At 39.3% G+C, this 951,196-nt stretch overlaps 16 protein-coding genes, 2 long non-coding RNA genes and 2 pseudogenes across 49 annotated transcripts; 10 read left to right on the forward strand and 10 right to left on the reverse strand.

Moving 5' to 3' along the window:
• Positions 1–745: 745 nt before the first annotated feature.
• Positions 746–99,154, reverse strand: CTDSPL2 (CTD small phosphatase like 2). Of its 10 annotated transcripts, none has more exons than XM_072625558.1 (16): positions 99,018–99,122; positions 96,036–96,099; positions 94,225–94,352; positions 52,199–52,318; positions 48,179–48,388; positions 38,566–38,704; positions 35,573–35,722; positions 28,088–28,303; positions 23,347–23,425; positions 22,947–23,058; positions 20,659–20,745; positions 10,355–10,417; positions 10,172–10,251; positions 5,283–5,409; positions 3,759–3,854; positions 746–2,861 (listed from the first exon to the last, which is right to left on the reverse strand). In XM_072625558.1, the coding sequence occupies exons 5-16, from the start codon at positions 48,362–48,364 to the stop codon at positions 2,796–2,798; spliced, it is 1,401 nt and encodes a 466-aa protein (XP_072481659.1). In that variant the 5' UTR covers positions 48,365–48,388; positions 52,199–52,318; positions 94,225–94,352; positions 96,036–96,099; positions 99,018–99,122; the 3' UTR covers positions 746–2,795. The 10 variants fall into 10 exon arrangements, 9 of the variants coding, with proteins under 9 accessions (XP_072481659.1, XP_072481661.1, XP_072481665.1 ...); XM_072625560.1 differs by lacking the exon at positions 99,018–99,122 and adding an exon at positions 98,677–98,761; XM_072625564.1 differs by lacking the exon at positions 94,225–94,352 and having other exon boundaries at positions 35,573–35,719.
• Positions 56,173–61,195, forward strand: LOC140514669 (heat shock cognate 71 kDa protein pseudogene; annotated as a pseudogene).
• A 16,321-nt stretch (positions 99,155–115,475) lies between the features above and the next one.
• GOLM2 (golgi membrane protein 2) lies at positions 115,476–195,703 on the reverse strand. 2 transcript variants are annotated; one of them, XM_072625565.1, is made up of 10 exons: positions 195,031–195,703; positions 177,125–177,179; positions 168,084–168,186; positions 163,340–163,430; positions 160,202–160,346; positions 159,528–159,608; positions 141,323–141,421; positions 138,943–139,119; positions 125,263–125,430; positions 115,476–119,850 (listed from the first exon to the last, which is right to left on the reverse strand). In XM_072625565.1, the coding sequence occupies exons 1-10, from the start codon at positions 195,355–195,357 to the stop codon at positions 119,780–119,782; spliced, it is 1,317 nt and encodes a 438-aa protein (XP_072481666.1). In that variant the 5' UTR covers positions 195,358–195,703; the 3' UTR covers positions 115,476–119,779. The 2 variants fall into 2 exon arrangements, with proteins under 2 accessions (XP_072481666.1, XP_072481667.1); XM_072625566.1 differs by lacking the exon at positions 125,263–125,430.
• Positions 195,704–195,806: 103 nt separating this feature from the next.
• Positions 195,807–204,582, forward strand: LOC140514670 (uncharacterized). The gene is made up of 3 exons (XM_072625142.1): positions 195,807–195,896; positions 195,939–198,023; positions 202,941–204,582. The coding sequence occupies exons 1-2, from the start codon at positions 195,807–195,809 to the stop codon at positions 197,673–197,675; spliced, it is 1,827 nt and encodes a 608-aa protein (XP_072481243.1). The 3' UTR covers positions 197,676–198,023; positions 202,941–204,582.
• LOC140514671 (eukaryotic translation initiation factor 3 subunit H pseudogene) lies at positions 201,753–204,582 on the forward strand (annotated as a pseudogene).
• An 89,962-nt stretch (positions 204,583–294,544) lies between these two features.
• On the forward strand, positions 294,545–657,565 carry FRMD5 (FERM domain containing 5). 5 transcript variants are annotated; one of them, XM_072623631.1, is made up of 16 exons: positions 294,545–294,969; positions 579,237–579,341; positions 588,107–588,149; positions 588,386–588,464; positions 607,422–607,519; positions 610,678–610,801; positions 618,307–618,394; positions 626,127–626,215; positions 630,481–630,544; positions 630,986–631,077; positions 639,724–639,798; positions 640,852–640,920; positions 642,587–642,693; positions 654,150–654,493; positions 655,404–655,460; positions 655,804–657,565. In XM_072623631.1, exons 1-15 carry the CDS (start codon positions 294,868–294,870, stop codon positions 655,416–655,418), a joined length of 1,494 nt encoding a protein of 497 aa, XP_072479732.1. In that variant the 5' UTR covers positions 294,545–294,867; the 3' UTR covers positions 655,419–655,460; positions 655,804–657,565. The 5 variants fall into 5 exon arrangements, with proteins under 5 accessions (XP_072479732.1, XP_072479731.1, XP_072479733.1 ...); XM_072623630.1 differs by having other exon boundaries at positions 655,404–657,565; XM_072623632.1 differs by lacking the exon at positions 655,404–655,460.
• LOC140513726 (uncharacterized) lies at positions 630,963–648,874 on the reverse strand. Its single transcript, XR_011970292.1, has 4 exons — positions 648,650–648,874; positions 636,316–636,490; positions 635,606–635,753; positions 630,963–632,637 (listed from the first exon to the last, which is right to left on the reverse strand). It is a non-coding gene; the product is annotated as an uncharacterized lncRNA (long non-coding RNA).
• A 930-nt stretch (positions 657,566–658,495) lies between the features above and the next one.
• WDR76 (WD repeat domain 76) lies at positions 658,496–715,578 on the reverse strand. Of its 3 annotated transcripts, none has more exons than XM_072623626.1 (13): positions 715,380–715,578; positions 709,986–710,360; positions 707,741–707,833; positions 705,805–705,860; positions 693,874–694,000; positions 691,589–691,690; positions 691,446–691,486; positions 691,220–691,373; positions 682,046–682,204; positions 679,909–680,126; positions 663,576–663,728; positions 660,270–660,323; positions 658,496–659,053 (listed from the first exon to the last, which is right to left on the reverse strand). In XM_072623626.1, exons 2-13 carry the CDS (start codon positions 710,229–710,231, stop codon positions 658,801–658,803), a joined length of 1,656 nt encoding a protein of 551 aa, XP_072479727.1. In that variant the 5' UTR covers positions 710,232–710,360; positions 715,380–715,578; the 3' UTR covers positions 658,496–658,800. The 3 variants fall into 3 exon arrangements, with proteins under 3 accessions (XP_072479727.1, XP_072479728.1, XP_072479726.1); XM_072623627.1 differs by having other exon boundaries at positions 715,165–715,481; XM_072623625.1 differs by lacking the exon at positions 715,380–715,578 and adding an exon at positions 710,802–711,412.
• Positions 715,556–724,233, forward strand: MFAP1 (microfibril associated protein 1). Its single transcript, XM_072623638.1, has 9 exons — positions 715,556–715,806; positions 719,228–719,447; positions 720,249–720,378; positions 720,465–720,652; positions 721,131–721,239; positions 721,344–721,504; positions 722,736–722,895; positions 723,330–723,419; positions 723,513–724,233. Exons 1-9 carry the CDS (start codon positions 715,728–715,730, stop codon positions 723,693–723,695), a joined length of 1,320 nt encoding a protein of 439 aa, XP_072479739.1. The 5' UTR covers positions 715,556–715,727; the 3' UTR covers positions 723,696–724,233.
• Positions 724,234–724,809: 576 nt separating this feature from the next.
• Positions 724,810–726,129, reverse strand: HYPK (huntingtin interacting protein K). Its single transcript, XM_072623639.1, has 4 exons — positions 725,841–726,129; positions 725,656–725,711; positions 725,216–725,267; positions 724,810–724,968 (listed from the first exon to the last, which is right to left on the reverse strand). The coding sequence occupies exons 1-4, from the start codon at positions 726,000–726,002 to the stop codon at positions 724,873–724,875; spliced, it is 366 nt and encodes a 121-aa protein (XP_072479740.1). The 5' UTR covers positions 726,003–726,129; the 3' UTR covers positions 724,810–724,872.
• A 45-nt stretch (positions 726,130–726,174) lies between these two features.
• On the forward strand, positions 726,175–732,283 carry SERINC4 (serine incorporator 4). 2 transcript variants are annotated; one of them, XM_072623636.1, is made up of 13 exons: positions 726,175–726,542; positions 726,782–726,893; positions 727,431–727,601; positions 727,837–728,015; positions 728,387–728,466; positions 728,585–728,678; positions 728,945–729,156; positions 729,412–729,507; positions 729,629–729,755; positions 730,178–730,250; positions 730,409–730,457; positions 730,546–730,675; positions 730,851–732,283. In XM_072623636.1, the coding sequence occupies exons 2-13, from the start codon at positions 726,789–726,791 to the stop codon at positions 731,047–731,049; spliced, it is 1,515 nt and encodes a 504-aa protein (XP_072479737.1). In that variant the 5' UTR covers positions 726,175–726,542; positions 726,782–726,788; the 3' UTR covers positions 731,050–732,283. The 2 variants fall into 2 exon arrangements, with proteins under 2 accessions (XP_072479737.1, XP_072479738.1); XM_072623637.1 differs by having other exon boundaries at positions 726,176–726,542; positions 727,431–727,605.
• SERF2 (small EDRK-rich factor 2) lies at positions 731,946–733,576 on the reverse strand. Its single transcript, XM_072623640.1, has 3 exons — positions 733,333–733,576; positions 732,752–732,860; positions 731,946–732,282 (listed from the first exon to the last, which is right to left on the reverse strand). The coding sequence occupies exons 1-3, from the start codon at positions 733,337–733,339 to the stop codon at positions 732,219–732,221; spliced, it is 180 nt and encodes a 59-aa protein (XP_072479741.1). The 5' UTR covers positions 733,340–733,576; the 3' UTR covers positions 731,946–732,218.
• A 2,291-nt stretch (positions 733,577–735,867) lies between these two features.
• LOC140513727 (uncharacterized) lies at positions 735,868–741,470 on the reverse strand. Its single transcript, XR_011970293.1, has 3 exons — positions 740,838–741,470; positions 737,054–737,242; positions 735,868–736,816 (listed from the first exon to the last, which is right to left on the reverse strand). It is a non-coding gene; the product is annotated as an uncharacterized lncRNA (long non-coding RNA).
• A 500-nt stretch (positions 741,471–741,970) lies between these two features.
• Positions 741,971–745,736, forward strand: ELL3 (elongation factor for RNA polymerase II 3). The gene is made up of 11 exons (XM_072623641.1): positions 741,971–742,112; positions 742,435–742,470; positions 742,913–743,025; positions 743,123–743,312; positions 743,423–743,505; positions 743,657–743,729; positions 744,236–744,398; positions 744,480–744,522; positions 744,641–744,812; positions 744,989–745,033; positions 745,116–745,736. Exons 1-11 carry the CDS (start codon positions 741,981–741,983, stop codon positions 745,221–745,223), a joined length of 1,158 nt encoding a protein of 385 aa, XP_072479742.1. The 5' UTR covers positions 741,971–741,980; the 3' UTR covers positions 745,224–745,736.
• PDIA3 (protein disulfide isomerase family A member 3) lies at positions 743,061–766,637 on the reverse strand. The gene is made up of 13 exons (XM_072623635.1): positions 766,188–766,637; positions 759,247–759,325; positions 757,907–758,024; positions 756,483–756,590; positions 754,495–754,624; positions 752,057–752,173; positions 751,441–751,566; positions 750,356–750,538; positions 749,644–749,752; positions 748,958–749,083; positions 748,309–748,388; positions 747,805–747,862; positions 743,061–746,934 (listed from the first exon to the last, which is right to left on the reverse strand). Exons 1-13 carry the CDS (start codon positions 766,361–766,363, stop codon positions 746,824–746,826), a joined length of 1,521 nt encoding a protein of 506 aa, XP_072479736.1. The 5' UTR covers positions 766,364–766,637; the 3' UTR covers positions 743,061–746,823.
• Positions 766,638–766,776: 139 nt separating this feature from the next.
• Positions 766,777–786,662, forward strand: CATSPER2 (cation channel sperm associated 2). Of its 2 annotated transcripts, none has more exons than XM_072623633.1 (14): positions 766,777–766,912; positions 769,497–769,601; positions 769,741–769,900; positions 770,430–770,600; positions 770,840–770,908; positions 781,179–781,351; positions 781,672–781,827; positions 782,093–782,217; positions 783,705–783,883; positions 784,127–784,226; positions 784,583–784,630; positions 785,075–785,193; positions 785,402–785,587; positions 786,514–786,662. In XM_072623633.1, exons 2-14 carry the CDS (start codon positions 769,596–769,598, stop codon positions 786,543–786,545), a joined length of 1,524 nt encoding a protein of 507 aa, XP_072479734.1. In that variant the 5' UTR covers positions 766,777–766,912; positions 769,497–769,595; the 3' UTR covers positions 786,546–786,662. The 2 variants fall into 2 exon arrangements, with proteins under 2 accessions (XP_072479734.1, XP_072479735.1); XM_072623634.1 differs by lacking the exon at positions 766,777–766,912 and adding an exon at positions 766,925–767,014.
• An 18,193-nt stretch (positions 786,663–804,855) lies between these two features.
• On the forward strand, positions 804,856–821,169 carry STRC (stereocilin). 4 transcript variants are annotated; one of them, XM_072624765.1, is made up of 29 exons: positions 804,856–804,969; positions 805,303–806,085; positions 806,178–806,202; positions 806,753–808,007; positions 809,388–809,450; positions 809,624–809,734; positions 809,923–810,089; positions 810,610–810,796; positions 811,094–811,209; positions 812,290–812,422; positions 812,812–812,994; positions 813,329–813,367; positions 813,500–813,667; positions 813,820–813,885; positions 814,365–814,490; positions 814,778–814,836; positions 815,272–815,395; positions 815,521–815,633; positions 816,896–817,031; positions 817,421–817,617; positions 817,813–817,903; positions 818,130–818,286; positions 818,761–818,930; positions 819,122–819,277; positions 819,683–819,825; positions 820,003–820,151; positions 820,364–820,461; positions 820,566–820,713; positions 820,938–821,169. In XM_072624765.1, exons 1-29 carry the CDS (start codon positions 804,909–804,911, stop codon positions 821,024–821,026), a joined length of 5,313 nt encoding a protein of 1,770 aa, XP_072480866.1. In that variant the 5' UTR covers positions 804,856–804,908; the 3' UTR covers positions 821,027–821,169. The 4 variants fall into 4 exon arrangements, with proteins under 4 accessions (XP_072480866.1, XP_072480864.1, XP_072480863.1 ...); XM_072624763.1 differs by lacking the exon at positions 804,856–804,969 and having other exon boundaries at positions 805,391–806,085; positions 813,329–813,667; positions 817,520–817,617; XM_072624764.1 differs by lacking the exons at positions 804,856–804,969; positions 813,500–813,667 and having other exon boundaries at positions 805,392–806,085.
• A 151-nt stretch (positions 821,170–821,320) lies between these two features.
• On the reverse strand, positions 821,321–826,970 carry LOC140514427 (creatine kinase U-type, mitochondrial). The gene is made up of 10 exons (XM_072624777.1): positions 826,697–826,970; positions 825,488–825,818; positions 824,648–824,846; positions 824,320–824,415; positions 823,671–823,892; positions 823,435–823,520; positions 823,190–823,313; positions 822,147–822,281; positions 821,828–821,953; positions 821,321–821,546 (listed from the first exon to the last, which is right to left on the reverse strand). Exons 2-10 carry the CDS (start codon positions 825,634–825,636, stop codon positions 821,430–821,432), a joined length of 1,254 nt encoding a protein of 417 aa, XP_072480878.1. The 5' UTR covers positions 825,637–825,818; positions 826,697–826,970; the 3' UTR covers positions 821,321–821,429.
• Positions 826,971–830,530: 3,560 nt separating this feature from the next.
• PPIP5K1 (diphosphoinositol pentakisphosphate kinase 1) lies at positions 830,531–874,567 on the forward strand. Of its 9 annotated transcripts, XM_072624775.1 has the most exons (31): positions 830,531–830,595; positions 836,786–836,960; positions 837,460–837,655; positions 838,017–838,107; positions 838,321–838,406; positions 838,674–838,828; positions 838,974–839,075; positions 839,704–839,865; positions 840,019–840,140; positions 840,311–840,412; positions 840,653–840,739; positions 840,846–840,921; positions 841,073–841,182; positions 841,282–841,364; positions 841,586–841,717; positions 841,898–842,019; positions 842,332–842,514; positions 843,565–843,706; positions 843,910–844,133; positions 844,470–844,597; positions 844,805–844,919; positions 845,105–845,212; positions 845,792–845,908; positions 846,034–846,198; positions 850,915–851,005; positions 854,000–854,125; positions 854,735–854,797; positions 858,402–858,584; positions 860,242–860,373; positions 860,650–860,763; positions 872,655–874,567. In XM_072624775.1, exons 2-31 carry the CDS (start codon positions 836,814–836,816, stop codon positions 873,461–873,463), a joined length of 4,473 nt encoding a protein of 1,490 aa, XP_072480876.1. In that variant the 5' UTR covers positions 830,531–830,595; positions 836,786–836,813; the 3' UTR covers positions 873,464–874,567. The 9 variants fall into 9 exon arrangements, with proteins under 9 accessions (XP_072480876.1, XP_072480872.1, XP_072480874.1 ...); XM_072624766.1 differs by lacking the exon at positions 858,402–858,584 and having other exon boundaries at positions 830,532–830,595; XM_072624767.1 differs by lacking the exons at positions 830,531–830,595; positions 858,402–858,584 and adding an exon at positions 831,497–833,716.
• A 926-nt stretch (positions 874,568–875,493) lies between these two features.
• MAP1A (microtubule associated protein 1A) lies at positions 875,494–897,172 on the reverse strand. 3 transcript variants are annotated; one of them, XM_072624730.1, is made up of 8 exons: positions 896,941–897,172; positions 896,020–896,121; positions 886,216–886,298; positions 885,816–885,956; positions 878,397–885,583; positions 877,780–878,300; positions 877,416–877,636; positions 875,494–877,195 (listed from the first exon to the last, which is right to left on the reverse strand). In XM_072624730.1, the coding sequence occupies exons 1-8, from the start codon at positions 897,170–897,172 to the stop codon at positions 877,040–877,042; spliced, it is 8,643 nt and encodes a 2,880-aa protein (XP_072480831.1). In that variant the 3' UTR covers positions 875,494–877,039. The 3 variants fall into 3 exon arrangements, with proteins under 3 accessions (XP_072480831.1, XP_072480830.1, XP_072480833.1); XM_072624729.1 differs by having other exon boundaries at positions 877,780–885,583; XM_072624732.1 differs by lacking the exons at positions 896,020–896,121; positions 896,941–897,172 and adding an exon at positions 890,210–890,290 and having other exon boundaries at positions 877,780–885,583.
• Positions 897,173–951,196: the final 54,024 nt, after the last annotated feature.

Consider the following 951,196-nt stretch of genomic DNA (forward strand, 5'->3'; position numbering starts at 1 on the left):
TATGCAAATTACACGGACAGAAATTAAAAATGCACGATGGGAGGAAAACCATTTTCTAACAAGGTTACAAAAAATTAAATTTGCCAAAAGTCTTTAAGTACATGGAAAAAGTATGTTAATACATATTTTAGAGCAGTATGTGATTATTACATTGCTAAGTATAAATAAAGTCTTTTTTCCTGAATTTATATTAGCTCAGGATATAAAATCTCAGGTATTCTGTTAAGTGTTAGACAAATTTAAATCTATAAAACGTCTGCTTTGGCTTTACTAAAAGTCAAGTAGTTATTGCTTTTTGAAAATGCTGCAAAGCAAAAACTGCAAAACTGTTAAACAGGCCAGAGAATTTTCCAAAGGCCCTTCCAAATTTCCTTTGAATCATTTATTCACAGTAACTCATTGTGTCTGATTCACAATATTAATAGTTAATAGTTTTCAAAGTATTTTCCTATTGTAGTACTGGACAACATAGTTGAGTTTTACCATGAATACAGGGGTGACTAATGAAAAATTCCTATTTTAAGTGCTTCAAAGTGCACAAGTTTAAGTTATTGTTTCCCTTTTGTTATGGGAAAGACCTTAGAGAAATCCTTCAATCAAAAATTACAAATATTTTCAGCAACTATAATGCATGCTAGTCAGTTTGGGCTTGAAAGTAGGGCTTTCTTTGATTGTGCTGTTTAAGAATAAAAAAGAGGAGAACAGGGAATATCACCAGGTTCACAATGTTGCGCAAGAGCATATATAAAGGTAATGTTATGTACATTTTATTTCAATAAAGACAGAAGACAAACAGCATAAAGATGCCCAGATGCCCTAAAGATAAATACATTTCAAAGATTCTCATTAAAATGAATCTGTAGTATCTTTTCTTGCAAGCAAAATACCTTTCTTTAAATACAAAAAAATCAGTATTCTGAATTGCAAATGCTTTTGCTTTTTTTGCAGAAAATCTGCCATGATTTTTTTTAATGAATAAAGATTTTCCACAAAACAGGCTTTTTCTACATGCTAAATTTTTTTAAACAGTTCAGTGACACAATGTGCTAACTACATACACAACAGATAATATAGTAAGAAAACACTCAACCTGATGAAAAGTTAAAATCTTCATTAATACAATGAAAATTGACATAACTCATGCCTTTAAAATCAAAAATACAAAAATTAAATGTTTTCCTAAAAAGATTTCCTTATTTTAAGGACTCATTTGAAAATGAAGCTGCATGTAATTTGTACAATAAAGTTGTACAAGTAAACAGGTAATATACATAAAAAATTAATTGACATACTTCTCAATTATCAGTTGTCCACCTTTAATTTCCAATACTGTACTTTCTTAACAAGCATACAAAATATCAAACTTCTCTTTAGAAAAAGTGCCGTTCTTTGACATCCTTTACACAAAAACAGTCTGAGCACATGGTATGTTAATGCAGTCGAGAGGCCAAGCATACTAATTTTACAAATTCTACCTTCCATAAAAAGCCTCCTGAAAAGGAGATTACACACCATTATAAAAATATCAACCTCTTATGGTAGCTGCATCAGAGAACCAAGGCCTGAAGACTCTTTCCATATAACATAGAAAACCACTATGACAGCATATGCACAGCACTGGTAGCATGGGGGTGCTCTGACCACAGGAGTGTGCAGAGCTCCTGTGAGGTACCAAGACTGTTACACGGGGTTCGAATGATTGTTACCAACAGCGTAACAGAGGTACTACCAGCCCATGCAAAACAACTGAAAATACTGAGCCACTGTGCAGAATACTTCATTCCTGGAGAAAACCAAAGGCAGTAGTAACTGAATTGCATCAAGCCCACTAGTTGACCAAACATATTCTCCTCAAAGACTTGTGTGCACAGCATAGTCTGAGGTATGACTTATCTAGCCATATGATGTGCCACTGCAAGATATTGTCATCTGGAATATATGCCATCACAATGGTTTAAATCTTTTGAATATTAGTCATTCATATATTCTTATCTACCAGTCTCTTGATTTTTGAAAAGATTTCAACTACAGTAGAATATTACAGAAACAAAATATAAATGCAGGTATTTCTAAATGAAACTTACATGGACTAAAACTAGAGAATATTTTTAAACAAATATACAGTATGCAGGCAGACAAAGCAGGAAAACGGCCATTCAATTGTATAATAAAAAACTAAAATTTGGCTATTTCCAGAAAACTATGAAGCGCCTCAACTAAAAGGAATGCATAATGAAATTCTATTCTAATACAGGTCAAAAATGTAAAAAGGTTATAAACCTTAACAGGAAAAATAAAACAACTTTTACTGGCCATTCCTGTTGAAATGAGAATCTTAAAGTAACAGAAAAGTGGCTACAAACCCACTTAGAGCACCAAACAGAGAGAAAATAAAAGTCCATTTTCATCTCTGTTATTATCATAAAATCCTGTGTTTCTACAGGTCAAACTGCTGGTGGCAGAAACAGAATTCTTTATAAACTGCAGATGTCCTGGACATAAAAAAAATTTCACTGGAGTTGCACTAGTTCTAAAGACTTTTCTGTTCTAGCCTACCTACTGTATGTATTCAATCTGAGATATATATATATATATATATATATATATATATGTATGTATATATATATAAAGTCTCTTTCTGTAACCCTTGATTATTGTTGGGCACCAAAGATAAGAAAAGCAAGACGGGGTACAAAAATGCAAAATTTCAACAGTAATGGCAATGTTTTTGATCTAGTCCATAAGGGTCCTGCATTTTCTCCCCCTTCAGTGATTTGAAAAAAAAATCTTCATGTTTAATCTGGGGGTAGCAAGTCATGCAAGCGAAATCTGTCTCTGATGTGAGGTCGAACATCTTCATTCTGCAAAAGAAAAAGAAGTACAGTTAGAAGGCACAGAATTTAAAAAAAAAATAAAGGTTTTCACATCTATTTTATATGTAAAATGAAAATGCCAAGTGGCCTTCCATCTTCTAATCATTTGTGCTTTGACATGTATAAGCAGCACTTTTGGTTTTCCTCCTCAACATTCATAAAAGGAATAAGTCAGCCATTATAAATGCCAAAGGTACCTGAGAAATGGAAATAAGGAATTCTATTTTTCATAGTTAAGTTTTCAAATGAATAAGTCTGTAGAAGAAACCCCAGTTTCAGAAATGTGCTCCTGAAAAGTATATGTAGAATCTATACAGAATTGTATGCAGTCGTGGGGAGGGAGGGAGGTAGTGGGGGGTGGGTGGGGAGGGATAAAATCGCAATTGTATGGCAGTGATTGTTAAACATTAAAAAAATAAAAAAATTAATAAAAAAAATAAAATTAAAAAAAAAAAAAAAAAAAGAAATGTGCTCCTGAATTACATAAAGTATCATTATGAATTTGGTTTCTATGCTAATAATCAAATTGCACACATCCCCTCCCCACCATGTTTATGAGGACAAAACTAAATTTTCTACTGAATGGTAGAAATTCTACAAATGATATGTAAAGTTTTATTTAGCATAACAAATCAATCTAGAATTTATTTTAAAGATAATAAGCACAATTCTCTTTTCATCCACAAGGCTTAAAAACAGCAATAAGCACTTTTAAGACTTTCCTCTAGCCACCATAAAATAGTTTTTCCTAATATAGAAATGGCCAGTTTTATTTTTAGAAAGTGGAGCAGCAATTTAAAAGTAGCATGTTAACAAAAGTTTGTTCCATTATTATTCAAGTACTAGATACAGGGGGAAAAAAGATGCATGATAGGATATACTCACCAGTTCTACAAGTTTCTCCAGAAAAGGAATCAATTTCAAGAGTTCATTGTCATTTTTATCCATGAACCAGCTCTCTATAGGGATTCCATTAGAAAGCTAAAATGACAAATACAATTCTATTATGTAATGTTGATGTATTGCATCACTTGAAAAAGCTCAAAGCAAACTAGATTTTAAAAGAACTATTCATACATACATTCACAGCAATCCTCTTAAAAGGGAAGAAAACATGAATTTATACCTGTCATCTGACATCATTAAATGCCTCAAACTATTAATAAAATGTTTATGCCTAATTTTTACTTTTCAGTACAGCTTCTACCTTGTGTACTTTATGCCTCAAACAAATGTGGTTCAATCAAATCTGTTCAATTATTTATAACTTAATGATTATAAATAATAAGATCACAAATATAAAGCTGGAAGGGACTTTGGAGGCCCCCAAATCCAATTCATTCATGTTACAGGTGAACCAAGAGTCCCAGGGAGGGCGTGACTTGTCCCATGTTACAAAGGAAGGATTTGAATTCACATCCTGATTTCAGAGCCAGTGTTTTTCCCACTGTATCGTTCTTCCTCCTAGATCTCCCCCAAATAAGAATGCACTCATTTAACAAATATTTGTATGTACCTACTATAGGGAAATGATTATTGTAAGTCTTGGTATATGGCATGAAGAAAAATTAGCAATTTAACCAAAAGTAATCAATAGTAAATCTTTGGAGAGATCCAAAGGTGACCCAAAAGGCACTTCACATAGGTAGGATACACAAAAATAGTGAAAAAACAAAGTTATTTTCATGTTACATTGTCAGCTCTCTAAAATGGGTTTTATAAGTAACATCTAGGCTTTCTAAGTCTATTGTGAACTATATGAGAAATGAATGTGGGCTGTCAAAAATCTTGGCTTAGGAGTCGAGGAAAGTAAGCAAAAGAAATTATATCTATGAGTGAAAATAAAATTCCATAACTTAATTATAATGGTGACAGTAAATGTAGGCATATATATCAGTGTCATAGGCATTTATGTATCATGAAGAGGAAAGTTTCAAAATATGCATTTAAATGGTTCCTTCTCTATCAAAGCTATGCTTCCAAGTAATATTAACAAAATTAAGACAGCTGGTTAGGACAATGTCCCCAAATGGCCAAATCAAGTAAATAGTCCAAAAGAATAATGTAAACCTTTTTAATCACTTCCAAAGATCGATGTTAAAGATGATCAAGTCAGCCAAAATAGTTGGCTGCTACATAAAGTTTACTTTTCTTAATTCCTTCCTTTTCCAATTCTTAACTTAGGGCTTTCTGAAAGCTAATTTTCCATGTCTTCAATATCAATTTAGTCTTTTAAGTTAATAAAGTTAAATATTGTGCACTGAACTAAAGTGAGAATTTCCAAACCATAAAATTTATGCCTTTCCTCTACTAATTGTCTTTTACTATAGGTAAATCTTCTTTCCCAATTTTTCAAGCACCCTTAAAAATAGATTCCCTCAATCTCAGTCTAGCAAGTTCTAAACCTACCTGGTAGGCAAAGGCTTGTGGTGAATTGTCAATTATGATAGTTTTTGAAAGATCTCTTCCAAGGATGTTTAAATCTTTTATGTAGTTTCCTTGTACACACACGCAATGTTCACGGAAAAGTCGGTGCCTAGATAGAAAATATGTAAACAGATATGTCAGCGAATCAAAGAAAGTACATAGACTGAAACATACATACATTTTAAAACCTTAATTCTTCTTTCCCATCTTAGGAAATCACCAAATATAAATATGGGCTTTTTCCTGTGGGCCATCTTTTTACCATCAAAATTCTAAGCAATTATTTAAACCTTATATCCAAATATTACCATGCCTTTAAGAATTTGGGTGTATCCCAAAATTTTTTAATGCTTAAAATAAAAAACAGGGATTAAAGAAACTCGGTAAATTGTTTTTGTAATTTATTTACCCAGGAAAGCTCAGCTCAGATGCAGCATCTGGTTGTCAGCGAGGTCCTGCTTTTTAATCAATTTTCCAGTTGGGATGACTGAGGCACAAGGAGGTCAAGTGACTTGCCCAAGGTCCCACAGTAAGTCAGTGGTTAGCCCCGCATTGGAACCCAGGATCCTCCTGGCTCCCAGTCCTTTGATCTAACCAGTAGAACACACTCCCTATCCCTGTACATGCCAGAATAGAAAATATAAGAAGGAATGTTTCTGTGTTGGCATTTTAAAAAAATGTCTTGTTTTGTTTCTTAAAGTTTTCCTTACAATTTAAGAAAAAGCGCTGAGGCCAAAACATTCCATCATTTCCACTTTCTTGCCCAATTCCCCTATTTCCTTTATTTTAGTATGAGTGTGTGTATGACTATTTGAAAAGCAGGGACAGAGCAAAAGGATGAATTTTGATTAAAGTATTAAAATCAAACTTTTTAAAACCAATATGCTGGATGCTAATTAACAATGAAAATGCCATAAGCATAACAAAATATTACAAATATACAAAGATTTTTTTATTTCTCTATATTTTTTCTTATGCTGTAGTTTCGCTCAAAGTGTTTTAACACATTAAGGTATTTATACGAGATTTTTGCAAAGTCTAAAAAACTCTGTAAGGTATTCTGTTCTACCTATTAACAGATGCTCTTTGGCTTCCTTGTGTCTTAATCCCATCATCACAGAACGGTTCAGGAGCCAGGACCTACTTATATTTTTAAACTTAAAACTTGAGTAAAGGGATATTTTCTACACTTCATGTCTCTTCTGTTTTATGAAAGAACTGCCAAACACAACAGAGACTGAAGGTCAAAACCAAGTCCTTTGCTTAGAGGTGCCCTGAGCATGCTCCAAAGGTTCCCATTATTCTTAGTATTTTTTTGCTTATCAACTCAAAAGCCTAGCGGGCTATTTTTCCCAACTTCAACAAATAACATTCATTGAATTCAACTTGTAATGGTATGATAAGCAAAAGGCAAAAACAAAATTCTAATCTTAATCTTTTAGACAAAAGCAGAGCTAGAACCCATGCCATTAAAAATATTTTTCTTTCCTTTGTCAAGGGAAAGATAGGGATAGAGAAATAGGAAAAGATTAAAAACTAATAGAGAAACCAGAAATACAAACATCAAAGACTAATCTTCAAAAGATATACTACAGCCAAAAATTAATAAATTTTAAAAATACTACATTTTGTGTGACTTCTGTTGGTCCTAAAGGAATACAGGTGAAAACCTCCTTTTGCAGAATGAAAAGAGTTAAGCCAACTTCTAGGATCTTCACAAATATTTTTTTTACATGGAATAAGTAGTATTTTCTTTAAATTTGCAATATAATATTCACATACTAGTAAAGTCAACTGTAAGGCTGGTCAAATTCTAACACAATTTGTGAACTCAATGCCAAAAGTAGTATCAATTATGTATATGTATCAATAAGGTATTGGATGAAAGTTTTTTTTTTTGAAGACTGCTGCAAATGTAAATGACAGGAGAACATCTAACATGGTAGACATTAAGTCATTCTGATGATTACTATCTTCGGAAGGTTTAAATATAATTTTGTTTTAAAAGAAGTCAGACAAGATAACCGTAGGAACTTTCTTAATACTCTAAATCTCTGATTTAATTTCTACAAATATATACAGATATTAGGAAAGGCACATGGGGGAAAAAAAGCAGGGTATATTTATGCAAATATTGTTGTTTCCCCTTTCCTAATAGCAGCAAATTCCCTCAAACAAAACAGAAGACAGTGCATACAATTGCATATTTATATGCAAGCTACTATAAATTATGCTTTTAAAAAAACTTTTTTCAGTGGGCTTGAGTGCCAAGAATTTAGTCCGAATTACTTCACTGGCCATTTAATTAAAAAAAACCCCAAAACTCTCCCTATGCCGGTTCAGGTATACTTTGTTTCATTGTGCTTCACAGATACTGCATTTTTTTTTTTTTACACATATTGAAGGTTTGTGGCAACCCTGAATCCAACAAGTCTATTGACACCATTTTCTCAATATCACATACCCACATTGTCTCTGTCACATTTTGGTAATTCTCAGTAAATATTTCAAACTTTTTCATTATTATTATATCCGTTATGGTAATCTGTGATCAGTGATCTTTGATGTTACTATTATCATTGTTTTGGGGTACCATGAGCCGTACCCATATAAGACAAGGAACTTAATTGATAAATGTTGCGTGTGTTCTGACTGCTCCACTGACTGGCCGTTTCCCCATCTCTCCCTTTTCTTGGGTCTCCCTGTTCCCTGAGGCACAACAATATTGAAAATAGGCCAATTAAAAATCCTACAATGGCTTCTAAGTGTTTAAGTGAAAGGAAGAGTCAATTGATACGGCAACCTTCGTTGTTGTCGTCTTATTTTAATAAACTGCCATGGTCACCTTTCAGCAACCACCACTGTGATCATTCTGCAGTTGTCAACATTGAGGCAAGATACCATACCGGCAAAAAGATTACAACTTGCTGAAGGTTCAGATGATGGTTAGCATTTTTTAGCAATAAAATATTTTTAAATTAACATATGTACATTTTTTTTAGATATACTATTGTACACTTAAAAGACTACAGTATAATGCAAACGTAACTCATGTATACTGAGAAACCAAAAAATTTCATGTAATTTACTTTACTGCAATATTCACTTTATGGCAGTGGTCTGAAATTGAACCCATAATATTTGAGGTATGCCTGTGTACATTCTCAATTAGAGACTAGAAAGTATTCTAGGAGTTTGTCTAGTCGTTGATATAGACTGACCATTCTCAATAGCAACTGCTAATTGTGTCCAGTGAGCATCATACTGAGATGAAATAACTTTTCAGAGAAAGTCTTTCAGAACACAACTAAATAAAATATCTTTAAGTCTATCAATGTACATAGTGTACCGAATGTGTTGAGAAGCTTTAATGGAGGTTATAATTTATACTGCTAATTTAATACTGGTTTTTCCAAGCTACCTACACAAATCGGTTCTAAGTTAATGAAAGAATAATAGCAAATGCTTTAAAAGTTAATTCAATGTTGATTATTTCAGTCTGATTAATATTAAGCTCCCAAAATGAGATAAAATGCTAGTACACTAAGATGTATTCTTTCAAAAGAAAGCAAAATATTATTAAACTTCAATGTATTTTTATGAAGAATAAATGACAAAGGGGCATATTGCTAGCCATCTTTGCTCCTGCAACTTCATGTTAAGGAGCTGAAGTTTATCCATTTCTAAATCAAGTAAAACTGCACATACAGGGGGTTCAAAGATCACAGAATCATAGGTTTGGAGCTATTTGGCACCACCCCCTTATTTCACAGAAGAGGAAACTGAGACCCAAGGAGGTTAAATGACTTGTCCAAGATTATATAAATAGTGTTAGAGGTGGGATTTGAATCTAGGTATTCTAATTCAGAGCCAATTCTTCTACCAATGTACCACCCTTTCTCCACACATAAGAAGGGCAAAACTAGTTCTTTAAGTTGATTCTCAAAGCAAAAAGCAGTACTACATAGTCTCAGAAAAACTAAGTTCACAGATTTTTATTTTGAAAAAAAAAATCCCTAAACTTGAACAACATTACAACACTGTTGCCTATACAAAAACTAAAGCTAAATATACTCAAGGGTGGATGTAACTTGCTAATAATGTCTTTTAATGGCTGAACATTTTGTTACTGAGTCTGGGATTTTCATACTAAGAAACTTTTAAATCTAACACTTGTAGAAATAGATATCCTGTAGCATAACTATCTTATTTTCAAAGGATAAAATATAACATAACTAACTTTGAAACTATTTCTAAATTGTGCCCAACACCCCTACCTAACACCTTGCACTTGCTGGTTCAGGAGAGAAGACAAAGACCTAAAGCATAATGATTTGTCTGTGACAAAAACATCAGTGACTGATAAAAACATTCTGGTATCACTGAATCAAACCATATCAAACTTGTAATCACTTAGTATTTCTTGTTAAAGGATAAATTTGATTCTGAAGAAGCAAAAAGATTAAATTTGATCTTTTCTGTCAAAGTCAACTTAATTTTACTTTAAGTATAAAAGATAATAGCATGCACTCAATATCTTAGAGACATGTAGTGAAAACATCATGCACAGAATGAAAAATTCTATCTCCTCCCCAACTCCCTTCTCCCAGAGAAATGGAATATACAAATGTCACAATAAATACAAACATTTTGTAGCCTGTAAAGAAAGTCTGTCTGGGATTATTACATTATCAGAGTTGCTTAAAGACTTTGAGGAATTAAGTAAATTGTTTTCATTCATTCCACAAATACAAATCTATAAATGTAGCCAACTTAAAGTGGCTATTAAAAATGAAATAGAATCAGACTTTTAATAGTAATTTCATAGATCAGTGTGACAGACATTTCCACTATTTTTTAATCAAATTTACCTGACCAGCTGCTTTTTAGGGTCTAGTATGTTCAGTAACTTGTCTGCATACACCTTCTTAGAAGCAGTAAAAAGAATGATCTACAAATTCAGGGGAAAAGAAGTAATCATTATACATGATCTAAATATGGGTATTATACTGAATAAAACAAAACAAAAACGTAATCGATTTAAGTATCTTTACCTCATAAATTTGAGACATACGTTCCAGGAATTCCCTGAAGAATGGTCTTAATCGCACATAAACCTAAGAGTAACACAAAGAAGGGTTTAAGTAGATGATTACAAAAAGAATGAAAACAACTCAGTTACAAGAATTGCTGCACTCTAGATCTAGTGTATTCAAGCTGTTAATAATTTCATAACAGAAGTAAACACTCATGTAACAAGTTGGAAAGTAACTGAATCCAAAATATATACCAAGTAAGCAAAGTTACTTTTGACAGGGTAACAATAGCTATAATGATTGTACTTTGAATGGTTAAAACAGTAGCAAACACTATAATCATATTTCAGTTGGAAAATAATTTAATGAACCATTTTAACTAAAAACTAGAAGTTTTCCCTCAGAGATTTTGATCCACCAATCAGCTCCATCTTCCAGCCAGGTAGTATCCATCCAACTATAAGAGACTCTGTGTGTTAACCACTAGCTGACCTGTCTCAATGACCTTCCTCAATAAATATTCAGTATTTCTTCTTGACAATTACTTGCTAATGATACTTTTATGTCTCCAGCTAAGTTGAGTCGATGAAATGGATGTCTAAACTGGTGGGTTTAAATAACCAAGAACATGTCAGAAATTATCACATTATTTTCCTAATATATGATTCAGAAGTGGCACCCATATTAACATTGCTGGATTACCTTCAGGCCAAGAAAAATATGTCAGTCACATATATCAGTACTCATAAGCCCATTACTGGCAATATTAAGGAAGGCTATGGGGTACTATACACAACTTCTTTTTTGTCTCTTTGCCCACATTAAAAATAGCGTAATTATATGGATATACAACATCCAAAAGTCACAGAAATACATCAAGTTTCTCCCCCTCCCCAAAGTATTTTTTCTAACACAGCTTTATGAAGGGGCATCATATGATTACTCCAAAATTTATCCATTCATTGACAATTCTTCCAGGCACTATAATTTCAAGAGTATCCTTCATCAATAGAGATTGTAACTCCTCTATAATGATTTTTGGGAGTTGTGACCAAAATAATTCAACACTCTATATCCAATCTGGCAATATGCCTTTTGGATTTACCAAATGTGAATCATTCTACTCACAAATTCTTCTAGGTTGGACATGCTAGAGCTTATATTCCACTGGCATAGTCTTTGAACACCTAGGATCACTTTCATAACACAGGTACAATGCAGAGGTATCTTTGCTAGTGCTGCAACAGAAATAAAGAAAGCCTTTCTAACCTAACTACGAACAGGCAAGATCCTAAAGGCCAGTTATTAGTAACAATAAAAAAACACAAAACTTTACATAGTACTAATTGTGTTAGATAAGAAAAACTGATAACTGCAAAGTCAATGAAAATATAAATGTTGAATACAGAATAAACTTCTCAATGTGTAAGATTTAGTATATGTAATAAATTCTTTCACAAATGAAAGACATTCTATATTTCCCCCAAAAAGGCGGAATATTTTTAATGGAAAGGATCTTTCAATTCCAAACTTCTCTTATCGCCTTGGCATCCACATGGTGACTACAAATATCCTATAGGGAGAGTAGTAAATAAATACTTGCTGAGTCAACAAATGAAATGGAACACCAAAGCTGAGAAGAGTTTTTGGGACAGCTGGTTATTTATACTTTGTAGTACACTAAATGTTTTATCTGAGAAATCTTAGAGTAGGTGCTGCACCAAATGCTGACCTAAGGTGATGACAAGGGCTTTGAGAGTAAACTGCCATTTCACAACTGTGGAAAGCTAAGTTGGAGGTTCTAAAAAACTACAGTGACCTATATTACTAAAATCCATGAAATTTAATGAGTGGAAGACTCCATTAGTACAACTGCTCCTCTGACCCAATAACTATAGATTGTCCATATTTATACTTTGAATATAAAGAAATATTTACTTCTTTCTAATCAGTCAAATAGGAGCCTCACACTGATTACCTTTTTTCCTTACTACTCTTCGTCTTCCCTTCTGTGCTTCAACCATCTATGCAAGCACAAAAATCCTAATATTTGGTCACTAGCTTTTGAATTTTAGTGTCATTTTTCTCTTACTTTATTGTCCAAAATACAACCGGAAAATTGGCTAAAGCTTTCAAGGCTAACAAGCTTAATCCTAATCCATATCTACTTCCCTTACTACTAACCCATGTTAGCACAGATCTTAAGAAACAAACCTAGCACACACTGCTGGCCACACAAATCAGAGTGCAGCTCGTTACTTTTACCCCCATACAATCTAGAGAGCAGGTTTAGAGTATTTTACCTGGATCTTCATCCCTACCTCCACCCCTCCCACATCGCCTTAGGTTTAGATATCCACAGTCTGGTCCAAGGACATATTCATCTTAAATATGTCAATATCCCATTCTTGATTGCCTATCAACAAATCAAGTTGTTGCTGATAATGCCTTATCACTATTAACTAAAGCATCCTTGCCCACCCCCTGCAACTTTATTATTTATATAAGGATGGACATAACTGAGGAAACATATGATCTATTTTCATCTACTTTAAGAAGAAAAAAGTACCACCCAAGACATAGGAGAAAAACAGTTTGATTCAAATAGTCTTTAACTAGAATTTTGGCAAATTGAAACCACTGTTCAATCTGTTCTAAGAAAACACCCTACAGTCAGTCAATTCAGTCAACTAGCATTTATTAAATGTTTACTATGGGCAAAGCATTGTGCTAACCCTCCAGGACAGTATGTTCTCTACCCAAGATCAATAACTCCAAAGTTTATGATTAAAATAATTTGTTCTGCTTCCCCTTCTCCCATTCTACTAACAAAATCATTTCATGAACCAAGAGCTTACTAGATAAATCCCTGGTTACGCATTGCCCATGTAGCCAATACTTTCAACTCACACTTCTCATTATACTTTCTCTGACAGTTAACAGAAAAGCCCCATAAAAGGTTTCCCTGTCCTGTCCCTGAGGATAAGCCATCTTTTGTATCTGGTCAAGAACAAACAGAAAAAACTTCTCAGCTTTACATCTGGATTAATATATTTTTTCATATTTTTTTATGTGTCTGGCTATACTGGCAGTAGATGGTGAACTACCTGAAGAGTGATAGATCCTCTATTAGCTATGCTTTCCACAGAGCTCAGAATTAAACTTAGAAATTATTGGACAAAATTTTGCTCAAAAAATTCTCAAATGGAATGTAGATATCTTATTTCACAGACTAAGCATTCAATTCTACGATATTAGCTTTGATCTTTTTATTTTATCTTAGATATGATCACTTATTATAGCTTCACTGTAGCTACCACATCTCTATAAAAGAGGAATCTTTGGCTAGCGTTCAGGTAATTAATCAACAAAGCTTTCTTTGAAGTGCCTACTGTGTCAGGCATTGCTCTGGATGATATAAAGTTAAAAAAAAAAACAAACCAACAAACCCAGCACTTGTTCTTGAGGAATTCATACGTCCCAACTAGTGACTTTTCAAATCTTTAAAAAATAAAGCTAATTTTTTGCAACTGTGCTGGCAAAGAGCCACAAACATCTGTCACATATTCCCTGTGCTTTGGTTATTAGAATATAACAGGATCAACTTTAAATTTGACACATTTTTTAAAACTGTATATATAGTATTTCTTAATTTAGGGCTTTTGTTTGTGGGTTATGGGGGGAGTGGAAGGGAAGGTTGTTAAAGAGTACTTTCTTATGAAAAGAGATGGGCTGTTGGCTAAGATGTAAGTTTACCACCCGCAGTTAGAAGCTTCATAACTTCAAGTTAAATGTCTTACATAAAGTAGATGAACAGGAAGTGAGGGAATTCTGTGTAAAGGAAGAGGTAAGCAAAAGGAAAAGTTGAGCTGCTGAGTGGGATGAAAGAAGATATTTAACCATGGAAATGTAGAACATAAGTCAGGAAAAGTACAGGAATAGAAAGAGGCTTAAAACAGCAGGGATTTAAAGTATGAGCACATACTTAGCGAGAGCAACAGAAAGATACGGAGATAAGGTAAGTATTACTGGTCATCACTGGATAAGAACAGGTTAAGGAAGGAATTTGGAAAGGGAGGCACCTGAGTTTACCTGACAATGTTTGAGAATTTAACCATTTAGTAAACTCTTATACTCATAAGTTGAGCTCAAAAGGAAAAACCATTCTGTTGTACTTATTTTAGGTCCATGCCTTCTACATGCCTCTTACACCTATAGTACTAATCTAGATTTGGTTTCTCTCACCTGCTTTTACCCTGAGCCTCAGCGGAGGCTCCTCTTTCTTCTCATCTGACCCTCTTTTTTCCTCATCAGTTCATACTCTAACTACTTAAAATTTACATCCCTTTGAAACCCTGATACCCTCTTCCAAATGGAATCGAGCTTATATCTCAGGATGGGAATTTAATTACAGTCCCAGCTTAGAAAGCCCACCAATTCCCACAGAAACTACTTCCTTCAAAATATTGTTATCCCCTCCCCAATAAAAACCAACACATGTAGAAAAACATGTCACATTTTATTAACAGCTAACACTATTAAGAAAGTTATTTTACATTAAAAAAACCACCAAAGACATTTTCATTAAACAGATTTGATTGCTAAATAGACAGGAATTTGTGAAAGCGCCTGTTAGGGCTTCATTTGTTGTGTTTACATTAGCAAAGGGGTATTAGTTATAAGTTGTCAACTGAGATATGGATGTAATATGGTTAGACAGAAATGACTGCTATCTATAAAGGTAAGTCATTAAACCTGATTTTTATGGATTTTAGTAAGAAGAGGTTGAGGTCTGTCCTGTTGACTTTAAACTCAAATTCATTAGTCTCTCTGACAATGGCAAGATTTTAAGCTGCATGGCTGCCAATGCCTGCTGAAGATTTAGCTCAAAGATAGCAATTTCTGTCACAGAAAAACTGTCAAGAAAACAACTTTTCAGGGCAAAATATTTCAAACAGTTATCAAGCTCAGCTGATGAGCCTAATAAACTCTACACAAAACAAAACAACCCTAATAGTTTTTCTATAAGGTTCAAATACCTTTTTCTTTTTTAAAGAAATAAAAACTAGCAACCATTGGGGAGATGAGGAAGAAGGAGATTTGACTTTAGTATGAGAAAAGCATTTGCATTCATCTAAGTGAAAATATACACAGTATGTTTCACATAAAGTGAAGTGAGTAGGATACTGAAACAGTACTGAAGTAATATGACTAATCTTATGTAGTCAGCTAAATAAGTACTGACATTAACTACTCACCTCAGGCACCTAAAAGTTAACTCAGAGGTGGACAGCTGGTATGAGTAAGAGGATTCCATACAGCTGAAGTAAACAGCCAAAATCATAAAAAGATAACCTAAGACTACTACACTAATGAGCTGGTTCTCTAACAACTTTCAGGTTTTGTAAAGTAGGTACATTTTTCGTAGAGCACAGGAATGTAGGCTGAATGACAGATGCCAGAACCAAACTCAAACCTTTGTCATATAAGACCATTCAGAAATTTTAATACAGTAGTTGGTTGGGGGCAGGAGGATGGGGATGGAGTATGGAAAACAGAAGACTAATCTATGGTATATAAATAAGCCAGGGAAAAAAATTCAAAGCTTGAATAAATTTGTAAATGAAAATTTTTTTGTGCTTATAAAGGTTAAATTGAAGTTTCATATATGAACCTAAATAATATAGAACAGAATAAAAAAAAGGATGTTTATCTTAGTGTATAGTTAACCACTAAGATTCCAAATATGCAAAACACTGAAGACCTAACATTTAAAAATTCTCTTTTATCTCTGAAAAGCAAACTGTGGGTTCTATTTTGACTTTAAAAAGATGTCTAGTGGCTTGACCTGAATTATTCATGCAAATAAATAATTATGAAACAGTTAACAAATACAGATGAAACAATTTCAACATCAATAGTTACTAGAGTAGACATAGGGAAAACTTATTTTCCCTTAGATTTATCTATTATTAACTAGAGAAAGTTTGTTCCACTGGAATATTATTCATTTCTTCCTTCATTTTTCATGGCTTGAAATGTAATTTTTGTGATGTGAATATTTGTTTACAAAATGCATCTAAGTCAACAAGCCAATTTTAGACTTTCATATTTCAATTAAAAAATGTAAACCATCAACAAAATGCCATTTAGTCAAAGTTAACTTAATTGGTGATCACAGAACTCAACAGATGCAGAAAAGTGCTTGTGTACTTCTTACACAACTCCTCAATCTAGGGTCTTTTTGGACTACTGGACATTCTCTTGAAGCAAAAACAAAACAAAACAACCAATCCTAATAGGAGTGATTACAGAGAAGAAATAAAGGCCAATCACTGTTTACTACTGTGATATCATAAAAATCATCCCAAGTTGTAAGATGCTCAAGAAGCAATAACTATAGTAAAGGACAAGAAGTTGAATCTTTTGCTGAGTGTGGCTCCCCGTCCCACCCTTACCCCAACTTTAATCCCAAAGTAATTTTTTCTACAAAATAGATGAGTGCAAGAATAAAAGCTTCCTCTTAGCAAATAGCTCCCTACTGGATCCTATCTCTCCTTGGATGTGCTTACCACAATCTGATTTCTGGACAGCTGACCCAAAGTTTGTTGGTTTTACTGTTCTTCAGAAAGCCACTGGCTAAAAGTCTCATTGGAGAACAGAGCCCCAAATCTCTGATGCCCCTGCCACACTTTACAGAATGAGAAGTTGGGCAACAACACAGCTAGCTTTGGTTGCACTGTGGTGGAACATATGAGGCATCTTCTTTTTGTCTTCAATTAGCCACATGATTGGACTAAGTAGCTGTAATACATCTTCATAAAACAGAGCTCCAGTTCTTGATGGAGAGAGAGGAAGGTCATTGAGGAGGTGGTTCAGCTCAAAAGCTGACTGAAAAATCTGTCTTTATATTCAATCAATCCTGCTTGTGGACAGAAGTCATCTTCTGGATGGAAGAGGGAGTGAGATGACCTAGAGTCTTGAATTGGTGGATCTGCAGGAACAGAAACTAAATACAGTGGAGACCTCTTAACCGAGTAACACCACGAGATGGATTTCCTGACAATGTGCCAATATAAGTTAAATATAAATATGTGCTTTGGAATTGAACATGCATTTCTGTTTTCCAGATACTGGATGCATTTATACAATTATGAATAAGCACATTTTCCAGTTACTAATTAGTTCATATACTTTCTGAAATAAAAAAAACAAAAACAAAAAACAAAAAAAAAAAGCCCCCGAATTTAAGAAAAAACAGGAAGACCCACACAAACAAAACACTGTACTTTTTTCCTTGGTGTGCTCCACACCCTAAGAAGAAAAATGTGGGTTTAATTCTGAATGATTTTTATTCTATACATAATTCTACACATTTGACTTAACAGAACAGAGCTGGCCCATAGTGCTGTCTGTAGCACATGTGTAGTATTTATATCTGAAAAGGACCACATAGGTCTCTTGCTCCCTGGGGGTAGAATTAAATAAAGACTGTTGAAAGTTAAAGATTTAAGATTTTCTTGGGTTGTTATTTGCTACTAAATACTACCTGCTACTCAACTCTAGTTAAAAAAAAAATACCTGAAACATACTCCTACTCATCTACCAGAAAAGAAAATGACATAGGTCAGGGTAACTATTAAATGTTAATAGCCACTTTAAGATTCTACTAGCAGTAGCAAGACTAGCTATGAAAAGACTAATGAAGTCCACCGGCTGGATGGCTACAGAACTATTCTTGTCTCTATTTTTTTATAAAAGCTCTGATGAAAATGTGTATTTTACTTTCTTTTGTTTTAGAAGCATGTCAACTTATTGCAATAATGTACGTAAACATAGAAAAAGATAGTATTTTAAATAGCCTCTTTTGGAGAAGAAGAGAAGGATAGAAAGTGAACGGATAAAGTTAAATACATGCCAAAATAGAACAAAGGGAAACTAATTTCAAATAGCACTTCATCTATAATACAGCTTTAAGAATCTTAATTCAGATGAAGAATTTAGTTATATTTCAATACTATTTTATTTTTTATTTCAAACAAGCTTCTGGTTTATATGCAAAGGTATACCCCTCAAATATAAAATTAACATTTTCCATGTTGCTTATTTCTAATGGGCCATACTGTATTAAAGTTGTTAAATATTTAAGTTATATCTTACCTAATAATGTGGTTTCTCCAAATTCTCCTAGATCATCTCAGACCCTTGTGTATATTTCTTCTTTGCCAGCAGATGGGGACAACACCACTGAAAGTTTAAAAGACATCATTCCCTGTTTAAAGGGAGCTTGCTGGTCTGAAAATTGTGGGGAACCCTAGCCCAAAGATTTCTCCAAACTGGTAACTAAAAAAACTAGATGTTTCAAAAGCAGAAGCATGACTACATCTAAACTATAAAAACCAAGAGAAGGTACAAAATGGTCACCATAAACATCCTCAAAATATTTCCAAAGGGGAACTCTACCCATGAAGTAGTAACTAAAAATAGTTAACATTCAAAGGCTAGCAACATATCTAAGTTTTTAAAGAATCAACTCTCTAACTCACCACTCCTTCATCAGGATAGAATATTTATTTTTTTCAAGTTTGAAAGCCTCTTATTATACACTCAATTCAGAAGGAAAAATCTCTTTAAGAATGTCTAAAAAAACAAACATCCTTAGGATTACACTGAAATAGGAGAGCAATTTTGAGATTTTTTTTCAGTCATTACCTATATGCACTGCCAGAATCATGTGCAAGATATGATACAATATCCATATTCACATGGAATAATCTGAACTTTATAACAAGGTGGGGGGGAGGGAGAAGAAAGTTAAAGCAGAAATGGTAAGAGGATAGAACAGACTTCAATTCAGATGTATGAAATATGGAAAAGAAATTGGGAGGAGGAGGGAGTAGAACTCCTCTACTTTCCCACGTTCACTATTTTACCACTAAAAACCACAGACCAAAAATTAAAACATTCTGGAAGTTCAAGATACAATGGAAAGCAACATTAACTCAAGTTTTTCAAATCAAGACCTTATTTCTTTATAAACCTAATAAAATCCTAAGTCAATCACAGAGAGAGAAAATTAAGCCACTCCAATGATATTTATGTCAACATTTCTCTTCTAGAAACATACTAACCAAAACCAATATCAACTGTTTCATCTACTTGTAAATTTAAAGAAATAGTTTCATTTTGCCAGATCAAACGATCATCCAGTTAAAAAAAACACAAAAAACAACCCTCAAAGGATCTGATAGTTCTCTTTACACACAACTTTATCTCTTCCCCATTTCATCAGTAATGAGCAATTCAAATTTAAAAAGTTGCCATAGCACCTAAGAGTTATTCTAATACTGAGTTCGAATAAAGTAGCACTTGAAGCAGTTGCTAAAATATATCCTGTGATCAAGATCACTCCACACTGTGAAAGTTCAGCAATTTCTGGACCAAAGTCTACTCAATTCAACCAACAAAGAATCCACTTGTGACTGAGTAAACAACCAATTAACCAACTCCTGATCATGTATTGTGTATAGATATCTATACCTTTTTTCCCCTCAGATTTTTAAAACTCTAAGCAGTCTTTCCCCTGCCATTTAGCATTGCACCTAGAGTACCTTTCCCTTTCCCTAGGCCATTAATTAGTGTATACTCAGGGAAGGCTAATCCATTTTAATATTATCAACTTATGGTGTGTTTTCAAAACGTATATGAATTTAATTTGGATTTCAAAACCAAATACATAAAACTGCTTTTTTCCTCACACCATCACTGATGCCTATCAGTAATACAGATGAGGTATATGTATCTATTTACAAAGCCTTATGCAAACCACTGACTATGAAATATAGAATTCTGTAATTAAAACAGCTAATTTAGATAACCACATATTCTAAAAACTACATCATAGCAGCATAAAAATATTGACCAACAAAAAATTAGTTTTCTTATATTCAGGGGATCAACAAAACGAAACAAATGAAACCAGGTGTGTTAACCTGGTAATTTTCTCTCAGGGGATCTATAATTTCAGTACTCCTGCCTCCACCTGCTGGCAAACAAGATTATAAAACTAAGCAAAGGACACTGGTAAAAAAAAGAATGTTAGCATTTTTCTCAACAAATTAATGGTTTTAATGTTACTATTTAGCAGTATTACTTTATTAGTAAAGTCTTTTAAAATTCTTGTGAAATCCAAGTCATTACACATAGTTGTATACAGATCAACACGTATATCTCTTAAGAATTGTAATAAAAGATCTCTTGGTTCAGTATATTGTCTAAAAGGTCAAAAATAAATTAATAATTTATAAATTTTTTCTAATTACCTGATAAATGACATCTTGGAAAAGGACTGGAAAAGTGAGTGCAGCATCCTCTAGTTCATTTAGACTACAGTGCACTAATGTTTCATCCTAAACAAAATAAAACACACATTGACTAAACCAAGGAAAACCTCAAATGAATTTTTTTACGATTTATTCTTTTCATTATCACCAAAACCCAGCATTTATTAAAGCACCCATCTATATGTAGAATTATTTAATTTATAATCCTTGGTTGGAGGGTTCAAAAGTTATTAATATATACTATCCAGCAATTCATGCCTGAAGTCTTTAAATATTGCTGTTGCAAGATCACTACTGCAAGAGTCTTAAATAAGTGGAAATCTTTTTCAACAGTAAACCACAAATAAATTCTAGACATGGAGGGAAAAAGGGGGAAAGAGTAATGGATAAAAAGTCAGAAGACCTGAGTTCTAGTCCTGGCTCTGCACTAAGTATTTAGCTGTGGAATCTTGGGTCAGTCTCCCCATCTTTAAAACAGCAGGAAAGGGGAAGAGTGAAAGGCATTAAACTAAATGTTAAAAAATCTCTTCCAATTCTACAAAAATCCTACTGGCTATGAAAAGTATAGACTCATAACAATTTTGGTTCTTAATTTCTTTCTGCTCACTAAGAGGAAAAAGGAAGGGTTAGGAAGCATTAATTTTAAGATATGAAAATTTTCTTTTTTTTTAGTTCAAGTCTGAATGATGAAAATAAGATTTTTTTCACTCCTAAGATGCCATAGGGCTTTTTTTTTTTTTAAACAGAGACAAAAATCATAGAGAAAATTCTTTAATGACCTAGGACTAAATGAATTCCAACACTAATGTCATCTCTTTGACTACACACTAGCTTAGTTGATATATGCTTGTTAATTTAAGATTAACTCTACAAAGCAAAATGTCAGGGGATTTGCTTAGGCTCTTAGCTTTCCCACTCCCCTAGAATCAAATCATGAATGAATCTTGTTGCTTTTTTAGCCACAACATATCTGAATTACATCCATTCTTCTCTATCACCTTCCACAAATAGAGTGAATTACTAAGCACAAATACCTTAATAAGCTAAAGTCTTCTCCCCACCACCTAAATAATATAGTTCAAAACATTGTAACAGCCAACTTTCTGTTAGGATAAATCCTCATCATTAAATCATCTTACAGCTTCTAGCTTCCAGGAAATCTTGAATGATTCCTGTCATTTTAAAACTCTCCATACCTTCTTAAGCCCTATCATTCCTAGCTCCCTATTTTATCTCAGCATTCTAGTCAAATAATTATTAATTGGCATATGTTAATTTTTCCAGCCATTGGACCTCCTCATTCTATCCCATTCTTTTTTTAACACAATTGCCTATAACAAATTCTATTTTACGTCTAATAACCTATCTTCAAAACCTTAAACCACTTGGATGCCTTTTGCAAGCCACTTTAGCCTGAGACATGGCAAAGGGAAGTAATAATGAAACTATTTGCCAAATTCTGAAATCCAGACTATTCTCACTAAAAAGAAAATAGAAAAAAAATGCTTTTCATATGTATGAAGTCTGCATGAGGGCTAAGGCATGTCTTTTCCATTATAGAGGGCATCAAACATGCTGTGACTTTTTAATAGTCAATAAAAGCCTTCTGTGTATGTATGTGTTTTCATATGTTTTACGCATAGATGGAAGGTGAATGTAATGACTTTATGAAGAAAAGATTTGATCAATAACAATAGTGTGTTCAGGCAACATAGTTGTGAGCTTTTTGAAGCTTTTCCTATTAAAAAAATTAAGTTTTTATTCATATTAAGAGAACATATAAAGTGTCAGTCATGGTAACGGGGTCATGTTCTGGGCCTCTATTATTAAATTCTTGGTAATACAAGTTTCCTGGCATTCAACACTACTTAAAAATAAGTATAGTGAGATGGGTATAATCTTACATAATGTGCTTTACTAAGGTAAGTTCTATATGGTTCTTGCAAGGAAAGATGATTCTCCCCAAAGAGAAGGAAATCTGTCATTTAAGAATTTTAGTTACAATGAAAAGAAAGAACTTAAAATTTGAGTTGATGGAGAAAACTGGATTCTAGGGATAGGATTAATGATAAGAGAGGAGAGAAGAAATAAATATATATCTGAAGTCAAGATACCTGCATTATGGAACATTTACATAAAAATGTTCAGTACAGTGATAATATACTTTATACAGACATATGCCTTATTTTGGGAAGTATTTTCACTTTAAGAATACCAAATCAATGATCCTTTCACTTTCTCTTCCTCTGTAGATTATATATACTCACCAAGTCTAGGACTAGGGAAAATTCTGGTGTACTTCTTGTTTTCAAAGGAAGAGCTGGCTTCCTATTTAGTTGTTCCTCTGTCAATGGGGGAACATGCTTGATAAAATAATAGCTACAAGAAAAAAGTTTACAAGAATTATATCAACATTCTATTTGTGCCCATTTTAAAACTGTTAATTTTAGTTAACAAATTAAATTTATATTTTTATCTACTTATATGTATAAGTATATATAATTTTATACAAATGTATACTTTTATACTTAACTGAAGTATATATTTTTTATACTTCTACTTAACTGAAATATATTAAAAATCTAAGAAGGAATACAAGCTGAAAGACAATTGACTCAGTAGATAGAGAAATAGCTTCAGTGTTTTAGTAAAATCACTTATACTTACGGATCAAATACTTCCCAATCTTCTTCATAGGTTGCTTCTGCATGGGCTGATGAATAACCACTATCTGGAGACACAGGTGCTAAAATTCAGTAAATTAAAACAAAACACTTTACTCAATGTTTAAAAGCTTTAAGAATGTAAGCTTTTTACTGCTTTGATACTTCTACATATAAAGTCCTGAAGCATTTTTAACTTGTAAGTTTTTAAGTATGAGAAACACTCTGTAAACATTTTAAAACAAATTAAATAGTATATTCTTATTTCAGATACCATGATATGATGAGAACAGTATTTAAAGACTAATCTGGCAGTAGTTCTTAGGATGCACTGGAGATCAAGTAGAGGGCCTGGGATCAAAGAGGGCCACCTGAGAGACTGTTCAAATCTGTAGTGATGACAGCCTGAATATAGACAGTAAAAACAGGAATAGGTAGGCAAGGACAGATAAAGGCCTTTCAAAGGAGGGCTGACAAGAGTTGGTATATAGTTTTTTTCTCTCCCCTTTTCTTCATAAGGTGGAAAGATGGACATGAAAATGAATAGTTTAATTTTGGACAAACTAACTGATAGTTCACAATATTAAATGTAAATTCACTGTTAAGAACAGAAACTACTCCACACCAGATGTATACTGCCTTACTTAGTTGTGTAAATAAACTTTAATTCAGTTGTGAGAAAGAAAATCATTAAGTATCAAGTTAGTCTTGCACCTGCATTAAGTCCAAAATCAAACAATCTCAAACCCAGAAAACTACATTAATTTTAAAAAATTATTTATTTTTAGTTTTCAACATTCACTTTTATAAGATTTTGAGTTCTAAATTTTTCCCCTTCCTCCCCCTCCCCAAGACAGCATGCAATCTGATATGTTTATGATTAAACGTAAGAGAACTACATTAATAAGTAATTGTCACTTGACAGTTTTGCAAGCATAATTTTGAGGATTTTGGAAGTCATTGGAGTCACTGGGTCCCTCTCACTGCATATGTCATAATTCTGATTACTTTAGTAACAACTATAGACATTTTAAAGTATAAGGTTATCTTCACCCAAGGGACACCATCTTGGAAGGCAGGTTTCCACTTGGAAACCAGCTTATCCCATTTCATCCTATAAGTGGAAGCCAAAGTTAAAATCCTGTCCCAAATTCAATAAAACTGCAGGAAGCCACCCACCACTTAAAACTTTGGGTCTGGTTCAGTCTTTAAGGTTTTGCATACTGTTTCCCTCCTCCCTACAGCAAGTAAAGTCCTTCAGCTTAATTCTGAACTCTCTGTACTCCTTTATCTAAACTCTTACAGTTCCTTTCCCAAGATGTGTATTCCTAACTAATTTCAATCCCATACCTCTCTCAAATCCCAATCATCTATCTTTTGTCCACCCTTACCACTGGAAGCCTATATTCTACCCCACTATAAAAGAAGCAATTCATCTTACACTCCTCATACAGAAACATGGGCTTTTCTATTACACCACATTCCTCGCTAATTTTCACACTGGCCACTGCTTCTCTCAATTTACTTCAAGTCTAAGAGGTATCAGCTTTGAAGCTCTACCACTATCAACTGATCACCTCCTCTTTTATCTGATAATACTTTCCCCCAATCCTTAACACCTAATCTACTTCCCTCTAGGACACTCATTTTCATTAAAGACTTCAGAATATGGCTTACCACCTTCACTGATCATCATCATTGACAACATAATGTTCATGCTGATAACCATTATGATTTTTTGGACTCTTAAAATTTCTGAATCTCCACAACTCTAAAGCAGAGGTGTGATCATAACTGGACCTATCACTTGGAACTGCTTAATCTCTAACATGTTCATCAGATCACAACCTCCTGTCCTTTCCATTTCTCTTGACCTCAGGTCTCTCAAATCTTAGTCTCCCAAGCCGTCCTTCAGACTAGGTTTCAACTCCTCTCCCTTTCTTTATGGCCTGACTGTAGTACAACTGGGCAGTTTTTTCCATTAATATACACCTTTCCCATGCCCATCTGCTGCTCTTGTCTTGCTAACTCCTTGTTCCATCATCGGGCTGTTCTCCATCAGTCTTGGTTAAGTGAATCATCTCCTTTCTTGTGGCTGCACGGAACACCATGCTCCACTAACCACTAGAGCTAACCACTAGAAGATGCCCTTGTTTTCCACTTCCAATCTTCTCTGGTTCTATCAATTATATTCTTTGTGGCATCTTCACTCTCTTCCTCTGCTGGTTCTTTCCATCAGCTTACTGCAATGTTAAGGTCAAGTAAACATCCCCTTGATCTTACTATCTAATTCAAGCTAATGTCCTCTCTTTGCCCTCCTTCACTTTCATGGCTAAATTTCTAATTTAATAGTTGGTGTAATCAACATTTGCTACCCTTTAATTCTTACTACTTATACAATCCCCATACAATCTGGTTTCCTGGACTGCCATTCTATTCAAAGTACTTGAATATGGTCATTAAATACAAACTCTAATGGTCTCTTCTCATTAAATGCAAAAACTAATGGGTTTCTTCTCATTCTTCATTATCCCTGATCTCTTCTTAGCACTTAAACATGCCAACTTCTTTCCTTCTCAATATTCTCTCCTTTTGGCTTTTTTTTTGGACATGGCTCTCTTTTAACTCTCTTTCTAAATCTCTCACCTATTATCTCACTTGGTTTCCTTCACTGATGTTCTGCATCTGCCAAGCACTCCTTAAGCTTCTGTGTTCTTCTCTAATAAACACTCTTCCTTGGCTTTTTCAGTTCCTATCTTTATAGGGATAACTCCAAAATCTTTTTCTCAACCAACCCTGAACTCTATGGTCTAACATTATGAACTACCTTTAACTCACCATACCTTAAGATGGGTTCAAATTTCATCTCTAATGCAAGACTAGAAGAGGTCTCTCCCATCTCCAGAGCTATGAGCCTATAACATCATCTTCTGAAAGCCTGTATTTCTTCCTAGATTACACATTTATGCTGATTGCACTAGTATTCTCCTCAAATTATTCCCTGACATTTTCTAACACTCAATCAATGGTCATACCTTGTCAGTTCTACCAATGCAATGTCTTTTGTACCTGGGCCCCCTCCTCTCCACTTCTATTATCACCACTGCCTTTCATGTACTTTGCTTGTATTAATGCAAGACACTCATAACTGAGTGTCTCTGTCTGTAGTCACTCTTTCTCCACATCACTCTTCACACTACCATCAAACTAATTTCCCTTAATGCACAAATCTGATCACATCTCTTGTCCTGCTAAAAAACCTTCAGTGTGTCTCCAGTGTCTAGACATAAAACAAACTCACTTGTATATCTGAAATCCTCCATGTTTGGGATCTAGTGAATTTTTCTAGCTTTATTGGTATTATTCCCCTTTGTGAACTCTAAGCTCCAGCCAAATTATATTACCCCATATTCCCCAGTTTATTCCAGTCTTTTTCTATGTCTCTGTAATTTCTTTTCCCCCATGCTTGAAATGGATTCTTTCTTCATGCCTTCTCTACCTGGTGATATACTTAAAGCTTCTTTAAGTCCCAGAACAGTAACTACTTCCTTCTAAAGTCTTTCCTGATTCCACAATTAGAAGTGATCCCACACTTCCTTCAATCACTCAGGTTAATTTATTTGACTTTCTTAAACACTCTGTATTCTTCTTGTCCCCCAAGAGTTTTATAAAATTTAAAGTTAGAAAGGTCTTTAGAGAAAATTTAGTTCAATCTCTTCATGTGGAAGCTAAGCACTAGAGAGGTTAAGTGACTTGACTAAGGTCAAAAGCTAAAATGATGGACACTCAAGATTTGAACTCAGGTCCTCTGACTCCAAACTTAGCACCTTTTCTAACTTTATCTCACTGCCTACTCTTAAATATTTTCTAAAATGAGTTTTGTATACAGGTCTCATTTCCTTACTAAAGGTCCTCAAAGGACATAGTGTCTATCATGATGTCTTGAACTAATAAACAAGAAAAGGAAATAAAGGAAGGACAAATAAATCTATACTAACAATGAAGAGGAATTTTATAATTATTTCTACACTGATCCTAGGAACCTAGAAAGAGAAATATTTTTTATAGACCTAAGGAAGGGTTGGGCATGTACTGATTCTAGCTATGCCGCTCTTGAATTACACTCCTTCCCTAACAGGGCCCATGGCAGTCTCCCAAACTCTGTAGGAAACATTTTTTCCCCTTCTATTTTTGAAGCATTGTCTATTACAACTCCTGTAGCCATGCAATCTGTATTCCTTAACGTCTCCATATTCCTGAAGCTACAGGAACCTAGCAGATAGGTCAAGGCCCTGAGAAGATTTATTAGTCTGGGGAAGGGCTTCTTTTCAATCTCAGAGTCTATTAGGGAAGCTTTATTTAGCAATTTAAAGTATATTTGAAAATGTGTGCACTCCAATAGGCTCAGGTTGGCACTATTGTTCATATACACAGAGTAATTTTAGGTGTTCACACATAGACAGAATATATCTGAAAGGTCAGAGTTATCAAAAAATTCTCAAAATAGTGCTTATGAAAATGTTTAATTAGCAGGGCTGATTTTTAAAACCAATTTTTAGCCATGTATTATCTCAGCTGATAAAAAGTTTTCTAGATTAGTTATAACATGACCTTGAAAGTAACAACTTAAAATCTCCTTTTTGAATAAATTTCACCAAATTTTTTGGAACAAAAAGTATATGCATTTACTTGTCTATTTTAAAGCTTATGTATAATTTACAGAATTATTTAAAGGCTGTCTTTACCTGTAAGAGGTGGTATATCACGATTAGTTGCTTCTTCCACTTCTTCTAAACCATTATTTATTGTAGGTCTTACTTGGACTGCTTGATTTGAATAAGCCGTTCCATTTGTGGATGTAGCTGTGCTGGTAGTGAGCTCATCTACCTGTTCCATATCAAGCTGCTTTACGATTTCTTCAGCTTCCACAGCTTGTCCGGGGGAATCTGATCCTGATGTTCCTGAAATTATGATTCAATAAACTAGAAATCATTATTTTTAAAATTAAATTATCTTAAAGGATTATAATCTTTCTGGAAAAAAGGGGCGGGAAAGGGGAAATGACACTGAAAAATTGTAAAATTTCATTATTTTTTATAATAGGTTTGATAAATTCTTTCTTCAAAGAAAGTTCAGTGTAATAGTTCAATGACTGAGCAATTTAAAAATATGTGTCAACAAAGAATCTTCAAGCAATTAAAGAATTTTTTATTGTTTTTTTTTTAAACTACAGTCATTTCCTAATTAATATTGCTCCCTTTCTGAATACAAACACCCTTGTAACAAAGAAAAGTGTTAAAATTGTTTAACTCATTTTCCGGACCAATATTGGTCATTATAATTAATTTGCATTTACCTACATGTTCATATTACTTTCACATACATTATAGTAGTCACTGCATATACTGTAAATACTTTAGAAGTACCCAGCAACATGGAAGAAAGTGAAACACAACAGAAATTAAAATAAATATAAATAAATTAATTTCTATTGACTCAATAAAGCAAATATAATATTTTAATCTGCTCAGTAACTCAATTAGATTGGCAAAATGATTTCCTCTTTTGAAATCTGTCACATTCTTTAACCACTGATATAATGGAAACTGGGATTTATATTTGTGAATACTTAATATCTCCTTATATATGTATCTATCATGTTAAACTTATCTATTCTGTCAAACTCCCTTTTGTGACATGTGTCACTTTGTCCACAACTGCTAACTGTATCCTCAGCTCTATTAGCTAAATAATGAATCCTTTCTCTGAGCTTTATCTTCCAAAGGCTTAAAAAACCCTTTAATCTTTGGTATGTATTTGATTGTCTGATATCTCCTATTTCAATTATCTATTTCTTTCTATTTTTACTCGGAACCAGATAATTTTAATGACAATTACTGTGGAATATGTTTTTAAGTCAGGACTTTGATTTATTTTTAATAAAACTGAATGACTTAAAAAATATGATATTGGGGATATGCTCGAAGTCATCGCAAAAATATCAGTAGTGAAACAAGGATGCCCATTATCACCAACATTATTCAATATTGTGTTAGAAATGACAGAAATAATAATAAGAGAAGAAAAAGAAATTGAAGGAATCAGAATGGGCACTGAGGTAATAAAATGACTTCTTTCCCCAAACAATATGATGTTATACTAGGAAAATCCTAGAGATTCAACAAAATGTTAGTTGAAACAATTGTTTTAGCAAATATCAAGATATAAAGCAAACCCATACAAATCATCAGCATTTCTATATGCTACCAACAATATTCCATTTAAGATAACTGTGGACTGTATATAAAATTCCTGGGAGTATACCTGCCAAGGCAAACCCCAGAAGTACATGAACATAATTATGCAACCCATGTTATATAAATAAAAGTCATATTTATATAACTGAAGAAATATTAATTTTTCAGATATGGGCAGAGCCAATGTAATAAAAATGACAATTCTACCTAATCTATTTATTCAATATCATCCCAACTAAATTACCAAAAAATTATTTTATTGAGCTAGAAAACAATTCATTTGGAAGAACAAAAGGTCAAGAGAATTAATGAAAATAAAATGTAAAGAAAGAAGATTTAACAGTGCTAGATCTTAAACTATACTATTAGTAATTATTAAAACTATCTGCTTCTGGATGAGAAACCGAAAGATGGATCAATGGAACAGAAGAGACACACAATACAAAGGAGTTAAGTGATTATAGCAACCTTGGGTTTGATAAATGTGAGAATTTAAGCTTTGAGGATAAGAACTCACTATTTGGTAAAAATTGTTAAGAAAACTGGAATGCAGTCTGGGAGAAACTGGGTAGAGACCAATATCTTACACTATTTAAAAAGCTAAGGTCAAAATAGATACTTGACTAGATATAAAGGGAGATATTATAAGAAAACTAGAAGAATATGGAACACATTACCTGTCAGACTTATGGACAGGAGAATTTAGGAACAAAAAGAGAGAAAATGCATTGTGAGATGCAAAAGGAACAATTTTTATTGCATTAAAGGTTTTGCACAAATAAAAATCAATGTAGGAAAGCTGAAAATTGGGGGAAAAATTTAGTTTCTCAGATAAAGGTCTCACATCTCAAATAAATAGAGAACTTTATCAAATTTACAAGAACATAAGACATTCGCCAATTGATAAATGGTCAAAGGGTATTTACAGGCAGTTTTTTGATGAAGAAATCAAACGTATAAATAGTCACACAAAATGCTCTAAATCACTGTTGATTAGAGAAATGTAAATTAAGACAACTTCGAGATACCATCTCACACCTATCAGATAGGCTAAAATTGTAGAAGGGAAAAATGATAAATATTTGAGGGGATGTGGAAAATTGGTACATTAATACGCTATCAGTGGAGGTGTGAACTGATCCAAACATTTTGGGATAGAATGATATCCAAAGAGTTATAAAACTGTACACACACTCTGACCCAGCAATACCACAACTGGGTGTGTTTCTCAAAGTGATCAGGGAAAAAGGAAAAGAGCTTATGTGTTCTAAAATATTTATAACAGCTGTCTTTGTGGTACTAAAGAACTGGACACTGAGGAGATGCCTATCAATTAGGGAATGGTTAGACAAGCTGTAGTACATGATTGTGATGGAATACTACTACTGCACTGTAAGAAATAATGACTGGCTGATTTTAGAAAACTATGGAAAGACTTGCACGAAATAATGAAAAGTAAAGTGAGTAGAACCAAGAAAATGTTGTATACAGTAAAGGCAATATTGCTTGAAGAATAATTGTGAATAACCAAGTTATTCTGAGAATTATAAATACTCAAATGAACTATTATAAAAGGCCTTATGAAGGAAGTTGTTATACCTTCAGAGAAAGAACTAATACAAAAGTGTACATAGTATAGTTTTAAATATATTTATAAATCTGCATCAAATGGTGGCTTTCTCTAGTGTGAAGTGAGGAAGGAAGAAGGAAGAGAGTTTAGAACTTAAAATTTAACAATAACAAAAAAAGAGAGAAAATGATGTAAAAAAAATGCTATCATTTAGAAATTTCACTAAGATGTGCCTTTAAAAATCAACTAACCAGCAAGTATCTATTAGGTGGCTGATACGTACCTAGCATTATGTAAGGCTCTATCAGGCAAATAAAGATATAGATATAACCCCTGCCTTCAAGAAGCATACCATTTAGGTTAAGAAACAAAATTAATATTAACTTCTTTACCATCTCATTTGGTGATCTTAGGTCCCAAGAGTTCAATCACCTCTATTCAGATGATTTCAAAATCAATATGTCCAACCCTAATCTCACTCTTAAGATCTACTCCTGCTTGCCGAGGGCCTTTTGGACATTTCAACATCAACATGCAAAACAGAAACCATTATCTTTCACCCCAAACCTCTCTTCTGATTATTGTGAGCACTATCATTTTCTTGGTCACTCAGGCTCACAACCTTAGTGTCTTACTCACATTCACCCCACACATCTTATCAGTTGCCAAATATTATTTCTACTTTCACAATAACTTGAATTTTCCCCCTCTCTCAGATCTTCATTGCCTCTTGCCTAAACTACTGTTTAGGATAAGCTAAATTATGATAATTGGTGCCCCCACTCCATTCAGGTGCCAAAGTAATTTTCCTAAAGGATGGAAATGACTATATCACCTACTACTCAATTCCAAGGTCAAGTAGGTTCCCTATTACTTTCAGCATCAAACAGAAAATCCTGCCATTTAAAGACCTTTATGACCCAGTATGCTTTTACCTTATCAGTTTTCTTCTACTTTATTCACTTTCACACACTGTACAAACCACACTGGCTTACTTGTTATGTTCATCTAATACTCCAACTCTGTACCTTTGTACTGGCTTTCCCTTTGTCCTTTCATATTGACTCTTAGGTTCCTGGTATTCCTTTAAGCTTCAGTTCAAATCCCACATCAGTAGGAGGCACTCCCTTCTCAGATTACCTGCCATCTACTGAATATATACTTTTTGAATAAACACAGTTAGAATGTGAGCTCCTTGAGGGGTCAGAATAATGTTTTTGTCTGATTCCCTAATGCTTATCACACTGCCTAATACACAGCAAATATTTAATAAATACTTACTGCCCAACAGATTGACATTACTAAAGATTATGAAATTCTAGAGAATAAAGAAGTTTTAGGGAATCAGGTACCATTTTCAAAAATCCTTCAAACTGAAAGGTATTCAGGACAGAAAGGAAGATTTGGGAAGTAAACAGTTGGTTAAGAAGATGATGGTACATCCATTAAATGGGAAGAAAATAAAGCAACAAAATTTAATGTTGGCAGGATTGCTGTGTTGTGCAGAAACAGGCACAGTCATTCATGGTTGGTGGAATTGCAAACTAACAATCTTTTTGACAAATAAGAATTACAATTAATTATACCTTCTACCCCAATAATTTCATTATTAGAAATATACCTTATGAGTGACAACCAAAAAAAAGATCTGTTTAAAGACTGTATGACTGATTTTAACAAGCATTTATTAAAAGCCTACTGTGTGCCAGGGATTGTGCTAAGCACTGGAAATACAAAGGAAGGGGAAAAAAGTTCCTTCTTTCAAGAAACTCACAAGCTAACTGGGGGAAACAACATGCAAACAACAATGTACCAAAAAAAAAGGAAATTCATTATTTCAGTGTAAATAGTTGACAAAGCAAATTCAACTGCTTGGAGGAAAAAGAAGAGGGTCGAACCTGTGATATCAACGGTACAGGAAACTTCTGGATGAGCAAATTCCCTCTACCAAAGCAGGTTGGCATTTTTCTTCCAAGAAGAAGCTAAGAACACTGAAAAGTTAAGTGACTTGCCCAGAGTCACACCTAGAGTATGTCAAAGGTGGGTCTTGAAATCAAAGTTTTTGTGGCCCCAAAAGTTACTCCCTATCCACTATGTAATACTGTCTCTTAATTGTTTACACAGGTGTTTAACAGTAAGTTTAATAATAATGTTAAAATAATAATTATGATATGGTCAAGTAGAGAAAGGTGAGAAAGATGTAAGAGAGTCCATCCCATGAGAATAAAGGGAAGGGAAACAATGCTGGGCACAGTAAAGACACATGGCTGACTGGATTAGAGGACAGACATTGGACACAGTAGATAAATGCTACATAAGTAGGTTGGTGGTCAGATTATCATTGCCAGCAACAAGAATCTGAGGACCAACCTTGAAAACAACAGAGTTGACTTTTATGCTGTAAGCAATAAGAAGCTGTTTCCAAAAATGACCTCTAAGGTCCTTTAAAATTCTCAATTATGTAATTCTATTAGTATTTTTGATTAGTGAAGTTTTACTGCATAGTCTAATGAAGTGAAAATTATTTTAAAATAAAGCATTAATAAAATATCTTTTTAAAGTGTAGAATAAAAGAGTAAAGAGGATACACAAATAGATCGCATTTGTCATTACCTTGTTAAACTTTTTACCATAGTTTACCAAGTTTACTAGCTGTCTGACCCTGGGCAAGTCACTTAACCTTAATTGTCCACCTCCTCCTCTCCCCACAAAACAAAAAAAATAAAAAATAAAAAAACATGCAACAAAAGTTTACTGTTCCTCATAAAATCCTTTTCCTCTTTGTATCTAGAAAACCAATCAAAACAAAAATAAATAATCCATCCTATCCTTACTCCATAACATTTTTGGATTGGGAAAGACTGCCTGTCTTCCTTTGGAAAGTTTTCTTTTTCTTTTCTTTTTTTTTTATTTCACTTTTAACATTTATTTTCACAACATTTTGGGTTACAAATTTTCTCCCCTTTTATCCCCTCCCCCCCCCAAACCCAAGCATTCTAACTGCCCCTGTGACCAATCTGCTCTCTCTTCTATCCTCCCTCTCTGCCCTTGTCTCCGTCTTCTCTTTTGTCCTGTAGGGCCAGATAGCTTTCTTTACCCCTTAACCTGTATTTATTTCCCAGTGGTAAGAACATTACATTTGATCCTAACACTTTGAGTTCCAACTTCTTTAGCTCCCTCCCTCCCCACCCCTTCCCTTTGGAAGGCAAGCAATTCAGTATAGGCCAAATCTGTGTAGTTTTGCAAAAGATTTCCATACTAGTTGTGTTGTATAGGACTAATTATATTTCCCTCCATCCTATCCTGACCCCCATTACTTCTATTCTCTTATGATCCTTTCCCTCCCCATGAGTGTCGACCTTGGATTGCGTTCTCCTCCCCATGCCCTCCCCTCCATCCTCCCCCTCACCCTGCTTGTGCCCCTGTCCCCCACTCTCCTGTATTATGAGATAGATTTTCCTATCAAGGAAAGTTTTCTTAATGCTGTACAAGTCAATTAAACTGCACAAATCTTCCATGTGTTTCTTCTTTGGGAAGACAACACTTTGTTGGACCCAAAGGATTGAATTATTTCTACTACAGAGAATCCACTAGTTTTCCACTTGTGTAACCAATGAGAATAATGCTCATGCAACAAACTGGTAATTAGAAATGCTTGCAGTATGGCAACATAGAAAATAAGATCTCTACCCTGCTAAAACTGTGTATGCCATGAACACACGTTTCTACAGTGTGTCCTCTGAATGTTTATGACACCTTTTACTACCATGCTCTACCTTACAGCAGTAGTATAGTGTAGTCTTATAGTGATCTCACTCTAGACTATGTTGTGTCAAAGGGAGGAGCAACACGTCATCCTTCTTCCTTCCTCTGTGATGCCCAACACAATGTCTTACACACAGTAGACATTCGTCACAAATCTATCCAGTGAATACACTGGGGTCAAATACACAGTATTTGTGTAAATAACAAACACAAAGTCAATGAAGCTAAAATGCTCCAACAGATACGTTAGCTTATCAATCTGGAAGTCGATACCAATAACACAGATTGTAACTATCCACGTACTGATCTGCCCTGTGCAGCTTTTATCTATGTCCTCTAATAAATTCACCTCAAGGGTCAGGTTAATGTGCTAAAGGACTTCCTTGATTTTGTGAAGATGCTACGTAGAGCACTATGGGTGTCTATCATGTTTCCTTCCCTCTCAACATAAGACCAGTCCACCTTTTCTTTCCATCATAAAATACTCTGATAACATCTTTTACTGCTCTTCCTATGCAATGTAAATCATAAAGCACGCAATTAAAAAAAACTCAAACATGTCTTAAAAGCATAAACTAGGAAAAACACTTAAAATATACACTTCCTTAACACACATATCTTTAACAGATGATACTTACCATTTTTATTTGCTGGTGAGAAAAAGTTGAAGACAGGAGAAAAAATGGTCCCCAACAATGTAGTCCTTGGAGGACTCCCAGTGGCAGGATTATCTTCTAGTTTTCCATTTTGTTTTACATGTTGATTTGTCATTTCATAACTACCAGCTTCTGAGAAAAAGAAAAAACAAAGATTCATAAAGTATGCTGAAAATAAAATGATGCCTTTCACAAATGTACCCTAAGTTACTCTTCTCTAAGATAATGCAGGCAGCATTTTGTATCTTGCATGTACCGAGTGATTTACAAGGTGTTTTCCTTATCAGGGAAGGCAGGAACTGCTTTTGCCTTTCTCTGTATCCCCAGCACTTACCCAATGCCTGGAACATCGTAAGAGCTTAATAAATGCTTGCTGAATATTAATAATTTTGGCAAGCAAGCAAACAAAAGCAAAAACAACCCAAATAATGAGACAATTTTTTCCATCACATATAAAGAATAAATATGATGCATGGGGTCTGATATTTGACAATTAAATCATTCATGTACACTTGAGGATTGTTTTGTAAAGGTTCCCTGCAAATCATTATTATAAAGAACAAAGATAATTAGCATGACTTATGAGGCAAAATGGACTGGATCACTAAGTTATAAATTAGCAGAAGTGTACAGATTTGGGCTGGAAAACTTAAGAATAAAGTACAATCAAGTTATGAAAGAACTCTTAAAGTGCTCATGATTAGGGCTCACTATCAGAAGGCTTTCAGGATTTTAATGGGCCCACTATGAGATAGAACTATATTCTTCTTTTCCACTAGTTTCCTCACCATTTTAGCTCTTTAACTGTTTTTTTCTTTTTCCTTTTCTTCTTCTGTGTCTTTCTCCTCTTTCCTTTATTCCCTCCCCTTCAGTTCCCACCAGTATTGATTTGTGAACTTTAAGATTCTATAAAATGTTACTATGATTATTGTATTTTTATAGCAAATCGTGGGGGGTAAATAACATATCTCTTAAGACAACAGGAGGGGCTTATGCACCTGTGGTCACTGTTTCCATGTGTTCTGCATAGAATGTCATCCTTTGTCTGTTATACAAATAACTGCACACTTGATAGAGGATAGCAGATATCTGTTGCATGAATACACATACATACATGTATATGAACAAGTTTTAGCCTCTACAAAAGTTTATGGATAACTTTTGGAATTCCTATTCAGCAGGTCATTAAATCATATCCAATAAATGAGATATTTGTCCAAGAAAACACAAAAGCAGCAGCAGTAAATATGATTGGACAGTGGTTCTCAAAATGTGGTGCAGTGACCCCTATCTGTCTCCAAGACTTTTCGTGGGGATCTGAGAGGCCAAAATTATTTTTATAATAACAATACTAAGATGTTTGAATGTCTAATAAAGCACATAATGATAAATATTACCTACATAAAAGCTCTGTGTGTGTTTGGGGGTAAGTTCTTAATAATTTTTAAGAGTGTAAAAGGTCCTGAGAACAAAAAAATTTGAGAAATGCTGTGACAGAGAATGGAGATATGAGAAAAGAAACCCTAAAGAGCTGAAGTTCCCTGGCTTGCCCAATTAAGTTATGCTATTAATGAAAGATTTACTTATTAAGTGAATCAAAAACCAAAAAAAAAAAAGCTAAAATGAGAATACTTCTCAAATTCAAACTAGAAATCTATGAAGCAGAATAAATAACAACAGCTGACATTCATATAATGCTTTTAAAAGTTTGTAAAATATTTATAAACAATCTCAATTGAGCCTTATGATATGAGAGGTAGGCAATACAGGTATTATCTACAGTTTACAGGTGAGAGAGTAACGAAAATTAAATGGCTTGCCCATGGCCACATAGTTTGATCAAAGGTTTCTTCCTAATCCAAGTCCAGTGTTCTGTCCTCTATACCAGTCTACCTTTCACATAATGAATGACAGATGAAATCTGAAGCATGTGAACAAGAATTAACGAAAATAAACTGGCAGTAGAAATTTTTATAAATTTGTCTTCCCTTTCTTTTCTAGTATCTTTACTAATGTTATACTGAATGATGCTTTAAAGCATGACTAAAAATGATCTGTGGGGAACCTTTTCAATTGTAAAACAAGAGAAGGAAGGGTAGCTGCACTAAACGTTTCCTTACATTTCTTTCAATGCTAAAATATTTTGATTCTGCAAACAACTCTAAAACACAAATTTTACCTCTGATTCAAGCAGCACTCATTGTTTCAGGAAATTAAAACTTTTTTAAGTAGTTAAAAATGTTGGTCTGAATACATTTTCACATAAATTAAAAGAAGTCACAAGTAGTTTTTCGAACATTATTCAATCAACTAATTTCAACAAGCATTTATTAAGTACAAACATTAAGGAAACAAAGTAAAAACTAAAAACAGTTCTTAACCTTCAAAGAGCTTATAGTGTTGCTGGGGGAAATGAAGGGATTCTAAGAATGGTCTGTGAGAGCTGGAAATTGTCTAAAACAACTAGATTAGAGATCAGCTAATATTTTTCTCTCATTTTAGAGATTAATCAATATCTACAGCCCCAAATCCAATGCAGTAGAGATTTTTTTAAACAGGAATGGTAATTTAATTATTAGGGAATACTCAATAAAATCTGTCTTCATGATCATAATTATCTTCTTCTATCAATATTCTTCTATGAAACAAAACAATAAATTCTTAAATGATTTCTCCTGTCCCTTTATACAATGTGGAAGTATGCTCAAATAGAGTTGCATATTTTATTCCCTCAAAATACTCAAAAAAGCAGGTGGAAAGCTTCCCATGATTCACTCCAATATTTGAATCTCAAACATCAATCAGGTTGCTTTTTTGTAAAGATATCAAGGAGGTATTAATCTAATCTTTATAGAAAGAAAGTTACTTATGATTATAACTCAGAAAGACCAAATATTTTGGACAAAGGAACAGAATCCCTTGAATTGTTGTCTTCTCTTACCACCCATAAATTAAATATACAAATATTAACAAACCTCCATTTACTTGACTTTTCCTTCTTACTCGAGATATCTGTTTATTGGGCTTTTCTCCTGTCCGAGGTGTTGATGTGATCAAGTTGTTATCTATATCACGTTCTATTCTACTCCTCTTTGAAGGATTTTCTCTCTCTTCCTTAAAAAGTAAAAGAAAAAAACCACAGAACTGAATGACACATTTCCTTCTTATAAGTTACATTAATTAGGATGTTAAATTAAAGTATAAATGAAATTATAAATCTCCTTTTCTGATTTTCACTTACAAAAGAATAAAAAGTGACAGGCAAAGGTAGAATTTTCTTAATTCTATTTATAAGATAAATGCAAAAAATGGTGATCTGGTGAGTATGTGAATTTAGGTCTATGTAGAGATGGATCTTTTACAACAAAGATCAAAGTCAGCAAGTTAGGGGAAAAATTAGAAGATGCAAAATGAATTTATAATTAAAGTTTATTGGATTCCCTTTCTTTTTCATACTATTCACTTGATATATTCCGGAGTTAAACCATTCTAACCAACTGTATCTGACAATGGAGGCATCATTCCATACCCATACATAGTCTCCTTTCTACTGAGAGAAGGATTATCTGTTCTCCCAAGATTTGTCACTGCAGTGAATTGAGTTTCACTGCTTTTTAATGGGTTTCAATTACATTACTGAAGTCACTGTGCATATTTTCTTCCATTTTATTTTCTTTACTCTTATCAGTTTATACAAAAGTTTTTCTGCGTTTCTTTGAACTTCTGAATTGTTCTTACGGTGCAATGTTATTCTCTTACATTAATATATCGTATTTTCTTTAACCATTCATTCCTCCTTAATCACTGGGTACCTACTATGTTTCCAGTTTTTTGCTACCACAAAAAGTACTACTATGAACATTTTAGTATATTACAAGACCTTTCACAATTTGGCCTCAACTTATTTGTCCAGCCTCACTGGATGTTACTATGATTCCAACACTGCAGTCTGGACAAACTGGCTTTTTCTCTGTTCTTCACATGACATCCCATCTCCCATCATCATGCATTTGCACTGGCCATCCTACATACCTAAAATACATTTTTCTCCTTACATCTGCCTCAGCTTTTTTGGGGAGAGGGCACTCCCTTTATTTATTTATTTTTAGTTTTCAATATTCATTTCCACAAGATTTTGTGTTCCAAATTTTCTTCCCATCTCTCCCCTCCCCCACTTCAAGACACTGTGCATTCTGATTACCCCTTCCCCCAATCTGCCCTCCCTTCCCTTACCCCATCTTCTCTATTTTCTTGTAGGGCAAGATCGATTTCTACACTCTATTATCTGTGTTTCTTATTTCCCAGTTGCATGTAAAAACAATGTTAGCATTCGTTTTTAAAACTCTGAGTTCCAACTTTTCTCCCTTCCTTCCTCCCCACCCATCCCCACTGAGAAGGCAAGCAATTCAATATATGTTATGCATGTATAGTTATGCAAAAGACTTCCATAATAGTCATGTTGTGAAAGACTAACTATATTTCCCTCCATCCTACCCTGCCCTCCCATTTATTCTATTCTCTCTTTTGACCTTGTCCCTCCCCAAAAGTGCTAACTTCTAATTACCCCCTCCTCCCATTTGCCCTCCCTTCTATCTCCGCCCCCCCCCTCCACTTATCTCTTTATCCCCTACTTTCCTGTAGTGTTAGATATTTTCAAAGCAAATTAAGTGTGCATGTTATTTCCTCCTTAAGGCAAATGTGATGAGAGCAGGCCTCACTTTCCCCTCTCACCTCTCCCCTTTTCCCCCTCCATTGAAAAAGCTTTTTTCTTCCTCTTTTATGAGAGATAATTTGCTCCATTCCATTTCTCCCTTTCTCCTCCCAATATATTCCTCTCTCACCCCTTAATTTTATTTTTTAGATATCATCCCTTCCTATTCAACTCAGCCTGTGCCCTCTGTCTGTATATATGAGTGTATAATCCCTCCAGCTACCCAAATACTGAGAAAAGTCTCAAGAGTTACAAATATTGTCTTTCCATGTAGGAATGTAAACAGTTCAACTTTAGTAAGTCCCCTATGATTTCTCTTGCCTGTTTACACTTTCATGCTTCTCTTGATTCATGTGTTTGAAAGACAGATTTTCTATTCAGCTCTGGTCTTTTTATCAAGAATGCTTGAAAGTCCTCTATTTCACTGAATGACCATTTTTCCCCCTGAAGTATTATACTCAGTTTTGCTGGGGAGGTGACTCTTGGTTTTAATTCTAGCTCCTTTGAAAGTCTTTTTTTCTTTAATAAAGTAGTTCAAGCATAACCATTCATGAAATACTTCCTGATCTCCCCAACGACTAGTGCCCTGCCTCTGAAATTACCTTGCATTCAAGTACTTTGTATATTTACATTCACTCACTCAATATTTACACTATATATAATTATGTACATACTTGCTGCCTACCCCATTAAAATGCAAGGTCTTCTCCAATGGGGCCTAATTCTTTTTACCTGCATCACCAGAGTCTAGGTGAGCACAGACAGGGAACTTACATGTTTCTTGGTAGACTGATTTCTTTCTCTCTTTTTTACTTCCTTGGGGACTACATCCAACATGCAATGAAAGCAACTCCCACTTGACTTACTCAAAAAGGGGAGACCAAAAAATGTCACAAGGACACATAAAAATGTACCAACATGGGTTATCACCAATTTCTTACTGAAGTTTAGCCAGTGTAACACTAGGTCAAAAAGTCCAGAAACAACCTTAGCAATCAAACACTTGATCTTCTTGCCGAGTTGTAAGATATGGGAAAGACCTGGGCATGGTCATAAGCAGCAAGGAAGGGTTTAGTCAACATAACAAGACTGAAAACAAGAGAATAAGATGAGGCAAGCTCTAGGAGACAGAGGGCAAGGGTTGAAGGGCTGTTCTTGACAAGAAGGACATCTTCTTTAGAGACTGGATCAAAAGAGAAGACTATAAATGAAGATACAGTCAGTCAACAAGTATTTATCAAGCACTTACTATGTGAGAGGCACTGTGCTAACCACAAGTAATACCAAGCAAAAAATAGCATCCATTATCAAAGAGTTCATATTCTAATCAGAGAAAACAACATGAAAACAACTAGGTACAAATAAGATATATGCAGGGTGAACTGGAAGTATTTTAAAGTGTGAAGCAGGGTAAATTAGATAGAGGATGGTGATAGCCTTGATTTTCTCAGTTAAGTAGAAATTGAAGTCATCTGCTAAAAGAAAGGGTTTGAGGGAAAAAAAAGGATTTCCATTACAGCAGCAAGGACCATGTAAGACTGTTGTTCAGTCTTTCAGTTGTATCTTTATGATCTCATGGGTCATAGTGTCCATGGGGTGTTTTTAGGAAAGATGCTGAGGTGGTTTGCTTTCCTTCTCCAGGGTTACATAGCTAGTAAGTGTCCGAGGCTGGATCTGAACTCAGGTCTTCCTGATGAGATTCAAAAATATGAATTTATAGGGGACCCAAAATTAGTATAAAGCAGCACAGAGTAGGAATGGAAGACACATGTGAGTGGTCCAGAGTTGAGGTTTGGCTGGGCAGGAATAGACAGGTATAGGACAATAGATAACTGAAGTTGTCAACTACAGATTCAATAGGAAAAAAAGCCAGAACAGAGGTGATAGAACAGTATATTATACTAACAAGGCTAGAGATGAGATGAAGACTGAATAACAAAAAGAGGACAGATAGCAATGACAGCAAATCAATGGTCTGAGAGTACTAGTAACAAAGAATACTGAATTCAAATGGTCTACTGGCTATTTGAAGGGACACTGTATGAAAGAAACTAACTATATGTAAGAAGGCAGAAAGGGATATTGTGTCTTCTGGAAAGAGGTTTCTATGAGAACAGGAAAGCAATCAACCAACAAACATTATTAATAAGCCTGTACCATGTGTCAGGCACTGTAGTAGATGTTGAGGATACAAGAACAATGAATAAAACAGTCTCCACTGGCAATAACTTTATCTTCTAATCAGAGAGATAGCAAACAAACATAAGAATACACATAACAGGAATAAACAATTCTTTACCCTACCTCACTAACTATGATGAAAATACAATATATATATACAAAGTAGTTAAACACAAGGTTGTTTGGGAAGGAAGTCAGTACTAGAAGTTGGGGAGATCAGGAAGGGCTTCATGCACAAGCTGGAAAGAATGTAAGATGAAGAGATGTAGAATGAAATGGAGTTTGTAAACAACAGTACTGAGGTTCCAGAGGATAAAGCAGAACGTAAAGGCAGATGAAGGCAAGGCTTACAAAGAGGCTATGAATAGCACAGGCATAACAGTCCAGGAAAGGTAGCAGGAAAAAAGGGTTTTTGTTTTCATTAATGGAGACTCAGTCATACAGATTTAACAAGTCTGAAATCTCATCCAAAGAAGGGATCTTAAGAGAGGAGAGAGAGGGAAGTATGGGAGGAGGTATAGAGGGGAGAGATGAATTGCCCAAGATCATGAGTAATGAAGAACTGAATCAAATTCAAACCCAAATCTTATGATTCCAACTGTTGTTGTTTAGTCACCTCCCTCCTCCCCCCGCCCTGAGGGTCATGTCTGACTCTTTGTGACCCTATTTGGGGTTTTCTTGGCAAAGACACTGGAATGGTGTGTACCCTTTTTTCTCTCACTCCTTTCCTTGATGAGGAAACTGAGGCAAACAGGGTTAAGTGAAAGTGGAATGGAAGGACTGGAAAGCACTATATATTAAAAAGATCTTTGAATAAGCATTTATTAAGTACCTAGTATATGTCAGACACTGTGCTAAGCAATGGGGATACATAAAAAGGAAAAAGATGGGTCTCTGCTCTCAACACAGAGAAGTGTGGTAGGAAATTTGGGGTAAAAATCAAAGGAGGTAGAAACAGAAATAAATATGCTAAAATAATATGCTATAGACTTACCACTACAGACTAGAATACAGGCTTGATAACAGAAGTATGGTGAAGTTAGGCCCAGATACCAGTTAGGTCTGTATTTCTCTATCTCTCTGAAATTTCTTGACTTACCAAAATGATAATTTCTCTCTTCCAAAAAAAGAAAAAAATTAAAGACATTCTTTCCCCAATAGGTAAGAAATGGTTGCTGGCATAGAAATGATGGGAAGCTTTGGAGAAAGTGACCACTTTTTATCTTAGAATTTGTGATAGAGAAAAGCCAGACATAATCTGACATGGCCTTAGATTGGGGAGAACAGATTTGCAAGGGAACAGAGAAAGGATAGATAAGAGCCTGTGTACTAACTATCTCAGAATTCAGAAAAGATGGCATGCTCAAGAATGAAACTGTGAGGACATACAGAACAGCAGTTCCAATGAAAAGGAAAAAGGGCAGCTGACTGAAGATATCTATATCCATAACTAGCCATACATGTTTGGGTGGGGGAGGGGCCAAGATTTAAAAAATATATGAACTAGAAGTTGGAGGCAAGGGCAGACAACAGTACAAATACAAAAACATGGTAGAGTACTTTAGGAATATTGTCAGGAAGGCACTAACCTACACATTGGATCAAAGTTGGGATTCCTAACATAATGAGTTAGTATAGGAATAAATATTGAAGTTTTACATCTATATTCAAAAAATTAACTTCATAAGTACAAAATGGGAAGAAATGGTGAGGTTCTGAAAAGGAGTTGGATATTTTAGCGGAATGTAAACACAATTAATCAATAGTATGATATGGACTAAAAGGAAGCTAATCTGGTCTTAGGCTATATACAGAGGTACAGTATCCAGAATGCTTAGTTCCTGGTATCATATTACAGGAAGGACACTTGATAACTAGGTAAACAGGGGCTCTGAGCTCATAGTATACAAAAATTGGTCAAAGACACCAGGCATGTTTAGTCTGGAGAAAAGAAGACTTAGGAAGAGACAAGATCGCTTTCTTCAAATATGTGAAGGGCTGACACTTGGAAAAAGGAATTAATTTTTTTCCAGTTGGTTCCAGGATACAGAACTAGGCACAATAGGAAGCTGCAAAACAGTAAAATTAGGTGTGAAATGTTCAAAGTAGTGAGAAAGTTTTCCTCACATAGAGGATTTTCTCTCATGGAAAGTCTTCAAGCAAAGGATGAACTTGTCAGATCTACTGTAGAGAAGATCCCTTTCCTGCTATAGATTGGAAAATATTGCCTCTCAAATTCCATTCAATTCTGAAATTTCATGATTTTGTCTAATATAAAAAAAGTTTTTGTTATTACAACAGGGAAAGAACTAAACAAACTACATTTTCAACTTTCAGGGATGTTTTATTTAGAAAACAAAGTCTTAGGACTATAATAAAAGAAATTTTGACAATCCAAGACTGTAGAAGCATGACATTTTAAAGTAAGCCAACATACATTTTAAAGTTGTCTTTTTATTCAGGGAAAAAGGCAAAGCCTAGTGTCTACTATGTAATAGATGTATGTATATTATATGCACCTTAATGTAGATGTAATAAAATAAATTATAATACAACTAATTATGAAGCAATTTAAAAGGAAATTTCTGAGAGACTTTCTGGTAACATCACACTAAAAGAATTAAATTTGGTAAAGTTATTCTAATTCAACACTAAGTCTATTCCTTTTAAAAGCACATTTTCTTTACATTCCTCCACACAACAACTCAGTTCTTTATAAACATGTCAATCTGTAAGAATTACTAGCTTTTGAAAAAAACAAAGAATAATAGAAGATACCTAGGATATGATGCCATCTACAGGCTTTTCCTAACACCTAGACAACTAAGCAGTGGAAAGAATGCAGGATTTTAAGTTACAGGCACTAGAGGTATGCGTGTATGTATGTATATATGTAGAACATGTATGTGTACACACATACACAAATATACACATACATATACAGAACACAAAGAAATGGGGGGGGAGGGGGAGGAGAAGCGAAGTACAGGGGGAACATCAGGGAATTCCTCAAATGCTTAGTTCTACCTCAAAAATGGCATGGCATGGACTCTCACAATTCCTCAAAACCAATTCTCACAGAATGTGGCTGAAAGTTCCTACATTTCCCCAACGCTCAGTTTTATCTTCCTGAATCCAAGGCCATAACAGATTCCTCTGCAGCTCAATAGCACACCTACAGCACCAAAGGCTGAGGCTTAACCTGCTGCAGCCCAGCTTCTGCTCAACAAAGAATGCAGAGGCTTGAAAATAACACTACTGGGAGATGGTCAGTTTGGTCCCTGGGCTGCTATGCTCCAGGAAACACCCCTGTGTTTTTCTCCAATACTTAAGGGGACTCTCTGCCCTTCCCCCATCCTCTACCAATCAGAAAATAGTTCTCTACCTCTGAGATAAAAAAAGAAAGAAAAGAAATTAAATCAAAATTCTGCAACTCAAAGCACTTTGGTAATTTAAGAAACTTAAAGGATAACTTACTTCTCTGTGCCCCTCCATCCCCCAATCCAAGCTGAAACATCAATAGAGGGAGAAAAAATTCAAATTTAAAATAAATGAAAAGAACTATCAATGGAAGGGATGCAGTACACACACACACACACACACACACACACACACACACACACACACACACACACACACACACACACACATATCTGTGAACAGATGCTGAAAGAGAACACAGCTAGTATGGGTTCATTAAGAACATGTCGTTATTTCCTTTTTTGCTCAGAATTACTAGAAAGCAAGTCAGGAGATACTACAAATACATAGCATCTTCATTTTACTACTGCATCTCCGAGTCCCCAATGTTATCTTTTTTGGAAAACTTAGGGAAATACCAACTGGATGATAGTACAGTTAGATGAGATTTTTAGGTTAATAACAGTATCCAAAATTCACCACTTAAGATCAGTGTCAACCTGGAGAGAGATTTCTAGCACACAACACTTTACTTGGTGCAGGTTCTGTTAAATGATTCTTGTTCACAAAGAAAAGATAAAAGCATTGAATCTCAGATGTGCAATTTAATAGGCTCAACAATGGGATAAAAGTTAATAAGGTGAAATTTAACAGGAATAAATGATGAAAAAAAATTACCAGAGTACAGGATGAAGAAAAAGCTCATCTTAATAGTGGTTTAATAACAATTAATGAAAAAAAGACTTTGAAACTTTAGCTGACTAAACTGCAGATCAATATGAGCTAGAGTATATCCAGGTCTCACCACTATTCCTAGTCAGTAAGTGGGGATACCTGGAACCTTCATCACTTCCAAACCAGGATAACTATCCTCTCTGCAGAGGACTTTTTCTCTCAGGTGGGTAATTAATCTTAGAGCCCTCTTCATTACAGGCATTTGACTTAAGGGCCGAAAAAATGTCTGACTTAATAAGTGAGGAAGTTTTCAACAGGTAAATACAAATAACTGATAGGGATGATTTCAGAAGAATATGGCTTACAAAGTCATTTACACAAAGATATACAGGTCAACGAAAGGGGTAGGTGAAAGGAAGAGTACACCTTACAACCTCATCCATCATCATGTCATATAATAAACACTAAAAGAGCTCAGAATGTTTAACTTGGAAAAGAGAAAACCAAAAGGGAATATAACAGCTGCACTTAAATATATGAATTGCTGTCATGTAAAATCTTAAATCTTAATTTCACTAAATCTGGAAGGTAGAACACCAGATGACATTTTTAAGAAAGTAGCTTTTCAATCTAGGTAAAGAGGTTTCTAAAAATTAGAGCTATTCAACAGAGGAAACAGGCTGTTTAATAAAGTAGTAATTTTTGTTATCACTGGGAAGCATTCAAGCATAGACATGAAATATATATTGTATGAAGCATTCCTTTAATTAGTTGGTAAACTGAGCTAACATCCTTTCCAATTTTAAAATCATACAATAATGCTATATAACAAGAACTTTGCACTTGGTCAAGTTGTTAAAATCTAACATAATAATGTCTGCCAACTTCTGGTCCACACTTAAAAGAGTTTTAATACTTTTTCCTTATCCCATATTGTTTGAAGCAGAAGGCCATCAGTGGCTAAATAAATCATACATAAGGCCCAATATTATAAAAAGTTCACAAAAAGCACATTTCCAAGTTCAGAAATCATGGAGCACTGGTCTAAGAATCAAAAGATCTCCTTAGTTCCAATTCTACCACTAAATAACTGAATAATCCTGAGCAAGTCATTTAACCTCTGTCTGTAAAATGAAAGCATTAGATTTCATCCTCTTTATGGCTTTCTCAGGTTCTTTAGTTTACACACACAGACCCAGACACACACAGAAAAACACACACACATATATGTATCTTGTTACAACAAAATCTACTTCTGCAAATGATTCTGTAAATTACTTCCTCCGTGTCTTTTTAATAAAATGGCTTCTCAGTATAACAGAAAAAATTCAATACACCTGAGATATTTATTTAAAAGACTATTTCACTTGAATTCCGATTAAGTATTTTAAACCTGATAGTCATTAAAATAAAATTCCATGACTGTGAAGGAAAAAAAAAATAATTCTTTAATTCATGCTATAAGGAGTTCTGATCTATAATACCATTAATAGTCAAGTATGTATTCAATACTATTGTCTAAAGCTGTGTAGTGTTACCCTGCTCCTATTTTCTGCATTTTTAAACCAAATACCCTTTTAAGTTAAGACCTGAAACCGTACCTTGGGTGTACTTCCTTTAATGAATTTTTTAATTGATGATAACAAGCCAGTTTCATTCTTCTGTGTTTTTTCTACTCCCGCAGGTAAACTGTCTTCGATCTCTGAATGTTTCCTCTTTGCCTTGACTGCACGTTGTGTATGAATTTGATTTGACTGCTGAGAAGCTTTTCGAGTTCTCAGCCTCATCTTTTATGGGTGCCACATGTAAAACTATAGAGGGGAAAAAAAAGAAAAGTACAGGTTATTAAAATTAATAACAATACTTGAAATTCACAGTAGTTAAATGGCATTAAAGCTGATTCAGGTCAAATTTTGATGCTAAAGGATATCACTGCAATGAAAATTCCAGTTCCCTATCACTTATTTCAAGCAATATGCAAATAGTAAAGCAAAAAAAATTATGACCACTCCTTGTGGTTTCAGTGTAAAGGTCGTTTGCTTCTAAAGGGTATTGACTATGCTTAACTCAGGCAACGCTACCACTTAAATTGGCATACTGTTAATATCTTAAAACATACTAAAACAAAAATAGGACACTATTAAGTATAGAATTTCTTTAAAACATATTGCTAGCAAAGATGGGATATAGTTAAGTAGGAGATAATCAGCTTGCTCTTCTGGCTATATTCTAGAGTCAAATCTATTATGCCTTAAGCATTAAAAATAATTTCTAGAACAGAGGTTTTTAACTTTCTTTGTGTCATGGACCCCTTTGGCAATCTGATGAGAATTATGGACCCCTATTCAGAATAATGCTTTTAAATGCATAGGATTTACAAAGGTAATAAGTTATATTTAAATAGTCAGCAAAGTATTTTTCTAAAAGTTCACAGGTCATAGGTTAAGAACCTCTGTGCTAGAGACCACTAGAAAAAAATCAGCAAAAAAAGTCTTGCATAGACTTAGAAGGGAGAAAGCATATAGTAGTTAGTCAAGCAGACCAGCTTAGTTGCCTCACAGGATAAATGTACATTAATAGCCAATTAGCACAACATCAGGCCCAGGACTATGTAATCATAGGACCAGAGATTCAGAACTGGAAGATACTTCAGAAAACTTCCTAAACCAATCTATCCTCATTTCACAGATGAGGAAACTACTTGCCCAAGATCACACAGGCAGTAAATATTAAAGACAGGATATGAACCCAGGTCTTCTGACTACAGGACTCCAGTGCTCATTCCACTATACCATGCTATATGTATGTCTTTCTCCAACTCCCTGGCTTGTAGTCTGTAAACTATAGAGGCTGTTTATTCTTTTTTTTTGAAATAAAACACAAAATTCAATGCTCTGACCTCCACTTCCCCAACCCAACTTCAGAGACTCCTAAACAGGTTTTTTTGGACTACTGAGATAACTAGGGGATGGGAAATTTGACTAATAATCTTAACCGAGTACCAAAGGAGAATAAATTGGCAAAGAATTAAGGTGCTCTGGCAACCTCTAGACTAGAAAGAAATAAAAAGTATTGAAACCCAAATATCAAAACAGATTGAGATGAAATTTTGGTTATATCTTCAGTTACTCTGTCTACAAAGAGGGTCAAAATGTGTGTCCCTCTATCAGGGTGACAAAAGGCCTTGGTCGTAACAAGTCTGTTCAGGTATTCAGAGGTAGTGGAATTGAGAGCAGAAGATAATCATCAATAAGGGGGAAATCCCTGGTCTGGCACATCAATGCTAGAGCTTGTAGCCAGACCAAAAGAACCTTTAGTATTTCCTTATTAGGATATATTGGGTGCTCAGGGAAAGCTCTGAGTACCCTGAAAAAACATCAGCCTAAGAAGACTTTAGCTGAGGACAGCAGCAAAGTTCCAAACACAACAGCAGGAATCACCCCACAATTTTTAGAACTCTTATGTGGAAGCAAGGCCAGTAGACTGTTGCTTTAAGAGGAGCTCATAAAAAATTCCCATGCGAAAATTCTTCATGTTGGAACTGTTACCCTGGGAAAAACTCCATCAGGGTTACTAAAATTTACTTCTTTGAGAATACATTACCTTTTCCTTTAACAAAAAACTTTCCATCTGAAACATTGTGGCCAATGACTTCACACAAGTGAAAAACTGATACCAGCCCACAAGGCTCTGCAGTGTTAAAGAGTTTCCAGGTTTCAGGGTGGAGGTTAGAGCCAAAGGAAACATGATGGCCTCTTTTCTTTTATAAAGTAACTAAGGCCCTTAGTACCAGGGGCATCTAGACTAACTTTGGGTTACACATATTGACAGATTTTGCTATATGGGGGAAGCAACAGTGGACTAGGAATCAAGAACCTTTGGTTTATTTAAGTTCCAGTTCTTTCATTATTTATTAGAACTCTAAATCACTTGCCTCAGTTTCCTCACCTGTAAAACGGTGAAACTACTACCTCTGAAGTAAGCAGAACAAGAAAGGATGGACTAATATGCTAAAAAGAGCTTTGAAAAGTGCAAAGCCTATGCAAGTAATCAGCACTTCATACAGACATATATACAATGCCAACTTAATACATCTGAGTTCCTGGGGCCAAAAAACCTTAACGAGGCTTGAGATTTCAATAAACCAACCAGGAAGTCAGAAAAGCAACAGTTCTGTTAATTATGCAAAATACAATTGCAGAAAATGAGAGGCTTCCATGTATATATTTTCATTTCAACTATTCCTCATAAGCCCCCAAAAATGCACATACAAAAATCTTTTCTAGATTACTATTCTTCTCTTATCTGGATCCCAGCCAGGTCCCAAATGATCAAATTATAAAACTGTTATAATCTCTCCACACACAGAAGCCATCGTTTCTTCTTTTCATTTGTCATTATCAGTTCCAAAAGGGATTTATGTAATTTAAAAATTTTTTTACACAGCTCTCTAGTTAGACTGTTAAATGTTGAACTACGATCCCCGGTAAGTTTCTTATTGGAGAGCTGGCTTATACAAATAAAAACTTTGCTTCAAGTAGGGTAGATTGTACTATTTTTTGTGTGATCATGGTGAATTTCTTCCTGATTCCCATTTCCTACCTACATTTCTAGTTTTTATTACATCATTATTTACTATTTTTATTAATTCCATATATACATACACATATATTTTTTATACTTTATTAATAAAGACCTAGACTCTATATCATGGCATGGAGGTGACATGGGTTTACTTATTTAAAAGATTTTCTTACAATAATGCCTACAAAAAAGATAATTTGTGCAACAAGGAATTTCGTAGTCTTCTGGGAAAAACTGGGTCACATATCAGCCATGCACTATAAGGGTCAAATTTTTTAAGCCCCTTCTAAGTACTGAGAAATCACTTCACTTAGCTGTCAAAGAGATGCTTAATTTTAGCACTCTTATTTGCACCCTCAGAAATAATTAGAAATGATGGCCATTATCTCAGCTAATTTTTTATGATACTCTAACTGGTTAGAACAGTCATCTTAGCTTCAAAATACATCATTCATTTAAAGTATTTCTCCAACTACAGGCCAGACTCTTAAATGTTATGTCTTTTAAAGAAAGTAAATATTTAGTTACATACTGTAAAGCAAAATCAATACGCCATGCTTAGGTTTTTTATGAAAGTCAGACTTAAGTGAAAAGGGTACTTATACTCACACTAACAGTAACTAAAGTAGTTTAAAATTTTTCTTAATTATGGTTAAAAATAATTTAGGACTAAGGTTATTTTGTTGCTGTTAAGGGATAGGGCACAGATTGTGACTTCATTGTGAGGAAACTCCTTCCAACATAGATCTGCAAATGCTATACAACTTATTATCTTAAGAGATCTGCCTGGAGCACTGATACATTAAATGACTTGGCCCCTGTCATGCAGATCATCTGTCTCAAAAGGACTTTACTCTAGATTTTTCTGAGTTCAAGGCTAGCTTTCTATCTATTACACCAGGCTGCCTCCCATAACAGCTTATTATTGCAGAAAAATACCCTGACAATCAAAGTTGTTTTAGGTAAATGTGTTTTGGGTGGCTATTATCCACCTAATACATGTGACAAAAATATTCCCCCAAATATCCATGATTAACCTGTTGAATTGGAGATGGTTCACCTCCCAATGACTTCACATGTATCTGCTTCAATCAGCTTTGGTAAATAAAATAACCAAGTCATCCCGCTCAGATTTCTGATGCAGCTGCAAGAGTAATCTGAAAAAATAGCAAAATAAGTCACTGCTTTAAAATATACAGTGTTTACTTCCTAAAATAAAATCCTAAATCTATCAATTGGTTACAAAGAATACATATTAAAATTACATAAAAGAGATTCTATTTTCTAATGAAAAAGCTGATAAATTGAATCTGCCCTTATGATTTTATGTCAACATAATTTAAATAAAATCCATCCTGGGTAGACCATACTTCAACTTTTAGAATAAACAAAGTAGTCAAAATACAAACTACAAACAAAGAACACGTACAGGTATATACAATCCATAAGTGTGAAAATATTACAAGTAATCCCCACTTTTCCATCTACGCAGTCTCCAGAACCAAAAAGTCTTATCTTATTTCTTGTCTTTGACCAGTTATTCCATGATTTCTATAGCAGTGATGGGATATCTTATTTTAAAATTTAAAACTCTAACATGTATCTCCAAATAATCAATGTTAAACACCCCCTGATGAAATAGTTTTCACTATCCTTCCCTATGCTACAAGCCTCAAGGATATGACTTACAAGGATATTTGAGGATAACAAAGAAATAAAGACAAAGAAAAGACAAGATTCAAGAAGGCCCACGGCCCTGCAAGTCCTCATATTTTGAAGCCTCCAAATTTTTAGGTCACTTTAAAGAAACAGGAATTTACATTCAAATAGCAATCTGTGATTTATCTAATTCTTTTATAATTTTTAAAAGAATGAATGGAATTTTGAATGAAGCTATAAGGATAGAATAATGATTCTGGAAAATCTATAAAGAAAATTTAACCTGGAGGAGGGAGGACTTAGAGGCCATTGTATCTCTTCAAATATTTAATGGGCTTTCATATAAGAGAAGAGATGAGATTTGTGCTTGCCTTGGGAGATTCAGAATTTCCTAAAAACAAAGAGCTGTTAAAAGAAGAATGGACTGCCTAATGGGGCAATGTGTTCTTTATCATCATTGCAGGTCTTCAAGGTGGGAGTCCACTTGTCAGGGATCCTGTGGTGCCTGGACCAGATGAACTCTGAAATCTCTTTCAAATCTGATTTTGTAGCTAGTTTACCAGATTGTCTTTTCTTATCCTTCAAAGGACCTACTAAAAATTTGAAAAAATAACTCCTGGTCTATTATGAACTGACTAAGTGATAATGACAATTCTCAAGAGGAAGCACACACTGTTAATAATTGAAAATTGTTCAACCTCACTAATAATCAAAGGGGTAGAAATTAAATGAACTGTGAGGCACTAAACCTGATTCTCATCAAACTGGCCAAAATAAAGAAAAGCAATAAGCCTTAGGGTTGAGGGAAAACAGGTACATTCGGCCATTATTGGTGGAATCTGAAACGAACAGCTTTTTTAGCTAGCAATTTAGCAGTGTAGCAAAAGTTAAAAAAAACCTCCAACATCCTTTGGCTCAGTAATCACACTATTGAGAATGTTACCTAAAGTGTTAGCAAAAGTAAGAAAAGAGTTCTCTGCTTAAAGATTTTCACAGCAATATAATTTTTACTTTCAAGACAGTAGAATCAATTTAAATGTCCAAAAGCTAGAAAATGTTTTAAAAAACTGCAAGACATTAATGAAAGCAATTAAGATAAGAGAAATAAAAAAATACTTATGAATAATGCAAAGCAGAAAAAGAACCAAATGAATAGTACATATGATCTATGAACATGAAATAAGAGAAATCAAGGAGAATAAATTGACAAAGATGCTAGAGATTGAGGCAGTAACAGATATTATGGCATTTTATGCACTGAAATTGGTATATAAATAACTACACAAAGAATGTTTAGCTTGACTGATGCTTAATATTTGCTTTAAAAATATAAGGGCTAGTTCAAATAGATTCTAAGAAATAAATGGAACTTCAAAGGTCATCTGGTCCCATAAGACTCAAGCATTTACCACTCCTCTTAGAAGTCTTCATCCCCTAGCCTACTCCTTATCATTTGTTAATATCAACTCCTCCTTTAATTTCCCTTGTACTAAAGTGCTTGAGGACATGTTGTATCACTTCAGTAGAAAGCAAGATCCTTGAGGGCAAGAAACTATTCCATGCTGTTTATACATCAGTGCCAAGCAAACTGTTTCACACATAGTGGGCATATACACGTTCATTAAACTGAATTCTTTGGAATCTCGACTACAATTATTTTAAGGCATATGCAAAAAATACTATTAAATTTTTATTAGCACTAGTACATAGCTGTAGATCAAATTTATCTTATAGTAGATTTGTGATCATGTGTCTGTACACATCATGTATGGTAAACGTGTATCATGCATTTATGCTCATTTTATAGGACTTGAAATAGTTTTAGTATTTTTATTAATTTTAGATACATATAGCTTTTGTTTTCTACTGAAGATCATGCTACCAAAAGCATAAACTCTGATAGGTGCTACTCGAGTCAAAAAGATGAAGTATGGATTCAACCTCACAAAGTATAGAAGTTTATTATCAGAAGGTTGGCTATGAAGTGAAGAATTATTTTAGTCAAAGCAACTCAAAAAGGCTATCATTTAAGATACTATAAAAGGCTATTACCTACACTGCTTGAAAAATAATTCTCATTTTATGATTAAAGTACTATTTTCACATCTCTGCTTGTTGTGACATCTTTTTGATCCACATCCATGCCTTATTTGATGTCAGTTTCTTGGTCAAGAATACAACTCACAATTATAACAATTCCTATGGGAAAATATGATCTGCTATAAAACATGGTTTATAGCAACATAATGCCACAAACAGTATGAACTGCCTACATATGGATAACTTATTTTTAGGTACCAGATTTATATAAGTATGACCTAGACTGGTATTAGTTTGCATTCACTTAGCACATATCAACTGTTAGTCCAAAATGGTAACGGATAACAGGAAGGAACTTGGCTGAGAATATCACTTGACATATATATATATATATATTTGACAAGGCAGAAAATGCACAGATAAATGACTTAGTTATATCCCTCATAATTCATATAGTTATCCAATAAAAATACATTTGGGGATAACATCTAAAAGGCTAAAGTTCCAAAGGAAGAACAGAGACAAGGCCCAAGTAATTAAGATTTAGCTGGGCACAATGGGGGAACAAAGCATTACTGCTGAACAGCACAGAACAAAGTGCCAGGGCAACTTCAAGCCATTTGAAGGATATAAGGAGGAATAAAATGAGGCCAAATTGCATGCTTAGTCTGGCTGTGGCATGGAGAACAGACTAAAGGGATGACAAGTGAGAAGTCTCTAAAAGATATGACTTCCCCATCACCGGAAGATTTCCAGGAGTACATGGCTTTCCACTTGTTAGAAATGCCATAGATACAGGTTGAACTAAACTTCATTCTAGTCAGTTAACAAGCATTTATTAAATGCTGTGGCACTGTGCTAAGTACACAAAACGGAGCAAAAGAGTCCCTCTTCTCAAGGAGCTCATAATCCAATGGGAAAGACAACAAAAAAACAAAAATGCACAAACAAGCTATATACAGGATAAATCAGAGGGAAGGCACTAAAATTAAGAGTAGTTAGAAAGGAATCTGAATGATAAAGAGATGAGGGAGAAGAGGGAGCTTACAACCAACAGCCTCAATTTTTTTCTGTAAAATATGAGGCAAAGCTGAGAGGGCAGGAGTAGGGGAATGGAGGTTGGGCGATGGGGTAGAGGATGAATAAATTGGTTTGGAAGAGCTGCTGTGGAGAATGGGATACTGAGCTGCTAAGGGAGGTATAGAAAGATTGCCAAGTAGTAGTGAGGATCCAGTTGAGGTTGTGTGATATGAATTTGTACTAGAATCAGTTAGAATGGTTGTGTGATTTTTCTCTACCTTCATTCCGCAGCATGCACAAAGGAGCAAAGGCGGTGGACGGCCTGGCTGGTTATAACTGGCAATATAAGATATTGAGTGATTTGATAGATGACAGTGTAGAACTCAACTGGCTCACCACAGAGTCAAGATGAGGAAATGCAGGGGTGACAGCCTTGCAAAGAACAGAAAGATCAAAGGATTGGAGGTGTTGGTGTAGATGAAGAGTAGGATTGGGCAAGGGAAAGGAGAGGGAGAAGTAGAAGATAATCAGATGTGGAAATTTCAGAGTTTTTGAACACAAAAGTGGTGCATGCATGGATGATAGAAAAAAATCAAAGCTATCTTTGTGTTTGAGTGAAAAAGGGTGGAGGAATAAGTCCTGGAAATTGAGTAAACTGAGGACCTGGGAGGTCAGGGTGCTTGAAGGAGTCAATATGTATGTTGAAGTCCCCTAGAATGATAGCAAGAGTTACAGAAGAAAGAAAAATTGTGAGCCAGGTACTGAATTCAATAAAAAGAAGAATATTGATGCTGGCGGAATTGGTCCAACCACTCTGGAGAATAATTTGGAACTATGCTCAAAGAACTACAAAACTGTGTATATACTTTGACCCAGCAATACTATTTATATTATATGTATATAATATACTACTTACATATGGTCTATATCCCAAAGAGATCAAAGAAAAAGGAAATTGGGGATATCAATTGGGGAATAGCAAGATGGAACAAGATGTGCTATACAATAGTGATGGAATATTATTGTGATATAAGAAATGAGGTCAAGGTTCCAGAAAAAAAAAACCCTAGGAAGATTTACATGAACTTATACAAAGTGAAACAAGCAGAACCTGGAGAACATTGTACACAGTAATTTTTTTTTCCTTTTTAAAAATTCTGAGTTCTCTCCCTCCCACCCCACATCTACCCCGTGAAAAGACAAGGTTCAAGTTTTATAGAACAAATCCTTTTATTAAGGGTATTTGTTCTGTGAAGTCTGGATTCAGTCAAAGGGCTGCACTTGAGAACCTAGAGGGCCACAGGTTCCCCACTCCTGCTTCAGATGTATAATGAGTATCATGTTGGGTGGGAAGGAGCAAGAGGGAGAGAATTTGGAACTCAAAATGAAAAAATCAATGTTAAAAAAAAAAATTCTGAGAGAATCAAGACAAGACAGTCCCACAGAAGATAGAAGTCAGTAAGTCAGAGAGGGCATGAATTGAAGCCTTTGGCTGTCTTCAGACATGCAGTGAGAAACAAAGTAGGCTGTTGTTAAAACTAGGCTATATTAAAGCAATCTTACAGATAAACATTTTCTAGCCCCAAATATTTTTTCCAGGTTTTAATGCTTAGGCAAAATAAAGTCAACATTATTTCTCCTGCTTCAAACAAATAAGTGAATGGCTACTTAAGGACTCTTAAATACTTAACTGCATGTAAGTGGAAGTACTTTGCTTTGCCTTAGAAGTTTTTAAAAGTCAATCAAGAAATGTTTAACAAGAGCTTTTTACAGCCAAGAGAGCACCACGCTGGGTGAGGATGATTCCCCAAAAGAAAGACAAGCTAGGGCACCAAGCACAGATTCCAGGGATTTAGGCCACTGTTCACTACCCTTTTCATACCTATAGAGGAAAGCTTCATTTCCATTAACCTGGATTTGGGGCAAATTCAATTCAATCAACATTAATTGCCTACTATGTGCCAGGCATTGTGCTAAGTACTGGGGATACAAATGTATATATATATATAAATGTGTGTGTGTGTATATATATATATAAAAACAGTCCCTACCCTGAAAAAGTTGGCCATACAATGGGGACAACACACAAAAGACAGCCAAAGAGAAGGTGGGGAGGAAAAAAGAAGAGATAAGAGGGAAGGGCAGGGTGGAAAGATCAAAGAAATCCAAAATGACTGAGTGCAACAGAAGTCAAAGAAGTCAATATGAGCGCTCCTAGGGAGGAAATGAGATGTTTGAAGAGATATCTCATCTGTCTTCTCTTCTTAACTGGAGGTTACTAGTTCATGGCTCCACCCTCCAAATCAGAGGCGCAGAGGGTACTGATGAGGTGTGAGCACCAAGGATGAGTTGAATCCTGATGAGATTTCTCAATGATGAGATTGGGGGTGGGGGGCATGATGGAGAGGTCAAAGAAACTGAATGCAGTTGGAGAAGCCAAAGAAGTTAGAAATGAGGAAGTGAGAAAATGTCTCTATCTCCCCTTCTTAAATAAAGGCTGAGGAGTTTATGGCTCCACCCTACAATTGGAGGGGCAAGTATAGTTCATCTGTCTCCCAAAACTACTTCAAAAAAGATCAAATAGAACACCAAACCAAGTAGTACTCAGAAAATTCAAAGAGAAACTACAATGAATCCTTTCTCTAGCTCTGGATAGGGTAACTAATTGCATGTACTCTGTGATCCAACAACACTGGCTTCCTTGAATAAGACATGGCATCTCTCAACTTCAGGTATTTTCAATGATGCTTCCCATGCCTGGAATTCTCTGACTTTTCATGTCTGTCTCCTGGTTTCTTCAAATTACAGCTAAAATCTTACCTTTTTCAAGAAGCCTTATTTTTACCCCCCCTTAATGAAGATATTAATTATGTCCGATTTATTCTGTATATATCTTGTCTGTGCATAGTTGTTTTCAGGTTGCCTCTCCTATTAGATTATGAGTCCCTTGAAAGAAGAGGTTGTCTTTTCCCTTTCTTTGTAACCCCAGCACTTACCACAATGCCTGGCACATAGCAGGTAGAAGGCACCTAATAAATATTTACTGACTTGTTTTGTAGAGGGGGGTTCAAACAAGAAGGCCCACACAAAGCCTATCAGCACAGAGAATGGGCTGAGGTCTGAGAAACTGTGTCCTGAGAAAAGGAGTATCCAGTCTCTGTACAAGGCAGAGGAACGGAGAAGTTGGTGGAAGCTGTATGTCTCTGGTCTTAGATCAGGGTTGCAGATTCAGCCCACAGAACCAGGCTGAAGCTGGCAGCTAAGTAATGATGGCAAGAAGGTCAGACTAAGGGAGTATACCTATAGTTCTGTTGATCTGAGCCTGCAGAGCCTTCCAGGGAGTAGACAGGGGATGAAGTCAACGGCAGTCTACTATAGCTCCCACTGGGAACAAACCTATAGTTCTTGTGTTGCCCACAGCCAAACGGGTCAAAAGCTTTCAAAGCTCAGACAGGGAAGTGAAAAGACTTTGACCTAGATCAGATTTGTAACACTAACAGCTTAATACAATACAAGAGGCACAAAACTTTACCCAAGTAACAGAACTGGAAATCACAACTGACAAAATATAAGTTAATGAATCAGAATAAAATAAAAAATGTGAAAAATTCAGAAGAAGAAAATATAAGATACCTCTCATATAAAAAAAAACAACTGATTTGGAAAACAGGTAAAGGAGAAGAATCCAGGAATTAGTGGACTATCTGAAAGACATGACAAAAAAAAAAGAGAGAGCTTAGTTATCATTTATGATGAAATCTTCCTAGTGATCTATTAGAACCAGAAGGCCAAGTAAAAATAGAATCCACCAGTCATTACCAGAAAGAAAATCCAAAATGGAAGCTTCAAGGAACATCACAGTTAAAACCCGGAGCTTCCAGGTCAAAGAAAAAGTGCTGCAAGCAGTCAGTCAGAAAGAAAGTTCAAATTCTAAGAAGTCACAGTTAGGATAATACAAGATTTAGCAACTACCACTATAAAGAAGAGAGCTTGGAATATGACACTCTAAAAGGCAAAAGATAAGAGTCATACAACCAAGAATAACTTGTGAAAAACCATGACCTTCAATGAAACAGAATGCTTAGATTTCTAAACATTCCTGATAGAAAGACCAGATAAGTATTAAGAAATATGAAGACAGGAATCAAGAAAAATATTAAAAAGTTGAATATATGTGTGCAATTTGAAAGGATCATAAGGGTCTACTCAGCACAGCAATAGCCCGTCTTGTTCCACAGTGGCCAGCCATGATCCTCAATGTTCCAGCAACAATGTCAAAGTTGGCATTGATTGTGGCATCACTTATTCCTCTGCAGGAGTCTTCCAACATGGGAAAGTAAAGATCACTGCTAGTGAACAAGGAAACAAGACTACCTCAAGCTACGTTGCCTTCACCAACACAGAACCTTTAATAAGTGATACTGCAAAGAATCCCACCAATGTAGTCCTTTATACCAACTGTCTGACTGGTTGCAGATCTGATGACACAGATACAGTCAGACATGAATGACTGGCTTTTCAGTGGTCAATGATGCAGGCAGGCCTAAGGTCTAAATGGAGTACAAAGGGGAGACCAAAAGTTTCTACCCATAAGAAGTATCTTCTGTGGTCTTGACCAAGATGAAAGACATTGCCAAAACTTATCTTAGGGAAAACTGTTGCATCACAGTACCAGCCTACTTCAATGATTCCCAACATCAGGCCACCAAAGATTCTGGAACCATTGTTGGTCTCCAAATCATGAATGAACCTGCTGCTATCGTTGCTAATGAAGCTAATGCTGCTGTTATTGCTTATGGCTTGGACAAGAAGACTGATGTTGAAAGAACCATGTATGTCTTTGACCTTGGAGGGGGTACTTTCGATATCTCTATTCTTATCACTAAAAGATGGTATCTCTGAAGTCAAGTTCACAGATGGGAACACCCACTTGAGTGGGGAGGACTCTGACAACCACACAGTCAACTATATCAAGTGAAAGCACAAGAAGGACATCAGTGAAAAGAAGAAAGCTGTCCATTATCTGCACGCTTCCTGCAAAGTTCAGTGCTGAGACTGACTTCTTCTATAAAGGTATTGACTTCTGTGCCCATTCTGAAGAGCTGAATGCTGACCACTTCCAGGGCATACTGGACCCTGTGGAAAAGGTCCTAATAGATGCCAAGTTAGATAAATCACAGATTCATGACACTGTCTTGATGAGTTCCACTTGGATCATCCAAATTGAGAAACTTCTGAAGAACTTCTTCAATGGCAAGGAACTCGTCAAGAGTTTCAATCCTGATGAGGTTGTTGCCTGTGGTGCAGCTATCTAGGCTGCCATCTTGTCTGGCAATAAATCTGAGAATGTGCAAGATTTGCTCCTCTAGGACATCACTCTTCTTTCCCTTGGAACTGAAACTGCTGGTGGAATTATGACAGCTCTGATCACATGTAATACCATCACACTTACCAAGCAGACACAGACCTTTACCACCACTGGTTTGCTTATTCATGTTTATAAAGGTGAGAGAGCACTGACAGTGGATAACAACCCGCTTGGCAAGTTAAAGCTCACAGGAATCCCCTGCCTTCAGAGGCATTCCCCAGACTGAACTCACATTTGACATTGATGCAAATGACATCCTCAATGTTTCTGCTGTACCTAAGAGCACAGAAGGGAGAATAAGATTATCAACACCAACCACAAACGTTGGCTGAGGAAAGAAGATATTGAGCCAATGATCTAGGAGGCTCAGAAATACAAAACTGAAGATGAGAAGCAGACAGAAAGTCTTCAAAGAATTCTCCTGAATCTTAGGCTTTCAATATGAAGGCTACCACAGAGGATGAGACCCCCAAGGCAAAACTGATGATTAAGACAAAAGAAGGATACTTGACAAATGTATTTAAATGAGCAACTGGCTGAAAAAGAACCAGAGTGTTGAGAAGGAAGAATGTGAGCATTAGCAGAAAAAACTGGAGGTCTGCATCCCTATCACCAGTAAGCATGCCAGCAGGCTCCCAAAGGGTGTCCCTCTGGAGTTGCTTTTTCTGGACCGACATTGAAGAGGCTGACTAAAGGCGCCAGAAGAAAGAACATTCCACACAGCTTTCCAAAAGCTGAAGGACTCAAATTTGTTAGCCAAGGCAGTAGCAGTTTAAAAGTAACATTTAAGCTACTATGTAAATCTGGGCATTCTAAATACCTGAATGTGTGCCAAGGGAGAGAAGTGAAGAACACTGCATTTTATTAGTAGAATAAGTAAACGAGTGAAAATGCAATTCTTGTCCAGGAGAACAAAATCTATTTAAAATTTGCACCAACAAACAAACAAACAAACAAATAAATAAATAATGAGAAAGAGAAAAGAAAGGACCATATAAAGTATTTATTGTTGTGCTTGTCCTTCATTCTCAAAGAGGACCATGACATCAAGATGATGACATGAGTTGCAGCTGACTTTGATTTGAGCGAGGAAGGGCTGTGCAAGGTCACCAACCTCACTTTCTTCTCCTGAGCCATCTGGATTCAGTGGCCTGATATTCATCAGGATGGCTAGAGATGGCCAGAGATGGCCCCAGGATGCAATGTGAAACCCTGGCCCTTTCAGGTTAAGGTACTATAATATTCTTACTTTGAGTGAGAAATATCCATTCAATATATATCCATTCATACTTCTTTAAGTAGGTGTTCAAGGGATGGTCCCTTTAATAAAAAAAAAAAAATCAAACTGGGAGGAGAGGACCCTCAGGGTTCCTGGGTAGAAGAGAAACAATTACTATAAAGTATTTATATTATAAATGGGAGAGAAGGAACAACTGTCCCCTCAAAATTCCAAAGTCGTTAAAGATTGAGGGGGTTAAATAAGACAGTGGGCGCCAAGGACCTTTTGTTAAGTCTTAACAATCTTAAAAGAAGAAAAGGGAAGGAGACTTAAAATCACATATAATTTTGATGAGAAAGGTTATATAAACAATAAGGAAGTGTGGGAGCACACGAGTTGAATCTTACCTTTATCTACACTGGTGAAAGGGGAATAGGACACGCACAGAATTTGGTGTAGAAATACATGCAACTCAACAAGCAAACAAGAGGGAACTGGCAGAGAGAAGAGGTAATAAAAGAGAAGGTAGAACCATAAAGGGTTAAGTCAAAAGCAAAACAAACTAGAAGATAGATTGTAATGAGGTTCAAAAGGAACTAGAATATCACTTTTAACTGGTGTCTAGACAAAGGGAAATGAGGAAAGGCAGAGGGGTGGAAGCAGACTACATAAAATTTCAATTACTAGAGCCTTGTACAATTTCTGATTCACCATCCTTTTCTTTTTTGTAAATAAATAAAGATCATAATTATAGCCGAATGAGACTTACCCACCCATAAATCAGAAACGGATTAAGAGAATGGGTCAGATGCAAGAATCCAGCAATATGCTGTTTTCAAGAAACATGCTTGAAACAAACATTTACACAGTAAAAAGGTTTGGAGCAGAATTCTTTATTATGCTTCTGCTCAACTATTAAAACAACAACATAATCTCAAGACCAAAGCAAAACTAGAAATAGTTAAAAGAGATAAATAAGGAAATTATATTATGTTTAAAGACACCACAGACAAAAAATTAACAGTAATAATATATATGCACCAAATGGAATAGCAGTTAAATACTTAGACTCAAAGTTAAATGAGTTATAGAGAAGTAAAAACTGTAATAGTCTGATTTACCTTAGCATATTCCTTTCAGACCCAGATAACTTAACCCCCCTCCCCTCCCAGGAGGGAAGGAAGGAAGAGAGGAAAAGGGGGGTGGGGGGGAAGAGATGAATAGAATTTTTTGAAAAGATATGATAGATTCCTGGAGATTAAGAAATAGGAAGAGAAAAGAGTTTACATATTTCGCAGCTATGCAAATTGTTTTTAACAAAAAATTGGCCATGTAGTATTAGTGTGCTCTGATTCTATCATGAAAATCTCACAAATGCAGAAATATTAAACACATGCTTTACTGAGATGATAAAAATTATATTCAGTAAAGAGCTACTGAAAAAACAATTTAAAAAACTGGTGAGTCAAAGAACAAATCACAGAGAAAACAATTTGATCAGAGAAAGTAACAATGAGAGAACATATCAACATTTGTGGATTGAGGCCAAAGTAGTTCTTAGTGAAGAATGTATAATTATAAACTCTTTCATCAATAAAGGAGCAAGGAAAGGTCAATGAATTGGATATATAATTAAAGATCAAAACTGAAATTATGAAAATCAAACAGGTTAGTAAAATTGAACGTTAAAAAAAAATATTACATCTACCACTCAATCAAAATCCTGGTAGTTGTTGTCTAAAGATCTTCAAGACATTCCCAACTCTTCCTCAATGAGTTCAGTACCTAGCTCACAATCTTTCTCTCCTCCCCAACTCTTGTCCACATGTTAAGGAACTTTGACATACATAATGATTCCCCCTCAAACACCCTAACCTCCCAGTTCCTTGACTTACTCATTTTCCATGACTTACTCTTCTACTCCACCTCAAACACAAAGATAGTCATATTTCTGATCTAAACGTACCACCCCCACATTCATGAATCCTGAAATTCTTTTATCTGATCACAATCCACTTGATTTCTACTTCTTCCTCTGCTTTCCTACTCTTATCTTCTACACCATGACCTCCTATCCTCTGATCCCTTCAGTTCTCTTCCAGGCAGGTCATCATCTCATGTACTAGTCACACTCTTTTCCCCATCTTGACCCCTTGGTGAACCAGTTCAATGCCACACTGCCCTTTCCTCTAGAGTCTTCCCTTCTTATATCACTGGTTGTGCCCTGCCAAAACTCAACCTTTCATCACTCCCACCATCTGTTGTCTTTGCTCCTACACAAGTGCTGCTGATTGAAGGTCAAAAAACAAAAACAAAAACAAAAAACCACATAGCAACCTGACTAGATACACTATAAATTTGTTATATAACCTGAAATGGGCCTTCACTGATGTTATGCAATCATTTTATACCTGCCTAATTAACTCACTATCCCATTCACCACATTTCATCCCTCAAACATCACATGGTCCCCCCCTCCACCTTAGCCATTCACTTATAGTTTCCTCTCTACCCCTTACCGCTTTCCAGCTCCTTATCTCACATCACTCAAATTCTGCAGTACTAAGTCTTCACTCATCTCACACAATGAGGTGGCATTTCTCTGTCAAAGTCAACACCTCTACATGCTCAAGTGATCTCATTCTATTCTATTTCCTCAGATTGCACCCTCTGTCATTTGTCTTCAATATTTCCCAGTCCATCAGCTGCTTCCCTCCTTCTTACAAACATGTTCCTATCTCACTCATCCTCAAAAAATTCTCCCCTGATCCACTCATCTCCATCTAGCTATTATTCTATATCTTTTCTCCTTTTCCTAGCTAACCTCCTTGAGAAGGCCTTCTATAGTTATTACTTCTAATTCTTCTCCTCCTACTCTCTGGTTTCTGACCTTATCATTCAACCAAAACTGTTCTTTCCAACATTAACAATGATTTTTAATTGTCAAACTCAAATGTTTTTTTCCCCCAATCCTTCATATTTGTAACATTTCCTAAATCTACCCCTTTCCTCTTCTCTGATGCTGCCACTATCCTGACCCAGTGCTTTATCTCCTATTGCAAGAACCTACTTGTAGGTATGCATGTCTCAAGTCTCTCCCCACTTCCATTCAATTACTAAAGTGAACTTCATAAAGCACAGATCTGACCATTTTACACATACCCTCAGCCATCATTCAAGCCTCATTCAATAAACTCCAATGGATCCTCCTAACACCATCAGGATCAAATCCAGGATCTTCTATTTGATATTCAAAGTCCCTTCATAACCTACCCCTCTCCCCCCACCTTTCCAGTCGTACACCTTCTACCTCTCTATTTAATCCTTCAAATCCAGAGATACTAGCCTCCTTGTTCTTCCTTCAACAAGACACTTGACCTTCCAACTGTGGACATTTTCACTGGCTCTCCCTCATGCCTAGAATCCTCTCCTTCTTCCTGGCTTTCTTCAAACCCAGCTAACGTACCACTTTATACAGGAAGCCTCTGTCAATTCCTCTTAATTCTTGTGTCTTTCCTTTGTTAATCATTTTCTGTTTAATTTCCATGTAGCCTGTTTGTATATAGTTATTGGTATACTGCGTCCTACATTAGACTGTGAACTCCTCTAGGGCAGGAGCTATATTTTCTTTGTTATCTTCTGTGCTTTTAGCACAGAGCCTGACATATAGTAGAGTAGGTGCTTAATAAATCTTAATTGACTGATGATAAATAAAATTAAAACATTTTGGGAGAAATAAACCATTAATTTGATTTTTTCAAAAGGAAAGCAAAAATCAAATTACCAATATCAAAAATAAAGAAGAACTGAAAACAAATAAAGGAAAATTATTAGAAACTATTTTGTTTAATTATATACCAACAAAACAATTAAATGAAGTGTAAGGTTATCTATATAAACATTAAAACGTCTAGATTAACCAAACAAGAAATGGAGAATTATGAATGTAATGGAATATTATTGTTCCATAAGAAGTAATAAACAGGATAGTTTCAGAAGACTTGTATAGCTTGGTGCAAAATGAAGTGAGCAGAGAAAAGAGAACAATTTAAGCAAGACTGAAACACTTTTAAGAACTCTGCTCAATGCAGCCAGCGATTATCTATGATTCCAGAGCAATGATGATGAAACATGTTGTATACTCCTAAAGGGGAGGTGGGACTCAAGCTACGAATGAGACAGGCATTTTTTTTAACATGGCCAATAAGGTAATTAATTTTGTTTGACTACAGATTTTTGCTGGGAAGGTATTGTTTTTATTTCTGTAACAATGGAGTTGTAAAAGGGAAAGAAAGTAAATTCGTGCCAATTAAAAAAAAGATCACAAGAGAGATTATAATCTAATTTGAGTGTTGGAGGTGGAAAGTGAGAAACTCACATACACAGCCATGATACAAATTAGATAGAGTAGCAGAGATTAGAGAAAGTGATCACGTGGGGGCATCAGAAGATGGAGACTGCTTTAATGGAAGAAGCAGCACTTCAGCTGGTCCTCGGAAGAGGAGAGGTTGTCAATACAAAAAGGATTTGGAAAATAGGAAATTTATTTTAGAAATAGGGGACGAAATGAGCAAGGCAAAGGAGACGCACATTTAACTGAGGGAATAGTTAGTTTAGTCCAAGAAGAGATTGTCTGGAAAGAAATAATAGCTAATTAAAGATTAGAAAGACAGGGTGGAGCCGGATTGTAAAGCACTTCAAATGTCAAGCTAAAAAAGTCTCTATATTATGAACAACTGAAAGCCTCTTTCAAGATTTTAAGCAAAGGGATGCTGTAGCAAGATCTATGTGTAAGGACAATGACTTTAAAAGTGGGGTAAACAAGATGGATTTTAAGGGTGGAAGAACTGGGAGGCTACTACAATATTCTAGGTAGAATCTCCAAAGTGGGTAAATGATCAAATGATCCAAATGGTCAAATGACAGGAGAAATTAGTTTAGTGTTACTTCTTTTCAAACTGTTAGCCACCATATGAAAGAAGCTACAAACTTCTTTTGCAGCAATGTAAAAATGAGAGAAATGCAAATCAAACAATTCTCACACACAGCAAACCAGAAAAAATGACAAAAGATAGACATAATCACTCCTGGAGAAACTCCACCAACATGAGCTGTAAATTGGTTGAACCATTCTGAAAAGCAATTTGGAAGGATGCTTTAAAAAAGTGACTACAGCGTCCATATCTTTTGACCCAGAGATACTACTGGAAAGCCTATAACCCCAAGGAAGTCAAAGACTGAAATAAAGACCCCGTATTTATAAAAATATTAATTACAGCACTATTTGTGGCAGTTAACAACCAGAAACAAAGCACATGTCACTGATTTGAAAAAGCTATACAAACTACGTTATATGAACGTAATGAAATATTATTGCATTGCAAAAAGTAACAAATATGAAGAATTCAGAGACATTTCCTGAAATGATGGCAAAATGAAGGAAGAAAAATGGTGAAATAACATATAAAATGACAACATAAGCATAAAGAACAACAAAACAAACTGAATCACTGTGTAATTACAGGACAAAGGTTGGTTCCAGAGAAGAACTGAAAAAATGCAACTCCTTCCTTCACTGAAGAAGATAAGATGATCAATATATGGGTATGGAAGCAAACAGATATTGTCAGGAACAATGCGTTGCTTGTTTTCTATGAACTGTTCTATTTTTTTTAACCTTTATTATAAAAAAAAGGCTCAAGGGGTAGAGAAGCGAAGAAGAACATATTCAGAAATAAATGTGATATAAAGACAAAAAGTAGCCATAAAAAACTAAAGAATAATAATAGTCCAAGTAGGAAGGAACCAAGTTGGTTGCTGTATGACTAAGCAGACATGATGGAAGGGGGAATACTAAGTGGAGAGAAAAAGATTGATTTAAAGGATATTGCACAGATAGAATTCACAGGACTGGGCAAGTGAATGGATATGGAGAATGAATGACATTCATTTAATGATGGCATTGCCATCTATACTGACAATAAATCAAAAAGATCTATGGGTCTTACCAGGTCTGCAGCTAGATCCTCCTATTTGTGTGTACCACCCCCTACAACAGAATGTGAGCTCCTTAAGAGCTGAGACTATTCTTAATTTTATGTTTGTATCCTTCCTGTTTGGCACACAGTAAGTACTTCTAAATGATTTATCATTTACTCTTTCATGAAAGAGAGAGAAGAGCTGAAGAATCTGAGGTTTTCTGCTTAGGTAATTTTTCATCAATTAGAACAGGGACAAAACAATAGACTATAATAACAATACTGTATAGGGAGTAAGCATCCTGAATTTAAAATTCAGTCTCTGAGATTTATTAACTGTTTAAACATTTGCAAATTACTTATCTATAGAAGAGGGATGCTACTACTTATAGTAAATCTTCCCAAAAGCTACTGTGTCACTCACATAAGGTAATATATCTAGAACAGATGCATCAAACTCAAATAGAAATAAATCCTTACCAGTGCATACTATCTCAGAAAACCCCACAAATTAATATTACCTATGTTATATTTTTATTTGTTTTGATGGAGTCCCATGCATTCAATACTTCTGATTTAAAGCGCTGCAAATTTTAAAATGCTATTAGATATCAGTAATTACTATTAAGTTTGGAGGAGGAAGGGTTTCTATAAATAATCCCCTTCATTCCCAATTCCTTACTCATACCTTTGAAAATCTTTTGAATTATCTTACTCTTTTGTAAAGACTTGTGTAAATTTTAATATATTCACACTGATACAAATTTTTCTTCTCTCTTGGTCTCTTGGCTTTACTAGAAATTAGTTAAAATATATCAAATGATGAACAAGCTGAACATTTAGATTTTTTAATATTCTAATAAAAATTCCATTCTCAAGATTTCAAAATATTTCCTCAAAGTACTTTTATACTTTATAAATATACTTTCACACTTCAAAACCTCATAAATGGTATACCTCAAATGATATCAAATGTACCAGCCTCGAGTTTACATGAGTTTTTTCTTTAATAACTAAGAGTCATCATAATGAAGACCAATTACTGTACTTTATTAAAATAAATACTGCCCTTTGGGTTGAGATCTGTAGGGCTGTCTAATACTAAACAGACTCAGATTATTCTGATTTTATGATTCTTGCATCTACTTTTACTAGTTTTCTGTCTCTGGCTACCAACTTCTTGTTCTTGCTGTTGTCACTACACCTGCCACTAGCAATCTGTCTTCATAATTTTCTAACTTGTTGATTTTAATCTCTTATAAACAGAAAGATCAGATAACCAAATTATTCCTATACCTAGGTCCCCAAGGGCTTTAGTATGTATAAGCATTTAAACATCTATATTGGCTTCTCAAAGGTTTTTTTACTTGTAAAACCTATTTTCTGGTTTTGGCTTTGTTCCACATAGCAGAAGTTGATCATTAAGTGACTTCCAAAGGAAAGAATATTTGTAAAAATATACATTTATTTTTGCCATATTTCTTCACTTGGACTGAAAGTAATTTGAGGGTAGCAAAGGTATCCTTGTCCTTGTTCTGTTTCCTTATACAAGATAGAGAGGAACAGAGTAATGGCCATTCAACACTAATTTATACAGAGTGAAACACAATGGATTTTGAATTACTCCCACATTTTATAGCTATGTAACTGTGAAAGTGACAACTTCTAAAAGTGTCATTTCCTTTCATTTGTACAATGGGGATAACATGCTACCTGTAAAATGGGGATAACACACTACCTATCTCATAGTATATAGTTTTAAGGAAAAAATACCACATAAAGGTGAATTATTACTGTTTCCCTTTCTACACATGAAGTCCTACTCCAATATCTCATAGCTGAATAACCTTGAATTTTTAAAAGTTATGCCAACAGACATAACAGGCAGGTTCTACTATATAGGTTCTGCTACTATATATAGTACTACATAGATTCTACTACTATAAATGCTTTAACTATTTTCACAGGAGTAATCTATTGTTTAAGGTGCAACCTCATTAATTATAGAGAAGCTTATCATCAGCAGTCTGGTCACTTTGTGAGGAATTCTTTGGCCATGTGAACCTATGACAAAAAGAATAATTCAAAAAGTGAAGCCCCTTTTTACTTCCATAGTGATGGTGGGGGACTGACATGAAAGAGTAAATGGTTTAGAGAATTTATAAACCCTATCTTAACTGTAAGTATTCTAAATTTAATATATTTTCTAGCCATCAGTGAATCAATGCCCTTTGGGAAGAAGTAAAGAACTTCAGTATCAACATTCACCTGATAAATGAAACCAGAAGACAAATGGAAACTGAAGCTAAATAAAGTTGTCACAATTTCTCCTTAAGAAGCAAGTAAAAATGTTAGCTTCTTCATGCACTGTAAGGCAACATAAACATGTCATGGGACAAGGTCTTCTTGTCTCTGTCTTTCAGTGCTCAAGATGAGCATCAGTTTTACAAAGTTATCACAAAGATAACTACAATTAATATACCAAAGTCTGTACCAGAATAGGAAAGCATAAAGAAAAAGTTATGAAGAATTCAAGATTCTCTACACTGTATTAACATATATTTGATATCTGGTAATTTCCATGTGAAGATGGACATAAAGGATGATGAAGGGAAAAAGGTTGGAAAATATGGCTCAGGTTTGAGAAATAAAAAAATGTCAAAGGTCTGTAAACCACAGTAGTATCTACTCAAATAGAAACAGATCCCAGTAGCGATATATTCACTTAGAAAGACAAAAATTAACTTTATCTCTGTTGTACTTACTGTATTTTTATTTATTTTACTAAACATCTCCCAATTACAGTTCAACCTGATTTGGGCAGCTCTTAGGAGTTCTGCAGCACACTTGGCGGCTTTGAGTTTGAAACCTCTGACACAGAATACTAAAAAGCCTTAAGTTTGTATATCATGAACACTATCTTTTAGAAGAAGGTTCTGAAAATGGTAGATACAAAATAAGAAAATGATCATCTTAATGGATATGAAGTAACTAGTCAATGATGTGGGAATGATTCAATTCAACAAATTTTTATTAAAATTCTACCATGTCTACTATGAGACAGGTACTATACCTGGTGCTGGGGATAGACAAAAGTCCTGCTCTCAAGTAGCATACATTCTGTTGGGGGAAACATTTTGTAGACAGGTAAGTGCATGCAAATTAATCAACACATTTATAAAGTGTCCTCTATGTTCCAGTTTATATTCTACTCTGTATATGTGAGAGGTTGGGCGGGCATGTCAATAAATCAGCATACCAGACACTGGATATACAATGAGAGAAATGAAATAGTTCTAGTTCTCAAAGAACTTGTATATGCGTATGTGTGTGTGGGGGGGAGGCTTCCCTACGGGGAGAATGAAGAGAAAAAGACAATTAGCAGAGGCAATTAAATACAGCATCACAGCTATCTGTCTGTATACAAACTAATATTCAACTAATTAGAACACAGTTTTCAAAAACTTTACACCAAATTATACAAATGAAAGTGTGAAGACTCTGCAAACTGCAACTACATGAACATAACCTCTTCAAATGAGTTGCTGATATGGAAAATTTGAAATGGAAACAATGAAATGGAATAAAAGGGAAAAGATGTTGACTTTGATGATCATTTCTTGCAAAAATTTAACCAATACAAGTCACCAAACTGAGAAAGTAACCAAACTACTTTAGCCAATAAACAATTGATCTCTTTGGAAAATAAGGTCAGTGCCATTTTAGAACACAAATTCATTTGTTCAAAATAAAACAAATCTGGATAAAGATGGGAGGTTACGAGTAGTACTTCAATGGAATGATGATATATCATCACTGGTGGTACATACTTCCTCCAGGTAATACATACTATACTGCAACTCATACATGTCTAACTGTTCTGTGTGTCTCTTGTCCATTTCCACGTAAATCCTCCCCAGAAGGAAAACTCAAAGGGCTGAGAGGCCTTCCTTTAGATTTTTTGGCACGTTTTGGATATCACTGGAGCACACACGTTATTCATTAGTTACCTTTCCCTCTAAATATATAATTAGCCCTGCCCCCTTCCCACTCCAATCACATAACAACATCCTTTACATGATTCTAATGCTCAAGTTGTCATGTGAAATCTCTTGCAATCTGCTCAAATCCATCCTATATCTCCCTATTGCCCTTATGGTGATTAACTTGAATTTTTCAGGTGATGATATGCTACAAATTATTTTTATTTTAAAAATGGGACTTCTTTATCTGGAGAATGGCTGAACAAATTGTGGTACATAAATATAACAGCATATTCCCTTGATGAAAAAGAAGTCAATATAAAGAACAAAGAGAAGTATGGAAGACATAAGAACTGGTGTCACAAGTAAGAAGAACCAGAAAAACCACACATGCAAAACAAAAACAAAAACAAAAACTGAAATTGAACATTGTGATTATAAAGACCAAGCCTGTTCCTGAAGAAGTGAGAAAAAGTATTTCCTGTCCTTCTTTGCAGAGGTGGAGAACACTGCAAATACTGCGTCATTCTTCTTTGTATTTACTATTTGGAGATGGCTCTTGGTGTAAGAGAAGGGGAGGAATGTATTTGCAAATGATGGTGACATAGAAAGAAGAGGGACTTAAAAGTGTTTTTTCTTTTTAAAAACAAACACAGACCTTTGTTTCAAGAAGTTTAGGATTACTGAAAACACTGAATAATTTCCCAAAGTCAATCCAGCTGGATATCCTGTTCAACTTTCAATTGTGCTTCATTGTTTACTTATTGGTCTGAAATTTAAATACTATTATTGTTTTTTACTTTTCTTTTTATCTCAGTACTTAACAAAGTGTCTGCACATAGTAGATACATAATAAATACTTGTTGATTTGACTAGATGGATTAGTGCTATGCAATTTCTATTCAACTGCATATTATCACCTTGATAATACACCTCTTGTTCCCCCTGTATGAATACTAAGGCTAAACTTTTTGTGGATTATGGACCTCATTTAGGAGGAACTGACTTGTTTTGACAGTTGTGGTGTAATGGATAAAGTACTAGACCTGGAGTCAAGAAGACCTGAGTTCAAATTCAGTCTCAACAAATTTACTAAAAATGTAACATTTAAGCTCCAGAGTCATCTGAATCCAGTGACCAGATACTCATCAAGATGACTGAAGATGACCCAAGATGAGGCACAATTGGGGTTAAGTGACTTGTCCAAGGTCACACAGCTAGTGAGTGTCACGTGTCCGAGGTGAGATTTGAACTCAGGTCCTCCTGACTCCTGCACTGGTGCTCTATCCACTGCACCACCTAGCTGCCCTTTTTCTACAACTATGACTAAAAGGAAGAGCACTGGACAGCAATAGCTTGAGGGGATGGTAGGGTGAAATGAAGGTTTTTTTTAAAGATAGGATAAATGTGGACAGGTCTGTAGATGGAAGGAAAGGAGCCCATAGAGACTGAAAACGGAAGGGGGAGAGGGATAAGCTGTGAAGGAGAAAGGATCAGGGACACAAATAGTGGAGTCTATCTTTGCAAGGAGAAAGCCCACCTTTTCCTTGGAGACTGAAACAGAGAATAGAGACTATAGCAGCCAAGGTCCCAAATACAAGAGCCTGATTACATGCCAAATAGTGACCCCAACAATGAGTGCTTATCAGTTTCTAGCAAGAGAAAATCATCATGACTGGAATGGTCAAGGGGTCTGAATGGAAAAGCCCTCCCTCCCTCCGAACAAAGTCAAGTGCAAGTCATGTCATCATTTTTTGATGGCATGATCTTCTTTGGCAATGAAGGACGAACACACACACACAACTTTTAAGCAAGACACAACCCCTGTATGCCTCAGTTTCCACATTTGTAAAATATCAACACCTATATTGCACGGTTGTTGTGAGGATAAAATGAAAGAATATTTACAAAGTGCTCTTCAAATCTTAAAGCACTAACATTATATGATGCGATTAGCACTGTCACCTGCAAGTGAAGGATCTTAAATCAATCAACCAACAAGAATTTATGAAGTGTCCAGTATTGTGCTGGGCACTGTGCTACAAGTACAAAAAAATGAAGCTTTCTTCTTGCAAAGAGCTTATACATATGTACAAATAAATATCTATGAGCTACATATACACAATATACATGTATTTATATATATACATATATACACATACGTATATATGTATATATATATATATATATATATATATATATACATAGAACACATTTATTTATTCTACGTATCACTTTTTCAACATCTTTCAAATATGCCCTCTTCTCTCCTCTACTTTGCCAGGTATAGGCTCTTATCACCTCACACCTGGATCTTTCCAACAGTCTGCTTGGTGGGTCTGTCTGCCAAGTCTCTCCCTACTCCAATTCACCCTACATTCAGGTACCCAAGTGATTTTCCTGAAGTGCAGATCTGCCCATGTCACTCTACCCAACTCAATAAACTTCAGTTGTTCCCTATTACCTCCAGGATGAAATACAAAATCCTGTGTATGACATTCAAAGCTCTTGATAACCAATTCTCTCCCTGAACTTTCTAGTTTTCTCACATCTTAGTTCTCTAGTCTACTACATACTCTGATACAGTGATGCTGGACTCCTTGCTATTCTACAATTTAAATACTCCATCTCTTGACTCCAGGTATTTTCTGCGGCTGTCCCCCCTGCATGGAATGCTCTCTCTTCGCTTCCGTTTCCTGGGTCCTCTGGTTTTCCTCATGTCTAAACTAAAATCTCATCTTCTACAGGAAGCCTTTCATAACCCCCTCTTCATTCTAGTACCTTCTCTCTCTTAATTACTACCTATTTATCATGTATACAGCTTGTTTGTACACCTTTGTTTTCTTGTTGTCTCCCCCATTAGATCACAACTCATTGAGGACAGATGCTGTTTTTTTCCCCTCCAGTTGTATCCTCAAGGTTTAGCATAGTGCCTGGCACGGGAAAGGTGCTTAATAAGTGTTTACTAATTGATACACTTAGCACTTAATAAGCACTTAACAAATGCCCACAGCAAACTGGCAAAAGTCAGTGTTGAAGGGATTAAAGAAAAGACAGGTGTGGTAATGCATTGCTGGTGGAGCTATGGAAAACAATCTGGAATTATACCAATAAAGCAACTAAAATGTTCGTGCCCCTTAACCCAGAGATTTCACTTACTGGCATACGCTGAAAGTAGGACAATTACAAAAAGATCCCACAAATACCAAAATATTAATAGCAACACTTTCTGAAGTAGCAAAGAACCAGAAACAAGGTAGATCCATTGATGGGGAAATGACTAAATGAGTTATAGTACAGGAAATGGAATGGAATGTTACTATATTATACTGCATTATAAGAAAAATAAATGATGACTATTGAAAAGCATGGAAAGATTGTATTTACATCATTTACATTTTTCATGAGCCACCAGAAATCCTTTCAAGGGCCACAGGTTATGCAGGCCTAACTTATACGAAACTCATGTGGAATAAAGTAAACAGAACCAGGAAAACAACATTCACTGTGACAACAATTATGTAAATGAAAAAAATCACAATAAGAAAAAAAGGCTGAACGTTTCTAAATTATACATACACTAGGTCAAAAAAGAGGAGAACTTTGGGACCATGGGTGTGGAACACTATATAACTTTGGCAGTGTTAAATTTCCTACTTTCCTTTTTTTTTTTTTTTGTAGTGTTATATTAGAAGGCTCTGTGGGGACAGGGGAAATGGAAGTGACACAAAAAATATTTTGATCAACAAAATTTTGTTAAAAGACAAGTTATTTTATTGTAGGTGTTTGCATTTAGTTGTTCTGAGTTATGTCCAATTCTTCACAACCCCATTTGGGGGTCCCAAAATTATTTTATACTAACTACAAAGAAAACATTTTAAAACTGCAAAATTTCTATTTAAGAGGTTCAACATTATCCAGTAGATTAATGTGGTTATTAAAGACAACTAACATTAAACAGGGCAGTGAGGTGGCACAGTGGATAGAGTGTTGGGGTTGGAGTCAGGAAGACTCATCTTCTTGAGTTCAGATCTGGCCTCAGACACTTGATTAGCTGTGTAACTCTGGGCAAGTCACTTCACCTTGTTTGCCTCAGTTTCCTCATCTGTAAAATAAGCTAGAGAAGCAAACAGCAAACTAATTTAGTATCTCTGCCAAGACCCAAGTGGGGTCATAAAGAATTGGACATCATTGAACCAAAAAAAAAAGATATTAAACAATTACATCACTTCAATATTCTGAAAGTATTTATACCCTTTTATTTACGAACACAAAATACTACTTTTACAAATTCTTTGTATGTTGTATGAATGACTGCTCTCAAACATTCAGAAGAGGCTGAAGGGGAATGATTATAGCTGTTAAAAACAATAATAGCCGGGGTGGCTTGTGACTCCCAAGGCTCACCTCTACCCAGAATTTTATCATCAAAGAAACCTTTTCAATGATTTAATAACCATCCCAAAAGGTAGAAAGCAATTACTTAGGGAATGTTAAGACCTTAGACTACTGCTTATTTGAAGTTTAATCTTCCCTTCATATTTCTAGATTCTAAAGAGAAAATGTGGGAGTGGAGCCAAGATGAAGGAGAAGCAGGACACTGTACAGAGAGCTACCCCTGTCCTCTCATCTCCCAAAATAACTCCTCTAAAGAGATACAGAAAACCCACCAGATCAAATCTTGATGGGGAAATCCAAAAAATGTCAAAATAAGTCACATGTCCAGCCCAAGTCAGCACAGGGAGACAGACAGGGCGGAAACTTTGTTTCTGGTTCTTTGTTACTAAAGTATTGCTATAAAACGTCTGTGGGGCCTTTGTACTATTGTCCCACTTTGATTACATGCCAAAAAGTGAAATTTCTGGGTTAAAAGGCAGGAACATTTTAGTCATTTTATCAGTATAATTCCAATTGTTTTCCAGAATGGTGGCTGGACCAATTCATAGCTCAACCAGCAATACATTACTGTTCCTGTCTTTCCATGATCCCTTCAACATTGACTTCTGTTGGTGTGAAAGTACCCCTGAGATTAGACTTTCAGTCAACAGTTCCTATGAAACATCCTCCTTCTATGTCCCACCTGTTCCTGGGAAAAGCTGTCCATCCTTTACCCTAACCAGTCCCTTAGCCTCTGCCTCTCCCAGGCTGTGGGGTCCTTTGTTCTGGAGTGCTTCACCACTAGTACCTTATTTTCCTCCTTGATAAAAATTTTCTGCTTTCAACTCAGTTTAGGATCCTCTGTATTTTGAAGGGTACATTTCCCCATTGATACCAGTGTGCTAGGTGTAAAGTCAGTTAACTGCCAAGCATTTATTAAGTGCTTACTGTGTGCTAAGTGTATAAATTAATCAATAAACATTTATTAAGCACCTACTATTATGTCAAGGTGCTGGGCAAAGAAAAAAAGGAAAAAGAAAACCTGGATGGTGTCAGGCCAGGTGGTCATGAAAGTATTTTACAGCAGAAGAGATCCCAGACACAAGAAGGTGACAGGCATCAAATAGCAGCTTTATTATCCACTACCAAATTTTTCTGAGTCCCAGATCCAGAGAAGAGGAAGGACTGAGAATGGGCCCTGTGAGGAGCATATTGAGAAAGGAGGAAACTCAGAAGCAAGTAGCAGAGGTGGGACTCAAGATCACAGGAGCACAGTGAGGACTCGGTTACAGCATCTAGCCTAGCCTGCAAAAAGCAAAAGAAAAAACAAACAAAAAAACCCCCAACAGTGCAGGAATCCCAAATTAAGGGGGCCAGGAGCCTACAGTTCTGTCACTATGAACCAACAAAGCTTTCCAGCTTGCTAACAGGGCAAAGTCCAGCAGTAATATAATGCTGCTCAGATTCAAATACAGGTAAGGAACTTAAAAGAGCTCAGACCAAGGAGGAAGCAATCAGACTTTGCCCTGGATCAAAACACTCTGAGAGCATTGAAAGTTTGCAGGTCCATACCTGTTCCTGAGACTTTGGAATAACACAATATTCTATACACTAAGAAAGCAGCAACAGAACTGGCTCAGATCTTCCCTCCAGAGATGCAGCAGAGCCCAGCCCTAACATCAAATCCGAAGCCAGAAAAAAGGCTGGAAAAATGAGCAAAGAATTCCACCATAAAGAGATATTATGGTGGCAGGGAAGCTCAAGACATATACCTAGAAGAGAATGACTCCAACATATCAACAAGCAAAGCCTCAGAGAAAAATACAGCTTGAGTACAACCTCAACTAGAATTACTAAAAGAGATGAAACAAGAATTAAAACAAACTCCCGGAAAATTAGAATGGACCAAATAGAAGTCAAGAACTCCTGATATATTAAAACAAAGTCAAAAGACAGAAAAAAAAAAAGAATACAGGTATCTTACAACAAAAACACTGACACAGAAAACCAAGGAAAAATAACAAAAATCATTGGGCTACTTGAACACCATGACTAAAATCAAGAGCTTACACATAATATTTCAAGAAATGTTAAAACTGCCCAAGATCTCTTAGAACCAGAGGCCAAAAGTGGAAACAGAATTCCCAAAATGAAAATCTCTGGAACATCATAGCCAAAATCCAGAGTTTCCAAGTCAAAAATACATATATTTCATAAGTAAACAAAAAGAAAGAATTCAAGTTCTGAGAAGTCAGGATCACACAATTCTATTGAAAAGCACAGAGCTTGGAATACAATATTCCAGGAGGAAAAGAATACATAGCATTATAGCCAAGAATAACTTACCAAGCAAAACTGATTATAAACTCAGGGGGATTAGGGGAAAAAAGGGACCTTTAATGACAAAGAGGAATTCCAAGCATTCCTAATGAAAAGATCAAAGCTAGAGAGAAACTTTTAAGTTCAAACACTGGAATGAAGAGAAACATAAAAAGGAAAACATATAAACATAGAAAGGTAAATATGAATGAACAATAATAAGGAACTAATTCCTTATTATTAATAAGGAACTAATATATCCTTATTAAGGATAAATTGCTTACACACAAATATAGTGAGATGATACATGTGTCCTGTCTGAACACTATCATTACTGAGGTTATAGAAGGAATCTAATTAGACAAGGCTTCGGAGTGGATCTATTATCCCTTGATGATCCTAAGAATGAAAAGAAAAAGGGAAGAGGAGAGGAAGGGAAAGAAAAGTTAGGGAAAATTTCTCATAGAATTAGGATGCAAAAGTAGACATCTATACAAACAAGGAAGAGAGGATAGAAGGGTGCAGCGTGGCTGATACTTAATCTCACTTTCATCTGAACAGTAAAAGGAGGGTGCGCTATATGCACACATGCATAAAGCTAGGTACAGAAATGCATATAAGGGATATAGGAAGGAAAGTGGAGAATAGTGGGGAAGGGGAATTCAAGGGAAGGCAGGTTAAGGGACGGATTATCCACCCCAAATGTTCACATGGACTATTTGTGCCCAATCTGTGGTAGAGCATTCTGAGCTCATATTGGTCTGATCAATCACAGTCGTACACACTAAACCTTCATTTTATCATGGTGATGTCATTTTGGTAGTTTTTGAGAATGAAGGACAACAAACAACAACAGTCCAAAGCAAAACAAACACTAATAACAAAGGATGGGCAAAAATATTTATAGCTTTCTTTTTTGAGATAGCAAAAAACAGGAATCTGAGGGAAGAGACCACAAATTGGAGAGTAGATGAACAAGTACATATAAATATAATGAAATATCATTATGCTGTAAAAAAATGATGGTTTCAGAGAAACCATCTACTAACCGATGTAGAGTGAAATTAATCGGGAGAAAAATTTATACAATGACAATATGGTAAAGACAATTTTAAAAGAAATTAATAACTTCTATCAGCATAATGGTCAACCGTGACTTCAGAGAACTAATGCTGAAACATGCTACCCATCTCCTGATAGACAGGTAAAAGATTCAAGAGAGCAAAATGAGACAAATTTTGGGGGGACATGACCAATGTGGAAATTTGTTTTGCTTAACTAAGTGTTTGTAATGAGTTTTCTTCTTAATTCCAACCAGGGGTAGGGATTTCAGTGTGGGAGAGTGAAAAGGCGGATTTTTGTTTATCAAAAAATATAAATAATACATAATTTAAAAAAGAAAATGCTTAAAGATCTCTACTCACAACATTTAAGCAATAACAAGGGAAAGAGACAGGGACTAAACCAATTATTTTATTGTTATAGGGAATTCCCAGAGGAAGAAATTCCCTGTACTAATTCATGTCAACCCCTTCTCTAGAATTTATAATCTAAAAGAACTGCCTCGATCAGTAAGAGTTTGACTTGCTTATTAGACAAGACAGTAGGTGTCAGATGCAGTACTTGAACCTAGGTTTTCCTGTTTTCCAGGTTGGTTCTCTATAAGACATGACAAAAAGCAATAAAAATCACATAAATCACAAAGTAAAAATAGATGCAGAAAAAGCTTTTTAACAAAATGGCAATATCCATTTATGTTTAAAACATTAAAAAGCATAGGATTAAATGGACGTTTTCTTAATATAGTAAAGAAAATGTATACAAAAGATCAGAAGATTCAGAGAGCAAACAAGACAAGCTCTGGAACTCTCTCCCTGCTCAAGTGAGTGTACTTAAAAACAACAACAAAAACAAACCTCCTACATAAAGAGGAGGCCCTGATTCATCTTGCACCAAAGCAAACACCTCTACATGGACACATACGATCCAATTTCATCCTGTTTTTTTCAAAAGACTACCCCATGTATCATCCTCACTCTTTTATTGATTTTTAATCTCTTCTAGTTTCTGTCTACTGGCTACTTCCCATGACAAACATGTCCCCTCAATCCTCAAAAAACTCTTCCTTGATCCACTCATCCCCCTCTAGCTATCATTCGATATCTCTCCTTTTTCTGGCTAAACTCCTGGAGAAGGCCCTCTATAATTATTGCCTCCACTTCCTCTCCTCTTATTCTCTGGCTGCTGACCTCATTACTGAACCAAACAGTTCTTTCCAACATTAACAATGATCTTTAATTGCCAAATTCAGTGGTCTTTTTCTCAGTCTTCGTCCTTCTTAACCTCTCTGCAGGCTTTGGCAGTATTTGGCACTCTTCCTCTGATACTTAATTCTTACTTGGTTCTTTTGGGGATCTCTTTCAGGAGGTGGTCAGTGGATTCTTTCCATTTCTATTTTACCCTCTGGTTCTAGGATATTGGGGTAGTTTTCCTTGATAATTTCTTGAAAGACAATGGGCTCTTATTTTTGATCATCACTTTCAGGTAATTTTTCAGGTCAGTTGATTTTCCAATAAGATATTCCACATTGTCTCCTATTTTTTCATTCTTTTGGTTTTGTTTGATAATTTCTTGATTTCTCATGGAGTCACTGGTTTCCACCTGCACCATTCTAATTTTTAAGGAATTATTTTCTTGAGTGAGCTTTTGGACTTACCTTTTCCATTTGGCTGATGCTGCTTTTTAAGGCATTCTTTTGCCATTTGGACTAGTGTAGTTTTTAAGGTGTTATTTTCTTCACTATTTTTTAGTACCTCCTTTAGCAAGCTGTTGACTCATTTTTCATGATTTTCTTGCATCACTCTCATTTCTCCTCCTAAATTTTCCTCTACTTCTCTTACTTGATTTTCAAAATCCTTTCTGAGCTCTTCCATGGCCTGAGACCAATTCAAATTTTTTTTGAAGGCTTTTGATACAGGAATTTTGACTTTCTTGTCTTCTTATGGTTGTATGTTTTCATCTTTCTTGTCACTATATATATAGTCTGAGTTTTTTCCGTTTGGTCATTTTCCCCAGTAAATTACTTGACTTTTTAACTCTTTGTTAAGGTAGGGCTCTGCTTCCAGTGTGGAGGGCATACTGTCCCAAACTTCAAGGTTTTTGTGTAGCTATCTTCAGAGATACTTCTAGGGACCTGTAAGTTTTCTGTTCTTCTAAGGTGGTATAATCTAAGGAGAGGTCAGGGGTTTTGTGCAGCTGTTTTCACAGAGACTTCTAGAGACCTTTCTTCTAAAGTGGTATGATCTAAGGAGAGGTGGTTACTTCTCTCCTGGCCTGTGCTCTGGTCAGTCAATGACCACAAACTCTCTTTTCTACCCTGGAACTGTGAGGAAAGTTCCTTCTCCACTGCTGCCACAAGCTCTGCTATTCCAGTGCTCCTCCATGCCCCAGGGCTACAACTCAGATCCACATATGGGCAAAGCAACAGAGTCCTGCCTCAGTGACCAGAAAGAGACTCCTGTAATCTCCTTCTAATTAGTTGTTAGATTCCCTTACCATCATCTGTGGGCTGACAGCTCTGGAAGCCACAGCTGCTGTCACCTCTGCCCTCTATGCCACAGCCTGGGGTGGGGGTAGGGGCTAGACTGCACTCTTCTCTCATCTGGGTGAGACAGACCTTTTCCACTGACCTTCTAAGTTGTCCTTGGCATTTATGGGTTGAGAAGTCTGATAATTGCCACAGCTCCCAGTGATTCAGTCCCCTGAGGCATGCTAGCAGTTTGCTGGGGCCTGTATGTGCCAGCATGACCATACCCCTCTCCCAACCTGTTGCAATAGACCTTTCCCGTAGACCACCCAGGTTGTCTTGGGTAGAAATTTGTTTCACTCTGTCTTTTTGTGGGTTCTGCTGCTCTAGAATTTATTTAGAGTCATTTTTTACAGGTATTTAGGGGGGTTTATGGGAGAGCTCAAGCAAGCCCCTGCTTTTACTCCACCATTTTAGCTCTACCCTCTCTTTTCTGGTTCTTCTCTTACCTATTTGACTGTTCCTTCTCAGTCCTACACAACTAGATTTTTCATCTAGGTCATACCTACTAATTGTGGGTATAACCCAAGGATCAGTCCTTGGTGCTGTTCTCTTCTCCTCCTACACCATTTTGCTCTGTGATCTCTCATTAGAGATCCTATGAATTCAATTGTCACTTCTATTTAGATGATGCTCAATCTCTATCTGGTCCTAAACGCCTGTTCTCCTATATCCAATTATCCATTAGACTTCTTGGATTGGATGTCTAGTAGTCATTTTAAACTCATCATACCCACAACTGGACACATCTTTCCCCCCAAACTCTCCTGTCTTCCAAACTTCCCTTTTAGAATCAAGGACTGTCCCAGTTCCACAGGCTCAAAATGTAGGTGTTATCTTTGACTTTTCACTCTCTCATCCCCATATTTAATCTGTTAATTTCATCTTTGTAACATCTCCTAAATATACTACCATCACTTTCGCTGATGCTGCAATCACCCTGACTCAGGGCCTCAAAACCTCATGCCTAGACTATTGCAATAACCTGCTAGTTGGTCTGCCTGCTCCAAGTCTCTCCCCACTTCCATTCAACTGTTGAGGTTTAGGGGTACTGGGTACCCTAAAATAGCGACATATGGGTCCTGTCCGAATGAATTCGACCCAAGCCTTCTTTTAGCCAAAGACAAGGTTTATCAGAAAATAGATAGAGGGTCGGCATGATTTTAAAATCTGACATATTGGCCAGCCTGAATCTGAACCACTGGCTAAACTCTTAAGGAATCTGAGCAATGGACAGACTCTTAAGGAATCTGAGCATTTGTGATGCTTATATTGACAAGCAGGTCAGACTGAATCTGAGCACCTTAATGGAAGTTAAGATGGATCCTATATACAGAAAAATGTGGGAACAGAGAAAAGGTCCAGATAGAGTTAAGGGAGTGGGGGGAAGTCTAGGAAGGGGCCAGGTGCAGACAAAGAAAGGGCTGATTGCCCCAGGTGAATGCCAGGGACCTGGACCACATGGGAAAGTCCAGGGGCTTTTCCTTTTGGGGGTTCAGATTCCATCACCATTACCACTACCAAACCGAATTTCATAAACTACAGACCTGACCATCCTACCTTCGAACCCCCATTCAGTAAATTCCAGGGGCTCCCATTACCTTCAGAATCAAATACAATCACGTCACTACTGATTTCCCTTGCCTCCTTCAAGATTCACTTCAAATTCTACCTTTTACAAGAAACTTTTGCCTCCCCTTCCCAACCTCCTAACTATTGCCTTCCCACTAAAATTACCTTTATCTTCCCTCTGAGAACATATTTAGCCTGTATCTCTTATACGTAGCTGTTTTCATATTGTCTCCCCCATTAGACCATGAGCTGGAGAGCTAAGAATGTTTTGTTTTTCTTTGTATCTCCAGTGCTTAGCACTGTCCTTGGCACATAATAGGTGCTAAAAAATGGTAATTGAATGACTAACAAGCTATAGGTAATGAGATTCACAGTCTCCTTTATGATCCATTTTTCTTCTTTTATTCTTCATATATGTAAATGTTTGTGTTTGTTGGTGTTTTCCTATTACTATGGAGGACTCCACTAATCTTCCTAGTCATGCAGGTTGGCAACCTCAATATCAGCTTCAATTACTCACCGACTCACTCCACATGTTATTTCTATCTCCATGACATCTCTCACGTATCTTGTCTTCTCTCTACTCACACAATCACTACCTTCATTCAGGAGGTCATCCCCTATCATTTGGACTACTGCAATAGCTTTCTATTTGGTCTTCCTGCCTCAGGTCTCTCAAGATTATTTTATAGACCCAAAATGACTATGCAAAGTATAGAGTTTCTCTTTTTCTGACAAGATTAACCTTTTCTTCTGCCAGCTACCCACTTGATTTAAATACATATTTTATATAAGACTTTTTTTGGGAGTAGCACTGGATCTATGGTTTAATCTGTATAGGGAATTCCTGAACTTGAAACCATTCACAGATAAAAACTATTAAGAAAACTGCTTGGGCAACTGGTTTCCAAAGTAGGACCCATGCACTGCCCCCTCTCATGGGCACAGCATGACACAGGGAAAGCAATCTAAGGGCAGTTGTCTCCAACACAATTACCTCTCCCTCCCCCCATTGTGAAGCAACACATTCCCACTGCCTGCTTTATAGTCCCACCACATACTTTTCCTTTCTAGAGAGACAGTGAGTTAAGATGGAAAAGTGAATGTGGAGGGGTTGTGATTTATATTGTAGATCATATTACATTATCTTCTACCCTCCAAATCTAAAAGTCTTCCCAACTCCCCTAATTCTTTCAAGGGTACCACTATCATTCCTATCTCCCAGGTTCTAAACACCATTATCTCTGACTCAATCACTCAACTGAAACTGCTTCCTTCAAAGTTACCAATAATCTTTTTTTATTGATAACTTTTATTTTCATAACTTAAATGTCTCCCTGCCTTTCCCTGTTAGCCATAACATGTAACAGAGAATATTTTAAAGGAAAAAAATAAAAGAAAAAAATCAATAAAAGTGACTGCTATACTGAAAAAAAAATCCAAAAACTAAAGATATATGCAATGTTTCACACTTGTAGACCACCTCCTACTTCTGCAAAGGACTGGGACATGTCTTCCTATAACTCTTCTTTGGAGTCATGTTTGTTCTTTGTAATTTTACAACATGCAGTTTTAAATTTTGTAGTAGTTTTTTCTTCCATTTACATTGTTTTAATAATTTTCTTAACTCAGTTTAACTGCATCAGTTATTTCATTTAAGTCTTTCCATACTTCTCTGTAGTCATCATATTCCATTATATTCATGCATCACAATTCATTTTGCAGTCTCCTAATTAATGGGCATCTACCTTATTTCCAGTTTGTTACTACAAAAAAAAAAAAAAAGGCCTTAAAAATTTTGTTATATGTGGAGACTTTCTTCTTATCGGGTCAATGTGGAATTTGAGTCAAGGAGTATGTACATTTTAGTCACTTTGTATTCGTAGTTCCAAATTCCCTCCCAAAAATAACTAAACTGTCAACTAGAGGAAATTTGATGGCCTTTTATCAGTCTTATTCAACTTCTCTGCATGATTTGACACTTTTGATCACCTTTTTCAGGCCCCTTCCCCCTCTGACTTCTCTGGACTGTTGAAAACCCTGTAAAATGTGTCTCTCACAAAAACTCCTATCTCCATACTTTTAAAACTTGGAAACAATTTTTAACCTATTTAAAAATCTTCCAAATAAAACATTTCAGTGGGTTTTGAATCCAGTTGTAAAAAATATAAAAATTCAAAATCCTCTGATTAGCTTTCAAAAAATTATTGGCATCAGGGAAGATGGAAATTTACTATCTGAATTTTACCAAAAATCTCTGGATAATGAGTGTATGGGAATGAAAAATGAGTGTCATAATTTAGAAAGCACAATAAATGACACATTTCTTCCTTTTGGATCTATGCACTGGATCTATCATTGTGGGATTTCTTTTTCAAGAACCATTAAAACCAAGTGTTATAATAAATAGCTTACAACCAACCTTTACAACCAGCCCTTTGAATCACTGCATCACAGTATTCTATTTTCTAAATTGAATAATAAAGATAATTAAGTATGTATATGTATATATAATATGTAAATAAACAAATATACACATATTGGGGTATATATTCAAAAAAGTTTGGAGACCACTGGCGTATGGCAGTGAGTACATGGTCACATCAGCTAGCAAGTGTCAAAGACAGGAACTTAAACCCTACTGCTGACTCCCATAAAAGAAATTAGAAGATTGATTACTTGTATTACAAAGATATTAACAATCAGATTCCTCAGCTGATATTCTTGACAACTTTACCAGAATTATCAAGCTTCTTAAATGTAATTACTCTATTTAGTTGATTGTGTAATTTCCTTTTGTTCTTAAATAAGTTCTATTTTATTGTTTCAATGACATTCAACTTTCATTATCTGTAGGCTCAAAGGCAGATGTGACTTAAAAATGACACACCTAGTACTACTCCATACAGGAACCCCTTTTATAATAATATCCACAAGCTGAGGACCACCCAGTTTTGACTTGAATAATTAACAATTGGTAACTTATTATCTTATACTGGTGAGTGTTTGTTGATCTGCAAAACTATTAAATTGTACACACCTTTTTCATCCAAGAAAACCAATACTGGGTTAATATCCTAAAAAGAGCAAAGAAAGAGGAAAAGGTCCTATATGTACAAAAATATTTATAAAAACTTTTTTTGTGCTAGCAAAATTAGAAAACTGAAAGGATGTCCATCAACTGGGGGAATTGCTGAACAAACTATTGTATATGAATATGATGGAATATTACTGTGCTACAAAAAATGATGAAGGAGATGGTTTCAGAAAAACCCTAAAAAGATTTGTATGAACTGATAAGAGGGAAATTAGAAAAATCTAGAAAACAATTTATACAATAACAACAAATATTGCAAAAACAAACAATTTTGAAAGACTTAACTCTGATCAACACAGTAACCAACCATAACTCCAGAAAATTCATGATGAAACATGCTACCCAGTCCTCAAAGGACTAGAAGAGATAGACTCAGAGTGCAAATCAAAGTATTTTTCTTTCTTTTCTTTCTACGGACCAGCTAATGCAGGATTTGTTTTGCATCACTATACATACATGTATAGGGCTTTGTTCTTCTGGTCTTCTCTATTGGTCAGGGTAGAGGAAAGAGAAAATTTAGAACTGAAAATAAAAACTGAATTTAAAAAAATACAAAATATAAAGTGAAAAGGTTAAACAAGGGAAAAAAATGTTTGCTGAACTGGGTAGCCTGTTCCTTTGTTTAATGACTATGCAGCAGAAAAAAGTTCTTTTAAATTAAGCTGAAACCCTCTGTTGATATTTATTAATAACTTATTTCTGAAAGCTGGTAAATTAAACATTTACTATTAAAATCTTCAAAAACTCAATTAAATCAACCAAGACTGCTCTTAAATCCAAAGGAGTTATAAAGAATATGCTACAATTAGAAATTTAAACAAACGTTCTGTGGCCTTATCCAAATCCATTTAGATTTACTGGAATTTAGAATTCCATATTACTTACGTCCTTTTTTTGAACACAAGACTCTATGCCACTTTTCAATACTAACATTTTAGTAAACCTAGTAAAAGAAAGGCTCAAGATTTCCTGATCACCTTAAAGCTGTGGGATACTATCCCACTGGGTATTATTACAAAGTGCTTTGTAAAAATAACTTTTAGTTTTTTACTTTAGTTGCTCATCTGCCCAAATTTGGAAAACTGAGCTCCAACCTCATCTTTTGAAAAAAACTCTGAAACAAAGTATCTATTTAACACCATTTCTCTGACAGAAGAGGACCCGTAAATGTAAATCGTTATACATTCACACTAAAATATATAATTATTTGGTAAACACAACTATTTCGAAGAAATGAGCAGTTAATGAATAGTTGCATGTACTTTTCTGAAAATTTAAATAATTGTTGATTCCAATATTGCAGCCAAACAAATTAAATTTGGTTCATTTCTACTAAGTAAGGAACTATGTATGTATGACATGTGAGAAACTGTATGGTGTGATGGGGACAAAAAAACAACAGTCTCAAAGAAGCTTATACTTTAATGGGAGAGAGAGTATCCTAGACATGGGAAAACAGGATGAAGAGATAAGATAAAGGTAGGAAATGGAGATAGGAGAGTGGCTAGTAGTTATGTTTGGCTGGGAGCACATCTATGCCTAAAAAGGAGAGTGAAGTAAAGCTTAAAAAGCAGTATTCCAGTAAGACTGCAGAAGACCTTAAATGCTAGTCTAATGAATTTCTATTTTATCCTGTGAATTGGTCATAGTAAGTCACTGAAATTAAGTTAGCAAGGGCATGACAGACTAACACATCAGGTAAATTATTCTGTCATCTATGTAAAAGATGCACTGAAGAGAGAGACTAGAGACATGTTGGGTAGTTAGTTGGCTATTACTGGACAGAGAGTGAAAGTAAGGCCTCCAAATTTAGCCACCTTCCCCAAAGATAGCAGGGCCCAGAGGGGTCTTATAGAAATATAAATAATTTCTGAATTGGAAAAGACTTCAGAATTTATCTAGTCCAAATGGTAGTGGAACAGAAATCTTCTTTACAGTATCTGGCTTACTTACTCTTGAAGTTCCTCCAGTGATGGGGGAATCCTCATTTCCTTCCTCAGACAGTCCATTACATTTTTTAATAGTTCCAACTGTTACAAAGTTTTTCTTTTCAACAAATTTAAATTTCGACAACTTCTCGTTACTCCTAGTTTTATCCTCTAGAACCAAACAAAACAAGTCCAAACCCTCTTCCATTTAGTGATCCTTCAAATATTTAGAGAGAGATGTCATCCCTTACATAGTCTCTTCTTTAGGTTCAAACATCATTTCTTCAACTGTCCCCAGTAGCCCATATTTTGTCTCTGCAACCATTTGTCAATGTCTTCCCTAAAGTGTGATGCCCCGGAGTGAAAACAATATTCTAGATATCATCTGACCAAAGCAAAATACCTCTAATATGTGCAGGTTGAACTGAAATGTTCACTGAATTTACAAGGAGGAAAGAGGAATAAGATTGCAAACTGGATACTCATTCAGTTACTTTATCCTACCAGTATGCATCCCCAAATTGAGCGATGCAGGAAAATCTGGCAGAGCAAGCAATAATTCTCACTATAACAAAATCCTATATGCTTGTAAGATTTCTTTAAACTTTTAAGCTTTCTCTTCTCACTCAGCTGTCTTACATGTAGACAACTGAAATGTAGAACAATGCTTGCAGTTTGCCTTATATCAACAGATATTATGCTTATAGTTATGAAACAACCACAAACTACACATATTTTGCTGTACAGAATAATCTGGATGTTGTATCAAAAAATGACACAGTAAAAAACCAAAAAACAACCACTTTCAATCGTAGGAACATAAATTTAGAGCTAGAAGGCCATCCAACCTCCTCACTTTACAGAGGACACTGAAAGTCAGAGAAGCCAAGTAATTTAAGTTTCAAACCAAAATCCTTAGACTCCATAACCAGCACCTTATCCACTGCACCATGCTGCCTCTCAAAGTTGCACAGGAATAGCCTAGTGCTCCTTACTTTCTTGATGGTCAGTGAAATAGTACCATCACACATAAGAAACAGAAATCAAAGTATTGTATACAAGATAAAAATCAGGAAAGTTATAGAAAGAAAATGAGAAAGATCAATTCATAACATGTTTACATAAACAAGTAAACTGAAAAAAAAAACACCAATGAGAAAGGATTTATCGTTAAATAAGTATTTACTGAATATCTTTCTTGAGGGAAGGCTGTTATATTAATAATTGAGAAAGGTTTACAAAGAAGTATGACACATTCTGCCAAACAAAAATTTAAAAATAATTCACAGACAAAAGGAGGCAGAATATTACAATAGAAGTAGTGCTGAATTTGTAGCAGAGAACCTGTGTTCAAATTTTGACTGTTGATTACTTTGTAATCTTGGGCAAGTCATCTTACCTCATGTACTTCATTTCCTGACCTGCAAAAGGACTACATGACCTCAAGGGACCTTTTCTTCCACTTCTATATCTATGGTCTTAAAGAATTCCTAGGCAAGGTTATACTTAAGTAAAAAGACAAAGGAAAAAGTTTAGTTACTGTTTTAAATAGTTCACATTTTCTAAAGCAGTATCTTATTGCTTATTTCATCTTTTCTTTTAATTTGGTATTTCACCTGGGTACCTTTCAAAAAAATTTATAAACTGAACAAACCATATGAAGCAGCTCTAGCTACTGTCTATACCACAGTCTACTCTTACTACCACTGCCCTCAGTCAAATGAGGAGGGAAGAGGCTTTCTTCATTCTCTTTCAATCTATAACTTAACAAAAGGCACATAGACAGAAATAGACATTATGTAATTTATTAGCCATCAATTCTACAAGCAGCATATATACCTTCTTCCAAATAAAAAGTATTTTTTTTAAAAGGTATCATTTTTGGTCATTAATTATTTTGAAATGTGCTTTTCTATATGCTAAATAGTAGCAAGAAGAAACATTCAGAAAGCACCCAAGCTAGAATCATAGCATTTCAGGGTTAGATTATTAACTAATATGATCAGAAACACTTGTAATGTCTGACTCTTCCCTCTCTACTGTGCCTTAGTTTCCTATATCTAAAATGAAGAGAGCTGGAATAGACTATCTTAAAAGCCTTAGAAGTGTCTTTCCAGCTTTAAAATATGATTTTCATTCAAATGAGATATTTTCATTTACTCACAACTTAAATGAGTTTAACCCAGCTCATAATGTGTGGGCTACTGGTTTACTGATGACTAAAGAGCTTTTCGAAAACAATATAGAAAATTTGGCATTAACCAATGTTACTTACCCACATGACAAAAATGACCTGGCTGTTCCATTTAGTCACAATAATTTACCCAGTTACTTAGTACTGGGCTCCTTCCCCCCAGTATTTCACTAACAAGTAATAGCTGAAATCTTAATAGGCCATTTTCAACTAGATATCTCAGGCACCTCAAATCTTTTCAAACCCTGACAACCCATCTCGCCTTCCGAACTTCCTCTCCCCCCAGCTTTTTGGTTAAGGGTAGTATTATCTTTACACTTATCCAAATTACCAACCTTGGAGTCATCCTCATCTTTTCATTCTCCCTGTCCACATATGAAGTCACTAGCTAAGTCTTGCTGAATTCACCACCACCACATCTCTTGCATCCCACTACATTTACCCAGCTACTAACCTGCTTGCGGCCCTTCACTTAACTGCCTTTCATCCTGGCTATCGCAATAGCCTTCTAATTGGACTCTTTGGATCCAACGTTTCCCCTCTCTAAGCCATTTTTCACATAGCTGCCAAAATGGTATTCTTAAAATACAGTATCTTTGTCACTTCCACACTCAAGAAGACTCAGTGACTTCCCATTACCTCTAGGTCAAACACAAACTCTTGTTTGGCAGGTGAAGTCCTTCACCATCCAGCTCCAGGCTTGACTGGCTTGCGTTCTTCTCTTATCTTTAAACAAATCTTGGGTATACTCTCTTCTTACTTCTTTGCCTCTTAGAATCCATCATTTCAAAGCTCATCTCAAAGCACTACCTCCTTCCTACATGAAGCCTTTCCTGATCTTTTCCAGTTCTTCATACTTTCCACTACTTCCTTATACTTTAGTCTGTATCTTTTTACATATATGTACAAGTTGTCTCTCTGATAACACTGTAAGCACCTTAAAAACTTTCCAACCTCTAGCAAAGTACCTGGTACAGAGTAAGTGCTTAGTCAATGTTTCTAGACTAACAGAAAAGTAGTATAATCTTACTGAAAATATCAAGGTAACAAAAATTCTTATTTCTAATGTTAATTTTCTAGCTCCAAGAAATAGGATCCTTCAGCTATGCATGCAGTTTTTTTTTTTTGCCTTATGCTTCAAAATAAATACTCATTAATAATTTGGAGCTTTTATAATCATAATTTCTAATCACATCTGCTAAATAAGAAGTTACATAAAAAAGGGCCTAAGTACAGGAAAATATATGCCAATACAAAGGGCAGTATTTTAGCAAGAATATAGAGACTTAAATTCTAAAGGGACTGGTAACTGGGGCTCTTTTTTTTCAATAAGCTGATATAAAATCTTAATATCACCATGCCACCTGTTGTCACAAACATAGACTTCCTATTCAAGTTGCTGAATTCAACAACTTTATATTTAAGTTTTTGAACATATATTTACAAATTTAGAACACTGACCCAACATATAAATTAACAAGAGTATTAAATATGTGAACTTACTTTCAATAAAATTATCACAAGAATAAGTATTTTCCTATTTAAATAGTTCTCAGCTAATTGTACCAAGAGGAAAAATGTGACTACTGGTACAAATTCACAGTTAATTAATGATCAACAAACATTAAGTACCTACTAAATCAACTGATAAACATTTATTAAGTGCCTACAATGTGTCAGGCTTGTGTTAAAGATCCACTATGTACTAGAATAAGCATGATTTTAGAGCATTAAGGTAAACTAAAGGGTAAATTATTTTTAAAAATTATAATTTTATAGAAAACTCTGTATCCAAAAATGATAGAATGCTGTTAAAGACCATGGAAGTGGAGAGAGCACTAAATTAGACGACCCAGGTTCAAATTGTATGTCATTCCCTTTGGGTCCTTGAGCAAGCCACATACCTTCTCTGGGCCACAGACTCCTAATCTTGAAAATAAGAGGACTGGACTGATGATTTCTAAGGACTAACTCTATGATCTTATGATTATAATAGGAAGCTACTTAAGGAAAAACAAGCAACAGATACTGATGAATAGTTTCCAATCAAAAATTCTTAAATCATTAAAGGTTGTAAAGCCTTACCTAAATTATTAACTGAATAGTTGAAATAATTTGCCACTACTCAGTCTAACATTAAACAGTAGAGGCTAGGAATACATACTCACTGCTGGCAAAACAAAGACTCAACCCTGACAAGAGTATAAAACTAAGTAGGGGAGATACCAGATGATGTTAAAAGACTGAGTAGAAATGAACTAGGTTTTAAGCAGTTGACATATGTAGCTATTTATACCAACTAGTCATAAATACTACATTTAATAATATTTTTTGTATACCAAAACCACGCTTGATATAAATAAATTTAATCGATATTCATAATTCAGAGACAGATGTAACTTTTTATTTAGAAGCTATATAGCCACTAACTTATCTTTAAAAAATATATTAGACTCATTTTGCAGCTAGCTTAGAAAACTGAATGATGATTTTATTTTATTTAACAAAGGTTATGAGGTTCTTGGAAAGTGAATTTCTAGTTCATTAGGATAATCATGGTGTGGGGTAGTAAGAGAAAATTAGCAACTATTACCAAAAACAAATATTAAACTGTTTTACTTAATTAACACAAGCTTATGGAGCTTGAATATTTTTTAGCCAAGAAAGAGCAACAATATTTTTAAAATATAAGGATTACTCAAAAAAGATGTATGAGAATTTACCTCCCTTCTTTGTAGAGATGGAAGGCCATGGGTATGGAAGACTACATACCACAACAGATTTGATTCATGTGGTAGTCAGTTTTACAGAAGTTCCTCTCCCCCCACTTTTATTAAAAAGGATGGCATCCCTGGAGTGAGGAGGAGGTGGGACAACAATGGAAAATGATTAGATGATTTAAAAAACTTAAAATAAAAATCTTTTAAAACAATTTGAATTCTTAGTTACAAAGCTGAAATGCTTTACAAGAGTAAATAAATTTAAGTAGATTACAAATAATAAACTTAAACTCCTGACTCCCTCAACTGAGTCTTAACCTTCTTTTTGACTAGGCATTAAAAAAAAAAAAGCAGTCCTGCTTTGTTCTTGGACTATTTAGAATAAGTTGGCTCAAAAGGATAAAAACCATTCTTTCTATATCCACAGAGCCTATTGGTGGATTTAATTTCTTTAATTTCTCATAAATCAAAAATGTTTAAGAGTAATCTCTCATAATTCAGTGTTGTTAAGTCTACTTAAAATCTCAGGAGCTAACATTTTTTAAATGGTCCACTAAACCTGCATCCCTGAAATTTATCACAGTTGATATTACAGAGAAATGATCAAATTATCTCTGAGGATTAATGGCATGTATACATACATATATACATAGCTCTCATTCCCTTCACCCAAGTCCCAAGGTGGGTGAAGGCATTATTATTGTCATCAAAATTATATAGTCTGAGGTTGTAAAGCTCTAATTTAAGCTTTTATTGTCTGAATTTTGGCTACCCAGAGAACATATCTTACATTTACAACTTAATGAACTAAGGACCCTGTTGTTTCGTCTAATTTGTTTTCATAGAACCACAAATATCTCTCATGTTCAGTTTTCTATGAAACCAAAAGAACACGTTGAAAATGTGGTGTTCCGTAGTCAGAGAAACAATGTGCCATAATGAGAACTGGCTTCAAAGCCTGAAAAAACCGAGTTCAAATCAGGTCTATTATATATATATGCTGGCAGGCCATGTGACCCTTTAATGCCCCTGTCTGTTGCTATATAAGACTATTTATTAGACTATAGTTGCAAAACAGGTGTTGATCTGCACTGGTAAAAGGAGTTTTCTCACTGGGATTTCCCCATACCAGTGAGAACATGTACAGATTGAAAAAATATCTCATCTAATAAAGTTTTCCTGGAATATATAATAATGACAATTAGACGGGGTGCATCTATATATTGTTAGAGAAAGTTTATATATCCTTAACATGCCTAGCATATGTAATCTATAGCCTGTAGTGATGTAAAATTAAAGATTATGTATGACTATTATCTCAAATATTATACAGCTAGGTTTCATCCCTATTTCACAATTCAATGTAATATATTAATGTTCAAAGCCCGCTTAACATGGACCTTTAAAATAATAATTTAAAGTAGTTTTTTAAAAAGAAAACAAATTTGTTTGTCTTGTATTAAGAAGAGTGTGTGTACACACGCACACATACATAGCACACATATGTATATATGAGAGAAAATCAAGAAAGGAAAATAAATTGGGTAGTAAAACCCTTTCAGCTCAGTGTATAATTTTTGGCTACAAAAATTGATATGCAAAGTTGCAACAGATAGCTTTAAGGACCAGCAGCAATATTAGGTCAAATGACTTATTTTTAAAACAACTTTCATCCTAGTTTTTAAATCTGGTTAAAAGGGTTTCATGCTGCCACCTAGCTAACAAGGGCCTTCCACTAGGTCACCCCACTCAAGTAAAATTCTATATCCCTTTTTCTGCACCTTTCCTACTTTTCTCTACTTTTAAAAACTTACCCTTTTCTCTTCAGTCCAAGTGCTTCAGGGGCCCTGTTGTTAGCTGCCAATTAATTTGACAAACCTGTGTTCAAATGAGTGCCAATAAACAGTAAATCAACACAAGGAGATAACCTGGAGGCCATGCATTAGCATAATAAGTGACCAATGATTAAAAAAAAAATAAAACAACCAACAACTTTAGGTCTACTGTAGGGCTTTGGTGCCCCTAAAATTGTACTTCATCCCTTGCTACTTACTCTGCCTACTTGCTTGGCTCTGGCTATTATAATTCAATCTAAATCATCCAACCATTTCACCTGAGGTTACTGATACCTGGCTTTTCCCCCTCTGTACCTTCCTATGGTAAATGTCAAGCAAGGGACAAACTAGAGCTGCCTCTGCACCTCCTATTACTTTCCCATCCTCAAATTACAAAGCATGTAGGAGACAACTCAGCAGATAACTGGCAAGCCATATTTTCTACCTTCCTAGAAGATTTAAGTAGATCACTGTTTGATGATAACTTTGAACCTATTTAGCAGGGAAAGTGTATTTTCCACTTTCAAATTTCTCAACTCATAACAGGAAAGTAAACATTCTGATAACTAGACAGTCGATGTCATGGTCCTCTTTGAGAACGAAGAACCAACACAAGAACAACCACCTCTCTCAAAAGATCACAATCCACTTCATAATTATCTCAAAAATTCTTTTCGTAATTCCATTGGTTACACAGCAGACAAATTACCTTAATTTAACCCGTCCTAATACCCAAGCTAGCCAGCCAGTCTTTTTTTGAACAGATACAAGTTTGTTTGGTTTTTAGACATTATTTCATCAATGTGTTTGGCACTGGTCTGGAGGAGGAAGTCATGAACATAAAATCAGAAACTTGAGAGTTCTAATGCCTTCAGCTCTGTTACAGACTGGCTACATGACCTTGGGAAAGTGACAACCAACAACCAAGCTAAAGCTCAATTTCTTCACTTACTGAATGAAGATATCTTAATCTTAATTAAATGCTCAAGAGTTTTGGAAGAAAAGTCACTACAAAGACCAGAACTGTCAAAGTACAGCAAAACAAATCAATCCTGTTTGTCTCTCTGAGTAACCCAACTGCTACAGAGACTGAGACCACTCAACTTTTATTCTCCCAAATAATAATGAAAGAAGTGATAAGGCCTCCTGTACGAAGACCACGAATATCTCAAAGACTATGAAATTCTCAAGAGTATCATTCTACAAGTTCATTCAGATACTTGTAAAACGAAATTAGATACATGAATGTCTTGAAAACTACCTAATGGGGCCACTCAAATCCAAAAGTAAAGTAAATGGAATACCATTCCCACACTAGGCAAATAACTCACTTCTTGGACACTCATTTGATCTTCTTTCTAAATAAACACTTCAAATTATTTAGCAAGTTGCATACATCCTTCCACTACTACAACCCTACAGTTTCTTAATAAGAATCTCAGTGTTTGGAAGGAGAAAATTGAGGTTCACTTTATTTTTAAACGACTCTCATGAACACAACATAAGCCTCAAGTTCTGCTAATGACTCACCATGTAACCTTGGGCAAACTTTAACTATGAAATAAGGATAATGATTTTTGCTATTTCCGATCTCTTAATAACATCCCTGTAAATGTGAAGGCCTCTGAAGTTTCAAAGATGGGCCAGATAACACATATGTTTTCATTTGTGTGCGTTGACCTGAACCTGACTTGAATAAAAAAGTGACTTTTGTTACTAATTTCAATGACTGTAATCAAAAATTAAAACACATCCCATCCCATATCTTGATTTTTAAAACTGCTACAAAAGGATAAAAATAGAAACTACGACTGGGACGTAAACCGGCCAGTAATGCCAAAGTCACAAAATGCCTTGTAACTTGTCTTTATGAAGAAAGTTACCTATTTATAGTAAAGGTGGTTTAATCTGCTATTTGTAGTGATAATAGTACAACTGCGAACTACCGATTTAAAATCCGGTAAGGCTTCTTTTGGGGGGGAGAGGGGAGGATAAGCTAAAGTGAGTGGAAAGACACGAGGGAAGAACACACATAACTGTTACAGGTAAGCTGACAGCCACACCAAGAAGCCCTCCATCGCTCAGGGCACTAACTTACACACGCCCCGATGGGCAGCCTGGGAGGCGTGGGGGCCCCCAAAGCATCTGCCTCGGGGGTGGCTAACTCTGCTCCAGCCCACTTCCTCTGAGAACACCCCGGCAGTTTGGACCAGGGTTCTAACAGGGCCCCTCTACCCATCACCCTTCCATGGTCCTCGGATCCAGAGAGGGAAGTCTATGGAGAAAAGCTGGTGGAGTTCAAGGACGCAGAGGTGAACCCCAACCCTGAGACTTCAGGCCAGAGGAGGGCGAATGTCACCACGCGTGGAGCCACAGCTCCCCCCCCCCCATTCCCACTACACGGAGCACTGGCAAACACTATTGGGCCTCTGGCGGGGGGAGGGAAAAAAAAGAACCTGATGGTGGGTCCAGCGGGCAAACGCCCGGTCCTGGGCACCTGGGACCCCCAGGGGAGGCCGCGGAGAGAACGCCCCCTAAAGCCCGATCCGCGGGAGGAACACGCACACGCTCTCGCCACAGCGGGCGGGCCGAGCTCGGCAGGACCCGCGTTCGGCCTCACCTCTCCGAGGCCTAGAAGCAGCAGGGCTGGGGCTCCGGGAGGCGAAGGGGCCCGCACGTTACACATGTCTCCCCGTCAGACAACAACACAGGCCGCAGCCCGGGGGACCGCAGCTGGCGGGAACCGAGCTTCCCTCCCCGATCCCCGGGGGAAGAGTCCAGAAGCCGGCGGCTCCACACCCCCGAGGCACGAGGCACGAACGCGCCAGCCCACCGAGGCTCCGGAGCCGCCGCAGGACCCGGGTGAGAGGGGGAGGAGACCCCGGCAGGAAGGGCCCTGGAAGAGGCGGAGGGCAGTGGCTGGGGGCGGCGGCGGCGGCCGTTCCCGGGGAGGGGGATTACCTGACTGTGACGGTAGAAAAGGGTCCTCGGACTCCGGCGGCGGTCCCGGCTGCGCACCGTGTGGGGTCTCTCCCGCTTCCCCCGCAGCAGCGGCAGCAGTAGCAACAGCAGCAGCAGCAGCAGCTCCCTCAGCCAGTCGCCATTTCCCGCCTACCGACCTGCTGCACCGCACGGACAGAGACCCGGATGGAGAGCGGCCTCTCCGCGCAGGCGCCTTGGCTTCCTCCTCCCCCTCCCGCCACAATTCCGCGAGGTGGGGGGAAGGGTCGGGAGAGGCCGTAGCAGCTGAGGAGACTCCGATTTCCGTGACGGGAATCAGGAGCTACTACCTCGGGAAGGAACCGGCCTAAGTTCCCGACGGCAGTTGGCCGGAGGGCCCTAGGACCTGGGGGAGCCGCGGGGGTACGGGATCGACGGCGGGCAGAGGGATATTTGTACGTTAGGGGCCTCCGTAGCCGGCTGGGTGGTGATCGCGGGGGGAGTAGGGAGTAGAGCGTTGGGGGCGAGGGGGCGGGGACCGGGAAGACGGTTTTTGCTCCCGCTGGTAACGGAACTGCTGGGGCGGGGAGGGGCGGAGAAGGAGAACGCGCCCTCGCCCTGGGGGCGGGGCTTAGGAGGACGTCGCGGGCCGTGGCCCAGCGGCTTCCGAGCCAGGCCTGGAGCCGGGAGGCGGGGCCGGAGCAGCCCCGCGGGGGTGGTGCGCGGCGCGCGGGCGGGCGCGGGGTCGGAGGCTCGGGGCGTGCGGGTTTGGCGCAGGCCGGCGGCCGCGGGCGCGGGCTCGGTGCGGGGCCGGCTTTGCGGCGGCCTCCGCGGCGTCATAATCGCTTTGGGGATTTCGGCGAAGCTGCCCTGCCCCCTTCCCGCCTCTGCCGGGGCTCAGCCGGGCGCGCCCCCAGCCTCGCCACCCCCTGCCCACGGGGTGCCCCGGAGTCCCAGGCTCGTGCACGTGTGCAGGTCGGAGCCGCTGTGCTGTACCCCGGAACGGCACGGGCGCCTCGCCTCTCTAGGGCCTGTGTGTAAAGTGAGGAGGGGCGTTCTGGGGCGCCCGCCACTGCATCTGGACCTCGCTACAACCACCCCCCCCCAGTCGGGCTAGGCCGAGGGGTCGGAGCCGCGCTCCCTCCTTGGCAGACCCGGTCAGCCTGTCCCTTCGAGCCTTCAAGGCTCGGACCGGAGCTGGCTGTTCACTCCAGGGTCCGGAGAGCGAATCCGGCGGAAAGATGTGTTCGGTACCGGACCTGGGTGGGCATCCTGGGGCTGACAGCGCCTTAGGCAGGCCCTTCCCTGCCCCCCTCCTGTCTTCCGTCTGTAAAAGGGGTGCCAGCAGGCCGGCTTGGGGAGGGAGGGGGAGAGTGTAACCCGTGCGAGTGATTGCTGAAAACTGAAAACGGTAAATAAAAAAATGGTTTTGCACGTCTTTTCGCTTCGGTGCCATCTCATGAACCCTTTTCTCACTTTCTGGGAAAAAAAGGTGCCAGTAGCCGTCGTGACAGTTCAGCAGGCGCATGCTTGGGTTGTCAGACGTTAATTTTTTATTTCATGCCCAGCTCTTTGTGACCCTGTTTGCGATTTCCTGGGCAAAGACCGCTGTTCCTGCTCCACCTGATTTTTACAGGTCACCCAAGGCCCGGGGTCTCCCAGCTAACACGTGTCTGAGGGGAGATTTGAACTCTGAAGCCTGAATCCCAGCCCAGGGCTCTACCCACTGCACCGCCTAGCTGCCCTGATAGGAGGTAAGCCCTTACTACAAGTACCAGTCACAAGTTTGCTAACTATGCCCTGGGGAGAAAACATCTGTAGCTTTGCTGGGAGTTGGTTGGAAGAGTTCCTTCATCAATTTAATTTGTTCTGGTAAGCCATTATTTTGTCTGTGCCTAAGGGATCAAAACTGATTGTTTATTGGATTTGGCTGGCACTCCAATTTGTAGCTGGAGCTGTGAGTTGTTAACCCATTACAAATGAATGAAGAAAGCATTTATTAAGCACTTAACTTTGTTTTAAGGGCCGGGGATTGGAAAAGAAAAGCAACACCAGTTCTTGCTGTCAGGGTGTTCACACTCGAAGTGGGGAGACGACACATATGGAAGTTTTTAGCTGTAAGTCAGAGGGGAAAGTCCTGAGGTTTTTAGGATGCAGCAGCAAAGCAGATGTTTCTTTAATGTCATTCTTAATGATAAAATTGTATAATTTTGGGCTGTTGAACTATTTGACAGTACCAAGGACTCTGGAAGCAAGAGCTCTTCTTTCTGGCTTCTCAATAGCTGTGGCTGGAGCGGTTGCCTGGATGCCATAGGTGTTTCTTCCCTGGCTTATGGTTGAGGGCACTGGGCTGAAAGAGATGCTATTCAAGACTTCTCTGTAGGAGCTGCTGCCTGAGGAAATGGCAGAAGAGCTGGGCTGGAAGCAGGACTGATGGGTGAGGGGTGCTGACAGTCTCAAGGCTTTTATGCCTAGGTGGCCCACTGGATAGAGTATGGACCTGGAATCAGGAAGACCTGAGTTCAAATCCAGTATCAGACACTTACTGTGTGAAGCTGTTGCTTGTAAAATGAGGATAATAATAGTCCCTACCTCCCAGGATGGTGGTGATAATCAAATGAGATAATATTTGTAAAGCACTTTTCAAACTGTTAAGTGCTGTAGGAATGCTTACTGTCATTATTTGCCTGAGGTTGGTAGATGAAAGGCAATTTGTAACTATGGGCAAAAAAGTACCTGAAATATCCATACCCATTGACCCAGATATTCTACTGTTAGGCATCTACCCCAAGGAGGTCAAGAGAGAAAGAAAAAGGCCCTCCATAATACCTGCCTTTCTGTCTTCCATTCATCCTCCCTGAGGGTCACCTGCTTTCCTGTCTGTGTCCATATCCAGCCCCCAGGTTCTAGCCAGGCACAGTGTTCCTCCTTCTGCTCTCTCATCTCTGTCCCTGACCCCCTACATGTCCTTGAACTGTGTGCACCCCCTTCAGTACACAGGCTCTCTTCCTGTCTTCCTACCTTTCCCGGTTCTTGGGCAAATTCTAATTATGTAAAAATTGCTTTATGTAGAGGTCTGCTGAACTTACGTAAAGTGAGTACTGTCCATATATGCTCTTTGGGGATAGGGCAGATGTAAATAGTAATTATTTGTTAATCAGTTAATTTGGTCAATGTAGTTAGCCAAGCAGTTAATTTTTTGAAAAATATAACAGCATTCAAATACCAGGCCATAACAGCAAGTGAACATAACGACTTTTCAGCAGGAGAAATGTTTATCTCCCTGTGTAGATTACTTACCACACACCATGTACAAACAAACAAAAAGAGAGTTTTCTCTGATTTCAGCTTGGCTGAAAGTTTTCAGTACAAATATGTTCCCTCTTTTTTTTTTTTTTAACGTGACTTCTTAGTAATTGATGAACCTTACTTTCCTATTCATGTTTGGACACGTATGTGAGGAGGAACAGGAAGGTCAGTTCGGCTGCACCTTGGCATGCCAGAGGGAGAATAATATACAAAAACGCTGTTAAGAGAGATGGGGGTCAGGTTTTGAAGGGCTTTAAATGCCAAACAGAAGAGTTTATATTTGATCCTTAAGTCAATAATGAGCTATTAAGTGGGGAGGTAGCTGGGGAGAGTGTGATATGGTCAGACCTGCACTTTAGAAAATACACTTTCCCAGGGATATGGAGAATGGACCAGAGTTGGGTGGGGAGACAGAAGACCAGTTAGGAGGCCATTGCAATAGTCCAGACAAGAGGCGAGTGGAGTAAAGGAGAGACAGCAAGATTCATCAGTTTGCTGATATAGATACATAGATTTAGTGAAAATGAGGAGTGGAGGATGACATGGAGATTGTAAAATACGAGATTGTAAAATATGACTGAAAGGATGGTAGATGATGGAATCAGAGCTGGAAGGGACCTTGCAGGGCATCTAGTCCAGCCCTTTATTTTATAAATGAAGAAACTGCAGCCCAGGAAAGTTAAATAGCATGTCCTCAATCATACAGGGAATATTTGTGGCGGGATTTGAACCCAAATTCACAGAATTCAAAGCTGATATTCTTTCCAATTTAATATGCTGCTGGTGCTGCCCTAACAAAAATATAGGTAAGTTCACACAGAAGAGGGAAGTGTTTTGGGGAAAAGATGTTGTAGGATCTGCAGCACATATAGAAATCTATCCATGACTACTCATCCCGTATGATTCTTTCCCATCAAAATAAAAATGGAGTTGGGGTGGTGCTCTTACCTGCCACCACTCCAAAGCAAAGCCTGTGCCACTAGATGATAGGGCTTGGGAGTGGGAAGGGGGAAGATCTATTGGAGAGGAACAAGTTTTTCCATGGCACAAGCTCAGCTACTGCAGTGGATGCCTGGGTCATAGAATATAATTGTCCTCAGGGCAGAATGGAGAAGGGTGAATTCCAGAACTCTTATGCAGTTTAGGAAGTGGGGAATGTTCCAGGGAGAATGGGTGAAGGGGTAGGTGTACTTGGGTTAGAGATAAACCCTACAACTGACTGTTAAAAAAGGGAGAATTGGTTAATTGTGTGCTCAACTCTTTGGTTTCATGCTGTAATCCCCTTTGGAAACATCCCACATTAGGGGATGGCTAAACAAATTTGTGATACATGAATATAATAAAATATGACTGTGTTTTAAGAAACAGTGAATATAAAGAAATCAGAGACTCCATGGGAAGATTGCACAGAAAGTGAACCAGAAAAACATGGACACAATGACAATAAAAATGGAAAGAACAACAAAGAGATGAAGCTGAATGCTGTGCAATTATAATTAATCTTGAAAAGGGAAAATTCACCTTCCCTTTTTTGCAGAGTTTTCAGCAGCTATGGACTTGGAATGCTGCATATAACTGTCAATTCAGTCAATGTATTGAAGTGATTTGTTTTCTACTTTCTTTTTAATTTTTGTTATTATGGATGGTGTCCTGGTTCAGTGAGATGGAGGGAGGATAAATTTGGAAATGAAAATCAAGTAATGAATCTACTGATATAGATAGGGAGCTCCCAGAGAAGGGACCCTACCACTACCACCACCAGTCAATGCAGGTTGGCACAATCTTTGCAGTTTATAATCTTAGAGACTTTCTGGAAGCATGAGAAATGAGGGTCACAACCACTCCTATATGCTCGAGACTGGACATTAATGCTAACTCTCTGTCTCTACTTTGCCATGATGACTCTTGTAAAAATATGTCACTTAAAATGTTTTTCAAGTTTCGTTTGTTGGGAATGAATCAGTTTACATTTATTCCTACTAAATATCATCTTATTAGATGTTCCATTAGCCATTTACCCTCCTTCAGGATGATCCAGATCCATTCATTTTAGCTCTTCGGATCTAATTATTCAACCAGTTCTGAATCAACCTAACAGTAGTATTAATTTCACATTTCTCCATCTTGTGCCCAAGGATAAAATGAGAAATCTTGCTAAAGCCCTTACCAAAATTCATTCAACAAATAAACATTTCTTAAATACCTGATGTGCCAGGCACTGTGCTAAACATTGCAGATGCAAATGCAAAAATGACTTCAAGTAGCTTCTTTTGGGGGAGATGTGTACATTCATAAGTAAATATAAAATGATCTAAGGTAATTTGGCAGTGAGAGGGCTAGGAGCAAAAGAGATCAGGAAAGATTTTATGGGAAAGTTGGCACTCAAACAGAACTTTGAAGGAGAGGAAGGAGGGGTTCTTAGAAGATGCAATACTTTCCAGGAATGACAGTCTGTGCTGAGGGACAGCAGCAGGAGATAAGTGCCATGTGTGGAGAACAGTAAGGCCAATTTGTCTGAAACATAGTGTGTGAAGGGGAGTAATTTATAATAAGACTGGAAAGGTAGGTTGGAGATGAATGATGAAGGGCTTTACATGGAGTGCTAAACGTTTCTACTTAAATGCTAAATGCTTGATGACTGATTTTATTTTAGAGACAATTGGAAACCACCAGAATTTATTAAGGAAGTAACAGGGTCACACTTGTCCTTTAAGAAAATCACTTTGTCAACTTTGTGGAGGATTGAAGAGAAGAGACTTGAGGAAGGAAGATCAATAGTCTAGGGAGGGCCCGAACTAGGATGGTGCTGTGGGATGTGAGGCATGTTATAGAGGTAATATCAACCAGACTTGTTGAGTAATTGGATGTGTATTGTGAGGCAGAGGAGTTGAAGATGACTTGGAGGTTTTCAACTTAGGTGACTAGAAAGATGGTGGTGACCGTTCAAAAAAAAGATTAGTTTTTGAACAGAGTAGGTTTTAGGGGAGAGGTAATTTGTTGGACATATATATTTTGAAATGCCTGTGGGATATCAATATGGAAATATCCAGTAGGCAGCTGGAGATGTAAGATTGGTGCTCCAGAGAGACTAGGGTTTTACATATGTGTGTGTGTGTGTATGTGTGTGTGTGTTCAGACAGAGATATATTTTAGAGAATTCATGCAAGGAAGGTACTCACATGGTGGTCAGAAGAAGCAATACAAGGATATTCTCTGAAGAACTTTGGAATTAATGGCGTGACATAGGAGATACTGACAAAGGACCACCCAGCATGGTGTGCCTTCATCAAAGAAGGCAGTGTGCTCTGTGAGTGAAGCATAATTGCAATAGCTCAAAAGAAATTTGAGATACACAAATTTAGAGACATCTCCACTCAGCCATAGTCAGACACACTGTACCTTGACTCCAACATAGTGATGTCTTTGGTCCTCTTTGAGAACAAAGGACAATCAACTGTGTGTGTGTGTGTGTGTATGTGTATATATATGTACACACATACACATATATACATATTTATATATATATTTACATCTGGAGCATAAAATTGATAATTAAACCCACGGGAGCTGATGAGATTACCAAGAAAGTTTACATCCAAGTTTAAGAACACTCATCAGTCTAGTAACCCTGACAAAATAGAAAGGGCAGTTAGTGTGGCATAGGTGTAGAACTCATGCTGTCTCCAACAGATTCATAGGGCAAAGCTCTGACATTAGAGATGAGGCTTTAAATGGTAACTTAGGAAAGAGACCCTTGAATGGTCTTTTTGCACAGGGCAAATTTACATGAGTTCACACTTTCTTCTGTGAAGAGGATCCTATAGTACATACCTCACCAGGGTGTTGTAAGGATCAAATGAAATAGTTATAAGAAGTGCTGTATTATCATACCATCAAATCATAAGAGATCATAGTGGGTAGTAAATCCAAAGAGTTTAGGCTGATGAGAACATAAAGCAGAATTGGATGAATGAACTTGGTTCTTCCTCCTCCTTCCATTTAAACGGTATCCCTATGATTCTGAGTTATACTGATTTTGAATAACATTAGGCTTATTATAAATGCTTATCTCTGCACCGTGTAGATGGATGGAACCAAACTCTGAGTTCTGAAAAAAAGTTCACTCTTTCTCTCATTCTTCATGTCAACCCTGATGTCAGTGTGAATCTTATTTTTAGGGGTATAGTGAAATAAAATGAATGGTCCATTAAATGTTAAATAATTTTGTGGTCTGTATCTATAATTCATACCTCTAGATCTTCTGACAAAGCATGTAGAAAGCATCTGGAACTGAGACTCACAGAATGATAGAATCTAAGAGTTGAGAGGGACCTCAGGGGTCTTTTTAGTCCATACCTGAGTAGGAATTCCTCTACAATGGCCCTAACAAGTGATCGATCATACAGCCTTTGCTTAGAGATCTTCAGTGAGGGGAAGCCCACTACCTCCTAGGGCAGCCTATTCTACTTTGGAATTAATTTAATTGTAAAAAAAGTTTTTCCTTATGTTCACACTAAAAACTTTCCAGCTTCCATCTTTGATCCCAGTTCTGTCCTTTGGGGCCAAACAGAACAAGTCTAGTGCCTCTTGCACATGACAGACTTTTAGGATATCTGTAGATGTTCATCATGTCTTTTCTAAGTGAGGCAGCATAGTATAATGGATGGAATGTTGGACTGGGAGTCAGAGGACCCGGGTCTGAATTCTGACTGGGCCACTTGTGTGACCTTAGACAAATCTTTAAACTCTAGGGTCCTCAGTTTCCTCATCTATAAAGCAAGGGGTTGGACTGAATGGTCTCTTAAGTTCCCTTCCAGCTCTAAACCTAAGATTAAATGACCTGCTCTTGATCCAGGCTGGCTCACAGTGATCATATTTACCTCCTAAATGTACATACACTATCCCTTTAATAATGTCAGAATTTTGCAAGGCATCCACATCAAGACTATGATGGAGTCTTAAGAATCCACTCTATTGCCTTTTGTGAAAATCAAGAATTTTCCTGTCACTAGACTTAAAGTACCTTTCCCATTCTTCAGTTTTTGATCATCAAGAGTATCAACAATTCCATTGGCCAGTTTTTTTAGTACCTTAGATGGCATTTGTCTGGATCCAATGACTTAAACTCGTTGAGGAAGGCTGTGGACTTTCTTAGGCAGTTAGGTGGCACAGTGGATAGAGCACTGGCCATGGAGTTCGAATCTGGCCTTAGACATTTACTAGATATGTAACCTTGGACAAGTCACTTAACCCTGTTTGCCTCAGTTTCCTCATCTGTAAAATGAGCTGGAGAAGGAAATGGCAAACCTCTCCAGTATCTTGGCCAAGAAAACCCTACATGGGGTCACAGAGAGTTGGATGCGACTGAAACAGGCATGGTCTTTTTTTTTTTTTTTTTTTTTGCTATTTCCTTACTTGTTTTGGGTTCAAGTTCTCATTAACCGTTTTTGTTCTGTCTTTCCTGGTGCTGAGATTCTTCTCCTTAGTAATAGAAACAAAATGATAATGTAATAGTCTAACCCTTTTTCATTCTTTATCATTGTCCAGTTCAGATTGAATAAGAGTGTTCTTTGATCTTTAATTTAGGGGCAGCTAGGTGGTGCATGAGGTGGTTGGGAAGTCAGGAATACCTGAGTTTAAATCTGCCCTCTGCCATTTATTAGTGGTGTGACCTTAGGCAAATCCATTAACCTTTGTCTGCCTCTCATTTCCTCAACTGTAAAATGGGGATAATAATAACACCTGCCTCCCAGGGTTGTTGTGAGGATAACATGAGATATTACTGAAGTGCTTAGCACAGTTCCTGGAACATAACAGGTGCTATATAAATGCTAGCTATTTTTATTATTAGCTATTATCTTGCTGCCACCATAATCCAATGACTACATCATTGTCCTTAATATTCATAAATAGCTTCAGCTTATGTTAAGCTTTGCTACTCAACACCATTCTTTCAAGACCATGCTGTTCTTTTGAATTCATCCTCCTTTTGCTTCCATCTCCATACATAATTTTTAAAATTTAAATTAATCACAAAGCTCAAAGTGTGTTCACATTAGTGTCTTTAGACAGCTCTCTCCCCCTTTTCTTTCACATTTGAATAAATTGTGTTTGACATTCATTCTTGAATACATCTTATCCCTCTTAGATTAATTTTCCCTATAGAATTCTAGGTCATGGAATTCTACCTGTTTTTTTTCTTTGAATTTTGCTCTCTCCAAATCTAAGGAACTTTCTCATTCCTTATCTGTCATGAATGAAGGACTGAAGTTTATTAATTGTAATCAAGTCATGTAGCTGGCAATTTGCCATGTCATAAAAAGCCAGGACTAGAACCCAGTTCTTCTGTATGCTCAATTTATTTCATCCAGTATTTGTTGAAATACCTTTTTTGTGCAAAAGATGGCATGAAGTGCTATGGAGAATCCAAAGAAGACACAATCCATTGCATTTTCATTATCAGTATGCTTTGCCTATACACATTGCCTATACACAAGGCATTCAAGATGTACCCCTGCTTTCTCTGAACTACCATTATGACTATAATCAATACAATTGTAATTTGATTACTAATTAAATTATATAGGTATTTTTTACTCCCCTACCATAGCATAATATAAATAATACTGACCTTCTAGTCAGAAGACTAAGTCCCATTTCTCCCATTTACTAATCATGTTACTCTTTGATTATTACATAAACCCTTAAGTACTTATCTTTAAAATGGGGGTGTTAACAGTGCCTTCTAATTATCAAATGAAATGATGTATACTGATTCAGGTTTGTCCTATAACTTATCTTCTTCCCAAGAGACATGATTCAGGAATTTGACTTTGTCCTAGAATTCTACTTCCTCATGGTCCAGAAGGCCTGGCCCTGGAATTCCCCCTCTTGCTTGGAACCCTTCTATTGTTCCAATGTTAGGCACATACTGTTATGTTTGGATAGATGTAACGGAGTTTTCCATTAATTCTAGCAGCTTCTTGGCTTGTCTTTCATAATGTGTCTTGACTACAGTCATATCCATGCCAGATAAGTATAAAATTGGGCAGTATTTTTTTCAAAAAGATTTCTGGTTTTTGCTTTGCAAGCTCTGGGGTTAAGAAGAACTTGGTTATACTATAAAGTAGATTTAGCTATATTCCTAGCCAAAATCCTGATTTGGATAGTTATTTAGAGTGAACTTTAGTGGGTAGATGACCTTAATATTGAAGCATACCTCAACTATTCTGCATTATTGCAGAATCTCATGAAGTACCTGCATTATTCTAATTTGCACTGCATATTTTCATTGAGCAGAAAGTATGAATTTGAATTCGAATAATGCCAACATCTGGGACCTGGCTATAAAGTTAAAGGCTTTTCAGGAATGCAGGATAGTATAAACACTTAACAAGGAACAAATAGGACATAACTAAGGGATAATGAGACTAGCCCAATTAATGGAGAGGGGATTATATGAGAGAATAGTATGAAATAAGACCAGATAGTTAATAATAGTTAAAAAAAGTTTTAAGGTTTACAAAGAGCTTTCCTCAAAACATCCCTATGAATGATGTAAATAGTATTTTCCCCATTCTTTCATTGGGAAAATTGATGCTCTCAGAGGTTAAATTACTTGCTTAGGGTCACATAGCTGGTAGCACTGCTAGGGCTTAAGTCTATGATGTGGGCTCTAATGCCAAACTTAATGTTAGGACAAATTTATTGAGGAACTTGAATGATAAACTGAGATTTTCACTTATACTCCGGTAGGCAGTAGGGAACCACTGTGGGGTTCAGGGCAGGGAGTGACATAAGATCAGTGTTTTAAAAAAGATTTATTGAACATCCTGCCCTGAAATCCTGTTCTAAAATCTACATTGGTTGTGGCACAGAGGATAACACAGATTCTCAAAGGCTTTGCCAACACAGCACAGACTGAGTCAAATTTTACCAAAAATAACAGTTTTCATTGATACAGCACTTTAAGGGTGGTAAAACACTTTCCTTACAACAAGCCTGTGTGGTAGGTGGGCTGGGAAGGCCACACAATCATTCACAGATTGGCATCTCTTTTTAAAGGACCAGTTTAGCGTAAAGAGGCTCATCACCAGAAGTTAGGCCAACAGGTAATACGTAGCTTTGGCTACAGCAACTTGAACAAACACTAACTAAAAGGTATAGAGTTTCAGTCTGTGTAAATGGAGGGGATATTCACACTGATGAAACAGTGGGGTCTTAAAATGTTTGAGGTATACATTTGGTAGAAGTGGTGTGGTGAAGGGGAGAATAAAGGGATGGGAATAAACACTTATTTAGTACCTCCTGTATACCAGGTGCTAAGCACTTTACAAATATTATCTCATACAGCTCTGTGAGAAAGGGGCTATTATTACCTCCACTTTGCAGCTGAGGACACTTAGGCAGGCAGAGGTTAAATGACTTGCTTAGGGTCATACAGCTAGAAAATGTCTGAGGCTAGATTTGAACCCAGATCTTCTAGACTCCAGGCCCAGCAGTCTTTCTACTATATCACTCAATAGGAAAAGCATTAAATGAGAAGGCAGATCTAGATTTTAGCCACTATCCATATTATACACTAGTTGTGTGACCTTGTAGAAGTGACGTGATCTGACTCTCAGTTGTTTCATCTATATAATGAGACTAATTTTGAGATCTAGAACAGATAATTTAGATAATATTTGTAAAGCAATTAGCATAGTGCCTGGCATATAGGAGATGCCATATAAATACTATGATTATTATTCCTTGAGGTTGTTATAGTTCTAAAATATGTGATTTTCTGTCTTAAGAATATGACTTGGATTTGAGTAGGCAGAGAATGTGGACAGGAAGGTCAAAAAAGCTATTATCTTAATAAAGGCAAGAGATGATAATTATGATTTGCACTTAGGGTAGTGGATGTACAATCAAAGAGAAAAGAATAAATGTGAGTGACATTAAAGAAAAAGAATCAATAGGACTTAGTCATAGATTGGTCACTGAAGTCAAAGGAGAGAAAGAAGTTAATTTTAACTTACAGGAAAGACCTGATTAAGTTAGGAATGGAAACTGGTTTGGAGGGAAAAAAAAATGAGTTCAAATTTTGATGTGTGGAATTTCAGACTGATCCAAGTGATAATTTCTAGTAGGTAGATGGAAATACAGATTTAGGTATTATTAGCATAGAGATAATATTTGAAACCATAAGAGTAATTAACCATAAGTAGATAGAAGGATAAAGTGACATATTGGAAATAGTTTTAGGTGTTACTAACAGATTTAGCATATTTGAGACTAAGCAAGATAAACTCTCTTAAGGAGTCTGTGTGGAGGAAGGAAAGCGGCATCCTAAAGCTTGTGCCTGGAGGAGCACAGTAGCTGAAGATGGAAGAAAAGATAAGACAAAAAAGCAGAAAAGAAAAGATTATATCTTTAAGGAGGCCACTTTCCAGAACTGAAAGATACAACCTGAGACTGCTCACAGGAAGCACATGGCTTACTGGAAGCAAGAATGATAAGCAAGGTTTGCCTTGACTTCCAGGATTACAGAATATTTTAGAGCTGGAAAGGATTCAGAGGGCTTTCAGTTCAATCTGTTTCTGAAGAGCCCCTTCCACCCATAGGTGAAGAGTCGTCATCAGCTTCTGCTTTGGAGACCCCTAGTGAGAAAAGAAACCAATACTTCCCAAGGTATCCCACTCTACTTCCCTACAGTTCTGTTAGGAAGCTTATCCTTTTATCAAGCCTGCACATTTCTTTGCAGCTTGCACCCATTGTATCTCATACTGCCAGCTTAGTGCTAAGCAAGATGAGTTTTATGGCGAAGGGATGGTGAACAGTTCAGTGGAGTTGTACCGTGGTACTAGGCCTAGAATCAGAACCTGAGTTCTAAGTTCAGACACTCATTGCTGCATGACCCTGGGCAAAACACTTAACCTGATTTTCCTCATTTATAAAATGGGAATAACAGCACCTATCTACCGGGATTGTTTTGAGGATCAAATGAGATAATTATAAAATGCTTAGCACAGTGCCTGGCACATAGGAAGAACTATATAATAGCTGTTATTACAAGATAATGACAGAAGAAAAATATGGGCTTTCCTATCCTATAAATTTTTCTAAATCGTATCCGTTAAGGTATTTCTCAAATTCATGAGAATTTCAAATTCACCTTCATGAAACCTTCCTCTATCATCTCAACCAGAAATGCCAACATTTATTGCCTCTACTTTTCATGAGGCACCCAATATTCACTACATTCTATTATTATTTATATATAGGTCTTATCCTCTTTACTTCCTAAAGGCCAGGGAGTGTATAACTTTATATTTTCTACAGCCCTTTGGACAGTACTTTGCTTATAGGAATTTAGAATATATCTTTTGAATGATAACTGTTAATGAGGAAGATGTTTTGTACATTTATATGTCTCGGAGGCATGTGACGAATTATGGAATACAAACATACTCTAATCAATGGTGGAATTGGGTAGGAGAGCATTAGGAACGAAGAGAAAATAGTACCTAGGTTATCAAATCCATTTTGGGGTAATTGTCCTAGAAGTAATGAGTCATCAAGTGCCAGAAGGAAGTGATAATATCAAGCTTTTTTGACTAGTCTTAGTATTTCATTTGGTATAAGAACTCACAGTGAGGAAAACCCCTTAGTCACAGTTTGATTAAACCCCCTTTATTTTAACTATTTGAGGAAGGACATCTAAATCTCTGTTCTAGGATTGATTTAAACAATTCTTAGCATCAAGTTTTAGTTGTTAGTTTCTTAACTCTCTCTTATTCTTTGCCCTATCACATTAGCACCAGGGGAAACCTTAAGCCTGAGGATTGATCATTTGAGTCAAGTTTTTTATCCCAGTCCCAAGGTTCTTTATGTTAGGGGCCCCTTCTTAACTTAGCTTCTCATCATTGCTCTCTTGCAGTAAAAAACAGCTATATCCTGAATAATGTCAGAGGCAGCTAGGTGTCACACCAGATAGAGTGCTGGATCAGGAGGCAGGAGAACCTCGTTCAAGTCGGGCCTTGGACCACTTACCTGCTGTGTGACTCTGGGCAAACCATGGAACTTCATTTGCCTTAGTTTCCACATCTGAAAAATGGGGATAATAATAGCACCTGCCTCCCAGAGTTGTGAAGATAAAATGAAATAATATTTGTAAAGCACTTTGCAAACCTTAAAGTGATATATAAATTCTAGCTATTTTTTCATACCCACAAAATCATGTAACCATTGAGTTGGAGGCACCTTTTTTAAGAAGACCCATATTAATGAAAATATTCATAATGCCATCTCTCTCATGACAGATTATTTTAATAAAACTTGTCCTACTCAACTCTACCCACGGCTAATCTCTGACGGACAGTGGTGGGTCCAGTGTTGCTACCCCATGTTAAGCAATCGAGTACTACCTAATTCAGTTCTGAGAGGCCAATCTTCCAACTATTGACATACAAGTAAACAAGTAATAGAAATTTTACTCTGTAAAACCTGAATGAGATATTAAAATACCTTATGAAGCATGTTCTTAACACAGCCCTACATAGTATCAAAAAGCTTTTGCTGTCCTTGTTTATACCATTTTCAAATTTTCCTCAATATTCCTTTCTCTTATAATGTGAATTTTGTTCTAGCTCATTTCCATGTTTGGCAGATGTGCCAACGGAGCATATAACACAGAGATCTTTAAAATTTTTCATACATTTCTACTCTTAACTTTCTAATCTTCTCCATTCTCATCTCTTCTGCCAAAAAAGTACATCAGAATTTTCAGTGTCATAAAAGCAAGATCATTGGCTTGTTTTACCCAGGTAAGGAAATAGAAATTGGCAGGTATAGGAAAGGGAGTCAGAGAAAGCATAACCTGCCAATAACAGAAAGTTGATGAAGGAACACTAGGAAACAAGAACAGTTATGACAGTATAATACAGAAAAGGCTGTACTAATGAGCTAGACTGTTGTTCATAGGGTCTCTAAGGATTCCACTTGTGGGTAATCCAAATGCCCTAATGGGCATTATCATCCCATCACAGCTCTGGTCAGGCACACACATATGTTGACTAGCTGTTTACTAAATTGCTGCACAGGGGAGTCTAGTCTACTCACAAATTCCACTTGTCAATTATATTTAAAGGGATATAAGTTTTGCACAATTATCACAGATACTTAAATTCGGGCAAGATCCTATAAAACTTGATTACAAAGACATGGCCCCTGCTCAGCAGAAATACACAATATGCTACTTTTACACAGTATAAATTAGATGAATATAGCCCAGGTGACACAAAACATTCAAATTTAGTTATTTTGTTCGTGTTTCCTCCTCATCTTTTTGGTTATTTCACATTTAACTTGAGAGGACTAGGTTAAAAGGAGGAAGTTAAAAGTAGGAAGAGAAAAAAGATGATAAAAGGCTGGGGCATAAAATAACAAAGATGTCTGCCTCAAAGGATTCCTTATGGGGGATAGTCCTTTAAAGCAGATGCTGGTGTCAAGAAGAGAGGCAGGCATGGGAAGAGGCATTTATTGAGAACCACTCACCCATCCAGATGCTTAGGACTACACTGAGGGTCCTAATGGAGTCATGGGATCATGGCAGGTGAGATAAAGAAAGGCAGGCAATAATTTACAAATCATTATTGCCATATTTTCCACATCAAGCTACTTTTACACACATTCTTTTCTACTGCACACAGACACATAAGTACCTTAAGTATTTTATTTTTGTTGTATGTTCTCAAGTGTGCTTTTTCTTATATGTGTATATCTACATCATCCATTTAAAACATGAGCTCTCAGAGGGCAGTTAACTTAAACTTGCTTTATACAGTACAATGTACGGTACATATTATGTATATAATGGTTTTTCAATGATGAAAATTCACTGAAATGTTTAACATTGACACAATGTTAGTATACAGCCTCTCTTTACTGAGCTGATTTCATAAGCATGCTTTCTCCTGGGGATGTTCTGTCCCTGTGTTCTAAAGGATGTTCAGGGTTGCCTAACTACAAAGTTCTAACTTAATCACATGACTATAAATGACATGAGAAAATAGGTATGAAATCTTAAGATGATTCATTTTTTTCTAGTAAAATTATTCAAGAGAGACAGTATAACAAAAGTAACCTACTGAAGTACAGATTAACTGCTCAAGTCCATTCCAAAAGTGAAAATTTGGTTATTTTATTTCTTTAAAAAAAAAAAAAAGGGTTGAAGGTATGATTGTTCACATTCTCCATTCTTCCATTTTCATCTTATACTCTGTATCCCTTGTTTTAAAATTCAGTATTCCATGACCTGAGCTGTTGGATACCTAGATACAATTTTTATAAATAACTTAGTAGCTTGCTGTCATAAGGGAAGTTCTGTGTATTGGTCCAACACATTTCTGTTTTCTCCATCCTCTCAAATAGGAATGCTGAGGAAGGGCTTGGCACTAGTCATCTTTAGCATCTCGTTACAACTAACAGTTTTACTAAGCACCTACTATCTATCTGCATAGTACTGAGTTGGGCACTGTAGGGGAAATAAGTGTAAGACATAGTTCCTGCCCCTGAGATGCTTAGAATGTAATGCTTGGGGAAATTAAGACATTTATGAGTGAAAAGTTGAAGGATACAAGGCAGTTTGTGATTAAGTGTTAAAATGGTACACTAAATACTATGAGATCTTAAAGGAGGGAAAAATCACAATGAATAGGAGTTTTAAAGAAAGGCTTAATGGAAACAGGAGAACTGAACTGGGCCCTTGAAGAACAAGATTTGGATAGGCATGGGGGTGAGGAAAGAGGATCTAAAGACAACATGAGCAAAGACACAAGACAGGAAATGAGCAAGGTGATTTTGAGTTGCTCAGTTTGACTGGAATGGAAGTTTGATTTGGGAAGTACTAGATCAATATAATGGAACCAATTGGAAAAAGTTTTAAATATCAGGCTAAGGAGGTTCCCTGTAAGATAAAGCCAAGGGAGGGTTTTGGGCAGGGGAGTAATATGATTTAAGTCATGTTTTAGGAAAATGAATATGGTGATGACATACAAAATGAAGTGGATAAGGGAGTAAACTCAAAATGAATAAGTTAAATTACAGTAGTGATTCAGGCGTGAGGTAATAAGGACCTGACGAGATTGGTAGCAAAAGGGAAGGGGCACATATGAAAAAAATGGACAGGACAGTAAAATAATTGTATACAGGAGGCAACAGAGTCAAATATGACTCCAAGGTTTCAAGCCTGTGTGCCTGGGAGAATAACAATAACTTTCATGTGTATAGCACTTTATTAGAAAGTACTTTCACATACATTATCTCATTTGATTCTCACTATAATCTGAGGTAGGTAGGAACTGAGGCTCTAAGAGGTCAAAATGATTTATTCAAGATTACTCAGCTGGAAAGTAACAAGAGTCCCAATTCCATGTCTTCTAATTCAAGGCAAGTACTTTTTGTACTATACCACATTGTCATCACAGCAATGGAAATAGGAAATTCAGGAAGGCAGCTGCAGTTCTTTTTTGAGAGGTGGTATGTGTGAATGGTTGGGGGGTGAAGATGAGTTTGGTCTTTCATATGTTGCGTTTGTGATACCAGTGAGGCATCCAAGGAAAATCACCATTGGTAGGTAGAACATCATGAGTGATGTGCAGAAAAGAGGCTAATGATGGAAATATAGATTTGGGGGCCACATATAGAGAGATGACAGCTGGAACTGTGGGGACAGAAGAAGTTTCTCTGAGGACAGGATATAGAAAGAAAAGCAGAAAAATAAGAATTGGGCAGTGGAGGTAATATTCTTGACTAGAGGATGAAAATTATTATGACAGTAAAATATGTTCTTTTCAAAGAGCTCTATCAACCCTCTATGAGAAGATACTCATATACCAATTTTTGTTTTAGAAATCTCTGAGCCTTACCTCTAAATATGCCATGGCAAATTTAGAAGGTAGTATGGAATGAAAAATTTGGGGAAGTATTGCACAGAAGAAGAACCAAAGAAAGGATTAAGTTCATAATATTTCATCATGATTAGCTTGATTATTCCAATATGCATTCATTCTTATTCTGAGAAAAAAAATGGAAAAATCCTGACCATGTCAAACTGCTTTAACTAATGTCCTTTAAGTAATGGGTTCAGCTAACTACTTTTATCTCTAAATTTTCAGTCTAAAGAGTAAAAATTAACTGTTATTCCAGTTTCTGATATTTAAAAATCTTTGCTTTCTTTTAGAAACATGTCCCTAAAACTATTGCTCATTTTCAGTGCCCTAATATAGCTGGATACGTATGGTCTTTTTTTTTTTTTTAAATACAACCACTGCAAGTTTATATTTGTTTTTATAGATATATTATTGAATTATACTGTAATATCACTAAAAAATTTCATACTGGCATTAGATTGTAGTTATTTGCTACCACGTATATATCATATATATAGTAATATATATCATATATATCAGAGTCAGCACCAATAAAATGAAACGTTTTTTTATTCATTCTTAATTTAGTAGGACCCAGAAAGTGGTGATTGAAATAGCAAAATTTCCATCAAATTAATGCATGTGGGGCACAAATATATAAAAAAATTAAATCTTAAGGCAGAAGTAACCATCACAAAACCAGCATTTCTAATAAAGTTTGTAGAATGTCAGTCTTAAGATATGTATGTGTTTTTACAGTATTAAGAAAAATTCTGTCAACTGGATCTAGATTTCTAGGGTTATAAAAATTTTAGGCTACTGGTAGAAATTTAACCGTGTAAATAAGTAATGACTACTATGATGCCCAAGTGATTAGTTTTAGGCCAAAGGAACTAAGGCAAATGTTTTAAAATTCTATAAGATTGTACAGTATTAGATACACAGTATTACTGGAAGTCTTTTCAACCTCCCCTGCCCCCACTGTCTCCTTAACAGAATTTAAATTGTTCTATGAATTCTCTCTCTCCACCGCAGGCTTTATCCTATTGGTGAAAAAGAAGCCAATCTTGGCATGGTACATTGCCTAAATTACAGCACCTTCTCCTGGTTACAAAATGATTCCCAAAACCTGTAACAGTTAATGAAATGAGTGATCCACTTATCTCTAATATTTGTGATTTAGACTTCAACCTGAGTACAGAAAGAGAAAAATATCTTTATGTTTATGTGCTATCAACAGTAGCCCTTCTGAATAGCAGTTAGGGTTAGCATTCTTAAATTCTCTTTTAAGTGAATAAAACTATTTCTGTAAAATTTAAAAGTGCTTTAAACCAGATTACAAAAATTACCTAACTTACAAATTCTAGTGAGATAGAAAACCAACAATGTCAAACAGGTCAAATGTCTTAAGATATCTGCATTTAAATTAATTTTGAGAAACTGAGATTTAAATATTTATGAGATAAATGGGTTTTTAACAATAACATTAAGTAATAGCAAATTATATATACCTTAGACTTCTCTAATATAAACTTTTAAACTATTTGTAATAAAACAGCTGTAGACTCACTATACTTCTATTAACAGTTTGGAGATTCATCAAAAATGTTTTAAAATTCCATGTATATTCATTCTGATGAAGTACAGGAAAATACTGCACTGTTGAGAATTCTCTAAAACTACTAGAGAATCTGTGAAATACTGATTTCAGGTTTTCTATGAAGCCAATTTAGTCCCACCCAGGATCTGGCATTTAAATCATTAACACTATTGCCAGTCTTAACTGGAGATATAAAAAGTCTGATCACTGTTGCCTACCATTAAATAGTACAGGTATTAAAAAGGTAAAAATACAGTCATGTGGGTTTTTCCCCCCAATTCAATTTCAATTTAATTTCCAATTTTTTCAGTTGATGAGATACAAACATCAAAAGAATGTGTTTCTAGGTTATCTCACCTTTTGAAAGTTTATCCTCAGAACACAAAAAAGCACCCTTGTAAAACAAAAGGGGTAGGGAGGTGATTTTTCATATGCTACTCTCCTATATTCCCCTTACACTTAAAGTGGAATCTAGGTGTCATTCTCCAAAAAACTTGAAATGAAGAGTAGAGGGATGGAGCAGAACATGTATTGAACCAATTTAGAATATATTTGTGCATAAAAGAAAGCTTTCTGCTTATTCTCACCATTCTGGATAATGCTATGTTCAACATATAAACTATATTACCACATTTCCAATTTACCAATTTAAGGAAACAATTCAAACTAAAATTTTGAAAAAGATACATTAGCTTGCTTTAAATGCAAAGATTACAGTTTTTGTTTGCTTTGTTTATTGGTTCAACTATAAAAGAACCAAAAACATCTCTGGGTTTCATAATACAGTATGCAAAAGTTCATATATACATATGTACATTTCTCTATTAAAGTTCTCTATTAAGTCTCCTCTAATTGTTTCTTTATGGGTGATTTTTAAAATAAAAGCCAAGAAATGATGAAGCAGAAATAATTTCATTTTACAGCAATTCAGTTTCTGCAGTTTTCCTCCAGTACAGAATTTACAGGACATCATTGAAGCGTTGCTTCCCATAGTCTGCAGGGTCCATTTGAAGTTCACGTTCTTCATCATCTGTAAGTGAAATGTTTACATATCAAAAATAAACTCTTAAAAAGCCCGCTGCAGAAGTTCATCTTAAACAATGTCTCAGAACTCTTCTTTCTCCTATGCTTAAGGAGAGCTGCCTCTGTTCAATGTTTTTTTAAAGATAGATATAAAATTTATATCACTTCCTTCCCCACAAAAAAATAGCAATGAGGTAAGACCATTGAGATATTTATGTCTTCCATTATGAGCTCATGGCCTTGATTTAATTTTTAAAATGTAGGTACTGATATTTTATGCCTGCATGTTTGCAACAGAAGCCATTTAAAAAATTTACATCTGAAACCTTTGGAGAATACACAGTTCTGGATAGGTAAGTTTTATAGTTAGTTGAAGATGTACTCTTTATACACCAAAACATCTTTTATTTTGACCATTTTGCATAGAAATCTTTTAAATGTCATTTCTCTGCTACACCTAACACAATTAAAATTTTTCTCATTGACATTATTAATTAATGACATGGTCATTATTATGATAAATATCAATCCCCATCATATGCAGCAATACAGTGATGCCCTCAGGTCCTAATGGAGGATTAGAGGGGTAGGATCATAAAAGTATGATTGGAAAGGACCATATAGGTCATCTAGCCCAATATTCTCAGTTTTATAGATGAATAAACTAAGGCATAGATAGGTCGGGTGATATGCTTGAAGCAGCAAAGCTAGGATCCAAACCCAAGTCTTCTGACTCTACCTCTGGTGCTGTTTCCCCTGCATCATGTATCATCCCCTGTAAATGTTACAGTATAACTACACAACCCGGAATTGAAATTTCTAAGAGCTATTGCTTTGCCCTGTCTATGATATCACCTATCCAAACTGAATGTAGACTAATGGTTATTACTTAAAGCAAAAGACATAGACAGACTTAATGGGATATACTAATATAGTTAAATGTCTATTCAAAAATATCATCGATATAGAATGGTACTTAAAGGAAAGAAAACAATTAGAAAGCTATCAGGACTTGACTGAAATATTTTGTAATGTCTCAATTCCCTATGCAGCACAAACTGAAATACCATTAAGTATGGGGTACCTTCAGGACCATGTTGGTAAATGTTGAAGAAATGGCTCTTTAAAAAAAAAGTACCTACAACACACTTTGAAGTTTAATCTGCATTATTAGCATTTTTTCCTGTACTGTCTTAAGTCTAGACAATCAACAAAACAGAAAATCAAGCCCTGACTTGTATTTGCAGATTCCCAAGGTATAAATGCTCACACTGAATATTTAACAACCAGAGTTAGCTTGAGCCTGTTCTCCAGCATTCCTTTGGCTACCTCCCATAAAATGGGGTCTACTAATCTCAATAACTAGGCAGATTTTCCAGGCTAACAACTCAGTGGTGTTCCTTCACTTTCCTTCTCTTAAGAATACAGGCCAACCTACATCACTGGACCTGCCTTCTGAAATTAACCAAATCTGGGCACCCTAGACATCTACTAGCTGTTTCTTCTCTTGTTTGGTTACTCTATTGTGGATGTCTCCATAGGGTCACTGATGGAAATTGTTTTGTTTTGTAAATCCTCAGTTTCAACTACAGTGTGTAAACATATATAGTGAATGAACTGAATAAAAAGAAATGGTACATCCAGTATTCAGTGTGAAAATCCATGGAAAATGTTCTAGGGCTGCGGGTTGTTAGTTTTAGGGCCATTCATTATGAGTTCTGTTCTAGAAATTGCTGTAATCACTTTCTAGGAAAGTAAATGAAATTGCATTTAGGACTCTTGAGATCACAGAAAAGTAAAGAACACAGTACATTAGGACAAATTATTTTTACTCTGTTGTAGTAAAGAAACAATGTGCAGACTGGGAAAATGTGCCTTAAACAAAATCAGATTTTCCAAGGAAATGCTTTTTGTTTGTTCTATGATTTAGAAACATCCAGTTTTTGAATGACTTATAAACAAACTGTCACCAGAGCCAATGCGAAAGCTTTAGCCCCTAAAGCCAAAGACCCCTGGAGAATCAGCTGTTGTAATTAGACCCCTCGGAGCTGGGAGCCAGGAGCTCTAGATTTGGTGCTGGCTTGGATGAGGGGAGCTCCATCTACAGGGGTTAGAGTGAGAGGAGGTGTACCCAGTAGTGGTTGTGGTGGTACCTCTGCTTATGGAAGCTGAATGAAGGTTCTGTTCCTACTACTGGTGGCTCCTACTATATCTTGGGTTAGAATCTGCAACTTTTAAAAAACAGAATCAGTTACTGATGATAATAATAGCTCATATTTATATAACGCTTTAAGGCACTATTATTATCCTCATTTTACAGATGAGAAAACTGAGGCATCTGGAAGGCTCTCACAGCTATTAAGTGTCTGATGCTACATCTGAACTCAGGTCTTCTTGACTTCAGGTCCAGTCCTCTATCCATTACATCATCTACCTGCCATAATGATGGTTAGATTCTAATGCAGTATTAATATTATAATTTAGCTACCTTATGGGACAAGTAAGTCTTTGTTAGAAACCTAAACATCATTTATAAAACAGCTTTTATGGGAAAATATATTAAGGAAACATAGGATGATATATTTAGAGTGGAAATGGAACTTAGGGTTTGCCTCGGCCAACCATATAACTTTACAGATACAGAAACTGAGGCCTAGAGGGGTTGAGTAACTTGCCCACGGTCACATGGGGAATAATAAGCATCAGACCCAAAGACTGCAATGTTCTATTAAACCACAGAAACATGAAAGATTTCCTATATATTTTTCTTCATAAAGTATGTCAGAAAAGCTACTAGAAACTAGAAGCCAGTTATTCTTTTGAAAAATCTGTTAATTTAGCTACACTATTGGATAAGTAGAATACAGGTTTATGTCATAACTTTGCATGCCTGTGTTGTAAATGGTTTGTGACCTTTGGCATGTATTGTGATCTAGAATATGTATACACATCTATAAGAATATGGGCCCTCTTTTCAACATTTATTATAACAAGTTCTAAGAAATTTGCACATATTTGTGTAATTCATAGCAAACCCACAGGAACTATCAACTTACCTACTCCTTTAACAGGGACTTTAGAAAGTTCATCAGTTACTAAAGAATGATTGTACCTAACAGTTATATGATAGCAAACGATCCCAGTGTTCCACAAACACTGCTTTGCTACCTTAAAAAACTCCGGAATTAGCAACTGTGCCTTTCTTTGGTGCTTTGTTACTTTTCTTAAAGGTCCAGAATACCTGCCCACCAAAAATTTGCCACAAATAGTCTAGTGTTAGTATACACAACCCTGATGCTTCTTCTTGAGTATTATTGGTACATTTAAGTTTAGTTCTAAAGTCAGGGGAACAGTGTTTTACTCCAGCTCTAAGAAAATAAAGTTCTATGTGATTAGAATAGTAAAAAGCTTTTTCTCCAACTGTTTTTCAATTCTAAATTAAATTGCCACTTAGGAGTACATGACCGACCATCTTATGCTATCTTCTGCCTAGTGTGATTTGAAGATTTTATTTCTGTTCATCATTACCCTCTTAAGGGGTAATATGAGAGGTCCTCTTAAAATGTAAATATCCCCCAAAATATAGTATTTTGAGTTACTAACATCTTATGTCAGTGAATTTTATAGCTATTATTATTTTCAGGTGACAGGACAGATAGATTTACATGAGAGCTGAGGTTCTGGATTGAGAAGGTACACTAAAAGAGAAGGGGAAAGGAGTACAGAAGGGGTCTATTTCTTAACTTTGTTTAGGGGCAGCCTTGCATGAGTGTACTATTAAGCTGAAAATTCATTCAAAACTGGGCTTCAGAAAGGTAGTACATTAAAAAAATGATTGTGAATTACAGATGCAACCAAGTAATGGGTCTAGACAAAGCTCCAGAATGATCTTATAGTTGGATGAAAAAAATATGAGAGCCCTTCAGGAAAAAAAAAAACAAAAACTAGAGACAGAATTAAATATAAACAAGTTAATAAAGCCAGAAGATAATGGGACATTCAACCAAACCACAGTTAGAAGCACAAAGGCTCAGTGAAAGAGGAAGATAGGTCAGGCAACAACATTTATTTGATGCTGGTTAGGGGAAGTAAGTGGACACTGAAGAGACAAATAAAAGGGAAAAAAAAGCTAATTCCTACCCTCTAGGAGTTTACAATCTAATTGGGCACACATGCAAGAAAAGTGCTTGACAATTACAAAACACAAGTAACTTCAAAATAATATGATGCAACCAAAATATAAAAAGGCTGAGGATAAAGAATAAAAATGATCAGTGGGATGAAGTTAGCCAAGGCAGCTTTTCTGGAGGAGATGGTAATAATAAAGATAGGTAGGTAGGTAGAAAGAAAGCTTTACTAATAGAAAAGAAGTTTATTCATACAGGGAGTCTTCATTTATGCCTCTTCATATAATTTTTAACAACCATTCATCCATCTTCTTTCTTAAAGACTCTAGTCTTGGAAAGCTATGGTAATAAACAAGTAAATGGCTTATGTGAAATTTGGTGGCTCAGACTTTTTTTTTCCTGTGAGTTGTGCAATACTTTTAAAACCAAATATATTTTCTATTAAATTTCACAGCACATTTTAAAGTTGAAACTTTAGTTACAGTAATGGCAGCAAGGGAGAAATCAAGAGCAAATTAAATTTAAAATCACAAAAGGATAATTTCCCATGCATCAATGTTGGGAGATACAAAGCAGGCCAGGCAAAATGGCAAAAAAGCTATCTTCCCTGAAATACATACAGTATTAGAGCATAGGAAAGGTGGCATGCTCACAAGCAGTTTCTGAACTTTCTCAGAAGTAACACTTAACAAGGAAAATCTGTTGAATCTGTGTATTACATCCCCCAGAATTGCTAATCTTAATGAACTGAAGTAAGACAATTTCAATTTTAATCCAAGGGAAATAAGCCAAAAATTCCCTTACTGTTTAACAACTGTGAACTAAATAGATCTTCAGTGGAGAAGGGACCCCATTCCTTTTGGTGCCAACCACCTTTGTAGCCCAAGGGTTAGCTGGGTATTATTTATAGGTAGGTTAGAAATGTTTTTTCAGCATTAAAAACCTCAAAAGAAGTTCTTTTTTTTGGTGGACTTGCCTTAATAAAGTCTAGAGGCATGTGGAAGAACATTAATTCCTATTTAAAACTTCTGATGATTTTAAATTTCCAAACTGTAACAAGATCATGAAGACATTTAAGATTACAAGTCAAAACAACAATTTTCTAAAAATTTCAGAATCCAAAACTACAGTGAAACATAAAAATTTTAAAACAAAAGCTAAACTGAAAAATTATATAAGCCTCCTTTGTATTAAGGCAGTTCTAAGAAATGGAAAAAAATTCTACACAAATTCAACTAGTAAGCCAGAGGTGGGTTTCACTGTCACAGTACGGAGGTCAGGCCCACGCTCACCTTGGACGTCTTCTTCTCCACCATCACCATCTTCTTCCTCATTGTAAGCCAGTTCAGCCTGCTTGTCTGCCTCATACTCACCTACGTTACCATCATCCCCATTATAATCCGCCAATTTAGAGCCATGCTGCGGATCAACAGGGGATTCATTTTCATCAAAGAACCGGCCTGTGAAGTAGGCAGAGGATTAAGTCAGAAGCAAAGAGAAAAGAAAGAAAGAAACCTACACAGAAAGCCAAGCAGAGAGCAGGCTAATGAATCCTGAGAACTTTAGGGTGCTGTTTAGGAAAAGACTTTTTTGTGAAGGCTATCCAAGATAAAAGTTAATAGGACTGCAACATTTAAAAATAACTCTTAAGAACTTCTCAGTTTTACTTAGTACTCAATTACTTGATACTTCTTTAAACAAAATACCACTAGTCATTTTCGACTCTGTAGGTTTTTCTTCAAAATTGGAGGTTTTTCTAGCAAGTACCGGGTTACTTTATCACTTTATAATAAAAACTAAAAATGTTTGTATTAAAAAATGGATATGACCATTATTTTGTGATTAGAGCAATATTCAGGCATTTCTGCTTTTCTATTGTTTTAGATAGTTTAAATTAGTCTAATTCTCAAAATGTACCTTTTTTTTGGTGCTTTAGACTAGGTTAGTTTGTTTGGAATCCTAGTAAAAACTGATGAATGGAATATAATGATCATATTCTTCATGTCTTTAGCAAAACATTTTGCATTCAGAAAGGAAAACAAAGTCTAGGTACTAAGATATATGTATACATATCGATCTTGTTCAGAAAAAGTATACACTTTGTGAATTACTGAGAGACAAGTGGAATTTTTTTTATTGAATATAATGAAAAATCCATTCAAGGAAGCTATTAAACTGGTAATAAAAATGCAGTTAATATTAGGCATATCAAAAAGGTATGACTAATTCATGAAGATAAAAAGGAATGGCATTTGAGATGGACATCAAATTACATTAGATAGTATTAAAATGATTTCTTAGACTAAACACCAATTAAAAGTACAGATGAGACTGATAATGAAAGAAAGTAACTTTTTAAAAGGGGAGTCTATCTGTGATGCAGTCTTTGTGTTTTCCTTCAAAATGCTTTCTGATTTATTTGGAAACTAAGCTTAAAATTTATTTCAATAAAGTTTTAAAGAAACAAGGTCATACAAGGTTGCAAAAAAAGGATAATTCATTATAAACTCATTTTTTGGCCAAACATACAGCTTATTTGCCAATATGAAAGTGAAACAAAAAAAAGTTTAATATAGTAAACTTACATCATGTAATTATTTGGGGCTATAAAAACTACATTTGGAGAGAGTAACAATGCACTAGGGCCAACATACATTGAAACTATTGCCAAGAAATTTTCTTAACAACTGCTTTGCTTGTGATAAAGGTAAAGCAGAAATAGAAAGAAATGGTGAGCTCTGGTTCATTTCACAGCTGGTTCATCAGCCCATTTGTATTTCTAATTATTGGATAAGGGAAGATAAAACTAGTGACAATAGTAGAGTTTTGTTTTGAAAGAAAAAAAGACAAAAAAAGAAAAAAGATATGAGAAGATGAAGTCAAGTTGGAGCTTCTCTTCCAAAAACAGATGATGCACAGAAATAGGGTGAATAAGTAACTAAACAAAAAGAGAATTAAGAAAAACGTCAAGATACAGACAGTCTACTTTTAGGAAATCCAGAAACTGTTTCTTAACAGCAGCAACACAATATTTTGGCAGTACTGACTGTTCCTTTCCCCAAAAGTTACATAAATGGTACAAATCCAAGCAGTAAAAGTGATAATTTTTCTAAAAAGAACCAACTATATATTTGTTTTCCCTTCAATATGAGATATTTAAAGATGTTAAGACAAAGTAAGCAATATTCTTAAATCCTATTATGGAATCAGAAATTCCCCATGTGCTTTAAGTATTAAATATAGTGGTACCTATATGCAGACAACTCTTTACACAATTTTGTTGTTAAAATTTGTCAGTTCCTCAAAGCACCCTGTAATTCTAAGAATGTCCAGGTTTATGAAAAGAAAGCTGAGAAAAGCATAAAGTCAAGTGACAGAATCACAAAATTGGGCTACATTAGTTAATATCACCAGAAACAGTATTTTAACTATAAAAGTGAGATGTCTTAGAAAACTTGAAAGCTGAGGTTTCAAATAAATACATTGACTTAATTAGCCTGAATTCATTCATAAAATGGATAACACTACTATTAAGGTGATTCTAATGGGTAATTTGAAAGCTAGCTTAAATATAGATGATAATATTTTAAAAGATGGTAACATAAAGGCCCTTTGTTAAGAACAAATTAGTGCTAAAATATATTCAAACTTTTCATTTTTGAACAACAGCATTACAATTTTGGTATTGTCTTAAAGGAAACTTATTCTATCATCCTAATTCCTGTTATTATCCCCAACAGGGATATTAAGCTTAAAATATTGTTTTGCTGAAATTAAGGACAGAGAATTGAGAACAAAGAAGTCTATAGTATTTTTCATTTAGTGATAATAATAATGGACATTTATTTGATGGCGCTTCTTAATGTTTACAAAAAGCTTTACGTAAAGTTTCTCATTTTAGCTTTAAAAAATCCTATGAGATAAGAATCACGGATATTACCCCTATTTTATAGATAAGGATACTGAGGACAGAAATGCTGAGTGACTTGCTCCTAGTCACAAAGCTGGTAATTGTTAGAGATAAGGTTTGAACACTAAGCTTCAGCTAATTTCAAATCCAGCACTGCTTCCTCTACACATAATCTACTCCTCAATTTCATCATATCACAATTATTCTCCCACCACAATTATATATATTGATCTACTTATATGAAATTTGTAATGAGAATTTACTAGAATCCCATATTTCTTATCACAATTATTCTCCCACCACAATTATATACACTGATCTACTTATATGAAATTTACAATGAGAATTTATTAGAGTCCCATATTTCTTAAGTAATGGTTGTGAATGGAAGGAGGTTCACTGAACAAGTAAGTCACTCAGCCCTTTCAAGTGACAGATAAACTGATGCTGCCTAGTCTTAGCCTATTATCTTACTTAATTTACAAGCTGGAGGTAGAATTCTTAACCTAACAAGATATAGAAATGATCATGACAGATAAAAATAATTTCAGTTATTTTAAAAGTTTTAGGTGAACAAATTCAATGCAGCTAGAAGAAAGAAAGTTGTTGATTTGGAAAAGTCTTTGTTGCAAATATAAAGGTCTCATATCCAAGATATGTAGGGAATTTATATAAATATACCAGAAAAGTCATTCCCCTATAAATAGGTTGTCAAAGGATATGAAGAGGAAATTTTCAAAAGAAGGAATGCAAACCATCAGCAACCATATGGATGCTCCAAATCATAAAAAAATTAAAATTGCAAATCAAAACACCTAAGATTTCACCTCATAACCATCATATTGACAAAAAATGACATAAGAGGGACCTAGATGATGTAACAACAAAAGATATAAAAAATTTGTTATTTTAAAAAACGTATCTGTAAAGCACTTTACACATATTATTTCATTTGATCCTTAAAACAACCCTATGATGTAGATACTATTTTTATCCCCATATTATAGATGAGGAAACTAAGGCTAAGATAGGTTAAAGGACATGCTCAGGGTCACACAGTTAGTAGTTAGTTGCCTGGGGTAGGATTCAAATTGTAGTGTTCCTGAATCTAACTCCAGCATTCTATTTACCATGCTACCTAGCTCTCACCCCACCTTCCCCCTTTTCCACGGAGGTAATGATATTGAAGAATTAACCAGAAATCTACCAAACAGTATGATTTGTCATATAGTTTCATCAGGACACCACAAATAAAGAAATTTCATCTAGATTCATTTTAAAATAGCCTTTTACGCATTATGAGTTTTTAGCACCATCAAAGAAACGTATTGATCTTAATTAATCTTATCAAACAACATATTTGTAAAGGAATATGGTATAAATCAAAACCTCAATTAAAACAAAACATGTAATCCTCATATGAGAAGATAAAGTAACTATCTCCCTTTTAATCGATGGCAAATAAACTAAACTCAAATTCCTCACTTAACTCTCGCAGAATAAAACTCACTGCCTGCCTGCTCAAGGATTTCCAGTGGTTCCCTATCATCAACAACATCAAATATAAATTCCTTTGCTTGGCAATCAAAACTTTTCATAACCTACTCCCTTCCTACCTTTCCAGTTTTCTCACACACGCTTCTCTTCCATGAACTTCATGTCCAGCCATATTAGTCTACTTGCAGTTTCCTCAAACACAACACTTCCATCTCTCATCTCTATATCACTGTGTTGGCTGCACAAGCAAGGAATCCTCTGGCCCTTCACCTCTGCCACTCAATTTCCCTGAGTTCCTTCAAAATTCAGCTCAGATCCACCTACTCCCAGAGGTCTTCCCTTGTTCCCCCAGCTGCTAATGCCTTTCTGTCTCCTACCTCCTTCTACCTACTCTGTATAGATTTTGAATGCATCTAAGTGGTTTACATGTTGTCTCCCACATTAGAATTAAGCTCCTTGAGGGGAAAGGACTGTTTTTGCCTTTGTATTCTCAGTATTTAGCATAGTGTCTGACATATAGTCAGAGCTTCATAAATGTTGCCTTGACTAATAACTTCGAACTGCCATTAGGTATATATTGGAAACTTGTAACAGAATAAAATACATCAAGCATGTACATTTGACACCTGCACCCCCACCCCCACCCCTAGATGCTATGATCCACAGAAGTAACTAAACACAGATCGATATGAGATAGTCAGAGGTCCTGCATTACAGTCTTCACTCTGCCTCTTACTGCCTGTATGAACTTGGGCAAGTCACTGAGCAGTTAGGCTATACCTCTAGCTACATTTCCTTCCAGCTGTGAATCTATGACGGTGTGACCTTATCTATCTTAAAGCACAGAACCCACAAAGACAACACGGCTTTAGTAAATTAGAATGATGAATACCATGAAAGTACGAGTAGGACAAAATCTACCATTCTCTTGATTAAACATAATTTAGTTTTTGTCTGACTTTGTGTGTGTCATTATTTAAAATATCAGAAATCTTGACATAGACATCTAGCTCAAATTAGGAGATGAAGTGTTGTTGATGGAAACACAGAACAGAAATACAGACAACCTTTGTTTAAAAAAAGAAAAAAGGATGATAACAAATTTATCATTACCAAATTTCTCAACCATAAAAAACTATATTAGCCTGGAAAAGGGAAAATAACATTTCAAAGAATATTTCAGTATCATAATGCTGACTAAATTTTTTAAAATCACTAAGGTGAATCATTCAGTGCTTTATTACTTGGGACATCTATGCTGTTTGATTTTCCAACTGTTCTGCTACAAAAATCTATTTTTAAAAAATTATGTCATTCTATTTACAGTATCACCACCATTTACTATAACCACAATAATGAGTTGTTCTCTGAAAGGGTATGCTAAAATTAAGTTTAGAGATAAAAATCTTTGTTGTAATGACCAATATGTCAAGTGAAATTTCATACATTAAACATAGTACGACACAGGATAACATCATCAAACTAAAGGGAAGTACTACTATGACACTAATGAAAATAAAAGGATTATAACAGATTTTTACTTTCTCCTACGTGACTAGATCTTTCTCAGACTCTAAAAGGGCAATATCATCCCAAATGTCAGTGTTAGTATCATTGTTGTATGCCTGTGAAACATGGAGAGTCTACCACTGTCATGCCAGGAAACTGAAGTGCTTCCATCTGAACTGTCTTAGGAAGATTCTGAAGAACACTTGGCAGGATAAGATACTAGACACCGAGGTCCTTACTCGAACTAAACTGCCAAGCATTCAAACTATGCTACAGAGAGCGCAACTTTGATGGGCTATTCATGTTGTTCAAATGCAAAATGTATGCTTGCTAAAAAGATTATTTTATGGAGAACTCACATGGGGCAGGCGATAACATGGTGGTCAGAAGAAGCAATACAAGGACACCCTTAAGGTCTATCTTAAGAACTGTGGATTTGATTGGGTGACATGGGAGACATTTGCACAGGACCACTCATCACTCACATCAAAGAAGGTGCTGTTCTCTATAAGCAAAGCAGAATTGAAACAGCACAAAGGATATGTAGCATGCGCACATTTGGAGTGTCAACCCCAAATGTTCACATGGACTATCAGTGCCCAATATGTGGTAGAGCATTCTAAGCTTGTATTGGTCTGATCAGCCACAGTTGGACACACTGAAACTTGACTTTGTCATGGTGATGTCATTTGGGTCCTCTTTGAGAACAAAGGAGAACAACCAAGTTAGTATCATACTTTTCAAATTAAAGGACACATCCCTCCTTTCTTTTAATAAGCAATGAACTGCTTTCATTTGGTAAATGTCTTTTGTTGAAGTGGAGAGAGGTGTTCTGTGGGTATTTGTAGGGAAACCTGTTGAGTCTCAAAATAAAATGTATTAAATATTTTTTAACAAGGAAAGTGGGATTATTCATGAATGAGAATTCAGAAATAAATCAAGCAGCTCAGTATGACCCTTGCTACACACTTCATCAGCCATGCATAGTTGCAGAATTGTTGTTAGCTGAATAAGCATGACGTCAAAAACACTCCAAATAGCAGCAACAACAGTAGCGAGGGTCGTTCCTATTGTCCAGGGATCTCTAGATTACTTTGATTGTGTACCTTATTAGAAAATAAATTTTTGAGCCCTCCCTGTATGTTATATATCTGCTTACTTGTAAGTTATATACATACACTGCTATACTAACAATTACTGTACATTATAAAACACAAAGCAGACATTTTAAAATGAGATAAAGATGAAATAATATTTGATTCTGAAGTCAAGAGAAGTCACTAGAGTTTATCAAGCAGGAAAGCGACATAGTCAGATCTGGGCTTCGGGAAAGTAACTTTGGGAATTGTGTGGGGGATGGGATGGGCTGCAATAGGAAGAGACCTGAGGCAGACAGACCAATGAGGAAGCTACTGCAGGGATCCAGGAGGGAGAGAGGTGAAGAGGACTTAAAAACTAGGTGGGTGGCTGTGTGAGTACAGAGAAGGGGAAAGTGTGAGAAATGTGTAGCTAGAACTGGCAAGAACCCTAGGGACCACACTAGAATGATGTGCTTAATGACCTTATATACTTTTACGTTTGGAATCATAATTGTTGTACTAGAGTCAACAGGAGTCTGCACCTCTGCTTTCATTAGTACTTAATACCAAACACGTGTGGATTTACAATGTTATCCAGGGGTGGGGAACCTGAAGCCTTAAGGCCACATATGGCCTTCTAGGTCCTCAAGTCCCCTTTGACTGAACCCAAACTTCATGGAACAAATCCCCTTAATAAAAGGATCTGTTCTGTCAAAAGGCTGCACCCAAGGACCTAGAAGTTTACATGTGGTCTCAGGGCTGCAGGTTCCTCACCCCTGTACATTGTCACTTGAATGAGGGGCATTAAGAGGCTTTATGTGTCCCATCAACAGCTTTTAAAAGGAAGAAAATGACACTCCCTCCTCATGATCAAATTCATCCTTCCTAGCTCCACTCACTTTTCCAACTCATCAGCATACTACGACCTCATTATTACATATCATTGACCTACTTCTAGATTCTCCAATGTAGTTTATTTTTGTTTTTCAACACCTCTTCTACCACTCTCCCTAATGAGCTAGTAGATGCTTTCAGCCTTTAACCCACCTACCTCATTAGCCTTTTGGCTGTACTGGACTTTGGCCATTAGCTGCTGCCTGCTTAATTAACACCTCTCTGGTATACTATACATCTCTTACCTCTATCAATCCTTCACTGTCTCTAACTGTTCAACTACTCCCCTTTCTCCCCTCTTCTAGGCAATTCTGGATTACTCTGACCCCTTCATTACAGTAACAGTGTTATAGTGGTGTCAGAGAAAGTTCTACCAACAGGTAAGCTCTAACTCACAGCAGGTCAGTGGCAGTTAATTACCCAGGTCACATCATATTTGCTCCAAATATCCTTTCTCTTCACTTAGAATTAGAGATCCAAAGCTGGAAACAGCCTCAGAGATCATCTAGTCTGGGTTTTTTTGTGCCATAGATGTGTCTGGGAGGATGGTGAAGCCTATAGACCTTTTTTCATAAATGTTTCCTGCCTACATTCATAACTGAAAGAAATGCTAAATTTCAGTTAGAGGTTAGTAAAAATAATGAAGCAATTTTTTTCTTCCTAATCCAGATTGACAAAACCCCTGAAATCTACCCATGATTCACCCTTGGGAAGGCAGTCTGTGGATCCTAGATTAAGAACTCCTGACTGTATTGACAATGCATTTTTTTGTTTTAGTATAATTAAGTGCAGCTGATTGAATTATGTGATTAAAGATCTTTCCCACCCATAAATGGGCCCAGGAAGATTTGTAGGAAGACCCACACCTTTTGTTAATGAGATACTGGGTCAGAGGTTCCTGCCCTCTGGCTCTAAAAAGTGTATAAAGACTCTGAGATGAGATTTCACTTTGGGGCTTAGTTTTTGGAAGATTTGTGTGCCAGATGAGACTCTGGGAAGCTGCTAAGCAGCCCCCTGGCTTTGGAAACCCAGATGTTGGTGCTTCTGTCTCTGGTAACAATGTATATATGTAACCGTCAGACAGCTGGATCTGTTTGTTGATCTGTGATGTGTTGTGCTTATGGTCAGATGGTTGGACCTGTCTGTTGATTTATAATTATATATATATATATATATATATATATATATATATATATATATATATATATATATATATATATATATATATATATATATATATATATATATATATATATATATATATATAAATAAATTGCTCATGGTCAGACAGCTGGAAGTCTGTTAGTCTTTATTTCTCTTCTTGTATTTTTCTCTATTGGTGAATGATATATGTGTGAGTAAAAGAGACTGTTAACCCCTCAAAAGTTACCTTTCCTTTTAGAAAAGAAGATCTAAGGACCTGTGATAGGCTTTCCCATGTATGTGGAATTCTTACTGTTACACTGATCTAATCAAACCTCTACATTTTGCAAATGAGATACCTGAGGTTCTGAAAGGTTAAGTGATTTGCCTATAGTTATGCAGAGGGTAAAGTAGCAGACCAGACACTCAAATCCAGATCTTATGAATCTTAATTTGGTTCTCTTCCTCTTAAAATAAAGCTGTTACGAGATGGAAATATCTTCCTTTTCAAGGACTCACCGTAAAGAGAATATAGTTTCTAATACACTATTTTTATTTTGAGCACCTGTTTGTATGTTATTTTTCATATAGCGAATGATTTCAAAATATTTATTGAATCCTTCAGTGGAAATTTCATTTACTTTTTCTGGCCACCCCTCCCAAGTCCAGCCCTCTAACAGGATGGAGTCCTGTTATTGCAAAAATCCTTCATCTTTCAAAAACAACCCAGGCTTTATATTTTATTACTTTAAAATCTGAAGAAGCAAACAACATCCTCAACAACATATTCTTCAGGGAAGGTTTCTAATTGTAGACCTGAATGAAAATTGGCCAAAACAACATTTTGCCCCAGGGAAAATGCCAGAAATGAGAATTTAAAGTAACACATAAAGAATTTATTTGTTGATTTGGAAATGATACAACAATAAAATTCTTCATATTGTGTTTCCATAAAATTAAAGTATTTGTTTATCTTGAGCAGATCTCTTTATTTCTTTAGGATGTCATAATCAATTGCCCTCAAATCTACTTGGACATTTAAAATGTGTGTGTTTGTGTGTGTGTGTGTGTGTGTGTGTGTATGTGTGTGTTGTCTACACTCATAATGGAAAGAAATGCTAAATTTCATTTAGAGGTTAGTGAAAATGAAGGTGTAATTTCCCCCTCCACTCCAAGATTTCAACATTCAGTTAGAAAATAGCAAAAGATGATGCATTTAGAACCCAGCTATATGGCATTTTAGAACTAGAGTGGGACTTCATATCTGGATTGATTGGGATCTATATTAATTAGACATTTGTTAAATTTGTCAAGCATCTATCGTTTCCTTAAAGCACTCAAAAACATAGATCACTAGCTACCTATAATTTGCAGCTTTAGAGGGATTTGAGACTTAGAGACTGTTAACAACATGCCTATAGTCACAAAGCTATTAAATGTCAGTGGGGAAATTTGAACAAAGATCTTTTTGATTCCAAATCGTGCACATTATTCACTAAACCATATTACCAGATAAACTATCGATACTGATTAATAAGTCAGATAAGTAAAGCCTAGCTGTATCTGTTTTTAAAACTCAAAGGGGAAATCAGAAGAGGATCTGATAAGGGTATCCCCAATTAGCTTAGGACATAAAGACCTGAGACTGATAACAAAACTGGAGGTAGGTGATATTGCCTGAATGAAAGCAAGCATTTATTAGTTAAAATGATATATGGATATGCTACCAGACATTTAATGTGGTGATCTCACAAAGTAAGTAATCAAAGGAACCCATGAGATTTATGGCTGAAAACCAATGGGTTTGGGAGTTGAGGAAGAAGAAGGTTACACAGGGAGATGCCTGAATGTAAATGGGTATAAGCAAAGTATTCAGCATCATGGAGAAGGGAAGAACTCTTCCCTCCTCAGGAACCCTTTATCATCTAGTTAAGATTTAACTAGAGATAATAGTTTGGTCTTTAAAAAAAATAAAAGAAGTAATCTATTTTCCACAGTTGGGGCAGGAATAACCCATTTCCCCAGAGGTACAGAACAGTGAACAAGTATTTCACCCCTACAGCAACATATGGAACAGGGAAGACAATACATTGACACTGGGGCATGAAATTTTCAAAGCCTAATTCTCCTTCCTCCACACCCCTTTTCTTTACAAGATTAGAGAAGTAAGATCATGAAAGGAGAGTGACACTGAACTTGCAGATAAGTAAGTTTTATAATTTAAAAAATTTTTAAAAAAATATTTTGTTTCTGTTCTCTTTTCCTTTGTGTTTACCATTCCTTAGTGTTTCCTTTGTGACCACTAAGGCTGAGTGAATTTTGGCTCTAGCGATTAGCAAAAGAACTAATGTTTAACTATTGTGAAATAAGGTAGGATCAAGGCAAGTTTAAGTGCCATATGCCTCTATTATAAAGTAGCAATAAATTAACACATTCAGAATTACTTGAGTCTGAGTAAGATTTTAGTATATGCAAATTTTTAGTGCTTTTTCTATGGACATAGCTAAATTATTAAAAACAATTTTGTTGTTCCTTAAGTCTACAAAAATAAAGACTTCCGCTCTTAAATTATCTTATAAGAAATTTTTTTTCACACATATAAAACAAGACCTGAATGGCTGATCCTTTAATTTATGAAAATACTCAAGTTTCTCACAAGACTTAAAATACTTTGAGATCGTAGTATAATCTTAAGAACAAAGAGATAAAAACCAGTTTATCTGAAATATTTCAAAACAAAATGTAGCTTATGCCTTTCAGTAACACTTTAGTCAAAGATGATAATTTAAAAATATTTGTATGTGTTATCTTTTCAAAAAGAGACAAAAAAGAAAAATGATGCTCATGGTTAACCAATCAAATATGCAACAAAGGCAACTCTCTATGACTCTGATTTGGCAGAGAAGGTATAATCTACTTTAGGAGAAGAAATGTCGTTACCAGAGAATTCCCTATACCAGTAAAATCAGAGGTCCAATTCCTAACCCCTGGTCACTAAAAAAACAAAACCATAAATCAATATGAAGACCGAAACAGGGTTTATTAAAAAGGATATATTTACAGAAAATAATAAAAAGAAACAAAATGAGATATTATATTTTCTTATCCAGTTACTATTTGTCTACCTAGAGGGTGACTCTGTTTTCCACTGAGTAAAACACGAAGATTTAAGGAAATGCTCTACGACATGGTAACTAATTATTTTTGTGTATAATTACTACGTACAATACTGAGAGACAAGGCAGAGCAGGCAACCATAAATACCTGGGGGTTAAGAGTGGGAAAGAGGAGGATCAAATAAGGGATATTTTTTAATACTACTTTTTATAAGTTCACATATTTGTAAAGACAAAATTCTGCTCTCCACAGTATATTAGGTATTTATTTTGTGACGTAAAGTTGTAAGTGTGAAGGTTCACGAGGAACTCACAAGTGCTCTGTTCCAGCTCTGATGAATGTATGTGCTTTTCACATAATATTTTGCAAAAACTAGCATGTATATTTTTAAAATACCAAGGAGAGAAATCTGTTGAAAAGAAGAGAAAATTAGAATAATTGCACAAGATAAGGATTTGAAATCTAGAAAAGTAATTATCACTAAGACAACAAACTCATAAAGGCTAATATTCCATAAAGACTGTTTTAAAATAAAATCCCAAGGACTTAAGTAAAGTCAACAAGCATTTATCAAGTGCTTACTATGGGAAGGAATGGCAGCTAGGTGAACAGAGTCAGGCCTGGAGTCAGAAAGACGCATCTTCCCAACTTCAAATCTGTCCTCAGACACTTAGTAGCTGTGTGACCCTGGGCAAGTCACTTAAACTTGTTTGCTTAAGTTTCTTCATCTGTAAAATGAGCTGGAGAAGGAAATGGCAAACCACTGCAGTGTCTTTGCCAAGAAAACCTCAAGTGGGATCACAAAGAATCAAACACCATAGAAACACCAAACACCAACAACCAAAGGGCAGGCCCTGTGCTAAGTGCTGGGGATGCAAAGAAAGGCAAAAACAGTCCTTGCCCTCATAGAGCTTACATTCTAATGGAAAAGACAACATACAAAAACAGCTATGTACATACAAGACATATCCAGGGTAAAATGAAGGCGATTTTAGAGGGAAGTCACTAGCACTGGAAAGAACTAGGAAAGGCTTCTTGCAGGAAGGAACATATGAGCTAAGTTAAAGGAAAATACAGAACTATATTTTCAAAGAATTCTTTAATTTTTTTACCTTTCAAGTAGGTACAAAAATTCACCATCTCACCAAAATTTGGCTCTCTTGACCTTAAGATACAGTTAAAATCACTGAAAGCAATATGAAAAAACTCATCTGAAATATGCAACAGTACCCTAGACTCTACTGACATTTCATCTTTTTCTGTTAAGTTTTACCATCTTTTCAGTTTACACCATTCTGAATACAGGAGGTAAAGCTTTTTCCCCAAATCTATCCTGAATAAAACTTGATGGCAGCCTGCATTTGATTTTTTTTCCGGCGCATACCTATATTTTTTTCCTTTCAAAGAGATCTCATTGTAGGGGCACAGACTATATTTGAAATAACATGATAAAGAGCTGGAAAGAACCTCAGTTACCATTTAATCTACCTCCCTTATTTTACAGGTAAGAAAAGTCAGGGTCAGAGAGGTTAAGTCACTTGTCCAAGGTCACACAGGTAGTAAGTGGCAGATCAGGGATCTGAATCCAGGTCCTCAGATTCTAAATCCAAAACTTTTTTTAAAAGTATTCCATGCAGCCTCCACATTAGAAGAGGCTGTATCCAAAGTGAAATACATAGCTCAGAGGAAGATCTTACTATGGATATTAAAATGCTACTTGCTGAAGATAACAATGAAGGCTAAAGCTTCGAATTTGTGAAGATATTAATTAATAAAGAAATGCACTTAAGAATGATAAATGATTGTAACAAATTGATTCTTACTGTGTTTCATCTTATGGAAGTCACCAGCTCTATCCTTTGAAGCCTGCTTTAATAAGTCTGTCTGAATTTTGTGTTCATTTTCATTCTCCAAGTTTGGGCCAGGAATTAAACGCTGTAGAGGATTGGGAGGGATCTGCTTCAAAGTGTCAGGGTTTCCATTGTGGCTAACATGCAAATCTGTAGCATAAAAACATCAGGTTAATTTTATATTTTGAAAAAGTCCACCATTTCACAACAACTAAATGATTCGGATTAAGAAAACTTGACCTCTTAAACTTGGGCACTAATGTGACTTTCTCCTCCTGGCCCTGTTCCTAGCTTCTGGACTTCATAACCATACTTCTTGCCTCATCCTGGAACTTCCTTGAGAGCTTTCAGTCCTGTGGCCTCTTGGTCCTGAAATATCCAACCGCTTCTGTGGTCTTTTCAACCTGGAACATCTGTCTGGTCTCCTAAGTGAATTACTGCTGGCCTTCACTCCCTTCCAGGCTGCCCATCTCCCACAACCACCCCCTTCAGCTATTTTGTGATTGTCTCCCCCATCAGAATGTTAGCTCTCAGAGGGCAAAGACTGTCTTTCTTTTTGCTTGTACTTATATCCTCAGTGCTTAGCACAGAACATAGTAAGGGCTAATAAATACTTTCCTTTCTTCCTTTTTACCATTTTATTATTTATTGCATTATCCCTAGCTATAAATATGCTTTCAGATATTCATTATTGGTATGCTGTTCATTACCAAGTGTACATCTATAGTACTGATTATCAAAATTCTCTCTAAAATCAAAAGACTAACATGGTAGAGTTATCTTTTTCCCTAAAAAATTTTCTATACCAACATCTAATTTTTAATTTACTCACTGCTGGCCACCCTTACTTGAGACATGACTTGGCCATGAAACTGAATAAACCTAACTGATCTACAAGAGAAGAGTCATATTCAATGCATATTAGAACCACACTCTAAGATGCTAATAGCACACAATAATAACAAACACGTGGGTGTGTGTGATATAGGTATGGTACCTCATATGGACATTCTGACTTTCTAAGTGGTTTCAAATAGATTACAATATTGTGCATAAAACAAATATGTTAAGCTCTTTCTAATAAAGTCTTTCAAAACTATGTGAAATGGTATTCATCAGTAATCAAGGCAAGGCTGTAAAAGCCCATTCATTAGTCACTTTCTAATGTTCTCATTCTTGGTAATTATCAGGGAGCAAAGATACTTTAGCACAGGGTTTCTTAATCTTTTTTTGTGTCATGGGCTCCTCTGCCAGTCGAGTGAAGCCTTGGTTGTTACCTATACTCATAACTGAAAGAAATTAAAAATTTCAATTAGGGGTTAGTAAAAACAAAGATGTAATCTTTTTTTCCCATCCAAATTCAGGGACTCCATGAAATTCAAGGAGTATATGGAGCCCAAGTTAAGGATTCACAAAAAAGAATGTGCAATAGACATGGGAAGAATGAATTAAAAGGTCATTATTTTTTTAAATACAATTTTAAGAGAGATTGTTATGTTTTTGGTGTTCTATATGAGCAAAAAGGGGGTGCACAAAGTATTTTATAAATCTATGACCATAAATATCTTTTATATTTTATTAGCATATAGTAATGGCCAGGATACTATACTAGGTTTAATTTTGAAAAATTACTTTAAATTAAAACATCATTATTCTCTGACTCATCCGTGATCAAACTTTCTTTGTTTCTTGAGATCCAGGAGTCTTTCAGCTAAGGCACCAGTAATGAGCAAAAGTATGTGTCACACAATCTGATGAAGTGGTACGGTAAGTGGTAAAGTAGATCGCCTTTCAAAACTGAATTTGACATGCTGAGTAAGTGTTTAGTCTTCTGATTTGCAAAACAAGCAAGGACACTCTTGTAGTAAAATACACTTTGAAAATAACCCAAGTGAATATAGGCGTTCTTCATGTCTTCATTCTTCTCTAAAATAGTGGTTCCAAATGAGTACAGAAGACAAACCTATTGTAAATGTATTACTATTTAGTCTAGTCAGGATATATTTAGTATTCAAGTAATTTTAACCCAATCTTCAGATTGGGTTCAGATTATGCTTCAAAATATAAAATAAAATTTACATTAACTGAAAAGGTAACCTAATGTGTTCAGTGCTAAAAATCAGAAAAATATATGTCCTTTATTTAAGAGAACAGCTTAAATGCCTTTAAGCTATCATGCCTTTAGCCAATATGCAATGAAAAATCCTAACAGAAGATGGGAAAATGTATATTACCTGACAGTGTGCTTTAAAAACTGCCTATATTTCCTAGTTCTCAAAAAAAAAAAAAAAAGCTGATTTCATTAGTTTCAAAACAGGTCATGAAATATAATTATAAGAGTAGAAGTTCATACCTGGTGCCATATTTGGGGGATGGGGCTCTCCAGTTGGAGAATGTACATTTTCTTGACGACTTTCATGCTGAGAAACTGAAATAAGGGGCTTCTTTAAAGCTAAAGAAAACAAATAGACAAAAACTTTATTTTTATCAAACAACTGGACATGTATCTACTGCAGAAGCATTATGTTCTCAGCATTATGTCATGAGGCGTGTTTTCATTTTTAAAATTTTTTGAAATTTGACAGATTTATTTTGATATAATAGGCACTTTCCAAAAAAACACTGAAATATCACATGCCCCCAAATACCTTCCCCTAAAGAATCCATCAAATGTTAACAGAAAAGGAGGCATGCATTTAATTCTGACAATACTACAGAGTATTTTCAGTACTATGGTACTATAATACTACAATGTAGTAAGCAGTACTATAGTACTACACTAATTATTTACTGAACTTTTGTTATTTCACCATGCTGACTTTATTTACGTTTTTGTACTTGTTATGTATACTTCTATTTGTCTTAATTTTACAGAGCTTACAGGTGAAACATTCGAAATTACAAAGACTTGGATATTCATGCACTCATTTATTATATCATCTGCCACACAGTAAAGTAATCAACAAAAGTAAGGGTTCAATCACAGTGTTCCCTAGAGATCAACGTGAACAATATAAGCTGAACTCAAAATCTAGAAGCTAACCAAGCGAGCTAAGAAAGCAGCACTCTCCTGTGTCCAGATTTTATATGAACCCTAAATATGAGTTACTTCTAAATGGGGATTTCATTTTTGAGGAAGAAAAAAATACAAACACAATGATAGGTTGATATTGCAACAGTGAAGTTTTATAATCCAGTATAATAAGGTCCAGTTAATAAGGTTTTGAGCATTGTGATAAGTGCTCAAATTCACCAGTAGGAAGATTCCGATTCATACAAAGTTCACTGTCCTCCTAAATGGAGGAACAGCAAAGATGGACAAGTTCTAACTACTATGACCTCTACCAGTGCAGGTCGGAAGCTGGAGGGGAATGATAGTGTACTTATGAAACTTTACAGATTACATAAAACTGAAACTAAAAAAGATGAAATCAAAGAAGATGAAATATAACAAGGAAAAATTTAGATTCAGATATTGTGGTTCAAAAATCAATTTCACAATTACAGGATCAGGGAGGAATGGCGAGAAAGTAGCTCATCTGAAAATATATAGTGGACTATAAATTTATTATGGACTATAGTGTGCCATGGCAGCCAAGAGTGATACTGCCATCTTAGGCTGCACTAATTTGAGTGCGTTACCTCTGAGACTACCCCACAACGTATCCTGTCTCCATCATATTTGTACACAATTGTTTTAATGTTGACTACTCTATTAAACAGCGAGCTCCTTGAGAACACAGATTGGTTAGTTTTTGCCTACCTTAGTATCCCCAACTGTTCTGTGAGGTGCCTGGAACATAGTAGGTACATAATAGTGAGCCTCCCTACTGGTCAGTCACTTACTAGTGACTGACACAATATTCAGAGAGTCCTGCTATACTCTGTTCTGGTCACATCACACTGGAATATCATATCCCAATATAACTTGGAAAATATCCAAAGGAAGGTACCCAGGACAGTGAAGTACCTCAAATTCACACATAGAAGAATCAATAGAAGGAATTAACCTGAATATACAGCTCCAAGTTTCTTTTGCATCCAACCTCTTCTCTCTCCTCAGATATTTTACTACCTTATACATTAGTTCAGGTAATCCATCACCTTACACCTCGTTTATTCCAACACTCAAATTGGGCTCCTATGTCAATTTTTTCATTATTCCAGTCCATCCTACATAATGCTGCCAAAATTATTTTCCTTAAATATAGATCTGACCATGTGACCAGGGAAATCTCTAGGGGCTTCCTAATGCAAGGGTAGAATAAAATACAAACTTTTTGTTTGTTTTTAAAAGTTCTAGACAATATACCCTCAACCTGTATCTTCAGACTTACTGAGTGTCATTCCCTAGGCACTCTGTGATCCAGGCAAATTTTCCATCCCTCTTCTGTACCTCCCGTAACGACATTCCATCTCCCACCTTTATGCTTTTGCCTGGCTGCCCAGAGTCTCATCCATCATGCAGGGAATTCAGCCCCTCCTCATCTCTGCCTCAGAGAATCCTCTCGTCAAGATGCTGCTCCAACACTAACCTAGATGTGAAGCTTTGCCCCTTTATCTGTTTCCCAAGTCAGTTGTTTTTCTTCTTCCATTCTCCAGACTGTTGACTTTGTTTTAATATTTCCTGCAGTCTCATGGAGTTGCTAGCTTCCACTTGGTTCATTCTAATTTTCAGGGAGTTGGTTGCTTGGGTAAGGTCTTATACTTCTTGTGCAACATTGTTCTCTTTCCAGTTCTTCCTTCCATAGCTCTCATTTCTTTTTCAGTTTTTTCCTCTAACACTCATCTCAATTGTAAATTTTTTTTTTTTTAGCTCTTGTTTCATCTCTTCTAAGAATTATAGTTGAATTTGTGGTAGTCTGAGCATGCAGGGGTATTCATGAGTGTTTGAGGCTTTCTTAGAGATATTTTAGAGTTCTTATTTTCTGCTGAGTTTATCTCTTGAATGTCTGTCACAATAATAGCTCTGTTTTTGTTACTCTTCTAGGTTGCTTCCTGACTTTGAACTTCTCATGCTAGGTATAGGCTCTGCACATTGCACAAGGAAATGTCTTGACTGGTCCTCTTACTGAATCCTTGGGGTAGTAAGACATGAAATACTTCAGGATGTCAGGGACAGCTCATATCAAAAATATGAAAGCTTTCAGTGCTCTCAGTGTCTTACACAAGGAAAAACTGGATTTCTGCCTACCTGGTCTGAGCTTTGCTAGCTCCTGACTTGGGTTTGGGTCTGAGCAACATGCTTGTGGCCTTGTCCTCTATTTGAGTTTCAGTAGATTGATATTGGAGACACTGCCAGCCTCCTGGGAAGCTCTGTTTGTTCAGAATGACACAACTGCAGGGTGCCCTTTGGTCTGGGATTACCTGCTCTATTGCAGGCTTCAGAGTAGGCCAGAGGCTGAACTTGAGATGCTGCTCTACTTTTACAGGTGAAGCCACACAAATGCTGCTTGCTTGTGAACTTGTTCCTTTTTTGGTACACAGCTTAGGGCATGCAACTGTTCCTCACCCTAGAATGCCACTCCTCAATATAGGTCCTTCTCAGTTAGCCCTGGATCCTATGACCAGGAACGAAGATGTGAGCAACAAGGCAGCCAGTATGCACAAGTTTAGCTCCCTCTATATTGGATCAAGGGTTTCTTCTTGCCCTCATGCACAACAACTTTCCAGGGGTTGGACCCCATTCCCAGTGTCCACAGACCTCTCTATCTCTCTCCTTATGCTGATCAGGGTTGGAAATATGACCCACTATTGTTTTTTTCCTGAATTTCCTGATCAGGACTTGGTCTGATGTATTTTCTTGATGCCTAGAAGATTTGTGGGGTTGACTTTGGTTGTACTGCTACTTTGTCATCTTGGTTCCACCGTTCTATATATCATTGTAAATGTATCTGTCTTCCTTATTAGAATGAGGAAGATCCTTACTTGTGAGTAGGACTTATTTCATTTAATGTACTTCTATCCCCAACACTTAGCACAGTGTCTGGTACATAGTGGGTATTGATCATTAACTTATCAACCACAGCAGCTACCCCAACACTAGGCTAGCCCCAACAAAAGAAATGCAACTTAATCTGACATTATGTGCACTCCTTCATGTCTGGAATCCATTTCTGAAATGAAGGGAGGAAACTGGATTCTCATATCTCTTCTTTTTTTCCCCAATGAAAACATTAAAAAGGCTGCAGTAACACTCACTTTGTTATTAGCACCCTAAACATAATGGGACCATTCATATGACCTACAGCTGATGTCTCCTATATGTGTTGTCTCCTTCACTAGAATGTGAACTTCTAGGGGCGGGTAGGTGGCACAGTGCATAGAAGAAGGAAAAGTTATATATTGATATGATCACATTTCTAATGCAAAGGTTCTTGGAATAGGATGTACAAATCTCTTCATGGATAGATTTCAGGGAGTCTATGAACTTAGCTGGGTAAAGAATTAGAGGGCCCTGATATCAGGAGGACCTGAGTTCAAATCTGGCCTCAGATACTTGGCACTAACTAGCTGTAGGACCCTGGGCAAGTCACTTAGCCCTGATTGCTTTACATTAATAAATAAATAAAAGTAGCAGACTCACTGTTCAGCACTGTGCTTTGTACATAGTAGGTGCTTAATAAATGCTTTTTCATTCATTCATGCATTGTTAGGAGCAAAGTTTGGACGCTGTAATTTCTTAGCATTTACTAAAATTTTTAAAGACTTTTCCAAAAACTAGACCTGTGATATCAGAAGGATTGCATGCACATAATAAGGTTGCTTACAAAATTATTAAGTGTAAAAAGCATCATTTGATAGCAGAAACATTAGTATAACCTAGAGCTCATGATATGCTCAAAGTGATGCTTAGCAAATAACAAGCAAGGCACTTTTGGGTTGTTCCACTTTCAGATAACATGGAGAGGAGAATTAGCAATATATCTGAAGGCTTTTTCAATATATTAATTGAGAAATTAAGATCTTCCTATTTTTTAGTGTAAGTAGATGAAGCTACAGATGAAGTTAAAACTTTGTTAACTTGTAAATGCCTGATGTCATGAATGATGTTAGGGAAGATTTCTTCCCTTCAAAACCTACTGATGCAATGCCACCATGATGACAGAGAAATTTTCAATATACTCAGCAGATTTTAAAAATTTAAATGATAGGGAGCACAGTCAAGATGGCAGTGTAAAGGCAGGGACTTCCTTGAGCTCTCCCCAAAAGTCCTCCAAATACCTGTAAAAAATGTCTCCCAACAAATTCTAGAGCTGAGGAACCCACAAAATGACAGAGTGAAACAAACTCCAGCACAAGACAACCTGGAAAGTCAACAAGAAGGGTCTATCACACCGGACAGGGAGCAGAGCACAGTTCAGCATTGGCCACACCAGCAAAGATGGGGCTGGAGCAGGACTCAGGGGATTGAATCATCGGCAGCTGTGGCAGTTTACACACTTCTCAACCCACAAATGCCAAAAAGATCAGTGGGGAAACTCTGTGAGACCTGAGTGAAAGAGGATCATATGGTCTGGCTGGGTCCAACCCCAGTGGTGGTGGTAGTGGCCAGTGGCAGCAGCAGTAGAATTAGCTCTGAGTGCACAGATAGTGGGGAATGGAGCGGCTGATACAAAATCCCTGAAGCCTGGGGCAATACACCCACCCCCCACCCCCGCTCCCACTGGAAGCAGAGTCCTACCTTGAAAAAGAGTTAGAAAGTCAAGTATTTGGCTGGGAAAATGAGTAAATATCATAAAAAAACTCAAGACTATAGAATCTTACTTTGGTGATGAAGAAGATCAAAATGTACGACCAGAAGACAATAAAGTTAAATCTCCAAATCAAAAGCCTCCAAGAAAAATATGAATTGGTCTCAGGTCATGGAAGAGCTCAAAAGGGATTTTGAAAATCAAGTAAGAGAAATAGAGGAAAAATTAGGAAGAGAAATGAGATGATGCAAGAAAATCAGGAAAAATGAGTCAACAGCTTGCTAAAAGAGACCCAAAAAAATACTGATGAAAATAGCACCTTAAAAAATAGACTACAATTGATAAATGGTCAAAGGATATGAATAGGCAATTTTCAAAGGAAGAAATTAAAGATATTTATAATCATATGAAAAAATGCTCTAAATCACTTTTGATTAGAGATGCAAATCAAAACAACTCCGAGGTACCACATCACACCTATCAGATTGGCTAACATGACAAAACAGGATGATGATAAATGTTGGAGAAGATGTGGGAGAGTTGGAACACTAATTCATTGTTGGTGGAGCTGTAAGCTCATCCAACCATTCTGGACAGCAATTTGGAACTATGCCCAAAGGGCTACAAAAATGTGCATACTCTTTGACCTAGCAATATTGGTTCTAGGACTGTATCCCCAAGAGATCATAAAAATGGGAAAGGGTCCCACATGTACAAAAATATTTATAGCAGCATTCTTTGTGGTGGCCAAAAACTAGAAATCAAGGGAATGCCCATCAATTGGGGAATGGCTGAATAAATTATGGTATATGAATGTAATGGAATACTATTGTGCCATAAGAAATGATGAACAAGAAGAATTCAGAGAGGCCTGGAAAGACTTATATGATCTGATGCTGAGCGAAAGGAACAGAACCAGGAGAACTTTGTACATAGCAACAAATACAGTGTGCGAGGACTTTTTCTGGTAGACTTAGAACTTCATTGCAATGTAAGGACTTAAAAAATTCCCAATGGTCTTTTAAGGCAAAATGCCTTCTACATCCAGAGAAAGAACTATAAATTCAATCACAGATTGTAGCAGATCATTTTCTTTTGTATTACATTTTGGTTTGTTATATGATTTCTCCCATTCATTTTAATTCTTCTATACAACATGACTATGGTGAAAATGTATTTAACAGGAATGTAAGTGCAGAACCTATATAAAATTGTATGCAGTCTCGGGGAGGGAGGGAGGAAGTGGGGAGAGGGAGGGGAAGGGAGGGAAAGAAAAAATCTAGGTTGTATGGTAATGAATGTGGAACACTGAAAATAAATTTTAAAAAAAGAATCACATGGTCTAAAGTAGGAGACAACATGAATGAATCAGTGAATCAAGCAAGCATGGATCAAACACTGTGCAAAGCACTGTGATAAGCACTGAAAAGACAAAGAGAAAAGCAGGAGAGCTCCTCCTCTCAAGGACTATACATTCTAATGTGGGAAGTTTATGAAAAGTTTTCAGCTGCAAGTCAGATGGGAAAGTCACACGGTACTTACAATGCAGTGGTCAAAGTAGATGTCAGTGTCTCTTCTTTAAAGTCATTTTGACTGATAAAATCATATCATTGTCTAATGTAGAACCATTTGATCAAGAATTCTGGCAAGAACTTTTCTCTCTGGCTCTTCAGCAGCTTTGACTGCAGCATCCGCAAGAGCAGGTTATCAGGCTGCGTCTCCATAGGTGCTGCTTCCCAGAATGATGAATGAACTGGGCTGGAAGCATTTCTCAGTTATGGATGACGAGGGTCCCCAGATGACAACAGATATTGTTTGAATCATTTGCACATATGAATACTGATAGGGTATGTGACTTTGATCTAAGTCTATAAGAGGATGGGAAAAGCTTGTAAATTGCTCAGATGTTTAGGCAGTAGGACTACACATCTGTAAGTAAGCAGAAAATCCTGCTAACGGTTATAGCTACTCAAAAAATAATGGTGATATTACTGATGGTTCCTGAGGCATGTCTGTGAACTGGTATCCTTTCAACCCTGGAGTTCCAAACACACAAAAAAGAGAACAGAGCCATCTATAGCCCAACTTCTCCCTTATCCCACCACCCTCAGGTGATATACCGATATACTAGTTAAATATTCCACTTTTGACCCATTTATGATCACATGCCAAGAAATATGATATTACTAAAGGATCAGAGATTTACAGGTAGAATGAACTTAGAGTCCATCTAGTCTAACTTCTTCATTCAACAGAAAAAAAAATTGAGGCTTAGAGCAATGAAGTGATTTGGCTGAAATCACGTAGGTAGTAAATGGCAAAGCTAGGTCAAACACAGGGTCCTAATGGTAAAAATGTAGTTCTCTTTTCACTGCATGGTGCTGCCTCCTTTAAAAGTCTGAATTATATAACAAATGTGTCATAAGATATTTGTATATTTTTTCATTATCATTTTCAAAATAATATCACTAAGATAAAGGGTATATACAGTTTAACAACTTGCAGATTATAGTCCTAAAACGTTTTCCACACTAGCTAGAAGAATTCAATTTTGTGGCAAATGTTATAAAGAAAAATGCTTATTTTGCATGAATTGAGTTCTACAGTGTGATCTCCTCGAAGAATATTTTAAATCTAAATTCACTGACTGATGTTTTTTATAATAGGCATTTGTAAATATGTCAAAGACCTGTGATTTTAATGGCATGGAAATTGCCTTCTCTGAATGCAGACCACAATATATTTTAAATTATGTCTCAGTTACCTGAGGCATAAGATTTTAAAAAAATACTTAATGCTATATATTGTTTTCGGACCTGTGATTTTATTGATGTAGAGAGATTCCCAATGAAGCAACTCCCTCTACCAATGCAGACTATCAACTTCCTCCATAATTTGCTGTCTTAGGGAGTTGCCTAGGGCTCTCAGAAGTTATATGGCTTGGCCATAATCACAAATATATCAGAAATGGACTATGAGCCTAGCCTGCAATGATGCTCTCCGCTTTACCACACTGTTTCTCCAAATTGTAACAAACCAATAGGATGGCATTTTAGTACTTTGTAGAGAATGCTAGACACGTACCACTATCCTTCTTTATAAGCACTCTGCTCTTTATAGAAAGAATCTTTACAACAGTGATTAACCAAATTATTTCTTTAAAAAAATCTACCACATTTTCTCTCCCTGGATTCCACTCCTCCCCCATCAAGAGAAGCATAAATAATATACCTTCCTTCTACATAACTTGGTTTTGTCACTGATAAGAACCAATATCCCCTTTTCAGTTATTCTAGTTTTAATCTTTGATTTTATGATGTGCCTTTCCACTCTCTACTCTCCTCCCCCTGGAGACTGCATGTACTTCAGTGGCTTCAACTCAGTTTAAATTTCTTTATCCCCAATAGACTGATTTCAAAATTTTGGCTACAAACACTTCATCTTAAAATCTATGCAGGGTTTTTTCTAAAGGTCACCACTAGGGGGAGTTTTAATCCATGCTGTGCATTTCATGACATCTCTAGAGTGGGCACTCACACCATATGAATGGCATTTTCAAATAACAAATTTTGCTAACATATATATTCCTAACTCCCAAGGATATCTAAAATAGCATCTAAGTAAGTCCTCTAGGGCTGTTAAGTATTACTGGAAGCAATCACAAAATTATACTGAGTGAGAAGATTCTAAATTCACGTTCTCTGGCCACAGGTATGACTTCTGCTTCTGAGCAAACCTTCTATTCAGCTCTTACAAAAATCCTTCAACAATCTCCAAAGCAACTGTTCCAAGTCTTTTTTTCTATTCTGAAATCCCCAGATCCACTGATGGTCCCTCCCACACCAAACAAATGACTTCTCTCGTTTTTTACCAACAAGTGTAAAGCCATACAACACTCATTTATGGAATGTCCTTCAAAACTTCTGAGACTACATGTAACCTTTCCTTCTCTATTTTTTTTTGGAAGAAAAAAGACTAACCTTCTTACCAAGACCATCAACTGGTTCTTCATCCCATATCCATAGGAGGTAGGGTAGATTGAATGTTGACCCTTGAAGCCAGAAGACCAACATTCCAATCTTCACTTCTACTTTACTATTTATATGGCTTGGAAGCAAGTCACTTCAGAGAGAAGTGATCTTTCTAAATGGTTTCTGAGGCTCTTTCCATAGCTCCAGATCTATGATCCTACCTCTCAAGTAATTGTACCCCCTTTAATCTTTCCTGCTACTGGCTTCTTTTTGTTTACAAAAATAGTCAGGTTTCCCCAATTTAAAATATTCCTTCCCTCAACTGTTTTACTCTGCTTGAGTTAAATCACATCTCTCTCCTCTCTTTGAGTGAAAGCTTTCTTGAAAAAATATTCACTTCTTAATAATCCCTTGCAATCTGGCTTCCATCTCCATCATTCTACTCAAACTGCTTACCTTCTAACTGCCAAATACAGTGACTTTTTTCCAGTCCACATCCTTTTTAAAACCTTATTTGCAGCAGGAATATCATCTTCTTCATAAGACTATTTCTCTGGCCTGTGGGACACTAGATACTCCTGGTTTTCCTGTTACCTCACAAATTATTCCTCTGCTCTCCTTAGAGGTCCTTCTTCCTTCTTTAGCACCCCTTTCCAAAAATTCTAAGCTTGTTCCCCCTAGGATCTGATTCTATGATCTGTACACTTCCCACTGTATTCTCTCCCAGCTAATTCCTGTACCTTCAACTAAATTTATATGTCCTTATCCTAAACTTTAGGCTCTGAGCTCTAGACCTGTATTTCCAACTGCTACCTGAATGTTCTGCCAACAGCTCAAATAAACATCTCAAAATCAGTCACTGTATTTACTTCAAATCTAGTTTTTTTCTAGGAGAAAATCTAGTTTTTCCCCATTCCTGTTAATGGAACCACTATTTTGCCAGTTACCTGTACCCCTCAATATTTCTTGAATTAGCTCCCTTCTTTCCATTACCATGCTACCACTCTCTCTAGTCTGTACCCTCATTACCACTCACCTTGCCTAGTCTCCCAACCAGCTTCTGTTCTTCCAGCCTTCCCATTAATCCATTTTCACACTACTGCCTGATTAATACCCCTAATACACAAATGTAATCAAGAAACTCCACTGTGCTCTAACCATGGTTGCATGCAATGTCTCCCTATTGACTATGAAGTAGAAACTCCTTAGCCTGACATTCAAAACCTTCCTATCTCTGCCTCCTAGCTTCCTTCAAGACCCAGTAAAATTCCTGCTTTCTACAGGAAGACTTTTCTGATCTTAATACCAGTGTCTTCCCTCTGATACAGCTTGTTTGTACATAGTTGTTTGCATATTGTCTCCCCCTCTAGACTGTTAGCTCCTTTTACTTTTCTTTGTTTACTCAGCACTTAGCATAATGCTTGGCACATAGTAAGCACTTAATGTTTATTGACCGGTTGATACTACTCTCTTTCATAAAACCTATATTAAAATAGACTAAGTAATCTTTCTAGAACTTACCCTATACTTTTTGCTTTCATGTCTCTGCATTTTTACTCCTTCAGTGCCCTCCTAGTACCTCACCTGCATGCATTCCTTTTGAAATCTACCTTTGTTCCATATTTTAAGTCCTGGCTCAGGTGTCAAGTGTTTTCTAAGAAGCCTTTATTTTTCCTTTCAGTTAGAAATGATTTTTCCTGAGAGCTCACATAGCATCCCATATTTCTCTTACATCCCTATCACATACTATTCTGCATTGCAGTTATTCTGTAATTATTAGTGACTGAAAAGATATCTTGTTCTAATTTGTAGCATAGCTAGCTATTTGTGAATAGGTGTTTAGGAATTTATAGGAATAGGAATTTAGTTTCTGTATCTCTCATCAGTATATAGTTGGCACTTAATAATAAATGCTTATTGAGTTAACTTGACTTGATGAATTAACATTTTGAACAGAAAAGTAGACTGATTTTAAGGGTCTTATAAAAATAGAGTGAATAGTTTCAAACCTACAAGGAAATTGGAAGCTCAGAAAATAGCAGATTCTGCCAATTATCGGAATATGCATGACATCCCTCAACTCTCTTAAGGCTGCAGTTTAAAATAGTCCAGATCTATTTTGTCACATCTTTTGTGGGACTGGCCCAAACTACAAAAGTAAGGTTGAGCTGGTTGAAGAAATCTTAAACAAATACTCTCTAATAAACAGTTGAGAAGTATGTCATGCATATCTACTTCTGAATTCTGAGTGAGACCCCAGGCTTGAACCATGGGGTCATAATTTTTAACCATTTTGGACTCTGCAAGTATACTATACTGCCAAGAACCTATATTCACTGTAGGACTATTAACTATTGTTGTTCATTCCCCCTCCAAGAGAGATAGAAGGAATACAGTTATCAGAAAAGGGAATAGTTTCTGGGCAGTAAGTTGCTTTATAACTCCATAAGACAAATAAATAGTATTTACATCTAAACTTTCTCTTTCTACAATATCTAAAAAACCACAAAAGAAATGAATTCAACTCAGGAACTCTATGAACACAATTACAAAGCACTTTTCACACAAATAACGTCAGATATAAACAACTGGAAAAATAGTAATTGCTCATTGGTAGGCTCAGCCAATATAATAAAGATGACAACTCTACCTAAATTAATCTACTTATTTAGAGCCATGCCAATCAAACTACCAAAAATTATTTTATAGAGCTAGAAAAAATCATAAAAATCACAACAAAAGGTTGAGAAATTCAAGGAAATTAATAAAAACAAATGTGAAGTAAGGGGGCCTAGCTGTATCAGATCTCAAGCTGTATTATAAAGCAGTAATCATCAAAACTATATGGTATTGGCTAACTGATAAACAGATTAGGTACACAAGACTCAATAGTAGTAAATGACCATTGTCTAGTGTTTGATAAACACAAAGACCCCTGCTTTGGGGGCACGAACTCATTACTTGACACAAACTTCTGGGAAAACTGGAAAACAGTATGGCAGAAACTAGGTATAGATTAACATCTTACATAATATACCAAGATGAGGGTACATGATTTAAATATGAAGGGTGATACCACAAACAAATTAGGAGAGCAAGGAATAGTTTATCTGTCAGATTCATGGAGAAGGGAAGAATGTATGATCAAACAAGATAGAGAGTATTACCAGATATAAAATGGACAATTTTGATTACATTAAATTAAAAAGTTTTGCACAAACAAAACCAATGCAACCAAGAATGGAAGGAAAGGAGAAAGCTGGGGAATAATTTCTATAGCAAGTGTCTTTGGTAAAGGCTTCATTTCTCAAATATGTTAGAGAACTGCTTTAAATTTACAAGAACATGTCATTACCCAACTGATAAATTGTCAAAGGATATGAACAGGCAATTTTCAGACAAAGAAATTAAAAAGCTATCTATAGTCATAAGGAAAAATGTTCTAAATCACTATTGATAAGAGAAATGAAAATGAAAACAACTCTAAGATACCATTTCCCATTTATCGAATTAGCTAATATGACAAAAAAGAAAAATAATAAATGTTAGAGGGGATGTGGGAAAATTGGGATACTAATGCACTGTTGGTGGAGTTGTGAACTGGTGGAACTATTCTGGAGAGCAATTTGGAACTTTGCCCAAAGGAATGTAAAACTATGCATATCCTTTGATATAGTAATACTTCTACTAGGTATGCATCCCAAAGAGATTTTAAAAAGGGGATAGGATCTATTTGTATAAAAATATCTATAGCAGCTCTTTTTGTAGTGGCAAAGAATTGGAAATTGAGAGGATCCTCATCAATTGGGGAATGGGTGAACAAGTTGTAGTATATGATTGTAATGGAATATTACTGTGCTATAGAAATGATAAGCAAGCTAATTTCAGAAAAACCAGGAAAGATTTATATGAACTGATGCACAGCAAAGTGAGCAGAACCAGGAGGATATTGTGTACAGTAATAATACTATAAGATTAACTGCGAATGACTTAGCTATTCTCAGTAATACTATGACCCAAGACAGATCCAAAGGGTTCATGATGAAAAATGCTAACCATCTCCAGAGAAATAACTGATGGAATCTGAATGCAGATCAAAGCATACTATTTTTCACTTTTTGTATTTTTTACTTTGGGTCTATGTCTTCTTTCACAATATGACTAATATAGTAATGTTTTGTGAGAGTGAATATGTACAGCCTGTATCAAATTGCTTACCATCTTAGGGAGGGGGGAGGTAAGAGAGGAAAAAAGAAAATTTGGAACTCAAAATTTTTTTAAAATGAATGTTAAAAATTGTCTATACATGTAAGTGGAGGAAAAATAAAATATTATTTTAAAAAAAGAAGAGTCTTTTGTTGTGGTAACAACTGGTAAAGATTCTCTGTAATCAATATATTCTCCCAAATTATTTTGAACTGTTATGTAGAATAGTGGGGATTCCTTCTCAATCTGAATACTGTACTACATCTCCTCTAGCACATTGGTAAATATTTTTAGTGAGCATATGTCTCCCTGTTTGATGCCTCACCTAATGTTTGTCATCAGAGGCTCATCAAACAACATTATTTCTGTTGTTTACAACTTCCAAAGGATCCTGAGTGATCTTGTCATATGAAAAGCATACCTTATGGTAAAAGAGCCTAAATGGTCATTTTTTGTTCTACTGAGTTGAATGCTTTTATGTTATCAAAAAACAATAAGTACAATGGGATCTTATATACTGTACATCTTTCAGTCAATTGTGAAATTGTAAAGATGTGGTTTTGGATATGGTTTGAAAAAAATCTGCTTTTCTCTACCAATATCATTAAGAATGCTTTCTGTGTATGTGTATGTATTAAAAACACCTTCATGCATTCATGACTACAAATATTTATTAAATGGTTATTTTGTGCCAGGTACTGTGCTAAGCACTAGGAATATAAACACCAAAAAGAGACAGTCTCTGCCTTCAGGGAGCTTACAATCATATGTGGGAAAAAAACCGCACAAATGGAAGCTGAAAAGCTGAAGGTAGGTGGGAGTACCTGACAAGGGGCATGATGGAGTCCAGTCCAAAGGAGTATAGCAAGTGGGAAAATCATAAAGATTTTGTACAAATGGAAGAAAAAGTACATATAGGCCAGAAACTATTTGTTTCCTTGATGACTTTTTTTGTTGTGCACTTAAGAACAATTTACCCACAAACAAAGAAATCCTCATTGGAACTAAAGCAAGTAGAAGCAAGTCGGGTGGCTGTTTACCAATTTTGCCATACTGAAATGACAGTCCATGGACTAAAAATGCTTGAAAGTCACCAGCATGACATAGTTTTTTAAATGTGGCCAAAGCAAAACTCATAATAACTCTCCTACTCTAATTTCACCTTTACTCTAACTCTGTGTGTCTTCTAAGGTTCTGCTGAAAATTTTTTGGCATACATGTAGATAAATTGCATTTAACAATAATATAGATGAATGATAGTATGCTGGTGAGAACTAATTTGAAAAATTTATGAATGTAACATAGACAATAAAATTTCAAATTAAAATCTAAGAATAGATTTTCTTATGGTCCACATAGAAATATAAAAGATTATAACAATAATATAAAACAACAATAATAAAAATATAATATAATAAACATAAAAATATCATGACATACTAATGATTTACACCAATATGACCCTTTTTAAATAGTAGGATTAGGCCCCTGGGAAAGTACTAGTATAAAAGCAAATGAATGAAAAGCATTTATTTAAGTGCTTTCTGCGTGCCAGGCACTACATTTAAGAGCTGAGGATACAAGTATTAAAAAGAAAACATAGTGATCATAAAAATGCGAAAAGACCCACATGGACAAAAATATTTATAGCAGTTCTTTTTGTGGTGGCAAAGAATTGGAAATTGAGGGGATGCTGATCAATTGGGGAATGGCTAAATAAGCTGTGGTTTATGAATGTAATGAAATACTATTATGCTATAAGAAATGATGAGCAGGGGGACTTCAGAAAAACCTGGAAAGACTTATATTAACTGATGCAGAGGGAAATGAGCAGAACCAGGAAAACATTGTACAAGTAACAGCTACATTGTGCAATGACTGACATTGATAGACCTTAGCCCTTCTTAGCAATGCAAGGATCTAAAATAACTCCAAAAGACTAAGGATGGAAAATGTTTTCCACATCCAGAGAAAGAGCTATGGAGTCTGAATGTAGATGGAAGCAAACTATTTGCTCTCTTTTTCTTTTGTTGTTTTGTTTTTTCTTCTTTCTCCTGATTTCTCATGGGACACCATTAGCTCTTTTTTACATCATGACTAGAGTGAAAATATGTTCAATATGAACGTATAAATAGAGCCATCTTGGAGAGGGAAGAGGATAAGGAGGCAGAGAAAATTCAAAACTCAAAATCTTATGAAAGTAAATGTTAAAAACTAAAAATTAATTATTTTAAAAAATAAAAAATAAAAGATAGTTTGTGGCCTGAAGGAGCTTACATTCTAAAAAGGGAAGATAAAAAAATATAAGTGAGTGAGGAGAAGGGAGGAGGGTCTTGTTCTGATGAGGTAGAAAAGATAATGGCAGACAATAGTGAGATGGCTTTATTATATAGTATATAAATAATTCATTATTTACATCACATGAATTAACTTTAGAACCTAACTGCTATGTAATGATATTTATTTTATAATAAATTTTATTGATGTCTCTCATTTTCATATCATGGTCATTTCTGTAAACATACATAGAGATACTCATATCAGAAATGAATTCTCTTTCATAACAATTAAAAATAGTCAAGCAGTTAGGTTCTAAAGTTAATTCATGCAATGTAAATAGCGTATAAATGAAATTACCTTTGAAAACTCCTTAAATTACAAATAAAGCATAATATCTTTAAACAGTTCTAGCTAGGAAGGGGTTAATGTTTCTTTTAAAAAAAGGTAGTCTATATCAGAGTGCATAGGAGTACAGGGAGCTCAAACATAAAAACAATGTAAATTATAGTTTTCAAACACCCACCTAAAGATAGCAAATAGAAGATGCAGAAACTAAGACTTCTACTCAAATAGCATAAAATAAAAACCAATAAAGACCTAGTTGGTTAGAAAACTGATGATGAAGGAAAACAATACTATTAAAAAGGTCTCACATATAAGTGTGATTACATTAAAGCAGGGGTTCTTATCTTTTTTTGTGTCATGGACCCTTTTGGCAGTCTGGTAAAGATGATATACCCTTTCTCAGAATAATGTTTTTAAATGCACAAAATAAAATACATAGGATTACAAGAGGAACTAATTATATAGAAATAAACATGTAATTCTTTTTCCATCATGAAATCTATCCATGAAGAGGTTTGTAAGTAAAGAACCTTTGCATCAGAAACATGATCATATCACTATATAACTGTTCCTCCCTCCTGCTTCACCATGAACCAACAGAAGATGCAAAGAAGCCAATGGGATTACAGCAAAGCCTCCGAGCTAATCAGGAATGCTAGGAAACCAAATTAAGGCTGCCATTCTCATTAACTCTACTTTCCTACTTCGGCTAAACACTTGGAGGCAGGAGAATGAAAGAGATCAAAGAAAGTTTCAGGGAGGGGGTAGCATTTGCAATGAGCCTACAAGGGTATTCTGTAAAGAAGGGAAATCATATACAGTAGCACAGATGTGGGAAAGCACTAGAATTATTCAGGCAACAGTGATTAATTAGTTCATTTCATCTGCAGCAAAGATTATATGAAAGGAGAAAAGATTGTAACCAGATATTTAGGAGCTTTACTAGGCTAAGGACTTTGGATTTCAGGTTGGTAAAGCAACAGATATCTACTCAAAGTTATTAAGGTGATGTGATCAAACCTTAAGAAAGTAAATCTGGCAACTAAGTATTGGATAGGATTACAGAAGGTTAATACTGAAGACAAGGAAACCAGTTAGACTAAAACAAGAAGTAATAAGGATTTGAACTGTATTAGTAACAAAAGGAATGGATATAAGAACCCTGACTTTATCACTATATTAGAGTACAATACAGTAATTGTTTACAAAATTATATCCCTGAAGCATCAAGAAAAAGTTAAATTAAGTTCTGTATATTCTTTTTACTAAGGCAGAAAAATATGCATTAGATTTTTAAAAATATTAAATAACAGTGTAAGTTCAGGAGTGGCAAGAAATAACCCTCAGTTGTCCAGGAAGTCAAACCACATTTCCAGACTACACTGGCTAATTACTGTTACTATATTATTACCATTAATAAAATGAAAAAAAATTATTTTCATATTATTACAGAAACATGCTATCTTCCAGCCAAGCTAGACCACATATCTTTGTTCTTATCCTACCCCTTTCCCTATTACCAAATCTGTATCTTTACACCACATCAATCAATTAAGTATTTTTTAACCCCTTCTAATATATTATATATTTATTATATATATGCATGTGTCTTTGATCATGCTGTCCCTCATATTAAAACATACTCCTTTCCCAACTCCACCTACTAAAATAAAGTTTCTCCCCATCTTCCTTCTAGATGCAGGTGCCATGTGGTCCATGAAGCTTTCCCTCAAACTCCCAGCTGAAAGTAAATTCAATTTCTCATAGTACTGTGACCAGAACTCTACCTTACACTTAGTCATATTTTGTCTTACATTAGTCACTTGTATATGTCTTATCCCCTCTAGACTATAAGCTCCTTGAGGACAGGGTGTACATCTTATTTTATCTTTATAATCTCAACATAGTATCTTTTACATAGAAAGTACTTAATATTTGATGAATCATATTTATGCTGTCCATCTCAAATTTGTGACCCTACAAGTTCTACCACCAAATAAAAACAGCAGAATCACCAAGAAAAGTTCATCTGTTAAGAACATGTCTTGTTATCCTTACTTACAAGTAGGAAGATCATCAGCTTTTGCAAGGTCATTCTCTTCTATTCCAGGCATGCCTGCATCACCAGCTCGTTTAATTTGTTCTGCCCAAGAAATGACAAAAATGTATTTCTGTATTTTGCCAAAATAAATTGAAAATATGTGGGGGAAAAGCAACATTCTCCATCAAATGAACAATTTTTATCTACTTTCTGATACTCTTTGTCAATGACTTGGTATTCTGAATCATCACTCCCTGAAACAAGAAAAGTTCTAAATCCTAAATCCATTTACTTTTCCCTGTCTATTTAACAAAAGAATAATTATTTACACCTTGGGGGGGGGGGTGGAAAAGGATATGATTTTGACATAATATTGAAAACTTTACAGGCAGAGTGGCATAGTGAAAAGAATAAAGCCATGAAGTCAGAACCATCTGGGTCCAAATTCAATTCTTCACATAAACTAGCTGTAACACCACTGGCAACATATATGTGTGTTAGTATGTATCACATACATATATATTCACACACATATACCTACATATCCACATACATACAAACAAACATAAACACACACAGATATGAAATTGATCACCAGAAATTGATCTGAGATAATTAAATTGACTTTATAAATCTGAAGGGAAGATTTACAAACAGGAAGAAAAAAACACACCATTAATATATTTTTAAAATACCTTTCCCATGTGGAACATGATTGCTTGAGGTTTTCTCATTCTTATCAGCACCATTCTCAACTTCACCTGGAATATTTTGGGGTACTTCCTGATCTTTTGTATCCAATTCAACTACATTATTCTGCTGAGTCTTTAGGGCCTCTTGCTGTTGAAAAATACAGATTTGGCAAAAGGAAATATTTTTAAATCCAAAATATTACCTACTTGTTTACTTCTTATACACCCAGAAACAATTAACCTTCCCTATATATGTGTGTATATGTATATATGTATCTATATCTATATGCCAACTTTTAAACCATATATATAAGAAAGTGTTACATGGGATACACTGCTTTATATTGGATGGGAGAGTCAGATCATGGCTTTGACACCTGTATGACCACAGATAAATCACAAAACTACTTAGCCTCTGTAAAATGTGTCTGTGTTGGGCATGTGGGGGAGAGGTGAGGAGAGGAATAATATTTAAACTACCTTCTGTTTAGGATTGTGAGGAAAATGTTCTGTAAACTTTAAAGCATTTATATAAAGGTGAATTATTGTTTAGGAAGTCACAAAAGAATAACAAAGTTACATTTTAAAGCTTCCAATTGCAATAAATGGTCTAAAATGTTAGGCTTACCCAGTTATCCAATTAAATATACTATTGAGAAAAATGTACTTACTTATATAGCTATTTTTGTAAAAAACTTTTTTTTAATGTATGTCCCATTACTGGAATTAAAAAGTAATGAGAAAAGAAACATTCTCTGCCATTGTTAATAGAAGCTAGAACAATGAGCACAGCTGTTCACCTACCATTACTATCTATATTACCACCTTGTGTTTTTGACAATAGTATCTATCAATTCCTAATAAATTCTAACCTTACATATATGTATATTTAGAGAGAGAAAGATGAATATGCACACACACACACATATACAGTTTGTTACTTTGTGATTTTCTATTACAATGCAACTTTAAATTGCACTAAGACTTTTGGGACATGTTAGGTATATGTATCTCCTTTCCTTATCTATATCTATAGATATCAGTATCCGAGGATAGTGTGGACTGAGGTACAAACATTTTCAGACAGAATACTTTACCTGGATTATAACCTGTTACATTTCTCATAATGGAATTGTGAATTTTTTGAAGAATTTTTCTTTCATTCTTTACTAAAATAGGTTTAAACACACAGAGCAATCAGAATTTATTAATAATTTTCCTTACAAGAGACACATTTATTTTTAATAGAAGGATGCCACCTTCTGTGCTGAATCCCTTTGCCAGACAGAGAATGATTTTATGGCAGCAGAATTTCAGATAAGGTTGACACCATTTTACCCTAAACAGCAGTTTGACAAGTTCTGTAGCTTGTTTCCACAAGGTAAATTTACTATAGGTAGGAACCTATTTATATATACATATGTATACACACATATATGTAATTATTACTATTATAAAGTCTAATTCTATAGAATGAAACCATTTCTAGGTTCCAGTTTTTTACTCCTAATGATCTATTAATTGCTTTCCTAACGAAGAACATATAATAAAGATAAATTCCATTCAATTTTTTTTCTACTCAAAAAAGTCAAAAGCAAATAAACACAGATATGTCTATCCACTAACAATCAGTATATTAACAAAGATCTTCCCTTATTACATGAACAATTCTGATGCTTCACTGTGGCATAGTCAGGACCTGGGCTATGCTAACAGAGTATATAATCTCTGGAAGGTTACAAGCTGAAAGGGCTTTGGGTGGGGTACCATACCAGCTAACTTGAGAGAGGTTTATCAACAGACTGACTACAAGAAGATGAAGTTTTTGGTCATAGTAACTCTTAAAACTTGTCAACCAGACCACAGGAGAAGAACTGGGATCTGCACAGGTGGAAGGAATACTCACCCTGATAAAATCACAGATTAGTTATTAATAAAAAGTCTCATTACCATAAGATTGGTGTTGATTTTTTTTTGAGCCACAGAAACTCATTAAATTGTCTTCCAAGACATGGAAGTTATTGGATCTACACTAATGAAGTAAGATCATACACAGATAGAAATCAAAGGTCCTTGTGGTACTGAAAAATATCAACTATCAAAGTATATATTGCTCTTCAGGTAAAGTATTTATGTATGATACTGGACCTGAATATAAAATATTAAATATTCTCAATAAAACTTAACATTTCCTGATCCCCCACCTCCGCTCCAATGCTACACTGGTAACTATGAAGGGGATGGAGAGGAAAGAGAGCTTAGTTATTTCTAAGCATCACTTCCTGAGGAATCAGGAATTTTTGGTAAGAAGACTGGTGACTATAATGAATCTTTAAATGAAAAGGATGACTAGATGACCTCTAAGATTGCTTTTATACTTAAAATTCTATGATTCTAATTTCCTATCTTGTGGTTACATTATTATCCTGACAAAGATTCAATGTCAAGGTAGGATACTTTTGTACTAGATAGAAAGAAAGGGTTTTAATATGATAAATTGTCTATTACCTGCAAAAGCCTCCAAAAAAATGCTCATCAGGTACTGGAGGTCAACCTCTAAGGTGAACAATTGTGCAACAAAATATCCTGGTACCCATGATTTTGCTGTATTCAGGTAGTGTTGAGCCAATCTACCATTCAAACATGTAACTCATCAAGCATTTATTAACCACTTTACCGTGTGTAAGATACTGATTTTAGGCACTGGGACACCTCAATGAACAAGTAAGGAATGGAAGAGAGGAGGGGAAGTTTTTCAAATGCCTGATCCAAACTCTAACCTTACCACCCTCTTTCCCCAAATTAACCAAACTGCTTCTAGTAGTTTTTGCTTAATTCTAAAATAATATGTGTGATGATTATTAAATACTGAACTATTCCTCAAATTAAAAAAAAGGCTTATAATGAGTAGAACATTATTCAACATATAATCTGTCAAAAACATCAAAGAAAAATATTTTTTAAAACTTACAAGGAAATTTAAGCTAAAAGTGAAATTTAAAACCTTTAGAAAACTTTAGCCATATAAACATTCAATCTACCCGGCAATTTAAGGTATCACTATAAAATTGATGTCTGATTTCCCAAATTTTAAACAAAGTAATATATTTCAATAAGAGAAAATACTTAGAAATGATTTACCTTTTGTTCTTGCAAAAACTGATCTGCTAACTTTTTAATATTTTCTTCATGCTGTGCTCTTAGTTCCTTGATCTGTTGCCCACACTGAAAACTAAAATGGAAACAATCATTCTTTCTTGTTACACTGACTTCCTCTCCAAGTTGCCTAAGAAGTGGGCACACATTTGAAAAGGTGTGTATGGTTCAGCATGGATATAGAAATGCAAAAAGCTAGTAGTCAGTAAGAAAAGTATTAGTTAACAAGTGACCAAAAAAGCAGACTTTAGAAAAGAGTGAAGTGTTTACTATCTACTACTATTATTTTTGTACTACACACAATTTCTACAAATAGCCTCATTTGCAAGAGAGAAAAAGATGGCAGCAAAAGAGATAAAATTACTACCACCATGAACTAGGACAGGATGGGAACCAATAGCAAGAGATTCAATAAGGATTTTTAGGAGGTATTTGTCTAAGAGTCAGTATATGCTTTCATTTTTAGCAAGCCTGGTAATCTGGAAAGGAAAATTTTTAAAAAGTTCAGATTTAAACAGAAGAATGGAGAGAGGAGGAAGGATGAGAAGAATGATCAGAAGGTAATATGAAGGGAAAATAAAATTGTTTTTACAGTGGTCTATCATCTAATGAGAAAATTCTTGCCTTCGTGGACTTGAGTCTGGGCTATATAGGTGTATATGTAAGGTGCATGTAAGGGCAAGAAGTCACAAGGCAAGAGTAAAATAAGATGGTTTAAATTCTACTTTGCCCACAACCACTGCTTTCTCCTTCTCTTATTATCTTACATGAACTAGCTTCCCTTTCAAAAAGGCATTTTTCCTTTTTTGTCTTTACCTTTGGTACTCCACAAAGTCCTACTCCAAAGCCTCATCTTGGCACAGGGATGACCCTGGGCTCTCCAAGGCTTTGCCAGTGGAATGCAAGCACTAGCAGGTTCTACAACAGTGTAAAAGCTATCTGAATGGTAGTGGCAGCTGACTCTTTGTTTTCTGAGCACCAGCCTATCTAAATCCATATCCTTATTACCTGAGGGTTGGTCAATTAGTGATGAACTCTTAGGCCATAACAACCTACAAAATAAAGAAAAACACAAAATGGCCTTCATGGTATTCTTCTATTTCTGAAATGATAGTGACAAAGCATCAAAAAGGAGGACAGAGGTTGAAATGTCCAAAAACATTAATTTAACTGTTGTGAGAAAATGTGAGATCCTTGTCTAGTGACTAACATGTGAATATGTTACTGGAGGTAATGAAACATACAAATCTTGATACTCTTACTAATACTACTAATCAAATCAATTTGTTAATTATATTTATTAAATACCTACTATATACCAAGGACTGTGCTAGTTGCTAGAGATGAAAATGAAGCAGTTCCTGCCCTCAAGAAATTTAAAACAAGGAGATTAAAGAAACTACAATGAAATGGGAAAAAATGGCTCTCCTTGGAAAGATGAGCGAGTACAGTAGATTTTATCTTATGTTCAAGGGCAACAGAAACCATCTTTTTCATGGGACATTTGATCATCTTGTTCACAATGAGCATTTACAAAAAGATTATAGAGATAATTGCAACTTATGCACCAACATCTGCTTCAGAGGATGAGGAAGTTGAGAGATTCTCTAAGAATTAGATAAAAACTTCCAAATTTAATCAACATATACTTTAATACAAAAGTGCATACTGAGGACAGTGAAAAATTTGTTGAAAAGATGGTTTATGAGTAAACAAAAGAGGCTAAAGGCTCACAGACTATACAAAAGTTCCATGCCTTCATGTCATGAATATATTTTTCAGACAAAGTCAAGAGTCACTGAACAAGGGAAATGACAAACAATACCATAAAAATACAAGTTGATTATATTCTGATAGAAAGAACATGACTGGTTACTGATGTGGCAGACACTTAATGAGCTGTCTATGTATCGTCAGACACCGGATTTAGTTGGGCAAAGATAAAAATCAATTCTTAACTAGAAGGATAAAAATGAGACGACATAGTATAGAAGTGAAACAACTCCAACCTGATGTATTTAAGCAAATTACAAGCACCAGAAAATAGGAAATGAATTTAAAAAACCAAATAGGCATCATTACAGGCTATCATTATTTCTAAAGAAGTTTAACTATTATAAATCACTTTTCCCAAAAGGAGATCAGAAAAGCCTAAAACTACCCCAGCCAGCATAAAATCCATCTCCTTACAACTCAGTGTGTGTTTGTCTTTTGTTGCTGAAGAAGACCATGCCATCAGAGAAATAATGATATGACTTGCACTTGACTTTGTTTTGAGGGAGGGAGGGCTGTGCAGGTCACCAGCCTCACTTCTCCTCCAGAGCCATCTGGATCCAGTGACCAGATATTCATCAGGATGACTGGAGGTGACTCAGGATGAGGCAGTCGGGGTTAAGTGACTTGCCCAACGTCACACAGCTAGTGAGTGTCAAGTGTCTGAGGTGAGATTTGAACTCAGGTCCTCCTGACTCCTGCACTGGTGTTCTATCCACTGCACCACCTACCTGCCCTTGCAACTCAGAGTAATATGGCAGTCAAGGGTAACTTGGCTCATATGTAACATCTTATAGAAGAAGATGGTCCAAATTATGAACAGTATCACCCCATAAAATTGCAAGGAGCAGTGGAAGAAACAAAAGTTTGCAGAAAGCTTGGCAAGAGACCCAAGTATGCCAGATCATCTCAGAAGCATCTATGAATGAAACTGAAAAGAAGACAACAAATAGACAAAAATTGGAAAAAAAAATCATTAAAAAATTCTAAAATAATTTCCTCCATCAATAACAAGAAAGTTATCATATTTGTACACTAACATTACATTACTGATGTACTAAAATGAGGAAACAGCTAAATGGTCCTAACCTTTTCTGATTTCCCTAAATGCTAGAGCCTCTGTTGGTTATCTCCAGTTCTTATCTTGTCTATGTATAGTTTGCATGTTGTCTCCTCCACAGACTGTAAACTTCTTGAGAGGAGTAACTGTCTTTTGCCTTTCTTTATATCTTCAGGACTTAGATTATTGTCTGGGACATAGAAAGTACTTTAAAAATGCTTACTGACTAAAGAAAAAAAGATGGAAAGAATAGCTAGATTAGATCAAGTATATACAAAGGAGGTCTATACTGGAGGCATCACAAATTTGAAGTTGTAGAAGAATCAATTCTCAAGCTATCTGAAAGAGGGAAGGGTGCTAAATACCTGGGGAAAAAAAAATCACAGAATGTATTATCTTTACAGAAAGGTGACTGATAAAATATTGATAATTGACCTCCATATATGCCTATATCCTCTTTTTGACAAAATTATTATGAAATTAATTCATATCTACACAGAAGGCATCCTGGGACAAATGTATGCAAAGGGACTAGAGAGTCCTCTATAAATGACATTAAATAGCAAGCCACATCTTTATAGTCACACAAATGACCGAAAGGTGTAGAAAACATAAGGTCCTACTACAAATGCTCTCTTCCAAAAAGGTTTCTCATATCCATGTATCAAAATCATACGATATTCTCTGGAAGTTGTAACAGTAAAACTATCTTTGTCCAACAACACTACAGTTATTAATATCAAGAAAGATACAAAATAGGACAAATATGTTTTCCCCAAAAGTATATATCACTGTCATGGAAGCTGTCCAGTGCACAATACAAGGGGAAGTGGGGTCCTCCATATATATACTTCCATTTGCAGATGGCACTGTACTAATTGCATCAAGCCCTGGAATAGAAATAGCTTTTAAATGAGATTTATAACCATTAAAAAGAACTTAATCTAACCATTCACAGAGGCAAAACTAAGCAAATAAAAGATTTCTATTGTTCACACTATAATATGTGGCTGGAGAGACAGCCTACAGAGCTACAAAATCTGTGTGTGTGTGTGCATGTGTGTGTGTGTATGGAGTATATATAAGTATACATGTATACATCTACACATAATATGAATAGATATGGGAAACTCTACAGTGCTTTATGGTTTTGGCTTATGAAATAATATTGTATCTGATGAATTCAAGTTGCAAGACACTCAAAGGTCAGTGGAAAGGTGCGCAGTAGGTGTGAGTAGTCTGGAGCTCAGAATCAATGAAGATTTGCATATGAGAAGTGGTGCAAAGGACATCATCAGAGAGATAAATTGCTGAAACAGAAGTGGGCTGGTCAGGTGATGGGAGTGAGGAACAGCTAACTGACAGCCTGCAGGCTCCAGTGGTAACCATGGGATGTCACAAATTCTACAAGAGGGCCACTGACTCTTGGGGTAAATGTATCTTGTAGGATATTTAAAGGAAGATATGAATGAGTCCCACAGGATGACTCTTGTGGATAGATTGAGATCTGTACCACTGAAGAAAATACTCACATTTTATTTGTTAGGCTTGCTAATGAGTTTTTCTGACACATAAAGACACACATGTCTTTTCTGAAGAATTTAGCATCTAAAAAGGAGTCTGTTAAAATTCTTATGCCTGTGCAATACAAGTTAAGACAGACAGATAGATCATAGATCCTATATGCTCAGTAAGAGGAACTAAGATTTCTAATGTGTTAAAATAGAAATGTGTCAAATATGGATTACAAAAGGACAAACAAAGCCAATGATGGGAGAGATCTGAAGGCAGAAATAGGTAGAGAAGTAGCAGAATGATGAGAACAGAAACTAAAAAGGGGGGTGTATTTAGGTTTCTAAATTAAGAAATGTGGACAAATACTTCAGACTTTCTTACCTTTCATACTCTAACCTCTTCCCAAAGTAAGTATTGTTCTTCTTGTAATCGTGAAGTTGATCCTCTTGTCGAAGGAATTCTTGACGAAGCTCAGCAAGTTGTTCTAACCCAAAAATAAATAAATAATAAAAGGAAAGTTCACGTTCTCTGATTCTTTCTACTAAAACATTCAACTAAGTTGTAAGCAGGCTTTCAAAATAAAATTACTGCACATTTCCAAATTAATTTAACCATACTCTTAAGGGTGATAAATATCATTAGCATGATACTCCAATTCTTATATATAAATGGATAATGAAATTTATTTTAAATTTGTGTAGCTTAGCAGTGTTTACGCATACCAAAAGTAATGAAGTCACATCTTATACTACGTAGATCAAAGATGCAACTGAAAGTATAGTACACATAGTTCCACTTTCCTCACCGATTCAATCATCTGTGATCTCATCAGCAGCTAGGTGGAACAGTAGAGATTACAAGACAGGAGTCTGAAAGGCCTGAGTTAAAATCCTACCACATACATTACTAGTTGTAGAATCCTGGACAGCTTGTTAAACCTCTTTCGGAATAAATTTCCTCTTGTGTATAATCAGGATAACAATAGCAACAACCTCACAGGGTTGTTGTGATGATCCAGTGAGGTAATATTTTATATAAAGTGCTATATAAATGTTAGCTACTGTTTTCAATGTCATTCTTATCATGAATATTCCTTCTCCATTCATCAGCAACATCTCTACATCTCTGCTGATTGCCTTTAGAGGCTGTTGTGGCAAAAAAAACCCAACAAAAAAACCACCTCACTACCACGCAGCCAACCAACCTCTTCTATAGAACTCTTATCTGTCCTTTAAATCTCAATTCAAATGCCACCTCTTCTAAAAAGATTTCCATCATCTTGCCCATTAGTAACAGCCTTCTCCTTCGGACCTCGTAAAGCACTTTGTTTTGCATCTTTCCAATTCACCTATCACATAGTGATTATAGTTACTTTTGTTTCTGTCTTTACCACCAGCACATTATAAATGCCATTAGGGCAGTACATATTTTACCTAAACTCCACCTTCCCCTAGTGCCTAAGTATAGTGAGATCTGCACATAGGAGGCAATTAAAAGTTTATAATTTAATTTATTCATAGAAACAGTAGTATGATTTAACAGTAGAAGCCATCTTAAAATACCCTACTTTGGGAACTACTATTAGGGATACTGTTCCCCTGGTTTCTTGATGAAGGAATTTAAGTACAGCATGGGAAAAGAGTAATTATCTCTATTATTTCATCAGATGACATATGATAGCAGCAATGAAACAAGAGAAAAATCCCTCACATTTTTTCTCAGGTTGTAAAAAGACAATCATGTTCCATGAATAAACTATGAAGAGTGAGCATACATATACATGCCTGACATTAAGATGTCAGACTGTGAATTAGAGAATCAGAGAAGTTTCTTTACTTGAAAGCTGAATCTAATGTAGGTAATAAAGCTAACAACAAACTCAAAATTAAACAATTTAATCAGACATATTTACCAAAATGCATAATTGTCAGGGTTTATCTGCTAAAAAACAAATGAGAATGTGATAGTTCACATAGAATAACTAATTAGGATAAGGTTAATTTTTACACAGCAATAACTAGACAAATTTTTTCTCTTTTCAGCTTTATTTTCAGGTATCTCTAGTTAGATCATTTCTGTGATTGTTTGCTTTTTAAATTATATTTAATTTTTTTCAATCAGCAAAAATCCATTTCTTTTCCCTCACATATCAACCCTACCTTCCCCACTGAGAACAAAACAAAAACAAAACCCTTTTTTGCAAACACATACAGTCAAGCAAAACAAATTTATGCATTGGCCACATCAAAAAAAAAAAAAAAATGAATGCCTGATTCTGGATTCTAAGTCTTTCACTTCTCTATCATGAGAAATGCAGTATGTTTCAGTATTAATACTCTGGAATTGTGGAGGATCATTGCATTCATCAGAATTCCTAATTCTTATAAAGTTGTCAATGTATAAATTGTTCTCCTGGTTCTGTTCACTTCACTCTACCTCAGTTCATACAAAATTTTTCAAGGTTTCCCTGAAACTGTGCCCTTTCTCATTTCTTAGAGCACAATAGCATTCCATCACATTTATATACCTTAACTTGTTCAGTCATTCCCTAACTAAAAGCACACTCTCAAATTCCTATTCTTTACTACCACACACACACACACACACACACACACACACACACAAATTTGCTATAAATATTTCTTAATATCCTTATTTATTTTGTTTTGCTTAGAACTATTATCCTCTTTAATCTACTCTCTCCTTCCTTCTCTCCTATTTCCCTGTTGAATGAAATGTACTTACGTACCCAATTCTGTTTATATGTATATTCTTTCCTCCTTTGATCAGCTGAGATGTCAACAACTCTTATTCTCTCCCCTCTCTTTCCTTCTTCATTGAATGCAGAGATGTCTACTTGTTCACTCTGATTTTCTGAGATAAATTTCCCTAACCTCTCTTTTCCCCTTCCTCAGGGTATTTCCATTTCCCTCTATTTCTATCCCTTTCTAAAGATAATCAAAATATAACAGAACCACTTCTGGGGCTTCTGTCTAATGAAACTCTTTCTATGACCCTGGATGATGAGAATGGTCAGAGAAGACACATTATCATCTCCCCATATCTGAATGTATGCAGTTTATACTTGTTTGGTCCTTTATCATTGTTCACTTGTGATTATCTTTTTATGTTTATGTTAACTTATGTGTTTGGACTTCAAGGTTTCTCTGTAGCTCTGGTCTTCTCACGGAGAATGCTTGGAAGTTTTTTATTTTGTTAAAGATTCATTTTTCTCCCCCTATAGCATTATACTCAGTTTTGCTGGGTAAGCTATTCATGGAGGCAAACCTGTATCTTTTGCCTTCTGGAATATAATATTCCAAGCTCTCCACTCCTTTATGCAGGTGGCTGCTAAATCATATCTGATCCTATGGCTCCTTACTACTTGAATTCTTTCTTTCTCACTGGTTATAGTATTTTTTCTTTGGCCTGGAAGCTCTGGATTTTGCTATAATGTTCCTAGGAGTTTTCATCTGGGATTTCTATCAGGAGATGATCAGTGGATTCTTTCTATTTCCACTTTGCTTTCTCGTTCTAAGAGAGCTGGACAGCATTCTATTTAGATTTCTTCAAAAGAATGTCTAGGGTCTTTTTTTTAATGGTCATGACTTTCAGATAGTCTAGTGATTCTCAATTTTTTTTCTCCTCGATCAATTTTTCCAGGTCAGTTGTTTTCGCTATGATACCTTACACTTTCATCTATTTTCTTCAATCTTTTGACTTTGTTTTAATATTTCTTCTTGTCTTGTGGAGTCATTGGCTTCTATTTGGTCCATTTTAATTTTCTGTTCTTTTTAAAATAAATTTTTATCATTTCTTTATGTTTAACATTTATTTAAAGAAAAACTTTTGAGTTCCAAATTTTTTACCTCTCTCATATCGCTTCCTATTGATACTGAAAGATATTTGGTAGAAAAGAGATTTAGACCAACATTTTATATTGGATACCACAATTACTTCCAAATTGAGATGAAATTTAAATATGAAATCCTATTAGAAATTAAAAGAAAACAGTTCACTGGAATCATGACTAGATTTCAAGTCAGAAAACCACTGAGAAGGCAAGAAATGTGGTATCAATTATGTATGTGAAATCATTTAAAACAGATTTCCATATTAGTCATGTTGCACAAGAGCAAGAAATACAAAGAAAATGAAAAAATTATGCTTCAATCTGTACTCACACTTCATCAGTTCTCTCTCTGGAGGTAGACAGCATTTTTCATCAGAAGTCCTTCAAAACTGACTTCAATCATTATATTATTCAGAAAAGCTAAGTCATTCACAGGTGATCATCATATAATGTTGCTGCTACCATATACAATATTCTCCTAGTTCTGCTCACTTCACTCTGCATTAATTCATATATGTCTTCTCCAAGTTTTTCTGAAACCATCCTGCTTGTTGTTTCTTATAGCCATTTCCCAACTGAGTGGCATCCCCTCTATTTCCAATTCTTTGGCACTACAAAAAACAGCTATAAATATTTTTTGTGCATTTAGGTCCTTTTCCTTTTTTTAAAATCTCTTTGGGATATAGACCTAGCAGTAGTATTGCTGAGTCAAAGAGTATGCAGAGTTTTATAGCTCTTTGGGCATAGTTCCAAATTGTTCTCCAGAATGGTTGGACAACTCCACTAACAGGGAATTAGTGTCCCAATCTTTCCATATCACTTCTAACATTTGTCATTTTCCTTTTCTCTCATGTTAGCCAATCAATAAGCATGAGGTGGTACCTCAGAGTTGCTTTACTTTGCAATTTTCTAATCCAAATGGAATTAAGAGTATTCCATTCTAATTTTCAAGGAGCTTGTTACTTAAGTAAGGTTTTGTATCTCCTGTGCCAGGCTATTACTTCTCCTTCCAATTCTTTCTTCCATATCTCTTTATTTCCCATTTTTTCCTCTAGTGTTCTCATTTCATTGATAAAAAACTGTTTTTTAAATTCTTTATTCATTTCTTCCAGGAATTCTGGATGGATTTTACGCAAGCTTTGTTTCTCTCTTTCATTTTCTGCCTATAGGTGTGTTGGAGTTATTTTCTTCTTCTGAATTTGTGTCTTAAGTGCCTTGTCAATATAATATCTTTCTGTAGTGGTATCTTTTTATTTGCTCATTTTTCCAACCTACATCCTTTCTATGTTAGAGGTGGGATCTGTGAACTTCCAGAAGGAAGATCTAGACTAGTCTTGTTGCTGTTTTCTTAGGGCATTGAATATAGTGTTATTCAACTGAAGGACAACTCAGGCTGAGACTTGCAAGCTTTCAGTACTCCCAAAGTCATCTTAAACAGCGAAATCTGACTGCTGTCTTCCTAGCCTCAGTTTTGCAAGTTCCTGATCTGGGTTTGAGTCTGAGCAACAACATACTGCTTCTGGACTCAGCTCCTATCAGCCAGCTGGGAAGTCCTGCTGGTTCTAAGTAACAATACTACACATTCCCCTTTGGTCTAGATTCCTGAGCTGGTTATTGTTCTGTTGGTGTCACAGTGGGCTAGAAGCTAGAACTGAGATACAACTTTCTACTACTGGAGTCTGAGTCATTATACTGCTACTTCTGCATCTGGCCTTCTCTTGATACACTGCCAGGGCCTGTGATCTGTTGCTATTCTGGAATATTACCCCTATACATGTAGGTCCCTTTCTAAGTGTGCCCTGGATTTGTGAGCAGGACCTGGGTAGTGACTGACACAGCTGACAGGTGGCACTTGTTCTCACACCCTTAAAAGGATTGTGGTGACTCAGTATGGGTCTGGGACCTTGTCTTACCCTGGTGCACAGCTTCTCCCTTGTGCTGAGGTGCTGTGTAGAGTGTGCCCCTGCCCAAAACCCTTTTCCAGTTTCTACAGACTTCTTTTTCTGTTTTTCTATGGTGACCTGGACTGGAAAAATAACTCACTATAATTTGTAAAAATTTCCCCTTCAGGATTAAGTTTGGAGCATTTTGGAGGTCTGTTTGGAGGAGTTTGGGGGTAGAGGCAGAGATAGCTGTATTGCTTCCTGCTACTTCACCATGTTGGCTCTTATATGATAGTCAGTCTTATTATATCAAGTCTCTCATCACAGAGATAGTTACAAATTGATAATCCCTTAATTTAAGTTTCAATTTTAAGTTCCTTATTTTAAGTCCCCTTTCCCCATCTATTGAGAAGACAAGAAAAAGAAAATTTATGGAGAAAGATCCACACTTCAAGAGCTCCTTAGGAACTAAGCCAAAGAGAGTCACTTTCAGTGAATGAAATGTTCAAACTGATCACTACCTTTTCAAATGTCATTTACTAGTTGTTTTAATAGGAGAAGGCAACAAGTTTAGTGGGAAAAAACCAAACAGACCTTGGAAACAGAATGAAGTTCCACGGAGAATCATATTTGAATAAAGCAAATTGAACTGAGATGGGACAACTGTAAACATGTAAACACAACCCTGAGAAGGAACTGCTTGTGAAGGAAAGAGGCCTCAGCTTTGGCCAGTTCTTTGTCTCCTCTCTCCTCCCCAACTCTGACCAGAGAAGGACTTTACCAGCTTTAAAAGGTCTGAAGGATGTTGGACCTTACCATCTTCCAATTGCCCCACTTCCGGAGGGAAGGTTTGGGTGGTCCTGTTGCTACCTTTTGGGGCATTGGGTGTTCAGTAACTCTAAGATCTCATAGACAGGCTGGGGACCTACAAGCTTTCAGTATTCCTAAATTGGTCTGATACAGGACTAAGTCTGATTGCTGCCCTCCTGGTCTCAGCTTTGCAATTTTGTAACTTGAGTCTGGATCGGAGCAAAAGTAGACTGTTCCTGGACCTTCATCCCCAATCAGCTAGCTGAAAAGTTTTGTTAATTCAGAGTCTCAAAACTTTAGTATCTATTTCAGTTTGGGATTCTGCCCTGGTTATTCCTTTGTAGTCTAGGCTAGATGCTAGAAATGAGACCCAACTCTGTGCTGCTGCTGGCTTCTGAACTTCTTCCTTTCTTGATATAATGCCCAGTGTCTCCCCACTTAGGATACCAACCTTGGCATAGATCATTTTATCAATCTACCCTGGATCTATGACCAGGAACTGAGCAGGGGCAACAAAGCTGTCAGTTCGTACCAATCTCCGTCAGTTTCCCAGTAGAGATCTGGGACCTCCTTTTCTGCTAGTGCACAGTCTCTCCCTTGGTGCTAGGGTACTCCACATGTGGTATAATTCTGACCCAACTCCATCCCCAGGGTCAGCAGACCTCCTTGTCTACCTGTTTCCTTAGACTGAGATGGGTTAGACAAGTGACTCACTGTAATTTTTTCTAGATTTCTCCATTAGGATTTGGTCTGGTGCATTTTTTAGATCTGTTCGGAAGAATTTTGTGGAAGGGGACTAGGCTGTATGAATTCCTACCACTCCACCATCTTGGCTACACCTCAATTGTACTATTTTTTTCTTTGGCCTACAAGCTCTGGACTTTGATTATAGTGTTCCTGGAAGCTTTCATTTTGGGGTTTCTCAGGACATGACCAAGAAACCACGGCAGTTTTCTTTCATGACTTCTTGAAATGTAGTGTTTAGGCTCTTCTTTTGGTCACGGCTTTTGGATAGTCCAGTGATTCTAATTACCTTTCTGATTTTCAAGTCATCTGTTTTTGCTATGATATACCTTTCACATTCATCTATTTTTTTCCTGTCTTTTGACTCCATCTGTAGTTATCATGAATGAGTTTCCTTTTGTAATTTATGGCTGGTTTTTATAAATATAAAGGCTAACAAATCTTGTGAACCTTCCTGAGATTTGTGAAATGGTGAGGTTTAATGAAATGAGCATTGGGTTTAGACAGGGTTCAAACGCCAGCTACACCTCTTACTGCTTGTATGGTTAGGGATGAGTTACTTTACCTCCTTGGAACAGTTCCCTCATATTGAAATGAAAAGGTTAGACCAGATGACCTCAATACCTCTTCTAGTTCTAAACCCATGAACCCAAGATCCAATGCAGAAACAAATGGAGATAAGATTCAATTTCTGATTTCAAGGAGTGTACTTCTGGAGGGATAGATATGTACATAACTAAAAAAAAGACAAACTACATTTTTTAAGTAGGAGGAGTACTAACAATTAAAAGAATAAAGAAAGGCTTCAGGCCTCACATAGGAGGTGGCCCCCAACATAAAATATGAAGAAGGTAGAGATGAGTGAGAGCATTTCAGACCTAGGGTATGCTTTGTACAAAAGCATGGAGGTAGGTGATGAATGTTGTAAAAAGAGAACAGTTGGTTTGACTGAGGATAATAACCCTTATCCAATGATTGGCAAACTCTCTCTTCTTCTACTCCAAGTCCCTCTCTAGGTAAAAGTTCCTTCCTCTCTGCTGATCAGGGAAAAAGAAAAAATCTTTGCAACAAATATCTCTGATGTGCATTTTACATACAAGTTATATAAAAGACTAACATAAATATAAGACCAAGAGCCATTCCTGAATAGAAAAGCGGTCAAAGGATATGTAAAAATAGTTCTCAAGAGAACTGCAAACTATTAACAGGATGCTCCAAATCACTAATAATAAGAGAAATGCAAATTAAAACAACTCTGAAGGTCTACCTAACACTCAGAAAACTGGCAAAGAAAAAAATTACAAAAGATGCAAAATGTCACTGTGGGAGTGACTGTGGAAAGAAAAGCATACTAACACATGTGATAGAGCTGTGAATTGGCCTAACAATACAAAGCAATTTAAAAATTATATTTTAAGAGTGATTAAGATCTCCATTTCCTTTGACCCTAAATTAAGGCCACTCACATCAGAAATGTGAATGAGGTTTTCCTGAACTCAAGGAATTTGCAAATGAAGAGATTTGACCAATTTCTCTTAACCATTTCAATCTTTTTATTTGGGGGCAAATGCCTCTCCAAATGAGTGACTGTATGGTATTTGAGAGTGGGAAAGGAAATTCACTGTACAAGACTTATCTATCCAGAGGAGACTGTATTTTTTCCCAGATAGCTGGCAAAAGAATTGGGATACTGTAGGTCTCCAAATCTATATTCAGATTGGGGCAATGAGAAAGGTAGGATGGACTGTGGAGTACCTGAACTAAAGAAAGTACCTGCTTGATGAAAGCATTAACCATTAATATAATGATATAATATTTGAATAAAATAAAAGTTATACTTGGCTAAATCATAAAAGTTAGCTCAGGCTGATCTGGTTAATAAAGTCTATGAGCAGATCATTCAGCTTAGTCTAAAAAGCCTCTGACATTTTCTAGTATTAAAACAATATTTATGGAAACATTTTAGGATACTGTGGAGTATGTATGAATACAGATATAGCTAGTTTTAAATCATATTATATATAAGGTTTCTGCTATTTATGTTAACAGATGGAACCCTCTGCTTCTTGGGCCCTAGTTTTAGACATTTAGTACCCATTTACTGATATTTACTCTATAGTGAAATTTCTTACCCTTCAAACGATGTATGTCTGCCATCTGATATGAGATGTTGTTCTGTAGTTTAACCTGAAAAGAAAGATTAAATTTTATTTTGTGACATAAAGCACGGCTCTCATATTCACTGTGGGTTTAATAACAAAAAGCAGGGCAGAAAGTTGTGATTCTGTAATTGCAAAATTTATTTTTGGTTTGCGTATAAAATGTTCCTTCTCATTTGGTATACAACACACAATACAGCCTAGTCTTTTGAAAGAGTACAAAGTGTGTGAAGAGTACTGTTCAATAATTTTTTTTAAAAAACCCAATGGGAGGCTATACTTCCTGACTCTGATAGGAAAGATTAATTTTGATAGGTAGTTATCACAATAAGATAGGTACAAAGATGTATTTAAGTTGCTCACATCTAAAAACAAACTAAGGATATTTAATATGTAATAAAATAACACCAGAAGACTCGAATGTGTACTTTTTGATGAACCAATTAATTTACAAATGGAAACAAAGCTTTAGGTAAACATGATCCCAATTCATAAGTAATAATAATATATAACCCATGGCCTAGAGCCTTCCAAAACTCTAAGTGCAAGAGAATTGGGGACTAAACCTCTAAAAGAGTAATTTTCTCTCTGGAATACTGCCCCCATTCAAAGTTACTCCAGGAAAACTTCCTAGTATACTCATGATATAACTCATTTCTGAGTTTCCGAGAATGTGAATAAAAAGGGTCCATCACCAATTCCTATGTATATACATAAATATATAGATATACATATTTACATATATATGTGTGAAAGCAGAGAACAACTTTTATTTCACAAAAAAATTAAGATGCAAAAGTCCACAGTGTTTTAAAAAACACACATAAAATGTTCAGTCCATCAACAATCTTCTCAGAACAGAATTGAACTTGGTGTTGCCTTTGAGGTAGTAACCCTTTGACATTCCAGTAAGTCCCAGAGCATCTCCTATAGTGCCCCCCAATTCCTAGTATCATCATGTGGTTTAGATCCCCCTAAAAGGTAAACATACTTTGGGGGCTGTTGAAAGCAATCTTCTTTTGTCTGGACCTGTACTAGACAATGGCCTTGCTCTCCAAGTAGGACGCTGCTTAATAACTACGTAAATGATCTTTTTCTTTCCCTAAGGAACAGGTTTCATTAGGAAAACTCTTTTTTTCCCACAGGCCAGATCCTGGAACTTTCTAACTTGGGCTAAGTGGGCATAAATATATATTCTTCCATTTATTTCTGCAGGAAGCCTCTCAGTGCCCTGGCTACAACCATCTCGAGCTGGGAAAGTCTAGTCCCAAGATTTCTTCTCTTAGTTTGTGTACAAGCACATGCAAATCTACCATGTACTTCTTGAGGAATCCTAGTGACGACCCAGCCAATGTTTTCTCTTTGGCTATGAATGTCCACTTCCAGATTACATCTCTGACTTGTGCTCAGAAGCTACAAGTGAGCACATGTAACATCAGAAGTTTCCTAGGTTTTCTTGGTAAGGCAAGAAAATTGTGGGCATGCCCATTTCCATGGGGAGATACTTCTTAAAATATCTCCAAACAAGATGTCTCCACCCAAATCTCACTGGGATAATTGGAGAGTTCATCACAAAAAGGATTCAATTCTCCTTACAATAACAATAGTTAGCATGTATACAGAACTTCATGTGACCCCTCACAACAACCATGAAGTATGTAATATATTTCCCCAATTTAATATATAAGGATTATATATAATATGTAATATATGTATTACTGTATATAATATATAAAGGATATTATATATATGAAATATTATATATATAATATATGTAAGGTCCAAAAAGGTTAATTGACTCATACCAGGTTATACAGCTAGGAAGTAGAAGAGCCAGAACTTGCAACTAGAGCCTCTGAATACAGATATAATGTTCTTTCCACCATCTTACAACTGCCTTTCTAAAAATAATTGTCTGTCCTTAAATTTCTTTCCTTAAATACAGATGTGCCACAGGATAAGGGAAATAGGATCACAGATTTAGAACTACAAGGGACCTCAGAAATCATTTAATCCAAATGCCTCATTTTTACAGATGAGGAAGCTGAGGCCTACAAATCTTAAATCACTTGCCCAAGGTTACATAGGAGGTAAGCAGAAGACAGGATTAGAACACGAGTCCTCTACCTCCAGATCCAGTGCTTTTTTCAGTGTGCCCATTAGTCTTGAAAGTCCAGGATTTAATCACAGAAAAGACACAAGGTATTAGATGTATGAATGTATGCATGAATTAGAATGTATGTATGAATGACATATAAAAGATGGCAGTTTAACTAAAATAGAGGATAGTGATAGAGAAACAGTAGAAGATAAAACTGGAAAGGTAGGCTGGAATTAGACTATATAGGACTTTGAATGATGGATAAGGATCTAGATGCTTCTCTAAAGGGTAATGAAAATTTCTGAGTAGGAGAGTGTGAAGCAGTATCTTGGGTAAGTTAATCCGGTGGTAGTATACTGTATGTATATCTGACCAGTGTCATTTGCTCTTCTCTCCCCCAAAATTCTTTTAAAAACTCTGTTTTAAAAACTCAATACATTAAAAATGCCACTTTTCTTTTTATACATTAAAAATGTTAGTTTTCCTTTTATCTGTTTCACCCACTTTTATATAGCACATTTTCTCTTCTGACAAATTCTTTTACATATATACGCATATATATGTATATTAGGCATTTCAGCTGCTCAATAGTCTTTACCTAGAATACAGATTCTCTAATCTTTTTTTCCCTTTTCTTTTAATAAAATTCTATAAACTCTGTCTCTTTAACTGTAGCTTGCCTCCTCTGTTCTCCCAATCATCTGATTTCAAAAATGTTTTACTCAGGTGAATTCTAAGACTAAATGTTACTGTATTTCCTCCTCCCAATTTTCTTGGACATATACTGTCTTTTCTACCTCTTTGAATAGGAATTTGTTATGTATAAACTTCATGCATATCTGCTTTGTCCTAGTTCTGTTTTGTGCTTCCTACTGATGTTTTCATCCTGAAATGTGTTAATTTCCATTTTGTAAATAACTCTCCCATAATATTTCTTTTAAAACTATTTTTATTGTTTCTCCTTTTTGTATTCTTGGGTTATAACAACCCAATAACAGAATTACAACCACTCTGTTGTTTTCTTCATAAGTTAATTTTTGGTACTTCCCACTCAATGTCCTCTTCTCAAGACAGTTGAAATCCCCTCTAATGCCATCCTTCTTATCAGATGCAGAAAAAGCACTATATAAAGGATTTTTTAACTTTCAAATTTCTTTTAGGGAATACACATATTTTCACATCTGATCTCCCCAACTCACCATCATAATTATGTCTTCTAAATCAGATGACACATTTTGAAAATCTATAATATATAATAAAAGTCTCACCCCTAGTTCTGGAAGGACAGCTACACTAATGTATTTTTGGTGGAGCTGCAAAGTGGTCCAAGTGTTCTGGAAAGCAATTTCAAATTATACAAAGAGGCTGATTTAAATGTCCAGACCCTTTGACCCAGAGATTCCACAGCTAGGTACATACTCAAAGAAGGTTAATGACAAAAAGAAAGATATCATATAAACAAAATGCTGATAACAGCACTTTTTGTCCAACAAAGTAAATGCCCATCAATTAGGGAATGGCTGAAGAAACTGTGGTATATGAATATGATAAAGTAATATTGTGGTATTTCAAAGAAATTTCAAGATATGATGAAGCACAGGAAGACTTATGTTAACTGATGCAGAGTACAAAAAGCAGAATCATGAAACAACAGACAAGACTACACAATGTAAATAGAAAGAACACAATAAAACAATCAAAACTAAATTCTGTGAAATGACAATAACCAGATGTGGTCTGAAGAGGAGATAAGAAAAGGCACCTTCTCTCCCCCCATCTTTGCAGAGGAGAAAGACTATAGGCATAGAACACTGTATGTAATGTTAAATATTTTTGATATGTTGGTTAGTTTTCATGAAGTTTTCCTCCCTCTCTTTTATTCTATGTTATAAAGAATTGCTCTAGGAGGAGAAGGAAATATTCACTGTGAAATGTAGATGATGTAAAAACAAAAGATAGCAATAAAAATCATTTTTAAAAAATCCCACCCCATTTGGGATGGAATACTAATCTTCTTTTAAGAATATTTTGCTAGGTTCTTCATGTGAGAAATTGCATTCTTCTTCAGTCCTTATACTAAAAACTATAGTTTTACTTATCTCATAGCCCCATAGGCTACACTACTCACTTTCTTCATCTTATGCTTGTAAGCTTTATAATTCTAATTAGTCCTTCAAGGTTTTCTTTGACCTCTCTTTTTTTCCCTCTTACTCCCTTAGTCTTGTCTCTTTCGACCTCTTATGCTAGATTCTATGTTATCTTCCTCCTGCTTCTTCCCAGATTTGGTTTCTATACATAATGAACTAGTTATTCTTGTTCTTCCCCTCCATTCATTTCTTTAGGATAATCTCTCTATTTCTTCCTTTCATTTTCTGTGATCTTTGTAATAGATCCATTTCTTTTGAGGCAAATATTCCCTCTTTCCCCTTTTAGTGACAAGCTAACTTCTCTCTAGTTTTATTTTGCTTCTAAGCCCCTCTGACATACCACTGTCTTTTGCTTCGGCAAGACCCATGGAAACCTATCTTCTCTATTTTCCTCTGGCTTCCTGACAGCCCATCTTATTGCCCTTATCTTATCTTATCTTATCTTTCTTAAGAGGCTTCCCTGAATAAATATGGACATCTGTTGCCCATTCTATTTTATTTTTTTCTCCATTGCTGAGCTGCTTGCATAAATATGTCCAGTAAAAACCACAAAGGTTACCTGTAATGCTCTTTTAACAAACATTATAGGGTCTGTGTTTCTGAAAAACTAGAATGATTTTATGAACTACATTTTTGTCTTGGATTAATACCCCTATATTCAACTGAATTCAATAATACCTGCCTAACAGGAGTTTACAATCTCTTGGAGGGAACAACTATACATAATAACAAACACAGTCTCCTTTAAGCAAGAAGAGAACCCAAATGACAAAGAAATCAAAGATGGTTTCACAAAAGGGGTTGCAACTGAGCTGAGGATTGAAGGAAAGATTCTAAGAGATTACAGTGGGAGACTGTATTCAAGGCATGGGATAGCCTGTGTGAAAACACAGAGGTAAGGAATGAAATATTAAGTAGGGGAACAATTGGTTGATATGTTTGCCTCCAACACAGTAGAATGCAAGAAAGGAAATAGAATGAAATAAGGCAGATAGAAAAAAAGGTAGGTTGGAGCAGATCATAGAAGCCTTTAAATGCCAGGCTAAGGAGTTTTTATTGTATCCTCGGGGCTGCAGTGAGTCACTAAAGTTTTGGGGTGTTTCTTTTTTAAGCAAGAAAGTGACATAATCAAACCTGTACCTTGGAAAGACTATTTTGTAAGCTTTCTGGAAGATGGGCAGGCGAGAGAGAAGCAGGAGACTGATGTTGTTCATCCTTCATTTTTGAAGAGGACAAAGACATCATGATGAGATGGATGATATCTTGACTTGTGAATGAATTAGGTTTAAATGAGGCAGAACTGCAAAAAGTCATCAGCCTCACTCTCTTTTCCAAAGTCATCAAAGTCCAGTGGCAGGATTAAAGTCAATAAAGGCAATGACCTGGGATGTAGTGGATGACCATGGTGTCTTCAATGTTTCCAAGCTCTAAGCACTCTACAATGCCTGCTTCTGCCACCTTTATGGCCATTGGTACAAACTGTTCTCATCCACACGTTTTGCCAGAAGAAGCCTTCACATGGTTGGGATAGACATAGCTGGGGTAGATGTGTTGGTTACCCTCAATCTGATTTAGCCCATCTGCCAAGATGGTTTTACTGGGGTGGCTGCTGTACATGCTGTAGATTCTTAGAGCTACAGGTAAAAGTTGGGTGACACCAAAGATGGATGAGTGGAAAGGGCTCAGCAAGCCCTCACACCAGAGGCTCTAGACATTCCAGAACACTCCATATACCCACTAATCAAGCTACCCTAATAGTCTAGATTAGAAGTGTTGACAGTTTGAATGAGGATGGCTGCTAGGTAGGGAAAGAGACCACTTTCAAATCTTGAACAGCTAGTGGGCAGCTAAGTGATGCAGAGGATAGAGTGCCAGGCCTGAAATCAGGAAGACTCATCTTCTGGAGTTCAAATCTGGCCTGAGATAGTTCCTAGCTGTGTGACCCTGGCCAAGTCATTTAATCCTGTTTGTCTCAGTTTCCTCATCTATAAAATGAGCAGGAGAAGGAAATGGCAAATCACTTCAGTATCTCTGCCAAGAAAACCCCAAATGGGGTCATGAAGCGTTGAACACAACTGAAACAAATCAATATCAACAAAAGCTCAAAACAACAGTTTTGAGCCAGTCACTTAAACTCCTTAAGTTTCTGTGAAATGAGGCATTTGACTAGATGACTTCTGAAGTCTTTTCAAGTTCTGGGGACTAGATAACTTCTGAGGTCTCTTCAAGTTCTGGAGCTACATTCCTGTTGTGGAGAGAATTAATGAGACTTGGCAACTGATCGAATACGAAGAATGAGGAAGAAAGGAGACACAAGGAAGACTAAGCTTATGAACCTGGGTGAATAAGAAGATAGTAATGCCCTCACAGAAAAAGTGTAGAGGAGAGAAAGATTTATTTTTCAGCTTAAAGCTCTCTTGATCAGATTCACTCACTCAATAGCCTCAGTCTTCTCAGCAAAGGAGGTAAAATCATCTGCTATAAGTGTGAGGGGATCAGTGTCTCATTTGAGACTGACCAGAAAAGTTCTGAAACAGTCACTATGAGGAATAAGGCAGTCAGTAAGAGTAGATAGAGGGGTTACTGGGCAGCAGTCAGGTTTCAGCTAACACTATGCACTATACATTTTTTAAAATCTTATTTTTAGTGACATTTTAAAAAATCACATTCATTTCTGAATATAGCTCTCCAGCCTACGGTACCCAGAGACCAGGTACACGTTGTTTGTTTGTTTTTTAAAAGGGGGAAAAAAGTAGTTCCAGTAAAACACATCAATCATGTCTGACAGTATATTCAATATTCCATACTCACAGCTCCCCTTTGTAAAAAGAAAATACTGTACATTTATGAAATTAATTTGACTTCTTGACTTTTTTGAATGAAGTTCTGCAGCTCAGAAGAAGATAAATCAGATGGTTAAATCTACCCCAGGGTTGAGGATCAGATCACGTTTTATCAATGATAGAAGAACGATGGCTTCTAAGATGATAGCAAGTGGACCCTGAAGTGACAGACAGCGCAGTCAGAGCTGGAAATGGAAGCTCGTGAAACCAGAAAAGGAGGGAAAACAACGGATAGCACAAATGAGAGAGTAGAAGAGGTACAATGATAGAAGAGGCGGTCAGGGTAGACTTTTTAAAAAATGTCTTTTTTATTGTGGACTTAATCATACATAAACACAAACATTTCAACATACAAAGAACATTGACAGCAGATAGAAATCATGGGCTTCTGTTAACTTGTTATTTTAAATTATATATTTTATAATTGTAGGATTTTATAATTTATATATTTTAATATTAAATATATATTTATACCTAAATTTAACAAAGTAGTAACAAAACTGCTCTGTTTGTGAAACGTGGCCAATATGAATACTGAAAAGTATACATGGAATATCACTACAATGGGATTCACAGGAAGTTTCTGAGGGATGGAGGCAAATGGTTTAGAAATACAGTGAGGGGTGAGAAGCAGCCAATCCTCCTAGTCTTGTCAATTAAGGGAAACTAGAAGACTGGCTTCTAGTACTGACAGTTGAGAGGTAAGTAGGAAAAATCAGATTTGTTTAAATGGAGGAAGTAGAAGGAATGTTGGTGAAAGAGTTCCTGGAAGTAAGAGAGTATGATGAGAACAGAGTGGGCATTTCCAGAGGATCTAGTGCCACAGGGCTAAGAGAAGGGCAAACCTAGCTGGAGTGGCCTGGAGGAGTAGAGCTGTTTTGAACAGGAATGAGAGTTCAGGAGAGACTGGTAGCTGTGGTCTCTCTCTCTCTCTTTTTTAGCGGGAAAGGGAAGATTTGCAAAGTGCTTTGCATATATTATTCAATAAGAGCCTCACAACAACTCTTAAAAGTGAAGACTCAGGCCTAGAAAGGTAGAGAGAGTTGACCACATGCACAAAGCTAGGAAAAATCAGAGCAAGTATCTGAATCCAGGTTTTTTGACTCCAGGTCTAGGTCTAAGACTCCACACAACAGGCCAGGGGAACCTAGATCCTCTGATTTCAGATCAGTAGCTCACACATTCCTGCCAAGAGCTATGAAGTATGTACAAAGGAAATGAGCAGATCTGGCTTAGGAAAGGGGAAAGGAGAGCCAAGTTCAGTAAAGGTAAGTAAATAAGGAAGCACTGGGGTAAATAAACATGATCTCATTTTCACAAATTTAAGAAATTATTATCTTATCATTATATGCAGGACAAATTGGCCTAAGAAAACAAAAATATTAACCTGCTGTCAGCAGGAGTCATTTGGATAGTCTTCTAAATGCAGTGGTGGAATTACCAACATGAGACACAAGAATTCTTGGTGTGTGTGTGTGTGTGTGTGTGTGTGTGTGTGTGTGTGTCACACACACAGACCAGACACAAAAAGACAGAGATACATGGAGAGAGATCAAGATAGAGAGAGAGAGGGAGAGAGAGAATGACAGAGAAAGAAGAGACAGAGAGACATGACAGAGCAGTGACAATGACACAGAGACAGAGACACCCCACTGTTTTCTTCCTCCAGGTCCCACTTCTGAAGTCTGGCAGCTTACCTCCTAAGGTTTAGTGTCATAAAGAAAAAGAAGGTATTGTATCAAATCTAAATTCATTTGTCATGATTTAAGGCTTTCCATTAACTAAATCCTACCTCTTCATGTGTTATTGAACCCATTCATAAATGACTAAATGAATTTAAAAATGTTTTAAAAATTCTATGTGCTGGACACTGAGGTAAGCACTAGGGATACAAATACAAAAAGGTAGTTCCTGCCCTCAAGAAGCTCATAACTTATAAAAGAAAGAACACATATGTTATGGTGGCAAGGAAAGGACCTTTTGGTCTGATAATACCTATGAATGGTAAGTTGTCCTTTCTAGAATCAACAGTACTGTTGCTGTGTCCAGACCAAGAGGTAGAAAAGGGTGGTGGGTGAGGAAGGGCAGGAATCAGAAGGCAAGGTGACATGGGACTGCTGGGTAAGATTTGAAGCACAGTTTGATCTATCTTGTGGCTGATCTAGGTAAGTGTGCACTTATTCAAGATAGATCATCCTCAGGATGGCACCTTTAACTTCTCCAAGGACTGACTGAATGGATTATGGAGGCCTAATGTATAGGGTACTAGTCCAGGGAAGGAAAGCAGAACAGATGCAATGGAAGGGAGGATAGAAAGATGAAATGTGAAGGAACATCGAGTAGTTTGGGACTGGGCAGGCACAGCAGGCTAGCCAAATTTGTGCTCTTTCAAGAGCAGTGAGAGTTCCAAAGCTGAGTAAATTAGCTTCATGGTCACTTAGTTGAGGTCAGGCTAATAAGAATTTTAATAATAATAACTAGGATTTATATATTACGTGAAGGTTTGCCAAATGTTTCATGAATATCATTTCATTTGATCCTCACAATAATCCTGAGAATTAGGTACTATTGTTATCCCCATTTTACAGATGAGGAAAAGAAGTCAAACAGAGACTAAGTGACTTGCCCAGGATCACACAGCTAGTAAGGGTCTGAGACAGAATGTGAACTCAAGTCTTCCTGATTCCAAGTCCAGTGCTCTAACCATAACTTTAAAGTTCCACATTACATCCATCCAACTAGCAAGGTTAAAAAAATAATAATAATGAGGAATTGGGCACTCAGTAACAGCCTTTACCAACTAGACTTCCAGACTTGGCCCAACTAATATAATCCTTTCAATGTCAGAACTCCCTTGCTCTCAAAGGTTCCAGAAAAGCAACAACATAAATGCTACAACCAGCTCATCAAAGATCCACTTTGATTAAATATGGGAAACATTAAGAATAAAAAGAATAGTTTGTTCAACATAAGGTCCGGAGAAGGTAAACACTAATAAAGAAAAATAGTAAGGTGCGTATGGGTTTAAGTTCCAAGTAAAATTTCGATCCCTTGGACCCCGTCCTAAAGATTGTCTATTTGTGTGTCTTTCCAAATTTCTCTTTCACTCTTTGTGGTGCCTTTAGTTTTCTCCCTCCCCCTTGAAGGTTTCATAGCCAATAAGAATGGCTCCTCTTATCCTGTCCCATTCATGGATAACACAACAGATTAAACTCTATCTCTTTATGTTCTTGGCATTTAAGCACCACAAAATCTTTGAATCCAAATTAATTAAGCTTCAATTGATATTGCATGTCAGTTGGTCTCATTCTATCATCTCCCAGCCAAGAAGAGTAGTAAGCTAAACATGGCTATTGAACTTAAGAATATCTTAAATGACTGAAAATTGCCCATTCTTAGATTCCTTACAAAGAGCTTTGAAGCAAAGTTATGAGTTAAAACTACTGTTTACCCAGCTGGTGCCCAAAGAAGCTAGAAGGTGAATCCTTAGGCACTGACTTAAAAGGGTCATAAACACAAAGAAGCTTGCCTGTGTATAGCAGAATAACTAACCTTAACTGCCACAATGTGTTTCATAACATTTGATCTTTGTAGTTCTATAAGTCTGTTCATAATGTAATGTTCATACTGTTCATAATAAGGATATATCTAATATTTGGGACTTTAAAAACTAAACTGCCAGACTCTCTCTACAAATATAAGCAAATGATATTGTGCTACCTCTGTATGAGGCCTTCCTTGGTTTCCCCACTGGCTAGTATTTTCCCCCAAGGTTATCTTGTATATGTCCTGAATGCATTTTATAAATACTTACATATGTGCATTTTGTGTTGTTCCTGCCCCCTCCTGTCCCTGCGGTTTTGAATTTAAGTTCCCTGAGTGTAAAGATTTTTTTCTTTGAATACTAAACACCTTACACAGTGACTGGAATATAGTATGAGGTTATTAAATGCTTGATGATTAACTGCTAGAGATTGTATACATTTATATATAACTGTACTGACAACTTGAAACCTTTACTCCTTAACATTAAAATCCTTGTGAAGTTCTCCTCCTACCCCCAACTCTATCTAGGTCAACATTCATAAGCAGAAATAGGAGAAAGCTCTAACTCCTTAAAGTAAAGGCTCTATTGTCCTTTCATCAAAAAAGGACAATTTCAGGGCTATTCTTTATGGCCTTGGTCAAGTTAGAGAAAAAAAAGGCTACTTAGGATACTTTGTTTTCTACTTATCCATGTAATTCTATTATTTCCCCTTATATACCTAAACTGGGAGCAGCTAAGTGGTGAAGTAGATAGAACACTGGCCTTGGAATCAGGAAGAATCATCTTCCTGAGTTCAAATCTGGCCTCAGACACTTACTAGCTGTGTGACCCAGGGCAAGTAACTTAACCCTATTTGCCTCAGTTCCTCATCTATAAAATGAGCTGGAGAAGGTAATAGCAAACTACTCCAGTATCTTTGCCAAGAAACCCCAAAAGGGGTCACAAAGAATCGGACACGACTGAACAACAACAAAAACTGAAACTGTGAGAAGGTCTCTTTTAGTTTCCAAAACTATAACAATGCCTGCGCAACGGAGGTCTTTTAAAAAAGTGAATCGATTTTATTTAAAACAATGAATATGACTGGTCTCCATTTTCCCACTAAAAGAAAAATATTTATAAAATAGGTCTAAAAAGAAAATCTATTGTTATACTTCCTACAGGAAACATACTAAATATAAAATATACATGTAGGTCAACTTAAATATAACTAGATTTTCTCTGCAGTAGGATTCCTCTGATACTGAAGGCTAATCTATGGCCAAAGGGTTTCTCACAATTGTATACATAAAGCCTCTCATTCCTGTGACGTCTGGTGTTTAATTAAAGGTTTCATCAATTTCTGAATTCTTACCCTCTTTCACTACACACAAAGATTTTCTCAAGGGTATGAACCTCCTTATATTTAATAAGGTAAGAGCTGTGATTGAAGACCCATCCACAAGGATTACATTTGAAGGTTTTCTCTCCAGTACAAACCTTATAAAGTACTATAATGGATGAGCACTGACTAAAAGTCTTTTCACAACAATGACATTTATAACATTTCTGTCCAGCAAGACTCCTCAGGTGAATAATATCTTATGGACTGCTTCTGAATGTTTTCCTATTTTTGTTTCATTTATAAGTGTTCTCACATGTATAGATTCTCTGATCTCTAAATAAAGTTTGTCTGCCCATGAGATGTATTTTTCTTTGTAGAGTTTAGTTCTTATAGATCAGGGGTGGCGAACCTGTAGCCTCAAGGCCACATGTGGCCCTTTAGGTCCTTAGTGGGGGACTTTTGACTGAGTCCAAGTTTTATAGAACAAATCCTTTCATTAAGGGGATTTGTTCTGTGAAGTTTGGATTCATTCAAAGGGCCACAAGAGGATCTAGAGGGCCACATGTAGCCTTGAGGCCACAGGCTCCCCATCCCTGCTATAAATAATACATTTATGCTTCCTAAGCAGAGATAAGAAAGATGAGTGATCTCATCCCATTCTGACTACCTCATTTGGCCAATCACTGCCCTAGAATCATTGGGAACTAGAAAATCAAATAATTGTAATGTACATTAATAGTAGCAACTTTTTTTTCTTTTAAAAAAGGGAAAACCTTATGTCACTGATGGTGTACCACCCAGGTGAGTTGACACCACTGTGGTCTTCTCCTCCACCCCATCTCATAACACAAGTGCTAATATCTTCTTTTCCTTCCCCCACCAATTGATATGAGACTGCAAACTTCTGTGGTGCTCAAATAACTAGTAAAAAGTTATCTCTAAAGTAATCTTCCTAAGGAATTACCATTGAATTTCCCTACCATCCATTAGAAGAGTTCCTGCATTTATGATCTCCAACTCCTTTCTCCCCACTGGTCAACCTGACATTACAAGCTTCTGTGGTCTTAGAGGTCTTGGTGGGAACCCCAATCAAGATGCAAAACTTAAAAGCATTCCACTTCATCTCCATTTATATGGAAGTCTGGAGATGTCTATAGCTATACAAAGAATATCCTTCAATAAAATTCATTAAGATTTTTAAGTTTTAGGCCAGCAATTTGCTTTTCTTCCACAGGTACAGCAATTAGTTTATCACAAAATGCCTGATTTAGAAGGAAGCTTCAATTAAATGTAGGAAGTAATGTTGAATACTTTTCAATGATTTTCTGCAAACCCTCAAAGTAATCCTATCTCACTTCCAGAAAGAAGTAAGGCAGCACTAAAACAATAGGTTGTTCTAGCATTTCAGCCAACCATTCTATATTCAAATTCTCAATCACAGTTTTTATATAACAAAGTCCTGACAAGTTATCAGAAAGGTGAAAACACAAATACATGGCTTTCCTACCATCTGAAGGGTCATTCAGATACCACTGAGCGCCAGCCCCCTTGACCAAAGGACTCTCTGTGAATAGGACCAAAGTAAAGTGACAAGAGAAAGAGAATAAGACATTGAAGCAAACAGGGAAAGTATAGTGCATAGCTGACTAAGGCATTGTGATTATTATTTGATATTAAAGATTGAGTACATATTAAATATCAGAATAAAAAACAACCTTTTGGAAGAAAATTTCTATTTGGACTTCAGGCAAATACGCTCTGTGAAAAACCCGTTTCATGTTGAGCTGCTAAATAAAATAGAAACTAATCAAATAAGAAATGTGACATTTCTACTTTCAAAGAAAGTATGATCTAGTTAGGGAAACAAGATAACACAAAAGTATGAGCATAATACAATATACAATCAAGCATTCTGGGGTGTTAAGTACAAAAGTTTGAAAAAGGATAAGATTACTGAGAATCAGAGTATCTAGGAAGTCACTGAACAGGTTCTTAAAGAAGATGATGGAGGAGAGTGATGGATACTGAGTTAGAGGTCCTCAGTCTGAATGCTGGCTCTGTCACCTGCTTTCTATATGACCTCATACTTTTCTGGGTCTCACTTCGTGCAGGATAGAATGGAAGGGGGAACAGACGGGAGATAAGGAGATCAATTACTGGGCTGTTGTAGTAATAACAGTTAGATTAAAAGGTTCGACTGGGGTGGTTGCATTAGGAACAAGGAGGAAAAATATAATAGATATTTCAAAAAATGGACAGGATTTGGTGACTTACTAGACAATGAATGAAAGGGACGAATCATATTATTCTCAGATACCTAGTAATGGTATCACTGACAGAGATGAAAAAGTGGAGAAATGGAAACAAATAAAGTGTGGGAAGATGACAATTTTTAAAGCAACACAGAATTTTAAGGTTGGAAGGAAATTTAGTTCAAACTTCTTATTTTACATTAAAAAAGACAAATCTCAGAGTTAATTTGCTTAAGGTCATATAGTTAAAATTAGTGGCAGTGCATTTTCTAGAATTCAGGTCTCATGTCTCCCCATTTAGTATTCTACTATTCCATACTGCAGGTATCTCTTAGCATTCTCACGTTTAACATTGGCCATTTTGGTTATGTGAGGGTTGGCTATTGATAATTAAATGGAAATTTTTGGAGATTTGTGGAGTACTATAGAAAATCACAGATGATGCAAATATGTAAAGAAAAGTTAAAAAAATTAGTAAATCATAAATGTGTAAATACTATATTTTATTAATCTTTTATCATTTACTACAATAATTATACACATATAGATTTATTACAAACAGTTAAATTTTGTTAAAAGTTTCAGTGCAATAAAGAACTATAAAGAACAATACAGAACACTCTCTTTAGGAACACCTCCTCTTTGTCTCTCTACCATCCAGACTAAATCATGTGATTTTTTTTCCCCCCACTGTGATCACTGTATCTTGCACATGGAAACTGGTGAAGCACCTGCTACAGCTACACCAGTGGCTATGATGACTCCACATGGTGTGTGAGATACTAATCTCTCTTGCATGGAAACTGCAACTTTTTTAGGGGTACAATATGTTGTTTTACTTGTTTGGTGTGTTAAATAAATATGATCAGAATTATTAAAAATAAAGATTTGGGAGGCCTAGAGTTATTCATAGTTTTCACATTTATGGGGGCCCTGTGCCCCTAGTGCCCCCTCCAAATATCTAGGGATGAGTGTATTTTGTTGAATTTGAAATATACTAAGACATTCAAGGTAAGAGACTGGAGCTGAAGATATTGATTCAAACTGTATACTAATGGGAAGCAGCTGAGTGGCACAGTAGATAGAATGCGAGGCCTGGAATCAGGAAGGTTCATCTTCCTGAGTTTAAATCTGACCTCAAACACTTACTAGCTATCTCACCTTGGGCAAGTCACTTAAACTTGTTTGCTTTAACTTCCTCATCTGTACAACGAGCTGGAGGAGGAAATGGCAAAGTGTTACAGTAGCTTTGCCAAGAAAACTCCAAATGGGGTCACAAGGAGTCAAGAACAGCTGAAAAACAACTGAAACAATAAATGTAACAATGAGTTTAATTTTGATTCCTGAAAAAATTCTACAACTTATTATTAAAATAGATGTTTGTAAGAATCCACCAAGGGAAGCAATAGATCACTAAGAACCAGCACAAGTTCATTAAGAACACATTATGCTAGACTAACTTCATTTCCTTTTTTTTTTGACATAATTATTAGACTAGTAGATTAGACGAATGTTTCACTGAATTTTAGTAAAGTGTAGGATGAAGTCTTATGGTAGCTTTATAGATTTAATAGAGTATAGGGTAGACTGAATTGCAGTTAGATGAATTTGCACTAGTACAATTTGGGCCTAAGGAATAATTAATGGATCAATGTCAATCTGAAAGGAGGTCTCTAAAGAATTTAAAGGAGGTCTCTAGGAAATTTGTCTTTGGCTCTGTTCAGTTCAGCATTTTTATCAATCACTTTTGATAAAAGCATAAATGATATGCTTCTTAAGTGCACAGATAAATACAAGGTGGAAGAGAGAGCCAGAATACTGGACAACAAATCTGAGGTTCAGATAGATTTCAGAAGGCCAATACAAGGGTCTGAATCAAATAGACTAAATTTCAAGTCCACACTGATTCCAAAAGAACAAGTGCATAAACTCAGAACAGGGGAGATGTGAGTAGATAAATGTACCAAGAAAACAGAGAAGAACAAATTGGAGAAGTGCTGAGTACACCTACTAGAAGACAAATGTCATTGAAGCAACAGAGGAGATAGTTTTAAGAAGCAAATGAAAAGTAATGGTATCAAATGCTCTAAAGAGATGAAGTAGAATGAAAATTAAGAGGTCTTTGAATTTGTTGAATTTCAGGAAGATGACATTGGTGACCTTCAAGAAAATAATTTTAGTAGAGTGGTAAGGACAGAATATACATTACTGGGGATTAAAATGAGAATGGAAGACAAGGAAGGAGAAGCAGTTGTTGTAAACCACAGGTTACAGGATTTTGGTAGGACAAAAACACAAAGTATGTAGGAAAAAAATGGAATAAAACTCCGAACAGAGGTAGAATGGCTTGCTTTTGAAAGAAGAGATAGTTCTTCCTTTGAGGTTGCAGAAAGCATGGTACAGTGGAAAGAACAATGGATTTGGAGTCATAATATAAGCCTGACCCTGATATTATATGTGGGATCTTAGAAAAGTCACCTCTCCTCTCTGGGTCTCAGTTACCTCCTCTGCTAAAATCAAAATAGTGGAACTGGAAGACATTTAAGATCTCTTCTCATTCAAAATATATGGTCCTATGATATAAACAGAGGTAAGTTTTCATGAAACAGGTGTATGAAGACATCAATCTTAATGTTACAAAAGGTCAAGTCCTGTGGTGAAGAGAAGGCTGGAAAATGGATGCTGGTCTAAAAAAAAGATTACATCTAGGAAAATGACATACCTAATAAGGTTTTGATGTAGCATCTCAGATATAATTTGTGGTTGGTAAAGGGTACATATAAATATCAAGGATGTACAAATTAAGGTGATTAGCCAAAAAGGAGCTCACAAAGAACATTTATTTCAGCTACGGATTTCTGTTACATGAAAACATAAAAATGAGTATATTTATAAAGTGGTTTTAAATATTTTAAATCCAAAGTTATCACTTTCTGCATAAAATATAAAACCTAGAGAACAGAGCAGAAATTATACTTTCCTTCCCCATTCTTCCCCAAAATCTCACTGAGAAACACTTTCATAAAATGTTAAGCTAGGTACTTATATCTTTATGTCCTACCCTCCATGAAAATTTAGTCACCAATCTGTAATATAACATAGGTTCTATGGATATGGAACAAATATGTCCAGATTATGTTGGCCTCTGATAAAATAAGTTGATTCCAAGAACAGATAACATTTGGAAATCACCAACATACAGTTCTGGGGAAATAATTATTGCTTAAAAGGATAAATCTTGTGCGGGCTGAGTCTGAAAAAGATGCAACTGGTTTTTTGTTTGCTTTTAAAAAAGAACTAAAGGAAACCTCTTTCGGGGTGCACAGGATAAGGATGGTAGCAGTGACAACCTCACCAAGTCCTGGCAGTCTCTAGATGGTGTGATGCTGCCACATAAGCCTGATGACTGCTATGCCAGCTCAGCAGCTGAGCCTGAAGAAAAAGGTGGGAGGGAGCGGGTCCCTCCCCATCCACAGGAGCCAAGCCCAAGAGGAACCACACTCACCTGGCACGGCCCAGAAGCGGCTAGGGGACGGAGGACGGGGGTGAGGAAGGAATGGCCCTTGAGGCGTGAGCGGGAGCACAGGGGAGCGCCGGGGGGCTGGCCGGCTAACAGCATCCCTTCCGCCGGGCCCGGAGTTGGGGGGGGGGGGGGTGGCCCTTACCTTGTCATCCTCGCACCTCTTGCCCTGGCCTTCCCTGGCCTGCAGCCGGCTGCTGAGGAGGCCGTAGTCGGCCTCCTTCTGGTCCATCTGCTTCTTGTGCGAGTCCACCAGCAGCAGGAGGTCCGAGTTGCGCTTTTCCAGGTGACTGCGGGCGACCTCGGTCCTCTGCACCTGGCTCTGCAGCTCCAGCATCTCTTCCTGGAGCAGGACGTGGCGGGAGGAGACCCTCAAGTAGTTGAAGGCGAGGATGGCGACCACCACCAGCAGCCCCAGCAGCACCAGGGAGGGCAGGCGGCCCGCCCGCCGGTTGGCTCCGAATCCCACCATCCTCCCGGCTCAGACGCCGGCGGGAAGCGGGCGGGGGCGGGCGGCTGGGCGAGGCGGCGGGCTGGGGGACAAAGGCGGCCGCAGGGCCGCAGCGCCTCGGTCGGAGCGCCGCCGCCCGGGGGACCTGGCCCTGGAGCCCCCAGGCAGGCGGTAGCAGCGAGAGCCGGAGCCGAGAGAAAGGGGCGGGGCCGCGAGGGCAGACCCGCCCCGCCCTCCTGCCCCGGGCCGCCTTCTCCCCCGCCTGCGGCGGAGCCTTCCCCCGGACTGGGGCTCGCCCCGGGAGGAGAACCGCCACGAGGCAGGCCCGGCCGGACGCCCGCGAGCACCTCACACCCCGACCCACCGAGCCCCGGCGGGTCCGAGCGCGAGCGGAGGGCGGGGACAGGGGAATCGGAAGGGGCGGGCTTTCCTCGGGCCCCGCCCAGTTGGACAGCTCCCGGCGATTGGGAATGGGGGGGCGCCTTTTCCCGGTTTCCGCCGACGCCCCTTTCTCGCGAGAGGGCGGGCGCTTCTCGTTGACCGCTCGGGAGCGCGGCGGGGTCGGCCTTGTGTGTGTGTGTGGCGCGGCGGCCTCGCGGTAGCGCTGGGTCGGGAGTGCAGCGAGGCTGGCTCCGGGCTTCTCCGCTCCCCGGCGTGGCTCCGCGGCCGGGGACCCCTCCTCTACTGGGGAGCCCTCCTCTCCCGGGGACCCCTCCTCTCCCTGGGGAGCCCTCCTCTCCTGGGGACCCCTCCTCTCCTGGGGACCCCTCCTCTCCTGGGGAGCCCTCCTCTACTGGGGACCCCTCCTCTCCTGGGGAGCCCTCCTCTCCTGGGGACCCCTCCTCTCCTGGGGAGCCCTCCTCTCCTGGGGACCCCTCCTCTCCCTGGGGACCCCTCCTCTCCTGGGGAGCCCTCCTCTCCTGGGGACCCCTCCTCTCCCTGGGGACCCCTCCTCTCCTGGGGACCTCTCCTCTCCTGGGGACCCCTCCTCTCCTGGGTACACCTCCTCTCCCGGGGAGCCCTCCTCTCCCTGGGGACCCCTCCTCTCCTGGGGAGCCCTCCTCTCCCTGGGGAGCCCTCCTCTACTGGGGACCCCTCCTCTCCTGGGTACACCTCCTCTCCTGGGGAGCCCTCCTCTCCTGGGTACACCTCCTCTCCCGGGGAGCCCTCCTCTCCCTGGGGACCCCTCCTCTCCTGGGGAGCCCTCCTCTCCTAGGTACACCTCCTCTCCTGGGGAGCCCTCCTCTCCTGGGGACCCCTCCTCTCCTGGGGAGCCCTCCTCTCCCGGGTACACCTCCTCTCCTGGGGACCCCTCCTCTCCCTGGGGACCCCTCCTCTCCTGGGGAGCCCTCCTCTCCCTGGGGAGCCCTCCTCTACTGGGGACCCCTCCTCTCCTGGGTACACCTCCTCTCCTGGGGAGCCCTCCTCTCCTAGGTACACCTCCTCTCCTGGGGAGCCCTCCTCTCCCTGGGGACCCCTCCTCTCCTGGGGAGCCCTCCTCTCCTGGGGACCCCTCCTCTCCCTGGGGACCCCTCCTCTCCTGGGGAGCCCTCCTCTCCCTGGGGAGCCCTCCTCTACTGGGGAGCCCTCCTCTCCTGGGTACACCTCCTCTCCTGGGGAGCCCTCCTCTCCTGGGGACCCCTCCTCTCCTGGGGAGCCCTCCTCTCCTGGGTACACCTCCTCTCCCGGGGAGCCCTCCTCTCCTGGGGACCCCTCCTCTCCTGGGGACCCCTCCTCTCCCTGGGGACCCCTCCTCTCCCGGGGAGCCCTCCTCTCCCGGGGACCCCTCCTCTCCTGGGGAGCCCTCCTCTCCTGGGGACCCCTCCTCTCCTGGGTACACCTCCTCTCCTGGGGAGCCCTCCTCTCCTGGGGAGCCCTCCTCTCCCTGGGGACCCCTCCTCTCCTGGGTACACCTCCTCTTCCTAGGGACCCCTCCTCTTCCTGGGGAGCCCTCCTCTCCCGGGGACCCCTCCTCTCCTGGGGAGCCCTCCTCTCCTGGGGACCCCTCCTCTCCTGGGTACACCTCCTCTCCTGGGGAGCCCTCCTCTCCTGGGGAGCCCTCCTCTCCCTGGGGACCCCTCCTCTCCTGGGTACACCTCCTCTTCCTAGGGACCCCTCCTCTTCCTGGGGAGCCCTCCTCTCCTGGGGAGCCTTCCTCTCCCTGGGGGCCCCTCCTCTCCCTGGGGAGCTCTCCTCTCCCAGGGAGCCCTCCTCTCCCTGGGCTCCTCGGGACGCAGCCGCACGTTCTCCGAGGTCTGTGCGTGGAACGAGACCGGGCCTGGGACGTGGCAGCGGCCGAGACGGAGCCTTCCCTGTTCTCCTGCTTCGCGTTTTTTTAGAAAAGAAACAAACACATTTTAAGAAGGGAAAGCTTGATTCTTAAGACCCTCCTAAAAAAAGAGGGGGAGGGGCAATGTGACGAAATAGTATTAATTATGAAATATTTTCAATCAACATCTCATTTTTGGTTGTTTTATACAATTTAACCTTTTTTTCAATCAATGAGATCATTTTTGGTGGTTTTACTTTTTTTTTCCATTGACGAAAAATCAGCCAACCTCTCCATGCCACCGCTCCCTCCCCCAATTTAGGAAGTAAGAAAAATTAAACACTCCTGTAACCAGAACGTGTGGTCCAGCAAAATAAGGTCCCAACCTGCGCTCTAGAATCTCTCACCTCTCTATTAGGTGAGTAGTATGTTTCCTAATGAAGCCTTTGAAATCCGTGGTTGGGTTTTGTGTTGATTAGAATTCTTAAATAATTCCAAGTGATACATCATTTAGATAAAAAAACAGAAAATAAAGTAGGCTAGACAGTCCTTGCCCTCAAGGAGCTTATATTCTAATAAGAAGACAGTACATAAATGGGAGCTGGAAAAGGGGTGAGGGTGGCCTTGAATCTAAGGTTCCAAGAAAATAAGTACAAGAGAATTGCATTCAGGATGGAGTGTGTTCCCATTTATTACACGTCTCATGTAGAAGTCTAGTGGGTTTACACTAATTGGGTTTAAACAAACATTCTAACCACAGTCTGGATTAAGCAGAAACAGAGGAGCAGATTGCTACTTATTAGCTAGCCTTAACTGTAGTGAGATAGAGAAAACTACCCAATTACTTTATCCTCACTGGATAATATAACCTAGCTCTTTCATCCTGGAACTGTGAATAAAAACCGTAAGTAGGTATAAGGTCTACTAGCATTAAAAGGTACTGAGCTACTTTGTTTCAAAATCTCACCCCTTCCCTACCTTTCCAGTCTTTTTATGCCCTTACTATCTACCACAAATTCTATTTCTCAACACTCGCTTAACTGGTAGCTCCTCACACTGGATGGTTTCTCTCCCAGTTCCCAGTGATCTGCACCCTCACCTCTGCTTCTCCATTTGCCTGGCTTCTTTCATGTTTCAGTGCAAGTCTCACCTTCTGGAGGCTGGTACTGTATCCCCCACCCCAAATGCTAAAACTTTACCTGCTCATGGTGCTTCACAGCTACTGTATATATCTTTTACATACTTAGTTATTTACATGTTGTCTCCCCAATTAGCATGTAACCTTAGGGTCAGAGACTGTTTTTTTTAACCTTTCTTTGTACCTGCAGTATTCTGGCACACAGTTAGACATAATAAATGCTTATTGACTAACTTTCAGAGTAAATGCTGAAGAGTTTATAAGGATCAATGCAGGACTGTCATGGTGAAAAGAAACCTATTGTTTTATTCTGTTTAACCTCAAAAGTCAGAAACAGAATCAACAGGGTGAAAGTGTCCCTGGTTATAGATAGATTTTTAGTGCCGTCTAAGGGAAAATTTAGAGTCACTCTATTAATTTCTTATAATTTCCCCTATATCCTATAGCAGATGGTTCAGTCTTCTACTTCATTGAGGAGATTAAAATTACCTAAAAGTGGAGGAGAGGCATGAAGAACTCCTTCAGCCTATTCCTCCATTCCTCATAACTTCTCAACTGTAGTATCCACTTCACTCATTCTCTCTGGTGATAGAAATAGGAAGCATTCCTATTTTTTCCCTTTCAGTAAGCTCTCCTCCTTTAAGATCCATACAATCCACTTCTTCCAGCCAATCTGAATCTTGTTGATGTTGCCTACAAACCTCCATGGCTCACAATCTTTCTCTTCCTCAACTCCTGCCCTCTTACTAGGGGACTTCAGCATATATATTGACACTCCCTAAGACATCCCAATCACTTACTTTCTTAATCTCCTCACTTACCATGACTTATTCCTCTAGTCCTCCACCTAAATCTCAGTCACACAGAAAGATAGTAATATCCTTGATCTTGCTGTCACCCTCAAATGCACTAAAACTCTGAAATCCCTTCGTCTGACCAAAATCTACTGGTTTTCATGTAGCCAGCATGATTCCAGAAGAGTGACCCAGAGTCTACTTGTGAGATAAGCATTCTTTACCCCCTTTGCCACCACTGCCAGAATCACTGCAGAAGTAGATTGGTCTACACAGGATTTAGGGTCATTTTATATTTTATTTTGCTTTGTGATTTGCAATAGCTAAAAAAAAAAACTTCATACCAACTAACCAACCTGTGTCTTCTATCTTAATCCAGGGTCTTCTCCATGTTATGATCATACACTGGAGTTGGATTTTGTGCTTGAGAATATATATGTATATATGTATGTATGTATATGTATGTATATACACATACATTTGTATACATATATAAACCTACCTACATATGTGTATATATATATATATATATATATATATATATATATATATATATACAAATATATGTACATATACAAATAATTAAGGCCTCTTCAGTTTTTTCAAATATTGGTATATTGGAAGTTTATTTTTCTCTCAATTATAGAATGCAAATTGGCATTAACCTGTAGAATGCCGAGGGGAAAAGCTGTAAGCACCATAATTCAAGGTCTTTGAGCCTCACTGCAGAGAACAACCCAAAACCATTCTCCTAGCATTGGCCCGGCAATTTAGAGGCAGAATTCCCCAGAAAGACTCAGGCTCATATGAATTGGCTACTAGCCTGCATATCTATAGAGTTTCAATTATTTCTTTTATCCCAAAACCAGATCTTATAAAAATATCTCCATTTTTCTCAATTCTAATTTCATAGATAAGTATTCTCCTGCACTCAGATGGTCCATAGTACCTGTGATTGTAGATAAACCCTGTAACTCCTTTGGTAGCTAACTGAGTAAACTGGGAAATATTCTCTCATCCCTTTCAACCAGTTACTGTACTCAAAGATCCTAGTGACTGGATTTGGAAGCAGAGGTAACAGATAATACTTTGCTCCTCACCAGTCACCATACTGGAACCATCCAAGTTTCCCTAACACACATCAGAGATGGAACTTTTCCTATAAAAAAGGAAGTCATTTGAGAACTATAACCCACCACCCCAGTCTACATCCTCAACACTTTAGTGTAAAGACTAGCTCATATAGGTGCTTAATAAAGCTTATTGAGTTAGGTGCAAATACGAAGGTCTACAGTATTAGTATCAAACTCATGTCTTCAACCTCTTATAAAAGAATATCCTTTAATAAATCTTTTTCTGGACACAAATTTTATGTGTGGGTTTTCTCCTTTTCCCTTTCCTTAATACAGATGCTGAGCATAATCATTCATTTGGAAAGGTCTTTGCTGACAAATGTAGGAAACATGTAGGGAGCTCCCAGTTGCAGTGGAGTAGTCCTGATTTACCCATGTGTCCAGGGCTACATAGCCAATATGTCAGAGGCAGGAATTAATCCTAGATCTTTCTGACTCTAAGGTCACTCCTTTGTCACTATACCATGTTGCCTTGCACATAGAAAGTACGTAATATTTTATTATATTAAATGCAAACTAAAAAAAAGCAAAAGTGGAGAAAATATTTGCACTATCCAGATTATGATACAGAGTTGAGTGGATGATGCATTAAATCAGTCTATTGGTATGTAGCTAGATAGATGATAGATAGATAGATAGATAGATAGATAGATAGATAGATAGATAGATAGATAGACAGATAGATACGTATTGGACAGATACGGGATAAAGTTGCAGAGGTAGAGGATGGAGGAGATCATGCTGGATGACATTTAAGAAATTACTTCTTTGCCCATCATTCCAAGCTATTTGTTGATCTAAAAGCTCCTTCTCTTTAACATTAATACTCTTCTGGTTATAATATAAGTAGTGTCTGTCAATCATGGAACATCATAGTTTCAGAAAAATCAAAAGGACTGTTGACCAAATTAACAAAGGAATGACCCTTAGTGGGTAGGAGCAGACTGCAACATATTACTGATGATGCGTTGCAATGGAAATTGGGGTGAAACATCACCAAAGAATTGTAGTGTCAGTCAACTAGTATTTATTAAGCACCTACTGTGTGCCAGGCATTGTGCTAAGTGATGGGGATACAAAGAATGGCAAAAGATAGTCCAGGTTTGCAAGGATCTTAGAGTCTAAGGGACTTGTAAATGAGATGGATTGGTCCCAAGAATGAGAGGCAGTAGTTAGACTAAAGACCACATTCAAGATATTAAAGAACCATAAGATAGCCTCCAGTGCATTGAATACATGTTAGTCTATGGAGAACTAACATTACACCACAAGTGAGAATTACATAGGATAGAGAAGGAGGAATTGTGATTTTTGGTCTACCAATATTGGTAAAATCTCAGATTCATCTTAGGAAATCCTTGCTCTTCATCTTATATATCAGTAAAGTAAATACTGACTATTTTGTAAATTAGTAAAGTAAATTAGTAAAGTAAAAACTGACTATTTTGGATTAAAATGTTATAAAATGAAGGAATACATAGGAATATGTAGTTGTATATTCTAGCATATGGCATATAGGAATAGTGTTTGAATATATCAACCTTGTTGAAAAAGTATTCTCAAATGAAATAATATATGTAAAGTGTATACAACTGTGAAGCGCTATGTAAATATTAGCTTTTAGTAGTGTAGTGGATAGAGCTCCAGCCTGGAGTCAAGACAACCTGAGTTCGAATCCAACCTTAGACACTTATTAGCTATATGACCCTAGGCAAGTTACTTAACCCTGTTCTCCTCAGTTCCTTCATCTGTAAAATGATCTGGAGAAGGAATTGGCAAACCATTTTAATATTTTTGCTAAGAAAGCTCCAAATGGGGTCACAAAGAGTCAGATTAGAATGCCTGAACAACAGCAACAAATTAGTACCTGATAAGAAGTATAAGAAATAATGTAATTAGCCCTCTACCAATGAAATTGACAAATAACACTTAATTGAATTAGATAAGATAAAATTCATTTGGAGGGGCAAAAGGTCAAGAATAATAAATTCATATATATGTGTGTGTATGTAGAGGTGGGAAGAATGCATCAAAGGATGGGGGGTGGGAAAATATTTGGAAATAAGGGTAATAAAAATTTTCAAAAAAGAAATAATGCAGTATGGTCTAGTGGAAAGAACGCTGGACCTGGAGTTGTTTTCTCAACTCTTACTTCTGTCACCTGCTAGTTGGGTAACCACGAGCACGTCCCTTTACCTATCTGAGCCTCATTTTTTCTCTTGTGTAAAATGAAGATGATAGTTTTTTCCTCTGGTCCTCCACTAAGATAGCATCCCGTAAAGAAGGTACCTGCTCTGGTTCCGCCAGTTCGACTTCTACAATTGGCGCATCCTCGGGCAAAGGAGAAGGCAAAGGCAGCTCAGGAGATTCGGTCGTGAAGCAAGTGCAGATCGATGGCCTGGTTATTTTGAAAATAATTAAACCAAGAAGAAGAACAGGGGAAAGAAGTTGTCCAGGGAGTACTTTTGGGTCTGGTGGTGGAAGATGGACTTGAAATCACCAATTACTTTTCCTTTCCCCAACACACAGAGGATGAAGCTGATTTTGATAAAGTCCAATATCAGATGGAAATGATATGCAGTCTTCGACACTTAAATATTGATCGTGTTCATGTTATGGTACCGGTCTACATGCTATGGCTCTTTTGTCACCCATGCTCTCCTGGATTCTCAATTCAGTTACCAACATACAATTGAAGAATCTGTAGTTCTCATTTATAATCCCATAAAAACTGCTCAAGGGCCTCTTTCATTGAAGGCATACAGGCTGATACCTAAACTGATGGAAGTTTGTAAAGAGAAAGATTTTTCTCCTGAAGCATTGAAAAAGGCAAATATCACCTTTGAGTATGTTTGAAGAAGTGCCGATTATAATTAAAAATTCACATCTGATCAACGTACTAATGTGAGAACTAGAAAAGAAATCAGCTGTGGCAGATAAACATGAATTGCTTAGTCTAGCCAGCAGTAATCATCTGGGGAAGAGCCTGCAATTATTGATGGACAGAGTGGATGAAATGAGCCAGGATGCTGTTACATATGACACCTGTATGAGAAACAGCAGTAAGCAGCAGCAACAGAAACCTCAGTACCAGCAAGGCTGTCAACAGGAGAATCTACAGCGCTAGAGCAGAGGGGAACCTCCTCTCCCTGAAGAGGACAAAGTTTCAAACTTCCTCAGCCTCCTGCTAGGATGGATTCACTCCTTATTTCAGGCCAGATTAATACTTGCTGCCAAAACATCAGAGTTCACTGCACAGAACTTGAGCAAACTCTTCATGGCTCAGGCTCTCCAAGAATACAACAACTAGAAAGAGAAAACCCATGACTTCTGGTCTGATAAATTGTTTCCAGATAAAGGTGCTGATACATACTCCAAGGGCACCTACAGGCAGCTCTTCCAAGAAATAGAATTTTCTTAATGAAAATGACAGTACTCATTTGATATCATTGACTCACTTTGGCAGTAAAATTGTTCTTATGAAAAAATAAAATTCATTTTTAATATTTAAAAAATGAAGATGATAATATCCATTGTACTTAAGCTCACAGATTATTGTGAGGATCACCTGGGATCATAATGTGTGGAAAGTACTTTGCAAATTTAAGGATTATATCAATCAAAGTACAAGAAATTAGGTGGAGTGTTTCTGGCAAGAAAAAGAGTAAATTGACGTATACTTGTTGTGTGACCAAGTAAGGAAGTTGTTAAACTCTCTGAGCTTCAGTTCACTCATTGTAAAATACTACTTGCTCTACATCTAATGTAAGATCATTGTGAGAAAATTGTCTTGTAAATCTTTAATTACTCTAGAAATATCATTTATTATTGTTTTTATGTATTCCTTCCATGTAAAAAGAGCCATCCCTAGGATAATTCAATTCAATGCAATAAACACATATTAAGCCGCTACTATGTGTCAGGCACCATGCTAAACAATGGACATATAAAAAGAAGCAAAAGACAGTCCAAACTTTCATGGAGTTTACAATCTAATGGGGGAGATAACATGCAAATAAATATATATACAAATCAAGCTATATACAGAATAAATAGGAAATAATTAAGAACAGGAAGGCACTGGGACTAAGAGGAGTTGAGAAAGACTTCCTGAAGAAGGTGGGATTTTAGTTGAGACTTAAAGAGGCTAGTAGTTGGAAGCTAGTAGTTGGAGGAGAGAAGGGAGGGTATTCCAGGCATGGGGGACAGCCAGAGAAAATACCCATAGCATTTTGTGTCTTGTTCATGAAACAGCCAGGAAGACCGTGTCCTGGATCAAAGAATACATGTTGGGGAATAAGATGTGTAAGAAGACGGGAGAGTATATAGTAAATTAGTGTAATTGCCCCAGATTACGTGATAGCAGGGAGGTAGAAAAGGGGGAAAGCATGCTGGGCAATGATGGGATAATGATGGGGGAAGAAGTGAATATGATGCTGTCGGATAATAAAAAAGGCCTGGGACTTCTATATGTATTTCACTTGTGATTCAGAAATGAAGCACTGAGTTTACAATGACAGGACTCATTCTTAGGAGCATCTTCAAAAATTTTTCATTGGTTTGTACCCTTACCTAGGGTGTCCCCTGGGAACAACAGAATTTGACTCATGTAGGTCTCCATATCAAAAAGCAAAGGTCCTTCATCTCCTATACAAACGCTTGAGTTAACAAACCATCAAGTATACCTCAGGTTTTATTTAACCCAACAAAAAATAAGAAATGACTTGCACCTGAGCCCATCAACAGTTGATATAATTCTCCTTCCTCTCCAATGAGCTTCCTCTCCTAGAGATATATAATACCCCAACTAATAATACTTGTCTGAGGCTGAGGGCTCTCCACAGGGGAAAAGATGTAGCACTAGAAAAGTGATCCCTTTCTTTTTATGAGCCTGGCCTGATCCTATATAATCCTTTAAGCTTATGCAATGAGGGGATTTGCACATACCTAGACTACCTAAGATGGCATCCTCCATGTGGAAGAAGCTGGGGCCCAACTTCCAGGAGAATGGAGGATAGGGATATGTGGAGATATTCTGTATTGGCTTATGGTGCTGTTAGCCAGAAAGGTCACTGTCTTGGAGATGACCAAATAAGCAGCTAGAATGGCTTTTCCTGCATTCAAGTTTGAAGGTAAAGAACTCCCTCAGTCACAGAAGGTGACACTATCCAATAAGCAGGGGAACCTAAAGGCTACCTCCTTTCCCATCCCTTTTAAACCTTGTAGCCCTAAGAAATAGGCTTGCATCTTTGGTCTTTTCATGGATGCTGTTCCATTTTATTTTTTAAAATAGTATTTTAGTTTTCCCCAGTTACATGTAAAGACAGTTTTTAACATTCATTTTTTAAATTCTTTGAGTTCCAAATTTTCTTTCTCTAGCCCTCACATCCCCTCTTCCTGAGACAGTAAGCAATTTGATATGGATTATATGTGTTCAATAATGCAAAATATATCGGCATATTAGTCATGTTGTAAAAGAAGACATAGACCCAGAGGAAAAAAAACATGAAAAAATACAGAGAGTGAAAAATAGTATGCTTCAATTTGCATTTAGACTCCATAAATTCTTTCTCTGGGTGTGGTTAGCAGTTTTGATCATGAGTCTTTTGGAATTGTCTTGGATCATTGTACTGCTGAAAAGAGCTAAGTCATTCACAGTTGATCATCATACAGTATTGCTGTTACTGTGTACAATGTTCTTCTGGTTCTGCCCACTTTACTTTTCATCAATTCCTAGAAATCTTTCTAGGTTTTTCTGAAATCAGCCTGCTCATCATTTCTTATATATTGTTCCATTTTAGTTGAAACAAGTAAAACATAGTCATGGGGATTTGGGAGACCAGGAATCCACCCTGGATATTGGAGTCAGCCTAGTGGGATATCCTGAATACCATGGAGTCAAGGCCACAAGCTCCGCAGAAGCTGGCTTTGCATTTGAATTTGGTTGGATTAATGCCATGTAGAAATTGAGGTAAACTTTGAACCTAATTTGCCTCTTCACTTGAGAGACTAATGGCCTGTGGTATTAGGGCAAATATTTGTATGTTTATTTTTGCTGTATCTTTGAAGTATAAATAATCCTTTATAAAAGCTAATCTTATATTTAGTGGTTAACTTGGGCTGTTATTGTAATGCATTTGTAATATTTTACTTAAATTTTTTTGTGTCAATGTTCATTAGGGACTATATTGTTATCATAGAGAATGGAAATGTGTATTCTTTCCTTATTATTGAAAAGAGCTTATGTATTATTAGAATTAGCTGTTCTTTCAATGTTTGATAGAATACACTTGTAAATCTATCTGGTCTGGGAGGTTTTTAATTTGGGAGTTCACTTATGACTTGTACAATTTTTTTAAATATATAATTTATTTCAGTTTTCAACATTCACTTTCACAAGAATTTGAATTCAAAACTTTTTTCCCATCTCTCCCCACCCCCACCCCAGGACACCATGCACCCCATCCACCCCTTCCTCTAGTCTGTCCTCTTTTCTATTACACCCCTCTTCTATCCCTCTCCCCTCTATTTTCCTTTGGGGCAAAATAGATTTCTATACCCTATTGCCTGTACGTCTTATTTTCCAGTTGCATGCTAAAACAATTTTTGACATTACTATTAAAGCTTTGAGTACTATATTCTCTCCCTTTCTCCCTCCCCACCCACCCTTGTTGAGAAAACAAGCAATTCAATGTAGGTCATACATGTGTAGCTGTGCAAAACACTTCCATAATAGTTATGTTGCAAAAGACTAACCACATTTCCCTCTGTCTTATCCTACCCTCCATTTATTTCGTTCTCTCCCTTGACCTATCCTCCCACAATAATGTTTGCTTCTGATTATCCCTTTCCCCAATTTGCTGTCCCTTTTCTTATCTTCCCTCTTCTATTCCCTTTCCCCCTGCCTTCTTGCAGGATAAAATAGATTTCCATATCCAACTGAGTGTGTGTTATTCCCTCTTTAAGCCAAATCCTGTGAGAGTAAGGCTCACTTATTTCCTTTCACCTTCCCCCTCTTCCCTTCCATTGTAAAAGCTCTTTTTTGTCTTTTCTATGTGAGATGATTTGCTATATTCTCCTTCTCCTTTCCTCTTACTCCTAGTACTTCCACTCAACAGTAAATTTTATGTTTTAAGTATTCTCTCTTCATACTTAAGTCACCTTATGCCCTCTGTCCGAGTATATGTATATATATATATATACACATACATACATGCACACATACACCTATGTACATATACATACACATATATGATATACACACACATACATACATACTCATACACACCTACATATATATATTCCTTCTAACTACCCTAATATTGAAAAAGGTCTCATGAGTTACAAATAAGATCTTTCCATGTAGGAATGTAAAGAGTTCAACTTTAATGAGTTCCTTAAGGCTTCTATTTCCTGTTTACCTTTTCATGTTTCTCTTGATTCCTGTATTTGAAAGTCAAATTTTCTATTCACCTTTGGTCTTTTCAGCAAGAATGCTTAGAAGCCCTCTCTTTCATTGAAATTCCATTTTTTTCTCTGAAGGATTATACTCAGTTTTTCTGGGTAGATGATTCTTGGTTTTAATCCTATCTCCTTTGACCTCTGGAATATCATATTCCAAGCCCTTCAGTCCCTTAGTGTAGAAGCTGCTAAATCCTGTGTTATCCTGATTGCATTTCCACAATACTTAAATTGTTTCTTTCTGGTTTCTTGTAATATTTTTTCCTTGACCTGGGAACTCTGGAATTTGACTACAATATTTCTAGGAGTTTTCCTTTTGGGATCTCTTTCAGGAGGTGATTGGTGAATTCTTTCCATTTCTATCATACCCTCTGGTTTTAGAATATCAGGGCAGTTTTCCTTGATAATTTCTTGAAAGATGTCTAGGCTCTTTTTTTGATCATGGTTTTCAGGTAGACCAATAATTTTTAAGTTATCTCTCCTGGATCTATTTTACAGGTCAGTTGTTTCACCAGTGAGATATTTCATATTGTTTTCTATTTTTTAATTCTTTTGTTTTTGTTTTATAATTTCTTGATTTCTCATAACATCATCAGCTTCCATCTGCTCCATTCTAATTTTTAAAGAACTATTTTCTTCGGTGAGCTTTTGAACCTCTTTTGCCATCTGAGTTAATCTATTTTTAAAGGTGTTATTTTCTTCAGCATTTTTTTGGGTCCCCTTTATCAAACGGCTGACTTGTTTTTTGTGATTTTCTTGCATTGTTCTCATTTCTCTTCCCATTTTTGCCTCCACCTCTCTTACCTGATTTTCAAAATCCTTTCTGAGTTCTTCCATGGCCTGAGACCATTGCATTTTTTGGACACTGGATGTAAAAGCCTTAACCTTGCTGTCTTCCTGTGATGGTACACTTTGCTCTTCCTCATTCTAAAGGATGGAAGAAAATACCTTTTCACCAAGAAAATAACCTTCTGTAGTCTTATTCTTCCTCCTTTTGGGACATTTTCTCTGCCAGTTATTTCACTTTTGAGTCCTTTGTCAAGTGAAGGGCATACTACCCTAGGCTTCAGAGGTTTGTGCAGCTGTTCTCTGAGATATTTCAAAGGACCTGTAAGTTCTCAGTTTCTCTAAGGTGACATAATCAAGAGAGAGGAATTTACTCCTTTCCTGGCCTGTGCTCTGGTCTGTCAGCAACCAAAAGCACTCTTTTCTGCCCTGGAACTGTGAGTAGGATTCCCTCTCCACTGCTACCATGAACTCCACCACACCACTGTCCCCCTCCCCCCTCACTCAGGACTGAGACCCAGATCAGCTCTCAATTCCCCCAGAGTCTTTAAGCTGAGGGCTACAAAAGTGGATGCTGCTGTGGCAGAGGCTGCTGCCACCCTGGCACCAGGGCTGGGGTAGGACCACATTCCCCTCTCCCCTAGGTGAAAGAGCTTTCTTACTGACATTTGAAGCTGTCTTTGTTGTTTGTGGGTCGTTTGTGGTACCACAGCAGGTACCCATGATTCAGCATCCTGAAGCCTACTCCAGTCCTGTCTCTGCCCCATGGGCAGCCCACACTGCATTTTTATTTCATTATGATTGGTAAGTGATGTGTTTAGAATTTCTACCTTTTTATATTTTTTGAAGAGGTCTTTATGCCCCAATATATGGTCAGTTTTTAAAAAGATCACATATACAATTGAAAATTATGTAAATTTCTCTTTAGTCTTATTAAGTAATCATCAGAAAACTATCATGTCTAATTTTTTAAAATTTCTATTTGGGTCCTTAAATTTTTCTTCATTGTATAAGACTGAAAAAGGTACATTAAGGTTTCCCACAATTATGGTTTTACTATCTATTTTTCACTCCAATTTGATCAACTTTCCCTTTAAGTATTTAAGTGCTATACTATTTAGTACATTTATAATTTGTATTGTTATTACTTTATCTATGTTATTTTTAAGAATATTGTCATTTTCCTGCTTGGTTTTTAAAAAATCATATCTGTTAAACTATAAGCTCCTTGAGAGTATAGGCTGTCTTTTTCCTTTCTTTTTATCCCCAGCATTTAGCACAGTGCCTGGCACATAATAGGAGCTTAAGAAATATTAGTATATTAGCAAAAATATCTACATTTATTATCATAGCTTACTTTGAAATCATGATTGTTGCTTCTGCTTTTTTAAGGTCAGCCAATGGATAATAGATTGTATCTGAAACCCTTATTTTAACTGTATGAAAATCTTTTTGTTTCAAATATTTTTCTTATAAGAAATAAATCAAATTCTGTTTTCTAATCTACTCTGATTTCTTCTGTTTTATATGTGAATTTTTCCATTTATGTTCAGGGTTATGATTGCTAAATGTATATTTCCTTCCACTTTATTCTCTTGTACTTTTTCCTCTTTTTGCTTCTGCCCCTCTCTTTACAAATAAGAAGTAGGAGGGAATTTGTCTGATACTTGTGATCTATAAATGAAAAGGCCTATCTCTTTTCTGTTCTAGCTTTTTCCTTCTTCTTTCCCCATTCCTGATTACAAGTTTTTATTCTTTTTTTTGTTACTTTTGTCCTCCCTTCTCTCCAACTTTCAAGTTTGTTTCTTATGACTATTATCTAACCTATCCTATATTCCCTCTCAGAACCTTCTTTCACCTTCCCTTGTCCCTATCCTTTCATATGAAAGTGAAGTTTGTGAGGTGCCCATTCTTGCTACCCCTCTCCATAATTAAATACTCTTCATTTTATACACCTTGGATTCAGATGACTGGAGAAAAAGTGAGACTGGTGACCTGCACAGCCCTCCCTCACTCAAAACAAAGTCAAGTGCAAGTCATGTCATTGTTTCTCTGATGGCATGGTCTTCTTCAGCAATGAAGGATGAACACAACAACAATTATGTGATAATAATTTTCCTTCCCATTCTTCCTCTTTTATTCTCCAGTATAATCTCCAATTCTTCTCATTTTTGTCTTCTCCTCAAACTATCATAACAAAACAAAACCACCTATAGATATACTGTCATTTTAGCTTTTCTCTAGGATCCCTAAAGATTTCTGAGAGGACATTTGTTTCTTATCTCCCTATTTAGATATAAACAAATTTAGATATAAACAATCCATCCTACATATTCCTTGTCAGTTAAACAAATATGTGTGCCTTTCTATCTTTCTCTTGACACCTGAGTTTCCATTTCAAAATGTTTACTTAGCCCTGGTGTTTTCAACACAAATGCTTGTCAGTTTTGTATTCCATTAAAGGTCCTTTCCCCCTATATGGTTATACTTAGTTTTACCAGACAAGTTATCCTTGAGTAAACTTTTATCTTTTGTACTTTGAAATAAAAGGCAAAATTTGCTTTTCAAGTTTGTATCTCTTTTAAAGTAACAGCTGCCAAGTCTTGTGTGATCTTTATGTGTGTGACTCCTTGATATTTATACTCTATTTTCAGCTGCTCATAGTATTTTTTCTTTGACATGGAAAATCTGAATTATTTTATCTATCACGTTTAGGAGTTCTAATTTTGGAGTTTCTTTCAGAAGGTGATCAGTAGTTTCTTTCTTTGTTAGCTTTGCTTATTGTGCTGGACAGTTTTTATTTATCATTTCTGGAAATATGGTATTCAAACTTCTTTTTTTGTCATGATTTTTGGAAAGTCTGATTATTCTCAGATTCTCACTCCTTGATATGATTTTTAGGCCAGTTGTCATTAATATAAATATTTCTTAAAGTTTCTTCTGTTTTTATACTTTTTAAATTTTGTTTAACATTTCTGGTTGTCTTATTGAGTTGTTTTTTATGACTCATTCTGATTTTCTGGGTTTTTAGTTTTTGGGGCAGGTTTTCTGTTCTTTGTTATAAGCTATCACTGCTCTTTGCTATTCTTTTACTCCTAGCTATTCCATTATGTATATCTTGTTTCATTTCTTCTAGGGACTCTTGTAATTCTTGTGATCAGGAACTTATTTCTTCCTGAGGCTTTACCAGGACTTTGTGTGGGGTGTGTGGGGTCTCTATATCCTCCTCAGAATGTACCCCGTTGGCATCTCTCAAACAAAGGGATTTCCTCATGACATTTTCTTTGGTTTGATCATTTCAGCAGTCTGAGGATCTAGGTTGGGGAGTCAGTATCTAGACTGTGAGTAAAACTCCACAACTGAATGGTATGAATAGGGCCTGCCTGGTCCTGAACATAGTGGTCAAGAGTAGGCTCCTCATTTAGGGGACTCTGGGACAACTCTGGTGCTAGTCTTTGCCTGAGGAACCACTCTTGCCCCCAGATCTCTAAAATAATTTAGGTTTTAAGCCTGGCATGGTCTTTGCCTAGGACTTTTCTTTTACCTCTGAACTTTGGATTTTAGTCAATGCTGAACCAACCTGTAGCTCCCTGTGGCTACTCTGTGTTCTGGACTCCTCCTGTCATGAACATCTGGAATACTCAGAGCTGTCCTTGGCCTAAAGCCTTTCTCCCATCACTGCACCTAGGTCTTCGCACCCAACTGCCAAGGCTATCTTGCCCTCTGTTTTCCATTTGTCCTGGGTTGTTTATTTCAGTCTCCACAGGAATCAGGGGTGGGGTAGGGTGGGGATGGGGTGTTTCTACAGATGATTCTTCTTATTTCTTTTCAGATTGGTATATTTCTAAGCCCTACACGAGTGTTTGCAGTGGATCTGGGCTCTTCTATATTCTGTCATGCTACCATTTCCTCACACCTTTTCTATTTTTCTTTTAGTTGTGATGAGGAGTGTGTTAGAGATAGCTTGAAGCAGCTCAAAAGAATGACAGCTAAATTTTCAGTCTGAGCATTTACACCTTGGAAATCTGTAGGATCTGAAAATTAGGCTTTGATCTACTTTTTAAAAAATTTCTAGACAAAATAAAGTGTTGGAGAAAATGTTAATAATGCAGATTAAACCTAAAAGTGTACTATGTGTAGAGAATTTTTTTCTATAGAAATAGTTGTTAAACATATACCAACATACCACTGGCCATAGCCCAATTCACTCATTTGTTCCTGCTCTTTTCTGTTTGTTAATGAAAGTGCTTAGTGTTTAGAGATAACATTTCTCCCAAGGACTGCTTTCACTGTACAAAGGTTTTGCAACATTGTCTCATTTTTGTCACTTTTTGAAATTAAATGATCTGTTTCTATGATTTGTTCTTTGACTCACTAATCCTTTAAGATTTAATTACTTACAATCCATTTATGTATTACTCCTTTCTTCAAAGACAATTTGTTTATTTCTTTGGTGAGACTTCCCATCACAGATTCAAATTTTTCTATTCTGTCCATTATTTTTGCTTTGCAGGTTATAAATTCTGCCCTCATAATTCTCCTTTCTCTTTTAAGCCACTCAGAAACACGTTGCAGTCCTTTATTCTTCTCAAGTCCAGTGGATCCTCTGTCTCATGTTTCTTTGTTTTACAGTATTAATTCACAAATACCTGAACTTTTTTTAAAGTGATCTGGAGGCCATATTTCCTTCTGCTGTTATAGTTTTCTTGTTGATTTATCCGCTTATGTTCATTCAATTTTCTTCTTCCTGAGTTCTTTGGTAATTTCAGTCTTTCCCACCCTTCCTCCCCCTTTATTTTCCCCTGTTACTTACTTTCTGACTCTTTCCTCTCTGGTTTCTCCAGGAGCGGGATCCTTCCATGTTGGGCAATTCATGTTCACCAGCTGAGAAGGGAGTGGAAAAAGAAAAGGGGTCTGATCAGCACCAGTTGTCTGTAATTGAAATGGTCTCTTCCTATTGTCTATACCTCCTTTTTCCACCAAGCCTAGACCCAGGGATATGGTTTTTACATATAATTTCTCTTTTTGATCCCTCCTTTATGATCAGACCTTCACAGCTAAAACTTGTTTTGCTTGTAGCTATTTCTTTCTGAATCTACTCTTTCTTTTATGTGCCTCCTCTCCCCTTTCCCAGTCTCTACCTGTTTCTCTGTTGAGTCTAATGTATTTCTATACCAAACTCTTTGTGTGTGTGTGTGTGTGTGTGTGTGTGTGTGTGTGTGTGTGTATGTGTTCATTCTCCTTTTGTCTGGTTCAGATAAGAACAAATTCATGCTGACTCACCCCACTTTTTATTTCATGTTTGTATATGCTTATATATGTTACTCCATTTATGTGAAATAGTGTTTTCCTCGTCCTGATTTAATCTCTTTCCTTTCTTAAAATCAACAAAATGGAAGAAATGTGTTTGCTTTATATAACCTCCTTTGTGACCTTTGAAGACATTAAAGTTCTAAAGGAACACGTTTCCTTTTACCTCATTGCAGTGTGTGCACTGTTCTCATCATTTTGTCCCCTTCTAATTGCTCAAATGTACAGTATTTACCTTTCTAGAATTGTCATGCCTCTTGTGTTTACATTTCAAAGGTTCTACAAACTAGACACCTTGCCCTTCCACCCCTACCCCATATTTATTTTATTTAACTCCTCTTATGGGTCTCAAAGACATAAAGATTTTGAGGGGACTCTTATTTCTCCTCCCATTACTAGAACGTAAGTCCTTTATAATTGTTTAGCCCCCCTCCAATTGTTCAAATGTACAGAACTTTTCTAGGTTTCTTTTGCCTCTTGTTTCTGCATTTCAGATTTTCAACTCAGCTCTAGTCTTTTTATAAGAATGCTTTGGTAATCCTGTATTTTATTAAAGGTCAGTTTTTCTCCCATGTAGGATTATACTCAGCTTTGCAGTGTAAATTATTCTGGGTTGAAAGCCTTCGTTCTTTGCTTTTATTTTTTTTTCCAAAGGCAATTGGTGGTGCAGTGGATAGAGAGACAAACCTGGGGCATGAAGACCTGAGTTCTAATCTAGCCTCACATACTTACTAGCTGTGTGATTCTAAGCAAGTCACTTAACTTTAGTTTCTTCATCTGTAAAATGGGGATAATAATAGCACCTACCTAACAGAGTTGTTGTAAGGATTGAATGGCATAAAATGTGTTTAAAAAGCACTTAGCACAGTTCTTGGCACATAGTAAGTGCTATTTAAATACTTATACCCTTCCCTTCTTTCCCCTTTTTTGCAATATTGTATTCTAAAATTTTCTCTCCTTTATGTAGCTGCTGCCAGAACCAGGAGAACGTGATACACAGTAACAGCCACAGTACGCGAAGACTGTTTTTGATAGACTAGTCCTTCACAACAATGCAAGGACCTAAAACATTTCCAAAGGACTCATGATGCAAAATGCCATCCACATTCAGAGAAAGAACTATGGAATTGGAACACAGAATGAAGCAGGCTATTTTCTCTTTTGTTACATTTGGCTTTATTTAGTTTTACTCATACTTTCTCTATTTGTTTGAATTCTTCTATACAACATGATTAAAGTGAAAATGTGTTTAATAAGAATGTACGTGTAGAGCCCATATAAGATTGTATGCTGTCTTGGAGAGAGAGGAGTGACAGAGGGGTAGAAAATTTAAAACTTATGGAAGTGATTGTTGAAAATCGAAAACAAATATAAAGTTTTTGGGAAAAAAGACAAAGGCAAGCCAAGATGAAAATAAATGATGTATGGTTGCTGCCAAGTCTTTTCTAATCTTAACTTTGGTTCCTTTGTACTCAAACTCTTTCTGGCTGCTTGGAACATTTTGTTCTTTGTCTTGGAGATACTGGATTTTGGCTATGATATTCCTACATATTTTTTAGTTTGGGGTTTCTTTCAGGAGGTAATTGATAGATTTTTTTCCTACTTTTACTTTGCCTTCTGGTTCTTATAGATCTGGGCAGTTTTCTTTTATAATTTCTTATAATTTTGCATCAATGCTTTTCTTAGCTCATGGTTTTCAGGGAGTTTGATAATCCTTACATTATCTCTCCTTGACATATTGCCAGTTGTTTGGGATAGTAAATACTTTACATTTCCTTCTAATTTTTTCAGTCTTTTGATTTCATTCTAATGTTTGTTGTAGTTTCAAGGATTCATTATTTCTGTTTTCTTCATTCTATTTTTTCAGGTTGTTCACTATTTGGGTAAGAGTTTCCACCTTCTGATCTAAACTATTTCTTCTCCTTAGCCATTTTTTCCTATCATCTGTCAATTTCATTTTAAAAAATCTCTTGCTTCTTTTCTTCCAGATATTCTTGGAGTCTTTATTGCCAAGCCATTTTTTTCCTTTGAAGCTCGCTTCTACTCCTGCTTGTTGTAGGATTATCTGCTTCTTCTGGATTTGCCTCTTGAGCTTCCCTTAACCTGTTTCATTTGTTCATTGTGTCTAATGTTTCTTTCTCTTTACTCATATTATCAACCTCAGTTGGGATTGAGATTTGGATTTTGTATTTTGCCAAGCTCCCTCCAGCACTACTGAATGAATCAGATAGATTTTTGTCTGGCCCTCTCTATAGTTTGGATTATATTGCCACTGTTGATATGGAAAGAGTGACTAGAATTAGGCCTCCTAATTCCCTCCTATACCTCAGTCCTTGACTTCTGTCTTAGTCTTCTGGTGATTTCCACTTCAAGTTCAGGCCTCATTTTATCTCTTTCTCCTTCTCTTTTCCCAGTTCTCAGAAGTTTTTTTCTGTCCACTGCTATGTTCCATATAAGCCACAGTGAGATGTCTGAAATCATGCTAGTCTTAGGCTCCTAAACAGCCCTCCTGGCATTGCTACTCAGGCATTTACTTGACCTTGTGTCCTCTTATGGCTCCTTGTGTTATGAGTAGCACATAGCATGGCCTCCTTATGGTAACCCTCTGGGGCTGGCTCTTTCCCTTGATTCTGTTCTGAAAAGTTAAGGCTGGTATCTGACTTTGGGTTCCTGATTTGGGAGCTGTCTGTGTCTTGTGGCACTCTTTGTCAGAGTATCAGCTAGCTCAGACCTGTTTGTAGGATTTCTTGTTGGCTCTCAAATGCTACTCATTTCTGCTACCTCCCCACTCACTCACTAGAGTTTGTTGTATTGTCCTGCTTCCACTTTTACTAAAGACGGTGCTAGCTTCCCCAGTTTGTTTTTTGTATCAGACTTTGCTCTCTTTTAACCTTCTTCTTGTGAAATTTTGAACTAGATGAAGTGGCTTACATCTGTTGCTTTTTTATAATTCTTTTAAAATCTTTCTGATGCCTTTTTCAGATATTTATTGAGGTTTCCAAGGGAAAACTGTTTCTCTATTACCTGTCATGTAGTCATCTTAACCAGAGCAAGTCACTTGATATTATGGAGTAGGGGAGTAACATGCTACACCTGCATTTTTTTCAGTGTAAAAAATATATAGTCATTTACTGTAATACTAATAACAAGTTAAGATTTAAATAGTGCTTACTATGTTCCAGGTACTGTGCTAAGCACTTTACAGTTATTATCTCATTTGATCCTTGAAACAGTCCTGGGAGGTAGGTCCTATTATCATCTCCATTTTATAGGTGAGGAACCTGAAGCACACAGAGGTTAAGTAACTTGTCCAGAATCACACAGCTAGTAAATGTCTTAAGCCAGACTTGAACATAGATCTTCCTGACTCCCAACCTAATTCTCTATTGTGCCACCTAGCTACTGAAACAATTAAAAAGCATTTATTAATGATTACTTTATATGCCAGGTTCTGAGGATACAAATACAAAAGTGAGATAATTCTCACTTTCAAGGAATGTACATTCTAAAAGAGTACAAAATATATGTGACAGTAGTCGTCATTTTTAGTCACAGGGATTATGAATGGAGCCATAGGGAAACAGATTGTCACCTTCCTTTCAGAGCAACAGTAAAATTAATTTTATTATTATTTCCATAATATGATGAGAGAATGTGAAGCCAGGTGGGGATGAAGAGAAGGAAGATGGAGGGTTGCCTGAAGTGGGTAGGTGTTAAATGTCCTGATGAATGTTTGAGTGGGATGTGAAGCATCATCTGGGGTCAGCTAGATGTAGTTGATGTCAATCTAGATCCACATCTCACCATAAATATAATGCGATATATCATCCTGAATTTCATAGACCCAGGAAAACAATCATCTACACCAGAGCCAGAATCTTTTTTCTATGAAAAAGATCTTGTATGAAGTGAGAGAATATGGACTAGGAAATCATTTTCTAAGAAGGGTTTGGGGGTAAGAGAGGACTGAGTCAACGTAACTTCCATACTATATGACATTTCACTATTTTAGGTACATACTGAACCATATATAAATGCATGAGAAGGATCCCAAGAGATTCCTCTGTATGATCTTCTTTTCCTACTTTTAGATTACACTTAATCTTGATAGACTCATATAATATAGAGTTATGTGGTAACATTAATGCCTCTTTTATTAAAAAGTGTATATTTTACTTCAGACTTGAGCCTATAATAACATATACCAGAATTAATATTTTAAAAACTGTAGTTGCAATAATGTCTGTTGTCCAGGAAAACTCTTTAGTGAGATCTATGAAATAAGTCATCTAGAGGACTTCTGCTAAATGACTAAGCTTAAAGGCCATGAGATCAGACTTTGGGCTCACTCTGTCCATTTTCCAAAGGTAATTGAGCATGAATGAGCTAGAGTGCCAGATCTTGAGAACATGAAGACTTGAGTTCAAATCCAGCCTCAGACACTTATTAGGAAATCACTTAACCCCTCTTTACCTCAGTTTCCTTATCTGTAAAATGGGGATAATAATAATATCACCTACTTCCCAGTGTTAGCTGTGAGGATCAAATGAGATGACTGTAAAGTGCTTATTAGCACAGTGCTTGACACATAGTAAGTGCTATATAAATGGTAGCTATTATTATTGCTGTTATTATTATTAAAGAATGAAAGCAACTATATAAAAATAATATAGGTTTAAAAATACCACCATTAAGCCTGACTTCAGCTTAAGATCATCTGCCCCAAACTTTCACCTGAACTACTGTCACAGCCTTCTAACTTACCTTCCTACCTCCAACACTTCTCTCTGACTTCGCTCTAATCCATCTTCTTTGCAATTACCAAAATAAACTTCATGCCTAGACATGATCGTATAGTAATTGTATGGCCAAAAACATTCAGCAGCTGCCTATTGACTTTAGTATAAAATGCAAACTTTTTAACCTGATATTTTAGGACCACCATAATTTGGCTGAAACCAACCTTTCCAACTTTATTGAATCCTCATTCCCCTTTATGCTGAATTATTTGCTTACTCTCCATCTCTTTGGATTCTTTTCTGCTTCTGTACATTCACACACTATCGTCTATGCTGGCATATTCTCTCTCTTCTCTAGAGGTTCAAATCTCTCCCTGACATAAAATCCCAGCCCTCGAACTGCCTGCTTCATCACACTGCCCTTGATCGTCTCAGGGAAAAGTGGTTTTCCTCTCATTCTTCTCTCTTTTCCTTCTTTCTTTCCTTCTCTCAGATTTTCCTTTCCTTTGCCCTTTTTTTAAAAGCATTTACTTCATACCAAACTTGTGTGTGATCATGTGACATATTTTTAGATTGCAAACTCCTGGAGTACAAGAAACTTACTTGCATCTTGCACCTTGTTGTGGTTCAGGAGACTTGTGAAACTTGTGAAACTTGAATTACCACCCTCACACTCCCATAATACAAACAGAGACTGGTATGAGGCAAAAAGTTAAAGTGAAGACGTGGGGCAGTTTGAGATAATTTTACCTCTCGTGGATTAATCTGGGACTCAGCTGTGGCTCCGTTGGGCAAGGAGGACATAGAATCAGCTCTAAGGCTCTGGCACAGAGCTCTGAAGACCCTAGAGAATTTCCAAGCTCTATGCTCTTAACCTCCTTGTTAGCAGTATTTTCTTGCTTTTACTTTCTTTGAACAGCTTTTTAACCACCTTAGGGAGTGCTTTTTCCTGGGGGTATGTGAATGTGTTTTGATTAAAGGCATTATGTTTTGTGGGACTTCACATGTATAATGGGTATCATATTGCTTGACTTTTCAATGAATGGGAAAGGGTAAGAACTTAAAACTCAAAATAAAAAATGAATTTTAAAAAATAAACAAACATGATTGATTAAAGATATTGTTTATTTGAACCCTCAATCTCTGAGTGATCCATTGTACCAGGATGTGCGATCCTGACCCAAATATATTCCCAACATCCCACACACTTGGTGCTTCATAAATGTGTAATTGAATTGGAGATTCTTTACAATCTTTGTTAGTTGAGGACTTAGGACCAATGAAGTCTTAGGCCTGCCAGATTACAAAGTGTATTCCGTTATTCAAGAGTCTTTAATGACTCTTTACTGCCTACAGCATAGAGTCTTGGCATCACAGGTGAAGTCCAAACAATTAAGTCTAACAGTCAAGGGCTACCATGATCTGAGCACATTTTACCTATCCAAATGTGATCTAAAAATAATGATGACGATAGCTAGCATTTATATAGTGTCTGCTATGTGCCAGGCTAAGCACTTTACAAACATCTCACTTGATTCTCACTACAATTTTCTGAGGAAGGTGCTATTATTATCCCCTTTTGACAGTTGAGGAAATTGAGATAAAAAAAGAGGTCAAATGACTTGTCAAAGTTACAGAGCTAAGAAGTGTGTGAGGTAGGATTTGTACTCAGGTCTTCCTGACTCCAGGCTCATAGCTCTCTATCAACTTGCCTCCTAGCTGTCTCTCTTATTGCTCCCCAACACAGATCCTGTTCTCCAGTTTCACTAATCTCTTCACATTCCCAGACACAGATTTTCAACTCCAAGAATTTGCTTGTACTCTTCTTCTAACCCAGAATGTCCTTCTCTTTCCTTTCTGACAAACTAAAACTTACCCAGACTTCACAACCAGATCAAATCTTCCCTCTCCTTCCCCCATAAGACTTTGATACTCCAGCCTACTTCCATCAGGTTCTGATATCTATAGCAATTATAGTCTGTTATTTTGTCATTGAATGGTTTGTTTGTGTGCCTGTCATTTTTCTCCAACTAGAAGGTAAGTCTAAAGGGCAGAGGTTATAGCTTTTAAAGAGAGAGACAGAGGTGGAGAAAGAGAGAAAGACAGAGAGAGACAGAGACAGAGAGATTTCATTGGCATAGGGAACTCCCAGGTGAGGAAATTTCCTCTAACAATATAGTTTAGCACCTTCTCTGCAATAGAATCTTAGAGAGTTGCCTAGCGCACTGAAAAATTAGATGATTTGTCTAGGTGTCACACAGTCAGTATATTCAGAAGCAGAGCTTTAACTCAGGTCTTCCTGGCTCCAAGGCCAGCTCTTTGTACATAGTAGATACTCAACAAGTATTTATTAAATTAATTGAATCCAGTGAATTGAAAAATCAGATTCTTGACCACTAATGAAAAATGGTTCTGCTTGTGCAATCTGAGGAAATATGTTTCTTGGGGCTGGCAAAAAAATCCAAGTTTTTGTTTCCTATACTGCAATTTTTTTTGCCCCTTTAGTGACCATCACTAGTAGATGTTGCTCTGCAGAATAACTAAATTAAAACCTGGTTCCACTTAATGTTGTGTACCTTTAAGTGGGGTCTGTCACCGTGTAACTTCCAAAACCTTCATTCTTCTTTTCCCTGTAATAGAATCCCTGCTACAGATCACAAGTTAGTATTATAATTAGGCTTCCAGTCTACAGTTATCTTCCTTTTATTCTGATACATGATATGTCTACTTATTTTATTTACATGCTGTTTCCCCCATTGGTATGTAAGCTCATTGAGGACAAGGACTGTTTTTGTATCCCTAGAATTTAGCACAGTATCTAGCATATAGTAAGCACTTAATAAATGCTTGTTGATTAATTGACTGATGATGAAGGACTAGAGTCCTTATGGACTGACTTTAGACAGGAGACATCATTAAATGGCATTAACTTTGTGTCATATAGAGTCCTTTAGACAGAGAGCATTTTTCTTCCTTAATATCAAAGTAGTTAAAGGCTTAAAAAAACCCCTACATGCTTTTTTCATATGTGTATATATATATATTCAAATATATATGTTAGTATCTTTAAAAAGATGACAGACTAATTTTATTTCTGTACTTCTGCTCACGGTCAGCATTTTAATTTGTTAGCATCTTAGAGAATCAGAGCATGGTGGCCTAGGGCTTTCCATTTAGACAGAAGTGAAAATTTTATAAAAGATATTAGTGTATGCAATGACTTTGAAATATCTGCTTTCCATCAGTCTCCCCTTTGTTTGTAAGCATATTTTTATCTTTCTTTATTTCTACATGCAGAATGTTCTCTGGCCTAGAATCTGAGAATTCTGATTGTTAAAAAATCTATAACAAAAATGATTGGCCTTTCAAAGCAGATCTAATAAATCCAGGACCCTAGGAAACCACCATCAATGAGAGACTTGAGGGGAAAAAAGGTTGAAAAGAGGCTTTATTTTGCCTTCTGATAGCTGATGTTTGGCTGGCCCTCTGCACTCTAGCACACACAGGAAGAGCCTTAAAATGTTAGGGTTTTTTTTTTTTTTCAAAGCAGAAAGGCTCCTATGAATGCTCCATTACAGGCTTATCACTGGAATAAACCAGAAGGCAGAACAAAACTGCAAAAGAAAAGAATGAATAGAACAGTGACATATGAAAATGTATCAGAGGAAACAGAGGGACCCAAAAAGAGACTTTGAAGTCTTCTGGGGCTTCAGAGGAGTTGGTGTGGGAAGGGACCAAAAAATGTCTCTCACCTCTCCTACCCCTCCCTCCCACATGCTATACTCCTCTATGGTTTATCCTGCTTATTATTCACCCAACTTTAGTCTCTGACACAGAGAAGAGGCAGAAGAGGGCTTGGAGTTCCCTCCTTTGTGAGAAGACATCTAAGTATAGTATAGCAGAGTTCAGGTGGCAAGATGAGACATATAAACATAAAGTATAAATTATATCCAAAGGGATGGTGTCTGATGAGGGAGGATGTCAGTGGAAAGAATTTTCCCAGTGAATTCAAAATTGATGGCAACTGAATCTAAAATATCTCTTTCAAAAAATAGTCCTCAGCATCACTAGTTAGAACTGTCAGGAAATAGGAGTGGTGGGAAGTTGTAGACTCCTGTTCTGCTATTGCTGTTTTGCATACCTGTAAATTGGGCCACCTGTGTTGTACCTATTCTTCTGTCCTGTCTTTGATCTTGCAAGTCCCCCAAAGGCCAAGAGAAAGATATAGGATGGAAGTAAACAAGCTGCAGCAGATTGCCAGCAAAGACTTGTAACCCTATGTGCTGTAAACGACATTATCAAGGATATATAGACCAAGAAAAGAGGTGACAGATGAATAACGTCCTGTTCTTGGTGGAGGAAGGACCCAGCTGATGAGATCAGAGCTTCATCGGAAGCCACCTACAAAGTTGAGGCTCTCACCAGCTCTCACCTAGGCTATTGTAATAATTGATTTGTCTGCCCTTTCCAATCTATCCTCCAGAAAGCTACCAAAATCATTTTTCTAAAGCTCAGATCTGACAATGTTACTCCTCCCATCAATAAACTCCAGGGTTACCTATTATCTCTAGGATCAAATGTAAACTTCTCCGTTTGGCATTTTAGGTTCTTCACAACCTGACCCCATCTTACCTTGCCAGCCTCACTGTCTGTTACTCCCCTTCAAATACTCCACAGTAAAACTAAATTGGCTTTCTGACTGGCCCCACTCATGATTCCCCATCTTTCATCTCTGTATTGTTTCCCAAGCTTAGAATGCAATCTCTCCTCACTTCTATCTCAGTGTGACATTCTACAAGTCTTTCCTGCTCTCCCGAACTGCTAATGCTTTCCTTCCTGAGGTCGCATTGTATCTGTTTTGCATATGTAGTGCATACTCCGAGGAAGCCTTCTCTCAATTATACAGACAGGCAGGCTAAGTTCCCTGAGCATATGGAGAAATATTTAAAGCTACTACATCCCCTCAAGGTGCTAAATTTAACCCTCAGAGGTTGGGAGGTGGTTTTCTAGTAAAGTCGGTTCTGTTCTAGTAGACATATGTATTCCTAAAAATCATCACCCTATGCAAAATAATACAATAAAAACCATAGGTAAAGGGCATAACACTCTAGCTACCGATGTTTCTTTTATTTTCATGGCATCATCTCTGATGGATTCCTTTATGTCTATTGTTTGGGAGATATGTGAGGAAAACTTTGGACAACCGAAAGAGAAACTGAGGCAGAGCTCTGAGCCAAAACATTTTATTAAAGGGACCTGATTCAATTAAACAGAACCCAGACTTTCCTCATGATCTGAGGTGTCCTCTCCTTCCAGGACCCTTATTTTTCATAGGCCCTGAAATCTAGACATTCAAGAGTGGCTATATCAAATACAAAATAATTCCATTGGTGGACATATGACACATAGGCTAAAATAAGCAAAACAATATATCAACAGGGTCACAGATTGGGCAAAGCAGGAAATATCTCCACTAACTAGGTGGTCACAAGATGGGTGGGCTACTCCTAAGGTTGGACAAGAGGAAATGGTACAGGCTATACATATGCTCCAAGAATATTTGGGGGAGAACTGGGGGACTTTCCATGCCATGACCCCACTCATGCTTGGTTGAGTTGTGAAATTTGAGCAAATCAGAATGCAGACACTCATGTCAACATACTCGCAATCTTGAGGTTGCACAACTAAGCTATATAGCTCATAAACAAGTAATAATGATTATATTAAAGCTTGAGACCTATCATAGGGTCTTCCTATTAGAATCTATATCTCTATGTAATTTATACAAAATATGGATTAAGAATAATTAGATGGCTTACTAAATATGTGTCACTAGATGAGAATAGTAAAATAATTTTTAATATTCATTATCCCTTATGAAATCATAATGAACTAATACTGATTAGAGTTTGACTAGGGGTCCTCAAGGAATCAGCTTTCTCAGATACCATGTTTTTTCTCTTGTTCTGAAAGGATAAAGATAGCTTTTGACCTCAAGGAGTTCATAATCTAATAGAACAGGGCAATTAGAAGTCTTTAGGATATTGAATTAGTGTTTTGTTTTAACACAGAAAAGTTGATTAATGTGAAAGAAGAGCAAAACACAATCTTGTGGGAAAACATGGTAAATTGAGGTAGTCGGTAGATGCTTGGGGTGTGTGTGTGCATTTTGTGTATTCTTTGTGAATCAGTTCTTTTGGATTCAGTTTTCTGCATTCACCTAGAGTTTCTTGTGGATGAAATTACACAAAAGCAGACTCAAAATTGACATTATGCTCAAAATGTTTCTTAACATATAAAATGTGTTGGAACAAATTCATATTTTCAAAACAAGAATTTTAGAAGACCTGACTACATTGGAGTTCATGAATCTCCAGCAATATGTTTTTTCCTTCTATAATTATCAGTTGATATCAATTAAATTAACTGTTAGGAAAAAAAGGATTGATAAGGTGACGTAATAACAACAGTTGGTATAAAATGTCCCCCAAAAGTCTGTTAACACATGGTTATGCTAGTATTACAGAGTCTAGGAGAAAGTGGTCTCATACTTAGAAGGCACATATGGCAAAGAAGTAATTCATTACTCCTGGAAGTCCCTTTGCTGTATTCTTCTTGGAGACAATTTGTACTAGCTGATTATTAAATTTTCAATGTGATTATTTATGTCTTGGAAATTGACAAATGCTTCAAATCAGAGCTTGATTTATTCTTTTGTTGATGATAGACTTAAGAAAGTGATGGAGAGAATGTTAATATTGCAAATTGAATTTTAAAATATGTCGTGCATGTAGTTTTTTCAAGAGAGTCCATTGTTAAACATTTACCAGCACTCTCCTGCTCTTAAGTCTAATGTAACTTTTCTTCTCAGCTCCTTGTAGAGACCTGAATCTTCCTTTCCTTTGGGTACCCATTTTATCCTTAGCTTATAATGTCAATACTGATACCATTTATTGCGATCTCCAAGAAACTGTTAGGATACCTAAGAAAAGTCCAAATATTATGGTCCTCTAAAGTTCCCTATGACCTTCTTCAGTCAAAGGAGGAAGGAAAGGAGAACAAGAGTGAGACTGGGGCATTTTCCTTCCCACCCCCAGGTAATTCTTTCTTAGAGACTTGCCTGACTGCTCAACTCACTTATTTGTTTGCTTGTTTTTCTGACAACAAGCCTAAATTTGTTTCTTTGCAAGTTCTATATATTGCTCCTATTACTTTATTCTGGGGCGAAACAGGAGTCCTTCCTCATAACAGACCTTCAAATACTTAATGATAACTATCATTTTCTGCCTGTCCCCTTTTTCCCCAGTCTTCTTTAAATATTCACTCTTCCTTCAACTCATGTTCATATATCATAAAGTCGGGGTTCCTCTCGATCTTCATTGCTTTCCTCTAGACATTTTCCAGTTTGTCACTGCCCTTTCTGAAGTGTTGTCTCTAGAACTGAACAACTTGCTAGATGTGTTCTGACCAAGGCAGAATATGGCAGAACTATCACCTCCTTATTTCTGGATGCTGTGATTCTTTTGATATAGTCTCATCTTGAATTAGATTTCTTGCATTAGATTTCAATAAATTAATCGTATGAAACCTGTAGTCCTTTAAAACCACCAGATTTCTTTCAGAACAGCTACTGTCTGGTCATGCATTCACCATCATGTATCTCTGAAATTAATTTTTGATTGAGTACAGGAGTTTAAGTTTATCCCTCATTCTCTGTCCTCTCCCATGCTCTACTCTTTTGACTCAGAAAAGATGACTTTCTTCCTTGTCAAAGTGCTCTGCCTTTGGCCTTCATCTTTTTCTGTCTATCAGTCAGCCCCCCTCTTCTCTGCATGTCTAATCATTCTCTGCCAACTGTTTCCTCCCCTCCCATGTCCAGGTCTCTGTATACCTAATATTTTCTCAGTTGACTGTGTTACTTTTTCTTTCTAGTTACAGTGTCTCTCCCTCCTTCCTTTCTCTTTCAGACTTAAATTCAATTCAATAAATATTTATTAAGCACCTATTATGTGCCAGATAGTGTGCTGTGTTGGGATACAAAAAGAGGCAAAAAGATATATGCTTCCATTTCCTCACTACCCACTTATTCCTTAACCTCATGAAATCTAGCTTTCAACTCTAAATTCAGTTATAACTTCTCAATGACCAAATCTAATAGCAATTTCTCAGTTCTCAGCTTCCCTTCTCCTTTGGATTCCATGACAATGGAATTTTCTCCTATCTATGTGGCCACCTCTTCTCTTTCTCGTTGCTGGTTATTCTTCCTCTTTCCATCTCTCATGTTAGTATGATGGAAAAAGCAATGACCCTGAGCCAATGAAGATGTGAAGTAGGCGTGGACTTTAGTCTTGGGAGAGAATACTGATGTTTCCAGCTGGATATGGTTGTAATTAGTCAATGAAACAATTACTGGTGTAATGTATGTCCTTATGATTTTGTAGATATAGAGATTAAGCTCAGGGAAGTGGTATTGTCATAAATTCATAGAAGAGACTCATAGCGTTAGACATGGAAATAGAGGTAAGCTGGAGTCAGCTCATAAAGGTTTTCTACAGCCAATTGTTAATTTTCATTGTGCACATTTGCTACAAATGAGGGTTTGATTTATTATTCTGTTGATTCTCTAAACTTATGAAATTAATGGAAAAAAATGTTAATAATGCAGGCTAATTTTAAAAATATATTGTGTTCCCTTTTTTTTTCTTAAAAGAGCCTGTTCTGTCAGTTACATAATTTTTTTTTAAAGATGACCCTGTTTCCACTGGTGCTCTTCCCCTCACCCCATCTCCCCTTCTCCTTTGCTACCCTTTCCTCTTTAAAGTTTCATTTATTTATTCATCTCTCTTGCTTTTATCTGATTACATATTTCTTACCCCTCTTTTATTCCTCTCATTTTAGTCAAACAGATTTCCCCCTTCATCTCCTCCCTTCAGCTAGTCTTATTCATCAGTTTTTTAATTTCATTTTTATATCCCTTTCCAAAAAGGATTTCTTTCATTCTCTTCATTATCCGTCTTCTCTTTCTGTTTATTCTAGACCGTCATTCACTGATTGATTATCCTGTAATCAATTCTAGGTTCTGTCCTCTAGGTACTTGCTGCCACTGCCTTGTAGGGCTTATCTCATGGATTCCCCTTTTCCATTGTTCCTGTCATAGGAAAAATATCTTTTTTGGGGGGGGGTTTGTGTGGAGGTTACTGCTACCAAATAAATTCCTCACAATGCAGAAATCATGGAAATAAAAACCTATGTCCAAGCATAGGTTTAGGAGGTAGAAAAATGGCATTGAACAAAAATTAGGATTCTAACAAGATTTTTAATAGACAAAAATTATATCAGATAGAGAAAAACTTTTTGACATATCAGTTTTGTACATCCTCTTAGGCCATACAAATTGAACAGGTTTAGTTAAACAATCATAATCTCTTACATACCCTAAGGGAACACCCTAATTTAACAGACTCTATAGGTAAAACTACTTTAGGAGAGTTCATAATGATTGAGAGATTTACATTTGTCAAAGATAATTACAGAATCAGGGGAGTCCTTACGTCAACAAAACAAGTCAAATTACTTTGGGAAGCCTTAACTCTCTTTTTGGCTTATTATCTGAGGAATATATGAGACCATAAGTAAATTTTCACATCCCATAGGACAGGTTTCAATCAACTCAATAACCTCCCAACTAGGAGAAAAGACTCTGATCCCCCAAATAATAAAAATTAATAAAAGGAAATTAAAAATCCTCATACTATGCCTCCCTCTCAGAATATTAACAATTATTTCAGGTGTCAGAGAGGACAGTGCCCCAGTGAACCACACACACACACACACACACACACACACACACACACACACATACACATACACACACATACACTGATCTATGCACTTTCTTGTTGACCTTTCCCCCTCCTACATTTACCTGGAAATGCCCTCCTTGTGTCCATACTCTTCCACTCCTCCAGTAGACAGCTACCCTAGGGGTTCCACCTCCTCTTGACCAAGACAAGTAAGACTTTCCAGGCACCAAATCCCCCAGGCTTCATCCAGTGTAAGGTTCTCATCTCCCTTCACTCATTAGATCACTCATCAGTAAATTCCTCTTCCACCTCCAAAGTAAGGACTCTTTCCTTCCCTGCTCTTTTCAATCTTTCCCCCCTCTCCCCCAACCACTTCTGTGTAGTTTCTTTTTTTCTGAGCCCGCAGAGGAGACATTCTGGTCATTGCTAGTCCTTAATTTGACCCTCTGCATCAATCACTCCTCTCTATTCACCCTACTTTTTTACCCTCTTTTATATATCCTCCCATGTTGTAATGTAGTCTCACTAAAGAAGCATTCACCTGTACTTCTGTCCATAATGGCTCCTGTCCACCTCTTCACTGCTATTTCTACCAGATTTCCATCTTCACTTCTGCCTCCTTGTATATATGTAGAGAGAATTTTCTTACTGGTCTTTTTGTTTTCCCTAAGTTGCTGTTGCTATCTGCATTTATTCATTCCTCTTGCATTTCTGTTATTGGGGTATTCAAGAAAAGAAAGATTTCTTCAGTTCTGGTTTTCTTTTCAAAAAATGTTTCAAACTCTTCTTCATTATTGAACATCCATTTTTGTCCTATATCGTCAAGCCCAGATTTGCAGGATACGTCATCCTGGGCTGCATCCTGAGCTCCAGTGTTCTTCAGAACTCATTATTGCATTCCCTCTTCCTTTTTCTTGTGGGTACAAGATAGTCTTATATTATTGGAATGTCCTTTCCTTTGTATTGGAAGGTCTTTCTCCTAAAGGCTTGCCAAACTTATTCTGAACTGTATTTTTAAATTCAGCTTGTGTCTTGAATTTTCAGCCTTAGGGTTTTTGTTTTGGTTGATTTTTGAAGGAGATTTGTGAATTCTTCCAATTAGAATTTCATTTTCTATGTTCAGAAGTTCTGGGCAGTTGTCCTCTATTGTTTCCTTCATTATGGTGCTAGTACTTTTTGTTCTGTTGTGTTCTTCTAGGAGATCTATGATCCTTATGTTGTCTCTATGTGTTCTGTTTTCAAGATCCTTATGTTTTGGAAGTGTAATGAGCATATTTTCTTTTAATTTTTTGTGTCTGTCTGGTTTTTTGTTCTTTCCTTCTATGTTGTCCTTTACTTTTATATATTTGCATTCTCAGTCTATGGCTTCTTTGGTAAGGCTTGCCGTTGCAGATTCAAGTTTTTCTATTCTGCTTATTATTTTTGCTGTTTTGACATAAATTCTGCTCTCATAATTCTCATTTCTCTTTTAAACCACTCAGGAACAGCATGTTGTGGTTTCTTGTTCTCCTCAAATTCCACAGGGTCCTCTCTGTCTCATCAGGCATTGGATCATTTTCCTTCATTTTGCTATATTTATTCATAAATGTTTGAACTTGTTCACTAGATCTGGAGACCATATCACTGCTTTTCTTGTTGATTTATTTGTTTATGTTCAAGGTCTTTGAGATTTCTTCATCCTGAAGTCTTTGGTATTTTCAGTCTCTATCCCTCCCCTTATTTTCCTTATCACTCATTTCCTGGCTCCTTCCCCTCTGATTATGGTTTCCTTAGGAGCTGGATCTCAAAGCATCTCAACCTGCTGTCATACTTATGAATTCACGGTTTACTAGGCTAGGTCTCTGCTCCAACTGACTTTTGGGTGGTCAGAACTGGTCCCATCTGGTTGCTGCGCTTTTCCATTCAGGTGTGGTGGAGTATTGCATAACTACCCACAGACAGGGTGTCCTATTCTGTCTGTTCCTTAATTCTTGGGCTTGACACCAGCAGTTCAGAGCCTGCTTTCCCTGGCACTAGTAGTCCAGAACTTGCTAGAACTACCAGTTTAGAGCTTTGTACTGCTGATGCTTCTAGATTATAGCCTATGGAAGGCTTTTGCTCCTAGAGGGCTGTGGCCAAGCTAGCTATTGAGGCCTGAGGAAACTTTTGCATCCTGGAGCTGGAGTGTCTACAGCTCTGGAAAAAGGCAAGGGTAAATGGAGTGCAGGGGTGGGTTTTGATGGGAGGTTGTGTTTTGTCCTTGGGTCAGCTAGTACACCCTCACTGCCAGTAGTATGGGAGCTGGGGGAGGGGTGCTGAGTGAGCTCAAGGTCAGTGAGAGTCAATTTTTGAGTTTGCAGTTTTTTCTGTTTGTTAGTTTATTTTTATCTTCTTTTGGATTCTAGTTTCCTAAACCATGAGTAAAGCTGAGGTTGCTTTGTCTTTGAAGCATGCTTTCTGTTTTGAAGAAGTTTGAGAGGTTGTGAGGAAAAAATATCTAGTCCACCATTTTGTTGTTCACATGATCCAGAAGTCCATACAGCCTATTGTTAAACATGTAATGTGTGTCACTTTCCATAATGCCTCCAACATGGACTATTTCTATCTTTTATTTACTAAACTTATGAGTGTGAATCTAAACCTCAAAGTTGCTTTAATTTCCATTTCTCTTATTATTAATGATTTGGAGTATTTTCATATAGTTGTGGGTTTTTTGGAAAATTTCATATCCTTTTAGTTGCGTACCCATTGGGAAATGGCTTGTGGTTACATATATAGATACATACATACATACATGTGTGTGTATATTTGCCTCAAAATCTAATATCCAAGATATATAAGAAATGAATGTGTGTATGTATGCATATGTGTGTATATATGTATGTGTATATATAGAAACCAATTCCACATATATGTGTACATACACACATATACATGCAAACACACACCAATTCCATATATATCTTATGAAAATAATTTTTTTTACCATTTCGTAGTTTCTTTTTTTATTCTAACTTTATTGAACTTCTTTTCTTGTTCAAAAACTTTTTCATAATATCATAGACTTAAAGCTGAAAGTGATTTGTAAGCTCATCCACCCTACTCCCCTCATTATATAGATGAGAAAATTGAAGCTCAAATAGGTTATTTCCTCAAGATCATATAACAATAAGTGTCAGAGTCAGGATCTAGGCCCAATCTTTCAACATCAAATCTATTTCTTTTTCTATTTTACTATACTGTGTAATCAAAGTTGTCTTTTTTATATTTTATGATCACCTCTATATCTTCTGTGGTTTATACCTTTTCCCTTAATCAAAATTGAAAAAGTCATCTCCTTCCATTCTCTAATTTTTTGATGTGATATTTAACTCTCATATCCAATTACTCAATGAATCAAAAAATATCTGATTAAGCTCTTATTATGTTCTAGGACTATAATATTATACATTGGGGATACTGAGACAAAAAGGTTAAAGAACTGGACCATATGGTAGTATATGGCATGAGATGTTAGTCAAACTTGTTTTTTTTGTCAGTCTGATTACAGTTTCCCCAGAAATTCTTCTTGGTTTTCTTCTTTTTTTTTAATCAAATTGACCAAAGGTTTATCAATTTTATTGGTTTTCTCATAAAACCAACTCTTAGTTTTATTTATTAGTTCAATAGTTTTCTTAATTTCAATTTTATTAATCTCTCCTTTGGTTTTCAGTATTTCTAATTTGGTATTTACTTGGGGATTTTCAATTTGTTCTTTTTCTAGCTTTTTCAGCTGCATGCCCAATTCATTGATCTCCTCTTTCTCTATTTTATTCATGTAGGCATCCAAAGACATAAAGCTTCCCCTAAGAACTGGTTTTTGCAGTATCCCATAAGATTTGGTATGTTGTCTCATTATTGTCATTCTCTTGAATGAAGTTATTGATTGTTTCCATAATTTGTTGTTTAACCTACTCATTCTTTAGGATTAGATTGTTTAGTTTCCAGTTAGTTTTTGGTTTATATTTCCATGGTCTTTGATTACATATAATTTTTATTGCACTATGATCTGAGAAGGATGCATTGACTATCTCTGCTTTTCTGCACTGGATTGTGAGGTTTTATGCCCTAGTACACGGTCAATTTTTGTATATGTGCCATATACTGCTGAGCAAAAGTTATATTCTTTTCTATCCCCATTCAAATTTCTCCAGAGACCTATCATTTCTAACTTATTCAGAGTTTTATTCACCTCCTTAACTTCTTTCTTGTTTATTTTGAGGTTAGATTTATCAAGTTCATAGAGGGGAAGGTTGAGGTCTCCCTCTAGTATGGTTTTGTTGTCCATTTCTTCCTGTAACTCCCTTAGCTTCTCCTCTAAGAATTTGGATGCTATACCATTTGGACCATATGTGTTTAGTAATGAAATTGCTTCATTGTCTATGGTGCCTTGTAGCAGGATATAGTTTCCTTCCTTATCTTTTTTGATTAGATCTATTTCTGCTTTTACTTTGTCTGAGATTAGGGTTGCCACCCCTGCTTTTTTTACATCAACTGAAGCACAAAATATTCTGCTCCAACCTTTTACCTTTACCCTGTGTGTATGTCTCCATTTCAAATGTGTTTCCTGTTAACAACATATTGTTGGATTATGAATTTTAATCCATTCTGCTATTCGTCTCTGTTTTACGGGAGAGTTCATCCCATTCACATTCACAGTTATGATTACTATCTGTGTCTTTCCATCCATCCCCTTTTCCCTCATTTATGCTTTTAGTTCTCCCTTCTCTTTTCCCCTCCACAACAGTTTTAATTTTTGACCACCACCTCCCTCAATCTTTTCTCCCTTCTTTCAGACCCCCTCCCTTTTAATCTCTTTTCCCTTACTATTTCTTCTCTCCCTTTTAGCTTCCCCTCCTTTTTTCTTTCCCCCTTCCCCTCCTACTCCCTATAGACCTAGTTGTATTTCTATAGTTAACTGAGTTTGTTGTACCCTCCTTGAATCCAATCAGATGGGAATACTTCTCAAACAATACTCATCTCCCTCCCCTCTTTCCCTCTAGTATAATATATTTTTGTGCCTCTTCCTGTGATGGAATTTATTTTTTTCTGCCTCTTCCTTTTCACATCTCTTGTTACAATCCCTTCTCACCCTTAAATCACATTTGTTATCATCATATCATTTAATTTATACACACTCCCTCTATCTATGTATATCCCTTTTATATTTCATAATAAATATACAATCCTCAAGATTAACAAGTACCATCTTCCCTTATAGGGATGTAAACAGTTTGCCCATATTGAGTAACAAGTTTTATTTTTCCCTTGTTTATCTTTTTATGCCTCTCTTGAGACCTGCGTTTGAAGATCGAATTTTCTATTGAACTCTGTCCTTTTCATCAGGAAGATCTGGAAATCCCTTATTTCATTGAATGTCCATCTCCTTGCCTGAAATATTATACTCAACTTTGCTGGTTAATTAATCCTTGGTTTTACTCCCAGCTCCTTTGCCTTATGGAATATCATATTCCAATTCCTTTGATATTTTAATGTAGAAGCTGCAAGGTCCTGTGTGATCTTGACTGAAACTCCTTGATATTTTAATTGTTTCTTTCTGGATGCCTACAGTATTTTCTCCTTCACTTGATAGTTCTGGAATTTGGAAATGATATTCCTTGATGTTTTTAGTTTAGGGTCCCTTTAAGGGGGTGAACTGTGGATTCTTTCAATAACTATTTTGCCCTCTGGATCTAGGACTTCTGGGCAATTTTGCTTGATGATTTCTTGAATGATATTGTCCAGGCTTTTTTTTTCATTATGGCTTTCTGATGGACCAATAATCCTTAGATTTTCTCTCCTGGATCTATTTTCCAGGTTAGTTGTTTTTCCAATTAGATATTTTACATTTTCTTCTATATTTTCAATCTTTAGATTCTGTTTGACTGATTCTTGATGTCACATAGAGTCATTAGCTTCTATTTGCCCAATTCTAATTTTTATCAAATTGTTTTCTTCAGTTAACTTTTGCATTTCCTTTTCTATCTGTCCAATTGTTCCTTTTAAGGAGTTATTTTCTCCAGTTAGGTTTTGTACTTCCTTTTCCATTTGTCCAATTGTCCTTTTAAATTCTTCTGTGATTTCTTTTCTTCATATTTTTAAAGTCATCGGTCAGTTTTTCTTCTATTCCTCTAATTTGGCTTTTAAAATTCTTCCTGAACTCTTCCAACAAGGCTCTTTGTGCTTCAGACCACTTCATATTCCCTTCTGAAGTTTCAGATGGGAATACAGTCTCAATGTTAACTTCTTTGTTATTTGTGTTTTGGTCCTTGTCCCCATAGAAAGATTCTATGGTCTTTTCTGCTTTGCTTCTTACTCATGATAATCACCCTTTTCCTGGTTTTTCAAGTAGATCTCTGTGTCTGGGGCACAGGGGGCTCTGTCTCATAGTTCTTGTGCCTAAAACTTGAGGCTTTGTGTGTTGTGACCTCTGGTTCTTTCAGCTAGAAGCTAAAATGCTGCAGCTTACCTGATGCTGAGCTGGCTGGTGTTAGAAAGCAGAGGCCAGGTGAGGTCTTTTTGGGTTTCCCTGCAGTTACCCTAGAGCTAGCTTGTTAAGTATGGGAGAGGGGTCATCTGGCCATAGGAGGTCTCTTATGCTGAGCTAGAGAATAGGCAAGCTCAGTGAGTGGTGAACCTCATCTGCGCCAGTGCCTTCCCAATTCCCCTGGGGTGTTGAGGTATGCCCAGGGTTCTGGTGTTGGCAGCTGTTGGCTTCACCCCTTTGGGGCTCAGGATCTTCCCTTGGTTTGTTGAGGTGGGGCTATCTGGGACAGCTGTGATCCTGCACTGGTTGCCTTTAGCCACAGCAAGAGGGACCCTCCTTAGCAATCTTTCTAGCCTCACAGGCTAAGAGTCTGTTTACCCCTTCAGCTACTCCCACTGTTCTGGGGTTTTTTCCAGGGAGATATTCTCTGGGCTCGTCAAGGTCAACAAGGGGAGGGAGATAGCAGTTACAAATCACTCCACCATCTTGGTTCCCAGCCAGAAATTCTTCTTGAATAGGGAGTCTTTCATTTCATAGTTTATATTCTTGGATTTATAGAAAACTAGATTGTAGTGTTCAATTCTTTCTAGGTGTTACCTATATAGTCTATTCCATCAACCAATTTTCTTATATTCTGCTGAGTAGAAACAGCATCTGGGCCATGACCAATCATCTTGACTTATTTCTTGCCACTGGACTCCAATGACTCTGGAGGAGAGAGTGAGGCCTCACTTAAATGCAATTCACCTGCAAGTCAAGACATCACCCTCTTGATGTCATTGGTTTTCTTGGATGTATACACAGATAAATACAAAGCATATAGAAAATAATTGGAGGGACAGGGATCAAGAGAGGCCTCACAGAAGGTAAGACTCTTGAGTTGAACTTTGAAGTGAACTACAAATCAGAAGAGGTAAAGCCTGGAAGGGAGAACATTCTAAGTATGGGAAATAATCATTGCAAAGGCATGGAAATGGAAGATGAAATGTCATGAATTGGGAATATCATATTAGTAGGTAGTTTGGCTAGAATATAAAAATCAGTCTAGAAAGATAGGCTGGAAACAGATTCTGAAGGTTTTTAAATGTCAAGCAGAGAAATTTACTTTATCTTAATGGAATATATTGGGAGGAAGGGAATAAATAAGGACAGGGTTTGAGGCAGAGAAGAAGAAATTTATTGAGGAGTGAAGAGGCTATATTTGTTCTAGGAAAGAGAAATACATCTTTTTTCAAAACAATGAGATGGACAATTACCTATTATTTTGAAAAGACAATACACTTATTCTCAACTTGTAGATTCTGAACTTGTATTGCTTTACCACCTATGGAAGGAGCAATGGACAGATATTTTACTCAGAACTAGGATAACAACTGGAAATGTCCTAGTTCTAGTCCTTCAGGACTAGAGTTAAAAATGCCTCCCTCTCCCCCATTCCTTTTTAGGTCATTGAGGACCAAGAGCCTAGCTAAAATCCCATAGAAGCTTATCCAACATAAGCCTGGCTCTCTGTAATGCATGGCATCTTGCCTGGACAATATAGGAGCAATTGGGATGGTAATTCTTCCTGGGTTTCTTAGAGGAGCTATTTTAAAACTTTTTATTTTTAACAAATTGAAAAAAAATCCTTCTCTAAACTTAAACCTTAGCTAACAAAAGTGTTGCATTTGAGGAGAATGCCCAACCTAATTACCTTTTCATTTCCTACCTGGCTGAACTCCTCTGGACTTAGTCATCTTGTCCTTTTACACTTCAATCTCCCTTCCAGCTTTCTTTCATGTATTATCTTCTACTATTAGACTGTAAGCTTCTTGAGGACAGGAACTGTCCTTCTTTATCTTTCTTTTTTTTTTTTTTGTATTACCAGAGCATACCACAAGGCCTAGAACATAGTAGGTATTTAATAAATATTTATTGGGGCTTGAGTTACTGGCAATAGATGCTAGACTTACCATAGTGGCAGGAACACTCACCCTTTCATTATTTCCTTTTTAAATCATGCTATTACCATTCTCCTCTCCCTCTTCTTCATCTAAGGCTAATCATCAATCACGTGGATATAAAAAGTGTTTCTTTGATCCTCCAGAAAACGGAAACATATCAGGCTGAGGGAGCAGTGTGCCATAATAGATCAATGTGCTGCCGTTGGAGTCAGGAAGACCTGATATCAAATTCTTCCTCTGACACTTGCTAGCTGTGTGGTTATAAACAAGTCACCTAACTTCTCTGAACTTTAGTTACTTCATCTCTAAAGTGGATATAATAATACTAGGTTGTTGTGAGGATCAAAGAAATTAATGCATGTAAAGTAATTTGTAAATTTTAAAGATTTATATAAATATTACTATAAATAATCACTCATAAATATTTCACCAACTCACTAACTGTTCTTTATGTCAAATCAAGACTACATGAGGGTCAACTTGGGGAGGTAGGACACAATGTCCTCCTGGTGTGGCATTTGAATTGGAACATGAACAAATATACAATGAAAGTTTAGGGGAAGTAGGTTCCAAGGATGGTTTGGAGTATCAAAAGTCCAAGGTGTTGAAACAGAAGATAGAGATTGGTTGCAGAAATGAAGTCTTTTATGTCACTTGTGTGCATTAGCCCCTCCAATCCTTCCTTCAAACCTATGCAAACGTGTCACTATAATCACGGGTAGAATTTGTCATTGAGTTGAGGGTTGAGTTAAGCCCCTCCTGACTCAAACATGTGAATAAGGAGATGGGCTTAGACACTTTAATAAAGACCATATCTATTAATGACATAATGGCTATGAATAAAATGATACACCTGACAACAGTGAGCCTCACTAGTTTAAAATAAGATCAGAACAGAGCCCAGTTTCATGTTTAATGATTGATCTGAAAGGCTAGCTTTACCTATTTTTAGGTAAAAAAATTCTTACTCACCTGCTACCTAATTTCATATTCAACCATCCTAATGTCTCTGAAATCTTGTCCTTTCACATTTCTGTGATTGGTGTACTGTTCAGATGTGTGTTGAGAAGCCTGTTATAGACAGCTGCATGTAGCCTAAGTATGTGGTTACTTTGCAGCTCATTAATGCTATGAAATCTGTGAACCTATTTATTTAGGCAACTTGGCAGGCATTCAGTTTCATCTTCAGTGCTATCTACACCTCCAAGTGCCTGTAAGCTTGGCTACATATGGCCTCTTACACTCACACACAGACACACATACATACACACATTCAGAAATGTCTTTCTCACACACAAAGAAGAAGCCCACAGCTCCCATTTGATCCATCTACCATCTGTCCCTTCTGATCTATCCCCACCATACAACTGAGCAAAATGCTCACTATTGTATACATTTCCCTCTTTAGTCCTGATTTCTTTATGCATGCAGGGATGGAAACAAAATGGGGGTGCAAAAAAGCAGCACGTTATTTTTCACCATATGATTTCCTTTTTTTTTCATTGACATAGCTGTAGTCAGTACACATGAGCGATTACAGAGATGTTCTTTTGTGAATACGTAGGATGAGAGGGGGATTCAGATCGAATAATTCAGAGGAATCATCTCAGGAGAGGAGAGTGGAGCTTCTGATAGCGACTGCTGTTACTGCAATCATGTGTCACTAGATGGCAAGAATATAAGTGCTGTGAGATTCATCTGCATATGTGAATTTTAATATTGGGCCAATGACTGACAAGAAAGGAGGAAACTAATCAGTTTTTATTGACTAGTCTTATATGATATGTTAATTTCATTTATGGGAATGCTAATGCTCATTTGGTCCTTTAAAATTAAAATATTTCTGTGTTCACAGGCAGCTTATTATTGTGTTAGTCCCTTATGGCCTAGGTTAATCTCTTGTTTTCCCTTCTACAATCACTTTCAGGGCTTCTCTCTTGAATAATTTAAATAACCAGAGCTAAGAAACTATTTTTTTCAGTTGCTCTACATTAGAGTAGTAGTATTTTCCAGAGAGGTATATTCCACTGTACAAAAATGGGAGGACTGTTAGTGTATTTTCATTTGCATGTGATTTGTATTAATTAATACAGTAATAAATTAATTGTGCCCATAATTGACCATAATCTAGTCTTAGGTACTTTTCAAGTCAAATTTTAATTATTCCTCTCCTGAAGGTTGTCAGTCTTCTTATATATAGGAAGTATAATAAAATAGGCAATTGTGTCATTGTATCTATTCAATCTCTGTATTCTCTTTTTAGGTAACTTTCAAGCTAAGTATTTATTACTGATCCACTGAAGGTTGGAATTTCTGCATTTCTTATTTCCTCTATGCCTATCATTGAAAAAGACATGTAAAATGGAATGTCAGAAGACTGAGGTGTTGCAAAAACCTAGCATTTGACCATGGGCTGCAGCATGGAGAATATTCTTATAAATCCTTTTTTTTCCCATTATAAATATGATAGCACTTAATGCTGGAATTTCTTGATGATGATTTTTTTTTTGTGGTGTGACAAAATTTACTGATGCCCAGAAGGCAAGGTATGGATAAGAGGGGAAGTTCTAAATGGAAGCTGAATTGTGGCAAGACAGATTATCTTAGTTAAGGAGGGATAGAGAAAGGAGGCAGGCTCCATTTTTCAGTAGATTGTTCCTTTTGTGTTTCCCCAGGGCTTCTTGGTCTTCTCAAAGTTCTTCAGGATGATATCACATAATACAGCATAAGTATTTCAGATCTCGATGACCATCAGTCTTGTCTCTCCATACTGTACTTCATCCAATTCATGAACCAGCTGTCGGTAGTCACCCACATGTGGCTGCTTTGCTGCTTTAGCCACTGTATCACCCCTGTCAGAGAAGTGCTTTGGGATCTGGGTTTGGAAGCCATTCACCTTAGTTCTGAGTGTAATCATCAGTCCTTCTCTTCTTGTTTCCAGCACTCTTCCTTCTCTTTTTCTTTGGCTGGGTCAGGGACAGGGATGTCCAGGAGGCCCTTTAGGACACTCAAATCAGTCTCATTTAGAGGTGGGTCTTTCAAGAACTCATCCAGCTTAAAACCTTCACCAGGAAATAGGTTCCACATAGCATCTCTGCCTGAGCACATAACTCCTTCCTGAACAAACTTACCTTAGCTTTGGGTCTGACACTGAAGGTTGCCATGGCAGGGGAGTTAAGGGGCCAGACCAAGAAGTGAGACAGGAGCAAGGGGGAAGGGCTTGATGATGATTTTAAACAAAAATTATATTATTTACACAATGATATATTCAAGATAGAACAAAGAATATCTACACCTGAAGGTTCCAAATGAATTATGCCCAAAATAAAACTATCTTTTCTCCTTTCCCCCTCTTCCTAACTTCCATTTTTCTGTGAGATGGCATCAATTAGTCAATTAACAAGCGTTTATTATGTGCCAGACACTGGGCTATGTGCTAGGGATGTAAAAAGAGACAGAAACAGTTCCTACCCTCAAGGAGTTTATATTCTAAAGAGAGACATCATGTAAATAAAGAGATAGAGCAATTAGTGTGAATAATGAATCCCTTGAAGTGGTCTCATTATTCAAAATTCTCACTGCATGTTTCCACTGAGCTGGAACCAATGACCATATTTCATATAATTATTACTTCAAACAGCATGATTTGGACCACTTCAGGTGATTTATTATTTGCACTGCAAATGCATATAGAGCAGATAGAAAGTAACGTTGAAGACTGGATATCTAGCAACAGAAGATAATCAGGAAAGGCCTAATGCAGAAGACATTTGAGCTGCATCTTGAAGGAAACCAGAGATTCTGAAAGACAGAGAGGGGAGGAGGAAGAACATTTCAGGCGTGGGAGACACCTAATACAATGGGACAGAGATGAGAGATAAAGTATGGGCTATGAAGAACACCGGTTAGCAATCATTCAGGTTTGAAACTTGGAAGTCATTCTTAAATTTCCCCTTTTATTCACCCCCATATTCAATCAATTGTCAAGTCTTGTAATTCTCCCTTTTCAACACTTTTCTCATCCATTCCCTTCAAACCACAGCCATTCTGGTCTAGGTCCTTATCACCTTCTTCTATCCCCCCACATCCTGACTGTTCTAGTGGCCTCTGAATTGGTCCCCCTAAAAGCAATTTCCTCTCTAAAGTTGATATAATCACAGAAATTAAAGCAGCATCTTAGAGATGAAAGGTAGTAATATATTAATATATTAACAAGTTGCTAACAATATATTAACAAGTTGTTAACACAGCCTTACTGTGAGGTTCTTCCTAGTGGAGACAGAGATACATTGGCTGAAGGAAAATTACTTCTACTCCTGGTCACCTTTTAAAAATTTTATTACATTTTTTTCAGTTAACAAGCATTTGTTTTCTCTCCCTCCCACCTCTCCTTCTCAAAAAAAGAAAGCCAAAATCTGTAATAAATATGCACAGTCAAGCAAAACAAATGAAATGTGTCTCACTCTGAGTATTTAGTCTATCACTTCTCGGTCTGGAAGTAGATAGTGCTCTTTGTCCTCAGTCCTTTGGAATCATAGTTGACCGTTGTATAGATCAGTGTTTTTAAGATTCTTCAAATGATATCAAAGAAAAAAGAAAAGAACGCATATGTACAAAATTATTTGTAGCAGTTCTTTTTTTTTTTTCTGGTGGTAAAGAACTGGAAACTAAGAAGGTGCCCAACAATTGGAGAATGACTAAACAAATTATGGTGTATCAATATACATGAATATGTATTTTGTATCATAAAAAATGACAAAAGAGACAGTTTCAGAGAAATCTGGGAAGACTCGTATAAACTGATGGTGAGCAAAGTGAACAAAACCGGAATCTTTTTTAAAAAATGGTTTGCTAACTCTGTAGGGAGTCAGACTCTGAGCAGTTTTGTGGAGTGTGACCCCCTAAATCTACATCTATACCAGAGGGCAGCAAATGGGGGAGGGAAATTCTTCTTTTCCTACCACCACTCTCCCTCCCCTCATCTGCCATGTTTGTAGATCTACTGACTATAGGAGAAACACATTCCCTAGATAGACTCGGATACAGAGAAGAGGTCAAGCTGAGCAGCACGTGGCAGGAAGCAGTCAGGAAATGAGATCTCTAGCAGCCAACAAGAGAACCAATAATGGATTCAAGAGAGAACTTGTCTAGTCCTTGCAATCAGGAGTCAGTCTTGCAGATCAAACCAGATGCTGGGAACCTACCTGAGTAACTCATCTAGCAGAGATGTTGCTTCCAGAGGAAGCAGCGATGAGGATTCTACAAGGAGAGAGAAGACATCAAAATCCCGTAGCATCAGAGGAATGAGTTGCCTTGGTTACATGTGATCCATACATATGTGTCTCACTATTATTGTACTTTAAATTCATACTCACTCTTCCATGGACACTATGTATTTTGGGGAGAGAGCACCACAGGCTTATGGAAGGAATATTTTTTAGCTATTATTCCTACAATACCATCTGAGGAAATGCTTTTGCTTTGAATTAATTGTTTCTGCTAGTTGACTGTTAAGGGGGAATTCCCCGGTGGGGGCTTGTAGACTTTAATTTTAGGAATTCGGACCCCCAATCTGCACCCTTGAATCTGACAGTAGTAGCTACTCTCTGGGGACTTAGTGTAAAGGAGCACCACATGTATGTATACTGTATTTATTTATCTGTGAACATGCATCCTCCTACCCATCCCCTATCCCTTAGAATACAAATTCTTAAAGGGCAGGAACTTTTGTCTATCTCTCCAATGCTTAGCATGGTGATTAGCACATAGTAAGTATTTAATAAATGCTTATTGATGGATAGACTGAATAGATAATTTTGAAATGGTATTAGTTAAGCACTTAGCTTAGTAAACACATAGCTTGTTTATTTTATTTTTATAGATCCATTCTCACAGAAAATTCAGGTATTAGATAGCACTAAGCATTTTTCATCTATCCGTTCAACATAAAATGCAACTCTTATCCCTGTAAAAGAAAATACGCCAGAATCAAATTATTCCACATCCTCCATTCCTGCACAAAGCCTTTGCGTATGTTACCAGGCCACCATGAATTGTTACATGTAAGCAAATCAGGTTGCAAAGTCTGAAAGTTTGCTCAGTGTAGTCATTTCATCCATCGTCAGTTAGCATTTTATGAGCGCCTGTTGTGTGTAGAGCACTATTCCTAGATGAAGAAACAGATGAAGTTCTTATTCTGAAATAGTTTAAAATCAATCTCCTAATTCCTGAACTTTAGTGTCCAAGATGAAAATGGCAACTATGAGATTCATTCCCTTCTCTCCACTAGTGCCACCGCCACCCTACCTCAGGTTCTTATAACCTCTTGCTCAGGTCATTGTTTAGCCATTTTTCAGTCATGTTTAACTCTTCATGACCCCATTTGGGGTTTTCTTGGCAAAGATACTGGAATGCTTTGCCATTTCTTTTTCCAGCTCATTTTACAGATGAGGAAACTGAGGCAAACAGGGTAAAGTGATTTGCCCAATAAGTGTCTTACCCAGATTTGAACTCAGGGAAATAAGTCTTCTTGGTTCTAGGACCAGCACACTCTCCACTGTGCCACCTAGCTGTCCAATAGATTTTATTGGTATTACTTAATTGTTCTCAGTTGTATCTGACTCTTTGTGACCCCTTTTGGAGTTTCCTTGGAAAAGATACTGGAATGGTTTGCCATTTTCTTCTCCAGCTCATTTTACAGATAAGGAAACTGAGACAGATAGGGTTAAGTGACTTGCCAAGGGTCATACAGCTAGTAAGTGTCTGAGTCTTCCTGACTTCAGGTCAAGTGCTCTATCCACTGAGCCATCTAGCTGCAATAGTCTCCTATTTGGTCTTCTTGTCTCATATCTTTCCCATTATAATAATCCCCCACACAGCTGCCAAAATAATATTGACCAAGTACAGGTCATAGGATCATAGATTTAGAGCTGGAAAGTAACTTAGAGACCAGCTATTCTTCATAAGGAGACTAAGGTCTAGAAAAGGTAAGGTTTTTTGTTTTTTTTTTTTAGCTTTTAACATTTATTTTCACAAAATTTTGGGTTACAAATTTTCTCCCCTTTTATCCCCCCCCCCAAACCCAAGCATTCTAATTGCCCCTGTCACCAATCTACTCTCTCTTCTATCCTCCCTCTCTGCCCTTGTCTCCATCTTCTCTTTTGTCCTGTAGGGCCAGATAGCTTTCTTGATCCCTTAACCTGTATTTCTTATTTCCCAGTGGTAAGAACATTACATTTGATCCTAACACTTTGAGTTCCAACTTCTTTAGCTCCTTCCCTCCCCACCCCTTCCCCTTGGAAGACAAGCAATTCAATATAGGCCAAATCTGTGTAGTTTTGCAAATGATTTCCATACTAGTTGTGTTGTATAGGACTAACTATATTTCCCTCCATCCTATCCTGTCCCCTATTACTTCTATTCTCTTATGATCCTTTCCCTCCCCATGAGTGTCGACCTCGGATTGCATTCTCCTCCCCATGCCCTCCCCTCCATCTTCCCCCCCACCCTGCTTGTGCCGCTGTCCCCCACTCTCCTGTATTATGAGATAGGTTTTCCTATCAAAATGAGTGTGCATTATATTCTTTCCTTTAGTGGAATGTGATGGGATAGACCTCATGTTTTTCTCTTGCCTCCCCTCTTTATCCCTCCACTAATAAGTCTTTTGCTTGCCTCTTTTATGAGAGATAATTTGCCCCATTCAACTTCTCCCTTTCTCCTCCCAATATTTCTCTCTCACTGCTTGATTTCATTTTTTTTTTAAGATATGATCCCATCCTCTTCAATTCACTCTGTGCACTCTGTCTCTATGTATGTGTGCGTGTGTGCATGTGTATGTGTGTACTCCCACCCAGTACCCAGATACTGAAATGTTTCAAGAGTTCCAAATATTGTCTTTCCATGTAGGAATGTAAACAGTTCAACTTTAGTAAGTCCCTTATGACTTCTCTTTGCTGTTCACCTTTTCATGGTTCTCTTCATTCTTGTGTTTGAAAGTCAAATTTTCTTTCCAGCTCTGGTCTTTTCATCAAGAAAATTTGAAAATCCTCTATTTCATTGAAAGACCATTTTTTCTCCTGAAGTATTATACTCAGTTTTGCTGGGTAGGTGATTCTTGGTTTTAGTCCTAGTTCCTTTGACTTCTGGAATATCCTATTCCATTCCCTTCGATCCCTTAATGTAGAGGGTGCTAGATCTTGTGTTATCCCGATTGTATTTCCACAATACTTGAATTGTTTCTTTCTAGCTGCTTGCAATATTTTCTCTTTCACCTGGGAATTCTGTAATTTGGCCACAATGTTCCTAGGAGTTTCTCTTTTTGGATCTCTTTCATGCGGTGTTCTGTGGATTCCTTGAATATTTATTTTGCCCTCTGGTTCTAGAATCTCAGGGCAGTTTTCTTGATAATTTCATGGAAGATGATGTCTAGGCTCTTCTTTTGATCATGGTTTTCAGGTAGTCCCAGAATTTTTACATTGTCTCTCCTGATTCTATTTTCCAGGTCAGTTGTTTTTCCAATAAGATATTTCACATTATCTTCCATTTTTCAAATCTTCACGCTATGTTCTGTGATATCTGTCTTTCTCATAAAGTCCTTAGCGTCCATCTGTACCATTCCAGTTTTGAAAGATCTATTTTCTTCAGTGAGCTTTTGAATCTCCTTTTCCATTTGGCTAATTCTGTTTTTGAAAGCATTCTTCTCCTCATTGGCCTTTTGAACCTCTTTTGCCAATTGAGTTAGGCTAGTTTTCAAGGTGTTAATTTCTTCAACGTTTTTTTGGTTCTCCTTTAGCAGGGAGCTGATCTGCTTTTCATGCTTTTCTTTCATCTCTCTCATTTCTCTTCCCAGTTTTTCCTCCACCTCTCTAACTTGATTTTCAAAATTCTTTTTGAGCTCTTCCATGGCCTGAGCCCATTGGGTGGGCTGGGACACAGAATCCTTGATTTCTGTGTCTTTGCCTGATGGTAAGCATTGTTCTTCCTCATCAGAAAGGAAGGGAGGAAGTGTCTTTTCTCCGAGAAAGTACCCTTCAATAGTTTTATTTCTTTTCCCTTTTCTTGGCATTCTCCCCAGCCAGTGGCTTGACCTCTGAATATTCTCCTCACACCCACCTCGCCTCCTGGTCCTCCCAGCCAGCGTTTGGGGACTGAGATTCAAATGCTGCTTCCCGCCTTAGGGCTTTTGGCGAGGGCAGGGCTGCTATTCAGTGTGAGAATTAAGTTCAGGTGGTCAGGTAGGGGCAGGGCCGCCTCTCAGGCTCTGTTCCGTCAGGGGGTTTATGCACAGACCTTCCACAATGGATCCAGGCTCCCGCCTGCTTGGGGAGCCCCTGTCTGCAGCCGCCTCTCAGCTTCTATCTCCTGGGGGGGCCCGAGCCATGGGGGCACCCCACTCCCCTCTCGACCCGCCAAAGAGACTCTCTCACTGACCGTCCTCACCTGTGGGTGGAGGGGCTTGTGCCGCCACTGGAGATCCCATCTCTAAAGCCTGCTCGGATCTGTACCTCTCGGAGCTGCGGCCGCCACAGGTCTGGGCTGGGCTGGGCTCCACGTCTGCAGCGCGACGGACCTTTTGCGAGAGGTTTGCAGTTCCCTCTGTGGGTGGAGGGACCTGCGTGGCCGCAGGAGATCCTGTCCCCGTAGCCCACTCGGATCTTTTCCTCATGGTGTCGCGGCCGCTGCAGGGCTGCACTCAGCTCCCAGTCCCGGCGCCCCGTCTGCAGCGGGAAGGACCCCCCGTGAGAGGTTTGCAGGTCTCTCTGGAACAGAAATCTCCCTCGCTCCAATATTCCGTGGCCTCTAGGTGCAGAATTCGCCGTAAGTTACTCCCCTCTAGCAGTTCTGTGGGTTGTGGGTTCGGAGCTATGTGTATGTGCGTCTTTCTACTCTGCCATCTTGGCTCCGCCCCCCCGAAAAGGTAAGGTTTTGCATAAAGCAACAGAGAGAACAGTATAGGTGAGATCTGAACTCATATCCTCTTACTTCAGAGTCAATATTTTTTCCATTGCATACTGATGATGTCATTTCCTTGCACAAAATCCTCTAGTAGTTCACTATTGCCTTTAGGTTAAAGTTAAAATTTCTCTACTTGTCATTTATGGTCCTTCATGATCTGACTCCAACCTCCTTTTCCAGGTTGTTTATACTTACTCCCCTTTATTCAAGTTTACTTTTCAGCCAAGCATGCCTACTTACTGTTCCTGGTATAACATTCTATTTCCTTTTCTTTGTCCCATGCCTGGAATGAACGCCCACCTCACTGTTGCCCCTTAGGATCCCTATAAAGTTAGCCACCTTCTGTATCATTTTAGTGTATCTCCTCCATGCCCCCACTAGGACTTTGTTATTTGCTGAATATGCATTTTGTATTTACTTGTGTGTACGCAGACACACACACACACACACACACACACACATACACACAGAGTTTCCACTGATAGAAAGTAAGCTCCTTGAGGGCAAAAATGGTTTCATTTTTATTTTTGTATCTCTAGATGCTGAGCTTGGCTTGGCATGTAGTAGGTTCTTAATAAATGCTCATTGACTGTGGATTCTTTCAAAACCAAGCTTGAAAATACAATATATTCAGGGACATATAATTCAGGAGACAAGTGGGAGATGGGAAAAGAGGGAATAAACTTAAAACCATGAGAACAATTGAAATGGCTTTATTTCCTTCATTTCCTCTCCTTCTCCTTCTTTATTTGCCTAGTATCTCATTTACTACCTCACATTCTCATTTTTTATATTGGCCCTATCTTACTCTATGCAGAGAACAGATTTCACACATATCTCAAGGCGTCAATGACACTCTCTTAAAGTTGTTCTTTTATACATTTTTTTCAAATCAATATATCCAAAATTGAAGTGATATATGTGTGTATATATATCCATACATATGGACATACATATATATATGTATATATATATATATACTATTTAATGTTTACAAAGAATACATAACGCACCTGGTATTGTACAGTAGAAGCAGGATGACTCAGTACCTATCCTCAAAATGCTTTATTTTTATATGAAAGAAAAGGCAAGCAGCCAGAGATATCTGGGCCAAACTAGTAAAGCCAATTAAAAGTCCATCTTTTGATTTCCTGGCCAAACTGTTTCCCCTCCACATCTTCTTCCCTCTGCCATCCCTCCTACATAAAGGGGTTGGTAGGACAATTATACCAGCTATGATGAAATAAGAATTGGCAACCTTCTCAGAATAACAATTTAGCAGTGATGCAGACTAGTCAGACTTGGCCTGTTCTTCCAGCAGAATTGGGGACATATTAACAGAAACAACCAGAGGTACTGTGGAATCCAGAAGACCTGACTACTAGATGTGGAAGAAATTATATCAGCTCAGATGTCCCTTTTATCTAGTTTTTCTGATGACTGACTCATTGATAGAATGAGTCTAAGTTGCTTGTTTATTCTTAAGTTTAAATGAATACATTGATGGCCAAGGATAAAGATGTCAGGGACTGACATTATTATTGATTTGTAGTTGGAAGGGACTTTAATTCATATCAGTGGATGGTCCTGAGAAGACCACGTCAACTCCAACTTAGACTTCATGTGTGTCATGGCAAATCTCAGATGAAGACAAAATGTCTGTTCAAAAGTATCTCTGTCATAAAGCATGCATATCCTCTCTATATCCTTTGATTCATATCAACAAATTGTAGTTAGATAAGTTCCCTAAGGATGAGCCATTTTTGTTTCCCTTGACCCTGTGATCCGACTTTAAGAAATAATAATGGGAGTAACATTAAAGGAGGGAATATAAATTGGAAAATAGGGTAAGGAGGAAATGAAAGCTGAGCTGATTTAGTCTGATTTATTTCTGATTGGGAAGAATCTTCACAGTGAGGATTCCAGCATGATCACATTTGGCTATGGTGAAGGTAGAGGGCTTCCATGCAGAGAAAGATAGCAGGGTGGGGAGACAGAAGGAGTCAGGAAGTAGACACCTAGTTCAGCTGGAATTGGGGTATTGGGGGACAGTAACAGATATCAGGAAGAAAAGTGGAGTGAAGATAGTAAAGGGGAGACCCAAAGAAAATGGCACAGATGGGAGAATGACTTGGCATCGTGCTTTTAAAACTTCTATATTTTGCCTTTTGATTCACAGAATGATAGAATCTTGGAGTTAGAAAGGAATCCCAAAGGTCATCCAATTCAACTGATACCTGATCTAGAAGAATACAAACTCTAATATACCCAACAAGTGGTTGTCAAGTCTTTACCAGAAGATATCTAGTGAAGGGGGGCTCATCCCTCTCTGAGGCAGCTCAATCCACTTTTGGAGAGTTCAAATAGTTAGGAAGCTTTTCTTTAATAAAGGGTGTTTCAAAAGTCTTAGAGCAGTTCTAAATTTAATGGCTTGTTACAATATGTGACAAATAATATGTATGTATACATGTATCTTTTTTGTACACAGTTATTTGCCTGTTGTTTCTATCATTAGACTGTGAACTCCTTGAGATCAGGAACTGGGTCCCCCCCCTTTTCTTTGTATCCCCAGTACTTAGCTTAATTAAAACCTTAAAGCTGCAATAAGATTTTTGGAATACCTCATAAATAACAGTAATAATAATAAGGAACATTTATATAGCACTCTCTGCCAAACACTGTGCTCAGTACTTTAATACTATTATCTCATTTGACCTTGGCAACAATCCTAGGATGTAGATACTTATTATTACCCCCATTTTGTAGATGAGGAAACAGAGTCAGAATTAAGACTAAGGACCTTGCCCAGGGTCTCACAACCAGTAAGTGTATGAGGCCAAATTTGAACTTGGGTCTTTCTAACTCCTGGCCCAGAACTCTGTCATCTAACTGCCATATAGATAGATAGATGTCCAGTCATTCAGTCATGTCTTACTCTTTGTGACCCCATGGATGATAGCACACTTATACTGTCCATAAGGTTTTCTTGGTAAAGATATTAGAGTGGTTTGCCATTTCCTTCTCTAGTGGATTAAGGCAAACAGAAGTTAAGTGATTTGCCCAGGGTCACACATGTAGTAAGCGTCTGAGGTCGGATTTGAACTCAGGACTTCCTGACTCTAGGTCTAGTCAAAGCTCTATCCTTTGAATCATCGAGCTGATATATATATGTATAATTATGTATATATAATATACTAATATAATCATTTAATATCATTTTTGGACTTCAATTAAGGGCCAGATCCTGAATTAATGAATCAGAAGAGCCTGGACCTAATAGCATCTTTGTTCTCTTAGTAAATTCAGAGAATATCTCTTCCAATGTCAACAAGGTCAGATGGGACTGACTTAAGAGCATTCTTTATGAGACCTTTAACCTGAGATGCTCTCTTGAATAATGGAAGTTTTTCTGTATCTTAATATTTTATGGACATATACTATGTTATGGCATGTTAATGGTAAACAAAACATAAATATCCTGAGTCTTAATTTCAATTGATACTTTGTCAACTCTCTTATTTTATTTACAACTTACTCTATTAAGAAAATTCCTTTCTCATGGTATAGTTAAACACATATAGAGACCATAAATCTGAGGGACATAGGCATCCTGGGATTCTCCTAAAACAGATTTAAGCCTGGTCATTCTTATATCAAACAGTCAGAACTTATGTTTTGGCTCCTTGTACAAGTTTGCTAGCTTAGACTAGCTTTAAGGGATTAAACTATATGGATTAACATATTGTCTAGCCTGTTTGCCTCCTCTAATCAAATTTTAAGATTGACAATACACACACACACACATACATATACATATATATATATACGCACAGATGTGTGTGCATGTATATGTATGGATGCGTGTAGACAGATACACATATTTATATACCCATAGATATATATCTATATTAATCTATGTATATCTATTTCTACATGGATATATAGACAGTTCTATCTCAATTCTGAGACATATATGACAATATATTGATCTAGACATAGAAATAGATAGATGGTAACAAATATGTCTATAGAAATATATTTGGAGATAGATTTGGATATGGAATTGTATATGTACACATACATACATGAATACACACATATATCTTGCCATATACATATGTATACATCTTGCTTTACAAATATGTAAATATAATTCTTGTTTTACATACATACATGTTTATGATATATAAAACATACTGATATATGTCTTTTTTGTAAATAGTTGTTTGCATGTTGTCTCCTCCATTAGACTGTAACTTCCTTGAGATAAGGAACAGTTTTTTTGTTTTGTTTTTCTTGCCTTTCTTTGTATCCATAGTATTTAGCACAGTACCTGGCAAATAGTAGGCATTTAATAAATGCTAGCTGATTGATTCCTTGACACCTAATTGAAATCTGCCTCTGCCTTATAACTAGCTCAGCCTTCTACAAGTAAAAAACAGAACCAGTTTAATCCCTTTCATCCATGGTAGCCCTTCAAATAGTTAAAGATGACTTTCATGACCACCACCTCCACTATCACCCCAGTCTCACCAAAGACTTCTCTTTTCCAAGCTAAACATATGCCAATGGCTCAACATTAGGAGTAGATATGGTTTTATCAATGAAAATGACATAAAGGAAAATATATATTATCACCTGCTTTGTCATTGTACCCTAAGGATCCCTGGGCATTTCCATTTGACTTGAAGCCATATCCTCCAGTTTATAGTATTTCACAGTATTAGAATGTAAGCTCTTTGAGACACAGAAATAAGCATGTCTTAAATGTCTACTAAGCCCTGGGGGAACAAGCTGAAAAGCAGACTAGTAGGCTGGGGAAGATGGCAAGTTGCCTAATATAGGAATGGGTGAAGCCATCAGAGAAGTCACAAAGTGGTGAAGTCTGATGGGAATGAGAAGCAGGTACTGTTTTGCTTTTCTGTTTGTATCCCAAGTACTTGGCACAGCACTTTGCACAAAATAAGCACTTATTAAGTATCCTTCTTCCTCCACCCCATCCTGCTTTCTCTATCTCTGTCTCTGTCTCTCTCTGTCTCTCTCTCTCTCTCTCTCTCTCTCTGTCTCTGTCTCTGTCTCTCTCTCTCTCTCTTTCTCTCTGTCTCTCTTCCTTTAATCATTTGGAGGCAGCATTGTATAATGAATAGAATGCTGGGCTTGGGGACAGGAAGATTTGTGTTCAAATCTTGACTCAGAAACCTACTAGCTGTGTGACCCTGCACAATTCAGCCTCTCTGAACCTTAACCCTTAAAGGCTCTTCCACTTCTAAAACTCTGATTCTGTTAATTCAATATTGTTAATTCTTTTATAGGAATCTCTTATAGGAAACTTGTTCAATATGGGATGTTAGATTACAAATGAAAATGGGGTGGAAACTGGGTTTTATAATTTTAGTTAGGCTTAATTTATCATTAGGAGATTATATGAATTATCCACAAAACATTGGATAGACTGTAACTAATACAGAGAGGAAGTCCCAGTTATGCCTACGTAGCACATGTTGAACTTGATGGTATTCTTTTGGTGAATTTCTAGACATGTCCACAGTTAACTGCTCAATTAAGGAAGAAATATAAGGAGTAACTTTTCTGTGTGAGTGATTTATATTTTCATACAGAATGCAATGAAACTTTTGTAAGGGATGATGGTAGGGAGAAAAAAATTTTAGCCACTTACGTAGTTTAGATTCCAGATAGAAGAACAAATAATTAGATTTTACTTCAACAGATTAAAAGACTATATTTTGAGTAAAAATATATTTGCACTGAGAAGTGTGTTAAATAAAAGCATTACATACAAATGGTCTGAGAATTCCCTGTTTGCAGGAGGCTACTCCCAAAGAAGTCTAGAGTATGATGTAGGTTTCATTGGCTGGTAACCTGTTTCCCTGAAAAAGAATGTGACCCTCAGATCTGGGTGCAAATAATTAGTTCTGACTGGGGTCTTGCTGAGACAAAGGGCGAGAGAAGACTTGATTTATGCCTTGCTCCCTCCACTTGATATTTGAGAAGATAAGTATTCTGCTACTTTTAAAAGAGTAGAATTGAGCTGGCTGACTTGCCAGCACTTCATTTGCCATCTAAATTAAGGATAGTAGTTCTCTGATGTTATTTTTAATGTGATTATTTCAAAGTCAATATTATTTAGAAACCACCCCGATACAGTGGATGGATGTCCTGGGTTGAAGAGGATAATTTCAGAAGTTGGAGAGGTGATCAATCTCTCCTGCTAATTCCTCAATTTTAGAGCAAATATCTTCTAAATGGACAGTTACATGGTGAGAGTTACCACCATGCTGCTAAAAGGCGAAAGTTAAGTCTTATTCATGACCTATTTTTTCAAGTGCAGCAGCTATTATCTCAGGGTAGACAGAATGGCCAGAACTGACTGGAAATAATTACATTTAAAATGGCCTTAGAAGAAGCTTTTTTATTTTTATTTTTAAATCTTAGAATAAGCTTCCTGCAAAAGTTATAAAAGGGTAAAAACTTTGAAGGTTTTTAGGTCAGCTAAGAGGTTACAATATTTATGATCTACTTAATATAATAATATATAATATGTGATATTACATAATGCTATTTGTATAATAATATATGTATATATAATATAATAGAATGATCAAATCTTCATGTGTATATAAAAAAGAAATACAAAATACTGAATACAAGTATTTCTATTTAGGAAGAATATTTCCCAAAATGGGAGTTTCTCTGTGTTCTAGGTTTATGAAGAAAATTCCAGGGGTTGGAGATCAGGCTCTCCTATCCATTCTCCAACATTTAGCAGCATAGCCTCTCTAAATTAATAGTTATTTGGGAATTATTACCTCCATACTACTAAAAGGTGAAAGCAAAACCCCTTCACAATTTACACATATTCCAACAAGGTTAATCAAAAAGCATGAGTTACTGTAGAAGAGTAGCATACACACACAATACACACACAAACATATACATATATGTATACACATATATATACATGCATATATTATATACATGCAATCTATGGATATGGATGGATGGATGTTGGAGCTGTCCAACTCTGCTAGTGACTAATAGGAACGGCCTGCTCCTCTCTCACTAATCTTTAGAGTACATTCCTTTATACTTGAGAATAAACAAGCTACTCCAGTTCACTTTATGAGTACACCAATCATGAATAAGCCAGATAAGAATCTGGGTTGGTACAAATTTCTTTGCTATCTAATGATGATACCTTATGTATTCACCAGTTACTCTGACTGTTCCTAGAGCAATGTCTTGTCTCATTAAATCTTATTCCTGTCTCTAATATAAAAAGTAATGATTGGACTTAATTTCAAATCCTAAAACATTTATTAAGGACCAAAAAACAAGAGGTTCTCAATAAAACAACAAATATTTGGTGTTGGAAGGATACGCCTCACACATTCAACAAACATTTATTAGGTATCTACTATGTACCAAGAATTATAAAGTACTAGCATCTAGGATAATGTCATTTTTCTTGATGATAGCTAGATGACACAATGGATAGAATCAGGAAGATCTGAGTTCAAAGTTGAACTCAGGCACTAACTGTGTGACCCAGGGTCAGTCACTTAACCTTTGTTTACTTCAGTTTCCTCAATTGTAAAATGAAGATAATAATAGCACTTATATCACAAGCTTGGTTGTGAGGATCAAATGAGATATTTGTAAAGTTCTTAGTACAATGCCCAGCACATATTAAGTTCTTAATAAATAAGATGTTGTAGGTGCTTGTTCTTTTCCCTTCTTGGATAGTCTGTAGTTGAGAATTCCCATGTATCCATCTTACCTGAACACAAAGTCAGCTTCACATGGGACAGAGTTTAAGATTAGGTCCTACATAATCCAGTGATGACTGGATGAACAGCTTAACTAGGTTGCCATGGACATGAGATTTTACAGTTTTTATGGAGTTCATGGCAGCACTTCAATTAACTAACCAATAAATCAATAGACAAACATTTATAAAGCATGTATTATGTTTCAGGCACTATGCTAGGTACTGAAAATGAAAGCATAAAGAATGAAGCAATCTCTACACAAAAAGAACTTACCTTCAAATGAAAGCTCTAATTGGTCTTTTCAAACACTGCAATCATCCTGCACTTGTAAAATATCCTTTTTGGAACAATGCTGATCAGTCACCTAAGTGAACTTCTAGTAGTTAGTCACTGACCAATCAAGCAGGAATGAGTTCCTTGGTGAAATTACTATACTGGACAAATTAGATAATTGAGTATTACAAGCATGGAAGCAATAGAATGTCATAAGCATTGAGTGTGTTGCTGACACAACTTACTTTACCCACACAACACAATCTCTCTCTTTTGTTTGAAGGAGGGGACCAAATCTCACTGATATTCATCATTTCACTCCTTGACTAGTGAAATACATAGATGGAGGAACTGAAAGTTCCCTCAGATAGTTTATATATATATATATGTATATATATATGTATATATACATATATATACATATATACATGTACATATATATTTCTTTATTAATTAATTAATTTTTAGTTTTCAACATTCACTTCAAAAAGATTTTGAGTTACAAATTTTCTCCCCATCTCCCCCCTCCGCCCATCCCAAAACAGTGTGCATTATGATGACCACTTCCCCCAATCTACCACCCCTTCTTTCACGCCCCTCCCTTCTCTCATCTCTTTCCCTTTTGTTTTCTTGTAGGGCAATAGATTTCTATACACTATTGCATACATGTCTTATTTCCCAGTTGCATGGAAAAGTAATTTTTGACATTCGTTTTTAAAACTTTGAGTTCCAACTTCTCTCCCTTCCTCCCTCCTCACCCATCCCCATGAGAAGGCAAGCAATTCAATATAGTTTATACATGTGTAGTCATGGAAAACACTTCTATAACAGTCATGTTGTGAAAGACTGTATTTCCCTCCATCCTATCCTGCCTCTATTTATTCTATTCTCTCTTTTGACTTTGTTACTCCTCAAAAGTATTTACTTCTAATTACTGCCACCTTCCATTTGCCCTCCCTTCTACCATCCCTCCACTCCACCCCTACTTATGCCCTTCCCCAATACTTTCCTGCAATGTAAAATAGATTTTCATACTAAATTGAATGTACGTTATTCCCTCTCTAAGCCAAATGCGATGAAAGTAAGTCTCACTCTGTCCTTCTCACCTTCCCCCTCTTTCCTGTCATTGAAAAAGCTTTTTTCTGCTCTTTTATATGAGAGATAATTTATGCCATTCTATTTCTCCCTTTCTCCTCTCAATATATTCCTCTCTCACCTCTTAATTATATTTTTTAGATACCATCCTTTCGTATTCAACTCACCCTGTGACCTATGTCTATATGTATATAATCCCTCCAACTACCCTATGTAATGGCAAGGACCCTGGCATACACAGGAGAGCCTGCTGTACAGGTTTTTAGATCTGTTTTCTAAAAGGAAAGTAACTCTTGAGAAGTCAACAATCACTTTAATCAAACACATAAACTAACAGAGAAAATACAGCAGAGAAATAAAGGCCAACAGACAGAGTTTCCAACTCTCTGACCATAAGCAATACATACATCACAGATCAACAGACAGATCCACCTCTCTGATCATTGCATACATATATAGTTACCAGAGAGAGAGAAGCACCAACATCTGAGTTTTCAAAACCAGGAGGCTCATTAATGGCTGCCCAGAATCTCGTCTGGCCAGATAAACACTTCCAATGAGTAAGCCCCTAAACAAAACCTCACCTCAGAGTATATGTACACTTTTCCATGAGAGAACATCACAAACTTTGAGAACCAGTACCTCATTAGAAATTAACAAATAGGCAGGCCCATTAATATAGGTGGGGAAGATCTTTAACTCTCATTAACATAATTGACTTTAAACCCTAATACTGAGAGAAATCTCAAGAGTTACAAATATTATCTTTCCATGTAGGAATATAAAGAGTTCAACTTTAGTAAGTCCCTTATGATTTCTCTTTCCTGTTTACCTTTTCATGCTTCTTTTGATTTCTTGTGTTTGAAAGTCAAATTTTCTATTCAGCTCTGGTCTTTTCATCAAGAATGCTTGAAAGTCCTCTATTTCATTGAATGATCACTTTTTCCCCCGAAGTTTTATACTCAGTTTTGCTGGGTAGGTGATTCTTGGTTTTAATCCTAGCTCATTTGACTTCTGGAATATCATATTTTAAGCCCTCTGGTCCCTTAATGTAGAAGCTGCTAGATCTTGTGTTTCCCTGATTGTATTTCCACAACACTTGAATTGCTTTATTTCTGGCTGCTTGCAATATTTTCTCCTTGACTTGGGGACTCTGGAATTGGACTACAATGTTCCTAGGAATTTTCCTTTTGAGATCTCTTTCAGGAGGTGATTGGTAGATTCTTTCAACATCTATTTTGCCCTCTGGTTCTAGATTATCAGGGCAGTTTTCCTTGATAATTTCTTGAAAGATGAAGTCTAAGCTCTTTTTTTGATCATGGCTTTCAGGTAGTCCAAAAAATTTTAAATTGTCTCTCCTGAATCTGTTTTCCAGATCAGTCATTTTTCCAATGAGATATTTCACATTGTCTGCTATTTTTTTCATTTCTTTGGTTTTGTTTTATAATTTCTTGATTTTTCATAAAGCCATTAGCTTCCATCTGCTCCATTCTAATCTTTAAGGAATTATTTTCTTCATTTGGACCTCCTTTTCCATTCAGCAAATTCTGCTTTTTAAGGCATTTTTCTCCACATTGGCTTTTTGGATCTCTGCTGCTATTTGGGTTAGTCTATTTTTAAGGTGTTGCTTTCTTCAGCATTTTTGAGGGTCCCCTTTAGCAAGCAATTAACTCAGTTTTCATTATTTTCTTGCATTGCTCTCACTTCTCTTCTCAATTTTTGCTCTTCTCTTACTTGATTTTCAAAATCTTTTTTGAGCTCTTCCTTGACCTAAGACCAATTCATATTTTTCTTGAAGTCTTTGGATGTCAGAGCTTTAACTTTATTGTTTTCTTCTATTTGTATATCTTGGTCTTCCTTGTAACCAAAGTAAGATCCTATAGTCTGAATGTTTTTCTGATTTTTTGCCCATTTTCCCAACCATTTACTTGACTTTTGAGCTCCTTCTCAAGGCAGTTCCCTGCTTTCAGTGGGGTTGGGAAGGTATAGTGTCAACCGCTTGAGCCTCCCACAATTTGTGGACCTACAGCTCCAGAAACAGCCTCTGGCACTGTCCCTGCTTTTGCTGCTGCTGTCACAGGCTCCTCCACCCCTTCCACTGCCCTGGGTTTGTGGCTGGACCATTCTACTCACTCACTCAGGTTCAACAGTTTTTTTCCACTTACCTTCCAATTTGTCCTAGGTGTTTTGGGATTGTGAAGTCCGGAAATACCACAAATGCAAGAGATTCAGTCCCTCTCAAGGCCTACTAAGGTCCCATCTGTGCCAGCACAGCCCACACTGGATTGTGCTCTGCTCCCAGCACAGCATGATAGACACTTCCCATTGACCTTCCAGGTTGTCTTGGGCTGGTGATTTGCTTCACTCTGTCATTCTGTGGGTTCTGCAGTTCCAGGATTTGTTTAGAGTCATTTTTACAGGTATTTGGCTGGGCTCTTAAACCAATCAATTGTTTCATGTTTGGTTCTAACTGTTGTTTGATGACCTGCATACAAGTTCCTCAGGAGACAAGTAAAATCACCTGGTATTCCCATCTCTTTGCAACATTTGGTTGTGATCCATACAGTCAGCGAAGTATAATTAAGGAAACAGAAATAGATGTTTTTCTGGAACTCCCTTGCTTTCTCCATAATCCAATGAATGTTGACAATTTGGTCTCTAGTTTCTCTGCCTCTTCAAAAACCAGCTGTACTTCTGATAATTCTCAGCTCACATATTGCTGAAGCCCAGCTTACTGAAACTTAAGCATAATCTTGCTGATGTATGAAATAAGTACAATTGTTCAGGAATTTGAATACTCTTTGGCATTGCCCTTTTTTAGTATTGGGACATAAACTGCTCTTTTTCAATCCAGTGGCCTCTGTTAAGTTTTTTGAATTTGCTGGCAAGTTGAATGCAGAACTTTAACAGTATCATATTTTAAGATTTTCAATAACTCAGATGAGTTGAAAAGGGAGAGTTGGACAGCTCTTGGTTAGAATGAATGTGTGGCAGGTCAGATCTTTGGAACTGAGCAAGGAAAATGGTAATACCACTGAAATGCAATTGCTTACTCTGGCTTTGATTTTTTAAAAAAATATTAATTTATTTATTTTTAGTTTTCAACATTTACTTCCTTAAGTTAAAAATTTTTTCTCTCTCCCTCCCCCCTGCCTCCCCAAGTGAGCCTGCAATCTAATATAGGCTTTACATATACATTCCTATTAAATAAGTAAATAAAAATAAATAAAATATTAAACATATTTTCACATTAGTCATAGAAAAATTATAACAAATGGGAGAAACCATGAGAAAGAAAAAACAAAGCAAAACAAAACAAAAAAAGAATATAGTCTGCTTCTCTCTGCATTCAGACTGTGTCCAATATTCTCCTGGTATCAGTTCATATAAATCTTTCCAAGTTTTCCTGTTCATCATTTCTTATAGCACAATAGTATTCCATTTCATTCATATACCACAAATTGTTCTGCCATTCCCCAATTGATGGGCATCCCTTCAAGTTCCAGTACTTGGCCACCATAAAGAGACCTGCTATAAATATTTTGTATTTTATGATCTCTTTAGGATACAGTCCTAGAAGTGGTTTTTCTGCATCAAAGGCTATGCACATTTTTATAGTGCTTTGAGCTTTGTTTCAAATTGTTCTCTAGAATGGTTGAATGAGCTCACAGCTCCACCAACAATTCATTAATGTTTCAACTTTTCCACATCTTCTCCAACATTTATTATCTTTCTGTTTTGTCATATTAGTCAATCTGATAGGTGTGAGGTGGTACCTCAGAGTTGTTTTGATTTGCATATCTCTAATCAATTGTGATTTAGAACATTTTTTCATATGACTATAGATAGCCTTAATTTCTTTCTCTGAAAACTGCCTATTCATACCCTTTGACCATTTATCAATTGGGGAATGACTTGTATTCTTGTAAATTTGACTCAGTTCTCTATACATTTTAGAAATGAGGTATTTAATAGAGATACTTACTAGTTGTAAAAATTCTTTCCCAGTTTTCAGCTTCCCTCCTAATCTTGGTTGCATTGGCTTTGTTTGTGTAAAAACTTATCAATTTAATGAAATCAAAATCATCCACTTTGCACTTCATATTGTTCTGTATCTCTTGTTTGCTTATAAATTCCTTTGTTCTCCATAGATATGACAGAAAAACTATTCCTTGCTTCCCTAATCTGTTTATAGTATAAGCCTTTATATATAAATTGTGCACCCATTTGGACTTTATTTTGGTATGCAGTGTCAGATATTGGTCTATGCCCAGTTTCTGCCATACTGCTTTTCAGTTTTTCCAGCAGTTTTTCTCAAATAGTGAATTCTTATCACAGAAGCTAGAGTCTTTGGGTTTATCAAGCAGTAGATTGCTATGATCATTGACTACTGTGTTTTGTGTACCTAACCTATTCCATTGATCCATTGCTCTGTTTCTTAGCCAGTACCAAGAGATTATGATGACTGCTGCTTTATAATACAATTTAAGGTCTGGTATGGTTTGGTCACCTTCCTTAACGTTTCTTTTCATTAATTCCTTTGCTATTCTGGACCTTTTGTTCTTCCTGATGAATTTTGATATTTTTTCTAGCCCTATAAAATAATTTTTGGTAGTTTGATTGATATGGCATTGAATAAATAAATTAATTTAGATAGAATTGTCATTTTTATTATATTAGCTCAGCCTACCCATGACCAACTGATGTTTTTTCCAAATATTTAGATCTGACTTTATTTGTGTGAAAAGTGTTTTATAATTGTGTTCATATAGTTCCTGGGTTTCTAGTCTTTGATTTGATATCAATAAATTACAGATATGTAAATTCTCTTAACATGAAGTGTGGCTCTTTCACTTGAATCTATAATCCAAATATAGGTAATAATTCCAGTGACGTTTCTTTTCCATATAAAATGAACAATGTCAAAGGATAGTGAAGGACCTTGAGTCCTTGTCAAGTGAGAATCACCTAAAGTTACTAGACATGTTTAGCTCAAGAAAAAGAGATTTAGGGGGTTAGAGAGTGGGAAAACATGTGATAGTTGACTTTAATATTTGAAGGGATATCATGTGGAGGAGAAATTAGATTTCTGTTTGACTCCAGAAGGAAGAACCAAGAGTAATGGTGGAAGTTGTGAAGAGGTCAGTTTAAGGTCATGTCAAGAAAAACTTCTTAATAATTAGAGCTGTAAAAAAGTGAAATGGATTGCTTTGAAAAATGGTGGATTCCCCTTCCTTGAAAGTTTTCAGGCAGAAGCTGGATGAATACTTGGAATACGAGAGTGGATATTCCTTTCAGGTATGTGTTAGACAAGATAGGTTGCCAAAGTCTCTTCCAATTCTCAAATTCTGTGATTGGTTTTTGATAAAACATGTAACCAGAAATCAAAACTGATTTACTTCACAATAGTCAGTCTTTCTTTCCATCAAGGATTCCATATCTCCATGAGTCAGAGAAACTGGGTTCAAATCCTGCCTTTTATGTTTACTCCTTGTGTGACTTTGGACAAGTTGCTTACCCTCTCTGGGCCTCTTTTTTCATCAGTAAAATGAATAGGTTCAAGTAAATGACCTCTGAGTTCCATTCAAACTCTAGTTCTATAACCTGATGAGTGGAATCATCTTTGCAGATGTTTTTGTACATCTTTTTTATGTTTCAACCTCAAAGTGGAATTCCTCGCCTGCCACGGTAATCAGACCAGGGTTGGGTAAACAGGCAATTTGAAGGGCACCTTTTCTAGCTCCCTTCCTCACACCAGGATGTGAGCAATGCGATCCTTAAAAAGCTGCTCAGACACCCAGGGGGCTGCCGAGTCCGACTGCTGCTTCCAGTGAGAAACAAGGTTGCCTGTGTGCAGGGTTGTGACTACAGCTCCCAGTGTGTCCTCACCTGCCACTTCATCACTTCCCTGTCAGCACAGAACTTTGAGGCATAATAGTAAAATGGTATGGGTGATGTCTTTTGATTTGTGAGTAAATTGGATTTAAGTGAGGCAAAGTTGTATGAAGTCATCAGCCTCACTCTCTTCTCCAGTGTCATCATAATCCAGTTGCAGGACAGAGTCAAGATTGACTGGCGATGGTTCAGGACTACAAGCCAAGACCAAAGTGGAAGGAGTGTTGGTACATGATTTCTGTTTGCAGATGATTATACACTCAATGCAGCCTCTGAAGTTGAGATGCAACAAAGTATGGATCAATTCTCTGCTGCCTGTGCTAATTTTGACCTAATAATTAACACCAAGAAAACATAGATGCTCCATCAGCCACCACCACACCATCCATACCACACCATCAGTTACAACAAATGGAGAACTTTTGAATGCTGTGGATAAGTTTGCTTACCTTGGTAGTGTACTTTCCAGGGATGTACACATTGACAATGAGGTTGACACATACATTACTAGAGCTAACTCAGCATTTGGGAGGCTCTGAAGAGAAGTTTGGAAGAGAAAAGGTATTAGACTGACTACCAAACTGAAGATCTACAGAACCATTGTACTGACCTCATTGTTATATGCCTGCCAGACATGGGCAGTTTACCAGTGCCATGCCAGGAAACAGAATCACTTCCATTTGAACTGTCTTAGGAAGATTATGAAGATCATTTGGCAGGATAAGGTACCCGGCACTGAGGTCCTTGCTCAAACTAAATTGCCAAGCATTCAAACTATGCTTCAGAGAGCGCAACTTTGATGGGCTGGCCACATTGTTGGAATGCAAAATGTATGCTTGCCAAAAGGACTATTTTGTGGAGAACTTGCATGGGGCAGGTGATCACATGGTGGTCAGTAGAAGTGATACAAGGACACTGTCAAGGTCTCTCTCAAGAACTTTGGATTTGATTGTGTGACTTGGGAGATACTGGCACAGGACCACTCAGCATGGCATGCCCACATCAGAAAGGGTGCTGTGTTCTATGAGCAAAGCAGAATTGAGACAGCACAAAGTAAGATGTGCAGATTTGGAGTGTCCACCCCAAATGTTCACATGAACTATCTGTGCCCAATTCGTGGTAGAGCATTCCGAGCTCATATTGGTCTGATCAGCCACAGTCAGACACACTGAAACTTGAGTTTATCATGGTGATGTCAGTTTGGTCCTCTTCGAGAAGGAAGGACAACAACCAACCAGTTCTATGACCTAATAAACTACCCCTTATTTCACCCCATACCGTCCAGAGTTTGAGAACTTTCAACACTCAGAGTTTTGAACCCCCATAGCCTGTAGATTGAAGATGAGAAGTCCATTTAATTGAGAATCAAAACTGAAGGAAGATATTGTAATTAGATCCTGTTTGTTTTCTTCTGTTTGGACTTGTTAAAATATGGTTAAGAGTAAATTAGACTGCACTATGACATTTCAGCACTAAGTGGAGCTAGATACCCTACTGCCTTATAACTAACAATCAGTCAAAGCTCTCAGAATCTATAAGCTCGATGGTCCCTGTTGTATTACAGACAGTGCTGGAGAACTATACAACATTAGCCAGGGCTTTTAGAATGCCTGAGCCTCAAAGGACAGGTGAATGCAATTTTTGTGTCTTCTCACATGACTTCTGGAATACACATAAAATAAAAGTGAACTAACCCAATTTTTCTGTCTCTATGTATGTCACCATTTCCAACACCTTTTTTGATGGGTGGGGAGAGGGAACTATCTGGAACTATGATCCTGAGTTCCTTCTATTTTATCTTCCCAATCTTTTTATCATAGTATAAGCTTCCACAGGGGCAGCTAGATGAGGCAGTGTGGAGCATCACTGGACCAAGGAATTAGGATAACTTGAGTTCAAATTTAGCCTCAGAGTTATTATTAGCTATGTGACCCTGGGCAAGTCATTTAACCCTGTTTGCCTCAGTTTCCTTATCTATAAATTGAGCTGGAGAAGGAAAAGGCAAACCACTACAATATCTTTGCCAAGAAAACCCCAAATGGGGTCACTAAGAGTCAGACACAATTAATCAACTAAATCACAACCACAAAAGTTTTTAGAGCCTTACTTTTATTTCATATTGGACCTTATGGGATCATATGTTGGGAGGACGGAAAATTGTACTTAATAAATCTCATTCTGATCAGAGCTGATTGAAGTTGGACCCACATAGAGAGAGCCGAGCTATGTGGGAAACTGACTGGTTTTTTGATTGCCTTTCTTAGTAACCAGATGTTTAGTTCAAAGAAAGTTTTGACTCAAGCTAAGATATCAGAAGCCATGGTAGGTTCAGCTTTGAAGTGAGAATGAGAAGAGATGCATGAACATCTCTGATAGACTGGTACAGAGCATTCTTGGAGGCATAGCTTAAACAGAGGAAAGTATTTAATCAATGATAATCCCTTTTTTCCTAAATTTAGTCATTTAAATGTCTGGGTAATTTCTTACTTCTTTCTAGCTCAGTTTCTATATCTGTTAAATGAGAATAGGAATGGTGATTCTCACCCATGCTTGATCTCTAAGGGACAGGAAGAGATTCCTGAGCTTAGAATACCACTGCACATTGGCTTATCTGTCAAGCAGGCAGGTAGGTGGTGAAGTAGATAGAGTGCCAGGCCTGAAGTAAGGAAGAGTCATCTTCCTGAGTTAAAAACTGTCCTCAGACACTTCCTAGCTGTATGACCTTGAGCAAGTCACTTAACCCTGTTTGCCTCAGTTTCTTCATCTGTAAAGAAGATCTGGAAAAGGAAATGGCAAAGTATTCCAGTGTCTTTGCCAAGAAAACCCCAAATGGGGTCATAAAGTCAGACATGAGTGAACAACAAAAAATGTGCCAGGAACTTAGCTAAGTGCTAGGGATATAAAAAAAAAAACACAATAAAATGGTCCGTTCCCTCATGGAACTCATAATCTAGGCTCTTAAAACAGAAGAATTACAAGACAGTGGAATGTAAACTCCTTGTGGATGTGGAGTAAATAATTTTTGTCTTTGTATCATCAGTGCCTAGTACAGAAACATAAATATTTGTTGAATTGAATTTTAGCTATGGATGTGTGTGACTAGGGAAAGGGAGAGAGTTTGTTGTGATAATGGTACTAGTGAATCAAGGTCAATCCTATCAATAAGTATCATTGAAGTACCCACATGGGGAAATATGCAGAAGATACCTCAAGGATTTGACAAACTAGTTAGGAAGATATGTGTTCATCCTTCATTGCCAAAGAAGACCATGTCATCAGAGAAATGATGACATGACTTGCACTTGACTTTGTTTTGAGTGAAGGAGGGCTGTGCAGGTCACCAGCCTCACTTCTCCTCCAGAGCCATCTGAGTCCAGTGACCAGATATTCATCAGGATGACTGGAGATGACCTAGGATGAGGCAATTGGGATTAAGTGACTTGCCCAAGGTCATACAGCTAGTGAGTGTCAAATATCTGAGGTGAGATTTGAACTCAGGTCCTCCTTACTCCTGCACTGGTGCTCTATCCACTGTACCACCTAGCTGCCCAGTTAGGAAGATAAGACATATCTAAATATAACAATAAAGAACAACCCACAACAGTATATAATAAGTGGTATAGGTTTTGTGTGCCCTAGAAAGGTTATTGAGATTTTAAAGTGAAGCTTAATAGGTCATAGGGTTTGGGAAGGTGTATATGGAAATATATCATCACTTGAGTTAAATATCAAAGCAGAAACCAATAATGATAGTGGTGTCAGTTGCTCAGGTTGTGTTTGGGAAGTAACTGGGGCTATATTGTCAGCGCATTTGAGGTCAGGGCAAAAGAATGAGAGGCAAGATTTGCTTGACCTTGACAAATCACTACCACCTCTTATCTCATTTCCCTTTTACTGCAAAACTCCTGAAATTTGCAGTTTATTCTTACCTCTTCTACTTCTTCTTTTCTAAAATTTAAAAAAAAAATACATAAAACCAATAATCACCATAAAATGACTAAATAAACATGTAAATAAGGAATAAAGTTATGATACTGTTAATATTTAACAATGTAAAACCAAATGAATTAACAGAAAAAAACCCCCAAATTTCCTATGTTCCCTTTATCTCAAGTCCTACTCCCTCTAGATTTGTATGTTTATGTGTATGTATGAAAGTTAGTCATGCATAGGTACATATATATTTAGATATACTCTTATGCATACATGTATATTTAGATAGATATAAATATATTGCTGTGCAGATGAATTCTAATATCTTCTCCAGCTCTGATCATTTGCTCCAGTCTTCATATTTCCAATTGCCTTTACAATGTCTCCATTTAAATGTCTCCCCCAACTTTTCCTTCTTTATCATTTTCACAGTCACCACCCTAGTTCCATAGTTATCCTCTCTAATCTAGACTATTTAAAGAATATCCTAAAAGATCTTCCTGCTTTCATGCTCTCTTCCCTCCAATCTGTCCTCATACCTCTGTTGGAGTCATTTTCCTTAAACATCATTTAGTGAATTTAATTTCCCTATTTAAAAACTTTCAGTGGTTTCCCCATTGCCTACATCATAAAATTCAAATTCCTTTGGCCAGCATTCAAGTCTCTTCACTATCTGACCCCCACCTACATTTTTAACTTTATCTCCCACTACTATTCTATATTAACCCTTCCCTCCATCCAATGCACACTATACATGGTATATTCACTCTCACCTCTGCACCATTGTTCATGTTCTCTCTCCTGCCTATCAAGACCTTTCCCTAAGCTTAAGTTCTACTTTCTTCATGAAACATCCTTTGAACATATCAGTTTGCTATGAGATCATATTCTGAACTTCTGTAACACTCATTGTTTGTATGATAAACATCATTTGGGACTTATCACTTGGTGTCTTGTGCTTCCATGTGTCTATCCTGTTTCCCCCACTAGACTATAAGGTCCTGGAGATTTACAGATTCTGTTGTCTAAGTCTGGAATTCTCTCCTTCTCAATGCCCGCTTTTTTTTTGTCTTTCCTGGTTCCCTTTAAGCTCTCAAATGAATCCTACCTTTCACAAGAAGCCTTTCCCAATTCTGCCTTAATGCTAGTGCCCTCCTCCTGTAATGATCTGCAATTTATCCTGTCTGTGTGTTGTTTGTGCATGGTTGTTTGGAATCTTGTCTCCCCTATTAGACTATCAACTCCTTGAGAGCACGAACTGAATTTTATTTGTTTTTGTTTGTATTCTTAGTCCTTAGCACAATTCCTGCATTTAGTATATGTTTCATAAATGCTTGTTTACTTGACTTATAGAATGCCTCTATATCCTTAGAATCAATCAGTCAGCAAGCATTCATTAAGTACTTACTATATGCCAGAACTGTGTTGGATTCTGATAATACAAATACAAAAGTGAACTACCCCCTATCCTCAAAGAATTTACCTTAGGAAGAGACAACACTTACAATGACTAGTAGCTAGAAAAGTGAGTTTTGTTTTGGGAAGTCACACAGATAGTGAATGGAGCCATAGGGTCATAAATTATCATTCCCTTTCTAGAAGCAATAGTGGTATTTATAGGATCTCAACAGTTGTTCCCAGAGGGAGAGAAAGCAGTGGAGAAAAGCAGGAGTGGGGTGCAGAGGAATGCAATGGCAAGACAGGAGGCAAAATACACATTCCAGGAAGGCATTCTGGTGGATGCCTAAATAGAATCTGAATCATGGACTAAAACTGGCTAGTTATAATGAATGAGGTGATTTTTGGCTTGTTTACCCAACAATCAGGACAGCTCAGCTCACTTCTAAAGTGGAATCTCAAAGTTAAGTGGATTAGCTCCATTGGGTTGAATGGAAGGGTCTTTGAAGATCCTTGTGTGAAAGTTCACTGCTTCTGGTTGGGATAAAGATAACAGCATTTCTTAGAAGCCTCTTCTGGGTAAGGCCATGGTTGGGTGATGTTCCAACAAGCCAAAATACTCTCCTCCTCTTTTCTGTCTCTCCAAATCTTAGCTACTCCTCAAAGACCTAAGTTGTACAATAAAGCCTTTCCATGTTAATCACCCCCACACACACAAACGATCTCTTTTTCTCTCTAAGTTATAGCATATATCACACTACTTAGCATGAGATTTTATACTACTGTGTAATCCTCTCTAATGAATTCAGAAGTGATACTCTTTGACTCCAAAACCAGACTGCAAAGTTGTTAAAGGGAGCAAACATATATTTCAGGGGCTAGCACAAAATTGTGTACGTGGTAGATTCTCAAAAAATTCTTCCTCTTGGTTGACTGTAGATGTGAAATGTAGAACTGTTTCTAATCTCATGCCAAGGCAAGATTCTAAATAATCCCAGCTCACTTTGCTGCATGCATTTTGTGCAGTCTTAGCCTAGATTAACTAATAGGTAAAAATGGATGTTATCTGTTTTGAGAGGGAAAAAGTGGTCAAGTAGTAGAATCTTAAGAAGTAGATGGAAGATCATTTACTTCAACCTCTTAATTTTGCAGATAAAAATGATAAGTCCCAGAAAGGGGAAATAACTTGCATATATGTGCATAGCTAGCTAGTGGCAGAGCAGGGAACAGAACCCTGGTCCCCTTACTCTCAGACTTGTGCTGTTTCCAATACACTATACTGCTTACAGCTTTCCCCTCATTTCATGTTATTTATTTGTCTTTGGTGCCCAAAGCAGGTTGCACATGAAGATGAGAAAAGCTATAAAATCAAGAATGATCTATAGCTTCTATTTGCTATGAAATTCTAATTCAACAAGGAAATAAACAACAGTCATTTCATTGACTCTAATGCTCACTAGCACTATGGACAGCTCATAGTATCTTTTGGAGCTGCTGAGTTAAACTGCTGCCTTTTTAGAATCTAGGAAATTCTAATAGGAAAGACAATGGAAGAGGGAGCTATCTAGTACAACACCTCACATAGAGTAATTTACTGATGAAAGTGGGCTATAATGAGAAGATGTAGTGGAAAGAATATATTATCCTGTCAGAAATCTAAGGTGCTGGATTCATCGTATTACACACCGAATGACTTCCTCAGTATGCTGTTGGAGGTGGGTAGGAGAACTCAGCTCTACCCTTTCCCATATAGAGAATTATTTTGGGGGTGAAGGTAGCAGTGGGAAAAATCCATTTTTTAATTGAGGGTAAGAAGAGGCAGAAAGAACCCAGTTCTTATCTCTCTGCCATCCAAGGCTTATTAAAGCAATTTATTTTCCATAAGAATATACCTCTGTATTTTCAAATGATTTGGGGGTTTTGACATTTGAGCTCATATTCTTCTTATTAGGTAACATTTGAGATACATGGACAACAGGCTCCGAGAAAAGAAAGTGTTTAAATACACCTCCACATAAGATTAAAATAATGAATTAGTGGAGGTCATCTCCTTTGGTTCTTCTGACTCCCATTATGTAAATGTAATTGTTGTACAACTGTGAACAAAAGCTTTGGCCTATGTTTCTGAAGCAGGTGGAATGAAAACTAAGCAGAAGGATTAAAATAATTCAAATATCATCTCTTTTCTTTTATATTCTTTTTTTCTCTTCCATGGGACTCCGTTTCTGTAGGGAAACATGGTCATAGTAGGCAGATATCTATGTTTTCTTATCCTAGTGAGATGGGGGTAGGGAAGATGGAAGAAGACAAGGACTGAGAAGGTAGAAGGAATAGCATTAGAAAAAAAAATTTCTGTACAGTTTTTGAAAATTATTTTTAAGGTTTCACTAAGCCTTCAATAAAATGTAATAAAAACAGGCAATATAAATTGCATGTCTCTCTGTTGTATACATTGGGAAGGCTTATAACACAACATCTACAGATTACTTTAAAGCACTTTTCATTCCTATAGCCCAGAGGTTATTTTTTGGAGTACTGACAAATATTCTGAAATTATTAATAAATACCTGGATAGTGTGCTGGAGGATAAATAGAATGGTACACCAGAAAAAAAAACACCTAACACTAGGCTAGCATCCAAAAGACCTGGGTTTTTACTAACATTTACTAGCTTTCTAACAACTGACAAGTCAGTTTACCAATCTGAGCCTCAGTTTCCTCATTTGAAAAATGGAGATAATGATAGCTGATATCTACATTACATCTACCTTACAAAGTTGTTGTGAGAAAAGCACTTTACAAACCTGAAAGTATTACATCATATATAAATGTGAGCTGTTATTACTGAACTACCTGGCGAAAACAGTATTTTTCTCAATTTAAAATACTAAATGATAATCATACAGTAACTCCTCAGACTGTAAGAAGTAGTTTGAAGAAATTAAAGAAGGCATTATAGAAACAGAAACCTCTATGGCATGGAATGGTTTACATGCTGACTGGAAAGATATTGATAGCATTTTAGAGTCCATCCAGCTCAGATTTTTAGACTTTCATGATCACATGGAAGGGAATTAGAATAGTTTGAAATTATGATTGGCTTCTTTTGGAATAGTAATATCTAGCATTTATATAGCGCTTTAAGGTTTGCAAAATGCTTTACAAATATTGTTTGATCTTCATAATAACCTTGGGAAGTAGTTGATATTGTCCCTATTTTACAGATGAGAGAACTGAGGCTGGCAGAGGTTAAGTGACTTTCCTAGGATCATGTAACTGCTACATGTCTGAGGAAGGATTTCAACTCATGTCTTCCTGACTGCATGCCTAGAACTCTATCCATTGTATCCCCTAGCTACCTTGTAGTAGAATAGGACCTGAAATAAAAAAAAAAAAAACAAGTAAGGAGTCTTTGCTAAGATCTTCTTTTCTAGGCTACGTCACAGAAGAGAGACTTGGAGCTTGATTTCTACATTTTCCCCAGGGTTCTTGATAAACATTTCTAGTCAGATTAATCATCTCTGAATTTCTGGGTATCTAAATCTGTTCTTCTACTGACTCTAATAGTAGGTGTTTAATTATTACTTATAAAATTGAACAATAACAAAAAGGGGAATTAGGGATAAGATTATGGAGCTTTCTTATAGGAAATATCAACCAGAAAATAAGCCTTGAACCCAATACTATGTTAGATAAGGAGTAAGATTCATGATTCTTTAAGATTCTTAAGGTAATTAAAATCTCGGTGGAAAAACAAGACATAAAGGGTATTCGATGTATAGTGGTTGATACATGTTGCAGAACAGCTTCTGATCTATACCAATAGAGGATGTTTTCACGCTAGGAATTCCATACACTCATGAAATTACAGTTCTTGACAAAAGAGAAAGATATTTTTCTAGAAATATCAATGTTTGTTGACTGATTAACTGACTGACCGCAAAGACATAGGTAATAGGAAAAAAAGCACTGAAAATACTTGAGAGTCCTTCTTTGGGCTATCTCGACAGATTTATGAGTCTTGATTTTTATTAGTCTGGGGAAAGCTATATATTCCTGAATAGCAACTGAAGTCTCTGTATTAGAAAATACTGCAACTCAAACTACCCATTTCAGCCTCATTTCCATGAGAAACTTCCCCATAAAGGTCACTTGTTAAGCTTTGTTGAAGATTATAGTTCTTTCAGCTGTAAAAGAAAGAGCTCATTCTTTCTCATTAGCTGGTGCCAGCATTAGATGATAATTCTCACAATTTTCAGATTTTTATAAAAACCTCCCCTCTACTCTGTTGTAGAAGCATAAAATTTGAAATATTTATTTCTGTAAGGTTAGAAAAATCAATCTAGATGGGATATTCAGTCTTCCTTTGTTAGAATGTTTTTATACATAAGTATCTCAAATTATTTTAAATGTGGATTCAGTTTTTATTTTTGCAGGGGTGTGTGTGTGTGTGTGTGTGTGTGTGTGTGTGTGTGTGTGTGTGTGTGTGTGTGTGTGTGTGTGTATGTGATGACAGGTAAAGACCAAAACAATTTCTTAAAAGTAATAGCCCTGAAGAGCAGCTGCTGCCTATGAAAAGAATATCTCTTTGTCTTTGGGTTTGTGACCACTGTCTTCTAGTTTAGTTTTCTAGTTTCTATGTTTCTAGCATAGTAATAACATAACAAAGAAAGAATATGAGATGCCATCAGAAGCTAGAAGTCAATTACCCAGGCACAGGGTCCAGGTAGGTGGATATGATGAGAAATTTTTCATTATTTCCTTACCAAAGGAATGAGCAAATAGTAGCCTTATAGAACATGAAAGCTTATCTTTTCTTTGGTAACAGACATTGAACAGATGACCAGCTTTCTTTGACCCCATCACATGAAGGAAAGAAAGCATTAGGGTTAATTAATTCATGTATATATAAGGTTAAAGTACATCAATCAATGTGACAATATACAGTGATTAGCTCCAGTGGTTGGCATATTTTTGAAGTGACTTAAACTTTTCTTTTTCTGCCCTTCAATCTCATTTCTCTCATATATTTTCTGTATTCTCTCTTATTCTTGGTTCAGACTCGATTCTGCCTCACAACAAAGGTGTTTTTAGTTTAATAACCCTCCCTCACCCCTAACACCAGCTTTCCATTCAGTCTTGCTTTTCCCCAAGTGTCCCGTGGTCCCAAATGACTTATTTTTCTTCTTACTTCCTGTGAAAATTCTCATTTCCTTTTTGAAATGGTACTCAATAAAGTAGTAGTAGAAAAGTAATCTGAAATTATACTGCGCATTTGAGCCTGGTTTTCACAAAGAATTTTGAATTTTAAAAAATACTTTTAAATGTAAATTAATCTATAATTGATAGGATGGGGCAGCTAGGTGGTGTAGTGGGTAGAGTGCTAGGCCTAGAGTCAGAAAGACTCTTCTTTCTGACTGCAAATCTGGCCTCAGACCCTTCCTAGCTGTGTGATCCTGGGCAAGTCACTTTATGCTGTTCTATCAGCAAGGACAGCAGCATACACAGGAGGGTACAAGTTCTTAGATCTGCTTTTCTTAAAGGAAAGCAACTTTTGAGAGGTCAACACTCTATTTTAATCAAGCGCATGTATCATCCACTTAGCTCAGGGGGAAAAGTCAGCACCCTGAACTTCAGAGAAAATATAAACAGAGAAATAAAGACCAATAGACAAGGCTTGCAACTGTCTCACTATAAGCAATACAAACAACACAGATCAACAGATAAAGCCAACTGTCTGACCATACAACATAGTTACCAGAGAGAGAAGCACCAACATCTGGCTTTTCAAAGCCAGGGGGCTCCTTAGTGGCTACCCAGAGTCTTGTCTGGCCAAATACTTCCAATGAGTAAGCCCCAAAACAAAACCTCACCTCAGAATATATACACACTTTTCAGAGCCAGATGGCATCATGACCCTTGAGAACCAGTGACTCATTAGAAATTAACAAAAGGTGTGGACCTTCCTATAAAACGAATATCCCCTAATCAAGTTTCCCTTAATGGGAAGGCCCATTAATGGGTGGGGAACATCTTTAACTCTCTTTAACATAATTAACATTGCACCTGTTTGCCTCAGTTTCCTCATCTGTAAAATAAGCTAGAAAAAGACATGGCAAACCACTCCAATATCTTTGTCAAGAAAACCCCAAATGGGATCATGAAGAGTTAGACATTATTGAAAATGACTGAGCAACTGAAATAATTGACAGGATTTCAAACTGCATAGAGGAGAGGAAAAGATTTCAATGAGTATGGTCACTTTTAGAATGTTATACTTTAAATGATGTCATATAGTCAAATAGCTCCCTTTGAGTAAAAAAGGTCCTATAATGTTCCATATCTCCTAAAATTAAGTTTTTACTTCCTGCTTATGTACTTGGCACCAACATTCACTGCTATGATTTTGAAGGATTTAGGACCTTGGAAAAAGGTGGGACTTATTAGATAGGGATGATAATTGTATTGACTGATAATGGGTTGCTGTGAATCTCTTTTTTGGCTAATAATATTTTTAAAATTTATTTATTTATTTTTAGTTTGCAACATTCATTTCCACAAGATTCTGAGTGGAAAATTTTCTCCCCATCTCTCCCCTCCCCCCACCCTAAGACATCATGCATTCTGATTACCCCTTCCACCAATCTTCCCTTCTTCTATCACACCTCTCCTTTCCCTTATCCCCATCTTCTCTCTTTTCTTGTAGGGCAAGATAGATTTCTATGCCCTATTACCTTGTATTTCTTATCTTCCAGCTGCATGCAAAACAATTCTCAACATTCATTCCTAAAACTTTGAGTTCCAATTTCTCTCCCTCCCTTCCCACCCAACCCCACTGAGAAGGCAAGCAATTCAGTATAGGCTATATATGTGTAGTTATGCAAAAGACTTCCAGAATAGTCATGTTGTGAAGGACTAACTATATTTCCCTCCATCCTATCCTGTCCCCCATTTATTCTATTGTCTCTTTGACCTTGTCCCTCCCCAAAAGTGTCTACTTCTAATTACTCCCTCCTCCCATTTGCCCTCCCTTCTATCATCTCCCCCACACTCCACTTATCCCCTTCTTCCCTACTTTCCTGTAGTGTATGATAGATTTTCATACCAAGTTGAGTGTGCATGTTATTCCCTCCTTAAGCCAAATGTGATGTGAGTGAGTAACCTTCACTTTTCCCCTCTCACCTTGCCCCTTTTCCCCTCCATTGGCAAAACATTTTCTTGCCTCTTTTATGAGAGATAATTTGCTCCATTACATTTCTCCTTTCAATTTATTCCTCTCTCACCCCTTGATTTTATTTTTTTAGATATCATCCCTTCCTATTCAACTCACCCTGTGCTCTCTGTCTATATATGTGTGCGAGCATGTCTGTGTGTGTGCATGCAATCCCTCCAACTGCCCAAATACTGAGAAAAGTTTCAAGAATTACAAATATTATCTTTCCAAGTAGGAATGTAAACAGTTCAACTTTAGTAAGTCCCTTATGACTTGTCTTTGCTGTTTACCTTTTCATGCTTCTCTTGATTCTTGTGTTTGAAAGTCAAATTTTCTATTCAGTTCTGGTCTTTTCATCAAGAATGCTTGAAAGTCTTCTGTTTCATTGAATGACCATTTTTTCTCCTGAAGTATTATACTCAGTTTTGCTAGGTAGATGATACTTTGTTTTAATCCTAGTTCCTTTGACTTCTGGAATATCATATTCCAAGTCCTTTGATCCCTTAATGTAGAAGTTGCTAGATCTTATGTTATCTTGATTGTATTTCCACAATACTCAAATTGTTTCTTTCTGGCTGCTTGCAATATTTTCTCCTTGACCTGGGAACTCTAGAATTTGGCTACAATATTTCTAGGAGTTTTTCTTTTCAGATCTCTTTCAGGAAGTGATTGATGAATTCTTTCAATATTTATTTTACCCTCTGGTTCTATAATATCAGGGAAGTGTGCCTTGGTAATTTTATGAAAGATGATGTCTAGGTTCTTTTTTTGATCATGGCTTTCAGATAGTCTCATAATTTTTAAATTGTCTCTCTTGGATCTGTTTTCCAGGTCAGTTGTTTTTCCAGTGAGATAGTTAACATTATCTTCCATTTTTTCATTCTTTTGGTTTTGTTTTGTAATTTCTTTGTTTCTCATGAAGTCATTAGCTTCATTTGCTCCATTGTAATTTTTAAAGAACTATTTTCTCCAGTGAGCTTTTGAACCTCCTTTTCCATTTGACCAATTCTGCTTTTTAAAGCATTCTTCTCCTCATTGGCTTTTTGGACCCCTTTTGCCATTTGAGTTAGCCTTTTCTTCAGCATTTTTGGGGTCTCCTTTAACAAGCTGTTGACTCACTTTTCATGATTTTCTTGCATCCTTCTCATTTTTCTTCCCAATTTTTCCTCTACCCCTCTTATTTGATTTTCAAAACCCTTTTTGAGCTCTTCCATAGACTGAGACCATTGCGTATTTATTTTGGAGGTTTTGGATGCAGAAGCCTTAACTCTGATGTCTTCCTCTGATGGCATGCATTGTTCTTCCTCATCTGAAAGGACAGAAGAAAAATACCTGTTTACCAAGAAAGTAACCTCCTATAGTCTTATTTTTTCCCCCTTTCTGGGCATTTTTCCAACCTGTCACTTGACTTTTGAGTCCTTTGTCAAGTGCAGGGTATACTCTAGGGATCTGTAAGTTCTCAGTTCCTCCAAGGTGGCACAATCAAGGGTAAGGAGTTTACTCCTTTTGTGGTCTGCGCTTTGGTCTGGGAGCAACCACAAGCTTTTCTGCCCAGAATCTACCAGTAGAATTCTCTCTCCAGAGCCTCCACCAACTCCACCATGCCAGTGCTCCTCCTCATCTCAGTACCACCACTCAGGGCTGAGATCCAGATCAGTAGCTTGATTCCCCCAGGGACTTTAGGCTGAGGGCTCCTAAAATGGACACTGCTTCCCCAGCAACCAGTGCCACCCTGGGGCCAGGGCCAGACCTCATTCTCTTCTCACCCAGGTGAAAGAGCTTTCTCACTGACCTTTGAAGCTGTCTTTGGTGTTTGTGGCTTGAGGAATCTGGGAACCATAGCTTCTTCCTGGGATTCCATGCCCTCAAGCCTGCTCCAGTCCTGTCCCTGCTTGCACCACACCACCAAGGCTAGGCTGCATTCTACTCTGAGCCTGGTGTGACAGACCTTTCTTGTTGGCCTTCCAGGGTATCTTGGGCTGGAAATCTCTTTCACTCTGTTGTTTTGTGACTTCTGCTGCTCTAGAATTTGTTTAGAGTCATTTTTTACAAGTATTATTGGGCTTTGAGGGGAGAGCTAGAGTAGGTCCGTCTTTCTACTCTGCAATCTTGGTTCTGCCCCCAGCTTCTGTGAATCTTTTTAATATTTTCTGCATTTTCTGTGAGGTAAAGATTCTAGGGACGCTAGGTGACACAGTGGATAGAGTGCTGGGCATGGAATCAGGAAAGCTCTGCTTCCTAAGCTCAAATCTGGCCTCATACACTTGCTAGCCATGTAACCCCTGGCAAGTCACTTAACCCTCTCTGCCTTAATTTCCTCATCTGTAAAATGAGCTGGCGAAGGAAATGGCAAACATTCTAGTAACTCTGCCAAGAAAACTTTTAAAAAAGAGTCAGACAGGACTAAAAAAATAATTGAACAACAAAGATTCCTGTATTCAATATATGCACTGTTACCTTGAATGATTGAATTGTATCTGGTGTCTGTTTTATTTACATCTTTGGAAACTTAGACAGACATAAGTTATATTCAGAGCTCTCATTCTGCAAAACAAGATCAAAACTTAGGGTCAAAGTAAGACTCTCATTACAGTAAAAGGAGGGAGAGGACTGAAGGGAAAGAAGAGGTAGAAAAGAGGTAGAGAAGTAGAGAGAGACAGATTCAAAGAGACAGGTATAGATAGATCAAAGTACCGGGTGAGGAAGACTTAGAATAGGTAGAGATACGGTGAGAGCATGTCAGTGAAAAGGGTCAAATCATCACTAAGTTGGGAATCAAGGTTATAGAAAGGAATAAAGAATAAGGGACTGTTAAGAGTCATTCTCAGGTCTCTGCTCTTAGACTGTTTAAAAGTATTGCAAAAGCTGGTATCCAAACTCTCAACTCAGTCTTAATCAATATGCTTCTTCACATCAATAAATTTACTTTAAAGCGATGGGAGCCCCATTAAGAATGCTCCCAACAGGCCTTTATATTATGTTAGTTTTCTCTGAGGTAGTACTGGGATAGAGTTGCACCTAGATTCAGGAAGCCTCCTCTTTCTGAGTTCAAATCTGGCCTCAGATACTTGCTTGCTTTGTGACCCTGGGCAAATCACTTAACCTTGTTTGCCTCAGTTTTCTCATCTGAAAAATGAGTTGGAGAAGGAAATGGCAAACCACTCCAGTATCTTTGCCAAAAAACAAAACCCAAATCCAAATGGGGTCATAAAGAGTAGGACACAACTGAAAGACAACTGGGCAATAACAGTGATCTCTAGGATAAAATAAAAGGGTAGGGATGTCTACATGATTTGAGTTGGGAAGTACAAGATTAGAGACTCTATCAGGCATGAAGTACAAAGGAATAAGATACCACAATGTCCTGTCTTGGGCCCCAGAGACTCTAGGTGTGATAAAAGCTTTTAGAACTTTTGCACTGTCTGGTCATGTATCTGATTGATGGAAGGCCAGCCCCTGGTGACACCTTAGTAGTGTGTGGGAAGTCTCTCACTTCTTAAATGTTAGATATTCAGGAGCCAGATAGGTTTACTAGCGACCCAGATTAGTGTAGTAATGCCTAGCCCTTTTTTCCCCAGGAGGAATAATTTTAAATTTTCCTAGAAGCCTGGGAATTACTGGTTTGGGGACAATGGCAGGGGGTTCAACAAAGAGCAAAATCCCTGATTAATTATGGGAAAAGGTAATACTACAGGCTATGCTTTGGTCCAGTGGGATTGTCAATACATCATAGAGATGGAGGAATGGTAGTAACAACTGGTTGAAGATACCAGGTGAGGCTTTGGGAGCTCTCAACTCTAAGAAGATCTTGACCTACTGATGTGAGGTTCCCAGAAAAGATCTGTTTTGAAACTCTACATGAATAGAGAAAAAGGGCCAAATAGCACCTACTATGTTCCAGGTATTATGTTAAACACTTTACAAATATTATCTCATTTGATCCTCACAGTAACTTTATGAGGTAGGTGTTATTTTATTATCCTCATTTTACAGTTGAGGCAACTGAGGCAGGTAGAGGTTAAGTGCCTTGCCCAAGGTCACATAACAGCCAGTAGAGGCCACCTTTGAACTCTTGTCTTCCTAACTCCAGACCTAATTCTCTATGTGCTGTGCTACCTAGCTGTCTCTGTAAAGAGCACAGGACCAAAAAGCAAATTAAAAAAAATTATACTCAGAGATCTTTATAATTTCTAAAACCTGAAACTAAGTTTTTAGCTAACTTTTCAAAATCTTTTCATAGAATCATAGATTTATATCTGTAAGAAACCTTTGGAGTTCATCAAATCCAACCCTCTCACTTTTTATAGGAAGAAAACAAGACATAAAATGATTTATCCAGAGTCAGAGGTAGTAAATGACTAAGGCAGGAATCTGACTGAGGTCTTCCTGTCTCCCAATCTGGCACTCTATCAAATGCCATGCTGGCTCACTGTTCTGCCAGACAATGAGGGTTTATGCATTTGATAGTAGTAAGAAAATGAAAGGGATGATACTAAATGCTATAGGTCATAAAATCGTCACTTTCCAGGAACATTATTTATTTTATGCTGACAGCATAAATTTCTATATCTTTGGAAACTTGGACATAAATTATATTCAGATCTCTAATACTGCAAAATGAGATCAAAAGCCTAGCGTCAAAGTAAGAGTCTCATTACAGTCAAAGGAGGGAGAAGACTGAAGGGAAGGGAAGAGGTAGAAAAGAGGTAGGAAAGGTGGATAGATTCAGAGAGACAGGTAGAGAGAGAACAGAGGACAGGTGGGGTTATTTTTGTTTGTGTTTTGTAGCCCCCTGACTAGTGTGAATATATGTCTGATTTAAATTGTAAATTCAATCAAGCAACAAAAAAACTATTAGGCACTTAACATGTGCCAATTACTATGCTAAATCCTGGGAATACAAAGTAAAAGTGAAAACAGTCTTTACCCTCAAGGAGCTTACATTCTAATGGGGGAGAAAATGTGTACACGTTAGGAATGCATAAGATAAATACAAAGTGGGTACAAGGTAAACTTAGAGAGGAAAGTGATAACAGCTGGGTGGGCTGGAAAAGGTTTTCTGTAAAAGGTGGTACTTGAAATGAATCTTAAAGGAATCCAGGGCTTCTAAGAGGTAGAGATGAGGAAGAAGAACAAACATTCCAGGAATGGGGCTGTAGGGGGGGCAGCCAACATAAAAGAAATGGAATTAGTGTGTCCCAAAGACCAGCAGGCATGGTAAACATGGCCAGTAAGCAGACCAATATGGCCAGACCAAAGAGTATCCAACATGCTGCTGGCCCAAATCAGACTAAAATGTAATTGGGAAATATTTAATAAAATAAATAAAAGAATACAGTAGAGCACAGAAAAACATTAATACATGGTTTTCTAAGTCAATATGTGGTCCAAAAGTGATCCCTATATACAGTTTAATGGCCCCCATTTCTATTTGAGTTTGACACCACTCCTGAAAGGTATATAGAGTAGGGTCTGTAAACAGACTAGAACAACAGGAAGGGGACAGGTTGTGAAGAGCTTTAAACACCAGACAAGTTTACGGTTGATCTTGAAGGTAACAGGGAGCCACTGAGATTGTCAAATAAGGAGGTGACATGGTCAGACCTATACTTTAGGAAGATCATTTTGGCAGCTTAGTGGAGGATGTATTGAAATAGGGAGAGGTGAGATAGGAAGACCAATTAGCAGGCTACTGCAATAGTCCAGGCAAGAGGTGATGAGGGACTAAAGTAAGGAGAGAGCTATGTGAGTAAAGAGAAAGGGACTGATTCAAGAGGTGAAGTAGAGATGGAGACAAGATTTGGTCATGGATTGGATATGTGAGATGAATGAGAGTGAGGAGTCACAGATGATACTGAAGTTTCAAACTTGGATGACTGGCAGGACAGTAGCATTCTGGACAGAAATAGAGGGTGGAGTCAAGAGAGGAAGCATTTTTTCCTAACTCATCCAGCATATCTCCTCTACATCAACCTAGAAAATATGCCAGACTAAATTCTGACGGTGAGTCTGACAGTGAGTTATTTTTTCCAGCCCAAGACAACTTAGTAAGATAGTCTGTAAGCACTGGTTTAGGAGCTGGCCAAGAGCATAGAGTGGGTGCAGGGACATGGAATGTTCCAGCACACAGGAATGGAAAGGGAGCTAGGAGAGTAGTAAGTCCCAAGGCAGAAAGAGATCCCAGGGGATCCCTGAAAGAACAAGGGGGCAGGAATGAATACCATGCCATTAACCACTTCGGGATCTCAGAGTCAGAAAGCAGAGAAGTGGTCACCTATAGGACCAAATTATGAATTCCAGAAGTTTAGCAGTATGATTCTGAGTATAGAAAGAGCGCGGCGACTCAGTTCTGACCTTTAGCCCAGTACATAAACCTATAGCGGAGTAACTAGGGCAGGAGACAAAAGGGAGTCCGAATTTCAGTTGCTCTGAACCTGCAGAACCTCTCAGTAGGCTAGTGATTAAGGCCAGCAGCAATTGGCTGAAACTCACCTATACACAAGCCAACAGATCTAACTTTCAGAGCATAGACCAGGGTGACAATAAACAGACTTCTTGCTGGGTCACACCACTTTAGAAACACTGAAAACTTGTAGTGCTCTCTCCCCACCTTCCCCCAAGACTGATCTGTGAAAGTATTAGAAGGACATAAAAAGTCAGAGGCTCAGGCCAGACAACAAGGGGTAAGAAATCAAAAATTTCAACACTTCATTTTATATTAGAGCAATTGTCAGTTTGTTCATTCATTAAGATTTGTGATTGTTAAATCCTTACTTTGCTTTCCATGTGTTAGGGATGTTAAAAGTGTTACTTGCAAAAAATCACTATCCTCAGGGATAAAATGCTACACATAGATCTAGTTCCAGTTCACATTTTCTGGGTTTGATGCCAAAATAAATTCTTTACATCATAAATAATGAAGTAGTGAGGTGTCTCAAACCTCAGACAGGAAATGTGAAACCCGGTCAAAGAGCTCAGTGAGGAACACACCTCCAGCCTGTGATGAACTCCTGGAGAGCCTTGGGATTTCTCAGGAAAAACAGTTCTTGTATATGTACAACATAAAAAGAACAAATTTCTTGGCAGCTAGACAGTGTAGAAAGTGGCAAGGAATACCCACAAAGTCCTTAACTACTGGTTGTGATCTCACCTTATTTCAACTGTGTGACCCCCTTCAGTGGAAGATAGGGAGGTACAGTGAGAGGAGACATTGGCAGGGACTTGTCTTACTCAGCTGTGGAGACAGGCCTCCAGCAACTTGGAGAGATTTTCCTGAAGATCAAAGACAATAGGTGGCCCCTAGAGTGTGCTGTCCCCATCTTGATTGCATTGGACTGAGACTCTTTCTATTCTTTGTAAAGACTAGACCTGATTCAGCCCAAGAGTCAGGAAAAAGAAAAGCTAGAATAAATCTGTAAGAGCTAAGCACTCTGAAAGTCAAAGACGCATTGCCTCCCCCAGAGAGAAGTGTGGCACAAAAACAGACACCCAGGAGCATCAGAAGGGACTGGCGGATAGTACAATTCACTTCTGTCTTATATGGGCTATTAACATTCCAGCCCCACAATCTGGTGATAAAAGGCTGAATTCACAAAGAGAAGACAGCAACAACCAATTCCTGGTATTTTATCCTTACAAATTCATGAATTGCAATTTCTTTTTTTATTGCATTTTATTTTTCAATTCACAAGTATTTATTTTCTATCTCTTACCCACCCTTCCTCATGTAACCACTGTAACAAGTATTCAATCAATTAACACAAATTCACCCATTATCCATGTCTGAAAATGCATATCTCATTCTGCATCTTAAATGCATTGCCTCTCAGGAGGTTGTTAGCATAGATTAGCACTCCGGAATCATAGTTAGTTATAGAATTGATCAGAAGTAATGTCTTTTTTTAAATAGCATTTTATTTTTTCCAATTACATGCAAAGACAAATTTTAAGAATGATTTTTTTAAAAATTTGAATTCTAAGTTTTCACCCTCTCTCTCTTTTCCTCTCCTTCCCAAGACGGTAAAAGATTTGATATAGGTCATATATGTACAATCATATAAAACATATTTCCATATTAGTCAATCATAAGTCTTGCAAAGTCATTTGTTTTTACGATGTTATTATATAAATCATTCTCCTGATTTTGCTTATTCATGAAGTGTGATTTCCGATTTGAAGGGCTTTACTTGGGAAACAATAAAAATAAAGGTTTGGGTTATTCTTAGAACCAACCATCACTACTTCCTATACAAGCTGCAATATAGAAACAGTGTCCATCTTAATAAAGAGTACTTTCTTAAAACTCCTAGTTGCTACTGAGTTTAAATAGCAGTTCAGCAAGGGTTGCTTTGGAAGGAGAATCTCTGGGCTCCAAGACAGATGAACATGGGACTTTCGTCTTCAAAAATGCAGCGAATTTAATCATTCTGCTCGTGTGTAAACGAAGGACCCTGGTCAGGCCTAAATGAGTTTAGGATGGGATCATCAGGGTTTAGTTGTATGGTTTGGTTTCCAATGATTTGCTCCTGGAGTTACTACTGGGAATGGACTTTTAACTAGTTGATTTTATTTTCAATGAGGGATTTGTTGGAGCCAACTTTGATTGGTTTGTTAATTGGATTGTTAATTTTCTTAGAGAAAATGGGCAAATGCTTCAAATCAGGGCTTAGTTTATTGTTTTGTTGATTGTCTAGATTTAAGAAAGTGATGGGAGGAATGATAATAATATGTATTACATTGAAAAGTGTGTTGTGTGCTTTAGCAGAGTTGGTTGTAAAACATCTACCAGCATACCCTTGGTCATAATTATAACATATTAAGTCAGAGGTTCCCAAACTTATTTGACCTACTGCCCACTTAAAAAAAAAATTACTTAGCGTCCCCCTGGAAGTCTTTAACTCTTTTACAGTTTTTTTTTTTAAATTTGTGTCATTTTAAAAAAAAAGAAAATTTTTAAAAATTGATGCATCTTAAATTTAAAAATTTATTATAAATTTGTGGGGGGGTTTTCTGCTTTGAGATTTTGACAGTGCAGTGTTGTGTCATGTAACCATATGTCATGTTGGAAACAGTAAAGTGGAAATACTATCTTGCTTAAAGTCAGAGTACTTGTCTTAGTATCTTTGTAAACAAGCCTGGGCAGTAGTTTCCTATCTGTAAAATGAGGGGCTTCGATTAGAAAAACTCTGAAATCACTTTTCTATCTAAGTCCTACAAACTCAAGAAGCAGAGGATATTTGCATTGCTTTTGTTTATTTGTTGGGTTATTATAAATGTGATAAAATGATATAGATGGATTCTCCGCATTGGGCTGGGATAACAGTTTTTTTTCCCCTCTTGGCTTGGAGGCAGAGTTAAGTGACTTACCCAGGTTCACACACTTAGTAAGTGTCTTAGGTCACATTTAAACTCGGGGCCTCTTGACTCCAAGGCCAGGGGAATATAAATAAATTTTATAGGAAGTCTCTGGCTTATCCAAGATGACAAATCACAACAGGAAAATTATCACCATTTAGTTGTTACATTTGGTCTGGCACAGAAATGAAAGAACTAAATGACCAAGGTTGTAACCTTGTAACTTGTAAACTTGTAACTTGTAAATCAGGAGGTTAGGAAGGGTACTGATTTAGACAAGCATAAAATCAGTGAGTTTGAAGGGATTTTAGAGATTATTTAGTTTAATTTCTTTATTTTACTGACAGCTCTCAGATATATGGAATGCCTTACCCAAAGTAAAAAAAAAAAAAAAATGAGTTAGTACCAGAGTTGGGATTAGAATCCCAGGTTTTCAGATTCTCATTGTCTCTGTAATGCAAATAAAACGCACCACCAGCTTCTAAAGGGTGTCCCAAAAGTTAGAGTGCAATTTAAAACTTTATTAGCTCTATGTTTAGAGCACCAATAATATCCACTTAAAGGCACTGAGCCTCAGCCTAGGATATAGGCCAAGTACAATGTAGATATTCATGTTTTTTTTTTGACAGAGATAACCAGATTAGACTTCCTGTGGTTGGACTGGCCAACATAACAGATGTAAAAAGCTTTGCAAGCAAGTGAATTAATTATCAGGAAGTGTTGAATGACATAAAATTTTAGCAGTAATGAGTATAAGCACATCTGCCAATATATACTATATAATCTAAAGAGCAACTATAGATTTCCACATGAGAAACCTTATGGTTATATTTTCTTTCTTATAACCTAATTAAACTGTGGTAATCTAGCCAGATTTAAAGGAGATATGAATAATAGTCCAATCTTGTTATTTTGAATGAGTTTCAAGAGCGGCTACATTTCTGGATAGAATAATCAGCTCCATCAGCCAGAGCTTCCATTTCTGGCCCCCTTTTGCCTTTACTTTAGACCCCTGACACCAATTATGTAAATTTACTCACACAGTGCCTGGTCGTTTATGTATTGTAATTTAAATGGAGGTGTCATATGTAGACAAAGGGAAATGCATTGTCCTTTTTAGAATTTAAAGTTGGAACTGATTCACTGGTTTTGTTCATGGCCAATTACTAGGCAGCTGGAAAAACAGCTGGATGGGTTTCTGAGCCTCAACAAAAAAACCTCAAGACTGAGTTTCAATGGTGGTTTTCTTCTGAATTCCATATTAGTGTTTTATAATACAAAACATACTTTGCTAGTAATTGGCTACTTTCCTGTTTATATTAGTAAGTATACTATGAAGAAGGAGCCAGCTTTCTGGGAATTGCTTGGTTTCCCTGATAAATGTTAGGGTCTGGGCCTTGAACAGGGTGTAGAACTACAAACTACAGTTTGGAATAGTGTTTCCAAATCTCACCACTACCCATCCTCTCAGAAATGAAAATCCATATTTTTTTTCAAGCTCTGACTGATGGAAATTATGCTACCCAATTTAGCATCTCTTTAAACCAGAGGTTCTTGATCCTTGGATAAATTTCAGGGGATCTATGAATTTGTACGAGAAAAAAATGTCTTTATTTTTAGTAACCCCTCCTTGGAATTTTTCACTTCTTTCAGTTATGAACATTAGGTAACAATCCTCAAAAAAGAGGCTCGTCCTTTAAATGAATTCATTGACTTTCTTTTATTAAATGAGTGAGCCAATGACTCAAAAGCAGAAAGCTTGGATCGCATGTTTATATGCAGGCAGTGCTATTGGGGAAAGGGCAGTACTCCTAGCCATGGGTTTACAGTATGGATGACAACCAGTGTTGGAGACATTAAATGACTTGATGGGTCATATGGCAATCAATCACAGAGGCAAGATTTGAACCAAGGTCTTCTTCAATCATGTCCTAGTAGTCTGTTCACTAGTCCATCCTGCCCACCACTCATAGACATCTAAGATGTGTTACCCTGTATGTGCTATCTCCTCCTAGAGTACAGGGATTCTGCTGCCTTATAGAAAACACTGCATGAAAGTCTAATTCTCATTCTGTCCAATTTGTCTACGTGCTGGTTGGAACATGGGGTATCATAACTCTTCTAATTAAACCATTGCAGGGTTAATTTTGGGGAAAGGGAGGAAAAATATTGCTATAGGGGAACCTATCAAATATTCTTCCTTAAGAAAGATTTGAAAAGGAGTTTCACCTTTCTTGAAATTTGCACATCACAGAGAGGGAATAAAAATGGGCATTCTTTAAATTATAAAACAATGAATGGTCTCTAAAAATCCTATCGTTGCTTTTCTGTACATCGATTTGGGATGTGCTAAAGATACTAGGTATATCTATATCTATCTATAGAAGGAGATGTATTTATATATCTCTATCTATATGTCACCAATTTGGGGATAGTGATTCTTCCTTGGAAACTAGATAATTCAGTATGATCATAGACCATAGGTTTTTATCTGGAAGAGGCCTTAGAGGTTACCCAGTCCAACTTTACCATTTTACAGTTAAGGAAACTATTTTCCATAGTAGAAATGAGTTACCTAAGGTAATACTACCTTAACGAATGAACATTGAAGGGGTCTTGGAAGAGACCTCTCTTCCTTTGTGCTCAAGAAACCTCTTTCCTGGAAGGCAGGAAGAAACTGTACTCACTTTTTTATTTGTAAATTTTATTGATGTTTTTGGTTTTTAGAACACCTTCATTTATGAATGTATCTGTACTCATCAAGTTATCCCTTATTATGGAGAAAAAAAAGAAATAGAAAAAAAGAGCACTTCAGCAAATTGAACACATTATCTGACAATATGATGTTCTACATTATGTCTACTGACCTCTTCAAAGAAAAGAGGAAAGTGACATGATTTCAAGAATATATTTAAATATAATTAATATTTAATGCAATAATATGCAAACATATTTAACGATGTAACTCAAACTATCATATTTGTGATAGAATGGACTGAGTTTTAGGATAACAACTGTCCTGGCCCAGGTAGTAGATTATTTGAACTTTACTGAGCCTCAGTTTTCTCTTCTCTAAGAGGAATTAATAATAATAAGTAACATTTATAGAGCACTTACTCTGTGCCAGCCACTATACTAAGCACTTGGCAATTATTCTCATTTAATTATTACAACAATCCTGGGAAGTAGGTACTGTTATTTTCCCTATTTTATATTTGAGGAAACAGGTTAAATGAGTTGCTGAGGGGTCACAGAGCCAGAAAACATCTGAGGCTGGATTTGAACTCAGATCTTCCCAACTAGAAGCCTATTATTCTATCCACTGAACTGTGGATAGAATTGTGCTTTACCAGGTTGTTGACAGGAGCAACTTGGGAAATATGTGTAAAGTACTTTGTAACCCTTAAAGCAACTTATAAATGTCAGCTTATGATGAGTATGGGGATAATGATGATTCTCTGAGTGATGGACTATAATTAAATGTCCAAGCTGTTCTTTGTTGTTCTACCAGACACCTTCAGCATTACTAATCATAAGATAAGTCTATTTCATTTTCTATTTTTGATTGTGATGAATAGAACTGCTTTTCAAACACTCTGTCTCTACCTCTGAGACAGAGAGAGAAAGGCGGGGCAAAGGGTGGTGTCAGAACTGACTCTTTCATGGATTATTTCCCTTACTTGGTCTAAATTATCCAAATAAATAAACATGAAGCCTAGTTAAGTCCATCCTAAAGTAGAGAAAAAAGGGGGATGGACTGCTCCATACTTTGGGAATGATGATAATGATTAGAGGAAAGTGAAGGAGGAGGCAAAAGGGAGAGAAGAAGAAATAAATCAGACTGTAATACTAAGATAGTCAGTTTACCAGTGGCCTCTGCTGTACTAACAAAATGTAGAGTCAATTTTCAGTCATTCAGAGAATAATTACCCAGTTTGTGGATCACTTAGACCTTTTGCTTCACTGTATTATTTCTACCACCTGTTTCTTGACTATTCATATTATGGTGTATTAGCAGCTTCTCCAGAGAATGGGCACTGGGAGCAAAAGGTGATGAAATTCAAACTACTTAGTTTTACAGTATATTTACAGTTATGGCTGAAAAGATGTCTGGTTAAGCAGAAGGCTAAGACTGTTGTTGGATAATATAACATTTTTGTTTTGGGCTAGCCAAGTGGTGCCCATTAGTAAGAAAACTGAGTTTCTACCTTTATTCCTTTCTTTCCTTGAATCTATGAAATAATCTTGGATTAGCAAATGTTTCAAACCTATTTTTTAGAGTTATAACTGAATTATGGAGTCAGTGTGGTGTAGTAGAGGATTATAGTCATGAAACCCTGGGTTCAAGTTTTGCCTTTAACATATACTAATTGTGTAACCATGGGAAGTCACTTAACCTTAGGCAAAAAAATTCTCAGGCAAATCTCAGAGTACAGGTGAGTGGTCCATTTACATCACTGGAGGGTATTTCCATATCATGAGTTTCTCTGCTCTAATGAAATCATGGGTCAGGTTCACCTCTACCTCACCAAAAGAAAAAACAGAACAGCTCTTTAATGCTAGGATGAAAAGTTGATAAATTCCCAGTTTTCTCATGCTTCTGAAGTAACCTGAAAAAATAGATGATGAAAACTTTGGGATAAGATTTGATTAAACAAATATTTGTTAAGCTGTTGACTGGGGAAATTACAAAGTTTAGATGTAGCTCCTACCTTCATTGGTCTGTCTGGGATTGGGGTGTGACATATAAATGAAGAGGTATAATACATTATCATACGAAGTAAATGATTTGGAAAGGAGCAAAACAAAATGCTAGAAGAGCATTTACTCTGAAAGAGTAGAAGTCATTACCAGCTAGTAGGATCTGGTAAAGAAGGAGGTCTGTGAGTGAGTAAAAGAGAGTCTAAGGTGAAGTTGAGTTCGGAATCTTGTAGATAAGGAAGACAAAAGATTAAGGATTTGCCTATGGGTTCAAGTATATAAAATTACAAGAATAATAGCTGGGGATCTCAATAAAGAAACTCTGTGTGTGTGCATGTGCGTGTGTGTGTGTGTGTGTGTGTGTGTGTGTGTATGCATGTATATGAGGGGAAGTGAAGATGTGGAGAGAGAGAATGCCAGTTACCCAGGCCTGAGGGTCAGATGCCTATTATAAATGTTAGAGATGATTCACTCATTCTGTATTGCTATCAGAATCCACTTTCCTCTGGAAAAGACATACATTGACTTCTCCGTATTCTGTGTGAAAAGTTAGTCATCTATTTCAAGGGAAAATGCTGCTGAAGCGTATTTGACCTTTGTATTGGGCAGTCCCTTTCCTATTTCAGCAATTACCTTAATAGAACAGGGAAGAATGAGGAGAAAACAAAATCGATCATTACTTTCTTTTAACCAACGATGAATGACAAATGCACAGGGTTGTATATAAAATCAATTCGAATTATTCTTTTGTGTTGTGTTGCTGCACAGTTTGGGGAGAGTTTTCCTTTCGTTTTTGTTGGTGGATTGGCTTAGATTTGTCCATTTTGTCACAATGAAATTTCTCAATAAAGTAAATAAATCAATCCCTTTTTGAGTAGCTCCCATTATTCTTGCCTCCGTAATTTCTCTCAGCCTCCTACTACAGAGGCATTGGTTTCATCTGTGATTATCTAATGGATAATCTTTCCATCCTCAGCTTTCCTCAAGAATTGTTAGGATGTGAGATAGTATAATTTGCTCTCTGAAATGTGGCTGTGTGAATTAATAAACTCTTCCTTCAGTTAGATGAGAATTCTACTATTTGTCTGGCATCCCCTATATTAAATGAGTGATGTCAAACGAGTATGGGTGCTATATTTATTCTTTGTGGATTGCAATATACTTCTTATCTTTTGTAACCAGTCAATCAACACACATTTTAAAACCCTACTATATGCCAGGTGCTGGGAATACAGTTATGCAAGTGAAACACTTCTTGCCTTTCAGGAGCTTATATTCTATTAGGGGTATTGTAACTTGTTCACAGATCAGTACTAATAAATTTATAGTGACTGGGTGGAGGGGAACACTAGCAACAGGAGTTAATAGCCATGGTGGCTGCCTTCAATGTCTGTCACAACCTTGCTTGTGGTTAACATCACCTTTTTATTGAAAGACAATGTCTAATCAACATGATAGATTTGTTAAAGGCCTTTCCCATACGGTTTCTCCTAGATTTATAACTGGAAGGGCTTTAGTCCAAACCCCTCATTTTACAGATGAGAAAAATGAGACTGAGATACTAAATGTTCAAGGTCACACAGTTGGCAGAGCCAAAACTCAAGACCAGTTCCTTGGATTCCAAATCGAGAATGGCTTTTTTACAGTACACCCTGATACCTCTAAAGGGAAGTATATATCACAGCATAGTTGAAAGAACACCGGCCTGGGTGTGAAATGACTCAGGTTCTGATCCTACCTGTTCCTGATAGGTGACCTTATGCAAATTTCTTAACCTCTTGACCTAAGATTTTTCATCTGTTAAAATAAGTGAGTTAGACTGGTTGACTTTCACTGTCTCTTCCAGGTAGAAATATGTGATCATTTTTTGATACTCCTTTGTAATGTTAATGGGATATAATATCTTCCCCTCCCCCCCATTAATCGGCTTCACTTGGAACCCATTAAGGGAAACTTGTTTGTAAGAAGGTTTTCACACCTTTTGCTAATATCTAATTAGGCACTAAATCAGGAGGGTTGTGATGCCTTCTGGCTCTGAGGAGTGTAAATATACTCTGAGTTGGTATTTTACTCTAGGGGTTTGCTTATGAGAAGGATCTTGTGATTCCCTGGTCAGGAGTCTGAGTGGCCATGTGTTCAGAGCTCCCCCACTGCTCAGATGAAAAGTCTCTCTCCATCTAGAGATATATGTAAAGTATATAGCAATATTGTTTTCATTCAGGCAGTAAAGCCTTGTCTGTTGGTCTTTATTTCTCTGCTTTTTATATTTTCTCTGAAGTTCAGGGTGCTGACTTTTCCCATGAACTAGCAAATATAATTTAAAAAAATTGTTGACCCCTTAAACAGCTATCTTTCCTACTGAAGCAGATCTAAAAATCTGTGCTAGCAGCCATCCTGAGTATGCCAAGGTGCTTGCTATTACATTCTTGTACCCAATTACCTTCCTTGAGTTTAATATACAGTGCTACCATAGGATCATAGGAGATGAGATGGGGCAGTTAGTTCCTGGACCCAATGCTTCTCTCAGGCTATTAGTTTTCTTTATTGCCATATGACATTTTTGACTCATTGAGAATTTAATGGTCAAAAATCTCTAGATCTTTTTTTTTCAGAGGAACTAACCTCACCTTCCCCATCCTTTACATGTGAAGCTGATTATTTGAACCTAAGGGGTAAGCCAGTGATGGAGGCAAAGGAGAGATCTAGAGAAAGGGCTGCAGAAATATTTGACAAAAGACTGTAGGAACATAGATAGGGGGATAAAGAAGGTCTTCATGAGAAGGGTAGTGCCAAAGCTGAATCTTACAGAAACATGAGGCTTCTGAAGGCAGAGATGGGAAAGTGAGTCAATGTTACTTATAAGACAGTCTGTAGGAATGCCTAGAAGCAAGTGATACAATGTCACATTCAGGCAATAGCTACCTTGACTGAAACATAGGGAAGCTTGCATGAAAGGGAATAAAATGAAATAAATCTGGAAAGGTAGGTTGGAGGTAAATTGTGGAAGATTTTAAAAGACATGCTAAGAAGATTGAATGATTCTGAGATGTCATGCCCGGCTATCTGGGAAGATGGTGGTACTATTGACAGAAACAGGAAAATTAGGTAGAGGGACTGGTTTAGGAGGAAAGCTTATAAAAAATTCTAGACTTGTTGAGTTGAGTTGTCAGAAAGACCTCTTGATGGATATATAGGCGGTTATGTGGTACAGAGTGTAGAATCGTGGACCTGGAGTCAGGAAGATGAGCGCAGATGTTTTCTCAGGCACTTACTGTGTGATCCTGGGCAAATCATTCAGTCTCTTTCTACTGCAGTTTCCTGATTTGTAAAATGGAGATAATAATAGTATCTACTTCCCAGAGTTGTTGTGAAAATTAAATGAAATAATATTTATAATATATTTTGCAAACCTTAACATGCTATACAAATGTTATATATACATCAAGCAGTTGGAAATGTGAAACTAGGAGCTCATGGGAGAGATTACAGCTGGGTACAGAAATCTGAGAATCATCTCTAAAGAAGTGATAATTGAACTCATGGGGAGCAAGTATATAGAGAGAATAATAATAATAAGTAACATTTTCATATTACTTAACTATGTTCGAGGAATTGTGCTAAGCACTTTACAATTATCTTATTTGATCATCACAACAATCCCCATTTTTGGTTAAATGCCTTGTTTATGGTCACACAGCTGATATGTGTCTGTGACAGGATTTGAACTCAGATCTTCCTGAGATTAGGCACTGGGCTATGCCACCTAGAGAAGAGAATAGGAGCTGGAACAAAATTTGGAGGGATGCCCATACATAGGAGCAGATAAAAGTCTGAGAAATAGTCAGAAACGTTGGAGGAGAACAAGGAAATTCTTTGGTGTCAGAGAAGACAAGAGAAGAGACTAGAAGAATGCTAAAGTTATCTTTTTTTGTTATCATGTTTAGCTATTTAATTAGTGTGATTTAATTCCGTTCAACCACCACTTACTAAATACCTCCTATTGTTCCCCTTTTTTGGAGGAATGAAAATCAAATGCTAAATCCCTAAGTATCTCTGGTAACAGTTCTAGATTGGCTGGGATATTAATCAGCAGAACTATTAGACTCATATCAATTGTTCCTCTTCAGAAAACAAAGGACCAACAACCATCTCCTATGTACAGAGTATTGTGCTAGGCACAATTTAGGAGAAAGATATGGTATATATGTATATATATATACACACACACACATATGTATGTGTTTTATATGTATATACACATATATAACAATAAGCATAATACAAAAATGAGACAATAGGGGCAAAGAGCTAAAATTAATTACTATTTGAAAGGATCAACAAATGCTTTATAGAAGGAATAGTATTTGAGTTAGACTTAAAAGGCTGATTAAGGAATTGAATGGGCAAGAGTGGGAAATATTTAAAGCATCTGGATATGTGAACAGAGGCACAAACGCTGGAAAGAATGGGTCTGGCTTGGGGTCTGGAGACAGTTTCTCTTGTTCCTCCTTTGTCCTCAAAGAGGGAGTAGGTTAGGGAAGAGATGTTGCATGAGACAAAGCAGGAAAGGTAAAGTGGCTTCAGATTGTGGATGATCTTGAATGCCAGATCAAATAGTGTCAACTTTTACCTGGTGGGCAGGAGTTATTAAAAGGTTTTGAGCAAAGGAGTGACTTAACCAGATTTCTGCATAGAACGATTAGTTTGCAATACATTAACCACTAGTCTGATAAACCACTAGTGGTTGTGTGAAAGGGAGGGAGTTGTTGGAGGGGAGGGAACAGATGGGTGGTGAAAGGGATGCGGAATAGAATTAGGAAAACCTGTACGTTAGATGTCCTCCTGAAATTAAAAAAAAAAAAATTAACATGGGGAGGGGGGGGGGCCGAATAGAAATTCCATAAAACTAGTGAAGCTTCTGTAAAATACTTAATGGTCTTTGGATTTTTCAGTTCATAAAGGACATGGACGAAGATTCTGTGTTCTGTACAGTCCCCAGGCAACTAGGATACCAGGCTTTGTTCAGAAGTATGAATGGATTAGAATCAGTTTTAAAGGTACGAGAAAAGGAAAGTATAGATAGTGTATATTCCTTGGACGATTTCCAAAAAAATTAAGGGCGGGGGCAGGGAGGCAGGAGGTTGTTTTAATAAAGGAGGTGCGAGGTTGGGCTGAGGATAAACCCTGATAAGGAGAGGTCCTCACAGACTTTGGCTGCTCTTGGTGAATGAACCAGCTACCCTTCAAACCGGAGAGGACAGGGAGGAGGGAGGGCCTGGCCCTTTAGGGGTATTAGGGTGCAGCCTCCCGGGCTGAGAGCAAAAGGCAGCAGGGATGCCTGCCCAATGCTAGTTTCGTGTTACGGGACTCAGGAAAGGGGCCAGACAGCAGTTCTGTAGCGGAGCCTGCATCTCCTGCAGATGAGCCTGGATCTCCTGCAGGTCAGGACAATGTAAGGTTGCTGAACCCAACCTGGTCCCTTTCTCCCGGCCCGGCGGGAGGGGCAACAGCGTTCTAAGAACAGCCAGGAGAAAAGCGCCTCTCGCTCGGGATGCCAGAGGGCCGGGCCTGCTCTCCTCGATCCCCAATCCTTTATTGTCATTGGTTCTGGGGTCTGTCTTTCACTCCCGGCACCCCGTCTTTATTAGCTCTCCCGCCCGCCACTCACTCTCGCCGCGCTGGCTCTCATTGGCTTCCTCACCACGAAGGCCCCGCCCCACGAGCTGAGCCCCGATCGAGGGGCGCTGAAAGGAGAGCGGGGCGCGGAGCAGAGCAGAGCAGAGCCGAGCAGCAGTCTCCGGGCTTGCTGGCGGGCGGCAGCGGCGGTGACAGAGGAGGAGGAAGAAAAGGAGGAGAGGACAGGAGAGGCAGCGCGGCCCGGCCGGAGTGATGGTGCAGGTGCCCGGGGCGGGCGCCGCGCTGCCCCATTGAGGGGCGCCTGCTCGGGTCCGGGGTCCGCAGCGCCACCGCCGCTGCCGCTGCCGCCGCCGCCGCCGCCGCCGCGTCGCTCCCGGGGGCGGGCTGGCTGGCGGACGGGCGGGAAGATGCTGAGCAGGTTGATGAGCGGCAGCAGCAGGAACCTGGAGCGCGAGTACAGCTGCACCGTGCGGCTCCTGGACGACAGCGAGTACACCTGCACCATCCAGGTCAGCAGCCCCAGCGCCCTCCGCCCTCGGCTCTCCGCCACCCTTCCCCCTGCAGCAGCGGCGGCCGTAGCTCCGGGGTAACTTGGCTCGGGGCCGCCCGCTTGCCGTCGCCTCCCTGGGCTTTGTCCGTGGACCGGCTGCGGCTTAGCTGGGGGGCTTTCCCGGAGGGGAGGGGGAGCCTCTCCCCAAGCATTCCTTCGCGGGAGCGGGACGCGATGCCCCCTTTCTTTCTCTTCTCCCCACTTTTGTCTTCCTAGGCTCTCCTGGATCGGGGCGGGCGATCCCCAAAGTACTGCAGACTCAGGTGCAGGCTCTTGTCCCAAGGACCCTCCCCAGTCCTTCTACCAGTTCCCCCTCCCCTGTTGGGTGCTGGAGAAACCCAGCCTTGCACTGTCCCTGCCACTCTGGGCGCACAAAAAGCCTTCCCGGAGAGGGAGCTGTCCCCTGGGCAGGGCACCCCTACTGAACGCACTCTTGGGGATAGGTCGGGAGGTGTTTGGCCCGGCCGCCCCGTCGGAGTTAAAGCCATGGGGCTGTAAGTCCATGGACACAGGGAGCAGACACTCAATCTCGGGGTAGCCGGCCGCGCTGATGCGCCTGCTGCTGGGATGGGACTCAGGAAGGACAGAAGGACTTGGGGGGGGGGGGGGCCTGCGCCGGAGCTGGCCGGCTTTTCTTTTTATATTTTTCTTTGATGGGAAGAATAATGGTATATGTCATATGTTTCAGCGTTTTGTGAGTCAGACTCGGACTGTAGGATGGAGCACAGCAGTCCATGCCGAGTGGCCTATTGAACAGAGAGACTCCCCTTTCAGACGTTTGTCAGCCCCTCACCCAATAACCCCCTACACACACATGTAGACCACCGCCATTCACTTCCAAAACGATGTGTTTAGCAGGTGTATGGATGTGGATTTGGAGGTGGGACGAAAGGAAGAGGTTGTAGATTGAGTGCAAGTCTCAGCTATTGGGGTGTGTGGGTGGGGGGCGCTTGGTAGAGAAATCAGCGACTTAAGAAAACAACAGCGCTGCACAGAATGAAAAGAATCCCTTCAGCGCCTGCTATATTACGATCCCGTGCTCTTCTGTTCCCTCCCTACTGCTGTGTGGTACGTCAGGAGTAGTAGTCCTTCCCAGGAATGCAGTAACAAGCCTTTCTCCTCCTTTAGTCAGGGATGAAAAACACTGGAAAACCCTCAGTGTTTAATTCATTAGGAATTCGCAGCTGGAAACTGCCTTTTTCTTCCCCTCCCTAGAAACAAATATAGCAGGAATCAGTGAAGTCTTACCTGATTCCTACAGCCCTAGTTGAAAAGACAGAAAGCTCTGGGTTCCAAGATGTGGCAGACGGAAACTGTTGGCACCAGCCCCAGTGGCTCTGGCCCTTCTCACACCCTCCCCTTCTGTATTGGGATGTAGCAGTGTGTGAAGGAGGGAGGCGATTATGATAGCTCTTTGCTGCCTTGGTTCTGGGTTCAGAGTGCTCATCTCTAATCTGTCTCTTTCCCTTTCCCCTTGATGTCAACATTGCTGTTAGGTGCTACAGAAGGTTCCTGAGGTTAGAGGGAAAAGTAGAAAAATCTATTTTTAAAGACACTGGAACACAGGCTGAGCAGAATTTGTGATAAGGCTAACCATCAAGTGAAAGCCCTACTGTATTTGATGTTGATCATTTGAGATGATGTATATTATTTCCTTTCAGAGTGATGAGTTACTTTACCTATAGGCTAGATTTACAAATTTTTTTTTAACACTTTGTGGAAGGAAAAAATGTGATTTATACACCCATACCATATGAAGTAGCTGGTTATGTGCCACCAAAGTACACGTTTCAAAGTATACATATTTTTGTTAGTTTTAAAGTTTAAAGCTTTTTGTAGAAGCATAATTTGGATAGTTCTAGGAACCTCTTACAGGAACTGTTGGAATGTGTTTTGAGGGTGGATTTCTGAGACGAGTCATTGTCACATTTTTTTTTCAGGGTAAAAGGTTTGGGACTGGTAACAGTTTTTTTTAGTTTTCACTGAAATAAACTGAAGAACCAGTGACATCATCAATCTAATAAAAATGGTTGGTTACCAAGCATTTTTAATGAATCAAGATAAGTTACTTGATTATTTTCTTTAATAGCTGGAACAATGTCAAGGGTTAGTGATTGGTTGACCTCATGTTAGAGGTATTGGTAGTTTTTGTGATCTACTTTGAGAAAGGAAATACAAATATTTAACTTTTAAGAATGCTGCTTATGATTAACTGCTGAGTGCATGCTTGCAACACTATGTTATACTAGTTGTATGTTCTGTTGTTCTTAACTGAAACTCGTCAAACTTGACATTGAAAATCCAGGCCTTTAAAAAACATAGGAAGATGGTATCACACAAACAGTTTTTGGTTCTAGCATAATTTTTGATTTACTTTTGTGATGTGAAAATTAGAGGGGGAAATATCAAACTAGCATATCATATGAAAGGAATATATTCCATGAACATGACTTGAGTGTTTGAAAATTATTTTTCCTTAGCAACTCTTTTCTTTCCTACAATATGATTTAATTTTGAATAGTATTTGGAAGCAATATGGAAAGGAATAGTGAAGCATTTGTTGTTGTGTAAGACCACTGATTCTCATCATATTTGGAATTGCAATTCTTTGATTTTGCAACATTGTATTTTTTTCCCTTAAAGTCCCATATAATTCTTGATATCTTCTTTAAAAACAGACATGAGTGTATATACAGGTAAGTATGTCTACATATAATGTGTATAAACTCTTAGAAAGTATACGATTGTGTATATGTATACACATTTACATGTGTGTTGTATATAAACTTCTCCAGGAAGTAAGAGCAGTAAATATGAATATATATACTATTTAATCTATATAGAGGGTGATCTATACACCTCTACCTGGCATCTTTTTGAGAATATGAAATTTAATGTAGAATATTATTGTAATCTTTTATATTGAAGTAGCTATACTGGACTAGTTACCTTAATCTGCCAATTTGTGAAATATTATAAAATCAACCCAAACATCTTTATATCTCCTAAATGAAGGTTGCTACAGTTATCACTCTTTTATAGACATGCTTTCATTACTTCTAATATGTAAGTGTATTTATAATCTATAAGAAAGGAAAGTATGCATTGTAGAACTGTAGTATAATCATTCTACTGTGAAGAGCATTGTTAATAGCTAGGGAATGCTGACTTGAATTTTGAAGGTCATTGCCTCATAAATGCAGATGTAATCCATATTTTTCACTGATCTGTTTTATTTGTGCAAGTTTATATTTACACACCATGTTTGCAACCTTGCCTGCCTATTTTATTGGGAAGAAAATACGGTTTATTAAACAGCTATGCATATCTCTGATTTTAATGAACTGCATAGAGACATTAAATGCAGTGCTTGAACATAATAAAGTAAAGTAGATTCTTAGCTATCTTTAAGAGTGGAATAGTTGATAATAAAATGCTGGGGAGGTGTATTAGAACATTTACAGTAGAAATGTAATTTAAGCAACCCTATAACTTCTGTCACTTCAAGTGTGAAATATTTCTTTTTATTTTAATGAGAATTCAAACTCACCTAGAAACTAACTTATTTTTTTTACCAGAAACATATTTAAACAACATTTTGTAAATTTAATTATTAATTTAGCACCTGAGAAAAATTAGCCTTTGTCGTGACTTGTGAAGGAACAGCTATTAATAGATACTGTACTCTTTACAGTTATTTAATGTGTATTTCCCCAAGTAATTAAAAAGATAAATTTATGAAACATTCTGTTATTTTTGGGAGAATATGTCAGCTGGCCTTAGGTCTACTTTAAGCTATTTATGAGATTTAATTTTAATTTTGAAGAGCTGACCTGGTTGACTCAAATTAAGGGTTTTCCCAATCCGAGATTTTTAGTTTGCTTTTGTTGGTCTCTTTAAGCCTTAACCATTACCCTTCATGTGATAAGTCTTTCCTTAGAATTTCCTCTTTACATTTGACTGTAAACAGGATTTTTATTTCATTAAGGAAAAGGAGTGTTAGGTTAATTTTATTCACAGAAAAGAACACAAAGAGATTGTATTTTAATGAATATTGATTTTTTTAAAAAAAGGCTTTTATCTTAAGAGCAATTAAGCTATCTTTGGAGCTCTGCTAAAAATAGCAGTCACTTAGAATACATATCCTTTTAGGAAACTAAAGTTTTTTGGAAGGTCTTAATTTTGGGGGCAGTTCTGTAACTGGTATAGTAAACAAATTACATTATAAATGAAAACAAATAATTCTCTTCATATGTAAGGTAAATTCTGGAGTACAACACTATGTTGTTGCTTTTAAAAAATATTCTTCATTTATGCATGAAGGAGAGGAAGCTGTGGAAAATGTGTAAATCTTTGTTTTTGCAAAGGCATTTGTATACATTTATACTTTTATAAATCTTTAGAACTAGTTTACTAGATAATACAATTGTGAACAAAATATGAAATGAAAATAGCATATACTTTTGCTCTTGTTTTATGTTAGTGGCCACATATGTTGTTTACCATTGTCTGATATACTATCAATGATGAAACAGATTTATTTGAAGCACATTTTAATATTTGAAGGATCTGTAATTTGATTGGTATGGATTCTCTTCCCACCAGAGCACATCATATTTCTTTTGTAATTTTGAAATCTTTTAGACTTGCTGCAGTTGAAAAATTCATTACCCTGTTGTGCCCAACTTGGTGATAGAACTGCTCGAAACTTAGCTAAGTTGGTACTCAATTTTGAATTTTCTTTTTCCTCAACATAAGTAAACCACCTCCAAAAAAAGGACAGGATTGCCCATGCCTTGACCACAGTCAATTCAGTAATGACTTCCATGCATTATAAACAGACCCTTCCTAATATCTGCTCCTTATAACCTCTTTGGGCCTGTAAAATGAAGGAGTTCAAGTTTCTGATAGCTTTAAATATATTGTTAATATTCTTAAAACATTCTTATAATGTCATTTAGTTGATTGCCCATTTATAAAATTTCCTATGGAGATAACTGCACCATATACAACATATAATTATAATGTATCACCTAAGATAGCATATTTCTAAAACTAATTAAGAGCTTTAATGGGGTATGATGGTACTTATCTGTGGTACTTCTCTAGAAGTTACCTCATGTTGACTTTCCATTGTAGGTTTGGTCACTTGGGTTTTTGGTCACTTGGATGGGCAACTTCTTTCATGAGTTTGAGGATTTTAAGGGTATTTTGTGGGAATCTACTCCTAAAAAATACAGCTTACAGGCCCCCAGTGATAGATTTAACTTTAATAGTCAGCCAGTAGACACAATTAGCTCAAAGTAAAGACATTTATTAAGAGGGCATGATTAGAATAATTGCTGTAGATTACAGGTTTGGGATTCCTTGAAACTACTCTCCTTCAAACAATTCCCAGTAGGAGAACACAGTTCCTACCTTTCTTTCTCTCTTCTCACTTGTCTCCTTAGTCTTTCCCTGAGGTTTACTGCCGGGATTGGGAGGGCAGTTTCTAACTTGAGGTGCTCTTTCCAACGAATAAATACACACTCCACCAGTGAGAAGAGAGTGGACACAAACTTAAGAGTATAGTGGTAATAAGGCACATGTGAGAAACACGTGTCTAGGACAACTGATGCCTCTGGTATGGCTCTTTGGAGTCTTCATCCTGCTCCTTTCTAGATATAGCATCTCTGTTTGGTGAGCCACTCAGTGGACTTTCTGTATATGCTACTTTTTTTAGCTCAGAATCTATAATCTATTCTCTTCTCTGCTACTAGAGGTCTTATTTCTTCAAGCTATTTTCTGCCAGTGGCAGTGTGGAACAGTGGAGAAGCCCTGGACTTGGAGTCACAAGATGGAGGTTCAAATCCCACCTTAGGCACTTGATTGTGTAACCATGGGCAAATAACTTAACTTCTTGTCTCAGCTTCCTCCTCTGTAAAATGAGAGATTTGGACTCAGTAGTCTAAAAGGTCTCTTCTGGATAAAAACTCATGATCCTCCCTGTGTCTTTGTTTCCACAGAGAGTGTCTATATTATTCCTACTGGATGGGCCTCACCTATCCCTCATTCCCTCTCAAACTTCTTTTAAGGACCACTCAGGCATGACTCATTTTTTTCCCTAACTAATGGCCAGGCTTCCTCTCTAATTCTACCAGAGAGAACTCCTTTATACTTTGTAAAAGAGTAGTAGAAAGTTAACTGGTATTTTACTTCCTTAAAGTATTAATACCTTATTACCTCTTTTTGTCAGTCCTTTTCTTTCTGTAATTACATCGACTGGCTGGGGAAGGTGGGAAGGGGAGCTAAATCCACCCTACATGTATTTTTTCTTGTTTTTTACTTATCTAGATACTGCTAGCCAAATAACTGTGTACCTTCTTTTCTTGCATAAAAACATTTGTATGTAATTGTTTTATTTGATAGAGTCTTAGGTGTTGCTGATAAAGTTCTTCAATTAACCTTTGTTGAACAAGAGTGTTAAAATGAATACTGGATTGAGAACCAGGAGTACTTGGACTTAGTAAGACCTGAGTAAGACATTAAATCTTTCTGGATCTTAGCTTCTTCAACTTTAAAATATGGATAATATGTGCTCTACCTGTTTTACAGGGATGATGCTAATATCAAATGAGATATAACAGCTCACTCTACAGCAGCTATCCTTTTTTTCTTCTCTAAAAGCTGAGCAGGGGCATTGGTCTAGGGGGGGACATAAAGTTACATACAGTGAAAGTCAGAGTAGAAATGATAATGGCATAGCTGCTTCCTAGGGCTGGCTGTTGATTCTACTAGCTTTGCTCTGGAGAAGTAAATGAAGTCAGTGGTCCTAAACACCGGAGATGAGGAAGCATCAACCCTCCTGAGCTGTGGTTTGAACAAGAAACCACATTCTTGGCTTCTGTGCCATGACTGAGACAAAGCTTTGTATCTAAGATTTCTGTTTTCACCTGATGATTGGTTCTGAGGGAAGTGTGAATTGAACTATGTTAACTATGTTGTTGCACTTCTTTGCCTGTTCAGGGAAGGAGTCAAACTATGTAGGTCTTAGAACTTCAAACAGACCTTCCAGCTGTTTGCTAGATGCTTTATCTGTTTTATTTTGCACTGTGTAACATGATTATTAAATGTCGTTTAATAACTGATTGATTCTATGTTGAATACAATGCCACATCCAGCATTCTGGCATGTAGCTAGTTTCCATGGGGAATTGATTTCATAATGCTAATGGCAAGTAACCAATGATGCTTGAAATGTAGTACAGTGAAAAGGAGGTGGGGTTAACCAGTGGATGGGGGCTCAGAGCTAAGTTTTAATTGGGTAGGTCCACAAAACCATATACCCCTATATGATAAGTGGGGCTACTCCATAGCGAGAGACAAAATTAAGGTGTCAAAGGTTTTGGACTATGGTAATCCTAGAGAGCATTGTACTTGGCTCTTCTACCTCATTTGGGCATGCACAGACTGCAGAATAAAAATGGACACCTCATTAGCACCATCTGGTGGCTGACTATCACTTTCTAAACCCAATTATGTAAATGTTATTATCAGTTTTAGAAAAAAGTGAATAGGGAAGATAATCTGGATTCAGAATCAGGATTACCTGGGTTCAGATGTCACTTCACATCTTTATCAGCTATATGACCTTGAGTAAATCATTTAATCTATCTAAGCCTTAGTTTCCTCATCTGTAAAATGACCTGGAGAAGGAAATGACAAGCCACTCCAGTATCTTTGCCAAGAAAACCCCAAATGGGGTCATGAAGAGTTAGGTATGACTGAAAATGACTGAACAGCAATAAAAAAGGCATCGCTACTGTATTAAGCAACTTAATTTATAATTCATTTCGTAGTTGTAATTATAATTATCTGTGGAATTTTTTCTTTGAAAATAGGTTTCTGCTGCTTGTTTTATACAACTATTTCAACTGAGATTTTAACTTGTGTGTATGCCAAAGGAGAGATTTAGTATATTTGACTCTATTGCCTTCCTAGTATGTCTACCACAATGTTATTTTCATCCTATATAGTATTTTAGAGCATTTGCTTGAAAAGAGGCATATGAATGTGAGGTAGTAATATAGTTCTGGGTGAGGGAGATAACAATGAAACCTTCAAATACATAACTCAGCAACTACTGGCAGCATATGTACGGTTCATTGGCAGAGACCTTACCATTGGAAGATAGATGGACCTGTTGCAAATAGGCTAATGAACCAATCTTACTTAAGTCATTTAGGAACTTTCAGAATAAATCAGTGTTAACAATTTTTTCTGGAAAGAAGACTTAATAAGAATAATCCATAAAACAAGTTCTATAACTTAACACTTGAGCTTAGCAGAGTAAATAAAAACAACACACACTTTGATACTTTAAGACTTTGAGAACTATTCTTTGATTAGTTTGAAAGATGGTTGAACTAGTTTCCACAAGCAAGGACATATTTAGTTTGTTCATCTATAATCAGAGCTAATGATTCTAATTGTCCTAGTTGTTTTTCTCCTTGAATCAGGTCCATCAAAGATAGATGTATTTATACATAAGCAGGTTTCAGAATAAATATGTATCAGTATTTATATACATATAGATGGAACAGCCCATATGCAGAAAAAGAAATCATTTCAATTCTAGTAATACAAATATGGTAAAGTAGAGGGCTTGAAATGAGATAGGGATAGGGAAGGCTTTAAAACAGGATACTAACTTGTGTTGTACAATTCTTTGTGCTGCTTCTAAGAATGTTTCCTAGAATAATGAATTTTAGAAAGATAAACAGGTTGACAAATAACATATCCTGTGTGTTACTATTGTCATTACATTATATCATGCCCAATGGAAATATTTATCCTATTACATGTGGCATAACAATGTTTTCAGCTCTTGTGATGTATTTGCTACGATTATGTGTCCTGTTATTATGTATTGCTTTAGTGTTGTGCACTTGCTGTAACTCTGATGTGTAGGCAAAACGTGTCTTTTGAGTTAGTGACATAAAAAGTGATTTGCATGCATGTGTATTCTTGAAAATAGAGTTCTGTACTATGTATGTACTAGGTGCATCCTGGCTCTGATGGAAATTTTTTCACTATACTCCTTTTGTGTCAATATCCTTATAAATACAAGATTTTATTGTTATGTTCCTGGAAATATTTTGGAATTTTGATGTTATACAGATCTCTGCACAGGATGTCTTTGTTCTAGAATTCAATAGGAATAAATTCTAGCACTTTGTAAAAAAGTTTTTTTCACAACCTTTTCACTCCTGTGTTTGTAATTCACACTTGGGTTTGTAAATACTATTTTCTACATTTCTGACAATGTATAGGTTTTTAATAATTCATTCTTAGGTTCAGGCATGATACTACAAAAGAATTCTGGGACTTGGCTTTGAAATTGGTGATCCTTCTTCTGTTTGCTAGTGTGTATTTGTCCAAATGAAGAGTTCTGATGAAATATTTTACTGTTCTAGATTTGTCAAAGACAATTTTAAAAGAAGACTTGTAGTGAGAAATTGTTTAGGGAAGTCACTTTCTGAAGAGTTAGCTACTTTTGCTAAAAGAATGGGGATTATCTTTTCCATATAGGAAACCAAATTGTAGTGCAATGTCTTCTGAAATCACTATGTTTGGTTTCCAGGCCAGGAAGGAAATGTGGCACAGCTGTCATTTGTTATAAATGATAATGCATTACAGAAGTAGGTGAAGGAATAAGCAGGAATTTGCCATAGGAGAACAGGCATTATATTTTCTTAACAGTTTTGTCAAGCGCTTGCAGTAGCTCATCAGTGTTGAAAGGGTAAAACTGAAACGTGTGTGTGTGTATATACACCTAGTTATATTTGTATATCATTAGATATAATTGTAATGGTCAAAAGAATTTTTTTTATTTAGGAAGGTTTTTTCAAAAAATATTCTTTTTAGTGTTTTTTTTTCCCAGAAATTATCGTACTGTTAAAATAGTTTTAAATGGTCAGTTCTAGGGTAACCTATAAAACTGAGTAAACAGTGCATGGTAATATTAAGTAGGATTTTATTAGACTATCTTAAATGGAAAAGCTCAGATTTTTATCTGATATAGGTAGCTAAAACTAATTTACGTGATTGAAGTGCATATATATGCTCTAATGAATTTTTCTCCCTCATGTTTGGCAGTAGTGGCCTGCCTTCTTCCTGCTTCAACCTATTAATCACTCTTCCAACCATTATTTTTGGTGGGATTTTGCCTTATGGACACATTTGGCCTCAATCAATTCCATATCTGTCAAAGTTATGATAAAGTAAGATTCTGGGATCAGCTTTTCTTTGAAATTTGTGAGCCTTCTGTTCAGCAGAAGTGGTAAGTTAATCAATTTTCAACTGCCCTGTAGTCACTAATTAATTAATTCTGCAAACATTTATTAAACATCTGCTCTGTGCTAGGCACATAGTAGAATGCAAAGAGAAAATAAAATACAAAGAGAAAAACAAACAATCCTTGCCTCGAGGGGAAAACTACATGCATACAGACAAGTAAATACAAAATAAGTAATTTCATTGGGGGAGTGTAGTCATAACTAGGAGGAATTAGGATAGGTCTTTGAAAAAAGGTGGTACTTGAGCTGGACCTTGAAGGAAGGAAGCTGGACATTCTGAGAGCAGGAGGTGAGGAGAGAATGCATTTTAGGAATGAGCAGCAGTCCATGCAAAGACTCGGAGATGTAATATCATGTAATAGGCCAGTTTTGCTGGAATGAAAGAGTAAGGCCAGTGAAGCTAAGTAATAGGCAATTGGACTGTAAAGGAAGTCTTTGAATGCCAAACAGGAATTTGTATTTTATCCTAGAGACAGGAGGGAAACCATTGGGTAAAGGAATGTGACACAATCAGACCTCCTACTTTATGGGGATGATCCAGCAAAAGAGACTGAGAAAGAGTTGTTAGACCGGGAGGAGGAAGACCAAGAGAGAAGAATCCTGAAAGTGCAGAGATAGGTATCCAAAAGAATGGGGTGGTCAGCTCTTCAGGGGAAATAGGTAATGAGCAGCATTGTATATTTGCATATGTGTGTGTACATATATATATATTTATATACATATATACAATATGAAAAAAAGAAGCTGATTTTTATTTGTCCGTTCAGTCATTTCAATCATGTCTGACTCTTCGTGACCCTACATGGGGTTTTCTTGACAAAGATATTGGAGTCATTTCTTTCTTCATCTCATTTTATAGATGAAGAAACTGAGGCAGAGAAGGTTAAGTGACTTGCCCAGTGTCACATGGCTAATAAGTGTCTGGGACTGGATTTGAATTCATAAAGATGAGTCTTCCTGATTTCCAAGCCCAGTGCTCTATCTATTATACTTAGTGAAAGTCATTAACCATTAGTTGCATGGTTAAAGTGTTAAGAACGTATCGTTGAAGTTTTCTTATATTCTGTTCCCTCTCTGCATGCATATTTCACTGACAAGCCCGTTCATTCCCATGACTTTAAGGAAAGACTTCTACATTGATGACTTCTCTCTATGGCTTCAGATCCCCTGCCCACTTCCACCATTCTGACTTACCTTAAGACTCTTATCAAAACCTACCTTCCGCAGGAGGCCTTTTCCAGCAATCTTCCCCAGCCTCAACCCAGATGCTAGTGGTTCTCCTCTCTGAGATTATCTTTTATTTACTCTGTAATATATTTTATATGTAGTTATGTTCTCCGTTAGAATGTGAACTCTGAAGACAGAGACTATTTTTGCCTTTCTTTGTACCCCTAGACATTAGCACAGTGCTTGGCATTTAATAAATATTCAGTGAATACTTGATTAATTGACTGATGTCCTACAGGTATCTCAAAGTCAACATGCCCCCAAACGAGCTTACTATCTTTCCTTGAAACTTTCTCCTTCTTCTGACTTAACAGCTGTGAATGGTACTGCCATTTACCCTGCCCTAGATGTTTGACTTTTTTGATTCTTTCTTCTTCCTCATCTCTAATATCCAGTCAGTTAAAAGTACTGTCAGGTTCATTTATGTGATATCTTTTGTATCTGTCTCCTTGTATTTGTTCACACTGCCACTATCCCAATAAAGGAAACTGCTCCCTTATTACCAGCAACTTGGACTATTGAAATAGCTTCCTAATTGGTTTTATCTGCTTCTCCTCTGCTTTTTCCCCTCTTCTAATCTATACTTACAGTGCTGCCAGCCTAATCTTCTTTATGCGTAGATCTAGTTATGCTGTTCCTTAGGAACTTTTGAGAAGGTTTGGGTTGTAACCTACTGAATAAAGTTCACACTCCTTATCCCAATGTCCTGGGCCCTCCACAATGTGATACCACCCTGCCTTTCCTGCCTTATCTCCTACTGCTTGTCTTCCATGTACCCAGGAGCTAAGAATTTTTAAATCATATTTTATTGTATTTTCAAGATGTGAAAAATACTCTTAACTCTCTGGTCATACAAAACAGGAGGCTGCTGGATTTGGCTATCAGGCCATATTTGCTGGCCTTCCCTGCTCTGTACCCTAGCCTAAATGGACCACTGACTTTCCTTTGTACAGATGCAATGCTTTTCCATCTCAGTGCTGCAGCTTATACTGTCCTCTGTAGTGACCTCTCACCTTGTCTCCAGCTTACTGAATGCATATCCATCCTTTCAAAATTGGTGTGGTGGTGACCTTGAATTCCTGAAAGCTGTTTCAACAGAGCACAAATTCTAACTGCTTTACTAAGCTGGAAGGGCTTCTAGATGACAGTGTTTGAAGGCTTAAACAAGCTTAGATACATGTGGAGTCTCATCACTGATAGCCTAACTACTGAGTGGTGAATTTTTTTGACATGAAATGGAAAAAATAATAATGATCCCTTTCCATTTCCTCAGTGAGAGAGGTGGTAAGGAAGCAAAGGTGCTAAAAATCATATAATTCTTAGTATTATCTGTTGGCCAGTGAGTTGAAACATCACTAGAAGAACTGTTCTACAACTATTCCGACATCCTTGATATAAATGAAATCAGAAGACATAAACTGAAGGATGGCTCATAATTTTCTTTGGGGAGATAAATAAAGGACTTGGGGTAACTGGTTTCATCATGGGCCCAAAGGCAACCTAGAAACATCATTTGTAAGACACTTAATCATCTTGCCTTATGGAACTAAAGTGTAGACAGATAGACCATCGTGAATATAATGACAGATTAGGAGCCAACATCTTTTGAAGTAGAGAATTTCCATGAATAACTTTAAAAGATCTTAAGAAAACAGTCAATATATACTTTAATTCTTGGTGACTGACGCACAGGTGGACCCAAAGGAGAATGGCAACATTTTTAGAAAATATAGTTTGGAATTAAGAAATGAGAAGCTAAAGCCTTGTGTAGACTACTTGGAAACTTCTTATCTATATACTGTGAATTTTTCTCTGAAGAGAAAGATGAAAAGTGTTATCTATGACAAATACCAATCAAAATTATAAACAAAGTTGATATCATTTCAATAGTTAGCAAATGGCTGGTTTCTGATGCAGGAGATACTAAATTAAGCACAGAGTTTGAGGAGGAAAAGCAAGCTGCATTGCATGTGGAAATGATGGAGCACTATAATTTACTTTAAATTGTTCATGGTCACAAAAGTCCATCTTATTAACATTTATATTCTGGTGAGGTTATATAGCTGCAAGTCACACAATACCACAGTTTTAGAAGAATAAAAATTCAAGTTGGTCCTAATGGTAATGAAAAGATTCTTGGTGGATCTAAGTAGGGTAAATGTCCCAGTGAAGTGACATGTGTTATTGGAAAAGCAAATGGTTCTACCATATAGTGAGGGATGATAGATAGACAACCCAAATGCTGCCCTGGTATCCATAAAATATTAAAAGAAGTAGAAGAAAGCCTCCAGCACATCGGGTAGATCCTTTGTGGAGTATTTATGGAAAGCCTTGGAAAAGAGTTGCAAAGTATTAGAAGGTATAGACAGGTTTGATCTATACACCAATGAGATAGTTGGATCCTATGGTTAATAAATCCATCAAAGTATCAAAAGAAGTTTCACCTCACATTTGTATCCTGTCCTCCATTCCGCACTTTTTTCCTTTTGGTCTCTGTAGTATTAGAATCTGAGTCTTAAAATGAATGAACCTGTTTCCTCCAGTGCAGAAAAATAGCAGTTAGAAATTCCTTAAACTCAGTCTCACCTCCACCCCAGCATATACATGATAACTAGTGAGAGAGGGATAAACAACCCTTTGCCTCTGGATTCTGGAGGAGGTAGCTATCTATGCGAGTTTTATCAGAAGGAATGAACGTAAGGTGACTTTGTTGGTCTCTCTCCAACTTCATAGAAACTGATATCGCTGATGTATCTAGACACTGAAGAAATCAATGCTTTCCACTTTATTGGTGAAAAGGTCAGTCTGCCCCCTCTGTATAAAGCAGCAATTTCAGTATTTCTCGTGAAAGTGGTCTTGGTCCTTTGTTCTCCCCAGAGGAGATAGGTAATGGTTGTTTTAGGTGTCTAAAACTCTGCCTCTGGCTACAGTTTCAATTTGTTTCCTTTCCATTTCATTTTCTTAAAGCTGGATATGTTAAATGGGGCTGAAATTAATGTGTTTATTTAGAGAACAGCCCTAACTAGAGATCAGTAACAGTTTACTCTGCCAGGAGAGTTGTTTGTGCATCTCCATTGGATCTATATCATTTTAATAGTTAACCTTTGGAGAGCAACTGCATGAAAATATACTGTACTCTATGGATTTTTTTTTTGTATATAAAAGAGCAAAGGCTAATTTTCAGAAAGTCACTAATTATTCTATATTAAAGTAGAGGAAAGGTAGCATGGTGCAATGGAAAGCATTCTGAATTTGAAGTTAGAGAGTTTGGGTTCAAATTTCATCTCTGCCATGTATTTCCTTTGTGTCTTGGGGCAAATTATTTCACTCCTCTTGGTCTCAGATTAGTCATCTACAAAACAAGAGGTTTGGACTAGATATTCTATGAGTTCCCTTCCAGCCATAGAATTGTGTTCCTAAATAAAAGTGTACGATGTTGTAGTAGTATTTCTTGACCTATGCCCATGCTAATTTTTACTTAAATAGCAAAAATTGTCTATATGTAGGTACATAAAATAATTTAAAACTACAGAATGTTTAAAACATGCATGAATTTACGAGGAAGTCAGATCAATTTTTAATTATGTCATAGCAGGTCGATATATCATTTTTAGGTATTTCTCAAGAAGAGGTAAGAAAAAAGACATGGAATTAAAGACATGAGACTTTCTGAGCTGTTTGAATTACTCACTGGAAATTTAATCATTCATATCTAGGAGGAAATCATATTATTTTGAACACTTGACAAAACCTGATTTCTAGAAATACTTTGAGGGAGCATTCGTTGGGTTCATTATATGTTTATAAGTATATTATTAAATAAGGCAGAGTTGCTAAATAAAACTTTGCAAAAACATAGTTTTAATTTTTAAACTGTAACTAAAGACTTATAGAGGGAAGCTCTTGATCAGTCCTGAAAAATTCATAGCCATTTCATTTGGGTTGTCATGATTTGAGCAATGATTTTGTCTGGAAATAGAAAGCTGTCTCTAAAATCATTCCAGTCTGGTTCATATAATATAGCTTTCATATTTTTCATGATTTATAAGTTAGCTATTTAAATCAATATGATTCTTAATCTTGCTACCAAATTCTTAGTGAGCCTTTGGACGTTATTATAATAAAAAAGAATGGACTGACTTATCTTTCTAAAGAAAAGGATGTGCTTTTTCCTAGTGACCCAAGGTAATTTTGAGTGGGTGAGTGTGAATGGTCTTGCTTCGATTGTGTGTGACATGATATGGTTATGCCTTTTTCACAGAGTAGTGTCAATAAGTTACTGCAAGTAAAGCATTCTCTGTCAGCCTATTGCAGCTACACTTTGCCTTACAAAAAGACAAGTTCCTGAAAATCTTTTTAGAAAACAAGTAATCTTTTAAATGTACTACAAGAACTCCCCTTCAGAATTTGTTTAAAGTTAGGTTACACTTGCAGCAAAAAACAGACAAAATATCTCCCCATCCTCTTTGGTGATAAATAACTCCCTCAAGAATGGCAGGACAATTGGATCTGGGTAAAACAGCTTGTCTTAATTATGGAGGGCAAGGAAGGAATTAGTCATTCTCAGAAGCTAATTTCAAATGAAATAAATTTTCTTTTATTTTGGATTTAAAATAAAAATTTTCATATAATGTTTAGCATTTATATAGAAGCTTATAAAGTATTTCTCTCATAAGAATTCAATAAAATAGATAACACAAGTATCATGAACATTTTTTATGAATGAGGTTGATGCACAAAGAAATTGGATGTCTTGTCTCTATAGTACCAGTAAGTGGTAGCACTTAAATATTATATACTTTGTGGGATTCAGAGAAATCATGGGTGAAATGTTGAGAAGGAAAGAGGAAAATTTTACTGGTGTATCTGGGATAAAGAGTCAAATCCAAATGAGTTGGGGTAGCCAACAATCCAATCTCCCTTGGCTATACACTTTCTTATGATAAACTGCAATTTGTAACTGTGAAAACAGCCACAGTGAAGAATACTAGACTTGTATTGTTTCAGTCACACTATCCTATTGATAAACCAAAGGAAAATTGTGTAATTCTTTACTTAGATAGTAGTATTTAAAAATACTCATCCCAATCCTTAATACTGTAACTTCAGGCTGTAATAGAGAGGGAAAAAATGCCAATCTTGACAGAAATAATCATAATAATACTATTATTACTAATAGCAAAAAAAAAAAGAAACAGTCCATGTATACAAAGATTGGGGAATAGCTGGATAAATTGTAATATATAAACATGATAGAATAATATAAATAATGGGACAAATATGAAGGATTGAAATATGAGAACATTTACAAAGTGTTTGGAAATAGAAAAATATGAAAAACAATATATAAATCAATTACAGTTATGACAATAGTAATAACAAAACTCAGAAACAGACATAGGAGAGCTCAGAACATAGAAGATAGGTTGTTTTTTATTTGTGTTGTTAAAATTAATACACACATTTAAAATCAAATGGTAATTAACAGGTTATTATTTAACATATAAAGTTTTTCCTATTTGCATGTTTGTATTGATAGCTATTAAGCTTAGAATAAATATGGTCTTATAACATTAATCGGGTGGCTTTAGTAGAAGGTGAGGGAATAGAATTTGTTAAAATTCATGCTTGAAAGAAAGGCATCGATATTTATTGCATTTTAAAGCAAAAAATTGGGAATCAAGATGGTTTGGGAAAATAATTTTACACTATGTGAAAAAGCTTTGGAATACTACTAATAATGGACCTTTGGATAGTGTTTTAAGGTCTTAAAAAGGCTTTACATATGTTATTTCATTTGATCTTCACAAAATCCTTTAAAATAGATACTAATGGTGGTATTATCCTCATTTTACAAATAAGGAAATTCAAATTCATTGAAGTGGCATGACTTGAGATGATATTTTGAATGGAGTTGCTGTGGACTATGACAACATACAACAGATGTTTTGTGTTGTTACAATCATGGACATTAGTTTCTGCCTCTGTCTTATTCAATAGTTGTAACACATTTCTTCTCTATGTTTTAAAATGGTATTGCTGTATATATTTATATATGTTCAACATGGCATATTATATATTTGATATATTATATATATTTAAAGTGGTATTACTACATACAATACACATTTCTTCCATATTGTACAAGTCACGTGTTTTATCCTTTTCAAGGGTCACATGTTTGGTAGTGTTTTTAGAAATGTGTACACATCTACATATTTACATCTGTAAATAGACATTTAATATTTTCAATTAACCAAAATCAGCCTTTCTTCTCTCCACCGCCTTTACCCATATTGAAAAAGAAAGAACAAACCTTGTAACAAATATGTGTAATCAAAGAAAACAAATTCCTGAATTGACCATGTTCAAAATGTGTGTCTGGTGTGTGTGTGTGTGTGTGTGTGTGTGTGTGTGTGTGTGTGTGTGTGTGTGTGAGAGAGAGAGAGAGAGAGAGAGAGAGAGAGAGAGAGAGAGAGAGAGAGTTTGCCTTCTGAATCTATTGCCTTTCTGTTAGGAGGTGGGTAGCATGTTTCATCATAAGTCCTTTGTTCTGATTGGTTGTTATATTGATCAGAGTTCTTAAATTTTTTATAGTTGTTTGTTTTTATATTCTACTTCTCCCTACATTATTAATTCATACAAGCTAGTCCATACAAGCCTTCCCATGTTTCTTTGAAACTGTCTCCTTCATCACTCCTTACACCAAATAATATTCCATCACAATCGTATACCATAACTTGGTCAGCCATTCCTCAATTGAGGAGTGTCTCCTCAGTTTCCAGTTCTTTGCTGCTACAAAAGAGCTGCTACAAAATTTTTGTACGTATGACTCTTCTTCCTCCTTCTTTCATCTCTTTATGTATGCATAGGTTAGGAACTTTGGAGGATAGTTCCAAATTACTTTCCAGAATGGCCTGACTAGTTCACAGCTCTACCATCAAAGCATTAATGTAACTATTTTCTCACAGTCCCGCCAGCAGTTGTCATTATCCTTTTTCTAAATCAGTTTTATGAATCCTATGGGTGTGGAATGGAACCTCAGAGCTGTTTTAATTTGCATTTTTCTAATTGTTAGTTATTTAAGACATTTTTCATATGGCTTTTGAAAACTTGGAATTCTACCTCTGAAAGCTGTACCTGTCTTTGTCAATTTATTAATTTGGGAATGGTTCTCATTTTTATAGATTTGAATCAGTTCCCTATATATCTTAGAAACGAGCCCTTAGAGAAACTTGTAGAGATTTCCTCCCTTTTACCTGTTTTTTTTATAGTTTTAGCTGCATTAGTTTTGTTTTTGCAAAACCTTTTTAATTTTATGTAATGAAAATTGTCCCTTTTACCTTCTTTGATACTCTATTTCTTGTTTCATCATGAACTCTTCCCCATGTACAGATCTGAAAAGTGGTTTCTTCATTGCTCCTCTAATTTGTTCATGTTACGCTTTATAAATATATGCAAAATTGCTTAAACTGCATCACTAGTATCTATTTACCACCTTAAAACTCACAAAAGACCTATTCCAATGCCTCATCTTGGCATGGAAATGGCCCTAAGCTTTCCAAAGCTATTGCAGTGAAGGAGAAACTCAAAGATCCCGTTAAGTTAGAGAAAGACTTTGATACTAGACCTGATGTTTATCATCTGAGGACTCATCTAGAGAAGCTCATTACCAGGTCTGGCCATAGGGTGATGAATTTTTCAGCTACATCATAGAAGAGTTGAAATCTCTATCAAGGGGGGAATCAATGCACACTGATGCATCACATTGATGCAATCACGGTTCCTTTAAATATTGAAATAAAAGTAATGAAATATATATTTCAGTGATATTCTAATTATACAATTATGTCATACTAACTATATATGCAGCAGGGATCATAAATCAGTCAATTTTAGTTGAAGGGTGGCAACTTCCGCCACCTTGTTCTTCCACATGCACTCAGAGACTTCACTATCAGCACCTCTGCAGATGATATAATACACGTAAAGCCCTTTGCAAACCTTAAAATGCTTTGGAAATGTGAAGGGAAGTGGTTTTGTTTTTTTCTGTCATCCTTTGTAATCTAAAGGTTTCAGAAGACATTAAAAATAGTTTCTCCTTACAAAAAGGTTGGGGTCCATTTCCCTAAAACAGTCTTGCATTAAAAGTCAGCTTTATTTGGTACTTGAAATCTAGGGAAGTAGAAAAGAATCTAGGTGCAAGATGGTACCTACTTAAAGGAGGTTAGAGGCCAGAGAGTACCTTTTGAAGGAGTTTAGTAAAAGGTGATTAGATCAATACAGAAAGCTTAGAATAGATTAAGAAAGAGAGGGAGCTGAAATGAAGATACTGTAATTGAGTGAGCAAATCTAAGAGTTGTTTAGGAGCTAGTAATAAACAGATTATTAAGTGCACAGGTGTTATTATACCCACCAGCTTCTATTGATTAAAATTAGAATTAGCTCAGCTGGGTTCTGTACAGCCTTAAAAGTGTTTATTATCCTTAGCCAATGGCAGTGATACCATTGAGCACAGGGAAAGAATAAACTGGACAGTTTGAAGGCCTGAGATATGGGGAGGATTAATTCAGGAAAAGATGAAATTATATTGATTTTAAAACAATGAGGAGGGAAGAGAATTGTTTAAAGTAAAAAAAAAAAACCTATGGCAGCAGATGGAGTTGTGATGGAACAACACTTACTTAGTCTTCTGGCCAGAAGAAGAGAAAATTCAGTGAGATACAGGGAAACAGAAATGGAAAGAAAGAGAAACTTTGAAATAACAAAAGCAAGTTTTCTGAATAAAAAGTAGTTATCCTAAAATATCTTGGGAAAGTGGTTATCTCAGGGTAAATGTTTTACTTTGGACCTTCTCCAGATAAAGTTAGTCAAAGCTGCAATTTTAATTCCATAAATTACATCAATAGTCAAAGTGCAGTTAAGGTAGCCTTGTGGTCCTGAAGGGTGCTGAAAGTATATTCTCAATTTATACGTTCAGTTTTTCCTCTAAAACTGGCTGTTAATTATTTTCCCATTGATTCTATTACAATTTTTAAGAAGTATTTCAAATGACCTATATGCAAAAAAATATTTACAGCAGCTATTTTCTGGTGGCAAAGAATTAGAAACTGAGGGGATACCCATTATTTGGGGAAAGGCTGAATAATTTATGGTATATGGTATATGTAAGTTATATATATATATGTTATGATGGAATCTATATGGAAATTATATATATAAGTTATGATGGAATACTATTATACAGTAAGGAATGATGAGCAGGATTCTCCCAGAAAAACCTGGAAGGACTTGCATAGACTGATGCAAAGTGAAATGTACCACGTGCAAAGCAACAGCAAAGTTTCAAGAAGGCTAACTGTGAATGACTTTACTATTCTCAGTAATACAATGATCCAAGACAACTCTGAAGGACTTATGATGAAAAATACTATCCATCCTCAGAGAAAGAACTGATAGTATCTGAATACAGATTGAAGCATACTTTTTCACTTTATTTTTATTGAGTTTTTTTGTCTGTTTTCTTTCACCATATGACTATTATGGATATATTTTGCATAACTCCACAAGTATAGCCTATATCAAATTGATTTGCTTTTTCAATGAGGGTGGGATTGAGAGGAAGAGAATTTGGAACTCAAAATTTTAAAAATGAATTGTTTTTACATGTTACTGGAGAAAAATAAAATCCTAAATAAATAGAAGCAAAAAAAAAAAAAAAAAGCATTTCCATGGAAATATGGGATCTAACATATCTACCCTAATAGAAGAATCTTAACGTCACCTCATATTTATCTTTCAGTATTTAAAAGATCTATAATCACATTGCTGTGATATTTTCCTCCAGCTAGGTGACCCAGTGGATGGAACTCTGAGCCTTGATCAGGAAAGCTTGAATTCAAATCCAGCCTGGCACTTAATAGAGCTATAATACTCTGGGGCAAGTCAGTTAGCTTCTGTTTGCCTCAGTTTCCTCAAACGGTAAATGAGGATATTAGTACCTATTGTGAGGATGAAAAGAGGTGATAGTTGTTAAGTGCTTCACATAGTACCTGGCACGTGGGTAGGCTCTTATATGCTTCTTAAATCCCTTCTCCCTCACCCACAAAAATAACAATTGATCTGTCACTTAAAAGAAAAAAAAGACAACCTATAATCTTTTTCTGCCTCTTGTATTTCTCAGTTATTTCTCACCTCCCTTCAGAATGAACCTCTCTTATGACAAAGAAAAACAAGCAAAATTATGTACTATAGGAATCTTATTTGTGGTGTATAGAATATTTCTTTCCCAGTAGTTCCCTACTTCACTATTATAAGAGAGGGACGAAAGTTTTGTTATTTCTTCTCCAGGACCTCCGTTGGTTTTCTCATTTCTTGGAATTCAATTTCCTTTTAGTACCTTTATAACTTGGTTAGGGGGTGATTGGTTATGAGAGATGATCTTTGAGTGTTACTATGTTTGGAAATTTCATCACCCTATGGCCAATCTAGAGAAAAGCTCCTGCAGTGTTTTTCTTTAGACTTTACTTAAAGCCCTTGAAGCTTTGTAGGACCTGCCAGACCTTTCGTTTGATTTACATAACTTTCAAGCGTCACTTCCATGCCAAGATAAGACACTGGAGTTGGACTTTTGTGGAGGTCATATTTGTCAGTCTGCAATTAATTATACAAACTTGCAAGAAGTTAGTCAAATGACAGATCATCTGTGTTATATTTCAAATAAATAAGTACTTTAGAAGTGGAAGGGATCTTAGATATGTCCTGCTCCAACCTTTCCATTTTATAGATGTAATATTTATGGCCATGTACATACCACACCGTGCACTACTTTGGACCACGTAACTTGTGGCTATCAAGTAGCATGAACAATCTGAATCAGTACGTAAACTGAATTCCCGAAGCCTACCGAAAAGCAAATTTCCCCTCGTGCTTAGTATGCTCTCCCTGGTCTCTGCCTCCTGGCTTCCTTCTATACTCAATCAACTTAAAATCATACCTTACGCAAAAGGTCTGTCTCACTCCCTCTCTTCTCCTTCATACTTAGGATTACCCTTCTCTTTCATGCTATTGCTTCCCTTCTGAGATGACTTACCGTATAGATATCTTGCGTGTACGTAGTTTTTTCATATTGTCTCCCCCATTAGAATGTGAACTTTTTTTTTCACATTTGTATAGCACCTTATTGTTACAAATCATCTAATACCTTATTTCATTTGATTCTTATAGCAGCTCTGTGAGAAGCGTAGTGCAGCTATCACCATCTCTATTTTATGAACAAAGGAAGTCCATTGGAAGAGGATAAGGACTAAGATTACACAGCTAGAAAGTAAAAGATCAGGATTAAACCCAGGTCATCAAATTCAGGGTGAAGGACCCTGCCAACTGTATCCTATTTCCCTTTCCTTAGATGAACACCACTCAAGGAGCCATTTTATTGCAAAAGATTTCAAATTTAGTCCTTTGTTGTGCATTTTAATGGGAAAAGAAACATTTATGTATTCTATAAAATATGTATGTATATATATATATGCAAGCCTGCCTTCTCTTACAACATACAGTTTCTTTGACATTGTTATTTATCTAGGCCCTGCTTGAACACCCACCATTACAGGGAGTTCTCTTCTTTTTCGGGCAAATTATCTCATTGTTGGACAGATTTTTCTTATATGGAACTATCATACTGTCATCTCCCCAACCATTCCTGTGTACCTCCTCCCCCCCATTCCTATTTATGCTTCATTCTAGTTGTTCTTTTCCAGACTCTCCAGTTTTCCTTCTTGTTTTTTCCTCCAAATTTATTTACTTATTTGTTTTCAATTTTCAACAATCACTTCCATAAGTTTGAAATTTTCTCCTCCTCCCTCTCCTTTCCCTCCCCAAGACAGCATGTGATCTTATATGGGCTCTACACATACATTCTTATTAAACACATTTTCACATTAGTCATATTGCATAGAAGAATTAAAACGAATGGGAAAATACATGAGTAAAACTAAATAAAATCAAACATAACAAAAGAGAAAATAGTTTGCTTCATTCTGCATTTCAGCTCCATAGTTCTTTCTCTGGATGTGGATGTTATTTTGCATCGTTAGTCCTTTGGAAATGTTTTAGGTCCTTGTATTTCTATGCAGGACTAAATCTATCAAAAACTGTCCTCGTACGCTGTGACTGTTACTATGTATGATGTTCTCCTGGCTCTGCTCACTTCACTCAGCATCAGTTCATATAAGTCTGTCCAGGTATTTCTGAAGTCTGCCTATTCTTCATTTCTTATAGCACAATAGTATTCCATTACATTCATATACCACAACTTGCTCAGTCATTCTACAATTGATGGACATTCCTTCGATTTCCAGTTCTTGGCCACCACAAAAAGAGCTGCTATAAATATTTTTGTCCATGTGGGTCCTTTCCCCATTTTTATGATCTCTTTGGGTTACCGCCTTAGAAGAGGTATTCCTGGGTCAAAGGGTACGCACATTTTTGTAGCCCTTTGGGTATAGTTCCAAATTGTTCTCCAGAAGGGTTGGATCAGCTCACAACTCCACCAGCAATGAATTAGTGTTCCAACTCTTCCACATCTTCTCCAACATTTATTATCTTCCGGTTTTGTCATATTAGCCAATCTGAGTTCTTTTGATTTGCATCTCTCTAATCAGTAGTGATTTAGAGCATTTTTATATGACTATAAGTAGCTTTCATTTCTTCTGGAATGTGAGCTTCTTATAGCAAGGGCTGTTTTTGCCATTCTTTGCATCCCCAGTGCTTAGCATAGTTCTTGGTAAATAGAAAACACTTTAAAAAATGCTTGTAGACTTGACTATGTTAATTATCCCTCAAAGATAGGGATATCAAGACACCAATCAAATGTCAGTCCTTTATTCATCAAGCATTTATTAAATGTTTACTGTGTCCCAGGCACTATACTAAGGGGTAGAGTTACAAAGAAAGTTACAAACTAAGGGGTGGGGTTACAAACACAGTCCCTGCCCTCAACAAGCCCACATTATAAAGGGGAAGAAAGCCTGCAAACAACTATGTACATACAAGATATATAGATATAGATATGAAAGGCACCAGCATTAAAGGATACTGGGGAAGGCTTTTTGCAGAGGATATGTCCAAGACTTGAAGTCAGGGAAACCAAGAGACATGACATGATCAGACTTACGTTTGAGGAAGATCACTTTGATAGCTCTTTGAAGAATAGTCCAACCTGAAAGCTATCTCAATAGTCTTACTGGTATGGTTGTTTGAGTGAATGGTCCACATAGCCATTCCATGCAGCTTCAAATGGCAGTGCTGAGGGGTTTCAAAGAACCCGCATTCTATATTTAGCAAGGGGGGTGATATTGACTGTCACTCAGAATATATGAAAACCAGGAAAGCTGTGAATCTGCCCCCACCTTGCACCTAGAATCTCCTGTCCCAGTCAGTGATTTTCACTTTCATAGTGCACAGGCATTCAACATGCTGTGGTGACATGATTTATTAGACATCATGGGAAATAAAAGGAAAATTAAGCTGTCTGCTTAACTGTCTTCCCAAACTCTAAGTTTACTCACCTTGTTCTTTGGGTAAATATATCACAGGGCCCAGAGCAGATTTTCAAAGCATACAGAACTCCAGAGTAGTTGACATAGGGATGTGTGTCTAGGACCCCAGTCTTTGAGTCTTGGAAGTATACCAAAGGGAAACTGGAATAAGAGTCATCTTATTTTCAACCAAATGCCAGTGCTATTTCCACTGGGTTCTATACCCTCATCTGCTACACTGATCTCCACCATGTGGATATCTAGGTGCTCTGGACTTTGAAAGTGCTAGGCAGGTACTTGGCTCCTTGTCCTATGGTCCTTGCCCATCAATAGACTGTTTTAGGCTCTGGCAGTCCCATTCCCCAAAATTGCTTGTTGACGTGGTGATGAGCAAGTCCAACTCTACCACCAGTCATTGAATGTCCCAGTTCTCCACATGGTAAACAGGAAGTCTCTCTCCAGGGCAAAGGGGAGGGAAATAGGGAATTCTGAGACTCGTGAAGATTTTTGTCACTTTTTGATGTCTCACAATTTTGCTTCTCTCTTCAAGAACTTCTGAAACTCTCATCTCAGAGATAAAACATCTGCTATGCACATTTTTACAAATGCATTTGTACTGAAATTTTCATTCATTTTGGGAGATTATGTAGAGTCCATAATGCTTGAATATTTATTCAGTCATACTTTGCTATTAGCTTTTTGACCTAGTAGAGCTCACAAGCTTCAAGGACCATATAGAAATATTTTTCAGAGTGAAGCCTGAAAGAGTCTAACAATAGAAGTATCACTAACCTTTTGAGTTCCATCACTTTCTTTTTTACTTAACTGGTGAATTTTATTTTCATATTTATCCAAACTCCAACAAAGTCTCAATGGAACCTCCTACAGTCCTTGAAAACAGTTAATTAAAACAGTATCTAAAGAGTGATTGAATAACAAGTTTGTTATTTTTCCTCAAAAAAAAAACCCAAAAAACCAATTGTTCATCTTTTCACTTGCTGGTGACAGAGGTTTCTAATCATTTACCTAATTAGCAGATTATTTCTCATATTAATTGAGCTAGCAAAAAGCAAAAGCAAAAAAAAACCTAATCAGTCTGAAAACGGCATTATTGCCCTGCTTTATTTAGTGTGGTTTTCCCTAAGTGAATACACATGAGATTTGTATTAATGAGAGAATTTTTTAATTTCCTTGACTGCCTCAGAGAGGGGAATAGGATAAGTACAAAGTGTTATCACTAGCACGTCAAAGACCAAACTCTCAAGAAAGAATTTTTAAAGGGGGTGGTAGAACAATTTAAAGTATACTATTTCTAGATTAAAGAATTTGTTAAACTTAAAATCATTGGAAGATACTGAACAAATTCAAATGCTACTTGCTTTCCTTTTAATCGATTTGTTATGTAGCATTTCGTAAGTGACTATGGAGTTGGGATGAGATCAAATAATACTTGGGAGACCTTGATTGGATCATTGAGCCTTGCTTCTGAAATATGAAATTTGGAAAATGAGAGAAGTGACTTTGAAAAGACAGACTTTGTGTCCAGTCAGGGGCGTATTGTATTCACGTGAATTATTGCTTTTGTAATATGAGTACGCTGGCCATGCTGTTACATCTTCCCTTCAGGGTTGTAAGGATACACTGAGGGGTTTGGGGTGAGTTTTTCTCCACTGCCATTGACTTATGTACCCATCAACTTTATTCCCACCCCCATTTGTGAGGGACATGTAACAAGTGTCTAGTTCCATTTAACCACTTAAGAATTCAGCTTTTACAAAGGAATATCTACTTCAAAGATAATAGCAAGAACAAACATACAAACATTCCCTTCCCCCTCTACCTCAACCTTTGGGAAAGTGGGTTCAGAACTTAGCTCAGTTCCTACACAGCATAAATTCTACTAAGTTCATATCCAGGTGTAGCTGGATAGCAGATGAACCTGAGTTTCAACTGGGCTAGGGTTCTGAGGGTTATTCCCAAAGTTTTCTCCTTGAGGTTTAGTTGTTCTGCTGGCTGCAGACTTGTCCTGTGGAATGCTGGGATGTCAAATACTGGAACATTTTTTCTAGTCTTCTGTATCTGTCTATAGAGAAAATTATATAAATAGAAGTAGTGAAAGCCACTTTTCTCTTTGGCAATGATGCGTGAATTTACATTCTTGATAAATTCAATATCACCTTGGTTAACCAGGATGATCTGAGAAGGAAGTATTCTGGATAACTTCATTTTTCCGGATTACTGGAAGATAATATTTTAAATAACAATATTCTTGTTTTAATTTTTTAATGAAAATATTTCTAAACTATATTTCTCTGCCTTAGTAAAGAGAGTACATTGAACCAGATTTATTCTTTTTCTTTGTGATTTAGGGGCATTATAAATAATTCTTGTGCTGTTAAGATATATGTATATATGTGTGTGTGTAGATAGATAGATAGATAGATAGATAGATAATGTGGACTTTTAGGTTGAATGCATACTGTTCTCAGGGCACATGCTAAGCTTTCTGGATTAAATACCATTTATCACTTTGATTCTTTTGTGATTTGCCATTTTCTCATAAAAGTAGAAAACAGAATATAAATAAACTGTCTGATCTCCAGGACAATGTAACATCTACCTTTTTGTAAAATTATTAAATCAAAGTTAGTTTATGTCATTCTTAATCATTGTCTTCATTGTCCTTTTTGCTGTTTATCAAGTGAAATCAAAAAGCATTTGTTAAGTTCCTAATATGTGTCAGGCACTGTACTAAATGCTAGGGATACAAAGAAAACCAAAATACAAAACAAAATGAATGAAATTCCAGACAATCTCATCTTTCAAGGAACTCAGAGTCTAAAGGAGGCTAGAAAGGTACTTAACAGTATCTCAAAACAATAATAATTACCTCATCCTTCCTTTCCAGTTTCAATATATTCTTACCTCCACTTGAATTTGCTTGTGGTTCTGAAAAATAGAGAAATATTATCTCATTTTAATCAAAATATTGTCACATGGTGAATTTTTAGGAGTTAAAAATTACAGAATCCATGGTTTGTTTTTTTGTTTGTAACCATAGGCACGAGTAGAATTTTGTAAATTCTTTTCCTTGAAGATAGAGCTTTTTAAGCCTTTTTCACTGACTTTTGCATTTGTTATAGCACTAGCTATTTGAGAGTAGTAGTTAATCAATTTTTAATGTAGATTGTTTTCTTCCCTCATTCAATGGCGAATGATGTACCATTGATATCTAGGACCTAAAGGAGTAAGAAACCCTCAGAAATAATCTCCAAGACCAACTTAGAAAAGAGGAATTGAGCCTCAGGAAGATGAAATGACTCGCCTAAAATCAGACAATTAGGATTTGAACTCTTCATCCCTTGTTTATTGTGCTACAGCATTCTAACTTTTTATTAGTTCCTGAAACATTCTTCTTAGTCTACACAACTAGATACTCCATGAATAGTACAGAGGAAGGAGGCATCAGGTTAGAATTTCCTTAGGATATTTATCCTAGGAGATTGATTATAACCCCTTAAACATTTTTATGGTATATGATTTTAAAACCCAGGTAAATTACTGTGAACCCTTCCCAAACTCCATGTGTATGCCTGCCTAAAATTAGAATGTGATATAAAAGCTTCTGACTTTAATTTATAAGGGATCACAGAGCTAAATGGTGTTTTATAATTGCCACAGTATCTAGATCATTTCATAACCCGTTTCACAGGCATATTGCATTATTTAACATTTTATCTAGAATTGCATTTTTTTTGCCATTAATTGTGCACAAATGGACCAAATTAAAACTTTAATTGTATGGGTTTAAATATCAAATCCTAGAAGTTTTAATTTTTTTATTTTCACATTTTAATTGCGTTCATCATAACAGATCAAATGTTCTCCTTGATGAGATCTAAGTCCTAGAGCAATATCTGAGAAATGACCTTGAAATGATAGGATTTCTATTTAATTTCTGTCCTTTGAAAATCCTGTAGAGCTTTACAAGGATATATTAGTAAATGTTCCTAACTCCCCAAGAAATGGATAATTAAGATTATTCCCATTATGACTATATGAAAATTGAAGCATAGTCCAAGCCTCCTATACTATTCTAACCCCAAATTAGAATTTATAGTCATCTATGTTTCATAATTTAGCCTAAGATAAGGGGACATATTTTAAACAAATCATCATTTTCATAGAATCTCAGTTGAAAGAGACCTGAAAGACCAAATTGTGAATTGTCTCTACAACAAACCTGACAAGTAGGTACTCAATTTTCACTTGAAGACTTCTAGTAAGGGGGAATCTACTACCTCTCACGACAGCCCAATGCACTTTGGGACAGCCCTATTTTGGAAACCAATTCTATTTTTACATAACTCAAACTTTTAGGAAGTTTTCCTATGAACTCCTCTTCAGCTCTTCCCCACCATTCCTGAGTCTGCTCTCTGGGACCAAGCAGAACAAATCTTCTCTTTCCTTTCATTTGACAGCTCTTCAGAATACCTAAGGAGAGTTATTTTGCCAACTCTCACCCCTTAAGTCTTCTCCAGCTCCTTGGCTCCTTCACCCGTTCCTTATATGGCATGGTTCCAAGTCTCCTTCCACCATTACCTTCCTCTGGATGTACTCCAGCTTGTTAATGGCATTCTTAAAATGTGACACTCAATATTCCATTACATTCTTGTACCACAGTTTGTTTAGTTATTCCCTGATCAATGGACATCTACTTTATCCTAGTTGTTTGCTAATACAAAAAGTGTTGCTATAAATATTTTGGTGTGTGAAATCTTTCTAATTTTTACCTGCTTGGCACATCTGTGTAGCAGGAAGATTTCTGGGTATGGGTACTTTAGTAACTTTTGTTTTGTTTTAGTGTGTTTCCAAATTGCTTTCCAGAATTGTTGGACTAGTTCATATCTTCACCAGCAGAGCCCTTGTGTACTTTGTGTCCTGCAGCCTCCTCATTTTTAACTATTTTCATTTTTTGTTATCTTTGTCACGTTGCTGAGAGTGAGGTACAAAGTATGTTTTGATTTTCATTTCTCTTATTGTTGATGATATGGAATAGTCTTTCATATGATTGTTAATATTTCACTGTTCTTTTGAAAATTGTTCATATCCTTTGACCATTTATACACTGGGACATAGTTTTTGGTCATATATAGTTGTGTTAACTCTATATTTAGAAGATCAAGCCCTTATTTTGATAAGAAATTATTTAACACAATTATATTTTATATCAAATCTACAACTTTCCTTCATAGTTGCTTTAATTTTTGTCCAGCTTTGATTTCTCTGTTGCTATTTCTAAGGACTATGCTGTTATTTTATATTTGTTTTTTGTTACCTACCCTCAACTCCATCTCATACATGTCATTTTAAAATCTGAATTGATTCTTAGGTATTTTGTTAAACCACCTCAATTCGTTTACGTAAGTTCCCCTTTTCTTTGTGGTGAGAAATCAATGATGAGAATGTTTCCAGCATTTTTGTTTTTAAGATCTTACTATCCCCTTCATGCCAACTTTTCTTTGAAAGATCCCAGGCCATGGGATCCTACTTATTTGTTTTTCATTTTGGAAGATGACCAGTGATATCATGGGGTGATGTCATAACTTGCACATGAATTTGATTTAAGTGAGTCAGAGTTGCACAAAGTTGTCAGCCTCACTCTCTCTTCCAGAGTTGTTGAAATTCAGTGACAAGACAGAAGTCAAGATGACTGGGGGCCCGGGATGCATCGGATGACCTTGGTGTTCTTGATGTCTGCCAAAACTCTAAGCACCCTATGGTGCCTGCTTCAGTCACCATCATTGCTGCTGGAAAAAAAAAATTGTTCTCATCTGTTCATTCCCCCAAGGGAAGTCTCACATACATGGGGTAGACATCCCCCTAATTCACTTACATGTTTGAGGTCTGCTGTCTTTTCTCTGAACTCTTTGCTTTTCCAAAGTCTATGGTATATATCAAGTCCAGTCTTCCTCATCTATTAATGAACATTGGGTTGGAATAGTTATTACTTCTTAAAGTTCACATTATTACCATTTCAACAATCAAGTTACTCCCTAATGTGTTTTCTCTACGGTTTGAAAGGTGAAATTGTCAGCAAGACAAATCAAAATATATCAGTTGTACTATAAGAAATGATGAGCAGGATGATATTAGACAAACCCAGAAAGACTCACATGAACTGATGCCAAGTGAAATGAGCAAAACTAGGAGCACATCGTCCATAGTCACAGTAATATTATAGTGCTGATCAACTGTGAAATACTAAACTACTTTGATCAAGTCAATGATCCAAGACAGTTCTATGATGAAGACCCATGATGAAGAATGCTTTCTACCTCCAGAGAGAGAACTGATCAAGTCTGAGTGCAAAATGAAGCATACTTTTATTTATTATTTGTTTTATTTGTTTTTCCTGTTTTGGTGTTGTGTTTGTGTGTTTCTTTTACAACATGGTTAATACTGAAATATGTTTTGCATGACTTCACATGTATGATTGATATAATGCTTGCCTTCTTATGGGGTAGGGGAGGGGCAGGCTGGAGGGAGAGAATCTAGAACATAAATTTAAAAAATTTTAATGTAATTGAAATATTTAGTGAAATAATTAAAAATATATTTAAAAAAATGCATCAGCTGCTTTCATTTGCCTTGAGAGAGATTTTCAGATACCCCTAACTACTTGAAGTTGCCCATAACTACTCTGTTCTGTCACTGTACCAGTTTTGTAATCCTTATCAGGAGCTGTTCATCCAAACCCTGCAACTTGTCATTGTGGTCTGGTAATCTTACACTGTATACAACTTCTGCATCGGTAGCACAGCAATAAGTCTTGCTTTATTCAGTTACTTACTAAATGATCATGTACACATCGCTTAATCTTGATGAACCTCAGTTTGTTAATTTGGAAAATAGGGCTATAATATGTTTCTCTGGTGCATACTAGGTGTGACCCTGAGCAAGTCACAGTGTCAAACATGGAGCCCCTGGACCGGTAACACTACTAATTATGTTAGTGTTAGTGAACCAGATTAAAATGCAATTGGGAATTCTTTAACAAAATAATTTTAAAATGCAATAAAATATGGATAACATTACACTTTAAAATTAAGTCAGTATACTGCCTGTATGGTTTAGTGGCCCCCTTTCCTATTTGAGTTTGATACTACTGCTCTAGGTATTTCTCTATAACTCTTAAGTTGCAGAGAAGGTGTAGGAAGTTTGGTCATTCAGGAGTTCATTATACCAATGAAATCTCAAGTTCTTGTCTTAATTCTGGTACTTATCTAATAGGGTTGTTGTGAGAATCAAGTGAAATAAAATGTAAAATGCTTTGCAAATCTTAAAATGCTCAATAAATGTCAGCTATTGTTATTGTGCCGGAAATCAGATTCTTCTGCATTCCTCCGTTAGGTTTGTGGATTTTCATGCAGGTAAAACAAATTTTCAGATATACATATTTCAGATACAGATTCAGGGTAATTCATTCCGATTATCCTGTTGCCTTCTCCACCTTGTTTATTCCTCTGAAATGAAGGATTACTCTTCATTGCCGTATCTGAAGCCCAAGTACACATGTTGCTGGCTGTGTAGTTAGAGTTTATTCTCAAGGAAAGGTAAGATGCTTTTCTCTGTCATGACTGCATTAAGATTCTTAACAGGGTTACTCTTCTCACCATATAGAGAAGGCATGCAAATGATTAGAGACCGTGAATGCAATTACTATTGAGAACACTTCATTAGCATGAGCCAAATGAAATGTTGACAGATGTCATCATCTATTTCTTCCCACTCCTGTTTTCTCACTTTCGTCTGACAGGGGAAAGTTATTCAGATCTCTGGTCCATTTTTATGTTGCTCCCTCAGCACAGTGCCCCTTTACAGGATAGCAAAACTGACAGGCCATAGTAGAAGCTGTATAGATCTCAGACTGAGCAAGAGGAATCTCTCTTCTGAACTTTCAGTCCTCCCTTGTTTATTATTGCCATCCTCACTAATATTGCATTTTTTGTTCATCCTTACTCCCTTCTTGCCAGTGTTGGCTCACTTCAGTTTCCTTGGTCCTTATTTGCTAATTTCATTTAAGTTTAAAAAGTGAAAGCTTAAGGAAAAATTCAGAAGAAATTTCTGATTTTGTAATTTTTTTTATAAAAAGAAAAGATAAGAATCTTATGCTTGAGGAGTTTTTTTTTAATCTTGTGAACATCTTCCTTAATAAAATAAGTTTTTGAAAGGCAAAATTTTTTATTCAGTTTAGTTTCAGTGTCTCTTTTAAAAATATTGTTACATTCCAAATTTCTTTCCTGTCTCAGATGTAATTTTAATAGTATTTTTATATTCCTAGTGTCAGGCACATATAACTTTTTGTTATTTATTTCTGATTTTATCTCATATTCTAAAAACGTGGTATGTCTGTCTTTCAGAATAATATAATTGGGTATAATAGTGGAAAATTAATCAACAAACATTTTTCAAGTATTCTTGGAGAAACTGTTCTAGGCCCAAAGTGATAGAAATATATCTTACAAGATTTTAGCCCTCAGTTTGCCTAATTTGAAGAGCAAGAAATATATGAAAGCAAAAACAGTGGCTTTTTAATGGGTCTTGTGTTTTCCTTGTATTTAATACTATTGTTGTTGTTACCAAATGGTAAAGAAATAGAGATAAGAACAGAATCTGTGTTAGGGATAAGGAACTCTTGACAAGGAAATTCCCTTAACCAATGTACCTCTGCACATTAGAGGATAGAAGGGTGACTCAAGGATAGAGTACTGCACCTGGAATCAGAAAGACAAGTTCAAATTTGACCTCAGACACTTACTAGTTTTGTGGTTCTAGGCAAGTCACTTAACTCTTGCCTAAAACTGGAGAAGGAAATGGCAAACCACTCCAATATCTTTGCCAACAAAACCCCATGGACACACAGTTGGTCCACACGGTCATAAAGAGATGGACATGACTGAACAACCTTTGCAAATTATAGTCTTATAGAGTTGCCTTAGAATACTTAGAAGTTGAATGACTTACCCACTTAGCCAGTATGTATCAGAAGCAAATGAACCTAGATCTTCCTGAATTCAAGAACAGCTCTCTATCCACTGTGTGATGTTGCTTTTTACATGATAGTAAATAAATGCCAAATGAATGGTAAATATATAAGGGCATTTTGGGAAGTTTGATGCTGTGTTTACTACTTGTTGCAAAATAAAGTGGTGTATTCTAAAACTTTTTAATTTTCTTTTAAATTCTTAGGCATTGAAGTAATTGCTTTCAGTTTTTGTTTTTAGTGTCCAAGTAGACAATGGCTTATACTTTTTTTTGCTTTTACATCAAAATCATTTCACCATAACAATTTTTCTACCCTCAATTGAATCCTCCTTTGTGACAGGAAAAAACTTTTAAGTAAAATTAATTAACACAGTAAATGATCTGATATAATATTCTGCATTCATAGCATCTACCTTCTACTGAGAGGAGAAAAGAATATGTCTTCATTGGTTCTCCAAGACTGGGATGGACCATTACTGTTAAAAAGAACTCATCAGGCTTTTGCTTTATTATTTCCCAACATAATTATATCAGTTTGTTGGATTTTATCATAGCCAGTGTTTTCCAGTGTTTCCAGGCTAAGTATTCTCCACCAGTGTTTGACTTTTGTAACCAATTCAATAACGAACTTGGAATAAAAATGGAGAGAATTTTTATCTGACTCAGTCATTCTCCTGTGAATCCAGAGATGGCTAACATCCAGAATGCTAAATCTTCCCTAAATCTTGGTAAAAACTATTTCCTCTCAAGGTTGGTGAAGTTGTAATTAGCTTCATAGTTATGCTTAGGGTAATTATATGATTGTAGCTTCCTCATTTTTTAAAATATGCAAGTATTTAGTAGTACGAACTTTGGACTTGACTTACATTTTGTAAATACTTTATCTGTTCCAGGTGTTATTTTTTCACTAAGATATAATTACTTCCTGAAATACTAGCATGAAGGGGTAGTGGAAAGGGAAACAGACTTGAGAAGACCTGAGTTTTAAGTCTTTGTGTATGATGACTTGTGTGATCCTAGGCAGTTAATTATTTTACCCTCTATGGGTCTCATCTCTAAAATGGCAGTTATTATACTACTTTGCATCTTAGAATGTTATGGTGAGGATCAAATGAGAAAGAACTTTGGAAAATATAAAACCCCATTTTAAAATATCATTAACCTCCTTCCACTTTTAACCTCCCAATCAGATAGCTCTTTTGCTGAATCCCTCAGATGGTGATCTGAGAGGAAGTGATAGCTTTCTTTATACCCAATCTTTTATCAACCTTGGATAAGTAAACCCAGAACTATCATGCATTTCTCTAATAACTTCTGAAAATGGAAAATGAAACCCAAATTATAGCTACTTATAACAGTGTAGAAAATCTACCGTACTTTCTGCATGTTAACATATGAAGTGATAGGGAGAGTAAAGCCTTACGGAAGCCTTCTAGATTTTTTTTTTTTTGGGGGGAGTTGAGATTATTTGAGAGCTGCTTCTCATGGTACAATGAATATGAAACAGTATTCCAAAGCAACCTTTGTAGAGTAAACTGAAGATTAGCATTTGGCAGAAGAGTTGACAGGATATTTTCTAAAGATTTCCTGTTATTATCTGTGTCATTTTGGCCAAATCATTTAACTTCCCTTGGGACTCATTTTCACCATCTATAAAATATATGCATTGGACCACATGGATCTTTGAGATCCCTTCTTTGAGATCCCTGTAAGTAGTTACATGGACTTAGAACTCTTCAGGAGAGTAGACAATCAACAAGTATTTACTGAGCACCTACTATGTAAGGCATTGTGGTGTATACTAGCAGATACAGGTATAAGGTGAACTTTTGGCCAAAAGGAAAAAAATCAAGAAAAAGTAAAAATAATGAAAACAGCATGCTTTGATCTGCATTCATACTTCATAGTTCTTTCTCTGGATGTAGATAGCATTTTCCATCGTGAGTCCTGTGGAATTTTTCTTGGATCATTGTATTACTGAGAAGAGCTAAGTCATTCATAGTTGATCATTGTATAATGTTGCTGTGTACAATATTCTCCTGGTTCTGCTCACTTTATTTTGCATCAGTTCATATAAATCGTTCCAGATTTTTCTGAAATCTGCCTGCTCATCATTTTCATAGTGCAGTGCTATTACATTACAATTCACATACCGCAACTACTTCAGCGATTTGATGGTCACCTCTTCAATTTCTAATACAAAGAGTATTTTTAAAGAGAAAAAAAGAAAAAAAGGAAGAAGAAAATCAGCATAACTGATTTTTAAAAAGTCTGAACACCTGTAAACCTCTGTAGTGGGACAGGGTGAGAATGTCTTCTCAAATTTCTTTGGAATCTGCGTTATGGTCTAGAGGCCACCCTGCAATTAACAACAACAATAATAATGTATTAACATTTATATAGCAGTTCTCAACACTTTGCAATTATTATCTCATTTTGTCCTCACAACAACCCTGGGAAGTAGGTACTATTATTATCCCACTTTTACAGATGAGGAAACTAAGGCAAAGGTCAGGTGACTTGTCCAGGGTCACAGCTAATAAATGTCTAGGGTCAGATTTGAACTCAGTTCTTGAACTCAGGCCCAGCCCTCTGTCCTCTGTACCACATAACTGCCCCATATTTAAGCAGATTCTAGTAGACAGTTCTGGAAGGTCCTTTCATGCTGGAAAAACTTTGAATTGAGTCCCAGTGATGGTTTGTATATCCAGCTTGGCAAAGTCTGGAGCTGCTTATCACCAAAGGATTGACTAATGGATAATAAATTTTTTTTAGCCCTGAGATGCCTAGCAAAGGACCAAACACTGTAAGGGCATCACATTCAGTTGGGGAATATATCGAATTGATCTGGGACTCCCCAGAGCAGCCCTTTCCCCCTTTGATGTGCCAAAAATGTTATTAAAACTGATATATTTAGTAGAGAAGAGTGACTGTAGCAACTGCTGGATTGTCTGAATTATAACTGCACTAATAGAATTAGAAAGAATTCTTTGAGAAGGGACTATTTTTGTCCTTTATCTCGCCAGTACTTAGCACAGTGCCTACCACAACCATAATTGCTCTTGATAAATGCTTGTTGACTGTCTGATCAAGTGATTTACCCAAGATGACTAGAGAAAGAGATCTGAAATGAGAAGGAACTTCAGAAATGATCTAGTCCAAGTGCCTCACTTTACTGACAAGAAAATTGAGACTTAAGGAGGTTGTGACTTGATAACAGTTATTTGTTGTCATTGAGTCATTTCTCCGACACATCTGACTTTTTGTGACCCTATTTGGGGTTTTCTTGGCCAAGATACTGGAATAGTTTGCCATTTTCTTTTCTAGTTTGTTTTACAGATGGGGAAACTGAGACAAATAGGGTTAAGTAACTTGTCCATGGTGACACTGCTAGGCTAAGGCTGGATTTGAACTCAGCTCTTGCTGTCTCCAGGCCCAGTGCTCTATCTACTTTGCACCACTTAGCTTTAGTGATAACAGTTATACCATATCATTAAATATAATGTTGGATTAACTTTGTTGAAAGTTCTATTTGGTTAGAACAGCAAATTCCATCGATGAGTGTTCAGACATGGTAGCTGATTGCTCGTGGAGTGTTGTTACCTGTTTGCAGCTTAAATTCAAGGATGACTGTAGGCAGAGGAGATTCTGATTGGGCAATTGAGATATTACACATCTTGCTAGGAAGGTGTATGCTACCAGCATTTAGAGTTGTCCCAAGTAAGGACATACACTCTTTCATGTAGAAGAAAAAAGAGAAGTAAAACAGGGTACCTGATTCTACTGACGAAAGAGTTTGCACTTTACTTACTGGAGATGCATTAATTCTTTCATGCCACTAGGGTACCATTTAGTAAATCACCTGCCTTTTTCAGCAAACTCTATGTATATGGCATCATAGGGCTTTTTAAAAGGAATTAATACAGTTCCAGATGGTGATCAGTTTGCTCCCTTTTAATCAGATAACGCCTAGTAGTAGCTTTTTATTCATTTGTACAAAGTGTATATATATATATATATATATATATATATATATATATATATATATATATATATATATATATATGATTTTTTGTATAACACTGCAGATCATCAAACAACGGGAAACACTGTTTACACGCAAAGACTTCCACAGACTGCTAAAAGCAAAGTATGAATAATAACAAAAACATGAATAATTGTTGCGAATGAAACACTATGCAAAAGTAGACATGGAAAGGCCTGTCCTACATTAAAACTCCAAGAATCCAGAAGACTTTGTATCAAAAAATATCTCTAGATTAGAAACTCAGCGGTTAAAGATAAATGCAAATTTTAACTTGACAAACTCTGACCCTCCGTTACTCCCCATTTCCCCATTTTCAACTAGAACTGTGTCTTAGGAAATTAGACTTGTTTTCTTTGATGTGCCACATGTTGGGACTTTCGGTGAAATGAGCCACCATGCCCTGTGACATCACTTTTTCATTTTGTTCTTACCGGTAAACTCCTTATTGAACGTATTGGTTCGTATCATCCCAACTGTGTGCCAGAGGTGTGTGCAGCACTTCCTTTCCAGAAGGAAAGGCTTAATAAAAGTCTGGCTACTGGTCTAAAAGAATTTGATGAAACCTTTTCTTCCTTTTTTTGTTAGGCATTCATGGAGATTGGTGTTTGAGGGTTGGTCTAGGAATCTAATTTTGGACGTTTATATTCTCTTATTTTTCATGATTTGTAGAGCAAGAGGAAGAGCCTGGACATGGCTAGAAGTATAGAGTACACGGAGAGATACATAAGGAATAGGGACAATACTTATTTTATAGACTAAAAATGTGGGATTATAGATTCAAAATAATTTGTCTGCAAGCTAGTTTTAGACAAAGTCTGTGCTTATACTTGGGAATGCTGCATATTTGCCAGGTTGTGAGGTAGAAAAGGAAGAAAGAAATATGTCTCTCATTATGCTATTGGATAGGAAACCAGAAACAAGAAGTTGGAATGAATCAAGGAGTTAGGTAGGGCTTGAGGGCACAGATGTCTCTTCTTTTTCCTTATGTTCAATTTTTCTATAAACAGCAAAATAGAGGAGAACAATTCTAAAAGGAAAGAGCTGCTACTACCTCTATCCGGGTAGCAATTCATGTCTCATTTCTGGTTATACTTCATTTTGGTGTGAGATAGTTGTGTTAATCTTGTATGTATTTTAAAAGTTAAAGAAATACAAGAAGATATCTGAAATTCCTAGAGTAAAATAAGATCTGGACGCCTGTCATCAGTGAGCCTTTGATTTTACATCAGATTAATGAAATAAAATTCTGACATGCCATTGAAATTTCAGCTTGGCCAGCTGTTGAACTGAAAAGGTCAATCTTCATCATTTCTTTACCCTGAGCAAACATATTTGCTGTGGTGGTTGAGAACATGAGATTAGAATCAAGCAATAAAAAAATTGCTCAGTAAAATGAATCAATTGTCTAATCAGGCATATGATTTGAATGTTGTTTGAAGGGTCCTTGAGTTTTCGTTTTTAAAAGACTTGAAATCAGGAATATGCGACTGATACAACATGACTCATGCAGATCTGATTGAAGTTCCCAGCATTTTTCCCCTCTTTCAGCTCCTGAATTGAGCTCTTTCATTTTCTCCTCTATTTTGGATTTTAGTGAAAGGAAGTGACAGTAATTTAAAATGAAATTAGATCGTACATTTGCATATTGTAGAGCTAGTGCCATTTTGGACTTACAGTTTATGATGTAAATTACTTAACAGTAGTTTTTCACACTGGATTCTGGGAGCTTACATTTCAACACTTACATTGACTTTCTGATATAAATTTGCCTATTCAGGACTCTTTGAATTTGCTGAGTGTCAAAATCTTGCCTTTATGTGTATGTCCTAATACAAACATTGGCCAAAACAGCCTGTTTATTTTTTTTGATAGCTTCTACTGAGATTTTTAGCTTAATTCATACATGGAGTAGATGAAGCTTTGGCTTCAAATATCATATGTAATATGTATATTATATATAATATATTATACATATTATGTATATGTTAATATAATTGTCCCTTTGCTCTGAAAATCCTGGTGTGAGACATTTAAAAACAAGGATACTTAAGGGTCCTTTTGTTGTTATGCTTAGCAGCTACTCTTACATTAAGTTTCTGGATTATCTGAATGGGCCAGATAATATAGTTTTCTGACTTAGTAAGCAAAGGTCTAAACCTATGTATTTTTGTAGAAGAAAATTCTTTTGAAGAAAGTAGCTTGACAGTGCTGCTCTCAGGACATCAGTAATATTGAAATGCATAAGGCCTTTTGTATAATCAAATGATACTCATTTACTAAGAAGTAACTCTGAAACCTCAGTATATATTACAGTGTGGAAATGCTACACATATTACAGCTGCAGAAATAAACTGTCTTGTGTATTTACACTTTTGAGCTCTTGACCAATAGAAAGGTTAAATTTTAAAGGTGAATCTACCTTAAGTGTTTTATGCTGATTTTTTTAAAAAGAACATTTTTATTTTAATATATTTTGTTAAATATTCCCCAATTACATTAGATTTTTTAACATTCGTTTTTAAAAATTTTGAGTTTCAAATTCTCGCCCTTCCTTTTAGCCCCCTCCCTCGAGAAGGCAAGCAATTTAATATCAATTATGTATGTGAAGTCATGCAAAATCTAGTTCTGTATTAGCAGTGTTGCAAAAGAAAACACACACAAACAAGAAAAATAGAGAAAGAGAAAAAATACACTTCAGTTTACCCTCAGAGTTCGTTAGTTTTCTCTCTGGAGGTGGATAGAATTTTTCATCATGGATCCCTAGAAATCGCCTTGGATCATTATTTTGATAAGAGTAGATAAGTCTTTCACAGTTCATCATTGTTACAATGTTGCTATTACTATACAGTGTTTTCCTGGTTCTTCTCACTTCACTTTGCATCAGTTCATATAAGACTTCTCAGGCTTTTCTGAAACTATCCATCTCAACATTTCTTACAATACAATATTAATCTGTCACAGCCACAACTTGTTCAACTACTAGTCCCCAATTGATGGATTTTTTCCTCATTTTCTAATTCTTTGCCACCACAAAGAGAACTGCTGTAAATATTTTTGTATAAATAAGTCCTTTTCCCTTTTCTTTGCCCTCTTTAGGGTACAAAATAATCTTCCAAAAAGCACAATTCTTTATAGAGTTATTTCACATCATTTTGTACAAAGACAAGGAGGCAGGAGATAAAGAAGCAATTTTGAAGAACATCAAATAGAGTTTGACTGGTAACTAGAATATTTGAAGAAAAATGATATTAAATAAGTCTATAAAACATAAGCTCAAGTCAGATTGTAAAGAGTTTGAAATCCCAGTATGAGGACTTTCTATTTATCTTAGGGGCAATAGGAATCCACTCAAGATTTTGAGTAAGGGTTGACTTAGTCGGAATTGTATGCTTGGAAGACTATTTTGGCAGCTGTATGAGAATGGATTGGAGGGAGGAGAGACTAGATGCAGAGGAAATAATTAGGTCATTGTAATAGATGAAGTGAGAATTAATGAGGGCCTAAACTAGGCTGGTAGTAGTAGTGTGGGTAGAGAGAATGGGACAGGTGCTAGACCTTTTGTGGAGGTAAAGTCTACAAAATTAAGCAGCTGATTGGATATGAAGGAAGGGACAAGGAAGAATCAAGGGTAACTCTGAGGTTGGAAGTCAATGGAAGAATTTCATCAACAGACAGAGGAAAGTAAGGAGTGACATGTTTAGCAGGGACTATGAAGAGTTCTGTTTTGGATTGTTATTTCATTTCTAACTTGATTCATTATCCTACTTTCTCTACTCTTGGAAAATTGCACTCTACTCCAGGAACCATCCTGGCCTTTGATAAGCCCACTTTAGCTTTAATCGGCTCATTTTCAAGTCTCCATAGCACTTCCCCAATATCTCCAGTGATGCATCCCAAATGTATTACCTCTTCCTTATCTCATTCTTTTCCAGCTCCCCTTTCTTTATATATTGTCTTCCCCCTTTAGAATGTAAAAATCTTGAGAGATCAAGGATTATCTTGCTTGCTTTTATTTGTTTCCCTAGTACTTTGCATTTAATCATGCTTTTATCTATCTACTGATATTTGTTGTAGTTTTGATTGTAATAGAATCTGACTGGCATTATTAAGCATTTGTGAGAATACTCTATACTTGTTAAATACTGAATATCAGGCAGATACACATTGTCTAATGAAAATGTAGTTCAGATAATCATGTATGGGCATGTACTTATGCATTGATACATCTTAACCTATATCAAGGAAAGAATTTTAAACTTTCCAGGAAAATTATGAGAAGTTAGATGTGCAATGGATAAAGTGCTGGGCATGAAGTCAAGAAGAGTCATCTTGGTGAGTTCAAATCTGACTTCAGACACTTACTAGCTGTTTGACCTTGGGTCAACCACTTAACCCTGTTTGCTTCAGTTTCCTAATCTGTAAAATGAGCCAGAGAAGGAAAGGGAAAATCACTCTAATAGCTTTACTGAGAAAACCTCAAATGTCACAAAAAGTCAGACACCCCTGACACAACCAAACAGCAGTAGTATTGATATATGTTAGCCCATTTCTCAGCAGTAAGATTTTGAAGGTGAAGAGAAACATCTTGATACTCAGTTTAAGTGAGTATGGTCTTAGGATCTTCCCGCTGCAATCATCTCCAATTTATCTTGAATGTATCTTATTTAGATATAGCTTGCATGTTGTCTTCACTGAGTTAGTTCCTTGAGAGCAGGGATGGCATTGGTGTTAGAAGTATTATTACTCTCCTACCACGTGTAAGTTTCTATGCTAGGCCACTGTTTGCCTCATTCCCGTACATTCCAGTTCATTATAAATTTTATATTTGAACCATTTCACCCAATTTAGATTATGCCATAATTTCCTGAATCTTTTGTATGCATGTCTCTGATATGCAAAATAAATACATTCTAGCAAATTTAGATATAGTCTGTAGAGAAATAAGTAGGTAAATAAATAGATAATGTCATGTCACTACTGAACTCTACTGAAGAAAAGGGAGTTGATTTAATGATTTAAAAAACCCTACTCATTCAATACCTACTCTTTGTAGAGCACTGTACTGGGCTGTGTGATAGCTGATTAACATGGTGGAACAATCACGGGGTATTGAGCTACAAGGGATGGCAGAGACCTTCTAGCCCAATCCTTTCATTTTACAGAGAATGAAGTTGAGACCTAATCAAATGTATTGCCTAGTCACATGGAAGTTGGACTTGAATCTATGGTCTCCAGCTCCAAATCCAGTGTTCTTTCTGCTCTCCCAGCTCTGCTTGGCAGAAGTGGTTTTAGACATCTATTGAGGTAACAGGAGGGGAGAGTAATATGAATGAAAAGCCAGGCAAATTTTGTGATGGGGAGATATTTTTATTTTAAAGAGTGTTGCTTTTCTCAGTGAAGTATAGTGTGATTTCATCATGCTAATGTAAGAAAGGAGTGGCAAGGGCAAAAAACCTTTAAGGAAAATTGCAGAGGTGTGGAGAGTAGGCCAGGGAATCTCTGAGATAAGACTGGGTTTTAGAGTTGAATGAATCAATTAGGTTATCACATTGTAGGTTATCACGTCAGTTTAGAATCATCTACCTTAGAAGAGTATGCCTTAGAGCAAGTGATGGTTTATAAAAGTCCAGAAATCCTATAGTTTCCACTTAATAATCAGACAAGAGATAATTCTTGGCAATCGTGTTTCCCAATGGAATATAATTGGATTGTCAGTACACAATCACTAAAAATAGTAATGAATGATGTGCTTCTTATTTTTAAATAAAACTCTAAATCCTGAGTGGTAACATTTTTAGGATTGACTTTCCATGAGTTGGAATCTTTTTCAGCTATATGTTACATGGAAATGAGTTCTACCCTAAAAATTTCTTTATTCTGAAGTTAGTAAACCATCTAAAGGCATTTTACCATTTCCTGCTGAAACAGCAGGACCTAGACCTAGAAGTTCTACCATAAAGGAGGCAAAGTTGATTTCATAGCTGTCACTGACTCTGGGTAGGGGGTTATCTTATCATTATCTCATTCAGAAAGGATAGGATAGGTAAAAGAAATGAGGGACAAAGTAGCATTAGTCATTAAGAAGATACATGAAGAATCAAGAAACTAGAGGAGGAATGTAGATGGAGAGAGATTTGAGTGAAAATCAGTACAGGCAGAAACAGAAACGATATTGTTATCAGTGTGCTGTGTCTATCTTAGAATTTATGGTAGAGAAGGTGAGGCAAGCTGGGAATAATTTGATATGAACCCTAAATTTTAGAAAGCATATTTTATTTTAGGAAAGAAAATACATAGAATTTCTTGGATGAAAATTCTAAAGGGAGATGTGACCCCAATAAGGATGAAAAGTTCTCAAGAATTAAAATATGAAGACACAAAGAGAAATAATTACAATGAGGAAGAAGAAGAGGAATCATCTAAAGAGACTTTTGTAGATTCCCAGTAAATTCACCAATCAAAGTAGACTTTAAAAAGACCTAAACAAAAGAGAGAAGCAATGGCAGGTAATGGAGGATAGATAGCAGGAGTATGGTGCTGCCTTGTAAAAACAATGTCAGGAGAATTAGATTGCAGAATAAGTTGAGACTGGTAAGGAATGCTAAGTACCCAATAGAGATTTGAGAGCTATATTGGGCAAAAGAGAAGGATCAAAGAATAGCTTATATGCTTGAGATGATAACACACAAAGGGAGAAAGCAGAGATGTTTAAACTCTTTCTTAAAAAAATGTTTTCTTTACCCAGGAGAATTATTTTTGAACTGGAATGAATGTTATGATATATGGGGTAGGAGATATATCCTGGAAATGACCAAGATGTTAACAGGAAAACTTAAATTTTAAAAATTAACTTATTTTTAAAAAACATTTCCACATAAGTCATGTAATTTTTTAATTTAAAAAATAAAAAGAAAACAATTGCTTTTTATTTTTTCTCTTTTTAAAAATGATTTAATATTTCATTCTCCCCAGTTACATGCAAAAACAATCTTTAACATTCGTTTAAAAAATTTTGAGTTCCAAATTCTCTCCTTCCTTTCCCAACCCCTCATTGAGAAGGCAAGTGATTTGATAGGTTATACATGTTAATCATGCAAAACTTATTTCCACTTTGTTGTGATCGTCCTTCATTGCTGAAGAAGACCACGCCATCAGAGAAATGATGACATGACTTGCACTTGACTTTGTTTTGAGTGGGGGAGGGCTGTGCAGGTCTCCAGCCTCACTTCTCCTCCAGAGCCATCTGAATCCAGTGACCAGGTATTCATCAGGGTGACTGGAGATGGCCCAGAATGCACTGGGAGACCTTGGGCCCTTTAGGCCAAGGTCTTAGCCAGGTACTCACTTAGGGTGAGGTAATGCCCATTCATTGAATAGGCCTCTTTAAGAAGCAGCTAAGGCTTTCCACTTTAGTCATGCTGTGAAAGAAAACACAGACCCCTTTCCAAAAAAATCTGAAGAAAGTAAAGAAAAAATATGCTTTGATCTGTATTCAGAGTCCATCAGTTCTTTCTTTGGAGATGGATAGCATTTTTCATCATAAGTCCTTTGGAATTGTCTTGCGTCAAACAATTGCTTCTTAAAAAGCAAGTTATAACACACACCTTATTTTATTTTTTGATAGTCACTAAACTTTCAAATCAGAGGAGTGCTTTAGTTTAACTAGAGTTTAGCAAAGTATTTAAATCTTTCATGATATTTTTGAATGAATGAAAAATATTGTGTTAACTACGTGCCAGACACTGCCAAACATTGGAATACAAATAAAAGTAAGCAAGACATCTCCTGCTCTTAAGAAGATTACATTCTAATGGGGAAGACAAAACATAAATAGGATTTAGAAAAGTGGGGGCCAACCAATGCAGCAGCATGGTTTGGAAGGGAAGTGGAGGACTGGTTGTGGGCAAGATAAGGCAAAAGCCTACCTATCACAGCCCAAGGTCTGAGGGCATAGAGGAAGACAGAAATGTAGGTGGCATGGAAAAATCAAATCAAGTTCAACAAACGTGTTAAGCACTTGCTGTGTGGCAGGCACTGTGCTAAGCACTGGAGATACAAAGAAAGGCAAAACAAAAATGGGAACAAAAAAAACCCAACCCCATTCCTGCTTTCAAGGAACTCATGGTCTAATGGTGAAGGCAGCATGCAAATGATATGTAAATAAGACATATGCAAGATAAATTGGAGATAATTGTAGGGAGAAGAGACCCTAAGACTGTAGAAATCGGGAAAGACTTCTTGCAGGTGGTATTTTAGCTGAGACTTAAGGAAACCAGGAAAGCCAGAAGATAGGGAAGAGGAAGGAGAGAGTTCCTGGCATATAGGAGACTAGCCAGTGAAAGATGAAGTCATGTTGATTGGAAAATAGTACACTTAGGTAGATTCACAATTGGTTGAATGGCTAGAGTCATTCTGTAGTCAAACTGTATCTAGAGTATTATGTTCCTCTCTGGGCACCACATTTTAGGAAGGGTATTGATAAGCGGAAGCTTATCTAGGAGAGTGGTAACCAGGTTGGTTAAGGATATTCAATTTATTCAATATGAAGATCAGTTAATGGAATCAAGGATATTTGGCATAGAGAACAGAAGGTTTGGAGTGAGGGATGGGAATGGATACATGACAGTTGTATTTACGTGTTTGTCATGTAGTAGAGTACTTGTTTGGTCTGGAATCTGAGACCAGAGACAGGAGTGATGTACGGAAGTTACGGTGACAAATTTAAGCTCGATAATGTGAGAGGAAAAAAAGCCTCTTAACAGTAAGAACTGTGCAAAGTGGAGTGGTCTGTTTTGGGAGATGGTGGTTACCCCTTGACTAGAGGTCTTAAGCAAGAGCTGCATCATTTCTTCTCTGGGTTGGCTTAGATGGCCTCTAAGATCCTTTGTAACTCTGAGATATTATCTTTTTAAGTAACACTTCATTTCAGAGAGATGAGTGTTCGGTTAGTCATCCAAATTAGTGGTATCGTAAATAATAACAGAAAAGGCAAAAGGGCTGTTTCCTCATTTACAGCCTTTTCTTTGTCTGTGATGCATAGCTGATTATTCAAGAAGCTGAGTTCCGAGTAGCCCTGCTTTTCTGACCTAACAAGTATTGCCAGGTCCTTTTTGTCAAGAAGAATGTGATTGCTGAATTTTATATACCCTCTGAGATACTGTCTTGGAAATATTTGATTTCAATTATGTTATCTTGAAAAGACAGTTTATGCCCACATTATGGTATCCAAATTGACAAACAAAACCATTTAGTCCATCAGTCCATACATATACATACATACATATATACATATATATATGTATTTATATGTATTATATATCTTAGACAGGTAATGGAGGTAGAAAGTGACCTGACTCAGAATTAAATAAGATATTTGAACTGGGTTGAATTTGAGAAATTGTGTTTTGCTTTCTGTCATCCTAAGCTACTCCTTATTTGTTGTTTCAGCACTGACGTTTTGGTAATGACAGATGTCTATGAACCTCAGGGCACTAAGAATCACAATTCTAAGGCAACCTAAAGGTCATTGGAAAGGTTTGTTTGATAATTTATGTGGTTCTTCAACCCTGCTGAAATGTACAGTATGAGATGTTAAGGATTTTTCTTGCATGTATAATATGATTATTTTTATTAATGTTAAGGACAACCCAAAGAATGTGAGATTTATTTAAAGGCAGCACTGAGGTGGGGGAGAGACAGAAGAAGGTGAACAGAGAGAGGATAACTGCTATTATGTGTATGTCTACACAAATGTATAAAGGATATGTATAAAGGATAGCTGATTGAAGTGACTGGGATAATAGATAACAGATGATAGAAGGTGGAACTTCCCAATTCTATTTTGCTTCTGTTTTCCTTGATAAATTCTAGAACTGGAAAGGATCTCAAAGATCACAGGATCATAGAGGTCGAAATTCGTCTATTCTATTCCCTACATTTTTTAGTTGATTTTTGAGACTGGGTCTCCATAGCTTGTCCAGATTGTAAGCATGGAAGCCACTCACTAGCCTGATCCCACTACTTATTGGCAGGAAGCTTTGACCTGCTCTGTTTCTGCCATGGACCCATTCATCTCTCTGGAGGCAGCTCTCTGGGCCTTACTCCCAAACTCCAGTGACCCAGCAGCCTCAGCCTCTGTGGTAGCAGAGGTGACAAGCTTGCTCCATGACTGGTCATTCTCTACATTTTTTACAGGTGAGGGAACTGAAGACATATCGACTAGTTAAGGAGAATGACCTATAGGTTAGGGGGACCAGACTGTTGTTGTTGTTGTATGTTTGTCCTTCATTCTCAAAGAAGACCATGACATCAAGGTGATGACATGACTTGCAGTTGACTTTGTTTTGAGTGAGGGAGGACTATGCAAGGTCACCAACCTCACTTTCTTCTCCTTTGCCACCTGGATCCAGTGGCCTGACGTTCATCAGGACCACTAGAGATGGTTCAGGACGCAATGTGAGACCCTGGCCCTTTTAGGCTAAGGGAGATACACCCATTCAAAGAATAGGCATCTTTAAGTTACTCAAGGAATGACCCCTTTGATCAAAAAAAATCAAACTGGGAGGGGAAGACCCTCAGGGTTCCTGGGTAAAAGAGAAACAATTACTATTTAGTTATTACATTCACTCTGTGCTGGGTGGGTGGTCATTTAAAGTCAAAGAATCTAAGCTCATGTTGTGATTCTTCTCTTTTATTGTCCATGGGACCTTGGCGGGGGGGGGGGGGGGGGGGGGGGGGGGGGGAGGGGGGAGGGGGAGGCGTGTCTCTTAATCTCTGTAGGCCTCAATTTCCTTATTTGTAAAATGAAGGGGTTGGTCTCTATTATCTCTGAGGACCCTTCCAGCTCTAAATCTATAATCCTAAGTAGAGGGTTTACAAAAATGGTCTCCTTGAAATACAATAAGTTCTATATCCATGAAGATCCATGAAGGTCTTTAACAGAGGCTAGTTGCTCCTTGTTATGAATCTTGCAGAGGGGAATCATCCTTCAAGTAGGATATTGGACTAGGTGACCTTTTAAGGTGTTCTGTCCAACTTCAAGATGCTATTTAGGAAGTTTACTGTCTCCGCTGAGCTGGCTTTTACAATTGCGTTTTACACTGTTTTGCCTAGTAATGCACGCTTTACAGATGATTCCTTAAATAGCAGAAATGGGTTACAGCTTTGGTCTCAGTACTGTCTATATGTAGGATTTACATTTACCTTTTTTGTGCTAATTGCCAGTCTCTCTACATAGCATATAGATAACATGCTTTTTGAGGCTAGGAGTGAACAGCATGTATATGTGGAACAACTTTCTCAAAGAGTAGAGCCAAATATTTTCCTTAGTTTCTGTATTTCTTACTGAATGTTTAGGCATAGACATAAAGAGAAGCAGGTAAAAGTGGATCTGCTAGGTACCACCAAGTCAATTTAGAAAACAGGGGAACTTTGGGATGTTTGAAAAGCTAGTATAATTTCAGATTGATAAAATATTTCTTAGTCTCTTTCTCTAATGGTCAGAATGTACTGGATGCACTATAGTTTATGCAGGTCTGGTGGAACTCTGAGTGCTTTTCCAAGTCTGCACTGTTTAATCTTTATCTCAATTTAGAACACGTACCTTTTTTTTTTTTTTTTTTTGCCAGATAGACAGATCTTGCCTGGTTGTAATTATGTTTACCTTCCCCCAGACTGATTCATCAAAGTGCAAAGTTTTGCACCAACATTTGCTTATCAGACTTTACACCCTGCACAACCCCTCATTTTCCATGTTTTTGCATTTCCCTTAGCCACCGATTTAAAGGAAAAATTTCAAGCTTTGTGCATGACGTTTTCCAACTTTGCTCAGCGTAACTAAGCACCACTATGTTAGTGGTGGTAAATTTCTTAAAATAAGGGGATCTGTTCAGTTTTAGTCTTTGTGTTATAATTAATTTAAGAAAATGACTTTTGAATGAATAAATACTTGAAATTCCAGACATAAACTCTTGTCAAAACATGATCAGGTATGTTCAAGTCAGGTTGACTAAGTACCAGAAAGAATGGAGCCACAAGAAGGATTCAGATGAGAGCTTGTCCCTGAGAGTTTCTAGGCTCCCACAAAAGACCTTTGATGGTTTCTTTTCTCCCCCCCTTAGTTGTTAATGATGATGATGATGATGATGATGATGATGATGATGATAGCAGCCAATACTTATATAGCACTTACTATATACCAGGCACTATGCCAAGTGCTTTACAATTATTATCTCATCCTCACAACAAGCCTGGGAGGTAGGTGCTATTATTATCCCCACTTTACAGATGAGGAACTTGAGGCAAATAGATGTTAAGTGACTTGCCCAAGGCCACACAGCTAGGTCTATAGAGTTAGAGCTGAAAGAGACCTCAGAAATCATCCAGTCTAATCCTCATGTTTTACAGATGAGAAATATGAGGCTTTTGGAGGCTGTCACTTATCACACAGGCAGTCTAGCATTAAGAGTAGGATTTGAAGCTGGGTCCTCTGGATCCATAATTGATGCTCTTTTGCTTCAACCATAGACTTCCTTCTCCTCTATGTTGAAAGTACTTTGTATTTCTTTATACGTGCTTTGTTATTGACTTATCCAAGTGCATATTGTATCCCCTGATAGTGAACTCCTTGAGGTGAGGGACTGTTGGATTTTCTTCTTTACTTAAGTGTCTGAAGCCAGATTTGAACTCATGAAGATGAGTCTTCCTGCCTCCAGGACCGACACTAGCCATCATGCCACCTAACTGTCCCATTCCAATCTGGAAAACTTCAAGCAAAACATATTCACTGCCTACTTCTCAGCTCAACTCTTGTCACCTTCTGTATGTATCCTATCTACCTTGTATTATTAGGTACCGCTGTTTTGTTACGTGGACATTCTGGGTGCTGAAAAAGTTGGAAAAAGGAATATTTCTATAAAAAATACTGATAACATCACCCTGAGAAGAAATAGACTCCCAATAAAAATGTTTGAAGAAAGATACTAGAGTTCTATGAGAACCTGAGGGAAAACTTTCCCTCAGATAAATGTACTGAGAAGAACTGTTTGAAGGTAAAGGACTGAATGTGTTAGACATGACTACAGGACATTGTGGTCCGTTAACTCATTTACATATGACTTTTCAGAGTTTTACAGTTATAACTTAAGCTATCACCAAGAAGTTATAAATCATATAACTAGGAACTATGGGACAATTATATAAAAACTGTTGAAGTCACATCAAAAAAGTAGATTTTTTGTTTCACATAATATAACATAACGGGTGGTTCTTACCAGGAAGCCCTCATTTAAGGCATTAAAAACTATAGGAGGGTGGCAGCTATGTGGTGCAGTAGATAGAGTACCAACCCTGGAGTCAGGAGGACCCAAGTTCAAATTTGGTCTTAGATACTTGACACTTAATAGTTGTGTGATGGGAAAGTCTCTTACCCTGATTGTTGTCCCCCCTACTCCCACCCAAGAAGCTATAGGAGGGGGAGAAGAATGACCTGATGAAGATCAAAGCAGGAAAGGATGGTGAATATAGGAAACATCAGGAATAGAAGTCACTTGGAAAATCTCATTAACCTAAACAGAATACAGGAGCTGAGTTTACAGTCATGCTCTGCAGCTGTTCTGTTGGGAGTTGTGCTGATTGGAAGAAAGACATTGCTTAGCTGAGAGCTGATTGATTGAAGAAAGCTTAGATGAGAGAGCAGCTTGAAGAGAGTAATTGCTGGAAACTTGAGAGGTAAGTAATAAGAAAAGCTCTTTGTAGAACTTAAAGTACTATAAGAATTAGTTATCAGTATTAGGATTATTATGCAAGGTAGTTAGAGAGTGTAGATGACACTTTCTAGATGTTTAGTAGTAAAGGAGAATGAAGAGAAAGATAGTAAGTTGGAGGGTATAAATAACGAGTTCAATTTTATATATTTTAAGTTTCAGGTACAAGAATGATGTCCAGCTGCTTGGTGGGAATACAGAACTCAGTACCTGTAATATATTTAATTATTATTTTATATTAAAGTATAATAAACAATATCCTAGTTTATTTATTAAGTTCCCTGAATTGACATATTCCTGCTCTTTTCAAACACTGCCATCATCTTGAAAATGACAAGAGAAGATTTTTATTGAATTTGCAAATAATATATCTCATTTATGCTCCTTTATACTACTTGGACATATGGCATTTGACTTTTGCCAAATGAAAACTTATAATGTAGGGGTATCTTTTGCCTGGTAAGATATAAGAGAACAGTATTCGCTTAAGACTTGCACTGAGGAAGTTTGGTAGATAGATGCAATGTATTTTTTCTATAATTTGAAGGTAATGAAAGACTGTGTTCCTTGAAAACTGTGATGAATTAATACGGGCAAAAGTGGAAAACACCATTGAACTATAAAATAAATCTTACTTTGCTCTTTCCTTTGTGTTTTTAAAAATATTTTACAGTAGTAGGCTTGGCAGTTCTGTACCTAGGGAAATAAAACTCTTGTCTAGAGTTTGCAGAATAAGATTAAATATTAACTATAGATCTTTCTGAAAGAGATTTTCACTTGAATTTCTACCTTGCATCATTTCGTTTTATTAAAATGTTATTTGCATTGTATAAAAGCAACACATTTCATACTTTAGTCCTGGCATGGTTTTGTCCATATAAAATTTTGCATGTACCAGTTTAATTCAGTAAGCCATTTTAGTCACCTCTTATTAGCCAAGACAAACAAAAATAAAGTAATTCTTTCCCTCAAGGAGCATACATTCTACCAGCAAGTATGACGTAGACAGATAACTATAATAATACAAGGGTAGGGAGTGATTGGGGGAAAGGAGAGGTCAGGCAAAGCATTTTAAGAATGTATAGGAAGGAAGATGACATTATTAGCTAGGAGCATCATGCAACACCTTGCTGAACCTTAAAGGATAATAAGGAATCTGAAAGACCAAGATGAGTAAGTAGTTAATTGAAGACTTGGGGGATGACATGAAAATATACAGAAGCTTAAGAGGTATGGTGATTTTGGAGACTAGCTAATAACCCATTTTTAAGCAATATAGAATGAGTAAAAGAGAATAATATTAAATAAGGTTGGAAAGGTATAGGAGGTCTTAAATACCAACTAAAGATTTTATAAATTAACTTGAAACCGACAGGGAACCACTCCAAGTTTTTTAAGGAGGGAGAATGACATGGTATCTTTTTTGTGCCTCAGGAAGATTATTTTTGGCACTGTATAAAGGATGAACCTTGCTCATACATTCCAGTATTCCAGGACTGAGGATCTCATTGATGTGTATATTCCTTCTAATCAGGCACATCATAACCCATCCATGCCTGTTTATCTTGAATAACTCTCACTCATGTCTTCTCATAAGTTTTCCAGTGTCAACCCAATCAATCAGTAAATACTTATTAAGTGCCTTTTATATGCCAGGCACTATGCTAATCACTGTGGATACAAAAAGAGGCAAAAGAAAGTTCCTGCTCTCAAGGAGCTTACAATTCAATGGGGGAAGCTAGAAGTTGGAGATGAGTAGGGAAAACATCCTAGGCATGGAGGGCAACCAGAGAAAAATGCTCAGAGCAGAGAGGTCAGTTTCAGTGAATTGAAGGGTATGGGGAGGATTAAGGTGTAAAAAAACTGGAAAGGTAGGAGGGGACTAAATTATGAAGGACTTTAAATGACAGAGGATTTTATGTTTGATCCTGGCGTTAATGGGAGCCACTGGAATTCACTGAATAGGAGAGTGACGCTGTCAGACCTGCACCTCCATAGCATTGCATATGTGACTCTCTTTTTTGTTCCTCATTACTATAAGTCAGGTCCTTGTTATCTCTTTGGCATATTAGATTAGGCTTATTACTGATCTCCCCTCTTAAATACAGCCTAGACAATCTGCCAATTTACTTATCTATTATATTCCTCATGAAGTCCACATTCCTTCATCTGGCATTTTAAGGCCCTCCAAAAATTGTCACTAACCTATTTTTGTAAAACATTATTTTATCTCATTATGACTCCCTTCCACACTTCAGCCAAACTGGACTACTCACCATTTCCCAGATGTGTCCAGTATTTTCCTGTTCCCGTACCTTCTGGCTATTTCTTTTGCTGGAATCCTGTTGAAACGTTACTGTTCTTTTATGATGTAGTTCAAATGCCACCTCTTCCATGAAACTTATAAGGAGAAGGAGGGAGTGTCGCATCAATTTTATGTGGTTTTTCTGCGATTTGAACGGTAGTATATTGTAAGAGTTCCTTTTCCACTTTCCTCTTTGTGCAGAGACAGGGGAGTCAGTGGTGAAATAGACTTTTGGATGGCCTGCCAATTGGCTTACAGTCAAATGACTTCCTAAATGCCTGAACGTGAGCCTGAAATTTTAGAACTGATGAATGAGCTCAATCCATAGTACCTAAGTAAGGAAATTGCAAATTGGCACAGAGCAGGGGTTCTTAACTTTTTTAGTGTCATGGACCTCTTTGGCAGACTGGTGAAATTTATGGATCCCTTCTCAAAATAATGCTTTTAAATGCATAGAGGTTTTTGGAACTCAAGATGTCTTTCTTGGGTTAAACCAAAGTAGAAATACTATCCTGACATGTATTGACTCCAGGCTTGAGGAATCATTTGGATACAAAAAGGCAGGCCAAGTGAAAGTTCAGCTAGACTGACATTAGCTTACTGGCATAAATTCCAGTGCCACTAGCACTTACTAGGTAGTTTTCTTTTACCTTTATACCCTGAGGATGTAGCATGGGCAAGGGAAAGGAACATCAACTCTAGAGTCAAAACCTACACCTGATGTTTATTACCTATGTTACTTTGGGTAGATCACTTAGCCTTCCTGGGTCTGCTTTTTTATCTGTAAAATAATGGATTTGGTTTAGGTGACCTTTGCATTTTCTTCCATTTCTATAGAATCCTCCAGATATTTCTATATGTTCTTCTTTACCTTGTGAGTAAACCCTAGAAAATTGACTCTTTTTTTTTTGCCTGGAGTATGTGGCCTTTGGTCCCTCTTGAGTTTTTGAAAGAACTGACATGAGCAAGTGATTGTGTAAGGAATGTCATTCTGTCAGGGGTATGAAGGATGGATTGTAGGAGGAAGAAAATAGAAGTGGGAAAATCTGTTAGGAACCCACTGTAATAGTCTAGATGGGCTATAATGAGGGATATTATGGAAGGGAAATAGTGAGAAGAGAATAGATCCAAGAGATTTTGCAAAGCTGGAACAAATAGAACTTGGTAATTGAATATAAGACCTGAGGGAGAAGGAAGAGTCAAAAATGAGCTCAACTTTGCAACTATGAGGACGAGGTGAATAGCAGCACCATAGAGATAAATAGTAAATTCAAAATGAGGAACAGGAGTAGAGTGAGAGATAATGACCTTGATTCTGGATATAGTGAATTAAAGGCACTTAGCCAGGGCAAGATGTCCTGCAGGAGATTCAAAATACAGGTCTAGATTTTCGAAAAAAGATTTTTATTAGGGACTAAAGGGAAGAAGGAAAATTAAAAAAAAAAGTTTTGAATTGAAGGCTTATAGAGTCTAGACATGTTATCCCAAAATGTTTTTAAACTTGTCATAGGGGGTCCACATAGCTTCCTAGGCCTAACTAGCTTTTAGGCCTTACATTACCAAGCCAACCTTACTGACATGGAGAGGTAAGTTTCTTCAAAGCACCCCTTGGGGCAAAAGGTAGAAATAAAGTTTATTCCTCTGGAAAAGTCCAGACACATGGCACTTTCCACCATCATTTAAACACAATTCCCCAATCTGTTGTTCACCTTCCTACCAAGTTTCAGGTCCTAGTGCTTGCAGGAATTAGTTCTTCACTGTGTTGCAAGACTGGATAAGATAGAGGTGACACGGCCCAGCTACTATTGGCTAACCATTTGGCCCAGTACATAGACTTATACTAGAAATGAATCATGGGGATGGCATCTTTGGAACTCAGCTAGGAAAGTCTTGGACTTCAAATAAGATGATCAGTTCTGTTCTATCTCTTGGTACCATTTGTAGGTGCTTTCTTAAATTTCTTTCCCTGTTTGGAGGCAGCAGGATGTTCTAACTTAAGTTTCCTCTTTAATACCATCAGGAGAATTCCAGGAATCTCTAAGGATTACTTTCACTTTTTGTTTACATTAAATAACATAATGCCTTTGAGGTATAAATGGGGGTGGGAGGAGAGGGACAATTAGAGAAATTGCTGACACAGGCTTATTCTGTCTCAAAACAGGGTTGTTGCTATGGTTCCACAGCCCCAGGGATGATGTCTGTGATTCCTTTGCTTATTACATTTTTTGAGGGGTAACGTTTTATGCAGTGGTGAGCCCCGGCTTACAGCAAATCAAAATTCTTAAGTCTTTAACTACTGTAATGTATGTTAGAGCTTACTAAAATTGGGGTGTGATATTGGAAAAAAGAATTCTTCCTATCAGATCCCTCTCTCTGCTCCAATTTTTAGTTGTTTCCTCATTTATTAACTACCTTGGAATCTATTGAACCTTAGTGCCGAGAGAGTAGAAGATGTGATAGTTTCAGGTTGAGGAAGAAGTATGACTACCTAGCACATTGTTCCATGTCCCTGAACTTGTAATTGGGTCGGGGCCACAGATCCCTCAGAGACCACTGTAGAGTAAGTTAAACTTCTGGTCTGGATTCCTTTAGCATTTGACACGTTAAAACAAAATTCAAAGCAGGATTGGACAGAAATTCTTAGGGAACAATTTTAGTGCTGAAAGCTATTAGCATTATTTATAGAAGAGCCTCAAACTTCCAATATGAAATCTTCAGCCATAGTCACAACATAATCTCTAGTTCTTAGCCACTGTTTTGAATAAGTGAATTAATGGGGAAAAGAAATTTAAGTGCTTACTATGTACCAAGCTGTATGTGTTTTGGTAATGTCATCTACCTCTCTAGAAAGGAGGAACTCTGTGCTACATTTCCCCTACATAAATTCAGATGCCCTACAGCAGATCATCCCACTCTTTGCTTTCCCCTAATTTCATTTGCTTCAACTTTCTTCTAGGCTTTCTTATTCAAGATCTAAAGAGTCAACCTTAAATTAGTTCAGTTTGCTTTCTGTCATTCTAAATGAAAAGGGACAAGTGACTGAAGGAATTTTTATGGTTGAAATGTTGTTCAGATTATGTCTTACAGCTCTTTTCCATTTTTGTATCATTACTCAATAAGAATCCATTTGCTTAAATAAGCACAGACCTTGAAATATCTTAAATAACTCAAGGTTGAATGCCACAGAACTTCTGAAGTGATGCTTAATTGTTTTTGCTTGACTTATCAACCAACCAGCTTCAAAGCTCCATTTCTTTTCATGATACCTTCTTTCCTTATTGCTTTAATAGCACATTTATACAGACATGAAAAATAATATGCATTTGGGGATAATTGGGTAGCATTTTCCTTTTAGAAATTTTCAAAGGTGATTGATATGATGCCACATTTATAAGGAAGAAATTTAATCTTCACCCTTGTATATGGTGGCCTAGTGGAAAGTGTGCTGAACCTGGAATCAGGAAGACCTGAGTTCAAATTCAGCCTCAGATATTTTCTAGCTGTATGACCCTGGTCAAGTCATTTAACCTCTGTTTGCCGATTTCCTCAACTGTAAAATGAGGATAACTATCTACATCTCAGGGTTGTGGGATATGTTTGTAAATGGGATAATGTTTGTAAAGAGCTTTTATGTACCTGGCACAAGTATTTAGTCCCTTCCCTTTACAACTACTGAAGAAAAATAGGAGGAAATGGAAAGGAATGAAGGGTGTAAATGAACTATTCCAATGCAGTCCTCTATTCCCTTACCTTATATTTGACATAGCTGTGCAAAAAATGTCATTCTGAAAGTTACATTGGTGTCTAGTATATATGTTTAACTAATGAACTTTACCAAAAAAATAAAAAAGGCAGAACCACGAATGAGAGAAATTTAGATATTCATGAATTGGAAAAATGGGAGGGTAGTCATTGAGAAAAATGAGAAATTAAACCAACTTTCTCTAGTGTCTAGAAACTCTAGTTTAGAACTTATAAATAAAGCACCTCCATAATTATTGGTATCAAATAGTCTCTGTGTCCCTGCCTATACATCTTGTGTCTTAGAAGTAATAAATTGTACCATCTACTGTACAGAGAGAGAGCTTTACCTTCTGAATTTAAAGTCTAAAGTGTCCAATGGGATCATAGTTGGAGAACGAGCAGGTATCTTGGAGCCCAAACTTCTCATCTTATTGATAAGAGCATTGAAGCCTTGGAAGGTTCCATAATGATCTCTAGGTCACACAGGTAGTGAGCTTCACTACTTGTCAGAGGCAAGAAGTAGCCTCAGACCTTCCAACTGCAGACTCATTCTTTTTCACACTGTACCCTAAAGCCTCCTTAGAATAGACAAGAATTTGCTGGCATATATACCAACATCTTTAAACATTGAACAGATTTTTAGAAAATCATACATTTACTTTATATAATAGCAGGAAGACTCTCTGATTGGTGTGTACTAGGACTCTACCTCCATTTGCTTGGGGGAAGATTTGGGGAAAGAGCTGGAGTTCCAAAACAATATGTATAATAGCAGGAAGGAAGTTTGAACTGAGTGTAGAAGGGTATTCCAATTATAGGATCCAGGTTGAAAAAGAACACAGAACTGGTAAGGTTGGCAGTACCCCAGGGTGCAACATGTACAAGAAACACTTTTTGATTTTTTAAAAAATCTACATTTTTAATGCCAAAAAATGGCATTTTGGCTACTCTACATGATGCATAAGTATTTTTATGACAAATCAAGTTACATGTATTTCAGTGAAGGTTAAAAACATCCAGTGGATAGTAACATGAGGGATTAAATGTGCACCTAATGTATCTTTCAGACATAACCTAGGACAAATTTTTTGCCCTATCAGAGGCAGAAGGAGAATGGTGATCTGGTGAGGGTGAACGGTGAATAAATTAACTTGAGTGGAAAAAAGGAGATACTCAGGAGAGTAAGGGTGGAAAAGAGAGGATAGAAATTGCATTAGACTTAACAAAGGCCTGAGAAACTGAAAATGAAAATATACTATGAAATAACTATAGAATCTAAAGGAAGAAAAGGTGAAAAGGAAAGAGAAAATTAATTTATTGTAATTTTGAAATCCTCTGCTGTTCCACAGTTGCTTTTAATTATAACACAGCTCCTTTCCTTGAGGAGTTTAGAGGATAAAGAAGCATAGACATCTATTGCATACACAGTCCATATAACAAAACCAAAGAACTATATACAATTAGATAAGCGTTATTTAAGGTTTTAAATATTTTTAGACTTGTTTATATATACTTCATTCTTAAATTCTCATTGACTAAAGTAATTTCTGTGCAGAAGGGAGAATATTACACTAATATTTGTGGAAATTGAGATCCCTAATTTTATTTTATGCCCTTGTCCCAGGTATTCAACTAGAATTTCAGAGTTGGCATTTAGATTTACTTTTCTTGAATCACCACACGGAGTTGTGTTCATTTTTAATGTGGTAACACATATCAGAGGAGTAGAGGGAGAAGGGGCTTAAAACTGATTGACATTTGGGATGAGGGTCAAAGAGGTGAATTTTAAATGAGTCTTTGAATAGATATGGTACATTTGTCCAAACAAAACCATTGAAAGAGCTGACCTGACTTACATTGGATTCTTAATACCATCTGATTGCAATTCCCTCGGAATTTCTTCAAGTGAAATGTAATTTATGGAACTCACTGATAAGTCCACTTATATATAAAAAAAGCTTTATATTGCTTGTAGATACACTGTGAGAAAAGGTCATGATGTCCTAGAATTTACTGGTTACCTTTGTGCCTTCCCTGCAGCTTATAAGTTGCAGCAATGTAGTAGAGATGCAATTTTAAATGACAGTAATAGGAGGATTTTCTATGGTGAGATTTGGGATGTGTGTTTAGTTCAGTGAACATTGAAATAGAAAATATGGTAGGAAAGAAGTCATTAAGATTTGTTCTATTTCTTTGACATTTTGTAGATGATTGAGGAGCATCATTTTACTCCACATTCTACCTTGTTTCTTTGGAAGCAAGAAAAGCATTGTTATTGAGCTCTGTGTCAAAGATCAAACTAATGAATATTCATAGGCTGCCTCCTTTTTTTTTCTTACAATTGAGAGTTTTCCTAATAGAAAGGCTATGGATGAATGTTCACTCTTAATTTTCAAGGCTTCAGGGCAAAATAATACAGGTGTAAGTTGTCAACTTAACAGTGACATTTGGGATAATACTAGAATAAATCATCAAACAATCAATTTACTATCACTTAGAACAGCTTAAGACACTACACGGAAACCATGACTTTGAGAAGAGCAACTGTTTCTGACCAATTTAATTTCCTTCTATGATAGAGTGACAGTCTTTGTAGACAAGGGGAAGAGCAATAGATGTAATCTATCTTGATTTCAGTATGAACTGTGATTCTCTCTTGTGTTGTTTTCTTTGACAATCTGGAAAAAATATAGTCTTGTCTAGTCTACAGCCTTTCCATGGGTAAAAGCATGGTTGAGTGAAAGGAGTAATTGGACAGCTATCCTAAGGCTTAGTTCTCATCCTGTCTTTGCTATTTATTAGTCATATGACCTCAGGAAAAAAATCCCAGCTTGTTGAGCCTTCCCTTTCTCACTTGTGTACTTTGCCTTGCCTATCGCAGAGAGTGATTGTGAGAACATGACATGATGTATGTAAAATGTGAAATATTGCATAAACGTAAAATATTTAATTTCACTCTAATAACAATATGCTATTGCAGACTTTTAATATTATTATTCTATTTATTTATTTCAAGAGGAGCTTTTCATAGAATCTCAAAGTTGGAAGGAACTTCAGGGACCCAAATCCCATCTTACCTGTAGTGGAATAGGAATCCTCTCTACCTCCCTCTACCCATAGTTTGAATAAGTGGTCCTCTAGCTTCTACTTGAAGGCCTCCTATGTCCTCAGGTATCCCCTTTCACTTATGGATAACTCTGATTGTTTGGATGTTCTATGGAACTGAAATTTCCCTCTGCAATTTTCACCCATTGTTCCTAGCTTCTCTCTCTGAAGCCAAAGAGACCAAATCTAATCCTGTTTCTGTATGACATCCTTTTAAATACTTGCAGATGGCTATCATGTTCCCCTTAAGGCTTCTCTTATCCAGGCTAAACACCCCTAGTTCTTTGACTTGTTCATGTATAGCATCGTCTTACATCATCACTTCACCTTTCTTCTCTCTGCATCTATTCCAACTTTTGATGGCCTTCCTTAAATGTTGTGCTCAGAACTGAACATGAGGTCTCACTAAGGCAGAGTGGAATAGAAATATCGCCTCCATCATTCCAATATTTTCTCCTAAAGGTAATACAGGTTGTGTTGCCTTTTTCCTTTTAAAAAGTGACTATAAACAATATTAAACCTGAGGAAAACCAGTTAAACTTACTTTACCATTATATTTAAATGATAATTATCTCATAATTTTTTCCACCTTTCCTCGTTGTCCTTATATTTGTTGATCTGGAAATTTATTTAGACCCATCTCACAACTTAATGTTCAGTCAATTCCAGACAGACTTATAGATTAAAAGAAAAATTATTTTAAAAAACTATGGATGAAAATGGAATAATGTATTTGTATCAATTATGGAAGTGAGACAAGGGAATCATTAGACACAAAATAGATGAACTTGATTACATTAAAATAAATTATTTCTGTACAATAAAAACAATATAATCAAAAGAAATGGAAAGGTGATAGAGTGGAGAAAATATTTAGGGTAAATATGACAGAGAAAAATTTGATATGTAAAAGGTGCTATAAATATTTAACTTGCAGAACATCATGGATAAATGAATGAGGGAATAGACAGTTTTCAGGAGTATAATACAAACTCCACTAGGGCAAAGACTGTTTTTCTGTTTTATTTTTATAACCTTAATAGTGCCCAACAGACACCTGATAACTACTTAAGAAATGTGTGTAGACTTGAATTGTAAAGAGAAAACACATATCTTTTAGTAATCACTTGGAAAAATGTTTAGTCTAATAATCAAAGAGATGCAAGCTAAAATAACTTTAATATATTACTTCATATTCATCAAAAAATCCCAGATATTGAAATATTTTGCCATTGGGGTTGTGGGGAAATATTGGCTATTCATTCATTGTTGGTAGAATTCCAAACTTTTAGACCCCTTAAAAAATTTTTTTCCAAATTAACAAAAATTAATTTTCTCTGCTTCCTACATCCCCAACTCCTCTTGGGAAAAACAAAAACAAAACACTTTAACAAATACGTTTAGTCAGGGAAAACAAATTCCTCCATTGATGTCCAAAAACATAGCTACTATTCCACATCTTCGTTCTATTTCTTCATCATTTCTTTGGTAGGAAAAAGGTAGCACAGTTTATCACTGGTTGATCATTGCATTGATCAGAGTTTTAGAATCGTTTTAGAGAACAATTTGGCAGCTCACAATAAAAATTTCAAAAATCATATACTCTGACTCAGTTGCATTGTTGGGATCCTTGACAATGCTGTATGTTTAAAAAAATTTTAAACTATTTGTTCTAAGATAACTGAGTAACATTAGTGTAGAGGTGGGATTGAAATTATTCACACCATTTAGCCCTGATACACTTATCAAGAAGGCTTAATATGGGACAACACTTGGGATTGACTGAGTCTTGGACATGCCCTGTAAGGTCTGTATAAAATCATCCATCTGGTTGGAAGTTGAGAGATAATATTGCTCATGCAGGAGAAGAAATAGAGCCATCCCTGAGAAGGAATCATGTAGGGATGAGCAGAGTCCTTTGGACTTCTCTCCTTTCTTTAACCAGAGGGGCTATCCTATGAGCTTTGAGGAGTTCAGAGAATTTTGGACTTCTAATCAGCATTGTCCCAGTGATAGCAGTGAATGATGGTGTCTGCATTGATAGGTGAAAACAAGCTGGAAGAGATTAAGGGAAGGAAGGTACAAGATCCTACGAAGATTCCAGCAGAAAAGCTATAGCACAACGAATGGAAACACTGTGAGGACTCCTCTACCCAGTAACCTTGACTTACCCTTTCACCACATGTGTTCTTGATGTTCAGCTCAATTTCCTCTGGACTTTATGTACTTAAAGAAGAATATCAGAAACTCTTTGGAGAATGTTTGTACCACTTGTTCTTACTACATCACCATAGTAAATATTCCTTTCTTGAAAACTAAGTTTGGCCAACTGATTTCACTGATATATGTTCGTCCTTTGCTGCTGAAGAAGACCATGCCATCAGAGAAATAATGGCATGACTTGCACTTGACTTTGTTTTGAGTGAGGGAGGGCTGTGCAGGTCACCAGCCTCACTTCTCCTCCAGAGCCTTCTGAATCCAGTGACCAGATATTCATCAGGATGACTGGCGATGACCCAGGATGAGGCAGTTGGGGTTAAGTGACTTGCCCAAGGTCACACAGATAGTGAGTGTCAAGTGTCTGAGGTGAGATTTGAACTCAGGTCCTCCTGACACCTGCACTGGTACTCTATCCACTGCACCACCTAGCTGCCCCAATTTCACTGATAATTATGACAGGAAGCACATCAGTGTGGGCTTGTGAAACATAACAATAAAATACATCCTCTCTCCGACTGCTTAGGGCAGAGGTGTTAAGAACTAGAATAAAATGTGATTAGGAAATATTTAACCAAGTTAACACACTTAAGAGCTGCTAGCACAGGTTCACTCTTGATTTGGTCAGACAGGAAAGACGCTAAGAAGGGGTTAATAATCTTGCTTTATTCTAGTCTAATTTTCTCAGAAGAGGATTGCTGATGACGGGAGCTCAAACTCCTACAGCGTCATTCCCTAATCACCCTTCTCACAGGGGCCGGTGAAAAGTGGGAGGAGGCAACCACCTCTAGGTCTAGAGGGGGTCAATCAAGACTGGCACAACTCTTGCTTCCCCTAAATCCTCTCAAGCCTCATTGGGGGCCAGTTGAGTCAAACACAGTTTCCCCCCAACCCTTGATGGAGGCCAATCAAGGCATGCACAGCATTCCAGCTTGTGCACTCAATCCTAAGGGTTTCCCCTAAGCCTCAATGGGGGCCAGTTGAAGCATACACAACACTTGTGCATTCAACCGGAAGGGTTTCCCATTCGCTCTCTAGTGATCACTTGTTTTATAAGCCAACAGACAAAGAAGGCATATTGCCAGCAACAGCCTCACAAGTTTACATCACCCCCTCCTTGTATCTCACTGCACAGCTGCAGTGGATGTTCATATTATTTGTGATTATATAACTATGCGCAAGTATGGTGGAGATGTTTTGAACCATAACCGTGAGAACTCATATCTAGTACCTGGGAACCAGAGATTGTTATAGCTGTGGATCCTGGGAAACTGAACTTTGAGAAATAATAATAAAAATTCACTTTACACACACTAAAATTCACCTTACATACAAAAGTAGAAGTACACTAAAACAGATCATATTATATTTTAAAACTAAGTCACTATGTAGCTAGCAAGGATCCTTACTACAGATTATTGGTCTCCATTTCTATTTGAGTTTGAAACCATTGCCTTAGGGTTACCCCAGGACCTTAAGAGGTGATGAAAAATCCACATTCTGGAGACCTGATTCATCTTTGTGAGTGGGAGTTAGGACAGTTGCTGCAGACAAGAGCATGAGTTACATTTGTAATTGAAAAAAGTCTGGGGTCAACTTAAATGTGCAAAAATGGGGAAAATTTTAAACTCGTTGTGGTCTATTAATGTGTTAGGATAATATGAAGCAATTAAGATAGATAATTATAAGGAATCACATTAACTTTTAGGAACAAGCATATAATAGAATGCCTAGAGTAAACTTTTCTCTCCTTCTACCCCACAAAAATATAGAATCAAAAGGACTGAGTAGTCACAAATAGAGAAGAAAAACCGAGGGGTTTATAATTAACTACACGGTTAAATAAGAGATATTAATGTCCACCTATTAAAAAAATCAGCATGGTTACTGGGCTGTATCAAAAGGAGGCTGATGTGCAACCACCAAAAAGTAATTCTTCCATGATCCTATCAAGATAGTCACAGACTTATCCAGGCAGAAATTTCTCATTGCTACTTCAAAAAGAGATGAAATTGGTTTAGAATTGTTTAAAGCAATTTACTATGATTGCTAGCCCTTATCTCTTTTCTGTAATCTGATTCAGATGTGCTGGCTTTGGAATCTGACCTCAGATCTTTTTGTCCCTGACGCTACTTCTCAGTTCCTTTGGTAACAACTATTTCTGGCTTTGATCTCTGTCTTCATCAGTCTATGATTCTTATATCTCTTCTTGATGCTAACCTTCCTCAGTATCTTTAAATGGTCATAGGAGCATAGATCCAGAGCTAAAAGGACCCCATAGACCACCTACTCCAACCCCTGTATTTTACAGATGAGGAAACTGAGGCCTAGGGAAATTAAGTCTAAGGTCACTGACACTGGTTGTTGCTCACTTGTTTGAGTCATGTCCAACTCTTCGTGGCCCCATTTGGGTTTTCTTGGTAAAAATAGTGGAGTGTTTTGTCATATCCTTCTCCAGCCCATTTTTACATGACATTTTACATTTACTTTTTTACATGACAAACAGGGTTTAGTGACTTGCCCAGGGTCACAGAGCTAGTAAGTGTCTGAGGCCAGATTCGAAGACAGGTTTTCCTGACCCCAGTCTTGGCACTCTATCATCTGTGCCACCTAGCTGTCCAACACACACTGGTAATGTCTTACTTCTTTAGATGATGTCCCTCTCCAGCCCTTTGGTATCATTTGCAGGGTCTCTACTGACCATGCCCTGATGACCAGCGCAGTTTCAGATATAGATCAACAGGTAGTATATACTGAACAGAATTTCAGGGTCTTTCACAGACCATTTCTGAATAATATCATGCCTGGACTCCAGAGATATGACTTAACATCCTCCGGCAGATAAGACATCCTGAGTAGAATCCTTCATGAGAATGTGTACCACATGCTGTAGGGCACATGAAAGCAGAAAAAGTCTGACATTTAGGAGTCTGTTACCAAGGCCGTCCAACTACCCTCTTTCTCTTTGTTGTCTTGCACACAAGACATTGTCTGCTCTAATGTAATAACAAGAAGCTAACATAGGCAGCTAGTTGTGGTAGAGAGTGGTCCATGACTCTGGGCTGGAGGCTGCAGCTGCTGCCTGCCTTCCCGATCGCGTCATTCCCCGGTACTCCGTGGGTTGCTTTGTGAACTTTGACTTTCTGGGAATTAGCTCCTCATCTGACCAACTTCTTGGTATGAGTGAGAAATCTCAGTGTTCATCTCAACAGCTTGTTCCTTGTCCTGCAAGCTTAGCTGTTGCCTACCTCTACCTGGCTCTTGACTCCCCTCCAGTGGCCACTCATAGAACTACCCCCCACCTCTATGCCATAGATGGCTTCTTTGTCTGCTGGAAGCAGTTCATTGCTGGGACCAAGATCTTGCTTGAACTTTACTGTATGTTATGTATATAAGTTCGCTGCTTTTCTGTGCACACTAAGGGGAGAAAATGGGATAAGGGTGGCCTATCTCTAGTAATTGGTAGCAGAGAAATGTAGTTTTGAAATCTTGGATCATAGGGTTAGAACTGGAAAGGGTCTTAGAGATGATTTGGTGCAACCCTGATGTTTTACAGATAAAGAAATGGATGACAAGAGAGGTAAATTGACTAAACCAAAGCCACAAAGATAGCAAATGATAGAGGTAGGGTTTTCCATGAGAATAGGGGTTTCATTGTTTCATTACCTAGTAGAATGCCTGGTACATGGTAGGCATGTATTAATTGACTGACATTTGAGATTCTTTGAAAACCTTCCGTTTTTGCTATTACAAGGACCTCCCTTCCTGTCTCACTGAAGACAGTTATGATTCTGGATCTAAGCTACTTCTATGCTCCATTCCCTTTCCAGTTTCAGGATGCCTTCTTCAATGTACCCTGCTAGCCTCCTGTTTTTCTTATAGAAGTATGAGTATTCCTGAAGCTCTAACCTATATACTTTTCTTTGAACTGGCCCAAAATGGATTTTCTTTCTCTTATTAAGTAGGTTACCTTATATGTTAATGAGAACATCTCCTTGATCAGCTTCTGTGAAACATTTGTGACAGAGCTGGAGGGTTTTTAAAGAACCCCAGAGGACAGATTACTAATAGATTTGGGGGCTCTATTAAGAGGCCATTGTAGTGGCTCCAACTTGGCTTACACTCTGAACTGAAATGAACTGTTGTGAATGTTTCTAGGAAGGATGAATGAGTATATGAGTATCCTGAGATACTCATTTGTCTAAGACCAGGAAAGAACTACACTGCCAACAACAGCAACTAATATTATATAACACTTGCTATGTACCTGACACTGTGCTGAGCACTTTATAATAACCTCATTTTATCCTTACAGCCACCCTTGGAGGCAAGTGCTATTATTCTTCCCATTTTATAAATGAAGAAACTGAGTCAAACAGGTAAAGTGACTTGCCTGGGGCGACCAAGCTAGTAAGTATATGAGGCCAGATTGAATTTAGGTCTTTATGACTCCAGGCCTGGCTTTCTATCTACTGTACCACCTTGCTGCAAAGAGACAAGAGATGTTCATGGTTTTCATTGCTAGGTAGAGTAATAGGGCTAGCTACCCCTTTGCTATATTTGGCATTTAAGGGCCTGCCTCATTTGATGCTAGGAAGGAGGAATCCCGGAATCATCAGTTCTTCCACCAATAGGCAATTAGAAGACGTTGTCATCACACAGTAGATCCCCTCATGGAAGGCATACGATATGCTCCCCAGAGTAGACTGAATCCAAATAGGGAATTCGCATGTGCAATGGATAATCCATGAAGAACAGAAAATCTGAAAATGTTCCCTTTGTTACATGTACAGCTAGGTTTAAGGGGAAAAGCGTGCTCAGCTCATAGTGATGGACCCACCTGTAGAATGTTCATCACCCTCCATAGTTCTACCTGAGTTTCAATATGTAACCTTTGAAATACAGTTCCCAGACTAATATTCATTTTGTGCTCAGATCTAGGTGGATTCCACTGTGACGGGTATTTCATTTATACCGATATGATTACTTGAGAACCAGTTTCCGTCTGTCCTAGGGAATTCCCATGGTGTTTGAGGCTATTGTTGACTGAAAGAGTATTAATTTCTAGCCCAGACCTACACAACTTGGCAGTCGGTCAGGGCCAAAATTAAAATTGGCTGACATTCTTTGGGTCACAGATAGGTTTTTAGGATCTTACTTTTCAAGTGAAAATATAATTAATGAATAAACTATTTTGCAAATAAGTCATATTTTAAAAAGGAAATTTCAATTAATATCAATTTTTATTTATCATGAAAACATACTGTAAAAAAAATTACTTGGCTAAGCGGTATGATTTTTAATACATTTTTCAGACTTTCTTATATTTTCTTATATTTCTTTACATTTAGTTAATGGGACATTTTACACTTCTTGTCAGCAATCAGTTTATCATACTCCAAAATCATGTTTGAAATTTATTTCTTTAGAAATCTGCAAACTTTTTCCAGTTCTGGGAGCCAAGATGGCGGAGTGATTGGTAACTGTTATCTCCCTCCCCTTGTTGACCTTGATGAGCCCAGAGAATATTTCCCCAGGAAAAACCCTGGAAAAGTGGGAGCTGCAGAAGGGGTAAACAGTCTCTTAGCCTGTGAGGCTAGGAAGATCTCTTGCTGTGTCTGAAGGGGACCAATACAGGACCAGAGCTGTCCCAGACAGCCTCACCTCAGCAAACTGAGAGAAGATCCTGAGCCCCAGGGGGGTGATGCCGGCAACCACCAACACCAGGACCCCGGGAGTGCCTCAGCACCCCAGGGGAATTGTGAAGACAGTAGTGCAGATGGGATCACCAACCACTGAGCCTGCCTATGCTTTAGCTCAGCAGAGGAGACCTCCTGTGGCTAGACCACTCCATCACCACACTTAACAAGCTAGTTCCAGGGTAACCACAGGGAAACCCAAAAAGACCTCACCTGGCCTCTGCTTTCCAACATCAGCCAGTTTAGCACCAGGTAAGCTGCAGCATTTTAGCTTCTAGCTGAAAGAACCAGAGACCACAACACACAAAGCCTCAAGTTTTAGGCACAAGAACTATGAGACAGAGCCCCCTGTGCCCCAGACACAGAGATCTACTTGAAAAACTAGGGAAAAGGGTGATTATCATGAGTAAGAAGCAAAGCAGAAAAGACCATAGAATCTTTCTATGGGGACAAGGACCAAAACACAAATACCAAAGACGTCAGCATTGAGACTGTACTCCCATCTGAAATTTCAGAAGGGAATATGAAGTGGTCCTAAGCACAAAGAGCCTTCTTGGAAGAGCTGAGGAAGGATTTTAAAAGCCAAATTAGAGAAATAAAAGAAAAACCGACCAATGATTTTAAAAATATGAAAAAAGAAATCACAGAAGAATTTAAAAGGACAATTGGACAAATGGAAAAGGAAGTACAAAACCTAACTGGAGAAAATGACTCCTTAAAAGGAACAATTGGACAGATGGAAAAGGAGATGCAGAAGTTAACTGAAGAAAACAATTTGATAAAAATTAGAATCAGGCAAGTAGAAGCTAATGAATCTATGTGACTTCAAGAATCAGTCAAACATAATCTAAAGATTGAAACAATAGAAGAAAATATAAAATATCTAACTGGAAAAACAACTGACCTGGAAAATAGATCCAGGAGAGGAAATCTAAGGATTATTGGTCTACCAGAAAACCATGATAAAAAAAGAGCCTGGATGGTATCATCTAAGAAATCATCAAGCAAAATTGCCCAGAAGTCCTAGATCCAGAGGGCAAAACAGTTATCGAAAGAATCCACAGTTCCCCTCCTGAAAGGGATCCCAAACTAGAAATCTGAAAACTAACTTTAGTATCCACTTCATTTTCTGAGTTTTATTTTAAAAAAAATGTTTATCACTGAGATTTTTCAACAATTTGGATGCTTTAATTTTGTTTTTTGTTGGTGTTCAATTTGCTTACATCAGGATGATTTGATTCAAAATGGTGGCAGAGACAGTATTCCTTCAGAACAGCTATTATTCCTATGCAGACAAGGCACAATATTTTGTCTCTCATGTAAGCAAACAAGTATCTATTTGTCCACTCCAGATTAAACATTCTACGTTCTGATTTAAACTTTTGTTTCTTTTTATCACCCATTTTACAAAGTCACACCCAAAACTTGAATATTATAATCAAAAAATCCCACAGCAACTTCTCACATATAAAGAAATTCTGAACTGAGTGTCTGACATTGGAGAGAGCATGAGTCATGTAACTTGGAGGACAGCTGCGCGGTGAGGAAGGGGCAGAAGCCCTCACATTGTTGCCACTCACTGCCTAGCAGGCATCAGCTATGTTGGCGCATGGCTGCACTCACTTTGTCCCTGTTCAGTGCCAGAAAGCAGCAAAAATATACAACTCTCGCTCCTCTCAGACTAGAGAGAGACTGACAATGTTTGGTTGCTGCGGATCGTATGACAAACAGGCAGTGGCAACCCATCTGCCAAGTTACATCATGGGCACAATAGTAACTAGTGGAAGGGGAGGGGTAAGTGGGGCATGGACTAAGCACCTGTTACTTCTTTACTTTCTTTTACATCCTCTACATTTTTTGTGGGCTGCCCAAAATCCTTTGGCGGGTTGCAAGTGCCCCATTGTTATGAGGTCTATCCATTGGTCCTTGCAACCTGGATTCTGTTTTTTTCTTCGCTCTTGCTAGAACTGCCTTAGATGTTGTTCTTAAATGTGTTAAGCCCTCAGAGCCAAGGTTAGACTTCCTCATAGAGGCAAACTCCTGCCATAATTTATCTAGTTTAAACATATTTCTCAAACATATGCCTCTTTTGACCCCACTGATATACAGAAGTTGATTAAAACTCTACAACTATAGGAGGAATAGATTAACAAGACTTGATACCTATTGTGGAACACTCTTCCACTGAAACAGGGACCATGTCCATCCATCAGACTCATATAGCTTCTGCCTATTTGTGCTGTTACAGGTATTTTTGTTATGTTTAGACATTGCTTAGTCTTTCCAGTAGACCCAGGAATTAACTAATAAGTTGAAGATGCTCATTCTAGCCATATCCTAATAATCTCAGGAACATTTTCTCTCACCTGCTTTCCATCATCAGTATCCAGAACCACAGCTGACCCTTAATGACCAGGTTGCTAATTATCTTGACTGTTCCCCCCAAAACAGGGATTTGGGGTATCTTTTATTTTTATTCTGAGTTTGATGAACACCAGAAAGAGGACATTTTTGTATACAAAATAGGATGGAGAAAAGATAAGGTGCGGAACTGCAAATCTTTATTCTGCTACAGCTTGTTTTTTTAAGTATGTAACAAATTAAGTGTTACTTTGTTACTTTCTGTCTTGCTTATCTGATTCCTTCTGAGTTTCTTTTCCCTTTTGTTCATTTCAAAAAAATTCTTAAAAAATAAAGTGAAATTCTCTAACAACCTTGCTTTGTCCTCCTCATGTTTTTAACACATACAAGGTAAAGTCTTTGCCATCTCCAACTCTAGCTATGTGACTATGTCATCAGTCTTGACTTCTGTTGATTCTGAATCTGCTAGACCTACTCAGGCTCTTTGCCTTTGCATGAAGCTGGACATCTGTGAGGCTAGCAGCTTGGCCCTTGTTCAGGAGGGAAATGAGTGGAAGACAGCATTCTGAACCAGATATGACTACTTTTAAATACATCATTATGTATTTTGGACTCTGTAATGCCCTGGCTGCTTCCCAGTGTTTTGTGAGCATTATGTTCCAAGACTTGTTGGACAGAAGCATCATTATTATATGGTTGGATGATATCCTTATATATTCCTATGACTCAGGACAACGCAGTGCCCTCGTCCAGATGGTCTTGGCCTGCTTCCAGTAATACCAACTCTTTGCTAAATCTGAGGAATATGGATTTGACTGGTTCTTGGGTTTTATGATCTACCCACAAAGTTTGGGGAGAGAACCCTTCAAAGTTAGTATAATTCGGCATTGTCTAGAAGAGCACAGCCACTAACCTCAAAGATTTCCAGCATTTCTTCAGGTTTACAGAGCATTTTGGAATCATCATTCCTCACATTTCTATTTTCAGTATCTCTTTCACCAGTTTATTCCTTTAAAAGAACCAGGTATTTTAGTGTCCCTCTATGGTCTAGATATCTTTAAGGAATGAAGTACCAGTTTACTTATACCCCATCCCAGAATACTTAGAGCTCAAGAAGTTTATGTGTAGGGAAAGACCTCAGATCTTGGAGTTAGGGCATTTTAACTCAGTTAAATACTGACCCAGTCATCTTTCAAATTGTATAGACTTCCCATTCAAAATTAACCCCACCAAGCAGAACTACTTGATCCAACCATTTTTGTTAGCTGCTGACCTATATTTTTCCTTTCTTTGAGAAAACCATTTATATTAGATGCCACCACTTCTTGTCCTCTCACTCTCTTCTAAACTCTATGCATTCTGGCTTCCAATCTAATCATTGAATTGAAACTACCGCTCAAAATGACCAATGATCTCCTATTTGCCAGGTCTTATGGCCATTTCTCAGTCAGCATTCTTTTTCACTTTTCTGCATTCTTTGACATTATTGATCATGATCTCCTCCTGGATACTCTCTCCTACTTAGTGGAATTTTTTAAAAAGATGAGTTCTCTTGTAATTTTCCTTCTATCTGAATGATTTCTCCTTAGATTCCACTGCTAGTTCTTCATTCACATACTGTTCACTGACCAGGGATGTATCCAGGACTCTGACCTCTTTTCTTTTTATTCTATACTATCTTGCTTGGTGATCTCATCAGCTCCCACGAGTTTAGCTATCATCATTATTCAGATAATTGCCAGAACTGTGTATCCAGCCTAATCTCTTTCCTGAGCCCCAGCCCTTCATCACCAACTGCCTCTTGCATATCTTGAATTGGATGCCTCATAGACCTCTCAAAACAGTGCTCATTGTATTTTTCCCCTCCTCTTTTCTGAATTTATTTCCTTATTATTGTCAAGGGCACTACCATTCTCCAGATCATCCATTTTTAACTTTTTGCTTACATTTACCCATATTCTGTCTCCTTTCCTCTGCCTCCTAGCTTTTCTGAATTTCTTCTGCAAGATTCAGCTCAAATATTACCTTCTGTGGGACACCTTTTCTATCCCTTCCCCAGTATCACTTGTACTGCTACTAATCTTTTCTTGCTAAGGTTGCCTTCCACTTACATTGTATATATTATGTATACATATGGTTACTTGCAAATTGTCTATTAGAATGTGAAGTCATGGACCATGCTTTTGTCTTTCTTTGTATCCCTGACACTTACCATAGTGCATGGCACAGTATAAATGCTTAATGAATACTTATTGTTGAGACTTTGCTACATTATGTGAGGTGACCTCCCCCTACCTAGCAGTGGATTCTAATTGGAAAACTGATTTATTGATCCAATTCCTGTTACTTGGCTTATTAGCCCTGTGGGCTATAGTAAGTGGCTGCATTCCACACTCAGGATATACTCTGGTTTTTAGTGATCTCTATTTCACCCTTTATATCCTTACTTGGCCCTCATTTTATACCTATCATTACAGTCAAAATTTATCCAAAGAGAGAATGAATGTCTATGTTGGAGTGCATTAGACCATTGCTTCTAACGGAGACAGAACTAGTATCTCATTGATTGAGAAGTATATGGCCCTAAATGTTGTATATAAGAGCCAGCCTCCCACATATGTGCCCCATAATTCTTTGCAGATTTCTACCAGCCTAGGTCTCTTTCTGTCTCTGGGAATGTCCCAAAGGGAAAGGATGGTGTCTGGACTCTCCCTGGTGAAAAGGGCTTTTAAAATATCCTTTTACTAACCAGTGGGTTTCTGATCCTACTTAGCAAAAATACAGTCACTTCAGCCAATATTAAAGTAATTTTCTATTACTGCTTACTCTGTTCCATTCCTTGTTATAAGATACTGATATGCCAGCTCTCTTGCCCTTGATCTGATCTTGACTCTGTTTCTGGTTTTGTCTACTCTAAGCTGACTTTGGATCTCTTTGGTAAATGTATCTGCTCTTGATTTTAATTTCATAATTCCTGAACCTGTGACCAATGAGCGTTCTCTGTAAGGCTCTTATCTCTTCCCTACTCCTCCCTTCAACTTGATATCTTAGTGTGGTCATTCATGTCCTCTTCCTCTGGATCACATCCCTGTGTTGTTCTCTATCTTCTAGGAATTATATCCTGACCTGGATTTCTTTACTAACTTGTGGAAGTGACCCTAGGCATTTTCCATCCTGGTACCTTATTCTCTGTCATGTAGTCAGCTGTTGTGCACCTGTCCCTGGCTTTCAACTGCCCTCCAGTGGCCACTTGTAGGACCACCTTATTATACTTACGGGTTTGTGTGTGTGTGTGTGTGTGTGTGTGTGTGTGTGTGTGATCTTTATTCTACCCTATATATTCTTACTCTGCCCTCCTTTTATCCCCATGATTACCCTAATCAGAATAGGGAAGACAGATTTCATTGTTGGATATGTTGAGAGAATTGGACTAAATTACTTTTAAGGGACCTTCCTGCAACTTCTAGATCTATGATCTATGATCCTGCAACTTCTGAGCCCCCCAAATTTTTTGCATCAAAGTCATAAAGCACTAAACAGAACTGCTTTGTAAAGTTATGGAAGTTTCTTTACTAGAGATCTTTAAGAAAATAATAGCTTTTCCTAATAGTATAAACATTCACCTACAGAGTTGCTCAGAAGACCAGACTAAATCAGGGTGCGTGGCCCCATTTATTTGCTATGAAAATGTAAAGAGGACTGAACTTTGTCAAAGATAGTCTTAGCATCTCTGTCATTTTCTTAAACTGAGACACTATAGGCCTGTCAGCCTATCTCCTTATTCTGTCTCTGATCAGTCCCCATGGACCCAAGGTCAAGCATGTTCAGTAGGCAATATCAAAAGGCAGAGAGTAAACTGCATTTTGTCCCTGGATTGGAATCCATCTTACGAGTTAATGCCACACCTTCCTACCATTCTGTTTATTCCTGTCTTAATTGACTTTCTTGTACCTGATAGCTTAACTATCTGGACCTAAAGTATCTTTTTAGACTCTTTCTAGTTTGCTGGAATTTGGGGATTAGCCCTTCATGATCAGCTTTAAGCTATGGCTATCTAAAGCTTGATGTGACATTTTGGAGGGACTATAATTTAACATTGTGGGCAAAAAATTTTTTTTTAGCAACATAATGTCAAATGGATAGAGCAGTGGGCTTGGAACTGGGATGACTCATCTTCCTGAATTCAAATCCAGCCTCAAATACTTACTAACTGTGTGACTCTGAGTAAGTCACTTCACCCCATTTGCCTTAGTTCCTCATCTATAAAATGAGCTGGAGAGGGAAACGGCACATCACTCCAGTAGCTTTGTCAAGAAAACCCCAAAATGGGGTCACAAAGAATTGGACATGACCGAAACAACAACAAAAAATGTCAAATGTTGTTCTTATACTATATTCCTCAGTATTGGTTGAAATGTAATAAAATGTCAATAAAAAGAAAGTGCCTCTGATTAATATTTTTGATGAATAGATTGAATTCTGGTAGGTAGGTCTTGGACTTTTTAACCTTCAGCTTTTACCCCAGCAACTCATATCTTGAATGACCTTCGGTATTTCTCAGTAATTCATTTGTTCCTGATTGTCGGATGGAAAGAGTAATGCTATTTACCTCACTCTGTGATCTCTTGCGAAGGTTAGTGAGCCATTCCTGAAGATGGGCACCATATAAATCTAAGAAATGATAATTCAAAGGTGCACTATCTTAAAAAAATAACTCTTAGAGGAAAGGACTTGTATAAATTCACCTCGCTGTCATCCACCACAATTGCTTCTTGGTATGAAATAGCAAGGTATATGGAAAGAGCACTTATCTGAAGGTGTCAGTAGACCTGAGTTTTAGATCTTGCTTTTTTGTTATTAATAAGCTATGTGATCTTGGAGAAGTCAGTTCACTTCCCTGGGGCTTACTTTGTTCCTCTATAAAAGGAGGATGTTAAGTGAGATGATATCTAAAGTCCTTTGCAATTCTAAAAATTTCATCAGTATTAAATTTTAAGGATGGTAATAATCAAAACTTAGCCATGTTATCCACTCCATATTCAATAACAATTTGATTTGTGTACATTTTAGAAATGCATCTGTTACTTAAGCCATGATACGCATGTGTGTCTAATAGCCAGTTCTGTTGATATTGAGTTGAATGGCATAAGGTTGGCAGTTATCTTGGTCATAATATGCATGGTCTTTGCACTGTTATGTACTATAGAAACAATGTATAAGTGAGATTTTTTTAAAACATCTGTTAGAATTGTGGGACAATTATATAATTTTATACAATGTTTTAGGATCATGAGATCATAAATTTAATCATAGAGGGACCCTAGAAACTATATATAGTGTAAACCCCTCCCCTTACTTTGAAGATGAGGAAACTGAGGACCTGAGAAGGTTAGTCTTTTTCATTGTCACACAAAGTAATTTATAGAGCTAGAATTCAGATTCAGGTCCACTGACTCACAATTTAACATTTTCTACCAGACTTACTTAACATTCTTTGACAAGTAAAAAATGGCTGCTAAAGTCAAGAATGAAAGATTGAAATGCATATCTAATGTGAAGAAATTCATCATTTTGTTTTTCTCATGGGAGTTATGTTTTTATCAAACCTGTAACCAAAGTTTAAAAATGGTGCAAAGTATTTATAAAGGTAACATCATAAATCATATTTATAGCTTTTTCATAAATGAGTTTATCTGGCTTAATTATGCACCCCTCCTATACAATGATTTTGGGGAGCGCATGAACAAGAGTTGCAGAAGATGAGCTGGTGTGAATGTAGTACAGTCTATGTCATTAAAAGGAACTCCAGGATTGGTGCATTTTTGCTTTACTCTTATCCCGTGATGCTCATCACCTCATGGTATATGCTAATGGGCATTGAGTTGAACTGATGGTTGTCCGGGAGAAGAAAAGAAATGGCCAAAAAATTGAGAAGAGGATCTATTAAATTTTATCCAATATAAAAAGCATGTTTCAAGAAGAGCATAGGACAATAGTAGTCTTTATAAATTAGTTCAAAAGGTAGGAATCCTTATGAAAAATAATATAACCCAAGATAATGCTCATCTTTGCAAGCAAAGATTAGACGTGGCCTCTGTCCTGTAGTTTGGGTCCTATGTGGAGATCATGGAAAACCTTTATAAAGATTTGAGGCAAGTTTTGGTGTTCACTTGCACAAATTTTTCTTTATATTTTCATTTTATGACAAGTAGGAAATTACTTGCATATCTGAGACTTCTTACTCTTAGCAACTTTCATTAGTGTTCAAATTTTTCTGTTGGTAAGATTAACCACCCACACTGTCACACATAACAATCGATAGTAAAATTAATTGTAATCTAGACTGACTTCAAATCTTACTTCTGTCCCTAATGAAAAATTTCTTAAATGATATGGCATATAGAGAAACCACTTTAAGCAAAGATACATGTGTATTTGTGAGAGAATGAGGGGAGACAGTTTTTTGTAAATGACTTTAAAGTGCTATTGTATTTTGGATAGTCTTTCAAGTTTCGTCTTTGGGGTTTCATAATGTTTTATCCGGGACAAGAAGAGCCAGACAGCTGTTCCATCCCTCAATTTTTTTCTTCTCCTAAGGTTGCATGGGGGAACCAACAACCCTACTTTTCTAATCCAAGGAAAGTCAGATGGGGATGAGAGGGATGAGAAAGGAGGTGATGGACAGATAACTGGATGGAGTTAGAAGAGAGAACACTCGACCAGTTCTTGCTCTACTCAACTTCTCTCATTTATAAGCAATTGACTGTTCCTTTACTCCTTGCCTGCCTTGGGAAAGACTAAGTTCTAGTACAGGAGATCTTCTGGTAACATATTGCTTGATTCAAGGAAGAAAAAGTATGTGTATGCGGGGGCGAGGAGTGGAAAGACATATTATAAGACATATTATACAGAGAAATATTTTGCTTAAAATTTGTGTCTGTACAAAATATGATAAATAGGTTTGGAAAATTACTGTGTGGGACTGCATGTAGACCAGTGAAGAAGCGTAGGTGAGAGATAATCGGAATCTGAAAAGCGGTTCTTTACGTAATCATTATCTAGAAGGTTCTGTACTTCCCTCTTGTTCTTCTCTTTCTCCCAGCCTCAGTGTGTACTCACCTCACTCCTTTTCTGATTAATACCCAGTATCTGCTCTGCCTGAGAATCTCCAAATTATTTCTTATTTATTTTGTATACATTACCTCTATGTATACATGTTGTCTCCCTTCATAGAAGATAAACTTTTTAAGATTAAGGACTATTTTACTTTTGTTTTTGTATCTTTCATAGCAGAGTGACTGGCTCATATTAAGTGCTTAATAAATGTTTGTTAATTGATAATAATAGCTGACACATTGCACATTAAGATTTGCAGAGCACTTTATATGTATTATCTCATTTTTATATATAGTAATGGATAATAATAATATAAATATTTTACATATATTTACATAAACATATTTACACATATTATTTCACCCTAGATATGGGCTAAAGATGATCCTGGGACTCCTTAGATAACACTGATTAAAACTATACCAGACTTTTATTTTTATCAATATGATAAAGGGGAAATGTAAGTATGAATAATAAGTCATGTTGATGTAACACTTTGATGTTTACAAATCACTTTTTCAATCAATGCCAACCCTGTGAAGTACAGGTGACTTAAATAAGGAAGCTATGTCTTGGGGAGTTTAAGTAGCTTTTGCAATATCATCCAACAAACTAGAATTCCAGCTGGAATTTGGTGACTGTCTGCCTTTATATGTGTCACTGGGGACAATCTAGCACTCACACAGCCCATCATCACTTTTTCCTAAAATACCTAGATAAAATAACTACTCAGAAGAGATTGGTTTAACAATCTATACAAGAAAAACTAAAAGGATGATAAATGCTTTGTGTCCAGATTATGCCATTAAGTTACGATGGCCAGTCCATTTAATTGGGGTGTGTGTGTGTGTGTGTGTGTGTGTGTGTGTGTGTGTGTGTGTGTGTAGACATACATATCTGGGACAGACATTGCAGATGGGTGGTATTGGGCCCAATATTGAATCAGAGGGAGAGAACTGACTGAGTTGCAGTTGGGAAATTGTATAATGTTTTTATGGCTTCCAAGCTGCTCCCTGGGGCAAAAATTCTTAGTTTTTCTTGTTGTTGTTAACAAAAATGTTCTTCCAATGATGCAATATGGTTGTATACCTCAGAACACCAAAGAATCAGTTACGGGTGATCTGGGGGTAATATAAAGGTGTGTACATGGGTAAGAAGACATAGATGGGATGGAATCTGCACTGACAGAATTTCTGTAACAATGAAAGACTCGAAGTAACTATATAATACCATATAATACCAAGGTTTATAAAGTGCCTTATAAATGTTATCTCATTTTATCTTCACAACCCTATGAGGTAGGGGCTTTTATTATCTTCATTTTACAGATGAGGAAACTGAGGTTGCAGAGTTTAAGTGCCCAAGGTTCTATACCTAAGCAAGTGCCTGAGGCCAGATCTGAACTCAAATCTTATTGACTTTAGATCTAGCATTATCCCATGTAGATGGAAAAGACAAATGTCTTAGTTTATTTTTTTAACTTCAGATAATTTGCACATTTTGAACCAAAATTCTTAGTTTAATATAAATTTAGCAGAATTTTGGAAATTCATCTTTGACATTCTTCTGTCCCATGCTGCCTTTTTATTGACAAATTTGAAGGCTTTTGAGGTAGTAGAGCTATTCACCTATTTGCTTCCTCAAATACTTATTCTGTTGGTGATGAACTACCTTTAATTTTTCTTTACCAATGTAAGGAGAATTCTCATAAATATAACTAAAAAGCAGAGTGACTTCCTAGAAAACTCTGTATTAGGAAAAAACGAAATACATATTCGTTGCAATTTAACTAAAAGGCCATAAGGTACTCAGCAGACCAATGCTTCTGTTGCTACACTTGCCTCCAATTTATCGAAGTCCCCATGTTCCCTTCTAATTTGGTGTTAGCTGGGAAGGATTACCAAGTTTGGTTAGAGTTATACTTAAAAATAAGAGTAAAGAGTCTCTGAGTAAGCACCTAAGGGACTCTCCTGTGAATCAAGTGCATGAACTTTATGTACTTTGGCATTTACTTTTTCTGTTCAAAGACTTTTTGTGCTGCCAGTTCTTGATTATAAATCAGAGTGTTGAGATTATCCAATGTGACCCACTAGATGAATGAGGTGGGGAAAGCATCGTGGTTTTAATGAAGAAAAGAAATGAGTAGATTGGAAACCAGCTCTTCCATTTCACTTCCTGGGTTTCCTTGGACAAATAATTTAATCTCTGGGCCTCAATTTACTCATCTGCAGTGTTCTTGCTGGCTTTAAATCTTGTGATCCCATAAAAGAGGAGATGAGGATAGTCTTTAATATGAATAATGTGTGTTGTGTGTGTATATACATATGCATATATGTATACACACATGCACATGTACACACATGTATTTATACTATGCTCTTTGAGAGAAGTATATTAATCCAGACATATGTAACATGTGCGTATCTGTGTATATATATTAAAACACATGTGTCTGGATTAACATAATGTTCTCAGAGAGCTTAAGACAAAAGAGTAACTTTCATTAAAAAGAAAGAGTACAGTTAAGCGCGCTATGTGGTAATGACTACAAAGGCAACAGAATTTCAGAAGAGTAATGAGGAAGCATGTCTCCTGCCTCTTGACAAAGAAGTGATGAATTCAAGGTGCAAAATGAGACATAATTTTTGATATGGCTAATGTGTCGATTTGTTTTGATTGAAAATACTTATTTTTCACAAGAGTTTTGTTTTTTCCCCATGTGGGGGAGAGACAGTGATAATAATGCCAAAGAGAAAATAAAAGAAAAGAGGATCACTGTAGCATTTAAAAGAAAATGCCTATAAGGTTGAATAGAAGGAATTTCAGAAGGAAGCACAGACAAACAGGACAGCTTTTAAAGTAGTATGTTTAATTTATTAAATCCTTAAAAGCAAGCTGAACATAAGAGATTCTCAGTTTCATCTGCAATCATCTTTCTGTTTTATTTTGCACATGGAAATGCTCATTTGGGGAAAGGTTACGTGCAGGATAAAAAATTTTTTTCAGAAGACATAATTAGGTTGGATTCAGAAAAGTACAAAATTATACACTTTTTGATACTTAAATCAGTTTTAGAAAATTATGTTCTTTCTTAAAGAAAGAAAACCATGTCTTTTTCCAAGTGACTTCCAAAGGTTAATGTCAAAATGTTGCTTACTAAAAAAGTTTATAGGAAAAGTACAGAGATTTTTTTTTGCTAGAAGGAAATGATTAAATCAAAACAGGTGAGATAAATAACTGGTTTTCATTCAAACATTGGGAAAAACTTGTGATTTCTATGTTGTAAATCAAGGATTTTAAAGCTTGAGGAGTTCATAAAGTAATGTAACTCAATTTTCTATTAGAATTCCAATTTTCTCTTTGTATTTAATTGTATTTAAAAGTATTTTTGAATAGAACAAGATCTAAATACAATTAGATAAATTCTATAAACTTAATATAATTTGAAATTGAGACCACTGCCCTATATCTTGCTTCAGAGTCATTTTTTTTTCCTTCTCCTTTAAGAAGAAATTTCATTGAGTTGCACTCTGCTCCCTTATCCTGGCACTGAGGTAACCCTATATTCTCAAAGGCTATGTAACAGTGGAGGTCAAACTCTGGTAGGTGATACATGGAGAGAACATTGGCTCTGGAGTCAAAGAACCCGAGTTCAAATCCAACTTTCAAAACTAAGTATTTGTGTGATATTGGGCAAATCACCCAAGCCACTAGATTACACTAGATGGCCTCTGAGGTTTCTTCTAGCTCTAGATATGTGATCCTTTGATCCTGTGATCTTATGTGAGACCCCATCAATCAGGAAAAATTTCAAGTATGCATCTGCAATAGATGTTTTCTAAGGACCAACCTAGCTGAATTTGTAGAGATTCATCACCAGAGGGTTAGCTATCAGTTGATACATTTTTTCTAACCATAACAATGTATTAAACCATCTACCAAAGCATAGAGGGGATGTTGGTGAAGGGAGTGGAGTACTCACTCATCTGAAATCACAGATGCTAAAAGTATACCTACAAGAAAATTGCGCATCTTTAAATTTTTCTCTTTGTGACTTGAATAATTATTCCTTAAACTATGAAGACATATATCAAAAAGCAGCATCTAAATTGTTAAAAAAAAATATTTTAAGTCAACCTGACTTGAACTGATGAGCTATAAAAAAATACGTCCAGTTATGTTCATCTCTGCTGTGATTGTGTTGGAAACATTTCAGTAAAGCAAAAAGGAAAAACTTCTCAGTTCTCTGTTGCTGATGTAAGAACACCTTGTCCTTTCTTCAAGAAGTTTACAGCACTTCCTAGGTATTATGGGAGCTTCATCACACATCTTTCAGAGGTGCTAAGTGATGCGGCTGATAGAATCCTTGTTATTTCATTGAATCTCATTGTAAGTAGTAAAGATCTTGAGTAGTCAACCTCAGAAAACCTAGCAATTTTAAAGTCCAAACCAATTGAATATCATTGAAGTGTTAATAAGGAACAATATGGAGATGCCCAAATTGGAAAACTAAAGGTCATGATTGCATAATTTTTAAAGATGCATATTTTGAATTTTTATAATATGTAAAAATGGACTTCAGTGTTCCTATTTTTTAAAATATCATCTTAAAATTCTTATAATTCCATGGAATGTTAAAACTACATCATTTGGATTCCATTCATGCAGTTTCCCTTCACTAAAGTTGATAGGGTTTTTTTTCCCTTTTATTGTATAAAATTTAAAAAGTTACTTTTAGACAATCGTGTAAAGCTCAGAGGAATGGAGAGCTAAGTAGCAGAGGGTGAGAACCCTACTGGGAAGGAGATAGGGAAGGGCAAAAAGAAAAATATGGAGGAAAACAAGGTTATCCAAAGAGCTGTTTTTATTACAAAATCAGGTATTATTTTCTTAAGAATTTACTTTCATTTATGGACCTCCATGGCTGCTCTCAATTTCTTGGTTGTGTTCTTCCATTTTGACTTTATTTTTTCCTCCTGCCCCAAACTGCACCTAGCATTTTTATTCCTTCTCTCTATTTTCTGCCCCATCCTTAGTAAGATCCCTCTGGCCAAGCCTGAAGAGCCTATATATGGCCACTACCATCTGTCTACTCCATACTTTCCTCTCTTTGTTCCCTCCCTAACGCTGTTACTCTCAGTTCTTTGCATATATTTAGACTTTGATGTTTAAAATGGAACAATGATCTCATAGAGATGGGTACTTCATCCACCAGTCTACATACTAGTACCTCTACAACATCTCACCTATGCATTTTTCTGTAAATCATCCATGTGGAGTTTACACAAAGCTTTAAAAAGCTTTTCTCTGCTCCTTTTCTATTTTGTGAATACTAGTTCAGGCCCTGGGCTGTCTATTCTTGTTTTCCATTCTCACACCTTCATTAAAACACATAGAAACTGCACAGTTAACTCACATTTCATCGTCAGTCCCCACTGATTCATTGACTTATTTAACTGACCACCCTTGGCTATTGTCAGTTGCTCCAGCTATTTAGCAAAGTGAAATTGACCAGTATTCTTTCTTAATCTTTTTTTTTCTTCCAACACAGACTTTCTACAACTAAAAGTTTCCTCTCTCTTTGGGTTGTTATTGGAAAGTTTAAATCTATTATCAACTTTCCTTTATGTCCATTTACTTAAGGATCCTCGGGAAAATACAATCAATCCTCAACATTCCTTTAATTTTACTGACTTCAAGCATTTGTGGGATTTTATCAGTTATCCCATCTTCATTTTCTTTTTGACATTCAAGGCTATGCTCAGTAAAGAAAAAATGAGAGGCACAATTTATGGAGTGGCTGCTATCCTACTAGATGATTCATTGGTCTTGTTTACCTTCCTGTTGTAATGTTTCTTTCTGTGTATTTGTTGCATATTTTCACTGTTTGCCTTTAAAACTCAAGTTTTGTGTTGCAATTATGCCCCCAGAGTGCAGTGCATGTCTTTTGGGCTCTAAATACAAGTGTGCCAAGTCAACGATGTGACTTAATGAGAAAATAAAGGTGTTAGATAAATGTAATGCTGCAATGTCTACGGCAACTGTTGGCCATGGGTTTGGTGTTAACAGATCAATGATTTGTTACACAGTACAATGCCTTCACACCACCATCTGACACAGAAGAATGTAAGCTTCAGGTTAAAAAAATGTTTTAGTTTTAAGAACTGCATTTGCTGTACAGTATTTATGGTACTGTATTTTATGGATTATTTCATGGTTATTGTGTTAAGAAAAGTGCATATTATCAGAATTAATGTTATGAAGAGTTGTATATGGATAAAGTATATTTTTATCAATCTCTAGTGAAATAGTTTTTGGAGGTTGCAGGATCCTAATCTCTATTTCCCACAGGTTCAATGTATCAACTTTCCCATTTTGAGGTGTTTTCTAGGAACATTGCTCCCCAAAAACGTTGAAGATTGACTGTATATTGTTTTCTTTCTTTGTGAAAGTAAAATTAAACCATAGTTCATTGACCCTAGTACTCAGCTTATCCACTTATTCTAAAAGGCAGCAATGATGATGCAGTTTCTTGTTAAAGCTAATGAACACCCGAGGTATTATGGATCCCTCTCTAACTAAATTTGGGAATCATAGAATCATAGGCGCCTAGACCCAAAAGGTACTTTAGAGTCATGACTAGAAATTCTTTTATTTGAGGTTGAAATAGCTAGATAGGTTGGGTTGAAAGGGAGGGATGGTTGTGGCATTGGTGCAATGGTTTATGAGTCTGGGCTGAGGGGTTGAATATGGAGGCTTAGAGAACAGTCCGGCTCAAGTACACAGGGAAAAAAGGTGGCTTATCCCATAGAAGTCACAGCCCTCATCCCTATGAGATGGTTTGTCCTTTGTTCTGAAAGACCCTGACATCAGGAAGACAATGCCATGACTTGCAGTTGAATTAGATTTAAGTGAGGGAGGCTGTGGAAGGCAAGTCCTGGAAGAGAGGTGCCACAGTGATGGGACACTGAGTAAGGCTTAGCCCTGGGGCAGTTGTACCTTACTACACTAGTATGGGCTAACAGAAGAGGTGAGGTAAGGCAACAATGGTCACTAGGGGAAGAAAGTTCCCTACCACCCCCAAAATTCACTGTTTGAGGCAAGGCCCCATTTGGCCTGTATGAAGTTTTATAGCTTTGCTTTTTAAAATTAAAAAAATTTAATTTTTCAAATTTTAAACTTAAATACAGAATGAGAAAAGAAAAAAATTGCCATGTACAAATAAGAGAGAATTTAATATAAAACAATAAATTTCCATTTCAAGAAAACCTATATAATAAATACTACACATTGTTTTCAAAGCTGCACAGCTTTTCTTTGCTTCTTTGTTGGTTTTCTTCTGTTCTCTGCTGGGTACTTTTTACTTCCCCCCCATTGTCCCCTAGTACCCTAAAGAAGATATATGTACATATCCATAGATATCTATAAACATACACATGTATACATTCAAACACATATTTCCTTCTATTTCTCTGAAGGTGGACTGCATCTTCCTAAGTCCAAATCTTTCCATGTTTTTCTAAATCAACCAGCTTGTCATTTCTTATACCAGAGCAATATTCCAACCCAATCACATCCTATCTAAGAGATTGTCTATGACAGTTTTTTCTTCAGTTTTCTCCCTTCCTTCTACTCTTGGCTACATAGGCTTTATTTATACAAGAAACTTTTAATTTAAAATAATTGAAATTGACCTTTTTATACTTCAACAATGCTCTTAAATGTAGTTTAAGGTCTGATACTGCTAAATCTCCTTCCTTTACATCTTTTCCCCCTGGTTTCTTTGAAGTTCCTGACCTTGTTTTCTTCCAAATGAACTTTCTTATTATTTTTTTCTAACTCAGTAAAAAAATTTTTTGGTAATTTAATTGGGATGACATTAAATAGATTAGTTAAATAAAATTATCATTTAAAAAATTATATTGGCTTTACTTACCTATGCACAATAAATATTACTTTAATTATTTAGATCTGAGTTTATTTGTTTAAAAAGTATTTTATGTTTATGTTCATATAGTTCCTGTGTCTGTTTTGGCATGTATACTCTCAGGTATTTTATACTATCTAGGTATTTTAAATGGTCTAAAACAATATTGAATAATATTGCTGACACATAATATAACTTCTCTGTTTTTTCACTTTTGATTTTAACTTTGTCTGAGATCATGATTACTGTCCTACATCCTTCCTTTTAGATCATTGACTTGAGTCTAAGAATCTGTAGATGGAAGCGGTGTATCTAGGAAGGAAGAAATGACTAGCAATGTCTATAACGGAACACTGAACTTGTCAGAAGACTAAATTTCAAGTCCTGGCAATATGACCTTGGGTAAATCATTTAATCTCTCTGAGCCTCAGTTTCTTCCTCTATAAAATTGGGATAGTAATACCTCTCCTACCTACCTCACTCTCTAGGTTGTTTTGAGAATCAAATGAAGTAATGTATAGAAAGCATTTTGAAACTATGTATTGTTATGAGAGGAGTTGTTGAATTTGGAGTAGATTAATTTAAACAGTTAAATTAAATGTCTTTTACAAGGAAATAGATGACAAAGCATGTAACCAAGCCTTTCATTATACTTTTATTTTATAACCATGTTTAACTCTAATTGTGTGGAAATTTATCCTACAAATGGGACATTTGTTTTTCTTAAATTTTGGTTTTTCAAGAAGATGTGGAATAGTTGACTGATAAGATAGACGACATGGCATATGGTGTTAATATGGAAGTTAAAAACAGTTACAGAAACAACTTCAGCACTGAAATACTGGAAAACACCAGGGAGGAGAGGTAAATGGCAGCAGACTTGATTATACAATGTGTTTAGTCATATCTGTTGTGTGAAACTACTCTGAAATTTGAGCAGAAGGGCCTTTTCTATGGAAGACAAACATTAAATATTATGTCCCTATTGTTAATGTTTAGTTTTAATTTCCTTCTTATTGGTACAAGTTGGAACTTTTGGCAGAACCCATTCTCTAACGACTGAACAAACTCCTGAAGTTCAATGTGTCAGGGTGACCAGCTCTGGTCTGGCTGATAGGCAAAGTGATCACTAACCCTGACCATGTTCCCAGGGCAATACTTACGTCAGGGCAAATAGCAGGAGAACAATACTGCCAATGTAGCAGGCACAAAGAGGCTTTTATTCCTCATTGAACATGCATGTCTTCTGGTCCTGGCATTTTCTTCCTTCAGACAATAGAAGGAATATCTTCTCTCCATTCATGCTGGAATTCCCTTCTGACCCTTTCTTGGTATCCCAGGGCAGGGGTACAGGCTAGACTTTTGTTTTGGAGTCATCTCTCTTTTTCTCCTCTCCCCTTTTTACCCTTATCAAGACCCCACAGTTTCAGAGCAAAAGGGAGTGATTATTAACTGTGTATGTACGTTATTTTGTCTTACAGGAATTCCCAATAAGCAGCTGAGAACAGAAACTGTCACTTTGTCCCGTAGGGTCATTGAGATGTTAAACTCAAGAAAATGAAGCAGGTGTAGGGCAACAATTCTTAACTGTTTTTGTATTATGTCCTCCTTTGACAGCTGGTGAAGCCTGTGGAGCCCTTCCCAGAATAATGTTTTTAAATACACAAAATAAAATACATCATAGGGTTATACAGGAAACCAATTATATTGAAATAAAGAATTTTTTTCCTATCCAAGTTCATGGACAACTCTTAAATCTATCTATGAATCTCAGGTTAAGAATATTTGTGTTCACTGTCCTGGTTAGTGAAATGAGCCCAGTAATATCTTAAATTCTTCTGTAGCCCCTGCTAAAGTGAGAGTCTGGCTCAGGTCAGTCCCCTGTTAGTTCATGTTTGATGTGGGAATAAAACGAGACACTCGTGTCATTCACCATTTAACAAAATGAGATGTTCTTAACCATAATATAAAAAGGATTTTCACTATAGATACTGCACAAATTATTTTACATGTGTGTGGTAGGGAGGATATGGTGACTTGTGTGCAGTCTTAGGAAATCTGCCAAGTCTGAAGGACCCCTACTCCATGTGGGTAGGCCTTTTCAGGTGACTTGGAATTCACATGTCTACTAGGAAGCTGTGCCAAAGGAGATCCAACTTGAGTTTTGGCCTCCTGGGCCAATCAAGTCCCAGGGACAGTTTTTTTCTGGGAAAAACTAGCCCAACACATGTTGTGGTCAGAGGAGAGAAAGCTGGTAGAAGCTGGTCCTATCACAGCCCCTCTATGCAGGACTGTAGCAAAAGGAAATTGATAAATAATTTTGGAGAGAGCCACTGGGGTGAGACCTTCAGATAAATCTGGTTGGTATCACACTGGTAAAACTTTTGACAAATTCAAGATATTAAATGGAGTATTAGAGGTATGGCAATATAATATAAGACAGCTACATGGTGCATTGGATAGAGCTCCAGGCCTGGAATCAGGAAGACCTGAGTTCAAAGGTAACCTCAGACACTTACTAGCTGTATGACTCCAGGCAAGTCACTTAACTCTGTTTGCCTCAGTTTCCTTATCTGTAAAATGAGCTAGAGGACAAAATGGCAAGCTAGTCCAGTATTTTTGCCAAGAAAACCCCAGATGGGGTCACGAGGAGTTGGACACAACTGAAACAACTCAACAACAACATTCACAAACAAAATGAAAACTTACTGTTAGGATTCATTTGAAAAGTTTGGATTACCATGTCAGATATCATTATAGAAGTTCTTGCTCAGGTATAGATCTGACTAGATAGCTTGTGAGGTCCCTTACAGCCCTGACATTCAGTGATTCTGTATTGTTAACCTCTTTGGCTGCTGGCTCCTTCTTGTTGTTGTTTCTCAGTTCTGTCTGACTTTCCATGATCCCTTCTGGAATTTTCTTGGCAAAGGTACTGGAGTGGTTTGCCATTTCCTTCTCCATCTCATTATACAGATGAGGGAACTGAAGCAAATAGGGTTAAGTGGGTTGCCCAAGGTCACAAAACTAGTAAGTGTCTGAGGCCAGAATTGACTACAGGAAGGAAAGTCTTACTCACTCCAGGCACTACACTCTATCCACTGTACCACCTAGCTACTCACTGACTACTTATCTCCCCTTAATAAATCATCCCTGTCCTGTATTTCCCCTTTCCTCAGATTTTCATCTATTCATTACTGATCTTGCCTTTGTAAAATTGCCTTGATTCTTGTTTGATTCTTTGTGTCATCTTCAGAGTTTGAATTCTGTGGTCCTGACATTACTGATCTGACCTAGAATGAACAGCAGTTTTTAATCTGAGGTTTGTGAAATTTTCAAAATATTATTTATTTATTTATTTTTAGATTTCGACATTCATTTCCACAAAATTTTGAGTTCCAATTTTTTTCCCCATCTCTCCCCTCCCCATCCCATAATACTTTGCATTCTGATTACCCCTTCCTTCAATGTATCCTCCCTTTTATCACACCCCATCCTTCCCTTATCCCTATCTTCTCTCTTTTCTTGTAGGGCAAGATAAATTTCTGTACCCCATTACCTGTATTTCTTATTTCCCAGTTACATGCAATAATAATTCTCAACATTCATTTCTAATACTTTGAATTCCCCCTTCTTTCCCTCCTTCCCTCCCTCCCTACCCATCCCCACTGAGAAGACAAGCAATTCAATACAGTCTATAAATGTGTTGTCTTGCAAAATATTTCCATAATAGTCAAGTTGTGTAAGACTAACTATATTGCCCTCCATCCTACACTGTCCCCCCCTTTTTTTCTATTCTCTCATTTGACCTTGTCCTTTCCCAAAAGTGTTTACTTCTTAGTTACTCCCTTCTCCCATTTGCCCTCCCTTCTATCATCCTCCTCACCCCACTTGTCCCCTTCTCCCCTACTTTCCTGTAGTGTAAGATAGATTTTCCTACAAAATTTAGTGAACATATTATTCCCTCTGTAAGCCATATGTAAAGAGAGTAAGCTTCACTTTTCCCTTCTCACCTCCTCCCTTTTCTCCTCCAGTGACCAAGATTTTTCTTATCTCTTTTATGAGTGATAGCCTGCCCCATTCCATTTCTCCCTTTCTCCTCTCAATATTTTCCTCTCTCACCCCTTAATTTTATTTTATCTTTTTTATGGATATCATGTCTTCTGATTCAACTCAACCTGTACTTTGTGTGTGTGTGTGTGTGTGTGTGTGTGTGTGTGTGTGTGTGTGTGTGTAATCCCTCCATCTACCCAAATACTGAGAAAAGTCTCAAGAGTTAAAAATATCTTTCCATGTAGGATGTAAACAGTTCAGCTTTAGAAAGTCCTTTATGATTTCTCTTTCCTGTTTACCTTTTCATGCTTCTCTTCATTCTTGTGTTTGAAAGTCAAATTTTCTATTCAGTTCTGGTCTTTTCATCATGAATGCTTGAAAGTCCTCTATATCATTGAATGAACATTTATTCCCTTGAAGTATTATACTCAGTTTTGCTGGGTAGGTGATTCTTGGTTTTAATTCCAGTTCCTTTGACTTCTGGAATATCCTATTCCAAGTCCTTCAATCCCTTAATGTAGAAGCTGCCAGATCCTGTGTTATCCTGATTGTATTTCCACAATACTTGAATTGTTTCTTTCTAGCTGCTTGCAATATTTTCTCCTTGACCTGGGAATTCTGAAATTTGGCCACAATACTCCTAGGAGTTTATCTGTTCAGGTCTCTTTCAGGAGGTGATTGGTGGATTCTTTCAATATTTATTTTGCCCTCTGATTCTAGAATATTAGGGCAGTTTTCCTTGATAATTTCATGAAAGATAATGCCTAGGCACTTTTTTTGATCATGGCTTTCAGATAGTCCTATAATTTTTAAATTGTCTCTCCTGGATCTATTTCCCAGGTCAATTGTTTTTCCAATGAGATGTTTCACATTATCTTCTATTTTTTCAATCTTTTGGTTTTGTTCTTCAACTTCTTGATTTATCTCATAGTCATTAGCTTCCCTGAACTCCAATTTCTCTTTTAAAGAACTATTTTGTTCAGTGAGCTTTTGAACCTTCTTTTCCATTTGGCTAATTCTGCTTTTTAAAGCCTCCTTCTCCTCATTGGCTTTTTTGGACCTCTTTTTCCAATTGAGTTAGCCTATTTTTAAAGGTGTTATTTTCCTCAGCATTTTTTGTTCTCCTTTAGCAAGCTGCTGACTCACTTTTCAAGCTCTTCTACAGCTTAAACCCAATTCATATTCATTTTGGAGGTACTGTAGGCAGAAGCCTTGACTTCCTCTGACAGTATTCCTTGTTCTTCCTTATCTGAAAGGATGGAAGGAGATACCTGTTCACCAAAAAAGTAACCTTCTATGGTCTTATTTTTTTTTCTCTTTTTTGGACATTTTCCCAGTCAGTTACTTGACTTCTGAATCCTTTGTCAAGAGGAGGGTCCTGGTGCTCCTCCTCCCCCTACTACCATGCTCAAGGCTGAGATTCAGATCAGCTGCTCAATTCCCCCAGGGGCTTTGGGTGGAGGCAAGCTGCCACTGAGGGTTGATATTCAGATCAGCTGCTCATTTCCCCTCAGGCTTTAAGCTTAGCTGTCTGGACAATGGACCCAGGCTGCTGCCACTGCTGCTGCCTCAGCTGCAGCTTCTGCCACTGCCTGGAGCCAGTGCTAGGGAGACCCCACTCCCCTCTCACCCAGCTGGGAAAGTCCTCCCACACTGACCTTTGGAGCTTTCTTTGTCACTTGTGGGTTGAGGGATCTGGGACCCTCCCTGCTGGGAATTCTGCCCTGGAGGTCTGTTCAGGTCCTGTTCTTCCCAGTGCCACATGACCAGGGCTGGGCTCTGCTCAGCATCCCATGGGATAGACCTTTCCTGTTGGCCTTCCAGGTTTCCTTTGGCTGGAAACCTCTTTCACTCTATTGTTCTGTGGTTTCTGCTGCTCTAGAATTTGTTGAGAGTCACTTTTTACAGGTATTTTGTGGGTTATGGGGGAAGTGCTAGAATATATGTGTCTTTCTACTCTTCCATCTTGGCTCTTCAGGTTTGTGAATTTTTTAAAAATTTTGATAACTGTATTATACTTTTGTAATCTCATATGTTTTATTTTATTCATTTAAAAATATTGCTCTGATAAGGGATCCATAGGCTTCACCAGACTGCCTGTCCACCTCTGGCTATAACAAATGAAAGTCTAAGAACCCCTGAACTAGACAAAGCAAACTGAAAGCCAAGCCTTCTTTACACAGATCTAAATACCTGGACTCTAGATAACCCTTTTGTTCCTTCCTAGAACCTGTTACCTAACTGTTAGAGATACAGGAAGGACATTACATTACATTTAAGGGTTCCCTGGTACCCTTAAGAGGAATTGGAGGATGTCTATTCTCTCTGCCTTGGCTCAAACTCCTACCTTTTATTTTAGGGATCCTCTGTTCCCCAGTTCCACTTAACCACTTAACATTCAGATTAGCTTTTACAAAGAAATATTTACTTCAAAGGTATAACAAGAAAAAAAAATACTGCCCCCCTCCAGTGGGGTAGGGAAAATAATGCCCTCTCTTGTATCATCTTAGTCTCAAGAGAGGAGAGGGGAATTAGGTTCACAGCTTAGCTTAGTTCCTATAAAGATCATGCACCCAACTAAATTCCAGGTCCAAAGCCTGGATTCTCAGAGGGCTGGCAGTAACATCCAGCCCAGAATCTTCCCTCCAAGGTCACCATATAACTCCAATCAAGGTCTAGAGATTCTACCCAGAACAAAGCCCCAAGAGCATTCCTTGGAGCCATGGAGCCTAAAAGAGGGGAGAGAAAGGTAGTTTTCCTCCCTGCCCAGCTCAGTTCATAGCACCTGGGCTGTGGATAAACAGGATCATCACCCACTCTGGATCCTGCTGGAAAGTGAGTGAGATAATCCCATCCTGGTAATTTTTAAAATGTAGCCTATTCTTGCACATAGCCAATTGGAAAAGATTGTTCCCATTCTCATGGTAGGGAAACACAGACTGTCTTCTAGGAGAGCAGGTCCCTGACATCTCTCATGTAGGTACCTCCATGTTAGGTCATTTGAGTATGCTCCAAAACCCTATTACATGCATTAATAGAATTAATGAATTATAGTAAAAATAACAGTGGTATTAATAACAGTAAAAAAGGAGATAGACAAAATTTATTATATAGGATTTTGTTCATTTTTATTGGGGAGCTAGAAATCTGTCTTGATCGGTTCAGTAGTAATGAACAAACTTGGAGAGAAATGGCTAGTACTGTAGACAGTGGTTTTCTTCTCTAGAAAATGACTAGTATCTCCATAGAGGACAGACAGAATTCATGTCCTAAAACTTCTGGTGAGTAGATTAACAGTGATACAAGACAAAGACTTCTGAAACCTGACATTCCCATAGGATTTACCACTTGCTCTTCCGGCCCCAAAGAGTGACTTAGCTGAAGCCACTGGGAGTTTGCATCATTGTCTCCTTGGCTAGTGTTGGTGATCTCTCTTATGTTTCTAAGGGCAGGCAGCTTTGCTTTTATTGGAAGGTAGAGCAGTCACATGGGAAATGTCCCACAATCAGACAGGATAAGTTGGATGAAAATACCTTGTTATGTTATGAAAGGAAGATTCATAATCATTTGGTGAATCTAGTATAAGTACTTTACCTAGAGACTGGAGTTTAGCTCTTTTGGGATCAACAGTCCTGCTATGTTTGCTGATCTTTACCCCTGAAACAAATATGTTTATTATCATTCTTTGTAGCTTATGATGTGAACATCTAAGATAATCATGCAAATTAGTTCTTGATCTCCATTTATTTGCATCTTTGAAACATTTTTCATCATTCTACTTAATTTATATGAACCACCAACTGTATATCTAGAAATTCCAAAATGAGTTAGCAAGAGGAAATATATATAGCAAATGAGAAATCCAATAAGCTAGTATTATGAATAACAATAACCATGGAAGGGGATAAGAGGGAAAGAAAACAAATGTTTTTCAATTAAAAAAATACTAAAAAGTAATTATACAATTTATTTTCATGTATGTCCTTTAAGTGTTTCCCTCACAATAGCCCTGAAAGTTTGGTGGTGTAAGCATCATCATTCCCATTTTACAGATGAAGAAACTGAGGCCTAAAGAGGTTAAGTAACTTGGCCATTTTCATGTGGCAAGGAAAGTTTCTAACTCCATTGTTAGCATTGTTATTATACTTGCTGTTCTAGGCAATATGCACAAGTGAACAAAATGTACATTTTGGGGGGGCATGTTATCGTCCTTTACTGTTTTTTTTGTTTCATTTTATTCCCCATATCTTTAAGGAAAATAACCTTAATTTGATTATAGTTTGGCATAGTGCGCACATTGCTTATTTATATTCAAGAAAAAACTGGGCTTAAAAAGTAGAGTGATAGATAGATGAGATCATGTAATCATACGACCAATTCCAAAATAAATTTCCACAGTGCTTTCAAATTGCATTGAGGACCAGTTTATTTCTGCCTCTTCTCTCCTGGTACAGGATTAGCTCTCTTGTCCAGGCTATTTAACATAATTAGTAGCAGTGATTCATAAACATTGGGATTCTTTCCATAAAATATCTTATTTAGGGGGAAGAGAGGAAAGAATCTTAGAGATCCAGTGCCATCTCTGGTTCCCTTTTGCCCCTGTTCCTGCATTTTGGGGGGATGTTACTTCCCCTTAATCTGCCTCTTTGGATTTATAATAAGTCCCCATTGTTCCAGGTGCCCTGATGGGAGAGGCACAGGATAATTAATCTAATGTTATGAACTTTGCAGAAAGGGTAAGAATTAATGAGATAGCAGTGGTGTTGACTACTGTAGGTTCAATTTGTTAACAACTTGTCTGCTAAATATTGCATTGTGCCTTGTGTGGTTTAAGCTTTATACTTCACTATTAACTGCCTTTATGCTGGCTTGAGTATCTTCTAAGTACTTTTGCTGTTCCATTATTGTGAACTCCATTGGGTGCTGGGTGAAAATTCTGAGATACAGGGATGTGAAGTAGTGATTAAGAAAGCATCAGACATTCTGGTCATGACTGGATTTCACTTTTTAGCATGTGGAGTTTGAAATTGCTTCTTTCATCGCCCCACCTTGTAAAATGAATGATAGTTGAATACACCCAAAGGTTGTATTACCATACAGTTAGAATCAGATTTTCTTCCATTTTCGATATTACTTGCAACATTTTAGTTATGGAAGCTAAGCAAAGAAGCTGCTTGACTTGTGTAACTAATTGTCATCTCAGGAGCCATACTTCAAGTTGTACGTATGTAGAGCTGCTTATATTGCTTGTGAGAGAGTTCACAGTATTGTTCAAATTATATCTCTAATGCCGAAAATACTTTCCTCGTAGGAAGCCTGAAATCACCTGGGGGTTATGCTATCTCTGGAAGGTAGAAAGCAAAAGTAATGACCTTTATATTTGGTTACTGGGGTACATTGGCAAGAAACAATCTTCATCTTTCTCCAGGGAGGTTAAGGAGCAAAATATTAAAGAAGAAAGAATTGCCTGATGATTTTTTGAGGCAAAAAAGAAATGAAACCTTCTGTTATTTCTTCCCTTTATCTGGATGGGGGAGGGCCCTACTTCATCTTATGTTTCTGTTTCTTCTTTTTCTAAGGTTTCTCTTTTTTCCTCAGGATTGGGCTTTGCATGTAGTTGAATGAATATGAGAGTTAATGTGTTTAAGAAAATACCCTGTAGATCTTAGAGGAGGTCAAGTCAGATGACATTAAAGGGTGGGAAGCCTGTATGGCCATCTAGGTCCTTGGGTGAAGCCTTTTGACAGAGTCCAAGTTTTATAGAACAAGTCCTTTTATTAAGGGGATTTGTTCCGTGAAATTTGGATTCCAAGGGACACACTTGAGGATGTAGAGGGCCACATGTGGCCTTGAGGCTGCAGGTTCCCTACTCCTGGTTAGATGATTACAGAAATTTAATCGGTCCTCTGTCAGTATTTCCTAGTATTTTCCCACATACTTGTTACCTTGCACACACCTGTAATACATTGGTGTATATGTTTGTGTCCCTTTGGCTTCCGTGCAGAAGTTCTTCAGCATAAGTAGTTGTTGATAATGGCATTATTTCTATCCTATGAATTTGTTGAATAGTCCTATTATATTTAGGTGTATAATCACTATGTTATTGCATTTGCTATTCTCTCTGTTGCTACTCTATTTATAGCAGTTATTTGCTATAAATAGAAAGAGGCTTGTTTTTAAAAAACAGAATGGTTTATTTTTTAAATATAATTTTCTTTTTCATATAATTTGGAAATTCATGTTAAATGTCATGTTAAAATGAAGTAGCTGTGTTTTCCTTCCTAATTTTAATGCCCCAATTATATGAAATGTATGATCTTCAAATGGGATTTATGAGCTTTAGATGGAGACTAGAAACCAAATTCAAAGACTGTCGGAAGCCAAAAATGGGGCAGATAGGCAGCCCTGGGGAAATCTGTGATTTACTGACATACCCAGAGTGTTTTCATTAGGCATCAAAGTGTTGCAACACACCAGTGTATTAGTAGTTGGGAATCCCTGACTTTTCATAGTAGGTCACAAGCTGAAGCATTTGGCAAGTTGCCATTGCCACCTTTTAGGTGGCATGGGTGCCACCCTCTCTGTTCCCTTTTCCTGCCCACAGCCTCCTTAAATAGTGAATGTTCCTTTTTCTCCTGTGAAGATTCTAATGACTGTCAGGCGGGTGAGTAGGCATGGGAGTTTGTGAACTTTCTAGCAAATGCATATCTTTCTTGGGACGTTTGAATCTAATAGCAGAAGTCAAATCCTAATGTTTGTTGATGTGTACTAACTATACTGAATTCTTCTTGCATCTCCAAATTCTTTGTCCTATAATTTTAAAAAGGTAACATTTTACATAATATACATGGAGTTCAAAAGTAGTTCTGCATCTCCTATCTCAGTAAGGGTCATTGAACTTTCTCTGGTTACTGGTGTAGTGAACAGAGGGGAAGATGATGAGGACACTGCTGATTAATGGATTTTTCCTCTTCCACCAGGCTAGTTGATGAAATTACAGTAAATAAGAAAGCTGGTTAGAAAGTCAGTGAGATGTTATGGGTTTTTTTTTCCCCCACTTATTAGTATTTTTCCCCAATTACATGTAAATATAGTTTTCAACATTCACTTTTGTAAGATTTTGAGTTTCAAACTTTTTCCTCTTTCTTCCCCTAGTCTTTCCCCAACACAACAAGCAATCTGATATAGGCTATACATGTAAAATCATATTAAACATATTTCCACATTAGTCATGTTGTGAAAGAAGAATCAGACCAAAAGGGAAAAACCATGAGAAAGAAAAAAAGGGAGAGAGAAAACAGTATGCTTTGATCTTCGTTCAGACTCCATAGTTCTTTCTCTTGATGTGGATAGCATTTTCCATCTTGAGTTGTTTGGAATTGTCTTAGATCATTGTATTGCTGAGAAGAGCTAAGTCTGTCAAAACTGGTCATGGCGCAAGGTTGCTGTTACTCTGTAAAATGTTCTGGTTCTGCTCACTTTGCTTTGCATCAGTTGATGTAAGTCTTTTCAGGTTTTTTCTGAAATCAGCCTGCTCATTTTCTTATAGCACAATAGTGTTCCATTACATTCAGAAACCACAACTTGTTTAGTCATTCCCCAATTGATGGGCATCCCTTCAATTTCTAGTTCTTGGCCACCACAAAAAAAGAGCTGCTATAAATACTTTTGTACATGTGGGTCTTTTTCCCTTTTTATGATCTCTTTGGGGTACAGACCTAGTAGTGGCATTGCTAAGTTAAAGGGTATGCATAGCTTTATAGCCCTTTGGGCATAGTTTCACATTGCTCTCCAGAATAGTTGGATTAGTTCACAACTCCATCAACGATGCATTGTTGTTCCAGTTGTTCCAATGCAAGTGTTTCCATTTTCCTCCATCTTCCCCAACATTTTCCTTTTTTTGTGCATGTTAGCCAATTTGATAGGTATGAGGTGGTACCTCAGAGTTGTTTTAATTTGCATTCCTCTAGTCAATAATGATTTAGAACATTTTTTCAAATGACTATAGATAGCTTTAATTTCTTCAAGATGTTATAGTCTTAAAGTGCAAAAATGTGTCTAAACCTCTTGGTAAGGTGTGAAGAAGTTCTCCAATTAAAATGGGCGTAATAAAAAGAAACTAGCTATTGTCTGGTGTAGGATCAGTCATGCCTCCATTGTGGTCCTTTAAAATTTGGGACATTCTATAAGGAGTTAGTTGAGGCAGGAGGTAGCTCTAGAAGTGTCACCTCTGGCATCAGAGAAGAAAGCCAGAAATGGGAGGACGATCACCTAGAGAGGACATTGTCCTTTTCCTTTTGGAGAAAGGAGGGGGGTTTCTTCTCCCCTCTCCGCCATCAGCATAGCCACCAATTAAGAGTTATAGTCCCTAGCAGGGAGCAGGGAATTGAGGCAGGTGAGGAATATGAGGTCTTTGATCAAAAAGAGAGCCTGCTTTGCCTAGCAGGAGTTGAGCTGCATAAAGATACAGGACCAAGGGAGCCTAGAAAAATGAGACAGCTGGAAGATACACTATGCCAAGGAGACTAGAATGTGAATGAAGAAAAAGGATATCAGGGCCTCACAGTGTCAGAAGTATGAATTTCTTGGATCATATGTATCCTCTATAAGTATAGACCATGTGTGAGTTCATTTTTCTCCTTGATGCTATGTAGTACTGGGAGAATGTGCCTCAGATTTGAGGGAGGGGAAGGGACTTCTTACAATTGTCTTCTCAGCAAATGCTTTCACTTTTAGATAATCATGTCTGCTTATTAATTATTAAAGGTTAAGCACTAATGGGAGTTTATGAGATATAGTTTCAGGAATACACATACCTCCATAGAATGCCATAAAGTAGTTGGCTCCTGCTCCTTCCCCTCCAAGACCCAACTTAAAAGTGTGATTTGGAGGAGATAACCTCAGAGGCAGTACATTACATGTGTAATGTAAAGAATTTTTAAAAATCAAACTTTTTCACAAAATAGTTTATCAGACTCATATCAGAATAAAACAGAAGAACAAAACTATTAAAGTACTTGCTGCATGGTAGATAACCCTCTTCATTTTAAAGAAGCTAAGTTCTAGAGAAGTTAAATAATATATAACTATAAGTGGATTATTGAATTGCCGGTATATTGATTACTGTCTTCAAATTCATTTAAATTCATTAAATATATGTCAAGTGCCTGCTTTGTGCAAGGCACTGCACTAGAGTAAGATCATAAAGATAAAAAGAAACAATCCCTGCCATTGTATTTGCCTCAGTAGAATATAACATTTAAACAAATAAATGAAAGGAATATAAGAATTTTGAAAGCAAAAATGCTTGTTACAGGGCTTTTGTTTTTCTTTTTCATTGTGGTGTGGGCAGGTAGAAGAGAGATTTTTTTTGTTAATTGAAAAAGGATGTAATTTTAAAAAAACAAAATACAGCCACAGGGATTTCTCATTATAAGAAAATTAAAGTTCAAATTTTGCTGTAATGTAATTAATCTGATAATAACAGATTTGGCAGATATTATACAAAGTTTAATGTCATTTTAGGGCCTGGAACCTGCTTAGCACTGCCTTTGATATAATCTGAAGTAGGGAGGATTAATGTTTAAAAACCAACCAAATAAACCCAGTCTAGCTTCCCTTTCGGTAGGGTAAGGAGTGATAACAGTCAGGCCATTTTGGGTACCTTTTTATCAGTGACTTGTATGAAAGCATGTTTATCATATCTGAAACAAAATTTGGAGAAATCATAATATATTGAATATTAAAACTGAAATATAAAAATATCTTAACAGGCTGGAATGAATATCCCAAATCTAATAAAAAAAATAATAGGGACAAATGTAAGACCTGCTTATTGGGTTCAGAAACTCAACAACAAAGGGATAGTGGTGCAGAATGAGGCTTGTGTGTCCAGACGCCAGGACCACCACAGCTGCAGGGTGTGAGCAGATACTGTTTCTTCAGCAGTTGTCTGACTGTTGCCAGATACTGTTTCTTCAACAATTGTCTGACTATGGAGAGCTCTCACACTTTCTGCTCCTATTTGTTACTGATCATTCTTTCTACCTCCATGTCCCTAGCCCCTAGCCTCCCTAATGACTCCTGTTTCCTGGTGACAAGTACCAGTTTCCTATGTTGGTAATATTGGATCTGCTCCCCTATTTCCCTCGATAGAAACTCCATGACAACAACCTGGCTTTGAACACAATCTAGCATCATTGAAACCCAGCTGTGTGCCTGCCCATTCCAACTGTCCCACAGTAACCTGTTTGCTCTTAAGACAAGAAGATTTACAACTCCACTTGCTGGACCACCCAGAATGAAGGGTTTTGTTGCCTGCCTTGAGATATTTATGGCATGAAGTAAGCCAGCATCATGGAAGTGCTGAGTTTCAGACCTATTTGGAGAACCTCCAAAGAGAAATGCCAGCATTTAGGACTTGATGGTTACAGAGTTTTTGTCAATAGCTAGAACACATTTTCCAATTCTCAGGTTGTTAAGGTCATTGGAGAAGGAATTTTGATCTTTGGGCCAGAACAGACTGTTCCTCAAAACCTTCCACACTGGTCAGGGTCAGGTGATAAAAGACAGACTTATGCTTGTTTGGTTTTTTGTTTTTAGTGGGTTTTTTTTTGTTTACCTGGAAAGGCAGTTCTATGGACAAACGGCATCTTTGATCAGAGAGAACTCCTGAATGAGAAAATTTTAGAATTTGATCCTTCAAGTCCCAGCTAAAATCATACCTTCTACAAGAAGTAAAAAGGCCTCGCTCCTATAAGGGGGTAGCTTTAGGAGTCAAAGACAAAGTCATTTCTTTTTTGAGTTTGTCAAAAAGACAGGGGAGTCAACATGGTATAATGGAAAGTGTTCTGAATTTGGAGTCAGAAGACCTGGGTTCAAATCTTGCTTTTGCTAGTTGAGACCTGAGTTACTTCTGACATGTTTCTTAACTTCTCTAGGCTCCATTTTCTGATCTGGAAAATGTAGTCTCTTAAAGTCACTTAGAACTCTAGCTCTGAATCTGTAATCCTGTGGTCAGGATAGTCTTGTCCAGATTGTAATAAATGGGCTGAGGATGAAGTGTCCCAAGATGCTAGAGCACAATATAAAGAAAGTCCTTGCTTATAGGCCTAGACTCCAAGATCCTTTCCACCCCCTAAATCTGAGATTCTGATGGTTAATAAAGATTTCGTAGGACTGCTCAGACCATTGATGGTCAATCAATTCCTAAGGAAAAAACGAAACAAGCATTTATTAAGTACCACTGTGTTCCAGGCTCTGTGCTAAGTTCTTTACAAATGTTATTACAAGCTTAATTTGATCCTCAAAACAACCAAGTACTATTACTATCCCCTATTCTGCAGTTCAGGAAACTGAGACAGACAGAAGTTAAGTGATTTGCCCAGGACTGCACAGTCAGTAAGTGTCTGAAATCAAATTGGAACTCAAGTCTTTCTTAATCCAGGCTCAGTGCTCTATCTCTTGTATCACCTAGCAGCCCCCTAATGACTAGAACTGCCTAAAAAGTAAAATAGGTTTGAGAGGTAGTGGGTTTTCTGTCATGTAATGTCTTTAAGCCAAGGCCAGATGACTACTCATCCAGCAATGTTGCTTCAGGGATTTGTGAGTCAGGAACTAGTTGGACTAGGTGGCTTCTGGGATTCCATTTTTAAGAAAATTATTAACCTCCACAAAACCATTACTCTTCTGAACTTCCCTGCATCTATCAAGGGCACTATGTGTGATTACACATATTTGCATCCTTGAAGCTATCCTTGGCTCTTCCTTTTCTCTCAAACCCCCACCTCCCATTTATCCAAATAGTTGCTAACACTGGTTGATTTTTATCTCCACTACATCTCTCTCTCTCATCCACCCCCTTTCTCTACTCAATCTGTTATTACCCTAAATCATCACTTTTTACTAAAACTATTATAGTAATCTCCAGATTGATTTCTCTGCTTCTAGTCTCTTCCCTCTCCATTCTATATTCTACACTGCTCCTAAATTAATCTCCTTAAGGCATAGGACTGACTATGCCTCTCCCTTGCTGGAATACTTTCAGTAACTCCCTATTGCCCCTGTGATAAAATGCACACTGCTCAGCTTGCCATTTCAGTCTCTCTGCAATCTGACTTCAGCTGACCTTTCCAGACTTTTTTTTTACTTTATTCCTCTTCATATTTTCTACATTACTGCCAAATTGGCTCACTAGTCATTCTCCAAAGATAATATTCCATTTCCACTCTCCATGTCTTTACAAAAGCTGTCGTGCCTGGAAAAGTGCTCCTTCCTTACCCCTACCTCTTGGAACCCTTCGTTTCTTCTCTGCTCAGCTCAGATGCCATCTCTTTTGGAAAACCTGTCCTGGCATCTCCCAGTGCAAGCGCTCTCTTCCTTCTCAAATTGCCTTGTGTTTTCTCACGTGATTAAGTGTTTTATTTCCCCCCCCTCCCCCCAAAAAATGTAAATTTCTTGAGGGCAGGAGCTGTTTTGTGTTCTCAGTGCAAAACACATTACCTTGCAAATAATAAGTACTTTATGTTTGTTCAATTAAATGGAAATGAATTCTGTAAATTTTGCTGAGACATCTGGAATGAAGAAAATTTTCCCTATTCCTAGGGTGGAGTGTGCTGCTATGACTTCGATTTCTTTATTCTAACTCCTTTCTTTCTGCTGGTTCTGATAGTGTGAATGCATCTTGTTTGCGAGGTTCCTGACCATTATTAGCAAGAAATGAACTTCTTAAAGGTTGAGGAGGCATTTAAAGGAAACCTCAATGTGTGTTTATGCCCTTGGAGCTCTGGTAATGAGTATCAAAAGAATGACATGATGAAGACCAGAGCTCCAGCAGTAGAGTTTGAAACATTTCTTGTTTTTAAAATGCTTTTCCTTTTCATTTTATATATGTAGGGACATATGGGAAAATGTAAAGAAAAGAAAAACTTGCCTAAGGTTTTAGAAGGCCAGGGTGGTCAGACCAAGGAAAGGAAAGAAAGGAAAGGGCAAACAACACTTGGATACATTTGGAGACTCAAAAGGAAAAAGTCTTCCTTCTTCCTTTCCCTTGCCCTTGTGTGATTTTCATTATAATGGAGGGGCAAATAGATTTCTGTAGGAATGTATCAGAGAGGTAGTGGAGCAGAATTTGAAATCAAGGGACCTAGGCTCAAATTTACACCTCTGCTAGTTATGTGTAACCTGAACAAGCTGTTTGACCTCTCCAGGTCTTGGTTTTCTCATTTATAAAATGAGGGGGTTGAACTGGATGGTTAACTATGATATGTGTTTTGAATGGAAGTCAATGGAAAAACAGAATTTGACATAAAAAAATTAGCTTTAGAATAAACTTCAGGAACCCATCGATTTTTAAGATAAGGGTTATATACATAAAACTAAGTAAGACAGAAGTGACCTGCCAGAGTCATGTAGCTAATAAGAATTTAAGAACAGATTTGAATTTAGGTCTTCTTAACTCCAGATGCAACCCTCTACCTACTGTACCACTTAGTTTCCTGATTCAGACTTCCAGAAGAATTTGAATGTCATGCATCCTTGCTAATTTTTATCATGAACAAGGATTTTTATACCCCAAATTGCAAAAGTAATAGTGTCAACTTTAAGCTTGATTCATTATTATCTTTTTAGACCTAGCACAAAATCAGTATGAAATGGTTTATAACTGTTTGTAGTTCACCTATCATTTAAAGCCTAGTCCAATTATAATTTCTTCATGAATAGAAATCTGTCAGCCTTCTACCTCTAATCCATAATAAGTTCTTTTTCCTATGACAGATTGCCTTTAATAACTCTATAACAGTGGTGTCAAATTGAAATAGAAACTAATGCCACTAAACTGGACATAAGGATGGGGGGAGGGGTACATAGTGACATAGAAAACCACATATTAGCATTACCTATATTCAATTGTATTTTTATTTATTTTGGTAAATATTTCCCAGTAACATTTTGATGTAGTTCCAGTGGCACCAGGGGTGAGTGTTTGGTACGCATGCTCTGTAGAATCCTAGGTTTGAAACAACTTGAAAATGACTCATTGTGACAATCCTTATACTACTATCTTGTGCCATTATTTACTGCACTATTTCAAGTGTTTCAACTTTTCATGTTGTTTATCTGTTCATATCTCAGTTCTGAGGTCAGGAATCAGACCATAGGCTCATAGGTACAGAGCCAGATTTGGATGGCACCCTATCTGTAATGCAAAGCTGCTTCTGTTCTTTGTATTTTCCTCATTCCTAGTCCTGGGCTGTGTTTATAGTAGGTGCTATATAAATATTTGTTCAGCAAATGAATAAAATGTGTCCAAAAAACAGAAATCCTTTCTGTAGTAAGTTTCTCGTTAATAACCATTGTCCTTTTTTTTTAAATTGTTTACTTACACCGTACTATATTTTTACTTTATTTTGACAGTTAAGGAATTGTGACCTTTTTAGGTCCTTGATTTATTTGAAATGAATGTGTTTACTGATAAAGTTTGAAATGATTTTTTTAAAGAGAGGATTTTTTCCATTTTCTCTTCCACTTGAACACACACGATGGTGAGTACTTCCCCCCCTAGTTGTTTAGTGTTATTTTAAGAATGCCGCACCAAATGACTGCAGTCATTAAATGAGAGTCTATGTAAACTCCAGCTGTTGGGTGAAGTCTGTGCATATGGAAATATTTCCTCTTGGCCATATTTTATTTCCATGGACAGCTCCATATTTAGACCAACTCATATTGCCCCGTGTGTGTTGGTCCCATGCTGTGGTGGAGGCACTATTTTCTCAGATTATTTGTATTTGTAGAAAATTTTTTAGAAGATTTGTAAACATAGTAAAATCTCATGAATTCAGATTAAACATAGAAGTGAAGGGAAATGATATATACTTTATAAACCCAGAAAGTATTACAGAATTATTATCAGTTGTTTTCTAGAAACAAAAATTAATACATTTAATTTTTCACTGATTTACTTTTTAAAGATTATATTCATGTTCATCTTATTTTTATCTTTATAATATTCCTATGGAATGATTAGGAGATTTATCATTATTTCTATTTTAGACATGTTAAAAGTGAGGCCTAGAAAAGTGGAATACCTTACTTCAGGTCACAGTTAAGGTAGAGTCGAGGCTGTGATCCAAATTGCTCTCTATTCCAAGGAAAACATAGATTTAGTCCCTCTCATCAATCCAGTGCCCCTGTTTGAAAGGTGAGGAAACCACGATCCCCAAATTAAGTCTTATTCAAGGTCATAACGTTAGTGTCAAGGCCAAGAGTTTTAGGACAAGCAGAATGAGGTACTATTTTGTATGGTAGGGGGTAATCATATGCAAATTACTCTGATATATTGTATAGAATGAAAATAGAAACAGGTTTAAGAATGTTTGAGTCAGTAATTTATAGTAATTTATTAGAAGGGAGATTATGTTTATGATATGTCTTTGACATTTTGAGGCTGAGATTTTAGAAAATAACCCCCTAAACTTGCCTATAAAACTTTTTGCTGCTGTTAGCAATTTGAACTCTGTTTTGTATGACCGCTCTCTCTTGTACTTGTCCTAGGCTCAGAATCAAATTCATTGACTAATATTCTTATTAGGGTAGCTAGGAGGCACAGGGGATAGAGTGCTGGGTCTGGAGACTGGAAGATTGATCTTCCTGGGTTCAAATCTGGCCTCAGGTATTTATTAGCTGTGTGATTTTGGGCGAATCCCCTAATCCAATTTCCTTATCTTTAAAAATGGACTGGTGAAGGAAGTAGTATACCACTCTAGTATCTTTGGCAAGAAAACCCCAAATGGATTCACAAAGGGTCAGACACTACTGAGATGAACAACAAAAGCTATTCTTGTTGCCAATGTGACTGTCTGTGTTGTGGAAAAAAGTTTATTTCTAGATTCCCCAAGCCAAACTGACCAAAACTCAAATTAGACATAATGTTGACACTCCACCATTTTAACTGTCATATCTCATTATTCAGATTTCTTTCCCAGTGCCTTTATCTTATACTCCTGAACATTTTGCTAGTCTCCTTGTTTTTATCTCTGTGATCTGGTTTTATTGTGTTCCATTTTCATTCTCAGAGCTCTTGAATATTTAACACCAAAGACAGGTGTTTTAGGCTCTGAAACATTCAAGATTTTTAACATCTAAACAATTAAAAATAGTTCTAAAAAAATTCTTAAGCAGTAAAAAAAAAAAAAAAGTAAAAAAAAACAACAACGACGACAACCCCAAACCCCAAATTAAACAATTAAAGGACAGTGAAATAAAGTTATGGCCAAAACCACAGAAAGAGTTTGTCCTCTCTGGCCCGTGGAGCATCAGACAATTTTGATTTGACCTCCATTGACTTAGTTATGTTGGTCAGGTTTTAAATTGATAAACCAGATCCTAACTAAAATGATTCCCAATTAGACTGGATTGCCTTTTTCTCTTCTGGGTAGGGCAATCAATCAAAGGAGTATAGAGGCTTTTTTAAAAATAGTATTTTGTTTTTTTCAAATTACACGTAAAGACAAAGTTTTACGTTCATTTTAAAAATTTGAGTTCCAAATTTTATCCCTCCCTCATCTTCCCCCTCCCTAAGATGGTCAGCAGTTTGATATAGGTTATATATGTGCAGCCATGTAAAACTTATTTCCGTATTACTCATATTTTGAAAAAAGAAACAGACCAAAGGAAAAAAACCATGAAAAAATAACGCAAAAAATAGTATGCTTTGATCTACATTCAGATTTCGACACATCTTTCTCTAGATGTGAATAGCGTTTTTCCTCAGGAAACCTCCAGAATTGTCTTGTCTAGTATTACTGAGAAGAGCTAAGTCAATCATGATTGGTCATCATACTAGATTGCTGTTACTATGTACTATGTTCTCCTGGTCCTGCTCACTTCACTTTGCATCAGTTCATGTAAGTTTTCCCCAGATTTTTCTGAAATCCACCTACTCGCCATTTCTTGTAGAACAAAAGTTTAGAAGCTTCTTGAAAAAGCATTTTAAATTGTTCTTTGAATAAAATGAATGCAAATAACACTATGATCACAAGGAATTACCCATCCCTGTTTACGTACAGAGAGGCCAACTAGAAAGCTGACGTCAAGGACAGGAAGACACAGGTTGGAGTCCTAGCTCTGACACATGATGGTTGTCTTACTCAGGGTAAGACTCTCAACTTCTCAGTGCTATAGGCTACTAAACCTAAGTAGAGAAGGTGCAGCCCAGCATGGGGGTAGGTGGTCCATCTACAATGAGATTATAGGTCTAACCTATACCTTTTTGCATATATAGATTCAGAAGGAAAAATAAAACCTAATCAACTATATATGTGTGTGCATATATATATAGAGAGAGAGAGAGAGAAATAACATATAAAAATATAGCATGTTACATTTTTAAAATTGGTACCCATATAAATGTGAACATGAAGAAATGAAAGCCAATGTTGGTCATTTGGAGACGTATCTATTCTTATATTTTGAATGTGGGCATGACAAAATGGTTCATATTTTTTTTAAAAAGCATTTTTCTTAAAGCTATTCCAGTTCTCTGCCTTTGAATCTTCATGGATTCTTTGGTTTCCAGTTATTTTGGACTATTTTATTCTGCTGGGTAGTGCAATTCAAGGAAGTATAGAGGCTTTTTAAAAGTCATATTTTTAAAATTCTATCTTCCTTTGATGATATGAACACTCGTTAATATTTTTATATGCAGCGTGTGGGCCAAGTCCAAGAAGGGCCTTCAAATCCTGCCTTTTTGAGCCCATAGTCAGAAGGTGTTTGAAAAACTTACCTTGAATATGAATGTTCCTTTCCAATAGTACTTTACAAGGTATTTTGCAACCATAAAAACTGAGAAACATAGATCCTGAGAAACTTAGTTTCCTAATTACGTCATACTCCTTTGGTGCCATTGTTGGATTCAGCAATCACTTGGGGAAACACTGACTTAATTGTCAAACTTTATCTATCCTTCTTTCGGTACCACCTGCACAGTGCTTATCATAATGGGAATTACTCTTGTTCCAAGGAGAATCTATCCTTGTGAATTAACCAATTAGTTGGTGTTCCATATCTTACCATTCATTTCCAAACTCCTGAAATTTTCTTTCTAAGTAGTGACATTTATTTCTAAAGTTGCAAATTGAAATATGTCTATTTCATTGCTGGATATTTCTTCACTGCTAAATTTGACATTCAAATGTGGTTTTAGTTGTATGTCTGGTTATGGGGAGACTGATGAACTCTAGTCTTCTCAAAAAAATCTTTTTGACAAATCTCTCATTCCCAGTGTGCTTCTTTGCATTTAAAATAAGTTATTTTTCACAGAAATAAAGGAGCATTAGACTGAGATTTGTAAGCATCTAGCTGCTGAGGAGTCAACATATTTGGCTGTCAATTATAAATGAAATCACTAGAGACAGAACCGAGCCCCTGGAGAAGAACTGATGGTTGTATGCAAGAACCAAAGCTCAGTCTAGCTCAGTTCAATATGGGTTTGAGGGATGGGGGTGAGGGGATCTACTTCCCACTACATGGAAAATCACAGGAGTTATACAATATGGAAAGGTGGCAAAATCTTGCTATGACCTTGGGCTCGGCACTTTATAGGTAAAACTGAGATTCTTTCCTCATCTGTAAAATGAGAGTTCAATTAAATGTTTTCTAGGCCCCTCCTGCTCCCATGATACTATATCTTTTAGACATAACAGGCCTACAGTATTGACCCTTTCCATACAGAACTCACGAGGTCCAAAATCTAATACTTGTTTAAGGCACTGATTTGCTCTATGACCTTCATAAAATCTTTCAGTCTCTGTGTTTCAATGTCTGTATAAATGATAAAATGACCTGTACTTTTCTCTTCAGGCTAGCATGAAGATAAAATAGAAAGCATTTGTATACAAGTTTTGCAGAAGAATGGCCATTTGGAACTATATAAAGTTCCAAGAAAAGTAAATGGAGGAAAATGATTTCAAGATAATTTATAAGCCCAGTAATTTTATTTCTGAATCTTTTCTATTTTACTTTTGTTATTTTCTGGGTTACAAAAGACCTTAGAAGATGAATATTGAAGTTTGGGGTTTACTTTTTCCCTGGTAAGCGCTCTGAGGCTGTCCCTTTGCTCCTGATGGACCAGAATATGGCTATCTTGATTCATTAATGTTCACTGCCATCATGACTGACTAATAATTAGCACATATCCAAACTGATTATATAAAAATCCATACCAGTTGTGAAAATAGCCTAAAATAAATTAAGTATTTTTTAATACATATAGACATAGCTTATATATGAAATGGGAGTTTTCTAAAGGGCATTCTGTAGGCACTGTGGCGTAGTGAGCTGGCCTCAGGGTTAGGAGATACTAGCTATGTGACCTTGAACAAGTTAGCTATTTCAGCACCTCAACTGGCTCTCTGAGACCATAAATTTCAGAGTAGTTAACTGTTCTCTATTGGTAGAAGGGATTTCTTCACTAGGTGCTGCCTGTGCCAAAGAAATAACAGATCTGGACCCCTCAAAAAAATCAACTTGGAAGAATTATGACTTGTCAGTTCTTAGTGTATAGATTATATTTTGACAGGAATCTTTTCTAATGAGAAGACATGAAGGTATTGTGAACTATACCAATGGAAGGGAGTACACACATTGATAAGATAATAGATCGTCCAAAGTACCGGGTATCTCAAAAGTCTTAGTATAGTTTTAAACTTTAATAGCTGTTTTAGTTTGTGGACTGGAAGATGAATGCATAATTCTTTCTAGCAAAGGCAATGAAATCCACAGACAAAGTATGCAACAGAGAATATCATGAATAACTTTTATTAAGGGTTCTTTTAATGTTCATTTAAACATAATATTAGGATTGTTATTGGATCACAATTTGTGACTTCTTTGTTTTCTGGAAGAGAAACTGATCTTAATTACATCTCCTAAGAGTCAATGATGCTTTTCTTGCGGGGGGGGGGGGGGGTAGCAAGTATGATGACTTATAGACTTCCAACATATACTATAGTGAGGATTGTATTAGCTTCTTGTTCATTTCTTCAAAAAGATTGTTTGGGTATTTTTAAGCTGTATGTAAAGGAGGAAATTTTAAAGGAGTTAAAATCTAGAACAAGCTGTTCAAAACTAATCAGTAGGAAAATTATGTAAACTTAATTAACTAGGTCACCAAGGGAAGGGCCATGGAGTATAATGAAATATTTTAGAAATGAGACAAAGAAGCCAAATTAAAACGGGGTTAGTTGCAATGCTTCCAAAAGACAGTGAGGGAATATCCTTATCCCAAAGCTCTGCACAGGGAATACTCATTGACCTTGTGCCATATTTTCAGCCTGTGTAACTGTAATAAAATCCCTTGGAGTGGCAGATGAGAATCTACATCTGAATCAACTAAAAACTGATATGGAATTAGATAGCTTCTGTTTTCATTTTGGCTTGATTGGTTTCAGGCAATAATATGTAAATTGAGAGGATTGTTATGGGTAAGATGTATATAATTTTGTTTTTTATGCACAAATGGACCAAAACCTTTAGTCTAGATTTGTAGAAAATCTATCGATTTTCGATGCAAGAAGAAACAATAAAAGTGAAGAATTTAGATGAGCAAGAAAGACGTACAAGAACTGATAAAAAGTGAATTAAGAAGAACAGTACTTCCTTAGTACGGTGCCTGGCACGTGGTAGAGGCTTAATAAATATTTATTGAATCAAATTCCGAAGTAGGAAATCCATAGATACACAGTGACTACAGTAATGTAAGTGGAAAGAGCAGAAAACAAAACGGAATGCCATTAATTTATAATGATCCAACTTTCCTCTAGGGACTAACTGAGAAAATGTACTTGCTCTTCCTTCTTATCTAAATGAGGGACTATGGAATAGCACATGTACTCTGAGGCATGTTTGGCTCATTGGCTGCTTTTGCTTAACTATTTTACATCTCCCTCTTTTTTATTCTTTGTCACAAACACTGTGTTGATAAGGGAGAGATGCATTCAAAAACAAAGGTCATGTAAAAGCCAAAGATATCAATAAAATAAAACATACATCTGGCAGAAAGTCTAGGTTTAGGTATCTCAGTTGAAGGACAGTTACGGATCCTCTGGCTAGATCTATAATGTCAGAAGATCTCACATTTAGTGTTCCATTGTGTTGTCGTTGTTCATTCATTTTTAATTCTATCTGACTCTTCATGACACCATTTGGGATTTTTCTTGGCAAAGACACTGTACTGGTTTGTCATTTCCTTCTCTAGCTCATGTTACAGATGAGGAAACTAAGGCAAACAGGGTTAAGTGACTTGCTTGGGGTCACACAGTGAGTCTGAGGCCAGATTTGAACTCAGAAAGATGATTCTTCCTAACTTGAAGCCCAGGACTTTATCTATTGTGTCATCTTCTTCACTCCATGTACCCTTTACCTTTCCTTGAATATTTTCTTGGGCTCCAGGAGTGTAGAGTTACTGAATACTTTTAATGATAATCCATAATTTATATGGTTCTTTGAAGTTTCCAACACACTTTACATGTTTCTCATTATTTATTCCCATTTTACAGATCAGGAAACTGAGGTTGAGAATGTTTAAAAGACACAGTAAGTTTCAGAGGCTGTATTCAAACTCAGGTCTTCCTGACCCCCAAGTCCAGTAATTTACACCACCTAACAGACTAATACATAGAGGTGATAAGGCAAAAGCTGTTCTCCAGGTGAAGAGCGCAGTATTCACTGCTGCTGCTGCTTTATCTGAATCTGTGAGTTCGGAGGTGTAAGAATCTCCTTCTGAATAAACTCTATTAATACAGAATGGTAACTTTTCTGCAGCTTATTGTGTTAAAGAGTTTCTTAAGAGGCACTAAGAAGCTAAGTGACTTGCCCAGAGTCACTTAGCTAGTATATTTCAGAGGGAGAAACCAAGTCTAGGTTGTCTTAACTTTGAGACTAGCTCTCTGTCTGCCACAACAAGAATGCCTCTCATTCAGTTCATACAGGTAGTTTAAAAAAAAAAAGAATTTACATTTCCTTTTTCTGTGCAGTTTAGGGGTCGTCTTTGCAGTTTAAGGTTGGTTGTTTTTTTTTTTTTTTTGGCCGCAATCCTATGTATTCTTTTTTATTTTGAAAAGATTTTTATATGAAGAGGTAACTTTTTAAGAAAATCATCATGAATTCAACAATGAACAAACATAAACATTTCAGTATATGAAGAATAAAAAACGAATGGATTGAAAAAGAACATCTAACCTCCCTTTGGTTCGTATCTTTGAGGAACTTGGAGTGGCTGACACGTTGTTATTACCACAACAGTATTGATAATACACTTGGCTCTGTGTTGCTCTGTATTATAATTAATACAGTTTTTTTTTAAAAAAGGAATATTTGAATTTGAATGAATTGTTAGCAAGATCAAGAGGTTCCCACTCTGCTGTTACAGGGTAACTCCAAAAGAGGTGGAGCCCTCAGATTAATTGGGAAAACAGCATTTTCTCCCAAAACTACATTTTCTCCAAGTAGAAAGTACTACTTTAAAAATATCAAAATTGAGTTTTAGAAGTTCATGAAAAATTATAATTGTTTCAGAGATAAAAGTATGAACAGAAATCCATGATAAAAGCAACCCCATTTTTCAAGGAGTCCATAAATAATAATAGAATTGTCCACAAGTAGAATGAAGATCATTCCAAGGAACCAGGCTGTCAACATCCTAGAGAACACTGACATCTTTCTAAAGAGTTTGACAGTTGTTGTGAAGGAATCTTGCAAGGGGATTTCAGGCATATCAGTGCTGAACTCATTCTTCTTAGAAAGAAGCGGGGGGAAAAGAAGTCCAGATCAATAAATGTTGGAGAAATTGAAAAGGACTTACAGTAGTTCACACTACCTGTGATAATGCGTGAAATGTGATCCAAAGCATTATCCTGGGTTTTTTGTACAAGATGAGGTCTACAGATAACTCATTTCGTCATCAACATTGCTATCCAAGAGAATGCCTCACTCACTGAAATGGAATACAGTGAGACCAGGTATTGTTGTGCCTTTCCTCAGGCACAAAAAGATGAGTGATTTTTTTCAAGGAATAATATTGAATATCTATGAAACTCAGCTGCCCTGGTCCAACAATCTACAACAGTAAAAACAGGGATATCAGAAAAATTTTGGATGGCATCTATATTTTGGAGAAAGGCACAGGCTGAGAATAAGTTAGAAATTTGCATCAATGTCAAAGATAATGAATGCCCTGAGAAATCAACACTTACTCAAATGTTACAATAAATATTTTTGGTACAAAAAAAATGGAATTTTAGGAAAAAAAATTTTTAGAGCCATCAAATTTTGAATACACAGTGATAGAAACTTAAAGCTATTTCTGATGACTTAAGAGGTGGAGTTTTATGACTATACATATAAAATAAAAATTTCTCCAAAGCCATATTTTTTTGTTTCATGTATGGCTTTTTAAAAAACTAACACAGTAATTTGCTGATATTTACCACACTGATATAGAACTTTCCCATCTAACAGAAGAATAATTAAACTGATGAATGCAGTATGTGTGATATTTTGCATCCACAGTCCGCACCTCTCAACTTCAAAGCTATAATTGTGTAGCACCTTCAAAATTAAACACTAAAAAGCTCCAGTAGTACATGGGAAATAACAAACATTTAATGTTTCTTGTAGAAAAAAAGGCTGTTAAGAGTCAACTACAAGAGATACAGTGAAGGTAAACATGGCAAAGACTTGGCAACTGATTGGATGTAATGAGGGAAAGTGAAAAGTACAAGATAATGCCAAGATGATGAACCTCAGGCACTGGAAGGATGGTGGTACCTTCAGCAGAAATGGGGAAGTTTAGAAGAGGAGGTCAAAGGGAAAGATAATGGTTTCAGTTTTAGTTATGTTTTGTTTAAGATATCGCCAAGATATTGAGTTTGAAACGTCTAATGCATAGTTGTCCAGAACTAGGGGGAAAGACTGGAACAGAATATGTAGACCTGGGAGTCATTTACATAGAGATGATAGTAAAAGCCATGGGAGCTGATGAGGTTACCAGGAGGGAGAAGAGAAAGACTGCCTGGGAAAGAACCTTGGGAAACAGCCACAGTTAGAGGACATGGTGTTGATGAGCCAGCATAGGAACTTGAGGAGGGATCTGTCATGTAGGAGGTGAACCAGGTGAGAGTAACTTCATGAACCCCAGAGAGAAGAGAATTATCTGAAAGCAGAGAGTAGTCAGCTGTCTGTCAAATGCAACAGATCAAAATAGATCAAAAAAGACTTGGATTGAGAAAAGATCATTAGATTTTGCAACTAAAAGATCATTGGTGACTTTGAAGGGGAACATTATAATTATGTGATGAGATCAGAAGTTAGATTGCAAAGTGTTGAAGAGTAAATAAGAGAAGGGGAGGTGATGAATAAAGACAGTGTTTCTCAAGGGGTTTGGCAGGAAAAGGGAGGAGAGATAGAAGATGATGTAAAGAAGTTTTTGTTGGTGTTTTTGAAGGATAGGAGAGATGTGAGCATGTGTGAAGGCCAGGAAAGAAGGAACCAGATTACAGGGATAAAGTGAGGATTTGAGAGGCAAGGGGAATGGTAATGGAGGCAGTCTCTTGGAGAAGATGGGAAGGGGTGGGATCAAGTGCACATGTAAAGGGATTGGCTTTGGCAAAGGGAAGTGCCACCTCTTTGTTGGAGACCAGGAGAAAGGAGAAATGAGGAGGTGATGTTAAGGGATTTTGAGATGAAGAGAGAAAAAAGAGAGAGCTCCTGTTGAATGGTCTAAATGTTATCAGTACAGCAAGAGGCAAGGTCTTTAAGAGGATTTGTGAAAAATACTTCATTTCTATAGAAAAGAGATAAAGGTAGTTAAAACACTGAAAGCACGATTTGTTTTTACTCTGTAAGGATCCTAATGGAAAATATTCAGCTATTTACCATTTATCCTCATTTCAATTTTCTACATATCCTGGTTGATCACCTTGTTTTACTGGCAAATAAATGGGTCAGGTTAGGTTTTACAGGTTTTAAAAATCTAGGACGTTAATATGTGTAAGAAAATAACCCAGACCTTAATATCTCACTCTGTGGGTTGCCATTCTTTGCTATTTAAGACTCCTAAAGCATGATGATTTTTGGTCTTTCCTTCAGTCAGTGTCTGGTACAACGTGTGTGTGTTCGTACTTCGTTGCCAAAGAAGGCCATGCCATCAGAAAAATGATGACATGACTTGCACTTTACTTTGTTTTGAGTGAGGGAGGGCTGTACAGGTCACCAGCCTCACTTCTCCTCCAGAGTCATCTGAATTCAGTGACCAGATATTCATCAGGATGACTGGAGATGACCCAGGATGAGGCAATTGGGGTTAAGTGACTTGCCCAAGGTCACACGGCTAGTGAGTGTCAAGTGTCTGAGGTGAGATATGAACTCAGGTCTTCCTGACTCCTTCACTGGTGCTGTATCCACTGTACCACCTAGCTGCCCTACCTAGTACAATATGGGGCTTTTCAGAGATCCAATCATGTCACTCCCTGCTCAGAAAACTTCAAATGGCACTGTATTGCCTCTAGAATAAATTAACCCCTCAGTCTTCCATTTAAACCCATCCACAATCTGGTCACTACTGGTCCAGCCATATTTCACATTATTTTTAAAACATTCCTGCCAAACTAACCTGCTGGCTTTCCCCCAAATTCAGCTTTCCCTTTCCTATCTCCGTGTATCTCCATGCCTGGAATACATCTTTCCTCATCTATACATCACATATCCATTCTAGGAATCTTAGAATCCCTAGATTCCTTCTAGACTCAACTCAGAATCTCTTTCCTTATTGAAGTCTTTCCTGATTCTTTCCAGGTGCGACTGTTCTCTCCTTCTTCCAAATAAACTGTATCTATTGTTTGGCTGCACGTTCCCCACAGTTGAATCTGAGTTCCTTGAGTCCTTTAGCTTTATGTCCTCAGTGCCTTGCACTTTACTACTTTAATAAATATTTGTTGAATTATATTATATGTGTTCCCATTAATTACTTGGGGGAAAATAGCCGTTGTCAAAAAATAGCAACAACAAACGACTGACCCAATCAAAGACTAATTTGCTTTTTGTTTGTGGGGTTTGTGTTTTTACAGAGACTGTCTGAATATTAGTTATTCACATAGAATGCTATCCTAGGAAGTATATAAGTAAAATCATGGTCATTGACATCTGGGTGTTTACTGCATTTTACAGAACCTAACATTTACTGAAATCCTCTTCTATGTTCTGATCATGCTGTGCAGATAATGCTGTCTGTGACAGGAGAATGTGAACTCTGTCATGGCATTTCAAAGTGGGAAAGCTTTAAGTAGGATCCCAGAAGTAGACTGTTGGGGCTGTTTTGATTTACAAGGGAAACCAATTCTACTGAAATATAGTTATCAAAATATTTTGGATATTAAAGATATTTGATATTACAGATAGTATAGATTTTTCATGTTACAGATCCCAAGTTAAGAACCTCTGCTCTAATCTCTGTGTCACTGGATCTACCAGGGACAGAAATAAGAAATGGCATGGCATTGGGGAGAGGAAGGTATCTGACTAATATGCTAATAATTGCTACTTTTCATGAATTGAACTTCCCATTCATCTCCTCACCCAACTAGCAGCTTCTTTGCTCTAGGTTCCACCCTTGGGACTGACCTTTGCCTATCAAACCCTTTCTCCAGGCTGCCTTCCCATGGAATGAAGAAGAATCCATCTAAAAGCTACATATACGACTAAGGACATGTAAAATTTGAAGCATATAGATTCAAACGGGAGGATCAATGAAGCAAATAATTAATGAAGTGAATAATAATCAGTGAAGGCAATGCACCACCCCTTTCCAATACTGTACGCAGTTCTAGGTGTCTCAAGTCCCTTAACCTTCGCTGCCCTCCATTACATTATAGCCTCTGCAAGTTCCTTTTGTTGTGATGAATTGAAAAGTTAGCTACATTTCATATTTAGAATTCTAGCCTTAACCTGCCACTTACTAGTTATACAGGCTTAAGTAAATCACTTAACTTTTCTGGACTTCAATTTCCTCACCTGCCAAGTAAACTCACTTTTCAGCTCTAAATCTATGATGTTAGATTTCTTGCTGTTTCATTCCTTCTTGTGATACTCACTGAAACCTAGCTTGCTCTTGAAGATACCATATCTTTTGGAACTCTGTCCAAGGCAATCTGCTCCTTCCCTTACACACCATGACACATATAACTAGAAGGAGGAGTTGACATATTTCATGTCCTTTATTGCCACTTTCAGACTTTTCTATAACACTTTGACTTAGCTACCATTTTTCCTCCTATGAAATTCACTACATCCTTTCTAGCTTGTCATTGCTGTCATCTATGGACCTCCTGGTCACTCTCTGTCCTCAATAAATTAATTACTGTTTTCTTTTTCATCCCAACTTCTGGCTTCCTAGTCCTTCAAACTACTCTGTTTCTATGAATCTAACTCCAACCCACTTCAGTCATACTCAGGTGGGATTACATTTTGGGACCCTCAGTGTTATTTTGTGCATTTATAAACATTATTCTGGGAAGGGTCCATAGACTTCACTAGACTGCCAAAGAGGCTGTTCCTATATATTAGAGGAAGGTTTGGCTACAGTGTTACTATTAATTGCTTGATTTTTTTTTCTTTTGGACTGGACCTTCCGTTTCAGTGTTGCAGGAAAATTCCCTTTACAGATCAATGCTTATTGGTACCTGCTCAGCAAATTATCATCACATAAAGTTTCTTGGCGGGGGGCTGGGGACGGGGGTTGTGGTGGTTACTGAGAAGTTAAGTCACTTGTTCAAGATGTCTCAGGTAGGACTTGAATCCAGATTCTCTTAACTCTCTGGAAGGCTCACTAGCCATTAGACCATACTGCTTGTTTCTTATGTCCAGGGTGAGTAAAAGGTTCATTTTATCATTCTTTAAAGATGTAACCTGAGGAAGTGAGGGGTGTGTGTGTGTGTGTCTGTGTGTCTGTGTCTGTGTGTGTGCATGCCTTGTCTTACAATTTTTTAAATTATATTTTCTTATACTGCATTCATGGATAGATCAATATGCAGTAAGAATCCTTAAAGACTTCAAAGACTGGTTTTTAAAAAAAGTCAGTGCCTAAAATATCTGAGAAATGTTTAAGAATAGCTTACGCATGTGAACACATGCCCTTTGCCAGGGTCTGAAAGTCCTTCAGACCTCGAAGGCCCTGCTGAGTACGTGCTGGCTTGGCTGTCACTGCTTGAGATGATTTGGTCATATTCCCTGAATCATATGAACTTTCCCTTTCTTTTTTCTGTCTTCTCTCTGTTTCTTTCTTCCTTTCCTTTCCCTTTTCTTTTTCCTTTTCCTTTTGTTTCTTCCTCCTTCCCCTCCCCTTTCTCTCTCTCATTCTTTATACATATGGGTTGTTTGTGGCATTTGACCTTTGGCTAAAGTTTGCTTTTTCATAATAACATCAAGTTAGAACTGGAAGGGATTTATTGATCATCAAATCATCCCCTTTCTTAGTTTCCAAATGAGGAAGTGAGGCCAGAAAGAAGTGACTTTCTGATAGATACTATTTAGACACCAAATTTAATGTGGCCCTTCTAGATGATCTATTAAGAGAATGAGGTAGAGTCCCTTGCTCCTTTAGGAAGTCAACACCCTTGTCTTTGTTACACCCTTGGGATGGCTTTTTAAAAATAAATTAATTTATTTATTTTTAGTTTACAATATTCACTTCCATAAGTTTTAAATTTTCTCCACCCCTCTCCTCAAGACAGCGTGCAATCCAATAGAGGCTCTACATATGCATTCTTATTAAGCATATTTTCACACTAGTCATGTTGTAATAGAAGAGTTAGAATGAATGGAAGGAACCATGAGAAAGAAAAGCAAAACAAAAAAAGAGAGCAAATAGTCTGCTTCACTCAGCATTCACATGTCATATTTCTTTCTCTGATGTGGATGGTATTTTCCATCATCAGTCTTTTGGGATTGTTTTAGGTCCTTGCATTGTTGAGAAGGGCTAAGTTTATCAAAGTCAGTCATCCTACACTGTGGTTGTTACTGTGTATGATGTTCTCCTGGCTCTGCTCACTCCACTCAGCACCAGTTCATATAAGTCTTTCCAGGTTTTTCTGAAGTCCATCTGCTAATCATTTCTTATGGCATAATATTATCCCATTACATTCATATGCCACAACTTGTTCAGTCATCCCCCAACTGATGTGTATCCCCTCGGTTTCCAGTTCTTGGCCACCACAAAAAGAGCTGCTATAAATATTTTTGTACATGTGGATCCTTTTCCCATTTTTCTGATTTCTTTGGAATATAGCCTTAAAAGAGATATTGCTGGGTCAAAGGACATGCAGATTTTTATAGCCTTTTAGGCATTTGGTATGACTCTTTTGAGAACTTCACAAAATTCCAGTGTTACCTGTGGCTGGGGGTAGGGGTATGGGTGGGGCAACGAACAAGATGCTGTGGGCTCACATGGACTGAGGTTTATTCTAAGGAACTGACCTCAAAGTCAGGTTCTTTCTCTAACTCTGGCCCTCCTCCAGATTAACTCTAGTGAAATTTCTAAAACAAACCTTAGGCATGTCTAATCTATAGGGATTCCCCCAAAAAGTAAATAACAGGATAACATCCCAGAAAGGTGCTCACCATTCAATATGGCTATTAGGTATAGGACAGCTATTTATTTGATCCTACATAAAATGCACAAACAACTTCAGGAAACAAAATACTCAAGTAAACATTACACTCAATTATGTTTCCTCTTTTTTCTTCCCCTTCCCCTGCAGAACCATGGAACTCTTATGGGACAGCTGGACAGATATTTTTCATTCCCCTCAGACATGTGCTTTCTGGGCAAATGCCCTGGCCAATGAGAGCATGTCTTTCCTTAGTCCTTCTGGTACAGGAAGATCCTGGCAGTATGCTCAGAAGGAAATGTCCTATTGGGCAGACTTTACCTGTTTTAGGAACTCAGAAACTCAATATTGCAATAAGGAGTAACTGCCAAGGCCAAAAATACCCATATCTATGAATTGCTAGTCAGAAAAGGAAATAAAAGATAGAATAAGGCAGCCAGGGATTCAAGGTCCAGACTTAGGCTTTCCTAGAAATGCTCATCTCTCCTACTGTTATATACAGTTGTAGTTGGCCTTGGGGAGAAAAAATGGGGAGGGGAGGGGAGAAATATTACTTTGTTGGAAGTCCGAGAGAGGAGAGAGCTCTGGAAAAGAGGTTCAAGGTAGAAAGGTCCAAAAGACATTTGACGCTCTCCCTCATAGACTCTAGAGAGAGAAGATTCCTTCAACTAGAGATTTTTCTGAGAATTGTTCTGCCAATCATAAGACATGGCTTCAGTGTCTAGGGACCAGTTGGGAGTCTTGTGTCATCTAAATAAGGTGCTAAAGTGCATGTCTAGATCTCTGAGAAGTATCTCATTTTGCCACAGGTCTATTGCCTGTAATCTCATCCGTTTGATTGGGGGACCCCTCAAATTGACCAGGAGTTCATTTGATCTCAGCTTCACTAGAAGGGCAAATGCCAGCTTTGTAATGATCAAATGAGATAATATATGTAGAGTACTTGGCAAGCCTTCGAGTACTACGTAAATGTCAGCTATTATGTTATGGAAATGTCAGTCTCTCAAAATTCATTCTATATGTAGAGATAGAGAGATGATCTGTTCTCTGAATTCAGAATGCCACCAGCTTATTATCACCTTTTTTCTGTCTCAGTAACTGAAGTTTCTATTTGGTGTTTGACAATTCTCTGTGGGAATTTCAGTTTTAATCATTATATGTACATACATATATACAGGTGTGTGTATATATATATATATATACACAAATACGTGTGTATATATATGCACAGATACGTATATATATACACAAATATGTACATATATATACATATTTGAAGTGATTTTTTAAAAGAATGGGTTACCACCTTGGCGTTAGACCATCCTAAGATCACCTTGCAGTTTTTACTGATTAAAGTGATGAATTATTGTTGTCCTTTGAAATGGAGGTAATGTGTTTTTTTTGTTATTCCCACATGTTAGGTCTTGATAAGTTAATACCAGTTTCCTTCTGAAGCATATTCAGGTTCACCACTGATAGGGATGATGCCATTGCCTGTCATCCTTGACTTATTGTTCTCCTCAGGGAGGCTGTTCCAGTACAATGAACAGAGGAAATATTTTAAGGGAGGGATGAATTGAGGCAAGAGTAACTATGATTTTAGATGACCTTCGGTTTCCCAGTAGCAGTGTACATCCTGGAGCAAATCTATGGTAGCGAAATAGATGAATGACAAATGACATTTCTGAAAGCAGATGTGATGAGTGGAATTGAGTTTCCTAGGGAGAACTGTGGTCCATTGTCAAAAATCACGTCTCTCAAAATCTCAAGCTTGTGAGACAGAAAGCTGTAAAAGTTTGGAATCATTCTGAGTTCAGAGATGAAAAAATCTTTATAACTCTACTTATCTATTTATTTTTCTTCTGAGTTCTTTGTGCATGTCAGAATGTATGTTTCAACTAGCCCTGTGTTCTCACACTCCCAGGAAGTGAATAATTGGATTGAAGTCTTGGACCTCCATTTCCTTCTGCTTCATCAGTCTTTATTTGCATGTGGAAATCCTTTCATACAGGGAATCTGTCAGATAGAAAACATAAAGGAGAGCATAGCTGTGCTTATGTAGTTTTTTTTTTTAGCTTCAATTGTCAAGAAAGATGTATTAAGCACCTACTATATGTAGGCATTGTGTCATACTTTGGAGAGAGAAAAAAAATGAAATGACCCCTGGCCTCAAGGAGGTTACATTCTACTGGGGGGGGGGCATATAAAATGTACACAGATTAAGAAAATGCAAAGTAATTTGATGAGGGGGTAACTACTTATAACTGGGAAATTGAGGCTTCCTGTAGGAGGTAACAATTGACCTGAAATCTGAATGAAGATAAAGATTCTGAGAGGATGGAATGAGGAGGGAGTATATTCTGGGCATGGAAGATATAGCCTGAAGACACAAAGGTAGGACACCAGATATTAAATTTAGTGAATAACTAGCATAGTTATCCCTTCCACATCACAGGGGTTTGGAGTGTGGTGGTCCCGTGATCTGGAAAATCCACATTAAATTGTTTGGCTCTCCCTTTGTATCAAAGAAAAAGACTGATTTTTTTTCTTTGTCTTTTACGGTGTGTTTACCTTATTGTAAAATTTGAGTTAAGTATTTGGTCATAATCTTTGTGTCATCTGCTGGCCTTCACCAGCAGTGATGGAAGAAAGTTGCGATGTAGAAGGAATAACTGTACTTCAGCTTGACTGGAACATAGAACATGTGAAAATGTGTGCAAATGTGACCAGGAATAAATTTTGGCAATTTAACAAGGTTTAAATGTGGTCCTTTGCTTTGGACCTTAATGGGTACAAATATTTCCACTAATTGAGTTGAGTCAAGAATTTTGTAGTTCTCAGCTGCAACCTGGGCCAAGAAAAAGTGGGCAGACAGATTGGTCACAGCTCCAGAGGAAGATGCAGAGAAAGCAGAGACTTCTTAAACCCAGAGACAGGAGCTGTGAAGGGTCTAAGAGTTACCAGCCATCAGGATACATAAGGAACTACAGTGAGCCCAAGAACTTTGGCCAGTTGATCGCTGCCCTCACTGACACTATCTCCTGTCCCAAAAGAATTGGGCCAAAATATTGGAAACTAAGGGAGTATACTCCTTTTGAGAAAAGGCTAAAGAAATTGTGGTGTTGAAATATAATAGAATATTATTGTGGCATAAGAAATGATGAACTGAAGAATTTCAGAGAAAACTGGAAAGATTTTTATGAACTGATGGAGAGTGAAGTGAACAGAACCAGAACAATAATTTATTTAATGAGAACATTATAGAAAAAGACAAACTTTTTAAAACTTTAGAATTATGATCAACAAAAGTTATGAGCCATGAATTCACAAGAATGATGATGAAATACTGTGCTCACCTTCTGGCAGAGTTGATGAACTTAAAATGAAAAAAGAAACATACTTTTTAGGACATGGCTGTCATGGTGTTTTGCTAGCCTATGTAGATATGTATAGAGGGATTTGTTGTTTTTTTTTAAATTTGCTAAATAATGGAGGGAAATAATGAAAATGATAAGAGTAATAGAAATATACTTGGTACTTGAAAAAAGAAAAGAAAAAGTTGTCTAATTCTTCAGCATTTCAACATCGGAGATAGAGGGTAATAGGGCTGAGAATTTGATCCCTTGAGGACTGTGCCAATGTATAGGCTTCACTAGCCAGGGACCAAAGTCTCTTGTCTCAGCTATCTCAGGATCTCTCCTTCAAACCTGTTTTCTCCCATTCATGGACCCAGATTGTCATTCAGTTCTATAATAACCTGATTTAGCCAAGCTATCTCAGGAATTTGAGAACTCAGACAATGGAGACCTATCAGGGAGATATAATCAAAGTCCTAAGCAGTCATTCACCTTTTATCTTTCTTCAGTTGCCCAGGCTTGCCCCTGGACATCCATTTTGGGGACAGATTAATAAGCTAAAGAGCTGGCATTTTATCTTAGAGGTAACAGGGAGCCAGTTTTTTTCAATAGGGCGATTAGATCAGACCTATGCCTTAGGAAGAGTATTTTTGGCATCCACCATGAGAGAAATACACTCCAAGAAACATTATCTTTAACAGACAGATTTGAAGGGAACTGCTTTATGTTATTTCTTTAATGACTACCAATACACCAAATCCCGAGGTGTTTTCTTAAGTCTTTATTCTCCTTGATCTCCATGATGCATCTGGTACTGTTGACTAGGCCATCCTTCTTGAAATTACTTCCTTGACTTCTGTGACTCCAATCTGTTGGATGCTAGGTCAAACATGAGGTTTCCTATGTAGTATAGATTTGTTTGGGAAAGTTTTCTCCCTTGTAAAATCTCCTTCCTCCAGTCACAGGTAAATGAAGTTGTTGTAGATCTGTTGTTTCAGTTGTGTCCAACTCTTCATGATCCCATTTGGGGTTTTCTTGGCAAAGACACTGGCCTTCTCCAACTTATTTCTCAGAGAAAGAAATGGAAGTAAACAGAGTTAAGGGACTTGCCCAGGGTCCCACAGTTAGTATATGTCTGAGGCCAGATATAAACTCAGGTCTTCCTGACTCCTGGTCTGGAGCTCAATCCATGGCTTCACCTAGTTGCCTTATGTAATATATGAGGTAGATAATATCTTTTATGTCTTTCTTATCCCCTTTTACTCTCTACCAGCTCCAGCATCCTCTCATCCCTCCATATTAGTCTATCTCCTGGACCTGTAAAGAACTTACATTCACCTTACTCACCTTAGGCTTGCTAGCATGGAATGAATTATTGTCTGTGTTGTCTGTATATTCATTATGTTGAATGTCTTAGATCGTGGGCACTAAGGAAGATAACAGACAGTGTCTGTTTAAGGGGAGAATACTAATGATTCTCTAATGATGATGAAATGTTCTGTCTCCTTAGTAGTAGATGGAAATTCAGGCAGTTTAGACCCTGAAATGTTTGATGAATTGGTAATTGAGACTCTGCTAGGTTCTAGGTAAAGGAGATTGCTTTCAGTTTTCTGGAATCTTTACTGATGTACCACACTATGTCCCAGGAACACCTCCCTTCTCCCTCTGGAGTCATTGACACGAGTCTGGTCTGGATTTAAAGAGGTGCCTCTGGTAATTCCACCTCACTTTCACTCAAAACTTAACATGATCTTGACTATGACCTGCCTTTATAGGAATAATGATCCTACATTCTTCAAAGTTGCACTTGGAACTTAGAGCATTGCCTGTAGATACCTAAAGACCATGTGTTGGGAATACTTGATACTGTGGTGGTATATCGTGTGGTGTGGTAGAAAGACTACTGTGGTTTTAGCGTCATGTCCTGGCTCTAGAACTTACCAACATGCGACACTGGGCAAGGTACTTTTCGGGGTTTCATCATCTGTAAAGGTTATCTAATCTCAGCTCCTTATTTTAAAGGCTCCTTCCAACTCTAATGTCAAATGATTTATGACTATATGTTAGGTTGATGTCAGAGGCAAGTATCCCCTGAGAATAAATTGTATGTATGTATGTATGTATTTTTCTCACCAACCACAGTTAAGGGAAAAATTTGAGCAAACTTACTATAGTGTAAAGGAGTCTCTGTATTTGGTCCTTTAACAACCCCTTTACTATGGGTATGTCTAACTGGCCTGTCATCTTCGGTGATGGAGAATTTAGTCAAGATGAAGTCAACAACTATTTATTAAATGCCTGGTATGTTGAAGATCAAAGGTGAGGAAGGCCATTGTTGTTGCAAGGTCTAAGGTTCCTAGCTCCAAATCCTAAAAATAAAAACTATTTGGATTTTTTTAGCCAATTGACTAGGCATATGAAGATAAGAAATCCCATTTAACAAATAATATAGTATCTGATTATGTATAGTAGGATTATTCCATGTCCCCAATTGCAGTCTATGCTAATTCTTGATGGCTATGGACATGACAAATCCCGTTAAATGAAAAATAATATGACAGAGATAGTTACAAATTCTTGGCCATTTAGCAGTTTACTTAAGGAAGATATTGTCTTTTTAGTACGATATTTGGATAGAGTGATTATATTTATTGTCTATAGAATGTGGATATAAATAAACTATCATGTCCTTGTATGTATGCTCAAAGGAGCAAAGATTGTGTCTCAAATCAGGGCAGTGCCAGGATAAGAGCAAAAACTGGGAAATAGTGTGTGTTAGAAGGTTAGAGGAGAATCTGAGATTTAACTGGTTTTATGACTAAGTGGTATCTCAATGTAATGTCAGCCCCTGGAGAGCAGGTATCGTGTAATTTTATATAGAAATATAACTTTTCTACCTCATCAAGCTTCTTAAAACCTTGAATAGCAAAGGGAAGTGGAGAATTCAATCATTTGGGTAATATGGTCAAAAACGATTGTCTGATATATTCAATATTTAGTAATTCATTCAACAAACATGTATTTGTTCATGGTACTTGGAAGAGGCAAGAAATCAGTCTTAGTCAAAATGTGAACTCCTAGTTCCCAGTTTAAGAACAGTATTTTAACATCTAAGCTGGAAGCCATTTTGATAATTAGCTAAATAATGTGAAGTCATGCAACTATTATTATTTCACTGGTTTCAGTACATATTACTTTCATGGGAATGAAGATAACTTATTTTGTAAAATGGCATGGTCTGGTCCAGTTTGTGCAGATGACCTTTCTTTTACTTAGGAATCTTGTATTTTTTTATATCTATGTGCTAGTCGTCCTTTTTGTTCCATTGTACATGGCTTGATCAGTGTTATAATAAATGGTGTTTGAGCACTGTGGTGCAATGGAAAGACTTCTGGATCTGGAGTCAGAGGATTTGTTTCCCATTCCATTATTTACTATGTATGTGACCTTGGGCAAGTAACTTAGTCTCACATGGACTCATGTAAAATAAAGGGTTTGGACAAGGTTCCTTTCTGCTCCAAACCTATGATCCCATCTATTGGCCTCAGGTTTTAGGACAAATAGTCACTTTCAAATCATTCTGCTCTCACTTGAAAAGGTTATTATTATATATTCAAGGTAGGAGTTTGTGAGTCAATTCCCAAATTATGCACAGATTCCAAATGGAAATACTGTGAGTTAAGAAAAGGTTAAATCTGAAATATAAATATGGAATATGAAAATCGGGGAGTTGAGGAGGGTGAAGAAACCAGTTACCTTGAGGCTATTCTTGTTTGGGGATGCAACTCAGTGAGGCAGAGGATAGAATTACAAAGCAGGCATGTGTATGTGAGTGTGAGTGCATGCATGCGCACCATGGTGCACCTGAGGCCACTTTGGGTTTGTGAGGCCAACTGGCAACTGCTTAGTTGATTTCAGGAACATTCCATCCTGTCCCTCCCCCTTCCTCTTCTTCTCTCTCCTCTCCTCTCTCCACCTCTGTCTCTCCTATCCTTTGCATTTCTTTTCCTCTCTCATTCCCCTCCTTCCTCCCAATCTGGGGACACACTTGCTCACTCTTCTTGCTTTGGTTGCAGAAATTCAAAATTAGGGAGAGAATAATCGAAAGGGATTGACTTAGTCAAGAAAAAAAAGAGAACCAAGAGTGGGCTGCAAAATAGCCAATGACATCACGCAAATGAGATTGTGGTCATTTTCATCATTTGTAAATTATTCTATGCAAAAACACCTGAGAAGTGTTTAAAGAAATAATGCCTGCTAGTTGAACAAAAAAAATGCTTTCTACTGAATGTTAATAAAGAGGAAAAGCATGTATAAGCTAAAAATGGCTCATAGACATCTGAAAAAGACTGTACTCTTGCAAATATCTGTGCTATGGCCTCAGTTGGGGTTTGAGAATGCACGTTGGTTCACCCATTGGCACCTCAAACTTCCCAGGTGTCTATACTAGCAGGAAGAAGATAGTAAGTTTCTTCTTTTTTCTTTTTACCCTGAGTGGAGATGGAGAAAGTTTTTTATTTCTTGCCAAGTGGAGTAAAGGTGGGTTTGTTGATAAAAAATAAATTGAGATCTAAATTCATGTGTCCTTATAGCATGCAAAGTTTTTTTTTTTTTTTGACTATTTCAGACTGAGACACACTCACCATCTCACAGTCTCTGAGGACGAAAAATCTTCTAGAAAATAATGGAGCAGAGGGGATCAAGGACACATACAGAGAGATTGGTGTTGTCAAAAAAGAACCACTTCCTTTTCAAAGATGGGAGAAACAGTGGAGAATGATGTCAAGGGGGTGTTTGAAATGAAGATAGTTAAGGAAGAGAAAGGTTTTTTGCAGTGGGAATTCTCCCTGCAGCACCAACCATTCTCCATTCCCTCCCACTTCCCATCCTTTTTAAGTATACCAGCTAGAACACATGATTAACAACTTGGACCCAGGGTAGCAGAGGGAGGACAGAACCCAGCTGCAGCACCCCGCCACCCACAGCCACTCTAGGGATGCAGCCAGGAGTATGTACAGCCCTGCATCCCTAGCCTCTGACCAGCAATAATACCTCGTGGAGACTGTTACTGTTATCATTCACCTGCACTCTTTTACCACACCTACAGCTAACAGTCTTCCCTCAAACTGTTTCTCTCCCTGTCCCTTTACTACTCAGTCATCAGTCACTTAGGAGCAATACATCTAAAAACCTCAACTAAATACCGAAACAGAAAATTTCAAAATTAAAGAAGAGATAAAATGGAAAGCAAAAAGAGGGTTGATCAATCAAAATTGGAGCTTTTTTTAAAAAAATGAATAATTAAATTTTTAAAAGAGGAAAATTAAATCTCTACTATGAAAAACAGAAAAAAGGAGAATAAACAACAGTTGAAGGTAAAATAAAGGAAATTATCAGAAATCGTTTTGCCCAGTTCTTTCACAACCAAATGGATAAATTGGATTAATTAGATGAATATTGAAATATAAAACATTCAGGTTAACAGAGCAAGAAATAGAGAATTTAAATAACCCAATTTCAGGGTGAGGTGGGGGAACTGTTGAAAAACTGTAAATGATCTCTCAAAGGAAAAAGCCCCAAGGCTAGATGACTTTACAAGTGAATTCTATCAAATATTCAAAAAACAGCTAATTCCAATATTATGTAAACTGTTTGTAAAAATAGAAAAAGAAGGAATTCTACGAAATTCTTTTTATGATATGAATATGATCTTGGAACCTAAACCAGAGAGAGATGAAGTTCAGAAAAGTTTGTCATTATCACTAATGAATATTAATAAAAAATATTAAATAAAATTAATACTGAAGCTACAGCAACATATTTAGAAGATTATAACTGAGTTAGATTTATACTAATGACAGTAACAACGGAAGCCACATAATTACATCAATAGATTTTCAAAAAGTTTCCTACATAATCTAACACCAATTTTTATTAAAAACACTAAAAGCACAGAATTAAGTGGGCCTTTTCTTAATATAATAAATAATATCTACCCAAAGAGACCTCTAAAAAAGGCCTTTCCATTTAAAAGAAGGGTGAAGAAAAGATGTCCATTATTACTACTATTTTATTTAGAAATGCTAACTGTAGACAAAATAACAAGAAAAGGAGAAACGGAAGCAAAGAGAAAATAAACTGTTGCTTTTTGTAGATGGTAGGGTGGTTTGCGTAGAGAGCTCTAAAGATTCAATTAAAAATTAATCAGAACAATAAATAACTTCACCAAAGTTATAGGATGTAAAATAAACACACTTAATCGTTAGCTTTTCTGTATACTATCAACAAAACCCAACAGGAAGAAATAAAGAATTTCCATTCAGAATAACTAGAGGCTATATAATATGTTTGAGAATCTACCCACTGAAACACACATGGGAGCTGTTACTAGAAGTACAAAATATCTCTAAGGAAAAAGGCAGACCCAAATAATTAAGGAAATATTAATTGTTTATGATTAGGCCAATCTAATACAATAAAAGTAATAATACTACATAAGTTAATGTACTTAATTTAGTGCCATACCAAAAGACCATTTGATTGACTTAAGAAAAGTAATAACAAAATTGATCCTGAGGAACAAAACACCAAGGATTTCAAGAAAAATAATGAAAAATGTGGAAAGGAAGGGAGCTTAGCCATAGCATATCTCAGACTGTACTACAAAGCAAATATTCATCCAAACTCTATGGAATTATTAAAAAATAGAAAAGTTGATCAGTAGAACAGATGAAATATATAAATATAAAACCAAATCCCCCCATTTTACTCAAAGGCACCATCATTCTTCTAGTCTTCCAGGTTCATAATGTTGGGGTTATGCTTGACTCCTCATTCTTCCTTACCCCCTCATGTCCAGTCAGTTGCCAAATCTTGCAGTTTCTGCCTCTATAATATCTCTCATACCTAACCCCTTCTCTGTATGCCTGAAGCTGCCATCCTAGTTCAGGTCTCCATCATCCCTTTCTCAGATTATTATGATATCCTCCTAATTGTTTTGTTTGTCTCAAGTCTCCCCCTACTCCATAATGGTGCCAAAACAATTTTCCTTAAGTGAAAATCTGACCCTGTCACTCTCCTATTCAGTTGATTCCCTATTAGGAAAAGCAATGCTTTCCTTGCCTCTTGGATAAAATATAAATTCTTCTTTCATTTAAAGCCATTCTTAACCTGCCCACAAACTATTTTTTCCAGCCTCTTTGTACATCACTCCACCTCTTGTACTCTGAAATCCAGACAAAATAGCGTTTTCTCTTTTCCTGACACCAATGCTCCATCTCTCATCTCCGGTTCATCATGTTCAGAACGTATTCCCTCCTTACCTATACCTCAGAGATATCTTTCTTCCTTTCAGATGCTGCTCAAACAACACTTTCTACCTGAAGCCTTTCCTAATTTCTATCTTTAAATTCCCTCTATTCCAAACTACCTTGTATTATATTTATTCAGCATATGCGTGTATGTACTTCTTATCACCTCCATCAAGCTCTTTAAATTTCTTTTCATTAATTATTTCTTTGTATCTGTAGTCCCAGCTGTTAACATAGTACTTGACACAGTAAGTATTTATAAAACACCTACTATGTTTTAGGTATTATGTTAGAGACTTCCCAATTTGTTTCAACTTACTTAGAAGGTTAGAAGAAAATATAACCATTAAATCAACTTGGAATTTGGATTCTAACCAGGATCTAAAATAGACTTTTAATGAACCATAATATAATAATGTGGTGTAGTAGAAAGGACATTGGAAGCCACAGCTCATTCTCTTCCAGCGTTGGTTGTGCTCTTTCCCTGTTGGAACACAGATCCTTGAGCATGCATTGGTGTGACATAGAAGAATGTGACATTCTAGTCTGTGATGTCCTACAAGGCTAAAAATACTCAGAGCTGTCCACTAGAATATTTGTATAATGGTCATAAGCAGACTCTGACTTCAGAGCTTTCTGAATATGACTAAATTAGTCTTGGCAGCAAATTTCCATATTGTCTTGTGAAGTTAATATGCTCATTGTTCCCACCCCAGGAGAGCTAGGTAGGCTCCATAAGCTTCAAAGTCCCCAATTTGAAAATAGTTAACAGGAAGAAGCAGTCTCTCAAATACCATTATGAGGGTTATAGAGAAGGTGCAAAACATTTGCAAGGTTGTATAGAACAGATTCCTCTCTTTGTAGGCATACATACCTCATACCTCTCTGAGAATTATAACATATGCTTTATTTTGGCTGTTATGTGCCACATTTTAAATTGTTAGGTTTTAAAAGACATTAAAAATATTTTTTCCTCTCTATGAAAGCTTAGTTTTATTTTAGGATTGCTTTTTAATAAATACTTCAGCTCTAAAATTTAACACAAGTTGTTAGGATGTAAACAAGAAATTATGTGTATGTATGCATGTGTCCATGTGATAGACTGCTGAAAAAATATAATTTTAAGATTTCATGATTGTTCCACAAAGCAGTGTATTGTAGGTAATGTGCTGGGTGACAATAATCAAGACTCAACAAAATCTTAGGCTCAATAATGAAATAAAATTACATGATGAAATGAAATAGGAATAGATGTATAATTAAGGCTTTTTAAAGTTCATTGCATAAATATAGCATAGGGGAGTTCTGACTGGAAAATAGTTCATGTGGAAAAAGTACCTAAGAGTTGATTGTAAACTCATTATGAGCCAAAAGTACTGCAGAGTTTCCAAAAAAGCTAATGTATACTTATAGGTATAATGATGTCTTGAGCAAATTATATAGTCCATTTCTGCTCTTCACTGGTACAAAGGTATCTGGAATATTGTGGTCATTTCTGGGTAACATCACATTGACAAAGTGATTTGTGGTCATTAGAAGTCAAATAGGATGATAAAGAGTCTCAGAATCATATAATATGAGAAATGGTAGAAGTAATGAGGAATTGTTGGAGTTCCCTTCAGCTTTTCTGAAGTTTGGATCTGCCTTTAAGTACCAAATCAACACACAATGTTGGCACTGTTTATCTGACTGCTTATTCTTGAAATGCAAGGGATAAATCAAGTGGAATAACATTGCTTCAAAAATAACCACAAGGTCACTTTTTCTGACAGATTATATTATCTATTCTAAATAAAGGTTCTGAACCCATGATCTCATCTTCTCCTCCTTATTATAGAGGGTTGAAGAGGCAGGATGTAAGGACATTTTATTTCATGGTATATAAATTGATCTCATCAGGTTAAAAGGGTCTCCCCCCAAAAAAATATTGGGTCAATTTATATGTTAAATATAGTGACATCTGGACAGCAGGGCTTCCTCTCAGCTTGTTGCTTGAACAGCTGTTAATGGCTTAATGGGATTGGGGTGACCTCCATTCATTAGCAGCTTAAGCCTAAAAGCAACATCAAGACTGTTTTGTAAAGTCTAAATTTGTGTTTTGAAAAATATAAGTCAATTTATATTTTTGGCTTTATTTATACCCACAAGGTATGGAATCTGCTCTGCAATATATTTACTGTGTGCTGGTTGGACGGATAATATTGTTTACTAAGTTGGATTTGTTGGCTAAGAAAGAAAGGTTCTCTGTCAACCCCTACTTCTATAAAGGAAAAACTGTTTAGGAGAGAGATTGAATTTTGTGGATGTTCCTCTTTGGGGGATATCTGTTGTGATCTTTAGATTTGTAAGGTCCTTCCAGCTAGATGGCACAGTGGACAGCAGGCCAGGTCTAGAGTCAGGAAGACTGATCTTTCTGGATTCAGATTTGGCCTTAAACACTTTACTAGCTGTGTGACCCTGGCCAAATCACTTAACTTTGCTTGCCTCAGTTGTAAAATGAGCTGAAGAAGGAAATGGTAAACAAGTTCATTATTTTTGGCAAGAAAACACCAAATTGGGTCATGAGGAGTTGGACACAACTGAACAACAACAAAGCTTTATACCTTTTGGTTTCCCAAATATTTAGCATACTGCCTGTACTATACTATGAGTGCTGAGCAAATTTTGGTAATATGATAGATATAGATAGATAGATAGATAGATAGATAGATAGATAGATAGATAGATAGATACATGGATACATACATACATACATATATACATACATACATACATACATAGATATAACAAATGTATTTCTGATAGCAATCTTTGTCCTTTCTTAGTGGACTTTTTTGCTTTTCTCACTTCTTTCCATACAAATGTAAATGTTTTTATCCTTGAACACAGGAATGAGGTCTATATTTTGTACTATGTAATCTGAAACTCATTCATTGCTAAGCTAGTAACCAGTGTTTATTAATGATAATGGCATATGAATTCAGAAATAACCTAAGGAATCCCCTTATTTTTAGTTGTGCTGTTATTATCAAATGATCGTTAAGCATCTGGGGTCTTCAAAGGAATTTACTATTTGAATATTTAAATTGCCTTTTCCTTTTCTGGAAATATGGAAAAAGAATTTTTAACATTTAAGTTGAAGAATTTTTCCTCATTAAACAAGAATTTTCATCAGTCCAGTCTATGAGCTGACTCCCTTTTCCCATGTTAACATTAGAGCTGTGGGCGGCAGAGAGCTATCTGGAGTGGTCTTTTTCCCCAACCCTGGCATTGGAACAATGGAAAACTGAAAAACTGACTTTGAATTCCCTATCACAATCCCAAGTATTGTGAGAACTGATGTCCATAGACATCCCTTCTGTGTAATCTCCCCAGTTAAAAAATATTCCATTTCCTTTGAATCATACCAAGTAGACAAGTACTTCTGTAAGCACACATCATGAATATGATCTGCTAGATAGCACAGTCATAAGTAATTAACCTGAATACGTGGTACATATGCAAGTGCATAACTTCTACTCTAGACTTTCATGCACTAGACTGGTTATATAAATCACATTTGGTAACTTAACACTTATTGCAAGTAGCAATGTTATATATGTTAGACCAAATGCTTAGGACATACATAATATATAGCACAGATAGTAATATAAAATATTATACTTTGAGGTTGGTTACTAATTTAAACATGCAACTAAATGATGCACAATAAAGAAATGCAAGTCATGTATTGTATGTAATGCATATGCATGACATGCACTCCATGAATGGGCATTGGCTGCCATGAGTTCGAATGAGCCACGTTCTTCTCTTGCAGTCACTCAACAAGTATTGATTAAGTGCTTATGTGCCAAATCCTGTACTAGCTGCTGAGGATACAAGTTAAAAAAAGATTTAAAAAAAGAAAAAAAATCCCTGTTTGGGATACAGAGAAATAAAAAACAAGTTGATTAATTCTAACAGAGATGCTCTATAGATTGTACAAGTAGACACTGTTGCCCAGTCATTCAGTCATGTCCAACTCTTCATGATCTTGTAGATTTGTCTGTAGGATTTCCTTTCTGGAGTGGTTTGCCATTTCTTTCTCCAGTTTTACAGATGAAGAACTGGGGCAGATAGGGGTTAAGTGACTTGCCCAAGGTCACACAACTAGCAAGGCAGCTGACTACATGGCAAAGGGCATAGAGTACCAGGTGTGAAGTCAGGAAGACTCATGTTCATGAGTTAAAATCTGACCTCAGACACTTACTAGCTGTGTGACCCTGAGCAAGTCACTTAACCCTGTTTGCCTTGGTTTCCCCATCTATAAAATGGAGAAAGAAATAGCAAACCACTCCAGTAACTTTGCCAAGAAAACTCTAACTCAGGTCATGAAGATCTGGACATGACTGAAAAAAAAACTGAACACACAACTAGTGTCTGAAGTCTATTGGAAATCAAATCTTCCTGACTTCAGACCCAGTGCTCTGTCTACTATTGCCCATGATTCAATTGGAATTAGGGAATGGGGAACAAAGATACCCTCTTGTCTTTGGGTCAGGGAGAATAAAAGATTAGGAAACAGTGCTTTATCCAATAATACTAATCAACCTCAAGCAGCAGCAATGTAAAAGCCTACGGGAAGCTTTAATTGACAGTCAGTAGCTAAATGATGCTTGGAAGTTAAATGATGGAATATTGTGGCCAGCTCCTGTGGCCAGATATGTGTCATAAGCTTTAGAAGAAACCATACTCTAATTTTTTTTTCTTGGTTTATGACTGGATCACCAGTAGCCCTAGATATGTTACAGAACTATTCTTCTGCACCATTCCAGATAGCATCTCTGCTATCCGCATCTCTAATGTTAATGTATATAAAGGGAGTCTCTTAAATAACACACTTAAAAAATGGGCTGATAAAAATTATTGCTTAATGAAGGAAAAAGAGAAATAAAAAGGGCTGATTTGATGTACAAAGTTAATCAGTTAATGTTTGTTCATCTCTTGTTGCTTATATCTTTGTACTGCATGGTTTTCTGAGGCCGCATAACCCCTAGAAAAGGTCTGTGCTCCGGTCCAGTTAAGAGTTCTTGAAGTAAGGTTCAAGAGCTCTCTAAAGCGGATTCTCCTAGAGATTCATACATTATTACTATTATTATTTTACACTGTTATTTAGCTTCTCAACTAGATGATAAACTTGGTAAGGAGATGGAATTAACCTTATTCACATTTCCAGGATGTGTTGAATTAGCATGACACAGATAGTGGTTTCTCTGCATCTTCACCAACATCCCTTTTGTTTCTTTGGGTCTTGAAGTAGCTTACACACATTCTTGTTGACTATAGACTCTTCAAGTGCTGGAAATGACCTCAGAAATCATCTCATGCAACTGTTTCATTTCACGGATGAGGAAACAGGTCCAGAGAGGTTGTGACTTGTTGCTGGTCACACAGAAGGTCTTAGTTCCTTTTCCAGGTACAATACAAGTGCTTGTCCTAGTAGTTTCACTCCTGGTAAACTACATGTTCACTTATTCAGGCTGTTATTAACTTTACAGATTTTAATAATGTTCCCTTTCTGCCTTCCCGTTTCCTGACTGAACTGCCCTATTTTTTTCAGTCTGTTCTCATACAGCAAGACTACATCCCTCCTATCATTTTTAGTTCTTATTTGGAGACTCTGCGGTTTCATTATCTAATAAAACTTTTATCTGGGACTTTCCAGAAATAAGAGCTTCTGAATAAGACACATTTGGGAATAGTTGAAGTTTAACCCTTTATATTCCAGTCCTTTCATTTGAACAATTTTTTTAAAACAATGGAAATATTTCTAAAATTTATGCCTTACCTTCCTTGAAGAGTACATGGAACCTAATTTAATCTTTACTTGATGCTTTCAGATCATTTAAAATTTTTTTTAGTTTTTAGTAGCCCTTTAACTTCCTAACACCCATCCATATTATCCTCCCTTTTAACAAAGAAAAACAATTAAGCAAAAAAACCCCAAAAAACAAAACAAGATCCATTCAACTACCATGTCTAACAGTATATTACATATCCACAATATATTGTCCCTCTCTTGCCAAGACACAAATTGTTTCATTGTTAGCCCAATGGACTCAAGGATTTATTATTGTATTAATCTTTATTCGTTGGTCTCCAAACATTAAATAAAATCATTGCATATTTCAGGGTAGGATTCTTCTCCAGCCCCAATCAATCAGTCAATGTACCATACATATACTGTTCTCTTCTGTTTTCTCTATTCCCTGTCAGTTCATTCAAGTATTGCCAAGTTGTTTTTTTAATTCCTCCTATTTATTATTTATGAAGATGCAACAATATTTTATTGCCTTCATAGAGAGCAGTTTCTTCCACTATTCTCAAGTCAAACAGGCATTCACTGTCTCCAGTGTTTTACTACCACAAAAAGTGCTGCTGTGAATATTATACTATATTTGGAATGTTTTCTTCTGTCTTTGACCTCCTTAGATTATACTTCCCAAAGTGGTAACAGCAAGTCAAAGGGGAAAGCTAATTTAATCACTTTTCTCAATGCTTTCAGTATTTCCAGAAAGACAGGGCCAATTCCTAGCTCCATCAATGGTGTAATAGTGTACTTCTGGTAACCTCTCAACATTGACCATTTCTGTCTTATGTCAGTGTTGCCAGTTTGATGAGTATGAGGTGAAACCTCATGAGTCTTTTTTTAAAAATTCCATTTCTCTTATTAGTTATTTTGAGCTTTTCTTTATAGAGCTATTGAAGGTTTGACGTTCTTTTGAAAGTTGTTTCTATCTGTATTGAGAGGACCATGTTGTGAGAGCATCCTCTCACATGTAGTATGGAGGTTTCATTGTGTGGCTTGAAGCGAGGCAAAATAGATATCTCTAACCTCTTTTCTCCCTGTGCTGCCCCCTGCCCTGCTACTTCTCTGAGGGAGACTTTAATTCCTAACAGGAAGCGAAACAGAAAGTTGAGGACAGAGACTGCTCTGCTATCCACAGATGCAGGGGACACCAAGCTGAAATTATATCTTTCTGCTCTGTTAAATTTTGCTACAGGATGAGGATTTCAGGTTCTAGCTAACTTCTGGTTGCTGTTTCATTATTGGGGAAGGGGGGAAAGCAGGACTCCAAGCTTTATATCCTAGGCTTGACCCCTTTCCCTTCAAATGCCAGTTCCACAGTGAACCCACATAGCACTGAGCTAGTAAATGCAGTTCTCCAAATTGTAACAAAATAAAAGTCAGAAAAAGTATATATAGGAGAATATATACCAGATGATGCTGAATGAAGGTGCTCTTCCACTGGAAATTAAGTAACTCAGCTCAAGCAGAAAAGAGTACTTGATCTCACCCAAGGTGAAGTTCCCTAAAGTCTGTAATGTAACGTGGTGGGGACTGGGTCATGATGGAGACTGTCAGCTCCTCTCATGTCTTCCCAGAGTCTTTTCCTACAGGAAAGTGAAGTGAGATTGGTTTCCTCTATCTTTCTTCTCAAAGCTCAGAAGTGCCCAAAGTCCAGGGCAACTCAGAGATTGGAAGAGAAACCAAAGAAGACTCAAGAAAAACTCAGGGAAGATTTTCCTCTCTTCTACCCTCACCAACTCTGACACAGTTTCAGAAGATTTCTCTCCACCAGTAAGGAGAGAGTCCAGTACCAATGGGCTTTGAGACTGTGGTTATATGTCCTTTCACAGCTAATCTACTGAATACTGGTTCTGGTCTTAAATGTTTGTCATTTCACTCAGAGTTATGATCACAGACATTAGTTACACTTTGTTGTATATGTTATTCTGATAGATGTAGATAGTATAAGATGCTGGACTAAATGATTTAGATCAATCCTATAGTATACATCTCCAGCTTTCTGGACTGGTTGGCATACCTTCAGAGTGGTACTAAGACCCTTCAGAGCTGCTGAAGTAGAAGTGTCAGTTAACCTTGATTTCTCCTTTTGCACACCAACACTTCTCCTACAGCAAGATAGAAAAACAAAAATATCCAAACATGGTTGAAATAGTTCATGTGCATTCAAAAGCTTTTGAGATATAAGTTTTATAGAATGTTAAGAGTTCCAAAGAGAATTTTTAAAAGATGTCCTCCAACAATCTTCATTTTACAGATGAACAATCATGAACAGAAAGGTAATGACTTGTCAAAGACTGACTGGTGCTGGGGAGGAACCCTGCCCTGACGTGTACAATGCCAAATTTAGTCATTTAACATTTAAATGCATCCAAATTAAGATGAATGTGATAATCAATTCTTGATCCAATATAGGGTTGACAATAAAACATTTATCTCCTGTCAGTAGAGAGAGAATAGAATATGGGTATAGAATACCCTATCAGACATGATAGATGAATAGGGTTGTTGTTTTTTCTTAACATACCTTATTATTGGCAGGCTCAGACCTCTGACTTCTAACCCAGCAATTTTGCTTCCTCTTTCAGGGAAGTACTTGTATCATGAGGTGTGGCTATTCAAGCACTCCTATTTGCCTCATCATCCTTCTGCGACTTGCCGGATTTCCTGGTGTAACTTTTCCTTCTCCATTCTAGGACATAGTATCAAAAGATCTGTAATCTTTTTTCTGTTTTCATTAGTTCCAAAGCCCAGCAAGAAACAGGCTTCTGTCAAAAAAAAAAAAAAACTCCTCTGTGAAAGCTATTTCTGTCTCTTCTCCAGGAAGTTTTCTCCATCAGTTGCCTCCTCCCAACTGTATTTCCAATAAGTTCACCCCATTAGCAAATGTCCAGTGGTTAACATTATTTATAAAAGCAAATATTAAAAACAATTAAACTGACTTTCTCTTCTTCTAGGAGAAAACACTTCAAGTTCTCACAAAGGAGCTCAAGGAGGAAAAGGTGATAATGAATTACTGTCATCTCATCTTATAGTCCAGATAGGTTTCTGTACTCACTTTCTGTTCAGGCAAATTTCCTCTTCCCAAGTGTCCCGAGCAATCTTGTTCCCAGAGTCCTGGTCCCTTTCTCTGTGTTAGATGCTTCTGCCTGTTTCTGCTCTCCCAGTTCCATATGGCTCCTCAGAACTTGCTTTTTGAGTACAGAAAAGGTAGTCCAGAAGGAAGCACAGAGAAGAAAGACAGTATAAAAAGTGACAGTTTGAAGTTATTATGTCCTTTAGAAAAAGAAAAAGCAAGTCGTATGGAATCGTGAACCACATTTTCATATGCAATCTTTTTGCTGTGTTCTACTTTTTATATGAAAATGCGTATGTGGAGTTTTTTGTTTTGTTTTTGATATTTGGTAAGTTCAGAATTTTTTTTAAAAATTAAAGAAAAAAAAGAACTTCCCATTCTCCAACCCTTTGAAACTTTACCTTGTCCTGTCAGGAACTGAATTCCTTTTTGAGTCTGTGTCCTTGATTTACTGAACTAATTTTTAAAGGGTACCTCAAGACAGAGCCTATCCTTCTTTAAAATATAGTGTTGGGACTTCTGGGAGCCAAGATGGCAGAGTAAGCAGTAAATCATTGTAACATTTCCATATTTACCTAAAAGCAACCATAAAATAGTGCCCCAAAACAAATCCTGGAACAGCAGAATCTGCAAAAAGATGGGGTGAAATAGGCTTTTGGCCCAAGAAACTTGAAAGATTGGCAGGAAAGGTATGTCTCACTTCAGTAAAAGGGGAATGCAGTCCAGGACAGGAAGCATCCCAGCAAGCTAGCAGCAAGCCCCACCTTGGCAAACAGTGGGAGATTCTGAGCCCCAGTACAGTGGAGCAGACAAACACCAGCACAAGTACCCCAAATGTGCCTCAGCATAGCCAGGCAGACTCCAGTTCCAAGAACTGCCATGTGCTTCAGTGTAGCCCCAAGGAAATGCAGAAACATCCCACTGGCCTCACCACCCTCTAGAAGCCAGCACTAGGTCCCCTGGCTCAGCACCAGATAAGTTGCTAGAGCCCTACAGCCTCCAGCATTACCAGCCACTTCTCTACCCCCACCAGTGCCCTCCATGCAGCACCAGATATGAGGGTTCCCTGTGGGCCTCAGGGTAACATCAGTGCAACACCATGTAAACAGCCAGGTCCTGCAGCCCCTGGCACAAGAAGCCTAAGACAATGCCCTTTCCACTCCAGGAGCAGAGCTCAAATTGAAAAGAAAAGAAAAAGAGCAAAAAAGATGATCAAAAATAAATAACAACAATGAAAAGAATCTGACCATAAGAGAACAACAAGGCAAAATAACTGCAGTCAAAACCTCAAAGAAAACTGAAGCTTAAAAATCATATGAGAGAAGTAGAAGAAAAACTGGGGAAAGCGATGAGAGGGATGCAAGAGAATTATGAAAAACAAATGAACAGCTTGGAAAAAAGAAAACAACCGCTTAAAAAGTAGAATTGGCCAAATGGAAAAGGAGATACAAAAATCCACTGAAGAAAACAACTCCTTAAAAAATACAATTGGCCAGATGGAAATAGAAGTACAAGAGCTGAGGAAAACAACTCCTTAAAAGTTAAAATTGGGCAAATGGCTAATGACTCTATGAGACATCAGGAATTAAGCAAACAAGTTCAAAAGAATGAAAAAATAGAAGAAAATGTAAAATACCTCATTGGAAAAACAGCTATTGGAAATAGACCCAGGAGAGACAGTGTCAGAAACATTGGACTACCTGAAGCCAGTAATCAAAAGGAGGACTTGGACAGCATCTTTCAAGAAATTATGAAGGAAAACTACCCTGATGTCCTGAAACCAGAGGGCTAAATAGGCCTTGAAAGAATCCATCAATCACCTCAGGAAAGAGATCCCAAAATAAAGACTCCAGGGAATGTTATAGACAAATTGCAGAACTGTAAGGTCAAGGGAAATACTGCAAGTGGCCAGAAAGAAACAATTCAAATATCTGGAAGCCACAATCAGACCTTAGAAGCTGCAATGTTAAAGGATCAGGGGTCATGGAACATGATATTCCAGAAGGCAAAAGAGCTAGGACTACAACCAAGGATCTCCTATCCAGTGAAATTAAGCATAATGCTTCAAGGAAAAAATAGTCATTTAATGAAATAGAAGGATTTTAAGCTTTTCTGAGAAGACTAGAATTGAACAAAAAAATTGATCTCCAATATCAAGACCTAAGAGAAGCCTAAAAAGGTAGAAAAGGGAAAAGAAAGTATAAGGGATTCAATGGAGCCAAACTGTTTACATCTCTATGTGGGCAAATGGTACTTCTAATTCTTAATATTACAGTTAGGAGGAATATATGTAGACAGAGGGTACAGGTATAAGGTAAATTTGAGGGAATGACATAAAAAATAAGGGATGAAAAAGAGAAGTACAGTGGGTGTAAAAGGAAGGGAGAGGTAGAATGGGGTAAATTATTTCTCATGAAAAGGCATGGAAAAACCTATTACAGTGGAGGGAAAGATAGGAGGGTGGGAGACAGGCATCACTTGAACCTTACTCTCATCAGTATTGGTTCAAAGAGGGAATAATATATGCAGCCAGTTGAATATAGAGAAATCTATCTTACCTGATAGGTAAGTAGAAGAGGAAGAGATTAAATAAAGGAAGTAGGGGAGAACTGACAGAAGAAAGGGCAGAAGAGGGGAATCAATAGACAGAAGCAAAACACTGTCAAGGAGGGAAAGTATGAAAGAAGAGAGAGGGCAAACAGGAGGAAAAATAGTATGGAGGGAAATACATAGTTAATAATCAGAACTGTGAATGTTGATGGAATGAACTCTCCCATCAAATGGAAGCAGATAGCAGAGTGCATCAAAAAATAGAATCCTACAATATATTATTTATAAGAAACACACTTGAAGAAGAGAGACCACACACGGAGTAAAGGTAAGGGATTGGAGTAGAATCTTTTAAGCATCAGCTGAAGGAAAAAAAAAAAGCAGGGGTACCAATCCTGATATCAGACAAAGCAAAAGCAAAAATAGACTTAGTTAAAAGAGATAAAGAAGGAAACTGTCATGCTAAAGACAATGGAGTAATATGAATACTAAACGTATAGGCACCACATGGTATAGCATCCAAATTCTTAAAGAAGTTAAGTGAGTTACAGTTACAGGATTGTGACCAAACAAGAGATAGAGAACATTACAAAATGTAATTGATTATATTAAAAAGCTTTTGCATAATGCAGCCACGATTAGAAAGAAAGCAGAAAGTTGGGAAACAATCTTTATGACAAATATATGGAGAACTGAGTCAAATTTTATAAGAATACAAGCTATTCCCCAGTCGATAAATGGTCGAAGGATATGCATAGGGATAAGAAGAAGTCCTCTAAATCACTTTTGCTTGGCGAAATGTGAATTAAAACAACTTTGAGGAACCACCTATCAGGTTGGCTAATGTGACAAAAAGGAAAAATGATAATTGTTGGAGAGGATATGGGAAAATTAGGACACTAATGCACTGTTGGTGGAGTTGTGAACTGATCCTACCATTCTGGAGAGCACTTTGGAACTATGCCCAAAAGGCAACCAAACTACGTGTATACTTTCAAGTCATGGCATCACCTTCCTGATGGCATGGTCCTCTTTGAGAACAAAGGGCAAACTGCAACAACCCTTTGATCCAGCAATGGTACTACTAGATCTCAAAGAGATCATTAAAAAGGGGGAAAAGATCTACATGTGCAAATATATTTTTAGCAGCCCTTTTTGTGGTGACAAAGTATTGGAAATTGAGGGGATGCCCATCAGTTGAGGAATGATTGAACAAGCTGTGGTATGTAAATATAGTGGAATACTATTGTGGAATACTATTGTGAAATAAGAAATGATAAGCAGGTAGATTTCAGAAAACCTTGCTTAGACTTGTACTAACTGATTCAAAGTGAAATAAGCAGAACTAGGAAAACATTGTACATAGTATCAGCAATATTGTGTGATCATCTTTCAGTGACTTAGCTCTTCTCAGTATACTCAGTAAGTACAAAGGTCTCTCAAAGGAAAATGCTATCCACATCCACATAAAGATTGATGGACTCTGAATGCAGATCAAAGCATGCTTTTTTCACTTTATACTTTTTCATGGTTTTTCTTTTGATCTGTATTTCTTTCACAACTGGGACTAATATGGAAATATGTTTTACATGATAGGCCATGTATAACCTATATCAAATTGCCTACCATTTTAGGAAGAGGGGAGATAGGGAAAAAAATTTGGAACTCAGAATCTTATAAAAATGAATGCTAAAAATTATCTTGACATGTAATTGGGAAAAATACTATTTTTAAAAAATGTGTAGCAGTTGTTTTCTTTCTGATTCTCTCAAATGATCCATTTAGACCTTTATAAAAGGATTGCAAGGTAAAGCCAGATTTTTAGAGTTAGTTCAACAATTAGTCATCTGGCCTCTTTTTCTGTGATTAGAATTGTAAAATAGTAAAGCTAATTATAGTTGAGATTTTGAGGAAACTGAGACTGAGAGAAATTAAATGATTTAAGTAAGGTTAAGCTCTTAGTAAGTGCCAGAGTCAGGTCTCAAGTTCAGGGCTTTTGACTCCATGGCCATCGCTTTGCTCGCTAAACCACATTACTATGTGTTCTTCTAGATAGTAGGGCTGATAAAACTCTTGTCTTTTCCTTACAAACTGTCCATTTCTCCTTTCTTAGGATCTTTTCTTCTTGTTGCTCCTGTATATATTTCTAATCTCCATCCCCGTTTCTCATCTCTTGTTGCCACAGCTGGTACCACCACCCCTGCTACTAATCTCTACAATTCTCTTCCTACCTTCTGCTTTGCTTTTTTTGTCTCTCCTGTCATTCCTCCTGTCAGAGAGTACAAAATGTATGGCTTTTTATAGATATTGCCAACTAGAATACTACTTTCCTTCTGATCTGAAAAACCAATCATAGCACATTGTGTGTGGTCTTGGGGTTTTCTTAGTTACCTTCATTACTCCTGGGTGCTCAGAGGCTTTTGCTGTGCAACTAAAAATCTTATTTTCCTTTTCCTGCTTCCAAGTTTGGAAGTGCCAGAAGCCTTAGATAACCTAAATCTTGTTGCATTGTTCAGGTATGGCGTTCAGAGCTATCCTCTATGTGCCGGGTATAGAAGGTCCATAGTTTTAAATAATCTAGATGGTGGTTAACATATTGCTAATTATCTTGGATGTAGCAGTGTGCTCAGAAAATAATTCAATTCAACAGTGTTTGTCAAACCTCCACCCTGTGTAAGGCCCTGTATTAAGCACTAGAGGAATGATGACAAATAGGACACACACCTTGCTCTAGAGGAGAGATGACACGCACACAAATAATTATGATATGAGAAAGGAAATTGTGTGCAAAAGAGGGATTTAAGCAAAGTAATACCAGAAATTTGAAGAGAGGTCATTTTTTCTTAAGGGAATGGGGAGGGTCAATGGGAGTTTCATGAAGGAGGTAGCCCTTGTTTGGGGCCTTAAAAGTAGATGTAGATTGTTGGGGAAAGAGTTCATTCTGGTCATGGGGGAATAATGAGAGCAAAGGTGCCCAGATAGAAAAGAGCAAAAAGGGAATTGGGAGTGGAAGAGAGGATATTTTGGATGGAATATAAATATCTGAAGGGATATATGTAGGTTGTTAATGGAAAAGCAGTTTAGAGACAAATTACAGAGAACTTTGAATGCCATGATCTGGCATTTATACTTTATTAGGTTGTCCTTTCATTCTAGGCCCGTGGAAAGTCTGTTTACCTTTATTTGAGTAGAAACATGACATGATCATAGTGGTGCCTTAAAAAGATTATTCAGACAGCAGCGTGAAAGATGGGTACAAGAGATATCATGGAATTCAGAATGAGAGAATGTTGGCAGATGATCGGTTGTGGAAGCTGGGAGGAAAGAGAAGGAAGGCTCAAAGGTGACTACAAGGTTATGAGTCTTCCTGTATGTGAAGAGAGTAGTGCCATTAACAAGTAGAAAAATTAGGAGACTTGGGGTTTGGGGAGGAGTTCTGTTTTGGACATGTTGATCTATCTTTGTGTACTAGTGAAACTATTCAGCAGACAGTTGAAATATGACCCTGAAACCTTGGGAAAGATTGAGATTAGAAAGAGAGTGTTTGGAGAGTTACCTCCATAGCAATCATAATTGAAGTCAGGGGAGTGGATGAGCTCACCCAAGAAGAGACTATAGGAGGAAGAAAGTCAAGTATGGAATTTTAGGAGACATCCATGTTTCAGGGGTGGAAAAGGATAAAGAGGCTTGCAAAAGAGGGGTCAGAAAGGTAGACAGAGAGCCATGAGAATAGAATATCAATAGAATCCAAGAAAAAAAGGGGTGGCAGGGGGTGCTCCACAGTGTCAAATATAGAGGTGATGGAGGAGAGAGATGGGTTGGGAGTGAGGCAGGTGGAGCCATTGTATTTGTGGGTCTGTCTTGGAGAAACCTATTTCAGAGAAGTAGTGGGGAGGGAAGCCAGATTACATGGGTTGAAGAGGTTAATGAGTGATAAGGAAGTGGTATCAATAACTAAGTAGAAGCAGAAAGACTACTCTCTAGAAATTTGGCAGTCAAGAGGAGACTGAGAGAACAGTAGCTTGAGTAGCTCACAGAATCAAGGGAATACTTTTTAAAATATTGAAGACCTAAGGTTATGTGTATACTGAAGAGAAGGAGATAGTTACGCAAAGATTTGAGGGTGAATGAGAAAGAAGGAGGAGATGATCGATTGAGGCAAGATATCCAAGGTGGTTAGAGAATTAAGCCTGCAATCAGGAAGCCTGAATTCAAATCCAACCTCAGATACATACTAGCTGGGGAACCTTGGGCAAGTCCCTTAATCAACTCTGTCTGCTGCAATTTCCTTAACTATAAAATGAGAATAACAGTAACACCTACCTCCCAGAGCTGTTTTGAGGATCAAATGGGACAGTATTTATAAAATATTTAGCACAGTGCATGACTCATGGTAGGTGCTTAATAAATGTTTTCTTCTGTTCTGTCCCTTACTGAAGGAGAAACAAGCAAATACAGTTGGAGAGAGGTTGTCTTTGTCCAGAAAGACAACCATCTTTATCCATCTTTCACATAAATGGCAGGGAAGGAAAGAATGAGTGAAAACATCAAAAAGTATAGAAGAATATCCCTGTATCTAAAATGACTCCTAGATTTTTTTCTTAGTATTTGACCCAGCCACCCTACAGCCTTCAATTTATATCTCTTGTTGGAATTTTGTGTTCCCTAAATGCCTTACCTGGTACTTGGTTATGTTGAAACTCTTCTGCCGCTTTTCTTTCGTTTGTACTAATTCCTAAGATCTCTCTGTGGTTTGTTTCTTCATCATTGATCTTTGCTGACCCCTAGAGATTTTGTTAGCTCCAAATTTAGGGATTTTGTTGTATCTTCCTTCTTGCAGATCATTGATAATCATATAAATAAACTTTATCCTCTCTCTAATCCCCAAGTGACACCATTCTTTATTCTTTTCCATCTAGAGAAGTAGTCATTTATACCGATCTTTTGTTTCCTATCTCTAATCCAGTTTGATAACTGTGACAAAATAGACCCTCCCCTCAATCCTACAGCAATTTAAAAAAAAACCATGTAGATTCTTGCCAGAGATCTAAAAAAAGTATAATTAGATTACATGCCTGAGGTTCCTTTTTTCTACATGCCTGTTTATACCTCCAAAGAATTCCAATAAATTGGCCTTGCATAATATACCCCTTGCAGAAATCATGTTGCCTTTCTCCTGACAGGTTATTTCTGTGTAAGTGTTCTGAACTTATCCTTAATTATAGATTCCACCAGCTTGCCTGGTGGTTTATTATTAAGACTAATAAAGAGTCTGTAATTCTTTGCGATCCCCTCTGGAATCCCTCTTTTGGATAAAGGTCACCATTTGTGATGTGCTAGCCCTCTTGCCCAGTAACTATAATAGCTAGTTATCTTTTGATCAGTGGTTACTCAGTTTCATTTTGGGGTCCTTCAGAACCTTTAAGGGGATACCATATAATCTGTGAGATTCATCTGTGTTCCTAATGTCAGTTGGACTCCAAATATTAACCTAACCTTTCTAATATGTTCATTTCAGGGGATATTTTGGATATAGAATATCTCTAATATCCCTTTTTGGTTAAAAACTGATGAGTAGGTGTGCATAAAAATGTACACACACATATGTGTATGTATATATATGTATACATATGTATATATGTGTGTGTGATTCAACCTGTTTATCCTTTATTTTTCCTGCCAGAATCCAAAGTCTTCATGAAAGGAATTGTTGCTTCACATCTTCATGAAATCTTTTAATGCTCTTTTATTTATAATTTCACTGCTGATACAATAAAGAACAAATGTGAACTGGTAACTCATAAACACTTCTGTTGTCTAGTTCAGTTGGGTTTGCAATGTTTAGAAAAGTTGCAAAATAAACCCTCACACTTTGTATAACTTTGGCTGTATTCAATAATGAAAATGCTCTTTGTCTCAGAGCAAAGAAAATTTCACTCAGAATGCATTACAGTCAGCCCATGGAAGCATCTAAACTGAGGGGTTGCTGTGATCTGACACACTGATACTGAATACTCTAGGGCTTGATGACCCTCACCCTGAGTCTTCCTGTTATGAATTGTAGTTTCAGCTTTTTCTCTCTCTGACTTTAGCTTATCGTTGTTTAGGCAAAATAGCCTATACAACCTATAATAGTACTGGACTTGAAGTCAATGAAACCTGAGATGACCATGTGACCCTGGTCAAGTCACTTAAACTCTCTCTAAGCCTTAGTTTTACTATTAGTAAAAAAGAAATTAAAAACTACCTCATAGATTTGTTATAAAGCTCAAGTAAGATATGTCCATAAGTACTTTGCAAAACTTTAGAGTACTATATAAAATCTTTTCTCAGTCCTCAGCAACCTTTGACACTGTTGTACACCCTCTTCTCCTTGATATTGCCTTCCCTCTGGGTTTAAGGGACAGTACTCAAGGATGCGAAAACATTGGGACACTAACTCACTGTTGGTGGAACTTTAAACTGATCCAACCATTTTGGAGAACAATCTGGAATCATGTCTAAAAAGTTATAAAACTGTGTATACCCTCTGACCCCTCAAAGGTCAAAGATCTGTTTCCCAAGGTGATTTGGGAAAAGGAAACAATTCATATGTTCTAAAATAGTTCTAACAGCTCTATTTGTGCTGTTCCTTGAACGAGACACGATCTTCTAATTCAGGAATTTTTGCTCATTGTCCCTTATGCATGGAAGTCTTTCCCCCCATCTCTACCTCCTGGTTTTTCTGACTTCCTTCCGGTCCCAGCTAAAATCCTACCCTCTATAAGAAGGCTTTCTCATTCCTGCTAATTCTAGTGCCTTCTTTCTGTTAATTATTTCCTATTTAGTTAGTTTTGTTTGCATGTTCTCTCCCCCATTAGATTGTGGTCTTCTTGAGGACAGGAACTGCCATTATGCCTTTATTTGTATCTTCACTTACAGTACTTGAAACATAGTAGACACTCAATACATGCTTATTGACTGACTGACTTGACTTATGATTGATGTATTTCCCTGTATCAGGTCTCTAAGATGGCTATTTGTGGATAAAAGATAGCTGAGGAGTCTACAGCAAGTATTTTAGCTGAGAGAGTCTAGAGTTTTTTACTTAAATCGACAGTTACATCTTTCTTTTCTTTTTTTTTCATTAAGATCTGAAAAATAATGGCAGCATATTAGGTAAGGTGTTTGAAGGACAACTTAATAGTGAAGCGAAGGAACTACACTGATTTAAACAAAGGACCTTGGGACTGGGGGAAAATATCACTGGATTAATAAGATTCCAGTGTGAAATGCACAGAATTGGAAAGCTCTGTACAAATCCTTCAAGATAGTTTCACTTCTTGTCAATGCATATTTCTTCTTTTAGGCCCTGGCTTGTTACAGTTCTTACCTTTTGTCATTAGAGTATGCCACATATTGGACAATTATGTTAACAGCAGTAAGTTGTACTTTTGCATCAAACCGAAAATTTACGAATACACTGTAGGGACTCCCTGACACGATGTCTTGATTGGTAGCAATGACAGATCAGATCAGATCAGCAAAAACGTCACAGTTTCAGTTTTCAGAAAATATTTTTTTCAAGCTGATAAAAAGTAAGGGTGAAATCTCCTGATTTGTGGGAAATTTCCAAGGAACATTCAAAGACCAAACAGAGAGAGGAATGGAAGCTCTCTGATTAGAGGCTGGGAGTGTATTTTTCTCCAGCGATCTAGCCAGTGTTTGTGTTATTAGTGTTTGGAGACAAGTCTCTCTGGTTACTAAGAACTGTCTGCTCTCCATTGTGAGGACGACAGTTTGGGCTTAGTAGGACTGGAAATGGCATTGTGGAAAGAGAAACCAATCAGAATTTCCCTTGACAACTTTGTTGCATGACCATACCTGTAACTTGGAGGTAGGAAGATTAAGGCCTTTATAACCTTTCCCTTGTACTGCTTGAGGATGTTTTTTTTAATTATGTAAGTTTTCTTGATGGCTCTTACTTTCATATCGCAGTCATTACTGAATATAGCTCCTTCCCCACCACCACCTTTGCTTTAACCTTCCCTTCTAGCAAAGAAAAACAGGTAAACAAGGCCACCACTTCATTGACCACATCGGATAGCATGCACAACCTTCACATCTGCAGTATCCTATCTCTGCTGAAGGGAGTGAGCTCTGCTTCATTTTCTGTTTCTCCACTGCAGTTAACTTGGAGTTCAGCTTTCTTTTAATGTTTAGTGTTATTTTCTTTTATTATGTCATAGACATTATGGTGTGTATGATTCTCCTGGTTCTGCATACTTCAGTTTGCATCCTGCTTGGGATCTTGATAACTAACGTTAAGCATATTCTTGGCTTCAGCTGTGTAAACTGAGTAATGTGCTATTTCCATTCAGGGCTTACCATCTAATAAGGTCAAGTTGACCCTGCTGAATCGGGATGATAGGAACTACAAGAACTTGGGTTTGGATCATCTGTGATTATTTTCTACATGATATTATTTATAATATCATCTTAAATATTGAGAAATTGATGCTTTTTTTTTGAAGATGGTAACTGGAGTAATATGATATGTATGAGAATAGCTGGAATTCCAAATATGAGGAAATAAAATTTCATAATAAATATTTCCATGCCTTTTTTATCAAAGGTACACAGATATGCTAAATTGACTTTTCTGAAACTCACACCACATTACATAGGAAAAGTCTTCTGTCTTCTTTTGTGCTGCATAAAGTACATATAACACAAGTTTTTAGTTTCCATTTCTAGATTTTTCCAAATGAGGTGAATTGGGTCATTTCTGTCTATTCTTTCTCACTTAGTGAGCCATGCAACTCACTTGAATTTAATTATCAACTTCCATGTCTATATATCCCACCTAAATTGCTGTCCTGAGTTCCGTAACCGCATCATCAACCAACTAAGGAACGTTTCAAATTGGATTTCCCATAGGCATTGCAAACTCAACATTTCCAAAGTGTAGCCCTCATTATCTTTTTCTCAAAACCCACCCCTCTTTCAAAATTCCATGTATCTGTCTAAGTCACCCTAGTCACCTAAGTTTGCAACCTTGAACTTATCCTCTACCTCTTCCTCTCTCTCACCCATATTCTAGTTAGTTGCTGACCCCAGTTATCCACAGGGTCACAACATCTTTTTCATATGTCTCTTTCTCTCTGCTTTCATAACCACCAGCCTAGTTCAGGTCATCACCTCTCATTTGAACTTTTGAAATGCTTCCTAACTGATGTCTGCCTTAAGTCTGTGACTACTCCAGTTCATCTTCCTCACATTTGCTAAGGTGATTTTCCCGAACTGCATGTTGGATCTGCTCAAGAAACTCTATTTGCTCTCTTTACCATCAAATAAAAACTTCTGTTTTTGGCATTTAAAGCCCCTTAAAACCAGGTCCCAATCCACTTTCAAGTCTTATTACATAGTACTCACCTTCATGTATGGGATGGTGCAGCCAACCACGCTTCTTACTGTTCTCTTATACACTTCATTCCATCTCGTGTCTCTGCTTCTTCACTGACCTTAATCCTTTGAAGATGTCTTTGGTTACTTTTACCTTTTAGAGTCAGCTCATGTGCCACCTTCTAAATGAAGCCTTCCAGTGATTCACCTCAGTACTATTAAGTGTTAGTGCCTTTCCCTTCAAGTTCCCTAGTTTCTATTTTATTTCTATAGGTTGTGTATACCTGTATATGGAAGTTTCTCTCCAATAAAATGGAAGTTACTTGACGGCTAGGACTAATTTACTTTGATCTTTATGCCCTTAGTGCCTACCACAGTGTCCAGCACATACTAAGCATGTAATAAATTCTTGTTAATTAATTTCTGATATTGCTGTCTTCTATTTATAGTTCAGCAATTATTAAATATATATTTATTTTATTGTTTTTATTAATATATTGTTAAATGTATAGCAGCTCTTCAAAAAGAAAATGGTTTTTAAATAGCACATGTGTATGTGTATGGTGTGTATGATTCTCCTGGTTCTACATACTTCAGTTTGCATCCTGCTTGGGATCTTGATAACTGATGTTAAGCATGTTACCTGGGGAATACCTCCCCAACTTGCAGAGTGGGACCCCCAGAGAATACTACCCCAGGTTCAAGGTACTTTTTAGATCTATAAACACATCGCTCATGAGCCCCCACCAATAGGATTTATTTTAATAGTCTGCCAAAGAACATAATTAGTTCAAAACAAAGATTTAATAAAATAACATAGTAAGAAAAGTAATAATAAAATATTTTCCTGTAAACATGGGGCACACTCTTGGATATAGGCATTATCAGTAGAAAGAGTGACTTTTCATAGGCATCATATATGAAAAGGCTCACACATAGGGAATTCATGTTATACGTGTAGATGGATACAGGTAAAGAACACATGGTCAGGATATTTACTTGAAGTGGAACACATATGGCCAATGTGCATATATAGGGGCAACTCTTGTCTCTGCCACCTGACCACAATAGGGCCACTGATGTTTTGGGTGATGTTATCACGTTGCTCCCACCAGACTTACTGTCTGTTCTCAGTTGAGTTTGTAGTCTCTGCCTGATGTTGCTGCTCTGAGAGCATAATCTCTGCTGGACATGTAGTTTCTGCCAAATTTTCTCAGGCACAGTCCCATCGGGCAAATAGCTACAAAGCTTCCCTCTGCCCCCCAATTCCTGGCTTCACCTGAATTCATTGACTATAGTGTTATCTCTTCCTCGTGAGAAGTGTGCTCTTTCAGCTCAAAGACCTGAGGTTTTTTTAACCATTCTTTTAGAAAAGTAATAGCTTTTCCTTGCCTCAGCCATAGAACCAACAAAAATCTGGTTGTTAGGAGTTGGAAAAAAAAAATACCAGTTTTTTTCTTTAAAGAATGGAATGCTGCTTCCTTTCTAGAATCTTGGTTAAAAGATTTTCCATCTTTATAGGAGATTCTTTGCTCAATGTTGCAGAATAGGGTCCTCCCAACTGCTTAGTAATCTCGGCTTATTTTTTCCTTTGGACTATCTTTCCTGGTCCAGGGCTTGCTTCTGTCTTATAGTGAGCATTCCTTATCTCTTGATTTTCATTAAAGGCTAGCATACACATAACTAAGGGGCAGCTAGGTGGTGCAGTGGATACAGCACCAGTGCAGGAGTCAGGAGGACCTGAGTTCAAATCTCACTTCAGATACTTGACACTCACTAACTGTGTAACCTTGATCAAGTCACTTAACCCCAATTGCTTCATCCTGGGTCGTGTCCAGTCATCCTGATGAATATCTGGTCACTGGATTCAGATGGCTCTGGAGGAGAAGTGAGACTGGTGACCTGCACAGCCCTCCCTCACTCAAAACAAAGTCAAGTACAAGTCATGTCATTATTTCTCTGATGGCATGGTCTTCTTTGGCAACAAAGGATGAAAACACACATACATAACTATAATCCATATAGGAGCTGCTCACACAATAAGTATTAAAAAATGACAGGGCTTGGAATCTCCAAGTTACTCAGCTCCAAAACCCTTTTCCACTATCTCATGTAGATGAATAGATAGATGAAAGATAAGCACAGGGTCTCTCCCACTCACCAAACCATATTCCTAGGTGTTAATCCTGAAGAGACTTTGAACTTATTCATAAGCATAGTATGGTAAAGTGTGAACAGATCTAACCTTTAAGTAGATTTGGATGCTCCATTAATTAGGAGTCTGTTTTTCAGTTTGTGAATTATCCAGACTGAGTTTCCTTTTTTTTCTTTAGCTGTTCTCTGTCAATTGCACTGCTTGTGGAGACTACCACCAGAGGGTGATGGAAGTACAGAAAGAAGTAGATTTACAGTCATTCAGATGTGTATCACTTGTAAACAGATCTCATAAAGGGTTTGCTGAGGGGGAGAAAAGTTAAATCTAATGAGTATTGTGAATTTCAGTTATCCATTAAAGCATCCCTTTCTGTGCATAATTAAAAGTTTTTTATATAGGATGGAACTCTGGAAGGGATTAAGGGGAAGGATACTTTAGAAAATTAAGCTATGTAAAAGCAAAATCAATAATTTTTTTTTGAAGAATTGGTCAATAGTAGAATCCCAGATAATTTTTCAGTGGACTTTTTCCCTCTCAGTTGTACTTGAAATCCTATCAAAGGTGGCACCATATTCATATTCTGTAGGCAACAACAATAATGCCTTTAACTTTTGTTCTAAGGTCTACAACATACTTCGACAGGTGGACTTTTAGGGTAATAATTATGTTTAAAACTGGCAACTTCGGATGACATTTCTCCAGGGATTCAAAAATCATCTGTTGTAATCTATAGAAAGGTATCTTGTTAAATACCTAACATAAGAATAGAGACCCTCTTTTTTTCTTTTCAGTGGCTACTAACCAATAGTGAGAGGAAAAAGAAATGTCGGTTAAGAGTTATATACAAGTAAAGGGTAATCTAACTAGTTTAGGGTTTGTTTTTTATGAATAGAAAAAGAAATCAAAAGTTTTCTTGACTTCTAAAACATTAAAAACAGAAACACTGTGGAATAGTACAGAGAGTTGGCCTAGAGTCAGAAAGAGTGAAATTCAAGTTTACCTTGATTATGTGATATGAAGCAAGTCACTTATCCTTACCTCAGTTCACACCACACTAGCCAGTGGTACCAAATTCAAATAGAAATGGGTCATTACCGGAGCATATTAACTTAAAAAAAACTCAAATTAGCATTATCTATGTTGCATTGTATTTTTTAATTTTGTTAAATATTTCCCAAATACATTTTCATCTGGATTTAGCCTCTCACTTGGGTTTGAATTTTGCAGGCTTCCAGTTTGATACCTCTGGTCTCAGACAACTCTCTAAGAATTTAAGTTGTAGAGAAGATGCTAATTGACCTACATTGGTAAAAGAGAATTTCATATCTGTGTGTGCCAGGAAAATCACAGGTCTAGTCTCTATCCCGAAGAGCTAGAATAACATTATGTATATGTGTATATACACATGTGTGTATATATGTGTGTGTGTCTTTTAATGTTTTCATTCTATTTCTAGTGCCCTTATTCAAATGAAATACATCCAATTATAATTTTCTCATAACCAGCATCTGCTTTATATCTTTGACCTCCCATCTCTCTTATTCTGAATAGTTGCCAATGCTATAATCAAATCTTCTCCCTTCCATAGCTGGCCAGAATCCTCAACCCAACAACAGGCTTTTTGCCAAGTATGTTTTGGACCCAGCTTTTCATCTGCACTATTCTTGAGGCCTCACTATCTTGTGGCAACTCCCACAGGTTCCTTTTTCCCCTCCATTCCACTGCCAAAGTCATCTCCAGGGAGACTTCCTGCAGTTTGTCTAATGTATGTTTGTGTATGCCTCTCAAAGGATGTTATCCAAAGGAATCACTAAGACAGTGATAACAGCTAATGTTTGTTATTGTTGTTGAGTTGTGCCTGACTCTTCGTGACCCCATTTGGGGTTTTCTTGGCAAAGATCCTAGAGTGGTTTGCCATTTCCTTCTCTAGCTCATTTGATAGAAGAGGAAACTGAGGCAAAGAGGGTTAAATGACTTGCCCAGGGTCACACAGCTAGTAAGGGTCTGAGACCATATTTGAACTCTGGAAGATGGGTCTTCTTGACTTCAGGTCCAGCACTCTATCTACTGTATCACCGGGGTGTGCCCTATGCTAATATTTATATACTTTCTTAAGTTTTGCAAAGTGTTTTTCTTGTAATATCCCTGTCAAAAAGCTGGTACAAGTATCATCATCCTCATTTTACAGTTGAGAGAACTATGCTCAGAGGAGTTTAAGTAATTCACCTATGGTCACGTGGCTAGTAAGTAGGGATAATGGGGCTGTAACTCAGTCTAATTGAGTCCAATGCCATTTCCAAGAAACCATGGTACTTTCCCTCAGTGATGCCTCTGTAAGTGTCTTAGGTCATAAGTCATAAAATTTAAAACTAGAAGGAGGTTCATTTGAGATTCCTCTATTCCAGTCCCTTCATTGAGTATCTGGAGACCTAAACAGGTTTCGTGACTTGCTGAATCATTCAGCAAGTAGTGGACTCAGCATTGGAATGTGGGTGTCTTGACTCAAGTGCTTTGTCCACCATGCAGCATGCTACCATGTTGCAAAAATATCATTAATTCGTGATAAGTAAATCCTGTAGTACCATCGTTCAGCTAATTTATAATAGTGTTTTCATGGACCCAGTTTAGGATATTAGGAATGTCAGGATAGTTGGTTATAAGTCTTGGTCCAGTTTACTTCTGAAATCCTCAGGTACACACACGGTTGAACTTGTAGGCATTCGCAGTAGAGAAGAAACCCCCAAAACATTTCACTTTACCAAACTTGCCGCAGCCCAGGTGAAAGTCAATCAGACTCTCTATCCCTGCCCTTGCAAGTAGGTAGATGGCTTTACCATTATTGCTTGTGTAGTGCCTCTAGGGACTGTGATTGAATTGGTTTCTAGAAGGCAGGTACCTGGATGACAATGAGTAAACTCATCTACCAAAGCATGTAGGGCACCTCTACAACATCCATCATCATCATCATCCTTATTATTCTAAGATTCCTTCTTGCATTTCTTTTTTTAAATAATACTTTATTTTTCCCCAGTTGTATATAAAAATAATTTTTAACATTCTTTTTTTAAATTTTGAGTTCCAAATTCTCTTCCCCCTTCCCTGAGATGGTAAACAATTTGATATAGGTTATACATGTGCAGTCATGCAAAACATATTTCCATATTAGTCTTGTGCTGTATACATTCTTAATGGTGTGGGGGGTTAAAAGGGGACAGACTGAGAGCTTCAGTGATGTGCCCAGGATACACATGCATGATGTGTAATGGGCTTCAACGCCGATATTGACAGTATGACCAACTGTCTATCCATTATGCTATGCTGTCTCTGCTGCTATTCTCAAGGAAATAATCATATAAGCCATGAATTTTTTTTTCTAGTACACATCACAGTAAACTAGCAAACATCAGAAGCATCGTTGAGAGGAAGATTAAAAGAAGTGTAACCTTCTCAGTCTAATGTTGGCCTGTGGTTCAGTGTAATTTTTTTTGATGATCAGATTATATATAAATATTTTAAATATACATGGGCCATGGGAAATGTTTTCATTCTAGAAAATCTAAATGTATTTTCTGTCATTTGTCTCTAATTGCTTCCACTGATTTTTTTTTCTCTCTCTCCTTTCTTAAAACGGTGGCTTAGCATCATATTACAAAATGTCTTTGTTGTCCTTGACAGTAATTCTTATCTTTTCCCCTTTCCAGTAATTTTACTTTTTAGTTTTCATAGGTTCATGGATTTAGAATTGGAAGGGACCTTAAAGTACAGCCCTTCATTTTACAGATGAGTAAACTGAGTACAAGAAAGGTTTAGGGACTTGCCCAAAGTCATATAGATAATAGGTGTCAGAGGCAAGATGTGACCTGAGGCCCTCTGATTTTAGATCTAGTCCTCGGCTTTATTTTCTTTATGTAGCAAATTCACTTCGGCAGATACACATAAATACATATTATACACGAAGACAAAAACAAAATATTTCCTGTCCTCAATTGAACATGATGACATCATTTGTTGTTGTTCAGTGGCGTCTCTTTGTGACCCCATGGAATCCATGGGGTTTTCTTGGCAAAGATACTGGCGTGGTTTGCCATTTCCTTCTTGAGGGTATCCTCATTTTACAGACGAGGAACTGGGGCAAATAGGGGTTACATGACTTGCCCAAGTTTACACAACAAATAAGAATCTGATACTGGAATTTGAACTCAGATCTTTCTGACTTCAGGCTCTATTAACTGCACCACCCAGCTGCCTCTTCAAGTCTTTTCTATTTATTGAGCAATTGGAGGGGACAGGGAGAGGAAATGTGGGAAGAGAGGACAGTGAAATGAAGGATGGGCAGGAGATAAAATGCTGCAGAACTAAGCCCTGAAGTAGAGTTTAAGGCAACATGACAAGAGCAGCAGAAGACAGACCCTGGTGCTGGAGGCACATGAGAAATACAGTGGTTCCATGTGGACCAAATTCTTGGACTGTCTGAAACCAACTAAGAAAGTAGTAAGAATTGCACTTCTTATAAGTGATCATCAGTTAAAGTAAAGAATAGTTTGCATATTAGTACACTGATGTGACGCTAAAGCTAGCTTCCCTCATGCACAGGAAGCAAAATTTATTAGAATAGATACACAGATCTCTATAGATTTATAGAACATGATTATCAAGTTTTTCCTTTCTTTTTTCATTCTGCTCTCTTATTACCATTACTTAAATATCATTAATATTACTTTTGCTAAATAAAGATAAAAGGTTTTCCTCTGAATATTAATTGTTATAGAAATATACTCCATTTAGAATTTTATTGATTTTTCATAATATAGCCTTTGACCTGCTGTGTGGAATTTATGAGGACATATACAAGTACCCTGAGGTAATATTTATTCTACCTCTGTCTCCCATTTTCCTATTCTCTCATTGCTGTATTTAACTGAGCTAACTATGGTTGATATGAGTTGAGTGGCCTTTTAGAATGAATCATTTGAAGTGTAGCCAAGAATACAAGCTGCACTAGAGGGAAAAATGGCCCTGGCATTGATTATTAGCCATTTCTCTTAAACTAGAGAAGACAGGAAAATGGGTCTTTGACATAAAATTCATAGCCAGAGTCCTAAGGTCAAATTGGAAAGGGTCTAAGGAAAAGGACCAAATGTAGTGTGTTCAGATTGTGTCAGCTTTGGTCATCAGGGAGTAGAACAGATGTTCCCCGGGTGACATCTGTCTACCACCTGAGCATCTGAAATCATCAGCTGCACCCCAACACGTGCACAAACCACGCTAATTGCTGCCTTTGTGGGTTTTTGCTCATGGTGTTGCCCAGTCTGGATTATTTCCCCATTCAACGCTGCACCATCCTCCAGCCCAAAACTATTAACACTGGACTTAGAAGCCTTGGAAATAACTAACTTAAATGCCAATAGTAATCTATGAAGTATACTTGGTTGTTCTGATATTCAAGATTACGATTTTAATAACATTTAAGTTTTTAAAAATATTCTTTCTTCTTAAAGGCCCAGCCCTGGAAGTCTTTCTCAAATTTTCTGTTGCCATGTCTCTTCCCCTCCCCCTTCCGGTGATCACTTCTTCTTGCTATACTGTTATATTCTGTACCATTCAACTTAGCCTGACTCCTGTGCCCTTGCCCCATGCCTTGAATTATATTTCCTCCTCATCTCTACTTCTTAGAATCCTGGCTTCTTACAAAGTGCAGTTCAAATGTCACCTCCTGCTTGAGGACTTTTCAGTTCCCCCAGGAGCTATTGCCTCTCCCCCCAGTTACCTTGTGTTTACTTTGTATACGTCTTGTAGATTTTTACATGTAAATATGGTTTTCCCCCAAGAGAATATAAGTGTTTTGAGGGCAGAAACAGTTTCATTTATGGCAGCTACTGCCATGCCTGACACATAGTAACAATAACGCTTATTGCTTGACTGATTATATAATGGTTATTGCTCTTCTTAATTACTAATTGTTTTGGGTGTGTTAGCCTTAGCACCCCCACTACACGTAATTCCTTGTAAGTGGTGTGGCTTTTGGGAAAGTGTAATCTTTCTCAGCTAGAAGGAGGGATTCATGGAAGATGATGAGAAGTAGAAGCCTTGGGGGACGGTTTTGAGCCCCACAGAAAGAAGGGGATTGCTGCTCACATCTGAACATGACGATGAGCCGTTGAAGCCTTGTATTTCTCACTCACTGTCCTGCTTAAGTAGTAATCTACTCAGGCAGAATTTGGAGTTCCCTTACTATTTGTTATTGCCACTGTGGCTTCCCTACTTCCATCCCCTGTCTTGCCTCCTGGCTGTCTGTTAGACCAGCATCACTCAGGAGTCTCCGTTCTCATTAAAATTTATTTGCTGTATATGCTTTTGAAATGAATTTTGTCTCCAGATAAAGATAATTTGTTTTTTATTGCATTCTCAGTGTTTGGTGGACGAAATGGACCAACCAGTTGGGAAGAGATCCTGTGGACTTATACCCCTACCAGGGGTGGGGAACCTATGGCCTTAAGGCCACATGTGGCCCTCTAGGCCCTCAAGTGCATCATTTTGACTCAATCCGAACTTCACAGAACAAATTCCCTTGATAAAAGGATTTGTTCTGTAAAACTTGGACTCAGTCAAAAGACTGTACCATATGTGACCTCGAGGTCACAAGTTCCCAACTCCTGCTGCCTAGACTTAACTGTCAGACTGTATTGAAGCTTACTCTCTTACATTTCTCCTGTAGGCCTTACTATTTTTAGCACATTGTTGGACTCAAAAAATAATTTTTAAAATCCATGGAACAACACACTTGGTTGGTCCCTTTTTCTAGAATAGTTAGATCAGAGGGACTCAAGTATCAGTGAGAAACTGAACATATGAGACTCCTTTCTCAGCCTCCCTCATCTGGTTTACAAATACTACCAAATAAAGCCTAGGTATCACACTGTGAAATGGGTAGCAACAGGGTAGTGTTGCTTAATTAGGATTCTAGTACCTTGGGAAGACTGGTCAAATTGAAAAAGGCATGAGTTAAGAATTTCGCTTTTTATAGGGGCCAGGATTGAACCATTGGTCTGGAAACCAATAGGCAAATGTATAACTGAGGAGTCCATGGTTGGGGCATAATGAAAAATCTAAGAAGTCATCAGATCATAAAACCAGAGACTGAGAGCTGGAGGAGATCCTAGAGATAATCCAGCACAGGTCCTTGATTTTACAGATGAGGAACTGAGATGACGCGACTTCCATACAGGAGAGACCCTAAGGAATCATTTGTCAGGCCTCATTATCTTACTGGCCCAAGAATAAGCTCTGTGTTCTTCCTTAAAGAATCTTGGCTATTCTGTACTATACCTTCCTTTTGTCTGTCTCACCTGTCCTAGGAGATCTTGATTTTTACCCTTGTTTTTAAACAGTGCTATCTGTTCTCATGTCATGGTGGACAGAGTGCCAAGTCTGGACTCAGAAAGACCTGAATTCAAACTTGATGTCAGACAGTGACTATCTGTATGACCCTGTACAAGTCACTTAACTGCAGTTTGTCTCAGTTTCTTCATCTGTAAAATGGGGGTGATAATAGCACCTACCTCCTAGGGTTTTTATGAGGACCAAATGAGATAATTGTAAAGTGCTTAGCACAGTGTCTGGCAACTGCTATATGAGTGTTACCTGTTATTATTTTTATCCCTTGTATAGAGTATCTGCCCTAGCTTTTATCCTATGTGGCATAGTAGGAAAATTAGCATTTTAAACTTTAAAAAGTATTAACATCACTGGTTTATCATTCAAGGGTCTTAAGAACCTATAACTGTCATGGATTGGGAGGTATTTTTTATTGTGGTTTTAAAAAAATATATTTTCCTTTCCCTTGAAGTACTTGGGAATAAGAACCCATAAACTCCCAACAGGAATATACAGAGAACATGAGACTGACCTTTTTGTTCATAGCCAATTAACACCAGAGGCATAAAGAGGGAAATGTAATTTGGTTTACTAAGTTACACTAGTCTCAGAGCTACATGAACTGCAGGATAAGTTGAATAAGTTCTTCAGAGATAATAAGCAGTGGTTATTTGGAGAAAGTGATGTACTAGCTAAGTAGCTGGCCAAATAAGTCATTCAGTCTAGAAGACTTGAAAAACAAATTGTCTTACAGAAAAGGATGGCTGAGCAGCAAGAACTTCTTGTGTGATCTGTGACCTTTAAAGATCTTATTATGGTAAATTATATCACTCAGTTTTCTAGGTCAACAAGATTCAATTAGTCACTTGCCTGAAGAGCATATTCTTCACTGATCCTTGATAAATAAGATTGGATCTTTTTGAATCCCATGTCATTGCTAAGGAAACAAGAATAACTACTTCAGCTGTGCATTCTGTCCAGGTTCTGGAGTTTAGCATCTTAAAGTCTTCTTAACCAAACTACTTAAAGAAAGGTCCCCTTTCTGGGGCTGCCATTTTGTTTTCTTTTTCTGTTTAATATTTCACAGGGAAATGCATTTGATTAAAAAAAGAGTATAGATTTCTCCTTCGAGCATTAAAATTAACACAGGACTAAACTAATTTGTGTGTGTTTAGATTCAAGCACATTCTGAGGCAAAAAAAAAATTAAATAGGAAAGAATGAAGTAAATGTAATCTTAAATGGAACATAAATGTCACTTAGACCATTCGTCAAAAATCAATCATAGATTACTTGAGGCAAAATATGAAAACAGGCATTAGTAAAAGAAAGAACCAGGGTTGACAATGGTGGTACATGCCTATAATCCCTGCTGCTGGCTCAAACTGGTGGACCACATGAATTGAGGAATTCTGAACAGAAAAAGCCATCAGGTGTTCACACTAAGTCTTGACACCAATATTGGCTAGCCCTTGAGAGTAGGAGTAACCACCAGGCTGCCTGTGGTAAGACAGAAAACATCAAAATGTCCACACTGATTAGTAGATGAGTTTGGCCTGTGAAATAGCCCTTCGTCTTCCAATTTGGGATGAGAGGGACACCTAGTCTAGAAAAGGAGGGAAGAAGGAAGGCTAGATTACCATTTTTCACTTTCATTATATTTAATCAATCATCAATCATTTATTAAGCACTTATTTGTCAGGCCATGTGCTAGGGATATAAGTACAAAGAATGAAAAAATGAAATGAAATGGAAAAAAAATCCCTGGTAACAAGAAGTTTACATTCTAATAGAGGGGGGCAGGAGAAGAGGGAACAGGAAGTATAGGTATAAGTGTATGCAGCATAAAATGAAGTGAATAAATACAAAGTAGTTACATTTAAAGTAGTTTGGAAAGGAGGTCACTAGCCATTATAGGGAGAGGGGTGATCAGAAAAGGCTTCATGTAGAAGATAATGCTTGAGTTACATCTTAACGGATACAGAGACACTTTGTGAGGCAAAGCTATATTGTTTAATAGGGTATCTTGTCCTCCTAAGTGAAAATTTCCTCTAGAACTAGTTTGATTGCTGGCTATTTTGGGGAGGGATGTGGGGAAAGAGAGAGGGAGAAGAAAAATTTGAAACTCAGAATTCTATAAAAAATGAATGTTAAAAAATGAATGTTAAAAATTGTTCACATGTAATTGGAAAAAAATGAAATATTATTCCAATGGGAAAACAAAACAAAAGAACAAGTTTGGGCAAATTTTAGAAATGTGTTTGTTGTCTCACTAAGACATTGAAAAAAAAGGTAGGAAAGGCTTCCTGATTTGAATTAGATATTTTGCTTCTGGATACACAACTTGCTGATTTAGGACAGGAAGGATTGTTTTGGCAAAACAAAACAAAGTATCAGGATTTTTTCCATGTGACAAAATTCTCCAGCATATCTTCTTTCCTAGGGGTTTTAGTGAACTCCAAGAAAGACAGTTTTATTGAAATACACTTATAAAAATATTTTTTAAAAAGTTTGCATGCCCTTTTGACCCCACAATATCACTTCTAGGGCTGTATCCCAAAGAGATAATAAAAATGGGAAAAGGACCCATATGTACAAAAATATTTATACAAATATATTTTTGTGGCAGCCAAGAACTTGAAATCGGGGAAATGCCCCTGAATTGGGGAATGGCTGAACAAGTTGTGGTATATGAATGTAATGGAATACTATTGTGCTCTAAGAAATGATGAACAGGAAGACTTCAGAGAGGCCTGGAAGGACTTATATGAACTGATGCTGAGTGAAATGAGCAGAACCAGGAGAACCACAGCCACAGTGTGCGAGAACTGTTTGTGATAGACTTAGCCCTTTATAGCAAAATGCAAGGACCTAAACATTTCCAAGGGACTCTTGATGCAAAATGCCATCCACATCCAGAGAAAGAACTGTAGGATCGGAACACAGAATGAAACAGCTATTTTCTCTTTTGTTATGTTTTGTTTTATTTTATTTTTTCTCATAGTTTCTCCCATTCATTTTAATTCTTCTGTGCAACATAACTAATGTGAAAATGTGTTTAATGAGAATGCATGTGTAGAACCCATATATGATTGCATACCATCTTGGGAAAGGAGGGGGAGAAAATTTAAAACATATGGAAGTGATTGTTGAAAACTGAAAACAAATTAATTAATTAAAAATATTTGTTTAAAGTTTGCATGCCCTCTAGGTTAAGAACCCTTACTTATAAGTGTCTCACCTGGAATCTTGGGCACCACATTTTAGGAAGGATGTTTATAAAGTATACTGTGTCCTAAGGAGAGGGTACAAGGATGGTAAAGGGATTCAAAACTGCTATATGAGAATAAATTGAAGGAACTGAATATGTTTAGTCTGGAGAAAAGACTGAGTGGGGACAAGACAGCTGTCTTCAAATATTTGAAGAGCTGTTGTGTGGAATAGGAATTAGGTGCTTTTCTTGACCTCAGAGGGTGGAGCAAGAACTAGAGACTGAAGGAACAGATGGTCAGATTCCAGCTTAATATAAAGATCAGTTTCCTAACAATTAGAATTGTTTTAAAAGTGGAAGGGGCTGAATTTTTATTAAAAAAAAATAGACGTTTATTTCTGAGGTAGGTGGGTCTGTAAGCGGACAGGGGGGACCACTTGTGAAAGGTGTTATGAGTTTGGAAGGGAAGGGATGGCAGTTGCTGCTCAGGGGTGAATCAGACCAAATAACTTTCAAGGACCCTTCTCAGATTCTCTAAGTCTGTGATACTTTCTTCAGAGCATCTTGGTAATTAAAAGAACTTTAGAAAAAATGAGGAAAAGGTCATTGGTAGTCTTCAGATCTCAAAATCTGGGAAATGGCATAAATGGAGCTTCACCATTTCCTTCACTTGACATAGGAATAACGTACTTTAACTGTCCACCACTTAAGAGGGCAGAAGAAGATGCTTCCCTGAAAACAATATATCCACAGGGCTCTTGAGCATAACTTTATACTCTTGATCTTTTCAAGGAACTCAAAGTCAAACATCCAATTCCATTGTTTTAATGAATTTTGGGGGGGGGAAATTTGTTAAATTTAATATATATGAAAAAACTTTATATAACAAAAGTACCAGGTTTCAAATGGAATTCTATTTCTTTGCTTATGTCATAATAATAGCGTTTACATAGTACTTTTAAGTTTTTTTATTTTTTTTATTTATTTTTATTTTTAATTTATTTAACTTTTAACATTCATTTTCACAAAATTTTGGGTTTCAAATTGTCTCCCCATTTCTCCCCTCCCCCCACCCCAAAACGCTGAGCATTCTAATTGCCCCTGTCACCGATCTGCCCTCTCTTCTAACATCCCTCCCTTCCCTTGTCCCCATCTTCTGTTTTGTCCTGTAGGGCCAGATAACTTTCTATACCCCATTACCTGTATTTCTTATTTCCTAGTAGTAAGAATAATACTTGACAATTGTTCCTAAAACTTTGACTTCCAACTTCTCTTCATCCCTCCCTCCCCACCCATTCCCTTTGGGAAGCAAGCAATTCAATATAGGCCATATCTGTGTAGTTTTGCAAATGACTTCCATAATAGTCGTGTTGTATAAGACTAACTATATTTCCCTCCATCCTATCCTGCCCCTCATTGCTTCTGTTGTCTCTTTGGATCCTGTCCCTCCCCAAGAGTGTTGACTTCAAATTGCTCCCTCCTCCCTCTGCCCTCCCTTCCATCACACCCCCCACCCTGCTTATCCCCTTCTCCCCCACTTTCCTGTATTGTAAGATAGGATTTCATACCGAAATGAGTGTGCATTTTGTTTCTTCCTTTAGTCAAATGTGATGAGAGTAAGCTTCATGTTTTAGTCCTAGTTCCTTTGATTTCTGGAATATCATATTCCAAGCCCTTCAATCCCTTAATGTAGAAGCTGCTAGATCTTGTGTTATCCTGATTGTATTTCCACAATACTTGAATTGTTTCTTTCTAACTGCTTGCAATATTTTCTCCTTGACCAGGGAACTCTGGAATTTGGCCACAGTGTTCCTAGGAGTTTCTCTTTTTGGGTCTCTTTCAGGCAGTGATCTGTGGATTCCTTGAATACTTATTTTGCCCTCTGGTTCTAGAATATCAGGGCAGTTTTCCTTGATAAATTCATGAAAGATGATGTCTAGGCTCTTTTTGTCATCATGGCTTTCAGGTAATCCCATAATTTTTAAATTGTCTCTCCTGGATCTCTTTTCCAGGTCAGTTGTTTTTCCAATGAGATATTTCACATTATCTTCCATTTTTTCATTCTTTAGGTTTTGTTTTATGATTTCTTGGTTTCTCATAAAATCATTAGCCTCCATCTGTTCCATTCTAATTTTGAAAGAACTATTTTCTTCATTGAGCTTTTGGACCTCCTTTTCCATTTGGCTAATTCTGCTTTTGAAAGCATTCTTCTCCTCATTGGCTTTTTGAACCTCTTTTGCCAATTGAGTTAGCTTATTTTTCAAGGTGTTATTTTCTTCAGCATTTTTTTGGGTCTCCTTTAGCAAGGCGTTGACCTGCTTTTCATGCTTTTCTTGCATCTCTCTCATTTCTCTTCCCAGTTTTTCCTCCACCTCTCTAACTTGATTTTCAAAATCCTTTTTGAGCTCTTCTATGGCCTGAGCCCACTGAATATTTATTTGGATGTTTGGGATACAGAAGCCTTGACTTTTATGTCTTTCCCTGATGGTAAGCATTGTTCTTCTTCATCTGAAAGGATGGGACGAGATATCTGTTCACCAAGAAAGTAACCTTCTATGGTCTTATTTTTTTTCCCTTTTTTGGGCATTTTCCCAGCCAGCTACTTGACTTTTGGGTCCTTTGTCAAGAGTAGGGTATACTCTGGAAATCTGTGAGATCTCAGATCCTCCAAGGTGGCACAATCAAGTGTGTGGACGCAGAGAGGGATTTTTATGCCCAGAATTTTAGCAGTTACCTCTTCACAGCCACCTGGCCTCCAGTTCCCAAGTCAGCACTGGGGGCTGATTTTCACATAAGCTGGATGGGCAGGGCCGCCTTGCAGTGTGAGACAAAGACCAGCTCTGCCAGGGCCTCCACACAGGGCAGAGGCAAGACTCAGCTCTTCAATGCCCCCAGGGGTTTTTACGCTCCAACAACAGAGCTTCCCTACGGGCTGCTTTGCAGGCTCTGTGGCTGCTGTCTGCTGCCAGAGCTATGGGAAGGCCCTTGTCCCTTCCTGGCCTGCTGATTAAACCCCATCACTGACCTTTGGTGCCTGAGGCCCGAGGGATCTGAGGACCCATTACTGGGACTGGAGTTTCCGCCCCCAAGGTGTCCTCCTCCCAGAGTCTCATTGCCCCACTGCTCGGCCAAGGCTGGGCTGGGCTCCATGCTCGGCTCTCAGTCCGGCACAACCGACCTTTCCATGGGCCTTTCAGGTCACCGTGGGCTGGAAATCTCCTCTGCTCTGTTGTTCTCCACTTCTGCTGCTCCAAAATTTGTTGAGAGTCCCTCTCTACAGGTATTTTATGGACTGTGGGGAGGACCCTGCATAAGTGTGTCTTTCTAGTCCACCATCTTGGCTCTGCCCCCTTTTAATGGATTTTGTTTTTGTTTTTGTCTGCACATGCAGGTAGCTGACTTGTTGCAACCATTTTCCCAGGAAGGAAAAAGTCTGGAGCATTCTAACTATAGTTGTGGAGAATGTGAGTGTCTAGTCACTCTGCTAGGTTTCTGATTAGAAGACTCAGTCAAACTAACGCCATGTCCTCATTGCCTCAGAGCTGCTTCCTCTTTCACTTCTTATTGAGGTCTCTTTTGGAAAACCTGTAGTCAAATTGCTCTGGTGACCTCTAACAATTTTAACTGTGAAAATAGATTTCTTTCTCTTTCTAGTTGTAGGCTATTTTCTCTCTTAGCTAAGATTCAGACTCTTTGTTCAATAACCCTCAGTCAGTATATCTCTCTACCTCCTCTATGTATAACCTCTAGGCTATCTCTATGTGAAGGAGATCCTTGCTTTGTTCTCCCTTTAACTCTGAGGATTTCAAAACAGTGTCTTAGATCTTCCGTATCTTCTCTTTCTCCTTCTACTCTTTTTTTACTTCCTGATATTCTCGGGTATCTTTCTAACACCTCTTCTTTGCTGATGGATAGGGCTGCCAGACCTTTCCCCAAATACAAAACAATTCAGAGCACTTAAGAAATACTTAAAAAGTGAAGCCCTTGATTCTTTCCAGTATATTGTATTGTGCTGGAGAAGTTCAAAAATGTGGCTTACAGAGTGTAGGAAATTTCCCTCTGTCTTATTCATTCCAGGGTCATCAGTATAAATGCTAAACATTAAAGCTCATAAGGGAGTAATGATCTGATCATGAATTAGTTCTATAGCGTAAAGTGTTGGAAGACCTCTCTTTACAATGATTCCCCCCTAAGCAGTAAGTAATAAATGAATAGAGGAATTGGAAATAGGAAGTGATCATTTGCCAAGGGATCTCTGCTTCTTTCCATGAAGCCGTATTTCTCCATTTGGTTTTAGTAATTCATTTCAACCAAAACTTGAACAAAAATTTCTAAACAAGATTTAATTTTACTTATAAAATTGTCCCACTTTTAATTATTCTCTCAAATAGCAGTGCACCTATTATGAAAGGGTAATAAATAAAGAGGAATAAATTTACCAAACCATGAAAAAATGGAGAAAAAAAGGAAGTGAGTCCAAGAGAGACTATGGTTTTGTTCAGGTCTATATAGGTTGTAAACCTCAGAGCAAACATTCAAACCAAGATCCTCAGACTTCCAGTTTTTTTCCAGTATACCACTCATCTTCTCTTGGATTGGTTGTGCATAAACTGCTAGCAGCTTCCACACTTTTTTCTCCTCTATCCCTAAATGAAATGAAACATTAGAGAGTATTAACGTCAGTATACTCTTGAAGTCATCAATATGGGTACTAGCTCCAAGAGGTACATGTTGGGATTCATCCATACCTCGTCAACCCGTATGACTCTTATTCCTTCTCTTCTACAACTTATTCAAAAAAGATCTATCTAGCATACTATGCAAGCCTTGCTCCGTGTCTTTTAAAATTACATGACTACCAATGTAGCTTATGGGCTGTGTCCATCTTGGTGATAGCAAAAAGTAGCACTGTTTGTAGAGTTTCGTAGAGCTCTCAGGAACTGTTTCTGTGTATATTATGGACTTACTCCCATCACACTAAATAGCTGAAGGTCTGTGATGTGGATGGTAATATAATACTCACAAATCAACAAGCATTTATTAATCACTTGTTGACTGGTCCTAGTTCTGCTCTAAACCATGAAGAATAGTCCTTACCAACCAGTCCATTCCTCAGTGCTCCTTGAACTTTGTGCTTGTCTTTGACATAGCCACGATGGATAGCTGATGAGGTACACCGATAACCATGCAATCTTAAAAGTAATAAAGTAAGGCGTCCATAGCATTTGTGCTAAGTGCCGGGATTACAAAAAAAGGCAAAAATAGCCCCTCCCCTCAAGAAGCTCATAACCTAATGGGGAATATAGCTGGCAAACAGTAAAGTGTAAATAACATATAATTTATAATAATTAATTTTGCCTATGTAAAATATATATCATAAATTAGAAGCAGTCTCAGAGGGAAGGCATTTAAGGGAAATTGGTTGCAGACAGTGGGATTTTAGCTGAGACTTGAAGGAAATCAGAGATGGAAATAATGAGGGAGACCATTCCAGACATGACACACAGCTATTAAAAATGCATGCAGTGAATATGTAGGAGGGAGTAGAATGCAAGAAGACTGGAAAAGTAAGAAGCAAGACCCAAGGATGAAAGTTTCATCTCAATGATAAAAAAGAATTTCCTAATAATGAGATAGAGGTAGGAACTGCATCAGTGATTTTATTGTCATAGAGAATTCCCAGAAGAGAAAATTCCTTGTACTTATGCAGATTGGCACCTTCTCAGGTACGACTTGGACCCAAGTCTTCCTGGCTCCAAGGCCAGCTTGCTATCCATTATAGAACTTTTGTTGTTCAGTTGTTTCAGTTGTGTTTGACTCTCTGTAGTCCCCATTTGGGTTTGTGGTTTTATTTTGTTTTTGTTAAAGATACTAGAGTAGTTTGCCACTTCCTTCTCCAGCTCATTCTACAGATGAGGAAACTGAGGCAAACGGTTATGTAACTTGCCCAGGATCACACAGTTAGTAAGTGTCTGAGACTGTGTTTGAACTCAAGTCTTCCCAACTCCCGGCCCATGCCGTACCACCTAGCTCCATTATGGAATACTTCCTCTCAATTAAAACTTTCTGAAAATAGTATAAGCTATCTTATGAGATAGTGAGTTCCTTGGCACTGAGGTGATCAAGGTGAGGCTGCATATTCACTTGTTTAGGATTTCACAGAACGAATGTATGTTTGGAATAAGTTGGACTCTCTGGTCTCTGATCTTTCTTCCACATCTGAAAGTCTGTAGCTTATTTTTTCTCTTAAGAAAAACACTTAAGGATTTACCAAAGATCAGGTGGAGAGATAAAATGATGTTTGAATTAAAGTAAAAAACAAATTGTTAATAGTTTATGATTGCCTTCAATTAATCTCTATTGCTTTTTGAATATGAATAATGAAACATGTTTTGATTTACGTTATAATTCTATTGCCAAGTATTTCCATAGTTATAATGCTCTGTACAAGGACCCCCAAGTTGGTAGTCTTAAATTCTTAAACTACATCTAATACCCCTTCCCTGGAGAAGGAAATGGCAAACCACTTCAGAATCTTTACCAGGGAAACCCCAATGATGGTATTGGGTGCTGCGGGTCCATGAGGTCACAAAGGTCTGGACGTGACTGAGATTCTGTGATGACTAATGACATTTATTGTCTTTCTGAGGGCAAGAATCAAACCTACCAAAGCTACAAACTAGGAAAACAGTTGGAGCTATTGTGTTGTCAGCATGCCTAGTTTCAATATTGAGGTTTTTACGATAGTAGCTGAACTTGAATTGCAGCTGGAACAGTTATAGTCATTGAAATTGTTTGTTCTAGTTCCCCTTCCCCCTTTATGTACCCCTTCCTTGTTTCCTTAGACACTTTCCTGTTGTGATATCTAATGTGAAGGTGAATTTATGTGTCCCTAAGTACAGCGTTTCCAGTTGCCTTCTAGAAGAAGCCGGCATTTGTAAAAGAGTACAGAGCAAATGAACGTTAAGCTTGGAGATTGGAGGTACAACTTTGGGGTTACAGTTTCTTCAGCCAGCCAGGGGAAGTAAATATGGTTGACTCAGCTTAGTGCTCAAAAGAAAAAAAAGCTTTCCTTCTCAATCCAATTTTCTGGTTTGATCTTAAGCCTCAAATGGCAACTCATTTCCTTGAGCCTTATGACTGTTTCCCATCCACCCCCATTAGGATGTTCCTTAACTTAGCTCTCCCAAATTAGTCACAGATGCTCTTATGTTCATATGGTATCTTCCAAAGTCAAATTTTGCATTTGACATTAAAGATTCATCATTTTGATTCATAAATGGTATTTATTGCCCCATCTACCCATTTTTAGGCAGCTAGGTAGCACTAGGCTTGGAAACAGGAAGACTCATTTTCAGGAGTTCAAATCTGGCCTCAGACACTTACTAGCAGTGTGATCCTGAGCAAGTCACTTAAAATTGTTTGCTTTAGTTTCTGCATCTGTAAAATGAGCTGGAGAAGGAAATGGAAAACTACTCCAGTATCTTTGCCAAGAAAGCTCTAATTGGGATCACAAAGAGTCTGACAAAACAACAACCACCCCTACCCATCTGTAATGCTTCTTTTACAAGGTATCACATAGGGTATTTCCTCTCTGCAAAACTAGTTAGTAGGCAAAACTTCATCACACCTTTCTTTCATCAGACTGTAGTCCAATTCTGGAGATACAGTGACCCATCCCTTCCTAGCTTGGCATCACTTCCCCTTAGCATCTCCATGGTTTCAGTTGAATCTTCTTATTCGACTTGGGTCTCTCAAGATTTACCAAAAAACAAATTGTCTGTGAGGTGAATTTTGAGCCAAAGGTGATGGCAGTGGCCATCCATGTGCGCAGACAAGGGGAGAGATGTGAAACAGCTCCCTAGGGTGAGGCTTCAGTTTTGGAAACATGTGGTACATGCCTCAGATGATCATATTTCTTTATTATCCAGCACAGAGATGATGAGGGAGGGGTGTTACCAAGACTAGAGCTGAGACTGGCAACGACTATAAAGGGTGAGAGGTGGATAGGTTGCAGGCTAGAGATGATAAAGGAAGGCATGAAAGAGGGAGAAGAAGAAAGGGTGAGTAATCCTCTGCTTTGCAAGGTTAATTTTTTGTGACAACTATATAACTCGCCCAGGGCTAGAATTGATTGGCAGGTATGGCTGGATCCCCCAAGGGGGTGGTCTCTTGGGGTGGCTATTGTTGCAGAGCTGTTTCTTCTGAGTAGCCCAGTAAGAGTTGCCTCAAGGCAACTCACAATAACTGTCTCCCTGAGCTATCTCAGAGCTAAGAGCTAGGAACCCAGACTGCCTGTCATGGAAGAATGAGATAGAAAGCTATTATTGGCTATTATAACTCTAAATTTTCCCCAAATAAAAATAAAAATAAGTTAATCCAGTAGCATAAGATTAACTCTGGGATCCAAAGTCCCCAAGAAAATTTTTCAGAAAGGACCTTTTTATATCTACTATTCATTTTTCATTTCCCAGTCCATTCTAATGCTGGTGCTGTTTGATCAACATTTAACTGAAATGGGCTTTGCAGGCAACAGCAATATATATATATGTATATATATACACACACACACATAATATATATATTATGTATGTATATATATATACATGTATATATATATGAAAACTTGAAGGTCTAGAATGAATTTCTGGAAAGGTCAGGTAGTAATTTGGCAACTATTTAATCCAAATATATTTAGTCTTCAACAAATTTCTACTCATCAGATCATTAGATCGTAGATCTGGAGCTGAAAGGGACTGCAGAGGCTATTGAATCTGACTGCCTGATTTCACAGAGGAGGAAACTGAAGTAGAGAGAAGTTAAGTGATTTGCTGGGAATCACTCAGCTAGTGTCTGAGATAGGACTTGAACCCAGGTATTTCTGATAGCCTCTTAAATGTTCTATTGTACTGTGGCAATGAATTTGGGATTTCAAAAGCTATGCCAGTCCATCACAAGCTCGCTCAGGTCTTGCCAAATGAGAAAAGGTTCAATATGTTTTTTGTCCAGGACCTAACCAACCTAAATTAGGAAAGTTTCATCATAAAATCTGGCCACTGATATATTAATTTTATCAGCTTTAGGAAGATTTTCTCCTGAAGGATGAAATAGTTAGAATCTTACTAGTGAAGGGAATATTTAGGAAGGTGAAATCATGAATTTTTACAATATTGATGTAAATAGTAAGAATCAAGTTGGGATTATTAGATTTTCTCTTAATTTCTATAAACAAGAGAAAAAATAGTGATATGAAGTATTTTTTCATGTAGCTATTAATAACTTGGATTTCTTCCCTAGAAAACTGTGTGATCATATCCTATGGCCATTTAAGAAATGGGGAATGACTTTTATTCATTTAAATCAGTTCCTTATATACCTTGCAAATGAGACCTTTTATTGGAGAAACTTGCTGTAAAAATTTTTTTTCTGTTTCCTTCTTCCTTTCTAATTATAGCTTTATGGGTTTTGTTTGTGCAAAAACTTTTCAGTTTTCTGTGTATGATCAAAATTTCTCATTTTAGATAACTTTTGTGATTCTCTATCCTTTGATTATGAATTGTTCCCCTGTCCATATATCTGAAACATAGTTTCTTACTTGTTCCTCTATTATGTTTATGATGTTACCCATTATTTCTAAATCATTTCTCCAATCTTGGTATGATCACATAAAAAAGTTCCAATTCATTAATAAGTGGAGAAATGGAAATGAAAACAACTCTGAGGTTCTATCTTTCACCCATCAGATTGACCGATCTGGCAAACAGGGAAAATGATAAATGTTGGGGAAAAAACAAGTACATTGATGCATTATTGGTAGAGCTGTGAATTGAGGCAGCAGTTCTAGAAAGTAATTTGTAAGTTTGACCATAAAGTTCGTAAACTGTGCATATACTTTGACCCAGCGATACTACTGCTTGACCCATATCCCAAAGAGGTCAAAGTAAAGAGAAAAGGATCCGCACATTCAAAAATATTTTCAGCAGCTCTTTTTGTGATATCCAAGAACCGGAAACTAAGGCAGTGTCCATTAATAGGGGAAGGGATGAATAAGTTATGGAATATGAATGTAATAGATACTATTGTGCATGGAATATGATGGAGATGATCTGATTGAAACCTGGGGAGATTTTTATGAACTAATGCAGAGGGAAAAAGGCAAGGCCAGGAGAATTATACAATTAAAACAACATTGTAAAGAAAAACAATCTTTAAAAAAAAAAAAACAACTTAACTCTAATCAGCACAGTGACCATTAGAATTCTGATAGATGACTGATTAAAGCCTGCTACTCCCCTCCTAACAGACAGGTGGCAGCATCCCTGTACAGGATGAGAAATAATTTTTTTGGACATGGCCAATGCTGCAATTTGTTTGCTTGATGATGCACATTCATTACATGAGTTTTGTTTTTCTTTTTTTATCCATTGGGGTAGGGGTGGTGGGAAGGAGAGAAAATAGATTTTTGTTAACTAGGGAAAAAAAAACACCAAAACTTTTCATAAAAATAGAAAAGAGAAAAGTCAGACTTCAGAATTTCAGCAAGCCAACATATCTTCCCCTATGTACACCTTTAGCTCTGTTCTAATTTGGCAAGCAGAAAATAGAGACAAAAATATTTAAATTTTGTGATGGTGCCATGAATTTAAACGGTACCAGAGAAACTGGAGAATATTGCTCCCCTAATTAGTGAGTACTGCAAAAGCAAATCACATTTGCAAAAATCCTGTCTATTGCTGGCATTTATGTAGTACACTAAGTTTTGCTAAGTTTTACACGTTATCTCTGACCCTTGTAACAACCCTTTGAGGTAGGTTCTATTACCCCATTTTATGAATGAGGCAACTGAGGCTGAGTGGAGTCAAATGACTTGCAAACCATCAGACAACTACTAGGTTTCCACAGCAGAATTTGAGCCAGGTTTTCCTAACTCAAAGCCTGTGAATCAGACATCTAACATTTTCCCCAATATGGCTTGATTTATAAATGATACCGATGAATGGATATTGCCACAGTTTGCTCTATGAAGTGTTCAAAATCTTAACTTGAGTCTACAATTATGATTTAGTGAGGTTTTTTTAAAAAAAGAAATTCTTACGTGCCTATTTCTATGACTTTTTCCCTTTCTCTCTAAAGATGCCACGGCTCTTGGTTGAAATTCTGAAAGCCTGCCACCTACTGTTAGAAGGAAAACTCCAGGATTCCCCCAGCCGTTCTGGGACGTCTGGACACCTTAGACACAGGCTCAGATTCTGAGTTCTGAAAATTATTCAAACCAAACTCACAAGCCCCTTGAGAGGAGGTGGCAGCTTTGTTTCCTCTCCCTAGTCCACAGTGAAAACTGAGTACAAATAGTAAAGCCCACTTTCTTTTTGGCCAGCTTGGCCCCACAGTTGCCAGATTGCAGCCTGGAGGAATTATATTCTCTCCTGTCCCTGCCTCTGTCCGTCTGTCTGTCTCTCTCTTTCATTTCTTCCAGTCCCAAGCTCCTCCTTTTTAATTCAGTTGCAAGTGAAGAAATGACCACTGAGGAAGTAAGCCCATCTCTTGAAGAAACCCATGATACTTAGAGAATCTGGTACATTAATTACTCTTTATACCTGAGGTAGACATGTAGACTTAAAAGAGCATAGCTTTGGTATTGGAAGTTTCTTTAAAGTTCATCCTTCTCACAGATAAACTCAAGCCTAGGAAGTTTAAATGGCAAAGCTCTGAGTAGCAGTCGGGATCCAATGCCAAATCTTTTCCAAATCTAGTACATATGTTATTTTACCAAATTGTCTCTACTTTCTATGGGGTATCCCAAAAATTTTAGCATGGTTTCAAGCTACATAGCTTAAGTTTCTATTGTTGTATTTTAGCTTAGTTTTTAATCTGCAGCTATTCTATTCAATTGTCTAAGAACTTGGGAAGACTTCTTAGTATAGTAAAGTGGACAGGTTTGGGGGTAGGTTCAAATCCCAATTCTGCCACTTACCTTGAATGACCTCGGGAAGTCGTTTTACCTCGGTATGCCTCAGCTCTTTTATCTGTATAATGGGGGTGAGTATTGGACTAGACTTCTAAAGTCCTTTATAGTTCTAAATCTATAATCCTATTAACTTTTTTTGGGAGGTGTGGAGGATAGAGATAGGAACTGAAAAATAATTCCTCGGTGAAGCATTTTAGGTGATAAATGTGCCTGCTGTTTGTTTTACTTCATGCCAGAGGCTCGCTTAACGACATGTAAGTAGCATCAAAAGAGCTATTGGTCACTGAATGATCATTTCTGCTATGGCTACATAAACATACCATGTGGTAATTGGCACCAGTAGAATAATATTTGAAAAGAAAGGACAACAACACAGTAACTTTTAAGTTCTCTTCACTTCTCTCTTAGAAATGTTTTCCATTTTTCTAGGTTTATCAAATTGGTGTTTTCCTGCTGATGCGGCTCATTTGGGGACTTTGCATGCAGAGCTATCTTCCATATTACTGTTTGAGGAAGAGCCTTTCACCACACTAGAGCCTGAAATTAGCTCAGAGAAAAAGGAGCAGTTTAAATTTCAGCAGTCTGAATACCTCCTACCATGCCAGATGTGTGCAGATAAGCAGCAGTGTCTTGTAACTGATTTATAGGTCAGATCTATCACGAGTCAGTGAGATTTTAGAATGTTAAGCTTTTAAGAAAAACACAATAATGCAAGATGAAGGCATTTATTTAAGTCACTGTGATATTAAAGTGATAAGTGATCCCATTTAAGCCATGTGATATTAAACTCAAAAGGGGGGGAGAGGGAGTAGGATATCTGGACAGGACTTGAGAAATGTAGGGAATAAAAATACAGTATATTTTGATACAACCAAATGCTGTTTTTAATTATGGAGTAGTTACAAGGATGGACAATAAGTAGAATACATTTTCTTCATGATAAAACATACCTAATGAAACCTATTTCATACAATTTATTTTTTTAAACCCCAAAGCTATGAGTGCTGTCTGGTCCTTTAAGGAATCAGGCACATTTATCTGGGAGAAACTGTGTACCTTCTGCCTTTCTCTAAGACAGGCAGATAAGGAGACTGCCTAGGGATCTAAATCATGTTTGCCCATAAAGAAAATAAGGTGAGCATCCACCTAGGCTGGCTCACCATGGTGACAGTTCATTGACATTTCATCCCATTATGCAGAGCTCCTTACTTTATTTACTCTAGCCATGTGTCTTTTTTTTCTTTAATCATATATCACACTTCCTGGACATTCTTCTTCCATTCATTAATTATACTCTGTTTCCTAGTTGGGCATTTAATGTCACCATCCAGACCATGGAGTGTGGAGGGTATTTTGATGCTGTGAAAAAGTTAGTGCCTTTTCTTAAATACCTAACATATTATTTGGTACTAACTTGGGCCAGGGAGAATGTGACTTAGGATTATTATTTATACTCACCAGTCACCCTGAATACTAGGTACTACCCAGAGTAAATCCAAGGCAATGTGCCTACTTATGTTGCTCCACACTTTCATGTCATGTTTATCCTTTAATCTTTCATTTTCATATGGACCATTTTTGTTTTTGTTCGGTTGTGTCTGACTCTTCATGACCATATGGACCATAGCACATCAGGACTTTCTATCCTCCACTGCTCTATCCACTGTACCACCTAGATGCCCATAGACCATTTTAGCGCTATACAGGTAAAAGTTATATTCAGTTCATTTGAGCAATTGCATTTATTCCTCCTTAGATTCACCATGACTAAAGTGCATTTCCCTAACATGATATGTACACAAGAATATATTCACACAGCAATGCACTAAAGGGTACCCTAGAATCCTATGAGCATTAACACTCCTTCCTAATTATCTAAGAGTGAAGGGCTGAAGTGTCTTGGGAGAGGACATCATATTTAATAATTTAGAATAAGTGAAGTCCAAATCTATTTCAAATACTAGATTCCTAAAAATTTTCACATTTAATATTATTCATGTAATACCTAGTTGTCAGAGATCAATGATGCCATGTTGGAAATTTGTATGAGATATGAGTAGTTTTTCTAAAAGACATTTAAAATGAACTATACTCTTCTCAAAAGTTAAAATTGTTGAGGTAAGGATTTATTTCAAACAAAGTAACAAATGGTAATGCTTTGAATTAAAAAACAGTATCTTTCCAGCAAGAAGCTTAATTGCCTCTCATCAAATATAGTCTCCTAATCACTTGTTTCAAGGCTCTATACCCGTTGTTTCCCTTTCAGATTACTGCTGTCAATGACTATTTCACCTTAGCTAAAACTTTTCTGGTCAAACAAAACTGCTTATGCTTTGACTGGTTTGGTTTTAGTCAAGATTATACATATGTCACTCTTCTCATATAAAATGCTTTCCCAGGATCAAATCCTGTTTTTAATTGTGGAGTAGCTACAAGAATGGATAATGCATTGAATATATTTTATTCAAGATAAAAACTGCCTAATGAAATCTATTTTATATCAATTCTTTGTGTTTTTGGGATAGGTTCTGGGTGCCATTTTATAATAACTCTCCTCACCCTTTCTCTAAGCAGTAGAGATGGTTCAGGCATTGAGAGTCTTTGGGGTATTTCTGCCAAACTCAGATCCTTTTTAGAGGTAACTACTTGGACATGGGAACAACAATTGGGAGATTAATAGAATATTCAGTTTTTTCCATTTATATAATTATAATCATTTTGTATGTTGCTGTCCTGGTTCTGCTTAATTCACACTGCATAAATTCATATGTCTTTCCATGCTTCTCTGTATTCTTCATGTTTGTTGTTTCTTATGCTGCTGTAATGATATATTATATTCCTGTACCACAATTTGTTTAGACTTTTCTGCAGTAATAGACATTTACTTTGATTCCAGTTCTTTGCTACCATAGAAAATATTGCAATAAATATTTTGGTAAATATTAGACCTTTGGTCTCCTTGGGATATGTGCACAGTAGAGGAATTTCTTTGTCAAAGGATATGGACCTTTTAGTCACATTTTTAGTATAACTCCAAATTGCTTTCCATAATAATTAGACTAAGTCATAACTCTGCCAATAGTGTATTAGTGTGTCTGTTTTTCTATAACCTTGTTTTTCAAATCTCAGCTGAAATCTTAACTTCTTCAAGAAGTCTCCCTTGATCATGCCAGTGCCTTCCTTGAGATTACTTTCAGTTTATCGTGTGTGTGTATATAGATATAGATATAGATATAGATATGTATGTATGCATCCTATCTATATATAGTTGCTCACATGTTTCCCCCATTAGATTTTGGGAGCAGGGACTCTTTTTGCCTTTGTTTGTATCCCCAGCACTTAGAGTATAATTAGGTGTTTAATAAGTACGTGTTGACTTTATTTAAGTTGATTAAGTCAGGGTTTCAGTCTTTCTTTCCTCCTTTCATTTTTATATAATGAGGGAAAGAAGGGGGATGAAATTGTTGAGGATATATTGCCCAGTCTCTGTAATGTGGAATTTTTTCCTGAAGTTTTTTAAAATAAAATACGTTCTCATTAGGGTTTGAGCATGATCCTACGTGAAAACAGATGCTAGAAGTAAATCATTATAGTCGTCAGGACTTTATTGGATCGCTAATGTAGCAGCAGTACACGTAGGCACCCCCCCCCAAAATGTGGCACTTAAGTTTACTGTCTTTAGTGCAGTCATACAATAGCATAAGAATGCAGTGACAATATCAATAGCCAGGCTGCTCTCTGAACCCTGGGAAGTCTTACATTTGCTTTGGTATCATGCCACCAGTGGCTAAGTCATGTTGGTACCTTGACTCAGATTATTAGTGTCATTCCTGCTTACCTCTTTACAGCATCCAAAAATTACGGGCTGAATATATGTTTATGACAATTTTCTCTGCTAGTTTGATGTTCGATATCACCCGACTATACATATCTCCAGGGTGCCTCCTCAAGAAGGACATTTGTTGGCACCATTATACCTCCCCAAACTATATTTCCAAGGTATTCTCACCAACTCTGGGCTTTAGAATGGCAACCATCTTATTCCCATGGTCAGAGCAAATTTGTCGTACTGACCCTTCTGGGATTCACCGATTTAGATTAGACATGACCTTTCTCCCCAAGTGCATAAAATCTAATAAGAAGATGGTGTGGACAGACACAAATATATTATGAATAACACACATCCATTAGCAGTGTCTTTCCTGTTTTATGGGTCTGTCATCGTCTGCAAAGAAAACTGATACCAGGTTTGATAACCTGAATAATTTTACCCAAAGTAAACTCAGCCTTGATCAGGATACCAACCAAATGTGAATTTAGGGAATAGGGGCTAAGAGATTTCATTGTACTTTTTAAGGAGAGCAAAGGGAAAGGAAGGAAATGATCATGGAAAAAGGTGAAGGTTGACTCAGGGTGAAGTCAAAGCCTTTTTTTTTTTTAAAGAAATAAAATCCTCCTGAGCCTCCTACCTCAATCCTTGGGGGGAAAAGATTCCAGTTCTAATGATTCCAGTTACTCACCCAGCCCATGGGCTTTATTGAAAAGCAATGAGAAGTTTGAGGAAGAAAGGGAAATGAAAATGAAATGTTTTTATAATAAATGATTCTTTATCCCAGAAGTAGGCTATTTTATCTTAAAATGTTATGTGCAAGAATCCTTACCAAATTTCTGTGAAAAGAATTAATTACTTGACCAACACTAATCACATTAATCCTCATTTTCTGCAGATTATCATTAGGAGAAGCTTTATATTTTATTGTTGTTGTTTTTTAATGCCCAAATCCCAGTGTGAAATGGATCAAGTTTGTATTTACTGCTTCTGAAACAAATGTAGGATTTCATATTTACATATTCAGTTTGTTGCCTTTAGACAAATGTTCCTTTTGGAATTTCTTTCCATCAAACAGTCAAGTCCAATGTTGCCAGATTCTCTGTTCCACACAATAATCAAGATTTAGATGTCAACCTGACCTTTGAACAGATTTTTCAAGGACATAGCCATAACTCCCAAAATGATTAATGGCCATTAGATCAGTCCATCATATATATTGTGTCATAGGATTAAGAGCTAAAAGTAGACAACCATCGTATGTTTGATGGTATATTAATCAAGATAGTCAGATTATGGTCTGTGGTGAGTAAATTAACTAAGTAAAAAGAGTACAGCTAGAGTATGTGTTGGGCAGGACAAAGAGAATAAATATATACTTCAAATTCCACGAGAAGCATGCTGTTTAGAATACAGAAACTCTGTACCTGCTCTATAAAGACTTCCATGTTCTTTTAGCTGAATACCTAGATGATAAAACCAAATTCCATTTACATTCATTGGTCTAAATATTTGGAGTAGTTTTCATGAATTATTGGGTTTTTTCCTGTCATTCAGTTCAACATCTCTGATTCTGTAGCTATTGCCATTTTGTTGGATCATTGGAGAATGAGAGAACAGTTTGAACTCAGTAGTGTAAACTGAGAAATTGCCTGAATTTGAAACAAAGAAGGTCAGTGTTCCTTTGTGTCCAAGGCATGAGCAAAAAAAAAATACTGATCTTTTCTATTAGACACCAGTTCTAAACCTGGTGAAGCCTTGCAACTGGCATTTCCTCAGACCTGGACATTTTTTTTTCTATACCATTTTATTATATTCTAACTTGGTAGCAGTGATGTTATGTATTTTAATAATTTTCTTTATTACTGACTTAAGACCTCATTCACTTTTGCATATGAAGAAGTGATAGGTCTATTAATTTTTTTATATTGGGCAGAACTAGACCATTTCTAATTTCATTCTCTGTGTCTTATCATGGTCCATGCCTATTCTAGCCCTTTTTATTTCTTCCCAATAACTATTTACTTAGGTAAAACATGTAAAGAAGTATGTAGATTGGCAGCACAGCTCTGAAGTTGGTGTCAGAAGAATTTTTGCAACTTATGCATCGAGATTCCAAATGCCAACTTTGTCATTTGTCTGTGCAAAAGCTTTTCTGTAAGTTAAAAGAACAACTTTATTTTTATTTAGTGAAATGAGTTATGTTTTTAACTGTCCATTTTTTCAAGTTTTTTTTTCTCTTGAGGCATCACTGTTGAACTGTCAAGAATGAAGTTGCATGTTGCATTCTTCATTGTAATCAAGAAGACATGTATTCCCAGAATAGAGTCACAATGACCATACCCCACTGGCTTTGGTTGGAAACCAATAGTTCAACCTTCAAATTCAAGTGCTGCTTACTACCCTTATGACAGTGGGCAAATCATGAGCCTCTCCATGGAGAGCTCTCATGAGGAGAAACGCATGACATCTCAGGGTCTTCCATTACACTTGTAAATGGTTCTAATTGTTGGGAAATTTTTCCTAACTTTAAGCCTAAATTTATCTTTTTTGCAACTTCTATCCATTATCCTTGTTCTTCCTTCTGGAGCCAAACTAAGCAAATGTAATCCTTTTCAAATACTTAAAAACAATTATCATTCTCTCTCTCCCCACCTCCCCTCTCTCCTCTGCCCAGTTCTCTCATCTCTATAAGCTAAACATCACCAGTATCTCTTTATTATTTTATTTATTTTCAGTGTTCTACAGTCACTACCACATAACTTAGATTTTTTTTCCTTCTATAATTTTCTTTCTCTGTTTTGGCTCTTCCTGGTTTAGGCATCAAAATCATATTTGTATCATAAAAAGAATTTGGGAGGACTCCTTCCTCAATTTTCCCAAATAGTGTATATAGTATTGGAATTAACTGTTCTTTAAATGTTTGATAGAATTCACTTTGAATCCATCCAGCCTGGGAGATTTTTTCTTAGGAAATTCATTGATGGCTTGTTCAATTTCTTTTTCTGAGATGGGGTTATTTACGTATTCAACTTCCTCTTCTGTTAATCTGGGCAGTTTATATTTTTAAAATAATCATCCATCTTAAATTGTCAAATTTATGGGCATAAAGCTGAGCAAAGTAATTTCTAATATTCTTTTAATTCTTTCCTCATTGGAGGTGAGCTCACCCTTTTCGGTTTTGATATTGATAGTTTGGCTTTCTTCTTTTTTTTTTTAATCAAATTGACCAAAGGTTTGTCAATTTTATTGGTTTTTTTTTTTTCATAAAACCAACTCTTGGTTTTATTTATTAGTTCAATAGTTTTCTTCATTTCAATTTTTATTAATGTCTTCTTTGGTTTTCAATATTTCTAATTTGGTATTTACTTGGGGATTTTCAATTTGTTCTTTTTCTAGCTTTTTCAGCTGCATGCCCAATTCATTGATCTCTTCTTTCTCTATTTTATTCATGTGGGCATTCAAAGATATAAAGCTTCTCCTAAGAACTGCTTTTGCAGTATCCCATAAGATTTGGTATGTTGTCTCATTATTGTCATTCTCTTGAATGAAGTTGTGGATTGTTTCTGTAATTTGTTGTTTAACCCACTCCTTCTTTAGGATTAGATTGTTTAGTTTCCAATTAATTTTTAGTCTATCTTTCCATGACCTTTTATTAAGTATAATTTTTATTGCAATATGATCTAAGAAGGATGCATTGACTATCTCTGCCTTTTTGCACCTAGATTATGAGGTTTTATGCCCTAGTGCATGATCAATTTTTGTATATGTGCCATGTACTGCTGAGAAAAAGGTATATTCCTTTCTATCCCCATTCAGTTTTCTCCAGAGATCTATCATATCTACTTTATCCAGAGTTTTATTTGTCTCCCTAACTTCTTTCTTGTTTATTTTAAGGTTAGCTTTATCAAGTTCAAAGAAGGGGAGGTTGAGGTCTCCTACTAGTATGATTTTGCTGTCCATTTCTTCCTGTAACTCCTTTAACTTCTCCTCTAAGATTTGGATGCTATACCACTTGGAGCATTTGTTTAGTATTGATATTGCTTCGTTGTTTATGGTGCCTTTTAGCAGGATATAGTTTCCTTCCTTATCTCTTTTGATTAGATCTATTTCTGCTTTTGCTTTATCTGAGATTAGGGTTGCTACCCCTGCTTTTCTTCCATCAACTGAAGCACAATATATTCTGCTCCAATCTTTTACCTTTACCCTCTGTGTATCCCCTCATTTCAAATGTGCTTCTTGTAAACAACATATTGTTGGATTATGTCTTTTAATCCATTCTGCTGTCCATCTCTGTTTTATGGGAGAGTTCATCCCCTTCACATTCACAGTTATGATTACTATCTGTTTCTTTCCCTCCATCCTCTTTCCCACCATTTGTGCTTTTAGTTCTCGCTTCTCTCTTCCCCTCCACAATAGAATTTTAACTTTTGACCACCACCTCCTGCAGTCTTCCCTTCCTTCTTTCAGCCCCCTCCCTTTTATTCCCCTTTACCCTTACTACTTCTTCCCTCCCTTTTAGACTCCCTTCCCCTCCTACTATCTATAGAGCTAGTTAGATTTATATACTTAATTAAGCTTGTTGCTCCCTCCTCTCAAACAGTGCTCATCTCCCTCCCCTCTTTCCCTCTACTGCAACCCTTCTTCTTGTGATGTAATTTACCAGTTTCCCCTTCCTCCTTTTCACATATCCTGTTACAATCCTTTTCACATCCTTAAATCACATTTTTATCATCACATCACTTACTTTATACTCACTCCCTCTATCCATGTATATCCCTTTTATATTTCATAATAGGTATACAATTCTCAAGATTAATAAGTATCATCTTCCCTTATAGGGAGGTAAACAATTTGCCCAAATTGAGTAACAAGTTTTTCTTTTTCCCTGTTTACCTTTTTTATGCCTCTCTTGAGACCTGCGTTTGGAGATCAAATTTTCTATTGAGTTCTGGCCTTTTTATCAGGAAGGTCTGGAAATCCCTTATTTCATTGAATGTCCTTATTTCATTGAATGTCTGTCTCCTTGCTTGAAATGTTATGCTGAACTTTGCTGGGTAATTGATCCTTGGTTGTAGTCTGAGCTCTTTTGCCTTATGGAATATAATATTCCAGTTCCTTCAGTCTTTTAATGTAGAAACTGCAAGGTCCTGTGTGATCCTGACTATAGCTCCTCGATATTTGAATGGCTTCTTTCTGGCTGCCTGTAGTATTTTCTCCTTCACTTGGTATTTCTGGAATTTGGCAACAATATTTCTTGGTGTTTTTAGTTTGGGATCCCTTTTGGGAGGTGAATGGTGGATTCTTTCAATGACTATTTTGCCCTCTGGATCTAGCACCTCTGGGCACTTTTCCTTGATGATTCCTTGGAAGATATTGTCCAGGCTCTTTTCTTCATCATAGTTCTCTAGTAGGCCAATAATTCTTAAATTTTCTCTCCTGGATCTATTTTCCAGGTCAGTTGTTTTTCCAATTAGATATTTTACATTTTCTTCTATGTTTTCATTCCTTAGATTTTTGTTTGACTGATTCTTGATGTCTCATAGAGTTATTAGCTTCTACTTACCCAATTCTCATTTTTATCAAATTGTTTTCTTCAGTTAACTTTTGTATCTCCTTTTCCATCTGTCCAATTATTCTTTTAAAGAATTATTTTCTTCACTTAGTTTTTGTACTTCCTTTTCCATTTGTTCAATTTTCCTTTTTAAAGAGCTGTTCTCCTCAGTGAATTCTTTTTTCATACTTTTAAAATCATTGACCAGTTTTTCTTCTATTTCCTTCTTCAACTTTTCCAAGAGTGCTCTTTGTGCATGTAAGCAGTTCATAGTTCCTTCTGAAGTTTCAGATGGGAGTACAGTCTCAATACTGACCTCTTTGGTATTCGTGTTTTGGTCCTTGTCCCCATAGAAAGATTCTATGGTCTTTTCCTTCCTGCTTTGCTTCTTACTCATGATGATGATGCTTTGTGTATTGTAGCCTCTGGTTCTTTCAGCTAGAAGCTAAAGAACCTGGTGCTGAGCTGGCAGGTGTGAGAAAACAGAGAACAGGTGAATTCTTTCTTTTTGTGTTTCCCTGGATTAACCCTGGAGCTATCTTGTTAAGTGTGAGGGAGAGGTGGTCTGGTCACAGGAGATCTCCTCAGCTGAGCTAGAGCAAAGGCAAGCTCAGTGCTTGGTGATCCTGGCTGCCCTAGTGTCTTCCCGTTTCCCCTGGAGTGCTAAGGCACACCTGGGGTCCTGGTGTTGGTGGTTGCAAGGCTCCATCCCCCTGGAACTACGGATCTCTTCCTGGTTCATTGAGGTGGGGCTGTCTGGGACAGCTCTGGTCCTCTGCCACAGCAAGAGGAATACTCCTTAGTGATTTTCCTAGCCTCATGTGCTACGAGACTGTTTGCCCCTTCTGGTGATCCCACTGATCCACGATTTTTCTGGAGAAATATTTTATGGTCTTTTTCAAGATCAGCAAAGGTAGGGGGAGAGAGCATTTACTGGTCACTCTGACATTTTGGCTCCCAGAAGTTCCAGTAGGTGACTTACAAACATTTGATCTGTGGGCTGATAGTCTCAAGAGCAGCTGCTGCTGATACCTGGGGCACAGCAGCTCTCACTCACTCACCTCTGCTAGACTCCTGCCCTGGGCTCCTATTCTGCCATGCTGCCACTTTCTCAGACTGCCCTGGGGCTTTTCTGCTTGGCTCTGCAGTGGGGACTCACTGGGCTGTGTCCTGTGTGTGCTCCTCCACCCCTGAGGGAAAGATCCTTCCTATCAACCTTCCAGTCTGTCCTGGTCTGTGAATATGCCATAGTCTGTCTCCTATTGGATTCTGCACCTCCAAAATTTGGCCAGATTCTCTTTTTAGAGGTATCTAAAGGAGTTTGTCTAAGAGCTTAGGTGAGTAGTTGTTCTCACTCCACCATCTTGGCTCTGCCCATATTTTCTTCAACCATTATTCATAGGACCCGGACTCAAGGCCCTTCATCATCTCAATTGCCCTCCTCTGAATACTCTTCAATTTATCAATGTTCTTGCTAAACTATGGTTCTCAGAACTTGAACACAGGACTCTGGACATATTCCAACTAAGATAGAGTACAGCAGAACTATCATCTCCTTTGATGTATTCAAAAAGCAGAATGAATCTTAAATTGTTTTTACCTGATCAGTTTGGAAATTTGCTTTTGTTGCCCATACCTATTTGTTGCAAGAGTTTTCTTTTTCTTTCTTTTTGTCCACTAGAGAAGGGAGAAAAAAGTCACTGACCATTTGGGCACTTGTAGAAGGCCTTTATGAGAGTCAGTTTTGTCATAATCAGTACTTGGGAAGCACTTGAAATTCTGGAAATTCAGAGACCTCTGTGACTTCACAGACTTCCTTTGAATACACAGAAAAATAAAAGGTAGAGACCAGAGAAAGGAAAGAAAGAGAAAAACAATCAAGGAAGGAGTGAGTGTTTGCAAAGATGAATTGAACAGCTCATTGACTCTTCCCTTCTTGGTGCTGCTGTTCTACGGTGTGTGTGGAGAGTATATAGAGGGCTCCACAGTGCAGGATGTGTGGCTTGCTCTCCTGTGCTACTGCCCTTAACTGATACCATTCATGTTCATTCAAGTATACATTATTCTTCTGATTGCATTAAGGGAGTAAGGCTGACGTATCTTTGATAGCCCTTAAAATTATGGCTCCTAGAGTCATAGGTGAGACTGCCCTGCTTTGTATCTGTATTGTGGTCTGGAAAATAAAAAGAAAAGAAAACTGATTCCTGCCATACCTGAAATTTGGGTAGTTCTGAAGGGGTACATACAACTAAGGTACCTGATAGAAAGCTCCCTCATTGTAGAGACAGTACAGGAGACTTGGATTCTGTTCTTGTTTCAAACATGAACTTGGTAAAACCAGTAACTTTACCTTTGATCTTTTGGTCTATTGAAGGGGAATACCTCAAATTTTAGGTTTGGAAGGGGTCTCAGAGACTACATTCATCAATGTAGACCTGAGGGTTTAGTGGTCACATCCTTTAACCTATGCCTGTATAAGAATCACCTCTCAACTTGCCTAAAAAGTAGATGTTCAGTTTCAACTTGAAGATCTCCAGTCATGAGAAATGAATTACCTGTGAAGGCAGGCCATTATACTTTTGGACAGCTTTGATTCATAAGAAGTTCTGTATGGAGTTGAATGCTGACTCTTCTTCATATTTGTCTGCTCCTAATTCTATCCTCTGGGTTAAATTGTAATGTTTAATCCCACTTCCACATGACACTCTTTCATATACTTGAAGATAGTTATCATAGCCTTCAAATCTTTTCTTCTCCATGCTAAACCTCTCAAACTCCTTCAATTATTCATTCACTGAAAACAGTTCTCATATGGCATTGGTCACCCATATGAGAAGTGGGCACATTCTAGTTTGTCAGTTTCATTCCTAGGACATAATGCCCAGAAATGAACACAACACTCAGGGTCTAGCTGTAGCATAATATAATAGTACTGTCATCTTCTGACCAAGCACGGTTTGGAAATTTGTTAGAAAATATTATAAACCCCTTTGATTCCTACACAGTGTCTGCTTCACAGAGAATAATTGTGCTGGTCAAATATAAAGTATGTTTTTATTTAGCCTCTACCTTCAACAAAACATATTGCTGAACTATGGTTGCTGTAGTAATTCTTAACATTTAGGCATCTTGAGGGCAGAAACTCAAGTTTCAAAATGGCTTGTCTGAAATAATGGGGCCTGCTAATATACTGAATGTTTGTGTAATAACCACTTTTGGGTGTCCACCAACTCGTAATATTGGGTCCCCTGAAGTGTAACTAACCTCAAGTTCAAGGTACCTTGAGGGGTGCATCATTTTCTATTCTTAAAACTATGTCCAATGAGATCACACTGGTATGTTTACCTTTAAACAGCCAGTTGAGACAGTTAGCTCAAAGAAAAGGAATTTATTACGGTATAATATGTCTAGTGGCTACAAAACAACTTTCCCATAAACCTGGGATGTATTCTTCTGCAGCACCCATAGGAAGTATGGACATATACATAAAGTACTAGGAATGAATGAATGAATGAATGAATGAATGAATGAATGAATGAATGAATGAAAAAGATTTAAGTAACTACTATGTTCCAAGAATTGTGCTAAGTGCTAGGTATATAAATAGAAAGAGCAAGATATGTAGGGAATACATGTATCCAAAGCAAACTCATACCCCTAATGCTGCAGTGTCCCACTTTTCTTTCTCATGGGGTTCTCATGCTGTTCCCCTAGGTACAGTGTCTCTGCTGGGCTCCCTAGTACTGTATCTCTCTGAAGTTTAGCTCCTAATGCCCAGGGCTTACTCTCTTTCAACCCCAAGTTCTTCCAGTCTTGTGCCTTTACTGACTATTCTGTTTTATACTGTATTTTTCCTTGCTGAATGCACTGTTTCCTTTCAGGCATGTAACTAGACTGCAAGGTATGCAAGAAGTCATGACTGATGGGAGATGGGAGCAGCAGGAAGAAGTTCCCTTCCTCAAGAGGTGAAGAACAGCTCCCTCTTTAAAAGATGAGTTCTTCCATAGCTGGCTCTTTTCTTTGCTGCCAGAAGCCATAATCCTCAGAGCTCTCTCTCACCACAACTACCTCTTTACAGAACATCTCAGTTTTTAAAGGACTATCAGGATCTTGGTTAATCAATCTTTGTTTATTGCCTCTTTTATCTACCCCTTATTTTCCATGATCTTATCAGCTGTGAATTGCGGGCTTCAATCTACAGAATGATGCCCAAAGTTCTGCATTACAAAACCAATCAATCCAAACATTAAGACTTTATTTGAAACTTTTACAGAGCAGTCATTCAGTGCATATTTGCCCGCTGCTTTTGGTCACTTATTTCTGATTACACAGAAGCTACATTGTTCTCACTTCTCAGTTTTCTAACTTCTGTAACTGGAAATTGTTCTTAGGTCACAATATGTTGTATGTACGTGTGTGTGTATGTGTCTAGGGGAGAGATGATATTGGTATAAAAAATAAGGCAAACTTAGTATATGATTCTTGAAATTAGGGATATCTGTGTGCGCAACATGGTAACAGTTTCGTTTTATTTTTCTCATTGCTGTTTATAGTGTAGGGTTCTGCATATGGTACTCATTTTATAATATTTGCAGATTTTTATATTCTCTGTCCATCACCTAGCACATTTTGGGTGCTTAGTTAAAAGCAAATTAATAATGATGAGCCCATCAGTGGAATTACCTTGTGTTTTGTTTTCTGTGCCTTGTCATCTTGCGCTTTTGAGAATTTTTCAAGCTATCTTCTGCCAAAAGCTTTGATGCCCAGTTCTCAGTATGTTATCCGCAAAAAGTGATCATATGCTGGGCTCTTGTCTGTGTTATGGGAGATGAAGTAATCTTGGATGGCAAGTAAGCAGCTGAACAGAGATGGGGCAGTCTGCCACATAGTAGCAGAAAGCCTTGGGATCCAAATATTCTTTCGGTTAAATCACAGCCAAACATAATAATGCTGAAATACAACCCCCATTTAGCAAGCTCAATTCATCAATTTAGGGTCTGTCACCAGAAATAGAAAACTCTCATTGCAAAGTAGCCTAGTCATTGTTAGATGGGAAGAAACTCTCTTCCTCTGGTGTATGCTTAAATGTTGGACAACATGAGTGGTGAGTGCCAGTGGAGTTTGGTGGTTTGTACTTTACATGAGTGAGCCAAACAACCTGTCAGTCACAGCTAATTCCCCATGGTAAAATGTTATGCCCCATAACTGTGTGTCTGACTGTTATTTTAAAAATGTGAAAGATTATATGTAATATTGGCCTTAATCTTGAAGAAAAGAATTGAATTGAAGCCCTAGTCAGCCGCTGGGTGACACATTGGATTAGAATGCTGACCCTGGAGTCAGGAAGACCTGAATTCAAATTTGGCCTCAGACATTTCCTAGCTGTGGGGCCCTGGGCAAGTCACTTAGTTTGTAGCACCTACCTTTCAGGGTTGTTGTGTGGAGCAAATAAGATAATAATTATAAAACACTTAGCACAGTATCTGGCACATAGTAAGTGCTATATAAATATTTCCTACAATTCTTATTTTTATTATTTCTGGGGAATGCATAGTGTGCCCTTTAATCTTTTCAGTGTGTCTCCATCAATGATTCCTTCACTCCTCCACCAACAGAAATCACTCATTTGTGTCAGTTAATAAATGATGAGGCAATGAAGACAGAACGTGAATCTTTCCACATGAGACTAGTTGAGTTTCATTAATTGTACAGTCCAACAAAATCCCTCTGTTGCGTTACACAGAATGTTTCAAATAAAGGAACCTGCAGCAAATAGAATGTAGCATTCAGAGGGAAAAAATAGTATGTATATTCTGGAGGAGTACATGACTCAGATCTCCTGGGTTTTGAGGAACTTGTCTTTTTGGTTTGTTACTTGAAAGCAATAGAAATTGTATGGGAAGACACAGTATCCTTCTTGTACTGTGTGGATGTTCTGCGTTGACATGTTATAAGTAGAATGAGTGGTGACTTGATTCTACCATGGCAAGCATAGATTAGCCTTCACATTGGTAGAAAGATCTAACATAAAGTATTGGGTCTTAAAGGAGTGTAAGGGGAGTCATTAATTTTTGAGTGGGACTGTGTTAAATAAACTCAGGAGACAGACAATTTTAAGCAGACACATGGATTGTTTCTTATGTGGAGTAAGCCAAACCCAATCAATAGTGTTATCATCCTAGGCTGTCCCCAGCAGCGTCCTGGAGGGGATGTGAAGAACTACAAGAGAACTTTTTTGGGAGGAATATTTGCTTCATGACTGCACTGAAGAATGGGAAATTTCAACTGCTTTTAAACTTTGACAAGGTCTGGTCTCCCACTTCCCCAGACTAGGAGATTTGCTCCTGAGTAGAAACAAAAAAGGCAAAGATGAAGGCTTGATTTGATGGTCTGGAGCAAAGAAATTATAAAGGCATCTACAGTAAAAATTGTGTGGGATATCTGTCATTGTGCAGGAAGCTAGGTGGCTCAATATATAGAATGCTTCAGTGGATAGAAAGTTGGACCTGGAGTCAGGAAGACCTGAGTTCAAATCCACCCTCAAACATTTACTAGCTATGTGACCCTGAGCAAGTCACCCTCTGTTTACTTTAATCTACTGGAGAAGGAAATGACAAAACCAAAATCCCATGGACAACGTGGTCCTCGTGGTCCCAAACAATCAAACATGACTGAACAACAACGAAGATCTGTCGTTGAAGTTAGGATGAAGTAAATATGTCCTCAGAATCCTTCCTTGTTCTTTCCTCTCTGCTGGGTTCCACTTTCCTACTATCAGTAATAGCATTCATAGATTATTTTAAGAGATCTTGAAGTCTAACCCCCTTATTTACAAATAAGAAAAGAGACACAGAAAGTCATTGTGACCTGCCCTAGTTAGCAGTGGAGCCAGCACTGAAATCCAGGTCTTCTAAACTCACAATTCCAGGCTATGTCCACTGGACTGTCTTTTGTGAATTCAGTTACCCATGCCCCCAAGGGAAAGGTCCTTTCTACCCAGTTTTTGGGGGTAGGTTAGCTCTTCTGCCTTCTGCCTAAATGACCTTCGATCCCCCAAGGAAAAGATAGTGTCTATCCTCCTCTCTAGCAGAATACTAAAGGATGCATCTCTCCATAAAGGGGAAAAAGTATTCATCTTATTCTTGTCACCTAGTCTTTCTCCTCCCTGAAAAAGATTAGAATTTCCAAAGGGTGTGATAATTGTATAAATCATTGCTTCATTCTTAAACAGATGCACCTTCTAGTATTCTAGAATAATCTTCAATGCTCTGGAGTTTGTGGAAGAAGGATTATGCAGGACAGGGATTCCTAGACTTTTTTGAACATGGATTGTTTGGCATTTTGTTATTTTCTTTAAAAATGCCTTTCCTCCTAAAGCACTGTGTGGTTTGTAATCATTCTTTGATTTAGAATGACCTTAAGTTGATTTTTTGAGTCACACAACATCCCACAAGATAATTAGATGTGTAAAAATGATGCAGAATCAAAATCAGGAATCCTGCTGGAGGGCCAGTTACCAAGGTCAAAAACTCCAAGTCATTTTGAAAGAAAATTTCAGAGCTAACCTCCAAAGATGTCCCCTAGCACTAAGCCTAAAAAAATCATTTTAATTTAATCATAGAAGTTGAAGCAGCATGGTCAAGTGGAAAGAACCCCGTATTTAGAATGAGAACTGGCTTCATGTCCCAGCTTTGCCATTTATTATCTGCATGGCCTTGGGCAAATAACTAACCTCTCTGAGCTTCAGTTTCCTCTACAAAATGAGTGGATTAGACTTGGGTGACCTGAGAGGTCCATTCCACATCTAAATCTATGGTCCTGTTATCTTACTTTCATTATCCTTTTTCCAAAGCCAAATCTAGAAACACAACAATATCTGCTTTGTTCCCACTGATGAACTAGGTATTACTAGAAGATTTTAAAAAAGGCAACTAGAAAATACAGTTGCCCTTTAGAGTCTGGCAGTCTAGGCATGAAACATCTGTGTTTATCATCTCAGATTATATGAGATGTTTATGTATAATTGGGTTTTGTTGTCACTGATTGTTTCCCAGGAACCCTAACAATTGGAGGTTTTGTGCCAGTCCAAGAAATTGTATGCAGACGCTAGAGTTTTAATTATCCTGCTTGATCTCTGTCAGGATTCAGGTTAGAAATTGATGGTGTTCCCTGCTGTATAGACCAGACCAGCTGATTTTCTTTAGGAAAGGGATTAAAGACTTTTTGAAACTGAATTTGTCAGGGTTTTAGCAAAGAAGTTGTTTTCATTAAGCTGAGCTTTAAAAAAAAAAATCCGGATTTGTACTCATAGTAAACTCTTAGTTTGGGGAGAATGTTTGTGTGATTAATCTATCTAGCTTAACTGTTCTTAACGAATATATTTGTCTTAGGTGCGTATTTCTTACCCGAACCCTAGATTGTTGGTATGGAATGACCCTGGTTTGAATGCACAGGGTAAAACTAGAGAGATCCTTTTCCAGCCACTGGAGTTCTCATTTGTATGGATGCGGTGATGCCGTAGGAGCAACTTACATCACAACCACTGCAGTCCCCATCACAGAGCAGAGCCTTGCTGAAATCAGGATTATTTTTTTTCTGCAGTTTTGCTTTCCCATCAGAGTTCTACTCCATAATCTAATCCTTTTTAACTAGAAACAATCTAGGGCAAAGGGAGCTGATGTACTTATCAGAGAACCATTTAAAGACAGTACTTAGGAGTAACTGGCAACTTATGGAGAGATATAGTCGTATTATCATAATGTTATAGCATTCTGTCCTAGAAGAGACCTTGAAAGGTCACCTTCTCTCTCCTTTCCCAGCTTGTTTTCGGTGCTTAAACCATTTTATACAGCTGAAACTTAGTTCATTTTTTAAGGCTTCCAAGGAAGAAGTTTCTACAATCTCTCTCCATAACCTAGTCCAACATTTAAGGAAATTAAGGAAATTCTTATTCTTGAAAAGGACCTATTTTTCCTGCATGTAAGTTCATTTTTATTTGTCCAGTGTTTAGTGAAGACTTTAAACAGCTGATTTCCTTCAGGGGCTACTCCCTTGTGTAAAAGTCCTCGAAGATAAGCCATTACCAACTTGTTCTCAGCTTTGTCTTCTCTAAATGAAATAACTCAGTTCCTTTAACCTTCTCCATAGGCTTAATTATCCAACACTCTAGTCATCTTTGTCTCATCTTCAACTTGAAGGGGTTGAAATAGATGCTCTCTCTAAGGCACTTTCCATCTCTAAAGTTCTAGGATTCTGTGAAAGACCAAAACTTTGCCTTATTCCTCTTCAATTCTCAATATCCATTTTTAAAAGCCCAAAACTGTACGCCACGCTCTGATAAAATCTGCCTAGTGCTGAGTAGGATGGAAGAGTTTTCTCATGGTTCCTAAATATTTCATTCTTATCTTTCCACCCCCATTTCTGGTTCTTCCTCTTAAAAAAAAAAAATATGATGCCAAATTGCCAATGCATCTTTAGCTAGTTATCCACCATGACACTTATCTTTTTCTGACATACTTATATAGTCCCTTTCAGTTTTGCTTTTCTGCAGTTTAAAAAAATTCTCTAGATAAACAATCTTGTATTCATCTTTATTAAACTTTATTTTGTTTATTTCTAACCTTCCTGGATTTCAGAAACATTGTAAATTCTGATCTTGACTTCTAATGTATTGGCCATTCACTTCCCCTAAATTGGCATCAGACTTAATAATCAAACTCTCTAATCAATTCATTAATAAAAATGTGCACTGTTGTATGAGTAAGAATGCTTTTTTTAAAAAATTAGCATCCAGCATATTGACACAGATTCAAATTTTCAGTCAAGAGGTTTTTAATAATTGCTTACCATGTACCAAGTGTTACACTTAGCTCTGGGAATACAGAGACAAAAATAAAATAGTCCCACCCTTCGATACGCTTATATTTTAATATGGAAACAATCTATACATATATAAATATCCAAAATGAATAGTAGGTAGTTTGGGAGAGTAAATGTACAGGACAGCTGAAAAGTGGATTTTGAACTGGTTCTTCAAGGAAACCAGGAATTCAAAGAGCAGTGTGAGTAGGGACAAAGAAAGAAAAGAGAGATGGATTGTCATGGATGTGGAACAAGAAGGAGGTCTATATGACTGCATCATAGAATCAGTCTCAAGGAATAATGTATAAAAAGATGGGAAAGGGAAGGAGCCAGGTTAAATGTTAGAGGGGTATGATAGTTACTCACCTAGTACAACCCTAAAAACAGTTGTTAACTCACCTGATTATTTTGTAGACTATGCCTTGCTTCTCTAATATGGACTCATAAGGATATAGAGCTGGAAGGAAACTTAAAGATCATCCCATACAATTTCCTTGTTTTACAAATAAAGAAAATGAAGCCTAAAGAGGTTGAGTACCCAGAGTTTCATAGGTAGCCTAGCTCATTCTCAGTGCAATGGGAATTTCTTTTTCTTTTTCTTACCCTAAGTCATATACGACTGAAAGTTCTTGACAAACTCCCTTCCTAGTGTATCCATGTAGGTAATTTTTCTTATTCTCTTTTCAGAATGTAAGCATATCCGTAGAGTAACCTAGTGAAATGAAATATCCAAATTGCAATTCTCTGTAATGATTCCATATGGATTAACAAATGGTTATGCTGGGGATTTTTGAAGGGCTCTGGGCCTTAAGGTCATTTCAAGAGCCTCGGTTCATTCCTTAACTCAGGTTTCTGCTTCAGTGCTCACCATCTGCCTGCTCAGAGTTTGCCCACCGGTGCCCAACTTGCTGTCACATCTGTGTGCTTAGACGTCTATCTGGCTTGCACATGTGCTGCTTCTAACTGGAGGCTGTTCACATGACTCCCCATACTGCCTGCTCAGAGATGCAAAGGAAGGGAAAATGCACTGTTCCTTGCAGCCTTTTCTCTTACTGGGAAATATGTTTATAGTTAAACAAAGCAGGAGTGACATTCTGGGCCCTGGTGTACTGGCCAAGGAAATTTGGTCTGTTTGAAATTGAAGGAGAAATACTGTATCTATTCGCTTTTGATATCTTTTAGAAGCTCATGAAAAATGAGTGGGGAAATGTGAAAGGTTTTTGATGTTTACAGGAAAAGCTGTGTGTGCATTTAAAAGGCAAAAATACCCAAACCAGAATTTTAGTTTTATCTTCCACAGCTCCCCTGTCAAAAGCAGTAAATATGGGAAATGTTAATGTCTTCCTCTTAGAGGGGGAGGAACTTTAGTAAGGGTAATGTGAGTTTGAAGAGGATTGCGATGGGAAATGTGTTCCCTCTCACCTGCCTCACCATCGCCTTCCACTCTAGTGGCTCCAGATTATTTGAAGGACGGACTTTGGGATTGGAATGTAGACCTTCTCTAAAGCTAGGGAAAAACCAGGGAGAAGTCTGATTCCTGAAAGGGAGGCTGACGAAAGAATGTGACACATGCCTAGCATTTTTGAGCACTGATTTCGCTTGCTAATTTAGTATACTTTTAAATCTGTCTTGCCCGGAGTTTAAGTTTGTTAAGAAAAACGTTTTGTTGTGCTAGAAGATGTCTTATGAGTTCAGGATGATCTTTACCTAGTAGCCCATACAATAGTTAATACAACAGGGACTCTGATAGAAATCATAGCTCTTACTGAAGTCTGTGCAGCAGGTGATTATTGTCCTGACATGTTCATCTCCCCTAGCTCAGTCTGTCCTCTACTTCTGAAATGTGTTCCCTCCTCACCCCTGCCTCTTGGCATTCCTGGTTTCCTTTAAGAATCAGCTCAAAATCTACGTTGTACTTGAAGCCTTTTCTGATTACTTCATGCTGGTGTATTCATTCCCCCAAAGTACCTTGCATTCATTTTGTGTGTGTGTGTTGTGTGTTGTGTGTTGTGGAGAGAGAGAGAGAGAGAGAGAGGAGAGAACAAGCACGTTGAATCAGTAAGAAAAAAAAAACAGTTGCAATTGAGAGTATAACCAAATTCCTCTCAGAGCCCCCATTCAAGGATACTGCTACTCTGCTGAATCCTATAATGTTATCCTCCCATCACTATTTGTGCAGCTAGGTGGTGAAGTTGATAGTGTGCCAGGCCTGAAGTCAGGAAGACTCATCTAGTTCAAATCTAGCCTCAGACACTTACTACCTGTGTGACCCTGGGCAAGTATCTTAAACCTGTTTGCCTCATTTTCCTCATCTGTAAAATGAACTGGAGAAAGAGATAACAAACCACTCCAGGATCTTTGCCAAGAAAACCCCAAATCTGGTCACAGAGAGTAGAACATGACTGAATAATCACAATCGTTTATATTTCCATCCATTTTAAATTCTTACCCCACTAATCTAAATCATCAAAACCACAGGATGATTCTTTGGAAAACATTTATTTAACAAATGAGCATTAAGTAGTGATTTTGTGGGAAACATTTAGCTAAAATGCTATGAGTAGTCGAGACTAGACTTGTGATTTCATTGACAATGGTAAGCTCTGTGTGAGGGAATTCTCTCTATCAAAGCACGTTTGCACTGCCTTTCCAACTGAACTGTCTTAGAGAATTACCTAGAGTACTAAGAGGTTAAGTGACTTACCCAGAACCACACAGCTGGGATGTGTCGGAGGTTTGAACCCAAATCTTCTGGGCTTTAAGACCAACTACCTATCCATTAATATAGGTAATACAAAGATAAATAAGTTATGATCCACACTTGCATTTAGATGGTTGAAATTTTCATAAAGTTCTTCACAGAGAGAATCAAGTCTTATTACCCTCTTTTGAATCCACACCCTACACCTTAATAAAAGTTTCTTCTCCCTTGTCTCTCATGATAAACTTCATTCTACTACAAACAACGCTGCCCTGAATCAACCTATTTTGGTCGAATTTAGGAATATTTAGAATTGCTAAATGTAGATGAGTATAAGCTCTAGCAGATTGCTGAGGAATTAGTCTATAATCAGAGAAGATAAGGACTAGAGCCAAGAGTTTTTAATCAGTGTACCAGGTCTCTGGCTAAAATATACAAAATCATGGTGAAATTTTCAGTAATTTCTATTGAAATGTTTCAAGTAAGGCCACATTCAGGTGTAGTTTGCCAGGAGAACTGAGTGGAAAGCTCTTGATGTCGATTATTTTCCCATTTACAGGTCTCAGGGTAGTTAGTAAAGAAGCACTACCTTGAGAGACTGCAGGATTTGGGAGAAAAATCTAAGGAAATGAAATTTTAAAGTGAAGGTCAATCATCAGTCAACAAACATTTCTTAAGTACTTTGTGCCAGGAACTATACTAACTTCTGGGCATACAAAGAAAGAAAAATCCACCATCCCAGCCCTCAGGGAGCTTACCTTCTAATGGGGGAAACAGCATATAAATAATTACCTACCACATATATACGGAATATATGGGAGATAGTTTCAGAGGATAGAGTGCTAGTAGTTGAAAGAACAGAAAGGCACCCTGCAGAAGAAGGGATCGGAATGGAGTCTTGAAGGAAACTAAGAGGGGCCTAAGAGGGGGAGGTGAGGAGGAAGATCACTTCAGAGTTGGGAGACAGCCAGTCCTAAAGTACAGATTTCCATTTAGATTCATAGAATTTAAATGCAGAGGTAGGTATTTAGATTTAAATTAGCACAAATATTTGAAGCGTTCATCCTTATGGAAATTTCAACCCCAGTAAGCTAGGAAATTTGCTTTGTGTGATTTCTGAGCTAGCATAAAAAGTCCATCTTTAACAAAGTAGTTTTATTTCTGAAGACCCAAAGTTTGTTAGAAGAACTTCTGTGCAAGGTGGCTAACATTCCATTTCTCCCCTAATGAAGTGCGAACAATCAATCTACCAAATAGAAAGTCAGTATTGCTGGAATGCTGTCCAGGCTGTGTGCTGTAGGAAAACAATTAGCCAAGGGCAGTTTTGCAATTGCGTCTGGAAAACCATTTCCACCCAACCTGGGAATCCTATATAATCCCTTGTAAGTATTCACGGACCATGCTGAAGTCTGTATGTAATAATTAAAGCCTCCTTTTCCCCTCCTTTTTCCAGCTTTCCACTCCACCTAAGTCAGCTCTATTTCCTTCCAAGACAGTAGTTATTATTGGGTGTCTCATCCAAGCGTGATAGAAAGTGGCATCTCAAAAGAGTAACTTACTCCATAATGAATCATGGAATTTTTAGACCTAGAGAAGAACTTAGAAGTCAAGTCTAACTTCCTAATTTTACAGATGAAGAAACTGAGACCCAAAGAGGTTAAATAACTTGCCGAGAGTCACACATGCAAGTCAGAGGGACCTTGATTTCCTATTTTCACTTCTTTCTACTATGCCAAGGTAGCTAAACAAGTGTTCCAAAGTGAGGCCACTACTCTACATCTTCTTTTATAAGCATAGATCCCCCTTCAGATAGCCTTAATATTCTCAGTGGAGTAAAAGGCAAGGGGAAGATGAATGAAGCAATATGGAGAGAGAGAAGAAATTCTAGAACAGTAGCTAAGGAATAATTCACCTGTGAAATGAGGAACATGAACTAGGTGAAACCTGAAGACCTTTCTAGTACTAAAGTGAATTAAAATTCACTAATTAAAGTGAATTAAACCAATTAAAGTAGATTAAAACCACTAGAATTAAAGTGATGAACATGATGTTAAGACTAGATTCAAAGGCAAGTGAAGTCGGAATGAGTAAAGTAGACCTGGAGAAAGAGGGGGTGGGGAATGGGGGTGATCTACTCAAGGACTTTCACATCTGACTAGAAAATCAGAGGTCATGATGAGAGCAAAGAAAGGTTTATTAAGGATGGAACAGGAAAAAAAGATAGGAAAATTGTAACTGGAGATTTTTTATCAGTTTCAGATCTTGGAGTTGTTACAGCACTTTTAAATGATGGTAAAGTTTCTCTAATGTCAAGGTTTTTAAAGACTACAAAATCCTAGATTTTAGATCTGGAAAGGACTGTAGAAGACTCTCAGTCTGACCCTCTACTTTTACAATGAGGAACTGAGGCTGAGAGAGGTTAAATGACTTGTACAGACTAACCCAACCAAGTGTCTCAGAATGACCTCAGGTTTTCATGACCCCCAAGTCCACCCCTCTCAACTGGTTTCCAACATTTGACTAGTGACTCTTTGGGCCTTAATTTTCCCAGCTGTTAATGGAATAGGAATAGAATCTGTTGGAACATCCTCAGGATAGACTGTGTCATCTTACGTGATTGTGAATGTGAGTAAATGAGGGGTCTAATTGTCTTCCCTGCCTTCCAAGGTTAAATTTAGACTCTAATCTAACAAATACACCCCTGTGCCCTAGTCTAGGAGGATTACTTATTTTTCAAGTGCAAAAATCTCTATTATTGCGGCCTGAGCAGAACCTTCTACTCTTGTGATCTGAGACTGGCACTACCAATGGGACACCAGTCTTAAAGAGACAAATGTGATTTATACTATGCATTTTGGGGCACTTATATTCCCAAATGCTTATCCATTTTTAAGGTGAACATGGTGGCAAGGAACTCTTAAAAGAAAAGAAGGATGAATGATAAAGTGGAAAAATCAGGTAGCACTAAGCATAGCGTACTGATGAAAGCGAGACTCTAATTAAAATTGAAGGCAAGAAGGCACTTTAAAGCATCAGATGACTTTAATTGAAGCAGAAAAGACATTAGGAGATAAAAAGGGAAATGTTAGTTTAAGGATGTAATGAGTAAGATTGCTTTATAGATACCCAGAGTTTTCCTAAATACCAATTCATTTCTAAAAAGATGAATATTTTTATTTCCCAAAGTACACCCCTAACATATGAGAGATTCAAAATTCATCTCTTGAATTCACCAGCTTAGAACTCCTGGTAGTATAGAAGAGAAAAGGTTTTATTCCAAGTCAGAGTAGTCAAGGACCTCATTGTGCTTAGTTATATTTAAAATGCTGTGAGATTGCTTAAATGTTTGGTAATATAACGTTTGCAGAATCTGAATACCTTATTAAAAGCAGTAAGATACTCTCCATTAAAGACTGAACAAACAGGCTGGGCTATTGGGTTCATCACTAATTAAAGGGTCACACTAATATTTCACAAGTAGCAACTAGGGACATTCAAATTGATCATCAAGAATTCTGATCACTGGTTTTTGAACTTAGCATGCAACCAGTATACAACATCTATATCCCTAAGCCAGTGAATTCTGATACGTCTCTGATGCCTTAACCTCTGTAAGGTAGCCTTCAATTGAAAAGTAACTTCCAAATATCAGTGAGGGTTTCTTAAATAGGATACAGTTCAATCACAACTTACCCAGTAGAATATTATTCTCTACCTGATGGATGAGTTAAGAAGAATGAGTGAAAGTATTTTCTTCAATACCAAAAGCAGAAGCATTGTTCTGAATTCTTAATAATAATACAAGGAAAAATTTTAAAGACTAAGGACAATTACATGACAACCTACTTTGCTAGAAGAGATTTAATCTGGCAAATAAAATACCAGCTTTGTCTGGGAGGTAGAAATTTGCCCCCCATTTCTAGCTTATCTGTGCTAGATGTCTTTCTGCCTCAAAGTTAAAGAGTCAATAACAAGGGGTGGGGAAGAAGAGAAGAAAATTGAATTATTTAAATTTAAGGAGAAGTTTCCCTTTTCTCTATGGCTTACCACTGATCTTGTTGACTGCAGGGACCTATTTCAGCTCCAGAGGGGAGCCATTGAATCTGTAGGAATAGAAGTGACATAATTTTGAGCAAAATCACTGTATAAGATAATGGTTGCAGGAGCTAAATAAGCACACTAAAAGAAACAGTGATAATTTTCTCTAAGTTGAAGAGTAGTGCTGTTTCTATCCTGGTAAAGGTAGGTATAGTATTAACAAAGGAAAATACATGTTGAAGGATTGGAGAGAAGGAGGAAGCAGGTTGTGAATATAGAGAGGTACTTTGTATTAAACAGCATAGAATAATGGAAAGTTCATTAGATTTGGAGTTAAACACTTGAATTGGAATCCATTTTCTATCACTTGATTCTTATATATATAACTTTGCCTTTTGAGGTCTCGGTTTCTTCAGACATAAAATGAGAGGGTTAATTTACATGATGGCAAGATTCTTTACCACTCTGAAATCCAATGATCATATACTTCGTTGGCCATAAGTGTGGTTCTTCTTCCACAGATGCAAGACAAAACCCATCTAGGTTCTAGTGTAGACTGTATTCGTAAGATCATAAGTTTAGAATACGAGGAAGACTGAGAAGTCTTCCAGCTGAATCTTTTACAGCTAAGGAAATGTTTCACGCAAGTAATAAATGGCAGAGGTGAGGGTCTGAGCCTAGCTCCTATCACTCCTGACCCAGCACCCCTTTCTGCTTGCACCATTCTGCCTCAAGTTGATGTGTCAGGAAAATTCCTCACTCTGTAGCCAGTATGATGATGTGAACTTCTCTCTGTCTTAGCTATGTTGGTACTTGAAAGAAAAGCATGCAGGGTATTTCTGGATTTATATTAAAAGCCTTGCCAGCTTGCTTAGACCTGCCACTTTATTATTATTATTAATAATAATATTATAGAATACAATCTAATAGCATGACCTTCAAGAGTGCAGGGTATAACATAAGGAGATATCAAAGTAGGACTTCAGTGGAAATAATGATACTATAATACTTGATTTTTAAAAACAGACTTTTTTTAAAGCAAAGAACACCTCTATAAGTTCTTTATTTGGGGGATCTGGATTTTCATGTCTTATAGGATATTGTTTTATAGAAGAATTCATCAGTACATTAAAATATTTACAGAACCACTTTTTGGCAAGAATAAATGAGAAGTAAATTATTTAAGCTCTGATTAGGGGAATGGTTAGGCAAGTCGTATTATTAATGTAATGAAATTATACTGTACTGTTAGGAACAATATGATAAATAGAGAGATGAATAGGAATACTTTTGTGAACTGATCATAGAAAGAAAACCAACAGAATAACTGAAACTAAATATTGTTAAATTATAGTGATCAATCTTGACTTCAAAAAAGAAATATGAGAAAACATTTTCCCACCTTCTTTTCAGAGATGGGGGATTATGGAACATCATATATGATGTCAAGCTTTTTGATGTGATGGTTTGTTTATTGAACCCATTTCCCTCACTTTTAAAATTCTTTGTTAAAAGAAATGGCTCTGTGAAAGGAGGAAAAAAGAGATATTGAGAAATGTAGGTAAGTAGGTGATATAAAAACAAAATAGATCAATAAAAATTTTTTTTTTGAAAGGGAATTTATTGTAGGTCTTTTCCAAAAAGCAAGTTCCATTAATGTATTAAAATTAAAAATTCAACTTACGTCTTTTCAGTTTTCACCTATCTTATGAATCAAGGCCTCTGATCTGCTTACCTTATGTTGTAATAGCACTCACAGTATCATGTGCTACCTCCAGCTTTTGAGATATAATAAATATAGTCTGTAAAGGGCTTTGTTTCTTTGGAGCTTGAAGAAACCATTCTTCTTTGTACAGACACCCAACTAACATGTACTTTGGAAGGGAAGGAATAGTTCTGAGAAATATTTAAAACTAAGGGTTAAAGGAGAGAGATGGATGAGTCCTTAGGTGAATTATACACTAGGATAAGGAGAGAGAGAGAGAGAGAGAGAGAGAGAGAGAGAGAGAGAGAGAGAGAGAGAGAGAGAGAGAGAGAGAGAGAGAGAGAGGTGAGTGTAACTACACACCATACTATATTAGTTTCCTTGCTCTGTGTGACTGACTGCTTGAGGACAGAATATGTAGTAGCTATAAGATTGGGTTAGGGGTCAGACACTTAGGTTCATTGAACATCTTTTTTTTTGTTACCTATAAAAGGTGCAGGATAACTTCTTCCCTCTTCTGTTTCTAAAGAAAGTCGTCAACATAAATGGTATAAGCAAGGTAAAAGTGCTTTGAGGTCTTTGGAAGACAGGCACTATATAAATACATGTTGGCGGTGTTATTATTAGAAAGGATGTGGCCTGTATTTCAGCCCTGTTGGAATACTAGACTTCCCACTCTAATCAAAGTCACTGTTCATCCATGAGGAATTGAGGTGCTACACCACCTGCCAAGTTCTATTCCTTATCAATCATTATTTCCATTTTGGGGCTCTCTTGCCGGGCTATGTCCATTACTAAGAGCTCTCCCCTGCATTTCACTTATGTTCAGGTTGTTCAGAAAAAGGAAGGAAGAAAGAAAAAGCTTCAGTCACTTTACTTATTCCTATCTTTTGCACTGTCTTTTATTTGCCTTCTAAAAGTTTTTCATAAGAGTAACATGCATGAACATTTCAGACACTAAGAACTTAAAGAGATAGAATGTATGACTACTAAAAGTATAACATCATGACATCTGTTCTCTTCCAGATCTTTCTTTTTGATGCCCACTTTACCTGGAGTTCATTACCATAGTCATACTGGGTCAAACTTGTTCAGCCTAGAGGCCAAAGGGCTACCCGAGCCTTCTTACCTCTCACAGGTCTTCGGAGATCAGCCAGATAAACGTGTTGAGAGAAGAGACTTTCCAGAGTCAAACAAGGGTTAGGCTTTATTCAGGGTCTTAGTTACATGTGCAGGATGAATTCTTCCTCAGGAGAGAGGAATCCTCCTCCTCCCAAGGGGCAAGGATCACACAGCAAGAGGATGGGAGCAGAAGGGGGGGGGGATCCTCTTCCCTCCAAGGGCCCCTCAGCGAGAAGAGCGCCTTCAGGCTTTCCTGTCCCTACTTAAGCTCTCCCGCCACATAGTTTGCACGTGAATACCGTCGTGCTCTCAGCCCCTAGCTAATTAACAACAGCTGTGCTCAGACCACGGACCAATCTCAAGGGTGGGATGCTCTCCCCAGCAAGTTTCCCACTGAGAAGAGGTGGAAATGCACAAGATAGCCCGTGTTTCATGCCTCAATTCCCAGCTGAGGTTTAGAAGTCCTCACCTTTACCTGCCCGAGACTGTCCACATGAAAACTGAGCTTACACCCCCAACAAAACTCACATCCATCTAAATGAATATTTTGTCTCTAACAGAGCTGTGCCATGGGACATTTTGTGGAAAGGGCAAAGTTGTCTTCCCACTGTTACAAAGATGCTCAGTGCCAGTTGGTCTTTTTCAATAATCAGGAATTGAGTTCAATGATGGGTGATCTGATCTGGAGCTCTCAGGTCATGGCATCACTCCTCACATCCTTTCTTAGAAGTTCTTCATGTCTTTGTTCTGAAAGAGCATGGAACCTGACCATGGAATATGTAAGATGGAGAAATATAAACATGCCAGACATGCTTCTGACTGCCTTCTGTAGATACAGCAAGCTATCACCATATATAAACCAACACCAAAGGAGATGAGAAGGAAAAATCTAGACTGCCATTGCTGAATGACTGTAATCTTCTGGTAGTTTTTTGGTCTATTTTTCATTCCTCAACACACTACGCTGTAAATCTTCCAAACAATAGGCTGATCACAATACTTTAGCACCAAAGGCAGTATTAACTTAGCTAAAATATCTAATCTTTCCCTAAGGACTTAGGTGTAGGTGACCGGATCCCATGATGCTCACGTCTGGTACGTGACTTCAGTTATCCCCTTTTAATCCCCTGTTCATTGATATATCATTTCCCCCTCTTAAGCTCCCTCTTATTCCAATTCCTGGGGGAAGGAGACCATGGACTCTCTCAATGTTCTTAGTAAGAAAGTTTGACTAGTACAAGAGCACATATGTCATTCACTCATTCTCATATCTGGTCCTCAGGACTATATCCTTAGGCTGTTAGGATTTATCCATGTACTCTCTGTCATTTACATTCTGAACTCATTTCTTCTGGGACCTGACACAAATGGGACTTTATCACCTTTGTTATTGTGAACATTTATGAGAATGGTGCCAGTTTGGGAGTAAATTTTATAAGTCCTAGGTAGCCCTATTTCATGAATGAATGAGTTGAAAAGCATTTATTGAGTAAATTTGTGTCAGGCACTGTGCCAAGCCTGGCAATACAAATACAAAAAGGAAGACAGTCTTTATCCTCAAGGAATTTACAATTTAATCTGGGAAAGACAACACATATTTGGCGACTTATAGAAAATCAGGCGTATTTTGGTCTAGGAAGTAATAGAGAGGTGGTAAGTGAAGTTATGGGACAATTAATTGACATGCTCTTTCCAGGAATGATAATGTTGATTGATTTTTGTTTCCAGAGCAAGGATTGAATGGTAGGGGGAAGGGAGACTGATGTAGCATCATGACAGGAAGATAGCCTGAGTCAGTAAGCTAACAAGCACTTACTAAGTGTTTAGTATATGCTAGACAAGACTGTGAAGAATAGGACATGACTGAAATGACTGAACAGCAAAGTATGTTAGACACTATGCTAGGTGCTGGGCATGTAAGAAAGGCAAAAATAGCCCCTACTCTCAAGGAGCTCATTTTCTAATGGAATGCATCATAGTGGGTCTGTGGGCACCTAGAAACATAGAACATGTCCACATGCAGCTGAGGAGTCAGATTGTTCAAGTAACAAATGTCAATTGTGTCTGTTGAAAATAGAGTCAGTCATGGGCAAATGCCACGCATAATTCCACTTTAGATATATTGTCTGTCGGTGTAGCAACCATTTTTAACTCTTGACTAACCTTTTCTACTTAGCCTTGAGCTTGGAGGCGGGAAATTTTTTTTAAAGAAACAACTAATGTCTTTTGGAAACTCTTCTAGAATTTTCCATTAAACCCCTATATCTTACATAGACAGCACAAGAAATCACCAAATTAAACTATATACATTTGTTGAATACAATACTCTCCTCAGGATGCAGAGAGCAAATTTGGGCATGGGATCAAATATTTTGCTAAAAGCAGTATATCATTTTATATATGATTATGTAGCTCTGTCCTGAAATCTACCCTTATTCAAAACCATTGTCATAAGGGAACTATCCAGAATTGCTACATACTCCCCGTCTTTCAAGGGATTGTTAGTGTTCCAGAATTTAACATAGCTCTTTATATAGCAATGACTGTCACATCCCCAATCTTGCTACCAGTAGTGATGACTGTTGAATTCTCTTGTCCAATTCTTCTCCAAGATACACCACTACCAAAGCTTGCTTCATATAACCTCTGCTCAGCATCGTGCAGTCACCACCCCTTCACATGAAAGTATACCATGGGTTCAATTTGCCTGACTACACAAACTCCTGATGCCAAAGTCTCAATCTTTGCCTGCCTCTACACAGGGGATTGTTCTTTGGAAAAGGGATTCTGACAAGGTATTCTGAAATACACAGAACAAAAATGGGAGAGCAGAAGTGTCCACTCTGTGTAATGATAAGACATGTTATATGCTTTATAAAAATATACTACATTTTTATGGAAATTTGAGGATGATCATTTGGTGTCAAACCATTTTGAAGTGATGTTGCCAGGCGTCCTAAGCTACCTTAACTCTGAAGACTACCTATGCATCACACTTTGGTTGCCATTCATGAGGGTTAACTGGAAAAATAGTAAAAACTAAGCAGGCATACAGCTTCTGTTTAGATCCTCTTTCTTCTTTTCAATCCTTTATATAAATGCTGCTCCAAGGGCTACTTCCAGTGCATATATATCCACCAAACAAAAGTGTTTTTAGGTTTACAAAACCATTACAATGCCTTCCTCAAGACCTAGAACACTTTGTCTTCTAGCCTCCAGTAGAATCTAACTCCCTTTTGTAAAAATCAAGTCAGGTGTGTCAGCTATTTAAAATATCCTGGTATATGGAACTGTAAAAAAATATATAATATATATATGTATATGTGGGTATGCTTTTTATTTTTTGCACTTTCAAGGAAACAAATTCCAGGGTGGTACCACCCTGTTCTGTTTATGATCTGCATAAATTTTGGATTCATCTATTAGTCTGGCCCTAAAATGAATCCCAAGAAGTTTACCTGAGGCCAATGGAATGGACATTTCTCCAATTTACACTATAAAGTCTAGACTACTACAAGGTTAGTTTGTCTAATAGACAAATTCCATCTTATGGTATAAAAATATTAAAATGTCATCAACAACAAATTGATCCGGAAGGTGCACCAAACACCGTGAATGAAATCTGAGTTTGCTAGGATTTAAAAGGGGAATTGGGTACTCACAATGTTTAAATCTAGAACAGAAGATTATACACCATGCAGCTGCAGTTCTGATTCTCACAAGATTGTAAACTTCTCATAATTTCACTTCAGTATAAATTTAGTATAAATGCCCTTACAAGAAAATTCAAAATATGGTTATTGGTAGTGTTTTTATACTATTATGTCATTGATCCCACTCCATCGATACAGAACTTCAGCTCTTCATTCTTAGGGACAAGAAGGGTACTCTCACCAACAAGTTGGAGAAATCTCATCTTCCTGTTTCCTAAATATGTGCCCACAGGGTTCACTTCTCTTGCTTATTTAAGTACTAACTGTCCATTGGATGGTAATGTTGCAGGCAGGAGGTCTTGGGGTAATCAAAATCCACTCCCTCCTAGGTAAATATTTCTTGCCAGTCACATTACTCCAAGCTTAGCTGTGCCTCTGACCCTTCAGCCCCCTTAGGAGAGGTAGCTGATTTCAGTTTGAAGGGTCTTCTTGTTTTGGGATCCTCCACAAACTCAGATTCCATTCAATATGGGGATTTTGTTGCCATCCGTATGATATTTCCCAATCACCTTCATACAATCATCCTAAAAACTAACTGTTCTTTACTGCTTTCTGTCTATGAAATAAGAATGATTTCATCCATTTTTAGCTCTCTCTCAAACAGTTAACCTTTCTCATGATCAGCATGTCTTTTTCAGAAGAAAGGAGCTTTTTTCATTAAGCTCTACTTCGTATTGTTCCAGAACCTATCAGAAACTTGTCCTGTCTATTTTGCCCCTTTCTAGAACCACAAAACATTTTTACTGAGAGAGAAAGCCTACTAAGAGAGTTCTCTCAAGTTTTATTCCTGATTTCTGGTGGGCTGTGTCCCTTAGGCAATAATTTTTCCTCATTCCCATACTATTTCATTTCCCTATCTTTGTACTGTCTCCTCATACCTGGTCAAGCTTTTCCTGCAGTGCCATCTCAGGTGATTAGGTTTATGACACTTCAAAAAGAGTTGGTACTGCCCCCTGTACTCCCATAGCCCAGGCATGGGCTGTCTCACTTGTACTTAGTTATGTCATCTCTGAACTTTTTACCTGACCCACTTCTGATTTTTTTGACAAAACCCAACCTTTCCATCATGATTCCAATGAATCACCAGATTTCCAATAGATCCACTAGTGGATCACTGTGAGTTTTGTGAGTTCTGCTGAATCTTGTGGTTTCATTTGCCCTATACTAAGTAATCACTTAGATCTTTCCTAAAAATATCTATCAATACTGCCTTTTCCTGAGTCAGAGTAGCCTGTCTCCCAAGCCTAGAATGCACTCCCTCCTCATCTTTACCTCATTCAATTTTCACTCTTCCCCAAAGCACACTTCAAATGCCACCTTTTTATATGAGGTCTTTTTTTGATTCCTCCACATGATAGTGCAGTTTTCTTCCTCCAAAAAAATTACCTTGCGTAAGATGTTGGTGTCCATGTACTTTATGTGTACATCCACATGGTTTGACTAACCCGTGTAGAGGTGTGCATAAATGTCTGGGGTCTTGCCTACTCTTCTCCAGAAGAAATTTTTATTCTTTCCTGGAAAAGTGTAGAATTATCTATGGAGCTGACCATATTGTTCTCCTCTGAGAGAGAGATACCATAATAGAATGACATCTGTCTGCTCCCTAATTTTCACTGGTCTAGAGGAATTTTTTTTTAAGGTTCAAGGTGGATAAACCTCTGATCACTATTCCTTAGAGAGGAAAGGGTACCCCACACTTACAAATATAGGCTTAACTCCTTCCCACCAAATGCTACTTACACAAAAGACCATTAGGGATAGAGATCATAGTCAAACCTGTTTATCTAAGCAAATAACAAACAGAAATCAGAGACGATATGCACATTAAAATGTACTACAAAATACACACAGTAAATGAACTCTCCTGTTGAAAGAGAGATATCTCAATTCAACTGAGAAACACAAAGAGGAAATTTTCCCAAAGCCTTTAGGGGTGAAAACTGGAAATCAGGAACATGTTGAGTAGCTGTATTTCCCCTACATATCTGTCTTCCAAAGACTTTTTTTCACTGTGTGTGTGTGTGTGTGTGTGTGTGTCTTTCTCTGAAGAGAGTCTGGAACCCCATGTGTGTCCTCTCTCAAAGGAGGAATGAATAAAAATATTTCCCTTCTCCAAACCCCTTGTGCCAATTTCATGCCTCATGCAGGCACACAACATCAAGTTGTCTTCCTTCTGTCCTCCAATGAGGAGAGTTTTGTACAAATACTCCAGGCTTGAAGCCCAAGTTACTTTGGGATTTATTTTATATTTCTTTTGTGTGTCCTTATGTGTGGACATATTATCTCCCCAGTTAAATGTAAGTTCCTTGAGGACAGGGGTTGCACAGTACCTAGAAGAGTCACTTAAATGTTCATTGATTGATTAACAACGAACTCCTCTCCTCCATAACAATAAGACACAAACCTCATCAGTTGCCTAAGTATAGGGTGCAGTTTAAGGAACAATTCATGTGGATCAAGAAAAACTAATATCTGTTCCCTCTGCACATCTCTAACCCTGCCTCCATCAAAATAGACCAGGTCACTCATGGCCTTTACTGGAAGAAAGCTACTTCTTCTAAGAGAGATGGGAAGGGGTATGCACGATTACCTCCACCAGCAGTCTTACCGTGACGCTGCATGATTAACTCTTGTTACTGATGCTCTCATTACAAGTCCCCCACTCACAGTTCTCCTTCCAGGATAACCAAGTGAGGGAGATAGAACTCCATGAGAGCTACTGTATCTGTCAGCAAGATACTTGTTGCTAATCAGTCTTCCTGGGTGATAGGAGGATGAGCTTAACCATGGGGGATCCTATGTAGGGCTTTCAGCCCCAACCTACAAGACACATGGATCACTGCTCATATCCTTTCTTAGATGTGTTGTCTCTTGGCTCCAAAGCATTTCAGAACTTGCCCATGAACCACACAAAACACCTAGGGAGGCAGATATGTGTCATACAAACTCTTGACCACCTTTCCCAGAAGCGCAACAGTTAGAGTTATAGACACCACCACTAAGGAAAACAGGAAAGGAAAATTAAGACAACCAGAAAAAAGTTACTGTAAACTCCTTAGAACTTCACCTGCCTTTAAACCCTCTTTACGTTTCCACCCCCTGAACTGTATTCTTGCAAAGAGCAGGATGATCAGACCAACATACACCAGTTCTGAAAACAGTGCAAAGCTGACTTAAATCTCTTCTCCTTTCCTAAATTTGGTATGCATAGAGAGCCCTTGATGCTCCTCTCCCATGGGATCCTCTTCTATCCCTTTGGTGCTAAAATTTCAGAAGTTTGAGTGGAAATCCCAATTTCTCTTTGCTCACTGTAATTTGTCATCTATTGATGACAAAGGCATTTTTGTTTTACTTATGTAAGTAAAATGCATTATAAATAGCTAAATAAAATGCATTATAAATAAATGTAAATGCGCACATTTATTTATAATGTATTTATATATCCTTTTTAATGTTTTCAGCATGTATCAGCTCTTTGGTTAAGTAAAATCTAGCACTTCTATGTGCTACCAGTTTGCTTCAATCACGTGACTCTTAGAAGGTAGGGCATGTGTTCCCCAAATCCCCAAATACTGAAACTATGCAGCAGCCCTCAAAGCCTGAAGGCAATTTGGAACAAAAGTTTTGAAATTAAATTGGACACCATGAAGAACCAATGCTGTACATCTCTAAAGTCCTTGAGAAATACAAAAAAGTTCTCATCGTACAAATAGGATGTACTCTAAATGCCATTTTTAAATTGGTTATTTGGAACTTGTGAGGTACTTTCCCAGATAAACTGTTTTATAAATACTGGTTAACCCACAACAAAAGGACAAAAAACCCCACATATAACCAATGATATAGCTGATATACATTTGCAAAATAGAAAGAAAGGCATACAAAATAATTTAAAACAAAAAAGGAAATGGTTTTTTACTTATCTTGAATGTTGATACTTGACAAAGATGTTATTAAAGAAGAATGAGGAAAGGAAGACTTTAGGGGAGATTTTGTAGGGGACTATTGGGTATTTTCAATGACTTTAGAGACTTACAGCACTGGGTTTTTATTATATTGAATTTCACTTGAAAACTTATGACTTTCCTTTTCCTGGATATGTCAGAGCACCACTCTCATGTGCTTTGACCAGGATTAGTTTCTTTTTTTGGTTCATAAATTGAATGAGGAGAGGGAGAAAAAAAAAGAAAGAGACCCTTCGGGTCATTCTACCATTTTGTTGAAACTTCATTATGTCATACGGTCAAATTTATAGCAAGAATATACATATGGCTGTAGGCTCAGTGGTTTATCAATCTACTGGTCATTGGAAAAAGACCATTTATACTTACCAGCCTGTTTGTTCCCCATCTAAATCTGAACCTTTAAAATCCTTTCAAAGTTCCCATTTTTATACTGTTTAGCCTCCTTCCTCATTCCTTGCATAGAACTTCATTTATTTTGCTCTCATCATATTCTTTTCTGCATCATAAGTTAAGTCATAGCCCTCCTGATAAATTTGAAGCTCCATTAGCACAGAAATAGCATATTAATTATCTTTTCATCTTCTCAGTGCATAGCATAGTGTTTTGCACATAGTGGGTGCATAAGTGATTGCTGAACAAACAAAACTAGTATTTACTGAGTGTCTATAATGTGCATACAAGGCATTTTACTAGACATTTTAGGTGACACAAAAATGAATGAGCCACTTGTCCTCAAGTGTCTTCCAGTATAGTAGGATTAAAAAACAAGTTCAAAAATGACATCTTCTGCCTTGTATTACGGTTAAGTGTTACAAGAGAAGTTAAAAATAGGATGAAGCTTTAGCCAAGGGAGACATCACATTAGATTGAGAGCCCAGGGACAGGCTTCAGGAACAGGGTTCTATCAATTACACCCTAAGTATACTTGAAATGTATTTTTTAAGACACTTAATTTACTAAAATGTACTCCTGGAAATGAGCTTCAGTAACAGATTGAGCAAAATGCTGCATCCAAAGAGAGTAAGTTTCCCCAGATACCATGAATATTGAGCCAGGAAAATGGAGTAATATATAAACAAAGAACTGATGCAGGATTCTCTGTTCATAAGCTATGTGAGGTCTCCAGTCCAAAGAATGTTGGAATCAGAACATTTCAAAGACAAAAGAAAGGCATCATGGCAGAACCAACTTTCTATTAACAAGAATAAATTGTCAGTATTGTTGGCAGCAATTAGGTATTGAATTTAATAAAGCCTAGTGCTCTGAAGGGTCCTGGAGCATTTCTGGGGTTAGATATCCCAAAACGAACCTGTTCCCAGTTTTATTTACTAATTTGTTTTCTAATTTTAATCTCTTTCTTTAGGGTTCTTACAATACAATGCATGCAAAAATTTAACTTTGAGAGGCAGTATTTTTTTCCTTATTCTTTACAACCCCCTTTTGCCTTTATATTTGTGTAGGGGTAGAGGTTTTTATCTCAACCCAATTAATGAAATCAGAGAAAGCCCTTGATTAAATCAATAAGTGAATTGAAATGTAAACTAGATGTAAATTAGTCCTTAATTTGACAGGATTAAAATGCTTTGATCATTGGATAAAAATAGATGCTGCTACCCTAGAAACACTGTTGTAATTTGCTGAAAGAATAAGACACACCCCTAAGCCTATGTATAAAACTAGCAGGCCAGTTTAGAGTGGATTCAGCTGCAGGTTAGTCTATGGGTGGAGAAGTTCCAGCCAAGTAACTAAGAAGTCCTTTTAGAGGGAGAGAATTTCTGTTCTTCTCCTCTCCCCTCCAAGGTGCTTTTGTGATTTTGCAAGATCCTTAAAGTTGGTTGACTAAGTGCGGCAGTGGGTAGAACAAGATGCCTGGAGTCAGGAAGATCTGAGTTCAAATGTGGCCTCAGACACTTACTAGCTGTATAACCCTGGGCAAATCACTTAACCATGTTTGCCTCAGTTTCCTCATCTGTAAAATGAGCTGGAAAAGCAAATGGCAAACCACTCTAGTATCTTTGCCAAGAAAACACCAAATGGGGTCACACAGAGTCTGACATGACTGCCCAATAATAGAGGCTCTGCTGGTGACCAGAATTGGTTACAAGCTCCACTGGAACTGATAGCAGGAAGCCATTGGCATCAGCACATCACTGAGCAGCAAACTGACATGGATATGCCCACATAGCCGCTTTTTGGGCATTACAAAGTCTGGAGAGATTGTAGGGTAGCAACCGAGCAGCCTAGCCCAGCAGCAGCTGGCCAACAGATGGCAGCTTCCCCTTCCCTGGCACTCAAGAAAGAGGAGGAGAGTACGGGAACAGCAGGGTGGCCTACCTAGCAGAAAGAAGAAAGCCGAAGGAATAAAGTGATTATATTATAAAACAAACAAGCTGAAATGTGCGGGTCCCAGAAAGAATTTACTGAAGATAGTCCCAGTTTTGTGTACAAAAAAACATTGAGGAATAATTTTATTTATCTCTGTTTTACTGAGGATTTCTCTAATTATCTAGGTTAGTCCCTTCTCCTTCCTTCATTCACAAATTCACTTGTAGTCTGTGTTACTCTTTGAAAACACTTATTGGTGTATAGGTCAAGTCTCTTGGTTCATTTCCAGGGAGAAGGATTTCTAGCTTTATAATACTTTTTAGGTTAATGAGATAATTAGGTCATATTAGGTTGATGACTAAATTACTGTTACTTGCAACCATTTATTAGCCTATGCCTTTTTTAAAAATAGTATTCATCTAGGAAGCCCTTTCCATGCTTCAGCTTGTCTGTGGTAGTTTTCAACAGTTTCCATTGTTGGTGCTGGGAAAAGTTCAACACCCACTCATAAGACTTCAGCTGCTATGGAATCCCTGGCTATTTTAAAGAATCAGAATAATTTAAGTTGCCAAGGTGTCTGGAGTATATGTAACAAGTAGAAATGGAACCTGGAACAATCTCCTTTTCTTCTAATTCTGAAGGTGTATGAGGGAAGATAGAGGCTTTTAAATATAGTCAGAGTTGGTTCCATCAATCTTATTTTACTTTCTTTTAAAGTTTTCCATGCCATTCTAAACAGAGGCAAACCCACAATGAAAAAATTTGACTTACAGGATGTCATTGAAAACAAAATGCTTTCAGTTGTTGAATTTTAAATTCCAGGTGGAATTCTAGAACAAATAATGATTGATATTGTTGGCCAAGGAGATTTCTCTTATTGCTGCTGAAGTGGGGAAGGGCCTATTAGGTTCAGAAATGGCCCTACTGTAGAGGAAAGAGAAAAATGAAATTCCTTACATGAGTCATACACACCCTCATATTCAGGACACATCTATCCCCAGTGTTCTAAGGGTAACTGATCTAAGAAAGCTATAATTGTATATAAGCTTATATAAGCATAGTAAATGGCATACATGAAGACTCTACCTTGATAAGAATCAAAACTGCAGGATTTAAGAAAATGCCTTTCCCACCCTGCCCTGCCCCCAATTAATTTTTCATATGACCAAGCTAGATTAAGACAGACACATCCTGAACCAGAATATACTGGAGTTTTTTTCATATTTGCACAACTTCAGATTATATTGTTAACTGGTTCTTTCCCCCCAAAAAAGAAATGACCAAGGTGGTATGCAATATGTAGGAAATTCTTCTGAGATAAGGGATATTTCTAACTCTGATCAGAATTAAAAGGTAATAAATACTCTATTCCAAATACAGTAAAGTTCTGAGGGATAGCATTTGTAAAGAACCCTAATGACCTGAATTTCTTTTAAGAGGATCAAAAGGAGGTTAACATTTATCAAAGTTTGAACTCAGTACTGGACAATGCATCCGACCGATAGTCTGGAAAAAGTCTAGAGAAGAGTAGCCAATTTGGTGAAGAGTCTTGAGGCCATTCTATATAAAGTTATTAAGCCTACACACCTTCCCAGTGATGCTCAAACCAGATTAAAATGTAATTGGGAAATATTTGCCAAAATAAATAAAAATGCAACACATGGCAATTGTTTTTTAGCCATGTCTGATTTCTCCTGACCCAGTTGAGGTTTTTCTTGGCAAAGATACTGGCGTGGTTTGCTCTTTCCTTCTCCAGTTTATTTTACAGCTGAGGAAACTGAGACAAACAGGGTTAAGTGATTTGCCCAGGGTCACACAGCTAGTCTGAGGCCAAATTTGCACTCATCAAGGTGAGTCTTCGGGACTCCAGCCCCATTGCTCTATCCACTGCACTACTTAGCTGCCACATGTAGATAATGTTAATTTGTGGTTCATGCAGCCTGCAGGGATCCATTTCTTTTTGAGTTTGACACCTCTGGCCTAGAGCCCAGAGAGTGACTTGTCACAAATCACCCGAACAGGATGTGTCAATGGTAGAACCTGAACTCAGGCCAGCTATATCCACTGTACCACACTGCTTCTCAATAAAAAAAAATAACAAATAACATTTAGGTAGGACTTTATGATTACAAACTACTAATCCAACATTCTAGGTACTTTGTTTTATTTTATCCTTATATCAGCTCTTTCTTTACTCGTCCATGGGTACACACACAATATTTTTAACAAGAGCTGGGAGCTAAGAGCTGCACCCAGGTCTCCTAACTCCAAGTCCGTTGTTCTGGCCACTATGCCATCCCATTATTTTTAATGCTTCTTTCTCATCTCTGGGGTTAAACTTTTTCTCAGATTTTTACTTACAGCCTAGAGGGATGATGAGGGTTTCATTTGATTTTTATATGTGTATGTTTGCATTTAATACACAGGTCCAGCATCAAATAGATGGAGAGTGAAAGTGAAATTGCTTAGGACTATAACGTTAACAGAATTTTTGTTTGAGAGTCAAATCTGTTTGGCAGTGTTCTTTCATGGGCCCGCTTCTGAGTAACCTTCCTAAATACAGTAGATTGCACGGTGCCAAGAATACTCATCTAAATTGCTTACCTTGAAATACTTGAGTTTATATTAGACAGGAAAATGTTTTCATACCCTTTTATTGCTTAGGGTTTCAAGACAAAGAGTTAGATTTCAATGTTGTTACTCATTTTAATAATAGACCTTTAGGTTAATAATGTATCTCCCATGATGTAGATTTTGCTTTTAGACAAAGGGACTCAAAAACTAAATTGTATTTGGGCTCTTTGTTATTCATTATTACTCTTGAGTACCTTATCTCTTACTGATTGTGAAACAGTCCTAAGCAGAAATAGTTGATTTCCATTATACTCCATCTTTTAAAAATATCCTCTTCCTAAGAGAGTTTAGTCAGTGAAAATGTCAATATCTGGCTTCTTATTGTAATTAAAAGAAAATGGGTCCTAAAATAAATATCTTTAAGTCATAAGTTATACCTGGCATCCATCTAACAAGCAAGGACAGTCAGTGGAAATCTCATAAATGCTGGGAGTCTCAGCCCAGATAATAATGTTAATACGGTCACTTATAAAGGACAGTCAGGCTATATCTTTGTGTACATGTCTTGTATTCATACCAGCTATACTGACATTACTTTAATTTCTTCACTGGCTTTCAGCTGGGTTGTTTGGAAAATGCACGAGATTATTTCTCAATTTTAAAGTCAAACAACTTTTTAAAACCCTAAAATACTTCATTTCCAAACCTAAAAAGCGCCTTATTTAGTCCATTATGAATATTTGAGCAGTGTTAAATTTATCATCCTGGCAGTACTCGCATTGTACTTGTCATTAATTGTGACTCATCAAAGAATGTTTTGATGTTGCAACCTGGCTAACAGATGGCTGCGCAAGAGAAATCAAGGGACGACGGTAAGATAGGAGGCCCAAGGAGAGAGACTTCTTATGCAATCAGATGCTAGAGTTTATTTGAATGTGTAAGAAATACATTGGTCTCTGGTGGAGATTGGAGAGTTGTTTATAGATAGGGAGCTTCTTCGTTATTCAACCTTGCACAGAGAATTGATAGACAGGTGACAGCTTTGCTGCTATTCCCAATCTTAGCCAGAGGGACACAAATGGCATACCCAGAAGCACAAAATGAAATACTAGAATGTTTGTTTCTATGGCATCTGTCACCGTGGTAACTGCAGACACAGAGATCATCACACAGAGAAAGAATGGGAACCTGAACAATACTAGTAATGATAAGCATTCATTGACTACACAGTAGAAAGTGTAGAAACAACACAACCATTTGAGACAATAAACAACCATGCAAAACTCCTACTTTACATAGAAATATTGCTGAGTTTCTTTTACTCTTTTTTTCAGAGGAGACGTAAGGTTTTCTACCTTTATTTTAAAGTAAAAAAATTATGATTATTTAATTTTTTCCCTATTTCATCCATATGTTAGAAGATATTGCTATAAGGTCTCCTGGAAGAAATGAATTGAAGAGACAGGATTGGGATAGGGTATTGATAGAAAGGCAAGAGGAGAACCAGGAGAGGATGGTTTTCCACAAGTCTCATGGAAAGTGCACCAGACAGGGAGTAGTGACTTGGTTTCTAATCTCAGCTTTGCTACTACCTCTGTGACATTGAGGGGCAGCGAGGGGGCACCGTGGATAGAGTGCCAGGCCTGGAGTCAGGAGGACCTGAGTTCAGATTTGCTTTCAGACACGTACTAATTGTATGACCCTGGGCAAGTCACTTAACCATGTTTGCCTCAGTCCTTCCTCTCTAAAACAAACTGGAGAAGGAAATGGCAAACCACTCCGGTATCTTTGAAAACCCCAAATGGGATCATGGAGAGTTGAACATGACTGAGAACAACTCAGCAACAAATGTGACGTTGAACAAGTCACGGGTGATTGTACAAAACTGAAAACAAATAAATTTATAATAATAATAAAAGAACAAGTCACTTCCCTCTAGGCCTTTAGAAAACTCTCATTGTCAAGAAATTTTTCTTTACATCAAGCCAAATTCCTACCTTTCTATATTAATAGAGAATTCATGTCGACAAGTACTCTCTATAATCTTAATTCATTGTTCCTGATTCTATCTTCTGGGGTCATATGCCCTTTTTCCATGCCTAAAGATTCATCACCCACTTAGTGGGGATCCCAATAAGAGAATATATTTATGAACTCAGGTAGATCAGCTTCATCTCCTGGGGGAGCCTAATCCCTAAAGTAAAGAAGTCAGATTTTTCTGACACTCAATGCCTTATATCACCTTCACTTTAGAGTAGAAATCTGGGAAGAAATCTCTAAAACTAAACTTAGGAATAATTTATGTCGAGGGTCTTCCCAAAAGGTATCAACAGTATTATTTCCTATAAAGATACTTAATGTGCAAAATAGGAAAGATATAGGACAGCTACCATTTCTTCTACCAGAAATATTTAAAACACAAAAAACTTATGAATAGATATTGTTACATACCTAAAATATAAAAGAATAATACAGAACTGCCAGGCCTAGAGGCCTGAGGGCTACCCGAGTCTTACCTTACCTGTCCCAGGTCTTTGGTTGGCCAAACCGGATAAACGTATGAGAGAAGAGACTTTCCGGAGTTGAACAAGGGTTAGGCTTTATTCAGGGTCCTGGTTACATGTGCAGAGGGAGCTCTTCCTTAGGAGGGAGAGAGAAATCTCCCAAGGAGGCAAAGATCTTACGGTAAGAGATTGGAAGTAGAAGTGTAAGTGGGGAGAGAGGGGGAGGGGAGAGCGAAGAGAGGAAAAACGGAGCCTTCTGTCCTGTCAGGGCCCCTCCACGCTAAGAGCGCCTTCGGGCTTTCCTGACCCTACTTAAGCTCTCCAGCCGTGTAGTTTGCACCTGAATACCGTGCCTGTTAGATAACAATAGGTGTGCCCAGACCCGGGCCAATCTCGAGGGCGGGGAGAGCTCTCTCCCATCACGTTTCTCACGGGAAGAGGCGGAAATACACGAGATAGCTCGGTCTCACTCCTCGATTCCCTGCTGTTTCCTGGGGGGCCTCATGAGAACTCTAAGATTTAGAAGTTCCCACCTTTACCCACCCGAGACTGTCCACATGGAATTGAGCTTCCACCCCCAACACAGAACTGCTATTATGCTCTTGTGAGGAATCAGTACTTAAAACATGAAATACTATGTAGGACTGCTGAACAGGCATTTATCACTTCTGCCTTCAGTCTGCACTGTTTGAGCAAGTTGTTCTAGGTCCATATCTTTTGACAAACAAAGGCATAGCTTGAGCTTCCTGAGATCTTCCATCTGTATTGTCCTTCTTCTCTTCCAAAGAAATCTTTGCAGAGATCATCTTCTCCTGAACAGTCACCCATCTAGACCTGGGCACTCAGGACCTCTTGAATTCATTAGATTGCCACTAAGGGTAGAAACAGCCATTTCAGGAGAACTTTTTGGTTACTTGTATTCAGAGAAAGAAACACAAAACAAGTTGCATCTGCCTTGAGATCAGTATGTAATATCCAAGCAGCTGCCATAGCAACAGGATTGGATGGAGGAGAGAAAGATCCCCTCCCCAACTTGCTGGACATCTGAGGGAAAGCTCAAAGAGTTTTGTCACTCTCAACAGACAGGAAGAAAGAGAGAAGATGAGTGTGGCATCATATCTCTTAAAGTCTATTGAGTGTGTGCATGGGTCCTCCTGGCTCAATCAGTCGGTAAGCACTTACATTATGGGAAGCATTTACATGTGTCAAGGGCTGTGCTAAGTGCCCTAGATACAGTGAAAACAGTGAACTGTCCTTGATTTCAAGAATCTTACGTTTTAATGGGAGAGACATTTACATATATAAGTATATACATAAATACACAACACAAATAAACATAGCTTTACAATGAATGCAAGGTGGTCTGGGGAGGGAATTCTCTTATAGCTAGGGTGGATCCAAAAAGATTTTATGTAGGAAGTTACACTTGAGTTGAGTCTTGAAGGAAAGCAGAGAATTCCAAGAGGAAGAAATATCTCCTCATGGCATGGGAGACAGCTAGTGTAAAGGCATAAATATAAGAGATAAAGACAATGAAGTAGACCAGTATGTCGGGATCACATATTTGATCCATATTGATCATTTTGCCTTATATCTTCCCTTTTCTAGGCTAAATATCTCCAGGTTTTTCAACTGATTTGTGCATACCTAAACATTTTGGCTATGAAACAGAGAGAATGATATTGTATGGTATTTGAAGCAAACATTCAAATTGATAATTGGCAAATTGGAAAAATTAGAATCCATCACACAATCACAGAATAAGGTTTAATAAGGATACGTGTAGGTAAAGGATGCTTCAGGGAGAAAAATGAGCCCTATAGACAAAAGAAGGGCAAGAACAGGGTGGGCAAGAGCAAGAGGAGAAAAAACAACAGTTTTCACAAGGAACTACAGCCTGAATTAATAAGCAATAAAATTCTCTTGTTTTATAGGCAAATAGAAGGATATGTTAACAAAAGAGATAAGGAGTGCTAAGCTCCAATGCTTTTACCATTTGTCACTGTAGTATGATTTCTAACTTGGAGCCTTATGCTCAAAATCAATAGGGAAAGAAACTGAATTGGGATTCAGAGGAGAAAATAAACTGCTAAATAAGTACAAAGCAGGACCTTTTGATAAAAAGTTTAGAGATTGGGATGATTTAATACCTCCATCTGACAGGCTGACAACTGATTTCAAGTATACAAAGGAAACATACTAGTACAGAACAGACAATGAGCTCTCTGTAGTTCTTTGTCATCTACGTGGATGATAGAATGAGGAGATAATAGGCCTACAACAGGATAAATATTGGTTATAGAAAAGGGAAAAAAATTCTAACAAGATTTTAGAATAAAGTTCAGACTACCACACTGGGTACCAAAATCCACAGTCCTTTGGTTCCTCTGGATAGTAAAAAAGACCAGTGTTATAGACCAATAATTCCCAACTTTTTAGTTGGAGAAACATACACCAGGTGCTGCATAGCATATATTCTTATTTGACATCTATCTTAGGAACAAGGAGAAGGCATTTGAACAAAATTAATTTCTGAGATCCCTTTTCTTTTGATTCTGTGAGAATGCCACAGAGGGACTGCATGGAGGAGAATGAACAGGGCCCACTGATCAGCTGAAACACACCTCTTAGATTCCTTTCAACTCTGGAATGATGCGATTCTGGTTCTACCTGTAACAAATCAAAGCAATAAAAGCTCAATACATTTTCCTCATTTCAGCTGTTTCTGAAGTGAAAGCATAAGACTTAATGTTGAGACGGAAAATAGTTTATCTTGCATTCTGAGTGTTTTAATTGTTTTAAAGACATTTCCCTGCAAAATGTTGATAATAAAAGAATTAAATGCAAAGCAAAATTTTCGACTCCTCAGATGATCTTGGTTGTATGACAGGTTATTTAGTACCCACAAATACATGAAAGTACTTTAGAAAAAACTTGTCTCAAGATTAACGTTTTAAAAATAGAAACTTTAATTCCAGGATTAAAGACTTGTGATTTCCTTGACGTTTGAAGTAATTTCCCACAAGTAGTTTCTTCTGTAAAGGTTTATACATTTTGGTGGGAGGGTAAGGAGAGAGTAAATTCCTCCATGCCCTGTGATTACTGCATCTATTCAAATTTGTTAAAAACCCACAGGATTAGAAGAAATCAAGAATGAAAATGGGCACGTATGATGGAATCACACTTACGGTATTAGCTGAAATCGAAGGAGCAGGGTGATGGTTGTCCCTTTTTGTCCTTCATTCTGCTGACTGAGGACTACAACTGCCTGTCTTTATAAACTGCGCTTGTTTGTATTATAGTATGTTAAGCTAAAATGTCATCCATCTAACATGCTATGGGAAACTGCTAACCTATTAGTTTGAACTCCCAAATGGGACTGACATCAAGTCATCATACCTAGAGCCAGAAAGAATTTAACCTCAGGGCAGGCCTGGTGTAGCTTAGACTAGGACTCTGAAAGTGCTTTTGTTGGCATTGTATATATCTTATATGTACATAGTTATCTGCATGTTGTCTCCCCCTTTAGTATATGAGTTCTTAATGGCAGGGACTATGTTCTTGCCTTTCTTTGTGTCTCCAGCACTTACCACAGTGCTTGTCATATTATTCAGTCTTTTTCCAGTCTTGCCCGACCCTTCGTGACCCCATTTGGGTGATTTTTGAGCAAAGATACTGGAATAGTTCACTGTTTCCTTCTCCAGTTCATTTCACAAATGAGAAAACTGAGTTGAACGGGGTTGAAGTGACTTGCCCAGAGCTGAACACCTACTAAGTATCTGAGACTGGATTTGAACTCAGGAAAATGAGTCTTCCTGACGTCAGATCTGGTTCTCTATCTGTTGTACCACATAGCTGCCCCACCAGGGATATAGTAAGTATTGATTGATAGACTGACTTTAGACTTGACCCCAGGGAAAAGTCTGGAATGACCCCTAACTAGATCAGAGACCAGAGCAAATAACCAAAGGTCTAAGAGGAGACAGAAAAAAAGAGACAAAGATAAAGAGGGGGGAACCATTTCGTGTAAGATTGACATAAACTTTTAGTGGATCCAGTCAACATTGGCAGTTACTTTGGAGGAAGAAAACTGATGGTAAATTGCATGAGTAAGATTTCAAACAAACCCAACTCTGACAAGGAAGTATCTCCTGGTAAACCAAGAAAGGAGGACCCTGGGTGTCGGGGGGAGGAGTCCTTCCATCTGAGGGATTGATTCTCTCCTTTACTTGCCTATTTCAACATCCCATCAGCACCACCAAATTCTCTCCTTCAGATTGTGGCTTCCCTTTTTCCAAATTTACTCTCCCTATCCTCTCTGGGGTCTTTTAATCCCCCTGGGAAAATTTATTCAATTATTCCTTTACATCTCATTTCCAAGTCTGACTCCACATCTAGAATGCCCTTCCCACTGCAATTTTAAAAACACTCGCACTTTCCCATGATTCCAATAGCTCTTCAGATTCTATTTTCCATAGAAAATCTCCTCTGAATAATTTCAAGTGACTCTCACTCACATATAACTCCCACAGCTTCCTTTTCATTCACCACCACCCCCCAAATGTGCTAACTTAATTTAAACTAATAATAGATAACTAATTTATATTTAATAGGAATGTTTAGAATATTGGGATTTTTTGGTTAGAAGGGACTACAGAGGTTATCTAATCCAATCTGTCACTCACTAAGGAATCAGTGTTGTTGTTTCCCTAACAGAGTCTTCTAAACTCTGGTTATTACTAACAATAGTGGCTTTACTTTTGCGCTTTACCAAGTTTCCTACACTATTCTTTAATTTGCTCTGTGTATACCCCTATGGAGTAGGTACTACACTTATTACTATTATTGCCTTTTTAAAGTGAGAAAACTAAAACCCAGGCTAAATCTGAGGTCACACTTATCTAAGGTCACATATTTGCGATTCGAACACAAGTCTTCTGGCTCTAAATAAAATACTTTTTTTGAGAACACCAGAGCTACTTAAATACCACTAATGAAGGTATTGCCAGGAAAACCATAATTTATTTAATTTGTGTCTTTATTAGATGAGAGGTAGCAAGCAATACTAAGAGTAGCTCTAGAACCAGGCTTGGAGTTAGGAAGATTTGCATTAAAGTTATACATCTGACGCAAACTTGCAGTGTGATTCTGGGCAAAATCCTCAACTTCGTAGGGCCGAAGGAAACTTTCTCTGTTTTTAAGGTAAAGAGGAGTTCCTAAACATTTTGTTATTCAACTGTTTCAGTTTGCGACCCCATTTGGGATTTTCTTGGCAGAGATACTAGAGTGGTTTACCCTATCTTTCCTCAGCTCATTTTATAGATGAGGAAACTGAGGCAAACAGGATTAAGTGACTTGCCCAGGGTGACACAGCTAGTAAGTGTCTGAGGCCAGATTTAAAGTCAGGAATAGGAGTCTTCCTGACTCCAGGTCCAGCAGTCTATACACTGTGGCACCACTCTATGTAAAATATGTATAAATACAAATTCATGGAGAAGCAATCTTGATCTGGGTTGAAATGCTGCCTCGGTTACATACTAGTAAAATGTCTTTGGGCAAGTCATTTTACCTCTTAATGTCCTAACAAATCGTCTGAGACTTTTAAGTTGAGCACATGCCTTGGTGGAGGGAGTTTCCTCACCGGAAAACATCTAGTACCAATGAAATCACAAATCTAGTTCCAATCTCCATCCCTATATACCAACTCTTTTGTCTTTGTTGTCAGTTTGGGATGATTTCTAGAAGTTTTAAGCTATCAACTCCAAAAAGCTGTGAAGTATCCATTTAACTTAAGTTGTGTGTCATCTAATGCTTCACTGTAGATATGGACTTGTGTTTTCAGTGATGTTTGGCTCTCAGTATACATAGCTGCTTTTCCCTGCTATGGTTCCACGTTCTTTATCCCCTTTGACTCAGCCTGAACATTTCTTATAAGGAAGAAAATGAAGGAGAGTCCGTTTTTGAGTTGCAAATCAGTAGTGGCACAGTGGATAGAGTGCCAGACTTCTCTTCCCAAGTTCAAATCTGGCCTGTGACACTGGTCAAGTCATTTACCCTGTTTGCCTCAGTTTTCTCCTCTGTGAAATGACAAACCACTCCAGTATCTTTGCCAAGAAAACTCCGAGTAGGATCACAGAGAGTCTGATACGATTGAGTACAACTGAGCAGCAAACAAATGGACACTCATCGGATCAATAGCAGTGCCACAGTCCAGTGATAAACTAAGCCATTCTCTTCTTGATTTCAGACTTGGAATGAGCCTATCCCCAGGTTAAAGATCCAGATAGAAACATTTCTTCGAAGAACAATGCCCAGTGTTATAGTCCATGCAAAAGGCATTGAGAATTATCTTTTTCACTAGCTCTTACAGTAAAGTGATGGTTTGAGAATAAAACAGGCATGATACAGGCTTAGGTTGCACTTCCATTTTCTTAATGATATTTAATTGAAGCTGGGTGCTGGCAGCCTTATCTAAATAGGTTCCACCCCCTTCCCAGTTGTATCATCCTGTGTCACTCACCTATGCCAAATTTCTTTCATTACTATAACTTCACACTCAAGTAAATATTTCAGATCAAATCACTTAGTAGCCAAGAACCACTTTATATAATGAGCACTGGGCTGGAAATCAAGAAATTTGGGTATGAAGCTGGCCTCTGCTTCTAGATAACAAATATAAAACATTTTGCCAATCTTAAAGCAATTAATGAATAAAGTCTAGCTATCATCAGCATCATTATTGTACCTGGCAGCTGGTTGGCACAATGGATAAAGTGCCAGACTTGAAGATAGGAAGGCCTGAGTTCAAATCCAGTCTCAGACACTTGTTAGCTGTTTCCTTGGACAAATCACTTAATCTCTATATGCCTCAGTTTTCTCATCTGTAAAATGGGGATGATAATAATAGCACCCACCTCCCAGGGTTGTTGTAAGGATCAAATGAGATAGTAATAACACACACAGTGCTTGGCATCTAATGAGCTCTCATAAATGTTGATGCAGTAAATAGAATGCCCAGCCTGAAGGTAGGAAGATGCATCTTTCTGGGTTCAAATCTGGTCTCAGACCCTGTTTGCCTCAGTTTCCTCATCTTTAAAATGAGCAGGAGAAGGAAATGTCAAACTAGGGCAGTATCCCTACAAAGAAAACTCCAAATGGGGTCACAAAGAGTCAAACATGACTGAATAACAACAAAAACAAATATAAATGCTAAAAATAAGAAGTTATTATTATTACTAATGACCTGTGTGACCTTAAACAAGTCATTAGCCTCCCTGTGCCTTGTACTTGCAAAATAAAGACCATAATATGTGTCTTACCTATCTCATAAGGTTGGTATAGCAACAGAATGAAATAATAGGTATGAAAACACTTTGAAAAAAGAGGTTATAAATGCTATACAAGTATAAGGTGTTATTTTAATCTCATTATTATTTTAAATTATTATTATTAATAGACAAGTGGACACTACTGAGAGTTAATAAATGAAAAATACTTTCTAGAAACTTCAAAGCCAGCTGCTGACATAAGGAATGTGAAAGATTGTGACATCTGGTGTGCATTTTTGAGGGGCTGTGAAGGAAATGTAAAGGGGGCATGTATGAGCGAAGAGGAAGGGAGGGAACTTCCATTCAAGAAAAGGAGGTAAAGAATAGTTAAGAAGAAATCTGCAAAATTCTATGGTAACTGGGGAATACAAGCCTAAAATTTCCTATCCCTCTGTTCCCATCTCTACCACTGTTTTCTAGTTGGATATTTGGCCGTAACCCTCCGCCTTGCTTTTATTTCCTCATTTGGAAGATAGAATTGACACTGTTGCACTTTCTAAGTATCAGATGAAAATAGTTCTGCTTCCCCAAATTAATGAAAGTAAGGCCCTTTCTTGAAAGGTGGGTATGCTCAAGAGGCTGAGCTCAGCAAAGTAGCCAAAGCTTAGCAGAGACTCTGGAGTTGTACTTGTCTGAGAGGCTCCTGTTTGGCTTCCTATCAGACATACGGACAGCTCTGGTGCTATATCAAGATTAAATTATTTCATGTTTTACATGATTTTATATGTATGATGGATATCATATCTCTTGCCTTCTCAGTGAGTGGGGGAGGGGTAGAGGAAAAAGAGAATTTGGAACTAAATATAAAAATTTTTTTTTAATTTTTAAGATCAAATTATTTCTTTAGAGCTGTAATGGGACTCCTTTAGTACTGGTCATAATTTTAGAATGTTGACTATAGGCATTTGGCTTCTTCTCCCTGGGATCAGGTCTGAGCTTTCTCTTTATAATCTGAAGGAGAATTCTGAATGAAGCTCTTGAAACTCCAAGGATAGACCTCCATGTGATTTTTTTGCATATAATATTTTATTTTTCCCCAATTGCCTGTTAAAATAATTTTTAAACTATTTTTTAAGTTTTGAGTTCCAAATTCTATCCGTCCTTCCCTCCCTCCCCTAGTAAACAATTCCATGTAGTTTATACATGTGCAGTCATGTAAAACATTTACATATTTGTCACTTTGTAGTATGAATTTTTCTTATCCAGACCATGGAAGTCCTCCCATCCATGAGGGTTAAAATTCTCAGCTTCCTGGATAAAGATACTTCCCCAAATCAGTTTTCAGGGGGTTGTTTATTTTTTCCAGCATGAGTTTCTTCAGTCTGCTTTCTTCCAGTCTAAAACTTTGTCCCCTTGTTAAGAGAACTGTTCCCCACCTCTACTCCCACCATTCTCCCTTCCCTTTGGTCCCAGGGATGGAGTCTTGTCCATTATTGTTAATGGTGGCAGCTAATCTCATTTCTTATGCAAATTCACACACCATTATGGTCTAGCAGTGTCAACTCCTCTTTGGTCATCGTGGTTGCGGTGATTATAGCCCCAAGAACTGGATGTTTTCTCCTCTCTCCTTCCTCTACCATCCTTTATTGTGACCATAACTAAGTGAAAGGTACAGACTGACATTTTGTGTGAGGTTTCAGTGAGGGAGGACCTCTGACCCGGAACAGGGTCTGTACTGCTGGTGTCTGAAAGACTCAGACTTCTCATTCATTCTGGAGGACAGCTCCAATTCTCGAGCCTGTCAAATGCAGCGGGACTGGTCTGCTGAGGTGCTATTAGTTTGCAGTACACTGATAAGATTTCATTCCCTCCTTGCCTTAGCTGGCAGAGTTAGACAGAGTAATTCCATAAGTACTGCTGTGACACTAGGTGGAATCTCATTAAAAACTGTATAAAGAACAATTGAGTTGGGGTGGAGAATATTTGTTTTATTCCAGTTGACTATAATCCATATAATAGGACATTATCTTGAGTTTAGCATTGTTCCAACTCCCAGATAGAACTTTTTTGGGAAATATATTTGCTCTAGCTTTTGCTTTAGTCATAGCTTAAGTCTAGCTTGATAAGGGTCGATGTAGTACAGCTACAAAGTCTTTCTGCCTGCCTCTAAAGTTGCTGTCTATTGGATAGATCTTAACTTGGTTCTTATTCCTGCTGGGAGAGCTTCTCATCCAACTTTGGTACAACTTTTTATGGTATTTTGATGACTTGTCAGCTTTATAATAGGCACAAACATGGGCTTGGAGAAATTCTCTGAATACTGGGATGGGAAACCTGTAGTCTCAAAGCCACATGTGTCCCTCTAGGTCCTCAAGTGTGGCCTTTTAACTGAATCCAAACTTCACAGGACAACTCTCCTTAATAAAAGGATTTGTTCTGTAAAACTTGGACTTAGTCAAAAGGCCACACCCACAGATCTAGAAAGTCATGTGTAACCCAACCCCTGGTGTAAAAAAATATTAATAGCTTGCTACTTTAAAGGTTTACAAAGTATTTCTAGTATGAAAGGCAATCAATCATGACCCTAGCTAGTCCCCTACCTACTCCTGGTTTAGGAGGACAACACCAAATCTGGATGTTTGATCTCATAACTTCATCAGAATTCAATTCAGTTTTGGTGCATAAAGCACTGTCCTAGACATTAGGGACACAAATATAGATATTCTATAGATCTTGTTTTCAAAGATCTTACCATTTATTGGGGGGAAATTTACATACACAAATAATATAAGGGAGAATGAGGAGGAAAGAAGAGATCCTGGCAAAGTGTTATGAGAAATGTGAGAAGGAAGAAATTGCTTTTACTGCTGGGAGAATCAGGGAAGATTTCATGAAGGAGTTAGAACCTTTGTGTTGCTCCCTTCTTGGACCCAGGAATGACATTAACCAAGCCCCTTCACTGGAACAGGGATATTTTCCCATTACTTTCACTTCAGCTGTAAAATTGCCATATTGGATGCCAGTCACTATGGCAACACAAAGGGTAGTGCCTTCTAAACCCATGTAAAAGCCCAAGATCTGAAAGCACTAGGATATAGCATTTTATCCTAAAGATGCCCATCAGTGAAGCAACTTTCCCTAGTGGTGGGGGATTACATTCAGTTTTGAGAGATCCGACATTCAACTTTGAGACTGCATTCTTACATGGACTCTGTGTCCAGTTCTCAAGCAACCTAAGAACCTAACCATGGATGGGTGTCATGAAACACTCCAGGAAAAGAAATTTGCTACATAAATTCCCACCTGACTGTCCTCTCAGAGGTAATGGAGGAGCATAGGAGAACATCTCAGACCAGGTCAGCTGAACCTGCTGCAGGTTTCTCCAAGCCTTAGCTGCCATCAACTTCCTTATCTAAATAAAACACACACTAAACCTTTAAAACGATTGAGCTGGCCTAACCAGCATTGAAGATACTGCTGAACTCACTTAAATGCCTGCTAGAACTGGGAAGAGACCCTGATGTCCATCTGCAATGCACAACTTCGTCTGGACCCCTCTGACCCCAAGCTCATCTTTCCCATGTAGCTCTGGCACACAACTCCAGCTGCATGCTTGTTCCTAACTCATGATGGGTAGTATGTAAAAAGCTCCATAGCTGTGACCTTCGCTTAGGTCATGACCAATTGCCTTTAATGCTAGAAATACTTTGTAAACCTTTAAAGTGCTATTGAAATGCAAGATATTAATATATTTTTATATCTTTGAATATATAATTTCATCAGTATGTGCCCTTTGATCATTCTAAGTCCCAACACTTCTATCACATTCATTCTAAGTTTTTGTCTAAATCCTTCACAGGGAAACCAGTGCTGGAAACTTTCCTCTTATTCTTTTACTGGTACCTTACTCCCTTGCTCAAAAACCCTAGATGACATCCTGTTGCATGTAGGATAAAATACAAATTCCTCAAGCGGGCTTTTTAAAGCCTTCTGTCATATAACAGCAATCTGTCTTCTCTTCATATTCTATACTGCTCTCTTTAATACACTCCACATTCCAGCTGGAATATAGCCAAGGTATTGCCAGGACTCAGTATTCTGTCAGCCAGCCCATTCCACAGGCCTTGAAGGCACTCTTTCTGAACTGTGCCTTTGAAAATCTTTATCATCCTCCAGGCTCAGCTCAAGTGCCACCTCTCCTGAAATTATCTTCTTTCACATCCTGTGAAATTATTCGAGTTCCTGCTCTCCTTAAATTAACTTGTATATATTTATCTGTGTATGTGTTATACTCTACCAGGAAAATGCAGTTCCTTAAGGGGAGAAGCTATTTTGTTTGGACTCTTTGTCATTGGTGCCTAGCATACTGGACTGTTTAATAAATTGTTGGAATTGAACTGAAGCTTGGAGATACCAGTGCCCTTTTCACATTTTATTTTTTAACAATATTTTATTTTTCCCCAATTATATTTAAAGACAATTTTTAACATTCATTTTTTCAAAAAATGATTTCCGAATCTTCTTCCTTCTTCCCTAAGAGAGCAAGCAATTTGATATGTTATGTATGTACAATTATGCAAAACATATTTCTGTGTTAGTGATGTTGAAAAAGAAGAAGTAGATCAAGGGCAGAAAGTGAAAAATGATATGCTTCCATCTGCATTTAGACTTCATCCGTTCTTTCTTTGGAGGTGAGATAGCATTTTTCATCATGAGTCCTTTGAAATTGTCTTGGACTATTGTATTGCTGACAATAGCTAAGTCATTCATAGTTGATTATAGCACAATATTGCTGTTACTGTGCACACTCTTCTACTTGCTTACTTCACTTTGCATCTGTTCATGTAAGTCTTTGCAGGTTTTTCTGAAATCAGCCTACTCATCATTTCTTATAGCACAATAGTATTCTGTTACTGTCATATACCATAACTTTTTTAGCCACTCCCCAATGTGCTCTTAAGGGTGCTTGTCTGTTACTATTTATTCTTATTACATGACTGACCTATCTTTTTTTCTAGCCATACGTGTTCTCAGGCATATGGAGAGATGGAGTGATAGATTAAGATCAAAGAGAGATATTTCAGAGTTCTTGAACATGGAAGTGGAACATACAGATAGTGGCCAGATCAAAGTCCTGTGTGTAACTGACATGGAGTGGAGGAGTAGGTCATGAGAACTGAGTAAACTGAGGAACTAGGAAGTTTCAGTTGTCTCTGACTCCTCATGACATCGTTTGGGGTTTTCTTGGCAAAGATACTAGAATGATTTGCTCTTTCCTTCTCCAGCTCATTTTACAAATGAGGAAACTGAGGCAAACAGGATGAAGTGACTTGCCCAGGGTCACACAGCTACTAAGTATCTGAGGCTGGATTTGAACTCGGGTCCTCTCTGCCACTCTGACACCTAACTGCCCTCATCACTGGGAGATTTTATATACATATATGTTATACATTACATTATATGTTGTATATTGTACATATGTATTAATGTTGAAAAACACGTTTAAGTATATTTGTACTATTATGAATGACAATTTTATCAATTTCAGTAATTTTTCCTAATTACCCCCTTCATATATTAATTTCTGTGTATTATACTTGAAAATAATGAATTTGATTTGAACTCATAAAGATGAGTCTTCCTAACTCCAACCCTGGCACTCTAGCCACTGCACCAGCTAGCTGCCCCTCCGTATATGAGTCAGATATTTTATGGATTAAGTGGCTTTCCCAACAAGAAATGAATCTAGTCTACCTTTCCTCTGGGGAGAATAGGAACAGATGTAGAACTCTCATTAAATGTATATACATGTTTCCCACTCACATTTGCCTCTCCCTTCCTCTGACCTTTCTGTCCCACAGAATTATAGCCAGTACTAAAGGTATTCTGTTCAAAGACCTAGCTAGACTTTCCTTCACAACCCATAATGCCAGGCACGCCTGTAAGATTTTATAATCAGAGCAACTGAAGGATTGCTGGAATCCATATTCATTATCACCAGTGTGACTGGTACTAACTCCCAGCTCTTCTGACAGTCTTGTGTTCTTTCTACCACAGAGGCCATTTCTTTGAGCTTTCAAGTAACTTTGTGAGTGGTTTTTTGTTTTTGTTGGTTTAAAAAAAAAATCAGCAGAGATCCCAGCAGTGTACTTATTCTACAAATGTGTACACAGCAGGATATTAGAGATCATCTCTCCCTGAAATAGATGCCATGTATCCAGAGTCTTTCCCTGCACCCAACCTGGCCCACTTTCAAATTTCTAATGCATATTTAATGTGTATTTAAATGGCCAGTGCCTATTCTAAGTGCTTCCCCCTTGGAAAACTGGTAGAGACAAATCAGACTTACTAACACAGGACCTAGTTAGGCTCAGATTGATTCCAGATGTGTAACTTTTTACACAAGAATCTCCTGGCTCATGAAAATTAGACTGCTAATAGGTTACTTTGGTTCCACTTATGTTGACTGGTCAACTTTGTAGAGAGGAATGGATCTATCAGAAATATAGGAATTGTCTTCACAGCCATTCTAGGGACACATATTTACCACCAAGGGAAGCAAGGTAGCCTAGTATATAGAGCACTGGTCCTGTAATCACAAAGACCTGAGTTCGGATCTAGCCTCAGACACTTACTAGCTGTGTCACCCTGGGCAAGTCACTTAACCCTGTTTGTCTCAGTTTCCTCATCTGTAAAATAAACTGTTGAAGGAAATGGCAAACCATTCCAGTATCTTTGCCAAGAAAATTCCAAATGGGATCACAAAAAGTTGCACACAACTGGAACAACTGAACACTCACTCACGTCTTTCACTCTTAATTTTTTAGAGCAGTTGGGTGGCACAGTGGATAGAATATTGGACCTAGCTAGAATCGGAAAGACTCATCTTCCTGACTTCAAATCTGGCCTCAGAAACTTACTAGCTGTGTGACCCTGAGTAAGTCATTTAACCCTATTTGCCTCAGTTTCTTCATCTGTAAAATGAGCCTGGAGAGGAAAATGGGAAACCATTCCAATGACTTTGCCAAAAAAATCTCAAATAGGATCATAAAGAGTCAGACACAATTGAAACAACTGAACGCCAACAACAATAGCATATGTGCACAATATGTATTTATTTGTATATTTTAGAGATAGAGACCAGACCTGTGATTTCATTGGTAGAGAAAACCCTTAGATAAGGAAACTTCCTTTGTCAAATTCAGCCTTTTATCTACAAAATATAGTCTTAGCTGACTAGACTAGAACATTAATTGGTTAAATGACTTGCCCAGGGTTATAGCCAGTATGTACCAGAGGATTTGAACGCAGATCTTCCTGACTTTGGGGGCAGCCTTCTAACAATTATGGGACAATTAAAAAAAAATTATACCTGTTTTATGGAAACTGCTTTAAAAGTTGTCCTAGTAATTGCTTCATGATTCACCTACCAAATTACTGAAGTGCCCCCCAAGCAGAATTTGACATTTGAGATTTTCAACGTAATGAAGTGAATATGCCAAAATCAAAACAAATTTTTTAAAAGATTTGTTGCATGACTTATTTCTAAGTTAATGTTAAAGAACTTATCTGAGGAATTCAAGAATCACTAAGCGTGTGTGTGTGTGTGTGTGTGTGTGTGTGTGTGTGGTGTGGTTCTTTTTTAAAAGCCAAAGCTTAGTAAGGAGCAAAAGTATAATGTACATTGAAGACGATGTGCATCCTGGGATGAGCCCACCATTGAGTAACTGCTTCCTTCAGCCTAGCCAGGCATCAGAATACATACATTTTCACATAATAATGACAATAATAATAGCTCCAAACTTTGCAGAATTCTTTATGTTCATTGTCTCATTTGATCCTTACATCCTTGTGAGATACATGCTGTTATTTCTGTTTTACAGATGAGAAAACCGAGGCTGAGAGGGGTTAAGCTTGTCCAAAGTCACATAGCTAAGAAGTGTCTGAAGCAGGGTTCAGACCCAGGTCTTCCTGAGGACTCTAACGCCATCCCTCTTTTCATTACTTAACCTAGCTTTTAACTGTAGTCAGTCTTTTAGGACAGCTAGGTGGCACAGATGGAAGACTCACCTTCCTGAATTCAAATGTGGCTTTAGACACTTACTAACTGTGTGACCCTGGGCAAGTCACTTCCCCTTGTTTGCCACAGTTTCCTTATCTGTCAAATGAGCTGGAGAAGGAAATGGCAAACCACTCCAGTATCTTTGTCAAGAAAACCCCAAATGCGGTCACAGAGTCAGACACAACTGAACAAAAGGTCTCCTGAAAATAAACTTGCAGGGAAAAAAGGTTTTCTTTAGATTTCTTCAGTCTAAATTTAAAAATTGTTTAGAGATGAAAAATCAGGAAACCTTATTTCTTTTCAAGGAATAGACAGGCAGAGGAAAGGAAAAAGAAGTTTCATAGCATAATCCACTATTTTAACTTTCTCCCATTGTTAACTGAAACTGTCTTCATGGCTTCTCAAATACATGCTTTGGTTAGCTGCGGTAAATAAAGCAGTCAGTCAACTGGCATTTATTAAGCACCTACTATGTGCCAGGCACTGTTCTAAGTGCTGGGGATACAAAGAAAAAAAAAGACAGAAAACAAACAGCGTTGACTCTAAGTTGCTCACAATCTAACGTGGGAGACAATATGAAAACAACGGCATACAGACACTTTACGAACCAAGAAAATGGGGAGTAATCTCAGAGAGAATAAAATTAAGGGGGGCTAGGAAAGGCTTCTTTTAAAAAGTAACATTTTAGCTGAGACTTGAAGGCACCCCAAGAAGCTAGGAGGCAGAAATGAGAGGAGAGAACCAGAAATCCGCTCAACCGCTTTATGCTGGAACTTCAAGATTAATCTGGGGAAAGGCAAATAAACAGCAGTTTTAAAATGTATATTATTTCAGGTTTAAAAAATGCATTGTGTACATTCAAAAATTTATTTCACAAATAAAATATACTAATTTTGAAAAATATGTAAGACTAAGACTGTAGAGATACTTTTTTCTATTAACAAATATGTTGGGAGCTAAACAATATAGGAAGTTAGCGGTGTTGCTTTGTTTGTTTTATAAAAGAAGTTTCATAAATCATTCAAATCAGAGCTTTTTGCAGCTGCAGGACAAAAATAATCCAGTACATTGCCTCTCTTTTCTGGCCATATTTATATATGGATGATCCTAGGGAAAGTTAGGAAAATTCAACTTCTGCCCCAGCGCCCTCTTGTCTTTTTCCCATTCACTGGAATGATCCCCACCCCAGCTTATGGTCTTTACCCTCACCCTCTCCATCCTTCTCAGCGGAAAGTTAGATAACCAGTCATTTGTTGTTTAATTGATTGAGCCTCCTTTAGCTGAATCCCATTCATACTAAAGTATTCTCCCGAGCAGGATTTAGAGTTTGGGGCTTTCGTGGTGGTGGTGATTGACTTATTTATATTTTCAACTTTTTAATCCAGTTATGGAATGAAAGGTTTCACCCTTCCCCATGCAACTTCTAAAACCATAATCTCCCCCTAGATATTTTAGGGTAGAGAAACCCCTAGGAATCACTTAAGGCCTACTTAACTGAGTGAAGGTTGGTTTGAGTTAGTCTTTTTAAAAGTGTATGGGAGAGGCAGTAGGTGGCACAATGGATAGAGCAGCAACCCTGGATTTAGGAGGATCTGAGTTCAGATTCAGCCTCACTAACTCACTAACTTTGTGACCTTGGGTAACTCACTTAACCCCACTTGTCTCAAAAAAAAAAAAAAGAAAGAAAGAAAAGAAAAAATATATGGGGAGGAGAGCAGGCATCCTGTTTCCTGGAGAGGCTAGGTAAAGCTGCAGTCCAACATCCTTTTGACTCTAGCATCCTCAAGACAGGGTTGGGGAACCTGCAACCTTAAGACCACATGTGGCCCTCTAGTCCTCAAGTGTGGCCCTTTGACTGAATCCAAACTTCTCATGATAAATCCCCTTAATAAAAAGATTTGTTCTGTAAGACTTGGACTCAGTCAAAAGGCCACACCTGAGGACCTAGAAAGCCCCATGTTGAGGACCAAGGACCCACCCCTACTCTAGCACACATCTGCTTATCAACACATCCATGCCCTCTAACCCATCTGCACAACCTTCTTTGCTGGAGCTCCAGTTGTCTCCCTTTCCCATATATTCACCTTCTCCTCCTTCAAGGATCTCTGATATGTATTTTCTATTTTGAACCACAACTGATACTATTTTGTTAGGATCTTTTTCTTTTTACCATGTTTGACATCCTGGAATACACCTTTTTTTGCTCTTTTCTTATTCTTTCCTCTGGTCATGAAGCTTCTGACCAGTATGTCATTAGAGTGCCTCCTCTTTATTAATAGAATTATTATAGCTTATCAAGTAATTTTTATTTTTATTTAAAAAAATAAAACTGAGACTTCCTGACTGTTATTATGTCTACTCTGCCCAGAGCTGGCTCTGAGATTTGTGTTCCTGCTGGTTCCTGGAGTCCATACGTGGTTTTTGTAAAATAAAGAAGTAGATGTGTAGATGAACAAGTAGATAAAAAGTCTGAGACAAAAATCCTTAGTGACAATTGCTAATCCCTACAAAGATGAGATAAATGAAACTCCTTTGGGAAACTGACAATCAATCAATAAAAATTTAGTAAGTGCCTGATATGTGCCAGGCACTGCTAGTATGAAGTATACAAAAAGAGGCAAAAGACTCTCAATTTAATGAGGGAGACAAGCAAATATGTACAAAAAAACTATATTCAGGATAAACAGTAAGCAATTAACAGAGGGAAGGCACTAGAATGAAGTGGGTCTGGAGAAGGCTACCTGTAGAAGATGGAATTTTAGTTGTGACTTTAAGAAAGTCAGTAGACAAGAGATGAGGAGGTAGAGCTTTCTAGCCATCAAGGACTGCCAGAAAAAAATGCTGGAGCCGAGAAATGAAATGCCTTATTTGAGGAACAGTGAGGAGGCCAACGTCACTGAATCATGGAAGGTATAAGCAGATTGAAAAAGTAGGAGAGGGCTAGTTCATGAAGGTCTTTGAATGACAAACAGGATTTCGTATTTGATCGTAGAGGCGATAGGGAGTCACTGGAATTTACTGAGTGGGGAGGGGGGCAGGGATCAGATCTCTTTCAGAAGATCCATTTCATGGTGAAGTGGAGGATAGCCTAGATTGGAAGACAGAGCAGAGGGAGATGAAGATGACAGAAGGAAGCCTTACTTCTTTAGGACTCAGAAGCTTTGTGGAATACTCAACTATTTGTCTCTATCATCTGTTACCTTGGTGTCCTATATCCTGTATAGCTGAGGCTTGAGTTTGGTGTCAGAACTTAGGGTCATAAGTATAGTGCTGGAAGGATCCATCCCCTTCGTTTTGCAGATCTAATCTTTTTGGCAGGTGAGGAAATTCAGGCCCAGAGAAGTTAAGTGACTTCCTCAAAGTCACACTTGGAATTTAAGCCTCAGGTGTGGGATTTAAACCCAGATTTTGACTTCAGAGACAATGGTATTACCCATTGTATAAGAAGGAAGACTAGAGATGGTACATCACCGTCGCTAGATAAAACTAAAAACTGGAGCACTTAAAACACCAACTATTCCCAGAATGGATAGTATCTGAGAAATAAAGGGAAGAAGGCAAAAGAGGAGAACTGAGGAAGGATGAGAAAACTGGAGGAGTAGAAATAGCGAATCAAAATGGTGACCAAAAGAAGATTAAAGGGAAACGAGGTCAAATGAAAGTCTCTCATTTTTACGCTTAGAAAACTTTATCTGTCAGGTAACTTTCAACAGCTCCTTCTCACCTATGATGTGTCACCCTTGAATCTTTAATCTCAAAATTCTTGGAGAAAGAATGTTATTCCCCTCACAACTAAGTGGAAATCCATTTTCCACTCAATCACAACTGAAAACACCCAGTTTAATATTTCTGAGCTGTTTGCTTCAGGGAGGTTTCAACTTTACACACTATTATGGCTTTCTGTTCCCTCTCATCTCAACCATTTATTGAACTGAGTAAGCATAGGAAATATGGCCATTTCTGGGTCTGGATTTAGGAGAAACAATAATGTTGGAAGATTCAAAGGAGAGTTGCAAAAGTGATTTTAAAAGCTAGAAAACGGTTAGAGAAATAAAAATTAAATTAATTAAAAATAAACTAGAAAAAATGTAAAGAAATTGCAGTTCAATCTGGAAAAGTAAAAGCAGGAAAGACATTCTTTAAAATAACATTTAGCTTAGAGATATTATCAGTCACGTTTATGAAACACCTACAGTGAGCTCAACCTGATGGTAGGTGCTGTAAGGAACACAAAATAATATGCTAGTGGCTTTTCCTTCAGGAAACTTATAATCTCACTGGGGAAAGAAAACATCTGCTTGGAACAGCGAATGATATAAGACAGTATATAATTTGGTGCCCAGATATAGGCAATTAAGTGCTAAGGGAATTAGGAGAAGGAAAAGATCAGTGTGGCTTGGCATGGTCAGGGAAGGGTTCATAAAGAAAATAAAGCTTGAGTTAGGGCATAAGGGATAGGGAAATCAAAAGAGTTGTGAACTTGTAGACTTCAAATTCTGGAAATTAAAAACTGTACATTGTTTTGCATATATATGGCATATTAGTAGGTAAACATGAAACAAAGGCCCATCTTCTTAATACCAATAAAGAGTTAAATGTCATGAAACTGTCATCTCTGAAGAAACGGACTGCCTAACGTGAAGTGGAGAAGTGTAAGGTGTAGCAGGTGAACCCCCTGTGGTGAATTTATGGGCAGATGTAGACAAGATGCACAGAATGGACAGGCATGGATAGACTGTGAGCTGCATTACTGGGAGTTTTTATTGCTGTCTGACTTTATGACCAAAATTGGGGTTTTCTTGGCAAAGACGCTGGTGTAGTCTGCCATTTCCTTCTCCAGACCATTTTACAGATGAGGAAACTGAGGCAAACAGAATTAAGTGACTTGTCCAGGGTCACAACAGCTAGTGTCTGAAGCCAGATTTGAACTCAGGTCTCACACTCTATCCACTCTGCCACCTAGCTGCCCTCATCCCTGGGAGGTATAGCCATATTGATAAATTCACATTTAAGTATTATATTCATGCCATTATGAATTAAAATTTTATCAATTTATGTAATTTTTGCTTATGACCCCATTTATGTACTTGTAAATAATGAAACTTTATTTTAAAATACTTTATAACCTAGAATTTTCGTTAAGTCAAACTAGGGATTTCCTTTCCTGTTATTCCAAATTATCGAGGTCTTACTGAATTTTTGAGACAGGGAGGTTATAGAGTATTCAAGCAAAATCAGGTCATTGAATCCTAGGACTTAGAGGTGAAAGGGATAGAGCAGTCATTAGTCCAAGCGCTCATTTTACAGAGAAGAGAACTTGGGCTGAGAGAGCTGGTGACTTGGCTTGTTTGTGAGATGCTAGCATCATGAATGTGAATCACAAACATGAATTCACAGACATATGACTCCAAATCCAGTGCTTTTTCCATTGTGCCACAAGATCTTTATAGACTGTCAAAATTAAAATCCATTTTAGGCTGCCAGATCCTATCATATCCAAAAAGCAGATTTTAAAAAAAACTATTATGTGAATGACCATGGATTTTGAAGAGTCTTCACTTTTGAGAGCAACTCTTCAGCTAAAGTACTAAGATCCTTGAAGACGTTAACTCAGAGCATAAAATTCCACTTTTTACTTTCAAAAATCCTCTAACATAGATTTCAATTAATCAGTTTAAAACCTTGAACTAAAGTCAGCAGGGTCAGTTCATGCCACCTCTTCCCTATAACATTGGTTTTTAACTACATCCTTATGATATATGTATATGTATATATGTATACACACACGTGCACACACACACACATATATATATGAATATATGAGATTTCTGGGTTTCAAATTAAAGTTTGAAATGAAAACATTCTACAAAGGCAGCCAGGTAGCACAAAAAGTAGAGAGTACTGAACCTAGAGCCGGTAAGACCCAAGTTCATATCCTACCTCATGAACTTAAGCAGCTGTATGACCCTGGGCAATCAATTCCTTGACTTCTGTCTGCCTCAGTTTTCTCATCTGTAAAACGAGGATAATAGTAGCACCCACCTCCTAGGGTTGTTGTGAGAATAAAAGAAGATGATATTCATAAAGTGCTATGCAAAGCTCTATAAGTTGTGTTTTTTTATTAAATGTCAATTCTTTTCACTTGGGGAGAAAATAAACACTAATATTTCATTTAATAAATTTCTAAGTATTAGAGGAGGAAATAGTATTTTTATTAACCTTGTTAATGTATTGAATCCAAAAGTTGTCTCATTCCTGATACTTGAACATTAGGGCTGCAACCACACTGTGCCGCTGTCCTATTTTGGGATACCCAAATCCAGCAGGAAGTCTCTTTCTTTCCCTTTAATCCCCAAATTGAAGAAATCAGAGCAAATACAAAGCAGCATTCGTTAGCCACCATCTTCTTAATCAGCTTTTCTCTTCCTGGATCCACTTCACCTCAGTCTTCAAATCCCTACTTTCATTTGTCAGCACCGGTGCCCCTGAGGTTTTTAGTTTCTAGCCTAGGACTTCATAATCTTCAGCAATATTGTTTAAGTTCCTTCTGGCAGTATTATTCTCCCCACATGAGTCACCCAAAGTGATTCATCAGGTTTGACGAGTTTCAATTGTCAAACACAGGTTTGACACACCAGCACAAACTCAAACCTAATACCCCCTTTATAGATCACAATCTCTCACGGCTCTCCTTCCCCTCCACCCTCTTAGCTGAGAGCCTTGCCTCATATTTTACAGAAAAAAAATTGAGGCAATTTCCTGTGAACTCCCTCTTCTTTCCTCTTCCCCATGTGCTGTTGGTCATATGGTCTTTTGCCTTCGGTCTCCTCCATCTCTATCTCACACGATGTGGTGGTCTGCTCCTCAGCAAGGCTGATCCCTCTACTTGCATAAGCAATCCCATCCCATCCTATCCCATTTCCTCCAACAGATTGTCCCTCCCCATCATCCTCATTCTCTCATTGATTTTCAATCTCTACTTGTCTACTGACTTCTTCCCTATTGCCTACAAACATGCCCATTTCTACTCCAATCCTAAAAAATAAATAAATAAATGAATGAATCTTCACTGGATTCTTTCATCCCTGCCCACTATCACCCTATATCTCTTCTACCCTCTAAGGCTAAACTCCTTGGAAAGGCCATCTACAATAGGTGCCTCTACTTTTTCTCCTCTCATTCTCTCCAGCTTCTGACCTCTTCATTCCACCAAAACTGTTCCCTCCACGTTTACCAATAATCTCTTAGTAGTCACATCCAGTGGCCTTTTCTCAATCTTCATTCTCCTTGGTCTCTCTGCAGTCCTTAATACTTCTCCTTGATTCTTCTCTATAGGTTTCAGGACACCAATCTTCCCTAGTTGCCCTCTTCCTATCTGACCGTTCCTTCTCTGTTTCTTGTTCATCCTTATCCAGATCATGCCTTCTAGCCATTTTAGTGTCCTACAGGGCTCTGTTCTTTTCCCTCCTCTCTCCTCCCTGTATACTACTTCACTTGGTGTTCTCATCAGCTCCCATGGATTTAATTACCATCTTTATGCTGGTGATTCTCAAATCTATATTTCCTGTCTTAACCTCTCCACTGATCTCCAAACTCCATCTGCCTTTCAGACGTCTAGAACTAGATCTTAAACCGAACATATCAAAACAGAATCCATCTTCCCCCTTAAACCTCCCCACATACTTTCTCTGTTACTGAAGAGGGTTCCATCATCCTCCTAATCCTTCAGGCTTGCAACCTAGGAATCATCCTCAGCTCCTCACTATCTCTTATCCCCTGACCCCCAAGGCCTGTCAGCTTCACCTTTGCAATATTTCTTGTCTCTTTTTCTCCACTGACACTGCCACCACTCTGGTACAGTTCCCCACTACTCTGGGGGCTGGGCATGACCACCTCATGCCTGGACTATTTCAATAGCCTGCTGGTGGGGTCTGCCTGCATTGTCTCTCCCCACTCAAATCCATCCACCATCAGTCATCAGAGTGATTTTCCTGAAGCACAAGTGATTTTCCTGCCTCTGTTTGTTACTCCTTCACTCAATAAACTCTAGTGGCTCCCTGTTACTTCCAGGATCAAACACAAAATGCTGTGTTTTGCATTCAAAATCCTTCATCACCTAGCCCTCTCCTACCTTTCTTGTCTTCCTACATCTTCCTCCCCCACCATATACTTTTCAGTCCACTAACACTGGTCTCCTTGATGTTCCATGAACAAAAGGAGCCATTTCTTGACTCCAGGTGTTTTCTCTGTCTGTCCCCCATGCCAGGAATGCTCTTCCTCTTCCACTCTGACTACTGACCTCCCTGGCTTCCTTTAAGTCTCAGCGAAAATCCCACCTTCTACAGGAAGCCTTCCCAGTCCCTCTTCATTCTAGCATCTTGCCTCTATTAATTATTTCCTATTTATCCTGCATATAATTTGTTTGTACATATTTGCTTGTTGTCTCCCTCAGTAAATTGAGGGCACGGACTGTCTTTTGCTTCATTTTGTATCGCCAGGACTTAGTGTAATACAAGGCATATAATAGGTGCTTAATAACTGCTGACTGAATGATTCAGTTTCCCCCTTTTGTTTTATACTTGTTAGATAAGAGATTCCCTCTCCTACATGCAATCCTAACACTGTCTTCTACGTGACATTTATTATTATTATTATTTAACTTATTATACTTTTCCTCTCGATAAATGTTTAAGTTAAAGCTACTTTGCTGTACACGTGCCCCAGAAAGGAAGCTGACTTCTCTGTTGGTAATATCTGATTGATAAATAACTGCCATGGTAGCTTTCAGCAGGGAGTCATCAACCATCATTATTCTTCTTTTCTTTTGACTTTTACTGGATGCTTTCTCTTTTAATGCTACCAATGAATCCATACAAAAATTCCTGAGGGTGCAAGAAGCTGTTTCCTCCTAAGAGGGTCAAGCGCCCTCCATTTATTTTATCTATTAGCTCCAAGCATTCAACCATTCTTTTTTCATTTCTTCTCCATGGCACATTCTTTAACTTTCTGACACAAGTCAAGATTTCCATCACCTTTTTTAGATCCTTGTTTTCCTTTATGTTGCTTCCATTCTTTCAGTGAGTACTTGCATCAAGCTCAAGAACATTTCAGTCTCCTAAAAGAGATCCATTATCACTACCTATCCACATAGGAAAAACCAAGTGGATGATAATGTTATTTAATGCTGTTCACTTGTATGTGAACATACATACATGTATCATGTATCATGACAAATATCTGTCCCCTTTGTATGGACGGATCAAAGAGCTGATTCAGACCCTGCAGATGGACGGTAAAGCAGATCCACAACTGAATAGGGGGGACAAAGTGGGCTACATTTCAATTGCATTTGGGAAGTGTTTAAGTGATTCCAAGCTTCTCTTTGAAACAAAAGTTCATCTTTAACACCAGTATTAGTCCAGTGATGCTATAATGGCCACAAACTCCACAGACTCCAAAGAATTTAAATTGTGAGTCACCCAAAGGGTAAGAAAAGTATGATTGATGTAATTCTGCTACAACATATTACCAAAGGAAAATTTTTTTACTAGACACTCCCTAAAATATATCAGAGATTTACAATAGGACAAGAGATGGATTGGTCTTGTAAAAAAAAATACCTAGAGGGTAATCCCCAGCATATTGGATGGACCCCCATAAAAGCATTTTGGGGAAGATCATAGGAACATAGATTTATAACTGAACAAGAGTGTTCCAGTATAAGAAGACTTGGATTATTGAGAGAGTACCATGTTGATGAGATTACAGATCCATTGAAATATATCTAAGAAAGGGAAAACCAAACTATTAGCATTTTTATAACTTCTACAAAGAAGAAAACTTGTAATTTATGCATTACTGGCTGAAACACAAACATCGCATATATCCTACATATAGGTCACTTCAAAATTTCTCCTGTTTTCCATTCTTGCAGGAAAGAAGAGCTATCCTACAGATAACACACATTTAATATTTTCTTCAGTATAAAAGTTATCAATAGAAATAGTTAAATATCCTGTACAGAAACAAGTAGCTACTGAAATAAATCCAGATACTTGACTAAAAAAACATAAGCAGCATCTGAAATAACATTTTAAAATGTACTGTGGTTTTGTACTACAACCCTTTGACTTGGCTTTAAAAGTGTTTACAACTGTCTGTTTATGTAAAAATGATTTCAGTTTTTTTGGCAAATGCTCAATCCACACACTTAGGTTTGGGGAAGAAGAGCTCATCTAGAAAACACTGTTTTTCTAGAACAAAATTTGCAACAATTTGCTCTAGAAACAAATCAATACAATGACTGATTTTGTAAGAAATTTTAATTATTTTCTTAATTAAAAGTGTGGTGTTCGGAGTACTGGGAGAATTAATGACTTGTTCATGAGAATCATAGAGACATTATCCAATTGAAAACTAGCTCCTTTAACCTGTAATTTTCCCTGGACAAGCAGGTAGCTTTCAGTTACTGGTACAAAAGGAGAGCTGTGAACAATCAAAATGGTAGATAGTAATGAAAAAATTATGTGTGGCTTCAGAATGTATTTTTGTACTTTGACAGATATATCAAACATTTGCAAATTGAGCTTGAGACCAAATTACAAAACCACACAGCACAGATCTTCCTTAGGAGGATCTAGGAGGTATCCATTTTTCCTGTCCTAACTCTACTAAAATTCTCTGTGTTGCCCATTTCATCCTGCAACTTGAAAGCCTTTCTCTCAAACTTATCCATAGCACCAGTCTCAGCTAACTTATCTTTGTTGAGACCGAGGTTCTTCACCATTTTTTGTGTTCTAGACTCTATTGGCAGTCTGGTGATACTTATGGACTACTTATGAAAATCATGTTTCTAAATGCGTAAAATAAACTACATTGAATTTTAAAGAAAGCCAATTCTATTGACATACATATGTATGTATGTATATGTGTGTGGCTAGATAGATATTTTCCCAGATTCCAAGTTAAGAACCCCTGATTTAGACCTACCCTGGAGCAAGGATCATAGATTTAAAACTGGAAATGACCTCAAAGGTCTATTCTAGTCCAGTCTTCTCATTTTACAGATGAAGAAACTGAGATCCAGTGGAATTTATAGTGGCTTAGCCAAAGTCAAATAGGTTAAGAAGTGTCAGCATCGAGATTTGAACCCACGATTCTTGACTCAAAACCCAAAACTTTTTCTGTTGTCTCATGTTTTCTGTACCATTTGTGTTACTCCTTTGCTTGAGAATGCTACCTACTTGAAAGTTAACAAATAATTAGTTCAATTAGCAAATAATTTGTTAGTGAATAATTCAGCAAGTTAACCAATATTTCTGAAGGTCAATGGTGTCTAACTGAACTATCTGCAATAAAGTGTCAGATACTAAATAGACGTTATCAGATAATTAAGCAGAAAGCTGCAAGCAGTGATGGTCAGGCTTTAAGATAAGTTTTACCCATGGCGGAGCTTGCCCTAACTAGAAAATTTTCATTTGTTAATTAGCATATCTTCTCTATAATCTGTTACACGGGTTTAGACTGACAATAATCTAAAAGATTGTCCCTTTAGGCTATAAAACTGTGCATACCCTTTGATCCAGCAATAGCACTTCTAGGTCTGAATGCAAAAGAGATCATAAAAAATGGAAGGGCCCACATGTACAAAAATATTGATGGCAGCTCTTTTGTGGTGACCAAGAATTGGAAATTGAGGAGATGCCCATCCATTGGGGAATGGCTGAACAAGTTGTGTGTAATAAAGTATTATCGGTTGGTTGTTGTCCTTCATTCTCAAAGAGGACCGAAATGACATCACCATGATAAAGTGAAGTTTCCATGTGTATGACTGTGACTGACTAGACCAATACGAGCTCGAAATGCTCTACCACAAATTGGGCACAGATAGTCCACGTGAACATTTGGGGTGGTTACTCCAAATTTGTGCATCCTTCATTTCCTTTGTAATGGAATATTATAGTGCTATAAGAAATGATGAGCAGGTGGATTTCAGAAAAACCTGGAAAAACTTACATGAACTGATGCTGAGCGAAGTGAGCAGAACCAGGAGAACATTGTCCACAGTAATAGCAACATTGTGCACTGATCAACTATGACAGACTTGGCTCTTCTCAGCAATATAAGACAATTCTAAAAGACTCATGGTGGAAAATGCTATCCACATCCAGAGAAAGAACTATGGAGGCTGAATGGGGATCAAAGCATACTATTTTCACTTTTTTTTTTTTGTTTTCCTTTCTTGTGGTTTTTCTCTTTTGTTCTGTTTCTTCTTTTGAAACATGGCTAACATGGAAAAAAATTAATTTTTTAAAATGTCCCTTTAAATATTGCATGGGGTTTTCCTCTCATCTTTAAGTTTTAAAGAGATTCATTCAACAAATATTTACTGCGTGCCTACTATGTGCATTTCTACATACTACATAAGGTACAAAAAAAAGATTAGGTCACTGCCCTCACTGAACTTAAGCTTAGTAGAGGAGATGACTATACCCAAATAATTCTATTACAAGGCAGAAGGTGAAATTGCAGTAAATGAGTTACAACAAAGTTCTGTAGGAGCTCAAAGGAGGAAGAGATTACCTGCTTCTAGGAGGAACCAAGGAAGGCTTCATGAAAGAGTTGCCTTTGAGGTGAACACTAAAAAATAGGGAGGAATTATCAGGGAGAACTGAGAAGGAGTGGCATGAGAGAACCAATGAATGAAAAGGCATTTAGTAGGTACTTAATTATGTTCAAAGTACTGGGAATACAAATAGAAAAGCAAGACAATCCAATCGCTGCTCTTAAGGACCTCATGATATAGTCGGGGAGGCAACACATAGAGGTTTCAGGTACAAATCAGATGGAAAAGACCTCTAGTCTTTAGGTTACAGCTGCAAAGCAGATAGCAATGCCTTTCTTTTAATGTCATCTCTGTCAATCATATGTTTCCAACGTTGGATCACTTGACAATATTAAGGACTCTGGTGGCAAGAATTTGATGTCTTCAAGTAGTTATTATATTCAAAGTTTCTTTGAGCAGCTGTGGTGACTGGGAAATAGATCGAAAAGGGATAATGGCAAATTACTAGCAAAAGTGACAGAAATAAGAAAACATAGGAAATGTTTGGAAAATACCAAGTAGTCTAGTTTGACTAGAGTATAGAATATATGAGGGGAAGTAGTGGATATAAATTTAATTCTGTGGTGTAGTAATAAAAAGTTAGTGCAATCTTAGCTTATTACATTGACAGAAGTATAGTATCCATAGTGAGGGAGGTGATGTTGTTGTTCAGTCACTTTTTCAGTCGTGTACATCTCTTCCCTGTCCCAATTGGGATTTTCTTGGCAGAGATACTGGAATAGTTTGCCATTTCCTTCTCTAGCTCATTTTACAGATGAAGAAACTGAGGCAGAATTAAGTGACTAAGTGACTGAAGCTGAATTTGAACTTGGATCGCTATCTACAGTGCCACCTAGATGCCCCTTTAGTCCTACTGTATTTTGTCTTAGACCACATATAGAATATCATATTCATTTTGAGTGTCACATTTTAAAAGGTACATTGACAAGATGGAGTGCTTTCAGAAGAGTACCAGAATGGCAAATGAACTCAAAAGAAACTGGTGGTGTTTAGACCTGGACAAAGAAGGCTTAGGCACAGTGTGAATTCCATCTTGAAATATTTGGAGATTTTGACAAATTAAACTTAAATTTTTACTCTCCAAGATCGGAACTAAGACTAATAGAAACTACAATAAAGCAAATTTTGGCCGAATGTAAGGAACAACCTCTTAACAGTTAGAACTGAATGAAGGAGCTCTTCTAGGAGATGGTTACCCATCACTGGGGATCACAAGATCTTAGATTGGGAACAACAAGGGACTTCAGAGGACATTTAGTGGAATTTCCTTTTTTTTTTACATGGTAGGAAACTGAGGCACAGTGAGATTAAGTGACTTGTCTGATGTCACAGAGGTGAGAATTTGAACTCAGTTCCTCTGTCTCCAGAGCCAGTGAAAAACCCCACTATTCAAACAGATTTTTGGAGGTATACAGAGAGCATTCCAATTGTAGGTATAAAGTGGATTACATAATTTCTTAGGTCCCTTCCATATCTAAAATTCTGAGACTGGAGAAAGAAGCAGGGATCTCTCTTCTCTCTCTCTCTCTCTCTCTCTCTCTCTCTCTCTCTCTCTCTCTCTCTCTCTCTCTCTCTCTCTCTCTTCTCTCTCTCTCTCTCTCTCTCTCCATCTCTCCATCTCTCCATCTCTCTCTCTCTCTCTCTCTCTCTCTCTCTCTCTCTCTCTCTCTCACACACACACACACACACACACACACACATACACATACACACTGCCACATTAAGAAATTTGGATTTTATTCCAGGGGCAAAGCCAATAAAGGCTTTTGAACTGTCAAATAAGTAAAGTGATCAGATCTGGGTGTTAGGAAGATTAATCTGTCAATGTGTAGGAAGAGAGAAAAGGCTGAAGATAGAAACATCTCTTGGGAGACATATTGAAGTAGTAAATGGAGAGGTAATATCTCAGCCAGGGCAGTGGGGATGTAGCAAGGAGATTGATGTAATACATCGTAATATCATAGATTTAAAACCGAAAGGGACCTTAGAGGCCATCTAGTCTAAACCCCTCCTTTTTTTTGGAGGCATTCAGTATTACGTGACTTGTCCAGGATCACACCACTAGTAAATTAAGTGTCTGAGGCTGGTTTTAAACTCAGGTCCACTTGACTCCAAAGCTGGTGCTCTATCCACTGCACCACCGAGCTATCCCTAACTTCCTTTTTTTTTTTACAGATGAAGAAATTGATGCCCTGGGAAGTTAAGTGAGCGTACAAAGTCACAGAGGTAGTAAGTGACAACATTGGTGGGGTTTGAACCGAGGTCCACTTGCTCCCAATCCAGTGCCCTTTTAACAACTATGGAGACAGTTTGTTTTTTAGGATACACACACACACACACACACACACACACACACACACACACACATACACACACACGTGCGTATATACACACAAATATGTATTTATCATTTACTAATATCATTTTAAAATAATCTAATTCTCTTCTAACAGTTATTATTGTTATAGCTAGCACTTACATAGAACTTTGAGATTTGCAAAGTAATATATGTTTCATTTCATTTGATCCTCATAACAATCTTGTGAATTAGGTGATATTATTGTCCTTTTTACAGACGAAAACTGAGGCTGAGAATAGCTAAATGTCTTACTCTGGGTCACACAGCTAGCAAGTGTTTGAATCCGTATTTAAAATTGGGTTTTTCCAACTCCATGTCTAGCATTCTATACACTGCAAGATGTGGACACTTAGAGGCCAAAATTTTTACTTGTGCCATAACAAATTGAACTGCATTGAGAGGGGAGACTAGTCAAAGTCTCCACGTGGCCTTTTCAGTCTGTCAGAATGATGAAGGTCTTTACCGCCATTTGAAGTTATCTTCTTATGTAACTAAGTCATTCTCACTGCCCTTGAATGGAAAATTGAGGTAAAGCACAAGACTTGGTTCGGTCACGTAGAAAATCAATAGCAGATCTAGAATGTTCAACAGAGTCCTGAGTCATCTGGCTAGTTTCTGATCTCCATGAGCTGGGTTGCCTGGGGCAGAGGAGAATCAATACCCTATATTTCTATGAACTTCAGCTTATTATCAATAACTATTCTGGCCTGGATACAGCACTGGAGGCTCAAAAGGGAATTGTGAGGCAACTAGGTGCCGCAGCAGACCGCCTAGAATCAAGAAGACCTGAGTTCAAATTTTCCCTCAGATATTTACTAGTTGTGTGACCCTGGGCAAGTCATTTAACCTTGTTTGCCTCAGCTTCCTCATCTGTAAAATGAGCTGGAGAAGGAAATGGCAAACCACTTCAGTATCTTTGCCAAGAAAGCCCCAAGTGGGATCATGAAGAATCAGACACAGTTGAAAAAAGACTGAACAACAAAAGGGAATGATAGTAAATTGGTGGCTGGCTATGACCTTTCCTAATCCTTTCTCTCCTAAAGAAGGAAACCTGGAGGCAAATTCTTTTCCTAACACAGAGACTACAATCTATAGCTTCTTAGTAACCTCTGACTTCCTGAAGTCAACTCTTCCTCTTTTTTTTTTTTTTGTAACTTCACAATTAAAAACATAAGTATTTACTTGAGTAACTTACGTATGACTCGTATTTTTCATGAGTTAAATTACACTTGACTTCATTGGAAGGATCCTTAGAGCTGCTCATTGATCCAACCTCCATCAAAGAAAGAATCTCCACAGAAGCGTTCCAGACAAATGTTCATCTCACCTGGCTTCCCAAAACAGCCAATTCTAGCGTTTGACAGATCTAATTGTTACGCAGGCTTTCTTGATGGTAAACTGGAATCTGCCACTTTCAACTCTCTCTACCTCCAGCCAGAAATGATGAGGCTTCCCATAGCATTTTCCCTGTCACAAAAGGTTGTTTAGGATAATTGTTTATTTCTATGTCCAGTCACCCCCAAGACTTCTTGTCAAAGGACATTGTCAAGGTGAAACCAACATTTCATCATCCCTGACTCAGGAAAACAAGTGAATAGTCAGGTGGCACAGAGTACCTAGATAACTAAAAGTAGATGTGGTTCACTCTCTGATTTAAACCCCGGTCAAGTAATAGAGAATTAAGGGAGTTCACTCGTTAAACCTGGAACTTCCTCAGGCATGGAGGATGACTTTAAGTGGCGATGGAGGTAAAAAATGCCTTCCTCAGATGATCGCTGGATCTGAATAAGCTGAAGAAAAGATAATAGCTGGTTAGAGGTCCCTCTGGTTCATTCTTTCTACTTAAAAGATCTGAAGCTGCATGTTTTTCTAAGGGAAACATCTCTGAGAAATTGAGAAGAGCACCCCTGAGAATAAGTTGCAAGATACTCAACTGGGGTGAGGAGCCTGCAGGGCCAAATAGACTGACTGCTGCTGAATTTGTCTACTCAAAGAGCAGCTTTTTTTTTCATGAGCTCATGACTTGCTCTGCCTTTGGCTCATTCCTAGGTAGATTGGGACAATGAGCAGAAGAAGGGAGAACAAGACTGGTAAGTGAATTTCGAGAATATGGAATGGGTATGTGAGACACACACGTATCTATCTGTATGTATATGTATATACATACATGTATATTCTTATTCTCTTTAGTTCCTACATAGACTTCATTTTTGAGGGAACTGAGGGATGGTAAAGGGTCATTTCTGTAGGTCACATAATCATCTAACTCATTAGTATGAATGCCAAAGAATACTGTGAAGTCAGCAGAGTAAGAGAGAAATAGAGCAAAAATCTGATTTAAAATTCTGCTCATTTCCTTAACTATCCTCAACACTGACTTTCCTGTGAAGTTACATTGCATTGCCTTCATTTTTGAAGATAAATTAGCTCCTCTCTTTTTTGTTGTTCCATCGTGTCTAACTCTTCCTGACCCTTTTGGGGTTTTCTTGGCAAAGATACTGGAGTGGTTTGCCATTTCCTTCTCCAGCTGATTCTGCAAATTAGGAAACTGAGGCAAACAGAGTTAAATGACTTGCCCAAGGTCACACAGATAGTAAATGTCTGAGGTCACATTTGAACTCAAGTCTTCTTAACTCCAGGCCCAGCACTCTATCCATTTACCACTCAGCTGCCCTCCCTCTCTTTACCTTCCTTGAAAAGATCATCGTTTGTATTGATGGGGTAGGCTCTGGGAACCTCCCTGAACTCCCCTCAAATCTTCCCACTTAACCTGGCCTTTCATACTCAAACCTGTTGCCCTTGGCCTAGCCTGGCCTTCCATTGTCTGTTACCTCTGGATTGCCCCATCTGCTTCCCACCCAAGCCCTCCATTGTCTAATATTTCCTGATTGCCTTCAGCTGTTTCCAGTCCTTGACCAGTCACTCCAGTCCCATTGAAGTCCTCCTTGGACTTCTCCTCAAGACTCTCTCTAAACCCCTCCTCCCATCACCCTAGACTACCAGACCATCCCCAGATCCTTCCTACAGTCTTTTTCTGTATTTCAATTCCATCTCGCTTCCATGAAGATGCTCATCTTCAGTCCAGCTCAGACTCTGTCTAGCTGAGATTCTATCTGACCCACTTAACAAGCATTACTAATCCTTAGGCTCCTTAAGAGTCAACCCAGTATGGCTAGTCTTTAATAAACTTTGCTTTTCTTTGGCTTTAAGAAGGCTTGTGTCGAATTCATTCGAGCAGGACCCAGCGTGTCGATATTTCGGGGTCCCCAACCTCTATTATTTAGAAAAGGTAGAGGAGTTTTAGTTTTCTGGCCCAAGGAATCTCTTGGTCTAAAAGATGTAAAGATTATATCCTAAAACAGTTGAGCAGAGAGGACTATGGGAATGGGAATGCTTACCTACTCTTAGAAAAGATATAAGAAATAACTGGTAATGTTTTTCTCCCTCAAGAAGAATTATTAGCATTTTCTTTCCCTTGACATTGAATTTGAATAGACATTGTAGCTGCATACTTGTATATATGTAGCCTTTCAGTAAAATGTAAGATCTTTGAGGGTAAATACTATTGTTTTGAAGAGTCTGAGCTTTTTTTTTTTTTAAATTCTCAGTGCCTTTAACAGAGTTGGTACTTAACAGAAGTATCTAGTAATAGTTAATAAATTCATGTTGCTTGATTAATAAATATTCTTTGCATTTAATTAAATGTTTCTGAAGTACTTGGAAGATAAGCTAATTTTTAAAAAATAAAAGGAAAGGGGAAACACAAACTTATTAGGGTTATCACTCTTTACATTTCATAGGACATAGAAGTAGAAAAGACCTCAGAGGACATCTTACCCAATTACTTCATTTACGGATGAAAAAAACTGTCGGCCAAGGAAGTTAAGTGACTTGTTCCCGTTGACACACACGTTGTTTGAGGTGGGATACAAACTGAGGTCATCCAACTCCATAATTAGAGTTCTTATTCAAGAAGTTAGAATTTTGACTGGAACAACAGAGTGGCAGTGATTCTAGCTTCTGGTCCCCCTTTCTGTCCCTAGAAAAAGAAAAGGATGTTGTTTGAAGAGCTACTGGCCCAAATAAACAAGATGTTTCTACAAACCTCTGCCAGGAAATTTTAGGAAGAACTCTACAGATCCTCTCCCCAGCCTTCTGAGACATGAAATAGGATTGAGGAAGAATCAGAGCGCATTTAGAATAGAGTTGTCTGACTTTGGTTTTACATTTTTTAATATTTATTCCCTGTTAAATTGAATATAATGTGCTATGAAATTACCAGGCCAGTGGTGGCACTCTCTTTCCCTTTCCCTCCATTTCAATACCTATTTTTTCTCCTTTCAAATATGTGATTGTATTAGCTCTATCCATATGAAAAAATTCTCCTTGTTTAAGTAAAATGTTTAAATAAAGCATATTTGCTTTTTCCAAAAAAGAAAATCTGCTATATTAAATTTAAGATAGATTAATTTGAGTTCTAAAATTAAAGAATGAAAGATGAAATATGAAAAATACTGGAATGAAGTCATTTCCTGTCTTCCCAAATCTGTTTTTGATTCTCTCTGAATCTGTTCTCTGTTGTCATCAGGACTTCTAGGTCCTCTGCCCTCCCCTTTTCCCTTAATTAATCACCACTGCTCTGGCCTGGCTTCCCTGACTTCCTACACTTGCCCCCGTGTTGAGTTGCCCCACTTTTTAAGGTCTATCTTGCTGGCCTATTTTTTAAAATGCTTTTGGAAGGAAACCAACATACCACATTCCAACGTTCCTAGACTTTCCTTCCTATCTGTTCCAGACTACCCTCATTCTACAAAATAAGATGTTTGTGATTTGAACTAAACTCCCCGTAATCTTAAAGAAGATCACTGAGAAATGGTTTGGTGCTTTTTTTTTCTAGGCTAAGATCACTCAGAAGGTATGACATATAATGATCAAGAGACATAATTTCTGAGTAATTATTTTATTAATTATTGTTAGTGGATAATTAATAAAAGGGGTCACTGGTACTCTTGAATGCGAAAGACCCCTTACGGAACCCACTCAACACTTATATGCCTTTGGAAGAGTGGATGTTCCTGAGGGTGGCAATCAACTCTGATTAGTTAGCTTTTAATGAGAAGAATGAATATTCTGATGAGAGGTGGACTTATTCTAGTGAGAGGATGGGGAATGTGACTGACAGCACTCAGTCTTGGACAAAGATATTTATCCAGACTATCTCTACCTAGGGCACTCTAGACATAAAGGGGTCCATCTCTACTCATACCTGGCTGACTAAAATACAGTCGGCTGGATTTCACCTTAGATTAAATTCTTTGAAAGCTTCTCGAGTTGGGTGGGGTAACAGTTCTAAGATGTCATCCCAGCATCTACACTGCACTTCAGAGAAGCAAGCTTTGACTTAATCTCCAAATGAGGAAGGAAAAAAATCCTGGATCTCCCCAATATTAAAAATTGGTGATTATTTAATAATCATTTCTCTGAAAGGATGTTTGAGAAGAGGAGAGGTAGCAAATCTTCTCTTCTGCTAGAGGAAAAAGAAATGAGTATCTGAAGGTCTAGAAAGGTATTGGATTTCTTCTGCTTGGCCCTAGAAGATAGAACTGGGAGCAGTCAGTACAAGTTGCAGAAAAGGCAGATTTCATAGTCAGGAAAATATCCTTAGATGGAATGGATCTGGCACTTAAGTCTCTTCACAATCAGCCACTTCTCTCCCTCCCTAGCTTTATCTTATACTACTCTCCAACACCGGGGTAGCTAGTACAGTAGATAGAATGCAGGGCCTGGAGTCAGGAAGACTCATCTTCCTGAGTTCAGAGCAGACCTCGCACTCTTAAAAGCTGCGTGACCCTGGGCAAGTCACTTAATCCTATTTACCTCTATTTCTTTATCTGTGCAATGAGCTGGAGAAGGAAATAACAAATCACTGCAGTATCTTTGCCCTTGAAAACCCTAAATGGGGTCATGAAGAGTCAGACACAGCTGAAATGACTGAACCACAAGAAATCATAATTCTTTCTCATTCATCAGAGACCTCCTCTTGGAGGGCTTAACCCCTTCAGGTCTAGAACTTGTGCTGTTTTCCTGATAGGTGGATGCCTTACTTGGCCCACAATAGCAGATTGGTTCCAGTCATGCTTTGTTTTACTTCCCAGTTATCTTCTCACCATTTGCCTTCCTGTAGCAGACATACCCTCTGCCATCCCACCTTTTTTTCCAGTTTTGAATTCATAATCAAATCAGTACATCATCGGTGCTGAAAAAGATGAATCAATCTATTTCTCTGTGCTCCAGGAACTGTCCCAGTAACATTCCAAACCAAAACATCCCTCCATGACCTGCTTCCCTATATTTATTGTCTCCTCCCATTAGAATATAACTCCTTGAAGGTAGCAACTGGCTTCACTTATATTTTTATCTCCAACACTTAGCACAGGGCTTGACACACAGTAAGTGGTTAACACATGCTTTTCCGTTCCGTCATTCATAATATCAACTGACTAGACTATAATATAAGCTCCATAATAGTTTGGGGGGAGGGGTTTAAATCTAAATTTTCCCTGTATTTTCCTATAGGAAAAGCTGCTAGACCGGATCAAATATATACAAATACATATATACATATACACGCACACACATACACACACATATGTATATATGGAATCATACTGGAGAAAATACAATTGTAAAGACATTAAGAACCAATATAGAAGGTATTTGAAGAGGGAAAGATACTAAAGGTGTGAAAAATGTCTTGAACCTTCTTAATCCTCCCAAAAAGTGGCCGAGAAGACATTAATAGCTACCAGCCAATATGCCTGCTCCCCTATCTGTACAAAAATCTTTATGTGGGTTATCTCTCCATGAATTGACAGTGTTCTCAGTGAGGGTGTTAACATGGAACAAGCAGGCTTTCTCAAGCAATATTCGACAATGGACTACATCTTTACCACCTCACAATTGACTAAGATGTAGAGAACATAAAATTCCATTGTGCTTATTAATTGTTGATGACGGAGGGAAAAAATTCATTGGGTTCAGTAGGATAAAATGCTACCTCATGGGATCTTTTGCAACAAAATATGTCTTGTTCTTGTAATGAGGTCATTCAGGATTCGTGGACAGATGTAACAAGAGAAAGAACCTGTGAAAATAAACATCAGGTAAGGTATAAAACAGGAAATGTATGGATATCCAAAGTATTCTCTATTGTGAAGGAAATCTAATAGAGAGTCTAGGTTGAAGAGGGATTTCCAGGTGGAGAAGCCTTTAGGATGCTCTTGTTTATGGATAACATGTTCAAACATCAAGTCATTAAACAATGCAGAATATCCTCCAGGTTAAGATCTCTAATGACTCAAAAGAGTTTGTCCTGCCCATCCACACAAGAAGAAACAAATATAGATGTGTGTATATATGTGTGTGTGTGTGTGTGTGTGTGTTGAATCATTTCAGTTGTGTCCATGTCTGCATGACCCCATATGGGATTTTCCTGGCAGAGGTACTGAAGTGACAAGCAGGGTTAAGTGACTTGCCCAGGGTCACATAGCTAGTAAGTATCTGAGGCCAGATTCAAACTCAGGAAGATGAGTCTTCCTGATTCCAGGCCCAGCTCTCTATGTGCCACCTAGCCACCCTTGTCTCTCCTTGTATGTATCCACATACATACATCTGTGTATATCAATATACAGACACATGCATATGTGTGGAGAGAGGGAGAGAGAGAGAATCTGAAACTAACAGTATAGATGGTCAATAAGTTGAGCCCAGAGTTGAAAAGAAGGACAGCAATCTGGATAGCTTTGGCGAAACTGAAGAGCCCTTTTACTGACCATAAGCTTTCCATAATAGCAAAGGTTTGTCTTTTCCATATAAACATTTTACTGGTGTTGCCTGGAACACTCTTGCCTCTGAAGAACCAAATGGGAGCATCACACAAGGGGCAACGGAAAGGTGGGTGTAGATATATCCAGTGAGGAATTCTGAAGGTCAGGAGTAAAGGATATCAATCAGTCAGCAAGCATTAAGCATTCACTCTCTATGTTCCAGGCATTTGCTAAGCACTTCTCAGTGCTTACAAATACAAAAGAAAGGGAAAGAGAACTTTCTCAAGAAGCTTACATTCGAAAGTGAGAAGTAAACAAACGAAAGGAAGTTAAACAGTGGGTGGGGTGAGGGTCATCAAAGAATTGTATAACAGTAAGCAAAGATGGGCTAGTCATGTGGCAAGATTCAAAGGTGACAGGTGGACTAGCGCTTCCCTGGCATCCTTGTCACACCAGGAAAGGAAGGAAAGCCTCCAGTACATTGAGTGGATGCCTTCTGGCCAGCTCTCAGAAGGAACTGAATAGGATAGGCAGGAATGGACGGGTTGTAGTCTGCATCTTTGGAGTCAGCTCGTGAATGAATGAGATCCTGAATTCATCTAAGTTGAGTATTGACTATCTTAGTATTTGTTGAATTGAAGTTGTTTGTTGATCTGGGTAGCAAGTGAAGTCTTGAAATGTGGCATTTAGGAGCAAGCTGAAATGTCCATGAAACTAAATTAAAATGTTCATAGGAAAAACACTTGCTCCATAATTCCATGGGATTTCTTGGATAACATGAAAAGATACTATTTATTTAAGAAGATGCGGGAGCTGAAAGGGAAAAGCTGAGTCAGTGCCAGCTGGAGAATTAAAAACTGCTGCCTAGGAGAGAAACTTTGGAAGTTCATGTCCAGGGTGGGGCTAAGACAAAAGAGGTAATCACTCTAGCCAGATTTTCAGTTGACAAGGTGAATGACCGGAAAGATATTTTTCTGGTGAATGCAGGTGTAAGTATTCTAGCCAGTCTTCTACAGAAGAGGTACCATAGGCTCTCAAAAGTACAAAACCAAATATCATTTTATTCAGACAGGAAATCAGTTAATTTCTAGCAATTTCTAGACTTTTCCTCTTGTCTATCTTGCTATCAAGAAAAAAACTCAACATTTTAAAAAGCAATCCTCTTTTCTCCTCTTCCCTTCTTCCTTTTCCCAGGATCTTTCTCTTCTAAAAGGAAGATATCCTTTTTTTTTACTAATAGTACTATTATTTTCATGGTCATTCAAGGTTTTGAATCTGAATCACTTAATTCTTTCTTCTTCATCCCACACAAAGATTCTTCCTTATAGTTTTCACATCTAGCCATTCCCTCTCACTTTAACTGATGATACCCCAGTTTAAGACTTCATCTCATTCCTAACAAGAACCTCTGAACTAGATTCCCTACTTACATTGTCCTTACTGTATCTTTCTATTACATCCTGCAACATTACTGCTAGATTAATCTCCCTGAAAAGCTGCTTTTATCTTGTCGTTCCCTCCTTCAGAACCTTCATCGGCTTCTTATTGTTTCCGCGATAAATGCCAGACTCTTTTTTCCTTGCATTCAAAATCTTTCACAATCTGACCCCAACCTACCTTTCCAATCTTTGTCTGGTTAAGAAAATTGGTAAAAACCTCAAAATGAAAGGGCATAGTATTCTCTGGGTTGGCAAATGAGACATACAAATGAATAAGATTTCCCCATTATAAATGTGAGTTCCATAGGAAATATCCATTAGGTTACAAGGTTTTCCTTTCCAGAAGGGATGAGGGAAGGTAGGAGAGAAAGAAAATAAATTTAGTTTCTAAAAAAAACAGTTTCTAAAATGGAATACCCATGTAATCATTAATCTTGAAGTAATAAGGTTAATTTTTACTTAGTTAAGCTTCCTTGAGTAAAGAAAGAGAAACTTGGAGTGAATTAACTTTTAAGTTCAATTCCGGTTTGGGGAGAAGGGAACCTGGGTCTGGGATTTCATCAGTATTTTGTTATTTTTCAGTCACATCCAACCCCATTTGGGTTTGGTTTTTTTGTGTGGAGGGGAGAGATACTGGAGTGGTTTGCCATTTCCTCCTCAGTTCATTTTACAGATGAGGAAACTGAGGCAAACAGGGTTAAATGACTTGCCCAGGGTCACACAGCTACAATGTGTGAGGGTGGATTTGAACTCAAGAAGATGAGTCTTCCTGACTCAGGCCCAGCACTCTACCCACTGTGTCCTAGATTCCCATTCATCAGTATAGGAAACTCCAAGTATGGAAACTTTACTGATATAGTAAAAAACTGATCTGCAGCTTATAGTCTTAGAGAATTTCAGGGGGCTACAAAGACAGCTGATTTGCCCAAAGTCACTCTGTTAGATATATGTCCAAAGTGGGGTTTGAACCAAGGGCCTTCTGACAGCAAAGCCAAATTCTCTCTACTACTTCAGTTTTACCAATAGAAATCAAATCTTAAACCACGTCTAGACCTTGGAACCCCAAACTACTTTAAAAAGGAAGGCTTTATGTCTGTCTGAGCATACACCCAGAGAAAATGATTTATTCAAACTTTCATACATACATCTCACTAAAAGACTTAGCTCTAAGCCATAGGATATGATCTCTCAATCTCAACAAGTCCATGATCAGTGCAGGGATTGGTAGCTCTCTAAGTGGCAATTGATTCAGGGTCTCTGCAGACCCCTCCAAAACACAAACTTGAATTCTTTTAAAGATTAAACATTATCCATCTACCCAGGCATGTACTCTAGTGAGAGCAACGTACTTTTTTTGGTGACTCATGTAATCTCCATGACAGATTCCAGAGATAAAACCTGTCAAGTAACTTATTTTTCCAAGGAAACAGGTCTACATGGTGTCTTTTTAATTTAAGGAAAGAATGCTAGAGGATGCAGTCCACATTTTCTGTCTCTTTATTGGTTCACAAAGGAAGATTTAGAGGCACTGCATCACAAGAGGCGAACTGCTTCAATTTTGAGTCTCCTCAACTAAATCTGCTGCAACTAAACCAAAAACTGACTCTTTCTTGTTCCATATGCTTTTCAGACTCAACACACATTTGAGCCACAATTTCTCTTCATCACCACCAGGTGCCATTGCTATATACAACTCAAAATTCATCATCCTTATTATCAACATACTTAACTATGTGTCAGGTACCTTACTTAGCACTGAAGATAGACATAAAGGCAAAAGCACATATTCTTGTCCCTGAGGAACTCACATTCTAATAGTGCAGATAACATGCCAACCTCTATGTCCATATAATGGGACAGTGAATATAGAAAGCACTACAAACCTTAGCTACCACCTATTTCCCTGCTCTCTCTTTCTAATTTATACTGGTCCTAAATCATATTTACTGGTGATTTGGAAACAGCTTGAGAGGTATTCAGTGCCAGCAATCTGTTGGAAAAGACAGGAGGGGATGGCACTTGCTGCCAAAATGGACACTTCAATCAATCAATCAGCACTTAAGGATGATTATGTTTCAGGCACTGTATTAGATGGTAGGAATGCAGAGACAAAAAGGAAAAAATCCCTGTTCTCATGAAGCTTCCATTCTATGGCATGAGACAGCATGACTGCTTATAAATATATACCGAATAAATAAAATTTTAAAAGTAAAAATGAAATAAAGGTGAAGTACTTGAGGAAGGGAAGGTAGGAGCAGATGGGAAGATTAGGAAAGGTTTATTGCAAAATGTGGTGTTTGACCGGAATCCAGAAAGAAATAAGGGCTTCTAATTGGTAAGAATTGGCTGTTTATGTGGGAAAGGAAGAGGCAGATAAGGAGTGCATTTTAAAGAAATGTTGAATATTATGTTTTCCATGATTGGACCTGTATAACCTTTATCACATACCATCTTGCTGCCAGGAGCGGGAAGGGAAGAGAGGTAGAGAAGGAGATAATTAGGAAAGCAAAATTATTTTTTAAAAAATGTTTAAAATTGCTTTTACATATAATTAGGAAAATAAAATATTTTAAAGAAATATTTTATCATTTATTCATTATTATTTATTTCATTATTTATTATTTTAATATTTTTGGTGATAAGATAAACATAAGGTGAGTGTAGTGTTTATTCTAGGCATGGGGACTGTGGTTAATGTGTACCCCTCCCTTGAGACTGCAGGGATAGAAAAAAAGAGTAAAACTCAGGGAAGAAACTGGAGTAAATAAAAGAAATCAGATATCCTGAGTATCACGTGACAGGATTGGACAGCTCCTCATTGTAACAAAAGGGAAAGTAAGGAAAAGAGTTTACTAGGATGAAATACAACAAGATAGTTGAATGCCGAACATAATTTATATTATAATTTTTCTCCTTTTAATTACTCCCTCAACAGAAGTGACATCTGCTGTTCCAGCTCTATTTTGTGAGGTTCCTTGGTACTTAGGCCCCTTGGGAACTGAGTAAGTGGGTTGGAATAAGAAGACCTGAGTACAAATGCAGGTTCTACCACTTACTACCCACCTGTGTGACTCACTCAACCTTTCAGGCAGCAATAATTAGATCATGAGATAGTATTTCTTTAAACCTGGTCCATTTTTTAAGGGAAAAGACAGCTTGGGGTAAATGTTTTTCTGGTAAACAAATCTTTTTACTGGATATTTTGTTTAGAGTAGAAAGCAAGCAGAATTTCTCCAGATAAAATCATGAAGCGTCAAAGTCATCATCAGCTTTAAAATTGAGGAGTTGGAATAGATCAGAGGTGTCAGACTTAAGTAGAAACGAATCATATTGACATAGAAAGCCACATATTAACATTTTCTATGTTGTATCTTATTTTGTTAAACATTCCTCAATTTAATCTGATTGGGGGCTCTCAAAAGACAAGGGCTAGCAAGTGTGTCTACGGGGGACCCTCTAGGTCCAAATCTATGGTATGATAAATGTTACTTTCATTTGGCAACTAGACAGGTAGTATGAAAACTTGGGCTTTCTTTTTGCTTTCAATTTTTTTCTTTAATTTTTCAAAAGTTTCTAAAGAGTGGTAGTGGTAGGTAGATGAATTGATAGTAAGATGAAAAAAAAAGAAAGATGAAAAGAAAGGAAGGGAAGAGAATGAGAACAAGGAGGATAGGAAATTTAAATAGTCTCTTACCACATTTTTTTCCAAAGTTCAAAACATTCACTTATTTGACCCTTTGTGATTTTATCTGGGGAAATTCAGCTTACTTTCTATTCTAACCAAAAATCAAACAAACAGAAAAAACCCCAAGCTTATAAAGGTTTTTTTAGCAGAAAACATTTACCCCCAGCCTGGGTTTTTTTCTTTAAAAGCAGATCAAGATAAAGAAAATGGTTTATAATCATCTAATTATTGCCTCCTTGAATTTTCTGTTGGTAGCATATATTTGACTAATTAATTTTTCTCCTTTTGGTCATGAGGCAAGTTTAGACTTCAGATTTATCCAGAATTTTCTACCAGTTCCCTCTGATGTTGGTCCCTCCTCTTAATCTTGTAATAAGAAATACAATAGAAAGTAAACTTCTTGATGCCAAGAACAGGGATTTTTTCCCCTATATCTTCAGTGCCTGACATATAGTAGGCTCCTAATAAATGTTAATTTTTATATAACATTTTGTTTTTCCCCAATTACATTTTAAAACAGTTTTAACTTTTTCTAAGTTTTGTGTTCCAAATTCTATCCTCTCTCTCCCTTCCCCCCCGAGATGGTAAGCAATGTGCTATAGGTTATATGTGTACAATCTTATAAAACATTTCCATATTAGTAGTTTAGTACTACTCAAAAAAAAGAATGAAAGAAAGTGAAAAATAGCATGCTTCAGTCTGTATTCAGACTGTATCAGTTCTTTCTCTGGAGGCAGAGAGCTTACTTCATCATCAGTCCTTTGGGACTGTCTTAGGTATTACTGAGAATAGCTACGTCTTTTGCGTTCTTCATCGCCCAATGTTGCTGTCGCTGTGTACAACATTCTACTGGTTCTGCTCATTTCACTTTGTATCAGTTCACGTAAGTCTTTCAAGCAAATAATTCTGCTTGTCTTTTCTTATAGTACAGAAAGAGTCCACCACAATCATATTGCACAGCCTGTTTAGCCATTCCCCAGTTGATGGGCATCCTCTTGATTTCTAACTCTTAGCCACCACAAAAAGAACTGCTATAAATATTTTTGTACAAATAGGTCCATTTTTGGATGTCTCAGGGATATGGACTTAGCAGTAGTGTTACTGGATCAAAGGGCATAGCTCCAAATTGTTCTCCAGAATGATTGGATCAGTTCACAACTCCACCAACAGTGCATTAGTGTCCTACTTCTCTCACATTCCCTCCAACATTTGTCGTTTTCTTTTTTTGTCATGTCAGTCAATCTGATATGTGAATTGATACCTCAGAGTTATTTTAATTTGCATTTCTCTAATCAATAGTGATTTAGAACACTAATAAATCTTAATTGATTGATGGTGATCCAGTCCTCCAAACTTATAATGGAACACCCAATAAAATGCATACTCCTCTAATAATATGTAAGCTCACTGAGGGACTGGAGCCCTCTCATTTTTGTTTTTGTATTTCTAGTGGTTAGAACACGTAAGTTCTGGCATATAAGTATGAATGAGTGATTGAAACCTTCCTTATGCCTTCAATATTCTTCCCCTATTTGGACTAGGAAGCTAGATGTAAAGTATCTTTCCAGGATCTGGGAAGATGATAAGTTAAGAGAATAGAAACAAAACTTGGAAAAAATGTAATGGACTCTATGTCCGTCTGTCTGTCAATCTATCTGTCTGACTGTATTGACTGTATGGGTCTGTGTCCTTAGCAGCTTCTGCAGGGACTCTGCAGTAAAAAATCAACAGAAGGGAGGTGGCTGGTATCCAATACTGTCTTATAATTCTTCATTGGCTTGGGACTCTGGAGTGTGCCAAGTACACTATGACACTGCAACCAGATAAAAGCAATATTTTAGAGACTGGCAGATAGAAGATTAGAAGAATTATTCAAGGAAAGAGCAAGTCCCCATAGACTGATGGAACTTGCTGATAGGTATTTCTAGTGGGGTTTTTAATATGTTTGTTTTTAAAGAAAAGACTCTAGGTCCTATTTTAATTAGGCCAACTATGGAAATCTCTTCTAGATTCTATCTTCTCTTTCATCTAAAAATGAGGAATTTGAATATGCGATCCCATCTACTTACTCATTAAGCCTTGGATCCTTCCAGTGGTCCAATGTGACCATCCAGCCAGTGCATAATGGTGCTAGGATCTTAAATTCAGATGGTGAAGCTCTCCCGAAACCGGGAATGAGTTTTTCTTTCCTGGGGTGACTGCTACACCATTGTTACGCTTTTACTGAACTGCATTGCAGATTTGTTTTTCTAGGAGCCATATTGCAATCTCTCCAGTAATGGTGTAATTAAAAGATTGTAGCATAAGAAGGCTTCATTTCCCGTTTCTTTGTCTGGCTGGTTGTGTAATCTTAGATTCAAAGGAAGTTACTAATTCTCATACTGTGTACTGCACAGCACCATGAGGATCCAGTGAGATAATATATGTAAAACTCTTGATAATCATAGAGCATTATAAAATGTAAGTTATTCTTATTTTCCCCACTTAACCTTGCCCCGTATTTTTCTGTTTTTCTGATCACATGTAATGTGGTGATATACCAGAGGTCAACTTTGGAATGGATTTCCAGTGCTCTGGATAAATTCCCTGAAGCTGGGCTAGGACAGAGTTCCTAACTACTGTTCTTTCTCCATGCCTCTATTTCCATCTCTGTGAAATGGAGACTAATTCTTATCTCCTCTGCTTTCTTAAGATGTTGCAGGAAAGATTAAGAACCGATTTGAAGAGCCCTTTGATCAATGGTTAGTCTGTCCATAGTCATATAACTAAGAACATTTATTCAATATATTTGCTGAACACCTGTACAAGAGGCACTATAGGGCATACATACATACATAAATATGATAGTCTCTGCTTATATTTTTTCTGTATGGCACACTATAAAAATAAATATAATAGTTAAATAACAATACAGATCAACAATACAAAAGATAGATGATTGATCAAGAGATAGAGGATATACTAAATGCTTATTAGGTGCTAGGCACTATGCTAGGCACTGGGCATATGAAAATAAGAAAACAAGAGAGTCTCTTGCTCTTAAGAAAGTTTACATTCTTAATAGGATTGGAGGACTAAAAGGTAAAAAGGGGGGTCAGTACCTGGGGTGGAGGGTTAGCAGGAGGTCAGTGTAGAGATAGGATAGATGGATTTGAGGCCAACTGAAAAGTGAGAATAGCGAGGCTGGATCTTCTCATGATATAGAGATTCCAGTTGGAAATTCATCAGTCATTGAATTGGCCTGGGGTAGGTAGAGTCATGGTATCAGGGATGGGGTGAAGACAGGCAGCTGTTGTAGAAGTGAGCCAGAAAAGGAGAGTGAGAGCAGTTGTGGCTTAGCTTTCTCATGATACAAAGTTCCGAGCATGGACTCATCAACCATAATAGGAGCCTGGAGGACAGGAAGCGAGAAGGTAGATCCACTAAAGAGATATAAAAGTGCTTTCTGGGCCCAGTTAAAGGTGGATAACATGATCAGAGGAGATCATGCAGATGATCTAACAAGCTAATAAGAAAAATATTATTAAAATTTCTCAGTATCCCTCAAAATGTACTACATGCACATGATTGATAACCTTTTCTCTCTTAGCAAGTAAATTTTAATTGCTTAATCCTCATTCATCTGAATTTGGGGGGAAATGGGTTATTTCATTTTGTTAGGCAGTACAGAAGTCATTTTGAGCAGTTATGATTCAACAAGGAGATAAAAATCAGAAGTGTGCTTTTAGTTGCAGCATGAGGTATATGGATTACAGATAAGAAAAAAGCTAACAGGGTAAGTAGTTAGACGGTGAGAATGGGTTGCTCAAGGATGTCATCGAATTTTTCTTCCCTTGAAGTTGTCTGTGCTTTTTGACAGGATAAATGAACTGTCAAAGTCTCTATAGACTATAATTCTATTACTTAAGATTTAACAGTTCCAAAATGTCTGAGTTTCAATTCTCACCTCTTTTGATTATCTAGGAATTAGTTGGCTGTCCAAGTTGTGAATGATCCACGTCTTCCTCTTCTACTGATTACCCATAGGTCATTCCCCAGTTATTCAGCACCTTCACCAGAAGGTGTCAAAAGGAAGAAAAAAGCAAGACTCATTCTTAGTGGCAAAAGGACTTTCTCAGGGATCTGCTGATGGGTGTTCCCACTGAGGAGCTTAACAAGAGAGACTGTATCACTTTTACCCTGACCCTCAATGAAAGCGAAGGAGTGGCTAGGGGTAAAAGTGGTATGGGAAATTTTTATCTCCAAAAATAATGCAGTTTGAGAAAACCACTACCAATTCAACCCAATTAGCACTGACAAAACATCTACAGGGCACAAGATAATCTTCTAGGCACTGGAGATACAAAGATAAGACAAAGAACAATGTCTGTCCTCATGGATATATATATTAATAGTAAGTGTATTGACTTATAAGAAAATGCCCTTGTAGTTATGTCTTCTATGCCTGTGAGCACCATATGATTTAATAGGGTTGTTCTGTTTTTTTACAGTGCAGTGCCAAATGGCCAGACTCATCGTAGGATTATAGCTTTGTGTTAACAGTTTGTATCTCTCAGGGATACTAGAGGCAGTTTCTAGATTTGGCTAGGTTCTATTTAGTACTGTGTATATCCTTTTACCCAGCAATAGCACTAGTCCTAGGCCTGTATCCCAAAAAGATCAAAAAAGAGGAAATTATGTACAAAGCTATTTACAGCAGCTTTTTTTTGTAGTGGCAAAGAACTGGAAATTAAAGCGTGCTTATCAACTGGGAAATGGCTGAACAAATCATGGTATATAGTTGTAATAAAATACTATTGTACCGTAGGAAATGAGGAAAATGACAGTTTGAAAGAAATCTGGGAAGATTTCATGAACTGATGTAGAATGACGTGAACTGAAGAACCAGGAGAACCATTTGTACAATAATAACAGTATTTTAAGACAACTTTGAAAGACTTAAAAATGGTGCAATGAATCAGTACAATGACCAACCATGATTCCAGGGAACTAATGATGATTTGTGCTACCCACTTCCTAGTAAAAAGAAGATGTACTCAAGATGCAAAATGAAATATATATTTTTGGACATGCCCATTGTGGGAATTTGTCCATCCTTTGTGAAAGGATTTTCTCTTTTTTTTCCCATGATGAGACATAGAAGTTAGTAGGAAGACAAAAATAAATGCGTATTAATTTAAAGAATTAACAGATTCCTTTTAGTTATTTCATGTTTGCTTATCATTATAGGAAAATTATTCTTATAATACTGTTCAAGAGCATTCAGGTAGCAGTCCTATGACAAGCTGCTATTCTGCTACTTTACGTCTGATGATCTGTAGGCTATTGAATAGGTATTTAAAATAACTGCTATTTGTGATTGAATAAAAATATTAGGATGTGAGTTGCACTAGTGAAAATTCACTAAAAGCATTTCTGGCACAACTCCAATAACAAATAACAAAATGGGAATGATATGTATCTTTTCCTATTCTCACATGATTTTGATTTCTTTTACTAGAAATTTTGAAAGTTTTTCATTTCCTATAGCTTGGAGATTATGGGTATTTGGTCCAGTGACATCTTCTTAAAATGTTCTTCTTAAGTGTTTGTGGATCAGTGTTACATCCAGGTACTATGTGGGCAACAGTTCTGTCTGTGATGATGTTGCAGTTCCAATTCAGTTTACTGCTTGAGTTCTTAAGGGATATATTGAGGTCTCTCTGTAGCATGGGAATGTTTTGTCCCTCGGTCTATGAAAAATAATGAACTTTTGGCCTATAACTCTGGTCATCAAGTCATGCCTTGCTAGATTTTAAGTAAATGCTGCATTTTTACAGCTTCCGGTGATATATGGTACCATTTCTACCATTTGTTTGTATAACCTGCATTGATCACCAAGTCCAAGCTCCTTAATGTTAATCTTTCTGTGATTTCTGGTGGCATCGACTTGAATTGCCCTCATCAACTCTTCTGTTTCCATAAACAAATTTGCAAAATATATTTGTAATCATTCATTTAATACTTCTTGGTCAATAAACTGTTGACTGATGGTGCAAAAGGAGGGCCCCTTTGCCCTTCTTTGGATCTTAGCCATCAAATAGTCTCCATCAGAGGGTAAAGCGTTCTCAATTACATTCAATAAATCAAATGGTGTGAACCTGTTATCAACTCAGTGAAATAGCGTCTGCTTTTTCCAAAGTGTTTCTTTAGGTTTTTTGATCTATTTCTCTTGTGCTTTGAGAATATCCATCCTCTTCCTCCTTTTTGGTGATGAAGTATTAATAATGTCTGCAGCCTTGGTGTGATGGGCCCTGGGTTTCATTATTATCGTTCAGGTTCTTGTTTTGTTTCCAGCCATTCTCAGGGCTGATCCTGCTGCTGATTAGCACAGAAGCTTTGAAGTATTTTTTACTTGTGCTGGTTTTCTCCCTCCTTAGATAGCCTGGTGGCATCCTTCTCTACCATTTTAGTGATGGACTTAGTTCAAACATCCAGCTGGCTTTAACAGTTCAGAACTCAGGAGCTCAAGTCATCCACTAGTCCCAGTTTCATCCTCCCGGGTAGCAGAGATTACAGGCATGTACCACAATGCTTAGCAAACTGAATTCTACTTAGGAGATAAGTAAAACCATGAGAGGCTTAAACCATCTTCCTGAAATACGCCATATTTTGTCAATTGTTTATTGTGTTGTTGGGGGGGGGGTGAAGCATCAGGTGTCCTAAGACAATAAAAATTCAACTTCTAATGCTATCCTAAGTATTTCCTTTCTTCTGTAAATAGATGATGGACCTTTATGTTCTTTTTATTCAGATAATTAGGATTATTTAGACCCAGAGATGCTTAGGGTACTGTGTTTTGAACCACTTAAGTCATTGAATGAAGAAGGTTAGTTCTTCTGCTAATCAGAAGATATTATATGATTATATAAAATGTCTTCATAAATGAAAGACAGAATGTGTAAATCTATCAGGGGAAGAATGTTCCTTCAAGTAACACTTGGTTTATGTGCTAAACATCACATCCAAGAGCAAATTGTGCTAACAGGTGGGTGATTGTGATGGGGTTGAAATAGCTACCACATTGATGCTCCTATAGCTTTCCCCCAAGAACTGGTGGCCAGTGCAGTTTGTTCAAGGGTGGCATTGAAAAAGGGAGCAGTATTGAATTCAGAGAGTTTGAAGCACATCTTGCTATTTGGGGAAATGCAGTGAGTTACAGGCTCACTATTGGCTTCTTTTTTATGTGGCCAGCTGCTACTTAGAGAGTCCAGCCTCTAGTTTTTCATTCTGTTTTATCCAGGTAACAAAGCTCAATAACAATTTTGCAATTTTCTCATACCTAGCCTCCAGATGCATGACTTTCTTCTTGGGAATTTCAGTAGAGAATCTTAGAATTGTACAGTCTCTTCCTGTACACTGGGAAGGGAGGCATTAGTAAATGGGGCTCATCCAACGGATATGTGGTCAAACCCTGACTTAGACCTCAAACTTTAGGAATGGCAAGCTGTCAAGAGGATCTTGCCACCCTTCCCTGTTTTAGGAAGGAGCAACCTGAAATTTTGTGGACAGAAAAATGTTGCCACTCTCTTTTGTCAACTGCCTTCCTGAGTGACCAACTACGCATGATCTGAGAAAGCTCTGGAACCAAGCAAGTAGGTTTTAAAACTCTTGAGTCTTGGGTTTTGACTTCCCCCCTTACCCTCTCATCAACTGCTGTCTTGATGTTCATTCTTCTGGGAAATCCAAAGAAAAATCTGAGGCTACAATTAGCTCCTGTGGCATTAACTCCAGAGAGAAGCAATTATACATTTTTATGAGGGACAGCGGCCCTGAGCTAATTTAATGAGACATACTTTGCCAAATGCCTTTTCTCTTCATTCTAATTAATGGCAAGCACTAAATGGTAGATCATCTTCTAAAATAGAATTCTACTTAATTTCCCTCCCTTCCTCAGCCAGCCCTTTTCTGGGTGTTAGAAGGATATCTGGGAGGAAATGTCTTTGGTTCTAAGGAGTCAAGTAATTCTTCCTCAGAAGCTACGGGCATTTTGATTGTTAAGTTGACAGCATACAGGCCTTTTCTGTTGAGTTAAGGAGTGGATGAGTCTAAAAGTGTCACTACAAAACATAGACTAGGTGCATGCTCATGGTCTAAGAGCCCCACTGTGTAGACTTTTTCCTTCTTTTTTTTTTTGAAGGCAGTCAGGGTTAAATGACTCGCCCACAGTCACAGAGCTAGTAAGTATCTAAGGCCAGACTTGAACTATGGGATCCTCTTGACTCCAGGGCCAAAGCTCAATCCACTGCTCCACCTCGATGCTCCTTGGGCAGGCTTTACTACACAAATGAACTATCTTCCCTAGGAACAATAGCTAGGGTTGACTGTGGGTTCTGATTTGATTGTGATCATTACATGCATTATAGTAATAGTTAATGGAACTATTTTGTTCTGCTTTAGTATTTGCATCCTCATTTGCACCCTGAATTTAATACACTTAAAAATATTTTTTGAATTGAACTGTTGTTGGACTCCTTATTCTAAGTGAAAATAAGCTACAGAAAAATCTACATGTAGTCTCAACCATTAGACTACGAGTTCCTTGTGGACAGGGACTGGTGTGTGTGAATGTGTGTGCGTGTGTGTGCTTGTGTGTGCATGTGTGTGTGTTCTCTTTGTATCCCCATTGCTTAGCACAGTGGCTGGAACATAGTTGGTGCTTCATAAATCCTTGTCAACTTGATTTTACCGTTAATAAAAATATCTGAGATTTTCCCCTAGCTGTTTGTATCTTCTCCTCTGAGATATCTTGAGATAATCCCTCACTGACCTCTAAACTGTCCCTTCTAGCGTGGACCTCCTCTGTGTACTTTTGGTCTAGTCTAGCTACTCTTTCCATCTGTTTTTTGTTTGTTTATCGTTTTGATTTTTACTGCCATTTCTATCACCTCGTTTGGTACATCAGGGACTATGACGTTAGGCAGAAATGTAGTGACTGCATTTTTGTTGACAGAGAAAGAGTTCATTATAAGAGTCTTTAGAGACCATTTTCTTTATTCACCTGTCTGTTGTCCCAGTTTCATTCTTAAATGCCCATAGGATAATCTGTCTTAGTAGGCATCTCTCTCATCGGGTTTTCTGTTAATTTATTTTTCCCTCCACTACTTCTCATTGTTTTATGGTGTGATGCTGCTCTTAATCTTCTACAATTCTTCATAAATGAATTTATATTCTAAATTGATGTGACCCTTGGCTGCCATATCTCCCTACTTGGCAATGAGATCAAGCATTTACTGGCTCAAGCAATTTCTAGACTCTCCTGTTCACTTCATTATGACAATTGATTTATGTTGCTTTAACTTCTTTCAGAAATGTCTAGAACTGGCTTGACATCCATTTCTTGATCCATTTGCCATATTTTTAGCATAAATACCTTATTTCTAGAACTCCAGTTGGCATTGCTTTAATTGTACAACTTACACCTTTCTCTCTTTTTTTATGCTTGTTCTGTATCACTTTTGATCTTAGTTCCTGTTGTGACTTCCTTTCCTTTAAAAGATAATCAGCTGCTTTGTGGATAGGGGAAAAGTTCATAACTAAACAAGACATAGACTATTTCTTCTTTCACAACACAATTAATATGCAAATATGTTTTACCTGATTACCCACATGTAACCTATATCAAATTGCTTAGCATTTTAGGGAAGGGGAGAGAGAAAATTTGGAATTCAAAAAATTTTAAAATAAATGTTAAAAATTGTATTTACATCTACTTAAAAAAACATTTTTAAAAAGACAGGCTCACAGATGGTAACATGGACAATTTTAATTAGATAAAATTGAAAAGTTTTCACACAAAATCAGACAAAATTAGAGGAGAAGCAGGTAAATGGGGGGGAAATTACAGCAAATTTTTATGATAAAAATTTCATTTCTAAGATATGAAGATAAATGATTTAAGTGTATAAGAATAAAAGTCATCCCCTAGTTAATAAATGGTCAAAGGAGAGAAACAGGTAGTTTTCAGAGGAAGAAATCCACAAAACCCACATAAAAAATGTTCTAAAATACCAATAATTGTAACCATGGAAATTAAAACAACTCTGAGGTTCTACTTTATGCCTCTCATATTGGCAATGAAAGAATTTTAAAAGGAAACAACAAAGGAAAATTTTAAATGCTGGAAGGGCTATGGAAAAACATTTACATTAATGCATTGTTGGTAGAATTGTGAATTGGTCTAGCTGTTCTAGAAAGCAACTTTGAGCTGTGCCCCAAAAGCTATTAAACTGTGCGTACCCTTTGACTCATTGATTCCATTAATAGGTCTATATCCTACAGAGATCAAAGATGGGGAAAAGGACCCATTTGTACAAATCTGTGTGTGTGTATAAAAGCTCTTTCTTACAGGGCCAAAGAATTAGAAATTAAGGGAGTACTCATCAATTGGAGAATAGTTAACCAAGTAATGGTATATTAACATCATGGAATACTATTGTGCTACAAGAAATGATAAAGGAAATGCTTTCAGAAAAACTTGGAAAGACTTGTATGAACTAATGCAGAGTGAAGTATGTAGAACCAGGAAAATTTCTGTAACAACAACAATATTATAAAGACAAACAACTTTGAAAGACTTGGGAACTCCAGTCAACACAATGACCAACTATGATTCATGATCAAACATGTTATCCACTTCTAGATGGAGAGGTGATGAACCCAAAGAGCAGACTGAGACTTGGAGGGAGAGGGAGGAGATATGACTAGCTAGGAAATTTGATATAGGGCTTTTGTTTTTCTAGTTTTCTCAATGGGGAGAAAGTAGAATAGGACAAATAAGTAGGAGGGAGAGAAGGTGGACTTTTGCTTACTGGAAAAATTTGATTTACTTTATTAAAAAAGATCATTTGATTTTTTTTTTTTTTTTGGTGTTCCTATTTGGTGCTCATTGAATCCAGCACTTTGCCCTGTATACACATGAAGCTTTTATATGGTCTGCATGCCTTTGACTGTTGTGTCTCACTACTGAACCTTGTATTGAAGCCATTGAGTATTTGTCAATTTAAATATCAGCTGTAGTTATTATCATGTTTATTATTTAACTTTGGGGGTTATAGAGTTCTTTATGGAATTTCTCTGTATCTCATCCTCTATGAGAGATAGGTATTCAAATTGAAGTTATTTTCAGGGTAAAGTCTGGGGTTTGGTTGGTTGGTTTTTTGCCAGTGCTCATTAACACAACTACAATCAACATAGAATGACCAAGTATCCCACCCAGCACTGTTTATTACTGTCTTTGAACACACAATTAAATAGTTTTAATATTAATATTATGGTAAAATATTAATATTAAATTATTTGCCTTCTCAATGAGGACTTGTGAAACACTCCTTTCCTGATCAGTCATGTCCTCTTTGTCTTACGTTAGTGGTTAAAATAAATAAATAAAAGGGCAAGATTTATATGATTCATTTCTTCCATTAGAAGGTCCACTCATTGGTCACTGGACAAAGATCTGATATCTGCTAAATTAATGTTTATAATATAATGTTCATAAAAAATAAGCTAAATTAATGTTTATTAAGAATCAGAAAGCCATGTGACTCTTAGCACCCTCGGTCCCCCTTTCCTCTCCTTTGCCACCATCACCGCAGAATCAGAAGGGGATCGTGCAAGGCTGAGGACCATTTTGTATTTTTCTTTGGTTCATGGGTTGCCGTAGCTAAAGAATTCATCTCTAAGTGGCCAGGTTACCGGGATGAATGACCTCATATTTTGCTTGACCAGTTTTAGAAAGTCAGCATAGTCTGTTGCTAGGACTGTATTTGAACTTTTTCTAGGATGCTAGAACCTGTTAGAGCTTATGTGAAATTTTTGTCATATACAATTTTTTTAAAGAATATATTGAATTTAATGTAATGTAAGAAAACTACTTTGCTCATTTGTGTCCCCATCCAACTTTCTACTGTCCTTTTCTGTGTATTTTTGATGTTTCAGTGATGTTCTTTTTATTCTTTTCCTTTCTTTACATCATTGACACTATCCATAAATCCCCAACCTCAGAAAACAAAAATCCTCCCTTGCAACAAATAGGTATAGTAAGGAAAAAGAAATCGACACTGTCCATGTTGGAAATATTTTCATTCTGATCTCTAGTTCATCACCTTTGGAACAGTGACTTTCCATTCATGTAATGTATACAGTTCTTAAGTCCATTACCCATACAGATACTGAGCTAGCAGAACTACTTTGCCTTTTAATGCAAAGATCTAGGGAATGGTGAATCAAGGAAGGAAGAAAAGGTTACTTTTCTTCTGTGGCAAGTATAGAGTAATCCTCTGTTGGGTTTGATGGCTTTCTGACCTTAACTTCTAGCCTGTTCATTATACCAAGAGAAAGAATGGCCAGGTTTTCCAAACAAATAATTTGTATCTTTGCCTTTTTTTAGAAGGCAGGACAAGAAAATGAATTGTCAAACCTCCCGTTTGTATGGAGAATGCATTTACCCTAACGTATGGGAAGAAACAATATTCTTCCCTTATCACAGCAGTGTTCCCATTTTCATTGTGCACCTGTTTGTGTGTATATGTGTACATATGCACACACACACACACACACACACACACACACACACACACACACACACACACACACCATAATGAGTGTTTTGTAACAGCCTGGCTGAATTTTCAGTAATCCTGCAGCTGTTATGTGGTTAATCCACAGAGAAATTCAGCCCTGGCTGGAAAAACACAACGAAAACTTAACACAACGAAAACACAAGAAACAGTGATGAGTTTTGGATGAGGCATCTTTTATTGTGAAGCAGTTCTAAACCTCACCTTGGGAAAGGCAGGGAAGAATGTTGGAAACGTAAATGATCGGCTTATCCTCAAACTGGGCTTGATTTTTATTCTGCCCTGTAATTGCTTCCGAGTCTAAGGAGTCCACTTAGGAATAAGGAAGCCCCGGCTCTCCAGACATTCATCATTATGCAGAGGGCCAGCCCTCCTTCTGGCAACAGACTTGTGAAATGTACAAGGGAATTTAATGTTTCTGCTCAGTGTGTCTGTTCTGCCTTTTTTCTAATCTGGTATTGGCTATTCGTGATCATTTAGTTACGGATCAGAGGATTATAAATTTAGAGCTACATGGGACTTCAGAAACCTCATTTTTACAGAGGCCTTAGGCATCTAGGTGAACAGGGTGCCAGGCCTGGAGTCAGAAAGATTTATCTTCATGAGTTCAAATCTTGCCTCAGATACTTAGTAGCTGGGTGACCCTGGACAAGTCACTTAATCTTGTTTGCCTCGGTTTCCTCATCTGTAAAATGACCTGGAGAAGGAAATGGCAAACTTCTCCAGGATTTCTGCCAAGAAAATCCCAAATGGGGTCACAAGGAGCCAACCTGCTTGTGGTGACATTCACTTGGACATAGTGACCTCCAATGCCCAAGATGAAATGAGATTCCTTCTCTCTAGTTGTATTTGTCTCTGTATGTAACATTGTATAGCAAGGAGTTAAATCAGTTTTATGACCAGCAATGGTACAGCTGCCAGGACACCCTAAGGTGCTACAGCTGGCACATGGAACTATAAGCCAGTTAGTTGGCATCATAAAAATTACCCTAGCTTACTGAGTCTGGTCGCCGAATGGAATTGTTGGGACAAAAAGAGATGAAGCTGTTGAAGTGTTACTGCAGATGCTTAAATAGACAACTTTTCCTCCTGGACCCTAATCCTTTCCATACAAGGCCCTACCTTCTCCCAAAACTATTTCTGATCTCTATAGAACCCTCCAAGGTGCTGATGCTCAGGTGGAGAGGGTGACTTTCTCCACTTAGGAATGCTGCAATCACAACCCAGGATGCTGATGCTTTAGAATATAGAATAGAAGGAACTCCTCAAGAGTGGTCTGGCTTTGACCTTTGACCAGGGTTACTCTGACACTGGGAAGAAGGAGTATTTTGCAGATGGATTTTTCCAGGTTTCACATGAAAGTGAACCACTTGGCTTCTTCCTATACGCACTGGCTGCCATTCTAGCTGCCGCATCAGCAATTCCAGAACAAATTGTGTTGGTTTACAACTCAGCAAGAAAAAATGTGCTCCAGGGCCAAGAGCTTGGCAGGTGTTCCCTCCCATCAGGGGCCATTTTTCTAGTTAAAAAAGAAAAAAGGGGAAAAAAATTGACACCACGTTAGGAAAATATGGGACAATGTGTATATTCTTGGAGCTATGTTTCTGGCTTTTGTATCCTAAGCATTTTCTCTCCAACAGACTGCTAAGACTCAGAGAAGCAGTACACTAGTCCAAAGACGGACCATTTACATAAGAAATGGTTTCATACATCTCTAAGGAGCTCAAATATAGAACACCGTCCAGTAGCTGAATTAATGAGGATCTTCTCTGTGGCATTAAAGTCCTTTTATACAGTATTTATTCATGAATTTAGTGGGCAAACAGCAACAACACACCTGTCTTTAGGAGAGGGCTTTTTAGCAGCAAACAAAAGAATGAAATACTTTACCCACAAAGAACTTAAATATAGTGCCAAATAGGGATGGAGACTCAAAATGCTAGCAGGAAATGAGGCCAAGTAATTGAAGACTGTTGGTCATTTCTGCTGTCAGTGTCACTGGTCCTTCAGATCTTTGGTTTCAGGTCTAGAAGGACAGAATTTTCAGGTCTTCCACCATATGCAGAGTTGGGGTGAATCCCTTCTGCCCACAGATGTCCATAATGACAGAGCAGTCTACAGTGTACTTACTTTTCCCTGCCCTACTTATTTTCTTCATTCTTTATAAGAGGGATTCTTTTTTTAAAATAGTATTTTATTTTTCCCAATTACATGTAAAGATAATTTTAATACAATTTTTAAAAATTTTTCCAAATTTTTACCTTCCCTCCCCTCTCTCTAAGATGGTAAGCACTTTGATATAGGCTATATGTGTGCAATCATGTAAAACATTTCTGTTTTAGTCATTTATAATAGGTATTCTTAATGTGTCTAAATGTCTAATGTATCTAAAAATTCTTAATGAGTTTTTAGAAATTGATTACTGTATGACAATTAGTATTAACATCTTTTGTAAGCCTATGTATTTTTATTTTATGGATCTAAAAACATTATTTGGAGGAGTCCATAGGCTTTATCAGACTGATAAGGGAGGTTCCTGTCACACACAAAAAATTGAGAAACCCTGCCCCAAAAAGACTTTCAGTTTTTGTAACAGCAGTTTAGCCATGGTGTCAAACTCAAATAGAAATAGATCCCTGTAGGCTACAGATTGACTTAGAAAATCATGAATTAGGGTTATCTGTGTTGTACTGTATTTTTATTTATCTTGCCAAATATTTCCCAATTACATTTTAATCTAATTTGGGCCCCACCCCTATGAGTTTGACACCTCTGCTCTAAAGGATGATACTCATATTTATTTATTTAACTTCTTATTACAGTGCTTCGAGAATCAGGGCTACTATGATGATATATTAAAAAGAATCACCAGAAAAGCTGAGATTGCATTTGCATTAAAATCAAAGATTTAATTTTCATTTCATTTCAATTTACCTTTGTTCTGAATGTCCTCATAATTGGTGCTCTGGCATTGTGACTAAATACCTCCTAACTTGTCAGTTCAGTTGTGTAGTTTGTCAATATAATCAATGGCACTGACATTTAGCACAAAATAAGCAGTTTGTGGTACAGAGGCCACTATGGAACAGAAAAATGGAAGCATCTTACTCCGAGAAAGAGAAGTTACTAGCATTTCCCAGCTATGCCTTCCTGGACTCTTTGGTCATTTTCAGTCCCAGCTTTTCATTACCCGTTTTGGGGTTTTCCTGGCAAAGAAGCTGCAGTGATGTGCCATTTTCTTCTCCAGATGAGGAAGCTGAGACAGTTAGGGGTAAGTGACTTGCCCAGGGTCACACAGCTAAGTGTCTGAGACCAGATTTGATCTCAGGTGTTCCTGAGTTCAGGTCCAGCACTGTAGCTGCTGGACCAACTAGCTGTCCCTAGGCATTTCCCATCTGTGATCACTCTAGACTAGGCATACCTAATTCAAAGGAGAAGACTATTACCTGCCTCAGAACCTGTCATTCATGGTGTAATTTGCTGAAACACAGAAACCCTCAAGGATTTCCAGCTTTTAAAGTCCTTCCTTCAAGGTCCAATTCAAATGCAGTTATCCCTTCCACATTGCGGCTTTCTCTATCATGGTTTCAATATATCCCAGGTCAGCATGAAAAACTAAATGGAAATTTTGAAGGAGTTTTGTGGGAGCCACAAACAATAATCGAAGGCTAACGGGTGACACAGAGCCTTATTCTTAATCTAAAATACTTATCCAAAAGGTCAAATACTTAATCCAAATTTTACAACAAGGTACTATAAACACCCTGTAAAAGAAAAAGGAAAAATTCATACTTTTCTCCTATGAAGGGAAGGCCAAAAAATTTTACATTAATTTTCCAGATCATGGGAACACCATGCCCTTAACTCCCACAGTATGGAAGGGATAACTATACCACCACCTTCATGAAATCCTCCGTTTTTTGCGTGCCCCATCTTCCACCCCCAGGATCTCTTTCTCTCCTCAGATTTTCCATAGTACTTTTCTGGGACCCCTCTTTCACACTTTCATTCTTCTACATATCACAGTTACTTGTGAACTTCTCTCTATTAAACTGTAAATAAATTTTCAAAAAATCTATTTGACTTTAGATTGAGATCTCAGAACCTATTTCATATCTATTGTTGTCTCCCTGGTGCCTAGGAGAGTACCATCAATCACTCAACAAGCGTTTACTAAGCCTATGCAGTGTGCAAGACACTATACTAGGCACTATGGATACAAAGCAGAAAATGAAACAGTCCCTTCTTGGTGCACATTAGCAGCTTAATAAATGTTTGAAAGAACATGAGTAGTATGGAAATATATATTGCATGATTACACATGTATAGCCCATATCAAATTGCTTACAATCTCAAGGAAGGGGAAAAGGGACAGAGGTAGGAAGAGAATTTAGAACTTAAAATTTTTAAAAACTAATGTTAAAAATTGTTTTATATGTAATTGGGGGGAAAATATTCAGAAAAAAACAAGTATTTGTGAGATCATATTGATCAAATTATTATTAGTATTAGGCAAAAATTGGACATTCTCTTATGTCCAAAGGAATGTCAAGCTAGAACTGAATGAGACAAGGGGATAAGAACTCCCAGAAAACTGAGGCTGCTGCAATATTGCTGTCCATCCTGCACTGAGCTCTTAGGACTCTGATGAGTGCTGGTCTCCCTCTTCCCAAGGTTACTAAAGGCACACATTACATGCCTGTGTTGGGGCAGAGAGGATGGACTTCGTATTGTGAATTGGCTGTGCTGTCAGTGTTATTGTTTTTGTCTTGTTGTCATTGTTCATTATTAAAGAATTTGCCCAAGGTCACACAGTAAGTGTCAGAGTCAGGATAGGTGCTGTATATGGCTATCATCGGCAAGCTCTAGCTAAGCTAGAAGAGTCTTGCCACCAGCTCGCTATAGGGTGATACGTTTTTAGTCACAATAACTCTTGCAGACCATTAACTAAGTATTGGAGGAGCTTATGGTCCATGTCAGTAGAGGCAAAACAACAAACCTACACCCTTCTTTCTTTTTCCTTGAAATGGAGGAATTCTGAGAAGTTACATATGCTGAATTCAAAATTGCTGTTGCCACATCCTCCATAAAGGAAACAGTGGATGGCTGTTCTTTGGCAATCACCTGGGAGTGACCCAGGTAGACTCTTGGTGACCATAAATCAGAGCTTATTAGATCAAGAGTCAATATGTTTAAGAGGGACAACACCCAAGGACCTGAGATGGAAATAGAAAATCCAGGAGGGGAAAGGAGGTGACCAGGAAGAGAACCAGAGGTAGGGAGTTTCAACCTGGAAGGTCAGAACAGGATCAGCTGGCATGCTTCTGAGAATGTAAGCACCGACTTTCTGTCTGAAGCAATTCTTTTTCCCTTTTTATGGCAGCAAAGTGCATTTTCTGTTTCCATCTGGGTCTCATGGGTCTGTGTGGTCATGACCCAAGTCTTCCTGACCCAGACAAGGCAGTGAAGGCTATGGGCTGGAGAATATATCATTTAAGAACATCAGCATGAGGTTCCACTTTAACAACCCCCTTTCCCAGTTCCACACATGGATTCTGTTAAAGAAACATTTTTGCCTTGTGCCTGGTAACTCATAGGAGTCATTTAAAATTGATTGACATACGTCTTGCAAAGGATATTTAGCCCCTTAAATCAACCACAGCAAGTCAGAAAGTACCCTTGCATGCCCAGCGTAGCACATTCCAAGAAGGAGGAGGAGGGGAGCAATCCTCTTTTGCAGAAGTCTTTGTTGAGGTTTCGTTGCTGTCAGGGAGATGAGGATAAGGATTTTGCTGTTGGGGATAAACAGTTAAGTTCTTGGTGCTTCATGATGCCTTTCTTGGTCTCCCCCAACTAGCTGCTAGTAATTTTCCCCTGTCTCGATTAATTTGTATTTATTTGGCTTGTATCTTGTATAGTATACTGCAGTGGCACTGTCAATTGCGAGCTTGTCTCAGGTCCAGGGAGACATGAGTTCAAGGTCCATCTTCGGATATATCAGCAAGATGATCCTGGAAAAGTCACTCTTGACTTCTCCATAAACCTCTCTACTCTAGGTCATTGGTGTCAAACTCAAACAGAAATGGGGACCACTAAACTGTACATTAGGATCTTTAAGGAGTATATATTGACTTGAGTTTAAAATGTTATATTATTTGTTTTATTGTATTTGTGTTTGTTTTGTTAAATATTTCCCAATATTTTAATCTGGTTACGCATCCCTGCTTTGTTTGACATCTCTACTGTAGGCAACTAAGACTCTAAGGTGGAGAAAAGGTACTGACGGGCGTTGGTAAGGAACTTTCTACCTGGGAGTTCTCTATATCAATAAAATCACAGATCTAGTCTTCCCTCTGACATAACCTCCAGTTTACCCTTCATAGTGATTTGCATGGTGCTTCCCCCACTGGAATGTGAATTCCTTGAAGTCAGGGACTATTTTTGCCTTTTTTTTCTATCTTTTATACTTAGCACAGTGCTGGTATATATTAAGCACTTATTAAATGCTGATGATTTGATTATCCCTATTCTAATATTTTATATACTTTTTATATGTACTTTTCTTCCTTAATAGGATATGTTTCTTGAGGGCATGTTTCTGTCTTTATGTCCCCAGTGCCTGGCACATAGTAGGCACTTTGTTTAATAAATCTTTGTTGGTTGATTGATGAATGATGGTGAAAACATAGCCTTTGTTCCAAGATGAATCTTTTTTTAAAAAAAAATGTTAGCTCTTTATTGTGAATTTAGCAGGCATTAATTACTGTAAAGCATTTCACTAGATATTGTGGGGAGACACAAAGAAATAATTGATGTTCCTACTCTAGAGGAAACAATAGTCTAGTCTAGTTTGATTGATAAATTTCAGCTAACAAGCAATGTTTGTTATTTACCTATTTTTATTTGACTATTTTTTATTGTATTATTTTACTATTATTTTATTGTATTATTTTACTATTATTATTTACCTATTATGTGCCAGTGCTCTAAGAACTGAGAATGCAGAAACAAAAATGAAGTATTCCCTGCACTTAAGGAGTTTACGTTTTTACTGGGGAAAATGGAACGAAACATAAATGCAAAGTAATGGGGAAGTGGGGCCGAGCACTTGTAGCATAGGAATGAGAAAAGGCTTCATGTAGGAAGTGGTACTTGAGCTGAGGTGAAAGTCATCAGTGCAATAATGGTTTGGGGCTCATATAGTTTCCTTTGTTTTCCTTTATTTCTGTTATTTTTAATTTATGGAATAAAACAAGTGTTTATACTGTGTTAATAGTATAAAAAAGATGATTGCACATGAAACTGCAAATCTTTATGTACAACTTTCTATTCCTTTTAAGTATATAATAAATTTATCATATAGATTTCATACCCTCTTCCCCATGGCTACCATTACACACCAATGTGTGTGTGTGTGTGTGTGTGTGTGTGTGTGTGCGTATAAAAATCATTCTATACATACTTCTCTTTATCAGTTCTTTTTCACTTTTATGGGTGAATTCATCCCATTCACATTCAAAGTTATAATTACTGTTTGTGAATATCCTTCCATCTTATTTTTACTCACTATTGTCCTTCTCAGCCTCTCTTTTTACCTTATCACAAGTTACCTTATCTTCTCCCTTTACCCTCCTATTCATTATTTTTCCCACTCCTCTGAGTCCCTCCCTTAGCCTCTTCCCTCATCCTTCTAAATCTTAATCTACATAACCTTCTAAAAGTTCCATCAGGATAAATCTCTGCCCTTACTCTCTAGCGTAATGCTTTAAAAAAAGGACAGTGGAATGATTAAAATAAAATTCACTGTGGCAACTGGGGACATGAACATAGATCAATATCATGTATTATATCTCATCTTATCTCTTATGCTTCATTAATGTCCACCCCCTTTGAGAGTGGGGACGGTGTTATTTACCTTCTTTGTATTTGTAGCTCCTGGCACTATTCTTTGCATAGTAGCACTTAGCAAATGTTGTTGAATTAAATTGTTGAAATGAATAGAGTTATATTTTTAGGAAGATCAATCTGGAATTTTGTTGAAAGTGTCCAACTATCTCTCAATGGCATGTCCTTTCTTTGCAGAGAGATGCCAAAGGCCAGTACCTGTTTGACCTTCTTTGCCACCACTTGAACTTACTTGAAAAAGATTATTTTGGAATCCGTTTTGTGGACCCGGATAAGCAGAGGGTAAGTCTGAATTTAAAGACTAATTGGAGCTTGGGGTTGTGAGCAGTCTCTTACTGATATCTAGACTTTATTCTAAGGATCAGGCTCCGGTAGTATTGACCCTTCCAGTAAGACATCTTCTCTTAGAATCATAGAACTTTAAAAGGTAGAAACGACCTTAGAAGTCACCTAATCTAATCACCTAATCTTACAGTTAACCACCAGGGGGTGCTTCTCACCAGTTGCCTGATCCTGCTTAGTTGTTTAGTTGGGTCTTATTCTTCATGACCTCATTTAGGGGTTTACTTGGTGAAAATATTGCTGGAGTGGTTTACCATTTCCTTCTTCAGCTCATTTTACAGATGAAGAAACTGCCGCAAACAGGATTAAGTGACTTTTCCTACAATCACACAACTAGTAGAGGTCAGATTTTAACTCAGGAAGATTCATCTTCCTGACTCCAGGCCCAGAGCTCTGTCCACTTCACCACCTAGCTGCCCATACTCTGCTTAGTAATCAGGACCAAATACTGTGAGTTAACTGTTTATCCTCAATAGCTATACATTCTACCCAGTGACAGAGGGTGCCCTAAAGTGATGCAGTCTTCCTGTCTCTTAGAGAACTAGCTACCACATTCTGCACCTTTTTTGGGTGGTAACATTTGTCTCTTAGTCTAAGGAAAGTGTTCTTAGCCTGGTTTGTGTCAGAGACCCCTTTAGCAATCTAGTGAAGTCTAAGGACCTCTTCTCAGAATCATGTTTTTGAATGCATAAAATAAAATGCATATGATTACAGAAGAAACCAATTATATTGAAATAAAGATTTGATTTTTTTCCTATTCAGTTTCATGGACCCTGGAAATGGCTTTGCCCCAGATTAAGAAGCCTTTATCTTTAAGGGATTAATGTGGATTTATCTAACTAGAGTCTTAGTTGGAGATGCACTCAACCACTATGGGGTGAGGGAGGGTGTTGGGGGGAGAGAGACAACCTTTCACCCCCTCATTCATCTCTATTTCATCTCAGTGGAGGTGACTCATAAAAGCATAGCATTCCTGAATATAGCACTTTAATCATATTATTAGAGAGGAATGAAGCTGACCTTACTAAATTTTCCCCAAACAAAGCAACCAAACCCCTCTTTGTGTGCAGACAAGCCAAAACCCAGGAACTCAGAAAAATACCGTTCAGGTGCTTGTGTTCAAGCCTCCCCCTCCCACTGCTGCAACCACTCCTAAAAACCTTCAGCTAGACCAGGTGCTTGTAGGTACTAGCTGGATCCTACTACAGCTCTGCTTCTCCTGCGCTCTCCACTTCAGTCCCTGCTTTGTTTCCTGCCACAGCTGCAGATGACTGTTCTTGGCAGGCTTCTTGCTTCTCCTTCAGCTCCTCAGCTTCTACCTCCCCTTCTTTTCTTCCCTTTTCCCCTGGGCCTGCCTCTAACTCAAAGAGTGCATAACTGGGCTATTAAAGTTCTCATGAAAACAGCTGGAGGATGAGGGGGCAGGATGGCTTCATGCTGATCACCCGTTTATCTCCAGATCCCTTTACTTTCCCCCAAAGTTCATCCCATCTGACTTCCACATTACTTCCCCCAGGTGCCTCTTTTAAATTTCCCATCCTTCAGCTTTTTTCTATCCTCTGCCAGCTCTGAAACTGAGATGGGAGGAGCCTCCAGTTCCCTCCCTCCCTTTGCTGTTGCGTCAGAGGAGGTCCCAAAGGATAAAGGGATGTATCTGTCCATTGCTCACACAACTAGCTAGTGTCTTTCCAGGACTAATATTCTCATATAGAAATTGGGGCCACTAAACTCTACACAAGGATTCCTGCAAGCTATATGCTGCCTTTGGTTCTTGTTCAGTCGTTTTCAGGCATGTCTGACTTTCTGTGATCCCATCTGGGGTTTTCTTGACTAAGATACTGGAGTGATTTTCTATTTCCTTCTCCAGCTCATTTTACAAATGAGGAAGCTGAGGCAGACAGGGTTAAGTGACTTACCCAGAGTCACATAGCTAGTATATGTCTGAGCTCAGATTTGAACTCAGATCTTCCTGACTCCAGGCCTGACACTCTATCCACTGAGCCACCTAGCTACCCCCATACACTGACTTAGAGAACCACGTATTAACATTATCTGTGTTCTGTTGTATTTTTTATTTTGTTAAGTATTTCCCAATTACATTTTAATCTGGTTCCCCACTCAGAAATGTTAAGTGGGGCTTTGAGTAGCCATTGAAACAGTTTTGTGGCCTTGTGTTTGATACCTCTGATCTAGAATAAACAAAAAACTCTAGGCATTCCCTGTCTCATCTTGATCTCATTCTAAAAGATGAGACTCTTCATACCTAGCACTCTCTTTCTCTCCCTCTCCCTCATCCTCTTCCCCCTCCCCCTCTCCCTGTCTTGCCCCCCTCTCCCCCTCTCTGTCTCCCTCTCTTCCTGTCTCCCTCTCTCCCTGTCTCTCTCTCTCCATCACGCGTCCACTAAATACAAATAAGCCAACTGCTAGATATGTTTCTGGAAGAGCAAGGGAAAATGTGCTCGACGTAGCTGTTACCTGTGCAGCGCACAATGCCTTAAACATAGTAGGCACTCAAGTATGTATTGAATCCAATTGAGACTGATTATCCCTTGATAGCAAAGTCTTACCCTGAGTTCTAGGATCTTGCTTTTAGTATTGACAATCTGTATGCTATTTACTGACTTCATCTTCTGCTTTCACTTGGAGGTCTCTCTGCCTTTCAAAGATTAACCCTGCTGGAGGCTGTGATGGAAAATGCTGTATGGAGGGTTGTAACTCTCAGAGGTAGTTCTCCCGCATCCTCTAAAGCCCCATATGTGGAGCAAGGAGGTCCATGAGCAAAAACATTTAATGGAATCAAGCAGTATTTTGTTCCTTGGTGTCCTCAGCTGCAAAGAGATTCTGCTACAGCTCACATTCAGCATTTTTCATTTGAAGGCACCAAATTTAGAATGGAATAAAAAGATTGTATAACCCTTCTTTATTTCTCTTCCATCCTAGACCTCCCTCCCCCCACCCTGAACCCACAACCCCCACATTTTATTAATATACTTCATTCTTCCTGGCCTTAAAAATATATCAGCTCAGCAATAATGTTGAGGATGATCAGCTGTTTGGATGAGATGGCAGTTTGGCCATCACCCTAGACAGATCTCAATTATTAACCTGGCATAGGCCTTCCTTAAGGTTGACATGGTACTGATCCACTTTCCATCTTTTGCCAAACCTTCATGCCCTCATACATTATGGGAACCTAGTCCATGTTTGTTCTTAATAATAAAGGTGATAATCAAGATGCTTTTGAAAATATTGTGACAAATGATTTTTCATTTTAGAAAGCCATCTGTTCTAGTGCACGTCTTTTTTTTTTTCTTTTTTTTTCATCAAGGTGTGGGATAATTTAAAGGTCCTGGCTCATTGGAACATAACACAAACTTGTTTGGAAATCTTATTTTATGTTTCTTTTTTTCACTTAATAGTATTTTTTTTCAATTACATGTAAAGATAGTTCTCAACATTCATTTCTGTAAGATTTTTAGTTCCAGATTTTTCTCCCTTCCTCCCTTCCCTCCCCAAGACAGCAAGCAATCTGCTGTAGGTTATACATGTGCAATCATGTTGAACATATTTACACATTAGTCATATTGTGGAAAAAAAGAATCAGAACAAAAGGGGAAACCACAAGAAAGAAAAAACAAACCGAAAAAGTGAAAATAGTGTGCTTCGATCTGCATTCAGACCCTGCAGTTCTTTCTCTGGATGTAGATAACATTTTCCATGATGAGTCTTTTGGAATTGTCTTGGATCTTTGTACTGCTGTGAGAAGAGCTAAGTCTATCATAGCTGATCGTTGTACAGTGTTGCTGTAATCACGTACAAAGTTCTCCTGGTTCTGCTCACTTCACTCAGCATCAGTTCATATAAGTCTTTACAGGTTTTTCTGAAGTCCACCTGCTCATCATTTCTTATAGAACAATATTACATTCATATACCACAACTTGTTCAACCACTCCCCAACTGATGGGCATCTCCACAATTTCCAGTTCTTTGCCACCACAAAATGAGCAGTTATGTTATTTTACATTTCTTATAACAGAGTCTTTTCAGTCGGTACCCCCCCAAAAAAATCTTATCTGAAACAGCAATATTTCAGAAAGAAATCCTGTTGTCCTCAGATCTGTTTCCTAAACAACATTCACAGTAGTGGTATATGGAACTTTAAAGGCAAAATGTGTTCCATAGTTTTTCATTTGAGTTGAAGCCTATCTAGAAGGGTGATGGGATTAAGACTAGAAAGGAAAAACAGGGTCATGTAAGTAGATAGAATGCTGGACTTCTATCAAGAAGCTGAGTTCAAATCCTGTCACTGACACTACCTAGCTAAGTAACTATGTGAAAGTCATTTATAAGATCTCAGTCTCATTTCCTCATCTTTAAATTGGGAATCATAACAGCCAACTCAAAGAGTTGTTTTAAATTTAGAAGGTACCTTGGAGGTCATTGAGTCCAACCCCTTCATTTTACATATAAACTAAGTCCCAGAGACTTACCCATTGTGATAAGAAGGGAAAGTAGGAATCAGAGGAACTGAGTTTAAATCTTCCCTTTGATACTTGTTCTCCGTGTAACCTTTATCCTCCCTGAGCCATAAGTTCCTGATCTATAAAATGAGGGTGTTAGACCATGCTCTTCTGCCTTTAGGTCACTGTGATCCTTTGTTCCCACAACTAGTAAAGGTAAATTGCAAAGCCAGGATTCAAACGCAGGACCTCTGACTTCAAATCCAGTGCTTTTCCCACCCCCCCATGGTGTCTCCTTTAGGGAATATATATGATCCCCCCTAGACTCCAAGATCTTGGTACTTGCGGCTTAATCTTTCTTCCCTCTTCAGTCCCATATTATCAGAATAATTCAATGGTGCAGGTATGACAATGCAACCAAACAGCTCTCTAAAAAAGACCTTAGTAGTTTTCCATTCTGTTCTTTTAAAAAATGAAGTATTTATTTACACAAGCATTATTAGATCTCCCTCTGCAACTCCCTTTCCCCACGACTGAGCAGTTAAAAAAAATTTTAAACTCTCATGCCAAATATGCATAGTCCGGCAAAATGAATTCCCACATTGCCATGTCCAGAATTGCGTCTTGTTTTTCATGTTAAGTTCATCAACTTCCTGACAGCTAGGTGGTGCAGTAGATAGTACACTGGGTCTGGAGTCAGGAAGACCTGAATTCAAAGTTGGCCTTGGATCATGTGTGAACCCGCACAAATAACTTAACCTCCGCCTGCCTCAGTTTCTTCCACTGTAAAATGGAGATCCTAATAACACTAACCTCACAGGGATGTTGTGAGGATCAAATGAGAAAAGTACTGGTAGATAGTAAGTGCTTTAAATGCTTGTTTCCTACCATCCTTTTCCAACCTTTCCTTCTTTCCTCTCCAGCAGGAATTGAATGGTATGTTTCACCTTCACTCCATTCTCTTCTAGATCTTGACCAGATATATTCATCCAATCTTTAAAAAGACCATTGGGTTAGTGGTTTAGAATTTACCTCTTATTTTATCCACCTCCCCCTCTTTCCATGACTCTCATTACAGAAATCATCCGAGTTAAGTCCTCTCTCACCACAGTTTGTAGCGATGCTTCTGTGTAGCTATCGTGCCAGTTAACAGTCATTTTTGTTACTCATTTTCACTAGCCCTTTGCGGATAAAGCATTTCACTCACTCCTCCTCTGCCTGTTTGTCTTTTTCTTTGTTTATCTGAATCCACCTCTATGGCATCTACCTGTGTATTTATTGGACTTAAATAGTTTTGTTTCCTAGGCTTTGTTGACTGTTCAGTTCCTCTGACCTAGGAATAGATGAATCTCCCACAACAGCCAGATTTCTTTGCTCTTTCTTTCCACAGCCTGGAAGAAGTGTCATCCTTCTTAGTTTAGAATTCCAGTTGTTTCCATGCAATTAAATCTTACAGCTTAGCTTCCTCTGTGAAGCCAGAGCAGCAGTGGGCTGTGTAATGTGAGAGGGACCTCTTAACCACATTGAACTGCTATAATAAGTTGCTTGTCTCACGGGAACTCAGTTCAGTGGAAACAAGAGAGCAAGATGTCAGTCCAGATTATCCATGTAGAGCTGACAGCAGAGCTGGCTCTTAGTGGGTCCATTAGCTGCATGACCCAAACCCACAAAGGAGAGATGTGAGAAGCTGAGGCCAGGATGCTTCTACCACATACTTTTCAGCCAGTCCAAGATTTCAGCTGGGATGTTACACTAGATGGGGCATGGGAAGCAGGCAGGGACAGGATGTTTCCTCCCTGCAAGTGTTCCCAAAGGCTGCCACTAAGAAGTCAAGGTCACAGTTTGAGCTGCTGTGGTCTAGGGTTTTTGTGTGGAGTGCAGAAATCTTAGTAAATTCGTATGGATGGCTAATTAATTAGCATTAATGCTGGACAGAGGAACAACATCAATAATGGATTTTACCGGGTGCTCTGTGAACAGCGGAGCTGGTGATGGGAAATGGTTGTAAAAGTAACCTGTTTCTTCCTTCTAAAAACAAAGCTATTGCTGAAAGAGATTGGGGCTGATACAGTCCTGCTACTGACCCTGGCAGCTCTTCGTGTGTCAATCCAGAGGAAGTATTCTGGAGATTCCAGGCTCTGTTCTAGTTGTGAGAGTCCAAGTGTGTTGGTTCCTGGGATGCCAATGTATGGGATAAAAAGACCCTTACTCAAAATTTTAAATAAATGAAGAGGCTTCTCAATAAGAACAGGAAAAAAAAAGATTTATTGCAATTCTTAAGAAAGGGGCATCCCTCCACCAGGTCAGGGAATCTGATGGAAGGAAGCAACTTACAGAAACTGAAGCACAATTTTATACCCTAACGCAGAGAGTCCCACCTCCCCACTATCCCACCTCTCCATTGTCTGGGAGGCGGGCTCACAATCTAAGTGTGAAAAACTAGACAAACCCTGGGAAATCTTCTCCTATTCCAACACAATTACCTTATCTAGTATCTAACTTAACTACTGATGTGGCTTTAGAAAGGAGGGGTGGGGGAAAAGCGGGAGGTGGTAGCGTTGATGTGGCAACAGTACAACAAACAGAGGGGAGATTTGAATAACTTCCAAGTTTCGGCTACGGCCCACAGCACTTTCACAAAGAAAGCTGGTAGGTAGCTGGTAAGGGAGGGGGAACCAAGTGACCGTTCACAGGCCCTGGATACCTGAGTTTCAGGAACATTTTCTTTAGAAAATCCAATATTCCCCATATTTTTATTATGAAAAGTCTTCACAGTCTCCTCATCTCACTCACCAACATTCCCAGATTATTGTAGGGTCAGCAGTCTATGACATTGGTGCTAGAGGTGGCACAGGCAGGTCACTTTTTACTGCTTACTTTCCATCACCATGACTTTCCACCCACCTTAGAGAATACTCTTCTTTTTTTCACAAAAGTGGGAGACTATGGGTTTAAAATATGGCATATGCCATCAGACTCAGTCAATGTTTTGGCTAGCTTTTGCTAAAATGCCCTTTTTTTCTCTTTTCTTTATTCTTTATTATAAGAATTGACTCACTGGATAGGGGAGGGGGAAGGGATATATTCAGAAATGAAGGCGATATAAAAACAAATGAGATCCATAAATATGAAAGGCTTTTTAAAGAGATAATACTCCTTTCAGCACATTCAGAAGCTGTTATTGATAGCTGCTATCATCACCTTGAGAACTGGCATGGACACACACACACGTGCACACACACATACGCATACACACACGCACACACACATACACATACACACAGAAGCATGCCACAGAAACCGAGATTAGAACTTTGACACACTACTTTTGGAAGCTGTGGACTTCAGTTCTAATGTATTCACATTTATAGATAAGCCCAAACATTGAGTCTGTGTGTGTATATATGTATGTATGTATGTATGTATATGCATATATAGGTACTGGTGGTTGTTAGATTGTTTTTTCGTTTGTGTCTGACTCTTTGTGATCCCTTTTGGGGTTTTCGGCAAAGATACTAAAGCGATTTGCCATTAATGGATCGATTAATTAATTAAGCCAGATTATTTTATAGATGAGGAAACTGAGACAGGGTTAAGTGACTTGCCCAGGGTCACATAGTGTCTGAGGCCAGATTTGTATTCGGGTCTTCCTAACTCCAAACCCAGCACTCTACGCACTGTACCACCTAGCTGCCATGTGTGTAGATAGATAGATAGATATACACATATATACATGCAGGCATATATGTGTATATTACTATACAAATCCACATATACATCCACACATGTATGTGTATATTGTAAACACTACATACATTACATGTATGTAAATCTCATATAGGTATGTGTATCCTCTAGTAAAACATGTACACACATGTCCTATGTGCCTACATGTATATATGTTTGCATAGACATGTGTATATAGTGATATACATATATACATACATACATATATGCATATAAAATATTGTATAAATATATACACACTTGTATATATGCATGTATTCACAAGCATATATATGTATTGTATGTAGAAAGAAAGAGAAGAATTCTCTTACATAGCTGGTTCCATGAGAATACCTACTTCAGAAAATCCTATCAGGCCTTTATTTCTAAATCTCCATGTCAGCCTTTATGATTGCTTTTATCCTGAAGTGTAAACTGTCTAACTATTTAAAGTGTTCAGACCAGTTTGTATTTGGCACTCCTCATTACAGTTGTCTCGTTCTGTCTTCTCCATTTCAGCATTGGTTGGAGTTTACAAAGTCTGTGGTGAAGCAGCTGAGATGTAAGTATTCTTTGGTGTGAGGCTGGTGCTTCTGTTCATTTGTGAGTGACAAGCTGGGATGGTTTCCCTACACGGTCAACCTGTACTTAAAGTTCCTATCTATTGTCTGTGTATAAATTGGCTCTAAAAGCCTAGATCTTTTTTCTAGTAGTATAATGACTTGTGCATCACAGAATGGGGACATACTCATTTTCTGAGAGTTTGTCATTCCTGACAGTCACCTGCTTTTTTTGCAGCCCAACCTCCATTCACCATGTGTTTCCGAGTGAAGTTTTACCCTGCAGACCCAGCTGCCCTGAGAGAGGAAATAACTAGGTGAGGCTTCTTAAACTGAAGTCCATGAACTTTTTTAAATATATATTTTGATAAGTGTATTTCGATGTAATTGCTTTGTAAATACTACGTATTTTATTTTATGCATTTATAAATATGATTCTGCGAAGGAGTCCATAGGCTTCATAGAAGAGATCGTAGGTTCACTGCCAGAGGAGGTTGTGATACAGAAAGGTAATGACCCTCCTGGAGATGCCCTCTCCAGTTGTACCTGCTATTTAGACAACTTGAGCCTGTTCAAAGAAGAAAGAAAAGGGAGGTACACAGCCAGTTATGCCCCTCACCACTTAAAATCCAGGAGTTCTTATTTATACCTAACTTCAGTTCCTCCCTACTTTCATTTCACTGGAAATAGAATGAAACCAGCTCCTTTCTTCTTGCTCAGCTCAGTGAACAACTAAGATGGTGGTAATATTTAAACTTGGATTATTTGCTAATATTGGTACTTGAAGTAGCTGATTGATTGAAAGTGTTTCCTCATGACCAAGGAGGCGTGCTGATGACCAATGGACCCTGCAGGCATTTCTGGGGAAGACATTTGTTCTCTAGAGATAAAAAAGACTCTTGGGTTACCTTGATGGGTATAATTATAAAACTCCAATGCAGAGCCTTGAAAGATAAACTGGGAACTGGAACATAATTTAAACCCAAGGGAGTGAGGAATCTCCATGAAAGACTCTTAGTAATGTGATTATTGTTGCTATAAAAGTGAGTAGGAATGTCTGGGTCTAAACAACAATACAGGAGAGCAAGTTGAATAAATGGCTCCTAGGCCCTATTCTGTATTTCACTTCACTGAATTCTCTTAATCCTCGTAGTACCAGCCTGCTTATAGCTCTACCAGCAAAGGCTTTGAAATTACCAATATGACTTAATTTACTGGTTGGAAACCCTTACTTTGTAGATTCCTTATCATTTCTTGGCCCAGTAGAATTTAAGCTCCTTGAAGGATGGGAACTTTGTATGCTAGAGTGCCCAACACATAGCAGGAACCTAATTAGAAGTTGGAGTTTTGTTGGTTGGTTGGTTTGGTTTGGTTTTAAGAGTGGACATCCCTATCTTGCCCAGGCTGGGAGTACAGGGGCCATTCATAGGCCTTATCCCACTCAGATCAGCACAAGACCTTTGACCTCCAGCCTGGGCTGCTTCCCCTTTCCTTAGGCAGCCTGATGGTTCCCTTTTCCTGAGGGCTCAACATAATTAATTCTAAACTTGGTATTGACACCACATTGGCTTTATTCAAAATTTGCAGGTTCAAGAGATCTACCAGCCTCAGCCTCCCAGTAACAGGAATTACAGTTCTGTGCCCCATGCCTGGTGTTTCTGTTGGTTAAGTTGAGAGATAATGCTGTTGGCATTACATCAGGTAAAAAAAGTGAATTTCAAATGAGAATTCTCAGTTTATTCCCAATTGTTTTGGGTGAGGGGAAGAAAAAAATCGAGGGTGTAAATAGACATAAGAGGCTATTGAACCAGCATTGATTGCAACCTCTGCACAATGTAGTATAATCTTTGAGGTTGATGAGGCTAAAACCTTCCCACCTTCCAAACCATGGCCAAACTGTTGATCAATTTCTCTGAACTTCTCTAGGCTGTTGCTCAAATGACAAAGATACAACCCTTCTAATCCCTGACCCTCCACTCAAAGTTCTTGTATCTTGGTCAGACTTTTCATACCAGGAGGACACATCAGAGTAGAAGGCATTCCCTGAGAGAAAGAGATAGAGAGAGACAGAGAGAGAGGCTCTGATGACCAACATGGCTGTGGAGTGTCTTTGTGGTTCATATTCAAGTCATTGTGAGAAGTTTCAATGGAGAAAAATAAGTGGTCTGGAATATTGCAATAGCCTTCTGATTGATCTCTGCCTATCTAATCCATCCTCCACTCAGATACCTTTACACAAACATGCCCTGCCTTCCATCTCTGGAATGTCCTTCCCTCATCACCTCCACTTTGTAGAATCTCTAACTTCTTTCAGAACTATAGTTTAGGTGTCACCTCCAACATGAGGTCTTTACTCATATCTCTGATTATTAGCACTCTCTGGCTCTTAAAATTACTTTGTATAATGTATATGTTTCTATATATGTGTTTTCCATGTAAGCTATGTGTTTCCACATGAGTCTGTCTAGATGCGGCTCCCCAGGAGACATGAATTTATAGATATCCCTAGTCTTTTCCACCCTCCCTTCTCCAAGAGACATTAATTCCTGCCAAGAGAGAAAACAGGAGATTGGGGCCATGAAACTGGTCCCTCCATTCTCCTCAGAGAGGGGAGTACTGAGCAAGAATTATAGCTATCAACCCTCCTCCCCAATGTTGTTACTCTAAGGGACATAATTTTAAGTTCAAACTGTGTTCCTGATTGTTAACTCTTAATGGGGAAGGAGTACCTTAGGCCTCTGTATTCAAGGTTTGACTGACTCCACTCCCACCAAATGGCAATTATGTGAAGACCACACATAGAAAATGGCAAATAAATCCATGATTAATCAAACTGATAGCAAAACAGAAATCAGAGAAGTTTTATGGATGAGACTATACCAGACAATGCACAGAGTGAATAAGCTGTCCACTGGGAGTGAGATATCTCAACTCAACCAAGAGAGAGAATCCTATATCTCATTCAAGAGGAAAATGCCCAAAGACTCTAGGTAAGTAATCTAGATATAGTAATATGATTTAGGTGCAAGCTTCTCTACATGTAGGCTTATTTCCAGAGTCATTCTCTCCCTTTAGGGATCTTTCCCTGAAGTGAATCTGGAGCCTCATGTCTTCTCTCTTAAAGCTGGAGCCAGAAGACCAAGATCTCTGTTCTCCCAAGCTCCCTCTGACTCTGCCCCTCATGTAGGTACTGAGCACTGAGTAATTAGTCTCAATCTATGAGAATAATCTTAGACAAATGGGCTTTGAGCCCCTGGTTATACATGTATATTTTCTTACCTAATCTTAATCACTGAATGGGCATTGCCTCAGTCAAACTGAGACCTGTTATAGATCTAAGCTTAAAAAGGCCAAAGTCTCCTATTGCATCCTGGGCCATTTCCAGTCGTCCTGATCTATGCCTTGCCAGGAGGAGAAAGTGAGACTGGTGATTCCACACAGCCCTCTCTCACTTAAATCTAATTCACTTGCATGTCATCATGGCATCACCTCCTTGATGTCATGGTCAAAAAACAAAACAATATTTCCTATATACTTATTATGTAGATGTATCTGTACAATAAAATATAAGTCCCCTGAGGGCAAGAACTCTTTCATTTTTGTCTTTTTTTGTCACTGCCCAATATTGTGCCTTGCACATAATGAGAATTTAATGAATGGCTGCTGAGTTGAACTGAATCTGTAAAATGAGGGGATTGAACTAGGTGTTCCCCAAAGTCTCTTCCAGTCCATGATGCTACGATGCTATTAGCAAAACTTTGACATGTAAAGATAGGAATTTTGCCAGGATACAAACTCTCACCATGTGTGAATACCATATTTTAGGTGATATTATTAACTTTCATTCAAATCACAGCTTTTAACTTCAAGCCTGATACATACCTCTTGAGAGAAGATGCCTGTGGAAGTAGATGTCTCCAGCCACAGCCTTCACATCAGAGCAGACATCTTGCTTAAAGCCCTGTATCTTGCCTTTATAACTATCCATCAGGATTGGGTAGTATCCACCACACTAGACAAGTGATGGGGAATTAAAGGATTTGTGTTATATGACTCAGTATAGACGCATTTTGCTTTGCATTAAGAGAAAATCTGATTGTCTTGGACAATATAAAGAGTAGTTAACAATGCTGTTTTCTAGACCTAATGTCATTATAGTAAAAGTTGTACCAGGTAAAAGCATCATAGTGTATTGGAAAGAGCACTAGACTGGGCTTTGTCATTTACTAGCTATGTGACAGTAGACAAGTGATTTCAACTCCCTAGGCTCTAATTCACTGAGAGAATTGAACTAGATGATCCGTAAGATCTTTCTAGCTATGAAATTATATGATTCTGTGAATCAGCCACAGATTTGGCTCTAGTAACTCAGCCTCCCCAGTAGCAGGATCACAAGTATGAACCACCATGCTCAGTGTTTCTGTTAACCGGTAACTGGTCTAGGTAAGCAGTTCACTATGCTGGTAGAGGCACATGAACTCAGAAATAGGTTAATTTTCACTACTGAGTCAGAAATGACTGAAAAACAACTTAACAAGCTCCAAAATGTTTATTCTAAAGCCTGAGAATCTTCTTCAACTAGCCATGAAGCTTGTCTCATGATCCCTTTGGTCAATCAAGACTTTCTGGCACTTTTCAGTGTCCATAAAAGCTATGTACCTAAGCATGAGCAGGTCACAAGTAATAGAACTCAATTTCTGCAAGTGACTGAGCCAGAGAACTGCATCAGATGTTTCCAGAGGAACAGGCAGAGATACATCCATGAATTTTATTTTGCTGTTTCCTTTTTCCCTTTGTGCCTTTTATCTGTAAGGTCTGCTTATCAAAGGGAATTGTCCCCTTTGATTTTGTCAAAGCACCATCTATCTTTCCCTTTTCTGCCTCATAAGTCCCATAGTTAGAAACCCTTGATGAAGTGTTTGTCATATCAATGAGTGACTCATTGAGGAGGCCATGCCTCTCAAGAATCAAACAGGGGAATTTGAGAAATGATTATTAGTAAACAATTCCTTGGGGAAATTTAGAGGCTTCCCTCTTTTTCTAAATTCTTCATTTTGAAAGGTTCCCTTTTCTTGAAGGACATCACTGATAATGAGATTGCATTGACTCTCCTCAATCTTGGTCAGATCCTACCCAACCTTGCCAGAAAGTTAATATAGGGTGGGGAAGCCCTTTGTGTTCCACATAAGTTTGGGTGGAAACAGATCCTTTTGTCTAGATAGCCCAAGACTAGGAGTGGTCTGGTATAGCTGGGCATGGTCTGAGTAGAGATAGTTTTTCTGTGCAAAGGTCACTCTCTACCCCATCAACCACCTACTGTTTCAAAGGATATATAAACTGAGAGCCCTACCACCATGATCATCTTTGGTCTAAAAGAGATGACCAGTTGACCATCCTTTTATTAATAACCTGTTGACTTTATTAATAAAATGATTAAATTTACCAGAAAAAAAGTAATAGAACACATAAGACTGAAAGAAATCCTTGACCTAAATTTGACCTAAATATTATACTTTGGGTAGCTAAAAAATGAGCCAAGATAGTTCCACAGCATACATTTTAATTATGGCTTTTGAGGTCATTAGAACTGAATACTGATGTAAAGCTAATTCACTTCAGCAATGATTAAGCACCTACTTTGTATCTGGAGTGCCTTGAATAAGGACAAGGACTAGACCTGTGATTTTCCGGTGATACAGGAAACACCCATCTTAGGAAACTCCCTCTATCAATGCAGGTTGACACTTTCTCTGTGACTTAAAAGTTTTAGTTGCCTAGAACATCGAAAGGTTAAGGGACCCAGGGTTCCACAGAGTCAGTTTGCACTGGAGGCAAGACAGGAACAGAGATTTTTCTAGGCTTTGAGGCCAGCTTCTTGTCCACTGTTACATTGCCTCTCCAGTGCAGTGAATAAAGATGAAAAATCTAGATTTCACTCTTGTCCTCAAGGAGATTGCAAAGTAGGAGCGAGACATTTATATGAATAACCCTGACACAAGAAAGCAGTGTGGTATAGTGGATGGAGAGCCAGTCTTGGAGTCAAGAGGATCAAGGCTCAGGCCCTGCCCCTGATACAGACTGTATGACTCTGGGCAGATCCTTGAACTTGCCCACGCTCTCAGCCACTCTCCAAGACAATAAGTTGGAGAAAAGTTTCCAAAGGAGTTTCCTTACTGGAGATTCCTTATGCCAATGAAATCACAAGCCTGGTCTAAGGCCCCTCCATTATGACCCAAGTTAAGATGTGGCTAGTACATTGGAGAGACTTGACAGAGAGGCAGGAGAGAGTCTACAAAAGGAGGAATCATTTCTGTCTTGGAGGGTTGGCAAAGGCTTCAGGAAAGAGCTGGCACCAGTATCTAGGTCTTGAAGGAAAGAAAGTAATTCAGTGGGCAGAAACGTAGAAGGCATCCATTTCAGGCATGGGAAATGACCTCTTCAAATACACATAGGAAGGAAAGGGGAGGATTAAATTACAGAATTGGGCTGAAAAGCAGATGATATAAAAGAGAGTAGTATAAAATAAGACTGGAAAGGTAGTTTGAATTTACTACAAATAGTTTTGTACTACAAATTGCTGGCATGCATGAGTTAGTTCTTTAGAGTAATAGAGCTTCCCAGGGAAACTATGGAAATTATAAGAAGATATGAGTATGGGAGGTGATCTATCTGGATTTCTCTATACAAATTACCTCCCCGTGCTTTCTTTTGATGCTTTTTTGTAAAAAATAAGAAAGCAGATTTCAGAAAGTCAGAGAGATGCCAAGTCTGATGGTTTCAGATTCTAAAAAGGAAGGGGGCTCAAAACCTATAGAATGTTCTAAAAAACAGAATTTTTTCTTGATTATATAAAATAGCACCTTTGAGGAAAAACAGGTGGGTAAGGGGCATCCATGTGGCAAAACAGGGACCTCTTGAGTGATATGAGATTTTGAAATGATTTATGCAAAAGATGGAATCAATTAATCAGTCACCAAGCATCTATTAAGCACCAACTCTATCCCAAGGATTGTGCTAGATGCTGAGAATATAAGTATAAAGAACAAAAGATTCCCTACCCAAAAGAAGCTTACGTTCGGAAAGTCCTGCAGTGAAATTGAAATATGAAAGTGTGGTACCAATCTGTAAGAATAAGGCTAAAACCCAGAATGAGGGGGTGCTTGCAAAAAAAAGTGCTAAAACAAAAAAGGGGTTACTTAAAGTGTATTCAGAACAAGAAGGAGAAGAAGAATTGGCTTGCTGCTTGATATATCATCAGTGGATAACATGCAGAAAGGACATATCAAGTTTCTATTTTCATTTTGTCTTCTCTTCTGTAGGCAGCTAGATGGCATTTGGGGACTAGATCTCAAGTGGGAAAGATCCAAGTTGAAATTCAGCCTAAAACATTTCCTATCTTTGCAACTCTGTGCAAATAACTTAACCTCTCCCTCAGTGTCCCCCTCTCTCAAAGAGGGATAATATAGTATTTGCCACCCAGGGCTTTTATAACAATTAAATGAAATAATATTTGTAATATACTTTGCAGACTTTGATGCTGTATAAATGCAAACTCTTATTCTCAAGGGAAATAATCCTCAAAATGGTATGAGTGGAATAGACATAGTTAAAAGATAATTTTGAAGTCCAAGATGGTTTTGGAAAGGGAGAACTCCAAAAATGAATTCAAGTCCCCTTTAACTAGAATAATCTATAGGTTTGATGGCTGATCTACTATCTTTTCAAAATTGAGGATGATGAGAAAGATGATGGAAGACTGGAGAAAGACTGTCCCAACTTTCAAGAAAGAAGAAAATTAGATTATAGAAACCACCTATTGATTAGCTCAATATTGACTCTTGGCAAATTTTTAAAATAGATTTATAGAAGGATGGTTTTTGAGCACGCAGAAGGGATGCCAGTAATCACCAAGGATCATCATGGATTCACCAACAACAAATCATACCAGATTACTTTTGCTGCTTTTTTTTAATAGGGTTACAGGACTGGGAGATCAGGAAGATTGTATCAACACAGTAGATATGGATTTTAGCAAGGCTTTTGAAAGACTCGCTCCATGATAACGCTGAAATGCAGATGGAGAAAATTCAGCTGGATGATAGAACAGTTACTCAGAGACAGCTAGGTGGTGCAGGGGCCAGAGTGCTGGGCCCGGAGTACAAAAGACCTGAACTCAAATCCAGTCTCATATATTTACTCTCTGTGCTGTCCTACATGAGTCACTACTTGTGTCTGCTTCAATTTCCTTCTCTGTGAAAGTGGGGGAAATGATAACACTTATGTCCCACAGTTGTGAAGATAAAATAAGATATTTGTAAAGTATTTTGTAAACCTTAAAGTGCTATAGAAATATTAGCTATTATTATCATTACTCTTAGACAACCTCCTTGAGAGCAAGGATTTCCTTTATTTCTCTTCTAGTGTCTAGCACAATACATTCTAAGTGTTGAATGTATCACCTTGCCTCATGTAGTTAGTTGTGAAGAAAAGTAAGTCCATGTCAAGATAATATAAAAATGTGAGTTGTTATCATTATCATTACAGACCAGGTGGGAGATGAGCTAGATGATAGGCAGGTGGATTTGTAACTGGTTGAACTGGTGGGGTGCTTGGTTGCTTGTACTTGGACCCCAATCTTAAGACCGTTTCCCCAGCCCAGAAGACCTTCTCACTGACAATTACTCATGAATGGGCTGCAGTGAAACATGCTACCTCTCTCTCCCCTGGGTACAGTGTGTGCTTGGATCTCAGTCAAACCACCATACACTGAGAGTCTTTGTCAGCTGACAATGGACTGCTTCCATTACACCAACCAGACGGGATTCAGGGTAGATGTCCAAGTACAAGACTGTTTTATTTGTTGATTGGTCAGTTAGTCATGTCTGTCTCTTTGTGACTCCATTTGGGTTTTGGGGGTTTTTTTGGTAGAGATACTGGAATGGTTTGCCATTTCTTTCTCTAGCTCATTTTACAGATGAGAAAACTGAGGCAAGCAGGGTTAAGTGACTTAGCCAGGGACACGCAGCTAGTAAATGTCTGAAGCCAGAATTAAACTCAGGTCCTTCTGACTACAGAGCCGGTACTCTATCCACTGGCCACCTGGTCGCCCAAGTACAAGACTAAGCAACAACAATGATAATGAATAATATTTATATGGCATTCACAACAACCATGAGGAAGGATTGTTATCCCCATTTTACAGATAAGAAAACTGAGGTAGAGGTGAAGTGATTTCCCTAGGGTCACACAGTTATTAAGTGTCCGAGGTGGAATTTGCACTCAGGTCTTCCTAACTTCAGGCCTACCACTCTATCCATTGCACCTTGACAAATTAGTCATTGTCAAATTGAAAGCAGCCTTCTTGTATGATGCTGCAGAGTTTTGTCCTTGGTCTTGCTTCACCCCATATCTGAATCAGTTATTTGGATGAAGACGTTCGTAGATGACATAAAACTGATGGGACAACAGGATCAAGATCTTGTCCGGCTGCAGTAATAGGTATAAGCTAAACAAGATAAAATTTAGCAGGAATAAATGTAAAGTCTTACAATCCAATAAAAACAGAACTGCCCAAATATAGGCTAAAGGAGAATGATGGCAGCTTATGTGAAAAAGACAGGATACAAGCTCTAAATCTTGGAATGCATTATGATAATTATCATAGCTGACATTTCCATAGCTTTTTAAAGCTTGAAATACTTTGAATCCATTGTCTTGTTTAATGAACAGAAGAGCAGTGTCCTGAGCGATAGTAATAGTAATAGCTCACATGCACATGGCATTCTTTGGTTTACTAAAGTGCTTTCAGTATAATGACCTGGTAAAATAAGGAATAGAAATTACTATCCCTATTTTTTGTTGTTGTTCAGTAGTTTCAGTTGTGTTCAACTCTTTGTGGCCCCTTTTGGGATTTTCTTGGCAAAGATACTGGAGTGGTTTCACCATTTCCTTCTCCAGTTCATTTTATAGATGAGGAAACTAAGGCAAATGGGGGTAAATGAGTTCTTCAGGGTCACACAGCTAGTAAGTGTCTGAGGCCAGATTTGAACTCAGGAAGATGAGTCTTTCTGACTCCAGACCTTGCAGTGTATCCACTGTCCCACCTTAGCTGCTTTATTTAATCGGAACCCATTGGAAATTGGAACTGGATGCCCATTTGTCAAGAATGCTATAGAGGATATTCCTATGTGAGGTGAGAAATTGAACTAGTTAAACTCAAAGGCCCCATTCAGTGATAAAAGTCTATTATTCTACAAAAGTATGTCCATTGTGACATTTTAAACTAAAAAGGAGGAAAAAAATTACCTGCTCTCCTCCTTCTGCCTGGAAAGGACAACTCCACAATGGGAATCAACAATTTGATTAACTTAAAAACCAGCGTTAGTAGATAGGCAGGTAGATGGCTTGGTAGAGAGAGTATCTGACCTAGAGTCAGGAAGATCTGAGTTCAAATTCAGCCTCAGACACTTAATAGCTATGTGATCCTGAGCAAATGACTTCCCTTCTACCTCAGTTTCCTCATTTATAAAATGGGAATACTAATCCTCCCTCCCAGGGTTGTTGTGGGTGCTATATAAATACTAATTATTATTATTCATTATTATTGTTTAGTCTTTAGTCTTGTCTTTAGACATCCATGCTATCTGGTTGCCTTAATCGAAGTAGTCAGTGGCATGGACTTTTAGACATCTTAGGTGAGACCACAGAGGCCAGAATAAAGCAAAGCTCATTTGGTCATTTTATTTTGCATCTACTTGGGCACAAGAAAAGTCTTCATCGCAGTTGTGGGGGACTCTGGGTGTGGAATAAATCTTGCATGGACTGTCAGATGAGTTTTTCCCCTTTGTTTTATGATTCTTGGTTCCTAGGAATGACTTCTTGGGGTTCGGTGGGATCTATTCAGATTTGGATTTGATATAAAAAGCAAAAAGCATCAATACAAATGAATTTTTAAAAGAAACCTACCAAAATGCCAGACCATATTTGACAGCTTCTGAAGCATTGGTCCATTCTCTTTCCTCCCTACTTCTCTCTTCTATTCCATCATTCCCTAAAACATAATAGGTAAATGAGTAGAAAGTTTGACAGAGGTATAGGGAGGCTACTCATACAGCTGAGTCAACAGAAAGCCTTTCTTAGAGTAAGCAGAAAAGCAGCCCAATCTCTCATCTGACCACACTGCCTCACTAAGCTCCTTGCAGAAAAGCTATAGATACCAACATGATGTCATGACTTGCTCCCTGCAAAGTATAGCTCAGTAGTTCCCCCAGGTAAGTCAAGGGAGTAGCAAGGAGGGCTCTTCCAGCCCCTGTTTCTTACAATGGAGACATGCTACTAGGGAGCAGAACTTTGTGGATTTATTAATATTTATTTTTGTCTTTACTGGGAAAACATCCCTATGATGAACCCACATAAATGGGGAGGAGGGCTCTGCAAGCCATTCTGCTAGGGACATGGATAAAAAGAGGTAGAGCATATAGTTCCTGACCTTAAGGAGTTTAGAATCTAGTGGAGGGAACATCCACCTACAAATACAGCTGCCAACATATGACAGGCAGCACAAGCTCCACCTGAATGAGTAGTGCAGACAGTAAGTGTTTTGGAATTCAGATGAAGGAGAGATCTCTCTGCTAGCTAGGGTCCTCAGGGAAGGCTTCACAGAAGAGCATTGAACTTGGGCTGGGCCTTTCATAAAGGGCTCAATAAATATTGGCTGATTGATTGATGGAGAAACACATCTTAACTATTAAGCAGAAACTACCACACTAGTCAGGATTAGCCTCAAGGTGCCTTTTATCTTTTCTCTCATATGATATTTATTGAGGAAAGGCATTTCTTTTCTTTTTTCAAAGGGGAAGGACGGTTGGCAATTGAGATTAAGTAATTTGCTCAGGATCAAACAGCTAGCGAGCTTCCAGTGTCTGAGGCTGTTTTTGAAATCAGGTCCTTCTGACTCCAGGATTATAATGGCACTGTACCACCTGGCTGCCCCTGAGGCATTTCTTTTCTGAGAATTAGCTACAAAGAATTCTTAAAGGCTGGGCAACCACCATTTGAGGAGTTGGGAAGAAACCTTTCAACAGGTAAATGACCAGAACAAGTCATCAGTCATCTGTTTAGTATCTACTATGTGCCAGGGTGCTGGTAGGCTCTTAGGATCCAAATGCAAAAAATAAATCCCTGTCCTCAAGGAGCTTATGTTCTGTAGAAGAAACGATACATACACATATATGGAAATTGAGAGCACAGAGGAACAACTCTATATGTGTGCATGTGAACACATACATACATGCACAGATGTGCATGTACAGATACATGTATACATGTATATTTGTATGTACATGCATGCACACACAGTAAACAGAATTTGTTTTTTGGGCGAGTAGCATCATCTAGGGAACTGAGAAAGCCTTTTTGTGGAAGAAAAAGACAGAAAATTGATACAGTTTGGTAGTATAGTGGGAAGAACTCAGCATCAGGATCCTGCCTCAGACACTTATTAGCTGTGAAATCCTGGGCAAGAGGGCGTTGATCTTTTTGATGTGGATACAAAGGTGCCCTTAGGGTTGGGTTGCCCTTTCCTTGGCACCCTAAAGTCTCCTCCGCTTATCTTGAAATACCACAAAACTCCCCCTTATCCTGGACTATAAAATTCCTTGTCTCCCCCCTCCTCCTCACCCCATCCTGGGTCATAAGATTCCCTTGTCTCCCTTATCTTGTGCCATACATGATCCTAATCCTATGTCCTTGGCTTGCAAGATTTATGTGTAAGTCCTTAAATCTCCAACCTCCATAAGAAACCCTAAAATCATCCAACAGGCTGTATAGCTTTCTGTCCATATAAGTGGTTCTTTTCCTGTATCAGTGCCTTTTTTTAGCTCCTTGCTAAATCTCAGGTCCATGTCAATAAAACTCCCATTGGCTAAAGAGAAAGTCTAAGTGAATTCTTTCAAATCTGAACCAGCTCTCCCAACTCCGACCTTAACACTCTCAGCCTCCATTTCCTTTTTTTGTAAAATAGGGTTCTTAATAGCACCTAATTTACAAGGTTGTTGTGAAGGTCAAATGAGATGACATTCATAACTGGGTCCCTTCCCACTTTTCCAGGCTCCTTATACCTTATGCCCCTCTACCTGTTCTGTGACCAGTGACAGTGGCTTCTTTGCTGCTCATCAAACTCTATCTCGTGATTCTAAGAATTTTCACTAGCTGTTCCTTATGCCTGGCATTGTTCTTCCTCATCTTTACCTTCTGGCTTTTCTGGTTTCCTTCAAGTCCCAGCTAAAAGTATCTGGTTTGTTCACAGTTGTTTGTGTATTGTCTCCCCATTTAAACTGTGAGCTCCTTAAGGGCAGAGATGGGGTTTGGGAGTTTTTTGGGGGGGAACCTTTTTTTGTGTACTAGTGACCAAGTAACAACGCTAGGTGACTGACTGATATGAGTATGTTATTATTTAATCCTTTTTTTAGTCTATGACTCTTTGTGAATCCATTTGGTTTACTTGGCAAAGACAGTGAAGTGGTTTGCCATTTCCTTCTCCAGCTCTTTTACAGATGAGAAAATTGAGGTAAATAGGTGTAAATGACTTGGCCAGGATCCCGTAGCTAGTAAATGTCTGAGACCATGAAGATGGGTGTTCCTGACTCCAGGCCCGGAGCTCTATCCACTGCCTGTCTAGATACTCAGAGTATGTGTTACATGTAGAGCACTCTGAAAACCTTTAACCGATACATAAATACTATCTATCATTATTATAATGCAGGAGATGACACTTGAGCTGAACTTTGAAGAAATCTAGGTATACAAAGATGCAGATGCCAGGAAGGGAGTGCATCCCAGGCTTGAACCAGCCTGTACAAAGGCACAGGGAGGACAGTTTAGATTTAAAATGTTGTATGAGCAGGGATCCCCGTTGGCTGGTCTGTAGCGTGTGTGTGTGTGTACACTAATATATAATAAGTTTGGAAAGGTAGGCAGAAGCCAGATAATTAAGGGCTCTAAGTATAAACCAGAGCAATTTGTATTTGATCCTAGAGGCATCTGGAGCTTCAAGGGAATGACACAGTTAGAGCTATGCTTTAGTCCCTTGACAGCTACACACATTAGGAATTGAAGAGGAGAGGGACTTGAAAGAAGAGAGAGACCAAGAGTCCAGTAAGAGATGGGGTTTGGTTTTAATTCTTGATGACTTTATTCCTTCTCTGGTCTATTGGCCCACGCCTTAGGGTTAATAAGTTCTTTCTTCTCCTTTCAAGTCACTGCTGATAGGAAGAAAAGTGGGTACCAGCTTTACTCAACATCCCTGCTCCCCTACAGCTTGGCTGTTGAACCGGTACAACCAACAACCAACACACAGCTGTCAGTGTGATTTCCTCTGGGGATATTAGTGTTAAATTCCCATCCCCTGCCTCCTTCATTACCTAAAAGACTTATAAAACCCATCTGAGAGGGGATGAAGTGGAGGAGTGAAGAGCTGCTTTTTATTTTAGCACTTGGACTCTTCTCAGGTAATGAATTTAGTTGCCAAGCCCTGATTAATTTTTTTTTCATTTTTAAAGTAATAGAGTCCCCTGTCTGAGACACAGAAGACAGAGTATAGAGAAAAAAGCACCAAATTTAACTCTTTATCAATAACTATATGTGGAATAAAAGAGCACCACAGTGGACAGAGTGGTAGCTCTGGAATCAAGAGGATCTGAGTTCAAATCTGGTCTCAGACACTTACTAGCTGCGTGACCCTGGGCAAGTCATATAACCCTGTTTGCCTCAGATTCCTCGTATGTAAAAGAAGCTGGAGAGGGAACTGGCAAACCACTTCAGTATCTTTGCCAAGAAAACCTCAAATAGGGTCATGAAGAGTCCAACAGGAGTGAAAACAGCTAAACAACAACAAAAAGGCATTTGGAAGAGATACATGATAAGGAAGGCTGGATGACATCAAAGGTGTTCCACTCTCATTCCCAGCTTCTGACTGGGTATTCAAGAGCAAAGTTAGGAAGACAAAGGTCAAAAGATCTTTGGTGAAAAAGGGGAAAAGAGGTGAAAAAGGTCCACTTAAACTTGCAGTACCCTAAGCAATCTGAAGAATAGTCATAGACCTGCCATGTTAAAAGGAGTTTCCTTGTGGGAACTTCCTTACACCAAAGAAATCACTGGTACAACTAAAAAATATCTCCAGTACCTAGCAGATAGTAGGTACTTAAGGTTTGAATTTCTTATACATAGTAAGTATTTAATGTTTCTTACACATAGTAGGTAGTTAATGTTTGAATTAATTAAAGAAGTAACTGGTAGGCAAAAGCTGTGCATCAGCATCTAACTACTTTGAAAAGTTATCTTGCATTAAAAAATACAATTTCCTCTTCCCTAGTTTGCTGGCCCCATAGCCTGAGCTAATACTATGTAGGGCTTGATGTATATTCCCATAGGTTTGGAGCTAAATTAGCTTCAGAACAAAAACTAGAAATGATACAAAAGCTGTCTGAAGCCCCAAACCAGGCAAAACCAGGATGTGTTTAAAAAGGAAGGCTGCCTTCCATTTCTTTATGAAGATCACCTCTTTGAGGTTTTATTTGCTCATCTGTAAAATGAACCAGTTGATCAATAAGCATTTGTAAAGCACCTGCAGTATACCAGGCAATATGCTACATGTGCTAAAAGCTAGGGATGCAAATAAAAAAAAAATAGTCACAGCCCTCAAGGAGCTTATAGCCTAGAAGGGGAAGACAACATTAAAAAAGGAAGCTAAAAAGTGAGGGAGAAGGAAAGGTACCCAAGGCATGGTGGGAAAGTCAGGGAAGCCCCAAAGCCAGGTGAGAAATGAGAAGGATACTATTTAAACCTCTAGAACCTTGTTCTAGAGAAAGCATTCCATAAAACATACAGTACAGGGGCAGCTGGGGGTGCAGTGAATAGATCTCTGGTCCTAGAGTCAAGAAGACCTGAGTTCAAATCCAACCTCAGACACTTGACTCTTACTAGCTGTGTGACCTTGGGCAAGTCACTTAACCCCACTTACCTTTTGCCTTCCAAAACAACAACAAAACGTACAGTGCTGTAAAAACATGAGCTATTAATTCTAGATTCTATCTTGGACCACTTAAGGGCTTCTCTTTGAAAATATCTGACTTATTTAGACAGGTGGTCTTTCCCTATGATGAGGCCTTTCTTCTCTATGTGAATAAGAATGTTGGATAAAGAAGTTGGATATAGAAGTCTGACATCCTTGGTTCTAGGCCTGATTCTGCCACTGGCTAGCTTTGTGACCTTAGGAAGTCACTTAAACCTCTGTGGGTTTCATTTTCCAGAGGCAGGAGATGTGAGTTCTATCCATCCCACCTCTGTCACTAAGCTATGTTACCTTGGATAAGCTACTTAAAAACCACTGGGCCTCAGTTTCCTTATCTGTAAAATGAAGAAATTGGTCCAGGTAATCTCTGAGGTCTTTTTCAGCTCTAGCATTCTATGTTTTTGTGATTCAGCCTCAGAGCAGATTCAGTATTACTAGTTTTAGTAGTACAAACTAATGTTGGTAGTCCTGAGCCAGTACTTAGCGCTCCCGGATTTGTCTCCTTTTCTATAGGGTCAGCTGGACTGTCTTTTAGGGACGGGGAGGAGGGGTTTTTAGGGAAACAAGAGATAGCATGCCAGTATCTCTTCTAGGTGGGACCAGAAAGTTATTAGTTACAGGGAATATTAGGGGACCGCTGAACTGTTCTTGCCTGGGAATGGGGGTCAGTTCTGATAACCTGACCTTGATCACAGTGACTACACCTGCCTTACTCATCCCCAGAAGTCCAGACAGCAGCTAGTTACCCTAGCACGTTGGTTTTGGAATCTTTCATGGGTTAGATGGTGTAATGGATAGAATGCTAGATTTACAGACAGAAAGACCTAATCCAACCTCAAACACTGTGACTGTGGACAGGTCACCCTCTGCCTGCCTCAGTTTCCTCATCTATAAAATGGGGATAATAATAGCACCTATATCCAGGGTTTGTTGTGAGGATAAAATATTTGTGAAGTAATTAGTACCAGTATCTGACACACAGTAAGTGTTTAATAATTGCTTCCCCTCCCTCCCCAACCCCACCCCTATAGTGGTAAGCATCCTTCCCTTTCCCTCTGGAGACTGGGATTTGACTTTAGGTTCAAATCCTGCCGCTTCATGGGAAACGTTTCACAAACCTTAAAGTACTGTATAGTTGTCAGCTAACGTCTCTGTTGAGCACCAGGTCTTGTATATAGTCAGAACATTTGCTGAGATGGGATACAGTGGGAAAAAATGATTGACTCTAGAGTCAGAGGATCAGGATTTAAATTCTACTGCTGATGCGTATTTCTTGTGCAACCTTGAACAAGTCTGTTTCCTCATCTGTAAGATGAAGGGGTCCTCTGAAGTCTCTTCCAGCTCTCAATCTTCTGCATAAGGAGGTGCTGTGCTCCATTTATACTTTAAGAAAGCCAAAGGTTGGAAGGGATATATCCTGAGAAGTTGGAGGGTAAAGGGCAAGGTCTGAGACCTGAATAGATCCATTTGAAGGGTCTGGCAAGACCATGAAATTGTCCAAGGCACAGTCACCGATTCCTTTCAGTCTCCCTTAATTAATTTCTTGAAATCTGAGAGATCCAGGGTTTCCAGGCTCTTACCCTGTTTTCTCCAGTAACTTCAATAACTAAGCAACTTTCCCTCCTGGACATTTTTCCTATGGATGAACAGTTTACCCTAAAATCATAAGCCACAATTACAAGAGCTAAATACGAAGTTAAAGATTGAATTCTTTGTTCCTCAAGATGTTGTCTGTGGAATTGTGGAAAATGTCAGCCCTGTTCCTAATTAATTCAAGCTGATGAAATCCAAGGAATTTTTATGAGACTCCCATTCCTCTCCCAGGGACCTACCAACCTTTCATGTGTCTTGACATCAAAGCCTATGATCCTGGACCCAGGGGGGGTGGCATGGTTCTCATTGGGAGAGGAGGGGGAGCCTACAACATATCCGCGAAGCTACAGTCTGTAAAGGTTTGGATGAGCCTATTTTAAATGGTTATCTTTTCATGTTCATGGCTCGTATTTCTTCCCAGTGACTTGTGAAATTTTAAATAGGATCGTGGATCTAGAATTGAAAAGGACCTTAGAAGTTTTCCAGTAAAATCCTCATTTATAGGTGAGGGGACTGAGGCCTAGGAAGGTTAAATAACTTGCCCCACATCGTGTTGTTATTCAGTTGTTTCAGTCATGTCCAACCCTTTGTGACCCCGTTGGGGGTTTTCTTGGTAAAATTACTGGAGTGGTATGCCATTTCCTTCTCCACTGGATTTATTTTATCAGGGAATCAGAGGTTAAGTGACTTGCCCAGGGTCACACAGCTAGAAAGTATTTTAGGCTGGATTTGAACTCAGATATTCCTAACTCCAGGCCCAGTGCTCTATCTACTGAGTCTGTCATCCAGGTATGCGAATGGTAGGGCTTAGATTCAAACCAAAGTCTTCTGACTCTAAATCCAACCTCCTTTCCAATGAACTGCTTTCTCCTGGAACTGACAGGATCCACTGACAGCTCCTATACCTAGAGATCCATTATCCCTGACATGGTGGCTTCCCCCTGAGGTGTAATGTCTCATCTCTGTAGTTGAACTGGTGCTACCCATGTGTTTCTGGTTAACTGTCAGGTTTCCTTTGGCTCTACCTTCTGTCAAGCTTTATTCAAACCCTTTGAACATTTCCAGGGGACAGAGGTGTGTTCCTCTGACATGGGCAAATGTCCTGAAGCTTATTTGTGATTTTTAGAGGACTCATGCTAAATCAGGTCTGAAATCCTTTTGGAGATGGCATATCCCTGCTCTCACCTTCTTAAGTCTTCATAAACAACATAATTTACAGCTTAAAATGAAAGAGACCTCTCCAAGGGCAGTTTTCCTTTCTTGGCACTGGATTGGCTGAGATCACCTCACTTCAAACTAAGTGGGGAATTAGCTGCTGTACATTGGAAAAGCAATATCTTTTTTGAGTACTGTTCTATAGATAGGGACTGACAGGTTGTTTTAAATTGATCCATAAGTCAGATCAGGGCCAAGTACATGAAACAGACTCCATGGAGAAGGGAGCGGGTTTTTGGGGGGGGGGGGGGATGAAGGGGTGAGATGTTTTAAAAGTTTTCTCTTAAGTGAAGTGAAAATATTTTGACAGAGATTTTGGTTGTCTTGAATTATGCATTTTATGTCTTTAAAACAATCAAAGAAATCCTTTATCGCTCATTCTTCATTTCCTCTCCAGGTATTTAGTCTTCCTACAGATCAAAAGAGATCTCTACCATGGCCGCCTCCTCTGTAAGACATCAGATGCTGCTTTGCTGGCAGCCTATATACTTCAAGGTAATACTTTTTGACAGGATAAATTTGCTTTTCATGCTAAGTACTGATTATATTATTTTAGTTGCAACAGATCATTGCTTCATGAATACAGATGGAGTCTAACCCAAAACAGGTCCTGGGCTAGGACATTTTCACCAGGATCCATTACGGAGCCCATCTCAGAAAACACTGGATGCTGTGACATAAACTTGGCCAAAAGTTCTGTCCCCATTGATCCCATTAGGTTTTTCTGCTTCCCTTGTAGGAAGTTGGCCCCCTACCTTTATTATAATATCATAGATGTAGAATTGGAAAGGGACCTGAGAAACCATCTGGTCCAACTTGCACCTTCTGCAAATAAGGAAACTGCTGTGAGGCTGTGACTTGCCCAGGGTCACACAGCCAGTAAGTGGTAGAGCTGGCGTTCAAATCCAGGTCTTTCTCCAGATCCAGCACCCTTTTTTTCCACCATGTCTTCCTAATAGAATGAAGTCATTAAGCCACCAGAGAATTAGCCTGAACCTGTCTTCCCTGCTGTGCAGCCCCATTCTGTGAAATTTAGGGTAGCACTGAATCCAGAACTCACTTAAGAGACCTGTTCCTTTTAGACGAGTGTTCAAAGTTGAAAATACTATTTGGTGAAAAGCATCTTTCACAACCTAAAAGCCAGTACTTGAGGATGCACACAGGGATTTCTGATATTAACTTTTCTTGAGGAGAATAAGAGTAAGTTTGATACAAACTTTTCATTTCTTCTGCCTGACCCAGGGTTCCCAAGATCCAGGTAAGCAAAGTAGAACTGAACAGACTTTTCTCAAGTCTTAAATTTTAACAAGTCCTCCAAAATTTCCTCTACACTGACCACTAGAACCTTATCATTAAAGTTTTTACCAGAAACTTGATTTTTAATTAATGGATGAATTGGAAAATTTAGACTCTTAGAAACTGCCTCGAGATAATTCTGAATGACTTCACTCACAAGAGACTATGGTCTCCCTGGCATGCAACCAGAATAATATAGATCCCACAGACAGAAAGGGCAATCCTGTCCAATAGCCTTGACTTCCTGGGAAATACTGAGGGCTAATTGGGCCTCTTTTCAGAAACCCCTAGGGAAATTTCTCAGACCATGATGTCATCTGGCAAGCTGCTTGCTCATACACCCTCTGCACCCAAAGCTGTGTCTTAAATTTTGAGGACAGAGACCCTACCCTAGTCTAGATGTTATTTTAAAATGTTTTATTTATATCGTCACTTAGGTTCATTTTTAAATATTTCTCTTCTAAGGAAAGTCACTCTTGTTCAATATGGATGCTTTCTACTTTTAGCATTTGAAAATTAAGGATAAATAATGAACCTAGTAGTTCATGATCACATAGAAGTTTCAACCCTAAAAGAATTATCCTAATGAGGGATCTCTTTTGCTAAATAACCACAATTTCACCATATGTGAACATGCAGTGAAAAGACAAGCGACCAAACCCAGAAATTTGGGTTCTGTTTGGATGCAAGGAGAGGGCAAATTGGCTTTCCTTTCTATTCCGAATTTCTGGTGTGATTCTGAGCTTTTACTTCCTAGACAATGGGGGCCTGGAAACAAATTGCCTTCAGAACCACAGAATTTCAGGGTTGGCAGGGCCTTGAAAGAATATCTAATATGTCTAAAAAAGGGCCTTCTACAAGACACCTGACAAGTCATCATTTCCTCCAAGTCCTCAAGTAAGGCGGAGCCCACTACCACCTAAGGAAGCCTGTTCTGGTTTGGATAACTCTTCCTTGTTTTTCTCAACATCAAATAAATTTCCCTCTTGGTAATTATATTGTTCCTTGTCCTGTCCTTAGGGGCTGAAAGGAAGAATTTTAATGATAGCTCTTTGCATACTTAGCTGTCATTTCCTGCTTCTTCCCCCCAAGTCTTAACATCTTCAATGTAAAAACATCATTGGTTTATTCCACTTATCTTCATATGGCATGAATTTCAAGCCCCTTCAACTATCCTGGTTTCACTCCTTTGGATTCTCAGGCTTATTAATGTCTTCCCTAAAATATGGTGCTCAGAACTGAACACAATACCCAGGAAGTGATCTGACCAGGACAGAGGATTAGCACCTTATTTCAAGACATTATACCTCTCTTAACAGCCTAAGCTTGCATTAACTTTTCCTATCATACTGTTTCCTTATAGTAAGCCTACTAAAACCCCCAGATCTTTTTTCCATAGGAGCTGCTTTCCAGCCACACCCCCCGCCCCATCTTCTACTTAGGAAGTTCCTTTCTTGAACCCAAATGTCAGACTTTTACATTCATCCTGATTAAATTTCATCTTATTAGATCGGACCCAAAGTTCTAGCCTGTCAAGAGAGGAAACAATCCTAATGCAGCTGAAAAATCTCCACCCCCTCCTCTTCTCAGCATCCATTACTGCTTCCTGTCTCCAGAGTATTTAAGAAAGAGGTTGTCTGGCAAACTCAGCCTCACTCCCAGTCAATAGTAATTCATGGAGGGGTTGGTGGGCAGAGGGTAATCATTCAAGACCATTTTGCAGGAAGTGTCATCCCCACCCCCAAAGGGCTCCACAGACAATCAGACCAGACTGATCTTAGTGTTAATAAAGTTGGATTTTCTTCAGCCCTTCCAGTTATTGAAAGAGAAAGCCCCAGCACAGTTGAGTCAATGGAGAACTCAGTATTAGAACTTGGACCTTTCTTATCTACTGTTATTACTTTTTCCATGAACATTCAGCCAACTCTACTTTACGCACAGTAGGTGCTCAACAAAGGTTCATTTAATTTTATTTGACTTAGACCAACACTTGGGTTCCGAGGTTGAGTTTCAACTCACTTATTAACGTATAATATATTGCTTTGGATCTCAAAATAGAGTCTTTTCTCTGCTGGCAGTCCGCTTAACAGATCTGAGCATGAAAATTCTGCACTGCTAATGAAAGGCAGCAGGCCAGCACCTTTAGTTCTCCCTCCTTCCTTTTCCTGTCAGACCCTGAGCTGTGTTTGGAAGCTGTTGCTCTTTCTTAATATCATGTATGTTTTCATTATCAGTGTTTTGTCCTGGCTGCTTGATATTTGGTTCTTTTGCTACTTTCTCTTCCATTTCAGACTGACGGTTCTCTTGTCTCTCCCTTCTCCTTCCCCCTTATGTCTCCATTCTGTTTGTTTTTGAAGCTGAGATTGGGGATTATGACCCTGGGAAGCATCCAGAGGGCTACAGCTCCAAGTTCCAGTTTTTCCCTAAACACTCAGAGAAGCTGGAGAGGAAAATTGCTGAGATCCACAAAACTGAACTCAGGTGTGTAGCCTGCGTGGTCATGGTCCAGGACATTGTGACTGAGCTAACCAGAGCTCCTTTTATCACCCTGTAGTAAGTACTGTTCTCTTCCAGGCTGCCCAGAGACATAAACACTGGTTAACAACCATCTTTTCTGCATGACATATCTTGAAACTTTACGTAAGATCATAGACTCAGTGTTAAAAGGCACCTCATAGCTCTAGTCCCACACCCTTATTTTGAAGATGAGGCAACTGAGACTCATAGACACTGAATACATGGCCCAGCTCACACAGGTAGCAAAATGGCAGCACTAGGATGAACTTTGATTCCAATACCAACACTCTTTAATACAACAGAGGCTTAGTAAGTACTTTCTCCAGCACAAAATTTAAAATCTGTCTTTATTTGGGGTCGGAGCAAGAGATTGTGTTCAGGTTTTGTTTAGTGTTTCTTTGGGGGAGGGAAAGAGTGGAGAGGGACTGACCTGTGAATATTTGCTTAGCTAAGAGAAAGAGAGGCACAGAAGTAAAGACAGGGAGAGGGAAAAGAAAGGATGGAGAGAGGAAGAAAGGGGGGAAAGACACACACATATATACACATATATATGTACATATGGTAAAAAGAACAGAAGTGGAAAATTTAAAAGGAAAGAGAACAGTTAGGCAAACTTGTGCCCTATTTAATTTTATTAATACTTTGTAACAGCTGGCTTTTACATGACCAGATGTGAGGACTCAGGGCTAGAGCTGATTGGCACATGTGATTGGGTCTTCTAGAGGATGATTTCTTGTTTCAAAGACTGCCACTTCCTAGCAATCTAATCTTCTCTAAAGCTGGTAACCTTAGAGGGTCACCTAGTTCTCCCTCTCATTTTACAGATGAGGAAACTGAAGTCCATAGAGGTTAAATGCCTTTGTTCAAGGTCACACAGACTTGTCCAAGACCCCACAGGAAATATGCAGCAAAGCCTGGATTGAAACTCAAGTCCTAGGAGTCTTTCCATTGTACCTCGCTCTCTCCCTCCCCCATACTCAGAGTCTACCTTAAGAATCCAGAGCTAAGACTATAGATCCTCTCTTTAACTATTTATGGAGAAAAAAAGGAGAGGGAATATTAATGGTTGTCTGTCCTAAGCTTAGATCCCTTTCAGAAATAAAAACCTCTGCTCAGTGGTTTAAAGTCCAGTTCTGAGCACTACAGACAACTATCTCAGAAAGCCCCTTACTCTTTTCCCTAGGCCCTTCATGTGCAACAGAACCCAGAGCCATATTTCTCCAACGGTACCTCTCATTCCTGCTCATCAGCCTCTATACAGCAACTTCTTTTATTTTGCTGGGACAGAAATGAGACTTTGTGTGAAAGGTAGAAGCTTAAAGCAGGCTCTTAGCTAGCTCTCAACGTGACTTGGATGTAGGAAGAAAATCAGCTCAATTAAACGAAAGTATATTAAGTACAAGCAGAGAAATGCATAAAATTGGACTCAGAGCACTGTAACCAGTCGTGCATATTTTTAGATCTCATAATTACTGAGGTCAGCTCTGTAGTGATACAGGAAATGAAGCTCATTGTTGGGGAATGCCCTGGTACTGGTATCACTTAGAGCAGTACCGGGGGTGGGGAGGAAAGTTGGCAAAGGCACCATCCTTCAGATTCAGTGGTAACAGCCAGACAATAGGCAGGGTGCTTGTCAGGAAGGCCTCAGTCCTCATCAGCCAGATTTTCTAACCCTGTGAGAAAGTCCACAAAAATAGTATCTGGTGTACCAGCACCCTCTGGTGCCCAGTCTGATGTTTCAAAGTAACATAACAGCTTAGTTCAACAAATAACTGTGCGCAGTTCAACAACTTCAGCTGAAAACCTACTGTGTGAGTGTCACTGTGCTCAGTATTATGAGGAATAAAAGACGGTCATGATAGCTCCTTCCTGTAAAGTCCTGGTAATGCTTATTATTTAACCATTCATTTCAGCCAGTCAGTTAACCTACATTATTAAGTACCTGTTATGTGCCAAGCACTAAGAGATGCAAAGAAAGGCAAAAGCTCTCCAAGAGTTCATCATCTAATAAGGAGCACAATTTATAATCAGATATATAAGGGACGAATTGGAGATGACCAGCAAAGTGAACTTACTAGCGTTAAGGGGACCAGAAAACCTTCTTGTACAAGTTAGGATTTTAGCTGAGATGGGAAGGAAGCCAGGAGGCAGAGATGAGGAGGGAGAGAGTTCCAGACATGGGGGACAGCCAGTGTCCAGAAATGGAGTGTCTTGTTCTAGGAACAGGAGGCAGAGTTCACGGAGTGGAGTTAAGGAATGAGAATGGAATGGTAGGAAGGAAATAAGTTATGAAAGGCTTTGAATGCCAAGCAAAAGATTTTGTCTTTGATCCTGGAGGTGCTAGGGAGCCACTGAGTTTATTGAATAGGGCAGTGACATAGTCACTTTGGGACAATCCATTGGACAGTCACTGGAGGATAGCCTGGGGTGGGGAGAAGGTGGACCAGAATGGAGACATGATTTGGCACCAGTTTGGCACCAATCATACATGGACCACCTTGTCTTTACATCACTCAGTCACCCTAGCATTTGTCAAAGGCCCGCTAAGTGCTAGGCACTGAGGGGACAAAGTCAAAAGTTACTCAGTCCCTGTTCTTGTCTCCTTTGCCTCTTCTCCCCAGTCCCTATGGTACAGTGCCTCCCATATTATAGGCTCTTAATCTGTTTGTTGCCTGATTGACTGAAGGAGAGAATATGGCCTCTGCCCTACTCAAAAGGGAATCCTACCGAAATCTGGGCATATTTCAGGGCATTGACCTGTTGACCTGCCATTGTTATTTGAGGTAGATAAGAAGCTTAAGAATGAGCTGCTTTCTGTTCTGCCCACCAGCCATTAGAAATTCCCGTGACACAAGGATCTTATTCTTATTAAAAATTCAGTTTTCTGATATATTCTGTTATGTTTTCAATTAGTAACATTTATTATGCACCTACCCACTGACCCAGCAATATACCACTACTGGATCCGTACCCCAATGAGATCAAGGAAAAAGGAAAAGGGCCTGTATGTACAAAAATGGATGTAGCAGCTCTTTTTGTGGTCACAGAGAACTGGAAATTGAGGGAATGCTCATCAACTGCGGAATGGTTGAACAAGAAAATCAGGGGAGGATTTATATGAATTGATGCAAAATGAAATATGCAGTAACAGCAATATTGTGACGATGAACAGCTATGAAAGACTTAGATACTCTGATCAATGTCGTGATCCAAGACAATTCCAGAGGCTTCATGACGAAAAAATGCTATGCACCTCCAGAGAGAGAAACTGATGAACGCCGACTGCAAATTAAAGAATAATCTTCTCACTTTATTTTTCTTGCTTTCTTGTGATAGGGCTAATATGGAAATATGTTTTGCATGATTTTGCATGTATAATTGATATCATATTCCTTGCCTTCTCAGAGTGGGGGGGAGGAAGGGAGAGCATTTGAAACTCAATTTTTTAAAAAGAACGTTAAAAATAAATAAATAACAATTTTAGAAAATATATATAGAAGCATTGCTAGATACCACTATTTGCCAGGCAGGTGACTCAATGGATACAACACCAGACCTGCAATCAAGAAGACCTAAGTTCAAATCTGGCCTCAGATACTTACTAGTTGTGTGATCTTGGGCAAGTCACTTAACCCTGAGTACCTCAGTTTCCTCATCTAGAAAAGGAACTGGAGGGGGGCGGAGCCAAGATGGCGGAGTAGAAAGACACACATACACATAGCTCCGAACCCACAACCCACAGAACGGCTAGAGGGGAGTAACTTATGGCGAATTCTGCACCTAGAGGCCACGGAATATTGGAGCGAGGGAGATTTCTGTTCCAGAGAGACCTGCAGACCTCTCGCGGGGGGTCCTTCGCGCTGCGGACTGGGTGCTGGGACTGGGAGCTGAGTGCAGCCCTGCAGCGGCCGTGACACCGTGAGGAAAAGATCCAAGCAGGCTACGGGGACGAGATATCCTGCGGCCACGAGGGTCCCTCCACCCACAGAGGGACCTGCAAACCTCTCGCAAAAGGTCCGTCGCACTGCAGACGCGGAGCCCAGCCCAGAACTGCGGCGGCCGCAGCTCCGAGAGGTACAGATCCGAGCAGGCTTTAGGGACGGGATCTCCAGCGGCGGCACAAGCCCCTCCACCCACAGGTGACGGGGGTCGGTGAGAGAGTCTCTTTGGTGGGTGGAGAGGGGAGTGGGGTGCCCCCATGGCTCGGGCCCCCCGGGAGATAGAAGCTGAGAGGCGGCTGCAGACTGGGGCTCCCCAAGCGGGCGGGAGCCTGGATCCATTGTGGAAGGTCTGTACGTAAACCCCCTGAGGGAACGGAGCCTGAGAGGCGGCCCTGCCCTGACCTGACCATCTGAACTTAATTCTCACACTGAATAGCAGCCCTGCCCCCACCAAAAGCCCTAAGGCGGGAAGCAGCATTTGAATCCCAGTCCCCAAATGCTGGCTGGGAGGACCAGGAGGCAAGGTGGGTGTGAGGAGAATATTCAGAGGTCAAGTCACTGGCTGGGGAGAATGCCCAGAAAAGGGAAAAGAAATAAAACTATTGATGGCTACTTTCTTGGAGAACAGACATTTCCTCCCTTCCTTTCTGATGAGGAAGAACAATGCTTACCATCAGACAAAGACACAGAAATCAAGGATTCTGTGTCCCAGCCCACCCAATGGGCTCAGGCCATGGAAGAGCTCAAAAAGAATTTTGAAAATCAAGTTAGAGAGGTGGAGGAAAAACTGGGAAGAGAAATGAGAGGGATGAAAGAGAAGCATGAAAAGCAGATCAGCTCCCTGCTAAAGGAGAACCAAAAAAATTAACTTGAAGAAATTGTTGAAGAAATTAAATTAACCTTGAAAACTAGCCTAACTTAATTGGCAAAAGAGGTTCAAAAAGCCAATGAGGAGAAGAATGCTTTCAAAAGCAGAATTAGCCAAATGGAAAAGGAGATTCAAAAGCTCACTGAAGAAAATAGTTCTTTCAAAACTAGAATGGCACAGATGGACGCTAAGGACTTTATGAGAAAGACAGGTATCACAGAACATAGCGAGAAGATTGGAAAAATGGAAGATAATGTGAAATATCTTATTGGAAAAACAACTGACCTGGAAAATAGATTCAGGAGAGACAATGTAAAAATTCTGGGACTACCTGAAAACCATGATCAAAAGAAGAGCCTAGACATCATCTTCCATGAAATTATCAAGGAAAACTGCCCTGAGATTCTAGAACCAGAGGGCAAAATAAATATTCAAGGAATCCACAGAACACTGCATGAAAGAGATCCAAAAAGAGAAACTCCTAGGAGCATTGTGGCCAAATTACAGAATTCCCAGGTGAAAGAGAAAATATTGCAAGCAGCTAGAAAGAAACAATTCAAGTATTGTGGAAATACAATCAGGATAACACAAGATCTAGCACCCTCTACATTAAGGGATCGAAGGGAATGGAATAGGATATTCCAGAAGTCAAAGGAACTAGGACTAAAACCAAGAATCACCTACCCAGCAAAACTGAGTATAATACTTCAGGAGAAAAAATGGTCTTTCAATGAAATGGAGGATTTTCAGGTTTTTTTGATGAAAAGACCAGATCTGAAAAGAAAATTTGACTTTCAAACACAAGAATGAAGAGAACCATGAAAAGGTGAACAGCAAAGAGAAGTCATAAGGGACTTACTAAAGTTGAACTGTTTACATTCCTACATGGAAAGACAATATTTGTAACTCTTGAAACATTTCAGTATCTGGGTACTGGGTGGGAGTACACACACACACACACATGCACACACGCACACATACATAGAGACAGAGTGCACAGAGTGAATTGAAGAGGATGGGATCATATCTTAAAAAAAAAATGAAATCAAGCAGTGAGAGAGAAATATTGGGAGGAGAAAGGGAGAAATTGAATGGGGCAAATTATCTCTCATAAAAGAGGCAAGCAAAGACTTATTAGTGGAGGGATAAAGAGGGGAGGCGAGAGAAAATCATGAGGTCTACTCTCATCACATTCCACTAAAGGAAAGAACAAAATGCACACTCATTTTGATAGGAAAACCTATCTCACAATACAGGAGAGTGGGGGACAAGGGCACAAGCAGGGTGGGGGGGAGGATAGAGGGGAGGGCATGGGGAGGAGAATGCAATCCGAGGTCGTCACTCATGGGGAGGGAAAGGATCATAAGAGAATAGAAGTAATGGGGGACAGGATAGGATGGAGGGAAATATAGTTAGTCCTATACAACACAACTAGTATGGAAATCATTTGCAAAACTACACAGATTTGGCCTTTATTGAATTGCTTGTCCTCCAGAGGGAAGGGGTGGAGAGGGAGGGAGCTAAAGAAGTTGGAACGCAAAGTGTTAGGATCAACTGTAATGTTCTTACCACTAGGAAATAAGAAATACAGGTTAAGGGGTAAAGAAAGCTATCTGGCCCTACAGGACAAAAGAGAAGACGGAGACAAGGGCAGAGAGGGAGGATAGAAGAGAGAGCAGATTGGTCACAGGGGCAATTAGAATGCTTGGGTTTCGGGGGGGAGGGGATAAAAGGGGAGAAAATTTGTAACCCAAAACTTTGTGAAAATAAATGTTAAAAGTTAAATAAAAAAAAAAAAAAGAAAGAAAAGGAACTGGAGAAGGAATTGGCCAAACTACTCTAGTGTCTTTGCCAAGGAAATTCCAAATGGGGTCACAAAGTGTTGGATATGACTGAAATGACTTGATAGAAGCATCAGCATTTGCCAGGCACTGTGCTCAAAACTGAAGATACAAAGACAAAAAAAAAAATGTTACTTGTTTTTGTGTTGTTTTATTTGTGTTCTCCTTGCCAGAGTTGGTTTATGCCAGGAGTGTCATTCTAGGGATTCTGACGTCACTTGGGAAGAATGCCTTCTAGTCTAGGCTATACTCCAGATCATAATGGTTTGTGACTTCAACATTCCCGCTTAAAAAAAAAAAATCCTTATGGAATTGTACATAAGCACATTGAATTGTATCCTAATGGCTGTTTACAGGCACCTTTTCACAGATATCAGCTAAAAAACAGACTTGTAGACAGAGAAGTTGAGAAGACATTAGAGGCCACTTACTCCAGCCCCCTCATTTTACAGATGAGGAAACTGAGGCCCATAGAAGTTAAGGCACTTGCTTGAAGTCAAACATCTGGTAAATGAGTCAGAATAGACATGGATTAGGCTGCATCAGAATCTATTTTTATTGTCTTTTGTTTGGAATGCTCTGTCTTAGACAAACACACTTATGCTCATTGGTGGGAAGGTAAGGACCGTGGATAAGCAACCCAGGCTACTCAGTTTTATTTCTGAAATGGCCTAACTCCTATAGGGAAGAGTCCCTAAAGTTCTTATGAAAAAGAAATAAAGCATATGACTTCCTCTAAGCATTTCTTTTAACAGTGAATCTGCCTCAAGAAACAACAAAATTGGATAACAAGCATTTTTGGTTTGTTTTTTATTTCAGTGGTCAGACACCAGCAACATCAGAGTTAAATTTTTTGAGAAAAGCTCAAACTTTGGAAACCTATGGAGTCGATCCTCACCCATGCAAGGTAAAGCTTCCCCTTGGCCTACGACTATTCTCATTCACAGGCTACTCATTTCAAGGGTGGATAGCAAGGACCCTTCTTGTCCCTGTCCTGTTAGACCATCCCTCTCCAACAGCACGATCACCACCCTCCCGCACACACTTCTGATAGTCATTAAGGATGGCCCATGTACCTCCTTTAAGGTCTACCCCATGAGTTTATTCAATAACAGATGCCCCCGCAAAAGACGATGCTCATTCTGAAAATTCCTCCCCACCCAGTTATCTGCATAATTTGGGGGATGCCCCATCAATTTGGGAGCCTTTGAAGTAGCTGATCTAAATAACAAATTTAAAGAAAACTCTCCACTCTGGCAGCAATGTGTAATTTGGTGGAAGTGAAAAGGGCAGTAATGTGTGAGGGAGTGCGACAGGTACTAATCGGAAGCAGCTCAGCAGACAGCCCATTCTTCCCTGACCCATAATCTTGTCTCCTTCCCAGCATGGGTTTTATTGACTGCAGCAGCGTAAGTCACTGCGTGGAACTGCAGTGGGGTCATATTTAATTCCATTAGGCGTCTTCGAGGGAGACATGAGAACATCCTTGGAGGGCTCTGCCCAGAGGAAACCTTGTAATTACTCACATGTTGTCTGGCCTTTTGGAGATGAACTTGGGCAGCCAGAGTCACTCGCTGAGGGCTGGAAAGATGTGCATACTCTTGACGGATCTCTCTCCCAAGTATCTCGGTCTTCTTCCCATCTCTCTTATCTGTGTCTCTCCGTTGCTCTGTCTCTCCCGGTCTCCACCTGTCTTTTATTCAGTTGCCGGCTCTAGGGCCAAGTCTGTGCAGGGCAGGAGGAGCTAATGCTAAAAAAAGGAAGCTAAGTAATAAGCCAAGTGGATGTGTGTCTTCACTGATGTCGGGAAGAGATGTGCGTCTTTACTGATGGATGGGAAAAGTCTCATGCAGAGAAGCTCAAAGAGCAGGACTTTGTCCCTGATGAGCCATGGATTTTAAAGCTGGAAGGGACCTCAGAAGCCATGGAGTCCACTTCCTCCAATTTATAGATGAGGAAAGTAATGGATTAAATGACTTGCCCAGGGTCACACAGCTGGTTAATGCTTGAGGTGGGATTTAGGCCCCAAAGCTCTTATCTCACCTCAAACACTTAGTAGTTATGTGACTCACAGGTATATTTCCTTATCTAGCAGAAGCACACTTGGAGTACCGACTACATGCCAAGCACTGTGGTAGGTGCTGGGGATGGAAATAAACAAAGTTGGACAGTCCCTACCCTTAATAAGTTCATGCTCTAACTGAAACAGATAGCGTATGAAAGTCTAGCGGTAGGGCAGATAGAATGATGTAAAAGTCCCAAGGGCAGAGTTTCGTGGCAGATGGCAAGAGCTCCTTAAATTACTTAAGCTTTTAAGATGCCAGTGCTCAGAGGTCTCATGACAGAGAGGCAAGGTAAACAGGAAGGTCTGGAGCATCTTAGAGGCAGTAGCAGGTAGGTAGTAAGGTCCTCCATCTCATCCAAAGGAATGGACTTGTTAGCTGCCATCTTATCCAAACCCTGTGAGCAGTCAAAAATACCCAAGGAAAATAGATAGGGATAAGGAGCTGGGCATCCCTAGTGGTGTCACCTTTCTGCTTGAGCATCAGGGTGGATTCTAGTACAACCCAGACTGGGAGAGATGGGAAGGCAGGTCACGATGGCTCTTCCCACTCAAGGTCTGAATATCTAGGATAGGTTCTTGGGTAGCCTGGAGCTGAAGGAGAGGTTGAGATTAGAAGGGCAAGGAAGTAGGGTCCTCTTAGTGTATGGTCATGGCTTTGAATTCTGGGACTGCCCTGAGCCTACAGAGAGGTGGAGGGAGTAAGGCAAGGTAGAGTTGGTAAATAAGGACTGTCATTTATAGGTGGTTTCATCTGTGATTTCATCCCTGTAAGGGAACTCCTAATGTATAAACTCCTCTATTAAAACTTTTCTGAGACCTACAGTCTTAGAAAGTTACCTGGGCATTTCAAGGTACTTGAAATGCCTTGTCCAAGGTCACATCACTAGTATTTGTCAGAGACAGGACTTGGACCCAGGTTTTCCCCATTTCTCTCTCCAAAGTGGTGCCCTCAGCAGTTTAACTAGCCTCTTAAAGACCTTCTCTTAGAGCAGAGCCAGAAAGAGTCTGGCTGAGATTAAATTAAATTAAATTAAATTCCAGATTAAAATGGAATTGGGAAAATGCTTAACAAAATAAATAGAAGTACAACAAAACATAGATAATGTGATTTTCTAAGTCAATACGCATCCTCCATTTCGACTGAATTTGACACTACTGTCTTAAAGGATCAGTTTGGTCTATGGAAGAGGCCCAGATCACCTCAGGACTTCACTCCAGGCCACACTTCAGACAGAGAAAGGAATGAGGAAGATTTTTTTTATTTGGTTACATTTAGATGAGGAATAAACCCACCCAGATGTTTGTCCGCTCAGAGACAAACCGCTGAACTGAAGTAAAAGAGAAAGGTTGTACTTAATTTCTCTATGTCTATCCCCAGCATTTATCATAGTGCTTGGCACATAGTAGGCACTTAACAAATACTTTTTCATTTATTAATTCATAATAAATTAATAAATGCTTTTAAATTCACACTTTTAAATACTTTAATTCTTTTTCATTTATTAATAATGCATAATTTTTTTCTACCTGACATAAGTTACTGGTGTTGGTGATAGTATAATTATATATATGTATATATATCTGAGCTTCCTGCTCTGTTCTTTCACATCTGGTGCCATACCATCTGGGCTTGGAGATGCCCATCAGCTGGCAGAGAATGATGTGTGGCTACACTGGCCTAAACCCCACTGGAGACTGTTAATCTATGGACTGTAGCCCATGGCTCTCTATCCTTTCAATATAGCTATCGTTTCTACCCACTTTGCCTAGCTAATAGGGATTCTGGGTGCCCATAAATTAGCTTTTCTGGATCCCTGCTCATCTCTCACATGGTCCCCCGCCCCTGTGTTCTTCATACTAAGCCCCCAGATTTATAGTTTCCCTACCCTTGTACTACTGAGTGTAAGAGATGAGTAGTAACAAGTGCCTTTGGTCTCATCACTCAGTAGAGTTACTCTAACAATGTGCCTTCCCATATTCACTTTTATTTTGCTGCAAGGAGAGCTGGAACAAGCCCTAGCACTTTGTGTAATAAATACAGATGATTTCTATTAACAGAGAGGCAATTACTGGGCCCAGGGAATCTGGGGCATGCAGCCCTAGGGAAGGCAGAAGAAGAGAAATCGTTTTGATAATTAAATGAGAGCAGCACAACATTTTGGCTGAGCTCTCCTCTCTCAAGCTGATTAAGAAACAGTTGCCCGTACTAATCACCCTGACTTTTTCTACCCATGTTGTCCTTGTCCAGGCCGGAGGAAGTTGAGGAAATCTAGGTGGTACAACCCCTCGTGGAACAAGATTGGCTCTTTGCAGATGACCACTCAAATCCCCAATATGGGACACCTGGATCTGTCAGGGCCGGCACATGTAACATTTTCTCATTTTTAGTTTCCGCAGGAGTGGGGTCTGCGTGCCTCCAGAGATGGTCACTGATTGTGCCCCCACTCTCCCCTTTGTCCAACTCCCCCCACCAGGTCAAGCCAGCAACAGCTAGGGCAAGGGCATTTAGCTCTTGAGAGAGCACCTGAAAACCCAGGGAATGTCACCTCCTGAGTATAAAGCCTGAAATTGGAAACCTTTCAATGCAGAGCTCTCCATGCAGGAGATAAAACAGTGACTATGTTCCCTCCTGATACGAGTTGCCTATTTATAGCTTGGATCTCACTCCTTTCTCTCCAGTCTGTTGAAATCAAGGCATGAAGATAGTTGAGTGATGTCACTTTGTGTGAGAGTGGTTTAAGGTTGCTCAGAGGAGTGTGGTTTGTGACCCCTCACCTTTGTCTCACAGCAATGAACTTGATACTAGTCTGAGTTTGAACCCATTGTTTGAGATTAGGGAAATGAGCTCCTGGAGCATCTCTGACAGCTGTCTCTCAGTGACTTGTGCTTCTCCTGTTTGGTGACAGTCCCTAGATGTGAGGGCAACTACAATGAAGAGATGATATTAGCACATGTATATATTAAACATATAATAGCACATGTACTCTATAATGATACTGTATGTGTGTGTATGTGTGTGTGTGTGTGTGTGTGTGTGTGTGTGTATACACACATATACATTTGTGGCTCAGTGGATATAGTGCTGGGCCTGGAATCAGGTAGGCCTAAGTTCAAATCTGGCCTCACATACACTAGATTTGTGACCTTGGGCAAGTCACTTAACCTCTGTTTGTCTTAACCCTTGGAGAAGAAAATGGCAAATCACTTTAGTAGCTTTGCCAAGGAAACCTCATACAAAGTCACAAAGAGTTGGGCATGACTGAAAAACTGAGCAGCAATATATGTAAATATATTTATGTATTTATGTGTATACATATATACATACACACACATATATTTATATGTACATACATCCCATTCCTGCATTACTATATATTAAAAATTGTTTGGGCATTATCCCCCATCTTATAATGCCTTCCCCAAACCCAATTTTATATTTTTCTTATGCTTATGTAGGTTTTAAGATAGGAGATAGTGTGGTCCTATTGTGAGAGCACAGGATTTGGACCTAGAAGACCTGGATTCCATTCTAGGCTCTGTCACTTTCTATGTGACTTTGAGTAAGTTCTTTAACCTCTTTAGACCTCAGTTTCCTCAGCTATAAAATGTGGAAGCTGGATAAGATCGCCACTTAGATCTAGCTCTAATTCTACAATTTTATGGTAATGCTATCACAGAAATGGTGGCTCCTTTGCACTCTAGGTCTCTCAGGTTTTCCCTGGGGAATCTCCCTCTACCCCCCCATCACTCAGAATCATGACTGCCTTCTGTTCACCTGGAACCTTAGCCTTCCATTCTGCCCTTCTGTCAACAAGCAAAATTAAAACCTCTCAGGCCAAGGGAAAACAGCAGTCTTTTACGTTTGCATTGAGTGAGGAGCTCATCTAGTTGCTGGCAGCTGTTGGTCCTTCAGCATCTCAAGGACAGTCACCAGGTGGAAAGACAAGCTACATACACCTTTGTGCTGGTTGTGGTTCAGTAGAAAGAGGTTCTGATTCTGGGGTGAGAGGGCTTGGGTTCAAATTCTGCTCAACACATTTGCTGCTCACTGTAGTTCCTTCTTCTGCATTCCTGTATACTGTGAATACAGCCTTTAACCCACTGGGTCCCCATGTAAAGCTCATTTCCCCAGATCAGACCCTTACATAAGTCTCATTTCTCCCAGGAAGCACTTCTTAAGCTCCCCCCACCACATTCTCTTTTGGGGAAAAGTTGTTGACCAAAATATACACAGGAAGCCTCTGCTTCTCACCCAGATGTTCCTCTACCCTGACCCATGTCTCATGTCAAATCAAATGTTTAGAGGTGAAAGAGACCTTAGAGATCAGTGAGTTTAAACTTCTCATTTTACAGAGAAGTAAACTGAGGCTGAGAGTTGTTAAGTGGCTACATACAGTAAGTGACTGAGGTAGGATTCAAACCCAGATCTTTCTGACATCCAAGTCCAGCATTATCTACTAGACCACACTGCCTCTTCAACTCTTCCAGGATTAGCTGTTTAGGCCGGGTGCGTCTTCAACAGGACCTAGTACACAGATATTAATAACAGCAACCAAATGGTGATAACAGAAGTAAGGAAAATCCAGCTCTCTGGCTTTCCAAGTCTTTATTCAGGTTATTTTAGGGAACAAGAAACTTTAGATTTATTCTATTATGAAGTAATCACAAACTCAGCTCCTTGCTGTAGCCATGGGCTGAATACCACTTTGCTGGTAGATGAGTGATTGGATCCCAATGAATCCTGATTGTATATGTGATCATGATAAGAGAGTTAACAGTGATAACAACTTGTTGTCCATATATTTAGTTCATCCGTCAAGCCCAGACAGTCACGCTTGTGGTCTTGCCTATGCATGGCAGCATTTCAAAGTGAAACCACCTTTTACTTGAGAGGAGTCAGTGGGAAGGTTCCAGCCAGAGCCCTCATGGCTGCTGTGAATAAGCAGAAGTAACACTCCATATGGAAAGAAATAATAATAGTTAACACTCACACAGTGCTTTAGGATTTGCAAAATTCTTGGTACATACCTTTGAACTGATTCTCACCATAACTCTGTGATGTAAGTTATACCCATTTTACAGATGAAGAAACTGAGGCAAACAGAGGTGAGGTGATTTGCCCAGGGTCACACAACTACTAACTATCTGAGGCAGGATTCAAACTCATATCTTCCTGCCTCCAAGCCTGGTATTCTTTCCATTATGCTACAAGTCACATTAACCAGAGAAGCCCTCCTCTGAGTGGATGTTAAGAACATGCGTGGCCCTCTGTGATCCTTATCTCCTTGTTTGGGAGTTTACTGGCCCATGTAACACCACATTGCACATAGCAGGTGATTAATAAATATCATTGAATGATTTTTATCAGACCAGACTGTGGTCATTGGTGAAAACTCCCACACCATCAAAATAACAGATGACATTTATATGCAGCACTTTATGAACATTATCTCATCCAAGCCTCACAACAAGCCCTTTGAGGAAGCTGCTGTAAGAATTATCCCCATTTGACAGATGCTATAACTGAGGCTGTATAAGGTCACTTAGCTGTAGTCACACAGGTAGTCAGCGTCAGAGGTGACTCTACATTCAACCCTCTATCCATGACGCTATGAAGTCTCACATAAATCCTTCCACCAGGTTCCTCAAATGAGTTTTTGAACCATAGCCCACCTCCTTCACCAGAACTCCAGTAGCCTCAGATGAACTGACCAATAAGCAGAACCTTCAAGATCGCCATTGCCCCAGGACCACAAAAGAGGATCACCCAGCCCCATACCTGGTGTTCCCCTAGTGTGAGGGCACCCTTCTCCTTGCCACCTCTGCTTTGAACATCTTCTATATTCATTTCTCAATTAGCCAGTTATTCTTTTTTTTAATTAATTTATTTTTAGTTTTCAACATTCACTTCCATAAGATTTTGAGTTCCAAATTTTCTCCCCATCTCTCCCCTCCCCCCATCCTGACATGGCACGCATTCTACTTACCCCTTCCTCCTATCTGCCCTCCTTCCTATCCCCCCCCCACCCCTTCTCTTATCCCTTTCCCTTCTGTTTTCCAGTGGGTCAAGAAGACTTCTATAACCCATTTTGGCCATTTATTCTTATGTCTACTGCTGAACTTTCCTGAGAGAGTCCAGGTCCCTCAGGGCCTCATCCTGCCAAACCCCACATTCCTTTTTTTTCTTTATTTTATTTTCAACTCACAGAACAAAACAAGCATTTTCATAACACGGTACAATAAAAACGACGATTGCACATGAAACTGCAAATCTACCATGTAAAACTTGATGTTCCCTCCAAACATACAAGAAAGTTATCATGGAAATTTCTTTTTTTTTCTCCTTCTCCCACCCTAGAGCTGGCCACCATTGGACACAAATTGGGGTGTGTGTGTGTGTGTGTGTGTGTGTGTGTGTGTGTGTAAAATGATTCTGTATATACTTCTATTTATCAGTTCTTTCTCTGGATGCAGACAGCTGCCTCTGTCTGCCCTGCCCCATCTCCACAAGGACACTGTGGCTACTCACGGAGCCTGTGTCACCATGATAATGAAAGATCTTGTTGTGTTTCAGGATGTCTCAGGGAATGCTGCCTTTCTGGCCTTCACTCCCTTTGGGTTTGTGGTTCTGCAAGGCAACAAGAGAGTTCACTTCATAAAATGGTGAGTGTCTATCATTCCCAAATAGGGTCTTCAGATCCCAGCAGCAGGGGAGGGGGACCCCCGGCATCTGTCTCCCTTGCCTGTGGAGGGCCAGAAATTTCTCCAAAGTGGTTTTCATAGCTGTAACATTTTTAGGCCATGATCTCATGAGGGATTCTTCCAAAAGAGATTTGCCTAGGGCCAGTTTTACTAGAAACAAAAGGGTTATAAAGCCAGTAGAAAGAACTGGGGCCCTGGGACCCCATTCAGATATGAAGGTTTCATTAGGTGACTAATGGGGAAGAGAAAAGGTGAGGCTGAAGCAGAGAACAGGGAAAGCAAGAGAGGGTCGCAGGAGATCTGTAGTGTCCTTTATAGCAACAAAACTGTAAGGAGAACCATGAGCCTTGGCAATTCTCTCCTTCTTTGGGGCAATAGCTGGCCACTCTGGCCTATCTCAACAGACAGGTCCCTAATTCCCTTACCCAGACTCCTAACCAGTGAACAAGATCTAGGCTAAATGTGAGCAGTGGTGCTGCCTTTTTGTACAGGCAGAAACATCCTTATTGCCCCTGCCAAAAACTCCACTTCAAACCAACCCCGGATCCGTAGTTCATTCCTTAAGGAGAGAGGCCTCATAGGGTGCCCTGCTCTGATTTTAGCTGTTTCGAACCAGCCTCTCTGAGGCTCACTCTGCTTAGTTCCTAGAAGCCAATCTATTCATTCCCTCAAAATGACCATCTACACCCACCCAGCCTTATTGCCTCAATGGTGGTCCTAGTGAAGCACCCATCTCCCAGTCCTCCATGCCTCTGGGGCTGACCACTCTCTTCAGCTCTCTGTGTCTTTGTTCCTATGTCTGGCTCCTGAGGGCTGACATGGGTCAGATTCTGCCTTATTATGGTGGCAAGTCCCCAGCTCTGTGATGCCACATGGGCTTCCCCAGAGAACACCGTGCAGCTGCCTTCTTTCCACCTCATCAGGGTGAGGTCCCAGGCGGATTAGCTAATTAACCATAGCTCTGGGTGGCCTCTTCCAGCTTCTCAGCCTTCGTGAGCAGGCATGCACTGAGAATGAGCACTGAGAGCAAGCAGAGCCAGGCCCAGGCAGTCCACTCCCCAATTTCCATCCTGTTCAGTCTATTAAACATCTTGCTGGAAATTTGAAGCTGGCAGGCATTCCCCTGCAGAACTTGTCTGCAAAGCCCCCTCAGCACTGCCCTCCAGTGGAAAGGTGATGCACCTTCTTTCCACTTCCTTACTCTTCTCTGCAGAGTTCCTGATGAGGAACTCTGAGCACTGGCAGGATCATTTCTCCAGCCTCTGCCAGCCCACTGTCCCTTCCCCAGGGCAAGATGCTCCCCCTCAGAGGTTGCCTGGGACGTGTACCCAAAACCATTTCCTGGTTTGTCTCTGGATTACCTGCTTCCCTCTTTTGAGAGAGTATGGGGAGGGGTCAGAGTTTCTACTCAACCAAAGGGATGCCTTATTCAAGGCATAGAATGAGCCCAATCTCTGTGAGGAAGAAGGTACTTAGGGACATACCCCAGGGCCCACATTTAGGTTACAGGCAAGGCTGTAGCTCTCCTGATGGATGTGGCTTCCTTCTTAGATGCCAATATCTTGGAATGAATATCTTGGATTATCTACTTTTGATAGAAAATCTAAGTTTTAAGTTTTTAAGTTTTAAGCCTGCAGACTAGACTATGTTGTAGCTAATAAACATAGCACTTAAAGGTGAGAAAATATTATCTCATTCAGTCCTGCTACTCCTATCCTCATTTTACAGGTGTGGAGGGTGAGGCTGAGAGACCTTAAGTGACTTTCCCAAGCTCTTATGTATCTAGTAAATGTCTCAGGTGGAACTTGAATTCAGATCCTGCTGTTTCCAAGACTGTTGCTCAGTCCACTGCCTTCCTAGGGTCCTAGTTTAAAGGGTCTCCAACAAAAACAAGCAGACCACTTGAAGAAGGGGCTTCCCACCCCTAAATTGTTCACTGAATTTCCCTGGGCTAGCCCTCTCCTGAATTTGGAATCCCTCAGATAGTCTGCTCTCCATCCCTGCTTCTTCCAGGGAGGATAATCCCAATATCTTCAGTTAGCAGATGCCACTTGGTCACTAATTGATGAGGGTTAGTAGCCTCCCTTTGAAGACAAGAATCTTTTTATCTTCTTTTGTGACCAGCTAGAGGTTAAATGACCAGTGTGTTTGTCTATGTATCGGTCAGTTACCACCGATCGTGTGTGTGTATGTGTGTGCGTGTGTGTGTGTGTGTGTGTGTGTGTGTGTGTGTGTGTGAGAGAGAGAGAGAACCAGCATAGTGGGCTCAGAGAGTCTCACATCAACACTGCTGATGGGCAGGTGCTCAGTGTTATAATCCATAGCCTAGTCCATGACTGGCATCAATGAGCAATAATACGTCTCTCTGTGTCCCCAATTTTTTTTTACATCTGCAAAATAGGTCCATTGTTCCCTTCTCTTTCTTCTTCTCCATCCCCTTTAGTTCCTAGGGTGTTGGGGCTGTCCGGAAAGAATCAATAGAAATCTCCTTACAAGTTACAGAGAGTAAGAAGCCAATGAATTAAGTCAGGGGTGGGGACCCTGGGGTCTTCAGGCCTTCTGGGTCCTTGGGTGCGGCCATTTCACTGAGTTCGAGTTTTATAGAACAAATCCTTTTATTAAGGGGATTTGTTCGGTGGAATTTGGATTCAGTCAAAGGGCCACACTTGAGGACCTAGAGGACCACATGTAGTCTCGAAGCTGCAGGTTCCCCAACCCTGAATTAAGTTCTCTGAGTAGAACTAGTTCATAGAGGATCTGAGTAGCTGGAGGATAAGGCCACAGATAGCAGAGAATGGGGAACGAAGTTCAGGAAGACAGTTGTAATAGGAAAACATAGGGACACCTCTGGTGTAGAAGTGAATGAGAAACAGCTGGATTCTTCAGTTTAGCTTTCATTGCACTCCATGGCAGCCCCGTCTAAGGCCATGGCACCCTTTTCCCTCTTTGCTAAAGTAAGCCAAACTAACAGTTAATAATTAATTGATTGAAAAAATTTAAAAATAAAATAAAAAATAAAGTCAACCAAACTGAGAACAGCATTTGAATATGAGGTCTGGACTATTTAACGTGCCATAATCGTATCACTTCTTTTGATGTGTATTGCGTCCCACTGGTGATGTACCCCAGTATCCTGTTTGCCTTTTTCACTGCAGCCATACACTGGGCTGATGGCTCCATGGATTTTTCTACAATAACCCCTAAACCCCTTTCCCGGTCAGTACGCTGCATGACTGTTCCATGTAATCTGTACTCTCTCTCTTCTCTCTCTCTCTCTCTCTCTCTCTCTCTCTCTCTCTCTCTCTCTCTCTCTCTCTTCCTCTCTCTCTCTTTCTCTCTCTCTCTCTTTCTCTCTCTCTCTCTCTCTCTCTCTCTCTCTCTCTCTCTCTCTCTCTCTCTCTCTCCCTCTCTCCCTCTCTCTTCCTCTCTCTCTCTTTCTCTGTCTCTCTCTCTCTCTGTCTCTCTCTCTGTCTCTGTCTCTGTGTGTGTGTCTCTGTCTCTCTCTCTGTCTCTCTGTCTGTGTCTCTCTCTCTCTCTCTCTCTATCTCTGTCTCTATCTCTATCTCTGTCTCTATCTCTCTCTGTCTCTATCTATCTGTCTGTGTGTGTGTGTGTCTCTCTCTCTCCCTCTCTCTCTCTCTCCCCTCTCCCTCCCTCCCCCCCCCTCCCTTTCTCTCTTTTTCTCTCTTTCTGGTTTGTTGCCCCCTCCCCACCTGGATTGATTGTTCTACATGTGTCTGCATTAAGCTGCATTTTCCATCCAGTGGCACAGTCACCTGACAGAAGCAGCTCCCTCAGAGCCTGGTGGCCCTGTTTTGTCATGATTTGCTGTATTTGGAACTTTGGCCTCATCAGCTAACTGTGGCATCTGACATTTGATATTCTCATCCAGATAATGCACCTGTGTTATGAACCAAGTCCTGCAATGACCCCTGGACACTCCACCAAGAACCACTTTCCATCCAGAGATATTTCCCTTTTACAGCCCCTGTTGTTGAGCCTGAAATCGCTCCTTCCCTCCCCTTACACTTTGGTTGAACAGAAAACTGTGGATTGAAACTGTTCCAGTAACTGTTCCTTTAAACACACTGCGCTGCTGTCTTGTTTCAGTTCTGAATTTGGCTAAAATTGTGTCTGTGCCTGGATGCTCCTCCAGTATAGGCAAACTTTGTCTCCACAAGGTTCACCTGTCAGGCTAGTGACAGGTGCTCTCTTTACTCTTTTAGGAATGAGGTGACCAAGCTGAAATTTGAAGGAAAGACTTTCTATTTATATGTAAGTCAGAAAGAGGTGAGTGGCTCCTTCTTTCTCTTCAGGAAGGGTGTGGGAGCTGGGGTCGAAACTAGCCTGGACTGGACAATCTAAGTGGTCCCTACCTGGTAAAGCTAAGTCCTTCACCAAGGTGTGGGATTCTGGGGCTGGGGACAGAGATGTGTATGCTGTGCACCCTCATCAGTTATGCTGATGACACTGAGGTTTGCTACGGAAGATCCTTAGTACAGGGTCTTCTGTACTACAGGGAAATTATTTTATTTCCTTCCTGGAGCCCAAAGCACAGCAACTCACTTGGCCAAGAACTGAAAACTTTGGTTTGGTTTCTGGCCATTAAGACACCCTGGTATTGATTCTTTGATTCACCTGAATTTTGACCTTTCCCCTGAATGTCTTGGTCCACATTGCCCATTTGCTTCCCTACACACTCAGTTGTTTCTGTATGGAATTCTTTTGTAGGAAAAGAAAATTGTTCTTACATATTTTGCTCCAACACCAGAAGCCTGCAAGCATCTCTGGAAGTGTGGAATAGAAAACCAAGCCTTCTACAAGTGAGTCACCTTGGGTTGATTGTACTTTATTGGAGCCAGAGTGATAAAAGGTATTTCCAAAGGACAGGAAGACAGACTGGTAACAGGATAAAGGGGGAAGGTAATGACCTTTGGAAAACCCAGCCACCCATTTTGTGTCAATTTGGTTCTGAGCTTTCTGCCCTCAACCAAAGGTGAATATAGGCTGACTGGTCATGTAGCATCTAAAGTCGGTACCATTAGGGTGACATTAGGTAGGGTCCTGCTTTAAAGGTCAAGAGTAATGCCTTTGGGATTCATTATAGCTCAGTCACCCCCAATTAGTCTACTGTACTTTAACCTTAGAGTTTCCCTTTCCCCAAAATAAAGGCCCCCCAAGAATAGAACAGTTCTGGAGTTTCTCAGAGGTATAGTCTGTTTCAAGGGAATCCCAAGGGATCTAGAAGAAGTCATGACATGATTTTGACCTATATGAGTTATTTAGAGACCCTGGAGTCATTCTAGCTCTCCCAAAGACCAACTAGGATCCAAAATATACTCTCACCCACCAGGGCTGCCACAATCCTGATCCATACCATTAGGCTTTGGGTCTACCACATTCTTTAAGAATCACCTTGTTGGGACTAACCTCATTATGTTCAATGTTGGCTGGTGCCAATCCCAACATTGTATCAGGGCTAATGATACCCCTATGAGAAGTCCCTTGGAGGAGATACTTGTATACTCCCTAAAAGTTAGGACTAGTGTTTTTCTTTGGTTAAGTCAAGTAGTTGTCTGAAAAACAAAAATCAAAGAGCTAAGAAATTTCCTGTCTAGAGAGAGAGGAGACATCAGGTAAATTATATTTCACAGAAATCCTTGGTCTAGTTAAAAAATAGAATGCATTGTCTTATGTTTTAACAAGCTTCATTTTAATCAGGAAAATATAAGACAATGTATGTATTGTGTTCTTCCTGGGAATGCTGCGGTAGGCTTTCTCATTCTGTTCACCTGAAGGGAGAGCATAATGCTGTTTATATGGACTCAGTTGGATCCAGCTCCCTGGTGAGGAGAAAGGAACTCATTACTCTCACAAGTCACAGATTCAGTGACACTTGCCAACTGTAATAAGACTCTCCAAAATGACTTGCTCAAAGTCACACAGCTAGTAAGTGCCTGAGGTGGAATCTGAACCCAGGTTCTCCTGACTTCACATCTACCACTCTTGGCAGCAAGATAACTAGTAGTACATAGCTTCTTACTTAGGCCTTTTTTTTTTCTTTGCTGTAAAAATGCTTGATTGTGTCTATGGATTTGGCCAGAGGACCAGGAATTCTTGAAAAGTACAATATGAATACCACATTGGTCTGGCTCCTGTGTACTCTAAGACAGTGACCCAAAGGGGAGAGATGCCCTTGCGTACTGTGAGAGTCTCCACTGACCAAGGAGGGCTAAGGAAGATTGGGCTCAATAACCTTTATCCTCAAGTTGGAGAAAGGTTCTCCAGCTGGGCTACTTTGCAGTATTCTTCTCCTCCTCCTCCTCTCAGCAACCACAGATGATGGAAGACTCTTCTGCCATCTTTTTTCATTTTCTTCTCAGCTAAAAAAGTAAGAGAGAGGATTGCATATTCTCTCTACTCTTTTTCTCTTCTCAGCAACAAGTGGCAGTAAAGAATACGCCCTGCTCCATTACCTAATTCACCTGCCCAACAACAACTGATAATACATAGTTATAACCTTATTAATTCAGTTCTGAAATCTTTCCCTTCTCTTCTCTTTCTGGCTTCTGACTCTGGATCTTCTCTGTGAATGACTCCACCTCAGTTTATGATTAGTAACCAAATTCTTATTTTTCTTATCAAATAAGTTACATTCATCTGATAAATCATAGGACAGGTTGAGTGTCCAAATTTCCCTAGATATTAATCTAAAAGTTCTCCAAAGTATGCTGTATTCTTCACTTGTTCCAGGATTCTACAGCTTGTCACATTCAAAAGAGCAACTGCTATCAAAGAAAACTGAATCAGACTTAATTACAGTAACTGTTTCTCTGAAAACTCTTGAGTAGACCTATGCCCCAAATAAGTGAACTATCAAGAGTTACATGTTTACAGATGGTCTCTGACCAACTATTACTTCTTTTATTCTGGACTCTGTGTCCCTCTTTATAGAGCCTAAGATTCCATTAACTTTATTTTGAGCTTCTGTGTCACACTGTTGATTCGTAGAGGAGATAGTATGTAATTTCTAAAATCAATCCTCAACTTTCACGGGGCGGGGGCAGGGAGTAACATTCCTAGAAAATGGTGCAAAAATAAAACATGCGAGCGTTGATACATTGAACCTCTGGGAAAGAGGGAGTTATATTGCTGTGACCACCAAAAACTGTAATATTTTGCTAGAGATCACTGAAAATATGCTTTTCTGCATATATTCTTTATAACAAAACACTAATTCTAATAATATATATTCTTCCCAACACAGTAACCATGAAATAACCTATAAAACGCAGCACACAAAATAAAATTGGTAACATGCAAAACTTTTTTCTCACTAGAATCCTGTGACCTTCTTGCTAATATGTCAATTAAAAAAAATTGGTTTCAGGCAATATTCACTTTTTATAACACATGTGATCTATACTACCATACATACTTTCCTCCCTTTTGTAGATATACTGAATTGCCAATTCATTAATAATTAAGGACAATGGCTACAGACTTCACCACACAAAGTTTATCTCACATCTTTACTTTCTCACTAGCTGCATCACTACTTTGCATGCTTGAGCTTACAGCCCAAAGGACTTGCACTATTCTTTGAGGACATAATTACAACAAAAACTTGAGTTTTAAAGACACACAATGAAAATATGTAACCAATGTATGGGAAGCTCTTTCCAGGTAGGGTGAATAAGACCAGTGAAGTGCCTAGTAAGATAGCAGTCACTCCATAAACTTACATGCATCGCACCTCTCATTTTTTTCTGTATGATACATAGCTGCAAATGCGTGCCACTGCCAATACAAAAGTGACGATGTGGTTACTAATAAAATCATGCAAATGTTTGAAGTTATGAAAGTTAAATGTGAATGTTGAGGATTGACTATATTTTGTTTTTGCCCATGTAGGTTATTTGTGCCCACAGGGGTCTGTTTAAATGTGGCTTACAGGGAAGCAAGAATAGACACTGCTAGCATCTCCTCCTCTTTCTCCAAAGAAGACTTTAATTACTGCCAGAAGGAAAAGCAAAAAGTTGGGGCCAGAGGTTGAACACTCTGCTCTTCTTGGAGCGGGGGGACAAGCTAGACTCCCTCAAATATCATTGGTCATTTTTATTTCTCAGCTGTGCCCTTATTGCTATCCCTTAACAGGAAAGGAAGGCCCTGAGCTGCATATCCAAGGTTTTACTCCCTTCCCACCAAATGCCAGTTGAACAATAAACACACATAGCAAATAAATCCATTTAATTCATTAGTTGGTAGCAAAAAAGAAAAGAAAAGAAATCAGAGAAAGTACACAGAGAAGAATAAATACTAGACAGTACAAAGTGAATGAGCTCTCCCCTTGAGAAAAAAATAACTTAGTTCAACCAAGGGAGAGTCCCAGATCTCACTGATGGAATAATTCCCCAAAATCTCTAGTGCAGTAAGGTGCTTCTTTCCAGAGTCTTTCTGTCCCTAGAACCCTACAGGGAAGATGGAATAGTGTGTCTTCTCTTTCAACACTAGAAGCCCTGAGACCTTTCTCTCTAGCTCTCACCAACTTTGCCTGCCACTCAAGCATTGAGGAATCAGTGTCCACCAGTGAGAAGAGCATCCTGTGAGCCAAGGGCTACACTCATATAATGTCTTCTAAGACCAAAAAATCTTTTTCGCATGAAATATTGTCTGCTGTCCTTTAACCTTTACTTAATTTTTTGGAACCTAAATGTAGGACTTTACATTTATAACTGTTTAATTTTCTTACTAAGATCAGATCATCATTCTGCACCTTGTCAGAATCTTTTTGGATCCTGGCTTCTTCCTCTGCCATGCTAGTTATCCTTCCTAGCTTTGTGTCTGAAAATTCAGTAAAGAAAGCTTATACCTCCATTTAAGGGGCTGATAAAAGGTGCTGAACAGAATATACCCAAGGGAAAAACCCTTGGAGTCCTTCACAAGAGTCCTTCTTCCAGCCCGGATATTATCAATTATTAATCACTGCACTCTGAGTCCAGTCATTCAACCAGTTCAACTATCTACCTTACTCTTTTACCACATATTACTCTATCATGATACACATTTCTCTATTATCTATTAAGTATGAGAGGCTTTTTATCAAGTGCTTTGCTGAAAACAAGTATACTATATCTGTTTCCCTTTCTGAATACTCACAAACCATTCTTTTAATAACAACATGTTCTAGAATTTTTGCTAGAAATTAAAATTAGATTTGCTGGCCTACATTTTAAAGAATCTTGTAATCTCCATTTTTTTAATGGTGGCATTTGCCCATTTCCAGAACTGGGGCACCTTTTTCCACTCGCTGCAGTTTTTCAGAGATTAACAGTGGCCCACAAAAATTACCTCTGCCAATTCTTTCAGTCCCCCTGCGATGTCATTCATTTGGCTCTGATTACATGAACTCATCAAGGGCTCTGTTACCCATCTCCATCTTGTATTTCATCTCCCTGTTAGTAATTTTTGTTTAGATCCTCATCCAGAGATTGTTTTCCTTGATAGAGAAAAAAGAAGCAAAGAAAAAATTGAGTAGTTTCACCTTCTCACCATTGTTCGTTACCATTTTTTCATCCATTCCCAAACAGTGATCTTATTCCTTTTTGGAAGTTCTTGCCCCTAACATAACTGGAAAAAGCCCTTTGTCTTATCTTTAGAATTTATCCACATTTCTGAGTTATTCCTACTTTTAAATTGTCAGAAATTAAAATTAGACTTGTTGGCCTATATTTTAAAGAATCTATCATCTAGATTTTTTTAAACTGTGGCATTTGCCCATTTCTAGAACTGGGACACCTTTTCCATTCACTTTTATAACTCTGCCACCCTTTTGCATTCATTCTGGGTTACCTAACCTTGTTTCTTTATCCTGTACAAGTGTTTTTTTTAGATTCAAACTATTCAGTGAGTTCCCTATATATCCACATTCTCATAAGCCTATTCTCTCCTTCTTCACTCCAGTTGTGCTTATTACGCCAAATTTTGTTCTGAAAAGCTTCCTTTTCCCTGTTTCTCATGGGCCAATATCCCCTTCAAAATTTTAGTTCATGGGACCCTACCTGTCCTTTTTCTGAACTCTGCTCTTCCACCTCTAGCACGCACATCAGACAGTACCGGACTCTTCCATCTTAAGTGGCATGGTCAATTGCACTCAAGGTTCCCATCATTTCTAATTCAGCCATCATTTCTTCCTTATTGGTCAGAATGAGCAGTTCTCCTTAATGTGTCCTCTACCTTTTGAAGAATGAAATTATTAAGTCAAAATAGCGACTCCTCTGCTTTTCTCAGATAGAGTTTTAATGATTATCTGGGTAGTCAAAACCCCCCATTATTAATATATGTCTCTGTGCGCTATTTAATGACATCATTTTCCATTTCCTCCTTGTCTCTGTGTTTCCCTCCAATTTTTTCTAATCCCTCTGTTTTTCCCTAACTGATGCTCTCCACCGTGGTTTCTCCCTCTGATTAATGGATTTTCCCACAAGAGTTCAGTATATGCTCATATACAAAACTACTCCACTATCCCTTTAAGCAAATCTGTTCCTTTCCCAAAACTATGAATTACAAACCACCAAATCTCAGTGATACCTATAAAGTTGAATTTCCTTCTCTGCAGCAATATTACTGGTCTACTTTATCACTCCCCATATCCTGCATATTTTATGTTATTTTAATTACTACTTCTTTTCTTTGGACAGCGGTTCCTGAAATTTACGAGTCTTTCCTCATCATCGATTTTTTTTTCCTTTATTTTACTTGACTCTCTGTAGGATCTGCCTTGGAAGATAGGTGGACAGTTTTCTCCATCTCCCTCTACAATTCAATCCTATACATGTGCATATATTTTTTACACATAAATACAAACACATATATTTTACCAGCCCTTGTTATATGAGCTCCATGCTTGAACAAGAGATCATCATGCCTGTATCTTAAACCCTAATCCAGAAATCCAAATCCCGTTCTCAGAATACTTTTTAGGCATCATAGGACCATGAACACTAGGTCTGGATTTAAATTCTGCCTCTGACATATACTTGCTTGTGTGAACATTGACCAAATCATTTGATCTCTCATTGACTCCAGGCACCTCTCTCCGACTAGATTGCAGAACAGTTGCTGATCTGCCCTGGTAGGGAGAATTTGCACATAAGAAGTACCTTACACCAATAAGCCTCATGAAATATCTCTGAAGGATCGACATTTTGTGGGATTGTGCATACCAGTTGAGGAGGGCTAGATCTGATATTACTATAACCCAGGGATGCTGCAACCTGGTGAAAGGAGAAGAAAGAGATAAGTACCACCAACTGGTGTTTAAAAAGATAATTCCAAAGCAATCACCTGACTTGCTTCATCTATATAATCTGCAGATAGACGTTCCCTATGAATGTTTTCTTTCATCTCAAGACAACCTGAATGTGACTACCTGGGAACAGCTTCCCCCCTCAATGATCCTTCATGGTCTCTCTGTCTACACCAGAATCCTCTTCAGGGTGTACACTGCTGCCCTTTGGCACCCATTTGGCTCTTTGGGAATGCCCACCCACTCCTTGGTTACTTTTTCTTCAGGTGCATCACAGCTTTCTAAATCTAGCGTAGGTTCTAACACTAAAACAAGCTGTGTGACCTTGAACAAGTCACTTGCCTTTGCCTGGTTCCTCATCTCCAGAGTGAGAGTGTTGGACTAGCCCAGCAATTTCCCATCTGACTTTCAATTTGTTGTTGAAGTCATTTCAGTCATGTCCAACTCTTTGTGACCCCATTTGAGATTCTCATGGCAGAGATACTGGAGTGGTTGAACATTTCCTTCTCCAGCTCATTTTACAGATAAGGAAACTGAGGCAAACAGGGTTAAGTGATTTGCCCAGAGTCATACAGCTAGCAAGTGTCAGAGACAGGATTTGAACTCAGATCTTCCTAACTCCAGGCTGGTGTTCTATGCCACTTAGATGCTCTGGCTTTCAGTACAAAAGTAAATAAATTGCACCTGTACATAAGAAATAAAACAATTTAGTTTTTTCGTAAAGAAAATGTTATTTAGTACATACGTTTTAAAGTATCGTAAGGATGCTAAATGTTTTATCAAAGCAGAGTCACTAAATTAGAGACCCTTGATTCATTTCTTATCAAATAACTCAGCATAGTTTTTAAAAGAGAAACCCACATATCATGTTCAACTTCTAGTTTGTTTTTTACTTTGGATTTAATAGAGAACAAGTCCAAGAATTCTGATTCACTGTGATAATTTCTTAGTCTTTACTGACACTACTCCTCTGGCAGTATTTCAATAGGATAATTATGGTCTGTTTTTTAAACCAAATATTTTCCGCACCCTCATGATAAGTTTTCTTGTACTCGCCTCTGGGTACCCACACCTCAGATCTGGAACCCTCCTGTACTAGAGTCCTTCTGTGTCAAACAGTTCTTGATTCCATCATACCTAACGTTCCCAGTGTTTAAGGTCTCCGTTCTGTTGATGTTTCTGCTGTCTGTGTTAAAGGGGCATGGGGAAAGGGAGAGAGAAAGTTTTCAGAGCTGGATGAATCCTTAGAGATAATCTAATCCAGGACTTCTTAGCTTGGGGTCTATAGACACCCTCCCCTAAGAAGTATGTGGACAGATGTCAAAGGGTTCATGAACTTGGATGGGGGGAAAATTACATCTTTATTTCTATATCATTTGTTTCCTTTGTTATCCTATATATTTTATTTTATGCATTTAAAAATATTTTTTGAAAAGGGATCCACAGGCTTCACCAGACTACTGAAGAGGTCCATAATGCAAAAAGGGTTAAGAACTCCCAACCTAATCCAGCCCCCTAATTTTACAGTTGAGGAAACTGAGACTGAAAAAGGTAAAACATCTTCCCCAAAGTCACACAGGTAGAAAAGAGTAGAAGTGAGTGTCCCTAACTTCTTGGACTCCAAAACAAGTATTTTCTCTACTACATTATTATTATTGGCCCCAGGCTCATGCACATTCGTGGACAGTTCTAGAGACAAATACCAAGTCAGGTACCTGGGACATTCACCCCTCTCTTCCTACCATGCCCCTCCTCCCTCTCCCTTTGGATATTCTTATAATCCTTCCTCTCATATCAGGGAGGATGAAGAAAAGGATAGATAGATAGATAGATAGATAGATAGATAGATAGATAGATAGATAGATAGATAGATAGATGAGAGAGAGAGAGAGAGAGAGATATCTCCTTGAAGTTGAGCACAAGAGAGGTAAGTGAGCAGGGACCTCTTTTCTACACATGCACGCACGCACGCATGCACACACACACATACACACACACACACCTTGGAGGTTATGCTCAGGGGAGGGAGGGAGGGTACCTCTCCCAAATACTTCCACATTGCATTTTCTTCAAATGGACTTTGAAAAGCGTTGAGAAAGGTGATGCCTCCTCCACATGAACTGTGGCAGTTTCCAGAAATCTGGGCTTTGTCTTACTACAGGTTGGAGAAGTCAAGCCAGGTCCGCACTGTATCCAGCAGCAATTTATTCTTCAAAGGGAGCCGGTTCCGATACAGGTAAATAGTGACAGTAAGTAGCAGTTAATGGTCCTCTTTTCAGACCCTTCTCTGGAGAGCAGTCACTTGGTGTTCCTTGCCCTCTGAACTGAGAGATGAGAGACTTCTACTGAAAATTCCAGTTTTTCCCCTCATTATTCCATTGCCATGTTTCCAGATGTCCCCCTGAATCCTCCTCATCTCATGTTCCCTTGTTCAACCCCTCAAACAAGACTTAGGGTCCCAGATAGAAGTGCCCTTTCTTCAGCTTATAATTTTGTCTTCTGGGGTCAATTCTTGGAATGTCTTCACTTCTTAGAAGATCACTTCTTTTGGGATTATTCATTTTTATTTATGCTCTCTATGTGCCAGGCCCTACGTAGGCTCTAGAGATAGAAGTACAACAAGTAAGACATTCCCTACTTCCAGTGAGCTAACTTCCTAATTGGGGCAGGGGGTGGGACTTTGTGGCTGTGAGAGACAAGTTATTATAGTAGATATGAATACTGGACTTGAAATCAGGAAGACCTGACCTAGATCTTGCTCACTAGGTGTATGACCCTGGGCAAGTCACTAAAACTTGTCTGCCTCAGTCTCCTCATTTGTGAATAGGGATAATAGCACCTACCTCACTAGGTTCAAGAGATTGTTGTGAGGATCAAATGGGCCTTTATGTAAAGTGCTAAACAAGTATTGTTATTATTTGAGAGGGTTGAGTTTTTGGTGGAATTACACGTTTCCCCCAAAACTTTGCCTTGCATTCCTGCACCCTTTATGCCCGCTGGAGAGAAGGTACATATTCATTACTGGGACAAGGATGGGGAGGGAGGTACCTCTCTATGGCTAACTATCTGTATGCCATCACGCAAGCCTTTCTCAGTGACTGGACTGTTGTAGAAGGTGACCATGACTTAGTCGTTTTGCCTGCTACCCTAACACTGGCAAGGATTGGGGAGTAGGGGAGTGGATCGTTTCCCACCCATCCTGTTGGGATGGCCATGGTCATCTTTGGATCCAATCCTTACGTGTTTTTTTCAGTTCTTGTTGGTGTTTTTATTTTCAAATTGCTTTCAGTGGCCGAGTGGCTAAGGAAGTGATGGAATCTAGTGCCAAGATCAAAAGGGAGCCACCAGAAATACACAGGTAAGAGGAATAGGGGCCCTCCCAGAGCTAACTACTAATGGCTAGTACATTGGAGGAAGTACATGGAGCCAGAAGTCAGCAGGGTCCTAGATCCGCTTCTCCATACCCTCAGAGGCCCCTGGTAGAAGACAGTCAAGGAAGTCTAGTAGGATGAATGGGGAACTCACCCAGGTAGATTCCATTCCCCAGAGAGTGGACAGGTTCAGACTTAATTATGGAGCATTTGAGAGTCCTTGAAGAGGTCCAAGAACTCCTGTCTTCCTGCAAGAGGGAAAGCTCTCCATGGTATTCCCCCCAAATGGGGGTCTGGATTCAGGCAGTGCTAAGGTCATAGACATTCACGCACCCTATGCTTTGGTGAAACCTCAGTCCAGAATTACAAAATTTGTCTCCACTTGTCTCTAACTTGTCTTAAGTCATGGGATCGAATGGATACAAGGAGAGCCAAGAATGGGAGACCCAGAGCATTGTCCTGAGTAGAAGAAGAGTGTGTTCTTTTCAGGGAACTTGTAGAAACCCACAGCCCTTACTGTCAGCCTTCTGAAACAAGTGGACTAAATAACATTTTCCAGGGTTCCCAGAGCCCAAGTCAGCAGTGAGCTTTAAAAAAGACCAGTCAGTTTCTCCAAGACCCAGCAAAAATATTTGTTGTTTTTGTAGTGGGTTCATTTTAAAAGGATGGATACTGGCCCTCTCTAGCTGGAGAGGCAGTGTATCAGAGTGGGTCTGAGATACAGGGAGGCAGACCCTATAAACCACACTTGGGCATTTGGGAATGCCCAGGTCTGAGAGAAGTGCCCCTTCCTCCCCCAAGTTACAATCTTATGTGTTCTATAATTATTCTAGAACCAATCAATTATTCAGTCAAGTTTTAATTTATGCTCCCCCTGTGTCAGGCTCTGTGACAGGCTCTGGGGATATGAGCACAAGAAAGAAAACATTCCTTGCTTTCAGTGAGTTCACATTCTAATGGAGGAGACAAGTATATGTTAAAATGTATACAGCATAAAGTTTATACACACACACACACAGAGAAATTAAATATAAAGTAGTTTGGGAGGGGGCATTATTCATTCATTGAAGGATCAAGAAAAACTTCAACCAGAAAAAGGTACCCAAATTGTAGTCTTAAAGGAAGGGGGACTACAAGATGGAGATAGGGAGGAAATGTATCCTAAGCATGGGAGCACAGTCAGTACAAAAAGTATAGAGACAGGAGAGGGATTGTTGTGAGATGTATACAGAAGCCAGTTTGACTGAATGGCAAAAGATTGAGGATTGGCTAGGAGGAAGGGGGCAGGGAATACTATCCAATGAAACTGTGTCTTATCTGTCGATAAGGTTAAGGCCAGGTTCTGAAAGGCTTCAAATACTAAACACAGTTTACATTTTATCCTAGATGTGATAGGAATTAGCTGGTGTCAATGCAAAATTCCCCCTTTTGTCTCTGCCCAGAGGAAAGACTGAGCAGTAGGGGACTTAGGTCTTTAACTGTGTATTTGTCTAAAGCCTAAAACCAGAGAGAAGCAGAGGTACCATAAAAGAATATGAGACTTACATGGCCTGACAATTCTAGCAGCTTTCTCGGCTTCCTAATCCCCTACCCACAATCCCTCCCTGCCCTTTGGCTTTTGGATTAACAGGTTTTTCTTCCCCCTGTCCTCAGGGCTGGAATGGTTCCCAGCCGAAGTTGCCCTTCCATCACCCATGGACCAAGGTTGAGCAGCGTCCCCAGGACCCGCCGAAGAGCTGTTCACATCTCTATCATGGAAGGTGAGGTTCTCCTTGGGCAGGTGGAGATAAAGCGTCCCTCATTGTTCCATCACTGAGACAATGTCTGATGGGTAGAGCACTGCACTTGGAGTCAGGAAAGACCCGTTTAAATCCTACCTCAGACACTTATTGGCTGTTTGATTACTGGCAAGTCATTTAACCTGTACCTGGATTTCTTCTTCAAAGTGAGAGGGGTTGGGCTTGATGGTCTCTAAAGTACCCTCCACATCTAAACCTATGATTCTTTGATGAACTTGTAGAGATTCCTCTTTTGAGATTTGAGGATGGCATTTCAGAGCTTCTGGCTTTTCTGAAAAAGGGGCAGGTGCCATTCATTAGAAGCAGCAGCAAGTTTCTTTCAGTGGAATGAGACCGTCATCCTTAAGGATATCCCTGGCTCTGGGAAAAAATGGTTTGAGTGTCAGAGAGAATATCAGTCTACACACACACACACACACACACACACACACACACACATATACACACATGCACACACACACGCACACACACACATACACACACACATACACACACACACATACACACACATACACACACATACACACACACACACACACACACACACACACTTTCCATCTTGTGGAGCCAAATGGAATAAACAGGGGAAATGGGCAGTGCCTCATTTCTCTTCCCTTCTTAGAAAAACTGTTCCAAGTCCAGGCTCAAAGTTACGGGGCTTTTCTCCATTTGGCTTTGAGATCTGGTTCAATCTGGGAAGTTGAGAGCCACTTTAGGCCCACCCAGTAATGGAGGTATAGTAAGCGGTACAGGGGAGCAGCTTCCTGTGAAACCTCATGGTACCAGTCAGATGCCAGTGAGCTCTGGTGGATGCTGATCTTCTATCCCTCTGGATGGTGGAACCAGGACTCAAGAATATCAGACTTGGGGCTGACTGATTAGTCTGAAGATTAGAAGGAAGCTTGCAGGTCCCAGGGAGTTGAAACTTCACTTGTTTTGGCCAAATCTCCACAGCTCTCATGACGGCAGCCACTGAGGCATTAAACGAGGTAAACAGAAATTGTTTTTGGTTTTCATGATTCAAATAATTGCCTTAACTTCTGGCTTCTTGGCTTCTTTGAGTTGTAGAGATCCATCTTTTTGCTACTTGAATTCCTCCTCATTATTCCTGGAAATCCAGCCTATTTTAGTTGCTCTTTTGTCCTTCTCCTCCCTTCAGAGGAGAATGTGACTGTGTGTGGGGGTGGGGGTGTCCATAGGTCTTTAGTGAACTGGCTGTTCAGATAACTAAGGTCCAAACCTCCACAGTCTCCTGGTGGGTGACACAATTTAGAGGGAAGCTCTGACTGTTATTCCTTAGCTACTGCTGCTAGCCCAGCTCCTCCTGCATGCTGAGAAGAGGTGTAAAGTTCGGGACATTCTCCTGAATGGCAGTGGGTTTTTTTAATAGGCTATTGGAAGGTCTCAAAGGCAAGGATAAAAATAGCCAGCTAGCACAGCTTCAGCCTTGTCTCCCTCTGTGATCACAGAGGGCTATGTGCTCTATTTCTGGGAATTCCTCAGAATGGCGGCCTCCTCAGAGGAGAGAGAACTACTAGTGAGAAAAAGACCAATCACTCTTGCTGGAAGTTGTATGATGGGTGTCACTACTCAATTAGCAAGTTCACAAGGATTCATTAAGTAATTACTCTTTGCTAAGCACTGCCTCAAAGGAGCTTAATCTAATAAGGGAAAAAGACTCATAAAAGGATGCTCAAAGCTGAGGTGGGAGGGTAGAGGAGGAGGAAGACAGTGCTTGTGCAGGGGCATGGTTAAGTCATGAGTGGAGCCAGAATTTGTCATGCCATTAAGACTCTCCTCCAATTCTGTACTTTGTGGTATGGAAGCAGCCTTGGGTTCTCAGAGGACAGGAACGAAGACATGGCTGGCCCAAGTGCCTTCTTGGAAATGGAGGTTCTGGGAGGAAACAGCCAAGCAGATGAAAGAGTCACGGGATGAAGGGGCTATGGAACTTTCAGGGTGAAAAGCCTGCCATGATATGGTAGAGAAAGTCATGAGTGAAAACCAGAGAGTATTCCTGTCTATTTCAAGGATTTGTCATGACATTATGACCTTCCTCCAGTGTTGCTCTTTGTGGCCTTGGGTTCTCAATGGAGGTGGAATAGAAACTCTTTCAACTGTTAAGCAAGCCAACAGGCAGGTATGGGCCTTGCAGGGACCTGTGAGTTATAACTGGTCTGAGTCCCAGCTTATCTGGGACTCTTCACATGACTAGGTACTTAGCCACAGCATCTCTTAAGAGATCACCTGCTAGGAAAACATTGTACACAGTAATATTGTACAATCATCAGCTTTGATAGACTTGGCTCTTCTCAGCAATACAAGGACCTACGACAGCTCCAAAAGACTCAGGATGGAAAATGCCATTGCTTCCAGAGAAAGAACTATGGAGTCTGAATGCAGAGTAAAGCAAACTCTTTTCACTTTTGGGGGTGTTTTTTTCATGATTTTTCCCTTTTGTTCTGTTTCTTTCACAAAATAACTAATGTGGAAATGATTAATATGATTACACATTTAAAATCTATATTAGATTGTTTGCTATCTTGAAGACAGAAGGGTTGAGAGGGAAGGAGGGAGAAAAATTTAGAACTTAAAGTCTTATAAAAAATGAAAGTTGAAAACTATCTTGACATGTAATTGGAAAAAATAAAATACTATTTATGAGAGAGAGAGATATCACCTGCTACATCTTGGAGGGATTCTGTCTCAAGAGGTTGGGAGATCCCTTTTGAAATTATAGATTATTTCAAAATATAGATTATTTCAAATTTAGTGTCATAAGGTATGACATTAAAAATTCAAAGACAGGACTTTGGATAGGCAATTCCTTTGGTCTAAATTATTCAACAACTTGTGAATATCAAGAAGTGAACAGGACAGTATCCTGAGCTCCATGAGAGGCTATAGATATATACAGCTTCATAATCAGACTACTTCTGATGCTTAATAGTTTTGTGACTATGGACAAATTACTTCTCTGACAATGTTTTCTCATGTTTAAAATGAAGTAATAATACCTGTGGGCACTGTGGTAGAAAAATACCTTACTCTGCACAAGTAGGCACAAGCCTACTAGAGATAATTTTATTGATTAGATTAGTCTAATTATAAACATACATGCTTAGAGAAACTCCAAAGGGAAGTAAACCTCTCTCTGACATAAGTCATTTTCAGTCACAACTTACAGTACAGCTAGGTCCTGATTAGTGTGAATATTGCCCCCCACTCCCACCCTATCCCTGCCAAAGCTGTCACATCTATTTGAATTCATATTGTTAAAAATTATAAATGTGTGAAGTAGGAAATAAGTAGTACAAATTCAAATTCTATGACCACTTCAGGGGATCCATTGCTCCCACTAATCAGAACCTAGCTGTATTTACCACTATGAAAGGGCAAAATCTCAAAATAAGTTAAAACATAGTTACAAAGTTCATGTGAAAGTTTAGGTAACAGTTTCGATTCACCAAACATCAAACATATATCCTACAGAAGAATCATTTTCCTAAATCCAGTTAAGAAGGATAGGTTAACCTTAATTATATACAGGTATCCTTGCTCTAAATGGGCTACCATGCTTATCCATTTCTTAGAACCTCTGTTTTTTCTTAAATTTGTACCCAGTTTTCTCTTAGAAAGTAGTGAGGTATTTAGTAGATATAGGCCGTGCAGTCAGGAGGACCTGAGTTCAAATCCAGTCTCAGAAATTTACTAGCTGTATGACCCTGGGCAAGTCACTTAACCCCAACTGCCTCCAAAAAATAAAAAATAAAGATGGCGCATAGATTTCAGTATGTAGAATGTTTCAGAATTGGTAATTAAAGAGATGTCCTCATCCAGATTAAACCAAAAACTTCAGATTAAAGGACTGTCCTAACAGAGGAACCTCAGTCTCCTTCCATAGTACTGTCTCACAGGATTGCTGTCAGGCCTGGATGAGATGTTTTCAGGATGCTTGCAGGTTTAAAACACTATGGTAATATCAGTAGTTATCATTAGCCTTACCCAAGATGGGCATATTATCCAAATTCTTAAAAAGAGAAGCCCAGCATTGTTGAAGGCCTGAGTTTGGTTGTGAGTACACAGAGGATTTGAGCTTTTAAAGCTGACAATGAAAGGGAGAAGGTTCAGGGTCCTGGCAATTGTCTGAGGCAAGATCTGGGCAGAGACATGCTTTCTTTACTCTAGGAGAGGAATGGAAAGGAAAGGACTTTGCCTTTTAAGTGCTGAGTATGTACAGCAAAAAGTAAGCCTGTGGAAAGAAGGCTAGGTTCCTTTCCAAGAGTTCTTGGGAAACAATCATTCCAGGGTGGATAGGCTTCACCTCTGGAATTCTAACCAAGGAACACAATTGCTTTTCCTCTTTGTGGGGAGCTGAATGGGGAGGATATGGGACAACCACAAAGAAAAGACTGTTGATCCATCCCGTTGCAAGCTCAAGAATCAAAGGTCAGGTACTAACCAGCTAAATCCCCAAGGGGCTCATAGGTATCAGAAAACTGAGCTCTGTGCTTTGTCCAGGATTCCCAGCAGTTCAGAAATGACTTCTCTCAAGTTTAAGAAGAGGAAGAAAGAAAGGATGGGCCTACAAATTCTGTTTTGCTGATAATTCCCAGAAAAGGAATTTCACCCACCTGCAAGCAGCAAGGTCACCTCACCCTGATCAACCAGGGTGACACCATCAAAGACTATGAAAACTACATCAAGAATGTGGATGAGGCATCCACTTTCTCTAGGGTTAGGGCCACTCTTGTACCCTTGATAAAGCCTTCAACCTTATCCTGCCCAGCTTAGCTGTTCCATGACCTTCCAAGGACAAATGGTGATAGCTTGGATAGGGTGGCTAATAATCTGTCTGATTCCCCTAAGATGACCCTAGGTTAAATTGAAAATATGGAGCAAAAGGGAAATAGTTTTTCTAACAGGTGATAACATCAGTGTAAGTGAAAAGGAATCTAATACAAAATCCTCAGGGAAAAACTCATCACACTCCAGGCTGCAGTGACCAGAAATACTCCTCAAAGAGGGTGTATAGTCATACAGCTGACAGAGCAGGGACATGCACGTGCCCAGGGAACTCGTGCATGGTCTGAGCCAATCCAAGCACCAGCCTGGAATCTGTTCCTGGTTTGCAACGAATAGATCTCATGCCAGTATTTGTCTAGAATGCTGATGAAGAAACTGCCGACAAAACAACTCAGATCCTGTACCTGACATTAGAGTTGAGGCCCCTTGGGAGCCACAAAAACAAGGTCCCTCTTCCAAAGCCTCTGCTTGAGCCCAGCTTACTGAATACTCACCTCTCTGGAGCTCTCTCCTTCACCACAGCTCCACCCTGCCTGATTTGAGGCTCTTTGTGGAAGCTTATGATGTGGATCATGCTGTGGAACAGGGCTCATTGAAAACACTTTGCTCCTGTCTGGCTTCCCCTCTGTTCTATGTACATGGATTGGTTTTCCAAGAGGAGCACTATATGCCTGGAGTGATCTTCCATCTCCCAAGGATCAACATGGGAAAGAGCCTGATAAAGATTCAGACCAAAGTTCCAGTTCAGCTCCGGATGACTAACCATTGTCAGCGGTCCATGAGTGTGCGTATCCTGAGGGTGGGACCCAGGCTACAGGGGAGGATCCTGGGTGTAGTGCCTCGGAGCATTGTGAAGACCACTGCTGGTCAAGGGGGTCATCTGGAATGCCTCCAAGGTAATAACAGATAATACAATTTTTGTTTGGTTCTGCTGTGGCACCTTAGATCTTAACTAGGATGGGCCAACACAAGTTCCTCTTTTTCTTTCCCTCCTCCTCTTTCTCTCTTCCCCCCTTCCTCCCTTAAGCACCATCTCAGAATGCTGGATTTGACAATGACCTTGAGGCTTTTTCTGAGATGGTAAAAGCCAAACCCTCAGTCCAGTACTCACCTTAGGCAGACACAATGACATTATCCCTGGGGTTTCCTGGCAAAATCAAGGGCCAGTCCACCATGTAACTTGAATTTGGTGCCTCTGACCTCCATTCTTACTCAGATGTTTAATCCATGTTCCCTCCCCCAGCTGGACCCAGCTGAGTCTTTTCTGAAGTGGCTGCTAATCAGCTGTACTAGTTAAGCTGCAGAAGCATGAAGGACTCTGTATTGTCCTTGTAAGGATACAGGCACATTGCCCTGGAATGCTTTGGGGTGTCAGGCAGTATTGCCAGGTACCTTCTGTACTACTCAAGGGTGGGGTGAGATTGGAAATGAAGGAATGAAATGAGAAATGGAGGAAAGTTGACAACATACAGCCATTGGGTCATTAGGGCCACTCATCATGAATCCACTGCCCCCACCCCATCCCCACCCCCACCTCCTTGCTGGCATAAACAGGTTAAGACAAGGAAACTGCACTGAGCAAAATGGATATGCTATGTCCAAATCATAGTCTGACTAGTGATACTGGATGGGGCTTATCACCTTCACACTATTTCAGGGCAATTTCTCAGGCAGTTCACTGAAGGCAGTAGGCTACTAGCCTAGAGGTTGGTTCATAGTGGTTGTCTCCCACTAAATTTAGTCATTTAGCCCACTCAGCTCAGTCACTGAGCAGTGCCATGTAGCAGAGAAAAACATCTAGCTGAATGTCAAGAGACATAAGTTTTAGTCCTAGTTCTGCCACAAGCTACTTCTCTGGCCTTGAACAAAGTCCACTAATTTTATTTTCCTCATCTGTAAAACGGGAATGTGTTAACACCCACCCTGGAAGTGGCTAGCTGATGCAGTGAATAGAGCACTGGCCCTGGGGTCAAATCCAGCTCAGACACTTACTAGTTGTGTGACTCTGGGCAAGTCACTTAACACCTTTTTGCCTTAATCCACTGGAGAAGAAAATGGCAAACCATTCTGTTATCTTTGCCAAGAAGACCCCATAGACAATATGGGCCACAGAGTCATGAACATCAATAAGAAACACCACCACCCAATCTGCCTATCTCACAGAGTTGTGAAAAGGAAAGAGGGAAAAGATGCTGAAGTGCTTTAAAAGGCATTAAACAGCATGCAAATGTGAAACACATTAGCTAAGAGCCACCACATATATATATATATATATATATATATATATATATATATATATATATATATATATATATATATATATATATATATATATATATATATATATCTTACGAAAGATGATTAAACTCTCTCATGTGTGCCAAAGGAGTGTGTGTGTATGTGTGTGTGTGTGTGTGTGTGTGTGTTTGTTTGTCCTTCATTGCCAAAGAAGACCATGCCATCAGAGAAATGATGACATGACTTGCACTTGACTTTGCTTTGAGTGAGGGAGGGCTGTGCAGGTCACCAGCCTCACTTCTCCTCCAGAGCCATCTGAATCCAGTGACCAGATATTCATCAGGATGACTGGAGATGACCCAGGATGGGGCAACTGGGGTTAAGTGACTTGTCCAAGGTCACACAGATAGTGAGTGTCAATCAAGTGTCTGAGGTGAGATTTGAGCTCAGGTCCTCCTGACTCCTGCACTGGTGCTCTATCCACTGCACCACCTAGCTGCCCCTAAGGACAAAGTAAGTGCACAGTGAATACTTAAAGGGAAGAAAACCTTGAGACAGAGCCCTTTAACCTTTAGTGTTAACATTTGCAAACAATGGCAAAGATGAGAAGAAAAAAATCACAAGCAAAGAAGTGCTTGGAAGACCTCCATGTGGGTGACGTCCTTTCTTCATTCCTCCGCTTCTGCCTCCATGACCTGTGCCATGACAACCCTTCTCCCATTCAGCTCCCTTTTACGTATCTCCTCCCCCCAAAGGTAGGTAAGAAAAGTAAGAAATGGAGCTCAGTGATAAATAGGGATTGCAGCAGACTAATTGTCCAGGGAGAAGAGACAAGAGGGTCGTGCCCTAACAGCCTCCATTTCCTGGTGACCATCTGTTTTCCTCTTGTCCCTTCTCTCTACCCTGGAACCTGGGCAACCAAGAGCCATCTTCTAGGACTCGCCTAAGCCATTCACACAATTGCCTCATGGCTATGCACAGCCACTCAACAGATGAATAAAAAGGTTGTCCTGAAGGAAGAAAAGAGCTGTGGACCAATAAAACTTGAAGAGTAACCACCACTCTTGGAGACTGATCTGGGTCTAAATAGGAGGGTTTGGATCCATTCTAGGTTGGGCTTTGATGGGGTGGAGGTCTTTCAAGCCTGGCTTTTTTAAGAGGCCTGACTCTGCACTTGAGCTTCCTAGGAGTCTTTGTTTGGCCCCTTCCCTGCTAACCAGAGCAGTAACCCAAGGATTCAAGCCTGAGCTATCACTGGTAAAATGAGGGTGAAATCTGGGTCATGGCCATTCTCCACCATAGCTGGCTGCTAGCTCCAGGTCTAGGGATCACCCTGATAGATCAGACTGTTTATTACTGACAGTCCCACCAGAGCTCAACACTGAATGTATCCAAACCTGTGTTGAGACCTACAGTAGTCTCCTTTTCAGTTTTCTTGGTCCACATGACTTTTTCCTTAAGCACCAGACCATGTGCTTAAGTCCTGGGGATACAAAGGCAAAAACAGTCACTGGCTTCAAGGAGCTCCCAGTCTAATGGTGGAGACAACATGCAAACTATTTGAAAGAATCAAGAGGGAAGGCATTGGAACTAAGAGGGGTAAGGAAAGGCTTCCTATAAAACATGGGATTTTAATTGGGACTTGAAAGAAATCAGAGGTGAGGAAGAGGAGGAGGAGGAGGAGGAAGGAGAGAATTAAAAGGGATGGAGGATGGTCAGTGAAAATGGGAGCCTGATGTAGGGACTCACCAGGAGGGAGTCATGAGATTGCAGAGTGGATCAAGTATAAAACTGGAAAGGTATGAGAGGGCAAAGTCACGAAGGGTTTTTAATGCCAAACAGTAGGAAACAATAGGAAGCCACTAGAGTTCACTGGTAGCCAAATGGCAGGTGAACTGGAGTAGATAAATTTGTTAGGCAGACCCTCTAGCAGGCTATTATGAAAGTCTAGGTATAAAGGGATGAGAGCCTGCACCAGGATGATGGCAGTATCAGAGAAATGTTACAAAAGTAAAATCTACAGGCCTTGGCAACAAATTGAGTTTGGTGGTGCCCTCAATAGTAACAGGGAAGTTGGAAGAAAGGAAAGTTTGTGGGGAAATAAATCCAGTTTTGGACATGCTGAGTTTAAGACTACAGGACATCCACTTTGAGATAGTAGGTAGTGGGAGATGCAAAAGTGGAGGTCAGCAAAGATTGGGGCTGGATAAGATTTGGGAATCATAAGGAGAAAGATGATCATTGAATCCATGGGGGCTGATAAAATCATCAAGTGATACAGTATAGAGGGAGAAGAGGGCCTAGAATAGAAGGGAACACCCATGGTTAGTAGGCAGTGAAGATCCAGCGAGGGAGAATGAGAAGCCAAGAGTAGTTTCGCAGAAATGCAGAGAAGAAAGTATCAAGGATGGGGACTGAGAAAAAGCCATTAGACGTATCAGGAGATCTTCGGTAACTTTGGAGAGTGCCATTTCTGAAGCCAGGCTGTAGAGAGTTGGGGGGAAAATCAGAAGGAAGTGAAGGCACAAGAACAATATGGATGGGTCAAGATTATCTTATCTTTCCGTGTCCATAACAGCGCTCCATACTGTTCACATGTATTGAATTAGAGGAAATGAGGAAGATCAGCAGAACACGTCCTATTTTCTGGTAAAGGAAATGGACGAAGCAGGCTCAGGGTCTAGGGGCTCAGCTGAGGATGTATCTTTCTTAGGAATTGGGGAAAAAAGTCTGCTTCTATTATGTCTCTCTGAATGTACCCACTATCTAGAGCCCACTTCCAGTTTTCTTACATTTTACTCACCAATACGTACTCTGATCCAGTGACACTGGTTTCCTGGCTGTCCTTCATGCCTGGAGAATGCTCTCCCTGGTCCATTTCTGCTTAATTCCCAACTAAAATACCAGCTTCTACAGGAAGCCTTCCTCAATCCCTCCTTATTCTAGTGTCTTCTCTCTGTTAATTATCTCATATTTATCCTGTACATAACTTGCTTTGTATGTATTTGCACATTGTCTCTTATGTTAGATGAAGTTCCTTGAGGACAGAAACAGCTTTTTTTTTTTTTTTGCTTCTTTTTATATCCCTAGCACATAGCACAGTGCCTGACATATACCAGGCACTCAATGTTTATTTTTGATTGATTGATTGAACAAATGAGCAGATGTAGGAGCTATACCAGAATACTTAACATGTGTCTCTCCTTGGATTTGTCCAGCATATCGTTAATAGTGCCAGGAATCTAATGATTCCCTGCTAATAGCCTGAGTACTGGCCAAGGCTCCCCCGATAGAATGTCGTGACTTATGAACAAGTCATATGCCTTTGTCCCATAAGGAATGAGGAGAGAGGATATACACAACTTGCATCTTTAAAAGGGCTCAAAGCAATAGAATCTTATTACATTGGAGAATGATGAAATGATTTGTTTGGTCTGGCAACCACTCTATCAATTTTTTATCTGTAAAAGGGAGAATACTCAGTAGTAGGGGTCCATGAGTGTCAACTTTCCCATTAACAAGATACTGAGAAGAAATTATGCTTCAGAATGCTAGGGAAACTGTTTTGTTCCTACTGTCCTGAGTATGCCATTTCAGCAAATGCCTTTGTGTTGAGCTGATTGTGTCCTTTGGCTGGCTCAAAACAAGCAAAATATCTTGATGGGGGCTCATAAGCCATAGTTTTAAGACTATATTCCCATAAAACCTTGAACCTAGAATGGTTGTCTTAACAAGAGACCCAACCTGCAAGCTCAAATTAGGGAGTTAGCCCAGAATGGGATAAGGTATGGCTTTGCAGGAATGTTGTGGGAGAAAGTACATGTTAAAGCTCTAGGTATTAGAGAAATGTGAGCTATCATTATTACATTTATTAGTGACAAGGTGTTTTTTTAGGTCTACACTCAGAGAAAGTTTGAGCAGGTGTTTTGTAGCGGTCAGTTCTTCTGTGTCCTGTTCCCCAAAGCCACAGCTTAAGGTACAGATACCTTCCTGCCTCAAGCTCCCTAGATTAAAGTCCCAGTGCTCAAAAAGGTTGACAAGCCAATTCAGGCAATCCTTGGTGGTCAAGATATCCTGCATTTGGCACTGGAACAGAAACTCTTAGTGTTTTGTGACCATTAACTTAATCTAGAACCAGAGGTAAAGAACGAAGTAGACCAGCTGTGGTCACTGAAGTTCATGCCTGTGGGGCGAAAAAAGTTCTTTCATATCTCGTCTAAATGCACGCTGATGTTCTCCGGTTTTCTTTCCCAAGTGGATCATTATATCCAAGTACCTATAACAAAGCACACAGTTGGGTCCTATTTTCAATCACTAGCCAAGCGTACCTCTCATGACTGACCCCTCGTTCTCTGTGTTCTTCTTGCCCTTAGGTCTGGAATCCCTTCGGGACAGTGCTCACTCAACCCCAGTTCGATCAACCTCCCATAGTGATACCTTCCTGCCTCATGTGCGGAGTGGCCGGGCAGACAGTAGCGAGCGGGTGGCAGTGATAGCAGATGAAGCCTACAGCCCTGCAGACAGTGTGCTGCCCACACCTGTGGCAGAGCACAGCCTGGAGCTGATGCTGCTCTCAAGGCAGATCAATGGGGCCCCTTGCAGCATTGAAGAGGAGAAGGAATCGGAAGCCAGCACTCCAACCACAGCAGAAGTGGAGGCCCTGGGGGGCGAGCTGAAGGCCCTATGTCAAGGCCACCACGGGCCAGAGGCAGAACAGGTGAATAAGTTTGTTTTAAGTGTCCTCCGTTTGCTCCTTGTGACTGTGGGACTCCTCTTTGTTTTACTCCTTCTCCTGATCATCCTTACCGAGTCTGACCTTGACATTGCCTTTTTCCGTGATATCCGCCAGACCCCTGAATTTGAACAGTTCCATTATCAATACTTTTATCCCCTCAGGCGATGGTTTGCCTGCAAAATCCGCTCTGTCGTGAGCCTGCTCATTGACACCTGAGAAGGTATGACTCCTCCCATTAACTAGCCAGGTGGACCGAGGAGATACCTGCTACTCGTTCCCAGCAATGGGACCCATCGCGGAACCATCGGCACATATAAGTCCTCCTCTCATGACTCCAAGTACACTGCAGCCTAGGAGGGTTGTTTCCCGGGAGAAGAAAGGGATAGGCTTGAGTCCTGCCTAAATAAACTGGGGAAACTCATTTTCTTCCGAAGTTCTTTCAAGAAAGACTCTGCGGTTCTGTTTTTCATCTTTCCAATTTGCAGGATAATTTCTGATTTTGAATTTTGATTTTCATAGATGTGTATTATTTTGAAAGTATCAAATAAAAGAATTTATTTTATTATAACTAAGGATTATTCCATTAGTGTCACCTAGCAGATGGGACACTAGTTAAGGACTAGCACTGTTGTATTCTGCAGGAGCCTTTGTAATGGTGCTACTGAGTGCTAGTGGACTGTCCATGGCAGCCTCAGAGGACTGTGTTTGGGGTGAAGCGGTTTCTGAAAGGGGAATTGCTCAGGCTTCCTTGCCAGACAGAACTTTTTCACTAACAGACATCTGCTTTGAATAGATTGGAAAGCTGGTTCACATAACCAACCCCTTTAGCAATTGGTCTGAGTTGGATTTATTTTTTTTCCTTTTCCTTTTTTTTTTTTTCAAATCTGAGCAGAGTGTGGGCATCTGAAGGGGCCACCGAAACAGCAGCAGCAGCAGCAGCAGGGGTAGGGTAAGTCTGTTCCCTTAGACTAGAGCCTGGTGCACACCAGAGTGTATATCTTGTTACATGAATTCGATCATCTGCGGATTTTTTCCCCCAAGCTTCAAGCCTTTTTTTTATTGGTCCAGAAGTATTAAAGTACTAAGGCAAATGAAGTTATTGGCCATGGATTGCCCATTCAGGAATTTCAGGCAAAAGCATAGGTAGTAGCAATCATAGTTCAGTTATCTGAAAGACTTCTGATTCAGTGGTACATATTTTGTACCCACCCGAAAAGGATACTTTCACAATGTATGATTTAAGAACCAAATGCCATTTTGTTAATCATCTCTTTTTTTTTTACTTTGTGGAGTGAGCAAATAGAATCTGATTACAAAATGGTTCAAGGAAGAAATTGATCCTGAGGATGAAAAGCTTCCAGAAAAACAGAATTCCAACATCAGTATCCATGGAGGAGGCCAGAAGAATCAGCGGAGGGGGATTTCTAAGTCTAGAAGGTAAAAGAACTGGACTAAATAGTGTGGAGTCTGCTGAAATTCGGCCTTTTAGGGCCATTCTCTTCATCAGGAAAATGAAGGCCCAATAGCCTCACTGAGGAAAGCCTCAACAGTACCTGCCTAAGAACATGCAGGAAGCTATATGCTCAGAAAGGCACAAGATCTTGCTTTCATCTCAGGGAGAGATTTCTAAGTTACACAGGGCCTAACAAAACTTATTAAAGAAGACTCTTGGTGGCTGTGTTCCTGAGACAAATTTCAGATGGCAGCTGCTTTTACCCTGAGAAGGGAAGCAGAGCAAAGTTTTCAAGTTAGATCTTTCCTCATTAGCTGCATGCTCAGCCAAACCAGCAAACGAACAGCAAATAATATGATTAAATTGGATTCATGATTTTAATAGAAATCAAGGCTGTTGCACAAGTTTTTTTTTTAAATACCATTTTATTATTTTTATGAAAAATGTGTTTTTTTCATCTGTAACATTAAAAATCTTCTCCTGCCATTAGGATGGCAGACCCACTTACATGCTAGGAGCAGGAGATATTAAGATACCTGTGACCTTTTTCCCTTTGGAAACCTCATGCTATGTGAGGATCGTACCCCATGCTACACAAAAGATGCCTGAACTGGAAAGAACAGATGATCTGGTAGAATGGATTGTCCCAGAGCCTCCCTGCCAGCAACACCTTTTAGCAGTGACCTCTGAACAGGGTGGCGAACAGACCAAGAATGATGGGTGAAAAACTGGGTCACTGAATAAATGTTTAGTTTCACTTGAAAATGAGTCGCTGCCATTTATAAGAGCTTTTAGCATAGGACTACCAATGAAAAGTAGACAATGTGAGAAGAGGCTGCCAGGAGCTAGGGGGCTGGTTTAACATGGATATCTACTGTCTTATGCAACATAGCAGATTAACTTTTAGTGTAGTGTTCCTACCTCAGCCTGTAGTAACATGGTGTTTCTATGCAGCAAGTGATAGTCTCAAACCAGACCGTTTTCATTACACATTAAAGATGCAGTATTTCATTTTCTAACGTGTCACCTGTGTCTAGAGTCCTAATGGTACAGTAGTGCTATACCACTTTCAATTGTGAGATTTTGTCCATTGAACTGTTTTTGCTTTGTTTTTTAAAGAAGAATTCTGTCCACAAACTATGGACAGAACTTTTTCTTTAGATTTACTTTTGAAATAGACTGAATAACAAACCTCCTTTGTCATTCCCTTATGTCATATGGTGTCTCTCCCACACCTTACTATGGGTCATGTTTTTAACTCAGTTTTATTATGTGTTCCACAAGGTCTCAATTTCCTCTTCCAATTAGTTTTATCTCATTATAGAAAAAAACATTGGTTTCCAGAGCTTTGTCCATCAGAGGAAACAAAACTCTTACTTAAGAATAGTGTACTGCATCTTTAAGCAGTAGAAGGTTAAACCACAGCAAATGTGAATTTCTTCGTTTCATAAATAGATGTTAACTATCTCATGTGCCAAATCTTCAAGGTTACATTTTCCTTCAATTGTTGTACCTTTTTCTACATCTGTAGTATGTAGTTATCATAAAAAATCATTGGTGCCATGAAGACTATTTTTAAAATTAAATAAATATTTAAATATCATGGAAAATGAGTGGGTTTTTTTTTTTTAACTTCTAGCAGATCTGATAACAATGTGGTCAAAAAATCATTTATCTTCCATGTAAGTGGAACTTCACACCTAACATGTTTAGTGAAGAAGCACTGTGAATCCCCTTCCTAACCCTACACAGCTTACTTTATGGCCCTACCTGGCAACAGCTGCTAGAACTTAGGAGAAAGGGCACCTTATTCTGACCCCTGGTTTTATGCATCAAGGAGATGCCCTCTCTCTCCCTTCCCGTGGCTTCCAGCAGTGACTGGAGAATAATAAAAACGCAGGGAACAGAGCAAGCCTGTAAATGGGAACATGGGAAATGCCATTCCACCTAGAATCTAGCGAAAGCCTCAAGTGCTCAGCAACATTCTAAAATTATGGGTTCTTGGGCTTCAGGTGAGTAACTCCAAGGAGGGGGTAGTTAAAAAGAGAGAATCCCCAAGTTAAAGTCAAAGAACCTGGGTCCAAATTCCAGCTGTACCCCTTACGAGCTGTTATGACCTAGAGGCAAGTCAACTTCCCTGGGCCCCAATTTCTTCATGTTTATAAAGATCAGATCAGGTGACCTCTAAGGCCCTTTAAAGGCCTGAATCCTTTGAAACATTCTGAAAGCTTAGCATTCCCCTGACGGCCCTGCTTATGAAGTTTTAAGGACTACAGCTGGGACGCAGAGGGATGTATTGTCCCATTTGGAAAGGACTACGGGGAAAGACAGACACCTAGCAATTAAAACTGAAGGGAGGGTGGGTGGGTGTGTGTACGCGTGTGTGTGTGTGTACACACATCTGGGATTGTCACATACTACCTCCTGTAGAATAATTCTAATTACAAGACTAGATGATTTTTTTACTCTCTTCCAGCATGAGTCTAGAAACATCTTTGGAAGTTGCAAATCTAAAAACTTAAGACTCAGTATCAGGTCACAAAAACTTTAATAATTGTTATTTAAAACATTTTTGTACCTCAGAACATATCTATATAATAAATCAGCCCCCCCCCCCACCCCCCGCCAAAATCCTTACCCCCAACTTTTAGGGGAAAACTCTCCAGATTTCTATTGCTTCTCCCAAAAAAATGAAAGTGCATACTGCTTATTTTGGCGTTATCATATTTATAAAGCTGCTTTGTTACAAAACTAGAAACCAATGCTCCTTAGACACTACACCTACATTGAACTGATCATCAAATATAGTCAAAGAAAAACCTTGGCAACTTGTTTTTTAACCCTTAAAAACATGGATTTTCCCACTACAATTCCCCCCTGCCAAAATATTCTGAGTTGGGTGCATGACATTGATGGAACAAACAGAAGCAAGGCACTCATCCAAAAAAGAGTGCACCAGCTCTCCGCTCTCGTGGAACACATCTATCCTTCTTGGACGAGCCATACTGCCAACAATAAAGCAGTCTTCTTGCTTTGGATCCCAGACAGCTCTGAACCTGGTCAACCACCGTCCTGTGTTGGTGTTATGCCTAGTAAGAAAACAGTATTTTTCAAAGGAGGTAAGTATGTCAAGTAATAAAATGAAAGGAGCCATAGACATGATACAGATGCAGAGAGCATTGCTGCCAAGGAGCTGTCCTCTGTCATATGTCTTATACAGTAACTTGTATTGGCCTCAATTAAGAACAAAAGCCACATTTCCTTCCTGACTACCTGCCTCTTCTGGGAGGCTTACTTACTTCAGGTCATAGAGTAAGAGGTCTCTATTCATAACAGTGGTTCAAGATAACATTAACCAAGTGTTTAAATTAACTGCTTGGTCAATTCAATCCTTAGTATTTGTATCTTGCAGCATTTCCAAACAGGACATGACTTTAAAAATTGAAATACTTTTGGGGCTAGGGTAAAGAAATGTGACATTTTTCTCAATCCATACCAAGGTCTTTAATAAATACCCTTTTAAAAAATATGAACCAAGAAGACTCAGAGCACTATTCAATAAGCAATGAAAATACACAGCCACAGAATATCCCTTCACAGTAAATCTTAGGAAAAAAGGAAAAGGGACATGGTAATAAGCATATAAATATAAAAGTGGCTGCTAAACAAATTAATATATTTTAAAGAAGGAAACAAGGTTTCCCCTTTCAGACTTTCCCCCAATATGCCTTCAAATTTTACTCTAATTATTTTTTCCCTAAACTAAATCAGGTCCAAGGCAATGTGTCTGTTAACTTGTAGTTCAGACAACTGCCTAGGACACTGAGTGGTTCCGTGTCTGCCTTGTGCACAGTTCCCCAGGTAGTTAAGCCTCAGAAGCAGGACCTCAACCCACGTCTTCCTGATTCCAAGCCCACCCCTCTACCTATTACACCACACAGATTCTCTTAGCAAGAAAAAACACTGTGAACCACACAATGATCAAAAACATCCACACTAAGAGAGAACATACACTCTCACTCGGCAAACCTGCAAGTCATAGTCCTAGGGGGTAAGGACAAAATATTCTCTGTATTAAAAAGGGGATTACATCCTGTTGATTACACACACACAAAAAGCATTAAACAAGTTAAACAGAAATTAATTGGGGGAGGGGGCCAGAAAGCCAAGGATAAAGGGGCCATATCTAGATAGCTGATATTATATCATTATAACAACATCTTTTAAAACTTGAATAACAGATGGCAATGTGTGTACTCTAACAATTCTGCAAAGGCATTCATTACCTGGTATACTATAACCTACCTGATACTGGTCAGCAAAGGAATCTTGGAAGACATGCAGCTAGTGTCAAAGACTCTGCAATTTAAAAATAAACAATCAACCAATCCATGTTCCTTATAACTTATTTCTAGATGTACTATAATAACAAGCAGGTAGCATTTTAAATTAAACAGTAATGTTCTGTATTATATAGCATTTACCTCTATCCTGACAACATCCTGAGATTGGCAGGGCCAGTCTTTTCCCCATTTTACATTTGAACAAGCTCAGAGATGTAACTGACACTATCACCCAATAACTGCTGGAAACACCTGACTCCAGAATCTCCACACGAGGTCTTAGGAATAAGGGAAAAGGAACACAGCGCTCACAGCAGGGCTTAGGAAATGCCTGAACACTAACTATTTGAATGAGAAAACAAAGTTCTCTTTAAGACTCCTCCCCTTAACTACTTTTGAATTCTATTCTCGCTCTTACAGTCATTACAATCTTGAATGCCTCCGAAATGGGCAGATCACATTCACATTTTGCTCGCACTTTCTAGTTTATCCAGTTTATAAAGCCTCTCCCATCTTTCATACAAGCCTATACCATAAGCACTTATTATCCAGAGGCTCTGAGGCTGAGCGTCTCACACAATGGGTAAAAGAACCCTCTAAACAAAGACTCGTTTCAAGGATTTTCTAATGCAGTGGTTCTCCAGGTGTAGTGTGGGGACTCCCCCAGGACTTTTTTCAAAGCATCTATGGGGTCAAAACCATTTCCATAAATCATGCTAAGATGTTTCACTTTCTAATATGGAAAATATCAGTAGCGATAATCCACATAAACAAAAGGTCTTCAGGGATTCCTCAGAAATTTTTACTGTGTGTTAGCGGGTTCTGAGACCAAAAAAGTTGCGAACCACTGCCCTACAACTATTGCCATCCCCAGGTACGTGGTCCTTTAACACTCACACACTGGCACATCTTCACTTTGGTTTCTGCCAAGGAAGGCAGTTGCCCAAACTCACACAGATACTAAGTGCCTGAGACCAGATCTGAACTCCCTCAAAGACTCATCATTTTAATAACAACATTCTTCAAATGATGATGTATGGCTGAGAATAAGAGATCACCACTCCTTAAAAAAATAACGTTGAAGGATTACCCAAAGGACAGTGTGAGGCACACAGTGAGCGTGACCAGCCTGCAACTTAGCACCAAGAAGGATCGTGAAGAAGTGGTTTAAAAGAAAAATAACTGGATAAGAAAACAGACTATTTGACAATGGACACAATTAAGAGACAGCCCTTTAGTTCACTGCATCCTTGGGATGTCAAAAGAATTGAAACAAGGTCTCCAGCATTGATATATGGGAGAGAATGGCCAAGTAACCATGCAGGATGAGCAGGCAAGGATGTGTGGCAATCTGCATAGCTGGAATGACTACCTACGTCAATGAGATCACAGACCCACTAAGATACTGATAACTGACAACTGAACAGGTATCTCTTGGGATGACTGGGCTTAGTTGGATATCACACCAAATCTTCCACAAACTTGTTTTTTCCTCTCTAACACACTTTCCATCTTATAAGTGATATTGATAATAATTTTCTACCATTTTTCCCTGCAGAGGCTTATCAAATTAATATTTATTGTAAACTAATGTTGCCCTGGGTTGGCATGGCTCTTAAGGGGATCACATGCTTGCTGCCTCAGGCAGCTGCTGGTTCTTACATCCCCCTCACTGGGGCCAGGCCATTTCTTTACAGCTGTTAAACCTCAGTAGGAAATGGTAATAGTACATACATATCACTGGGATTTTTTCCTTTTTCCATTCTTGGTGACAATATGCTTGCTTGAATATGTCATGCTATTAACTTTCCTGCTTTCTTCTCACCTTTATCCTTTCTTCCAATTTGGTGCTGGTTTTGATCTCTGCTTTAACTAGCTGATAATCTGACTAGACACAGACAACTAATTAAAAAACTCCCATATAAGTAAAGATTTATTTAAAATATAGGCAATTTCATTGTTCACGACACGTTCTGATCTTGACTATCCATAAAATAGTCTGATTTTCTTCTGGAAAAGCCAAGCATTCACAATATAAGCACGAGGCTAAAAATCTATAAGCTTTGGTCTCTGTCATTTCTTAATAGGGCGCTGTATTTTCCAACATATTTTCCATCATGGGAGGCCAATATGGAGTAAGAGGATACAAACTTAAAAGGTGGCACTGCTGTTTACCTGCAGTATGGCACTGCTAAGTCACTTCACCTTTCTTGGCGTCAGTTTTCCTCATCCGTAAAACGAGAGAGTTGGACTAGCTGGCTTCTGAGGTCCCTTCCAGCTCTAAATCTTTACTCTTAGGAGCATCCTCTTTATGTTCACTTTCCCACTGAAATCACCAAAATCTGAAAGATCTCATGAGCTCTTCATAGATTTTTCTAGAACCTCATCCTCTGCAACAGCAGTTAACTTTGTGTTATACTTTCTGTATATGTTCATCACTAAGAATTCTTTTTTCTTTTTTGGCAAGATCATTGGGGTTGTGACTTGCCCAGGGTCACTCAGCTAGGGTCAAGTGTCTGGGCCCAGATTTGCACTCAAGAAGATGAGTCTTCCTGTCTCCAGGCACAGTACTTTATCCACTTTGCCACCTAGTTACTGGTCACAGATTTCAAATTTATAATTCAAATAATTAATTTAATATTTACAGATAGTCTAAAAATTAATTCTTAGGACTTTTTAAAAATATCAAATTAATGTTTTAAAAATTACATTTGTAGGAAGTGACTACAGAAAGGAGTCAGGAATCAAAGTTGAGTTACTAGAGAAGCTCATATTTACCCACCTCTTCTTCTCTCTAAGTTAATATGGGTTTGAGACTCTACTGAGGCAGTCAGGGTTGGGGCAGGGGGAAGAGAGGAAGTAGCCTGATTCCAGAATTACATAGGCAAGGATAAACCCTACTTCCCTCCAAAGTCTCAGCAATTGTAACAATAACAGCCACAGCAACGATGATGACTATACAGTGCTTCACAAATATCACCTCATTTTATCCTCACAACTCTGAGAAGTAGACGCCATCTTTACCCTATTCTGCATCTGAGGACACTAAGTCTGAGAGAGGTTAAGTAATGTGCACAGGGTAATAAAGCGCCTGAGCAGAACCTGAACTGAGGCCTTCCTGACACCAGGTCCGCTCAGCACCAAGACTGAGTGATTCCTTCAGTACTAATGTACCCGAGTTCCCCGTCTATCCCCGTTGGTAACATGGTACCAGCATCTTCAGAACACCTATAATAGAATAAACAGATAAAATGCCTCTCCAACTTACCTCAAATAATTATCAAAACATGTAGTCACTACTCTGTTGCCAGTAACAGGTGAGAAATATGCAGATGCAAGGCTCTTACTGTGTTGAGTGAGAAAATTCAAAGGTTTCATTCCTTTAGATGTGATATGCCGCAAATCATAAATGTGAACATCCCTGTAACAGATATAATGAGCCATTTTTTAAAAAAGTTAATACACAAAAACTAATAAAACAAAATCATATAAGATTTTATATATACAAAATATACTGAGAACAAAGTGTGTGTTCATCCTTCGTTGTCAAAGAAGACCATGCCATCAGAGAAATGATGACATGACTTGTACTTGACTGTTTTGCATGAGGGAGGGCTGTGCAGGTCATCAGCCTCACTTCTCCAGAGCCATCTGAATCCAGTGACCAGTTATTCATCAGGATGACTGAAGATGACCCAGGATGGGGCAACTGGGGTTAAGTGACTTGTCCAAGGTCACACAGATAGTGAGTGTCAAACAAGTGTCTGAGGTGAGATTTGAGCTCAGGTCCTCCTGACTCCTGCACTGGTGCTCTATCCACTGCACCACCTAGCTGCCCCTAAGGACAAAGTAAGTGCACAGTGAATACTTAAAGGGAAGAAAACCTTGAGACAGAGCCCTTTAACCTTTAGTGTTACATTTGCAAACAATGGCAAAGATGACAAGAAAAAAATCACAAGCAAAGAAGTGCTTGGAAGACCTCCATGTGGGTGACGTCCTTTCTTCATTCCCTTCCAACTCTGCTTCTGCCTCCATGACCTGTGCCATGACAACCCTTCTCCCATTCAGCTCCCTTTTATGTATCTCCTCCCCTCATCAAAATGATCTGAGAGAGAGAGAGAGAGAGAGACAGAGAGATAACAGCAGGATGGGAAGGTGGGGGCTTGGCCACTGAGCTGAGACTGCCTGAGGAACCAAGACATTCTGAAAAGAGATGAGTGGGGAATGCATCTTTCCAATGATGAATATTAAGAAAAGGGATAAATTCAAAATCAAAAACAATGATTTTTCTAGAATTTATAAATATTTCTCCTAACAGACTAAATGTGTCAAAGGGAAAAGATAAAATGATTCACTAGTAACCTTGTTTCATTTGTTTGGTCTAAAATTCAGTAAATATATTAAGGCCCCATTGTGTGTTCAAGAAACATTTTTGTCTTCTTAGGCCTAGTACATAAACAGCTGTTTACAGCATTTATGTGCCATGGGGGCAGATCCAGCATGTACAAAAATAACACATACAGTCAGTCAACAAGCAATTATTAAGTGCTTACTACATGCCAAGCCCTGTGCTAAGCAGTACGATTCCCAAGCAAGACAAAAATAAGATCTCTGCCCTCAAGAAGCTCAAATTCTAGTGGGGAAAGCCCAGGAAATTATAATATTCAGGGTCAATGGGGGGAGGGGGGAGGAAATCCCAGGAGATGGGGAACTCCTCTTACAAAAAGTGTGATTTAAACTGAGTCCTGAAGGAAGCCAGCAAACAGACTGAAGGAGGGAAAGCCTTGCAGGCAGAAAGGACAGAGCTGGACAGAGGGAGCATCATATCCGAGGAAGAGGAAGGTCATTGTTGCTCAAGGGTTGTAGAGTATGTGGAGGCAAGCCAAATGTAAGATAACTAGAAAGGTTGGGACCAAAGCTAATTTGAGTAAGAAGAAACCAGTAATAACCATGTTATTCCAAAGAGTTCACTCAGAAGGCAGAATCTAAACTGTAGATTGGAGAAAGCAAATGATTTTAAGAAGTGAATCTAGGAGGCCAATTTGGCCAAAATATAAGTGTGTGCAAAGGTAAGCAATGGATAGTAAATCTAGAAAATAAGTTAATACTTAAAAAAAAAGAAAAAGAAGTGAGTTAGAGCCAGACTGAGAAGGGTGAGAAATTTTAACTTATTCTAAAGGGAATCATTGAAAATTTAAGCAAGGATATTCATTGTCAGACTGTGGTTTGGAAAATTAGTTTTGAGGCTGCTGCATGTCAATCTATCTACTCCTCCCTGACTGACCTCTCTATCACATTCTCCTCAGCATCCCCTCTTATGCCAAACCACCTAACACCAGTCCTTCATTTCCCCTCTTAATCTTAGGACCTCAGAATTTACTTTAAAAACTGAGGACAGTCCACTTGCAGGACTTGCAGAGTCAAGACAGAAGAGTAAAAGCAAGAACTCACCTGAACTTTCCCAAATTCTTCTCTAAACAACTTTAAAATAAGGCCTCAAAATGAATTCTGTAGTGGCAGAACCAACAAAAGGTCAGGGTAAAACAATTTTCCAGCCTAAGGTAACTTAGAAAGTTGGCAATAAAGGTGTATCTCACTGGGTGAAAATGGAGCCCAATTCAGTGGCAACACTAGGAGCAGACATTGGGAACACGTGCATCAGCTTTTAGAGCTCTCAGTCCATAGTTGGTAAGGGGGTCATGACAACTGGTTAGAAGGAGATTACAAGGCTCACTTTGTGGCACTAGGTGCAAGACTCTACTGTATTGCCCTTATATAGCTCTAGGTCACAGTCCCAGGTTGAGAAGGAGCACTAGCACTTGTGGTCCCAGAGGAGGAGGACCTTGGTCACAGTTCCAGGGTGGAAAAGAGTGCTTATGGTCACAGACTAAACCACAGGCCAGGAAAACAGTGACCACACCTCTCCATGGATAATACCACTTTGAAAGAACTGAAAACATCAGCATGAAAACCAGAACTAGCTCTGAAAACAGTAGCACAAAAAAAAAATACTTAAGCTTGAACAGAGAGCCCAACTTTAACATAACATTAAAAGTCAAGAAATAGAAGAAGACAATGAAATCAAAACAGCTACCGGTAAAGTCTAAAAGAAAAATGTGAATTGGTCACAGGCATTCCTACCCCTAAAAAAAAAAAAGAATTCCTGGAAGAGCTTTAAAAGAATTTTTAAAATCAATTAAAAGAGGTAGAGAAAACTTTTGAAATATGAAGAGTGATGCAAGAAAATCATGAAAAAAAGTCAACAAGCTTAGTAAAAGAGACACAAAAGCTCACTGAACAAAATATTTCCTTAAAAATCAGAGTTGGGCAAGTGGAAGCTGATGACTCCATGAGACATCAAGAAACAATCAAACAAAATCAAAAGAATAAAAAAAAGAAGAAACTGTGAAATCTCTCAGTGGAAAAACAACTGACCTGGAAAATACATCAAAGAGAGATCATTTTAAAATTATTAGACTACCTAAAAACCATCATAAAAAAAAAGAGCCTAGACATAATCTTTCTAGAAAAATATCAAAGAAAATTGTCCTGATATTCTAGAACCAGAGGGTGAAACTGGAAGAATCTACTCATTACCCCCTGAAAGAATTCCTAAAATGAAAACTCCCAGGAATATTAGAGCAAAATTCCAAATTCTCAGATCAATGAGAAAATATTGCAAGCAGTCAGAAAGAAACAATTCAAATGTCATAGAGTCACAGTCGGGATCTCATAAGATTTAGCAGCTTCTACATTAAAGAATTGGGGGGGGGGGGGAGGGAATCAACATGGCAGAGTAGAAAGACACATATACTCCAGCTCTTCCCCCACAGCCCATAAAATACCTGTAAAAATGACTCTAAACAAATTCTAGAGCAGCAGAAGCCACAAAACGACAGAGTGAAGGAGATTTCCAGCCCAAGGTAGCCTGGAAGGCCGACAGGAAGGGTCTATTGCACAGGGCACAAAGCAGAGTGCAGCCCACGGAGCCCAGCCCAGCCCTGGTCACTGGGGACCAGCAGGAACAGGACTGGAACAGGCCTCAGGGGAGGAATCCCCAGCAGCAGCGGAGGTTTTCAGATCCCTCAACCCACAAATGCCAAAGAGAGCTTCAAAGGTCAGTGAAAAACCTTTTCCATCTGGATGAGAAGGGAACACAGTGTGGCCTTGCCAGAAGCAGCATCCATTTTTGGAGCCCTCCACCTAAAGCCCCTGGGGGAACTGAGCAGCTGATCTGAATGTCAGCCCTGAGCCCAGCCCTGGGGTGAGGAGGAGGAGCGCTGGCAGAGCTGGAAAGAGAAATCATAAGGGACTTTCTAAAGCTGAACTGTTTACATTCCTACATGGGAAGATAATATTTGTAACTCTTGAGACTTTTCTCAATATTTGGGTAGTTGGAAGGATTATACACATATATACACACACACACACACACACACACACACGTATATATAGAGAGACACAGAGCACACAGTGCGTTGAATAAGAAGGGATGATATCTAAAAAAATAAAATTAAGGGGTTGAGAGAAGAGTATATTAGGAAGAGAAAGGGAGAAATGGAATGGGGCAAATTATTTCTCATGAAACAGGCAAGAAAAAGCTTTTTCAATGGAGGAGGAAAGGGAGGAGATGAGTGAAAAAGTGAAGTTTATTCTCTTCACTTAAGGAGGGAGTAACATGCCCACTAAATTTGGTATGAAAAATCTATCTTACACTACAGAAAAGTAGGGGAGAGGGGGATAAGTGGGGTGGGGGAATGATAGAAGGGAGGGCAAATGGGAGGAGGGAGTAATTAGAAGTAAACACTTTTGGGAAGGGACAAGGTCAAAAGAGAGAATAGAAGAAATGGAGGAGAAGGATAGGATGGAGGAAAATATAGTTAGTCTTACACAACATGACTATTATGGAAGTCTTTTGCAAAACCACACATATACAGCCTATATTGAATTGCTTGCCTTCTCAGTGGGGATGGGTGGGGAGGGAGGAAGGGAGATAAGTTGGAACTCAAAGTTTTAGGAACAAATATTAAGAATTGCTTTTGCATACAACTGGGAAATAAGAAATGCAGGTAATGGGATATAGAAATCAATCTTGCCCTACAAGAGAAGAGATAAGTTGGGGATAAGGGAAGGGAGGGGTGTTAGAAGAGAGAGTACACTGGTGGAAGGGGCAAGCAGAACGCAAGGCGTTTTGGGGTGGGGGGAGAGGGGAGATGGGGAGAAAATTTGGAACCCAAAATTTTGTGGAAATGAATGTTGAAAACTAAAAATAATAAACATAAAAAAGAATCAGAGAGCTTATAATACAATATTCTGAAGGGCAAAAGAGCTAGAATTACAATCAAGAATAACCTACTCAGCAAAACTGGGTATAATCCTTAAGGGGGAAAAAGTGGACATTTAACGAAACAGAGGACTTTTAAGCATTCCTGATGAAAAGACCATGGCTGAATAAGAAATCTGATTTTCGGAGGCAGAGCCAAGATGGCGAAGTAGAAAGACGCACATACACATAGCTCCGAATCCACAAACCACAGAACAGCTAGAGGGGACTAACCCAGGGCGAATTCTGCACCCAGAGACCACGGAATATTGGAGTGAGGGAGATTTCTGTTCCGGAGAGACCTGCAAACCTCTCGCAGGGGGTCCTTCGCGCCGTGGACTGGGCGCCGGCCGGGGAGCAGAGGGCAGCCCTGCCGCGGCCACGACACCCTGAGGAAAAGATCCAAGAGGGCTACGGGGACGGGATCTCCAGCGGCCATGCGGGTCCCCCCACCCACAGAGGGACCTGCAAACCTCTTGCAAAAGGTCCGTCGCGCTGCAGACGCGGAACCCAGCCTGGACCTGCAGCAGCGGCGGCGGCTGCGGCTCCATGAGGTACAGATCCGAGAAGGCTCCAGAGACGGGATCTCCAGCGGCAGCACTAGCCCCCCCACCAACAGGTGACTGACGGGGATAGGTGAGAGAGTGTCTTTGGCGGGTCGAGAGGGGAGTGGGGTGCCCCCATGGCTCGGGCCCCCCCAGGAGATAGAAGCTGAGAGGCAGCTACAGACAGGGGCTCCCCAAACGGGCGGAAGCCTGGATCCATTGTGGATGGTCTGTGCATAAACCCCCTGAGGGAACTGAGCCAGAGAGGCGGCCCTGCCCCTGACCACCTGGACTTAATTCTCGCACTGAATAGCAGCCCTGCCCCCGCCAAAAACCCTAAGGCAGGAAGCAGCATTTGAATCTCAGTCCCCAACGCTGGCTGGGAGGACCAGGAGGCGAGGTGAGTGTGAGGAGAACATTCAGAGGTCAGGTCACTGGTTGGGGAGAATGCCAAGAAAAGGGAAAACAAATAAAACCATTGAAGGGTATTTTCTCGGAGAAAAGACACTTCCTCCCTTCCTTTCTGATGGGGAGGAACAATGCTTGCCATCAGGCAAAGACACAGAAATCGAGGATTCTGTGTCCCAGCCCACCCAATGGGCTCGGGCCATGGAAGAGCTCAAGAGGAATTTTGAAAATCAAGTTAGAGAGGTGGAGGAAAGACTGGGAAGGGAAATGAGAGGGATGAGGGAGAAGCATGAAAAGCAGATCAGCTCTCTGCTAAAGGAGAACCAAAAAAATCTTGAAGAAATTGGCACCCTGAGAACTAGCCTAACTCAGTTGGCAAGGGAGGTGCAAGGGGCCAATGAGGAGAAGAATGCTTTCAAAAGCAGAATTAACCAAATGGAAAAGGAGATTCAAAAGCTCACTGAAGAAAATAGATCTTTCAAAACTGGAATGGTACAGATGGACGCTAAGGACTTTATGAGAAAGACAGATATCTCAGAACATACCGCACAGATTCGAAAAATGGAAGATAATGTGAAATATCTTATTGGAAAAACAACTGACCTGGAAAACAGAATCAGGAGAGACAATGTAAAAATTCTGGGACTACCTGAAAACCATGATCAAAAGGAGAGCCTAGACATCATCTTCCACGAAATTATCAAGGAAAACTGCCCTGAGATTCTAGAACCAGAAGGCAAAATAAATATTCAAGGAATGCGCAGAACATCGCATGAAAGAGATCCAAAAAGAGAAACTCCCAGGAGCATTGTGGCCAAATTACAGAATTCCCAGGTAAAAGAGAAAATATTGCAAGCAGCTAGAAAGAAACAATTCAAGTATTGTGGAAATACAATCTGGATAGCACAAGATCTGGCACCTTCTACATTGAGAGATAGAAGGGAATGGAATAGGATATTCCAGAAGTCAAAGGAACTAGGACTGAAGCCAAGAATCACCTACCCAGCAAAACTGAGTATAATACTTCAGGAGAAAAAATGGTCTTTCAATGAAATAGAGGACTTTCAAATTTTCCTGATGAAAAGACCAGAGCTGGAAAGAAAATTTGACTTTCTAACACAAGAATGAAGAGAACCATGAAAAGGTGAACAGCAAAGAGAAGTCATAAGGGACTTACTAAAGTTGAACTGTTTACATTCCTACATGGAAAGACAATATTTGTAACTCTTGAAACATTTCAGTATCTGGGTACTGGGTGGGAGCACACACACATGCACACACGCACACATACACAGAGACAGAGTGCACAGAGTGAATTGAAGAGGATGGGATCATATCTTAAAAAAAAAAAATGAAATGAAATCAAGCAGTGAGAGAAATATTGGGAGGAGAAAGGCAGAAGTTATATGGGGCAAATTATCTCTCAAAAAAGAGGCAAGCAAAAGACTTATTAGTGGTTGGATAAAGAGGGGAGGCAAGAGAAAAACATTAGGTCTACTCTCATCACAATCCACTAGAGGAAAGAATATAATGCACACTCATTTTGATAGGAAAACCTATCTCATAATACAGGAGAGTGGGAGACAGGGGCACAAGCAGGGTGGGGGGGAGGATAGAGGGGAGGGCATGGGGAGGAGAATGCAATACGAGGTCGACACTCATGGGGAGGGAAAGGACCATAAGAAAATAGAAGTAATGGGGGACAGGATAGGATGGAGGGAAATATAGTTAGTCCTATACAACACAACTAGTATGGAAATCATTTGCAAAACTAAACAGATATGGCCTATATTGAACTGCCTGTCTTCCAAGGGGAAGGGGTGGAGAGGGAGGGAGCTAAAGAAGTTGGAACTCAAAGTGTTAGGACCAAAAGTAATGTTCTTACCACTGGGTAACAAGAAATACAGGTTAAGGGGTCAAGAAAGCTATCTGGCCCTACAGGACAAAAGAGAAGACGGAGACAAGGGCAGGGAGGGAGGATAGAGGAGAGAGCAGATAGGTCACAGGGGCAATTAGAAAGCTTGGGTCTGGGGGGGGAGGGGATAAAAGGGGAGAAAATTTGTAACCCAAAATTGTGTGAAAATAAATGTTAAAAGTTAAATAAAAAAAAAAAAATCTGACTTTCAAATAGCAGATGCAAAAGAAGCACAAAAAGGTACACATGAAAGAGAAATCATAAGGGATTTGGTATTAAACTGTTTACATTCCTACATGGGGAGAGATACTTAGAATTCCTAAGAATTTTATCATTATCAGGGCGATTAGAACAAATATACATAGACACAGGGCATGGGAGTGTGCCAACTATGATAGAATACTTCTTTAAAAATAAGGATAAGGGCGGAGCCAAGATGGCAGAGTAGAAAGACGCACATACACATAGCTCTGAACCCACAATCCATAGAATGGCTACAGGGAAGTAACTCACGGCGAATTCTGCACCCAGAGGCCACGGAACATTGGAGCGAGGGAGATTTCTGTTCCAGAGAGACCTGCAAACCTCTCGCGGGGGGTCCTTCGCGCCACAGACTGGGCGCCGGGACTGGGAGCTGAGTGCAGCCCTGCTGCGGCCGCGGCACCGAGAGGAAAAGATCCGAGCAGGCTTCACAGACAGGATCTCCAGCGGCCACGCGGGTCCCTCCACCCACAGAGGGATCTGCAAACCTCTCGCAAAAGGTCCTTCCCGCTGCAGACGCAAAGCCCAGCCCAGACCTGCAGCGGCCGCGGCTCCGAAAGGTACAGATCCGAGCAGGCTTCAGGGACGGGATCTCCAGCGGCCGCACAAGTCCCTCCACCCACAGGTGACAGGGGTGGGTGAGAGAGTCTCTTTGGCGGGTCGAGAGGGGAGTGGGGTGCCCCCATAATTCAGGCCCCCCCGGGAGGTAGAAGCTGAGAGGCGGCTGCAGACAGGGGCTCCCCAAGCGGGCGGGAGCCTGAATCCATTGTGGAAGGTCTGTGCATAAACCCCCTGAGGGAACTGAGCCTGAGAGGTGGCCCTGCCCCCGCCAAAAGCCCTGAGGCTGGAAGCAGCATTTGAATCTCAGACCCCAAACGCTGGCTGGGAAGATCAGGAGGCGAGGTGGGTGTGAGGAGAATATTCAGAGGTCAAGTCACTGGCTGGGAAAATGCCCAGAAAAGGGAAAAGAAATAAGACTATAGAAGGTTACTTTCTTGGTGAACAGGCATTTCCTCCCTTCCTTTCTGATGAGGAAGAACAATGCTTACCATCAGACAAAGACACAGAAATCAAGGATTCTGTGTCCCAGCCCTCCCAATGGGCTCAGGCCATGGAAGAGCTCAAAAAGAATTTTGAAAATCAAGTTAGAGAGGTGGAGGAAAAGCTGGGAAGAGAAATGAGAGACATGAAGTCAAAGCATGAACAGCAGATCAGCTCCCTGCTAAGGGAGACCCAAAAAAATGTTGAAGAAATTAACACCTTGAAAACTAGCCTAACTCAATTGGCAAAAGAGGTTCAAAAAGCCAATGAGGAGAAGAATGCTTTCAAAAGCAGAATTAGCCAAAATGGAAAAGGAGATTCAAAAGCTCACTGAAGAAAATAGTTCTTTCAAAATTAGAATGGCACAGATGGAGGCTAATGACTTTATGCAAAACCAAGAAATCACAGAACAAAGAGAGAAGAATGGAAAAATGGAAGATAATGTGAAATATCTCATTGGAAAAACAACAGACCTGGAAAATAGATCCAGGAGAGACAATTTAAAAATTATGGGACTACCTGAAAGCCATGATCAAAAGAAGAGCCTAGACATCATCTTTCATGAAATTATCAAGGAAAACTGCCCTGAGATTCTAGAACCAGAGGGCAAAATAAATATTCAAGGAATCCACAGAACACCGCCTGAAAGAGATCCAAAAAGAGAAACTCCTAGGAACATTGTGGCCAAATTCCAGAGTTCCCAGGTCAAGGAGAAAATACTGCAGGCAGCTAGAAAGAAACAATTCAAGTATTGTGGAAATACAATCAGGATAACACAAGATCTAGCAGCCTCTACATTAAGGGATCGAAGGGCATGGAATAGGATATTCCAGAAGTCAAAGGAACTAGGACTAAAACCAAGAATCACCTACCCAGCAAAACTGACTATAACACTTCAGGGGAAAAAATGGTCTTTCAATGAAATAGAGGATTTTCAAGTATTCTTGATGAAAAGACCAGAGCTGAAAAGAAAATTTGACTTTCAAACACAAGAATGAAGAGAACCATGAAAAGGTGAACAGCAAAGTGAAGTCATAAGGGACTTACTAAAGCTGAACTGTTTACATTCTTACATGGAAAGACAATATTTGTAACTCTTGAAACATTTCAGTATCTGGGTACTGGGTGGGATTACACATGCACACACGCTCACATACATAGAGACAGAGTGCACAGAGTGAATTGAATAGGATGGGATCATATCTTAAAAAAAAAAATGAAATCAAGCAGTGAGAGAGAAATATATTGGGAGGAGAAAGGGAGAAATTGAATGGGGCAAATTATCTCTCATAAAAGAGGCAATCAAAAGACTCATTAGTGGAGGGATAAAGAGGGGAGGTGAGAGAAAAACATGAAGTCTACTCTCATCACATTCCACTAAAGGAAAGAATAAAATGCACACTCATTTTGGTAGGAAAACCTATCTCACAATACAGGAAAGTGGGGGATAAGGGGACAAGCAGGGTGGGGGGGATGATAGAAGGGAGGGCATGAGGAGGAGAGTGCAATTCGAGGTCGACACTCATGGGGAGGGATAGGATCAAAAGAGAATAGAAGTAATGGGGGACAGGATAGGATGGAGGGAAATATAGTTAGTCCTATACAACACAACTATTATGGAAGTCATTTGCAAAACTACACAGATATGGCCTATATTGAATTGCTTACCTTCCAAAGGGAAGGGGTGGGGAGGGAGGGAGGAAGAGAAGTTGGAACTCAAAGTGTTAGGATCAACTGTCGAGTAATGTTCTTGCCACTAGGAAATAAGAAATACAGGTAAAGGGGTATAGAAAGCTATCTGCCCCTACAGGACAAAAGAGAAGATGGAGACAAGGGCAGAGAGGGATGATAGAAGAGAGAGCAGATTGGTCATAGGGGCAATTAGAATGCTTGGTGTTTGGGGGGGGAGGGGATAAAAGGGGAGAAAATTTGTAACCCAAAATTTTGTGAAAATGAATGTTAAAAGTTAAATAAATAAATTTAATAATAAAAAAATAAAATAAAATAAAAATAAAAATAAGGATAAAAAGGGATGTACTAGAAGAGGGAAGGGAGACTTTGACTGGGGTAAATTACCCCACATACAAGAGGTTTATTAAAAAGAAGGAAATATTAGGTAGGTGGGGATGGCAGGCAACATTTGATCCTTATTCTTACCAGAATCGGCTCAGATGGAGAGGGAGAAATGAAAACAAATAGCAGAGTGAATTAAAAACCAGAATGAACAATATTTTGCTTACAAGAAACATGCTTAAAGCAAAAAAACACACACACAGTAAAGGAGACTGGAGCAGAATCTATTATGCTTCAGCTAAAGTACAAAAGAACAACAGGGGTAGCAATCATGATCTCAGACACAGCAAAAGCAAAAACAGATCTAAAACAGGTAGGTGGCAAAACTACATTTCGGTAAATGGTACCACAGATAATGAAGTAATATTATGCTCATATGCTCCAAATGGTACAACATCCATATTCTTAAAGAGTTAAATGACTTCTAGGAGGAAGCAGACCTTAAAACTATAGTAGTGGGAGACTTCAACTCTCCCTTCTCAGAACTACAGAAATCTAACCAAAAAATAAACAAGAAGTTAAGAAGATGAATGGAATTTTAGAAAAGTTAGATATGATAAACCTCTGGAATGGGAATGTAAAGGATATGCAAATGCATTTTTTTTCAGCAGTACAGAACACCTACATAAAAACTGACCACATATTAAGACATAAAACCCTCACAACCAAATACAAAAAAGCAGAAATATTAAATGCACACTTTTCAAATCACAATGCAATTAAAAGCCACATTCAATAAAGGAGGCTGGAAACAGATTAAAAATTAATTGGAAACTAAACAATTTAATCCTACAGAATGAGTGAATGAGTAGGTAAAAGAACAAATCATAGAAACAATCAATAATTTCATTAAAGAGAATGACAACAATGAGACAATAGACCAAAACGTATGGGATGTACCCAAACAGTACTTAGAGAAAAATTTAAGCGCTTACATCAATAAAATAGAGAAAGAACAGATCAATGAATTGGGAATGCAACTAAAAATACTAGAAAGACTATAAAAAAAATGAAATAGATAAACTATTGCTTAATTTTATTTAAAAAGCAAGAAAACCAAATTACCAGCATCAAAAATGAAAAGGGCAAATTCATCATCAGTGAAGATGAAATTAAATTATTAGGAGTCATTTTACCAAATTACATACCAATAAATCTGACAAGCTAACTGAAATGATAAATATTTAGAAAAATATAAATCGCCCAAATTAACAGAAGTGGAAGTAGAGTATTTAAATAACCCTTTCTTAGAAAAAGAAATGGAGCAAGCCATCAATGAGCTCCCTAAGAAAAAAATCCTTGGGACTAGATAGTTTCACAAGTAAATTTCTACCAAACATTTTTTTTAAAATTCTACTTCTACATAAACTATTTGAAAAATAGGCAAAGACAGAGTACTACCAAATTTCTTTTGCTACAGAAATATGATGCTGATACCTAAACAAGGAAGAGCAAAGACAGAGAAAGAAAACTATACACCAATTTCCCCAATGAATACTGATGCAAAAATTTTAAATAAATACTAGCAAGGAGATTTCAGCAATATATCACAAAGATCATACACTATGACCAGGTGGGATTTATGTCAGAAATGCAGAGCTGGTTTAAGATTAGGAAAACATCAGCGTAATTAACCATGTCAATAAAAAAATAACAAAAATCATGTGATTTATCTCTAGAGATGCAAACAAGGCTTTTGATAAAATAAAAAATTTATTCCTATTAAAAGCACTGGAAGGCAGAGGAATAAACAGAGCTTTCCTTAAAATGAAAAGTAGTATCTATCTAAAATTATCAGCAAACATTATCCATAATGGGGATAAGCTAGAAGCTTTCCCAATAAGACTGGGGTTTGTACAAAGTAAGGATGCCCATTATCACCACTATTCTTCAATATTGTACCAGAAATGCTGGCCATAACAATAACAGAAGAAAAAGAAATTGAAGTAATTAGAACAGGAGGAAATGAGCAAACAAAAACTATAACTCTTTGCAAATGGTATGATAGTATACTTAAAGAAGCATAGAGAATCAACTAAAAAAATTGCTGAAATAAATAGAGCAAAGTTGCAGGACATAAAATAAACCCACACAAATCATCAACATTTCTATATATTACCAATAAAGTCCAGCAACAAGAGATAAAAAGAAAAATTCCATTAAAAATAACTGTAGATAATACAAAAAACTAGAAAAATTACCTGCCAAGACAAACCCAGGAACTATATAAATATAAATACAAAACTCTTTTCACACAAATAAAGTCAGATCTAAACAACTGGAAAAATACTAATTGCTCACAGGCAGGACAAGCCAATACAATAAAAATGATAATGCTACCCAATTAATTTATTTATTTAGTGCCATACCAAACTACCAAAAAACTATTATATAAAGCTAGGAAAAACAGTAACCAAATTTATCTGGAAGAACAAAAATTCAAGACTTATCAAGGGAATCAATGAAAAAAAATTGTGAAGAAAGGTAGCATAGCCATATCAGATCTCAAAATGTAGTAGTAATCATCAGAACAGTCTGGTACTAGCTAAGGAACAGAGGGGTGGGATCAGTAGCATAGATGAGGTACACAACACACTGTAGAAAAAGACCATCGTAATCTAATGTTTGGTAAATACAAATATCTAAGTTTTGGGGACAAAAACTGCTAGAAAAACTGGAAAACAGTTTGGCAGAAACCAGGCATAAAACATCTCACAATGTATACCAAGATAAGGTCAAAATGGGTACATGATTTAGATGTAAAGGGTGATATCATAAGCAAATTAGGGAAGCATGGAACATTTTACCTGTCAGATCCGTGGACAAGGAAGAATTTATGACCAAATAAGATAGAGAACATTACAAGAGGCAAAAAGGATAATTTTGATTATGCTGGATTTAAAAGTTTTTGCACAAATAAAACCAATGCAACAAAAATTAGAAGGAAAGCAGAAAATTGGGAAATTTTTACATCATTTTCTGATAAAGGCCTCATTTCTCAAATATGTAGAGAACTGAGTCAAATTTATAAGAATACTAGTCATTCTCCAATTAGTAAACGAACAAGGGATAAGAGCAGTTTTCAGAATTCAAAGCCTTCTACAGTCATATGAAAAAAATACTCTAAATCAATATTGATCAGAGGAATGCAAATCAAAGCAACTCTTAGGTGTCACATCAATCTATCAGAATGGCTAACATGACAAAACAGGAAAATAACAAATGTTGGAAAAGAAGTGGGAAAATTGGAACACTATGGTGTTGGTGGAGTTGTGAACTGATTTAACCATTCTGGAGAGCAATTTGGAACTAAGCCCTTTGATCCAGTAATACCACCTCTACAGCTGCATCCCAAAGAGATCATACAAATGGGAAAAGGACCACAAGTACAAAAATATTTATAGCACCTTTTTGTGGTGACCAAGAATTACAAATTGAGGGAGTGCCCATTAATTGGGGAATGGCTGAACAAGTTGTTATCTATGAATATAATGGAATACTATTGTGCTATAAGAAATGACAAACAGGATGGTTTCAGAAAAACCCAGAAAGACTTACATGAACTGATTCAAAATGAAGTAAGCAAAACCAGGAAAACATTATACACAGTAAGAGCAACATTGTGACAACGACCAACTATGACTGATTTAACTATTTTCTGCAATACAATGTCCCCAAGACAATTCTGAATCCACCTCCAGAGAAAGAATTGATGGAGTCTGAATACAGATCAAAGCACACTTTTTTAAACTTTATGTTTCTTGGGGTTTTTTTTTGGTCTGTGTTTTCTTCTGCAACATGGCTAATATGGAAATATGTTTTGCATGACTGCACATGTATACTCTGTATCTCACTGCTTGCCATGTCATGAAGGGGAAAGGGGAGAGAAACTGGAACTCAAAATTTTAAAAAACATTTGTTAAAAATCAATTCCTAAGTCTTATTCAGTCTTGTTGTGTTTGTCCTATCAGATAATGACATAATTTGCAACTGACTTTGATTTGAGTGAGGGGGTGCTGTGCAAGGTCAACAGCCTCACTTTCTCCTCCAGAGCTACCTGGGTCCAGTGGCCAGACAGGCATCAGGACTATTTTTCAGGTTCTCACTTTGAGTGAAGTAATGCCCATTCAGTGAATAGGTCTCTTTAAAAAGTGAGCCAAGGGATGGCCCCTTTAAAAAAAAGAGAGAGAAATCAAACTGGGAGGGGAAGACCCTCAGGGTTGCTGGTCAAAAGAGAAAAGAGTTACTACTGACATTCACTCTGAGTCAGGAGGGTCCGAAATATAGCCATTAAGTGGTGCTTGGGCAGGATGAGTGGATTTTAGAGTCATTAGCATAGATGGTAATTAAATCCAAAGGAATTAAGGAGATCACCATGTGAAGAGCTACGGAGAGAACCCTGAGAGATACTTAATATTATACAAGTAATGATCAGGAGGGCAAAAACCATCTTTCTTTTTTCTTAATTGTATCTCCAGTGTTTAGCACAGTGCCTGACATACAGTAGATGCTTAATAAATCCTTACTGACTGATCTTAAGAAAACAATGAGAGTAGCCAGTAAAAGACTGCAGCAAAGTTCTAATCAGGAAGACAGAGATGGAGAGAATCCCAAAGAAGGAAGAGTTGCAGAGTGAAGATAATAAAGGCAGAAAACGGAAGTGGCACTGAGTAATAAAGAATATATCTACTCCTTTTCCTGGATTTATTTTCATGGGATTTCAAAATAAGGGGTATCCAGTAATGGAATAAGTAGCCAAGGATTCAATGTCTCCTTAAAGGAGCCAGGATTCTGTTAGTGCAAAGGGATAGAAACTGCATAAAAGAGATTCAGAACAAAGGGGAAATTGCTAATGGTGGAACAAGGGTTTCAGAGGAATACAATTTCGAACGAGTCATGCAAGAAAAAAAAATATGCCATTTGATATGTGACAAAGTTCAAGTTATTTTCCTTTTTGACAAAATATCTTTGATAACTAAACTTAAAAACTTTATATCCAAGGTTTAACTTATAAATATGGTTGGGAAGAACTTACCTCGCCCCAGCAGCTATGAAATACTGTCTATTCACTGGGTGGACCTGGAGAGTTCTTATTATGCTCATATTAGAATTGAAAATTTTCTCATATGAAGTTCCTGGTGTCCGCCTATCCACTATAGCCACATCTGCATTCCAATGCCCTACTATTAAAGTAGATGCATCATCACCCAAGAAGTCAAAGGATGAAAGAGAACATTCTTCATTTCTATAGACCTAAAAATACAAAAACACTTGTCTTAATAGCAATAAATAGCTTGTCGTCTATAGTGTCCTTCTTCCAAGAAGTTCTAAGAATAAACTGGGTACTTATAAAAATCTGCTAATAGTAGAAATAATTTTAATAATGATATGATCTTCTTACTATCCTGAAAAGGAAGCACTGGCCTTAAATTAGAACCATTTTCTAAAGAGGGAGAAAATAGGGCATTTAATAACTACACGATTTGCCCAAAAGAAACAAAAGGACTTAATCCCAAAACTAGAGCTGTATCCTGGTTCTTTAATTCAGTCAGCAATCACTGCACTTTTCTGATTGTGCATCTGTCAGTAAGTAAAAGTTTTTGAACACACACCTACAACATAGATCACATTTACTTATTTGTAAGTGTATATAAATATACCAACCATTGTACCAATAATTATGTGCATTGTAAAAATTATATAAAAAACTTAAAAAGGGTGACAGAGATGAAACAATATCTTATTCTAGAGTCAATAAGGAGTTGCTGAAATTTATTGGGAAAGGGTATGATCGGATAAGACCTGCACTTTTCACCTTGGGATCTACGTGGAGGAAGAATTGGAACAGAGAGAAAGTGACTTGAAGTAAGGACACCATGTATTGGGCTACTGTAATAGTCCCATAAGTGAGAGCCTGAAATGGGATAATGCCTAAATGCATAGAGCTGAGATGAAATCTTTCTGAATCCAAATGAATGGACATGTGGAATGAGGGGAAATGTAGGTTTGCCAGATTGTAGGTAATGCCAGATTCAAATCTTGGAAGCTAAAGAATAGTAGAATTAGGGAAATTTGGAAGAAAGGTGGGTTTGTGGGGAAAAATAATGTAATCACAACCCATCCATGTGTGCTCATCCTCTGTGCCTTTTGCTCAGTGAAATATGAAAAGGGGTAACAGAGAAAGCAGACAGAATCACAGGCCACTGGGGAAAGCCAGAGCCCATACGCTGAAGAGTACCTGAAGCCACAAGATGGCAATAAGCGGAGAGAGAGGCTAAATTTCTCTTGTGCAGCACCAGGTACCTGGATCAGGTTAAATTATAACCACTGGGAAAATCTCAAGCACAAAGCAGTCACAGGAGGCCAGTAATGGGAAAGGACAGTATGGAAGAGTACTGAAGAAAGATGAGGCATTACACAACCTGACAATGTGTCTCAAAGGGCATAAATCAAATCACAGAAAACATTTCCAGCTGATTCAGCAGCCTTTTGACTAAGGTGAATCCTTCACTGACCTTGTTTAATGATTTAGAGTGCTTCTTGGAAAGCTAAGTACCCAAGACAGTGTTCCAAACCAAACAAGGGTCCTTAAACTTTTCTTATGTAGATTTGAACTCAATAGGGTCTTCCAAAGCTAAAACTAGCCAAGGACTAAACCACAGAGAACTTGAGCTTCAAAACACTAGAATGAGAATGCACAAAGGCCCAATGTGTGGTGGAGTTTGAATGTATAATCAAGTTTATTTTTCATCTCAACATCACTGAAATAAAAGCATACAAGTAGCAGAAGTATTCCTAATCCCTCATGGGACAATGAGGAAAGAAGTTTTTAAGTGTGGTTGTTGTACACTCTAGTAAGTAGTCAGCTAAAAGGTTTTGCCTATTTAGGAAGTGTGCCCTTTAATGAAATATACTAACCTCCAATTTCATGCCTAAATCCCTCCCCATCAAATATTTGTCCAAGCCAAGAATGAAAAATGCTCTTTTCCCTTTCCTTACAATGGGTAGTCATATGACCACAAAAATAAAATAGCATCATCTTTTATTTCAAGAAGTCCCATCGAGAAATGGTCACTTCCTCACAATTTGGCTGCTACAATGATCACTTCCATATCCCATAAAGCAGCTGGAATATGATTTGAGGATATGCAAGGAACCACACTCACACTCACCTCTTCAAACACAGTCCTAGTAAAATCTCCACAGCGTACTGTCCCATCGTAGCTCAGTGACAGCAAATGGGCTGGATTGGCAGGTGAAAAGTCCATACAGCTCACTGTGTTACTATGAAGAGTAAAGGTAAAAACCCCATTTTCTCTAGGTTGCTGAGTCTGAAAAACAGGTATTTTTTTAAGGGAGGGAAGACAATAAAAATTATAAATATTTACTACATTAACATTCACTCTACAATAATAATAGCTAAGACATGGAAATTTGAAGCTATACTTAAAGACTTATCAATTTTTAAATCCAACTAAATATGACAAGTAAGAGGCTTACATATTTTTTTCCCACCAGTGTCTGGCCTTTTAAAAGTAGTTTAGTTATCAAGAACAGATTATCACTCATTTCTCATTCAGTCAGAAAAGGTGATGTCTACTAGACATTTCACTCATGGTATAAAATATTACCCAAGTCAATCTCTTTTCATCCCTATACTTCCCTATACTAATACAAGTTTTAGAGAAATCATCCACTGAATATACTTAGATCCAAGCATTATTAAAAATAAAAATTTTGTTCCCAAAATACACAATAAAAAATGCAATGTCAAAATTTCTCCATTAATATTGCTATAGCCAACAAATCCATGGATTAGTTCTTATGTTGTCACATTTATAACTAAATTATCATCAGTTCCTAAGAAGTCAGTTTCTAGATGCAGATTTCACAAATCATAATCTCAGAGTTAAAAGTCATTTACTACAATCTGTTTCTCTATAATATCCCCACTACAATATCCCCCTTAAGTGGTCATCCAGTCTCAGCAGGAGCAATCTACTACCTCCTAACACATCTATGCTACTTCAGTAGAGGTCTAATTGCAAGGGAGAGTTTCCTTATGTTGGCCCAAAATCTGTCTCTGCAACTTTTACCTTATACTTCTATTTCGGTGCTCTAAGGCCAAAAAATGATTGATCTAATCCTTCCTGATAGCGCTTCAAATACTTAAAGTGATCATGTATAACAAGATACTGATAGTAAGTCCTGTTGGGAGGAGCTATGGGAAGACAGTAAGCTTTACTGATGCCTTTTGTTACTATCCAAGAAGATAATCAAGATTTAAAACAAACTCAATCAAAGGTTAGCAAAACCACGTCTACATCAACCACATCTGCAAGCACAAGCAACATTTCACAGCCACAGCCCCCACCTCTCCACCAAAAAGGAGAGGTATATTTCTTTTTCCTCCAGAGACAAACTTAGTCATAATTATACAGCATTCCACTTCATTTTACATTCTTTCCACTTACATCATTTATCCCTGTGTATACTGTTCTCTTGATTTTGATCACTTCATTTTACACCACTTTGTGTCTTTTTTTCTTTCTGAAGTCTTCATATTCATTATTTCTTACGGTATGATAATATTCAATTATATTCATGTACCATGATTTGTCCAGCTACTTCCAAACTTATAAACACCCAACTTTCTAGTTCTTTACACAGATATAATCTCTTCCTCTTCCTTTCTGTCCCTCTTTCTTTCTTTCTTTCTCTGTTTAATCTCCTTGGGGCTTCTTTCTAGCAATGGGCTCTGTAGGTCAAAGGGAACAGACACTTTTTCAGCTTAATTTAGCTTAATTCTAAATTGTTTTCCAGAATCACTTGGGCCAATTCATAGCTCCACCAACACTATGTGATTTTGCCTTCTTTCCTGTAGCCCTTCCATCCCTTAAAGGCTGCCTTCTTAGAGGTAGATGAACTATCCTGCTGGTAAATCCTGTGGAGTTCTCATTTTTCATTTAGCAGCTTCTGAATTTCCCCATCATTTTCATCAAACCAGTCTTGGTGCCTGCGAGTGTTCTGACCCAGGTGAGCAAATGCAGTGCTGTACACCAAATCTCTTAAAGCTTCCCACCCCTTTCCTGCTCCACTGTTGCCAACTGTGTGTTGACTCAACTTTCCCTCCAAGTCAGCAACAAACTGTTCACGCTCTTACACTCAGAGAAGAACTCTAATTTGTTGACATTAATTCTTCTGGTAATCATTTTGCCTTGGGGGAACTTTTGATGAATGCAAATATTTAGCTTGGAAAGGATGAGTCTATGATCAGTCCAGCATTCTGCACCACACATTGCCTTTGTCACTCTCACATCTTGTCTGTCTCTTCTCCTTACAATCACAGTCTATTAGATGTGAATATTACAAGCCAAGACCAAAGTGGAGGGAGTGTTGCTGCATGATTTTCTGTTTGCAGATGATTGTGCACTCAATGCAGCCTCTGAAGCTGAGATGCAACAAAGTATGGATCAATTCTCTGCTGCCTGTGCTAATTTTGGCCTAATAATTAACACCAAAAAAACACAGGTGCTCCATCAGTCACCACCACACTATTCATACGTGGAACCATTCATTGGTTACAACAAATGGAGAAGTTCTGAATGCTGTGGATAAGTTCATTTACCTTGGTAGTGTACTTTCCAGGGACGTACACATTGACAATGAGGTTGATGCATGCATTGCTAGAGCTAGCTCAGTGTTTGGGAGGCTCCAAAGAAAGGTTTGGGAGAGAAGAGGTATTAGACTGACTACAAAACTGAAGATCTACAGAGCCATTGTGCTGACCTCATTGTTATATGCTTGTGAAACATGGACCGTGTACCAGCGCCATGCCAGGAAACTGAACTGCTTCCATTTGAACTGTTAGGAAGATTCTGAGGATCACCTGGCAGGATAAGGTACCAGACAGTGAAATCCTTGCTTGAGCTGAACTGCCAAGTATTCAAACTATGCTTCAGAGTACAACTCTGAAGAGCTGGCCACACTGTTCAAATGCAAAATGTATGCTTGCCAAAAAGACTATTTTATGGAGAACTCGCGTGAAGCAGGCAATCGCATGGTGGCCAGAAGAAATGATACAAAGACACTCTCAAGGTGTCTCTCAAGAACTCTGGATTTGACTGTGCAACATGGGAGACACTGGCACAGGACTGCTCAGCATGGCATGCCCACATCAGAAAGGGTGCTGTGTCCTTTGAGCAAAGCAGAATTGAGACAGCAAAAAGTAAACACAGGATGTGCAAATTTGGGATATCCACCCCAAATATTCACACGGACTATTTGTGCCCAACCTGTGGTAGAGTATTCCAAGCTTGTATTGGTCTGATTAACCACAGTCAGACACACTGAAATTTCACATTATCATGGTGATGTCATTTTGGTCCTCTTCGAAGACGAAGGACAACAACCAACCAAACATCACTATTTCCAACTCTTGTCAACTTGTCAATTTGCTGGGTATGAAATGAAACCTCACTTATTTTAATTTACATTTCTCTTATTGCTAGGAATGGCTGGTAATATAAAATGTGCCTTCTGAGATTCAGTTGTTTTTATCCTTTGACCACTTGGCTACTAGGAAAATGGCTCTTGATATATGTATGCTAATTCACTACACAGCATGGTACAAGAACTTTATCAGAAGTATTTGATGGAAAAATTTTTCCCCAATTAATAGTTTCTCTTCTTATCCTAGCTGCATTAATTTTTTTTCACGTAAAAGCTTTTTAATTTCATAGAACCAAAATTATCTATTTCATCAGTTACAATTTTTCTATCCCTTGTTTGGTTAGGAATTCTCCCTCAAAGCCCCATTTGTGAAAGGTTCAGCCATCCACTTTTCTCCATCTTTAAAGGATATGACCCTTTTAACTTCTGAGTAACCATTCAAATACATGACATAAGGTACTGATCTAAATATTTTTTTCCTAAAACTTCTTTCTAGTTTGCCCAGAAGTTCTTGCTGATTAGCTAAGTTCTTCCCCTAAGATATTTATGATCTTGGGTTTACTGAGCAAAGCTATTTACTTCAGGTGTTTCTGATACATTATCATTCAGTCAGTTTCACTGATCTAATTTTCTATTTCCTTAACTGCCACCAGAGTTTGGATGCTTACTACTTCATAATATGGTCTGAGATCAGAAAGTGACTATGAACCCTTCACCTCTACTATTTTTCATTATTTCCTTGTGATTCTAATTCTTTTATTCATCCAAATGAGTGCTGTTGTTATTGTCTTCAGTGGTAGGAACCTGTAGCCTCAAGGCCACATATGGCCCTCTAGGTCCTCAAGTGCGGCCCTTTGACCAAATCTAAACTTCACAGAAAAAATCCCCTTAATAAAAAGGATTTGTTCTGTAAAACTTGGCCTCAGTCAAAAGGCACAGACCTAGAAGGCTACATGCAACCTCAAGACTGAGGTTCCTCACCCCCCTCTAGCTCCATAAAGTAAGCCTTTGGTAGTTTCACTGGTAGAGCACTAAATCTAAAATTACATTGGATATTTTGTCATTTTTATTATATTGGCAAAGCCTACACATTAGCAATGCACACAGCTTCAGTTAATTTGGTGTTAATTTATCTCTATAAAGAGAATTTTGTACTCAAGCATTTATGTCTCAGACATGTCCTGGTAGATTTACTCCTATATATTTTTTTATTGCTACAAATAGATATATTAGAAATTATGGTAGATTTATTTTGTATCCCACTATCTTACTCATTAATCCACTGTTAGTGAAAATGTCTCCTGGAGAATAGTTTGGAATTACACTGGCAAAGTCCCTAAATATATTCCTTGACCCAGTGAGAACACCACTAGGCACAGACCCTAGCAAGGACAAAGACAGGAGGAAAGTTCGCGTATGTGCATGCATATATATGTAAAGACATAGATATAGAGCACTTTTGTGGTGGGGATGAACTGGCAGCAAATTAACTATCCTTCGATTAGAGAATGGCTAAAGAAATTTGGTATATAATATGATGAGATATTATTGCACTGAAAGACATAAAGAAACTTAAGGAAACTTGTACAGAATGGAGTAAAACCAAGAGAATAAATTACACAATGGCCACAGTAATATAAAGCAGAAAGGCACTTAGACGTGAGAATTTTCATCAATGCTATGATAAATTATGACTTCAGAAAACTAACAGCACAACATGCCTTCTACCTCTCAAGAGAGAGCCAAAGGACGATAAGTACTAAACGAGGTACACGCTGGCAGGTGTATTTGCTTATTTGTTTTACTTAACTGTACTTTATTATAGAGGCAGGTTCTATTGGGAGCGAAGGGCACTGGGAAGCGGTACCAATGGGGAAAGAAAGAATAAAATATGCTGTGCCTTTTATTCTGTTTCTAAGATGAGGGTATAAGGAAAGAAATAATCAGGTCATATCCATAGGCCCTGTAAATTATACCAGGAAATACTCATCAAGAAGCTTCTAAGAACTTTAGGTTGTTGTAATTGCTTCTTGCAATAGTCATTATACAATGTTACAGAATCCAGAGCTGGAAGAGACCTCAGAGAGCACAGTGAATAAATACTTTTTGATTTTCCTTTCTTTCTGATACTATGTGGCCAGATGCAGGCAGAGGCAGATCTTTTCCCAGGCAGGGAGAGGTTCAAGTCAAGTGTTACATCCTCCTATAAAGTAACCCAGTATCTTTCTGTCAGCCACAATTACATGGGAAATATGAAGGAAAAAAAGGTTTTCATTCCAACTTTTCAATAAAACAAATGATCTTGGGCCAACTTTGCCTTTTGGCACCTGTGAAGAAGGCAGGCATGAGCTCAAGGACTCTTCCAGAGCTACTGACCACTGACCACTAGATGTCCGTGCTCTTACTTCATGAGAATAACACAAGATGACTATCATCCTATTTATTGTGCTCTATCTACCTCACACATATACCTAGAAGTTGCAAAATTGTAACGCACCCTCTTCATCCTTAAGCCATTCTCTCTCCCTGATGTCACTACTACACCTGTTCTATCTCTATGTTGTGCTACAACCAGAGGGGGCACAGCTGACAGAGAACAGGCCTGAAAGACAAGAAAATCCAAGCTCAAATCTGACCTCAGACGCTGACCAGCTGTGCAACCCTGGGAAAGACACTTCACCTCTGCCTCCATAACAGCACTTCTCTCCCAGGGTTGTAGTAAGGCTCAAATGAGATACTATCAGTAAAGGGCTTAGGACAGTGACACCCATACATAACAGCTGTTTAATAAATGGTTGTTCTCTTTCCTCCCTTCCCCTTCTAAGGTTTATCATACAGGTTGCGAGGTAGGATATGTCTATAGAATAATTAGAGAAGAAATCAAATAAGTAAACAAACAAGCAAACATAAATCTGTGGCTTACAGATCCAGATAGTATACAAGTGCTAACAAATTCCAAGAAGTCAATAACTGTAGTCTTTGGTTAGGCTGGGAAGGCTTCAGGCAACAGATGAAATTTGAGCTGGGAGTGGATTTTGAACTGGCCCTTGAAGGAACTGTAGAAATCAGAAGTGCAGAAGAGGCAAAAAGAATAAGCACTACAAGCAAGGGAACTTCAAAAACAAAGACACGCAGAAGATAATGCTTATGGCATGCAGGGAGAACAGCAAGAAGAACAGTCAATTAAAAAACAAAGGGGCCATTTTAAGGGAAAGAAAATTGATTAAGTGGGAACTACTTAAAAATGAAGCATGAATGTCCAGCTAAAGAATCTGGAATAAATCAATAAGCAACAAATTGGAAAGATGAAAAAATATGGAAACAGTGTTGGAAGAGTTTGGGAGGACAGACACATGAGTGCATTATTGGAGGAGTTATTTATGAATCCGGAAAACAATTACACAAAAAAAGTGATTAAAATGACCCAGAGATTCTACTATGTTTTTGTAGCAGAGGTCACTGATAAGAAGAAAACATTCCTATACACCAATATATTTAAAGTAGTGCTTTTTTCAGCAGCAAAAACTGAGAATAAAGTAGATGCCCATTGATTGAGGAATGGTTAGATAAATTGTGGTATAAGAATCTAATGCAAATAGATTACAGTAAATGTGCTGTAAGAAAGGTAATTATAAATGAACTCAGAAGCATGAAAAGATTTACATGACCTAATGCAGAGCAAAATAAGCAAAGCCAAGAAAACAATATACGCAGTGATTGCAACAATGCAAAAGGAAAGAACCACCACAAAACAAAAGTGAATGTTGTGCATTTAAAGAACAAGAATGACCTCAGAACCATGAGAAGACACCCCAGCTCCACTCCTTTGGTCCACAGAAGTGGTTCACTGCATGTATTTTCAGACATTTTTCAATGTCTCAGTGTCACTGATAAATTGTCTCTTTTTTTCCTTTAAAAATATTATTTCCTATTTGTCCCTTCTCTTGTGGGGGGGAGAGAGAGGGAAGAGATACTGAGAGTGATGTTAAAGACATTAATAAAAGTTTTCTTTCATAAAAAGGAGCAGTAAAGCACCATTATGGGTTTTTAAGCCAGAAATGAAAACATAAAGAAAGCAATGTTTCTCAGGGATTATCTGACAAAAGCATTTACTCAAACAAGCATTTATTAAGCACCTACCACCATGGTAGGTATGGGACAAACCAAGATGAAATGAAGAACAGTCCCAGTCCTCAAGGCATTTCAATTCTATTTTGAGGCTACAACATACAAGATAAATACAAGCTAATTTAAGGAAGTACAGAGCCCTAACACTTAGGGGGAGATCAGGAGGTGTTAGAAGGGATCAACAAGTGCAGTGCCTTGGAGAGAAGTAAGATTCTAAGACATGAAGATCAGCAGGCATGGAAAATATACAAAGGCAGCTGAGAGAGAGAATGCTGGGCCCAAAGGATAGCAAGGAAGCTAGCTTCCCTGAGACAAAGAGTGAGGAGAAACAGCATGCAATAAACATGGTAAGGTTTGGAGTCAGACTGTGAAGGGCTTTTAGTGCCAAGTTGAGAAGTTTGTATTTGTCCTAGATGGGACAGAAAGCTCCTAAAGATTCTTGGGCAGGAGTTGACACGGTAAGACCTTCTAGGAAGATTATTTTGGCAGTTGTATACAAGATAAACTGAAGCAGGGATACAGTGGGAGCAAAACAAAACAAAACAAAAAAACAGTTTAGAGGCTGCTACAATATTCCAAGCATGAAATCAAAAGAACCTGAACTAAGAAGCAAAAAGACCCTTTTAAAGGAAGAATCAAGAGGACTTAACAAGTGGATACTGAAAATAAGATGACCTGAGATAAAGAAGCCCAACGGACTGTGGGGCTTCAAGCCTGGGTAACTAGGAAAAGTAAACAATGAAATTGGAAAAAGGAACTTATTTGGGGTGGAGACAATGATGAGTCTAGCTGAGTTTGCTGTGACTATGAAATTTCCATCCAAGAGAAAATGTCGAGGAGGCAATTGCTGATGCAGGATTAGAGGAAAGGGATGAGAACTCTCATTCCAAGGCAAAGGAAAAAAAACGACCGTTTTACTTTTTCCCTTCCAAAAAAAATGTACCACTTGACTTTCCTCAAATCTCAGCTAAAATTCCACCTTCTGCAACAAATCTTTCCTAGTTCTAGTGCCTTCCCTCTGTAATTATTTCCAGTTTATCCTATATGTGTATGTGTGTGTGTGTGTATCTTGTTTGTGCACTGTTATCTGCATGTTGTCTCCCCTATTAGACTGTAAGCTCCCTAAAGGTAAGGATTATTTCTGCCTTTTTTCTTATCCTCAGTACAATAGTATCCTTATCTTATCCTTAGCACAACAGCACCTGCTCCATAGTACGCCCTTAATAAATATTTCTTGCCTTAAGTAGAAAAAAATTACTCCAGTACCCAACTTATATTACACCATATTCAGAGAAAAAGAGTTACTTGTTTACAAATATTATTTCAATTTTCAGAATAACTCTGGGATCACTTTTGTATACTGCTGCTAAAACACCAATGATATTCCAGGTTATAGGATCAGCTATTTAGAACTGGAAGGGATCTTATAGTTCATCTAGTCCAATCCACTCATTTTACAGAGACACTGAGGCCCACAGAGCTGAAATGATTTGCCCAGTGTAACAAAGGCAACAAATAACCATGCTGCTTTTTTCACCCAGGTCCTCTGATCTAAAATCCACTGTTCTGTATACTGCATCAAAGTATCAAAATAACAGTGAAACTCAGCAAAAGAAATTTAAATTTTGAGATCTGAATAATGCAACTTGCAATCATAAGATTCAGTTACAAATTTTAATATTTATAACACATAGGTCTAGGACATTTTCTGTTTTACTTTCTGACTCTACCTTTGCATTTTCAAATAGAAAATAGAAATAGTTTACCAAATCCCATAGTCCAACTTGGCCAAGCCTGTCCCCAGCTGCCACCAACGTCCTAGTTTCTGATGGATGAATAGCCATACAGCATATTCTGTTTTTGGTAACTTTGCAGAGAGTATCTTCAGCAATGACCATGCGAGTCAAATTTGCTTGGTATCTGAAAGGAGAAATTCATTTAAAATTTCAAAATATTTCTACTTAAAACAAAAAATATTTTGTTTATATTTACCTTTTCATGCCAGATAACTTCTCTGTACTCTTATTTCTTGGCTGCGATATTAAAGAGAAATCAGAGCAATAAGATAATGCACTTATTCCAGCTTTCTCTGTAATACTAAAAACCACAATAGTTAAAAGTTCTGAAAATAATACCTGACTTATTTTTATCCACATTTGCAAAACTCCCTTAAACATTTCATTTTGGGCAGTCTGATTTTCAGGTATCATTTCCAAAGGTCCAGGCGGTAAGAGAGTCTGTTAGAAAAAAAAAAACGAATAAGATTTTCTTTGAGGCTTTAAAATCTCTTACACAATGTTCACCGTTATACCTCTCTTTGTTTATAACCCTTAGTCCATAATCTTGATGAAGCTTTTCACTTATTGAATGCTCTAGAAAATGAAAGAATCAAATTCACCTATGGCAACACAGAACATATAAGCTACTTCTTAAGAGTAAAGTGCTTAACCACATAAGCTGCAGGAATATCTGGAAAATCAAACTCAATAAATACCTATCAAGTGCTTACAAAGCACTTAAAGCTTATAAAGTTGCCTAGTGAAACTAAATAAAAATTAACTGAAGTTTCCCCATAGTTCCTTGGAGAGCTCCTTCATATCATGAAACTAATTCAAAAATCAGCTAACTGCCTTTGTGAAAAAGTAGTGCCAATTTGTTATATCAGAGACGAAAGTATGGAATATACTACCCCAAAACAAAAACAAAACATCTTCAATAATTATATTGCATGGGTACAACATCGTATCATCCTGAAACTCACTAAACTTGTTCTCTTACAACATAATTCCTTCCCAGTTTAGCAATATGGTCTAAAAGCTAAAGGAAGAAAAAAAATCTATGACAGTAAAAAAAAAAAAAAAATGTGAAAGGAAATGTCAGTACCAACTTATTATGAACAACCCTCAACTTACTTTCTTCAGGCAAATGCTTACCATTCCAGTAAGAGACAAAGCATATACAATATGACATATATGATACTATTTTTAAAATATTATACAAATGAAGAGGGAGATGACATATATGATACTATTTTTAAAATATTATACAAATGAAGAGGGAGAAGAGGAAGAGGAGAGAATTTGGAACTCAAAAAATTTTAAAATGAATATTAAAAAATTTTACATGTAATTAGAAAAAAATTTTGTAGGTTACATACTGGTATTGCAAGAAAAAACAAAGTAGCAAGAGATATTCTACCCTTTTATTTTAATATACAGATGGATCAAGCAAAACTGATTCTCTTTCCCTCTCCCTCCTATACCATTTCTCTTCAATTTTCTTTCTGCGTTCCCCCTACCCTTCACTTCTACCTCATCCCCTCTTTAATTCCCTTGTTCTTTCTTGCCTCTCTCCTTGCCAATCAGTTGAGTCTATAATATTGGATTACTGCCAGCATTATAGATAGTTCAGCAGAAATCAACTTTGTGATTCAACAGACATTTCCTGACGGTCCTTGTTAAGAAATAATTTTGGGTTCTCAAGGGCAGCTGGAATGAGCTTCCTCATCTATTTCTTTTTCATTTATTTTCTTTCTTTTTTTCTGGATACTCGGTTTCCCTATCTCACTCACGCTAAAAGTACAGCAGCCACACTAATGGGTCCAATCTCTCTGTTTATCAGAATAGAAGCTCTGACCTACTCAGATTCCAATTTAGGCTGGTTCACCTTCCTATGCAAGAAGATGTCCCCCGCCCACCTCCCAAGCTCACTACTCTGGGGTCAGACAGTACAAATATCCAATTGGCCTTAGCCCTACTGCATCTCAGAACTGAGTTCAAGCAACCCCACTGATCTTCTCCTCCCCAGTGGCAAGGGATTACAGGTATATGCCACCAGGCCTAGCATTTATCTGCTATTTACCTATTTAAATTCATTACCATTTTACTATTAACTAGCTTTAAAAAGCAACTGATAGAGGAAAGGGAAGAAAGGGAATAAGCATTTATATAGCACCTACTATGTACCATCGAACTATGCTAAGTGCTTTACAAATAAGAGCTCCCTGGATTTGTGAAGTCTTCATTCTTGAATATTAAGGTAAAATGCATTTTTATTGCTCTAAAGTACATAAGTAAACAAAACACAGCTAATTAAGTGTTACCTAGTAAATACACCCAACTAACGAACACTACTTTTTACTTTATGTTCATTCAATTTGAGAATTTTTATGAAAAAAGTACACCCTTTTGAACAGATGCACATTCCTCTTACATACAATTAAACAAATGACATAATTCATTTCTTTCATGAGCCTACAAAAGTCAACTTCAGTACAAATCCAATCCCATCTAACACAAATTCTAATTCTAATACACATTAGTCAATTCTGAATTAATGATATTTAACAACAGTTTCAAAATCCTAAAGTTTTAAGGTTCTTCTTGTTGTTAGTGTATTCTATTTGCACTGTCACTCTTACATATTGATCAACTACTGATTCAGGCTGTGGTGGAGGATCTGGTAATGGGACTCCTGATGGATCTATTTTTAATAATCTCATGGATCTTCGACAAACAATCTCATCTTCTGCCTTCTTTGGCTTCTTTCTAAAGGAATTAAAAGTCTGTGTTAACTTACAGCATAGGTTAATAACTTTACTATTATCAGTGTGAGAGAAGGCATGACTATCAACTCTAACAACTTTGAATTTAATTTCCATGACTGCAACCATAACTATAGTCTACATTAGTTCAGAAATAAATTAACAGGCTCTATTTGTTGGTACTGTAAAGAAATCAACAACCTTGGTCTCTAACGAAAACTATGGTTTTCTCCTTATACAAAAAAATAATGCTACAGAGTAGCTGTCCATAGAACAGTGCTTTTGTTTTTCTAACAGTACAGATGTAACTGATTCATTCACATTCTGTCACCTAGTCCCAACGAGTCCAGGGAGAAATAGTCTTAGAGCTAACTAGACAAGGTTTAAAAGAAAGGAATTTTCTTTTAAATAAATAAAAATAAAGGAATTTTCTTTTAAATAAATAAAAATAAGTAAGTACACTTGGGGAACCTCATAAGGAAGTGGCCACTCCATCTTAGAATTTGTAATAAAAGACCGGGGTCTAATATACACCTGAAATTGTAGATTTCAAAAGGTTCAGAGAAAGAACCAATAGGATGCCACGGACTAAAATTCTACAGGGAAAGTCAGCTGAAGAGGAACAGGAAGTTCTCAAGAAGGAAATTCTGAATACAAAAGGAGTACTAATTTTAACGAGAAGAAAAAGAGGACTTTAAAAAAAAAAAAAAGATCAGCAAGGCAGCACAATGGATAGAACATTGGAGTCAGGAAGACCTAAGTTCAAATCCTCAGTTTCTGACACTTACTAGCTGTGTGACCCTGGGCAAGTTACTTGACCTCTATTTGCCCCAGTTTCCTCAACTGTAAAATGGGGATAATAACAGCACCAACCTTTAGGGTTGTTGGTAGGATCACATGAGATATTGTAAGGTCCTCAGGGAAACTAAGAGGTGAACATGAAAGTATTCACTTAGTATTCTAGGCATGAGGGATAGTCAGCCAGTACCTAACACGAAGTATGAGCAGGTGCTATCTAAACTGCTTATTCTCTTTTCTTTCCCCTCCCGATACAGATACACAGGGAACGTATTATCCAAGATTAAGAAAAACAAACAAAAAAGTACAACAGATAGAAGCAAAAGGAAGTTACTAAATAAATATAAAAACATGGAAATATAATGAAAATAATGAACATGGAAAGAAAAGAATGTTAAATGTGCTAAAGCTCAGGATAAACTAAAGCTAGGGAAGAAAGTTTAATAAAAAATGGTTTCCTTTTTTTTTAAAGCTATATTGGAGAAAAGAGAAACTTCAAAGGGAAAAAACTGGTGCTGAGTGGATGGGACAAAGATAATCAACAACAGAGAGCAGACAGAGTTGTTCACTCTTTATTTTGTTTTTGCTTTTTTTTGCAAATGAGAATGTTCAGACTAGAAAGGACAAACCAAAAAGGATTACTCAAAAATTGATACCCAAGCTAAGTAACTAGATCGTAAAAGAGCACCTAGCTTCCCAAGATGAATTCAGAGTCACCTAACCCAATTGAACACCATCCTAGAAACTGAAATGGTAGACATGAATGCTGAGTCACTGTCAGTTAGTTATCTTTGCCAACAGGAAAAATATCACAGGAACTGAGAAGGAAAAATGCTGATTCAATCTTCAAAAATGACAAGAGAATAGAGGCCACAAATGAGAGTGATGGAATATAGGTTCTGAGAACCCCTTTGAATCTTCCCAGATGATCTGGCCTTTCATGCCTAAATCTGTAATCCTTAACTTAGCCTAGCCTTCCACAGTCTGTTCCCATCAAGACCCTCCCTGGACCTCTCCCTCCAGTCACTCCAGACTACTCGGCAAACCCTAGATCCCTCCCACAATCTTTCTGTGTATAACATCCATCTTGCCTCCACAAAGGCATTCAGATTCAATCTAGCTCAGGTTCTATCTGGTCCGCTTGCCAATAGTTATCATCCTTCGTTCTCAAAGAGGACCAAAATGATATCACCATAATAAACTCAAGTTTCAATGTGTCCACCTGTGGCTGATCAGACCAATACGAGCTCAGAATGTTCTACCACAGGTTGGGCACAGATAGTTTGTGTGAACATTTGAGGTGGATATTCCAAATTTGCACATCCTACATTTCCTTTGTGCTGTCTCAATTCTGCTTTGCTCATAGAGCACAGCATCTTTTCTGCAGTGGGCATGCCATGCTGAGTGGTCCTGTGCCAGTGTCTCCCATGTTTCACAGTCGAATCCAAAGTTCTTGAGAGTGTCCTTGTATCGCTTCTTCTGAGCATCATGTGACCACCTGCCCCATGCAAGTTCTCCATAAAAGTCTTTTTGGCAAGCATACATTTTGCATTTGAGCAAAGTAGCCAGTCCATCAGAGTTGTGCTCTCTGAAGCATAGTCTGAATGCCTGGCAGTTTAGTTCAAGTAAGGACCTCAGTGTCTGGTAGCTTGTACTGCCAGGTGATCTTCAGAATCTTCCTAAGACAGTTCAGATGGAAGCGATTCAGTTTCTTGGCATGACATTGGTAGACTGTCCATGTTTCACAGGCATACAACAATGAGTTCAGCACAATGGCTCTGTAGACCTTCAGTTTGGCAGTCAGTTTAATATCTCTTCTCTCCCATACTTTTCTTTGGAGCCTCCCAAACACTGAGCTAGCTCTGGCAATGCATGTGTCAACCTCATTGTCAATATGTACATCCCTGGAAAGTACACTACCAAAGTAAGTGAACTTATCCACAGCATTCAAAACTTCTCCATTTCTTGTAACCAATGGTTCCACGTACGGACAGCGTGGTGGTGGGTGATGGAGTACCTGTGTTTTCTTGGTGTTAATTATTAGGCCAAAATTGGCACAGGCAGCAGAGAATTGATCCATACTTTGTTGCATCTCAGCTTCAGAGACTGCACTGAGTACACAATCATCTGCAAAAAGAAAATCATGCACCAATATTCCCTCCACTTTGGTCTTGGCTTGTAACCTTTTCAAACTGAAGAACTTACCATCAGTACAGTAGATGACCTTAATACTTCGTTCATCCTCCTTGAAAGCATTTGACATCATGGCTGAAAACATCATGCTAAAAAGCATGGGAGCGAGCACACAGCCCTGTTTCACTCCATTGGTGACTGGGAAGGCACAAGAGCATTGTCCACTATCCAGAACCCGGGCAAACGTGCCATCATGAAATTAACATACGATATTTTTTTTTGATTTTTTTTAAAATTTATTTAACTTTTCAACATTCATTTCCACAAAATTTTGGGTTCCAAATTTTCTCCCCATTTCTCCCCTCCCCCCCAAAAACGCCAAGCATTCTAATTGCCCCTATCACCAATCTGCCCTCTCTTTTAACATCCTTCCGTTACCTTATCCCCATCTTCTCTTTTGTCCTGTAGGATAAGATAACTTTCTATACCCCATTATCTGTATTTCTATTTCCTAGTTGCAAGAACAATACTCAACAGAGTTGTTCCTAAAACTCTGAGTTCCAACTTCTCCCCATCCCTCCCTCCCCACCCATTCCCTTTGGGAAGGCAGGCAATTCAATATAGGCCACATCCGTGTAGTTTTGCAAATGACTTCCATAATAGTCATGTTGTGTAAGACTAACTATAATTCCCCTATATCCTATCCTGCCCCCCATTACTTCTATTTTCTCTTTTGATCCTGTCCCTCCCCAAGTGTTGACTTCAAATTGCTCCCTCCTCCCACCGCCCTCCCTTCCATCATCCCTCCCACCCTGATTATCCCCTTCTCCCCCACTTTCCTGTATTGTGAGATAGGTTTTCATACCAAAATCAGTGTGCATTTTATTCCTTCCTTTAGTCGAATGTGATGAGAGTAAGCTTCATGTTTTTTCTCTCACCTCCCCTCTTTTTCCCTCCATTGAAAAGTCTTTTATTTGCCTCTTTTATGAGAGATAACCTGTCCCATTTCATTTCTCCCTTTCTCCTCCCAATACATTTCTCTCTCACTGCTTAATTTCATTTTTTTAAGATATGATCCCATCCTATTCAATTCACCCTGTGCTGTGTGTGTGTGTGTGTGTGTGTGTGTGTAAATCCCACCAACTACCCAGATACTGAAAAAAGTTTCAAGAGTTACAAATATTGTCTTTCCATGTAGGAATGTAAACAGCTCAACTTCAGTAAGTCCCTTATGATTTCTCTTTGCTGTTTACCTTTTCATGCTTCTCTTGATTCTTGCGTTTGAAGGTCAAATTTTCTTTTCAGCTCTGGTCTTTTCATCAAGAATACTTGAAAGTCCTCTATTTCACTGAAAGACAATTTTTTCCCCTAAAGTATTATACTCAGTTTTGCTGGGTAGGTGATTCTTGGTTTTAGTCCTAGTTCCTTTGATTTCTGGAATATCATATTCCAAGCCCTTCAATCCCTTAATGTTGAAGCTGCTAGATCTTGTGTTATCCTGATTGTATTTCCACAATACTTGAATTGTTTCTTTCTAGCTGCTTGCAATATTTTCTCCTTGACCTGGGAACTCTGGAATTTGGCCACAGTGTTCTTAGGAGTTTCTCTTTTGGGATCTCTTTCAGGAGGTGATCTGTGGATTCTTTCAATATTTATTTTGCCCTCTGGTTCTAGAATCTCAGGGTAGTTTTCCTTGATAATTTCATGAAAGATGACGTCTAGGCTCTTGTTTTGATCATGGCTTTCAGGTAGTCCCATAATTTTTAAATTGTCTCACCTGGATCTATTTTCCAGGTCAGTTGTTTTTCCAATGAGGTATTTCACATTATCTTCCATTTTTTTCATTCTTTTGGTTCTTGGTTTCTCATGAAGTCATTAGCCTCCATCTATTCCATTCCAATTTTTCAAGAACTATTTTCTTCAGTGAGCTTTTGAACCTCCCTTTCCATTTTGCTAATTCTGCTTTTTAAAGCATTCTTCTCCTCATTGGCTTTTTGAACCTCTTTTGCCAATTGAGTTAGCCTATTTTTAAAGGTGTTTTTTCTTCAGCATTTTTTTGGGTCTCCTTTAGCAAGTTGTTGAGTTGCTTTTCATGATTTTCTTGCATCTCTCTCATTTCTCTTCCCAATTTTTCTTCCACCTCTCTACCTTGATTTTCAAATTCCTTTTTGAGCTCTTCCATGGCCTGAGCCCATTGAATATTTATTTTGGATGTTTGGGATACAGAAGCCTTGACTTTTATGTCTTTCCCTGATGGTAAGCATTGTTCTTCCTCATCTGAAAGGATGGGAGAAGATATCTGTTCACCAAAAAAGTAACCTTCTATAGTCTTATTTTTTTTTTCCCTTTTTTGGGCATTTTCCCAACCAGTTACTTGACTTTTGGGTCCTTTGTCAAGAGTAGGGTATACTCTGGGGACCTGTAAGATCTCAGTTCCTCCAAGATGGCACAATCAAGCATGTACTGGTCTGGGCACAGGGAAGGATTTTTGTGCTCAAAATCTTAGGAGTGTTTCCTCTCCACAGGCACCTGACCTCCAGTTCTGCCAAGCTAGCACTGGGGGAGTGCGATTCAATCAAGCTGTGGGGGCAGGGCCACCATTCAGTGCAAGACAAAGACCAGTGCCCCCAGCGGTTTTTACAATCCAATAATGGTCTCAGACTGCTGTAGGGGCTGCCGTGAGAACTCCTGCTGCCTGCCCAATGTGGCCTCTGAAGCCACTGCCCGAGGCCAGAGCTATGGGAAGGCCCTTCTCCCTTTCCAGCCAGCTGAAAAATCCCCTGTCACTGACCTTTGGCACCTGTGGGTTGAGGGATCTGCAGACCCTCTGCTGCTGCTACTGGGGATTCCAAGACTGGGGATTCCAAGACTGGAGATTCCGCCCCGGAGGGCTGTTCACCAGCCATGCTTCGAGGCCAAGTCTGGGCTGGGTTCCGCACTTAGCTCTGTGTCCAGTGCAACCGACATTTCCCGTGGGCCTTTCACGTCACCCTGGGCTGGAAATCTCCTCCACTCTGTTGTTCTCCACTTCTGCTGCTCCAAAATTTGTTGAGAGTCCTTTTCTACAGGTATTTTATGGGCTGTGTGGGGAGACCCTGCATATGTGTGTCTTTCTACTCCACCATCTTCGCTCCATCATTAACGTACAATATTGATGAACTTCTCCGAGCAACCAAATTTTGACATAATTTTCCATAAGTCCTCATGACTAACAGTGCCAAAGGCCTTGGTCAGATCTACAAATGTTGTGTACAGACCTCTGTTCTGCTCCTGGCATTGTCAGGCAGCAAACACCATTTTTTGGTGGTGTTTGGAACAACTATTCCTTAACCCTTTCTGAAGCTACACTGGCTCTCAGGTGGATAACCATCTTCCAGGTGAAGGATCAGCCTATTAAGGAGGACTCTAGCAAGAATTTTGCCAGTAACAACTAAGAGAGAGACCTTCCTGTGATTGTCACAAGACAATCTATTTCCTTTACCTTTATAGAGATGGACAATGGAGGCATCCTTGAACTCCTGGGGGATAACCTCCTCTTGCCATATAACCTGGAAAACTTGAGTCAGCTTCTGTATGAGCGATGGTCCCCCTACCATGTAAATCTCAGCTGGAATAGAATCAGCACCAGGTGCTTTGCCACATGAAAGAAGACTAATGGCCCTCAAAAACTCTTATTCAGTTGGAAGTTCAGTTACAGAGGGATTGACTTCAACCTGAGGTAAACGGTCAATGGCCTCAGCATTGATTGATGATGGTCTGTTGAGAACACTATGGAAGTGTTCAGCCCATCTCTCTAAGATCAGGTCCTTATCACTAATCAATGTGGCTCTATCAGCACTAAGTAGTTGTAATGCACCATACAAGTGTTACAAATGCTCAGATTCCTTAAGAGTCTGGCTAATTTGGCAGATCTTAAATAAACTTTGTTTTTCTTTGGCTGAAAGAAGGATTGAGTCAAATTCATTTGGATAGCATCTGGCATGTCAGTATTTTGAGGTCCCAAGCACCCCTAAGCCTCAATAAGAGGTCAGAGAGCTTGATTTCAATTCCTGGCAAAAATCATTATTAGAATGTATTATTGAAATTAGTGAATAACTAGAAAATGAAGCAGTGATCAAAGAGTCAGCATGGTTTTATCAAGAAAAATCAGATCCGACTAATCTTATTTCCTTCCTTTTCTGATGGGTGACTAGACTGGTAGATCAGAGAAATACTTTTGATGTAATTCACCTAGAGTTTAGCGAAGCATTTACCAAAGATTCTTGTACTCTTCTTAAGGAAGAGATGACGAACAAACAACAGCATATTTAGTCTAATGCCTCCATTTTATATAAATGAGTAAACTGAGGTTCAAAGAAGTTAAAAGACTTGTCAGGCATCATACAGGTAAAGAAGAGGCAGAATCTGAACTTAGAGTCTGACTCCAAATAAAGCATTTTTTCTATTACACCCATTTTAGGGGGCAAAATGAAAAGCTGGAGAGTATCTAGGAGGACAAACAGGTTGGTGAAAAAGACAACCTGAAAACACTCAGCCTAAAGAAGAAGAGATATGAATGGACAAGACAGCAGTGTTCAAGTTTTGAAGGACTATCACTTGGAAGAGGGATTAGTCTTGGCTCCAGGGCACAGAAGTAGGAATAAAGATAGAATTTGCAAAGAGGCAAATTTAAATTTGATGTAAAGAAAACTCTCTGACACACTCTTAAAGCTCTCTAATTAGACCCACAAAAATGTGCAATAGGCTGTATTGGGAAGTACTGGCTCCTTTACTTGAAGTCTTTAAGCAAAGGATTGATGACCATTTGTAGCTATGTTGTAAAGGAGCTGTTCACATGGGTATGAATGGAACTAGATGGTTCCTCTTCCAATGCTGAGATTCTATAATTATAAAGGGAAATGGAACCTATCACCTTTGATCTTGTATGACCAAGCTGTTGACAAAGTTTCCAGGGCTTAGATTTTTAGTTTCTTTTCCCCTCTCTTTCTTAACTTAGGTTAGTTATTCCTTCTGAATTCATTTTTGACCATTTTATTTCCTTGCCCCATGGTGAACTTTACTCTTAAAATACTTTTACTTGAAGAATGATTTGCTTTTTCATTTTCCTCCTAGATCTATATATATCAAGCCCTAGTCCCTCATCAGAGTTCCTGGACATCTACTCATGGAACATTTATTAAGCTCTTGGTATGTATACACCAGGTACTGTACTTGGCACTACAAAGAAGCAAAAGCAGTTCCCTGCCCTCAAGGCACTTAAATTCTAATAGGTGGGGCAACAGGTAAAATCACTAGATACATACAAGAACCTGTTCTTGTTTTGAAGCAAACCAGAGAAACTAAGAGGTAGAGGTGAAGAGACAAAGCATTCCAGACAACCCAGACAGCCACAGTCAGCCAGTGCAAAGGCAATATTCTTCTGAGGGTAATACTATCTTTCCCTGATGTCATGGTCCTTTTTGAGAATGAAGGACCAACACAACCTGTGAGTAATCTTCTTCCCCCTCCCTCTTCTTTCTCCACCTTTCCCTCTCTTCACCAAAGGGTGCTCTGTCCAGAAGAAAGTACATTTTGTTGGCTGAAAGCCGCCTCATTACCTTGGGATTTACTGGCTGAATTTCTTTCTCAAAGACCAAGTCTTAAACCCAATTCACTCAGGAGCTCACAGATGGGACAACAGATTCCTGCCTTCTTAGCACAGAGTGAATATAAATAGTAAATGTTTCTCTTTAGGCTACTAACCCTGAGGGTCTTCCCCTCTCAGTTTAGTTTTTTTTTATTAAAGGGGCCATCTCTTGACTCACTTCTTAAAGAAGCCTATTCACTGAATGGACATTACCTCACTCAAAATGAGAACCTGAAAAGGTCTTAGCCTAAAAGGGTCAGAGTTTCCCATTGCATCATAGGCCATCTCCAGTTGTCCTGATGAATATCTGGTCACTGGATCCAGATGGCTCAGGAGAAGAAAGTGAGGCTGGTGACCTTGCACTGCACTCCCTCATTCAAATCCAAGTCAAGTGCAAATCATATCATCATTCCCTGATGTCATGGCCTCTTCACGAATAAAGAACAAATGCAACAACAACTATCCTTCCAGTAAGCTAAAGTCTGAACCTAGAAAGAACTTTTTCCTCACCACATCTTAGAATCCCTAACTGCCATCAGGCTTCAGCTCACGCTACGTATTATATGAAGGCTTCTCAGATCCCTTAGTGTTAGTGCTCTCTTCCCCTCATATTACCATATGTTAGGAGTCTTCACTATCCAAATATTTGTTATCTAAATTCCTACAGCTATTTCATCCAGACTTTGAATTCTAATGATATAGAGAATTCCCAGGAATGAAACTTCCTCTACCACTGCATTTAGAGCACTGAGAAAATAAGTGACTTGACAGTATTGCATCAGAGACCAGAATTAACCCCCAAGTCTTTCTCACACTCAAGCTGGCTATGACAAGTTTTATTATAAGAAAATCACTTAATAAAATCTGTCCTCCCTCAAATATACTCCTTCCCATTTAACATTTAATCCCAACCACCGGACCAAGGGTCAACACCTTTTTAGTTAACTAAAAATGTTCCAAAAGAATGATTCAAATATCCAAAGATTAAGAGATTCTTTGCTGAAACCAGAAAGAGATAAGGGAAAGGATTGAGAGAAAATTTTAATTTAATTTAAAAAAGTCTAAGAAATGCCCTTATAAAACTGATGAAGACTTTAATTATTTTTGCAACAATAATACCCCTAGGGCTACAAAAATGTGCATACCCTTTGACCCAGCAATATCACTTCTAGGACTGTATCTCAAAGAAATCATAAAAATGGGAAAGGGCTTCACATGAACAAAAATTTTATAGCAGCTCTCTTCGTGGTGGCCAAGAACTGGAAATTGAAAGAATGCCCATCAATTGGGGAATGGCTGAACAAGTGGTGGTATATGAATGTAATGGAATACTACTGTGCTATAAGAAATGATGAACAGGAAGACTTCAGAGAGGTCTGGAATTACTCATATGAACTGATACTGAGTGAAAGGAGCAGAACCAGGAGATCACTGTACATAGCAACAACCACAGTGTATGAGGAATTTTTCTGGTAGACATTGCCCTTCACAGCAGTGCAAGGCCCTAAAACATTCCCAAAGGACTCTTGAGGCAAAATGCCATCCACAACCAAAGAAAGAACTATGGCAGAATATTTTCTCATGTTATGTTTTGTTTTGTTTGAGTTTTTCTCATGGTTTCTCCCATCCATTTTAATTTTTATATGCAACATGATGAATGTGAAAATGTGATTAATAAGAAGGTATGTGTAGAACCTATATAAGATTGCACGCCATCTCAGGGAGGAAGAGGGGAGGAAGAGGGAGAAAAATCTAAGACTTATGGAAGTGATTATAGAAAATTGAAAACAAATTTTTTAAAAAAGAAAAAAACCAATAATACCCTTATTATCTTGCTGCTGAAGTCAAAGATAAAGTAAAGGACATTCCATCATGCTATCATACAATTTGTTGGGGAAATTATACCCCAAAAGTCAATACTTCATTCATTCTTTAATGTGAAAACTGATGAATACTTGCAATTGTCACCTGAATTTTATTAAATACAAAATAAAAATTCTATTTTTATAATTTTAATTTCATTTTTCAAGATCAAGTACCAAACATTTTTCTACTTATTTTAGTATGAAATGTTGGTTCCTATTTTAGGCAGATTTACTTTAAACCCTTACCTTTTTCGGTTACCAATTATCTTTGAATAATGTATAATGTAACATGTATCCTTAGATAATGAAGACCCCTTACCTATTTGCAGGCTATATCTCCTCTGTAAAAGATAAGCCCCTTTCAATTCAGAAACATTCTATCAGCCAAGCACTATGCTAGGAACACTCAGACAAAAATGAACATAGACCCTAGGTCAGCAGCTATTTACATACTACTGGAGGGAAACTAAAAATAAGTTTGTACAAAGTAATTAGGGGGAGGGGAGGTGACAGGGGACATGACAGCGCTAATAATTCAGGGTATATGTAAAGGTGGCTCTTTAGTGGAGCTCTAAATAATACTAAGATTCCAAGAGAGAGAAGCAAGGACAGAGAACATTCCAGGCTTGGGTGACAACTGGTACCAAAGCTTAGAGTTGAAGGTAGAGTGCCAAGTTCAGGGAACAGGAAATAAATCAGTTTGGGCAGAACAGAGAATAGGTGAATGGGAGTTTGAACAACAGTATCATGGATATAGAGCTGGAAGGAATCTTAGTGGTCACCCAGTTCAACTCTCTCAGTTTACAGAAAAGGAAAATGAAGCTCAAAGAAACTTGATCAAAATCACACAGATATTAAGAGGTTTTGGCAAGATAAACCCAGGTGTTTTGACTTCCAATTCAAAAGCTCTTTCCAAGTACCATACTATCTCCTAGACTGGACCCAGAGAGTAAAGGGCTTTTAAATGCCAAATAAAGGAGCTTGTTTTTTTATTCCAAAAGCAATAGGGAGCAACTAAAGTTTTTTGATTAGAGGAATGGTAAAGTCAGATTTTACTTTAGGAATTGTCTGGCAGTCGTGTAGACAGAACGGAGAAGGCAAAGACTGGAGGTAGAAAAACCAATTAGATTACTTCAATAGCACAGGTATGAGGAGATAATAATAGCCTGACAGAGACGGGTTTGAAACCAGGTCCTGACTCCAAGTCAAGTGTTCTTTCCACTGTAGCACACTGCCTCTCCAAGGATGACTTTCCTCCAGGGTCCCTCCAAGTACCTTATCTCAGTTCAAGAGTTTCTAGTCTGTTTGATACTACTATCTCAAGTCTTTTAACTACATATTCTACATACCAGACTCTAAGAATCACAGACTTAAATATTACTTTACCTCTTGGTTCCATGAGATGGTCTTTTAGTTAACATTTCACGTAATCTTGCAGCTGTCTGTAAAATATCCAAAATACATGCATAAAAATATTATGGTAATATCTTTACCATAAATATGTTTTTCAGTAACACTTTTCTGATAGAGATAGCATATAAAGTGCTTTTCTCACAATAATCTTGTGAGGTCAGCAGTGGAATTACCCCCATTTTATAAATAAAGAATCTGACAGAGTTAAAGTGACCTGAATGGAAGCAGCTAGGTGGCAGAGTGGATAGAGAGCTGGGACTGGAGTCCAGGAGACCTGACCAGTTTCAGATACTTCTTACCTGTTTGACACAGGGCAAGTCACTTAATCTCTGTCTATCTCAGTTTCCTTAAATCTAAAATGGAGTTAATGATAGCACCTACCTCCTAGGGTTACTGTGAGGATCAAATGAAATATGTGCAAAGCGTGCAGCACAGTGCCTGGCATGTAGTAAACATTTAATGAATGTTTGATTCTTTCCTTCCATTCAAATAATATTTACTAAGTGCCCACCAGATTACAAGGCGTAGTATTAGCAACAATAAGAAATACAGAATGTTTATGTCATGGCATTGTTCTCAAGGTGCAGTACCCAAAGAGAGATATAATATGTACCTTAACGACTATGATGTCATTAATTCTGAATTTTGTCAACTGCACTTATTTTCTGGTAACAGACACTACAAAGCTGGCATATGATGTACCATTTATTAGATTCCATAACTCTGAATCTAAAGAAGATATATTTTGCTGAAAAGTTTTGTTAATTAAGCTCTCATTAATCTAATCATATCTTCCACTGACTTAACACATTAAAAGTACAGTTTCTGTAGAAATGCTTTATCTGACCCACATCTTCAAATCTCTGATCTTCAATTTGCAATAGCTATCAATTTAGCTTCAATTTTCTGTTTCTCAAACTATTCATTAATCCCTCACATATATCCCAAGTAGTTAATCATTTCTAATCAAACACTTTAAATACAACTGGAAGCTATATTTAAAGGAAACTATTATTTTAAAAAATCATCAATTTCCTAAAATTCACACTCCAGATTACATTTAACACTGATCCCAAGAATTCAGTAAGATCTTTCTTCTTGGACACTACAGCATGAAACACTGCCATAAACCATGTTCCCCTACTCTAGAACACATTTCCTCTTGGCATGTTCATCCCAGGATTTAAATGGCTCGAGAGTCTACAGTGAACAAGGTATATATGGGGGAAAAAAACCTACAACTCAAATCCAAATAGAAAATATAGATAAGTCAGAGGTTCCCACCACCAAACTTAAGCTTCCAAAGGACAGGCTAAAGGAGAGAGATCACTCTGGATCAGTTACCCAGAGAACCTTATTTATTAAGGAAAACAAAATGTCTTTATCCAAGAGTTAAAATCAATGACATGCTCACTAAAAAACCAAAGTGCACCCCTCACTCTATGAGGCAGGAAGGATCCAGAAGTAAAGTATAATGATGTAGTTTTAATATATAATAACAAAATTCTTCCCAAGCCACAGCAAGGAAGGAAAGTAGGACTTTATAAGATTAGCAATCTGATAATGCTCTATCCCAGGGTTTAAGACTACTTTGAATAAATTACATTTGGTGTCCCTAAGGGACATCCCTCTCCTTATCCAAAATAAGGCAATCTAAAGATCCAACAGTAAAACAGTAGTTACAACAACTCAACCTTGAACATATATGCTCCCTTACATCCTCTTCCCTATCTTAAGACATCTTGACTAGAAGACAGTTTCCTCTCAGGAAGTCCAAACCCTACTTTTCTTGGTATATATATCCTCACCTCTGTTTAAGGGATGACATAAAATTAGATGAACACAGTAGTAATTTTGCAATAGGATGGAATCTGTGTTAAATTAAGTTAAACTGAAAATCTATACAAACCTCTACCAAATGAAGTGAAGCAAAAAATTCAGCATTTTCTGATATGTTTTTTAACCTCTTCTTCTCATAAGCTGATAACTCTATTGAACCATCCTATGGAAAAAAAATAATTTATAAGTACATTTCCCAATAATGGCATCTTACAAAGACAGTGACTTAATTCCACATAGGTCACCCCAACCCTTCTTTTGAACATCACCTCCCATTCAATTAATGCAGTACACAAGCAAACTGCCAACCAGTCATATCCCAGGTCTTGGCAATTCCATGAAATAATTTATAGCATTCTAAGCCTTGTAAATGTCTCTGTGGATTTCCAAAACAGTGTGAAGTGTCCTTGAAAACTACTAATAATGATGAAATTTACAAACACTTGCTGCTTTTACTTGTTCAGATACTGACCAGCTACATTTATAACTTTAAGTGAAGCTAACAAAGGATAAAGGGAGAAAACGTTAGGTTAGCTCTTGTTAAGATATCTTTTGTTTAAAGAAATATCACATATCATTAAGAACCATCATCAGTCAACAGTACTGAGGATACAAAGACAAAGAAGGGAAGTCAATGAGCTTACAGTTCTTGAGAACACAACACACACATTTACAAAATAAGGATACTGGTGTGTGTGTATATGGTCTACATAAGATATTATTACCTCACCCATGAGGGCCTCCCTAATAACTCCAAATAGAAGAGTCCTTTCCAAGCTAGTATTTCATGCCTGTTTGACCTTTCTTATACATCTTTCTAAGCTGTATTAATGTATATAGATAGCTCATATCCTTTCTATTAAGCTGTAAATTCCTTACTCTATTTGTGTGTGTGTTTTCTTTTACAACATGGCTAATATGGAAATGTTTTGCATGATATCAAATGTATAATAGATATCGAATTGGTTACCTTCTCAAAGAGGTAGGAGGTGAGAGAGAGAATTTGGAACTCAAAATGCTGAAAAATGAAGGTTCAAAAATTTTTTACATGTAATTGGGAAAAATGTAATGAAACTTCAAAAAATTTAAAAAAAAAGAAATGAAGGGGATGGTTTCAGAAAAACCTGAGAAAACTATGAACCAACATAAAGTGAAGTGAACAGAACCAGGAGAACACTGTACATAGTATAAACAATAAGGATTAACATTTATTTTTGCCCTACTTGATCTCTTCATTACCAGAATTCAAGTTTTTCAAGGGAAGATTCTAATTTTATCTTTACATTTTCACAAGCACAAGGCCTGGAATAGTATGCACATAATAAATGTTTTTTGAGGCAACGTGGCATACTGAGAAAAGAAGTAGCCTTGGAATTAGGGGAGACCTGGATTCAAATCTGGCCTCTGTCGTCTATTAGCTATGTGACCATGCTTGAGCAAATTATTTAACTTCCCAGAGACCCAGCTTCTTCATCTGTAAAGTATAAACGACAACACTACCTACAGTATCTACCCCAGAGAGGTTTTGTGAGGATCAAATGAGAATATAAGTAGAACTCTTTGAAAGTGCCATCTCTGCTAAACAGATGTTTTAAGTTCAGCATCAGTACAACCAGTATCAATTTTTCTTTCCTTTACGCTTTGCATTAAAGGATGGTGACTCCCGTACATTACAAATATATATTAAGGATGTTCAGGATGCAATGACTGAACTTTTACTCTTCAAATGATATGCGACAAGTATAAAATGAAAAAAATATCAGTGTTAGAACTAAAGAATATTAGAGCTTAAAGAACTTCAAAGATCATATAGCCCAGCACTTCCCTTATTTAATAGTTGAACAAACTGAAATCAAGAGGGTCAAGTTGACTTGTACAACACTACACAGTGAGTGAGTGACTTGTGACAGAAGTATCCCTTTCCCCACAGCACAAAAAAATTAAAAGCTATTTCAAGACAACAAGGTATGAGAAAAAAATTATCAATTTAACTCTAACTGAAATAGGTAGCTTAGCTCTCTTCTCTGGGTCATAGGATTTAGAGGTAGAAAGGAGTCTTAGAGATCATCTAGACCAATTGCCCCATTTTATAAATAAGGATACCGAATACTAGAGAGATGAAGAACCTTGACCAAGGCCACACAGATTTGTATAAATTTAGGTCCTTGGATTCAAAATCCAGTGCTTCTGTCACACTTAAAGCTTATAACTTACTAAATTCACCAAAATTTCAAATTTTGAAAGCAAAAGATAACATTTTCATTATATGTCAATTGGTAAAACTGACAAGATAATTCTTAAACTGAGATACTTACTATGTCAGCTGTTTCATTTTCATCACCATCTCCATCCTGATTGCTTTGCATTTCATTGCATTTAGCATTCCTGGGCATCACAACACTTGGCTCTGTCTGAGAACCCAAAGCTGATCTTTGTTGCCTGTATTCTTCCTTGGGAAACACAGCTTTTCTTTTTGGAGCCCCAAGTTCTCTGTGTTTCCGTTTGACTTTAGGCCTCTCTTCGTTAGGACTATTTTCTGATAGACTGTGAAGGCTCATCATTTGGCCCTGTTTGCTCTTTTTGACAACAAATGGGAAAAGGAGTACTTGAGCTTGCTTCTGTAAAATTACAGTCTGCTGCGGTGTTAGAGACACGCCAGGGATGCTCTGAGCGGAGTTAGATTCGTTCACCTGTTTAGTTCAATAAAAAACGCAAAGTGTTAGAATCTGATCTTCCTCACAAAGTCCCCTGCTTGACCCATGTAATCCCTAAGTATCTGATGGTCCGCAGAAGATGGAGTTTAACCAGCCCTCATCGCAGCTGTCTCTCTCCCACACCACGGCTCCAATACCGGTATGCCACCAGTTTCCGAACAAGTCCGGAGTGACTTAAAGAAATCACGAAATTAGCACCCACACTGAACTGCATGTCAGCAGAGGAGTCCAGAGCGCAAGAGGCCAAGCCAGGACAAGTCTCTTGTTCACCCTGGGGCTTCATTTCCTCCCCTTCCAAAAGGCTTAGGCTCACCAGGGGCCAGCACCCTCAGCCCAGCCCAGGAGATCCCGCCTACTCCCCTGCTCAGGCTTGTGCAGTCCAGCTCCCCACTTGCTCTCAACCTCCAAAGCCCGCACCTGGAGGGGCTCCCCGGACCCTGCCATTCTCTCCCAGCTCCAGCTGCCTTCCCGCCAAGAGCGCCCGCCAAGAGAAGGCAGCCCGCCAGGGCGGGGACAGAGAAGGCCGGTGCTCGGGCGGAGGAGGCCCGGCCCGGCCGGTGGGCGGGACCGGGAGGCGGAACCGGGAGGCGGAAGCTAAACCAGGCGCTGCCTGGAGAGAACCGGTGGTAGTGGTCACATCGCCTTCAGTCCCTTCGTCATGCCATGTGGGATCACTTGGCTAAGTTACCCGAGTGCTGGGCCATTTCCTTCTCCAAGACCAAGAAGGTTAAGTGACTCGCCCAGGTTCTCAGGGCTAACGGGGCTGAGCTCAGATCCGACCTCAGACAGAGCAATCTTCCGGATCCCGGTCCTGGGCTCTACACACCTGCCACTGGACAGAGCCAATGCGGAGGGGGCTAGGGCGCCCTCCGCCACGGCAAACCCTGCCTGGGCAGTGAGAGGGTGTGCGGGTCTGGTCCCGCAAAGCGACATTAAGAGCTCGGCTTGTGCACTTCGTCCCTTTGTGTCTTAGGCAATCTTACAGGACCTTGGTTTACGTCTCATCCAAATGGAAGCGCCCTCCCCTTTGTCACTGGGTTGTCACGCTTTGAAAACCTTAAAACAGCATATAAAGATGAGCCTGTCAGTGCAGAACTGCAGATTCTCAGAGTTGAAAGGGACCTCAGTGTCCTCCTGGTCCAAATGGCACCTGAGAAATGATTCCTTCTTCAACACAACCGACAAATGGCCAGTTGGCCTCTGCCTGAAAGTCTGCCCTTGGAGGAAACTCAATGGTCCAAGGCAGCCGTTACACTTTGGGGTAGCTCTAACTAAACACCAAGCTAAATTGGCCTCTGCAACATCTGCTCATCACTCCTATTTCTGCCCTCCAAAGTGAAGAATAAGACTGTTTTCTTTTAGAAATGATTGAGAATTATGAACATGGCTGTAACAACCCACTCAAAAAAGTCACAAGAACTCAAAGTGTGGCTGTCCTTTTACCTCTCCAGGTGAAACATCCTTCAACAGGCCTTCATATAACGTGATAATAATGTAATATCATTGGAACCTCAAGGGCCAGAGCCTCAACTAATCAACCAGAAGAAGCAACAGATCTAAGTAAACGCTGAGAACGCCTCCGTGTCAACAAGAGCTGACCTGAGCATTCTTCTATTAATGCCTACCAAGGACAGCGGGCCTTAAGCAGACACTACCTAGAATAAAGGGACTTTCTCTTATCTTAATATTTTATGAACATATACTGTGTTATATCATGTTAATGGTAAAGAAAACAGATATCCTGGGTTGTAATTTCAATCGACACTTTGTCAACTCTCTTATCTTATTGTATTTACAACCTATTCAATTAAGAAAATTCCTTTTCTCATACTATGGTTAAACATATATGGAGATCATAAATTCGAGAGACATAGACATGCTGAGTTGAGATTGCTCTAAAACCTGTTTAAGGCTGGTCATTCTTTTATCAGTCAGAAATCATGTTTTGGCTCTGTGTATGCATGTATCTGCTAGCTAAGGAAATAAACAATATGAATTTCTATATCACCTAGCCTGTTTGGGTCTTTTAACCAAACTTTCAAGTGGACACATGAAATCGAGGCCCTTCACCATGTTGTTCTACCTCTACTGGATCAGCTTATCAATGTCCTCCCTGAAATTATGTACAGTTTTGTGCAGTATAATGTGTTTTGATGCCCCAAAACCACAGGTAATAGTCCAGGTTTGGTCTGAGTAAGGCACAGTAAAAAAGTAATTGGCTTTTAAAAAATGTTTATAGTAAACAATTGTATTTTGGTAACAGCTCAGGTTTAGATATATTGAGTTTCAAGTGTCAATGGAAAATTAGGTAGAGGTATTCTGTAGACAGAAGGAGATACAGATCTGGACATAGAAGAGGAGTCAGATGAGTTATCTCAGTAAGTGGAAGCTGAAGTGGTGGGATTAATCAAATTGCCAAGGGAAATAGTATAGAAATGAGAGAGGGCCAAAAATATAAAAATAGGCAATACCACAAAGAGGAGAAAGAGACAGTGAAAGAAGTGGAAAAACCAAGAAAGTGGTATCCAAAAGGTGGTAGTCAACAGTGTTAATATCTAATGAGAAGAAAAAAGCTTTGATAAACCTGTTAAGCAAACAGAAAATGTGATCTAAGTATTCTTATAAATTATTTTAAAAATTGCAAGGAAAAGAAATATTTGTTCCAATAATGGAAAAAAAAAACTTTTTTTAAAAAACAAAAAAAGGGGAAGAAATTAGTAGACAAAGTTCAGTGGGTTTGAATATGCAAGAATAAAAACTTTGCACAAGAAACTAAAAAATATCTAGTCTAAAATAAAAAGAGTGAGGAAAACAGATTTGTAATGTATCTGATAAAGATTTATCTTCCAGAACATATAAAGAACTGATAGACAGCTATAAAATTAATTTACACTCCCCAATGAGGAATGGCCACAGGTCATGTAAGAGACAGCAAAAGTTAAGTTTCCACAGAAGTTATTATTAGTTGATGAAGTCAGTGAGAATTCAGATAATAAGCCTAGCTGACTGTAGGTGGACTCAACCAATCAAGAGACAGACAGTGGCCTTCAGAAAATTACAAAGTTTCAAATCTACAGTTAGCTGGAACTAGTCAGGGAAAAATGACCTAGAGTTACCAGGAGAAGGCTTTTCTTCACTGAGTTTGCTTAATGAACCTCAAGTATATAAACAGACACTCTCGGCATAATATTATCCCTCCATTTTCTGATCATGGGTCCTATGTTAAAGAATGTGTGGGAGGGGGGATCTCACCAGGGGTGCTTATGTAATGGGCATTTAGAGAAGATCATGACCTAATGGACAATGGACCAATCCGTCTCTTGATGGGATGATCTGTCCTGAGCTAACAGTATAAAGCCAATCTCACTTATGTATCTGACACTCACTCCTCCCCAAAAGAGGAAGGAGGCCCGCTTTGGCCAACGTGTTCAATTCCTCTGAACTCTGCTGCAATAAATTTCCCTTGATACTTTATTAGTGTCAACAGGTCATAAACAATTTTTGAAAAAAAATACAGGTTAAGAACTACATGAAAAGATGTTCAAAATCCCTAATGATAAAAAATGGACAAATCAAAAAACCTGGAAATGTTTTTTGTGCAGTGTGCTCTTGGGCAATTCACTTCCCCTCTAAGCCTCATGTTCCTCATTTATAAAATGAGGGAGTTCTCTTCCAGCTACAGTCATATTCCTTATAACCATTATATTGCCTGAAATGGTAAAAAAAATGATAAAACTTCAGTAGGACACTGTAGAATTCAGTAACTCTGACAAAGCAGAAAACATACATTATTTAGCCAAAAATTGCTGGGAAAACTAGAAGGCAGACTAGCAAAAATTCGTCTCAGATCTATTCCACATTACATTCCCTAAACGTCATATCTACCTTCTGATTAGTCCTGATTTTGAAGTACAGCTGAGAACGATTTCTGAAACGGGAAAAATATCCTTCTCTCCCAGTCCTCTAATCTAAACAACAGGCCAACAACAGGTGGTTTTATTTACTGGTTTGTCTGGGTCTAAAAGCGTATGTTTTATGCATGATTAAAAAACCTTCTAGAATCACAAGGTCAGCTATTGTGTATCAACAAAGCAATCAAACTCTGTGTTCAGCAGCCTTTACATTTAAAGATAGAAGATCTGGTTATAATCCAAGGCTAAAACAATTACCAGTTTTTAAACTGCCCCTACTGCCGCCCCACGGCACTCTACTGCTCACCTCCAGCTCGAGGGTACCTGGAATACCCTTTCTCATCAGCTAAGCTGAGTCCTTTATTCCAAAAGAACACAATCCATTCACAAATCTGCATTATTTACTTCTCTTAGATGCCAGAAAGCTAGATTTTCCTTCACTTCTTTGCACCCCCTTCCGGCGCTCCCCAACAACAGATGCGCAGTAACTACGGGCTTATGGACCGCAGTGCAAACGGACGGAAGGAACACAATAGGCTCCAGCTGGACCGAGAAGACGGCATTTGGGGCCCAGAGGCCTCCCCTGCCTCCCTCCAACCTATTTCTCAACACCCGGGGACCCCCTGGTGGGAATGTAGAGATTTGTGGTGAAAGGGTGGGAAGAGGCCCTGACTTTCATGGTAAAGGGGTGGGATAAAATCAGATAAAATATTAAGTGAAAGTAAAAAGCTACAACAGTCAATCAAGGAACTTGAAAAGCTGCAAACATTCAAACCAGTTAAATCCAGGAGCTCCCGGGCCACCCTCGCTCGCACCCTCCACGGAGGCTCTCACCCCCTACTAAAGGCTGCTCCTGAGCCTCAGCCCACCTTCGGGGTCCCTTCCGCCCTGGATCCTCTGATCTGGAGTGCCGGTGGCAGGGCCGAGGCTCACAACCCAGCCGTCCCTCACGCTCGCGGCCGTGGGCCAAGCCGAGGACGCAACGCCCTTCCACTGCGCAAGGGCCTACCCCACCTCTCGAACCAACGAGAAACCACCTCCCACTCCTCACACGCGTGTTCCTTTCTGACACCCCTAGTCCCACCTGAGATTTCCACTCCCTTCCTCCGAACCCAAGGGGAAAAAGGGCGAGGACACTTGGGAAAAAGCGAATTTCCCGCCCGCAGGCGCAGGCACCGCCCCGATCTGCAGGTCACGTGACTCGACGCCTGCGCACTGACAGCCCGCGCGACTCTCCTCCCCGGGCCGTCCCCCTAAGTCATCCACGATCCCACAATTCACCAATCAAGCGCTCTGTGGTGCACTTCCGGTTCCTCAGGGCTCCCGGACTCGCTGCTACATCCGGAAGAGAAGGGAGGTCGTTGTACGTTGTCTGTGTTGACTGTTCTTCGTCTCAGGTTCTGGAAAGGCAGCCGCCGCCGCTATTGCCATCATGTCGGTCCCGAGCGCCCTCATGAAACAGCCCCCCATTCATTCCACGGCTGGGGCCGTCCCCGTTCGCAATGAGAAAGGTAAGGGGCCCAAAACCTTCCCGCCGGGTTTTCTGACAGCCAGCGACCCCCCTTTTTCCCCGTGCTTCGGTGCCCTGCGACCCCCGACTCCTACCCCCCCAAGCACGCTACACCAGAGCCGGCCCCCCCAATTTCTGGCTTTCCTTCGGAGCTTCCTCCAGCCTGTCCCTCATCGTTACCACTTTGACCTGCCCTTCATCAGTCTTCTCCTGAGCCCCATTTATGGGTCATGAAGCCAACTTTACTCCCAGACCTCCTTCTAACCCCAGCCCTCTGAGTCCGCGGTCCTCACCGCAGGGACTTGCACACACCCCGTCCTCCTCCTCCCCTCGTTCTGCAGGCGGACGTTGATTGTCTGGGTCCGATCATGAGTGTATACACTTATAAAGTAGAGGAACCTTGCCCTCAGAAAGCTTACAGTGTTACTGTAAGGGGGGAGGGAGGCGGAGAAAGAGTGACAGGATGAGTTGCGTGCATAAATGCATACGTAAATATTTATAATACAAAATAAGTGTCCTAAGAACGGCGCTGTGGCTAATTAGAGAAGGCAGCAAGGGGGAGGATGAATTGAGTAATAAAGGATGGACACGTTGTGGTGTGGTCTGTAAATGAATAAACATTTATTAAGCCCCAGCTGTGTGACACACGCTGTACTAATGGGTGGGATTACAAAAAGACCAAAGCCAGCGTCTGCCTTCAACGAGGTTACAATGTAACGGGGAGACAACGCAAATAAAGAAATTGAACAAGCTATGATACCAGATAAATAGGAAATTGTTAACAGAGGAAAGGCACTGAAATTGAGAGGGGTTGGGAAAGGCTTCCTGTAGAAGGTGGAATTTAGTTGGAACTTAAGCTAGGGAAGTCGGTAGTCAGAGGGGAGGAGGGAGAACATTCCAGGCGTGGGGGACGATCAGAGAAAATGCCCAGAGCTGAGAGATGAAGTGTGTTGTTGGTGGAACTAGGAGACCAGTGTCACTAAATCAAGGAGTACTCTTTGGGGAGGAAAGTATAAAAAGACTGGAAAGAAGGAGGTAGGAGGGGGCTCGATTATGATGGGCTTTGAATGACAGAGCATTTTACATTTGATTCTGGAGGCAATAAGAAGCCACTGGAGTTTGAATATGGGGATGGGTGGCATGATTGGACTTACCAGTGGCTGAATGGAGGTCATACCTATAATAGGGAAAAATCTGAGACGGGCAGACCCACCAGCAGACTATTACAGTAATCCAGGTGTGACGTGATGCGGGCAGCAGAGTGGTGGCAGTGTCAGAGAAAAGAAGGGGACCATATTCAAGAGAAGTTGCAAAGGTGAAATTGACACAGGTCTTAGCACCAGCTTGGGTGTGGGAGTTGAGAGATAGTGAGGAGTCCAGGATGACTCCTGGATTGCTAGGTTGAAGACCAGGGAGGATGAGGTTGCTCTGTACATTTGTGGCCCGAGTGCGGAGGGGATTAAGAGTTTAGGGGGAAAGATAGAGTTCCATTTTGGACATAATTTGAGTTTAAGATGTCTACTGGACATCCATTTGGAGATGTCTGAAAGACAATTAGAGATCCAAGATTAAAGGTCAGCAGAGAAATTGGGGTAGGTAGGTAGTTTTGAGAGTCATCAGCACAGAAGTGGTAATTAAATCTATGGGAGCTGATGAGATCAACAACTGAAATGTAGAAAAGGGTCAACAAAGGAGACAGAGAAGGAGCAGTCAGATATGAGGAGGACCAGGAGAGAGTAGTACCCCCAAAACCTCGAAGAGAACATCAAGGAGGGGAAAGTGATCAACAGTGTCAGAGGCTGAAGAGAGGTCAAGGAGAATGAGGATAAAGAAAAGGCCATTGCATTTGGCAGCTAAGAACATTTGTAACTTTGGAGAGAACAAGGCAATCATGGAGCCATTAAAGGTTGGAGGACATTGAATCAATTTTGGAAAATTCATCTTAGATCAGTGTGCAAATGAATTGGAAGGGTCAAAAGCAAAAAAACAAGGAGGCCAGCTAAACAATTACAGCAGTCTAGTTAAGTGCTTACGTTGGGACTGAGCCAAGATGGTGGAGGAGAAGGACAGACCTGCTCTAGCTCTATCCCCATATCCCACAGATAAGGGATTAAACTAGGATAGAAGTTGTAGAAATGGAAATGAAGGGATGAATTCAAAAGATATTGAGGAAGGAAGAATCAAGACTAGATGTAAGGAGAGGGAAGAGTTAAAGACTACTTTAAGGTTTTAAACCAAAATGATAATAAAAATAGGAAGTCAGGTAGGGGTGCAGCTGAGGTAACGAAAAATGATTAGTTTTAGACATTGATTTTGTGGGGCTGGCAGAATGTCTAGCAGCAAGTTAGAAATGCAGAACTTTTGCTTTCACCTAATACTTCCACTTCCTCACCACCTTTTCTATCACAGCTGTGCTTTCAAAGGCCCCCGCCCATCCTAATCACCAAATCAAATGTCAGTTTTTGGTCCTCATTCTCCAAGAGCACTCTGCAACATTCAGTACTTGTTAACCAGTCCCCTCCGGTATAATAGCTCTTTCTTCCACTTACCATCAAAAATGTCACATTTCTGTTGTGATGAAATAAACTACCTCTCTGTTTCCTTTACTAATTCTTCATCTCCCTGACCATCTATTATAAACCCTCTTCTGTTCTTTCTTCAGTCTTTCATCTAATAATCTCATTCACTATTACCTCTACATAGATAATAGCCCTGAGTTCTAAACACATCTTTTTGTCTACAGAATCTCTACTTTTGTAGTAGACATCTCAGACTAACAGATCTGAAATCAAAACTTATTTTTCCAAAAATCTATTCCTCTACCCAACTTCATTATTTCAATAGCTCTACCATTTGCCCATGTTCAAAACCATGATGTTACTGTTGACTCTTTTTTTTTTTTTTACCTTTCATAGCCACTCAGGTACCAAGGCATGTTAATTTCATCTCTGTCATCTCTTGTATTCCTCCTACCCTTTTTTCCCATTGCTACTGTACTATACTACTGTATAGTACAGGCCCTCCTTGCTGCCTGCCTAAGCTGTTCAGGATTCTCCTAATACATCTTCTATCCTCCATGCTATCCTACACATCCTTTACACAATTGACAGACTTCTGTTCTTTATGCATAGAACTAGCCATATAAGCTGCTAAAACTCATCAGTAAGCCCATATTATCTTAAGTTGTCTTTGGTTAAGAACTCCTGGGCTAAAGTCCTTTCTAGTGCCAAATCCTATCCTGTGAACTAAATGTATCTCCCCTTAGTGCTGGTACACAAGAATAAATAAATTCATTTAATAGAATTTACTAGAGATTAAGAGAGAAATGGAATGTTATAGATAAGTTTTCATGTTGTAATTGTGATGTCAGGAGTGTCTGCAAAGAGTGTTTTGGAAACTAATGAGTTACCTTCCTCATCCAGGGGAAATTTCAATGGAGAAAGTGAAGGTGAAACGTTATGTATCTGGGAAGAGGCCAGACTATGCGCCTATGGAGTCCTCAGATGAGGAGGATGAAGAATTTCAGTTCATCAAGAAAGCTAAGGAGCAAGAAGCAGAACCTGAGGAACAGGAAGAGGATTCACCTAGTGATCCCCGGCTTCGGCGTTTGCAGAACCGCATCAATGAAGATGTTGAAGAAAGGTAATGACCAGAGCTGTGCACCCCTGTATCTGAATCTCTTAGAGTGAGTTATGATCTAGAAAAAATCATGAAACATGCACACACACAGCCTATCCTGGGACCTTAATTAACTTGTTAAGAGAATAGAAGGCATCGATTGAGTGAAGGAAAGTCTATTTAATAGAAATGTTAAAGAATTAAGAGAACTCATCAGGATGCTTTACTTATCCACCTATCTTTAAAGGTGGTTGTTGTTGTTGGAGGGTAATTACATTGATGTTGTTTAGTTTAGGATCATATAAAGGATCCCACGTAACAAATAATCTGTCAGCAAAGATCTTTGTGTGTGCTAGAACATTGCCCAGCCAGATGCCTTTTGAGAAGCCACTGAAGCTTCTGCATCCGAGGGCCAACATGATTACGTATTTCTCGCTGAAATCTTGGGTAAAACTTCATAAATTCTCTGTGCCTCAGTTTCTTCTTTGGGTAGCAGCAGTGGTGTTGACAATGATGTTCACACCACCAACTGAGGGGGGAAAAATTCTTTAATTAAAACCTATCACTCTTTCTGTGACCCTGGGCAAATCACTTAACCTCTCAGTGCCCCAGGGAGCTCTCTAAAACACTTAAATGAATTCCTCATCATGATTTGAATTCCTCATCATGATTTTCTTACACCAATGCAACCACAGGTCTGGTTTAAAAAAAAGATCAGGATGACCCAATTTAGGTACAGAAGGGGTGGTAAAATGCAAACATGTGCCCCCACAAGTATTGCTGGCATTCACATGCTGTGTACTGGAGGATGTGACTGTCTTGCAGGTTGGCCCGGCACCGGAAAATAGTAGAGCCTGAAGTGGTGGGAGAAAGCGATTCTGAAGTAGAAGGAGATGCGAGGCGAATGGAGCGAGAGGACAGTAGTGAGGAAGAGGAGGAAGAAATTGATGATGAGGTAAAGGAAGGGCATGGTTGGGGAAGTGGAAGCCATGGTGGACAGGTGGAGGCCACATTGGTGACCACTCTGTTTGGTCCTGACAGGAAATTGAGTGGCGGCGTGGCATGATGCGTCAGCGAGCACAGGAGAGGAAAAATGAGGAAATGGAAGTCATGGAAGTGGAGGATGAAGGGCATTCTGGTGAAGAATCAGAATCAGAGTCTGAGTATGAAGAATATACAGACAGTGAGGACGAAATGGAACCTCGCCTCAAGCCAGTCTTCATTCGAAAGTAAGTACAAAAATATCCAGTCTTGAAACACAGAAGACAAAGGACTAGTAGTTTATCCCAGACGTTTTGAAGCCCAGTCCTGTGACTTAGAGGAGCATCAAGGTGAAATATATATTGACAAGCTCATAAAACATTAAGATGGATGAGGATAAGAGGGTCCCTGGACCTAAAATCACCTCACTCTCATCTTTGTGAGAGTTTGGAAAAGTTGCCCAAAGTTTCTTAGCATTTAGTGAACAAAATTTATAATGTCTTCATCTTTACTAGAGTTTCTACTACCTGAGGACCAGCAATTTATTAAGGTAAGCTTTGAACACCCTGAGATCAATGGAACACTGCTCCTCTAAGGCTTGTGTGACTTTCAGTAGAGAATTGTACCCTCAGGTTGCTTGGCTCTGATAGGATAGAATCTGGTTCAGAATAGATACATGCTAATACAAAGGAGCCTTAGAATACTAATAGAGTCTTGTTGCTATAGGAAGGATCGGGTCACAGTTCAAGAGCGTGAGGCAGAAGCACTGAAACAAAAGGAGTTGGAACAGGAAGCAAAACGTCTGGCTGAGGAGAGGCGCAAGTATACACTCAAGGTGCCAGGATGGGATCTTTGAGGAGCACTAGGTGGAGGGCTGGACAGTTGGGGTTATCCCATGAGAACTACCTCATCAACTGTGAACTGGTCTTTCCTGTCTAGATCGTGGAAGAGGAGACAAAGAAGGAACTGGAGGAAAACAAACGTTCCCTCGCTGCCCTAGATGCACTCAATACAGATGACGAGAACGATGAGGAGGAATATGAGGCATGGAAAGTTCGGGAGCTAAAAAGAATCAAACGGGACAGAGAGGATCGAGAAGCGTGAGTAACAGAATGGGCTGCCCTTTTGATGGTGGGAACATAGCAGGTGTAAGGCTCATGGCCTCAATGTCCTGTTGGCAACAGAACAGTTACTGCACATCTTATCTAAGAAGAATCAAGACCTATTCATGTATGCCACTAGGGGAGGAACATTAGTCAGAAAAGATGGGCAAACCATTAAATGAGGGCATTAAGCAACTATGTCCCTGTATCTACAATTCATTCTAGAGTAAGGGATCCTAAACTTTGTTGTGTCATGGACTCCTTTGGCAGTCTAGGAATCCTGTGGATCCCTCCTCAGAAAAATTTTAAATGTATAAAATAAAAGACAGGATTCCAAGGTAAACCAGTTATATTGAAATAGTTATAAAAAAAATTTTCAACCAGATTAACAGACCCCACGTTAACAAACTCTGTTCTAGAGCAATGATTCCTAATCTTATGTTAAGAGGATACTCTTTTAACATGAAAAAATCATTTCCTCCCCTCCCAAAGTAATTATGCTATTGGTATTCATTGATTGAGAAAATACACAGTTGATATGAATTCAGTGATGCTTTTTAAAAATGTCTTTAATCCCAGCACTTATACATTTGAAGAATATTTGGATGGATGGATGGATGGATGGATGGATGGATGTCTGCCTGCCTGCAAAAGATGTTTGCTTGTGTATGGAATGCCAGATTTCTTGCCAATAAGTCTACAGCCCACCATGGTCTCATATATGGTGCAAGCATTGAGAGCCTTTATTTTAGCAAATCATGGAGTGATAAATTAAGGACTGATTCCTAAACTCAGCTTTTTTATATTGATAATTCCATTATCATCTTACAACATGTCACCAAGTTCTCATAAAAATTAAATTTCATTCACTATGATTTTTTTTAATGTCCCAAAACTTTTAGGAACAAAGAGAATGGATGATGTAAAATAAAATACCAAGTAAGGTAGACTAATTTTAAAACATTGGGAACCATTTTCCTAGGGAGTGTATTATAGATGGATTTGCTGACACAACCCCAAGTACCCTTCTGGAGCATTTCTTTCCACAGTATCCTAATTATTACAACATGTAAATATCTCTTACACCTGGCTTTGGAGCTTGGCTTGCCAAAGGCAGGAACTAGTATGGCTGACTTGCTTGGAGGAAAGGAGTAGACACTATCTTATTTTCATATCCTAAAGCTTAAAGTAAACTGGATCAGCATTGATAATTTTCTGCCCTGAACAGGATTGAGAAGGAGAAAGCAGAGATCGAACGTATGCGAAACCTGACAGAAGAAGAAAGACGAGCTGAACTCCGAGCAAATGGAAAAGTTATTACCAACAAAGCTGTCAAGGGCAAATACAAGTTCTTGCAGAAGTACTATCACCGGGGTGCTTTCTTCATGGTAAGGAAGAAGAGAAAGGGAACAAAGAAGAAAATCAGGAAAACTTTTATTCCTTGTAAATTTAGGTAGAGCTTTTAATAAGACATTCACCAGGGAAGTAGAAAGAAGTGCCAGGGAAGTTTCCAGATTTGTTTTGAGTAGTTGAAACAAGTGTTAGCTCTTCCACCAAGCTCTCCTAGACTCACTACCCCTTTGTGATTTTTCCCTTTACATTTAATTTCCACAGCACTTCCATGATCTGAATCATCTGCTTAAATATTACCTCATTTATTTTGTTTCATTTTACCTTCCAAGCTAGTTTGTAAGCTCTTTAAGGGTAGAAGCAGTGCCCTCTATGTCCCTCATAGTAGTATATGCTAAAATGTTTATTGTTTTACTAGAAGGCATGATGTAGTCTGACCATAGACCTGATATGGGTCTTTTCCTATCTGCAGGATGAAGATGAAGAAGTATACAAGAGAGATTTCAGTGCTCCCACCCTGGAGGATCATTTCAATAAGACTATTCTTCCCAAAGTTATGCAGGTAAGGAAGATGTAGCATGGTGGAGACAAATCCAATAAGGAACAGGGTACAGTTTCTGCATGTAATGTCGTTGCTTATCATCTCACCCCTCAGGTCAAGAACTTTGGACGGTCGGGCAGAACCAAGTACACCCACCTTGTGGATCAAGATACCACTTCCTTTGATTCAGCTTGGGGTCAAGAGAGTGCCCAAAATACCAAATTCTTCAAGCAAAAAGCAGCTGGGGTAAGAGATGTATTTGAGAGGCCATCTGCCAAGAAGAGGAAAACTACTTAGGATTCAAGCACATACTTCCCTGACTATGGACACATGGGGAAGTCTGCTTTGGGGTGTTTTTTTTTCAAGATTGCTCAAGCAGAACCTCCTGTCAGGAACCTTTTGAGCCTAGCACCCTTTTTACGATTCCAAAGGGACCTTAAAACAAGGGACTGCAAGAGGAATTTTTAATGCTGAAAAACAATATCCAGGTATGAGCCCTAAGCCTGGGCTTGGTGACTAGATCCTAGACTTGGTTTCATCACTTCTCATACAAACTCTGGGTTTTACGACTCAAGTTGAGACCGTGGGTTACAAAGAAATAATACAGTATCTCCTTAGAGTTGGAAGAAATACTAATAGGGAACTTAAGCTTATTAAAAAAAAAAAAACACCTGTTTTTGACACTTTCCTACCTTTCCTCTTTCTCTGGACTTGAATGTTATTTCATCTATAAATGTAGTGCCACAGTCTATAATGTAGTCTTACCTTATGGTACAGATAAGAAATTCAATTCAGATATAATGACTCCTAACTTATAAAAATGCTTACTCTTTTACTTTTTTACTCTTTTACTTACTCAAGGCCTACCTTTTTTTTCCTTTGTCCTGACAAATAAATTTTTTTTAAAAAAGCTCTAGCTTCCCTTCATTTAGTTTCAGGGAAAGATGTGTTCCACCTTCCAAACAATCTTCCACATCTGAAACTTCTGTTGAAAATACAGTACTTTAAGTGAGTATCAATTATCAAATAATTATCAATTAACAATATCAACTCATATGACATTTTAAACCTTAGGGTACTTATTTGGCCTTACTGCAGTATAATGTTAACCACAGGCAGTGATGTTTATCATAGTTCAGAAACATGGCTTGGGCTACACACTAATGTTGTGAGATGGCTAGTAATATTTTAAATCAAGTTTTCACTTGTCTTTTTATCCCCTTTATAGAAGCAACTTATGTATTAAATTTTTAAATTGCCTTACACCTCCCAGATTTGTGAGTTGGCTGCATCCTATAGGGAAAGAAGACACTTATTACAAAAATGATATGATAGAAGGACAACAATCAGAAGCTTCAATAACCTTATCATTCCCAATTCCCATCTAACAATGAAACACTACAAAGAAAGGTGGGAGAAAGAAAGAAACCTTTATTCCAATAAATAAATCCATCAAGGTGTGGTCATTTAAAGGTTAGTTGGTGAGGGTAATAAGAGCTTCTACTACATTGCCCATGTGTTCCCGCAAACTCCGTTCTGCTGCTGCCCTTGAGATTTCCATCTCTGTCATCTGCAGGAAAAGGAACAGGTATCACAAGGGTCCGTTCCAGCCCACAGCAAAAATATAAAGCCAGACACTCAGAGACAACTGGTACCACTTCCCTCTTAGAGACTTTGGAAAACATGGTGCCCAATCTTCTCAACTCTGGGCAAGCCGTGTTGTACACTCCACAGCCCTTCCCACCTCTAAAAGGGCTGTGGTCCACCTCACACTTTGTTTGGGAAGCCCAGCCAGCCACCTCCAGGATGACACTTACTATTAGTTCCAGATCTTCCTTCTTGATCGTAACTTTTGCCAATTCCTTCTCCCTGCAAAGTTATTTGTTCACAAATAACATATTCGTTCAGGAAGGATTTACGGAGGGCAAGGCAGTAGGGTCACAAAGAAGTCACCGAGAATCTTACGAAGTGGCTGGGGGCGCGGGGCAGTGAAAGGTCTTGCTCAGCATCTAAGCCGAGTCTTGCAGAGCGGTGGGGAACCCCGCTATGGGATGGGGCGAGACAAGGGGCATCAGGGCCTGGACCGTCAGTGCGGTTCTCGGGAGGGGCAGTACTCCAGTGGAGGCACGAAGCAGCGCCGGGACTCGTGCGGAGGCTCTTACTAGGCGTCCCGCTCGGGCTAGGTACCGAACTGGCACTCCGCAAGTGCTCGGTGCGGCCGCCCGGGTCAGGGGCTCGAGGTGCTGGGCGCGCTTACCGCTCCTGCTTGGCCTTCTGCTCCCGGGACCGCCGGTCTCCGATCACCGACATCGCCTAGGGCACAACACGCACCGGGCGGGGGCCTCAGCTCCGCGTCCCGGCAGCTGCAGGCCCCGCGGCCGCCTCCCCCTCCCTCCCCTCGGGCCCCTCTCCGCAGGCTCCTCGCTCCCTCCAGGCCCTCACCGTCTCCAGGTTGGAGCTCTGGATCTCCTTCTCTTCCGCATAGTCGGTCACTCGTTCCAGGTCGGCCGCGCCGCTGTCATGTTTCCGCGGCTTCTCCGGCGGCCGCTCGGGGCCACTCGGCTCGGTCTCCAGTTCCAGCTCTACATCACCCTCGGTCGCCATCTCGTCCCGGCCGTGCCACCTCCCGCGCACTGCGTCTTCCGGGCCCACCGTTCCGCGACTTCCGGGAGAGGCCCCGCCCCCCGTGTATCCGGGACCAAGTTCCGCCTGCAGCGCTCCCAGTGGCCGCCGCCCTAAGGACGCCTTGCGGCCACGCCCCCACCCTTGGGACGAAGAAGGGGCGTGGCCGCCCGAGTGGGGCGGGGCGGAAGGGGCGGGGCTTGCGGGTGTTCCCTCGCTGCTACAGTGACAGTCTTAGCCGAGAAAGAGGGAACCTCTCCGCCCAGGTGTCCCGGTGCCCTGCCCGCCCCGTGCGCTTGGACTTGGACCCGCGGCGAGGACGAGGTCACACATGGACCCAAACAGCCGGCACCACCGCCACCCCTCCTGGGCTCTCCCATCACCTTTTCTCTGACACTGACAGGCCTCCAGGGGATGAAGTCAAATCCTAAACCCATTAACAAGTTAATCCAGCCCAAGCCAGATATGCAAATTTCCCACCTAATCTGTGGATTGACCAGGGGCTCCAGGGGACAAAAGGAGGTAGGGCCCGAACACATTCACCCACGCGTGTACTCCGTGAAGGAGATATGGGAGGGCCAGGTTGCTTCTCCCAGGGGTCCTGACTCCCACCCCAGCCAAGGGGCTCCTCCGGACCAGCCACAGCCTGGATATTCAGGCAATCTCAGCTCCTGTAGAGGACGATCCCGGAGGCACTGAGAACAGGGCAAGCCGCTTCTTTTTTCCTTGGCGGAAGCACTAATTAGACCTTTGGGCTGCAGGTCAGGGATGGTAGGAGTGAAGGCTCCTCCCAGAAGCCCTAACTCATCCATGGACCTGACCCAGCAGTGGAGCGCGATCAGCAGTACTCTGGGAAGAACTCTCTTGTACCAGGTGAGAGGGCACATGCTGTGTGTATGTACCCTTTGGAGAGAATAAGGCCTCCGGGAACCACTTTACCTGCAAATCGGGCCAAATAATCAACTGATCTCTTACCCTGACTGTGAGATTCCTGATTCCCATCTTCCTAACCCCTGGATTTCTTCCTCAAAACCCTAATCAGAACTCCTAAGGAGGGGTCAGGTTTTGGTTGTAATTTAAGATCTGAGTAAACAAAGCTCTTGGGACAGGGTCTGTTTGATGTAGTCCTGAGTCTGAAGGACCAGTGAGCAGTATTGATCCCAGAGCATCTGAGAGCTCCAGTCTAAATGAAAATGAATTCAGAAATTAGAGGCCTGGGAAGAAGGAAAGATTTCCTTGAAGGTTGCTTCATCCATTAACATCTTCCTTCACACACATTCACCTTAGTCCCTTCTGAGCACAGCCCCACACCTGCCCCCTCCCCCCACATCTAGATTTCTCCCATTTTCAATCCCCCCATCCCTCAAAGGAAATTTAGAGACAGCTGTTCTACATCACCTTTGTTCCCAGGCATCATGCTGCTGTGGTCCTGCTCCTTGCACTAGCTGCTGCTATTCTGGATTGCCTCCTCTGAAGGAATCTACTAGCAGTCGACTGCTCTACACCCTTCTACATGTGGGGGCCTCAGCCACCTGCTGCCTCCTGCTCTCCAGAACAGTCCTGGACCTTCTCTGGGGCAAAGTGGGTGAGGTCAACAGATTAAGGGTGGCCAGGGTAGTGAAGAAAAAAAAAACAGGGAAAAACTGGAATGTGAAGGAATCTGGGTAGAAGGGAGAACCCAGGGGATGTAGCTAGGTGAATAAAAGGAACTTGAAGCAAATTTTAGAATAGTTTGGGGAACAAAGTACCTTTCTTTCCACAAAATTCGATTATTCCTCTCTGTTCTCCCTTCCAACTCCACCCTCCCTGCCCCTAGGTATTGATTCCCTCTGGTCTGTGTACCACTCCCTATGAGCAGGATAACTGCCCAATACCAACTGGCTCTGGGGCTGTGTACCGAGTATGTGCTGGCACTGCCACCTTCTACTTGCTGCAAGCTGTGATCCTGATTAATGTCAACTCTTCTACCAGCCCCCGAGCTCGGCTTCACAATGGGTATGTGGGGTATACAATGTTTTTATCTGGGGAAATGAAGGAATAAAACCTTGGGGAAAAGGCAGAAACAAATCAAGTAAATTCCAGGAAGGGCTAAAATGTGCCAGATTAGGGAGCACAAGTCACAAGGATAGGAGGAGAGGGCAAAGTTCCAGCAGTCTTATAACTCCATTGTCTATGTCTTGTAACCTGATCTCTGTTCCTGTGAGGTTACTACTTACCTTACAGAGCTGTAAGGATCAAGAGATAAATGTTTTGTTAACCTTATAGTGCTCCATAGATGTCAGCTATTATATTCCTTCTCTTCTAATAACTTTTATCCCTTCCTACTCCTTCTGCCCTGGGCATATGTTCTCTCTCCTGTGACCCAGCTTCTGGATCCTGAAGCTGCTGGCCTTGTTGGGGCTCTGTACCGCTGCCTTCTGTATCCCAGATGAGCATATCTTTCCAGGTAACCTTCAGCCCTCATTCTAACCTTAGTTCTGGGGGTGGTGGGAAGGGGAGGGAGAAGTACATCTAATGATAAATTGGAGTTGAACTATATTTACTTATCGGAGCTCATTCTGCAGCATGGCACTATGTGGGTATCTGTGGAGGCTTCGCTTTCATCCTTCTGCAGCTGGTGCTCATCACAGCCTTTGCTCACACCTGGAACAAAAATTGGTGAGGGGAAATATCCCTGGAGAGCATCCCTAGGATGCAAAGATACCACTAAATAGGCCCTAGATATGTTTAGCAGTGTGGTCACAGCAGTGGGGGTGGACTGTCACATGATTCGGTAGCCCCCCACCCATTACCTGGGAGGTGGAATGAGGTGGGATTCACTTAGGTAGAAACCTAGGAGAATCTTGACTAGGAAGTCATGATGATCCTGATGTAAAAGGAGATGGGGATAGCCCTCACGCCATGCTCATGGTTCTCACACACAGGCTGACAGGGGCTGCCCAGGACTGGCGCTGGTTTGGGGCAGTGCTACTGGCCACACTGGTTTTCTACAGCATAGCTGGAGCAGGAGCATTCCTTCTGTTCCATCACTATACCCATCCTGCTGGCTGCCTGCTCAACAAGGCTCTCCTCGGCCTGAACCTTTGTTTCTGTGGCATCATCTCCCTCCTCTCCATCACTCTGGGCATCCGCCTCAGTGGGTACACCTCTGGATCTAACTCTCCCTCCCTGCCATTAAAGGGATGTTTTCCCTAAAAAATCTGCCAAGGTCTGGTCTCCTATCCATTCTTGTTTCCTAATCTGGTCTCCCCCTTTTTTGGGGGCGGAGGGTGCTATTTTGGTGAATTTGTCCTGCCTTCAAAATCTCTGGGACAAGTGACAGATGTTTCCCTGGGAACGGGAAGTTATTGTCACCCCTGAAAGAGCAATAGTCTTTGGTGTCTCTTCTCAGAACAACCCTGCTCTGGCCCCCTACAAGCCTCCATCATCAGCTGCTATATCGTGTATTTGACTTTCTCTGCATTGTCCAGCCGGCCCCCAGAAAGGGGTGAGTAGAGAACCCAGGGCTCTTTGTGCCGTCTTCCCTTTCATTCCCATCCCATTTCTGCCTAATTCTTACACTTGCGCTCTCATCTTTGTTCTCTTTCCTCCTTACTTCACCCCCACAGTGCTACTTCGCGGACAGAATCGTACCATATGCCGGCCTAGCGTGAGCAAGGTAGGGGCACAGATGCCGGACACTTCTCTGACCATTCTGAGTGCTGGCATCATGTATGCCTGTGTGCTTTTTGCCTGGTGAGTAAAGGGAAATGCTACAAGAGCAGACGGGGGAGAGAGAGCAGGAGGAAATAGGCAACAGAAGAATGACTGGAGACTGAAATCAGAGGTCTAGAGAATGAGAAACATCCCAAGACAAGGGCAGTCTCTGGAAAAAAGATGCTTTGAGTCAGAACCAGGTCAACACCTTTGTGTCCCCAAGCCAACATCTGAGCACTATTTAACACCCACAATTAATCAACCGAAAGCACTTAACTGGCCCTAAATACCCAGAGTGAACTGCCACATCAGACTGGGGTTCATGGATACCTAAAGATTCCCGATAGGAACCTCTCATCCTCAGAATTTAAAGCCACCCACCCATCCCCCAATTATTATCCCTATTATAAAACCTACAACACCACTGAATCTGCTAGAGGTAACCGTCTTCTCTACCACAGTAATGAGGCTTCCTACCTGGCTGAAGTGTTTGGCCCTTTGTGGATGGTCAAGGTTTACAGCTATGAGTTTCAGGTGAGGATGAAAATTGAAATATCCTTCTATGCCTGTGACATCCCAAACCTGGATTCTTACCTGGGATCCCCCAACATACATCCCTGTTCTTGTGGACCATCTCCATAACTCACCTCTTCCTCTGCCATCCTTTTTTTAAATTTTGCTTTACTTTGTAGAAGCCTTCCGTTTGTTTCTGCTGCCCAAGCAATCTATCACCAGAGGGAGGTGAGTGTAAAGTGGGGGGAATGCACAAGCACAGTACAATAGGAGCTCTGGAGGGTAAGGAGCCTAAAATCTGGCCTTCTGTCTAAAGGGCCTAGTGGAGAGGAGGCAGGCCCAGGCACACCGCCCACTAACCGACTCTCCTACAGCTATTCTGCTTTCCACTTCGTCTTCTTCCTAGCCTCACTCTATGTCATGGTCACTCTCACTAATTGGTTCAGGTAAGGTGAATCCTGTACCCAAACCTAGCTTGAACCCTGACCTCCTAAGAAAAGAGAAATCCCTGAGGGCCTTTGGGATGGGATTTGAGTTTGTCACTAAGCCTAAGGCAATGGAAAGACACCTATTTAAGAGGCAAGAATCTACTCCTTCTAAACAGAGATCTTGGCCTTACAGTTATGAAGGGGCAGAGCTGGAAACCACTTTCACAAGAGGTAGCTGGGCTACCTTTTGGGTCAAGATCGCTTCATGCTGGACCTGTGTACTACTCTACTTGGGACTGCTACTGATTCCAGTTTGCTGGCCAGCCACTGGACCCTCTCAACCTACTCGTGTTATACGTCGTCGCTGCCGGCGAATCCATGTCTCTACCTAACTGGAGCCTGTCAGCTGTTCTGTCCCTAATAATGCTGGGCTAATGGCAGAATAGCGAGCCCGGTTGTTCCGCTGTTTGCGGATATGATGATGGACAGGGCTCTGGCCACAATTCTGTCCGGGGAGGTAGGTCTCCAGTTCTCTAGGCCAGCAGCTCTTGGCACAGAACCGACTCCCGGTCAGCAGCCAAACACCTGCTATCCACCCCCACTTAACACTTCTCATATCTCAGCCTTCTAGCTGGAAGGGAGGAAACTGGTCAATAATACCATGAGAAGGGGGAGTAGTCAGGAGACAGAGAAACAGAGAGCACACACTGTTCTTCTTTGGACAAAGGAAAATTTAAATTGGTTCTGGAACTAGCGATGTAGTCAAGGAGTTTAACCCCCAAAGCAAAGTAGTCCCTCCAGAAAGCCCTAGGGCTAAGGTATAGGGGGATCTGCTAAATTTCAGTTGTAATCTTGGGGACAAAAGGATCATCCTAGGGAAATGACTGCGACTGGAGGACAAACATAACAGGTGAATGAACTAATTAATGTTCTATTGACCAGAAGACAGAGGGAAGAAGGAAGGCACAGAAGGCAACACCCAGGAAACTACCATTAGATAAATTAACTTGACCCCTTCCTTTTCCCTTGGGCTGGCTTTCTGATTTAGAAGGGGAGAAAAAGTCAAAAGTACAAGACAAAGATCTGAGGTTTATGGGTTCTCAGGATTCCTCCACACACATTGCTTCAATGTGGTTAATATAGAATAAAGATAGTTTCTATAATCTCCTTCTTCCCATCATTTTATCAAGCTTCAAACCAACTCTTCTAAATGTTTTTCCTCCAGTCTGAGAAGGCATCCCACCCTACCACCCCACAAGCGGACCCCCTTAGTCACACAGGCATCAGAGGAATTACAAAGCTACTTTTAATACTCTGGGGTAAGCCCCATAGGAATAAAAAACACTGGGAGAGGGTAGCCTCCTCACCCCCAGGAATGCCCTGGAGGAGAGCAAGGCTGCCTGGGGGGAAGGATGCACAGAGGGAACCCACTGCAGACACAGGGCGGAGGGAATGCCATCAGTTCTGGGACCTGTGAGCGCTACAGGAGGAGGCGAGAGCGTGACGGGATGGCCCCAGGCACACGGTCGACGGGCAAGAGAGATGGGCATGAGCCATAGAGTTACTTGGGCTCTTCCTTCTTCTCATTGGCTTTTTTCTGCTTCTGTTGCATGATCTCCGAGTCCCTGGAGGTAGAGATGATGGGGCACTGGGGGTACCAGAGGGCAAAAAAGGACAGGACGCAGGGGATAAAGGGCAGAGAGGATAAAATGGATGTGGACAGGGGTAAATTCATCATCTAGATGAGATGCCCACAATCCTGCGAGGTCAAAGGGCTGGAGCTTTTTACATGGCCAAAAGCCTCAACATACAGACCCAGAGTGCGCCCCACGGGAGAGTGGGGGGTGGGGTAGGGAAGGAACATTGGGGGGGGGAACATGGGACCCGGAAACACAGCAACACTGGAAATGTGGTTAGCTAAAGCTGCAAGTCGACCCAAGCCTTCCTAAACGGTCCTAAGCTGCCAATGCGTAGGCTGGCTTAGTGGGCACTCGGGTGAAAGGAGGGGAAAGGGGGCAGACGGGCACGGCCCTCCCCACCCCAGGCCCCTCTGCACCCCTCGGGCACTCCCACCTCTCCCCTCCCGGGGGCTACCTCTGCTTTCGGGCCGCTGCAGAGAGCCCGTCGTCCCGGCGCTTTCCCTTGCCTGAGTCGCTCTGCTTTTTCATGTTCTTCTGGCGGGCAAGCTCACGCTGGTTACCGCCTGCAGAGAAGGCGGAGAAACAAGGTGGGACCCCCGGCACTTGGAGCAAGACCCCTCCCCTCCCCCTCGGGTCCCGGGATCGGACAGCGGACACTGACCGCGGCGAGAGGAGGACAGGGAGGATGAAGAAGCTGGGGGGAGGGGGCCGAGGCGGAGGAGCGCTGGGGGCTGGGGGAGGGGGTCCCCATGCACACGTGGGCAGGGGGACGTCCACTTGAGGGCTCGCGGGGAGCAGGGGGGGAGGGGAGAGCTCTGCGTGGCAGGGGGAGGGGGCTCAGCTCCCCGGGCTGGGCTCCCAGGGCTGCCGTTCTGGGCTCCGAGGCTTCAAGGGGGAAGGGGGGGCCTCGGCATGCTGGGGAGACCGCCACATGGGAGTGGTTCCGGAGCGGGGCCTAGACGGGGGTTCCCCGGGAAGGCCTCGCGCTCCAGGAAACGCCTGGGGCTGGTGCAGGGAGGGGGCGTCGGTGCTCACGGGTCATGGCGACGGCAGCGGCTCCGGCCTGACTCGGTGGCGTCCGCTCTTTCCTCTCCGAAGTCCCCGACCCCGCCCCTTCCCCGCCACGTGACGTGCTCGCCCAATTCCCCAGCGACCCAAACCACCCCCTCGCCTTGCCCTCCAACGGCGCTTCTTATTGGGCGGTATGGATCACGTGGCCTCACGGGCGCCCCGCGGACTCCTTCACCCGGGGCGGAGAATCATTGACGAAGGGCACTGTAGAAGGAGGAGCTTCCCGATCCAGGGCGTGGGCGGGGCCTAAGGAAAATAGGCTGCGTCACGTGGCTGGGCGGAGCCCTGGCGCTCCCGGAAGGGCGGCCCCTCCCTGGTTCCTTGGCTGGGGAACTGACACGTGACCGGGTGGCATGGCCCAGTTGCCTGGGTTGGAAGGGGCGGTCCCCTACTCTTATGGTTGTGGGCGCATCCCCGCTGCCTGAAGTGGATGAAGTTTTTCATAAACCCTTTCAACGCACAGATGCCTGCCTCTGTGTGCTCCCAAGAGTGGTTGTTTGGGAAGGGCCTAGGCCTCCAAGATTCCTAATAGTGCATCTGGGTCAGTCTCTTGGCAAGGCAGCACTTCCTATGGGGAAGGACACAGAATGAGGCCTGAATTCATTTGTCATCCTCTGTGAAACCCAATCACAATGTACTCCATGACCTTTTAGCCATAATGCGATTCAATAAACATTTATTAATCGCCTTCTGTGTGCCAGGCATTGTACTAAGCCCCGGGGATGCAAAAAAAAAGGCAAAAGGCAGTCCTTGTCCTTAAGGAGCTTACATCCTGATACCGGAGACGACATGAAAAGAAATATATACAAAGTAAATTATATACGGGATAAATAGGAAATTTATTAAATTAAATTTAATAAAAAAGAAAGAATAGGGAATTAAAAGGGGTTGGGGAGACTTCAGGGTCAAGTTCTGGGTCTGAATCATGGTTCTGTACTCTCTCAGAGTTCTTGTGGATCCAAAATGCTGAAGGTTTACTGTCTAAATAGTCATATAGGCTCAACCTGAGAAGTCTTAGGAGGGAGATGCTTGGGTGATAACATTATAAAAGAGGAAGAAATAACTCGCTTACTTGTGATTTCAAAGATTTGCACTCATCGCAGCAGAGCTGAAGTCAGTTCTAAGTTCTGGGAATCCAGGCTTCTGGACTTTAGTCTTGTTTCTTCAGTTTTAAATTTAAAACCACATTCTTGCTTCCCCTTTTGTCATTCCCTTCTTACATACAAAGCACCAGCTGAGATTCTGACTTTGAGGGGAAGATCTGAACTTAACCTTCCTTTCTACCTACTACTAATACTACCTACTACTACTACTATCTACTGCCTGCTACAGTTAGAACGCTTGAAGGTGCTAGGATGTAGGTGGAATGGCCTCTGAGCCCTTCCGCCTTTTCTTCATGTTAAGGACATTGATCCCATACTTGGACCCTCTGTCTAAGATCACAGAACCAGCATTTAGAAAGCTGGAATGGCTGAACTGTGAAAGGTTCTTGAGCTGACTTTAGGGAATAGAATGAGAGAATTGAGTTAGGGAAGAACCTAGAGTGCGGGGGTAGATAGACTATCTTGAAATAGAAGCCAGAAGGCAATTTTGTGACTTAGTTCATGTGCAGCACTAGTGGCCATGACTTGATCTTGGAGATGTCACACCATTTTGTTGGGACAGACTTGTCCAACAGTCGAGAAAGCTTCTTTATGCTGATGAGAAATCAGTACACAAATTTACAGAAAATGTTTGTAAAATAACTGAAGAAAATTAAACTCTCTTTACATAAATCAGTAACTGGCTTGATTTCACCGATAATATCGTAAATCTTGGCTGTTTTATTGAAGCTGGCAGACAAAATGATTTTTGTTTGCAAAGTAGCACAAGTACTAGGGAGTACAGCAGGAATTTGAACCTTGGACCTCCAACTACAAATTTGCCCTTCGTTTCATTATGTTAGGAACATAGAGCTTGAGAATTTGTAGGATGAGCCTCAGGGAAGTTTTGTATCACAGCCACTAGGTGGCACGGTGAATAAAGCATTGGCCCTGAAGTTGGGAAGGTTTAAGTTAAACTGTGACCACAGACATTTACTGTTGTGTGATCCTGGGTAAGTCATTGTTTGCCTCAGTTTCCTTATAGATAAAATGGGCTAGAGAAGGAAATGGTAAATTACTCCAGTATCTTTGCCAGAAAAGACCCAAATGAGTCACAAAGAGTTGGTCATGGACCAAACAACAATCCTTTGTGTAATTTGTTACAATGTAGCCAAGGCTCAGTATGTTATTTTGTTCCATCTGAAACCCCTGTCCCTCCCACTTTTTCCTTTCATTTTCTTTTTTTTAAGTCCAGGCATTTATGTTTCCAGTTGGCCAATTAACATTTGGTTAACATGTTTCAGGTTGTTTATATCAGCTTCACCAAAAGGTACTATACTTGACCTTCAGAGGGGGCTTTCTGGTGTTACTGTATGTCCTGAAGATGCAAAAGTTCAATAAAAATAAAATCAGTATACTCTTTAGTTTTTGTTTTATTTTGTTTGGTTTTAAAAGGAGAGGGGGAAGAGACCAAAGAAAAGGGGACTAGACTGTGAAAGGAAAACCATGAGTTGGGACAGGAAGGCCCTTAGAACAAGACATCATGGATTAAGGTATCTTGAGCTGGTCTGCCAGAAGAAAAGCAGTAAAGCTACATAAGGTGAAGCCCCATGGGCTGAAGGGAGTCCAACGAAATCCCCTCCTCTTAACCCCAATATAGTTGCTGTAGACAAAGGAATTGAGAAGGGTGAATGAGGTATCTAAGATTTCTCGGTAGGAAATAGGAAAATTGGAGGAGGGAACTAGGACCTCCCCCATATCAGGAATGGGAAGACTGAAAGGCTGGGGTTGGTGGCTAGAGGCTTATCTGTCTAGCCTTCACAGATACTCTGGGGCACATTATTTCTAAAATTATCACTTCCAGTAACTCCAAATATCATGGATCAACCAGGTGAGAGATCTGGTAGAGAGATGTGTCCTGGGGCCTGCACCTTGGGAGGGACTGGGAAGGCTAGGTGAATTGATGGATCAGAGCAAGGAATCAGGTTCTCTACTGTTGCACTGTGCTATTGTATTACCAACTTGGACAGTTCCAGATGGATGACCTGAGGGAACAAAACAGCCTAGTGCTTAGGTGCTCTGAGCTGGTAGATAATAGAGCTCCAGTCCCACTGGCATCTCCCAGCACTGCTTTCTCAGTGATTGCCATGGTGAGGTCTCTGGGGTCTTAGCCTTCCTCCACAGATCTTTGCGAAGGGGTGGGGTGAATCTAGAGAAGAGGGATAGATCCAGATTCAGAAAGTAACCCAAGTGAGGAAAGTTGGCCAGAGGGAAAACATCCCAAGGGAGATGTTTTGTCTTGTTAGTGGGTTCCAGCGTCAAGGTGCTCTTCAGGGCAGTCAGGGCTGGCAGAATATCTCCATTCTCTGAAAGCAGTTAAAGATAGACAAAGAACTTCCTCAGTGTGGAAAATGGACAAGAGTATGAAAAACCCTCAATGTGGGTTTCCTCGTGGTGGGGGTGGCTAGAACTACTTCAGGTTCTGAAATGGTCTTCTGCCTCTCCATTCCCATTTCACCTACCCGCACTGGTCCCTAAGATTGTGCTGTAGCAACCCTCCCTATTGTTTTGTTCTAATATATTCCCATCTGCCACAAACATACCTTACCCTTCCTGAACAAAGCTGGAACATTGCTAGGGTCCCTGATGAGCGATTTCTCAGAGGACCTCAGAGGTTCCCCTTTCAACTCCAGCTTCAGTTGTGTGGCTGTTACATCATATAGACACTTAACCTGCTCATCCTGCTTCTGTAAGCTGGAGTACTTCCTATTTCCCCTCCATGCTCTGTCAAACTGATGGGAGAGACAGGAAGAGACATAGCTAACTCAGACAGGTTGTTCCCAAAGGTTGCCTACAGACCTTGTCCCTAAGAGCCCCTCCCCTCCAGTTCTATCCATTTCTTTTACTGTCTTCTGCCAGCTGCTTCCTCCAGCCTATCCATTATTTACCAATGCCCCCAGAACTCTGCAAATAGGTGAAGCTCATGGTTTTCTTTAATCCTTTCCTCTGCTAGACCTCTGGATCTCATCAAGGCTAGGTTGGGATAGGGCCGTAGAGTCAAGAAGCTGGAGAGCACACTGGTAGCAAAACACAGCCTGTCCTGGAACATCCCCAACACCACTCCACCTCTCCCCCATTGCAAATGAGCATTGTCTCCTGCCACCAAAGGACCAGGTTCAGGTTCTGGGCTGGGGACAGATCCCTAGTGTCCTGGGCTGCAGCAATCTTCAGAAGTTTAATTTCATATAGAATCATGACCCCTGGTGGCACATCTGCCTCCCTGTGAAGTAAGGTACCACAAGATATGGGAAATGGGACTACAGAAAGACTCCTCTTACTGCAAGGGGAATGAAGCCCTAGAACAGAGAAATCCAGGTGAGTAGTTATTCTCCTGAAGATGTCTCAGCACAGTAATAACACCTCACAACCTTCATCTCTAGTTGTCTGATAGAGGAAAAGGACTGGGGACTGCCTGGAGGCAGGGAGATAGACAGGGTGACCTATTCAGTGCCCTGGCAAGCCCAGCAATTGTCTACAATCCTAAAGAGTGAAAAAACAACCAGTCTTCTAACGTCTGAGCTTTGAAAACTGTTAATCCCTGGCCTTCCTCCAGCCCAGCCCTTGAGTTTCCTTGCTTAGTAAACATTTACTGTGTGTCTCCTTATCCTGGTGAAAGTTCCCTCACCTGCCTCAGAGGCCAAAAGCATAATGGTCACTTGTAAGAAGGAAAGCAACCTCCCCTAAATACAAGAATAGGAGGCCCCCATCTCCAGGGTCTGTGAAGAGGAGAGGGAAAAGGAAAAAAGAAGAGGTAAGATCAAAGGGCAAGGTTACAACTAAAAAATTTTTTTACCTTGTGAAAACATTGTGGAGAAGGATGTGATAGTACCTCACTAAAAATGGAGACAACCCATCCCCCAGAAAGTTTAGTTTTCATCTCTATAAAGAAAGTGGGCTGCCGGAAAGGAGTGCTCCTGTGCCTGGGCATGAAGAATGGCAGCCCAGAACCGAGTGAGGGAGTGAGTTGTGCTCCATAGCATGGAATTGTGAGGCATGAGACTCAAGGTTCAGAGATAGCAGTGGTCTCTGCACTTTCCTGGGAAAAAGATCACCTGAGTCATAATGTCAAAGTTGGGGGGACGGGAGGAGGCATTCTGTAATTCCTTTTTTTCTTTCTTTTGTTTTTTACTGGCAAGTCCTATAGATTTATTTATTACCTTCTCTTCTCTTCCACCCCCTACTCACCCACCAAAAAGAAAGCAAAGGTGGTAATAAACCCAAACTAAAAAAGTTAGAAGGCACCAGAATTTTTAGAATTTCTACCAGTGCCAAACAGCCTTATTGTACTGTTCTTTCACAATATAGTCATTTTCCCTAACACTTTCCACTAACATTTTTTTTTCTGTGAAGTGACAGGCACTTCACTTTGTAGTCCTCTGCCATCCCAGATTTGTTGCCCACTCCCCCCATCCCAACTCAACTGTTCAAAATATTCTAGGTGAAAAAAAACTACTTATGCCTCCCAAGTGCATTCTTTCCACCCCCAGGTTCATCCCGATTATGTTTTGCTAAAGGAAATGACAGGGCCTTACTTATATCTAGATGATCCTTCTACCTCCTGGCCAGTATTTCAATTTGATGATAATGGTGACAGCTAGGATTTGTATGGCACTTTAAGTCTTGCAAACTTTGCAATCTTTGCAAAGTGCTTTATAAATACTATTTTATTTGATCCTCACAGTAACCCAGGAGGTTACTAGCTACCATTTTTTACAGATGGGGAAACTGAGGCAAACAGAGTTTAACTGAGTTACCCAGGGTCATACAACTAATAAGTGACTGAGGCAGCATTTGAACTCAGGTCTCCCTGACTCCAAAGTTCAACACTCTATCCAGTCAACCCCCCAAAAGTCTTCTTTTGACAATCTCTCCTACCAGGCCTCAAATTCTTTTGTGTCAAGGTGACAGCAAACCATTCAGAAAACCACTATTACACTATTAAAGGAAAGAAAGGAATATTTGAAATGAAGCCTCTCATATTAACACTTGAGTGCCATGAAAGAACACTAGTTTATCAAATTAACTGACTTTCCTGGGAAAGCAGAGAAATGTATTCTGAATCACAGAATCAGAAATTTAGAACTGGAAAGGACCTTGACCCAGCTACCTCATGGTATAGATGAGGAAACTGAGTTTCTCAGAAATGCAGTCTACACAGTATAGTGGAAAGATTACTGGCCTTGGGGTCAGAGGACCCAGATTCAAATGCCTTCCTCTGACATGCTACCTGTGTGAATTTAGACAAGTCAAATAACTTCTCTGGGCCTCAGTTTCCTCAGCTGTAAAATGAGGGGTTTGGACTAGATAGCCTCTTGGGGCCCTAGATCTATGGCCCAGTTACATGACCTCTACAAGACCACACTATGAGCTGCAGAACTGGGATTTTGAATCTGGTTTTTAATAATAATAGCTAGCCACAGTGTTTGAGGACTGGTTTTGGTGGACTTAGCCTTTCTCAGCAATACAAGGACCTGAAATATTTCCAAAGAACTCATGATGCAAAATGCCATCCATATCCAGAGAAAGAACTATGGCATCAGAACGCAGAATGAAGCAGACTGTTTTCTTTTTTGTTATGGTTTTTTTTGCTTTGTTTTTCTCATGGTTTCTCCCATTCACTATAATTCTTCTATGCAACATAACTAATGTGAAAATGTGTTTAATGGGAATGTATGTGTAGAGTGCATATAAGATTGCATACTGTCTTGGGGAGGGAAGGGGAAGGGAGGAGGAGAAAATTTAAAACTTATGGAAGTGAATGTTGAAAACTGAAAACAAATTAATACAATTTATAAAAAAATAATAGCTAATATTATGTAGTACTTACTAAACACTGTGCTTTACTATTATCTCCTTTGATCCTTACTACTAAGTGATCTACTATGATCTCCATTTACATTTGAGGAAATGGAGGCAAACAGATGTTAAGTGACTTGCCAGGGTAACACAGCTAGTAAGTAACTGAGGTGGTATTCAAATTCAGGTCTTCCTGACTCCAGAGCTAGCACTCTATCCACCCAGTTGCCTGATTTCCAGATCAAGGCTATGCAACGTTGGACAGACACATTGGACTCTACAAATTACCTTGTAGCTATGGCTCTGTGTACATGTTAGATACTCCCTAGAACAACATAACTTGAAGGTCCAAACATTTCTTCTAATCTTTATATCCCCAGAGCCTAACACTGTGGAGCACAGTAAACATTTGTTGAACTGAATTTGTGAATGTCTATAGGGTGGGGCAGGAAGATCCACGTAGGTGGAGGGCAGGGAAAAACAGGCATGAAGGTACTTGTAAGGGGACATACAAAGCAGGAGGCACAACACCTGGATTACTACTCCTTGACACACTGGGATGATTGTGCCTTGAGCCAGCTGAAAGGTCAGTCTTAAGTCTCTCTCCACCAAGCTTCTGCCTTCCAGGACCCCAAACAGCTTCACCATCACCTCTTGGTCTGCCTCAGGAATAGGGCCCTTCCCTTCTTCCAGTAGCCACTTGTGAACCAGTCTATTCTCTAGGGAAGAAAGCTGAAACTGAGTCTTGCCTTGCCGGTACAACAGGTCTCAGGTGGGGAGGGGCCTGAGAAAGGTTGGATCGTCTCCTTCTTCCTAGGCACCCTTCACGGCCCACTCCAGACCCGCTTACCCGGTCAGGTCTACCCAGCCCCAGCAGCAGAAAGGCTACCTACTTCTGCCATCCTCACCCTCAGGACCCAGCAGCTGACTCCAGCCTTTTGAAGAAGCCCAGCTCCTGGACTTCAGGTAGGGGCTGCTCACACACGCGGTGTGCTGAGCAAGAGAAAACAGACCAATTGGGGCTTTCACACCTGGCATCCGAGGAGGATGCTGAGACCAGGACTCCTGGCCTGCCATCTTCTAGCTCCTCTGACACTCATGGCGTTAGCTTCCCGAGCAGCTGAGGACCCCTCCTCTAGTCTAGCTCCTCTCCTCCCCAACCTATCGCCCCCACCCTCCCAGGCAATCTCAATCCTTTACGTAGAGATGAAACTCCCTCGGAAGATCACAGTTCTGATGGTGAGAAAAGTTAAGCGCGTTGCCCAACTTTAGGCCTGGGAAACTGAGGCAGGAAGGGGGATTTTGCTTAGAAAAACTGACTCTACCAGGGCCCCCTTGCTCTTCCCTTCTCTCTTTCTAAGCACTCTCCAGTTGGCAGGAGCTTCCCTGAATGTCCAGTCCCTCTCTGATCCCACCATTCTCAAACCCAAAAGGTGCAAGACCTCCACTCATTATGAGGGGTAGATTGAGGGACCAGGCATTCTACCCGGCTGACAAGGGCCCGGGAGACCTGGGGGCGGTGTCTTAGCAGGGGCGGAGTCAAAAACCAAGGGGCCGGACTGGGCTGGGCAGGGATAGGTGGGGCTGTCCGAGACAAGCTGGAGCGGAGCGGTGATAACTAGTGGTCCTTATCCTGGAGCAGCCTCGAGTGCTCTCGCCTCCAGTATCACCGCCATGGCGGGGCCACAGGAGGTTCTGAACGGGAAGCTGCGTCTCTCTTTTACTCCTGGTCCTCGAACCAGCCTCCTACTCCTCCGACTCAACGACTCGGCTTTGCGTGCGCTGCAGGACTGTCAGCGGATACAGGTGCGAACCCTCCTCCGCAGTGGATCCAGGACTGGTTTCCAGTCACCCGAGATCTTTTTCTCAATCCTGCACTCCCACTGAGATGCAGGCTTCCCTCCAAGCTCTTTAACTCCTCTATCACCGGTCCTGGATATTCCAGCTCTACACACCAAACCCCAATTCCCAAATCCTGCCTCCCACTCCCCGGCGTACCCTGGAGTGCTGGAGACTTCTGCCGATCCCTGACCTCTCTCTGAGTAACTTAGAAGGCAGGTGTCACAAACTCCCTGAGTACGGGGATAGAGTCACTTCTTGGTACTCAGCTCTCCTTTGTCTCCCTCAGGGGCAGCCTGTGATCGCCTTCCAGGGCAACCGAGGGGTGAGTGAAGGGCCCTGAGTGCATTGAAGATATGGGAGCAAGCGGGCGTTACTGAGGCTTCGTGAGGGGGGGAGGGGTCAGTTTTGTTTATGCCATAAAGGTTATCAAGAGGAATTGGAGTGGCACCACAACCGACACTACCTTCCCGCTTCTGGCGCTTTAGCCTAACCTGAACCCATATCGAGGTGCAAAATTTGCCTTGGTGTAGGCACAACGGTCGGGTGTGGGTGGCGGAAGAGTGAGGAGGGACCCTAGAGATTGAGGGAGACTGTGCTTCCGGAGGGAGCTCAGGTCCAGCTGCATTAGATATTACTAACAAGTTCCCTGGGGACCCTAGTTCCTTGTCATAGGCCAACTCTGAGAGTGCTCTGAATGCTTACTCAAGGGAAGTGATTTACTTTTTTTAGGTAGGAGAGTAGACTTTACCGGTTTTTTCTTTCAGTACCTTCGACTTCCTGGCCCTGGCTGTTCCTGCCTCTTCTCTTTCATTGTGTCCCAATGTGGAGCAGATGGTCCAAGAGGTGGACTGGATCTTGTACGCCACCGCTTGGGCAGGTAAATGGAAATACACAGAACACCAGATTGAGAACTAAGGTGTTGAATTCTTCAGATTTATTATGCTTTGCTCCCTCTTTCCTGCACTCTTCTCCAGGTCTGGACCAGGCATGTTTCGGTGCCTAGGTCCGCTTCGAGAGAGGATTACTATCTGCTCTGCTGTACATTCTGTACCAGTATCATCATCACCTCAGGGACATCAGCAGGGTGAAGGTGCCAGGGAAACAGGGAGCCAAAAGGGTAGTGGATTGGATACAGGATCACAATCCCAGCTACTGGTAGGAGAGGTGAGACCAGGAGTTATGGGGTATTACAACAAAGATCTGGAGGTCTAGGAGTCAAGGGGCTCCTGAACGACTACTGCCTCCAGTCTGAGCCAGTGTCACCTCCCCACAAGGTGCTGGATCCCCTGGAGAACAGTCAAGAGGGACAGCCTATTCCAGGATCCTCAAGAGACCATCTTGCACAGTGGCTACTGAGGTACCAAGGGATAAACCAGGAGGAGTAGAAAGGGAAGGCAATGTTGGCTTCCTTTCAAATCCTCCTTCAATCCTTGCAGCAATAAATCCAAAAGCATTCTTAATTTTAAGTTCCAAATCAATCACCCTTTTCTGTCTTCTTCACACTGTAGGGACCAGAACTCCCACCCCACAAAGGGGCCAGATCAGAGAACCTTCTCCTCCAGCCAGAGGCACTTGAACATGGTAAGTGATTATTTTACAGGATCATATATTTAGACTTTGAAGAGATCTCAGGTCATCTAATTCAACATCCTCTTTTAAGAGGAAACCGAAGCTCAGAGAAGTGACTTAAGGTCAGAGACAGTATATAAAAAAGCCAAGAGTTAAAACAGGTTGACTCTAAATTTCAGTGCTGTTGCCACAGTACTACCTTAAATAACTCATAGTAGCATGGTGCTTACGGAGCACTTCCCTCAGAAAACACAAGCATCATCACAATTTTACAAATGGGGCCACCAAGGCTCATACCCACTGGTCTTCAATGCCATTTTAAATGAACCTGCTTGGAAAAGTAATCCTTTCTGCTTGTTGGGAGTGTTATAACCCTTTCCTTGCAGTTTTAGGATATAAACATGGAGATGTTCTTCAACTTCTAGAATCCTACTATATGGCAGAACTAGTTGGGAAGAGGGAGGTTATCTTCCAGGTCTAAGTCTGTGTTGTAGATCTGGATTTTAAACTTCCCTCAGAAGCGACACCCCTCCCCAGACATACCAGAACCAGAAGACAAGAGGCCCAGAGGTCCAAGTTCCCCACAGGAGCCTCCCAGTCATGATTCACAAGAAGAGGGAGAAGAGTGGGAGAAGGATGATTCAAGTCCCAGAAGGGAACACAGCTCCTTAGCACAAGCAGGTAATGTTTATGGGGGCGAAAATTCGGGAAGTGTAAGGAGGAGGCTACTACCTTTTCCTTTCATAGTTTGTTTCTCCACAGGCCCAGAGTCACTGCTTCCTGGGGAAACACCAGACTATTTCCTGTGAGTCCCTTATCCATGCTACACTTGCTGAGTGACCTTACCCTCCTGCCCTGACCTTCTTGGGGCTGGGTAATGATGTCTGGGCAGTTGAGTGAGGATGACTTTCTGACTTCTGCAGGCAGTATGGAGCCATCCATAGTACTGAACAATGTCGTGTCTATGAGCAAGATTTTGAAGCGGATTATGCAGAATATCGGGCCCTACACGCACGTGTTGCGGCTGTGAGCCGCAGGTTCATGCAATTGGGCATGGAGATTAAGAGAGTACAACGAGGCACTCCTGAACACAAGGTACAGCCTTTTCCAAAAAAGTGACTCATTAACTAGTGAACTCGCTCACTATATCACTATTTTGGGAGAAAAGTCTTTCTAGATGATATGGAACGTAAAAAAGAAAAGATTTCTACTTCCCTTTCAGAGAAGTTGAGGGTCAACTGACAGCTGTTCTATTTTTCTTATTGTTCCAGGTGCTGGAAGATAAGATAGTTCAAGAGTACAGAAAGTTCAGGAAGGTATGATTAGGGCTAGGGGTAGATAAATAAAGGGAAACTGGAAGCAAGGAAGTTATCTAAGATATTAGCCTTGTCTCTGCAGCGGTGTCCAGGTTACAAGGAAGAAAGACAGCGCTGTGAGTACCTGCATAAGAAGCTGTCACACATCAAAAGCCTCATTCTGGAGTTTGAGAAGAACGGAGACAGCTGAGGCTGCAAGGAGGGATAAACAGAGCGGCCATGAAACAAATGATTTAGGCCATGAAACAAATGATTTAGGCGTTGCAGCCAACTACTGAGCTCACTGATGACTTCGATGGATGGGGGTTGGGGATCGAGGAAGGAACAGGTGCTGGTACAAATCCTAGAGGGATTTGGTTCCCATTGTTACCAAGATATTTACATTATCCCTTGCTATCCAGGTTGTGTTGGCATAGTGTCAATCCTTTCCAGCTGTGCCCAAGCACAACAGTTTCATCATCTTTGCCACAACTCTGATAGCCCAAGAGATTAAAGCCACTTCGAAGATAGGATACTGAGAAAACAGTAGCGAAAACTAATTTTGTGATCACCCTAAGAGACCAGAATAACAGCTGCTTGGGAGCTGTTTACAAACTCAGTTGCCCTCAACATACACTGAGGGGCAGAGCTTGACTACAGTCCATGTGGAGATCATAGGAATGTTTAGTAAATTTCTTTACAAACATGGCTGGAAAACAAATGATGACTGCTCCTGTGTGGTTTGTACAAACTGACCTGTTGTCAAATACTTTGAAGGTGGGGAAAGGTGCTTGAAGAGGGGGTGCCATCTACTTAACCAAAACAAAGCTAGATTACTGAAGAAGCCAGTTCCCTTTCTAAGAACTTAATGACCTTCCTGAAGTTGAAGTACCTAAGCTATCATTTTTGAGTGATCTGCAAACTGCACCTGAGGAAGAGGCATCTAGGTCTCTTACCCACAAAAACAGCAAAATAATAAATTTGCACACATCTGATAGCAAATGAAATCCATCACTTAGGTACATCCTTTTTTTATACAGCATTAGAGAGAAACAGATGCCCTGAGAATACTATTACCATTACCAGTCCTAACAGTAAGAGGTTACTGTGCCACACCCTAGGCTGCTGGATGCATAGAACTGCACCCATATTAGTGTCAGCAGTTCCAGTAACCGTTTGGAATAAACCCCACACTAAAGCCACACCCAGACTCAGGCACTGCAATAGCAGGATACTCTAGGGCTAAGAGCAGCCCTAGAGAGGTATAAACAAGAAATGGTGCCAGGTGTCTAGCAAGGATAACTAGCAACCTACCCTCAGGGCCTAAGCAGGGCATGAATAAAAGGGCCAAAAATCTTTGATAATCACCAGAAAAATGCCTGGGCAGTAAACACAAAGACAATTCTGGCTTCACATCAGATCAGTTACCTGGTACGAGGCGATGCTTCATTCTAACTGCCAACATCACCTCCATCCCCCACCCTTCCCAAGAACTTAGTTTAACGGGGGTTCATTTATTGTCACTGTTCCAAATGTACAAAAAAAATTAGAAAATAACCCCCAACTCAACTCCCCTCTCCCTTCAATATTCCCCCAACACAAATAATCCTCCCCCACCCCACCCCCATTCCCCCAAACAAATATCAACTCGTCCTGGTGTTTCCATTAACAGTGCACCTAAAGAAACAGCTTAGCAAAAATTAAACAGGATTCAAATGGCATCCACGCTGTCCACTCATCCTTGAGGCACCAACTGCCCCATCACTGGTGAAAGAGTCCTTATACAAAGTGGTCTGTTTTTGGCTGCTACTTTAGAGATCTTCCTCTGCCTTCTTCTTTTTGGATTTTTCCTCTTGGATCACAGGAGGATTTGTAGCTTCTCTTTGTAGGTAGTTAATAAAGTCACTAACTTCACGGCCACCCTGAGAATAAAGAAACATTATCTAAAAATCTAGCTTTTGTTTAGAAGCCCAGGGACAATCTTTTTATTCCCAGCCCAAAGAGACTTTTGGATTTAAAGCCAAGCAAAAAATGTATTGCCTAGGAGGACTGGGAATCCTTTCAGGAGGAAAAAAAAGAGCTTCTAGCTTAAGGTGGGGGAAAAAATCTCAGGTGAATAATATAAAAACATATCTTAATAATCCTTTTTAGTTTATCTAGAAATATTGAAAAATAATAGTTTTCATTCAAGTCTTGCGTAAACTCTGGAGAAAAGCTTGGATAGATGGGTGGGGTAGGTCAAGACAAATGAAAAATGCTTTCCAATGATGAATGGATTATGGGCGATATCCAGAAACTTAAAGAAAATAACTGATTTAGAGTAAAAATAATACTTTTTCCCACCTCTATGTTAACATAAGGATATTTTCCTCCCTTTTTCTCCTGAATAGACCTTGTAAACAACTGCCTATTTCCATCACACCCCCTCTTCTATATGGATTCTTGCTACAGTTCTATAGCAGGAACCTCAACAATTCCTCTTTGAGAGAAATGCAGGAAGAAGATAGTGACCTTGCTGCTCAATTCTGGAATGTCAACCCAGATTGTATTTTAAGATATCTTTTACTTTTCAAGATTCCTATGTTACCTGAAATATTCTTGGGGCAACGAGCCCACATTTGATGACATGGAGGACTATGCCAGTTTAGAAGTTGTTGTCCAAACCAGAAACTTCTAGGCTTGGATGTAAATTAATGATAAATTAAATGATGCCTAAACCAGAAGAGTAGTGTTATTTTTTCATGGACAATGGCTCTAAGTGTGTTTTGGGGATAAGTACTCTAGGTACTTACTTCGTATTTCCGTGGATTCTGCTTACTATTGGCTGGAGAGAAGTAGATGGTAGGGAAGCTGGGGAAAAGAAGAGAATGTCACTTAGACTTCAGAAAAACACTGCCAAGACCCTTTCCCAACTCCATACCCTGGAAATGATTCTCTTCATGGTCTCTCATCCTAGATGCACTGGCAACCAAGTTATACTATATTAAGTCAAGCAAGAACCCATATAACCTAACACACCTGTGGCCATACAATGAATGGAGGCCTGAATCAGAGTGGCAAGCACTGTATCAGGCAACTTGGTACGTATGTTAATGTTGCCTTAATTTTCACAGGAAGGAGATGGAGATGCTTAGAAGGTAGAAAATTGACTATAAAGTCTTCAAAATCCCACATCCCATATATACATAAAGCTCAAAGCCAGGAATGTATCATCAGGGCATATGTAAAAAAAGCATCCTTATCAATCCCAGTATGCTGAAGGGTTCATTCCAATAATTAATCTGCAATCTACTTACCCTCTGACTTCATATGGAGAAGGCACATCATTGGCTGTAGCATCCATCTTTGCTATGACAATATTGGGATCTTTGCTGAGCTACAGGAACAACAACAACAAATTTTAAAGTTATTAGATCCTCCGAATTGATGACAGATTAACAAACAAAAACTTTAGTTCCACATCTGTACGTTTCATTCAAACCATGGTGATGAAGCTATGTCAGCTCAGAATTCCTACTTCTGTTTTTGCAGGTTTGGGAGGTGGGGGTAGAGGAAAGGATGAGGGGGAGAAATGAAGGAGAGACCACTGGCCACTACTGCCTCATTAGCTCATCCAATGATAAGCAATTAATTACATGGACTAAGAAGGTTAATTTAGAGGAAGAATCTATTATGCCCAGGTTAAGCTGACAGTGAAATAACAGGGTACCTTTTTTCCAGTTTACACCAAAGCCTAAAGTACTCAAACATATACAACACAAGCTGACAGAGCAGACAAAATCTGAGTCATTCAACAAGGTAAGGCATTAGGAGGCAGTCACAAGAAGTATTATATTTGTAATAGTAAGTAAAAAATATTTATCAGGTGGTAAATACATTGCAGTAGCTAAGAAGGATAGTCCTAAACCCATGTGAAGACTTTCAGTGTGAAGTCCACAAACATACCTTTTCTCCCAACTCTTTGTACTTGGGCTCCAAGTTTTTACAGTGACCACACCAAGGGGCATAGAATTCTATCAGAACATCTTTATCAGTATTCACAATTTCATCAAAGTTCTCAGCTACCACTACCTGAAAAAGTAAAAAAAAAAAAAAGAAAAAAAAAGGAATAACCTCTAGTTATTAAAAAAATCTAAGATTAATTAATTTTGTGTATGTGGAGAAACAGTCCCTCTCACAGAAGATGCATCACTGCTAAATTTACCAATTACTCTCAAGTCCACCAAATGAGCAATCTTTACGAAACATTTAAATCCATAGCAAGGAATATTTGAACCCTCCTTTCAATTTCTCATACAGGACATTATTTCCATAACTTGACAAATATTGCCTACATCTGTTACAAAGGAAGATCTTGTGGCAGCAAAAAATACCAAAAATTTTACACTATATAAACAGCATAACTACCCTAAAGGGAATTGTAATCCCAACTTTAATATCTGATCCACAGGAGACATAGATTCAGTTTAAGGATCATCTCTTTTTAGATTTTGTGGATCTTAGAGAGGATTGTCAAATCCCCATTGTTAAGGATAGAAGTGACCGTGCAATGTCTTTGGATATATTCAAAGCAGTTTTGTAAACAAGAGAGGCAGCTTCACATTAGTTTGGTCAGACCCAACAGCTCTCACCTTCACAGGTCCATCATTATTCTCTGGGATAGGTTCGGACTTTAAGTATCTCCTCAGGTTGCCATCAAAGTAATTCTGCAGGAATCGCTCAAGGGCCTTCCCATCACGGCTAAAGGATGGAAAGACCAAGTAAATACTATTGTGACCACAAGGTTAGCTCCTCCTTCAGCTTTGACTCCAAGGTTAGCAGAAGACAAGAAAACCAGAAGCAGTGTGCCTGCCCATAGCCAGTTGGACTCAATTTTTATGTAAAAGAGCTAACTGCTATTACCTGGCCACATTACCCTGTTTGGCTAAGTGACTCTTACCCCTAGCCTTCTCTAAACCATGAATTCAAGGTGAAAATAAACATGAGGTTTACTCTTGTTTGTCAAAATGGACTATAAAAGTCCTCAGACTAAGTTTGCTTCATGTCATAAAAGGGGGTGAGTAGGGAGAAGTCTAAAATTGACTCAAAGAGAACATGGATGAAAAACTACGATCCTGTACTGCCAGGTTGCCTCTGCTGAGTCAGATGGGCACCAAGAAAGGGATCCTGCTAGTTCTGTAAAGTTATTTAAATAGCTCAGGAATAAGTACTAGTGACCAATCCTAACTAAGTAACTCTCTCTTCTACACAGGTACTCTTCCTTTTTAATCCTTTAATGGCAGAATAGAGGTTTTCATATTCCCTTTTCTACCTCCTTAAAACCAAAAGAAATTATCAACTTACGAGAACTCCTCTTGCATAACGTATTTCTCTCCTTTTGCAGTTTTGATAGCGACAACAGGCACCTCTCCAGAGGTTCTTTCCAAGCCAAAGTCAGAAAGTTCGTGGCCAAAAGTTTTTCGACTAGCAACAGCGAAGTTGAGTTTCTGTCCAGCTTCCAGGAATTTCTGTGCCACCATCATTACTCTATTTAGAACAAGAGATATGTATCAGGATAACACTTTGAAACTAAGTAGCAAGTGACAAATCTAGAAGTCAGAGTGATGATTCTCTTCTAAGATTGACACATTAATTCTCCTCTTAGCCTACCAAGCTTAAGTCTCAGCATTCACCTTTGCTATTAAAAGGCAGGACAGCACAATGGATAGAGTGCCAGGCCTGGAGCCAGGGAGACCTGATTTCAAATCTAGCCTCAGACCCTGGGCAAGTCACTTAACCTGTCTGTCTCAGTTTCCTCATCTGTAAAATGAAGGTAAAAATAGTACCTAATTCCCAGCATTGTTATGAGAATCAAATGAGATAACTACAAAGTTCTTAGTACAGTGCCTGGCACAGAGTAAGCACTATGTAATGTTAGCTACTAGCTATGAAGTTTGTGGTGCTGAATTAATTCCTACTAGCTTTTGTTACACTGTTAAGACTCAAATCTTCCTCAGAGGATCACTTCTAAGCGATCATCAGGGAAGGGAAGTTTCTTGACGGGGGAAAATACAATAAAAGGGTTATGTTTCTTTGACTTTCTTTTGCAGCACAGACGCTACCTCCTAACGGATTTACCTTTTTACAGACAAACTGCTGCCTGGGCACATCTTTCCCATTTTTCACCTGAGTCCAAATAAAATCAACTTAATGTACACAGCACACACGTACAATGTATACTATACTCCAGAAACAGTTCTCGTTCCCTTAGCCCTGGGGTAGTGGAGGTGGTGATTCTCCAAGACTGGAAGGCTTAAGATAAAGACATAAAGGTACCCTAATCTTAACAGAAAATGTTTGGGAGTCATTATATAAACATATCCAGAGCATTGGTACAATCCAAAAGAAAAAAGAGGGAAATATGACCTCATTTGTTTCTTGTTACTTACCTGTTTCTCCAGTAGTTGGATCCCTTAGCATTCATCTCATAGTCTACATCATAGTAAGCCACAAGCAGGTCCTTGCCCTGGAATAAGTCCTTGTTGTCTTCTGTCATGTGAGGGCAAATACCAAAACTGAAACAAAATAATCCATTATCAACTTGGATAGTTACATTACTTGGAAAGAAACTACAATATTCAAGACTGACAGTATCTCTCAGTATTTATTTCGCCTAGCATATTTCTGGAAGAAACATGGCTAATGCAGAGATTTATTTTGATTGACTACAAATATTTGTAATGGATTTTGTTCTTCTGGTTTTCTCAATGGGTGGGGGAGAGGATTCAGAACTGAAAATAAAAGTGAATTGTAAAAAAGCTTTAGAAAGAACAAGTAAACAAAAATACTTAGGTAGTATATGCTGGACCACACAAAGGTCTAGATGTTGTTGGCTTCATGGGGATTTCAACTATTACTGCTAAAGTTCTTTGGAAGTTAGAGTGAATTTTACTACATAAATGCCTAGACATGGCAACGTCTAGAGACAGTGCTGCTGAGTGACCAGACTACAGTAGCACAATGGAAACCAAAACACTTGAATCAAAGTATGAAGAAAGTACTTACACATTCTCCTGGATAAATTTTTTAATTTTGCCACTGGTTATCTTTTCCTCTGTATACTGTATACTGTTTTCCTCAAATTTGTTAGCCAGATGTGGAGGCCGGAACAAAGTAATACCCCTAAAAGGAAAATAGCATCAAAGCAATTAAGTCAGAGATGAGCTAAAAATGCTATCCTCCTAGGCTCCACTTCTTGAAAAGTTACTCTAGGATGCAATATGGCAACTTTGTAACTATCTCTGATGACAAAAGAACAAAATCAGGCCGACTGCTTTTGCTGTCATGGCTCAAAGATTTGGGGACTATTTCCTCAGGGATATGGCTTCTTTTTCCCCTTTTAATTCTCCTCAGTGGCAGATCACAGGTGTGACTATAATCAGGTTGGCAATTACAGGCACAAAGTATAATTGCTAGGTTCAACTTAAAAGATTCCCCTTGTCCAAATAACCAATTATCTGGCTATCAAGAAAGTCAGCATTCACTTTTCAATTTTATACCGTATTTCTATTCTTGGTCTAACCAAAGATTCCTATGGTTCAATTGGTCATTTTAGGAACCAGGTTTTCTCATTCCTACCCTCCTTCTCCTTTCAATTTAGCTGAGGTTTTAGTCTGTTTTCCTGAGACATAAATCTAAACTTATTTCCAGTTTTCCCACCAAGCTTTGGGTTTTTTTTAATTCCTTGACTTCTATTTCCAGGGCCCTGAATTTCAAAACTCATCTAGTCCAACCTATATCTTAAAAAGAAGCTCTTCTATTATATACTCACAATCAGGAATCATCCAGTTTGTGCTTTAAGATTCGAACAACTAAGAACTCAATAACTTCCTCAGAGGCCTGTCAAACCTGAATCTGCCTCTCTACAACTGCCATCCATAGTCTTCCTGAGGCCAGGCAAAGCTGATTCTAATTGCTTCTCTACATGACAATCGTTATGGACGATATCCCCTCTTCACCAGGCTGAACATGATACCCCTCTAGTTTAGGAATGTTCTCCTTAAAATATGGTATCCAGAACTGAACACAATCCTCTCGAACAGTTTAAGAACAGAGAACAACCACCTCTGGTCTTTGACACTATAACTCTATTAATGTGGTCTAAGAATCCATAAACTTGATTTTTTTTTCGTTCCCATACCACACTTCTGACTCATACTGAACATTCACTAGCTTTTTTCAAACTGCTGTCTAGCTCTATCTTCCCCATTTTGTATTGAGTTAAAAATATAATCCAACATTCTAGCTTGGCCAAGATCTGTTCTGGATCTTTCATTCTACATATTGGCTATCAAGTAAACTACTAGTAGATCCTTGCCCTTGGTTGTCTTTTTTCACGTGACAGCTAAATTTAAACAAAATATTCTATTATCAACTTCAGCAGCCACATCACTTGGAAAAAAATCCAACCTAGTTTTTGTCTCACCCACAAATCTTATTAGTAAGCATGCCACTTTTCTCTAGGACATCAGTGTGTGGGTATTGTTGTTGCTGTTTTTATTGGGGGGTGAGTGGAAGCATGGAACAAGACTTGTACTTGTAGTTTAAATGACAGTAAGTAGGAAGTCACAAGTGAGGAATTTCTTCTACCAAAGCAGACCAAAGTCAGGATTTGACCAGGTATCCCTAAGGCCAGCTTTCTAACTCCTAGGCCACAGCCCTAAGAGAGGAAGAAATGTTAAACAGCACAGGGCCAAGGGTAGACAACTTCTCCCAAACTGACTACTAAGGATGCCTTTCTGGGTTCAGTTATTCAACCACTTTCTAAACCTACTAAACTCCATTCTACACACGCATTTGCAGACAGTAACCTTTGTTTACTAAAGGGAACATAAAGTCATGGATACATATGCATGGGCAAAAGAAGTCAAGAAATTTAACACTAATTAATAATCCTCCTTAAATATCTTTCAGCTTAGTGACTGAACCATAGGAAGTTAGAATTTTACACCTCAGAGCAGGTATTACTCTAAACAAGTCAACATGTTTCCACCAAATGTTAGGTGAAACAATTTTCTACGGCCTGGTTTATACAGTGAGAAAGATTTGGCGTAAGAAGAGTAGAAAATAAAATTCCTCCCTTAAATGGCCATTTTCCATACTTACAGGCTTATACATTATTTATGCTTATACATTATAAGGTATTCTCACTAAAAGTCTTGGCGAGAGTCTATTCATACTACATAGGGTAGAAATATCTATCTAGCAAGTACAAGGGGCACCCACTGCCAGTGAGATAATAGGCTTATGTACAAGAATTGTTGGCAACAAGTCATGATCACAGAGTTCAGTGGATATACTTTATCTACACAACTTAACCTAAGGTATAGAGGATGAGCTTTCCAAATCCAGGCATCTGGAAAAACTGACCCCCCAACAGTGAAATTGTGCACAATGTCAACACTTTTACCATCAGAATTAACTGTATTACTCAGATCACTTACTCTCCATCAGGATCATACTTCCTCACTAGAGCATCAACATTGGTGTGTGCAAAGCGGTAGTTTTCTCTCAAGTTTGTAGCTGCTTTTAAGAACTCTGAGTGAGCTTCACTGAGTAAGTCTCTGAAGAAACCTATATAAGAAGCAGGACAAAAAAAAAGAATATAAGCGCACAGGGGCACTATAAAAAAAATTCTCCTAATTTAGAATTTTTTCACATTTTCAAGTAGGGGATAACATACTCAAAGCCTTCATTCTATTGTAGACAATTAAAGTTTACATTGATACAATCACACCTGAAAATCCACAAAATTGCTCTTCCTGCCTTTCTTTGTCTCTTTATACATACACTTTACAATAAATCTTATGTGTATGACACTAACATTTGTGGTCTAGCCACTGTCTCCTAAGATACACAGACAGAATCCATAAAACCTCACCAAGAATTTCTCTTCACTCGAATTCATCTGTGGCCCAAAGAACCAGAATGTTCTGTATGCTACCAAATAACCAACCAGTTGATAAAATCACATTTGAACATTCTCAAACATCCTGAAAAGATTAAAACTACAAGAAGGAAGCAGCTAAAAATGTGGTGCCACTTGGGTACCACCCCTCTCCAACATCAATTCTTAAGTTTTTCTGACATATTTAAGAGGGAGATCAAATCTTACTTCTTCCACGAGGCCTTTCCCAGTTCCACTCCCCCAACCAGGTACTAATGCTTTCCCCTCTCTGAGTACCTTCTATCTACTCTGTATATACCTACCTAATTGTTTACATGTTGTCTCCTCCAATTGAATATAAGTTCCTTAAGTTTAGGACCCTATTTTTTTTTTAAAGTATCTCTAGTGCTTCAGCACAGCACCAGGTACAGAGTAAACATTAATAAATGATGCATGACTAAAGCAGCATGGAATAAAGGATGGAGCATTATTAGGCCAGGGCACCAAAAGATCTAAATTGTCCCAGTTTTCTCAATGGCTTATTTAACTTGGGATAAATCATTTTATTTCTTTAAGCCTGGGTTCCCTATTGGTGTTGGAAGAAGATAAGCTCTAAGGTTCATTCTAGTTCTAAAATATTATTATTAAGTTTGTGTATTTAAGGTACTAGACTTCACACCCATCAGTCAAGCTCAAAGTACAGCCATATAAACAATGTATCCTAATGGAACTTCATTGAATTTTGAGAAGCAAGACCTAAATTCCATTCCTAGCTTTGTCTCCAATTGCTTATATTAAGTAACTTGGGTAGTTACTTAACCTTTTTATGCTTCAGAACAGAATGCAAGAATTTCAGGGTGAGAAGAACCTTTAAAAAATCTTTTCTAACCCCTTCATTTTATAAAGAAACAGAGAGGTTAAATGGTCTACTAATAGTCACACAGTAAACAGCACAGATGAAAATATAACCAGGTCTCCTGGCTTCTAGTCTAGGGACATACTGTGCTCCAATGCCTCATCTTGCTATCTTTATTTATGTCACAGGATTATTTATTTAAGTGCCACACAAATGTAAGAAAGAATCAAATTATACATCCATAGGATCCATTCTTTCCTGCCCAAATATCTGGCAACTAATTTTATTTAACTTTCCCATGTGCCAGAGTTTTATGCTAGATAGACAGTAAGTATACGTATTTTGCTTTGGATGCAACTTTTAGAATATAAGCTACTCAAATAGCCCTTGTAATCAGGGTTAGGGAACTACTGTCTTACACATTCACTCAAAGTTTCCCTATTACTCTGATAGCTGCAGAGATGATTAGCCTTAAAGTGTGTTAAGTGCCTTATTAACACAAGTTGAATCTTGAGACCTGAAAAAGCAACAGAAACTAAAGGCATTATTTTGATACCTAGACTGAAATGAAGTTTGTACATCAAATAAACAAGCGCTAGGACTTTCCTTAGCTCTATTACCTTTGCTGCTCTCCTAAGTAAGTGGATTTTTGACTGATTCTATTTTGTGACCAACCTTTTGCTACTTACCCACCACAGAAGCAGCTTTGTCACTGATGAACTTCTCAAAATCTTCTGCACTCATGAGAGGAACTGAGGCAGGTCCTGCCTGCTTCTTCAGATGACTCACAATTCCATCTTAGAAGACAAAGTAAAAGTTAACCACAAAGTAATGAGGCTAAGTACACCATTTTCTATTAAAACGGAAACTTCTTTGAATGCCTAACACCTTCACAACAGATTTAAGAAACCATAGCATGGATCATGTCTAACACTGCAATAAAATAGTAATATGGCTCATTATTACAGGGAGATACAGAAACATGGGCTAAAACACAGATCACATAGCTATATATGGCAAAAAGGCTGATAATTAAATGGGCAGTTGATAACAGAAATGCCACAATAGCTTGCTCAGATCCAAATCAAGTACTTATTACCTTTTCTCCCAGGATTTAAAATTATTTTAAATAATTTTATTTATACAATAATTTAATATATAATAAAATAATTTTAATAATTTTAAATTTAAAAAGAATAAAGAGGATTCCTTAAGAACCCCACCAGCTGCATAGTTATCTGAGTATCTAAGAGACAAATAACAATGACAATGTTGATAACAACTTAATCACGCACCCAACAGATCCAATCCGTAAAAGTAGATTTTGGGGGAGTATGCATGTATGTATGAATTTACAGCACACCTAAGAATACCAGTCAAGCTATAATCTAACCAGATTGTTTTTTTCATTTGGTAAATGGAGCCTGACCAAATAGGAAGATAACTCAAAATTCAGGGTTTAAAAATGTTAAAAGGGGATAGATAAGAGAAAATCATAAATGTTTGCTAACTCAAATATTTCCCCTTTTTCCATATATCAAGAGTCTTAGTTTGGACATCTGTACAACAAACAGTAACACTTACAGAGCACTGCATGGCATACAAAGCCCATCATATACATTGCTACATCTGACCGTAAGACTTTAGGTTATGTAGTATGTCTATTATTCTAATTTTACATGAGGAAATAGTGTGTGTGCATGAGTGCGCACGTGCACACGCACCCCCACAATGGAAAAATTCACTGCTACTTTAGATTCAAAAGCTCAGCTGTACTCTTTGACTCACTGTCCTTACTCATTTGAAATGTCCCAGGAAAAAATAGTTCTTATTTTAAGAGCATCCCTAAAACTTAACTCTAAGCACTTCCCACACTCATGTTTATTCTAGGATCTTTTAGTGTGTCAGTATGTATGTCCTGCAACACTGAAACTTTAAAAATAGGCAGTAGGAAGAAAACTGTTAAGAGCATTAGTAAAATTTTAATCATAGGGGGATTTCAAGCTTGAGAAGATATAGCTAGTAAAATAAGTTTCCATTAAGAGGGAAAAAGGAAATTTAATGACAGGTACAATAAGTACAATGTTACCAGAATAAAGTCCAATTCCCTTACCAGCTGTCCGAGGACCATCGTAGGCACCTGATTCTTCACCATTTCTAAATATTTTCAGGGTGGGATAGCCACTGACTCCATATTTGTTACAAGTATTTGAGTTGGCAGTACAGTCAACCTAAAAATACAAACATATCAAATATCATTTAAATAGAAAAAAATCTGTTGTCAGTTCTGAATCCCCAAAGATTTGAAAGTCAGGTAAAACAAGGTTAGGCAAGTTCAATTTATCTAGGAAGTATTATAAAAGGGCACTACTATTTCAATTCTATACCAAGGTACAGTCTAGTCTATATTAACCTCAGTGATTAAAAGTGATAGTTGCCATAATATATGTTTAACTAGTTTAAAAGTGATTTGAATACAATCATAACAAAATCAGTAGAGCAAAACCACAACTACCCCTACCCTCCCCATCAAGTAAATTTGAACTACCTCATTTAGTAGAGCCTTTGTTTTCTGGTTAAGACTTCACCCTTAAATGTTTAAAGGGTCAACTCATCATTTAGTTTGGGTGAAGGGTACCTTTCAAACTGATGCTAAATTTGATATAGTTGGCCATAGAAGTTAACTACTCAAAACAAAACAAGTCAACAGATGTGAAAGATGTTCATTAGATCAAAAGAGCTATGAATCTGTTACAGAATAACTTAGTAACCACTCTACTCCATTCTAGGTCTAAGTGACAACAGTCTAAAAACATCAAAGATTTTAACATTCAAAAAGCTCAACATAAATGTTATCATGAAATACACAATAAAGTCTACCTATCATTGTGTTGATTGCATGTACATTATGATGTACATATACCCTTATCACTGGACTATTACATTCTCATAACAACCATTTGCCACTATGAATGAATGACTTAGTTTGCTTACTTCCTGACTTCTTGGATTTATATCACCTAATTAATTTAAGTCAGATGAAGAAATTTTCCTGTGCTCTTATGTACTCTTTTCTCATCAATTATTATTTACTTACTTTATAGTCCCTTTTAGTTATTTTCTATAATTTTGACATTTATTAGATCATTTTGCTGATTCTTCAAATTTAGAACACAAAATTAGGAGTAGCATGTTATCATCAGTTTAGAGTAAATCATTTTCATTTACACCATTTTTCTGATTATGTGATGAAGGACTGCTCTTATCCAAGAGCCACTGTAGCTTCCCTAGATCCCTAGGGAACATGGACCACAGCAGTGATAATAATCTTGTGAATGTCTGAGTAGTGAGGTCATGGTAGGATAAAAATGGCATTCCCTAGCACCATAATCCTAGAACCCAAGGACTAAAATGTCATCAAAGTCACTTCCTGCAGAATCCAGTAGTGCTCACCTTTGCCAAAGGAACTATTCCTTTTAGCCTGGTTGCTGCAGCTTCATATTCTGGGGCAAGCCTCTTGCAATGTCCACACCTAAAACAGAAATAGCCAATGTTCAATAAAAGGGCACTGGATCTGGAGTCAAAGCACCTGGAAATGAATGATCAGTTTTGCCATACTACTCATGTGACTTTCGATAAGATGCTTAACCTTTCTGGGCCTCAGTTTCCTCCTCCTTAAAATGAGAGGGTTGGAATTAATCATCTTTATGCTACCTTCCAGGGCAGCTAGGTGACACAAAAGATAGAGTGCTAGACCTCGAATCTGGAAGACTCATTGTCCCAAGTACAAATCTGTCTACAGACAAATTGTTTGTCCTTGTTCTTGAAGGGTTTCAGGAAGGTGATATCATGAGAAATCCTAAGAGAACTGGATTTAAGTGAAGCAGGACTGTGCAAAGTCACCAGCCTCACTTTTTTCCTCTGGAGTCATCTGGATCTAGTAGCAAGATAAAGACCCAGATGACTGGAGGTGGCCCTGGATGCAATGGGAGACCTTGGTCTTTTTAAGCTAAGGGTCTTTCCCAGGTCTCAGTTTATCTGAGTCTCAGACACTTACTAACTCTGTAACCCTGGACAAGTCACATAACCCTGTTTGTCGCAGTTCCTCATCTGCAAAATGAGCCACAGAAGACAATAGCAAACCACTCAAATATCTCTACCAAGAAAACCCCAAATGGAGTCACAGAGAGTTAGACACAAAAGCAAAATGACTTAACAACAAAATGGTACCTTCCAGCTCTAGATCTTATGATCCTATTAGTTTGTTAATTAGTTAGTTTGTTAAGAATCTCCAACCACTGAAGGCTGCACAAACCATTAGAATAATTTACTACATAGTATTTCTGACCCAAATATACCCATTACTCTTAGAGTACAGCAAAGTTCCCAGAGGGAAAAGGCTATATTTAATTTGAGGATGATACCATAGGAAGAGCAAAGACCAGAAGTAGCATGTTCTCTTACAAAGAAAACAAAGAGAAAAATTTCAAAATCTTAAAAGTCAATCACCTTTATAGAGATAAACACTGAAAATACTACCAGATTTCAGTGATGTGCTGATTAGTTTTATTGAAATGCCTTTTTCTCTCCCTTTTCTTTTCCCACTCCATTATAGGGGATGATTCTCTAGATAGGGAAGGTGGAGGAAGATATATGTTGAAGGTGATATAAAAAGAGGTAAACATACGATGAACATAATGAAGGTGACACAGGATTACACAACTAGGTCTTGAAAGAAGCCAGAGAAACCAAGAGGAAGAGCATTTGAGGAACGAGGAATAACCAGAAGTGTCCAGAGTAGAGATGAAATGTCTTGTGTTCATGGAAGAGCAAAGAAATCAGTGTCATAGGATTGAATGGGGGTATAAAAGTTATAAAGCAGCAAAGAATTCTCTGAGCTGGGTAGGTGCTGGGAAATAGGCTGAGGTTAAATAAGAGAAAATAATGGACACAAAAGGAATATTAAGGCACTGGCCTTTTTTTGCTACTTCTGAAATAGTACAGCATGATCGCTCTAAGTCCTCGCCATGTCTTTTCATAAAACTCTCAGGACCAAGAGGTTTCTTGCAAATAAGCAGAAAGAAAATCAGGACCACTCCTCAGGGAATTTACACAAAAATTGTGAGATTAAGCATACTTCCCGATGAGAAGAACCGAGCTGGCTTACAAAGAACTTCCAGAAATGATGATGTACATCCCCAAGTCTAAACATCTTAAACGTGCCATTCCTGCTAAGTAAATGCCACTACTTTTCCAATGTGGAAGCTTTCTGCTTAAATGGAGGCATAAAGATTATTATTGTTATAAAGACTTTTTATTTTCATGCATCATGTTAGTAGGTTCAATAATCTGTTTTGGTTTTTTTAAAGAAAAAGAAAATTAAGGTACATTATGATCAGTTCATAGAATTAGAGATGATCTAGAGCTGGAAGGGTCATATATTCCTTGTTTTAAAAGATAAGAAAATTGATTTCTAGAAAGATTAAGTGACTTGCCTGAATTTAGGTTCTAGAATCAGTGTTCTGTACCACTACCACTTCCCCAATTCACATCAAGACTTCATCAACAAACATTTACACTAGTAATAAATACTCAAGCCTTTTCCTTCTCAACTGGGCTTCAGCATGGCATTTAAAAAAACCCAATGTATTCGAGCCTGCAATTCCTAATTTCAGATCTACACTGCTCACCTGACCTGGCTACAAGAGAGGATAAGGGAAGTTGTACTGTCAGATAATTCTGTCCAGTGAGCTATTAGGGACACCTGCTCCTCTGTCCCAAGAGTACTCATAGAATCCCCAAGTGCACAATGAAATCCGAACAGCAAGGCACACTACTATACTCTTAGCATAATCAGCTGAACATCAATACATCAAAAGCCAAGAGAAGTCGATAATATTCTAACACTTCTCCTCATACTTAGAGCAGAAACAAGGAGAAATAAGGAGGCAAAAACAGTGAAAGGGGACAAAATGACCACCACTAGCCTCAAATGCTTATAACTCACTAAATAAATCATGATTCACCTTGTCTTTCAAATATGTAGACTGTACTTCAAATGCAAATGAGATGATATAAAGATGTATTCCCATCAGTAATAACACTATCAAAAAAAATTGATCACCATGAAACTTCATTTAAGAGAACATGATATATGAGATTATGCAACTGGATCATGTAACAAATTCATCCAAGGTACAGATCTTACTACATTTGCCAGAAATGTCTTTTGAGACCCACTTAGGATAATTAAAACCAACTAAGGGATAAATATTCTTTGAAAATGGGTTTTAAAATAACCCAATATCAACTTTCGCTGGAATAAACTGACTTAAAACCCCCTCCAAGGTACGTTAGACTAGAGAAGGAAGAATCACTAACAACTAATGGCGATCTAGAGTAATAAATAACAAACCCAAGATCAAGAAATGACTTGGGAAGAACAGCCCGTATGACAAGAATTGCTGGGAAAACTTGGAAGTTTAAATTTAGGTCAACATATTACACCACATACCATAATGAACTCAAAAAGTAAATGCAAAATATTAAAGGTCACATAAAATCAGGTCCCTTTCACAGGAATGGCTGGAGGAAGAATTCTTAACTAAACAAGGGATGGAAGTAACCACTAAATAGTTAAATTTGAAATTTAAAAAAAGTTAGTTTACATTACATTGAGAAGATACAAGTGAAAACATTTATGGTTTTGCCAACTTTTAAAAATTCCTTCTTGACCACAGATTCACTTATTCTGTTTAGTTCAAGTCAAATCTCATAGTCCTAATGATTTTTAAAAGGTTCTTTCAATCAAAAAGATAGGTATACCTATCTGCAAACATTTAGGTCTCTGAATTATGAGCCACTAATCTCCCAAGATCTCTATTACAGGGAATGTTTAATGTTTTATTGGTTATACTTTGTCAAATCTGGAAAGCTAAATAGGTACCTTATTAGCTGTCCTATTTATTGCATTAAATGGTTGTTTTTTTAATAGAACACAAGCTCCTTGAAGGCAAGGACTATTCTTCTGTGTCTTTGCATCCTCAGGGATAAGGCATGCCTGGCACACAGTAGGTACTAAAATGCTTGCTGACTGATAGCTTATTCAATACAAGACTGTTAGGCACTGAGGAATACAAAATGCTTCTTCAAGGAGTTTACAATCTGACTGAGGCAGGACTCAGTCTACTAATAAGTGTTTAGGATGCTGCTCAGAAATGGAAGAAAAGACTTAGTTGGTGAAGGATTAGCAGAGAAGTAGTACTTGGGCCCTGAACAGGACAGGTGGGGTTTCACAGGATGGAGTAAGTTATTCTAAATGAGGAAAAAAAAAAATAAAAGTTAGGGCATTAAAACAGGAATAAACACAGCTTGTTCAAAAGCATGGGACCAGATTTTTAGAGGTCAAGAGATGTCAGAGGTCAATGACTTAATTTAAAAGACAGTCAAAATGAGAAAATGGAGACTCAAAGTGATTGACAAATGTCACAAGTAGCAAGAGGAATAGCCATGATGTAAATCCAAATCTTGAGTAGAAATACACTGCACATTCCACTGTACCAAGTGACATAATAATAAATATAACTAACTTTTCAACTTTAAAAAACTTTATTTGCATGTTTAGTTTCCATTAGAGGATAAATAAAGTATCTGTCACATTAGAGGCCATGGCAGAAAGTCATTTCAACTGCTACCAATACCTATTTTTTAACCCTGATTTTTCAAGGACATTTAAACAGTCATTTATTTCCTTACAGAACCAGAAAGAATGATACAAGAAAAAAATTCAGTAATACTTTACCTTTACCTTCTCAAGAATTACTGTACCTCTTTATTAAGAATAATATCAATGCCATTCAGTAAGAAAAAACTAAAAGATAGGAGAAGGGAATAAGATATCCATAATGACACAATGAAAATAGAATTAGAAAGCCCTTCAAAATAAAGTAGCATTTGCTCAAAATAAGCCTATTTTATTCTGCCAAGAAACTTTTTAGACTTTCATAATTATGATAACGGCTGACATTTATATAGCACTAAAGTTTGCAAAGCACTTTACAGCTACTATCCTATGGGATCCTCCCATAAAACTGTGAAGCAGGCCCTACTACAACCATTTTACACATTAGAAAAGTGAAACTAAATGGCTTATGTGGAATTAGAACCTAGGTAGGTCGCTAGATGTGTATCTATGAAGAAACACATGATTCAATGAATATTTCCAACTGAAAAGTTTTAAAACATGAATTTTAATAATTTGTACTGAAAATCCCATTCAAGGACAACAATCCCAAATTATACACAAAATTTATCTTTCCTGCTATTATCTTCTAAGCCAATTAAAAACAGACACCACAGCATGAATCCACACCCAATTTCCTGGAATAGTTTAGTGCATGATGGGAGATGTAGTCTTTAGAAAAAAGACACTGAACAGTTTACTGGGGAAAGAATACATTCAATTTGAAATGACAGATACCATCACAGGACAGCAGCTTAAGTTTTAAAGTGAATACCTTCCACTGGGCAGACAAGGGCTTTGAACACCTGAATGCATGTAAGATTTTCAAAGCCATCAAAGTAAACGAAGGAAAGATGAAACTAACTGGAACAATTTCTGCTTTGGAACACAACCTACATGCCTCAGCAATTCACTTTTGATGTTAATCCCCCAAGAATCAACAGATTTTGATAGTTTCTATAACTGTCTCATTCCAGTTTTGGGGAAGGGGGACTATATATTAGAATATAGGCAGCGTGGCATACTATAAAGAGCACAAGTCTATGAGTCAGCAGACAGATATCAGGTAAATCATCTTCAACAGTTTTTTTAGAGTATCAAATGGACTCATGAATATCAAAACACTGTGCATAATAAAGAATTATTCGAGAGGGCATTATCATCAAGCTGAGAAGTGTTACTCCTTAAAGACAGTATATTTATAGAACTTATAAAGAATAGGAAATAGTAGTTCCAACACATTTTTATAATGCTTGAAGTCTGCCACAAACATGAGGCAGAAGATGTGAATACCACTACTCTAAAAGTGAGGAAATCTGAAGTTTACACAGGCATTAAATTTTGGAGCCAAAACTAGGTCTCATAACTAAGTCATATAGAAATCTTTCTGATACACCATGATACCATCAATTGTTAGCTGTAGGAGTGCCATATACTTACAAATTTTAAGGCATACTTTTAAGTCACAACAGGATTGGAATAAAGACCAAATCTGTGATTTTACCAATATAGGAAGTTTACTTCAACACAGGGCTACAGTTTCTCTGCAACTTTCAGTAGAGTTGCCTGGAGTACTGAAAGGTTAAGAGACCTGTCCAAGGTCACAAAGTCCCTACAGGTGACTGACCTACCCTGATAACCACAAACAGAACTTGCATAAAAAGTCAAGTCCCCCAAGAGTGAGGTACTAGGAATAGGCAATAAAATAAATGTGAACAAACCAAATCAGGGAAGTCAAGTGATAGAACTATGGATCTGTCATGCCAGCCTTAGCCATTCCAGCCAGACTTGGAAGCAAAAGTGAAAGGATGTTTCTGGGGAAAAGAAAGTAAAGACTTCCTGAAAGGAGCTATTCTGATTTACATACACTAAGGCTTCCTTCATCAGAATCTACATTCCCTGGGAGCTGTGACTGGGGCTACCAATCACTTTGAAAAAGATCCACTGAGGGTACTGTACATCCTGGGGTGTCACTTTGGGAGTTTCTTCCAAATGCAATCCCAATTTACTTCAGCAATTTCTACCTGCAGGCAAATTTTAGCCTTTTTTTATACCAACCACACCTTCCGAAGTCTCTTTACCTCCAGAAAACAGAAAAGACGCGTTATCCTTACACGACTTTTCCTCTCAGGAAGAGGCCCTATAAATAAACAACCATTAGCTTCCTATTTATCACAACGGACCATAAGAACTTAAGAACCACTCAGGACTGCTCTGCAGCCAGAAGTGACCTTGGTATCAAACCAGTGACTGCGGGGAGGGGGCAGGAAGGGGCCCACGGCCTCTTCTCCATGGGAGACGTGCCCACGAAGCCCAAGGTTTCTTCAGCCGCCTCATGTCCAGGGGGACAAAGTTCCCGCACCGAAGTGCACGTAAGGGAAGACGGGAGAGGAAATCGATGAAAGCACTTTGCAAAGAGGAAGTGCTGCAACTACGCCGGTAATGTGGCCCTGCCCTGCGCCCCGAGAGGCTGAGGCTCCCCCCACCCCCACCCCCACCCGCGGAGCCTCGGGCCCAGGCAGCGGGGGAGCCCTGGCGGTGGGGCCCGGGAGGGAGGCCCCTCCAGGAGAGGCGACGGCGGGTTCGAGCCTGGGGTCCTCCCGCCTCCCCCCCTCTCAGCCCGGGCCTCCCAGCAAGCTCCGGGACCCCTCACCAGGGCGCGAAGAACTCCACCAGCATGAGGCCGGCACTGCCCGTGTCGGCCACGCGCCGCTCGAAGTTGTCGTCCGTGAGCTCCAGCACATCGGAGGTGGCGTCAGCGGCGGGGCAGGCCGCCGCCAGGAGCAGCGCCAGACCCGGGAGCAGAGCGAGGCGGCGGCGCATGGCCATGGCGGCGAGCGGGGTCGGGGCCGGAGAGGAGGGGCCGGGAGGCGGGTAGGGCCGCTCCAGGCGTTGTCTCGGCGGCGGTGCGGGCGGCGGCTCGCGCGATGTGCCCCCTCAGCCTCGCGCTGTCTAAACCAGCCGCCCCGGCAGCCGGAAGTCCCAACCCCCACCCGGGGCTCGTGCCGCAGTGTGGCAGCTCCGGATTGGCTTGAGCAGGCCGGGGGCAACCTGGTAACCGCCGAATGGGCGAGCAGGAGGGGGCGGGGCTTGAAGGAGGGGCGGGGAGCGAGGGGCGGGACCGGGCGGTGCGGGGGCGGGGCTGCGGCTGCGCGGAGCTTGGGGGAGGAGGGGAGTTTGTCTGGGTCTGGGAGCGGGGTCTGGGAGCGGGGTCTGGTGGCGGGGGAGGGAGACGTAGGCTAGAGTTCCCGGCCGGTGGGGGTGGCAGTGGAGGGAGAAAGCTTCGGGATGAAGTCCGAGAGCGGTGGGCCGCGGAGAGCCCGGCGCTGAATCGGAACAGGAAGTGGGACCGAGAGAGGAGAGCTGCACCTTTGAAAAGTTCAGTATCAGGAAGTGATCCCGGCGCGGGCTTCCCCCGATGGATCATCCCTAGTGGCAGAGAGCCTCCGCTCACCGGGACGTCCGCTCCTCGGCCCCCTGGTCTCTTTCTCCCACCGCCCTCTCACCCCTTCTGCTTCCGCTGCTTGTCCGCCCCCCTCCTTTCTCTCCTGGCTTGCCTGTATCTTCCTGCCCTTCCCCCCCTCCCATTTCAGTCTTTTCGCTCTGCTCTGTTTCTTTTCTCCCCTTTTTTACCTTCTATCGGTCTCCCCCTCTGTGTCTAGAATCTCCCCCTTTCCTCTGTTTCTTTTCTCCCCTTTTTCCTTCTATCGGTCTCCCCCTCTGTGTCTAGATCTCCCCCTTTGCTCTGTTTCTTTTCTCCCCTTTTTCCTTCTATCGGTCTCCCCCTCTGTGTCTAGATCTCCCCCTTTGCTCTGTTTCTTTTCTCCCCTTTTTCCTTCTATCGGTCTCCCCCTCTGTGTCTAGATCTCCCCCTTTGCTCTGTTTCTTTTCTCCCCTTTTTCCTTCTATCGGTCTCCCCCTCTGTGTCTAGATCTCCCCCTTTGCTCTGTTTCTTTTCTCCCCTTTTTCCTTCTATCGGTCTCCCCCTCTGTGTCTAGAATCTCCCCCTTTGCTCTGTTTCTTTTCTCCCCTTTTTTACCTTCTATCAGTCTCCTCTGTGTCTAGATCTCCCCCTTTGCTCTGTTTCTTTTCTCCCCTTTTTCCTTCTATCGGTCTCCCCCTCTGTGTCTAGATCTCCCCCTTTGCTCTGTTTCTTTTCTCCCCTTTTTCCTTCTATCGGTCTCCCCCTCTGTGTCTAGATCTCCCCCTTTGCTCTGTTTCTTTTCTCCCCTTTTTCCTTCTATCGGTCTCCCCCTCTGTGTCTAGATCTCCCCCTTTGCTCTGTTTCTTTTCTCCCCTTTTTCCTTCTATCGGTCTCCCCCTCTGTGTCTAGAATCTCCCCCTTTGCTCTGCTTCTTTTCTCCCCTTTTTTACCTTCTATCAGTCTCCTCCTCTGTGTCTAGATCTCCCCCTTTCCTCTGTTTCTTTTCTCCCCTTTTTTTCTTCTATCAGTCTCCCCCCCCGTGTCTAGATCTCTCCCTTTGCTCTGTTTCTTTTCTCCCCTTTTTCCTTCTATCGGTCTCCCCCTCTGTGTCTAGAATCTCCCCCTTTGCTCTGCTTCTTTTCTCCCCTTTTTTACCTTCTATCAGTCTCCTCTGTGTCTAGATCTCCCCCTTTCCTCTGTTTCTTTTCTCCCCTTTTTTTCTTCTATCAGTCTCCCCCCCCCGTGTCTAGATCTCCCCCTTTGCTCTGTTTCTTTTCTCCCCTTTTTCCTTCTATCGGTCTCCCCCTCTGTGTCTAGATCTCCCCCTTTGCTCTGTTTCTTTTCTCCCCTTTTTCCTTCTATCGGTCTCCCCCTCTGTGTCTAGATCTCCCCCTTTGCTCTGTTTCTTTTCTCCCCTTTTTCCTTCTATCGGTCTCCCCCTCTGTGTCTAGATCTCCCCCTTTGCTCTGTTTCTTTTCTCCCCTTTTTCCTTCTATCGGTCTCCCCCTCTGTGTCTAGAATCTCCCCCTTTGCTCTGCTTCTTTTCTCCCCTTTTTTACCTTCTATCAGTCTCCTCCTCTGTGTCTAGATCTCCCCCTTTCCTCTGTTTCTTTTCTCCCCTTTTTTTCTTCTATCAGTCTCCCCCCCCGTGTCTAGATCTCTCCCTTTGCTCTGTTTCTTTTCTCCCCTTTTTCCTTCTATCGGTCTCCCCCTCTGTGTCTAGAATCTCCCCCTTTGCTCTGCTTCTTTTCTCCCCTTTTTTACCTTCTATCAGTCTCCTCTGTGTCTAGATCTCCCCCTTTCCTCTGTTTCTTTTCTCCCCTTTTTTTCTTCTATCAGTCTCCCCCCCCGTGTCTAGATCTCCCCCTTTGCTCTGTTTCTTTTCTCCCCTTTTTCCTTCTATCGGTCTCCCCCTCTGTGTCTAGAATCTCCCCCTTTGCTCTGTTTCTTTTCTCCCCTTTTTCCTTCTATCGGTCTCCCCCTCTGTGTCTAGATCTCCCCCTTTGCTCTGTTTCTTTTCTCCCCTTTTTTCTTCTATCAGTCTCCCCCCCCCCCGTGTCTAGATCTCCCCCTTTGCTCTGCTTCTTTTCTCCCCTTTTTTACCTTCTATCAGTCTCCTCTGTGTCTAGATCTCCCCCTTTGCTCTGTTTCTTTTCTCCCCTTTTTTACCTTCTATCGGTCTCCCCCCCCCGTGTCTAGATCTCCCCTTTTGCTCTGTTTTCCTTTGTACTTAGCGGTCTCTCTACTATGCTGTCTTTCTGTATGTCTCTCTCTGCCATTCCGTTTTTCATATGTTCGTTTCTCTCTCCTTTCACTTTTCTTTCTGTTCTCTCTCTGCATATCCTCTTCATCCATCTCTCAGCCTCTCCAGTTTTTACTTTTGTCCATCATTCTTCCTCACTTTTCCTTGTCTGCCTCCTTCTTGCCTGGTACCAGTCCCAGAGTTCTGGACTGGAATTATCATACAAGTGATTCCTCAAACCTGCTTGGGCAATTGCTGTGAGACTACCCTCTTATATCTGTGGTCTTCTGTTTTAGAACTCAACCGCTGTGAAACGGGGTACTTTGAGTGTGCCTCAGCTGCTACTGGTAGGCAATTCATTAGGAAGGGGATCCTGCAGTATCTGAAGAACAAAGATGAAGGTGATTGGGTGTGAGGGTAAAAACGTTCCCATCTTCCCCCATTCATCATGGTGCAGCTCATCCTTCCCCTCAATCCCCCTGTTGTGGTTGTTTTAAATGGGGCCATTGTCCTTGCCTAATGCTTCCTTTTTCCTCACAGTCAACCTCTGAATTCTCTGATGCTTCTGAGATGTTTGAGCCAACAGCAGTGACCAGAGCTGATGCTGTGCGTTCCAGACTCATTGACACTTTTTCTCTCATCGATCATTTGCGGGGCTTGAGCCAAGCTGTGCCTCGGCATAACCTTCGAGAATTCCTTGGTCAGCAGCCTTTATCCCCACTGGGCTCCTGACCACAACCTATCAAAATAGTCTACAACTTAGAAGGGGACAAAGAGGGAATCTGAGAGTAGGGGAACCTTGGAAATCAGGCAAGGTGTGAGGGAGCCCTAATATTGGTAAACTGGACCCAGCTTGGTAAAGCAACTAGATTAATACAATCTCTTGGCCAGACTTCAGGGGCATGAAGCCTCTTTAGGGCAGAAATGAATTCCATGTTACATAAACATAGGCGTTAACATTAAAAGGACTAGGTTTTGTAAATCTGAACCTACTGTACATATTTCTCAGAGAACAGGCACTGCTACTCGTGAACAATACAGTAAGAAAAGCTAAGAAGCAATATTCTTACTACAAGTAATTTGATAGTTCCCTATTACCATAAAGAGAAATGTGATGCCTCAGTTTAAGACCCTAGACCTGCCTAAAAACTGTCTGATTGGTCACTCTATCCTGAGTGCAAATTTTCATAGTCCCTTTACCCACTTTTCCCTGCATATGCTCATAACAGATCCTAACCGCCAAAGAAAACTGATGCTAGGAGATCATCATCAACTGGTCCGCTTCAGTATCAGGCCTGGTCATGACCGAATCCTTTTTTCTCAGAGGCAGCAGTGTCGACTCAGAGTGCGTTGTAATCGATGGGCCCCCCTTTCTCTTTGGGCTGGCTGGGTCCTTGAAAGTATCCTTTTGGCTAGTATAGAGTATTTTTGATTCCTGCTTCTTGGCTATGGGACCCAACTTCCTTCCCTGGCCTAGCCTTTAACCTGTTATTTATCCGTTAGACCCTCTCCCATACACACATGATGAACTTGGCTTCCCTAGCACCCAAACTAACCTAATTCCAATTCTCCCTATTCCTACCCTGAACATCAGTATCCCAACTCTACCTTGGACATTTGTTTCCTCAATAGTAAACAGGACGTCTCTTCATAAACTTTGTCAACTTCCTCATCTTTTTGAATACCATTTTACTTATGGTTGAAATAGGTAAGACCCTGGAGTAGTTGGAGGAGAGGAGGGCTTGGGAGACAATTTCCCTTGAATTTGTTGAGGATTTCTTGAAACAAATTGTTATTAGAGTGGGACAGAGAAACTAGCTTCTTGGAATGGGGAACACAGAATAGTAAAACCATGGAGACCTTGAAAGAAGAGCAGGGAGGCTTAGGAAAGTAAAATGTACAGTGTTTCATAAGCATAGGTAGCTTGTTGGGAACTGAAGAAAGAAAAACCAAATTAGCCAAATTCATGGGCATACTACTGCTATCAATAAAATCATTTGATTTGTTAGAACTAGCCTTTTCACATTTTTGTAAGCTGTGGATCCCTGTCAGTGAATGATACAGCACATTTAAATTTTAACAAATATATCTGGAATGATTACCCAAATCAAGAAAGGGTAATTTAGGTAGAATTAATAAATCAGAAGAAAGAGAAATGGAAGGAAATGGCAAACCGCTCCTGTATCTTTGCCAAGAAAATCCCATATGGGGTCACAAAAAATTAGATGTAACTGAAGAATGACAGTAAAAAAATAATTCTAAAATCAAGAAATATCAAAACCAATAGCTCTCTCAAGGCAGCCCATTCTACTTTGGGACAACTCTTACAGGAAGTTCTGTCTTACATTGAGCCAAAATCCATCCTTCCAAATGTTTACCTATTGTTCCTACTTCTACTCTGGGAACATGAACAAATCTAACATTTATCCCACTTGAGAGCTGTTCAGATTTTTGTAGGCTGATGTCATATCGCTGCTAAGTTTTCTCCAAGGTAGACATCTCCTGCACCTTCAACCATTTCTTCATGGCCACAGCATGCTACAGTGAAAAGAATATGTGGTCTGGAGTCAAAGAATTTTAAGTTTAAATGTCTTATGTTTCAATTTCTTTTTGACCTCAGACAAGTTACTTAGCCTTTTTAGACCTCAGTTTTCTCATTCCTAGAATGAGTGGGTTCAGCTAGATGGCTTCTGATCATCCAGCTTTAGATCAGAGGCCCTTTTGTAAATTTCAGTCCAACTCTTTGGGGTTTTCTCAGCAAAGATACTGGAGTGGTTTGCCATTTTCTTTTCCAGCTCATTTTCCAGATAAGGAAACTGAGGTGAAGAGAATTAAGTGACTTGCCCAAGATCACACAGCTAGTAAGTGAGGTCTGATTTGAACTCAGGAAGATGAGTCCTGCTGACTTCAGACCCAGCACTCTGTCCACTATGCTACCTACTTGCTGCCTACTTTGTCAATATTCTGGCTAAAATATGTGCCTACAACTTAATATGCCAGATGTGATCTGATCAGAGCTAGTGTAATATATTTTTAAAACTCTTCCTGTGATATAATTTATTTTTTTCTGCCTCCTTTTCACCTCTCCCATTACAATCCCTTCACACCCTTAAATCACATTTGTTATCATCACGTCATTTAATTTATACACACTCTATATGTGTATCCCTTTTATATTTCATAATAAATATACAATTCTCATGATTAACAAGTATCATCTTCCCTTGTAGGGATGTAAACAGTCTGCTCATATTGAGAAACAAATTGGCTTTTTTTTTCATTGTTTACCATTTTATGCCTCTCTTAAGACCTGTGTTTGGAGATTGAATTTTCTATTGAGTTCTGGCCTTTTCATCAGAAAGGTCTGAAAATCCCTTATTTCATTGAATGTCCATCTCCTTGCCTGAAATATTATGCTCAGCTTTGCTGGGTTATTAATCCTTGGTTGTTTTTGCCTTATGGAATATTGTATTCCAATTCCTTTGATCTTTTAGTGTAGAAGCTGCAAGGTCCTGTGTGATCCTGACTGTAGCTCCTTGATATTTGAATTGTTTCTTTCTGGCTGCCTGCAGTATTTTCTTCTTCACTTAATAGTTCTGGAATTTGGCAACAATATTCCTTGGTGTTTTTAGTTTGGGATCCCTTTCAGGAGGTGAATGGTGGATTCTTTTGATGACTATTTTGCCCTCTGAATCTAGGACTTCTGGGCAATTTTCCTTGATGATTTCTTGGATGATATTGTCCAGGCTCTTTTTTCCATCATGGCTTTCTGTTAGACCAATAATCCTTAGCTTTTCTCTCCTGGATCTATTTTCCAGGTCAGTTGTTTTTTCAATTAGATATTTTACATTTTCTTCTATCTTTTCATTCTTTAGATTCTGTTTGACTGATTTTTGATGTCTCATAGATTCATTAGCTTCTACTTGCCTGATTCTAATTTTTAATAAATTATTTTCTTCAGTTAACTTTTGCATGTCTTTTTCCATCTGTCCAATTGTTCCTTTTAAGGAGTTATTTTCTCCAGTTAGGTTTTGTACTTGCTTTTCCATTTGTCCAATTGTCCATTTAAATTCTTCTGTAATTTCTTTTGTCATATTGTTAAAGTCATTGGTCAGCTTTTCTTCTATTTCTCTAATTTGGCTTTTAAAATCCTTCCTGAGCTCTTCCAAGAAGGCTCTTTGTGCTTCAGACCAGTTCATATTCCCTTCTGAAGTTTCAGATGGGAGTACAGTCTCAATGCTGACCTCTTTGGTATTTGTGTTTTGGTCCTTGTCCCCATAGAAAGATTCTATGGTCTTTTCTTTTCTGCTTTGCTTCTTTCTCATAATAACCACCCTTTTCCTGAGTTTTAAAGTAGATCTCTGTGTTTTTGTGCCTAAAACTTAAGGCTTTGTGTGTTGTGGTCTCTGGTTCTTTCAGCTAGAAGCTAAAATGCTGCAGCTTACCTGGTGCTGAGCTGGCTAGTGTTGGAAAGCAGAGGCCAGGTGAGGTCTTTTTAAGTTTTCCTGCAGTTACCATGGATCTAGCTCCTTAAGTGTGGGGGAGGGTCTCCTCTGCTGAGCTAGAGCATAGGCAAGCTGAGTGGTTTGGTGATCCCGTCTGTGCTAGTGTCTTCCCAATTCCTCTGGGGTGCTCAGGCATGCCTGGGGTCCTGGTGTTGGCAGTTGCTGGCTTCACCTCCCCCCACCTCCCCGGCCCTCAGGGCTCAGGATCTTCTCCCAGTTTGGTGAGAGGGGACTGTCTGGGACAACTCTGATCCTGCAGTGGTCCCCTTCAGCTTCAGCAAGAGGGACCCTCCTTAGCAATCTTCCTAACCTCATAAGCTAAGAGACTGTTTATCCCTTCTGCTGCTCCCACTGTTCCAGGGTTTTTCCTGGGGAGATATTCTCTGGTCAACAAGGGGAGAGAACTCACAATTACTGATCAACCCACCATCTTGGCTCCCAAAACTGGAAATCCCTCGATCTGATTAGAGCTAAATACAATGGAGCTATCACTTCCCTTGTTCTGGATGCTTTGTCTCCTTTCACTTTTTTTTTCGCTGCCATGTTGACAAAATTGTTGACTCATAATGGTTTGTTATTTACTTATCTCTACATCTTTATCAGAAGATCTTTGTTTAGCTACATGCACATACCTATTTTGTACTTGTATAGTTCATTATTTTAGCCAAAAGTGAGTTTACATTGATCCTTGTTGAATTTCATATTATTAGATTCAATCTGTTGAGTTTGATCCTGATTCTTGCCAGTTAGCATATTAGTTATCCTCCTCATCTTCATACCATTTGCAAATTTGGTAAATATGCCATCTATTCCTTAAATATCAAACTGTTCTGTTCCAGGGATCACAGATAAATCACTCTACATTCAGTAAATGCTGATTCTGCTCAACTCTGCTTTTATCTAAGCCGGAGCTCTTCATCTAGTCCAAAAAATATGAGTTACTGAAATCGAACTACATTATGTCTACTAAATTCCCTTGATCTCTCAGTCCATTAACCCCTCCAATTAAAATACAAAATGTGATTAGTCCAACAAGAGCTCTTATTGATAAAACAAGGTGAGTTATTTCCCTTACAAATGCTCACAAATTAACTCTTTAATAGTCCTAGATTTTTGCTAGGAATAAAAATCAAGCTCATCAATATGGAGTTTACAGACTGTACCAGCTTCACTTATTTGAAAATCAGGATGACATTTTCCTGTCCTCAATACTTCATGATTTTTTTTTTTTTTGGATCATTCCATACATAACCTAGAGATCATGTTAGCAGATCAGTAATCACATCTGCCAGTTTTTTCGGGGCTCTGGAATGTAATTTGTCCAGTTCTTATGACCTGATCCTATCCCAGGGCAGCTTAGGTACTCTTACCATCACCTCACTTATCTTCAATTCTACCAACACTTATTAAACACTATGTACTTCCAGAACAAAGACAAAATTGAATCAGTTCCTGTTCTCAAGGAGCAAATGTTTTCCCAGCTGACTAGAACATATACACAGATAAGTGCCATATACTTTGAAGAAAAAGAAAGCACTAACAGTTGGGAGAGAAGGGGAAGGAAGAGGGAAGAGAGAGGCACATCAGAGCTCCCAAAAGACTTCTTTCTGGAGATGATGCTTGAGCTGACCTTAGATAAAAGTTAGAGATAATGAGAGGTCAAGGTGAGAAGGACATGTTTTCCAGGCATAGGAGATAGCTAAGATGCCAATTTGGATCCCAGAGTGTATAAAAGTTGAAGTAACGTAAAACAAGCCTAGGAAAATAGGCTGTGATTGGGAGTCAAATTGTAAAACATTTGAGTGCCATACTGAGTAGTTTATAATTTATTCTAGAGGCAATAGGAAGTCACTGAAGACTTTTGACTAGGGGGACATGACTAGGTCAGACCTAGGCAGCTGTGCATAGGATCATTTGGAGAGAGGGGACACAAAGCAAGGAGACTAAGAAGGGTCATCAAAGGAGAAAAAGGGGCAAAATATAAGAGATGGTGTACAGGTAGAATCAGTAAGACTAGGTAACTGATTGGTTATGAGGAGTAATGAGCAAGGGAAGAGTCAATGATAACAAGTTGTGATCCTTAGTGACTAGAAAGATGGCATTACCCTCAACAGAAACTAGAAAGTTTAGGGGAGGAATGAGTTTTTGGGGAAAACCATTTTGGACATAAAAAATTGGAGATGGTGATGGAATATCCAGGATTCAGGACAGTGATTCAAGAGAGCGATTAGGGCTAGATGGTATAGATTTGACAGCCATCTGAACAGAGGTGATGTTTGAACCCAGGGAACTGATGCAAAAACAAAGAGTAGATAGAGGAAATCAAAAGGCCTTGGAAGACACATGCTACTTGATTGAGAAATGGATATGATTCAGAAAAGGAGAATCAGAAAGTCAGACAGGTAAAAAGAGAATCAGTAGAGAGTATTTCATGGAAGACAAGGGAGGAGAAAAGTATCTCAGGAAGAAGGGGTGGTTGACAGTGTCAGAAGTTAAAAAGAGGTCAAATAACAATAAAGATAGGGAAAAAAGCTTTTGAATTTAGCAGTTAGGTCACTGAGATAGCAGAAAGAAAAGTTTCACTGCCTCCAGTATAAATTCCTGCTGTGTACACTCAGCATAATCCAGCTGTTCTCATCCTTGTTTCCTTCAGTGCCATTTCTACTTCCTTATTCAACATATTTAGGACTTCCAATGTTGGAGTCCAAAAATGGTGGCTCTACTGTCATTCATAGTGAAAAGAGTTTGTGGTGTTGGTAAATGTTTATTTAACTAGCTCCCTGGGAGGAAAACTATATGCACAAGTTCAAGTTTAATCTTCATTATTTATATTTTCTCCACCACTTTCTTAAGTCAAGACAACTACAAAAAAAAAAATTAAGTTCTAATTTGTAGGATTTGTTGATTTCTGAGGCATAGATGCTCACACTGAAAATTTAACAATCATTTCTTTAGGGCCAATACAAGATGACTGTAGCACACCCTTGCTTATGTATCTTCAATTTTTGTGTTTTCCTTCTTAAAATTTGTTCATTAAACACCTTCAGGATAATTTAAATTAGTTGGATCTCTCACCAAACTTTCTGTAAACTTGTTTTTCCACCTACTGTTTTTTTCTTGTTTTATGGGACAATATAGCTTATAATCTTCTGCTATCTTCCTCTGTAAGATTTTGTAAGCAAGTTTGTATTCTAAACTGCATTTCTCTTGGCTGACAAATCTCTTTGCTTGGCAAGGAGTTCAAGTGTTTGCAGGCTAATACGGTTTGTAAATTCTTTTGATCTCATGGTGATTACTTCATTTAAGCTTCCTTAGTCAATGATGGTAGTCTGTGTTTATTACTATTTAGGGTTTTGGGTTTTTTTAACCATTCCCTGTTTTTCAACATCAACAGTTTGTTAAATAGGTCAGGTTGCAATTGGCTCAATTGAAGGTTATGCTAGCCTCTCATTTTATGTTTGTCTAGTTTGATATTGATTTTGACCTTTGCTATAACACATCATAGGTCTAACTTACATAGACTGGTAATTCAGAAATAATTCCCACAGCAAAACCCAGTTTTTTTACTTTCAGTTAAAACAGAATCACTTCCATTTTTTTGTAATATTATTTGGTACTTATCCATGTTCAATATCCCCTGATTCTCAAAGAAAGTTTTTGTTTGTTTGTTTAACCAATGTGTAGATATGAGACTTCTGTGGAATACGTAACTCTTTGGTTTCCCTTCTATCTTACTCCTGAATCACATTTTCCACCATATTTTTCACTATCTTCTCTTGTGCTTCCTTTTGAATAGAAATTAATAAGAATGAAAGTATATGTTGATTTAAAAGTTTTATCAAGTTCTTTGTAGAATTTCTCTTCCACCTCTATAATGGAAATTGAAACATAAACTATGGTTATTTTTATGGTTGTCTTTTTGCAAATGCTCATCACATGTACTTCAATATGAGATGACCAAATGTCCCATGAAATGTTTCTTTGTTGTCTTTGGATGTACAATGAAATCAACTCATCCATTTCCTTTATTTGACTCTCTAGGCAGGATGTATGAGCAACTTTCCCTTTAACTTCAATTTCCTTTCTTTTGTTTTCATTTATAATAAGAATGCCAAGATGGACATGATTCTGTTCCTCCAGTTATCTATCTATCTATCTATCTATCTATCTATCTATCTATCTATCTATCTATCTATCTATCTATATCTATATCTATATCTATATATATATCCACTAATTAATTGGTCACAGGACAAGAATCTCATATGTAAATTACCAACAATTATCTTAATGTCTAAAAACAGTGTGATTTTTAGCATACTCTTTTTTTTTTTTCTCATCTCTGCCACTGTCACTACAGAAATGAAAATGGACCATACAGGACTGACAGACATTTTATATTTTTCTTTGTTGCATATGATGCCATTCTATTGTGAACTTCTTGAAGTTAGGGACTGTCTTTTGACTCATTTTGAGTAACCAGCATTTAGCACAGTACCTAAGACATAGTAACTGCTTAATAAATGTATATTGATTGACTAGTGAAATAATTCATCAGAAGATGCTGAATGTATCTGTACTTACCCAGACTGGTACTTTTAAGGCAAAGATGGTTGCCTAAACCATATTTACTTTTCTAGTATTCAGTTATTCAACAAAGCATTAAGTGCCTCCTAAGTAGCAGGCCCTGAGATTAGAGAAACAAACAAACAAACAAAAAACATCCTTACCTTCAAAGAGCTGACCTTGTGTTGGGAAACAACATGTACATGATAGAACCTGTGGCCTACTACCATAGCTTTTGAGGACCCCAGATCTCCATGCCACAACAAGGCCTCAAAATAGGGCTATACTATCATAAAGGCTATAAATAGGGTCAACATAGACGTGGTCACTGAATCCAGAAAGAGGGGACATCCCTTACAAAGGAAACTTAACTTTACACAAGTAGTAGTAAACTTAAGTAGCTCTTGTAATAAAATGTGATGCAGGTTGAACCTGGGTTCAGGAGGAGTTTAGATAAATCAATGTGCGATGAATGTATAATGAATTATAAAAGAAACCTGAAGGTGTTTTTGGTACACATCCTTAAGGTGATATCTTTAAGAATACTCTCCACAAGAAACTTCTCTTGGTGTCACCATCAGAAACAAAATTCTGAGTGAGTTATACTGTTGATCTGATCAATAATGGAATTCCTTAAGTTCTTATGAATTTCTCTAGTTAGTAAGAAACTTTGTAATATTTTCATGCTTGTAGAGTCTTATTTAAGCTAATAACCATCCATCAAAATGTAAAGTATAGACAGGATTTTAATAAGTAAATTTGCAAATTGTACCTTATGGCATAGGGGAAAGAAGACTGATTTTTAGAGTCTAAAGACCTGAGTTTAAATGCCGTCTTCAAACTACTTAACTCAAGGACAAGTCATTAAACCTCCCTGAACTTCAATTTCCTCATCCATACAAGGCAGATAATAATATTTACCTCCTATGGCTGTTGTGATAAAGACAAACAAAAAATCTTCATAAACCTTAAAACATTATATAAATGCAAAAAGTATTACTGTGAGTTATTATTAGAACACATCTATAAATAACGATGTGCTATGATCTTTCTGCATCACAGATGGACTCCTTGTTACTTCTAAGATCAGATGTAAAATCCTCTGATGTTCAAAGAACATTCAAAGCTCTTCATAATCTAGTGAAAACCACCCCCCCAACCCTCCCCACTTCTAGTCTTCTTACATTTTACACCTCAACTTGTATTCTTCAGTCTCATGACGCTGGCCTCCTGGCTGTTCCTCAAACAAGCCAGCTACTGCAGCTCTCATTTTACTGAGGGTTCCCAGTGCCTGGAATGCTATCCTTCCATATTTCTGCCTCCTGACTTCCCTGGCTTCCTTCAAGTCCCAAGTGAAATCTCACCTTCTACAAGAAGCCTTCCCCAATCCATCTTAATGTTAATGCCTTCCCTTTGTAGGTTATTTCCTATTTTATCCTATACATAGCTTGTTTGTAAGTCATCCCTATCAGATTGTGAGCTCCTTGAGGGCAGTGAATGTCTTTTGCCTTTATTTGTATCCCTGGAGCTTAGCACAGTGCCTGGCACATAAGTGGGTGCTTCATAAATGCTTATTGTCTGAGTAGCTGATAGTCTTAGGAGCCAATTTGTTATTTGTCTAGTGTTCTGAGAGATAATCTGAATTCTTTATACTTTCTAACATTAAGAGGGAGCACAGGGGATAGTCCTCTGTTCCTAGAAATTCTGGCAGCACATGAACCACCTGGCTTGTTTAGTAGAAGGAAATGGTCTAACTCTATCACCCACCCCTAAATTAAGTCCAACTTTCAAATGTAAACACAACTTTCAAACGCAAAACTTTCAAACTTCACTGATTACTCATTGTCCTAATCTATAGCCTAGTGTGGATTTTTCTGGAACACTTAGCTTTATTCATTACCTAGTGTCTTTAAGACTTGCTTAATTAAGCCAAAGAATTCCCAAGATTTCGGATCAAGATTTGGTGTTTCAATATCTGTATGACAGTTTACATTTTGATAGTGCTTTAAAGTTTTCAAAGCATTTTCCTCAAAACAAGCCATTAATGCAAATATTATCATTTCGCAGATAAGAAGAATGAGGTTATGATATATTCTAAGTCTCATTTTCCTTATCTGTAAGATGAGGGAGTTGAACTGGAAGATATCTAAGATTCTCAGCCCCTCAGCTTCTAAATTAGGAAACTGAGACCCAGAAATGTAAAGTGACTTCTCTAATGCCACACAGTAAATAACAGAGAGGCTTGAACCCAAATCTTCTGACTCAAAATCTGGTGTTTTGGTTTTTTCTGCATCATACTACCTCTCCTATGTGATCTTAGACAAGTCAATCAGTTTCTCCAGGCTTCAGTCAGTTTTCTCATCTATAAAATGAAACTGAATTAGATGACCTCAATTCCTTCTTATCTTTAAAAAAATGTCATTATCAACCAGGTAGGGGACAGTAGCTAGTGGCAGTGACCTGTGCCTTCCCTTCTCAATGTGTCACTAGCAGTATTGCAAATTGGAAGAGTGGAGGTAAAAATATTAATAGTTAACACTTATATAACACTTATGATGTGCCAGATATGGTACTAAGAGTTTTACAATGATCTCACTTGATCCTCACAACAGTCCTGTGAGGTAGCTACTATTATCCCCATTTTGCAGATGAGGATCCTGAAGTTGAGAGAGTTTAAGTGACTTTCCAAGGTCATTTGGAAGTGTTTGATCTAGTTAAAGCATCAACCTGCACTCTGTGCTATGCTATATACTATATGCACCAAACTCTACTATGTCCACAGTGCCACCTAGCTGCCTAAGTGGGACAACATTGACCAGAAATTTGGTTTCTATGACATCTGTGCATTCTTTTTACATCATTTGACAAACTCTTTTTGCATCCTTACTATTTGCCTCCTTTGTATAGAGATAGTGAATACTACAAACATCCGAATGCTGCCATTAATGACTGCTCTAGAGGTGGCATCTTGGTTCATCTTGCTTATCTTCATATTGGAGATTGTCCTCCTGTGGTTGTTCAATTTTGCCCTCTTCTGGAAAAGTGCCTGGAATCTCTTTGACTTTTTTGTCACCCTCACGGTAAGATTGAAAGGAGATGCTCAAAGGTGTGCTTAGGAGTGTCAAAAGCCACCTACAAGAATTTAGAATGGGGGATGGATTGAGGCAGATTATATGAGGCTATACTTAGGTCATACAAAGAAAGGAAACTTGGAAGCATTACTGCTTCTCTCAACTTTCCTACTCTTCTGAAAACTGAGAGGTAAGAAGGCCATGCCCTAGAAATGACACTCAATGGTTGGGGGTGGGAGGATGTGGAGGCTGAGAATGAGGAAACAGAGTCTGAAAGGTAACATCTGAGGAAAAGTTTCTAACGTCAGTACTTTGTGTGGTACCCACAGTCTTTGCTTCCTGAGATAGTGGTGCTAATAGGGGTCTCGGGTGAATCATTGTGGCTGGAGCTATTACGCATCTGCCGGGTGTTGAGGTCACTCAAACTCTTTGCTCGATTCAGACAAATTCGAGTCATCATCCTGGCCCTCGTCAGGGCTCTTAAGGTAACTGAAGCAACCAAGGAAGGGACCGGGTAAGAAGCTGGAGCCAAATACAAAGAGAGGAAAGTGCAGGAGATGGATGGGCCAAATGGCCAATAGTTTATTGGATGGGAGTGAATTAGTGTGATTGGATTGTAGTAATCTGGGGAGATTGGGTCCACAACTGGCAATGAGGGCTATAATGTCACATACCTGGGCTGGACTGGATTGGGTTGGTGGGAGAGAGCAATTTGACCTAATTCAACTGTCCTTTGATTGTGGCCTCCAGACCATGACCTTCCTCCTGGTGCTGTTGCTTATTTTCTTCTACATTTTCGCTCTGACTGGTATCTACTTCTTTGAGAGTTATAGCCGTTCAACTATCCCGGACTTGGAATACCAGATGTACTTCATGTAGGCAGGACCAGGGGCAAACCTGGGGGAAGTAAAATGAACTTGGGGTGGAATTAGGGAGTGGAAGTAAAATAAAAATGGAGGTGAAGTCTGGGAGCATAGTCATAAGAACCTGGAGAACATAATAAGGTGGGTAGGAGGAGATTGGAGAATATAATAAATGGTATTGACTGTGATCTGGAGAACAGAAAGACTCCATAGAATTAGGGAACAATATTCACTCCAGGTATGTATAGTCTAGGATGCTAAGTTGCATACATGTATACATTCCCCAGACATAGCTATCAAACGTTGTCACAAGGTCTACTTCTAGGCTTCTAGAGAAAAGCAGTTCTAATCATTACTATTACTCTGAGGTATACAGATTACATTTCACGTAGAGCACACCAAGCAAACTTCTAGACATCTTCAGTTGTATTTATTTATCCCCTGTGAAGATGCTTGGATGTTACCTGATTGCCAATGGATGCTTCATTTAAATCCAGGGAAAGTTATCTTGACTTTAATTATTTACAATATTATGTATAAGGCTTATTAGGCTTATCAGAAAGTAGTTCTGATTTGGCCCAATAGGCTCATAGTACAGTTCTTTTTAGTGTCCCTGGTAATTACTTCTAAGTTGTTGTTTATTTTTCAGTCACGTCCAACTCTTCAAGATCCCTTTTGGGGTTTTCTTGACAAAGATACTGGAGTGGTTTGCCATTTCCTTCTCCAGTTCTTTTTGTAGATGAGGAAACTAAGGCAAATGGGTAAGTGACTTGCCCAGGGTCACTTAGCTAGTAAGTGTCTGAGGCCAGATTTGAACTTAGGAAGATGGGTCTTCCCAACCCCAGGCATGGCACTCTATCCACTGCATCACCAGCTGCCCACTTCTAAATTATTAAGTAATAACTTCAAATATATTTAATAGATTTATTATTAATAATTCATATTTAAAACGAAATAGTACATGTGAAACAAAATGCAACTTTTGAAAGCTTTATGTGGGTCTCAAATCTGGCCTCAGAACACTACTTAGACCCTGGGCAAGTCATTTAACCTCAGTTCCTCATGTGTTAGATGAGCTGAAGAAGGAAATAGCAAACCACTCTAGTATCTTTGCCAAGAAACCCCCAAATGGGGTCACAAAGAGTAAGACTCAACTGAAACAACCAAAAAACAACCACCACCAGTGGAGAGTAAGACTACAATTAAAAGCCAATTTGGCAAGTGAAAGGAATAAGATGAAGTTAAATAAGCTGAGAGCTGAATTATTCACTTAGAGAAGAAAGTGTAACTGTAAAAATACAAACTGAAGAATGATTAAAGAAGCAAATTAAAATATGGAGAAAAAGAAAATCATAGAAGACCACAAGTAACAGTCAGAAATGTTGTTTCACAAGTCAGCATGACTCTGGGGACCTGGCTTTTTTCTTGAGAAGTCTAGCTTCTTGTCTCTAATTCCTTGTTCAATTCTTTCCTATTTACCATTTTTCTCTTTTTTGTAGAGATATGCCCAACTCCCTGGTGACAGTGTTCATCCTCTTCACCCTGGATCATTGGTATGCACTGCTTCAAGATGCCTGGAAAGTTACTGAACTGAGTAAAGCATTCAGTAGTTTGTATGTTATCCTCTGGCTATTGCTTGGCTCCATCATTTTCCGCAACATCATAGTAGCTATGATGGGTGAGTAAGGGCTGGGGGAGAGGGGAAGAATGGGAATTATGAGGTCAGAGAAGCTTGGGGAAAAGGAGTAACTTGGGAGGGAGAGAAGGGTAGGATCAGTGTTGTGTAACTGAGGGTAGACGTGAACTAGATGTGGGAGGTTGGAGCTAGGCCTGGAAGGTATGGTCCTCCAGTGTCCCCCAGGTTTTCTTAGTCTGTCTCAGCATTCACCCAACCCAATTCCTTCATGATTCTTTGTGGCAGTTACTAATTTCCAGGCAATCAGGAATGAGCTCAGTGAGGAGGCAACACATTCGGAGATGCAGCACAAAGCTGACATTTTCAAGCGCCAAATCATCAAAAGGTCCACCACCCTCCCTCCCCATTCTCAAAGCCAGCTTTGGCCTCTTAAGGATCCCTTGATCTACCTCCTTCTCCCAACTTCAAAACAAGCTGCCTTTTCTCCTCCTCCTAATCCCCTATCTCCTGCCCAGCTCTTAATCCCCAGATTTTCCAGTGAGTACCTAGGCACAGAATCCTTCCCTGCTCTTCACCTAAGCTTATTATCTTCCTTTCCTCCCATCTTTACCCAATATCTTTCTCCTTTCCCACTTTCTGACCTTAATTCCATCTTCTGTTTCTCTCCTTTTCCTTCTGCCCTCTTGTTTTTCTAACAGACTCCAGGGCAATTCCCTTTATTCTCTGTTCTCTGATCAATAGGAGACTTCGTCAGAGAGATGGAGGAAAAGTCAAATCCAAAACTTCTGGGTAATGAGGGGGGACAGAAATAAAGGGGCTAGTCAAGAATGTGGAAGTAGATAGCCAAAACTGAGTGTGGGGGCAGAGGCAACAAGATTGGGGAATGGAAAGGAGAAATGGTATATTTGTGGGGATAGTGGGTAATGGTAGGGTTGTGGAGATGGGAGAACAGGACTTGGGAGCATGAATGGTGAGGATGGGTATGAGTTTAGAAGGCAGACACTGACTGAGGGGTGAGGATATGACTATGAAGTTGGGATATGGGCTGATATTATCAGACTGAAATTCTAAGTGCTCAGGCCTGGATTCTGTGAACATTTTGGACCCTACCCATGGCCTAAAATCTAAGCCACAGGGTCTAGAACTGAGCTCTAAACAAGAAGTGGGAATATACCAGAAGTCATACTCTCTGGATATATTTAAAGAAATAAAAATCACCTTTCTCTACCATAGTGAGCACATCTCCTTGATTTCTCATCATCCAGCAGTATTAGGAAGTGACATTACTCAATCAGAATTCTTAAAGATGTCATCTGTCTCAAGAGAGTCCTCATCTCCACAAGAACACCTGTGTGAGCTGAACTGGCTTCTATTCAGACCCAAACATTTTAGCACTTTCTTTCTGAGGTTTTCTCCTCTGGACTCTGACACTTTAGTGTTATACACTTTTGCCTCTCACTTTGCCCCATTCTCCCCTCTAACAACTCTTGGTCATCTCCTCTTATACTTCACCTATCCTTGACTCCAGACATATTTCTCAAAAATAGTTCTTCCCCACAGTGAACTTTGATAGCCCTGGTCTAGTGGACTGGGAGACCCATGTGCACCAGAATCTCCATGGGCTGATGGAAATGGACCAGGATGAGCGGGTGGTTTGGCCTCGAGATTCACTCTTTCGATACTTTGAATTGCTAGAAAAGCTTCAATATAACATAGAAGAACGCAAACAGCTACAAGAATTTGCAGGTGGGAAGCGTCTAAAGACCAGAAACAGTCACCTGACCAAGAGATGCTTAAGATAGTGGTTTGAGGGACCACTGTTCCCTTGACATTTTTTTTTTTTAGGTTCAAAGCAGATGAATGCTGCACAGAAATCAATACAAAGACTAGGTGTAGAAGTTAACTGAGCTCAGTTGGTGGCTTACAAAATGACTGTCTTCCGGCAGTTCAGTTTTTCAGATCCCATTCCAGTGATTAAGAGACAAAATCTCAGATCAAGGTTGGGACCAGAGCAGGATTAGGGAAAAGAATAATGCAATTTGAGAATATGAGAGAATTTAACACTAAGATAGCTGAGTCTAGAAGGGAGAACCTCGGAGGGAAAGTGCATATATTGGGCTGTAATAGAGAACTTGGGCCACACCGGGAGCAGTAAAGTAGGGAGGGAGAGCCAAGCTTATTTAGTTTCTATACAACCCAAAGGAGAACAAGAAAACCTGAAGAAGTTGTGGGACTACAGCAGTGGATCATATAACCAGAGCCCACATAAGGACACTGGGCCCACCAAGAGTAAGGGAAAGGGGATACCAACAAGGAGAGGCCGCCAACATAACCACTTAAAAGTTTTGTGTACCATTCTCCATTCTTTCACAACTCTTCCAGTTCTTATATCTTTCTCTGAAGACCCTGGATAATGTGGTGAAGAGAAGAGGGGGTAGTAAACTAACCTCCCTAATTCCTCGATAATAACTTGAGATAGACTTTAAAAGGTGGATCTAGGATTAGCTTCAGTTGTGTTGAGAAAGTCTCTGAAAATGTGGAACCACACACACACAACTGAAAAGGAAACTCTGATATGGGGATCCAAAACCCAACAAGTGCAATCGTTACTAAGGGTTTATGCTGTTTAGGATGACTAGAAAACTCCATTCTCACAGTCTATTCTTTTACAGTTAAGGCATTGATAAACCTGAAGGACAACTAAAGGACAGCCACTGATAACTGCAACAACATCATAAACCAGGAGAAAGATGGAGAAAAGTTTAGTTGGAAGGGGAGGGTGCCAAACAAAAGATGTTTGAATAAATGTATCTGAAAGTTCCCCTTCTGCCCCTCTTTGTCTCAAATGGCCACCAAAAGGCAGACTCAGCTGAAGAATTTAGCTTGGACACACTGGAGTCAGTTGTCTTTGTTTGCCTAATCCTGGTGCCATAGTCTCAAGTCCTACCTTTCCCTTCTCACTATACCCTCCCTAACCTGCTAAAGGCCACTTCCCAAATTCCTGTCCCTACCAAAATAAGGCAACCCTCTCTCTCTCTGCCTTAAAGGAACAGACTTAGCTGGGGAGATTGTACCTGTTGTTATTCTAACATTGAAAGCTGGGGAAGGAATATGAGACGCTGCTCATAATGTATAGTCTATGAACATAATTTATCCATAAACTACCAACCCTGTACCTAAACTGTGCGTAGCTCACAGGCCCTCTAATGTTGACTACTACTGGTTCCATAATATTCACGGGGAATTCTCTGTTTCAATCTATAGCTCATAAGCCCTCGTTTCTGCTGTCACAATAAATCATGTGATATCATAGTAAGGCAGAGGACATTTACTTAAAGAAGAAAGCACAGCAAATCACAAATAATTAAGCAACCACACTCTCACCACTCATTTCCTAGGGTCACTCCTCTCCCTGAGAGTTTCCTGGGGAGGATCATTGGTCTTGGTTTTTGATGAGCCGTTCTAGGTTTAATCTGCTACCTCTGCGCTATGCTAGGATCTGCATATGTCAATTCATTCACAGCAAGATGTGAATGTAGCATCAGAAACTGCAGCATTGGTATGTTGGATTTCTGTGGAATACTGTAGGCCAGTGGCTCTCACAGCAAGACAGAGTACTAGCAAAAGTTATTCATTACATTGTAAGGGGTGTTATTGCTTCACTGTACGGTAACCTTGGCATAGGATGTCAGGACCAAGTCTCAGCCATTGCCATTTTCTGTCTCAACTCTTGGCTGTCTTGCCCCAGTCTCCTATCTCATTGCTTGTTTATCTTCAAGATTCCCATAACCTTCTAAAGTGGGAGCACTGAAAGCTGCTAAGCTCCTTATAGGCTTCTGATATGTAATTTCAGAGTAAAGATGGCAGGTACTATGCCTGGGTCATTATCTTTATGTATCCCTAACCTGTATAAGCACCTGTAACTATTACTGACCCAATAGAAAAGCATCCCTATTTTCTGCCTTCCTGCCCATTTCTAGGGTAGTGGTCTAAAGCCTATAAAAGGATTCAGTTCAGGAAATTTATTCAGCAAATATGTGATAGAATTGAAAAGGACTTTTAGACATCATTTCCTTTAACCTCCTACCCAATGCAGGAATTCTGACAGATGGTCATACAGCCTCTGCTTGAATACCTCTTATGAATCAGCTTGTGAGATCACCCACTCTATTTTTAGACAACCCTAGTTGCTAGAAATTTTTAATTTTTTTAGGTGCTTGGGTAAAAGGGGGAAGAAGAAAATTTAAGGGAGATGCACAAAAGGAGATACCTGCCCTTAAAGGACGAGTTTAGAGTCTTATGGACATTTGAAACAGTTAAATAATGAAACATCACATAATTAAGTGTCAAAACACATTGTGGTAGGTCATTGTATATCTCATGTTGACTCAGTATATATGTCATGGGCAAAAGAAATATCTGCCAGGAGAGAATCACTAGATACGGTCCAAGCTAAAGTCTAGAACAATGGTTCCCAAGCTAAATGTTGATGGGCTCCACATGATAGGAGGTTAGTGGCCTCCAAGGTCAGAGTTTACAAAGAATAGGTTTGGTCTTGGAATTTCCCTAAGACATCCCTTTGGCACATTATGCCCCGCCCAGAGTTTAAGAAAATCTCAACATACTTATGTCTAGGCTTCCAGGAAGGGCAAAAGGTGTTTCCAGCTTCTGTATAAGCACTTGAGCGAACATGCATTTAGTGGGTTGAGTACAGACTTTATTTCACCCTGCAGAAAGTTCAGAAGGTAGACTAGCCCTCATAATGCAGAAAGACATAAAGGAGTCATTACTCATAAGTTTTCCTCTCTCCTGGGTCCCAGTTTTCCACAGAGTTCTGAAGTCCCTTCGGCTTCATCCTGTGGTTTGGGCTCCCCTCAAAAGAATGTTGGCATTTGGGCTTGTAGGCAGACAGTACCTTAATGTTTTGGGGAGTCCCTTTATAACCACAGAGACTCCCACAGGCATGCCCAACCCTATGGAATCCAATCTAAGGACTTGGACTCTGCAGAAAGAAAACTCACATGCTAGACAGGCAACCTCCCTTCCAGACCTACACCATCCAAATAACTACAATAATAATGAGGTCTAAAATCCAGTTCCCTTCAGCACTGGGGGTCACATCAACAATTTTTTTTTTGTAGCCTTTGGGAGCTTTATTGATACAAAAGTAGCTACCAAAAAAAAAAAAAGATTGCTGACATGGTGTAGGTCTGGAAGGGAGCCCAACAGAACAGAAGGGAGCTAAACAAAGGCAGTAATATAGAAAAAGGGTCAAACTTACATAGGATGATTTTAGGGTGTCTTTGTGGGGGTGGAGATCTAGGGTATATGTCTTGCAAGATGAAGATACAGGGTGAGGACTATGAATGACAAGATAAGGAAATCCCCAGGATGAGGGGTGGGGACAAGGAATTATATGGTCCCAGATAAGGGGAAGTTTTGTGGTAAGGGGAGATTTTAGGGAACCAAGGGCTTCACAAAGTCAATATTATTTTTAACTCTTAGGGTACTGTTTCTATTTACATCATTTCCCCATTCAACCACTAGATAGGAGAATTCTTTCAGGGAAAAGGGGTGAAGGTCATTGTCTTCAGTAGCTGCTTCCTGCTGAACAGGGGTGAAGAGTTAGCTTCAGGGACAGGGAATAGGTTGAGGAGGGGTAGTGGGAGCGCAGAATGCAGTGCCAGTTGAGTCCAGGGTGGAGAGAGGGAAACCACTGGAAGTCATCAAGGGAAGGGGTTGGTGCCCTAAAAGTTGCTGTGGGCCATAATTCTCTTTCAAAGACACTGTGGGAAGGAAATTCTCTCAAAAGAAGGCTAGATCAAGTGGGATAACTCAAAAGCTAGATACCACTGAAGCTGGTGGTATCTGGGAAACAACTATGACAAGGAAGCTGGATTCTGGAATCAGGCCCAGGGTACCTTTCTGCTAGAGCTGTAATACTAGGATTCTCTAAACTGGATCTGCTGGAGAAGAAACGCTTGAGCTCTCAAAGAAAACTGGAATTTGGTACAACTTAAATCATACAGGCCATGCTGTTGATCATGGACTTCCTCTGCTCCTATTAATGGTTCTTGAGATACTCACAGATCTCTCTGAAATAAAAGTGGGAAAGAGAAAAATCCAAAAGGGGCTGAAAGTCAGCAGTCTAATTCTCCAGAAAAAAAGGAACGATTCCTCTCTGATAAATCCATCCTCTTAAAAGTCCAAGCTAGCCAATTCATCCGGGTAGTCCCAAGACACTAACAATCATATTCCTGACTTTCTTGATTTCCTTAAAAACAGTTCAAACATCAATTCTCTCCTTTCTGCAAGAGCCCTTTTCTACCCTGACCCTCACTCTCACTCCCAATGTCTCTCTCTAAGATTACTTCCATTATAGGTACACAGTTATTTGTATCGTACTTCCCCTGTTAGAATATGAGGTCCTTGAGGGCAGGGAATGTTTTTTCCTTTCTTTGTATCCCCAACACTTAGCACTATGACAGGAACGTAATAAGTGATTAGTAAATACTTCACTACTTCACTCCTTCACTCCTTTCAACAAGGTGCCAATGGGCATGTCCCAGCCCTCTTCAGGAAGGTACCTTCCGAAGTCCCAAACAAAGATTCACCAATCCATAAGATCATCAGCATGAAGAGAGAGGTCCTACAATTCACTAATACTTTTTAATGATTTTGTATTAATATACTTACAAATATTTGAAAAATGATAATATGTGTACATTTGTAACATTTAGCTTACAAGTTAAAGATCAAAATGACAACACTTTGTCCTAGACCCTCTTCTCTCTATATACTATTTTATACTCTCTACTGGTTCTCCTCCTACCCTATTTGACCACTCCTCAGTTTCATTTTCTAGGTTTTCATTTAGGTCAATTCCACCAACCATGAGTGTCCCTTAAAGTTCTGTCTTGGTCTTTTTATCCTTCTGTGTTATTTCTCTTGACAATCTCATCAGTTCTTATGGATTCAACTATCATTTCTATGCAGATGATTCTCAGATCTTTTTGTCTAGTCTAGCCCATCTGATTTACAGACTCACATCTCCAGCTGCCTATGACATCTTGGACTGAAGGCCCCATGGACATCTCAAATTCAACATGTCCAAAACTGAAATCATCTTTCCCCTTGAAATCCTGCCCTCTAACTTCCCTATTACTGTCCATGCAGACTCAGAACCTAGGTGGCATCCTCAACACCTCATTCTCACTTCCCTCCCCAAATATCCAGTCAGTTAGGAAGTCTTGTCCTTTCTAACTTAATAACATCTGTTTCTCTCCCCTGATGCTGCCACCACCTTGGACCAAGCTCTTATCACCTCATGTCTAAGCTGTTGCAGTAGCCTACTATTTAGTCTCCTTACCTCAAGTCTCTTTCCCACTACAGTCCACTACTCATTCAGCTCTCAATCTGATCTTCCTAAAGCACAAGTCTGACTGTGTTATTCTCTCCCTGTTTAATTAATCACAGTGATACCCTATTGCCTCCGGGATCAAATATAATATCCTTTACTTTGTTTATAAAACCCTCCATTACCTGATCCCTTCCTACTTTTCCAGTAGTCCTCTACCTTACACCCCCTTCCCTTAACTGTGGTCTAATAATGCTGACCTCCTTGTTATTCCTTAAAAGTGATGCTCTATCATTTCTTGACTCCGAACATTTTCATTGTCTCCCATGCCTGGAATTCTTTCCCTCCTCATTTCCATCTCCAAGCTTCCTTGGCTTCAAGTCTCAGCTAAAATCCCACCTTCTACAGGGTGCCTTTCTCTATCCCCCTTGATCCTAGAGACTTCCTTTCTGTTAATTATCTCCATCTTATCCTCTCTATATATTATACTGTAAACTCCTTAAGAGCAGAGACTGTCTTTTATTTGACAAAGTATCTCTGCATGGTGCCTGGCACATAGTAGGCACTTAAATATTTGTTGACTGACTAAAGGCCTTTTTAGGGGGGATCCTAACCTTGTCATCCAGTGTGTTAACTATTTCTCCCAAGTTTGTTACCTGAAGATTTTTTAACACTCAAAAAATACTCTCGCTTTACTATAATAAACATGATATTATGATATGATGTGATATAATAAATATAATTGAATTAATATAATATAGTTAGAGCTAATATAAATGTCTATATCCATCCTAGCCAGATAATTTAGAGGCCAGGGAGTACTTAAAAGTCATTATCTGGGTGGAAAGCTGCAAGTTTACCACTGTGAATGAAGTTCTTAGGCTTTTATACCTTTGTGGGTAGGTGAGGTCTATGGGAAAAGAGCTATTCGTGTGGTTAGGGTGGGCCCACTGTAAAATCTTTGAAAGATAAAAATAAGAGCCATTTTAACATTGGCTAACTTTTCTTGTTTTTAATCCTAATTAGGTCATAGAGTTGTGGGGATGGCTGCTCATTTTTCTTTTTCTTACTTCTCTACATTTCTTCCCTCCCGTTCTCCTGTATGATCTGCCAACCTGCCTAGCCCGAGGTCTGTCCCGAAAGTCTGGGCTTCTGATAGGTAACCATTAGCAGTATCTAGCCCTGAGTCAGCACTGTGCTACTCTTCTAGGTCACCTTCACATCTTCTTGCTTGTATGTTTACCTTGTTTTGTGGTTAGATAACATTTTGTTAGAATGTAAGTGCTTTGAAGGGCTGGGGCAGTCTTGCTTGTTTGTATCCGTACAGTGCCTAGCATATCACATAATAACATTTTTATTGCACTTTAAGGTTTGCAAAGCATTTTACATATGGCATTTGGTCCTTACAGCCATGTGAGGTAAATGCTATTATTACTATGCCCATTTTGCAGATGAAGAAACTGAGGCTGGGAGAAGTTAAGTGACTTTCCCAGAATGACACAGGTATTAAGTGTCTGAGGTCAGATCTGAACTCAGGTATTCCTGACTATGATTCCTCTGTGCTACCTGCCTTGGAAATGAGAAAAAAATGGCAAACCAGTCTAATATCTTTCACAAGAAAACCCCAAATGGGGTCACAAAGAGTTGAACACTACTAAAAAATGTTTTTTCATTCATTACTTTGTGGTTTCTTTTCTGGTGACTCATTCCTGAAGAGGGTGTATTCATTTCAATCAATATTTATTGTACACGTATTGTGTACTTTGAACAGGAGTAGTCCCTGCTCCCAGGTGAGGAGGGATTGGAGTTAGGGCAGTTGGACAGGATTTGGGACAGAGAATGTGTTTCTGGAATCTCAGATTAAAATTCTGAATGCATTTTCCCAGAAAAACATTGCCATGCATGGTGATTAGGAATGTATATATCACATACATACATACATGTGTGCATACACATGTATATACACATGCATGCATACACACTATGACACAGTGTGTGTATGCACACATCTGTATGTATATATGCATGCATATATGTGACACACACACATGTGTGTGTGTGTGTCTCTGTGTGTGTATAACCTGAGTTTCAAAACTCAGGGAATTTATGTCTTGCCAGGTAAGTATGACTCATTGAATGCCTGCATGAGAGACAAGTTGTACTAGAGCTTTGGAGAAGAAATAACTTCTTCATTCCTTCTCTGACAGAGACAAATATGGTTCCAAACTCTGTTTAGACAAAGCCCTATTGAGAGAGGAAAAAAGAGACTGAGGAACAACAGGCAGGTATAGGAGTCAGCCAACCAGGATGTCCTTATTTCCAGCTTGCCTGACCAGAGACTTAAGGGAATTTTCCTGGGGTGAGATTCAGGCCACTCTCCTAGTTTAGCTGAGCTCCCAGTGTGAGTGCTCATCTCATCTCTGTGGTTTTTTTTCCTCCTATATCCTATATCTCTGTTTGCTATTTGCTTATATAAATGGGTTTACCTCTTATTAACTATTTGTGTCTTTCGTGTGACTAGCATTTAGTGGGATGGAGTCAAATGACTACGTATGTAAGCTTGGCCTACCCCTTTGCCTTTAAACCAGAAAAGCAGCTTGAACCTAAAAAAAAAACCGTTCCCCTAGACCAGCAATATTTTTTAGGGGGGGAAGAATCAGATATAACTTCTCCCATTCTCTTCACGTCTTATCTTTCTCCCCCTCCAGGCAGACCTCAAAGTCTCCTTAGAAGAGGGATAGGCGAGATTCCAGAGACATCTACCAATTCTTCCTTGAAACGTCCATTTTATATCATCCATGTGCACATATATAACCAACATGGGAAGCACACACTCTACACATACTGAATAAGAAAACATGCGAGTATTTCAGTATAGTACTAACCAGAGGTCAATATGATACACTGGGAGATTTTCTTAAAAGTACAGGAAGGCTTGGGTTCAAATCTTAGCTTTGGCTTTACTGGTTGTTGGACCTTGGACTAGTCACTTAAGTTCCTTGTGTCTCATTTTCTCTTCTGTAAACCATGAATATCAACTATCATTATTTTTACTATGTTTCAACTACATTAGAATTAAACAGTCTACTATGAACTGGCCTGGGAATCTAAACACTATAACATTGTTCTTCTAGGAAATGTTCTTTGCTATCCAAATAGTCATCTTATAAATATATTTCTGGGCACAAACTGCTTGACGAAGCAGTAATCTATGAGGAGAAGCTTTTGGAGGTACCTAACTAGGAGAATAACTGTGTGAGCAGCGAAAGAAAAATGATTCTGATGGGTAGGACAGCTTCTCTGTTCTCCAGAAATCTTGCTGATCTGAGACTACCCCAGACCTGGAAATTATGTAAGGAATATCAAAGGAAGTTCTGGGTCCATCCCTCTTCCCATTTGCTCCTCTGGCTTAGCTACCTTACTCATTGCTTTTTGCCCCTTCCCCCAGCTCTCCATCATTCCATGTAGGTGCTCCCCTTTCAGTGTTTTCTCCAGAGCTGTACGTATGCTTCCAAGAGCAGCTCCTCTGACCTTGAACAGAATCCTTTATGTTGGCTTTATGAAGAGACCTAGGTTGACCCACAGGGGGAACTTAGGCATATGTTTCTGTTCAGTCTTCATTCAATATGCATTCGTACAATATAATACTCCTCTCTCACCCATGGGGCCCCCAGAGATCCAATCAAAAGGTCCCATCTGTTTGTTTGTTTTTTACTCTTGTCAGCCTGAGAACATAATTAGTTCAAAGGAAAGACATTTAATGAAACAGTATGACAAGAAAAATTGCAATAGAACATTCCCTCTATAAAACCAGAGCAAATTCTGCCACAAGTACACACACCATCAGAGGGGAGGGTAAGCATTCAGAGGAATCGTATAGGCGGGGAACATTTGTGGCCCCTAGCACAGATCTCTTCTGTGAAGTAACTTCACTGTTTTTACCACTCCTTCTCACTGTCAGGTATATCATCTGTCAGTGATTGGTGCCCACATATTTTCACTTGGTTATTGCTCCAATGGTCTTGGGGGTTTCTGGGTCTAGTTCTGCTGTATGTTGTCACACTGGTCTCAGATGGTCTGCTCTAGTGGCTGTTGAAGTTTCCTGGGAGACATTGCTTCCAGCCACCAGATTTTGGGTTTATTTCTTCAGAACCAACCAATGGCCACCTCGGTTTTCTGTGGTATTAATTACTAAATCCCCTGCCTAATAAGGAATGGGGCAGTTAGGTGGGGCAGTGAATAGAGGTGGGCCTGGAGTCAAGAAGACCTAAGTTCAAATCTGACCTCAGACACTGACTAGCTGTGTGACCTGGGCAAATCACTTAACCCTGTTTGCCTCAGCTTCCTCATCTGTAAAATGAGCTGGAGAAGGAAATAGCAAACCCCTTCAGTGTCATTTCCAAGACAACCCCCAAAAAGGAGTCTGGAAGAGATAGACAAGACTGAAACTACTGAATAACAAGAAGATCAGATTGACTCTTCTTCAGTCATAGCCAAAAGTCAAGCAGAGCACCCTTAGTCTAAGGTCAAGTCATTTCTGGCTGTGGGAGGACGCTCCAGATAACTAAGCAATTTGGAGTAAAGCATTCCCAGCATCTCCAGATTTGGTATGTAAATGGTTTGATCTAAAAAGATAAACTAAGGTCAGAGTCCCCCACCCACTAGTCCTCATTCCTGTCTTTATCTTGCATAACTACCAGGGGCAAAACTCCTTTGTTTGCCACTCAGCTTTAGGTATGTAAAATCTTTACTGTTTCCTGAAGTCCCCTATAATATGATACTGGTATGTAATTTTATTGTGTTTGTCCTACATTGCCAAAGAAGACCACGCCATCAGAGAAATGATGACATGACTTGAATGGGACTTTGTTTTGAGTGAGAGAGAGCTGTGCAGGTCACCAGCCTCACTTCTCCTCCTGAGTCACCTGGATCCAGTGACCAGATATTCATCAGGATGACTGGAGAAGACCCAGGATGCACTGGGAGACCTGAGGCCCTTTAATCCAAGGTCTTTGCAGATACTCACTTAGGGTGAGGTAACGCACCCTAAAAAAGAAAAATGGGAGGGAAATAGCAATAGTTACTGCTGATAATCACTCTAAAACCAGAAGGGTCCAGGGGAAAGGAAGAGAAGGGAAGGGAAGAAGAAGAGTGATTATACACACATGTATGGAAAAATCTATATGAACTGATGGAGAGTAAAGTAAGCAGTCAAGAAACTATACGCAGAGACTACAACATTGTAAATGGAAAAAAACGACATGCCTAAAAATTAAAAAATAAATGTAACAAAATTATAAAGATTAAATGTGATGAATAAAAAAATATGAAAAGACACTCCCAACTTATCTCTTTGTGGAGGCAGGAGGTCCACAAATGATACACATTCCACATGTCAGTTGTGCTGATTTCTTCTTTCTGCTCTAAGCCCCCCACCCCACTCTACTATCATATGGGATAACTCTCAGGGAGGAAGTAGGGGAGGAATACATGGGATACTACAGTGATGTAAGAAACAGAAAACATCAATAACAATTATTTAAAAATTTAAAAAAATCTTTGCTATTTCCTGACACATTTACTAAGTAATTAGACAAAAATTTAGGTTAGCCCAAAGGTCAGGTGAAAATAAGAAAAGTTTCCTTTTTTCATGACTAGAAACAGTGGCATTATTTATGGAACCTGTGGGCATTCTCTGTTCCGTGCTTGCTGTGGACACCAACGTTCTCAACCTAGCTAATATCAAGGTCCAATGAGTTGTGTAGTTTTGTGGCTGTTTAGATGATGTGATCACAACTGTGACCCGTTAATAGGAGATGGGATAAATCTGGGTAGTTTGGAGCTAGCTTCACCATTCTGAAAAGGGTAAAAGAATGGGGTAAAGTGATCTGGTGCTTCAGAAGGGAAGTGAATATGAAAAGCTTTGCCCTCTTTGAATTTGGGGTGGGAAAGTAAAATTTTAGAAGGAATCAGACCAGAGCAAGGTATTTGCAAGGTATTTCTTCAAGCTAGGAAAAGTTTGAAAAATTTCAATCTGCCTATCCCATATACACCTGACTTGAAAAGTGTGTCCCCTATGTTCACTGAAGGCTTTGAAACTTTAATGTAACGCATCTGACTTACCACAAAACAAGTGTCTCTGTGCTGTAGGGAGCAGAATTGTCCTTCTCTAAAAAAGTGACAGAAGCATTTTTAGACTTCCAGCCAAGATGGCTTCCTTAGTGGGAGACAAACCACCCAGCTAAACTATGTCTACTAAAACTTAACCTTAAAGTTCACACCAGACCAAATAATGACCAAGAAACTATTTCTTGAAATTTTTTTCCATCCCAAAACTATACAAAAAGTCAACCAATATGGACAATAGGAAAGTCCCTTTCCCAACCCAGCAAAACAAGTTTCAGCATCTTCATAACATGATCCCAGACAGGATATACAAAGCCTATAAGGCTTTGTTTCTAACGCAAGAGGGGAAATTCCCCTGAAAAAGTCCCAAGGTGGGTGTCTTGGAAGGCCCAGGGATCAGGAGTGACAGTAGAAGTAGCAACCAACGAAGTACCACAGTGCTCAGACCAGGACAGCTAAGGGCCAAGGGTCCTGGTCTTAAGACTCTGGAGGGTACCTTGAAGATTCATCACTCTGATCCAAGGGGATCTAATCCTAAGAGTTAGAAGATCCAAGGCAAGATTAAGCAGAACCTACCACTTTCCTCAAAGCACATCAAGGTATATAGAGCTCAATTCTCACACAAAGTGCCATTTCAGAAACTAATGCTGGAGAGATAAGTAAATCAAAGAAGACATCAACCAGTAATTTTTTTAAATTATTGCAGATCTAAATCTCTCAAAAAGTGGAAGTTTAATTGTAAACAGAGATTCAAAGGATCTTCCCTAAGCACTTGAATGAATAACTAGAAGAAATGAAGCAGAGGTAAAAATGAAATAAAAGCTTTGGGGGAAAGAACTGGAAGAAAATAAGCAGCTTAGAAAAGAAAGTGGTAAACTTTATTCAAGAAATAGAATCCATAAAACTAGAATGAATCAAACAGAAATTAGGACTGTACAAGACAGTGAGAAATAGAACAAAATTAAAAGATTGAAAAAGAAGAAAACGGCCACAGTGAGGTTATTTAAGAATCACTAGACTCCCTGAAAACTATGATTGAAAAACAAAGAAGCCTAGATACTGTATTTCAAGAAATCATAAGTGATCTTTTAGGATCAGAAAGCAAAGTAAAGACAGAAAGAATCCACTGATTGCTTCCTGAAAGAAGTACATTATTTCATTTAAGCTGTTGGTTTTATTGGCAAGTTGGTCAAAATACTTCTGTTAAGATCGTCTATTCTTCATTTAACATGAATTCTCCTTTGGGAAACTTGTTTTTTCTCTGTCTTTTAAATCAAATCAGCTAAATGTTTATATATTTTATTGTTTTTTCTTCACATACATACAAATAACATAATGCTCTGAATCCTTCTCAGGACTGTTGTATTAAATGAGAGATTTGTAAAGGGCTTTGCAAATCTTAAAGCATTATATGAATGTTAACTATTGTTACTGTTATTATTATTATTGTTGTTAACTTTTCAATGTTTCTCTTGACTCCCACATTTGTATTTCAAAGTTTCTATTCAGCTCTAGTCTTTCCATCAGGAATACTTGGAAGTCTTTTTTATTGAAAGTCCATTTCTCCCCCTGTATAATTATATTCAATTTTTCTATGTAAGTTATTTTTGGTTGTAGGTCTATATCATTTACCTTTTGGAATTTGAATTACATGCTCTTTGTTCCTTTATGTTGTAATTGTTAAATCATATATGATATTAACTGATTCCTCAGTACTTGAATTCTTTCTTTATGATCACTTGAGGTAGTTTTTCCTTTGTTCTGGAAGCTCTGGATTTTGACTATGATATTCCTAGGAATACTGGGGTTTCTTTTGGGAGGTGATTGATGAATTCATTCTGCTTTTACTTTGTTTTCTTGTTTTAATGTGTTCTCTGCACTTTTCTTTTATGATTTCTTGAAATGTGATATTCAGGCTCTTTTTTTGCTTATGGCTTTCAGGTAGTTCAGTGATTCTTACATAATCTCTCTTTGATCTGTTTTCCAGGTCATTTTTTAAATAATATGAAATACCTTACATTTTCTTCTACTTTTTCAGTCTTTTGACTTTGCTTTAATATTTCTTGTTCTCTCATGTAGTCATTACCTTCTTTTTGATCCATTGTAATTTTTGGTGAATCTGTTTTTTGGGTAAGGTCTTATACCTTGTGCTAAGATGTTAATTCTCTTTTCAAGTCTCTCCTCCATACTTTTCATTTCTTTTCCAATTCTTTCCCCTATCCCTCTCATTTCATTTTTAATATCATTTAAAACTCTTTAACAAAAAACCTTAGAACATTTTTTTCTAGGAATTCGAATTGATTTTGTGGTCAAGCTGTATATTTCTTAGAGACTTTGCTGGTGGGTATTTTGGAGTTATTCTCCTCTTTTGGCTTTGTGACTTGGGCATTCCTGGCATCACAACAACCCTTTACTTATTGTTGATATTGTTCACTCATTCTTTCAGCCTTACTGTCCGGTTTGGAACTAGGTGTCTTCACTCATCCTGATGTGTATCTGGCCACTGGACCCAGATAGCTCTGGAGAAGAAAGTGAGGCTGGTGACTTAGCACAGCCCTCCCTCACTTAAATCCAATTCACTTGCATGTCATGGCATCACCTTCATGATGTCATGGTCCTCTTTGAGAACCAAGGACAAACAACCAATAGCAACAGGACTCCGTATACTCTAGAAGAGGCGATGTTGGAGCTTTGCATAATTCTTGTCTGCTTTGTTTGTTGTCCTCCTACTGCAGTCAGAGCAATAGTACTTTGACCCTGTTCTTTGTGGGGTTTGGCTCTGAGATCCTTTATCCTATAAAAAGCAACAGCATCAAGGTCCCTGTGTCTAGTCTCAGATTACCCCATGGGGGTAAGGATCAGAGAATGATGAGACTGTTCTTTGAGTGGGGGGAGAGATTGGGCCACTCCCCAAACAACCAAGGTTGGCCTTAACATCAAGTCCAAAGTTAGGAAGTAGACTGGAGGAAACAAAAAAAAAATTCCACTCTAAAAAGCTATTGATAGGAGCATTCAAAACACAAACCCAGAAGAAAAGAATGGCTCCAAAACATCTACAAGCAAAGTCTCAAATAAAAACATAGCTTGGGCACATATTCAATTAGAATTGAGATGAAGCAAGAGTTTAAAAAGAGTTTAAAATGTCTTTATAAATATAATGAAATCCTATATCAGATTTCTTGCCACCCTGGGGAAGGGAGAGAAAAAATTTGAAACTCAAAATATTATAAAAGTGAATGCTGAAAACCATATTTACATGTAATTGGAAAAAAGAAAATACTGTTAAATGGGGGAAAAATAAAATGAGAACACCAGAGGAAAAATTGGAAAAGAAATGATAACTATGAAAGAAAGAATTTGAAAGGGAATTAAAATGCCACAAGAGGTACAAAACTTTGTCCAAGCAATAAATTTCCTGAAAATTAGAATGGGTCAAATAACAGCAACAATAGCTAGCATTTATATAGCACCTACTGTATGACAGGCATTATTCTAAGCTCTTTATGAATATAATTTCATTTTATCCTTGCAATAACCAAGTGAAGTAGATGCTACTTTTTGCTACATTTTGCAGCCCAAGAAGCTTAGGCAAGCAGAGGTTAAGTATCTTGCCTCAGGTCACAGATTTGAAATGAGTTCTTCCTGTCTCCAGGCTCAATGCTCTATACACCGTGCCAAAGACTCTATGAGACAATAAGAAATTGTTGCCTCATCATCTAAGTCGAAAGACTGGAAAACACAGAAGGAAATATAAAGTTTCTCACAGTCAAAACAACTGACTCAGAAAGCATATTGAGAAGAAAAAAATTAAGAATCATTGGACTGCCTGAAAACCAAGACTAAAAAGAAGAAAAGAAAAAACAAACTAGCAAACCCAAAAAGAGTCTACGTATCATATTTCAAGAAATCTTAGAAAACTGGCCTCTTAGAACCAGAGGGCAAAGTAGAGATAGGAAGTATCCTCCAGCTACCTCCTGAAACTCAGAAATAAAAATTCTCAGAAACATTAGAGTCAAAATACAGTCTTCCAAGGCAAAGAAAAAATACTGTAAGCAATCTGAAATTTAGTAGTCATCATTCTAAAGGAATGGAGAGCTTAGAATATATCACAGAAGGTAAAGGATATAGGTTTACAGTCAAGAATAGCTTACTCAGAAAAATAGTATTATCATATAGGGGAAACAAGGGATTTTTACTGACATAGAGGACTTCCAAGTATTTGTGGGGCAGCTAGGTGGGCCATAGTACACAAAGGACCAGCCCTGAAGTTAGGAAGATTCATCTTCCTGACTTCAAATCTGGCCTCAGACAATTACTAGCTGTGTGACCCTGGACACATCACTTCACTCTGTTTGCCTCAGTTTCCTCATCTATAAAATGAGCCAGAAAAGGAAATGGCAAATCACTTCAGTATCTTTGCCAAGGAAACCCTAAACATGGTCACAAAGAGTCAGCTATGACTGAAATTACTGAACAACAACAAATATTCCTCATGAAAAGATGAGAACTAAGCAGAAATGTTGAAGTTCAAGCACAGGAGTTAAGAGACCTGTAAAAATGTACATGAACAAATATAATAACTACTTGCATTGTAATGAAGAAAGGAAGTAAAGAAGGAAGAAAGGAAAGAAAGAAGCAAGTGTCTATTAAGTACCCACTATGTGCAATGCACTGTGAGAAGCATGCTTGCTCTAGAAAGCACAATACTCATTGTTGAAACCAGGAAAGCTCTCATTTTATTTTACATTTATTTTATATTCCCTGTGAATGGGTAGCTCCCTAAAGGAGCACAATTGCTAAGGCTAATTCAAGGCTATATATTTCCTGTTCCTGACTCAAATTTCCCCCATCGTTCCCCATTGGCTAGATGCAACTTCCCGAACTGCCTATTTCATATTCTCTTTCTTGATATATTCCCCCTTCCTTGTCATGTATAGAATGTGCATTTAAATTAGCTTACTCCACCCTAGGGAGGTGTTGGATAATATTAAATATTATCTATATTATATTATAATATTAAATATTAAGAACATTAAGTATGCATACAAGTTTCTGACCTTTTTACTTGATCAGAACACTGGTTCTGCTAGGTCACAGCTCTAAGCAGAATCAGTCACCTCTGATTTACATCCTATTATCACTCCTGCTATCACTCCTGCAAAGCTGAGAGTAGTACTAATCCTGTGGAAACAGAATTCCTTCCTTGGTTTCTCACAGCACTGTGCTAAGTGTTTTGCAAATATCCCTTTTGATCTTCACAAAAACCATGAGAAATAAGTTTGATTATTATACCCATTTTACAGTTGAGGATACTGAGGCAGAGGTTAAGTGTCTTGCCCAGGATCACACAACTAGTAAGTATTTGAGCCCAAAAAGTGAAATCAAGTCATCCTGAATTCAAGCTCAGAGCTCTCTTTACACACATATATTTGTTTGTGTTCGTATGTGCACGCATGTGTATATTCATACCTGTATGTTTACATATTTTTCATTTTAGATATGGCCAACAAGGAAATTTGTTTTGCTTTATTATATGTGTTAATAACAAGATTTATTTTCACTTTCATTTTCAATTTGAACGATAAAGAATGGGACAGGAGAAGGGAGAGGGCAGATATTTGCTAACTGAAAAAAATAAAATTTAAGAAAAAGCATCAAATGACAAATAGTCTCAAATGCAGCAAACATTAACCATCCTAAACTACCACCCCTTGAGCTGCTGATCCTATTAAGTGATAGCACTTAATAATAGGACCTCGAGTCCTAGTGAGTTTTGCTTTCAGTCTTTGGGGCAGGGTTAATTATGGGAAGACTTCTCAAAGATGACTACTAAAGGAGCTCTTTCTTGATTCCCAGGCTAGCCACTAGATGATGAGTTCTGCAAAATCCAGCAGCCACAGCTCTTGGGTGCTTTGTGACTATATTAGAGCTTTGAGTTGACATTACCAGTTGTAGGCAAGTTTCATTGATTGGCCACAAGCACAGACCTATCAAGTCTATCATTGACAGGAATGGGAAAATATCAGTAACAATAACAACATTCCCATGGGATGAGATGTAAGTCAAATGGTATCCCTTCTGTAGAGACATATCAGATAGTGATATAGTGGCATCACCACTTCCATCTTCTTTTTTGGGGTGGAATGGAAATAGGGGTTAAGTGACTTGCCTAGGATCACACAGCTCTTAAGTGTCTGAGTTTGGATTTGAACTCAGTTCCTCCTGATTTCAGGGCAGGTGCTCCATCCACAGCACTACCTAGCTGTTCCCCCACCTTCTTAAAAAAAATTCAATACCTCCTTCCTTCTCCTACTCTCCCCCACCTACTATCTCCCCCTGCCCTAGTCATTTCCATCTTCTTTCTTCTCTGTGCTTTCACCTTGGCATTTCTAACTCCTGCAACGTCTCACGTTAGTTTGTGCCAGCCCAGGTGGTCAATCCTATGATGTGTGGGCATAGAGGCTGTGTTAGAACTATTCAACAATGGCAGCTGCCAGAAAGATCAATTCAGAGATATCTGGGCACAGTATCCATTCAGTCTGCAGTCATTTTAAGAAATATGCTTTTGATCATTCAATATGAATTTTTAAAGCACCTACTATGCACTAATATACCTCCCTTTTCCAGTCCCCTCCTTTCACCTTGTTGGACCCTAAGTGACTGCCTATCTGCTTCTAGTCCTGACTGTGAGTCAGAGGCACAGAGAGGTGGAAGGGTAGCCCCCCAGATCCTCTCACAATACCCTGCACATTTCTTGGTCAGTACTGTTTGGGCTTTTGCCATGTTGTTCCTAACTTCCTGGAATACCCCATTCTCAACTTTTTCTTTATTCTATACATAGATTCCTTTGTACATATTTATTTGTATGTTGTTTCCCCATTAGATCATAAGTTCCTTGATGGTCGAGACTGTCTTTTGCCTCTTTTTGTATCTCCATTGCCCAGCAGAGTGCCAGGCACTTAATAAAAGTTTATTGATTGATTGATTAAGATGTTCCCTGTTAATATTTTCTGGATGCACATCTCTTTCTCTCATAAGCCCATTTTTCTGACCCCCACTCCCTGGCTCCCTCTCTCCTACCTCCTGTGGCTCCTTCACACCCCAGCTCCTTTCTTTCCCTAAAGTATCTAAGCTTCTATTCATCTCACTCACTTACTTTCCAGTAGGATTCCCACCTCTAGTTCTGCAGCTCATTATCCCTTGACTACCTACCTCTCACTATGCTATTTCTCTTCTGCATGACTACCTCCCTCTCTCCCTTGCTTACCTTTTATCTCTCTGATCCTCTCCCTCCAACTATATCTCTAGCCCCTTCCTAAGATCTTCTTGTCTTCCCTATCACTCTGACTACCTCCCCTTTCCCACCTTTCCTTATGACCGTAGGATCAGGTGATCAGAGAGGCTCAGGTGACGACACCATGTTAGGTTACCCATCTGTTAGGTTACAGATCTTCTTTCCTGCAGGCCTGGGTAGTGTTGATAGCTGGAGTCCATGGCTACTGTGTCCTGCCCCCATTCAGCTCCTCCTAGGAAAAGCATCTGCCCAGTATTTGCCTCCCAACATCTTAATGCTCATCTTGAAGCATGGCTCTGAGCCTCTGGTCCTTGCTGTTCCTACTGCTGCTGCTGCTACTTCCCCGTGCAGGTGAGGGAGGGGCTAGAGGACAGGGTGGAGAGTGGATGGGGAAAGTCTGTGGGGAGGGACTATGCATGGAACTTAATACATGTTTGTTGAATTGAATCCAAGGGTTGAAGGTGAAAGGGGAGAGAAGCAGATAGACCAGGGCTAAGGGAGAGAGGAGCCAATCAGCGGGAGAATATGAAGGATCAGAAGTTGAACCAGCCCTGCCCATGGGCCAGTGATAGAGTATAACTTCCCCACTTTTCTGAGCAGAGAGAATAGGGACATCTGGACCTGGACCCAAACTTGGGCTCCCATCATTTCTGCCACAGTAACCTCTGACTTCTTCCTCCACAGTGACCTTGGCCCCTGTGGAGTCCCACGACTCGGATCCTGTAATTTCTCTCTTGGGGTCATTTTTAGGGGCCCTGGATGTGGTCCCACCAAGTTTCTTCAGTCGTTCACAGTTCTCTGCCTTCTTAGACAATATTTCTTCTACCCTGGAAGGCTTAGAACCTAGAGATATGGGGGGAGAGGAACCCCCAACCCTAAGACCCCCTGCACTACGGCTTCATGATTTCCTGGTGACTTTGAGGGGCAGCCGGGACTGGGAACCCCTGATTAAGCTACTAGGGGACACCCTGGCACTGTTAGGACATGAGCAGACACCTCGGGACTTTCTGGGGCACCAGGCAGGCACCCTAAGTGGGCTGGTGGAGCTGCTTCTGAATGTCCTGCTTCCTGAGGAGTCCACAGTGCCTCCTCGGCCCCCTTGTACTCGAGATGGACCCCCTGATTGTGATCTGGCTGCTGATTGGTTACCTTCACTTCTACTGTTGCTGGAAGGCACTCGTTGGCAGGCATTGTTGCAGATGATTCCTGTGGCTGACACCAACTTCACAGACCCTGGCTGGGGGGAGCCACCACCCCGACTTATGCAGGGCCTCCTGGGCCTGATAACACCATCTGAAGAACCAGGTGCTGAAGGACTCCTTTGGGTGGGTCTACTTCGTACAGTGGGGGCTCCCCTCTATGCTGCCTTCCAGGGAGGGCTTCTGCGTGTTACCCATTCCCTGAAGGATGAGGTGTTTGCCATGCTGGGGCAACCAGAACTTGATGCCAGCGGGCAGTGCATGGGGGGTAAGTAGTGTCTGTGGGTAAGAAATTGTCAGTAGTGGGAAGAGAGGGGTTGGGTTGTGGTGGGGTCATCTCCTTTTCTTTTTCCATCCTAGGTAATTTGAGACAGCTGCTTCTATGGTGAGTAACCGTAGACCAGATCTGAGAGAGATTGAACCGTGCCAGTTGAGGGAGACAAAATGAGGGAGTCAGGTCTTGAGGGCTATGATGAAGAGGGATGGTATAGCACTGGGACTAGCCAAAGGAGAAAGGAGGGCTAAGCTAGATTGCCCCCTCCGCAACCACCACCCCGACTTCAAAGACTTGATGACATCATCTGTTGCTAGGCTGATTGCTTCATATGAGTGCTTCCCTGGGCAGTCTAGTCTTTGGGTTATCTAGAACTTGGCTTTGGTGGGCAGGAAGGATGCAGAGAGGGCTGTGCCTCAATTTTCTTCTGGTTGAGGTAGAATTTTTTTTAGTACTATACCCCATCCCCATCTGCCTGCCTCCTATGTACTATTCTCAGTAATACCTAGACTCCCAGACGACTTAGCTTGTGGCAAAGTCCATATTTACCTCCCCTCATTCCCATCCCAATGCATGACTCTGGACACAAGGTTAGAAGAACCCTGTGAATGAAAGGCTCTGAACTAACTGATCCTGTCTTACATCCTCCTTTTGTACGCAGGGGTGTACTACACAATGTATCCTGGGATGCCCAGGCACTAGGATTCCTATCTGGGATGCCACCCCCACCCCCTGCCCTCCTACACTGCTTGAGCACCGGGGTACCCCTGCCCCGAGCCTCCCAGCATTCAGCCCGAAGCAACTCTCGAGAGCCTCGAGCCTTTTCCATGGATACAATCTGCTACAACGAATCAGACTCTGACTTACCCTTCAGTATCTCCAATTTCTCCATCCACCTGTATTGTCAGCATGCCAAACCCTCCACTCCCCGCCCTCCTTCCAGCATGGCTGTGACCTGTGAGACAGCTGCATGGTACGTGACCTCTCTAGAGGTGAGCGCCCAGTTTTGGTTGCAGGCATGCCATGATCAGTACCCGGAACAGTTCCTGGAGGTCATCTGCAGTAATTTCTCCCTGATATCACTGCCCAGACCCAACAGAGGCCTGGTGAGGCGTCTCTGTGCCAGCCTTCTCCCCCCACCCACCAGTTGCCCAGAAGGCCTACCTCCCATTCCCCTCACCCCAGAGCTCTTCTGGGGTTGTTTCCTGGAGAATGAGACATTGTGGGTGGAGCGAATGTGTGTGGAAGAGGGCCTAGAGGCGGTGCCCCCACAGAACCAGGCATGGGTACATCATGTGTGCCAGGGTCCAACCCCTGACGCAAGTGCATTCCCACCCTGTCATGTTGGGCCCTGTGGGGAGCGTTGCCCAAATGGGGGCAGTTTCCTGGAGATGGTATGTGTCAATGACACTCTATATGACTCCCTCGTGCCCTTCTGGCCCTGGCTGGAGGGACAGTGTAGAATTAGCCGTGGAGGTAATAATACCTGCTTCCTGGAAGGATTGCTTGGTCCTCTGCTGCCCCCACTGCCTCCTCTGGGGCCCTCTCCTCTCTGCCTGGCTCCAGGTCCCTTCCTGCTTGGCATGCTGTCCCAGCTGCCCCGATGTCAGGCTGCAGTGCCTTCCCTCTCCCACCCTACCCGCCTACACTATTTTCTTCGCCTCCTGGCATTCCTCTTGGGTCCAGGGACTGGGGGTATAGAGGTCCAGAGGCTGCTGGGCCAGGCTCTGCTACTCTCCAGTCTTCCTGACAACTGCTCCTTCTGGGACTCCTTCAACCCCTGGGGCCGGAGTAGCATGCTACGGTCAGTGGGTGAATACCTGAAGCAGGAGCACAGGCTGGCTCCACCTGGTCCTGGCCCCCCTGATGGTCCTATTCCAGATCCTGGCAAGAGGGAGCTACTAGCTTGCTACAGTGTGAGTACCCTGGCTTGTCAGAGGAGTTGGGGGACTGTTGGGGGACTGAAAGAAGCTTCTTTTTGCCACTGCTACCTCTTTCCCCCCACTTCCACCATATACTTTTCTTCTTTCATAAGGCAGGGTGGAGAGATGGGTTTGGTCTTTGAGGTAGAAGGTGGACGGGATTGGAGGCTAGAAAGGTCTGTGGAGCTAGGGTGGTGTTTGAAGTGAGAATATCTAAAAGTTTAATGATTTCTGGTCTTTAAACCAAAAAAAACCTGGACATGCACCTGTGACACATACTGGTTGTGTGACTGCAGGCAAAGCATTTCAGCATTCTAGGCAATTCTCACCTTCTCACACTCACAACTTTCACTCTTAGTGTTCTAGATAATTTTCTAAGACTGTAATTTACAGAGTAGCTACATACCTCCGTTAGTAAAGGGAATTTCCTTACCAGGAAGCTCCTTATTTCAGAGAAATCATAGGTTTATGTACTCTCCTAAATGGCTTCTGGACATCCAAGAATTAGGAAATGATAACTCCAATGCCATTTTTTCCATAAAGCCTTCCTTATTACCAAGCCAGAATTGATCAACCTGATCAGTGAACATTTATAGCCCTTTATTTTTATCTTATGTATTTATCTCATTGTATTTTTGTGTCCTAACTATATGTATGTATATATATATAGTCCTGAGTACAAGGACTATATCTTATTTATCATGTCATTTACAGAGTCTAGTGCCATGCTTTTCACATCCTGAGCATTTAACAAGACATTAAATGAATGAATGAATGAATTCAACTTCAAGGTTGAATGGCTAGAATTAGCCAAGAAACTTTTATTCTAGGCCCAACTTTGCCAATAATTATCTTTCTGACCTTGGGCATGCCCCTTTATTCACCCCAGTTTTCTCATTTATAAAATTATATAATAAGATATAGATAATATATAGCTATATCTATGTATGATATAGAATAAATATAGATAAGATTATAGAAGATATTATACTAGATGATATTAAAAATCCCCTCAGTTTCAAAATGTTGTGATTTAGGTCACCCTACTTATTAAATCCCTGATGACAGCAAGTGGAGGTGCTTTGGTTGACAGCACTCAACTAAATTAAAATATGTATTGTCACGTGCATTTAGTCAGTATTATGTTCATTGATCAAGGGGATCCAGGAATAAATACGGTCCCTATCCATAAGGAGTTTACCATCTAACAGAGTCGTTGAGGAGACAGCTCACACCTACAAACAATTATCAATAATAACATGAAGTAGTATGAGACTAAGGCCAGTTCCAAAGTAGGTAGAATACCTGGGGAATCTATGGGGCTGATTGGTGAGGAGGGTTGCCTTCTTGATGTGTTCTTTCTCCCAATGGCAGCCATTACTGTGGGAATTGCTCCAGAGAGAGAAGAGTGCTTGGGTCCTACAGATCCTTGTTCAGGTAGTGGTCCAGGGAGGGGCAGAGCAGGGGTGGGAGACTGTGGCCCATTAGACTTGTATTTCACAAGCCATTGGACCCTCAGGTTCTTTCAAGGCTCTGAGAGTATGCCCACCACAATATCACCAACCATTTTTCTTACCTTGCTACGGTCTCCTCCCTCTGCCATCCTCCAGGAGTACCTGCGCATGCCCCCAGAGAATCTCCAGCAGTTGGTGTTATCAGCAGAGAGTGAGGCAGCCCAGGGTTTCTTGGCACTCATCCATCACTCATGGGCCCAGCTGAAGGTGGGAAGCCAAGGGGGTCACTGGTCCAGACTGAGACACAAGGGAGAGTTAGAAAACAGAAGCAAGGGATGCTTTGGATTAGAGATCCCTGTGTAGGAAGATGCATGGATAACTTGGGAGGGGCTTAGTCAGTGGAAGGAAGAACATGGTCAGGATGAAGTCATTAATCATTATTATGCTTCTGTCAGGTACCCCCATCAGAGGAGCAAGCCCTGGGCCGACTGACCACTCTCTTGCTCCAGCGTTTCCCTCAACTCACACCTCAGCTCTTTATTGATCTGTCACCACTCATCCCCTTCCTGGCAGTAAATGATCTGCTTCGCTTCCCACCTTCCCTGCTGGCCAATGAGAGCGTGTGAGATACTTGTTTTTGCCACAGGCTGTCCTCTTCCCTGGCCCTTCCTATTTCCCCACCACCACCCTTGCTCTAGACCTAGCCCTATCCCATCATCCAGAATCAACTCCATATTCATTCCCTATTGTCATCCTTCTCCCCTTGCTTCTCACCATGGTCTTACCCACTTCTCTACTTGCTTCCCACCAATTCTGAAGTCTCAGCCTACCATTCATTCGCAGGATCATAGATTTAGAGCTGGAAGAGACTTTGGAGGCCATTAAATCCAACCCCCTCCCTTTACAAATGAGGAAACGAGATCGAGAGAGGTAGTAATTTGCCCATGGTCATACAGGTAGCAAGCAGTAGAGCCAAAACTGGAACACAAGATCCTTGACTGCTAATCCAGCACACTTTTCACTATACCACGTGACCAAACATGCCAAGATAAATCCTGGGTGGCCTCACTCAGTTGAGTACTGACATCAAAACTAGGGGTCTGGAACAGCGCTAGAAGGTGATACTCCTCTCCCTCTCCAAGGCTGGCCATCATCCGTGATCGTAGTCCAGTCATGAAACCTGAGCAAAAGGAAGCCTTGGCACAGCTGCTGCTGGCACCTGAGCTGTTTGGGGAAGTGCCCGCCTGGTCTCAGGAGCTGCTGTGGGCTGCATTGCCCTTGCTGCCCCACCTCCCTTTGGAACACTTCCTGCAACTTAGTCCCCACCAGGTACTGACAATTCTTCCTATGAATGTGAAAAGGTTTCTTCTCTTGACTTTGATCCTTAACCTTGACTGGTTTCTGTCCCTGCCCTTCCTCTGTTGAATGAGATGGGAACTAGTGGTCAGGATTAGTTAGGTCTATATTCTCTCTTTCCTTTTTCCCTCCCTCCCCAAGAGTCATGACCTTTAGGTGGAAAGAAGGCTTTCTGGTAGCATGTTGGGAGAAGTTTGGGCCCAACTGTGACCCCTACAGTAATTCCCAACAAGACCCACTTGACCAATGACTCAAATCTCTCCATTTTAGATTCAGGCTCTGGAGGACAGTTGGCCAGCAGCAGGGCTAGGACCAGGACAGGCCCGGCATGTACTACGCAGTTTGGTGAATCAGAGTGTCCCAGATGGTGAAGAACAAGTGTTAAGGTGAGTGGTTGTGGAGTTAAGGGAGCTAGAAATGGACAGTACTATCTGAAATTTCAAATTTTTAAAACCTTTTTGGAGAGGAGTCTGGCAAAACACAGTAAAAGATACACAAATAAGCACAGCCTTCAATCTAATAATTCAATTGTTAGGAATATCCCGTGAAAGTGTTATCCAAAAATAAATAGAAAGATTTGTTTAAAGATTTTCAGAGCGGCATTACATGTAATTAAAAAAAACCCCACAAAAACTGAAAACAACCTTACAACCACAGGGAAGTGGTTTGATCAGATGTAGTAATGATATAATATGATGAACTATCATAATTCATAGAGATTGACAAGTATAAGGAATTTTTAAAATCTAGAAAGAGCTTTATGAAATAATGAAAAGTGAAGAAGAAGACTCCAGCTGAGATCATAAGAGGAAAAGTGAATGAGGATGAATGGAGAAAAAATCCTTATGGGAATTTAGAGGGAGAGAATGAAAAGATGTTAGGATACTTTCGGTGCTGACATTAATTGATTTAAATGTAAATAGGTACTAAGCAAGTTTAGTTACTTGTACTGATGCTTCATGTTAAGTTTCCTGAATTCTGGGTCATCTCCAGTCACCCTGATGAATATCTGGTCACTGGATCCAGATGGCTCAGGAGGAGAAAGTGAGGCTGGTGACCTGCACAGCCCTCCCTCACTCAAAACAATGTCAAGTGCAAGTCATGTCATCATTTCTCTGATGGCATGGTCTTCTTCGGCAACTAAGGATGAATACAATGTTAAGTTTTTAATAAAAGACTTAATTTCCAGAAAAGGAAAAACAGGACTAGCCATTGGCAGAGGCAGTGGAGCAAGAAAGGGCTAAAATGAAATTGTCGGAATCTGAGGAGGAAGAGAGAAGGGAGGACATGATATCCTCAAGTAGCATAAAGTTAAAGTGATGCCTTTACAAGGCCAGGCTTGGTACTACAGACTACCTGCATGTTCTGTATATACAATGACATAGTGCCCTGCTTAGTGGCTATAAGATTCCTCCCTTCATGCCCATGTTAGTACCCACATAGAAATTGGCTCTATGATTTCTCAGGCTGGGGTCCCTTGCCTGCTTCCTGAGTACTGAGGAACTTCAGAGTCTTGTGCCCTTGAGTGACCCCATGGGATCAGTAGAGCGAGGACTGCTTCAATGTGTGGCCAATGGAACCCTCAGCCCTGAAGGACGGGTAAGCCCCTTGATGGAAGAACCCTAGTTCCAGGGCTCCCTTGCTGTACCCATGTAGACAATTATTAATCATCTGACTCAACCAGGACTTTGTGGAGTGGTGTAAGGTCCTTTCCAGCCTTCCTGTCACCATGTACGGCCCTCTGTTATTACCTCTTCCTAGCTCTGTCTTTCCTCTGGTTTCTGATACTTCCACTTCCTCCAGCACCATTTCATCCCACCTTGGCCCACACCATTCCTGTCCCTCCTCTTCTTCCTTCTCTTTAACCCCTCCACATTTTTGTCCCAGGCCAGGGCCTAAACACTCCTGAATGATTGAAGATAAAGTTAAGAGGCTGGCAGTCAGGTGTCTGTCTCCCATTTCCTGCTTCCAATCCTTATGTTTTGCAGGTGGCACATGAGCTGCTACGGGTGCTTCGTTCAACTGGGGGGGCAGAGTTGAGTCCCCAGGAGCTGCAGGCCTGGGGCCCCCTCTTCTCTCAGCTTGAACTCAGCTTCCTGGAGGAGCTATCAGAGTCTCAACTCAGAACTATTCTCCCTGCCTTGCAAAGAACTGACCTCACACTTGGCCAGGTCAGAGCATCTCTGATCCCCTAGGAAGCCTTCTTTGCTCCTACTTCTCAAAGAAATCTTCCCCTATTGGCACCATGACAGAGCTAAAGAGCACTGAGTAGGGGGAGTCTAACAGTAAGACCAGGAGGTTTCAGGAGAGAGGTTCTTTTGTGTGACATGAACCATCTGGTAAAGTCTATGGACTCCTCAGAATAATGTTTTTAAAATACACAATTATACTAAAATACAAATATCAAAATATTTTTTTAAAAAAGTTCACATACATTAAGAGCCCTTGCTTTATGGGCTGGGGGCTGAGCTGGTTCTTCATTCTTATTCTTCTTCCTCACTTTAGGCTACCCTATTACTCGAACGCCTCCTCCCACAAGAAGATGTAAGTGGCAGATCCTCTCTGCAAATGTTTCCCTGGCAGATCACTGACCCCCTTCCCCACTGCCACACTCACCACACCCAGCCCTTGAGCTTTTGCCTCTTCCTCAGGCCTCCTGTACTGGTTTCTCCTCAGCTGTCAGTGGAAGAGCTCTGTGCTCTCCGTCCCCTCTTTCCGGGTCTTAACCCACAGTCCCTCAGAGTCATTCCCACAGAGGTCTTGGCTGCAGCCTGTCCCTGCTTGTCGTCCACACTGTCCAGGCTTTCATCAGCTCAAAAAGCAGCATTGTTGCAGTCTTTTCGGGTATGTAAGTAGATGGAATGAGTAGTGGAAATAAATAAAACTAATGATTGAGAGGGTAGCAGATGCATCTAGCTCTGTCCTCTGCCCTTCTTGTAAACATGGTACCCCAAAATGATAGAGATACAAAAACAGCACCAGCAATTTTTATTCAGGTGAAAGATGGAGTTCAAATCACAGGACCAATTGGTGCAGATCCAACTGTGTGTCCTGCTGACCAGGTATGTCTGAAGTTTTCTCACTCTACTCTAGCTCCATAGGTCTCAGGACAGTTTCATTTGTCTGACTGGGGAGACTTTCCCTCCTCCAATGGTCTCCAAGAAGTCAGACCTGTTCTACTCCCTGCCCTAACCTGCAATAGATTTTATTGCTCCCTTGGGAGGGGTTCCAGAATCCTGGAGCTGGTTCAGATTCAAGAAGTATGGTCCAGGTGTGTCTCATGAGTTACCTCATATGTCTGAGCACCTGGTTGTGTAGGAACCTAAGTACTTCCAAGGTCTATCTTATGAGCTACAGAATGGAGTGGAATGGCCTGACAATGAGAAATCCTGAAATGGTAGGGAAATATTTCTATCCTCACCCCTGCCCCAAAGGACCATACTGTGGCTCCTCCTCATCCCTTTCCCCCAACTGCCATGGTTCCTTTTTCTTTTCTAAGGGCTAAACATTACCCCTCTCAATTCTGCCCCAACCCTACCAGCCAGGCTCTCTTATCTGGCCAGCATGTTTACTTCCCTTGCTGCCTCTAAAGATGCTACAATTGGACACCCCAGTTCTTCTGGCCAATCTCAGTCCCTATCGGGAGCTACCCTGGTCTGAACAGCAGGTAACACTCCCTGCTTGGCACTTTCTTCTCTCTCTCTCACTTCAATGCCCAATCTAACTTGATGTTTATAAGCCCTCCCACACTGGCTCTTCACCCCTCCCTTTCTCCATTTCTTCATTTCCCTTTCCCTGGGGAGATAGTATGTGGGAAGAGGTAGGGACTTTGGGAAGGTGGGAGTTAGACATGGTTCTGGCCGTTAGGGAGGTAGATGAAATGGACTCTGGGTAACAAGTCTTTGGTCAGTGCCTTTATAGACGGAGGCCCCTTTGGTTTCACTTCTTTTGCAGGCTCAGTTTCTCTGGAAGAAGATGTCAGCGACCACCAAACTGACCCTAAGAAACTTGCAGTGAGTGTCTTATGTCAGAAACAGGAAGTTTCTCTTGTGTTCCCTCTGCCCCTGTTGAGACAGCATTCCTCCTTTTGTTCCACCCTGACCCTTGCAGTGCTAAAGAGAGGTAGGGATCTCTCATGTCTGGTCTACTCAAGATGTCTCTAGGGACTCTAGCCACGATCATCTAAGACTGACAGATGACTTCTCCTTACAAACATATATCTACACGTTTATGTTGTTGTTGAGTTTTTTCAGTCATGTCCAATTCTTCATGACCTCATTTGGAATTTTCTTGGCAAAGATAGTGGACGTACATTTATACACATATGCACACATACACACACACACAATTTTGACAGCATTATAGGTGTCAAGCTGGGGGTGGGTGGGAGGGATCAGGTGACAGGCTGTTGTCTGTCTTAATTGCTTCGCCCAAGTTTTTTCCCTCAGGTCTCTGGGCACCCTGGCAGGAGGCATGACCTGTGAGTGGCTGCAGCAGTTCAGCTGGCAAACAGATTTCCTTAAAGTGGTGGTCTTGCTCTACCAGCTGCCTGGTGGGGTTCGAGGGAGCCTGGTGAGAGACTTTACCACATAAATTATTGGGAAAACAGTGATATCAGACACTAAGAAAAGGAAAGAGCAACGTTGGTATCAGATTTTCAATCTAGGCTCCTGAAAACACTTCCTTCCCTTCCACAGAGGGCCTGTATTTGGGAGGAACTACAGAGGAGGATGGAAATGTCGGAACTGGAGCTAGGAGGCCTGGGACCAGACCTGAATGGTCTGCAGCAGGAACTACTCTTCCAATTACCGTAGGTACTGGGATCCAAAGTCATGGGATGAGGATTATAGCTCCAAGTTCCAGGAGGCCTATTGTGGGGTAGATGGGAATTTTGTCATTAGGAGATGCTGTCAAAAGTGGTTATTTCCTGCTTTGGATCATAGAGCCTTTGATAGTGTTTAATAAGTGCTTGTTGGACAAGGTTGGGTTGAATTGGATTGGTTTGGGTCACTCAGATTACTTCTGGATCAACAGGTAAGGATTCTGGTTAAAATGACTACTTCTATTGGTTGGCAACCCAAAAATGCACCCTAGGCATGGGAGGAGTAAAGGAGTACATTGCCTTTGTTTGTCTCCATGCTTTGCTTCCACTGCAACATGTATCTGACGTACATTGCTGGAAATTTTGGGGAAGTGAGGGAGGATGATCTCAGGGCTTCTCTAGGAATGAAGCAGCGATAAAAAGTAAATTCTAACATCATATTCCTGAACCTTTCTCCAGATTCTCCAGAGACTGCAGTCTCTCCACTATAACTATATTGTCTGGCCCAATTTCAAAGTTGTCATCTCTGGTTCTCTTTGATGATGTTACTTTGTATATCAGGGAAATAGGACTACTTCCAAAGTCATTTTCATGCAAGGATGTGTGGGTTCTATTATGTCACTTCCTATCTGAGCAACTGTGCCCTCCTCCCTCCTCTAATTTCTTAGTAGAATGGGAGAAATGTTGGAAGACCTGGTTCCTAGCTTTGTCTTTCCCCTTGTGCTATGACTTTGGATAACCTCTCTGGGCTCCAGTTTTGTAATTTGTAAAATGGAGCTATTAATTTTTGTTTTGCTTACTTCAGAGTATTGTCATCAAGGTCAAATTAGGTAATGGACATGGAAGCACCTTGAAATTGGCAAAGTGTTATAAAAATGATAGTTCTATTATTGTTGCTTCCTTTTTGATACATTCTATTATGTCACAATCTTTTGGAGCCAGTATCAAGTGGATTGAACTGCAGGGATGTCTCTATACCATTTCCTTTTAGAGGAACCTGAAATGATCCCACTTCCATTCTCTTTGCACTTCAAGCACAATCTTGGGAAATAAAATCAGGAATATTTAATTTTACTTCCTGTTCAAGAGTAGGGATAAGGGGTTTTGCTGGTATCATGCTGTGGTTGTGGCCTGTCTGATGTCACTGCCTTTTCAAAGACACTTTGCTGTCTTGGGACTATGGGGTTCTCTGGTGTCACTTTCTGACTGGACTTAGTTATCAGGGTACTACTGATATTCATCTCTTGTAGAGTCCAGCTGATTGATAGGCTGTCCAATGATTCAATTCTCTTGGTACTGGAGCTAGTACGAGGAGACCCTGAACAATTCCTGGTGCTGCCCCCGATCAGACGAGAGGCCCTGGCAGAGAGAGCACTACGCAGTCTGGTAAGAGCCTTCCCCTCCTAGACCTTAAAAGGTGTTGTCCCCCTGAACCACCTGAGTTTTCCTTATCCTTCAGGATCTCAGATCCCTTAGGCATTAGACCTTTTCTAGACTATTTCCTAGACCTACCCACAAATCCTGCATCTCACTTGCCCCCAGATTTATCCTTCCAGAGTGCAGATGCTAAAGAATCTAAGGAAACAACTCTCAGCCTCCCAAGTCTACCCTTTCTCAGCTGGTTTCATTGTTCAAGGATATTTTGAGGGCCAGAGTGAAATGGAGAATCACAGAATCACAGGGTCAGGGAAGGCCAGAGGTTTTGGAACATTGGTCAGTAATTGTGGTATTCTGAGACAGAGGTCAAAGTGCCTTGGATTTGCTGCTTCCCTTAGGCTCCACAGGACGTCCCACTCTCAGGGGAAGTGTTGGAGGCATTGGGCCCTCTGGTTGGATCCCTGGGGACAGAGAGTGTGGGCCGAATCCTTCCACAGACTCTGCTGGCCCACCTCAATCGGCTGCAGAACTTCTGCCTGGGAGAACCATTTGCCACAGGGTTGGGATCCTTGCTGTTGCATGAGTCTGCATTTGGGTATGGACCTTCAGGAGTCCAGAACTCCCTTTCTCTGCTCAGTGAACTTGAGTCCTAACTACCCAACTTCTAACTCCTTACTTATAATACTGCTTCTCAACCCCTAGTTTCCAGTTTTCCTTCCCCCAGGTTTTTGGGTTTTCTCTTGATCTAAATCCCCTCTTCTGCTGGCACTGACCACCACAAATTCCCCAGGCGGCCAGAACTTTGGAGCCGAGATGAAGTGGAGCAGGCTGGACGCCTGGTGTTGACTTTATCCTCTCAGGCCATTCTTCTACTGCCCAGGGTGAGATGGGGAGGGGGAGCAGGTGGGGAGGGCATGGAATTTCATTCACCAAAACGTGGGTAATTGATCCATAACTTAGTAGGGCATGAAGAAACAGGGAGGGGAGAAAAAGGAGAGAGGCATTCAGCATGTATGAGGAGAGTCATAGAGGGAGCAAAGGCTTTAGAAGTCAGAACTGAGACATCTGGCTTTGGCTGCCTCCATGTCTTCCAACTTTTGTGACCAGGAGGCCTTGGGGCCAGAGACCCTGGAGAGACTTCTAGAGAGACAACAGAGCTGGGAGCAGAGCAGGGCTGGCCAGCTGTGTGGAGTTCCAGAGCTAGGCCTCAGAAAAGCAGCACTGGTGACTGGGGTTGTCCAGGCAGAAGCTGAAGATGAGCCAGGTGAGAGTCCCACAACTTCTTAGACTTCCCATATGGTACAATAAAAAGGATATACAAGGAGCAGAGAAAAGTTCTAATTCTAACCACTAACTTGCTTTGACTTGGACCAATTAACTTCATCTTTGAGGGACTCAGGCTTTACTTGTAAATAGGAGATTTAAAGAACTCTCCAGCTCTCAACATGTCATGATTCCATAACACTCCATAACCTTTGTGCTGTTCCCTGGACTATCTTAGCTTAGCCTTTCACCACATCTCCCCTCTCCCCAATGCCTTCTGCTCCACCTTCCCTCTCCCCAATGTCTCATTGCATCTTTGCCTCTGACCCAGATATGGCTGCTATCAAAATGGCAGACTGTGATGCTCTCCTTCACTCATAAAAAAATGTAAGGGTTATTGCTTTCAGAGGAGCCCCACAGGGCTAGGCTTTTAGTTCTTCATTTTCTCTCTCTCTGACCCTCCTTTGTCCCTCAGATCCTGTACCCACCTGTGCAGATATTCGGGGGACATTCCCAGCAGCTTGGTCAGCAGCACAGATTGCAGAAATGGGGCTCTCTGATTTCAAGGACTGCCTGGGCTTGTTTGCAAAAGACCCTAGTCTTGGGCCTGAAGAATTACGAGCAGCAATGAACAAGGCAAAAGAGGTCAAGCCGAGGGCTGGGGATATATAGAAGCTAATAGGGGTGATCAGTATAGGAATGTGAATACAAGGATGTTTGAGAATGAGGAGGGAAAAGGGCCAGACAGAACCCCTTCTTGAGCAGGTGGACAAAAGGAATAGAACTTGCTATGTACCCCTAGAGGAAACCTGAATTTCAAACTCCCTTCCTCCTAGTTGTGGGGTCCTCTTCAAGGACTTCGTCCTGAGCAGATCCTCCAGCTGGGTCGGCTATTAATAGGAATAGGAGAGCGTGAGCTCCAAGAATTGACTCTGGTTGACTGGGCAGTACTAGGAGCCTTGGGACAGTTGGAAGGCTGGAGAAAAAATCAGGTGACTACTTCCCAGGGACTCAAGGGTCTCGGACCCCTGGGTGTGTTCAAGCTCTTAGGTCTTTTCTTTGGGATTTTTGTTTCCCAACTACCCTACATCTTCTCTTTCGAACTCCCCCATTGTCCTTTGTAACACTGTGATGCCATGTTCTGTGCTAGAGGGGCTCCTTTGACTACTCCTTATATTCCCTTCAACTTCTTATATGTCCCCAGACTTCAATCCTGGAGACTAAGTCTTCCCTTTAGGCCCTGTGCCTTCAATAACAGTACTGAGCATCTGAGTTGAAAGGGATCTCACTTATATGGCACCTACCTATCTTCTTAAAACTGAATAATTTTTTAAGGATCTATTCAATGTTAAACTTCTATGACCATGACACCTTCCCATGTCACCTGTACCCTCCAGCTCCGAGTCATTGTCTCCAGCTTCTTACGTCAGAGTGGCCGACATGTGAGGAACCTGGATTTTATTCACCTCACTGCCCTTGGTCATGCAATCTGTGGCCTTCGGCCAGATGAGATACAGCATATCAACAATCGGGAGTTCAGGTCCTTTGTGGTGTGGACAAGGAGGGGAAGGGTGGGTTCATTGGCAAAGGTCATTAAAAGGGAGTCCCTAGGAAAGTGTGAGCAAAGAGAGAAAATCCCAGTTCAGAAGCTAAGTTTTGCTTGTCAAAGTATCTCCTTTCTGCCTTATGATCAAGCCCTGTTTTCAATTGTCCACAGCAAGGCTGTTCTCTTCCTGGGGTCCTTGACTCTCCAGTGCTCTGAGGAACAGCTAGAGGCTCTGGCTCACCTGCTTGTGTTGCCCGGAGGCTTTGGACTAGCTAGTAATTGGGGACCTGAGATCTTTACTGAAGTTGGCTCACTTGCAGGTAGGAAGGCAGGAGAGGGTATAAGGAATGGGCAAAGCATCTCTGGTTTGAGTGGTAGGGGAGGGTAATTTCTAAGGGACTGATGGAATTTTAGAGCTGAAGAAATGGAGGAAAGGGTCTAGGTGAAAGATCTGGGGGGAGGCTGTGGATAGAGGATTAATGGGCACAGTCCATGGTAGGGCCTAAGTACCTCACTCTAATTGGATCTCTAGCTGGACTCCCAGACCTGGCGCTCTCAGCACTGCTTCGGGGACAGATCAGAGGCCTCACTCCATTAGCCATTGCTGTTATGCCAGCACCCAAGTTTGCTGTGAGTACCCACAGTGGGATTGGATACAGAAAAGTATAGCCTAAAGTGTGCATGGAAGAGTTGGGATGGAGGGAGAATAATGTGGATTCATTGAACATTCCCAGGTGGTATTCAGCCCTGTCCAGCTTTCCGGTTTCACCAGTGCTCAGGCTCTGGCTATCACCCCTGAGCAAATGGCCTTCTTGAGCCCTGAGCAGCGTCAGGCAGTCATCTGGGCTCAGCATGAGGGAAAGGAGATCCTAGAACAGCTGGGTGAGTGACCAGTTTCACAATTTAAATTCTCCATCTCCACAGCCTGTTCTTAACTCCCAGGATCTGACCCCTATTCTTCTGTGATATATGGTATTTTGCCCTTTATATTACTAGTCTAGGTAGTACCTGGGGTGAAGGGGTCCATAGACGGAGGAGCTGGATTCCAAGTAGATCCCTGAGAAGTAGAAATCAATCCTTTTTTTTTTTTTCCTATCCCTCTGCAGGGCGTAACGCAGCTTGGGTTCTCCAGGAACAAACAGTTTCTTTCTGGACCCCAGCACTGATTATTTTCCTAACTGGCTGCTTACCTTGAAGCTGAGGGTCTGGGCAGCCAAGAAGGGAAGCTGATGGAAGAAGGGCCTATGGTCACAATTAGCAAAGTATAAATGGAAGTGTGCCTAATTGCTATTTACTTTTGTAATATACAACAATGGCCATAAAAGGAAAATGCTGCTACTTCCCATCTATTTGAAGTTTAGCATGGCCTGGCCCCCAAGATCTTTTGTCTACCTCCATCAATTTACTATGTCTTTCAGACCTTTTCCCCTTTTCTTTTTCTGGAATTAGTTTCCTATCACTCTATGTAGCATTAGAGATTACAGACAACTAGAGCATAACAAGACAGTTTTTACTGGGTCAGATTCACAGTTGGCAGGAGATGGTATTCGCTGAGTAAATGGCTGAGAGCTTGGGAGGGTCTATGGGTCATTGGAAAGCTAATTCTTGGGGTTGACAATGGGTGCAGGCACACGAATGTCCTGTCCTCTCTCTAGTCGCCGCTCACAGTCAATCAGGTAGTTAACCCCATCAATGACAAGCTGTACCAGCTCCACCTGGAAGACATTGACTGATTTTGAGTCTCTTAACATGCACTCTGGGAAAACACTCTTGTCTTTCATACTCCTTGGAGCTTCTTTCCTGATCTTCACCTCCCTCCTACTAACCAATCCCTAACATTTCATTCCCAATGACTTCCCTGATCCCAAGTTTCATCTCAGACTTGCACCATCTTCTTGGATTTCTTTTGGACTTGTCCTCCTAATCTTCCTAGGATCCACCACTCTTAACCCTTGTCCCCTGATACCCAAATACCCTCCCTCCTACAAGTTCTCACCTCTGATTTGCCTAGCCGATCCAAGTTGGAAATGTCAAAAGTGCTGCCTGTGGCTGCAGTGTCCACCCCACCAGTTCCACGTTTTTGTAGCCTTAGGTTCTCTAAGATCTTGGGGAATCGACTGTCCTAGAGGGAAACAGAGGATGGAAGACAGAATCAGGAAAGAGGGAGGCAGGTCCTCCAGGGTCTGGGGCTGAATGTTCTGTTAGAACTCTTCCCTTTACTCAGAATTCTCCCATTATCCCCCTACTTTCCCTTTGGCACCAACATGGGCCTACCCCAACACTGTTTTACTCTTCCCCTCCCTCAGCTCTTTCACCTTGCTTAACAGGGGCAGTTTGACATGTACGCCTGCTCGAAGTCCAGTTCCCAAATTAGAAGGGCAAGTCAGGATGTAACCCAAACGCTCATTCCACATGAACTCCCAGCCACGTTCTTGGATTAGACGTTCCACCTGAGACACATAAACCCTCTTAACTAAAATCATTGGCACATGGACCCTCTTTTAGGCAGAGTGGCAGTGATTCAGGAATCTCTAGTTAGAATTGGGAAAATAAGAATACTTTCTCTAGCTAGAACCTTAAAGACAAAGATACCTTAGAGACTAGAACCTAGGAGAGGCCCCTCATTTAGTGTCGTGGAACTATTTCCTTCAGTTAGAAACAGAGGCAGGGGTCTTAACCCGTTGACATGAAAATTAATAGCAGAACAAGAGAAACAGTAAGTTTTCCCATTGCCTTGGGAATTCTCCCACATACTTGCTCAAGGTGGGCATAAACTATTCATCCAGAAAATGGAATGCAGGTATTCCTTTCTCTCTCTTAGCTAGAATTAGATGTATGGAAACATGCACATAGAATTTAGAATAGAGGGGATACTTAGGTTAGAACTTAACATGGGAACTCAGTTCCAAATAGAACTGGTGACTCCTTCCTTCTCTAGAACTCTGAAGATTTTCCTACACCCTTAGAATGATTCCAATGGCCGCTTAGCCAATTGGAACCTCAGCCATCCTACTTATTGGTTAAAGCCATAGACAGGAAACCATAATAAAAGTAAAAGGGTCCAGAAGCTAGGCTCACCTTGGAACTAGGAAGATGGAGTATTTTCTACTACAGTTGTGAACATACTCATCCCCTTTTTCTGCATAAAACTTTTTTTCTGCATGAATCTAGGGACATGACTCAAATTCTACCCATTCTTGCTCATTCCCTCCCCCTCCAGGCTTCATCCTTCTAAATCAGATCATTCACTCCTTCCCACCACAGATCTCCCAAGATTCCTACCTACTTCCCTTCATATCTTTGTTTTCTGATTCCCATTTGCCCTCCCAACCAATTCCTCAGCCCACTCCCCTCCAACCTCCTTGAGCCCCCGGCAGAATCTCTCGAACACTCTTTTCATGTTGCCACCCTTTTCCATTGAGATGACCCGTGTGTGATCCTCCTCATTCACCCAGATCAAGAAGCTTTTTTCATTGTTGTGCCTGAGGAAGGGGAGGTATAGGATCAGGAGGCAGGAACAGGATGAGGTTTGAGTGAAGGGTCATGGAAAAATGTAAGAAGAGAGGGCAAAGGATTGAAGAAGAAAAAGTGCACATTCCATACCAGATTCCTCGAGCATCTGGCCAGTCTCGGGCCATTCCTGCTGCTGTCAGCAAGGGAGACACAGGCTTGTCAAATAGGAAGTGGTCCTGGGGGGAGTTAAGGAGCATAGTGTAAACATCTTTGTAGGTCCTCAACCACTTTAGCTTCTGGGTCTGTCCCAGCTGCATAAGTCATATCTGATTCAGCCTCTTCCAACTCTTGTTTCTCATCCCACCCACTCCCATAGAGCCCCTCACATCAATAAGTTGCTGTTGCTCAGCCTCAGTCATCTCACTGAGTCGGTAATATCGTCCAGCCAGGTCACCCTGCAGGCCACTCAGTGCATCCACTACAACTCGTTCCACCTCCCGTCGCTCAGCCCTTGTACAAGCAGGGGGTAGACTGAGTCCCCTGATGCTTCGGCCAGTCCGGACTCTTGAGGATAATACATACCTCTCATCAAAGTGGCCAGCTCGAATCTAGAAGATTTGGAAGATTAGTTAAGGACACTAAAGATATATTAGGTGGACTTAGGAGGTCCTGGGGGTAGGGGGAGAAAGTCTAGGGACTAGGGGCATCCTAGCTGCTCTATCTTGCATATGTGTAAGGAGGTATGATGCATATAGGATGCCCCATTTCCCCAAATATGGAAATTCCTTCAAAACATCCCTTTATGTGGCATGACAGCTCTACCACAGGAACTATCTTGTTCTTGCTGAACTTGCTTTCCTTTAAGATGCTTCGTTTCCCACATCAAGATGATGATCCAGACCAAATTCTCATATTAGGTAATGGAGGTCAAGAAATCAGCAAAGTCAAGGGAATGGAACACCAAAAATTCAGAGGGATCATGAGACAAGAATGGTACAACTTAAATGGCTTAGAGTTTGGGTATTCAATGTTCACCTTGCTGGCATCCAAGTCTGTGGTATGTTTCATTGTTCGGGGATCATAGCCATTATGTCTTTCTTGGATCACTGGGTCAAAAAGGTCAGCAAATACCTGGGGAAATTATGGGGGGAAGGGTGAGCAACGGAGAAAGACAAATTTTCTTGTTTTCTTCCAAGAACTCAGTCTTAGACTGATTTCATGGAGACAGAAAACTTGAGTACAGAAGAACACGGGGTCTGAGGGGAAGGTTTGGGGATCACTGGAAAGAAGCTTGGATTCTGTGAGGAAGATTACTGGGAAAGAGGAGTTAGGGTCATTGGGAGAAGCTCAGAGGTCCACCCACCTCATAGGTCTCTTCATCTCCGGCTACCATGCCCACAGTCTTGATGAAAGGGTGACCAGGGTTGTCCACACCAGTCTGGATACACTGGTCTAGTGTCCATCCTGTGGGCGTGGTCTTGTCGCAGAGCCGGGCATAAACAGCTGGAGTCAGGTGACTAGCCATGCAGTTGTTATGTTTTCTAAGGTCAGGGTACTCTGCACTGAGGAGGGGTACAGAAGTGACCATAGGGGAGGCAGGGGACAGGAACCAAACATAACCTTACTGGGATCTGCCCAGAAGCTTAAGCTCCTGCATGTGACCTCCTGTTGTCTTTCCCCCACAAGATGGGAAGATGTGCAGTGTGGAAAAGAGAGGGATTAGAGAGAGAGGTGCTGTAGTAATCGCTTTAGGGATCCTTCTGGCCTGTGCTCCCTAGTCAGTCATATACAACCCTTAGCCACAAACCCTAGACAGCTTAGTTTTCCCAAACCCTACTCAGTGCCATTTTCCCTGGAATACCTAAGTAGGACTCAGGGAAGAGAGGAATCTGAATGAGCTAGCAAAGGATGCTTGACAAAAGGATTATAAATGACAGAAATAGATCAGAGAGCCCCTAACCTGTCTGAGCAGATCGAGAACTCTCAAGGCTAATATGGGGCTTTGGGGGCGGGTCATTTGGTAACAGGTCTCTAGGAATGTGTCCCATGGTTCCAGCTAGCATTCCCATCCCTGACCCTCTAGTGACAGCCTCCCTGTTCTAGTGTCAAGGTTAATATAGTCGCTATTCGAACCCTGGTTCCCAATTTCCATCCTCATCTTCCCATCACCGCCCTGGGCACCCCATTCCTCAGGCGCTGATACCTGGGTGGGTATAGCCTTCTTCGCTCGCCAGAGGCTCGTAGTGGGTCGGGGCGGAGCAGATACCCAGCAGCCAGAGACCCTGCACCGGCCACAGCAAGAAGCCTGAGTCCCGGGCGGGCAGAGAATAATCGGGAGAAGGAACTAGCCATGGCGTGGTGGCCGGGTACTCGATCTGGGAGTTAGAGCTGGAGCTGGGGCCCAAAGCGAACCAGAGGCCGAAAGCTAGATCTGTAGATGGAAGGGGGCCGGCGCTGGGCCAGAACCGATGCTGGAGCAGAAGGCGAAGTGGTTGGAGACTGGGTTGGAGTCAGAGCAGGGGCTGGCACTGGAGCTGCGTGGAGAAGCGCAGTGAGCTAGGGGGGTATGCGGGACAGAAAGGGTGGGGGGAGAGGCTGGAGCCGCAGTCCCTAGGGGAGGGTTTCACGGAGGCCCCGCCTTCTACCCTACCCCCACTGGATGGGGGGTGGTGTTGTTGTGTCATCTAGAATCAGGCAATTGAGAGGGAAGAAGGAGGGGCCCCTGAGTCTAAGGAACGCCCACAGCAATCCTGGGGCTCTCTTCTTCCCAATTTCAGCACCAAATAGCGGACAGCGCTCATGGGAGGTGCTGCACCCGGATACCTGCCAGCCCCTGGAACGCCCAGTTTAATTTGTAACCGGAGAAGTGTACGATGTGGGTGTGAAACGGTGACATTGCCTGACACCCCCGACTTTTCCTCTTTACTGAGCCTGCCCTACCACCATCTCTTCCTTGAGAGAGGCGGCGCCTTAGAAACCGAGAGAAAAGGGGGAACCCACTCAGACATCAAAGGAAGAAGCAGAGGGACAGAGACTGAGATCGACATAGACTCGTGCAAACAAACAGTCACACAGATACACAGAGAGGCAGAAAGAGGCAAGTGGAGCCTGAACGAGGAATCCACTTGTTCAAGGTCACCCTTTCCTTAGAAACAGGAAGAAGATTCAGGTGTCTGGCTACCAGCCCTGTGCTTGCTTTTCATAAGCTTGAGCGACATTCAGAAGGGCCTTTTCTTACCCCCGTGGGCAAGGGGATTCAACTCCCGCCTTCACTTACACTGTACCCCCAGGCGCCTGCCCCATGGTCCAAAGCTGATGCCCTGTTTTCCCAGAATCTCCCAGTCCCCACTCCTCAAGCCCATCTTTCCCTCCACCCTACTGCCTCCTATTTTCCCTTTTCTCAACTCTGTACCTGATCGGTTGGTTGAAGACACAGGTTTCCCGTCAGTTTCTCTGTCTGTCTGACTTTCCAGTCAGTCTGACTTTATGGAGCAGGGAAGTTGGTTTGCAAGGGAAATTTCTTCCTCTCTCTGCTCTTCCTTTTCCCCAGTCTCTGGGCTGGAGGGGAGTGAATGAAGGGTGGAGTAAAAGGTAGGGGTGTGGTTAGGAGATTGGGCATATGGGGATAGGACTGGCAGGCACAGAGCTCTTGGACTTTTCAACCCAACATAAGCATTTCCTCTCTGGGATCTTTAATACTGATTTAATCCAGCTTTTAAGGTCTACTCAGGCACAAGGGCATGGGGTCATCAGGGGATCTGGTCCTTCTTCAATACACCGTCAGCCGTCTTTTCTCCTCCCTCTTCTCTTGAGTGACATTAAATGAATAGCTGGCTTGGCCCCAGGAGTTATAGGTGTGGCTCCAGGTGTGTCTTGACCTTCAAACCTAGCCTGCTGTTTCAGGAAAGAGGGAGAGAAACTAAAAGGGAGGAGCGTAGAGAAAGGGAAGGGTGAGGCAGATTAGCTAGAGAAGCAGTCCAGTGATTTCTTTTCCTTACCAGACAAACCATATTTGCATATCTGTATGGAAATCTTTGGGGAAAATTCATTGAGAAAGAGGTGTTCCCACTCCATAATAGCTTTCTTTCCTAGTGCTAAAATCTTAATACTTTCATTCTCTTCAGGTTCCTATTGTCCTCTCCAAAGTGGGCAAAAATTTTCCTCAGAGTGAGATACTTTCAGAAACCACCAAAGGCCTCTCCAGCTCCTGGGATTTTAACAATCCTTCCCGAGGAGGAGTAATTGCTAAAATGTAGACGAAATAACCCCTCTGAAGAAGATGAATATTACTTGTGCTTGTGGGATTATAATTCAGATAAAAGAGGAGAGGGATAAAGTTCACTGGAAGTGAATGTAGTTGCTCAGGTAAGGGAGGGAAGAGTTAATCAGGTGTAGCAAGAGAGTTTTATGTCAGAGAGTGGGTAGTTATGAGAATTAGAGGTGAACATAAAGGTTGGATGGAAGTACTATGTGTGTGGGAGGTAGGGACTTGTTCCTGGGGAGCCAAGGAATTACCTAGATTAACTGAGTAGTTACTCAAATTAGGATAATTACCTCATTTGGAGAATACCTGGTAAAAAGGGATATAATTATCAGGAGGAGGGCACAATATGCAGTCAGAGGGGTATTTACTTCAATGAAGAGATTATAAGGAAAGTGCCTAGAATATCAGTTCTTGGATTTATTGCTATCATTCTTTTAATCTTTAGGTTAGCATAAAGTGAAGTCCGGTAAAAAATGGTGCGGTAAAGTGTCAGGGATCCAAAAACTTCTGAGGAAGAGATCAACTCACCAGTAGTTCTAGAAGAAAGGAGAGGAAACCAAGAATGGGGTGGGAGGACTGTCCTTATAGAGACCTCCAACAGAGAATGGCTTGGTAGACATCAGGTTGAGTGAAGGAGGGGGAAAGCTGGCATTTTTCCTCTCTAAAAACCTTTCCACTTAGACATCTTTCCACCTCTATGATCTTCAACTTGCATTAATTTTCTCTGTAGTGTTGCTGATTTGTGCATATATGAAATTCTAGTCTCTCCCCTGAGCTTCAGTCCTGAATCACCAGCTGCTTACTGGATATATGCACCTGTATGTCCTGTTCTCAAATTCACCTGTTTTTTAACTTTCCTTTTTCTGTCAAAGGTCTCATCTTTCTAGTTACCCAGTTTCACAATCTTGGAATCACCCTCTATTTGTTCTTCCTCCTCACTCTAAATTATGAACTACTGTCAAGTCAAGTCTTGTGAAATCTACCTCCAGGACATCTCTTGCATTCTTGGGTGTTGTGAGGACTCAAATGAGGTAATAGATGTAAAGCATTTTGCAAACCTTAGAGCACCATATTGATGTCAATAATAATAACAATAATCATATGTATTTTCATTAATCTATAGTCACCATGCCTCTAGTCTGATGATGACTTCATTCTCCAAGTCTTCAACTGCACGTCTACTGAGCTCAAGTAATGTTTATAGAGCAATATAGAGATGTGCTGGTAAATATTTGACTGCTGGACTGGGAGGAGGCTGGGAATAATGTATTCACTCATACTTTTAAGTTTAATTTGCGTTATAAACAGTTTCTTAAGTGTTTAGACAATCTTAAGCATCTAGACAATCAGCAAAACAATAAATCAAGCCTTGATTTATAGAAATTGAAAGATTTCTGAGGGATAATGCTCATGCTGACCACTTAACAATCAGCTGGCTTGCATCTGTATCCTTTCTACTCACAAGGTCACTTTAATTCAGGTCTTTATTACCTCTTACCGATACCATTTCTATAGCCTGGGGCACAGTAGATAGAGCACCTAGCCTGGAGTCAGAAAAACTTATTTTCCTAAAATGAATATAGCTTCAGACACAATCTGTGTGACCTTGGGGAAGTCACTTAACTCTGGTTGCCTCAGTTTCCTCCTCTGTAAAATTGGCTGGAAAATTAAATGGAAAACCACTCGGGTATCTTTGCCAAGAAAACCCCAAATAGAGTCATGAAGAATCGACAAGACTGAACCACAACAAGCTTATTGGTGTTCCAGACCCAAATCTTTCCTCAAACCAATCTGCTATATAAATGTCAGTGATTTTTACTAAAGCAAAGACAAAACCTGTTGCTCCCCTGATTCGTAAACTCCAGTGGCTCCTTTTAATCTTTAGCATAGAACATGAACTCTTGAGACTTCAGAACCCTCACAACCTAGCACTTTTTAACCTTCATTTTAGCTAAAGTGGGCTTCTTGCTGCTCATCACATAGAAATATTCCCTTTCCTATCTCCATTCCCTTTGCAACTGCTCTAACGCATTCCTAGAATGCACTCCCTCTTTACCTCTGCTTCTTAGAATCCCTAGTTTCCTTTCAAAGCTCAGCTCAGTTGCTACCTTCTTTCTTTTTTAAAATATATATATATTTTATTAATTTATTTGTTTTCAGTTTTCTACCATCACTTCCATAAGTCTTAGATTTTCTCCCCCTCCTTTCCCCTTCCCTCCTCGAGATGGCATGCAGTCTTATATGGGTTCTACACATGCATGCTATCTTCTTTCCACAAAAAAAAAACAACTTTGAATTTATTTTTGTGAATGTGTATGCTTATGTAGGAACAAGGAAAGCCCTTCATTTTGGACCTTGCATTCCCTGAGAGGTATGTAGTAGGCGCTTAATAAGTGCTGGTTGATCATTTCTGCTTCTGTCTTTTTGTCCTATTTCAGTTTCTGCTTCCTTTCGGTACTCTCCAGTCTCCTTATTCTCTCTGTCTTTGTCTGTGGCTTGTTTCGTTTGCACATATCTTCAGTCACTTATCCTGCGTCTACGCGGGCTTCCCAACTGAATTGTTAACAGCTGAGAAGACTACGTCATCAGAGAGGCGATGACGTCACTTGGCTGCACTTGCTACAGAACAGAGGGGGACACGGCCTTGGCCCTTCAGGGGGTACGCAGTTCCACATGCCGTGGTTTCCCCCCTCTCTGCGCTCTCTCCGATCCCCTTTAGGTGCCCGTCCGCCGGGCACAGTCTCTTTATCCGGCTCTCGGTCTCTGCCTTTAATCCCGGGGTTAAGAGGTGCAGTATGCGCAAGGATTGAAGGATGTCCTTAGCGGGAGCTGCGGCGGGCCCTAGCATTGAGCCAGACTGCACCGCCCCCCGTCCGACACCAGGGGTCGCGCTTCCTCCGACAGCACGGGCCAACGCAGCCTGACGCCCCTCCCGGAGCGCGCCCGCCTCTGATTGGCGGCGCGGGGGAGGGGAAGTCGCGCTCTGATTGGGTCCCTGTCAGGTGCCCTCTGCCGGCAGGTTCGGCTGCGCCGGCGGAGGGAGGCGGGTGAGTGAGGGCCCCGGCAGTGGGGGAGTGGCTGGGGGCTGGGGTCGGGGGCGGCGTCTGAGGGGGTCGCCCGGGCGGGGGGGTCGCGGGTCGGAGGGGCGAGCTCCGGGGTGGGAAGAGGGTCCGGGGGGGACCCGTCCGCGTCAGCGTAGGCTGGGTGACCCGGGCGGAGGGGGGGCGCTCCATGTCGGGGGCGATGGGGGAGGGGAGAGAGCCTTCCGAAGGGGGGGGTCATCCGAGGGTTCAAGGGGAGCCCCGCGGGAGCAAATCGCGGCCTGTTGTGCGGCACGGGGGTGCGGGGGAGGAAGAGAAGGGAAGGGGGGAGCCTCTGGGGGTGAAGCGTGGGAAGACGCGGGGTGCCCCGCATCGGGGGGCCGGGGGAGCTCTGCCTGCAGCCTCGGCTGATGTGTTCGCTGGGAACTGCGGCATGCGGCCCCGAATGCTCATGACGAGGGTTCCCGAGAGGAATTGGGGTGCCTTGGGCCAGGGCGTGAGAGTGTTGCCTTCCTCTTTGGACCTTTCCCTCCTCCTCGCCTTTGCCCCTTCGTGGTAGCCGTGCCTCTTATCGCCAGATAGATGCTTGGGTGGCGCGGAGCGTGGAGCTTTGTGGGGGGATAGTGTGTGCGTCCCTAAAAACCGGTGCTAAAGGCGCTCTTCGTGTGGCGGTCAAGGTGTCTGCGACTTGGCTGCCCCTGGCCCCTTCCCCATCCCGGCCCCATTTCTGAGCCAGTGTGGAAGCCCCCCCTTTCCTTTCCCCTGTTGATTCAGGGCCAGTGAGTGAGGCTGCCATGTAGCGTAGAGCAGATCTGAGGCTCTGTTCTGTTACCTGTACATATACACACACATGTTATATCTGCGCAGACGTATATGTGTATGTATACATATATACACGTGTATATGTGTGTGCGCACATATATGTATATACATGTGTATATACATACATGCACATGTGCATGTACATGCATATGTGTGTACATATATACATACATATGTGTGTGTGTAGGGGAGGAGGAGGGAGAGAAGGGAAAAGGAGTGGGAGGGATGTACTGACCCCATCTTCTGGAAAAGATACATAGAAATAAATCTTACTGTAATCAAAGTATATTCCTGTTCTTTCACACAAGCCTCCTTCATAGCAAAGCCAGGCTTATCATGGCAGTGGACACTTTCTTTTCTCCCCTTCTTGATGTCCTCCAAGGCAAAAGTTCTTGACCTTTTTTGGTGTGTGTATCATGGACCCCTTTTGACAGTCTGGTAAAACCCTTCTCAAAATAAAGTTTGCTTACATTCGTAGTTGAAGTAAATGCTAAACTTCAGTTAGATGTTGGCTATTTTTCACATCCAAGTTTGTGTACCTCCTGAAATCTATCCATGGACCTCAGATTAAGAACCTTTGCTCTAAGATTTCAAAGCACTAATCTGGTCTCAAGAAGTGATTTCCCTTGATTAATGATAACTCCACCTGTCATTAACCTGGTTTTTGTTACCTTGTTTGTCGTTTTTCTAGACCTTAAGTAAGGATATCTTGCTCTTTGCAGACACATTTGAGACTGTAAAGGGGTCCTCTTCTTTACCTGTTGTCAGGCTTCTCTTTGGGCTAGCTTTTAGAGAGATAGCCATCAAGTCTTCTTTAACCATAGTTATAAAAAAAAACCCTTTTCTCATTTGTTAAGTAACCCTTGACACAATCAAAGTGTATGCTTATTCCCTCACACAAGGCTTATTAATAGCAAGCATATTGATGTATATGGAGCTTCTAATTCTGAATACTTTAACCCAACGCTCATGTGTCTGTCATTGGGATGAAATGTGAAGTCAGGAGGACGGACTGTTGTGAATTTAGAGCAAAACCAGAAGAGACTCCATGGGTGGAAATGCACAGGATCAGAAGAATCCTAAACATGAGAGGAAATTCTGTTACAGAGAAAGAACAGAGAGGACAGAAAAAAATCTAAGCTACTTAAACTCAGAACTGTACAGAGACTTGAGAATGCTTATAAGGCATGAAAATCAGGCCAGGTCACTGAGTCCAGAGTAACAACAAAATGATATAGGCACAAAGGCATTCTACAGGGAAATAGGAAAATATTTTTAAGGTCTAGAAAGAGACCAAGGAAAATGCAGTTCCTTGAATAATGATTAGGAGATGAGAAAAGGTCATAGAAGACTGAAAAGACAGGTGTCTATGGGAACAAGTCAATTATAATTACATAATTAGAGAAAACACCACTTGTAGTGGGAAGGTATAAAATCAAAACAAATTACTGAAGAATATTTTAAAAGGTTGGATGAATTTAAACATATACTTTTCTTCCCAAGCTACAGTAAACACTTGTATAGCATTTTCCAGAGTTCTTTATTTATAACAACTCTGTGAGGTAGGAATTTCAAGTGGGAATACTCTCATTTTGCAACTGAAAAAACTTGCTTTGGGCCACATTAGAAAGTAGCACAGCCTGGATTTGAGCATAAGTCTTCTGTTCCTAATTTGGGTATTCTATCCATAATGTCATTCTGCAGAACTTTCAAGCTGTTATTTTTGAGAATTTTTGCTGGCTGTTTTCCAAGGCAGAACCTTGTGCTGTGACATCTAGAGCTTAGGGTCCCTGATGAGAAAAACGAGTGTCAAACACTTGGCCCTCAGTCTGAGAGTATGTTGTTAGAAATAGGACTGCCTTAAATTCAATCTCCCTAATAGTTTTATGGCCTTCGTTTTGACATCTAGTCTTTTGTACATTTCTTTGAATTGGAAAAGCTGTGGGTTAGATGGAGATGTAAAAGGCTTTGGAGCAGTTGACATAGCAGTGGACTGCTGGGCTCAATTGGAGATAGCCGTCTCAGGCAATGACAACTGGCTTCATTCAGCTTTTATTAGGGTCCTTCAGTTTAGCACTGTGAGGAGAGTGAGAGAGGGCTAAGAAAGTTCCAAATTGAGTTCTAAGTCTGGAATGTCACTGTCAGCCCCCTCTCTCTCAGCAAAGAACATCGAGCTTCCCTGCTTCTGCCCCCCCAGCCCTTCTTATGGGGAGCTGCTCCTCCCACTTGTTGCTCAAGACACTTTTCCATTGGAAGAACTGAAGAAATAAATGTCAGCCCCATACAGGTTAACTCCCTGACTCTGGTAATAGTTTCATTGCTGGGATAACCTTTGGCTGTTCCCTTTTGTCTGCTCTTCTAACCTTTAATTATCGCAGTTTCTTTCACTTGGCATCTTCCTTCTTTCTTCCCTACTTCTCATCCTCTTGCACCTGTTCTTCCTGATGTGCTGTGGTCTCAGTGTAATCTCAGTCTTGTTTCCCTGCTTCCCCTAGAGTCCTATGTGATTCTCTTTTTTTTTTTTTTTTTTATTTAGCTTTTAACATTCATTTTCACAAAATTTTGGGTTACAAATTTTCTCCCCTTTTCTCCCCTCCCCCCCCAAATGCCAAGCATTCTAATTGCCCCTATGACCAATCTGCTCTCTCTTCTATCATCCCTCTCTGCCCTTGTCTCTGTCTTCTCTTTTGTCCTGTAGGGCCAGATAGCTTTCTATACCCCTTTACCTGTATTTCTTATTTCCTAGTGGTAAGAACATTACAGTTGATCCTAACACTTTGAGTTCCAACTTCTTTAGCTCCCTCCCTCTCCACCCCTTCCCTTTGGAAGGCAAGCAATTCAATATAGGCCAAATCTATGTAGTTTTGCAAATGACTTCCATAATAGTTGTGTTGTATAGGACTAATTATATTTCCCTCCATCCTATCCTGTCCCCCATTACTTCTATTCTCTTTTGATCCTATCCCTCCCCATGAGTGTTGACCTCAAATTGCACTCTCCTCCCCATGCCCTCCCTTCTATCATCCCCCCCGACTCTGCTTATCCCCTTATCCTCCACTTTCCTGTATTGTAAGATAGGTTTTCATACCAAAATGAGTAGGCATTTTATTCTTTCCTTTAGTGGAATGTGATGAGAGTAGACTTCATGTTTTTCTCTCACCTCCCCTCTTTATCCCTCCACTAATGAGTCTTTTGCTTGCCTCTTTTATGAGAGATAATTTGCCCCATTCAATTCTCCCTTTCTCCTCCCAATATCTTTCTCTCTCACTGCTTGATTTCATTTTTTTTTTTTAAGATATGATCCCATCCTCTTCAATTCACTCTGTGCACTCTGTCTCTATGTGTGTGTGCGTGTGTGCATGTGTGTGTGTGTACTCCCACCCAGTACCCAGATACTGAAATGTTTCAAGAGTTACAAATATTGTCTTTCCATGTAGGAATGTAAACAGTTCAACTTTAGTAAGTCCCTTATGACTTCTCTTTGCTGTTCACCTTTTCATGGTTCTCTTCATTCTTGTGTTTGGAAGTCGAATTTTCTTTTCAGCTCTGGTCTTTTCATCAAGAATGCTTGAAAATCCTCTATTTCATTGAAAGACCAATTTTTCCCCTGAAGTATTATACTCAGTTTTGCTGGGTAGGTGATTCTTGGTTTTAGTCCTAGTTCCTTTGACTTCTGGAATATCCTATTCCATGCCCTTCGATCCCTTAATGTAGAAGCTGCTAGATCTTGTGTTATCCTGATTGTATTTCCACAATACTTGAATTGTTTCTTTCTAGCTGCTTGCAATATTTTCTCTTTCACCTGGGAGTTCTGGAATTTGGCCACAATGTTCCTAGGAGTTTCTCTTTTTGGATCTCTTTCATGTGGTGTTCTGTGGATTCCTTGAATATTTATTTTGCCCTCTGGTTCTAGAATCTCAGGGCAGTTTTCATTGATAATTTCATGAAAGATGATGTCTAGGCTCTTCTTTTGATCATGGCTTTCAGGTAGTCCCATAATTTTTAAATTGTCTCTCCTGGATCTATTTTCAAGGTCAGTTGTTTTTCCAATGAGATATTTCACATTATCTTCCATTTTTCCATTCCTCTGGCTTTGTTCTGTGATTTCTTGCTTTCTCATAGAGTCCTTAGCCTCCATCTGTGCCATTCTAATTTTGAAAGAACTATTTTCTTCAGTGAGCTTTTGAATCTCCTTTTCCATTTGGCTAATTCTGCTTTTGAAAGCATTCTTCTCCTCATTGGCTTTTTGAACCTCTTTTGCCAATTGAGTTAGGCTAGTTTTCAAGGTGTTATTTTCTTCAACATTTTTTTGGGTCTCCTTTAGCAGGGAGCTGATTTGCTGTTCATGCTTTGACTTCATGTCTCTCATTTCTCTTCCCAGCTTTTCCTCTACCTCTCTAACTTGATTTTCAAAATTCTTTTTGAGCTCTTCCATGGCCTGAGCCCATTGAGTGGGCTGGGACACAGAAGCCTTGATTTCTGTGTCTTTGCCTGATGGTAAGCATTGTTCTTCCTCATCAGAAAGGAAGGGAGGAAATGCCTGTTCCCCAAGAAAGTAACCTTCTATAGTCTTATTTCTTTTCCCTTTTCTGGGCATTTTCCCAGCCAGTGACTTGACCTCTGAATATTTTCCTCACACCCACCTCACCTCCTGATCCTCCCAGCCAGTGTTTGGGGTCTGAGATTCAAATGCTGCTTCCAGCCTCAGGGCTTTGGGCGGGGGCAGGGCTGCTATTCAGTGTGAGATTAAATTCAGATGCTCAGGTGAGGGCAGGGCTGCCTCTCAGGCTCAGTTCCCTCAGGGAGTTTATGCACAGACCTTCAACAATGGATCCAGGCTCCTGCCTGCTTGGAGAGCCCTGGTCTGCCGCTGCCCCTCAGCTTCTGTCTCCCGAGGGGGCCCGAGCCATGGGGGCACCCCACTCCCCCCTCGACCCGCCAAAGGGACTCTCTCACAGACCCCCGTCACCTGTGGGTGGAGGTACTTGTGCGGCCGCTGGAGATCCCGTCCCTGAAGCCCGCTCGGATCTGTTCCTCTCGGTGCCGCGGCCACGGCAGGGCTGTACTCAGCTCCCAGTCCCGGCGCCCAGTCCGCAGCACGAAGGACCTTTTACGAGAGGTTTGCAGGTCTCTCCGGAACAGAAATCTCCCTCGCTCCAATGTTCTGTGGCCTCTGGGTGCAGAATTCGCCGTGAGTTACTTCTTTGTAGTTGTTCTATGGGTTGTGGGTTCAGAGCTATGTGTATGTGCGTCTTTCTACTACGCCATCTTGGCTCCGCCCCCCCCTATGTGATTCTCTATCCATGATTCTGTATTAGACATATTCCACATCCTCTGTTCACCGTGGGAACTGATGGAGTGTTGTCTTCTGCAGATCGGGATGAGTGGGTCTCCTGGTGGGAATGTGGTCGTTGACGGCCAGTGAGATCGAGAGTGCCACGCCCCGCTTCTTTGTTGGAGCTGGGGATGAGGGGCTGGGCACCCAGGGAGCAGGCATGAGTATGGAAGAGAGTGAGAGTGAGCTCCTTGAAGATGAAGAAGATGAAGTGGTAAGTACGTGAAGAATAAAAGGTATGATGGTGGTGCCACTATTACTAAGGGCAATATTTAGTGGTGACCACTTCTCCACCCTCCAGGGAGGCCTGGGCTGTCTCCCTTCTATTGGCATCTGGCTCTTCTCTGACTTAAGAGGTGGCAGAATAATGAAACAAACTACTTCATTTGTAGAACCTTTGCTCCAGTGAACTCATTAGAATCTAAGGGGTTGCTGGCTATCTGGGTAACCTGATGCCTGGTCACAAAAATACCCTGCTATGCTCCTTTGGAAACGACATTATTCCATGGACAGCAGGAGTCCCTAAATTTGTCTTGGGGTGGGAGGAGAAGGAGTTACACCTATGGGTGGGAGCACTGCTCCCTAGATTTGACTGCGTCCTGTAGCATATATATGGGGGAATCCAATATCCTGACAAAAGGGGAGGATTTGTGTCCCTAAGAAGTCCTGACACCTTGTATGGAAAGTTTCTGACAACATCTTCCACCCTGTAGCCCCTTGAGCGGCAGATTATCGTTGGCATTTGTGCCATGACCAAGAAGTCCAAGTCCAAACCAATGACCCAGATCCTAGAACGACTATGCCGCTTTGACTACCTAACTGTGATTATTCTGGGTGAGGATGTTATCCTCAATGAACCTGTGGAGAACTGGCCATCTTGCCACTGCCTCATCTCTTTTCACTCCAAAGGTGAGGACCTTATCTAGAAAAGAGAATAGAATGAGGTTGGAAATTGTGGGGTTTGGGAGTTTAGATTTGCCTTTCACTGTTTCACCTCATTGGGAGAGTAACAGTGAATGAAGGTGCTTATTCCTCCTGACACATTTGCTGTCTTTAGGTGGGGGCCTCCACACACACTCCAGATCTTAGGACAATTCCACAGCTTCTAGAACCATCAGAAATTGTGGTCTCTTAGAAATAATTCCAAAAGTTCTTTTGGATCTTTGGGGAATGAGTCAGGGGTAGTGGTGGGGTTAGTACATAGAGGGATTCAGTGGAAACTGACAGTTCTCATTTTGTATTTGTGTCTTGGATTCTGTCTTTTTGCTAGGCTTCCCTCTTGACAAAGCTGTTGCTTATGCGAAGCTCCGAAATCCCTTCCTCATCAATGATCTGACTATGCAGTATTATATCCAGGACAGGTATGGCTTCTACTGGCCTGTCAGATATGTGGGGCTGTGTCCTCCTTCATTGGTACCCACAGACTTAGCCTTCAGTATTTGGGGAGCCCATTTGGGGGAAGGGCAAAACCAGAAACTTGATTCTCTCTCACACTGTGCTCTAATACCGTCATCTCCACCCCACCCCCACCCTTCCCCTCGTGCTTCCTTTAGCTAATAGTTTTGGGGTTACAGGCGGGAAGTATACCGAATTCTGCAAGAGGAGGGCATTGATCTGCCTCGATATGCTGTGCTTAATCGTGACCCTGCCCGGCCAGAGGGTGAGTATCCTTCCCCATCCTTTACCTAGCCCCTGGGCTTCAGCCTAGCTCAGTGCCCTTCAGATTTTCTGCTATTGCCAACTAAGTAGGGTTTTGGTTGTTGTATAGATGGGAGGGTTAGGGGTCTTGGGACAGGGCCTCTGGAGCGGTTCCTATGATGCCAGGGCCTGTGGATTTGAAGGTTGCAGAGATTGAGGTGCTGGGAGATTCCAGTGGTAGAAGAGGTATGCCCAAGGCCCCCAGGACTGACCATATTCTACCTCTCAGAGTGCAACCTGATAGAGGGTGAGGACCAGGTGGAGGTGAATGGAGCTGTGTTTCCCAAACCATTTGTGGAGAAGCCAGTGAGTGCTGAGGATCACAACGTCTACATCTACTATCCCAGCACAGCTGGTGGGGGGAGCCAGCGCCTCTTTCGTAAGGTGTGGGGGCAGTCAGGGATATGGGGTGGGGCAGAGAGATGGAAGGATAGGGATGGAATTGTGGGGTAAAGGCTGAAGGATTCAGGAACAAAATGGTGAGAGAGGATGGACTCACATGTTTTCTTAATCCCTTTCCTTTCTGTAGATTGGCAGCCGAAGCAGTGTGTACTCCCCTGAGAGCAGTGTCCGAAAGACTGGATCCTACATCTATGAGGAATTCATGCCCACAGATGGCACGGATGTCAAGGTTGCAATGGAGGGAAGGGGGTGTGGGTATACAGGTTACACAAGTCATACCATTTTGGAGGCAGAAGGGACCTTGGAGGCCATTATAGTTTGGTCCTCTCATTTTAGAGATTCATTTCCTTGTCTTTATATATAAGGAAAGTGAAGCTCTGAGAATTTAAATAAATTACCCAAGGTCACACAGTTAAAGTGTTGTTGTGGGGGGTAGGACAGTTGGAAGTATAAAGAAGGGACATACAAGATAAAAGCTGAGTGTGGATTTGGTAATGTACTGAAATTACAAGGTAAAGAGTGGAGATAGTGGGTTTAGAACATTTATGACATTTGTAAAGTGGGGTTGGGTAGGCATTTGATATACTGCAGTAGAGGTTTTTTAAAATAGAAAATGGAGGATAACATTGGGGTACTGGTGGAGCAGTCCTCATACTTATGTGTCTATAGCCTTAGCTGGATGAGTGTTGATTTTCTTAGACTCAAGATCTTTATTCTAAAGCAAGCCTGAATATAATGCCCAAAGTCTCTCCCTTTAAACTGATTTTTTTCACATAATCTCATCAAGTATACATGTCATGATTGACCTGAGGGAACTGTGTGACATGGATTCTCTCAGGAATGATATATTTTTGTAGGTGTATACAGTGGGGCCAGATTATGCCCATGCTGAAGCCCGAAAGTCTCCAGCATTAGATGGAAAGGTGGAAAGGGACAGCGAAGGGAAGGAGATTCGATACCCAGTCATGCTAACTGCCATGGAGAAGCTAGTGGCTAGGAAAGTCTGCGTTGCTTTCAAGGTAGAGGAAGATCCAAGTTGGTGGGATGGTGTTTTTGGGGTGGGGGGGAATATAGGATAAATGGGGTAGTGGAGAAGGGTTAAAGACATGAGGAATTTGGGAAGAAATTATTCCTCCAACCTGGTTTTATGTTTTACCTTACTCTGCCCACAGCAAACAGTCTGTGGGTTTGACCTTCTTCGTGCCAATGGTCACTCCTTTGTCTGTGATGTTAATGGCTTCAGCTTTGTCAAGAACTCAATGAAATACTATGATGACTGCGCCAAGATCTTGGGGTATGGTATGGGAGACATTGGTTTGGGTGAGGGGAAGCCAGTCTAGAATTGAGGTTACCCTTTTTTTTCCTGTTTAACAGAGATCTTCTCTTTTGCAGTTTTGTTGTGGTTTCTTTTTAACCATTTGAGGAAGAGTATTCCATTGCTTTTCTATGTCTTCTTCTTTCTAGGAATACCATAATGAGGGAGCTTGCCCCCCAGTTTCAGATTCCATGGTCCATTCCCACAGAGGCTGAAGACATTCCCATTGTCCCCACCACGTCTGGCACCATGTAAGAGGGAGAGAGAAGCTGTAATTATTTACCCACAGAGATATCTGGAGCTTGGGATTCCCAGAACTGACTAATAAATACCTATCATCTCTCCCTAGACTGACAAGGGGAGGGAACCCTTTTATACAGTTTCCTTAGCTACACCCCCATTCCTCATTGCAGATAGTATCTTTTTCCCTCCCAGGCATTCATGAAGAGGTTTACTGACTGAGGTTGCTCTAACATATTCCTTCTTTCCAGGATGGAACTCCGTTGTGTCATTGCCATCATCCGTCATGGGGATCGAACTCCCAAACAGAAAATGAAGATGGAAGTTACACACCCTAGGTAAGAGAAGAGTCCATATCCTGAGTGAGGAAAGGCAGATGGAAGGAGATTGTTCTCACAGTTCTTGACTCTCCCATTTATGTTTCCTTCACTCACCCATTCCCAGGTTCTTTGCACTGTTTGAGAAACATGGTGGCTACAAAACTGGGAAACTGAAACTGAAAAGACCAGAGCAGCTGCAGGTGGGTATCCTGATTGAGGAGGGCAGTCGCTGTAGGTGGAAGGGATATGAGTTTGAAAAATCTGTCCAGGAAAAGTGTCAAGTGATCCTAAGATAGATAGATGACTCATCAAGAGTTTTGATCACATCCCATTATTCCCCCACCCACCCAGGAGGTGCTGGACATCACTCGGCTGTTGTTGGGAGAGCTGGAGAAGGACCCTGGTGGTGAGATTGAAGAGAAAACAGGAAAGCTGGAGCAGCTAAAGACTGTGTTGGAGATGTAAGGAATGGGGTGAGAATAAGGGAGCCTGATAAGGGCTATCAAACATGGAGTCTGTGTCCTGTGGTTGGAATGAACAGTGGACTCTGTTCTTGGCAGGTATGGTCACTTCTCAGGCATCAATAGGAAGGTACAGCTAACTTACTACCCCCATGGAACCAGGGTCTCTAATGAGGAGCCAGGTGAGATATACAACCCACTCTACTTTTCTAAATCTCTACCCCCCCCCCCCCAGACTTACAGAACTCACTCTTTGCTCTACCTCCTTCCTGCTTTTCCATTTCATTCCCCAGCCTTTGCCCTCAAGAATTATTGAGATTAACATCTGGACTTCCACTCTGTACTACTTAGATGTTCCTAGAAGGTTACCTAGACCCAATTCACTGCTTTCTGCTACCCATAGATCAACATCGGGAGATCCTGTCCCCATCTCTGCTGCTGGTGTTAAAGTGGGGTGGGGAGCTGACTCCTGATGGCCGGGTCCAGGCTGAGGAGCTAGGACGAGCTTTTCGCTGCATGTACCCAGGGGGCCAGGGTGAGTGTGTTGAGGAGTAAATGTATGGTGTGTTTGGAACAAGGTAAATATGGGATGAGCGGGGGAATAAAGAAAAAAATCACTCTGGCAAGGAAAAGTTAAAGGGGGGGAGGAATAAATTCCTTCTTCCCTGCCCTAGGATCCTGACAGATGTCTATTTGTGGTCCTCTTCACTCCCAGGGGACTATGCTGGCTTCCCTGGTTGTGGGCTTCTACGACTCCATAGCACTTACCGCCATGACCTCAAGATCTATGCTTCAGATGAGGGTCGTGTACAGATGACGGCTGCAGCCTTTGCCAAGGTGTCCACCCTAACCCCAAAGTCATGGACATTGGCAGTTCGAAAAGCTGCTAATTTAGATGGAGGGTTAATGTAATGCAGGGATTTTGGGTGCTTATCTCAGAAGGATAGGTTGGTGGCTGGATGAGTGAATCTGACCCATATCTGCTTTTCTGGGAATAGGAGGCGGGAGGTAGGGGCACCCTTGCCCCCACCAAGCCAGCTCTGTGTCTTCTCCATAGTCCCTTAGGCCCATTCCACCCCTCCACCATCAGGGCTGCTGGCCCAGAGAGGGGATTAACAACACCCCCACTCCCCATGGCTCCTGTCATAGGGATTACTGGCACTGGAAGGGGAGCTGACGCCCATCCTGGTGCAAATGGTGAAGAGTGCCAACATGAATGGGCTTCTGGACAGTGATGGTGACTCTTTGAGCAGCTGCCAACACCGTGTGAAGGCACGACTACATCACATTCTACAGCAGAACACACCCTTTGGCCCTGGAGACTATGAGCAGGTCTGAGCTTCCTTGTGCCCTATCCTCCAAATATCTCATTCTGGTTCCTGTAAATAATATTGTCTGTCCATAGCCCCTTCTGCTAATTACACAGTAACTGCATTTAGATAGTTAGGTGTCCTGTCTTCATCTTTTTGGTATTTGTGGAATCCTAGGGATTCCTTAAGGCATCATTTCCCCTTCTCCAGTGACCCTGCTTCATGACTGGGAATGCCTCAGGGTCTTGAAATGGAACCCATTGTGGTGGATTTAGATTGCATTTGTGTTATAGGTTGGAATGAAGGCAGGAGACCTGCTTTGCATTGGTGTTGCATGTAAGGAGCTATTCTAAACCCAGCCTGTTAAAGGAGTTCCCTGTCTAAGTTCCATTCTGAAATTCAGGGCTAGTTTAGAGTCACTCTGTTTCTGAGACCATCTGCTTTCCAGGGTTAGCATAGGCCTTGGTAAGAAGGAGACCATTTGCCAAATTGAGGTTGAACAACATGTCTCCATTTCCCGTTACTATTCCTGTTTTGGTTAGTCTTCGGGGAGCTTGAATGGACAGCACAGCTGGTTACTTTTTCTGGGTTGGTGTAAGAAGGGGTAAGTGACTCCACTTCCTCTTCTCTCGGCCAGGATGTAATAAAGCCCCACTTATGTCTCTGCACCTTCCCAGGTATCCATTTGGACGGAGTTGACCCTTTATCCTTTTTTCTGGCCTGTACCATTTACTATAAGTTGGAGATGGAAGAGTCTAGGTTGTGCGAAATATCTCCATATCCTCGTGGGGCTCATTCAGATGACCAAGAATATGCCTTCATTGACAAATCCTTCTTCGCTTATGCTGACCTCAGGCCTTTCCCTCCACCTCTGCCCCCATTATTGACCATAATTGTCCAAGGAGACAGAGAGCTCAGGGTAGTGTCTCCAGATACCAGTTATCTATAGACATAAATACATATAAAACGTCCATCATAGGGAGCTGGCGTGCAGTTGCTTTGTGATTATCCAGATTCAGGGATCTGATGAGGGGCTCTGAGCTCATGATAGTCTTCTCTTTGTTTCACTCAGTTGGCCCCTACTGGCAGCCTCTCCTTGCTCAACTCAATGGCCATAATTCAAAATCCTGTGGAGATCTGTAACCAAGTCTTTGCTCTGATTGAGAACCTCACACACCAGATCCGGGAACGGCTGCAGGACCCCAAGTCAGCAGGTGGGTAAGAACACTCCTCTAGGATATTGTCAGAGTTCTGTTGTGTCTTCTTCTGGGTGCCCATGGGAATCGTTATCTTCCCTCTTGGACCCTGCATATTTGGAATCTATTTACTCTTCAGGATAGTGATAGCCCCTAAAATCATGGCTCTTAACTCATGTTAGTGTTCTCTGCCTAATATGACTTTTTCCTGTTACCTGCAGACCTGCAGTTGTACCACAGTGAGACTCTGGAGTTAATGCTGCAGCGCTGGAGCAAGCTGGAACGTGACTTTCGGCAGAAGAGTGGACGCTTTGATATCAGCAAAATACCTGACATCTATGATTGTGTCAAGTATGATGTGCAGCACAATGGGAGCCTGGGGCTCCAGGGGACATCAGAACTGCTGCGACTCTCCAAGGCGCTGGCTGATGTGGTCATTCCTCAGGTTGGTTGGGGAAATGGTTCATGACTGGAGTCTGGAAGATTAGGAGACAGGAAGCATAGAGGCAAATTGGGGTTAGTTGGATTGCTACAACCCTCTTCTGATGACCAACCACACTTGATAGGTGCCCTTAGACTGTGAGTAAGAGCAAAGGAGTCTGGCCTAAATAAAGAATCCTGTAACACATGGAATGGGAGTAATGGTGGGTTTGAAGAGAGACCCAGGAATGATAGAAGCCAGGAGGATAGTGTTAGGTTTGGGGGGCAGTGGAAGTAGGCAGAGGCAAAGGAACATAGGCTCCCTTTCCCTTGAGTGCTTACTTAGGTTCTGGTTCTCTAGGAGTATGGGATCAGCCGGGAGGAGAAACTGGAGATTGCTGTGGGCTTTTGTCTCCCATTGCTGAGGAAGATTCAGCTTGACCTACAGCGAACCCATGAGGATGAGTCTGTCAACAAGCTGCACCCCCTGTGAGGGAGGGTTAAGGGGGTACTGCATGGGGGATGGGGCATGTAAAGGGCTCCTGGGGAGGTCAGAGCTAGAGCAGTTAGAGAGGCTTGGGCACAGGAGGACCCAATGAATATGAGGGAGAGATTCTCTTTAGAGATGAAAGAAAGAGATGGTGGAGGGGTGGTGTTATGACTACGTACTTATGAATGATGAGGCAACTTTCTCAGGTACTCCAGAGGAGTGCTCTCCCCAGGCCGCCATGTCCGCACGCGTCTCTACTTCACCAGCGAGAGCCATGTCCATTCCCTGCTCAGTGTTTTCCGTTATGGAGGGCTTCTTGATGTAAGGACCCTCTATCTCCACCTGTCTGTTATCCTGGGAAGCTCCATTCTTTAGTTCTCCTTGGTCTCCAAGCAAGCCTTTGTGTTTCCTGGCCCTCCCACAATCCCAGTCTCAGGCCTACCACCCTCTTCATCCTCTGTCCTCTCCTTCTCAAGTCCTGAGATACCTTTCCTCATATTTGATAGGAATCTCAGGATGTACAGTGGCAGAGAGCTCTGGCATATCTCAGCGCCATCTCAGAGCTGAACTATATGACTCAGATTGTCATCATGCTATACGAAGACAACACCCAGGTGAGGAGATGTCAGGGTAGGATCAGGAAAAGATCTACCCTCTCTACCCCTAAACATTACTCAGAGAAGGAAGTGCTTGCCCATCCTCATCATCTGTGGTCCGCAGTGTGGGAGATCATCTGGATTACAGAGTACTTCATGAGTAAGGTTAGGAGCTTCCTGGTAATGAGAGAACCAATTCTGGGAGTAAGTAGTGCCAGAACGAACAATGTAGAACCCAGCCACTGGACCTAGGACTAGGGTGAGAGGAGAGCAAGATCTAGATAAGTCACCTTTCTCTCTAAGCTTCAAAAATATTTCAAGTGCATTTTGTAACGACCAAGTTCCTATAAGAGGTAGAGGAAAAACATTTATATTTAGTGAAATGACATGAACAAGGGATCACAGGGTTGGGGAAGTGAGGATTCCTTGACCCTAGGTATTAGAAGAGATTCACAGTAATATGGTACTGGAGAAGTAGGCAGGACACAAAGGCCTGGGAATTAGGCACCTTTCTTTTTGGAACTCCTTTTCATCATCATCAGCCTGTTTCCTACCATCCCATCCTTTGACATCTTTTCATCTGGTGGTATCCCCTAGGATCCCTCATCAGAGGAGAGATTCCATGTGGAGCTTCACTTCAGCCCTGGAGTGAAAGGTGTTGAGGAGGATGACAGTGCCCCCGCTGGCTGTGGCTTCCGCCCAGCCTCTTCCGAGGTGGGAAGGGCTGGAATCTGGGTCTCAGAACCTGAGAGATAGGGATCTAGAGAGTTGGTGGCAGGGAATGAATGAGCTAGGTATAGAGAAGGTGGTTACCTCTTCTTCTCTTACATATGATACAGAATGAGGAGCTACAGAAAGACAAGGGCAGTATGGAAGACCTGTGCCGGAGTAAGGGTCGAGATGAGCCTGATCGGGTGTTGCAGACATCACCCCAGCCCCCTGAGATCCCTGGTCTCCCAAGAAGATCACCGCTCATCCGCAACCGTAAAGCTGGCTCTATGGAGGTAATGGGGTGAGGAGGGGATAAAAGATGAGGAGGAGACAAAAAGGATACTATCCATGTGTTCTCAATCACTGCCCCTCCCATGCCCTTTGCTCAATGACTTTGGGAACTCGAAAGTAGCATCAGCTTCTTATTCACTGTTAACAGAGTGATCTTAGCCTTCTGATTCCACAGGATGCTCCCTTGCCTCTAGAGCTCTTCCAGATCAGCTGGTTTGAAGCTAGAATTCCCAGTGATGGAGAGGCAAGAGTGATGAGGCAGAGATTAGGTATATTGAGATGTGGGACTAAGAAGACATCCAGGCAGTATGAGGAAAGGCAGCTTCTTAATAATTAGGAGGCTAAAACTGGATACTTTCCATTCCTATGTGGCCTTCACAAAATTTTTTGTTCAGATGTCAGTCTTTTTGGTTCTCTTTCCTGGAAAGAGATTCACTGAGCCATGTGAGTCCATTTTTTTTTTTCTGAAGAGACAATCTATTTGACCCTGTGATTAATCTTGGTTTCAGAGACTTTTTGGTACTGTTTTCTGCTCTGGGATATTTTGTTCTTTGTTCAGTTTTGTATTTTGCATTTCTCTCTCTTCCCTGGTCCTCAGGACCCTATGAAGATCTCTCAGGATAATCCGAAACTGGCTTTCAGAGTCAGTTCATGATTTAAAGGTCTGACTAAAGAGGTGACTGGAGAGCCAATATAGATACTATGCTTTCCTTGGAATTATCCCTTGTTTATTAATTTATTTTTTAATTTTTTTCAGCCAGCAAAATTTTGCCTTCTCTCCCTCATGTCCCACACACACCTTCCCCCCACTGAAAAGGAAAGGAAAACAGAATTTCTGTTGCAAACATGTGTTGTCAATCAAAGTGAATGGATTTCATATTGGTCATGTCCAAAAAGAATACACACAAATATGCATATGTGTGTGTGTGTGTGTGTATGTGTGTGTGTAACACATACATATGTACATAAATGTCTCATTCTACACTCTGAGTCTTTCACCTCTATTAGGAGGTGAGTATCATGTTTCATTATTAGTCTGTTGGCATTATGGTTGGTCATTATATTGATCAAAACTTCAAAGTCTTTCAGAATTGTTTGTCTTTACAATATTGCTATCATTCTCCTGTTTCTCCACATCAATTTATACAACTACGCAGGTTTTTCTAAAACCATTCCCTTCATCTTTTCTTATAACACAATAGTGTTTCATCATATTCATTTACCATAACTTGTTTAATTGTTCCCCCCAGATTCCAGATTTTTGTCTCTTCAAAAAAATAAGCTTCAAATATTTTTGTACATCTTTAGAGTTTGTTTTGTTTAGAACTAATCCCTCCCTTAATTTGGCCTCCAGTTCCCTCTCCCCACATCCTCCATTGAGTGAAATATGTTTCTGAACCTATTCTGTGTGTGTGTGTGTGTGTGTGTGTGTGTGTGTGTGTGTGTGTGTGTGTGTGTGTGTGTGTGTGTGTGTGTGTATTCTTCCCTCCTTTGACTAGTTCAAATGAGAGTGAGGTTCAAGTATCATCATTCTCCCCTTCTTCCTTATTTGTATAAATTTTTATATGAAATATCTAATTACCTCATGATTATTTAAACAAGATTTTAAAGCCTCATACCTAAGGCAGATTTCTTCAGGCAAAGTAAAGCTAATGCTACATTTTTTTTCCTCGTAATTCACCACTTGCTGAAATCCCCACAAACACATATCACAAAATAAAAGCTGTACATAGAAAGAAGAGTGCCATCTCTAGCATCAGGGTACACTCACTACTTAGCTGATCCTGATTTCCACCAGCCGCCTCTTAGGTGTTGTTCAGGCAGGTGACACAGGACTGATGAGAACTTCTATGTCCTTGGTTTTTCTACTTCAGGAAATTAGCTTAAAAAAAAAGCTACCGTTAATAACCCTTGATAAATACAAACAGTAAAATATACAAGGACGGAAGATTGTAATTGATTAAACGTGGAAATGTAGACTTATTATTTATGATTTGTTTTTAAAACGTTTTAATTTTAACAAAGTTGTCACAAAACTTCCCTGTTAGTTTTCATGTGCCTCTCTAAACTTCTTTATTTATTTGTATTTATCCAGATTTTGTGGGTGTGTCTATTATTATTTCCAAAGTTGAAGTCAGTACGTACGTTGCTTTTTTGGATCTGCTGTCTTCACTCTGTTACTTCATATAAGTCTTTCTATGTTTGTTTATATTCTTCATGTTTTTTATTTTTTTAAAAAGTTCTTATTTTTATTGATGTCTTTTGTTTTTACACCACATTTCCAAATATAGCCTCTCTTCTCCTTAAGGCTAAGTTTATATAGTGTTTTCTATTTGTCAGGCACTATACTAAGCCTTTTTTTTACATGTTATCTCTTTTGATCTTCACCACAACCCTGTGAGGTAGTTGCTGCTATTATTCCTATTTTGTAGTTGAAGAAACTGAGGCAAACAGAGGCTAAGTGGCTTGCCCAGAGTCACACAGCTAATTGTCTGAAATCACTTTTGAACTCAGATCTTCCCAACTCCAGGCCCAGCACTATCCGTGGTGCCACCAGTTAACCATTACCAGTAGCAAAGATTTAAAAAATAAAGAGAAAAAAATCAGTCCAGAAAAACTAAACAGTGTACAAACCATGTCTGACGGAATATTTCGCAGAATTTTGTACCTCCTGCAGTGAAGGGAAGGAAGTACATTTTCTAAATTCTTCCTGGATGCCATTGTAATATTATAATTATATAGCAGAGATTTTTGTTGTGTTGTCGTTCTTTCTATTTACATTGTTATTATGATATATATTGTTTTCCAGGTTCTACTTACCTCCCTCCTTTTAAACACATATAAGTCCTTCTTCCTTCTTTGAATTCTTGGTCTTCATCACAGTTGTCGGTTTCTTATAGCATAGTAATATTCCCTTTTATTCTTATGCCACAGTTTGTTCAGCCATTCTCTAATCAAATGTGATTTTCCCCTCAAGTTTTTATATATTACAAGTATCATTGCTTGGGATATTTTCGTACAGGTCTTTTTAAAATCCTGTGAATCACAGCTTTATGATAGAATCCTAGTAATGGAGTCCTGGGGCCAAGAGTGTGAAAAGTTTTATATCTGTAGTATTTAATGCCATTTTGGGGTCCTGACCTGTAGAGAACTGCTGGTTTGTATATCCTCTCCACTGATGCAGGTCAGCCACTTAATTATTACCTAGAGTTTTTGTTGCCTGGAGCATTAAGAGGTTAGAGACTGATCCATAGTTATACGGGTAGTATGTGTCAGAGGAACTTGAGCCCCTGTGTTCCTCATTCCAAGGCCTGCTTTCTATCCTTTGCCTCATAATGCTGTTTAAGTAATACCTTATTGCTTAACAAAAAAATCAAACTAATTCATAGCGCCACCAGCTATGAAGCAGTAAAAGCACGCCTGTGTTTCCTTCGTAGTGCCAGTATTGAATTTTATCGTATGGCTAAATCTTTGCCATACTTGTAAGTGAAGGGTGGCATCTCAGAGTTGTTTTAATTTGTGTTTCTTTTTTCACTGGATGGTTTGAACACTTTCATTTGATTGTTGATCGTTTAACTTGCTTATTATGATCCTTCTACCCTAATCCCAGTTCAGCCTTCTGCCTAAAAAGGACTGATTTCTTCCTGGCCTACCCAGGTGTGTTCTCTAACCTAAACCTAAAGGGTAGGAAACCCCTTTTCTCTGTTCTCTGGTTATATAGCCTTGTCATTTAATCAATCCTGTCTCATTCCACTACTTGCATTCTACTTTTTCTCCATATTCATGTCTATATTAGTATGTGACTTTGATACCAAACGAATCCTAAGTGGGCTTTCTCCCCAATTCTAACTAGCTTTGCTTTGTAAGAGCTGGATGTTAGAGGGGTAGCCTTCTGCAGCCCTGGTCTGCTTACAAGTCACAAATATGCAGTGTACAGGCAGGCTGACCAAATGACTCTTTGGGGATGGCCAGTGGAGGACAAGAGACTTCCCCTGGCCTCTCCTTGCCATTGGCCTACAGCCCAGGGCTATGTTCACCACCTACCAGGCATCCTGTTTACAGGTGTCCCTACCCTCTTCCCCATCTCCTTTCCTTTTCCCGTCTTCTGTCTCTGATGCTTGGGATCTCGGGACTTAGCACGTCTTCTAGGAGGGCAGGGCATGGTGGTTGGAGAAAATGATCAGGTGTGGTCTGTTCAAAAATCCTTTAATTTCTAGGGTAGAACAGGGTAAGATTTAGTCAAAGTGGGAAATGGAACTCAAGGGTGTGGCTGTAGGACCATTGAACTTTCTGTTTTCCCTGTGCAAGTGAAGATGGAAAAAAGGAGTCATTAACACAAAGATGGGAGGGAGGGAGCAGTTATCCAAACTGTTTTCTGTTTATCATTGAGCTATTGTAAACTTTCTGAATCTTATGAAGGAGTATGTAGGAAACAGGGAGCTTTCTCTCCTGGGACTATGGAGCAGGAGGAATGATTATTTCTTCGATGGAATGGAAGGGGCTATGGGGAAAGGGAGCAAAATGGTTTCCATTATAGAAGAGAGCCTGGGCAGCTCTTCTCTCTGTATACCTGTCTTTCCCTCCCATCTTCCCATCAGTGCCCCTTTGCCCTGAAGCTCTTCTGATACTGGCTGCTTGACTTTACAGGGATACAGGACCTGGAGTTTAGTTTTCTGGCTTATGTAGGGAGATGGTAACATATGATCCTTTTCCCACAGGTGTTATCTGAGACTTCATCCTCACGACCTGCTAGTTACCGTCTATTCCAGTCTTCACGTCCCCCCACAGAAATGAAGCAAAGTGGCCTGGGTATGGTTTCCCAACCTTTGTTTTTCATTGTTGGGTAGGGAGGTCTGCAGTATGACTGCAGCCATTCCCAGTCCTGGGAGTTGGGTATACCTAAGTTTTTTGTTGCCAACTGGCAATGGAAGTGGGAGGGAAGTGTACTTTGGATGTGAACTTTGATCTCAGGTGACTGATTTTCATCTGTGAAAAATCAGTCCCTTGATTCTCTGCATCAGTTTTTTTCCCTAGGTTTCCTCAGTCCTTCCAGTCCAAACTAGACCTTAAGGAAACTAGGAGACTCAGAGCCACAAGAGTCATCAGACACAGAGCTCTGAGCAAGGACAACTAGAACCCTAGAGTTGTCCCATACTTTCTTTCCGAATTCTAATCCTGCTTTTTCTTTCTCAACTCCCATGACCTCTTCCTCTGCCCTCTCCCCTATTCCTATGCCCTCTCCCCTGTTCCCTTCTCCTTTCTAAAAGTAAAGGATGAATCATAGATAAAATTGCAAGGGGATAGTATTTCTTTGATAAGGAGATCTCCAGTAAGTGTACAGAGTGGGTGAGGAAGACCAAAGAATACCTAGAAAGAATCTTAGTGTCTGGGAGGTGGGGAGGAGGGAATGTTGGTTAGTAGGAGGGAGCTGCCTCTCCATTCAGTATCTCCTTTGTCTCAGTGTCTCAGTTTCTGGCCAGTGTCTTGAGGTTGGGACCAGGAACACATATTTGGGATCTCTAAGCTTGGTCTCCTGATCCTGTGCCTCTTATTATCCTGCTCAGTCTCATTTGCCTAGCTCTGTCTGTGGTCTCACTATCTTTGTCCATGGAATCCTACCTGGCCTCAAGCAAGTTAGAACTTGATCAGAACACCAGATAAGAGTATTTGTTGATTGCCCTACCATCCTTTGCTGGGAAGGATGTATCTAAAATCTCTTAAAGGTGTTGTATAGATCTGTGGTTTGGAGTACTTTTTTCCAAATGCCTTAGAAGAGAGGCCACTCCCCCAGAAAAGTAGATGGGAGTACTAGTTAAATGGTGGTAATAGCACAATAGAGTAGGAAAAGGGAAACTAGATTTCAGTAGAAGTTTTGGGACCCAGAGAAAACTCCCCAGAGATAATTATGCCCCGAGGCCTAGCAGAAAAGGATTAGAGTTTTTCCTACCAAAACAGTGGGTCTGACTAAAGGGGGAACGTAGCCAGTGAGGTCTGGAAATGGAGCTAATTTATTTTAAGGAAGAGCAGAGATTGTTGAGATCAGATCCATTTCTCTTCATTTCTCTTCTTAGAGCCTTCATCCTAGAACCTATTTCAAGTATGAGGGATGTGGACGAACCATTTATATCAGGAATAGAATGCTGACTTAAAAGTTCTCCGTTTGCTTCTGAGGACCAGAAAAGAGTCTGTCATCTGAACTACTTTCTTTTATTCCTTGATCTAGGTAGACCTTTTGCCCCTGTGATCCTGGCCCCCTCCCTATAGACTCAAGGGAAACTCAAGGACTCCCCAACAGGTCTGATATTATCTCTCTTGTAAATGCAAATCAGGAGCCTTGACAAAGTGTAGTAATAGTAACTATCAGGAGCTTAGGCAGCAGTTTGAGTTCATCTTCTCACTAAAATCATTGGCAGGGTGAAAAACCCATTCGGAGCAGAAGACAGGTCCATCTAGGGGCATCTTGTTTCCATTGTGGGACAGAAAGATCTTAGGGGTAGTGACCCTTCTTGTCTTTCCTTTCCTTTGGGGATCCTGTACCCTATGGACTGCACCAAGATCTTTTCTCTGTTTTGGCATTATGATTCTGAAGTTCACCCCTGAAGTTCCCCCTTAGAAAAAAAGTGTTGTAAAGGAAGGAGCCATGAGTTTGGAATCTGAATACTTAGGCTTTTCCACTTTTACTACTTTTACTCTCTAATCTTGGGAAATTAATTTCACCTCTTTGGCCTTCAGCACTCTCATTTATAAAATGAAATTGGCCTAAGTAATGAATCATATAATGTCTAGGCCTATGTGTGTCCCTACCATGTGGACATTTGACTTTCAATATTGCATTTAGGTAAAGATAGTTGTTGATTGATAGTAAGCCTTTTTTTGATCAGTATTCTTATCTTTGATTTTTGTTATCTTTTTCTCTGTATCCCTTTGCCTAGAGTGGTGTTCCTCACGTAGTAAGCATTCAGTACAGTGTTCATTGACTGTGGAGGTCATTATAGTGCCCTATTAGGTTTTTTTTTGTGGGGGGAGGGTAAGAGGAATGTATCAGTTTAAACAGGGGTAGAGGACTCTCCACCATTTCAAGGAGCAAACTTTTTTTTTGCTTGTCGGTGGAATTGAACTGACTGTCAGGAGACCTATACAAGTGAATGTAAGATTTCAAGGTCTTAGTTTTCTCTTTTGTAAAAGAAGGAGGCTGTGTATGGTGATCTCCAAGGTTCTTACAGTTCTGAAATTATTTGAGTCCCATGATTCAGTTCTGGGAGAAAGTTTGAAGCCCTGAAAGCTTGTTTGGGGAGGCAGAGGGAGTGAAAGTTTATGAAGAGAGTGGAAGGGAGCCATTAAGACCCTGGGATCTGGTCTCTGGCTTCATCCAAAGTTGCTCTTCTCTGCCCCTAAGGGCCTAGGGTGGCTCAAGCTCTGTTCTCAGGATGGGGGAGTATCAAATAGGTATGGAGAATCCAAGAGAAGCTCTCTCCCCTGGCATTTTAGGGAATCATCTGAAGGAGGACAAAGTATAACTTATCCCTCCAAGCAGCTTTGACTCCCCTAAAATGACTAAACTGCATGGAGAAACAACTTTTCCCCCTTGCTATGGGCCTGCGCACAAGGCCCCTCTCCATTAACTTGCCAAGCATAGTAGTGTGTAGCAGTGAAGGCTATGTGTGGTGGTGTGGCATCCTTGAATGGCCTTGCTGTGTGTGTGTGTGTGTGTGTATGTGTGTGTGTGTGTGTGTGTGTGTGTGTTTGTTAAGTGTGTAGTAGTTTCAGCTTTGTTTGGCTGCTAACATGCTTCCGGCTTTGCAGGCTCACAGTGCACAGGGCTGTTCAGCACCACAGTGCTGGGTGGTTCATCCAGTGCCCCGAATCTCCAGGACTACGCTCGCAGCCATGGCAAAAAACTCCCACCTGCCAGCCTGATGCACCGAGATGGTATGTGGGTTAGGGGCAGCAGTCCCTTTCCTTAGCCCACCCCGTCTCCCCTTCATCTCCCTTATGATCCTGTGGCTAAGGAACCATTTAGTCTTCCAGATGACATGGCAGCAGAAGTAGCGAACTGTGTGGGTGAAAGAAATACTCCTCGCTAATATTAGATACATTTCACTCCACATAGCATTCCAATCATTCTTCTTCTACCTTGTACCCTTTCTTTCCTGCTCTCTAGACAATATGGGCGGATAACAAGTAATAGAAAGGGGTTTGACGCATTTATGATTGGAACACCAAGAGATCCAGCTGAGGTAGCACCTGGGGTAGGGACCAAGAGACCTACTGACTTGATTTCCAGATAAGAGCAGACCCAGGATGTGATGAAGATGAGAATATATGAAGTAGGTTTAGGGTAGGAATGGGATATGGTTTCTCATGGAGCCATTATGCAAGGGGAAAAATTTATGTAATAGTCAGAGAACTGTTTGTAGGGTAGTTGGGAAAGAGTCAGGTTTGGGTATAGAAAACAAAGAGGGTGTGCTGCAGGTATAGTTTAGTGTAGGGGGAAGGGACAGATGCAGGTATAATCCCCATGATGTCTTCTCTCCTCAGAGTTCTTGTCTGTCCCGGCTGTAAAGCGATTTTCTGTGTCATTTGCAAAGCATCCAACTAACGGTACGTTTGCTTCTGACTTGATGTCATACCTCATCATGTCACCTTCACTGATTCAGATACTTACATCTGACCCCGGCACTGACCTCTCTCCTTTTTTCCTGTTTTGACACCTTGCGTGTCCTTCACTGGGTCCCCTGCCTGAATATTCTCTTGTTCTGACCATGACCACTTTGGCTGTGTACACTCCGCACTGTTCCTATCTTCTTGACTAGTATCAGTCTTACCTTCCATCACCATCATCCCCATTGTCATCGTTGTTACCATCATCATTAAAACTATTTAAGTCCTTCTCACAACAGTCCCAATTTGGGGCCTTGTATAGATATGAAAAATGATTCCCATTCTCAGGGAGAGTACTACATAATGCCTAAACCCTTTTCCTTCTCCCCTGCAGCTCATGTAACTTGAATCTTTTAATGTCCCTCCCTACCTTTTGTGTATAGGAGAAAAGCCTTAATTCCTTCCTATTTGGATATCGTGCCCCCAGCTCCCACTCACTCCTATTCTCCTCATTTTCAGTCCATGGGGTACAGAGTTTCTTCCCATCTTCTTACTTCTACCATTGTGTGTGTGCTGCGTGGTTCTTGTGCTCTTGCCATCTGCTTCATGTTGCTACTAACCTGGCATCTGGGCCTGGAAGTCAGAAACTCAGAGTGGTTTGTGGGGGGTGTCTGGTAGAGGGAGGGGGAGTTCCAGTGTCAGACTGAGATGAGTACAAAGAGAAGCGTTACACCCTCAGTTTATCGACATCCATTCTACACAATCCCAGTTTACCCAGGGCATAACTTGTCCCAAAGAATCTGCAAGTAGAGGGATTAAGTCAGTGTCCAAGGGAGTGGAAGAGCTAGGACTGCAGGTGCCTGAACCTGGAGGGCTTTGGGGCATCAGTGCCAAGACTGTTGAACTGTGAGTTCTTTGTGGGATCCTGGATGGGAGGGGGTAGGGAAGGGAGTGGCATCTCAACAATGGAGTTTAATCCTTTGTATACTTGTTTTTATCTCCGGATCTATGTTTAGAGTAAATTAAGTTTTCTCGCCACAACTTCTTTCTTCCCAAGGACTAAGATCCTCCTAGGGAATCAGGGTCAAGCCCAGCTACCTGGAGGGATCTCTTGATTCTGGACCCCTGCTTCTAATCGAATCCCACCCCATCTGCCACTGTGACCCTGGACATAATCAGGCCTTTCTGCTGGTGTCTCCCTGTCTGTTCTCTCTTTAGTCTCACCACCTGGTCTAGGCCTTGTTGCCTTCTCTTTCTGTACTCAAGAACCCCTACTTTCCCAATCAGAACATGTTGCAGCCTCCCTGAGAATTTGTGGCAGCAGTGCTCCCATTCAGAGTGTGGAAGCCAGGCTAGCTTATGCAGCTGAAGAGGAGCTGATTCTGAGCTTTCCTAAGTCTTTGGAATCATGGTCATCTCTAGAGCAAAGCCTAGAACCCACATTTCTGGAGTATTAGAACCCCAGGAGCCCTAGCTTCAGAGTATGGAGCTTTGAAATCATATGTAGAACAACCTTCCAAATCTAGAAAATGAAGTCTAGTATCTGATGTTTCCTTTCTTGAAGTCTGAAGTAGCAGCCCTCCCACAGAGAAGAAGGCAAGTTTGGAGAGAATTCAAGGACCGAGCAGGAAAGGACTGCTGCCATGTTCTCTTTTGCTTATTTGCCAACCACTCCTGTCTCCTCAGAGCTCTTAGGGCCCCAGCTAGTTTTCGTGCCTTTGAGCTTAGAAGTTATACTGGCCAAGAAGCTCTTAGATTTGATACTTGCTAGGTAGCTGTAAGGGAAGCCAGGAGTTGCCTTGTTAGAGTAGATAATCTAGTTTCTACTCCTGGCCTCCAGGATGTCGCTGAGGCTCTGGTAAGACCAAGGCTTTGTGTGGCCGATAGCATAGGCACAGAGGTGATATGTGTCTCTGTTGCTCATGGCAGCACATTCAACATGTATGGGTATGCCTAGCACCATCCATCATCTCATCAGAATTCTTCACTTCAAAGCAGCAATGCCTGGAAAAGTTAAATTTGGAGGAAAGGCAGAGCTACTTTCTTTCCTCTTCAAAATGTGAGGCCAATACGTGGCCCAGCTCTACCTCTGAAGATCTTAGCCCTGAATTCTCTGTTCCTTGTGGGGACAGTCACATCATGTGAACACATCACGAGACTGGAGTAAACCTGATCATACATGTGGTCATTTATCAGACCACAATCTAAACCTATTTGAAGAAGCCTAGATACCATGAAAGAAGAAACCAGGACTGTGTGAAATGGCTATAAGCTATTATCCTTGTGTGCTGAAAAGTTCCTGGGATTTCTGATGATGGCCATAGTTACTACTCTTCAGATTCAGTCTCTGGAGCAAGACTAAATCTGAGAATCCTAAGTATGAGTTCTGGTAGTGCTTATAGCCCAAGCCCTTCTAGATCTCAAACCTGACCACGAATGCTTAACTTACACATTTGCTTCTCTGTCTGGTCCTGTACTCAGCCTCCACCCAGGCATCTTTGCCCCGCCCCCCCCCCCCCCTTGGGTCAGGCCCTCTAAATCTGGGATTTTCTCTAAGAATCTGTCCCTTCTCCTGCCCTGCACCTTCCTTCTGGACCTTTCCATATCTGCAGTCTTGCAGTTTCATTACAGAAATTGCAATCAACAAGGAACAGTTCATCACAAAGAATCAATATTCAGCCAGCACATGAATGGAATTAAATTGAAATTCTCCCACCCACTGGCTGAATAAAATGCAGTCAGACTTAATACCCATAGGAGGAAAATTAAAAAGTCCAAAGTCTAGCCCATGGAAGGAGTTCAGAGCTTACTGACTCCTTTTCTCTGCAGTGGCTCCTGGGACTTCTGCAAACTGTTTTTCAAATCTTACGGGTACCAGGTTGGGGAATATGGTGGTTTGGGGTCATCATGTCATATAACCAGCAATACCAGTTGATACTGGTATTTGTATACAGTGATTTTATTGAAACATGATTGACTTGGTTCCATGCTTTGTCAGTATTCCTGTATCTGACCTTTTGCCCAGTCTTCTGGACCTCCCAGAGTGTGGCTCAGAGAGGCCAAGACTGAGCCTTTTGAAGCAGTTCAAGCTTCAGCTTCAGTCTTAACGATGCTCATCTCTGTCCCATTCTTGTCTCTCTGCGTGCCCTTGGTCCCTATCACCTCCATCTTATCCTTAAGAATCCCCTGATCTTGGTAGCAGCCATTTGCTGATGCTGCCCAGCAGAGATCAAGGCCAGGGGTGCTCAAGCCAGGATGCTGCTGCCAGCTCATCCATGTTGAGAACAAAGTCTGCAGGTATCTTAAAAAAAAAAATGCACAGAGCTGGCCTAAGGGAGACTGGTATGGCAGGGGCCTTGAGTCTTTGCTATCCCCTCAGGCTTCATTTTGTGTTCCTGTCCATTCCGTTTTTTCTTGCTGGAGATAATCTTGTGGCCTGGTCCATCTCTCCTTCTCTTTTAGCTCATGTTTGGAGCTGGGTAGCCCACATACGTTGGGGTCACAACCCCACCTCATTCTTATGCTTCTGTTAGCCAGTGACCCCCTCACTGTCCCTCTTGTTTCTCTGTCTCTCTCTACCTTCCTTTATGGCCCTGTCCTGCAGAGCTGCTGGATGACCAGCACCCTGTGGTCCAGCTGTTGCGCAGTTTCTCCTCCGACTGCCCAGGGGGCTGGCCAATCTCCCTGGATGCCACTCTGGCACATCACCTGCACCAGTGCTCCTACCACCTTCGCCTCTTCCGGAACTGGCTACGCTCAGGCCAGGATGATCCCGAGTGCCTCTACGGTACCCTCTCTACCCAGCTGACTGCTTTGCTTGTTGCTATACTATCAGGAGAGCCTGTCTATTTACCTTTGCCTTTCCTGAGGCTACGTGATGGTGTCTTGAGCAGCTTAGATGGCACTGGGGCCAGGTTGTCTGGTAACTGTAGCATTGGCTGCTCTTTTTCCCCCCCATCCCCTAACCCTGCTGCCTCTTACTGCCTCCTTTTCTGTCTTCTTACTGTCCTTACTCCTAGAACTGATCTTCAGACCATTGTTCCTAGGTACCCAAATCTATTCAACATAGGGGAATTTCTTTCACTCTGTTACCATAATTCCTTCTCCTCCCTATTACCATCCTCTACTTTAGAAAGGAAAGAAACTCTCCTCTCTCTGACTCCTCACTGCAAAAAGAAAGTTCCCTTTGGCTACTTGTTCCTTTTATCTGAGGAGCCAAAGCACATTACCCAAGGTCAAAGAGACACCACCACCACCACTACTGCACAGTAGGGGAATAAATAGGGAGACTCAGAGTTATTGGAAAGTGCCTTCCTTGGTTTCCTTAGCAAGGCCTGAGATAAGGACAGGGCCAGAGGCAGGAAGAAGTTAAGATAGAGTTGCAAAGAGGACTGAGTCCTTTGAGCTACAAAGTTGGTCCAATTTATGGAACGGGAGATTGGAGTCTCTAAGACCTTTTCGTTCTACTCTCCCTCCAATACCCCTAGGGATATATAGAGAACATGTGAGAAGGACTATATTAAATAGTTTTCCAGGTGCGTACTTGGTCTTCCAAGAGGGGGATTTTGCCCCATACCAGCCCTTGGGGTTAAAATCACAAACATATCGAGCTTGATTCTTGTTACTACCCTGGACAATGAGTGTGGAGACCAACACTAAAATTATTGGGAAGGGGCAAGAAAGTGGTTTCCCTTCGAGAGAACCTGACCCATTCTTCTGCTTGGCAAATTGCTATCCACAGGGGCTGCGGCCTCCTACAGGAGAGATTTTGATGTGACGAAACAACTCTCACCCTCCAGCCTGCTCATGCATGTGGTTTTGCTGGGCTGAGCTCTGTGTGTACTGCATGCTCCTTCAGCTTCTAAAGATCCTACCTCCCCTCCCCACTTCCTGAATCTGCATGTTCCACCCATCCTCCCACCTCCAACTCCATACACTTTAAAGACTGAACCTTGCCCTCCATGTAGCCCCATTGCCTTTTCATCCTAGAATCCTCTCCTTCCTCCCAGTCTTGTGACCTCTCTTCATGTCAGATACTATAGTGTCTGGCTCTGTACTCACATCTGTTTCTCCCGGAAGGCTTTAGGGATTGACTCTGGTAGAATTACAATAACCTGTTAAATTAGGCATTTGTAAATTAGGGCTTCCTGAGAAGGGCAATTGTGGGTCTTTAGAGGCAAGTTTTTTGGGAGGCTAGGCTGTCCAGGGGCACTGAAGGAAAGAAAGGTAAGCTTCAACAGGGGAGCCTCAGAATTTCCTTTCCTAGTAATTCTGAAAATCTCACTTTTCTAGGGGCTCAGTGGTACTAGCTTTTGAGAGCTAGCTCACTATCCTAGTGCCTTAGGGAGTCACTTGCCCATCTTCCTTGAGGCCTGACTAGGTGTCTTCTACCTTTTTTTTTTTTTTTTGCTTATTTTGTTTACTTCAAATCTTAACCCTGGCAGGATTTGAAGGTTGTTCCATGGTGCCCACTGTCTACCCACTGGAGACTCTGCACAATGCTCTCTCCCTTCGCCAAGTGAATGAATTCTTGAGTTCAGTCTGCCAACGGCACACAGATGCCCAAGTATCTGCAGGTATGAAGATTCCCTCTGATACCTCCCTTTCTTCCTCTAAGGTATGGTCTGATTCGGAGGACCATGGCAGGATAGGACTGGGCAAAGCTAGGAAGGAACATCTGATTGCACATAGGCCTCTGCTGACCCCTAGCATCTCTAGAAATGGTTCCTTCCCAGTTTTTTCAACATGAGAGGGCTGAGAAGGGGTACAGTAGCTGAGACCTGTGAGGAAAGGCCTTGGACCCCCCCCACACTCAAACTCCCACTCATGTATATTCTTTCTTCCCTCTCCAGCTCTGTTTGATTCCATGCACAGCAACCAGGCTCCTGGGGGCCCATTTGCTCCACCCCAGACCCTTCACTCACCCCCTTTGCAGCTCCGGCAGCGCTCTGAGAAGCCCCCATGGTGTGAGTGCTCTTGGGGGGAGGGAATAGGGGCAAAAGGGGTAGGGGATGAAGGGATGGGGAAATAGATGAATGGGGAAGGGAGTAGGAGGGTTGTGGGATGAGAAGCAAGTGGATGAAAGATAGTAGAGCGAGGAAGAGGAAAATAGACATCTTATAGGGTGATGTATCCCCATCCACTGTAATTTGAGGCTGGGAAGTTGTATTGTGGGGAGTATCTTCTCCCTCTTCACCTCTGCATTCTTGGCTTACCTTGCCTCATCATTTCCCCTCTTTGAAGGTAAGCCTGAGAGATAGTGAGGAGGAAGGCCACCAAATCAGAGATTGTGGAGGGAGAAGAGCCCTCTGAGGAGGAAAGAATAGAAACCTGATTGCCTTTATATCCCTCATAGGACTCTTTATTTCCTTCCAGGAACATATGCCTAGGGAGGAGAGATGGATATATAGAATAGGCATGAATAGTATATCAAAGCCTGCTACTGACTGTTCTGTGTCCAACTTTCTCAGCTCATTCTCAGGCACTGGGGAGGAGGAGGAGGCATCCTGCCTCCCCTGACTCCTTATCCCTCCCTTGGTTCTTGGGGATAGTACGTAGGTCATCCTGATTGTCTCAGCCATTTGTTTCCTTGTGGACAGGTCACAAGATGTTCTTTTGCTGTGGCAGTGAGGGAGGGAAGAATGACAGTGGGTAGAGAGATCATTAGATGATGATTTTGGCCTGTCGATACTGATGTCAGAGAGACTTTCCCCAAAACACAAAGTCTTTTGCCTAGTGATTGAAGTCAGATGTAACTTGCTTTCATTATTTTGCTTGGATTACATTAGAGATAGAGCTAAGGGAGAGACCCAGATTTTGCTCATATGGGCTGTAGTGACCAGAGTTGTGGAGCAGCACTTGCCGTTTGAAACTATTAGAATGTCAGGGTTTTAGTGTGATCTCAAAGGTCATCTAGTCCAACCGTCGCCTAGACACTTATCTCTTCTACAACATGGCCCAGAAGTGGTAATCCAGACTTTGCTTCAATGTATCCACTGATGGGGGACTCACTATTCTTTAAGGTAGCTTATTCAATTTTCAAATAGCTCTGATAGTAAGTTTTCCTCCTTATTAAACTATAATAGTTGTCCGAAAAGTGCTTTGTTAAATTGAAAGCACTCAATAAATGATTTATTGTTATTGACTTGTATTGAACTTGATGTTTACTAAAATCCTGAGATCTTTTTAATACAAACTGTTTTCCAGCCATGCTTTCCTCATTCTAAACCTACAAAGTTGTTTTTTTTTTTAATTTAAGTGTAGAACTTTACAGTCATACCTACTGAGTTTCATCCTGTTAGATTAGCTCATTGTTACATCATGTCAACATCTTTTTGGATCCTGATTCTGTAATCCAGTGGATTGGCTGTTATTCTCAATTTAGTATTTCAGGAGTTTCATGATCTTTCTGCTATAGGTATTCCCTTCTGGGATATAGATTGTAATTCATTCATACTTTCTCATTCTGTATGCACTTTTCTTATATCCTCCATAGAAGATGGGTTGTTGGAAGACCTTCCACTAGATCTTTTAGCATTCGCAAGGTACCAAGGCTACATCCCGGCTTTCTTTTTCTTATCTTTTGCTCTAGTCACATGACTAGTCTATCTGCTTTAAAAAAAATTTTTTTTTAACATTCTTAAGTTTTGAGTTCCAGATTCTATCCCTCACTCCCTCTTCTGCCCCTCTGTGAGAGAGTAAGCAGTCAGATATAGGTTATACAGGGCAATTATGTAAAACGTTTCCAGATGAGTCATTTTGTACAAGAAGACTTGAATAAAAGAAAGAAAGCATGCTTCAGTATGCATTCAGTCTGTGTCAGCTCTTTCTCTGGAGGTGGATAGGATGCTTCATCATTAGTCTTTTGGGATTGCCTTGGAGCATTGTATTGCTGAGAATATCTCGGCATGTACAGGTCTTCTCTTACTGTGTATAATGTTCTTCTGATTCTGATCATTCTGTATCAGTTCATGGAAGTCTTTCTATGGATTTCTAAAACCATACTGTTTGTCATTTCTTATAGCATAATAATATTCCATAGCAGTCATATACCACAGCTTATTTGGCCATTTCCCAGTTGATATGTATCCATTCGATTTCTAATTCTTAGCCACCACAAAAAGAGCTGCTATAAATATTTTTGTACAAATAGGTCCTTTTCCCTTTTTGTGGATGTGTTTAGGATATAGACCTAGAAGTGGTATTGCTAAATTTTATAGCCCTTTGGGCATAGTTCCAAATTGCTCTCCAGAATGGTTGAATCAGTTCACAACTCCACCAGCAGTGCATTAGTGTCCCAGTTTTCCCATATCCCCTGCAACATCCAACATTTTCCCTTTTTGTCATGTTAGCCAATCTGCCTATTTGCTTTTTTGATAATACATTTCCTGGATGATAACTTTTATACCACTTCTTGGATATAATTTATCATTGGTTGTATGTTGCAATCTACCATGTACCTCTCCATTGTTCTTTAGGTGACTCTGGTTTTGATTCTTCAGTGATAATGGCGTTTCACAATTCATGACCACATAGCATCTCTGGAAGAATATTTACTTTGATACTATGTGTGGTCAAATACTGGTGTTAAAAAAAAGTTAGGTTTTATGTCTGGTAGCAGCATGGAATCATTAAAAGCACTGTGCATTGTCCTTTTTTTTTATTTTTAGCATTTATTTCTTAAAAATTTGAATTCCAGATTCTCTCCGTTCCTCCAGCTACTCCCCTACCTACTGAGAAGGCAAGTAATTGTGTGATATCCCAAATATAATCCAGCTTGCTCCCTTTGCAATTCTTGGCCCATCTTGTGTTCCATCTACAGTCCCTATACAAGATATATGGATGTACCAATCCTATGGACTACTTATCTATAGAATCCTAGAGTAGGAAGGGACCTCAGCAACCCTCTAGTTCAGCCCAACTTGAAAGAAGTCTCTGCTTTAATGTGTTCATCCACCTTCTGCCTCTCCTAAGGCAACTCATTCCACTTTTGGACAGCTCTGATTTTTAGAAAAACTTGCCTGATGTCAAGAAGCAATGTAGTATAGTGGCTAGAGAGCCAGTTTAAAGTTAGGAATATCCAAGGCCCACTTCTGACTCATACTACCTGTGTGACCATGGGAAAGTCACTTAATGCCTCCCTGCATTAAGCAAGTCCCTAAGTTGATAGGGACTGTTAGAGATTTTTGTAAGCTACAGAAGAGTTGCTGAGCAATGTAGGTCATCAGAAGTTGAGAAGTTAGTCCAGATGTGATGGATTTTAGACATGTTTTTAAGCACTGGTAAAGATTATTTTCATTTTTCATTTATTTGTTGTTTTCCCAATTTCATGTATGCATGCTGTTTGATGATCTGGCTCAGATAGGTCTTAAACCAAGCCTTCTGAAAGACTAATTTCTCACCTTCTGCAGATTCATTACCTCTCTCACTACTTCTTTGCTATATTATGAAAGAAATGCTTCAGAAAACAAAACAAAACAAAAGCGTCCTTTATTCTTTCTCAGTATTGATTTGCACATGATTTTACTTCTGGCTTCTATGTCTCTTCATTTGGCAAAAAGATTATGTTTGATGGCTGAGGTTGTTTCTGGGCTCTTTTAGCTTCCCTGCTTTATTGTATCAGCTAAATTTCTTTAGGAAATGGAAGTAATCAATGAGTTTTGAATTATCCATTTCCCAATTTTTAGCATCAATAGTTTGTCAGAATAGGTTAGGTTATTTTTTACTATAGTGTCATCTTCTCATAATCATCCTTTTTAGTTTGGTGTTTTTAACTTTCATCTAATTAGTTGGTTATCTGACTGCACAGAGACCCATAATCCAAAAATGGCTCCCAACATCATTAACCAGTCGTTGTCTCTCAGGGTTTACCACACCTCTTGACTCTGGCTGTGTGACCATGAGCAAGAAGCACCAGCTCTTTAAAACTTAATTTTCTCATTTGTAATATGAGGATAATAATATCTATATATCTTTCTTACCAGATTTTTATGAGGCTTAAATGTGATCATGTAAAATGTTTTGCTAAATGTAAAGTCACTATATAAGGTGTCATTTATTCAGTAGTTTCATTTTTGTGGTGTTTTTCAGGCTCATAAGGTAACTAGGAGGCACAGTAAATAGAGCCAGGAAGACTCATCTTCCTGAGTTCAAATCTGCGCTCAGACACTTACTAGCTGTGTGACCCTGGGCAAGTCACTTAACTTTGTTTGCCTCAGTTTTCTTTTCTGTAAAATGAGCTGGAAAAGAAAGTGGCAAACCATTTCAGTCTCTTTTCAAGAAAACCGAAAATGAGGTCACAAAGACAGACATGGCTGAAATGAAACAGCAACAACGTTCAGGCTCATTATGCCCAGCACTTTATAGTTATTCTCTAGAAGAAAATAGTGGAGATGTATGTGGTGCGTGTGTGTGTGTGTGTGTGTGTGTATGTCTATGTGTGTGTGTATGTCTATGTGTGTGTGTAATATGTTCTCTCTATATACGTACACGCACACATATACATATATAGATAAATAAATAGAGATAGGCAAGTGCCTTCTGAGTAGTCCAGCTTTTTGCATCTTTTGTTTCTTACTCCTGAATCATGTTTTCTAATGTTTTTTGCCATTCTCTCCTATGTCTATTTTTGCATTGGTGTCACAGTATTACATCACTGTGATGATGTAATGATGTAAAGTGATGTCACAGACATATTAACTTGGCTTGGAGGATCTTGTTGAATTATTCAAAGAATTTTTTTTAGCTTCATGCTTTGCAGTAGATGTTGATACGTAATCAGTAATTATTTTCATGTTAATCTCTTTGCTTATGTTCATCATGAGGACAGCAAAGTGAGATCAACAAGTGTCTTATTGCCTCTGGGTTCACAGTGAAACCAAATCTGCAAACTCTTTAAATGTTCCTTTCAAAGAGATCCTTTTCTCTCCTTTTTGTTAACTGTGGCTTTCTTCTGTCTTCTGGTTTCATTTAGAGAAAGAACGCCATCATTGATATAGTTCATTCCTCCAATAAAAAAAATATTCTTTGGTCTTTGAACAAGGATTTCCCATTTAGAGTATCAGTAGCTAAGTTAACGTTAACAGTCTGAAGCTTGTGTGAGTCTTAGCACCTTCTTCCTACTCTTCTACCATTTTGCTACTTTCACAGCAGAAGCAGCTAAGGATGGGAGGTGGTGGGATAGGGCTGAAAAGCAAGACTGAAAACCATTTTATATTTTTCTTTGTTTCTTGGGTTGCCATGGCCTGGCCTGAGAATTCCACACCTAGCAGCCAATCTAGTGATGATGAGCTTCTCCATATTTAGCTAAGATCAAAATAAAAAGAGCAGACAATGTCATGGGGCACATAGTCAAGGCCTTTCCATCTCAGTAGAGCATGCCAGTGCCTATGCGTTCTTATTATATCCTATAAGAGCCAAGGATTACTGCTGTACCATGGTGAGGCATATGTAAATGCATGAAGGGCATCCAAGAAGTCCTAGTGCACCTTTTAAGTTTAATAGTTTAAAACTTCACGAAGACTTTGTGATACCATGGATATCTGGCCAGATGTGTGATTTCATCACTGTAGAGAACTCCCAGATGAGGAAGCCTATATCTAGTCTATCAGTCCTCATTGTTTCTGTAACTTACTCTTAGAGAGTTGTTGAGAACACTGAGAACACTTTTGTTCAAAGTCACACAAGTAGTAGGTGTCAAAGGTATGATCTGAACCCATGTCTTCCTGGTTTTGAAGTCACTTTTTTATTTGTTATGCTATACTGTTTATCATTTATATACACATAAACACACTTAGTCAGTAAAAATATATTAAGCACCTATTGTGCTAAGCTCTGGGGATACAAAGAAAGGTAAAGCTATCAAGGAGCTCACAGTCTAATGAGGGGTACGACACTCAGACAACTATGTACAGACAAGCTATATACAGGATAAATTGAAAATAATCAACAGAAGGCACTAGAATTAAGGGGGACTGGGAAAGGCTTCCTGTAGGTGAGATTTCACCTGGGATGTGAAGGAAGCCAGAGAAGCCAAGAGGCAGAGGTGAGGAGGGAGAATATTACGGGTTCCCTGAGGGAGATGGCATGTCTTATTTGAGGAACAGAAGTATGAGTGGATTGCAGAGTATGTGGTAGGATATAAAGTGTAAGAAGACGAGGGAGGGAGAGAGGTCCAGGTCATGAAGGGCTTTGAGCACCAAACAGTGGATTTTATATTTGATTTTGGAGGTACTAGGGAGCCACTGGAGTTTATTGAGCAGGGAAGAATGGTGATCTGGTCAGACCTGTTTTTTAGGAAGATCATCTTGACAGTTGAATGGAGGATGGACTACAGTAGGGAGAAACTTGTGGCAGCTGAGATCAACTAGCAGGCTATGATAATAGTCTATGCATGAAGTGATGAGGGCCTGCACCAAGATGGTGGCAGGGTCAAGGAAGAGAAGGGGGCATATATAAGAGATATCATGAAGATAAAATCAACAGACCTTGGCAATGGGTGGGTATGAGGGTTGAGAGAGAATCAAGGATGTGAGCTTGGGGTTCTGGGAGAATGATGGTACCCTGAACCATAATAGGGAAATCGGAAAGAGGGAAAGGTTTTATAGAAAAAATTATGACTTTAGTTTTGGACATGCTCAGTTTGCAAAGATGTCTATAGGACATCCAGTTTGAGATGTTCAGTAGGCAGTTAGAGATATGAGACTGGAGATCAACAGAGAAGTTAGGGCTGAAGAAGTTAATTTGAGAATCATTAGCATAGAGGTCATTGAATCCATGGGAACTGATGAGAATGCCAGTTGGAGAAAGGGGAAGGGAGAGGAAAGAGAGCCCAAGACAGAGTCCTGTGGTATGTCCACTACTAATTGTTATGATCTGGATAAAAGTCCAGCAAAGGAGACTGAGAAGAGATCCTCATATAGTTTAAGAGGAGAACCAGGAGGGAACAGTATTCCCAAAACGTGGAGAAAAGGGAGTTTCAAGGAGAGTATCAACATTGTCAGAGGCTGCAGAGAGGTCAAGAAGGATGAGAAGTGAAAAAAGGCTAGTAGATTAGGAGATCATTAGTAACTTTGGAGAGAGTAGTTTTAGTTGGATGAGATTGGAAGCCAGACTGTAGAGAGTTAAGAAGAGTGAAAGGAGAGAAAGATACCTGTAGTAGATGGCCTTCTCAAGGAGTTCAGTCACAAAACGTAGGAGAGATACAGGATAATAGTGATCAATGATGTGGGGGGGGGGGGCAAATGAGTGTTTTTTGAGGATGAGGAGATGTGGTCTTGTCTGTAAGCAGAAAAGTAGCTAGTAGAGAGAGATTGAAGATAAGGGAGAAAGAGTGGCGATGATAGAGGGGGCAGAATGTTGGAGAAAATGGGACAGAATGGGATCACTGCATGCAGAGGCCTTAGCAAGGCAGAGGGCCACCTTTTCACATGAGATTGGGGTAAAGGAGGCACTAGGGGTCAGCAGCATCTGGGTAATGTGAGGAAAAGAAGAGCGAGTTAAAAGGGAGTGATTTCAATGTTTTCAGTAAAATATAAGATAAGGTTCTCAACTGAGAGGTGGGAAGAAGGGCCTGTCAGTCATCTTCCTAAACAGAGGTCTGACTATGTCACAAACACACTCAGTGACTCCCTTAATAACCTCCAAGATCAAATGTAAAATCCTCTGGTATTCAAAACTTACCCCATGTATACATGTACACACACACACACACACAAAGTATATTCTACATATGAATTACTGTCCAGGAGTGAAGTCTCAGCTGGTATTAGATAACAAATTTATAGTGAACCCAGCATAATTGTGCCACTTCCTTCAGTGGCATTTAACAGCATACAAGTGAGAGCAAGGAAAGTATGTGGTGGGATGTAAGGTGTAGGACTTGGTGAGGCATAAAATGTGACAAAAGGCAAGGTATTGCAAGGTAGAGGATGGTGTATAATTGAACTGGTTTACTATGGATTAAAACTGCAAAGGGAGGGAAATGAGTCCAGAGCAGGGATAATATCCTGGGAGAAGCAGAGAGGCGTGGAGTGATTGCAGGTTGTGATGAGGTCAAAGAGTACATTTAGGAGAAAGGCTGAAGAAGAGATAGAAAGATAAGTATTTGTGATCCAAGAGAGGAATTTCAAAGTTATGGAAGTACAACAGTAATGGGTTATGGGTGAGATTTAGGGTATTGCTCTCCTAGAAGGGGATGAGGAAAGGAAGAAATATTTCTTAAACGTGTACTATGTGTCCGGCACTGTGTTAGTAATTTACAAATATCTCATTTGATTTCCACAATAGCCCTGGGTTATTGGTGCTATTATTATCCCCATTTTACAATTTGAGGAAACTGAGGCAGACAGAGGTTAGGTGACTTGCCTGTGGTCACATGGCTAGTAAGTATCTAAGATCAAATTTTAATTCAGGTCTTCCTGACTCCAGGTTCAGCTCTTTATCCACTGTACCACCTAGCTGTGTGGTAGAGTTGAAATGAAGGTACAGGTTATGAGAGTTGAAGTTGATGAACTGAGAAACCAGAGTTTTGAGGAGGCATTTACTTGTATGTTGAAGTCCCTGAGTATAAGTGTAGGGAATAGTGTGGATGGGAGTACCATGACCCAGGTGCTAACATCATTGAGAATGAGTGACCCAGGATGCATAGAAGATTGCACAAGGATCCCGAGAGTGTGATAGTGTGGAGTCAATCTCCAAGATTTAGTGACAGTGGCAGCCAGAGAGGTCTGGAGATGGCAATGAGGAGCAAGGAAGATGTCTCCTCCTCCTGGTTCAGTGGGTCAGAGCATGGGATGAGGGATCCCTAGTACTGGAGAGACAGGCAGGGGTCTGTGAGTGCAAGAAGATGTAAAGGATGGAAGAAAAAGAGGTGAAAGATGAAGGCAGTTTTGTTAACCCCAGGGTGGGAGTTCAGACTGGGCAGAGCTCGCTAGGGCATCAAGATAGGGCAAGAGTGGATGGCAGTGAGAGAATAGAGACTGGTAGCCGTTGAAGGGTTGTTTTTTGTTTGCTTGTTTGTCTTTGCCTGGGCAGCTCATGATTCTGGAAGAGGAAGGTAGGGGTTTGCTAATCATGAGACAGGAAAATGCCATTGGACTGGGGCTTCTACTGCAAGCATCATATGAAGATAGAAGGCAGTATCAAGGGAATACAGGATATCAGATTGGCTGTCTGGGTCTGGTCTTCAGGATGAGACCTTCATGAGTGTGACTGAATTTATTTTCAGTGCCAGTTCCTTCGTCTCATTCTAAAATGGCAGAGGACATTGCAAAATACAGTCCCTGCACAGGAAATATGTGAATGACTTCTAGTCAGACTTGATGTCTAAGCCCTAGGTGGGATCCTGGTGGCAGGAGGTTTCTTCAGGTTCTTGATGATTATTGGGGGTTGTAGAAAGAGTGGGATGAAGGCATTGTTGGTTTTTTTTCTGGGTATATATTGGTAAGGAAGGTCTATACGGTCATGTTGATGCAGAACAGGGCAGATGCAGCTTCCTCAAAGTGCTGGAATGAAGGGTTTCTAAATCAAGTCCCTGAGAGGCAGAGGAGTTCTAACCTTATTTTCCCAGAATCACTGATAAGAAAAAGAAGAATTGGTGTTAGAACTAAAGTTTTGGTGTTAATGGAGGCGCCCCTCTCCCTTGATTCTGAATGGAGGGCTGTAGTGATGACATAGTCAAGTAGGGACAGTCTCCAAGTGGGGAAAGGGTCAAGGGCAAGAAGGCCCCCAAACCAAGCTTGGGGGGGGTGGGGTCCAACGATAAAGAAACCAAGCAGGAGTGAAGGTTGAGGCAGAACCTTTCCTGTTGGTGGAAGCCCCCATTTGATTGGCTGTTTGGTGGTAATGGAAAGCTGTAGTATTGTTGTAAAGACTCAAGGTAGAGTAGGTTGCCGTGGAGGAGAAGAGGCCCCCAAATATAGCCCCCAAGTAGGACTTTTACCTTGGTTAAGCTTTAGTAGCTCCACTCTGACTTCATTGTTGCAATGACTCAGGATGGAGTAATAGGTTCCAATCTAATAGATTCCCTTAGGAGAGGGGCTTCCAAAAACCAGTTCCTGATCTGGACTAGTTCATCCAGTCTCATTGGTCAAGGGACAGCAGCTCTCAACCCCCCAGCTTCTCCCTTCTGCTGACATGAACTGCTTAGATTTACCCAAATGTTCTAGCCAGTTAATGTCTTTTTGGAGCTAGGCTTGGTCCCTCCCCCAACTTGTTGTTATCTGTAAATTTGATAAAGCATGCCTTTCCCCCAGTCACCAATGAAAAAATATTGAGTAGAGAAGTGCCAAGAACAGGTCCCTGGGGCACTCCATTTAAGACTCCTCTGAACCTCCAAAGTTAACTTCAGGACATTAATTAACACTCTCTGGGCCTAATCACTCTGCTATTTATGAATCTGCATAAGTATACACATCTCTCAATCTTGTCCCTAAGGAGCATAAATGACTTTTCTCCAAAGCTTTGCTGAAATCCAGGTATGCCATGTCTTTAGCATTCTCCTGATCCGCTAACCCTAATAAATGGAAATGAGGTTAGTCTGACCTGACTAGTTATTTGACCAGCTTTGGCACTTACCTAATTCTCAGTCAGTCTGGAAGCTTCCTGATGGCACATTGGGCTGTAGTTCTCCACCTTTTTTACTTTAGCTAACTTTCCTCTCCCTTCACCAAAGGAAATTCAAAGGAATCCAAAACGGTTGCAGTATTCCCATCATCTCAGATCAGAATTCAACCTAACACAGGTCACTTGCCAAGTTGTATTTTTTTAATTCCTTTCTTTGCAACTGAATGTGTATCTCTTTGCCCAGAATAAGTAAAATCTAATCACAGATTGGCATGATTGGTGCAGCACACTTCTGATTCCCAGGATCAGTTCTTCTTTCTCACTTCATTCCGTTCATGTGTGAGAGAGAGGGTGGATGTTTGAACAAGCTCCTCAGAATCCAACTCAGGGCACATTTGGGTTGGCACTGCTTCCAGATCTGGGAGAGAGGAAAGTCTCTCCTAAAACATGCTTCCTTGTATTACAGGATTGTTGTGAGGAAAGTACTTTTTAAACCTTAAGTTGCAGGGTTCTATCTGTTCTCTCCAATATAGGTGATTTCATATGTGAGTTATATATGATTATAAACACATGTACATATGTGCACATTTCTATATAAAATATATATACATATACAGACATGGGAATGTATCTTTACACATTGTTGTACCTGCGTGGGGACCTCCAGCCTTGCTTGTGACACATTTGCATTCTACAGCTGCCCTAGGCTTTGCAGGTTCATCCAGGGTTGAGGAGGGATTGGGAGGTGGGGGGGGGGGGGAACAAGCATTTATGAAGTACCTATATATCAGGCACTGTGCTGAGTGCTTTACAAATATCTCATTTGAAGGCACTTTCCTATATGGTCTTAAACATTCCCATTCTAAGCTTTGGGGTGTCTCATGATAGTCTTGCACCTGCCTTGACCCCTTCTCTTGGTGCCAAGCCCCTGAAAATTATATGTTCTTAACTTATCTCTGACCTGTTTCATTCCTTCACCAAGCTATTAAGAAATATTTCTATAGTGCCTGCTGTGTTGAGTGCACTATACTAGGCTCTTAGGAGAGCTGTGGAGTTTAAACACAACATGGTCTTTGCTGTCATTGAGTTTACAGTTTAATAGGGCAATAAAAGATAAACATACCAAATATTATTTCTGAGAAGTTAGAGTTCAGACCCCTGAGCTTTAGGGCCCACTCTTCCCCTGGAGAAAGACTGGCACTGGCCCACCCAGTCTGGCAGTTCTAGCTACATGTATAGGGTGGTGCTTAGTCCTCTGGCTATCCTGACTCAGTCCCTTTGCTTTGCTTTACAGATAGCAGTGGTCCCTCTAGCACTGTGTCTAGTGCTGGCCCCTCTTCCCCTACTTCAGTAGATGGTGGCTCCCATTTTGGCTTCAGTGACCGTCCTAACCTGAGTTCTCAAGTGAGTGAGGAGCATCAGAGTCATGGGCAGCCTCAGGAGATCCCTGAGGCTGGGGACAAAGAGACCACAAACATGGAGAAAGAGCCCTCCAAAATCATTCAGCCATCTCAGGAAATGCCTGTGGAGGGTGGCCAGCTGTTACAGGAAGCCCTGCCTGAAGAGGTAGTCCAGGCATCCCAAGAGGTTCTGATGAAAGTTGAGCAGCTGACTCAGGGAGTCTCTGAGGTCAACCAGCCATCTCTGGAGGGCTCTATCCAAGCTGGTCAGCCCTCTGAAGAGATTATTGTGAATATTGACCCACTTTCAAAGGAAACCTCTGAAGTTGGCTTCACATCCCAGAAGATTCCTGAGGAGGTTGACCAGCCAAGCCAGGAAGCTAGTGAGGCGATTGACCAGCCAAACCAAGAAGCTGATAAGGAGGTTGACCAGAACACGCAGGAGGCTGATGAGGAGATTGACCAGACAACCCAAGAGGGTAGTAAGGAGGTTGAGCAGCTGTCCCAGGAGGCTCCTGAGAAAGCTGACTTGTTATCTCAAGATAGTCTTGAAGAGGTTGACCAGTCAATCCAGGAGGGTACTAAGGAGGTTGATAAGCTATTTGGAAAGAATATTCTTCCAGACCAGCACCTGTCTAATGACCCAGACCAATCCCTGACCTTCAACCAGCAGTCTCCCTTCCCACCAGCACCACATGACTAAGCACTCTGCCATTCATGGTCACATTGCACCAGTCATTTGAACCAGCAGCAATTCTGCTGGCCACCTCACCTGCCAGTTACAGGCCTTGGCTCCAATCAGAGGGCTCTGAGGAAGCAACCTTTCTCCTCATTAAGAGGTGTATTATTGGGGCAAGAGCTGGACTGGTATGGAGCCAACTCTGCTAAGTGTCCCTTGGGTCTGGTTGCCTAATTCGTGTCCTCAACTCCTCAGAATAGGCCAGAGGGTTCTGGTAACTGGGAGTTGAATGAAATGTCCTTTGGTTGTTAAAGACAATTGAGGACCACCACATATAAGAGAAGGGATCCCAAGTGAGGGCTCTGGATTCTGGCTAATGCCCAGCAAAGGGTGAATAACCTCCTAAGGTCCCTTGGGCCCCATGGGCATTCAAGAGGTCTACTCAGTGTTCCTTGGGCAGGTTCAGGATGGCCAATCAAATTGGGAGAGGGAAAGAAGATCCCATTCCCCAATTAACCATCCTGGGTGTCCCCTGATACTGAAATTGGGCTATAGATATTCCCATATTATCCCCAAGTGCCCCCCTCCTATCCACCTGGACGACAGCTCTGGCATAGGATGGGTATCAGACTGCTCTAAAGATTTAAGAGTAACCACTTAAAGCTGCTTTAGGGGTATCTTGCCTTCAGGGGACCCTTGGCCACCTGCCGAGGGGTATCTTGGCTTAGTGTGGGGGGGGGGGGCGTCTGTAGTGGAGAGAATCAGGTTTTATTTTAAGCAATTGGAAGAGATCACTATTGTACAGACAGGAGCAAAGATTTAATATATATATATATATGTGTGTGTGTGCGTGTGTGCGTGCGCGCACGTGTATGTACGTGTGTGTGTGTGTATATACATATATATATATTTCTGTAGTGAGGCCAGGGCTGGGCCCAAGGGGACCAAGCACTCTAGGGTCCCTATGAGGTTCATCCTTGCTTCTCTGTGTCCTTAGGACCAGGTGTGATTGTGAAGCTTTTCCCAAAGATGGTGGGGGGTGGGGGGAGGGAAGGGAGATAAAGTCATTTGGGTTGGGTGAGGGCAAGAACATTGTGAGTGCTCAATAAATATGAAATAATGACTTCAGTGGTGTGATGGCCTAAGTGAGCATGCTAGCATGTGTAGCTGGGTGAGTGGTAACTGGTGTAAGATTCAGTATTCTTGATAACTAGTGCAATTGGATAGAAGTGGAGTAGAAAGCAAAATGGTGGCAGCTCTTTTAGGAGATCCCTGTGGACCAGCTGACCTGGGGAAACCTGGAGGAGTTTGACTAAGGGGGTGGGGGTCAGGGAAGGGCAGGAGGAGGGCAAGGAGGGAAGGAGGGCATGGCTATCTGAGGCACTAGAACCCTGGGTTTCTTACTAGACTTGTGGAGTCACCCTATTCTGGATCATCATCCCTGAACTTGGTTGTGAGTCTTACAGGAACATTTTGGGGAGAAGCTGTGCCCTTTTTGCTACCTCCTCCAATCCAAGTATACATACTGTTCCCAAGACAGTTGCAACTTCTCTTTCTCCACCCTTTGGAACCTGACCACATGCAACAGGCCCGTACAATCAGCTTTGCTGGGGACCCTACTCAGCTCCCCTTTTTATCATAGTCTGCTTACAGGTATGAATTTTTATGGTGGGATATGAACCATAGTTGATTCTGGGTCTTGTAGACAGTGAGGGGCCCTACAATTACTCTGTAAACCTAGTTATTAACCATCAGTCTCTGCTTTCTGGACTCTAAATTCCTTGCTTAGGCATCCTCCCTAAATTGTCACTGACTGCTTTTCTCACCCATGAACTCTTTGTTTTCTGTGCTTAAGCTTTCCTGCATATTCTCAGAAACCAGCAGTGGGACACAGGGACATCCCATACCTCCCCTAACACATCCATGGTCCTTTCGAAGCTTCTGGTTACCCTCGTTTGAAGCTATGGTGAATCTTATGAGATCTAAGTTCCCTTGGGAGAAGGGGCAGCAGTGGGAGGAGCAGAGAGAGAGAAACAACTCCGTGGACCAAGCAGTACGTGAAGTCAACAAGAGCCTGGCCAGCCCGGGTGGGAACTGCCACAAAGTTGGTTTATTGTTAATGTTCGAGGTGGCTCCTTTACAACAGTGGGAAGATGAGCATGTGGGGGGCCAGGGAAGGGAGGGTGGGCAGGGATGAAGAGCAGAGCAGCAAGGGGAGGGTGCAAGGAAAAGAACGGATTGTGGTTTCTTCCCTTCGGGGTAGGAGCTGAGCCCATTCAACCAACTGTGTCAGGGCCTGGGCCTCACAATCTGGCAGCGGACTGGCAGGGCAACACATGGACTTTCTGGGGGAGGGGGAATATCTCTCTTTCTAAGGTGCCATGTTCAGACTATTTTGATCCTGCAGGGATGAGCTTCTCCCCTGCACTCCCCACCTCCCCCATCCCGCTCTTCCTCTGCTATGGCTTCCACCTCCCAACTGTAATTTCTGACAACTCTGGGCTAGGGAGGAAGTAGGTATCCCCATCTCAGCTACAGGATGGCAGTAAGGTGTTGGAAATGTTGGGGGTATTGCACAATGTTGGGGTGTCAAATGTTAGGGTTCAGGCAGCGGCATTTTTTCACCCATTACACACCAGGCCAGCATAGATGGCCACATGCATAGAAGCCAAGCAGGAAAGGTTTGGGCAGTAGCATGGGAGGGAATATGCCATGGAGTCTGGGGACTTGGGAGAGCTCTGGGATTGGGCTGGTCTGGTTCCTCCCTCATCCTCTGTGCTGCCCAACAGGCCTGGCCTGGGCATTAGGCCCTTGGCATATAAATGGGATTGGAGACAAGATCCCAGCCTTTGTTGCCTACTGATGAGGAGCAGAGGCTGACAGGGGAAAGTAGAACCTCCCCTCTTGCCCAGTTCGGCCCATTGGTCAAAAGAGCTTCAAGTTTTGGATTGAGACATTCAGATGTGAAGGAATCCTGGGAGCAGGGTAGCAGCAAGACACCCCCAAGTCCTGCCAGAATTGGAGGGTGCAAGGGGGTAGGAGACAGAGTTGTAGCTCTGGGCATTTAATTGACAGTATTATGTCCCAGGTCATATAATAAATTATAATTGGAAATCCTGGGAGGCAAAATAAATACTTTTGAGATAGGGAGGTCCCCCAGGAGTGGGGAGTGATCTTTGTTGATGCTAGAAGACAGAACTCTCCATGAGAACCCTGGGTCCTTGTACTTATTCCCACCCCTCTATTCCAGCCTTTGACAGTACTAGAAGAAAGTGAGTTACTCCAAGGTTCCCAGGCAGCAAGTGACCTTCCCCTGTCCCCACTTTGTGCCTACCCCACTTCCCTGCTCCCTTTGGTTCTGGGGAAATCCTTTGGTTCTGAGACCTCTCTCAGGCCTGTGGATAAAGGGGAAGGAGGCATTGTGTATAGTGGGGGTGAGGGGAAAGGAGGAATGATGCCTCCCACTCAACATAGCCCCCAGAACCCAAGCATCTTGTCCCATTCAGCCTCCATAGCCCCCCACTCCCAAAGGACTCAGCCTCAGCCATTCTCTGGAAAAGCTGGGGAAAGGGGTATGAAAGGGAGGGGAAAGTGGTCCCTTCAGAACTCGATCTTGCAGGCGGGGAAGGACTCGTCCTGCATGACCACAGTGCTGCTGCTGGCCAGGACGAGGACATTCAGCTGCTGCTGCTGCTCGTGTGTCTGCTGGTACCATTCCCGGGTCACTTCTGTGTCATGAGTAGGGATCAAAGTTACCTGCATGGGGACAGGGTTGGGAGGAGAAACATGCCAAGGGTGATGTCTAAGAATGGATATAGGGGAAAGGATGGGGGAAATCTCTGTATCCTCCCAAATCCAGTGATTTTTCTCCCCCCCAAAGGTCCCCAGAAAGATTCAGATTATGTTTTATCTCTGCTTCAGACAGTTGATCACAACTAGGGTTTACCCCTCTTTGCCAGCTCCCACTTGCACTCACCTGCAGATTCTCTCCCCACTGTGCCTTGCCCTCCAGCAGTGCATCCAGGACAGCCCTGCTGGGCTCTCCATTGGCAGGGTCATTCCCACTGACCACATAGTAAGCTGCCCGCACACGGCGGAAGAAGTCAAGGTCAGCAGTTTTGCCACTGCAATGATTGGGGATGTACGCAAGGTCCACGTACACTGGAGGGCCAGAGCCGCCCTTCTGGCCCGTGGCAGCTGTAGGTAAAGAAATGTCAGAATTTGGTTCTAACGAAGAGGAGCAAGAGCAGGGCCCACCTCTCCCTTCTCACTCACTCCACATCTGCTATCCCACCACCTTCTTTCACGCAGCAAACTCTCTTTTTGTCTTTGCTACTTACTTGAACCAGTCTTGAGCCCATTGACCAGTCCTTTGGTCAGAATGTTGTGTCCGTCCTTTTCTTCTGATGGTACCTGGCCTGAAGTGGCGCGGGGCCGAGGTGGGACTCGGGAGGTGCGTTCAGTGGGGCCCTTCCCAGGAGTGGGAGAGCGTTTGCCCCGAAGATCCAGACGCCTGGCAGGGGAGGCTGGCTTGGCCCTACCTAGGGCCCTTCGCCCACTCCGCCCCTTCTCCTTCTCCTTCTCCCGAAGCCGCTCAGCCCGCCCTGCCTCTGTACTTAGACCCTCAGGGTCAGCCATGCACACGTCAGGGCGTGGAGGGGGTGGGTGAGGGTCAGGTTGGGGAGCTGGGGGTGGGTCATGGACAGGGCGGGGATGGTGTGCCCCACTGACTCCCCCAGCTTTGTCCACGGGTAGGAAGTCACCATCTTCATCTGAGTCCAGCGCTGCCTCAGCTGTGATGGAGGGACACTCCTCAGTCTCTGGGGGGACATCTGAGTCTGACTGTGAGGAACCCGAATCACTAGCAGAAGTGGGAGGTGTCTCATCAGCCACAGGGCCTGGCCCCCCCACGCCTCCTGGCCCCCCCACCCTGCGTCGTCCCCCTCGCCCAACTAACCGTGCCTCTTCTGTGGACAGATCACTATCATCAATGGCCCTGGGAAGGGAGGGGTTGAGAAAAGATGGGGACAGTTCTCCACAGCCAGGCCAAGACTCAGCAGCACATCCTTGAGGCCCAGATTCTGGCTCAGGGGAGGCACTGCTAGGCCTGCTCCTCATGGATCCTCCTGGACACAAGGGTCGTTCTGGAGTTAGCAGTGTGGCTGGCCGGGCGCACTTCTCTGCTCCTTCGGGCCAGCCTCCACATTCCCAGTCTGGGCGAAGCTCGGCTTTCTCTTCAACTTCTTTGGCTGTGGGGAGCCCTGGGGGACTGGGGCTGGCCTCAGTAGGGCCATTAGCTGCACAATCCCTGGATGGGCTTGAGCAGGATCCCAGTGCTTTGGTGACTGCTCCAGAGCACTCCAGACGGCAGGGCAAGGTGCCATCATCAATGTCCCCAGGCAGGCTGGGGGCAGGGGCAGGGCTCAGTGGGGCTGGAGGGGCAGGGCTCAGTGTGGCTGGAGGGGCAGGGCTCAGTGTGGCTGGAGGGGCAGGGCTCAGGGTGGCTGGAGGGGCTGGGCTCAGTGCGGTTAGGTCCCAGAGACTTCTGCCTCCTGGTTCTGCTTCTGTTTCCATTTCCCCGGCTGCCAAGCTTAGGGGGAAGCTCTCAGCCACACTGGTGATGACGGGAGTGGTGGCCTCAGATGAGGAGCCCTCCGAAAGGGCCGGTGAAGCAGGCCGGGGCAAATTGGACAGGAGAGGAGCCCCAGGAGAGGTGGGGGATGGAAGCTGGGGTAGTGAGGAGTCTAGGCTAGGTGCCTTGGTCACTTCCAGGTACTCATCATGCCGTGCCCTTGTTGGGGGTCCTGGGGCCAGAGCTAGCGCACGATCCCCAGAGAAGGCAAGGGAGCCACAGGGTGCCGATCGAGGCTCAGCTGGGGAGGGCAACTGTGGGGCAGATGGCTGCAATGAAGAGAAACCAAAGGCTGAGGCGGGAAAGTCCAGGCTAGGCCGTGCTGGGGCAGGGGGTGAGCCTGAAGAAGTACTACTAGGCACCTCAGAGCCAGCCTTGGGGACAGAAGGCTCAGCAGGGGTAGGGGAGGGGGGACTTAAGGGCCGGGCTTCCTTCTCTGATGGCTCTCGAGCCCCCTTCTCCAGCTCAGAGTCACTGGCATGTTCATCCCAACATTCTGCCTGTCCTCTACTTGACTCCTTTGGGGACAGGGTTACCCCTTCTGGTCTGCAGCTCAGGATGTTTCCATCAGGAAGGGGACTAAGGGCTTTGCTCGGAGCAGCAGCTCGGGGAGGCACAGCTGGAGGGATGGGACTGGGCTCCAGACCCTGCTCATGCTCGATTTCCTGCCTCAGTGCACCCTGTCCAGGAAATGTTGCATAGTGGAAGGCTATGTCTGCACTCCGGTCTTTAGGAGAGACTGGAGATGACAGCTCCTTTTCTGCAGGGGTATGCCGGCCAGCTGCCTCTTCCTTGGCTGAGATTCGGGGGGGCCAGTCCCCCACTGCACCCAGTGGGGGCTCCCTGGTTGGACAAGCGGAACTGAAGCCAGACAGAAGCACCTGCTCATAGATATCTGCATACTGAAAGCTCCTGTCCTCAGGGTACGGAGTGGGCTCCCTCTGCTCTGGTTCTGTGGGTTCAGACTCCTGGGCTTTGGAGCTCTCCCTGGCTTCGGAAACCTCTGAGCTTGGAGGGGCTCTGTCAGAAGTCCCATCCTCCTTTCCACCTTCTCCCTCTCCTTCAATCTTTCGATAGTCTTTTCCGAGGGGTGAATATGGCCCTCCTTCCAACTCTGCAGCTCCCTCCTGCACTGCAGCTACCACACTATCATACTCAGCCATACCCCAAGAGAAAGGGGCAGGAGGGTGTGGTTCTGGGGCAGGCGTGGGGGGGACTGGAGCAGGGGAAAGAGGTGCTGGGGGGACTGGCCGGTCTTTGGGGACCCATGGGGGGATCTCAGCCAGCCAGGAAGGTGTAGTAGGTTCTTTATGAGTGATGGGCATGGGTTTGGGCTCTGGGACTGAAGAAGCCACAGCACGATCCAGGCCTGAGCAACCCATCTGCCCAGCTAGCTCAGGTGGGGAAGCTGGAGGGGAAATGATCTCAAAAGGGGAGCGAGTTACCCTCTCCTCCTTTGGTGGAAGTCCAGTAGGGGACTCTGAGAGCCAGCGCTCCATCTCCAGCTCACCCTGTGGTGATGCCTCCTGGAAACTCTTATAATCTGGGATCCAGGGGCTCCTGGGTGTGTGATCCAGAGGGAGCACCTCTTGCTCATCATCGGCTCCCTCATCTAAGAAAGTGCTCTCCCGCTCCTCACTGTACCGGGGTCGGGCCCCTTGACCTGGGGCCCTGTCCAGTTCATGTGGGAACCAGACCTTCCTGTCACAACTCAGCTCCCTCCAGTATGTCTCCTCATCCGCCGCCTTGTCCTCTGGTTCTTGCCAGCGCCTGTCTTCTTCCCACCTTGGAGCAGGTTCTTTCTGCTCTCCAGCAGGAGGCTCCCTGGTTGGGGCCGGGCCCTGCCATTCCCTGCTCACACCTTCCTGTTCCCTCCAGCATTTCTCCTCTTGCTCTTCGGACTTGTATTCCCAGATAGAGGCCTTGGTCTTCTCTAGGGTTTCATCCTCCAAAGTCTCCTCTTTCTGCTCCAGGGCCTTGTCTTTCTCTGCTAGAACCCCATTTTCTTCCTGTGTTTTCACCTGCTCTGGGGCCTTGTCTGGTGATTCATCCCCCTGCTTTAGGACTTTGTCTTCTGGGACCTCGTCCTTTTCTTTTGGGGCTCTGTCCTCCCCCCCTGGGATCTTTTGCTCTAAGTCCCTGTCTCCTTCCAAGGCTCTGTCCTCCTCTTTCAGGATCTTGGCCTTCTCCTGGGCCTTAAGCTCCTCCAGGTCCCTGCTCTTTTCTACCAGGGCCTCATCCTTTTCCTCCAGGAACTTGCCCTTCTCTTTAAAGGTCTCATACTGCTCCAGAGCCTCATCCTTTGGTTCTGGGGATTTTCTCTTCTGCTCCAGGGTCTTATCATGCTGCCCTAGGGCCTCACCTTCCCACCCTGGGGCTGTGTCTTTCACAACTGGGCTCTGAGGGAGCTTAGGGCCTTTAGTGAGAGAGCTGTCCAGGATCATAGTGTCCTGCCCAGGGTCTGGGGTCATTTCGGGAGAAAGTTTCAAGTCTCTTGGTACCTCAGCTTGAGAGGAGCCACTGGCAGATGTCTCTCTACTGGGGCTGTCATCTGTGACATGGATCTGAGCGGTGAGTGCTGGGGATGTTTCTGTGAGAGGAAGCCCTGTGGCTGGATGGTCAGATGCAGGGGCCAGGTGGTGAATGGTGTGCTCAGTCAGGGCTTGAGGTGCTCTGTCCTCCTTTTCTTGACTCAGATCCCCAAACTGGAGAGTACCTAGACTGTCTGGTGACAGTTGTTTGGAGGAGATGTCTAGAGAGGTCTCCTTGCTAGGACTCTCTTCTGAGAGAGAAAGGGACCTGGTATCCTCAGGGGAGACTTCTGGCCAGTGGTCCTTGGGTAGGTCATGTTCTGCTAAGCCTTGGGGAGACTGTGAAGCAGGTCCTTTGCTGGCAGAGTCTGGGGAGACTGCCTTGGGTATTGAAAGAGACTCAGCATCTTCTGGTGAGGGAATTCTGCTAGAAACCTGGGGTGGTTCATCTTTTTGGATCCTGTCTGCCTCTTGGAGTGAAGCCCCCAGATCTCTAGGAAGGGTTTCTGCACTAGGAATCAGGGCTGGGCTCTCTGGAGCCTCCACAGTCTCTAAGATGGCAGCTTTGTCCTGTTCTGGCATCTCTGGGATTCTGCTCACAGCCGTTTCTTGGGTGACAGGACTCTCAAGAGCTGAGGTGTGCTCCTTCTCCTTTTCTGGTTCTGTTTCTACTGTTTCTGATTTGGGCTTTTCCTTAGAACTGTCCTCCTTGCCAACTCCTGGTGTGCGACCAACCTCTCCCCAGGAAACTGCTTCATCGAAGTCCTGAGGCTCAGCCTTATCCTCCACTGGGGACTGGTGGAATGGTGTGTGGGCAGCACTGGGTGGGCCGGATGGGGGAGGTGATGCCATCTTGACTGTACTGTCATCAGGACTGAAGCAGCGCTCCTCTGGTTCCCCAAGAATTGGTTCCCCTGAGTGGAGAGTGGATCCAGGAGTGTCAAAGAGTGGGGACTCATAATGATCCTGCAGTTTCTGCGACAGCTCCACACTAGGAGTCTCTTCTCCCTCCTCCTCTTCTGCAGCTCCTTCTCCAGGCAAGCCTTTTCCTGGGACTTCTCCCTTCCTCTCCATCTCACTGGGCACTGGGAAATCCTCACAGGGTGGAGACTTGAAGCCTTTGTCTTCCTCCAGGGAGGAGGTGGGAGAGATGGTACCAGCAGATGGTACATAGTCTAGGCCCTGAGTAGCTTCAGTGCGAGAGGAAGGGATGCTAGTGACCGTGTCCAGCAGCAAGGAACTCTTGCCTGTCTCTTCAGTCTGGGGAGCTGTGAGTGAGGCTACTGACTGGTCTTCAGCCACTGACGTGGCAAAGGAAGACAGTTTGTCACACTCAGTGATAGAAGTGGCTGAGGACACGTGTTCTTCTTCAGCCAAGGGGGCAGACACCATGTTAGGAGGGTAAGTGAGGAGTTCTGTCTCTGGGGGCCCATAGCCCTTGGCAGGGGTAGAAGGTACAGTACTATCAATGGGCTGGCTAGTCTCAAAGGAGCTGGGAGCCTCGGGTCCTGAGAGGTCATAGGTACCTGGAGGAAACCTGGATGGGGCAGGGCGCTCCTCAGGCTCATCATGAATCTCTTCATCTGAGATGGTCTGCTCTGTTTCTGAGTAGCCAGGGATGGTTTCATCCTGTATATAGGAGACATGCTCTGTGGCTCCTGCTGGAGTAGCTAGGCTGCTGAGGAATGAGGAGGTCTCCTTCTCAGGGGCCTTACCCTGGGGCCCCAGTTCCCGACCCCCAAGGGCCTCCCTGCCCTGTGAGGTGACCTTCAAGGATTCCTGCATGTGGTGCTTTGGGTAGAAACCCTCAGCCTTTGTCTCCTCCTCTTCTTCCTCCTCTCCATCTGATGGATGTACTTCTTCCATCTCTTCTAGCTCAGCTTTTTCAATGACGTCCTCCTTTGTCTCTGGTTCGCTCTCCTCTCTGGCGTCTGTTCCTTCTAGAAACCTCTCAGCTTCTCTTTGCTTCCCGTCCTGGCCCTCCTCAGTGTCTTCACCCTCCTCTTTTTTGGTCCAAGAACTGGCGCTCCCAGCAATGCAGGTAGGTCCTTCGGGGGTTTCTGGGGCAGCCTCTTTCTCTCCTTTCACAGCCTCGAGCTGATCCGGACCTGGGCCAGAAGGTGCAGCATCCAAACTGGCCATGCTGGGAAGCCCTTCTTCCCTGGTTTCAGGAGGCTGTGGTCTCACTTCCAGGTCACTGTCCTTGTGCTCGAGCAAAACACTCTCTTCACGCTTCATCTCCTCAAAGTCCCTGGTGAGGTCTTCCGGTGAGGATAAGACCAGCTCTCTCGGCGCAGTGACTACTGGTGGTGGTGCTGGAGGGGTCCGGGGTTCCAGGGAGACCTCCTTCTCACGGACTGCCCGACTCTTTTCTGTCTTGACTCTGCCTGGGACCTTAGCTTTGTACAGTGTCTTTCGTACCTCAGGAGTGAAGGGTTTCAGGTCTGGCTTAGAAAATTTCTTGGGTTCTGGCTTAGCATCTTTCTTCTTATCCTCCTTCTTAGTATCCTTTTTCTCTTCCTTCTTTCCCTCCTCCTTCTTGATCTCCTTCCTTTCCTTCTTTATCTCTTTCTTCTCCTTGTCCTTTTTCTCTTCCAGTTTTGACACCTTCTCCTTCAGGTGTTTCTTCCCCGTCTTATCTTTGATTAGCTTCCTCTTCTCAGCCTTCAGTACTTCACTGGACTCAGTTCGGACCCTCTCAGTCTTGGCTGCCTTCTCTGGAGGTTTCTCTGGGGGCTCCTTTGCCTTCTTCTCGCTCTTGGCTAGCTCCTTGGCCAGCTCCGACCGGGCCTCCTTTACCCCTTCCTCAGGCACCTCCTCCCGTTTGGCCAGTTTACCCACAGCGGGCTTGGCAGATGCTTTGAGGCTCTCTCTGCTGTCGGCCCGCTGTTTGATCTTACTGGGCTTCAGGTTAGCTGGTACGGAGCCAGAGGCCAGGTCTTTCTGTGTGGCCACGGGATAGCGGAGGAAGTCCAGGTGACGAAGCTTCTCTAGCCCCTCTAGGATCTTGTTCTGGGGGGCATTCCCCGGGAAAAGCACCCGTACGATCTTCTCTGTGGGACTGGCTGGTAGCCAGACCACCAGGGCAGTGATGGAAGTGAGGTAGGGCACCGAGATCTCACCCTCCTTTCCGTTGGCCAGCACGATGCCAGTCTTGGCCTTGCTGTTGCCTGCCCACTTTTGCATAAGGAATTGCATTTCCTTGCTGTCCTTGACAGGATTGAGAACGTACATATCCAGCCGGCCCACACCCATTTTGTGGAAGAGGGTCAGTGGCTCGATGGTGTTGCTGACCACCCGGTACAATGGCTCTGCCTGGATGCCCAAACGGTTCAGGTGCTGCAGGGTCAGGCACGCCTCCTCGATGCTCCGCTTGGCTTTTCGGGCAGCATCAGGCAGGCGCAGCTTGTCCGGGACATTGAAGAAGACCACCCCAAGCTCAGGGGAAATGAGATTCTTGACCCAGTCGCTGTAGCTGCTGGAGCCTTGGGACTGTTCCTCCTCCTGCTCTGCCACCTTGCGCTGCAACAGCCCATTGATGCCGGGCAGGTTATCTGCACCTATGTGAGTGAGCAGGACTGAGTCAATGCGATCAAGGTGCCTCACCAGTTTCCAGAAGCAGGACTTCCGGTCGGAACCACCATCCACTAGGATGTTGAAACCATTGACAGCAAAGAGAGCAGAGTCCCCTCGTCCACCAGGGAAGATGTAGCAACAGGGCTTGGAAAGTTTGAGGAAGCCTCCAGAAGTGGGGGGCTCCAGCAGGTCAAAGGGAGATGGCACATCCACAGTCTCAGAGACATATTCTGCGAACTCAGCCACACCATCCATGGTGGGCAACGTGGGTTCTGGGTTTAGCCGAAGGTGCAAGGTTTCCTGGGAGCTGTATTGGCCCAGGCGGCTCCAGTCACCCTCACCCAAGCACGACACAGTGAGGAAAGCCTGAATACTGGGGTCTCTGTTGCTGAGGAGTTGTGCAACCTAAAGGAATAGGATAAAAACCCAATCAAGGTCACTGGATCTGATCTACTCTGCTCTGGGTGTTTCATTCCACTTCTAACCAGGGTTCCCACCCTCGTCCTTCCCAAAGTTGAGGGCTCTAACTTAAGAACCTTTTAACATCTTCCATGGCCCTCCTTCCTTTTCAGTCCCCAGTTCCCTAGGATTGCTTGCTTTTAGGTTCCCTTACCCAAAATTCCAAAATGAAGCTTACCTCTGGATTATGAAGGACCTGGGCAAAGTTCTGGTAGGAGTAGGTGCCGCTCTGTAGGATGAGGTCCCCACCAGGCTCTGAACTCTGTCCACTTAAGATCAGGAGCTTGTGAGCTGATGGGCTGCTAAGGAGGGAGTAAACCTAGAAAGAGGTGAGAAATGGACAAAAAGACAACTGTCCTTTTCTCTTCACCTTGTTCTGTCCTGTAGGGTGATGCCCTAGTTCCCTTCATGTACATATACTTTAGGATGAGCCTGGGATTGGTATGGTACCTCTGGAAGGAGGATGCCAAGATGATGGAAAAGAGAACTGGGGGTCAAGTATGGTGACTCTCAGCCATGTGGTAGGGAGAGAGGGTATCTCAGTGTTCAGAACAAAAAGCACTGGGCTGCTGCCTCACCTCAGAGCTGATGCTCCCTGCATTGGGGTTTACCAGGATGACTGTCTCGAGGGTCTCACTTTGATGACAAAGGGTCCGTTGGCCTGTGATAGAGAGAGAAGCATTTGTGAAATGGAGTGGGGCAGAATAAGGTGGGAAGAGGTGATACAGGACTGATTAAATGAAAAGATAAATGACTGACTTGATGAAAGCGTGGTGGAGGTTGGAAGGGCAGGGCTGGAAGGAGGGGGATACTAGGGCACATGAGAATTTGGGGAAGAAAAGAGGCTGACTGGATCAAGAGTATAGTATGCTGGACCTTCCTCTCCTAGAAGCAGCAAGGTGGTAGAGTGGATAGAGTACTGGGAGTGAATTCAGGAAGACTTCAGTGGAAATCTGGTTTTAGACATTTACCAAATACTGACTCAGTTTCTTCAGCTGTAAATTATAGATAACGATAGCCTCTATCCCCCAACGTTGTTGTGAGGATTAAATGAGATAACATTTGTAAAGGGATCAACATATTTGACACACATTAAAAAAAAACAGCTATCTACACATTTATAGAGTACTCACTATGTGTCAGACACTGTTAAGGGTTTTATAAATAATGATCATCTCGTTTGATCTTCACAATAACCGTGGGAGACAGGTGCTATCATCGTCCCGTTTTACAGATAAAAGAAAGTGAGAGAGCTGTTCAACATAGTGCATGGTTCACAGTAGGTGTTCTAGAAATACTATTGTTAGTTATTACTATTATTAATCATTTCTAGCCTTTTCAGGGACTGCCACCCCATCTCTCTTCTGGTTCCCCTCTTCAAACTGGTTATCTGCTTCCTCCTCTAGTTACCCAGGCATACTCCCATTCCTCCCCCTCTATCCTCCCACCCCAGTGCTTTGTCTACTGCGACTCCTGCCTCTGACTCTGGTTGACAAGAAGCCTTTGTCCAACTCGAGCCCTGTGCTCCTGGTGCTGCCTGGGGGTAGGGGACTCAGCTGGGAGGTCCCCCAAGACTGTGATCCTCACTTGGCTTCTGTACCATCAGTTGTATCCTCCCATGGACTTTAATACCTTCAGTGGGGTTAGGATTGGGTAGATGGTATCTTCTAAGCAGTGCCCAGGGCTTCCCTCCTCTCTCCCCACCCTTACTCCACTTCCAGTCTTCTTTTTAGAAAGGCTCAGAGAAGTCCATAGTATCTATCTCCCAAAGTTTGACAGTTCAGAAATAGAAAGATAGCTCTACTCCCTTACTCTGTTCTGTGGGTTACTGGATACCCCAAATCATAATAAATACCAAGCACCAAGCAGAGTCTCAGAGCTTTCCTGTGCTGTATGACTTTCTGAAACCCCTAAGAGTCCCTGTTTGATACAACCTCCCTGAGAATCCTGGCAGGAGTGATCTGAGAAGGCATTGTGGTAAACTGAAAAATTCTCTGGACTAGGAATTAGGAGACCTGAGTTTAAGTGCTGATTTTGCCCCTGAAAGAGCAGTATGACCTTGGAAAAATCATTTAACCTCTGAATGCAGTCTCCTCACCTGTAAAACTAGAGGACAGGAACCACATGATCTCTAAAGGTTCTTTTAGTTCCAAAATTTTGTGATTCTGTGATTCCCCTTTCCCACCTCTGACCTTCCCCTAGCTACATTCCCTGAGTCCAGGTACAGAAAGCAGAGTATGCAGAGAAGGGTTGGAGAGATACCCAAGGAAAGAAAGGAAATGGTCCAGTTCCTCCCTCCCCCCATGCCCATTTCCAAATTCATATCCTATCTCATTTCTTGGAATCTTAGCAGGAAATCAAACCAGGGATAGAAAAATCAGGTGGTGAGTCAGGCAGATGAATAAAGAGCCAGCACCCCCTTGCTTATCCTTGGCCTTTTAATCATATATTTCAAGGTAGCAGAAGAGTTATCACATGACTAAGTTGGGAGGGGATGTAAAGGTGGGATCCTAGCCTCTGCCTGATAATTCTTAGTCCTGGGTCCCTCGTGCCCTCCCTCTCCAGCTCCCCACGCTAGGGTGCTCTGGAATAAGGGCATTCCTGAGAAAGATGCATCTGACCCCAAACCACAAGATGTAATTTGGAAGGAGTGTGGAAGAAAAATATTGATATCAAGACCAAACTGAAAGGAGGGAAGGGTGGGCAATCCAGAGATATATGGAAGGGGTAGAAAATCCAATATGATTTAGGAATAAAGAATCTTAAAAGGAAGAAGGGGACTTGGTGAGAGATCAATAGTCAATAGCTGATGGGGAGCTGGTCTGGGAGTAAAAGGTGGGTCTGGGGTTGGGTTGGGAGATGAGAGGTCAGCCATAACTTATCTTGACGGAAAGAGCCTGAGTCCCTGTCCCGTCTCCCCCCACCCCAAAGGCATACATTCCAATCAGAAAGATTAAAACTAAACAATCTGGTTGGCACCGCACTTCAGCATTCCTATTTGGCCCTAAGAAATCAATCTGAACCCTCCTCCCCTTTATTCTGCTGTTCCTCTGTAAGTGAGTCTAGCCCTCTGTTCCTAAGACCCCTTCCCTTTTAATTCTGTCTCCATCATGCCTAGAGTGCCAGCTACTAAACACATGATTTGTCTACCTCCCTGCCCCCATACTTCCATAGGGTCCTGATCTCTCTCCCCTTTTCCCTTAACTCCTTTCACTGGAGTGAGGGGCCTAGGGTACAGGACCTCACCCCATTCTTCCTCTTCCCTTAGGAAAGGCTCCCTAATCGCTTCCCTTGCTCAGGGATATAGGGGCCCTTTTCTGGGTAGGAAGTGGGGGCGGGGTGCTGAGCCAGGGCAGTGGAGGAGGCAGGTGGCTCCGCAGTAAGGCCGGGTGTGTGTGGGGGATGGCTCCAGCAGCTGCAGTGTGCCGCAGTGTCTATGTATGTGAGTGAGTGTGTGTGTGTGTGTGTGTGTGTGTGTGTGTGTGTGTGTGTGTGTGTGTTCAGCTTCGGCTCCTCCTCTCTCTCCTCCCCCCCCTCCCCCCTCCCCCCCACACCATGACAAGTCATTTTCTTGGCTGTCTCTGCAAGAGGGGGTGGGGTGAGGGGTAGGAGTGTGTGGGAGAAACAGGAACAGAGCATGCCCCTCAAAGCAAGGACCCTCACTTTGGGAATGAAAAGCAACGATGAGGAGGGGGCTACAGGGACATCATAGAAAAGGTTTGGCCTGGAAACCCCAAGGGCTCAGTCTGGGAGAGTGAGGATGGCTGATGGGAAGGGTGAGGCTCCCAATCTCAACCATGGTTCCAGCCAGTCTAGGGGCAGGGCCTCAGGGGATGCAAGGGAAAGGGGTTTCTAGAAGCCTGGGGCTGGCATTGACTGACAGTAAAGGATAACGGTTACAAACTAGTCTGTCCTGGAAGACGCAACTGCCACGTTTCAATGACCCCCCTCCCGCAGTTGCCCCCCCAACATTCCCACAGTATTCCCTCCCATGCAGAAGCCCATTGCAATGCCATCTCCACTCCCTCCTTGCCCCCACCCCCACCGCCCCAAGCAGCTGGGAAATCTGGCAGCTGAGGCTCAGGGACCCTCCCACTAAGACACATTCCCTATACCAGCCTTTGCCCCCCACCCCCCAAAAATTCCGTCCCTTTACACCAAAGATTCTGCCCTCCATGTCTATGTCATCCCAGCTGCTAAGGGATGAGGTAGAGGGGTGGAGGCACAAGGAGTGAGGGTCCTGAATTAAGTATTAGGATCATCATGCAACATTCTCAGACTCAGCCCCACAGCTCCACCCGGTCTATATCAGGGCTGTCACAGACAGACTGGACTGCTTCCCTGCCCCAGTGCTGGTCCTCCCTGGCCTCCCACCCTTGAATTCCTCCCTCTTCTGACCATCCTTGGGCCTGTCTGCTACCCCACCCCTAGGATCCAGAGTCCCAAATTATTCATCCCCACTTTGTCCTCCCCTCGCCCATTCCCCACTTTCTCTTTAGCCTTTCCTCCAGTGCCCACCGTTCCCCCATCCCTAGCCCTCCCCTCCCTCCCCTCCTCCAGTCCAGCTCCTACCCTGGGGTGTGGGAGGGGGGCCCTCATGGAGGCGGGTGGCTTCGGCCCCAACCAGCAGCAGGCAGGAGTCTGCAGCACTTTGGGGGGGGGAGGGCTTGACTGGTTGGGGGGAGGTAGGCGGGATCAGGGCGGGGATGGGGGGCTGGATCCATGACGATGCACTAGAGTCTTAACTCTTTCCTCACCCTCACTACATTCCACTCTGTTTTAGAGCTGCTTATGTGCCTCCACTTCTCTTTGGGATGATACTGAGGGAAAGAAATCTGGGGAAAAACTAGGGACCGTAAAGAAGCAGGAGATACAACCTGTTCCCTCACCCCAACTCTCCCAGCATGAGTTTCTCTCCAATACTGTGAATTAAGACATATTTGTTGAACTTTAATAGGCTTTAATAGACTTTCTGCTAGGCATGGAGATGGTGGGGTGGGGTGGGGGACACAAAGAAGCTAGAGTTGACTGTCCCTTCCCCCATTCTGTCAAGCACCATCTGCTCTACCCTTGGTATGTTCAAGGGAGCACTCCCCAGGTCCCAGGAGGAGCAAGAGACAAAGAAGATGGAGAAAGTCAAGAAGGATGGGGAGGAAAAGAACCAGAGCCAAGGGGAACATTGGGCAGCGGGAGAGGCAGTGAGAGGGCAAAACTTCATGAAGCTTACTCTAGACCTGAACCTGTAGCTGAACTAAGGAGTGAATCAAAATAAGGCCCATCTTAAAGCAGGGGCTTAAAGTTTTCCTTTTGATGGGGCATAAGGACAACACTCTGTGAAGTCTGATACAAATAAGGCCAAGGAAATGTTCTAGAGTTCCTCCAAGATTAATTATTCTCCAGTTACTGGGTGTGAAGAAAGAAGCTGTGCCCTCTGTGAGAATTCCTGGGGAAGTCAAACCCAAGTCAGTTTTTTGGTGGGGCTCTCTGGATCTGTGATTTAATCACAAGGTCATGCACCAAAGTTGAAGGCCATCATCCCTTCAATTTACAAGTGGGGAAACTGAGGCTCCGGGAGCTTAACTAACTTGCCTAAGATCAAGAAAGTACCCAGTCTGGAAACTCTCTTCATTAATGGAGATCCACCACTCATCTGCAACTATGGTCTTGGAGAGTTGTCTGAGAGTACCGAGAAGTCAAGAGGAGAGATTTGAAACCTGAAGCATCCTAACTTCCCATCAACTTTCTAACCACTCTTCCACTCACTTCTCAAACTTCTTTTACCTTAAGTCAATGGTTCACCTAAGTTATGCATTAAGATGTATTCTTTCCATTCACTTAAAAATGACACAAATTTTCTGATATTAATGAGAAAATGGAGGAGGGGGGAGAAATCACTCCCTGTCTTTCTCTCTCTAGGTCTGTCTCTGAATTCTTGGTGTCTTGCTCCCTAAACTACCCTCCTCAAGTCTCTGTATCCCTGTGGTCCTTTCCCTGTCTCACATTTAGTGAAATGCTCAAAGCAGTCAGGGTGAAAGCTTATTGAATGTTAATTGCAAAGTCTTCAGGCTCTTCACTAAGCTATTTCCTCCCGTTTCCGTCCATCATTCCTCCTTCCCAGCCTATCCCAGTAACTGTACCCATTTCCCCTGCATCATCTCCCCACCCTCTTTGCTGCCTTCCACTCTACTGTGTCACCTCATTCCAAAAATCTCATCACCCGGCCCTCAGAGAGCAAGCACTAGAAGGTCAGAGAAAACGAATCAGTTCCTGGTCCTGGACAGCCAGCATCTCCCATCCCCCTCTTAGCTATGCAGTAAAAGGAGGAGCTGAGTCACGGAGTACCCTACTAAGGGGGAGGGGTTACCGTTCGGATCCAGGGATGTAACATAGCCACAGTACCAGGGTGGGGTGAACTTCTCCCCCCAACCCCAGTACAGAGGGGGAGTAGAAGCGGGTAAGGGCGTGGTTAAGAAGGTAAAACATGGAAAGTTAAGGCAAAAGGCTGGCTAGGCTGGCTTCTTACCACCCGCAACAGGAATGAAAGCAAGAAACGCCCTCTCCACCAATCCTCCATGCCTATTCCCTGATGGCGTTTAAAAAGCATTTTCTACCCACTCCCCGCTCCATTCGTACATAGCTCTAGGGACCTTGTGTTGAGAAACGAATGAGGGGGGATACTCTGGGGACCCAGCTTCAGCTCTGACAATAGCTTTCCTGTAGCTCTCCTTCTGCTTCCACCCACCCACTGCGCCCCTGGCCTGTCTGGGGAGTGACATTTCGAAGAGAGGAGAGCAAAGCCCATAGACTGATGAGGACATATGCCTGCTTAAGCACAATTTTTAAAAAGCACATTATTCTATTTCCTTTTAAAGGGAAGGAGAGAATACTGCAGAGGGGTCCGGAAAGGCCTGGGGTGAGTCCAGTGATTCCAAAGGGGCAAGTCAGCACCCTTTGGCCCTCCACTTTGTCAGCCAACAGCTTAGACCTTGCGGCTCCCATGACTCTTATTTGGTTCTGGGTTTGTGCTAATAAGACTAAACAATCTATTGCTTTGCAAAGGAAAGAGTGCTTTAGATTTGTGCCCAAAAATCGAGATTTCAACCCTGGTCTTTTCATTTTACCTGTGTAACCTTGGGAAAATCACTGGGCTCTCAGATTCCTCCTCTGTAAAATTAGGGCCTTGGACTAGATGACTTCTAGGGTCTCTTCCAGTTCTAAAGCTATGATCCTACGAATTCATCTCAGGATCATCATCCTATGAATTCATTCATCAAGGCTCTGAAGGGACAGGTGTCAGGTAACCATTTATGGCTGTATGTTCTGCAAAGCCAGACTTATCCTCTGGGACAACCATGACATTCTCTGACCCCCAGAAGGCATCAAGCAGGTGGATGTTGTTTCTTTCTTAGAGAAGACCACTCTTCCCAAGGGCAGTATGGACAAGGAGATGTTATTTCCTTATTCTATTCCTGGAAGAACTTCCATCCTTTTTAGCAGTTCCTTGGAACAGGGGTGTGCCATGGCCTTGTGGGGAGAGGAAGGCAGGGAAAAGGATCAGGACTTCTGTGGGATAAGCACAGGGGATCAGACAGAGAGCACAGTGTTGAAGGGTAGTGTGGTACCTTGGAGAGACCTTGCCTTGGGTTCAGGAAGACCTGAATGTGAATCTTCTTCATCCACATTTAGCTGTGTGACCCTGGGCCAGTCCCTTAACCCCTCTGGGTTTTAGTTCCCTCAACAATAATTTATATATATAAATATATATATATATATTCCCACCTCATGGGGTTATTGTGAGGTTCAAATGAGATAATACAGAATGATTTATAAATTGAAAGCAATACACAAATGTCATAGCATATTAGTCCTGGTTGGGCCAATAACTTTCACTCTGTGACCTTGAGTAAGACAATTCTCCATTCTAGAGCTCACTATCCTCATCTGAAAAAGGAGGAGGCTGGATGAGATGATTAACAGGGTTTCTTCTATTTCTATGACTGTATCTGTACCTTGCTTTGCCACACACATCCCAGAAGTGTTTACAGCTGCTCTGGCCTGGCTGGTATCTCTGAGACAGCTGGTGAGGATGTAGTGTGTATCTCTATTGCTATTTGAAAGTGTTTGGCTTGGAGGAGGGAGGAGGGGAAACAGTCTGGGACAGTCTTCAGCAGTGTCTTTTTTTTTTTTTCTGGAAATTCTCCAGGACACCCCACCCCTATCCTGACGGACATCGATCTGCCACCAAACAAATGTTGATGTCTAAAATAGTACCAGTACACTGGAACTTTCTAAAAGAGAGAGAGAAAAGCTTTGATCCTGGGATATATGAGCCCAATTCCCATGACACAGCCTGTGGTTGAAGAAACCTGGGCTGGGTTGAGTATCTGCATTTTCATCTGAAAGTATCTGAGTGTGACTGTGATATTCTTGGTGTTCCTCTGTTTTCTGTGTCCTGACTTAAAAGTATGATTCAATTGTTTGGTTTAAATTCTGATCTGATTTTCTTTTGCTTTCCTTCAACACAGCCTACTTTTGATTCAGAAGATCAGGGTTCTAATCCTTAGTTCTGTGACCCTGGGCAATTTAGAACTTCAATTTCAGTTTCCTCATTTGTAAAATGGGGATAGTAATGCCTGCCTATTCCATCGGATTTTTGAGAAGTTAAAAGGAAACGCTATGTGTGAAAGCTTTTTGTGAAAAGTAAAGCAACACGCAAAAGTAAATTATGATGATGTATTATTATTGCATCTTCACAATCATAAGGGAATGATAGTTAATCATGGATAATTAAGATGGAGGGAGAACCCCAAATCTCAGTTCTGGTGTCAGCTTACTCTTCTCTTCTGCTATCCAGTTTTTGTCAGGGCTAAGGCAGTAAAAAGTGATAAATCACTTTTTTTTAAAATCAATGCTAATGGAGGAAGTGATGGTATAGATAATCTAATGCAGAGGGTAACATTGTTTTATTTTTAGAAGACAAATTTACCTAGTCATGTTTTGCTTATTTAGCCTGGCATGAAAATTAGTTGTCACTCCCCAAGCTTGCAACATCTGTCAGCAAGGGACTAGATGACCCCAAAGTATGCTGGATGTCCAAGGGAGGTCCGTCTGGGATTTAAAATAATTGCTGCAGATAATCCACCAAATAGACAATCCATATGGAAGTAATGGGGAATTAGACTATATTAACCTTCTTCTCTCTCTTTTCCAGCACTATCTCTGGAGGTATCAGGGAGCAGGTAGTAGGAGGAAAGATTAGGAAAAAAGAAAAAGAGGGGGAGGAAAAAAGCACTATTTCTAGAGGTAATAGGTAACAGGAGCAAAGAATAGAAAAGGGAAGAAAAGGAGGGGGAGTTTTTTGCATAATCTACACGCTAGATAATTTTTATAATCAAATGAAGGGATTGTGCAATTGATGTTGCATACCTGTGAAGCTAGAGCTACTTGAACTCAATTGCCAATAATTTACCAATAATGTGCTTACTCATGCTTCTTGTAAGCTATGACTCTCTGTGCTTTGTCTTGGGATTGCACCATTGACCCCAGTCTCCTCATAGCCTAGGCCTAGAGGTCTCCTAGGAATCTCTGAAAATGCTTTTGTACCCAAGAATCAGAGTTCCTAAGATTATGCTTTCTGAAGTCTCTAACACTAACTCCAACCCAAGAAGTCAAGAAACTGCAACCTCTTACTTTTGTTCTATGAGTAAGCTTTCCCCACATGATGTGACTGGCCCTATAAAATGGGCCTAAGAACCTCTGATTCACTCAAGACCCATGAGATCTTCCTCACTCTTGGTTCCTAGGACTCAACCCTGAAAGGAGCTGAACCAATAAAGTCCATAAACAAGGAACAAGGAAACTGGTTGGAAGCAGGGACTATTTTTACCTTTCTTTATATCCAAAGTACTTAAGATAGTGACTGGCACATGGTAAACACTTAATCAATGGTTGTTGACTGACTGACTGGTAGATGGACTGTGAGTGAGCACAAGAAAAGTACTGAGCAAAGGCATGGGGAGTGACATTGGGAGATCTGAAGAAGGAAAGTAGAAGAAAGAGAAGAGGAAAGTAGGAGGAGAAGAGCAGGTTCTGCATGGTAAATTTTTTTTTTTTTAAGCTGGAGAAGTAGCCAACTCCTACATATAGGACGTCATGCTAACATTTGTCACCCAATGATCCTTCTCTTCTGGCTGAGTCAGATTTCCATTGCCCTCCACTTCTCCTTCCCCAACCTCCCCAATAAAGCCCTGGGCTCCACCCCATCAGTTTCAAAGATCCTGGAATTCCCAGAAGGCCCAACCCTTTCTGGCCTGAGGTCCCACATCCTACCCATCTCTCCAGTCCTCACCCAAAGGATATAGACAATTGCAGATGGACCTGACCTTTGACCTCTGAGGAGAAGTGGGCTAAGTGCCGGGTAATAAAGAGTCTCAGCTGCTGATTCAGGTTGCAGGCGGATAAGTCGATGTTCCATGAAAGAATCCCTGAGAGACAAAAAGAGAGAGAGGCATAGGGTCAACACGGTCAAGGTTTGAGAAGTAGCAGGTGCAGGAAGGGAGAGGGCCCCAAGGCATGCAGAAGGGGTGAGAACACAGCAGCAGAGATCAGCTTCCCTGGTATCTCTGCAAAGCTAAGAAGCGTGTCTGCTGTCTGTCCTCACTTTCAGGGTGCCCTAAACTTTGTGAAGAATGAGCTTCTATCTGAGAGTTTTCTATGAAAGTTTTCTTAGCGCTGTAAGAACCAAACAGCCCAATTGTGTCTTCCCTTTGCTGTCCGATCCTTCAGACGTTTGGGGTTCTGGGCTCTGCTGGTCTGCTCCATCGCACACAGCCTGAGTCCCCCGCAGGGGCTGCCTCTGCAGTGCTGCGCCACAGGCCCCAGAAGTCCTGTCCTGGCCCCTAGCTGGCCCCTTGGCTCCCAAAGGCTCAGAGACCCGTCGGAGGCGACTGAAAAGAGCCTGGCGTTCCCCCACCCCCAGGGGCCACCGCTGAGGGGGTTTGCTGGGGACCTGGGAGCGGCACCCCCTTCAAAACTTCCAGAAAGGGAAATGCAAAGATTGCGGTCCTGAGACACTGCGGGACGCCGCGCGCGGAGGGCGGAGCCGCTGGAGACTGCGGGACGGCGGGGCATGGGGGGCCAGGTGCGGTTAACGCAGGGGGGAAGCCGGGATGTGTAGGACGCAGAAGGTACAGGGCACGGAGGGATGCCGGGGATGCGGAGGTGAGAGATGGAGGAGGCAGACGTACGGGCCGGGCCAGGCGGGCAGGGCTAGCTACAGGGCGGAGGAGGCACCTGGTTCTCACCTTGCTCCAGGTGGACGCGAACGGCCCGAAGCTGACTCTCGGTGCCGATGTCTCCGATCACGATGAGCAAGGAGTGCTTCCGCGGGTCCCAGCGTGCGGCCGCCACCCCGGCCTCGCGCGGCACCTCCCCGGGGCTCTGAACCAACCGCGCGCCGGGGCTGCAGAGCCCCAGCCCGGGAGCCGTCTCCATGGCAACGCCGGCGGGCCTCCCGGGCCCGGCCTCGGTCTCCATGGAAACCTCGCTGGAGCCCAGGCCGGCTAGAGCCAGGCTGCGGCGCGGAGAGCGCGCGGCTCTTAAAGGGCTACGGGGGCGGCCGCTCATTGGCCGAATCCCGTCAGGGGGCGGGGCCCCGACACTGCAGGGGCGGGGCCGAAGCTCTGGTCTGAAGACCTGGCAGTGTGAGGCCGCGGGGCTCTGTCTGCGCAGGGGCGGGTACCTTCCTCCCTTCTCCCCCCGCCCCAGGATTCCCCTCCCCCCCAGCTCCCTTCCCCCCTCCTCCTCTCCCACCTGCCTCACTCGAACCTGCAGCGGCTGGACCTGGGCTGAGGCACAAGGCAGGGGCGGAGGGAGGTAAGGGACCCAAAGGCCAGGGTCCGGGGTCCGGCTGCGTGCTAGGCCTGATCCCTGCCATCCTACCCTGGGCTAGCGTCTCAGCCCTGCCAGCCAGAGGCGTGCGACACCTGCTTCCCAGCCCTCCCACCCCTGCCCTGAGCAGGGTCTCCCCTTCCCGCCCCTCCCCTCCGTGCCCAGACCTCTAGGGGGACATTGTGATGGAGGGGAGGGTGGCCGGTCGTTCTCCTGTCCCTCAGGAGAAGCCGGACACCAGGGCGTGAGCTCAGACTGCAGGGAGGGGGACTTGGATATGATCCGGGAAAGACCTTTCCCTGCAGACGTCTCCAGACGGTGGGGGAGGGGGTGCAGAGACCTCTGAGCTGGGGACTGCGGGAGGAGAGGAGAGGTGACCTCTGGAGGTCCCCAGCAGTGAGGTGTGATGGACTGGAACAGACTTGTTTCTCTGCTCTCTCACTCCATGTCCTATCTTCTTCCCCTCCTTTCTCCCTCTCTTAGCACGCTCATTCTGATTCAGGTCTGTGGATAGCTCAGCTGCCCAAGGAGACTCTCACCAAGGGTTTATCCAGTGGGAGATAATCCTCAGGGACTCAGCAAATGGCAGTGGTACTCTTTTTCTGTCCCATGTGTCTGACATTTTGAGAGGGAGGGGGACCTTGATTGATTAGATGGATTATACAGCATTTCTTTTTATTTTTATTTTGAACTTAAGCATCTCTGGCGAGAAAAGCACAACGCAACACAAAAAAGGCATTGTCTAGGAAGTCACAAATCTCTATTTCATATTGCTACTAAAAAAAAAATGGACTCTGTATCAGATTTCCTTGACCCCTGGAAAGGTCAAAGCAAGGTGACCAGTGGTTTAATAAAAAGATTTTACATCCTTAGGATATGCCTTTCCTCAGGTTAACTCTTACCCAGTTGACCCTTAGAATAGTCCTTTTTACATGGGGCATCAATGGTGATCTATATCAATGAAGTAAGTTTTTAAAAAGTGATGTTTTTTATCATCATTTTAATTATAAAACCTTAGTTTTATGACAGAGCAATCAGTCATCATATCCATGGGAGTAAAAGCGTTTTTGTCAATACCTAGATGGCAAAATAGTGGACTTGTTTTCAGCTAGTAGCTATGTAGTAAACCAGTCATCTAGCACTGCAATCAGGCTGAGGATAGTGGGGGGTAATCAGTAGCTTCAGGGAGGGGAAAGTACAAAGGGGAGAGGAAATTGGGGTAGGAAAGGAAGGTTCTACCTCTGATACAACATGAATCAGAGCCCCAATTCTGGTCTTTGCCTTTTAAATATGCCCCTGAACAGGGGGAAAGGGATAGAGCATATCATAGGTTTTTTTTTTTCTTTTTTTTTTGAATTAGAAACACTGCCAAGTGGTGATATGGAGCTGGTGAAGAGCCCAGTAAGAATAGGAATGAGCAGTTCCTATGGCAACGTGCTGGAGATGAGGCCCTTGTCTAGGGCTAGACCCTGCAATGAGGGTTAGCAGCATTTAGCTACAGGTTTCACTACTTCATCAAGCCAGGCAAAGAGATCAAGCTGCAGATGTGGCGATGAATACAAAAACATGAATAAAATAGTCTCTATCCTTGCATTTTATAGGTCCTGAATAAGTGGCTTGTGGATGGTATACATCATGGGAGGGTTCTGGCGTATGTCAGAATGGGCAAGCACATGCTCAAGGTATATAAGAGGACTTACCAGGATGATATAATATAGAGAATGAAGAGCTCACTTTTGAGCCCATCACACTATCCACATCTAGTTTCTCAGGAACTCCCTTCCATGATGTAGTAGGAAGATCCTTGAATTGGAATTATAAGACCTGGATTTGAATGATGTTGTCGCTCCTTACTATGTTTGTCACCTTGGACAAGTCTCAATCTCTTGGCTTCAGTTTCTTCATTCGTAAGATGACAGCTTGTACTGGATGGTCTCTAGGGTTCCCTTCCTGCTCCAAATTCTATCATCCGTTGATACTAGTGATGATTCAATTCAACAAACGTTAGCTGTTTTGTTCAGACCACAATACCATATGCTTGGATTACAGAGATGAAAAAAAATCTGTTTCCACAGGGAATTGACAGTCTAACAGGGGAGATGATCCATAGATACAGTAGTTTTATATTCATTTTTTAAGTGATTTATCCATCACCATGATTAACATCCACCTATAAGAGGACAGCATCTATGGTGGTCTTGTATACAAACTGGCGTGCGGACTACTTCTAGAATTTTGTTAATAAGTAGACAGCAGATTTAGACAGCAGCATGGGCCAACTCCCAAGGGTGGTGCAGGAGCATTAGCAATTGAAATATGGAATAAATTTGCTTGCTCCTCCTGTGATCTCCCCTGGTGTTCCATTCTATTACTGTCAGTGTTGAGGAGGTTGGGGAAGGCACTCGATAACATCTTTGTTCAACTCAACAAACATTTATTGAATACCTTCTATATTCAAGACACTGTGCTGGGTACTGGGAAATACAAGGCAAAAATGAAACCGCCTCTGCTCTCAAAGAGCTTAAATTCTACAAGGGAGTAACAACATGTACTCTTATAAGTAAATACACTATATTTGGGTTCTTCCAGAACAACTGATCTGGATTCTAAGGGGCTTGGTGGATCAGTACTCTTAAAACTATAGCTCATGTGTCCTCACCGATATGTTTACCTTGAAGTCATTATCCAAAAGGCACAATGAGCTCAAAACAAAAACATTTACTGGAATTGCATAATGAGATTTCTAATAGAACGTTACCTCCATAATCTTAGGGCTCAGTTTCCCACAAATATATATCACATCAGTGGGAAGAGTGAGCACTTGTACAGAGCTTTTGCCGTCTTGGCTAGGCGCATTACTTTGATAGGCTAACATGGGTTTGTTTTTTGTTTTGTTTTTTACAATTAATTTTAAGGGGGTTTGTTTTTTTCTGCAGGGTATGTTACCATTCTGATTGCTGGTTGACTCTAGTGCCCCTCCACCTCCGGTTCCTGGTGATCTAAAATTCTTGGCTAAGATCCTGCAAGTTTCTTTCAGAAAACCAGAAACCTTATCTTAGGGCATTTGGGAAGTATACTCATTTTTTCTCCCTCAGGGTCTTAGCGCTGAGGTCTTCCATCTCCTTGGTAGCAGGATCCTAGTTCCAGATGCCAAGCTCTCCTTGAACTTCTTTACAGAAGGTTCAGGAAGCCATGTCCTTGAAGTTCCATTGTAGACTGCCCGTGAATACATATCTGATGGTCATACCTTGTGAGCTCCCTCTTCTCTCCTCCTCTTCATCTCATCATCTGTGACATCATTTCCTCAGATTTCTTCCTTTATGCCAGAGATAGTGTACCTTAGATCCTATCCCCTTCCATCTTCGTGCTCCCACTATCACTTCCTCCTTTAATTTTCAATTTCTCCCTACCTACTCAGTTTTTCCTTGCTGCCTACAAACAGGCCCATTTCTTCCATTCTAAAAAAAAAAAGAAGAAACCTCTCACTAGATGGCTATCATCCCTTCAAGCTATTGTCTTGATCTTTTTTTCCCTTCTTAGTCAAACTTGGTGAAAAAATGCCATCTAAAAATTGGGTGGCTCTATTACCTAGCCTCTCCTCTCTCTCTCTTCTAAACCCTCAGCAATCTGCCTTCTGACTTCATCTTTCAAATGAAATAACGTTTCCTAAAGTTACCAAAGATCTCTTAAATACCATATCAAATGTTATTATTTCAGTTTTCATCCTTTTTTGGACCTCTTTTCTGCATTTGACATTGCCAAGCCCCCTTTCCTCCTTGTCACTATCTCCTCATTGACTTTTCATGATATTCCTCTCTCCGACCCTCCTCCTGTCCAATTGCTCCTTCTTAGTCTTCCTTGTTGGATAAGCATGTATATCATACCCCCTGAACGAGTGCACCCCCAGGTACTGAACTGGGCTCCCTTCTTACTCGATATTCCCTCTCTTCTCAACTGACATGGACCTAAACCCTAACCCTAACCTTAACCCAATTCTAACCCTAACCCTAAATGCCTTTTATGTACGACATAAGGGTCATGACTGATCCTGGAAGTCAGTTATTAAAAGGTCCATTTACCCAGCAGTTAGTTGCCTTCATAGAGCACCAGTGCAGGAGTCAGGAGGAGCTGAGTTCAAATCTCATTTCAGACACTTGACACTCACTAGCTGTGTGACCCTGGGCAAGTCACTTAACCCCAACTGCCTCATCCTGGGTCATCTCCACTCATCCTGATGAATATCTGGTCACTGGGTTCAGATGGCTATGGAGGAGAAGTGAGGCTGGTGACCTGCGCAGCCCTCCCTCACTCAAACCAAAGTCAAGTGCAAGTCATGTCATCATTTCTCTGATGGCATGGTCTTCTTTGGCAATGAAGGATGAACACACACAGTTGCCTTCATCCAATGATCAATACTTTATAATTTGAAGATTGAAGGACTTCAGTTTGAGCAGGGACTAGCAAAGGCCTATCCTTTATTATGCTTTATCAGGTTATTTAAGAAATGTCCCGCTCCCTACACCCCAAATTTGATCAGAATTCCTCCAATCCTCTTTCTTTACACAAAGTATATACACAGTTTCCAGAGGAAAGAGTGCTAACAATTGGTGGGATTAGAAAAGGTTGGTGTGGGAGGTGAGTAAGGAAACTAGGAATTCTGTGAAACTGGGATGAGGAGGGAGCATATTCTAGACATGAAGGATCAATTTTGCCAAGGCATGGAAGTGGAATGGGAGATGGAATATTGCTTATGTGAATCTAGCAGGCCAGTGTTACTAGAACAGAGTGGAAAAAAAGTATTGGCTATTTATAGAAGCAGGTGAATCAAGGTTATTGATGCACAGTTTCTGTTAGGCATAGAGTAGATGACAATAATAAACTCTGTTTGGTGTGGAGAGTAACTATTATGCTTTTAGGTAGGTAAGTGGTGCAGTGGATAGAGACTTGGCCTGTAGTGAGGAAGATCCAAATTAAAATTTGATCTCAGAAACTTAGAAGCTGTATGACCCTGGGCAAGTCACAACCTCTGCTTGTCCCAGTTTCTTTAAATGGGAATGATAAAAGCACTTGCCTCACAGGTTGTTGTGAGGATCAAATCAGATAATATTTGTAAAGGGTTTAATACATAGTAGGTGCTTAATAAATGCGTATTCCTTCCCCTTTATTTATTAGGAGAGTCAGATTACCAGGGGATTTATAGCAGATAGCCTCCTAGTTATCTTTAAATAAAGAATTTTTAAAAATATCAAGGTCCCCTGTTTCTGACCCTCTAAATTTAAGCAGCCTTCAAGGGGCTCTGGCTTCTTTCATCAGAATTCCACTTTGTCCCAGCTAGGTTGAAGGGTTCTATGACCTAAGGTTTCAGGAAAGCAGCTCAGGTTCCCATTACATACTCAGTTTTGCCCATGAGGCAGAGTCTTTTTGCAGAGTTGTGTTAGATTACAGGATTGCAGTGCCAGAGGCTATATCTTTGGCTTTTTTGGAACATATTGAGAAGTTATGATGCGGCTGAGTAACAAGGGTAGGGTCACCTTCTGGCATAACCCAGGAATGGGTCTGAATAAGATAGCCTCAAGGAATGTTGCAGAAGCCCCTCAATGTGAGAGTGTGGAGCTTATAGAGGATTCTGTATTTCTCAGTTAATGTTTATTCACCCTGACTAGATGAGGCAGAGTATTGGCATCTTTTTAAATCTTTTCCTTTAGAATGTCAGCTCCTTTAAGTAGGGATTGTTTTGACCTCTGCATTTGTTTCCAGCATCTAGCATAGGACTTGTCATTCTAGGTGCTTAATAAATACTTGATTGTTAGATGGAGGGATTGATCCTTCCTCCCTTTCCCCCTTTTCACCCACTGACCTTCCTGTTACCCTACAAAGTACAACTAACATTTCCCCTCTCCCTTTCACCTTTAAATGTGATTAGCTAAGGTGGAAAGGAAATATTTATGGAGGCTATTTCTTCTTCTTTCCCACCTTGCTCTGCTTCAGTCCCAACTCAGGCTACCTGACTCTGGCTTCTTCACTGACACAAGCCCCAATCTAGGACACCCTACTTCTAACCTCTGACTTTGCCCTAGGACCTTCTTCACTACTCTGGAGGATTTCCTTAACCAGATCCACCTCAAACTACTAACTCTTGATTTCCGTCTAGACTCCCCATGGGCCATCACTTCACCTTCTCTTGCCTATTATGAAGCAGGTTATCTGGGCTTTGCAGAACACACCATCACTACCTGCCTAAAAGTTGAATCTTGAGAAAAGGGACTTGAATAGTCTAATCACCTACCTCCTTTGAAGAACGTCTTCACCCACTGATACTCTGCTTGGACTCATTCCTCAGTGGTTAGTGTACTCCCATCCCTTCATAGTCTCATCATCTCAGTGATTCTCAACCCATGGCTGACTTTATACAAACACCATTCCTTATTCCCCACTGCCCACTCCTTTATTCTCTCCCCCTCAACCCTACCCATCCCCAGCGTCCTCCTCCAGATCTATCTAGAATATTCACTCCATAGTTCACAGACCTGCTTTCATCTTAAACATTCTCTTTCTCATTCCCTCCATCTTCTGGTTCTTATTGAGACCTGACTCCATCTTTTTGACACTTACTCACTGACTAACCCTTTCAAGTAGTGCTTGTATTTTCACTCATTATTTCACAGTCTCCCTCCCTCAAGTAAAACAAAACCAAGCACAATTAGATCTATGCAAGGACAGACCAAATGCTGCTTGCTCTCCGTTATCTTCTTTATTAAGCATTTCCTTTTTTTGAAGTTCACTCTATCTACATTTATCACTCAATTTAAATCCTGGTGTCAGTTATCCATTGACCCTGAAGAGACTTTCCTTCCTCAATGAGAACAATGCCTGGTTTAGAGTCTTTCCACTTTAACTCCAGTCCTTACTAGAGGACTTCAATAGACATATTGATAATCCTTCTAACATACCCTAATGTCAAACTTCATTAGCCTAATTAGTCCTCATGACCTACTGCTCCATTCCACCATAGCTGCACACAGAATAAAACCCTTGATCTTGACATCATTTATTAGTTTTCCATTTCCATGTTCATGAACTCTAAATTTCCTTTACCTGATCATAATTTTTTATTATTCTATCTTTTCCTTTGCCTTTCAACCCTAAATCCACTTTTTTTTGGGGTCTTCACTGTGACCTCTAATTCCTGTATCCTTCAATCCTTTCCCAGGTCATTACTCTTGCAATGACTGCTCTTCTCTACCTTAACTCACCTCCTTGAATAATTAATTCATTTCTGCTCTGTCCTCTAAACACTCAAATCTCTTTCCTACTTGTCTTATTGTTGACCATGTCTTGTCAAATCTCAGCTGTTGGTGACTCTCATCATCCACCACCTTTACTCCTAGTCACATACTATCGAATGGAGCTGGAGAAAATCATGACACTGTGCTGAGAAGGTCCACTACAGATTTATGTTATATAAGCTCAACTGGGCCCTCACTCTACCCTTTGAACAGGGGTGGGGAACCTGCAGCCTCGAGGCCACATCTGAACCTCTAGGTCCTTGAGTGCAGTCCCTTGACTGAATCCACTTGGACTCTGTCAAAAGGCCACTGTGTGTATGTGTGTGTGTGTGTGTGTGTGTGTGTGTGTGTGTGTATTATGTATATACATACATTACACACACACACACACACACACACACACACACACACAGCATGCATAAATTTTTGGCTTCTCTCTATTAGACTGGGAGCTCCCTGAGGACAAAGACTGTGTTTGCCTTTATATATATGTATATATCCTGGGCACTTTTTTATATCCTGGACACTATTCCTGGCACATAAGACCTTAATAAATGCTTATTGAGTGGTCCTTTTTCTTCAGTATGTAGACTTGAAGGGCAGTATTCATGATGTGATCTCTGGCCCCAATATTTCTTCTTCAATGTAAACAGAACTTCTGCCCGGTAGTATTTGTAAATATTCATTTGAGGTGATAGAACGGAAGATGGGATTTAAATCCCAGTGTACTGAATTAGAAGCCATATCTGTGTTTGAATTTAAACTTATATATTATTTTCAGAGTATCCTTAGTTGTGTGCATAGAATCATAGATTTAGAGCAAGAAGGGATCTTAGAAGCCATTAAGTCTGACTTCCCCATTTTCACATAAGAGATCTACCTAGGCCACATAGAATTTGGGGAGAATGAGTTCAAACTTAAGCAGTTTCTACATAACATTGGTCCTACTAAGTTCACTTCCAAATATAACATTGCTGGATAAGTCCTGATATCAGCTACTGCTGGACTGGGACCCTTAGATTATTCTTTAGGACCTCCTTTGCTGGATGTAAAACCTGCTATGGACTTCGGGTCCCAGACCACCAAGATGACTTGCTACTCCAACTTTTCAAAGCTCACAACATCATAGCTATCCCCAGTGTCCTTAACATAAAAGCAGGAAAGGTGAACTACTACAGATAGAGAGGCTACAGCGGGGCCATGTGCTCACAGGCCACATGGTCCTGAAGCCTCTCTCCCTAGGGACAATGCCTTCACACTCTACTGAATCTAGGTAGGAAAGAAGCAAAACAAGAGAATCTCTGGCTAATGCCTTGGGAATGGATTATATTCCAGTCCCAGCTCCATAGCAGATCAAAAAGGCTCTTCTTCACAATGAGGTTAGCAGACTGGAACCAGTTAAAACTGTCTGTGCATGCTCCAAAATCCATGTGGAGACTTCATCAGCCAAGAACGTTGTGCATGCTCACCAGCTTCCTGCTTAATAATTAACCCTTCATTCCTGGTACAATTCCAAACTACTCATAATGAATGACATTTTTAATATATTGCTGTAGCTTCTTTGCTAATATTTTATTGAATTTTTTCACTAATATTCATTTGTGTATAATTTTCTTTGCTTTATTTCTCTGTGGTTCCAGTATTAAGACTGTATTTGTTTCATAGAATCAGTCTGATAGGATACCTTTCTCTATTTTTTTAAAACAATTTACATAATTTTGGAATTAATTGTCTTTGCTCTTTTGAAAGAATTGTCTTATTGGTCTAAATTGCTATTTGTTTTTCTTTGAAAGATCATTTATAGCCTATTCAACTTCTTTTCCTGAGGTCAAGTTATTTAAAGTTCTCTATTTCTTGTCCTGTTTACCTGGTCATTACACATTTTTAAAGTATTTATCTATTTTTATTTAGATTATCAGTTTTGTAAATGCATAACTGGCAAAATAATTTCTAATAACTTCCTTTATTTCCTCTTCATCTATTGTGATGCCTCTTTTTTCATATCTTACTTTGGCAATATGATTTTATCCTCTTCTTTTTTAATTGAAATCTGCTCATGGCTGACTCATTTTTATTAGTTTTTGTTTAAAGAGTTACTTAGTTTTTTATCAATTGAATGGTTTTTATTTTCAATTTGGTTTCTTTTCTTTGATTTTCACCATTTATAATCTTATGGTCCTTTCTCAATTCTCATCTTTCTTGGTCTCTCTTTAGCCTCTCACACCATTAATCATCTTTTCCTGGATACTCCTCCTCTCTAGATTTTTGTGACACTGCTCTTTCTTGGTTCTTCTCCTGTCTCTCTGACCACTCCTCAGCTGCCTTTGCTTAATCTTCATGTAGATCTTACCTGGGTGTCCATTATGGTTCTGTCCTGGGTCTTCTTCTCCCTCTATGCTATCTGGCTTGGTGACCTCATCAACTCTCATGGGTTTAATTATCATTTCTTTGCTGATAATTCCCAGATTTCTATACCTAGCCCTAACCTTTTTCCTGAACTTCTAGTTTCACATCACCAGCTGCCTCTTGGACATCTTGAACTGGACATCTTCTAAATATCACAAACTCAAAATGTCCAAAACAGAACTCATTAACTTTCCTCCCAAGACCTTTCCTCTTCCAAACTTAGCTATTATTATCAAGGGCACCACTTGTCTTCCCAGGTATCTAGGTTCACAACATTAGCATCATCCTCAATTCCTCACTCATACTTGTGCATGTTGCCAAGTCTTGCTATTTCTACCTTCACAACATCTCTCATAGACTTCACCTTCTCTGTGCAGTCACCTACCTGCCACTACCCTCATGAAGAACCTTATTACCTCTCACCAGGACTATTTCAATACTCTTCTAGCTGGTCTCCCTGCCTCAAGTCTCTCCCTATACCAATCTACACCCATGGCATCCACTCAGATGCCAACATGATTTACCTTAAATACAGGTCTAATTGTGTATGACCATATCTTCCATTCACAATATGTATTTTAAATGGACATTTTTTTCATGTTAGAATTAGAATTAGAGGTACATTAGACCCTTTAGAATATTTTGCCTTACTTTGTACCTCTGTACTTAGGAGGGTGTGTGTTATATAGTAAGAACCAAATAAATGCTTGTTGATTGAATGACTGTTTTGATATTTAGCTGGTTTTTAAAAAATATATTGTTTTTCTTGTTTTTAAGTTGCATGCCCAATTTATTGATCAATTGTTCTCTTCTTTTGCTCATGGAAATGTTTAGAGAGATACATTTTAAGGGAAAGTCTCATTTAACTATGCCCCCAAAGTTTTGGTATGTTGTCTCATTGATGTAATTTTCTTTGATGAAATGATCATTTTTCTATGATTTGTTCTTTGACTTATGTATTCTTTAGATTATATTACTTAGTCTCTATTTAAGATGGAATCATTTCTTCAAATACCTTTTATTGATTAATTTTTATTGTATTATAAGTAAAGGATATGTTTAATATTTCTGTTTTATGTATTTATGAGATTTTTAGGTACCAATGTGCCACGCACAGGTAAAAAATATGCATATATTACTCCTTTTAATTCCCATTCATCAGTTGCCAAAGAGCATATATAATTTTTCTAAAAATCCTATTCAGGTCATTAATTTCTTTTTTGTATAGCAAGTATCCTTTAGATTCACTACCCCGAAGACCCATGTGGTTAGCAGATTAGAACCACCTCCAGGATGTCTATACATGCTCCAAAATCTCTCTAAGACACTTCCATTACATGTTGCTATACTCTTCCAGCAGCAATTCCCCAGGCTCTTTCATATGGGGAGTCGCATTAGAGAGGTTCTGTTCATGTAGCAGTTTCCTGTTACATTTGTTCATCTTTTTGTTAGATTTGTCCACATCTGAAAGGGGCACACTGAGGTCACCAACTATCTTCTTTTAATTCAAACAAAATGAAATGAAATAACCCTCAGGTCTCATGCTGGTCTTTCTTTACCTTCTCTGTGTGACCCTTGAATCAATCAATCAACAAGTATTTATTAAGCATTTGCTATATCCCAGGCAGTGTGTTAGATGCTGGGAAATTCAAGAAATGAACCAATCCTTACTCGTAAGGAGCTTCCATTCTAATGGAAATATTTTATGTATGCACATACATAGACATATATAGTATACAATCAAGAAATGCATCTATAGAAATATATATGTGCATATGTACATATATGCTTACATATATGTGTGCATACACGCATATATAATTAACGTACAAGGTAAAATAGAGGGAAGGGCTCTAGTGGTTGGGGATTAAGGAAAGATGTCATGTAGAAGATGGTGTTGAGCTGTGTCTTAAGGAAGATAGAGAGCTCGCAAGGTAGAGACGTGGAGGGAATACATTCCAGGCATGTGGGATAACAAAGACATGAGAGATGGGAGATTGGAATGTAATTAAGTCAGTAAGCCAGTTAAGTTAAATCAGTTAAGCGCTTATTGTGTTTCCAGGTACTGTGCTTAGTGCTTCACATGCAAAGAAACTGTCCCTTCCTTCAAGGAGTTCACATCATAATGAGGGAAACCACAAACAAATAACTGTGTACATATAGGGTATATACAGGGGGAATTTGAGTTATCTCAGAAGGAAGCCATGGTGGAGTGGGGGACAATGATTGGGAAAGACTTTTTGCAGAAGATGGATCAGAATTGTCTTGAAGGAAGATGGTTAAACCAGTGGGTAAAGGTGAGGAAGGAAAGCATTCAGGATATGGGAACAACTAGTGAAAAAACATGGAGTGCCCCGTGGTCAGTATTGTGCTCAGGGAAAATTACTTTGAAAGCAGGGCTAGCATTGAAGCGGTGAGAAACAAGAGACTATTGCAATAATCTAGGTAACAGGTGAGATCAGCCTGAACTAAGTTGTACCTTTGTGAACGGAGAGAATAGCATGGATGTTGTGAAGGTAGAAACAGCAAGATTTAGGTATCTGTGTTTGTCCGTTGCCAAAGAAAACCATGTCATTAGAGAAATAATGACATGACTTGCACTTGACTTTGGTTTGCGTGAGGGAGGGCTGTGCAAGTCACCAGCCTCACTTCTCCTCCAGAGCCATCTGAATCTAGTCACCAGAAATTCATCAGGATGACTGGAGATGACCCAGGATGAGGCAATGGGGGTTAAATGACTTGCCCAAGGTCACACAGCTAGTGAGTGTCAAGTGTTTGAGATGAGATTTGAACTCAGGTCCTCCTGTCTTCTGCACTGGTGCTCTATCCACTGCACCACCTAGCTGCCCTATAGCAAGATTTAACAACTGATTGGATATATGGGAAACTGAGGAGTTATGGATAGTGGCAAGGTTTTAAACCTGGAAGCCTAGAAAGATGGTGATGCTTTCATCAGAAATAGGAAGGTTTGGAAGAAGGAGTGGGGCTAAGAGTAAAAGATACTGAGTTTAGGTTTGGATGCATTGAGTTTGAGATGTTTCTGGGACATCCAGTTTGAAGTGTCCAGTAAGCAGTTAGTGATACAGTATTGAAATTTAGGAGACAGAGTGGTACTGGATATGTAAATCTGGGAGACCTATATGTAGAGATGATCATTAAACTACTGGAGCTAGTGGAGAGAAAGAGAGAAAGAAAAGAGAGAGAGAGAGGGAGGGAGGGAGAGAGAGAGAGAGAGAGAGAGAGAGAGAGAGAGAGAGAGAGAGAGAGAGAGAGAGAGAGAAGGCCTGAGGACAGAATACTGGAGAGCATCAAAGAGTTGGGGGAGAGGATGACATCTCTTCTTCCCTCTTAGAATATAAGTACTTCCTTATCATGTAGTTTCTTCCAATCACGTAAATGCATTTACCTTTCTGGTTTTCCTAAGCTCCTGCATTTGGATTTCAAAGATTCTACCCCTCTCTTATTTTTTTCATCAGGAATGCTAGAAAGTATTCTATCCTATTAACGACCCATTTTTTTCCCTGTAGGATTATTATCAATTTTGGCAAGGTACATTATTTTTAGTAGTTAAGCCTTCTTATTTTGCCTTTTGGAATATTGTATTCCAATATTTTCTGTCTCATAATAATTGTGGCAGCCTTGTGTGATAGTGACTGTGGTATCTTGGGACTTGAACTCCTTCAGGCTGCTTGCAGTATTTTTTCTTTGACAAAGAAGCTCTAGATTTTTGTTTGTGACATTCTTGGATATTATTAATTTTTGTTTTCTTTCACAAGATGACCAGTGGATTCTTTCTATTTTCACCTTGCTTTTTCATTCCTATATGTCTGAGCACTTTTCTTTCATTATTTCTTTTCCCCCAATTACTTTTATTTTTTTCTGTAAATTTTAAAATTTATTTTAAACTTAAATATAAAACAAGAAAAGGGAAAAAAAACCTATTGCCATGTACACAGCAGAACATGAGAGGATTTAATATAAAGTCATAAATTCCCATTTCAAGGAAACCTATATAATAAATACTACATCTTATTTTCAAAGCTGCCCAGCTTTTTTTTGCTTCCTTGTAGGTTTTCTTCTGTTCTCTTCTGCGTACTTTTTACTTTAATTTTTTCTCCTGCCCTTCCCCTCCTCCAGTGCCCCAAAGAAGACTATAATTAAGTGAAGATATCTATATCTAATCTATATCTTATCTATATCTAGAGAGATAGATACATATACATACACACATATCCATGTTTCACTGAACAATGGTTGCAGATTTTATGCCAATTTTTTTGCAAAAAAATGGGGTGCGACCATTATGTGAAGCTTTAGAAAACTTATTTGTCTTTTAGTTTCTGCCAGTCTCGCACCAACTTTTCACTCACTGAAATCGGTCTTTCTTCAGCTTTGTTTCCATGCTGTTCATAAAACACAATCACTTTCAGCTTGAATCCCGCAGAATAGTTTTTATATTTGCATATAATCTGAAAGAAATGCTTCACGTCAATGTGTAACTGGCAGACAAACTGTACAGTTTGGCTAGAGGGAGAAAATGCGAGTCTTACCATGTCACTAGACTTACTCATGGCAGCTTTGCCTACCAGCCCAATGGCTCTTCATTGGGTTGAATATCATTAGCACTGCAGCATTTCAAACAAACTTTACAAGGTGGCTTTCAGAAATATACTGACGAAGTGCCTGTGCTGAGAATTCTCTGCTCAAGGCTCACAATGTGTGAGAGATAAACAAATATTCATATGCCATTGGTGAATATAGTGCTGCTCTGTTTACCTTTCAAGTGGCATGAGGAACAGAATTATACCATATGATGACTACACGATGAAAGGTTATAAACCAATTCTTGGACAGGAAAAAATATATCAAAATCAGCATGCGATGATTATGTGGTGAAATATGGTATGTACACACATACATACATACATACGCACATATACATAGATATCTATAAACATACACATGTATATACATATACACTCATACACATACATATAAGACTATACTGTGCCTAATTCCCCTTGTTATCTGTTTCTCTGAAGGTGGATAGCATCTTCCTTCATAAATACAAGTCTTCCCATGTTTTCCTAAATCACTCAGCTTATTTCCTCCATCACAACAACATTCCAACCTAATCACATTCTATCTGAGATATTGTCTATGAAGTTTTCCTCCAATTTTCTGCATTCTTTCTATTCTTGGCTGCATAGATTTTATTTATTCAAGAAAATTTCAATTTCAAATAATCAAAATTATCTGCTTCACACTTCAACAATGCTCTCACCTTATAATATAGTTTAAGGTCTGGTACTGCTGAATCTACTTCTTTTATGTCTTTTTATCTCTGAAGTTCCTGACCTTTTATCCTTCCATATGAACTTTGTTATTTTTTCTAACTCATTAAGATAATTTTTTAGTAATTTAATTGGAATGGCATTGAATAAACAGATTAGTTAAATCTGTTGACATTGACATTTTAAAAGTAAGTTGACATTTTAAAAATTGAATTGGCTTTACCTACCCATGACCAATAAATATTACTTCAGTTATTCAGATCTGAGTTTATTTGTATAAAAAGTGTTTTATGTTTATGTTCATATAGTTCCTGTGTCTGTTTTGGCAGGTATATACTCGAGTATTTTGTGCTGTCTAGGTATTTTAAGTGGTCTAAAACAATATTAAATAATATTGCTGACATAATGTAATTTCCTTATTTTTCTTTTGATTAAATCTATTTTAGTTTTAGCTTTGTCTGAGAGCATGATTACTATCCCTGCTTTTTTACGTGTCAACTTCTAGTCCTACCCTTTATTTTTGTCTTTGTGTGTATCTCTCATTTTTATAGCATTTCCTGAAAGTGACATATTTGTTCAGTTTGAATTTTAAATCTGCTATCAGTTTCCATTTTATGGGTAAATTCATCTCATTCACATTCTAAGTCATAATTACTTCTTGTATATTTTTCTCCTTCCCATTTTTCCTCACTATCCTTCTCACCCTATTCCTATCCCTCCTCACTCTTCTGCTTTACTTCTCTCTATTACCTTGCCCTCCTATTCCTTAACCACTCCATCCCTCCAAGAGTCCCTCCCTTATCCTTTCTCCCAATCCTATCCCCTTGCCTTCTTATTTCTTTCTGAATTTAGAACACACTCTTCTAGATATATGTTGTTCCCACTCTAACCCATTCCCAATGAGAGTAAGGTTCCAGCACTACTGCCCTCCCCTTACTAGCTTCTTCTGTATCAAATTTTGTGCCTCATATGTATAAGATAATTTCTCCTTTTTATCTGTCCCTACACAGTTTTATTTTTTTAGAATCACCTCATCATACACAGTTTAGCCCAAGTCTTTTTTCAAACTACCCAAATAATGACACTTGTAAGAATTCTGATAATATTTTAACATAAGAAGTAAAAAATTTGACCTCATTGAATCCCTTATAATTGATCTTTAAAGTTTACCTTATATTTCTCTTGAATGCTATATGTTGAATTTTCCCTTAAGTTCTGTTGTTTGTGTCACAAATACCTGAAAGTCTTTTAGTTCTTTAATTATCCATTTTTTTTTCATTCAGGATTATACTTAATTTTACTGGGTAATTTTCCCTGGGTTATAACCCCAGTTCTTTTACTCTACGAAGTATAGTAATCCAAGACCTATGGTCCTTCAACATAGTAGTGCTAGGTCTTGTGTAATTCTTATTGTAGCTCCATGATATTTAAATTGGTCTTTTTTCTTGTTGCTTTCACTATTTTCTCTTAACCTGGGAGTTTTGAAACTTGGCTGTGATAATCCTGTAAATTTTCCTCCTGAGATCTCTTTCAGATGGCGATCAGTGAATTTTTTCTATTTCTGCTTTGCCTTCTTGTTCTAGAACATCAAGGCATTTTTTCTTGATAATTTCTTGTAATATTTTATCAAGATTCTTTTTTTATCCTAATTTTCAGGTAGTCTGACTATTCTTATATTATTTCTTCTCAATCTGTTTTCCACATCAGTTGTATTTCTGATGAGATGTTTCACTTTTTCTTCTGTTTTTTTCATTATTTTGATTTTGTTTTATGATTTCTTGGTTTCTTAGAACATTATTAGTTTCCCTTTGCCCAATTCTAATTTTCAAGGAATTATTTTCTTCCTTAAGTTTTTGATTCTCTATTTCAAGTTGGTTGGTTTTGTTTTGATAATTTTCTTGAATTGCTCTTATTTTTTTTTCTAGTTTTTCCTCATTCTCTCTTATTTGATTTCTTAAAGTTTCTTTTGAGTTCTTCCAAGAACTCTTTTTGTGCTTGAGATCATTTGACATTTCTCATTGAAATAGGTGAGACTTTTAAAACTCCATTATCTTCTGAACATGAACCCAAGATCTCTATCTCCTTACTAACTATCTATGGTGGAGTTCTTTTCTCCTTTGCTTACTCATTTTTAAAAAATTTGCTTTTAGCACCTATTAGTGTAATTAAGTTATAATCACGCAGTATGGGGAATGATAACCTATGTCTTAGGTCTTTCTTACTGTTATTTTCTGAGATCTGCCCAGGGGCTCAAGTTTGGGGTCTCCACTCCTAGGCCATGGCTAGGGGCCCCAGCCACACTGCTCCTCAAAGGATCTTGCTCCCTTTGGTTCTTCTGGTGGCTGAAAACTATAGCTATCCTCTCTGCCCTGGAACTGAAATGAGGGTCTCTGCTCTCCTGCAAGTACCCACAGTCAGCAGTGTCCCTACTCCTCACTATTGCACTCACTAGGTGTGATGGCAAAGTGGAATCTTTTGCTGTTTTTGTTTTAGTATAATCAAATGCCTCAGATTGAACCTTACCTTTATCAACCAAGAGTCTTTACTAGGAGTAAAGTACAGAAACAAGAGTTTCTTTAACTAGAAACAGTATATGTATTTGTATTGTTAATGTGATTAAAGATCTTCCTCACCCATTAATGGGCCTGCCCATTAAGGGAAGTTTGATTAGGGAAGATTTGTAGGAAGGCCCATACCTTTTGTTAATGAAGCACTAGTTCTCAGAGGTTGGGATGCCTTTTGGCTCTGAAAAAGGTATAAATACTCTGAGTGTGAGGTTTTACTTTGGGGTTTACTGTAAGTGTTTGTTTGGCCAGATGAGGACTCTGGGAAGCTGCTAAGGAGCCTCCTTGGCTTGGAAAATGCAGATGTTGGTGCTTCCCTCTTTGGTAACTATTGTCAGACAGTTGAACCTGTCTGTTAGTGGTCAGGCAGAGGAAGCCCTGTCCATTGATCTTTGATTTCTCTGTATTTTCTTTGAAGTTCAAGGTGCTGACTCCCCTGAACCAGGAAAATGATATATGTACTTGGTTAAAGGAATGATAAATGTGCTTCATTAAAGTGATTGTTAACCCCTCATTATGTTATAGATGCAGATCTAAGGACCTGTGATAGCAGGCCCCCAGTGTATGTTCAGGTGCTTACTGATACACCAGGTGTGTGCTATCTCCTCTCCCTCAAACCCCCTCTGCAGCCACAGCTTGGAATGAGTCCAGTCAGCACAGCTGTGCTTGGTGTTCCTCAACAGTAGAAGGTCTTTCAATCTTTTCCTACTCAATAGTCCAGACCCCTCCCCTCGACCCCTCGACCCCACTCCTCCCGCACTGTCCCTGAGATAAAAGTTTCTAAGGCTGAGGCAGCCTCCCAACCCAGCTGCTCCCAGGACTTGTTGTTTATTGATTCTGCAGAGGGGGCCTGGAGGTGTTTGCATTTCCTCCTGAACTGCCAGCCTTGGAGGTCAGGTCTTTCTTGGGGTCTTGGTTTTAGGAGAACAGCTGCTTTACCCTAACTTTTGCTTATTTTCGCTGCTCTTCATTCCCTCTGAGGCAATGTTCTGTCTTTTTTTATGGAAGAAATTTGGAGAGATGCAAGTTTTCTGACCTACTCTGCCATCTTCCCAGAATCCTCTCCAATTACTTTGAAAAAATGTTTTATTTTTCCAATTACATATAAAAACAATTTTTAAATATTCATTTAAAATTCTTTTTTAAAAATTAGTTTCAAATTCTCTCCCTCCCTCCTCTTCCCCCTTATTGAGAAGGCAAGCAATTTTATGTAAGTTGTACATATGGAGTCATGCAAAACATATTTCCATATTAGTCATGTTGTGAAAGAAAATACAGACCCTCCCCCCCAAAAAAACACGAAAAATAATGAAGGTAAAAAAAAAAAAGCTTGCTTCAGATCTGCATTCAGATTCACCCATCAGTTCTTTCTCTAGAGGTAGATACCATTTTTCGTCATAAGTCCTTCAGAATTGTCTTGGATCATTGTGTTACTGAGAATAGTTAAGTCATTCATAGCTGATTATTATATAAATATTATTGTTACTATATGCATTCTTTTTCTGGTTTTCCTCACTTCACTTTGCATCAGTTTATGTAAGTCTTTCCAGGTTTTTTCTGAAAGCATACTATTCATCATTTCTTATAGCACAATAATATTTCATCACAATCATATATCACCACTTGTTCAGCCATTCCACAATAGACAAGTATCTCCTCAATTTCTAATTCTTTGCCACCACAAAAAGAGCAGTTATAAATATTTTTGTACATATAAGTCTTTTTCCTGTTGTTTTTTTAAAAATTTCTTTGGGATACAGACCAAGCGTAGAATTGCTGAGTAAAAGGGTATGCACAATTTTGTAGCCATTTGAGCATAATTCCAAATTGCTCTCCAGAATTGTTGAATCAGTTTACAACTCCAGCAATGTTGCTTTAGTATCCCAATTTTCCCATGTCCTCTCCAACATTTGTCATTTTCCTTTTTTGTCATATTGGCCAATATGATAGGTGTGAGTTAGTACTTCAGAGTTGTTTTAATTTTCATTTCTCTGATCAATAGTGATGTAAAGTATTTCTTCATATGACTATAGATATCTTTGATTTCTTTGTCTGAAAACTACCTGTTCATATCTTTTGATCATTTGTGAGTTGGGGAATAACTTGTATTCTTAAAAATTTGACTCAGTTCTCTATCTGTTTGAGAAATGAGGCCTTTTTTTCAGAGAAACTTGCTGTAAAAAATTTTGCACAGCTCCAATTATCATATATTTCCTTCCATTCTATCTTTCCCCTTTCCCCTTCTCTGTCTCTGTCTGTGTTTGTCTGTGTCTGTCTTTCTGTCTGTCTCTCTTTTCACCCTATTCCTCCTCAAAAGTGTTTGGTTCTGCCCTGCCTCCCTATTCCTCCCTCCCTTCTATCAGCTCCCCTACCCCCACCTCTCTATCCTCTTCCCCTCCTACTTCCCTGTAGGGCAAGATAGATTTCTACAGCCATCTGAGTGTGTAAGTTATCTTTCGTTATTTCTTAAAATGTGATATGCAGGTTTTATTTTTGGTCTTGTTTTTTGATTGTTCAGCACTTCTTAAGGGATGTTTTTGACCTGTTTTCTGGGCCAATTGTTTTTGATATGAAATATCTTACATTTTCTTCTATTTTTTCAATGTTTTATTATTTCTTGTTGTCTCATGGAATCATTACTTTGGCTTGTTTGGTTCTGTTTTTCAGAAAATCCATTATTTGGGTAATGTTTTCCTTCTTTGGTTTCAAGCTATTTATTCTCCTTTCAGTCTTTTCCTCATTATTCAGATTTCATTTTTTGTCTCTTGATTAATTTCTTGCAGCTCTTGGCATCCTTCTAGCCAAGACATCTTTGTGTTTTCCCTTTCTCAGAGGCAGTTAGGTGGTGCAGTAGATAGGGTATTGGGTCTACAGACAGGAAGACGGGCTCAAATCCTGCCTTAGACTCTACCTGTGGCAAAGTCACTTCAGTGATCTGCCTTGTTTTCTCATCTGTTAAATGAGAATGATAATAACACTTTCCTCCCAGGGTTGTTATGAAAATCACATGAGATAATATTTGTAAAGCACTTAGTACAGTGCCCAGCACAGAGAAAGAACTTAACAAACGCTTGTTGAACAAAATCCCTCCCTTCTCTCCACCCCCCCCCCCATCGAAACCCCCCTCCTCCATCCCTTTTCAGCTTATCAACAAACTGAAGCACTTCTTGCTACTATGTAGCATTGGTCACACCAGTTACATATGCCCAGAAGTAGGCTGATCAAGCCTGCAGTTGGTCACCAACTGTTTCTTATGGTGCTGAAAAAGATGGGCTGCTTCTCTACAAAAATTTCTCCTCTCACCAATAGCTGCAAAAATTTAGCTGGAAGCAAGTCTGGTGGCCCAGGGGCACTCTTGGGGTAGAGCAGAGAAGAGACAGTGAGGAGGAGAAGGGAAAAGATTGACAGGAGGGAGAGACCAGTCGGGGGGGGAGGGGGGGATGAAGAAAAAGCAAAACATACAGCAATGGAACTGAGGGCCCTGTCTGCTGTGTAGGTGGACACTAGCATGGAGAGACATGCCTATGTTGTTGGCAGTCATGGCCCATACTGGGCCACACTACTCTCGTCAATACAGGTATCAAGATAGCAGAGACTAGATTGTGGGTGGGGAGAGCAAACCCACAGGCTTGAACCTGTGCTGAGGATGATGAGCAGATCAGGAGCAGAAGTGATGGGACCAGGGGACTAGGGGCACCAGAAGGAGATTGGATTGAATGGGAATTCTGGTGGCTGTCAGCTCTTGTACAACTCTGAGAAATAAGGAACTAGGGCTGGGAGACCAAGTTCTCTTCCTGTGCTGCCCTTTCTTTACTGTTTAAACTCTATTGTCTGTAACTGGGACCCCTTTCCACATGCATGCCTGTGCACAAAAGCACAAAAATACATCCACACACCTTTTATCATGCTACGTGAACAATGAATGCTAGTGCTTTGGGTCTTTCCCAAGCACTGAGGAATGGGAAGGTGGTCTGGAGAGAGGGCTGGGTGGAATGAACTAAAACTTGGGGGAACTCTTAACCAGTGTCTTTGGTATTTTTGAACCCATACTCCATATAATTCTTCTTGCTTAAATCTAGAGTTCAACCAGCAACCTCAGAAGCCTGGGAGTCTGTGGTGGAGGAAGGGGTAGTAGTCTGAGCATTGGTGGGCTGAGTGCCTCCTGGTGCAAGCCTTTTTTTTTTTTTTCCCCTGGGTCTCTACTTGTATTTGTGGAGTTATTCCCTTCTTCTGGGTTTACTTTATGGGCTTCTCTTAGCTCAGTGTTTTTTCACTGTATTTAGAGTTTTCTTCTTTTTACTTACATCTCCAGCTTCAGTTCCTGGATTAGGATTTTGTACCAAAGCTAGGGTCTATACTCTCTTGCATTTTTGTATCAGGGACGCATTTGGTCCTGTTGCCTCTGGAGTTTGGGTGTTGATGCCACCACTGTCCTGGTACGCTCCAATAGTTGGTACTAGTACTCATCCTCTGCTACAATCTTTGGCTTCTACTACCCTCTCCTGGTGTCCCAATGTAGCTGTTGACCTTGGGTTCATCTCTGTCTCCTTCGCCTTGCATAATCCCCAGTTGAGAGTTCCATCCTGTGCTGCGATCCTCACCAATTACAGTCAAATGTTGGGCCTTGCACTGATCTCAGTCTTCCTGTAAGACTTTGTGAACTGCTTGTTTTTGAGCTGTGACTCTAGGTATTCTGGGACATGCTCTATTGGACCCATCCCCCTGAATTGTTAGGAGCTGTTAAGAGCTGGCTCTGTCGTCTGCTGCAGTTTTGAGAGGTGATAACTAAGATCATACTGGATTCAATTTATGTTTCTATAAATATTTATAACTTAAACTGGCTTCATGGCCCACTAGTGTGTTACCAGTCAGAACCCACCCAGGTTTCAGGCCCTGTTCAGCAGAGCTTAGGCTGATTTTGGTCACACTCGTAGGCTTCTGCCCATCTTCTTATGCAGTCTTGGATTGACTGGAAGAAATCATTGCTATTTTTTCTTGATCATTGATCCACATGGCACCATTTTAGATATTTCCTGTGTTATTTATGGAGACCTGCGCTATTCTAGTTTCTCTAATTTAACATAAGGTGAATATATATTTAGACACACCCTTCAAACTACAAATAATACAAATTCACATTTTCTTATACAATCCTATTTGATATTTTTATATTGAAATGCTCACCTTGGTGATTATTAGATTCATTTAACCAGCTAATACCAATTAGCTTTTACAACGGATATTTATTTCAAAGATATAACAGAAACAGAAGTAAAAATATTTTCCCCCACTATATCACCTCAGTTCCTGAGTAGAGTGGGCTCACACTTAATACATTTTCTACAAAGCATTCACCCTATCAAGTTTACTTCCAAACAGCATGGCTGGCTGGCTGGCTGAGTCTACATCTCTGTTACTGCTAGGTTAGGCAAGAAGGTTGTTTGTCCTCCCCTCGCTGTTTTTCAGAGAATTCTGGCACGGACTCCAGATCCTTACCTTTCAAAGTTCATCAGGTCATAGCTATCTCCAATCTTTCTCACCTGAAAAAGGAAAAGGTAAAAGTGAAATGACAAGAAATAGAGGTCCAAGGGAGAGGGCTAGGGTCCTCTCCCTATCATTCTTGACTCCCTTTCCAGACAGCATGTTGGAAGACACAAAGCAAAGCAAAACCAGGCCTTGGTTGACTATTGACTTTTAAATGCACCCCATTCCATTTATGCAGCCAATCAAAAAGCCTCCTCTTCACTACATGAGTAGTATACTAGTTATAGAATATCCATACAAGCTCAAGTACACTTGAGGAATTGCATTAGCAGAGCATATTGGGCATGCTCATCAGGACTGGGCTCATTGGCCATTCCACCATTATACAAGTCTTTATAAGTATCAATAAATTCTTTGTGTTTTTCCATTTCCTATGGTGCACTAATATGCCATTTTATTCATATACTGTAATTTGTCCAACCATTCCCCAGTCAATAAGGCTTCACCTTTCTTCCAATTTTTTTTTGCCATTACAAAAAGCACAGTTATAAATATTTTTTATATATGGAATCTTTTTCTGTCTTTGCCCTCCTTGGGTTTTATGTGTAGTAAGGAGTTATTTGTGTAGCTAAGTCAAAGGTTATTTACAATAGAGTGACTTTTTATTGTATAATTCTCAGCTTGTTTGTTTTTTTCGGAATGATTTCACTTTTTCATTGTTCCGCCAAAAGTATATTAATGTCCCTGTCTTTGCAAAGCCTCTCCAATATTTATCATCTTTGCCTTTTGTTATCTTTGTAAATCTATTGGGAGTGAGGTAGAACATTAATATTGTTTTAATTTGCATTTCTCTTATTACTAGTGATTTGTAGCTTTTTTTATATACTAATATGAATAATTTACTAATAGCATTTACTTTTTGAAAACTGCCTATTCATATCCTTTGATTACTTATCAATTGGATAATGGTCCTTTTAAAATATTTATATCAATTCCATATATATTTTGAATATTAAACCTTGATCAGAGATATTTGCTGTAAAGATATTTCCCAGTGAACTGCCTCTTTTCTAATTCTAGCTGCATTGATTTTGTCCATGCTAAAGATTTTCAAATTTATGTAACCAAATTGCACATTTTATCTTCTATGAGCATCTCTATCTGTTTTCAAGATAGGATTTCTCAGGTGCAGACATTGGAATTTGGTGAAGTTTAGTAAATCTCCCACAAGCAAATGGATTCCTTCCTTCAAGTCTCATGAGTCATTATCTCTGTGGAAAGCTAAAGGCTGATTATGATCATTCAGCTCCTATATCTATTTGGAGTTTATTATGGAATGAAGATTTTTAATCTGTACTTAATTTTAGTCTGTATTTTTAGTCTGTACTGTGCTAAATTGCTTCCAATTTTCCTAGTGGTTTTTGTCAAATAGGGAGTCTTGACTATTGTAGCTGGTATTCTTGGGTTTATCAAGTACCAGTTTGCTAGGTTCAGTTGTAACTGGGGCATGCTTACCTAGTCTATTTTATTAATCAGTTTTTCTATTTTTTAACCAGTACCAAATAGCTTTCATGATAACTGCTTTATCATATATCTTGAGATTTGCTAGGCAAACTTTATTACTTCTCTTTATTATTTTCTTTGAGACTTTAACCTTTTTTTTCTTTAGATGACTTTGGTTTCCATTTTGTGTTCTCTACAAAAATCTTTATGAGAATTAGCTACATACATTGAGGTTATCCTTTATGAAGATTTGAGGAAAGAACAGATAGGTTTTCAGAAATAATATTTTCTGTTGTGTCCTACTCTTCATGACCCCATTTAGAATTTTCTTGGCAAAGATATGAGAGTGTTTTGCCATTTCCTTTTCCAACTCATTTTACAGATGAGGAAACTGAGGCAAACAGGGTTAAATGACTTACTCAGATTCACATAGTTAGTAAAAGTCTGAGGAAGATTTTCCTGATTCTAAGCCCAGTGCTCTATTCACTGCACCAACCACACCTTTACACTCATACAATTGATTGATGTATAGTGCATGTATGAGGGAAGGGAAAGTGAAGAACTTAAGCATTTATCTAGTGCCTCTTGCATACCAGGCACTCTATTAAGTGCTTTTTACAAATATCTCCTTTGATCTTCCCATTAACTATCATTAGCCCCTTTTAAAGTTGGAAACTGAGGCAATTAGAGGTTACATAACTTTCCTAAGGTCACACAGCTAGTAAATATCTGAGGTCAGATTTGAGCTGAGGTCTTCCTGACTTCAGATCCAACACTCTATCCTGTGCTCTGGTAGCTACCTTAAAGGAGCCCATAATATTTGTTTGTTTACTAGAAAAAAAGCATTTAATTCAGTTGACATTGCTTAATGCTTCTAGTTGTCTCATGATTTAGGGACTTTTTTGATAACAAAGTTCTAGACTACTCCTTGATTTTCAACTTTATGTTAGGACCAAGCTCTATGTTCTTCTAGCAGGATTGTCGCTGCTGGTCCTACTATTTCTTTCTTGAAGTATTGGGTGTTGTTTTATTCCATGCTCTTGGAGACAACTCAGGCTGGGGACCTGCAAGCTTTCAGTGCTCCCAAAGAGGTCTGACCTAGGGCAGAGTCTGATCACTGCTTCCCTGGCAAAAGTTCTGCAAATTCCTGATGGGGGTTTGGGTTTGAGCAACAGGTATGTAGGCTTGTCCATTTGGAGTTTCGGTGTGTTCATCCTTCGTTGCCAAAGAAGACCATGCCATCAGAGAAATGATGACATGACTTGCACTTGACTTTGTTTTGAGTGAGGGAGGGCTGTGCAGGCACCAGCCTCACTTCTCCTCCAGAGCCATCTGAATCCAGTGACCAGATATTCATCAGGATGACTGGAGATGACCCAGGATGAGGCAATTGGGGTTAAGTGACTTGCCCAAGGTCACACCACTAGTGAGTGTCAAGTGTCTGAGGTGAAATTTGAACTCAGCTCCTCCTGACTCCTGCACTGATCCACTGCACCACTTAGCTGCCCTGTTAGACTCTTGCTGGATCCAGCTACTATCACTGTCAGTTAACTGGAAAATTGCTGGTTCAAAGGAATAGAACTGTGGATTTTCCCTTTGGTCTGGGATTTCCTTTCCTAATTATCACACTGTAGGCTTCGGACTGGACTAGATGCTGAAATTGAGACCCTGTACCATTCCTGGAGGTTGAGTCATTTCTGAACTTTCTTCTTGCTGTAAGTACATGGCGACCCTTCTCATTCTGAAATGCCACATTTAGATGCAGGTCCCATTCTCAATCCGCCCTGGATTTGTGACACAAGAAGACAGTGAAGGAAGAGTAGAAGGAAGGAAGGAAATGTTTATTAAGTGCCTACTATGTACCAGGCACTTTGCACTTTCTCATCTGATTCTCATAGCAACCCTGGGAAGTAGGTAGTGTTTCTATCCCCACTTTATTCTTGAGAAAACTAAGGCAAATAGAGGTTTAGTGTCTTGGCTAGGTTCACATAATTAATAAGTGTCTGACACTGGATTTGAACTTCGGTCTTCCTTACTCCAAGCCTAGCACTCTTTCTACTATTACATATCTAACGACCTCTTCTAGTGAGTGACAGAATTGTCAATTAGCCCCTGTCCACATGTTGGGGCTCCTCTTGGCAGATCTGGGACCTTATATGTTTTCCCTGGAGCATAGTCTCTCCCTGTACCGTGACTCGTGGCCAGTCTCTAACCTTAGTGTCTGCAGACCTCTGTCTTCGTATATCCACCTAGGCTGAAAAAATGACTTTCTTGACTTTTTTCTTGAATTTCCCAATCAGAATTTGATCAGGTGCATTTTCTAGATCTGTCTGGAGGAATTTTTTTGCAGGTGTTTATTATACTTCTTGATGCTCTGACATCTTGGCTCTTCTCCCTGTCCCTCCATTTGATTCAGTAAGGCAAAATCTTGCTCTAAAGTCTCTTTAAAAATTTTAAAAATTAAAACAAACATTTTCTGTTAACAAGCATTTATTGTTTTATCTCTTTTACCATCAATTGGGGGAAAAATATGCACAGTCAAGCAAAAGAAATCCTTGCATTGTCCATATTCAGAACCCTATGTCTCATTCAGCATCTTGAGTCTATCAGTTTTCTTTCAGGCACTGGGTAGCATGCTTTATCAATGTTCCTTTGGACTTTGAGCTGTAGGGTCTCTTCCTGCTTTTATTGCTTAAATGAGTTTCTATTTTCAAATCCATGCTACCTTAAGGGAAGTCAGCCTCATTTATCTCCTCGAACCCTGGTACCAAGGCAGTGTCCCTTCTTTTGTTATCACCTCTCATTAAATCTTGGAGCTTAGAAAATCTCCACTCCTTTTTAAAAGTCAATTTTAATTTTTCAATGAGCAGAAACCTGTTTTGTTTACTAAATAGTGTATGCCCTTTGACCAAGCTATAGAAGTGAAGAAATAGATGATTCCGAAAAGACATGGAAAGACTTATATGAACAGATGCATAGAGAAGTAAGCAGAGCTAGATGACCAATTTATACTATAACATCAAAAACCAGGAGAACAACTTATATAATAACTACACTGTAAAAACAAAAAGTTTTGGAAGCTGTAAGAACTATGAGAATTACAATGCCTCTTCGTGATTTCAGAGTCATAATGATGAAATAAGCTGTCTATTACACAAAGGGGGTAGAATTAGGGTGCACACATATTTGTATATTATATAGTTACATGCATATATTTTATACGGTCACAGAGTGAATTTATTTTGCTTGACTGTGCATATTTTTAAAAAATTGTTTTCCTTTTCTTTTTTTGTTCCAATGGAGTAGAGGTTAAGAGAGAGAGGGAAATTAGATTTCTGTTCACTTTTAAAAATTGGAAAGTAGATGGGGTATCACACATGTGAAAAGTTGCATGTGCTTTCAGATGAGTTCACTGTGTTATTAGTTTTACTTTGTCACAAGAGACCTGTCATGATGTGGGAGTAGTCTGTAAATGTAATAAAAAAACAAAATACATCAAGAGAACTTTTTAAAAAGAAAAAAAAACATAAACCAAAACCATAACCCTTGTAATAAACATGCATAATCAAGCGAAACAAATTTCTACATTGGATATGTTCAAAAATATGTCTCATTTTGCCTTCTGAGTCTATCACTTCTCAGTCAGGAGGTGGGCAGCATGCATCAGGCAGTGAGTCAATAAAGCATTTATTACGTGCCTAATGTGCCAGGCATTGTGCTAAGTGCCAGGGATACAAAAAGAGACAAAACAGTCCCTGCCCTTAAGGAGTTCACAATCTAAAGGGGGAGACAAAAAACAAGCAGATGTGCACAAACAAGTTATACACAAGATAAATTGGAAATAAAAGAGGGAAGGCATCAGAATTAAGAGGAGTTGGAAAAAGGTTTCCTGTAGATGGTGGGATTTTAGTTGGGATTTGAAGGAAGCTAGAGAAGCCAGCAGGCAGAGAGGAGGAGTGAAAATATCCTAAGCATGGGAGATAGTCAGGCAAAATGTCTGGAGCTCAGAAAGAGTCTTGTTCATGGAATAGAAAGGAGGCCACTGTCACTGGATCAAAGCGCACATAGTAGGAACAAGGAGATTGGAAAGGTCAGGGGTGCAGGGCACTCGGTTGTGAAGGACTTTGAAAATGAAACAGAGGATTTTGCTTTTGATCCTCAAGGCATTAGGAAGTCACTGGAGTTTAATGAGTAGGGGAGTGAGATGGTTGGAGCTGCACTTTAGGAAAATCAGTTGGGAGACTAAATGTGAAAGAATTAAGGCAAGTGGACTTACCATCAGGTTATTACAATAGTCCAAGCGTGAGGTGATAAGGGATTGTCCTGGGGTAGTAGCAGTATCAGAGATTGGAGAAAAGAGATGTATTTAAAAAAATGTTGCAAAGATGAAATTGACAGGCCTTGGCTACAGAAGGATATGAGAGGTGAGAGACTGTAAGGCCTCAAGGATGACAGGTTGTGACCTGGGGGACTGGGAAGATCACTTGACACTAAAAAAGAAAATTAGAAGGGAGGGAGGTTAGGGGAAAAAGTTAACGGGTTCAGTTTTAGATGTATTGAGTTTGAGATGTCCACTGGACATCTAGTTTGAGATGTCTAAAAGACAGTTGGAGATAAGAGATTGGAAGTGAGCAGAGAGGTTGAGGCAGGATAGGTGGATTTGAAAGTCATCAGCATGGACAGGGTAATTATTCTGTAATTATTCCAAATCCGTCAGAGCTGATTGAAGTAATGTAGTATAGAGGAAGAAGAGAAAAAGGCCCAGGAATGAATCCTAAGGGACACCTAATTAACCAGAGGTGAGAGATCTGAATGAAGATCTAGCAGAGGAGATTCAGACAGTGTGGTCAGATAAGTAGGAGGAAAACTGAGAGGGATAGTGGTGTCCCCAAAAAAGAGAAGAGAGTATGAAGGAGAAGATGATCAACAGTGTCCTATAGAGGTTGAGGAGAATGAGGATTGAGGAAAGGCCATTGGATTAGGCAATTAAGAGATTATTGGTAACTACGTACAGAGCAGATTCAGTGGATTGATGAGGTAGGAAGCCAGATTGTAAAAAGTTGTGTGTTCATCCTTCGTTGCTGAAGAAGACCATGCCATCAGAGGAATAATGACATGACTTGCACTTGACTTTGTTTTGAGTGAGGGAGGGCTATACAAGTCAGCAGCCTCACTTCTCCTCCAAAGCCATCTGAATCCAGTGACCAGATAGATATTCATCAGGATGACTGGAGTTGACCCAGGATGAGGCAGTTGAGGTTAAGTGACTTGTGCAAGGTCACACAACTAGTGAGTGTCAAGTGTCTGAGGTGAGATTTGAACTCAGGTCCTCCTGACTCCTGGTGCTCTATCCACTGCATCACCTAGCTGCAAAAAGTTAAGAAGACACTGAAAGGAAAGAAGGTGGAGGCACCTATCTAGATGGCCTTCTCAAGGAGTTTGGCAACAAAGGTCAGAAGAGGTATAGGACAAGAGTTAGTTGGGATGAAAGGATCAAGTGAGGGTTTGTTGAGGATGGAGATGATAGGTATGTCTATAGGTAGTAGGCAGAGAGAGACTGAAGATGAGTGAGAGAATGGGGATCACAGAGAAGGCAATCTATTGGAAAGATGGGATGGAATGGGATCAGGTAGAGGAGTTTGCCTCAGTAAATAATAGGGTCACTTTTTCATCTGAGACAGGAGTAAGGGAGGAAATAATGGCAGAAGGCATATGAATTATATGAGATGAGGAAGAGGGGAGAAGAAGCTCAGAGAGTGGCCTCATTTTTTCCTGTAAAATATGAGGCAAATTCTCAGCTGAGAGGACTGGGGGAGGGGTAACCATGAGAGTCTTGAGGAGGGATGAATAGATTTGGAAGAGCCATTGTGGAGAATGGAAGAAGAATTGACAAGGAAGGTGTAAAAGGATTACTAGTAGCAATGAGGGGCCAGTTGAGGTTATATAACATAAATCTATAGCGGACCAGGTCAGAATGGTTGCATGCTTTTTCTCCATCTTCATTTAGCAGTTCATGTGTAGGAGTGAAAGTGAAGAGTAGTGGGGGTGATCCAGAGGTGATGGTTGGTAGGGTGAACTGCTTCTTCATTCATTCTGTAGAATTGTGGTTGATCATTGGGATGATCATAGTTCTTAAATCTTTTGAGGTTGTCTATCTTTACAATGTTGTTGTCATTGTACCAGTTCTTTTTCTGGATCTGCTCACTCCTCCTCCCCCCACCCCTCTCCCATTCCTCCCCTCCACACTCTCTCTTCATTTATCTTTCCAGCCTCCATCTTTCTTTTAGGGTAGCTGGACTGAGCTATTAAAATTACCAAAAGGTTGCTTTCCAGATTTCCCCTTAAGAGGAGAGAAGGGCGAAGCTGTCAAATCAAACCCCCTTTGGACAGACTAGTACTTTTTGAAGTATTAGTCACTGAAAAATGGAAAAGGACAGTTTATTGATAATGACATTTAACAGAGAATGCATGGGATTAGGCAAAATGTCAGGAAATTGTCAAATACATTTTGTAAGTCATTGCACAGAACTGAAGGAAATTATTTTTTTAACCTAGGAACAGCAATATTCTTTTTACTTTTTATTTATTTATTTTAAGTTTTCAATATTTATTTCCACAAAATTTTGAGTTCCAAATTTTCTCCCCATTTCTCCCCTCCCCCCAACCCCAAAACACCTTGCATTCTGATTGTCCCTTCCGCCAATGTGCCCTCCCTACTAACAACCCTCCATTCCCTTATCTCCATCTTCTCTCTTGTCCTGTAGGGCAAGATAAACGTGTATACTCTGTTACCTGTATTTCTTATTTCCCGGTTGTATGCAAAAAAATTCTCAACATTTGTTCCTAAAACTTTGAGTTGCAACTTCTCTTCCTTCCTCCCTCCCCACCCATCCCTACTGAGAAGGCAAGCAATTCAATACAGGCTATATATGTGCAGTTTTGCAAATACTTCCATAATAGTCATGTTGTGTAAGACTAACCACATTTCCCTTCATCCTATCCTGCCCCCCATTTCTTCTATTCTCTCTTTTGGCCTTGCCCCTCCCCAAGAATGTTGACTTCTAATTGCTCCCTCCTCCCATTTGCCCTCGCTTCCATCATCCCCCCCATCCTGCTTATCCCCTTCTCCCCTACTTTCCTGTAGGGAAATTTTCATACCAAATTGAGTGTGGATGTTATTCCTTCCTTGAGCCAAATGTGATGAGAGTAAACATCACTTTTTCCCCTCTCATCTCCCCCCTTTTCCCCTGGAAAAGCTTTCTCTTGCCTCTTCTATGAGAGATAATCTGCCCCATTCCATTTCTCCCTTTCTCTTCCCAATATATTCCTTTCTCACCCCTTAATTTTATTTTTTTTAGATATGATCCCTTCCTATTCATCTTACTCTGTGCTCTCTGTCTCTGTCTCTGTCTCTCTCTCTCTCTCTCTCTGTGTATAATCCCTCCAACTACCAAGATACTGAAAAAAGTTTCAAGAATTACAAATATTATCTTTCCATGTAGCAATGTAAACAGTTCCCTAACCCTAACCCTTGTGATTTCTCTTTCCTGGTTACCTTTTCATGCTTCTCTTGATTCTTGAGTTTGAAAGTCAAATTTTCTTTTCAGCTCTGGTTTTTTCATCAAGAATGCTTGAAAGTCCTCTATTTCACTGAAAGACCATTTTTTTCCCCCTGAAGTATCATACTCAGTTTTTCTGGGTAGGTGATTCTTAGTTTTAATCCTAGTTTCTTTGACTTTTGGAATATCATATTCCAAGCCCTTTGATCCCTTAATGTGGAAGCTGCTAGATCTTGTGTTATCTTGATTGTATTTCCACAATACTCAAATTGTTTCTTTCTGGCTGCTTATAATATTTTCTCCTTGACCTGGGAACTCTGGAATTTGGCCACAGTGTTCCTAGGAGTTTCTCTTTTTGGATTTCTTTCAGGAGGTGATCATTGGATTCTTTCAATATTTATTTTGCCCTCTAGTTCTAGAATATCAGGGCAGTTTTCCTTGATAATCTCATGAAAGGTGATATCTAGGCTCTTTTTTTAGCATAGCTTTCAGGTAGTCCCAGAATTTGTAAATTGTCTCTCCTGGATCTATTTTCCAGGTCGGTTGTTTTTCCAATGAGATATTTCACATTATCTTCCATTTTATCGTTCTTTTGGTTTTGTTTGTAATTTCTTGGTTTCTCATAAAGTGATTAGCTTCCATCTGTTCCATTCTAATTTTTAAAAAACTGTTTTCTCAGTGAGCTTTTGAACCTCCTTTTCCATCTAGCTAATTCTGCTTTTGAAAACATTCTTCTCCTCATTGGCTTTTTGAACCTCTTTTGCCAGTTGAGTTAGCCTATTTTTAAAGGTGTTATTTTCTGCAGCATTTTTTGGGTCTCCTTTAGCAAGCTGCTGACTCACTTTACATGATTTTCTTGCATTGCTCTCATATTTCTTTTCCCAATTTTTTCTTCACCTCTCTTACTTGATTTTCAAAATCTTTTTTGAGCTCTTTCATGGCCTGGGACCATTGAATATTTGGAGATTTTGGATTCAGAAGCCTTGACTTTCATGTCTTCCCCTGATGGTAAACATTGTTTTTTCTCATTTGAAAGGATGGGAGAGAATACCTGTTCACCAAGAAAGTAAACTTCTATAGTCTTACTTTTTTCCCCATTCTTTGGGCATTTTCCCATCCAGTTACTTGACTTTTGGGTCCTTTGTCAAGAGTACAGTATACTCTGGGGAACTGTAAGTTCTCAGTTCCTCCAACATGGCACAATCCGGGGAGAGGAGTTTACTCCCCACCCTGGCTCAAAGCTGAGATTCAGATCAGCTGCTCAATTCCCCCAGGAACTTTAAGCTGAGGCTCCAACAATGGAACAGTGGACACTGTTGGCTGCTGCCTGCCCTGGCCACCCCACTTCAGCTACAGCTACCTGCTGCTGCTGCTGCCGCCTGGGGCCAAGGCTAGGGGAGGACCCTGCTCCCTTGTCATGGAGGTGAGAAAGCTCTCTTACTGACTTTTAAAGTGTCTTTGTCACCTGTGGGTTGAGGGATCTGTGAACCTCTGCTGCTGCTGCCAGGGATTCTGCCCTGGAAGGCTGCTCAGGTTCTGCTCCTCCCGGCCCAGGCTGGGTTGGGCTTCTCTCCACGTTCTGGTGCGACAGACCTTTGCTGTTGGCCTTCCAGGTCACCCTGTCCTGGAAATCTCCTCCACTCTGTCATTCTATGGCTTCTGCTGCTCTAGAATTTGTTGAGAGTCTTTTTTTATAGATATTTTATGGGCTGTGGGGGAAGAGCTAGAGTATGTGCATCTTTCTACTCCGTCATCTTGGCTCCACCCCCTTGAAGGAAATTATTTTAAAGAACAGCACTGGTTTTGTAATATAACTGCCTAACAAAACCCAAAATGCATTTATTGACTTGCTGGGCTGAAAATTTGTACTCTAGTTGAATTCCTGAAATTAAGAAAGCAGAATATTTTTTCATTGTCATTCAACTATTTTCTTACCAAAAACAGATGAGTCTAATAATTTGGTATATCAATGTTGCCAGTGGAAGGATTTATGTAAAAGAGGCTTTTATTCATGTGCATGAAATGTCTTGTAGTGAACCGGCATCACAAAAATCTTGTCAGTTAATATTGGATACAATGCTGGATTACTTAGGAGGCAAACCAGGTACCTGTCTAGGGATCCCAAAGATTACTTGTAGTATAGCTACATGGTACAAGTTTCAAACCATTTGTTTATAGACTGATGTATCTTTTACTGTCTCTGTCCATATGTCTTACCTCTTGGAGCCTGCCCTCTACGTCCTGAGATGGCACAGTCTCTATGACAAATAGACAAATTCCTTTGTACACTTGCTGCTGTCTTGAGTTTGATTTATTTCTACATTCCTTACAAAGGGGCTACATTTCTACATGGATCTACTTCTTGTCCTGCCCCCATTTGTAAGCTGTTGCCCTCCAGTGGAGCACCTATTATTTTTATGACCAATATGTAAGACTAACTTTCATGTTATTTGGGAAAACAACGTTATTATGTTAAGATTTTAATTTTTATTTAATGATTATCAATGTTAAGATTTTTTCAATTTTATTTAATGATTGTTACTTTCTCAAATTTATTTTTATTCAATTTTGATAACTATTTTACTTTGATTTAATTGATTTTGAATTTGCTTTATCAAATCACTTTGATTTTCATATTTGTTATAGTTTATTCAATCTAAAATCAATACAATTGTTATATTTTCCAAATCCAGTTTTTATTTTACAAATTTTATGTCCTTGCTATAGTCTAAAAATAAAACTGGAGAAGTAATAATGGCTTATTTATGCATTTCAATGCTAACATAGAAATTAAAATGTCAAAAACAGCTTATAAGTAACATAATACAATAATAATGTTTTCCATTTTTAAAAATGTAATTTAAAACATTTTAGTGTAATATTATAGTTCTTTGTATGTTTTTTTAAAACAACCATTTCAAATTATGAAGGAAGGCCCACAAACTCTTGGTACCCAGGGGGTACCAGAGGATCTTAATAGAATGAGATTCAATTCAATCAACTCATTATCATTATTAAGTTTCTTCTATGTTAAATATAAAGAAGAGCAGAAGCAAGGAGGGCATAAAACACACAAGCAAATATGGTTCAGAAATAGAAATGATAAATACTAAAAGCTTGCAGTTAGGCAGTCAGTCAGATAGACCTAAGTTCAGATCTTGCTTTACTATTTATATAACCCTGGCCAAGTCACTTAATTTCTCTCAAACTTATTTTTCTCATCTGAAAAATGTGGATACTAATAGCATCGATCTCATAGGGTTGCTGTGAGGACCCATTGAGACAATTTATGAAAAGCAATTTGCCCCCCCAAAAAAGTCCTCTCTAAATAGTTATTAGCTATTGTGGACAACTTAGAACCCTCATGCTTGTATGTTATAACTATTTTCAAAGTACAGAATTGGGAGGTGCTGCACATGATGACAAAATACTATGTCAAAATATATACTATGACAAAAAATAAGGTCAAATATATTTTAACAGACAGGAAATGACTCATTATCATTCTTGAATCAGCTGGTTGTATACAGTGAAATTATCAATTTATTACAGAAAAGAAAACAATATAAACTAGAAGAATTTAAAAAATAAGAGGACATAGTTTTCAAGTAAAATAACTTCATCTGACCTATTTAAACAAGCTGTTGGTGCCCCCAAAATGGGAAATGTTAGAAAGCAGGACATCAGAACTGATTATGCCAATTTCATATTACCATAATAATGAAACTAAAAGAGCTTAAAAATTTAATAAGACAACATGCTTACATGCTAAGCAGAGACATATGACAACCAAGAGTAACATTGTTTTAGAATATAAATTAGTTTGTAAAATCTTAATGGAGAAGGATGGTGGAAGATTATGAACAGCACAGCCTCATAAAACAATGAGAAGTCAAGGAAAAGAAATTTAAAGGAAGTTTGGAGAGATCCAACTAAGCAAGGTCGTTCCTGATGTATTTATGTGGATGAAGCTGCAAGACAAACAGACAAAAGATGGGGAAAATCTTCAGGAATTTTGAAGACAAACTCTTCAATATCAACAACAGTGGAGCTACCTCTTTTGGGCTCTAGGAGCTACCTCTTTTGGACTCTAACATCATCATTCTTGATGTGTTTCTTGAGGAACTAGAAATGGCATCGAAGAAAACAATGGTTGGAAAAGTTGCTAGACTAGCTCAAGTATATATCAGTGAGGTCTGTACTGGAAATATTTCTTTCAAGGTTGATGAAGGATCAGTTGAAAGGTACAATATCTGAAGAAAGGGAAGGTATGAAACACAGAAAAACATCTTGAGTTTATTATTACTAAAATAAGGTGTCCTAGAGAATATTAGTGTTAATTCATGTCTACTTTCCTATTTTTTATGAGAATAATCTAAAAATATATTGAGGGCATCCTTGATGAAGGCATTAAAAAGGAAAAGATAGGTCTTCACAAGCAATATTCCACAATGGACTACTGCATCTGTACCACACAGTTGTGTGAAAGATGTAGAAAATACATGATCTCATTCCATCATTTGTTAATTACAAAAATGCATTTGATTTGGCAAAGCACCATACAATGGCAAAAGGTTCTCCTCCAACAAGGTGCTTGCTGCAGCACCTTTTATTATTAGATAATTAAATATTTTTTGGAAATATGTAACAGATAACCTTATTCAGTGACTCTCATTAACATTGTGAGGCATCAAATAGGGAGAGGTATACTCTCCAAAGGTATTTGTCATTGTCACTGAGGATGTCCAGCCCTCAGTCCAGATTGAGGGGAAATTTCCTATGGAAGGTGAGGTACTCCAAGTGCATGGTTTGTGGGTGATAACTGTGTTCCTTATATCAAATCTTGGACTATTCTAGATGAGATCCATAATCATTCAAAAAAATTTGTTCTAACCATCTACACAGGAAAAAATTAATGAATAAAAATGTCTATGATGTATTTTCAAAAAATTTAATTTATTACTTATTTAACATTCTTTTCTTTTTAAATTTTGAGTTCCAAATGTTCTCCCTTCCACCCCCTCCCACACCCACTGAGAAGGAAGGCAATATGATAGCAGTTATACATGTGGAATATGATATTCTTTTGAATGGACAATCTATAGAGTTTCATCAGTATATATATTGTATATGTATATAAGTCTGTATACATATGTATATATAGGTGTGTGTGGATATGCCTATCTAACTTTGGACAAACCCTAAAAATTAACAATGAGCTGGGTCCTGGACAGACCAAAAGGTGATCACAGGCTGGAATCCCTTTGGGAAATTGCCAAGTCCTATTGAAGAACCCAAGATTCTCCTTAAAGGAAGACACACATACACACACACACACATACATACACACACACATACATATATATTAACACTAACATTCTTCTGGTAACATAGAACAATGAACATAGTTGTAGAACAAAGATTTGGAATTGAGGACAACCCAGAGGGTAAGAGGAAGACGCTGTTAAATATGAGTAGGCTGCAACATATTACAAACAAGTAATTATGAAGAAGTGGTTTAAAACAAATTATCAAAGAATAATTTTTATGTAATACAAAAATAACATGCTGGTCACATAATGAAAATGAGAAATAACCAATGAGTATCCTGTGTGCTGTGCTGGTAGCCTTAGGCTATCAAAATACTGGAACAAAACCCTCTGGGTAGATCTTCTGAGGTAAACTTATAGGAAGACATAGATGACTGTGTCCCATGGGATGGACAGTCATGTACTCTAGGCCAGGCCTAACCCAGTCCAGCCAAATGACTTAGGCTCAGGAATAAAGTCAGACACTTCTGGATTATATAAATGCATTAAAAGAACTTTAGTTAAGATTTTAAAAGATGAGATAAATGAGATCAAATATTATCCTGCATTTCTGCATTCACAATGCAATGGCTATTCTGGGCCAGAAAGGTATCTCCATAGGACAGAGGACAGTGAGGATTCTACTAGAATCTCTGACATAAACTCCCCATAGACTAGGCCCTTTATGCTTCAGGGCAAGGGAACCAGTGAAAATTCAGAGAATGCCCTTTTCGCTCCCTTAGAAAGAAATCAGATTAACCTACTTAAAATAGGTACCATTCCTACTACGTACACCCCTTGTTGGCAAGGGATTCAACATTTTTCTAGGGAACCTTCTCCTCCTAAAATAGTCTAAAACAATTTTGACCTCAGGCAGAAGCCTAGTATATATAATAGTAGAAGAGAGCCTTAATACAAATAATAAAATCATAAAAAAATACAAATAATTTTCTACAAATTATTACTCATACATTGAGGATAATTAGGTCAGGGACAGTTCAGAATAGGTCTTCTGTAAAAGATACCATAATGACTGGAAGCAGCACCAGAAACATCAGGTACACAACATAAATGGTACCTTCAGCACCACTTCGACTTCTCCTCACAGGTTTGGGTTGCCTCCAGCAAGGCAGTCAAGAAGTCATAAGCCTTTTACATGCAGCTTGTCTCAGGACTTAAAAGTTAACACCGAGATTCATCTTGTGCTTGTCCACTCAAAGTTTTTTGGTTTTTACTTCGTTTTTGAAGAAGACCATGACATCAGGGAAATGGCAAAACACTAGCAACATAGGTGTTCATCACCACCAACAACTGTTGACCAACTGCCACCAACAGTCAGCAAGTACAGGAGCTCTGGAAATAGTAGCATCTCCCAGACCACCATTCCTGCTTTCAGTCCATCCCCCACAGCCATTATCCAGGGAAGTAATTAATTCCTGTGGAGAAGGGGTCAGCGATCACTACTACCTGTCAATCAACTGCCACACACAGGGCAGGGAGCCAGTCTACTTAAAGAACAAGGAACAACAAGAGACAGGAGGCAGCATGTGCCAGGCAAATCAAACCACCACTACCTTGGCCACTATCTCCCCTCAGACCCTAATGGGTTCAGCCCAAGACCCTGAACCCCAAATCCTTGGAAGTTGCAATGATACTAGCTCAGTGACTATGTCCATCACTCTGCAAAGCAACTCCGGTGGAAATGTAGCCTGGCAACTATCCCTGCAGGAGCTATAGTCATAACTACTGACCCAGAAAGTAAAGTTCTTGCCATGAAAGTTCTTGGCACTGTCATATGGTTCAGCATTAGAGGCATATGATTTTGTCAGTGGAAATGAAATTAAGGAAGAGACATGACCATCTGCTTTACTGTTGCACCCTAAGGACCATAGGATTTTTACATCTGACTTGCTGCTGAAACCTGTGTGTGTTGTTTCCCCTCATTAGAATATGAGCTCCTTGAGAGCAGGGCTTGTCTTACTTTTCTATGTATACCCAGTGCTTAGCACAGTGCTTTGTAAATTGGAAACACTTTGTAAATGCTTCATTCATTCATTCACTCACTCACTCCTCTCTCTCACTCTTCAACCTCCCAATCTTTTGCCAGGTTCTCTCAATTCTACCTTCATAACATCTCTCTTAGTCACTCTCTTCCCTCCCTCTACTGACACCATCCTGGTATAGGCCCATCACTTCATATCTAGACTGTTGCAATAGCTTTTTATTGATCTCCCTTCCTTAAGTCTCTCCCTTTTTCAGTGCATCCTCCATTCTATTATCAAATTGATCTTCCTAAAGTATTAATCTGACCATGTTATCCCCCTTACTTGATAAACTCCTGTGGCTCCCTGTTACTTCCAGGATCAAATATAAAATCCTGTGTCTAGCATTTAGAGCCTTTATAATCTGGACCCCTCTTGCTTTTCTAGCCTTTTTATACCTTGCTCGCCTTCCCCCAAATCCCGTACATGAATTCTTTGGTTTAGTGACACTGTTTCATCTCTTCCATGTCATTAGAAAACAAAACATTTCTAGGTAATCTCACTCCTTGATCCCCCAAATCCTCTCTAGGTAGGATTTATCTGAACCATCCTGGTGGAAAGAGAACTTTCCAATTAAGGAGGACCTGAACTATTTTGGTGGGCTGTATAAATGCCCTGTGGACTCATCATCGAATATGGAATAATGAATGAAGTGCTAGAGAAGGTAAATACCTGTGTCTAAAAGTAGTCTGTCCTTTATCAGATGAGTCTTCCTGAAGTCAAGATCCAGGAAACCTCTGGACCAGAGTGCCCTCCCCAATTCTTCAGGTATCAAAAACAGAGCCTCTGAGAGGTGGGACAAACAAGTCAAAGGTGTGATGATGAACTGTTGATTTGAAATGTGATTCTAGTATTCAGTCATACCAGCTGCCTGAGGAGGACAAGAAAAATGGAAAATCCAGTTAATGCGGTGGTGACAGATCCAATATCAGAGTTTTAGGGCAAGGACCATTGTTTGCCTTTTTTTTTTTTTAAATTTCCAGTGCTTAGCACAATGCCTGGCACATTGTAGTCACTTAATACATGTATATTGGTTGACTGATTAAAATGGGATCTCTGATCAAAGTCAATGAAGCAGACGGGCCCATAAGGAAGAAGGATATTTTCTCTAAGAACTTTGATGGTGACTGCCACAGTGGAGAACTTAACTCTAATCTCATACCTTGAATAAATATCAACTTCTGTTAGAGCAAACATCTTGCCCTGAGATAGTGAAAGAGGGCCAGTATAATTAATCTGTCAATCAGAGAAAGGTTGAGCATTGTGTGGGATCATGATGAATTGATCTTTCCAAGGCAAATTGCCACAAGGTTGGCTTGGCTGAACAGAAGTGGCTGCAATGTCCTTACTTAAGGGAGACATGTGGTCCCACACTCACAGCAACATAGCATGATGGACCTCATGTCCCAATTCATGATGGAACTAGTCTCCTATCTCCATTCATTTCCTATTTGTACCTAGATTTGATTCATGATCCAAATGTTGAGTGGCCTTGCTATCAAAATCCCAGCAGTGTAAGCAGCTGGCAGAACAGGTCGAAGGATTCTGGAAAGCATGAATGTGATGATTCTGTCCAAGTCACCGTTTTGGTCTCTTTTCTTTTTCACTTTCAAAAATCTCCTTGCTATATTCTGATGCTTCCGTTTCCCCCCATCTTTACCCATATTTAACCACAAATGAGGCAATTGAAATTTATGTCAATATTTCTGCTGAACTGGAAGGGCTTTTACATCTGGAATTAGCAGTAATGTTTGATCTTTGATGGCTGACAACATTCTTTGACGTCACTATCCAAACAGCATTATCTTTTTAAAAAAAACCAACACAACATACTTTTGTTACTGATGCAATGTGTGGAAAGAGTTTCAGAAAATTTAAAATGCTTTAAGATAATTTATGGCACAAGACTGACTACCAAATCTGTTCACTTTCCATTCAAAACAATATTGCAAAACTTGGTTTTGATAATGTAATTAATGACTTTGTACAGCTGCTAAAGCAAGAAAAGTTGTAATTAGCTAGGTGGTACAATGGATAGAACACTGGGCCCAGAGTCATGAAGACCTGGGTTTAAATATGGCCTCAGTCATTTACTCTCTGTCCAATCTCTTATTTATGGGCAACTAGGTGGTACAGTGTATAGAGCACCAGTGCAGGAGTCAGGGGGATCCGAGTTCAAATCTCACCTCAGACGCTTGACTCTTACTAGCTGTGTGACCTTGGGCAAGTCATTTAACCCCAATTACCTCATCCTGGGTCATCTCCAGTCATCCTGATGAATATCTATCTGGTCACTGGATTCAGGTGGCTCTGGAGGAGAAGTGAGGCTGGTGACCTGCACATTCCTCCCTCACTCAAAACAAAGTCAAGTGCAAGTCATGTCATTATTCCTCTGGTGGCATGGTCTTCTTCGGCAATGAAGGACGAACACACACTAATCTCTTGTCGATTGTGGATAAAATTATTGGTGCTAGAACAAACCAAAACCAGAAATTTAGGAACTAATGATGGTTTATTGAGTCAGCAAGGGAGCTGTTGGTTGGTTGTTGTCCTCAGTTCTTGAAGAGGACCCAAATGACATCACTATGTCAGAGTCAGGTTATGGTGTGTCTGACTCACAGTGGAGCCCAAAGGAACAAAAAGATAGATTTATATAGGTTTCAGTTAAGCAGGAGGTAACTTGGGTCCAGTGCACCCCTTATTGAACAGGGCTTGTCACTGGGGGCTTGGTGGTAAGAGTGAGGGTGTGTAATAGGAAAGACTCTTGTTTGGGTTAGCTATTTCTAGTATTCTTGCCCTGATAGATGGGACTGTTCCAGATACTTGCTGTTTCGGCAAAAAAAAAGGTCATAGACAGGGCAGGGGCTGCAGGATTAACAGAGTCAGAGATAAGCTAGAGGAACTGCAAACAAAGCTGCTTCAGTTCTCTCAGCTACCCACAGTACCTCAGTTTCCTCATCTGTGAAATGTAGATTATAATAATACTGTCTTCAGAGGGTTATGATGAGGATCAAATGAAATGATATTTGTAAGATGTATAACACAATATCTGACAGCTAGTAGGTGCTTAATGAATATGGATTTCCCTCTTCAATAACTTCTAGTATTAACTTGGCAACTCATCCAGGAAAACAAATGGTTAACAAAAATCATTTTCGTTCCCACTTTGTCTCACCTAAACTGAATTAGTGCAAGCCTCTACAGGGGCTGATGGGAAAATCATGGTTCCCGAGGAAGCTCATATTGGGCAGAAAAATAGTCCATCCTATTTGAGAGGGAGACAGCATGCAGAAGTAATCAGTTATTCCCCATCCTTCTCAGCTTGATAATAGTATGGTGTACTGGAAGGAGTTCTGAAAGCCCTCGGGTCAAAGGATCCAGAGTTTGAATTTCAGCTCTGACTTACCAGCTGTGTGACCTTGGGCAAACCACCTATAAAATGGAGGGGCTTGAATTAGTTTGCCTCTGAGGTCCTTTGCAGCTCTAAATTGATAATTTAACGATTTAACATGGAAGTCTGTGGATGCATTTTGGGTGTAGTTATGTACCTTGCTAACTTGAGAGTCATCAGGACTCTACTGGGACTTCTGGGTTTGGGAATGTCATCACCCATGTAGCCCCCCTTCATTTTGGTCACACTGGTCAATAGATCATTTGCCATGCTCTCACTACCAGTCAGAAGGCTGTGTTGCTACCATCATACCTCCTTTCTGTGGCTTCCTTCTTTAACCTCTAAGGTCTCTTCTAGCTCAAGATCTATGATGTCATAAGTTCTGGTAAAAAAAAATGAAGTTCATAGGGGCATGTAGTGTTTTCTTTACTAATGTAGTCAATATAGGATGTTTTCAAGAATGAAATTCTCAAGATACAAATAGTGCTGATGTGGAAAAAAAAGAGATAACAGTTAAAAAGAGATGCAACTGCAAAGAAAATATAGAAATCATTAGATTTTTTAAAAGATGTGCAGGAAAAGTAATAAAAGACAAGTAACTGTGGATGAAAACAAGAGTGGTTTCCTCCTTTAAACATGGTATCAGGAGCACTAAAGCTTAGAAAGGTGAAGTTAAAGATGAATACTTAGCAGCATAGGTAAATTTGAAATGGGTTGGATTTCAGCAGCTAGGTGGCACAGTGGATATCTCACGGCCTGGAGACTCATCTTCTTGAGTTCAAAGTAGACACATACTAGCTGTGTGACCCTGGTCAAGTCACATAATCCTGTTTGCCTCAGTTTCTTCATTTGTAAAATGAGTTAGAAAAGAAAATGGCAAACCACTCCAGTATCTTTGCCAAGAAAATCTCAAATGGGGTCACAGAGAGTCAGACATAACTGAAAAATGACTGAATTATTGAACTCAAAGAGTTGTGATTAATCAATCAATGTCAACCTGGTAGAAAGTCCTTATAGAGTAGCCAGGGAATTATCTTTCATCCTTTTTTTTCAATATTTTTCTCAGTGACTTGGATGAGGATAATGAAGGCACACTTAATAAAATTTCAGGTGATACATAAAGCACTCTTGGAGTGGCCAAGAATGTGCCTGAGCCAGCTTGAACCTTGAACTCTCTCTTGAGCCAGTCATTCAATTTTTTGATGTGAACATTTATACTTTATAAAAGAGCAAAGTACAAATAAGAGCTTGATTTCTTGTTTTCTTGATTATCTAGACCTAAGAAAATGTTCATGATGCATATTTCTTGATGTACCTTTCTCATCTTCCCCCAGAGAGCCAGTTGTTAATTATCAGCACAACTCCTGAGAATGACCAGCAGGTTGAATAATTGAGTTAGGATCTAGAGAGAGGTTAAAACATTAGATTGAATCTAATAAGGAAAAATGAACAAGAATGAATACAAAATCCTATATTTAAATATTCAGAAAATTAAGTTTCAGTGTAGTCCAGGAGAGGCAATCTTTCACATGAAAAAGATCTGGTAGTTTTAGTGAATCAGTCAACAGTATAACATGGTCATCAAAAAATCTAAAATATCCAGGATGGAGGGAGGTGACACTTGTTCTACTGTATTCTGCCATAGTCCAGGTGCAACATTTTAAGAAAGACATTGACAAGCTTGAAGTTTATCCAGAAGATAAGTGAAATGGTGTGGAGGCTGGAAACCATGCCATATAAAGATCAGTTGAAGCAATGGAAATGTAGCCCAAAGCAGGGAAGTCCTAAGTGGGACATGATAATTATCTTTAGAAATTGAAGGCTGTCATTCAGAAGAGTGATGAAATTTGTTCTCCATGATCCCAGAAGGCAATATTATGAACAACTGATAGAAGTTTCAGAGAAGCACAATGTAATGAGTAGCTTTCTAACCGTTCTTTATAACGGTGAGCTCCTAAAAAAAGGCAAATATTACTTTTGGGGATATCATGGATGGGATTCCTTTTCATGTATTATTTGGTCTAGAAGTCTGATATTCTGTAATTCCCCTTGGTCATAGATCTGGTCATGTCACACCCTTGTCACTTCAGTGGTTTCCTATTGAATGAAGTTCAGAGTCCTTATCCCAGCATTCAAAGCCCTTGATAATCTGATATGCTTCTATTTTTCTAGACTGCTTTTCTTCAGGGTGAGGCAGTCAGGAATTTTGGTTGTGTATTTGTGTTCCACTGGGTATCTTTGTGTAGGTCCACAGTTGGGTCCTGGGCTCATCCACCAGGATACAAAATACATTAAAGGGGGCATCTAAGTGATAGCTATCAAATTTGGTTCATGAGCCATGAATCTGTACCTTCATAACTGACCATCATCTGAAAAAGATGCCAGATGTGCACTACATGTGACATTGTCATCCATACGCAGCCTGCATTTTTCTACTTCTTTGATTTTGCTGACATGATGGGCATGTTTAATGCAGGAGGGCCTCCTTTTCCTCTTGTGACCATGATGCAGATATAGATTGACAGAGAGGGAAGATGTCTAGGAATAAAGAGGAAGGCACGGGGATGAAAATGGGGGAGTATCTAAGAGTCATAGATTTAGCCAACAATGTGTCAATGTCTATTAGGCCAGCCCTGAGGAGTACTCAGGGTAAGCAGAAAGCTTTGTAACTGCAATAACCCAGCTATGACAGGCAGTGGGGACAGATAGAACCAGAGTTCAAGTGGGTTATGGATGCTGTCTTTACTCTAGTTCTCCATGTCCATCCACGTTACTGGGACATACTCCACGGGTATGGTGAATTGTTTCTGTTTCCTACTGGACTCAGAATTGAATTACATTTATATGATTATTTGCTTTATAACAAATATGCTTTATGTTGGAAGTGTTGATTAATAACTTTTGATGCCAGCAGGTGAGCTCATTGGATCTTAATGTAGTGTGTATGTTTTGAATTCTCTCATAGAACCAGGCTGCAACACCTGCCTCTTAGAGTTTTCAAGGATAACCCCGAGGGACTGGAGTGTTTCTCCTCTCTAATACTATCACCTTGAAGCCGTCAGTAGTGTCCTCACTATTGTTAGGGGCCAGTAACAAGTCTCCAGTTTTCTTTAACCCTGTAACATTGGTTAGCTTTTACAAAGGAATGTTTATTTTAAAGATGTCAAAGCAAGAACAAATATACAAGCATTTTTCTTATCTTTCCTCCATCCCCTCAATTTTCTGGGGGATTAGGTTCAAAATTTAACTCATTTCCTATATATCATTGGCTTCACCAAGTTCAAGTTAAAAGTCAGGATCACTGCTGGACAAATACTTTTCTCAGACACTGCTAGGCTAGTGTCCTCCAGAGGTCATTCCTTGCTCCTTGGGGTGTCAGTATTATTCTAAAGTCTCTTAAGTTCAAATTCCTGGGCTGTCTCCTTCAGGATCTGAAGGGAGATGGTGGTCAAAGTGGTGGTGAGGGTGATTGAGTTGTCTGGCACATGCTGTCTCCTGTCTTTCCCTCAAGAGAACCTTGCTGCTTCAGCTAGGTGGGCTTGTCCATCCTGTAAATGGTAGTTGGTTGGCAGATGATGGGGATAGTTGACCTTGTCTACAGAATTGCTTCCTCAGATGATGTCTATGAGGGCTGGTTGGAAGCAGAACTAGTAGTCTAGGTGGGGGGGGAGTCCTTCCATTCAAAAGGCTCTTGTGTTCATTTGTCTATTGGTGGCAGTTGGTCAGTAGGTATTGCTCATGGTCATGAGGAAGGTGCCTCTCTTTCTGATTATTTCTACCCTCGATGTCAGCTATATTGGCTGGGCTGGAAGGTGGTATGGAAGACACTGCTCTTCCTCAGGCCCTTGGGTTCAGGATTCTGGGCTATCCTCATTATGCTTTCAGAGGAGATGGTGGTCAAGGTAGTTAGTGGTGATGATTTGACTTGCTGCCCCCTGTCTTTCCTTCAGGGCATTTTGATGCTTAGGTTGTATTCCAAAAATTTTAATATCGTCTCATTGTTCATTATCTTTAATGAAATTATTTTACATTTCAGTGATTTGGTCTTTGACTTACCAAGTCTTTAGGATTAAGTTATTTAGTTTTCAGTTTTAAGGTCACCAAACAGAACAAAAATCACTCCCAGGCCGTCTGTCTTATTAGACTACCTGTATGACCCTTGATGATTTAAGGTTCTTAGGGCATGCTTATATCATCCCCCTCTTTCCATCTGAATGCTTACACTTCATCCTTATAATGTTCTTACATAGTTTTTCCTCCAAATCTTTTCTGATTTCTCGCTTATATTTTCCTTTTTTTGTTTGTTTCTAGTTTTTCTCATGCAGGTCTGGTCTTTTCATCCAGAGCTCTTGGAAATCCAATATCTCAGTCTTTTTTTTCTCCTATAGATTTATGCTTAGTTTTTCTGGGTAAGTTATATCTGGTTGCAAACTTATTAATAATTGGAATATCACATTCCATGTTCTTTGCTCCTTTATGGTGCTAGTTGCTAAATATTGTGTGATCCTGACTGTGGTACCTTAGTACTTGAATTCCTTATTTCTGGCTGCTTGTGCTGCTTTTTTTTGTCTGTTTGCTTTGTTTATTTTTAATTGTTAATTTATTTGTTTTCAGTTTTCTACAATTACTTCCATAATGTAGTGTGTATGTTTTGGTTCCTCTCGCAGAGCCAGGCTGCCCCATCTGCCTTTCAGATTTTCTCCTCCTCCCTTCCTGTTTGTTTTAGCTCTAGATTTGTGCTGTGATGTTTATGGAAGTTTTAATTTAAAGGTTTCATTGAGGAGGTGATTGGTGGATTCTTTCTATTTTTACTTTGCCCTCTTGTCTGTTGGAAACAGCTGATGGTGCAGTGGATAGAAGCTGGGTCAGGAGTCAGGAAAACCTGAGTTCAAATGTGGTCTCAAATTCCTAGTAGGTATGTGACCCTAGGCAAATCACTTAACTCATTAGCCTCAGTTTCCTTAATTGTAAAATGAGGGTAATAATTACTCTTATTTTTCCAGAGTTGCTGTGAGATTCAAATGAAAAAACATTTGTGAAAAAACAAAAACTGCTCACTTGGAGAATGGAGGAGAAAAAATTTAAGAATCACTGAACTATCAGAACTCCATGACTAAAAAAAGGGCCTGGCTAGCATATTTCAAGAAATAATGAGAAAGAAAAGAAAACTACCCAGACATACTAGGACAAGGACAGGAGTAAGACAGGAATAAAATTTGGGTAGTGTGTCAGACACCATGTTGTGTTTGGTTTTTGTCTTTTAAAGCATATGACATTTGCCTTACTTTTTTTTCCTCTGAAAAACTCTTTAAATTGGTTTCATGTTGTTTTGAAATCACAGAAATGAGTTGAGGGGAAAAAAACCCAAGGGGACAAATACAGCTGAAGAGCACAGCATCTCTGAAAAGTTCTTGACTTTTCACAGGAGTCTCTGAACAGGAGGAGAACAAGACCTACATATCATCTACTGTGTAACTTAGTGAAGGGGCTCAGCCCAGGGTCAGGCAGAGGCTGGGAACAGCACACCCCAGGACCTCAGCTCTCCTCATCAAGGGACTCAGAGTCCATCCAAATCCTCTCTCTTTCCTGATGGTCATTCCCTGACCTTTGCAGTTCTGGATCCTCTGGAATGTTGTCATTGTGCATGTCTTTAGATGAGCCCCATCTTTGCCCCTCTCCCATATTCTGTCCTTCCTCATATTCTTTGTCCTTACCATTCTTCCCCTTCTAGGTCATGGGCTCTTCATTCACTGGAGCTGAGAAACTAGCAATAATTTCCTCCTTGGTCTTCCCCTCGGGGGCTTCTCTTCCTGCCAATTGATCTTCACTCTTTCCACCTTTGCTTTGACCTCCAAGAGAGGTTTGTTACCTTTCTGGTTTGCTTCAACCTTTGGTCCCAAGAGTCTTAATTTGAGCATAATGTGGGCTTCACTGCTTTCTCTATCACTTCCTGGTTGACTTGATAATGGTGAATATGTTTTTTAATGTGGCCACCACATCTGTGTTTCTATGAGATACCTTACATTAAAAATTTTTTTCAACCTTTTGACATTATGTCAATATTTTTGTTGCCTCATGGAGTCATCAGTTTCTGTTTGGTCTGTTCTAATTTTCAGTTAGCCATGTTTTGTACATGGAATCTGCTCATACCCTTTTCAAGTCTTCAAAGCTTTCATTTCTTGTCTAATTCTTTTCTCTGTCACTCTCATTTCATTAAGGGACAGCTAGGTGGTGCAGTGGATAAAGCATCAGTGCAGGAGTCAGGAAGACCTGAGTTCAAATCTCACTTCAGACACTTGACACTCACTAGCTGTGTGACCTTGGGCAAGTCACTTAACCCCAATTGCCTCATTCTGGGTCATCTCCAGTCATTCTGATGAATATCTGGTCACTGGATTCAGGTGGCTCTGGAGGAGAAGGGAGGCTGGTGACCTGCACAGCCCTCCCTCACTCAAAACAAAGTCAAGTACAAGTCATGTCATCTTTGGCAACAGAGGATGAACACATACATTTCATTAACAATAAAGCTCATATTTTTAAAAGTTCTTTTTATCTTTTAAAGCTCTTATTTAATTTCCTCTAGGTATTCTTATTGATCAACCTATGTTTTTCTTGAGACTTTATAGTTGTTTCAGTTATTCTCTTCTGTATTTATATCTTCGATATATCCATATCTCCTAAGATACAGAATACTAGAATACTAGGTATTTTAGCAGCTCTTTTTCTTGTTTATTTGTTTACTCATTATTGCAGTCTTCCCAGATTGTGACTTTGTGTTAGAGCTAGTAGTTGTGAACTTTTGGTGGGTTTGAGGTCCTGTTGCTGTGTTCTGTATGTATTAATTACTGTGCTCTCTAAAGATCACAAGGGTGACTTGAGTCAAGGAGGTAGCTGCAAGCTTTCCGTGGGCCCTTTATAATCTTTTTGCTTGACTCCTGGGTTTTCCAGTTTACAGATCCTAGTTTGGGTTTAGGCACCAGAGCTGTAGGTTTGCCTCCACTCTAGTAAAGAGTGGTTGGCCCCAGCCCTTGTCAGATAGCGAGAAAGGTCAGCAAATTTAGAGCAACTGTGTTGCTGGTTTAGATCTGTTCTGTATATATCCTTCTTCCCAAGCCCTCTTCAGGTCCATTCCTTATAATAAAGAATTAAAAAGAGGAAAAATTCAGCAAGATTAAACTAACTTATTGAAATATTCTGATGTTTTATGCTGTAGTCCACACTCATGGCTAAATCCATGATCTATTCTGTGAAGAAATGGTGTTATTAGCTCAGATCTCTTCTGGGTCTGTACTTGACCCTGACCCTGTGATCTTCTCTGGGAAACCTGGTATTGCTGGAAGGGCTGGGAGCTCTGGGGGCTGCATAGGCAATTCTGGGTCTTCTAGAGGAATCCTTCTCTATTTTCCTGGCTGGGGATTGAATCTATGATCTTCCAATGGCCTTTTTTTAATGCTTATACTTCTTGACTTCTCAGTAGTATATGATACTCTTTCCTCCTAAATTCTCCTTCCTCTCTGGGCTTTTTATTGCATTAATCTTCTTTCTTCTATATGGCCACCCTTTCTCAGACTGCATTGATAGGTTAGTATGTAAAACATTCCCTTACTGAGATTCCTCAAGGCTCTGTATTTAGTCCTTTGCTCTTCTCCCTTTACAGACTCTTCTCATCAGCCTCCATGGGTTTGACTCCAGAATCTGTATATTCAAACCTAGTCTATCTCCTGAGCTGGAAGAGTCTTGCACACTACCAACAGGATGTTGTGAATGGGATGTACTACAGGTATCTCAGTCTCAACACACTGAAAATAGACTTCACTTTTTTCCCCCGCAAAAATATCTTGACTTCTCAACTTCCTTATATCTGTTGAGGGGACCATTATACTTCCAGTCACCTAAGTCTTAGAATCATTTTCAATTCTTCACTTTCCTTCATCTCACATATCCAATTAGTTTCTAAATAGTATTTTTAAAAACACATTTTTATTGAAATATTTTGTTTATCCATTTCCTATGCTTCCCAATATATTCCTCTTGTAATGACTCCCTGAGGCCTATTATAATAAAAAATAAAAAAAGGAAAAAAGAAAAATTCAGTAAAACTAACCAACATTTTGAAATATATTAATTCCATACTCATGGTCCCTCATCTCTGCAAAGAATTGAAGATAGGTACCTTTCATAATTGTTTTTTTTGGGGGCAAGCTTAGTAATTAACACTTCGTAGCATTTAATTCTTTTGTTGTTTTTTTCCCATTAATTTTCTTGTAGTCTTTTGCATAATATTCCTTGTTCTTTTTACTTTATTTTTTGTCAGTTCACATAAGTATTCACATTTCTGCATTCATCATATTCATTGTTTCTTACAGCAGAGTAATACTCCATTTCATTTCCATAACATAATTTGTTTGGCTTGATCAGTGGGCATTTACTTTGTTTCTATATTTTTGCTACAAATCATGCTGCTATAAATGTTATGCCATATTTCAGGCTTTTCTTTATGTCACTGCCCCTTATTGGGCTAAGTTGCTTAGCAGTAGAATCTCTGGGTCAAAAAGTGTAGACATTTTAGTCATTCTTTTTATACAATCCAAATTGCTTTACTGAATGGATGGACCAATTCATAGCTCCATCAACAGTGCAATAGTGGGTCTGTTTTTTCATAATTCCTCTAACTACTAAGTCTGTTTATTTTACCTTTACAGTGTCTCCTGTATCCATCCACTTTTCTCCACTCACATGGCCACCACTCTATTTTAAGCTCTTATCACCTTTCACCTAGATTACTGCAACACCCTCCTAATTTCTCTGGCTGACTCAAATATATCCCTCCCGTAAGCTGTCCTGCACACAGTTCCGAGTGGTATGGGGGATTGACTAACGAAAGCTCAGTGCTAGCAGTATGTATGGTTAGTGAGCCTTCTGAAAGAGCCTGCCGATATTCTAAAGAAGGGCTCCACTCTCCATTTCAGAGCATGCACATCACCTTGTAGTGACAATTGTTTTATATCAGTTTAGAGTTTCTAAAAAATAGCAATAATTAGTCACTGCCTTTACTTTTATCTATTTTTCAGTTTTCTCAGTAAAAAGGTGATTTAAATAGGTGGGATTGGAGCCATTATCATTGAGCACAATGTTTTCTCATCTTTATGCTTTTTCTCATTTGGTAATAGTTTTCTTTTTTCCCTCCCAGTTGGTGATATGCAGATACCTGGTTCTGAAATAATCCCCATTTCTATAATGCCTTAAGATTTACAAAACACATATCTCACAACAGAAGTATTATTATCCTCATTTTGTAGATAGGCAATGACTTATTCATCATTATACACTACTAAATGGCTGAACCTGACCCAGAGATCTTTCCCCTATACAATGCTATCTCAGACTTGCTCCTTCAATCAGTTATTTACTGTCTGTTAATATCTAATCAGTTTCATTTTTTGTTACATCTAGCATTTTTTTCTTATTTTGAAGAAAGTATCATGATAGAGAGGCATGAAGTTTGTTTTTAAAAAATAAATCTATATATTTATTTTTATATGCATTTGTACATAAATTGTAAGTAAATCTGATTTCCTTCTACCCCACCAATCAATCCCCCAAATAAAATTCTTATCATAAATCTGCATGGTCCAGCAAAATAAATTCCCACATTGGTCATGCCAGAAAAATCTATGCCTCTCCTCTGCATTTTAAGTACCTCACCTCTCTGGTAAGGAGGTGAGGAGCATGTTTAATCTTGTGTCTTCTGGACTTATGGTTTATTAATGCACTAATTGGAATTTTAAAGTCTTTCAACATTGTTTTTCTCTATAATGTTGTCGTGTAAATTGTTCTAGTTCTGCTTACTGTGCATTATTTCATAGAGGTCTTCCCCCTGAACCTATCCATTTCACCATAATTTCATCATATACCATAATTTTTTTTCACCATTCCCCAGTAGGAGGACATCTTAGTTTCCAATTTTTGGCTGCTACAAAAAAAGCTGCTATAAATGTTCTTGCATTTATATTTTTTCTTCGTTCTTTGATCTCTTAGGGAGTATATGTCTAGTAATGGAATAGCACAGGTATGCTCAGTTTAGTAACTTTTTGGTCATAGTTCCCAACTGCTTTCCAGGATGGCTGGATCAATGCAAAGGTCCACCAAAAGCTCACTAGGGAGACATGAAGCTTCTAAGTAATCTACAAAACTTTAACTTCTGGGCCTCCATGAAAGTGCCGCTTCAATGGTTCAGTGGATCAAGGTTAGAATATAGGATCTCAGAAGAAGACTCAATTTGTTCAGATGACTTCAGAGAAGTCTGAGGACAGGAATAATAACATTCAAATACTGAAGAATTAAAAAATTGCTACATATAGCGTGGTATAGTGCTGGGCACATCATCGACACAATGCTTATTGACTGGTGAAATAAAATCATGAATTTGCAAAGTTGGATGGAACTATTAGAAGTTTTACCATCCAGATTGAGAATTCATTTAGTTTTTTAATAACCTCATTAAGACCACTTTGGGGGGAAAAGTAAGCCTAGGAAGGATTTAATTTAGATAAAAGGAAAATTCTTGACAATGAGTTATGTCAAACTTTAAAATGAGTTCAACACAGAATAATGGAATATTTTTCTCTGCAAGTCTTTAGAGACAGGATAGTTTTATTTATCTGGTATGATATAAATAAAGTCTTACTTGAATCAACTTTGATTGACTAGATGACCCCTGCAATGGTCCCCTGCAACCCTAAATAAGAGTACTTGCTCACAGTAGGCTCTTTATCATCTATAATGGAGACAATTACTTTGTCTCAGAGTATTTTCTAATTCAAGCTATTGCA

The sequence above is a fragment of the Notamacropus eugenii genome, chromosome 7, assembly GCF_028372415.1.
Source record: "Notamacropus eugenii isolate mMacEug1 chromosome 7, mMacEug1.pri_v2, whole genome shotgun sequence".
Classification (NCBI taxonomy): Eukaryota; Metazoa; Chordata; class Mammalia; order Diprotodontia; family Macropodidae; genus Notamacropus; species Notamacropus eugenii.

What these genes read in the sequence shown, in the direction of transcription:
- CTDSPL2 (XM_072625554.1), bottom strand. Translation starts at nt 48,364, where the DNA reads ATGAGGCTGAGAACTCGAAAAGCTTCTCAGCAGTCAAATCAAATTCAT. An exon ending in TGATATACCACCTCTTACAG is followed by an intron (nt 23,426 to 28,087) that starts GTAAAGACAGCC and finishes ACTGAATTTTAG; the next exon opens with CACCTGTGTCTCCAGATAGT. An exon ending in CACAAGCCTTTGCCTACCAG is followed by an intron (nt 3,855 to 5,282) that starts GTAGGTTTAGAA and finishes TTGTCATTTTAG; the next exon opens with CTTTCTAATGGAATCCCTAT.
- GOLM2 (XM_072625565.1), bottom strand. Translation starts at nt 195,357, where the DNA reads ATGGTGGGATTCGGAGCCAACCGGCGGGCGGGCCGCCTGCCCTCCCTG. An exon ending in AAGAGGTTAGAGTATGAAAG is followed by an intron (nt 163,431 to 168,083) that starts GTAAGAAAGTCT and finishes TTTCCATTTTAG; the next exon opens with TTTTCAGTGTGGGCAACAGA. An exon ending in AGTTTTTGCAAGAACAAAAG is followed by an intron (nt 160,347 to 163,339) that starts GTAAATCATTTC and finishes ATTTTTCAACAG; the next exon opens with CAAGAGGCCCTAAAGACTCA.
- LOC140514670 (XM_072625142.1), top strand. Translation starts at nt 195,807, where the DNA reads ATGGGGGGGCGCCTTTTCCCGGTTTCCGCCGACGCCCCTTTCTCGCGA. An exon ending in CCGCTCGGGAGCGCGGCGGG is followed by an intron (nt 195,897 to 195,938) that starts GTCGGCCTTGTG and finishes GCCTCGCGGTAG; the next exon opens with CGCTGGGTCGGGAGTGCAGC.
- FRMD5 (XM_072623628.1), top strand. Translation starts at nt 294,868, where the DNA reads ATGCTGAGCAGGTTGATGAGCGGCAGCAGCAGGAACCTGGAGCGCGAG. An exon ending in CTGAGAGAGGAAATAACTAG is followed by an intron (nt 588,465 to 607,421) that starts GTGAGGCTTCTT and finishes TTTCCTCTCCAG; the next exon opens with GTATTTAGTCTTCCTACAGA. An exon ending in TATATGTAAGTCAGAAAGAG is followed by an intron (nt 630,545 to 630,985) that starts GTGAGTGGCTCC and finishes ATTCTTTTGTAG; the next exon opens with GAAAAGAAAATTGTTCTTAC.
- WDR76 (XM_072623625.1), bottom strand. Translation starts at nt 710,828, where the DNA reads ATGGCAGGGTCCGGGGAGCCCCTCCAG. An exon ending in AAAATGAAACAGCTGACATA is followed by an intron (nt 707,834 to 709,985) that starts GTAAGTATCTCA and finishes TTTTTTCCATAG; the next exon opens with GATGGTTCAATAGAGTTATC. An exon ending in CCTTTGCTGACCAGTATCAG is followed by an intron (nt 659,054 to 660,269) that starts GTAGGTTATAGT and finishes TTTTCTTACTAG; the next exon opens with GCATAACACCAACACAGGAC.
- MFAP1 (XM_072623638.1), top strand. Translation starts at nt 715,728, where the DNA reads ATGTCGGTCCCGAGCGCCCTCATGAAACAGCCCCCCATTCATTCCACG. An exon ending in AGGAAGAAATTGATGATGAG is followed by an intron (nt 720,379 to 720,464) that starts GTAAAGGAAGGG and finishes TGGTCCTGACAG; the next exon opens with GAAATTGAGTGGCGGCGTGG. An exon ending in TTCTTCCCAAAGTTATGCAG is followed by an intron (nt 723,420 to 723,512) that starts GTAAGGAAGATG and finishes CTCACCCCTCAG; the next exon opens with GTCAAGAACTTTGGACGGTC.
- HYPK (XM_072623639.1), bottom strand. Translation starts at nt 726,002, where the DNA reads ATGGCGACCGAGGGTGATGTAGAGCTGGAACTGGAGACCGAGCCGAGT. An exon ending in AGAGCTCCAACCTGGAGACG is followed by an intron (nt 725,712 to 725,840) that starts GTGAGGGCCTGG and finishes GTTGTGCCCTAG; the next exon opens with GCGATGTCGGTGATCGGAGA. An exon ending in AGGAAGATCTGGAACTAATA is followed by an intron (nt 724,969 to 725,215) that starts GTAAGTGTCATC and finishes CTTTTCCTGCAG; the next exon opens with ATGACAGAGATGGAAATCTC.
- SERINC4 (XM_072623636.1), top strand. Translation starts at nt 726,789, where the DNA reads ATGGTAGGAGTGAAGGCTCCTCCCAGAAGCCCTAACTCATCCATGGAC. An exon ending in CAATCTATCACCAGAGGGAG is followed by an intron (nt 730,458 to 730,545) that starts GTGAGTGTAAAG and finishes TTCTGTCTAAAG; the next exon opens with GGCCTAGTGGAGAGGAGGCA. An exon ending in ACTCTCACTAATTGGTTCAG is followed by an intron (nt 730,676 to 730,850) that starts GTAAGGTGAATC and finishes TTGGCCTTACAG; the next exon opens with TTATGAAGGGGCAGAGCTGG.
- SERF2 (XM_072623640.1), bottom strand. An exon ending in GCAGCGGCCCGAAAGCAGAG is followed by an intron (nt 732,283 to 732,751) that starts GTAGCCCCCGGG and finishes CTCTACCTCCAG; the next exon opens with GGACTCGGAGATCATGCAAC.
- ELL3 (XM_072623641.1), top strand. Translation starts at nt 741,981, where the DNA reads ATGGCGGGGCCACAGGAGGTTCTGAACGGGAAGCTGCGTCTCTCTTTT. An exon ending in AGGACTGTCAGCGGATACAG is followed by an intron (nt 742,113 to 742,434) that starts GTGCGAACCCTC and finishes TGTCTCCCTCAG; the next exon opens with GGGCAGCCTGTGATCGCCTT. An exon ending in GTACGCCACCGCTTGGGCAG is followed by an intron (nt 743,026 to 743,122) that starts GTAAATGGAAAT and finishes ACTCTTCTCCAG; the next exon opens with GTCTGGACCAGGCATGTTTC.
- PDIA3 (XM_072623635.1), bottom strand. Translation starts at nt 766,363, where the DNA reads ATGGCCATGCGCCGCCGCCTCGCTCTGCTCCCGGGTCTGGCGCTGCTC. An exon ending in CGATGGTCCTCGGACAGCTG is followed by an intron (nt 756,591 to 757,906) that starts GTAAGGGAATTG and finishes TTGTCTTCTAAG; the next exon opens with ATGGAATTGTGAGTCATCTG. An exon ending in ACAAAGAGTTGGGAGAAAAG is followed by an intron (nt 748,389 to 748,957) that starts GTATGTTTGTGG and finishes TTGTTCCTGTAG; the next exon opens with CTCAGCAAAGATCCCAATAT.
- CATSPER2 (XM_072623633.1), top strand. An exon ending in TAACCTTCGAGAATTCCTTG is followed by an intron (nt 769,901 to 770,429) that starts GTCAGCAGCCTT and finishes TGCTCATAACAG; the next exon opens with ATCCTAACCGCCAAAGAAAA. An exon ending in GAATACCAGATGTACTTCAT is followed by an intron (nt 782,218 to 783,704) that starts GTAGGCAGGACC and finishes TCTTTTTTGTAG; the next exon opens with AGATATGCCCAACTCCCTGG.
- STRC (XM_072624765.1), top strand. Translation starts at nt 804,909, where the DNA reads ATGGCTCTGAGCCTCTGGTCCTTGCTGTTCCTACTGCTGCTGCTGCTA. An exon ending in GGTGAAGAACAAGTGTTAAG is followed by an intron (nt 811,210 to 812,289) that starts GTGAGTGGTTGT and finishes ATGATTTCTCAG; the next exon opens with GCTGGGGTCCCTTGCCTGCT. An exon ending in TGAAGTTGGCTCACTTGCAG is followed by an intron (nt 820,152 to 820,363) that starts GTAGGAAGGCAG and finishes TTGGATCTCTAG; the next exon opens with CTGGACTCCCAGACCTGGCG.
- LOC140514427 (XM_072624777.1), bottom strand. Translation starts at nt 825,636, where the DNA reads ATGGCTAGTTCCTTCTCCCGATTATTCTCTGCCCGCCCGGGACTCAGG. An exon ending in AGCAACAGCAACTTATTGAT is followed by an intron (nt 823,521 to 823,670) that starts GTGAGGGGCTCT and finishes AACTCCCCCCAG; the next exon opens with GACCACTTCCTATTTGACAA. An exon ending in CCAGATGCTCGAGGAATCTG is followed by an intron (nt 823,314 to 823,434) that starts GTATGGAATGTG and finishes CCCCTTCCTCAG; the next exon opens with GCACAACAATGAAAAAAGCT.
- PPIP5K1 (XM_072624775.1), top strand. Translation starts at nt 836,814, where the DNA reads ATGTGGTCGTTGACGGCCAGTGAGATCGAGAGTGCCACGCCCCGCTTC. An exon ending in TGACCCTGCCCGGCCAGAGG is followed by an intron (nt 838,407 to 838,673) that starts GTGAGTATCCTT and finishes TCTACCTCTCAG; the next exon opens with AGTGCAACCTGATAGAGGGT. An exon ending in TGATCCCGAGTGCCTCTACG is followed by an intron (nt 858,585 to 860,241) that starts GTACCCTCTCTA and finishes TAACCCTGGCAG; the next exon opens with GATTTGAAGGTTGTTCCATG.
- MAP1A (XM_072624729.1), bottom strand. Translation starts at nt 897,172, where the DNA reads ATGGAGACCGAGGCCGGGCCCGGGAGGCCCGCCGGCGTTGCCATGGAG. An exon ending in CTTCTCCTCAGAGGTCAAAG is followed by an intron (nt 886,299 to 896,019) that starts GTCAGGTCCATC and finishes TCTCTATCACAG; the next exon opens with GCCAACGGACCCTTTGTCAT. An exon ending in AGTGGGGAGAGAATCTGCAG is followed by an intron (nt 877,196 to 877,415) that starts GTGAGTGCAAGT and finishes GTCCCCATGCAG; the next exon opens with GTAACTTTGATCCCTACTCA.